This window comes from Pleurodeles waltl, chromosome 6 (assembly GCF_031143425.1).
Source record: "Pleurodeles waltl isolate 20211129_DDA chromosome 6, aPleWal1.hap1.20221129, whole genome shotgun sequence".
Taxonomy (NCBI): Eukaryota; Metazoa; Chordata; class Amphibia; order Caudata; family Salamandridae; genus Pleurodeles; species Pleurodeles waltl.
Window position 1 is genome coordinate 985,192,945 of NC_090445.1, and position 1,153,433 is coordinate 986,346,377.

Sequence of the window (1,153,433 nt, forward strand, 5' to 3'; positions counted from 1 at the left end):
CTTACCTGGGACTGAGAAGAACTGGACTTGCCTCTCCACATCCTCTAAATAACTTAAGTGATTCCCAGTGCTTGTTGGCTTGCCTTCTGTTCTGAAGTCTCAGGGCCATCAAAGAAGTCCCACAACCCTGCTCAGCTGCTGGACTCTGTCACCTGTGAGTCCTGTCCTGCCCAGAGATGCCACTCCAGTCTGGTCATTGAAAGGGGCCTCTGTAGCTGTTTTCCTGAAAAACGGGATGCATTGTCACCGTGGCGCTAATCTGAACCTCTGCACCCTCCCTTGACACTGACGCATCCCCACGGTCACTGAGGTGGAGTACTTTGCATCGCTGACTGTGCGGCTCAGGATTAAACCACCAGCCTTGGCGCATCACCAGCTGCGTGGCTTGATGACAACGCATCACCTTCATTGCAAGGGGTCCAACGCTGCACTTTGAGGACATTGATTCGGCGACCCTGTGGCTCAATGACGACGCAGCTCTCGGACTGCGCGGACTAAACCGACGCATGGCCTTTGCATTGCCTCCTCGACACTGGTGCGACCCTCCATCCAAGGTACTTTTCAACGGACCCTGCGTGGGTTTTGAAGCCAGCCAGCCCTCCATTGCGGTTGGCCTGAACTTTGGATTTACCTTGGTCTAACGCAACCTGAAGTAACCTTTTAGAGTTATTGACTTCTTAGTACTATATTGCAGTTTGTTCTTTAAAAATTCATATCTCGATTTCTACTTATTGGATTTTTGTCATTTTGGTCTTGGTATACTTCTAAAAATATTCTTTGTGTTTCTAAACTGGTGTGGAGTCTTTTTGTAGTGTTTTCTACTATGTTACTGTAATTTAAGTGTTGCACAAATCTTTTTCACATTGCCTCTTAAGCCTCACTGCTCTGTGCCAAGCTGCCAGAGGGTGAGGACAGGTTAATTTAGGTTATGTAGCTGACATACCCTGACTTTGATTGTGGTCCTTACTCTTCTAACTAGCGACCCAATTTCTATCATCTTTCATATTTGGACTCAAATAAATAACAAATAAATAATATCCATGATGACATTTCATATTTGAAGCACATATTTGTGATTAGGTTTAGAATGTGTGCGATTGGGATAGGCAGGAATCTCAGAGATTTGTGATCATGTTACATTTTGACTAATGCACTGAAGCAGCATCCCGAAAATGTGCCTGCAATACAAAAACATTGAACCATTTTTGCAAATGAAAATGTGAAAAAATAATTTAATATTTAATCACATGCATATTTTGCACACATTCAGTGGTAGTTGACCTTGTAAATTACTCAAAGTTACAACATTTAGATCAAAGAGGAAGTTAATTTGCTTAGAACATTCAAAAAGGCCGGGTTCTGAAGATGTAAAATAAATGTTCTGCTTTTAGTGTGATAATGCTTTCCTAATGACGCCTCTTAAGTGAGAAATGGCTTAGGAAAGCCTTGTGTGTGTCTAAAACCTGAATCCATTAGATGTGCTAACACCAAAGGCAGATATCACACAATTCAGAGCAGCAACCTATGCTTTGATTTTTGTAAAAGGGAGAGAGCAGGACAACACCATGTCAACTAAGATATGGTGTTCCTACTCTCTTCCCAAGTACTTGTGCACTTTCTGATTGCCTAGTCCACGCACACACTTCTAAAACAAAATGCACTATATTCATGAGCCTGGCATAGGTTTTGTGCTGGAAGGATATCTCCTCCGTGCAAAGTTCAGAGCTTAATGTTGCTTTTAAACTTCTCCTAAATCGTTCAGTACACATACAAAGTAAGAAAAAAGTTTGGAGAAAAGAAAACTTTTGTCTTTCCGTGGCCCGCCTCAAAGTTTTTGTTTTGGTGTACAGGATCTACAAATTATTTTAGAAAGGGCTAACCATGGCCGGTAATGTGAAAATGCCCACTAACCATCCATGAGGTGTCCCCTTGACCCGAAGAGCTGCATTGCTTGACTTTACTTTTAGGAAACTTTCAAATGCAAAACAAGTTTTGTGCTGGAAAGTATATCCTAAACCAACACTTTGCAATGGTTAACATCACTTTTGGTGACTTTGCACTTGCACAAAGTGTTAATAAATCGGGCCCTGCTTTTTAGAAAGCCGACACCTGGATATACCATGAACTGGAATTCTCCTGTCTTTTTTTAGATGTCCCCTCTCCTTCTTCTGTGCTCACACTGCTTACAACCTCACCCAGGCCTATCATGATAAACAATGTGAAAGATCTAAGCTGGACCCTAGGCTTCCTACCATAAATGATTGATGGGGCATGGTTGTCAGGAGTCCCTAAAACTGATTGCTTATGTTTATGCATTAGATACGCAACACCAGTGTACTTTTCTATATGTAACATTTGTGTTTTTCTAGGTGTCTGTCAGACTCACAGCTGGAAAGTGAATCCTCCTAGCCTTAGTAGCTTAAGAACCCTGCTGTGAGAACTTTATCTACCCAATAGGGACACGCTGACCTTTTCAATTTTTTTTATTCAGAATTCTTGGCTTGGTGACGGGAGGTGCCATTTTGAAGGGTGGAGCCTCCGTCATGCTTTCAGTATGGCCTCTGTGATTTTATAAGGGTAAAGTCTAAGGGCCTCTTTTAAAGTATGGTGGATGGGATATTTCCACAAAACCTGTTGCATGCTCTGGCCATCGTATTACTAGCGCCATGGGCTACAATGCACTTGTACTACCGTGCACAGGACATGTACCATGGCCCTAAACCTTAATATTTAGTTTGGTCTGTGACAGTCATACATTGTTTTATAAGAAGAAATGCACTAGATTCCTGGATAGTACCTAGAGGCCTGACTTTTCATTTCTCCTCTGTGGCTCAAAGAAACACCAGTGTGACTGGGCTATCATGTCAGTTTGGTGCTCTATTTTCCCTTGTCCGGCAGTCCTGTGAAATGTAACTGAGTGCAGACAGTGGCTATGGGTTCTCTCCTATTTTCAAAACAGAGGCATCTACATCAGAAGACACTCTCACCCATTGACCTTACTGGTCTATAGCAACAGAGATCTTGGCGTGTGATGAACTCACCCTGGACATTTCTGTTCCCTTTGCACCATTTTCTTGATAGTCCCCATCTCCTGGAAAACATGTTCATGGAAAAGTGTACAAGCCACAGCTCTCTCCACCATCCGAGGAAATCTCTAGGTTTCTGGACATATTTTAATTTTATTTTCCCTGACAATCCTAGTAAGGTGTTGGTGAGGTGGAAGAAGAGAGGAAAGTAAAGGACAGGAATAGTCTATACCTTTCTGCTGTGATAGATTTCATTATTTCCTTTTAGGATATAAATAACTACTAGTAAAGACTGCCCCCATAAGTCTTCATTTTAGTCCCTAGTTTGAGCTCCCAGTATTACATGGGTAGATTATTATTTAAAACCTACCAGAGTGATCTTTCAGATCCCATTCCCCTTCCACCCCACACCCACTCCCAAAACAGTGCAGTCAGCCGGCAAAATTCTATTTATTCCAGGACCTTCGTCTGGGTAAAACACAATCTTCTCTCTTTTGTTCAGGGCAGAAGGAAAGCGTCAGCAGAAAGAGTAAAGACACCGCCCCTGCTGGTCTGCAACTAGGGTTAAAGAAAAACATATACTAGCAAGAGTTCCAGCAACAGTGGGTCCAGCTAGGACTACCAGCTGGAGGACCTAAAAACAGAAACCATCAGGGTTAGGCTTCACAGGCCAGGAGGAAATTGACTGGCTCCAGCTGCAGTGAAGGGAAGAGCAACACTTTTGAATTGTTTTGGAACCTCTTTCTGGAAACACATTGGTGGCATTAAAAGTGAGTTGTGCCTTGAAGCTGGTACAATCACTTATTGTACTAATAAGATAATTCTTACACAAAAGGGAGCATCTATAGCTTTTCTCGGAACCCTGAGTTAATTTTAGGTCTCAGCTGCAGAAAGCCTTACCTGTTGGAGATTTTTTTTTTTTTAGGATATCAGCATAGATAAATAGAGACTGGGGTTTGGTCTCCTCATTATTTGTTGGCTCTGTTGTCTATGTCACACCTCTGCACTTGATTCCATGGATTCCCTCCATGTGTTAGATGGCCGTCTTAAAATGTTTTTTTTTACTATTTCAAGATGTTCACAAATGTGTACGCATACACACAACATTCAAAGATGGCTGCAGTGAACGCTTTTCACAGGATTTGTAAAAATAAAATAAAATGCTTCCAAAGATGACTGCCAGGGATGTGGGGCTTCTTCTGCATTCATATTTGAATGCACTTTATTTTATTTTTTGAACATCCTATTTAAAGATGGCTGCCACAGACGTGCTCACATTAGCAGCTGCCATTTAGCATAAAAGAAACAAGCACTAGAGAAGCCAACAGATTTCATGCTGACCCCCTTTTAGCTGTGCCAGTGCTTGTTCTTCTTAGTGAGGGAAATATATGAGTATTGGAAGTGGAGGCTAGGCAATGGAACTATTTACCAGCAGTAATTAAAGCAGCCAGAAAGTCCTTGCAAGCATTTTTTGCAACCTCTGATAATAAAATCCACTGGATGTATCTATGTTGTATTCCCTTCCCCCGATATATTGTATTCAAAATCTCAAGAGTGCAACCAGGGTGTGGTGGAATATCACACTCAATGAAACTTGAAGCTATCCTAGAGTACACGAAAAGGGTTAGAGTCAAAAGAATGTTATGAGTATGTGATTAACAGTGCGCAAAAAATAACGTGGGTCAATATTTCTTTGTAGTGCAGTTCACAAGAAATTGCGTTTCAAATTGCACAAATGTCCATAGCTGATGTAGTGGCGTCTGCCATTTTCTAGATAAAGACAAAACCAGCAATATAATACTGCGACCAGATATAGATACAGTTGAAGACTTCTTTAGGGATACTATAGCCGACATGTTTCATCTTATAGACTTTTTCAAGGCTTCTGTATGTCAAAAGCAACTCAAAGGAAATATTTATTGTTGAGTCACCAATTGCAAACCGTTGTGCAACTCTGATGAGGTAAAGTGACAGATGCAATTTAAAACACGATTTCTTGAGGACTGGAATAAAAAGAAACTTGACCATCTTTATCTTTTGTGGACTGTTGATCACATATTTATATCATTATTTTGGCCTCACATCCTATCCATCTATCATTCCCTCCATCTTTTCTTTCTTTCATTCTTTCATTCCTTTCTTTCTTTCTTTCCTTCCTTCCATCTATTAATCCGTCCTTTTATCTGTTTTTGCCCCTCCTTCTATCCCTCAAAGCACCCACCGTTATCCATCTTTCATTTTCCTCTGTCATCCACATATCCATCCCATCCATCTCTCCATCCTTCTTTCCCTCCAGCCGTCGGACCAACCAGCTATGTTTCTCCATATCCATCCATCATTCTCTCCATATTTTTTCCATTTGTCTGTTTATCTTTCCTTCAATCCAATTATACTTGTCTCCATCCACCTACACATTTCTCTATCCATAATTCAATCATTCCATTCCCCATCCATCCATCACTCGAACTTGCTCTTCATTCATTCATCCATCCACCCAGCTATCTCTGATCTTTCCATCTATCCACAGATCCATCCATCAATCTCTCCTTCGCCTACTTTTGTGCTCTTGTTTCTTTTGTTTCCCCATCTCCGCAATTCAGAGATTCATCATATTATTTTCCTGCTGTTGCATGTATGAGCTTCTATCTGGGGGCCTCAATCTCAAAGGAACAGTAATCATCACTTTATATGCTATACATTACACATCATTTCCCAGGACATCCACCACTGCTCAGGCTGCTAAAGTGGAGTATTCATGATGCCTCTGACTTTTTGAAGCATGTATTAATCCTTTTAAAAGCCATTGCGCTTGAGGGGGCCCCCTGCAAAGTATATTGAGGGCCTTTCTTAGAGACCCACTCAGGCCCTCTCAGGCAACAGTACTGTGCCGAGGGGGCCCCAGAAGCTTGGGGGCCCCCTGCACCGAGGAGGCTGCAGGTGCCTTTGAGACACCACTGTTACTTATGGTTCCTTCCTTCCAAGTGGCCCTCTAGTAAAGAGAGTGTGACAGTCGAAACTCCTGCCATATTAACGCAGCTGATGAAAACGGGGTTATTTTTCTAATCTGACAGCGGATCATGGCTAACAGAAATGTATGGCCAAACTTAATAACAGCCTGCATCTTGGCAAAGCCACACAAAGTGACCCAAAGAAGTGCAACCTCTTGCAAAGGTATTTATGTTCGAGCGTAAAAAAGTATTTTGCACTGGAAATATGCCCTTTTCTCAGCGTCTGTAGCATTTTGCCCAATTTTTCTCTGATTTACGCAACTTTGCATCAAGGGAATGTTGATTGGGTGTATCTTGCTCTGATTAGTGGAAGCACTCGTATATTTTGATGCAAAGCCTGATTTCCTAAGAAAGCAGACCAGGCTTTGCATAAAAGTAATGCCTCCTTGAAACAGACACTAATCTGGAGAACATTAATAAATGTGGCTTTGCCCTAGTTTCTCCCCCTTGTGCAACACAGCGCAGCAATTTAGATTATTCGTTTGCTCGTTTGTGTACATGCTAGGCATGCCCAGCCCTAACTGTTGCATTCTAAGGCAGTTGGCAGTGCTTAAACAGAAAAATAATATTTCTGTCATTTCTCTCTCCTTACTTCATTTTACCACTTCCACCTCAACGCTTTGTCTTAGCCTCTGCTTCTCTATGCCTCTTCGTCTCTCTCTCTGTCTCAGTTCTTTCTACCTGCGTATCTGAGCCCTCTCTCACTATACCCAATATATCGCACTCAACTACATCTTTCTGTACCCCTCTCTCTCGTGACTTGCCCATCTGTATCACTCTGTGCTTACATCCATATCAATGACTCTTAATCCCCCCTCTACTTCAACTCTCACTACCTGATCCCTCGTTCCGTACCTCATTGCTCCTTTTTCTATTCCATCTATCCTTCCTGTATCTCCTCTAATCTACTTCACTCCTCACACCACCTCATGCCTACATTTGTCTCCTCTCTTCAAAACCACTTTAACCGAAAACCACCCTAACTCTTTACCTCTCTCTGCCCTTTCTCTAACTCAGCATTCTGTCTCGCCTCTCTATCTCAGTTCTCTCTCTACCTCAATTCTTCAACTCCCTGTACTCCACCACATCTCTCACTACCTACCCTCTCCATTTACCTCCATATCTCATCTCTCCAGCTCGCCTTTCTCACATTGAACCTCTGTTCCCTTTCCTTAGTCTCTCTAAATATCTTACACCTTTCTGACTACCTCTTTTTCTCTACCTCTACCCTTTTTCCTCTTTTATCAACTCCTTTCTTTCTCACATACAGAAACACATATCTCTCTGAAACTTATTTTCAACTCACCCTCCTCCACCTCAATTATAGCGCTCAACCTCTTTCTTTATATCTCTTTCTACTCACCATCTCTTATACACTTTCTCTGTATAAACCTCACCACTTGCACTCTACTTCATACAAGCATCACAACTTCCTCTTTTTGTGTTCTACACCACATTTCTCGTTTACCCTGCACCTCGTATTTATCTCTTTCACACTACTCTTTACGCACTCCGTTTTTCTATACATCAGCTCATTTTGCTCTCTCAATCTTTCACATCTTTGTTTCTCCTCACGTCTGTTTACCCCTACTTCTTCCTGAATTTACCTCTGTCACTTCTTTTTCCACATTACCTCTATCTCTCCCCTTAGAATAATGTCTTCCTATGCATCTCTCTACATTTTATTTTCCTGATTTCCATCTCTTGCTACCACACCTTAAAAGGTATTGATGTACCTCTCTTTCTCTGCCCACATCTTCCTCTTTCTACCTGACCTTAATATTTCTTCTGACTACTTCACCTTTCTCTATTTACTTAACATCCCCTCTGCCCCAATTATCTTTCCACATCATCTCTATCTCTACTTCCTTCTTAAAAAGCATGCAAACGCTGAGGTAACCAGAAGTCCTTGCGTCCCCATGTGGCCAGTGTTTGAGCATCTCTGCCCCTACATAATGGATACTAGTCATCAGGCCACCCAAATTAGGAGTCATGACATCACCCTGTCTTGCAGTGCGGCATTGCTCTGCGCCATGGAGCAGGCAGCTGTCCCCTCTTACTGCTTTAAGACAAGGATGTAGTTATCACTAGTGTGGCAGGTGCAGTGGCACAGGCCCCAGGGATGTGAAGGACTCTATACCACCAATTATGACTGTCTTTCCAAGAGGATTGGATGTGTTCTCTTTGCAAACAGTAGGGTCTTGGGCATTCCTGCTGTCCCACTGCTCGAGGGTATGACTGGAGCACCACAAGTATCTACTATCTAGCCGGTCCTGGCAGGGAAAGGCGCTAAGGCCGCCACAACATAAAATGCAAAAACATTCCCCTCTGCTCCCACTTGAGCGTTCCCGAGCTCAGCTCCTTGATCCCTGCATTTTTGATAAGACATTTGGTTCATTGAAATAACAATACCGCATAGTACGTTTGTTAAAACACACAATTGTCTTGTGTCTATACCGTAACACTCGTTATGCGAGGGCAGATCAGTATAAGATATGCCCACAATTGGTACTTAACTGTCCGGCCAGCTAGCACGGAAGGCACAATCTATCAGAACTGTAGCTAGTCATTGGGTTTCATTTTGTTGGACTTAACATAAACAAAATGCTGATTTTTCAGAGCAGGTGCACGCATTTTGCGCACACGCCTAAAACTCAGGAGGCATATTAGCAAGCCCCTTGTGCCTCCTTACCCCACATTAGCGTCACTTTTTTTTTTACTGTTATGTGGCGTTATGGAGGCATTTTGACTTTGATGGACTAGCGCCATCATTTTTTTGCACTAATCCACCAAAGCGCCACAATAACATCAAACATTTTGACGCTATTGGCCTAACGTGATCCATATTGTAAATTATTTTTTCCTTCTCAAAGTGAATAATAATTTTATAAAGCATTTCAGAGCATTGGTTTTTGATTTTTTTCGTGATTGGCCCAACCTTGCTATTTTAGAGGCCATACCCCTTTTCTATCATACTAGCAGTGGGACGCAAGAAAAGAGGTGCATCATCTATGATGCGCCACTTTCTTGTACATATGCCCCTAAGTTTTTATTTTAACATGTATGACTGTCTATGCGCTTCCTAAATCTACCTCTTACTATTTATTGTAATGAATAAAAGACACATTTTTAGTTCATCTGCTAAATTAAAATATTTTTAATTTAACTTAGTGTGGTGCAAGGGGTTTGTAAATCAAACAGACGCAAAGCAAAATTTGCGAGCAGTTCTATTAGTTTCTAAAAGTTAAATTGCACACTATTCACACAGCATGTCAATAGGGAACCTCTCAATTAGCACTTCTCTACAATAGCGCTGCAATCTTTATTACTTTGAGCCTTTTGAGGCATCAACGTCCAAATATGAAAACAAAGTACATACTAAATAGAAAAGAAATTCCGCATCTAGTACCTTAAACATAGCGTGAAAAGTTTACATTCTACATAATTTACAATATGTACTTTATTGCAATTCTATGTGTTAAATTCTATTCACATTTAAAAAAATATTTTAGCTGAACACCAAAGAACACAGCGACAAAGTTTTGTTCCTTTTGCAAGACTGACATTTTAAAATGTCACAAGGATACCGTTTCAAATTTGATCTACGTAATGTTCTAAGGTCCTGAAACTCCTTTTATGTGACTACTGTAAACCCATTTGGCTTGTTCACATTCACCCTAACATTATCCCCAGAGCTTCTTCTATCACTTGAATTCATAAAAAGATGGCATTTTACAAAAAAAAACACAACAATGATTTTTTTTAACTAAAACTGCTTCTGGCAAACCCTTCAAATAAACAACGAACGTTTCGAGCTCGCAAAGCCTCTTCTTCTGTTGCCTTTATGATGGGTAAAATGTGTTTATCATTTGTTATTGCGAAGCCTTCGCGTGAGATGGATTTGTTGTTTCCATGGTTCTTTCAAAAGTACAGTTTGTGAACATAAGACCTCATAGAAAATTGCAGTCCTTTAGAGAAGATTGTTTCTTCGCCAGCCTTTAGCTATTTAATGCATAATATTTTTTTCTAAAGTTGTTCTGCTGGCTCAGAGGGCATCAGTGTGCAAAGTACATATTGTACAACGATGAAAGGAGTCTAGACTAATTGCAGCTCTGATAACAACTGTGGTTCAAGAGTCAGCAGCGCCAGAGAACTGAGTGGGAAGCCGACAGAGTGGTGTAAACAGATTGTTAGGGATGAAGAATGGGTAATATCGAGATGAGGAAACATCTTTTACTGGGAAGGTGGGCAAGAAAAAGGAAGAAAAATCACTGTGTGCTTTTTTGGGGCTAACTGAAAAATGTCATCAAAAGTTTCAAAGTAATAATTTCAGACTTCTTGGGCAAAGGAGTACATGATTTCCAAGCACAATATTTGAGAACAGTTAAGACCGTATTACTTAAAAGGAGAACTGGCGGTGGTCTCAACTTTGGGTTGAATAGTGTCTTAAGGGGTTGATGAGCAGTGTTATTTTATCACCTTAAAAAGTGGTGAATGTGGGGGTTTGACCAAGATGGCGGGCGCATAGGACGTTAGTAAACGAGCTCCGCATCAATATCCTGCATACATAACCACCAAGGGAGCTCCATATGTACAGTGAGTCCCTGTGATTTCGCTGGCTGAGGTGGTATGAACCGGTGGTGCCTGCGAGGGTGTGATCCGACGCGCCGTCCCTTGCGTGGCGTTCGGGACCGGCGACTGTGAAGACGAAGATTGCGGCCTGACCGACGGAGCAGCTGATCCCGTGCTCCAAGCCTACGGCCGGACTTCCACCAGCGTCTTTGCTGCCAGCCTACTCGGGGTGAAGGACAGGGGTGCCTCGGAAGTGCACCAGTGTGTGCGTGATCTACCAAGCTGGCGCTGGACCGCTGCCCCCGTTGCTTCGGGCCACCGTGGAGGGCACGCACCACTATCAAGATCGTGGGGATACTGCGGTAGGTGCGCAGCAGTTGTGGGGAGGGCGGTGCACGTGCCGCGGAGCAGCCCGCTCCACACAATTTTCATATGGAAGGGCTGCTCGCCTTTCCCCCTTTCTCCTCTGCCGGCTGTTCACGCCAGTGCCGAGTGAAGGCCCTTTGAATCCCTGGGCCTGTGTAGAAGACCAGAACGGCCTGGTGCCCAGGAACATTGTGAATCACGAAGCAAAATAAATTAATGAAGCGCTACAGTTATACTCTCAAATCATCCTCTAAATACATTATAAGCCTGTCTAAACATATGCTAATAAATACCCCTGGCACTACTTAACACTGGGTACTGCCAGTGCACAGCATTTGGATATCCTCCTGTGCGGGAACAGCTGGGTGTTTACTGATACACATTTTAAAATACTGAATGACACAGCGACATGCCCAAGGAGTCCCACAAAACTATTAATCACTGCATCATATATATAACAGTGTTATAACGAGACTATCACTTGTAGAGGATCAATAGCAAAGGTCATAGCACGCAGACATAACTTTCTCGCTCACTGCCACCATGAGGAAATCGCAGCCCAATAAAGCCACCAGTGAAACCATGGCCACAACTGACACTGACTCTTCGGAACTACTATCACAAACTGAACGGTTTTGCCAATTGGAAACTACACTACAGCGCCACTCTGAAAAATTTGAGACAAGTCTGCATGCAATTTTAGATACCAAAACCTCGCTGGAAACCAAGATTGACACAGTCTCATTGGAAGTTAACCTGTTGAGAGCGGATCATGGTAAACTCGCAGAGCGGGTTACTCAGGTGGAAGCAATCACTCAGACTGTACCACCAACTTTTCAATCAATACAAACGCAAATTGCATCCATGCAAGAGGAACTCAATGTCCTTCACCGCAGAGCTGAAGATGCGGAAGGCCGCTTGAGACGAAACAACATCCATTTCATTGGATTTCCTGAGCGCTCTGAACTACCTAACGCAGAATTGTTTCTGGAAAAATGGCTCAGATCCACGGTGCTCCATGAAGACGTCCCACCTCTGTTCTCAATCGAGAGGGCCCACCGAATTCTGGGCCAACCACCTAAAGTAGGTGCCCCTCCACGTCCTCTCATAGCTCGCCTCCTGAATTTTCGCAATCAGGACTTGATCCTACAATAATTCCGCACCAAAGGCCTTGGCACTTTGAAGACACATCAATAACGGCATACCCAGATTACACGATGGAAGTGCAACGGAAAAGGGGGTCATTCATGGCGGTTAAACAATGCCTCCACCCTCTACAAATCAAATATGCTCTTCTTTATCCAGCAGAACTGAAGATCATAGACCAAGAGACAATGCATATTTTCCAATCACCCGAAGACGTATGGACCTGGCTTCACGTCAAGGGCCTGGTGACGGCAACGGAGGAGGAGAAAGAGGCGGACAGATGGATCACCCTGAAGCCAAGAAGATGTTGCAGAAAACCAGCTAGATCCCACCCAAACCAAGAACAGGCAGCAGCGGTATGTGATCGAGCAGTAGCGGCAGCCATACGCTGCTGTAAGAACCCCTTCAACACTCTTCGCCCGGAGCACGCACAAACATCAGGATCAGACACTGGCTCTGAGATCTCGGAGACTGGCAGCAATAAAGCCCCACATATTACGCCTGGCTCAGTAGATGACATTATTTGACAGTAGCAATCTATGCAAATATTGTACTTTACCGCCATCTATATATCTCACCGTAGAACACCTGGACATCCTCGTGAACACTACTTAACTTGATCCTTTCTCCTTTGTTGCATCAACCATCAAGGGCCCCGTAGCGGGGTATATTTTCACTAACACTCGTCACTACCCCACCATGATGTACCTTTGGATGCATTGTTCTTTGAGACACAGAGACACTTGTTATTTTTTACTGGTTAGCGCACATTGGGCGGCACAACATAGTTGCGGCCCGGCAGGGATTGTTTTTATTGTTGGGGTTTTTTCCTCTTAGTTCTTTATATGTTTCACCATGCTCATTAATATGCAACATTGAACACCATCGTAGCTCGAAATATTGGCCACATCCTCTCAGCTGCCCACGCACATGCATGTCCTTGAAAGTGTAGTGCGCAAATGTGATATATTGTCTGTAGTACCTTGATAAAAAAAATTATGAATGATGTCTCACACACAACGGCCGACCCAAGCCCTACAATGTAGAGTCCTGACCTGGAATGTCAGAGGTATGGCAACATACATTAAACAATATAAAATATACTCATATCTCAAACGTCATGGGGTACATATTGCACTGCTTCAAGAAACGCATCTCACGAAAGCTGAATTAGCGAAGGTAAGATCTCGCTGGCGAGGTCAAGTATATGGCACTGCTACGTCAGCATTCGCCAAAGGTGTTCTAGTATGGCTAGCTCCTGGCATTCCCTTTGCCCTCACTTCCCAGATAATAGATAAGGACGGTAGATATATGAATCTGGAGGGTAGGCTAGATGGCACACCCATTAACCTAGCGGCTATCTATGCTCCAAACACTAATCAGATCCCCTTTCTAGATTCCCTCACACCTGCCCTGTTCAATGACCCACTTGCTCCTACGATCTGGGGCGGAGATTTCAATTGCATTATGGATCCTCAACTAGACTGATCTCATCCCCCAGTATCAGCAGCCCCCGGTCGCAGAAATACTCGTCATTTCCGAACCTGGAGTACACACATGGGATTAGTTGATGTATGGCAATTGAATCACCCATAAGATCGTGAATATTCATTTTACTCCCCGGTACACGACCTTCATACCAGGATAGATATTTTATTTAGTACCAACAATACTGGCCCCCTTTTGAACGACACATAATATCTCGCAAAAACACACGCTGACCATAACCCACTAACAGCACTTATTCCTTGGGGTGCACCACGGCCCGCTATACCCACTTGGCACCTGCAAACAGAGGCCTTGCTAGATCCTCCGTTCTGTGAATCCTTGTCTGACACTATTCGGCAATATTTCCTAACAAACGCTGACACTGCTTCTTCCCGTGTAACGGAATGGGAAACACATAAAGTGGTAATTCGTGGGCACTGTAGGGCCACAACTTGGGGAGTAAGACAGCAATTAACTTGTGACCTTATTAAGATTGAACATGACTTACATCAAGAAGAAATTCATGCTATGAAACCCTCTGGGTCCCCTACACAAAACAGAATCCACTTTAAGTCACTATGATAATCGTACACGCATGGCCTTACAACATGCTCAGGGAGATGGATCGGGTAAGGTGCTTGCCTGGCTCCTCCGAGAGGTGAACCATAGAACGCCGGCAATGGCCATGCTGTTGCCAGATGGACAAATGGCTACGTCACAGCTCACAATAAACAATGCTTTTCGCACTTACTACCAACTGCTCTATGAACGTCCAGCGGATTTGAACACAGAGAGAGAATGTTGCTTTTTGAATGAGATACATCTTCCTAAATTGACGGATTCACAACGCAATATTATAGAAGAACCCATACAATTAGATGAAGTCGCGACCGCGGTCAAACAGATGGCGCATGGCAAGACACCAGGCACTGATGGCTTGCCCATTGAATACTATTCCACATATCCCACCACCCTCTTTCCACGATTGTTAGAAGTCTACCAAGGGGCATTTCAACAGGGCTCCCTGCCACGCTCCTTGCAGGAGGCTCTTATCATAGTGCTACCTAAACCAGGTCGCAATACGACTGATGTAAGATCCTACCGCCCTGTATCACTACTTAACCTAGACTGCAAAATTCTAGGTAAGATACTTGCTAACCGCCTGCTACCTGTAATGCATTCTTAATGATCAGTCAGGCTTTATACCAGGCCGCACCACATTTATAAACATCAGACGTCTCCTACATTTAATACACAATACACCGACGGAAGATATGCATTGTGTGGCGGTCTCTTTAGATATAGAGAAGGCCTTTGGTACATTAGGATGGGACTTCTTATTTGCTTGCTTGGAAAAAATGGGATTTGGTCCTCGTCTATTGCGCTGGGTTAGGACGCTATATGGAGAGCCACTAGCAAGAGTGAAAACAAGTAGGGTAATATCGAACTGCTTTAATATACAGAGCAGCACATGGCAGGGCTTCCCCATATTGCCGCTGTTATTTGCTCTAGCTATGGAGCCCCTGGCATGCTACATATGCTCCAAAGCTGAAGACTGGGGTATATGGGACTCCCAGAGGCTCGATGTGGTGTCCTTATATGCGGACAATGCTCTTATATATATCAGAGATGTGCACTCCACGCTCCCTGAACTTGAACACTTACTTTCACTTTCTGGGACAGCTTCAGGACTCCAGGTTAATTGGACTAAATCAAGCGTCTTTCCACTAGTACTATATCCTCCCTCTAGATGCCTTACCGCAAATAATACATGATTGCAGTGGCAATATGACACCTTCAAATATTTAGGAGTATATGCCTATCATTTGACTAAAAATCTCCTAGATGGTAATCTGACTAAAGCGCTAACGACTGCCCGCACATCCCTCACTTTTTGGCAATCGCTACCTTTATCCCCAATGGGCAGAGTAGCGATATCTAAGATGTTAATTTTACCTCGGTTGCTGTATTATTTCTCAGTTCTACCTGTTGCAGTACCACAAGCCTTTTTCAGAGCGCTGAATAGTTTATTATTGGACTTAATATGGGGAGACAAACGTCGCACAGTAGCACTTTCTGTACTCCAGAGACCGCTCCATGAAGGTGGCCTAGGCGCCCCACACTTTGAGTCCTATTACGCAGCAGCCCAACTACAATGGCCAACCACGTGGTTGATTTCTCGGCTGCACCCGGAGACACGTGATGTACTAGCCCAACTGGGTACCACAACACTATACACGTGGTTGACCAGCACCAGGATGGGTGGTTCTACAGTGACTCCATTACTAAAAATGGCACATACATCCTGGCATTGTTACTTATCTCCCAAACAATCACCCACTCCATATTCTCCGGTGATAACACTGTGGGATATACCTGGAATTCCACAGAATATACCAACCCACACACGAGCACTGTGGGTAGATAAAGGCATCACACGAATGGAACACCTCTTTCCAGATGGTGGACTTAAATCTTTTCAAGATATGATTGCTGAATATGACATTGCACCAGGACAGTTTATCACCTATTACACTATAATACAAGGCATGCGTCACATATGGGATCCAGGGAATTCTGAACCATCCACTTCTCAGGTCTTACTTGCCATATTGTCAGCAACGACAACTAAAAGTATCATTTCCACTCTATGCATAGCACTCCGTGCACCCCTTAATACCATACTACAAACAACATATGAAAAATGGAATACGGTGCTACCAAACTCACTGACAATACCAGAGTGGAACTTAGCATTGCGCTCAGTAAAGGAGATCTCTCGCAATGCCAGATTCAGATTCACTCAATTTAACTATATACACCAAGCATGCTTAGACCCCCAACGGCTCCACCGTATATACCCAACACATGAACCTGTTTGCCCGAGATGTGCTACATCCCCGGTGGGATTTTATCACATGGTATGGGATTGCCCGAATTTACAGACTGTCTGGCACACAATCATTATAACAATTATTGAAATAACAGATTATACCCCACCTGCGACACCATCCTCTTGCCTGTTAAGTATTCGAACCAAAACACAAAAAAAAGACAAATACCTTCACAGGTTCATAGACGCAGGATAGTCCTGGCATGGAAGTCCCAGGCCCCCCCGTCCGTATAGCAGTGGTTGAAAGACCTTTTGTTATGGTGTAAGGCAGAAGCTCATCATCTACCGTGGCTCCGAGCACAGGGCATAACAAACTCAGGGGTGAATATTGGGAGTCATTGGTTCTGAAGGTGGAAGCAAAGAACGACCTTCATCCTCCATGAACGGGGCGGCCCTCCCTGATAAATACACACAGCCACTATATGTTTACACACATGTCTAGATAACAGCACGTAAGCGGAATTGGGCCCGACTTTCAACACTTGATACTCACACTACGATTTGGTCCTTACTATACACATGACACAGTACGACAAATATATATTTTTAATGCATGCATGGTGACTGTTAACTTTCTCTTTTTTCTCTTTCTATTTTCTCTTTCAATATATGTAATTAATTATGTTTTATTTTCTGATAGTTTACAGCTTTGTTAACATAAAATATGTATGTTTATATATTCAACAATTTACATGTCAAATAGGAAATACACCGCGGCAATATGTGAATTTATAGTTTTTTTTTTCTTTTTTCTTTATATGTCAAGACAACAATTATATTTTGATAATATGTAACAACGCAACACTATATTGTATTGTACTTCTTGAATCTAAATATGGGAAAATCACGAAATAAATATACAAAAAAAAAAAAAGTGGTGAATGGTTGGGGGGGGGGTGGGAGGGCATGGTTACCGACCGTGCAAGTGGACGGCTCCTTTTTGAGCTCTCTGCAGCTCGCCGCATCGGATTCATTGTTCACCGACCGTGCACCAGTTTACGCTGTCACCCAACAGGAGCCTAAATGGAGGACTGTCTACACACTCTTTTCAAACTCGGCTAAGGCTCTCAAAGGCAAAGGAGAGGAGGGATCATGGCGGCGCCCATAGTTTTGCAAGTCATTAAAGCCACGGCCAGTGCCTGACTTTGTTAGCGCGTCGGACCTTAATAAGTAAACTTACAAGGGGACAGGAAAAGGTAGATTAACCTTTTGATTCGCATTTAGGATGTTCACACCATAGTTCCAGTATCTGCCAATCAGTAATCAGTAACCAATCCATGATAAGCAACAACATTAGTAATCAATTTGAGTCAGTAATTATCACACACCATGACCTCACAGTCACGAATAACCACACCTTTATGTAAAAGTTAGAATGTTTATTTCCCTATATTAACAATGCTAAAGTTCATGTAAATTAATCTCAAAATCAAATGATAAACATACAGAAACAGCACTGGCTGTCCGAATCTGGAAAGAAACACAATCTTATTAAGACTTGAGCTACTATACATTCTAATTCAAAGTGCAAAATAACTACACATACAATATCACATACATCTAGTCTCAGCAAAGAAAGACCTCAAATGTTATTCCATATAGAGGACTTCGTCAGTGGACTCCCTAACTAACATCAGATTAGAATCAGCATGTTGGGCTTCCTGCAAAACAATTTAGTCAACAGAAAATGTGGGAAACATCTAACTGCAGCTCTATCAAAATATTGCGGTTGGTACCTAGGAAGAAAAGCAAATAGACATAGTAATCAATATTCTAATTCATAATACCTATCCTCAGAATGGATCAGCAAGCAGTGTCGGTCTTCATCCTCAGGACATCATTCTGGTCAGCAAGGATTCAGGATTCAGCATCAAAATTCGGAAAGGGCAAAGTCTTAAAGCATTAAAGTAGGCACATATCTTATCAAGATGCTCAGAAAATAATGACCGTTCAGTAAGTTAGAAAATGGGCAAAAGCGGTGGGCAAAAGACAAATGCACAATGGCCACTTCTTCTCAGTGTAGTCTGGTTAAGTTAGATTTCCTAAAATTTCTACTCAAGTCCCCATTGGTCAAGGGATCGCATATTCACACTTTGTCTGATAAAACTAAAATATCAAATCCATAATTTCTATTAGTACACAGTTCACATGTCGCTGATTGGCTTCTCTTGTAATGTCCTCCTCACCCGTCTCGTCAGGTAACAATATTGTTGTAGCTTATACTCCAGTCAGTGTTTCCATTGTTCTCCTCATGAGAAAGTCAGTCTTACACACACTACACTCATATTGTTACATTAAGCAAGAACAGCGTCTTCTAGCAAGCGGTTCTCATGAGAAAGACTTTTAGCTATGAGCACATTTGGACAGTACAGTAGAAAATTACAATTTAATTCTCTAAGACAGTCATTTTATTAAACGTTTCGGAAATGCAGCTTTATATGAGGCCGTGCAACTAGGCCAAGACCTCCGCTAAGTTAAGGCCTACAATTGATAAAGCTAATACATAATGCATAACCCTTAATATGACATATTACTACATTAATCAAACATAAGCTCCATGTTTCATATTTATAAGCCATTAATAACTACACTTTGTGAACATTTGGCGGCCACTCACGTGGACACATTTTCAAATGTGTGCATTATTTTCTCTATATTATTACATTTTCTACACAAATCCATTACTCAGAATACATGAATATTAATTAATATTTTTATTAGAACACCTGGTTTAGCAACTTCGATCCCGATTATAGAGGAGAACAAACTCTGCATTCTATCCTAGTTATGGACTCCACAATGCCTCTTATAATGTGGTGAGCATCTTTATATCAACTTCCCCACAGTTAACATACTGAACCTACACACTAATTACTTTGTCCTTCACTAGCATGACAGAACGTTCTTATGGCCCTTCCTATCTCACCTCATATCTCCCTTGGCTCGATCAGAACGCTAAGAACTCCTGAGCTATAACAGGCTGCATAAATGACCATGTATGCTTTAGAAAGAACGCAGTCAGCCCACAGTATTGTTTCAATGAGGAAGGATTACCTTTCTGAGGGTTTTACTGTTCATAAATACTGGCAATATATATGCATGACTATACTTGCCTGCTGTACACTCTAGCGCTTCTTGGTTTTAGTGCTTTCTGATGCATTTCTCTGGGTCAGAACGACTATGTCTTACCTGAACCCATGCCCAGTTACAGTCCTGCTCTTTAAATGGGAGCTCTTTAGCGAATTTAGGCCCGTATTTATACTTTTTGACGCTAAACTGCGCTAACGCAGTTTAGCGTCAACATTTTTTGCGCCGGCTAACGCCATTCTGAAGCGCAATGCGGGCGCCGTATTTATTGAATGGCGTTAGCCGGCGCAAGCAGACCGGCGCTGCCTGGTGTGCGTGGAAAAAAACCACGTACACCAGGCAGCGCCGGCGTAGGGAAAAATGGCGTTAGGGCGTCTTAAAAATGGTGCAAGTCAGGTTGACGCTAAAAATCGCCTCCACCCGATTTGCGCCATTTTTAACGACGCCCAGACGCCATTTACATGACTCCTGTCTTAGTAAAGACAGGAGTCATGCCCCCTTGCCCAATGGCCATGCCCAGGGGACTTATGTCCCCTGGGCATTGAGGCATGTAGGGGGGCACAAATCAGGCCCCCCTATGCCAAAAAAAAAAATATAAAAAAAATAAAAAATATACTTACCTGGACTTACCTGAATGTCCCTGGGGTGGGTCCCTCCATCCTTGGGTGTCCTCCTGGGGTGGGCAAGGGTGGCAGGGGGGGTCCCTGGGGGCATGGGAGGGCAGCTGTGGGCTCATTTTGAGCCCACAGTTCCCTTAACGCCTGCCCTGACCCAGGCGTTAAAAAGAGGCGCAAATGCAGGGTTTTTTGGCCCGCCCACTCCCGGGCGTGATTTTTGCCCGGGAGTATAAATACGACGCATTTGCGGCGCAGTCATTTTTTGGGACGGGATCGCCTACCTTGCATCTCATTAACGCAAGGAAGGCGTTCACGCAAAAAAATGACGCTCTTTACTCATAGTTTGGCGCTAGACGCGTCTAACGCCAAAGTATAAATATGGTGTTAGTTTTGCGCCGAATTTGCGTCGAAAAAAACGACGCAAATTTGGCGCAAACGGAGTATAAATATGCCCCTTAGATTCTGAATCACCTATGTGTCACCGTGTTATCATCTGCAGTGGAAATAAATAAATAAACATATCTGTTTATGTTAGAAGACACTGTTGCACTCAGCAACTGAGCAATTGTAGTCGGACCCAGGCTGCACCATTCTACTCTACTATTGTGTGCTCATTGTATTGTAGTGCACCTCACACATCTTGATCTTTTGGTTGCTCCCTGCCTGAAGACTTACTGCAATGGTCTGCCTTTAGGGATCATCACATTTTTTACAAACACCACCAAGACTATAATCTGGAACTTTAATAGTGACCACTAACGTAATATTAAGTGCAGTCACTCATTATTGCATTCTCACAGTCCTACAATTGAGCAATAATAGGCAACAACTTTTTTTTATCGAGGACCATGGCTGACCAAAAGTAACATAAATGCTTCAAAGACAAAGAAAATAAAATAGGACTGAAAAGAACCGAACATGAAGCTTTTTATTTTTTATGAAGCTTCATTAATTGATGTCCACAACATTGCCCAGAGAACGAAAACCAGTACTGATTTATTACAAACAGAAGTGGTTACAATCAGAAGGGATCTCAAAGAACTGACTTTAAGAGTATCAAATGCGGGAAAGCCGAATAAGTGTGACAGAAGATCGCCCAGCAGCCCAATCTAAACACTTACTCAAAAATTACAATGCATTGTTCACTCTAAAATGTGAAATCACTTAATTGGAAGTCTGAAATAGAAGGGTAACCACAGGATTTTTGGACTACCAGAAGGTAAAGAAAACAAGGCCCCCTCTGTTATTGACTTCCTGGAAACATGGATCCCAGCGACCCTCGGAATCATATTCAACAAAGATTTCAAACTCAAACAAGCGCATAAGGTTCAAACCTGCAAGTCCAAGAATTTATCTACACCTTCCCTTTCATCCATCAACCCTTGCTCTACCAACACACTGAACTTGTCTTATCACACATGAAGAAAGTTAGATCAATCGCTTGGTAAAGAGCCAAAATCAACATTTCTCAAGACTATGCCCGAGATAGTCATGAAGATGGAAGGCTTCCTGCCCCTGAAGAAAACTCTAACAGACAGAAGGTTTCAACACTCCTTTATTGGTCCGGCCAAGTTGAGGATTAACTTTTAGGGCAAGACTCATGTTTTCACAGACCCCGTTGAAACTAAGAGTTTTGCTTGACAACAATTTAGAATCTCAGATGGAAGCTTCACTGAAAGAACAAGGCTGACACCTGTAATGTGACACGTCAGATTCCAACTGTTTGGTAACTCTCATAATCTTGCATGTAGACGTATATGAAGTAATATGTATCGCAATACATGAGTCCCGGTGATACTCCACTACTTGTCTACTTTACTTGCTGTGACTGGCGGCTTGTCGCCTTACAGTAATTGCCAACTATCCTTTTTAATGCAACTATGTCCCTTTGATCAGTCCTGTCACATGATTGTTTCCACTACCCTCTTTCATAAATGCTATCTTCTCCATACAGATATACTCCTTCTTGATACCATAGCTGTTCCACAAATTGACTTACTGAATTAAATCATTATAAGTCTTAAACACACTTCCATCAATCAATGGAGGCTCAATGTGCAATCATAGTATGCATTACAAAGTACTTGATGTGGTAGTTCAGATTTCGTTCATGATACCTGATATCTAATGCAATGTGCCTCTCAACCTCTAGTGACAAGCTAAGTTCTAGATACACAGTTATCCTCTAAATGTCATTTTTTCTTTCATGAGTCATCTTATTACAGGTGCTATGGACCTTATACCATGAGAAGAGTTATTTTGTTAGAAAATTGTGTTATAGCCCAATTTGCACCAGACATGATACCAGGATACCCCGGTACTCCAAGGGTTTCTCCACCATAGGGGTCCCTATCTTCAATATAGCAATACTAGATTACCATTAATAGCCTGCACCCTTAAAGCACAAATTGCTTTTAATTACTTCCACAAATTCTCTATACCTAGTTTGTCAAAGGCTCTCCAAGCATACTTCTTACTCTTTAGGGTCTTTGGGGCATATTTATACTCTGTTTGCGCCGGAATTGCGTCATTTTTTTTGACGCAATTTTGACGCAAAACTAACTCCATATTTATACTTTGCCGTTAGACGCGTCTAGCGCCAAAGTCCATGGAGTTTGCGTAATTTTTTAGCGTGGACACCTACTTTGCGTTAATGATATGCAAGGTAGGCGTTCCCGTCTAAAAAAGTGACTCCGAGGCATGTGTGCCGTATTTACACTCCCGGGCAAAATTCACGCCCGGGAGTGGGTGGGTCAGGCGTTAAGGGACCTGTGGGCTCTGAAGGAGCCCAGAGGTGCCCTCCCATGCCCCCAGGGACACCCCCTGTCACCCTTGCCCACCCCAGGAGGACACCCAAGGCTGGAGGGACCCATCCCAGGGACATCAAGGTAAGTTCAGGTAAGTGTTTTTTTTTTTTTTGCCATAGGGGGGCCTGATTTGTGCCCCCCTACATGCCACTATGCCCAATGACCATGCCCAGGGGACAGAAGTCCCCTGGGCATGGCCATTGGGCAAGGGGGCATGACTCCTGTCTTTGCTAAGACAGGAGTCATTTCTATGGGGGTTGGGAGTCGAAAAAAATGGCGCAAATCGGGTTGAGGCGAAAAATTTGCCTCAGCCTGACTTGCCCCATTTTTTGGCGCCCAAGCTCCATATCCCCCTACGCCGGCGCTGCCTGGTGTACGTCATTTTTTTTCACGCACACCAGGCAGCGCCGGCGGCTAACGCCGGCTAACGTCATTGAATAAATACGGCGCCCGCATGGCGCTTCAGAATGGCGTTAGCCGGCGCTAATTTTTTTGACGCAAAACTGCGTTAGCGCAGTTTTGAGGCAAAAAGTATAAATATGGCCCTTTATTTCTCATTATCAACAGTTAATGATGCAACAGGCTCCCACTCTCTTTCTTGTTTTACTAGTTTTCTCTTGCTAGCGAAACACTGTACACCTTGGGGGTCATTCTGACCCTGGCGGTAAATACCGCCATGGCGGAGGTTGGCGGTAGCACCGCCAACAGGCTGGCGGTGCTCCGCCGGGCATTCTGACCGCTGCGTTACAGCCGCGGCCAGAAGCGGAAAGCCGGCGGTGTACAGCCGACTTTCCGCTGCCCATGGGAATCCGCCATGGCGGCGCAGCTTGCTGCGCCGCCATGGGGATTCTGACACCGCATACCGCCATCCTGTTCCTGGCGGTTCGCCTGCCGGGAACAGGATGGCGGTATGGGGTGTCGTGGGGCCCCTGGGGGCCCCTGCAGTGCCCATGCCAATGGCATGGGCACTGCATGGGCCCCCGTAAGAGGGCCCCACAAAGAATTTCAGTGTCTGCTTTGCAGACACTGAAATTCGCGACGGGTGCAACTGCACCCGTTGCACCTTCCCACTCTGCCGGCTCCATTCTGAGCCGGCGTCCTCGTGGGAAGGGTGTTTCCCGCTGGGCTGGCGGGCGGACTTTCGGCGGTCGCCCGCCAGCCCAGTGGGAAACCCAGAATGACCGCCGTGGTCTTTTGACCGCGGTACGGTCTTCTGGCGGTTCCCGCTTGGCTGGCGGCTACCGCCGCCCGCCAAGCTTAGAATCAGGGCCCTTGTCTTTTCAAGACTTATTTTTTGTAATGGAGAGACTCTACCCCTAAGATACAGTCGCCCCCCCCCCAGAGTCATGTCAACTCCACAAACTGTCACTGTCTATATTGGTCCAAACAGCCACCTATCATACTATCCACATCTGGTGTATACAATTCATAAATGGATGACCAAACTAACACTATGTTTAAAGTGGTTTCCCTTAACGGTAAAGATCTCAGCCATTCTGTGAAACCCAGGGAATTTTTTGATTACTGCCATTCCCTCAAAGGAGACTTAAGGGCATATTGAAGGAAAGTGGCACTGCACCTAGTGCAGTGCCACTTTCCTTTCACCCCTTAGTGTCCCCCTACCGCCACCATGTGTGCGCCTTATCTAAGATACGGCACACCATGGCGAAGGGTAGGGGGCAATAGCACCATTGATGTACTCTGGAGGAGTAGTGCCAATATTTTGACACTACTCCTGCAGAGTACATAAGGGCGATTATAAATATTGGAAGCCCTCTTTTAACGCCTTCTCTGAGCAGGCGTTAAAAGTGCCGTACAAAATGACGCAAGGAAATCTGTTAGGTTTCCTTGTGTAATTTTTTCACCCCCTCCTAATAGGGGAATGCCCCTTTTGCATACATTATGCCTGGCGCAGGCACAATGTAGCGCAAAGGGTTACAAAGTGGAGCACTGCATGAATTGCGCCACTTTGTGAATATGGCGTAAGGATTTGGGCCTCTTTGGGCCACATTAGCATAACAACAACAAAAATGCTGTCGTGCAAAGTGGAGATAGGAGCCTATAAATATGCCCCTTAGTTTTCCCACCAGAATCTAAAATCGACTACAAAGAGGCCCTATCCCTATGCACAGGTTGGGTATCAGATGTTGCCTGCTCTGCTGCAAATAACAAGAAAAACTGAGTTATTACAATAATTTCGAAGAACTCTGGTATTTCGATTGCATCTTCAGAATCATATAATAATGGTAGATGGTTAATAACCTGATTACAGAACAAAAACTCTGAAATATATGCAAATAACATATGCCCCTACAATCAACAACCCAACATTCTGGAATAATTTATCTGCGGAAATTGCACTCTTTACACCTAACACCCGGATTATTTTTAGTGGTGACTTCAACCTTTCCAATGGAACCCCACTAGACTGGCAATCTGCTTTCAAATACAGAACCCCAAATCACATAAAGAAATGCATTCCCTGTGTATATATCATAACCTATAGCCTCACTGGTAATGGTTTCACATTATTCTCCTCCCCACATACCTATTTTGCTAGAATAGACTACATATTAGTTGACCCATCTCGCCTCCATCACACCTGTTCATCCTCCATAGAACCTATCACAATCTCCGACCATGCAGCTGCCTCAATTACCCTCTAAATCCTTCCTATCCCTCCAAAAGTCAAATCTTAGTGCATCAATCTAGAAATTCTAGAAGACTCAAATACAATTGAGGAACTCCATTAAGAATTGTCTCAATTCATCCAAATAAATATAGACTGTTTCTTCCCAGGTAACACTTTGGGACTTCTTGAAATGTCACTTCCGAGGTCTGGCCATCACGCATGGCACAGAAAAATAAAACAATAAGCTCAACCCTGGGCCATTGAACAGCCAAAATAAAAACACTAGAAACAACCTACAGGTGACCCATTGATTCCTCTATCATGACTTCCCTCAAACGGCTCAATCATGAATTCAATAACATAATCAGTAAACGTGCACACCTATGGATTCATGCTCAAAAGGGTAAGAAATTGTTCTACCTGAGCACAGCTGGAAAATCCCTAGCAACATGCTTGAAATTCAAACGCAACTCTACCATTATCCAATTAATTAAGGATGAACAGGGTAACCCTCAAATATCAACAAGGCTAGACATTTCAACGCTTTTATGCTAAATTATACACCCCCTCCATAAACATCCCCCAAGATGCCTGTCTAGAATTCCTATGACCTTGCCAATCAGACAAATTTCAAACAGTGAGCAAAAGGCAATTTCCGAGCCGATTACCAGAGAAGAGATTTCCACTGCCATTAAGAATATTCCTTCTGGTAAAGTTCCGGGGCCCAGATGGTATACTAATTGAATTCTATAAAACATTTACACACACAATTATAGACCCACTACACTCAGCCCTGTCTTACTTTTCAACCTCTGTCTCAGTTTCAGGATCGGTTTCTGAATATACCATTGTGGCCATACCCAAAGATGGCAAAAATGTCAGACCCATACCCCTTATAAACATGGATGCAAAGATATATGCTAAAATTCTTGCCAATCGTTTTGCCCCAAATTAGTACACCGTACGTAATCTGTCTTCATAAAAGTACAGTGAACTAGTGATAACATTTGTCTCTTCTTTCACATCATTAAGAAAACCTCTAACTCATCCTCCCCATGAGCGGCTGCTATAGCCTTAGACACGGAGAAGGCTTTTGAAAAACTCAAGGCCATATCTTTTAACTGTTCTTTTAAGGCACAACCTAGGGAAAATGTATTACAATGGCCGTGACCCTTCATTTGAATCCTTCAGCTAGAATTAGGATTAATGGCACTCTATCTCAGTCCTTTCTCTTACGTCAAGGGAGTCACCAAGGCTGCCCCTTGTCACCCTTATTATTCTAACTCACTATTGACCCTCTTTTGGTTGTGCTAAACAATTCATCTGATATCCCCGACATTACATTCAGGGATATCCCACATAAAATAGCTGCGCATGTGGATGACATTTCGATATTTACCACATTCCCAACACACAGCATTGTGGAGATTTTAAGCATTATTGAACAATTTTCCTACTTCTCTGGCTACTCTCTGAACAGAGAGAAAACTGAGATTCTTCCCTTAAATATTCACTGCAACTCCTCATTCAATTGTAAATGGAAATCTTTGAATAAATACCTAGGAATATGGTTCTGTAAAAACTTATCCGAATCCCTTATAACTAATGAAAATAAAACTTGAGATAAACAGAAAGACCTACAAATGGCATTGCCCAAACATATCACATGGCGGGGCAGACTCAAGACTATCAAAATGATGGTGTCCCCTCAAGTTAACTTTTCACAAGTATGCTTCCCATGTGCCTTTCCCAAAACATTTTTCTAAAAATTGCTAAACTTATTTAAAATTTCCTCTGGGAAAATTAAAAAAAAACAGAATTAGCCTTAAATAATTGAGAACACCTGCTAAATCAGGAGGTAGTAATTTTCTGAACTGACACATTTATCAAACTGCATATTTAGCAGCCCAAGGAGCATGTTGGTTCTACACTAACCCATTGAAAAAACCTATTTGGCTAACTACAAATTGAATCCTCCATCTGTCACTCCCACTCGTTATTATAGACCCTCATGGTGACCCACCCTGTGTGCAACCATTTCAAGAAAATATTTAAAGGCATTATTACGGCCTTACTGAAGTTAGGCTCTATTCTAGCAATCATTATTCGTAAATCCCTCTCTGCATCTTTTGAAATAATAGAAAACTTCAAACCCCTAACTCAGCAACCATTTCTCTGACATGGGCCTCAAAAGGTATCTTAACTATATCAGATCTCTTTGTCATATCTGAACCTCTGTCAATTGCTCAACTGAGGAATATTCACAGCCTCTCACTATTGATTTTTATGAATTCCTTCAGATCAAAAAAAAATCTAAATTAGGTTCTCTGTGTAAATAGTCTCTATTTCAGAAATTGCAAGTGATCCTTTTAGGAGGTAATGCCACTCAGAGTTCTACAAGCTACTTTTCTCTGCCATGACTCCACACCACCCACATTACCTCAAAAATGCTCTACCTTTTTTCTATCAAATGATCTGAAAACCCTCATGAAGAAACCTGCTTCAAAATAGGTTCAAACCTGAACCAGAACAAACTAATCTCTTTGCTAATACAAACTAGATTTTTCGCTACTCACTCACTCCACTGGACCCCGCTACATTTTTCAAATTAAAACACAAAAATTCTGAGGCTCGTTGGACCCGAGACTCATCACCTGATAATGAGGAACATATGTTTTTTTTCTTGTCCACATCTATCTTCCTATTGGCAGGACATTTCTATCCAGTTACACAAAATCTTCAAGACCTCCATCCCACTGAACTACATATGTATTTTTTTGGACCCACATGTAGCAGACCCCCCATCGATCTTCCTGATTCAGACCTCATACTACTTGACCTCCTCACTCACCATTGCCCTCAAAGTAATCTTGATCAAATGGAAATCCAACAACAGCGCACATTCCATACTTAGTGGGCTTGGGTCACTTATCTGAGAAGTACACGTCACTAAATCCCTCAGTAAAGGTAACCCACAATCTCTCAGCATTTATGGAGTACTCTAGACCTTTTCATGCACAATCCGCTTAATGGGAAACCTATTGATCTCAAACACGTGTCCACAATTCTTGATCACTGTTCCTTTCAACCATTATATTTAGTTTGTCCATCGTATGCCTCCTCCTCCGCCCTCTACTATACTTCTTGATGTTTTTGTTTATCTCAGCAGAACCCACTTGATTAGTTTTGTATTTAACTAATTGTTATTGTTACTAGCGGATAGTGTCTTATGTATATCTCTTTTTATTTGTTACCTGTGTACATGCTTTACCTCATGTGCTATCGCATGCCTTTCTGTTTTTGTATTTTTCTGTATATTCCCCATAACAATCATCTAATAAAATGTAAAAAAAAAAAAAAAAGACGTGAATGGTTGTTTGTCACACAAACAGGATAGTTTGTTGACATATTTTGTGTTACAAGTTACATGCACAAGCAAACATACCACCACAATTAAAACATAGCATGGAACACTACAACCATAAAATCAAAAGAGAATGCAAAACAAAAACTATAGTACTACAAAACACTAATCAATGCAATAATGCAGTATAAAAAGACAAGAGCACAAAAACAGCAAAACAGTTCACCTGCACGTTATACTGAAAAGCAAATCTCTACAAATGTTCTTGTCACACATCACCACTCCCAGGATCCTGTTTTAGTAATACAGTAGTAGAAGAGTTTTACAGCAAACAATATCTTAATAGCGGATCTCAACCTTACTTCAGACCTGGGAGAAAAGCAAACTAGGTCAACAAAGCAAGAACTAGAATTCCAGGACATGAAGAATACTGTGTTTTTGTTTTACAGTTGAAGGATTAATCAAATATTCTTAGGACATAGAATTGATGTAATCCATTTATTCTCTTTATTCTATAAAGAGGTCTCCATCTTGTAAAGCGTCCACTTCAAGGCACTTCTAAATAAACAAATGGTCACTATGTGGGAAGCCAGCAATTCTTCAACACTTTTGGTTTTAGAATCATTACAATTACCCACATATTGAGATTTTTGGCCTGCAATGAAACCTAAAACCTTGTAGATTTTCTTGGCAGCTAACATAATGTGACAGACCATACTTTTTCCAAGATGTGTTTCCAAGTGGCCGGTTTCCTTCCTTACATGTGTATATTTGTCCTAGGCTCTGCTTACCATGGCATGCCTCAGTGAGAGTGTTCCTGTCTCTTCATATCATTAAAACTTAATGATATTGCTCTTAAACAGGTGTCATTCTGGTTCTAGAAAAAACAAAGATCTTCCTTTGGGAAGCTACAAGAAGGATCTCCAAAATCATCTTTATAGTGCATGGTGAGATGCTGCACTTTGTAGCATTGCATATTTCACATCTCTTCTCCTACAGCGTTTCTCTCCCTGGTGGATTTGTCAATATAGTACTTCCTGAACCAACTAACATCTCTCCAACAGAACAGAACTGGCAGGGTCATTCCATTCCTTGTTCCATGAGGTAGTCTTTTGCATTTCCAGCACTAGATGTTGCCACAAAAATGGAATGGAGGGATCCTTAGTCTTCCAAATTGTTCATACATCTGTTTTTTTTAATGGCCATCATTTCTGCATTCAGGTCATCTAAAGAGAGCACAGAAAATGGTAGCCAAAAGTCATCTTGTCGGACCAATAACAGTACATTTTTTTCATTCTCTTTAGAACGCTATTACCAATTGAAAGGCCCTTCAGCTTTAGTCGTAGTGCTTTTCTCATTCACCATGTAGAATGATGTTGGGAAATTTAAAAACATAGCACATACGGCCAATTGTCTGAGATGGGATACGGTACAATTCTTAATTATCAGTAAAAAGCCCTCCTCAAAGCCACACTTTGCTTTTCAGATTACGTTTGTGCATTCATTTGAGGAACCCAGCTGCTGTAGAATGATTTTTGGAATACACATGTATTCACCAAATGCATGATGCAATTTGACCTAGGGTCCTTTGCTCTGCGCTTTTTATTCATTGAGATGATTTCATTTAGGCTTTTATGCCAGATTTCCTGTGAAGATGACATATTTGTGAAAGTTAGGAAGCATTCAAAACCTTAAATTCATATTCTTGATTTAATTTATGTTATTTCTATGGCCCTTCTCTCTGAAACATGTCTAGTTGCTGCTTCAATCCCTTAGCATATTCACCTTCTTGTGAATATCTTTGTATGACACCAATCATATGGACATGCAGGCACTTCACGGTTCTTTGAAATGAATCAATCAACAATTACTATCCATGAGAACCTTTCACTATCAAAGTAATCCAAATTCTGATAATATGCTAAGGTTTTAGACCAGTTATTAGGCCTGAAAATCTTACAAATATTCTGTAAATCTTGTGGGTCTACACTACTTCATCTTCATTGAGAGTGAAAAGTGTAACATTTTTCTTTGGCATTTACAATGACCAAACACACATCATTATTATACACTTGGAAGTGAATTGAATCTTACATAGGAAAAATAGTTCAAGTTCATAACATGGTAGGAGACATTTTAGTAAAAGCCCATGCACAATGTATTTTTTGTACTTACCTGGCCAATATATTGCCTACATTAAGACACTACCATTGTCTCTAGTACATTGGATGCAGATGAAAGGGTATGTGAAGTATTTATGTGTTGGACTTGGACCTTTCAGCAGGGTCATCCCCATACGTGCTTTCACTCTCCTGTTTTCTGAACCCATTTTGTTGGCTTTTAGGACTGTGAGCGCTTTACCACTACTAACCACATTTTATTTTGGCACATTTTATTTACTTGTAAGTCCCTGTTAAAGTGACACTACTACATGTACCTAAGGCCTGTAAATTGAACGCTACTAGTTTGCCTGAAACACTGATTGTGCTACCTACTTCACCAGTCTCAGGTAAGCTGTTGCAGCCTTTCACAAAGCCTAATCTTTCCTTTTCAGTATAGATGATGTCACCATGAGGGTAGGCCTTAAACAGCACATATAGCAGGCGTTAGACCTGACAGCCTTAGGGTGGTCACCCCTAACTTTTTGCCTGCCTCCCTCCACTTTTTGGACACTGATTTTGATGGTCTTAGGACTCTGCGCACTTAACCACTCCTAATGAGTGCTAAGGTACATATGCTCTCACCCTTAAAACATAGTGACCTTGGATCATACCCAATCAGCTCTCTAATCTACTTTAAGACCCCAGTAAAGTGCACCTCATGTGCCCGGGGCCTGTAGATTAAATGCTACTAGTGGGCCTGCAGCACTGATTGTGCCACCCACATAAGTAGCCTCTTAACCATGCCTCAGGCCTGCCATTGCAAGGCCTGTGTGTGCAGTTTCACTTCCACTTCGACTTAGCACTTAAAAGTACTTGCCAAGCCTTAAACTCCCCTTTTTCTATATATAAGTCACGCCCTAATGTAGGCCCTAGGTAACCCCTAGTGCAGGGTGCTTTGTAGATAAAAGGCAGGACATGTATCTGGGCAGGTTATATGTCCTGGTAGTGTACAACTCCTAAATTCGTTTTTACACTGCTGTGAGTCCTGCTCCTTTCATAGGCTAACATTAGAGCTACCCTCATATACTGTTTGAGTGGTATATTCTAATCTGAAAGGGGTAACAAGGTCATATTTAGTATGACCAGAATGGTAATACAAAATCCTGCTGACTGGTGACGTTGGATTTAATATTACTTTTTTAGAAATGCCACTTTTAGTAAGTGAGCATATCTCTGCACTTAAATCCTTCTGTGCCTTACAATCCACGTCTGGCTAGGTTTAGTTAACAGCTCCCTTGTGCATTCACTCAGACAACCCCAAGCACAGGATGTTCAGTCACACTTGCACACATCTGCATATTGAATGGGTCTTCCTGGGCTGGGAGGGTGGAGGGCCTGACACTCACATGTCAAAGGACAGTATCCTGCCCTCACACAAAGGACTGCCACACCCCCTACTGGGACCCTGGCAGACAGGATAGAACTGAAAGGGAACCTTGTGCACTTCCAAGCTTCTTTTTGAAGTCTCCCCTACTTCAAAGGCACATTTGGATATTTAAACAGGGTACCTGACCCTACCAACTTAAACACTTCTGGACAAGATACCATTAGAGAAGAACCCCTGAACCAGAACCTGCAACCTGCCAAGAGGAACTGCCTGGCTGCCCAAGGACTCACCTGACTACTTTTCTGCAAAGGACGGCTGCCCTGCTGTTGCCCTGCTGCCTTGCTGCCCTCTGGCTCTGCTGAGAAGTGCTCTCCAAGGGCTTGGATAGGGCTTGCCTCCTGTTCCCTGAAGTCTCAGGACCAAAAAGATTTCATCCTGCAAAAGAACTCCTTTTGCGGTGAAATTTCAACTCACATCCTGTGAGAAGCAACACACAGTCTGCATCGCACTGAGAAAATCACCGCACGGCAAACCAGAACGACGTGGCCCGGCTCCCCGAAGTGGAGATCGATGCAGCGCTAGTGTTGCTACTGGTACTTTGACGCAAGGCCCACGGAATCTCTGCAAAGCCGAGCCGGAATGAAGCAGCCTGACTTACTGAGAGGAATCGACGCAAGCGCCAGCCTTGCGGAAGAAATTTCTACGCATCGTCCACCAGATCGACGTAATTCCTGTGAATTCACCCTGCATGCCCATGATTTTAATACATCATCCCCGGAGCATCCGAAAACCGAAGAGGATCCATGACAGTGAACCGTAAATCGACACAAAGCCTCCCAGCATGAAAACTCAACAACGCATTGTCTGTGTGCGATGGAAAAATTGACGCACACCTCCCCGTTTTCCACGCATCTCCTCCGCTGCAGCCTCTTGCAAAGTATTTGAATGCAAACCAGGTGCTTTGCTCTTGCAAGATACATTTATGGCTTTTTAAAGACTAAAGACTTCTTTTGTAATTTCCTACAGTGATAACTCAAAGTGTACTTATCAAATCTTGATTGTTTTAAACTGCATTTAATCAGATAAATATAATACATTTTTGTAAACACTGTGTGGTGTATTTTTGTGGTGTTATACTGTGTTATTGCATGATTTATTGCATAAATACTTTACACATTGCCTTCTAAGTTAAGCCTAACTGCTCAGTGCCAAGCTACCATAAGGTGGGCACAGGATAATTTGTATTGTGTGTCACTTACCCTGACTAGAGTGAGGGTCCTTGCTTGGACAGGGATTAACCTGACTGAGAACCAAAAACCACATTTCTAACAGCAGGGTTCAGTGTATTTAAAACGTTAGACATGTACTACTAAGTTGTACAAGCCCTGGTAGTGAAAAACTCTTAAATTACTTTTTCCCTACTGCTAGTCCCACATCTCCCATAAGGTAACATTGGGTTGCCTTATTACATATAATAAGTAATAACCTTCAATTCTAAGCAGATAGGAATGTCAAGTTTTGGGTATAAAGAATTGTAATTTAAAACTCTCTGTAATGGTAAATTGGATTCTAAGACTACTTTTAGAAAGTTGACATTTTCTTGTCCTAACCAATTGGCTCCTGCAACCTGAATCCTGGTTCACATAACTGGGTATAGCTGACAGTTCAGCTTTGTGTACTGCTCCCAGTGAGACAAAGGAGAATAGGTTTTGACAAGATAGGCCATCTCTGACTTGATGAGGTAGAGGGTCTGTCACTTAACATACAGAACAAAGGCTCTGCTTAACACACTCACAAAGGTGTCTGGCCAGCCTGAACTTGCAACTTACATGTGTGCTAACACGTCCAGATAACTGAGCGGCGCTTTGTGATTTTAGATGCTACACTTACCAGAAAAATTTACAATCGCATAGCCTCGGTTCTACTAATTTGATTTTTTTCGTTTTGGTCTCAAATAATTTAGCAAAATTTTCCTCTATTTTTCTACATTGGTGTGTGATTTTTCTTATGTTGTGTTTTCACTGTGTTACGGTTTAAATTGATACATTTATACTTTACACAACACTTGCATCTAAGTTAAGCCTGACTACTTTGTGTCAAGCTATTAGAGGGTTAAGCACAAGTTAATATGGGGTTTACTTGCGACTTCACCCTGACCGGAATTGTGGTTTCTGCTTGAGTAGGGTTTCACCCTCTTTCAACAAGTAACTCAATTTCCTATAGTATGTTTGTATTACAGAGTGGCAGTCATCACTGTGCTTGCAGTTATGGCTAGAATAAGTTTTCATGGGAATTTTTTTTTTTGGTATGCTAATAACTTTGGTGCCTTTTGATGACACTTCATGAAAATAAAAATAAAAATCACCCACCTCAGCTCCTTTTTGGAAAGTTTTAGAGTGTCCTGTCAAGCTGGTGCTGAAATAAAGTTCTGGGAATCTAAAACAATACAACAAGCAAATTGGCTGAATGGAAGTACACCAAATTTGGCAGAAAGCTAGATTTTTCCACTTAAAGTGTACTTTTTGTCATGTAGTACAAATCCATTCAGTAGAGTAGTCAATTGAGCTTTAACATGTATTGAAATCTAGATACTGTGCAGTACGACAAGTTGAAAGATAAAATCTCATTAGCTGCTGCCTCACATCAACAAACCTGTTTGGCAGCCATTTTTTACCTCAGGGACTTAGTCCCACTGCCATGAAACAAAAATTAAAAACAACATACAGGGGAGTGGGGTAGGGATAGCCTGACACCCTAGGCCTTTTACAGAGGGGGTCAAAAATAGATTTTTTTAATGTACACTGGTAAAAAATGTGTTTTAAAAAAAGGGTGGGCTCCCTTTTTCAGTAGGAATCCCCTGGGTGTGCCAATGGTGCATTGCTTTTTTATAATAAAAATAGGGGGAGGAGGGGCTTGTGTACCCAAATCCCTGATCCAATAATTGGCTCGTGGGACCCGATCCTCTGGGGCCCTCACCAAATCAATTTCTTTTTAATACCTTGGGAAGGGGGCCTGTGGTTACCCAGAGACACATTTGGCCCCAGGAATCCCAGCCCTTGGGCCGACAATGAGTAATGCCCTTACCTTGGTCAAGATCAGAAAGGCTCTCATCAGGGTGGGAGCACTAAACAACAGCCCTGCACAGTGTATTTCAATAAATAATAAATAGATAGGTGTTGACTGGGGACCCTGCAGGGTGCATTGTGCCTCACCCTCCTCAAATGCCCCAGCTGTAGAAAGTTGTGAGCATGCCAGCTGGGACCAGAGTACTCACCACACAAAAAAATAAAGAGAGGACATAGCAGCACAGGTGTGGGACCAGGGCACCCAAAATATAAAAAAATAGACCAAGGTGTGGGTGTGGGCTCCCTGTGCTGCCTTCAAAAATAGGGAAAAAAAAAGACAAATCAGTTTCAGGGTTGTCACTTCAGCATTGAAGAAGCGAGGCCTCTGATATATAATTCAGTGATCCCACATAGAATTGCCCCATAAAGTTTTGGGTGGGCTTTTAAAACAACATTACAATTCGTGTTGTGTCCCTATGACGGGGCAGGGGCACCACCAATAATTAAAATTGATTTTCTATGGGAGGCTGCCTGGACTACAGCAGCCCGCAAAGAAAAACTGTAAGTCTCCTGGGCCATTGAATGTATGACCCCAGGAGAGCTTACCATAATTGACAAAGCCTTCTGAGCTGGAGTAGATGCTCTTCAGCTGGAATGCAGGACCTCTTGTGGTTGGTTTTATGGCTGCATTTAGTGGCCTGAAGAGGGTTAAACAAAAGGTTAAAACCCACATTTACGATTGTTTCGAACACAAATGTTTGATTTTAATGTTGTTTTGTTAATTATCATTGAGCATTACAGTGTGTCTATTAATAACAATAAAACTGGATTGAGGTTAGTGATACATAATTGTGGTGATTTGTTTAAAAAAACGAATAGGTCTGCATTATAAAGATTGATGTGCTGACCCTTTGGTAAAGCTAATAGTCCTGTCTTTTATATGTTTGTGTTCTGATGCTTTGACAAAGCCAGTAGGTCTTCCTTACTTAAAAGAACACCGTTGGAGGTGGCATCATGTGTCTGGCCGTGACAAGGCCCCCAGCCAGGCAGAATCTTGCCACTCCCATCATGGGTGGGTGACAATTTTTATATACCTACAAGGTGGGTAAAGTCTCATTTGTGCAGCTCAGCGTGGTTGTAGTGGGGAAGTGGGTGGCCTTGCTTTACACATTGCCTCTGTGATAAGCCTGACATCTCCGTGCCAAGTTACCCAAGGGTGAGTGCAGGTTATACAGTGGGTCCACTGTATAACCTGCACTCACCCTTGGGTAACTTGGCACGGAGATGTCAGGCTTATCACAGAGGCAATGTGTAAAACAAGGCCACCCACTTCCCCACTACAACCACGCTGAGCTGCACAAATGAGACTTTACCCACCTTGTAGGTATATAAAAATGGTATTCAACACACACATTGTCAACACAGCATGAGTATCATGCAAATCTGGCCAATTGATGACGAAATGGGAGGGGAAAGGAAAGACAACAGCCGATCCCGAACAATTAGTAAAGAGGCGATTGGGTCCCAATAGGAGGTTTACTCAGAGGTCTGCAACACACAGGGGAGAATCACCTGGGTGGCCCGTTAGCCACTGTGGTGCCCAGCCCTGACAGACAGTCAGCAACACAAAATAGTTACCAATTTTGGCACCTCCGGATCAGGCATGTTGACTCGTTACACTTGACAATTCCAGTTGCACACAGTGAGTTAGTAGGCCTGCAGCCCCTTTATAAGGAGGCACAGCTTCTGGTGCACAAAGACTTGAGTTGCGGCTGACGCTTATGCTCCCACATGAAAAGTGCTCAGTGCTGTACCTCCACAAAATTGAGGCACAACATCAGGGTCCCGATGATCTGAATCTACCCCGACCATACCATCACTTCAAAGACAATTCCCAAGGTGATATCTCCTCAGGAGGAGCCACTAGTCTGGTGCATGATGACTTGAACTGCACCAGACACTCCCAGACACTCCCATGAAGAATGTAAATCCCGCACCTCTCTGGAATGAGGTAGAATGTCTAGTGCTCTATGACTTGAGTCAGTCAGGATTATCTGGTCACTCCGGGAACTTCATTTCCGTACCTCCCTGTAATGAGGCACAAAGTCTGCTGTGTGATGAATTTAGTCTCATCAGAGTCCCCGGTCACACTCTTTGACACAAGTTCAGCCATTTCATACGTGGCAGTGTATAGAACAACTCTGGTTGCACCCCTACCTCTGAGGGTTGCAACCTATGAAGAAGGCACAGCATGCAAGGCACATGCAGGCAAGGGTCACACAAGAGAAATGCAACTTTCTTGCAATATCTGGCAGCACTGGGTCCCGCAACAGGTGATCCCACTCACACCATAAGATGCCTCAGTGTGCAGCGGTGCCCGCGATAAAGGGCCACTCACCTGAAGTGTGGATAATAAATGTAGGCTCTGCACCAGGTAGTTTCTGTCTCCAGACACAATACTTAGTCCACGCTCATGCCACTACTGCCCGGTGGAGTCAAGCATACGATGTAGGCACAGAAGAGGTCACCACTCTCCATATGGTACTGGCAGACGATGTCAATCCCTCACAAGATGTCTTTTATGTCCCAGAGACCTCTGCAGAGAACAGGGGGCAGCCAACCTGCCCTGCACACCTCGGGTTACGACATAGCAGCAAGCAATCGGCTCAGGCCAGCCACAACGCAGGAAGGGTGTTGAGTTATCCTCCTGTGCACAACAGATTCCTCTGGCAGTGTGAACCACTTGGTCCAGCAGCACCGATCCTGCTTCACCATAGATGCAACTTTGCCTTGCTGAAGGATAATACTCTTAGTTATACTTAAGTCTACCTTTGAAGTTAGTAGTGGTTTAAAAGGTTTTCCTTTGATCCACAGCCGTCTCCCCTAAATTTCCTCCCCATCCGCCTAAGGACGTGGAATGTAGGTCTTTATCTTTAATGGGGTCATGTTCTGACTCTGAGAGGCCAAAACTTCTCCCTCCAATTGATCCGTCCCAGGACCCAAATGGCAGGGGTCCCACATTTTCCAGCTGTTGTTTGGGGAATGTACAAATCTGCTTTTCCCCGGCTCCAAGTGGATTGAAGCTGGATTTACAGGACACACAAAGCATTTTAAACTCTAGAAATGGCCACTTCCTAAAAGTGACATTTCTAGGGCATTGATAATAAAACTACATCTCCATTAGAGGGCGTTTGCCACTATGAGTCCAATGATACCAAACATCATGAGGTTGCTCCTCTATAATCCACTATTGCAGCCAGACCTAGTAAGACTCTTTTCTCCCATGTTACCTTATGGGCAGAACAGCTATCAATGGCAGTACCAATATGCCTGGGTGTTCTGCACCCCCTGGGCACATGTGGCCTGGCACACATACAAACCTGCAGAGGCAGGCTGGACACTTAGGTTACAGCTAATACAAGAAGGCAGGTTAACATTTATAGGCCTGCGCTATCAGGCTCAGCCCCTATTTTGGAATCCCCATGTGCAAGTGTGCACACCCTGGCACATGATGCCAGAACCAATATGTATATAGAAAACCACCAATATGCCAGGATGCTCATGTGGGCTAGGGCCATACTCACTATAGGGAGGATGCCCTGGTGCAGGTAGGCACCTAGAGGCCAGCTATGCCAGATTCTATATATATATATATATATATATATATATATATATATATATATATATATATATATATATATTTATTTATTTATAACCACCACTGCACCACTGTGTATGTGGGCACACCCTGGCCTATTGGGCCGGGCTCCATATCTCCAAAGGTTCTCTGGCACAAGTGCACAACCCGGGGTCTGCTATGGCTGGTCCAGCCTATGTTGGTCAGTACCACCACTCACCCAGTAGAGGACACATGCGCACTTCCACCCTGAACCTACAAGGGAACAGTGGCCATGGCTCAAAGGCCACTACTAGGAAACCATCCCATCCCATGGGTGCGGCCTACCCCCCTAGGTAGGGAACACCCAAATGGGTGGGTCTTCCCTACCAGATCAGAGTACCCTATGTTTACCTGCCCTGCCCTGTGTCTACTACCTGCCTTGTCTTCGGGCTCTTCATGGGAGACGTAAGGTTGGCTTAGGGTTGGCCCTTACATAGGGGCTGTCCCCTCGCCGAGTGCAGATGCACAGTCGCCCCTGCCAGCCTATCCAATCAGGCCTAAGACATGGTTGACAGGGTCTTCTAGGGAGTGGCATGCACAATGCAACACTCCGTACCTGCCCTGTGTATGTAGGGTACATTCTTTACAGAGTCCTCCTGGGTACAGCATCTCAACCAATGGTCATGCCCGCCCCTTTCTAACATAGTTAGGAAAGGGGTTTGAACTTTCCCATTGCCATACAGTGGAGCAGTGCCCAGAGCCCTAAGGTCACACACAGGGCATCAGGAAACACTTGGAGAAAAAAGCAAAAAGTTTTAGGAAAATACCCACTGATATTCTTACACTATGTTTAAAAATCTCAGCAAGTCACTGAAACAAACAAAGGTTAAAGTTACGTTATAGTTCGGTATTATAATAACATGTTACTTTACATTAAAAAAAAAAACCTCAGTACTTCACAAAGGATAAGGTGATTTTATACTTAGGTGAAAATGTCAGTTGAAACAATACATTTTAAACTCAAGGAACTACAGCTCATGCCCCTGACTTTCACTGCTTATGACCACATAAATTGCATCACTCCAAACATGTTTTGTCACATCATTGATAGGTATCCTGATGACATCTGAAAATACATAATTGATGACAACACTGTGCATGGTGTGGGCATGAGTATTAGCCTCTTGAGTGAACTATAACTTGTGAATTTTAGTGGATGTTAGAGTTTAAAAGTTGACATTTTGACTTAAATCTAACATCACTTTAGCCTTAGTTTTTTCAGTCACTATATATATATATATATATGTAAAGATACCAGGGCACTCCTGAAAGTAGTTCACAATGAATGAGAGTCTGATGTACCAGAAGATAGTTTTCACATGGCAGTAAACTTTAATTCCTTATGTTAGACATAACACATATTTATCCAGAATACAGCCAATACGTGTTTCGTCCAACAGGACTTTTTCAAGGCTGAAAAAAATAGAAAACGTTTTTTTTTGTGTGTAATAAAACCACAGAAGAAACAAGAAAGTTGCAGGCAAGAAACACAGAGAAAAAAGGTCAAAGGATTTCGAGATACCCTCATGCGGAGTGAGAATAAGGTTCTCCCAGATTGTGCCAGAGAGCGGTGCAAGAATGGAGTCAAAAGTGGTGAGAACTTATAAAAGGAAGCTAGCCAAGTCCAGAAGCATTCTTCGAGCAAAATATTAACCTTAAAAAAGAAGACTCAGAGTGAGACTCAGAAAACGGAATTCAAGAAGATATCAAATAGCTTGGTGTTGTGTAAGAAAGATAAGTGGAAAACCCCAAGTGGTAGCGCGGAGAGACCTAGCCCATAAAAGTAAACAAACAAAGCGTGTGCAAATGGCCGTCTATAGCAATATAAATAACAGTAAGCTTGACCTGTGGTCGAAATGATTAAATATATAAGTGAAGCTCTATAAGCCCTTAAAGCGGGAGGTAAGTATAGTGTGAACGTACCAGAATTGTAAACGATGGGACGTATACATATATAACCAATTGGATGAAAAATTAATTCCTGAAGCAACTAGTGGTGTTTCCTAATTTAAGGGTTCTTGAATTATGAAAAACGTTGAAGCCATGGAGGCAGCTCTCGATGAATCTAGGTATAATGTACAATGGAGGGCCCTGATAAGCCCATCAACCTAAAAACAGAAATCAAGATACAGCGTGAGGTAGAACCACCGATAGAATGCAACAACATTTAGAAAGAAAGTGCACATAAGCAAACATAAAAAGTAAAATCAGAGATTGTTTGCTCTAGAAAGTCAGCGATCCGGCAATAGTTCAAACGAATAATTTAAACTATGGGGATAGTCAAAATGGCCAAACCAGTGCATTGTAACTAGAAACAGGAGGATGTGGGGTGACCAAAATGGTCCAATAGAGCTATGAATAACGTATGGCTCAGTCTCTGTCTCTGTGTAGTCTAAAATAAAAATGAGCCATATAGGTATGTAGATATCAAAAAGAAAAAACCAAGAGAAATGTCAAAACAACCCGATATGGCGGTTGCACATAGTAGCAGCCGAAGTGTTGGACGGTATTAATATCTAGCGCTGTCAATAAGTAGAAAAGAACTACGGGACAAATATACTGTCCCGAACAACTTACCTGTACTCTTGAGGTCCCTGAAAGTCGGAAAGCGAAGTCGGCGTGCGTGCGCTGTAACCGAAAATGACCCCACGGCCGCCATATTTATCGTATGTAATTACAATTGGCATCGAAGAAGGACTAAACAAAAAAGGAGAGAAAGGCCCTACGACTGATGCCCTGGGAGACAACGGGGGTCATCTTGAAGAGTAAAGAAAGGGCTTTAAAGGATGTTGCGTTTGCGCTATGTAGGGAGATAACACATGGGTCAATAGAAAGGGCACTGCAAGGAAAAGCCTTTCCTGATAGAAGTGTCGTACTGTGAGGATATATAAAGGAGAACCCACTAAGGAAGAAGCCGTATGATATAAAAATTACAGAGCTGTGAGAGAAAAACACCGAGCTACAGATTAGCAGGGTGTGGTGATAAAGACTGAGAGGTGAAAAAAGAGACTAGACGGTGAGTCAAAGAAAAGGAAAGTCAACAGGCACATAATCAAAAACAGAAAACAATAGGTTGTCTACCTACATGGGATGACAGTGCTTATAACAATGCATGACGCTGGGGTCAAACAGAAATAACCCCTATGAGTAGCTCACTGCTACAGGAACATATGTAAGAAAGCTAAAAAAAAATGCAGGTCAATCATACACAAAGAATACACACTGATGTAAACAATGATATATATATATACATTTGTAGGTTACATCATACAGTTCAAAAAAGGCTAGAGCATAATCATACATAACGAGGCAAAATATGAAATCATAAGAAACTGTGTAGGTCCTTATGAATCTTTTGGCCATTTTCCACGGCCCTCAATTTAATTATCCACCTGCTCTCAAGACGTCTGAGGGACAGAGTCCTGTTCCCCCCTCTTGGTTGTTTGCTTACTGAGTCAATTTCATGTACTGTGATGTCCAGAATTTCTCTTTGTCCATGTGTCTCATTGTAGTGTACCCTAAAAGGATAGTTTGTGTTGGATGAGCGGATGGCTCTGAGATGTTCCTGTACTCTTTCTTTCAGAGGCCTAATAGTGCTACCCAAATAAATGAGACCACAAACGCAAACAATACAGTATACAACAAAGGTCGTGTTACAGTTGATGAAATGATTGATCTTATGTGTAACATGTGTGCTGTATTGGAAGCATACCATCTTATCCTTGATATAACCACAGACATTGCAATGGCCACATTTACTTTCTAGCACGGCTCAGAAGAAAGTTTCCTTTCTTTGATCTGGTGCAGTGAATACCCTTGGTGGTTGGGTATTTTTACCAGGTTAGCACCCATTCAAGGACTCATTGGATTGACTATTTGGACATTATTCTTTTGTGTTCAGATGTTGCCAATGCTATGCACCAACCACCTTTTGTTGTAGTACTATATATATATATATATATATATATATATATATATATATACACACACACACACACAATCTCAGCTTCTGCTACTTCTCCGATAAAGAATCAAGACACAAACCACAAATCCATCTGAACACTGTGCTGTTTATTCAAGCTTCACTCTGCCATAACGCATTTCAGCCACAACACTGGCCTTGATCACATGATGTGCTGCGCCAATACTTACCCATTTGTATCTCCCCACATGATGTCAAAATACAACGACATAAACAAAAGACTTCATTTTTCCCACTAAAACCACAAACGTGGCTTTACCACCCAAATCACAAAATTAATTTGCTCCACAGAGATTAGGACATACCTATTTATACCTGTAAGTGCACCCATTATAAACATATGATATTAACTAGTTTATGGTCAATTAAATCAACTTGTACAGCACCATTAGCCATTGTCCCAGGTGGAGTTCATACTGCTTTTGCAGCATTCTCGTCCTGTTTCGCCACTCACTTTTTGTTTTGTACCAGCCATCATAAATGATTATTGATTTGTTTCCGCCCATTGCGCACTCTGTGTGGTGCTAGGTTACTTTCATTTTGTTTTTGGTGCCACCTTGCCCAATAAATATACTTTTTCATAATATGCAAATATGCATGCATATTTAACTTCCATGTCATTTTGCATTTGGAGTAGGAAAAAGCCCCAATTCGTAAACTTACAGTTCATATTTGAAATTACTGCTGCCTAAAGTCCATTATCAAAGACATAATAAAAAATGGGCACCCCAAATGAAAAATGTATTATAAAGTAAAGTGTATGACTGTTGGAGCGTAAAATGGCCGTACCCCTGATATGGACATTAAGTTGATTGAACCCACACCAATATTTTTACTCATCAATCAAGCCCAAGTGGGCTAAGAGTGATATCTCTCCATCATATGAGTTTGTTTGGTGGATATCGAATAACAGTCTAACACCAAATATGAACCATTTTTACCTCCATGTAATGCTACTCAGTGGGCTATAATAGTGAAGTCATTGTGAGAGGAGGAAAGACTGTCTCCATTTAAATAGAAATACTACATGACATGGACACTGAGACCAATCCATCAGATCGCTATTAAGCTAACAACCATAGAAATTGCCTCTGTGTGGATATGCTAAACTAATGTGCACTGCATCCTTAACTCTGTGGTAGTAATCTTTATGGTAACCAACCTTTATTGTATCAGAATGGATTGCCTATATCCGGGTGGGGGGCCCATCTTTTCAGTGACCCAACAGTTTGGTAAAATAATATATCTTCAGGGTAACTTCATATTTCTTTTGTAAAACAAAGACATTTCCTGTTATATGTTTGCCCCCCTCCATAGTACCCTTGGTCTTATAATGCTATGCAAGTCATAGGAATGTATACAGCTCCACCTCTTTGTTTAAACCATTAGGTGTCTTGCTGTGTAACTTTACTATACACCCACTTTTCATTTGTCTCAATTTTCTCTCCATGTTTCCACCCCTCAGCTGTACTGGGACCACATTGATTACAAAGTACTTTACATTTTATTATTGCCCACATATTGTAGCCCACACTTTCGCCACAGCACATAAACTGCAAATTCCCTTCTGCAGTGATAAGGTTCCTGAGTCACCAAGGGTTTGCTAGAAAAGGGTAACACGAGTTCCTCAATGTCCAGTCCATATTTGCAAGCTTCACACATATGATATCTGTAAAAGCCTTTTTCTCTGCAGTCATGATGGCTTTATTCTACTTTCTGGGCTGTTGAAAACTAGCGAATCTCTCATCGAGTGACATCTATTAAAAGTCATCTGAGGAGATTTTGGAAGCACGGGCCTAATATGAAGTATGTTTTCAGTAAGTGCCAGTTTTTCTTCAGAATAGCTCTTAGCTTTCTATGCTGCTTACTGAATGATGTATCACCCTGATCTGAGAGTACACTCACCTTTTGCTTTTCTTCTTAAAACGGTATGGATTTTCTACTGATTTACTCGACCTTAGCTACTGCTGTGTTGATGATGTTTTGAGACTACCCCCATGCTGAAGTCTCTCAATAGTTTCCCACTTACTTTTCTTGTAGTCTTACTTAATACTTGTGTTCCTTTTAACTCTCAGTAACTCTCCATAAGGAATATTATAAATGGTGTGCTTGGGGTGAAAGCTAGAGGCATGAGGCAAGAAGTTTCTCACTGTGGGCTTCCTAAATAATCTGGTCTCCAGCCTATTCTCGTCAATATACACCTGCAGGTCCAAAAGATGCAACCTGTCTCTCATCAATAGGTTCAGTGAAATGTAAGTTCAGATTCTTTTGATTTATATCCTCAACAAATTCCCTTGGTGTCTCTGATGTACCCTTCCAAATGACTAACACATTGTTAATACATTTTAGCCAGCAAATTACCTTCTCTGTGAGCACTACACCGTGGTCGCCAGTGAGCACCTGCCCCTCCCACCAGCCCATATGCAAACAAACATAGCTGTATAGTTTGTTTTGAAACAAAAATAAATTATTGTCAAGACAGCATCGAATCATTCTGGTAAAAATTATAGTGTGTTTGAATATAGTTACAGGTCGACCCTTGAGGTAATATTCTACAGCTTTGAGTCTGTCTTCATGATGTATGCTGTTGTATAAGGATGTGACATCCAAAGTCATCAGGATGTATTGATCATTGCATGGTAAGTCATATATTACCTTGAGGAAGTCATCAGTCTCTATTATGTATGATGACAAATTACAGACACAATCCTGCAAAAAAAGTACACATATTTTGGTGTATTTTCAAAAAGCTCATCAGTAGCTGAAATGATCAGCCTTCCAAGTGGTTGTGCAGCATTTTTATGAACTTTGGGTATTAGATATCACAAAGGGATTCATGAATGGTCATTTCTAAGAAAGATGTACTCTTCTTGACTCAATAGAACATCATCTCTCCATTGCATTAATTCCAAGTGGTATTGACTCTTGGTTTTGGCCCACTGAGTACGATCACTATGAATACAACAACTGGCATCTCTCAATTGACGATTGGTTTCAACTTTGTACATGTGGAGTGGCCACACAACTATGTTGCTGTCTTTATCTACATTTCCTACAATTATTTGGTTGTTGGATCAAAGCCTTTTATCAAAGTATTCTAGTCCTTCTCACATTGGTTTTATCTACATTTGCCCGGATTTATCATTCTAGAACATAGTACTTTCAAGTCATCTAAGACCACTTCATTGAAAAACATCTGTTACATCTCTTGGCATTGGCTTGAAAGGAATATTTTCAACTCCATATACCTCTAGGCTCCTTGACTCAGTAACTTGATGTTCTGATATAGATTCATTTATACCTAAAGTTTCATATTTTAGGTCTTGTAACTCCCTTAAAAGTTGTAAGTCAGAGACCTTGAGTCCTTTTTTATTCACATAACAGCCCATCGATTGTACCACAGGATTCAATTAATTTGTTTTTTGCAAGTAAAATGTGGCCAATCTCAATTTCCTAATGTATTTGTAAAAGGCAATGTGTGTTTGATTGTAGTGGACTTCACTTGTGGGGAAATATGTCAAGCCTAAGGATAATTGTTTTTCTCATTTCAACTCTACTCCATGTCTGATAGGTTTATTACGATCATACTTGTTTGTTGAATTATTTTCTGTTCCATGTTGTTTGTTTCTGTGTTTTTTATTTTGATGTGGAGCTTCCTGTGTTGTTGACTTCTATAGTTCCTCCTTTGTCTGGCCAAGATCTTTATATACTGAGTCTCAGTGATTGCATGTTATATGACCTTACAAAATATAGTTCATTCACAACTGAGGATGTGCCGCTAAATTTGATTCTTCCATCTTCTGAACCTATGTCCAGATCTGAACTAAATTCTGAGCCCATTTCCAGGACCTTACTTTCCTTCAGATTCCTGAAACCGCCCTCATTGCCGCCACCGACGACATCAGAACCATACCGGACAGTGGCGAAACTGCAGCCCTCATCCTCCTGAACTTCTTGGCCGCATTCGACACTGTTTGCCACCACACCCTATCCTCATGCCTCAGCAATGCTGGAATCCACGACAGAGCCCTTGGCTGTGTCACCTCCTTTCTCACCGGCAGAACCCAGAGAGTCTGCCTCCCCCCATTCAACTCAGAGGGCACCGAAATCACCTGCGGCGTACCCCAGGGTTCGTCCCTCAGACCGACCCTCTTTAACGTCTACATGGCCCGCTCGCTAACTTCGCCCGATCCCACAACCTGAACATCATCTCATACGCCGATGACACCCAGCTGATCCTCTACCTCACCAAGGACTCCGCCAAGACCAACCTCCACGAAGGAATGAAGGCCATCAGTGAATGGATGAAGAGCAGCTGCCTCAAACTCAATTCCGACAAGCTGGAAGTCCTCATCTTCGGCTCCACCTCCTCTGCACGGGATGACTCCTGGTGGCCTGCCACTCTCGGAACCGCTTCGACTCCCACCGACCACGCATGCAACCTAGGATTCATCTTGGACTCCTCACTATCCATGACCAAGCAAGTCAACGCCATCTTCTCCTCTTGCTTCAATGCCCTCCGCATGCCCCGAAAGATCTACAAATGGATACCCACCAAAACTAGAAGAACAGTCACCCAAGTCATCGGAAGCAGCAAACTGGACTACGGCAATGCCCTCTATGCAGGAACCACGGCCAAACTCCAGAAGAGGCTGCAAGGCATCCAGAACGCCTCCGTACGCCTCATCCTGGACATCCCCCACCACTGCCACATCACAGACCACCTAAAAAGCTGCACTGGTTCCCAGTCAACAAAAGAATCACTTCAAATTCCTCACTCACGCTCACAAAGCACTGCGCAACACTGGACTAGAATACCTCAACAGACGACTCTCCTTCTACACCCGACCCGTCATCTCTGCTCCGCCGACCTCGCCCTTGCAACAGTCCCACGTGTCTGCAGAACTACAACCGGCAGTAGATCATTCTTGCCACCAAAACGTGGAACACTCTTCCCACCCACCTGCGCAAGACCTCCTTTCCTTCAGACAACTTCTCAAGACCTGACTGTTTGAGCAGTAGCAGCACCATCACCCCCTCTTTTCCCCCCTCCCCTCCTCAGCGCCTTGAGACCCTCATGGGTGAGTAGTGCGCTTTACAAATTCCTGATTGATTGATTGGCTTCTGTCAGTTTCTGCCTTCTCATCATGTCTTAGCGCTTGGCAAAAGTGAATATTGCAGGCAGGTCGCTTCCTCCTCACCACTGCTCCGGTAAGTGCTGCCATTGTTTTGGGCTTGTCTGGGCTTGTCTGGGCTTGTTTGGGCTTCTTGGATTCTCCTCTCCCAGAAGGCCCCGCCCCCTCCTTGGAGCTCTTACCGCTCCTGACTCCTGCTGCCCCTGCCCCCTGCACTCCCATTGGAGGTTTCCCTCCCTCCTCCCAGCTGCCACTCCCTCCCACCTCCCCTCTTATGCCGGCCGCAGCGCGGACGCGGGCAGTGGGCGCGCCGCTGGTGCACCTAAGGCAAGCCCGTCTGCACCCGTCCACGCCAAGACTGCGCCCAGCGCCAGACCCCCTGGCCAACACGCCTCCCGTGCCACCAAACACCTTTACACTGCCAACGAACTCCACGCCCTTAATCCAGGACACTCCTCCATCTGCTTCCAGTCCACACCGACGCGCACCACGAGACCCTTCTCCTGCAAAGCCTGCAATTTCACCTGCAACCCAACCTCCAAACTCCAAATCAAAACAGACAACCGCCTAAGATGCATCCTACTTAAGACCCGCTCTGTCTACAAACATGCAATTGAACTCTGGGACCTCCTGACCACATACTCGCCCGACGTCGCATTCCTCACTGAAACCTGGATGAATTCGGCCTCAGAACCAGACGTAGCCATAGCCATACCAGAAAACTACAAGATCACCAGAAGAGACCGAATCAACAGACCAGGAGGAGGAATTGCCATAGTCCACAAAAACACCATAAGAGTCTCCACCAACTCCCACGACACCATCAACTCTGCCGAGCACCTCCACTTCAAAATCCACATCAACGCCAACAACACACTCAGAGGAACACTGGTCTACAGACCCCCCTGGACCCAGACCGCATTTCTGTGATGACATTGCCGATGCCATCAGCTCCCAAGCCCTCGCCTCAACAGACTACATCCTCCTTGGTGACCTAAACTTCCACCTAGAAAATAACAATGATATCAACACCACCAACCTAATCGACAACCTCGCCAACTTCGGCCTCAAGCAACTCGTCACTACACCTACCCACTCCGCAGGCCATACACTCGACCCCATCTTCTCAGCCTGCAACCAAGTCTCTTTCAGCCACACCACTGAACTCAGTTGGACAGACCACCGCTGCATCCACTTCTCCTACCAAAAACCAGTCACTCACCACCACCGCACACAACCCCCCCGACGCAACTGGAGCAAAATATCAACGGATCAACTGATCTCCACTCTCGCCCGGGCCCCACCACCTGGGACCCCAGACCCCAACATAGCCACCACCAACCTGCATCGCTGGATAGAAGATTGCGCCAACAACCTCGCACCGCTCAAAACCCCCCCAAACACCTCCCACAGAATCAAGGCCAGCTGGTTAACCCTAGAACTACAGGAATCCAAACGGCTATGTCGCAGAATGGAAAAAAACCTGGCACCTTGACCCAACCAACATCAACCACATTGCTTTCAAGGATGCCCTACGCAAACATCACAAACTGATCCGCACTACAAAAAGGACCCACTTCAAAAACCGCATCAACGCCAACGCTCACAACAATAATGAGCTCTTCGGCATCGTCAATGAGCTCTCTACCCCCAGGACCAGCTCCAACGAACCCCTGCCATCAAAGGAGTTCTGCAACTCACTGGCAACCCACTTCCGTCGAAAGATAGAATAAATCCACAATAGCTTCAAACCCCAGACCCACCAGCTGACTACAAACACCCAAGAACCCAACTCTCCAAGCAACACCCACCTCATCCACACCTGGACCCCCGTCAACATAGAGGACACCGCCACCACCATGGCCTCCATCCACTCTGGATCACCATCGGACCCCTGCCCACACCATATCTTCAATAAGGCAAACATCATCATCGCCCCCCACCTCTGCAAAACCATCAACAGCTCCTTCGAGTCAGCCACCTTCCCAGAAAGATGGAAGCACGCAGAAATCAACGCCCTGCTAAAGAAACCAAAGGCGGACCCAGATGACCCCAAGAACTACCGGCCGATCACCCTCCTCCCCTTCCCAGCCAAGGTCATCGAAAAAATTGTAAACAGTCAACTATCCCTGTTCCTGGAAGACAGCAAGGTACTCAACACCTCCCAATCCGGATTCCACAGAAACCACAGCACTGAGACTGCACTCATTGCTGCCACAGACGACATTAGGACCATGCTCGACGCAGGAGAAACAGCAGCACTCATCTTCCTGGACCTCTCCGCAGCTTTCGACACAGTATGTCATCACACTCTCCGCACACGTCTACACAATGCTGGAATCCGTGACAAGGCACTCGACTGGATCTCGTCATTTCTCTCAGGCAGAACTCAGAGAGTCCGCCTCCCACTGTTCCTGTCAGAAGCTTCCAGAATCATCTGTGGCGTTCCCCAAGGATCTTCGCTCAGCCCCATGCTCTTCAACGTTTACATGGCCCCCCTCGCCAACATCGCATGAACCCACCACATCAACATAGATTCCTACGCAGATGACACTCAGCTCATCCTCTCCCTCATGAAAGACCCTACAACTGCAAAGAACAACCTCCACAACGGACTTCACGCCATCGCTAGCTGGATGGAATCAAGCCACCTCAAGTTAAACACAGACAAGACAGAAATCCTCATCTTTGGCACCAACCCCTCAACTTGGAATGACTCCTGGTGGCCCACCTCCCTAGGAACCGCGCCCTCACCCACCACCCACGCACGCAACCTAGGCTTCATTTTGAACTCCACACTCAGCATGACTCAGCAGGTCAATGCCATCTCCTCTTCCTGCTACAACACTCTCCTCATGCTCTGCAAAATCTTCAAGTGGATTCCCGTTGAAACCAGGAAAACTGTCACCCACGCCCTGGTCAGCAGCCGATTGAACCACGGAAACGCCCTATATGCAGGAATAACAACCAAACTCCTAACAAAACTGCAAAGAATCCAGAACGCATCCGCCCGCCTCATTCTGGACATCCCACGCCGAGACCACATTTCCCCCCACCTCAGAGACCTTCACTGGCTACCAGTGTCAAAGAGGATCACCTTCAAACTCCTCATCCACGCACACAAGGCCCTCCACAACACAGGCCCAGCCTACCTCAACGACAGACTCACCTTCCACACCCCCACCCGCAATCTTCGCTCCGCCAGCCTCGCCCTCGCCTCCATCCCCCGCATCCGCCACACCACCGCCGGAGGAAGATCCTTCTCTCACCTAGCTGCCAAGACCTGGAACTCCCTACCGCTCCACCTTTGCCAGATCCAAGACCTCTTGACATTCAGGAAACGCCTCAAGACATGGCTCTACGACCAGTAGCTCCCCCCCAGCGCCTTGAGACCCTAACGAGTGATTAGTGCGCTCTATAAATCCTTGATTGATTGATTGATTGATTGAATGTTAACTCCTGTTAATAGTCCACCTTATCATGTAAGAATTTTTGTGCTTTCCTTGTCTTAATGATCGCTTCCTGTTTTTTTTAAGTTGGATAATCATTTTATCTCAATATTTCTTGACTTCTTCCTGATCTTTGTGCTGGTCAATTTCTACATTTAGTGAATTGATTTTTGTTTGAAGCTCCACACGATCATTCTCTGAATATTTTATTATTATTTCCATTAGTCTCCTTGAAGCTGATATATTACTCTCCGCCCACTCCTTCATCATTGCTGGAATAGGGTTCTCTTAGCTAGGGGACATTAAAATTCTTAGCCCATATATAGCTGCAGCTTCTGAAAGTTACTTAGTGCAGAGCCTGAGAGTATGGGCTCAACAAGGCAAATTTCAACACACCGCTGGAGAGAACACTGTGATGCATAAGAGAGCCAACACTTGCAAAACTGATTATGTTGTCTATGTGTTGGAGTGCCCTTGTGAGCTTCAATATGTAGACAGTTCCAAATTGCAGGTACAAAAGCGCATAGTGCAACATATTAGTCATAAAAAACAAAAACAAAACCAACCCAGTAGCCAGACATTTTGCGGAGAAGCAAAGGAACAGAGATACTGATGAAGTTCTTAGTCATTGATACTGTGCTATATAACATCAGGGGAGGCAAAAAAGAAGGAACCCTCAGAAAGCTGAAATCAACTTATATAAAGCTTGACAGCAAGAATCCAGGTGGCCTCAACATACATGAAGAGTTATAAACTATCAGACTTGGCATCCTTGGTGTGGTCTCCCCTAACTTTTTGCCTCTCCTTCCCAGGTTGTTTCTGTGTGCTGTTTTGTTTGCTCTGGACACTTTACCATTGCTGACCAGTGCTAAAGTGTAAGTGTTACCTGTATAAATTATGTGTGTAAATTGACTTATCCATGACTGGCATATTTGATTTACCAGTAAGTCCCTAGTAAAGTGCACTAGAGGTGCCCAGGGCCTGTAACTAAAATGTTACTAGCGGGCCTGCAGCACTGGTTGTGCCACCCACACGAAGATCCCTGTAAACATGGCTCAGACCTGCCAGTGCAGTGTCTGAGTGTGCAGTTTTACACTGCCAATTTGACATGGCAAATGTACTTGCCAGGCCTAAACCTTCTCTTTTTCTACATGGAAGGTACCCCTAAAGTAGGCCCAAGGTAGCCCCATGGGTGGGGTGCAGTGTATGTTAAAGGTGGGACATGTACTGATGTGTTTTGCATGTCCTAACAGTTAAATACTGCTAAATTCAGTTTTCACTGTTGCAAGCCCTCATCATATTGTATCTCATTCATAGGTTAACATGGGGGCTGCCTTTAAATATTATCAAAGTGGAGATTCCTTTTGGGAGCAGATAGAAATATAGAGTTACAGGTTTCTGAACTCACAATTTAAAAATACATCTTTTAGTGAAGTTGGTCTTTAGATTGTTAGTTTGAAAATGCCACTTTTAGAACGTTGGCATTTTCTTGCCAGTCTGGGTCAGTTTGACAGTTGGGTTGTTTGTGAATCACCTCTAAACAGTGACACAAAGGGAGCTGGGGTGTAGCCTGCATATCCTGATGAGCCATCTGGGCTGGAGGGGAGGGAGGAGTGGTCATTTACACCTGAATGGACTGTGCCTGCCCTCACACAATGCAGTCTCCAACCCCCAGGTGTGTGTCTGGGGCCTGGCCTGGGCAAGGCAGGATCTTGTCAACAACAGAGACTTTTCTTTGAAGTAGGCAGAAAGGGGTATAAGTATTGGACCCAAACCCCCTGAAAATCCGATTACTTCTGGAACCAAGAGGAACCTCTGCCAAGGAGAAGAGCTGGGGAACTGGAGAAGGAGTACTGCCCCTTTGCCTGTGACTGTGCTTTGCTGGTTTGGACTGCAGTAGCTGCTTCTGCCTGAAAGAGGACAAAGACTGACTTTTGTGTGACTTCCCACTGGTGAAGACTCTCCAAGGGCTTGAAAGGAGCTTGCCTCCTGTTCTTGAAGTCTCAGGGACATCAAAGACTTCTTTCTGCCAGCACCTGGACTCTCTGCTGAGAATCCTGCCCTGCCAAGTGGTGCCCTAACCTGTCTCTGGGCCTTTGAAAGGTGAAGCTGGTGGAAAAGGCCAGAAATCCATGCACAGACCGCCGTGCAATGAACCTTTTTGACGCACCATCCACACCGCAGCTGATAAATGACCCTCCGCCGGCCTCGCGGCTAAAATAGACGCTCCACCTGCATCACGGCTTTGAGTTCAATGCGTTGTAGCTGGAGAAACTACGTGCAACACCCACTAGCGGCTGCTGATAAGGATGCAAGCCCCACGCAGTGCAGTTTCCAAACACCGTACGACCGGATTTCAATGCAACATCACTGTGCGTGAATAATCAGCGCAAATCCTGCCCGGGTCTTGGTGCCCGTCTGGGAATCGATGCATCGCTCTCTTGTGGGAGAAAAGAAATGACGCACGCCGACATGACCGCAGAAGAAATGATGGATGGTCTCGCTTGCGAGTGAGAAATTGACGCATCGCTGGTCTTTTCTGATGCACGCTCACCCATGTGGCTTTATTTTTTACACTAACCAGGTACTTTGTGTAACAACATCATTCTCACTGTTTTCTAAGGATTAAGACCCTCATTATGAACTCAGCGGGAAAACCTGCCGAGTTTGGTGCTGACGGCCATCAAAAAGACCACCAGCATGCAGAAGACCCCACCGGCCACATTATGTACATTCAGCTGGGCTGACAGGCAGAAACAGTGTTTCTGCCAGCTGGCCCAGCTGAATGCAGGGCCTGTACATTGAGCTGGCGGCAATGTAGCAGTGTGGCGTGTACAGCAGCACCCGTTGTACATGTCACTGCCCCTAAATCGGGCAGTGACATGTGCGACAGGGCTGTGCCCAGGGGGGCCCGAGACATCCATTCTGCCAGTCTTTCCCTGGTGGGGTAAACCGCCACGGAAAGGCTGATAAAACCAGGAACATTATCTGCCGGGCAGCGCTGCTTGCAGCGCCGCTCTGTCGGATATGTAACTCCACCATTGCCAGGCTGCCTGGGGCGGAAGCTTGGTGGATGGTGGAGTTACACAAGTGGCGGTTCTGCCACGAATATTATATGGTGGACTGGGCCGCCATGCTGGTGGCAGTAATTACGGTAATTACCGCCACCGCCGGCAGCCCAGACCGCCATGTTCATAATGAGGGCCTAAGACTCTAATTCTTTTTAAAATTCATATCTTGACTTGTGTATGTTGTATTTTTGTCCTTTTGGTCTTGTTTGATTTAGATAAATATTACCTATTTTCTAAACTGGTGTGGTGTCCATTTGAAAGTGTTTTCACTGTATCACTGTGTGGGTTGGTATAAAAACTTTACACATTGTTTCTGAAGTTAAGCCTGCCTGCTCGTGCCACGCTACCAAAGGGGTGAGCGGGGGTTAACTGAGGGTGATTCTCCTTTCCCCTGACTAGAGTGAGGGTCCTTGCTTGAACAGGGTGTAACCTGACTGACAACCAAAGACCCCATTTCAAACATACTTACATCTTATTAACTACACTTATTTTGGAGCTTGTTTCTTTGCACAAGAACACTTGTGCACACTTTTGTTGTGAATCGCGGTCAGGGATGTATTGCCTGGTTCTCATCCCACGACACTGGCGAGGCAAGTGTATACATATGCCCACTTGGGCATAATTATGCTGAGTCCCATTAGCACTCGCAGCACTTAAGATTAAAAGTGATGAGTCCCATTAGCACTCGCAACATTTAAGATTAAAAGTGATGGGGTGGAAAAACTCTACAAACATTTTGGCACATGCCCTGTAGCATTTGTAAGAACATTTTATTGTTATGCAATGAATTTGTATTTTATTTGTTGCTGCCAGTACAGCATACTGACCAGTGCAAGATGAGGTTTTTGGCTTTATAACATTAGTTATATATTCCAGCATCACCTCATTCAGCTGTGTACTTTAACTTTTCATTTTAAAGCCGTACAGATGATGCAATACATCACTCCGGATTAATTTTGTCGTAATAAATCCTGCATTATTTTAAAGGGTATCATAGTGTTGTATGGAGTTGTATTTTGTTTGACTTACTGCCCAGGAAATAAAAGATGCAAGAGCCCCTAAGTGAGCGTTACACCACACCTGTCAGGGCAGGCATCATTTGAATAAACCACACTAACAGCATTATTCTGTAATAATACATAAACCAAACCAAGCAGCCAAATCTTAATGTGGTACACGTAGCATTTGCACAGTTGGTTGTCAGATTATTCATGAAGAAAACAAAATGGTCAAGCAAGTCAACCTTCATCATGCTGATATTCTTTGCTTCCTTAAGCAAGCAGCTTTTACTAACAGTGACCGATTCATCTGTAATTGTTTTGTTTTCATCTTGAATCCTATCCTCGGGGCTTCACAGACCGTTAAATCTCCAGCCGTTCTTAATGACTGTCTAAGATACAGTGTCCTTCATTGTAGACGCCGTACATTTCCCATGCATTCAAATGTAGCAACACGACGAAAAAAACTCTGCCTTAGATGAAACCGAATTCAGGCTCTCCCACTGGAAAAAGTCTATCTAAGACCCATCCTTAGCTAATTAAACCTTAAGACCCATATCCCTCACATCCCTGTGTTCTCTTCCCCAAATCTGGCTCTTTAAGTGCCCATAGGGATAATCTTTTACTCTATACCCTCCTCAGAGGTATGAGAACGCCCTCTCTATTTTCCATCAAACAAAACCTCACCCATTGTGCACCTATACTTGGCCTTTGCATCGTCAAAATGTGTATTCCGTTTCCAGCTCTTTGAAAAGTTACTCCCAAATATGTATACCGGGAGATCTGATTTGTTACCCCTAAACCACTAGGCCGATTAGTTTTGTGACCAAAAAACGATACAACTTATTAATTAACAAAAGGTTTATTGGTTAGCTGTTTAATATTAAATCAAGACTGATTGTAGACTATGGACGTCTGCGGCTGCCATATAAATCAGCACTGCTTCATCTGCATACGTTAAAATATGAATATTGGAATCTCCAACCTCACCAAAATGGAGCACAAAATGACAAATGAACAAATAGCTTCAGGTGAATGTGGAACACAAAACTCTACTGTGCATTATAATATCTGTTGGGGTTTAGATGTTAGAGAGAAACATAAATGACGTGACAAATCTTTAGGAAAAACTGAACTGTTGCTGTCAAAATATAGTCCCCAGACCCCTGTACAGACTATCCCAATCTCATGTTTTTCTCTTGTGTTCTCCCTGAAATTCCTTTATATTCTTCCTCTTTGCCTAGGGTTGAATTACAAACAAAAACAAAAAGGTACAGTGTACCTTGACAAGGAGTGGATAATGTAAGAGAAGTGTGTTTGAGAGGCATTTTGTTATCATACGAAAGAACCTCACCCACCAATGGTGGCACGTTCATCAGAGTCCCATCCAAAGGCAGGTATGCTGTATGACATACTTCAAAAGGGGAGAGGGATCGGAGGTTTAATGGTCCAGTGTATACCCTCCATGGAATCTAATAATATAATACAATACACTGTTCCAGGTAAGAAAAAAAAAAAAAGGGAAAGAATACTAGGGAGTCCTAATCAATAGGAGCAAGAGTCCTCACACACCGCATTTGGTGTCATGCTTCATCATCGGACAGCTCCTCGTCAGACCGGCGCTGCAATGTCTGACGGGCACCTCCCAAAGGGGGGCTCTTTGCCGGAGATCTTTTTGTCGATGATGCCGCGGAACCAACTCTGGGTCCGGGGAGAAAGGAGAAAAACCAAGATCAAGAATAAAATTGGCTCAGGACCCTCACTAACTATTCATTTATTTTTTGATGTTGGGTGATGGCCAAGATTAAAAAATAACAAGGGAGTGGAATAGAGTTAATGCTCAAAACACTCACTGAAAATAATGATAGAATGTAGAGGAAGTCCGTAATTGTCAGACGTTCCTCACTATACGGTCGACATGTTTCGCATCTCTTTTGGTCCACATGGATCCTATGACGCTTCTTCAGGACCTACTATATCATTAGACTTCTCCAATAGCAAAAACAGCACATATAGACTCCTGCAATCTAATGCTCACTGTCAAGACGTCATCAGTCACTTACTAGAGTTCACTTTAACCCGGACTGGCTGTTCCTATCAGTCACCCTAAAGACATGAAGTGAAGAGGTTAAAAATGCATAGCTTCTTCATCAACAATCGATCGTCATAATGAAAGAATAATTAGATCAAGACTGTTATATAATAGTGACAAACTGAGCAACACAAAGTGATAAAGTGGATGATAGCAACCCATGCTAATAATATGCAGGAGGGCTTACCATCTCAACTAGAGAAAGGGCTTCATGGGACCACGCAGGCCTGTTGCCAGGTTAACAACAGATCTGGTCATGAGATAAACAAGGGTATAAACACAAAGACAAATATCTCTATTACCAAATAAATAAGAGAATCATTTGCATTGTCACAGGGAGCATACAAAATGTTATTCACATAGAAAGTACAAAGAAAAAACTTAGTTCACTCATCAGGTCAAAAACACTAAAACTCTGAACCCAGATACTCAAGAGGTCGTTAGTACTGGTAATGGTCACCAAATGCTGAGGGTAAATCAATGACCACAACTAAATGTGCATAAACATTGTTTTTACAAAGTAAGAGTACACACTTAAACGTACATACAATATATTAAGTAGTCACGTTAGGGAAATGATGCATAATGTCGAGGCAATCATGGTCCCCATATCGTAAAACAGGAGTCAGTATATCTGTAAATACCATAGGAGAATGCAAAAATCTGTTAAAGTTAGAGGGCCAGGTTAGAGCTCTACATCCTGGCAAACTCTCATTTACAGACAAAAATAGTCCCACATCTGAAAGAAGGATCCCACGCTGCGGGGATCCATGTCAAAGCTCTGCGTTACAGAAATCTTAAAAGCGGTCGGGAAGTAATACATAGGTCCCCAGCTGCGGAACCGGTTTATGGACAGAGCGGCAGCAGCGCGTACAAAATACCGCTCAAGAGTGCTCCGTGACACTTACTTGTGTATAACCGGTGTCTGATATGGCACCTACCCCCTGGCTGCGTTCCCGAAAGTAAATGGAGCCGAACGCCCGGGGGAATAAATAATCCGTCCGCGGAGCGCGCGAAGCCCAATTAGTCTCCTTGTCGCTAAGCAGCAAACACACGCGCGGTAGGCTAAAGCCGAAGCGTGTGGTACTAAAAATAAAGAAGGGGACTTCAGTGATAGATTGCTGAAGTAGGAAAATGTGGCGGCCATTTTAAGCTAGTGTTAACTCAATTGTAATATATATATATATATATACCCAGTGTAAAACAGAACAAAAACATTGAAGAACAGGGTTCTCTACGCCCTGTGACTTATCCATCTCTGTCAATGTTGTGACAATAGGTCATACAACCTAATTGTACAGTCATATGATTAATTGAAACATCAAGATATCAGTGGTACAAGTTTCCTCAGTACCAAAAAAGAGGTTGTCGATGGATGTGGATAATTAATAGGCCTAAAGACTGCCTAAAGGGAAAGGTTAAACCAGGGTATGTCATCATTTAACCCTTGACGGTGGGTGTTGAGTCTATAAACCCAGCGCTGTTCAAGTTCAAAGAGTAGACGGGTCCCTTTTAGTGCACAGGTCTGTAGTACAACCCACCACATATCATCTGGTGTATGATTGTGTTCAATAAAATGAATGCTGAGTTTGGTTGTAGCACGTCCACAGCGGATGTTGCTGCGGTGTTCATTTATCCTCACTTTGACAGCTCGTGTAGTCATCCCTACGTATCGCAAATTGCATGGACAAGTAATCAAATAAATACAATTGCGAGTATTGCAATTGGTATGTTTCGTCAATCGCCATGTCAGTATAGGTTCCAAATCAAGGGTGTCTGTCCGTTTAGTGAGTGAACACACGTTACAGTTTCCACACGGAAAATGGCCCTTAACTGGGAGGAGATCCCATAGAGACCTTTGACTGGTCGGGGTAACAAGGGATCTAGATTGAGTGTGAACCAACATATCTTTAATATTGGTGGTCCTCTTGAAAGCAAACAGTGGTTTGGAGATATTCTCACCTCCACTGCAAAGAACGGACCATCTTTTGTTAATTATCTTCTTAACGGTATTCGATAATAGTGTGAATGTAGATACGCAAGTAAGTTTCGTTTCCGTGGATTTAGGGGTCAACTGTAATAGTGAATCTCTGTCACTATACTTGGCTCGTTTGTAGGCCATATTTATCACTCTGTTAGGATAATGGCGATCATGCAATTTAGTCTGCAGATCAGCAGCTTGAGTCTCAAATGAATGCAAATTGCTGCAATTCCGTCGGAGGTGCAAAAACTGCCCATACGGTAAATTGTCTCTGAGTGCCTTAGGGTGATGGCTCTCATATAGTAATAAGCTGTTACGATCAGTGACTTTGTGATGAGTCCGAGTGTTCAATCTCCCTTCCTCAATGATGATCACCAGGTCTAAGAAAGGAATTTCAGTAGTAGAAACAGTGGATGTAAAATTCAAAAAGGGGTCTGGACTATTAACCCATGTTGTAAACTTGTCTACTTCTGAAATAGGGCCATGCCAGATAACCAAAATGTCGTCTATATACCGACGCCATAGTTTGATATTGTCAAAAAAAGGGTCAGACTCTGGCAAAATAAAACGTTTTTCAAAGTCATACATATACAAACATGCTAGACTAGGGGCAAAGGTGCTGCCCATTGAAGTGCCACGAATCTGGTGAAAGAGTTTGTCTTCAAATTGGAAAAGGTTCCTTGTCATGGCTAAGCTAGCACAATGCATAATGAAATGGACAGGGGTTGCTATGTCCAGACCAGCAGACAGAAGGGATGTCTCGACTACCTTAAGTGTAGCTAACTGAGGAATGTTAGTGTATAATGCCTCAACATCGAGGGTAATGGGGGCATTCACGTTAACTGTAGAGTTGATGGATTCAATGAGATTGAGGACATCTTTAGTGTCCCTGAGGTAAGTCGCTGATTGTTGTACAAGGGGCCGTAGAAAGTGGTCACAAAATGTGGATAGGGGTTCGAGGACAGATCCAATACCTGAGACTATAGGACGGCCTGGAGGAGGGGACCTGCCTTTATGAATCTTCGGGAGACAGTAGAAGTACGGAGTACGGGGATCTTCAGTATCTAGGAATTCTGATTCTTTCTGTGATATCCAAGAATTGCCGAAGATCATACCACGGATCTCAATTTGCAATCAAGCTGTGGGATCCTGGTCAATCTGAGCATAGTAAGTGGAGTCGCCCAAGAGATGTAGGCATTCATGTCTGTAATCCTCTGAGTTCATAGCAACAATAGCACCACCCTTGTCTGCTGGTTTAATGATAATGTTAGTGTCAGCTGCTAAATCTCTGAGGGCCTCACTCTCTGCTTTAGGTATTTTGACAAATTTATGTTGGGGTCGTATTTTAGTTATGTCAGTAGTGACTGCTTTCTCAAAGGCCAATACCTCACAAGGCATTGAAGATGAGGGTGGCATGAATTTGGAAGGTCTCTTTAGACCGGAGTCTGAAGGAGAGTCGCCAATACGTTTGTCTCTAAAGAAGAATTGCAATCTGATTTTTCTGAAGAACTGCGAGAGTTCGCATTGTAAACGGAACAGGTCATCCTTAGGAGTGGGAACAAAGCCCAGACCTCTATTCAGAGCCCTCAATTCAACAGAGAGAAAGAGGTCTTGAGGACAAATTGACCACTAGGTCTTTGTTTGTGGGACTTTGCCCTGGCTCCGTGTGACCATCTGTGGTTCTTCCTCAGACCAGTGGACTCTCCTGCCTCTTCCTCGCCTTCTGCCTCTTCCTCTGCCCCTTCCATGAAATACCTCTACCAAGCATTACGTATTGGACTTAGCACTTTTTGCAGGGTTATCCCTAAACATTTTGGCTCCAGTCCTATTTTTGCTGAATTCGTTTTGGCCTTACGACTCTGTGCACTTTACCACTGCTAACCAGTGCTAAAGCGCTTGTGCTCTCTTCTTAAACATGGTTGAATCTGCTCATACCTCATTGGCATATTCAATTTACTGGTTTTTCCAAAGTAAAGTGGCACCACATGTGCCCAGGGCTTGTAAATTAATTGCTAATAGTGGACCTAAAGCGCTGGTTATGCTAACCACTTCACAAGCCCTTAAAACAAGTCTCAGGCCTGCCATTTCAGCCTGTGAGTGCAGTTTTAAACTGCCCATTTTGACCTGCCAAAGTAAACCTTTTGCCAGGCCCACATCTTCCTTTTGAATACATATTAGTCACCCCAAGGGTAGGCCCTGGACAACCTAGGGTTGGCCTGGACAGAGGTCAGGGTGCAATGTCTTTGAAAAGCAGGACATGTACTGTTATTTTTACATGTCCTGGTAGTGAAAAACTCTTAAATTTGTTTTTCACTACCGCAAGGCCTTTCTCTCCCATAGGGTAACATTAGAGTTACCTTCTTACGTTTTATAAATGTAATTTACAAATAGGAAGAGATAATCAGTTCATGTGTGGTGTTTCTGGAATCACAATTTAAAAACCTGACTTGTGGTGATTTTAAATTGCAATTCTGAAAATGCCACGTTTTGAAAGCTGACATTTTCTTTTCTTAAACCATTTGGTACCGGCAGCCTGTCTCTTGGTCACATGACTGGGTGTCATTGATAGTTGGGCTTTGTGTATTCCTCCTAGGCAGCCACACGCAATGCAGAGCGTAGGTGTGACTGGATGTGACATCACTGGCAGGATGGGAGGCAAGAGCTTACACTTGAATAGCCTGTGTCCTGCTTCCACACAAAGAGCTGCTTACTCCCTGTAGTATGCCTGGAACCAGAGCAGGGGAGGCAGGGCATCTGTGCACTTCAATGGCTTGCCTCTAGAATCTTCTCCCCACTTCAAAGGCACAACTGTATGTAAAATAAGGAGCTCATGCACTAGCTCTTCAATACACTCCTTGACCTGTGGATACTCTGCCAAGAGGAAGGACTGCTGTGCTGCTGAAATGACCACCAATCTGCTGGACTGCTGCTGTAAAAGAACAACTGCCCTGCTGTGCTGACCTGCTGCCCTTCTGCCTGGGGAAGAAGAACTGGACGAAATGGACTAGTCTGCTGGTCTCCTGATCTGAGTCTGAGGGACATAAAAGGTTCTTCAACAGCTCTTGGACCCGTCTGCAGTGGGTTCCGGACTCCCAGGTGGTACCTTTCAGGTCCTGGACTCTTGGTGTGGTTCAGCACTGTTTAATTTAAGCTTGTGAGCTCTTTGCAACTGCGAATGGGCCCATTCACATTGAGAATGTGCTGCTTGCATTGAATTCTTCCACCAGCCCATTTCCTCACACAGCAGCATCAACAGCCACGGGGGACCACCAAAGCGAAGCAAAAGGCTTGCTTGTCCATGACGCCCAGCCTGCTCTTAGTGCCACAACGACAACCCCCTGCATCGCTTTCCTTGCTGTCAGTGACCCTCTTCCATGTCAATGGGACTTTTGAAACAAAACTTGAGAAGGTAAACCGTCACCTGGACTAATCTGGGACTTTATTTGATGCACGTTCCATCGCAGTCAGCCTGAACCTTTGACTTTGGCCCAGTCCAGCATGACCAGATAGCCGCGGTTGGGGTTTTATGCTTTTCGGAGCTATTTTATTCTTTAAAAACTCATAACACCGGTTCTACAGATTGGCTTTTTGTCATTTTGGTCCTGTTTTATTTATTCAAATGACTCTATTTTTCTTAATTGGTTTGGGATTTTTGTTTTGTGGTGTTTTCACTGTTTTACTGCTTTAAGTATTGAACAAATTCTTTACACATTGCCTCTAAGTTAAGCCTGACTGTTCTGTGTCAAGCTGCCAGTGGGTTGATCACAGGTTAATTTGGGACTTGCTTGTGCCTTACCCTTACAAGGGCTGTGGTTGCTGTCAAACCCCAGTCAAACAGTGACCCAATTGCTCACAATTTATATTCATATATATGATGATATATTTTTTTTTAATTGGGGAGATCCTTCAAATCTCCCCATTTTCTTATTTTATTGAACTATCAACCCTTAAACGCAAAAAAATACTTCCCACCCCATACCCAAGCCCTAAAAACACCCTTTCAACTGTGTTCCTTGGCACAATATGGGTCCAGACCACTTTTTTGTCTAACATATATTTCTTTTATTTATAGCAAATACTTTAGGGAAGCATCTTATAGATGAGTCCAAAGCTAGGTTTTATATTTACAGTTATTTGTATTATGGGAGTATTTATAGTCTCGCCACAGTCTGCTGCTCTATCTTTGCCAACGTCCCAAGCTCTGTGTGCCTCACCTCCGCTTTGAACTGCTATCAGGATCCCTGTGTTTGGTTCCACTTCTCAGGGAATTGTTTTGAGGGAGTGGAAACAGACTCTGATGCAAACTCCTAATTGCATTAAAGCCTTGCAATGGTTGCTCGATCTCTATCCTAATCAGTGTCCTCATGTTCTATTTTTCTGTTGTCCATCTTCTCTGTTTGTTTTTGTAGTGTCCCCTTTCCTTCTTCTATCTCCTGCTTCTCTTCCATTTTTTGTAAGAATAATAGTCTGTCTTTTGTTTCTATTACAGGTGTCATAATCGTCGGAGAAATGAGTGGAACTTTAGGTACGTTTTTATTTTATTTTGTCGCCCAGGTGACACACCTTGTATCCATTCCCACTTCTAAATGCTAAAAACACCTTTATCTCCCAATACCGTTACCAACCCGTAAACTCTAAAAACACACTAATCAGCCCATACCCTTACCTACCCCTAAACTCTAAAAACACTCGTACCACCCTACACCCCTACCAACCTCAAAAACCTAAAAACACCCTTACCGCTGTATACAATTACCCACCTCTAAATCCTTAAAACACCCTTACCATACTTTACACTTACCCATCCCTAAACCCTAAAAACACCCTTAACATCCAATATGCTCACCCACTCATAAACCCCAAATTATTTATCTATCTGTCTATTTATCTATCTATATATGTCAACACACATATATATATATATATATATATATTTATATATATATTTATATATATATATTACCTAGTGGGGGTCACCACTAGGTAGTTATAGTTAGGAGCTAGTTTCTATAGAAAAAGTGTTTTTTGTTTTGCTAATAATTTTGGTGCAGTTTGATAAACTTCACAACATTTTCCAAAAAAAACACAACACTCACTTCAGCTACTGTCTGGAAAGTTTTGGGGTGATCCGTCAAGTAGGGGCAGAGAAAAAGGGAGGTCCCAAAATGCTTTTTCCCAAGGCATTTTTCTGTAGGGATTTTGAACAGGAATAGCGCCCGAACCACCGGGCGGAATTGCACCAAATTTGGCAGAAAGGTAGCTCTTAGTCTAGAAAGTGCCGTTTCTGTTATTTGGTGTAAATCCATCAGTAGTATTTGAGAAATTAAAGATAAAACAAATTTGCATATCTAGGGATGTGAAGGTTCCGCCAACCCTCCCAATCTAGTGCTGAGATCTGATTGGCTGCCAACACTTCAGGGAAGTGTTGGCAGCGATCAGAATAAAAAAGAAAAAAAGAAAAGGGGCTAGGGTTGTTACACCCTCACAGCTTAGTTCTGGTACTGGGATCCCAGAGGGACCCTCCCATATAAACAAAAAAAAAATGTAAACATTTCCGCGGGAGTCATGGTGAATCCAAATAAAAAAAAATAAAAAAAATAAGTGCGGGTTCACACACTTGTTTTGTAACCAGCCCTGGGGTGGGCCAGGTCCAGAGGGCATTTGAATGCGGGGGGACCCACCTGCAGCTCTGGGGACTGCCACCTCCTTGGGGCCAAACACAGTATTAAATGTATGTATAACATAGAGTTAAATGTGGGGGGCCCCCTGGCACCCTCGCAGACCCGGGAACTGCCACCTCCCCAGAGTCACACACAGAAATAAATTTGAGAGGTCCGTCTCGCCTCCCCGCAGCCCTGGTGACCAATACCTCCCTGGGGCCAAACACAGTATTAAATGTGGTGGGCTGCCGGACCCCCCCCCTGCAGCCCTGTGGACCACCACCTAACCAGGGCTAAAGATAGAATGTAATTCGGGGGTTCACTCAGCCCCCTGCAGCCCCAGGGACCACCACATCCCTGGGGTTAATTGAAATTTTGGGGGGTACCGCAGCCCACTTCATGGAGCCAATAATGGCCCTGGGGACCGCCATCCCTCAGGGCCGGCTCCTGCTATGTCCGGTAGTGTCCACTCCAGGGGCATAGCTCTTTGCTTTGACTTGATGGGAGCTTTGACAGTTCCCACCAAGTCAACGCAAACACTCCGTCCGAACAGGGCACCCTGGTCCCCGGGGACCACCACCTCCCTGGGCTACATTATAAAAAAAAAAAATAATTAGGGGGGCCGTGCAGACCCCCGCCTGGTTTCCAGGGACCACCACCTCCCCGGGGCAGCATTAAAAAAGTATATGGGAGGCCACATGGACCCCCAGAGACCAACACCAAGCAAAAGTAAACAGCTACCTCCTGAGGGTGGGCACCTCGAGAGGTAGTAGGAGCTGGCCTTGGAAGGTGGCGTTCCCCTAGGCTATGTATGGCTCCATGAGGGGGGCCATACGGCCCCCCTCCTTCTTCAATTTGGCCCAGGGGAGGTGGTTGTCCCAGGGGTCTGCACAGATCCCTCCTAAAACCATTTTATTGCCCTGGGGTGGTGGCGGTCCCCAGGGCACGGGGGCCACATGGCCCCCAACATACTTTTCATAAATAGCCCTGGGGAGGTGGCAGTCCCCAGGGCCTGGTGTGGTCTGCAGGATCCTCCATTATATTATCATTACATTAGCCCAGGGAAGGTGGTGGTCCCAAGGGACCAGGGGGAGCATGTGGCCCCCACATATTTTTTCTGCATAGCTCGTGGGAGTGGGAGTTGGTTGTCCTCAGGGCTTCTAAAAGCCCTGGGAGGTGGACCCCATCAACCCCCCTCCTTTATTTCACTATGAGATTTCCCCTGGACCTGGCCCACCCGGGTGCGAAAGCATTTACCAAGCTGGAGACCACTGTTTTTTTTAAACCACAGAAAAATCTGCAGAGACAGCTGCAGATTTCTCCATGATTTAAAGAAAATACTTTTAATACTTGGGTGGTGCCAGGGGATCCCTGGAGCAGGGCTGGAGTGGTTAGAGTATTTATACCCTTCCCTCTGTTCTTTTTATTTAATGTTTCTTGGTTGAAGTGTTGTCAGCCAATCAGATCTCAGCAGGAGATAGCTCTAGATCTACGACCTTAGATAGACAAATTTCCTTTCTCTTTAGAATCTCCAAAACTACTGAACAGATTTACATCAAATAAAAAAAAATACAATGGGGATCTGAGGACCAAAAGCTACCTTTTTGCCAAATTTGGTGTAATTCTGTCCAGTAGTTTGGGCTGCAGTCGTGTCGCAATACAATATGGGCACTGACTAAGGAATCACACTTTTTTTACCCCCCCCCCTTTTTCTCGTCCACTGCTTGACAGATCACTCCACAAACTTTCCATGTACACCAAGATCCTTGGGCACACTTTTTTGGGAAATTTCATGAAGACTCATCACACGGTACCAAATATGTAGCCAAGTCAAAAAAATTGTTTTCAATTGAAATCAGGGGCCAGATGTACAGAACATTTTACCGGTCATTAAGGGCCCATAGGGCTGTTTGCGACAGGTAGAATGCTTTTTGACTTGTACCAAAGGCAAAATGTGACTCTGCAACTGAATTGCATTTTGCTTTAGCAATTCAGTATAAGAAAGGGGCTTGTTTAAAGTGTCCCTTCCTAATACCAAATCGCGTTGGTATGTATAAATGTTTTGCAACCAGAATGTGGTCACAAAATATTCATACTTTACTGACTCTGTAGAGGAGGTGGTAACTCAATCACAAATGAGAAGGGGTCCCCAAGAGACCCCTTCCCTTTTGTGAATGTGGGTGAAAACATTTTTTAAAAGCATCCAGTGGTCCCAAGGACCACTGCCTGCTCTTAAAAAATGAGAGGAAAGCTTTTCATTGTTTTATTTCAAATGCATCTCGTTTCCCTTTAAGGAAAACTGGCTGCATTTAAAAAAAAAAAAAGCGGCTTTATTTAAAAAGCAGTCGCAGACATGGTGGTCTACTGACCCCAGCAGGCCACCATCCCTGTGAGTGCAGGCCATTCAAACGGGTCAAAAATTGTGACCTGCCTCATGAATATTGATAAGGCAGGTCTCTTGTGGCCCATTTGGGAATCACGAGCAGTGTCTCAGATACTGTTGTATATCTGTGTTTGCGAGTTGCTGAAAATCACAAATTGCGAGTCGCAAACACTGAGGGTCGTACATCTCGCCCCAGGTCCTAACTGCAACTGCCTACTGGTGACCTCCGGTAGAGAAATAAATATATATATATATATATATATATATATATATATATATATATATATATATTCATCCATCCATCCATCCCAGGTGGTTGCTGCTGGATAGTTATGTCAGTGTTTTCATAAGAAATGCGTTTTTGTGTTGCTAATAAATTTGGGACTGTTTCAAGAATCTCCATGAAACTTTCCAAAAATGTGCTCTTTTTTACCAGTTTGTGCATAGAAAGTTTTGGGGTGATCTGTCAGGAAGGGTGTGAGAAAACAGGAGGAGGGGTCCCAAAAAGCAAATCTACATATATTTTCCATAGAATTATTTAAGAAGGGCTATAGAAAAAACTTTTGAACGGAATTGCACTAAATTTGGCAGGTAGGTAGATCTTGGTACACAGATTGTGCTTTTTGTGATTTGGTGTAAATCTATTCCGTAGTATTTTACAGAAATTAGGGAGCAAAAGTATTTGCATATCTGGAGGGTTAGGTCCGCTACAGGCTTGAGAGAATCTTCGGGAGTGCCAATTTGTAAATAGAACGTTCTGATTCACCCAGGGAGCTTTTTTTCTCTTGGGCAAATTTGCTTCTGCAGGACTCAGACTCCTGTGGGAGTGATTGCTCTGACTGGCTGCCAGCAACATCAGAAAAATGACTTAGGGACTTAGGGCCTCATTAAGACCCTGGCGGCCGGCGGTACATTGGCGGTAACACCGCCAACAGGCTGGCGGTGTACCGCCAGTGTATTAGGACTGTGGCGCATTAGCCACGGCCATGCCGCCGGCCCCTGCAACTGACTGCCAGGCTTTCCGTCAGGCGGTCATAATCCCCAGGGCGGTTTATGAGTCCCCAACCGCCAGCCTGTCCATGGCGGTAAACACCGCCATTCAAAGACTGGCAGTAAGGGGGACTCAGGGTGCCCCTGGGGGCCCCTGCACTGCCGATGCACTTGGCATGGGCAGTGCAGGGGCCCCCAGGCACAGCCCTAATGGGCAATTCACTTGTGAAATGCGGGACGGGTGCTGCTGCACCCGCTGCACATCAACATTGCCGCCGGCTCTATTATGAGCCGGCTGCAATGTTGATGTGACTTTTCCACTGGGCCAGCAGATGGAAACGCTGTTTCCGTCTGCTGGCCCAGGTGAAAAGTCATTATAGGGAGCCACAAATACCACCAGCACTGGCGATATAGTGGCGCCCGCAGCTTCGGTAGTCTTTTTGTTAGACCGCCGAAGTTGTAATGAGGGCCTTAGTCTCCTGTCCTTAAGTAGTAAGTTTAAAAATTATAAAGGGGCTTAGTAGGCATACCCGGACCCCCCAGGCCCCATGGAGGGGAACACAGAGGGAGTCCCATGACCAAAATAAAAAAAACTGCCATTTCTGTAACGTACCCAGGGGATTCCCATGGGATTTGGAGAAAAAAAAACTGTCCCCCAAGGCTGATTTCATTAATTAAATGGAGAAGGTGCACGGCCCTCTTACCCAAACCAATAAAGCCCCAAGGAGCCCACCACTGGGGCCAAAATCCTGTAAAAAAGGAGAAGGGTGCCAAGTGGCCATCCTTCCCCCAGCCATTATACTCCCTGGAGAGCCCACCTACGGGAACGTAATCCACTTAAAAGAGGGAGGCCCTATTATCTCAAGTCTTGGTTGACAGCAGAAGAAAGTATTTGGAGTTCAGTAGGTGTGCAACAGAATAATACCTATTGTCACATTTCTGGTTGAAAGGGGTATGCACCCTGATCAATCACGACCCACAAAGGGTATGTCACAAACACACCCTAAAAAACCTGTGCCTACCCTCTGGTAACTTGGCACAGAATAGGCAGACTTAACTTAAGAGGTAATGTGTGAAGTATTTGTGCAACAAGATACCACACCTGGTAAGAAAAATAGAACTTAATTAAATACATAAAACAAGACCAAATGACAAAAATCTAAAGGGTAGAACTTGAGTTATGAATTTTGTAAATAATAAATTTTTGAAAAAACGCTTGGAACCAAAAACTGCCCAGTTGGGCTATCTGGGCTATGTGGTCGCATCGGACCAGGAGAAAGTCAAAAGTTCAGGCCAACCACTATGGAGCACAGGCTAGTTACAAGGTCCCTATTGGGAGTGCTGACTAGAAGTACCTCAAATCTTAGTGTGGGAGTGTTGCGTTGGCTCCTAACCACGCCGTTGAAGAGATGCTTCAATTTTCCCCATGCAGTCCAGTAAATGCATCAAAGTTCCCCCGCAGTCGTTACTATGCATCAGAGCCGAGATGCAATGGAGTTCGGGTGCCGGTTCCTTTGAGGTGATGAGCTGATTACGATGAGTGCAGTGGCTGCAATGCAGTGTTCAACATCGTAGATGGAGCAGGGACCTAGCACAGAGGGAAACACTACAGTTCTGGTTCCAAATGCAATGTGCTGGTTTTATCCACACAATGGCAGGGATGTGCCTGTTTTATTCCACAATGGTGGAGGTGCAGTGGTTCTGCTGGAGCAACACCTGAAAATCTACCTCCAAGGGCCCAGGACTGTGGTCGCACCACTTGGCAGGTCAGGCTCACAGCTGGAAGAGTCCAGTTGGAGTGTTTGGGTTGGTTGGAAGTTGTTTATGTTCCTTTAGACTTCGGATCAGGAGAATAGTCTTTTTGCCCTTTGACTCACTCTGGGTTCTTGTTTGGAGAGCTCAGGTCCAGTCCCTTTTACCCATGCAAGGAGGGCAGCAGGTCAGCACAGCCAGGCAGCAGTTCTTCCAGAGCAACGATCCAGTAGAATGACAATCCTTGTAGCAGCACAATAGTCTTTCTTCCTGGTCCTTTGTATGGGGACAGGACACAGCCTATGTATGTGTAAGTGTGAGGCTGTGGCCAGCTCCTCCTTCACATCCTGTCAGGATGGCCCATCAGGGCCCATCAAGTCACACCAACACTGCCATTTGTGTGGCTGTCCAGAGGGAGTACACAAAACCCAACTGTCATCCACCCCAGACAAGTGGTCAGACACAAGCTGCAGGCCCCCTGGCTAAGGCAGGAAAATGGCAATTTTCTAAAATTGCCATTTTCAACATTTTAACAATAAATCAGACTTTACCACTAAAGAGGGTTTATCATTACAATTCCACAAGTACTAAACATGACAGATCTATCTCTTCTAAGGAATCCCCAATGTTATCCTATGAGAGGGGAAGGTCTCACAGTAGAGGTAAATGAATTTAGAAGGCTTTCACTATCAGGACACGTAAAACTGAAACACGCATGCCCTTCCTTTTAATTACACAGTACCCTGCCCTATGGGCTACCCAATGCCTACCTTAGGAGGGACTTTTATGTAATGAAAGAGAGTTAGAGGTTTGGCAAGGGGTTTAAAATGCCAAGTCAGCATGGCAGTGTAACACCGTTTTCAGGTTGCAGTGGTCAGCCTGGACTTATTTAAAGAGCTACTCAAGTGGGTGACACAATCAGTGCTGCATACCCACTAGTAGCATTTCATTTAGAGGCCCTGGGCACATGTAGTGTATTTTACTAGGGACTTATAAGTACATTTTCTACATCTAACTCATAGGTTTGAGCTCTGTGATAGACTATATTCATTAATTATTGAATAAATCTTGGAGAAAGCTAAAGTATAACCTTTTATTTAGTTTGGTCCTCAATGTATGTAAAGTCGTTTGGGAACTTGATGATTCTTCCTTGATGCGAGGAAGGACCACAAGCTGTTACCTGACAATCACTGGCTGGTCACTTACAGAAACTCAGTCAAAAGCCACCCTAAATTGCTCCCTTTTCAGGAGGTTCTGGAAATGTGTTTAGCAGGGTCTTCTGGCAGAGTGGGTTTATATCATTCCACAGACTAAGGCTTTTGTTTAAATTGATTTGTATAGTACTTGAAAGGTCCAATAAATATTCTCCTGAGCATTTTCTGTGTGTGTTTTAAGCAAGAGTAAGGTTACACTGAACACAGCCACAGACTGGCCATACCTGGAATGCATTTACCAAGTAGGCCAGGATAGTGGGTGTTAGTTTTTTTGCTCTGGCTGGGTGGGCTGGCCATGTTCCTTGTTTGTAGACTGTTAAAGCTCTAATGGAAAACAAATGTTTTGAGAGATAACCAGTCACGCCAAGTGTGCATCAAAACCATTTGTTTTTAGGTCTTGGCTAGACAGCGCATGTGCTGTCTCTTTGAGACATGTTGTTTACACACTCCGGGCTTACAGCCTACCCACAGATTTTCATTGGTTTGCCACAGCTTGACTCTCATTTCCTTCATTCAGGCTTGTGTATGCATGTCTACGTCATGCCCTCCTTTGTGCCTGGCTCTGCCCTGGAGCATGAACCAAATACTTGTGTTTATCTACTGCTCCTGTTTTGGGAAATACTTCTCTTTTTGTGTTCCAGCACTCAATATCAGTGCTTGTGTTTTACCATCTGCCCCTGTCTGTTTCTTTTGCACTCCAACACTTCATGTGAGTGCTTCTGTTTTACTCTCTGACACAGTCCATTTTTTCTCCACCCCCACCCACTTCCTGTAACATAAACTCCCCCACCCCCTCTCAACTCCCTATCCACTCTCTCTCCACCCACCCTTGTTTGTGTTGTGCCTGTGGAATTAAGTGGTTTCTAGTGGAAGAGCAATGTGCTGCTGCAACCTTCTTGCTGGGACCTGTTTGGTGCCATTGTGCTTCATGAGCTTAATTTTCTTTTAGGCATCTTTGATGTGTTCTTCATGCACTCCCTCTCAGACAGAGAGAAGAGAGGGGGTGTGCTGGTCACATGGAGACTTCTTTGTGTACCGTAGTGAGCAGCTGCTCCTGAATCACTTTCTCCATTACTGCTGGCTTTCCAACCCAAAGCTGGCCTCTACTTCAGCTGCAAATAAAAACAGATGATCCTGGAGGTCTCTCAAGGGCACTTAAAATCTATTGGTCTTCCCATTGAAAGTTTTCTTTTACAAAAATATGATCTGTTTGTGTCCATGTCTACCATCCCCCACCAACCCTCTTGGTGTTGGCTCAACACCCTGTGATTCTGGGGACATCAATTATTTCCCCATGCGTATAAACAATGCTTGTGTAAGGTAATTGATGCTAATGTAAAGTGTTTGGCCTTTGGTCGAATTTGAGGTTTTAAAAAATGAACAAACACGTGAAAACAAAGCCTTGGCATATGGAAAACAAATAGATACTTATTTCCTGTTGTACAAAGTGAAACCAGAAAACCTGGATAAATCACGGCTTCCCAAATTAAAATGTGTGCTCTTGCCCAAGTATTTTATTTCAGCAACACTTTTTTCTTCATTTTTGTTCATGAAAAGACTGTCAAATATATGAGCACTGGCTGGGTCATAGTGTTTTTTACAAGACGTTCAGCCATTCTGAACAGAAGCCATATCTCTAGTCACCTTGGTTAAAAGAAATTGATATTTACAATGCTAATAGATCTCGGATTGCTGAGACCTATTTGACTTTGCCAATGCTTGTTGTATTTGGTAGGTTACTGTCTCCTGAAAGATCACCGTGTGCAGCGGTGCAGGCCTTTTGGGCTTTACTGGAAAGAGAGAGGTAATATATGTTGGTGCTTGGCTAAGAACAGTTCAGTAGACAAATGATAAGGACTCTTCAAAACTGAAAAGAGTGTATTTTGATTGCGCGATTGTGACTGTTGCAACACATTTCAATTTAATGTATTAAAATATTCCGTTGCATTGAGTGGTAATTGTTATAAGTCATAGATTCCATTAATGACCTTAGGAACATTCTTGTTTTACCATGTATTTCAGAGGCAAGCCGTGCACTGCATAATACAACTCAATTGTCTATTCTCCTTCTAGTCACAAGAGATGTTAAGGTTTACTTTAATGGAGGTTTTCCACAACGAACAGAGCATGGAGTTTTCCAGTGGCTCCCAGTGAAAACACAATACTTATGATTCTTTTTTTTTTTTTAAGCATTACACTGGCCTTGTACCAGTTTTGACAAATGTCTTGGCAGAATAGCCTGGTCACATTACTTCACTCATATCTAATCTTAAACAGTAAGGGCCATATTTATACTTTTTGACGCACAACTGCGCCAACGCAGTCGTGCGTCAAAAAAGTTAACGCCGGCTAACACCATTCCAAAGCGCCATGCGGGCGCCTTATTTATGGAATGACGTTAGCCGGCGCAGCTGACTGGTGTGCGTCAAAAAAAATGACCCACACCAGGCAGCGCCGGCGTAGGGGAAAATGGAGCTTGGGCGTCAAAAAATGGGGCAAGTCAGGGCTGAGGCAAAATATTGGCCTCAACCCGATTTGCGCCATTTTTTTTTACTCCCAACCCCCATTGAAATGACTCCTGTCTTAGCACAGACAGGAGTCATGCCCCCTTGCCCAATGGTCATGCCCAGGGGACTTATGTCCCCTGGGCATGGTCATTGGGCATAGTGGCATGTAGGGGGGCACAAATCAGGCCCCCCTATGCCACAAAAAAAAATAACAAAAATACTTACCTGAACTTACCTTAAGTTCCCTGGGATGGGTCCCTCCATCCTTGGGCGTCCTCCTGGGGTGGGCAAGGGTGGCAGGGGGTGTCCCTGGGGGCATGGGAGGGCACCTCTGGGCTCCTTCCGAGCCCACAGGTCCCTTAATGCCTGCCCTGACCAGGCGTTAAAAAATGACGCTAAAGCGGCTGGACGTCATTTTTTTTGACCCGCCACTCCTGTGCGTCATTTTTGCATGGGAGTTTAAATACGGCGCACATGCCTTGGAGTCATTTTTTAGACGGGAACGCCTACCTTGCATATCATTAACGCAAGGTAGGTGTCCACGCTAAAAAATGACGTAAACTCCAAGATCTTTGGCGCTAGACGGGTCTAACGCCAAAGTATAAATATGGAGTTAGCTTTGCGTCGGATTTGCGTAAAAAAAAAAGACGCAATTCTGGCGCAAACAGAGTATAAATATGCCCCTAAATATATTGCAAAATTATATAATAGCGTGAAATATGGTAAATTCCAGCAAGACGTACCACCAAAGAAATTGCTATTGCTCATTATTATATAGAATGTTTACATCTACAGTCAAACTTAACAGTTTAGATGTAAATGTGAAGACATGATAAATGCTAGAAGGAAGAGGTTCAAATCACACACTCATTAGCAGCGTACTCCTAATGGCTCTCCATTGTTTGCCCGAGAAAAGGAGATGATCTCCAAAGATTGAAACTACAAAAAGATGGCCAGTGACGTCTTATTTCTGTCTTGCACAGAGACCATTTTTCAAGAAAAAAGGTCTCGTTTGTTCTCGAAGGCAAAATCGCACGGATACAAAAAAATAAGTAAACAAAAACTGGATAAAAAGCATTTGTTCATTATGTTCACCCATCAAGAAAAATTTACCTTTTATAAACCAAAGGAATGATCAGAAATGTGTTTGGAGCAAAAACAAATATGAATAATAAAAAAGTATTAAGTATAAATTAATACATTACATATATGCAGATAGAAATGAAAAAGCTTACAATATTTTCACTTGAAAGATAAGGGTAATCTACCTTTTTAGAACATTAAAACCCTCCATGCTGCCTCCAGTCTTATGAACTCCCCCCCCCCCCTTTTAAGGCCTTCGTTGGCTCACACCTTAATGGAAGTAATGCATTTCTAGTCAGCTTTCCCACAATGCACTGACTCCTCTTAAAGCCATCATTCTGGCTACAGCCTTACTTGTCAGAGATGCTAAGAAATCTTAACTGAAATCGTTGGCTTCCATAACCCATTTCAAATTGCCTTGCATCACATACGAAGCCTTTCAACAAAATGAATTCAGTTATTCGAAAGGCAAGCTTCATAACATTGGAGAGAAAAGAAACACCGGCTCGGTTGCTCAGTGAAATGCAGAAATGAAAAAGAAACATTAAACCAATCCTTCTTATGTCCAGGACCAAAACTCTGAAACCGTTTACACGAAGTTGTCATACTGAAGCCAAATTTCTTCTGATGGAAAAAAACCTGAGAATGCATCTGTTAAAATCTTCCCATTAAGACTAAATATACCACCTTGCTAACTAGTCTGCTTCCACCATAACTGTTTGTTTGTGTTTGTTGTTGTTTGTTTTTCCTCTGTCAATTAAACGGGCAGGATGTATTTCGTGCTAAATGTGAAGTATGCCAATGTCCTTTTGGCTAGATTCAACCTGTGCAAATATATCTGAAAAGAAAAAAGAAACAAATAGGTGAAGAGTTCCAGGGTTGGCAAGCTTTGTTAATACGGTATGCCACAAAGCTAACCCTTTCCTAATTGGGCTATTCCAAGTAAAAGAATGCTGAGTTATACTATATTGTGTACTATAAAGCTATTTTTCAAGCACTTAGAGCAAGGAGGGGGAGACAATATAATGCGTTCCCGGTTATTATCAGAGTTTCCAATCTCATGCAAACAGACATGCAAGGATATTCTGAAGGGCCTGTAAATATGTTTCACTCTGGGGGTGCTGGTACCCACCTTTATTGCACTTATGTAATCTTTGCACTTGTGCATGCTCATTTTTGATGTAACAAACAACAGGGCTTTACCATGAACATTATTAAACCAATATTAGCCACGGCTGTTTTGGCTCTATGAGAGTCATAGGAAAATAACGAAATTGCTCTTAGTATCTTAAGTTGGTTATTACATGAAGTAACAATTTCTTCCATGCCATGCATGCCACTACTGTCTCCAGTAGTCTTTATTTTCTGGTGTGTGTTAAAAAAAATGTTGCCAGTAAGGGGAACATGGTAAAAAATATCGACTTTTATTATTATTATTATTATTATTATTATTATTATTATTATTATTATTATTATTATTATTATTATTATATGTGAATGCTACTGGGAGGAATTATTTTCTCAATTGTTTAAGAATAGTCTATTCTGATTCTTCAAGGTTTGGAACATTTTTAAAATGCAGGTTTTATACCCCCTAGATCTTGCTGTTGACAGCTCCACGACCTAAACATCACTTTTGCATCACTGCATATTTGTAAACACTAGCTCTTTAATCCCTTCGCTGCCAGGCCTTTTCCCCCTCCTGTGCCAAGCCTTTTTTTTGGCTATTTGGGGCAGTTCGCGCTTAGGCCCTCATAACTTTTTGTCCACATAAGCTAGCCAAGCCAAATTTGCGTCCTTTTTTTCCAACATCCTAGGGATTCTAGAGGTACCCAGACTTTGCGGGTTCCCCTGAAGGAGGCCAAGAAATTAGCAAAAATACAGTGAAAAGTTCGTTTTTTTTTTAAAAAGGGAAAAAGTGGCTGCAGAAGAAGGCTTGTGGTTTTTTCCTTGAAAATGGCATCAACAAACGGTTTGCGGTGCTAAAATCACCAGCTTCCCAGCTTTCAGGAACAGGCAGACATGAATCAGAAAACCCAATTTTTCAACACAAATTTGGCATTTTACTGGGACATATCCCATTTTTACAATTTTTTGTGCTTTCAGCCTCCTTCCAGTCAGTGACAGAAATGGGTGTGAAACCAATGCTGGATCCCAGAAACCTATACATTTCTGAAAAGTAGACAAAATTCTGAATTCAACAAGGGGTCATTTGTGTAGATCCTATAAGAGATTCCTACAGAAAATAACAACTGAAAAAGAAAAATATTGAAATTGAGGTGAAAAAAACATCAATTTTTCTCTACGTTTTACAATGTAACTTTTTCCTGCAATGTCAGATTTTCGAAAGCAATATACCGTTACGCCTGCTGGACTCCTCTGGTTGTGGGTATATATAGGGCTTGGAGGTTCATCAAGAACCCTAGGTACCCAGAGCCAATAAATGAGCTGCACCCTTCAGTGCGTTTTCATTCTATGCCGGGTATACAGCAATTCATTTGCTGAAATATAAAGAGTGAAAAATAGCTATCAAGAAAACCTTTGTATTTCCAAAATGGACACAAGATAAGGTGTTGAGGAGCAGTGGTTATTTGCACACCTCTGAATTCCGGGGTGACCATACTAGCATGTGAATTACAGGGCATGTCTTTTTTACACACTCTCTTATATTTGGAAGGAAAAATGTAGAGAAAGACAAGGGGCAATAACACTTGTTTTGCTAATCTATGTTCCCCCAAGTCTCCCAATAAAAATGATACCTCACTTGTGTGGGTAGGCCTAGCACGCGTGACAGGAAACGCCCCAAAACACAACGTGGACACATCACATTTTTTGAAAGAAAACAGAGGTGTTTTTTGCAAAGTGCCTACCTGTAGATTTTGGCCTCTAGCTCAGCCGGCACCTAGCGAAACCTACCAAACCTGTGCTTTTTGAAAACTAGAGACCTAGGGGAATCCATGATGGGGTGACTTGTGGGGCTCTGACCAGGTTCTGTTACCCAGAAGCCTTTGCAAACCTCAAAATTTGGCTAAAAAAACACATTTTCCTGATATTTTGGTGACAGAAAGTTCTGGAATCAGAGAGGAGCCACAAATTCCCTTCCACCCAGCGTTCCCCCAAGTCTCCTGATAAAAATGATACCTCACTTGTGTGGGTAGGCCTAGCGCCCGCGACAGGAAATGCCCCAAAACGCAACGTGGACACATCACATTTTTTTAAAGAAAACAGAGGTGTTTTTTGCAAAGTGACTACCTGTCGATTTTGGCCTCTAGCTCAGCCGGCACCTAGGGAAACCTACCAAACCTGTGCATTTTTGAAAACTAGAGACCCTGGGGAATCCAAGATGGGGTCACTTGTGGGGCTCTGACCAGGTTCTGTTACCCAGAATCCTTTGCAAACCTCAAAATTTGGCTAAAAAAACACATTTTCCTCACATTTTGGTGACAGAAAGTTCTGGAATCAGAGAGGAGCCACAAATTTCCTTCCACCCAGCGTTCCCCCAAGTCTCCCGAAAAAAATGATACCTCACTTCTGTGGGTAGGCCTAGCGCCCGTGACAGGAAATGCCCCAAAATGCAACGTGGACACATCACATTTTTTGAAAGAAAACAGAGGTGTTTTTTGCAAAGTGCCTACCTGTAGATTTTGGCCTCTAGCTCAGCCGGCACCTAGGGAAACCTACCAAACCTGTGCATTTCTGAAAACTAGAGACCTAGGGGAATCCAAGATGGGGTGCCTTGTGGGGCTCTGACCAGGTTCTGTTACCCAGAATCCTTTGCAAACCTCAAAGTTAGGCTAAAAAACCACATTTTCCTCACATTTTGGTGACAGAAAGTTCTGGAATCAGAGAGGAGCCACAAATTTCCTTCCACCCAGCGTTCCCCCACGTTTCCCGATAAAAATGATACCTCACTTGTGTGGGTAGGCCTATCGCCCGGCGACAGGAAATGCCCCAAAACGCAACGTGGACAAATCACATTTTTTGAAAGAAAACAGAGGTGTTTTTTGCAAAGTGCCTACCTGTAGATTTTGGCCTCTAGCTCAGCCGGCACCTAGGGAAACCTACCAAACCTGTGCATTTGTGAAAACTAGAGACCTAGGGGAATCCAAGATGGGGTGACTTGTGGGGCTCTGACCAGGTTCTGTTACCCAGAATCCTATGCAAACCTCAAAATTTGGCTAAAAAAACACGTTTTCCTCACATTTTGGTGACAGAAAGTTCTGGAATCAGAGAGAAGCCACAAATTTCCTTCCACCCAGCGTTCCCCCAAGTCTCCTGATAAAAATGATACCTCACTTGTGTGGGGAGGCCTAGCGCCTGTGACAGGAAATGCCCCAAAACGCAACGTGGACACATCACATTTTTTTAAAAGAAAACAGAGGTGTTTTTTGCAAAGTGCCTACCTGTAGATTTTGGCCTCTAGTTCAGCCGGCACCCAGGGAAACCTCCCAAACCTGTGCATTTCTGAAAACTAGAGACCTAGGGGAATCCAAGATGGGGTGACTTGTGGGGCTCTGACCAGGTTCTGTTACCCAGAATCCTTTGCAAACCTCAAAATTTGGCTAAAAAAAGACATTTTCCTCACATTTTGGTGACAGAAAGTTCTGGAATCAGAGACGAGCCACAAATTTCCTTCCACCCAGCGTTCCCCCAAGTCTCCCGAAAAATATGATACCTCACTTGTGTGGGTAGGCCTAGCGCCCGTGACAGGAAATGCCCCAAAACGCAACGTGGACACATCACATTTTTTTAAAGAAAACAGAGGTGTTTTTTGCAAAGTGCCTACCTGTAGATTTTGGCCTCTAGCTCAGCCGGCACCTAGGGAAACCTACCAAACCTGTGCATTTGTGAAAACTAGCGACCTAGGGGAATCCAAGATGGGGTGACTTGTGGGGCTCTGACCAGGTTCTGTTACCCAGAATCCTATGCAAACCTCAAAATTTGGCTAAAAAAAACACGTTTTCCTCACATTTTGGTGACAGAAAGTTCTGGAATCAGAGAGAAGCCACAAATTTCCTTCCACCCAGCGTTCCCCCAAGTCTCCTGATAAAAATGATACCTCACTTGTGTGGGGAGGCCTAGCGCCTGTGACAGGAAATGCCCCAAAACGCAACGTGGACACATCACATTTTTTTAAAAGAAAACAGAGGTGTTTTTTGCAAAGTGCCTACCTGTAGATTTTGGCCTCTAGTTCAGCCGGCACCCAGGGAAACCTCCCAAACCTGTGCATTTCTGAAAACTAGAGACCTAGGGGAATCCAAGATGGGGTGACTTGTGGGGCTCTGACCAGGTTCTGTTACCCAGAATCCTTTGCAAACCTCAAAATTTGGCTAAAAAAAGACATTTTCCTCACATTTTGGTGACAGAAAGTTCTGGAATCAGAGACGAGCCACAAATTTCCTTCCACCCAGCGTTCCCCCAAGTCTCCCGAAAAATATGATACCTCACTTGTGTGGGTAGGCCTAGCGCCCGTGACAGGAAATGCCCCAAAACGCAACGTGGACACATCACATTTTTTTAAAGAAAACAGAGGTGTTTTTTGCAAAGTGCCTACCTGTAGATTTTGGCCTCTAGCTCAGCCGGCACCTAGGGAAACCTACCAAACCTGTGCATTTGTGAAAACTAGAGACCTAGGGGAATCCAAGATGGGGTGACTTGTGGGGCTCTGACCAGGTTCTGTTACCCAGAATCCTTTGCAAACCTCAAAATGTGGCTAAAAAAACATGTTTTCCTCACATTTTGGTGACAGAAAGTTCTGGAATCAGAGAGAAGCCACAAATTTCCTTCGACGCAGCGTTCCCCCAAGTCTCCTGATAAAAATGATACCTCACTTGTGTGGGTAGGCCTGGCGCCTGTGACAGGAAATGCCCCAAAACGCAACGTGGACACATCACATTTTTTGAAAGAAAACAGAGGTGTTTTTTCCAAAGTGCCTACCTGTAGATGTTGACCTCTAGCTCAGCCGGCAACTAGAGAAACCTACCAAACCTATGCATGTTTAAATACTAGAGACCTAGGGGAATCCAAGATGGGGTGACTTGTGGGGCTCTGACCAGGTTCTGTTACCCAGAATCCTTTGCAAACCACAAAATTAGGCTAAAAAACCACATTTTCCTCAAATTTTGGTGACAGAAAGTTCTGGAATCAGAGAGGAGCCACAAATTTCCTTCCACCCAGCGTTCCCCCAAGTCTCCCGATAAAAATGATACCTCACTTGTGTGGGTAGGCCTAGCGCCTGTGACAGGAAATGCCCCAAAACGCAACGTGGGCACATCACATTTTTTTAAAGAAAACAGAGGTATTTTTTGCAAACTGCCTACCTGTAGATTTTGGCCTCTAGTTCAGCCGGCACCTAGGGAAACCTACCAAACCTGTGCATTTCTGAAAACTAGAGACCTAGGGGAATCCAAGATGGGGTGCCTTGTGGGGCTCTGACCATGTTCTGTTACCCAGAATCCTTTGCAAACCTCAAAGTTAGGCTAAAAAAACACATTTTCCTCACATTTTGGTGACAGAAAGTTCTTGAATCAGAGAGGAGCCACAAATTTCCTTCCACCCAGCGTTCCCCCACGTCTCCCGATAAAAATGATACCTCACTTGTGTGGGTAGGCCTATCGCCCGGCGACAGGAAATGCCCCAAAACGCAACGTGGACAAATCACATTTTTTGAAAGAAAACAGAGGTGTTTTTTGCAAAGTGCCTACATGTAGATTTTGGCCTCTAGCTCAGCCGGCACCTAGGGAAACCTACCAAACCTGTGCATTTGTGAAAACTAGAGACCTAGGGGAATCCAAGATGGGGTGACTTGTGGGGCTCTGACCAGGTTCTGTTACCCAGAATCCTATGCAAACCTCAAAATTTGGCTAAAAAAACACGTTTTCCTCACATTTTGGTGACAGAAAGTTCTGGAATCAGAGAGAAGCCACAAATTTCCTTCCACCCAGCGTTCCCCCAAGTCTCCTGATAAAAATGATACCTCACTTGTGTGGGGAGGCCTAGCGCCTGTGACAGGAAATGCCCCAAAACGCAACGTGGACACATCACATTTTTTTTAAAGAAAACAGAGGTGTTTTTTGCAAAGTGCCTACCTATAGATTTTGGCCTCTAGTTCAGCCGGCACCCAGGGAAACCTACCAAACCTGTGCATTTTAGAAAACTAGAGACCTAGGGGAATCCAAGATGGGGTGTCTTGTGGGGCTCTCACCAGGTTCTGTTACCCAGAATCCTTTGCAAACCTCAAAGTTTGGTTAAAAAAACACATTTTCCTCACATTTTGGTGACAGAAAGTTCTGGAATCAGAGAGGAGCCACAAATTTCCTTCCACCCAGCGTTCCCCCAAGTCTCCCGATAAAAATGATACTTCACTTGTGTGGGTAGGCCTAGCGCCCGTGACAGGAAATGCCCCAAAACGCAACGTGGACATATCACATTTTTTTAAAGAAAACAGAGGTGTTTTTTGCAAAGTGCCTACCTGTAGATTTTGGCCTCTAGTTCAGCCGGCACCTAGGGAAACCTACCAAACCTGTGCATTTGTGAAAACTAGAGACCTAGGGGAATCCAAGATGGGGTGCCTTGTGGGGCTCTGACCAGGTTCTGTTACCCAGAATCCTTTGCAAACCTCAAAGTTTGGCTAAAAAACACATTTTCCTCACATTTTGGTGACAGAAAGTTCTGGAATCAGAGAGGAGCCACAAATTCCCTTCCACCCAGCGTTCCCCCAAGTCTCCCGATAAAAATGATACCTCACTTGTATGGGTAGGCCTAGCGCCCGCAACAGGAAATGCCCCAAAACGCAACGTGGACAGATCACATTTTTTTAAAGAAAACAGAGGTGTTTTTTGCAAAGTGCCTACCTGTAGATTTTGGCCGCTAGCTCAGCCGGCACCTAGGGAAACCTACCAAACCTGTGCATTTGTGAAAACTAGAGACCTAGGGGAATCCAAGATGGGGTGACTTGTGGGGCTCTGACCAGGTTCTGTTACCCAGAATCCTATGCAAACCTCAAAATTTGGCTAAAAAATCACGTTTTACTCAAATTTTGGTGACAGAAAGTTCTGGAATCAGAGAGAAGCCACAAATTTCCTTCCACCCAGCCTTCCACCAAGTCTCCTGATAAAAATGATACCTCACTTGTGTGGGTAGGCCTAGCGCCTGTGACAGGAAATGCCCCAAAACGCAACGTGGACACATCACATTTTTTTAAAGAAAACAGAGGTGTTTTTTGCAAAGTGCCTACCTGTAGATTTTGGCCTCTAGCTCAGTCTGCACCTAGGGAAACCTACCAAACCTGTGCATTTGTGAAAACTAGAGACCTAGGGGAATCCAAGATGGGGTGACTTGTGGGGCTCTGACCAGGTTCTGTTACCCAGAATCCTTTGCAAACCTCAAAATGTGGCTAAAAAAACATGTTTTCCTCACATTTTGGTGACAGAAAGTTCTGGAATCAGAGAGGAGCCACAAATTTCCTTCGACCCAGCGTTCCCCCAAGTCTCCTGATAAAAATGATACCTCACTTGTGTGGGTAGGCCTAGCGCCCGCAACAGGAAATGCCCCAAAACGCAACGTGGACACATCACATTTTTTGAAAGAAAACAGAGGTGTTTTTTGCAAAGTGCCTACCTGTAGATTTTGGCCTCTAGTTCAGCCGGCACCCAGGGAAACCTACCAAACCTGTGCATTTTAGAAAACTAGAGACCTAGGGGAATCCAAGATGGGGTGACTTGTGGGGCTCTCACCAGGTTCTGTTACCCAGTATCCTTTGCAAACCTCAAAGTTTGGTTAAAAAAACACATTTTCCTCACATTTTGGTGACAGAAAGTTCTGGAATCAGAGAGGAGCCACAAATTTCCTTCCACCCAGCGTTCCCCCAAGTCTCCTGATAAAAATGATACCTCACTTGTGTGGGTAGGCCTAGCGCCTGTGACAGGAAATGCCCCCAAAACGCAACGTGGACACATCACATTTTTTTAAAGAAAACAGAGGTGTTTTTTGCAAAGTGCCTACCTGTAGATTTTGGCCTCTAGTTCAGCCGGCACCTAGGGAAACCTACCAAACCTGTGCATTTTAGAAAACTAGAGACCTAGGGGAATCCAAGATGCGGTGACTTGTGGGTCTCTGACCAGGTTCTGTTACCCAGAATCCTTTGCAAACCTCAAAATTTGGCAAAAAAAACACATTTTCCTCACATTTTGGTGACAGAAAGTTCTGGAATCAGAGAGGAGCCACAAATGTCCTTCCACCCAGCGTTCCCTCAAGTCTCCCGATAAAAATGATACTTCACTTGTGTCGGTAGGCCTAGCGCCCGCGACAGGAAATGCCCCAAAACGCAACGTGGACATATCACATTTTTTTAAAGAAAACAGAGGTGTTTTTTGCAAAGTGCCTACCTGTAGATTTTGGCCTCTAGTTCAGCCGGCACCTAGGGAAACCTACCAAACCTGTGCATTTGTGAAAACTAGAGACCTAGGGGAATCCAAGATGGGGTGCCTTGTGGGGCTCTGACCAGGTTCTGTTACCCAGAATCCTTTGCAAACCTCAAAGTTTGGCTAAAAAACACATTTTCCTCACATTTTGGTGACAGAAAGTTCTGGAATCAGAGAGGAGCCACAAATTCCCTTCCACCCAGCGTTCCCCCAAGTCTCCCGATAAAAATGATACCTCACTTGTATGGGTAGGCCTAGCGCCCGCAACAGGAAATGCCCCAAAACGCAACGTGGACAGATCACATTTTTTTAAAGAAAACAGAGGTGTTTTTTGCAAAGTGCCTCCCTGTAGATTTTGGCCGCTAGCTCAGCCGGCACCTAGGGAAACCTACCAAACCTGTGCATTTGTGAAAACAAGAGACCTAGGGGAATCCAAGATGGGGTGACTTGTGGGGCTCTGACCAGGTTCTGTTACCCAGAATCCTATTCAAACCTCAAAATTTGGCTAAAAAATCACGTTTTACTCAAATTTTGGTGACAGAAAGTTCTGGAATCAGAGAGAAGCCACAAATTTCCTTCCACCCAGCCTTCCACCAAGTCTCCTGATAAAAATGATACCTCACTTGTGTGGGTAGGCCTAGCGCCTGTGACAGGAAATGCCCCAAAACGCAACGTGGACACATCACATTTTTTTAAAGAAAACAGAGGTGTTTTTTGCAAAGTGCCTACCTGTAGATTTTGGCCTCTAGCTCAGTCTGCACCTAGGGAAACCTACCAAACCTGTGCATTTGTGAAAACTAGAGACCTAGGGGAATCCAAGATGGGGTGACTTGTGGGGCTCTGACCAGGTTCTGTTACCCAGAATCCTTTGCAAACCTCAAAATGTGGCTAAAAAAACATGTTTTCCTCACATTTTGGTGACAGAAAGTTCTGGAATCAGAGAGGAGCCACAAATTTCCTTCGACCCAGCGTTCCCCCAAGTCTCCTGATAAAAATGATACCTCACTTGTGTGGGTAGGCCTAGCGCCCGCAACAGGAAATGCCCCAAAACGCAACGTGGACACATCACATTTTTTGAAAGAAAACAGAGGTGTTTTTTGCAAAGTGCCTACCTGTAGATTTTGGCCTCTAGTTCAGCCGGCACCCAGGGAAACCTACCAAACCTGTGCATTTTAGAAAACTAGAGACCTAGGGGAATCCAAGATGGGGTGACTTGTGGGGCTCTCACCAGGTTCTGTTACCCAGAATCCTTTGCAAACCTCAAAGTTTGGTTAAAAAAACACATTTTCCTCACATTTTGGTGACAGAAAGTTCTGGAATCAGAGAGGAGCCACAAATTTCCTTCCACCCAGCGTTCCCCCAAGTCTCCTGATAAAAATGATACCTCACTTGTGTGGGTAGGCCTAGCGCCTGTGACAGGAAATGCCCCCAAAACGCAACGTGGACACATCACATTTTTTTAAAGAAAACAGAGGTGTTTTTTGCAAAGTGCCTACCTGTAGATTTTGGCCTCTAGTTCAGCCGGCACCTAGGGAAACCTACCAAACCTGTGCATTTTAGAAAACTAGAGACCTAGGGGAATCCAAGATGCGGTGACTTGTGGGTCTCTGACCAGGTTCTGTTACCCAGAATCCTTTGCAAACCTCAAAATTTGGCAACAAAAACACATTTTCCTCACATTTTGGTGACAGAAAGTTCTGGAATCAGAGAGGAGCCACAAATTTCCTTCCACCCAGCGTTCCCCCAAGTCTCCCGATAAAAATGATACTTCACTTGTGTGGGTAGGCCTAGCGCCCGCGACAGGAAATGCCCCAAAACGCAACGTGGACATATCACATTTTTTTAAAGAAAACAGAGGTGTTTTTTGCAAAGTGCCTACCTGTAGATTTTGGCCTCTAGTTCAGCCGGCACCTAGGGAAACCTACCAAACCTGTGCATTTGTGAAAACTAGAGACCTAGGGGAATCCAAGATGGGGTGCCTTGTGGGGCTCTGACCAGGTTCTGTTACCCAGAATCCTTTGCAAACCTCAAAGTTTGGCTAAAAAACACATTTTCCTCACATTTTGGTGACAGAAAGTTCTGGAATCAGAGAGGAGCCACAAATTCCCTTCCACCCAGCGTTCCCCCAAGTCTCCCAATAAAAATGATACCTCACTTGTATGGGTAGGCCTAGCGCCCGCAACAGGAAATGCCCCAAAACGCAACGTGGACAGATCACATTTTTTTAAAGAAAACAGAGGTGTTTTTTGCAAAGTGCCTACCTGTAGATTTTGGCCGCCAGCTCAGCCGGCACCTAGGGAAACCTACCAAACCTGTGCATTTGTGAAAACAAGAGACCTAGGGGAATCCAAGATGGGGTGACTTGTGGGGCTCTGACCAGGTTCTGTTACCCAGAATCCTATGCAAACCTCAAAATTTGGCTAAAAAATCACGTTTTACTCAAATTTTGGTGACAGAAAGTTCTGGAATCAGAGAGAAGCCACAAATTTCCTTCCACCCAGCCTTCCACCAAGTCTCCTGATAAAAATGATACCTCACTTGTGTGGGTAGGCCTAGCGCCTGTGACAGGAAATGCCCCAAAACGCAACGTGGACACATCACATTTTTTTAAAGAAAACAGAGGTGTTTTTTGCAAAGTGCCTACCTGTAGATTTTGGCCTCTAGCTCAGTCTGCACCTAGGGAAACCTACCAAACCTGTGCATTTGTGAAAACTAGAGACCTAGGGGAATCCAAGATGGGGTGACTTGTGGGGCTCTGACCAGGTTCTGTTACCCAGAATCCTTTGCAAACCTCAAAATGTGGCTAAAAAAACACGTTTTCCTCACATTTTGGTGACAGAAAGTTCTGGAATCAGAGAGGAGCCACAAATTTCCTTCGACCCAGCGTTCCCCCAAGTCTCCTGATAAAAATGATACCTCACTTGTGTGGGTAGGCCTAGCGCCCGCAACAGGAAATGCCCCAAAACGCAACGTGGACACATCACATTTTTTGAAAGAAAACAGAGGTGTTTTTTGCAAAGTGCCTACCTGTAGATTTTGGCCTCTAGTTCAGCCGGCACCTATCGAAACCTACCAAACCTGTGCATTTTAGAAAACTAGAGACCTAGGGGAATCCAAGATGGGGTGACTTGTGGGGCTCTCACCAGGTTCTGTTACCCAGAATCCTTTGCAAACCTCAAAGTTTGGTTAAAAAAACACATTTTCCTCACATTTTGGTGACAGAAAGTTCTGGAATCAGAGAGGAGCCACAAATTTCCTTCCACCCAGCGTTCCCCCAAGTCTCCTGATAAAAATGATACCTCACTTGTGTGGGTAGGCCTAGCGCCTGTGACAGGAAATGCCCCCAAAACGCAACGTGGACACATCACATTTTTTTAAAGAAAACAGAGGTGTTTTTTGCAAAGTGCCTACCTGTAGATTTTGGCCTCTAGTTCAGCCGGCACCTAGGGAAACCTACCAAACCTGTGCATTTTAGAAAACTAGAGACCTAGGGGAATCCAAGATGCGGTGACTTGTGGGTCTCTGACCAGGTTCTGTTACCCAGAATCCTTTGCAAACCTCAAAATTTGGCTAAAAAACAAATTTTCCTCACATTTTGGTGACAGAAAGTTCTGGAATCAGAGAGGAGCCACAAATTTCCTTCCACCCAGCGTTCCCCCAAGTCTACCGATAAAAATGATACCTCACTTGTGTGGGTAGGCCTAGCGCCCGCGACAGGAAATGCCCCAAAACGCAACGTGGACACATCACATTTTTTTAAAGAAAACAGAGGTGTTTTTTGCAAAGTGCCTACCTGTAGATTTTAGCCTCTAGCTCAGCCGGCACCTAGGGAAACCTACCAAACCTGTGCATTTTTGAAAACTAGAGACCTAGGGGAATCCAAGATGCGGTGACTTGTAGGGCTCTGACCAGGTTCTGTTACCCAGAATCCTTTGCAAACCTCAAAATTTGGCTAAAAAAACACATTTTCCTCACATTTTGGTGACAGAAAGTTCTGGAATCAGAGAGGAGCCACAAATTTCCTTCCACCCAGCGTTCCCCCAAGTCTACCGATAAAAATGATACCTCACTTGTGTGGGTAGGCCTATCGCCCGGCGACAGGAAATGCCCCAAAACGCAACGTGGACACATCACATTTTTTTAAAGAAAACAGAGGTGTTTTTTGCAAAGTGCCTACCTGTAGATTTTGGCCTCTAGTTCAGCCGGCACCTAGGGAAACCTACCAAACCTGTGCATTTGTGAAAACTAGAGACCTAGGGGAATCCAAGATGGGGTGCCTTGTGGGGCTCTGACCAGGTTCTGTTACCCAGAATCCTTTGCAAACCTCAAAGTTTGGCTAAAAAACACATTTTCCTCACATTTTGGTGACAGAAAGTTCTGGAATCAGAGAGGAGCCACAAATTCCCTTCCACCCAGCGTTCCCCCAAGTCTCCCAATAAAAATGATACCTCACTTGTATGGGTAGGCCTAGCGCCCGCAACAGGAAATGCCCCAAAACGCAACGTGGACAGATCACATTTTTTTAAAGAAAACAGAGGTGTTTTTTGCAAAGTGCCTACCTGTAGATTTTGGCCGCCAGCTCAGCCGGCACCTAGGGAAACCTACCAAACCTGTGCATTTGTGAAAACAAGAGACCTAGGGGAATCCAAGATGGGGTGACTTGTGGGGCTCTGACCAGGTTCTGTTACCCAGAATCCTATGCAAACCTCAAAATTTGGCTAAAAAATCACGTTTTACTCAAATTTTGGTGACAGAAAGTTCTGGAATCAGAGAGAAGCCACAAATTTCCTTCCACCCAGCCTTCCACCAAGTCTCCTGATAAAAATGATACCTCACTTGTGTGGGTAGGCCTAGCGCCTGTGACAGGAAATGCCCCAAAACGCAACGTGGACACATCACATTTTTTTAAAGAAAACAGAGGTGTTTTTTGCAAAGTGCCTACCTGTAGATTTTGGCCTCTAGCTCAGTCTGCACCTAGGGAAACCTACCAAACCTGGGCATTTGTGAAAACTAGAGACCTAGGGGAATCCAAGATGGGGTGACTTGTGGGGCTCTGACCAGGTTCTGTTACCCAGAATCCTTTGCAAACCTCAAAATGTGGCTAAAAAAACACGTTTTCCTCACATTTTGGTGACAGAAAGTTCTGGAATCAGAGAGGAGCCACAAATTTCCTTCGACCCAGCGTTCCCCCAAGTCTCCTGATAAAAATGATACCTCACTTGTGTGGGTAGGCCTAGCGCCCGCAACAGGAAATGCCCCAAAACGCAACGTGGACACATCACATTTTTTGAAAGAAAACAGAGGTGTTTTTTGCAAAGTGCCTACCTGTAGATTTTGGCCTCTAGTTCAGCCGGCACCTAGGGAAACCTACCAAACCTGTGCATTTTAGAAAACTAGAGACCTAGGGGAATCCAAGATGGGGTGACTTGTGGGGCTCTCACCAGGTTCTGTTACCCAGAATCCTTTGCAAACCTCAAAGTTTGGTTAAAAAAACACATTTTCCTCACATTTTGGTGACAGAAAGTTCTGGAATCAGAGAGGAGCCACAAATTTCCTTCCACCCAGCGTTCCCCCAAGTCTCCTGATAAAAATGATACCTCACTTGTGTGGGTAGGCCTAGCGCCTGTGACAGGAAATGCCCCCAAAACGCAACGTGGACACATCACATTTTTTTAAAGAAAACAGAGGTGTTTTTTGCAAAGTGCCTACCTGTAGATTTTGGCCTCTAGTTCAGCCGGCACCTAGGGAAACCTACCAAACCTGTGCATTTTAGAAAACTAGAGACCTAGGGGAATCCAAGATGCGGTGACTTGTGGGTCTCTGACCAGGTTCTGTTACCCAGAATCCTTTGCAAACCTCAAAATTTGGCTAAAAAAACAAATTTTCCTCACATTTTGGTGACAGAAAGTTCTGGAATCAGAGAGGAGCCACAAATTTCCTTCCACCCAGCGTTCCCCCAAGTCTACCGATAAAAATGATACCTCACTTGTGTGGGTAGGCCTAGCGCCCGCGACAGGAAATGCCCCAAAACGCAACGTGGACACATCACATTTTTTTAAAGAAAACAGAGGTGTTTTTTGCAAAGTGCCTACCTGTAGATTTTAGCCTCTAGCTCAGCCGGCACCTAGGGAAACCTACCAAACCTGTGCATTTTTGAAAACTAGAGACCTAGGGGAATCCAAGATGCGGTGACTTGTAGGGCTCTGACCAGGTTCTGTTACCCAGAATCCTTTGCAAACCTCAAAATTTGGCTAAAAAAACACATTTTCCTCACATTTTGGTGACAGAAAGTTCTGGAATCAGAGAGGAGCCACAAATTTCCTTCCACCCAGCGTTCCCCCAAGTCTACCGATAAAAATGATACCTCACTTGTGTGGGTAGGCCTATCGCCCGGCGACAGGAAATGCCCCAAAACGCAACGTGGACATATCACATTTTTTTAAAGAAAACAGAGGTGTTTTTTGCAAAGTGCCTACCTGTAGATTTTGGCCTCTAGTTCAGCCGGCACCTAGGGAAACCTACCAAACCTGTGCATTTGTGAAAACTAGAGACCTAGGGGAATCCAAGATGGGGTGCCTTGTGGGGCTCTGACCAGGTTCTGTTACCCAGAATCCTTTGCAAACCTCAAAGTTTGGCTAAAAAACACATTTTCCTCACATTTTGGTGACAGAAAGTTCTGGAATCAGAGAGGAGCCACAAATTCCCTTCCACCCAGCGTTCCCCCAAGTCTCCCAATAAAAATGATACCTCACTTGTATGGGTAGGCCTAGCGCCCGCAACAGGAAATGCCCCAAAACGCAACGTGGACAGATCACATTTTTTTAAAGAAAACAGAGGTGTTTTTTGCAAAGTGCCTACCTGTAGATTTTGGCCGCCAGCTCAGCCGGCACCTAGGGAAACCTACCAAACCTGTGCATTTGTGAAAACAAGAGACCTAGGGGAATCCAAGATGGGGTGACTTGTGGGGCTCTGACCAGGTTCTGTTACCCAGAATCCTATGCAAACCTCAAAATTTGGCTAAAAAATCACGTTTTACTCAAATTTTGGTGACAGAAAGTTCTGGAATCAGAGAGAAGCCACAAATTTCCTTCCACCCAGCCTTCCACCAAGTCTCCTGATAAAAATGATACCTCACTTGTGTGGGTAGGCCTAGCGCCTGTGACAGGAAATGCCCCAAAACGCAACGTGGACACATCACATTTTTTTAAAGAAAACAGAGGTGTTTTTTGCAAAGTGCCTACCTGTAGATTTTGGCCTCTAGCTCAGTCTGCACCTAGGGAAACCTACCAAACCTGTGCATTTGTGAAAACTAGAGACCTAGGGGAATCCAAGATGGGGTGACTTGTGGGGCTCTGACCAGGTTCTGTTACCCAGAATCCTTTGCAAACCTCAAAATGTGGCTAAAAAAACACGTTTTCCTCACATTTTGGTGACAGAAAGTTCTGGAATCAGAGAGGAGCCACAAATTTCCTTCGACCCAGCGTTCCCCCAAGTCTCCTGATAAAAATGATACCTCACTTGTGTGGGTAGGCCTAGCGCCCGCAACAGGAAATGCCCCAAAACGCAACGTGGACACATCACATTTTTTGAAAGAAAACAGAGGTGTTTTTTGCAAAGTGCCTACCTGTAGATTTTGGCCTCTAGTTCAGCCGGCACCTAGGGAAACCTACCAAACCTGTGCATTTTAGAAAACTAGAGACCTAGGGGAATCCAAGATGGGGTGACTTGTGGGGCTCTCACCAGGTTCTGTTACCCAGAATCCTTTGCAAACCTCAAAGTTTGGTTAAAAAAACACATTTTCCTCACATTTTGGTGACAGAAAGTTCTGGAATCAGAGAGGAGCCACAAATTTCCTTCCACCCAGCGTTCCCCCAAGTCTCCTGATAAAAATGATACCTCACTTGTGTGGGTAGGCCTAGCGCCTGTGACAGGAAATGCCCCCAAAACGCAACGTGGACACATCACATTTTTTTAAAGAAAACAGAGGTGTTTTTTGCAAAGTGCCTACCTGTAGATTTTGGCCTCTAGTTCAGCCGGCACCTAGGGAAACCTACCAAACCTGTGCATTTTAGAAAACTAGAGACCTAGGGGAATCCAAGATGCGGTGACTTGTGGGTCTCTGACCAGGTTCTGTTACCCAGAATCCTTTGCAAACCTCAAAATTTGGCTAAAAAAACAAATTTTCCTCACATTTTGGTGACAGAAAGTTCTGGAATCAGAGAGGAGCCACAAATTTCCTTCCACCCAGCGTTCCCCCAAGTCTACCGATAAAAATGATACCTCACTTGTGTGGGTAGGCCTAGCGCCCGCGACAGGAAATGCCCCAAAACGCAACGTGGACACATCACATTTTTTTAAAGAAAACAGAGGTGTTTTTTGCAAAGTGCCTACCTGTAGATTTTAGCCTCTAGCTCAGCCGGCACCTAGGGAAACCTACCAAACCTGTGCATTTTTGAAAACTAGAGACCTAGGGGAATCCAAGATGCGGTGACTTGTAGGGCTCTGACCAGGTTCTGTTACCCAGAATCCTTTGCAAACCTCAAAATTTGGCTAAAAAAACACATTTTCCTCACATTTTGGTGACAGAAAGTTCTGGAATCAGAGAGGAGCCACAAATTTCCTTCCACCCAGCGTTCCCCCAAGTCTACCGATAAAAATGATACCTCACTTGTGTGGGTAGGCCTATCGCCCGGCGACAGGAAATGCCCCAAAACGCAACGTGGACAAATCACATTTTTTGAAAGAAAACAGAGGTGTTTTTTGCAAAGTGCCTACCTGTAGATTTTGGCCTCTAGTTCAGCGGGCACCTAGGGAAACCTACCAAACCTGTGCATTTTAGAAAACTAGAGACCTAGGGGAATCCAAGATGCGGTGACTTGTGGGGCTCTGACCAGGTTCTGTTACCCCGAATCCTTTGCAAACCTCAAAATTTGGCTAAAAAAACACATTTTCCTCAAATTTTGGTGACAGAAAGTTCTGGAATCAGAGAGGAGCCACAAATTCCCTTCCACCCAGCGTTCCCCCAAGTCTACCGATAAAAATGATACCTCACTTGTGTGGGTAGGCCTAGCGCCCGCAACAGGAAATGCCCCAAAACGCAACGTGGACACATCACATTTTTTGAAAGAAAACAGAGGTGTTTTTTGCAAAGTGCCTACCTGTAGATTTTAGCCTCTAGCTCAGCCGGCACCCAGGGAAACCTACCAAACCTGTGCATTTTTGAAAACTAGAGACATAGGGGAATCCAAGATGCGGTGACTTGTGGGGCTCTGACCAGGTTCTGTTACCCAGAATCCTTTGCAAACCACAAAATTTGGCTAAAAAAACACATTTTCCTCACATTTTGGTGACAGAAAGTTCTGGAATCATAGAGGAGCCACAAATTTCCTTCCACCCAGCGTTCCCCCAAGTCTACCGATAAAAATGATACCTCACTTGTGTGGGTAGGCCTAGCGCCCGCGACAGGAAATGCCCCAAAACGCAACGTGGACACATCACATTTTTTGAAAGAAAACAGAGGTGTTTTTTGCAAAGTGCCTACCTGTAGATTTTAGCCTCTAGCTCAGCCGGCACCTAGGGAAACCTACCAAACCTGTGCATTTTTTAAAACTAGAGACCTAGGGGAATCCAAGATGCGGTGACTTGTGGGGCTCTGACCAGGTTCTGTTACCCAGAATCCTTTGCAAACCTCAAAATTTGGCTAAAAAAACACATTTTCCTCACATTTTGGTGATAGAAAGTTCTGGAATCAGAGAGGAGCCACAAATTTCCTACCACCCAGCGTTCCCCCAAGTCTACCGATAAAAATGATACCTCACTTGTGTGGGTAGGCCTATCGCCCGGCGACAGGAAATGCCCCAAAACGCAACGTGGACAAATCACATTTTTTGAAAGAAAACAGAGGTGTTTTTTGCAAAGTGCGTACCTGTAGATTTTGGCCTCTAGCTCAGCCGGCACCTAGGGAAACCTACCAAACCTGTGCATTTGTGAAAACTAGAGACCTAGGGGAATCCAAGATGGGGTGACTTGTGGGGCTCTGACCAGGTTCTGTTACCCAGAATCCTATGCAAACCTCAAAATTTGGCTAAAAAATCACGTTTTCCTCACATTTTGGTGACAGAAAGTTCTGGAATCAGAGAGAAGCCACAAATTTCCTTCCACCCAGCGTTCCCCCAAGTCTCCTGATAAAAATGATACCTCACTTGTGTGGGTAGGCCTAGCGCCCGCGACAGGAAATGCCCCAAAACGCAACGTGGACACATCACATTTTTTGAAAGAAAACAGAGGTGTTTTTTGCAAAGTGCCTACCTGTAGATGTTGGCCTCTAGCTCAGCCGGCACCTAGAGAAACCTACCAAACCTGTGCATTTGTGAAAACTAGAGACCTAGGGGAATCCAAGATGGGGTGACTTGTGGGGCTCTGACCAGGTTCTGTTACCCAGAATACTAAGCAAACCTCAAAATTTGGCTAAAAAAACACGTTTTCCTCACATTTTGGTGACAGAAAGTTCTGGAATCAGAGAGAAGCCACAAATTTCCTTCCACCCAGCGTTCCCCCAAGTCTCCTGATAAAAATGATACCTCACTTGTGTGGGTAGGCCTAGCGCCTGTGACAGGAAATGCCCCAAAACGCAACGTGGACACATCACATTTTTTTAAAGAAAAGAGAGGTGTTTTTTGCAAAGTGCCTACCTGTAGATTTTGGCCTCTAGTTCAGCCGGCACCTAGGGAAACCTACCAAACCTGTGCATTTTAGAAAACTAGAGACCTAGGGGAATCCAAGATGCGGTGACTTGTGGGGCTCTGACCAGGTTCTGTTACCCAGAATCCTTTGCAAACCTCAAAATTTGGCTAAAAAAACACATTTTCCTCACATTTTGGTGACAGAAAGTTCTGGAATCAGAGAGGAGCCACAAATTTCCTTCCACCCAGCGTTCCCCCAAGTCTACCGATAAAAATGATACCTCACTTGTGTGGGTAGGCCTAGCGCCCGCGACAGGAAATGCCCCAAAACGCAACGTGGACACATCACATTTTTTGAAAGAAAAGAGAGGTGTTTTTTGCAAAGTGCGTACCTGTAGATTTTGGCCTCTAGCTCAGTCGGCACCTAGGGAAACCTACCAAACCTGTGCATTTGTGAAAACTAGAGACCTAGGGGAATCCAAGATGGGGTGACTTGTGGGGCTCTGACCAGGTTCTGTTACCCAGAATCCTATGCAAACCTCAAAATGTGGCTGAAAAAACACGTTTTTCTCACATTTTGGTGACAGAAAGTTCTGGAATCAGAGAGAAGCCACAAATTTCCTTCCACCCAGCGTTCCCCCAAGTCTCCTGATAAAAATGATACCTCACTTGTGTGGGGAGGCCTAGCGCCTGTGACAGGAAATGCCCCAAAACGCAACGTGGACACATCACATTTTTTTTAAAGAAAACAGAGGTGTTTTTTGCAAAGTGCCTACCTGTAGATTTTGGCCTCTAGTTCAGCCGGCACCCAGGGAAACCTACCAAACCTGTGCATTTGAGAAAACTAGAGACCTAGGGGAATCCAAGATGGGGTGACTTGTGGGGCTCTGACCAGGTTCTGTTACCCAGAATCCTTTGCAAACCTCAAAGTTTGGTTAAAAAAACACATTTTCCTCACATTTTGGTGACAGAAAGTTCTGGAATCAGAGAGGAGCCACAAATTTCCTTCCACCCAGCGTTCCCCCAAGTCTCCTGATAAAAATGATACCTCACTTGTGTGGGTAAGCCTAGCGCCTGTGACAGGAAATGCCCCCAAAACGCAACGTGGACACATCACATTTTTTTAAAGAAAACAGAGGTGTTTTTTGCAAAGTGCCTACCTGTAGATTTTGGCCTCTAGTTCAGCCGGCACCTAGGGAAACCTACCAAACCTGTGCATTTTAGAAAACTAGAGACCTAGGGGAATCCAAGATGCGGTGACTTGTGGGTCTCTGACCTGGTTCTGTTACCCAGAATCCTTTGCAAACCTCAAAATTTGGCTAAAAAAACACATTTTCCTCACATTTTGGTGACAGAAAGTTCTGGAATCAGAGAGGAGCCACAAATTTCCTTCCACCCAGCGTTCCCCCAAGTCTACCGATAAAAATGATACCTCACTTGTGTGGGTAGGCCTAGCGCCCGCGACAGGAAATGCCCCAAAACGCAACGTGGACAAATCACATTTTTTGAAAGAAAACAGAGGTGTTTTTTGCAAAGTGCCTACCTGTAGATTTTGGCCTCTAGCTCAGCCGGCACCTAGGGAAACCTACCAAACCTGTGAATTTGTGAAAACTAGAGACCTAGGGGAATCCAAGATGGGGTGACTTGTGGGGCTCTGACCAGGTTCTGTTACCCAGAATCCTATGCAAACCTCAAAATTTGGCTAAAAAAACACGTTTTCCTCACATTTTGGTGACAGAAAGTTCTGGAATCAGAGAGAAGCCACAAATGTCCTTCCACCCAGCGTTCCCCCAAGTCTCCTGATAAAAATGATACCTCACTTGTGTGGGGAGGCCTAGCGCCTGTGACAGGAAATGCCCCAAAACGCAACGTGGACACATCACATTTTTTTAAAGAAAACAGAGGTGTTTTTTGCAAAGTGCCTACCTGTAGATTTTGGCCTCTAGTTCAGCGGGCACCTAGGGAAACCTACCAAACCTGTGCATTTTAGAAAACTAGAGACCTAGGGGAATCCAAGATGCGGTGACTTGTGGGGCTCTGACCAGGTTCTGTTACCCCGAATCCTTTGCAAACCTCAAAATTTGGCTAAAAAAACACATTTTCCTCAAATTTTGGTGACAGAAAGTTCTGGAATCAGAGAGGAGCCACAAATTCCCTTCCACCCAGCGTTCCCCCAAGTCTACCGATAAAAATGATACCTCACTTGTGTGGGTAGGCCTAGCGCCCACAACAGGAAATGCCCCAAAACGCAACGTGGACACATCACATTTTTTGAAAGAAAACAGAGGTGTTTTTTGCAAAGTGCCTACCTGTAGATTTTAGCCTCTAGCTCAGCCGGCACCTAGGGAAACCTACCAAACCTGTGCATTTTTGAAAACTAGAGACCTAGGGGAATCCAAGATGCGGTGACTTGTGGGGCTCTGACCAGGTTCTGTTACCCAGAATCCTTTGCAAACCTCAAAATTTGGCTAAAAAATCACATTTTCCTCACATTTTGGTGACAGAAAGTTCTGGAATCATAGAGGAGCCACAAATTTCCTTCCACCCAGCGTTCCCCCAAGTCTACCGATAAAAATGATCCCTCACTTGTGTGGGTAGGCCTAGCGCCCGCGACAGGAAATGCCCCAAAACGCAACGTGGACACATCACATTTTTTGAAAGAAAACAGAGGTGTTTTTTGCAAAGTGCCTACCTGTAGATTTTAGCCTCTAGCTCAGCCGGCACCTAGGGAAACCTACCAAACCTGTGCATTTTTTAAAACTAGAGACCTAGGGGAATCCAAGATGCGGTGACTTGTGGGGCTCTGACCAGGTTCTGTTACCCAGAATCCTTTGCAAACCTCAAAATTTGGCTAAAAAAACACATTTTCCTCACATTTTGGTGACAGAAAGTTCTGGAATCAGAGAGGAGCCACAAATTTCCTTCCACCCAGCGTTCCCCCAAGTCTACCGATAAAAATGATACCTCACTTGTGTGGGTAGGCCTATCGCCCGGCGACAGGAAATGCCCCAAAACGCAACGTGGACAAATCACATTTTTTGAAAGAAAACAGAGGTGTTTTTTGCAAAGTGCGTACCTGTAGATTTTGGCCTCTAGCTCAGCCGGCACCTAGGGAAACCTACCAAACCTGTGCATTTGTGAAAACTAGAGACCTAGGGGAATCCAAGATGGGGTGACTTGTGGGGCTCTGACCAGGTTCTGTTACCCAGAATCCTATGCAAACCTCAAAATTTGGCTAAAAAATCACGTTTTCCTCACATTTTGGTGACAGAAAGTTCTGGAATCAGAGAGAAGCCACAAATTTCCTTCCACCCAGCGTTCCCCCAAGTCTCCTGATAAAAATGATACCTCACTTGTGTGGGTAGGCCTAGCGCCCGCGACAGGAAATGCCCCAAAACGCAACGTGGACACATCACATTTTTTGAAAGAAAACAGAGGTGTTTTTTGCAAAGTGCCTACCTGTAGATTTTGGCCTCTAGCTCAGCCGGCACCTAGAGAAACCTACCAAACCTGTGCATTTGTGAAAACTAGAGACCTAGGGGAATCCAAGATGGGGTGACTTGTGGGGCTCTGACCAGGTTCTGTTACCCAGAATACTATGCAAACCTCAAAATTTGGCTAAAAAAAGACGTTTTCCTCACATTTTGGTGACAGAAAGTTCTGGAATCAGAGAGGAGCCACAAATTTCCTTCCACCCAGCGTTCCCCCAAGTCTACCGATAAAAATGATACCTCACTTGTGTGGGTAGGCCTATCGCCCGGCGACAGGAAATGCCCCAAAACGCAAAGTGGACAAATCACATTTTTTGAAAGAAAACAGAGGTGTTTTTTGCAAAGTGCCTACCTGTAGAGTTTGGCCTCTAGCTCAGCTGGCACCTAGGAAAACCTACCAAACCTGTGCATTTGTGAAAACTAGAGACCTAGGGGAATCCAAGATGGGGTGACTTGTGGGGCTCTGACCAGGTTCTGTTACCCAGAATCCTATGCAAACCTCAAAATTTGGCGTAAAAAACACGTTTTCCTCACATTTTGGTGACAGAAAATTCTGGAATCATAGAGGAGCCACAAATTTCCTTCCACCCAGCGTTCCCCCAAGTCTACCGATAAAAATGATACCTCACTTGTGTGGGTAGGCCTATCGCCCGGCGACAGGAAATGCCCCAAAACGCAACGTGGACAAATCACATTTTTTGAAAGAAAACAGAGGTGTTTTTTGCAAAGTGCCTACCTGTAGATTTTGGCCTCTAGCTCAGCCGGCACCTAGGGAAACCTACCAAACCTGTGCATTTGTGAAAACTAGAGACCTAGGGGAATCCAAGATGGGGTGACTTGTGGGGCTCTGACCAGGTTCTGTTACCCAGAATCCTATGCAAACCTCAAAATTTGGCTAAAAAATCACATTTTCCTCACATTTTGGTGACAGAAAGTTCTGGAATCAGAGAGAAGCCACAAATTTCCTTCCACCCAGCGTTCCCCCAAGTCTCCTGATAAAAATGATACCTCACTTGTGTGAGTAGGCCTAGCGCCCGCGACAGGAAATGCCCCAAAACGCAACGTGGACACATCACATTTTTTGAAAGAAAACAGAGGTGTTTTTTGCAAAGTGCCTACCTGTAGATTTTGGCCTCTAGCTCAGCCGGCACCTAGAGAAACCTACCAAACCTGTGCATGTGTGAAAACTAGACACCTAGGGGAATCCAAGATGGGGTGACTTGTGGGGCTCTGACCAGGTTCTGTTACCCAGAATCCTATGCAAACCTCAAAATTTGGCTAAAAACACGTTTTCCTCACATTTTGGTGACAGAAAGTTCTGGAATCAGAGAGAAGCCACAAATTTCCTTCCACCCAGCGTTCCCCCAAGTCTCCTGATAAAAATGATACCTCACTTGTGTGGGTAGGCCTAGCGCCTGTGACAGGAAATGCCCCAAAACGCAACGTGGACACATCACATTTTTTTAAAGAAAACAGAGGTGTTTTTTGCAAAGTGCCTACCTGTAGATTTTGGCCTCTAGTTCAGCCGGCACCTAGGGAAACCTACCAAACCTGTGCATTTTAGAAAACTAGAGACCTAGGGGAATCCAAGATGCGGTGACTTGTGGGGCTCTGACCAGGTTCTGTTACCCAGAATCCTTTGCAAACCTCAAAATTTGGCTAAAAAAACACATTTTCCTCACATTTTGGTGACAGAAAGTTCTGGAATCAGAGAGGAGCCACAAATTTCCTTCCACCCAGCTGTCCCCCAAGTCTACCGATAAAAATGATACCTCACTTGTGTGGGTAGGCCTATTGCCCGGCGACAGGAAATGCCCCAAAACGCAACGTGGACAAATCACATTTTTTGAAAGAAAACAGAGGTGTTTTTTGCAAAGTGCGTACCTGTAGATTTTGGCCTCTAGCTCAGCCGGCACCTAGGGAAACCTACCAAACCTGTGCATTTGTGAAAACTAGAGACCTAGGGGAATCCAAGATGGGGTGACTTGTGGGGCTCTGACCAGGTTCTGTTACCCAGAATCCTATGCAAACCTCAAAATTTGGCTAAAAAAACACGTTTTCCTCACATTTTGGTGACAGAAAGTTCTGGAATCAGAGAGAAGCCACAAATTTCCTTCCACCCAGCGTTCCCCCAAGTCTCCTGATAAAAATGATACCTCACTTGTGTGGGGAGGCCTAGCGCCTGTGACAGGAAATGCCTCAAAACGCAACGTGGACACATCACATTTTTTTTAAAGAAAACAGAGGTGTTTTTTGCAAAGTGCCTACCTGTAGATTTTGGCCTCTAGTTCAGCCGGCACCCAGGGAAACCTACCAAACCTGTGCATTTTAGAAAACTAGAGACCTAGGGGAATCCAAGATGGGGTGACTTGTGGGGCTCTGACCAGGTTCTGTTACCCAGAATCCTTTGCAAACCTCAAAGTTTGGTTAAAAAAACACATTTTCCTCACATTTTGGTGACAGAAAGTTCTGGAATCAGAGAGGAGCCACAAATTTCCTTCCACCCAGCGTTCCCCCAAGTCTCCCGATAAAAATGATACTTCACTTGTGTGGGTAGGCCTAGCGCCCGCGACAGGAAATGCCCCAAAACGCAACGTGGACACATCACATTTTTTTAAAGAAAACAGAGGTGTTTTTTGCAAAGTGCCTACCTGTAGATTTTGGCCTCTAGTTCAGCCGGCACCTAGGGAAACCTACCAAACCTGTGCATTTGTGAAAACTAGAGACCTAGGGGAATCCAAGATGGGGTGCCTTGTGGGGCTCTGACCAGGTTCTGTTACCCAGAATCCTTTGCAAACCTCAAAGTTTGGCTAAAAAACACATTTTCCTCACATTTTGGTGACAGAAAGTTCTGGAATTTGAGAGGAGCCACAAATTTCCTTCCACCCAGCGTTCCCCCAAGTCTCCCGATAAAATTGATACTTCACTTGTGTGGGTAGGCCTAGCGCCCGCGACAGGAAATGCCCCAAAACGCAACGTGGACACATCACATTTTTTGAAAGAAAACAGAGGTGTTTTTTGCAAAGTGCCTACCTGTAGATTTAGGGCCTCTAGTTCAGCCGGCACCTAGGGAAACCTACCAAACCTGTGCATTTGTGAAAACTAGAGACCTAGGGGAATCCAAGATGGGGTGCCTTGTGGGGCTCTGACCATGTTCTGTTACCCAGAATCCTTTGCAAACCTCAAAGTTTGGCTAAAAAACACATTTTCCTCACATTTTGGTGACAGAAAGTTCTGGAATCAGAGAGGAGCCACAAATTCCCTTCCACCCAGCGTTCCCCCAAGTCTCCCGATAAAAATGATACCTCACTTGTATGGGTAGGCCTAGCGCCCGCGAAAGGAAATGCCCCAAAACGCAACGTGGACAGATCACATTTTTTTAAAGAAAACAGAGGTGTTTTTTGCAAAGTGCCTACCTGTAGATTTTGGCCGCTAGCTCAGCCGGCACCTAGGGAAACCTACCAAACCTGTGCATTTGTGAAAACTAGAGACCTAGGGGAATCCAAGATGGGGTGACTTGTGGGGCTCTGACCAGGTTCTGTTACCCAGAATCCTATGCAAACCTCAAAATTTGGCTAAAAAATCACATTTTCTTCACATTTTGGTGACAGAAAGTTCTGGAATCAGAGAGAAGCCACAAATTTCCTTCCACCCAGCGTTCCCCCAAGTCTCCTGATAAAAATGATACCTCACATGTGTGGGTAGGCCTAGCGCCTGTGACAGGAAATGCCCCAAAACATTTTTTTTAAAGAAAACAGAGGTGTTTTTTGCAAAGTGCCTACCTGTAGATTTTGGCCTCTAGTTCAGCCGGCACCCAGGGAAACCTACCAAACCTGTGCATTTTTGAAAACTAGAGACCTAGGGGAATCCAAGATGGGGTGACTTGTGGGGCTCTGACCAGGTTCTGTTACCCAGAATCCTTTGCAAACCTCAAAGTTTGGCTAAAAAAACACATTTTCCTCACATTTTGGTGACAGAAAGTTCTGGAATCAGAGAGGAGCCACAAATTTCCTTCCACCCAGCGTTCCCCCAAGTCTACCGATAAAAATGATACCTCACTTGTGTGGGTAGGCCTAGCGCCCGCGACAGGAAATGCCCCAAAACGCAACGTGGACACATCACATTTTTTGAAAGAAAAGAGAGGTGTTTTTTGCAAAGTGCGTACCTGTAGATTTTGGCCTCTAGCTCAGCCGGCACCTAGGGAAACCTACCAAACCTGTGCATTTGTGAAAACTAGAGACCTAGGGGAATCCAAGATGGGGTGACTTGTGGGGCTCTGACCAGGTTCTGTTACCCAGAATCCTATGCAAACCTCAAAATTTGGCTAAAAAAACACGTTTTTCTCACATTTTGGTGACAGAAAGTTCTGGAATCAGAGAGAAGCCACAAATTTCCTTCCACCCAGCGTTCCCCCAAGTCTCCTGATAAAAATGATACCTCACTTGTGTGGGGAGGCCTAGCGCCTGTGACAGGAAATGCCCCAAAACGCAACGTGGACACATCACATTTTTTTTAAAGAAAACAGAGGTGTTTTTTGCAAAGTGCCTACCTGTAGATTTTGGCCTCTAGTTCAGCCGGCACCCAGGGAAACCTACCAAACATGTGCATTTTAGAAAACTAGAGACCTAGGGGAATCCAAGATGGGGTGACTTGTGCGGCTCTGACCAGTTTCTGTTACCCAGAATCCTTTGCAAACCTCAAAGTTTGGTTAAAAAAACACATTTTCCTCACATTTTGGTGACAGAAAGTTCTGGAATCAGAGAGGAGCCACAAATTTCCTTCCACCCAGCGTTCCCCCAAGTCTCCCGATAAAAATGATACTTCACTTGTGTGGGTAGGCCTAGCGCCCGCGACAGGAAATGCCCCAAAACGCAACGTGGACAGATCACATTTTTTTAAAGAAAACAGAGGTGTTTTTTGCAAAGTGCCTACCTGTAGATTTAGGGCCTCTAGTTCAGCCGGCACCTAGCGAAACCTACCAAACCTGTGCATTTGTGAAAACTAGAGACCTAGGGGAATCCAAGATGGGGTGCCTTGTGGGGCTCTGACCATGTTCTGTTACCCAGAATCCTTTGCAAACCTCAAAGTTTGGCTAAAAAACACATTTTCCTCACATTTTGGTGACAGAAAGTTCTGGAATCAGAGAGGAGCCACAAATTCCCTTCCACCCAGCGTTCCCCCAAGTCTCCCGATAAAAATGATACCTCACTTGTATGGGTAGGCCTAGCGCCCGCGACAGGAAATGTCCCAAAACGCAACGTGGACAGATCACATTTTTTTAAAGAAAACAGAGGTGTTTTTTGCAAAGTGCCTACCTGTAGATTTTGGCCGCTAGCTCAGCCGGCACCTAGGGAAACCTACCAAACCTGTGCATTTGTGAAAACTAGAGACCTAGGGGAATCCAAGATGGGGTGACTTGTGGGGCTCTGACCAGGTTCTGTTACCCAGAATCCTATGCAAACCTCAATATTTGGCTAAAAAATCACGTTTTCCCCACATTTTGGTGACAGAAAGTTCTGAATTCAGAGAGAAGACACAAATTTCCTTCCACCCAGCGTTCCCCCAAGTCTCCTGATAAAAATGATACCTCACATGTGTGGGTAGGCCTAGCGCCTGTGACAGGAAATGCCTCAAAACGCAACGTGGACAGATCACATTTTTTTAAAGAAAACAGAGGTGTTTTTTGCAAAGTGCCTACCTGTAGATTTTGGCCGCTAGCTCAGCCGGCACCTAGGGAAACCTACCAAACCTGTGCATTTGTGAAAACTAGAGACCTAGGGGAATCCAAGATGGGGTGACTTGTGGGGCTCTGACCAGGTTCTGTTACCCAGAATCCTATGCAAACCTCAATATTTGGCTAAAAAATCACGTTTTCCCCACATTTTGGTGACAGAAAGTTCTGAATTCAGAGAGAAGCCACAAATTTCCTTCCACCCAGCGTTCCCCCAAGTCTCCTGATAAAAATGATACCTCACATGTGTGGGTAGGCCTAGCGCCTGTGACAGGAAATGCCCCAAAACATTTTTTGTAAAGAAAACAGAGGTGTTTTTTGCAAAGTGCCTACCTGTAGATTTTGGCCTCTAGTTCAGCCGGCACCCAGGGAAACCTACCAAACCTGTGCATTTTTGAAAACTAGAGACCTAGGGGAATCCAAGATGGGGTGACTTGTGGGGCTCTGACCAGGTTCTGTTACCCAGAATCCTTTGCAAACCTCAAAGTTTGGCTAAAAAAACACATTTTCCTCACATTTTGGTGACAGAAAGTTCTGGAATCAGAGAGGAGCCACCAATTTCCTTCCACCCAGCGTTCCCCCAAGTCTCCCGATAAAAATGATACCTCACTTGTATGGGTAGGCCTAGCGCCCGCGACAGGAAATGCCCCAAAACGCAACGTGGACAGATCACATTTTTTTAAAGAAAACAGAGGTGTTTTTTGCAAAGTGCCTACCTGTAGATTTTGGCCGCTAGCTCAGCCGGCACCTAGGGAAACCTACCAAACCTGTGCATTTGTGAAAATTAGAGACCTAGGGGAATCCAAGATGGGGTGACTTGTGGGGCTCTGACCAGGTTCTGTTACCCAGAATCCTATGCAAACCTCACAATTTGGCTAAAAAATCACGTTTTCCTCACATTTTGGTGACAGAAAGTTCTGGAATCAGAGAGAAGCCATAAATTTCCTTCCACCCAGCGTTCCCCCAAGTCTCCTGATAAAAATGATACCTCACTTGTGTGGGGAGGCCTAGCGCCTGTGACAGGAAATGCCCCAAAACGCAACGTGGACACATCACATTTTTTTTAAAGAAAACAGAGGTGTTTTTTGCAAAGTGCCTACCTGTAGATTTTGGCCTCTAGTTCAGCCGGCACCCAGGGAAACCTACCAAACCTGTGCATTTCAGAAAACTAGAGACCTAGGGGAATCCAAGATGGGGTGACTTGTGGGGCTCTCACCAGGTTCTGTTACCCAGAATCCTTTGCAAACCTCAAAGTTTGGCTAAAAAACACATTTTCCTCACATTTTGGTGACAGAAAGTTCTGGAATCAGAGAGGAGCCACAAATTTCCTTCCACCCCGCGTTCCCCCAAGTCTCCCGATAAAAATGATACTTCACTTGTGTGGGTAGGCCTAGCGCCCGCGACAGGAAATGCCCCAAAACGCAACGTGGACATATCACATTTTTTGAAAGAAAACAGAGGTGTTTTTTGCAAAGTGCCTACCTGTAGATTTTGGCCTCTAGTTCGGCCGGCACCTAGGGAAACCTACCAAACCTGTGCATTTGTGAAAACTAGAGACCTAGGGGAATCCAAGATGGGGTGCCTTGTGGGGCTCTGACCAGGTTCTGTTACCCAGAATCCTTTGCAAACCTCAAAGTTTGGCTAAAAAACACATTTTCCTCACATTTTGGTGACAGAAAGTTCTGGAATCAGAGAGGAGCCACAAATTCCCTTCCACCCAGCGTTCCCCCAAGTCTCCCGATAAAAATGATACCTCACTTGTATGGGTAGGCCTAGCGCCCGCAACAGGAAATGCCCCAAAACGCAACGTGGACAGATCACATTTTTTTAAAGAAAACAGAGGTGTTTTTTGCAAAGTGCCTACCTGTAGATTTTGGCCGCTAGCTCAGCCGGCACCTAGGGAAACCTACCAAACCTGTGCATTTGTGAAAACTAGAGACCTAGGGGAATCCAAGATGGGGTGACTTGTGGGGCTCTGACCAGGTTCTGTTACCCAGAATCCTATGCAAACCTCAAAATTTGGCTAAAAAATCACGTTTTCCTCACATTTTGGTGACAGAAAGTTCTGGAATCAGAGAGAAGCCACAAATTTCCTTCCACCCAGCGTTCCCCCAAGTCTCCTGATAAAAATGATACCTCACTTGTGTGGGTAGGCCTAGCGCCTGTGACAGGAAATGCCCCAAAACGCATTGTGGACACATCACATTTTTTTAAAGAAAACAGAGGTGTTTTTTGCAAAGTGCCTACCTGTAGATTTTGGCCTCTAGCTCAGCCGGCACCTAGGGAAACCTACCAAACCTGTGCATTTGTGAAAACTAGAGACCTAGGGGAATCCAAGATGGGGTGACTTGTGGGGCTCTGACCAGGTTCTGTTACCCAGAATCCTTTGCAAACCTCAAAATGTGGCTAAAAAAACATGTTTTCCTCACATTTTGGTGACAGAAAGTTCTGGAATCAGAGAGGAGCCACAAATTTCCTTCGACCCAGCGTTCCCCCAAGTCTCCTGATAAAAATGATACCTCACTTGTGTGGGTAGGCCTAGCGCCCGCAACAGGAAATGCCCCAAAACGCAACGTGGACACATCACATTTTTTGAAAGAAAACAGAGGTGTTTTTTGCAAAGTGCCTACCTGTAGATTTTGGCCTCTAGCTCACCCGGCACCTAGAGAAACCTACCAAACCTGTGCATTTGTGAAAACTAGAGACCTAGGGGAATCCAAGATGGGGTGACTTGTGGGGCTCTGACCAGGTTCTGTTACCCAGAATCCTATGCAAACCTCAAAATTTGGCTAAAAAACACGTTTTCCTCACATTTTGGTGACAGAAAGTTCTGGAATCAGAGAGAAGCCACAAATTTCCTTCCACCCAGCGTTCCCCCAAGTCTCCTGATAAAAATGATACCTCACTTGTGTGGGTAGGCCTAGCGCCTGTGACAGGAAATGCCCCCAAAACGCACCGTGGACACATCACATTTTTTTAAAGAAAACAGAGGTGTTTTTTGCAAAGTGCCTACCTGTAGATTTTGGCCTCTAGTTCAGCCGGCACCTAGGGAAACCTACCAAACCTGTGCATTTTAGACAACTAGAGACCTAGGGGAATCCAAGATGCGGTGACTTGTGGGGCTCTGACCAGGTTCTGTTACCCAGAATCCTTTGCAAACCTCAAAATTTGGCTAAAAAAACACATTTTCCTCACATTTTGGTGACAGAAAGTTCTGGAATCAGAGAGGAGCCACAAATTTCCTTCCACCCAGCGTTCCCCCAAGTCTACCGATAAAAATGATACCTCACTTGTGTGGGTAGGCCTATCGCCCGGCGACAGGAAATGCCTAAAAAACGCAAAGTGGACAAATCACATTTTTTGAAAGAAAACAGAGGTGTTTTTTGCAAAGTGCCTACCTGTAGAGTTTGGCCTCTAGCTCAGCTGGCACCTAGGAAAACCTACCAAACCTGTGCATTTGTGAAAACTAGAGACCTAGGGGAATCCAAGATGGGGTGACTTGTGGGGCTCTGACCAGGTTCTGTTACCCAGAATCCTATGCAAACCTCAAAATTTGGCGTAAAAAACACGTTTTCCTCACATTTTGGTGACAGAAAATTCTGGAATCATAGAGGAGCCACAAATTTCCTTCCACCCAGCGTTCCCCCAAGTCTACCGATAAAAATGATACCTCACTTGTGTGGGTAGGCCTATCGCCCGGCGACAGGAAATGCCCCAAAACGCAACGTGGACAAATCACATTTTTTGAAAGAAAACAGAGGTGTTTTTTGCAAAGTGCCTACCTGTAGATTTTGGCCTCTAGCTCAGCCGGCACCTAGGGAAACCTACCAAACCTGTGCATTTGTGAAAACTAGAGACCTAGGGGAATCCAAGATGGGGTGACTTGTGGGGCTCTGACCAGGTTCTGTTACCCAGAATCCTATGCAAACCTCAAAATTTGGCTAAAAAATCACATTTTCCTTACATTTTGGTGACAGAAAGTTCTGGAATCAGAGAGAAGCCACAAATTTCCTTCCACCCAGCGTTCCCCCAAGTCTCCTGATAAAAATGATACCTCACTTGTGTGAGTAGGCCTAGCGCCCGCGACAGGAAATGCCCCAAAACGCAACGTGGACACATCACATTTTTTGAAAGAAAACAGAGGTGTTTTTTGCAAAGTGCCTACCTGTAGATTTTGGCCTCTAGCTCAGCCGGCACCTAGAGAAACCTACCAAACCTGTGCATGTGTGAAAACTAGAGACCTAGGGGAATCCAAGATGGGGTGACTTGTGGGGCTCTGACCAGGTTCTGTTACCCAGAATCCTATGCAAACCTCAAAATTTGGCTAAAAACACGTTTTCCTCACATTTTGGTGACAGAAAGTTCTGGAATCAGAGAGAAGCCACAAATTTCCTTCCACCCAGCGTTCCCCCAAGTCTCCTGATAAAAATGATACCTCACTTGTGTGGGTAGGCCTAGCGCCTGTGACAGGAAATGCCCCAAAACGCAACGTGGACACATCACATTTTTTTAAAGAAAACAGAGGTGTTTTTTGCAAAGTGCCTACCTGTAGATTTTGGCCTCTAGTTCAGCCGGCACCTAGGGAAACCTACCAAACCTGTGCATTTTAGAAAACTAGAGACCTAGGGGAATCCAAGATGCGGTGACTTGTGGGGCTCTGACCAGGTTCTGTTACCCAGAATCCTTTGCAAACCTCAAAATTTGGCTAAAAAAACACATTTTCCTCACATTTTGGTGACAGAAAGTTCTGGAATCAGAGAGGAGCCACAAATTTCCTTCCACCCAGCTGTCCCCCAAGTCTACCGATAAAAATGATACCTCACTTGTGTGGGTAGGCCTATTGCCCGGCGACAGGAAATGCCCCAAAACGCAACGTGGACAAATCACATTTTTTGAAAGAAAACAGAGGTGTTTTTTGCAAAGTGCGTACCTGTAGATTTTGGCCTCTAGCTCAGCCGGCACCTAGGGAAACCTACCAAACCTGTGCATTTGTGAAAACTAGAGACCTAGGGGAATCCAAGATGGGGTGACTTGTGGGGCTCTGACCAGGTTCTGTTACCCAGAATCCTATGCAAACCTCAAAATTTGGCTAAAAAAACACGTTTTCCTCACATTTTGGTGACAGAAAGTTCTGGAATCAGAGAGAAGCCACAAATTTCCTTCCACCCAGCGTTCCCCCAAGTCTCCTGATAAAAATGATACCTCACTTGTGTGGGGAGGCCTAGCGCCTGTGACAGGAAATGCCTCAAAACGCAACGTGGACACATCACATTTTTTTTAAAGAAAACAGAGGTGTTTTTTGCAAAGTGCCTACCTGTAGATTTTGGCCTCTAGTTCAGCCGGCACCCAGGGAAACCTACCAAACCTGTGCATTTTAGAAAACTAGAGACCTAGGGGAATCCAAGATGGGGTGACTTGTGGGGCTCTGACCAGGTTCTGTTACCCAGAATCCTTTGCAAACCTCAAAGTTTGGTTAAAAAAACACATTTTCCTCACATTTTGGTGACAGAAAGTTCTGGAATCAGAGAGGAGCCACAAATTTCCTTCCACCCAGCGTTCCCCCAAGTCTCCCGATAAAAATGATACTTCACTTGTGTGGGTAGGCCTAGCGCCCGCGACAGGAAATGCCCCAAAACGCAACGTGGACACATCACATTTTTTTAAAGAAAACAGAGGTGTTTTTTGCAAAGTGCCTACCTGTAGATTTTGGCCTCTAGTTCAGCCGGCACCTAGGGAAACCTACCAAACCTGTGCATTTGTGAAAACTAGAGACCTAGGGGAATCCAAGATGGGGTGCCTTGTGGGGCTCTGACCAGGTTCTGTTACCCAGAATCCTTTGCAAACCTCAAAGTTTGGCTAAAAAACACATTTTCCTCACATTTTGGTGACAGAAAGTTCTGGAATTTGAGAGGAGCCACAAATTTCCTTCCACCCAGCGTTCCCCCAAGTCTCCCGATAAAATTGATACTTCACTTGTGTGGGTAGGCCTAGCGCCCGCGACAGGAAATGCCCCAAAACGCAACGTGGACACATCACATTTTTTGAAAGAAAACAGAGGTGTTTTTTGCAAAGTGCCTACCTGTAGATTTAGGGCCTCTAGTTCAGCCGGCACCTAGGGAAACCTACCAAACCTGTGCATTTGTGAAAACTAGAGACCTAGGGGAATCCAAGATGGGGTGCCTTGTGGGGCTCTGACCATGTTCTGTTACCCAGAATCCTTTGCAAACCTCAAAGTTTGGCTAAAAAACACATTTTCCTCACATTTTGGTGACAGAAAGTTCTGGAATCAGAGAGGAGCCACAAATTCCCTTCCACCCAGCGTTCCCCCAAGTCTCCCGATAAAAATGATACCTCACTTGTATGGGTAGGCCTAGCGCCCGCGACAGGAAATGCCCCAAAACGCAACGTGGACAGATCACATTTTTTTAAAGAAAACAGAGGTGTTTTTTGCAAAGTGCCTACCTGTAGATTTTGGCCGCTAGCTCAGCCGGCACCTAGGGAAACCTACCAAACCTGTGCATTTGTGAAAACTAGAGACCTAGGGGAATCCAAGATGGGGTGACTTGTGGGGCTCTGACCAGGTTCTGTTACCCAGAATCCTATGCAAACCTCAAAATTTGGCTAAAAAATCACATTTTCTTCACATTTTGGTGACAGAAAGTTCTGGAATCAGAGAGAAGCCACAAATTTCCTTCCACCCAGCGTTCCCCCAAGTCTCCTGATAAAAATGATACCTCACATGTGTGGGTAGGCCTAGCGCCTGTGACAGGAAATGCCCCAAAACATTTTTTTTAAAGAAAACAGAGGTGTTTTTTGCAAAGTGCCTACCTGTAGATTTTGGCCTCTAGTTCAGCCGGCACCCAGGGAAACCTACCAAACCTGTGCATTTTTGAAAACTAGAGACCTAGGGGAATCCAAGATGGGGTGACTTGTGGGGCTCTGACCAGGTTCTGTTACCCAGAATCCTTTGCAAACCTCAAAGTTTGGCTAAAAAAACACATTTTCCTCACATTTTGGTGACAGAAAGTTCTGGAATCAGAGAGGAGCCACAAATTTCCTTCCACCCAGCGTTCCCCCAAGTCTACCGATAAAAATGATACCTCACTTGTGTGGGTAGGCCTAGCGCCCGCGACAGGAAATGCCCCAAAACGCAACGTGGACACATCACATTTTTGGAAAGAAAAGAGAGGTGTTTTTTGCAAAGTGCGTACCTGTAGATTTTGGCCTCTAGCTCAGCCGGCACCTAGGGAAACCTACCAAACCTGTGCATTTGTGAAAACTAGAGACCTAGGGGAATCCAAGATGGGGTGACTTGTGGGGCTCTGACCAGGTTCTGTTACCCAGAATCCTATGCAAACCTCAAAATTTGGCTGAAAAAACACGTTTTTCTCACATTTTGGTGACAGAAAGTTCTGGAATCAGAGAGAAGCCACAAATTTCCTTCCACCCAGCGTTCCCCCAAGTCTCCTGATAAAAATGATACCTCACTTGTGTGGGGAGGCCTACCGCCTGTGACAGGAAATGCCCCAAAACGCAACGTGGACACATCACATTTTTTTTAAAGAAAACAGAGGTGTTTTTGCAAAGTGCCTACCTGTAGATTTTGGCCTCTAGTTCAGCCGGCACCTAGGGAAACCTACCAAACCTGTGCATTTGTGAAAACTAGAGACCTAGGGGAATCCAAGATGGGGTGACTTGTGGGGCTCTGACCAGGTTCTGTTACCCAGAATCCTATGCAAACCTCAGAATTTGGCTAAAAAAACACGTTTTCCTCACATTTTGGTGACAGAAAGTTCTGGAATCAGAGAGAAGCCACAAATTTCCTTCCACCCAGCGTTCCCCCAAGTCTCCTGATAAAAATGATACCTCACTTGTGTGGGGAGGCCTAGCGCCTGTGACAGGAAATGCCTCAAAACGCAACGTGGACACATCACATTTTTTTTAAAGAAAACAGAGGTGTTTTTTGCAAAGTGCCAACCTGTAGATTTTGGCCTCTAGTTCAGCCGGCACCCAGGGAAACCTACCAAACCTGTGCATTTTAGAAAACTAGAGACCTAGGGGAATCCAAGATGGGGTGACTTGTGGGGCTCTGACCAGGTTCTGTTACCCAGAATCCTTTGCAAACCTCAAAGTTTGGTTAAAAAAACACATTTTCCTCACATTTTGGTGACAGAAAGTTCTGGAATCAGAGAGGAGCCACAAATTTCCTTCCACCCAGCGTTCCCCCAAGTCTCCCGATAAAAATGATACCTCACTTGTATGGGTAGGCCTAGCGCCCGCGACAGGAAATGCCCCAAAACGCAACGTGGACAGATCACATTTTTTTAAAGAAAACAGAGGTGTTTTTTGCAAAGTGCCTACCTGTAGATTTTGGCCGCTAGCTCAGCCGGCACCTAGGGAAACCTACCAAACCTGTGCATTTGTGAAAACTAGAGACCTAGGGGAATCCAAGATGGGGTGACTTGTGGGGCTCTGACCAGGTTCTGTTACCCAGAATCCTATGCAAACCTCAAAATTTGGCTAAAAAATCACATTTTCTTCACATTTTGGTGACAGAAAGTTCTGGAATCAGAGAGAAGCCACAAATTTCCTTCCACCCAGCGTTCCCCCAAGTCTCCTGATAAAAATGATACCTCACATGTGTGGGTAGGCCTAGCGCCTGTGACAGGAAATGCCCCAAAACATTTTTTTTAAAGAAAACAGAGGTGTTTTTTGCAAAGTGCCTACCTGTAGATTTTGGCCTCTAGTTCAGCCGGCACCCAGGGAAACCTACCAAACCTGTGCATTTTTGAAAACTAGAGACCTAGGGGAATCCAAGATGGGGTGACTTGTGGGGCTCTGACCAGGTTCTGTTACCCAGAATCCTTTGCAAACCTCAAAGTTTGGCTAAAAAAACACATTTTCCTCACATTTTGGTGACAGAAAGTTCTGGAATCAGAGAGGAGCCACAAATTTCCTTCCACCCAGCGTTCCCCCAAGTCTACCGATAAAAATGATACCTCACTTGTGTGGGTAGGCCTAGCGCCCGCGACAGGAAATGCCCCAAAACGCAACGTGGACACATCACATTTTTGGAAAGAAAAGAGAGGTGTTTTTTGCAAAGTGCGTACCTGTAGATTTTGGCCTCTAGCTCAGCCGGCACCTAGGGAAACCTACCAAACTTGTGCATTTGTGAAAACTAGAGACCTAGGGGAATCCAAGATGGGGTGACTTGTGGGGCTCTGACCAGGTTCTGTTACCCAGAATCCTATGCAAACCTCAAAATTTGGCTGAAAAAACACGTTTTTCTCACATTTTGGTGACAGAAAGTTCTGGAATCAGAGAGAAGCCACAAATTTCCTTCTACCCAGCGTTCCCCCAAGTCTCCTGATAAAAATGATACCTCACTTGTGTGGGGAGGCCTACCGCCTGTGACAGGAAATGCCCCAAAACGCAACGTGGACACATCACATTTTTTTTAAAGAAAACAGAGGTGTTTTTGCAAAGTGCCTACCTGTAGATTTTGGCCTCTAGTTCAGCCGGCACCTAGGGAAACCTACCAAACCTGTGCATTTGTGAAAACTAGAGACCTAGGGGAATCCAAGATGGGGTGACTTGTGGGGCTCTGACCAGGTTCTGTTACCCAGAATCCTATGCAAACCTCAAAATTTGGCTAAAAAAACACGTTTTCCTCACATTTTGGTGACAGAAAGTTCTGGAATCAGAGAGAAGCCACAAATTTCCTTCCACCCAGCGTTCCCCCAAGTCTCCTGATAAAAATGATACCTCACTTGTGTGGGGAGGCCTAGCGCCTGTGACAGGAAATGCCTCACAACGCAACGTGGACACATCACATTTTTTTTAAAGAAAACAGAGGTGTTTTTTGCAAAGTGCCTACCTGTAGATTTTGGCCTCTAGTTCAGCCGGCACCCAGGGAAACCTACCAAACCTGTGCATTTTAGAAAACTAGAGACCTAGGGGAATCCAAGATGGGGTGACTTGTGGGGCTCTGACCAGGTTCTGTTACCCAGAATCCTTTGCAAACCTCAAAGTTTGGTTAAAAAAACACATTTTCCTCACATTTTGGTGACAGAAAGTTCTGGAATCAGAGAGGAGCCACAAATTTCCTTCCACCCAGCGTTCCCCCAAGTCTCCCGATAAAAATGATACTTCACTTGTGTGGGTAGGCCTAGCGCCCGCGACAGGAAATGCCCCAAAACGCAACGTGGACACATCACATTTTTTTATAGAAAACAGAGGTGTTTTTTGCAAAGTGCCTACCTGTAGATTTTGGCCTCTAGTTCAGCCGGCACCTAGGGAAACCTACCAAACCTGTGCATTTGTGAAAACTAGAGACCTAGGGGAATCCAAGATGGGGTGCCTTGTGGGGCTCTGACCAGGTTCTGTTACCCAGAATCCTTTGCAAACCTCAAAGTTGGGCTAAAAAACACATTTTCCTCACATTTTGGTGACAGAAAGTTCTGGAATCAGAGAGGAGCCACAAATTCCCTTCCACCCAGCGTTCCCCCAAGTCTCCCGATAAAAATGATACCTCACTTGTATGGGTAGGCCTAGCGCCCGCGACAGGAAATGCCCCAAAACGCAACGTGGACAGATCACATTTTTTTAAAGAAAACAGAGGTGTTTTTTGCAAAGTGCCTACCTGTAGATTTTGGCCGCTAGCTCAGCCGGCACCTAGGGAAACCTACCAAACCTGTGCATTTGTGAAAACTAGAGACCTAGGGGAATCCAAGATGGGGTGACTTGTGGGGCTCTGACCAGGTTCTGTTACCCAGAATCCTATGCAAACCTCAAAATTTGGCTAAAAAATCACATTTTCTTCACATTTTGGTGACAGAAAGTTCTGGAATCAGAGAGAAGCCACAAATTTCCTTCCACCCAGCGTTCCCCCAAGTCTCCTGATAAAAATGATACCTCACATGTGTGGGTAGGCCTAGCGCCTGTGACAGGAAATGCCCCAAAACATTTTTTTTAAAGAAAACAGAGGTGTTTTTTGCAAAGTGCCTACCTGTAGATTTTGGCCTCTAGTTCAGCCGGCACCCAGGGAAACCTACCAAACCTGTGCATTTTTGAAAACTAGAGACCTAGGGGAATCCAAGATGGGGTGACTTGTGGGGCTCTGACCAGGTTCTGTTACCCAGAATCCTTTGCAAACCTCAAAGTTTGGCTAAAAAAACACATTTTCCTCACATTTTGGTGACAGAAAGTTCTGGAATCAGAGAGGAGCCACAAATTTCCTTCCACCCAGCGTTCCCCCAAGTCTACCGATAAAAATGATACCTCACTTGTGTGGGTAGGCCTAGCGCCCGCGACAGGAAATGCCCCAAAACGCAACGTGGACACATCACATTTTTTGAAAGAAAACAGAGGTGTTTTTTGCAAAGTGCGTACCTGTAGATTTTGGCCTCTAGCTCAGCCGGCACCTAGGGAAACCTACCAAACCTGTGCATTTGTGAAAACTAGAGACCTAGGGGAATCCAAGATGGGGTGACTTGTGGGGCTCTGACCAGGTTCTGTTACCCAGAATCCTATGCAAACCTCAAAATTTAGCTGAAAAAACACGTTTTTCTCACATTTTGGTGACAGAAAGTTCTGGAATCAGAGAGAAGCCACAAATTTCCTTCCACCCAGCGTTCACCCAAGTCTCCTGATAAAAATGATACCTCACTTGTGTGGGGAGGCCTAGCGCCTGTGACAGGAAATGCCCCAAAACGCAACGTGGACACATCACATTTTTTTTAAAGAAAACAGAGGTGTTTTTTGCAAAGTGCCTACCTGTAGATTTTGGCCTCTAGTTCAGCCGGCACCCAGGGAAACCTACCAAACCTGTGCATTTTAGAAAACTAGAGACCTAGGGGAATCCAAGATGGGGTGACTTGTGGGGCTCTGACCAGGTTCTGTTACCCAGAATCCTTTGCAAACCTCAAAGTTTGGTTAAAAAAACACATTTTCCTCACATTTTGGTGACAGAAAGTTCTGGAATTTGAGAGGAGCCACAAATTTCCTTCCACCCAGCGTTCCCCCAAGTCTCCCGATAAAAATGATACTTCACTTGTGTGGGTAGGCCTAGCGCCCGCGACAGGAAATGCCCCAAAACGCAACGTGGACACATCACATTTTTTGAAAGAAAACAGAGGTGTTTTTTGCAAAGTGCCTACCTGTAGATTTAGGGCCTCTAGTTCAGCCGGCACCTAGGGAAACCTACCAAACCTGTGCATTTGTGAAAACTAGAGACCTAGGGGAATCCAAGATGGGGTGCCTTGTGGGGCTCTGACCATGTTCTGTTACCCAGAATCCTTTGCAAACCTCAAAGTTTGGCTAAAAAACACATTTTCCTCACATTTTGGTGACAGAAAGTTCTGGAATCAGAGAGGAGCCACAAATTTCCCTTCCACCCAGCGTTCCCCCAAGTCTCCCGATAAAAATGATACCTCACTTGTATGGGTAGGCCTAGCGCCCACGACAGGAAATGCCCCAAAACGCAACGTGGACAGATCACATTTTTTTAAAGAAAACAGAGGTGTTTTTTGCAAAGTGCCTACCTGTAGATTTTGGCCGCTAGCTCAGCCGGCACCTAGGGAAACCTACCAAACCTGTGCATTTGTGAAAACTAGAGACCTAGGGGAATCCAAGATGGGGTGACTTGTGGGGCTCTGACCAGGTTCTGTTACCCAGAATCCTATGCAAACCTCAAAATTTGGCTAAAAAATCACGTTTTCCCCACATTTTGGTGACAGAAAGTTCTGAATTCAGAGAGAAGCCACAAATTTCCTTCCACCCAGCGTTCCCCCAAGTCTCCTGATAAAAATGATACCTCACATGTGTGGGTAGGCCTAGCGCCTGTGACAGGAAATGCCCCAAAACATTTTTTGTAAAGAAAACAGAGGTGTTTTTTGCAAAGTGCCTACCTGTAGATTTTGGCCTCTAGTTCAGCCGGCACCCAGGGAAACCTACCAAACCTGTGCATTTTTTAAAACTAGAGACCTAGGGGAATCCAAGATGGGGTGACTTGTGGGGCTCTGACCAGGTTCTGTTACCCAGAATCCTTTGCAAACCTCAAAGTTTGGCTAAAAAAACACATTTTCCTCACATTTTGGTGACAGAAAGTTCTGGAATCAGAGAGGAGCCACCAATTTCCTTCCACCCAGCGTTCCCCCAAGTCTCCCGATAAAAATGATACCTCACTTGTATGGGTAGGCCTAGCGCCCGCGACAGGAAATGCCCCAAAACACAACGTGGACAGATCAAATTTTTTTTAAGAAAACAGAGGTGTTTTTTGCAAAGTGCCTACCTGTAGATTTTGGCCGCTAGCTCAGCCGGCACCTAGGGAAACCTACCAAACCAGTGCATTTGTGAAAACTAGAGACCTAGGGGAATCCAAGATGGGGTGACTTGTGGGGCTCTGACCAGGTTCTGTTACCCAGAATCCTATGCAAACCTCACAATTTGGCTAAAAAATCACGTTTTCCTCACATTTTGGTGACAGAAAGTTCTGGAATCAGAGAGAAGCCACAAATTTCCTTCCACCCAGCGTTCCCCAAGTCTCCTGATAAAAATGATACCTCACTTGTGTGGGGAGGCCTAGCGCCTGTGACAGGAAATGCCCCAAAACGCAACGTGGACACATCACATTTTTTTTAAAGAAAACAGAGGTGTTTTTTGCAAAGTGCCTACCTGTAGATTTTGGCCTCTAGTTCAGCCGGCACCCAGGGAAACCTACCAAACCTGTGCATTTCAGAAAACTAGAGACCTAGGGGAATCCAAGATGGGGTGACTTGTGGGGCTCTCACCAGGTTCTGTTACCCAGAATCCTTTGCAAACCTCAAAGTTTGGTTAAAAAAACACATTTTCCTCACATTTTGGTGACAGAAAGTTCTGGAATCAGAGAGGAGCCACAAATTTCCTTCCACCCCGCGTTCCCCCAAGTCTCCCGATAAAAATGATACTTCACTTGTGTGGGTAGGCCTAGCGCCCGCGACAGGAAATGCCCCAAAACGCAACGTGGACATATCACATTTTTTTAAAGAAAACAGAGGTGTTTTTTGCAAAGTGCCTACCTGTAGATTTTGGCCTCTAGTTCGGCCGGCACCTAGGGAAACCTACCAAACCTGTGCATTTGTGAAAACTAGAGACCTAGGGGAATCCAAGATGGGGTGCCTTGTGGGGCTCTGACCAGGTTCTGTTACCCAGAATCCTTTGCAAACCTCAAAGTTTGGCTAAAAAACACATTTTCCTCACATTTTGGTGACAGAAAGTTCTGGAATCAGAGAGGAGCCACAAATTCCCTTCCACCCAGCGTTCCCCCAAGTCTCCCGATAAAAATGATACCTCACTTGTATGGGTAGGCCTAGCGCCCGCAACAGGAAATGCCCCAAAACGCAACGTGGACAGATCACATTTTTTTAAAGAAAACAGAGGTGTTTTTTGCAAAGTGCCTACCTGTAGATTTTGGCCGCTAGCTCAGCCGGCACCTAGGGAAACCTACCAAACCTGTGCATTTGTGAAAACTAGAGACCTAGGGGAATCCAAGATGGGGTGACTTGTGGGGCTCTGACCAGGTTCTGTTACCCAGAATCCTATGCAAACCTCAAAATTTGGCTAAAAAATCACGTTTTCCTCACATTTTGGTGACAGAAAGTTCTGGAATCAGAGAGAAGCCACAAATTTCCTTCCACCCAGCGTTCCCCCAAGTCTCCTGATAAAAATGATACCTCACTTGTGTGGGTAGGCCTAGCGCCTGTGACAGGAAATGCCCCAAAACGCAACGTGGACACATCACATTTTTTTAAAGAAAACAGAGGTGTTTTTTGCAAAGTGGCTACCTGTAGATTTTGGCCTCTAGCTCAGCCGTCACCTAGGGAAACCTACCAAACCTGTGCATTTGTGAAAACTAGAGACCTAGGGGAATCCAAGATGGGGTGACTTGTGGGGCTCTGACCAGGTTCTGTTACCCAGAATCCTTTGCAAACCTCAAAATGTGGCTAAAAAAACATGTTTTCCTCACATTTTGGTGACAGAAAGTTCTGGAATCAGAGAGGAGCCACAAATTTCCTTCGACCCAGCGTTCCCCCAAGTCTCCTGATAAAAATGATACCTCACTTGTGTGGGTAGGCCTAGCGCCCGCAACAGGAAATGCCCCAAAACGCAACGTGGACACATCACATTTTTTGAAAGAAAACAGAGGTGTTTTTTGCAAAGTGCCTACCTGTAGATTTTGGCCTCTAGCTTAGCCGGCACCTAGGGAAACCTACCAAACCTGTGCATTTGTGAAAACTAGAGACCTAGGGGAATCCAAGATGGGGTGCCTTGTGGGGCTCTGACCATGTTCTGTTACCCAGAATCCTTTGCAAACCTCAAAGTTTGGCTAAAAAACACATTTTCCTCACATTTTGGTGACAGAAAGTTCTGGAATCAGAGAGGAGCCACAAATTCCCTTCCACCCAGCGTTCCCCCAAGTCTCCCGATAAAAATGATACCTCACTTGTATGGGTAGGCCTAGCGCCCGCAACAGGAAATGCCCCAAAACGCAACGTGGACAGATCACATTTTTTTAAAGAAAACAGAGGTGTTTTTTGCAAAGTGCCTACCTGTAGATTTTGGCCGCTAGCTCAGCCGGCACCTAGGGAAACCTACCAAACCTGTGCATTTGTGAAAACTAGAGACCTAGGGGAATCCAAGATGGGGTGACTTGTGGGGCTCTGACCAGGTTCTGTTACCCAGAATCCTATGCAAACCTCAAAATTTGGCTAAAAAATCACGTTTTCCTCACATTTTGGTGACAGAAAGTTCTGGAATCAGAGAGAAGCCACAAATTTCCTTCCACCCAGCGTTCCCCCAAGTCTCCTGATAAAAATGATACCTCACTTGTGTGGGTAGGCCTAGCGCCTGTGACAGGAAATGCCCCAAAACGCAACGTGGACACATCACATTTTTTTAAAGAAAACAGAGGTGTTTTTTGCAAAGTGGCTACCTGTAGATTTTGGCCTCTAGCTCAGCCGTCACCTAGGGAAACCTACCAAACCTGTGCATTTGTGAAAACTAGAGACCTAGGGGAATCCAAGATGGGGTGACTTGTGGGGCTCTGACCAGGTTCTGTTACCCAGAATCCTTTGCAAACCTCAAAATGTGGCTAAAAAAACATGTTTTCCTCACATTTTGGTGACAGAAAGTTCTGGAATCAGAGAGGAGCCACAAATTTCCTTCGACCCAGCGTTCCCCCAAGTCTCCTGATAAAAATGATACCTCACTTGTGTGGGTAGGCCTAGCGCCCGCAACAGGAAATGCCCCAAAACGCAAAGTGGACACATCACATTTTTTGAAAGAAAACAGAGGTGTTTTTTGCAAAGTGCCTACCTGTAGATTTTGGCCTCTAGCTCACCCGGCACCTAGAGAAACCTACCAAACCTGTGCATTTTAGAAAACTAGAGACCTAGGGGAATCCAAGATGGGGTGACTTGTGGTGCTCTGACCAGGTTCTCTTACCCAGAATCCTATGCAAACCTCAAAATTTGGCTTAAAAAACACGTTTTCCTCACATTTTGGTGACAGAAAGTTCTGGAATCAGAGAGGAGCCACAAATTCCCTTCCACCCAGCGTTCCCCCAAGTCTACCGATAAAAATGATACCTCACTTCTGTGGGTAGGCCTAGCGCCCGCAACAGGAAATGCCCCAAAACGCAACGTGGACACATCACATTTTTTGAAATAAAACAGAGGTGTTTTTGGCAAAGTGCCTACCTGTAGATTTTAGCCTCTAGCTCAGCCGGCACCAAGGGAAACCTACCAAACCTGCGCATTTTTGAAAACTAGAGACCTAGGGGAATCCAAGATGCGGTGACTTGTGGGGCTCTGACCAGGTTCTGTTACCCAGAATCCTTTGCAAACCTCAAAATTTGGCTAAAAAAACACATTTTCCTCACATTTTGGTGACAGAAAATTCTGGAATCATAGAGGAGCCACAAATTTCCTTCCACCCAGCGTTCCCCCAAGTCTACCGATAAAAATGATACCTCACTTGTGTGGGTAGGCCTAGCGCCCGGCGACAGGAAATGCCCCAAAACGCAACGTGGACAAATCACATTTTTTGAAAGAAAACAGAGGTGTTTTTTGCAAAGTGCCTACCTGTAGATTTTGGCCTCTAGCTCAACCGGCACCTAGGGAAACCTACCAAACCTGTGCATTTGTGAAAACTAGAGACCTAGGGGAATCCAAGATGGGGTGACTTGTGGGGCTCTGACCAGGTTCTGTTACCCAGAATCCTATGCAAACCTCAAAATTTGGCTAAAAAATCACATTTTCCTCACATTTTGGTGACAGAAAGTTCTGGAATCAGAGAGAAGCCACAAATTTCCTTCCACCCAGCGTTCCCCCAAGTCTCCTGATAAAAATGATACCTCACTTGTGTGAGTAGGCCTAGCGCCCGCGACAGGAAATGCCCCAAAACGCAACGTGGACACATCACATTTTTTGAAAGAAAACAGAGGTGTTTTTTGCAAAGTGCCTACCTGTAGATTTTGGCCTCTAGCTCAGCCGGCACCTAGAGAAACCTACCAAAGCTGTGCATTTGTGAAAACTAGAGACCTAGGGGAATCCAAGATGGGGTGACTTGTGGGGCTCTGACCAGGTTCTGTTACCCAGAATCCTATGCAAACCTCAAAATTTGGCTAAAAAAAGACGTTTTCCTCACATTTTGGTGACAGAAAGTTCTGGAATCAGAGAGAAGCCACAAATTTCCTTCCACCCAGCGTTCCCCCAAGTCTCCTGATAAAAATGATACCTCACTTGTGTGGGTAGGCCTAGCGCCTGTGACAGGAAATGCCCCAAAACGCAACGTGGACACATCACATTTTTTTAAAGAAAACAGAGGTGTTTTTTGCAAAGTGCCTACCTGTAGATTTTGGCCTCTAGTTCAGCCGGCACCTAGGGAAACCTACCAAACCTGTGCATTTTAGAAAACTAGAGACCTAGGGGAATCCAAGATGCGGTGACTTGTGGGGCTCTGACCAGGTTCTGTTACCCAGAATCCTTTGCAAACCTCAAAATTTGGCTAAAAAAACACATTTTCCTCACATTTTGGTGACAGAAAGTTCTGGAATCAGAGAGGAGCCACAAATTTCCTTCCACCCAGCTGTCCCCCAAGTCTACCGATAAAAATGATACCTCACTTGTGTGGGTAGGCCTATCGCCCGGCGACAGGAAATGCCCCAAAACGCAACGTGGACAAATCACATTTTTTGAAAGAAAACAGAGGTGTTTTTTGCAAAGTGCGTACCTGTAGATTTTGGCCTCTAGCTCAGCTGGCACCTAGGGAAACCTACCAAACCTGTGCATTTGTGAAAACTAGAGACCTAGGGGAATCCAAGATGGGGTGACTTGTGGGGCTCTGACCAGGTTCTGTTACCCAGAATCCTATGCAAACCTCAAAATTTGGCTAAAAAAACACGTTTTCCTCACATTTTGGTGACAGAAAGTTCTGGAATCAGAGAGAAGCCACAAATTTCCTTCCACCCAGCGTTCCCCCAAGTCTCCTGATAAAAATGATACCTCACTTGTGTGGGGAGGCCTAGCGCCTGTGACAGGAAATGCCCCAAAACGCAACGTGGACACATCACATTTTTTTTAAAGAAAACAGAGGTGTTTTTTGCAAAGTGCCTACCTGTAGATTTTGGCCTCTAGTTCAGCCGGCACCCAGGGAAACCTACCAAACCTGTGCATTTTAGAAAACTAGAGACCTAGGGGAATCCAAGATGGGGTGACTTGTGGGGCTCTGACCAGGTTCTGTTACCCAGAATCCTATGCAAACCTCAAAATTTGGCTAAAAAAACACGTTTTTCTCACATTTTGGTGACAGAAAGTTCTGGAATCAGAGAGAAGCCACAAATTTCCTTCCACCCAGCGTTCCCCCAAGTCTCCTGATAAAAATGATACCTCACTTGTGTGGGGAGGCCTAGCGCCTGTGACAGGAAATGCCCCAAAACGCAACGTGGACACATCACATTTTTTTTAAAGAAAACAGAGGTGTTTTTTGCAAAGTGCCTACCTGTAGATTTTGGCCTCTAGTTCAGCCGGCACCCAGGGAAACCTACCAAACATGTGCATTTTAGAAAACTAGAGACCTAGGGGAATCCAAGATTGGGTGACTTGTGCGGCTCTGACCAGGTTCTGTTACCCAGAATCCTTTGCAAACCTCAAAGTTTGGTTAAAAAAACACATTTTCCTCACATTTTGGTGACAGAAAGTTCTGGAATCAGAGAGGAGCCACAAATTTCCTTCCACCCAGCGTTCCCCCAAGTCTCCCGATAAAAATGATACTTCACTTGTGTGGGTAGGCCTAGCGCCCGCGACAGGAAATGCCCCAAAACGCAACGTGGACACATCACATTTTTTTAAAGAAAACAGAGGTGTTTTTTGCAAAGTGCCTACCTGTAGATTTAGGGCCTCTAGTTCAGCCGGCACCTAGGGAAACCTACCAAACCTGTGCATTTGTGAAAACTAGAGACCTAGGGGAATCCAAGATGGGGTGCCTTGTGGGGCTCTGACCATGTTCTGTTACCCAGAATCCTTTGCAAACCTCAAAGTTTGGCTAAAAAACACATTTTCCTCACATTTTGGTGACAGAAAGTTCTGGAATCAGAGAGGAGCCACAAATTCCCTTCCACCCAGCGTTCCCCCAAGTCTCCCGATAAAAATGATACCTCACTTGTATGGGTAGGCCTAGCGCCCGCGACAGGAAATGTCCCAAAACGCAACGTGGACAGATCACATTTTTTTAAAGAAAACAGAGGTGTTTTTTGCAAAGTGCCTACCTGTAGATTTTGCCCGCTAGCTCAGCCGGCACCTAGGGAAACCTACCAAACCTGTGCATTTGTGAAAACTAGAGACCTAGGGGAATCCAAGATGGGGTGACTTGTGGGGCTCTGACCAGGTTCTGTTACCCAGAATCCTATGCAAACCTCAATATTTGGCTAAAAAATCACGTTTTCCCCACATTTTGGTGACAGAAAGTTCTGAATTCAGAGAGAAGCCACAAATTTCCTTCCACCCAGCGTTCCCCCAAGTCTCCTGATAAAAATGATACCTCACATGTGTGGGTAGGCCTAGCGCCTGTGACAGGAAATGCCCCAAAACATTTTTTGTAAAGAAAACAGAGGTGTTTTTTGCAAAGAGCCTACCTGTAGATTTTGGCCTCTAGTTCAGCCGGCACCCAGGGAAACCTACCAAACCTGTGCATTTTTGAAAACTAGAGACCTAGGGGAATCCAAGATGGGGTGACTTGTGGGGCTCTGACCAGGTTCTGTTACCCAGAATCCTTTGCAAACCTCAAAGTTTGGCTAAAAAAATACATTTTCCTCACATTTTGGTGACAGAAAGTTCTGGAATCAGAGAGGAGCCACCAATTTCCTTCCACCCAGCGTTCCCCCAAGTCTCCCGATAAAAATGATACCTCACTTGTATGGGTAGGCCTAGCGCCCGCGACAGGAAATACCCCAAAACGCAACGTGGACAGATCACATTTTTTTAAAGAAAACAGAGGTGTTTTTTGCAAAGTGCCTACCTGTAGATTTTGGCCGCTAGCTCAGCCGGCACCTAGGGAAACCTACCAAACCTGTGCATTTGTGAAAACTAGAGACCTAGGGGAATCCAAGGTAGGGTGACTTGTGGGGCTCTGACCAGGTTCTGTTACCCAGAATCCTATGCAAACCTCACAATTTGGCTAAAAAATCACGTTTTCCTCACATTTTGGTGACAGAAAGTTCTGGAATCAGAGAGAAGCCACAAATTTCCTTCCACCCAGCGTTCCCCCAAGTCTCCTGATAAAAATGATACCTCACTTGTGTGGGGAGGCCTAGCGCCTGTGACAGGAAATGCCCCAAAACGCAACGTGGACACATCACATTTTTTTTAAAGAAAACAGAGGTGTTTTTTGCAAAGTGCCTACCTGTAGATTTTGGCCTCTAGTTCAGCCGGCACCCAGGGAAACCTACCAAACCTGTGCATTTCAGAAAACTAGAGACCTAGGGGAATCCAAGATGGGGTGACTTGTGGGGCTCTCACCAGGTTCTGTTACCCAGAATCCTTTGCAAACCTCAAAGTTTGGTTAAAAAAACACATTTTCCTCACATTTTGGTGACAGAAAGTTCTGGAATCAGAGAGGAGCCACAAATTTCCTTCCTCCCCGCGTTCCCCCAAGTCTCCCGATAAAAATGATACTTCACTTGTGTGGGTAGGCCTAGCGCCCGCGACAGGAAATGCCCCAAAACGCAACGTGGACATATCACATTTTTTGAAAGAAAACAGAGGTGTTTTTTGCAAAGTGCCTACCTGTAGATTTTGGCCTCTAGTTCGGCCGGCACCTAGGGAAACCTACCAAACCTGTGCATTTGTGAAAACTAGAGACCTAGGGGAATCCAAGATGGGGTGCCTTGTGGGGCTCTGACCAGGTTCTGTTACCCAGAATCCTTTGCAAACCTCAAAGTTTGGCTAAAAAACACATTTTCCTCACATTTTGGTGACAGAAAGTTCTGGAATCAGAGAGGAGCCACAAATTCCCTTCCACCCAGCGTTCCCCCAAGTCTCCCGATAAAAATGATACCTCACTTGTATGGGTAGGCCTAGCGCCCGCAACAGGAAATGCCCCAAAACGCAAAGTGGACAGATCACATTTTTTTAAAGAAAACAGAGGTGTTTTTTGCAAAGTGCCTACCTGTAGATTTTGGCCGCTAGCTCAGCCGGCACCTAAGGAAACCTACCAAACCTGTGCATTTGTGAAAACTAGAGACCTAGGGGAATCCAAGATGGGGTGACTTGTGGGGCTCTGACCAGGTTCTGTTACCCAGAATCCTATGCAAACCTCAAAATTTGGCTAAAAAATCACGTTTTCCTCACATTTTGGTGACAGAAAGTTCTGGAATCAGAGAGAAGCCACAAATTTCCTTCCACCCAGCGTTCCCCCAAGTCTCCTGATAAAAATGATACCTCACTTGTGTGGGTAGGCCTAGCGCCTGTGACAGGAAATGCCCCAAAACGCAACGTGGACACATCACATTTTTTTAAAGAAAACAGAGGTGTTTTTTGCAAAGTGCCTACCTGTAGATTTTGGCCTCTAGCTCAGCCGTCACCTAGGGAAACCTACCAAACCTGTGCATTTGTGAAAACTAGAGACCTAGGGGAATCCAAGATGGGGTGACTTGTGGGGCTCTGACCAGGTTCTGTTACCCAGAATCCTTTGCAAACCTCAAAATGTGGCTAAAAAAACATGTTTTCCTCACATTTTGGTGACAGAAAGTTCTGGAATCAGAGAGGAGCCACAAATTTCCTTCGACCCAGCGTTCCCCCAAGTCTCCTGATAGAAATGATACCTCACTTGTGTGGGTAGGCCTAGCGCCCGCAACAGGAAATGCCCCAAAACACAACGTGGACACATCACATTTTTTGAAAGAAAACAGAGGTGTTTTTTGCAAAGTGCCTACCTGTAGATTTTGGCCTCTAGCTCACCCGGCACCTAGAGAAACCTACCAAACCTGTGCATTTGTGAAAACTAGAGACCTAGTGGAATCCAAGATGGGGTGACTTGTGGGGCTCTGACCAGGTTCTGTTACCCAGAATCCTATGCAAACCTCAAAATTTGGCTAAAAAACACGTTTTCCTCACATTTTGGTGACAGAAAGTTCTGGAATCAGAGAGAAGCCACAAATTTCCTTCCACCCAGCGTTCCCCCAAGTCTCCTGATAAAAATGATACCTCACTTGTGTGGGTAGGCCTAGCGCCTGTGACAGGAAATGCCCCAAAACGCAACGTGGACACATCACATTTTTTTAAAGAAAACAGAGGTGTTTTTTGCAAAGTGCCTACCTGTAGATTTTGGCGTCTAGTTCAGCCGGCACCTAGGGAAACCTACCAAACCTGTGCATTTTAGAAAACTAGAGACCTAGGGGAATCCAAGATGCGGTGACTTGTGGGGCTCTGACCAGGTTCTGTTACCCAGAATCCTTTGCAAACCTCAAAATTTGGCTAAAAAAACACATTTTCCTCACATTTTGGTGACAGAAAGTTCTGGAATCAGAGAGGAGCCACAAATTTCCTTCCACCCAGCTGTCCCCCAAGTCTACCGATAAAAATGATACCTCACTTGTGTGGGTAGGCCTATCGCCCGGCGACAGGAAATGCCCCAAAACGCAACGTGGACAAATCACATTTTTTGAAAGAAAACAGAGGTGTTTTTTGCAAAGTGCGTACCTGTAGATTTTGGCCTCTAGCTCAGCCGGCACCTAGGGAAACCTACCAAACCTGTGCATTTGTGAAAACTAGAGACCTAGGGGAATCCAAGATGGGGTGACTTGTGGGGCTCTGACCAGGTTCTGTTACCCAGAATCCTTTGCAAACCTCAAAGTTTGGCTAAAAAAATACATTTTCCTCACATTTTGGTGACAGAAAGTTCTGGAATCAGAGAGAAGCCACAAATTTCCTTCCACCCAGCGTTCCCCCAAGTCTCCTGATAAAAATGATACCTCACTTGTGTGGGGAGGCCTAGCGCCTGTGACAGGAAATGCCCCAAAACGCAACGTGGACACATCACATTTTTTTAAAGAAAACAGAGGTGTTTTTTGCAAAGTGCCTACCTGTAGATTTTGGCCGCTAGCTCAGCCGGCACCTAGGGAAACCTACCAAACCTGTGCATTTGTGAAAACTAGAGACCTAGGGGAATCCAAGGTAGGGTGACTTGTGGGGCTCTGACCAGGTTCTGTTACCCAGAATCCTATGCAAACCTCACAATTTGGCTAAAAAATCACGTTTTCCTCACATTTTGGTGACAGAAAGTTCTGGAATCAGAGAGAAGCCACAAATTTCCTTCCACCCAGCGTTCCCCCAAGTCTCCTGATAAAAATGATACCTCACTTGTGTGGGGAGGCCTAGCGCCTGTGACAGGAAATGCCCCAAAACGCAACGTGGACACATCACATTTTTTTTAAAGAAAACAGAGGTGTTTTTTGCAAAGTGCCTACCTGTAGATTTTGGCCTCTAGTTCAGCCGGCACCCAGGGAAACCTACCAAACCTGTGCATTTCAGAAAACTAGAGACCTAGGGGAATCCAAGATGGGGTGACTTGTGGGGCTCTCACCAGGTTCTGTTACCCAGAATCCTTTGCAAACCTCAAAGTTTGGTTAAAAAAACACATTTTCCTCACATTTTGGTGACAGAAAGTTCTGGAATCAGAGAGGAGCCACAAATTTCCTTCCACCCCGCGTTCCCCCAAGTCTCCCGATAAAAATGATACTTCACTTGTGTGGGTAGGCCTAGCGCCCGCGACAGGAAATGCCCCAAAACGCAACGTGGACATATCACATTTTTTGAAAGAAAACAGAGGTGTTTTTTGCAAAGTGCCTACCTGTAGATTTTGGCCTCTAGTTCGGCCGGCACCTAGGGAAACCTACCAAACCTGTGCATTTGTGAAAACTAGAGACCTAGGGGAATCCAAGATGGGGTGCCTTGTGGGGCTCTGACCAGGTTCTGTTACCCAGAATCCTTTGCAAACCTCAAAGTTTGGCTAAAAAACACATTTTCCTCACATTTTGGTGACAGAAAGTTCTGGAATCAGAGAGGAGCCACAAATTCCCTTCCACCCAGCGTTCCCCCAAGTCTCCCGATAAAAATGATACCTCACTTGTATGGGTAGGCCTAGCGCCCGCAACAGGAAATGCCCCAAAACGCAAAGTGGACAGATCACATTTTTTTAAAGAAAACAGAGGTGTTTTTTGCAAAGTGCCTACCTGTAGATTTTGGCCGCTAGCTCAGCCGGCACCTAGGGAAACCTACCAAACCTGTGCATTTGTGAAAACTAGAGACCTAGGGGAATCCAAGATGGGGTGACTTGTGGGGCTCTGACCAGGTTCTGTTACCCAGAATCCTATGCAAACCTCAAAATTTGGCTAAAAAATCACGTTTTCCTCACATTTTGGTGACAGAAAGTTCTGGAATCAGAGAGAAGCCACAAATTTCCTTCCACCCAGCGTTCCCCCAAGTCTCCTGATAAAAATGATACCTCACTTGTGTGGGTAGGCCTAGCGCCTGTGACAGGAAATGCCCCAAAACGCAACGTGGACACATCACATTTTTTTAAAGAAAACAGAGGTGTTTTTTGCAAAGTGCCTACCTGTAGATTTTGGCCTCTAGCTCAGCCGTCACCTAGGGAAACCTACCAAACCTGTGCATTTGTGAAAACTAGAGACCTAGGGGAATCCAAGATGGGGTGACTTGTGGGGCTCTGACCAGGTTCTGTTACCCAGAATCCTTTGCAAACCTCAAAATGTGGCTAAAAAAACATGTTTTCCTCACATTTTGGTGACAGAAAGTTCTGGAATCAGAGAGGAGCCACAAATTTCCTTCGACCCAGCGTTCCCCCAAGTCTCCTGATAGAAATGATACCTCACTTGTGTGGGTAGGCCTAGCGCCCGCAACAGGAAATGCCCCAAAACACAACGTGGACACATCACATTTTTTGAAAGAAAACAGAGGTGTTTTTTGCAAAGTGCCTACCTGTAGATTTTGGCCTCTAGCTCACCCGGCACCTAGAGAAACCTACCAAACCTGTGCATTTGTGAAAACTAGAGACCTAGTGGAATCCAAGATGGGGTGACTTGTGGGGCTCTGACCAGGTTCTGTTACCCAGAATCCTATGCAAACCTCAAAATTTGGCTAAAAAACACGTTTTCCTCACATTTTGGTGACAGAAAGTTCTGGAATCAGAGAGAAGCCACAAATTTCCTTCCACCCAGCGTTCCCCCAAGTCTCCTGATAAAAATGATACCTCACTTGTGTGGGTAGGCCTAGCGCCTGTGACAGGAAATGCCCCAAAACGCAACGTGGACACATCACATTTTTTTAAAGAAAACAGAGGTGTTTTTTGCAAAGTGCCTACCTGTAGATTTTGGCCTCTAGTTCAGCCGGCACCTAGGGAAACCTACCAAACCTGTGCATTTTAGAAAACTAGAGACCTAGGGGAATCCAAGATGCGGTGACTTGTGGGGCTCTGACCAGGTTCTGTTACCCAGAATCCTTTGCAAACCTCAAAATTTGGCTAAAAAAACACATTTTCCTCACATTTTGGTGACAGAAAGTTCTGGAATCAGAGAGGAGCCACAAATTTCCTTCCACCCAGCTGTCCCCCAAGTCTACCGATAAAAATGATACCTCACTTGTGTGGGTAGGCCTATCGCCCGGCGACAGGAAATGCCCCAAAACGCAACGTGGACAAATCACATTTTTTGAAAGAAAACAGAGGTGTTTTTTGCAAAGTGCGTACCTGTAGATTTTGGCCTCTAGCTCAGCCGGCACCTAGGGAAACCTACCAAACCTGTGCATTTGTGAAAACTAGAGACCTAGGGGAATCCAAGATGGGGTGACTTGTGGGGCTCTGACCAGGTTCTGTTACCCAGAATCCTATGCAAACCTCAAAATTTGGCTAAAAAAACACGTTTTCCTCACATTTTGGTGACAGAAAGTTCTGGAATCAGAGAGAAGCCACAAATTTCCTTCCACCCAGCGTTCCCCCAAGTCTCCTGATAAAAATGATACCTCACTTGTGTGGGGAGGCCTAGCGCCTGTGACAGGAAATGCCCCAAAACGCAACGTGGACATATCACATTTTTTTAAAGAAAACAGAGGTGTTTTTTGCAAAGTGCCTACCTGTAGATTTTGGCCTCTAGTTCAGCCGGCACCCAGGGAAACCTACCAAACCTGTGCATTTTAGAAAACTAGAGACCTAGGGGAATCCAAGATGGGGTGACTTGTGGGGCTCTGACCAGGTTCTGTTACCCAGAATCCTTTGCAAACCTCAAAGTTTGGTTAAAAAAACACATTTTCCTCACATTTTGGTGACAGAAAGTTCTGGAATCAGAGAGGAGCCACAAATTTCCTTCCACCCAGCGTTCCCCCAAGTCTCCCGATAAAAATGATACTTCACTTGTGTGGGTAGGCCTAGCGCCCGCGACAGGAAATGCCCCAAAACGCAAAGTGGACAAATCACATTTTTTGAAAGAAAACAGAGGTGTTTTTTGCAAAGTGCCTACCTGTAGAGTTTGGCCTCTAGCTCAGCCGGCACCTAGGGAAACCTACCAAACCTGTGCATTTGTGAAAACTAGAGACCTAGGGGAATCCAAGATGGGGTGCCTTGTGGGGCTCTGACCATGTTCTGTTACCCAGAATCCTTTGCAAACCTCAAAGTTTGGCTAAAAAACACATTTTCCTCACATTTTGGTGACAGAAAGTTCTGGAATCAGAGAGGAGCCACAAATTCCCTTCCACCCAGCGTTCCCCCAAGTCTCCCGATAAAAATGATACCTCACTTGTATGGGTAGGCCTAGCGCCCGCGACAGGAAATGCCCCAAAACGCAACGTGGACAGATCACATTTTTTTAAAGAAAACAGAGGTGTTTTTTGCAAAGTGCCTACCTGTAGATTTTGGCCGCTAGCTCAGCCGGCACCTAGGGAAACCTACCAAACCTGTGCATTTGTGAAAACTAGAGACCTAGGGGAATCCAAGATGGGGTGACTTGTGGGGCTCTGACCAGGTTCTGTTACCCAGAATCCTATGCAAACCTCAAAATTTGGCTAAAAAATCACGTTTTCCCCACATTTTGGTGACAGAAAGTTCTGAATTCAGAGAGAAGCCACAAATTTCCTTCCAACCAGCGTTCCCCCAAGTCTCCTGATAAAAATGATACCTCACATGTGTGGGTAGGCCTAGCGCCTGTGACAGGAAATGCCCCAAAACATTTTTTGTAAAGAAAACAGAGGTGTTTTTTGCAAAGAGCCTACCTGTAGATTTTGGCCTCTAGTTCAGCCGGCACCCAGGGAAACCTACCAAACCTGTGCATTTTTGAAAACTAGAGACCTAGGGGAATCCAAGATGGGGTGACTTGTGGGGCTCTGACCAGGTTCTGTTACCCAGAATCCTTTGCAAACCTCAAAGTTTGGCTAAAAAAACAAATTTTCCTCACATTTTGGTGACAGAAAGTTCTGGAATCAGAGAGGAGCCACCAATTTCCTTCCACCCAGCGTTCCCCCAAGTCTCCCGATAAAAATGATACCTCACTTGTATGGGTAGGCCTAGCGCCCGCGACAGGAAATGCCCCAAAACGCAACGTGGACAGATCACATTTTTTTAAAGAAAACAGAGGTGTTTTTTGCAAAGTGCCTACCTGTAGATTTTGGCCGCTAGCTCAGCCGGCACCTAGGGAAACCTACCAAACCTGTGCATTTGTGAAAACTAGAGACCTAGGGGAATCCAAGATAGGGTGACTTGTGGGGCTCTGACCAGGTTCTGTTACCCCGAATCCTATGCAAACCTCACAATTTGGCTAAAAAATCACGTTTTCCTCACATTTTGGTGACAGAAAGTTCTGGAATCAGAGAGAAGCCACAAATTTCCTTCCACCCAGCGTTCCCCCAAGTCTCCTGATAATAATGATACCTCACTTGTGTGGGGAGGCCTAGCGCCTGTGACAGGAAATGCCCCAAAACGCAACGTGGACACATCACATTTTTTTTAAAGAAAACAGAGGTGTTTTTTGCAAAGTGCCTACCTGTAGATTTTGGCCTCTAGTTCAGCCGGCACCCAGGGAAACCTACCAAACCTGTGCATTTCAGAAAACTAGAGACCTAGGGGAATCCAAGATGGGGTGACTTGTGGGGCTCTCACCAGGTTCTGTTACCCAGAATCCTTTGCAAACCTCAAAGTTTGGTTAAAAAAACACATTTTCCTCACATTTTGGTGACAGAAAGTTCTGGAATCAGAGAGGAGCCACAAATTTCCTTCCACCCCGCGTTCCCCCAAGTCTCCCGATAAAAATGATACTTCACTTGTGTGGGTAGGCCTAGCGCCCGCGACAGGAAATGCCCCAAAACGCAACGTGGACATATCACATTTTTTTAAAGAAAACAGAGGTGTTTTTTGCAAAGTGCCTACCTGTAGATTTTGGCCTCTAGTTCGGCCGGCACCTAGGGAAACCTACCAAACCTGTGCATTTGTGAAAACTAGAGACCTAGGGGAATCCAAGATGGGGTGCCTTGTGGGGCTCTGACCAGGTTCTGTTACCCAGAATCCTTTGCAAACCTCAAAGTTTGGCTAAAAAACACATTTTCCTCAAATTTGGTGACAGAAAGTTCTGGAATCAGAGAGGAGCCACAAATTCCCTTCCACCCAGCGTTCCCCCAAGTCTCCCGATAAAAATGATACCTCACTTGTATGGGTAGGCCTAGCGCCCGCAACAGGAAATGCCCCAAAACGCAACGTGGACAGATCACATTTTTTTAAAGAAAACAGAGGTGTTTTTTGCAAAGTGCCTACCTGTAGATTTTGGCCGCTAGCTCAGCCGGCACCTAGGGAAACCTACCAAACCTGTGCATTTGTGAAAACTAGAGACCTAGGGGAATCCAAGATGGGGTGACTTGTGGGGCTCTGACCAGGTTCTGTTACCCAGAATCCTATGCAAACCTCAAAATTTGGCTAAAAAATCACGTTTTCCTCACATTTTGGTGACAGAAAGTTCTGGAATCAGAGAGAAGCCACAAATTTCCTTCCACCCAGCGTTCCCCCAAGTCTCCTGATAAAAATGATACCTCACTTGTGTGGGTAGGCCTAGCGCCTGTGACAGGAAATGCCCCAAAACGCAACGTGGACACATCACATTTTTTTAAAGAAAACAGAGGTGTTTTTTGCAAAGTGCCTACCTGTAGATTTTGGCCTTTAGCTCAGCCGTCACCTAGGGAAACCTACCAAACCTGTGCATTTGTGAAAACTAGAGACCTAGGGGAATCCAAGATGGGGTGACTTGTGGGGCTCTGACCAGGTTCTGTTACCCAGAATCCTTTGCAAACCTCAAAATGTGGCTAAAAAAACATGTTTTCCTCACATTTTGGTGACAGAAAGTTCTGGAATCAGAGAGGAGCCACAAATTTCCTTCGACCCAGCGTTCCCCCAAGTCTCCTGATAAAAATGATACCTCACTTGTGTGGGTAGGCCTAGCGCCCGCAACAGGAAATGCCCCAAAACGCAACGTGGACACATCACATTTTTTGAAAGAAAACAGAGGTGTTTTTTGCAAAGTGCCTACCTGTAGATTTTGGCCTCTAGTTCAGCCGGCACCTAGGGAAACCTACCAAACCTGTGCATTTTAGAAAACTAGAGACCTAGGGGAATCCAAGATGCGGTGACTTGTGGGGCTCTGACCAGGTTCTCTTCCCCAGAATCCTTTGCAAACCTCAAAATTTGGCTAAAAAAACACATTTTCCTCACATTTTGGTGACAGAAAGTTCTGGAATCAGAGAGGAGCCACAAATTTCCTTCCACCCAGCGTTCCCCCAAGTCTACCGATAAAAATGATACCTCACTTGTGTGGGTAGGCCTATCGCCCGGCGACAGGAAATGCCCCAAAACGCAAAGTGGACAAATCACATTTTTTGAAAGAAAACAGAGGTGTTTTTTGCAAAGTGCCTACCTGTAGAGTTTGGCCTCTAGCTCAGCCGGCACCTAGGGAAACCTACCAAACCTGTGTATTTTAGAAAACTAGAGACCTAGGGGAATCCAAGATGGGGTGACTTGTGGTGCTCTGACCAGGTTCTCTTACCCAGAATCCTATGCAAACCTCAAAATTTGGCTTAAAAAACACGTTTTCCTCACATTTTGGTGACAGAAAGTTCTGGAATCAGAGAGGAGCCACAAATTCCCTTCCACCCAGCGTTCCCCCAAGTCTACCGATAAAAATGATACCTCACTTGTGTGGGTAGGCCTATCGCCCGGCGACAGGAAATGCCCCAAAACGCAACGTGGACAAATCACATTTTTTTAAAGAAAACAGAGGTGTTTTTTGCAAAGTGCCTACCTGTAGATTTTGGCCTCTAGCTCACCCGGCACCTAGAGAAACCTACCAAACCTGTGCATTTGTGAAAACTAGAGACCTAGGGGAATCCAAGATGGGGTGACTTGTGGGGCTCTGACCAGGTTCTGTTACCCAGAATCCTATGCAAACCTCAAAATTTGGCTAAAAAACACGTTTTCCTCACATTTTGGTGACAGAAAGTTCTGGAATCAGAGAGAAGCCACAAATTTCCTTCCACCCAGCGTTCCCCCAAGTCTCCTGATAAAAATGATACCTCACTTGTGTGGGTAGGCCTAGCGCCTGTGACAGGAAATGCCCCCAAAACGCACCGTGGACACATCACATTTTTTTAAAGAAAACAGAGGTGTTTTTTGCAAAGTGCCTACCTGTAGATTTTGGCCTCTAGTTCAGCCGGCACCTAGGGAAACCTACCAAACCTGTGCATTTTAGAAAACTAGAGACCTAGGGGAATCCAAGATGCGGTGACTTGTGGGGCTCTGACCAGGTTCTGTTACCCAGAATCCTTTGCAAACCTCAAAATTTGGCTAAAAAAACACATTTTCCTCACATTTTGGTGACAGAAAGTTCTGGAATCAGAGAGGAGCCACAAATTTCCTTCCACCCAGCGTTCCCCCAAGTCTACCGATAAAAATGATACCTCACTTGTGTGGGTAGGCCTATCGCCCGGCGACAGGAAATGCCCCAAAACGCAAAGTGGACAAATCACATTTTTTGAAAGAAAACAGAGGTGTTTTTTGCAAAGTGCCTACCTGTAGAGTTTGGCCTCTAGCTCAGCCGGCACCTAGGGAAACCTACCAAACCTGTGCATTTTAGAAAACTAGAGACCTAGGGGAATCCAAGATGGGGTGACTTGTGGTGCTCTGACCAGGTTCTCTTACCCAGAATCCTATGCAAACCTCAAAATTTGGCTTAAAAAACACGTTTTCCTCACATTTTGGTGACAGAAAGTTCTGGAATCAGAGAGGAGCCACAAATTCCCTTCCACCCAGCGTTCCCCCAAGTCTACCGATAAAAATGATACCTCACTTCTGTGGGTAGGCCTAGCGCCCGCAACAGGAAATGCCCCAAAACGCAACGTGGACACATCACATTTTTTGAAATAAAACAGAGGTGTTTTTGGCAAAGTGCCTACCTGTAGATTTTAGCCTCTAGCTCAGCCGGCACCAAGGGAAACCTACCAAACCTGCGCATTTTTGAAAACTAGAGACCTAGGGGAATCCAAGATGCGGTGACTTGTGGGGCTCTGACCAGGTTCTGTTACCCAGAATCCTTTGCAAACCTCAAAATTTGGCTAAAAAAACACATTTTCCTCACATTTTGGTGACAGAAAATTCTGGAATCATAGAGGAGCCACAAATTTCCTTCCACCCAGCGTTCCCCCAAGTCTACCGATAAAAATGATACCTCACTTGTGTGGGTAGGCCTATCGCCCGGCGACAGGAAATGCCCCAAAACGCAACGTGGACAAATCACATTTTTTGAAAGAAAACAGAGGTGTTTTTTGCAAAGTGCCTACCTGTAGATTTTGGCCTCTAGCTCAGCCGGCACCTAGGGAAACCTACCAAACCTGTGCATTTGTGAAAACTAGAGACCTAGGGGAATCCAAGATGGGGTGACTTGTGGGGCTCTGACCAGGTTCTGTTACCCAGAATCCTATGCAAACCTCAAAATTTGGCTAAAAAATCACATTTTCCTCACATTTTGGTGACAGAAAGTTCTGGAATCAGAGAGAAGCCACAAATTTCCTTCCACCCAGCGTTCCCCCAAGTCTCCTGATAAAAATGATACCTCACTTGTGTGAGTAGGCCTAGCGCCGCGACAGGAAATGCCCCAAAACGCAACGTGGACACATCAAATTTTTTGAAAGAAAACAGAGGTGTTTTTTGCAAAGTGCCTACCTGTAGATTTTGGCCTCTAGCTCAGCCGGCACCTAGAGAAACCTACCAAAGCTGTGCATTTGTGAAAACTAGAGACCTAGGGGAATCCAAGATGGGGTGACTTGTGGGGCTCTGACCAGGTTCTGTTACCCAGAATCCTATGCAAACCTCAAAATTTGGCTAAAAAAAGACGTTTTCCTCACATTTTGGTGACAGAAAGTTCTGGAATCAGAGAGAAGCCACAAATTTCCTTCCACCCAGCGTTCCCCCAAGTCTCCTGATAAAAATGATACCTCACTTGTGTGGGTAGGCCTAGCGCCTGTGACAGGAAATGCCCCAAAACGCAACGTGGACACATCACATTTTTTTAAAGAAAAGAGAGGTGTTTTTTGCAAAGTACCTACCTGTAGATTTTGGCCTCTAGTTCAGCCGGCACCTAGGGAAACCTACCAAACCTGTGCATTTTAGAAAACTAGAGACCTAGGGGAATCCAAGATGCGGTGACTTGTGGGGCTCTGACCAGGTTCTGTTACCCAGAATCCTTTGCAAACCTCAAAATTTGGCTAAAAAAACACATTTTCCTCACATTTTGGTGACAGAAAGTTCTGGAATCAGAGAGGAGCCACAAATTTCCTTCCACCCAGCTGTCCCCCAAGTCTACCGATAAAAATGATACCTCACTTGTGTGGGTAGGCCTATCGCCCGGCGACAGGAAATGCCCCAAAACGCAACGTGGACAAATCACATTTTTTGAAAGAAAACAGAGGTGTTTTTTGCAAAGTGCGTACCTGTAGATTTTGGCCTCTAGCTCAGCCGGCACCTAGGGAAACCTACCAAACCTGTGCATTTGTGAAAACTAGAGACCTAGGGGAATCCAAGATGGGGTGACTTGTGGGGCTCTGACCAGGTTCTGTTACCCAGAATCCTATGCAAACCTCAAAATTTGGCTAAAAAAACACGTTTTCCTCACATTTTGGTGACAGAAAGTTCTGGAATCAGAGAGAAGCCACAAATTTCCTTCCACCCAGCGTTCCCCCAAGTCTCCTGATAAAAATGATACCTCACTTGTGTGGGGAGGCCTAGCGCCTGTGACAGGAAATGCCCCAAAACGCAACGTGGACACATCACATTTTTTTTAAAGAAAACAGAGGTGTTTTTTGCAAAGTGCCTACCTGTAGATTTTGGCCTCTAGTTCAGCCGGCACCCAGGGAAACCTACCAAACCTGTGCATTTTAGAAAACTAGAGACCTAGGGGAATCCAAGATGGGGTGACTTGTGGGGCTCTGACCAGGTTCTGTTACCCAGAATCCTTTGCAAACCTCAAAGTTTGGTTAAAAAAACACATTTTCCTCACATTTTGGTGACAGAAAGTTCTGGAATCAGAGAGGAGCCACAAATTTCCTTCCACCCAGCGTTCCCCCAAGTCTCCCGATAAAAATGATACTTCACTTGTGTGGGTAGGCCTAGCGCCCGCGACAGGAAATGCCCCAAAACGCAAAGTGGACAAATCACATTTTTTGAAAGAAAACAGAGGTGTTTTTTGCAAAGTGCCTACCTGTAGAGTTTGGCCTCTAGCTCAGCCGGCACCTAGGGAAACCTACCAAACCTGTGCATTTGTGAAAACTAGAGACCTAGGGGAATCCAAGATGGGGTGCCTTGTGGGGCTCTGACCATGTTCTGTTACCCAGAATCCTTTGCAAACCTCAAAGTTTGGCTAAAAAACACATTTTCCTCACATTTTGGTGACAGAAAGTTCTGGAATCAGAGAGGAGCCACAAATTCCCTTCCACCCAGCGTTCCCCCAAGTCTCCCGATAAAAATGATACCTCACTTGTATGGGTAGGCCTAGCGCCCGCGACAGGAAATGCCCCAAAACGCAACGTGGACAGATCACATTTTTTTAAAGAAAACAGAGGTGTTTTTTGCAAAGTGCCTACCTGTAGATTTTGGCCGCTAGCTCAGCCGGCACCTAGGGAAACCTACCAAACCTGTGCATTTGTGAAAACAAGAGACCTAGGGGAATCCAAGATGGGGTGACTTGTGGGGCTCTGACCAGGTTCTGTTACCCAGAATCCTATGCAAACCTCAAAATTTGGCTAAAAAATCACGTTTTCCCCACATTTTGGTGACAGAAAGTTCTGAATTCAGAGAGAAGCCACAAATTTCCTTCCACCCAGCGTTCCCCCAAGTCTCCTGATAAAAATGATACCTCACATGTGTGGGTAGGCCTAGCGCCTGTGACAGGAAATGCCCCAAAACATTTTTTGTAAAGAAAACAGAGGTGTTTTTTGCAAAGAGCCTACCTGTAGATTTTGGCCTCTAGTTCAGCCGGCACCCAGGGAAACCTACCAAACCTGTGCATTTTTGAAAACTAGAGACCTAGGGGAATCCAAGATGGGGTGACTTGTGGGGCTCTGACCAGGTTCTGTTACCCAGAATCCTTTGCAAACCTCAAAGTTTGGCTAAAAAAACACATTTTCCTCACATTTTGGTGACAGAAAGTTCTGGAATCAGAGAGGAGCCACCAATTTCCTTCCACCCAGCGTTCCCCCAAGTCTCCCGATAAAAATGATACCTCACTTGTATGGGTAGGCCTAGCGCCCGCGACAGGAAATGCCCCAAAACGCAACGTGGACAGATCACATTTTTTTAAAGAAAACAGAGGTGTTTTTTGCAAAGTGCCTACCTGTAGATTTTGGCCGCTAGCTCAGCCGGCACCTAGGGAAACCTACCAAACCTGTGCATTTGTGAAAACTAGAGACCTAGGGGAATCCAAGATAGGGTGACTTGTGGGGCTCTGACCAGGTTCTGTTACCCAGAATCCTATGCAAACCTCACAATTTGGCTAAAAAATCACGTTTTCCTCACATTTTGGTGACAGAAAGTTCTGGAATCAGAGAGAAGCCACAAATTTCCTTCCACCCAGCGTTCCCCCAAGTCTCCTGATAAAAATGATACCTCACTTGTGTGGGGAGGCCTAGCGCCTGTGACAGGAAATGCCCCAAAACGCAACGTGGACACATCACATTTTTTTTAAAGAAAACAGAGGTGTTTTTTGCAAAGTGCCTACCTGTAGATTTTGGCCTCTAGTTCAGCCGGCACCCAGGGAAACCTACCAAACCTGTGCATTTCAGAAAACTAGAGACCTAGGGGAATCCAAGATGGGGTGACTTGTGGGGCTCTCACCAGGTTCTGTTACCCAGAATCCTTTGCAAACCTCAAAGTTTGGTTAAAAAAACACATTTTCCTCACATTTTGGTGACAGAAAGTTCTGGAATCAGAGAGGAGCCACAAATTTCCTTCCACCCCGCGTTCCCCCAAGTCTCCCGATAAAAATGATACTTCACTTGTGTGGGTAGGCCTAGCGCCCGCGACAGGAAATGCCCCAAAACGCAACGTGGACATATCACATTTTTTGAAAGAAAACAGAGGTGTTTTTTGCAAAGTGCCTACCTGTAGATTTTGGCCTCTAGTTCGGCCGGCACCTAGGGAAACCTACCAAACCTGTGCATTTGTGAAAACTAGAGACCTAGAGGAATCCAAGATGGGGTGCCTTGTGGGGCTCTGACCAGGTTCTGTTACCCAGAATCCTTTGCAAACCTCAAAGTTTGGCTAAAAAACACATTTTCCTCACATTTTGGTGACAGAAAGTTCTGGAATCAGAGAGGAGCCACAAATTCCCTTCCACCCAGCGTTCCCCCAAGTCTCCCGATAAAAATGATACCTCACTTGTATGGGTAGGCCTAGCGCCCGCAACAGGAAATGCCCCAAAACGCAACGTGGACAGATCACATTTTTTTAAAGAAAACAGAGGTGTTTTTTGCAAAGTGCCTACCTGTAGATTTTGGCCGCTAGCTCAGCCGGCACCTAGGGAAACCTACCAAACCTGTGCATTTGTGAAAACTAGAGACCTAGGGGAATCCAAGATGGGGTGACTTGTGGGGCTCTGACCAGGTTCTGTTACCCAGAATCCTATGCAAACCTCAAAATTTGGCTAAAAAATCACGTTTTCCTCACATTTTGGTGACAGAAAGTTCTGGAATCAGAGAGAAGCCACAAATTTCCTTCCACCCAGCGTTCCCCCAAGTCTCCTGATAAAAATGATACCTCACTTGTGTGGGTAGGCCTAGCGCCTGTGACAGGAAATGCCCCAAAACGCAACGTGGACACATCACATTTTTTTAAAGAAAACAGAGGTGTTTTTTGCAAAGTGCCTACCTGTAGATTTTGGCCTCTAGCTCAGCCGTCACCTAGGGAAACCTACCAAACCTGTGCATTTGTGAAAACTAGAGACCTAGGGGAATCCAAGATGGGGTGACTTGTGGGGCTCTGACCAGGTTCTGTTACCCAGAATCCTTTGCAAACCTCAAAATGTGGCTAAAAAAACATGTTTTCCTCACATTTTGGTGACAGAAAGTTCTGGAATCAGAGAGGAGCCACAAATTTCCTTCGACCCAGCGTTCCCCCAAGTCTCCTGATAAAAATGATACCTCACTTGTGTGGGTAGGCCTAGCGCCCGCAACAGGAAATGCCCCAAAACGCAACGTGGACACATCACATTTTTTGAAAGAAAACAGAGGTGTTTTTTGCAAAGTGCCTACCTGTAGATTTTGGCCTCTAGTTCACCCGGCACCTAGAGAAACCTACCAAACCTGTGCATTTGTGAAAACTAGAGACCTAGGGGAATCCAAGATGGGGTGACTTGTGGGGCTCTGACCAGGTTCTGTTACCCAGAATCCTATGCAAACCTCAAAATTTGGCTAAAAAACACGTTTTCCTCACATTTTGGTGACAGAAAGTTCTGGAATCAGAGAGAAGCCACAAATTTCCTTCCACCCAGCGTTCCCCCAAGTCTCCTGATAAAAATGATACCTCACTTGTGTGGGTAGGCCTAGCGCCTGTGACAGGAAATGCCCCCAAAACGCACCGTGGACACATCACATTTTTTTAAAGAAAACAGAGGTGTTTTTTGCAAAGTGCCTACCTGTAGATTTTGGCCTCTAGTTCAGCCGGCACCTAGGGAAACCTACCAAACCTGTGCATTTTAGAAAACTAGAGACCTAGGGGAATCCAAGATGCGGTGACTTGTGGGGCTCTGACCAGGTTCTGTTACCCAGAATCCTTTGCAAACCTCAAAATTTGGCTAAAAAAACACATTTTCCTCACATTTTGGTGACAGAAAGTTCTGGAATCAGAGAGGAGCCACAAATTTCCTTCCACCCAGCGTTCCCCCAAGTCTACCGATAAAAATGATACCTCACTTGTGTGGGTAGGCCTATCGCCCGGTGACAGGAAATGCCCCAAAACGCAAAGTGGACAAATCACATTTTTTGAAAGAAAACAGAGGTGTTTTTTGCAAAGTGCCTACCTGTAGAGTTTGGCCTCTAGCTCAGCCGGCACCTAGGGAAACCTACCAAACCTGTGCATTTTAGAAAACTAGAGACCTAGGGGAATCCAAGATGGGGTTACTTGTGGTGCTCTGACCAGGTTCTCTTACCCAGAATCCTATGCAAACCTCAAAATTTGGCTTAAAAAACACGTTTTCCTCACATTTTGGTGACAGAAAGTTCTGGAATCAGAGAGGAGCCACAAATTCCCTTCCACCCAGCGTTCCCCCAAGTCTACCGATAAAAATGATACCTCACTTCTGTGGGTAGGCCTAGCGCCCGCAACAGGAAATGCCCCAAAACGCAACGTGGACACATCACATTTTTTGAAATAAAACAGAGGTGTTTTTGGCAAAGTGCCTACCTGTAGATTTTAGCCTCTAGCTCAGCCGGCACCAAGGGAAACCTACCAAACCTGCGCATTTTTGAAAACTAGAGACCTAGGGGAATCCAAGATGCGGTGACTTGTGGGGCTCTGACCAGGTTCTGTTACCCAGAATCCTTTGCAAACCTCAAAATTTGGCTAAAAAAACACATTTTCCTCACATTTTGGTGACAGAAAATTCTGGAATCATAGAGGAGCCACAAATTTCCTTCCACCCAGCGTTCCCCCAAGTCTACCGATAAAAATGATACCTCACTTGTGTGGGTAGGCCTATCGCCCGGCGACAGGAAATGCCCCAAAACGCAACGTGGACAAATCACATTTTTTGAAAGAAAACAGAGGTGTTTTTTGCAAAGTGCCTACCTGTAGATTTTGGCCTCTAGCTCAGCCGGCACCTAGGGAAACCTACCAAACCTGTGCATTTGTGAAAACTAGAGACCTAGGGGAATCCAAGATGGGGTGACTTGTGGGGCTCTGACCAGGTTCTGTTACCCAGAATCCTATGCAAACCTCAAAATTTGGCTAAAAAATCACATTATCCTCACATTTTGGTGACAGAAAGTTCTGTAATCAGAGAGAAGCCACAAATTTCCTTCCACCCAGCGTTCCCCCAAGTCTCCTGATAAAAATGATACCTCACTTGTGTGAGTAGGCCTAGCGCCCGCGACAGGAAATGCCCCAAAACGCAACGTGGACACATCACATTTTTTGAAAGAAAACAGAGGTGTTTTTTGCAAAGTGCCTACCTGTAGATTTTGGCCTCTAGCTCAGCCGGCACCTAGAGAAACCTACCAAACCTGTGCATTTGTGAAAACTAGAGACCTAGGGGAATCCAAGATGGGGTGACTTGTGGGGCTCTGACCAGGTTCTGTTACCCAGAATCCTATGCAAACCTCAAAATTTGGCTAAAAAAAGACATTTTCCTCACATTTTGGTGACAGAAAGTTCTGGAATCAGAGAGAAGCCACAAATTTCCTTCCACCCAGCGTTCCCCCAAGTCTCCTGATAAAAATGATACCTCACTTGTGTGGGTAGGCCTAGCGCCTGTGACAGGAAATGCCCCAAAACGCAACGTGGACACATCAATTTTTTTTAAAGAAAACAGAGGTGTTTTTTGCAAAGTGCCTACCTGTAGATTTTGGCCTCTAGTTCAGCCGGCACCTAGGGAAACCTACCAAACCTGTGCATTTTAGAAAACTAGAGACCTAGGGGAATCCAAGATGCGGTGACTTGTGGGGCTCTGACCAGGTTCTGTTACCCAGAATCCTTTGCAAACCTCAAAATTTGGCTAAAAAAACACATTTTCCTCACATTTTGGTGACAGAAAGTTCTGGAATCAGAGAGGAGCCACAAATTTCCTTCCACCCAGCTGTCCCCCAAGTCTACCGATAAAAATGATACCTCACTTTTGTGGGTAGGCCTATCGCCCGGCGACAGGAAATGCCCCAAAACGCAACGTGGACAAATCACATTTTTTGAAAGAAAACAGAGGTGTTTTTTGCAAAGTGCGTACCTGTAGATTTTGGCCTCTAGCTCAGCCGGCACCTAGGGAAACCTACCAAACCTGTGCATTTGTGAAAACTAGAGACCTAGGGGAATCCAAGATGGGGTGACTTGTGGGGCTCTGACCAGGTTCTGTTACCCAGAATCCTATGCAAACCTCAAAATTTGGCTAAAAAAACACGTTTTCCTCACATTTTGGTGACAGAAAGTTCTGGAATCAGAGAGAAGCCACAAATTTCCTTCCACCCAGCGTTCCCCCAAGTCTCCTGATAAAAATGATACCTCACTTGTGTGGGGAGGCCTAGCGCCTGTGACAGGAAATGCCCCAAAACGCAACGTGGACACATCACATTTTTTTTAAAGAAAACAGAGGTGTTTTTTGCAAAGTGCCTACCTGTAGATTTTGGCCTCTAGTTCAGCCGGCACCCAGGGAAACCTACCAAACCTGTGCATTTTAGAAAACTAGAGACCTAGGGGAATCCAAGATGGGGTGACTTGTGGGGCTCTGACCAGGTTCTGTTACCCAGAATCCTTTGCAAACCTCAAAGTTTGGTTAAAAAAACACATTTTCCTCACATTTTGGTGACAGAAAGTTCTGGAATCAGAGAGGAGCCACAAATTTCCTTCCACCCAGCGTTCCCCCAAGTCTCCCGATAAAAATGATACTTCACTTGTGTGGGTAGGCCTAGCGCCCGCGACAGGAAATGCCCCAAAACGCAAAGTGGACAAATCACATTTTTTGAAAGAAAACAGAGGTGTTTTTTGCAAAGTGCCTACCTGTAGAGTTTGGCCTCTAGCTCAGCCGGCACCTAGGGAAACCTACCAAACCTGTGCATTTGTGAAAACTAGAGACCTAGGGGAATCCAAGATGGGGTGCCTTGTGGGGCTCTGACCATGTTCTGTTACCCAGAATCCTTTGCAAACCTCAAAGTTTGGCTAAAAAACACATTTTCCTCACATTTTGGTGACAGAAAGTTCTGGAATCAGAGAGGAGCCACAAATTCCCTTCCACCCAGCGTTCCCCCAAGTCTCCCGATAAAAATGATACCTCACTTGTATGGGTAGGCCTAGCGCCCGCGACAGGAAATGCCCCAAAACGCAACGTGGACAGATCACATTTTTTTAAAGAAAACAGAGGTGTTTTTTGCAAAGTGCGTACCTGTAGATTTTGGCCGCTAGCTCAGCCGGCACCTAGGGAAACCTACCAAACCTGTGCATTTGTGAAAACTAGAGACCTAGGGGAATCCAAGATGGGGTTACTTGTGGGGCTCTGACCAGGTTCTGTTACCCAGAATCCTATGCAAACCTCAAAATTTGGCTAAAAAATCACGTTTTCCCCACATTTTGGTGACAGAAAGTTCTGAATTCAGAGAGAAGCCACAAATTTCCTTCCACCCAGCGTTCCCCCAAGTCTCCTGATAAAAATGATACCTCACATGTGTGGGTAGGCCTAGCGCCTGTGACAGGAAATGCCCCAAAACATTTTTTGTAAAGAAAACAGAGGTGTTTTTTGCAAAGAGCCTACCTGTAGATTTTGGCCTCTAGTTCAGCCGGCACCCAGGGAAACCTACCAAACCTGTGCATTTTTGAAAACTAGAGACCTAGGGGAATTCAAGATGGGGTGACTTGTGGGGCTCTGACCAGGTTCTGTTACCCAGAATCCTTTGCAAACCTCAAAGTTTGGCTAAAAAAACACATTTTCCTCACATTTTGGTGACAGAAAGTTCTGGAATCAGAGAGGAGCCACCAATTTCCTTCCACCCAGCGTTCCCCCAAGTCTCCCGATAAAAATGATACCTCACTTGTATGGGTAGGCCTAGCGCCTGCGACAGGAAATGCCCCAAAACGCAACGTGGACAGATCACATTTTTTTAAAGAAAACAGAGGTGTTTTTTGCAAAGTGCCTACCTGTAGATTTTGGCCTCTAGCTCAGCCGGCACCTAGGGAAACCTACCAAACCTGTGCATTTGTGAAAACTAGAGACCTAGGGGAATCCAAGATAGGGTGACTTGTGGGGCTCTGACCAGGTTCTGTTACCCAGAATCCTATGCAAACCTCACAATTTGGCTAAAAAATCACGTTTTCCTCACATTTTGGTGACAGAAAGTTCTGGAATCAGAGAGAAGCCACAAATTTCCTTCCACCCAGCGTTCCCCCAAGTCTCCTGATAAAAATGATACCTCACTAGTGTGGGGAGGCCTAGCGCCTGTGACAGGAAATGCCCCAAAACGCAACGTGGACACATCACATTTTTTTTAAAGAAAACAGAGGTGTTTTTTGCAAAGTGCCTACCTGTAGATTTTGGCCTCTAGTTCAGCCGGCACCCAGGGAAACCTACCAAACCTGTGCATTTCAGAAAACTAGAGACCTAGGGGAATCCAAGATGGGGTGACTTGTGGGGCTCTCACCAGGTTCTGTTACCCAGAATCCTTTGCAAACCTCAAAGTTTGGTTAAAAAAACACATTTTCCTCACATTTTGGTGACAGAAAGTTCTGGAATCAGAGAGAAGCCACAAATTTCCTTCCACCCCGCGTTCCCCCAAGTCTCCCGATAAAAATGATACTTCACTTGTGTGGGTAGGCCTAGCGCCCGCGACAAGAAATGCCCCAAAACGCAACGTGGACATATCACATTTTTTGAAAGAAAACAGAGGTGTTTTTTGCAAAGTGCCTACCTGTAGATTTTGGCCTCTAGTTCGGCCGGCACCTAGGGAAACCTACCAAACCTGTGCATTTGTGAAAACTAGAGACCTAGGGGAATCCAAGATGGGGTGCCTTGTGGGGCTCTGACCAGGTTCTGTTACCCAGAATCCTTTGCAAACCTCAAAGTTTGGCTAAAAAACACATTTTCCTCACATTTTGGTGACAGAAAGTTCTGGAATCAGAGAGGAGCCACAAATTCCCTTCCACCCAGCGTTCCCCCAAGTCTCCCGATAAAAATGATACCTCACTTGTATGGGTAGGCCTAGCGCCCGCAACAGGAAATGCCCCAAAACGCAACGTGGACAGATCACATTTTTTTAAAGAAAACAGAGGTGTTTTTTGCAAAGTGCCTACCTGTAGATTTTGGCCGCTAGCTCAGCCGGCACCTAGGGAAACCTACCAAACCTGTGCATTTGTGAAAACTAGAGACCTAGGGGAATCCAAGATGGGGTGACTTGTGGGGCTCTGACCAGGTTCTGTTACCCAGAATCCTATGCAAACCTCAAAATTTGGCTAAAAAATCACGTTTTCCTCACATTTTGGTGACAGAAAGTTCTGGAATCAGAGAGAAGCCACAAATTTCCTTCCACCCAGCGTTCCCCCAAGTCTCCTGATAAAAATGATACCTCACTTGTGTGGGTAGGCCTAGCGCCTGTGACAGGAAATGCCCCAAAACGCAACGTGGACACATCACATTTTTTTAAAGAAAACAGAGGTGTTTTTTGCAAAGTGCCTACCTGTAGATTATGGCCTCTAGCTCAGCCGTCACCTAGGGAAACCTACCAAACCTGTGCATTTGTGAAAACTAGAGACCTAGGGGAATCCAAGATGGGGTGACTTGTGGGGCTCTGACCAGGTTCTGTTACCCAGAATCCTTTGCAAACCTCAAAATGTGGCTAAAAAAACATGTTTTCCTCACATTTTGGTGACAGAAAGTTCTGGAATCAGAGAGGAGCCACAAATTTCCTTCGACCCAGCGTTCCCCCAAGTCTCCTGATAAAAATGATACCTCACTTGTGTGGGTAGGCCTAGCGCCCGCAACAGGAAATGCCCCAAAACGCAACGTGGACACATCACATTTTTTGAAAGAAAACAGAGGTGTTTTTTGCAAAGTGCCTACCTGTAGATTTTGGCCTCTAGCTCACCCGGCACCTAGAGAAACCTACCAAACCTGTGCATTTGTGAAAACTAGAGACCTAGGGGAATCCAAGATGGGGTGACTTGTGGGGCTCTGACCAGGTTCTGTTACCCAGAATCCTATGCAAACCTCAAAATTTGGCTAAAAAACACGTTTTCCTCACATTTTGGTGACAGAAAGTTCTGGAATCAGAGAGAAGCCACGAATTTCCTTCCACCCAGCGTTCCCCCAAGTCTCCTGATAAAAATGATACCTCACTTGTGTGGGTAGGCCTAGCGCCTGTGACAGGAAATGCCCCCAAAACGCACCGTGGACACATCACATTTTTTTAAAGAAAACAGAGGTGTTTTTTGCAAAGTGCCTACCTGTAGATTTTGGCCTCTAATTCAGCCGGCACCTAGGGAAACCTACCAAACCTGTGCATTTTAGAAAACTAGAGACCTAGGGGAATCCAAGATGCGGTGACTTGTGGGGCTCTGACCAGGTTCTGTTACCCAGAATCCTTTGCAAACCTCAAAATTTGGCTAAAAAAACACATTTTCCTCACATTTTGGTGACAGAAAGTTCTGGAATCAGAGAGGAGCCACAAATTTCCTTCCACCCAGCGTTCCCCCAAGTCTACCGATAAAAATGATACCTCACTTGTGTGGGTAGGCCTATCGCCCGGCGACAGGAAATGCCCCAAAACGCAAAGTGGACAAATCACATTTTTTGAAAGAAAACAGAGGTGTTTTTTGCAAAGTGCCTACCTGTAGAGTTTGGCCTCTAGCTCAGCCGGCACCTAGGGAAACCTACCAAACCTGTGTATTTTAGAAAACTAGAGACCTAGGGGAATCCAAGATGGGGTGACTTGTGGTGCTCTGACCAGGTTCTCTTACCCAGAATCCTATGCAAACCTCAAAATTTGGCTTAAAAAACACGTTTTCCTCACATTTTGGTGACAGAAAGTTCTGGAATCAGAGAGGAGCCACAAATTCCCTTCCACCCAGCGTTCCCCCAAGTCTACCGATAAAAATGATACCTCACTTGTGTGGGTAGGCCTATCGCCCGGCGACAGGAAATGCCCCAAAACGCAACGTGGACAAATCACATTTTTTGAAAGAAAACAGAGGTGTTTTTTGCAAAGTGCCTACCTGTAGATTTTGGCCTCTAGCTCACCCGGCACCTAGAGAAACCTACCAAACCTGTGCATTTGTGAAAACTAGAGACCTAGGGGAATCCAAGATGGGGTGACTTGTGGGGCTCTGACCAGGTTCTGTTACCCAGAATCCTATGCAAACCTCAAAATTTGGCTAAAAAACACGTTTTCCTCACATTTTGGTGACAGAAAGTTCTGGAATCAGAGAGAAGCCACAAATTTCCTTCCACCCAGCGTTCCCCCAAGTCTCCTGATAAAAATGATACCTCACTTGTGTGGGTAGGCCTAGCGCCTGTGACAGGAAATGCCCCCAAAACGCACCGTGGACACATCACATTTTTTTAAAGAAAACAGAGGTGTTTTTTGCAAAGTGCCTACCTGTAGATTTTGGCCTCTAGTTCAGCCGGCACCTAGGGAAACCTACCAAACCTCTGCATTTTAGAAAACTAGAGACCTAGGGGAATCCAAGATGCGGTGACTTGTGGGGCTCTGACCAGGTTCTGTTACCCAGAATCCTTTGCAAACCTCAAAATTTGGCTAAAAAAACACATTTTCCTCACATTTTGGTGACAGAAAGTTCTGGAATCAGAGAGGAGCCACAAATTTCCTTCCACCCAGCGTTCCCCCAAGTCTACCGATAAAAATGATACCTCACTTGTGTGGGTAGGCCTATCGCCCGGCGACAGGAAATGCCCCAAAACGCAAAGTGGACAAATCACATTTTTTGAAAGAAAACAGAGGTGTTTTTTGCAAAGTGCCTACCTGTAGAGTTTGGCCTCTAGCTCAGCCGGCACCTAGGGAAACCTACCAAACCTGTGCATTTTAGAAAACTAGAGACCTAGGGGAATCCAAGATGGGGTGACTTGTGGTGCTCTGACCAGGTTCTCTTACCCAGAATCCTATGCAAACCTCAAAATTTGGCTTAAAAAACACGTTTTCCTCACATTTTGGTGACAGAAAGTTCTGGAATCAGAGAGGAGCCACAAATTCCCTTCCACCCAGCGTTCCCCCAAGTCTACCGATAAAAATGATACCTCACTTCTGTGGGTAGGCCTAGCGCCCGCAACAGGAAATGCCCCAAAACGCAACGTGGACACATCACATTTTTTGAAATAAAACAGAGGTGTTTTTGGCAAAGTGCCTACCTGTAGATTTTAGCCTCTAGCTCAGCCGGCACCAAGGGAAACCTACCAAACCTGCGCATTTTTGAAAACTAGAGACCTAGGGGAATCCAAGATGCGGTGACTTGTGGGGCTCTGACCAGGTTCTGTTACCCAGAATCCTTTGCAAACCTCAAAATTTGGCTAAAAAAACACATTTTCCTCACATTTTGGTGACAGAAAATTCTGGAATCATAGAGGAGCCACAAATTTCCTTCCACCCAGCGTTCCCCCAAGTCTACCGATAAAAATGATACCTCACTTGTGTGGGTAGGCCTATCGCCCGGCGACAGGAAATGCCCCAAAACGCAACGTGGACAAATCACATTTTTTGAAAGAAAACAGAGGTGTTTTTTGCAAAGTGCCTACCTGTAGATTTTGGCCTCTAGCTCAGCCGGCACCTAGGGAAACCTACCAAACCTGTGCATTTGTGAAAACTAGAGACCTAGGGGAATCCAAGATGGGGTGACTTGTGGGGCTCTGACCAGGTTCTGTTACCCAGAATCCTATGCAAACCTCAAAATTTGGCTAAAAAATCACATTTTCCTCACATTTTGGTGACAGAAAGTTCTGGAATCAGAGAGAAGCCACAAATTTCCTTCCACCCAGCGTTCCCCCAAGTCTCCTGATAAAAATGATACCTCACTTGTGTGAGTAGGCCTAGCGCCCGCGACAGGAAATGCCCCAAAACGCAACGTGGACACATCACATTTTTTGAAAGAAAACAGAGGTGTTTTTTGCAAAGTGCCTACCTGTAGATTTTGGCCTCTAGCTCAGCCGGCACCTAGAGAAACCTACCAAACCTGTGCATTTGTGAAAACTAGAGACCTAGGGGAATCCAAGATGGGGTGACTTGTGGGGCTCTGACCAGGTTCTGTTACCCAGAATCCTATGCAAACCTCAAAATTTGGCTAAAAAAAGACGTTTTCCTCACATTTTGGTGACAGAAAGTTCTGGAATCAGAGAGAAGCCACAAATTTCCTTCCACCCAGCGTTCCCCCAAGTCTCCTGATAAAAATGATACCTCACTTGTGTGGGTAGGCCTAGCGCCTGTGACAGGAAATGCCCCAAAACGCAACGTGGACACATCACATTTTTTTAAAGAAAACAGAGGTGTTTTTTGCAAAGTGCCTACCTGTAGATTTTGGCCTCTAGTTCAGCCGGCACCTAGGGAAACCTACCAAACCTGTGCATTTTAGAAAACTAGAGACCTAGGGGAATCCAAGATGCGGTGACTTGTGGGGCTCTGACCAGGTTCTGTTACCCAGAATCCTTTGCAAACCTCAAAATTTGGCTAAAAAAACACATTTTCCTCACATTTTGGTGACAGAAAGTTCTGGAATCAGAGAGGAGCCACAAATTTCCTTCCACCCAGCTGTCCCCCAAGTCTACCGATAAAAATGATACCTCACTTGTGTGGGTAGGCCTATCGCCCGGCGACAGGAAATGCCCCCAAAACGCCAATTGGACAAATCACATTTTTTGAAAGAAAACAGAGGTGTTTTTTGCAAAGTGCGTACCTGTAGATTTTGGCCTCTAGCTCAGCCGGCACCTAGGGAAACCTACCAAACCTGTGCATTTGTGAAAACTAGAGACCTAGGGGAATCCAAGATGGGGTGACTTGTGGGGCTCTGACCAGGTTCTGTTACCCAGAATCCTATGCAAACCTCAAAATTTGGCTAAAAAAACACGTTTTCCTCACATTTTGGTGACAGAAAGTTCTGGAATCAGAGAGAAGCCACAAATTTCCTTCCACCCAGCGTTCCCCCAAGTCTCCTGATAAAAATGATACCTCACTTGTGTGGGGAGGCCTAGCGCCTGTGACAGGAAATGCCCCAAAACGCAACGTGGACATATCACATTTTTTTAAAGAAAACAGAGGTGTTTTTTGCAAAGTGCCTACCTGTAGATTTTGGCCTCTAGTTCAGCCGGCACCTAGGGAAACCTACCAAACCTGTGCATTTGTGAAAACTAGAGACCTAGGGGAATCCAAGATGGGGTGCCTTGTGGGGCTCTGACCAGGTTCTGTTACCCAGAATCCTTTGCAAACCTCAAAGTTTGGCTAAAAAACACATTTTCCTCACATTTTGGTGACAGAAAGTTCTGGAATAAGAGAGGAGCCACAAATTCCCTTCCACCCAGCGTTCCCCCAAGTCTCCCGATAAAAATGATACCTCACTTGTATGGGTAGGCCTAGCGCCCGCGACAGGAAATGCCCCAAAACGCAACGTGGACAGATCACATTTTTTTAAAGAAAACAGAGGTGTTTTTTGCAAAGTGCCTACCTGTAGATTTTGGCCGCTAGCTCAGCCGGCACCTAGGGAAACCTACCAAACCTGTGCATTTGTGAAAACTAGAGACCTAGGGGAATCCAAGATGGGGTGACTTGTGGGGCTCTGACCAGGTTCTGTTACCCAGAATCCTATGCAAACCTCAAAATTTGGCAAAAAAATCACATTTTCTTCACATTTTGGTGACAGAAAGTTCTGGAATCAGAGAGAAGCCACAAATTTCCTTCCACCCAGCGTTCCCCCAAGTCTCCTGATAAAAATGATACCTCACATGTGTGGGTAGGCCTAGCGCCTGTGACAGGAAATGCCCCAAAACATTTTTTTTAAAGAAAACAGAGGTGTTTTTTGCAAAGTGCCTACCTGTAGATTTTGGCCTCTAGTTCAGCCGGCACCCAGGGAAACCTACCAAACCTGTGCATTTTTGAAAACTAGAGACCTAGGGGAATCCAAGATGGGGTGACTTGTGGGGCTCTGACCAGGTTCTGTTACCCAGAATCCTTTGCAAACCTCAAAGTTTGGCTAAAAAAACACATTTTCCTCACATTTTGGTGACAGAAAGTTCTGGAATCAGAGAGGAGCCACCAATTTCCTTCCACCCAGCGTTCCCCCAAGTCTCCCGATAAAAATGATACCTCACTTGTGTGGGTAGGCCTAGCGCCTGTGACAGAAAATGCCCCAAAACGCAACGTGGACACATCACATTTTTTTAAAGAAAACAGAGGTGTTTTTTGCAAAGTGCCTACCTGTAGATTTTGGCCTCTAGTTCAGCCGGCACCTAGGGAAACCTACCAAACCTGTGCATTTTAGAAAACTAGAGACCTAGGGGAATCCAAGATAAGGTGACTTGTGGGGCTCTGATCAGGTTCTGTTACCCAGAATCCTTTGCAAACCTCAAAATTTGGCTAAAAAAACACATTTTCCTCACATTTTGGTGACAGAAAGTTCTGGAATCAGAGAGGAGCCAAAAATTTCCTTCCACCCAGCGTTCCCCCAAGTCTACCGATAAAAATGATACCTCACTTGTGTGGGTAGGCCTAGCACCCGCGACAGGAAATGCCCCAAAACGCAACGTGGACACATCACATTTTTTGAAAGAAAACAGAGGTGTTTTTTGCAAAGTGCCTACCTGTAGATTTTAGCCTCTAGCTCAGCCGGCACCTAGGGAAACCTACCAAACCTGTGCACTTCTGAAAACTAGAGACCTAGGGGAATCCAGGATGGGGTGACTTGTGGGGCTTTGACCAGGTTCTGTTACCCAGAATCCTTTGCAAACCTCAAAATTTGGCTAAAAAAACATTTTCCTCACATTTCGGTGACAGAAAGTTCTGGAATCTGAGAGGAGCCACAAATTTCCTTCCACCCAGCGTTCCCCCAAGCCTCCCGATAAAAATGATACCTCACTTGTGTGGGTAGGCCTAGCGCCCGTGACAGGAAATGCCCCAAAACGCAACGTGGACAGATCACATTTTTTTAAAGAAAACAGAGGTGTTTTTTGCAAAGTGCCTACCTGTAGATTTTGGCCGCTAGCTCAGCCGGCCCCTAGGGAAACCTACCAAACCTGTGCATTTGTGAAAACTAGAGACCTAGGGGAATCCAAGATGGGGTGACTTGTGGGGCTCTGACCAGGTTCTGTTACCCAGAATCCTATGCAAACCTCAAAATTTGGCTAAAAAATCACATTTTCTTCACATTTTGGTGACAGAAAGTTCTGGAATCAGAGAGAAGCCACAAATTTCCTTCCACCCAGCGTTCCCCCAAGTCTCCTGATAAAAATGATACCTCACATGTGTGGGTAGGCCTAGCGCCTGTGACAGGAAATGCCCCAAAACATTTTTTTTAAAGAAAACAGAGGTGTTTTTTGCAAAGTGCCTACCTGTATATTTTGGCCTCTAGCTCAGCCGGCACCTAGAGAAACCTACCAAACCTGTGCATTTGTGAAAACTAGAGACCTAGGGGAATCCAAGATGGGGTGACTTGTGGGGCTCTGACCAGGTTCTGTTACCCAGAATCCTATGCAAACCTCAAAAGTTGGCTAAAAAAACACGTTTTCCTCACATTTTGGTGACAGAAAGTTCTGGAATCAGAGAGAAGCCACAAATTTCCTTCCACCCAGCGTTCCCCCAAGTCTCCTGATAAAAATGATACCTCACTTGTGTGGGTAGGCCTAGCGCCTGTGACAGAAAATGCCCCAAAACGCAACGTGGACACATCACATTTTTTTAAAGAAAACAGAGGTGTTTTTTGCAAAGTGCCTACCTGTAGATTTTGGCCTCTAGTTCAGCCGGCACCTAGGGAAACCTACCAAACCTGTGCATTTTAGAAAACTAGAGACCTAGGGGAATCCAAGATGCGGTGACTTGTGGGGCTCTGACCAGGTTCTGTTACCCAGAATCCTTTGCAAACCTCAAAATTTGGCTAAAAAAACACATTTTCCTCACATTTTGGTGACAGAAAGTTCTGGAATCAGAGAGGAGCCAAAAATTTCCTTCCACCCAGCGTTCCCCCAAGTCTACCGATAAAAATGATACCTCACTTGTGTGGGTAGGCCTAGCACCCGCGACAGGAAATGCCCCAAAACGCAACGTGGACACATCACATTTTTTCATCGAAAACAGTGCCTACCTGTGGATTTTGGCCTCTAGCTCAGCCGGCACCTGGGGAAACCAAGCAAACCAGCACATTTTTGAAAACTAGAAACCCAGGGGAATCCAAGATGGGGTGACTTGTGGGGTTCTGACCAGGTTCTGTTTCCCAGAATCCTTTGCAAACCTCAAAATTTGGCTAAAAAACATGTTTTCCTCACATTTCGGTGACAGAAAGTTCTGGAATCTGAGAGGAGCCACAAAGTTCATTCTACCCATCGTTTCCCCAAGTCTCCCGACAAAAATGATACCTCAGTTGTGTGGGTAGGCCTAGCGCCCGCGACAGGAAATGGCCCAAAATACAACGTGGACACATCACATTTTTTCATAGAAAACAGTGCCTGCCTGTGGATTTTGGCCTCTAGCTCAGCCGGCCCGGGGGGGGGGCAGAAATGGCCTAAAATAAATTGTCCCCCAACCCCCCCCGGGAGCGACCCTTGCCTACGGGGTCGCTCCCCCTGCGTGACATTGGCGCCAAAAAAAAAAAATACTGTGCCTAGTGGTTTCTTCCCCCTTGGGGCAGATTGACCAAAAATCGGCCAATCTGCCCCCAAGGGGGGGGGCAGAAATGATCTAAATACAATTTGCCCCCCAAGGGAGCGACCCTTGCCTAATGGGTCACTCCCCATCTCTAAAAAAAAAACACACAAAAAAAACACAATTTCTTTTTTTTCCCTGGCACCTAGAGGTTTCTGCCCCCCCTGGGGGCTGATTTGCCTAATAACAATAGGACGATCTGCCCCCAGGGGGGGCAGAAATGGCCTAAAATAAATTTGCCCCCCAACCCCCCTGGGAGCGACCCTTGCCTACGGGGTCGCTCCCCCTGCGTGACATTGGCGCCAAAAAAAAAATCCCCAGTGCCTAGTGGTTTCTGCCCCCTTGGTGGCAGATTGACCTAAAATTGGCCTCATCAAAATAGGCCAATCTGCCCCCAAAGGGGGCAGAAATGGCCTAAATATAATTTGCCCCCTAGGGGAGCGACCCTTGCCTAAGGGGTCGCTCCCCACATCTAAAACAAAAAAGTAAACAAAAAACAAAAAAAATGATCCCTGGTGCCTAGAGGTTTCTGCCCCCCCTGGGGCAGATCGGCCTAATAATAGGCCAATCTGCCCCCATGAGGGGCAGAAAAGGCATTCCCAAAAAATGCACCCCCCCTGGGAGCGACCCTTGCCCAAGGGGTTGCTCCCTTATGTCCATTTCAAAAACAAAAAAACATCCCTGGTGTCTAGTGGGCGTTTCAAAAGCCTTTTGAAATGCTTGGAGAGACTTCAAAGGGAAGGAAATACATTTCCTTCCCTTTGAAGCCTCTCTGGGCTTCCCCCACGTGATCGAAAGAGAAATGCAAAGCATTTCTCTTTCGATCGCGCTGGAAGCCGAGCTTCCAGCGCGATGGGGGAGGCTCTGTGATTGTCAGCGCGCGCTTGCGCGCTGACGTCACAGGCAGGGTGGGGGGGTGTCGGGGGTGGAAGGGGAAGGGTTTCCCCTTCCATCCCTGACTTGGGGGAGTGGGGGGGAACCCCACAGAGGGAGCGCTAGCGCTCCCTCTGGGCTCTGTGACCAGGACGTAATGGTTACGTCCTGGGCACAGCAGCACTGTGCCTCAGGACATAACCATTACGTCCACGGCACAGAACCGGTTAAAAGTTCAAAGCAGGGATGCGGATTACTAATTAATTAACAATGTCAACAAACAAAAAAAATGTGCTGCACTCCAGGGCTAACTGGTGGTTAATACAATGGTGCTTGTAGAACAACCGCCCTTGATTGTATGTTGCATAAGAAAGAACTAATTTACGAGCTTCGTTCAACCCTCAACACTTCCTAGCCCCAATTAAACCCCCAACACTTTCTCAGCAAGAACGGATAGCCAAGAGTGTCAAAATCCACTGAGATGTACAACGGATCAACAAATCAGCATCACCATTAGGAAGGAAGGTTGACTGTCCAGCAATGCCTCTTTCGGATGAAAGCCTGACTGATATTCCCACAGCACAAAATATGACTCATAAAATGGTTAGACCTGTGTTGTATTCCCTTTCCCAATATCAGTTGCCTTAGAGGGTTACTGAATATGGATGCAGGTTTTTACATTCTGGGGGTCTGGAGATGGTTTCCAGAATTTCTATGCTATGAAATAAACAGTTTATGAAATCTATGGTGATTGCCTGATAGCTCATCTACACATTGAACAACTGTGTTTGATAAACAAAGTTCCTTGGTGCAAGGAAATCGTTTTTCATTTTTAATAATAGCCCAAACAATCTCTTGTGCAATTTCTTGAGCTCTAAAGAAGCTGGTCTGACCAATTTAGAGTTATCCTACTATGGAGAGATCTAATTTGAATCTCATAGCGGGCCTTAAATCTAATTTTCTCCAGTGCGTAGAGAAAATCATTACCTTATGTCGATTTCCTGACGGAGACTTCCACTTTTCAAAAGCATATTGCTGTTTTAGGTTGGCCACTTTTCAGAAGCTAATATTACACACTCATATATATTCATTGTACTGCTGAAATAGAACATGACACAAAGAAAAACAAGAATATTGCTGTCTTAGGTTGACCTAAACCTTTTCATGAAACATGTTCATAACAACATTTGGTAATGAATTGATGAGGTGATGAGCTAACCAAGCAGCTATTGCAGTAACCACATGTAGCCAACTACACCCTGGATGGAGTTGCCAATAGTGGACTAATGCTCTTCAGAAACACAACAATTGTGCAACAATCTTTGAGTGGGACTGGGCTTTGAATCATTTAACAAGGTATTTAGGCCAGCACAAACTGGTGTGCAGTAAACCTAGTTTGGTAAACAGAGTTGGTGAGTGGACTGTCAACTGCATTTTAAAGTACAGCAAATCAGTGTACATTAGATATATGTTTTATGTGTATGTAAGTTGTACTAAGGTAAAATATTCCTGATAATTACAAGCAGCAAACTTACAATGCAGCTGAGAGAGCGTAGTTTATATAATCTATATTAACATGAAATGTTTATGAATTAATGTGTGATAATGCCATGTAGAAACTGTAGTAATGAGTCTTGCTTAAACATGCACATGAAATGTGACCACAGGGAGTGGCCGTCAATGTACACGTGGACTAATAATAATGACTAAAATGTTTATAAGTTGTTATACTGATTAAGTTTTATACTAATTATTAATGATTGCGTTATTGAATTTGTACTGAAATCCTTGTAGGCCTTAAGTTAACATGAGCCGAAGCGTAGCTGCTTGGCTCTCATATTAAATGTATTTTTCCTATCTTGCGGTGTGCTGACTCGCAAAAGGACATGACCCCTTGTTTTCTTCAAACTAGAAGCTGGATGTAACCATAGTAGCTCCGTTCCCATGAATTCCACATTGCTTGTAGAAAATATTAGACAAAATGGAACAGTGTAGATTAATGTAATGTACAAGGTCGTTCAAACCGATGAAGACAATGGAGCTACTGACCAAAAGATGTGCAAAGAATTACAGAAAGATGAAATCATACCGGTCATGCTACCTCTGAAGACTTCGATCATGTGGACCAATGAAAAGCTTGTAAAATAATATGGATGAAAGATTAATGACATAATCCATCTTTTAATTGGGTAAGGATACTGGGGTATAACCAATGTCCAATAGAATTTTAGGGGAATATACAATGAAAAAGGGATAAAAACCCATGACACAGAGAGCCATTTAGAATTAGGTAGGGAATGCTATTGATTTTATCCAGAAACTTTGTCACTCTGTTTGGTGACTTACTTTGGTTTTATTTAAACCATCCTTTCCTTAGATTGCCCATTTTACACTTCACCTCCTTATGAGGGAGGTGCACCTTTGCCCCGGAGCTGAGTTCTGACTGATGGCGATTTGACTGATGTCCTGAAGACGAAGACTGAACCTCTGCGCTGACCTAAACCTTGGAGGGTAATTATGACAATGAATTTGTGATTTGTCTGTTTGCTTTTCCTTTCTAGGTACCAACTGCTTACCTTTTGACAGAGACCATAGTTTAGATGTTTTCCAAATTGGTGTTCTAAATCGTTTTGCATGAAGCCCAACATGCCAATGCTAATCAGTCACTAAATTGACTCAAATAGACAAACAACTGAATCTATGCTTTGTTGAACTGATGCGTTATTGACACTCTTCTAAAATTGATTTATGTTCACACCGTGTTATGTTCTGATGTTCGTGATTTTTGCCTTAATGAAATCTTATCAGAGTTGCCATATTGTGACTATGCTACTTTGCTTCTTGGTTTTAAGATTAACACATTTGCTCTTAGAATTGTAACTAATAGGGAATAAAACTCATAAAAATCTACTAAACTGGTGTGGTTATTCATGACTGCCAGGTCATGGTGGTGTCTTGAATTGATTAATGACTTTGACTAAAGTAAAATGTATTGTTGTGATAAATATTGATGACATTATAGGTGTATTGATTGACATATTGATTAGCTATCTCGTCCTAAGGTGTCTCTCAACTGGGTCAAAAGATTCATTGGCCTAAAATGAGTCCTGATGTGTAATAAATAATCGAAAAGGGACGCGTTAGCAGTTCTGGTAGCAGAGCGACGGTTTGGCCCCTTGGGGCCCTAGGACGGAGAATTATTGTTTAGATTGTTTTTCTGAGGTAAGGCAAATTGGAGGTATAATGCGTTTCTGAATTCACCATGACTTTCCTGGGATCTCGGAGCCTGCCTAAGTGAGTTGGGGATGTTCTCGGCGTTTTAGCATGTGTGGAATAGGATTTGCACTTGCCCAGCTTATGTATTTTTCAGGTGATTTGTGAAGTTTGTGTGTATTTAGGCCAGGTGATGTTGTTTTAGTAGGAGTGGGCGTACTCTTCAGTATGAGAGTAGGGTAGTCGGCGTACTTCATGTGAGTGTGCGCTTTGTGCTCAAAATTATCCACGTGGTTGGTTGTTAATGTACGGACCCGTTGTGGTCTAAGACTCCGGAGTATATTGACAAGTGTAGGAGACACTTGGGTATATGTTGTAATTTGTGCGGTTTAATTAGGTCAATCGGGCATGGTTGACAAGTCGAGTTTGAGTGAAATTGCATGTGTGAAACCTTCGATAGAGATTTGGCAAGATCTAAAGTGCACTAGAACAAACCATTGACAAGTCGAGAGTAGGATTTGCGGGTCGAATTCTGCTTGTGGGTGCGGGAACTGAGAAGGAGAGAGTAGCGGCCGAGGCTTCAAGTGAAATCTCTGTAACGTTCTGAAGCGAATGTGTTACCCTTCCTGTAGTAAACCGGCAAATTTGAGTTATTGTTGCTGTTAAAAGTTTGCATTTGTTTGGTGTGAATCCAGTGAGGGGCGGACGAGCTGCAAGACTTTGTCAGCTGCAGTGTGTGTGAGTGTGACGTCAGTGGTGCCGCGCTGAGATAGGTCAGTTACCGAGAGGGGTTGCACACGGATTGGCTGCCGTCCCTGAGAGGCAATAGGTTGAGAAAGGTGGGTGAAGAGTGTCCTGGGAATTAAAGTCACTTCCTGATTAAATATAAACAAAAGAAAAGACGCAAAAATTAATTTTATCAAAGCTTTTAGGAGCGCTCTGAAAGGAGACGTATACATTATGGCGAGTTAAGGGGAGCCTACACCACCCGTGGGTACTCCAGCTTATACAGTAATGGAGGAGAAGGAAGTTGCGCCTTGCTTATGGATAAAACAGTGGCGCAAATTGACAGAAAAGGAGGGATGTTTGGCATTTCCGGAGCATGGAACGTTCAATACGAGAATTTTAGAGAATTTGAGGTGGATGTTAAGAGTACAAAAGCCACCTCCGAGGCCAGCTCAGTACGAGGCATTAGCAGTCTGGGATTTAATGGCTATTAAACAAAGACAGCAGAAATTCGAGAGGAGAATGAAAAGGGCAGACTTTAGCTGAGGTTAGATGGGACAATGAGAGCAAAATGTGGAGATGGGGAATAGTTGACGGACTCAAATTGTTTCCAGCAATAGCACAGGGAGACGAGACTCAGGGGAAAAAAGCCACCTGTAAGACAGACAAGGTCTCTAGTAAGCCTAAAGAGACTAAGAGATCTTGGATAGAAGAAGATGATTCAGACGATGAAGAGTTTCTTAATCAGTTGTTACATGATCGCCCGCCACCTTATGTGGTAGACGACAATGCCCGAGCACTAGTGCGAGCCCTGGGAACCAGACACAGGAGAAGGGAGTTACTGATACAGTGCGAACTAGTGATACGGATTTGATACAGAATGGTATCCGTCTACCCACTGCACCAGACATGCAGATACAGTTGCAACCTCCACCACAGATACAGAGAATCTATCCAGATGTCCCAGTACCAGAGACTACTACGAATCTGATAGTGCCGCCTGACCCAATATATACAAAATCGAGGTTGGTACAGCTTGAGCCAACTCCGCAAATGCTGCCCCAGCCGCAGCAACAGCTAATACCAGGGTATAATCCAGAAGCAGGACCTCCATTAGTACCTGCCCCGGCTTCAGAGAATCAAACTCTGGGAGTTGCGGCTCCGCGATGTTTTAACCTAGGCCAGACACCTGCTGCCATATCGTTACCAATTACTGTCGGACCACCGGTGCCATTGTATGCGCAAGGCAAGCCTGGCATGTGTGACCAGGGAGTAATGAACCAAGATGCAATAAGAGGAGGGTCCATAGGAACTCCCCAGTTAATGGCCCCAGGAGGGCAATCAGTTGAAAGACCAAGGTCTTTACTAGACTTTAGCCCGGTTGAAGCACCGTTGGAGGCAATGAGACAGGCAGGGCTAGGTGTGCTAACCCCGCAGACAATAAGTCCGAATGCTTCACAGTCACCAATGATGCATGCAGGGAATATTTCACTGCAAGGTTTTACGGTACAACAACTAAATGAGTGGCTAGAAAAAAACGTATGCTTCACAGAAAACTGCAGTAACTGCAGAAAAGTCAGAAAGGTCTGAGAAAGATAAGTACCTGAACTTTGTGAGACTGGGTGTGGAGGCTGCTGAATTAGTAGAAGGGACAATGGGGGTAAACAGATTAGAGTCCTACACAGAAGCAGAATTAAGGTATCTGTGCCCTAAAATCACTAAATAAGTAGGTAAGGTGCATCAGAGGTTGGCGAACCTGGCAGACAAATACCATATTGATATGGAGAATACTAAACATTTGAAAAGAAGTTACAGATTAGACTTTGACTCTAAGGACTTTGAGCACATGAGGTCTGCCGGAATGAAAGAACATCTAAAAGAAATACTGCAAAATGCGCAGATCTGGGGAGCTCTAGAGAAATGGGAAGGCAGATAGGCAAAGAAAAGAGATAAGGAGAAAAGCGACATTCCGGGATCAAGTCAAGCTAAAGCTTCACCAGATACGGGATCGGTAAAAATGTTACAGATGAGAGAAACAGACGGTGGGGGTCTAATCCATGTACCGTGGACTAGAGGAGACATTCTGTCATTCACAAATGATTATCCCAGGTTGAGGGAGAAGCGGATAGAGTGGTATCAGCAGACAGATAGGTTTGTGAAGCTTGCAAAGTGTCTCTGGGAAGACTTGAATACCTTGTTTGAGATCATTGTTCCGCCTGACTTATGGCTTGAGTGTAAGAGAGGTGTAGACTGGCCGACACAGGAGCCAGCAAGGGATAAGACGAGCGGAGCACCTTCTGAGGAGGTGATGAAGTACTACCATAAAGTGATCGAGTTTTTGAAGCAGAAAGTGTCACCGAAAGTGACTGATTGGCAGAAAATCGATCGAACGTCACAGGAGGTTAAAGAGTCCATCCATGCTTACCACGAGAGGTTGTCGAAAGCGTTTAAGCATTACAGTGGCACTGAGACTATTGAGCCGAAAGACATGAACCATCTTGTGTTTAGATTTGTTAAAGGGCTGAGACCAGAGGTTAGCCAGATGATTAAGAATCATTTGATTTGTTGGCAAGCAAAGCCGATTGATGAGGTGTTGCAGTATGCAAAATACTGTAGTGATGAGATTGAGCTGAAGCAGAGAAAATTGAAGGAGAAAGTGATAGTGATGCAAATAAGGGCAGCGCAGGCAGGTATGCAGGGAAATGGAATCCAGCAGATGATACAGCAGCAACCGCAGAGGAATGGTGTGTTTCAGGCGCAACGAGAGGCCGATGTAGAGGTTTTGTGAATCGCGGTCCAGACTTGAACACTGTTGTAGTTCAAAATGACGTGCAAGGGATGAAAAAGATGTCACCATGCCACACGTGCGGGAGCGTGGGACATTGGAAGCGGGAATGCCCGAATGTGGTGAATGATGGTGTTGTTCAACAAAGCACTAATGTCGGTACATTACAAAATGTGAGAGGTCCAAAAATGAGAAGTCAAAATCAGAACTACCAAAATAACATGGTTCACATGCAGGGGCTACAGCCCACACAACAAATGCAAGTGCTGTGTGTTCAACCAGCACAAATACAGCAAGTACAACAGCAGGTTCCCATGGTACCTAGACAGCAAATGCAATTACCATTAGCTCCAATGGGACAGCAACAGGTGATGCTTCCTCAGCAGGTCACAGGTCAAGTAGTGAGCCAAAATAATACAGTACAGCAATTCCCATTGCGTGGTGAAGATGGAATAAATGATGAATGGTCTGATGACAGTTCAGACAGTGAGGAGTGGAGACTGGCAGCGTCCCTAGAAGTAGATCCGAGGGGACCCTATATAGAGAGAAGGGTAATGGGTCACAAGGTTTCCTTCTCGGTTGACACCGGAGCTACACGCTCTACAGTCAGAAGTGCAGAGGTTCCGAAATTGCCACTTTCAGGGCATACCATAGGAGTGGTAGGAGTAGCAAACCAGTATTTGACAAATCCGATCACAGATCCGGTGCAAGTTGAGATTGGCAACTTTCAGGGACTGCATAAGTTTGTAGTCTGCGATTCCAGTCCTGTGTCCCTACTGGGAAGAGACTTGCTGTGCAAAACGAAATGTTCGATTACCTGTTCCAACGATGGAATCGAGGTGCAGACAAACAGTGATGATGAAGGGGATGATGGTCAGTTCTCAGAGTTAGAGACGGAAACCGCAAATGAGGATTACCCTTTGATAACCTTATTCCCGATGCTTACAGTGACTGACTTACCTGCTGAATTACAGGGGACAGTGACAGAAAAAGTGTGGGACTTGACAGGAAAGGAAGTGGGACTGATAAAAGGAGTAGAACCGGTTAAAGTACAGGTGAAGCCTAATGCAGTGTTCCCCCCGGTGCCACAGTACCACATGGCACAAGATGTCCTTATCCAGGATGTTCTTGGGAATGGTGGGCTACTGTTGCCAGTGGATACCCAACTTTTCAATTATCACTAAACCATTTATAAAGCTGACAGGCAAGGAAACTAAGGATGACCCGTATACCATAACCCTGTCCAAAGAAGAGCTTGTGTCATTCATGGAATTGAGGGAATGCATGTGCAGGGCACCAGCTTTAGGTATGCCTGATTACACAAAGCCTTTTCTACTGTTTTGTCATGAACGTGATGCTTGTTCTTTGTCTGTCTTGACACAGGTCCATGGAGGTGCAAACCGTCCTGTAGCGTATTTTTCAGCTGCCTTGGACCCAATCGCAGTGGCCTTACCGGGTTGTTTGCGCGCAGTTGCAGCAGTTGGTCAAAGCCTCACGCAGTGTGAAGGCATAGTGATGGGACATCCTTTAACAGTAATGGTTCCACATTCAGTTGAAATTCTGTTGACTCGAACTAAAACCCAGCACATGACAAATGCCCGACTTACCCGATATGAGACAATTATTTTGGGGTCACCAAATGTCTCCTAATGAGATGTACTATATTGAACCCGGCAACTCTACTTCTTGTTGAAAGTACTGAGATTAATAATGAAGAGGAAGTGGCGCATGATTCGTCTTGAGGTAACAGAACTATGTACCAAGCCCCGACCTGACATTCAAGATACGCAGTTAAAAGAAAATTACTGCATTATGTTTGTTGATGGATCTTGTTTGAGAGACTCAGACGGGATACTGAGAGCCGGTTATGCTGTGTGTACAATAGCTAGTATTATTGAAGCTTCCTGGCTCGAGAGAGTGTATTCCGCACAAGTGGCAGAATTAATTGCCCTTACTAAGGCATGCCACGCAGCTGAAAATCTGAAAGTCACTATCTATACAGACTGCAGATACGGATTTGGAATTGTACACGATTTTGGCCAATTGTGGTCACAGAGAAGTTTCATGACCTCTTCTGGTTCTCCAGTGAAAAATGGCGAACAAATGAAGGATTTGTTACATGCGATTCAGTTACCTCTTGAAATTGCCGTGGTGAAATGCAATGCTCATGGTAAGTCACAAGACTTTGTGTCAATGGGAAATGGCTATGCAGATCAAGTCGCAAGGTTTTGTGCATTGAACTGTATATCGTTCAAGATCAGTGGGAATTGATACCGCAAACTGAAAATGAAACATGCTTGAACTTTGCATTGAGGGTGGTTGATACACTAGATGAGCTAAAATCACTACAGGGTCGTGCTAGCAGAGACGAGAAACACTCCTGGCAGAGAATGCAATGTGTACAGAGAGCTGATGACTTATTGGTCTCAGAGGAAGGAAAACTGTTTTTGCCAAACAGTCTTCTGTCACAATTTGCAAGGCTTTATCATGGACAGGCACATTTGGGGAGAGATGCAATGATCAGGTTATTCAAAATTGATTGGTTTAACCCAAAATTCAGACAAGCCGCAGAGGTTACTTGTCACAGGTGCATCATCTGTCAACAGATGAATGCAGGAAAAGGGACTGTGGTAACTTTGAGTCACATAGCGAGAGCTGGCGGTCCATTTAGCAATATGAAAATGGATTTCATTGAGATGCCTGTTTGCGGAGGATTGAGGTACGTGTTGGTAATTGTGTGTGTTTTCAGCCACTGGATTGAAGCTTACCCTACACGTAGGAATGACAGTCTCACAGTTGCTAAGCTGTTACTTAGAGAACTAATACCCAGGTTCGGTTTTCCAGTCTCTTTAGAATCAAATAGGGGCAGACACTTCGACAATGAGGTGATTAAGCGCTTGTGTGCTGCATTAGACATTGAACAGAAGCTGCATTGTAGCTACCGCCCTGAAGCATCAGGACTAGTAGAACAAATGAACGGTACCTTGAAGTCGAGAATGTCAAAAATGTGCACAGCTACCAATATGAAATGGCCAGATGCATTACCCTTAGTGCTGATGTCGATTAGAAACACCCCTGATAAGAAGACAGGACTATCTCCCCACGAGATATTGATGGGAAGAGCTATGAGGTTGCCCGCGGTACCTGCAAATGCTCTTGGGAATATCACGGATGATTGGTGTTGGTGTAAAAAAATGATGCAAATACCACGCTATTGAGAGTCCAGCTTATCTTGTACTCCTGCGACTGCCTCCTTAACCCCTGAGACCATAATTAGCAAGGGTAGGGCCAGGGGTATCAAACAAGGAAGCTAGTGTAGGAACTGTCAACAAATTCCTAATTGAAATCCATGCTTCAATCAAAGGAAATAACTAGACTATTTGTCATCTACTTACAAAATATTAATGGGCATTGCATAGTTCAGATGGAGGTGGGAGGATCTTGACCACTCCAGTAACACTGCTGTACTGTATCAAAACAGGCAGAGACACAGCTCCCCACACTACACCTTAAGGAATGACAGTTTTTTTAGTAAAACAAATAATATACCATTGTCAGTCCGGAAAACAGTAATAAACAAACTTTGTACCCAATAGGACATCTTTTTAATGCTCTTCCACAAAATAGGTAAAACTGGAATGTAAGGTTTGGGTCCATGTAGATACGATTAGTCATGTATGGGACTGCCTCATCTGCATCTCCAGGAAATACCTTTTCTCCCTCCAGTTTTGGGAAAGAGTGTGTTTTTTTTATCTGCTGATCCACACTGAAAAAGCGTTACCGACTTTTAGACTGATGGCAGAGCATAGAGGAGTCTTTTGATTCTTCTGACCACAAGTGGTAGGGAAATATTTTGTTGAAATGCAAAACATACCTACAGAACAATTTGCTTACATATCAAATGATTTTGCAAACATTGTGAAATGTTGCTGTCCGCACATGAACTAATGATCCTCCAAGAACCATCATGATTTTGTATTTTGATAATGATGCTGTAAATTGCAAAAAAAAAAGATATTTCGTGAACATTATGTAATATGAAAAAAAGCACTACTGGAAATAAGCCAGGTTCTCGAGTGGCAGCTCCAATAGCAATGTGTGGCCTCAACCTCTCCTTATCAGCAGGAGCGTTCCCTGGGTGGACCACAGTTTTACTTGAGGCTCTGGCTTTTTGGAAGCAATTTGTGTAACCCGACCTCAGGGAGAGGCTGGCCAGTAATGGCTGCGTTGTCTGCGTCCATCACATTGGCCTTGGGTTAGATACGCCTCTGGATTTTCTTTTGAATGTGCTAAACTTCCACACCCTGAGGAGCGGAACCAATAATGGTGATTAGTATTCAATCAGCTAAGGAACACATGCCCCTAGAGATTTCATAAACTGCTGACATTCACTTCTGGAGACCAGAAGTTAAATTCATCAGTATAACAGGTGGTGGATTTAAATCCCTATCTTCACCTGTGAGACTCACAGGAGGAGATGCCCATTCTGCTGTTGCAGGAACAGCAGAGCATGGAGAGGCCTCCGGTGCGCATATCTTCCTAGAATCCTCAAACCATTTATGACTTTTCAGAAAAGAAACTCACAGAGGCAACTTCTCTGCCCCAGTGATGATACTAAGGCCCATATTTCTACTTTTTTAGCGCCGCATTTGCGCCGCTTTTTTGACGCAAAAACGGCGCAAACTTGCAAAATACAACTGTATTTTGCAAGTTTGCGCCGTTTTTGCGTCAAAAAATGACGCAAATGCGGCGCTGAAAAAGTATAAATATAAGTATGTTTATAATCACAATATTTCGTGGCTTAACATGCTGCCACATATTTTTTAAATGTTCTAAATGCACCAACGATAATCACCAAATGTTTACTAACTTTACGTCTGTAGATGGTAAAAAGGAATTAAATATAAATCAGTTTATGAATTATAATACCATTGATTGCATGTATATAATATATTGTGTGTGCAATGAAATGTCTGTGGGATCCAGGAAGAGGACGCTCAAACAACGATTTAAATAACATATTAGGACAATCATCAACAACTATCGTGTGGCAACACATTTTTGGGCTGTACATCCAGCCTGTGACCAGCAGAGAATCAAGGTAGGGGGCAGACAGCACCTACTGTAGGATCGATCCGTGGTGATAGTTAGTGTCGCTGAAACTAAATGGATTGATACCCTTCGATGTGTTAACACTGGCCTGAAAACTGATGACAGTCTTTCACATTTGTTTACAAATGTAGAAATTGAGTGATTGAAAATTATAACATTAGGCGTGTCCCTGGAACATTAATTAAATTCAGGTCCAATCTATACATCTTTCTGTAATGTGGCACATACGGGAAAAATTTTGAAGCCTATGAAATATATAGATATTTAATAATTTTTTGTTCGTTTTTTAGGCTTTATATAACTAGTTTTTTTTATTTATAATGGATAACTGTGTAATATGGGCTTAGGTTGCCATTGAGGGGTTCAGGTGACATTTACAAAACACGAGGCCAAATTGGGCAAGGCCAAAGCCCAATGCAATATAAGACCATATTACATCTCATATTTGTTATGTATTTTTATTACATTATTAATTGAATCTAGTAATTTTGTGTTTACAATGTTTATTGTCACACAGAAAGGATGATTTATTGGTAGATGATAGCATGAAGGATGCGCCTGTAAGGGTGTGCTTGTTAATGCTGCTCTCATGTCATTTAGGGGTCGCTAGAGGTCAAAACTGCGACCCCTGGCTTGCCCGTTGCGACCCCTGGTACTGTCTGTGCGACTTCTGGGCTTCAGATCTGACAAAAGCAGTGCCAGAAACACAGTGGCAGTTACGGCCGTTGGTTGGGAATCCTTTCCCTTTCTTTTCTCTCGTTTTTTTATTACACTGAATAATGTTTAATTATCCGTTATTAGTGTAATAAAAAAATGGAGTTCAATTAGCTGGATTAGACCCTCCCTCACAGCTGAGGTAAGCAAAAAAAAGTTTTTAAGTGTATGTTATGTGCGTGATTGAGGGGGAGAGTTTTTGAATAATCAAGTGTGTGTGTAAGTGTGATTGTGTGTGTGTCTATGTGTAAGGGTGTGTGTGAGTGGAATTGATGGTCAAAATTAGTGTGAGACATCACTTCCGCTACCCCTGGCATTTTGGTGAATTGACGTTCATGGCTGCTCCAGCATCATTAATCAGCACACCTGTCATTATGGAAGAATGCTTACCAGCACTGAAAGACATAAATGTTGAACTTTTTTTTATTAGTTCATTATTTTTTTTAATTATCCTGCAAATTAATTTAGTACTGTGAATTTCTGAAAATAATTCACAGTTGTACCTCTTTTCTTTGGAGTGCAAGTGTTGAAACAACTGGCAAACATTCAGCAAGCGGCTTATAGATGCCAAAAAAATAAATCAATCTATCTATCTATCTATCTATCTATCTATCTATCTATCTATCTATCTATCTATCTATCTATCTATCTATCTATCTATCTATCTATCTATCTATCTATCACAATACAGAGTGGCACTGTTTCATGAATCACCATAAAGCTTTCAAACAAAAAGGTTCATCCACTTCACCTCCTTCCTGGAAGCTTTCACAGTGATCAGTCAAGTGGGGGGAGGCGGAGCTGTAAAATAAAAAAATTAAAAAAAGGGATCCAAAAACCAAATTAGAAAAAAATTAACATCAATACCGCAAAAATGGTTGAATGCATTTACATCGGATTTGGCCTAGAAACCATGCATATTATGATTTGGTGTAAATCTGTTAAGTAGTTTTAAAACAACTAAGGTTCAAAAACTTTCTATAACTAGACAGTTGGGTTGGTGAAAGGTTTACAAGAGTCCCATGGTCATGCAACTTCAAATAATAGAACAATCAGATTGGCTGCAGGTTTTTCTTTCCTGTTTGTCATCTCACTACTGTGGGAGCCAAAACTCTTGTGAACTCCTGCAGGAGCTTGTGCTCTGATTGGCTGGTTGCAACATGAAGAGAAATGATGCAGCTGCCTTTACAGCACTTGGGTACTGGGTTTCTGTGTCCCCGAGATTAAAACAATAAAAGGAAAAGCATAAGGGGCATGGTAGGGCCACACTGAACCCTGATTGACAATGTGGGAGGGTCCTAGAGGACTAAAAATAAAAATAAAAATGAGGGAAATTACACAATCCCACAGGTGTCATAAGGGAGCCAGCGATGCCCCCTGGACTCCTTGGAGAGCAGAGGGGGCCACTTGGACTCCCGTAGGACAGTCGTGGAATTACAAAAATACATGTAAAAAACAAAAGGGACTGGGCCTGAGTGTTTGTAGTGGGTTCCGATGAATAGGGGGTTGGCCATGCCATCATGGGTTGTGGCCAGTGAGGCATTGGCTGCCTTTAGCCTACCTCAGGCCACGCATAGCCTTTGGCTGCCCACAGGGGTTGGACACATGGCTTGGACAGAGACCAAGCTCTTGAGGCAACATTCTGCATGACCTTTACATCCACTGTTTATGACCTCACTTTTTACAACAGTCATGACAAGTTCTGTGACATCATTGACAGCATTATTGATGACAAGTGAACTGATATCATTGACAACAACACTGCATGGTGGGGGCATGAGCCATAGTTAATTGAAACCACTATAACTGTTGGATTTCAGTGTTTTTTTCAGGATCAAACATTTTGTTTAAACTGGCATTTTCACCCAATCATGATTTTACTTTGACCTTTAGTTTTTTCAGTTAAATTCGAAAGTTTTATTAATGCAAACGGAGATATTATTATCATACCTAACCGTAATGTGACTGTAACCTTTGTTATTTTCAGTGACATATATATTTATATATGGGTGAAACCCTACTCAAATATCAGCCACAACCCTTGTCCATTATCATTGGTGGAAATAACAAAAAGGCTGTCAATATGACAAGTGGTGAAGGATTGTTGTATTGACTGCCCTTATTCTACTTGGCTGGGCCATAAAGGAAACCAGCACAGTATGGGAGATGGCCTTGAAATAAGTGCTGGTAGCGCCCACCAGCACATACTAAGTACTGGGATTTGATGGCTATACAAAAATGGGTTATTGGTTGTGGGTGTGTTAAGCCAACTCAAGCAACAACCACAATTCCTGTCAGGGTGAACCACAAAATGTCACTAAATTAACCTGTGTGTAACCCTCTGGTTGAGTGCCACAAATGCAGTCAGACTTAGCTTAGAGGCAATTGGTAAACTATTCATGCAGCACTTAAACCGTAATAAAATAAATAAAAAAATGACATAAGAAAAATCCCACACCACTTTAGAAAAGCCTAGCATACTTCAACAAAATTATTTGAGACCGAAATGACAAAATCCAATCAATTGGATCAAAGCTATGAATTGTTAGATTTTAAAGTGAAAAAGAGTGACTAAAGATTAAAGGGCCAACCATGGGCATCTAGATGTGCAAGACCACGGCAACGTTGAAAATTAGGGCTGACGTTGATGAAGCACAGTTCAGATACACAAAGTGGATTAGGCCTGGTCTCCGCTTACCTTAGGTTTAGAAAAAAAAGGCTGCAAATATGACAAGTGGCGAAGGGTTGTTGTATTGACTGCCCTTATTCTACTTGTCTGGGCCATAAAGGAAATAAGAAAGAAATTAAATGCTTTCTGCAGTGTCTTGGTATATTAAGACAGCTAGAAGCTGAACCAGCACAGTATGGGAGATGGCTTTTGATATAAGTGCTTGTAGCGCCCACCAGCACATATTAAGTACTGGGATTTGATGGCTATAAAAAAATGGGTTATTGGTTGTGGGTGTGTTAAGCCAACTCAAGCAACAACCACAATTCCTGTCAGGGTGAACCACAAAATGTCACTAAATTAACCTGTGTGTAACCCTCTGGTTGTTTGCCACAAATGCAGTCAGACTTAGCTTAGAGGCAATTGGTAAACTATTCATGCAGCACTTATACCATAATAAAGTGAAACAAACGACATAAGAAAAATCCCACACCACTTTAGAAAAGCCTGGCATACTTCAACAAAATTATTTGAGACTGAAATGACAAAATCCAATCAATTGGATCAAAGATATGAATTGTTAGATTTTAAAGAGAAAAAGAGTGACTGAAGATTAAAGTGCCAACAGTGCCCAAGGAGGCAGTATCGTCGTTGGGGAGCCGCTGGGTGAAGATGCAGTGAAGATTTCTCAATTTGGACTGCTCTTATTTATGAAAGTCAAAAATCTCCAGCAGGACTAACCTCTAGACTGTAGCCAATAAGGGCTCCACAAGGCCAGATACCCCTTCTACGAGGAGCCACATAACTGGAATTGCTGCTGCGAAGTACGTAGTGAGAGCTGCCATGAAGTTAGACTGACTGACGATGCACCTTTGGTGAATCAGTGAGCAGTTTGGTCTTGGTCTTTTCTCGATCCTCAGAGCAGCTTTTAGTCAAAATATCCCAAGTTTAGGATTTTGGCTATTTGGGCACTTCTAGCACCACTTCCAAGGGACTGGAGAGGCACCACTTGGAGGGTCTGGAGTCACTCAGGCAGGGTCCAGATGCAGGTGCAAGAAGGTTGGAGCCTTTCCTCTACCTAAAACTGATCAAGAGGCTAGCCAACTACCCCTTGGAGTCACTTTGGAAGTCTTGGGTTCAAGCAGGAAAGCAGGTCTCAACCAGCAGGGCAGTCCTCTAAGGGCACAAGGCAGGCTTCAGGCAGCAAGGCAGTCCTCCCTCTTGGTGCAGCCGGGTAGTCCTCTGAAGTACATAGAAGGCCACATGCAGCAGGGCACTTCTCTGAGAGTCCATCCATGGGTCCAAAAGTGATCTGAAGAGTGAGCCTGAGGGTCCTAATTGTATACCTGGTACCAGCTTTGAAGTGGAAGTAACTTCTGGAGTTTTCCATCCATCAGAAGTGTTTGGAGTCTTCTGCCTCTTGCCTTAGTCCCAGGCTGTCTGCAGTCACAATAGGCCAATGTGAAGTTCTTTGTGTATGAGCTGAGACAGGGTCTTTGAAGTGCAAGTGTGGTTGTGCACACTTAAAAGTACATGCCACACTGTGTAAATACAATGCACCTGTGCTACTGGCTGCTATAGGCCTACCTTAGGGGTGATATATGTATTTATAAGGGGGCTTTCAGGCCTGGCAAGGGGTTTATTTTGCCTGGTTGAATTGGTAGTTTAAAACTGCTCACGGGCTGCAATGGAAGGCCTGGGACATGTTTTAAGGGGCTACTTAAGTGGGTGGCACAATAAGTGCTGCAGGCCCACAAGTAGCATTTAACTTACCATCCTTGGGTACATAAAGTACTACTTTACTAGGGACTTATATGTAAATTAAGTGTAGCAATCAGGGGTAGGCCAGTTTTACCATGTTTTAGGGAGTGAGCAGAAGCAATTTAGCACTGGTTAGCAGTGGCAAATTGCACAGAGTTCTAGGGTCAACAAAAACGTATTCTGCAAAACAGGAGGGGGAAAGGCAAAAAGTAAAAATTTGGGGGTGGTGCTACAGAGAGGGCCACATTTTGTATATATCAGGATGATACAGTGCTGCATTGCCATATTTCAAATTTAAATGAATGCTAAAATATGGGAGATATTTTATGATTGCGATGGGTTGCTGACACTGCTTTGTTCACGTCTTTGGGTCTTTTCAAACTTAGCAGCATTTACAGTAGACCATTTCCACTTTTGTCTCTGACATATATTTGAGAACACAAAATGGGTGTTTGGAAATATAGACATTAGGATGGAAAAAGTATTTTTCTTCTCAATTTCCAATCTAACTCCAGTTAAGTATCCTATAACATTGCCACCACAGTGGATAACCACAAAGTCATGATGGTCGCATTTACTAATGGTGGAAAGCAGAAGCCCGAGAGCAGCTGAAGCAGACGCGTGCTTCCCTGGCCAGGCGCGCGGCTGCTAAGCGCCGCTGTGCTGCGGCAGAGCAGCCGGGAGCGCTGCGTGTCTCTCGCGAGGCCGGAGGGCCTGGAAAAAAAAAAAAAAAAGTGAAAGGAGCGACGCGTGCTGCACGCGCGTCTTCCCCCGAGGCTAGGGGATCAAAAAAAAAGAGGAAAGAAGCGACGCGCGGTGCACGTGCGTCTTCCCCGAGGCTAGGGGGTCAAAAAAAAAAAAACAAAGCTCAATAAACTAAAGGAAAAAAAGGGAAAACGAATACCTCCACACAGGCAAAAGTGCAAGAAAAGGGGGTGAAGGGGGAGAAGCTGCACCAAGAGACAGTAAAGGAAAGAAAAAAAAACGGAAGGACAGCATCACCTCGTGTACATCACAGGAGTGAGAAGGGCCAAAGATGAGTGCCCCACCACAAGATGATGCCAATCCTCCACCGCCACCAGGGAACCCCCAGCTCCCAGCACAGTTGAACAACAGGGTTCACTCCTCGATCGTTTCGTTACCACCGTTTAGCCAACTGATTGACCCGGCTACCGCTGCACCCAGGTGGCACTTGTGGATCAACAGGTTAGAAAACTACTTTCGTGCAACCAGGGAAACGGATGGGGAAGTGCGGAGGTCGGTAATGCTGTTGATGGGTGGAGATGAACTACAGGAGCTCTTTGACTCGCTTCCTGACACAGGGGACAAGGCTGATTTTGACGCAGCGGTAACTGCTCTGAACAGGCACTTCGACCCTCAACTTAACTCGGATTATGAACGGTTTAAACTGCGACAGGCCCAGCAGACTGAACTCGAGTCGATGGATATGTTCTATGCTAGGTTGAGAAAGCTGGCGAGCTCGTGCACAGGTCTCAACCAACAAGAGGAGATCCGAGCGCAAGTCATTCAAGGGTGCCGGTCTAATGCTTTGAGGAAGCTGATTTTGCGACAGCAGGGCATGTCCCTCGATGACATTCTGATTCTTGCAAGGTCACATGAACTGTCTGCAGTACGAGCGGATGCGATGGCGGCAGTAAGAGGTCAGTCACTAGCTGCTGCGTCATCGTCTCGTGTAGTCCAGGTGAAAGAGGAACAAGTGGATGCGATTCAAACACGTCCGGCAGCGCAGCGTAAGACAAGCACTGCCAGACCCAGTGACAGGGCCTGTGGAAGCTGTGGGTATGAACACCGGCCGAACATAGGATGCCCGGCAAAAGGACAGTCCTGCAACCGTTGTGGCAAGTCAAATCATTTTGCCAAAGTGTGTAGGTCCAGGAGGAATAAGCCAGGAGAGCAGAAGGGACGGGATACAAGTGTTAGAGCTGTATCCAAAAACACGGAGGAGGTGAGAGACCAGGCGACGGCGAGTGGCCCGGTCTTCGAGGAAGATGAAGAAGAGGACATATTTGTAATATCTTTCACGGGGGGCAAGACACGGAAAATGAGACCGCCGCCCATGAGTGACGTTCATGTTAATGGCATGCTTGTATCCGTACTCATTGACACAGGAGCGTCGGTCAACGTCATGGATGAAACACTCTTCCACAAACTAGTACCTGCCCCACCACTGACCCCGACAGCTACTAAGATATACAATTATGGAGGGCGAGACCCTCTTCCCCTCAAGGGAACAGTGCAGGTGGCTGTAAGCAGTGGGGACAAATCAACAGAAACCAAGTTCTATGTGGTGGCGGGGGATCGTGGCACTCTGCTAGGATGTCACACGGCAGAAGAGTTGGGACTAGTGTTTTTTGCACGACAAGTGTATGATACTCAAGTGGAACGCCTTCTCAACGAGTTTCCGCAGCTATTCGAGGGGTTAGGCCGGTTAAAAGGAAAACGCATCAAGTTGCACATAGATCCCAGCGTGGCTCCGGTGGCACTGAGACATCAGCGGGTACCCTTTCATCTGAGACCTGTCGTTGAGAAAGAGCTGCAGCTGTTGGAAGACCAAGGGGTCATAGAGAAGGTGGATGGGCCTACGCCGTGGGTGTCACCGCTGGTGATTGCGCCAAAACCCAAGCAGCTAGGAGCGATTCGCCTCTGTGTTGATATGCGCCTGCCAAATAAGGCTATTCGAAGGGAGAGACACATAACGCCCACCATGGACGACATCATTGCAGATCTGAATGGGGCGCAGTGGTTCTCCAAGCTAGATCTCAATACGGGGTATCATCAGCTAGAGCTAGACCCGGAAAGCAGGAATATTACCACATTTTCGACACATGTGGGGCTGAGAAGATATAAGAGACTGAGCTTTGGAGTGTCCTCTGCGGCGGAGGTGTTTCAAAATGCGATTAGGGAAACCTTGTCAGGATTACCAGGAGTAATCAACTTGAGTGATGACATCCTAATACACTCCAAGACGAGAGAGGAGCATCATTGTCATCTACGTGCAACGTTGAAACGGCTGTCTGAAGCAGGACTAACGCTTCACAAGAAGAAGTGTGCCTTTTATCAAAATTCGGTAGAGTTCTTCGGATATGTTTTTTCGAAAGAGGGCCTTCAAGTGGACCCACGGAAGGCTGAGGCTATCCGTCAGGCTGCCGTTCCGCAAAATTCCACGGAGGTTCGTAGTTTCCTAGGGATGGCCACGTATTGCGGAAGGTTTATACCACATCTAGCCACCATGTCTGAACCTCTCCGGCGGCTAACAAAAGGGCAACACCGTTGGGACTGGACTCCCGAGGCACAACAGGCCTTCATGGATATTAAGGAGGCGTTGCTAGACAAGGCAACTATGGCTTATTTCAACCCCAGCAGAAAGACCGAAGTAGTGGTAGATGCGAGCCCCGTTGGGCTTGGAGCCGTCCTCTTGCAAGAACAGAGGTATCAGGAATGGATCCCGGTCGCGTATGCCAGCCGGGCGTTGTCGGCCGTTGAAACTAGGTATGCGCAAATTGAGCGTGAGGCTCTAGCCATCCGGTGGGCATGCCGCCATTTTCACTTGTACTTGTACGGGCACGAATTTCAAGTAGTGACTGACCACAAACCTTTAGTTCCGTTGTTCGCTGGTTGCCCGCGTCTTGCACCTCCGAGGATTGAGCGGTAGACCGTTCTCCTTCAGCCTTATAGGTTCACTGTCGTTTACCGGCCAGGGGCGAACAATCCGGCAGACTATTTGTCTCGCCACCCTTGTTCGCAGGTGTCGGATGCGCAACAAGAACAAGATGAGGAGAGTACGGAAGTCTTTGTAAGCATGGTCGTGCAGTCGGGGTGTCCTAACGCCCTTCTCGTACCAGAGATTGTAAGTGCCACACCGGAAGATATCATATTGGGCCATGTCAAAGACGCATTGAGCCATAAAAAGTGGAAATATTTCCTAGAAAAAACACATGCGTCTCGCCCTGAACAGAAAGTGGCCATGCAAAGTATATGGAAAGTGCGAGATGAACTATCTACTGATAATGAAGGATTGGTTCTAAGGGGAAGAAGGATTGTACTTCCACAAAGTCTCTGGTCTAGAGTGATTGAGTTGGCACATCAAGGACATCAAGGGGCTGCTAAAACCAAAGCGAGATTACGTGCCAAGGTATGGTTCCCAGGTATGGACAGCCAGGTTGATGAGATGGTAGGACGGTGTCACTCCTGTATCATCACGTCAGTGGAACCTCCGAATTGTCCAGTGATAACCGAGCCGGCTACTCTGAAACCATGGGCTAAAGTAAGCATGGACTTCGGAAGTTTTCCAGATGGGAGGTTAACTGCTGTTCTGATTGACTCCTATACTAAATTCCCGGTGGTTGAGGTGGTGTCGTCGACGGCGTTTGAGAATGTGCGGCCAGTTCTACAAAAGACATTTGCTTTGTTTGGTTTGCCAGATGAAATTCGAACGGATAATGGTCCCCCATTCCAAGGCCAAGAGTTTCGGTTATACCTTGAGGGTTTGGCAATTCGTCATCGGAAGATAATGCCTTACTGGCCTCAGGCAAATGGAGACGTGGAAAGGTTCATGCGGACTTTGAACAGGGCTCTTCGAATTGGAGTAGAGAAAAGGGAAGATAGCGAACAGTGTCTATACCAATTCCTGAGTGCTTATCGTCAAACGCCCCATAGTACCACTGGTTGTGCTCCCTCCTCTTTGATGTTCAAAGTATCTCCACGTGACTGTATTCCATCAGGTCCTAAATGGAAACCTCCTGTGTTGGATGTTAAAGCCACTCAAAACCGACGGCGGGCTACTAATCAGAGGGCGAGTACCCAACGACGAGCAAAGTATCGAGGGTTCCAAGAAGGAGACCAAGTGGTGGTGAAATGTCGGAGAGGAGGAGGAAAGTTTATAACTCCGTTTGAACCTGAGGTATGGGAGGTTATTGGTGTGAAGGGATCCATGATCACTGCAGCAAGAGGAAGAAAAAGGGTGACACGAAATGTGTCGCATTTTAAGAAAGCTGGACGGAGGGCACCGACGGATGAAGAAGGAGAGTTTGATGATGTTACCGGCGGGTCATCAGTGGTGGCTAATGAGATGGAAAGTGTCAGGAGGCCAATGCTGACTGAACAAACCCGACCTGTTTGTGCCCCGGGGCAGGAAAGCTTGGGCACAAGAAGCAACAGATATGATTTACGTCCCAATCCTGTACCGAGTAGTCAGTTGAAAGACTTTGTCTGGAATATAGGGTGCTCATAGTTGGAGTTTCGTTGCCATGTGATCATAATAGGATACCGAGGGGAGATCTCCGGCTGTTTCATAAGGACAGTGTTTTCGTTGTGGTGGACTGTTCACATGTGTTTTCTTAAGAACGATCACTAAGTGACTCTATTCCGTTATGTGTTAATTTTGGGTTAAGTTTTCGTTAGTTCCAGTCCCCATGTGGAGTAAAACATGGGGGGGATGTAAAGAGTTAACGGAGAGCTACACGGGCTCTCCCTGTGTGCCTAACGTGCTCTGCGTGTCCGGGAGGGGCACGGAGCACGAGGGTATAAATAAAGAAGGAACTGCGGGTGACGCAGTTCCACGCGTGTTTGCAAGTAAGCACAGTCTCCGTGTAATCATTTACAGTGCTGGGTGTGGCAATCTACAATCCTGCAGAATTTTGAGAAATGTAGACCAATCAGATCTCTTTCTCTTTCTCTCAATGGATCCTTTTGTGTTCACTCCTGGTAGCTCCAGTCGCGCCATTTCTTTTCGCATGCTGGAAATTTAACCTTTGCCCGTCCTTAAGGTGCAGTGAGCGAAATTAACGAAGTTGACAACAGCTCACAGTTCTGAGAAAATCGTTCCAGTTCGTCGCACTTGAATTTCTGAAGGTGCCCTATGATGAAAAAGTTGAGACAAAATCCATATCGTTATATTTTCGGATGCAGCCGCGTAACCTTGATCCAAATTAAGACGCAAAAGGATTTTGCTGCCCCACCAACCATGGCTTTCATGATCTGAGTACATGTTGCAGTGACTGCTCTCACAGGCTTCCTGTGCAATAATAGTTACGCGCAGGCATTTTTCCTAAATAAATGAACCATGAACAAAGTAGATGACACCTTTGATCGCATCACCAGTGACTTATTTAGAACCCAATTTACTGCGCTGATTAAACTATTAGTTAGCCTTCTCTCGAGCTTTTTGCGGGAGCAGCGCCGAGAAAAAAGTCATATGAAAAGTCCATAAAGCTCCTACAAAATCCTTTTAAATATAAGCACCATTAATGTATTGGCAGAGCAGCTGTCCTTGTAATATTGCTTGATTGTCATCTCGGTGGGGCTGTTTTTTAGTGACTCTCAATTACTTCCTGTCTGGGCATAGCGCTTGTAAGTATCCGGCTGTGCTGTGCCGTCAGTAAATATCTTTGAAATGTCCTTCAGGGTTGAAAAATACAGGAGACATTTTTTGGATACCTACACCCCTGTTAAAAGAGCTGAGAAGAGAGCAAGTGTTTGCTATGGAGCTAACCCGACGTTGACAAGTATGTCAAACAGGTGTAGTTTCCATCTCCTCTGGACGAGGCACGCAGTCGTATCACGTACGCACAGCGCCTTCTCTCTGGCGCGCTCGCGATCTCGTCTTTCTGGTCCAATTTCAAGGCGATGATTTATAAGAGGATGTCAGTGAAGGGCAACAGCACGAAGAGCGCCTGTGTCCTATTACGAAATCCTTAACTCTTCTATCCTTGTGCAGAACGTGCTTTTGAGTTTTCCGGTCAAAAATGAGATCATTTTTTTCCTGTCTCGCATGCTGATTTGAGCAAAGTGTTAAAAGGCACGACCAGTTGAATGTTTTTGCCAACATGGTGAGGTGTCCTTTCAGTACCGGTTGTGACTTTCAATTTATGTCATTAGGGTGTATTACAAGGCACACATGTAATTCATATAATACTTGCAAAAAGTCACTCAAATAGTGTATAACCTAATTCAAAAACGGTTTTTGAAATAGGTGGTCCTGATGTCAGATACTATTCAGTCCATTGCTTATTTCACTGTGCTAGCCTAGTTACATTTTTTAGTTCCACGTGTACTTCTTATGACAGATCAAAATGTTTTAATTTTTATCATTAAGTTACAAATTAAAATATATCAGGAAAACAGTCAACAAATCTAAAAATTAAAGAAGATAAATGCACTAGAATACACATTTGAATAGGTTTTGCATACTCTTGTTGGAAGAAAACGGTATTTCTGGAACAAGGTTAGTTCAAGGTCTAAGAGGTGCCTTATATAAAAACCTTATGCCCAAACCTCATATGACCAGGCACATATTGAAAAATTGCGAAATAATGCTGAAATAACATTCCGAGCTAATGCTGTTTGAAACGTGTAAAAGCAAAATTGTTGAAGGGAATCATACTTAAACATGCTATGCCTGAAAGGCCACGACACTGCCATATTACAGTTAATTAAACTGAAAGGATTGTAATCTCAGCACAAGGACTTGTTTTTCAAAATGAATAGTTGTTGCACAAAATGTTTTTCTTCTCATGTATACAGATGTTTCTACTTCTAAAAAGACTACTGTTAGATAATGAATAGTTATTTAGAAAGATAAATAGAGAGTTCACACACTGGGATGCAGTCTTGGATGAGAGAATGACTCATGAGAAACTAAACTAACTAGTTGCACAATAAGACACCGTTGAGGTCTTGGAAGTTACTGTCTGAAGTTATTGTGTTCCCGTGAAAAGACAGGGAGTTGACCTTTTCCTATGGGTGCAACAAAAGCTGATTGGCCAACTAAAGAAAGAAGAGCAATATTTTGCAACATTGATTTTGTGTGTCTATAACAGTGTATGTTCCCAGAAAAGTTCAATCCATTCTTTCCTTTGCCATTTTCCCTGCCAATGCGATTTCATACATACTGGAGACTGTATAGAGATTCTTGAGCCTCTCTTTATGAGAAGTTCTGCTTTAATTTAGTTTGAACTATTCAGTTGACTTTTGATGCTGAAGCTTTCTGCTGGAATTTTATCAAAATCAGAACCTTTTATGGGAAACTGACACCTTTTCCTCCTCATTCTTAGAACATGGATTCTTTCCTTTATGGAATGTGCTTAATGCATTCTTTTGTGATTTACAGATTACTGATTTTGATAATTTATTTCTCACAAAAAAATCATAATAATTGAGAATAATGAACTTTATGTTGTGACTTTAATAAAGATGAACTACTAAAATGATTTGAAGAATAACACTTGTTTACTTATACCATACTCTTTTTATTGACCGAAATAGCATTTAAAATTGTTATGATAAATCTAATGGGATGTGCAGTTCCTGATTAATCGTCATCAACGTCAATATCCATCAACCTTAGTTGAACATAGCAGGGGTTTTTCCGAAGAGCTGTCCGAGTTTCTGTAAGTTGATTTTAACTAACAAATCCCTCCATAAGCACACTACTTCTAGAGCAGAGGTCTTCAATGTGGGGGTCGCAACCCCCCGTGGTGGCGTGGAGTCCTGGAAAGGGGGTTCGCGCATTCCCCAAGCCGTTTGATTTATTGATTCTCCTGTCCCTGTGAAAGTCGCACAGACAGCTAAGGAGGCCTTCATACCAGGGCGCCTGCTTCCTGAATGAAATGCAAATGTGCTCTACGAGCTGATCTGCAAACGTGAAGGGTAATCTGCAACTGTAAAGGATGCTTAGGAGTTGATCAAATCACTCAAAGCTTTGTGATGACAAACATTTATTATTTTTTAGGGGTAGTGCAAAGAGTTAAGAAGTGTGTTCTTTTAATTGTAGTTACACCATGCTTACTTCACCTGGAGGTGTTGAAGGGACAGCTTTAAAAAAAGAAAAAAGTTATTGCATATGCTCTGGTATTATTTAAATCTACATTTTGGAACCACAGTTTTATCTCAAACCTTTTTGTAGTGGCCTATCTTATACTGTGTGTAATGCAAGTTTAAAATAATGCCTTACATATTCACAGTGCTTTCTGTCACAGGCTGTGACCTTGTGGCATTAAAAATACACTCCACTGCACCAACCAAGATTTAATTCTGTTGCTCTCCGGTTACACACAGACCTCTGCAGTGCATTAACTAATAGAGGTTTCATAATGTACTATTGTGCATTTCCCAATGAGTAACAACTTCGACCAGTAGCAGCACCCCCCCCACCCTCAGCGCCTTGACACCCTCACGGGTATGTAGTGCGCTCTACAAATATTGTGATTGATTGATTTATTTATTTCTTTTTCATTTAAGCTGGCTGATATTTTATATGTAGGTACCTGACGGTGAAAGACTTAAAAACAACTTAGAATATTTTGGGGTTTATTTATGAGAGGCTTGGGCTGCTGAAGCATCACTGTTTTTGTCACTCCACCGGCATGAACCTCTCAATCATACGTATGAGGTGATGCAAAGCCACCCTGCGTGGCTTTGAATGGCCTCATAAATATGGAGGAAGGCAAAGCAGCACAAGCCACTGCATTGTCTTACTTTGCGTCAAGGAGAGGTTCCATGGGCGTTGTGGTAGGTGTTCCCGCTCAACACCCATGGATTTTGACGCTGCCCCAGATTTACAAAATCACGCAAACTGAAGCAGTGCCAAAACCTTAGCCTCTCCAGAGCAGGCATAATGAGGAGAAATGTTTTAATTTCTCTTTGTTTTTTCCTCTTTCCAGGTGTGTTGCTCTCTGCTGCACATATAGAAAGAGGTACAATGCCTCTCTAGATTGTTTTTGTGCCGGAAGGTGTCCCTTCCTGCACAAAAACAATCCTGCCTACATTGGCGCTAGGCAGCACTGTATTTCATAAATACGGTCCATTCCTGCCCTTTGTATTGGTGTAGGGCAGTGTAGCAGGAAGACTTGTGACACTGTCCTACCCCAAATCCTCATAAATGAGGACCTTTATTTTTAGCTACACCTTTGACCACGCACCCACACTCACTGACCTTTGGTTTGCTAAACATTGTTTAATATTAATATTATTTGCTCACCGTAAAAATGATTTGCTGTGGGAAATGAGGACATTTACTATTGTTGATGATGAGTACCAGGTTCAATAAAGTTTTTTCAGGTGGGGGTCCTTACACCTAAAAATCTTTGAGAGGGGGTCCCGGCATCAAAAAGGTTGAAGACCTCTGTTCTAGAGCAAGGTTAGTTTCATGTCTAAGAGGTGCCTTATATGAAAACCTTATCCCCAAACCTCATATGACTGATATGAGGAGTTAAAAATAGGGTTATTGGTTGAGGCAGGTGGAAGCCCAACCCATGCAACAACCATAATTATTTTCAGGGTGAACCATAGAAGTCACTACATGAACATGTGATTAACCCCCTGGTAGCTTGGCACAAAACAGTTGGGTTTAACTTAGAGGCAATGTGTAAAACATTTATGCAACACACATACAGTAATAAAGAGAAAACACAAGAAAAATCCTGAACCAAGTTAGAAAAATGGTGTAGATTGTATTAAATAAAATGATACCAGACTGACAAAATACCAGTCAGTAGAAAAAGAGATGTTAACTTTTAAAGTTTTCAGTAAAAACAGCTCCAAAAAGCACAAAACACCAACTGTGGTTATCCAGTCGCATTGGGCTGGGACAAAGTCACAAGTTCAGGCCAACCATGATGGGGCACCGACCGCATACAGGACTAACCTGGTCTCTGTATGAAGTCAGTACTCTCATGTCCCACTTCTTAAAATACAGTGAACTATGCCTTCTGAGCCTTGGTTGTCATGACCACCTCTTGAACCCTCTGTACAGTGGGTCTGGCACACAGGTCTCATGTGGCATCACCCCATGTGGCACTTCATGGCATACTCTAACACCAGGACAGACATCCCCTGGGGCCCATGGTCCAACTGCATGTAAAAGTATGTCAGGCCCCCTCCCAGAGCACATGATCCTATTGAATACCTTGTACCATTGTTTAATTAGGCTTTCGGTTTGCACACTTTGCAAAGGAATAACTGATGTTTCATGATTTATTGGCACCAACTGTTATAGCTCTACCTGCTAATGTTTATTAGCTCCACCTAGCAAACACCACATCATCTTGTTGTGTTTGCTTTATCTGCTCTAGGTGTCCAAGGGTATGTCCAGACACGGGTCCCTCGCTTGCTGTGCCACTGGATTTGAGCTAGCCTGGCTGATGAGAGGTGATACCCTGAAAGGACCTGGCCTGGCAGCCCGTGCTGGACTGCTCCCATGGGGAGTAGGTTCAGGACTAATTTGCATATGGCTGGGTCCAAACTGGGGTGGCATGATGATCAACAGGACAATGAATCTGACCCAGATCACTTTACAGAGGGTGAGTATTTGAAAGGTTTCAGTACTCTGACCATCACCTTGTTGTGTTTGCTATGTTTGCTGTAAATGGCCATGGGTATGCCCAGACTTGGGTCCCTTGCTTACTGTGCCTCTGGATTCAAGCTAGCCTGGCTGATTAGAGGTGATAACCTGAAACCTGTCCCAGGATACTTGTTTACAGTCCAGGGGAGAGCTGGCCTGTTAGTTTGAGCTGACTGTTCCCATGGGGAGCAGGGGCAAGACTGATTTGCATATTGATGGGTCCAAACTGGGATGACATGCTAAACAAAAGAATAATACATTTAACCCAGATCTCTTGACTAGGGGTGAGTGTTTGAAAAAATTCAGCACAGCGTGTTGTGTTTGCTATGTTCACTCTAAGTGCCCAAGGGAATGCCCAGAAGTGGGTCCCTTCCTTGCTCTGCCATTGGATTCAAGTTAGCCTGGCTGATGAGCATTGATACCCTGAAACCAGTTGCAGGATGCTTGTTTCCAGCCCAGAGAAGACCTGCCTTGAGAGTTCGGGCTGGACCGTTCCTATGGGGAGCAGAGTGAAGACTTATGTGCATATGGCTGGGTCCAAACTGGGGTGGTATGGTGAGCAAAAGAATGATTGATTTAACCCAGATCTCTTGACTGGGGGTGAGTATTTGAAAAGTTTCAGCACTCCGCCCATCATCTTGTTGTGTTTGCCATGTTTATTCTAAGTGGTGAAGGGTATGCCCATAAGTGGGTCCCTTGCTTATTGTGCCCTGGATTAAAGCTAGCCTGACTGATGAGGGTTGATACCCTGAAACTAGTTCCAGGATGCTTGTTTGTGGTCCAGGGAGGGCCTGGCCTGGCAGTTCAGGCTGGACTGTTACCATGGGGCGCAGGATCAAGACTGATTTGCATATAACTGGAACCAAGCTGGGGAGGCACAGAGACAAAAGAATGATGGATTTAACCTAGATCTCTTGACTGGGGGGGCGAGTGTTTGAAAGGTTTCAGCACTCCATCCATCATCTTGTTCTGTTTGCTATGTTGACTCCAAGTGGCCAAAGGTATGCCCAGACATGGGTGCCTTGCTTGCTGTGCCACTATATTCAAGCTAGCCTGGCTGATGAGGGGTGATACCCTGGAACCGATTGAAGGATGCTTGTTTCCAGTCTGGGGACAACCTGGCCTGTCAGATTTGGGCTGGACTGTGGCATGGTGAACAAAAAATTTATGGATTTAACCCAGATCTCTTTACTGGTAGTGAGTGTTTGAAAAGTTTCAGCACTCCATCCATCATCTTGTTGTGTTTGTTATATTCGCTCTAAGTGCCCAAGGGTATGCTCAGAAATAGGTCTCTCACCTGCTGTGCCACTGGATTCAAGCTAACCTGGCTGATGAGGGGTGATACCCTGAAACCAGTGGAAGGATGCTTGCTTCCAGTCCAACAAGAATCTGGCCTGGCTGTTAGGGCTGGACTGCTCCAATGGAAAGCAGGGCCAATACTGATTTGCATGTGGGTGGGTCCAAACTGGGGGGGGGGGCATGGTGAGCAGAAGAACAATAGATTTAACCCAGATCTCTTGTCTGGGGGTGAGAGTTTGAACATTTTTAGCACTCCGTCCATCATTGTCTTGTGTTTGCTATGTTCGCTCCATGTGGCAAAGAGTATAACCAGACAAGGGTCCTTTGCTTGCTTTGCCACGGGATTCAAGCTAGCCTGGCTGATGTAGGGTTATATGCTAAATTTGGTCCCAGGATGCTTGTTTCCAGCCGAGGGAGGACCTGGCCTGGAAGTTCGAGCTGGACTGCTCACATGGAGAGCAAGGTCAAGACTGATTTGCATATGGCTGGGTCCAAAGTGGGGTGGCTTGGTGAGCAAAAGAACAATAAATTGAACCCAGATATCTTAATTGGGGATCAGTGTTTGAAAAATGTGAGCACTTTGTAGATCATCTTGTTGTGTTTGCTATGTTTGCTCTAAGTGGCCATGGGTATGCCCAGACGTAGGTCCCTTGCTTGCTGTGCAACTGGATAGAAGCTTTTCTGGCTGATGAGGGGTGATACCCTGAAACTGGTCCCAGGATGCTTGTTTCCGGTTCAGTGATAACCTGGCCTGGCATGGGAGCAGGGGCAAGACTGATTTGCACATGGCTGGGTCCAAACTGGCGTGGCATGGTGAGCAAAAGAACAATGGATTTAACCCAGATCTCTTGACTCGGGTGAGTGTTTGAAAAGTTTCAGCACTCCGTCCATCATTGTGTTGTGTTTGCTATTAGTTCCAACTGCCATGGTTTATGTGCTCCAACTATCAATTTGCATCTGCCGCCATTAAAGGTCAAAGCCATTATTCTGACATGTGTTCTCTCCCAGGGATGTTATGAGTCTTCCAGTCTCCCACATGCTTCCCATGCCTCTTAGGAATCAGCCACACCTACTGAACCCCAGACACTTTATTTAAACTGTGTCTAAAACTTGAGTCAGTGCTTGGACTTGTTCCTGTCCTGAGCAAGCATCATGGTCACTCACCTGCAGAGTCAGCAGGAATTCTCCAGCACTGTAGTCTTCCCCAGTCGAAGTCTACCTGTTCTTCCTGTGACCTTGCTGTTGTCGGCATTTCCGTCATCTCCTTTTCCTGCACAGTGATTCCTCTACCGCGTTGGCTCCGCGCAAGTCGGCTCCAAGATTTCTTCTCAATTCCAAGTTTAAGAAAGAAAGACAAGGCTAAATGCTTGATCACAGGTTAGTGCGTGCTAGCCACAAAGGTTCAGAAAAAGTCTAAAGACAAGACTGAGGGCCTGAATTAGATCTTGGTGGTGTTACCGACAGGCAGTATCGGCGGCAGACCCGAGAAGACAGTCAAGTCGATGGTGTTCCACCCACTGTATTTAGATGTTACAACTCTGCAAGTGGTGGACTGACAGTGGATTGCTGACGGACGAACTCAATGGACTACGTACAATGGCAGTGGCTCTGGAATAGAGCTAAGTGACACACACAGACACTGTCCCTGAGCCATACATGTCCTCCTGCACTCCACGCGCTACACAACACATCATGTATCCACCATCATCCATTACAATTCCAACACAACACAACCCATAAATGCTGAAAACACACATTGACATATATCCATGACACAACACACACACACACCATTGACACTGCACCCACAACGACACAACCACAACACGCAACACAACTACACGCTCAGCTACACAAACACACACACCCAAGCACAACTACATACCTCATGACAATGTCACCACACAACAACAACACTCTCCTGAATGTGTCACACAGCAACACAACATACACAAAAATATCAGTGTCACATGCAAGTGGCACACATTAAGACACAACCACATCACCCACTCCAGCTCTCTCCCCCTCAACCAGCCAATCCAGACACACACATATACACATACTGACTCACATTTACAACACATAGCACAAGCCTACCGGTGTAGGCCCCCTTGCAATGAGCACACATGGACACGATTGTCGCGTGAGAGTGTACCGTCATTGTGGTGCCAGCATTCATCTTGCAATGTAAGATGACACCACAATGACAGTTGTGTATGTGTGCGATATGCATGTTGTGCCAGTGTGTCTCCAGCCATGTGTGACCCAATTGTCTCCCGGACATATGCACGTCACAGTGATTTAAAAAAATGACTGTGACATGTCCATGCCTGCAATGGTCCCGAGCTTCTATGCAGTGCCCACCCAACGTACCCTGGAAATGCAATGTCCCTACCTTCAAGTCCGGCGGCAGGGGGTTGTGTTTTCTTTGTGGGGTGGTGGCAGCAGTTAACGGCAGGAGTTGTCCAGTCATGCCCAGTCAGAGATGGAGGTGGAATCAGGAAAAAGGTGAGATTTCACCCCTAACAGCCCCAATCCGCCAACTCAGAAGTGGAAGCCAGACTGCCATTTTTTTCTTGGCAGTAAGGCACATTCAAATCTGCATGGTGGGAAGGATGGCCAGGGTCGGAGACGGTGCTTCTTGATGGAGATGGAGGTTAAAATACGGGCGTTCATCTATGGGACCACCAATATCTAAATACGGTGGAAGGACTGTCACGGCGGCAGTGGGTTTCAGTAGAAAAGTCGATGGCAGGACTGTTACCGCCAACATCTAAATCAGGCCCTGAGTTCTTTGAGGGAAAAAAACATGTCTTTCGGAAATTGGACATTATCTTTTTGTGTTCCAATTGTTTTAGCACTCTGGACACATTTACAGTATGGACACTTCGAAATATATTTATCTCAGAACCAAAAACCTCACACCAATACTTCTTGACAATTCATTTTAGCAAGATGAGACATATTAGAGTGCATGATATATGTATATACACTTGAACAGGAAACTGTAAAATGATTCTTGGGAGTGCCAGAAACTCCTGCCTTAATCGTGATTTGTACCTGCTCTCATGCAGCATTTGTGATAAGGTCTGTATGTGTATATTATTGTTAATATGCACTTAATCATTGTATGCTGAGAACTGTTGATAAAATACTCTTCTTTTTGTTTCCTGTGCACTGCATCCTCACTAACACAAATGCTCAGGGTGTAGATCCTGTTGCACAGTGTTGCAAGGCAGCAGAGCAGTCCCATTGTTGCAAGTCTATCTTTTCTTATTTTGTCACAACCACCTTCCGTTCAGGGACAGAGTGTGATTTAAGGTGTTGATTCCTTGATCATTAGTGACCCTTTAAAAGGGATAAGAGCTCCAGCATTGATTCCATGGTTGGAACCAGGTGAGTACGTGACATTACTACTTTAGGGGTGACTTATAATTAACAAAAAAGAATGCTTAGATTTCGCAAATGGTTTATTTTGCCACGTCAAAATTATAGTACAAAACGGCACTACAGGCTGTAGTGTCAGGCCTGAGATGTTTTAAAATGCTACTTAGTGGGTGGCATGACAAAAGCTGGAGGCCCACTAGCAGCATTTATTTTACTGGCCATTGGTACATGGAGTACTATTTACTAAGGGTTACAAGTAAATTAAGTATGCCAATTAGGTCTAGGTCAATTTTATCATGTTTGAAGGAGAGAGCAGAGATGCTTTGGCAATGGTTAGCAGTAGTGAAGTGCAGCATCTTAAAAAACTCAACCATCAAAAACAAATTAAACGTGGTAAAGGCAAAAGGTTTGAGGGAATACCATGCCAAGACTGTCAGGTCTATCATCATGGTTTAGAGTCTGACTGCTCATGCAGATTGAGGACGTCCTTACCAGGGCCCAGTGGAATGCACCATAGTCATTATGGACATCTTTAATGACAATTTGATTTTGCTTTCCTGATGGGTCTTCTCTAACCTCAGATGACAACTATGGTCTCTGTCTTTCACCCATCCTTGTAGTGATGTTGTCTCAAGCCTTTCCTTTATCAACCTGATAGCAGACAGTGAAACAATGAAACTAAAAGCTGGTGGTGGAATTTTTGAAATTATCTCAGTCACTTGTGATTAGTCAAGACCGCAACCCAGACCATCATTGTTTTCAAACTATGCTCCTCTAAACCAGCCTTGGTCCTGCTCTAAAAGGAGCAATCCAGCTCAAATCACTGGGCAAGTTCCCTCTATAAAAGAAAACTAGCAGCCTTTGACCGTTTGTAGCCCAGTTAAGCATCACCAGTGATGAATAGCTTGATTGCTAGTGCACAGGGAACACAGCACTCCCCTTGAATTCTTGGAATCTGTGCACCTGGCACCAAATCAATCTTGAAACCATTATTCCTATGTGAAGTTAATACATTTAACTTTTCCTTATTAAAAACATCACTACATTTTTCATAGCAAGGGTTTAAAGAAATCACTCACTCAAAAAATTGCAAATATTCATTCCTGCATGCATATTAGAAGGAGAACTCACTATGAGTACCATTAGTTAATCCAGTAGTGATGCACAGGTATGCTGAGGATAGGCTGTTTATAGTATGGTATAACATGACCATCTGACAGGATAGGGCTGGTATCAGGACAAGACTGACCTCACAAAAAGGGACATGACGGTATAAGAGTAGACTCAGAACAGAAACAGACCTGTTGAACTTTGAAACTTTTTTACAGTGTGAGAAGGATACAGGGCCTTAAAAGTGGTAGGGCTTAGTGCCAAGGACAGCCCAAGGCACTTTTAAATTAACTGCCTCCTAGAGAGCCTAGGTCACACCTCATAAAGAACATCGGCTTACAGAACTTCAAAACAATTAGCTGGAAACCTGTTCTTTGCAGGGGTTTCCAACTAATTGTTTGCACACTGTGTGATATCGGCTCCTTACCGGGTGACCAAGTGAAGGTAACTGATATTATGAGACACACAGTGGCACTGTGTGAGTTGGCAGGTCTGCAAAAATCTCATTACAGGAAAGGACTTTTTAAGCTGAAATATTCATATCTGGTGGCCACTTTGAAATGGTGTATGATGGCCATAGTAGTATGGAGTTTCTATACAAGCGAGTTGAACTGAAGTTTCCCCCTTATAGTCTTGTATTTGTTGTCACAGGAAGCATAACTATGGTCCTGCTAGATCTCAGAGCAACATATATTCAGGATACACAAACCTTGTGCCTGGAGGAGCTGCACTCTGTTGTCTCACCACCTCAACCAATATCCTCATGCATGGGAAAATGCATCCAGTAGTAGAAACAGGGCAATGGGAAAAGGATAAGAGAGAAAACAGAAACACAGGATTCTAACACTCTGACTCATCACATCTGCTGCTCAAAGAATGTTTTGAATATCTAAAGACAAAATATGTCTTTAGTAACATTACAGAAATTATTCTGTTCTTAAGTGTAATAGTGAATAGCGATACCTTGGAAATATCACTGTGCAACCAACTATCTGTATTTGAATGTGGAACTTGTAATTCCTGGAAACCAAACATATTACGAAAGTGTACCTTAAACATTTATGCTCGCTCAGTCTTGAATAACTACCTCAAACCTCATCATTAAGCTTTCTCTGTGCAAGATGAATTATAGTTTCCTCTGTGCTCTTTTAGCACTGCAAACTAATTGCAGGTGTTAATTTTCTGCTATTCCCTAATTTAGTAATTTACATAAACATACCAGAACTTTAGTATCTTATACTTTGACCTTTATACATAGCATGCACAACATTGTTCAATCTGAGAATCCCTCTGGTTCTGTTACAGTGTAACCCTTAGTAACTGTAACAAGACCCAGTCTTAGAAGAATCCATACCAATGTTCAAAAATGGTACAATGTTTGTTTCCATGAAAAACACAATTTTCTGAAATACATCTCTGCATTTCTCCAGTGTCCTTCATTACAAATTCACAAGGCATCTGTTAATTGCGGACCAGGAAGTCCATTTTCTGCATAGCAGCGCTCCAGCTACAGCTATTTTGCAACACATTAGCCTAGCACGGGTCATAAGGGAAGTTAGACCCAGCTATCCACGATGGCCCCTTTCTCTCTAGACTATGCAAGAGTCCACGGGCTACTGGGAATTGTAGTTCATTCTGTCGCATGACACCTCAGTCCAGACAGCCCAGGCCTGACACTATTCATATACCTTACCTGAAAGAAACTCAGTACAACTGAGTTTGGAGTTGGGGGGCCAAGTGACTGCTGTTTCAGAGGGGGGACTGCATGTCCCATTAATCACCCAGGAGACTAGTGGTGGTGGGGCCACAACTTACATTGCGCTTTTAAGTGCCGGACACATTCCCACTATGTAGGATAAGTGACTGCTGTTTCAGGGGATGGGAGACCAGAGGAAGCGGGGATGCGATCCACATCTTGTTATTAGTCACCAGACGCATTCCCGCTATGCCGCATTCCAGCTGCATGGGCCAAGTGACTGCTGTTCGTGAGGGGGGACTATTTGCCACAAGAACCACCAAGGAGACCAGAGGAGGCCAGGCCGTAATCCACAGCATGCTATTATGCTTCAGCAGTCCCGCTACGTTGGCCAAGTGGCTGCTGTTCCAGAGGGGTTAACTACGTGTCCCATCAACCACCCAAGAGTGCAGAGGAGTCAAGACTGCAATCCACATCTCACTGTTAAGCACTGTCAGCATTCCCTCTAAGCGGTCCAAGTGACTGCTGTTTCAGAGTGGGGGACTATGTGTCCCATCAAACACCCAGGAGGCCACAGGAGGCAGGCTCAATCCATATCTGGCTATTAGGCACCAGCCGCATTACTGTAATGTTGCATTCCTGCTACGCCAAGTAACTGCTGTCCTAGAGGGGGGGAACTATGTGTTACGTCAACCATTCAGGAGACCAGAGAAGGCCAGGCTGCAATCTACATCAGGCAATTGAGCCCTGCCTGCATTTCCAATACGCAGTCCAATAGAGACTGCTATTCCAGAGAGGAGGACTATGTGTCCCATTAACCACCCAGAAGACCAGAGGAGGCGGGCTGCAATCCACACCTCACTATTAAGGGCAGCCTGCATTCCAACTACGTGAGCCAAGTGACTGCTATTCCACGGGGGACTACTTGTCCAATCAACCACACAGGAGACCAGAAGAGGTGGGGCTGCAAATCACAATGTGCTATTAGGCACCGGCTGCATTCCAGCTATGCCACATTCCTGCTGCGTGGGCCCAGTGATTTCTGTTCCAAAAGGGGGCACTACTTGTCCCATCAACCACCCAGGAGACCAGAGAAGGCATGCTGCAATCCCCATCATACTATTAAGCGGAAGCTGCATTCCCGCTATGTTGAACCTGCGCTGGGTGTGCCCGGGCGAAGACCAGACCAAGATTGGGCCCGTCTGGGCCTTTCCACAGCTGGGTGAGGCCAGGCCCATACTCATGGTTGGCGCAGAAGATAAATAGGCATACTTCTAAATTAAAGGTAGGCTGCCCTGGTGTGAAGACTATCCTATTACCTTTTTATGGGTGAGCACAAAGTGCTCCGTCCATTCTGTAATCTATCATTGGGCTTGAAACCACGCCCATGCCACGTCAGTCACTTACATTGGTTTGTGGGCTTGCCTTTTAAAATCTGCCTGCTGTCATTTGTGAAAGGCATGCATACGTCATGCCTTTTCTGGTGTTAAGCCCACCTACACAGCACCGGTAAAGTACCAAAAACATACAAGTCTCGATGTTTTCAGCCTGCAGTCCGGACTACTTTATCTATTTATTTTCCACGCAGAGCGATCGTGCTGCATTTTACATAGCGCGATTGTGCACATTCTTTTTTGCTTTACAACGCTAATAGCTCTAACTCGAACAAATGTGAGACCCGTTGCATTGAAAATGCTTGTTGATCTGATTTTCAATATTTTCTTTGCCTTAGATATGAGGAAAAGAGCCCAGCACTGCTGAAAATGGGGACAAAGGTTCCTGTATAGCCACCTCTATCACAACTTACCCTACCTCAACAATGGGAGCTATCTCAACAGAACTGGAGATAGCAGAAGACCGCATAGATATGGTTCATAGATGTTATATACAAGATCAAACAACCAATCATAAGGTACAATCCTCGGAAGCCCCTAAAAATCAATAAGGGCAGATGGTAACACCACTGATTGGGAAACATTACCAGCTGCTCACTTGCCCCAAGTAAATCACACACAAAACTTCACAAATTTGTGTGTAATATTTGAGCACCAGGAAACCTTTCTATCATAAGCCAAGGCACTTCTAACTCTGGCACTAGTAATCCCCTGCCACCGAAGAGGAATCTGGGGGAGGGAAAAGTACCTAAGGCAGCAACAGCAAGATTAAAATCTTTGAAAATCCATCAGGTCAGATAGGGCTCGTAAGGAATCCCAGCCCGATATCAGTAGTCACTCTTCTTACTTCATTGGAAAGACTGATCTTGAAACAGTCATACAAGACTGCTGCAATTCCTTTTTTAATATCATGGAATCCCTAGTGAGAGATTTTCAACGCAACATCTTTGGCCAGATTAAATCCCCATCTGATAAAGTTCAAGCTTTGTCTGACTTTCATATTAAGGTACATATGCATAAGTCAGGGTTCCAGGATACTCAATCGACTCAGAGACTCCTGCCCCATGCCAACAACATGGTACCACATTCCCACCCCCCAGCATCCCATAACACTGAACAGCACACCCCCTGAGTAGCCTAAAGAATTGACGTATTGCCCAACAGCCCCAGTTCAACCCTCCTCATCCAATATTATTCAAACCTCTCTTTCAATCTATCCTTATTATGATGGCCGAGGGGGACATTTACACCTGTCCCCCGATTGTACCCCAAATGTCATTGTTCTAAAAGGGGTACCTAGCCTGAAGATAAGCATCCAAAAGGACTGGCAAAGTTTAAAATACAAAGCTGTAAAAACGCTGAAAGAAAGAAAAACGCTGACTGGCCTTCGTACATAGCAAACATCATCATTGCATGAAGGCTAGATTAGATGGACCCTTTACCAAGGTCAACTTTAAAAATCCTCGCTTGGTGAATTCTCTGTTCAATTGCTTTGAACATTAGCCTAATCAGTGAGGCAAGACCTTTGCTCTTTCCCTGGGTTACTTCTATTGACCTTTTACTGAAAGGAACAATAACTTCTACAGAGGCCTGCCAGGACCCATCACTTCTCTGGCGCCCATACTCCCCACCTCTACATGTAATCACTTTGCAACCTTATCGGCCTATCATACATAGACTGATTGATTTTGCCTTCACTCTGCCTACAAAATTCGCCTCCTACCGTACCCACTGCAGAGTCTGCCAATTGCCAAAGGGAACCATCAAAATTGGGTGCCACACAGTTGCCCAAAATGAGATCCAGCTGACTTGCATTTTCTTTCATGGGATATAGCAGGGGTCAGGCAGAAACTATCAAATGAGGATTGGCTTTATTAAAAAAATACCACATAGTATGCTGCTAAGAAACATGGGCCTTAAGTGATTTTTACATAGATGGTTTTCAAACCCTTTCTATTCCAGCCACCCCATCGTCATCATGGAGAGCAAAAAAGGGCTTGGCCATTGAAATGTCCCTCAACTCTTGTAAGCTTTATGTTAAGGAACTATTGTTCACTCCATGCTATTGAATTTTTAAGCTTTCTGTTCCATCCCTCCCAAATATCTTGTTAAAAAAATTATATTACAACTTTTTCACAGGTCAAATTGTTAATCTACTAGAAGATTTTGATCACCGTCTTTTTTACCCTTTTGAAACGTAATAGGGATTTGGCAGACATATTTTGAGTGGGGATTTCAATATTGTTGGGTGTCTCCACAGTGGAGGATGGGTTTGTGGAGTCATGGGGAAGCCCTAAATTGGTTACTTAGAAAGTCCAATCGTTTTTTACAAAAGACCCACAAGTAGAGAGATCAGCTCAGAGACCGTCATTTGTGGTGAGAGGCAGAGGCAGTACCATCAATTTCATTTTGGTATCACTTGGGGTCTTTGGCAAGATCAGGAATTCAGATATCAGCTCCTATAATCTTAGTGACCACAACAAGAGAAACCTAAGATAGAAAGCACACCCAGTGTGTATTACCAGCAAAACCAGGGAGTGCGCTTGAAGTGGGAGAACATAGTTCCCAATCAGTTTTCTAGAGATAGTTGCTTACCCACGAATGTTCCCCCTTGAAAAATCTTGGAAAGTTTTGCTGAGATATGCATCCAGGTATTCAGTATGTGGACTGTAAGAAAACCACTGAAGGAGCTGCCCGCCCAAAAATGGTTTAACCATGATTGCAAAACTGCCCTTAAAAAGTTAAAACAAGTTACTAACAAGCTGCCTCCAAACATAAAGCAGATCAGGCTAGCCAGGCATGAATATAAATTGGTCCTAGACAAGAGGGGGAAGAAGTATGAGAGAAAGCTTAGAAGGACCTGAAGGTGGCCTCGAAACTCAAGGATAACAGAGCCTTTTGGGAAAGTGTAAACTGCTCTTTCTTCTCTGTTCAAACCCAAGATGAAAATGATATGCCACGTAGCAGCAAAAGATTGGGTTTCACACTTTTCACAATTTTTTGACCCAGACTGTACAACGCCTGCTGAGCTTTCACCCTCAGAGACCCCAATCATTAATTTGATTGCCACCGCCCTCCAAAGCGACTCCATAGAAGTCTGCGATGTTGAAAAGGCTGTTCTAAGATGTCCACCTGGGAAAGCACCTGACCCTGATGGGGTTGCATTTGACTTATTTAGTCACAATCCAACTTTTTGGGCTACCTTATTGACAAATGTATCTTGAGCTGGAATCAAGGGTGACTTAATTAAAACATGGGCGTAGTCACTTGTAGTTCCCATTTTCAAAAAATGGGACAGGAATCTTCTGTCTTGTTACCTCCCAATCTCCCTCTTAGATTCAATTATAAAAATATTAGGGAGAATAATCCTTGAAAAACTGAGGACAGGGCTGATGCTAATTCCTTTTTCTCTGATGTTCAGTACGGCTTCCATCCTGGCCTGGGTATGGTTAAACAATCCCTAAAATATTCCTGATTGTGGGGAAATATGTAAAGGCCAGGAGAGGTTCCTTACACATGGCCTTTATGGACCTCTCCTTGGCCTTTGACATGGTGGACAGGGGAAATCTTTTGAGAATGGTGGAAAGGGCAGGAGTTGATTTGCCCTTGATAGAACTACTTAAGCACTGGCATTGGGGCACAACCACTAAAGTTTGTTTTGGCCCAAAATGATGAGTGTACTGAACTCATTCAGTCAAATTGCGGGGTAAGACAGGGATGTATTTTAGCACTTTTCCTATTCTTGTTTTATATGAACGCCCTGAAGGCATATCTGCTTCAGAGAGGTATGAACTTACCTAAGGTCGAAATCTGGTCAGTCCCTGTCCTTCTTTATGCAGATGACACCGTTCTAATCACATGCACTGTAAATGGTGTCTACCTACTCCTCTACTCTTCTAATGATTTTATGAGTAGTTTAAATTTAAAGATGAATCACCAAAGATTCTACAAGATAGCCTGTGGCCCAAAAAACATCTGAATACAGAAACCCACAGTTGAGAAGACTATAATTGCAAAGGTAAAACATTTAATTACCTTGGCATTTTACTGGATGGCAAATTTTTCAGAAGCGCAATTTTTAGTTTTGCAAAAATGCTAGGACTAAAGCCTCATAAAGAATTGCTAATTCTCTACAGAAGTAAATGCTTTTCAGTTGGGTCTTACAGTTCAGGGGTTTGAGGTTACGCTCCTTTAGGAAACGTGCAATAACTGGAAACCAAATTTCTATGCCAGCTGCTCATGGTCCCTAAACCAATGGCAATTTAAATTACCAACGCAGAATTAAGTGTCCCCTATCTTGAGGACCATTTGAGAATTTCACCTTTACTTTTGTGGATAAAGGTTTGGTCTTCCTCAGAGCTGCTCTTTTCTCATTTGGTTTTGAAGAATTGTCTTAACCAAGATAACTGGTCTAAAATTCCCTGGTTAGCTTACGTTAAACAATCCTTTCAGGACTTAGGTACCCCAGCGTTTTTATTTCACCTGTTACATCCTGATTTAGGTATAATGCATTCCCTCTCCCTAGTTTCCCTGATACCTGCTGTTCAGCCAGGGTGTGTGTGATGTCATACTTTATATATACCTGGAAAAATCACTGCAAGAGAGTGGGCTGAGCAGCAGGATGCTGCTCCTTGTGGGGCATTGATATGGCTTTGAGATGACACCTGAACCGTTCACTAATACTTTATTCTTCAAATAAACTTCATCATAAAACCTACAATACCTGCCTACTGAGGATCAATCATTGGTTGTAACATCACACCACTTCATTACCAACAAACTGAAGGAGGAAGTAAGGACTACATTCTACACGTCACATTATGAGGCGAGAATTGCAAAGGTAATGTTCAAGGAATTCATCCTCCGTTATGCCCTGATTTTGACCACGCTAGGTATGGAACCCTATATTACTAGGAGAATTCCTACCACCTGTGGTGTGAAACAGGGTTGTGTAGTTGCTCCTCTTCTTTTTAACCTGTTTATTGCAGATTTGTCAACATCTCTTGACGCCGTCAACTCTCATCCCCCTGAGATTGGTGGCCTCAGGCTTAGTCACCTGCTTTATGCCGATGATCTTGCTTTGTTCAGCTGTACTAAGATCGGCCTTCAACGGTTGCTTAACCAACTTGAGACGTACACCTCCGCAAATCAACTAGAAGTTAACCTGTTTAAAACTAAAGTGGTCCCCTTTGGGAGGAAAAAACATTCGGGTTTCAGCTGGTACTATAAGAACCGTAAGCTTGTCTCCGACCAGTCCTACAAATATCTGGGGGTACCTTTTTACTCCAGGGGTAGTTTTGTTAAACATAAGAAGGAAATTGAACTTAAAGCTGTGGCCTTGCAGGTGGCCTTTTCTAAATTAGCTAAAGTTTTAAAGGGGCCGTCCCTTCTTCTCCTGATGGAAGTCATGAGAGCAAAGATCACCCCTTCATCGGCCTATGGTCAAGAAGTTCTGTTGGGCAAAGGCTCTTGCCTATTAAATAGGTTGGTTAATAAAATCTATATGAGAGTCTTTCATGTCCCGCACTTGGCTTCACCTGCGCAGGTTCGGTTGCAGTTCGGGCTTCCGGATTTGGTGGCAGTTGACGCTAGTGCTTTCTTGAAGTTGTGTTATAAACTGCGTCAGGCCTCTGACGGCCACCTGGAGGCAGTCCTGTGGCAAGAAATTAGTGAGTTGAAACCGAAGTGCACCTATTCCCAATTTTTGGTTGAATGCAAACGGCGATTGGATGCTGGTGATCTTTGGGAAAGCAATCCCCCTTACTCCTTGTTTAAATCTGAGATTAAAAGGCTTATTCAACTGTATTCTTATCACTCTGACTGTTCCATTCTTGCCCATCGGAAGCATGCCTGGAAAGTAATTGGCTCCTTTAAGCCAGGTGTGTCCTCCAGTTTTTTCTCTTGCACATACGGGTTTTGGTTTAAAAAGGCCTTTTTGGCCTAAGGATGGGTGATTGGGTTTTTTAAAAACATCTGCCCCAATGGCAGCTACTCCCTGGGGACAGTGTGACATGTAGAGGTTGCAGCAACGCAGAGGAAAACATTGACCATGTAGTTTGCCTGTGTCTAGCTTTAAAGGAGCGTAGACTCTTGCTCCGGAGCAAATGGAACGAATTGGGAATCCACTAATGTCGACAGGCTATCATTCAGTCTCTGGACCCAGGCAATCCAATGTTAAATGTGTTACTGACCAAATTTATCAAAATTGCGCGATCTAAATTTAATGGCACTGCGAGCAATGAACACTTTTAGTTGGAATTCTTCCATGCTCTTGCCATTTTGCCCGTTATTGGTTAGGATGAGGAGCTCTAACAGTTATGATGATGTTAAGTGCAATTACTACCTTATGAACCATGCACTTTAGGGCTGTGTCTTATGGATATAGCCTTGTGTTTTATGTGGGGCTCCGGGTCGAGTGGTTTGTATTCTAGTTTTTTATTCCTTTTTGGGAGAAACGTTTTTGAATATGCAGCATGCGTAATTTATGGTGTGCTTTTTGTTTGAACTCAGTCTCTGAGGGTATTTTACTATTTTTGATAGTTTTTTGCCTTGCTTATTTGTATTGGATTTTATTATCTGTACAATAAACTACCACTACTACTATATTACGTGGATATTGCATCCTGAATACAGATTTTACTTAACTCAATTAGGCACAGTGCATATTCTAGAAGCATTCCTGTTAGGGGTGTTTGGTCTTCATCATTACCCTGTTGTCCGTGTGATTCCATCTCATCACAATGAACACCCCATTTTTGCTTTTTTGTACACTGTATAGTAGCCCGAAACTCAATTTTTATCACCCAATTTTGTGCAACAATGGTTTCTCTTCATGCAAAGAAGGCTTACTATTCCTCCAGCACCTAGAATCATGTGCTAAATGCTTTGCTGTGATCAGTGATATTCGCTGAGTGCTCAAGATTAGAATGACATATGCGGAGAAATTACATATGTCAGTGATGCACTACACTGTTCTCCCTTCTGGCCGTGCAATTTCGCTGATTAACATTGACTTATTTGTATTCTTTTATTCTTGAGTATTTATGCTCACAAGCTATTTGCCAGTTTTGAAAGTTAAAATTCTAGTGTCCTTATGGACACATTCTAGTGTTTCCACCCACCACTCTGCTGAGGGCTGGCTTCTATACTCACCCCACACCCATCCATCACAGGCGTCACCAGTCATGTGACCCTGCTAATAAAAATGGGCGGGCGCACATGCCCGAGGCCAGTTATACGAACCCACTAAGCTGTGTCTGTGCCACCTTAGTCTAGTAGCATGAGGGCCTAGGACCTCCAACACTAAAAAAAGGTTTTGCTTTTTTATCCATGTGTATTTTTTTGTTCTTTACTATGATAGATTCAAAAATGTTATGTATCCTAGCTTCTCAGGTCGTTGTAGATAATCCCCATATCTTCTTATTCAGTTAACCCTATCAGCCTGTCGGCGTAGTGATGGTGCTGACCTCACTTGCTAAAATAGCGGGCCTTTTTAAGTGGTTTTTCTGTTTGTTTTCCAGGTATCAGTTAAGGGAGCATCCTTCTCCGCACTTTGTCAATTTTGTCTGAACTGTGTTGCGACCATGTTTTATTGCATTTGCACTTTAGATGCCTTGAGATGCCTGAAAATTCTGGAGACTGTATTCGTTGTTTGTTCTTATTTTTTAGGTGAGATTTTATTTATATGCTTTTAATGATCAAATTTGATCAAATAAAGAAGTACTTGATTTGAGTTTGGAGTCTCTCTCTCCCCCACTCATCCAGTTCCAAATGGTTAGCCATGCCACCAGCCCTAATTCTAGACACCTCTCAACCCCAGAGATCAAGAGAGAGCAGGATAAAAAAAATATCTCTCCATAGGCCTTTAACAGGCAGATAGGAATCTCTAAATGTCCAAGTAGGATTTTTTTTTTCTTCTTTGGTTCCAGTCAGCTGTCTGCTGAGAGTGGGTCAAGCAAGGCAATTTAACATTTAAAACCAGTCGGTCATTGGTAGTAACCTAGGGCCAGATGTAGCAAGAGAAAATTTTGCGAGTTGCAAATTGCGAGTCAGACCGACTCGCAATTTGCAACTTGCAAAATTGTATGCAGAAAGGTATCTCAGACACCTTCTGCGACTCGCTATGGGGTCGCAAAGACCCACCTCATGAATATTAATGAGGTGGGTCGCATTTTGCTACCCCATAGCGAGTCCATGCATTCACAGGGATGGTGTCCTGCTGAAGACAGCAGACCTCCATGACTGTGACTGCTTTTTTAATAAAGCAGTTTTTCTTTTTTGAATTGCAGCCCGTTTTCCTTAAAGGAAAACGAGTTGCAATACAAAAAAATAATGAAACCATTTGGTCTCATTTTTTCAGAGTAGGTAGTGGTCCATTGGACCACTGCCTGCTCTGAAAAATTATTTTTAGCGACATTCACAAAGGGGAAGGGGTCCCGTGGGGACCCCTTCCCGTTTGCGAATGAGTTACCACCCACTTCAAGTGGGTGTTAACTGCGAATTGCTTTGCGACCGCTTTCGCGGTCACAAAGCAATTCTGCATCGCGGTGCGAGTCGCAAATAGGAAGGGAACACCCCTCCCTATTTGCGAGTCGGATTCACATTTTGCGAGTCGGTACCGACTCGCAAAATGTGAATCAGCATCGCGATGGCCGTTTTGCATGTCGCAAACTGCGTTTTTCGCAGTTTGCGACATGCAAACCGGTTCCTACATCTGGCCCCTATTCCCATGTTTTCTCCACTTTAGATTTTTTAACAAAGGGACTCAGATTTATTTAGGGAATAGTTTTCTGATAAAAGCTATATCAGAAAATTCACTACCGATAACTGGAATCACAACAAAGCCTCTGCTCGTTCCCTTCTCTCCCTAACTCCTTAATGAAAATCAATGTTACTCCCCACAGCAGTAAAAAAAAGTCTCCTCCTAGCCCCATACAGACCAGGACATATGCTGGACTGGATCCTTAACGGTCTGAGAAATGATCGCTTTTCTCAAACAGAAGGTTTCTGTATAGGCTAATTGCTAAGAAAATGGCCAGAGTTGAGCGTGTGGACAGACGACCTGCTGGCTTCCTCAGACAGACAGGACATTTTTGTGAGAAACGGAGAGAATAGTTGTGAACAATATGAGACTAGCCAAGAATGTGAATACCCTCTTGCTAAGCACTGTTGCTCAGCTTCATACAGGCTTTAATTAATAATAGGAGACCAATGTTTCTGAAGTGAAATTCAGCATCTAATGAAATTATTGCTGCTGATGTTTGAATTAGCGGTGGGCAAAATTGGTGGACTATGATTCTGGGGAATTTAGTGGAATTACATTATTAAAATTATGTGGAATTCCACAATGGGACAGAGTTGAGCATTTGGCGCTATTTTCTAAGCACAAAATGAACCCTTGTGTCCAACGGTAGATGTGAGGATGCATTTTGCGCTATGAAATAGCATTGCCACATACCAAATGAACTGCAGGGCATACCCCTGGGCACCCTTACATACTCTGCAGTGGCCACTGCATAGCATGCAAGGGTGTCAAGGCGGTTTGCCCTGTAGTGCATACCCCTCAAGTGCATACAGTGGTTACTAAACAGGGCCAAGAGATGGAGCTGTCCTATGTTTAATCCTTTGCTGCTAAGCCGTTTCCCTCTTCTGTGCTAAGCTTTTTTTTTGCTATTTGGGGTACTTCACACTTAGGCCCCCATAACATTTTGTCCACATACGCTATTCATGTCAAATTTGCATCCTTGCTTTCCAACATTTTGGGGATTCTAAAGGTGTACCAATGGTTTGTAGTTTCCACTGGTGAGGGCTGAGAATTAACCAAAATACAGCTACATTTGGTTTTTTTTGGGAAAGGTGGGAAAAAGTGCTGTAGAAGAAAGCATCTGGTTTTTCCCTGCAAATGGCATCCATAAAGGGTTTGTAGTGCTAAAATCCCAGCTTTCAGGAATAGGCAGACAAGAATCTGAAAAACAAATTTTTCAACACAGATTTGGGCCCTCATTGCAACCCTGGCGGTCGGTGTTAAAGTGGCGGTAATACCACCAACAGGCCAGTGATAAAAAAAATGTGATCATGACCACGGCGGAAACCGCCAACACAGACAGCCCCTTTAACAACTGCCATGGCGGTGGCAACAAACACCACAGCGGTAACTGCCAACAGACAGGCGGAAGACAATGTACCGCCCACCCATCATAACCCACCTACCCGCCATCTTTTCCGGGGAGGTACCAATGCCATCAAAAGCATGGTGGAAACAGTGTTTGGAAGGGAAACCACTCACCTCTCGACACTCAACGAAGGACCAGGATGCCATGGAGCCCGAGTTACAGGTCCTGCCCATGCTGCTCTACCTCCTCATCTACCAGGAACACCAAAGACGGCGGCGACGACCACGGTGAGTACTGCACCTAGTACACAGGGGAGGGTGGGAAGAAAAATAGAGTGACACACACACACGCAACACGCAACACCCCCCCACCCACACCCTCACCCACAACACCATACACACAAACACATGCTACAACATTACATTTATACCCTGTAACCCCCTGGAAGAACGCAAGGACAAAAGGAATAGAGTCAGATCAGTGATATTATAGAAATAGGCAGATATACGTAATAAATAATAAAACAGTATTTACAAATATATACAATATGTACAGAAGGCCGTATATTGTCCTTTCCAAATGTTCGTGGGCCACTGGGCCAAAAGTCATGGGCCAAGCCCACACTTGACTCCTGCATCAATACGGAGAGAACACTGCAGGGGCATCAGGTCGAAAACACACAGGCACCTCAGGGGGACGGGGAAGGGCGGGGCACCTCAGCCAGAAGATGGTACTACGCCACTGCTCCTCGTGGGGGCTCCATGCCCACATTGATGTCCTGGGGAGTGCAAGGCCATAGCCTCTCAAGTGGGTTGTCTTCCCACTGCTTGGTCCTGGGGAGTGCAAAGCCACAGTCTCTCTAGTGGGTGGGTTGCCCAATGCCTGGTCCTGGGGAGTGCAAGGCCACAGTCTTTCAAGTGGGTGGTTTGCCCCCCGCTTGGTCCTGGGGAGTGCAAGGCCGCAGTCTCTCTAGTGGGTGGTTTGCCCACAGCTTGGTCCTGGGGATTGCAAAGCCACAGTCTCTCAAGTGGGAGGGTTGCCCACTGCTTGGTCCTGGGGAGTGCAAAGCCACAGTCTCTCAAGTGGGTGGTTTGCCCACTGCTTGGTCCTGGGGAGTGCAAAGCCACAGTCTCTCAAATGGGTAGTTTGCCCACTGGTTCTGGAGGGAGCATTGTGCCCAATGTGCTTAATCCTGGCAAGGAGAGGCTGAGTGGATGCATATCTCCACTGGTTCTGGAGGGGGCTTTGTGCCCAGTGTGCTTCATCCTGGCTAGGAGGGGCGAAGTGGATGGATATCTCCAACGGTTCTGGAGGGGGCTTTGTGCCCAGTGATGTAGCACTTGGGGTGTGCCAGTTGACATTCCCTCACCTGGGTGTCTGAGGCACGGGATTTTCAGGGAACATGTAGCATGATTGTTAATAGAGGCAGGGTTAGACTCCATCCTGTGGTGCCTAAGGCTGCTAACTGGTGGTAGTGCCGGTGCTGATGGGGGTGCTGCCAGTGGTGGTGGTAGGCTCCAGCCTGTCTCCTGCAGCCTCGGACAGCCGGCCACTGGGGCTGCTGCTGCTAGTAGTGGTCCTACTGACGGTGCTGGCCATGGTACAGGTGCCGGTGCTGCCAGTGGTGGGGGGAGTCTCCAGCCCTTCTCCTGTAGCCTCGGACGGCGGCCCACTGGGGATGCTGCTGCTGACAGTAGTGGTGGCAGCGGCGGTGCAGGTGGCAGTGCTTGCGGCGGGACTGCTGGCATTGCTGCACGCGGTGCAGGTGGCGGGCTGGCGGTTCTGCTGGTGGACACCAGGCCTTCACCTGCAGCCTCCGTCGGCTGAAGTGCCTTGACTTGGGTTTTCTGCCGCTTCCTCACCTTGGCAGATGCTGTTGTGACTTTGGCTCTGGCAGCTGGAGTTTTGGAGGAGGCCTTGCTGGGTGGGTCGTGCTCCTTGCCCTTGCTGCATTCTGGCCCCTTCTTCACCTTGGCAGGTGGTGGAATGGTTTGGTCCTTTGCAGGAGTTGGTGGCACACTGGCTGGCATGACGGGTGCCCCCTTTGAGCCTCTGGGAGTTGCAGGTACCACAGCGGGTGCCGACTTGGTGGCTGAGGTGCTGGCCTGGGTTCTGGACACCCTGGCCCCAGGGAAGGAGGGGGGGAGAGAACAGGTCAATGTTTGCCAGGAAAAGCTTTTTAGACACACTGGGGCGGGAAGAGGGAGAGGGTTTGGGAGTGGAGGAAGAGGGAGTGGTTGTAGGAGGTGTCTGTCTGCTGAGTTTGGGTGAAGGCGCATGTGCTGGATGCTGTTGTGAGGTGGATGGCTGTTGGATGGGTGGGTGCTTGTGTTTGTGTACTTTGGGAGGAGGGGTCAAAGACACAGTGGGAGAGGACACAGGGGACGTGTGTATGATTGTTGGGGTGGTGACTGCCAGTGAGGGGTGAGTAGTGATGGGCGTGCTGGTGATGAAGGTAGTGGATGAGGATGTAGTGCTTTCAGGTGGGAGTGGAGATGATACTGGGAGGGAGGTGGACGATGAGGAGGAGGGGGACACAGTGGAGGCAGTGGATGTTGGTGTGCCTGCATGGGGATGGTGCTTGTGTGAGTGCCTGTGAGATGATGTGTGGTGCTTGTGTTTTCCTGAGCCACTTTTGTGTGTTGAGTTGGGTGCATGCTGGTCTGAAGGTGTGCTTGGGATAGGCTGGGGTTGAGGGGATTGGGACTGGGTATAGGAAGTTGGAGGGGGAGGCTAGAGACAGGGACAAGGGCTGCCATCAGTGAGCAACCGAGGCCAGAGCCTGTTGGGCCACCACGCCAGAGTGAATGGCCTCCAGGTATGCATTTGTTTGTTGCAAATGCCTCTCAGCACCCTGGATGGCATTTAGAATGGGAGACTGCCCAACAGTGAGGGATCTCAGGAGGTCAATAGCCTCCTCACTGAGGGCAGCAGGGCTGACTGGGGCAGGGCCTGAGGTGCCTGGTGGTGAAGGAGATGCCCACCCTCCTGGGTGAGCGGGCACGGGAAACACGCTGAGGGGCTGCTGGGAGGGCGGTGCTGGTAGGGGGGGTGGCGGCTGTACCTGTTGATAGGGTGGGCACAGACGTGTCCGCCACTGCCAGGGAGCTTCCACCTGAGGAGGAGTCGCTGTCTGTGCTCCTTTCCCCGTCATGGTGCTCCCCTCGCTCTCCGTCCCACTGGTGCCCTCACCCTCTGTGGATTCGGCCTCCAGGCCCATGTGGGATGCAGCTCCCTCCATCGCCGGTGCCTCTGCTCCTCTGCCAGATGATGCTAATGCACATAAGGACAGGGTGATAAAGCAGAAAGGGGAGGGAGAGACAGAGGATACACTTGGTCAATGCCAGCAACACCACTACCGTTGGCGTACACAACACACAGGGAGCAGGCCTACGCACTAGGCCATGCCCAACCAGTTATTAAGATAGTCACCAGCCCATGGGGTACAATGCCCACAGCCAATCAGCTGCACACCTGAAACCCACAGGACCCAGCCCAGTAGTAGATACCCACTAACACTATTGGGGTAGGAGTGCTTCAGAGCCTGCCCAACAAGGGACCTACCCTGCCATCTCCGCCCTGGCCTAGGGGCACCCACAGCCCACATCCCCCACCCAGGTAACTCTTAACGCACGCAAAGTCAGGAATCAGATTCTGTACTCACCCCCTTGTGGCTGCTGTGATGCCTTCAAGCGCCCATCCAACTCCGGATAGGCCACCACCAGGATGCGGAACATCATGGGGTCATGGTGCGACGGGCACCGCTTCCTCGTTGGGAGGCCAGCCCCAGCTGGGCCTCCACCGTCTTCTTCGCCCAGCGGCGCAGGTCCTCCCACCCTTTGCAGCAGTCGGTGCTCTGCCTGTCAAAGACCCCCAGGGTCTGCACCTCCTTGGCGATGGCACGCCAAATACCCTTTTTCTGGTGGGCCCTGACCTGCAGGAAAAAGACAGCAGAAAAAGGAATTAGTCAACCGTCCGGACCGTCACACTCATGGCCCACCATATCCCTCCCATCCCCTGACGCACATACATTGACCACCTTACATGCTGCGCTCTGGCCAGGATGCCTCAGCCCCCCCCTACATGTGGCTTACACACACAGCACCCCATACATTCATGGCCCACGCATCATGCTCACAGTGTACTCACCAGTTTGTCTGGAGGACCGTAGAGTAAAGTGTACTGGGGTAGGACCCCATCCACCAGTTTCTCCAACTCGTCCGCAGTGAAGGCAGGGGCCCTATCCCCAAACACATGAGCCATTGTTGTTTCCAGACACAGGTCACAGCAGCACTTGCAGTGTAGGTCCTCTCCTGTCTAAGGTCAGGTAGCAAGTGAGTGAATAGATAGAAAATGGCAGTGACGTCCGTGGTGGTGCATACCGTCACCGCCGGCGTACATCGCCAATGGCTCCTGGAGCCCATAGGGCCCAATGTTAACCAATGCGAAGTTGCCCGGTGATCATCGACCGCCTACCGCGACAGTGGACAATGCCAGCACAATTACCTCATTTCCACTTGTCTTCCTCACAGGTCAGGCATCCACCATTTCAGGGGGGCCCAGGGCATGGCACCTAACTGCATCACATTAGACATTGGCACAGCAACTGATTGTCGGATTCCCATTTTGTGTCTGTAAAGTAAAGAACTCAACATTGGTGCCATAGATGTGGGATTGTGACCCTCTGCTCATCGTTCTCTTCCATAGGCTTCAACCCCTGAGGCAGATTATGAGATGGCGGCATCCTCCGGTGTACAGACCCCTGGTGGACCTTGCGACAATGGAGGACAGACACATCATCATTACATACAGACTTGATCGTGCCACAATCCAAGAACTGTGTGCCCAATTGGAGCCAGACCTGATGTCAGCTATCCGCCAGCCCACAGGTATCCCCCCTCTAATGCAGGTCCTGTCAGTGCTCCATTTCCTGGCAAGTGGTTCCTTCCAAACAACAGTGGCCATAGCATCAGAGATGTCTCAGCCAATGTTCTCCAACGTGTTGATCAGAGTGTTGTCAGCCCTGCTGAAACACGAGCAGCTACATCGTGTTCCCCCAGGTGGAGGATTTGGCCACAGTGAAAGCTGACTTTTATGCCCTGGGTCATATCCACAACATCATTGGTGCCATTGATGGTACACATGTGGCATTTGTCCCCCCCCGGAGAAATGAACAAGTTTTCAGGAATAGAAAAAGCTATCACTCTATGAATGTGCAAATGGTGTGTTTGGCGGACCAGTACATCTCCCATGTGAATGCCAAATATCCTGGCTCTGTGCATGACGCCTTCATCTTGAGGAATAGCAGCATCCCATATGTGATGGGCCAACTCCAGGGGCACCGAGTGTGGCTAATAGGTGAGCCCAAGGTCCCCACACAGTATAAGTAGGTGTCTGGGTATGGGGTTGTTCCTCAGGGTTAGTGTGTGTCTAACAGGTATCCCTCGACTATTTGCAGGTGACTGGTTACCCTAACCTCTAATGCGTACTGACCCCAGTGAGGAATTCCAGGACAAGGGCAGAGGAACATTACAATGAGGCACATGGGCGTACAAGGAGGATTATTGAAAGGACCTTCGGCCTCCTGAAGGCCAGGTTCCGGTGCCTTCCGCTGACAGGTGGCTCCCTGTACTACTCACCCAAGAAGGTGTGCCAGATCATCGTTGCATGTTGCATATTGCATAACCTGGCCTTGAGACGCCAGGTGCCTTTCTGCAGGAGGATGTGCCTGGAGATGGTCTTGTGGCAGCGGTGGAGCCTGTGAACAGTGAGGAAGAGGAGGCACAGGAAGAAGATGTTGACAACCAAAGCAACATAATTCAGCAGTACTTCCAGTGACAAACAGGTAAGACATTGTACGTTCACTTTACATTTCAGTTATCTGTTGGACATTGTAAAAGGCAGCCTCTTACCCTATGTCTATGGCCACTGACTGTACCCTTTGGCATCTCTATTTTCAGATCTCTGTGCCCCACTCTGGCTCCTGCTATGTGTACTGCTGCCCACCAAAGGACATTCCAAAGTACATTTCACTGTACATTTGAGTTGCAATGCTTTGATTATGTTGTACTAATACATTTGTGAATCATTTGTCAGACTCCAGATTAGTATTTGTTCCTAGGGTGTTTATTTAGGTGCTCATAAGTAGAGGGGGATGTGCAATGGGCTAGGGTGATGGTGGAGGAAAGTCCGGGGTAGAGTCCAGTCTCTTGGTATCACAGGTGCATTGTCCAATGGGGCATAGGAAGGGGAGCAATGGCAGTTCAAGGTGGACAGGATGACAGAGTGGGACAGAAGGGTGACAATCAGGTGAGTCTTATTTCCTGGTGGGGGTTTTGGCAATGTTCTCTGGCTTCTGCCTGGATTGCAGTGGCCATTTGCGGGGTGGTTCTCCTTCTGCAGTGTTTGGGGTGCTGGTGGCCCGTTGTTCCTGTGCGGGGCCTCCTGTCCACTAGCACCAGCAGAGGTGGAAGGCTGTTCATCGGTTTGGCTAGTGTCAGGTGCACGTTGTTGTGACACTGTTGTCGTAGTTTGGACTCTTGCTCTGAGCAAGACTGCTGGTTTAAGGATGGCAGTACTTTTGTTTGTAGGCGACTGCGTCTTTCCTACAACAAGTCGCAACTGTCATCCCAACCTTATCGGCTCACTAGCAGCACCTCACCAGAAACATAATAGTAAAAGGTGATTTATAACAGCCGTTTACGCATGAACTCAAAAATAAGATATCTCAGGGATTGTCGTGGTTAAACGGAAATTACCCTTTTCTCAAAGATATCTTATGTCTCATACAAACACAGGCAATGACACAGATGCAGTAAAGTTATAATAGCTTTTTATTTAACATAACTGCAATTTGCGATAAGTTGCATGGGCTGCAATGATTAGGATAATGAATATAGCAAGTAACAGTATTGTGAAGAAGAGAGTCATTGTTATGAAGACACCCACCATATTGCAATACATGAAAGATATATATAAGATGGAATATGCCCTATTACCCTAATGTGAATAGGCCTAACCTCCTACCTAAAGGAGAGCTGGGTTTGCTAAACCTAATCTGCCAAAGCCGTGTCCATGAGAGGAGCCCCCAACCCTTGTTACCTTGGAATGAGGTCTCTATCTCAGACTCCGTAGGAACACGAAGACTGGGTCAGCGTCAAGACGACTGCAGCATCGGTATCAGCGATGGTGGCGATGCCCTCTGGTCGGAATCCCTCTGATTATCTGTCTAAAGTGTGATGTATTTATACAGATCTACAAGGTCCCCTGACGTAGGTGTATTTCTAAACAATAGATAACAGGCATGCTTGGGACGGCAATTAATATCAACAATCTCTCAAAAGTATAGAGAGGGAAAATCCCTAAGTGTGAACACCTACTGTTTGTTTGTCTTTGGTGCTTGATCTTGACGCCTTGGCGCAGTGACACTGATAATGTAACTCATAACAAGTGCCTAACTATAAACAAGGCAGCCATCTTAGAAGAAATAAATAATTAAATGGTCTAAGACAGAGCAAGCTAAGTAGGTTAAAAGTCACTATGTGACGGGGGCACGGGTCTACAAGCCAGAGGCTAAGCTAACTCCTGCTATCCCATTAAAACGAACTAGGATTCACTACACTGCCTCCCTCATGTTCTTGGCCATGTCAGCCAGCACTCCTGCAATGATGACCAGGATGGTGTAGATGTTTGTTAGGTCATCCCTGATCCCCAGGTACTGTCCCTCCTGCAGCTGCTGGGTCTCCTGCAGCTTGGTCAGTATCTGGCCCCTGGTCTCCTGGGAATGGTGGTATGCTCCCAGGATGTTGGAGAGTGCCTCATGGAGAGTGGGTTCCCTGGGCCTGTCCTCCCCCTGTCACACAGCTGTCCTCCCAGTTTCCCTGTTGTCCTGTGCCTCTGTCCCCTGAACCATGTGCCCACTGCCACTGACCCCAGGTCCCTGATCGTCCTCGGTTTGTGGGGTTGCCTGGGGTTTCTGTAGTGGTGGTTGATGTGTCCTGGAGACAGTTGTATGGGCCCTCTGGGTGGATGCTGTGCTGGTGTTTCCTGAGGGGGGAGGGTCTGTGGTGGGTTGGGACTGTGGCAGGGTAACCGACTGTCTAGAGGTCCATGATGGGCCAGGTTGGTCATCCTGATCCAGGTGTGCAGAGCTGCTATCATCACTGTGGGCCTCTTCAGGGGTGAGACCGGATGCAGCTGGCACCTCCTCTCCGGTGACATTGAGTTCGGGTCCTGTGGGGATGCAAATGCAGTGTTAATGTTTTTGCGTGTGCCATCTTGTGTATGGGTGTGTTTCCCTGTATGGTTGTGATTTTCCTGTCAGCTTGGCCTTGTGTGAATGGTGATTTTGTGGGTTGGGTGAGTCTCTCTAATGGGCATGCTGTGGTGATGGGTGTCCATGCAGGTCTGTGTTGGGGGGCCATGCTTTGGTGTTGCATGCAGGGCTTGGTATTGGGATGGGTGGGTTGTGATGGTGGGGTATGTGTGAGGTGGTGGAGTGATGAGGGTGAGGGTAGGGGTAGGAGTTTGTGATGGCATGCAGGTAGGGTGTAGGGGATAAAGTAGTAAAGATTTGACTTACCAGAGTCCAGTCCTCCTGTTACTCCTGCGAGGCCCTCAGGATGCATGATCGCCAAGACTTGCCCCTCCCATGTTTTTAGTTGTGGGGGAGGAGGTGGGGGTGTACCGCCAGTCCTCTGTACGGCTACCTGGTGTCTTGCAACCACGGAATGCACCTTCCCCCATAGGTCATTCCACCTCTTCCTGATGTCATCCCTTGTTCTGGGGTGCTGTCCCACGGCATTGACCCTGTCCACGATCCTCTGCCATAGCTCCATCTTCCTTGCAATGGACGTCTGCTGCAACTGTGATCCGAATAGCTGTGGCTCTACCCGGATGATTTCTTGCACCATGACCCTTAGCTCCTCCTCTGAAAACCTGGTGTGTCTTTGGAGTGTCATGGATGGGGCGTGAGTGGTATGTATGAAGATGTTTGGGGTGATGTGTGGGGTGTTGTGTTGTGAGGTGCATGGATGGTTTATGGGTGATGATGTATTGTGCCTCTGATTGAGTGGGTGCTCCTGGCTTGTCTCTCTGTATCTTTTTTTTCACTGTAAGGGGTTGTGGGTAATGTGGGTGTGTGTTTTATAGTGTTGTGGGTGTGTGTGTGTGGTGTGTGTATGTGTGTCAGGTGTGTTCATTTTGAATTGTCCAATGTGGTGTCTTGTAAGTGTGTGTGTATTTTGACCGCGGCGGTGTGTACCTCCAGTGATTTACCACGATCAAAAGACTGCTGCGTTGATTCATGGATCGTGATACTGTGGGTGTATTCCTGTTGGCGTAATGGTGTGGGTTTTGTTATCAACAATTTATCACTGACCTTTGGGCTGGCGGACTTGCGTGGGTGTCTGTATTGTGGCGGAATTGTCAGTGTAGGTCATAATACTCGTAGCGGAATACCGCCGCGGTCACGGTATGTTGGCGGATGTCAGCACGGCAGTAGGCGGCATTTACCGCCAGGGTTGTAATGAGGACCTTGGTGTTTTACTGGGACATAGCCCATTTTTCCTATTTTTTGTTCTTTCAACCGCCTTCCAGTTAGTGACAGAAATGGATGTTGAACCAATGGTGGATCCTGGAAACCTTTACATTTCGAGAAAGTAGAAAACAATTCTGAATTCAGCAAGGGGTAATTTGTGTAAATCTTTCAAGGTTTTTCTATAGAAAGTAACAGTAATAAAATATTGAAATTGAGTTGAAAAAATCTGCCATTTCTGTCTACGTTTTCATCTGTAACTTTTTTCATCTATGGCAGATTTTTAAAAGCAATATACCATTACAGTCACTGGACCCTTCTGGTTGCGGTGATATACAGGGTTTGTAGGTTCACCAAGCACCCAAGGTACCCAGAGCCAATAAATGAGCTGCACCTTGCAGTGAGTTTTCATTGTGTACCGGTTATACAGCGATTCATTTGGTAGGAAATAGAGTGAAAAATAGGTATCAAGGAAACCTGTGTATTTGCAAAATGAGCGCAAGATATGGGGTTTAGAAGCAGTAGTTATTTGCAGATCTCTGAATTAGTGGGTACCCATACTAGCATGTGAATTAGAGGACATTTCTCAAAATGACTTCTTTCTTCCACACTGTCTTTGTTTTGGAAGACGCAAATGCAGAGAAAGGCAATTGGTAATAACACTTGTTCTGCTATTCTGTGTTTATCCAAGTCTCCTGATAAAAATGGTACCTCACTTGTGTGGGTAGGCCTAGTGCCCGTGACAGGAAACCGCCCGAAATGCAACATGGACACATTACAATTTTCCACAGAAAATTGAACCTTCTTGTTCAATGTGCCTGTTGATTTTGGGCTCGAGCTCAGCCGGCAACTAGGGAAACTTAGCAAACCTGTACATTTTTGAAAACTGGATACCTAGGGGAATCCAGGATGAGGTGACTTGTGTGGCTCTTATCACATTTTGCTACCCAGCATCCCTTGCAAACCTCAAACTTTGACTAAAAAATACACATTATCCTCACATTTCTGAGATGGAACATTCTGGGATCTGCACAGAGCCAGAAACTTCCTTCCACCCAGAATTTTACTGGTGAAAATGGTACCTCACTTGTGTGGCTAGGCCTAGTGCCCATGGCAGGAAACAGCCCAAAACACAACATGGATTCCGAAAATCTTTACATGCAAAATTGACTTGTTTTTGCAAAGTGGGTAGCTGTGGCTTTTGGGCCCTACCACAGCTGGAACACAGGGAAACCTACCAAACCTGTACATTTTTAAAAATTATACCCAGGGAAATCTAGGATGGGGTGACTTGTGTGGCTTCCACCAGGTTCTCTTACCCGGAATCCCTTGCAAACCTCAAAATCTGTCTAGAAAAACTAATTTTCCTCATATTGCTGTGATAGAAAGTTCTGGATTCTGAGGGAAACCACTATTGTCCTACCACCCAGTGTTCCCCTCGGTCTCCTGATAAAAATGATACCTCACTTGCGTAAGTGGGCTAAGTGTCTGCAGCAGGCAATGGCCAAAAACGTCCAGAAATTGGGGAGGGGATGGGACCAAAGCTGGTCCAAAAGGGTATTTTTTTATCTTTTTAGGCTGACTCTGCTTTGGGCATCCACACAAGTGGATAAGAGTTTTTATCAGTACAGACAGGGCAGTGCTGTGTGGTATGAATTTTGCCGATTCCTGCAGATTACAGAAGTTTCCATCACAGAAATATAGGGAAAATGTGTGATTTCAGGCAAAGTTGGATGCTTGCCGGGCATTGTGGGTAAGAACATCGAATTGGGTGAATGTGAAGCACATCACCCTGGACTCCTCCGGATGTTTAGGTTTCAGTAGTGTCTGGTAGGTTTTTTCAGGTGGCAGCATACCCAAGTCCAAAAAGTGCAGCCTCTCACTATTGCAAGTGGGACGACAGAGAGTTAGTTAAGCTCTCTTGACCCATATGAAAAATCAAAATCCAAAAGAGTCAAATGTCATCTTGCTTGCTATTGGGATGAGATGATTTAGTCAGCAAGAGGGGGCAGAAAGACTGTTGCCCCTTCAATTGGGGTGGGGGCATAACCGTGCCAATGATGATGGCCAGCACCCACCCCTCTATTTAACCCCTTCGCTGCCAGGCCTTTTCCCCCTCTTGTGCCAGGCCTTTTTTTGCCTATTTGGGGCAGTTCGCACTTAGGCCCTCATAACTTTTTGTCCACACAAGCTAACCAAGCCAAATTTACGTCCTTTTTTCCCAACATCCTAGGGGTTCTAGAGGTACCCAGACTTTGTGGGTTCCCCTGAAGGAGGCCAAGAAATTAGCCAAAATACAGTGAAAATTTTGTTTTTTTCAACAAAATTGGAAACAGTGGCTGCAGAAGAAGGCTTGTGGTTTTCCCCCTGAAAATGGCATCAACAAAGGGTTTGCGGTGCTAAACTCAGCAGCTTACCAGCTTTCAGGATCAGGCAGACTTGAATCAGAAAACCCAAATTTTCAACACAAATTTGGCATTTTACTGGGACATACCCCATTTTTGCAATTTTTTGTGCTTTCAGACTCCTTCCAGTCAGTGACAGAAATGGGCATGAAACCAATGCTGGATCCCAGAAACCTAAACATTTCTGAAAAGTAGACAACTGTCTGAATTCAGCAAGGGGTCATTTGTGTAGATCCTACAAGGGTTTCCTACAGAAAATAACAACTGAAAAAGAAAAATATTGAAATTGAGGTGAAAAAAACATCAATTTTTCTCTACGTTTTACTCTGTAACTTTTCCCTGCAATGTCAGATTATCGAAAGCAATATACCGTTACGTCTGCTGGACTCCTCTGGTTGCGGGGATATATAGGGCTTGTAGGTTCATCAAGAACCCGAGGAACCCAGAGCCAATAAATGAGCTGCACCCTGCAGTGCGTTTTCATTCTATACCTGGTATGCAGCAATTCTTTTGCTGAAATATAAAGAGTAAAAAATTGCTATCAAGAAAACCTTGTATTTCCAAAAAGGGCACAAGATAAGGTGTTGAGGAGCAGTGGTTATTTGCACATCTCTGAATTCCGGGGTGACCATACTAGCTTGTGAATTACAGGGCATTTCTCAAATAGATGTCTTTTTACACACTCTCCTATATTTGAAAGGACAAAATGTAGAGAAAGACAAGGGGCAATAACACTTGTTTTGCTAATCTATGTTCCCCCAAGTCTCCCGATAAAAATGATACCTCACTTGTGTGGGTAGGCCTAGCGCCCGCGACAGGAAACGCCCCAAAACGCAACGTGGACACATCCAATTTTTTTTAAAGAAAACAGAGGTGTTTTTTGCAAAGTGCCTACCTATAGATTTTGGCTTCTAGCTCAGCCGGCACCTAGGGAAACCTACCAAACCTGTGCATTTCTGAAAACTAGAGACCTAGGGGAATCCAAGATGGGGTGACTTGTGGGGCTCGGACCATGTTCTGTTACCCAGAATCCTTTGCAAACCTCAAAATTTGGCTAAAAAAACACATGTTCCTCACATTTCTGTGGCAGAAAGTTCTGGAATCTGAGAGGAGCCACAAATTTCCTTCCACCCAGCATTCCCCCAAGTCTCCCGATAAAAATGATACCTCACTTGTGTGGGTAGGCCTAGCGCCCGCGACAGGAAACGCCCCAAAGCGCAACATGGACACATCCAAATTTTTGAAAGAAAACAGAGGTGTTTTTTGCAAAGTGCCTACCTGTAGATTTTGGCCTCTAGCTCACCCGGCACCTAGGGAAACCTACCAAACCTGTGCATTTCCGAAAACTAGAGACCTAGGGGAATCCAAGATGGGGTGACTTGTGGGGCTCGAACCAGGTTCTGTTACCCAGAATCCTTTGCAAACCTCAAAATTTGGCTAAAAAAACACATGTTCCTCACATTTCTGTGGCAGAAAGTTCTGGAATCTGAGAGGAGCCACAAATTTCCTTCCACCCAGCGTTCCCCCAAGTCTCCCGATAAAAATGATACCTCACTTGTGTGGGTAGGCCTAGCGCCCGCAACAGGAAACGCCCCAAAGCGCAAAGTGGAAACATCCAATTTTTTTTAAAGAAAACAGAGGTGTTTTTTGCGAAGTGCCTACCTGTAGATTTTGGCCTCTATCTCAGCCGGCACCTAGGGAAACCTACCAAACCTGTGCATTTCTGAAAACTAGAGACCTAGGGGAATCCAAGATGGGGTGACTTGTGGGGCTCGGACCTGGTTCTGTTACCCAGAATCCTTTGCAAACCTCAAAATTTGGCTAAATAAACACATGTTCCTCACATTTCTGTGGCAGAAAGTTCTGGAATCTGAGAGGAGCCACAAATTTCCTTCCACCCAGCATTCCCCCAAGTCTCCCGATAAAAATGATACCTCACTTGTGTGGGTAGGCCTAGCGCCCGCGACAGGAAATGCCCCAAAGCGCAACATGGACACATCCAAATTTTTGAAAGAAAACAGAGGTGTTTTTTGCAAAGTGCCTACCTGTAGATTTTGGCCTCTAGCTCACCCGGCACCTAGGGAAACCTACCAAACCTGTGCATTTCCGAAAACTAGAGACCTAGGGGAATCCAAGATGGGGTGACTTGTGGGGCTCGGACCAGGTTCTGTTACCCAGAATCCTTTGCAAACCTCAAAATTTGGCAAAAAAAACACATGTTCCTCACATTTCTGTGGCAGAAAGTTCTGGAATCTGAGAGGAGCCACAAATTTCCTTCCACCCAGCGTTCCCCCAAGTCTCCCGATAAAAATGATACCTCACTTGTGTGGGTAGGCCTAGCGCCCGCAACAGGAAACGCCCCAAAGCGCAAAGTGGAAACATCCAATTTTTTTTAAAGAAAACAGAGGTGTTTTTTGCGAAGTGTCTACCTGTAGATTTTGGCCTCTATCTCAGCCGGCACCTAGGGAAACCTACCAAACCTGTGCATTTCTGAAAACTAGAGACCTAGGGGAATCCAAGATGGGGTGACTTGTGGGGCTCGGACCTGGTTCTGTTACCCAGAATCCTTTGCAAACCTCAAAATTTGGCTAAAAAAACACATGTTCCTCACATTTCTGTGGCAGAAAGTTCTGGAATCTGAGAGGAGACACAAAGTTCCTTCCACCCAGCGTTCCCCTAAGTCTCCCAATAAAAATGATACCTCACTTGTGTGGGTAGGCCTAGTGCCCGCGACACAAAATGCTCCAAAGCGCAACGTGGACACATCCAATTTTTTGAAAGAAAACAGAGGTGTTTTTTGCAAAGTGCCTACCTGTAGATTTTGGCCTCTAGCTCAGCCGGCACCTAGGGAAACCTACCAAACCTGTGCATTTCTGAAATCTAGAGAACTAGGGGAATCCAAGATGGGGTGACTTGTGGGGCTCTGACCAGGTTCTGTTACCCAGAATCCTTTGCAAACCTCAAAATTTGGCTAAAAAAACACATGTTCCTCACATTTCTGTGGCAGAAAGTTCTGGAATCTGAGAGGAGCCACAAATTTCCTTCCACACAGCGTTCCCCTAAGTCTCCCGATAAAAATGATACCTCACTTGTGTGGGTAGGCCTAGCACCCGCGACAGGAAACGCCCCAAAGCGCAACGGGGACACATCAACTTTTTTGAAAGAAAACAGGTGTTTTTTGCGAAGTGCCTACCTGTAGATTTTGGCCTCTAGCTCAGCCGGCACCTAGGGAAACCTACCAAACCTGTGCATTTCTGAAAACTAGAGACCTGGGGGAATCTAAGATGGGGTGACTTGTGGGGCTCGGACCAGGTTCTGTTACCCAGAATCCTTTGCAAACCTCAAAATTTGGCTAAAAAAACACATGTTCCTCACATTTCTGTGGCAGAAAGTTCTGGAATCTGAGAGGAGCCACAAATTTCCTTCCACCCAGATAAAAATGATACCTCACTTGTGTGGGTAGGCCTAGCACCTGCGACAGGAAATTTCCCAAAGCGCAACGTGGACACATCCAATTTTTTGAAAGAAAACAGAGGTGTTTTTTGCGAAGTGCCTACCTGTAGATTTTGGCCTCTAGCTCAGCCGGCACCTAGGGAAACCTACCAAACCTGTGCCTTTCTAAAAACTAGAGACCTAGGGGAATCCAAGATGGGGTGACTTGTGGGGCTCGGACCCGGTTCTGTTACCCAGAATCCTTTGCAAACCTCAAAATTTGGCTAAAAAAACACATGTTCCTCACATTTCTGTGGCAGAAAGTTCTGGAATCTGAGAGGAGCCACAAATTTCCTTCCACCCAGCGTTACCCCAAGTCTCCCGATAAAAATGATACCTCACTTGTGTGGGTAGGCCTAGCGCCCGCGACAGGAAATGCCCCAAAGCGCAACGTGGACACATCCCATTTTTTTAAAGAAAACAGTGCCTTCCTGTGGATTTTGGCCTGTAGCTCAGCCGGCACCTAAGGAAACCTACCAATCCTGTGCATTTTTGAAAACTAGAGACCTAGGGGAATCCAAGATGGGGTGACTTGTGGGGCTCTGACCGGGTTCTGTTACCCAGAATCCTTTGCAAACCTCAAAATCTGGCTAAAAAAACACCCTTTCCTCTCATTTCGGTGACAGAAAGTGACAGAAAGTTCTGGAATCTGAGAGGAGCCACTCAGCGTTCCCCCAAGTCTCCCGATAAAAATGATACCTCACTTGTGTGGGTGGGCCAGGTGCCTGCAACAGAATAAGGCCCCAAACTTGAAGAGATAGAGGGGATAGCACAGCGAGTTTATAAGGGCATATTCTTTTATACATCTTTAGACGGACTCTGGTTTGGGGACCCACATAAGTGAGGTGTCATTTTACTTGGGAGACTGTGGGGATAACTGGGGAGTAGGAATTTTGTGCTGGAGCTGTGATCCTACTAAGAAAAGTCAGGAAAATATGCTTTTTTATGCAAATTTTGAGGTTTACAGAGGAGTCTGGGTAAGAAAATGTTGGGGGAGCCACGCAAGCCACACCTCCCTGGACTTCTTGGGGTGTCTAGTTTTAAAAAATGTCTGGGTTTTGTAGGTTTCCCTAGATGAAGGCCGCACCCAGGACCAAAAACATAGGTGGGCCCGCCCCCCCAAACACAGGTATTTTTGTAATATATCATTTTGATGTGTGCACATACGTCCGTGATGTGCCAAACACTAAAATTATGAAAAGAAACACACTTAGGTTATGTGAAGAAGACCCCTCACCCACCAACCAAGTTGGTGGCATGCTTCATCATCGGGGTCCCACCCGAGGCACCTAGCGTGTCACAGGTGTGCTGCGACGCCTAATTACAGCGGAGCAGGTTTTGTCATTTTTACCACACATACTGGTTGGATTTGGCACGAGGGTGAGTGATGCTTCAGTGGATCAAATTTTATTAACAAGAGATTTCACAAAAATTAAATGCACTGCTAATAACTCAAAGGCAAAAAACTGAACCAATGACTCACAGCTCGTGAGCTGTAAAGCCGCAACAAGGCACCAACCGCTTTACAGTCCATTCACACAACTTTCATACATGACACGCACAAGACCATTCACACCGCCAGCCACGGGCCCAGCACATTACAACACTCACATCGACAGACCGCGCCACTCAAGGGCCCATCCCTTACATACGCCCACATGCCTGATACAAGAATCACACCAGCTGATGGGAGTGTGGACTGCCATTTGGCTGGTACCGCCAGCCAAGCGCCACCCCAAGCACACCGCCAGCCAAGCGCCGCCCCAAGCACACCGCCAGCCAAGCCCCACCCCACGCACACCGCCTTCCAAGCGCCACCCCACGCACACCGCCAGCCAAGCGCCACCCCACGCACACCGCCAGCCAATCGCCACCCCAAGCACACCGCCAGCCAAGCGCCACCCCAAGCACACCGCCAGCCAAGCCCCACCCCACGCACACCGCCATCACTTTTTTTGTTTATAAACAACAAAGAAACCACTAATTATAAAATAAGCACAAAACTACAAACACAAAAGCTCTAACTAAATACATGACAGAGATGCCAACCGTGAAACATATGAAAATATAAAACAGACAGCTTAGACTGACGGTATTTCCCAGAATTTCTTTTTGGTATGGTAACTTCTATAACAGCTGGGCACACACAGCCCAGGCTTTGAAGGGCATTCGGGGCAGTACATCCGGCTCTCCCTCCGGATTAATCTCCGGGCACATACTCTACATTTCTTTGTGGGCAAGTCTTTTTTGGGAGTGGGAGGAATGTGATCTGGAAAGTGCCGATCTTTCAATCTAGCCACATCCTCCACCACTTCTACTCTAGGAACTCTTGCCGGTTCCACCACAATAAGGCTTTCTATCACCGACTCCTGAAATTTAACAAATGTCATCCTTGACTCAGGTGAACAATCCTTGTATACAATAAAGGCATTAAAAGTTGCCAAATGAAATAAATGTAGGGCCAACTTTTTATACCACACATAAGACTTACGAAGAGCAGTGTAAGGTTCCAACCTCTGATCTACTCTATCAACACCACCCATGTGCCTATTGTAGTCCAAAATGCACGCAGGTTTGCGCACTTCCGCAACCTGACCCCAAACAGCCACAGGGGAAGTACTCTCATCATGAATGGTCGATAGCATGTACACATCCCTCCTGTCTGAAAATTTCAGAGCTAGCAGCTCATTATTCCGCAAGGCACTGCACTGTCCCCTCTCAAGTTTTTTACAGACAAGCTCCGGTTAGAACGGATTGTGCCACAAGCAACAGTGTTCACTCTAAACAACTCCTTGAACAACTGCACTCCAGTGTAGAAATTATCCACGTACAAATGGTGACCTTTGTTAAACAGCCGTCTAGCAAGTTCCCACACAATTTTTTCGCTAACTCCAAAAGTGGCCGGACAACCAGGAGGGTCAATACTGGAATCCCTACCAGTGTAGACCCGGAAATTATACACATATCCTGTACTGCTTTCTGACAGCAGATACAATTTAATCCCATACCTTGCCCTCTTACTAGGAATGTACTGCTTAAAAACTAAACGCCCCTTGAAAAGGACCAAAGACTCGTCCACACTTATCTCTTTGCCTGGAACATAGACCTCTGAAAACCGATCCACAAAATGATCAAGGACAGGCCTAATCTTAAAAAGACGGTCACAATCAGGGTGATCTCGTGGCAAGGCTAAAGCATTGTCTACAAAATGCAGCATTCGAAGAAGAAGCAAATACCGATTACGTGTTATAGTTGCAGGAAATATAGCAGTTGCCATCAAGGGACTAGTAGACCAATAAGAAGCCAGTGACGACTTCCTGATCAACCCCATCAAAAAAGACAAACCTAAAAACCTTTTCATCTCTTCCAGATATGTGGGAACCCACTGAGTAGCTCTAGACTGAGGCTTAAGTCTGGCAGCGTTGTCCCGCAAATATTGCTCTGCATGCACATTTGTCTGCTCCACAATCTCTTCCAAAAATACATCGTCCATAAACAAGTGAAAGAAATGGACAGGCAAAAAGTTTTCCGTATTAACTCTACACCCTGGGAGACCAGTAAATGCAGGTAACTGTGGCTGCTCCATGTTTGGGGCAATCCAGGTGTCAGGTCTTCTAATGGGAAACCCTTCAGCCCCAGGCTGCTGCACTCTTGGCACATCAATGTCCTCCTCTAACACAGGCCCTTCATCTGCACTGAGAGTAGCTTCCTCATCAGAAGAATACTCTCGGACAGAAAACTCACTTCCAGAATCTCCTACTTCCTCCTCTGCCTCAGATGCAGAGTCAGTGTCGTAATCATGGTCTGAAGATGACTCAAAGAGCATGCGAACAACCTGCTGAGCGGTCACTTTGCGGCTAGCCATGATCCTCACTAACAACAAATGGATTGCCAACAACAACTAGCACTAAAATAAGTAATAAACAAAGTGTAGCTTTATCACAAAGAGTTATGTACTACAAAAAACTATACCACTCACTTGCCTGAAAAAGCTACTCACTAAGCAACTACTCAGCACAGACACAGCAATCACCAATGATATCCCACTAAAAAGAAAAAAGAAAAATGCAAATTAGACATATGAGAACACAAACATCACTGTGCTCAAATCTAAGGACAATGTCAAACACACAATACTGCATTTAGTACACCACCTACAAACATGTCATTCATGCATGTCAACAATACTCCTTTGGAGTAAATTGCTTTCACTTACCTAAATCATGCAACTATGCAAACCGCAGGACAACTACTGCCAAAACTGCAAGGATCCACAGCAAAGGAAGCAAAAGCGTTGAACTAGAAGAAAAAGAAGAAATAAATTGTTATAATCACAAATACAAATACTTCGCCAGTTGACAAACACCCCACCACCAAGAACTTAGAAGTTGTCCCTGGTACCTAAGTGGATCCTGCCCCCCTCGGGGGTAGATGGGCGTAAAAAAATTGGCCAATCTGCCCCCAAGGGGGGCAGAAATGGGCAACACCTCTGTGCCCCCTTTAGGGGGCGACCCTTCCCAAAAGGGGCACCCCCAGTACAAAAAAAAAAAAAAAAATAATCCCTGGCGTATTGGTCGTTTCTGCCCTCCTTGGGGGCAGATGGGCCTACAAAAATAGGCCCATCTGCCCCCAAAGGGGGCAGAGATGGCCAATACGAACTTTCCCCACTTTAGGGGGGCGACCGTTGCCCAAGGGGTGCCCCCAAACACACACCACACACACCACACAATCCCTGGCGCCTAGTGTGCTTCCACCCCCCGGGGGCCAGATCGTCCAAAAAAATGGCTGGTCTGCCATCGGGGGGGGGGCGAAAGAGAAAAAAAAATAGCCCCCCAGGGGAGAGACCCTTGCCCAAGGGGTTGCCCCCAAAAAACACAATAAGAAAAAAATCCCTGGTGTCTAGTGGATTTCGCCCCCCCGTGGGTGCAGATCCGCCTAAAATTCGGCGATCTGCCCCCAGGGGGGGAGCGAAATACTAAAAAAAATTGACCCCCGGGGGGGCGACCCTTGACCAAGGGGTCGCCCCCAAATTAGAAAAACAAAACAAAATCCCTGGTGTCTAGTGGATTTCGCCCCCCCCTGGAGGCAGATCCGCCGAAAAATCAGCGGATCTGCCCCGGGGGGTGGGGGGGGGCGAAATACTAAAAAAAATTGACCCCCGGGGGGGCGACCCTTGACCAAGGGGTCGCCCCCAAAATAAACAAACAAAACAAAATCCCTGGTGTCTAGTGGATTTCGCCCCCCCTGGGGGCACATCCGCCGAAAAAAAGGCGATCTGCCCCCAGGGGAGGGCGAAACACTAAAAATAATTGACCCCCGGGGGGGGCGACCCTTGCCCAAGGGGTCGCCCCCAAAATAAAAAAACAAAACAAAATCCCTGATGTCTAGTGGATTTCGCCCCGCCCTGGGGGCAGATCCGCCGAAAAATCGGTGGATCTGCCCCCAGGGGGGGCTAAATACAAAAAAAAAATTGACCCCCAGGGGGACGACCCTTGCCCAAGGGGTCGCCCCCAAAATAAACAAAGCGAAGAAAATCCCTGGTGTCTAGTGGAGATTCCTGCTCCTCGATCGCGGGCCCTGCCTGCGATCGTGGAGCATGAATCTTGTGAAAACAGGCACAGGGGGAAAGGAAAAAGCCTTTCCTTTCCCCCGTGTCTGTTTTCCTTCCCCCCAAAACCCCCAAAACGGAAAGGACTCACCTTTCGGGTCCTTTCCTCCTCGCGCGCTGGAAACAAATGGCTTCCAGCGCGTCCGGCAACACCTGATGACGTCGGCGCACTGTGCGCGCGCTGACGTCATCGGATTGCCGGGGGGGGGGGTCGGGGTCAAATTTTATATACAAGAGATTTCACAAAAATGAAATGCACTGTTAATAACTGAAAGGCCAAAAGAACTGAAACAATGACTCACAGCTCGTGAGCTGTAAAGCCACGACAAGGCACCAACCGCTTTACAGTCCATTCACACACCTTCCATACATGACATGCACAAGACCATTCACTCTGCCAGCCACGGGCCCAGCACATTACAACACTCGCATCGACAGACAACGCCACTCAAGGGCGCATCACTTTCATACGCCCACATGCTTGATACAGCAATCACACCAGCTGTTGAGTGTGTAGACTGGCGTTTGGCTGACACCACCAGCCATGCGCCACCCCACGCACACCGCCAGCCCAGCGTCACCCCACTCACACCGCCAGCCAAGCGCCACCCCATGCACACCGCCAGCCAAGCGCCACCCCACGCACACACCAGCCAAGCCCCACCCAAGGCAGAACACCAGCCAAGCGCCACCCCATGCACACCGCCAGCCAAGCGCCACCCCACCCCACGCACACGCCAGCCAAGCGCCACCCCAGGCACACCGCCTGCCAAGCGCCACCCCAATCACACCGCAATCACTTTTTTTTGTTTTTAAACAACAAAGAAACCACTAATTATAAATAAGTACAAAACTACAAACACAAAAGCTCTAAGTGAATACATGACAGTAATGCCAAACTGAACATATAAAAATATAAAACAGCACTTTACGCTCACTGCATTTCCCATTAATTCTTCTGTGTGTGGTAGCTCCTGAAACAGCCACCCACAAACATCCCAGGCTTTGAAGGACAATCAGGGCAGTACATCCTAGTCTCCTTCTTGATACCTCTTCAAGCACAGTCTCTACATCTCTTAGCAGGAAAGTTTTTTTGGGCTGTGGGAGGAATGTGCTCAGCAAAGTGACGATCTTTCAATCTATCCACATCCTCCACCACTGCTTCTCTAGGAACTCTTGCCTGTTCCAGCGCAACAAGACTCGCTATGATAGACTCCTGAAATTTCACAAATGTCGTCCTTGACTCTGGTGAACTATACTTGAACACAAGAAAAGCATTAAAAGTTGCCAAGTGGAACAGGTGTACCACTAATTTCTTATACCAAACATAAGACTTACGAGCAGCAGTGTAAGGTTCCAACCTCTGATCTACTCTACCAACACCACCCATGTGCTTATTATAGTCTAAAATGCACACAGGTTTGCACGCTTCAGCAACTTGACCCAAAACAACCACAGATGAAGTACTCTCATCATGGATGGTAGTTATCATGTACAAATCCCTCCTGTCTACAAATTTCAGAGCTAGCAGCTCATCCTTCCACAAGGCACTGCACTGTCCCTTCTCAAGATATTTCCAGACAAGCTCTCTTGGATAGCCTTTCCGATTAGAGCGGATTGTGCCACAAGCAACTGTGTCCACTCTGAACAACTCCTTGAACAACTGAACTCCAGTGTAGAAGTTATCTACATATAAATGGTGACCTTTGTTAAACAGTCGTCTACCAAGTTCCCACACAATTTTCTCACTAACTCCAAAAGTGGGAGGACAACCAGGGGGGTCAATATTGGAATCCCTACCAGTGTAGACCCGGAAATTATAAACATATCCTGTACTACTTTCAGACAGCATATACATCTTAATTCCATACTGTGCCCTCTTGCTAGGAATGTACTGCCTAAAAACCAAACGACCCTTGAACAGGACCAAAGACTCATCTACAGATATTTCTTTGCCTGGAACATAGATCTCTGAAGACCAATCTACCAAATGATCGAGGACAGATCTAATCCTAAAAAGACGTTAAGAATCAGGGTGATCTCGTGGCAAGGCTAAAGCATTATCTACAAAATGCAACATCCGAAGAAGAATCTCATACCTGTTATGACTCATGATGGCAGGAAATATAGCAGTTGCCATCAAGGGACTAGTAGACCAATATGAAGACAGTGACGCTTCCTTATCAGCCCCATCAAAAAAGTTAAACCCAAGAACTTTTTCAACTCTTCCAGATTTGTGGGAATCCACCGGCTAGCTCTAGAGTGTGACCTAAGTCTGGCAGCGTTGTCCCTCAAATACTGCTCTGCATACAAATTAGTCTGCTCAACAATCTCCATAAACAACTCAAAAAACTTGACGGGCAAAAAGTTTTCCGTATTAACTCGACACCCTGGGAAACCAGTAAACATAGGCAACTGTGGCTGCTCCATGTTTGGTGCAACCCACGTGTCAGGTCTTCCAATGGTAATCTTTTCAGCCGCTTGCTCCTGCACCATTGGCACAACAGTGTCCTCCTCTAACACTGGCCCTTCATCAGCACTGAGATTGGCTTCATCATCAGATGATTCCTCTCTGACAGAAAATTCACTTCCAGAATCTTGCACTTCCTCCTCTGCCTCTGATGCAGAGTCAGTCTCATAATCATGGTCAGAAGACGACTCAAAAAGCACACGAACAACCTGCTGAGTGGTCATCCTACGGCTAGCCATGATCCTTCCTACAAAAATGAACTGGACAAATGCACCATCAACAACCAGTACTGTGTAAGATAAGTAACAAAGTGTAGCTTTATCACTAAGAGTTATATACTCAAAAACTATACCGCTCTCTTGCCTGAAAAAGCTTGACTCACCAGCAACTACTCTGCACAGCCACAGCAATCACCAATGATATCCCACTAAAAAGAAGATAAATTAGTAGTAAATTAGACATACGACAACACAATAATAATTGTGCATAAATCTAAGGACAATTTCACACACAATCCTGCATTCAATACACCACCTACAAACATGTCATTCATGCATGGCAACAATACTCCTTTGGAGTAAATTTATTTACTTACCTAAAACATGCAACTACGCATACCGCAGGACAACCACTGCCGAAACTGCAACAAGCCACAGCAAAGGAAGCAAAAGCTTTGAACTAGAAGAAAAAGAAGAAATAAACTGTTATTATCATAAATGCAAATACTTTGCCAGTTGACAAACTCCCCGCCACCAACCATTTTTAAATTTTCCCTTGTGTCCAGTGTTCTCTGCTTGGGGGCCGATGGGCCTAAAAAAATAAGCCAACCTGCCCCCAAGAGGGGCAGAAATGCCAAAGAATATATTGCCCCCTTTGGGGGAGCGACCCTTGCACAAGGGGCCACCCCCCCACACAAAACACACAGAAGATCCCCGGCGCAAAGTGGATTCTGCCCCCCTTAGGGGCAGATGGGCCTGAAAAAAAAAATAGGCTGATCTGCCCCCAAGGGGGGCAGAACTGCCCAATAGTGCTTTTTGCCCCTTGGGGGCGACCCTTGCCCAAGGGGCCACCCCCCACACAAAGCACACACACACATGATCCCTGGCGCTAAGTGGAGCCTAAAAAATAGACCAATCTGCCCCCAAGGGGGGCAGAACTGCCCAATAGTACTTTTTACCCTTTGGGGGCGACCCTTGCCTGAAGGGGCGCCTCCCCAAACACAAAAAAAAAACAAAAGAAAAAAAAATCCCTGGTGTCTTCATGGTTTCTGCCCCCCCGGGGACAGAAGGGCCTACAAAAACTAGGCCAATCTGCTCCCAAGGGGATGGCAGAAATGGCTTAGAATGCATTGCCCCCTTTGGGGGGTTACCCTTGCCCAAGGGCCACCCCCACACACCAAGCACACACACATGATCCCTGGCGCTAAGTGGATTCTGCCCATCTGCCCTCAAAGGGGCAGACCGGCCCAATAGTACTTTTTGCCTCTTGGAGGTGACCCTTGCCTGAGGGCGTGCCCCCCAAACACACAAAAAAAAAAAAAAAGAAAAAAAAATCCCTGGTGTCTTCATGATTTCTGCCCCCCCTGGGGGCAGAAGGGCCTACAGAAACTAGGCCAATCTACCCCAAGGGGGGCAGAAATGGCCTAGATTACATTGCCCCCTTTGGGGGGCAACCCTTGCCCAAGAGGCCACCCCCCACACAAAGCACACACATGTCCCGGGCGCTAAGTGGATTCTGCCGCCCTTGGGGGCAGAACTGCCCAAAAGTACTTTTTACCCCTTGGAGGCGACCATTGCCCGAGGGGGTGCCACCCCAAACACACAAAAAAAAAATCCTTGGTGTCTTCATGGTTTCTGCCCCCTGGGGGGCAGAAGGGCCTACAAAAACTAGCCAATCTGCCCCCAAGGGGGGCAGAAATAGACTACATTACATTGCCCCCTTTGGGGGGGCGACCGTTGCCCAAAGGGCCACCCCCCCACACAAAGCACACACACACATGATCCCTGGCACTAAGTGTATTCTGCCCCCCTGGGGGCAGAAAGGCCTTAAACAATGGGCCGATGCCCAATAGTGATTTTGGGCCCTTGGGGGCAACCCTTGTCCAAGTCGCCGACCCCTAACACAAAAAAATGAACTACAACAAACAATCCCTGGTGTCTAGTGGCTTTCTGCCCCCAAGGGGGGCAGAAATGGTGAACAAAACATTGCCCCCCAAAGGAGAGTGACCCTTGCCCAAGGGGTCGTTCTCCCACACAGTAAGCACACACGCAGACACACACTAATTCCCTGGTGTCTAGTCGGCATTCCTGCTGCCCGATCGCATCGCGATCAGGCAGCAGGAATGCTCAAAGAGACATTGAGGGAAAGGAAAACCCTTTCCTTTCCCTCAATGCCTCTTTCAAAGGGATCCCCCCACCTGGAGGTAAAACTTACCTCCTTTCCCGAAGATGCGCTGGAAGCAAACAGCTTCCAACGCGTCTTTGCACCCTTTCAGGATGTCATTGGGAGGTAGGGGGGTGGGGGTGGAAGGGGAAACGATTCCCCTTCCAGCCCTAACCTGGGGGGTTGGGAGGGCGGCCCTCGGGGGGAGCGCTAGCGCTTCCACCGAGGTAAATGGACGTAATGGTTATGTCCATGGCGCCTTACAGGCGCAGCCATGGACGTAACCATTACGTCCATGGCGAGCAAGGGGTTAACCTTACATTATAAACTACCAAACTTACTCATAAAATGCTTACGTCTGAACATAAATGAAGAGCCATGAACAACGTACTTCAGAGGTCTGGACAGCAGCTGCTCTACTGATTTAAAGTCTGAATAAAAAATATGTTGATCCACTGCACTAATTTTAGCCTAGAATGAAAATGAACTTTAAATACTGTTTTCATTAGTTGAATTCGCAGTAATGAAAGCAGCAAGACCAAGGGAGTGTGAACAGGGTCCTGGAGGTCATGCAGACCGGGATAAATAGGAAGATGGGCATATATATTGACACAAATGAGCTGCCGCCAACTCAAGGGGCCATGAATACAGTCATGCAGACCCACTATAATCGATCGGGGCTGACCTCATTAGAGGCTGCCCCCATCAGAAAGGCTTGTATTTCTCTTACGATCGGTGGGTGAGGGCGGGCGGGCAGAGAGACATGAAAGGAAAGGAAAGGCATAGCGCTCGGGCTGCAGGAATTACCACTAGACACCAGGGATTTGTGTTTACTTTTGTAAACAAATGAGGGGAGAGGCCCCTTGTGCAAGGGCTGCTCCCGAAGGGGGGCATTTTTTAATTAGGCCTTTTCTGCCCCGCCCGGGGGCAAATCGGCCTATTTTAATCAGGCTGTTCTGCCCCCAAGGGGGGCAGTGGGCACCAGGGATCGTTTTTATTTGTATTTTTTAGATGTGGGGAGTGACCCCTTAGGCAAGGGTTGGTCCCCTGGGGGCAAATTGTTTTTAGCCCATTTCTGCCCCACTAGGGGTAGATTGGCCTATTTTTATTAGGCCAATCTGCCCCCAAAAGGGGCAGAAACCACTAGACACCAGGGATTTTTTTTGTCACGTCAATTTCGCGCAAGGGGAGCGGCCCCTTAGGCAAGGGTCGCTCCCCTGAGGGGCAAATTTATTTTAGGTCATTTCTGCCCCCCTTGGGGGCAGATCGGCCTATTTTAAGTAGCCCGATCTGCTCTCAGGGGGGCAGAAGCCTCTAGGCACCTGTTTTTAAAAAAAACATTTTTTTTTACAGATGGGGAGCGACCCCTTAGGCAAGGGTCACTCCCCCACGGGGAATTTCATTTTAGGCCTTTTTTGCCCACCGTGGGGGCAGAGCTGCCTATTTTTCTTAAGCCAACCTGCCCCCAAGGGGGGCAGAAACCATTAGACACCAGGGATTTGTTTTTTCACGCCAATTTCACGCAAGGGGAATGACCCCTTAGGTAAGGGTCGCTCCCCTGGAGGCAAATTTATTTTAGGCCATTGCTGCCCCCCTTGGGAGCAGATCGGCCTATTTTAATTAGGCCAATTTGCCCCCAAGTGGGGCAGAAACCACTAGGCACCAGGGATTTTTGTTTGTTTTTTACAGATGGCCAGCAACTCCTTAGGCAAGGGTCATTCCTTTTCGGGGGGGATTTATTTTAGGCCATTTCTACCCCCTTGGGGGTAGATCAGCCTATTTATATTAGGCCGATCTGGGCAAGGGTCGCCCCCCATGGTGGCACATGGGCAGATTGGCCTATTTTGCCCACCAAAGACCAGGGAAGTTTTTTTTTCAATAAAAGAGGGTGGCTGTATGGCCATACCCCCACCCTAAATAAATGGGGAGAAAGTTGTTCTCCCAATCGGTGGGCAGTAGGGGCAATTACCCCCAATCCACTCCCTTGGGGGGAGAGGGGTGGAGCAGAAAGCCTGACAGATGCCAGGGAATTATAAAAAAAAATTGTAGGGTGGTATCTACCATCCAGTATGGGCAAGGTTATGCCCCACCCTAACTGAAGGGGGTAACAGTTTTTCAGCTCTCCCCTGCACACTAAAAGATCTTATCCCAATTGGCAAGCAAGAGGACATTTGATTATTTTGATGGTCATTACAACCCTGGCAGTCGGTGTTGCGGCGGTAAAACAGCCAACAGGCCGGCGGAAAAAAAAATGGAATTACGACCGTGGGGGAAACCCCCAACATAGACAGCCACTTTAACACTCCGACCGCCACGGCGGTACAAACAAACACTGCAGCAGTAACCGCCAACAGACACGCGGAAGACAATGTACCGCCCACATTATTACAAGCCACCAATCCGCCACCTTTTCCGGGGCGGATACACCGCAAACAAAAACACGGCGGAAACAGGACTTGGAAGGGAAAACGCTCACCTCTATACATCCCACGAGGAACCAGGACGCCATGGAACCGGAACTTCAGATTCTTCCAGCCCTTATCTTCCTGCTCCTCTACCAGGAGCACGAACGCTGGCAGCGAAGACCACAGTGAATACTGCACCTACAACACAGGGGAGGGGGAGGGGGAGGGAAAAAACAGTGACACACACACATGCAACACGCAACAACCCCACCCCCACCCTCACCCACGACAACACACACACTAATACATCATGATACATCACAGTTACACCCCCAACGCCCCCTGTAAGAATGCAAGGACAAAAGGAAATGAGTTGAATGATTGTAATATATACGAAGACAGTAATCAAAAATATATACATATATTAAGATATTCACACTATAAACAAATATAAACGCCAAGAATACAAGTCCAAGTTTTTCCACTATCATAGTCCGTGGACCACTGGGACCAAAAGGCTTGGGCGAGGCCCACACTCAATACCCGAACAAGACAGAGAGAACACTGCTGGGGCATCAGATAGAAATAAAACAGGCACCTCGGGGGGAAGGGAAGGGGGCACCTCTGCCGGATGAGTGCACGACGCCAGATCCACGAGGGGGCTCCATGGCCATTGTTCAATCCTGGGGAGTGCAAAGCCACAGTCTCTCAAGTCTCTGCAGTGGGTGGGTTGCCCACTGCTACATTCTGGGGAGTGCAAAGCCACAGTCTCTCAAGTCTCTACAGTGGGTGGTTTGCCCACTGTTCAATCCTAGGGAGTGCAAAGCCAAAGTCTCTCAAGTCTCTATAGTGGGTGGGTTGCCCACTGCTATATCCTGGGGAGTGCAAAGCCACAGTCTCTCACGTCTCTACAGTGGGTGGTTTGCCCACTGTTCAATCCTGGGGAGTGCAAAGCCACAGTCTCTCAAGTGGATAACATTCTCCACTGGTTTCTGGAGGGGGCTTTGTGCCCAGAGTGCTTCATCCTGCCAAGGACTGAGGTAGTGGATGTGATACTCCACTGGTTCTGAAGGGGGCTTTGTGCCCAGAGTGCTTCATCCTTCCAAGGACTGAGGTAGTGGATGCCTTTCTCCACTGGTTCTGTAGGGGGCTTTGTGCCCAGAGTGCGTCATCCTGCCAAGGACTGAGGTCGTGGATGCCTTTCTCCACTGGTTCTGGAGGGGACTTTGTGCCCAGAGTGCTTCATCCTGCCAAGGACTGAGGTAGTGGATACCTTTCTCCACTGGTTCTGGAGGTGGCTTGGTGCCCAGAGTGCTTCATTCTGCCCGTGGCGGCCTCAGTAGCGTCGGAATCATTGGCGCTCAGTGGCCTGCGGTGCTGCTGGCGGCGGTGTCCTGGGCAGCGGGGCTGGTGGCGGCGGTGTCCTGGGCAGCGGGGATGGTGGTGGAGGTGTCCTGGGCAGCGTGGCTGGTGGCGGTCTTGTCCGCCGTGCAGATCTTCCCAGACTTGCCGGTTTTACTGTGCCCCTTCCCCACTTTGGATGGTGGCACAGCTGTCTCCACACCGCCAACTGTACCCCTGGGAGCGGCTTTGGTGGCTGATTTATTTCCCCTCTCCTGCCGGGCACTGGCCAACTTTTTATGCTTTATAGGTGGGGGACTGTCCGTGCTCTGGCTCCTTGCCCCACTGGCTGCCCTGCTGCCTGGCGCACTCCAGCAGCCGGTTACTACTGGCACCACTGGTCCCGCAGATGTTGTGGCTGAGGTGCTGGGTTGGGACCAGGAGAGTCGGGCCCTGGGAGACATAAGGGGTGGGGGAGGTGAGGGAAAGAGGTCAAGGTTGGTCAGGAAAAGTTTCTTAGGAACACTGGGACGGGTAGATGGAGGGGGTTTGGGAGTGGAGGAAGAGGTAGTGGTTGTAGGAGGTGTACGTTTGGTGACTTTGGGTGAAGGTGCATGGGCTGGAGGCTTTCGTGAGGGGATGGCTGTTGGGTGGTTGTGTGGCTGCGTTTGTGTACCTTGGGAGGTGGCCTCACAGACACACTGGGAGAGGACACAGGGGACATGTGAATGGTAGTGGGGATGGTGACTGCACGTGAGCGGGGTGTGGTGGTGGGTGTGCTGGTGATGGACGTAGTGGCTGAGGATGTAGTGCATGCAGGTGTGAGTGGAGACGAGACAGGGAGAGAGGAGGGAGATGAGGAGGAGGGGACACAGTGGAGGCAGTGGATGTTGGTGTGTCTGCATGTGTGTAATTCTTGCGTGAGTGCCAGTGGGATGTGTGGTGCTTATGTTTACCAGAGCTTCCCTTGTGTGTTGAGGTGTGTGCATGCTGGTCTGATGGTGTGCTTAGGATAGGCTCGAAGTACAGGGGTTTGGTTCTGGGTGGAGGAAGTTTGAGGGGGAGGCTAGAGACAGGGACAATGGCTGCCATCAGTGCTGAGGCCGGAGTCTGAAAAGCTTGCTGATGGGCTGCCTGACCAGAGTGAATGCGCTCCAGGTATGCATTGGTTTGTTGCAACTGCCTCTCAACACCCTGGATGGCATTCAAAATGGTAGACTGCCCAACAGTGAGGGACCTGAGGAGGTCAATAGCCTCCTCACTGAGGGCAGCAGGGGTGACAGGGGCAGGGGCTGAGGTGCCTGGGGCGAAGGAGATGCCCACCCTCCTGGGTGAGCGGGCACGGGGCAAATGCTGAGGGGCTGCTGGGAGGGCGGTGCTGGTAGGGGGGATGGCGGCTGTACCTGTAGATGTGGGGGGCACAGATGGGTCCGCCACCGCAAGGGAGCTCCCATTAGAGGAGGAGTCCATATCGCTGGTGTCAGCTCCTGTCCCCGCCGTGGAGCTCCCCTCGCCCTCCGTCCCACTGGTAAATTCAGACTCCGTAGTGTCGCCCTCCAGGGCCATGTGGGATGCAGCTTCCTCGTGCTCCGGTGCCACTGCTCCTCCGCCTGATGATGCTAATGCACACAAGAACAGGGAGACCCCAAAAAGGGGGGGAAGACAGAAGAAAGACATGTTGAGTGCATGCAATACCGCTACAGTTGGCGGACACTACAGACACAGAAGCCCCCTGCACTACGCCACGCACTTGGAGTTCCCTATTCAATCCCAGGGACATAGGTTATAAGGCTATGCCTGATTGCTGCACACATGGATGTCACAGGTGCCTGACTAGGTGTAGTTGGCACTGTACACAGGTGGGGTGGGGTGCCGCAGGGCCTGCCTTAAGAAGGGTCCTTGCCTACTTAACTCGCCCTGGCCTAAACCACAGCCCACCTCCCCCACCCAGACACCTCCAATGCGCGCTGAATCAGCAGAATGAGAGTTTACTCACCCCCTTGTGGCTGCTGTGATGCCCTCAAGCGCCCATCCAACTCCGGATACGCCACTGCCAGGATCCTGAACATCAGGGGGGTCATGGTGTGACGGGCACCCCTCCCATGTTGGGAGGCCATCCCCAGCTGGGCCTCCGCAGTCTTCTTGCTCAGCTGCGAATGTCCCTCCATCTTTTCCGGCAGTGGGTGCTCCGTCTGTGGTAGATCCCCAGGGTCCGGACTTCCTTGGCGATGGCACGCCAAATGTCCTTCTTCTGGTGGGCGCTGACCTACAGGAATAGTACAGGGGAAAAAGAGAAGTTATTACCGTCCGCACCGTCACAGTCATTGGCCCGCATCCCTACCCTTGCCATGATGCACATGCACTCACCGTCGTTTCATGCACGCCTCATTCTCACGCCCCCTATCTTTCATCCACACCACTCCACACAGGCATTGCCCATATAGCATGCTCACAGTGTACTTACCTGTTTGTCTGGAGGACCGTAGAGTAGCGTGTACTGGGGAGGACCCATCCACGAGTTTCTCCAACTCCTCCGTGCTGAAGGCAGGGGTCCTTTCCTCAGACACATGAGCCATTGTTTCTTCCAGACTGAGGTCCCAGCAGCACTTGCAGTGTAGGTCCTCTCCTGTCAAAGATCAGGTATTAAGTGATTGAACAGAGAGAAAATGGAGGTCACGTCCACGGCGGTGCGTACCGTCACCGCCGGCGTACATCGTCATTGGCTCCTGGGACCCATAGGGTCCAATGTTAACCAATGCAGGATTGCGCTGCGGTCTTCGACCGCCTACCACGACGGTGTACAACGCCAGCGCAGTTACCTCATATCCCATTTTCCCACTTTACAGGTCAGGCAGCCGCCATTTCATGGGCCCACATGGCATTATTTTGGACTGCGTCACACATATCTAGGCCTTGCCTAAACACTCATACAGGCATATGTCGATTTGCTAAAATTTATGAGTATGCTGTGTTTAAGTACCTCAGAGTTGGTTGACTCTCTGCTCGCTGTTCCCCTCCATAAGTACCGTCCGCTGGGGCATGTGAGGAGATGGCGGCATCCTCCGGTGTACAGACCGCTGGTGGACCTGTCGACAATGGAGGAACGACATGTGATCATCACCTACAGACTCGATCGTACCACAATCCAGGAACTGTGTGCCCGGTTGGAGCCAGACCTGATGTCAGCTATCCGCCATCCCACAGGAATCCCCCCCACTAGTGCAGGTGCTGTCAGTACTCCATTTCCTAGCATGTGGGTCATTTCAAAATACAGTGGCCATTGCAGCAGGGATGTCCCAGCCTATGTTTTCCAACGTGTTTTCCAGAGTGTCGTCTGCCCTGCTGAAACACATGCGGAGCTACATCGTTTTCCCTCAGGTGGAGGATTTGCCTACAGTGAAAGGTGATTTCTATGCCCTGGGACATATCCCCAACATCATAGGTGACATTGATGGGACACATGGGGCCTTGGTCCCCCCCGCAGGAGTGAACAGGTGTACAGGTGTACAGAAACCGGAAGAGTTACCATTCAATGAATGTGCAGATGGTGTGTTTGGCAGACCAGTACATCTCCCATGTGAACGCCAAATTCCCTGGCTCAGTGCATGACGCTTACATTTTGAGAAATAGCAGCATCCCTTATGTGATGGGGCAACTCCAGAGGCACTGTGTGTGGCTATTAGGTGAGGACATGGACCCTATACAGTGTGACTAGGTGTCTGGGTCTGGGGTTGTCCCTAAGGGTTAGTGTGTGTCTAACAGTTGTCCCTCGACATTTGCAGGTGACTCTGGCTACCCCAACCTGTCATGGCTACTGACCTCAGTGAGGAATCGCAGGACAAGGGCAGAGGAATGCTACAATGAGGCCCATGGGCGAACTAGGAGGGTTATAGAGAGGACCTTCGGCCTCCTGAAGGCCAGGTTCAGGTGCCTTCATATGACAGGTGGTTCCCTATTCTACTCACCAAAGAAGGTGTGCCAGATCATCGTGGCCTGCTGTATGCTTCACAACTTGGCTTTGCGATGACAGGTGCCTTTTCTGCAGGAGGATGTTCCAGATGGAGGTGTTGTGGCAGATGTGGAGCCTGTGGACAGTGATGACGAGGAAGCTGAAGAAGAGGACATAGACAACAGGAACACGGTGATTTTGCAATACTTCCAGTGAGGTAAGAAGACAACACAGCCTGCTACATCTGATTTAATTCTACTACCTCTCATCTGTCTGTCATTTTCACCCAGTGTGTGGTCACTGAGTTGTCACTTTCCCTTACGATTTCACAGATGTGGGTCCCACTGTGTGACATCTGCTTTGTTTTCCGCATGGACTGGCGCTGTGTGACATAGGTATGTTGACATTACATTTGATATAGCATTTTGCCACTGTTATTGCAAATACCCATTTTCTAAAGCACAGACTGACTCCAGATTGTTTTTTAATTTAAGGGTGTTTATTTAAGTGCTCAATAGTTGAGGGGGTTGTAAAATGGTCAGGGGTGATGGTGGAGGAATGTCCATGGCAGAGTCCAGTCTATTAGTCTCACAGGTGCATTGTCCAAAGGGGCATAGGAAGTGGAGCTGGGGCAGTTTAAGTATGGACAGGGTGACAAAGTGGGACAGAAGGATGACAATCAGGGTGGTCTCATTTCTTGGCGGGGGTCTTGGCATTGTTCTCTGTCTTTGTCCTGGATCTCAGGGACCATTTGCTGGGTGGTTCTCCATCTGCAGGGGGTGCTGGTGTCGTGGTCCTGTGGTGGTGCCTCCTGTCCACTAGCGCCGGCGGAGGTGGTGGGCAGTTCATCGTCCAGGCTAGTGTCAGGGGCCCTTTGTTGTGCCACAATGTCCCTCCTGGTGTTGACGAGTTCCTTCAGCACCCCTACAATGGTGCCCAGGGTGGAATTGATGATTTGAGTTTCCCCTGAACCCCAAATACTGTTCCTCCTGCAGCCGCTGGGTCTCCTGAAACTTGGACAGTACCGTTGCCATCGTCTCCTGGGAATGGTGGTAGGCTCCCATGATGTTGGAGAGGGCCTCGTGGAGAGTGGGTTCCCTGGGCCTGTCCTCCCCCTGTCGCACAGCAGCCCTCCCAGCTGCCCTGTGTTCCTGGGCCTCTGTCCCCTGAACCGTGTGCCCACTACCACTGCCCCCAGGTCCCTAGTGTTGTTGGGGTGGTGGGTTTGCCTGGGTTCCCTGTAGTGGTGGACACACTCCTGATTGATGTGTCCTGGGGACCGAGGTATGGGCCCGCTAGGTGGGTGCTGCGCTGGTGTTTCCAGAGGGGCAAGCTCTGTAGTGGCCTGTGCCAGTGTGAGGGGAACCGACTGTCCCGAGGTCCCAGATGGGCCGGGCTGGTCATCTAGATCCAGTTGGACAGAGCTGCTGTCATCACTGTGGGCCTCCTCTGTGGGTGGAGTGGACATATCTGGACCCACCTGTCCGGTGACGTTGGGTAGGGGTCCTGCAGGGGTATAAAGGCATGATTATTGCATCTGTGTGTGCCATGGTGTGCAATGGGTGGGTGACCCCAGTGCTTGCACTCCTGTGTAGGACCTTGTGTGATAATGGTTTATGGGGGTGTATGGGTATGTGTAGTGGCCATGCATTGGTGATGGGTGTCCATGCTTTGGTGTTACATGCAGGGCTTGAGTTTGGGATGTGTGGTTTGTGATATTGGGACATACGTGAGGAGTTGGAGTGATGGGGGTGCGGGCGAGGGTGGGGGTATGTGATAGCATGCAGGTGGGTGGGGGATGTAATAGTTAAGATTTGACTTACCAGAGTCCATTCCTCCAGCTACTCCTGCGAGGCCCTCAGCATGCAGTATAGGCAAGACCTGCTCCTCCCATGTTGTTAGTTGTGGGGAAGGAGGTGGGGGTCCGCCGCCAGTCCTCTGAACCACAATGTGGTGTCTTGAGACCACGGAACGCACCTTCCCCTGTAGTTCGTTCCACCTCTTCCTGATGTCATCCCTAGTTCTTGGGTGCTGTCCCACTGCGTTGACCCTACCCACGATTCTTTGCCATAGCTCCATCTTCCTAGCTATGGTTGTGTGCTGCACCTGTGATCCGAATAGCTGTGGTTCTACCTGGATGATTTCCTCCACCATGACCCTGAGCTCCTCCTCAGAGAACCTGGGGTGTCTTTGCGGTGCCATGGGGTGGTGTGGGTGATGTGTGGGGTGGTGTGTGTTGTGATGTGTGGGGTGATATTTAGGGGTGTGTTGTGTGAGGTGCGTGGATGTTGTGTGAGTGATGGTGTTTAGTGCCTGTGGATGCTAGTTTGTAGATGGTGGTGTCTCTCTCTGGCCCTCAGTCGCAATTGTGGTTGTAAGGGGTTGTGGGTGATGTTGGTGTGTGTTTTATATTGTATTGGATGTGTGGGAGTGGTGTGTGTATGTGCATCAGGTGTGTGTATTTGGAATTGCCCAATGTGGTTGTGTTTTGTATAGGTGTGTGTATTTTGAGCGCGGCGGTGTGTACCGCCAATGGAATACAGCATTTGAAAGACCGCTGTGTGGATTCGTGGGTCGGGATAGTGTGGGCGTATTCATGTTGGCGTGACGGTGGAGGTTTTGTTATCGCCAGTTTATCACTGACCTTTGGTGTGGCGGACTTGTGTGGGTGTCTGGATTTTGGAGGATTCCGAGCTGTGGGTCATAATGACCATGGTGGAATTCCACTGCCGCGGCGGTGTGTTGGTGGTCTTCTGCACAGCGGTAAGCGGCTTTTACCGCCAATGTTGTAATGACCCCCTTTGTGTTTTGGTTTTACATTTGGCCCATGAGAGCTTGTCTAGCTCTCAAAATCGTCCCACTTGGAATGGTGAGGGCTGCACTTTTTAGGACTTTGGAACGCTGCCATGTGGAAAAATATATGAGACCTAGACACATCAGAAAACTAAACATATGGGTGAGTCCAGGGTGGTGTGCTTCACATGCCCCCCCCACCATTTTCTTACCCACAATGCCCTGCAAATCTCCAACTTTGCTTGAAATCACACATTTTCCCACATTTTTGTGATGGAACCTTCCGGAATCTGCAGGAATCCACAAAATTCCTACCACCCAGGATTGTCGCATCTATACCGATAAAAATCCTGCCCACTTGCCTAAAAACGTTTTATTCAAACTGCCCTTTCGGACCCATTTTGGTTCAAAAGATTCTGGATAACAGAACCTGGTGAGAGCCCCACAAGTCGCCCCATCCTGGATTCCCCTAGGTGTATAGTTTTAAAAAATGCACAGATATTGTAGGTTTGCCTAGGTGCCGGCTAAGCTTGAAGCCAAAATCCACAGCTAGACACTTTCCAAAAAACACATCAGATTTCCATGTAAAAATGTGATGTGTTCATCATGCGTATCCTGTCACGGGCATTAGGCCTACCCACACAAGTTAGGTACTATTTATATCGGGAGACTTGGGAGAACACAGACTAGAAGAACAAGTGTTATTGCCCCTTGTCTTTCTCTACATTTTTCCCTTCCAAATGTAAGAAAGTGTGTAAAAAAGATGTCTATTTGAGAAATGCCCTGCAATTCACATGCTAGTATGGGGACCCCGGAATTCAGAGATATGCAAATAACCACTGCTTCTTCACACCTTATCTTGTGTCCATTTTGGAAATACAAAGGTTTTCTTGGTACCTATTTTTCACTCTTTGTAATTCACCAAATGAATTGCTGTATACCCAGTATAGAATGAAAGCCCATTGCAAGGTGCAGCTCCGTTATTGGCTCTGAGTACCTAGGGTTCTTGATGAACCTACAAGCCCTATATATCCCGCAACAAGAAGAGTCCAGCAGACGTAACAGTATATTGTTTTCAAAAATCTGCCATAGTTGGAAAAAGTTATAGAAGAAAATGTGGACAGAAATGGCTCTTTTTTCACCTCAATTTCAATTTTTTTAATTTTAGCTGTTACTTTCTGTAGGAAAACCTTGAAGGATCTTAACAAATGACCCTTTGCTGAATTCAGAATTCCATCTACTTTTCAGAAATGTTTAGGTGTCCAGGATCTAGCATTGGTTTCACACCCATTTCACTAAGTGGAAGGAGACTGAAAGCACAAAAAATAGTTAAAAACGGGTATGTGCCAGTAAAATACAAAAATTGTGTTGAAAAATGTGGTCTGCCTGTTTCAGAAAGCTGGGAAGATGGTCATTTTAGCACGGAAAACCCTTTGTTGATGCCATTTTCAGGGGAAAAAACAAGCTTTCTCCTGCAGCCGTTTTTCCCCATTGTTAAAAAAAAACAACGAAATTTTAGCTGTATTTTGGCAAATTTCTTAGTCTCCTACAGGGGAACCCACAAACTCTGGGTACCTCTAGAATCCCTAGGATGTTGGAAAGAAAAGATGCAAATCTGCCGTGGGTAGCTTATGTGGACAAAAGATTATGAGGGCCTAAGCTCAAACTGCCCCAAATAGCCGAAAAAGGCTGAGCTCCTGAGGGGAAAAGGCCTGGCAGTGAAGGAGTTAAGTGGGCTGGGACCTTTTGAGTCTGAGACCTGGCAGTAATTACAAACTGCAATTGAAAAGTGTCCCTAGTGGGCTCTATAGTTATGCCATTGCCTCTGCAAGTAAAACATTGCTCGATTTCAGAATAATGACTGTAAAAAAGTCAAGGTAATTCATGTCTGTGATGTAGTACTTCATCTTGCACTTCCTAATACTGTTTGATTTTTCAAGAATGTTGTTTTACTCGAGTCTTTTTTCGGGCAGTATATTCTTCTTCTATAGTGCATACAGTGTTCTGAGTTGAGTCATATGAGTTCAGGTTGTGGGTGGGTATTTATTACAGTCATGATTGACATTTCTGGAGTTCAAGCCAAAGGCAGAACGAGTTTGTTACACAATACATGCTCATCCAATCCAAGGCTTCTCTGCAGAGTACACAGGACCATCGCCAGGTGTGCTAATTGTGGTTTTATGCAAGAGTGTGTGATCGACGTACACAGGTGTTGACATATTGACAGACCAAAATTAAAAGAAAATGCAATGCTTACAAGTGAGTGTTTGATTTGTGTGTGTAGCGAATGGGGAAGTGAAAGAGATGCAACGAAGAACATGCAAGAGTTAGTAAAAAGAGAGATCTGAAGTGGAAAGAGTTGAGGTGTGAAATACGCAGATGGGAGACTTCAGAAAGATGTGGGGAGAAACAAGGTGTACATGTCTAACAGACAGACTTCAGAGAAAAGTGGTGTGAAAGGAAGAATGAGTGTGTCGGGGACACTACAAAGTCCTTTTATAGATCTTAGAATTTCTGGTTCAAAGTCTCAAATTTTCATAATTGAAACATTTTAATTTCTAATTATTCACAGCAAAACCATTATTCATTAATCATTTATCTGATTCTGCTACTATGTATTGGCCAAGCAAATAGATTTGGTTTCTTTTGGGTGAATTGGTTACTGTGTGATATGCCTGAGTGTCTGTAATGTGGGAAGCAAAGGATTTTAGTTATAAGCCACACCTTTAATTATTTAGGCCACATATCTTGGAAAATTACACGTAAGTCACACCCCTTTTAGAGATTTCCCACTTAAAGTCCTGGACTGAGGGAAGTGTGAATGAAATCTTGGCGGGCCATAATGGGCTCCCTGACGACTGAAGGTTCAGGCATGAGGTCATACATGGAAGTCATCAGTTGTGTACAAACTAAGGAGTGTGCTAAGTATGGTTATGCTGGGGTAATCTCAGGTTCATACAGAGGGAAGTGCAAATGAGGTGGTAGAGGGCAGCCATGTGGACCAGACCGAGCCAAGGTAATGAGATTGATATCATAGAGGGTTACAACCACCATTTATTTTCTCTTCTAGGTATCTGAGGTTTTTGAATTACATATGCTGATTTTTTAGGTGTATGTTTCAAATATCAATGAACATGTATTAATGTTATTATTCATTACATCACAATAATTCAGTCTGCCTAAATGTTTTCATGCTTTTCTATATATATAGTTTGAATTGTCTTTCCAATGATTGTTTTCAAATAGTGAAGTAGGTGTCATAGAAACTGATACCTTGGATTATCAGTTATTGTTTTAGACAATGAATATGGTTTCAGAGAATAAAAGCAAATACAACGTTACTACTAATTGTTTATCTTGGAAATGCTCAGTAATGCTCAGATAGGATGTATAAGCTAGAACTGAGAGTTATAAGATGGAAAGGAACTTCATACCAAGGATTTGAGACAGAGGGTCATACTGAGCCATGTACATCTTTCCTTGCTGAAGGTTAATGGGAAGGCACATCCAACTTTCATTCAGCTCATCTGGCGAGTGGCAGATGCAGATGGGTTGGAAATGGTTGTGATTTCTTATTGTTCAGAAAAGGCATGCTGATGTGAACCATCTACGAACTTGAAATAAGGCCTTATTTAAATGCTAAGTTAGGCTTCACAAGCTGAAAGAAAGGCAGGCTTGAAAATATTGAAGAAAAGGAGCTTTATGATCCCATCATGATGTTACAATATCTTTTATTATTATTGAATCTCCTAATAAGTATCATTGTTACTATCTTATTTTTTTTTATAATAGTTACAATTCATGCTTTTTTACACTAGGGTGGGACTTTGAGTTTAATAAATCTTTTTCATTTCCCCTGCTCTTGACTATGTCAATCCATGATGAAAGAGGGTTGGGGTTCCACTAACTGTCATAGAGAAATCTGACTGGAGTGATGGTTACCTAAAAAGCACCTTTTTATGTACTGCAAAGTGGATTTGTGGGATGGTTGCAGTCAGCCTCTTTTTCTGTTTCAGGTTTACATATTCACTAAGGCCTTCATTACGAGACTGGCGATCTTGAGACTGCCAGCCTTGCGGTGGCAGTCAGGACTGCCACTGTTGTGGAGGTCCAACAGTCAAAAGAAGACCCTGGCAGTCAGGCCCAGCGTTCCGCCGTCTCCGCTGGGATTGGTGATGACGGGTTGATGGTGGATGGAGGACGCAGTCATCCAGGGTGGCTCTGCATGCAGTGCTGAGCTGCTGATTATGACCCTGTTCTCCGCCATCTTTTTCATCATGGTTTCATCATCATGAAAAGGCTCATAAAGAACAAATGCAGGGGGCCACAGGGGGTCCCCTGCACTTCCCTTGCATTTGGCATGGGCAGTGCAGGGGTCCCTCTGCCCAGCACTTTCAATGGTCACTGTTTGCTATGCAGACAGTGAACATTGCAAGGGTGCTGGTGCACCCTGCAGGCAACAGCATTGCTGCTGGCTCGATTTCGAGATGGAGACAATGCTGCCCCCAGTTTCATGCTAGTCTGACTGTCAGAAACCTCGGTTTCCGCACGTCTGCCTAGTGGGAAATTTGCTATGGGTCCAGTGGGAAGGTAGCCAGAGTGGCGGCAACCTCCCCATTGGAAGACCGGTGGCTAGTTCTTCCCGTCTGCCGAACTCCTAATCAGGCCCAAAGTCCTTAATGCCAGACGGTATATAAAACACGTTTCTTGGTTGTATTCTGGAAAGAATCCATAAAATGTATCACATGTATCAAGAGCACCAGTACATGCAGATGTGTGTGTGTGATATGAAGTGCTCTGACACCTTACACTGGAATGTGTAATGGTATAAAACAAATGAAATACATGTGAAAGAGTGGTTATGGAGTGATGAGGTGCACCTCTGGATATGGTAGTGAGGGAATAGATGAAGAAGGAGGTCATGGGGGGGGTGCCAAAATGATTGTTGCATTGGGTGCCACCAGCACTAAAGCCAGGTCAGGTTACAGGCAGGACATGTAAGCATGTAAACATGCCTGCATTTAATATTGTGGCCAATAGGCAGTGGGTTTAGAAAAGCAGCTACATTTTGTGAGTAGTAATGCCTATTTAACATTCCTTTTGATTTCCATATTATCTGCTGAGTTGTTTATTATAATTATGATAATTCCCAGGCACATGATTTATAGATTAATGCTATGAAATGATCATATAGTTGTAAAATACCATCCATTGTGTGTGCATATTGATTTGGGGACATTTTAGTGAGGCTCTATCTATCATCAGCTGCAGATAAGAGAGAGACTGACAGGTTTGGCTGACGGCTCTGCCCAACAGCGCATTACATGCAGGCGAGGAAGTGAGAGACATCTGCTGTTTCCACTCTTCTCTGAAAAGGATATATTTCCTTTTGGGGCTTATAGGACCTACTAGATGTAATCTCAATCATATTGTGTGGAACACAACAAAATATTAGCAGCTTACACTTTTTTAATGGTTACCACCCAATCCTCTGCATTTCATGGGGTACCTCATGGATTGTCACCGCTATTGCTCAGGATCCATATATTCAGTCTCTCCATGACTATTATTGCTCATTGAATACCTCACTTGATCTCTATATTCCGCCTACACAGAGAGCTTGATCATTGTATAGCCCATGATATCTTCAATATTATTTAGATCTGGATGAGTTACAATTGTCTTAATCTCAAAGGTCAAAACCCAAGTTCCTCCTGATAGAGATTAATTCATCTGAAAATGTTAATGAGCAGATATTCAATGTCTAAAGTGGGGCAAATTGGAAAAAGGTTAAAACTGTAGGATAATGGATTGATGTTAGGATGTTGATGGGCTCCTATGTCTAGGCCATATCATACTGATGTCCTCCAACTGCCATCTAAAGCTACTCTGTAGAGCTAATCACTTGTCAAAGAATCTGACCAAGTGAAAAAGCAAGAATCATTATCTGACTTTAAAGTGACTACTGAATCTTTTTGTTGGTGGGCAATACTAAGAGAAAAATCCTTAAAACCTATACTCCAAACCCTCGCAGCTAGATCAATGGCTAATATTTGTACATTTAGCCATTTTAATCTTACTTTCAGGTCAATGCACTAGCTGCCAGCCCAAGAAACGATTAAACTCAAGACACTTATTTTAGCATATATGTTTTCTTCATAATTCAGGCCCCAACTACTTAAGAAATACAGGCTGCTACTCCAGAACTATGTCAGAATGCCTAGGTGCAGTAACACATGCATTCTGAAACCACCAACAACTCACAGAGAGGAGTTGAAAGCTGGGCTTTTCCATCCAATGCTAACACTCAGCAATGATGTAGTAGTTTCTAGTGGCATATCTTGTCAGCTCCACTTAGATATAGAAAGACAGCATGGAAGTGTCTTTTTAATCTAGAATAAAGTGCAAAACATGCTGCATTCAAAGGAGTGCAGTCTCTCTTCTGTTTCTATGGCAGGATTCTGAATCATAAATGTTGAAAATTGCACATGAGAAAATTGCTCCCTGGATATGTTTAATAACTACTGTTCGTATAGCATAGTTCAACATGTGATAGGTCTGTATTTTTGTTGTGGTTGCTGGGTAAGTGTGGTGTGGTGTTTAGCAACGGAGGCAGTCTGATCCCCTTTCCAGGGTTACTTGCATTTTCTGCATCCACTTAACAACAGGTTTTACTTTAGATGATTTTAGAGAACTATAATATGAATTATCTTGCAACTCAGTATATAGGGGATATCAAATGACCATGCAGAGGCTTTAATAATATTGTTACATGATTTCTGTTTCACTAAGGGAAAAGCCTGAAAAGTGAAAAGATTCCCCTGGTGCCTCTGTGTGAAAGGGAGCAAAGGTTTAAGTCACACTTGTGTTTAGCAGGTACCTGAAAGGCCTTCCTTAATTTCTTATTTTTGTTAATGATGTGTACTATCATTTGCCATCAAAGGGAAACAGACGCATGCTTAACCGCTTGGCCAACTGTTAAGTACTAAATCTAATGGTTATAATTTGATCAGTGAACAAAAGTTAACTCTTGTGTGGTGTCCAATTAGTCAAAAAGAAGAAAGACTCTATGGTAGTCAACTTCATATTTTGATGTGGCAATAATTAACTCAGTAGTACCCTGGGATGGGCTGTATCATCTTCTCCCTCCAGTTGAAGTGTGTGCATTAACAGAAAACAAAACTGAGAAACCCTATTGGAGGAAAACAAATCATGGAAATTAAGGAAAAACAATTTTAAGGAAAAACAAAGACATTTGAAATTAAAGGAAACAATTAAAAGGAAAGCTAATAATGACAAATCCAAAATTACATTAAACTTGGTTGAGGTTTAGGACTACTTTGGGGTTTTGGGGTTCAGGGATGTGTAATGTTTAGGGTGATTAGGGTCTTTTAGCAGGAAAGAGTAATTAGAGTTCAGGCATAGAAAGGGGTGTTTAGGTTTCAAGGATGGTGTTTAAGGGTGTTTAGGGGTATTAGGAATCATGGATGGGTAGAGTGTAGGTCTGGCGGGTTTAATAATGGGTAGTGGATTGGGTAGTGAAGAGTTTTTAGGGTTTAGGATGGGGTAGAGTTTACGGTGATGAGGGGTTTAAGGATTCAGGGATGAGTGGAGTTTAGATGTGGAAAGGGAGTTTTTAGGGTTCAGTGATAAATAGTTTAGGGTGATGAGAAGTTCTTATTCGTCATGGATGGCTGGTGTTTAAGGGCGGTGAGGGTTTTTTAGAGTTCGGTAATGCTTGGAGTTTGGGTGTGCTGAGGTACGTTTAGTAGTACCGTATGAGTGGGGTTTAGGCATAGAAAGAGGTTTTTAGGGTTCAGGAATGGGTGGAGTTAGGAGTAGTAAGTGATTTTGTGGTTCAGGAATGGTGGATATTAGGGGTAGAAAGGGCTTTTAGGCTTCAGGGATGAGTGTAGTTTAGGTGTGGTGAGGGACTTTAGGGGGCAGAGATTGATAGTGTGTAGTGGTTGTGAGGAGTAAGCGATGGATAATGTTTATAGATAGTGATGGTCAGAGAATTAAAAGCAGCCAACGTAATCATTTGACAGTGTAAAAGATATAACTATGAAATGATGTCCCCTGAAGTAAAGCACTGAAATAATATTTCCGACAATATTGCATATACACTTAAACAATAAGCATTCAAAAGCCAATTTCAACCAAAAAGACATTCTATGAATTGGTTTGTACAAAAAGGTAAATGCCGTTCATTCAGAAAATTTCCATAAAGCAGTTTAGATTAAAAGGTTTCCCAGTAATGGTATTCCGTGGAATTGTTTTTCTATGAATCACATGCAACCCCCTCCAGTCCATCACTCTGGCATAGTGTGTGTGTGTGTCTCTCAGGATTCCTGGTGCATTATGAAACTGAGTGCCCAATGAGTGCTGATTTTCACTGAACAGTACTGAAGCAGATCTAGTACCTCAACTTATCTCTGATACGGTGCAATGAACCACGGGCATGAATCACTTCTCATGGTTCAATGTCTAAATCAAGGCCAACATCCTCTACCACACTCCATTGATTTCTAACATGCCAATTGTGGTGTGCAGATTAACCGAGGAGCAGCTGCGGCCCGTACTTTGGGGCCTCTTCAGTCTAGCAAAGGTGCCTTGAGGCCCTCCCCTTCACGATGAGGGGGAACGTCACCAATGGCTTTGGACCTGGGCACTTCAGTTTTAAGCCCTGAAGCACCCAGAGCCGAGTGTCAATCACTGACACCTTGTCACAGAGTGGGGTGGGGTCAGTAGTCTCACTAACCCCATCCCACTCTGTGACCAGTTGGGAATGCTGCCTTCCCTCATTGATGTTGATCTTAGGTTAGCCAGTGAGGGAAGGCAGCAGTCCCAACCCTCCTGGGACCTACCAGGCAGAGCTGAAGGTAAGTGTGTGTTTATTTTAATAAATATTTTGTGCCTGCATGCGTGTGTGTATGTTTGAATATTTAATAGAGTGTTGTGAATGGATGTGTGTGTGCATGTGTGTGTGAATGAATCAGAGTGAGTGTGCATGTGTGCCTGTGTGCCCGCCACACTCCATCCTAAAATTACCAGCCACCACTGCTGAGGAGGTACCTACAATCAATCAATCATTCAATCAAAGCATTTGTAAAGCACACTACTCACCCGTGAGGGTCTCAAGGCACTGATGGGGGCAGGGGTGCTACTGATCGAACAGCCAAGTCTTGAGGTGTTTGCTGAAGGTAGGTCCTGTGTCTGTCGTAGGTCGGTGGGAACAGTGTTCCCCGTCTTGGTGGCGGTGGGAGAAAGATCTGCTGCCGGCGGTCTTTCTGTGGGTGCGTGGGATGGTGGCAAGTGCAAGGTCAACGGAGCAAAGCTGTTGGGTCAGGTGTAGAAGGAGAGCTGTCTGTTGAGGTCTTTTGGTCCGGTGTTGTGTAGTGCCTTGTGAGCATGGGTGAGGAGTTTGAACGTGATTCTCTTGTTGATGGGGAGCCAGTGCAGGTCCCTCAGGTGGGCTGTGATGTGGCTGTGGTGGGGGATGTCCAGGATGAGGTGTGCGGAGGCGTTCTGTATGCGTTGCAGTCTTTTCTGGAGCTTGGCCGTGGTTCTTGCGTAGAGGGTGTTGCCGTAGTCCAGTTTGCTGCTTACGAGGGCTTGGATGACTGTCCTTCTGGTTTCAGTGGGGATCCATTTGTAGATGTTCCGAAGCATGCTGATGATGTTGAAGCAGGGGGAAGAGATGGCGTCGACTTGCTGGGTCATTGATAACGATGAGTCCAGGATGAATCCCAGGTAGCGTGTGTGGTCGGTGGGCGTCAGTGTGGTTCCCACTGTGGCAGACCACCAGGAGTCATCCCATGTAGAGGGGGTGGAGCCGAGGATGAGGACCTCATGTTTGTCAGAATTCAGTTTCAGGCAGCTGTTCTTCATCCATTCGGCGATGGCCTTCATTCCTTCATGGAGGTTGGTTTTGGCATTGGCGGGGTCCTTGGTGAGGGAGAGGATAAGCTGAGTGTCATTGGCGTATGAGGCGATGATGAGGTTGTGAGATTGGGCGATGCTTGCGAGCGGCGCCATGTAGACGTTAAAGAGGGTCGGGCTGAGGGACAATCCCTGGGGTACGCCGTAGAATGATTTTGGCGGCTTCAGAGCAGAATGGAGGGAGGCAGACTCTATGAGTTCTGCCGGTGTGGAAGGAGGTGATCCAGTCCAGGGCTCTGTCGTGGATCCCTGCATCGTTGAGGTGTGTGCCTAGGGTGTGGTGTACAGTTCTCCCTAAGGTACTGATTTAGGTCTTGGCGGAGGGAATACTCTACCACAAACTTGACGGATATCCTGCTCGCCTTAATACGATCTCCATAGGATATCATGGAATTGTAAGAAGGTCACGTGATATCCATCACATTTGTGACAGAGTAATCCCTTCCACCAAGACCTAACTCAGGCCCTAAGTCTGGTAATGTGGCAGCAGGCAGTAGTGAGTCTTTAGTGTCCATGGAAATTGTAAGGAGTCGTGTGTCATAGGGACCAAACCAGAGCAAGTCTTTCATATATGTTCAAGGAGCTACAGAATAGACGTGCATTCATGTCTTTACAAAGGCTGCTTAGGACTTATTGTGATAAGCCTGGTCTGTGAGGTTTCTAGAAGGAGTCCCTCAAATTAGACTTACGTTTTTTCTTTCGGTACTCAACATCTTGGGAAATAGGTATAACTATTTTAAATATCAAGCCATTAAAGTCAATAGCCTGAAATGAAACTGTTCCCCGAGATCATGGAAATTGGCCAAGAGCGCACACAGCTTACCCTTGCCTTTTCCCTATCCAACCTTTCCAAAACTTGTAATATGGAATATGGACCAGAACAGTGCTTACTTTCAGCCGGAGGTTGCCAGTAAAGGCCACGGCATTCATTTTTCAGAAACAACATTTATTTTTCCCCATCAAACATTTCCAGAGAGCAAGAAAGGCAAAAAGAAACAAAAGGGAAAGATAAAGGAGGCAAAAGAAGGCAAAGCCATCAGAAAGAAAGAAAGAAAGCAGAAACCTGCAAGAGTGATATATAGCTGCAGGCTGTGTCTCGAAGTGAATTAAAGAAGCATGAGGTAGATTCAGGACTATGCTGCCTTGGTATTGGGCGCTGCATTAAACTGCGCCGGCTGCAAGCTTCCGAGCAGCGGTTTGGGCACGGGCACTCATTATTTTGTAAATTAAGCACTGGGGCACAATGCAGGTGCAGTACATCAACATATATCTATGTTTGAATTCCCCTTCATGAAATAAACATAGAGCTTGATGAGTGTGTACAGGAGAAAAAAAAGATTCTGGGATCTAGTCTTTTGAGCCATTTGCACATGCCTGTTACTGCTGACTATTTCCTAAGACATTGCTTTATCTGTAGGAATTCCAAAGGTGAGAATTCGGGATTTGTTTGAAACCATAATTATCATGAAAACAGCAAATGTTCCACTTACGTTTTGTTAGTCTCCCATTACTCACAAAACTAAATATTATACACAAAACTATAAATATGTACAATATGGATAAGGGATACCAATGGGTACATTTAAGGGGCATTTCAACCTACAGATTGCACAAGACAAGGAAAAGTCACAGTTGCTTGATAACTCACTTAATGCCACTTTTAACAGTTTGTGCACCAGCTGGCCCTCACCTCTAAAACAAAATAACCCTGCATGCCTAATAAACATAGGACATATACGTGAGCACATGATAGTTTTAAAAAGGCATGCTTAAGTATTCAAAAATATCACCATACAATTAAGCCCTTCAATAATACAACTTTTCAAATGGCACTAAAATATATACTATCCAGACTTCCACCACTGTTGGGTAATTCCTATGGGCTTTACTTTAACATACTTGTTAGACTTTTCATCCTTGTCGTGGTCTCTCTTAATTTTTTGCCTCTGTTCCCCAGGTTGTTGATGTGTGCTGGACTCTGATTTTGCTGTTTTTGTTACTCTGGGCACTTTACCACTGCTAACCAGTGCTAAAGTGCATGTGCTCCTTTACCAAATGTGTATGTAATTGGCTTATCCATGATTGGTATATTTGATTTATTAGCAAGTCCCTAGTGCAGTGCACTAGAGGTGCCCAGGGCCTGTACGTCAAATGCTACTAGTGGGCCTGCGGTACTGGTTGTGCCACCCACATAAGTAGCTCTGTAATCATGTCTCAGACCTGCCATTGCAGTGTCTGTGTGTGCAGTTTTAACTGTAACCACTTGCCAGGCCTACACCTTCCCTTTTCTTACATTTAAGGCACCCCTAAGGTAGGCCCTAGTTAGCCCCGAGGGCAGGGTGCAGTGTATTGTTAAGGTAGGACATACAGTAATGTGTTTTATATGTCCTGACAGTGAAATATTGCTACATTTGTTTTTCACTGTTGCAAGGCCTGTCCCTCTCATAGGTTAACATGGTGGCTACCTTTTAATCTGATTAAAGTGTAGATTCCCTTTGGGAGCGGATGGACATGTGGAGTTTGGTGTCTCTGAGCTCACAATTAAAAAATACATCTTTTAGTAAAGTTGATTTTGAGATTGTGTGTTTGAAAATGCAACATTTAGAAAGTGAGCATTTTCTTGCTTATACCATTTCTGCGACTCTGCCTGTTTGCAGATTCCCTGTCTGGGTCAGTTTGACAGTTGGGCTGGTTGCACCTCCTACTAGACAGTGACACAAAGGGAGCTGGGGTGTAGCCTGCATATGAATGGATGTCGGAACAACGCATGCTGGAACAACGCATGCCTGAAAAATGAGGTCGGAACAACGACCGCGTTGTTACCACTAATGCCTTTACCACGAATGCCTTCACAATGATTTTTCATTGTAAAGGCATTCCTGGTAAAGGCATTAGTGATAGGCATGCATGGTTCCAGCATGTGTCCCCACTGGCCCCCCACCCCTAAAAATTACTGCAACCCCCTCACCCCCTCCCATAATACCACACCAACCCCCCACCCTTGCCCCTAAAACTACCCCAACCCCCACCTCGTCCCTAAAATTACTGCAACCCCCACCCTGCCCCTAAAACCTAAAACCACCCCAACCCCCCCACCCCGCCCCTAAAACAACCCCAACCCCCACCCCATCCCTAAAACCTAAACCACCCCAACCCCACCCATAAAACCTAAAACCACCCCACCCCTAAAACTACCCAGAGCCCCCACCCCGCCCCTAAAACCTAAGTCAGCCCCAGACCCCCCCACCCCACCCCTAAAATTACCCGACCCCCCTACGCACCCCTAAAACCTAAAACCACCCCAACCCATCCCTAAAACCTAAACTACCCCAACCCCCACCCCTAAAACCTAAAACCACCCCAACACCCGCCCCTAAAACTACCCTGAGCCCCCCACCCGCACCTAAAACCTAAACACGCCCAACCCCACCACCCCGCCCCTAAAATTACCTGATCTCCCAACCCACCCCTAAAACCACCCCAACCCTCATCCCTAAAATTACCGCAACCCCTCACCCTGCCCCTAAAACCTAAAACCACCCCCACCCCACCCCTAAAACCTAAACCACCTCAATCCCCCACCCCAAATACTAAAAATACCCGACCCCCCACCCCGCCCCTAAAACTAAAAATGCCCCGACCCGCCTCCCCGCCCCTAAACCTAAACCATCCCGACACTCCCTCCCCTAAAACTAAAAATAGCTCGGCCCCCCACCCTGCCCCTAAAACTAAAAATACCCCTACCCCCCTCCCCCGCCCCTAAACTGCCCCTACAACAAAAAATAACCCGACCCTCCTCCCCTAAACCACCCTGACCTCCAAAACGAAAAATACCTCAACCCTCCACCCTTGCCCCTAAAACTAAAAATCCCCCTCCTCCCAAACCTAAACCGCCCGACCCCCACCCCTAAAACAAAAAATACCCCGACCCCCCACCCTTGCTCCTAAAACTAAAAATACCCCTCCCCCAAACCTAAACCGCCTGACCACCCACCCCTAAAACTAAAAATATCTCGTCCCCCCACCCCGCCCCTAAAACTAAAAATACCCCTCTCCTCCCTCCCCCACCCCTAAACCTAAACCGCCCGACGCCCCCTCCCCTAAAACTAAAAATACCTCAACCCCCCACCCTGCCCCTAAAACTAAAAATACCCCGACCCCCCAAAACTAAAAATACCCCTCCCCCAAACCTAAACCGCCTAACCCCCACCCCTAAAACTGAAAATGCCTCGACCCCCCACCCCGCCCCTAAAACTAAAAATACCCCTCTCCTCCCTCCCCGCCCCTAAACCTAAACCGCCCGACGACCCTCCCCTAAAACTAAAAATACCTCGACCCCCCCACCCCGCCCCTAAAACTAAAAATACCCCTCTCCTCCCTCTCCCGCCCCTAAACCTAAACCGCCCGACGCCCCCTCCCCTAAAACTAAAAACACCTTGACCCCCCACCCCGCCCCTTAAACTAAATACCCCTACCCCCCCTTCCCCCACCCTAAACCGCCCCTAAAACAAAAAATAACCCGACCCCCCTCCCCTGAACCACCCTGACCCTCTAAAACTAAAAATACCCCAACCCCCACCCCACCCCTAAAACTAAAAATACCCCGAACCCCAGCCCCTAAAACAGCCCCACTTACCTGACTGATCGCGTCGTCCTCCTCAGCCGACTCCCTTCTTCTGTGCCTTAACAACGCATGTGCGTGGTTCAGCACATGCATGGTTGAGGCACGAAACAACGAAGTCGTGGTTAATGAAAGCATTGTTCCACTTTCGTTGTCCACGACTTTGTTGTTACGGAGTCGTGGTTAAGGCCGTTTCCCACCTGCATATCCTGGTGAGCCATCTGTGCTAGGAGGGAGGGGAGGAGTGGTCACTCACACCTGAAAGGGCTGTGCCTGCCCTCACACAATGCAGTCCCCAACCCCTTGGTGAGTGTCTGGGGCCTGGCCTGGGCAAGGCAGGATTTCACATTCAAAAGAGACTTACTTTGAAGTAGGCCTACTTCAAAGGAGAAATTGGGTATAAGAAGGGCACCCAAAACCACAAGACTTTAGAACACTTCTGGTAAACAAGAGGAACCTCTGCCTGGAGAAGAGCTGAAGAGCTGAGGAAGAAGAGCTGCCCTGCCTGAGTCTGCTTTATAGAGCTATCCTGCAGTTGCTGCTTCTGCCAGAGTAAGAGGGCAAAGACTGGACTTTGTGTGTCTTCCATCTTGTGAAGATCTCCAAGGGCATGATTTAGAGCTTGCCTCCTGTTGTTTGAAGTCTCAGGGACAGTAAAGACTTCTCACTACCAGCACCTGGAGTCTCTAGAGAGACTCCTACTCTGCCCTGTGGTGCCCATCCAGTTACTGGGACCCTGAAAGGAGAAGCTGGCAGCCTAAGGGGAAGAAATCCACTCACAGAATGCCGTGCGGGGAAAAGATCGACGCAACTCCGATCTGCAGCTGAAAAATCGATGCGCCGCCGGCTTTGCAGCTGAAAATCAATGCTTGCCTGCAACGCGACCGAAGAATCGACGCACGGAGCTGGAGAAACGACACGTAGCATCGCTGATGGAGGCTGGTGATATTGCAACCCGCGCTGCGTGGTTTTCGGATCATCGTGCGGCTGGATTTCTGACGCAAGTACCGCTGGGCATGTAAAAACAACGCAAGGCTGCCCGGACCCGAGAGTGCTGACCGGATCGATGCATTGCTCTCCTGCAGAGAGAAGAAACGACGCACCCCGACCCGACAAAAGGAGAAATGACGCAAGGTCTCGCTCATGAGCAAGCCCTTTTTGACTCACATTAGCCTATGCTGGGTTATTTTTGACGCACCCAAGGTACATTTTCACGCTAACAGTGTTAGTGTGTGTTTTAAACTACATAAAGACTCTTTTTGCTTTTTAATTGATAACTTGACTTGTGTATTGTGGATTTTTGACGTTTTGGTCTAGTTTTGTTTAGATAAATATTTTCTAATTTTCTAAACTGGTGTTGTGTCATTTTGTAGTGTTTTTATGAAGTTACTGTGTGTGTTGGTACAAATACTTTACACCTAGCACTCTGAAGCACTCTGAAGTTAAGCCTACTGCTCTGCCAAGCTACCAATGGGGTAAGCAGGGGTTAGCTGAGGGTGATTCTCTTTTAACCTGACTAGAGTGGGGGTCCTTGCTTGAACAGGGTGTAACCTGACGGTCAACCAAAGACCCCATTTCTAACAATACTCATAACAGTAAACTATATCAAACACTGAACATTTCCATAATGATTCTAATTTCTACATTTAAGAAGGTTGCCTTGCAACCTGATAAGATCTAGGAACAAAGGCACTCCAGAGCATCTGTGGCTGCTTAAATCAAAAGAAACGTCTGCCAGGCTCTTGTTTGTTAGGCCCTGTGAGATTTATGGGTACAAAACCACCTCACCAAAACGCTGTTGGGATAACAATGGTGGATCTACCAGACTCCTTGAAGTCCCCAAGCACTGAAAACACTCCTTGTGGTATTCCTGCCCTCAATAGTCACCAGAAATAAAATATGCAAATTTCTTAACTCATTGCAGGTGCTTCTCCGGGGATCTCTTTGATATGGCTGTGGGCCACATCCTTTCTTTTCTCTTGACTACCGCCGGCACATTTATTTCTCAAAAGCGGGTATCGCTGTCTATGTGAGGCTCTCTGGACCAGTGTTGCTTGTGCTTTGTTGGAGCCCCAAAACCTGTACTGTCTGATAGGGTTTTCACCTCTGCCAGCACTCACTTGATATCTTGAATATGCTACACAGTGTTGTTCTGATGCTATTGTCCATTAGAACCCCGTATGCATACCTTGTTTCTATAGAATACTGAGAGGGATTCGTGTTAAGTGGGCAGTTATTCCTGGCTACCTCCTCTGGCTGGGGTGCACACAATAAAGCTCCTAGCCTACCAGAACTGCTGGAGTGTCATTCTTACAATTCCACAACTCACTCTATCAATAACAGGCACAGGGGGTCCTTAGTCCTTGCTACTTCTGCAGCCCTCTACTCCTCGTGGTAGTGGGGAAAGGACGTGGTGTACACCTTGGCACGTAGGGGGGCGCTGCTCCTGACAGTCTACTGGTGTCAGACTCAGGGCTTCTTGGTCGTTAGCACAACTGGCAAACTGACTTTCTGGTTAATGTAGGCGGGGTGATCTTTAAACACAGAAAGCACAACTGAGACAACACTTACTTGTCTCCTGGGGGCCCACGCCACAAATGATCAATGGAGAATATCAATAAAAATGAAGGTTAGGTGTTTTACAATTTCTCTAGCTTCGATGGAGTGCATAACATATCAGCTGTTCAACAGAGTAATTAAATTAATGTGGCCCAGAAGGGTTTTAAACGCAACTCTTATTAAGGATAACTTGGAGAAAGACAGCAAAAGTTAGAATACATTACCTGACGTATCTAGACATATCTGGACACATCTGTGGCTTAGTATGCATTCAGACCAAGGGATAGATTAAAAAAGCTATTCCCAATGGCTACATAGATCCTATCCAAAATGTCAGGTTCATTGTTTTTTAAAGAAAAATGTAAATACAGTTGAAACACTACTGCCTTACAGTTCAGTTTAAAAGAAAGCGAGCATTTCTTTTTGAGATTCCATTTGAATCTCTTCGGGCTCTCTGACCACAAAGGCCAAAAGTTAACTGAAAGGTCCAACAATTGGGAAAAAACAGGGAGTGGTGGTATGCTGGTCAGATCCCACATCTTTACATCAACCTACTGTAAGAAATGACATAGCTGTTGGTATGGTTGGCCACATTTTCTGTGTCTGGTTTTGCTTGCTTTAGAACTCTCTGTAGTATGATACTGCTAAACAGAATCACAATGGGTGTGCTCTTCCGCTAAAACATGCACAGTGAATTGGTTTTAGCTAATTGGCCTATTTATCTTTCCAGTAAGGCTATGGTAGATTGTGCAGAACAGGCATCAGTGTCCTGAAAGTTAAATGTCATAAATGAACTGCAGTGTTTGGCAAAGGTGAAGTGCTCTGGAGAGTTCCACTATACACTGGTTGGTTGCAGTGTAAAAATACCGCAGTGGCATATGGCAAGGAAAAATGCCTTTACCATGTAGAACAATCTATTTCTGTAAACAGCTAATTTTCCCTAATGCCTACTTTGTAAACCCACAGGCTTGTGTTCTTACGTTATAAAAGAGAGCTTGACAGATGTTATATGACAGTATGTCTTCACTTTGAACAGATGCAAAAAGCTGTTTGTTTGGTATGAATAAAATCCACTTTATTGTATCCTTGCAGAAAAAATGGTTGAGCGTTCAATCAGCGTTTTTTCCCACTTAAGTTTTGGTTTAAGAGTCTAATTCAACACTGAAAGTATGTATGTGGTATATTAAAAGAGAAAGTGGCCTTATAAAAGTGTACTTTATATCGTCTGAGAGTATACTGATTCAGAACTGGTTTGCCTCGCAGCGCTACTCAAGAGATCGAGTACACATCCAAGGTTGGCTGTTAACAACTCTAGGCTTGGCCTCTGACAGCAGAAAGGTTGGTGTAGATGTTAACAGAGGTCACTTAGCAGGGATGAGCTATTTGGAAGGGCAGCAGGAACAATTATCAATACAAAGGGCGCTGCTGATAGTTCTTACTTTGAAGTGAAGATCTGATATTGGAGCTGTCATGAACTGAAATCATTGATTCCCTCATTAGATATCTGTCTGTTCTCCGAGCAGGAGAAAATACTTTTTGTACTAGAAGAGGAGAGGTACCTGATCTCCATATTGAAGTGGCTAGTATGAAAAGGGACAATGCTAATACTGCAGTAAGAAGGTTAACCCCATATTGGAAGAGATATTGTGGGAGGATTTTCAGTGAACTGAGAAATAAAGTGCTGAAAAAGGAGGTGGAAATTCTGCGAGAAGGTTGCCAGGATGGGGTCTAGGGAATACTTCACTTGCTGGCTAGTGGATACAATAAGACTGGTGCTTAATCATTGTAGGAGGCTGGCCCTCTATGTAGTGTGCAAAGCTAGGCACACTGCAGGGGATCCAAGCAGTCACACATTGGTCTACAGAGGTAAAAACGAATGCTCTAATTTTTATGGTAGCTGGGTCGAGCAGTTAGTCCAATCTTGGAGAAATGCAAAGCGTTTGTTGTAAACAAAGTATCAATCATGCAACTCACAAATTCAAAGGAATAACTCAAGACCAATTTATAAAAACACTTCAGATTTTTATATACATTTTAGGACCAAAATTATCAAAATTGGTAAGATATGAATTTTTGAAGTTTAAAGAAAATTGCCTTTCTGTGCATAATTACGCATCATAGGAATCAATGGAATGTAACCTTTAAAAATACATATCAAATCGTACAATTGAGTTACCAATTCTCCTTTTTCAGGTTGGTTGAGGTCGGTGGTGGGCACACTGTGCGAGCTGGAAAGGTTTGGGCGGCTCCCAGTTCCTGTGGGAGCAGCAAGGAAAAGTCTCTGGAGCTGGTACAGGGCCACTGCTGGGGACCACTTGGAAAACCACTGCAGAGGTAGGTTTACAGGTGGTTCCTTGGGGTCTCCTTGGAGTGTCGAGGTCACAAGTGGTGAGGGACCCTTAGGGCACAGCAGGTTCTTCGTTGCAGGACACAGGGTGGCTGGGTGCAGATCAATTTGGTGATCCAGAAGCTGTGCGTAAAGATACCCTATTGGATCTTTCAGGTCATTCTCTTTAAGGGTCACTTGCAGGACAACAGGGGCACTCAGGCAGGAGTTCCAGGGTGTTCCTTAAGTTCCTGAAATGGGGCTTCCTCCTGGTCCTTTTTTAGCCATAGGTGGATTGGTTTTACTGGTGTCTGACATCAGCTGACCAATACCCAGGTAATTAATACTGTTTAGCAACTAGAAGGCACAATGCCACCAAACTTTGTATACTAGCAGGGTTTATCATCTTGGACATTTGTGTGTCATCAAGTCTCGCTGAAATTTCCGGTTCAGGAGTTAGCAGCCAGTAAGTAAAGTGACCCTCACTGGGTTGCTGGTTTCTTTGTTGTTGCAGAGTGATATCGCCACTCTAGAGGGAGTTCTTGGGCGATTAGTGATGCCTGGAAGTCCTCTGAGTTTCTTGAGGTCAGTCCAGTGTCCTGGGCGCAGCAGGCAGGGTTTGGCACCTTTTCTTGGTTCAACAGGCCCACAGTTCTCGTGCCTTGGTTCTTCTTTGTGCTGGTCTTCTTTGTGTCCTTTGAATCTGTTTTCTTGATCTAGGGATGCCCACTAAATACAGAATTTAGTGGGCGTCTTAGGGGGAACCTGGTAGTGTCCAATTGACACTTACCTTTTGGTGGCTACACCCACTATAGTGACCACTTCCTGTGGGAAGGGTCACATCCCTAAACCTGACTGACTATTTTCCTTCCATGTAAGATGGAAGAAAATGAAATGGAGTGTCCACCTCGCAGGAACACCTTAGGGGTGGTGCATGCCAGGTGGGGCTACTCCTCCTATCCTTTGTATGGTTTCCCTCCTTTGCTCCCCCCAAAAGTGGGGATTTCCAAAGGGGCTGACCATCTGCTGCTAGCAGCAGGCCTGGGGGTAGAGTTTCAAAGGCGGTTAGCCCTTTGAACCTCACCGCCAGGGCAGTGCACATTCCTGAGCTTTCCGTCCAGGAAGGGCATTGACTTACAAACCAGAGAGACAGGGCTCTCCCACAATGTTTGTATATTGGGTGTCTGGGGGTGGCAGACTGGATAGAACCAGCCAGCAACCATGCCAGGGTAGGTAGCTTTAGCAGGGGGAACCTCTAAGGTGACCCCTGGGTACATTTAGGGATAAATCCAATACTGGTACCAGTTTGGATTTATCATTCTGAGTTGTTTGATACCAAACAGCCCAGGGTTCAGAGTGGCCATCATGTAGCTGGGAAACTTGTGTTGACCATTGTCCAGCACATGCTTTAAAATGGCTGTTCTATTCACTCACTATGTCCCAGGTTTGGCAAGGACACAGTGGAAGCATATTGCTCATACAGCTATGCCCTCACATATAATATGGAGCACCCTGCCTTGGGATGTAAGGCCTGCCAGAGCAGTGTCTTACCCATAGTAAATGATATGTATGGTGGACAGGGCACAAAAGCAGTGTGTCATGTTGAGTTTGTGTTTTAGGTTTGCAACAGGACACTCTGGCCCTCATTATGACCCTCGTAATCCGAAGACCGCCAGGGCTGCGGTGGCAGTCTCACCGCTGATGGGTCTCAAAGCCAAACCGCCGATACTCTGCCTTTGCCGCTGCTTTTCCCCAGTCCACCGGGCTGCAGGTGAGCACCTTCAGCATGGCGGATGCCGTAATACCGCTAGCGGTATAATGGCGCGGGAAACCGCCAGCATTTTTTCTGGCTGTCGCACTGCCAGAAAAAACTGTCGGTCTTGCATCGTGATGACAGGAATAAGCATTCCTGTCGCCAGGATACACTCGCACACACTTCCACATATCTGCATGCACGCACTAACACACTTCTACACACATACAAACACACCCCCACTCACCCACGCAAATGCGACATACACCACCATTCACACTGACATACATACACAAACACAGCTGACACGCATGCATTCACTCCCCCCTCCCTCCAGCGCATACCCACATTCACACCCCCTTCCCCCCTCCACACCACATAAACCCATTCACTCCCCCTACGCACTGCGCACATGCACTCACCCCATCCATCCACATTCGTCAATATGCACGCACCCACCTCCCCCCACATTCACAACACTCACACAGGCACTCACATAGGCAAACCCCCCACACTCCCTCCCCTGTCAGATGATCACTTACCTAGTCCGTCGAGGAGGTTGTCCAGGAGGGGACGGGTCCCGGCACTTCCACCGCAGGCAGCGCCACACCATCAGGACACCACCACACCTTATTACGGGTCATAATACAGCATGCAGTGTCCTTTTAGCATGGAGGTGCCGGAGGTGGAACCACCTCTTCCCCACTAACCGCCAGCATGACTGCTGTTGGATTTCTGCACGATTTTGGGCAGTCTTAAGACCGCCAGCACGGGCGGTCTTTCGGTGCCCGCGGCTTTGGCCGTCTTCTAAAAAGACCGCCAAAGTGATCATGAGAGCTTCAGTCTGCAATGGGGTTGCAATAGGTGCATCCAGATGCATGGCTGTGGAGGGTGGCACAATCAGTGCTGCTGCCCTCAGGGGCCTGTCAATAGTACCCCATGCCCTGGGTAGCTAGGTACCCATTTATTAGGAACTTTTAGTGGTAGCTAAGGGGGTTTCCAATTGTGCCAATGCATCACAACAGTTTTAGGGAAAGGGCTCTGGCCCAGGGAACCTGGTTATCAGGGGCCCTGGGCACTACAACTTCTAGGCTACATAAAACATCAGGCAAAAGGTGGGGGTAACCATGTCAAAAAGAGGCCTTTTCTTACAATCATCACCTCAACAGAAGATCCCTGAGAAGAAACACATGGAAGAAAAGATGATTCTGTCTGACAGCTGAGGAAACAAGACTGAAGGGCTACTGGAACCCCGAGACTGGAATTGGTTTTGAAGGCACAAGGGGTTGGTCTTCTGTTTCTCCTAGATGGACACAAAAGGCAGAAGGGCTCCCTCCTCCAAAAAAGGCTCAGCTGGTCACTTAGAACATTTTTTTACTAGTTTACTTAAACAATACATTATGATACACTATTCAAATATTATAAATCCACTTCTCCAGTGCCACTTGTCCAACTTTAAAAATTTTGGTATTGTTTTTAATTAAAACAATCTTGAAAATTGTATTGTGCTGTGGTATTACCTTTTCCATTGTCCGGTTCTGCTTGACCTTAAGATGCATTTCTCTGGGGAACTGCCTGCTGTGTGTGCCATTGTACAAAGGTTGGATGCAGAATATCTTAGAAATGTGTTGTGACTAAACCCAGTTGTATATATTAAGTCTGACATCCAGCAAAATACTGTGGCTTAAATATCAACTACCTCAGTATTGTCAGGGTAAGTATAGATTTGCTGTTCTCATTCTAGGTATATAGTTGTGGAATTATGAACAATAAATATGCGCACAAATTCATACATACTTTCATGATATTTTCTTAATCAATCTTTTGGCCACAGTATTTTGGCAGGTGTTTTTGTACTGATATTCTGACATACAATTCACTTGTTAACTGAATGGATACTCGTGAAATCAGTCAAATACAGTTTTTATGTTTTCACAGTGTTAGAACGTTGCCTATTTATCTGGTTGGTCACAAAAGGACAAAAGACAAAGAAGGCAGTGGGGAAAGTCCTGGCTGCACTAGCATCTCTGTCTAGGAACCCTTCTGCTGAATGCTCTCACAAACATGTCGTTGGGCACTAGCACAGAAAAAATAACTTACTTATATTTTAGACTCATCAAAGAAATTGATACAAGTGAAATGTCTCAAAATATATAGCCACAAGGAAGGCTAAATATGTATACTCCATTAATCGGCTAGTACTCCATCTATAACTAGTATACAAAGGCTGATGACAGTATACACCCTGAACCTTAGTCCAGGGGTGCTGTGCCCAAGTATACTTGCAGAAAAATAATAATAATAGCAGGGATAGGCACTGGAGCTGTTTGAGGTCATAGAGTTGGCCCTGTGGTGTGACACCTTCACAGCTGCATATGTGGGGCCAATGTAAACATGCCAGATTTAGCATCCTTGACCCCTGGCCCTATAGAGATTGCTGTGATGATATATTGGAGGTGATCGTTTTGTCTAGCAGTGTAAAGTTCATTGTTGGTACCTACCGCTTTCTTGTTTGGGCATTTCAAAATGAATCACAATGAACTGTTGGAGTGGGCTATTGTTAACGCTGATTTTGTCAATGAATATTCATGTATTTTGAGTGTTAATTTTGCATTGAAAACTAATTAACGTAGAGAAAACTAATGCACACATTTAAAGATGCGTCCACCAGAGTGACCGCCAATGATCACGAAGTGTACTTATTAATAGCTTATTCATATGAAATGTTGAGCTTATATTGATTATTGTAGTAACATGTCTTAGGGAGTTACTTCAAAATGGCTAGACATTGGGAGCATTAGATAAGTGGGAAGGCAGATGGGTAAAGGAAAGAGATAAAAGGAAAAGGGATTCTGTGGAGCTTATTGCAAATTTGCAGCAAAGTAAGGATCCGGTGAAAAAATTTCCAATGAGAGAGATTCCAGGAGGAAATTTTGTTCATGTACCTTGGAGCAGAAGTGACATTCTGTCCTTCACAAATGACTAACCCAGGTTGGGAGAGAAGCCAGTAGAATGGTATCAGCAGACAGACAGGTTCATGAAACTTGCAAAGTGCCTGTGGGAAGACCTGAACACTCTAATAGTAGTTCCAGCTGATGTATGGATGGAGTGCAAGAAGTGTATAGATTGGCCGATAAAGGAACCAGAGCGAGATCAGACTACAGGTGCGCCATCTCCCGAGGTAATGAAATATTATTAGGAAGTGATTACATTTTTGAAAATGAGAATATTGCCCCAAAACATTGACTGGCAGAGAATAGACAGGACAGCTCAGGAAGCAAAGGAGTAGATACATGCGTATTATGAGAGATTGTTGCAGGCATTTAAGAATTACAGTGGCACAGAAACAATTGAACCTAAAGACATGATTCATTTTGTGTTCAGATTTGTGGAAGGATTGAGACCAGAAATTAGCCAGATGATTAAGAGTCATTTGATTTGCTGGCAAGCAAAGCTGATTGATGAGGTGTTGCAGTATGCAAAGTACTGTAGTGACAAGATTGAATTGAATCATTAAAAGCTGAAAGGAAAGGCAATGGTGATGCAGATTAAAGTGGCACAAACAGCGATGCAGGGACATTTTCCACAGCAGCGGAAGCAGGGAAGTGTGGTGTTTCAAAATCAGATGAGAGGTAGAGGTCGTGGAGGTAATGGAAACCGTAGTCCAGATTTGAGTACTGTAGTGGTTCAGAATGATGTGCAGGGAATGAAGAGATTGTTGCCTTGTCACGCTTGTGGAGCGGTCAAACATTGGAAGCGGGAGTGTCCGTTGATGGTGCAGGAAGGTGTCCTTCAGCAAACAAGTGACATAAACTCGTTCCAAAACATGAGAGGTCTGAGAATGAGAAGTCATAATCCAAATTTTCATAATAATGTGAATCAAGTGCAAAATTTTCAACCCATACAGCAGGTGCAAATGCCACATGTACAAATGACACAGTTGCAGCCGCTGCAACAGCAGGATCAAATGGTACTTAGACAGAAAATTCAAATACCTCATGCCCCAATGGAACAGCAGCAGGTGATGCTTCCTCAATAGGGTACAGGTCAGAGGTCTAAAACGAGTAATAGCACTGTACACCAATTCCCATTACACAGTGAGAATGGAATAAATGATGACTGGGTGAGCGAGAGTTCAGATGAGGAGGAATGTGGGTTTGCAGTTCCTTTAGAAGCAGATCAGAAAGGCCCATATCTGAAGGGAAAGGTAACGGGTCACAAGGTTTTATTCTTGGTTGACACAGGAGCTACACGTTCTACAGTAAGAACTGCAGAAGTAACAAACTTGCCCCTTTCAGGAAAGACAGTCCAGATTGTAGGAGTAGCAAATCAGTATTTGACCAACCCAATTACTGAACCAGTTCAGATTAAAATTGACAACTTTAAAGGATTGCACAAATTCGTAGTCTGTGACTCAAGTCCGGTATCCGTGCTGGGAAGAGACTTACAGTGTAAAACCAGATGTTTGATTACTTGTTCAAGATGGAATTGAGATGCAGAAGAATAATGATGATGAGGATGACCCAGCTCCAGAGACCGAGTGTGAGACAATAAATGAGGACTACCCCCTGATTAATTTCTTTCCAGTATTAACAGTGAAGGGGCTTCCTCCTGATTTATGGGGAACGGTTAAAGAGAAGGTGTGGGATTTGACAGGGAAAGAGATTGACCTCATAAAGGGAGTTGAGCCAGTTAAAGTTCCTGTAAAACTGAAAGCAATTTTTCCCCAGATTCCCCAGTACCACATGCCACAGGACATCATTAGAAAAGTTGCTCAAATAATTGCAGAATTTGTAAACCAAGGGGTCTTGAAAGAAGTGTTGAGCAGCCCATGTAATTCACTGATAATGGGATTGAAAAAGCCCTGTGAGAAGGTTCGAATTGTCCAGGATTTGAGAAAAATAAATGACATTGTGATCAAATGTTGCCCTGTGGTGCCAAATCCAGCTGTGATAATGTTCCAGATTCCATGTGATGCTGAATGATTCACTGTCATAGACTTGTCAGAACCTTTTTTTCTGTGCCTCTTCATAAGGATAGTCAATTTCTCTTTTAGACCAAGTTTACTGTTGGTCTCGAATTCCTCAAGGGTTTTCAGAGTCACCTTCCCTATTCAATCAGATCTTGAAAAAGAATTTGGAGTTGTTGGAATTGCCTTTCGAATCGACATTGGTACGGTACATTGATGATTTGCTGATTGCATTCAAAATGAGGGGCAAGTGCAAATTTGACACGATTGCCTTATTGAACCATTTGGGAAAGAATGGTCATAAAGGGGGTCATTCTGACCTTGGCGGTCTTTTCGCAAGACCGCCGAGTTACCGCCGCGGTGAAGACCGCCGACCGTGGCGGTATGCCGCTGTGCGCATTCCGACCGCTGGGAGCGTTCCGCCGGAAAACCGCCAGCAGCCACACTGGCGGTCGGCGAGAAAGTGGAGACTGGTCAACCTCCACCGCCACGCCAGCAGAACACCGCCCACAGAATTACGACCCACATTTCTGTGTGGCGGTCTTCTGTTGGCGGTCTTCTGTTGGCGGTCACCTCCCCATGGCTCCTGTCGCCTCCCGGAGGACCAACGCACAAGGTAAGTTGATCGTCCGTGAGGGGAGGGGGTGGGGGGGTGTTGTGTGATGTGTGCGTGCATGGGGGTGTGCGTGTGAGTGTGTAGAGGGGGTGTGTGAGTGCGTGCATGCGGGTGGGGGTGCTGCTGTGCCTATGGGCAATGTGTGTAGTTCGGCGGGTGCGCATGTCGGCATGTATGTGTGCGGGTATGTGTCCCCGTTGTGTATGTGTGTGTGTAGGGGGTGTGTATATGTGCATGTTGGGGGTGTGTGCATGTCGGGGTGCGTGTATGTGCATGTCGGGGTGGGGGTGGGGAGGGGGTTCGTACCACCTCTGGGGGGTGGCAGGGGGGTGGAGGGTGTGGGGGGAGGACTCGGGGGGGTGGTGGGGGGTGGGGGAGACCCCTATCAGTGCCAGGGAAGGAATTCCCTGGCCCCGATAGTGCCTACCGCCATGGTTCGCATGGCGGTTCCCGACCGCCAGAAACCGCGGCGGTAAGCAGGGTCATGATACCGTTGGCGGTCTTGGGTCGACCGCCGGGCCGGAGTGCGCAGACTCCAGCCCGTCGGTCATGACCGCCGTGGCGGTCGGAGTGGGGAAGTGGCGGTCGATCGCGGCGGTGACCGCCGCGGTCAGAATGCCATTTTTTTGACCGCCGGTCTGTTCGCGGTCCGACCGCCGCCTCTCCGCCGACCGCCAAGGTCAGAATGAGGGCCAAAGTGTCTCCACTTAAATTAGAGTACTGTCAGAAAGAGGTGAAATACTTGGGTCACCAGATTGAGAAAGGAATAAGGAAAATATCCAGGGAAAGGGTCACTGCCATATTGAAAATGAGTTCCCTGACCACCCAGAGAGATGTCAGGATGTTTTGAGGGATGGTAGGCTACTGTCGCCAATGGATTCCAAACTTTTCAGTCATTTTCAGACCCTTGCAGAAGCTGACTCACAAAGAAGTCACCGATCCCCTAGTTTTAGACCAGGCTTGCATGAAAGTGTTTTCTGAATTGAGACAGAGTCTGTGCAAAGCTCTGGCTTCGGGTATGCCTGACTACACTAAGGCTTTCACATTGTTTTGTCATGAGCGTGATGCATGTTCTTTGTCTGTCTTGATGCAGGTCCATGGAGGTGTAAACCGCCCAATAGCATATTTTTCAGCTATTTTAGACCCAGTTGCAACAGCTTGACCAGGCTGTTTGGGTGCAGTTGCAGCCGTTGGACAGAGCCTCACACAGTGTTAAGGCGTTGTGATGGGACATCCTTTAACCATAATGGTCCCTCACTCAGTTGAAGTTTTACTTACCCAAACAAAAACCCAGTCCCTGACAGGTGCCAGATTGACTCGTTATGAGACGAGTATTTTAGGGTCACCTAATGTGTAATTGAAAAGATGTACAGTGCTTAACCTGGCAACCTTACTTCCAAATGAAAATGTTGAAATTGAAGAATTGGAAGACATTGAGCATGATTGTCTTGAAGTAACTGATCTGTGCACAAAACCAAGGCCTTATTTTAGAAACACCCGATTGGAAGAAAATGACCAAATTATCGTTGTTGATGGTTCCTGTCTAAGAGACAATACAGGAGCACTGAGAGCAGGATATGCAGGGTGCACAAAATTATTGGTATACTGGAAGTGTCTTGGCTTCGAGGAGTATATTCTGCACAAGTAGCGGAACTGGTAGCCCTTACTAGAGCGTGCCATGTTTCTGTTCAGCTTAAAGTTACAATCTATATGGATAGCCAGTGTGGATTTGGAATAGTCCATGACTTTGGCCAGTCGTGGTCACAGAGAGATTTTGTGACCTCTTCTAGTTCACCAGTGAGAAATGGTGAAAGAATTAAAGAATTGTTGCAAGCTATCCAAATGTCTGAAAAGATTGCTGTGGTGAAATGCAGTGCACATCTTAAATTGCAAGATTTTGTGTCAATGGGAAATGGATATGCGGAATCAGGTCACAAGGCTTTGCGCATTGAACTGTATACCGTTCAAGGATAAGTGGGAATTGTTACCTGAAGAAGATGAAGCATGTTCAAGTTTTGCATTGCATGTAATAGATACACTGGAAGAATTGAGAACAGTACAGAATAATGTAGACAGGGAGGAAACACGATCATGGAGCAAAATGAAATGTGTACAGTGACAGGATGAATTGTGGATTTCAGAAGAAGGTCAATTGGTTTTGCCAAACAGTCTGTTATCTCAAATGGCTTGGTATTATCATGGTCAAGCACATGTTGGGAGGGATGTAATGATTTGATTGTTCAAACAGAATTGGTTCAACCCAAGGTTTAAACAGGTTGCTGAAGCAGTTTGCCATCATTGTGTCATTTGTAAACAAATTAACGCGGGAAAAGGGACCGTGGTTAATTTGAGCCACATTGGAAGAGCAAGAGGTGCATTCAGCAGAATGCAAATGGATATTATTGAGATGCCTGTGTGTGAGATTTGAGATATGTGTTGGTGATTGTTTGCATCCCTAGTCACTGGATTGAAGCGTACCCTACACGAAGAAATGACAGCCTCACAGTAGCGAAACTACTGCTTAGGGAACTGGTAACATGTTTTGGGTTTCCGATCTCTTTAGAATCAGATAGGGGAAGTCACTTCAACAATGAAGTAATTAAATTACTATGTGCAGCCTTAAACATTGAGCAGAAGTTGCATTGTAGTTACCGCCCTGAAGCATCAGGACTAGTGGAACAGATGAATGGTACCTTGAAATCAAGAATGGTGAAAATGTGTGTGTCCACGAATTTGATATGACCTGAAGCACTGCCCTTAGTTTTGTTGACAATGAGAAACACACCTGAAAGGAAGACAGGATTGTCACTGCACAAGGTCCTCATGGGCAGAGAAATGAGGTTGCCGGCGGTGCCTGCAAATGCCCTTGTGAACATAACGGATGATATGGTGTTGGACTACCTCAAAGGTCTGAATGATGTGGTTCGCTCTTTCTCTCAGCAGGTGGAAGCCGCCACACTGCCACCAATCCAAGATTAAGGTCACATCTTGAGAGCGGGCGACTGGGAGGTGGTCCGGAAACACGTGAGGAAGATGTGTTTGGAGCCTCAGTGGAAATGCCCTTACCAGGTAGTTCTGATTACTACCACAGGTGTGAAGTGCCCTGGAGTTCCGAACTGGATACACGCAAGCCACACGAGAAAAGTGGCATGTCCTTTGGACAATGAAGAGGAGTTGTTGAGAGTACCAACAACAACCAGACAAGCCTCAGAGCCAGAAGGAGAAGAAAAAGGAACTGAGACAAGATCTGAGCAAGTAGAGGACGGTTCAGTCACTCTTGTGAAAGACGAAGGAGGAGACCTCAATCTCAATTGAGGCAGCAGGAGAGTCTAGTCAGAGGAGGACTCTCCCAGAAGTAGATGATTTTGAAAGTCAAACAGAACAAATGCCATACCCCAAGGAGGAAGGAGTTGAGGCAGATCAAAGCCAATGTGATCTGACTCCTCCTGAACTGGTTGCAGGTCAGTCAAGAGAAAATCCTGCAGAGCAAGAGAAAGTTTCAAGTTCAACACTGAACAGAACAATAACCAAGGGTCCTCTGAAAGGATATAAGTGGCCAGAGTCACAAGCAAAGAGAAAGGAAGAAGTTGTGACAACAATAGAGGAAGAAATAGATACGACTAGGAGAGAAGACCTAAGTGAAGGAGAATTGAATTGAGATCAAAAGTTAAAAAGAAAGAGAATAGCAAGTCGAATTTACGAAGGTCCTGAATGGGCAGACGCAATGACGAGTGAATAGCAGAGAGAATTGTTGTTGTTTTGTTTTGATCGAGACATTCCAGGTCAACATTTTGGCACTTGAAGGAAGCTAACAAATTGAAATGTTGAAACAATTTGAGAAAAGTACAAGGAAAGGAGACTGTTGAAAGTAACTGGAAAAGACTTTTGAAACTTAATTTGATGAAATTAACCTGATTTGACAAGCTGCTTAACCGATTTTTGACAAAGTATCCTGGAAGTGAGACTGAAAGCTGTAAATAACTGCTGGAAGAAGATTGAAGATTTTTGTTTTTGATTTTTGCTGTATAACTTTCAAAGTTTTTCTCTTCTACTTTCTGATTCTTTACAGATCATGAGTAACATTAGTCAGCAGGATAGGAAGAACAGGTGCTGTAAATATATGAGTTTTGGCTTGACGATTGTGTGTATGATATTGTGCCTGATATTGATTGGGAGTATGACTGTTCTTGACAAGAATGAAGCCAACCATACTTCAGCTTTACAGACAACTACTGCATTAACTGTGATAGAGAAGTTTTGTTTAGATGACAAGTATGTGCACGTAGGTAATGCACAAGGGGAACTTTCTTCTAATGTCTTCTATCGTTTATTGAGTGAATATGTTGAGACGATGGATGTGAAGAACTGTTATGTGTGTAAGCAGATTCCTTCATCAGTCAAAGAAGGAGTTACCTATCATAGTTTGCCCCTCACTTATGGGATATGTTGTAGTCTGTTACTAACATGGATTCTATAACCAGGATTACATCCAGTATTTCTATATAGTGTTTTCATTTGTCCCGATAATTAGGTATCTGAGTAGAGTAGCTAAGGACAATGACATAGTATTAGTGAGATGGTTCTTTGAACCTACATTAACTTTTAGGACAGCTTATGCGCACAGAAATAACCTGACATGCTTGCTTACACCATTAGAAAAGAGCTTCTTAGATCACACAGATGACAGGAGAAAGACATTAAAGGAGAAGTTAGAAAAGGGTTTAGAGAAAAGGACTTTTAGTAAAAATTATGCTTTTACTGTAATCCAAATACAAGGGAATTTAGCTTTAGATGCTCAACACGTAAGGAAGCTTTGTATATATAGACCTAGATCTAGTACTGACACTTTGTGGGAATGAGTGAATGTAGATGTCTTTTTGTTTCAGAGTAATTGGACATTTATGGTTAATGGACAGGATCAAGCGATTCCTGGTATATATTACATTTGTGGAACTAATGCTTATTACCGTCTTCCAGGAGGATGGTATGAGACATGTTATTTGGGGATAGTTTTCCCAAAGATATTCCAACTTGAGGACTTAAAAAGATTTCCGAAAATGACTGAATTATATCACATTAGAGAGAAGAGAAAGCCTCCCTCTGGTACAGTGGCAGATATATTTAGAGCAATGATCCCTTCAGTAGCAGTTGTTCTGAATTCGATAAAGATTCGAAAATTGTCTACTATTATGGACAACATGTTGACAAATTTTTCAGGAGCCATAATCCTGATAGATATAGAATTAACTGCGGAACAATCTATGACATTCTTTTAGCAAAAGATGGCAGAGTTCACAAAATGCTTAATTCTAGTAATTGGTGCTCATTTTTTCCTGAGAATAGTAAATAAATTAGAAGCTTACTTACTAATCTGACTAATGAAAGTACTGATTTGAAAGAGCTGAAAGAACCAGGTGTTTGGGAGAAAGTTGGCAAAGGATTTGCTTCAGTGGGAAATTGGCTCAGCAACATTGGCAAAGGGATAATCTTGAAAATCATACAAGGGATATTGATTATTGTGATTTGCATAACTGGAGCATGGAGAATTTATAAATTGTGTAGGAGGATTGAAACGAAGAGAATGAAAAATGAACAGAGGAGGGAAGAAACCAAAAGGGAAAATTTGTTTAGGGAGAGTTCAAAAAGGGAAAGTAGATTAAGAGGGATTGAAATGACAGAATTTTTGCTGAAGCAAACATTTATGTGGGAAGATGAAAGTGTGATGACATATTTAGTCATCGGGGGAGGAATTGTTAAAGCTGAATTTATTAATGAATATTCATGTATTCTGAGTGTTGAATTTGCATAGAAAATGAATTAACGTAGAGAAAAAATAATGCACATGTTTAAAGGTGCACCCATCAGATTGGCCGCCAATGTTCACGAAGTGTACTTCTTAATATGAAATGTTGAGCTTATGTTTGATTAATGTAGTAATATGTCATACTAAGGGTTATGCATTACGTATTAGCTTTATTAATTGTAGGTCTTAACGAGTTTTGGGCCTAGTTGCACAGGCCTCATGTCAAGCTGCATTTCTCAGGCGACTCATAAAATGTCAGCTTAGAGAATTAAATTGTGATTTTCCACTGTGCTGACCAAGTGCTTTTAACTTAAAATCGTTTGCATGAGAAACTGCTTGCTAGAAGATGCTGTACTTGCTAGTATAAAACAATGTATATTGTAGTATGTATAAGACTGACCTTCCCAGGAGAAGACAGTGGATGCACTGACTGGAGTATAAGCTGCAACAATATTGATACCTGACGAGTCGAATGACGAGAGCGGGAGAGAGGAGCCAATCATCGACATGTGAACCATATGCTAGAGAACATTTAGATTAAGGGTTTTAGTTTCATTAGACTAAGGGGGTCATTCTGACCTCGGAGGTAAAAGCCGCTTACCGCCGGTCAGAAGACCGCCACAATACCGCCGCGGCCGCGGTCAGCCGCCACGGTCATTCTGACCCACAACTGCCAAACCTCCAAAAATCCGACCTCCATTGCAGTCCGCCACATCAGCGGCCAGCGATAAACTGGAGATGACTAAACCTCCACCGCCACGCTAACAGAAATACGCCCATGCCATTACGATCCACAAATCCACGCGGCGGTCTTTCAAACGCGGTAGTCTATTGGCGGTACACACCGCCGCGGTCAAAATACACACACCTTTACAAAACACTACCACATTGGACAATTTGAAATACACACACCTGATACACATACAAACAACACTCCCACACATCCAATCAACTATAAAACACACACCCACATCACCCACAAACCCCTACAACCAAAAATCAGAGACGAAGGAGAGTGAGCCAGACACACAGAGGCACACTACAACATCACACACACCACATAGTAGCACAAAGCACCACACACCAACACACTCATCACCACATACACCACCCCACACCTCATCCACACCACCCCATGGCACCACAAAGACACCCACGCTTTACGGACCAAGAACTCAGGGTGATGGTGGAGGAAATCATAAGAGTGGAACCCCAGCTCTTCGGCTCACAGGTTCAGCACACCACCATAGCAAGGAAGGCGGAGCTATGGCAGCGGATCGTGGACAGGGTCAACGCGGTGGGACAGCACCCCAGAAATAGGGACGACATCCGCAAACGATGGAACGACCTACGGGGGAAGGTGCGCTCGATGGTGTCGCGACACAACATCGCGGTGCAGAAGACTGGCGGAGGACCCCCACCCACCCCACCAGAATTCACAGCATGGGAGCAAGAAGTATTAAACATCCTGCATCCTGAGGGCCTAACTGGAGTACCCGGAGGAATGGACTCAGGTAAGTCCTATCTCATATACTTCATCCCCCCACCCCACCAGCATGCAAACCCACACCCCCACCCTCACCCCCAACCCACCATCACACATCATCCCTGAGAATGTTTCCCTAGCACAACCCACCCAACCCCTCACCAACCCTTGCATGCCACCACAAACATTGGACACCAATTACCTAAGCATGACCACTGCACATACCCATCCCCCCCCACAAACCACCCTCACAACACCACCCACAAGGGAATGCCTGCACTGGGGGACAAGGGCACCCATAAATCGCACGCTATTTCACACACAGAAACAATAACCATACTCTCTCACCCCATGCAGGACCCGAACGCCAACACACCGGTCAGGAGGGTCCTCAAATGTCCATCCCACCCCCGGAACAGGCCCCCAGTGAGGACAGCAGCTCGGTCGACCTGGAACCTGATGACCAGCCCGGACCATCGGGGACCTCTGGGCAGTGGGTTCCCCAAACACAGACACAGGCCACAGCAGACCCAAACCCCCCTGGGAACAACAGCACAGCTCCCACCCAGCGGGCCCATGCCTCTGTCTCTAGGACAGGTCAAGCAGCGGTGTGTCTGCCACTACAGGGCACCCAGGCTAACCCAACACCCCAACAACAACAGGGACCTGGGGGCAGTGGGAGTGGGCACACCGTCCAGGGGACAGAGGCCCAGGCAAACAGGGCAACTCGGAGGGCTGCCGTGCGACAGGGGGGGGAGGAGAGGCCCAGGGAACCCACTCTCCAAGAGGCCCTCACTACCATCATGGGAGCATACCACCACTCCCAAGAGACGATGGCGACGGTACTGGCCAGGTTCACCGAGATACAGGCACAGCAGGAAGAACGCTACGTGAGGTTCAGCAACCAACTCACCACCATCGCTACCGCCATGGGGAGCATGGTCCAGGCCCTCAACAGGATAGAAGACACGTTGCGGGACCATGTGGCACCACACAGGGCCACTGTCACTAGCCCGGACCAGGAACAGCCTACCACCTCCGCCGGCGCTAGTGGACAGGAGGCCCACACACAACGACAGGCCACAAGAAGCCCACCTCCTGCTGAAGAGCAACCACCCCGCAAGAGGAGCCTAAGACCCAAAAAAAAACCAGAGTAGCATGCCAAGACCACCGCCAGCATGAGATACCCCCAGAAGTCATCCCACTGTCCCACCTTGCCACCCTGTCCAAACTCAAACAGCCCCTGCTCCATCCTTCCACAGGCATATGGACAATAGACCTGTCAGACTGAGAACTGGACTCTGCCATGGACATCACTCCACCCCCACCCATCACCGTTTTCATATAATGTACCATTATCTAAGCACACAAAATAAAACAATTATTGAACAGAAAACCGTTTGGAGTCATGCTGTATTCTCAAAAAATCGTACAACCCATAACAGTTCACAATATGTGATGTCAGTTAGTGATGACAACATACCAATGTCATTACGCTGTAGTACATGGCCAAACCAAGCAGAAGTCGGGCTATGAGTCATTAAGCACTGAGAAGGGAAGGGAAAAAGAAATGTTATTTAAAAGAGCTGGGGGGAAATACAGAAAGTTGAGATGCATGAGGCTCTAAGTAAATGGGAAATGGCGTGGCTGAACCTTACCTGTGTGCTACTGAAAATACTGTTGTATGACAGCTTCCCTGTTGTCTGTTTCCTCACCGTCGTCTTCCTCCTCTTCACTCTCCACAGGCTCCACGGCTTCTACGACACCACCATCTGGACCATCCTCCTGCAGGAAAGGCACCTGGTGTCGCAAAGCCAGGTTGTGAAGCATACAGCAGGCCACGATGATGTGGCACACCTTCTTTGGTGAGTACATTAGGGATCCACCTGTCATATGCAGGCACCTAAACCTGGCCTTCAGGAGGCCGAAGGTCCTTTCTATGACCCTCCTAGTACGCCCATGGGCCTCATTGTACCGTTCCTCTGCCCTGGTCCTGGGATTCCTCACTGGGGTCAATAGCCACGGCAGGTTGGGGTAACCAGAGTCACCTATTAGCCACACACGCTGTCTCTGTAGCTGTTCCATCACATAGGGGACGCTGCTATTACGCATAACATACGCGTCATGCACTGACCCAGGGAACATGGCATTCACATGGGAGATGTACTGGTCTGCCAAACAGACAACCTGCACATTCATAGAATGGTAATTTTTCCTATTTCTGTACACCTGTTCATCGTCATTTGGGGGTACTAATGCCACATGGGTCCCATCAATGGCACCAATGATGTTGGGGATATGTCCAGGGGCATAGAAATCACCCTTCACTGTGGCCAAATCAGCCTCTTCTGGGAATATGATGTAGCTCCTCATGAGTTTCATCAGGGCAGACAACACTCTGGACAGAATCTTTGAAAACATAGGCTGAGACATTCCAGATGACATGGCCACTGTTGTCTGGAATGAGCCACTTGCAAAAAAATGGAGGACTGATAGAACCTGCACTAGAGCGGGAATTCCTGTGGGTTGGCGGATGGGTGACATCAGGTCTGGCTCCAGCTGGGCACACAGTTCATGTATAGTGGCTCGGTCAAGTCGGTATCGGAGTATTATATGGCGTTCTTCCATTGTCGACAGGTCAACCAGCGGCCGGTACACAGGAGGATTCCTCCTTCTCCTCGCAAGTCCCTGCGGACGGTGCCTAGGAAGGACAACATGGAGCACTGAGTCAATCAACTCACAGGTACGTACAACACAGCTTGCACAGTACACGAAAATGTATTGACTGCTATGTTTGTATGTGTGCAAATGCAAGGCCTAGGCCTGTGTGACGCAGTAGTATTTAAGCCATGTAGGCCCTTGAAATGGCGGCTGCCTGACCTCTAAACTGGGACAATGGGATGTGAGGTCAATGCGCTGGCGTGGCACACCGTGGCGGTAGGCGGTCGAAGACCGCTGTACGAAGTCGCATTGGTTAACATTGAACCCTATGGGATTCAGGAGCCAATGACGATGTGCGCCGGCGGTCGTGGTACGCACCGCCGCGGTACGCACCGCCGCGGGCGTGACCGCCATTTTCTATCTGCTTAATCACTCGAGACCTGATCATCCACAGGAGAGGACCTATACTGCAAGTGCTGCTGTGAACTCGGTCTGAAAGTGACAATGGCTGCTGCGACTGGGGAAAGGGCCCCTGCCTTCACGTCTGAAGAGTTGGAGAAACTTGTGGACGGGGTCCTCCCCCAGTATGCGCTACTCTACGGTCCTCCAGACCAACAGGTGAGTACACTGAGTGCACATTGAATGGGTAATGCCTGTGTGGAGTGGGGTGGCTGTCAGTTGGTGGGGTGGGGAGAAAATGAGGAATGCAACGCACGACTGATGAGAGTATGGGCCACATGGCAAGGGTGGGGAGGGGGGGCATGTACTCCAAACATGCAGAAATTTGACGTTTTCTCTTTCCCACCCTGTACATGTCAAACAGGTGAGCGCCCATCAGAAAATCGATATTTGGCGTGCCATCGCCAAGGAAGTCCGGGCCCTGGGGGTCTACACCAGACGGGGCACCCACTGTCGGAAGAGGTGGGAGGACATCCGCCGCGGAACCCGAAAGACCGCCGAGTCACTGCTGGGGATGGCCTCCCGACCTAGGAGGGGTGCCAGTCGTACCCTGACCCCCCTGATGTCCCGGATCCTGGCGGTGGCCTACCCAGATTTGGATGGGCGCTTGAGGACATCACAGCAGACACAAGGGGGTGAGTATCAGCACATTCTCCTATCTATACGCGCAGTGGAGGCGTCTGGGTGGGGGAGGAGGGCTGTGGGTGACAGTAGGCCAGGGCGCTTTCTGTAGTGTAGTCCCCTCCCTTAGACATGGCCCTGTGCCCCCGCCCACCACCTCTGTAGGGTGCCAAGTGCAGCTATCCATGGTCCAACATCACCCATGAGCGCGTCTGTTGTCCCTAGACCTGTTGGCCTAGTCAGAAGTACAGAGTAGTGTACCCCAAGTTCGCGGCTTAGTGCATGAGGCACCTGTGTCTGTCCTCTCCGCCAAGGCTATTGACAAGGCATGCACTCAACTTTGTTTTATTTCTCCCCCCACCCTTATTCTTTGTTTCTTGTGCATTAGCATCATCAGGCGGAGGAGAATTGGCGTCGGAGCACGAGGGAGCTGCAGGTCACCAGGCCCCGGTGGGCACTGACACAGACACCGAGGGCACCAGTGATCCGGAGGGCGAGGGGAGCACCACAACGGGGGCCGGTGGAGACACCAGCGACACGGACACGTCCTCGTTTGGGAGCTACCTAGCGGGGCGGCAACATCTGTGCCCCCCGCAACAACAGGTACAGCCGCCACCCAGCGCACCAGCACCGCCCTCCCAGCAGCCCCTCAGTCTTCGCTCCGTGCCCGTTCGCCCAGGAAGGCGCGCGTCTCCTTCGCCCCAGGCACCTCAGCCCCTGCCTCTGTTACCCCTGCTGCCCTCAGTGCAGAGCTCATTGACCTCGTGAGGACGCTCATTGTTGGGCAGACTACCCTTTTGAATGCCATCCAGGGGGTGCAAAGGGAGGTGCAACAGAGCAATGCCTACCTGGAGGGCATTCATTTGGGTCAGGCTGCCCATCAACGAGCGTTCACTTCTCTGGCCTCAGCACTGACGGCAGCCATTGTCCCTGTCTCCAGTCTCCCTCTTCTAACTGCCTCCAGCCTTTCTCTGTCTCCTGTTCCTCAGCCTATCCCATCCACACCATCTGACCAGCCTGCACACACCTCAACACCCAAGGCCAGCTCATCCAAACATAAGCACCACAGAACACACAAGCATTCACCCAAGCAACACCCAGTTGCAGACATACCAACAGTCACTACCACCTCTGTGTCCCCCTCCTCCTCGTCTCCCTCCTCCCTCCCTGTGACGTCTACACTCACACCTGCATGCACACCAACATCAGCCAGTTCTTCCATCACCAGCACACCCTCCACTACAGTCCTCACACGTGCAGTCACCACACCCACTGCCATGTACACGTCCCCTGTGTCCTCTCCCACTGTGTCTGTCACCCCCTCTTCCAAGACACATAAACGCAGGCAGACACCCAAACAACAGCCAACCACCTCGCGACAGCCTACGTCTCAGTCACCTGCACCCAAGGACAGCACACCTGACTCTCCTACAACCACATCCTCTTCCTCCACTTCTATCTCCACTACTCCTACCCTTTACCCTGGTCCAAAGAAATATTACCTCTCAAATGTTGACCTCTTTCCCTCCCCTGACCCACCCCCTCCATCTGGGAAAAGTCCCAAAGGCACCTCAGCCACCACCAGCCCAGCTTCCAAGGTACAAGTGGTGCATGGAATATGGAGTCCACCCTTTGGCGGCAGTGACACTTCACTGAGCAGCAAGGGGACTGGCAGCCCCCCCCCAGGCAAGAGGACCCGGAAAGTGAAGGGCCGCCGTGAGCGGACTGAGACGGATGCCCCCAAGGAGGTGACTCCGGCCACTTCACCTGCCACAACAGCCAGGGGAGGCAAGGGCCCGAGAGCCCCATCTAAGGAGCGGAAGGGCAGCAGGGCGGAGAGGCCAGCCAGCAGGAGCGCGGAGCAGGAGGGCCCCACACGCCCCATCCCGGCTGCAAGGGACGACACCAAAGGGCCCAGGACTCCGTCTCCGATGGGGCCTGACACTGCACGTTCGGAGGGCGAGTGAGCAGGTTGTCCAGGCCAGGTCTGACTCCCTACACTGACTGGAAGAGCACCGCTGAAGAGGGCCCCGCCGTGAAGACAAGCACCGCTGAACAGGGCCCCGCCGTGAAGACAAGCACCGCTGAAGAGGGCCCCGTCGTGAAGACAAGCACCGCTGAACAGGGCCCCGCCGTGAAGACAAGCACCGCTGAACAGGGCCCCGCCGTGCAGAAGAGCACCGCTGAAGAGGGCCCCGCCGTGCAGAAGAGCACCGCTGAACAGGGCCCCGCCGTGCAGAAGAGCACCGCTGAACAGGGCCCCGCCGTGAAGACAAGCACCGCTGAACAGGGCCCCGCTGTGCAGAAGAGCACCTTCGAACAGGGCTCCGCCGTGAAGACAAGCACCGCTGAACAGGGCCCCGCCGTGAAGACAAGCACCGCTGAAGAGGGCCCCGCCGTCTCAAGCACCGCTCCGCTGGGCACCGCCGTCTCAAGCACCGCTCCGCTGGGCACCGCCGTCTCAAGCACCGCTCCGCTGGGCCCTTCCTGTCAAGCACCGCTCCGCTGGGCACCGCCGTCTCAAGCACCGCTCCGCTGGGCCCTTCCTGTCAGGCACTGTTCAGGGTTCACTGTGCCCACCATGCATCCTCCTTGTCCAGTGGGGACATTTATCCACCTGATGGACTGTGGCTTTGCACACCCCAGGATGGCACAGTGGGCAATCCACCCACTGTAGAGACTTTGCGAGACTGTGGCTTTACACTCCCCAGGATGGCACAGTGGGCAATCCACCCACTGTAGAGACTTGAGAGACTGTGGCTTTGCACTCCCCAGGATGGCACAGTGGGCATGGTGGGCCCTTCGTGGATCTGGCGTCGTGGACTCATGTGGCTGTGGTGCCCCCCCCTTCCCTTCCCCCTGAGGTGCATGTGGTTTTGTCACCAGATGCCCCTGCAGTGTTCTCTCCAAAGGACTCAGGTCTCCTGTGTGGGCTTTGCCCTTGTTTCGCTACACTTTGGCCCACGGACATGATGGATTCGTAAGATGTGCAGGACTACTTGCTTCAGTTATCCACTGCTGTGTAAATAATTTGTTTATCAGAAGAAAGTTTTGATGGTTGAAAAATACTTTTCTGAGACTATTTTGTTCATAAATATTTATTCTCAATTTGGTTATGTGATTGTATTTTTTACGGGTGTTTGGGTGGTGTCACTGTGACTTGTTGCTCTGCATTGGTGTGTACATCTTTGGGGGGGTGGTGGGGGTCGCATATGTGTGTGCCCGTAACCTTTCCTCCTCCCCCCTCCCGTGTGTCATAGGTGCAGTACTCACCGTTGACGTCTGCGGCAGAGTTCGTACTCGTGGTAGATGAGCAGGTAGACGAGTGCAGGTATGATGTTCAATTCGGGTTCCATGCTGTCCTCCGTCCTCGTGGAGTGCGTAGAGGTGAGCGTTTTCCCGTTCGTAGTCTGTTTCCGCCGTGTTTTTATCGGCGGTGCTCCCACCCCGGAAAAGGTGGCGGATTGGTGAGTTGTGATAGGGTGGGCGGTACATTGTCTGCCGCCTGCCTGTTGGCGGTGACCGCCGTGCTGTTTGTTTGTCCCGCCGTGGCGGTCGGAGTGTTAAAGTGGCGGTCTCTGTTGGCGGTGCCCGCCAGGGTCAGAATTCCATTTTTCGGACCGCCAGCCTGTTGGCGGGTTGGCCGCCGCTTTATCACCGACCGCCAGGGTCAGAATCACCCCCTAAGTGTAAACATGTGATTCTTCGACCAATTAGGATGTGAGAAGTAGTTTTAGGAAATCTAACTTAGCCGGACTGCACCGAGGAGAGAGCAGCCATTCCGCACAATTCTACTTTTCCTTTCTGAATGTTGAGCAACTATTCTTTTCCGAACTGACTAAAGAGACTTTGCTTTTTCTGAACTTTGATGCTGAATCCTGATGTCTTACTGACCGAACTGATGTCCTGGAAACGAAGACTGTCACAGCTTGCTGAACCGTATTGAGTACAGTTATACTGACAATGTTACTGACTGTTATATCTATTTGCTTTTGTTCCCAGGTACCAACTGCTACTTTTGATAGAGCCATACCTAGATGTTTCAAAAATTTCTATGACTAAATTGTTTTGCATAAAGTCCCAACATGCCATTCTAATCTGGAGTTAGTGTTCTCACTGAGGAAATTTGCTACATGTAATAACATTTGATGTCTTTTCTTTTCTGAATCTAAATGTATGTTATTTAGATTGTGCAGTTATTCTTGTTATTAATTTGTACTGTAAGCTTAGAATGTGTAGTACCTCAAGCTTTGACTAGATTGCACCCGTATTGTTTCTCTATGTTTATCATTTGATTTTGAGACTAAGTTATGTGACATTAGCATTGTCAATATAGGGAAATAAACATTCTAACTTTTACATAAAGGTGTGGTTATTCATGACTGCAAGGTCATGGTGAGTGAAAATTACTGACTCCTATTGATTATTTATGTCATTGATTGTTATGGTTATTGATATGTATTTGTATTCGTACGGGCTTCATGGTGGGAAAAAATTGAAGCTCAGTCAAAAGGTCCATCGTCCTATTCACGTCTCCCTTGTAAGTTTACTTAATAATGTCTGCCATGCTAACACTGTCCATGTTCCACATTGCAATCTGTCCAAAAAAACGGGCTATTGCACTGTTTTCAAAGATAGATGTAAACGTAAATGGCATGGAGCGAGCTTGTCCCTCCAGAGGCTTTCTGTTCTCCCGCTTCCACCTCTACAAAGAACAAGCAATGTTTAACCACGGGAAGAATTCATCTAAGTTCAAACAAGCGGTAAAATGTCATCTGTGATTTGAGGAATTTTGTTCATGATCGTTATTTATATAAAAATTGAAAAATGAGAAGGAACTCCGCATTTGATATGTTTGACCCAGGCACCCCACATTTACAAATTGTTTGAGTTATGAAACCAGAACAAGAGCAAAAACCAAGAATCCTTGAAATTCAGATGTGCAAACCATGAAAAACGAAGTCCTAAGAACGGCTATTTTTCAAAGTGAAGTTGGATTTCTCTTTACAAAACAATTACATTTTCCGCATCTTACGGCAATTCATTTTCTTGTCTCGATTACTCAAATACCTTAAATGAAATACATTAGTAAGTTTATTCAAGATTTACTATGATTCAGATTTATTTTTGGGATAATTAACAATAGGACCATATTTTTGCTTCCCGAGTTATACAAATCACAAAATGTTGTTGTAGTTATGTGCTTGAATATATGTGCATTTGCTCATCGTCATCACAATATATTGTCAGAGCCTGCACATTCCTCATATTAATGCACCGCAGTTGTATTCCAAGGTTTTGCTTCATTTGTCAGTAGCTGCATACGAATAATGCAAAACAAGTAGCCAGGGGATGCATCACGGCCCATCTGATTGTGGGGTGAATGCACAGTCCCCTGTGTCTCACTTGAGCAGCATTGTTCAGTAACCCTACATTCGAAATATGTTCAGACAACAAAGCAAACGGTAGGCTATCAAACTATGAGCAATGCATTGTTAAATATTTTAGAGATTGATCTTCAGAGTAGAACTATTTTTTTCAATGCACACTTCGACGCTGGGACACGGTCAAAAGATTACACTGTGCGATATTTGAAAGTTCTCAACTGAATAAATGATACATTGCCTGTGGAGGCATTGGGCCTGATGTATCCGACATTTTACCCATTCTTTGCCTGTGGGGAAATGCTTGGTGATAGGAAAGTCTCAGAGCTCAAACGATTGGCTAAACAGAAAATCGTAAACAAATAATAAAAGAAATGGTTCCGTGTTCTAGACTTAATGCCATACCTGGATAAACGCTCCCTTGCAGTTTCATTCCAATAAAACCGAATTGCCAAAATCATTTTAAAGAAGTTAATGTTTATATTTTTCACACTTTTTCTGTTCATCTAAATAAATCTAAAACGTACAGGTGGTACTGAGTTTCGTTCCATAATGAGGTTTCGGGTTCCCTACAATGTGGCTCGAGAATGGCTTTTATAAGAGGGGATTGTTCATTTGGGAATAGGTTTGTACTGGCTGAGAAAGCTTCCCCGATGAAGGGCTTCAGCCAGTTAAACATTCTCTTCTCATAACCATGTCAACAAGCATTTGCAATGCAAAAGGTCTTGTTGTATATTTCGAACAAGTTGTCATCTGTTGACAACAGTGCCCACGAGCAAAAACAAAAGAAAACATGAGTGGAAACTGAGAAAAGACAACTTAACAAAATAAAAGAAAGTTAACTTTAAAAATGAAAACTTTGCAATTGTGTTTCTCCTGATCGGTACGTTTTTGCCAGTCAAAAGCCTTCTGTTTGTGGGGCACTGGAAGTTAAAATGAACATAATAGTACCTCGATCACTCTGGATTAGTGGATGGGCACTAATTAAGTTCAATCAATCAATCAGTGAATTTATAAAGCGCGCTATGTACCCGACAGGGTTTCGAGGCGCTGGGGGGGGGGGGTTGCTGCTAGCGTTCGAAGAGCCATGTCTTGAGGAGTCTCCTGAAGGTGAGGAGGTCCTGGGTCTGGCGTAGTGAGGTGGGGAGAGAGTTCCAGGTCTTGGCGGCGAGGAAGGAGAAGGATCTGCCGCCAGAGGTCTTGCGCTGGATTCGGGGGACGATGGCGAGGGCGAGGTTGGCAGAGCGGAGTTGACCTGTGGGGACGTAGAAGTTGAGTCTGGTGTTCAGGTAGGTGGGTCCGGTGTTGTGTAGTGCCTTGTGTGCGTGGGTGAGGAGTTTGAAGGTGATCCTTTTATCCACAGGGAGCCAGTGGAGGTCCTTCAGGTGGGGGGAGATGTGACATCGGCGGTGTATGTCGAGGATCAGGCGGGCGGATGCGTTCTGGATGCGTTGGAGTCGTTTGATGTCTTTCGTTGGGATGCCTGTGTAGAGTGCGTTGCCCTAGTCAAGTCTGCTACTGACGAGGGCTTGAGTCACCGTCTTCCTGGTTCCTGTTGGAATCCACTTGAAGATCCTGCGGAGCATGCGGAGGGTGTTGAAACAAGAAGAGGAGACGGCGTTGATCTGTTTGGACATGGTGAGAGCAGAGTCGAGGACGAAGCCGAGGTTTCGTGCGTGGCTGGCTGGGGTGGGTGGGGGTCCGAGGGCGGTGGGCCACCAGGAGTCGTTCCAGGCCGAGGGGGTGCGTCCGAGGATGAGTACTTCCGTCTTGTCGGAGTTGAGCTTCAGGCGGCTGTTGCTCATCCACTCGGCAATGGATTTTAGTCCCTCGTGGAGGTTGGTTTTGGCGGTGAGCGGATCTTTGGTCAGGGAGAGGACGAGCTGGGTGTCGTTGGCGTAGGAGATGATGCTGAGGTTGTGATGACGGGCCAGTTGTGCGAGGGGGGCCATGTAGACGTTGAACAACGTTGGGCTAAGAGAGGAGCCTTGGGGGACGCCGCAGATGAGGTTGGTGGCTTTGGAGCGGAAGGGTGAGAGTCGGACTCTCTGGGTTCTGTCGGAGAGGAAGGATGAGATCCAGTTGAGGGCTTTGTCTTGGATGCCGGCTTCGTGAAGACGGGTTAGCAGGGTGCGGTGGCAGACTGTGTCGAAAGCGGCTGATAGGTCGAGGAGGATGAGGGCTGAGGTTTCGCCGTTGTCCATTTTTTGTCTGATGTCATCTGTGGCGGCGAGGAGTGCGGTCTCAGTGCTGTGGTTTCGTCTGAATCCAGATTGTGAGGGGTCTAGGATGGAGTTGTTTTCTAGGAAGTGGGCGAGCTGTGCGTTGACGATCTTCTCGATGACCTTCGCTGGAAAAGGGAGGAGAGAGATCGGTCGGAAGTTTTTGAGATCGTTGGGGTCAGCCTTGGGTTTCTTGAGGAGGGGTTGGATTTCTGCGTGCTTCCAGCTGTCCGGGAAGGTGGCGGTGTTGAAGGAGAGGTTGATGATCTTGCGGAGTTTGGGGGCGATGGTGGCGTCGGCTTTGTTGAATACGTGATGTGGGCACGGGTCCGTGGGAGAGCCTGAGTGGATGGAATTCATGGTTGTTAGGGTTTCGGCGTCATCTACTTGGGTCCAGGTGGTGAGGCGGCAGGCGTGGGAGGAGTCATCGGGGGTGGGGTCTGGCGGAGGTGCGGTGTTGAAGCTGTCGTGGATGGCTGCGATTTTCTGGTGGAAGAAGGTGGAGAGATCGTCGCAGAGTTTCTGGGAGGGAGGGACGTTGTTGACGTTGGCGTTAGGGTTGGAGAGTTCCTTCACGATGCAGAAGAGTTCTTTGCAGTCGTGGGCGTTGTTGTTGAGGCGTTCTGTGAAGTGGGCGCGCTTGGCGAGTCGGATCCGTTGGTGGTGTTCACGGTTGGCGTCCTTGAGGGTAGCAAGGTTGTCGGGTGTGCGCTCGAGGATCCATTTCTTCTTGAGTTTCTGGCAGGTGCGTTTGGAGGTGGTCAGTTCGTCTGTGAACCAGGCTGTTTTTTTCTTTTCTTGGTTGGCGGTGGGTTTCTTGAGTGGGGCTAAGGTGTTGGCGCAGTTGAGGATCCATTGATGGAGGTTGATGGCGGCGGTGCTCGGGTCGGTGGGTTCGGGTGGTGGGTATTTGGCGAGTGTGCTGGTTAGTTGGTCTTCGGTGATTTTTCCCCAGCGGCGGTGAGGCGGTAAAGGGATGCGGTGGTGTTCGGTGTTTTTCTTGAAGGTGAAGTGGACGCAGTGATGGTCGGTCCAGTGGAGTTCGGAGGTGTGGCTGAAAGAGATGTGGTTGCTTGAGGTGAAGAGTGGGTCAAGCGTGTGTCCGGCGATGTGGGTGGGGGTGTTGACATCAATCAGTGCTTGGTCCCTGCTCTACACAGAGGAACGGAAATTATGTCAGGCGTGCCTTCACGAATTACAAGGCTGCAAAGAAGAATGCCAGGCAAACCAATAAATGGTGAGCGACAGGCGGGCTCTAAGCCCTTTACTGAATACAAGAGTGTCTCGCATACGAGACGCATGTGCTAGCGCATGCACTCGCAGACGAGAACCTAAAAACTAAACCTTAGCTGAGGACCTTAGTTTGGACTCTTATTGCTGTCCGTGCCCAAGTAGACATCCTCTGAGCCCACATCTCTTCAGTCTCTCAGAAGCAGTTCCAGTATTCTACAGGCAAGAAGATTTTTAGTTCTCATTGATATTTACCTTCAGGATGGAATCCGAGTAGGACTAAATTAATTACTAGTGGATCGTCCGGGCAGCACAAAATATAGTACTTAAAACGTATCTTTCCAATGTTATTATCATAACTGGACCTTCAATATTGAACAAGATGTTCGATAAACATCAAAAAGGAACTCTCAAGCAACATTTTTTGTATTTTTCCCGGGCAAAACTATCATACTTTAAATACTTTTATTCAGAGCCAGGCTTATCTGCAGAAACAAGACCAATTTAACCACAAAGTAAAAAAACATTTAGTAACTGTTCTTTGTATGGATACCCTGCTACTTAATGAACAATGTCCAACTTTTACATATTGAGCACTCAATCCAGTGGGCTATATGTCAATCTTAATGGTGACTTACCTAGTGTAGTAGTGTGTTTTTTCTATATGGCAGAGCACTTTTTTGACGTGTATTGCTGTAGCAGTTTAGGCTGCAGCTAGCAAGGCCACAATGATGAAGTAACAACCATAGATTTCCGGTTACAGTTGGATGTACTGTAAATGTATATTCCAGCCCACATATGACATTTGCCTTTCATGATGCTGCTGCACTTCATGTGCCAACCTACTTTAACTTAACTGGAAAATTACATAAGCAAACATGGTATAGACGATTATTTCATAATATAGGGATAGAGCACATGCCAGTGTCACAGTACCTTGAACCATAACAGCATAGCAGCGGAAACCAGTCCATAGAGAACAAGGAAGAAAAGACAGCAACGCTATAACTTGTATCAATGCAAATATCATATGCAACAGAATGAATATGATATCCAATACATAACAGGAACAATATACATTGAATTGGATGTGATATAGTATTGTGGATATAAACAACATCAAAATGCATATAACATCTATGAAGACTATAGCAATCACTGACATGAATAGGACTGGCATTGTAAAAAAGATTATATCACTGTTAGAAATGGGTCTTTGGTTGGCAGTCAGGTTACCCCCTGTCCAAGCAAGGACCCTCACTCTAGTCAGGGTAAAAGAGCATCACCCTCAGTTAACCCCCGCTCACCCCCTTGGTAGCTTGGCACGAGCAGGCAGGCTTAACTTCAGAGTGCTAGGTGTAAGGTATTTGTATCAACATACACAGTAACTTAATGAAAACACTACAAAATGACACAACACAGGTTTAGAAAAATTGGGAATATTTATCTAAACAAAACAAGACCAAAACAACAAAAATCCACCGCACACAAGTCAAGTTATTAATTAAAAAGCAAAAAGAGTCTTCATGTCCTTTTAAACACAACGCTAACGCTGTTAGCGTGAAATGGCACCTGGGTCGTGTCAAAATAACCCACATGGACAAGTGTGTGTTGAAAAAGGTAAGTGGTGTGTTGATTTCTCACCCACAAAGAGGTTGTGTGTTGTTTCTCCTTCTCCGGTCCATTTGGCGTGTGTCATTTTTTTCCCCGCAGGAGAGAGAAGCGTCGATCCGGACAAAGCACCTCGGGTCTGGGCAGGCTTGTGTTGTTTTTCCATGCCCAGCGATGTTGCGTCGTTGCAGCCTCCGTCAGCGATACCGAGCGTCGTTTCTCCAGCTGCGTGCATTGGTTTCACAGCTGCGCTGCAAGCACTGCATCGCTTTCAGCCAAGGAGCAGGCAGTGCATCGATTCTTTAGCCGCTCTCGGAGGTTGCGTCTGAAATTTCCCTGCACGGCGATCAGTGCGTGGATTTACAACCTTGGTCCACCAGCTTCACCTGTCAAGGCCCCAAGAACTGGATAGGGCACCACTTGGCAGGGCAGGAGTCTCAGCAGAGGCTCCAGGTGCTGGCAAAGAGAAGTCTTTGCTGTCCCTGAGACTTCAACAACAGGAGGCAAGCTCAGTTTCAAGCCCTTGGAGAGTTCTTCACAAGCAGGAAGGCACACAAAGTCCAGTCTTTGTCCTCTTGCACAGGCATAAGCAGCAACTGCAGGATAGCTCCACAAAGCACAGTCACAGACAGGGCAGCTCTTCTTCCTCAGCTCTTCAGCTCTTCTCCAGGCAGAGGTTCCTCTTGGTTTCCAGAAGTGATTTAAAGTCTGTGGTTTTGGGTGCCCTTCTTATACCCATTTTGCCCTTTGAAGTAGGCTTACTTCAAAGAAAAGTCTCTTGTGTTTGTGAAATCCTGCCTTGCCCAGGCCAGGCCCCAGCCACACACCAGGGGGTTGGAGACTGCATTGTGTGAGGGCAGGCACAGCCCTTTCAGGTGTGAGTGACTACTCCTCTCCTCCCTCCTAGCACAGATGGCTCATCAGGATATGCAGACTACACCCCAGCTCCCTTTGAGTCACTGTCTAGAGAGAGGTGCAAATAGCCCAACTGTCAAACTGACCCAGACAGGGAATCCACAAACAGGCAGAGTCACAGAATGGTTTAAGTAACAAAATGCTCACTTTCTAAAAGTGGCATTTTCAAACACACAATCTTAAAATCAACTTTACTAAAAGATGTATTTTTCAATTGTGAGCTCAGAGACCCCAAACTCCACATGTCTATCCACTCCCAAAGGGAATCTACACTTTAGTCATATTTAAAGGCAGCCCCCATGTTAACATTTGAGAGGGATATGCCTTGCAACACTGAAAACCGAATTTAGCAGTATTTCAACGTTAGGACATTTAAAACACATTAGTATATGTCCTACCTTAAACATACACTGCACCCTGCCCATGGGGCTACCTAGAGCCTACCTTAGGCGTGTCTTCGACAAGGCGTGTCGAATTGGCAGTTTAAAAACTGCACACAGGCACTGAAGTGGCAGGTCTGAGCCATGTTTACAGAGCTACTAATGTGGGTGGCACAACCAGTGCTGCAGGCCCACTTTTAGCATTTGATTTACAGGCCCTGGGCACCTCTAGTGCACTGTACTAGGGATTTACCAGTAAATCAAATATGCCAATCATGGATGAACTAGTTACATACACATTTTGTATAGGAGCACTTGCACTTTAGCACTGGTTAGCAGTGGTAAAGTACCCAGAGTAACAAAAACAGAAAAAACAGAGTCCAGCACACATCAACAACCTGGGAAACAGAGGCAAAAAGTTAAGGGAGACCACGCCAAGGATGAAAAGTCTTACAGTCACTCACTGAAACGAATAACATATTAATTTGAATAGGGTATGTGCTGGAATGACACACATACATGAATATGAATCATGTTAAAAACATCTCAGTGATTACAAACAATACAAGGCACAATGAAACAAAATAATTAAAATTGAAATAAATGAAACAGTTTGGCATAGTATACAATCTGGGGTTACATTTTGATCCTTTGGAAACAGAATTTCACCAAGGGATCAGAATTCTGAATTGTGTGATAATTATCACACCTCACTGTTTCCCCCGGATAGATTTTGGCAGTTTAAAGGTGGCAAAATGGATAGAGGGAAATGCCTGAAAAAGGGAAAATAGTTTGAATTTAGAGTCTTAACTATTGATTCTTCAAGCTATCCCCAATTTCCAAGTTAAAAAATTCTAAATGGGTGCTATTTAGGACACCCAGTAAATAGCCCACCTTTGGGTAATGGTAGTTACAGTTTTGAGTACATAAATGCCTCATCCTATTGTGTCCACTTCAAAATGTTATTTTATAAAACAAATAGTGTTGAAATGCTAATTATACACATTGGAATGATTATGGTATGTGTTGAGATAAATAATGTATTTATGAAATAAATGTGACACAGATTTGAAGTGAATATAAAACACATTCAAATGAACATGATGTGTAAAAAGTAATATTAGTTAAATTGAAATAAGTTTGGCGTATATTAGAGCACTGGAATTGTATGAGCTCCATTCAAGACATAGGAGTGGCTCAGGGTTGGTGTAGATCTTCCCCAATTTTCCAATGTTTGTCTTTTTGTTTTCCTTTTTTTATTTAGAACATTCTACCCTCATTTGGTGGAAAATTCTATTAGCTTTCTGCTATACCAGTTGTTAAACGCCATCACACCTGTTATGTGTCCTCCTCTTGGACCTATAATTCAGGTTCTTGGCCTTTAGCAAATGGTACATCTTTTGGTAATATTCTATAATGTTATATTAAAATCAATACAACAGGTGTTGAAATTAATATGATCATTTTTAAGGGAATATGAAACAGATTGAAATTATTACATCACAAATTGAAACTAACATGAAACCCATTAACATGAGTGTATGACAGAACAATATAAGCCACTACTAAATTACTATAAAACATATAAAATATAAAATTGCATATGAATTGTGGAGGGTGTCTAAGGTGACTTTGCTGTTAGTGATTTTGAAATAGACATATGTTATGAATTTGGGTGTAGAGAAAGGGAACTGATAATGAAATGCATTGGAATAAGTAGGACACACATCAAAAAGAATATGATCTTTTGAAATGTATACCACATCTGATAAAATTAATAAGGTATGCACCAAAATTAATATATAATAAATTGTAAAGTGAAACTGGAACTCATTGAATAATTATGACAGATATTGAAAGTAATTTGACCCACTTTTAAATGAATATGACATTGACATAAATGTGATCCCTGTTAAAGTGAATAGACAGTCATTGAAATTAAAACTGCAACGATTGACACAAGTATGACATGAACTAAAAGGAATATGGTTCACCCTAACAAGAATGTGATGGTTTTGTCCAGGGTGCAATATCTTGGTAATCTTGATCCAAAATGAGGATGCTCATATCCACACTTCCCTCTAGCCACTGACAACAATACAAAGGATATTTATGCTGGTCAACCTTAGATCTGATGAGAAGAGAATGGATCAAGAGACAGTAAAAATGAGAAACTGAAAATCTTCACTACGCCTCTTTTTACAGCTCTACCTGTCCAGCAGAGGCTTTAATATCCAGAAAAAGGAATACCTAATTTAGGGAATATATCATTTGCATTATAACTTACATTCCTAAGAAGACCTATGATATGCCTTTTGATAATCTCTGTAGAATTGGCTTTCTGTGGTTCTCTTAAACGCTCTGACATCCTAAAACAGAAATATGAATAAAAACTTTATGATAGCTGTACGAAACACTCTGAACTTCAGTATGCCTGTATGTAGTGATAACTATCTTCAGTAATTTATAAATAAAGTCTGTGATATGAATGATACTAAACTTACTGCTTAAAGAAGAAGAAGGATCAACTATTGTTCTTAACATTACAGTGTTACACATATAGCTTTGTGAAGATGGAAAAGGAATAATAGTATGTTGTAAAAAGTCTTACTAGTTTTTGTACCGCTGAAATGTTCTAATTGTTCTTGTGGGCTAACCGTCAATTACATTTGTAGTCTGAAATATATCTTCCACAAATGCCATGCCTTTGATTGTTGTGGAAGATATAGTTATGATTTCCTTTCCATAAAATTGAGCATGTACTAATCACAAATGCCTTCCTAACATGTACTATTCCTTCCGGTGGGAAAGGATTATTTTGACATTGTAAATACAGCCTTTGTGTGTTTGCTTTTGCAAACCTTTTGGAATATAATTTTACAGCCGAGTTTCAATCTTTCTTTATCAAAAGTTATGTCTTTAAATCTGATATATATAGTTGCTGCCATTGAGGAAGGGACAGCTTGCAGCATGGTAGAATGCAGTACTGTCTCACAAACAGTAAAGTTCACTTGCTGTGAGTCTGAAGCACTAGAGATGGGGCAAAGGGGATGTTTTGTAGAGAGACCAGTGGACTGATCAAGCACAGAGCCTGCTGAAAATATAGGTTCCTTAGACATAAAGACTGAAGCTGATAATGCATGGGCTGCTGCAACAGTCATGTTTAACTTTAGTGCCTATTCTCACTGGCATTTTGTAGGTCATAAGGTAGTACTCCTGCACTACTATTTTATATAAATGCCTTTCTAAATTGGCTACAAAATATCTAAAATAGGATTATCCAAGGAACATTCCTTTCTCAGTTAAGAAAAACAGAAATGGATGGGACTTCTTTTCTCTTTTACTAATATAGATTTTGAACATTTTGTGATCAATTGACAAAAGCATGTAAGAACACATAAAAGAGTACTCCAGTAGTACTACTTCCCATATTAATACATGCCTTTGTAAATAAGCCCCAATAGAAACATAATAAACCAGTAACTATAAACAGGTCAACATATTGCCTTTAAGGAATAAAAGGTGGCATAGGTGTGCACAGGAGTGTAAACAAAGATTAGTTAAAGTCACTCAAACGTTTTAAAGATAACACTTTAATGCTCCTTTGGAAGGGTTAAGAGAAAAGACTGACACTATTTTAGCAGGGAACCTATTAAAAAGACAAGATGCAAGTAGCTGGAACGAACAAAATTGTTAAGCAGCACAGGGATGCTAGGTGGAGACAAAGAGGCTTTGGTTAGTCGAGAGAATAATGGTTTTGTGAGAGTGCATATCTGTTAAGCCAATGTGATATGTGGCTATTAGACAGAACATTTATGGCTTTTAATGCTTTTTGCTGAAAGGCAGCCAATTTGTTGACTGTAGCAGAATTTAAGAATCTGAGTGGGAATGGCATAAATGATTTTATTGACAAGGTTTTGTCCATCGCTAAGAACAAGTAATGACGATGCCACATACATACTGCAGTAATCTAACTTAGCACAAGCATGAATAGTGGTGCTTTAGCTGTATGGAAAAGGGTGTGGTGGACCAGTTTTGCTGAAATTGAGCACTTGATATATAGAAACAGTAGCTGTGGATGATTGGAAGGATTCCGAGCACATAGTTGGGTAGAATAGTGTGCCATTGTTTCTGGCCAAAGAGGTAGAGTTGAGAACGTTTGAGAGAAATAGAGTAGAGGTAGGAAGATTCATCAGTTTGGACTTGGGAGGAAAGTGCATGATTTTGGTTTTAGAGGATTTAAACATAAGAGAAACAATTGCCATGAGGTGTTGAATAGCTCTGAGGCAGTCAGAATCCTTAGGCAGGAGACTATGATAAAATTAGGGAAGTAGAGAAATATGTGTGTATTGTAGAAATAAAAATAATGAGAGAAGACAAAGGCAAAATCATATCTCCAGAGGATGTATCATAGAGCGATAAAAGCTGAGGGCCCAGAACAAAGTACAGAGGAACTGCAACAGGCAAAGTGGGTTCAGGTTTGGTGGTGCACATCATCACGAGATGGAGAAAAATCAATCATAAGGATAAGAAGAAAAAAATCGGAGTACATGGGAAATAGAAAGGAGGTTAGTAAGGTCAATTGTTTCAAATGTGACAGCGATGTGGAGAGTGTTAGGGGGGAAATAGACTATTGTACTGAGTAGATGTTGTGGGAAATAGAAATAATGTAGTTAAGTACAAAATGTTCAACATTTTAGAAAAGAAGGGGAGTTCAATTTGCTGGAAAATACAGGTTGGCTGCTGGATACTTGAGTAAAGGTAGGACTGAGGCAAATTGAAAATGACAAATTAATTACGATGGGCAGCCAGTGTTGCTATGCCTATAGGGTCACTGCATATCTTTAAAATTACTGACAAGCAGACAGGAGATGTGTGAGTATGAAAGTGACCATATATGATTTGATATTGTTTTTTATGCTGCATATATACAAACAATATTGGAAGGGGTGGTGAATGTGCTTCATTGTGATTGAGTTTTTGAGGGACATTAAACTGAGGAAGATAAGCTGAGAAAAGGGTGGACTGTAAAATCTCTGGTGAAAATAGAATGATCAAACGGTAGTGCTGTGTAAATGATGAGTAATGGGTGCAGAGAATAAGTCTGAAGACCTGTGATTCTTGATAAAGTAGTGGTAGAAAGAGAAGGAAGTACATAGTTGTAAGAAATCGGGTTATTATTTGGGAAGGACGTGAGTCCCTTCCAAGTAATAAGTCCAAACTTCTGAAAGATCCAACACACAAGTGCAATAAATATATCTGGACTCAACGCTTGGGGTAGCTATTCCACAGAACAGACAGGACTAACTTAAGGAAAAGTCTGTAACATATTTAGCAGTTCCAACACAACTAAAATGCCAAAATATAACACAGGTAAAGTCCCATGTCCAATTTCTAAAAATAGAGAAGGATTGAATTAGAAAAATGACCCCAAAAAGACTAAAGTCCAATGAGGAAAAACGGAGATTTAAAATTTTTTACATTTGGGGCAAAAGTGGCAGGCAAAAATAAAACGCCAATCAGAAGTCACTGTTCGCAGTTGACTGGGGCCTAGATGTGATATCAGTCTGATAGCGATGCAGATTATATACCTAAGCAGGTCATCACAGTCAAAGATTTTGCCTTCTGACCTGATTTAGAGTTTGGTGGACAAGTTACTCCATCACAAACATGACAGGTATCTTGTCTGCTGTATTATGATCCTAATATATCCTATGGGAATCGTAATACAGCGGTTGGAATATCCGTCACGTTTATGATGGAGTAACCCATCCACCAAACTCTAAGTCAGGCCCCTAGTGTCTGAAATGGAAATCAAAATCCTCCATTGGTCCAAGGCTGTTGGCTGTATCCAGCAGATAGCCATTGGAAAAGGCACTGGTGAAGCTGTTGAATTTGGCAGAGAAATCTCCAGGTAGAACATTTTTAAATATTCACCCGACAAAGTCCTGTCATCAGTCAGATACTTTTTGCGTCTTCCCTTGTGTCAAGATTTGTACCTTCAGATTTATTCTTTTTTTTAAGAGCTCAAAATCCTTCATCGTGGCAAGGTTGATGCTATATCCAATGAAGCACTCTCAAAATTGAGAAACTTTGCTCGAGGTCCCACTGAAACTTCAGAGTTTTTGGAAGTCCCACCTTTGTGACTTTCTGATCATGAAGTTAATTAACCCTCCCCAGTAGCCCTTCTTGACCTGAAAGGAGTCACATATTCCACACCCAGGCCTTCCTGCCAAAAGGCATTAGCAGTGTTTCTGCTTGGGGATTGGGTTTTACACCTCATTAAGAGGACATACTGACAGAGGTCAGCTGCTGGTAGCTTAATAATGCTAAGTAGCTTTCTGGGAGTACAGGCAGACTAAAGCTAACTTCCTAAAAGCTATTTTTCCTGAACATTTAACTATAATCCAACTTCACCAGGGAACTGGACTTTAATAAACATTAAAAATAGTGGTTGATTCATTTATATGGCTTTTTTCAAACCCATGTTAGTAGAAATAGTATTATATTCTATGCCTTAGTTTTTCTCATAAGAACAGCTATAACCTAGTACAGTGGAAAAAGCTTTTCGAAATAGTTCTTGAAGGTACATGAAAAATCTAAATTCTTGCATTTGCACCTCCTTTTAAATAGTAGGCATCCTGCCTTGTGGCCTTCAATGCTTCTTTAGAGGTGAATAATATTTAAAAGCAGGGTTTTCTCTTGTCACAAAGGTTAATTGTAAAATGTTCACCAGCAGGTTTAAAACTTACAGCAGTCAGGCTTCACATGTAGGTGTAAAGCCATGCTTTCTTTGTCAGCCCAGTTGATGGCACAACATGTGCTACAAGCCACAGAGACAATTTAGCTTTTTGAGCACCATATACTATGGACTTACTGGAAAGTTAAATATGTCATTAGAGGATTAGCCATTTTTACCATGTTTTAAGGGGTCAGAGCACAAACAGTGGGGATTAAACATCATTTTGAGAATTGTGGTTTGTTAATCGTGAAACAAAAAACCTGTGTCTTCTTTTGGTGTCTCCATTGTTAGCTGCTTTTCCTAGTCTTCCACAATACCTCTGACTGACCAGAAGGAGGAGGAGATTGAAAGAAGGGATCATGAGTGTTGGACTTGGCATCCTTGGCGTGGTCTCCTTTAACTTTTTTCCTCTGTTTCGCAGGTTGTTAATATGTGCTGGACTCTGTTTTTGCTGTTTTTGTTACTCTGGTTACTTTACCACTGCTATTCAGTGCTAAAGTGCAAGTGCTCCTATGTAAAATGTATATGTAATTGACTTTCTATGATTGGCATATATGATTTACTGGCAAGTCCCTAGTACAGTGCACTAGAGATGCCCAGGGCCTGTAAATCAAATGCTACTAGTGGGCCTGCAGCACAGATTATGCCACCCACATGAGTAGCCCTATAAACATGTACCATTGCAGTGTCTGTGTGTGCAGTCTTGCACTGCCAATTCAACCTGGCAAGTGTATCCACTTGCCAGGCCTAAACCTTCCCTTTTTATACATGTAAGACACCCCTAAGGTAAGTCCTAGGTAGCCTCGAGGTAGCCGCCTGGACAGGGTGCAGTGTATGTTAAAGGTGGGACATGTACTTTTGTGCTTTATATGTCCTGACAGTGAAATACTGCTAAATTCGGTTTTTACTGTTGCAAGGCCTATCCCTCTCATAGGTTAACAGGGGGGGTGCCTTTAAATGTGAATAAAGCGCGGATTCCCTTTGGGAGTAGATAGAAATATGGGGTTTAGGGTCTCTGAACTCGCAATTTAACAATACATCTTTTAGTGAAGTTGTTTTTTAAATTGTGTGTTTGAAAATGCCACAAAGTAGGCTTTTTCTTGCTTAAATCATTCTGTGACACTGCCTGTTTGTGGTTCCCCTGTCTGGGTCAGTTTGACAGTTGGGCACCTGTCTCTAGACAGTGACACAAAATGGGCTGGGGGGTAGCCCACATATCCCGATGAGCCATTTGTTCTGGAGGGGCCTGGCCTGGACAGGAAGGATCTTGTAGACACTTGACACTTTACTTTGAAGTTTGCCAACTTCAAAGGCAAGAAAAAAAAACTCTGCCTGGAGAAGAGCTGAAGCACTGAGGAGAAGTGCTGCCCTGACCTGTGGCTGTGCTGTGTTGGGCTATATTGCAGTTGCTGCTTCTGCCTGTGCAAGGGGACTGAGACTGGACTTTGTGCATTCCTGCTTGAGAAGTGACTCAAAGGGCTTGGAGTAGAGCTTGCCTCCTGTTTTGATGCCTCAGGGACAGCAAAGGCTTTACCAACCAGACCTGAGCACACGTGCTGTGACCTTTAGCTTGCCAGAGGGTGCCATTCCAGTTCCTTGACCCCTGGAAGTGAATTCCTGGAAAAAACCCAGTCTAACAACGTCGGACGACACTGTGCGACTTCGCAAAGGATGGCACTGCCTGGAACCAATACACTGCTTGCCCCGAGGCCGTGGACCTCGCTGAGTGCAACGAATCTGACGACCCTATGAGCTGACACTGCTACCCTAGAACCGCAACACCATCTGCCCTGAGGCGGTGGACCTCGTAGAAGTCCAATGACCCTGTAGGCCTTGCAATGCTGCAGCCGCTGATTACGCCCAACTTTGCTGACACCAGAGGGTCATAAGTCCAATGTCCATGACGATCTGACGCAATTGCAGTGCCTGCGGCCCTGTGATGTCATTGTGACCCGGTGAGCTTGCCCCGCAGCATCGTGACTCCACTGCACTTCACATCTGCCGGAAACAAGGGACAGACTTCGCATCTGATGCTGCTTCATCTCCACTGCCCTGTAGTGAGGACCCGATGCCGCTGTGCGATGCAGCAGTCCTTCTGCCCCGTGGCACTAGAACCGAAGCTGCATCGGACCTAGCGAAGCCACTCTCCCCGACTCCATGCACCGGCCTGTTTGCTACTTGTTTACTAAGGTACTGTACCTGGGGGACGAGCGACTCCGTAAAAGGCGCCATTTGCGTCGTATTGTAGGAAACGACTACATCACGACACCGCATAATACCAACTTGCAGTATTTGTGCCTCAAGGTACTGTTTTCATACTTTTAAGTGCTAAATTTTTATTTGTAACCGTATATTGTGGATTTTTATTGTATTTGGTCTTGTTTATTTAGATAAAATATTTACTATTTTTCTAAACTTGTGTTGTGTCATTTTATAGTGGTTAAGCCTGTCTGCTCCTGCCAAGCTTCAAAGGGGTTGAGCGTGGGTTAATTGAGCGTGATTCTCCTTTACCCTGACTAGAGTGAGGGTCCTTGGTTGGACAGGGGGTGACCTGACTGCCAGCGAAAGACCCTATTTCTAACAACGAGTAATGCAGGTGCAGCGCAGCAGGTGATGCAAGGTGCAACACCAGAAACAGCATGGTATAGCACCCCAGGTGCAAAAACACTTGGTGCAGGACAGGTTTTTGATGCAATATTAGCATCGGTATTGTGTAACAATTGAGGGGCACAATCGGAATAATATATTGTATTAGCAAGAGGGAACGATTCAACTTTACATTATCAGCAGTAATTTAGAGATGGTATTATGTGGGGGTGTTAATCTTCAGGTGAATTAATCTGCTGTATATGTATTAGCTTTCAGATTGTTAGTGACATTCAATGGAGGTCTATTATGTGCACTTTTAATCGAATATTCAAATATGTAACCATTTTTGGTGTATCATTACTTTCCATTTAAAATGACCTGAAATTATGCTGATCATTTGTAATACGTTTTGAAAAATTCTGAAGTATTTGCCAGAAGACTGAATGGAATTATTCCGCTTTTCATTTCCATTCGCTCAACTTGCTTGTTTATGAAATGGATTGTCATAACTGTTTTAGATACACACAATTAAAATAAAAACATATTTTTAGACATAAAAATGTGTTAACAGTTTAGACAAACCGTATCAGCAGACTGAGAGAATTATACTCCTCCATCAGATTACTCGAAGTTAAGGATATTTTAGCAGTATCGTAGTAAACAAGCATTGGTAACATCACCAGGTCTGGAAGATGTTACCAATGCGCGCAAACATACGCTTGCACTAATACACACAGACTTTGTGGGCCATGTCTCTTTGCACCCTGTGCTTTTCTGTGCCTCCTTTATCTGTACCTTCTCTTTTATTCCCGGCGTTTGTTTCGGTACAGAAATACAGAGTTCTGGGACCCAGCTCTGCAACCTTCTCCCTTGGATCCTTGACACCATTTTCATTTCGAGAATTATCGTTTTGTTAATCAGGAAACCAAACCCGTGCCTCCTCTGTTACTTTCTCCACTGATAGCTGCTTATCTTAGTCCTCCACAATCCCTCCTACTGACCAAGTGCTTCAGAAACAAAATAACAACAAAAAACATATGGGTAATTAAAAGAATGAAAGTTCTTGGCAAAATGGTGAGGATAGGTATCATGGCCAAGACTGTAGGACAGCAAATTGAAATTAGACACGTGCCTGCCTGCAATGTCATAATTTCTAAAGTAATGAACAAAAAAAGACAGGTGTAATGTAGGTTTAAACATCATAGAGGACATAGGGAAAAAGAGTTTTAAAGAAAAAGATGGAATAAAAATAATAATGCAATACAGAAGAATAATATGAAAACGTTCTAGTGTTTAATAATGCACAGTAAATTGAAAAAAAAGAAAAGAAAACGTTCTACTCCAGTCCTCTCCGTCCTGCAGCAAAGAGGCCTCTGAGGCCAGTGCATAATTTGTAAATAGAAAGGTGCTGGTGCCCAAAGCCGCCCTCAAACATGGGGCTGCTGCAATTAAATGTGTGAACATGTAATACTCAGGCAGCGTAATCCTGAATCCATCTCGGGCCTCTTCAATCCATATAAAGCCACTCCCTGCCCCTTCAGCTCACTCTTGCAGCTTTCTACTTTCTCTCTTTGTGACGCTTTTTCATTTTTCCCTTCATGGGTCTTTCTCATGTGTTTCTTTTGCTCGCAGCAAATGCTTGAGGCAGAAGAATAAGCCCCGGCCCTCAAAAATAAGTGCTGGTGCTCAGCACCGGAAACAACAAGCACAAATTAAGCACTGTCTGAGGCAATTCCCCTCTACCATTCCTGGTGCTGTGCTCATGCTGCTCGGGCAACATGAGAGAAGCACCAGGATTGGCAGGAGCATGCTAGTTCCATGCTCTTCACCAATCTGTCTAAAACACCCCACGTGGAGAGATTTAAAGTGCGCATGTCAGGCTGGCCGTCACAAGACAGCTGGCCAATGTGATATGTGCACTTTAAACTGGAGTGTCCACTACTCTTCTGCTGCCAGTCAACAATGATGACCCAACTCCAAAACTTGGCTCGGGCTTTATGGCTGCACTGCAAAAAAACAGTATTAAAATGTTTTTTTTTAACGGTTTTATTTTTCATTTTTGAAGCCCTGGCAGAAGGATGAGCGATGCTCCCCTGGCTTAAAAGAGGCACCGCCGCTAGGAGACTGTAGTTCATATGTCTATGTTTGTTATAGAGATGCTATGACAGAATATGAGAGATACGCAGCAGATATATTGGCTGCTTGAGTTGATAAAGCCCTAATAATTATGTATTGAAGGACTGTGTTGGCTACTGAACCTGAGGGGATCACAAATATAATTGTGAACAGCGATATACGCCCTGCTGTTTTGATGCATATTTGAATGAGAAGCCATGCCATGGTTTTGCAGAGTCTATAATTGTCCGAATTTAGTGAAAAGGATGCGCCTTTGAAGGGTTTTGCAAAACTAATTTTTCAGCACATTCACAGATGGGTTGGGGAGTACCGAGCAATGGAAACAAGGGCGTGAGTACCCTTCAGTGTTATGTATTGAGGAATAATATTGTACAGCTTTATTGAGGTGTCCTGGACTTTCAAGCGATAAGGAGGACAGGTGGTGATGTTGAAGTTTTTCTGCATGTCAGTTGATTTGGTATCAATAGTTCAATCCTTGCATACTTTAAACTAGCTCTGGTTTTATTAGTGGTAGTGAACAGCGCACACAACAAAATCCAGTATTATGGGGGTCATTACAACCCTGGCGGACGGTGTTAAAGCGGCGGTAAGACCGCAAACAGGCCGGCGGTAAAAGAATGGGAATTATGACTGTGGCGGAAACCGCCAACAAAGACAGCCACTTTAACACTCCGACCGCCACGGCGGTACAGACAAACAGCTTGGCGGTCACCGCCAACAGACAGGTGGAAGACAATGTACCGCCCACAGTATCACAACCTACCAACCCGCCACCTTTTCCGGGGCGGATTCACCGTGGATAAAAACACGGCGGAAACAGCCATTTCAAAGGGAAAACGTTCACCTCTACACACTCCACGAGAAAGGAGGACACCATGGAACCAGAACTCCAAATTCTCCCTGCGATAGTCTTCCTGCTCCTATACGACCATCATCAACGCCGGCACCGAAGACAACGGTGAGTACTGCACCTACGACATAGGGGAGGGGGAGGCAAAAGTCTGGGACACACACACGCAACACCCCCACCCCCACCCCGACCCTCAGCCACTACAACACACACACCAATGCATATCCAAACATTACAGTAACAACCCCCAACCCCCCCGGAAGAATGCAAAGACAAAAGGAAATGAGTTCAACCATTGTAATATATCAAAATACAGCAACCAAATATATACAGATATATATACATATTCAACAAAATATACATCACGATTAGTAGTGCAGGTAATGCACCATTCATTGTCCGTGGACCACTGGGCCCAAAATGCATGGGCGAGGCCCACATCAGATACCTGATCAAAACGGAGAGAACACTGCCGGGGCATCATATAGAAATACAACAGGCACCTCAGGGGGAAGGGAAGGGAGGGGCACCTCAGCCGGATGAGTGCACCACGCCAGATCCACGAGGGGGTTCCATGCCCATTGATGTATCCTGGGGGGTGCAAAGCCACAGTCTCTCAATTCTCTACAGTGGGTGGGTTGCCCACTGTACCATCCTGGGGAGTGCAAAGCCACAGTCTCTCAAGTCTCTACAGTGGGTGGTTTGACCACTGTACCATCCTGGGGAGTGCAAAGCCACAGTCTCTCAAGTCGCTACAGTGGGTGGTTTGCCCACTGTACCATCCTGGGGAGTGCAAAGCCACAGTCTCTCAAGTCTCTACAGTGGGTGGTTTGCCCACTGTACCATCCTGGGGAGTGCAAAGCCACAGTCTCTCAAGTCTCTACAGTGGGTGGTTTGCCCACTGTACCATCCTGGGGAGTGCAAAGCCTCAGTCTCTCAAGTGGATAACAGTCTCCACTGGTTCTGGAGGGGGAATGGTGCCCAGAGTGCTTCATCCTTTTAAGGACAGACGGAGTGGATGCATGTCTCCACTGGTTCTGGAGGGGGACTGGTGCCCAGAGTGCATCACACTCCCCCGTGACAGTCCCAGTTCCGTCACTGCCCCTGCCGCACATGGGCTAGCGGTGCTTGAGTTGGCGGTCCTTGCCCTGTTCAGCGGTCTTTGCCCTGTTCAGCGGTGCTTGCCATGGCGGTCTTTGCCCTGTTCTGTGGTGCTTGACTTTGCAGTTTCTGACCTGTTCAGCAGTGCTTGCCATGGCGGTCTTTGCCCTGTTCAGCGGTGCTTGCCCTGTTCAGCGGTGCTTGACTTTGCAGTTTCTGACCTGTTCAGCGGTGCTTGCCATGGCGGTCTTTGCCCTGTTCAGCAGTGCTTGCCCTGTTCAGCGGTGCTTGACTTTGCAGTTTCTGACCTGTTCAGTGGTGCTTGCCATGGCGGTCTTTGCCCTTTTCAGCGGTGCTTGACTTTGCAGTTTCTGACCTGTTCAGCGGTGCTTGCCATGGCGGTCTTTGCCCTGTTCAGTGGTGCTTGCCCTGTTCAGCGGTGCTTGCCATGGCGGTCCTTCATTGCCCAGCTGGGCTGGGGCTGGCGGTTCTTCATTGGGCAGTTGGGCTGTGGCTGCCGGGGCCCTCCTGGGCAGCTGGGCTGTGGCTGCCGGTGGCCTCCTGGGCACTGACTCTGGCGGTGGCCTCCTGGCCAGTGACGATGGGGCTGCCCTCCTGGGCACTGACTCTGGCGTTGGCCTCCTGACCACTGACGATGGGGCTGGCGGTGGCCTACTGGGCAGTGGGGATGATGGCGGTCTTCGCCGTGCTGCTCTTCCCAGACTTTGGCGATTTCTTCTGCCCCTTCCCCACCTTGGGAGGAGTCACAGCTGAGTGGATACTCCCCCTGGGACCCTTGTGAGCGGCTTTGCTGGCTGGAGCCTTCCCCCACTCCCGCCGGGCACTGTCCAACTTCTTGTGCTTCAAAGGGGGGGGACTGGCTGTGCTGTGGCTCCGTGTCACAATGGCTGCCCTGGTGCCCGGTGCACTCCACCTACCTCTAACAGGCACCACTGGTACCGGAGATATTTTGGCTGAGGTGCTAGTACGGGACCTATGAATTGGAGGGGGGGTGGGAAAGAGGTCAAGCTTGGTCAGGAAAAGTTTCTTAGGAACACTGGGACGGGTAGCTGGAGGGGGTCTGGGAGTGGAGGAAGAGGAGGTGGTTGTAGGAGGTGTAACTTTTGTGGCTTTGGGTGCAGGTGATTGCGCTGGAGGCTGTCATGAGGTGGATGAATGTTGGGTGGGTGTGTGCGTGCGTTTGTGTACTTTGGGAGGGGGCGTCACAGACACACTGGGAGAGGACACAGGGGACGTGTAAATGGTAGTGGGGGTGGTGAGTGCAGGTGAGCGGGGTGTGGTGGTGGGTGTGCTGGTGCGGGACCTAGTGGCTGTAGTGGTAGTGCATGCAGGTGAGAGTGTAGACGACACGGGGAGGGAGGAGGGAGATGAGGAGGAGGGGGACACAGTGGAGGCAGTGGATGTTGGTGTGTCTGTATGTGTGTGATGCTTGCGTGAGTGCCTGTGGGATGTGTGGTGCTTATGTTTGCCTGAGCTTCCCTTGTGTGTTGAGGTGTGTGCAGGCTGGTCTGATGGTGTGATTGGGATAGGCTGGGGTACAGGGGATTGGGTCTGGGTGGAGGAAGTTTGAGGGGGGAGGCAAGAGACAGGGACAATGGCTACCATCAGTGCTGAGGCCAGAGTTTGCAGGGGTCGATGAAGGGCAGCCTGACCAGAATGAATGCCCTCCAGGAATGCATTTGTGTGTTGCAATTCCCTTTCTACACCATGGATGGCATTCAAAATGGTAGACTGCCCAACAGTGAGGGACCTGAGGAGGTCAATGGCCTCCTCACTGAGGGCAGCAGAGGTGACAGGGGAAGGGGCTGAGGTGCCTGGGGCGAAGGTGATGCCCACCCTCCTGGGTGAGCGGGCACGGGGCGAAGGCTGAGGGGCTGCTGGGAGGGCGGTGCTGGTAGGGGGGGTGGCGGCTGTACCTGTAGAAGTGCGGGGCACAGATTTTGCCACCACCACAAGGGAACTCCCATCGGAGGACGAGTCTGTGTCGCTGGTTGCTGATCCTGTGACCGCTGTGAAGCTCCCCTCGCCCTCTGTCCCACTGGTGTATTCCGAGTTCGTGGTGTGGCCCTCCATGGCCATGTGGGATGCAGCTCCCTCGTGTTCCGGTGCCACTGTACCTCCGCCTGATGATGCTGATGCACACAAGAACAGGGAGAGCACAAAAAGGGGGGGGACGACAGAAGAAAGACAGGTTGAGTGCATGGCTTACCGCTACCGTTGGAGGACAATACAGACACAGCAGCCCCCTGCATTACGCCGCGCTGTTGGGCTCTACAGATGCAGTTCCTGGGATATGGCCTACATGGCTATGGTGGACATCAGCACACATAGATGACACAGGGGCATGTATACCTGTACTTGGCACTCTACAGAGGTGGGGTTGAGTGCCACATGGCCTGCATTACGGAGGGGCCTAGCCTACGGAACTCGCCCTGGCCTAGGGGAACCCACAGCCCTCCTCCCCCACCCAGACACCTTCACTGCGTGCAAAGTACGCAGAATGATGTTGTACTCACCCCCTTGTGTCTGCTGTGATGCCCTCAAGCACCCATCCAACTCAGGGTAGGCCACCGCCAGGATCCGGAACATCAGGGGTGGCATGGTGCGACGGGCACCCCTCCCACGTTGGGAGGCCATCTCCAGCTGAGCCTCCGCCGTCTTCTTGCTCCAGCAGCGAATGTCCTCCCATCTTTTATGGCAGTGGGTGCTCCGTCTGTGGTGGACACAAGGGTCCGGACGTCCTTGTCTGTGGCACGCCAAATATCCTTCTTCTGGTGGGCGCTGACCTACATGACATGTACAGGGGAAGAAGAGAAGTCATTACCAACTGCACCGTCAAAGTGAGTGGCCCACATCCCTACCCTTGCCATGTGGCACATGCATTCACAGTCCTTCATGCACACAGAACTGTGGCCCCTTCCTTCTTACAACCAGCCCTCTCCACACAGGCATAGCACATACAACTTGCTCCCTGTGTACTTACCTGTTGGTCTGGAGGACCGTAGAGTAGCGTGTACTGGGGGAGGACCATGTCCACGAGCTTCTCCATCTCTTGTGCAGTGAAGGCAGGGGCCCTTTCCCCAGACGCACGAGCCATTGTCTCTCCCAGACCGAGGGCACAGCAGCTCTTGCAGTGTAGGTCCTCTCCTGTCGAAGATCAGGTATCGAGTGATTGAACAGATAGAAAATGACAGTCACGTCCACGGTGGTGACGTCCGCGGCGGTGCGTATCATCACCGCCGGCGCACTTCGTCATTGGCTCCTGGGACCCATAGGGTCCAATGTTAACCAATGCAGCATTGCGCTGCGGTCTTCGTCCGCCTACCGCGACGGTGTACAACGCCAGCGCAGTTACCTCACATCCCATTGTCCCAGTTTAGAGGTCAGGCAGCTGCCATTTCAGGGGCCCACATGGCTTCATTTTCAACTGCGTCACACATACCTAGGCCTAGACTCAACACATATACAGACAACTTTTTGGATTATGTTTCATGTTCTGTGTAGACTGTGGGTACATACCCCTGAGTTGTTTGACTCTGTGGTCGCTGTTGTCCTTCCTAGGCACCGTCCACTGGGACATGTGAGGAGATGGCGGAATCCTCCGGTGGACCGACCGCTGGTGGACCTGTTGACAATGGAGGAGCGACATTTAATTATCACCTACAGGTTTGACCGTGCCACAATCCAGGAACTGTGTACCCAGTTGGAGCCTGACCTGATGTCAGCAATCCGCCATCCCCAAGGGATCCCCCCTCAAGTGCAGGTGCTGTCAGTGCTCCATTTCCTTGCAAGTGGGTCATTTCAAACAACAGTGGCCATGGCATCAGGGATGGCCCAGCCTATGTTTTCCAACGTGTTGTCCGGGGTGTTGTCTGCCCTGCTGAAACAAATGCGGAGCTACATCGTTTTCCCTCAGGTGGGGGTTTTGGCTACAGTTAAAGGTGACTTCTATGCCCTTGGACATATCCCTAACATCATAGGTGCCATTGATGGGACCCATGTAGCTCTTCCCCCCCCCCACAGGAGTGAACAGGTGTACAGGAATCGGAAGAGTTATCATTCCATGAATGTACAGATGGTATGTTTGGCAGACCAGTACATCTCCCAGGTAAATGCTATGTTCCCTGGCTCTGTGCATGACGCCTACATCCTGCGGAATAGCAGCATCCCTTATGTGATGGGTCAACTCCAGAGGCACCGTGTGTGGCTATTAGGGGACTCTGGTTACCCCAACCTGTCATGGCTACTGACCCCAGTGAGGAATCCCAGGACCAGGGCAGAGGAACGCTACAATGAGGCCCATGGCTGGACTAGGAGGGTGATCGAACGCACCTTCGGCCTCCTGAAGGCCAGGTTCAGGTGCCTCCATATGACAGGTGGTTCCCTATTCTACTCACCAAGGAAGGTGTGCCAGATCATCATCGCCTGCTCTATGCTTCACAATCTGGCTTTGCGACGCCAGGTGCCTTTTCTGCAGGAGGATGGTCCAGATGACGGTGTTGTGGCAGCTGTGGAGCCTGTGGACAGTGATGAGGAGGAAGCAGAGGAAGAAGACATTGACAACAGGGACTCAGTTATCCAGCAATATTTACAGTGACACACAGGTGAGAACACATTCCTGCCTACTACAAGTACTTTCACACTTCTACCTCTATCCTGTCTGTCGATTTCAAACAGTATATGGTAACTGAGTTGTACATTTCCATTACGGTTTCACAGGTGTGGTTACCAACGTGTGTCATCTGCTTAGATTCCTCATGGACTTGATATGTGTGACATAGGATTTTGTCACTGTCATTGCTAATACACATTTTCAAAATCACAGACTGACTCCAGATTTTTTGTGCTTCAAGGGTGTTTATTGAAGTGCTAAATATTGGAGGGGGTGGTAAAATGGTGAGGGGTGATGATGGAGGAATGTCCATGGCAGAGTCCAGTCTATTAGTCTTACAGGTGCACTGCCCATATGGGCATAGGAAGTGGAGCTGGGGCAGTTCCAATATGGACAGGGTTACAAAGTGGGACAGTGGGATGACAATCAGGGTGGTCTCATTTCTTGGCAGGGGTCTTGGCATCGTGCTCTGTCCTGTTCCCGGATCTCAGGGACCGCTTGTGGGGTGGTTCTCTGTCTGCAGGGGCTGGGGTGCTGGTGTGGTGGTCCTGTGGCGGTGCCTCCTGTCCACTAGCGCCGGCGGAGGTGGTGGGCAGTTCTTCGTCCATGCTAGTGTCAGGGGCCCCTTGGAGTGCCACGGTTTCCCTCCTGGTCTTCAGTATCTCCTTCAGCACCCCTACGATGGTGCCCAGGGTGGTACTGATGGTTCTGAGTTCCTCCCTGAAGCCCAAATACTGTTCCTCCTGCAGGCGCTGGGTCTCCTGAAACTTGGCCAGTACCGTTGCCATCGTCTCCTGGGAGTGGTGGTAGGCTCCCATGATGGAGGAGAGGGCACAGCAGCCCTCCCAGTTCCCCTGTGTTCCTGGGCCTCCGTCCCCTGGACCCTGCCCCCAGGTCCCTGTTGTTGTTGGGGTGGTGGGTTATCCTGGATTCCCTGTAGTGGTGGACACACAGCTGATTGACGTGTCCTGGGTACGGCGGTATGGGCCTGCTGGGTGGGTGCTGTGCTGGTGTTACCAGAGGGTGGAAGGTCTGTGGTGGCCTGTGACTGGGTGTGGGGAACCGACTGTCCCGAGGCCCACGATGGTCCGGGCTGGTCATCTGGATCCAGTTGGACAGAGCTGCTGTCATCACTGTGGGCCTCTTCTGTGGGTGGGGTAGAGATGTCTGGACCCTCCTGTCTGGTGACGCTGGGTAGTGGTCCTGCAGGGGTGGAAAAGCATGATTATTGCATCTGTGTGTGTCATGGTGTGCAATGGGTGGGTGAGCGTGTACCCCAGTGCTAGCATTCCTGTGTGGGGGCTTGTGTGATGATGGTTGGGGGGTGTTATGGGTATGTGCAGTGGGCATGCTTTAGTGAGGGGTGTCCGTGCTTTGCTGTGTCATGCAGGGCTTGGTGTTGGGATGGATGGTTTGTATTAGTAGTACATATGTGAGGAGTTGGAGTGATAGGGGAGGGGGTGAGGGTGGGGGTCTGTGATAGCATGCAGGTAGGGTGGGGGATATGATAGTTAAGATTTGACTTACCAGAGTCCATTCCTCCACCGACTCCTCCGAGGCCCTCAGGATGCATAATGGTCAAGACCTGCTCCTCCCATGTTGTTAGTTGTGGGGGAGGAGGTGGGGGTCCGCCGCCAGTCCGCTGTACCGCAATGTTGTGCCTGGAGACCACGGAACGCACCTTCCCCCGTAGGTCGTTCCACCTCTTCCTGATGTCGTCCCGATTTCTTGGGTGCTGTCCCACTGCGTTTACCCTGTCGACTATTCTTCGCCATAGCTCCATCTTCCTAGCTATGGAGGTGTGCTGCACCTGTGCTCCAAATAGCTGTGGCTCTACCCATACGATTTCCTCCACCATGACCCTGAGCTCCTCCTCCGAGAACCTGGGGTGTCTTTACCGTGCCATGGGGTGGTGTAGGTGATGTGTGGGGTGGTGTATGTGGTGATGAGTGTGGTTATATGTAGTGGTGTGTGGTGTTTTGTGCATGGATGTAGTGTGGGTGATGGTGTTGTGTGCCTCTGTGTGGTGGGGTTGTCTATGCTGTGCTGTCTCTCTGGCCTTCGTCAACATTTTTGGTCGTAGGGGTTTGTGAGTGATGTGGGTGAGTGTTTTATATAGTATTTATTGTGTGGGAGTGGTGTGTGTATGTGTATTTCGAATTGTCCAATGTGGCGGTTTTTTGGAGATGTGTGTGTATTTTGAGCGCGGCGGTGTGTACCGCCAATGGAATACTGCGGTTGAAAGACCGCTGCGTGGATTCGTGGGTCTTGATAGCATGGGCGTGTTTCTGTTGGCGTGACGGTGGAGGTTTTGTTTTCGCCAGTTTAACACTGACCTTTGGTGTGGCGGACTTGTGTGGGTGTCTGACTTTTGGCGTATTCCGAGCTGTGGGTCATAATAGCTGTGGCGGAATTCGGCTGCCGCGGCGGTGTGTTGGCGGTCTTCTGCACGGCGGTAAGCGGCTTTTACCGCCAATGTTGTAATGACCCCCTATATGTTTTGAAGCAATGGTGCTTACAAGCACTAATCTTTTTAGCATCTGTCCAATCTACATGCTTCGCGTTCTTTAAACTTTTAAACTAGGCATTAAGTACAAAAAATGTCATCATCTAAGGAGACGATCGTGGGATAATGAATCAGACAGAGGTCCAGAAGGCAAGGCAGTCTGATGCATTACATTTATACCACACAGAGAACAGATAGACCATAAATGGGAGTGAAACTGAAATAATGTTTTAAAAAACAAAGAGCAAACAACATTTTTAATTATATGGAGGAAATTGTGAAAGTTGGTTGACTGTTTTTATCTCAGTATAATGGGTGAACACTTTTGTAGAAGACTCATCAAAATGCTCGAAAAGTATATCAAGGCAATGGAGTTCCTCAACATTGTATGGCCACCTTCCAGGATTTAAAAGCATTGCCGGGACAGGGAGTCGGCTAGAGCTTGGAATAAATCTGTGGAGGATCAGGCAGAAGATCTTATGTTCAAACTCATTGAAGACTGGGCAGGAGGATATGACACTGCTGCAGGTCGATACTTGCCTGAGGCATTGCAGAGTATAAAAAGTCAGATATGGGTATTTGCACAGGACTCCTGTGCCCTCTCTGAGTAAGACCATTCTTTCAGCTTGTGTCCAGGCCTCCATTGAGAGCACCCATACAGAGAGAGAGTGAGGGGGCTGGGTGACTTCCCTCTGCGGGTGATTAGACGTTTGTCCAGGATAAGGGCCATGTCTGTGAATTGTGCCACTGCTTTATTTTTCTTTGTTCGGCGTGACAGTCCCAGCAAGCATAACTTTGCACAGTACAGACTCATACCACTTGTTCAACATAATATGCAGGTACATCCTCATTTGTTCACTACAGTACAGTCACATAAGAACATTTGCTAGCTCATGTGCACAGTGCATCTCTTATGCCTATCACAGTGTCATATGACCATTTGATCATTCATATACCATTTTTACACCCCCTCGTCACCAAGCCGGCTGTTACTTTAGGGTCTCTGCCGAAAAAACAACATCTTGTGGTTTCTGCAACAGTGATGGCCTTCTCCAGCCCCAGGCTCCTTCTGCCAGTAGTGAGAAAGCACAAATGTTTTTTGTGAAGTGACTCATCGCTATTGGCTCCTAGGTGGGTTTTCAGCCAGTTGTTGGTATAACATAGGAGAGGATCCTTCTGCCGTTAGTATGGTTGCTGGCAGTAAAAGGCAGGGTGTTAGAAATGGGGTCTCTAGTTGGCAGTGACTCACCTTGCCTAATAGGGACCCTCACTCTAGGTAGGGTAAGGGACTCACACAGCTAAGATAACCCCTGCTCACAGCCTTGGTAGCTTGGCTCAAGCAGTTAGGCTTATCTCAGAGGCAATGTGTAAAGTATTTGTGTATACACACACAAACACACACACATGCACAAACATGCACACTCTCTCTCTCTCTCTCCCCACAGTGGAAACACTACAGGGGACTCCACACAAGTTAAGGAAAATAGTCAATATTTATCTGAGTAAAACAAGACCAAAAGGACAAAAATCCAACCTACACAGGTCTAAATATCTGTTTTTAAAAGTTTAAACAAGTCTTAATCCATAGGACTCAATGGATATATCTCTTTAGCAAGAATTACCTTGGATGCGTCAAAAACAAAGACGATGCGGGCCACAGGGGAATTCAGGTGTCAGAAAAGCAATGTGCTAATTATTTACTGCGCAGGATAGGTGATGCGTCGATTCTTTCCTCGCAGGAAAGGTGATGCGTCGATTTCTGGACACACAGCCTCGGTTCCTTACTGTGTTGTGGAGGTCAATGAAAAATTGGCACACTAGGGATGATGCATGGAAAATCCAGATGTGTTGAGTTGATGGGACCATGGTGAAGAGGGCGCTGCAATGATTCTGCAGCCGCAAGGCAGGTGCTGCATTTACTCTCCAGCCATGGGGCAGGCGCTGCAGTGATTCTACAGCCATGAGACAAGACAGGCGCTGTGTCGTTTTTTCCAGCACAGCAGATTGATGAGTGGATTTTCTCCTTCAGATCACCAGCTTGCACTTCCAAGGGCCACGGGACTGGAGTTGGCACCACTTGGCAAGTTAGGACTCTCAGAAGAAGGGCTCAGGCACTGGTAGATTAAGGGGGTCATTATGACCCTGGCGGAAGGCAGAGAAGCGGCAGTAAGACTGCCAACAGACTGGCGGTCTTTTTTTTTGTATACCGCCATGGTCATCCGCCGGTTCTCCGTTCCGCCCGCCAGGGCGGAGACGACCGCCGGGCTGGAGACCAGGGTCTCCAGCCCGGCGGCCGTCACTATACCGCCAGCGGTATTTCGACCCGGTTGACCGCCATGGATTTCATGGGGTTTGAAACCGCCATGAAATCCATGGCGGTAAGCACTATCAGTGCCAGGGAATTCCTTCCCTGGCACTGATAGGGGTCTCCCCACCCCCCACCCCAACTCCCTCCCCCACCCCCCCACTACCCCTGCCACCCCCCAAAGGAGGCAGGACCCCCCTCCCCACCCCGACCCCCAACATAACATCACTCATACACACATGACACGCACGCAGGCACCACCAACACACATACACGCACACACACCGACATACATGCAAACATCCACACACAGAGTCAGACACGCACACCCACATTCAAACATACACGCACACATCCATACAAACATACCTACAGACATACACGCACTCATTCCCAAACACACAACACCCCGCAAGCATACACGCACTCACACACCCCCTCTACATACACACACGCACACCCCCATGCATGCACACAACACACACCACCCACCCACCCCCCTCCCCTCACGGACGATCGACTTACCTGGTCCGACGATCCTCCAGGAGGGGACGGGAGCCATGGGGGCTGCTCCGCCGACACCACACCATCAACAGAACACCGCCACACCGAATCACAGGACGTGATTCGCTGGGCGGTGTTCTGTTGGCGTGGCGGTGGAGGTGGAGCAACCTCCACTTCCCCGCCGCCCGCCAGTATGGCTGTTGGCGACTCTTCGTCCGTAAGGAGAGCTGCCAACGGTCATAATAGGCCGAGCGGCAAACCACCACCACTGGCGGTCTTCCGCACGGCGGTCCCTCAGCGGTCTTGGAAAAAGACCACGAGGTCAAAATGACCCCCTAAGTCTTTTATGTCCTTGAGACTTCCTAACAGGACGCAAGCTCAGTCCAAGTCCTTGGAGAACCTCTGGAAGCAGGATGTTGAAAGCCGTGTCCAGGACAGATGCAGTAAGCAGCAGGCCAGCACAACAAAGCAAAGGTCAGAGTGGCAGTCCTGCCTACAGCTTCCAGCTCTTCTTCCTGGCAGAATTTCCTTAGTCCAGAAGGATTCTGACAATGTGGTGTCAGAGGTCCAGTACTTATACCCATTTCTGTCTCTAAAGTAAGCTGTTAGAAATGTGGTCTCCTTTTGGCAGTCAGTTTGCACTCTGTCCAAGCAAGGACCCTCACTCTAGTCAGGGCAATGAAGGTACACACTCAAGACAACCGCTGGAGTCTTACTGCATAGAAAACAATGGAAATGTTGATTTTAGACAAAGTACCTGGTTTGCATAAAAAATAAAGCCACACGGGCGAGTGTGTGTTGGAAAAGTCAGCAATGTGTTGATTCCTTGCAAGTGAGGCCGCGTGTGGTTTCTTCTCAGGTCGGGTAGGCAGTGCATTGTTTTTCTCTCCCGCAAGAGAGCGATGCATCGATTTCCGGATGGGCACCTCTGATCTGTGCAGGCTTGAGTTAATTTTTGACACTCAGCGATGAAGCATGAAAAATCCAGTCACACGGTGTTTAGAAAACTGCGCAGCATGGGTTTTGCGGTGTTATCAGCAGCTGCAAGTGGTGTTGCATCGTTTCTCTTGCCGCGATGTGTCAATCTTCTAGCCACGATGCAAGTTAATCATCAATTTTAGCCTCAAAGCAGGTGGTGCGTTGTTAACAGACGCAAAAATTTCCCCGCACTGTGTTCTGTGCGTGGATTTCAGTCCTTGTTTTGCCAACTTCACCTCTCAAGGGCCCTTAAACTGGATAGCACACCACTTGGAAGGGCAGGAGTCTCAGCAGAGAGTCCAGGTGCTGGCGGAGGAAGTCTTTGATGGCCCTGAGTCTTCAATACAGGAGGCAAGCTCAATTCAAGCCCTTGGAGATTCTTCATAAGCAGTAATATACCACAAAATCCGACCTTTGTCCTCTTTCAAGCAGAAGCAACAACTGCAGGCCAACCCAGCAAAGCACAGTCACAGGCAAAGAGGCAATACTCCTCCTCCAGCTCTTCAGCTCTTCTCCTTGGAAGAGGCAACTCTTGATTCCAAAAGTAATCTAAAAATCTGGGGTTTTGGGTCCACTACTAATAGCCTTTCTGCCTTTGAAGTAGGCAAACTTCAAAGGAAAGTCTCCGTTGTTTACAGGATCCTGCCTTGCCCATGCCAGGCCCCAGACACACACCAGGGGGTTGGAGACTACATTGTGTGAGGGCCACCACAGCCCATTCAGGGGTAGGTGACCACTCCTGCCTCCACTCTAGCCCAGATGTCTCATCAGGATATGCAGGCTACACCCCAGCTCCCTTTGTCTCACTGTCTAGAGGGGATTCACAAACAGCCCAACTGTCAGTCTGACCCAGACAGGGAATCTACAAATAGACAGAGTCACAGAATGGTTTAAGCAAGAAAATGCCTTCTTTTTAAAAGTGGCATTTGCAAACTAACAATCTAAAAACCAACTTCACTAACAAATGTATTTTTAAATTGTGAGTTCAGAGACACCAAACTCCAGATTTCTATCTGCTCCTAAAGGGAAACTGACGTATTTAAAGGCAGCCCCCCATGTTAACCTATGAGATAGGCCTTGCAACAGTAAACATCAAATTTGGCTGTATTTCACTGTTAGGATCAATCAATCATAGCATTTGTAAAGTGCACTATTCACCCATGAGGATCTCAAGGCGCTGAGGGTGGGGGGTGCTGCTACTGCTCGAACAGCCAGGTCTTGCAATGTCTCCCGAAGGTTAGCAGGTCCTCTGTCTGTCGCAGGTGGATAGGAAGAGTGTTCCATGTCTTGGCGGCGAGGTGGGAGAACGATCTGCCACCGGCAGTTGTTTTGTGGATGCATTGAACGGTGGCGAGGTCAAGGTCAGCAGAGCGAAGCTGATGGGTCGGGGTGTAGAAGGAGAGTCATCTGTTGAGGTATTCTGGTCCGGTGTTGTGCAGTGCTTTGTGAGCGTGGGTGAGGAGCTGGAACGTGATTTTCTTGTTGACGGGGAGCCAGTGCAGGTCTCTCAGGTGGACTGTGATGTGGCTGTGGTGGGGGATATCCAGGATGAGGCATGCAAAGGTGTTCTGTATGCGTTGCAGTCTTTTCTGAAGCTTGGCCGTTGTTCCTGCAGAGAAGGCGTTGCCATAGTCCAGTCTGCTGCTGACGAGGGCTTGGGTGACCGTCCTTCTAGTTCTGGTGGGGATCCATTTGTAGGTCTTCCGAAGCAAGCGTAGGGTGTTGAAGCAGGAATAAGAAACGGCGTTGACTTGTTGGGTCATTGATAGCGATGAGTCCAGGATGAACCCCAGGTAGCGTGCGTGCTTGCGTAGGACATGTAAAACACAACAGTACATGTCCCGTCTTTAACACACACTACACCCTGCCCAAGGGGCTACCTAGGGCCTATCTTAGGGATGCCTTACATGTATAAAAAGGGAGGGTTTAGGCTTGGCAAGTGGGTACACTGGCCAAAGTCGAATTGACAGTGCCAGACTGCACACACAGACTCTGCAGTTGCAGGGCTGGGGCATGTTTACAGGGCTACTCATTTGGGTGGCACAATCAGTGATGCAGGCACACTAGTAGCATTTGATTTACAGGCCCTGGGCACCTCTAGTGCACTTTACTAGGGACTTAATAGTAAATCAAATATGCCAATCATGGATAAACCAATCAACAATACAATTTACAAAGAGAGCATATGCACTTTAGCACTGGTTAGCAGTGGTAAAGTGCCCAGAGTCCTAAAGCCAACAAAAACTGGTCAGAAAAATTAGAAGGAAGGAGGCAAAATGTTTAAGGATGACCCTGCTAGAAGGGCCAGGTACAACATAGGCAAACTTCAAAGAAAAGTCTTTGTAGTGCACAAGACCCTGCCTTCCCCTGCCCTGGACCCAAAAACACAGTCCAGGGAGTTGGAGAGTGATTTGTGTGAGGACAGACACTGCCCTATTAAGGTGTAAGTGTCAGCTCCACCCACCACTCTAGTTCAGGAAGACCCGTCAGCCTGGTGATGGGCCATAAGGATATGTTCAGCACACCTCAGCTCCTTTTGTGTGACTTTCTAGAGTGAATGCACAAACAGCCCAACTGTCACCCTTATCCAGATATGTATTCAGCAGACTGGCAAAGGCACAGAAGGGTTAAGCAAGAACATTTTCACTTTTTAAAAATGGCATTTTCCAACTTAAAATTCAAAACAACTTCACTAAAAGAAGTATTTTTAAATTGTGAGTTCAGAGACCCCAATCTCAATTTCTCTATCCGCTCCCAATGGGAAATTACACTTAAAAGATATTTCAAGCCAATCCCCATGTTACCCTATGGTAGAACTAGGTCTTGGAATAGTGAAAGACAAAAGTAACAGCATTTCACTATCAGGACATGTAAAACACACTAGTACATGTCCTACCTTTTAGATACACTTTACCCTGCCCATGGGCCTGCCTTGGGCCAACCTTATGGGTGACTTACTGGTAATAAAAGGGAAGGTTAGGTCCTCGCATGTGGGTGCACTTGAAAGGTTGACATGTCAGTTTAAAACTGCACACATAGACACCACAATGGCAGGCCTGAGACATGTCTGCAGGGCTACTCATATGGATTGCACAATCAGTGCTGCAGGCCTAATAGTAACATTTGAGTTACAGGCCCTGGGCACACCTGGTACACTATACTAGGGACTTACCAGTAAATCAGATATGCCACTTATGGATAAACCAGTCGCCAATACAATGTAGATAGAGAGCACTTGCACTCTAGCACTGGTAAGTGGTTGTAGCGTGCTCAGAGTCATTAAACTACTGAAAAATGAAATTCACCACAGGATCAAAAACTGGAGGTCAGAAGCAAAACGACAGGACAAACCACCCTAAGAGCTGCCTGGTCTAACATGTGTCCCCTCCAACTGAAAGTGGGGGAGCTACCCAACCTTTTGGGAGTTTCATCAATAAGGCAGAAGAACCTGGAAAGACCATCAGCTTGGCGTGTTTTTTTCCACGGTGGTGTTCCACCGTAAAGTCTATTCCCTGTAGGGTAATGGACCACCTCAACAGTTTAGAATTGTCATCCTTCATCTACAATAGTCATCTTAGGGTCCTGTGGTCTGAACCTGGAAGTGAGTCCCATACAAGTAGGGTCTTAGCTTATTCAGTGCCCAGACCACCGCAGAAGCTTCCATTTTATTGCACTTTGCCTGTGTTCCCTGTGGAGTTAGCTCCTACTAATGATGGCTACAGGTTGATCTAGGCCCTCGCTGTTTAGTTGTTAAGCACAGCTCCCACACCATGCTCTGAGGCATCTGTCTGCACCACATATTCTTTGGAAAAGTCAGGAGCCTTAAGCATGGATGCTATGCACATGGCCTCCTTCAGGGCATCAAAAGTGGTCTAGCACGCCTCTGTCCAGATCACCTGACATTACTGGACACCTGACTTGGTTGCTTCTTGGAAGTCAGCTCTGTCAAGGGGGCACAATGGTGCCATATCCCTTGACAAATCTCCTGTAATACCTGGTTAGACCTAAAAGTCTCTCACCTCTGCCTGAGTCTTGGGGAGTGCCCAAGCCAGAATGGTGCCAATCTTGTGTTGTAGGGGTACCACCTGGCTGCTTCCTACCTGGTGTCCCAAGTACACCACAGACCGCTGCCATATCTGGCACTCACTGGCCTTGATATTGAAGCCTGCACTCTGCTGGGCCCTCAACACTTCCTGGTACAAGTGGTCCTCCCAGCTTGAGCTGAAGCCAGCAATGACGTACAAAGCCATACACAACGCATGACCAGCCTACCTGAATCACTGCGTCTGCTTCCACACCCCCGCCAGATCCCTCCGCTCCGCCCAGATGGCCCTGGCCACCGTCCCTCACATCCACAAAACTACCACTGGAGGACGATCTTTTACATACACTGTAGTGAAGAGCTGGAACAGCCTCCCCCTGCATCTTAGACAAAGCCCCTCTTTCACCATCTTCAGGAAGAACCTCAAGATGTGGCTCTTCGGATGAGGACCCTCCTTCCCCCCAGTGCCTTGAGACCTTCACGGGTGAGTAGCTGCACTTTAAAAGTACTGATTGATTGATTGATTGTCTAGGTAGGCGGCACTAAAGTTTTCCAACCCAGCCAGGACCTGGATGAGAAGCCTCTGTAATGTAGCAGGGGCGTTCTTCAACCCAGAGGGCAAACACAGAACTGATAATGTCCCTCTGGCATTGAGAACACATATGTCTCTTTTGCTCCCTCGTTCAAGGCAATCTGCCAGTAGCCAGACGTTACATCAATCTTGCTGAGGGACTTAGCAGCTCCCAACAGGTCAATGAGCTCATCAACTCAGCGGATGGGGTGCTCGTCTGTCTTGGTGACAGCACTGAGTCCACAATAGTCAACACAGAACCTCAGCTCATGGGTGACACCAGGAGGTACAGCCTTGGGGACCAAAACCACTGGGCTGGGCAGTTGGAGTGCTCAATCACCCCTAATGCCAGCATCTTAGAGGCTTTCTCTTTGATGCTGTTCCTCACCCTATCAGTCAACCTGTAAGACTTGTGCTTAACTGGCAGGCTGTCCCCAGTGTCAATATTGTGGGTAGACCATTGCGTGGCTCCAGGGATGAGTTAGAGCATGGTGGCGAATTGTCCCAGTAACTGGTGACAGTCCCTTTGCCATTCTAGGGTCAGAGTAGGGGAGAGGTTCACACCCTCCATTGACCTATTCTGTTATTTGGAAGACAGGAGGTTGGGGAGAGGTTCACTCTCCTCTTCCACCCCAACATCTGTGATCAAGAATATTGTCAACTCAGACCTCTCAAAGTGCGGCTTGAGGCGATTCACACACAGGACCCTCAAAGGGTTCCAAGGAGTCTGCATGTCCACCAGGTAGGTGATATTACTCCTGTGCTCTTTCACCTCAAATGGGCCAGACTACCGGTCTTGTTGAGCATGGGGCTCTACTGGGAAATCATCCACACTTTCTGGCCAGGCTGAAACTCAACCAGAGTGGCATTTTGGTCTTACCAGCATTTCATGTTCTCCTTGCTAGCTTCCAGATTCTCCTGTGTGAGTTTCCGGAAGCGGGCTGTCTGGTTCCTGAAGGGCAGCATGTAACTAAATACATGCTGGGGTGGCTTCTTAGGAGCTTGCTCCCAACCCTTCTTCTCAAAACTGAGAGGCCCTCTCACAGAGTGCCCATACAGAAGCTCAAAAGGGCTGAAGCCTACACCCTTCTGCTGTACCTCCCTGTAGGCACACAACAGGTTTGGCAACAGGACATCCCACTTACTCCTCCTGGGTTCTGAGAGATCCACAATCATGCCCTTCCGGGTACGGTTGAACCTTTCAACCAACCCATTGCTTTGGGGGTGGTAAGGCATGGTGAATTTGTAGGTAACCCTGCACACCTTTCACATGGCTTTCATGTACAACAACATGAAATTGGTACCTCGGTCAGATGCCACCTCTTTGGGGAAACCTACATGGGTGAGGACCCCCATAAGTGCCATGGCCATGGTGGGTGCAGTCACTGTCCTCAGTGGGAAAGCTTTTGGAGACCAGGTGGCATGGTCCACCAAGACCAGGATAAACCTGTTGCCCATGGCTATCTTGGGGTACAGATTCCCTACAATGTCAATGCCCACCCACTCAAAAGGGGTGCTCATGACAAGAAACTGTTGATGAGCAGCCATGCACCTCTTCCCAGATTTCCCACTCACCGTGCAGGTTGTACAGGTCCAGCAGAAACCATCTGAGGCCTTCCTCATTTGGGGCCAATAGAAGTGGGTGACAAACCTGCCAAAGATCTTGTCTTGCCCCAAATGACCGTCCAGTGGGACATCGTGAGCCAGCCCAGTAAGAAGGCTTTGATACACTGGGGTAGCGCGTGTGCTGGTGGTACTCCAGTGTTTCAAAGCCTTCCTAATGGGCTGGCTCACGATGTCCTACTGGCCTGTCATTTGGGGTACGACAAGACCTTTGGCAGGCTTGTCACACACTTCTATTGGCTAAGCAGCCTTAGGCTCTCTATGCAGGATATCATTCTCCCAGTAAATCAGGTGAGACCCAGAGATGTCACCAGCTGCCTGGACCTTGGCCTGTTTCCGACGACCCTCAAGAGTGGGGCACTCCTTCTGTGCTGCGCAGAACTCTTCCTTGGCGGGGCCCCCTTCTCACTGCCAATGAGCCAGCTCAGGTATGTCTCCAATTTCTGCCACTTCTCCCTTGTAGGTTCCGGGGCATCTCACTCAAGTTCAGCCTTGTCTCAGACTGTGGAAATCCCAGGAGTGGGTTTCCTACATGCCTTGCCTCTCCTCCTCCTGACAGGTACCTGGGCCACTGTTTGAGGTTCTAGGGCCTTCTGATCACCCTCTCTGGTGGCCATGGACCATGTGGATTTGCACGCACGCTCTAGCAATCCTAACATTATCATGTGTGACATGAGCTCCACCTCCTTCCAGGTGATATGCTCCAGGTCGTTCCCTAGCAGACAGTCAACAGGCAAGGATAGACTCATGACTACCCTCATGGAACCTGAGACCACTCCCTCATTCAAAGAGACCCTGAGACACCAAATATTGGCGCTCACTGTTGTCTACTGCTACAAGCTGGTGGATCACATTAGGGATTACCTGCTCCTCAGAAACCAGATGACAATGGACAGTTGTCATGCTGGTGTCTTTGTCTCTCAGAGCCTCCACCTCCCTCCCATTGATGATCACCCACTGCCTGTAGTTCTTAGTGTTGTCATGCATGAGGGTTCTCTGGACAAACTCCCCCTCACCCAGGAAGACTAGGGTTAACTCAGCTGGCTCCTGAGCACTAACTGGGGCCAACTCCTTCCCAGGTGTTACACTTGCCACCCCTCATGACAGCCCACCATTGGGGGCTGTGCCCACTTGGGACTCTTGGAACTTCCCTTGAAATGTCCTTCTTGTTTACAGGCGAAACACTTTCAGGGTGCATTCCCTGCAGGCTTTCCTGCAGCGAACCAACTCTTTTTTTCAACTGGGGTTTGGGAATACTTACCATCAGAACTAGTTTGGGACCCTTTGGGGAACACCTTTTTTTAATCTTTGCCCCCCTCCTCCTTCTTCTGTTGGAGACCCTGCCCATCCTTAGCTGCATCCACGTACAGCTTCCTTTGGACCCTGTGTCAAAGTAAGCCTCAGCAAGGCCTACTAGTGCAAGGGGTTCGCCCTTCTCTGCACAAAGTCATCAGACCATATAGGAAGAAGTTGGCACAGAAACTTAAATAAAAGACAAAGTTTATTAAACCTCATGAGTTGGTACTACAGTTCAAACAGCACCCTTCGGTAATGTTTGAAGCAGCACACTGAACTAAGAGAGCATGGTCCTTTTATACCCACGCTAAAAGAAGGTGGTACAATTATAGAAGCAAGACTTACATACATATAAGGTCATATGGAAATGCACAGTTGACAGGTAGGAGGGGCTAACAGTTTTCAAGGACTAGTTGACACATTACTGTCTGTTACTGATTACTAACAGCTGCAGATCTTACTGGGCATGTGCGAAAGTGGGAGATGCTAAATATAACTTGTCACTAGACAGATTTTCAAGAGTATTTAACAGAAAGGTAGGACAGAGCACATGGCGAGCACATGGCAGAGAAAATGGCTGCCATGAATACAAAATGAATTCCGCGAAATGTTCACAATAGTTGCTAAATACAAGATGTCTTCTGCTAATGCTTAATCTAATCGCTACTGACTTACAACATCTGGAGCTGAGCCAGTGATCTTCCTTCTTGGCAAGCTTCCTGGGATAAGTAAGTTTACTGTCAATCAAGTGCTGGTCCAGATCTGGAAAGCAACGCCTAGACAAGGGCAGTCAAATTGTACAGCCCCTCATAGTCTGTCATCTCACTGCCCTTCATTTAACCATCCGGTGCTCTGCAAAAGTAATTAACATACTCCACCCAAGTTTGAGATCCAAGTGTAGTACTCTCCCTAAGCTTTACCCTGTAACTTTCTGGGGTGAGACAAAACTACATGGTTAGGGCTTCTTCAATGGTGGAGTACCTCATCTGATGATCTAGATCGAATACCAACAAGGTGTCTCTCCCCTCTACTGAGACGTTTTTCTACAGGCCCACCCACCAATCTCTCTCAGGGACCCTGTACATTCTCAATGCCACTTCATAACCCCTAAAGCACTTCTCTATGTCATCCCAACAACAAAATATTTTACCAGATCCTTAGATATATGTACCTTTCCCTCAGACTGCGTTGTAGAACAGCTACCACTATCTGTGCTGGACCTGCTTTTTAAGCACAGCTCCTTCAAGCTCACCTCTTAAGCTAAAATAATTTTCCTCTCCTCCATGGCAATTTTTTTTTTCTTTGCCTCTCTTTTGAGCCTAGCTAGTTCCAATTGGAGCTCCCTTTCATGCTACATCTTGAGCTTTTCCAGCTCCATTTGGTGCTTCCTAGCCTCCCGCCTGTCCTCCAGCTCCTCTGGGGACAGATCTTTTGAAGACACACTGCTGCTTGCCCTGGAAGGTGCCTTTCTCCCAGGCAGATCCTGATTATCCACCTCATCACCCTGCATGCTCTGTTCTTTCATGTCCACATGATCATTCCCCTTATCTATGTGCTCACCAGCCTCCCTGACTGTCAACCAGGTCCTCAGTGTGTTTTGCAGTTCCTCCTTCCAAGTGAGGCCTTTAAAAAGACATTTGAGCTCCGTGCATAACATTTTGAGCTGAGGCACCGTATAGGTTTCCAACCTTTCCTGCTCAAACACCAAATCTGCAACAAATGCTGAAGGCTCCTCAGACTGAGACATGAATGTGGACGAAGACTCACAAGTAGCAAAATTTCAAGAAGGCAAAAAAGCAAAAGAAAACAAGCATTTACAATGCAACGGATCTCGCGTTTGCTCATGTTAGAGCTGATCGCGTTGTAAACTCCTAACCCGACTTTTCACCTATCCGGCGTAAGTGCATTTATGTACACAACCCGAAAAAGTGAAATTAACTATGTAAAGGGCTCGACTTCTGCCAAGCGAGATCGCGCTCGTAAATGAGAGAAAAAGAAGTCCACGAGCACGATGGAAAACAGCGAGCCTCGCATGTTTTCTGTACTTGGTCGCTGCGCTCGAGGAGGGCTAGCCACTGGAAAAGGCATGACCTATGCATGCCTTTGACTAATGAAAGCAAGCAGATTTGTATTAGGCAAGCCCATGAACCAATAAAAAAACACTGACGTGAAGTTGACAGGGCTCCGAGCCCTTTTCTTAATACAAAAGCGTCTCGCTGCGATACGCATGCGCGAGCGCATGCAACGCAGGCTCGACCCTAAAAAGGAAAAACAGTATGTGGTCATGAAATGGTCTGCAATATGGAAGTAGGGTACATCAATCACTGTATGTAAAGTACAAATACAAGACCTATCCCCACCGCTGATTGCCAGTGCTAGAAATGGGGTCTCTAGTTGGCAGTAGGTTACATCCTGTCCAAGTAGGGACCCTCTCTCTAGTCAGGGAAAGGGAGTCACATGGTTAAGATAACTCCTGCTCACCCGCTTGGCAGCTTGGCTTAAGCAGTTAGGCTTATCTCAGAGGCAATGTATAAAGTGTGTGCATACATACACACAGTAACACAGTGAAAACACTACAAAAGGTCTCCATCCAGTTTAGAAAAATAGGCAATGTTTATCTGGCTAAAACAAGACCAAAATGACAAAACTCCAACACTGACAAGTCAAAGTATCTCTTTTTAAAAGTTTAAGCTAGACTTAATCCATAGGACTCAATGGATGTATCACTTTAGCACAAAGTACCTGGGATGCGTCAAAAACAAAGATGATGGGGGTCACAGTGCCAGAAACGCAAAGTAGTGCGTCGTTTCCTCACTGCGAAGGGGAGGTGATGTGTTGATTTTTGGACACCCTTACTGAGGTTGGAGGTCGATGAAAAATTGGCACCCAGGGACAATGCGTGGAAAATCCAGACACAGTGTTTTGATGGGATAGCAGTGAAACAGGTGCTGTGTCAATTCTGCAGCTGCAAGGCAGGCACTGCATCAATTTTCCAGCCATGGGGCCGGCCTTAAGTCGATTTTTCAGCCTCGAGACAGGTACTGCATCAACTCTTCCGGTGTGGCACATTGATGTGTGGATTTTCTCCTTCAGATCACTAACTTGCACTTCCAGCTGGCACTACTTGCCAAGTTAGGACTCTCAGCAGAAGAGCCCAGGCACTGGTGGATTACGTTTTTTATGTCCCTGAGACTTCTTAACTAGAGGCAAGCCATTTCCGAGCCGTTGGAGAACCTTTGAAAGCAGGTTGTAGAAAGCCAAGTCCAGTCCTTACACTCCCAGAACAGAAGCAACATGCAGCAGGTCGGCACAACAAAGCAACAGGCAAAGTGGCAGTCCCTCCTATGGCATCCAGCTCTCCTTCCTGGCAGAATTTCCTCAGTCCAGAAGGATTGTTTGTGGTGTCAGAGGTCCAGTACTTATACCCATTTCTGTATTTAATGTAGGCACATTTCAAAGGGAAGTCGTTGAAGTGCACAACACCCTGCCTTTCGCTGCCCTGGTCCCAGGCACACTCCAGGGGGCTAGAGACTGTTTTGTGTGAGGAAAGGTACAGTCCTATTCAGGTGCAAATGTCCCCTCTTCCCACCAGTCTAAGTCAGTAAGACCCATCTGCCTGGTGATGATCCATCAGGATATGCAGGGCACACCTCAACTCCCTTTGTGTGACTGTCTAGAGTGAATGCACAAACAGCCAACTGTCATCCTGACCCAGACGTGTATTCAGCAGACAGGCAGAAGCACAGAATGGTTAAGCAAGAAAATGCTCACTTTCTAAAAAACAATGGATTAAACCCAGATCTTTGTGACTGGGGGTGAATGTTTGATTGTTCAGCATTCCGTCCATCATCTGTTCTTTTTGCATTTGTCACTTCAAGTGGGAAGGGTATTCCCATATGTGGGTCCAGTGCTCACTAAACCATTGGATTCAAGCTAGCCTAGCTGATGAAGGGTGATACCCTGAAACTGGTCCTAGGATACTTGTTTCCGGTCCAGGGAGGACCTGGCTTGGCAATTCGGGTCGGACTGTTCTCATGATGAACAGGGTCAAGACTGATTTGCAACTGGCCAGGTCCAAACTGGGGTGGCGTGTTGAGCAAAAAAACGATGGATTAAACCCAGATCTTTGTGATTGAGGGTGAGTGCTTGCATTGTTCAGCATTCTGTCAATCATCTGTTCTTTTTGCATTTCTCACCCCAAGTGGGTAGGGTATGCCCAGGCGTGGATCCCGTGCTCACTGTGCCACTGGATTCAAGCTAGCCTAGCTGATGAAGAGAGATACACTGAAACCGGTCCTAGGATGCTTGTTTTCAGTCCAGGGAGGACCTGGCTTGGCAGTTTGGGCTGGACTCTTCCCATGAGGAACAGGGTCAAGACTGATTTGCATATGGCTAGGTCCAAACTGGGGTGGCGTGTTAAGCAAAAAAAAAATATATTAAACCCAGATCTTTGTGACTGGTGGTGAATGTTTGCATTGTTCAGCATTCCGTTCATCATCTGTTCTTTTTGCATTTGTCACTTTCTAAAAGTGGCATTTTCCAACTTACATTCCAAAAACAACTCCACCAGAAGATGTATATTTAAATTGTGTGTCCAGAGACCCTAAACTACAGTTCTCTATCTTTCCTCAATGGGAAATTAGACTTAAAAGATATTTCGAGGCAATCCTTATGTTACCCTATTGAAGAGGTAGGTCTTGCAATAGTGAAAAACAAAATTAGCAGTATTTCACTATCAGGACATTTAAAACACACCAGTACATGTCCTACCTTTTAGATACACTGCACCCTGCCCATGGGGCTCCCTTTGGCCTACCTTAGAGGAAACTTACAGGTAATAAAAGGGAAGGTTTGGTCCTGGCAAGTGGGTGCACTTGTCAGGATGACATGGCAGTCTAAAATTGGACACACAGACACTGCAATGGCAGACCTGAGACATGTTTGCAGGGCTACTCATGTGGGTGGCACAATCAGCGCTACAGGACCACTAGTAGCATTCGACTTACAGGCCCTGAGCACACCTTGTGCACTATACTAGGGACCTACTAGTAATTCAAATATGCCAATCATGGATAAACCAATACAATTTAGACAGGGGTAGGGAACACTTGCACTCTAGCACTGGTCATCAGTGGTAGACTGCCCAAAGTCCTAAAACCAGTCAAAACAAAATTCAGCATAGGATCAAAAAAGAAGAGGTCAGAAGCAACAAGCCAGAGGAAACCACGCCACACAGCTGTCGGCATCTGAGCATCCACCCCACAGTCAGTCACAAACCTTTTTTTACAAATTGTTACCAGCTATTCTAATTCTAGTACTACCTGTTTGCTAAAAACATTGTTAACATTTCCTTCTCTATATTTGTACGCAAATTGACACAGTGCAATATTTAAGGAATTTTTTTTTTTTCGTAAGGATGAAACACAGGGTTGTTTGGTTTTAAGAATATTTAGAAAATTGTTGACAATACATTTGCAAGCACTTCTATCATGCCATTGAGCTACAAAGTTGTACTTTAGCATTACTTTGTTGTCTTTTCTTATGAACGTATAGACTCGACGTTTTTGTCTTGGATCATTCAGCACACCCCTAACCCTTTTACGTCGCCATTAAAACCAAAACTTTTCTTCAGCCTTTCTTGTTACGGATGGACTTCTGCTTTGCACCAGAGATTAAATGGAAGATGTGGTGACATAACGTCATCACAAGGCAACGACTGCAGTGTGTTGCTCGTTGGTATAAATGTGATAAATCTGAAAGGTGGCAACAGTCCTGATAAAACACACTATTACTTATTCCATTGGTAGCTGTGCATCTCTGCGCGATAGATGTGCCAAGTATTGGTTGCCAGCAGCCCTAATGCTTGAGTAGCAGTGCAACCAATCACTTCTTTTATGGCTAATACGATCCAACAGAAAAGATACATACCCTTGAAAATAGAGAGGAATTGAGTGTAGTTCTGGCATGATGCTGTAATCTAGGACACTGGTCTTGTTCCTTGGGTGATTTATTATTACAATTAATGTCTATTTAGTTTACACGTTACATCACAGAGGAGGTTTGCTATCGTAATTGTAATCCCTGAACAAATAAATCTGGCCCTTTAGAGAATAAAATGGAATTAGATCAGTTTAATGCATCTGTAATTCCAAGAATAGATGTTATTCCAATCAGTCCGTATATAAATATGAAAGTACAAATCACTCTAGCCCCAAAAATGACTCATATTCAAACAAATTAAATATAACCTAGCTGTGACAGATAATTTCAAAAACAAAATGTACTTTAAAACCACCATGTACTTCATAAATATTCTCGGAAGCGGTTTTGATTAATTGGCCCGCTGAAAACATTTTATAGGGAATTACATTTATATTGTTAGGAAGCGAGCATCTATAGATGGACAGGATCCAGAGATATTTATTGTTTTTAAGAACAGTCCCCAGCAGAGAAAAACACACATTTAACAAACAGAAATTCCAACTCTCATAAACCTGGGAGACGTGATAATGTTGATGTGTTGTTTTTGGCTCAATTATAAAAATGTTTGTGGTAATTAACATGAGATTGCAAAAATCTCAAGGCAAGGACTAGCTGCCAAAGATGGCAGTCGCAAGGTAATCTGGCTCTGCAGCGCAAACCCCTAAAAATTGTACATCAGCCTGATTGATCTACACTCCATTCCCCCAATTATACACAAGACAGAGCTGCGGGGGAGAGAAGGCAGAAGCTGGAGGCGGCGGTGCGGAGGAAATGGAGGCGAAGATCGAGACAGAGACTATGTGGGGGTTGCTTGCTCTCAAAAGACCGGGTGACCCGGGGGCGCCTGGCCTGCTGTCAGTATCTGCAGTGGTGGCCTGGCTTCAGTTGGGGTTGCCCGGAGTGAGACTACAGGTGCGAGTTTGAGGGGGGGGGCAGGAAGAAGAGGGCTGCGGAGTACGTGTCAGCCTTCCCCTCAGGCAGCAGTGATGGCAGCCGAGGTAGGGTGACCAGTCGCCCCGGATTTACCGGGACAGTCCCGTTTTTTCACCAGGTGTCCCGGCAAATTTTGTGAAATTTGGTTTGTGTCCCGGTTTTTAGAGAAGGTCAACTAAAACAGTGTGAGGCACGTTTGCATGTGAAATGTCTCTTCTTTTTGTTTTTAAAATTTGGCCACCCTAAACCGAGGGGGAGATAACAGTGGTAGGGTGCCGAACATGAAGAAGGGACTGAAAATGCAGTCATTGACACTCATTGACATCATTCTGATAGGTGGGGTGATAAAAAAAAATAATTTAAAAAAAAAGATAGGTGGGGTGATCTGCTCCGCGCTCCCCATGTCAGACAGAGCATACGAGTCCGCACGGATCGAGAGCTGGGAGTCTTAGGGGCAGCGGCCGGGACAGGCTGCGCGAAAGTGGCCGGCCCCTTCTTATGTTTGCGAGATGCATAGCTACCAAGGGTTTACATTTTCATAGCTTCAATGTAATTATAAGTGACATTAGAAAGACCACGAGTGACACTTTCTCTATAGTAAAATCAAGCAAGGAAGATGAGGGAAGCATATAAATAGCAGAAGCTACATCCAGTTGAGCGATGAGAAACTCTAAGAAGATCTTAAAACTGCTGCAAGGCGCCAGAAATGACATTGGTCAGCTGACTTGTGGACTCGACTGATAGCCCATCGCAGACAGCACTGAGCAAGCCTCAGGAGAGTGAGGCTGAGGCACACATAGCGGTCACAGCCAGAATGTATAAATTCAAAAAGAAATAAGCTCCTGATCAACCCTATAAAACTCATTAGAACGGTCCACCTATGTCTGGTGCTCTGCCCAATACCTGCCCAGACCCGCCGGTGGCACCAGAGATCACACCAGCCGCAGCCTGTTGCAGAGTGGTACAACACAGGCTGCGCTGGCTTAGTGACGCTAGATGCACTGAGTTGAGAAGTTAGTTGTACTACAGACAGTGTCGCTCACCAGGCCCGACCTAAAACTAGTATAGTGCAACTAACTATCGCAGCTGAACACTGAGCAGTTGGTGTGTGATGCAGTTTTCATCTGAGTGTAACACAGGGCAGGCAGGTCATGACCACGCACGCCATAATAAAGAAAACTTTTACATTAGCAACTTAACGGAGATAGCTGTCACTCAGGCACTTACTTCTAGCGAGGCTCAGGCAGCTCAGCAGGCGATAATTGATGGGCCGTCTTGACCGAGAAGACTTCAGTCAGCCATAAATTCTTTTATTTGGCTTAAGCCTTAAAAGTATAAAAATAATAAAATATACAAAATCCAAAATAAAAACCTATACATAAGCAAACAATTATACATAATTCATTAAGAAAAAAAGGGATTTCCTATTGTATAATACATTCACCTACATAATTCATAATTCTTTGTCTTAGCAACAAACTCAACATACATAATTCATTAAGTTATTTTCACTGTCGACCGATTTGATTTCCTTGTAGATCTTTAAAAGTACTGCATGCTAAACCAATCATCACACATTCAATTGTAACGGGACTCAAATCTTTATAATGACATAAAGTGCAATTTCCAATTTAAATTGCTCTACATTTTACATCTGGCTGCTTTTTAACATGGCAGAATTTCCACATTTCCATCAACCAATTTAAAAACAATCATATTGTGCCATTTCAAATTCATAGTTCGTCTTTCCTCCCTACGATGTACCCGGCACTGTAAATTCAGTTAAAACCCCTCTTAATCCCATTAGAAATTTGCCTAGTGCACAAGTTACATTCAAAAATCTCATGTCTATTAATAATCTAAGTGCTTGATCTCGGTTAATAATATTATATTCCTTAAAAACTGTTTTTAAAAACATTTTACACCTCTAAAAACCAATAGCAATCCAGAAGTAGGTGTTGCATGCTAAATTTCTGTTGTAAACCACATGTGCATACACCCAAAGTATCCTTAAGAAACGATTTTGCTTTATGGTCCATATAGCCTGGATTCAGCCCAATTTGGAATTTTAACACCGCGTCCCTTAATTTTTGGTTAGGTAGGGCCTCTATATAGGGAAAGTTTTCCGGGTTCCACCATCCCCCTACCATAGACTGGGTTGATATTTTACACTCTAACTACTTCTGGTCTATTTCTCTTGCCCTTTCCTTCACTATTTCACGTAAATTTTGCTTCGGGATTTGTGCACCATGCCACTGATTACCAGGTAAGCCTAAGAGAACACAGATCTTCTCTAACCGTCCTCTCACTTGTAGCGCCCAATATAATTTGCTTGTTGTTATTGTTATTTCTTGTTTACACAATCTCGCGATCTTACAAATCCCCTCATCTCTTACGCTTAACCAAAACTTCAGTGATGCTTGTAATCCCTGGTAAATCCATGCCATCACTTGGCATTCTGATCTTATAGCTTGTAACATACTTGACGGAGGTAATGATAGCAAACGCTTTACACAAAAGCTTACTTCTATCTCCCAATGTAGTTTCGCTGAGAATGTTAGGACTTCCGCCCCCTATTGAAACTGGGGACGTACCATAGCATTAAATGCAGAGATAACCGGCTGGAGGGAAGGACCCCGATATTTACTACTAAATTGTTTCAATCCCGAGACCGATGATAAAGCTTTATTTTTTAGGGCTTCAATATGATCTTTCCATTTCAGTCAAACCACATACCTAAATATTTATATTTTTTTACCTTCTCTAGTTTTTGACCTCCTAGCAGGTAAACAAAATCACTCTTCACTTTCCCTATAGTCATAATCTTTGTTTTTTCTAAATTTACGACCATTTTTTTCTTTTGACAATAAGAGTGGAACACCTCTAATTTCCTTTGTAAACCTAACTCCGTCATATCCATTGTCACTAAATCATCAGCATATAATAAGCAGGAAACGTGCACACCATCCATTTTTGGGCTTAGGCCTTTGACCTCCTGCAGCAACCCGGGCAAATCTGACAAAAATAATGTGAATAATATTGGTGCCAACACACAACCTTGGCACAAACCATTCTTTATAGGAATCTTTTTTGACAGTGGGCCACTCGTGTCTTAAATTACTTGGGCCCAATTTTGTGAATGCAGGTCGTGAAGGAAATGTAATAAATTCAAATCAATCAGTAACTGTCTTAGCATATTCCATAGCACATTTCTATCTACCAAATCAAATGCGGCTTGAAAATCCACATAACAGCAGTACAGGCTTCCTCGCATTTCCATTGATTGTTTTGCTAAAGACCATAAGCTGAAACAGTGGTCAATTGTCGAGTGCCCTTCCTTAAATCCACCTTGTTCTACAGGTATCAAATCATTTTCCTCTGCCCATTCTTTAATTAACCCCAGCAATATCTTTGTGAATACCTTTTTACCTACATCTAATAAACTTGTCAGCTGATAATTATTTGGTTGTGTTGGGTCCTCCTTCTTATGGATAGGTCTTATTACGGCTCCCTTCCAATTCTCTGGAAAACGGCTGAAATCAAGAATTTTACCAAATGTATCATTAAAAAATGTAGATCACCAATCAATGTTTTATTAAATTATTATAGCTGGGAGATTATCTGGGACGGCCGCTTTAGTTAATTTAAGTTCTACAATAGTTTCTTTTATTTTTTGTGGGGCAAAAGCTAATCTCATATTTTCACCCATCTTCCTGATGACACCATGTCCTTCCTCGATGTCGATACTATCGTATACGGTAGACAGATATTTATACCAATCCTCTTCTTCAACCAAACACCGCATGGTTCTTGATACTTTCCCCTCCCTTACCAACTGCCAGAAGCCAGTAATATTCTTTGTTCTTATCACTTCGATCATTGTGTCCCAATTGTTGTCGATATATTCCCGTTTCTTTTGTCTTATGAGTGTTTTATATCTCATTTTTGCCTGACAGAGCTGCACTTCTGTGTTGGTGGTAGGTCTTTTCCTAAATTCCCTTTCTAATCTTCAAATCATTTGCTTTTTACACCTACATTCCCAATTAAACCATGTTTTACTATTATTAATCTTATATTGTTCTCCCTTCATCTTTCCCACTTGCGGTTTTTTAAATTTAGTTTTTAGGCAGTCCACCATTAACCGATACCCCTATTATAACCTTTAAACACATCTCTTAGATCTTCATCCAATGGAAAGTTTGGATAATTGACTATCAATTCATTAAGTGCTCCTAAACTACTTTCTGTCAAACGGGTCGTTATTCTACAAGGGTACTCAACTAGCGCTATCACTGCCTTTTCTCTTTGATTTTTATCAGTTGATCGTATTGTTAATTGAAGTGGCCAGTGATCACTGCCCTCTATATGCTCAACTTCAAAATCCTGCACTTCTCCAAAATACCAAGCATTTACAAAAGCATAATCAATGGGGCAAGTCTGATTGCCGAATCAAAAAGTCTGTTTTGCCGGGCGATCCTTCTTCATAAGACCATTTAGACAGAACATACCTTGGGATCCTAAGGTTCTTACTAGGGATAAATCACGTGCAGAGCATTCTACTTTTGGGAAGATGCTATGTGAAATTTGTGCAACTACCAGTAGTTCCTTATACAGTTTATCAATACTATTGGGATTAAGTTTGTGATTAAAATCTCCCAAAATTAGGGTCAAGTATCCTGGTTTACTAATGCTTAATAGTTCCAGATCTTCCTCAAACAGACCCCGCTGAATATCATAACCATACATTTTCCCCAGTCGTATATATACATGAATTATTATTAACCGGACAGCTCATCCAATTGCATTATAGAGATCCACCTGTCCTGCCAATAGCCACCGGCATTTAGTCTTTATCTCTATAAACTTATTTGCTATTCTTGTTGAGGCTAAGGTTATTAGACCCCTGATGGGTGACCTAACCCTTGCCGTGTTGCTCCCCTGAAGAGTCTCATGAAACCATCGACTGGATCAGGTTCGTCGCACAACCAAGTTTCCTTGAAGCACACTATATCCTACTTTCCAAGCTCTCTTTTAAATAGGTCTTGTTTTAAATGCTTTTTATAACCTCTCATGTTCCAGGAAAAAATCAACTTGCTGTGCGGCGGGCCTAGCTCCTAGTCCACAACACTTAATTCACCCCTCCTATAATTATCACAAGGGTATACAAGGGGATCAGGGCAATTCCTCCACTGTGGGTCATTATTTTCAGTAGCAACAGTTACACTTAAACTACCATTATTTCCATCCACACACCTTCTTCGATTGTTATTGTATAACAAATTAGACTGCATTTGGTTAGGGAACAATCCTGCATGACATATAAGGGCCTTCCCTTCTTGAATCTCGCACCCTAACTCTCTTTTTTAAGGAAATCCCTCCTTGGCATGGCTACCCCTTAACTTTTTGCCTTTGCTGAGGCTAAGTTATGATTTGAAAGTGTGCTGGGACCCTGCTAACCAGGCCCCAGCACCAGTGTTCTTTCCATAAACTGTACCTTTGTCTCCACAATTGACACAACCCTGGCACTCAGGTAAGTCACTTGTAACTGGTACCCCAGGTACCAAGGGCCCTGATGCCAGGGAAGGTCTCTAAGGGCTGCAGCATGTCTTATGCCACCCTAGGGACCCCTCACTCAGCACATGCACACTGCTTCACAGCTTGTGTGTGCTGGTGGGGAGAAAATGACGAAGTTGACATGGCACTCCCCTCAGAGTGCCATGCCAACCTCACACTGCCTGTGGCATAGGTAAGTCACCACTCTAGCAGGCCTTACAGCCCTAAGGCAGGGTGCACTGTACCATAGGTGAGGGCATGTGTGCAGGAGCACTATGCCCCTACAGTGTCTAAGCAAAACCTTAGACATTGTAAGTGCGGGGTAGCCATAAGGGTATATAGTCTGGGAGTTTGTCAAACACGAACTCCACAGTCCCATAATGGCTACACTGAAAACTGGGAAGTTTGGTATCAAACTTCTCAGCACAATAAATGCACACTGATGCCAGTGTGCAATTTATTGTAACATACACCCAGATGGCATCTTAGAGATGTCCCCTGAATACCTACCTGACTTCTAGTGTAGGCTGACCAGTTTCTGCCAGCATGCCACACACCAGACATGTGCCTTTGTCACTCTGTAGCCAGGAACAAAGCCTGTGCTGGGTGGAGGTGCTTCTCACCTCCCCTGGCAGGAACTGTAAGACCTGGCGGTGAGCCTCAAAGGCTTACCCCTTTTGTTACAGTGCCCCAGGGCATCCCAGCTAGTGGAGATGCCTGCCCCTCCGGCCACTGCCCCAACTTTTGGTGGCAAGGCCAGAGGAGATAATGAAAAAAACAAGGAGGAGTCACCTACCAGTCAGGACAGCCCTAAGGTGTCCTGAGCTGAGGTGACCTCTGCCTTGAGAAATCCTCCATCTTGAGTTTGGAGGATTCCCCCAATAGGATTAGATATGTGCTCTTCTCCCCAGAGGGAGGAGGAATAAAGAGGATGTAGCCATCCTCAAGGACAGTAGCCATTGGCTACTGCCCTCCCAGACCTAAACACACCCCTAAATTCAGTATTTAGGGGCTCCCCAGATCCCAGGAAATCAGATTCCTGCAACCTGAAGAAAGAAGGACTGCTGACCTACAAGCCTGCAGAGAAGGAGGAAGATGACAACTGATTTGGCCCAAGCCTACCGGCCTGTCTCCAACTTCGAAAACCTGCTCCAGCGGCGCATCCGACAGGGACCAGGGACCTCTGAAGCCTCAGAGGACTGCCCTGGACTACAGGACCAAGAAACTCCTGTGAACAGCGGCCCTGTTCAAAACCAGCTACTTCTTTGCAACAAAGAAGCAACTTCCAAGGACTTCATATTTCCCGCCGGAAGCATGAGACTCTACACTCTGCCCCCGACGACCCCGGCTCGACCTACAGAAAACCAACACCTCAGGGAGGACTCCCCAGCGACTGCAAGCCCGTGAGTAACCAGAGACAACCCCCCCTGAGCCCTCACAGTGACGCCTGCAGAGAGAATCCAGAGGCTCCCCCTGACCGCGACTGCCTGTAACAAGGGACCCGACGCCTGGAACCAACACTGCACCCGCAGCCCCCAGGACGTGAAGGGACCGAACTTCGATGCAGGACTGACCCCCAGGTGACCCTCTGCCTTGTCCAGGTGGTGGCTGTCCCGAGAAACCCTACTTGTGCCTGCCTGAACCGCTAGAGTGACCCCCGGGTCCCTCCATTGAAACCTATACAAAACCCGACGCCTGCTTTGCACAGTGCACCCGGCCGCCCCTGTGCCGCTGAGGGTGTGTTTTGTGTGCCTACTTGTGTCCTCCCCAGTGCTCTACAAAACCCCCCTGGTGTGCCCCCCGAGGACACAGGTACTTACCTGCTGGCAGACTGGAACCGGAGCACCCCTGTTCTCCATAGGCGCCTATGTGTTTTGGGCACCTCTTTGACCTCTGCATCTGACAGGACCTGAGCTGCTGGTGTAGTAACTTTGGGGTTGCCTTGAACCCCCAACAGTGGGCTGCCTGTGCCCCAGGACTGAGACTTGTAAGTGTTTTACTTACCTCCTAATCTAACCTTTACTTACCTCCCCCAGGAACTGTTGATTTTTGCACTGTGTCCACTTTGAAAGTAGCTTATTGCCATTTTTACAAAGACTGTACATTATATTGTTCGCATTCAAAGTTCCTAAAGTATCTAAGTGAAGTACCTTACATTTAAAGTATTAACTGTAAATCTTGAACCTGTGGTTCTTAAAATAAACTAAGAAAATATATTTTTCAGTATAAAAACCTATTGGCCTGGAGTAAGTCTTTGAGTGTGTGTTTCTCATTTATTGCCTGTGTGTGTACAACAAATGCTCAACACTACCCTCTGATAAGCCTACTGCTTGACCACACTACCACAAAATAGAGTATTTGAATTATCTACTTTTGCCACTATCTTACCTCTATGGGGAACCCTTGGACTCTGTGCACACTAGTTCTTACTTTGAAATAGTATATACAGAGCCAACTTCCTACATCTCTGTTGTACTAATTTTATACCCTCCTTCCCTAGTTCCTCCTCTGCTTGCAGTACCAAACGTCTAATGCATAAGAGTGCTTTAGTCACCTCTTCCCCCTCCGCGCTATAACTTCTAGAAGTCGGGTACGATTCAGAGGATTTAACTTTCTACGCCTTTTCCTCCCAATCTCTCTTCCCCATGGTGCTAGATAGATCCACCTACATTTACTTCTGCTAGGGCTCTCCCACTCCCTCTTTTTCTCGAGACCCTTAGGTTCCATTATTTCCATCTCCACAGCTGTTCTATGGGTAACTTCCTTCTTTTTTCCTTGCTGGCTGACTTCTCTAACTTCTCTGTATGGTACAATAGGTACTTTTTGTAATGTTGCCCCTTGCTCTAGAGCTACTACTTCCCACCCTTGTCCTTGATCTGTCCTTGGGGTTCTTGGCCTGGTCTATCTTTCCCTTAGAAGTTTTCCTCCCAACATTCCTTTGTTTAGTCTGCCTACTTTGCTTCCTACAAAGGAGTTTATAGTGACAGCTATTGAACCCATAACCCTTTCTCCCCCTTCTATGATTCCTCTTTATCACCAGCATTGGTTGTTTAGAGACATATACTGACAGTTGGTCTAAGATCTGTATTTTATCTATTTCCCCTCCTTCATTACTAGTTTCCCGGGTATCATGGATATCATGAGTATCTGTTTCTTGGTTTCTTTTTTTCTAGCACAGGATGTACTTGGGTTAGCATACTGCTATTATACATTTGAACTCTACTGTTATCCCTTGTAAATGATTTTTATGTACTTTCTTCAAACTATTGTTTACAGTCAGTACTTCCAAGATTGCCTGCAAAGTCTTCTGCATTAGGAACATTACCTCTAATAGTGATTCAGCTGGTACAGCAGTAGTATCAAAAACAGATGCAGATGCAGAATGTTTACCCAAAATAGGTGACAACGGCAATATTTCCAACTTTTTACTACCTTCTGCAGTACCCCCCAAACCCTAACCAAAAATCACCCCCCTTTCCAAAACCGGCGATATCATCTCCTCAAAGTTTGTACTATCCCTTACTTGGGATGAGATGCAGGTGGATGACAATTGCTTAGGCTCCACCAAACCCTCATACCCGCCACCCTCCTCTGACCTCCTCTCTAATAACAAGTCCTCTGTTCGCAATGAGTCTAAAATCGGGAACTCGTTCCTCTCAAAATGCACAAAATGCTCGCTTACACTCTGATTGGCATCAAACATATTACTCCCCTTTGATAACTGTAACTGTGACGTGTGGTGTTTTTAAAAAAAAATATCGCCTGCAAAATCTCGAATAGATGCTCCGAGAGGAGTTCCTGAGGATCTTTCATGATTATCCCTGGCAGCTCTATCCGCTCTACTAACTCTTGAGGCCTCCTCCTGTCCAGATAACATGATACCTGAAGTACTTGCTCCCCGCCTCCTTCTTGATTTCCAAACGGCGGTGACCCTAGCGGCAGGTATGCCTCCATGAACTCCCTTGCCTTAGGGCGTGGTTTTGGCCCCCTTTTTCCACCACCACGTGATCTCGCCTTACTCCACGGCATTATATATATCACTCGTTAGGGTGGTACTCCCCACATAAGACCTCAAAAAAGGCACAGGGACAGACTACACCCTAGTCTTAAACTTGCCAATCTATTTGGTGCTTAGTCGATCATTCAGGAGTTACTGCTGTGTTATTGCCGAGATGTAACTGTAGCTCGTCTTTTTCTGGGGGAATTTTCCCAAAATTCACAAAGTCTGCTATAACCTGAGCTCCACAGGAACCTTCAGCAACTTGCCGCTCCTCGATGCTTGGTGGTACAATGATACGGGGGGCAGAGGAGCACAGAAAAACACAGAATGGCCTTACTCAGATGGCAAAACCGAAGTCGCCAACACCAGCTCAACTCCACACCACGAGGCCCACAGTAGACTCCAAGCCAAGCCACGCTCCGACCTCAAACGCCCTCAAACATCCTTGAACACCTCTAATTTATCCTTTAGTTCTAGCCTTCCTTTGCCGGCAGCCCAGCAGTCCACATTTTTGAAAAATATATTTATATTTTTGAAATCCTACTGTGGCTTCATGGGTGCAGCCTAATCGTAGGCTGCAACACGGTCTCTCCAGCGGTCTCTACCTGGCCCCCCGGCCTCCTCCTCCTGTCGTTCCTGTTGCACTGCAGGAAGGCAGCGGAACACCTCGTCCGCGTCTCTGCCGCTGTGAACTGCAGCACTGTGTCCGCTGTGCTCGCCACAACCACAGCCGTCGGGAACGCTGGTGGTGGCGTCAGCGCTGCTCAGCGGGCAGCTCAGCGGCCGGGCAGTGGTCGGAATCGGTCTGAGGGTCTTGGGCAAGTGACGGCCAGGCTAGCGGTAGCCGCGGTGAGCGGGTGAGCCGTGGCAACAGCGCCGGCGGTGACAGGCTCTGCCTCTTCCTCCTCGCATAGCTCCTTCCTCCCGTGTCAGGGCCCCTCCCGCTGAAAGCAGGAATCGAAATGCTTTTTCCAAGCTCAGCTTCCAGATGGTCAGAAATACACAGGAAACCTGGAATTTGTGCAAAATGCACAATATTTACCTACAATCCATGACCTTATAGATCCGTTTCAGGGCCATGCTGGATTTGTTCTTAGGCTCCCTGTGGTCCTTGTTCTGGCAGCTGGAGGTAGGGGGAGGGAGGTAGCGGAAGGGCGAGGGTCAGGTGAGGTCAGTGTGCCGCGGGAGCCGGCGGGCGGTCTATTAGCGGAGGGTGGGCATTGCTCCTGCGCACGGAACTGCTGCTCTTCGGAATTGAGGGGATGGGGTACCGCATGCGCTCCGCCGCCTCGCGACCCTCGGGCCCTTCTGCATCGCTGCTCGTGCCTCTTTATCTGCGGCGCCGCTTCCTCCTTCTGCTAACGTGCGGACCGAGCCTCTGCGGTGACGTCAACTGAAAGGCCTGCGCTCAACCCCAGCCGAGACCGAGAAGACTTGGACTCTGCATGACTCTGGCTTAGATGCACTGAGCTCTAGGCTGCTGAGGAACCAACTCGTGGGCTCGGATCTGGTGGTCACGAGATGATCTCAGACTCACCAAACTGCACTGGTGCCAACAGCCGTGCTTGCTGCACTGGCATTGCAACAGCAGCCAAAACTTTAATGAATGATCTCAGAAGGCAGGACAGAACTGAAAGTGTTTCTCACATTTCCAGACCACAGTGGCACTGTCTCAATAGTAGCCACTAGTGCCCTGACTCCTGACTTCAGTGATTGTAATGTCGCACTGCAGTGTTGTGTTACATAGCACAGTAGCAACTACAGCTGTGAGCAGCTGAGCCAGCCACCTTTGCCTGTCGGGAGCAGCACACACAGCATGCTGCCACAGCTTTAGTCAGCATGGTGCGTTGTAGCAGTGCTCCGGCTTATCAGCTTAGGAGGCGCTATAATGCGTGACTTTGGATTTCAGTGCAGTGATGCGGAGCACCACACTGAAATGCGTTAGTCTAATGCCTGATGCATGGTACTTGGCAAGGCTGGAGATGTGAGGCACCCCAGGTCTCATTAGATGGAAGTACCCGCTTCTAAACTGTAAATGTGGCTTTCTGGGTGCTGTGGGGTTGGGACTTTGTGATCACTTTCCTTTGGGTCAGACTAGTCTTAGACTCCCTGCTGGTTTGGGGGATTGGCTGGACACCGTGTCGCCTTCAGCAGAGGTTGCCAAGACCAGGCGAAGTTCAGGATTTATGAAAGGCATTCGCAATGCAATTTGAAGGAATCGCTTAAATAGCGATTCCCTGAGATTGTGACTCCATTTAGAGAATCGTAAATTACAATTCTCTAAATAGGAAATCGCAAATAGGGAATTCCTATTTGCGATTTCCAAAGGACATGTATCAAGCCTTTCCAAAATGTGAATTGGGCATTTAGGAAATTAAATTACCACCAAATCCAATTTGGTGGTAAGCATGTGCAATTATAAATGCATTTGGGGTGCATCAAAGGGGGCCTTAGGCCCCCAGCACCCTGGGGCTTGCATTACCTAATTTGCGAATTCCTATCAGGAATTTGCAAATTAGGTAATGCAAAACCATTCGCACCTATGAGCCTACAGGCCCATGGGGATGAATGGAGTCCCATTCCATAATTGCGATTTGGTAATAGCAATTACAAATTTTAAGAAATCGCTATTACTGACTCGCAATTTTCATACATCCCATTTTGCATTTCTTAAATAGCGATTTTTTTAAATTTGCTATTTAAGAAATGCAAACCGGGAGCTAGATACATCTGGCCCTTAATGTTTTATTTTCTTTCTCTCAATCAATCAATCAATCATAGCATTTATAAAGCGTGCTATGTACCCGTCAGGGTTTCGAGGCGCTGAGGGGGGGGGGGGGGAGCGCTGCTGATTTAGTGGTCGAAGAGCCAGGTCTTGAGGAGCCTTCTGAATGCGAGGAGGTCCTGGGTCTGGCGAAGAGATGTGGGGAGAGAGTTCCAGGTCTTGGCGGCGAGGAAGGAGAAGGATCTGCCGCCGGATGTCTTGCGCTGGATTCGGGGTACGATGGCGAGGGCGAGGTTGGCGGATCAGAGTTGACGTGTTGGAGTGTAGAAGTTAAGTCTGGTGTTGAGGTAGGAGGGTCCGGTGTTGTGAAGTGCCTTGTGAGCGTGGGTCAGGAGTTTAAAGGTGATCCTCTTGTCTACCGGGAGCCAGTGGAGTTCCTTTAGGTGAGGGGAGATGTGACTTCGGCGGGGTATGTCGAGGATCAGTCGGGCGGAGGCATTTTGGATACGCTGGAGTCGTTTGATGTCTTTGGTTGGGATGCCTGTGTAGAGTGTGTTGCCGTAGTCAAGTCTGCTGCTGACGAGGGCTTGGGTCACCGTCTTTCTGGTTTCTGTTGGAATCCACTTGAAAATTCTGCGGAGCATTCGAAGGGTGTTGAAACAGGAGGAGGAGACGGCGCTGACCTGTTTGGACATGGTGAGGTCGGAGTCCAGGATGAAGCCGAGGTTTCTTGCGTGGCTGGCAGGCGTGGGCGGGGGTCCGAGGACGGAGGGCCACCATGAGTCGTTCCAGGCCGAGGGAGTGCGCCCGAGGATGAGGACTTCCGTCTTGTCGGAGTTGAGTTTCAGGCGACTGTTGTTCATCCAATCGGCGATGGATTTTAGTCCCTCGTGGAGGTTTGTTTTGGCGGTGAGCGGGTCTTTGGTCAGGGAGCGGACGAGCTGGGTGTCGTCGGCGTAGGAGATGATGCTGAGATGATGTTGGCGGGCCAGTTGAGCGAGGGGGGCCATGTAGACGTTGAACAACGTAGGGCTGAGGGAGGATCCTTGGGGGACGCCGCAGATGAGGTTGGTGGCTTTGGAGCGGAAAGGGGAGAGACGGACTCTGACTTCAAAGTGAGAAGATTTATGCAACAATGTTGCTGGATACTGGGGTTAGGAAAGAGTTTTTTCTATCACATGACAACATTTAAATAAACTTCAGAATGTATCAGAATTAGGAGTACAAATGAAGCACATTTTTGTCAATTCTGGACTGTGCTGGAACCAAATACCTTTATATGTTTAAAAATCATTGCATTAGGTGATGCATTTTCCACACATCATCGTCTGTGCACAGTATAGTTTGATTCGAAAAACTGTATGTCTGTGCAAATGTAATGGTCATTCCGATCACAAATGTGTTGTCTGTAATGGCAGAGTGTTATCACACCATGCATACTCCACTCCACTCTTCTCTGCACTGCTCCACACCACTGCACCCTAATCTGCATCACTCCACTTTACACCACTCCATGCCACTGCACTGCTCTCTTCTCCATTCTGAACAATTCCACATTCTGTCACTGCACTCTATGCTACTTCACACTATGCCTGTCTACTCTACTCTTTACCTCACTACTCTATCCCAATGCCCTTTTTCACCTCTCTACACCACTGCGCTCTGCGCCTCTGCACGCTATACCACTCCAGTCTAGGCAACACCAATCTAGCCTGCACTGCTCCACTCTATGCCACTCTGCAACACTGCACAGTACTCCACTGCACTCTAAGCTAATACACTCTGTGCTAGTGCACTTTACTCTGTAACACTCAGCTCTATGCCCCTGCACTCTACATCAATACACTGTACGTCACTCTAATCTGCACCTCTGCACTCTATTCCATGGCACTCTACACCACTATACTCTATGCCATCACACTCTATGCCACTCTACGCAACAACACTCTACCCTGCACCTCTCCACTCTAAGGGCCAGATGTAGCATTTTCCGATTTTGCGAATCGGAAATTGCGAGTCGGTGCGACTCGCAATTTCCGATTCGCAAAATCGGATGCAGAACGGTGTCTCAGACACCGTCTGCGAGTCGCTAGGGGGTCGCAAAGACCCACCTCATTAATATTAATGAGGTGGGTCACATTTTGCCACCCCATAGCGAGTCCCTGCACTCACAGGGATGGTGGCCCCTTCCCTTTTGCGAATGGGTTACCACCAGTGTGACACTGGTGGTAACTGCGAATTGCTTTGCGACCGCGTTCGCGTTCACAAAGCAATTTAGCATAGCGATGCGAGTCGCAAATAGAAAGGGGACATGTCGCTATGGGGTCGCAAAGACCCACCTCATTAATATTAATGAGGTGGGTCACATTTTGCGACCCCATAGCGAGTCCCTGTACTCACAGGGATGGTGGCCTGCTGAAGACAGCAGACCTCCATGTCTGTGACTGCTTTTTAAATAAAGCAGTTTTTTAATTTATTTTGCAGCCCATTTTCCTTAAAGGAAAACGAGTTGCAAAATAAAAAAAATAACAAAACCATTTGGTTTTGGTTTTTCAGAGTAGGCAGTGGTCCATTGGACCACTGCCTGCTCTGAAAAGCCCTTTTTGGCAACATTCACAAAGGGGAAGGAGTCCCATGGGGACCCCTTCCCTTTTGCAAATTGGTTACCACCAGTGTGACACTGGTGGTAACTGCGAATTGCTTTGCGACTGCGTTCGCGGTCAGAAAAGCAATTTAGCATTGCGATGCGAGTCGCAAATAGGAAGGGGACACCCCTTCCTATTTGCGAGTCGCATTCACAATTTGCGAGTCGGTACCGACTCTCAAATTGTGAATGAGCATCGCAATCAGCATTTTGCATGGCACAAACTGCGATTTTCGCAGTTTGAGCCATGCAAAATGCTTGCTACATCTGGCCCATAGCCACTTCACTCTACTGTGAAACTATCTACTTTATGCCACTGCAATCTGTGCCACTGCATTCTATGCCATTGCACTCTACCCTGCACCTCTCCACTATATGCAACTGCACTCTACTCTGAAACAATCTAGTCTACGCCACTGCACTCTATGCTACTCTGACCACTGCACTGTAGTTCAATGCACTGTATGCTACTGCACGCTGACACTCTACTCTGCAACACTGCACTGGCCACCACTATACTCTACACCACTCTAGTCTGTCCTACTACATTCTGCACCAATACAGTCTATTCCACTGCACTCTATGCCACTCTACTCTGCTCCATGCCACTCTATGCCACTGCACTCTACGCCAGTGCACTCTAAACAACTGCACTGTATGCCACTGCCCTTTATTCTGCACCACTGTACTCTATGCCACTGTTCTCTGTGCCACTGCACCAACACTCTACTCTGCAATGCTACACTCTACGCCACTCTACCCTGTACTACTGCACTCTATGTCACTGCACTGTGCATCCCTGCACTCTATGCCACTGCACTGTAGGCACTATACTCTACTCTGCACTGCACCACTCTACAATACTCCACTCTGCACCACTCTTTACCACTGCACACTATGCCACGTGAGTCTACTCTGCACTCTATGACACTGCACCTCTCTGCATTACTGCACTCTCTGCCACTCTATTGTATGCCACTCTACTCCACTGCACTCTATGCTACTCTACCCCATGCCACTCTATGCCACTACACTCTGCACCAATGCACTCTAAACAATTGCACTGTATGCCACTGCCCTCTACTTTGCACCACTGTACTCTACGCCACTGCTCTCGGTGACACTCTACTCCACTCTAGGTCACTGCACTGACACTCTACTCTGCAACATTGCACTCTCCGCCACTGTACTGTACACCAATCTACTCTGTAGTATTGCATTCTATGCCACTGAACTTTATGCCACTCTATTCTGCATCACTCCACTCTACGCAACTGCACTCTACAGCACTATACTGTACTCTGCACTGTACCACTCTACACTACTCCACTCTAACCACTGCACTCTTTGCCACGCAAATCTACTCTGCACTCTATGCCACTGCACCACTCTACACCACTGCATTATGTGCCACTCTGTTGTATGCCACTCTCTCCCACGGCACTCTATGCCACTCTACTCTGCCACAAGCCACTCCATGCCACTGTACTATAAACCACTGCATTCTTCGCCAATGCACTCTAAACAACTGCACTGTACCCCACTGTACTGTACTCTGCACCACTATGCCACTGCTCCTATACCACTCTACTCCACTCCACACCACTATGGCACTAACTTTTAGCCATGAACAGCAGCCACTCAGGTGTATGACATGGCTAAAACACATTGGCAAAGTCAATAACTCTTGCGTAGACGAGACCTATTGGCTTTGCCAATGTTTGTTAGTACTACGAGGTACTGAGGTCCCTGAAAGAACTGTGAATGTGTAGTCCATATTTTAAAAACGTACTTGACGCCTCGTCAGGGGTAGTAAGCTCTACATAAATACAATTACATCATAGTATAGGCTGCTATAAAATGTGCAAATACATTTTGGTTAAATAAAAAAAAGTGCTTCTCAAATACAAATTTTAATAATATACAGTTTATTCCTCGTACTAACATTTTTTATATCACTCCATTAAAACCACACACTCCACAGCTCACCTTGGAACACCATTATAGTACCTCTCTAAAAGAAAATATCTTTGCCATCAGAAAGTGTCATGTGACTCCTTTAATTAAAGTCAATGCAGATTTTCGAACCCCTTTGCATTTGCAGATTTACCAGTTTTGCACATTTGCATTACTTTAGGGAAGGAGACACCCTGGAAAGAAGGCCTTTTCTTACCTGTCTACCCCTCCCTCAGAGAACAGGACACTCCCTGCCTTTCAATCCAGCTGGGGAAACTGATCTGCCCATAATTTTGCCCTGCCGTCGTTGTCCTTTAGGTGAAAGGCTAAAATTACAGACAAATGCTGTCCGTTAAGCCTTTCATCATGGACAACGGATGGCAGGGTGAAATTAGGGGCTGTCTTTGAAATTTATGGATGAGTGGTCACCCTAGACTTGAGACAGGCACAGAACTAGAAGGGAAGTGAGGAATACTCTCTGTAAGTGGAGGCGGGGGGACGGACTGCTGGCTTACTGAAACGGATTATCCTGAGGGCTGATGGGATGAATCAACTGCATGAATCCAATTGACTTGATTGACTTGGACAGCTCTGTCTTCTCTGTCCTCCTGCACACCACAGCCAACCATAAGCAACTGGCATTTGGAAAGCAATACAACTTAAACAAATATGCACACACTGAGGGCGCTCCCTGGCCATGTAAGCCACCAACGGAGGAGGGTCTGCATATTTGCTCCAGGGTAGCTAGCAGTCATGTTCAACTTCACCACAATCCTTGAGGCCATCTCCCAATTGAGAGAGACACTGGAAGCCAAAATTGGAGATGACGGACTGGATGTTTTGTTATTGTGATAAGACTTACAGTGGTAGCCGGCATTACAGAGCCTGAAGGCCCTGTGTCTGAGCTGGAGGACACCATGACAATGCTGCAACGTGCAGTCTCTGGGCTGGTGACCACCTGCAAGGAGTTGAAATGAGAGTGGAGGAAGTGGAGGGACAGGCAAGGAAGAATAACCTCTGTATAGTTTAGTTTCCTGAGGGCTTTGGGTGGTCTGCCCCCAAGGGGTTCTTAGAGCATTAACTTAGATAGTTCCTACCATTGAAGTTACTTTCTTCATACTTTATTGTATAAAGGGCATACATAGCGCTCATGCTGCGACTACCTCGGGGAAAGCCTACATGCCCCATGGTCACCTGCTTCCTCAATCACAAAGACTGTGAAAAGACCATTTGGTTTGCCTGTACTCCAGAAACGTTACTTTTTGACACCATAAAATCATGATCTTTCTGGATTACATAAGTCGTGTTCAGCAACAGCGGAAATCATTTATGAAAGCTAACCAGAAAATGTGAAATATGAACAGACGCTACATGCTCCTTTATCCCACTAAATTAAGGTGATTTTCCAGTCCTGCATGTTCTTCATTTAGGTGTCTGAGGCAGTATGGAAATGGGTGGAAAAAAGACAAACCCTCCGACCAATTGGTCAGCTGCCTTTTGACGCTGACCTTCCTCCACCAACAGAGTTCTGGACGTCATCTAAGAAGTCACATACTCACTCTTTACAGGAACCCTTCCTGCTCTATTTTGTGCAGGCTGCCTGTCACCCTGGTTGGTCAGTATGAGGGTCAGCAGAGTGGTTTGGATGATGACGGAATGATTGAGGGTGGCTGGTGTCATGGGGGGTGTTAGACCTGACATCCTTGATGTGGGTAACCCCTGAATTTATTTTTACAATCAGACCTCCTGATTTTGTTGACTTCATTTTTGCTGGCCTTAGAATGCTTCACACTTTACCACTGCTAACCAGTGCTAAAGTGCTTGTGTTCTTCTCATAAAACATTGGTTGTGCCATCCACACAAGTAGCCTCTAAACATGGCCCAGGTCTGCCACTGCAGAACCTGTGTGTACAGTTTTAGACTAAACCTTTTACCAGCCCATATCCTTTTGAATACATATAATTCACCACTAAGGTTGGCCCTAGACAGCCCCAAGGACAGGACACAGTGTATTTAAAAACAAGGACATGTACTTTTAAGTTTTACATGTCCAGATTATGACAAAAACTCTTACATTTGTTTTTCCCTACTTCAAGGCCTATTTCTCCCATAGGATAATAATGGAGTTGCCTTAATACATGTTATAAGTGTAACCTCCAAATTGGGACCCTTCAAGTTTGGTGTCTCTTGAATAATCCTAATATAAAATCATAATTTATGGTGAAGTCATATTATCATTACAATTCTGAAAGTGCCAATCTTACAAAGCTGTATTGCTTTTCTTGCCTAAGCCATTTGGTGCTGACAGCCTGTCTCTGGTCAAATGACTGGGTGTAGTTGGCAGTTGGGCTTTATGCATTCCTCATAGACATCCACATACAATGGGAGCTTAGGTGTGACTTAATTGTCCATCACTGGCAGGACCCAGCCTCACTTACACCTGATTAGGCTAGGTCCTGTCTCCACACAAAGGGCTGAATACCCCCTGTGGTTAGTATGGAGCCTGGGTAAAGAAGGCAGGGCATCTGTGCACTTCAATGGCATGCCTCTAGAAGCTTCTCCCCACTTCAGAGGCACAGCTGTGTATAAAAGGAAAACCATCACTTCAGTACACTTCTCGACCTAAGGATACTCTGTAGGAAGGAGGACTGCAGTGCTGTTAAAAGGACTTCCACTCTGCTGGACTGCTGTTCTGAAAGACTGCTTCCCTGCTGTGCTTACCTACTTCCTGTTGCCCTATTTCCTGTGTGAGAGGGACTGGACCTGCATTTCTTGAACCCTGAAACCAGAGTGATTGCAAAGGCTAGCTGGCAGACCTCCTGATTAGAAGCCTCAGGGACACAACAGGTTTTCAACAACCCCGAAACCAGCACCTGGACTCTGCCATCTGTGAGTCCTGCCTTCCCAAGTGGTGCCACCTCAGTCCTGGACCCTTGGAAGTGGACTTGAAGGTGCTTCTGCCAAGACCAGCTGTGGTCCTCATCAGAACCTAATCGAAGTGACACAAAGCCCAGAAAGGCCTCACCACACAGCTGCCAGCCTCATGGGAATTGATGTAGAGTGACATGAAGCCCCGCAAAATCTCACCATACCACTGCGAGCTCATTGGAACCAGTGCAAAACGATTCAAGGCCCCACCAAGCTTCATTGCACAGCCCTTCTGAAAAATGCAAAGCAACACCAAGACCCACAAAATCTCGCTGCACAGCTCCTTGGAACCAATGCAAAGTGATGCCACCCACTTCTTTAGAACTGATGCTGAACAACCTGAGGTCTCACAAAACAATGCTGTGCAGACCATGCACCAGGATTTAAGGTACTCTGTTCATTGGACCCAGGTGGGTCCCTGTTGCCAGCCCACACTCCATTGCAGTTGGCCTGAACTTCTCAGTTTGTTCCAGTACGGCACGACCAGCTACCACAGTTGGCGCTTTGTGCTTCCATGCGCTATTTTCATTTTCATCTTTCAAAATTCACAACCCCAGTCCTACTAATTGGATTTTTGCCGTTTTGGTCTTGCTTTATATCTTACATTTTGACCTAGTTTTCTAACCTGCTTGTGTGGGACCTTTTGTGTGGTATTTTCACTGTTTCACTGTTTGAGGTGTTGCACAAATAGTTAACACATTGCCTCTAAGTTAAGCCTGATTGCTCTGTGCCAAGCTACCAGGAGGTGAACTCAGGTTAATTTGTGGTTTACTTGTGCCTTCCCCTAACTAGGATTCTGGCCACTGCTAGACCAGGGCTCACACCCTAGTCAACCAGCAATCCAATTTCTAACAGTGGGTTCTCTGCTGTTAAGCCTGCCCTTAATTGTGTTTGCCAGATTCATAGGGTTTTGGAGAGCAACTGATGATGAGGCATGTGGCATTATTTATTACAAGAAGTCCATCCCTTCCTCTTTCTTGATAGGTTTTTTTCAGTATTTTGTTCAAGTTACATAGCATATTTCTTGTTAAGATACGGTTGTGAAATGAACCATCAAGACAGGCTATTCCAGTCACTCCATGGCCACCAATCTCATTTTTATCCTGTGACAGATGCTTTAGTTTTGTGAAATGTAGGGTGGTGGGTGTGAAGATTATTTCGTTTTACTCATTGTTTGTAGAAATCTTGCCTCATCTCTCATATCAACGTATGCATATTTACTTCCATCACCATGGACATACAGGCCACCTTGCCTTTGGTTCTTCTGTTCAGTGGCTGATCACTCACTCAAGACCTGTGCAGACCAGGTATGCATAATAACATGGAATGTGAATGGCTTAATGGATAGGATTATAAGTGGGAATTGCTTAGAACAGCAAAGGGAGGTCACATAGGCATACTTTTCCTAAAAGAGACCCATCACATGGGTGATAGATGTCCCTTTCTAGCCAGACTGGGCTCACACAGATCTTCTACTTGGGGTTCACAAGGGGTTTGAGGGGACCATCAACACTTATTAGAATCCACATGCTCTTTAAGATCATGTGGAAAGGGCAGATGTGTGACATTATGGGCTTTCTCAATGGAGATCCCCTGACACTGATTAACACATATCCCCCACAACTGCTGATTGTGACTTTTCTGGAAATCATCACATATTTGCTTGGTAGCCCACCAGCAGGACTTTTGTTTTTTGAAGGAGACTGGAATGAGGGGGTGGATAGTTCCCAGAATAGATGCTCAACATACCTCCCCTCGATGGCGAGGTTGATGGAGTGCCTGATACTTTCCCATGTGTAGCGCACCCTATACTCACATGAACAGGATTTCACCTTCTACTTGGGTGTCCATGGAACATTCTCCCAATTCGATTACTTTATATTACCTGGGACTAAAACATATAGAGTTGCAGGGGTGTGAATCTGAGCTTGGGATTTTTCAGACCATTCCCCAATGGACCTCTACCTCAAGCTGGGCTCAATATGTACATTCATACACCATGGCCAGCTACCCTTAGAGGCATAATATGTCAGCAACTCATAACCAACAAAGCGCAGAACTCTTGGCTAACTGTACAGAGTCGCATTTATCAGTGGATGATGAGGTTAGGACGATGCTTCATTGCATATATCAAAATATACAGTGCTAGGCTCGGATCACACGTCATTCCAGTCCAGATGGCTTGATAATTTGAGGCAACAAAGAGATTGTCCAGCAGTTTTTGTATTATTATGCCACTCTATATTCTCCTAAAGTGGGGTGTATCCAGCTATGCACTTGAAGGGTTCTTGTCTGATTTCCCTCTTAGGTGCTTGACAGAAGCAGAGAGGGCCTTACTGGAGGACAAACTCACTGCTACCAAACTGATGAAAGCTCTGAGTCAATTACAGTCTGAGAAAACACTGCGTTCCAATGTATTTACGGCAGAGTTTTTAAAGCTTTACATATCTAAACTTATAGGCTTGCTTGAGGATGTCATTGGGAATCAGGGAAACTCAGCATGTTGCCTTGTGACCTGCATGCTGCCTTGATAGTAGTAATCTGTAAGCCCGGGCACCCGCCAGTCCTTTGCTTCTCCTGTCATTCAATATCTCTGCTAAACACTGAGGTCAAGATAATGGCAAAGGCCCTAGCCATTGTCTTCTAATGATGATTCCTTTGTTGGTCCGCTTGGCTCAAACCTGATTTGGTCCAAATAGGCCACTGTAAATAATATAAGATATCTTTGCAATGCCTTTGACCTGGTGGGCATACTGGATGGTTTGAAGGTGGTCCTTCTTGCCAACTTCAAGAAAGCTTTCATCTTGGTGGGGTGGGACTACTGTTTGCTCACCTCCAGAGGTTGAGGTTTGGCCCAAAAATCCGTAAATATTTACAACTCTTATACATGGACTTGTCGGGTAGAGTTTGAGTGGATAGAGAGATGTTGGACTCGATCTTGATATGCAGGGGACCAGGCAGGAGTGCCCTTTGTCACCCCTGCTTGTTACCATTGCATTTGAGCCACTGACAGAATGGCTAAGGATAGACACTCAAGTGTGATGGTTTGAGTGGGAGAGCGGCGTCAGACAAAATGGACATATATGCAGATTATGTCCTGTGTTCCTGAATGGTCAGGTCAATAAATCCTGACCACCAGGCCTGCAGATTAACAGAGCCAAGTCATCAATCTTTCTGGCAATTGCGCACCCACAGCATCTGGGCAGGACTCCAGAGTTGCAGGTGGTCCCACAATGTACCTGGGGGACTATGTCAGACTAAATATCACATTTGGATGGGAGAAAAATATTGAACCACTGATAGACAAATTAACCGCTGATACAAAGTTCTGAACAAGATTTCTGTAGCTCCTGGTCACGCTGCATTTTTCAAAATGGTGGCTCTACTGCACTCTTTATATCAACTTCAAAACTTCTTGATGAACTACAATGTTCAATATTTGGGAGAATACATTCCATTCTTTGGTCTTTCCTCTGCCATTAAGGAACTCCACGGATAACCCTAACAAAATGTGCTAAGTCTACATGCAACAGAGGAATTGAGGTGGCAAACATTTAAGTCTATTGTAGATCCTTCCATTTATTGGTCTTCAAGGAATGATGGCATGACACTCAACGAGACCCAGCATATGTATCTGAAATGTGGGCGATGTAGTGTGTACCAGTGTCTCAATTACTTTATGGGCAAACAGTGGACCACTCACTCCCCTATAACCCCCATAATTGAACTGATTTTCAGGATCTGGAAAGATACTCTCAGGAGACTGTGTTGGGATTGTGCGTTACCATGGAAATGGTATTGTGGGTGAGGGTGAAACTGATACAAGTAGCTGCACTAGAAGATTTCAGAAAATGGGGAGTCATTAGTAACTCTCACTTAAGTCATGTGATGTTGGGATGATGACCCAATCCTTCCAGAATCTAAAGGATGAATATAATTTACATTGTAGCAAGTTTGTTTGCTACCTACTGTTGCAACATGCAATCTTAACCCATTAGAAGCAATATTCCTTAGGTGAGATAGACAAACATAAATTCACTCATGTTTCTTGTTCTTCAGTGAATAACAGTGCTGACTCATTTGATGCACTATGACAAGTAAGGGAGCACGATTTGGGATGTCTCTCAGATGAAGAATGGAGGTAGGCCATAGCATCCCCTTTGGAAACTGGCCTTCACTTCCAGATACCTCCTGATTCAGTTAAAATATTTACACAGAGTATACCTTAGGATGTATAGCTTATGGAGAACAAATGTAGTGGCATCCCCCTCATGTCTTTTATGTTCTGCAGAAGTTGGATACTTGCTATATGTTTTATGGGGTTGTAGTAAACCAGTTCTCTCTTGTCTGAGCTCCAAGTTGGGGATGGAGGATGTAGCATAACCTTAAGTTAGTCATTTCACATAAAATGGCTTTGCTGTTGTTAGGGCTCTTGGTTGCACAGAGGGACAAAGGCCATTGGTGGAAAGATAGTGGCCCTCCTTCAGTGGAGGAGTGGCAGAGAGGCCTCAGTCAATGCATGTGCATAGATAAACCTATTTATGCTGGAAGAGGCATTTTTTGCTTTCTTAATACTTTTGGAACTGTTAGGCCTTTTAACCAATCTGCACAATTAACAAAAAAAAGTTAGGTATGCAGTGCGCCATTGACGCATTAAGTGGCACATTCATGAGCCAATTTTGCATCACTTATTGTGACGCAACGATGGCACAAACTTTGCATTCATATCAGAGGCCATGCAAAGCCACTTTGTGTGGCTTTGAGTGGCCTTATAGACATGGAGCAAGGCATGGCAGCGAAAATCTCTGCGTTGCCTTACTCTGAGCAAGTGAAGCATTCTATTGGTGTTGCGGTGAGTGGTCCCACGCAACATGGATGGATTTTGATGTATCCTCAGATTTACAAATACTTGAAAACCTATGGATGTGCCAAACCTTACGCCTTCCCCAGGGGAGGCACAATGAGGAGAAATATCTTTATTTCTCCTAATTTTTCCTCTTTCTATGCGTGCTGCATTCTACTGCACACATAGAAAGAGGAAAATACCTCACAGGATTGTTTTTGTGCAGGAAGGTACCCCTTCATGCACAAAAACAAACCTGCATGCAATGCAGACACCCTTGCACCACTGTGCATGGGAGACCTGCGTTGGCGCTAGGCTGTCAAAATGCCACCAGTGCAGTGGGAAATGACAGGAATGCAATGTATGCCATGGATAGGATGCATTCCTGCCCTTTCAATTTGATGCAGGGCAGTGAAGCAAGGTGACTTGCTGTACTGCCCTGTGTCAAAAGCCCATACATTTGGGCCAAAATAGCTACAACAAGGATAACAAAGAGATGGTCAATGCAGATAAAACAAAGGTTTGGGAGGTACAAATCCAAAGTGAAGCACCGCTTGAATACCTGTTACATTTCCCTTAGCCAAGTTATACTTCCTTCTTCATTCACCATCAGCAGATGCCATAATCTGAGTCACATGGACCAAGCTATTATCAACACACTCATATTGACATCAAGCCTTCCCAGAGGAACTCTCTCCACTTCTAGACAGATTACAATGCAACACTTACAGAAGGTAATTCCACCTTCCAAAATACACCCGTCATTCACTGCTCCATCAACAGTTTGAATTAAGTAAGCAAGGCACCAAATGCAAAGCATCCTTTCTGAAAATATTATTATTTAGAATAGCAAGGTAAGCTTGACACCTTGAAAAAATTATTGCAGGGGTCTTCTCTAAGTTGGACAATCCAAGGTCTCAGTACTTAAAACAGATGGCTAAGGACCTGAAAGTGAATATGGCCACTCTAACTGCCACATCAATCCTGTACTCAGGCATAATATCTATCATGAAGAAACAGACCTGGTATATCTCGTGGAAGGTTGACCTCACCATGGTTCAGGAAAGCTGCTACCCTGCACCAATTGCAAAATATTATAAAGGAACAGCAACACATCCATACCTGAAATGTGCACTTAGCAGGGGTGTCAACCTTAAAATTCTATGAACAAAGTTGATGAAATTGCTGCAAAGAATTGGGCTTTGTAGGTTTTGCAGATACAAGAGAGAAGCTATGCTTCACTTACTCTACTGCCAGCTAGACTGTCTCCATGCATGACACCCCTTACTAAAGCCAATGTTTCTAACGTTTGGGGTACCTGCAAGGATGATTGGAACTTTTGTTTGACAACTAATGCCCCAATGAACTTGGCTTGCTTCAGCAATTTGTCAACCAGATTTTTACCACCATTAAATTGCAAGAGAAGTTTTCAGACATCTCTGGACCATAGAACACCTGTCCTTCTATATTTTTATGTTTTATTTGTCTATTTATGCTTTATCAGGAGCTTTTATGAAACATAATAATGCATACTTTTATCATAGTGCAAGAGCCAAAGAACTGACTGCATTTATGCATTACATCTGGATCACTTGTGAAATACAGTGCATCCATGCACAGTGCACCCAGGATTTTAAATGATTGATGTACATAATTTACTGTTTTGTTAATTTAGCATTTTGTACCACTTGTAAATAATTTACACAATAAATCATCACTTGACTTGACTTGCTGCTGAGGCATGTTTTTTTCTCTTACTAAGTTTGGAACCTTTAGGCCTCTTGACTAATCTGCATAAAACCGTTCTGTCAAACAAGCCTAAAAATAGGGAGGAGTCCTAAAAGAAATTTTTCCATTTTACTCCCATATGATTTTTAGCTCCTCAATACAGAACAAAATGCCTAAAGGGAACTACACCAGTCATGGAATGAAATTAGAACGTTACTCAAGCAAGTGCTTGTGCTTGGTTTGATCCCCTATAGTGGTTTTTGAAAAATTATCATTTAAAAGTGTTCCGACATGGGCTGGAAAAGGTTACATTTTAGAGCTACCTGAACCATTATGAAACACAATGCATGATTAACATGTTGAAAAAAAGAGACAGATTCTAAGAGAGCCAGGTGAATCTACCCTGTCCCCCAGACTCATGTGGTGGGGGAAACCCAAAGGGATCCTCCTGGCTATAAAATAAATATCAACAAATTATTTTTATCAGAGGATTTGCAAATCCTATTCTACATTTCCAAATCTTGGACCTTTTCTTAGTCTCATAGACCCTCTTGTAGTCTCAGGATTTGTGAATCTGGCAAAGAATCTGCACTATGACACCGTCGCCCTCAAATTACTAGTGGAGGTTGTCCACATGCAGTGGGTTGGAAGCACTACTTGACTGCTTTCCAGGCCCAGCCACCAACCTATGCTGTGTATGACCAAAGCTTCAACATATAAATTTGCATATGCACTTTTGTTACTTATTGATTTGTGTTTGTTGGCTCTCAGTGTTTGCCTTGTTATGAAATTAGGTAATGAAACCGTACTGTACATAGGTATTGTCAGTCACTGGAAGCTATTTGTTTTCTTAGACTTTTTTATTATTTATTTAATATTAATTATTTGTGCTGGTAAATTGTGGTTATTTATGATGAGCTTATGTCTGAATTGTGCTGATATTTTGATCATATATATATATCTATATATATATATATATATAAAAAGAGGAGAAATGTCCTGACAAGCGTGTTGTGGCGCACTTATTTCACCGGTGGTGCTGATTGAAGGCAGGACGTCCGTATTTCAAAAGAAGGGGATTTCTCTTTCACTTTGTCAAGAGAAAAGAACCGCACTCCGTCGTTGTGCAATTAATAATTAAACTTTTATTCCATTCGTGGGATTACAAACAAACAAGACAGGAATCCCCTGACGCGTTTCGGTCACACCGGACCTTGTTCATATATATATATATATATAGAAAAGAAACCACAGCACATCACAGGTGTGTGAAGATTTCACTTTATCTAAATACTAAATGGCTGTTGGTTTCCGAATATATTTGGCTCTTTGACATCAAACTCATTTCTGCCTTACTGAAACAAGGGATCTGTTTTTCCGAGACGATATAGAGGAATAAAGTGAAATCTTCACACACCCGTGATGTGCCGTGGTTTCTTTTCTTCTTATACACGGACTGTGGCCTTGACAGGCGACAACCTGCGCACCCTGTGGCTGGGTGACAAACCGCTTGGGCACTCCGTTCTTCAATAGAGACTTTACTGACATGGACTATCTATTTATATGCTAGCCTACAACTCTGGAAGTGCGCACCATCTTTACACAGCCACTCTGTTATTTGTGTATATATATATATATCTATTAGGGGTGTGTTACGAACTTCGCTCTGCCAGTGGAGTTCACAGAGTTTTGCCCAATTTGCGTAGAGCCTCAAAAAACTCTGCAAAGTGAGGTGGATCAGAGATTTTTCTCTCAGCCACCTTGTCAAAGTTAAGTTGCTGAGCACGAGTGATAGATATCGCATGCTAGACCACCTCCCTGTGAGATTTCTGAATACGGGCAGTCACAGCAGGTTGCTCTGCTGGTGTTGAGAAAGCTGCCACTTGCATTGAGAAAGCTGCACTTGAGTAGAAAATCTACTCAAGTGGCAGAAAGAACCAGCAGCTCTGCACTTTGCATGATGCCATTTGTGCTGATTATACAGCATGGGAGAACCTCCTGGCGCTAAAAATCAGAGCAAACAGCGCAACATACCGGACTCCACTGCTCATGGAACTCCACGTAGTGCTGCAGAGTTTTTTCTGCACTTTGCGGAATTCCGCATAGCACAACTCTGCAAACTCTGCCCAGGCCTAATATTTATAGATATAGGAGGATTAGTCGGCAATGCAGGATTTGTGGAATGATGAGACAATGAGACAATCATAATAAAGACATCGGATAATGGAGGCAATATAGTGATTTTGGATCATATACACTACATCAAAGAAGCCAAAAGACAACTTGGTGACAGAGAGAGTTATATACAACTTGAGAAGAATGGGATTATACCATGATATATCATCAGAAATTGCACATCTTCCTCAAGATAGATTATCCAGCTACACCTACAATATATTTCTTACCAAAACTATATAAAGATAACATCAATCCACCTGGACGACTTATTGTAAGCTTGATAGGGTCATTGTTAGAAAATTCATGGAGATTTGTGGATATCTTCTTGTTTCTTCATGTTCCCAATTTGCCATCCTTTCATAGGGGCTCAATTGATTTTTTAAATAGAATTAACAACATACCATGGGCGAAGAACTATGTAATGGCTACAATAGACATTGTGTCCTTCTATACTTCTATTGAACATGAGGATGGGTTGAAAGCCTGCACATACTTCATAAGGTCCAGGTCCACCAGGCTATTAGAACACACTGAAATGCTAATTGAAATGCTACAAATCTGTCTAACGCACAACACCTTTTTGTTTGATCTAGATTACTACCTACACAAGAGGGGCACAGCGATGGGCACATCCTTTGCCCCAACATACCAAACCTGGCAGTGGGATAGTTGGAGGCAGAGACTGTCTGGACAGAGAAAAATCAAGGGACCTTGGAATGTGTGGTTCTATGGGCACATTATATTGATGACTTATTTTTAATTTGGGAAGGGGAACAAAAGGATTTGCTTGAATTTATTGTGTCACTCAGCAACAATCCCCAACATCTGAAATTCACCTATGAGATAAGTACAACAAATATTAATTATCTAGACATTGGGATCTACATCAAAGATGGCAAGATATACACCAAAATACACAGGAAACCCAGGCTCAGAAGTGGAATGTACCCCATGGTGAATTTTTGAGAGCCAGGAGTAACTGCTCAGAAGATGAGAAATTTGAGGTACAAGCTAGAGACATGTACAAAAGATTCACCCGTAGAGGATATCCCAAATCAATACTTGTAGCTGCCACGATAAGATCTAGGAGGCACAAATGAGATGAACTATTGATACCGAAATCAAAGTTTGCCAATGATACACCATGTGAAAATGAGATTAGATATATTATGCGGTTTGATGTTACAAATCAGGAAACGAAAGAACTGTTGAAAAAGAATCAGAACCTACTATTAATGGATGAGACATTGAGAGGAATATTGCCCGACCACCCACAGATCACCTAGAAAAAGCAATTTCATTTGGGGATTATCTAACAAGAAGTTATATGGCACCCCAAACCAAGGATGGCTCAAATTGGTTAAAACAAAAACAATTGGGCTCTTGGAGTTTTTTTAAGTGTAAAGCTTGTTCATTTGGCAAGAACATGACAATGTTTAAATTGCACATTGGTAAGGTGATGAAGATCAAGGAGTGGATAAGCTGTGAGACCTCATACATAGTCTATAATTTGGAGTGTGGGTGTGGTAAAAACTACGTGGGCAGCACAGTCAAAAAATTGAAATTATGCATATAACAGCATCTCAGAGCCATCAGCAATACAGACACAACCTACTCAATGGCTAAGCACATTTAGGAACAGCATGATGATGATAGTTCTGGATTAAGATATTATGGCTTTAAACACATTACTGCAGGCCCCAGAGGATGTGATCAAGAGATACGGTTACGCAGATTGGAATCCAAGTGAATCATCCTGATGGGGACCAAGATACTATGGAGATTTAATGCATATGCAGAGCTATGGGAGAAATGGATAGTACCAAGGTGTAATAATAGCGAAATTTCTCAGAATCAGTCACCTAGATACTTTGATATAGGGGCAGCTTGGATGGGTGTAAGAGTTCCTGAGCTAGGGTTGGCGATGCCTTATCTCCCCTTGTAAATTTTAAATTGGGGTATGGGGGTAGTTTTGAGACCCTGAAACTGTGAACAATTACAATCGGCTTTAGATCATACATACAACTCACCATCCATTACAGTGTGTGATATTTTCTTGAGTGGAATTATTGGTATCGATATTATGGTGCGGGTATGGAGCATTTGACAATTAAGATAAGTACAATGGTTAATCCTTGAAAAGTGAAGTGTCATGTGTACATGTTGAGCCGTGAAGTATCTGGAGGAATAGAGGTGCATAATGTGGATGTGATCAGAACTGAATATGAATTCTGCTGCAATGTATCAGTGGGCCATTAAGGGGAAAACAATACATTATGATGAAATATGCAACTGATATTACAACAGATGAGGAGGTGATTTTGTTCATGATGAACATCAGGACAGAATAACATGATCATGCATTTTTGATTGGAGATAGTGTAAGGTATTGTGTTGCTGCATCAAAAGAATTGGATTCATGTGGAGAAAAGAGTAATTACAGAATGGGCACTTGTACCTATAATCAGCCTACTACGGGGGTTATTCTAACTTTGGAGGAGTGTTAATCCGTCCCAAAAGTGACGGTAAAGTGACGGATATACCACCAGCCGTATTACGAGTTCCATAGGATATAATGGACTCGTAATACGGCTGGTGGTAAATCCGTCACTTTTCCGTCACTTTTGGGGCGGATTAACACCTCCTCCAAAGTTAGAATAACCCCCTACATGTTTTCCTTTTATGAACAATGCCATTGTAGGAAGAATATTGACATCAGGGGGAGGTAGAATTGAGAATCAGATATGTTGATGGGTACTTTACCATGATTGAATAAATATTACTGGTCAGTTCTTCTTGATTCATCAGCATATAGAGGAGTTAGTGCTTTAAAGCATTTGTGATGCTGTAGCAATTGAATTGGGCTACCATGGGTTAATGGTAATGATGAAAATAGGAGATTATCGGTGACTTGTCAATCATGTTGTTCCTATTTACAGTATTGCCATTGCAAAAAGATTGACACAGTAAATGTGCGAAAAACATTTTTCCTTGCACCCTGCTCTTTTTGCTTTAATTTGCAATAACTACATCATTAACTCGGGACTTGGTGGTGCTGCTGGTTCTTTCTGTGACTCCCAACTGTGGTGAAATGCTGGGAGGATGCTGTGGAGGGATGACTGTTTGTGTGTATATATATATATATATATATATATATATATATAAATTCCAACAGCCACAAACGTAACAGAAAGACATGCACTCTGGCATATAATGCCCGATCAGAAATTTATTGTGAAACGCGTTTCGACTATAAAAGTCTTGTTCACTACACTCAAATATTTATTTCATTCATAATTCTCGAATATACAATGGAAAAAATTGAAAAAGGACTACTGCCCAAAGTGAAACAAAGAAAGATAATGAATGGAATACAGACGGCAGTGCCATCTTGAAATGTACTCTTTCAATTGCACAGAATAGTATTTTCTCGATTATAAATCTTAGTGTAGTTCACTTTAAATGTCTGATTCATGAATAATAAAATAAAGATAAGGTAATAAGAGAAAAAAGAAAAAAGGGAAATAAGATCACAATTGTGTATCATACCATGGACTAAATGGTAATCATCGAACTCTGAGATTCACTTTGGCTAATTAGTTTGTTCATCTGGCATCAGTTAAATGCAAATGTTACTAATAGTAAGTTCATAATTATATATGCAAGCAGGATGTCAAAAATTAAAAATTAGAAGTATCCGTCATACATATAAAATCAATTAGCCTGCTTTTAAATGATGCCAAATGAATGAACTAATTAGCCAAAGTGAATCTCAGAGTTCTGTGACTAATATTCAGTACATTGTATGATACACAATTGTGATCTTATTTCCCTTTTTGTCTTTTTTCTCTTATGACCTTATCTTTTGTTTTCCTTCTTCGTTTCACTTTGGGCAGTAGTCCCTTTTCTATTTTTTCCATTGTATATTTGAGTATTATAAAGAAATCAATATGGTCGAACTTGTGTGTAGTGAACAAGACTTTTATAGTCGAACCGCATCTCCCAATACATTTCTGATGCACATTATATGCCCGAGTACACATCTTTCAGTTACGTTTGTGGCTGTCGGAATTCATGATTTTATGGTTGTCTCTGCCGTACGACGTGCCACCCCTGTAATATATGTATCTATACAGATAAATATTTAGATGCATTTTTTTCTTTTCCTTTTCACTGAAAAATACGAAGGTTGAAGTGACATTATAGTTAGAGTAAGGAAATCTTACTATTACCTGTGCCCCTGCCGTGCATAATGTTGTCATCAATTATGTCATTTTAGTTGTCATCAGTGATGTTATCAATGATGTGATAGAACATGTCATGAATCTTTCTAAGTCTAAGCAGCGCATGGCAAGGCATGAATTATAGCTTTATAGTTTCATGAGTTAACTATAATTGGTGAATTTCAGCATTTTGTATGTTTAAAATATAATGTTTAAGTTGACAATTTCACCTCACTATAATGTCACCTGAATCTTTGTTTTATTAAGTGAATTTGAAAGCATTTTCAATGTAAAATGAGATATTTTTACCATACCTCACTATACCATAACTTTAAATCTTACTTTTCAATGAATGTGAAGTAAGGTATTATTACCATGCCCAATCCCCCCAGGGTGGCCATCGCTTGTGACCAGGCCCAGTGCCCACCTCCCTCACGGGGACCGAGGCACTGGACTGTGGTCAGGCCCTGCACCCACACACTCATGGGCAGCCAAACCCTCCACTCCCACACACCCAACCCACATTTCTGTATTTCATTTTTTGGGGCCCTTGGGAGCCCTATGTGATCATGGTGACCCTTCTTTTTTGTTTTGGGGCCAGAGAGTGTCCCTCTGAACAAATAGGCATAGCTGGGAGCAAAGCAGGTGCCCATAGCTGTCCCTGACACTTGTTTGAACAATTCCTGATTTAATAGCAATATGTTATTTTCCAAGCAAAATCTGATCATTTCTAGTAACTTATTGTTGCGGTCTCAGACGGTAAGAGGTCTACTGCTTAAAAAATGCTTGCTTGCTGTTAGACTGTGTTCTTCGGGGTTGTAGAATTCAGTAAAATATCTAATTGTACTTGTGAATAGTGGCTTCATAAACCTACTTATCCTGTAAAACAATCTACTTGTCCTTTTGGTACCATCTAGTCTTGTGACAAATTATGGCAGTAATCTCGGTATATAGGTGCTCTGATAATAGCTTCTCTGATTACGCTAGGGCTAATACTGTAGTAGGGTTAAACAATAGCAAATTCCTTATTTTGTCACCTTTCTGTAGATTTTACATACTGCAGCAATAATTCCAGGGTTGGAATGTCCTTTTGAGTCTGTGCAAACCTACTAACATGCATATTTTAAGGGATTTCACCAGCTCTTCTGTAATCTTTTCCCATACTGAGAAAGGTTGGAAATGTACTTCTGACAAGGGCAGAATTAAGACTTCTTACAAGGTTGGGAAAAAAAGTGGTTGGAAGAAAAGTAAACTTGTAAACTCTCAGCAGATTTTTGCAAGAGCAAATCTACACATACATATTTGCTTGTGCTAAAATACAGTTCACAAATATTTCTTAGGAGTATAATGTCCTTGTCTGCTTGTACAAATACTTCCTGAGTTCCTGAAATATATAAATCTGCACTAATGCAAAAACATGGGTGCATTTTTGTGACTTACTTTAAGATTTGGGTCTCTAATTAGGTCTAGTGTTAACCAAGACCTTTTGTGTTTATCAAAATTCTATCTCTCTCTAGTCAGGTGTTGGCTGTCTTCTCTCAATGATAGCAATCTGCTCTTTTACAAGGAGCATATTGGGACACAAAGTAATTTAATTTTGTTCAGTGCCAGGAACTACTGTGGAAATGTGTGTTTTTGAGACCCAAACATATTTGTGCTTTTTGCCAATGTTTGTTACAGTGGTGGGGGCCTGGCGGCAGTTTTACAGAAGCCATGTCAAAACAAGACACACATTGAAAAAACCAAAAGACCAATGTAGGGCCTATTGGCTTAGTCACAGTTTGTTTAATCTAATGCTTCCCACAATCTTGTTGAAACTGGTTAGACCAATTATCCATTATGAATATTTTGGGGAAATACTAGCATGCATCAACACATTTTACTAAATGATGCTTCAAAGAAATGGTACCTAAAACGTTTACAGTAATTTAGCAAAGCATTGCTTATTCTAGTTGCATTTTTTTTGGAACATTTTATTTTGAAAGCAAAGAATCAAAAATCTTACTTTCAAGTTTCTGCAAACATTTGCATCTTATCAGAGAGCATTCTGAGAGCTTTATACGTAGGCTAATATTATTAAACTTTGTGCAGTCCAAGCATAGAACATATATTTAGAGCGTTCACCCAAATAATAAAGACTTTACATCAGTAAACCATAACTATATGTTCGATTAACATTAACATACAGACCCAAATATTTCCTCAACTGCAGACAATTCCCTTCCCTGCTCCCTAATGTGGTACTGTAAACTAGCAGCCAAAGGTTTTGTGCTGTAGGGCGTTGGGTCTACTTGCCACAAGGACAACATAAACATGAAAACTTGTTGTTCTTGACACTAAGCAATATGTCCTGGGTGTAGGGCTAAAGGAATTCCACACCCTTGGTTCGTGTTTTATATACATAAACCACAATGTAAGATCTGAAGTGACCAGCAGGTAGGTTGGAACTCAATTAATTCCTTCCTTTGAGCAGTCCTTTCGGTCCTTCCGGTGAAGCAGAAGGTTCAAAACAAATGGAAGCATGAAGTGATTTAGATAAATTGATATTTTCTGGAGAAGGCTACCTGTAGATACCAGAATGGGTCTCCCCAGTGGCTTAGTAGGGTTAGCATGCATCTTCGGAAGAATATAGAACACTGGTATCTCTAACTTCTCTGTTCGACCAGTAGCCTTCTCCAGAAAATATCAATTTATCTAAATCACTTCATATTACCATATTCATCACAGTCTAGCATGCTTTTATCCTTCCAATCCCACACAATGTTATTATATATGTGTGTGTGGTATTTCTATATTGTGTCAGATTTATAGTGATGTAACAGGTTGTGTCCCTACACTGATGGTAAGCTTCTTCCCTGTGCGTCTCTAGCCCCTATTGGATGTTGTTACTCCCCTTATCTGAAGGTGTAATGATCATGGTATTGTTTTCTTGTAGGTGTCTTGGAGCTTGTCTCTGTGACCATATGATATTGCCATAGTGCCTATGTGTCACTCTCTTCTGTTTATTCTTGATAACATTAATAACCAGTTATGGGAAGACATTGGGGGTCATTCCGACCCCGGCGGTCAAGGACCGCCGTGGCCGGGGATGCAGGAGCACCGCCAACAGGCTGGCGGTGCCCCGCAGGGCATTCTGGGCGCGGCGGTTTGGCCGCGGTCAGACCAGGAAAACCGGCGGTCTCCCGCCGGTTTTCCGCTGCCCTGGGAATCCCCCATGGCGGCGCAGCTTGCTGCGCCGCCATGGGGGATTCCGACCCCCTCACCGCCATCCTGTTCCTGGCGGCTCCGACCGCCAGGAACAGGATGGCGGTGAGGGGTGTCGTGGGGCCCCTGGGGGCCCCTGCAGTGCCCATGCCAATGGCATGGGCACTGCAGGGGCCCCCGTAAGAGGGCCCCACTTTGTATTTCAGTGTCTGCTTTGCAGACACTGAAATACGCGACGGGTGCCACTGCACCCGTCGCACATACCCACTCCGCCGGCTCCATTCAGAGCCGCTTCCTCGTGGGGAGGGGTTTCCCGCTGGGCTGGCGGGCGGCCTTCTGGCGGTCGCCCGCCAGCCCAGCGGGAAAGCCAGAATGGCCTCCGCGGTCTTTCGACCGCGGAGCGGCCATATGGCGGCTCCCTCCAGGCGGGCGGCTCACGCCGCCCGCGGGGTCAGAATGACCCCCATTGTCTCTTGATAGAGATGGGTTATACTTTGATTTTCACTTAAACCCACTGCCACTGCTCTTAATGATATTACATCCCAAATCCAGCAGCATTTGCCACTCAAGCAAATCCCTCTCCTCCCACTGCTCAAGTGCATGTAGAGAGACAGGACCTTCCACATCATCTATGGTCAACTGTACAAGGGTTCATGTGTTTCATCTATTGGAGTTTCTTTCTTAGGTCACAATAAATGAGTTTTCAACAGTTTTAGCTTTCGTGCAATTAAAAATAAGTCAGTCCAATATCCAAAAAGAACAAAAAGCTGAGTTCCAGTACTGATCTTTTAATCTCAGTCAGCATAGGTTGTGACAAATCAACAACTTTACAGTTTTGCTTACCACGAGGATGCTACCTTATGTACTCTTCTGTTGTGTCTTCCTTTTCCCATGGGGCATAAGGACTTTCTGGGAGTCACCCTCTGCCTGCCTTTTTGCCTCTTCCTCTGTTTGCCCCCTTTCCTTTGCATCTTCTTATGGTTCTTTTTGTTGACGAAAGTGTGTTCTGATTTATCAATTGGAATTTGTCTAAAACAAGTGGTGAAATGAGTAATATCTGATGATGTGACCCCTTGTGTGTCCAAATCCAAACTCAGTTTGGAACTTATTTCAATGAGGAACTGTTCTTGTCTTTGCTGGATTTTGGCTGCCTTAGTTCTTTTTGGATGGGATCATATTTTTTTGGAAAAGATCAATATGCTACCTTCAATACAGTCTTGCTTGTCTGTAATGGATTTCCTCTATTTCTCTTTCTGATTTCCTCCTAACATTTATTAAGATTCTCTTTCGTCGACTTAAAATATTTCTCCACTAAGTCCTCATTGCCTTGTGCCATAGTTTCTTCCTTACGTTTCTTGATATCTCTGGATCCAGATCAATAATCTGAACTCTCTTCCAGCAATTATGTATTTAGAGACAGATACATTGGGCCAATAACAATCCACAAACCCTCTCAGGGCTTGGGCAGTTTATCATATTCATTCTCCAAATTACCTTAACTGGTCTATTGAGTAAGCACATTAAAATGTTCACCACCAATTACTGATTTTGTTCCTGGGTGACCAGGAGTGTTAGTTGCTGTTTCAGATTTAGAATCATAGCCCCCAATTTAAAGATATTGATTGATATACCCCAATTGTCATTGTTCTTGTTAAACAGTTGTTTGGCCACCAACTCTCATTAATTAGATATCTTGTCCATAATTCTGGTTCTTTCAATGCATCCAGTCACAACTAGTTAATCCTCCAATAATAATTCCCACTTACACCTCGCTGTGTTGTACTGCATGTAGAAGTCCCCATGGAACACTAGTCCAGTATCCAAAATCACTGCAGGTATCAGCGGTATGAGCAGAAGTTCTTCACTGGGGTCTACATGTACGTAGCATTTTGCACATCGCAAACAGTGAATCGGGCCGTTTGTGATGTGCAAAATGCCCTTTTGCATGTTCCAACCCATTTTTGCGATTCAGTAAACTATTTACCGAATCGCAAAAAGGGATTGCGAGTCGCAATTAGGAAGGGGTGTTCCCTTCCTCATTGCGAGTCACAGTCCCATATATGATTGTTTTGTGACCGTGAATGCGGTCGCAAAACAATCGCAGTTCGCACCAGTGTCACACTGGTGCTAACCCATTGGCGAATGGGAAGGGGTCCCCATGTGCAAAATGCCCTTTGGCATGTTCCAACCCATTTTTGCGATTCGGTAAACTAATTACCGAATCGCAAAAAGGGATTGCGAGTCGCAATTAGGAAGGGGTGTTCCTTCCTCATTGCGAGTCACAGTCCCTTGTATAATTGTTTTGTGACCGCGAATGCGTTCGCAAAACAATCGCAGTTAGCACCAGTGTCACACTGATGCTAACCCATTGGCAAATGGGAAGGGGTCCCCATGGGACCCCTTCCCCATTGTGAATGGCAGTAAAAACATTTTTTCAGAGCAGGTAGTGGTCCTACGGATCACTGCTTGCTCTGAAAAAATGAAACAAAAACGTTTCATTTTTTGTTTTTGAAATGCACCTTGTTTTCCTATAAGGAAAACAGGCTGCATTTTTTTTAAAAAACTGCTTTATTTAAAAGCAGTCACGAACATGGTGGTCTGATGTCTCCAGCAGGCCAACATCCCTGTGAGGGCGGCCATTCCCAAGGGGGTCACAAATTGTGACCTACCTCATGAATATTCATGAGTTAGGGCATTTGTGACCCCCATGCGAATCGCAAATAGTGTCATTGACACTGTGCAACATAAGGTTTAGCGAGTCGCAAATTGTGAGTCGCTCTGACTCACAATTTGCGAGGCGCAAAACCAAACTTTAGTACATATAGCCCTGGGTCCTCTGACTCAGGTCTGGAACACGCTCAACCAATCAGCATTCCTTAGCCCACATTCAGTAATCCGCTTTCATAGGTGGCAGGATGTGGGAGCCCTTTTTCAAAATATTTGGCACTTCACAGTCCAGCATACTGGACTCTACCATCATACACTGGTGCAGGGCAGGTGAGAGCTAATCTTGTCCAAATATTCTAAAGGCTTCTCTAACAGAAGAAAGACACCCGCACTATGAGGTGCAATATTGTGACTGGTGTATAATTGATGCAGATCCATAGTAACGCTTTCTCAGACATTTTTTGTTTTTGTTTAATCTAGTCTGTTATTTATTTCACCAAACACCAACTCAATTGCACTGTTTGAGAAAGGCGTATTACAGATTAAATGTGTCATGAATAAACCCACCTTGATCCATACCACTAAATGTAGAGGTCTTTCTTCTACTGGAGCAAACTTTGCGATCTATCTATCTATCTATCTATCTATCTATCTATCTATCTATCTATCTATCTATCTATCTATCTATCTATCTATCTATCTATCTATCTATCTACCTATCTATCTATCTATCTATCTATCTATCTATCTATCTATCTATCTATCTATCTGTCTATCTATCTATTTGTAGATGATGCCTTCACTTCTCTGCGCCTCAGGCCACTTTCACTACAGGATGGGTAGCAATTCAATTAGATGAAAGCCAGATCAGGTATTCCTTCATTAGTTTTATTTTCTGTAGAATGAGAACATGGAAAAGAATGTGGCCGACGTGCTTTGTCATAATGTCTTTCACCAAGCCTGTTTCACAATCCACAACAAACTTCTTTATCAAGGAGACAAGAGTCCTTCAATGATGACATCACTTCAAACACTAGACCACCAGTACCTAACAATAATTGAGTAAGGCAATCACCATTTTCCTCCTCAAAGATTCCCATTATACATTTTAGTCACATGTAGCAGACAACCAATATTAGATTGTTGGCCTTTTTGCTTATGCAGGGTCGTCAAATTGTTGCCTCCTGCCTTCTATTTGTTCTGACCTGTTGCTGTTGGCTTTTGAACTCTGAGCACTTTACCACTGCTAACCAGTGCTAAAGTGCATATGCTCTCTGTGTAAATTTTATGGTTAATTGGTTCATCCATAGTTGGCATATTTGATTTATTAGTAAGTCATTAGTACAGTGCACTAGAGGTGCCCAGGGTCTGTAAATCAAATGCTACTAGTGGGCCTGCAGCACTGGTTGTGCCACCCACATAAGTAGCTCTGTAATCATGTCTCAGACCTGCCACTGCCGTGGGTGTGTCTGCAGCTTCAACTGTAAATTCGACTTGGCAAGTGTACCCACTTGTCAGACGTAAACTTTCCCTTTTCTTACATATAAGACAGCCCTAAGGTGGGTCTTAGGTAGCGCCAAGGGCAGGGTGTAGTGTATGGTTAAGGTAGGACATATAGGGCCTCATTATGGCCATGGCAGGCCGGCGGTACACTGGCGGTAACACCGCCAACAGGCTGGTGGTGTATCAGCAGTGAATTATGATCGTGGCACATTAGCCACGGCCATACTGCCGGTCCCTCCAACTGACCGCCAGGCTACCGCCAGGCGGTCATAATCACCAGAGCAGCGGTGCTGGGGATTATGAGTCCCCAACTGCCAGCCTGTCCATGGCAGTAAACACCGCCATGGAAAGGCTGGTGGTAAGGGGGACTCGGGGTGCCCCGGGGGGCCCCTGCACTAGGCATGGGCAGTGCAGGGGCCCCCAGGCACAGCCCCATTGCACATTTCACTGCCTGAATTTCGGGCAGTGAAATGCGCGACGGGTGCTGCTGCACCCGCTGCACATCAACATTGCCGCTGGCTCTATTATGAGCCAGCTGCAATGTTGATGTGACTTTTCCACTGGGCCAGCGGACGGCAATGCTGTTTCCGTTCACTGACCCAGCGGAAAAGTCATAATAGGGGGCCACCATACCGCCAGCACTAGTGGTATGTTGGCTACCGCGGCTTTGGTGGTCTTTTTTAAAGACCGCTGAAGTCGTAATGAGGCCCATAGTAATGTGGTTTATATGTCCTGACAGTGAAATATTGCTAAATTCGTTTTTTCAGTGTTGCAAGGCCTGTACCTCTCATAGGTTAACATGGGAGCTACCTTTAAATATGATTAAAGTGCAGATTCCCTTTGGGAGCGGATGGACATGTGGAGTTTGGGGTCTCTAAGCTCACAATTTAAAAATACATCTTTTAGTAAAGTTGATTTTGAGATTGTGTGTTTGAAAATGCCACTTTTAGAAAGTGAGCATTTTCTTGCTTATACCATTTCTGTGACTCTGCCTGTTTGTGGATTCCCTTTCTGGGTCAGTTTGACAGTTGGCCTGGTTGCACCTCACACTAGACAGTGACACAAAGGGAGCTGGGGCATAGCCTGCATTTCCTAATGAGCCATCTGTGCTAGGAGGAAGGGGAGGAGTGGTCACTTATATCGGAAAGGGCTATGCCTTTCCTCACACAATGCAGTTCCCACCCCCCTGGTGAGTGTCTGGGGCCTGGCCTGGGCAAGGCAGGATTTCACATTTAAGAGTGACTTTGCTTTGAAGTAGGCCTACTTCAAAGGAGAAATTGCGTGTAAGAAGGGCACCCAAAACCACAAACTTTAGAACACGTCTGGAAACAAGAGGAACCTCTGCCTGGGAAGAGCTGAAGAGCTTAGGAAGAAGAGCTGCCCTGCCTGTGACTGTGCTTTGTGGAGCTATCCTGCAGTTGCTGCTTCTGCCAGAGTAAGAGGGCAAAGACTGGACTTTGTGTGCCTTCCATCTTCAGAAGAACTCTCCAAGGGCTTGATCTAGAGCTTGCCTCCTGTTGTTTGAAGTCTCAGGGACAGCAAAGACTCCTCTCTATCAGCACCTGGAGTCTCTGGAGAGACACCTACTCTGCCCGGTGGTGCCCATCCAGTTACTGGGACCCTGAAAGGAGAAGCTGACAGCCTAAAAGGAGGAAATCCACGCATAGAGCGCCGTGCGGGGAAAAGATCGACATGACTCTGATCTGCGGCTGAAGAAACAACGCGCTGCCGGCTCAGTGGCTGAAAATCGACGCTACCAGGAAACGCGACCGAAGAATCGACGCACTGAGCAGAAGAATTGACGTGCAGACTCACTGATGGAGGCTGGGTGATCGCAACCGGCGCTGAATGGTTTTAGGATCATCATGCGGCTGGATTTCTGATGCATGTACCGCTGGGCATGTAAAGACAATGAAAGGCCTGCACGGACCCGAGAGTGCTGACGGGATCAACGCATTGCTCTCCTGTGGAGAGAAGAAACGACGCACCCGACCCAACGAAAGGAGAAATGACGCAAGATCTCGCTCGTGAATGAAATCGATGCATCGCAAGCCCTATTTGACGCACACTCAGCCATGCAGGGTTATTTTTGACGCACCCAAGGTACATTTTCACGCTAACAGTATTAGTGTGTGTTTTAAACTACAAAAAAGACTCTTTTTGCTTTTTAATTGAAAACTTAACTTGTGTATTGTGGCCGGAGGTAAACAAAATGGGATTACGACCACGGCGGAAACCGCCAACACAGACAGCCACTTTAACACTCCGGCCGCCAGGGCGGTAGCAACAAACACCGTGGTGGTCACCGCCAACAGACAGGCGGAAGACAATGTACCACCCACACTATTATGAGAGGCCAATCCGCCAACTTTTCTGGGGCGGTACCAATGACATCAAAAGCACGGCCGAACCACTGCACTGAAGGGGAACCACTCACCTTCCGACACTCAATGAAGATCCAAGACGCCATGGAGCCCGAATTGCAGGTCCTCCCCATGTTGGTGTATCTACTAATACAGCAGGAAATAGAAAGAAGGCGGCGGCAACGACGACTGTGAGTACTGCACCTAGCACACAGGGGAGGGGGGAGGTAAAAGAGAGTTACACACACACGCGGCACACAACATCCCCACCCCCCACCCTCACCCACAACACCATACCCACTAACACATCCAACAACATGACAGATACACCCCGTCACTCCCTGGAAGAATGCAAGGACAAAAGGAAATTAGTTTAACCAGTGATATTTTGGAACCTGCAGATATAATAATCGATTAAAAATAATTCAGTATATACAAATACTTACATTATGTACAGAAGGCCGTACACTGTCCCTTGTAAATGTCCGTGGACCAGAGGTCCTAAAAATCATGGGTGAAGCCCCCACATGACACCTGCCTCAAAACGGAAAGAACACTGCAGGGGCATCAGGTCGAAAAAACACAGGCTCCTCAGGGTGAAGGGGAAGGGGGGAACCTCAGCCGGAAGTTGGTACTATGCTGCTGCTCCTGGAGGGGGCACCATGCCCACTTCTTGGTCCTGGGGAGTGCAAAACCACAGTCTCTCAGTTGGGTGGTTTGCCCACTGCTTGGTCCTGGGGACTGCAAGGCCACAGTCTCTCAAGCAGGTGGTTTGCTCACTGCTTAGTCCTGGGGAGTGCAAAGTCACATTCTCTCAAGTGGATGCCTTCTTCCACTGGTTCTGGAGGGGGCTTTGTGCCCAGTGTGCTTCATCCTGCCAAGGAAGGGGTGAGTGGATGCATCTCTCCACTGGCTCTGGAGGGGGGCTTGTGCCCAGTGAAGCTGCACCTGGGGTGTGGCAGTTCCCATACCCTCACCTGGGTGTCTGAGCTACAAGATGTGCAGGGAACAGGTAGCATGATACTCCATGGAGGCAGAGCCACACTCCATCCTGCCGTGACTTAGGCTGCAAACTGATGGTAGTGGCAGTGCTGCTGGTGGTGCCTCATGTGGTGTGTACAGGGTCCAGGACGTCTCTTGCAGCCTCAGACGGCTGCCCACTGGGGATGCTGCTGATGCCCGATGTTGTGGCACCGGCTAGGCACGTGAAGATGGCGGTGCAGGTGGGGGTGGCTGTGGCACTAGCTGCGGTGGAGATGCTGCTGGTGCTGCCCGTGGTGCAGGTGTCTGTAGTAGTGCAGGGAGACATCAGACCATATCCGGCAGCCTCGGACGGCTGATCACTGTGGAGGATGCTGGTGACTAATGTTGTGGCAGCGGCGGTGAAGGGTGTTGTGCAGATTGCGGGGCTGGTGGCGGTGCAGGTGGTGGTCGGTGCGGCAGTGCTGACCATGGTACAGGTTGCTGGCCTGTCTGGGGAAATGGTGGTCACCAGCCCATCACCAGGAGGCTTCGTGCCCTGAGGTGTCTTGCCCTTGCTTTTGTCGCCCTTCCCCACTTTGGTAGTCGCTGCTGGGACCTTGGCACTGTCCTCTTTGTGTTTTCATGAGGCCTTGCTGGTGGGTGGTGCAACCTTTCCCTGCTGCATGCTGTCCCCTTCTTCACCTTGGCAGGTGGCGGAATCAGGTGGTCCTTACCATCTCTAGGTGGCACACTGGCAGCCCTAACGGGTGCCCCCTTCGATCCTCCCCGGACTTGCAGGGACCACAGCGGACGACCATTTGGTGGCTGAGGTGCTGGCCTGGGATCTAGACATCCTGGCCCTAGGGGAAGGACGGGGGGAGGTGTAGGGAAGAGGTCAACGTTAGCTAGAAAGGTTTTTGTGACACACTGGGACGGGAAGATGGAGGGGGTGTAGGAGTGGAGGAAGAGGTAGTGATTGTAGGAGGTGTACGTCTGCTGTGTTTGGGTGAAGGTGCATGGGCTGGAGGCTGTTGTGAGGTGGATGGCTGTTGAGTGGGTGTGTGCCTGCGTTTGTGTACTTTGGAGGAGGGCTCACAGACACACTGGGAGAGGACACAGGGGATATGTGAATGGTTGTGGGGGTGGTGATTGCTCATGAGGGGTGTGTTGTGATGGGCATGCTTGTGATGGAGGCAGTGGCTGATGTAGTGCATGCAGGTGTGAGTGGAGAAGATACTGCCCTGCTTAAACATATGTACAGCTACATCGTGTTCCCCCAGGTGGAGGATTTGGCCACAGTGAAAGCTGGCTTCTATACCCTGGGACATATCCCCAACATCATTGGTGCCATTGATGGTACACATGTGGCATTTGTCCCCCACCGCAGAAATGAACAGGTGCAAAGGAATAGATAAAGCTATAATTTGATGAATGTGCAGATGGTGTGTTTGGTGGACCAGTACATCTCCCATGTTTATGCCAAATATCCTGGCTCGGTGCATGACACCTATATCTTGCGAAATAGCAGCATGCCTTATGTGATGGGCCAACTCCAGAGGCACCGGGTATGGCTAATAGGTGAGCCCAAGGTCCCCACACAGTATGAGTAGGTGTCTGGGTATGGGGGTTGTCCCTAAGGGTTAGTGTGTGTCTCACAATTGTCCCTCGATATTTGCAGGTGACTCTGGTTACCCCAACCTCTTATGGCTACTGACCCCAGTGAGGAATCCCAGGACAGGGGCAGAGGAATGTTACAATGAGGCACATGGGCGAACTAGGAGGATTATTGAGAGGATATTCAGCATCCTGAAAGCCAGATTCCGGTGCCTCAATCTAACAGGTGGCTCCCTGTACTACTCACCCAAGAAGGTGTGCCATATCATTGTGGCATGCTGTATGTTGCACAACCTGGCATTGAGACGCCAGACGCCTTTTCTGCTGGAGGATGGTCTTATTGTAGCGGTGGAGCCTGTGTACAGTGAGAAAGAAGACGCAGAGGAAGAAGTTGTTGACAAAAGAACAAACATTATCCTGAAGTACTTTCAGTGACACACGAGTAAGAGACTGTAACTCCTCTTCACATTTCAGTATACGTTAGGACATTGTACATGGCAGCCTCCTAACCTCTGTCTATGGACACTGACTGTTCCCTTTGGGTTTCCTTTTTTCCGATCTGTGTATCCCATTCTGGCTTATGCTAAGTGTACTGCTGCCCAACAACTGTCATACATTGGTATGTATAAATGAACATAAACCCTGCAATGCTTTGCTAATGTTGTAGTAATACATTTGTGAATCAGCAGACTGACTCCAGGTTGGTCTTTGTTTCAAGGGTGTTTATTGAAGGTGCTAATAAGTATGGGGTATGTGCAAGGGGCTGGGGTGATGGTGGAGGAGGTCCATGGTAGAGTCCAGTCTCATGGCATCACAGGTGCATTGTCCAAGTGGGTATAGGAAGGGGAGCAAAGGCAGTTCAAGGTGGACAGGGTAACAGAGAGGGACAGAAGGGAGACAATCAGGAGGGTCATATTTCCTGGCGGGGTCTTGGGAATGTGCTTTGTCTTCTGCCTGGATCGCAGGGACCGTTTGCGGGGTAGTTCTCCTTCTTCAGCGGCTGGGGTGCTGGTGGCCTGTTGGTCCTGTGGCGGGACCTCCTGTTCACTAGCGCCGGTAGAGGTGGAAGGCTGTTCATCCGTTTGGCTAGTGTCAGGGGCCCTTTGTTGTGCCACTGCCTCCCTCATGGTCTTGTCCATATCAACCAGCACCCCTGCTATGGTGACCAGGATGCTGTAGATTTTTGTGAGGTCAACCCTGATCCCCATGTACTGTCCCTCCTGCAGCCGCTGGGTCTCCTGAAACTTGACCAGTACCTTGCCCATGGTCTCCTGGGAATGGTGGTATGCTCCTATGATGTTTGAGAATGCCTTGTGGAGGGTCGGTTCCCTGGGCCTGTCCGCTCCCTGCTGCACAGCAGTCCTCCCAGCTTCCCTGTTGTCCTGTGCCTCTGTCCCCTGAACCGTGTGCCCACTGCCACTGACCCCAGGTCCCTGATCGTCCTGGGTTAGTGGGGTTGCCTGGGGTCCCTGTGGTGGTGGACACACTTCTGATTGACGTGTCCTTGGGACAGTGGCATGGGCCTGCTGGGTTGGTGCTGTGGTAGTGTTTCCTGAGGGGAGAGGTTCTGTGGTGGTTTGGGACTATGGCAGGGTAATCAACTGTCCAGAGGTACCAGATGGGCCAGGTTGGTCATCGTGATCCAGGTGTGCAGAGCTGCTGTCATCACTGTGGGCCTCTTTTGTGGGGGACTGGATGTAACTGGCACCTCCTGTCCGGTGACGTTGGGTAGGGGTCCTGTTGGGATGTAAATGCATTTTTACTGTATCAGTGTGTGCCATCTTGTGCAATGGGTGTGTTTCCCTTCTAGATTTGTGCTTTCCCTGTCGCCTTGGCCTTGTGTGATTGCTGATTGTGTGGGCTTGGTGGGTCTCTCTACTGGGCATGCTGTGGTGATGGGTGTCCATGCAGGTCTGTGATGGGTGTCCATGCATTGTTGTTGCATGCAGGGCTTGGGATTGGGATGTGAGGGTTGTGATGGTGGGGTGGACGTGAGGTGATGAAGTGATGGGAGTGAGGGTACGGGTGGGGGTATATGATAGCATGCAGGTAGGGTAGGGGGGATACAGTAGTAAAGATATGCCTTACCAGGGTCCAGTCCTCCTGCTACTCCTGCAAGGCCCTCAGGATGCATGATCACCAAGACTTGCTCCTTCCATGTTGTTAGTTGTGGGGGAGGAGGTGGGGGTCCACCCCAAGTCCTCTGTACTGCTATCTGGTGTTTTGATACCACGGAACGCACCTTTCCCCGTAGGTCGTTCCACCTCTCCCTAATGTCATCCCTGGTTCTTGGATGCTGTCCCACAGACGACTCTCCGCCATCGCTCCATCTTCCTTGCAATGGACGTCTGCTGCACCTGTGATCCAAATAGCTGTGACTCTACCCGGATGATTTCCTCCACCATGACCCTTAGCTCCTCCTCAGAAAACTCTGGTGTCTTTGAGGTGCCATGATGTGGTGTGAGTGATATGTGTGTGGTGATGTGTGGGGTGATGTGTTGGGATGTATAATGTGATGTGCGTGGATGGTGTATGGTGATGGTGTTCTGTGCCTCTGAGTGAGTGTGTGCTCTTTGCTTGTCTTTCTGTGCTTGGTCTCTCTTTTTTGGTTGTAAGGGGTTGTGGGTATTGTAGGTGTGTTTTATAGTGTTGTGGGTGTGGTGTGTGTATGTGTATCAGGTGTGTGTATTTTGAATTGTCCAATGTGGTTGTGTTTTGTAAGTGTGTGTGTATTTTGAGCGCAGCAGTGTGTACCGCCAATGGTTTTCCGTGGTTGAAAGACCGCTGCGTTGATTCGTGGGTCGTGATACTGTGGGCATATTTCTGTTGACGTGACAGTGTGGGTTTCGCTATCGCCAGTTTATCACTGACCTTTAGTGGGGCGGACTTGTGTGGGTGTCTGTATTGTGGCGGTATTCTCTGTGTGGGTCATAATACCCGTGGTGGATTACTGCTGCGGTCACAATATGTTGGCAGCCATCAGCACGGCGGTAGGTGCCATTTACTGCCAGGGTTGTAATGAGGGCCATAGTGTTCACAGAGTCCAGGGGTTCCCCAAGAGACTTGACAGAGGCAATACCAGATAATACTAATGCTCTATTTGTGGTAGTGTGGTTGAGCAGTTAGGCTTATCAGAGGGTAGTGTTAAGCATTTGTTGTAGACACACAAGCAATAGAAGAAACTCACACTTAATAACTTAACTCCAGACCAGTAGGATTTTATATAGGGAAATATATTTTTGTTACTTTATTACTAGAACCAGAAGACTCAGTTCAGAAGTAAATACAGTTGAAGGTAAGTACTTAGCATAGACATCAATGTAACTTTGTTTCACTTTAGTCAAGTAAACAGTGTTTCAAAAAATAGAGAATATCTATTTTAAAAGTGGACACTGCATTTTCAGAACAGTTCCTGGGGGAAGAAATTAAAGTACAGTTTTAGAGGTACGTACACGACTTACAGTCCCAGTCTCCGGGCTATGCGTAGTCCACCGTTGGGGGTTCAAATCAACCCCAAACATCCACCACGAGCAACACGGGGCTGGCCAGGTGCAGAGGTCAAAGTTGAGCAATTTTGACTTAGGCTCCTATGGACAAAGGGGGTACTCGGAATTCGGTCTGCCAGCAGGTAAGTACCCGCAGCTCCGAGGGCAGACCGGGGGGATTAGAGGAACACTGGAGGGTCCCCAAGTAGGCACCAATCCCACACTCTCAGTGTTACTGGGACGGCCGGGTGCAGGGTGCAAACAGGTCGTTGGGTAGCCAATGAAACTATGATTGGACCCCGGGGCTGCAGGCGAGGTCTAGGGGCTGTCTCGGGCACACCACCAGTTGGACAGGGAAGAGGGCTGCCTGTTGATCGTTGCTGCACCGGGTGTTGATTTCTCCAAGGCGTGGGGGCTGCGGGTGCAGCGGGTACTTTGGCGTTGGTTATCTTTGTCTAGGGCAGTCACAGTCGGGTCCTATTGATTCCCTCTGCAAGAGTCGTCATGGAGGGGTGGAGAGGTCAACCCAGGGTGGGCTCTTGGTCGCCATCGCCTGGGGGGTCCTCTCTGGTCAGTTGGGCCACCTGGACTCGGGCCGTGGGCGTCGGATGCAGAGTGGTTAGGACTCACGCTTCTGGAGTGAGGTGGGAGTCCATTAGAAGAGCGTTCTTCTTCTGTTCCTCTTTGGATAGGGCTGGTGTCCTCTGGAGTTCTTGATCCTCTGTGATGCAGGCAGTTCTCTGGAGGTTCTTCAGAGGTTGCTGGACCTGCAGGAAGCGTCGCTTTTCTTCTGCAGGCTCTTTGAAGCAGGAGACAGGCCGGTAGGGCTGGGGCCAAGTCAGTTGTTGTCTCCTATCCTTCTCTGCTGGGGTTTCAGCTAAGCAGTCCTTCTTTTCTTGAGGTTGTCAGGATTTGACTAGCTTGGTTCCGGGAGCCCTTAAATACAAAATTTAGGAGTTTTTTTCAGGGTTAGAGGGCAGTAGCCAATGACTACTGTTCCTGAGGGTGGCTACACCCTCATTGTGCTCACTCCCTTTTGGGAGGGGAGCACATTCCTGTCCCTATTGGTCTCTGTTCTCCAAACCAAGATGGAGGATTCTGAAAGGAGGAGGTCACTTCAGCTCTGGACACCTTAGGGGTGGTCCTGGTTGAAGTGGTGACTCCTCCTTGTTTTTTCTAATTATCCCTCTTGACTTGCCACCAAAAGTGGGGGCTTTGTCTGTGGGCTGGGCATCTCCACTAGCTGGAGAGCCCTGGGCATTGTAACATGAAGCCAGAGCCTTTGAGGCTTACCGCTAGGTATTATAGTTCCTGCTGGGGGAGGTGTGAAGCACCTCCACTCAGTGCAAGCTTTGTTTCTGGCCTCAGAGAGCACAAAGGCTCTCACCCAAGGGGGTCAGAAACTCGTTTCTCAGTGGCAGGCTGGCACACACCAGTCAGTCCTGCACTGAAGGATTGGGTAAAATACAGGGGGAATCTCTAAGATGTCCTCTGTGTGCATTTTCTTAAATAAATCTAACACTGGCATCAGTGTGGGTTTATTATTCTGAGAAGTTTGATACCAAACTTCCCAGTATTCAGTGTAGCCATAATGGAACTATCGAGTTTGTTTTGACAGACTCCCAGACCATATACTTAATATGGCCACACTGTACTTTCAATGTCTAAGAATGGACTTAGACACTGTAGGGGCATATTGCTCATGCAGCTATGCCCTCACGTGTGGTATAGTGCACCCTGCCTTAGGGCTTTAAGGTCTGCTAGAGAGTGACTTACCTATGCCACAGGCAGTGTTTTGTGTGCACAGCACCCTGAGGGGGATGCCATGTCGAATTTGCCTTTTCTCCCCACCAACACACACAGGCCCTCATTCTGACCCTGGCGGTCGGCGGAGAGACGGCGGTCGGACCGCGAACAGACCGGCGGTATTAAAAATGGCATTCTGACCGCGGCGGTCCCCGCCGCGACCGACCGCTACTTCTCCACTCCGACCGCCGCGGCGGTCATGACCGCGGGGCTGGAGTTTGCGCACTCCGGCCCGGCGGTCGTCCCAAGACCGCCAAGGGTATTATGACCCTGCCTACCGCCGCGGTTTCTTGCGGGCGGGAACCGCCGTGCGAACCATGGCGGTAAGCACTATCGGGGCCAGGGAATTCCTTCCCTGGCACTGATAGGGGTCTCCCCCACCCCCCACTACCCACCCGAGTCCTCCCCCCACACCCTCCACCCCCCTGCCACCCCCCAGAGGTGGTACGAACCCCCTCCCCACCCCCACCCCGACATGCACATACATGTACCCCGACATGCACACACCCCCAACATGCACATATACACACCCCCTACACACACATACACAACGGGGACACATACCCGCACACATACATGCCGACATGCGCACCTGCCGAACAGCACACATTACCCATAGACACAGCAGCACCCCCGCCCGCATACACGCACTCACACACCCCCTCTACACACTCACACGCACACCCCCATGCACGCCCACATCACACAACACCCCCCCACCCCCTCCCCTCACGGACGATCAACTTACCTTGTGCGTTGGTCCTCCGGGAGGCGACGGGAGCCATAGGGACGTGACCGCCAACAGAAGACCGCCAACAGAAGACCGCCACACAGAAATGTGGGTCGTAATTCTTTGGGCGGTGTTCTGCTGGCGTGGCGGTGGAGGTTGACCAGTCTCCACTTTCCCGCCGACCGCCAGTGTGGCTGCTGGCGGTTTTCCGGCGGAACGCTCCCAGCGGTCAGAATGCGCACAGCGGCACACCGCCGCGGTCGGCGGTCTTCACCGCGGCGGTAACTCAGCGGTCTTGCGAAAAGACCGCCAAGGTCAGAATGAGGGCCACAGTCTGTAATGGCAGTGTGCATGTGTTAGGTGAGGGGTCCTTTAGGGTGGCACAACACATGCTGCAGCCCTTAGGGACCGTCCCTGGTCACAGGGCCCTTGGTACCACTGCTACCTTTTACAAGGGACTTATCTGTGTGCCAGGGGTGTGCCAATTGTGGGAGCAATGGTACATTTTTAGTGAAAGAACACCGGTGCTGGGGCCTGGTTAGAGGGTTCCCGGCACACTCTCAGTCAAGTCAGCATCAATATGAGGCAAAGAGTTGGGGGTAACTGCAACAAGGGCCATTTTCCTACACTTACTTTTTGTTTTTCTCTTTTCTGTTTGTTCTTTCTTGTCACAATCACAGATCATGTAAATACACAGTGAATTTATGATAGTCTTTCTCCAAATTACCATAACTGGTCTATTGAGTCACCACACCAAATCAGTCCATAATTGTTCCCACAGCATGAGCACCTAATCAATTTACACACTTCACATTGATAACCACACATTCTCTCATAAAATATGTTATATCATAGAGCATGTCATTTATTGTTACATTTCTAAAAAAGCAACTAACTACTACATCAATCAAGAAAATCCCTTCCAAAGTGCATTGTTTAAACACATAGGTGGTGATTATGACATTGGCGGTCAGCTGACCACCACACTGGCGATTACGGAAGGTCCATTGCCAGGCTGGCGGTGAAGACCACCATATTATGACCACAGCGGTGATCCCTCCTATATACAGCCAAAGTACCACCCAAACCACCAGTGTGGTCTGTCCACTGACCATGGCGGTTACCATCTTCAGGCTGGTGGAACACACCACCCCACCCCACCCACCATATTATGATATAGCAGACCCCCAGGATTTCTGGGGCGGGACCACCGCCACGAAAAGCCTGGCGGAAACTAATCATATAAAGGAGACACACAGAGGAGTCCGCGGCCACCATGGAATCCGAACTGGAAGTCCTGCTGATGCTGTCCCACGTGATGGCAGTCCAGAAGCAGCAACACTGACAATGACGGTGAGTACAGCCACTTAGCACACAAGGTAGTGAGGGGAGAGTGATACACCCACATGCATTACACACACCATACACACATAGCACATACCAAGAAATATCTGCAGAGAAACAACATAACCCAGGAGTAAAGAAACCAGGACACATACCTTTGGTCCAACCACTGTAGTTCGGTGGGAACAGCAACCACAATTAAATAAATGAAATATATACAGAAAGGGTCAATGTCCAGTTCAATGTATGGGGAAACCCACAGGGCAACGTCAAAGGCCCAACATGACTCCTAACAGCCCAAGTCACTCCACTGGGCAGGGGCATCAAGCTGATGGTAGGCAGGGACCTCCGGGGGCAAAGGGGGATGGGGTTTCTTGGGAGGGGGGGTTCTCTGACTTGAGTTTGGGAGGGGGCGGGTCCTTGCTTAGTTGTTTAGGGGGCAGAGGTGTTGGCTTGGAGCGGGGGGCTGTAGTGCCACTCTTGTGCCCCTTAGTGGCAGGATTAGCTGTAGGGGGAGGAACATGAGTGGACTGGGAGCTGGCGGCACTGGGCTGGGGGAGATGGACCATCCCTTTTCAGGCAGAAGAGATCAAGGCAGGCAAGGAAAAATGTCTTGGGTCCAATGGGGCGGATTGTGAGTGGAGGTTTGGGAGTGGAGGTAGAGGGAGTGGTTGTAGGAGGAGTAGGTGTGCTGGACTGGGTTGAAAGGTGCATGTACAGAGTGCGTGTGTGAGGTGGATGGGTGTTGAGTGTCTGAGTGGAAGCGTTTATGTGGCTTTGGAGGTGGTGGGCAGCAGGGTGGGAGAAGACAACCAGGACATGTGTATGTATGTTTTGGTAGTAGCTGCAAGTGAGGTGGGTGTGCTGCATGTGGTTGTGATAGTGGTGGTGGTGACTGCGCATGTGGTGAATTGGGTGCTAGTCTTCATGTTTGCTGTTGTGGTGTTGTTGGGCAAAGCTGTACAGGTGCCAGGATCTGGGAGTGAAGATGCAGTGCTTACAGGTGTGAGTGTTGATGTGACTGTGAGGGAGGAGGAGGGGGAGACAGTGGAGGCAGTGGCTGTTGTTGTATGTGCTTCTGTGTGTTGGCTGTGTTTGTGCTTGTGGTATGAAGTGTGGTGCCTTTGCTTGTCTGTGTGAGTCCTGTCTGTTGTCTTGGGTGCATGCTGGTCTGATTGTGTACATGGGATGGGTGCGGGGAGAGGACTTTGGGACTGGGAACAAGTAGCTGGAGGGGGGACGGAAGAACCAGGGACACTGGCTGCCATCAAAGAGGAGGCCAGAGTTGGATCTCAGGCAGTCAATAGCATTCTCAGTGAGGGCACCTGGGCTGACTGGGGCAGGGCCTGAGGTGCCTGGGGTGAAGGAGATGCCCACCCTCCTGGGTGAGCAGGCACGGGCAACTGGGTGGGGGGCTACTGGGAGGACGGTGCTGGTATGCAGGGTAGTGGAAGATGTTGTAGCTGGGGTGGTCCCAGAGGGCTCCACCACCACCAGGTATCTTCCATTGGAGGAAAAATCAGAGTCAGACGTTGTAGCTCCTGTCTCCCCCGTGGTGCTCCTCTTGCCATCCAGCCCCCTGGTCCCCTCTGCGTTGGTGGACTCTGCCTCTTGGGTACCGTGAGCTGCAGCTCCCCCACTCACCAGTGCCCCTGCTCCTTCACCAATGCACAAGGACAGGATGAGAAAAGGAGATAGGGTGGGGGAGAAAGAAATGGAGCACAGTGTCAATTACAGTAACAACAGCACATATGGCATACACATCACAATCACTCACTGGGACTAGCACTGTGCAGTATGAACCACAATGACAAACCTTTGCCTGGGAACAACAGCAGAAATTAACCCAAATACTACCATCTGCACACCTACTGGGACTCACTAAGCCATGTCTGCCATGGTATGACAGCTACTTGCCAAAAACAAATTTCCATACCACCCTACATTGCTAAGCAGGACTCCCAAGATTAGCTAAATCAGCATGTTGGGGCATCCACTGACTAGAACCTTGCACCCAAACACAATTGCAAGCAGGTACTCACCACCTTGTGGCTGCTGTGCTGCCCTCAAGCGCCCATCCAACTCCGGATTGGCCACCACCAGTATGTGGGCCATAGGAGGGGTCAGGGTCCGATGGGCACCACTCCCTTGTTGGGAAGCGTCCCCAACTGGGCCTCCGCGGTCTTCTGGGGCCAGTGCCTACCATTTCCTGCAGTGGGTGCTCCGCTGGCTATAGACGCCCTAGGTCCGCACGTCCATGACGATGGCATGCCACAACCCTTTCTTCTGATGGGCACTGACCTGCATAGAGGACAGAGACAAGTGGCCACCATGAACTCAACACTTTATTCTGTTACAGAAATGGCTAACATACTGCATAGATCCCACATTAAGCCCACACATGACCCGTACCTCCCCATACACATTGCATGCGGCAAAAATACACTCCCCAAATGGCACACTGCCAGTACACAGATACATCTTCATTCAGCCATATTGCATCCAACATACCCATAAGGTACTTACCTCTTGTTCTGGAGGCCCATACAAATGTAAGACCCCATCCACAAGCTTCTCCATCTCCTCCGATGTGAAGGCTGGTGTCCTTTCCCCTATAGCACAGGCCATCATGGGTTGCAGACACAGGACAAAGCAGCACATGCAGTAGAGGTGTTGATCTGTAGAGAGTCAGGAATCAAGTGAAGTGGGACAGGGAAAATGACGTTTACGTTGGTTGGCGGTGATGATCATTGGTTCCTGTGCTCCATTGACCTCCATATTAACCAATGAGGAGTTGCACAGCTGTGCAGACCTCCTTCCGCCAGGATGCCAAACGCCAGCCGAGTTAGGTCACTTCCACCTGCCCCTGCATACAGGACAGGCGATTGTCAATTCTTAATGCTGGTACTCATGGCAGACAATTTAATGTGCGTCATGGGTACCAATGGTACACACCAAGACAATTCCAGTCTGCTACATACTTTGGCTTGCTTGAAGACTCCGGCACACAAATTAATTCTCATACCAGTGCACTGCTGTCAGAAGAGTAGTTGATCAGACATTTATAATGGGATGAAAGTAATCACGACACACAACTCTGACTCCATCTGTGAGACACAATGGCCAATGAAAAGTATTGGTACATCTGAGGAAGTCCCTTTGCATGTAGAGGACACCAGTGCACTTTACAATCTTGTTGGTGTAATCGAATGTGACTGCTCTGTGTACTGTTATGTTGAGTGTCCAAACGTCCAGGAGTAACACACATCTCATGTTTGGTTTACATAGATACCTACCACTGCAGTGGAGGAGGCAAGCACCCGTGTACAGACTCCTAGTGGAATTGGCTACACTGGAGGAATGGCACATCATTATCACCTATTGTCTGGACAGGGCCACCATTACTGGGCTGTTCGAACAATTGGAGCCAGATCTGATTCCTGCTATCTGTAGCACTACAGCAATACCCCTGCAGTACAGGTACTGTCAGTACTCCACTTCCTGGCAAGTGGTTCCTTCCAGGTGACTGTGGGCTTGGCTGCAGGAACATCACAGCCAATGTTTTCAAATGTGCTTGAAAGAGTTTTGGCTGCCTTGCTAAAACACATGAGCAGCTACATCTCATTCCTCTAGAGTGAAGATTTGCCCACTGTGAAGGCTGGATTCTACGCCATGGGACACATACCACATGTGATTGGGGCCATTGATGGGACCCATGTTTCCTTGGTCCCTCCCAGGACAAACAAGTGGGTCTACAGGAATAGGAAGAGTTACCACTCTCTAAATGATCAGATAGTGTCACTTGCTAATCAGTACATCTCCCATGTCACTGCCTAGTTTCCTGGATCTGTGCATGATGCTGGTTCTCCTGCAAGATGGTAATCACCTGGCCCATGCTGTCCTGGGATTGTTGGTAGGCCCCCAGGACATGTGTGAGTGCCTCCTGGTCAGTCAGTTCCCTGGGTTGGTTCTCCCACTGGCGCACAGCCAACCTCCCACTGGCTCTGGCACCCTGTGCCTGTGTCCCCTGAACGGTGTGCCCACTCTTACTTACACCAGGACCGTCATCGTCTTGCCTGTTTGATGTCGACTCGGTCCCTGTACAGGTGGGCACACAACTGATCGACGTGTCCTAGGACAGAAGTTTGGGGACATCGGTTGGCTGCTGTGGTGTTGAAGTCGGATGAGGGACCATGTGGTGGTCTGGGTGTGGGATGTGGAAGCTGACTGACCAGTGGTCCCAGATTGGCCAGGGAGTTCATCCAGATCGGGACATTCAAAGTTGCTGTCATCACTGAGGGTATCTTCTGCTGGAGGACTGGGTTGCTGTGGCTCATGCTCACCGCTGACATTGGTTGGGGTACCTATGGACATGTAAAAGATTTGTTACAGGCATTGTCTGTCACATATTCAGCATTTCTGGCCTATGGGTTGGGTGTTGTCCTCTCACCTTTGGTTAGTGTATACTGGTGGGTTGTGGGATTGGTAGTACTACATGCTGCCCTTGCATTACTGTTGTGTGTGCATGCAGAGCTGGGAGGGCTGTGCTTGTACTGGGTAGGGCATCTAGGGGTGCACTATTGAGGGTGATTATGGGGGTGGTTCACTGTATGCGATGGAGTGGGATGAAAGGAGTCAGGGTGAGGGGGTGACATGCCATGAGGTATCGATGGTGGTAGGGTGGTAATGGTGACTTAGCAGTATCCAGCCCTCCAGTGACTCCAATGAGGTCCTCAAGATGCAGGTGTTGGGGAGCGGGTGGGGGTGCCTGGAGGCCACTGCATGCACCTTCCCCGTAGGTTGTTCCATCTCTTGTGAATGCCGTCCCTTGTGCGTGGATATGTTCCTATGGAGTTAACCCTGTCCACAATCCTCTGCATAGCTCCATCTTCCTGGCAATGGATATCTGCTGGACCTGTGCACCGAACAGCTGTGGTTCTACCCTGATAATTTCCTCCACCATCACCTGCAACTCCTCATCTGCAAAATGGGGATTCTTCTGTAGGGGCATGCCTATTGTGTGGTGGGTGTAGTGTGTGTGTTGTGCAGAGTGTGATAGGTGTTGGGGTATGGTGTGTGGTGTGTGATGCGTGAAAGGTGAATAGGTGGCTGTGGTTTGTGTGTAAAGTTATTGTATTATCTTTTGCTGGCAAGGTGTAGTTCGTTTTTCATGTTTGCAAAGGATTGTGGGTTGTGTGGGAGTGTGTTTTAAAGTACTGTTGGTGGGTGTGTACGTGTGTATATATGTGTTAAGTGTGGATTTTTCAATCTGGTCAATGTTGGCTTCTGTTGGTGTTGGGTGCCCAATTCTACCGCTGCGGTCTGCATCACTAATGGGTGACCGCTGTTGAGTGTCCGCTGTGGTGATTCATGGTCCATAATTTGGAGGGCAGTGTATTGCTGGCGTGGTGGGGAGGGTGGTGGGTCCGACAGTTTTTAGTCTCCGTTGGGTCTGGTGGAATTGTTGTTGTGGCTGGTTTCTGTTGGTTTTGTGTTTGTGTATCATAATCAGGTAGGCGGATTTCCATCTCCATGGAGGTCTGTTGGCGGCTGTCACCACGGCGGTCTTCAAAAAAGACCGCCAATGTCATAATGAGGGCCATTATCTTTTATGGCATAAAGGTGTGGATTGAGGAAAGTCCAATTGTTTTAAACCCATTGCCATTCCTCACTTGAACATGTCATCCATTACAAGATGTCCAATTATTCTGCACCACATATTTTGTCTGATATTTTAGATATGGATAATTTTCAAACTAAATGATTGGGGTGCTAGTGTCATCATTTGCCCATTTCTTATGTTAGATGTTTATACAGTAATGGTATTATGTATGAATAAAGTGTCCCATGCTCAAAAATATGTCCCGCTCCATCAAGGCATAAAGTGCATAGTGCATCACAATAGTGGAATAAAGTGCATAATTATACTGTACATATTAATTAACATCCTTTATCTATTCCCAGTACATTCCAAATGAGGATTTAAAGGTTGGGTGAAGAGCAAGATCCTACTGCTGAAATTTGAATTAAAGTGCCAAAGTGGTACAATTTTAGGTTGTAAGTGCAATATTCAAAAGTGCTACTATTACGTCAGGCACCATAGGAGAAGTGGTGAAGTGCCAAAAGTTGGTCAATATCATATCTCTGCTACCAAAACTTTCATACAAGGCTTTTACTATGAGTCCATAAATGTCAGAAACACACATTACACCACCGTAAGGGACCAAAGTGCATTATGCATAGAAGGGCACTCCTTAAAAGCTTAAAAGGAGAAATCATACTAAAACTTAATCACCTATGCTTCAAATCATAGCAAAGATCTTGCAATGTATCCGTTGAGTTCATGTTAATAGAAGCTACATCCATTTCCTTTAACAGCCAGCTTGCATTGCCAATCAAGTTAAGTTCCCTAGTACCACCAAGAATATCATATCTTGAATGCAGGAAGCAGGGACTCACAAAACCATGATCAATTTGTACACCACATATATTGATAATGGCGGAATGGCTTGGTAAAGATAAGACTCTTAAAATGATTAGTGTGTGCATGAAGTTCCTTGATTAGAACAAGACACAAAAAAGTTAGAGAAAGTTGAAAAGAGGTAAAAAGAGTGAAGAGGTCTATGCAAAAAGTATCATTTCCAATCAGTCAGCACTAGGTACTGGCAAATGAATGTCTGTGATGTACATGCAGTTATGAATCAATGTTGTGGCAACTTGGATGTTCTAACTGTAGCATTAAAATGGGCTTCGGTTCTTGTTTTCCCACTCTAATTCTCTAATACCATCTCTGGGGTATTTCACAATATGTTTTATTGCATAGTATTTGAATCCCTCCAATGACCCATGATGCTTATTCATAAAATATTTGGCTGTAGGGTAATTATTACACAATTCTCCATGGCCCTGATATGTTGTAGGATTCTAGTCTTCAGTTTCTTTGTAGTACTACCAATATTCAATTTTCTGTAGGTGCATTTGGGAACATAAGTCACGTATTGTGTGTTATATGTAGTTACTCCGAGGTGGCATTCCTTGTCTCAGTTGTCACACACCCCTTTATTAATGCCAAGCTTGCACATTTTCATATATCACACTTTACATATCCTGTGTTCTCTATTGTTAATTAGCTAACCAGTTTTCTAGTGGATTGGTAAAAGATACTAGTAAGTATGTCACCCAGGGTTGCGGCCCTCTAATAAGTAGTCCTGGGATCGGATCCCATATATTCCTTCCTGTGTCAGTATATACAAGTTCTTTCTCAGTATGCTCTGTGATGCTGTGCTATATTGTACTCTATAATGAACTTCTATTTAACATCTTGATGCCCTCCTTAGGTCATCGATGAATTTAATCTAAATCTCAACATGTTCCATCTACCAGAGGACCTTCTTCTCAGAACACCCCCTACGTATGTTTGCATATATTGGAGCAAAGGAGGTCCTTATGGCTGGTCCCTGTTTTAGTAAATTGAACTTGTTATATAATAAAAAAACATTGTCAGAAAGGCAATATTGGAGCCAATTAATTTTCATTTGCGTATGTTTTGGATGCTGTATCAGTCTGGCCCTTAAAAAATAGTGACAATCTGTGATCCTGTGTTTGTGCTTGATGGACTATGTCTAGTGTAACCATAATGTAAGTTGTTTTCCATGGGATGTGTCTACTGTTTTGTAAAAATCGGACATGTATTTGACGAATGATGGAAGGCTTGTCACATATTGAAGGAGAAGAGATCCAACAATTAAGATGTGTTCTCCATTGGGGCCCCAATTGACCTCACAATCTGTCTTCCTGGTAGTCATTGTAGGCTTTTATGTACCTGTGTAAATATATTGTAGACACCTTTGTATCATTTACTTTTACATAGTCATATTATTCTTGTTCTAAGACCCCTTCTTCCGTACATTTGTAAGTTTTAGGTGAAAATCCCTTACAATATCTTCCAGCGGGCTGTTTGTAAGTATTTGCTAGTGTTCAGCATTCTTTAATTGCCACTGAGGTTCAGCAAGGTACAATATTTTATCCATGATAATGATGTTACCTCCTTTATGTGATACTTTATTTTTATTGAATCATTGTTAGTCAGAGAAGATATATCAATCCAATCTTTTGAAGCATCTTCCACCATCAATTGGAGGCCAACTGAGAACAGAACTTAATTTGGGGTTTACATTTATATATATATATTTATATATATATATGTTATGTATATATATGTTATGTATATATATATATATATATATATATATATATATATATATATATATATATACATAACATATATACAAATATATAGATTGATATATAGATATATTTTTATGTCTATATCTATCTATATATATATATATATATATATATATATATATCGATAGATAGATAGAAGGTGAAGGTAATGTTATAGTTTGATGAATTTTTCAGTGACAACATTAATATTTTGAAGAAAACCACAGAGATACATCAGTTACAGTTAGCCTAGCTACCTATAACCTGCGCCCCTGCCATGCACTGCTTATGATCTCACATATAACATCACTCATGACATGTTCTATAAGATAATCTATGACATCACTGTTGTCATCACTGATGACATCATCCAATGAATGTGCTGATTTGTGTTATAGTTTATATAGTAGCAGGTAACCACCATATTACTTTTCTACTCAATTTTGTACGGTCTGGATCCACCTATGGGCATCCGTAAGGGTATACATGTTTTCAAAACACATGTACTCCTAATGCATCATGGGTGTTTAGAAGTAATGAACTTGTTGTAAATGTTTGCAATGAAGAGTAACCCTGTGTGCAGTCAATAGTTGACCACTTGCGTCCATTGTGTTCCACACAAGTTTTGAGACTCTGCAGAAAAAGTTTGCAACAAGGCAAAGATTCTACATACAACGTACTAAGCATTGCAAGTACCCTGAGTTATTAGACAGAGTCATCTCAGCATGAACATTTCTACATAGCATAGAAGGCTCTGTGCACCAGGTATTAAGCTGTGTATATGTGCTTTTTTTGCTTCAGAAAATGGGCAGTCTGTAAATGTGTCACCAAAGTATGAACGCTGCAGGTAAACAAATCTTTAGCAAATTCAGGCATTCATTATCTTAAGCAAACTGTTTTTTTGGCAAGTGTTGCATAGAATGTACGTTGTTCATAGTAGGTTCTTTTTAATACTCTCCTAGTGTATTTTGCATGAGAGTTTCACTGTCTGTACAATCTTTGGTACAGGGTAAACTTTCTCTGTAGAATAACCACTGTTTACAGTACCCCTCTCTCTACTCATATCAACTTCATTACTCAATATAGATTTAGGAACTTTCAAGGATTTGCTACAGATAAATGCTATCCATGGTAGGGCATTTGTTTTGGAAGAGATGTTCTGTATTTTTAAGAACTTGGCTCTTGGAACAGTTGTGTACTGATTGAACTCCTAATGCATTGAGAGTTTCCCATATATCTGTGGTTGATTGTTACTTTGAACTACACTACCCACGAACTGTGTGGTATAGGTTCAATGTGGAATGTAACCCATGCTTTCTACACCTAAGAGAGTTGTTCTGCAATGACATTAATAATGCCTCATATTCTTCTCAGCTACTTTGTACTTACCTTCAGAACTCTAATAGCCTACCCCTTTATAGAGCAAGGTGTGCAAAAGAAGGTTCAATTATGTCATCAATGATGTCATCAGTAATTCATCAATGAGGTAATTTGAGATGTCATCAGTCATGCCATAAATGATGTCATAGAACATGTCATGAGTGATGTAGTATGTGAGGTCATAAGATGTGCATGACAGAGGTGCAATTTATAGTTAGCTATAACTGCTAAATTTCTGTGTTTTTATTTTTAGATCAAAACGTTAATGTTGTCACTGACATATTTACCTAACTATAACATTACTTGAATCTTTGTTTTTTCATTTAACTTCTAAAGTTTTGGTTTTGGTTTTTAAAGCGATCTATTTTTTCACACCTAACTATAATGCTACTTTAACCTTTGTTTTTTTCAGTGAATTTCTAGGGTTTTCTTAATGTTAAGTAAGACTTAATTACCATACGTAAATGTAACCTCCTCTGCACATGGTCTTTGGCTGTGTGCACTGAGGGTTTAGCTGCAGGGCATGCCTACAGGCCAGGACCTGCAGCCAACCGCCCCCATATAGCCAACCCCACTCTGCACACGCCGTTGGCCATACACAGTGGGGATCCTGGCCCTAGGAACCCCATCCCCCAGGGCCCTTATTTTTTTCAAAGGGGAGGGGTACACACAACCCCCCTCCCCAAGACTTTTTAGGCCCTGGTTTCTCCATCCCCCAGGGCCATACATATAAGTGAAAAGGGGAGGCTGCGTGGCCCACCTCCCTACTTGAGCCTTTATAGGCCCTGAGAACCCCATTGTTGAGGGCCGTAAATGTTTGCTAAAATGGAAGGGGGCGGCGCGGCCACCCTCCCTTGTAATGCCTTGGGGACCTCATTCTCCAGGTCCATTTGCTTTTTAATTAAATGGGAAGGGGGCTGCCTGGCCCCCCTCCATGAGCCATATTAGTCCCTGAGGCCCACTTTTGCTGAGTCGTTATTGGCCCCGGGGACCCTATCCTCTGGCCACTTATTTTAATAAAGGGTAGGAGGTGTGTGGCCTCCCCTCCCCGAACCTTGTATGGCCATGAGACTCTCCTTCCCTGAGCCATTATCAGTCTCGGGGACCCCATCCCTTGCCACACTTACTTAATTAAAGGAGAAGGGGGTCTGCGAGGACCCCTTCCCCAAGTCTTTTCTTGGACTGGAAACCCACCTCCATGGCAATTTAAAAAGAAAGGGGGGGTTGTGCAGCACCCTTCCCCGAGCCATTATTTGCCTTGGGACCCTTTCTCTGGGGCCACTTATTTTAACAAAGGGAAGCAAGCCTTGTTTGGTCCTTGTAACCCCATCCCTAAGGCTGCTCTTTTAAATAAAGGGGAGGGGAGGCACATGGTCCCCTACATGGGCTGATTGTAGCCCTAGGGACCCCATGCCCCAGGACTGGTGTGATTTTCAGGGGGACAAAAGATGCTGCCTATGGGAAAGTGGGTTATTGGTAAGGGCAGGTAGGTACCAACACTTAGCAATAGGCCACAGTCCCCCACCAGGCCCAGTCAAGGTCTCAAATTAATCTTTGCTCAACTCTTGGTAGCTTGGCCCCCAAACAGTTAGGCTTAATGTAGGAGAGGGGTGTGTAAAGTATTTAATATCAACAAAACAGTAAAAAAGTAAAACACAGCACACAATAACAATCTGACACCAATTTATAAAAATAGGAAGTACTTTTATGTTTAAAATGATACAGAAACTTCAAAACTCCAGTGTAAGGAACCAAATGAAAAAACTAATTTCAACATTGGCGGTAAAAACACCCACTGCCGCGGCGACAGCCGCCAAAAGACCATCACCTTGGTTACCATCTGTCAGCCATTATATGACCACAGCCGGATTTCCGCCACAAGAAGGGTGGAAATCCGGCTGTGGCCATACTGGCGGATGGTGGTAAGGTGGCGCTACTATCACCAGCAGCGCCACGCCAGTAGACCGCCGCCAGCCATATTATGACAAATAATACGGCATGGCAGTGTTCTGCTGGTGGGCGCTGCTGGCAGTAACAGCGCCCCGTCCCGTCCCCTGCCGAAAGACCCCCTGGATCCAGGTAAGTTGGGTTTCCAACAGGGGAGGGTGTGGGGGATGTTGTGTGTGTGTGGGGGTGTGTGTGCATGTATGTGTGAGTGTGTGCATGAATGCGAGTGTGTGTGTAGTGTTGTTTGCGTGCGTGTATCCATATGTGTGAGTGCGTGTACGAATGTGTGTGAGTGCGTGTATGAATATGTGTGAGTGCGTGTATATATGGAAATGTGTATGCATGTATGTTATGATGTGTGTGTGGATATGTGCATGAATGAATGTATGCATGCGTGTATGTATGTGTGGATGAGTGTGTGTGTGTTCTGTGGACGGGCGTGGATGTGGGGGGGTGAGGGGTATCTGGGGAGATTTGGGGGAGGAGGGGGCATCCTATCAGTGACAGGGAAGGAATTCCCTGTCACTGATAGAGCTTACCGCCATGGTTTTCGTGGCGAAAACCATGGCGGTAGACAGGGACCTAATACCGCCGGCGGCACAATGGGGCCGGCTGGGCTGGAGATTCTCATCAATGGCAGTCAGAGTGGAACCCGCCAATGTCATAATGTGGCAGTAAGTACCTCCAGCCTGTTGGCAGTACTACCGCCACATTAGCTCCGACCGCCGGGTTCATAATGACCCCCTAAATGTTAAAAAATACTTCCTAGCGCCTTGGAACAAAAAGCGCCAACCGGGGACATGTGGCCATGCTTAACCGGGTCAAAGTCAAACGTTGAGGGCGACCGTGATAGAGTCCTGCTTGGATATACTGAGGGGGATGCCTTGATCAACCCTTAACCTCCACACTTGGAATTTTTTCTGGATCTTTTTCTCTTGTTGTCAGACGAAGCTTCTCGTCAGGTCGACTTGCGATGCAGTGTCGTCGGCTTGGCTCAGCACGAGGTCCGGGTCAACTTCTGGATGTTGCTTCTATAGGAAAAAAGCTCTAGAGCTTTAGCGGGACAAAAATGAAATTCAGGCCGGGTCACAGTACGACGTCGCAGGCTCAACTTTCATCGATGGGTCCGTCACCTTCTGAAGCTTTTTTACAAAGTTGCTCCAAGCTTCTCCAAACTTTTGGATCTTCTTCCAGATGTCCTTTTTGGGTTCTTGAAGTGTCCAGAACTTGAGCCAAGGTCACTGGACACTTGTCAGCTGGGCTCTTCTTGCAGGACTTTATGCAGGGAACTCTGGTCAGCACCTTTGTACCTGTAGCTGATAGGGAGTCTACTCCTGGAGTTGCAGAAGGAAGGCAAAGTATTTTTCTTGGTAAAACCCAAAGTGTGTAGCTGCTGCAATCCTTGTGGGTGCAGTCCTTCAGGTGCAGACAGGGGTTCAGCAGTGCAGTCCCCTTTCTCAAGTACCTTCTTCCAGCAGGGATCTGAATTGTTGGGCAGCTTTGCCATATTTATCCTTGCTCCTGAGTTGGCAGGCAGTGGGGGTTCCCCTGACCAATGGGGTGAAGGGTGCCACTTTCTGGGGTGACCACTTCCTGCAAACTGTGGCAAAACTCAATCCCAGAAAGCAACATTCTTTAAACAATCCGACATGAAGAAAATCTCTCCTTGAAGGTGTGGCTAAGTTTCCCTAACATACCCCTTCCAGCCCCTCTCCTAATCTAATTACTGGGGCTTCCATCTGTCTGGGGGAACAGGAAATGAGGGATTTCCAGTTTCTGTCCCAGGTGGCTTTACCTCCTTTGAAGGCCAGTTTGGCCACTCTACCCCCATCTTGCTTTGCCATTTGTTCAGTCAGTTCTCCTCCCTCCAAATGCTTTGGTTCAGCCCAGCTCAATAAGGCAGCGTAGCTCAGGCTGCCAGAGACTGACCAATCAGGAAAGGGTAATACAGGGCTGATTTTGGTAGCTTTCAGTAAGAGGTCTAAAACTCTTTTTCTGTACTTGTTAGAAATGGGGTTTCTGGTTCTCTAGGGTATGCACCTCAGGCAGGCAGAACTTACCCACTCTAGTCAGGGCAAGGGAGTTACACGTTCAAGATAACCCCTTCTCATCCCTTTGGTAGCTTGGCACGAGCAGTCAGGCCTATCCCAGAGGCAATGTGTAAAGCATTTGTACAACACACACAACACACCTGACACAGTATCCCCACAACACCAGATTTTATGAAAATATACTGTAGTTGTAGACAACGCAATAATTAGACCAAACATCACATATTAGTCCTATCCTGCCACCTTAGCAGTTGTCAGAACGTTACACATTAGTTACTCTGCAAACTAGCAGTAGTCACATATGACACACAGGTTACTCAGTATTCTGCAACATAAGAAGTGGTCAGGAAACACGTTATTACACCACAACACTTGTCATAAGAATATCATAAAACACCCATAGTGGGAACATTAGAAAACATATGGCAAGTCATAAAAATACATATCAGCAAATCCTGTCCATAAAAGGAACATTTGCACACATATATAAAATAAATCATCAAATAGGCAGGCAATAATAAATCAGCAAAGTCTTTAGAAAGAACTTAGATTATATATATATTGGTCCTTTGGGGAATACCTGTAAAAGATGAAGGCACCTCCAGTGCCTAGAAGATAAAAACTGGGGCTCCTGGTGCTCCTCTGCACAAAACGGGGGCCTCGCGGTGCTGTAGGGGGAGAGGGGGGACATGCACCCTATACCGGGTCCCTCTTGGGGCCTGCAATCACTGGGGACACCCCGGGCCTTCACCAGCCCTTCCACACGGGGGGCACCACTATATGCTTGGAAATCCAACATGGGGAGGGGGCCCAGTGACAACTGGGGGCTCCCTGTTAAAGTAGGGACCCTCACCTCGGGTCCGTACTGCAGATCAAGCGCGTCAGCAGAAGAGTGCAGCGTGGGGCAAGAGGGGTGGCTCCAGCCAGCCCTGTCTCGCTCGTAGAGCTGGCAACCGTGCGTCCCGGGTCTCAGTACACCGGGGGAGCTGCCTAACTCAAGACCCCACCCAGCCTTGAAGCGGAGGGCTCCGGTAGGGAGATCCTCCCGTCTTCCTTCTGGACCTCTTCAACGAGGTGCAGCACTCAATCCAGGCTGCAGTGGTCATCCTCAGGAGATGGTGCCTGCCCGAGCCCCGGGGGCACTGATTACAGTGACCCCGTTCCCCGGGGGCTCCACAACATCGGGCTTCCCTTCTCCGTCTGTTCCTCGTGCCCTGGGCCACACCGGGCAGTGCGTTTCTGCGTGCTTGTCGTTCTCCTCACACTTGGGTCGCGGTGGTGATTAACAATGGCGCAAGCACTCGCAGGGTGCAAGAGCTGATATCACAGCAGCGCTCTCGAGGCGCTTAACTCCACTTCAACAGAGCACTCCCCAGGCACTTGTGCAGGGCAAAGAACAAGTGCTCTCCAGGCACTTTGAGGATCAGAGGCAGGACACCAGCAGCACTCCTTGTGCTAGAAATGGATGCAGGGGTCAGGGGTCACAGCACTCTGCCCCTGGGGGACAATGTCCTGGAAGAAGACCCACAGGTAAAGGGGCCCAGCAACAGGCCAACACATAGTGGATGTAAGCAGGGGGCAAGTCCTTTCAGTGACCAAGCAGGTCACAGGTCAGCACAGCAGCAGCAGTCTATGGCGGTCCCTGGTGAGTCCTTTCAGCCTTTGGTGTCCAGTTCCGAGATGATTCCAAGAGTCTCCAAATTATGGGGAAAATTCCCCTGTACTTATACTCAGCCCTTACAATGTTTTGTAATGGCAGGGGGAGGATGTTCCAGCCAGTTACAATTAGTTCTGGGAGTGCCCCCTCTCTCCTTCAGCACAGGCTCAAAACATCAGTGGGGGTTAACAACCCTATTGTGTGAGGCCAGGGCACAGCCTTTACAAATGTAGGTGTGCCTCCCCCTTCTCTCAGCCCAGGAAGACTATTCAGTATGCAGATGCACCTCTGTGACACCTCCACCCTCCCTGTGTACAGGCTGTCTGAAAAGTATGCACAAAGCCCCAACTGTCACTCTGCCCAGACATGGATTGGAGTCAAGCTGCAAAACACCAGAGTCATAAGCACAGATAAATGCACACTTTCTAGAAGTGGCATTTCTGTGATAGTAATAAAAAATACACCCACACCAGTACGCAGCATTTATTATCACCATCACAACCATACCAAACACGCCTACGCTACCCCTCATGAATCAGACAATACCCATTACACATAAGGCAGGGCATTTCTAATGCAATCCTATGAGAAGGCAGCACTCACAGCAGTGAGACACCAAGTTAGGCTGTTTGTCACTACCAGGACAGGCCACGCAACCTGGCACATGTCCTGCCTTCTACATGCATGGCACCCTGCCCATAGGGCTAGCTAGGGTGTACCTTAGGGGTGACTTACATGTAGTAAAAGGGGAGCTCTGGGCCTGGCAGGTAAATTTAGATGCCAGGCCCCTGTGGCAAAAAACTGTACACACAGGCCCTGCGCTAGCAGGCCTGAGACAGGATTGAAAGTCTACTTCAGTGGGTGGCGCAAGCAGCGCTTCTGGCCCTGGGTACAGAGATGCCACTGTACAAGGGACTTATAGCTAAATTAAATATGCCAAATAGGTATAAGCCAGTCATACCAACTTTAGATGGGAGAGCACCTGCGCTTTAGCACTGGTCAGCAGTGATAAAGTGCTCAGAGTCCTAGAGCCAACTGCGGGAGGTCAGAAACCCGGAAGGAAGGAGGCAAAAAGACTGGGGATGACCCTGCATAAGGAAAAAAGTCCAACAGTAGTAGTTATAATAAATCCAGCCATGGCAAGTTGTTGGATTTATTTTATCTTTTAATTTGATACCAAACGTGACAGAGTTCTTTTTAGTGGAAATTAGACTTTATTATTTTTAAAAAACCCTCCCAATGTTAGCCTACGGAGCTAATATACTTTAATGGTAAATGTATTTGACTGTTTTCCCTCACCAGGGCTTATAGAACATCTTTTATAAAGGCACTGCTTATATTTATACTGCACCCAACCCTTAGGGCACTTAGGGCTGATGCTAGGGATTACTTTTAATTCCAAAGTTGAATTTGGGGCTAACTTTAATTTAAAAGCAGCAAGGCAGGCCTGCTTTTACAATGACACCAGGGACCACAGCAGGGCACCCAGGGGTGCCCTAACTTCACTCGGGTCCCTAAACCCGACATGCCCTACCATATACTAGGGACTTATAGGTAGGTTGTCAAAGCCAATTATAATTATGCCTAATTTGCATATACCATTTTATGCAGAGCACTGGCCCTAGGACTGGTTAGCAGTGCCCAGGACTGAGTCAAAGTCAGTAACCACCAGTGTCAGTCAAAAAGGCTTGGGGGTGATCAGGGCCAAAAGGATTACTTTCTCACACTCCCCTCCGTGGGTGGATTTCAGCCATGGGGACTACATCCCCGGGGCCGTGTGATTTTTGGTGTGCACATACTCTTGTTGGGACCACAAAGGGGAGCCCCAAGGTCGCTGCAGCCTAAGCTGGCTTCCTCCATGCAGCGGGAGTCAGCATTGCTCTCAACCCGCAGGGAGCAGCTCATAATGCTGCTCCCTTTGAGCCGGAGCAATATTTTGATCTGTGTCCTTGCCTGCATCAGTGTAGGTAGGGAAAAGATCAAAGGTCTGCTCCCAGTGGGTGGGAACATTTTTAAAGCTCCTGTCTGCTGGGAGTGGACTTGGTGTTTGCTCCCTCTGGGCGGGAAATTCAAAATGCTCCCACTAAGCGAGAGTAAATACAGGTTTCCCTGCCTACGCCGCTGCAGGCAGGATAACCACTATGCACCAGGGGTGGGCTCCCTGGGACCTAGCTACTGAGCTAACCCTCAGGATAGGCTCCCCTTGTGTTAAATTTTGGCTCACAGGGGTGGGCTCCCTGGGGCTTTGTGAGGCGTGGGGAGGGGAGCTGTGTGGCCCCTTCCCTAGTTTGCAAACATTTCTCTGGAGGCTTGGAGAGGGGGGTCACACAGTGTTACTCCTCTTCATGAATACTGCCCTGGAGTGGGCTCCCAGTGTAGTGAACTGCATGTTTCAGAATGGAACCTTTCTGACTTCTATCGGAATCCATATCAGTGTGACATAATCACTATAATAGGATGTAATGAAAGCTTGCTCTAGAATGTTGCTGTTCACAAGAACACACAGAGTAATAATGATATGTGATTTACAGCTCTGTGTGTGGCATAGTCATTGGCAGGTACACAGGCTGGGTGGACGCTTCAACTGGCAATGAGATAGGGGAAAAGTAACCCAAAGAAGAATGTGCTCTCCATGAGAGTTTGCAGTGGTACAAGCAACCTGCTTTTGAGTGCCACGTTTCCCTTCATTAAAGTGCGAGTCATCAGTTGGCGCATGTGGAGTCAAAGAACAACTCCAGCCAGCATGAAGCATTTGAATAGAAAGAAAGCTTCACTAAGAAGTCTATGCATCATAGGTCAGGAAACCATGACCAAGACCCTAATAAAAGGTACAGTGCTGCCACCCAAAATAAAGTTATACACTGTATTAAGCATTAACGCAGAAGTCAGACACAACCAGGCTTACAAAGTATACTCGAAGACAAAGGTAAAAAGGTCTCATACTGTCTTTACACTTACCAGATTCTTGATAAGTGAAGCATTATGACCTCAACACAGGGTGGGGAGACCCAAGAAGAAGCACTTGGGTTGTGCTTACTGAGCTGTCCAATACCTGGAGCGGCACACCATGAAAACTGCCAGGTGGCAGCTGGAACAACTCCAGAGGTCTCCAGAAGTGAAAGGGCTCCAATGGAGACCAAGAAGAAGGTCAAAACTTCAAAGACTGTCCTGGATTACCCGGAGATCGAACCATCATCCGGCCTCAATGATGATGCAGATTTCCAGGAACAGTCAACAAAATCTGACTAAGTTCCACCCTCAGTGCCAGTGACTTCTACGAACAGATAAAATGCTGCCGCCTTCCTGAAAACACCACCATCTTTCAATGCTGCCACAAAGCAAAATATTGGTGCTAGATGGACTGCTTGAATAGAGACATTTGAAGATTTCATTGATGCAATTGAAGAGACTGATAACATGAAGATTATCAAAGGTCCCCAAAATCTTGCTTGTGATGGTGTGAAAGAACTCATAAAGAAAGTGCTGAGAACTGACAAAGAATTCACATACTTGCAGATTGAAAATGCTTTGAATCTCAAGTTCAGTCTAGTTCCAAATGTAAATTATGAATGATATGTCTCTAGTCAAGAATGTCAAAGCATTAGTGAAACAATGAATTTGTCGAAAGACTCGAAGAAGCCATGCGTCTTAGATTTATTGATAGATGCTTGTCCGATTCATTCAGACGATGAATGTTGAGAGAAACTCTTAGTCTGGAGCAGGTGTTAATAGCTGCTAAAGCTGATGGGCATGCAGAGAGACAAACTGCTGACATGGAGGCTAGAAGTGGCCATAGCTAGTTAATCAGTAGTGTAAAAAGTAATCTGAAGCATAAGACTGAAGGACACAAAGTGATGTCTACACATAAAAATAAGTTGTGTTTTAGAGGAGGATTTTCATTTCCATATGAAGGAAAGTGTCCCGCCATTGGGCAGATATGTAAAGGCTGTGGAAAACAGAACCAGTTTGTGACGGTGTGTAAAAAAAGGAACAAATAAGTGCATCACAGCGGAAAGACAAAAAGGCCACCAGAACATTCCAGAAGCAATGTTCAATGCAAGCTCACAAAGCCAAGCGGCAACATCAATTGAGGCAAATGGATACTAAATAAAGTCGATCGTCATCTAAATCATCGTCAAACAGATCCTCCGCCTCAGCCATAAGCGAAAGTGAAGAAAGTGATTATGCCATGTCGATGTTTACTTCAGAGAAAGGTGCACATGTCAGACTGGTCGCTTGTGAAGTAAAATGTCGGTCAAAGAAAAGTCGACATGCCAAAACAGCAAAGTCACACAAACACTATCCAAAGATCACATTGAAAATAAATGGGTGTTCATTACCTTTCATTATTAACAGTGGTGCATTGATAAACATAATACCTGAAGAGAAATACAATGAACTGTCCACATAATTGCAGCTTACTCCATTGAAGACCAAAATGTATACTTGGGCTGCATCGAAGCCCATAAAGAGTCATGGTTCATTTGTAGCAACAGTAAAGCATAAGAAAATGTAGGTACAAGCACCAATTCTTGTGTTTCAAAGTAAAGCGTCAAGTGCCTGTTTGATCAGTTTCAACACTGCTGCTGATATGGGATGCATTTCTGTGAATTACAACATAAATGCTCATAACGAAAAAATAAGTCAGTTCCCTTTGTTGCTTCATGGTTTAGGAAAGCTAAAGGATATGAACATAAAGCTGCACATTAATGAAGATGTCCGTCCTATTCCTCAGAGACATAAACAAGTTGTTTTTCATTTACAAGAAATTGTTGAAAAAGAATTTGAATCATTATTTAGGCATGACATTATTGAGCGTTCCACTGGTCCAACTCCAAGGGTTTGTCCCCTTATAGTAGTGCCTAAAAGGACAGTAAAAGAGTTGTGTGCATATGTGTTGACATGTGCCAGGCAAATAAAGCAATTGAACAAGAATGACATTGTGGGCCACACATTGCTGACTTGATAACGCAATGGTACCAACATCTTTCCTCAACTTGTTTTAAATAAAAGTTATCATCAGTTAGAACTTGAAGAAAGCTACAGGTACATTACAATCTTTTCTACACATGTTGGGTTGTTTAGATACAAAGGACTTAGAGCCTTGGCGGAGGGGAATACTTCATCACAAACATGACCGATATCCTGTCTGCCATATTATGACCCCATTATGTCCTGTGGGGATCATAATACGGCAGTTGGGATATTCTTAACATTTGTGATGGAGTCTTCCATCCACCAAGTTCTAAATCAGACCCTTAGTTTTGGTGTTTCATTGGCTGCAGAACTTTTCCAAGATGTAATTCGACATATACATCCTGTTGTGAGTACATTCAACTATAGCGAAGACATGTAGGTTTTGGGAGCTACACAGAAGGAGACTGATAAAGCTCTCACACAAGTATGTCAATTACTTGATGCAGGATTGACGTTAAATGCAAACATTTGTCAGTTCAACAAGGCAAACCTCAAATTCTTTGGCCATATCTTTTCTAATGAGGGTATGTTGTCTGCTCCTGCAAAAGTACAAGCTCTGTCAAATGCTCATCCCCACAAGATATTTCACTGGCACATTCTTTTCTTGGCATGGCCAGTTACTGTTCCAGATAAATAAAAATCTTTCCTGCTGTTAGTTCTCCACTACAAAAGATGACAAAGGAAAATGTTCCTTTTCAAGGGTCATAGGAATGAGAGAAAAGTTTCATTAGAAGCAAATATGCCATTTAACATTTTACTGAAATAGCATACTTCAATCCCAAGCTTTATACAGAGGTTGCGGTTGACGCTAGCCCGTTCTGGGGAGGTGCACAACATATTGGGCGCCCAAATGCTTGACTGCATATTGTGGCCTATGCTAGCAGAAGTCTGTCCTAAACAGAGCATGCTTCCTCACAACTTGAGAAAGAAAGTTTGGCTGTGGTATGGGCTTGTGAACATTTCCATGTATTCCTGTACGGAAAACCTTTCATACAGGTAACTGATCATCATGCTTTCCTTACCATCTTTGGCAATCCAAGAGCCAAGATGCCTCCTCACATTGAACAATGGGCACTACATAACTATAACTCATGCCACCGCCATGCACAGTTTTTTTGTCAAAGATTTTACTGCAAATATTACATTGATATTATCAAAGATGTCAAGAGTACAGTAATGTGTGTGGTAATTAGCAGTGCATGGTGGTGGGGGGTAAGTTTTAGTTACCTTAGGGCATGAGCTATTGTTACTTGAGATAACTCTAACTATAACAGGTGAATGTCTATGGTTTCATACCTTTAAAATGTGAGCCTATCTATAATGTCCATGTAACCTTTGGTTTATTAAGTGAATATATATATTATATATATATATATATATATATATATATATATATATATATATATATATATATATATATATATATATTTAGATATATATATATATATATATATATATATATATATATATAGTACTTATAGTTGGGACCTAGTTTCCATCAGAAAAGCATTTTTAGTTTTGCAAACATCTTTGGCGCTGTTTAACGAATCTTCACAAAATGTTCAAATTTAGTATGCAAATGACTTTAGCTGCTGTATGGAAAGTTTTAGGGGGGATTAATTAAGTGTGGGTCAAAAAAAAGGTGGAGCCCCAAAATGCATTTCCCCATGCAATTTCCCATAGCGATTTTAGGCACTACTACAGCCTGAACTGCAGAATGGAATTACACCAAATTTGCCAAAAGCTAGATCTTGGTCCTAAAAGAGTGCTTTTTGTGATTTGATGAAAGTCAGTTCAGTAGTTTTGTAGTTATCAAAAGAAATATAGATATCTGGGGATGCGAATCCTTTGCGGTTCCACTCTTGGAGTAGCTGCATATCCAGGGTAAAAGCAAAGCCCTGATTGGCCAGCCACAACTTGAGAGGAAGGTTGCAGCTGCAATATTTCTTTCTACCATCAGGCCGAGGGGAAAACAATGACAATCTGACATAAAGGATCAGGATATAGGTTTCCTGACCCCAGAGGACAGATGGAGGGGTCTTTGAGGCACCACTCATATAAAAAAATTGGACCAATTTTTTTTTGGGTCATTCCGTTGATTCGCAGGTCCACAGCGGCGCTCAGCGTGACACCCAGTGTACATCCCCAAGGGATCTTTGGATCCAAAAAACTACGAAAATAAAAATACAGCCACTCACACACGAAAACTCTGTGAACACAGCAAAAGGCTGTGTGTGGTGTGGGGTTGGGTGCATGCAGAGGGGGGCAGGCTGCAGGCTAAGCCATGTGGCCACCCCTCACCGCACATTGCCAAAGTCTGTGCATGGTATGGATTTGGGTGTATGTGGGAGTGTTGGCTGCAGTCCAGGCCCTGTAGCCAACCCCTGCAGCACATGGCCAAAGGCAGTGGTTGTATTAACATACAGTAATTATATATTACTTTGCATTACAAAAACCATACAAATTCACAAAAAAAAAAACAAAGGTTACAGGGACAATATAATTAGGGTGATATTTTACCTATTCGAAACAATGGAAATGCAGCAGATATAGTTATACTTATAGTTATACTTATCTGAAGAATCTATAACTTGTGCCATTACACGACATTAAGCCACAAGTCACAGTTTCTGAACAGAAGTATAACTATAAGTATAAGTATAACTGCTGAATTGCTGTGGTTTTGTATTGTTAAAACGCCAACCTAACTATAAAGTCCCAGGAAAGTTTGCTTGTTCAGTGAATACATATATATATATATACATATATATATGTATGTGTATATATATATATATATATATATGTATATACATATATATACATATATATATACACACACACATATATATCTAGATATATGTATTTATTCACTGAAAAAAACAAAGGTTACAGGGATGTTACAGTTAAGTTCTGAATTTACTTGTATGAAACCATCAAAAGTCAGCTATTATAGAGTTATTTAAAGTACCTATAATTCGCGCCCTAAGGTAACCTTAACTCGCGCCCTTGCCATGCACAGTTTTCTCATCAATATTTTTATTGCAAATGTTGCAGTGATAATATCAAAGATGCCATAGAAGTGATGGGGGTTGGTCACAGGGTCTGGCTGCAGACCACCCATCCCCAAACCACGCATGACCTTTGGCCGTGCGCAGCAGGGGTTGAACACAGGGCCAGTCTCTATCAGTGGATTTGTTAGTGGGTGCGTGAATGTCTGAGTGGTTTCGAAAGTGGGTGTGTGAGTCCATGAGTGGCTCATGAACCTCTGAGTGCATGTATGAATAAATTAATTAGTTTATGAATGAGTCTGTGAATGCTCTTTTTCAATTTTCTTTGCTTATTCATAACTATTTGCAAATATTCACAAATCTATTTTTTTATTTTATTTAGAGTTTTATATAGCGCTGGCAGAGTGTTTTAGATCAGTTCATGTTCATAACAGATCACTCATACAAAGAGTATAGCTGAATTGAATAAAAAATATCAGAATAGAAACAGGAGGTAGGAGGAGAAATCCGAGTTGAGGAGAATAGGTCTTGTGGGTGATGGATGACCTGTTAGCTGAGGTGTTGGTTGAGGAGGAGGTCCTTTCGCTGTTTCTTGAATGGAAAGAGGAGTTTGTCCTGATTTGTACTGGGAAGTAGTTCCAGACTTTAGAGACATTGCTCATAAAGGAGCGTGTCTGGGTTTTTTCCTTGGGGCTTTACGCGGAATGAGGATGGAAATTGTCATCCGGAGCCAAGTTGAAATTGAAGCCAACCTCCCTGGAGCCCTCCTCAGATCAACTGCGTGGGAAGCCTCTGTCAACTTTTTATGTTTGGACTTAGGAACTTTACTGGAACCTTTTCTCTCTGACGTCGGACGACCCTCCACGGCAAGCTGATTTTGATGCAATGTCGTCGGAATGCCTCGCCACAGGCCCCGGTGAAATCTTGGAAGTGTGAGGCTCTGGAGCTTTTCAGCGGGATGAACCTGCAAGTCAGGCCGGGTCGGGTGAACGTAAGCCTGCTTGTCTCACAACGACGGGTCGGTCCACTTATGGAGCTTTTTTTTCAAAGTTTCTCCGAACGTCTCCAAACTTCTGGATCTTCTTCCAAAAGTCCTTCTAAGGTTCTTTAGGTGTCCACAACTGACCCCAAGGTTCCAGAAGCTCTGAGTTCCTCCTTGGGGGTTAGGACTCCAGCTCCCAGAATGCACCTGGTTCAAATCCCAAAATGACCAATGGTCAGTTTCTTCGGGGCTTGATGAATGGAACTCTGGTCAGCAATTTTCTACCTATAGCATACAGGGAGTCCCTTCTTGAAGCAGTTGAAGACAGGCAAAGTCCTTTTCTTGGTAAAGCCCAAGTGTGCAGCTGGTGCAGCCCTTCTGGGTGCAGTGTCCAGGTGCAGGCCAGAAATCCAGCAGGGCAGTCCTTCTTCTTCTTCCCCTGTTCCTGGAGGGATGTGAGGTGGGGTGCAGCTCTATCAATTTTATCCTTGCTCCTGGAGTGGAGAACGGGAGGGTGGGGTTCAGTCCAATCATGTGGAGGCCACCACCCTCTTGTGTGACCACTTCCTGGGAGGTGTATCAAAAATCAATCCCAGGGAGCAACATTCCTCCAAAATCCAAGATGGTAAAAATTCAGTTTCAAAGTTTAGATCTAGCTGGGCCTAACCACTGGTGTGGGTAAATTTCTCTTAACACATCCCTTCTTTAATCTAATCAGGGGGCACCTGATTGTCTGGGTTTGCAGGAAATGGGGGAGGTACAGTTACTGTCCCAAATGTCCTTCCATCCTTTGAAGCCCAGTTTGACTGCTCTCCCCATCCTGTTCTACCATCTGCTGAGGCAGCTCTCCTCCCACCAGATGCTTTCTTTGTTTCATCCCAGGCCACTTCACACCTCATCACGGCAGCCTGGCTCAGGCTACCAGAGGCTGACCAATCAGAGAAGGGCACTGCAGGGCTGAAGTTGGTAATTTTTAGCAAGAGTTCTAAAAGTCTTTCTAGGTACAAGGTATATTAAATTCAACAGTGGCAACTTGTTGGATTTATTATAACTTTTAATTTGATGCTAAACATGCCATATTTAGCTCCTTCCTGTGAAAAATAAGACTTTTTTATTTCAAAATAAAGTCTCTACATGTTGCCCTATGGAGCCAATTTACAATTGGAAAACATGAATTTAGCTATTTTTCCCTCACCAGGGCTTATAAAACAAGTTTTATAAAGTCCATGCTTATAGTTACGCTGCACCCAACAGTGGGGGCACTTAGGGCAGACCTTGTTAGCAACATATGTAAAAATAAGGTAGCTTAGGACTTCGGAACTATGTTTAATTCCAAAATGGAATTTGGGGTTAACGTGCTTTTAAAATGACATTGGACACCACAGCAGTGCACCTATGGGTGTACTACTGATGCTGGGGTCCCTAAAGCTACATGCCCTACCATATACTAGGGACTTAGATGTAGGTTGGTATAGCAAATTATAATTAGCCTAATTTGCATATGCCATTTTCATCAGAGCACAGGCCCTGGGACTCTTTATCAGTACCCAGGGTACCATGGGAATCAGAAAAACACCAGTATGAGTGAAAACTAGGTGCAAAAAGTTAGGGGGCTCCTGCAATCAGCCCAGTTTTCCCATATATATATACATTATGCAGTTATAGTTAGGGTTGGCAGATTGGCAGAGACAGGGATTTCTCAGATTTTTGGCCCTTCATAACTGTGCACCCATTTCACGAATCTCCAGAAAATTTCTAGAATTTTTCTACATTGTACATTAGTGAATGATGGAATGTTTCGCAGAGATTTATCAAGGGTGTTCAAAGTTAAAAGGTGGCCCCAAAACAAATGTTTACCTTAATGTATTTCACATAGACTTTTTGTGGCAGATATAGCACAAACATGGCAGTACAGATTTGCACAAACAATTACAGTATTGTAGAAACTGGTATGTGGATGGTCATTTTTTGGGGCAACCTAATTAGTTTAGTAGTTGATAAGTTAAACTTTGTGATATCTGTTGTGTCATATGTAATACAATACTATTAGTAGTGGGAAGGAAGCCCAAAACAATTACCTAGACCGCATATAAAAAGTTCCATATTTACTATGTGAGCAACTGAAAGACCCATTTGTGGTCACATGTTAATGCAAACCAATATACAAATACATAACAAATAGAATACATCCTAATCAACAGAAGTTTTCTTTGCATGCTGTCTGGCTCACAAAATAAAACTGTGCCCAAAAAACCAAACAAACACACAATTCCTTATGCACTCCTGTGTAACAAAATGGAAAGGTGATCTAGCGGTGAGCTATACAAACTATTATAAAGAGGACATGAAAATTGGCCACTAGGAAAAATGATGAATAATCTCAATTTTTATAACAACAATTGGCTTTCATTCACTTTCAGCTTCATATGTAGCACAATATTATAAAAAATAGCAAGGAAGGCCAAAAAAATAAAACTAGACTATCTATTTAAAGTTTTAGAATTACAAAATGAACAATTAAAAGACACAGTTATGATCACATGATTGTGCAAACCAATAAACAAATAAATAACAAATACAAGAGAAAAAAAGAAAGAAGTCACATTAAATCAGATTGCCAATCTGTTGTCATAGGTCATAGTTAGGATTCCCGGAGATTTTCAGTCCATGATTACTTTCCACCTGTTTGATGAATCACCACAAAACTTTACAGCATTTTCCATATATTGTGATGATGTATACGTTTGTGGTGAATAGTTAAGGGGGTGCAAAGAAAGATGGGGGGGTCCCAAAATGCATTTCTTCACCAATGCCTTGTCCATTGACTATTGCAGTGGCTCCTAACATTTTGACCTCTGTGGAACCCCACTTTTTCATTACTGAAACCTGTGTACCCCCAGTGAACCCTTTTTGGAATCCTGGGACCCCCCAATGAGTCATTACTGAAAGCTGGGGACCTAATCTGTCAATAATATTGATTTTCGAAGCAGTTGCGGACCCCCTGAGGAGGCTTCGCGGACCCCCAGGGGACCTCAGACTACAGGTTGGGAACCACTGGACAATTGTATTTGATGAAACATGAAAACATGACACTTAGCAGGATTATACATGAAGGTGCGCAGAGTATCCATTTTAGGTACTGCAGGTAAGTAGGTTACGTTTTTTTTAACGTAATAAGGCATTTAAACTTGTATTTGTGACTGTGGTAGTATAGTGAAATTTTGCAAAACTACTGTGGTACATGCTGATGACAAGTCATTATCTGGTTGGATAATGACTATCTTTACAAACGTATACAGGCAACCATGTTGTTTTAAGGCCACCTTACGAGTCTTCTGGCTTAGGACCTTATATATAGGTAAGTGTTAGGTTTTATATTTTTTTCCTACCTATTTCTACTTTGCTAAATTGGTAATAGGCAGGGGAAAGTACTTATAGGGTTCTATATATTTAAATAAAATGTTTTGGAGTACAACCTTACTACTTAGGAAGTACTGCAGTACTTAAAGAAAATAAAGGAAATCTTAAAATATGTATAGAACATTGTAATACACTATATTTCACAAATACAGTGTAAAACACTGTATCTACAATTTTTAACATATTTAACTCTATAAAAAAAGTCTACAGAGTACTGTGGAAACAGCTAAAAAATATCATGCAAATACCTTGTAACTTAAAAAAAAAAAAAAATAGAAACATTTCCTAGAAAGTGCGATACTTACTAGGTAGTAGTGCAGTGTTCCATAAACATATTTGAAAATATGTAAAAAAAATTAATACATTTCCCTACCTATTATCACTTTCATAGAGTGGTAATTGGTAGGGAGCCACAATAAAATCTATTGCTTATCTATTTCGAAAACTCTTACACAGAATACATCCAAAGTGTAGCAAAAGCAACATAGCTGCCTTTAATTTTTCTTAAATGAGCCATTACCCAATTATATTCTTGCTTGTCATCACAATGAACTGCACTATACCACAGCATACATAGCCCAAAAAATAACTAAGACCTAGCTGTAGTATTGTATTGCGGTACCCTTGCATCACTCATGGTGTCACATGGACACCGCAATACTTAAGTCAGATTTACAAAGCCCCACCATGCATCGTCCTGCATTGATTGATAAATCTGGAGAAGTGCAATTGGCTGTTTTGCATTACTCTGCAAAACATATTCTACATTGCTCCTAAATTTCACAGACATTTGTATGTCACACCACTATACACCACTCCACTCTATGGCATTCCAGTATACGCCACTCCAGTATACACTATTCCACTCTCTGCAACTTCAGTTTACACTATTACACTGTGCACAATTCCAGTGTATGCCACTACACTCTATGCTCTTACACTGTAGGCACCTCTTCTCTACACCACTCCATTGTATACCACTCTACTGTATGCCACTTCACTGGCCACTACTCCATTATACGCTATTCCACTCTATGCCATTTCACTTTGTGCCACTCAACTGTACACTATTCTACTGTGTGCCAGTCCACTCCACAACAGTACACTGTACGCCATTCCATTATACCCCATTCCACTGTGCACACTCCAGTCTACACCAATCCACTGTATGCCACTCCAGTCCACACCACTCCACTGTATGCTACTCCAAAGCACGACACTCCACTGCACACTGCTCTATTATATGTTATTGCACTCTACACCACTCCACTGTACAGCACTCCTCTCTGCGCCACTCCGTTCTACACTATTACCTGTACACAGCTCCATTCTACACCTGTCCACTCTTTGCTATGACACTGTACGTAACTCAACTCTATTTCACTTCAATGTACAACACTCTACTGTATGCCTCTCCACTATAGGCTACTCCACTGTATGCTGTTCCACTCTTTGCCCTTCCACTGTACACCACTCTATTCTATGCCATTCCACTGTATGCCACTCCACTATACTGCACTCCATTGTATTCTATTCCACTGTATGCTACTACAGTGTACACTACCCCAATGTACGCCTCTCCTGTTTATGCTGCTCCACTCTATGCCACTCCATTCTACTCTATTCCATTGGACACCACTCCAATGTACCCCACTCCGCTGTCTGGTATTACACTCTACGCCTTTCCACTGTATGCCACTGCAGTCTATACTACTCCACTCTATGCCACTACAATTTATGCTATTCCATTCAATGCTAGTCTACTGTATGCCATTCCAATGTACGCTATTCCACTGTATGCCAGTCCAATCCAGAACACTATATTATATGCCATTTCACTGTATGCCACTCCATTGTATGCTATTATACTCTACCCCAGTCCAGTGTATGCCACTCCACTCTACAGCACTCCACTGTAAGCCACTGCACTGTACAGTACTCCACTATATACTATTTAACTCTACGCCGTTCTACTGTATGCTACTCCATATACACTACTCTACTCTGCACCACTCCAGTATATGGCATTCAACTATATGCAACTCCTCTCTATGCTAACCCATTGAATGCCACTCCACTGTATGCTATTCCACTCTGACTCACTCCACTGTATACCAGTCCAGTCAATGCAACTCTACTATACGGCACTCCACTGTAGACTACTCCACTATGTGCTATTCCACTCTAGGACAGTCCACTCTATGGTATTCCGCTATATGCCGCTACACTGTATGACACCTTAGTGGACGCTATTCCACTGTATGCCACTTCACTGTATGCTACTCGAATCTGTGCCACTCCATTGTACTCTCCAGTACTCTATATAACTCCAACTCTAATAAACTCTATACCAGTCTACTAAATTCTACTTCACTCTATCCCTGTGCCCTCCACTGTCCAAATTTTCACTAAACTCCATTCCTGTACACTCTCTTGTACAACACAACTCTGCGACAGTTTCCAGTACTGTCCGACACAGCATTCCACTCTACTGTATGAGATGGCACTCCAAATTATAAAGGTTTACCCAACTCTACGCTATACCATTTCAATGTACGCCACTTCACTCTATGCTAATCTACTATATCCTACTCAACTCTACGCTACGCCACTGTACTAACTCCACTCTGTTATTTCACTCTATGTCACTCCAGTCTACACTCCACTGTACATTAATTTCACTGTACGTTGTTCCACTCTATGCTGCTCCACTGTACAATAATTCACTCTGCCACTACAGTGTATGCCACCCCACTCTATGCAACTCAAATGTACGCCACTCTCCACCACTCTATATAACTCACTCTATAAATGTCTACTACCCTTTATGGCTTATGGCACTCTACGACACCCTACTCCACGCTATCCCCCACACACCCCACTGTCAAACACTATACTCCATTATATCCCCGTACACTCCATTGTACAACACTCTATTCAACTTCACAACACTTTTATATACTCTATGACATAGCACTCCACTCTACTGTATGAGACCCCACTCCAGTTTATTACACTTTACTGTTCTCACTACTCTACTTTCCTGTACTACACTCCAGACCACTCTACTCCACGGCACACCAATACACTCTATTATACTTTACTCTATGCTACAATATGCCATTCAATTTGACAGTACTCCACTTTACCAGACTTTACTTCACTCTACGCTACTCTATAAGAATCCACTCTACGCATCTCCACCGTTTGACACACTACTATACTTTAAGCAACTACATTATATGCAGTCTACTACACTGGATGCCACTCTCCGACACCTTCCTATACTGGATGCCTCTCTCTTAGAATTTACTCCAGTCTTTACCCCTACGCCATACTGCACAACTCTGCAATATAATGTATATGATTAAAACATGTTCTACTCCACTTTATGCCACTCTATAATACTCTAGTCCACTATACAACACTGTATGCAACTTTCTTTATGCCACTGCACCCCACTTTACTCCACTCTACTCCATGACATGGTGCTCCACACTACTCCACTACTCCATTCTACACCACTCCAATCTATACCACTCTATGCCATTGTACTCTATAACTCTGTATGCCAATCCACTCTACCATGTTCTACAACACTGTACTATATTGTACCACTCATTCTGCAAAACTCTCCTAGACTGTGTGCCACTCTACTCTACTTTCGTCTACAACACTTTCCAGTACTCTATGACATGCTAACACACTCTTCCGTACAACACAGTATTTAAATTGATGACACTTTACTTGACTGTATTCTATTCCACTCTACTGCCCTCCAAGCCATTACAGTCTATAACACGCCACTCCACTCTATGACACTTCACTCCCCTCTGCACTACTCCACTCCAGTGTACTCCACTGGACTATACTCCATTCTGCTACACTTTATCTCACTCCCTGCCACTGTACCATACTCTACTCTACGCAACTTCGCTGTCAGACACTTTACTCCACTCTATGGAACTCCACTCCACAACATCCTGCTACAAACTTTGCCATTCTATGACTCTCTACTCTACTTTATGCCCATCCCCTCTACGCCACTGTAATACACTGTATGTCACTCAACGACACTCACTCCTCTCTATGACAAGCCACTTCACTATATGACACTACGCTCTGCAATGAGGTTACTTTAGCTATTACACAGGCGCGTTATTTTAGCCTATGCCTGCAGTTTGTGCCCTTTCACTCCAAGGCTTGTACTTTTATTCCTCTGTTATTTTAGCAGAAGCCGTATTAGAGGTTTTTATTACTATATCAGCTTATCCTTTTACACAGACTTCTGTTATTCTTTTCTCTGCATGACATTTTCATTCTGCGCCTCATTCAAGGTTGTATGTGATGTTACGAATTATTGCCGGCACAAAGCGCTCATCATGTCCCCAACTCTTATACACAGAACTATACGTGTTGTCACATCAGGGCAGTTTTCTCAGAACACCAGATGTTTTATTATAAAACACCTCACTACCCCCTACATGATAGAGGGGAATTCCAATGAGTTGCCATCATACACTGCACGCTGCCTTTGCAGTTTTTGCTAAGACCTGACACAGTCTTTCCCTCCATGTGGGAGAATTCGCAGTAGACCAACTGATGCCTACTTTACCTACACTCATAGGTATGGGGGATAGGGTTCCCCTATGTGGGCTGATGGGCAGATTAGGTCTCACACTGCCATGCTCTTATAGAAAACCATAGTAGTGCAGGTAGAAATTCTAGAACTATTGTTGTGTCAGTATGGTGGGACTTTTCCTATGTTTCACTTTCCTTGTCAGTGCCTTGCTTTTATTATGGTTTATCATCCTTATAATCACAATACATGCCTTTTCACATAGAATGCAGTTGATTCAATAATACAGACATATGTGATTGAGAGAAAGGGGTAAGTTCTGTTCACCACAATTTCCCCGAGTAATCCAGATGACATGTTAAGGACTGCCACAAATCACCTTTTACTCTTGGATACTGGTGAGGTAATGCTAGCTGGCTGGAAGGGTTAGGCCGACAGTTGTCATACGGTGCAGGATCAGATTCAGTCCCCCGTGCTCAGTCATATTGCTCCCCAAATCCAGCAGTCTTGTTACTATAGCAAGAGTCTGTACGACAACTCCAATCTACAACACTCTCCTCCGCAGTACTCTACGACATTCCACTCAACAATACTCCACTCTATGACACTCTACTTCACCTTACTCTACTCTAAAACACTCTAATCCACTCTATGACAGGCTATTATACCCTAGTCTACTGTACAACACACCAGTCTACTGTACACCTCACTGCTCCACTGTATGATAATTGACTCCACTAAATGATAAACCATGCTACTACAACATATATCACATTGCTACACTGTACACCATGTCACTCCACTATACTTAACTCCACTCTATTCTGCTCTTCAATGCTCCACTCAATGACACTTGACTCCATGACACTCTCCTTCACTGTGCTGTACGACACTCTACTTAATGACACCTCAATAAATGACACTCCTCACTACAATTTGAAACACATTTTTATAACAAAATATAAACCATTGGAATACAATGAAAATACCAAAGGCTAAGGATAAGTTAATGTAAGAAATACTTAATTTACTCTTTCTATACAAACCCAACTTAAAATACAGTAACATTAAAAATTGGAAAGTTATAATTATAACTTCAGTTTATAATTTATGCACCACCTTCAAATTACTATAACTCACCCATCTCTGAACACAGTCTTGTCACCTCACTCACCACACTACATTAACTATAGTTCACTCCTTCTTCATGCACTGGTTATATCCTTGCATAATATATCACGGATAGCATGTGAAATCATAGCATTTATAACAGCTCAATTGACATCATTTGTAACAACACATTACATGGTAGAGTGGCAAGTTATAGTCAGTGTTGTCTGGTAGTGAGCTGAAAAGAATGTACATGAAGGAGTCCTACTTATGATAATTTGAAGGTGGTGAATAAACTGTAAATTTGTGTTTTATATATATATATATATATATATATATATATATATATATATATATATATATATATGTATATATATATAGATATATCTCCAACATGCAGCGTCACATCCGTGCAAGCAATAAAAACGCATCATAGACAACGTACTATGGCTCAAATCCATACAGAGGGGGTCATTCCTACCCTGGCGGTCCGAGACCGCCAGGGTAGGGGACCGCGGATGCACCGCCAACAGGCTGGTGGTGCATCCAGGCCCATTCTGACCGCGGCGGTAAAGCCGCGGTCAGAAAAGGGAAACCGGCGGTTTCCCGCTGGTTTTCCCCTGGCCTGCAGAATCCCCCATGGCGGCGCTGCAGGCAGCGCCGCCATGGGGATTCTGACCCCCTTCCCGCCAGCCTGGTTCTGGCGGTCGGGTGTCGTGGGGCCCCTGGGGGCCCCTGCAGTGCCCATGCCAAAGGCCTAACAGGGCCCCACATTGATTTCCAGTGTCTGCTATGCAGACACTGGAAATCACGACGGGTGCAACTGCACCCGTCGCACAAAAGCAACTCCGCCGGCTCCATTCGGAGCCGGCTTCATCGTTGCTGTGGGTTTCCCGCTGGGCGGGCGGGCGGGCGGCCTTTTGACGGTCGCCCGCCCGCCCAGCGGGAAAGCCAGAAAGACCGCCGCGGTCTTTTGACCTCGGTACGGTCTTCTGGCGGTTCCCGCGACTGCCACCCGCCAAACTAGGAATCACCCCCAGAGTCTTTATTTTAATAATGGCAGCATAACAGCCTTGTGGATTCGCTAGATATTTATGCAATTTCGGTAAAAGATAGAGAGCCTGATTACAACTTTGGAGGACGGTGTTAATCCGTCCCAAATGTGACGGATAGCCTGCTCACCGTATTACGAGTTCCATAGGATATAATGGACTTGTAATATGGTAGGTGGTATAGCCGTCACATTTGGGACGGATTAACACCGTCCTCCAAAGTTGTAATCAGGCCCATAATGCAGGTAGTTTTGGGAACTGATATGTAGTTAGAAAACTTATAAGAGAAACTAAATATGATTCCATTAGTTAAGATGATTTTACAATAGTATTTCAAATGTTACAAAATGGCTGACATGGTTTTTGAAAGTATGTGAGTATTTGTTAGTCCATCATTTATGTCAATGAGCACATTGAAGTTTATTTTACAAAAGTCACGAAGGTGGAATGTATCGGAATCAACTGAACTCGTGAGCAAGGAGCGAGGGCTCCGAAACACATTAGGTCAATTTTGCTGCTGCTGTTATGCTGTCGTTATTAAAATATAAATGCTGTGTGGATTTGAGCTGCAGTACGTTGTCTACGAGGCGATTTTATTGCTCGCACGTATATGACGCTACATGTAGGATTTATTAGGGTTCGCTACCCTACTGTGGGATTGCCACGTATAAGTGGCCGGAACTTAGCGATTAACTTTAGATGTTTCATACATACATATATATATATATGTGTATATATATACACACACACACATATATATGTATACATATATATATATATATATATACACATATATATACTATCCATATATATAAATATAAATATAATAAATATATTGTGTAGAGACACTGCAGCTTCCAAGACAATTACAAACCTGCAGTACCTCCTGATATTACTAGAGATCCCTCTCAATTCAGATGCAAAGCCTTATAAGTCTTTAACAATGCTTCAGTATGTTAAGTGGGTACCTGATGGCCTTCTCTGGCCAGATCCAACTGCTTGAAGTCTTCACAAAACTGCAGTATCTCAAGTTGTTACTAGATGCCCCTCTCAAGTCAGATGTAATTGCTTCATTAGTCCTTATCAAATATGTGGAGGATTAGCTTCAACATTTACATTTACATACAAAGTTTATATATTTCAATTATTTGTGCTTATATTCACAGGATAAATAACTTTGCTAGATCTACTATATGCAGATAAGTCTACATTGCAGGTATCAATAAATGTCTTGATATGGAAGCATGTGATGACACTCTACTACATATTGATAATATCAGACACTTTTAAATATATATGTCTTCAGGGTTTTCCCTCTAGGGAGGATGAACTATTTTTTATTTGATGTTTCAATTGCCTTAAGTTTACGGATTTCGTGTTTTATATGCTGTGTGCAGTATTTGGAGAAAGCATCATTTCAGTGACATTTCACCAACACAATGGATAAAGATACCTCATATATATGTACGTATTTGTATGATTATTATTGCTTAGGAAATTATGAGGAAAATCTTTAGGCTGTTAAAAGTTATGGTTAGCGCTGGTAATAACACATTAACATATGTTTAAAACAAACCTTAGAAAGTCACTAAAAAAAGGAGTTAAAGTGGAGTTATGTGTACTAAATAAAACCCAAAAAAAACTAACATTTTCGAGTTATGAATATTTCCAAAAGCCGAGTTTATTCACCTTTGCTCCTTTGTGGAAAGTTTCGCTCCGATTCGTCAATGGGGGTCAAGTAAAAGATGGGGCAAAACTGTGATTTACCATGTTAATTGGCATAGGAAACTTTGCTCTCCAATATAGAAAAAATGGCATAAGTGAATTACACTAAAAAGTTAAAACATTACTCAGAAAGTAGGCTTTTTGTGGTTGGTGTATATCCGTTCGGCTATTTTCAATAAATTAGTGTTTAAAGAAGAGCTTTTTTCCCCATTGGAGATTTCAGTCCTGTGGGACCGGGCCTGATGGTGTTGGCCTCGGGTTGCCTGAGGGTGATAGGAGTTTGTTCATTTTCTAATATGATCCAAATATAAACAGAAACTCACTGAAAAAATACAAGGGGTAAAGTGACACTATAGTTAGGTATGTAAAAAGATCCTAGCTTACCTTAAAGAAACCCTAGACATTCACTGAAAAAAACAAAGATTGATGTTATAGTTAGGTGTTGAAATAAGATAAGAACTAATGTTCAAAACCAAAAGAAAACCCTGAAATTTACCAGTTATAATTTAGTGAACTAACCTTGGAGGTCAGGGTGTGCTCCCCTAATGGGTGCATCAACGTATTGTTCATGTTGTGGCCAGACAATTAGGATTCACCAATCACCTTAAAACTGGCCAATTAGATCACATCTGGACACCAATGGTCAGATGTCAGAAACGTTTTCTGGAGGTTAACCCTTCATGCCCAAACGTAGCACCTTTTTAACTGCAACTTTTTTAAAAACTACTAAATGGATTTACACCAAGTAATGAAATGTACGCTTTCCAAGTAAAGTTCTAACTTTACACCAAATCTGGTGCATTTACGTTCAGCCACTTTTCTGTATCAGAGAGCAAACTTTACAAAGAGAATTAAAAGGGGAAATTGATTCTGGGACCCCCATTTTCACTTAGGACCTGCAGTAGATTCACTTTTTTTTAAAAGTTTCATACAGATTTGTTGCATGGTGTAAAACTTATTAAGAAGAAACAAATATCTTTGCTATGGAAACTCTGACCTAACCAAAACTAGACCTGCACTTTTGTACCAGAGTAATATATATATATATGGAAGGCAGTAGGGCCAAAAATTTGTTGGACAGTTTTTGTGTTGTATTTTCTAATTAGGCTTGCCAGACGTCCTGTTTGTTCGTTGCCAAAGTGGAGGACTTAGACACACACACACACACACACATATATATAGATGGATAGACATGCAAATTAGGCTAATTATAATTGGCTAAGTCATCCTACCTATATGTCCCTAGTATATGGTAGGGCAAGTAGGTTTAGGGACCCCAGCATAGGTGATGTACCCATAGGTGCACTGCTGAGGGGCCCAGTGTCATTCTAAAGGCAGGCCTGCCTTGCTGGCTGCTTTTAATTTGAATTTTGACTTTGGAATTGAAAGTACCTTCAAAGTGCTAAACTATCTTATTTCTAATTGCCCTATGTGCCCCTAGGATTGGGTGCCATGTAACTATAAGCTGTGACCTTATATAAAATAGTTTTAAAAGCCCTGGTGAGGTAAAACAGACACATTTGTTTTTCCCTCACAGTAGTGAATGGCCTCCATAGGCTAGAACGGGGAGACTTTATTTTAATTAACAAAATCCCCCTAAGTAGCAGATACCTCACATTTGGTATCAAATTAATTGTTATAATAAATCCACAACTTACAATTGTTGGATTTAACATAACTTGTTCAGGTAAAGAGATTTAAACTCTACCTAAAAAGTTGCCAACTTCAGCCCTGTAGTGACCTTCTCTGATTGGCCAGCCTCTGGCAGCCTGGCCAGGCTGCCTTGATGAGGTGTGAAGTGGCCTGGGCTGAAGACAAAGAGATGTGCCTTGGGGAGGAGAACTCCCTTCAGCGGGTGGAGAAGCAGGAAGGGAGGATGGCTGCCAAACTTGTCTTCAAAGGTAGGGAAGGGCAGTAGAGGGGTGTTTTTAGGATTTGTTTAGCCACACCAGTGAGTGGGCTCAGCCATATGTAACCTCCAAAAATCAGTTTCAGCCATGGTGGAATTTTGAGGAATGTTTCTCCCTGGGATTGATTTTTGCCTCACTTTCCAGGAAGTGGTCATCACAGGGGGAAGGACACTGCATCTGACTGGAGAACCAGGACCAGTGTTACCTTGTGGGTGGCCTGAACTCTGGACTTTGTCCCTTTCCAGTGTGACCTGTTTTAACCATTTGAGCTCTAGTTGCTTCTATGCACTAGAAAACATTAATTCTTTAAAGATTCATATCTCCGGTTCCCCTTCTCTCCTGTTAATCCTTTTGGTGCACTTTAAAGATAAAAATATAATCTATTTTTATAAATTAGTTTTGGATTTTTATTGTGTTTTGTGTTAAGCCTTGTTGCTCGTTGCCAAGCTACCAAGGGTTGAACTGGGTTTAATTTATTGAGACCTAACTGGACCTAAATGGTGGTTAGTGGCCTATTGCTAAGTGTAGGTACTTACCTGCCCTTACCAATAATCCATTTTCCAACATATCTATCTATCTATCTATCTATCTATCTATCTATCTATCTATCTATCTATCTATCTATCTATCTATCTATCTATATAAGGGTAAAACAAAAAATCACTTTGTAAGATAATTGAATATTTCAAGCGATGTAATTTAAAAAATAATGATATGTAATTGGAACTCATAATTAATCACATCAAGACCAATCTCGCAAAACTACTCCCGATCAAATTATTGTCTCCAAATAAACCCATATAACCGTTATATGAACATTGACTATAAAATTGAAGAACAGAAAATAAAGGTGTTACAGAACACATACGAAGTGACTTTTACATAATCATGGTTACGATATTCAGTGCAAAATGACTTAGTCTACAGAGAGACCCTCTCATAGGTTAAAATTAGGGATTCCTTATTAATAAAGTGTAATTACTCATTGAGAAGGGGTAGACCTGTCATGTTTAGTAGCTACGGAATTGTAACAATAAATTCTCTTAAATGGCAAATTTGCATTTACTATTACAATTTTGAAAACACAGCTTTTAGAAAGTTTCACTTAAAAATGCTCCTAGAGGAATTGTTTAGATATAGTATGTGTACATATGACCCAGTCTTCAGTTAATGAATTGTATTAAAGAACTGAAGACTGGATCACATGTACACTTACTATATCTAAACAATTCCTCTAGGAACATTTTTAAGTGAGACATTGTCTGTACCCAGTTCCTAGGGGAATACTGGGTTGGCCTAAGTGTGTACTTTTAGAAAGTTGGTATTTTCTTGCTCTTAGCCCTGTGTGCCTGAAACCTATCTCCAATACACATCTGGGGTGGGGTGACAGCTGTTTTTCCTGCATTCATTCTAGACAGCTTCACACAAAAGAAGGGTAGGTGTGACTGATTGACCATCTGCATGTTGATGGGTCATCCTGGGCAAGATGGGAGGGAGTTGCTCACACTTATACCTGAATAGGCATGCTCCTGCACAGAGAACTGCTTAACCCCCTGTAGTGAGTTGGGAACCAGGAGGACCTCTGTGCACTTCAAACACCCCTCTTTGAAGTCACCCTCCACTTTACTGGATATAAGAACTGGCCTTCTGATCCTACCAAACCATTTTACTTCTGGACATGTGGATACTCTGCTAGGAAGAGGGACTGCTGTGCTGCTGAAGGACTGCTACTCTGCTGGACTGTTGCTCTGGAACAACTGTTTTCAGCTGTACTGACCTGTCTGCTGCCTGCTGCCCTCTCTGCCTGTATGAGAAGGACTGGACCTTCACACTTGAACCCAGAGTTTCTCTAAGGGCTTGTCTGCTTGCCTTCTGTTATGAAGTCTCAGGGACATCAAAGACTTTCAGCAACCCACAACACCACCTGGACTCTGTAAGTCCTCCCTGCCAAGTGGTGCCAAACCAGTCCTGGGCCCTTGGAAGTGAGTTTACCTGTGCTGAAGCAGCAAAATCCATGCATTGCCACCATTTCCCCAATCAGAATAGACGCATCTCCTTCGACTCCGACGCTTCACTGTTGAAGGACTTGCATCTCTGGTTGCACTGCTCAACAACGACACATCACCTTCATCACAAAAGGTTTGCTGATGGCACATTTCCAACTGTGTGGATTGGAACCAACACATACCCGGACTTCAAAGTGATCAATGCCAACGCACCACCTCCTCTGCTCTTCGACATTAAGGTATCCTCCATCCAAAGGTATTTTTTCAGCAGGACAAGGTGGGTTCTGTATTCGAACTGCACTCCATCACGGTTGGCTTGACTTTTCAGATTCGACCCAAAGTCGTGTGAACATATAGCCCCAGTTTGCGCTTTAAGATTTTATGCACTATATTTGCAGGCATTGATTAAAATTTGTATCTCAATTTCTACTTATTGGATGCTTGTCATTTTGCTCTTATTTTACTCATAAAAATATAGGGGGTCATTTTGACCCTGCCGGTACGAGTCCGCCAGGGCTAAAATGACGGAAGCACCGCCAACAGGCTGGCGGTGCTTCCTGGGGGATTACGATGCGGCGACCGCCATCCTTTTCCTGACGGTTGAATCGCCAGGAAAAGGATTGCAGTACGGGGAGTCGTGGGGCCCCTGGGGGCCACTGCACTGCCCATGCCACTGGCCCTGGCCACTGCCAGGGCCCCATGCGGCTTTTCACTGTCTGCTGTGCAGACAGTGAAAAGCGCGACGGGTGCAATTGCACCCGTCGCACGGCCGCAACACCGCCGGCTCCATTTGGAGCTGGCTCCATGTTGCAGCCCACATCCCCGCTGGGCCGGCGGGCGGAAACTCGGTTTCAAAATGGGCACCGCGTGAGTGCTGCCGCATTGGCGGCCGCCCAGTGGTTACAACTTGGCAGGCGGCGCTTGCCACCCGCCAAAGTTGTAATGACCCCCATAATCTATTTTTCTAGTTTGGTGTGGAGTTTTTTGTGGTGTTTTACCTGTATTACCTTTTTAAATGTTGCACAAATACTTTACAGATTGCCTCCTAAGTTATGCTTTCCTTCTATGTGTCAAGCTGCCGGAGACTGACACAGGTTAATTAATGGTGTGTAACTGACTTACCCTGACTAGGATTATGGTCCCTACTTGGACAGGGTTCATACCTCTGCCAACTAGAGCCCAATTTCTAACATAAGCCAGTAATAATTTCAGAAGCTATGCCTAAATACAAGAAACATGATTTTATATTTTTTTTTGTCTATAACGTGAGCACTGTCAAAAGGCACAACAGCATAATTTAAAATGCTATTGGTTCACATGAGGAGTAATTAAAGTTACGGTCACTTTTTTAACTGTGATTGTGCTAAATAGTTGTGTCAATAATAACGTTACACATTTTATATCCTTAGTCCCACCTACAAAAAGAACCATTTTGACTGAAGATCTATTTGATCACAAGGTGTGATTTTTTAAAATGTACTTTCTCCAAATAACAAATAAGATATAACAAGGGAGTGGGCCTTTAGTATATCCCACTACGGAGAACTATAACATCTATTAGAATGTTGTGCTCCATAAAGCCTTCCGTGAGAGGCAGTCAGTTAAAAAGCCCTTCCTAGCTCAGAATCCTCAGAGCCTCTCACAGCAACTGTGTATGTTTAATAGTTATTTACCAAAGCTGTGAACACAGGCATCAGTCAGTCACTGAGTCTCCCTTGGTTCTGATACACTGCTTTTCTGACTTTGGCGGACCCATGGAGAAAGGAGCTGATGAGAATTCCCTCACTAGCCTTCTAAGGTGCCAGTAAGATTGTGAGCTATCGAAGGAAGGAGGGGGTGGGGAAGCTCTCTGTGTGCCGTCAGCTATAGGAGTGGAAATGACAGAGGCTGCAGATTAGGGCCTTGGACAGTTCATAGCAACAACCAATGTCAGTGTTTAAAGTCTGCTGCTGCTCCATTATCTTCAAGAGTGCTGTCAACATTCTACTCAATAACACATCAAGGAACCCTTTGGATAAAATAATACTTTGCAATGGGGATAAATGATATCCGAAGTCATCCTCAACACATCGCTTTATTCGGTTAATTTAAACCATCAAAGCATAAATCACACAATACAAGAATAAAATTTAAGATCATAAATATCTGGCATTCCAAAAATACATAAAAGAATAAAACATAAATACTAAAATCAAAGAGATATTCCTCTTCACACAGTGCATAACTACATAGCCCTTATTCATCAGGATAGCCAAAATATAATTCAACGAGCTAGTACCCTAATCATAGACCTCATAATAATAAATAAAGAACTTTAACTGGCAAATTCGTATATGCCATGCAGCCGCAAGGAACTTGCTAACTGCACAGAACAGGGTGCAGGATGTGTCCCTCATCATAATCCTTAAAGCATCTATACAGCATCTGACCCCCATATTCTTACAAACTGGACGTAGCCACCTCTGACGAGCAATCCTATATGCTGGGCATATGAACATAAAATGCACAATGGTTTCCGGAGAAATACTACAACTCGGGCATAGGTCAGTACTCGGAGCAGAATCCCGCCAACTGCCAAAAGATTTAAGAGGTAGGCATCCATATCTGAACTGAATATACAAACTCTTGCTTAATGGATCAGTAATAAGATCCATAAACAGTTCAAAACTCGGATGCCACTTAGTGTCAAGAAATTGGGAAGTCAATCTACCATGAGACAAATGAAGTAAGTAGTTTCCCCTGACATACGCCCAATAAGCTGTTTTTAGATGCTTCTTCTGCTCTTTCCTTAAATTATGAGGCTGGCTCCAGTAATTACTAAGACCCAGAATGCAAAATCATTTAGATATGTGTTTAAACCAAGGGATAGTAAGCACGTTAGGTCTAGCTAAGATATCTTGGATGGATTCCTTATATGTGAGTAGCTCAGGAGTAGACCAAACACGTACCCAGAAAAGCAGCGGTCTTAAAGCAATAATGTCTGAGATACGTGCAAGTCTGAGGTCCCAAAACATTGGTAACAAAGGAGCATTACGTGGACAAGCCAAGAGTGATCTTACAAAGCTGTTTTCACCTATTCAAAGTTTACCAGCATTTGAGTATCCCCAGATTTCTGCCCCATAAGCCACAGCACTCTGGGCCTTTGCCCGAATTTTTTTTAGTGCTGGAGTAACTAATCTCTCGACGGTCGACTTGTGGAAGCGCAAAATTGCCCCAGATCTATGTGCCAGAAGGGCTGAGCTTTTATTAATCTGGGCCTCCCACTGCATGTCCTTACTAATTCTGACCCCCAGGTAATCAATGGAGCAAACCTTGCTCAACGGAGTCCCTTTATAAAGGATGATATATCCTTTAGAGGGACCACGTCCCATGGTCATGATTTTAGTTTTGGTATGATTAAGCTCCAGCCCAAAGTCCTCACAAAACAAGCTAAACCTATCCATTAAGACCTGTAGGCCCATCGGTGTTCGGGAGATCAAGAGAGAATCATCGGCGAATAGCAGAATCTGGATTTTTGTATTATTCAGAGAGGGCGCATCATTTTGGCAATTGGAAGTAACTTGCACTACCTCGTTGATAAACAAGATGAAAAGAGTCGAAGCAAGGACGCAACCCTGTCGTACCCCTCTCCTGATCTCTATTCTGTCAGTGAGTTCCCCTTGGTTACCCCATCTTACTTGAGCGAAAGTATTCTCGTGCAATCTTTGGATTAGGTGTACTAAGTTCTCTGGGGTACCAATTTTCCTCAGAACTCCCCACAGTTTCTCTCTAGGCACAAGATCAAAAGCAGATCTCAGGTCTACAAAGGCCACATATAATTTCTGTCTGGCTAAAGTGATGTACTTCCAGAATAATAGTGACAACCTAAAGACTTGGTCCATAGTATTAGTTTTTGAATGAAATCCAGCCTGTAGAGGAGATAATATCTGATTCTTCAAAACCCATTCCGTGAGTCTGGCCAAAATTTGTTTTGCAAAGATCTTTTGAAGAATATCAATAAGGCTAATAGGTCGATAGTTCGCTGGCAGACCTACATCGCCTTTCTTGAAAACAGGGATTATTTCTGCACCATGCCAAGAATCAGGAATGGGACCACCTGCTGCTATGGGATTGGACAATAAATTGATATACCATGCCCATATAGTGAGGTCAGATTTAAACAGATCCCCAGGTATCTTATCGAGGCCAGGAGCTTTAGCTGGCCTCAGAGAATTAATAGCATCAGTAGTTTCAGCTATAGAAAAAACAATGCTCTCAACAGTGCTGTTTGTAGAAGCTACATCATCAACATGTCTGATAACCTTAGGGTCGTGCAATACAGGATAGGCATAAATTTCAGAAAAATGGGTCACCCATCTAGCGGGTTGAATATAAGAGCCGATGGAGACATTTCCCCCTCTCGATCTGCAGGCCAGTAATCTCCAAAAAGAACCTTCTTCTTTATTTTCACTGCAACCAATAACCTCTGCCAGATTCCGTCTTCCCAGCTTTTTTTTTGCATTCTTCAGGACCTTAGCATATTTAGATCTAGCATCCACAATGTCTTCTTGAATGAGGTTTTTTACTGCTTCTTTTAAATTAAATCTTGCTAGAGCGCAATCCTTGTTATACCACTCATTAGAAGGGATGAAATCAGATGACCACTTTAGGCGGGTTTCTTTATAAAAAATACCTCGTATGGTGTCCACCAATTCTGTATGAATTGTCAGAATAGGTATAGTAGCAACCTCTTGTTCCCCAAAAACCGAAAAGAGATTTAGAAATGATAAATAGATATCCCTAATCTGATATGGATTTGCTGCCACATTTTGCCAGCTAACACGGGTTCGTCTAAGATTCAATCGAGGGATTGGAACATTAGTAATCTCTTTGTGTCTTGTTTAAAAAAAAGCTTGGTTAGTTAACACAAGACACAAGGGATTATGATCACTGTCATAGCGAGAAATGATTTCCATATCTAGCGTACTTGACCAAAGCCTGATATCCACCAGAATGTAATCGATGGTGCTAAAGGAAAGCCCTCGCTTAAATGTAGGAGCACGATTGAGATCAGATCTAGTGCGACCGTTACATTCTCTCAAACCATATCTTAAACAAAGTGAGGCCAACTACATAGATACACACGAAGCAGGAGATGTAACCATTTCCTTGGTTTGAGGGATGCCCCATAGTTCATCTTCCTCACTAGTTAGGGTACTAATAGTGTCATCAGGTATAAAAGAACAGTTAAAATCACCTGCAATCATCAAAAACCTGAAGGATCTAAAGACTCTACAAACTCTGACAGATGTGTAAGTATCCGCAGTCACAATGGCATAAACCAAGACATCATGAAAAATGTAATGAAAGTTCCATTCCCCTTGTTTGACGTAATATTGTGCAGTTACTTGTAGTCTCATCACCTGTCTTGTTCAGCAAAACAAAAGCAGTCCAGGTAGAAATAATTAACACTAATTGAATGAACTATCAAGGTAGATTTTTAAAAAAGGATTACTGACAGAAATAATATCTGATTGAATGAAGAATTACTGTTGCCTCCTCTAAGCATACTGTGTAACAATTAATTTATTGTTATCACTTCAAATGAAGACGGCTCACAGTTCATTTAAACTGTACCGATGATTATGAAAACTGGCTAACTATGTGTCAACATTTAATGTTTCCAGCATAATAATGGCTCTTTAAGGGCTTTAATGAAGTCGGTCTCAGAGTATTTGACACAGCAGATCATAAAATATCTAAATGTTAGCCATCAACTTGGCGTCTGACATAGCTCATTGAGGAAGTGCAATGAAAAAATACTTTTTTTCCTAGTAGCTGCTGATGCCAAACTATAGACCGTAGACGAAGGTCTTCACAAAGGAAACATTTATGCGTGTAAATCCATATGTGCAAGTTTACTTTTACAACTTGAGTGATTTTACTGCTTTTGGCTATTCACCTTCTATGAGTGTAAATTTGATCTAACGTGTTGACTGACATGTCTCCACCCCCTGAAACAGAGGGTAGTGCTCAATTTACAAGATGATGTTACTACAGCCAAAAAGAAGCAGTAGCATGTCCAGCACCATTAACTGCAGTACCCACCCCTAGAAAATAATGAGAATTAATGTAAAATTAAAATGATATTTATTGTTCCTCATAAATCTTGATTTACATTAGTGATATTCCAATGCTTTCTAAGAATGCTGAGCAGATCTGTGTGAGAGTATTTTTCTCCCAAAAATTATTCTGTATTTATTAATGATGTCCTCGATGTCCTCTGTGTTACTTGACTGACTGTAATATTTGCATAGCTCTGTACTTAAAAGTCTCAATTTGAATTCAATTTTCAATTTTCAAATTTTGTTTCTAAAATGCAGATCTACAATAAGATCCACTTTTACAATTTATCAAGTACATAATCAATATATATTTAAAAACTGTTTTAAAAAGGAAACATTTAAAACACATTATTTCATTCACTGGATTACATAATAATTGCAATGCATCTTTGGATGAATGAAATCTATATTTCAACAACAAATGTTTCAGCAAACAACATTGATTAACATGCAATGCGGGGCAGATGAAAATGACATGCTCAAGGGTTTGTCGAGAATCCCCACAAAGATCACACAGTCTATTCTCTGGAGGGGTCCTATCTTAAGCGCATGTAACAGATTTTAATGGCGAAATATTCACAAGGAACAATAAAAAGAATCATCAAATACCATGATCCATATTCATATTCAAGTAGCTTTCTGTCAGTGCCTCCAAGCAAGTGGAAGCTATAGTCTTCATCGTCCTCTTTCCCCCTACATAGAATAATATTTTGAATCATTGAACTGATCCTAATACTGTGTTTTAGATGGTTTTTTAGAGTGTTACATTGATATTACATTGACATTAGATGAGCTCTACCTACTCAGTCTAATGGGAAAAAGTTCTTGAGTAAAATGTTTGTACAATGTGGATTCCCTTCGGTTTTGACAAACCCGTCTAAGCAGAGTAGGCCTCTGAAATATTGCTCCTTCCTGAGAAAAAGCCTATGACTCCTTTAAAGGACAGAAGCCAACCCTCGAATATAACTGCCTGAGATGTCCAATTCAAAGGATATACCTTTGATAGGGACAAGGGTACCTAATTTGCGTATTTTATTAAATATTTCCCCTCCATTTTATGCTAAAAATTCCAATATTTCGTATCAATATTTTCAATCGCGTAACAGAGAGTTGGAGGGATTTTTGCACTGTACACTGAAATTAGATGGCTAAAGTGTCTGTGACCTAAGGCCCTATGAAGTGAACCAAGTGTGTTTGCATGTGCCATTGCTTTACCAGGGAAATATGAGATGTGTTCCTTTATTGAGAGATTGGCAAAAAACATTTTGCCCATATAGGGGCATGTATCAACACTTTCCAACTCTTTTCCTTCCTATGTACCATTTACATTTCTTCGAATTGCTACATCCCTTAGCTTTAAAAGTCATTATTTTATCTTATTAATGGTGATCTTTAAAAAGTGGCGTGCAGACAGTCTTTGCAGACAGTCTTATTGTTACTGTGAACTTCTAGGGGTTCAGTCCAGTATCACAATATCATCCGCATACAGCAATGAAGATATATTGCGATGACCTATCTTCGGAGTGTCCCCTACCAACTCATCCAAAGCTGTGGACAAGCCATAAATGTTTAAGGAAAATAATAAAGGAGCTAAGAGGCATCCTTCTTTAAGGCCATTATTTGTTAAAATTCTTGGTGATAAACCATGGTCACCTTCAAGTAATACATGGGACCAAGTAAAAGAATTAAGTGCAATTATAGGATTGAGTAAGCGATCAAGGATTTTTAAGCTTCTAAGTTTTCTGCACAGGGTTGGTCTATCTACATTGTGAAAAAACATGGAGAAGTCAATGTATACTGCTTAAACAGGCATCCCTCCTGACATCATATATTTCTCTAAAATCGCCTGCAAGGCTGTGATGTGATCCAAAGTGGAGCTCTTTTTCTTAAAACCAGCTGTCTCCCATAGAGTGATACTACTGGTATCCACCCAATCTTGGAGATGATCTAACAGGTTCTTAGCAAAAATGTCCCAAAGAGTTAAGCAACATGAGATCCCTATAATTACTGGAGAGCTCAGTAGAACCCTTCTTATGTAATGGAAAAATAATACTGCCCCTCCTCGAGTTGGAGGTATTTTGAAATGGTAACAATAAATAAAATAGGCTACCAAATAATCTGACCAAAGGTATTCTTCCAATTTTATAATTGTAATCGGAATTTGGTTGGGGCCCCTGGCTCGAACAGCTCCCACTTGATGAATAATATCTTTGACTCCTTCCTCTGACAGAGGGGCTGTCATGAGCAATAGATTCTCTTCATATAGAGGGTTAGCACTATACAGATTGGAGATGTAAGAAGATGAGTCTGCACTTGAGATACTACTAATTTTAGGCTTGATACAGCTCCCATTGGCTATATTAATTATATGCCAGATACTTCTAAAATATTTATGTGAAACAGCTTCCTGTCCATCTGTTTTATTGTACCTTTCCATCTTGATTGACTTCATTTCAATAGTTTAATCATTCTCACTCTGTTGAAAGAGATAAACATTGATGCCTTTGTAACTTATTGATCAATTTATTTGAACTAAATACCTTATGAGAATCTATTAATGAATTGTACACTACCCCAGAGAGCCTTTGCTGAGATTAATTCCTTGCCTCCAGAATCCGCATATCCGAATGAAAATCAGCCACAGAAACTAATCCACTCTCTACATGATGGTGCAGGGCAATTGTTAGTATGTCTTTTAACTTATCTTTATTTAAAATGTTCTACTACACTATACCATTGACAGCACTAAGGTGCACTGTCTCACTCTTAAAATTCCATGGTGAGGACTCTTCCAGCCTTGAGGATTGCGTCTTTGTCACGCCGTGTGGGAAGGCAGACGATGATGGTCCGAGGAGGTGCACCCGAGGCAATTACCGCAACATTGCTCTAAGTGCCTGCTCGATGACAAAACATGTAGAGAGAACCCCAGAAGGCACCCAAGCTGCTCAGCTATGCCATGAGGAAGGTCTCATCATTTTGACCTTCGGTACCCTCAGGAAAGCCAACAAGACTGATCCTGTCACCCTGTGCCCTGTGCTCTGCCTCCTCTATCCTGACTTCCAGACGCCTGGAGGTACTGTCCCTTTCTTATCCCAAGTCTGATCCTCAACCTCCGATATGCAGGTTTCTGCCTCAGACACTCTTTCGGCTGTGTTGTGGAGGTCCTGGTGGATCAATCCCATATCAATTTAGAGTTCCTCTATTTTACCCTCCAACGCCTCTCTAGCTTCTCTATTCACCTGCAAGATGCCATCTGTCAACTCGCTAAGGATGCAGAGTCACCTTTTACAGGAACTTGCTAACTGCACAGAACAGGGTGCAGGATGTGTCCCTCATCATAATCCTTAAAGCATCTATACAGCATCTGACCCCCATATTCTTACAAACTGGACGTAGCCACCTCTGACGAGCAATCCTATATGCTGGGCATATGATCATAAAATGCACAATGGTTTCCGGAGAAATACTACAACTCGGGCATAGGTCAGTACTCGGAGCAGAATCCCGCCAACCGCCAAAAGATTTAAGAGGTAGGCATCCATATCTGAACTGAATATACAAACTCTTGCTTAATGGATCAGTAATAAGATCCATAAACAGTTCAAAACTCGGATGCCACTTAGTGTCAAGAAATTGAGAAGTCAATCTACCATGAGACAAATGAAGTAAGTAGTTTCCCCTGACATACGCCCAATAAGCTGTTTTTAGATGCTTCTTTTGCTCTTTCCTTAAATTATGAGGATGGCTCCAGTAATTACTAAGACCCAGAATGCAAAATCATTTAGATATGTGTTTAAACCAAGGGATAGTAAGCACGTTAGGTCTAGCTAAGATATCTTGGATGGATTCCTTATATGTGAGTAGCTCAGGAGTAGACCAAACACGTACCCAGAAAAGCAGCGGTCTTAAAGCAATAATGTCTGAGATACGTGCAAGTCTGAGGTCCCAAAACATTGGTAACAAAGGAGCATTACGTGGACAAGCCAAGAGTGATCTTACAAAGCTGTTTTCACCTATTCAAAGTTTACCAGCATTTGAGTATTCCCAGATTTCTGCCCCATAAGCCACAGCACTCTGGGCCTTTGCCGGATAAATTTTTAGTGCTGGAGTAACTAATCTCTCGACGGTCGACTTGTGGAAGCGCAAAATTGCCCCAGATCTATGTGCCAGAAGGGCTGAGCTTTTATTAATCTGGGCCTCCCACTGCATGTCCTTACTAATTCTGACCCCCAGGTAATCAATGGAGCAAACCTTGCTCAACGGAGTCCCTTTATAAAGGATGATATATCCTTTAGAGGGACCACGTCCCATGGTCATGATTTTAGTTTTGGTATGATTAAGCTCCAGCCCAAAGTCCTCACAAAACAAGTTAACCTATCCATTAAGACCTGTAGGCCCATCGGTGTTCGGGAGATCAAGAGAGAATCATCGGCGAATAGCAGAATCTGGATTTTTGTATTATTCAGAGAGGGCGCATCATTTTGGCAATTGGAAGTAACTTGCACTACCTCGTTGATAAACAAGATGAAAAGAGTCGAAGCAAGGACGCAACCCTGTCGTACCCCTCTCCTGATCTCTATTCTGTCAGTGAGTTCCCCTTGGTTACCCCATCTTACTTGAGCGAAAGTATTCTCGTGCAATCTTTGGATTAGGTGTACTAAGTTCTCTGGGGTACCAATTTTCCTCAGAACTCCCCACAGTTTCTCTCTAGGCACAAGATCAAAAGCAGATCTCAGGTCTACAAAGGCCACATATAATTTCTGTCTGGCTAAAGTGATGTACTTCCAGAATAATAGTGACAACCTAAAGACTTGGTCCATAGTATTAGTTTTTGAATGAAATCCAGCCTGTAGAGGAGATAATATCTGATTCTTCAAAACCCATTCCGTGAGTCTGGCCAAAATTTGTTTTGCAAAGATCTTTTGAAGAATATCAATAAGGCTAATAGGTCGATAGTTCGCTGGCAGACCTACATCGCCTTTCTTGAAAACAGGGATTATTTCTGCACAATGCCAAGAATCAGGAATGGGACCACCTGCTGCTATGGGATTGGACAATAAATTGATATACCATGCCCATATAGTGAGGTCAGATTTAAACAGATCCCCAGGTATCTTATCGAGGCCAGGAGCTTTAGCTGGCCTCAGAGAATTAATAGCATCAGTAGTTTCAGTTATAGAAAAAACAATGCTCTCAACAGTGCTGTTTGTAGAAGCTACATCATCAACATGTCTGATAACCTTAGGGTCGTGCAATACAGGATAGGCATAAATTTCAGAAAAATGGGTCACCCATCTATTGGGTTGAATATAAGAGCCGATGGAGACATTTCCCCCTCTCGATCTGCAGGCCAGTAATCTCCAAAAAGAACTTTCTTCTTTATTTTCACTGCAACCAATAACCTCTGCCAGATTCCGTCTTCCCAGCTTTTTTTTTGCATTCTTCAGGACCTTAGCATATTAGATCTAGCATCCACAATGTCTTCTTGAATGAGGTTTTTTACTGCTTCTTTTAAATTAAATCTTGCTAGAGCGCAATCCTTGTTATACCACTCATTAGAAGGGATGAAATCAGATGACCACTTTAGGCGGGTTTCTTTATAAAAAATACCTCGTATGGTGTCCACCAATTCTGTATGAATTGTCAGAATAGGTATAGTAGCAACCTCTTGTTCCCCAAAAACCGAAAAGAGATTTAGAAATGATAAATAGATATCCCTAATCTGATATGGATTTGCTGCCACATTTTGCCAGCTAACACGGGTTCGTCTAAGATTCAATCGAGGGATTGGAACATTAGTAATCTCTTTGTGTCTTGTTTAAAAAAAAGCTTGGTTAGTTAACACAAGACACAAGGGATTATGATCACTGTCATAGCGAGAAATGATTTCCATATCTAGCGTACTTGACCAAAGCCTGATATCCACCAGAATGTAATCGATGGTGCTAAAGGAAAGCCCTCGCTTAAATGTAGGAGCACGATTTAGATCAGATCTAGTGCGACCGTTACATTCTCTCAAACCATATCTTAAACAAAGTGAGGCCAACTGCATAGATACACACGAAGCAGGAGATGTAACCATTTCCTTGGTTTGAGGGATGCCCCATAGTTCATCTTCCTCACTAGTTAGGGTACTAATAGTGTCATCAGGTATAAAAGAACAGTTAAAATCACCTGCAATCATCAAAAACCTGAAGGATCTAAAGACTCTACAAACTCTGACAGATGTGTAAGTATCCGCAGTCACAATGGCATAAACCAAGAGATCATGAAAAATGTAATGAAAGTTCCATTCCCCTTGTTTGACGTAATATTGTGCAGTTACTTGTAGTCTCATCACCTGTCTTGTTCAGCAAAACAAAAGCAGTCCAGGTAGAAATAATTAACACTAATTGAATGAACTATCAAGGTAGATTTTTAAAAAAGGATTACTGACAGAAATAATATCTGATTGAATGAAGAATTACTGTTGCCTCCTCTAAGCATACTGTGTAACAATTAATTTATTGTTATCACTTCAAATGAAGACGGCTCACAGTTCATTTAAACTGTACCGATGATTATGAAAACTGGCTAACAATGTGTCAACATTTAATGTTTCCAGCATAATAATGGCTCTTTAAGGGCTTTAATGAAGTCGGTCTCAGAGTATTTGACACAGCAGATCATAAAATATCTAAATGTTAGCCATCAACTTGGCGTCTGACATAGCTCATTGAGGAAGTGCAATGAAAAAATACTTTTTTTCCTAGTAGCTGCTGATGCCAAACTATAGACCGTAGACGAAGGTCTTCACAAAGGAATCATTTATGCGTGTAAATCCATATGTGCAAGTTTACTTTTACAACTTGAGTGATTTTACTGCTTTTGGCTATTCACCTTCTATGAGTGTACATTTGATCTAACGTGTTGACTGACATGTCTCCACCCCCTGAAACAGAGGGTAGAGCTAAATTTACAAGATGATGTTACTACAGCCAAAAAGAAGCAGTAGCATGTCCAGCACCATTAACTGCAGTACCCACCCCTAGAAAATAATGAGAATTAATGTAAAATTAAAATGATATTTATTGTTCCTCATAAATCTTGATTTACATTAGTGATATTCCAATGCTTTCTAAGAATGCTGAGCAGATCTGTGTGAGAGTATTTTTCTCCCAAAAATTATTCTGTATTTATTAATGATGTCCTCGATGTCCTCTGTGTTACTTGACTGACTGTAATATTTGCATAGCTCTGTACTTAAAAGTCTCAATTTGAATTCAATTTTCAATTTTCAATTTTTATTCCTAAAATGCAGATCTACAATAAGATCCACTTTTACAATTTATCAAGTACATAATCAATATATATTTAAAAACTGTTTTAAAAAGGAAACATTTAAAACACATTATTTTATTCACTGGATTACATAATAATTGCAATGCATCTTTGGATGAATGAAATCTATATTTCAACAACAAATGTTTCAGCAAACAACATTGATTAACATGCAATGCAGGGCAGATGAAAATGACATGCTCAAGGGTTTGTCGAGAATCCCCACAAAGATCACACAGTCTATTCTCTGGAGGGGTCCTATCTTAAGCGCCTGTAACAGATTTTAATGGCGAAATATTCACAAGGAACAATAAAAAGAATCATCAAATACCATGATCCATATTCATATTCAAGTAGCTTTCTGTCAGTGCCTCCAAGCAAGTGGAAGCTATAGTCTTCATCGTCCTCTTTCCCCCTACATAGAATAATATTTTGATTCATTGAACTGATCCTAATACTGTGTTTTAGATGTTTTTTTAGAGTGTTACATTGATATTACCTTGACATTAGATGAGCTCTACCTACTCAGTCTAATGGGAAAAAGTGCTTGAGTAACATTTTTGTACAATGTGGATTCCCTTCGGTTTTGACAAACCCGTCTAAGCAGAGTAGGCCTCTGAAATATTGCTCCTTCCTGAGAAAAAGCCTATGACCCCTTTAAAGGACAGCAGCCAACCCTCGAATATAACTGCCTGAGATGCCCAATTCAAAGTATATACCTTTGATAGGGACAAGGGTACCTAATTTGCGTATTTTATTAAATATTTCCCCTCCATTTTATGCTAAAAATTCCAATATTTCGTATCAATATTTTCAATCGCGTAACAGAGAGTTGGAGGGATTTTTGCAATGTACACTGAAATTAGATGGCTAAAGTGTCTGTGACCTAAGGCCCTATGAAGTGAACCAAGTGTGTTTGCATGTGCCATTGCTTTACCAGGGAAATATGAGATGTGTTCCTTTATTGAGAGATTGGCAAAAAACATTTTGCCCATATAGGGGCATGTATCAACACTTTCCAACTCTTTTCCTTCCTATGTACCATTTACATTTCTTCGAATTGCTATATCCCTTAGCTTTAAAAGTCATTATTTTATCTTATTAATGGTGATCTTTAAAAAGTGGCGTGCAGACAGTCTTTGCAGACAGTCTTATTGTTACTGTGAACTTCTAGGGGTTCAGTCCAGTATCACAATATCATCCGCATACAGCAATGAAGATATATTGCGATGACCTATCTTCGGAGTGTCCCCTACCAACTCATCCAAAGCTGTGGACAAGCCATAAATGTTTAAGGAAAATAATAAAGGAGCTAAGAGGCATCCTTCTTTAAGGCCATTATTTGTTAAAATTCTTGGTGATAAACCATGGTCACCATCAAGTAATACATGGGACCAAGTAAAAGAATTAAGTGCAATTATAGGATTGAGTAAGCGATCAAGGATTTTTAAGTTTCTAAGTTTTCTGCACAGGGTTGGTCTATCTACATTGTGAAAAAACATGGAGAAGTCAATGTATACTGCTTAAACAGGCATCCCTCCTGACATCATATATTTCTCTAATATCGCCTGCAAGGCTGTGATGTGATCCAAAGTGGAGCTCTTTGGCTTAAAACCAGCTGTCTCCCATAGAGTGATGCTACTGGTATCCACCCAATCTTGGAGATGATCTAACAGGTTCTTAGCAAAAATGTCCCAAAGAGTTAAGCAACATGAGATCCCTATAATTACTGGAGAGCTCAGTAGAACCCTTCTTATGTAATGGAAAAATAATACTGCCCCTCCTCGAGTTGGAGGTATTTTGAAATGGTAACAATAAATAAAATAGGCTACCAAATAATCTGACCAAAGGTATTCTTCCAATTTTATAATTGTAATCGGAATTTGGTTGGGCCCCTGGCTCGAACAGCTCCCACTTGATGAATAATATCTTTGACTCCTTCCTCTGACAGAGGGGCTGTCATGAGCAATAGATTCTCTTCATATAGAGGGTTAGAAGTATACAGATTGGAGATGTAAGAAGATGAGTCTGCACTTGAGATACTACTAATTTTAGGCTTGATACAGCTCCCATAGGCTATATTAATTATATGCCAGATACTTCTAAAATATTTATGTGAAACAGCTTCCTGTCCATCTGTTTTATTGTAGCTTTCCATCTTGATTGACTTCATTTCAATAGTTTAATCATTCTCACTCTGTTGAAAGAGATAAACATTGATGCCTTTGTAACTTATTGATCAATTTATTTGAACTAAATACCTTATGAGAATCTATTAATGAATTGTACACTACCCCAGAGAGCCTTTGCTGAGATTAATTCCTTGCCTCCAGAATCCGCATATCCGAATGAAATTCAGCCACAGAAACTAATCCACTCTCTACATGATGGGGCAGGGCAATTGTTAGTATGTCTTTTAACTTATCTTTATTTAAAATGTTCTACTACACTATACCATTGACAGCACTAAGGTGCACTGTCTCACTCTTAAAATTCCATGGTGAGGACTCTTCCAGCCTTGAGGATTGCGTCTTTGTCACTCCGTGTGGGAAGGCAGACGATGATGGTCCGAGGAGGTGCACCCGAGGCAATTACCGCAACATTGCTCTAAGTGCCTGCTCGATGACAAAACATGTAGAGAGAACCCCAGAAGGCACCCAAGCTGCTCAGCTATGCCATGAGGAAGGTCTCATCATTTTGACCTTCGGTACACTCAGGAAAGCCAACAAGACTGATCCTGTCACCCTGTGCTCTGCCTCCTCTATCCTGACTTCCAGACGCCTGGAGGTACTGTCCCTTTCTTATCCCAAGTCTGATCCTCAACCTCCGATATGCAGGTTTCTGCCTCAGACACTCTTTCGGCTGTGTTGTGGAGGTCCTGGTGGATCAATCCCATATCAATTTAGAGTTCCTCTATTTTACCCTCCAACGCCTCTCTAGCTTCTCTATTCACCTGCAAGATGCCATCTGTCAACTCGCTAAGGATGCAGAGTCACCTTTTACAGGAACTTGCTAACTGCACAGAACAGGGTGCAGGATGTGTCCCTCATCATAATCCTTAAAGCATCTATACAGCATCTGACCCCCATATTCTTACAAACTGGACGTAGCCACCTCTGACGAGCAATCCTATATGCTGGGCATATGAACATAAAATGCACAATGGTTTCCGGAGAAATACTACAACTCGGGCATAGGTCAGTACTCGGAGCAGAATCCCGCCAACTGCCAAAAGATTTAAGAGGTAGGCATCCATATCTGAACTGAATATACAAACTCTTGCTTAATGGATCAGTAATAAGATCCATAAACAGTTCAAAACTCGGATGCCACTTAGTGTCAAGAAATTGAGAAGTCAATCTACCATGAGACAAATGAAGTAAGTAGTTTCCCCTGACATACGCCCAATAAGCTGTTTTTAGATGCTTCTTCTGCTCTTTCCTTAAATTATGAGGATGGCTCCAGTAATTACTAAGACGCAGAATGCAAAATCATTTAGATATGTGTTTAAACCAAGGGATAGTAAGCACGTTAGGTCTAGCTAAGATATCTTGGATGGATTCCTTATATGTGAGTAGCTCAGGAGTAGACCAAACACGTACCCAGAAAAGCAGCGGTCTTAAAGCAATAATGTCTGAGATACGTGCAAGTCTGAGGTCCCAAAACATTGGTAACAAAGGAGCATTACGTGGACAAGCCAAGAGTGATCTTACAAAGCTGTTTTCACCTATTCAAAGTTTACCAGCATTTGAGTATTCCCAGATTTCTGCCCCATAAGCCACAGCACTCTGGGCCTTTGCCGGATAAATTTTTAGTGCTGGAGTAACTAATCTCTCGACGGTCGACTTGTGGAAGCGCAAAATTGCCCCAGATCTATGTGCCAGAAGGGCTGAGCTTTTATTAATCTGGGCCTCCCACTGCATGTCCTTACTAATTCTGACCCCCAGGTAATCAATGGAGCAAACCTTGCTCAACGGAGTCCCTTTATTAAGGATGATATATCCTTTAGAGGGACCACGTCCCATGGTCATGATTTTAGTTTTGGTATGATTAAGCTCCAGCCCAAAGTCCTCACAAAACAAGCTAAACCTATCCATTAAGACCTGTAGGCCCATCGGTGTTCGGGAGATCAAGAGAGAATCATCGGCGAATAGCAGAATCTGGATTTTTGTATTATTCAGAGAGGGCGCATCATTTTGGCAATTGGAAGTAACTTGCACTACCTCGTTGATAAACAAGATGAAAAGAGTCGAAGCAAGGACGCAACCCTGTCGTACCCCTCTCCTGATCTCTATTCTGTCAGTGAGTTCCCCTTGGTTACCCCATCTTACTTGAGCGAAAGTATTCTCGTGCAATCTTTGGATTAGGTGTACTAAGTTCTCTGGGGTACCAATTTTCCTCAGAACTCCCCACAGTTTCTCTCTAGGCACAAGATCAAAAGCAGATCTCAGGTCTACAAAGGCCACATATAATTTCTGTCTGGCTAAAGTGATGTACTTCCAGAATAATAGTGACAACCTAAAGACTTGGTCCATAGTATTAGTTTTTGAATGAAATCCAGCCTGTAGAGGAGATAATATCTGATTCTTCAAAACCCATTCCGTGAGTCTGGCCAAAATTTGTTTTGCAAAGATCTTTTGAAGAATATCAATAAGGCTAATAGGTCGGTAGTTCGCTGGCAGACCTACATCGCCTTTCTTGAAAACAGGGATTATTTCTGCACCATGCCAAGAATCAGGAATGGGACCACCTGCTGCTATGGGATTGGACAATAAATTGATATACCATGCCCATATAGTGAGGTCAGATTTAAACAGATCCCCAGGTATCTTATCGAGGCCAGGAGCTTTAGCTGGCCTCAGAGAATTAATAGCATCAGTAGTTTCAGCTATAGAAAAAACAATGCTCTCAACAGTGCTGTTTGTAGAAGCTACATCATCAACATGTCTGATAACCTTAGGGTCGTGCAATACAGGATAGGCATAAATTTCAGAAAAATGGGTCACCCATCTATCGGGTTGAATATAAGAGCCGATGGAGACATTTTCCCCTCTCGATCTGCAGGCCAGTAATCTCCAAAAAGAACCTTCTTCTTTATTTTCACTGCAACCAATAATCTCTGCCAGATTCCGTCTTCCCAGCTTTTTTTTTGCATTCTTCAGGACCTTAGCATATTTAGATCTAGCATCCACAATGTCTTCTTGAATGAGGTTTTTTACTGCTTCTTTTAAATTAAATCTTGCTAGAGCGCAATCCTTGTTATACCACTCATTAGAAGGGATGAAATCAGATGACCACTTTAGGCGGGTTTCTTTATAAAAAATACCTCGTATGGTGTCCACCAATTCTGTATGAATTGTCAGAATAGGTATAGTAGCAACCTCTTGTTCCCCAAAAACCGAAAAGAGATTTAGAAATGATAAATAGATATCCCTAATCTGATATGGATTTGCTGCCACATTTTGCCAGCTAACACGGGTTTGTCTAAGATTCAATCGAGGGATTGGAACATTAGTAATCTCTTTGTGTCTTGTTTAAAAAAAAGCTTGGTTAGTTAACACAAGACACAAGGGATTATGATCACTGTCATAGCGAGAAATGATTTCCATATCTAGCGTACTTGACCAAAGCCTGATATCCACCAGAATGTAATCGATGGTGCTAAAGGAAAGCCCTCGCTTAAATGTAGGAGCACGATTGAGATCAGATCTAGTGCGACCGTTACATTCTCTCAAACCATATCTTAAACAAAGTGAGGCCAACTGCATAGATACACACGAAGCAGGAGATGTAACCATTTCCTTGGTTTGAGGGATGCCCCATAGTTCATCTTCCTCACTAGTTAGGGTACTAATAGTGTCATCAGGTATAAAAGAACAGTTAAAATCACCTGCAATCATCAAAAACCTGAAGGATCTAAAGACTCTACAAACTCTGACAGATGTGTAAGTATCCGCAGTCACAATGGCATAAACCAAGAGATCATGAAAAATGTAATGAAAGTTCCATTCCCCTTGTTTGACGTAATATTGTGCAGTTACTTGTAGTCTCATCACCTGTCTTGTTCAGCAAAACAAAAGCAGTCCAGGTAGAAATAATTAACACTAATTGAATGAACTATCAAGGTAGATTTTTAAAAAAGGATTACTGACAGAAATAATATCTGATTGAATGAAGAATTACTGTTGCCTCCTCTAAGCATACTGTGTAACAATTAATTTATTGTTATCACTTCAAATGAAGACGGCTCACAGTTCATTTAAACTGTACCGATGATTATGAAAACTGGCTAACAATGTGTCAACATTTAATGTTTCCAGCATAATAATGGCTCTTTAAGGGCTTTAATGAAGTCGGTCTCAGAGTATTTGACACAGCAGATCATAAAATATCTAAATGTTAGCCATCAACTTGGCGTCTGACATAGCTCATTGAGGAAGTGCAATGAAAAAATACTTTTTTTCCTAGTAGCTGCTGATGCCAAACTATAGACCGTAGACGAAGGTCTTCACAAAGGAAACATTTATGCGTGTAAATCCATATGTGCAAGTTTACTTTTACAACTTGAGTGATTTTACTGCTTTTGGCTATTCACCTTCTATGAGTGTACATTTGATCTAACGTGTTGATTGACATGTCTCCACCCCCTGAAACAGAGGGTAGAGCTAAATTTACAAGATGATGTTACTACAGCCAAAAAGAAGCAGTAGCATGTCCAGCACCATTAACTGCAGTACCCACCCCTAGAAAATAATGAGAATTAATGTAAAATTAAAATGATATTTATTGTTCCTCATAAATCTTGATTTACATTAGTGATATTCCAATGCTTTCTAAGAATGCTGAGCAGATCTGTGTGAGAGTATTTTTCTCCCAAAAATTATTCTGTATTTATTAATGATGTCCTCGATGTCCTCTGTGTTACTTGACTGACTGTAATATTTGCATAGCTCTGTACTTAAAAGTCTCAATTTGAATTCAATTTTCAATTTTCAATTTTTATTCCTAAAATGCAGATCTACAATAAGATCCACTTTTACAATTTATCAAGTACATAATCAATATATATTTAAAAACTGTTTTAAAAAGGAAACATTTAAAACACATTATTTTATTCACTGGATTACATAATAATTGCAATGCATCTTTGGATGAATGAAATCTATATTTCAACAACAAATGTTTCAGCAAACAACATTGATTAACATGCAATGCAGGGCAGATGAAAATGACATGCTCAAGGGTTTGTCGAGAATCCCCACAAAGATCACACAGTCTATTCTCTGGAGGGGTCCTATCTTAAGCGCCTGTAACAGATTTTAATGGCGAAATATTCACAAGGAACAATAAAAAGAATCATCAAATACCATGATCCATATTCATATTCAAGTAGCTTTCTGTCAGTGCCTCCAAGCAAGTGGAAGCTATAGTCTTCATCGTCCTCTTTCCCCCTACATAGAATAATATTTTGATTCATTGAACTGATCCTAATACTGTGTTTTAGATGTTTTTGTAGAGTGTTACATTGATATTACCTTGACATTAGATGAGCTCTACCTACTCAGTCTAATGGGAAAAAGTGCTTGAGTAACATTTTTGTACAATGTGGATTCCCTTCGGTTTTGACAAACCCGTCTAAGCAGAGTAGGCCTTTGAAATATTGCTCCTTCCTGAGAAAAAGCCTATGACCCCTTTAAAGGACAGCAGCCAACCCTCGAATATAACTGCCTGAGATGCCCAATTCAAAGTATATACCTTTGATAGGGACAAGGGTACCTAATTTGCGTATTTTATTAAATATTTCCCCTCCATTTTATGCTAAAAATTCCAATATTTCGTATCAATATTTTCAATCGCGTAACAGAGAGTTGGAGGGATTTTTGCAATGTACACTGAAATTAGATGGCTAAAGTGTCTGTGACCTAAGGCCCTATGAAGTGAACCAAGTGTGTTTGCATGTGCCATTGCTTTACCAGGGAAATATGAGATGTGTTCCTTTATTGAGAGATTGGCAAAAAACATTTTGCCAATATAGGGGCATGTATCAACACTTTCCAACTCTTTTCCTTCCTATATACCATTTACATTTCTTCGAATTGCTACATCCCTTAGCTTTAAAAGTCATTATTTTATCTTATTAATGGTGATCTTTAAAAAGTGGCGTGCAGACAGTCTTATTGTTACTGTGAACTTCTAGGGGTTCAGTCCAGTATCACAATATCATCCGCATACAGCAATGAAGATATATTGCGATGACCTATCTTCGGAGTGTCCCCTACCAACTCATCCAAAGCTGTGGACAAGCCATAAATGTTTAAGGAAAATAATAAAGGAGCTAAGAGGCATCCTTCTTTAAGGCCATTATTTGTTAAAATTATTGGTGATAAACCATGGTCACCATCAAGTAATACATGGGACCAAGTAAAAGAATTAAGTGCAATTATAGGATTGATTAAGCGAGCAAGGATTTTTAAGCTTCTAAGTTTTCTGCACAGGGTTGGTCTATCTACATTGTGAAAAAACATGGAGAAGTCAATGTATACTGCTTAAACAGGCATCCCTCCTGACATCATATATTTCTCTAAAATCGCCTGTAAGGCTGTGATGTGATCCAAAGTGGAGCTCTTTGGCTTAAAACCAGCTGTCTCCCATAGAGTGATACTATTGGTATCCACCCAATCTTGGAGATGATCTAACAGGTTCTTAGCAAATAAATTCCCAAAGAGTTAAGCAACATGAGATCCCTATAATTACTGGAGAGCTCAGTAGAACCCTTCTTATGTAATGGTAAAATAATACTGCCCCTCCTCGAGTTGGAGGTATTTTGAAATGGTAACAATAAATAAAATAGGCTACCAAATAATCTGACCAAAGGTATTCTTCCAATTTTATAATTGTAATCGGTATTTGGTTGGGGCCCCTGGCTCGAACAGCTCCCACTTGATGAATAATATCTTTGACTCCTTCCTCTGACAGAGGGGCTGTCATGAGCAATAGATTCTCTTCATATAGAGGGTTAGCAGTATACAGATTGGAGATGTAAGAAGATGAGTCTGCACTTGAGATACTACTAATTTTAGGCTTGATACAGCTCCCATTGGCTATATTAATTATATGCCAGATACTTCTAAAATATTTATGTGAAACAGCTTCCTGTCCATCTGTTTTATTGTAGCTTTCCATCTTGATTGACTTCATTTCAATAGTTTAATCATTCTCACTCTGTTGAAAGAGATAAACATTGATGCCTTTGTAACTTATTGATCAATTTATTCGAACTAAATACCTTATGAGAATCTATTAATGAATTGTACACTACCCCAGAGAGCCTTTGCTGAGATTAATTCCTTGCCTCCAGAATCCGCATATCCGAATGAAAATCAGCCACAGAAACTAATCCACTCTCTACATGATGGTGCAGGGCAATTGTTAGTATGTGTTTTAACTTATCTTTATTTAAAATGTTCTACTACACTATAGCATTGACAGCACTAAGGTGCACTGTCTCACTCTTAAAATTCCATGGTGAGGACTCTTCCAGCCTTGAGGATTGCGTCTTTGTCACGCCGTGTGGGAAGGCAGACGATGATGGTCCGAGGAGGTGCACCCGAGGCAATTGCCGCAACATTGCTCTAAGTGCCTGCTCGATGACAAAACATGTAGAGAGAACCCCAGAAGGCACCCAAGCTGCTCAGCTATGCCATGAGGAAGGTCTCATCATTTTGACCTTCAGTACCCTCAGGAAAGCCAACAAGACTGATCCTGTCACCCTGTGCCCTGTGCTCTGCCTCCTCTATCCTGACTTCCAGACGCCTGGAGGTACTGTCCCTTTCTTATCCCAAGTCTGATCCTCAACCTCCGATATGCAGGTTTCTGCCTCAGACACTCTTTCGGCTGTGTTGTTGAGGTCCTGGTGGATCAATCCCATATCAATTTAGAGTTCCTCTATTTTACCCTCCAACGCCTCTCTAGCTTCTCTATTCACCTGCAAGATGCCATCTGTCAACTCGCTAAGGATGCAGAGTCACCTTTTACAGTTTTCGTGTAGCAAATCATTTTTGTCGGGACTGCTGGGTCGACCCTATTCTCACCATCAGAGGATAGGCGTCCCCAGTCCCTGGGTGTTGTAGGGTAGTGAGGGAGTGAGTGGGGGAGGGTTTCTATGGGCAAAACATACCATGGTGTCAGTTGAGAAATTGCACCCACCTTATGGTCTCTGATCAGAAGAGATTTATGTAACCATCTCCTCTGTGGTCGAGCCAGTGTTCATGGAGTGGACACTTGTACCCCTTTATATGACTGGGGTCACTGTTTAGCCAGATCTGCCTCCCTCCAGGAAACTGTCCTCATGGACTTTCCCAGTTTTTTTCTACGGGTCCCATGAGGTTTTTCACCTTCAGCAATTGTCACTGTGAGCTCCAGGTCTGCCAGCCCATGCAGGCTGCCACCAGGGCCCCACATTGAGGGAACAATCACTGCCTAAGGCCCGCCCAGGCCAGACATGTGCAGGCAACTTCGCCAATGTCAAGGCCAGGCCACCAACATTACGCAACCCCGGTGCACTGCACTCCAGCTCAGCTCCAGGCCACAGGGGTCGGGGTTGTAATTCTAGCCACTGCAGATGCCTTATCATACAGGTCCACAACACTTATTTCATCCTTGTGGGTGACCTCCGCCTTGTCGCAGGATGGCACTGCCCCTCAGCTCCACTCCCAGCACCTTTGCTCATGGGCCAATGATGCGACCATTACAGGACTTCACTCTGTTCTCCACCCATCTCGAGTTGAGAGTTAGCAGCCAGTAACCTGGGTTAGAGACCCACTAAATAGTGCAGGTAGCATTAGGATGTTGTTGGAGTATGGGGCAGAACTGATTGAGATGCAGAATCAAGTGGGTGCCATCTTGGTTGCTCAGCCACACCCCTAGTTTGTACTATTTCTTGTTTCATGATCTTGGAAAATAGCAGGAATTCTGTGATGGTGGGGATGTATTGAAGAATGTCTCTTCATAAAAGTAATAGTTTTTATGTGATACAAATCTTGTAAGATCCATTAACAACTCAGAATGCCTAAGAAACCTGTTACTCTCTTATACTAATATTTTTTAGGGTCCCCATACCCATATAGTGCTTAACGCATCTGTAGAGACTCTTGAAATCAATAGCTGACATTAAACAGTCATCATTCCAATACATATCATACACTCGGATTCGGAGGTTTATTATGTCTTTGACTAAAAAAGGAAAGTTCTTGCACCACTAGCCACACATATAGAGATAAAAACTATTTTGGATCTCCTGAAAAGATCATCTGATTGCATCTGTTGCCAACGTGACAATCTATGTCCAGATAGGTCTGAGCGTGGCATTTACGTGCCATTGTCTCTCTACCATTGCCTGCTATGTATGATGTAAACACTGAACCATGTATCTCACTTGCATCACTAATATATTGTATTTATCTGCAGGCATAACATTTGTGATTGGTATTTGTTGGCTCTAATTCAATGTTTCAAATAAAAATCATTGATTCAAGAATTGTCCATAGTGCATCCACGACTGGGACACAGGTGTAACAGATGGGCATAGTGGAGAGATACGTTTTTGGGCAGCAGAGGGCCAGTGCATCTGTGTCCAATAAAATTGTAAAGTATTTGACAAAATCTGGAGGTCCATTTAAAATCGGTCATTGTACGTGGCTAAAAAGTAATTAAGACCATTCTCTACCCAAAGTAAGCTGTTGAATTGTTGTTACTTCTTTGATTATGTTCTCACAATAAATGACTGAATAGTATCATGCTACTTACGTAAAACATATTACCATATATTTAGGAAGATAAGCTTCAACATCCCGCCATGGAGGTGATTTTTAAAACAAAAAGCACTTGGAAATCACCGTACAATACTACGAGCTGGAGTGGATAGTCTACTTCTTACACACATTTGTACAGTAATAGGACAAATTTTCAAAACCTCTATAATTTTGAAGTGTTGGCACCTAGATTCTGAAAGTTCTTCCACTGTCCCTGCACATATCTCTTTGACTTCAAAGCACAAAATTAAACAGGACAAATGACGGATATTGAAAGTTATGATATGCCCCAGCTGGCCGGGAGATAATCTTGAGATGTCATGCCCTCAAGGGCAGCCGGTGCTAATGCCCAGATGGGTATACCCATAAAATTGGAACCAACTAAGAATGCAGGTACATCCAAGAACTGGCTGCTGTCATTATTAACACACTATGAAAAAAGAATTTGACTTTCACTGTAAATCAACATTTACTGAAATGTCTGCCACTCAGAAATGATCACAAATGAAAAACTGGAATTCGATAATATTTCTCCATCTTTATTCTCATAATCTTGTTTTTTCATTAATTCACCATATCACCCCTGCACCTTTCTTTCAAATGACTATACATAGTACACTCATTATCATATTACCATTTTCAAATTGTATTTGATTAATATTAAATTGTTCCCCTAGCTGTTCGAGGAACATTCACATCCTCGCTTGAGCGATAGAAATTGTAGGCCAGCTTGGCCAGACATTTTTAGACACCTCTGATTCACGCAGGTGCCTCCTTAGCTTCCGTCACCTCTTTCCTCGCAAGAGCACATGGGGCGTTTTAAAGGGATAGCCGCCATCTGCCAGTGCCACTTCTCTCCTTAGCTGGCCAGGCGTAGAATTAGTTACTAGATTTCTCAGCTTTTCCAAATTCAAACCACAAGGAACAGCTCGGATCTTAATTACATGTAACTGCTCTGTATTTCATTACCTCTTTAGTTAGTTATTGATTCAAATGAATTTCCGTTGCATACTTTCACTATATTGTTATTATAAATTACTAAGGAAACATGGAATTAGATTCACAAAAATCGAAATTATAATTTGTCATCTGTAAAGTTGGGACTGTGTGGGTTCGAAATTATTGCTAGAGAGTTAATTAACAAATTACGGTCATTAAAATATGGAATGGAGAAAAATTATAAATGCACATTTACGCACATTGTTGTTGCACAAAACTGCACAAACACAGGTAAGACAATATAAAAAGGAGGAAGTAAAAACTCTTTATTTTTTTGTAAACAATTTTTATTGGTTTTATTCAAAGAAAGGGTAAGGAAAGGAAAAGGAAGAATGAAAAGTGCACAGGTAGGGCCTGGCGCAGCCCGCTTAGAATCAATCTCATGGTGACGGTATACATTGACAATAAGACACTTCGTCCCTCATTACAACCCTGGCGGTAAATCCCGCTTTCTGCCGTGCTGAAGACCGCCAACATACCATTGCGGCGGCGGAATTCCGCTACAGGTATTACGACCCACATCTCGGAATCCGCCACAATAAAGACACCCACACAAGTCTGCCACACCAAAGGTCAGTGATAAACTGGCGATACCAAAACCGACACCGTCACGCCAACAAGAATACGCCCACACTATCACGACCCACGAATCAACGCGGCGGTCTTTCAACCGCGGTAATCCATTGGCGGTACACACTATCGTGCTCAAAATACACACATACTTACAAAACACAATCACATTGGACAATTCCATATACACACACCTGATAACACATACACCCACCACACCCACACACTTACAACACTATAAAACACACACCCACATTACCCACAAACCCTTACAATGTAAAATTTGGAAGAAGGCCAGAAAGAGAGATTAGCAACCACAACACCAGCTTCCACAGACACACAACACCATCACTAATACAACATCCACGCACCTCAAACAACACACACCAACACATCCCCCCACACATCACAACACACAGCACCTCACACATCATGGCACCTCAAAGACACCCCAGGTTTTCTGAGGAGGAGCCCAGGGTCATGGTGGAGGAAATCATCCGGGTAGAGCCACAGCTATTCGGATCACAGGTGCAGCACACCTCCATTGCAAGGAAGATGGAGCTATGGCGGAGAATCGTCTACAGGGTCAACGCAGTGGGACAGCACCCAAGAACACGGGATGACATCAGGAAGAGGTGGAAGGACCTATGGGGAAGGTACGTTCCGTGGTATCCAGACACCAGATTGCTGTACAGAGGACTGGGGGTGGACCCCCACCTCCTCCCCCACAACTAACAACATGGGAGGAGCAAGTCTTGGCAAAACTGCATCCTGAGGGCCTTGCAGGAGTAGCACGAGGACTGGAGTCTGGTAAGTCATATCTTAATGACTTTATCCCCCCACCCCACCTGCATGCCGTCACATACCCCCACCCTTACCCTCACTCCCATCACTCCATCATCACATATATGTCCCACTATCACAACCCACACATCCCAATACCAAGGCCCTGCATGCAACACCTATGCATGGACCACCGTCACCAAAGCATGTCCAGTACAGATACCCACACAGACCCCAAACCAACTATCACAAAAGGGCTAACACAATGATGCAAGCACAGGAGTAGAGGGTACCTCACCCAATGCACAAGATGGAACACACAGATACTAAAACTATGCATTTACACCCCAACAGGACCCCTACCCAACGTCACTGGACAGGAGGTGCCAGACATATCCAGTCCCCCCACAGAAGAGGCCCGCAGTGATGACAGCAGCTCTGCACACCAGGATCAAGATGACCAGCCCGGCCCATCAGGGACCTCGGGACAGTCGGTTACCCTGACACAGTCCCAAACCACCACTGAACCTCCCCCTCAGGAAACAGCACCCACCCAGCGAGCCCATCCCTCTGTCCCCAGGACACGTCAATCAGCAGTGTGTGTACCACTACAGGGAACCCAGGCAAACCCACCAACCCAAGAAAATCAGGGACTTGGGGTCAGTGGCAGAGGGCACATGGTTTAGGGGACAGAGGCACAGGATAACAGAGAAGCTGGGAGACCTGCTGTGTGATAGGGGGAGGACAGGCCAAGGGAACCGACACTCCACGAGGCACTCTCCAACATCATGGGAGCTTACCACCATTCCCAGGAGACCCTGGGCACAGTACTGGCCAAGTTTCAGGAGACCCAGCGACTGCAGGAGGAACACTACCTGGGGATCAGGGAGGACTTGAAGTCCATTAACACCACCCTGGTCACCATTGCAGGGGTGCTGGCAGACCTTGTCAACACCAGGAGGGACACAGTGACACACCAACGGGCCCCTGACACTAGCCTGGACGATGAACAGCCCTCCACCTCTGCCGGCGCTAGTGGACAGGAGGCACCGCCACAGGAACAACAGGCCACCAACACACCACCCCCTGCAGAAGGAGAACCACCCCGCAAACGGTCCCTGAGATCCAGGAACAAGACAGAGAACATTGCCAAGACCCCCGCCAGGAAATAAGGCCCTCCTGAATGTCACCCTTCTGTCCCACTTTGTCACCCTGTCCACCTTAAACTGCCATAGCTCCAATTCCTATGCCCCATTGGACAATGCACCTGTGAGACCAAGAGACTGGACTCTGCCATGCACGTTCCTCCACCATCACCCCAGCCCATTTCACACCCCACTCCACTTATTTGCACAGAAATAAACACCCTTGAATCACCAAAAAACGCGGAGTCAGTCTGTGCTTTCACAATTGTGTAATTGCAAAATCTCTGGAATATAGCAATGTCAATGTACTTGTTCACATACCAATGTCACACAGCTGTAGGCCAGGAGCAAACATAGCAGAGGGCACAAATTGGGACCCAGATCTGTGAAATGGAAAGCCAAAGTGACAAGTCAGGGTCCATACACAGAGGTAAAAAGGCAGACATATGCTAGGTCCTACAATAGTATGAGATGTGGGAAGCAGTTCCATCTTCTTAACTGTGTCTCACTGGAAGTATTGCATGATCATGTTGTTTCGGTTGTCTTCATCTTCTTCTTCTGCCTCCTCATCTTCACTGTCCACAGGCTCCACAGCTGCCACAAGACCAGCATCAGGCCCATCCTCCTGCAGAAAAGGCACCTACCTTCGCAAAGCCAGGTTGTGCAACATACAACAGGCCACGATGATTTGGCACACCTTCTTCGGTGAGTAGTATAGTGAGCCACCTGTCCAATGGAGGCACCGGAATCTGGCCTTCAGGAGGCCGAAGGTGCGCTCGATTATCCTCCTAGTTCACCCATGTGCCTCATTGTAGCGTTCCTCTGCCCTTGTCCTGGGATTCCTCACTGGGGCCAGTAGCCATTTCAGATTGGGGTAACCAAAGTCACCTGCAAATATCGAGGGACAACTGTTAGACATCCTCCAAACATTAGGGAATCTCCTATACCCAGACAGCAAATGAAACTGTGTGGGGACTTTAGGCTCACCTATTAGCCACACAAGGTGCCTCTGGAGTTGCCCCATCACATAAGGGATGCTGCTATTCCTCAAAATGTAGGTGTCATGCACAGAGCCAGGATACTTGGCATTCACATGGGAGATGTACTGGTTTGCCCAGCACATCATCTGCACATTCATAGAATGGTAGCTCTTCCGGTTTCTGTACACCTGTTTATTCCTGCGGGGGGAGGGACAAATGCCACATGTGTCCCATCAATGGCACCAATGATGTTGGGGATATGTCCCAGGGTACAGAAGTCACCTTTCACTGTGAGCAAATCCTCCACTTGAGGGAAAACTATGCAGCTGCGCATGTGTTTCAGCAGGGCAGACAACACTCTGGATAACACGTTAGAGAACATTGGATGAGACATCCCTGATGCCATGTCTACTGTTGTTTGAAAAGACCCACTGGCCACGAAATGGAGTACAGACAGGACCTGCACTAAGGGGGGTATTCCTGTGGGATGGCGAATAGCTGACATCAGGTCTGGCTCCAACTGGGCACACAGTTCCTGGTTTGTTGCACGATCAAGTCTGTAAGTGATAATGATGTGTCTGTCTTCCACTGTCGACAGGTCCACCAGGGGTCTGTACACCGGAGGATGCCGCCATCTCATCACCTGCCCCAGCGGATGTGCCGTATTAAGGAGAACGGTGAGCAGAGAGTCATACAACACTTAGGTATCACAAGGCTGTTTTGCAAAAACGTTACATTTTCTCTATGTGCCTTTGTCTGTCCATATACCTGGCCTAAATAGGTGTGACACAGTTATTTGGCCTGACATGTGGCCCCCTGAAATGGCGGATGCCTGACCTGCAAGGTGGGACAAGGGGAAATGAGGTAACTGCGCTGGCGTTGTACACCGTCGCGGTAGGCGGTCGAAGACCGTGGTGCAATTCAGCATTGGTTAACATTGGGCCCTATGGGTTCCAGAAGCCAATGACATTGTAGTCTGGCGGTGACGGTACACACCGCCGCGGATGTGACTGCCATTTTCTATCTGTTCCCTCACTTGATACCTGACCTTCAACAGGAGAGGACCTACACTGCAATTGCTGCTGTGACCTGTGTCTCGAAGCGACAATGGCTACAGTGTCTGGGGAAAGGGCCCCCGCCTTCACTTCGGAGTAGTTGGAGAAACTAGTGGATGGGGTCCTCCCCCAGTACATGCAACTGTACGGTCCTCCAGACAAACAGTGAGCATGGTGGATGGCACATGATTGTATGGAGTGTCGTGGATAGAAGAGGGGAAGGACAGGCCAGCATGCAAGGATAGTGTGTGTGCATGTATGTCTGAGCCAGGGTTGGAGGCTCTTAGGCAATGTGTGAGAAGAACTGTACGGTAGAGTAACATCCATTATAACTTCACTTTTCCTCTAGGTCAGCACTCACCAGAAGAAGGGTGTTTGGCGTGCCATCGCCAAGGGAGTGCGGACCCTGGGGGTCTACCATAGATGGAGCACCCACTGCTGGAAAAGATGGGAGGACCTGCGCCGCTGGAGCAAGAAGAAGGCGGAGGCCCAGCTGGGGATGGCCTCCCAACGTGGAAGGGGTGCCCGTCGCACCATGACCCCCCTGATGTACCGGATCCTGGCGGTGGCATATCCGGAGTGGGATGGGCGCTTGAAGGAATCACAGCAGCCACAAAGGGGTGAGTACACTGTCATTCATCTGACTCTGCGTGCTTGACGAGGTGTCTGGGTGGGGGTGGTGGCCTGTGGGTTCCCCTAGGCCAGGGCAAACACGCAAAGATAGATCCATTGTTTTACAGCCTCATTCCCACTCCAAGCAAAAGGTGGTATTTGCCCTCTACACCTAGTCAGGCTCCCATGGGTTCCAGCTCTGCATGAAATAGGTCTAGACAGAGTCCCCTTTGGGCATGTGCTTTTCCCCTGCACTGTTAGTGCATGGCTTAGTGCATAGGGCTGTTCCCTGTGTGTTGCGTTCACCAACGGTAGTGGTGTTGCATGCACTGACCATGTGTCTCTTCTGTCTTTCCCCCACCTTTTTGTTTTGTCATATACGGTACGGACTAGTCGACAGAATCTAGACCCCAACCCGCATGTTGCAATACTAGGAAGAGAAACTCCCAGTCAAAAGGGTCGAATTCCTTTTTGAAGTCAACAAATAAAAGGGCCAAGTTCTGAGGTAACTGGTGGCGCCGTGCTAGGGCCATGTGTAAACGACATATTCAATGTTGTGTGCTTTGATTAGCCATGAATCCACACTGATCCGAGTGAATCGGCAATGGGAGGACCCTCTTAAATTGTGAGGCAAGAATCGTGACATAAATCTTCACTTCGCTGTTAAGAGGGGATATTGGTCTGCAGTTGGCACCCAACTGTGACGGTGGCTGGGTTTTGGGAAGCACCACAATAGTAGCTACATCTAATCCCTCCGGAAAGAAGCCCAGTCAGTCAACATCCTCATATAAGGCTTTAAGGTGTGGCGTCAGGTCAACCCGGAACACTTTGTAATATTCCGACGGAAACCCGCCAGGTCCAGGAGTCTTTCCCGCCCCCAGTGATGAGATAGCTTCACTGATTTCTTCCCTTGTTAGAGGTTCGTCTAGAGTTGCTGCCTCCTTAGGGGGCAATTCAGGAAGGGGAATGTCTGTTAAGAATTGCTGGGCATTATCCGAGTCAATCACCGCCGAGGCCCGATACAGCACCTCATAACAAGAGGCAAATGTGTCCGCCACTTCTTGGAGCTTGATGACAGGTTCTCCACCTGGGTTAATAATTTATAGGATAATTCTAGATAATTGATGGTGGGAGGCCAACCAGTGAAGCAGCTTCCCATTTTTGTCCCCCATCCATATACCTTGGCATTGGCCGCATGCCAAAGGTGTTCAGCCACTTCCAGAGAGTGATCACGGATCTCCTCCCGAATCAGTAGGAGCTGCCTGGCCACTGCCTCATTCGGCTGTGCAACTTGTTCCACCTCCAACTGGGTGGCCCTGGCCTCCAGTTGAGTAATGTGGGGGGTCTGAGACTGCTCCCGGGAGTGGACGAGGCTCCTGGCCTCCCCTCGCGTCACCGCCTTGCCCGTGCCTCAGACAACTCCCGATGAGGAGACCAATTCCTTATTAAGAACAAAATATTTCTGAAGTGTTTGTTTCAATTGCTGAACATGAGGCTTGTGCAAGAACCATGCATTTATTCACCACATAGGGCAGACCACTGCCTGAGCAGGCCTCATTACAAACCAGAGTGGCGCATGGTCAGATGACCCCGAGGCAGAATTTCAGTGTGTGTGAGGTGGCGGCAGTCTGTGGCTCACAATAAAACAAGGTAAATTCTAGATTGTGTATGATACGCTGCTGAGGTATGCGGGAACTGACAGTGTCGTGGGTGCCAAACCCTCTATGCATCACACAGCCTCATGGGTGCCAGCCAACCTGACAATCCTGTGGATGCGGCCTGCCTGTGGGTCAAGGTGGATCCCGTCACATCCAGCGTGGGGTTGGGGACTGCCTTAAAATCTCCCCCAGAATAGTGGCCCCCTGGGACAGATCCAGGAGCAGGCTAGTAAGATCATTTGGAGTCCCATGTACGGCTGCAGGCAGGGCTTATACACTTATTACCTTGATTGTGATGCCTTCAAATTTCCCAGTCAGGGCCACATATTGCCCTTGTGGGTCTCTCCACACCTGGGTGACCTCCATCGGAAAGAAGCGGTGGAGCAGTATTGCTATTCCCCTAGATCAGTGCACAAACCCCACATGGTATACCCTGTCAAAACCCTTACGGGCCAAGAATGAACAGCAGTTCCCAAGAAGATGGGTCCCCTGCAGCATGAGTATGTCAGGTCGATGGTGGTGAACATGTGTAAACACCACTGTGTGCCTGATCTTATCTAGAAGACCATTAACGTTCCATGAAATAATGTGCACTGGCCCCATCCTATTGGTGGGTGTTTGTCAACTGAATTCCTACCCATGGGTCCTGCTGGGTATCCTCCAGGTCCCCAATCGGTAGTGTGAGCACATTGCCCTGTTGTGTGTCATACTCCTTGCTGTAAAGAAGTGTATGCCAATATCCCTGTGCATTTGTTAGATAGAGCAAATAAACAATGATTCTGAACGACAATAACAAATGCCATGTTACATGGCCCAAACTCCCCTACCCCCAAACTACGGTGACAGCTTAGCCTGCAGAGCCCTGTGGGCTCGCTCTATGGTGAACCACTGTGTGAGGTGATCTCCAGGCATCAATGATTTAAACCATTCTTCCAAGAAAGAGGATAGTGAGGAGGCCGCTGTGTTTTCTGGAAGGCCTATGATATGGGGGTTGTTGCGCCTGGATCGATTTTAGGCATCTTCCACCCTGCGATGCAGTTCTGATGTACGAACCAACAATGTGATTTAAGGGTGGTCAGTTCATCTTCCCCAGCGGATATTCTCAATTCCGCTTCTCTGATCCGTGCAGTTGCATTGTGGAGATCCTGGTGCACCAGTGCTAGGTCAACCCTGACCTCCCCAATTTTTGTTTCCACCACTGTCTGAGATGTCTGCATGTCTTGAAGAATGGTTTCCAGGTCACAGGCAAGCAACGATTTCCCACCAGGGCCACCCAATGTCAGATCTCCGAAATGAGTCGAGCTAGGGTCCGTGGTAAACTGTTCCATGTGCGTTTGCGCTGAGGTGGACCTTGCCGACTTGTCCTTGCCCATTGTAGCTCTCCCAGTGCGCAATTACTCCAGCAGCAGATGCGAGCTCACTCACTGCAATAGAGAATCCGCCACTTGCCGCGGCGGTGGTTGCGTGCGACCGCTGCAGACACCTCAGTCACAGGTGTTGACTGACCACGACCGCCGCAGCGTCGTCTGGCTTGGGCCCTTCTATTAGTGGGTCAAGCCTACTATCTGCACAGCTGCAAGGAGCTGTGCATCATGCTTCCTTTCCCACTACCTCACGGCAACGCAGACAACTCACAGCATGGAGAGATGGCCTCCAAGAGAAGCCACCAGGCCGGCGCAAACCTGGCCCAAGTCAAAGATTTCCTCTCAGGGTGCCAGGCTTACAAGCCTCGGCCCCTGCCATCCCTCTCAGTGGAGTTGGTTGGGTTCCTCTGCTATGGGGCCCCAGGTCTTGTGTGGCCCCAGTATGTGATGAAAGTCCAGCTCCACAACCCAACCTTTTACAAATTCTCGCCTCCGTACACTGTCCCTTGCTGGTGGGTCTCCTCACCGCGGGGCAGCAGCCCATGAATCAAGAACAGAGCGCCTTTATTCACTTTTACTTCCTTATGGGGTGGGGTGGTTACCTTGGCGCCACACTGCCCTCCAAGCAGCAACGTTCCTGTCTCCGATGGCCAGGAGGCCACACTTCCCCAGAGTGCACACCGCAATACATCAATTGGCCTGCCCACTCAACTTGGCCATCAGACCCGTTGGGTTTGTAGCCTTCTCCCGGGGCAGCCGCTCCAAATGCACCCGACCGTCACACTGCGGCGCAGCTGCTCTGTGGCACAAGCCATGTCCGCTCTGCGGTCTTCACGCTGCCCCTTAGTGCGGTTGGGGCCCAGTGGTACTCCAGAGGGGGCTGAGGGGGCTGAGGGCCCGTGCACACATCCGGCCTGGTTGCATCTTTCCCTGGGCCTGCATTGCAGCCCGGATATCTCAATCCCAGGCCAGCCCCACTCTGCTCCACCTCTATGCCGCCTCCTCACCTCCTCACCTCCTTCTCACTGCGGCCAGATCCTCCTTTCTTGCCGATCGACCCTGGCACTGTCCTGGTGGCGATCAGAGGAGCTGCCCGCTTCACTTCTCAACTGGGACCCTCTGAGGCCCAAGTACAGCCATCGACCAAGCGCCTCCCTCAATGGTGCCTGGTTGCCATATTAGACATGGTCCTCCCGTCGTTGCCTGGTGCCGTACGGGCTCCCTCCTCGGGCACAGCTCACCAGGTCAAGTGCTTCTCTGGTGCCAGAGTGTCCCCGGCACCAGTCCCGCTATAGAGATCAGGGCGAGACAGGTGCTGCCTAAGGCAGATGACAGAGGGGTCCAGAGCACTACGAAAGTGCAACCGCCATCTTGACGCCTCAGCCACGCTGCACCCTTGAAAACTCTTTCAATTCAGCTGCAGAAGTACTTTTTTCAACTTTTATCATGCATACGAACATTTTATAACACAAAAGTGGGCATGACCATAATGCCAGACATAGCAAAAGTGACATCATATGTTTTGACCCCAATGATATCACAGGAAATGATGTCATAAGACATTTGACACACTGCCTCCCTCCCCTCAGCTGTTTGTGGACTGGTATCTTTTTTATTATCTGTCACATGCCTTTCTCACCTGTTACTGCCACTTTCTCTTCCTCCTGTCTATCTTAACTGTGTCTATCTCACTGATGTCCTTACAGTACATATTTTTCCTTCTCTCACCTGTTCTGTCTCTTTTTCCACTCTATTTTACCTTTCTCCCATCTGTCCTAGTCCCCTATCTGTCCTTTCTTACCTGTCTCTGTCACAGTTATGGATGTCTTCCATCCCTCTTTGTCACTCTAAAACATACATTATCCTGACTTTGTCTCTTGATCTCTTTGTTTCTTCTCCCTGTAGTGTCTTCTTCCTTTTGTTATTCGACCCTCACTTCACCTTAAAGCTTTTTACCTTTAACCCCTTATCTCCCAGTATTTCCTTCTTACTCCCTCTCCTCTACAAGCTCAGGGGCAGCAGGAGGCATGGGGACAATCCACACCATTTGCAACAATAAATGATTATTTTCCAAATTAGCTACTGTCCTCTCTGATGAGGGGGTCACAAGCACCAGTGTTGGGGGTTGCATCAGGAAAGCCAGGGGTCGCACCTGTGACCCCTAAATGACATCCATGAAAGTGAGAGATTTTGGAAAAAATCAGAGGACTATATTTTCGCCCTTGACTTTTACTGAAGCAGAGGCATTTTCACGCAGGGGACAGCTGAAATAGAGCCGTTTTTGGCTTGTATGTTTTATTTAGTCAATTTTCAAAATTACAGTGTACATACAGTGCATTGAAGGCTTCTTCACATATAATAACACTGGGTACGTGCAAAGCCCCCCTAAAAGGACAGCCAGCCAGCTTCTTATAATAACAGCCGACATCGGCAGATCACCGAGTCGTTACATTGTGTTGGTTGATGACCGTGGATAACTCGGGTTGTGATCAACTGGGTCGTACATTTCTCAGTGCAAGCACATGTCATTTCAGTCAAACATGGGTGCCACCATCAGCCCTGTACCTTAGTAAAAGATTACATCAGTGGTTCCCAACCTGTGGTCCGAGGACCTATGGGGGCCTACAAGCCTACTCAGAGGGTCCGCCACTGCGTAGAAAATTAAAATTAACAGATTAGGTCCCCAGCTTCCAGTAATGAGTCAGCGGGGGGATCCCCGGATTCACATTATGATTCACTGGGGGTCTCTGGGTTCCAGTAATGATAAAGTGGGGGTCCGCAGAAGTCAGAAGGTAGGGAACCACTGGGTTATATCATTAGTTAACTAGTACCATTGCAGTGGTAATATTCTTGGTTCATTGAGCCTGTGGGATTTTGGAATAGTAATGCACCAGCTGTTGCTTGCAGAAGGCTAAGGCCCTCATTCCAAAATTGGCGGTAAATCCTGCTTACCACCATGCAGAAGACCGCCAACACACCGCTGCGGTGGCGGAATTCCACTACAGCTATTACGACCCATAGCTCGGAATCCACCAAAATCTAGACACCTACACAAGTCCGCCACACCAAAGGTCAGTGATAAACTGGCAATAACAAAACCTCCACTGTCACGCCAACAGGAATACGCCCACGCTATCACGACCCATGAATCCACGCGGCAGTCTTTCACCCGTGGTATTCTATTGGCAGTACACACCGCCACGCAAAAAAAACACACATTTACAAAACACAACCATATTGGACAAATCGAAATACACACACCTGATACACATACACACACCACTCCCACACCCCAATACAATATAAAACACACACCCACATCACCCACAAACCCCTACAAAAACAATTGAGAACGAAGCACAGAGAGAGACACCACCATCAACAAACTAGCATCCACAGGCACACAACACCATCACTCACACAACATCCACGCACCTCACATAACACACACAAACACAAACACATCCCCTCACACATCACAACACACACCACCTCACACATCACCCACACCACCCCATGGCACCGCAAAGACACCCCAGGTTCTCTGGTGGAGGAAATCATCCGGGTAGAGCCACAGCTATTCGGATCACACGTGCAGCACACCTCCATTGCTAGGAAGATGGAGCTATGGTGCAGAATCGTGGACAGGGTCAACGCAGTGGGACAGCATCCAAGAACTAGGGATGACATCAGGAAGAGGTGGAACAACCTACGGGGGAATGTGCATTCCGTGGCCTCAAGACACCAGATTGCAGTTCAGAGGACGGGCGGCGGACCCCCACCTCCTCCCCCACAACTAACAACATGGGAGGAGCAGGTCTTGGCTATACTTCATTCTGAGGGCCTCGCAGGAGTAACTGGAGGAATGGACTCTGGTAAGTCAAATCTTAACTATTACACCCCCCACCCTACCTACATGCTATCACATACCCCCACCCTCACCCTCACCCCCATCACTCCAACACTCACATATGTCCCACTATCACAAACCACCCATCCCAACACCAAGCCCTGCATACAACACCAAAGCATGGACACCCATCACCAAAGCACAGCCACTACAGATACCCACACAGATCCCCAAACCAAATATCACACAAGGTCCTAGACAAGAATGTAAGCACTGGGGTACAGGGTCACCCACCCATTGCACACAATGGCACACAGAGATGCAATAATCATGCCTTTCACCCCTGTAGGACCCCTACACAACGTTACCAGACAGGAGGTTAAAGACATGTCCACACCCCCCCCCACAGAAGAGGCCCACAGTGATGACAGCAGCTCTGTCCAACTGGATCTAGATGAACAGCCCGGCCCATCTGGGACCTCGAGACAGTCAGTTCCCCACACACTGGCACATGCCACCACAGAGCCTCCCCCCTCAGGAAACACCAGCACAGCACCCACCTAGCAGGCCCATCCCTCTGTCCCCAGGACACCTCAAGCAGCAGTGTGTCCACCACTACAGGGAACCCAGGCAAACCCACAAACCCAAGAACAACAGGGACCTGGGGGCAGTGGCAGTGGGAACACGGTTCAGGGGACAGAGGCACAGGAAAACAGGGGAACTGGGAGGACTGCTGTGCGACAGGGGGAGGACAGGCCCAGGGAACCCACTCTCCAGGAGGCCCTCTCCAACATCATGGGAGCGTACCATCATTCCCAGGAGACGATGGCAACGGTACTGGCCAAGTTTCAGGAGACCCAGCGGCTGCAGGATGAACAGTATTTGGGGATCAGGGAGGAACTCAAGTCCATGAACACCACCCTGGTCACCATTGTAGGGGTGCTGAAGGTCCTTGTGAACACCAGGAGGGACACTGTGGCACAACAAGGGGCCCCTGACACTAGCCTCGATGATGAACTGCCCACCACCTCTGCCGGCGCTAGAGGACAGGAGGCACAGCCACAGGACCACGACACCTACTGCAGATGGAGAACCACCCCGCAAATGGGCCCTGAGATCCAGGCACAAGACAGAGAACAATGCCAAGACCCCCGCCAAGAAATGATACCACCCTGAATGTCATCCTTCTGTCCCACTTCTTCACCCTGTCCATCCTTAAACTGCCCTAGCTCCACTTCCTATGCCCCTTTGGACAATGCACCTGTGAGACAAATAACTGGACTCTGCCATGGACATTCCTCCACCATCACCCCTGACCATATTACAACCCCCTCCACTAATTTGCAATTAAATAAACACCCTTGAATCACAAAACAATCTGGAGTCAGTCTGTGTTTTCACAAATGTGTACTTGCAATAACTGAGGAAAATATCAATTTCCATTGTATTGTCAACATAACTATATCACACAGCTCTAGTCCATGAGGTAACATAGCAGAGGTCCCACAGTGGGACCCACACCTGTGAAATGGAAAGGCAAAGTGACAGGTCAGGGTCCATACACTGGGTGAAAGTGACAGACATATGATAGGTCTAACAATTGTATGAGATGTAGGAGGCAGTGATGTCTTCTTATCTGTGTCTCACTGGAAGTATTGCTGGATCACGTTGTTTCCTTATGTCGATATCCTCTTCTTCTGCCTCCTCTTCTTCACTATCCACAGGCTCCATAGCTGCCACAAGACATCCTTCTGGACCATCCTCTTGCAGAAAAGGCACCTGTCGTCAAAAAGCCAAGTTGTGCAGCATACAGCAGGCCACGATGATCTGGAACACCTTCTTTGGTGAGTGGTACAGAGAACCAACTGTCATATGGAGGCACCGGAACCTGGTCTTCAGGAGGCCAAAGGTTCTTTCTATAATCCTCCTAGTTCACCAATGTGCCTCATTGTAGCGTTCCTCTGCCCTTTTCCTGGGATTTCTCACTGGGGTCAGTAGCCATGACAGGTTGGGGTAACCAGAGTCACCTGCAGATGTCGAGGGACAACTGTTAGACACACACTAACCCGTAGGGACAAGCCCAGACCCAGACAAGTATTCACAGAGTATAGGGTCCTTGTCCTCACCTATTAGCCACACACAGTGCCTCTGGAGTTGCCCCATCACATAAGGGATGCTGCTATTCCTCAGAATGTAAGCGTCATGCACTGAGCCAGGAAACTTGGCGTTCACATGGGAGATGTACTGGTCGGACAAACACACCATCTGTGCATTCATTGAATGGTAGCTCTTCCGGTTTCTGTACACCTGTTCACTCCTGCGGGGAGGTACCAAGGCCACATGTGTCCCATCAATGGCACCTATGATATTGGGGATATGTCCCAGGGCATAGAAGTCACCTTTCACTGTGGGCAAATCCTCCACCTGAGGGAAAACAATGTAGCTGCGCATGTGTTTCAGCAGGGCAAACAACACTCTGGACAACACGTTTGAGAACATAGGCTGGGACATCCCTGATGCAATGGCCACTGTTGTTTGAAAAGACCCACTTGCCAGGAAATGGAGTACTGACAGGACCTGCACTAGAGGGGGGATTCCTGTGGGATGGCAGATAGCTGAAATCAGTTCCTGGATTGTGGTATTACTAAGTCTGTAGGTGACTATTACATGTCTCTCTTCCATTGCCAACAGGTCCACCAGCGGTCTGTACACCGGAGGATGCCGCCATCTCCTCACCTGCCTCAGCGGATGTGCCCTATGGACGAGAACAGCGAGCACAGAGTCAGCCAACACTGAGGTAGTAAAAAAAGAATTTATTGCACACATTTGTCAATCCGCTATGTGCCTGTCTCTGTGTTTATGCAAGGCCTAGATATGTGTGACGCATTTCAAAATAACGCCATGTGGCCCCCTGAAATGGCAACTGCCTGACCTGTAATGTGGGACAAGGGGAGATAAGGTAACTACGCTGGCGTTGTACACCGTTGCGGTAGGCGGTCGAAGACCGCAGCGCAATACTGCATTGGTTAACATTGGGCCCTATGGGTTCCAGGAGCCAATGACGATGTACGCCGGTGGTGACGGTACGCACCACCGCGGACGTGACCACCATTTTCTGTCTGTTCACTCACTTGATACCTGACCTTCGACAGGAGAGGACCTACACTGCAAGTGCTGCTGTGACCTGTGTCTGGAAGCGACAATGGCTCGTATGTCTGAGGAAAGGGCCCCTGCCTTCACTTCGGAGGAGTTGGAGAAGTTAATGGATGGGGTCCTCCCCCAGTACACGCTAATCTACGTCCTCTAGACAAACAGGCGAGTACACTGTGAGCATGCTGTATGGGCAATGCCTGTTTGGAGTGCTGTGGATGGAAGATACAGGGGATGGGGGACTGAGGCCTGCATGAGCGGAAGGTGAGTGTATGTGCGTCAGGGCAAGGGTGGGGACATGGGACAATGACTGTGACGTTCCGACAGTTACATTTTTTCCTTTTCCCCTGTACTATTCCTCTAGGTCAGTGCCCACCAGAAGAAGGATATTTGGCGTGCCATCGCCAAAGACGTCCGGACCCTGGGGGTCCAACACAGACGGACCACCCACTGCTGGAAAAGATGGGAGGACATTCACCACTGGAGCAAGAAGACGGCGGAGGCCCAGCTGGGGATGGCCTCCCAATGTGGAAGGGGTGCCCGTCACACCATGACCCCCCTGATGTTCCGGATCCTGGTGGTGGTGTATCCGGAGTTGGATGGGCGCTTGAGGGCATCACAGCAGCCACAAGGGGGCAGTACTTTCACATCCATCTCACTCTGCATGTATTACGAGGTGTCTGGTTGGGGAGGGGGGCAGTGGGTTACCCTAGGCCAGGGCGAGCTTTGTAGGCAAGGACCCTTTGTGAGGCAGGCTATGTGGCACCCCAACCCCACCAGTGGTAAGAGCCATCTACACCTAGTCAGGCTCCTGTGACTTCCATGTGTGCAGCAATCAGGCATAGGCCTTGTACCCCATGTCCCTGTGATTAATTAGGGAAATCTAAGTGCATGGCGTAGTGCAGAGGGCTTCTGTGTCTGTAGTGTCTGCCAACAGTAGCGGTATTGCATGCACTGAACATGTCTTTCTTCTTTATTCCCCCCCCTTTTTGTGGTCTCCCTGTTCTTGTGTGCATTAGCATCATCAGGCGGAGGAGCAGTGCCACCGGAGCAGGAGCTGCATCCCACATGGCCCTGGAGGGCGAGACAATGGAGTCACAAGTGGGACGGAGGGCGACGGTAGCTCCACGGTGGGGACAGGAGCAGAGACCAGCGACACCGACTCCTTCTCTGATGGGAGCTCCCTTGCGGTGGCAGGCCCCTCTGTGCCCACCGCATTAACAGGTACAGCCGCCACCCCACTACAAGCACCACCCTCCCAGCAGCTTCTCAGCGTGTGTCCCCTGGCCGGTTACCCAGGAGGGTGGGTATCTCCTTCACCCCAGGCACCTCAGGCCCTGCCCCAGTCAGCCCTGCTGCCCTCAGTGAGGAGGCCATTGACCTCCTGAGATCCCTCACTGTTGGCAGTCTACCATTCTGAATGCCATCCAGGGTGTAGAGAGGCAGTTGCAACAAACAAATGCATACCTGGAGGGCATTCATTCTGGCCAGGCAGCCCAACAGCAAGCATTTCAGGCTCTGGCCTCTGCACTGATGGCAGCCATTGTCCTTGTGTCCAGCCTCCCCCCTCCAACTTCCTCCACCCAGACCCAATCCCCTGTACCTCAGCCTATCCCAAGCACACCATCAGACCAGCATGCACACACGTCAACACACAAGGGTGGTTCAGGTAAACATAAGCACCACACATCCCACAGGCACTCACACAAGCGTCATACCCATGTGCACATACCAACATCCACTGCCTCCAATGTGTCCCCCTCCTCCACGTCTCCCTCCTCCCTCCATGTCACTTCTCCACTCACACCTGCATGTACTACAGCCTCAGCCACTACCTCCATCACCAGCACGCCCATCACCACATACCCCTCATGTGCACTCACCACCCCACAACCATTCACACATCCCCTGTGTCCTCTACCAGTGTGTCTGTGAGCCCTCCTCCCAAAGTACACAAATGCAGTCACACACCCACCCAACAGCCATCCACCTCACAACAGCCTACAGCCCATGCACCTTCACCCAAAGTCACCAAACGAACACCTCTCACAACCATTACCTCTTCCTCCACTCCCAAACCCCCTCCTTCTACCCTTCCCAGTGTGTCTAAAAAGCTTTTCCTATCAAATGTTAACCTCTTCCCTACACCTCCCCCCCGTCCGTCCCCTTGGGCCCGCCTTTCCAGGTCCCAACCCAGCAGCTCAGCCACCACATCACCGGGCACAGTGGTGCCAGCAATAGCGGGATTTTGGAGTGCGCCAAGCAACAGGGCTGCCAGTGTCCCAAGGAGTGAGGGCAAGGACATTCCGCCACCTCCAAAACTGAAAAAGTTGCCCACATCCCAGAGGGAGAAGGCAAAAACACCTGCCACCAAGGGCTCAGGCAAGACAAAAATTGAAAGTGGCAAGACAGCTGAGCCACCATCCAAGGTGGGGAAGGGCCTGAAAATCAAAGGCAGGTCCACATCGATGCCAACCTGCACGGCGGACAAGACTGCCACCGGCACCGCCACCTGCACCGCCGCCACAGACACTGCCACCAGCACCCCAGACACTGAGCCCTTTACCAGCACCGCAGACACTGTGCCCTTCACCAGCACCGCAGTCAGTGAGCCCGCCACCAGCACTGCCGCTACTGACACCGCCGCCAGCACCGCAGTCAGTGAGCCCGCCACCAGCACCGCTGCTACTGACACCGCCGCCAGGACCGCAGTCAGTGAGCCTGCCGCAAGCACCGCCGCTACTGACAGCGCCGCCAGCACCGCAGTCAGTGAGGCTGCCACGAGCACCACCGCCACAAAGACCGCCGCCAGCACCGATGCCACAGAGCCCGCCGCAAGCACCGATGCCACAGAGCCTGCCGCAAGCACCGCCCCTACTGACTCTGCCGCCAGCAACACCAGCGGCCCGCAATATCCTGAGTCAGTGGCACCACCGCAGACATGGCTGCCATCCCCAGTGGTCAGTCGTACAAGGTTGGTGGTCAGTTCCAGGAGCCTGGGCATCTTGCATGTTGCACCACTGTCAGTGGAGTGTCACATCCACTACCTCAGTCCTTGGCAGGATGTAGCACTCTGGGCACAAAGCCCCCTCCAGAACCAGTGGAGAGATACATGCACTACCTCAGACCTTGGCAGGATGAAGCACTTTGGGCACAAAGCCCCTTCCAGAACCAGTGGAGTATCACATCCACTACCTCAGTCCTTGGCAGGATAAAGCACTCTGGGCACAAAGACCCCTCCAGAACCAGTGGAGAGATGCATCCACTACCTCAGTCCTTGGCAGGATGAAGCACTCTGGGCACAAAGCCCCCTCCAGAACCAGTGGAGTATCACATCCACTACCTCAGTCCTTGGCAGGATGCAGCACTCTGGGCACAAAGCCCCCTCCAGAACCAGTGGAGAGATACACCCACTACCTCAGTCCTTGGCAGGATGAACCACTCTGAGCACAAAGCTCCCTCCAGAACCAGTGGAGAGATACATCCACTACCTCAGTCCTTGGCAGGATGGAGCACTCTGGGCACAAAGACCCCTCCAGAACCAGTGGAGACTGTTATCAACTTGAGAGACTGTGGCTTTGCACTCCCCAGGATAAAGCAGTGGGCAACCACCCACTGAAAAGACTTGAGAGACTGTGGCTTTGCATTCCCCAGGATAAAGCAGTGGGCAACCCACCCTCTGAAAAGACTTGAGAGACTGTGGCTTTGCACTCCCCAGGATACATCAATGGGAATGGAGCCCCCTCGTGGAGCTGGCGTTGTGCACTCATCGGGCTGAGGTTCCCCCCTTCCCTTCCCCCTGAGGTGCCTGTTTCATTTCGATCTGATGCCCCAGCAGTGTTCTCTCTGTTTCGAATCTGGTATTGAGTGTGGGCCTCGCCCATGCATTTTGGGCCCAGTGGTCCACGGACTATGAATGGTGCACTACCAGTACTTGAATAGTTGGTGTACACAATTGTTTATACTGTATTTAAACTTTTGACTAATGGATTTTTATTGATTACAATTGTTACAATCATTTCCTTTTGTCCTTGCGTTCTTCCAGGGGGGGTTGGGAGGTGTAAATATAATGTTGCAGCATGTATTTGTGTGTATGTTGTTGTGGGTGAGGGTGGGGGTGTTGCGTGTTGCATGTGTGTGTGTCAGTCTCTTTTCCCTCCCTCCTCCCCTGTGTTGTAGGTGCAGTACTCACTGTGGTCGTCCCCGCAGTCTTTCGTGCTCCTGGTAGAGGAGCAGGAATACTATTGCAGGGAGTATTTGGAGTTCTGGCTCCATGGCGTCCTGGTTCCTCGTGGGTTGTGTAGAGGTGAGTGTTTCCCCTTCCAAGTCCTGTTTCTGACGTATTTTTGTTCGCGTTGAATCCGCCCCGGAAAATGTGGCGGATTGGCCTCTCATAATAGTGTGGGTGGTACATTGTCTTCCGCCTGTCTGTTGGCAGGGACCGCCGCTGTGTTTGTTTCTACCGCCATGGCGGTCGGAGTGTTAAAGTGGCTGTCTGTGTTGGCGGTTTCCGCCATGGTCGTGATTCCATTTTTTTTACCGCCGGCCTGTTGGCGGTCTTACCGCCGCTTTAAGACCGACTGCAAGGGTTGTAATGAGGGCCTAACTAACTTGTCCATGTTTTGACAGCAGGGACATGGTCCCTTTCCCAAGCGTAAGACAATAGTAAGGCTGTGGATGTGAACAGTCTCTTGCCTATGGGTGTGTCAAAGATGTATCCCAAAAGGCCGTAGTTGGAAATGACACAATGACCACCGCCGTCATGTCTGTGAGGGTACAGAAAACACCTCACAAATCTACTAACTGGGTTTTAGTAACAAGCAAGGTGAATAAAATCAGCATCCAGCACATTACATCTTATGCACTCAGAGTCTACCTGTAGTTTGTTGGTGTGTTAAGGCAGAAGCAGAACATAAAGTATAGTTGATGCAATCAGCCATTAGGGGACAGACCACTGATCTAGCCACAACTTTAGGACAGCTCCTTGACTGGGATTTCCACCTCCAATTCCGCCTCCCATCTTGCTTAGTATTGGGTATGACAAATTGGGCATCAGCCTGCATTACTGAGTAAAGCTTATTAACTATATGTGTATTACATAGGATAGTACTGAGCAGCCTTTTTCACAACATGGATTCCTGTGGGAAGGAAGGGTAGCATTCCCTGCACAGTGCAACGAGGCAAATGAATGCAAAGGTATCAATTCTAATGAATACCTGTTTGCCTACAGCCTCTGAGCACTCCAGGAATCAACCATTCAGAATGATATCAAGGATCCTGTTGATTCAAACATTGGTGCAGTCTTTGGGGTGTATTAGGGAATAGTAGGCGAGAGGTTATTCTGGGGTGTTCAGTATTGAACATGCAGTCTTTCATAAAGTCAGTATCAGGCCAGTTGAGTACTTGTTACTGAGTTAATACCAGTATCAGGAGACGTGGGGGAACACAGAATAGCAGAACAAGTGTTATTGCCCCTTGTGTTTCTCTACATTTTTGTCTTCCAAATGTAAGACAGTGTGTAAAAAATACATCTATTTGAGAAATGCCCTGTAATTCACATGCTAGTATGGGCACCCCAGAATTCAGAGCTGTGCAAATAAACACTGCTTCTCAACACCTCATCTTGTGCCCATTTTGGGAATACAAAGGTTTTCTTGATACCTATTTTTCACTCTTTATATTTCACCAAATGAATTGCTGTATACCTGGTATAGAATGAAAACCCATTGCAAGGTGCAGCTCATTTGTTGGCTCTGGGTACCTAGGGTCCTAGGGACCAAGAAAATAGCCAAAATACAGTGACAATTTTGTTTTTTCCCAAAAAATGGGAAAAAGGGCTGCAGAAGAAGACTTGTGTTTTTTTCCCAGAAAATGGCATCAACAAAGGGTTTGCGGTGCTAAAATCAACAGCTTCCCAGCTCTCAGGAACAGGCAGACTTGAATCAGAAAACCACATTTTTCAACACAATTGTGGCATTTTACTGGGACATACCCCATTTTCACTATTTTTGTGCTTTTAGCCTCCTTCCAGTGAGTGACAGAAATGGATGTGAAACTAATGCTTGATCCTAGAAAGGTAAACATTTCTTAAAAGTAGACAAAATTCTGAATCCAGCAAGGGATCATTTGTGTAGATCCTACAAGGTTTTCCTGCAGAAAATAACAGCTGAAATAAAGAAATATTGAAATTGTGGTGAAAAAACAGCCATTTTTCCTCATGTTTTACTCTGTAACTTTTTACTGTGATGTCAGATTTTTTAAAGCAATATACCATACGTCTTCTGGAATCTTCTGGTTGTGGGTATATATAGGGCTTGTAGGTTCATCAAGAACCCTAGGTACCGAGAGCCAATAAATGAGCTGCACCCTGCAGTTGGTTTTCATTCTATACTGGGTATACAGCAATTCATTTGCTGAAATATGAAGAGTGAAAAATAGGTATCAAGAAAACCTTTGCATTTCCAAAATGGGCTCAAGATAAGGTTTTGAGGAGCAGTGGTTATTTGCACATCTCTGAATTCCGGGGTGCCCATACTAGCATGTGAATTGCAGGGCATTTCTCAAATAGACGTCTTTTTTACACACTCTCTTATATTTGGAAGGAAAAAATGTAGAGAAAGATAAGGGGCAATAACACTTGTTTTGCTACTCTATGTTCCCCCAAGTCTCCCGATAAAAATGATACCTCACTTGTGTGGGTAGGCCTAGCGCCCGCGACAGGAAATGCCCCAAAACACAACGTGGACACATCCCATTTTTTTGACAGAAAACAGAGCTGTTTTTTGCAAAGTGCCTAGCTGTGGATTTTGGCCTCTAGCTCAGCCGGCACCTAGGGAAACCTACCAACCCTATGCATTTTTGAAAACTAGAGACCTAAGGGAATCCAAGATGGGGTGACTTGTGGGGCTCTGACCAGGTTCTGTTACCCAGAATCCTTTGCAAACCTCAAAATGTGGCTAAAAAAACACGTTTTCCTCTCATTTCGGTGACAGAAAGTTCTGGAATCTGAGAGGAGCCACAAATTTCCTTCCACCCAGCGTTCCCCCAAGTCTCCCGATAAAAATGATACCTCACTTGTGTGGGTAGGCCTAGCACCGCGACAGGAAATGCCCCAAAACACAAAGTGGACATATCCCATTTTTTGACAGAAAACACAGCTGTTTTTTCCAAAGTGCCAGCCTGTACATTTTGGCCTCTAGCTCAGCCAGCACCTAGGGAAACCTACCAAACCTGTGCATTTTTGAAAACTAGAGACCTAGTGGAATCCAAGATGGGGTGACTTGTGGGGCTCTGACCAGGTTCTGTTACCCAGAATCCTTTGCAAACCTCAAAATTTGGCTAAAAAAACACGTTTTCCTCACATTTCGGTGACAGAAAGTTCTGGAATCTGAGAGGAGCCATAAATTTCACTCCACCCAGCGTTCCCCCAAGTCTCCCGATAAAAATTATACCTCACTTGTGTGGGTAGGCCTATCACCCGTGACAGGAAATGCCCCAAAACACAACGTGGACACATCCCATTTTTTGACAGAAAACACAGCTGTTTTTTCCAAAGTGCCAGCCCTGTAGATTTTGGCCTCTAGCTCAGCCGGCACCTAGGGAAACCTACCAAACCTGTGCATTTTTGAAAACTAGAGACCTAGGGGAATCCAAGATGGGGTGACTTGTGGGGCTCTGACCAGGTTCTGTTACCCAGAATCCTTTGCAAACCTCAAAAAGTGGCTAAAACAACACGTTTTCCTCGCATTTCGGTGACAGAAAGTTCTGGAATCTGAGAGGAGCCACAAATTTCCTTCCAACCAGTGTTCCCCCAAGTCTCCCGATAAAAATGATACCTCACTTGTGTGGGTAGGCCTAGCACCCGCGACAGGAAATGCCCCAAAACACAACGTGGACACATCCCATTTTTTGACAGAAAACCCAGCTGTTTTTTCCAAAGTGCCAGCCTGTACATTTTGGCCTCTAGCTCAGCCGGCACCTAGGGAAACCTACCAAACCTGTGCATTTTTGAAAACTAGAGACCTAGGGGAATCCAAGATGGGGTGACTTGTGGGGCTCTGACCAGGTTCTGTAACCCAGAATCCTTTGCAAACCTCAAAAAGTGGCAAAAAAAACACGTTTTCCTCACATTTCGGTGACAGAAAGTTCTGGAATCTGAGAGGAGCCACAAATTTCCTTCCAACCAGTGTTCCCCCAAGTCTCCCGATAAAAATGATACCTCACTTGTGTGGGTAGGCCTAGCACCCGCGACAGGAAATGCCCCAAAACACAACGTGGACACATCCCATTTTTTGACAGAAAACCCAGCTGTTTTTTCCAAAGTGCCAGCCTGTACATTTTGGCCTCTAGCTCAGCCGGCACCTAGGGAAACCTACCAAACCTGTGCATTTTTGAAAACTAGAGACCTAGGGGAATCCAAGATGGGGTGACTTGTGGGGCTCTGACCAGGTTCTGTTACCCAGAATCCTTTGCAAACCTCAAAAAGTGGCTAAAACAACACGTTTTCCTCGCATTTCGGTGACAGAAAGTTCTGGAATCTGAGAGGAGCCACAAATTTCCTTCCAACCAGTGTTCCCCCAAGTCTCCCGATAAAAATGATACCTCACTTGTGTGGGTAGGCCTAGCACCCGCGACAGGAAATGCCCCAAAACACAACGTGGACACATCCCATTTTTTGACAGAAAACCCAGCTGTTTTTTCCAAAGTGCCTGCCTGTACATTTTGTCCTCTAGCTCAGCCGGCACCTAGGGAAACCTACCAAACCTGTGCATTTTTGAAAACTAGAGACCTAGGGGAATCCAAGATGGGGTGACTTGTGGGGCTCTGACCAGGTTCTGTAACCCAGAATCCTTTGCAAACCTCAAAAAGTGGCTAAATAAAATGTTTTCCTCACATTTCGGTGACAGAAAGTTCTGGAATCTGAGAGGAGCCACAAATTTCCTTCCAACCAGTGTTCCCCCAAGTCTCCCGATAAAAATGATACCTCACTTGTGTGGGTAGGCCTAGCACCCGCGACAGGAAATGCCCCAAAACACAACGTGGACACATCCCATTTTTTGACAGAAAACCCAGCTGTTTTTTCCAAAGTGCCAGCCTGTACATTTTGGCCTCTAGCTCAGCCGGCACCTAGGGAAACCTACCAAACCTGTGCATTTTTGAAAACTAGAGACCTAGGGGAATCCAAGATGGGGTGACTTGTGGGGCTCTGACCAGGTTCTGTTACCCAGAATCCTTTGCAAACCTCAAAAAGTGGCTAAAAAAACACGTTTTCCTCACATTTCGGTGACAGAAAGTTCTTGAATCTGAGAGGAGCCACAAATGTCCTTCCACCCAGCGTTCCCCCAAGTCTCCTGATAAAAATGATACCTCACTTGTGTGGGTAGGCCTAGCAACCGCGACAGGAAATGCCCCAAAACACAACGTGGACACATCCCATTTTTTGACAGAAAACACAGCTGTTTTTTCCAAAGTGCCAGCCTGTACATTTTGTCCTCTAGCTCAGCCGGCACCTAGGGAAACCTACCAAACCTGTGCATTTTTTAAAACTAGAGACCTAGCGGAATCCAAGATGGGGTGACTTGTGGGGCTCTGACCAGATTCTGTTACCCAGAATCCTTTGCAAACCTCAAAAAGTGGCTAAAAAACACGTTTTCCTCACATTTCGGTGACAGAAAGTTCTGGAATCTGAGAGGAGCCACAAATTTCCTTCCACCTAGCATTCCCCCAAGTCTCCCGATAAAAATGATACCTCACTTGTGTGGTTAGGCCTAGCGCCCGTGACAGGAAATGCCCCAAAACACAACGTGGACACATCCCATTTTTTGACAGAAAACACAGCTGTTTTTTCCAAAGTGCCAGCCTGTACATTTTGTCCTCTAGCTCAGCCGGCACCTAGGGAAACCTACCAAACCTGTGCATTTTTGAAAACTAGAAACCCAGGGGAATCCAAGATGAGGTGACTTGTGGGGCTCTGACCAGGTTCTGTTACCTAGAATCCTTTGCAAACCTCAAAATGTGGCTAAAATAACATGTTTTCCTCACATTTCGGTGACAGAAAGTTCTGGAATCTGAGAGGAGCCACAAATTTCCTTCCACCCAGCGTTCCCCCAAGTCTCCCGATAATAATGATACCTCACTTGTGTGGGTAGGCCTGGTGCCCGCGACAGGAATAGATCACACAACTGTCAATGTTGGTCCTTACATTAGGCAGCTGTTGACCCTGGGGTAATCCATTCCTGATGCAGGCACTAGGTGTAGGCACTCAAGTGGGGTAGTGTTTTTATCAGGACAGGGGAGGAGTCACTGGGTGGTAGGAATTTCGTGGATCCCAGCATATTCCTGTAGTTTGTGTGACAGAAATGCAAGAAAAATAGAGTTTTTATTCAACATTTCAGCTTTGCAGGGTATTCTGGGTAAGAAAACTTTGGGGAATCCACACAAGTCACACCTCTGTGGACTCCCCCGAATGTCTAGTTTCCAGAAATGTTTGGGTTTAGTATGTTTCTCTATATATCCGCCGAACCCAGGACCAAAAACACAGGTGCCTGCCTTACAAAACCAGTTTGTTTTGCCATAGATAATTTTGATGTCTCCACAATACGATTTGGGTGGTGGAATTTGGGGCTGAACTAAATTGGGGAGCTCCCAAGAGAGCACTCTCTCTCTCTCTGCTTGCCGCTGCATTCACCTGCTCTCTTGGTTGGGCTAACCCACTATTACCCAGTTGCACAAACAGCTTGCGAAGGGACAGCAGGACTGTCCTCATCACCTCCCTCATAATGTACTGGAAGAGGAGTTATCGAATGGGACTCCTCCGACTGAAAAATCACTCCCAGAGTCTGCGCCATTGTCCTATCCCTTAGATGCTGTCTCAGTATCTGATGTCTCAGTCTCTGATCCTATGTCAGAACGGTCCTCTACAACCTGAGTGCAGGCAGCAGTCATCCATCAAGATGCCATCTCTGCTATTGGCTAAACTGTTGCTCTAAAACACTAGCCTACGTAGACAGTCACAAAAGCGATGGTGTGTGTGACATACGTGCAACAGTAGAGGTCACCTTACCTGCGCTTCTTCCCTCAATCAGCACGTTCTTTCAAGACACTCAAAAAACACCTTGTCACATACCATTCGCCACAGTCTTTAGCACCTCCTGCGCCCAGTCCAACAATCATTATTGGTGCTCCCACTCCCTCCTCCTCGGATTCCCTCATTACCACCCAGCAAAAGTGCCCTTCATCTCTCCATAGCCGCCCTCCACCCTGCACATACATTTCATTGGTATTATAGCGCAGGTAATGGCTGACTTTACTAATGTACTCAGCTATTTACATAAAATACAGATTTGCTCTTTGCAGTAGGCATATAAACCTTCTGCGCTTCTTTATGGCACTAAAACTGCCACTAGACAAGTCTGACCCTTTTCCCCCCAGGGAAACCACACACATATTGACAAAAGTGATATATATATGACAGCCAACCGCCTGAAACTCAACTCAAGCAAAACCGAAATAATCCTCTTTGGCCCACACAAAAACACCTGGGACCCCTCAGGGTGGCCCACCACGCTAGGCCCTGCACCCACCCCCACCAACCACGCACGCAACCTCGGCATCATCCTAGACTCCTCCCTCTCGATGACCCAACAAATCAACGCTCTCACCTCTTCATGCTTCAACACACTCCGTATACTGAAAAAAACATTCAAATGGATCCCCACAGAGACCAGAAAAACTGTCACTCACGCACTCATCAGCAGCAGACTTGATTACGGAAACACCCTCTACGCCGGCACCACTCTAAAACTCAAGCGCAAGCTACACGCATCCAGAACTCAGCAGCACGACTCATCCTCGACCTCCCCCGACACGAACACATCTCTCCACACCTCAAAGCCCTCCACTGGCTCCCCATTGACAAAAGGATCACCTTCAAGATCCTCATCCTCACACACAAATCACTCCACAACACAGGCCCTGCCTACCTCAACGAGAGTCACCTTCCACACTCCCACACGAAACCTCCGCTCAGCTGACCTCTCTCTCGCCTCTGTCCCCCGCATCAAACACACCACCACCGGGGGCAGATCCTTCTCCTACCTTGCACCCAAAACCTGGAACGCCCTCCCAACCCACCTTCGCAAGACCCAAAACCTACTTCTTTTCAGGAAGGGCCTCAAAACCTGGCTTTTCGAACAGTGATCCTCCCAGCCCCTCCACCCCACCCCCCCCCCCCCCAGCGCCTTGAGACCCTCACGGTTGAGTAGCGCATTTTATAAATTTCTTTGATTGATATATATAGATCTATCTCTCTCTCTCTCTATATATATATATATCTATCTACATAGATATATCTGCATAGATATATCCATGTACATAGATATATCTACATAGATATATCTATATATAGATCTATTTTTTTTAGTTGTTGTATGGTTTCCTTGGGGGCCAAAATGGCCCCCAGGGAAACCCTACAACATCTAAAAAAAATATTGCCCCCACATTTTAAAAAATGCCCAGGGGGCACCTACCTTTTAAAAAAAAAAAAAAATGCCCCCGAGGGGGGGGGGGGGGGGGGGGGGAGGGGGGGCCCGTTTTCCGGGGCGGGGGCGACCCCCCCAAGAGAAATCCCTGGCGTCTAGTGGTGTTTCCTGGCCCCCGATCGCAGCACAGCTGCGATCGGGGGCCAGTAAACACTTTCAGAAGGCCTCGTAAGAAAGGGGAGACTCTCCCCTTTCTTACGAGGCCTTTCCAAACGTGTGGAAGGCCGTTTTCCCCATTGAAGCAGGAAGCGGCCGCAAGGCTGCTTCCTGCTTCGATGGGGAAAACAACTTTGTAACGTCAGCGCGCGCTGATGTCACAAAGGGGCGGGTGGGGGTCGGGGGTAGACACGGAAGCTTCCGTGTCTCCCGGGGTGAAAAAATAAAATAAAAATAAATCCTCGGGTGCGACGCACCCGAGGCTTTATTACACCCTCCCTGGTGTCGGCCACTGGTCGTGACCCGCACCAGGGAGGTAGTGCGGGCGTCGGCCAGTGGCCGATGCCCGCATTGAAGGGGTTAAGTTAATTGCAATGTGATTCACTGCTGTCTATGAAATAGAACAAAATTTTAGGTTGCAAATGAAGCTACAGCATGAGCTGGCCTATAAATAGTGGCTTTCCCTTAAAAAAAATGTTCACCTTTTCAGCTTTGCAAGTGGACCCCATGGAATGCAAGGCATGATCTGTGAGGTATTTGGTAAACTCAAAGGTGATACCAAGGACCAGCATTGATTCTGAAGTTGCTGTAGCCTGAAAAACAGACTATGCATTGTAAACGTTTGACCTGACTAGATAGCAGGGATAGACAAAATACACTTTTTATTATTGAATAAAAAATATTAAGATTATGCTAAATTCAACAAATAATTCAAAAATCTTAACCCTAATTAAATATTTCTGCCTTTCACTAAATGGGGGTAGCATTACATAATAAAGCTGAGTTAATTTCACAGACTGGATGATGTGATATGTGTGACATAATGTGCTTATCAATGTTTTCATTGGAATATTTCCAAGACTTTCTATAAAGAGGTAGACTGTCTGTAGTTTGTGTGCTACTTATGGTTTTTGTGCAAGGTATTCTTTTTTATACACTACGGTCTGGGATATATGATGGATTGTTAAGGTTAAAACATTTTAAGTACAAGTTATTGAAATAATAAATGAGGAAAATTAATTAGAGGGAAACTGAGTGATATATTTTCATGGTAAATACTGTAGTGTTGACTATTGGTAAACTTTAGTGGTGGGAAACACAGCAACTGATGCATGAGCCATACAAGTATGGATTTTATAAAGAATATCAAGAAAGATTTGACTTCTGTAAGTTTCAAGGGAACTCATCTGAGGTGTTTTAAGTCTAAATGCTATCTATATGTGATTTTGTAAAACTCTACTATGTGCACATTACCCATGCTAATGTTACTTCCCCACTCACAGGGCCAGATTTACTAAGGCTTTGCTGCGACTCAGCCATGTAAACAGGTGCAAAGTCTTACAAAGGTATTTAATTTCGGGGGCTAAGGCATTTTTCACTGGAAAGGTGCCCATCTTTCTGCGCAAATAGTACTTCCCCGCTGTTCTACTACAGCAGTTCACTCTCTCAGGGTAGTGAAGCAAAGCACTTCAAGGCCTACTCAGGGGAGTTTGTGTGGGATAGCAATGACAGTTTGCTGGCACATGCAAGAACACTCAATAAATTATTGTCCAGTCAGCGCTTTTTCTTGTAAAAAGGAAAAGTACTTTTATTGCACACACAATATAAGCAATACTATGCTTTAAACCACAAATACATACACCAGGTAGAAGTAAATAACTTTGGTGATACCCTCATATCATATTACACCCCATAACCACAACACTGCCCACCTATACCAGATGCAACACCACAGTATAAAGGAGCATCCTTTTAGGAAAGGTAGTTGTTCTGGCTTTGCCAGGCAGTCACCACATTCATAAAAATAACCATGTTATACCATGTCAGGGTTCTGCAAAGTCAGTCCTGGAGAGCCGGGTTCATGCCAGATTTTTAGCATATCCACATTTAGAAAACTGTAGATTTCGAAACATCTTTTTTCTAAATGTGGATATGCTAAAAATCTGTCATGGACCCGGCTCTCCAGGACTGACTTTGCAGAACCCTGTACCTTGTCAATGTAACACATAAGGGGTATCAGTATGTATAAGGCAAGTTTACTGACTTTATCAATGTGTTCTATATTAACGGAATCACCCATATGTCATGTTTCAATATGATATCATTATTTATATCAATGGAAAAAGTACCACCAGTCATAAGCATTCATTATAACTATAAAGGTTCTTTGTTCAGTACCAATATTGTGTACAGACTACATAATGCACCCATAGAAACAATCACTAGGGGTCCCTGCACTCCAAAGTCTGAGCGTATACAGCTCACCTCCTGCAGCCCTCACAACAGATGTAAAATCTGTTGGTGTTGCCCCTGTCTAGTTTGAGCCCCCCACAAAGAAGTAGAACATATTCATAATATCCCTTGTAGGGCATTGTGGGACATTCCTTAGCCTATTTCTTGAATATTGTATGACGAGGTATCTTCCACTCTTTTTCCAGCCTTGCATTTTTTGCAGGTTTTCAGTTATACTCCTGGGTGCCTATGCCCGCTGGACACCTGGGTGCTGCAAGGGGTGGAGGCGGCACAGGGAGGCCACTCCAATGCTACCCACCAGCTCCCCACCTGCCTGACAGGATTCAATGTTAGCACAGGAGCCGGCTTGTTCATTCTCCGGTTTGTGCCTCTGAGGGTGGGTTCTGGTCATGATGTACCTCCCTGCCCTCTATCACCCAACCCCCATTCTTGGGGATGGTGATCGGGCGGTGGTGCAGCAAGATTGTAAAGGTGTAGGGACCCACAGATTATTTTATTCTCCTGTCCCAGATAATGGGCCCCACCAGAACAGTATTTTCTTGCTGCTGGCTCTGGGAGACAGGGTCTCCAAGGACAGAAATTGGCTCAGGGAATTGACTCTCTCTAGAGACATAATTAATACAATGTGGTGCTGACCACCAGGCTCTGGTCCACCCTATGGATAATTTCTGAAAAATATGGTGAAGCTCTTTTCATCTTTTCTTTTCCTTATAAAAGCCCAACCTTTAAAGCTTCACATATGTGGTCCAATAGGACTGATTTACTACATCAACGGCTCATTTTGCTTCTGATGACAAGGCCTAGTCACCTGAAGCATTTGCATCAGTTCTCCTAGCCTATAAAGAGGTGCATTTTGTGGGAGCTGTATTTTCTGTCTCCCTGTGTCATGTCGGAAAATCTTTTGCAGCCCCTTCAAAACCGGCTACCAGACACTCCAGGCCCCAGAGCATCCTAGGCTCTTGAAAGGCACCTGGAGGAGCAGTGAAGCCCAGGCAATTTTGGTCCTCAGTGGGCATATGGGGCCACTGCCACTAAACCTGGAGAGACCAATCATAGCCCTGTGGGTCAGCTAGCATCAACGTTCTTTGCCCATCCCTATAGGCAATCAGGTGGCTACTTCCAGCTAGGCAATCTTTCCACCATTACCATCCCCAGGTCTACTGTCATCTCAACTGCCCCTCTCTTGTGCATGGGTTTTAAGTAGGGGTAGAAACATTTATGGGTCCGGCACACCTTGCCAATCCTACTATGCTGTATCATTCTCCACCCCTGTATCAACCCTCCTGCACAGCATCTTGGTACAATCCAAAATGGTGACTTCAAGTTCTCCCTGGTAAGAGCCCTTTTGAGAGCCTCAGCTAGCTGACAATCACAGTTGCTTGTTCTTTGTTAGAAATAGGGTCTTTGGTTGGCAGTCAGGTTACCCTCTGTCCAAGCACGGACCCTCACTTCAGTCAGGGTAAAAGAGAATCACACTCAGCTAACCTCTGCTTACCCCCTTGGTAGATTGGCATGAGCAGTAGGCTTAACTTCAGAGTGCTAGGTGTAAAGCATTTGTACCAACACAGACAGTAACTTAATGAAAACAGTACAAAACGACACAACACAGGTTTAGAAAAATAGAAAATATTTATCTAAACAAAACAAGACCAAAACGACAAAAATCGACAATACACAAGTCAAGTTATCACTAAAATGCAAAAAGAGTCTTCATGTAATTTTCAATACACACTAACACTGTTAGCGTGGAAATGTACCTTGGGCGTGTCAAAAATAACCCCGCTTAGGCGAGTGTGCGTCAAAAAGGGCTTGCGATGCATCGATTTCACTCACAAGCGAGACCTTGCGTCGTTTCTCCTTTCGTCGAGTCGGGGTGTGTAGTTTCTTCTCTCCGCAGGAGAGCGATGCGTTGATCTGGGCAGCACTCTCGGGTCCGGGCAGACCTTGTGTCATTTTTACACACCCAGCGGTGTTTGCGTCGGAAATCCAGCCACACGATGTTCCGAAAACCACGCAGTGCTGGTTGCTATCTCACCAGCCTCTGTCTGCGATGCTGTGCGTCATTTCTCCAGCCCCGGGCGTCGATCTTCGGGTCGCGTTGCAGATGAGCATCGATTTTCAGCCGTGAAGCCGGCAGGGTGTAGTTTTTTCAGCCGCAGATCGGAGTTGCGTTGATCTTTTCCCCGCACGGCGGTCGGTGAGTGGATTTCTCACTCTTAGGCTGCCAGCTTCTCCTTTCAGGGTCCCAAGAACTGGATGGGCACCACGTGGCACAGTGGGAGTCTCTCCAGAGACTCCAGGTGCTGGAAGAGAGAAGTCTTTGCTGTTCCTGAGACTTCAAACAACAGGAGGCAAGCTCTAAATCAAGCTCTTGGAGAGTTCTTCACAAGATGGAAGGCACACAAAGTCCAGTCTTTGTCCTCTTACTCTGGCAGAAGCGGCAACTGCAGGATAGCTCCACAAAGCACAGTCAGGGAAGCTCTTCTTCCTCATCTCTTCAGCTCTTCTCCATATAGAGGTTCCTCTTGGTTTACAGAAGTGTTCTAAAGTCTGTGGTTTTGGGTGCCCTTCTTATACCCATTTTCTCCTTTGAAGTAGGCCTACTTCAAAACAAAGTCTCTCTTGATTGTGAAATCCTGCCTTGCCCAGGCCAGGCCCCAGACACTCACCAGGGGGTTGGAGACTGCATTGTGTGAGGGCAGGCACAGCCCTTTCAGGTGTGAGTGACCGCTCCTCCCCTCCCTCCTAGCACAGATGGCTCATCAGGAAATAAAGACTGCACCCCAGTTCCCTTTGTGTCACTGTCTAGAGAGAGGTGCAACCAGCCCAACTGTGAAACTGACCCAGACAGGGAACCCACAAACAGGCAGAGTCACAGAAATGGTTTAAGCAAGAAAATGCCCACTTTCTTAAAGTGGCATTTTGAAAACAAAAAATCTCAAAATCAACTTTACTAAAAGATGTATTTTTAAATTGTGAGCTCAGAGACCCCAAACTCCACATGTCTATCCGCTCTCAAAGTGAATCTACACTTTAATCATATTTAAAGGTTAGCCCCCATGTTAACCTTTGAGAGGGACAGGCCTTGCAACAGTGAAAAAACAAATTTAGCAATATTTCACTGTCAGGACATATAAAATACATTGCTATATGTCCTGCCTTAACCACACTGTGCCCTTGGGGCGGTTGGCGGTGCTCCCGCGGTCGTTGAAGGGTCAGAATGACCCCCTATATGTCCTGCCTTAACCATACACTGCACTGTGCCCTTGGGGCTACCTAGGGCCTACCTTAGGGGTGCCTTACATGTAAGAAAAGGGAAGGTTTAGGCCTGGCAAGTGGGTACACATGCCAAGTCAAATTTACAGTTACAACTGCACACACAGACACTGCAGTAACAGGTCTGAGACATCATTACAGAGCTACTTATCTGGGTGGCACAACCAGTGCTGCAGGCCCACTAGTAGCATTTGGTTTACAGGCCCTTGGCACCTCTAGTGCACTGCACTAATGACTTACTAGTAAATCAAATATGCCAATCATGGATGAACCATGTTAACCGATGAGAGGGACAGGTCTTGCAACAGTGAAAAACGAATTTAGCAATATTTCACTGTCAGGACATATGAAACACATTACTATGGCCCTCATTACAACCTTGGCGGCCGGTGATAAAGCAGCGGTAATCCCGCCAACAGGCCGGCGGTAACAAAAATGGAATCATGACCACGGCGGAAGCCACTCAGACAGACAGCCACTTTAACATACCGCCCGCCAGGACGGAATCAACAAGCACCACGGCGGTAACCGCCAACAGCCAGGCAGAAGACAATGTACAGCCCACTCTATTATGACCGGCATATCTGCCACCTTTTCTGAGGCGGTACCAATGACATCAAAAGCCTGGCGGAAACAGATCTCAGAAGTCAAAGGACTCACCTGTGGAGACTCAGGAAACAACCATGACGCCATGGAGCCCGAGCTGCAAGTTTTCCCCATGCTCGTCTACTTACGCCGGCAAAGACGACCACGGTGAGTACTTCCGCCTAGCGCACAAGGGAGTGGGGAGGAAAAAGAGAGTGACACACACACACAACACACACACACCCCTACCCCCAACACCATACACACAACCAGATGCAGCAACATAAAATATCTACCCCGTACCCCTCAAGAAAAAGGCAAGGACAAAATGATTTGAAGAAAGTGAGTGTAATACGATAAAATACTATGAATAAGTGCATCAAAATCCAAAAGTATATACATATTTACAAATGTAGGGAAACTGCCCATTCCTCAATGTCCGTGGCCGCAGGGCTACAGGGCCACAACAGGGGCATCAAGTCGAAAATAGACAGGCACCTCAGGGGGATGGGGAATGGGGAGGCACCTCAGCTGGAAGATGGTACAACGCCACTGGCCCTGGAGGGGGCAACATGCCCTGTGCTTGATCCTGGGGAAAACAAGGCCACAGTCTCTCAAGTGGGTGAATACCCCACTGGTTCTGGAGGGGGCAACATGCCTTGTGCTTGATCCTGGGGAGTGCAAGGCTACAGTCTCTCAAGTGGGTGACTCGCCCACTGCTTGGTCCTGGGGAGTGCAAGGCCACAGTCTCTCAAGTGGGTGGTTTGCCCACTGCTTGGTCCTGGGGAGTGCAAGGCCACAGTCTCTCAAGTGGGTGGTTTGCCCACTGGTTGGTCCTGGGGAGTGCAAGGCCACAGTCTCTCTAGTGGATGGCTTCTTCCACTCGTTCTGGAGGTGGCATTGTGCCCAGTGTGCTTCATCCTGGGATGGATGGGTTGAGTGGATGGCTTCTTCCCCTGGTTCAGGAGGGGCATTGTGCCCTGTGATGCAGGTCTTGGGGAGTGCAAGGTCACAGTCTCTCACCTTGTGGTCAGAACCACAGGATTTGCAGGGGCCAGGCCGCACAATAGCCCGTGGATGCAGGACTACAAACTGTCCGTCAGATGTGACGGCTGCTCGGTGGTGGCAGTGGTGCTGGTGGCGGTGCTGGCAGTGGTGGGGGGAAGCTCCAGCCCTTCCCCTGCAGCCTCGAACTGCAGCCCACTGAGGTTGCTGCTTCTGGCAGTGGTGCTGGTGGTGGTGCTGGTGGTGGGGCTGGCAGTGGTGGGGGGAGGCTCCAGCCCTTCCCCTTCAGCCTCAGACGGCTGCCCACTGGGGCTGATGCTGCTGGCGGTGGTGCTGGTGGTGGTGCTGCCAATGGTGGGGGGAGGCTCCAGCCCTTCCCCTGCAGCCTCAGACACCTGCCCACTGGGGCTGCTGCTGCTGGCAGAGGTGCTGGTGGCAGTGCCGGTGGTGGTGCTGGTGGCGGTGCTGGCAGTGGTGGGGGGTGGCTGAACCACTATTGTTGGTGGTGGGGGCTCCGAATGAGTCCCAGCACTAGGCCTTCTGTCCTTCCTGCCTGCTGGTGCAGGCCCCTTGCCCTTCCTGTCACCAGCCAGGGAGTGGTAAGGAAGAAGTCAACTGTGGAGAGGAAAAGCTTCTTAGGGACATTGGGCGGGAAGAGGGTGAATGTTTGGGAGTGGAGGAAGAGGAAGTGGTTGTAGGAGGTGTCTGTCTGCTGATTTTGGGTGCAGGTGCATTTGCTGGACATTGTTGTGAGGTGGATGGCTGTTGGGTGTCTAAGTGCTTGCGTTTGTGTACTTTGGGAGGTGGGGCACAGACACAGTGGGAGAGGACACAGGGGATGTGTGCATGGATGTGGGGGTGTTGACTGCCAGTGAGGGGTGTGTAGTGATAGGCGTGATGGTGGTAGTGGATGAGGATGTAGTGCATGCAGGTGTGAGTGTAGACGCAACTGGAAGGGAGGTGGACGAGGAGGAGGAGGGGGACACAGTGGAGGCAGTGGATGTTGGTATGTCTGCATCTGGATGGTGTTTGTTTGAGTGCCTGTGGGATGATGTGTGGTGCTTGTGTTTTCCTGAACCACTCTCTTGTGTAAATGTGCATGCTGGTCTGCCTGTGTGCTTGGGATAGGTTGGGGTTGAGGGGAATGGGACAGGGTAGAGGAAGTTGGAGGGGAGAGGCTAGAAACAGGGACAATGTCTGCAATCAGAGAGGAGGCCAGAGCCTGGAGTGATCTCTGTTGGGCCGCCATGCCAGTGTGAATGCTCTCCAGGAATGCATTGGTCTGTTGCATTTGGGCTGCCAGCCCCTGGATGGCATTCACAATGGTTGACTGCCCAACAGAGATGGATCACAGGAGGTCAATAGCCTCCTCACTCAGGGCAGCAGGGCTAACTGGGGCAGAGCCTGAGTTGCCTGGGGCGAAGGAGATGCCCACCCTCCTGGGTGAGCGGGCATGGGAAACACACTGAGGGGCTGCTGGGAGGGTGGTGCTGGTATAGGGGTGGCGGTTGTACTTGTAATTGGGGTGGACACAGAGGTGTCCGCCACCACCAGGGAGCTTCCATCGGAGGAGGTATCACTGTCCAAACTGTCCCCTCCAGTCTCCGCTGTGGTGCTCCCCTCGCCCTCTGTCCCACTGGTGCCCTCACCGTCGGATTCGGCCTCTGGGCCCTGTGGGATGCAGATCCCTCCATCGCCGGTGCCTCTGCTCCTCTGCCAGATGATGCTAATGCACATAAGGACATGGTGACAAAACAAAAAGGTGAGGGAAGAGACAAATGGACAATGGCGGCAACAACACCACCGTTGGCGTACAGTACACACAAAGGAAAAGTCCTACCCACTAGGAAATGCACTACCAGTCACAATGCTAGTCACCAGCCCATGGATATGGACTCCTAATGTCAATTGTAGCATACCTGAGACCCACAGACCCCTGCCCAGTAGTGGATGTCTACTAGCTTGGTTGGAGGAAGTTTACATCAGACCCTGCCCAACATGGGACCTACCCTGCAATGTCTGGCCTGGCCTAGGGGCACCCAAAGGCCCACATCCCCCACCTGGATACCACCCCACCATGCGGAAGTAGCACATTGGGGCACTGTACTCACTCCTTGTGGCTGTTGTGATGCCCTCAAGCGCCCATCCAACTCCGGATAGGCCACCGCCAGTATGCGGGCCTTCAGGGAGGTCAGGGTTGACGGGCACCCCTTCCTCGTTGGGAGGCAATCCCCAGCTGGGCCTCCACCGTCTTCCGTGCACAGCATCTCAGGTCCTCCCACTGTTTCCGACAGTGGGTGCTTTGTCTGCCGTAGACCCCCAGGGTATGCACATCCTTGGCGATGGCACGCCATATACCCTTTCTCTGATGGGCGCTGACCTGCAGAGAAATACACATATTTAAAGGTATCAGTCAGACCGTCCTGCCTGTAACACTCAAGCCCTTCACATTCCCTTATGCACAGACATGGCCAAACATACATGCAGTACGCAGCCCAAGGCCCTTCCACTAACCCCCCCTACATGAGGCCTTCACACACACACACCACTCCATGTATTCATGCCCCATGCATCATGCTCACAGTCTACTCACCTGTTGGTCTGGAGGCCATACAGCATTTGGTACTGGGGTAGGACCCCATCCGCCAGTCTCTCCAACTCCGCCGCAGTGAAGGCAGGGGCCTTTTCCCCAGTCACACGAGCCATGGTCGGTTCCAGGCATAGGTTACAGCAGCACATGCAGTGTAGGTCCTCCCCTGTTGAAGGTCAGGTAGCAAGTGAGTGAACAGATAGAAAATGGTAGTCACGTCCGCGGTGGTGCGTTCCGTCACCGCAGCCGTACATCCTCATTGGCCTCAGTAACCCATAGGGCCCAACGATAACCATAGAGGAGTTGCACAGCAGTTCTCAACTGCCTCCCGCAACGGCGCACAACGTCAGCAGAATTACCTCATTTCCACATGTCCCTCAATACAGGACAGGCGGACGCCATTTCAGGGGGGGCAGGCCATGGCACCTAGCTGCGTCACAGTAAGCACCATTGGACCTATCCAACAATATACTGTTACAATCACAACATGCAATGACGTGTAGTGTTTGGAAATATGAGATACTGACCAGCTACTCACTGTTTTGCCCCATAGATTGCAACCGCTGAGAATGAATAGGAGATGGAGACATCCCCCGTGTACAGACCCCTGGTGGACTTAGCAACAATGGAGGACAGGCACATTATCCTCACCTATAGACTAGACAGGGCCATAATCACAGAGCTGTGTGCCCAATTGGAGCCTGACCTGATATCTGCTATCCGTCACCCCACCGGGATCCCCCCTCTTGTGCAAGTCCTGTCTGTACTCCATTTCCTGGCAACTGGCTCCTTCCAAGTGACAGTGAGCTTGGCAGCAGGAATGGCACAGCCAATGTTCTCAATAGTGCTGACCAGAGTGTTGTCTGCCCTGATTAAACACATGTGCAACTATATCGATTTCCCCCAGGTGGAAGATTTGGCCACAGTGAAAGCTGATTTCTATGCAATGGGATATATCCCCAATGTGATTGGGGCGATTGATGGTACACATATTGTATTTGTCCCCCCCACAGAGAAATGAACAGGTGTTCAGAAATCGAAAGAGCTTTCACTCAATGAATGTGCAGATAGTGTGCCCCGCGGACCAGTACATCTCCCATGTCAATGCAAAGTATCCTGGGTCTGTGCATGATGCCTTTATCCTGAGGAATAGCAGCATCCCATATGCAATGGCTCAACTCCAGAGGCACTGGGTGTGGCTAATAGGTGAGCCCTGGTTCCCACCCAGTGGATGTTGGTGTATGGGTATGGGGTTGGCCCTAAGGGTTAGTATGTTTCTAACAGGTGTCCCTCGATATTTGCAGGTGACTCTGGTTACCCCAACCTCCCATGGCTACTGACCAGTGTGAGGAATCCCAGGACAAGGGTAGAGGAATGTTACAATGAGGCACGTGGGCAAACAAAAAGAATTATAGAGAGGACATTCGGCCTCCTGAAGGCTAGGTTTCGTTGCCTCCATCTCACAGGTGGTTCCTGTGCTACTCACCCAAGAAGGTCTGCCAGATCATCGTGGCGTGCTGTATGTTCTGCAACCTTGCCTGATGTCGCCAGGTGCCTTTTCTGCAGGAGGATGAAGCTGGAAATTGGTGTGTGGCAGCAGTGGACCCTGTGGACAGTGAAGATGAGGAGGCAGAGGATGAGAACAACAGAAGTACAATAATTTGTCAATACCTCCAATGACACACAGGGAAGACAGTGTAACTTCACTTTTAATTGACAGTTTTGTGTTTGACATTGTCACTGGCAGGCTGATTTTCCCACTTCTATGAACACTCACTGTACCCTTTGCATCTCTATTTGCACATATTTGTGCCCCACTATCACTCCTGGGGCCATATTTATACTTTTTGATGAACAACTGCGCCAACGCAGTTGTGCGTCAAAAATTTTAACGCCGGCTAACGCCATTCCAAAGCGCCATGCGGGCGCCTTGTTTATGGAATGACGTTAGCCGGCGCAGCTGACTGGTGTGCGTCCAAAAAAATGTCCCACACCAGGCAGCGCCGGCGTAGGGGAAAATGGAGCTTGGGCGTCAAAAAATGGGGCAAGTCAGGTCTGAGGCAAAATATTAGCCTCAACCCGATTTGCGCCATTTTTTTTTACTCCCAACCCCCATTGAAATGACTTGTCTTAGCACAGACAGGAGTCATGCCCCCTTGCCCAGGGGACTTATGTCCCCTGGGCATGGTCATTGGGCATAGTGGCATGTAGGGGGGCACAAATCAGGCCCCCCTATGCCACAAAAAAATAAATAAATAAATACTTACCTGAACTTATCTTAAGTTCCCTGGTATGGGTCCCTTCATCCTTGGGCGTCCTCCTGGGGTGGGCAAGGGTGGCAGAGGGTGTCCCTGGGGGCATGGGAGGGCACCTCTGGGCTCCTTCCGAGCCCACAGGTCCCTTAACGCCTGCCCTGACCAGGCGTTAAAAAATTACGCAAAAGCGGCTGGACGTCATTTTTTTTGACCCGGCCACTCCTGTGCGTCATTTTTGCACGGGAGTTTAAATAAGGCGCACATGCCTTGGAGTCATTTTTTAGACGGGAACGCCTACCTTGCATATCATTAACGCAAGGTAGGTGTCCACGCTAAAAAATGACGCAAACTCCAAGATCTTTGGCGCTAGAGTGGTCTAACGGCAAAGTATAAATATGGAGTTAGCTTTGCGTCGGATTTGCGTAAAAAAAAACGACGCAATTCCGGTACAAACAGAGTATAAATATGCCCCCTGGTGTGTTGACTGCAGCCAACTACAGGTCATTCTTATGTATACATTACTGGACAGTTGTATTGCAAAGTTTATACCTTGTTAAACAAATACATAGTTAAATCATTTGACATACTCCATACTTGTATTTTTTCAAAGGGCGTTTATTTAAGTGCTAATAAGTAGAGGGGGGTGTGCAATGGGCTGGGATGATGGTGGAGGAAAGTCCAGGATAGAGTCCAGTCTATGTGGATCACATGTGCATTGTCCAATGGGGCATAGGAAGGGGAGCAATGTCAGTTCAAGGTGGACAGGGGGGCAGGGTGGTACACAAGGGTGACATTCAGGAGAGTCTTATTTCCTGGCGGGGGTCGTGGCTATAGTCTCTGGCTTCTGCCTGGATCGCAGGGAACATTTGCGAGGTGGTTCTTCTGCAGGGGGAGGGGTGCTGTTGATCCTGTGTCTGTGCCTCCTGTCCAGTAGGAGCAGTGGAGGCGGAGGGCTGTTCATCAGTTTGGCTGGTGTTAGGGGCCACTGCCTCCCTGATAGAGTTGGCCATGTCTGCCAGCACCCCTGCAATGGTGACCAGGGTGGTGCTGATGTCCTTCAAGTCCTCCCTGATCCCCAGGTACTGTCCCTCCTGCAACCCCTGGTTCTTCTGCATTTTGTCCAGTATATGGCCCATCGTCTCCAGGGAATGGTGATATGCTCCCAGGATCGTGGTGAGTGCCTCCTGGAGAGTCGGTTCCCTGGGCCTGTCCTCCCCTGTCGCACAGCAGTCCTCCCAGCTTCCCTGTTGTCATGTGCCTCTGTCCCCTGAACCTTGTGCCCACTGCCACTGACCCCAGGTCCCTAATCATCCTGTGTTTGTGGTGTGGCCTGGGGTCCCTGTAGTGGTGGACACACTGCTGATTGACATGTCCTGGGGACAGAGGTATGGGCCCGCTGGGTAGGTACTGTGCTGGTGTTTCCTGAGTGGGGAGGCTCTGTGGTGGTATGGGACTGGGCCTGGGTATCTGACTGTCCAGAGATCCCTGATGGGCCAGGTTGATCATTCAGATCCAGGCATCCAGAGCTGCTGTCATCATTGAGGGCCTCTTCTGGGGAGGGGACTGGATGTTGCTGGAACCTCCTCTCCGGTGACGTTGGCTGGGGGTCCTGTGGGGATGTAAATGCAGTGTTATTGTTTCTGCGTGTGACATCTTGTGCATGGGTGAGTTTCCCTCTATGGTTGTTTTTGCCCTGGAAGCTTTGCCTTGTGTGAGTTGTTATTTGGTGGGCTAGCTGTTTCCCTCTAGTGTGCATGCTTTAGTGATAGGTGTCCATGCAGGTGTGTGATGGGTGTCCATGCATTGGTGTTAATGCAGGGCTTTTTATTGGGATGGGTGGGTTGTGATGGTGGGGTGTGTGGGAGGTGGTGGAGTGATGGGAGTGAGGGTAAGGGTGGGGGTATGTGATAGCATGCAGGTAGGGGGGTGATAGTAATAGAGATGTGACTTACCAGAGTCCAGTCCTCCTCCTACTCCTGCCAGTCCCTCAGGATGTATGATTGCCAAGACTTGTTCCTTGTTATTAGTTATTGGGGAGGAGGTGGGTGTCCACCACCAGTCCTCTGTACAGCTATTTGTTGTCTTACTGCCGCGGAACGCACCTTCCCCCGTAGGTTGTTCCACCTCTTCCTGATGTCTTCCCTTCTGGGGTGCTGTCCCACGGAGTTGACCCAGGTCCACCTGCTGCACCTGTGATCCAACTAGCTATGACTCGACCCTGATGATTTCCTCCACCATGACCCTTAACTCCTCCTTTGAGAACCTGGGGTGTCGTTGTGGTGCCATGGGTGTCGTGTGAGTGGTGTGGGTGAGGGTGTTTAGGGTGATGTGTTGAAGTGTGTGATGTAAGGTGCGTGGATGGTGTATAGGTGTGTGTCTGTGGTCTTGTCTGTGGTCTTGCTATCTCTCTTGTGGCACTTGTTTGTGGTGGTGAAGGGTTGTGGGTAATGTGGGTATGTGTTTTATAGTGGTGTGGTTGTGTGGGTGTGGTGTGTGAATGGGTGTCAAGTGTGTGTAGTTTGAATTGTCCAATGTGGTGTTGTTTTATATGTGTGTGTGTGTTTTGAGTGCGGCGGTATGTACTGCCAATGGTTTACCGCCATTGAATGTTCACCATGGTGATTTGTGGGTCATAATGTTGTGGGCGTAGTTCTGTTGGCGTATGGGTGTGGGTTTGGAAACCGCCAGTTTATCACCGACCTTTGAGCTGGCGGACTTGTGTGTATGGCTGTATAGTGACTGACTGCTATGTGTGTGTCATAATATTAGTGGCGGTGATCCGCCACGGCGGCGGTATGTTGGCAGCAGTCAGCATGGCAGTAAGCTGTAGTTACCGCCAATGTCATAATGAGGGCCTATATGTCCTGCCTTAACCATACACTGCACCCTGCCCTTGGGGCTACCTAGGGCCTACCTTAGGGGTGCCTTAAATGTAAGAAAAGGGAAGGTTTAGGCCTGGCAAGTGGGTACACTTGCCAAGTCGAATTTACTGTTAAAACTGCACACACAGACACTGCAGTGGCAGATCTGAGACATGATTACAGAGCTACTTATGTGGGTGGCCCAACCAGTGCTGCAGGCCCACTAGTAGCATTTGGTTTACAGGCCCTTGGCACCTCTAGTGCACTGTACTAGGGACGTACTAGTAAATCAAATATGTCAATCATGGATGAACCAATTACCTACACATTCTATAAAGGAGCACTGGCTAGCAGTGGTAAAGTTACCAGAGTAACAAAAACATCAAATACAGAGTCCAGCACATACCAACAACCTGGGAAACTGAGGCAAAAAGTTAAGGGAGACCACACCAAGGATGAAAAGACTAACAAGTGTCCCCCCCAGCTTAAAGTGGGGAGCAACTACCCAACCTCATAGGAGTTCTCATCACTAAGGCCGAAGAACCTGGACAGACCATCAGCATTGGCGTGTTCTGTACCAGAATGGTGTTCCACTGTAAAGTCCATCCCCTGTAGGGAAATAGACCACCTCAACAGTTTTGGATTCTCACCCCTCATCTGCATTAACCATCTGAGGGGCCTGTGGTTGGTCTAAACCCAGAAGTGAGTCCCAAACAAGTAGGGTCTTAGCTTCTTCAGCCCCAAGACCACAGCAAACTGTTCAAGTTCTATTGCACTCCACCTATGTTCCCTGGGAAGTAACCTCCTGCTAATGAAGGCTACGGGTTGATCTAGGCCCTCTTCATTAAGCTGTGAGAGTACTGCTCCAATACCATGCTCTGAGGCATCTGTTTGCACAACAAACTACTTGGAGTAGTCAGGTGCCTTCAGCACAGGTGCTGTGCACATGACAGCCTTTAGGGCATCAAAAGCGTTCTGGCAAGCCTCTGTCCAGATCACTTTCCTGGGTTGCTTCTCGAAGTCAACTCTGTCAAGGGGGTAACAATGGCACCATACCCCTTGACAAACCTCCTGTAGTATCCTGTGAGACCTAAGAAGGCTCTCACTTCAGTCTGGGTCTTGGGAGGCTTCCAAGCCAGAATGGTATCAATCTTTGGCTGTAGGGGTGCCACCTGGGTACTCCCCACCTGGTGTCCCAAGTACACCACAGAACCCTGCCCTATTTGGCACTTGCTTGCCTTAATAGTGAGGCCTACCTTCTGCAGGGCCTCTAACACTCTCCAGAGGTGTTGCAGGTGTTCCTCCCATGTGGAACTGTACCCTGCAATGTCATCCAGGTATGCAGCACTGAACTCATCCAGCCCAGCCAACACCTGGTTGACCAACCTCTGAAAGGTGGCAGGGGCATTCTTCATCCCAAATGGCATGACTTTAAATTGAAAGTGTCCATCTGGGGAAGAAAATGCTGACCTCTCCTTGGCCCCCTCAGTTAAGGCAATTTGCCAGCACCCAGACATTAAGTCAAACGTACTGAGGTACTGGGGAGCTCCCAACAGGTCAATGAGCTCATCTGCTTGGGGGATGGGGTGTGCGTCAGTCTTGCTGACCGCATTGAGTCCCCGGTAGTCCACACAGAACCTGACTTCTGAAGTGGCACCAGGTGCAGCAGCCTTTAGTATCACTACCACTGGGCTGGAGTGCTCAATAAAGCCATGGGTTAACATTTTGGATACTTCATCCTTAATGCATGCCCTGACCCTGTCAGTCACCCTGTAAATCTTCTGTTTGATGGGTGGACTGTCCCCTGTGTCCACATCATGTGTGCACAAGTGTGTGACCCCTGGGATCAGGGAAAACAGTGGGGCGAACTGTTCCAACACGTGGCGACAGTCATCCTGCTGCTCTTCAGTCAGGGAGGGGGAGAGGATCACTCCCTCCACAGACCCATCTCTCTCTCCTGCAGACAGGAGGATAGGAAGAGGCTCACTCTCCTCCTCTACTCCATCATCTGTCGGAAAGAGCATAGACAGTTAAGTCCGCTCAAAGTGTGGCTTGAGGCAGTTGACATGCAGGACCCTTAAAGGTTTCCTTGGAGACCGCAAGTCCACCAAGTAGGTGACTTCACTCTTGCGCTCCACCACCTCAAATGGCCTAGTCCACTTGTCCTGGAGCGCCCTAGGCTAGACTGGTGCCATCATCCATACTTTTTGTCCAGGTTTAAACTTGATCAGAGTGGCATTATGATCATACTAGCATTTCATGGCCTCCTGGCTTGCTTCCAGGTTCTCCTGAGCGAGACTCCTGAAGCGGGCAGTCTGGTTTCTCAAAGCCAACATGTAACTGAATACATCCTGGGGGGGGGTTACTAGGAGCTTTTTCCAAAGCCTCCTTGACCAGACTTAAAGGTCCCCTCACAGGGTGGCCATAGATGAGCTCAAAGGGACTACACCCAAGTCCCTTTTGAGGCACCTCCCTGTAGGTGAACAAAAGGCATAGCAAGAAGACGTCTCACTTCCACCTCAAGGGCTCTGACAGGCCCATGATCATGCCTTTCAAGGTGCGGTTGAATCTCTTAAACAGACCATTACTTTGGGAGTGGTAAGGGGTGGTGAACTTGTAGGTTACCCCACACTCCTTCTACAGAGACTTCATATACGTGGATATGAAGTTGGTACCCCTTTCAGATACCACTTCCTTGGGGAACCCCATGCGGGTAAAACCCCCCATCAAAGTATGACACAGCACAGGGGAAGTGATTGATCTCAATGCAATGGCTTCTGGGTACCGAGTGGCATGATCCACAAAGACCAGGATAAACCTGTTGCCCACGGCTGTCTTAGGATCCAGAGGCCCCACAATGACAATCCCCACCCTCTCAAAGGGAGTACTGACAACAGGTAAAGGTTGGAGGGGAGCCTTACATTTCTCCCCACTCTTGCCACTTGACTGACAAGTCTGGCAAGACCCGCAACGTGCACCCGAGTGCCTGCACATTAGGGGCCAGTAAAAGTAGGTGACAAGCCTTTCAAAGGTCTTGTCCTGCCCCAAATGTCCAGCTAAAGGCACATCATGAGCCAACCCCAGTAGGATGGCCCTGAAGCAGTGGGGTACCACCAGCACACGGGCTGATCCAGGCTCAGGAACCTTAGGCTCACTATACAGGAGGTCATAATCCCAATTGATCAGGTGCAATCCTGGCTCCTTGCCAGCCGACTGGTTTGCAGCCTGCTGCCGCAAACCCTCCAGAGTGGGGCATGTCCTTTGTGTTGCACAGAATGCTTCCCTGGTGGGACCCCCTTCCTACTGCCACTGCGACAGCTCAAGGACCTCACAAAGTTCAGCCAACAGTTCCCCTGTAGGCTCTGGGGCATCACCCTCAGTCGCCGTCTCCTCCCGGACTGTGGGAACTTCTGGGACCGGTTTCCCGCGCCCCCTGCCCTTCCCTCTTCTTGGCAGTCCCCTGGGCCACTGCTTCAGGCTCCAGGGGCTCTTGACCACCCTGATGGGCTGCCATTGACCAGGTGGATACGCATACCCACCCAGGCAGATCCAACATCTCCAAGTGAGACCTGTGTTCCACCTCCTTCCTAGGGGAATACTCCAGGTCATTGCCTAGCAAACAATCAATAGGCATGGTTGGACTCACAGCTACCTTCAAGGAACCTGAGACCCCCCCATTCAAAGGGAACCTGCACCACTCTGCACAGGCGCTCTGAGTTGTCCAATGCAACTACTTGGTGACGTACCCAGGTATCAATTTGCTCTTCAGACACTCGCTGACTCCTCACTGTAGTCACACTGGCTCCTGTGTCTCTCAGAGCCTCCACCCTCTGTCCATTGATGGTCACCCACTGCCTGTACTTCTAAGTGTTCTCAGGCACGAGGGTTCTCTAACCATCTCACTGTCCCTTAGTGAGACAAGGGTCATCTCAGCTGGCTCCCACCCATCTGGAACCAACTCCTCCCCAAGCACTACACTGGCCAGACCCTGGGACGGTACACCAGTGGGTTCAGGTGTACTTTTGGGGCATTTGGGGTCCTCCCTCACATGACCCACCTGGTCACATGCATGACACTTACGTGGGGGTCTCCCTGCCACTGGCTTTCCTTTGGAAAAGCATCGCTTCTTCTCACTGGGGAGGTTGTGAATCTTTACTCTGGGAATCAGTTTGGGGCCCTTAAGAGAACTCACCCTGTTTACTCTTACCCCGCTTTCTTCTGAGAGGGACCCTGACCACCCTTGGCGTGGTCTTCCCCATACCTCTTTTGGACCCTGGTGCTCTCCCAGCGGTCTGCTTCCTGTGCAAGCTTCCTGAGATCAGTCAGCTTGATGTCAATCATGTGCTGGCGCAGCTCTGGAAAACATAAACTGTCCAAGTGCTCCCAAGCAATCAGATTGTAAAGCCCCTCATACGTAGTTACCTTACTGCCCTTCACCCAACCATCCAGTGACCTGCAATTAGAATCAACACATTCCAACCATGTTTGGGATTCCTTCTTCTTATAGGACCAAAATGTATCCTTATACTGCTCAGGGGTGAGACCATATCTTATGAGTAGGGCATCCTTCATGATAGTGTAGGTGAGAGTCTGAGCAGTCCCTAAGGCTGTCAGTGTATCCCTCCCCTCTACCTCAATGTGCTCCCACAGACCCACCCCCCCAATGAACTTCAGGTACCAGATTCATGTGGAGAGCACACTCCTACCACTTGAACCACAACTATATGTCATCCTCCCTTTTTTAATCCTTTACTAGGTCTTTTGGGATGTGTACCCTTCTTTCAGGCTGCACTGTACTATTGCTGCCACCATCTCTACTGGACTGGCTCCTATGATCTAACTCCTTCAAGCTAAGCTCATGAGCCAGCAGTATCTTCCTTTCCTCAATGGCCACCCTTCTCTCTTCCATCTCTAGACTGAGCTTCTTCAGCTCCAATTGGTACTCAATCAATCAATCAAAGGAACTTTATTGCGGCTACAGGAGCCATAAAAGCGCAAGCAGTGATAAATACAAATAAATACACAAAATGATAATTATAATAATAAATATAATGATGAAAAAAAGTAAAAAATAAGAATAAAATGGAATAAAATGCGCTCGCACAGTATGATGGGACAGTCTTAGTTGGAGTCTTTATACAGATAAGAATTTCCCTCTAACAAGCCAGCTAGCTCAGAGGAATTTGGCAATGGCGATCACTAGCGTTGGCCTAGTGTCTGATCTGAGGATTCTGAGGGCTAGCTCAGAGCTGCGGACTCCCAGTAGTCTGCATGCCGGGGCCAGCCATTTCCTGCGAGGGGCGGTGTACGCGGGGCAGGCAAAAAGGACGTGAGGGAGATTCTCGACGGGGGCTTTGCAGGCTGGGCAGGCGGTTGATTCATTGTGTGACCAACTGCTGGTAAAAAGTCTTAATGGGAGTGTTCCAATGCGGAGCTGAAAGTACAGTTTCCTTTCCCTTGGGGCTGTGATTAAGTCCCAAAAAGCTTCATACTTGCATGACTCTTTTAGGTTGGCAAAGTCACAAGATGATGTAGTGTGAAGTGCAGCCCTTGTATCTTCGTAATTTGCCATTTGCCAATATAGTTTCTTTAGTTTGCTTTTCGAGGGTTGTGAGTTCCAGAGGTCATCGAGCCCGAGTGAATACAGTGACCCCTTGATGTATCGTAGCCAGGGGATTCTGTGAAGATGGTCGGCTTTTAAAATGACCTGCAGAGCTTCAGTAAAGATAGTGAGCTCTGGGGTGGTCCAGAGACGCCGCCAGTACAGCAGAGGACGCAGTCGGGCTTTATGACCAATGCGTTTGATACCGAGATCCTTAAAAAGGGGGAACAGTAGGGTGCTTGGCGGAAGGGACACAAGGTTTCTCAGGAAGTTGTTTTCAGCGATGTTTATGTCTTGGATTTTGGTGTAGCCCCATAGTTCAGCCCCGTAAAGTGCTGAGGTCACGGCCTGGGCTTCGTATATCTGTGTAGCTGGGCGAATTGGTTTTGTGTGTGAGAGGTGAAAGTGTTTTAGTAGTACCCCTGTTGTTTGTTTTAGTTTTAAAGCTTGTTTTCCTATGTGTGATTTCCAAGACATGTTGTCAGTAAATGTTATGCCCAGGTAGCTGAAAATGCCCACCTTCTCAAGTGTGGAGCCCTCTAGAGTAAACTTCCCTCTGAAAGATCTATGGGGATTGAGGGTCATTAGTTTTGTTTTCGAGGCATTGATTTCAAGTCCCTGCGTTGAGCAGAATTTCTCAAAACATGTGAGGAGTTTCCTTAGACCGCTAGGGGTCTTGGATATCAGAAGAGTGTCATCAGCAAAGAGTAAGACTAGGATTTTTTGTGTGCCAAGTGAGGGTGCGTCAGCCTGCACTCTGAGGAGGGAGGGGACGATTTCGTTGATATACAGAGAAAAGAGGGTCGGGGCAAGGACACACCCTTGCCGCACACCCCTAGAAACGTGGATTCTGTCAGTTAGTTGCCCCTTGTTGCCCCACCTGACTCGTGCGTAGTTGTCCTCGTGGAGTCGTATCAATATGGCTAGGATATGCTCCGGGATTCCCATCCGAGAGAGAGTGTCCCATAGTTTGTTGCGAGGTACTTGGTCAAAAGCAGACTTTAGGTCCACAAAAGCTACATAAAGGCTGCCTTTACCAATAAACACTGTTTTCCAATATAATAGTAGGAATCTGAGGGCTTGATCAGTAGTGGATATTTTCTTCCGGAAACCTGCTTGTAGGGGACTAAGGATATCATGTTCAGTCATCCAGTGTTCGATCTTTCCTAGGAGGCAGTGGCAGAAGACTTTTTGCACACAGTCAATTAAACGAATCGGTCTATAGTTGCAAGGGAGTGATCTGTCGCCCTTTTTAAAGATTGGAATAACAATAGCCGCTTTCCAGGACTCGGGGATTGGCGCCCCAGATGCTATTGCGTTCGCTATAATGGTGAGGTATCTTGACCAGGATGCTAAGTCGGTTGAGAACAGGTCTGCTGGGACACAGTCCGATCCAGGGGCCCTGCCGCGTTTTAAGGTGCTTAGGGAATAGGTTATGTCACTTTGGGAGAACAACTGGGGTACTGCGGTGGTGGGTACTAATGAGGGATTTAGGTGGGGGCCCATGCGAACAGGAATGGGGCTATCATGGTCAGGGGAGTACAGGCTGCTAAAATGAACTACCCAGTCTTTCGGGGCAATATTGGTTGTGATGTCCAAACCACTGGTTTCTGGGCCTCGCGCTGCCAGGGACCAGAACAGACTATAGTTCCTCTCGCGCACAGCGTCACTGAGTGCTGTCCTCCATTTGTTATCTTGGTCACGCTTGGCTTTGCGTATTGCTGACTTGTAGGACTTCCTAGCTATGCGGATGGCGGTGGGGTCCTTGGATTTAATAGCTTGGATTAAGCGCTTGTTTAGGGACCGACACGTCTTATTGAACCAGCGGTGCCTACCTATGGGTCGTTTGCCGTCATGGGCTGGGGGTGCTGAGAAGTGGGCTGCGATATCCCTGAAACAAGAGGTGTGGATTAAGCTTATTTCCTGGTAGGGGATTGTGGAACCTGCCTCTAGGTCCATTAGTGTGGATTTTAGGGTGTTATTAGCTGCGTTGATGAGTGCGGGCCGTGCCGCGACCTTGTCCCACTTTAAGTGTCGTTTATTGTTAACCAGGCTAATACCCTCTGGTGCTACTGCTGGGGAGTTAAACGTGGGCGGGAGATGACCTAGAGCTAGTGTGTGAGCAGAGAGAGGGTTATAATCACTTTCGGTCCTTTCAACAATCGTCATGTCGATGACTAGAGGCCATAGTCTTATGTCGAATAGACAATAGTCAATTCTGCTGGTGTGATTGGTTTTGTTGAATGTGTGACGGCCTTTGGCATCTGATTTGGTTCTGCCATTTAACGCCCTGAGCCCGAACTCCATGGTCAGTGATTTGACTTGGACAGCGACCTGCGTCCATCTCTTGATGGGTGGGATGGGCAGGGCGGGGATAGACCATGCTCGATCCTCCTCGTGTGTGGACCTGAGATCATCCCAGTCAAGGGGTTCGAATGTGACATTGAAGTCCCCTGCCACAATGGTTTTATGATGGCGGGGATAGTTTTGTAAAAGGGCTGCCAGGGCGCAGAGGGTTTTGGAGATTTGACCCCCCCTGACCCTTCGAGTGTAGATATTAAAAATGTTCACCACAGAGTCAGGCCCAAAAGATAGACAAAGGCCTAACAGGTCGGGAGAATCGGTAGGTAGCTGTGATATATGGCAGCTAAGTGATGTTTTAATCCAGATGGTCAGGCCCCCTGAGGGCCTGCCTCTCATACTGGCCACAGCGGGGATGTGGAAGTTTGAATAGCCTGTTCGAAAAAGTGGGTCGAGTGACCATGTCTCTTGGAAAAGACATATGTCATGTTCATCAATTAAGGAAGAGAAGGATGGAAGGGGGAGAATGGATTTCAAACCTGCCACGTTCCATGAGACAAGTCGTACCCCAGTGAGTGGTTGAGCTATCCTGTCTAAATGCCTGGTGTTTGCATGGTTGGCTGTCAGAGGTTGATTTGTCGGGTGTGGTTGAGTGGGAAGAAGTGGGTCAATACCAATATTTTCCCGTGAGGCCTGAGGAGATTGGTGATGTTCCTCTGTTGGAACTGACCTGGTCCTGGTGCGGGAGGTGCTTGCAGGTCTAGCCATCAGCTCTTGGTTTGGTGGACAATACGCCCGCAAGATGAAAGATGCATCATTGCCATGTTTGCACAGTAGACTGACAGTGGTCTTAGTGTGAGTGTCATGGATAGGGGAGAGAATACATGGACAGACAATGGTTGGGTTTAAGGCAGACCTGGGGGTTATAGATGTTAGGAGATTGCAAGGTTTAACAGCATAGATTTTAGATGAAGCTGAAAGTCAATCATTTACGCCAAGAGTAGATACATTTTCTGCTGGGCGGTAGCTCGGGCAGTCCCCGTGGTACGTAGGTGGCCTAGGGTATTTAAACTGAATGCATGAGTATGCTGGTGGGCTTGTTCTTGCATCTAGGGCCACCAGATTGTTCACCATGATCCCGTCCTTGAGTGTCAGTTTTAAAATGTCAAAATGTGTTCCCGGGTCTGGCCATCGTACTACATTAATTATGTCCCCGTGTATTATGGAGCGACAGCCTCTAACATGGCGGATCCAATGGATTGCCTTGTTTTTAATAGAGTCTGCCCCTTCCTTATGTGTTGATGTGTTTAACTTGGGAACGTTAACCATTAGAACTATATTACCTGTATGGGACCGATCAGTGGCAGGCTGTGCAGAGTATTTTGAGGCAGTATTGCTCATGGGTTTGGGGGTTTTGTGATGGACGTCTAGTGAATTTCCTACGCCTAAATTGTGGAGAAAGGGAGTCTGGTATATGTTTGTGGTCTTATCACCGACTGGGACGGGGCCGACATAGCTGGGTGCTGAGAGATTGGGCAGATTTGTTGTGATGCCTGGTAGGGTTGGGTTTTGGGTAAGGTTCATGGTGGCCGTGTTATTTGAAAGAGTTAACTGCTTTACTATCGCAATTAAGGAGTTGACCATAAGCTTGAGTTCTATGACTTCCTTTTTTAGATCTTGTATGCATTGAATATGCTGTGGGTTTATGTGAGTTAAATGCGTGTTTGTGGCTGTTGGCCCATCCGCCCGGGTGCCTGGGTCAATGTCATCGTGTGATTCTGGGGTGTTTATTAAAGGATGAAAGCAGTTACTGCACTGGATGAAATCGTTAGAGCCCAGAGGTAGCTCTTCCACTAGAGATGGAGCGGTGTGGGTGATAACATTCCTGCTCTCTCCCTGCCCTGTAGTGGCTGAGTCTTGTTGCCCACGTTTCACAAGAATCTCAGCGATTTTCTTAGGACCATCCTTCCTGTTGGTTGGTGAGGGCTCCCCCCCGGTATCAATAGAATTATTTCCCTGGGGGCTAGTTAATATTCCATTACATTCACCCAGGAGAGAGTCGATTCTGTCCATAACGCAGTTGCCAGCTGCATGCTTGTGTCTTTTTCGCTTGGCTTTTAGCACAACCCCTGCCCCAGCCTCTATTGCTTTCCTTTTGCCCATCTGGAATGAATGATAGTGCAAGATTGATCTACAAAGTGTCAAATTTAGTAGAGCAGCTTACGAGGGGCACAGTATTGGCAATAGCGCGTAGGGCTAAGTCCAATGAGGCCTACTTGGATGGTAAATGTCAGGGGGGTGGGCCAGCCCAGCCTCTGCCAGCCGCTGACGGGCGCAGGACAGGCCCGCCCTTGGCCCGGGCTTTGCCCGCACGCGTCCCGCGTGGCGGGAGCGCTATGCAGAATTTAAAGGGCTCCTGCCCTGTGTTGGCCCAATGAGGAAGTCGGCAAGAGTCAAGCACGTCCCGAGAGGCGGGAGCGCTACGCAGAATTTAAAGGGCTCCTGCCCTGTGTTGGCCCAATGAGGAAGTCGGCAAGAGTCAAGTGCGTCCCGAGTGGCGGGAGCGCTACGCAGAATTTAAAGGGCTCCTGCCCTGTGTTGGCCCAATGAGGAAGTCGGCAAGAGTCAAGCTTTCTGCCTGTCTGTTCTGAACTCTTCAGGGGTCAGACCCTTGGAAAACACATTGCTACAGGCCTTGGGGACTTGCACCACTTCCTCCCCTTCCTGCTCAACATCGGTGTGCCCCTCAGCTTGTTTGGCTGTCACCCAGGCCCTCAGCGCCTTTTGCAGCTCCTCCTTCTTGGATGAGCTCTTAATGGAACAGGCAAAATCCTTGCAGAATTGCTTCAACTGAGCTACTGTGTAGCTCTCTACTTTCTCTTTGACAAAGCCAACTCCAGCTGATGGATCTCCAGATTGAGACATGATGAAGATTTAACAAGTGCAAAGTTCCAAAGGAAGAAAAACAAGTTCCCAAATGAAGTTTTTCAAAAAAGCCAATCAAGGGATCAGCAAGAAGTAGAACAAAAAGAAGACCCAAAGAGTAAAGCAAAAATCACAAGACAAGTAATATGTGGTCACATAGTGGTCTGAACTCAAACAGTAGTGTGCACTTAATTACTGTATGTCAAGTACAAATACAAGTCCAGTCCAAACCGCTGATCACCAATGTTAGAAATGGGGTCTTTGGTTGGCAGTCAGGTTACCCCCTGTCCAAGCAAGAACCCTCACTCTAGTCAGGGTAAAAGAGAATCACCCTCAGTTAACCCCTGATTACCCCCTTGGTAGCATGGCACGAGCAGTAGGCTTAACTTCAGAGTGCAAGGTGTAAAGTATTTGTACCAACACACACAGTAACTTAATGAAAACACTACAAAATGTCACAACACAGGTTTAGATAAATAGAAAATATTTATCTAAACAAAACAAGACAAAAACAACAAAAATCCACAATACACAGTCAAGTTATCACAAAAAATGCAAAAAGAATCTTCATATAATTTTAAACACACAATAACGCTGTTAGCGTGGAAATGTACCTTGGGTGCGTCAAAAATAACCCCGCTCGGGCGAGTGTACGTCAAAAAGGGCTTGCGATGTGTTGATTTCACTCATGAGCGAGACCTTGCGTCATTTCTCCTTTCATCGGGTTGGCGTGCGTCATTTCTTCTCTCCGCAGTAGAGCAATGCGTCGATCCGGTCAGCACTCTCGGGTCCGGGCAGGCCTTGTGTCGTTTTTACATGCCCAGCGGTGTTTGCTTCGGAAATCCAGCCGCACGATGATCCGAAAACCACGCAGTGCAGGTTCCGATCTCACCAGTCTCCGTCAGCGAAGCTGTGTGTCGTTTCTCCAGCCCCGGGCATCGATCTTCGGGTCGCGTTGCAGGCGAGCGTCGATTTTCAGCCGCGAAGCTGGCGGCACATCGATTTTTCAGCTGCAGATCAGAGTTGCGTCTATCTTTTCCCCGTACGGTGGTCGGTGAGTGGAGTTCTCACTCTTAGGCTGCCAGCTTCTCCTTTCAGGGTCCCAGGAACTGGATGGGCCCCACTTGGCAGAGTGGGAATCTCTCCAGAGACTCCAGGTGCTGGCAGAGAGAGGTCTTTGCTGTCCCTGAGACTTCAAACAACAGGAGGCAAGCTGTAAGTCAAGCCCTTGGAGAGTGGTAGGCACACAAAGTCCAGTCTTTGTCCTCTTACTCTGGCAGAAGCAGCAACTGCAGGGCAGCTCCACAAAGCACAGTCACAGGCAGGGCAGCTCTTCTTTCTCAGCTCTTCAGTTCTTCTCCAGGCAGAGGTTCCTCTTGGTTTCCAGAAAGTGTTCTAAATTCTGTGGTTTTGGGTGCCCTTCTTATACCCATTTTCTCATTTGAAATAGGCTTACTTCAAAACAAAGTCTCTCTTGATTGTGAAATCCTGCCTTGCCTGGCCAGGCCCCAGACACTCACCAGGGGGTTGGAGACTGCATTGTGTGAGGGCAGGCACAGCCCTTTCAGGTGTGAGTGACCACTCCTCGCATCCCTCCTAGGACAGCTGGCTCATCAGGAAATGCACACCAGCTCCTTTTGTGTCACTGTCTAGTTAGAGGTGCAACCAGCCCAACTGTCAAACTGACCCAGACAGGGAATCCTCAAACAGACAGAGTCACAGAAATTGTTTGAGCAGGAAAATGCCCACTTTCTAAAAGTGGCATTTTCAAACACACAATCTCAAAATCAACTTTACTAAAAGATGTATTTTTTAATTGTGAGTTCAGAGACCCAAAACTCCACATGTCTATCCGCTCTCAAAGGGAATCCACACTTTAATCATATTTAAAGGTAGCCCCCATGTTAACCTTTGAGAGGGACAGGCCTCGCAAGAGTGAAAAACGAATTTAGCAATATTCCGCTGTCAGGACATATAAATACATTACTATGGGGGTGATTCTAACTTTGGCGGGCGGCGGAGGCCGCCCGCCAAAGTTCCCCCAACAGAATACCGCTACGCGGTCAGAAGACCGCTGCGGTTATTCTGTGTTTCCCGCTGGGCTGGCGGGCGACCACCAGAAGGCCGCCCGCCAGCCCAGCGGGAAACCCCTTCCCACGAGGAAGCCGGCTCCGAATGGAGCCGGCAGAGTGGGAAGGGTGCGACGGGTGCAGTAGCACCCGTCGCGATTTTCAGTGTCTGCATGGCAGACACTGAAAATCTTTTAGGGGCCCTCTTACGGGGGCCCCTGCAGTGCCCAGTGCCCATGCCCCCAGGGGCCCCACGACACCCCTCACCGCCATCCTGTTCCTGGCGGTCACAACCACCAGGAACAGGATGGCGGTGAGGGGGTCGGAATCCCCATGGCGGCGCAGCAAGCTGCGCCGCCATGGAGGATTCCTCAGGGCAGCGGAAAACCGTCAGGAGACCGCCAGTTTTCCGTTTCTGACCGCGGCCATACCGCCGCGGTCAGAATGCCCTTGGGAGCACCGCCAGCCTGTTGGCGGTGCTCCCGCGGTCGTTGAAGGGTCAGAATGACCCCCTATATGTCCTGCCTTAACCATACACTGCACTGTGCCCTTGGGGCTACCTAGGGCCTACCTTAGGGGTGCCTTACATGTAAGAAAAGGGAAGGTTTAGGCCTGGCAAGTGGGTACACATGTCAAGTCAAATTTACAGTTAAAACTGCACAAACATACACTGCAGTGACAGGTCTGAGACATGATTACAGAGCTACTTATGTGGGTGGCATAACCAGTGCTGCAGGCCCACTAGTAGCATTTGGTTAACAGGCCCTTGGCACTTCTAGTGCACTGCAGTAATGACTTACTAGTAAATCAAATATGCAATCATGGATGAACCAATTGCATACACATTTTGTAAAGGAGCACTTGCACTTTAGCACTGGTTAGCAGTGGTAAAGTGCCCAGAGTAACAAAAACAGCAAAAACAGAGTCCGGCACACATCAACATCCTGGGAACAGAGGCAAAAAGTTAAGGGAGATCACACCAAGGATAAAAAGTCTAACACTCTTTTTGTGTGGGGAGGCCTTTATTGCCTCTGCTGGGGAGCAAAATAATTAACTTGGCCCTGGGGGTCTGAGAACTATAACTAATCCTTAAGTACCATGAGAAGTGGATATGAGTTATTGGGGACTGCAAAATCAAGATCTGCATGCATGTTTTATCCCAGTTTGGTACTTTGCTGTTACTTGTAGACTTAATAGAGCGAAACTATACTTCAGGGAAGATTTGGTCTACATACATTTTACAGAGAAAATGCCACAGATTTTCCAGTAAGTACTTCAGACCTACACTATAAATGCCCACTCATATTATAAGACCTACCCCAGGTCAGGACTAACCAATCCTTGTTGCATCCCTTCTGTGACAGGCTACCTGGGCGCAGAAACCGGACTGTGCACAATGTTAGTCTCACATGTGAAGCCCGAATACATAGGTACACGTGTGCTCACATGTTTATGTGCAACCAGTCCAGTTCCTGTTACTTTTGTGCATAGCAGTGAACCTATCTCAAAAAGATTGACACTGGTGGTTAGTATGCTCAGTTCAATTGCTCTGAATTTACCATGAGCGAGATTCACTCACAGTAAGAGTCCAAAAACTGGGTAGTCAAAAGTGAAAAAACCTTGGTGGACTAAATGGACGGCACCCGTTTGCTACAGTCATTATGGCGATAAACTCTGTGTTTTATAGGCAACCCTCAAATATTCTCAATATTTCATAGTTCCTGTGAAATATGTATTTTTATAACACATCATTTTGTACAACAAAATTACAGTCAGAAACAGCAATTCTGTATTGATGGGTGAGCTACTCTTTCTGTACATGTAGTGTTATTTTAATGGTAATAGATTTGCCAGCATTTCACAATTTAGCATAACAGTTTGTATTCCATTAGGGAAATTAGCTAAGGCTGGCTTGCCAAATTTAGATCAGATTCATGCAGGGAAAATAACTTTAAATGGGATAAAATTTTGCATTTACTATTCAAGATCCCAAATGAAATTTCACTCTATGCTACAGCAAAAACAGTGGAATCGATTTTCACAGAGCTTGGCATGAAATTAGAACTTCTCCCAGAAAGTGTGTTTATTTGATTTGGCCTAAAACCGTACAGCTGTTTTTAAGACATTAGCATTTGAGATATGTGTCGGCGTTCATCAAAGAGTTAAAATGTAGAGATATCTTGTTTATTTAATCTCAGAAGAAAGAATATTCTGTAACTTAGATTTGATTTTTTAAGAAATGTGATTGGCTGATGAAGGGCTTCAGTTCTTTTGTTTTGTCATTGTGAAATTTGAGAATTTGCACAAACATTTGAGTTTTGTGAAGTGTAGAAAAATCACACTGGAAAGGGTAGGACCAATGACCAATTCTCTATCATTCTAGGTTACAAAATTCATGAGCATGTGGCCACCATTTTGTTATCATAAATGGGTTTCATTTTCCTGAGCACACACATTTCTGTGAATTTGCAAGTTTCAGGTAGACCAAAAAAATGAATACTTATATAAGGCACCACTGAAAGTAAGTTTGAAGGAGAAACAGAGTGAGAGCCCTACATCCAAAGCCAAGTACAAAAGCCGTGTGCACGCCAGCTGGTGAAGTAGGTGCACAAACACCAGGCCCGCTGTCTATACCCTTGGTATATGGCTGAATGTCATGCATAGCAGGTATTCGTTGCCCTGGTTCAGTTAAAGGTGCATACGCAAGTGGAAAGTTGGATACAGTACCTTTAAATATTAACTAAAAACACAGAAATTCGATATTATGATACTCAGCACTCAATCTACACATAACAAAAGCATCTGTCATATTCTGCTATTCGTAGACAGATTTATTTCATGTTCGAGGATTAAATTTACCTGCCATTGTTTATTTTACACCCTACAGCGAAGTAGGGAAACACGATCAGTGCTCAGCTTTGTTTATTGATTTGCAACTGCCTAAGTTACTGCCCTAGAGGTGAATTTCCAGGATTAGAACATGTTTAGCAGCTGCCAGCCCTTAGAGACGACATGGGCTTTTAAAACTTCACATCCTTAGGCCCTCATTACAGCACTGGCAGTCGGTGTTAAAGCGGCGGTAGTACTGCCAACAGGCCAGCGGTAAAAAAAATGGGATCACTACCAGGGCAGAAACCACCATCATAGACAGCCACTTTAACACTCTAACCGACACGGCGGTAGCAACTAACACCGCGGCCGTCACCGCCAATAGACAGGCGGAAGACAATGTACCGTCCGCCCCATCACAACCTGCCAATCCGCTAGCTTTTCCTGGGCGGTACCTACGCCATCAAAAGCATGTCGGAAACAGTACACAGAAGGGAAACCACTCACCTCTCAACACTCAACGAAGAACCAGGACACCATGGAGCCCGAGTTACAGGTCCTCCCCATGTTGGTGTACCTCCTCATATACCAGGAATATCAAAGGTGGCGGCGATGACCACGGTGAGTACTGCACCTAGAACACAGGGGAGGGGGAAGAAAAAAGAGAGTGACACACACACGCAACACCCCCACCCCCACCCTCACCCACAACACCATACACACAAACACATGCAGCAACATTACATTTACACCATGTAACCCCTTGGAAGAACGCAAGGACAAAAGGAATTGAGTTAAACAGTGATATTTTAGAAATAGGCAGATATATGTAACAATTAAAAAAACAGTATTTACAAAAATATACAATATGTACATAAGGTCGTACATTGTCCTTTGCAAATATCTGTGGCCCACTGGGCTGAAAATCATGGGCCAAGCCCACACTTGAATCCTGCCTCAATACAGAGAGAACACTGCAGGGGCATCAGGTCGAATACACACAGGCACCTCAGGGGGATGGGGAAGGGGGGGCACCTCAGCCGGAAGATGGAATAACGCCACTGCTCCTCGATGGGCTCCATGCCCACTGCGTGGCCCTGGGGAGTGCAAAGCCACAGTCTCTCAAGTGGGTGGGTTGCCCACTGCTTGGTCCTGGGGAGTGTAAAGCCACAGCCTCTCAAGTGGCTGGGTTGGCCACTGCTTGGTCCTGGGGAGTGTAAAGCCACAGTCTCTCAAGTGGGTGGTTTAGCCACTGCCTGGTCCTGCGGAATGCAACGCCGCAGTCTCTCAAGTGGGTAGTTTGCCCACTGCTTGGTCCTGGCAAGTGCAAGGCCACAGTCTCTCAAGTGGGTGCCTTTCTCCACAGGTTCTGGAGGGGGCTTGGTGCCCAGTCTGCTTCATCCTGCCAAGGATTGGGAGAGTGGATGCCTTTTTTCACAGGTTCTGGAGGGGGCTTGGTGCCCAGTGTGCTTCATCCTGCCAAGGATTGGGTGAGTGGATGCCTTTCTCCACAGGTTTTGGAGGGGGCATTGTGCCCAGTCTGCTTCATCCTGCCAAGGATTGGGTGAGTGGATGCCTTTCTCCACAGGTTCTGGAAGGGGCATTGTGCCCAGCCTGCTTTATTCTGCCAAGGATTGGGTGAGTGGATGCCTTTCTCCAATGGGTCTGGAGGGGGCTTGGTGCCCAGTGATGCAGCACATTGGGTGTGGCAGTTCACATTCCCTCACCTGGGTGTCTGAGGCACGAGATTTGCAGGGACAGGTAGCAGGAAAGTCCATGGAGGCAGGGCAAGACTCCATCCTGTGGCGACTAAGGCTGCAAACTGGTGGTTGTTGCTGTGCTGGTGGGGATGCTGCCAGTGGTGGTGGGAGGCTCCTGCCAGTCTCCTGCAGCCCCAGACAGAAGCACACTGGGGCTGCTGCTGCTGTTAGTGGTCCTACTGTCAGCGGTGCAGGTGGCGGTGCTTGCGACGGGGATGCTGTCGGTGCTGGCTGTGGTGCAGGTGCCGGTGCTGCCAGTGGTGTAGGGAGGCACCAGCCCTTCTCCTGCAGCCTCTGATGGCTGGCTACTGGGGACGCTGCTGCTGAAAGTAGTGATGACAATGGCAGTGCAGGTGGTGGTGCTTGCGGCGGGGATGCTGGAGGTGCTGCCTGCGGTGCAGGTGATGGGGCTGTCGGTTCTGATGGTGGCCACCATGCCCCCACCTGCAGGCTCCGACGCCTGAGGTGCCTTGCCTTGGGTATGGTATGGTACTTTGCAGGGGTCAGTGGCACACTGGCTGGCCTGACGGGTGCCCCCTTGAAGCCCCTGGGAGTTGCAGGTACCACAGCGGATGCCAACTTGGTGGCTGAGGTGCTGGCCTGGGTTCTGGACACCCTTGCCTGAGAGGAAGGGCAGGGGGAGGGGTAGGGAACAGGTCAATGTTTGTCTGGAAAAGCTTTTTAGACAGACTAGGGTGGGAAGATGGAGAGGGTTTGGTAGTGGAGGAAGAGGGAGTAGTTGTAGGAGGTGTCTTTCTGCTGAGTTTGGGTGAAGGTGCATGGGCTGGATGCTGTTGTGAGGTGGATGGCTGTTGGGTGGGTGGGAGCTTGCGTTTGTGTACTTTGGAAGGAGGGGTCACAGGCACACTGGGAGAGGAAATGGGGGACATGTGCATGGTTGTGGGGGTGGTGACTTCCCGTGAGGGGTGTGTTGTGATGGGCGTGCTGGTGATGGAGGTAGTGGATGAGGATATAGTGCATGCAGGTGGAGACGATACTGGGAGGGAGGGAGGTGGACGGAGCGGAGGAGGGGGACACAGTGGATGTTGGTGTGTCTGAATGGGGATGGTGGTTTTGTGAGTGCCTGTGAGATGAAGTGTGGTGCTTATGTTTGCCTGAGCCACCTTTGTGTGTTGATTTGGGTGAATGCTGGTCTGAAAGTGTGCCTGGGAAAGGCTGGGGTGGAGGGGGATTGGGTCTGGGTAGAGGAAGTTGGAGGGGGGAGGCTAGACACAGGGACAACGGCTGCCATCAGTGCTGAGGCCAGAGCCTGATATGCTCTCTGTTGGGCCACAACACCAGAGTGAATGCCTTCCAGGTATGCATTTGTTTGTTGCAAATGCCTCTCGACACCCTGGGTGGCATTCAGAATGGTTGACTGCCCAACAGAGAGGGATCTCAGGAGGTCAATATCCTCCTCACTGGGCTGACTGGGACAGGGCCTGAGGTGCCTGGGGAGAAGAAGATGCCCACCCTCCTGGGTGAGCAGGCACGGGAAACATGCTGAGGGGCTGCTGGGAGTGCGGTGCTGGTAGAGGGGTGGCGGCTGTACCTGTTGTTGGAATGGGCACAGAGGTGTCCGCCACCGCCAGGGAGCTTCCATCGGAGGAGGAGTCACTGTCTGTGGCTCCACTCCTGTCCCCGTCGTGGTGCTCCCCTCGCCCTTTGTCCTGCTGGTGCCCTCACCCTCGGTGGATTCGGCCTCATGGGCTATGTGGGATGCAGCTCCCTCCGTGGCCGGTGCCTCTGCTCCTCCGCCAGATGATGCAAATGCACACAAGGACAGGGAGACAAAAAAAAGGGGGGAGAGACAGAGGATACACGTGGTCAATGCCAGCAACACCACTACCATTGGCGTACACAACACACAGGGAGCAGCCCTTTGCATTAGGCCATGCCCAACTATTTACTAAGACAGTCACCAGCCCATGGGGTTCAATGCCTAACGCCATGAGCTGCACACCTGAAACCCACAGTACCGTGCCCAGGAGTAGATGGCCGCCAACACTATTGGGGTAGGAGTGATACTGAGCCTGGGACCTACCCTGTCATGTTCGCCCTGGCCTAGGGTCACCCACAGCCCACATCTCCCACCCAGGCTCCTCCTAACACACGGATATTCAGGTTTCAGATTCTGTACTCACCCCTTGTGGCTGCTGTGATGCCCTCAAGCGCCCATCCAGCTCCGGATAGGCCACCGCCAGGATGCGGAACATCAGGGGGGTCATGGTGCGACGGGCACCCCTTCCTCGTTGAGGGCCAGCCCCAGCTGGGCCTCCGCCGTCTTCTTTGCCCAGCGGCGCAGGTCCTCCCACCTCTTGCGGCAGTGGGTGCTCCACCTGTCAAAGACCCCCAGGGTCCGCACCTCCTTGGCGATGGCACGCAAATACCCTTTTTCTGGTGGGCGCTGACCTGCGAGGAAAAGACAGCAGATAAAGGAATTATTCACCCGTTCGGACCGTCATATTCATTGCCCACCAGATCCCACACATCCCCTGCGCGCACATACATTGACCACCTTACATGCTGCACTCTGGCCAGGACTCCTCTGTCCACCCTACATGTGGCTTACACACACAGCAGTCCATACATTCAAGGCCCATACATCATGCTCACAGTGTACTCACCTGTTTGTCTGGAGGAACGTAGAGTAACGTGTACTGGGGTAGGACCCCATTCACCAGTTTCTCCAACTCCTCCGCAGTGAAGGTAGGGGCCCTTACCCCAGACACATGAGCCATTGTTGCTTCCAGACACAGGTCACAGCAGCACTTGCGGTGTAGGTCCTCTCCTGTTGAAGGCCAGGTAGCAGGTGAGTGATCAGATCGAAAATGGCGTTGACGTCCTTGGCGGTGCGTACGGTCACCACCGGCGTACATCGCCATTGGTTCCTGGAACCCATAGGGCCCAGTGATAACCAATGCAAATTTGCGTGGCCGTCATCAACCGCCTACCGCGACGGTGCACAACACCAGGGCAATTACCTCATTTCCACTTGTCCCTCTTCACTGGTCAGGCAGCCGCCATTTCAGGGGGCAGATTATGAGATGGCGGCATCCTCCGGTGTACAGACCCCTGGTGGACCTAGCGATAATGGAGGCAGACACATTATCATTACCTACAGACTTGATTGTGCCACAATCCAAGAACTGTGTGCCCAATTGGAGCCAGCCCTGATGTCTGCTATCCGCCAACCCACAGGTATCCCCCCTCTAGTGCAGGTCCTGTCAGTGCTCCATTTCCTGGCAAGTGGTTCCTTCCAAACAACAGTGGCCATGGCATCAGGGATGTCTCAGCCAATGTTCTCTACCGTGTTGACCAGACTGTTGTCTGCCCTGCTGAAACACATGCTCAGCTACATTGTGTTCCCCCAGGTGGAGGGTTTGGCCACAGTGAAAGCTGACTTTTATGCCCTGGGACATATCCCCAACATCATTGGTGCCATTGATGGTACACATGTGGCATTTGTCCCCACCCCTCCCCTGGAGAAATGAACAAGTTTACAGGAACAGAAAAAGCTATCACTCAATGAAGGTGCAGATGGTGTGTTTGGCGGACCAGTACATCTCCCATGTGAATGCCAAATTGCTTGGCTCTGTGTATGACGACTATATCTTGAGGAATAGCATCATCCCATATATGATGGGCCAACTCCAGAGGCACCGGGTGTGGCTAATAGGTGAGCCAAAGGTCCCCACACAGTATGAGTAGGTTTCTGGGTATGGGGTTGTTCCTAAGGGTTAGTGTGTGTCTAACAGTTGTCCCTCGATATTTGCAGGTGACTCTGGTTACCCCAACCTCTCATGGCTACTGACCCCTGTGAGGAATGCCAGGTCAAGGGCAGAGGAATGTTACAATGAGGCACATGGGCGTACAAGGACGATTATAGAAAGGACATTCAGCCTCCTGAAGGCCAGGTTCCGGTGCCTCCATCTGACAGGTGGATCCCTGTATTAATCACCGAGAAGGTGTGCTAGATCATTATGGCATGTTGCATGTTGCACAACCTGGCCTTGAGACGCCAGGTACCTTTTCTGCAGGAGGATGAGCCTGGAGATGGTCTTGTGGCAGCAGTGGAGCCTGTGGACAGTGAGGAAAGGAAGGCAGAGGAAGAACATGTTGACAACAGAACCAATATTATTCGGCAGTACTTCCAGTGACACTCAGGCAAGACACTGTAACTTCACTTAACATTTCAGTTGTCTGTTGGACATTGTACAAGGCAGCCTGTTTCCCTATGTCTATGGCCACTGACTGTACCCTTTGGCATCTCCATTTTCAGATCTCTGTGCCCCACTCTGGCTCCTGCTATGTGTACTGCTGCCCACCAGAAGTCATCCTAAAGTATATTCCTAAAGTATATTTCACTGTACTTTTGATTTGCAATGCTTTGATAATGTTGTACTAATACATATTTGAATCATTTGACAGACTCCAGATTGATATTTGTTCCAAGGGTGTTTATTTAGGTGCTCATAAGTAGAGGGGGTGGTGTAAGGGGCTGGGCTGATGGTGGAAGGAAGTCCATTGTAGAGCCCAGTCTCTTGGTATCACAGGTGCAGGGGAGTAATAGCAGTTCAAGGTCGGTAGGGTGACAGTGTGGGACAGAAGGGTGACAATCAGGAGAATCCTATTTTCTGGTGGGGGTCTTGGCAATGTTCTCTGGCTTCTGCCTGGATCGCAGGGACCGTTTTCGGGGTGGTTCTCTTTCTGCAGGGGGTGGGGTGCTGGTTGCCTGTTGTTCCAGTGGCGGGGCCTCCTGTCCACTAGCACCAGTAGAGGTGGAAGGCTGTTCCTCAGTTTGGCTAGTGTCAGGCGCCCGTTGTTGTGCCGCAGCCTCCCTCATGGTCATGCCCATGTCTGCCAGTGCAGGAAAGTACCATCTTGCCTGGCATGTTACCCCCATATTTCACTGTATATATGTTGTTTTAGTTGTATGTGTCACTGGGACCCTGCCAGCCAGGGCCCCAGTGCTCATAAGTGTGCCCTGTATGTGTTACCTGTGTTATGACTAACTGTCTCACTGAGGCTCTGCTATCCAGAACCTCAGTGGTTATGCTCTCTCATTTCTTTCCAAATTGTCACTAACAGGCTAGTGACCAATTTCCCCAATTTACATTGGCATACTGGAACACCCTTATAATTCCCTAGTATATGGTACTGAGGTACCCAGGGTATTGGGGTTCCAGGAGATCCCTATGGGCTGCAGCATTCCTTTTGCCACCCATAGGGAGCTCTGACAATTCTTACACAGGCCTGCCCTTGCAGCCTGAGTGAAATAACGTCCATGTTATTTCACAACCATTTACCACTGCACTTAAGTAACTTTTAAGTCACCTATATGTCTAACCTTTACCTGGTAAAGGTTGGGTGCTAAGTTACTTAGGGGGTGATTTTAACCTTGGCGGACGGCGGAGGCCGTCCGCCAAGGTACCGCCGTGAAATGATCGCACCGCGGTCAAAAGACCGCGGCGGCCATTTAAACATTTCCGCTGGGCCGGCGGGCGCTCTCCGAAAGAGCGCCCGCCGGCCCAGCAGAAATGCCCCTGCAACGAGGACGCCGGCACAGAATTGAGCCGGCGTAGTTGCAGGGGTGCGACGGGTGCAGTTGCACCCGTCGCGTATTTCAGTGTCTGCAAAGCAGACACTGAAATACTTTGCGGGGCCCTCTTACGGGGGCCCCTGCAGGGCCCATGCCATTGGCATGGGCACTGCAGGGGCCCCCAGGGGCCCCGCGGCACCCCCTACCGCCATCCTGTTCATGGCGGGTTTCCCGCCATGAACAGGATGGCGGTAGGGGGTGTCGCGCTCCGCCGCCATGGAGGATTCCCCCGAGCAGCGGAAAGTCGGCGGGAGACCGCCGACTTTCCGCTTCTGACCGCGGCTGAACCGCCGCAGTCAGAATGCTCGTGGGAGCACCGCCAGCCTGCTGGCGGTGCTCCCGTGGTCGGTGGCCCTGGCGGCCACCGGCCGCCACGGTCAGAATGACCCCCTTAGTGTGTGGGCACCCTGGCACTAGCCAAGGTGCTCCCACATTGTTCAGGGCAAATTCCCCGGACTTTGTGAGTGCGGGGACACCATTACACACGTGCACTATACATATGTCACAACATATGTATAGCGTCACAATGGTAACTCCGAACATGGCCATGTAACATGTCTAAGATCATGGAATTGTCACCCCAATGCCATTCTGGCATTGGGGAGACAATTCCATGATCCCCCGAGTCTCTAGCTCAGACCAGGGTACTGCCAAACTACCTTTCCCGGGGTTTCACTGCAGCTGCTGCCAATCCCTCAGACAGGTTTCTGCCCTCCTGGGGTCCAGCCAGGCTTGGCCCAGGAAGGCAGAACAAAGGACTTCCTCAGAGAGAGGGTGTTACACCCTCTCCCTTTGGAAAAAGGTGTCAGGGCTGGGGAGGAGTAGCCTCCCCCAACCTCTGGAAATGCTTTGATGGGCACAGATGGGGCCCATCTCTGCATAAGCCAGTCTACACCGGTTCATGGACCCCAGCCCTGCTTTGGCGCGAAACTGGACAAAGGAAAGGGGAGTGACCACTCCCCTGACCTGCACCTCCCCTGGGAGGTGCCCAGAGCTCCTCCAGTGTGCTCCAGACCTCTGCCATCTTGGAAACAGAGGTGCTGCTGGCACACTGGACTGCTCTGAGTGGCCAGTGCCAGCAGGTGACATCAGAGACTCCTTCTGATAGGCTCCTTCAGGTGTTGCTAGCCTATCCTCTCTCCTAAGTAGCCAAACCTCCTTTTCTGGCTATTTAGGGTCTCTGCTTTGGGGAATTCTTTAGATAACGAATGCAAGAGCTCATCAGAGTTCCTCTGCATCTCTCTCTTCACCTTCTGCCAAGGAATCGACTGCTGACCGCGCTGGAAGCCTGCAAAACTGCAACAAAGTAGCACAGACGACTACTGCGACCTTGTAACGCTGATCCTGCCGCCTTCTCGACTGTTTTCCTGGTGGTGCATGTTGTGGGGGTAGTCTGCCTCCTCTCTGCACTAGAAGCTCCGAAGAAATCTCCTGTGGGTCAACGGAATCTTCCCCCTGCAACCGCAGGCACCAAAGAACTGCATCAACGGTCCTCTGGGTCTCCTCTCAGCACAACGAGCGAGGTCCCTTGAACTCAGCAACTCTGTTCAAGTGACTCCCACAGTCCAGTGACTCTTCAGTCCAAGTTTGGTGGAGGTAAGTCCTTGCCTCCCCACGCTAGACTGCATTGCTGGGAACCGCGTGTTTTGCAGCTATTCCGGCTCCTGTGCACTCTTCCAGGATTTCCTTTGTGCACAGCCAAGCCTGGGTCCCCGGCACTCTAACCTGCAGTGCACGACCTCCTGAGTTGTCCTCCGGCGTCGTGGGACCCTCTTTTGTGACTTCGGGTAAGCTCTGGTTTACTCCACTTCATAGTGCCTGTTCTGGCACTTCTGCGGGTGCTGCTTGCTTCTGAGAGGGCTCCTTGTCTTGCTGGGCTCCTCCTCTGTCCTCCCCTCACGCAATTGGCGACATCCTAGTCCTTCCTGGGCCACAGCAGCATCCAAAAACCCTAACCGCCACCCTTGCCGCTAGCAAGGCTTGTTTGCAGTATTTCTGCACGGAAACACCTCTGCACGACTCTTCACGACGTGGGACATCCATCCTCCAAAGGGGAAGTTTCTAGCCCTTGTCGTTCTTGCAGAATCTACAGCTTCTACCATCCAGTGGCAGCTTCTTTGAACCCACAGCTGGCATTTCCTGGGCATCTGCCCACTCCCGACTTGATTGTGACTTTTGGACTTGGTCCCCTTGTTCCACAGGTACTCTCGTCAGGAAATCCATTGTTGTTGCATTGCTGGTGTTGGTCTTCCTTGCAGAATTCTCCTATCACGACTTCTGTGCTCTTTGGGGAACTTAGGTGCACTTTGCACCCACTTTTCAGGGTCGTGGGGTGGGCTATTTTTCTAACTCTCACTGTTTTCTTACAGTCCCAGCGACCCTCTACAATGTCGCATAGGTTTGGGGTCCATTCGTGGTTCGCATTCCACTTCTAGAGTATATGGTTTGTGTTGCCCCTATCCCTATGTGCCCCCATTTCATTCTATTGTGACTATACATTGTTTGCACTGTTTTCTATTGCTATTACTACATATTTTGGTATTGTGTACATATATCTTGTGTATATTTGCTATCCTCATACTGAGGGTACTCACTGAGATACTTTGGCATATTGTCATAAAAATAAAGTACCTTTATTTTTAGTACATCTGTGTATTGTGTTTTCTTATGATATTGTGCATATGAAACTAGTGGTACTGTAGGAGCTTCACTTGTCTCCTAGTTTAGCCTAAGCTGCTCTGCTACGCTACCTTTTCTATCAGCCTAAGCTGCTAGACACCCCTCTACACTAACAAGGGATACCTGGGCCTGGTGCAAAGTGTAAGTACCCCTTGGTACCCACTACAAGCCAGTCCAGCCTCCTACAGCTAGCACCCCTGCAATGGTGACCAGGATGGTGTATATTTGTGTTAGGTCATCCCTGATCCCCAGTTACTGTCCCTCCTGCAGCCGCTGGGTCTCCTGGAGCTTGGCCAGTATCTGGCCCATCATCTCCTGGGAATGGTGGTATGCTCCCAGGATATTGTAGAGTGCCTCGTGGAAAGTGGGTTCCCTGGGCCTGTCCTCCCCATTTCATGCAGCAGTCCTCCCAGCTTCCCTGTTGTCCTGTGCCTGTGTCCCCCGAACCGTGTGCCCACTGCCACTGACTCCAGGTCCCTGGTCGTCCTGGGTTTCTTGGGTGGCCTGGGGTCCCTGTAGTGGTGGACACACTGCTGATTGACGTGTCCTGGGGACAGTGGCATAGGCCCGCTGGGTGGGTGCTGTGGTGGTGTTTCCTGAGGGGGGAGGCTCTCTGGTGGGTTGGGACTGTACCTGGGTACCCGACTGTCCAGAGGTCCCGATGGGCCAGTTTGATCCTTGAGATCCAGGTGTGCAGAGCTGCTGTCGTCACTGTGGACCTCTTCTGTGCGGGGACTTGATGTAGCTGGCACCTCCTCTCCAGTGATCTTGACTATGGGTCCTGTGGGGATGCAAATGCCGTGTTGGTGTATCTGCGTGGGCCATATTGTGCATGGGTGTGTTTCCCTCTATGATTGTGATTTCCCTGTCAGCTTGGCCTTGTGTGAGTGGTGATTTAGTGTGCATGCTGTGGTGATGGGTGTCCATGCAGGTCTGTGATGGGGGTCCATGCATTGGTGTTGCATGCAGGGACATGGTATTGGGATGGGTGGGTTGTGATAGTGGGTTATATGAGAGGTGATAGAGTCCAGTCCTCTTGCTACTCCTGCGAGGCCCTCAGGATGCATGATCGCCAAGACTTGCTCCTCCCATGTTGTTAGTTGTGGGGGAGGAGGTGGGGGTCCACCTCCAGCCCTCTGTACGGCTACCTGGTGTCTTGTAACCACGGATCGCACCTTCCCCTGTAGGTTGTTCCACCTCTTCCTGATGTCATCCCTTGTTCTGGGGTGCTATCCCACGGCGTTGACCCTGTCCACTATTCTCCGCCATAGCTCCATCTTCCTAGCTATGGACGTCTGCTGCACCTGTGATCTGAAAATCTGTGGTTTTACCCGGATGATTTCCTCCACCATGAACCTTAGCTCCTCCTCTAAAGACCTGGGGTGTCTTTGGGGTGCCTTGGATGTGGTGTGCGTGAAATGTGTGAGGATGAGTGGGGTGGTGTATGGGGTGATGTGTTGTGGTGTATGCTGTGATGTGCGTGGATGGTGTATGGGTGATGGGTGATGGTGTTCTGTGCCTCTGATTGAGTGGGTGCTCCTGCCTTGTGTCTCTCTGTGTGCTATTGTTTGTTTTGCTGTAAGGGGTTGTGGGTAATGTGGGTGTTTTATAGTGGTGTGAGTGTGTGGGTGTGGTGTGTGTATGTGTGTCAAGTGTGTGTAGTTTGAATTATCCAATGTGGTGGTGTTTTGTAAATGTGTGTGCATTTTGAGTGCGGCAGTGTGTACCGCCAAAGGGTTAACCGCGTTTGAAAGACCGCTGCAGTGATTCATGGGTCGTGATACTGTGGGCGTATTCCTGTTGGCGTAACAGTGTGGGTTATCGCCAGTTTATCACTGACCTTTGGTGTGGCGGACTTGTGTGGGTGTCTGTATCGTGGCAGATTTCTCAGTATGGGTCATAATACCTGTAGCGGAATATCGCTGCGGTCACGGTATGTTGGCGGCCGTCAGCACGGCGGTAGGCGGCATTTACCGCCAGGGTTGTAATGAGGGACTTAGTGAGGTATGAAGCTTGCCCAGTTTAAAATACTACAAAGTGCTGAGGTAGCTCTATATGCAACTTCATAGATATGCAATTAGAGACACAGGGGAAGCTCCTTCGCAATATCGAAGAAGCGTCGCCCCTCTGGCTAACAGCCAGGAGCTGTGAAATAAAACAATATTTAATTATCATTTTATTTTACAGCTGCTGGCTCAGCCAGCAGCATGTGCAGGGAGCGGTGGTGCTGGGTGACGTGAAGGGGGAGGGTAGGGGGAGGAGGAGAGAGTGCACCCAAGTGCTCATGTGTGTTTGGCCCGCCGTCTTAGGCCGGCCAAACACACATGTGCACTTAGGTCCTCCTGTGTTGGACAACCAGGGTAGAGAAACTGCACAGACCCCAGGGTTGTGTCTGAGCCACAGTGCAAGCCACTCAGACTAATCCTGACACTGCTTTCTTGCTAGGTTTAGCATGAAAACAGTGCCAGGATTGCTGGGGAGCCTGTGCTGGTATCCCACTGAATGCTGAGACACCAGAAGAGAAGAGGAGAGCAAGGAGGCCTGCGGCCATAAAGGTAAGGTTTTTTAAAAAAAATTATTTTTTATTTATTTTCCCTCCATTCCCAATCCCCCCTCCCCACCCACCCCTCAACTTGAGATTTGCAGTGTCCTCTGCTGTAGAGAAAATATCTTTTGCTTCAAACCCTATTAAACAAGCAGCAAAATTGATTCAACTCGACTAGTATTTTTTTGCACTAATGCAAAGTTTTGTAAAAATGACCAAAGATGTATGATAAAATTCTCACTCGAGAACGGCAATGCCCCAAGACAGAGAGACAAATATTGCAGACGTTAAATAAGGATGTCAAATTTCCATAAGTCCAATATTATCTTTTAAAATAAAAGTACTTATTTTTCCTATTTTTCATAGAGCTCCAATAATTCAAGAGACTGGTGTCAAAGGAGATCTATTCTTTTGTTCATCTGTTCAGGTAATATGGTAAAATTGGTTTGGCGCTTGTAGTGATCAGCTGAATGACAACATTATGGAAGAATGATTACTATGATAAAAAAGGTGTCAAAGTCAAACGCAAAATGGCGGCTTCAAATTGGGAAAAAATGACCTCTGACTTGGTTTGAAACTTTCATTTGTAATTTATCTAGAAACCTTTCCTTTGAAATTGCAAATCACTTGTATAGATGACTTTTGCATTTACTGCCAGTTTGCATGAAGAAAGTTTTTCTTACATTGTTTTTGGAGGGGTCCTGTGATAGAAAAATACTTCAGTCGTTCGGAAATGTATGATTCAAACAATAATAATAATGATTTAAGAGCACCTAAAGTGTGCTTTCGCGCTATTATAAGCGTCATTTTTTTCACGTTAATGTGGCCCAATGAGGCCAAAAATGCAGCACCCAATTTACAAAGTGGCATGATGCATGCATTGCGCCACTTTGTAACCCTTGTGCTACCTTATGCCTGTGCCAGACTTTATGTATGCAAAGGGGGCATTCCCCCCATTAGGGGGGCCAAAAAAATGGTGCAAAGAAATCGAAAAGATTTCTTTGCATCTTTTTTTTGGCACTTTTATACGCCTGCTTAGAGCAGGTATCAAAAGGAGGCATGCTGTTGTTTTCAATGGGCCTCAATGGGCTTTTCAGGATTAGCGTCAACATTTTTTACGCTAATCCTGCAAAGCTCCGAACTAGCAGAAAATATTTTGATGCTAGGTCCTTAACTACCGCCATGGTGCACCTTATCTTAGATACGGCACATACATGGTGGTGTTAGGGGTGCGCTAAGGGGTGCAAGAAAAGTAGCGCTGCACTGGATGCAGCACCCCTTTTCTTAAATCAGGGCCTAAGTGTTCATGGGCGAGTTGCTTCGTTATACCTTAACCCCCTTGTCCACAAGTGTTTTTAAAAAAGTTAAATAGCAGCACTTGATAATAAATAATGCAGGGACATCTTCAGCATTTTGGGGGCTCTGGACCAAACGTATTTTGAGGGTCCCTATTGAGAACAGCTTTGAATTTCTGATCTAATTTTAGCTATGTCATGCCGTCTTCGTCCAGGTCACTGACAGTACACAGGCACGCTCATCCAAAATTGAAATAGGTTAACATCTATTGCTCACGGCTAGTGACATGTTTTTAATATTGTAACACAGCAGCAGCTCACTAATATTGCTGCAAATAATCTAGGTGACACTATTATGTTATGTGTAAGGACCTGTTTTGGTGTAAAAGAAACTATTTTCCGGATGTTGCATGAAGCATAATATTTCTCTGTAAAATGTCTGTAATAGTTGCTCACGCATAAATAACCCACATTGAAAATAAAGGAAAACAGTATTTAGAACAATCTGTTTAAGAATTATTCAATGTATCAGGGCAAGACTCTCATTAGAACAGGGCTGACTCTATCAAGGGGGGCCCTAAAAAGGCTGGGGCCCTGGGCCACAGCACTTTTTTGCCCATTAAAACGTCTCTGAATTATTAATTTGTTTCAACTCAATAGCATGTAGTAAAATGTTTTCTCCTCTATCAGAAATGTTTTAAGTCTATCATGCTTCAAACTCTAAGATAAAAACGTGCTTCGTGTTTTTGAAACACAGATGGAAGAGCTGGGGAACATTAACTGGAGTGATCTCGGACAGAAATAGTTTGGATTAATTACAGGATTTTCGAAAAAGCTCTGTTTGCCAGAAATTTGAAATAGGCATTACCTTGTATTGATTGTGTTTATAATCTCTATAACGTCTCTTCATGGAAATACTTTATTGTCTTGTCTTTATAATTTAAAGAAAATGACAAAAGGTTTGAGCTTTGCATTATGGTTGAGTCTAGTAGCTCAGTGGACTAAATGCATCCAATCTACAAACCTGTGTTTGACTTCCTGGCCACAGGCTCAGTTACCAGCAGGTCTAATTTGCTATTCATCATTCCAAGATCAATAAAATGAGTACCACTGAGATGGGTAACAATAATCACCTGTTATTCGACGCCAGGATATTAAGTACCAAAAGCTCACCACATTTCCGATGTCTCGTTCCAATAGATACATTTTGTCTTGGCAGGAGACGGGCTAAGGTTATTTTTGTAAATGGTAAAGACAGCCGTGGAATATTCATGACAGAAGAAGCACTGGCAAATCTAACAGCTCTGGCTTTAATGTGCCAAAGCTTGTAAACACAGGCATTTGTAAATTCCGTTTACGAGTGTCACTTTACCAGCATATAAAGAAAACTAATGCAGTTTATTAAAGTGTGCCCTACTGTCTATGCATGTGTTGGGAGAAAGTAGCAACAAGGAACTGCTTTCTATATATAATGCACATACGAGGTATTGAATTAAATGGGACAAATGTCAGATTCAGATTATTGGACTTGACCCTCTCTCCAGAGTCATCTCCAAACTTTTTTCCTTAAATCTTCCTGTTTTCTGAACCCGATTTTGTTGGCCTTAAGATTCTGCACACTTTGCCACTTCTAACCAGTGCTAAAGTGCTTGTGCTCTCTCTTTTAAACACGGTGAATTTTGCTTACACACAATTGACACTAGCAATTTACTTGTGAGTCCCTAGTAAAGGGGTACTCAGGGTCTGCAACCTATGTGTAGTAGACATGACTACAAGCGTAGGTAAGGTAAAGTTCTTTTAATCAAAATATAGACCGCTGCGATGTCGCAGCTACCGCCTCAACCGTCCTCTTGACTCCGAGTGTCTCGAGCTCTCTCTATCACGAGCTCGAGACGTAAAACGGGAGTCGCGAGGACGCGGCAACACCACATTATCCTCTTCCCTTACAAGCGAGTAAATAACAATTTAACCATTACTTATTAAGATAACAGTCTACAGAAAAACAATAACAACAAAATAAATAAAAATAAATTTAAAGATACAAATTATGAAGAAAGATGAAACACAAAATCATAACTCATATACATGTCACGGAATTAACGGTATCTCAAAGGTTTCACTCTTTGTCTGCCACTCCTGCGTACATAATGTTCAAAAACGACTTTATCAACATCCGTCGGATTCGTTTCATCAGTAACTGGTTCACTGTGAGATGGTTTGTTCAGACATTCCATAGAATGATCAGACTCACACATTTTGTTAGGAATTTCCTTGGCTTTAACTACCCTGTCAACATTCCACCAATTCCGCAAATTAACCCTAACAGCATTACCACATACTTTGTCAATTATCAAGGGTTCTGAAAATCTCTTTTCTCCTTTCTTCCTGTGAACAGGAAGTTTGATTCTAATCTTGTCCCCTACTTCAAATTCATGGGGGTAGACCCTCTTTGATGAATCAAAGTATTCCTTCTGCTTCATTTGTGCCCTCCGGACATTATTTCTGACAGTATCATCAATTACACTCAAATCACTTTGTTTCACCCACTTAGACATCCAACCAGGACAGATCCTTGAAGATCGTTTCCTTCCACGCAACAGTTCAAATGGAGAAACACCTGTAGAAGAATGGGGGGTTGTGCAATAAAACCAAAGCATAGTACGTACAGAAATTTGAACATTTGACTTGTTCGCAATAGCCCATTGTACACAATTCCCCAACACTCGATTCATGCGCTCTACAAGGCCATTGGTTTGAGGACGATATAGTGAACTCCTTATGTGTTTGACATCACCTTCTAGTAAAAAATTCTTTAAATTCCTGACTAACAAATTGCACACCATTGTCAGAAACAATGGCCGAAGGGAACCCCTCCCGTAGAAATACATCTCTCAGGAATTCAATTACATTTTTTGATGAAGGTTCACCTATAAACTTGATTTCAGGCCACTTAGAATAGTAGTCAATTAAAACTACAGCAAATCTACATGGACTTGGCAAAGCATAGAAAGGACCAATAAGATCAATTCCCAGCTTTTCCCACGGCCTAGCGGGTAGTTCAATAGGTTGTAACAGTGGAGTCCTCACCTTGAACCACTTTTCACAACTGTTGCAAATCACACATTCATCCACACAGACATCAACACATTGGTCCATTCCAGGCCACCAAAATGTTTCACGTAATCTGCGCTTGGTAAGTGGCCTGCCCAAGTGTCCCTCATGCGCAGCAGCAACTATTCTTTTCCTCAGGCTCTCCGGGGGAACAAATCTCTCACCCCTCATCAGAATGCCATCCTCAACTGACATTTCACCTGACACCTTGACAAAAGTTTGGAATTGAATAGGTACATTTCTTTCTCTGGGCCACCCTTCTTTTATAAATTTCACAATTTGAGCGAACACCAAGGCCCTCATTCCGACCCTGGCGGTTTCAAACCGCCAGGGTGGAGGACCGCGGGAGCACCGCCGACAGGCCGGCGGTGCTCCAATGGGCATTCCGACCGCGGCGGTAAAGCCGCGGTCGGACCGGCAACACTGGCGGTCTCCCGCCAGTGTACCGCCGCCCATAGGAATCCTCCAAGGCGGCGCAGCTAGCTGCGCCGCCGAGGGGATTCCGACCCCCCCTACCGCCATCCAGTTCCCGGCGGTTCTCCCGCCGGGAACCGGATGGCGGTAGGGGGGGTCGCGGGCCCCTGGGGGCCCCTGCAGTGCCCATGCCACTGGCATTTGCACTGCAGGGGCCCCCGTAAGAGGGCCCCTAAATGTATTTCACTGTCTGCTTCGCAGACAGTGAAATACGCGACGGGTGCAACTGCACCCGTCGCACAGCTTCCACTCCGCCGGCTCGATTCCGAGCCGGCTTCATCGTGGAAGCCTCTTTCCCGCTGGGCTGGCGGGCGGCCTGAAGGCGGCCGCCCGCCAGCCCAGCGGGAAAGTCAGAATCACCGCTGCGGTCTTTCGACCGCGGAACGGTATTCTGGCGGCCCCCGACAGGCCGGCGGCGACCGCCGCCGGCCAATGTCGGAATGAGGGCCCAAGTCTTTCGCCAATTCCCTTTTCCACTCATATTCACTTATTGCGCACATATCTTCCAGATCAACAGCTGCTATAAAACAATTATCAACATCATCTTCATCTTCATCCTCACCAACACCCGCATCCTCAACCAGTGGAAATCTGGATAGAAAATCCGCTCTAACATTCTTGTTACCTGGAACATAACGGACTTCAAAATCATATTGCAATAATTTTGTGACCAATCTACAAATGCGAGGTGTTGATTCTCTGATTTTGTCTCCAGTCAGAATAGGAATAAGAGGACTATGATCTGTGCACAACACAAACTTGTTTCCCCAGACATACGGATGAAACTTCCTTATAACCCACCAACATGCCAACAATTCTTTCTCAATAACAGAAAAGTTTAATTCAGACCCTCTCAAAACTCTTGATGCATATCCCAAAGTTTTTTCCGTACCTTCTTTCACCTGAGTCAACACAGCACCCACACCGAAACTGCTTGCATCAACAGTTATAATACACTGCACGTCTGGATCAAAAGGTTTCAAAATTTTAGGCCCAACTAGTTGTGACTTAATCCACTCAAACGCTTCCTGACAATCCTTACTCCAAACAAAAACAAAAAATTTCTTTAACAAATTTGTTAAAGGTTTAGTTTTAGTAGCGTAATCACTCATGAACCGTGAATAAAATTCGCACAAACCAATAAAAGACTTCAATCCTGTTTTGTCTGATGGTGGAGAAGCATTCATAATCGCTTTGACCAACCCTGGTTTGGGTTCAATCCCTTGTTCGGAAACAACATGTCCTAAATATTTGACTCTATTATGCAAAAATTGGCATTTTTCACTTTTTAGAACCACTCCTTTTTCCTGCATGATTCTTAACACTTTCCTTACAATGTGATCATGTTCCTCTTTGGACGCTGCATGGATCAAAACATCATCTTGAAATACAGCTACCCCTTTTATGTCCTTTAACATCCGAGACATTACTCGCTGAAGAACAGCTGCTGCTGAGGCTAACCCAAAAGGCATCCTGCAATACTGAAATGTGCCCAAAGGTGAAACAAAAGCAGTAAGATGCCTTGAGGCCGGGTCTAGAACAATCTGATGATATGCTGTAGCTAGATCCAACTTGGAAAACCACCTTAATTCACCAATAGTGGCCAGCATTTCCGTAATATTAGGTAAAGGATGCGAGTCTACCCAAATATGTTTATTCAAACTGCGCAGATCCACACAGACCCTCAAATCGCCATTTTTCTTCCTTGCAATAACCAAGGGAGACAACCACAAAGAGGAATCTATAGGTTCAATGATACCTTTCATACACAAGTCCTTCAACTCCCTTTCCAATTTGTCCCTCACACTGAATGGTACACTGCTAAATTTGTGTTTCACTGGAATAGCTCCCTCTTTTACTTTTATCACATGAGTAAATCCTTCAATGGTGCCCATCGTTTCGGAAAATACCAAAGGAAAATCCTTTATCAGACTGGCTGCATAATCACCTGATTCTACAACAGATACCTGTTCCTTAGTGCCTGGCCTCAAAACCATTTGGAATAAACCTTGATGGAACCAACCTAAAATGTTTAGTCCCTTTATCGCCACATAAACCTTGCCAAAAATTCTTCTTCCCTTGAACTCAAGTACATCTTCGAAATAACCAGCCACTTCAATCTTTCTCCCTTCATAGGAGACAGGTGCTCTGTCAGGTGCACAGAGAGTTCTCTCTCCCCAAACCTCCTTGCACAGCTCTTGAGTAATCATTGTGATCCGAGCTCCAGAATCCACCAAAAGTTTGATCACTTTGTCACCAACACCAATTTCAACATAAGGATCCACACACCTAGTAGGATCTCCAGTCACTATGTGATCCTCTGTGACAATCATCACCATGTCTCTGAACTCTTCTTGGATTCTATCTACATCATTATCATCTACTTCTGTAACATACGCCACCCCTGAACCATTTGGAAACCTCCCTGAACCCCGTTGATAACCAACACTCATTGTGCCACTCTGACACACTTTGGCAAAGTGTCCAACTTTGTTGCACTTCCTGCATGTGGCATTCTTAGCAGGACATCCTCTGCCACTCTTAATATGGTTCAGATTACCACACCGAAAACAAATGTTGCTTTGCTTAAAAAATGGTTTGGAAAAAGTCTTAGTTGACTTTAACATTTTTCCATCCTGAGAATTCACCAATCCTATATTTTCTGTCGTTCTGGATTCCAGTTCCTTCACAGACACTTTAGACGTCTCAATGCTCTTTGCCAATCGTAATGTCTCATCCAGTGACAGATTGCTCAAGGAAAGAAGTTTTTGTTGGATAGTCTTGTCCGTGCATTTAGCAATAAATTGGTCCCTGACCAGCTGGTCACTAAACGCCTGAAATTGGCAATCAGCTGAAAGTTTTCTCAGTGCTGATACAAAGGTATCCACGTCTTCACCAGGATGTTGTTCTCTTTTGAAAAACTTGTGCCTAATAACGACTAAACTGGGTTGTATGTCAAACCTCAGTTCCAATTGTTTTACTGTTTCGGCTTACTCATCAATCTCTTCTCCTTCTTCCAATACCAAGGCAGGAAGATATTTAAAAACAGATCTCCCTTCAAATCCTAGGGAATGGAGTAAAATATTTTTTTTTCTTTCAGGACGGAAGCGTGCTGCACCAATTGCTCCTAAGTACATCTCAAATGCATCAAACCAATTTTTCCATGGAATTGGAGGGTTACCCGGTGTTTCCAAAAAAAATGGAGGTGGATTCACAGACTGCATTCTTAAAACAGTACAAGTGCAGAAGGTAAGTAATATCACAGGGTGTGTGACGCAGAAGACAATGAAAGCTGAAGAAACCCAGCCACAATTTTTACTTAACCTTCTTTACTTTTACGTCAGTATCAATATAAGATCCACAGCAGATCACAGTTAAAAAAAACGCTGATGTTTCCTTGTAATATAAGCAGCAAACAAAAAAAAAAGGACCTGTCAAAATTATTTTTCTTCTTAAAATCAAAGTGCAGTACCTCTTAATTCCATGATATGGCAGAGTTGGACTAAAAATTCAAAGTAACTGCTTCAGCTCTTCCTGAAAACAAAAAATAAGTAACCAATCATGAGCTCAGATTGACGTTACTATTACTAGCTGTACTTCCTGCTTGGTTTTGACGAGGAAAATGGGTCCGATGCAGCGGTCTACTCGTCGCCAGAAATACTTGTAGTAAACATGACTACAAGCGTAGGTAAGGTAAAGTTCTTTTAATCAAAATATAGACCGCTGCGATGTCGCAGCTACCGCCTCAACCGTCCTCTTGACTCCGAGTGTCTCGAGCTCTCTCTATCACGAGCTCGAGACGTAAAACGGGAGCCGCGAGGACGCGGCAACACCACACTATGCTACTTGTGGGCCTGAAGCACTGGTTGTGCCACCCACTTAAGCAACCTTTTAAACATGTCTCAGGCATGTCACTGTAGCCAGCATGTATAGTTTCAAACTGTCAGTTTGACCTGGCAAAATAAACCTTTTGCCAGGCTTAACCCTCTCTTTTTAATATATATGTTACCCCTAGGGCAAACCCTAAATAGCCCGCATGACAGGGTGCAGTGCATTTAAATGGTTGGACCTGTACGTTTAAGTTTTACATGTCTTTGTAGTGAAATATTCCTAAATTTGTTTTGCACTACTGCTAGGCCTACTTGTCCCATAGGATAACATTGAGTTACCTCACTACATTTACTGAATGATAACCATTAATTGGGAGAAGGTATGAAATTCATGCTTGGTGTCTGAGGAATATTAGTTTAAAACCCTCTTTAACGTAAACTCTAACTTTAATTCACAGTTATGAAAATGCCACTTTTAGAAAGTTGGCATTTTCTTGTTCTAACCATTTGATGCCTGAGGGCTGCTACTCAGTCACATGACTATGGGGGTCATTACAACATTGGCGGTAAAAGCCGCTTACCGCCGTGCAGAAGACCGCCAATACACAGCCGCGGCCGTGGAATTCCGCCACAGCTATTATGACCCACTGCTCGGAATCCGCCAAAATTCAGACACCCACACAAGTCCGCCACACCAAAGGTCAGTGATAAACCGGCGATAACAAATCCTCCACCGTCACGCCAACAGAAACACGCCCATGCTATTACGACCCACGAATCCACGCGGCGGTCTTTCAACCGCGGTATTCCATTGGTCGTACACACCGCCGCGCTCAAAATACACACACATCTCCAAAACACAGCCACATTGGACAATTCAAAATCACACACGTGATACACATACAAACAACACTCCCACACACCCAACACAATATAAAACACACACCCACATCACCCACAAACCCCTATGACCCAAAATCAGAGACGAAGGCGACAGAGAGAGAGCACAGCAATAGAGAACCCCACCACACAGAGGCACAAAACACCATAACCCACACAACATCCACGCACAAAACACCACACACCACTACACATCACCACACTCATCACCACATACACCACCCCACACATCACCTACACCACCCCATGGCACGCCAAAGACACCCCAGGTTTTCCGAGGAGGAGCTCAGGGTTATGGTGGAGGAAATCGTACAGCTAGAGCCACAGCTATTTGGATCACAGGTGCAGCAAACCTCTATAGCCAGGAAGATGGAGCTATGGTGAAGAATCATCGACAGGGTAAACGCAGTGGGACAGCACCCAAGAAATCGGGAGGACATCAGGAAGAGGTGGAATGACCTACGGGGGAAGGTGCGTTCAGTGGTCTCCAGGCACAACATCGCGATTCAGCGGACTGTCGGCAGACCCCCACCTCCTCCCCCAGAACTAACAACATGGGAGGAGCAGGTCTTGACCATTATGCATCCAGAGGGCCTCAGAGGAGTCGGTGGAGGAATGGACTCTGGTAAGTCAAACTTTAACTACCATATCCCCCACCCTATCTGCATGCTATGACATACCCCCACCCTCGCCCTCACCCCCATCACTCCAACTCCTCACACATGTCCCGCTATCACAAACCACACATCCCAAACCCAAGCCCTGCATGCAACACCAAAGCATGGACACCCATCACCAAAGCATGTCCACTGCACATACCCATACAGCCCCCTAAACCATTATCACAGAAGGTCCCACACAAGAATGGAAGCACTGGGGTACAGGGTGACCCACCCATTGCACACCATGGCACACACAGATGCAATAATCATGCCTTTACACCCCTGCAGGTCCCCTACCCAAAGTCACCGTACAGGAGGGGCCAGACATGTCCACTCCACCCACAGAAGAGGCCCACAGTGATGACAGCAGCTCTGTCCAACTGGATCAAGATGACCAGCCCTGCCCATCTGGGACCTCGAGACAGTCGGTTCCTCTGACACAGTCACAGGCCACTACAGAGCTCCCCCCCTCTGGAAACACCAGCACAGCACCCACCCAGCGGGCCCATACCTCCGTCCCCAGGACAGGTCAATCAGCTGTGTGTCCACCACTACAGGGAACCCAGGATAACCCACCACTCCAACAACAACAGGGACCTGGGGGCAGTGGTAGTGGGCACACGGTCCAGTGGACGGAGGCACAGGCACACAGGGGAACTGGGAGGGCTGCCGTGCGACAGGGGGCGGACAGGCCCAGGGAACCCACTCTCCACGAGGCCCTCTCCTACATCATGGGAGCCTACCACCATTCCCAGGAGACGATGGCAACGGTACTGGCCAAGTTTCAGGAGACCCAGCGGCTGCATGAGGAACAGTATTTGGGGTTCAGGGAGGAACTCAAATCCACCAATTCCACCCTGGGCACCATTGTAGGGGTGCTGAAGGAACTTGTCAACACCAGGAGGGACACTGTGGCACACCAAGGGGCCCCTGACACTAGCCTGGACGATGAACTGCCAACCACCTCTGCCAGCGCTAGTGGACAGGAGGCACCGCCAAAGGACCACGACACCAGCACCCCACCCCCTGCAGATGGAGGACCACCCCGCAAGCGGTCCCTGAGATCCAGGACAAAGACAGAGAACAATGTCAAGACCCCCGCCAAGAAATGAGACCACCCTGATTGTCATCCTTCTGTCCCACTTTGTCACCCTGTCCATACTTAAACTGCCCTAGCTCCACTTCCTATGCCCCTTGGTACAATGCACCTGTGAGACTAATAGACTGGACTCTGCCATGGACATTCCTTCACCATCACCCCTGACCATTTTACAACCCCCTCCACTATTTAGCACTTAAATAAACACCCTTAAATCACAAAACAATCTGGAGTCAGTCGGTGCTTTCGAAAATGTGTATTTGCAATAACTGTGGAATCCAATGTAATGTCAACATGCCTATGTCACACAGCTCTAGTCCATGCGGAAACAAAGCAGAGGCCACACGGTGGGACCCACATCTGTGAAATCGAAAGGGAAAGTGACAACTCAGTGTCTACACACTGGGTGATAATGACAGACAGATGAGAGGTAGAAGAATTAAATCAGATGTAGCAGGCAGTGTTGTCTTCTTACCTGTGTCTCACTGGAAGTATTGCTGGATCACCGTGTTCCTGTTGTCTATGTCCTCTTCTTCTGCTTCCTCGTCTTCACTGTTCACAGACTCCACAGCTGCCACAACACCTCCATCTGGACCATCCTCCTTCAGAAAAGGCACCCGTCGTCGCAAAGCTAAGTTGTGAAGCATACAGCAGGCCACGCTGATCTGGCACACCTTTGGTGAGTAGAATAGGGATCCACCTGTCATATGGAGGCACCGGAACCTGGCCTTCAGGAGGCCGAAGGTCCTCTCTGTAATCCTCCTAGTTCGCCCATGGGCCTCATTGTAGCGTTCCTCTGCCCTTGTCATGGGATTCCTCACTGGGGTCAGTTGCCATGACAGGTTGGGGTAACCAGAGTCACTTGCAAATGGCGAGGGACAACTGTTAGACACACACTAACTCTTAGGGACATCCCCAGACCCAGACACCTAGTCACACTGTATTGGGTCCATGTCCTCACCTAATAGCCACACACAGTGCCTCTGGAGTTGCCCCATCACATAAGGGATGCTGCTATTCCGCAGAATGTAAGCGTCATGCACTGAGCCAGGAAACTTGGCATTTACATGGGAGATGTACTGGTCTGCCAAACACACCATCTGCACATTCATAGAATGGTAACTCTTCCTTTTTCTGTACACCTGTTCACTCCTGCGGGGGGAACCAAGGCCACATGTGTCCCATCAATGGCACCTATGATGTTGGGGATATGTCCCAGGGCATAGAAGTCACCTTTCACTGTAGGCAAGTCCTCCACCTGAGGGAAAACGATGTAGCTGCGCATGTGTTTCAGCAGGGCAGACAACACTCTGGACATCACGTTGGAGAACATAGGCTGTGCCATTCCTGATGCAATGGCCACTGTTGTTTGAAAAGACCCACTTGCTAGGAAACGGTGCACTGACAGGACCTGCACTAGAGGGGGGATTCCTGTGGGATGGCAGATAGCTGACATCAGGTCTGGCTCCAAGTGGGCACAAAGTTCCTGGATTGTGGTACGATCAAGTCTGTATGTGACAATTACATGTCGCTCCTCCATTGTCGACAGGTCCACCAGCGGGCTGTACACCGGAGGATGCCGCCATCTCCTCACCTGCCCCAGCGGACGTGCTCTATGGTATGGAGGAGAACAGCGAGCAGAGAGTCAACCAACACTGAGGTACGTAAACACAACTTTATAGCAAAATGTTTGAAAATCGATATATGGATGTATTAGTGTTTAAGCAAGGCCTGGATATGTGTGACGCAGTCAAAATTAATGCCATGTGGCCTGCTGAAATGGCTGCTGCCTGACCTGTAATGTGGGACAAGGGGATATGAGGTAACTGCGCTGGCTTTGTACACCGTCGCAGAAGGCGGTCGAAGACCGCAGCGCAATCCTGCATTGGTTAACATTGGACCCTATGGGTCCCAGAGCCAATGACGATGTACGCCATTTTCTCTCTGTTCAATCACTTGATACCTGATCTTCGACAGGAGAGGACCTACACTGCAAGTGCTGCTGTGACCTCAGTCTGGAAGAGACATTGGCTCATGTGTCTGGGGAAAGGGCCCCTGCCTTCAGCATGGAGGTGTTGGAGAAACTAGTGGATGGGGTCCTCCCCCAGTACACGCTACTCTACGGTCCTCCAGACAAACAGGTAAGTACACTGTGAGCATGCCGAATGGGCAATGCCTGTGTGGAGTGGTGTTGATGAAAGATAGGGGGGGAATGAGTCGTGCATGATACGACGGTGAGAGCATGTGCGTCATGGCAAGGGTAGGGATGCGGGCCAATGACTGTGACGGTGCGGACGGTTATATCTTCTACTTTTCCCCTGTAGTATTCGTGTAGGTCAGCGCCCACCAGAAGAAGGATATTTGGCGTGCCCTCGCCAAGGAAGTCCGGACCCTAGGGGTCCACCACAGACGGAGCACCCACTGCCATAAAAGATGGGAGGACATTCTCCGCTGGAGCAAGAAGACGGCGGAGGCCCAGCTGGGGATGGCCTCCCAACGTGGGAGGTGTGCCCGTCGCACGATGACCCCCCTGAGGTTCCGGATCCTGGCGGTGGTGTACCCGGAGTTGGATGGGCGCTTGAGGGCATCACAGCAGCCACAAGGGGGTGAGTACACTCTCATTCTGCTGATCCAGCGCGCATTGTAGGTGTCTGGGTGGGGGAGGTGGGCTGTGGGTTCCCCTAGGCCAGGGCAAGTTTAGTAGGCAAGGTCCCTTCTTAAGACAGGCCCTGTGGCACCCCATCCCCACCTGTGTTCAGAGCGAACTACACCTAGTCAGGCTCCTGTGACTTCCATGTGTGCAGCAATCGGGCATAGGCCTTGTAACCAATGCCCCTGTGATTAATTAGGGAACTCTAAGTGCACAGCGTAGTGCAGGGGGCTTCTGTGTCTGTAGTGGCCACCAACGGTAGCAGTATTGGATGCACTCAACATGTCTTTCTTCCTTCTCCCCCCCCCCCCTTTTTGTGGTCTCCCTGTTCTTGTGTGCATTAGCATCATCAGGCGGAGGAGCAGTGCCACCGGAGCAGGAGGGAGCTGCATCCCACATGGCCCTGGACGGTGACACAACGGAGTCAGAAGCCACCAGTGGGACGGAGGGCGAGGGGAGCTCCACAGTGGGGACAGGAGCTGAGACCAGCGACACGGACTCTTCCTCTGATGGGAGCTCCCTTGCGGTGGCGGGCCCCTCTGTGCCCACCGCATCTACAGGTACAGCCGCCACCCCCCTACCATCACTGCCCTCCAAGCAGCCCCTCGGAGTGTGCCCGTGGCCGCTCACCCAGGAGGGTGGGCATCTCCTTCGCCCCAGGCACCTCAGGCCCTGCCCCAGTCAGCCCTGCTGCCCTTAGTGAGGAGGCCATTGACCTCCTCTGGTCCCTCACTATTGGGCAGTCTACCATTTTGAATGCCATCCAGGGTGTAGAGAGGCAGTTACAACAGACCAATGCATACCTGGGGGGCATTCATTCAGGTCAGGCAGCCCAACAGCGAGCTTTTCAGACTCTGGCCTCAGCACTGATGGCAGCCATTGTCCCTGTCTCTAGCCTCCCCCCTACAACTTCCTTCACCCAGACCCAAACCCCTGTACCTCAGCCTATCCCAAGCACACCATCAGACCAGCATGCACACACGTCAACACACAAGGAAAGCTCAGGCAAACATAAGCACCATACATCCGACAGGCAATCACGTAAGCATCATACACTTGCAAACATACCAACATCCACTGCCTCCACTGTGTCCCCCTCCTCCTCGTCTCCCTCCTCCCTCCCAGTCTCGTCTCCACTCACACCTGCATGCACTACATCTTCAGCCACTACCTCCATCACCAGCACACCCACCACCACACCACGCTCACGTGCAGTCACCACCCCCACTACCATTCACACATCCACTGTGTCCTCTCCCAGGGTGTCTGTAAGCCAACCTCCCAAGTTACACAAACGCAGCCATACACCCACCCAATAACCATCCACCTCACGGCTGCCTCTAGCCCATGCACCTTCACCCAAAGTCGGCAAACGTACACCTCCTACAACCACTACCTCTTCCTCCACTCCCAAACCCCCTCCATCTACCCGTCCCAGTGTGTCCCAAAAACTTTTCCTGTCCAACCTTGACCTCTTCCCCTCACCTCCCCTACCCTTCAGTCTCCTAGGGCCCGCCTTTCCAGGTCCCAACCCAGCACCTCACTGCCACAACATCTGCGGGAACAGTGGTGCCAGTAGTAACCGGCTTCTGGAGTGCGCCAAACAGCAGTACACCCAGTGTGTCAAGGATCCAGACCACGGACAGTCCCCCACCTCACAAGCACAAAAAGTTGACCAGTGCCCGGCGGGAGAGAGGGAAAACATCTACCACCAAAGCCTCTACCAGGGGTACAGTTGGGAGTGGGAAGACAGCTGCGCCGCCATCCAAGGTGGGGAAGGGGCACAGAAAAACAGGCAAGTCTGCGAAAACCTGCAGAGCGGACAAGACCGCCACCAGCACCACTGCCAAGGACACCGCCACCACAAGCACCGCTGACAAGGACACCGCCGCCACCAGCACTGCTGCCAAGGACACTGCCACCACCAGCACCGCTGCCAAGTACACCGCCGCCACCAGCACCGCTGAACAGGACTCCGCCGCCACCAGCACCGCTGAACAGGACACCGCCGCCACCAGCACCGCAAGCCAATGAGCGCCAAAGCTTCCGACGCTACTGAGGCCGCCACGAGCAGGATGAATCACTCTGGGCACAAGGCCCCCTCCAGAACCTGTGGAGATTTACATCCACTACCTGTGTCCTTGGCAGGATGAAGCACTCTGGGCACAAAGCCCCCTCCAGAACCAGTGGAGTATCACATCCACTACCTCAGTCCTTGGCAGGATGGAGCACTCTGGGCACAAAGCCCCCTCCAGAACCAGTGGAGTAAGACATCCAGTACCTCAGTCCTTGGCAGGATGAATCACCTCTGGGCACAAAGCCCCCTCCAGAACCAGTGGAGATTTACATCCACTACCTCAGTCCTTGGCAGGATGAAGCACTCTGGACACAAAGCCCCCTCCAGAACCAGTGGAGATTTACATCCACTACCTCTGTCCTTGGCAGGATAAAGCACTCTGGGCACAAAGCCCCTTCCAGAACCAGTGGAGTATCACATCCACTACCTCAGTCCTTGGCAGGATGGAGCACTCTGGGCAGAAAGCCCCCTCCAGAACCAGTGAAGTATCACATCCACTACTTCTGTCCTTGGCAGGATGAAGCACTCTGGGCACAAAGCCCCCTCCAGAACCAGTGGAGTAAGGCATCCATTACCTCAGTCCTTGGCAGGATGAAGCACTCTGGGCACAAAGCCCCCTCCAGTACCAGTGGAGTATCACATCCACTACCTCAGTCCTTGGCAGGATGGAGCACTCTGGGCACAAAGCCCCCTTCAGAACCAGTGGAGTAAGGCATCCACTACCTCAGTCCTTGGCAGGATGAAGCACTCTGGGCACAAATCCCCCTCCAGAACCAGTAGAGATTTACATCCACTACCTTTGTCCTTGGCAGGATGAAGCACTCTGGGCACAAAGCCCCTCTGTATATTTACTTTATGACCTCTTGTTCCCTCAAAGGGATGGATGCAACATTATTGGAGCCCCAGACAAGTCTCAGGTTATTCTACTTTGAATGTATACGCACTTTAGGTGCCCCTCCATCATAAGAGGAGGATTTCCTCCAAAGGGTGGTATATCATGTTATTAAATCACCTGAGTTTTGCTTTCTACACTCTCACACTGCATGCCGTGCTTGACTTCACCTTCACCTTTGGGTATTTTCTATGTACATAGTGCTGCAGTGCCACAGATTTCGATGCCATTAGAGCATGCCTGAGACATAATTTAAATACAGTCTTCTATTATCTAAATGTTTATAGTTTTAATATGTAACCAAATTATTTTGATGTAAATTACAGACTTTAAAAAGCCCTGAATTACACTTGCAGGGGGTGAAATACATGACAGCTTAGCACTTCCATCATGAAAAGAGCATGAGGTTTCTCTCATAATGAATGTGAACGAGGCATGGGGCCCAAGTTAGGAATATTTGAATGAAGAGTGACTCACGTTTTGAATGGAGAGTAAACATACACATTTGCATATATAAGGCAAGAATGGATTGAAACTAGTTGTTGTAATTTTATATATTACTTAGTTCAGAGACATACTTGGAGATGGGCAATCCTGGTTTGAATATCCTAGCACTACTAAGTATTTCCTTGTTAGATTAGGAGACCATAGGTAAGGGGCCACAAACTAGACCCCTAAAGCATTTTCCAAAAGATTGATATATCACTGGAAAGAGGGTGATTTTAGTTCCAGCATTCTCCTGAGAAGAAATCAGAAAATTAAACTCAATACTAACACAAGTTATCTAGACAGACCTTACTGTTACCAAGTTTAGCCTAACTTTTGTAATATATTACCAGGTAACATGAGAAGTTTTAGTTGAACCCTGGGAGTCATATATATTGATAGGTTGTGTTGTTCACTATTCCATTTGTATTGCTTTTTATGAAGTCAAGAAAAATGGTTCTGTTATCCATAGGCTGAGTACTAAACCCCAATTGATATAAAATACCAGAGTGTAATCAAGTCTTTGCCAGAATTGTTTACAGCATGTTTAGTAAGAGGAATCTACTCAATGTTTGGAATTTAGGGGAGGCTCAATAATTCTCTAGCAGAGGGGCTAAAACATACATCAGACACCTGATCCTGTAATGTTTTCTGTGATCTCAGCCATATATACTTGTGACTCTTCAAGTTGTAAGATCTATTTATCTTTTCATGTTACACGGCTGCCAGCTACAATTAGGTTTCTCAGTGATATCATAAGGCTGGACATCTAGTGAAAAAAATAAGGAATGCAAATAGACAGGTAGGCGAAGATAGAAGTGAAGTAATGCATTTTATTAATTTTGCAAACTGTTAAATTGATTAAAGGTCATGTTAAATGTTACATTGCATCTCCAGATTATCATAATTTCTATAAATCCTACAGCCCTTTACTCATTGGAATATTTCAAGACTGCCTTTACTTAAATCATGCATTGTTCAGGTTTATACAGCTCATTTTGCTGAGCAATGAGACCAGGTGTTCTCATGAGACAGGTTTCTTCTGATATTCTATCTCATTCTATCTCATTATCATTCTTCCACTTTCCCCTAGTCTGTGGTGTAAAGCCAAAGAAACTCTATCTCCTCCTTGAAAGCAAATTCTCTACCTACCTTCTGCTAAACTTTAAAACTGATAAGGAGATGTGTCAGGACTGAAGAGAGGAAGAGGTTTATTATAATGATGGGGCAAAGTTTCTAGAGCACACTGTTACCACAGAGGATCTTCTGGAGCTGTCCCTTAGACATTCTAAGAGCTGCTATTAAAAGTAGTTGGATGCAGACTTTATTTTGAAAAGCCAGGCTCTCAGTTTGATTCAGAAAAGTAAATGTTCAACTGGTGATCTAATCACCAGTCCTTGCAAGTCTGTTCCATAGTTTATCCACAAGAAAGATAGTGGATAGACTTCCAGATCATAGAGAGCAGCATGGTTTATAGTTGACAATCATTGGTGGTGAGTATCATTGGCTTAAGTAGAAAATGTAAAGCTAAATGACAGACTACATTTCCCTGTATACATGCATTCGTGACCAGGCGGACAACTTGTGCATTATGGTCCCCTGTTCTCGAAAGCATCGTGTGCATTTCTCTGAAAGATAACGTCATAGTTCTAAACACTCATTCTGGATTTAAATATGGCAGTGCATAGTAGAGAAATAACCTTTACATTATAGCATCCTGACTTTCTTAATGTCAGTATTGCAAGCACTTCTGTCAGTCCTCCTCAGTTATATTCCAGCAATATCCAAACTAATTTGTCTTTGAGGTTTAATTCATAAAATTGAGATATGTTTGTTGAAATCCAAACCCTCACATTTGTAACTTTTGTTTTTATAATTGTGTCCATCTTGTGGTTAAAACTAATAATTTCACCCTTCAACTGATTTTAGTTGTATTCTGTTGGTCATCTGATGTGAGCTGTTTCTTTCTTTTATAAAGTTTTCAAAGAGTCGTTGTGACTGAAGCAATAGACCATGAAGTTGTCCACATGTAGTTCTATATTTGGCTGCTGTTCTGTATTGTCGTTTTTGCAGTTTCTGTACTTTGTTGACAAAGCATGGGCAGTGCTTAGATAAATTCCGCAAAAAGTGCTTCCTTAATAGCAAATGTTGCTGTGATTTCCTTATTTATTATTAACAAGATCTTTGGAGTCAGTTCAACTCTTTAACTACTTCTATAAAGTGTCTTTGAAAGCCCTTTAACAATGTAACCAACTGATACCTAAATTTGACCCCATTAAAAGCTTTTTTGACATTGTGCATTATTGTAGACATTTTTTGTCTGTTGCAAACTCTGTTGCAATAGTGAGATCAAGATGGTAGTCATGAACATTACTCAGGAAAAATTCTGCGCAGCCAGTATGACCTTCTCATAGTGTGTAATACATTTGTGTAAGTTGCTGAGTCTTGATGCGTGTTAACTAAATTTCTCGGAGTCGGTCACAAAAATATTCAAAGGATGACCTATAATAATGCTTTTGCAGTGTTCAGTGCTGACGCTGACAGCAGCAACGGCTTTAAGGCAACCAGGCAATCCAAAGCTACAAGATCAAGAGTTTCAGAAAAATAAGTTACAGGTCTGTTGGCATTTCCATATAGTTGAGTCAAAACTGAGAGAGCCCATCCTTCCCTCTCACAGCAGCACAAAGTAAAACATTTATTGTAAACAAGCATTCTTAGAGCAGGGTCACAACAGATGTTTTCTCTCAGCTCTGTTAAGGCACATTTTTAGTTGTCATCCAATGGTACTGGATCAGACACATCGTTGTGTGTCACCCCCTGTAAAGGTTTGGCCGAAAATGTTTGGAACCCACTGGTGACAGTAGCCAACCACTCCCAGAAACATCCTGACATCTTTCTGCATCATTGGAGGAATTGCTGAGACTCTTTCTTGCAACACTTTTCTTGCACCTTTCTCAACATGTGTTCTAAGTACAAGACTTTTTTCTTACAGTATTGCAATTTAATTGGGGAAACTTTATGTCGATTCTCAGCTAAGTAGTTCAACAAGGCAATTGTATCTCTCCTACATGCTTCCTGAGTATTTGATGCCACTAGTATGTACTCAATGTACTCCACCATCACTTAATGGTATTTCATGTTAAGAGACTCTAGATTATTTTTCAAGGTCTGGTTAAAAATAGAAGGACTCTCAGCATACCCTTGTGGAACTCGGCACCATACCAAAACACAAATACCGAAACGCGATGAGAAACTGACTCTCCTCATGCAACGGTATAGAGAAGAATACTTGGCACAAGCCAGTCACTCTTCTTCATGTGGAATTTAGAATAAAATCACTGGTGGATTGGGTACCACTGGACAACATGGGACAACTTTCTCATTTATTATACTCAGGTCTTGGACAATGCCGTATTTTCCACTGGGCTCCTGTAGTCCCATAATGGGAGAGTTACATTGACTTCCTATTATCTCTTTTAAAATTCCATGTATTATCAGTGAATCAATCAAAGGGTTAATTCCTGCAAATGTTTCAGGTGCAATGTTGTATGGGGGATTTCTTGTGTACACATCATTTGGTTTCACAGTTTTCCTGAAAAGTCCAAAACTTCAGGGGACATAGTATCCTTTAAATGTTCGGGTAAGTCATTACATGTCAACATTGGGTACAATGTGACCATCGGGGTTTGATACTTGATTTTAAATGCTGCATCTTCATCATTCATGGGGATCTCAATACCATTTGGGGACTAATGGAACATTTTAACTTGTATAGCAAGTCGCATCCAAGAAGACTTACATGACTTGAATCACAGACCACAAATTGATGCTCATCCTAAAATTAACCTATTTCTACGGGGACAGCTTCTGTTACTGGGTTGGACCATTTTTTATTTGCAACTCCTACAATATGATTCTTTTTTCTGAAAGGGGCAAGTTAGGTACTTCTGCTATTCTGACAGTAGACTAGGTGGCACATGTGTCTACTGAAAAGGACACATGGTGACAATTCAAATCACCATCCACAAATATATACCATATTGCCCCACATCTAAGGAAGCACCAAGCATGCACTTCTCTTCTTTCAGCATCTTAAATGAACAAACTCTGAAAAATCATCAATACTTAGATCACTTAAGGGAAACTGTGATGTCAACTGATTTGCATCTACATTTGTAACCTGATTTAAGTTCTGTCTGAAAACATTTGTCTGGTTTTGGGAAATAGGGGCTTGTGGAACTTGCACCTGCTGTCTCTGGGACAATTTAATTTTGGATTTGGGAGCTCTGAACACTCTTCATTTGAACATGATTATTGCCTTGTGTTTGCACAATTCCAATGCTCTTTACCTGATTATTTCCACCATTAAGAGAACACTCCCTCCTCCAGTGGCCCAACTGGTGACACATGTGACATGGACTATTTATTTTCAAAGTCTGCACATACAGAACTCCACTCTGATCTAGAGGGACACCACGCCCTCTACCTTGCTGCTGGAAATTATGAACTCCCTGTTGTTGTACTCCTTTCAAACCAACAGTATTCCCTGCAAACGGTTGATTCTGAATAGCCTTCTATGCAGCTTTCAATTGGATCACTATCACCTTTTCCTTCATTTTTTTTTACTTCAATTCAATTTCAGCAATACTGTATTTTGCATACAACAGGATTTCATCAATTGGGTTATTTCAGACAACAAATCAAATGCTGCTGGGTCATGGAATTTATATCTGACTCTAATCCCTGCACAAATCTGAACACAAAATGCCCATATTTTGTGCCTCTATGGACTCAGTACCATTGAAATGCTTGAAAACCTGCAACAATTTCTCATAAGAGGAATGTATTGACTCCTTACATTTCTGAGTTGTCCTGTCAATCCTCAACCAATCAATATCTTTAGGGGACACCTTTTTTTCCAAAAAAGCCAACTGCTTTCAGGTACTTTTTCATTACCTCTTCAGACGGCGCATTTGTCACTGGATCTCTGTCAGGCCAATCAACAGCAACCTTACACAGTCCATAAATCATTTGGAACCACAATGTCAAACAATATATTCAAATCTTCCCAAAGGCATTTTGAAAGTTTTACAAATTGTTCTGTCTGCTTATGCCAGTCCTCTGATTTCTCTCACAATTTCGGGTAATCATTTGTCAGTGACAAAATATCACTCCTACTCCAAGATGCACGAACATAACATTCACCAGGAATTTCTCTCATGGGAAGCATTTTCACATTTCCCTCAGCTTGACTCGCTCCTGCCTGAGGCAAATCTGTTATCATTTTCTTCTGATGTCTTTTATTTGCCCATCTTCCTTACCATGTATCTAAAGTTCCCCATTTCTGAATGCAAGTGATCAATCCTATAATCTGTAATCTCATTACAGGAGAACTCAAGTTCAATATATCTTTGTCACTAAAGTCTACTCTGGAATTTCTCTTCAAGGATTTTGATTTCTCCAAATACACATCATATCTCTGGGGTAATTCAGCTAGTCTGTCATAAGCTTGACCTGCACTTTTATAATGTCTTTGTACACAAACAACAATTCATCTTCATTGTAAATATCTAATTGAGCTCTGTCTAAAGTTACCAATATCATCTTGTGCAATTCTAATTTCAAGCTGGGTACATCCAGTGGTCTCTCTCTCTGTCTCTAGGGAGTTTTCTGCTCGTATACTGCAACTTGTTACTCCTGTTGAACCTGCAGAACTCAATTTATTCAGCCAGTCATTTATTTGCTGGGCAGTAACACCTTGCAAACTCTTTGGAGTATTTGACATTCCTTCTGTTCTTGGAGGACCTGCAATTCTTTGATCTTCTATAATCGCAATAGACATGCCTTCTGGAGTGTTAAAGGATAATTTCCTATGCAGGGTAAGGTAACCAATAATGGGGTCTGTTCTGATTTAGCCACAAAATAAGGTGAGAATCTCTGAGGAAACCTTGCATCTGGGGTAAATCCTGTCTGACTTGTCAGTGAAGTTGAATCTGAAATGCCTGAGGGGTCAATGATCTCTGAAGAGAATTCAACCACTTGGGCTCACAAATTCCTGTGCACTTGTTGATGCAAAACCATTTGGAACATTCTGGATATTCTGAACATTCTTAAAATGCAATGCGTGTGAATTATTCATGCCTGGAGAATAGAAAGGAACAACTGGACATATTGTCAGTGAAGTTGTCAATTCATTTGGGTCCATGTAATTCATTGGATTCTGTGGAACTGACATTCCTAAACTATGTCCTGTCAAAGTAGTTTTAAATCTTGTACTGTACGGTTTGGGGTAACATTCTGCACAAGCTGCTGTGGACTGAACATTTCACAGACTGATTCAAATTCAAACTCTGTGCTGGCTAATTCATGTTAGAACTCCGCATGACTGATTTGTGGTTAAGCTCTGATGTGGCTGATGTATTTCGGAAGTCTGTTCTACAGAACTCACAATTGGAACAAGCACCATCTGATTAAAGGTCTGTTCCACTGATGCAGTAGATGCATCAAAAGTCATATTTCTTGCTGCTTCACCGGTCACTCCTATCTGCTCAGAATTTTATAGAGGCAGACAATTTAACAACAGCTGATTTATAAAATCATCATTAGAATCACTCTCATATATTTAAGCTTTTTTTCAGTATCTGTTGCCTGTTCTTTTTTTTCTATCTTTTTCCAACTCTTTGGGTTCAATGATGCCTGGTCTCCAGACTTTTTGCTGACTAGCCCATCTTGGCTCTGCAACTGTCCTTATTGCTTTCTTCATTCTACTCTCATACTTATCGCCCTGTTTCTGAAGAGCCACAGGTTCTTAAGTATTAAGTGCTTCAAATTGTGCAGGTCTTGGAGGCAGTTTTATCTCATAAAGTACTCGCCTCAGGTTCTCAATAAGTCTTAAATTAAAAGTTCCATAGCAAGGAAATGCTAGTGCACCTTCTTTCTCTGTAACCTTATGCCATTGTTCAAGCCACAAACGGGCATAAAGACTTTTTTCAGACAAAATATAATGACCTAGAGTACCTTTGAGAGGGTTCTCTATCCCCTCTCTAACTTGGATAATTGCATCTCTTTTCCTTAGATTTTTCAATGCTTTAAAGAACTTCATTTTCAATCAAATTTCAATAATTCACAAAACCTTTTCATTTGAATCAGGAAATTATTCTTTACCCACAATTCTCTTTTTGATGTTAACAACCAATAGCAGTGCAACACTCTGTGATGGTGTCCATCAATACCAGATCGGATTCACAACAACCGACCTATAAAACCGTGACACACAATGACATCAGTTTTACTCCTCATAGCAGCTCAGTGCCTTTACAATTTCTCACACAAACACTGTAAATATTGCGAGCAAAAACCAAGACCCTCTTTGCTCACTACAGGATAGGGTAACCAAACGCCTTAAACCAGTACGGAGCTAAACTTTCCGACTATGCTTTCACAATTACACACAAATGAGACTCAACCAGCAAATCTCACTCCAGTCAATTAAGTTCATTCATGTGCACTGTGGAATCACTTAATACCATTCACCCACATTCTCTCAAGGAAGTACTGTTGGCACTGTTGGTGACGTCTCATGACAAGCACCACAATCACACAACTTTGGAAATTCCGCAAAACACTTCACAACATCACATTTCTCTGCACTCTTTTGCTAAAGCAACTCAAGTGCAAACCCTGTTCATACTCACACATCTGCCTCAAAGGAATGACGCTGGATCTTCATCAATCTTCAGAACTAACCATGCAACAAAAGTTTCCAGGGTGAGCAATTTGCATGACAAAAATTAGGAATCTCCAACACTATACCTAACTATTTCTCCCCCTTGTGGGAGAAACCAGATCTCTTCTACCAAGATCTGATAAAGCATTTTTCAGTTATGCTTTAAAGGAGGTCAATTAATCTTTTCACCCATATTGAAAGGGTCGATAAATAGGCAATTGCAACTTCAAACAGCACAATTTATATGACAGAATGTCCCATGTGGCCACAGAAGGAAATCTCCAGTCTGAAAAAAGGTCCAGGGTTTTATTACAGATTCAGGATCAAATGCATGTAAATGATTCTCAAAACAAGGTTATAAAGAATCACCATGGGTTGACAAAGGCAATTAAAAAGATTCAGGCAAGCTAGTAGCAATATAACTAAACATTCAACAATGGCAACACAAAATTTCAAAAGGATAATCTGATGGGTAGAAAACAAGTGGTGTTACATTTTTTCAGCATGAAGGCAATTTTAGAATCATCTTATTCAGCTAGTTAGGGAAATTCCTACAGATTAGCAATTCATAAGTTAACAAAAAGTAAAAGGAAACAGGACAAAAATAATTTGGAAAAATGAAATCTGGGGCAAAAGGTGGCCCACTAAAGTTGGTAAAAAGTAAGTAAACAGGGAAGGCGTCAGCATTTCAGAAGCTTGATCAAGAGTCTTCTTTTAGGGTCAGGGGAGAAAAATTCTAAGTCTCAGCAAGGCATTGAAAAGGAAGGGTAAGGGTAGAGAGGTATATACCTTTCAGAGTTCAAGCAAAGCCAAGTGAAGAGTGCTGGGGCAAGAAGGGCTCATGTGGGGTCTGTAGAGAAACTACCACTGATCAAAGTGTTGAACAGTATATTAAAATCCAACGTGCAAGATGATTTGCTCATCCATCACTCCACATGAAAAGGAAGGTGTAAGTGTCCAATCAAAGTCCATCATGTGACATGGGACTGCAACATCAGGAAAGATTCCCATTACCAACATGGAAAAAGCATCAGTCTTAGATCATCTGTACCGGTTGAAACCAATAGTCTATTTCCACAGTTCCTCAGTGTTCTGGGCTCAAGGTTACTTTCTCAGACTCAGTATGAGTAAAACAATAGGCTATCTATTTCCAAGCTGTCATTTCATGTGAACGAAGTCACGTTAGCAAGAATTACTAAACAATTTTCTACACAGTCAGTACACAGGGCCTTGAAGGTCTCACTTAGGCTACCTAAAAAGGAATTAAATTGGCACATTCATTTATATCAAGCAAGGCACATACAGCATTACAATTATAAATTCATCATTAATAAACTTTGTCAGTGTTCATGTTACAGTAGTTTTAAAATTAAATAAGTGTTAATATATTCCATTACCTATAGTGTAAAACTGCATTTTTCCATTTGCATGTAACATTTAAAGCATGACTTTTCTGAAAATCATTATCATTTCAGTGCAAACTATTAATTAACATGATACAGAAACAAATGGACTCAAATGAATTGGTTATACATTAAGTTTTAGGGTTATAATACAACCCTCAAAATTACCATTCTACAGTGGATGCCCATTAATATATGCTTTCAGTGCAACACCTTACAGTTAATCTATTAGTGTTTCAAATAACAAAATGCAATGTTTGTCACGTATACATCATTACTGTGAGGCCAAGAGTAGCAATAACATTTCTCCTACATCACTATAATATCACCATGCCAATCAAATATTTCTAAATGTCTTATTTAGCCTATTTTTTTTTTTAATTTGAAGCATATATTTTAGAAACCATATTCAGCAATGAAATGCCACTTTCGGTCTAGATGCCTTAAGAGCGTCTCGAATATTATTCATGCTAGTATATCCGAAAGTACTGATGAAAAAGTCTTAAACTTTGAGCATTATGTGCTCACATTATTCTTTAGTATTAGAAAGTATTTATACACAGTCTAGTGCTGCTATTGTGGAACTTTACTCAGGTTTAACATTGATAATCCAGTGTTGGGGTTATCTTCGAGAGGTCTGTCACTTATCCTGCTCACCAAATCATAATCATTCCACTGCTTTAGCTCCCTTTACTTATCTGGATGACTTGTTGTATTCCACTCATTCCTTTGTTACTGATATCTCCAGAATTACCTGAGTTTTCTTCCTAAAACAGCCCATCTCGTTAAGATACAGAGAAGCCCTCTTAGCCACAAAGCTACAATCTTAGATTTGTTTGTCTTGGTTCTAGTTTCATAACAACAGTTTTCTCTACAGCAGTTACTTTATAACTCCGCTCGCTGCCCGCTACTTGATATTTTGTTGCCACATCCCTCTGCACACCATTCTAGAGTCTGTGATGCCTCTGCTCACTAATTAACCCTGGTGAACAGAGAACCTGACATATTACAAAGAACCACCTTGGTTAGTGCCCGCTCTGTTGTTCCTGTTTTATCCTCCCTGAGGTGCTGCCTTGGCTCCTCTTATTTTAAGGGTTTAATACTCCTACTTACCTTGCCTGACTAAGAAGCGGGCATAGAGGGTTCTTCCTCCCCCTCTCCAGCCGCTGCCTCCCATTCTCCAAGATACTAATAGCTGTTTTCCATCCTCCTTGGGCTCCACTATTAAGAGGTGTGCTGATGCCTGATATTCCTCTTTTGTGGATGTCCTTTCACCATCTCCTGTCCCCCACGCGCCTCTTGTTTCAGTTGCTTCATAAGAAAATCTACAAAGCTGCTGGCAGACAGAAGCACTTTCAAGAGCTCTTTCACAGAGTCAAAGGGTGACAGGCTCTGGGAAAGTTATCCACAAAAAGGCCTAGTAAGGTATCATTGCTGATGTTAGAGCCCCCCACGAGGTTTATATCACAGAGTTGATTTCACTGATGAGGATGTACCCTCTTGTACACCTCGATACCACAAAGGCAATGGCAACACTGGAGATGAGGACTTTCCATGCACTTTTGACTCACTATTTTGCCCTCTTGGCTTCTCTTTTTACCACAACCTACTCCTTCTCTATCTCATTGAGGGTGCTATTTTGGACCTTTTGACCTCCAATTCAAACCTATGTAAGATACTAAAGAGGTTGAACACCTAAATTGCTATAACTTGTATCCCTTCTCTTATGTTGCAGGCTTATCTGTCAATGTTTTCCTCTTCCATGAAGAAAACATATTACAACAATCTTGAGTCTGTAGTGCCCCACCCATCAACCCCCTGGCAAGTTCTGAATAATTCCAGATATTGCCCATATTTGCTGTCATACCTGCAATGTTCAAACTATAAGAAGTGTTTAGTATGCATTGAACTGCTGCCAGGACAGTCTACAGGACATATCCAGTCCTCTTCTGCTGCTGCTGGACATGCTCAAGAAGGATTTAACTGCACCTCAGGTGTCTGAATTTGACTCCTCTAGGGGTTGTGCCAAAGGGGCTCTAATATTTCTGTGAGATGTGAACGTCTCCATCTCAGATGAGTGGTGAAGGAGTATCCTGCTGTTCTTGGACTCCATGATTACTAACATTCTTTCTGTGTAGTTTCAAATGGTAATCACTGTCTCCTGCTTGGGGACTAATTCATATAGTCACTTAGGAAATTGTTTTTTAACCTTTATTTTCTTGGACAAGACCTAAACAAACACCAATCATGTTTAGCAGGATTTTCCATATTGTCTAGTGATCAACAGGGGGGTTTGTTGACCCTGGAGGAGGTAAATTGCTCTGATCGTCTTTCTGCAGGCATGAGCACTTCCCTTTTGGCTCCCATCTCTTGATCTTCTGCCTGCACTAGGGATGTTATCCAAGGGAATCCTGAAGTATAACCAGAGGCCTCAAGCAGCCTCCCCTTTGTCCTGCCAAGCTAATAATTTCCCTTTTAAGTCATTCTGTTTCCATATCTACACCAGGTTGGTGGACGCATACTCCATCATTTTGGCCCCCCCAGGTCTTGCTGCTAACTGAACAATATTCTGTGTCACTCACCACCGGTACAGATTTCTTCATCCTACTGTTTTGTTTTTCAAAGAAGATCTCACCCTTGGTTCTTCCTCCTGCCAAAGGGGGGTCTATAAGTTCTGTCTTCTTTCTGAGGAAAAAGGAGAGACACCTCAGGCTGGTTATAAATCTCTGGCCCCTCAATCACTGAGTAGTTGATCAGAACTTCAAAGTGGAGGGCATCAGTCTCCAAAGAAGCACACTTCTTCTGCGTGACTACATGGTCAGATTGGATCTGAAAGATGTATACCTTTCCATTCCCATTTGGAACAAACATCAGCCCTTTCGACATTTCTGTGGAGGTAACAGATGTGACAGTTTTGCTGCCTACATTTTGGTTTTTCCTAAACCTTTGGTGTTTCACTAAGTCTCTACTCCTAGCAGTTGTCCACTTGGGGTTCGGAGACATTTGCTTTGTTATGTATTATGAAGACATCTTCCCAATGCACAAATGCCCCACAACCCAGGCCCAACCTGTACATTTGACTGTCCCTCTGCTCCTCAATCTAGGCTTCTTAGTCAAGTTCAAGAGATCCACTGGTACTTCTGATTTGATAGACTGTCATTATGTGTGGCATTTCTAGTCATAATTGCTTCCACTTTTTCCTTTTTAAATTGTGCTTTCTGTTGTGAAGGTTTCTCTTCCCTTTTTAGGGAAGGTTGAGATTAGTGCTGTGAATCTTTTCTTGGTTTCACATACTTGTTTCATAGTTCGGAATGCCCACCTCTCTCACTGTGTTTATCATGTGAGTCCTGAAAGGAACAAGATTGGAGTGTATCAATGTATTGGTATCTATCAGGAGTTTTAAAACTATCTCTATTTCTCAATTGTAGCATGTCTCAGAGGTCTTCGAGCGTTGAGATTCTCCTCTTTGTTATGTATTATCTTTATTTGTTTATCCCAGTGTTTTTTTAGAACCCTCTGCTGCTTGCTTGGTAGAATCCTTATTGGATGTACCTTGTAATTCTGGTTTACTTGTTCTTTCCCCCAGACAATTCGGACCTATACTAGAATAGGTCTCAGCGATAATCTTTAGCAGCTCGTGCTCCTGATGCTGTACTGGAACACCCCGGAGCCTCTTGCATACTGCTAATGCTACTGCTTCCCCTTTAAGCTTACTTAATATGATCAGATGTACTACGGCAAAATTGTCCATTAATTGCATTCCCAGATCTAGGGCGGCGCAGCCCCATATTCATTTTGAATTTGCTTTAAAATTTTCGGAAGATTCGCAAGTTTCTGTGTACCATGGGCCAGATGTAGGTAGGTAGATTTTTGCGACTTGCAATTTGCGAGTCACAGCGACTCGCAAATTGCAACTCACAAAACGAAATGCAGAAAGGTGTCTCGGACACCTTCTGCGACTCGCTATGGGGTCGCAAAGACCCACCTCATGTATATTAATGAGGTGGGTCGCAGGGATGGTGGCTTGCTGTAGACAGCAGACCACCATGTCCGTGACTGCTTTTTGAATAAAGCAGTTTTTTCTTTCTTTTTGCAGCCCATTTTCCTTAAAGGAAAACGAGCTGCAAAAAGAAAAAATTCCGAAACCATTTGGTTTCGGTTTTTTCAGAGTAATATTTTTATTGGCATTCACAAAGGGGAAGGGGTCCCATGGGACCCCTTCCCTTTTGCGAATGAGTTACCATCCACTTCAAATGGATGGTAACTGCGAGTTGGTTTGCGACCGCATTCGCGGTCCCAAAGCAACTCTGCATGGCGATGCTAGTAGCAAATAGGAAGGGAACACCCCTTCCTATTTGCGAGTCGCAGCCTCAAATTGTGAGTTGGTACCGACTCGCAATTTGCGGTTGTGCATCGTGTTAGGCCTTTTGCGCCTCGGAAACTGCGTTTTTCGCAGTTTGCGAGGCGCAAAAGGCTTGCTACATCTGGCCCCATGTGCGGTAGTGTATAGTGCAACAAACACTGCACCTCAAGTTGTCCATTGAGGGAACCATTCCAAATGGCAAGCACATAGTGAGAATTCTATGTTTTTGGGGTCCCGTATGGGGAAATACTGCTTCCAAGGTGCTAATTTTTTGTGCTTACCAAAACGGAATCTCTTCGTTTGGTGTATACTTTACCCATAACTTAATGCACAGTAGCAGGATTAATACCCACTGTGGCCGTATGTGGTTGCGCTGAGTAGCCCTTGCTGGGGACTTATTCTAAATCCGCATTACAAATTGTGTTAATCATCAATATACTTCTAATAAATTAGTATGTAGGTGGCGTACGTCTGCCACTGCCATTGTACCTATGTTAGGATGTGGTATATAGTAGCCAATACTGGGCTTGTAGGTCTGTCATTACTTAAAGGACCTTGTCTAACATTTTGTGGAACATGGGGTAGGGCGCCATTAAGCCAGTTTTGGTATTCTTCATAAAATAGTGGTATTTCTAAATACGCATTTGGTCTGTAATGTGTGGGTGCATTTGCTGGAGTGTGGTGACAAAATGTGTGTGTATTCCCATCTGCTGCTCGAAAAGTGGCCCAAGAACAAAATATTTCTGTTCTGTATGCGAAGTGAGCCTCAACGACAAATGTAACCGCTTCTCCCTCATCTGTGAGGCCATTATTTAATAAATGTGTTGTGAGAGGCAGTCTCATGTTTGCTGCAATTAAGACTCTGTTTTGGTCCATCATTTTTTTAAATGGAATTGGATTATTCAGAGATAGGAACACCATTTGGGGAATCCTTTAAAGAGTTCAAGCTTGAACAACCTACAGCATCAACTAGATACTACCTATCTAGCTGTGGCGTATATTCCCTAATGCCGCAGAGGTCTCTGTATCAGGTAGTTAGGGTGCTTTTACACTAAATGAGACAGAGATACTTGGGAGATCTGTCTGATCAGTACCTAACCAACATTGCTGACACCATGTCATATACTCCCGTTATAATAACAAGACTGATGGATGTTGGGCAGCAGCACCACTAAGTATGGGGGACTCAGTCTGATCCCACACCGTGAGACAGCTGTTGGTCTAACCGCTCCAGCTAGATGGCAGCACCTCACCAATACCAAGGCAAGAGTGATTTGTGGCCGCCTATAGCATGACAGTCAGACTCCTCAGGGAAGTTGTGGTGGAACGGATCGTATTCCTTTCTCTCAGTTCTACAAGTCTCATACATGCAAAGACAAAGAGATGCTGGATCTTGGTTCACTATATATATTTTATTGAAACAACTGTCTTCTACGTAAAAAGGCAAGAATGGCAATTGTGAGGATAATGAACCACAGTGTTATTGCAGCAGTGACCAGGAAAGTGAAACACAAGAAGAGTCCCACCATATTGTCACAATAGTGTACCTAATATCCCTACCTACCCTACTAAGTTTCTACATGAGAGCAAGTAGCAGTGGTAGCCCTAATCCACCCTTCTGGTGCCGGGAAGAAAGCCCAACCCCCATAGCTATGTTCAAAGGTGAAGAAGAGGTCTGTTAGTCTGCTGGTAGTCCTCCCACATAGAGGAAGAGGAACCAAAAGGTTTCAGTAGAAACTGCTATGACACGCAGCATGAGATGGCGAGATGGCTAGAATGTCCCCTCTACTCTGGTGTGAGCAGTGTGATGTTTTATAGCATATCTGTTATTCTAAGAACTGCCATGATGTGACAACACATATTTTTCTGTGTAAGGTACACAGTGTACTCTTTTGACAGGCAATACCCAATAAATTTTGTATACAGCCTTGGGTTCAACACAGGATGAAAATGTCGAGCAAAGAAATGAATGACAAATTCTGCATGGAAGGGCAACTAATAAAAGAATGAAAACATCTTCACTAAAATGAAGCTTTGCTAAAATAATAAAAGTAGTAAAAGCGAAATGTAACTAGGTGATAGGGCACAGCCCTCGGGTCCAGGACTAAATAATGTACCAGAGTAAATGCTAAAATAACCTCATGACAGAGGGTTCTCCCGGCAAAGCTGTGATGCCCTTTCACTCTAGTCAACACCCCGCATCGTCTGGGGTGGTGCAGATAGTAGTTTTGTCACTCTACATAATCCAGAGCATTGCTGGGAATTGGAGGGTGTATTTGATGTTGTGTTCCCGAAGGATTCATTTTACTGCCATGAAGGAAGACCTCTGCCCCTCGAGGGTTTGTTTCGGGAATATATTAACTCAAGAGTTCTCTACCTTCCACGGGCCTCTGGCTCAGGTGACCTGTAGGATATGGTCCCTATCCCTGTAGTTGAATAGGCATGCAACCACCGGTGTGGAGGAGTTCCTTGGGGAGTGGTCTACCTGGCAGTCTGAGGGAGTACTCGACAGAGAAAATGATGGAGTGCTTTCCCTGCAGGATGGTCATGAAGAACCAATCTTCGATGCAAAGCTCCATGCTGTAAACCTCTGCACATTCCTTAAGGCCCCAAATCTGTATATTATTGTGTCGGGATATGCCTTCCATGTTGTCTGCACGACGACGTAGATATGCCACTTCATCCTGTAGGGACTTGATGTCTGCACTGTTTTTTTGTGACCGATGGGCCAAAGGATTCTAGGGTAGGTTCAGTGGAGTCAACACCCTCCTTCAGTTTCTTATGATTCTCTTTTATAAGGCCCATGTCAATCTTCAGAGCATCAATTTTGGGTTCCAGGGTGCATTTGATATCTAGCACATCAGAGAGGATCTAGTCAAATTTGCATGAGTGTGCTGCTAAAGTGGTCTCCCGTGACCTATCCAGAATGCGTATTTGTTCACCCTCTGTGCACTCCCCTGTGTGCCAGATGTGGCCGCCATCATTTTGTCTGGCTTAGAATGAAGTGATAGGGAATGCCATTTGGGGGATACTGCAGTGCTGTACTTTGTATCAATGGTTCCGTGTAGACCGAGGTGCATCGCAGTGCATAAGTCTGAGCAGCACACAGGTTAAATACTCCTCTCCTGCGCTCCACTGCTGTGTTTCAAGGTAGTGTGGAGTCCTGGTGATGCAAGAGGGTGGGGTTGACTGCACAGCGACTGACCCCTTAGTCATTTGTGCAAGACTTGGGGCCTGGGTATTCATAGGATAAGTGTTTGGACCCTGAGTTCCCCTATGCAGTGGAAGTCCTAGTTAAGCAGGATTCAAGACTACCATTACAGCATTCAAGGGGAAAGGTGTCCTCTGGTAGAGGGATCGTGCAGCAGGAGAGGCCCCATTTCACGTTAGTGAGGGGGGAAGAAGCAGGGACTCAGAGCTGCTGTACTGGGTCTCTTTTGGCACTCACTCACCCGAACCAGGAGGAGCTGGGAGGGCAATTTCTTCTCTGTTCTAGGGGGCCACCATGTAGCAGGCCAGACAGGAGCCGTTGTGGTTAAGGTGCCTCTCACGCGGCTTAGTCCTGCCCGATCTTAAGCAGCTGCCGTAGCCGAGGCAGCAGCAGCCACAACTCTCTTTACTTGTGTGGGTTCATCCACAGGGTTGGTGCAGTGGGGGGTGAAGTCCCCAGCCGTTTTGCCTCCATGCTGGTCCACTGCAGATCGGGCATATTTGCCCATCAGGCCCACATCAGCAGACCACAACCCTCATTTCCCGGCCATCAGGTCCACGCATCCAGGAAGAGCACAACTGTTTGAATACCCCCTCCAGGCTTGCCAAAGTGCTTCGGGGGACATTGGAGGTAGTGAGGAAGATGGCAGCAATATCTCTGGATACTTTATTGGGGGCTGAGAGCCGAGGTGCTCTTTTCTAAGTGGCTTGCATGGTCACCATCTTGGCCACGCCCCCTTTACTTTATTGGAGGCCAAGGGCCACTGAGTTCTTTACTAACTGGCATGCGTGGTTGCCATTTTGACTTTTGTCACACCTTATGACATTCTAGGCTTTACTAAGACTGAGGAGGAACATATTGTTGTGCTGGAAAGAGTGTTCAGGATTTTGGAAGAGTGTGGCATGATTGTAAAAATGGACAAATGTAATTTTGTGGCACAGCAAATTGAATACCTGGGTCACACTATTTCAGGAACTGGGATAAGACCGAAGGACTGCAATGTAGAGGCTATTAGAAATAATCCCCTACCATGGACAATTACTCTCTAAGGTCCTTCCTAGGTCTTTGCAAATATTATACCCGTTTTGTACCTTGTTATGCCCTCTTAGTGCTACTTTGCACTCTCTTCTCAAAAAAGGAGCGAAATTCATATGGTTAACCAGGCATCTGAGAATGTTAAGGATTTAGTTGTCAAAGCACCTATTTTGAGACCATATAGGCCAAGTGGAAGGCCTTTTGTTACAGTAGATGCCAGCCTGAAAGGCATAGGGGAAGTTTTTTAGACAATGGGTTGATGGCAGAGAAAATACTGTAGCCTTTGCTTCTAGAACACAAACTGAAGCAGAGGCAAACTACAGAACTATTGAAAGAAAAGTGATTGCCTGTGTGTGGGCAGTGGACAAATGTAAAACATATATCTGGGGTACTCCCTTTCATTTACACACTGACTACAAACCTCTTGTTAACCTCTTGAATGCTGATGAACTTGGCCAAGCATCTTGCTCTCCAAACCTCAAGAATTGAAGTATAAAACAAGTATGTACTAGGAGGTAAGAACTATCGTGCAGACTGCTTGTCATGCTTACCTTTAGCTGTGTCTGATGACTTAAAGGGAAATGATGAAGAAAGTGTTATGGCTTGGTGTAATTACAGAGGAAGAGTTGATGTCTGCCACTGGACAAGATGACACTTTATAGAACGTTTTCCATTACCTAAAGGTTGGCTGGCCACCTGGAAAATCCTTGCCAGGAGAATTGAGATTCTTTGTACAAATTTCAGCTGAACTATCATGTGAGAGCCAAATTTGTAGATGTATTTGTAACAATGTATGTGTTCCACCTATTAGTTTGTGGTAACGTATTACGTCAAAGGTGCATGCTGGTCACCTAGGTATTTCAGCAACTTGCATGAAATTGAAACAATATTTCTGGTGGCCAGGCTTACACAAAACTGTTTCAGCTCTAATTGAAAAATGTCCACAATGCATTGTTTAGGATAAGCATTTGAAAAACACTAATAAACCTTTGTTTCCAGTGCCACTCCCTGCAGAACCATGGATTAAAGTTGCTATGGAAATTTCGTGCCCTTTTAACCTATTACCTAAAGAATAGAGATTCTTAATAGTACTAGTTGACAATTTTTCAAAATGGATTTACTATGATTCTGTAGACTCACCTAGTACTAAGTCAGTCATTGACCTTTTAAAGAAAGTTTTTTCGGATTGAAGGAAACCCATAATTCATTGTGACAGACAATGGGATGCACTTTGTTTAAAAAAAAAGTCTAATTTCATGACTAGTTTAGATATTACCCATTTACAAGTTGCACTATATAGTCATTGTCCAATAGACTAGTTGAGAGAGCAAACCACATTCTGAAAGAGGGCATTCAAATTGTTCATTCTTCTAACTTGGATGTAGCAACGTTTTGAAGATAATACTTGAGCATAATCAGCCACTCCTCACTCAACCACTGAAGTCTCTCCTTTCAAGAGCTTACATGGTAGAAAAGCTAGAACCAAACTTATACCAGGATGGTTAGAAACTACTACTGGGTAAAATACTGGGGTACTACTAATGATTGCACTTTCAGATAAAAGGTGTTATCAAAACAAAACAAACAAAAGCAATTCTATGATTTTAAGAAAAATTTACATAATGTTTGGGCCCATCTTAACAATTAGGTTTTGGTTAAGAATCCTAACAGAGTTTTGAAAGGAGAATCTATATTTGCTTCTCGCGTCAAAGTAATTAAAACAAGCACAGCTTCTGTTTTGCTGTAATGTAATGGGTGGTAGAACGGAGACAGCATAGTCCCCATATCTAATGCTCAGACTGAAATGTATTCAAACAGGTGCCAGGTTAATAACTCAAACAATTGCATGCTAACTACTAATGTATGTCATTCAGTGAGTAATTTCAAACCTACCTCTGTAGTATCTCGCAGGCATATGGAAAGTTCTGCTGATCATTCAGTTCCTGTCATTGTGCACCAGCTAACCATGAACAAATGTCTGAAATCTCCCAGTGCTAGATCTTAGAATTCAAGACCTGTGTGATTGCCAGTTATACTTTAAGACTTTGAGTTATATTGAGTTTTCTAATATGTAATTCTATCTTTATCTGTATAATGGCAATGTTCTTTTCTTATTTGAATTTCATTCATATGAGTATATACTCTTGTTTAATGTTCAAGATTCTTATTTTCTGTATACGGGAGGGGGAGATATAGGGGGTCATTCCGACCCTGGCGGTCCATGACCGCCAGGGCCGAGGACCACGGAAGCACCGCCAACAGGCTGGCGGTGCTTCCAGGGCCATTCTGACCGCGGCGGTAAAGCCGCGGTCAGAAAAGCGGAACCGGTGGTTTCCCGGCAGTTTTCCCCTGGCCCAGGGAATCCTCCATTGCGGCGCTGCTTGCAGCGCCGCCATGGGGATTCCGACCCCCTTTCCGCCACCCTGTTTCTGGCGGTTTTCCCTGTTTCTGGCGGTTTTCACCGCCAGAAACAGGATGGCGGGAACGGGTGTCGTGGGGCCCCTGGGGGCCCCTGCACTGCCCATGCCAGTGGCATGGGCAGTGCAGGGGCCCCCTAACAGGGCCCCATAAAGATTTTCACTGTCTGCTTTGCAGACAGTGAAAATCGCGACGGGTGCCACTGCACCCGTCGCACCCCTGCAACTCCGCCGGCTCCATTCGGAGCCGGCTTCCTTGTTGCAGGGTCTTTCCCGCTGGGCCGGCGGGAAAGTCGGAATGACCCTCGCGGTCTTCCGACGGGGTTACTTTGGCGGGCGGCCTCCGCCGCCCGCCAAAGTCGGAATGACCCCCATAGTATGTTATGCTAATTTTGTACATGTAGCATGATGTACATATTGTGTAATATTTGATGCGCATTCATCATAATGTCATTTCAGTGGTTATTGCCTGGCGGTCCTGTGAGCTGGCCAGATGTCCTCAGGTTGTGGGCTTGCTAACTGCTTAAGAAAAAAAGGAAGAAACACTATTTTGCACAAACCTTTATCTCCAGGATATTTTGTGGTGTTTTACCTGTCTTCAATGCTTCAGCTACATAGTGATGACTGCACAGGGTGGCTCCTTCATAATGGTGGAGGGACGTTGCCCCCTGGCTAAGAGCCAGAGGATGAAAAATAAAACCAAAGCTTACTATTGTCTTATTTTTCACCTGCTGGCTCAGCCAGCAGTGCAGGGAGGTCGATGCTAGGCCACAGGAGTGGGGAGGTGGGAGCACCATCTCAGGCCGGCCAAACACACATGCGCACCTAGGTTTCTCCAACCCGGCTGTGTTGAACTGGGCTGGAGAAACTGTACAGACCCAGCGGCAGTGCCTGAGCGGCAGTCCAAGCCGCTCAGACGAGTCCTGATGCTGCTTTCATGCTAGGTTTATCATGAAAGCAGCACCAGGATTCCTGTGGAGCCTGAGCTGGTGTCCCAGTGAATGCTGGGACACCAGAAAAGGAGGGAGGCGGAAGGAGGTGGTGGCGGCGAGGAGAACAGTAAGGGGGTCATTCTGACCCCGGCGGTCTAAGACCGCCGGGGCCAGGGTCGGCGGGAGCACCGCCGACAGGCCGGCGGTGCCCCGCAGGGCATTCTGACCGCGGCGGTTCGGCCGTGGTCAGAAGAGGCAAACCGGCGGTCTCCCGCCGGTTTACCGCTGCCCTTAGAATCCCCCATGGCGGCGCAGCTTGCTGCGCCACCATGGGGGATTCTGACACCCCCTACCGCCATCCTGTTCCTGGCGGTTCGCCCGCCAGGAACAGGATGGCGGTAGGGGGTGCCGCGGGGCCCCTGGGGGCCCCTGCCGTGCCCATGCCAATGGCATGGGCACGGCAGGGGCCCCTGTAAGAGGGCCCCGCAAAGTATTTCAGTGTCTGCTAAGCAGACACTGAAATACGCGACGGGTGCAACTGCACCCGTCGCACCCCTGCAACTACGCCGGCTCAATTCTGAGCCGGCGTCCTCGTTGCAGGGGCATTTCCTCTGGGCCGGCGGGCGCTCTTTTGGAGAGCGCCCGCCGGCCCAGAGGAAATGTCTGAATGGCCGCCGCGGTCTTTTGACCGCGGTGCGGTCATTCAGCGGCGGTACCCTGGCGGACGGCCTCCGCCGTCCGCCAGGGTCAGAATGAGGCCCTAAGTGTTTTTTTTTGTTTCCCCGGTCTCCTTCATCCCCCTCAACCTCCACCTTGACATTCCCGGCGGGCGCTGCTGTGACTGTGTATTTTGGACTCGAGGCCAGGAGGCTGAAAATTATTCTATGTTACAAGTGAAAGCAGGTGCTGAACTGTTGCATGTGTAAAGTGCCATGTGCCCACGAAATTTATCTGGCTCCCATCAGTTTAAGTGATAAAATGTATCTGGCTCCCATCAGTTAAAGTTGGGTTTCCCTGAGATTTACCTGCTGACACTTTTCTGTTAGCAGGAAATAATAACAATTCCTTACTTTTTATAGCATGAAATTCCGCACTTCTGATTCTAAGCATGTCAGATAACAGGCAATACTTTTTAACCTCAACTCACTCACAAGGATGAAAGTCTGACTTTGGGCCTCATTACGAGTTTGGCGGATTACAACCCTGGCGGTCAGACCACTAGGAGACTGCTGCCACCGCTGGGATCACGGATCCCAACAGGGTGGCTGTCGTCAGCCATGGCAGTGCCACGGCACCACCACCATAGTGATCACAAGTCCACTTTCCTCCAGCCTTTCCATTATGGTTTCACCGCCATGGAAAGGCTGGCAGAAAGCCAGTGCTGGGGGCCACAAGGGGGCCCCTGCACAGCCCATGCTTATGGTATGGGCAGTGCAGGGGACCCTATGCCAGCACATTCAGAATAAGCACTGTCTGCTCTGCAGACAGTGCGCATTCTGAGGGTGCTGTTGTCCAGCGGCATTGGCAACACAAGTCCAATACTGTGACACTGTTTCTGCCAGGCTGACGGGGGGAAACGTCGTAATACAATGTTTCTGCCAGTCAGCTCGGTGGAAACATCTTAATTCAATGGGGTGAGGCCGCCAGGATGACGGCAGCCTCAGCCAGGGGGGTTTCACGGTTTGATGGTTGGACCGCCAAACTCATAATGAGCCCTTTTATCTTGCCCGGACCCACACGCATGGCATTCAAATCACCACATTTGTCAGAAGCACTGGTGCACCAAAGGCCCATGCAGCCCTTTGGTGCGGGGAGGCTCTGTGCTTCAGGGGTCCCCCTCAGCACAGCACACTGTGCACGTGGAGAATGCTTCTGACTGGGTCCAAGAGGGAGGGCCGGGTTCCCCCCCTCCCTACTGGGAGGCCCTCCCCACTTTACAGGGGGCCCCCCTTCAACTTTCATTATGTTGCTGGTCAGAAGCGAGAATTCAGCTCACAGGCCTATCCTGATGGCAAGCCCAGCCCCAATTGCGAGAACCTATGAAAAGTAATAAACTGGTAAAACTGTGCGCTATTGCTAAGTGTCATTTCTAAAGAGTATACTGGGAAATTCCAATTATCCCAAAGGAAAGAAAAATTCGGGAGACTATAACGTGCAGAAGTGCATTTGCATTAAAATCGATTCGCTCAGTAGATGTGCTTCATCATAAAATATACTCGTTCTATAGATGCATCTAAAACTGATGTTTTTCATATGAAGCAAATTTGATGACTTTGTAGTCTAATGTTACTACAACTGGCAATTTAAAACCATTGCGCATATGTTACCTCACAAAATTCTTTCAAATCGGATTTATATTCGCCATATGCTCACCAACTGGGTCTCCAAGGTAACCAATCGTGGCCTGTAAAAAACTGCAAGGGATTACACTTTTGTATTCAGTTCAGTCTAAGTATAGAATTGAATATTTTAAGACCTCCCCATTTTTTAGCACATCTCCCTGGATATGATATTTATTTAGGAATTAAGTATTTGTGTCTGTTACTGCAGTTTTAACAAGTGGTTCGAGAAATAATCTCTTTGGAATATCTACTAACATCTGGTTATCTTTTAAGAAGTTTTCATGCTGCTAAATTACAATAACTTTGGAGATTGTTTTGAGTGTAATTGGCTGTGAAAAGTGTGCATAATTCTTTGAAATGGATTGCTGCAAGCTGTCCATAAGTAACGCTGAGATTGCAAAGCAGTACTGTAACCTGTCTGAGCTCTCTGTCAGGGCAGAATATTTTTGTTAAGCATTCTAGGTCTCTGAGTATTTTTACAGCCTTGAATTACATATCAATTGTATATCCCTGTTTGGGGTGCCTCTAGCTGTACAAATCAGGATTCTCTTGTGGAAACGCATATCACGCTTTGTTCTAAACACATATTCAAATTACAACCTAATGCTTTTTACCTATTTCATCGTACCAAGGGCAGTGCTTAATTTGTTGTAAAAAAAAACCTCCCCAGGAGGCCACAGCAGCTTGCACCACCTGTAGCCACTGCCAGCTTTGCCAATGGCAACCCTACACAACTACTAACCATCACACTGCGCCAAGTGTGACAATTCAGACTGAGGTCTCCGATGCTATAAAAATAACTTGGGCGAGAGGTATTAGTTGCTCTTAATGTATATTGAATTAACCAGCTGTTGTTCTGCTCATCTCTAAGTTATACACACAGAACCAGAGCATGGCAGCTGTCACACGTGCCAGTGTTGACAATTAAGTGCCGTAAATTAAGTGTAACTGTACTATCATTCTTCCTTTACCAAATTAAAGTTTGGTAATAGCCTTAAGCTCGGTGAGTTGTTAATGTCTGACTCTCATTCAACCTCATGACTAAAATTGCACTTCTTTGCTTGCGTGTGAGACAACGCACTCTTTTCTATTGAAATCTGTGCACACACATCAGTTTGCGTGATTGTGAAGCTACACTTCTACCATACCCCAAACCCATCTTTGTTGGCGGCCTTTCAGGGAACATGGTTGACAGGGTATTGGATGGTTTGGCCTACGTTAGGAGTGAGGTGCATGAGGTTTGAAGACATGCTTCAAATGTATTGCAGCAAATGTGAGGACGGTTCGGTGGATGTAGAAGTATCCATCAGGATAGCGGAGGACATTCCCTCTGCCATCCTGAGGGAATGCTGCCGGTCAGAATTAAAGATGACCACCAGCCTTTCCGTCATCACAATACATTGAAAGGAACTACGTCATTGTGTTTCCTTCCAACGTGCTAAAAATTTAGGGGCTGATATAAGAGTCCCTAGTGTCTCCTTGCGCCACATTAGCGTAATCTTTTTATGCTCATGTGGCCCAACAAGGCCAAAATTGCTGCACCAAACGTACAAAGTGGTGCAATGCATGCATTGCGCCACTTTGTATGCTTTGTGCTACATTATGCCTGCACCAGGCATAATGTATGCAAAGGGGCGTTCCGCCGTTGGGGGAGCTGAAAAAATGGCACAAAGAAATCTAAAAAATATCTTTGCGTCATTTATTTTGGCATTTTTAACTCCTGCTCAGAGGGGGCGTTAAAAGGAGGCATGCCATTGTTTTAAATGAGCCTTAACCGTCAACATTTTTTATACTAATCCAGCAAAGCTTCAAACTAGCGTAAAAAATGTTGATGCTAGTTCCCCTAACTACTGCCATGGTGCACTGTATCTTAGATACGGCGCACAATGGGTGGTGTTAGGGGGGTGCAAAAGGGCACAAAAATTATTTCTTAAAAGTGGGCCTTAGTGTGGGTCCACCATCTGTTTCGACATTCGTACACCAAACTATTGACAATTTTTTTGTTTGGTGTGACAACTTTGCAAGGAGCAATCTACATGCTTCATCTAGCAAGCCTACACATATCATGGGAATTACAAATCTAGAAACCCTACAATGCAAAATTGTTGTTTGCCAAAATGCTTTGCTAGACTTGGACACACATGGCCACATTGCTGACTGTAATATGTACTTTTAATTGGAGAGTACCAGCACTTCTCAGAAACAAGCAGGTACTCTGACATAGAGTACCTGCACTTTAATTTTTCCATTTCAAGCACTGGGGTAAAGGATGAGTAAAACTAACCTTGCTAATCTGTAACTGGGTAACGCCAGCCAGCAAATGTGAGAACAGCACATAATTGGGACACATGAGACAGATGAATATGTGTCACTAGGACACCCGGTTTTGACCAGGAGTCTGCTCTTGTAAATAATTAGCTCCACAGAAGTGAAACAAGACTATATAACTCTCATGGTGTGTGATGCAACTTTCTCATGGGACACCACTCTACTGTTTTGTGTCATGCTCTGAGATCCCAGTACTCAGAAAACAAAAGCTGATAGTGAGCTAAACACACGTTAACAGAATTGTGCTGCATATGAGTTACAATTTAAATGCCAATTGGACATCTCAGGATGTTTAATGTGTCCTATAAAGAGCTGTGCGTAACCTGGTGTAAGAAATTTGGTTTCTGGTTGAGGGGGGTGAAACCCTACTCAAGCAGCAACCACAATTCTTGTTGGGTGAAGTCACAAGCAATCCTTAAATTAGCCTGTGCTTAACCCTTTGGTAACTTGGCACAAAAGCAGTGAGGCTTAACTTATAGGCAATGGGAAGTACCTATGGAGCACTTCAAAAAGTAATGAAGAGAAACACAGCACAAGAAAAATCCTCCACCAATTTAGAAAAAAACAGAGAAAAATGTAATAAAGATTTAAGACTTAAACAACAAAAGTCCAATCAGTAGAACCAGGTTATGCAATTTTGTCGATTTAAGTGAAAATAGCACAAAGAAGCTCAAAGTACCAACAGTAGATATCTGGTTGAGAGGGTGCTGTACCCAGACTAAGTCATAGGTTTAGGCTGACTGCAATGGAATGTGGGCCTAGTTAAGCCTGCAGAATGAGAGTACCTTAAATCCTGGTTGCGGACTGATGCAGACTTTTGCGTTGAGACAGCATCACACAGTAGCCATTTGTAGGAACTGTGAGGCTGTGATGCAAGGTTCAGAAACATTGTCAATGAGGCCATAGACAACAAGATTGTGATTCAAAGTCCTGCGCTGAGATGCATCACACACTTGCTGGTTCTGAGGAAGCTGTTGGGCTTGCAATGTGGAGTCCTGCGCCTTTGTTCAGGATGCCATCACTGACGGGTTTGCGATGTGAAGGACAGTGTCAGGATGCATCACGTAGCTGCGGTTCCTGGTAGGCTAGGGGTGGTGATGCAAAGTCCTGTTCCGGAGACAGTCCACCCAGTGGTCCTGATATGAAGTTTGGAGAGGGAATGCATTGCTCAGCAGTTCCAATGTGGAGTTTGGAGAGCTGATGAGTCCCACAGTGGTGCTGATGCTTCAGTTTGTCTGGGAACACAGTTGGGCTGGCAGGCCTGAATCATGTTTAAAGGGCTTCTAAAGTGGGTGGCACCATCAGTGCTGCAGGCCCACTAATAGCATTTAAGTTAGAGGTGCTGGGTGCATGTACAACCTCTTTACTAGGGACGTAAAAGTAAATTAAATGTGCTAATTGGGTGTAAGCCAATTTTGACATGTTTAAATTTAATAGAGAGAGCACATGCCCTTTAGCCATGGTTTGCAGTGGTGAAGCGCACAGTCTTAAGGCCGACAAAAGCACGTTCAAAAAAGAGGAGGGTGAAGGCAAAAAGGTGGGGAAGGGCAGAAAGGGCTACATCCAACACCTGCAGGTTAGGTTCACCAGTGTGAGTAGCACAGCTTCTAGGGTGTACCTACTGAAGGAGTATGCATACAAAGTGCAGATTTCATAACTGTAAAATTGCATGCCACTTTAATCCAGCTCTGTAAAACCTGCAGGTTATACTATCTAATGACAACAAGATAAGTAAGGTAGGTTATACACCCACTCAGATATACGTGTGGAATCTGCTGGTGACAGGTTCTTTACCTGTAAGATCTCTCAGTGGGTAATTTGCTTGACAGAATTGAATTAAATGGCTACCAAAATGGGAGTGTAACTTGTTGGTTTCTTGTTCCACAAAAAGATAGCTACCTTGTTGATGTATCAACTGCAATAGATGTTTTACCTTGTAGGCGACAGGCTCTAGTTGCACGGGACAGCTAGGGTTACTTGATGTATATATCTCCAAATAATTTACTAATCACAAGTTCCCATCCCAATTGTAGTTCTGGAATTTGACTTGCTGAGAAGTACATGAATACCCCAGAATTCAGGATAAAATATTTTTAGAACATTTTCTTCCTTTAACCCTTTCAAAACAGACATGATGACATCAGTTGGACACCCAGCATCCCCCTCCATCGAACATTCCACTCGGAGCAACACCATCTTCTGAGACCTGCTGGATCCACACAGATCTCTGCCTTAACTTTAAGCACTCACCTAGCTTGCCTGCCGAGTCACCTGGCAACCAGATACAGCCTTTAAGATTGGTTAGGGCTGATGAGTAGGCTAATGTGCCAACTGCAGAATTCTGTGACCAAGTTGAAGGCCACACATCCAGCATCATTGTACTTGACTTCTCTTTTTATCCTTCAATGGTGAATGATAATACTACCTATTATCTACAGTGCTACCTATGTGCAAGACTGTGGTAACAAATTTAGTTAACACACTAACAATGTAGGCTACATAAGGCCAACCCAAGCACTGAGTGCCTGTCAATCCCCTCGTACTTGATGCACCTACATGTTGAAAGGAAATTAATCTAAATAGGAATCTCAGACTCCTGAAGTTGAATCGCATAAATTCCATAACTAGCACTCACTAGGCCGGGGCGTCCAGTCATCCACAAACAAAGCTGAACATCGAGCATGACCGATCCTTCTAGCTGGTATGGAAAATGAAATAACGTGAGATATACATGCACTCCTATCCCAATTACAACCACAGTTCAACAAGGGTCTCTCATTCCACAATGGGGTTGAAGTAGAATTTCTCCAAACCTCCTATGCCGGTCACCCCATCCTATGATGGCAGAAGATGTGGGATAGATAGACTCTCAACTAGGGAGCTCTCTGCTTGGCTCTACAACTTGGGCAATCTGCCACTTGACTGGCTTCCCCCATGATTCTTTAATTGGCCCTTGCACCCCTCACTCTAAAGTATTGCATTGATCCACTGTGGAAAGCAAGGATGTCTACCTGTATGGCTGTACTAGTGAGGGGAAAAAAAAAGTTGCTGCTTTGGATATGGTGGGATATAATTTTCTATCAGACTTTGATGGATGTTCTTTGTCAATCAGACAGTCTATGTGTAAGGCTTTGACACCCACAGGCCCTCCACTAGTTCATCATCCTCCACAATGGTGAAGCAGTTGAGGGCTCTTTGGTTGCCTGGACAGAGGCTATCAACGGGATGCCCTTACCCATGGTCTCACTCAATAGATTCCCAACCATCAGTCTGTCCATGACTTGCTTAGGAAGCGCAGTCATTGTGTGGGTGCTGCATACATTAGGGAAGGCCTCTCAAAGATATCGAAGTAAACAGTGCACCTTTTAGGGGGTCGCTCTTGAAGTATTTGTGTCAAGCCTCTCCCTTTTGTTGGGGCCTGAACAGCCAGACATTTAGTGTGCCCCTCTCCACAAGTCATGGCTCTCTCAAGTAGTCTCGTGGCTTCGGGCAAATTGCATACCGACTTGATGGGGTAAGTCTAAACTGCAAGGAATTTGTCTAAGTTTCACTGCATTACAACTCCATTCTAACCTTGGGGAAACTCCAGCGGTCATCTTTGATGAGGAATTATTTCCTCATCCAAGTAATAAGTACTGGACATGAAATGTTACGCCAAATGGTACGGTCCTGTTAGCGCTGTGAAATATATTTTGAATTTCTAACTGTTCCTATGCAACTTGAATATCTTCTTTTGCAAACCTTTTGGAAGCTGTTAATCTGTAACTCCTAAAGCAGTGAAACATATAAACTGATGTTTTGTAAAGTGCTTGTATGCAGTATTAATACTTCAAATGTAAAGCGATATGATACACATTTGGGTCATTTTGGGCCTACATGAAACTGCAACATAAATAATAATTTAATAAAAGAAGTTGCGGCCCGCGAAAGGCACAATAGTAAAGAAATCGAAAGTATCAGGGAAAAATAATGCAAGGAGATACATTTTAGAGAGCCATATTCTATTAAAAGAACAAAGTTTGTTTCCTCAGTCCGTCTGAATGGTGCATGCGGGAGGAGGCATCCTTAATAACTGGCTCAAATCTTACCTTACCATCAGTGACATTTTATTAGCAACCCATCGGGCAATCTCCACAGTTGCCAACTAAGCTTGCTGCCAATATCGTTATACAGACTATTATCTGATGCAAGCTAGGGACCTGATAATAGTGAAGTGGTACACTCCAGAAAGGGAGCGATGAATGCTGATTCACAGAAATGCCAGCAGCAGAGGAAGTAACATCATGCACCTTTTGACTTCTGATGACATCACATGGGTAACCCATTTGCTCATGAAGGGGGAAGGGCAAGGAGTGGAAAGCAAATAAGATAAACAGGACACCTAAAAGCCTGTTTATTTCCTAAACATTAGACACCTTATAGACACCCGAAGGCAGTGAAAGCTAAGACAGTGCCATATGCCACACAATGATCAGTGCATATCAGCTGCGGCCACTGGCTACTCTTATGTACATGAGTAGTGATAAAGCAATTTTTGGTTATGCTTTAAACACGGTCAATACATCTTTACACCCAGCGTAAAGGGTAAAAAACTAGGTATAAAACTCAAACAATACAATTTAGAATGACAGTATGACCCATGCAGCCACACAAGGAAAACTCCAGTCTGAAATAAGGTTAAGGGTTTTGTTACAGATTCGGGCTCAAATCCATGTAAATAATTCTCAAAACAAGAATATAAAGATACAGATTCACCATGGGTTGACCAAGGCATCAAACAAGATTCAAGCGAATGAATATTAAAAGGACTGAAAACTCAACAAAGGCAATACAAGACATCAATAGGATAGTTTAATAGGTAGAAAAGAAGCACTATTAAATTCTGTTAAGCAGGAAGGCAATTTAAAAGTCATCTAAAGTCATCTAAGTTAGCTAGCTAGGGCAAACGAAATTCCCTACGGATAAGCAAGTGGCAAATTAGTATGTGCTGGGGTAAACACATGAGGACAAAAAGTAAAAAGGAAAAGGGCCAAAAAGAATTTGAAAAAGACTACAGATTGGACAAAAGCTGACTAACCATGATGGGCAAAAAGTAAGTAAAAAGGGAAGGTGTCAGCATTTCAGAAGCTCACTCCGGAGTCGTCTTCTCAAGTCAGGAGAACATTTCTAAGAGCCTCAATATGAGTTTGGTGGTTGGACTGCCAGACCGCCATATTGGCGGTCCCAACAAGACTGCTATGTTGTCAGTTTTTCAGATGGCCGTATTACGAGTTATACAAGCAGGAACGCTGACTGCCAAGCAAAAAATGGCAGCCTTCCAGCGGGCGGAGGCTTGGAAATAGGCGGTCCAACCTCCAGCTCCAATAGCTCATTGGCCAAATACCGAGCGTATTAAAGCACATAGTCGTTGTGGGTGGTCCCACATGGACGTCTGCCAATGGCGGTCTGAAACACGGTGGTTAGTGGTCAGCAAAGCAATAGACAACTAAACATTGGTTGAATTTGAAAACAGGACAGCTGACACACATTGCCACAGTGGGCACACCTGCAAAGGACACTATAGAAACACTTCTTCACAGACCACAATCCTTTGCACTTACAATGACAATCGGAGAAGCCAGAGGGCCTTTTTTTCACAGAGTACACATATTAGGCCCCCTTTTTTCACCATCCTACAGAACACCCTTTGCACACTTTTGTTCATACGAATCCCCTTTTGCAATTCCCCTGTTTAGTGAGTCACTGAACCTATGTTTTTTTTCCACCATGTCATGTTTAAAAAATCCCAATTTTTCAGAAGATGAGTTAAGAGTCATGGTGGATGAAATCATTTGAGTAGAACTACAATTGTTTGGAGCACAAGTCCAGCACACTCCTCTCAGTAGGAAACTCGAAATGTAAGAATGGATAGTCGACAGAGTCAATGCTGTAGGCATCACCCTGCGCACAAACGAGGACATCAGGAATAGGTGGAATGACCTCAGAGGCAAGGTCCGTTCCCTGGTTTTCAGCCACCAGCTGCAGGCCAAGAAGAATGGTGGTGGCCCCCTTGTTGCCCCATTACATCTCTTTGCCTGGGAAGAGAATATCTTGGCCATCCTGCATCCTGAAGTCTTCATAGGAACATCTGAGGGAGTGGAGTCTGGTAAGTCACAACACAAAAAATGTCACAAAAAGTTAAAGTCATGCATGCTCATAGTTCACCTTTTGCCACAGTCTTGTTCATGTACCTCACTGCCATTCAATACACAGAGTATCAGAGTGTAAACACTGCCAATCTGTATTGTTGCCCCCAACAGCACAGCTACTAAGGTCCATCACATGCCATCTGTCCAAATGGAGCTGGTAAGTCTTTCAATATACAATAATAATTACAGGGCACATGGTATATCTAAACAGGTAAATGTATGCCCAAACCTAAATGCAGTCTGCATACAGATATGTAATACCCACCATTTGTATAGTGTTTGTAGTAGAGAGAGTCACCTGACTGCAACCCCCAGGATGCACTGTTTCAGCAACTTCAAACACCAGACCAATGTTCACTTGTCCACATGCCCCTGTTCTTAAACTCTGAATTAAAGTGTACTCACCTGGGAGTATACCATTTGCCAAGTGTGGGTAGTAGATGGAGTGACCTGACTTATAAGGCCAGGAGGCCCTGTGTCTGTAATTCCAACCAGCAGCCATGTGTACACTTGCACAAATACCCTTGTTGGGTTACTCCCAATTGAAGTGTACTCACAAGAGATTTACCTTAATGCAACTCACAGGAGGTCCTGTTTCTCTAACTCTAAGCACCAGACCAGTGTTCACTTGTCCAAAGACCTCTGTTTGGTAGCTCACAAATGAAGTGTACTCACCTGGAGAGATAACATCTGTATAGTGTGTGTAGCACAGGGAGTGACATGACTGCTAAGGCCAGGAGGCTCTGTTATTGTAACTGTACTCACCAGCCCAGTGTTCTCTTGTCCAAATATTGCTGTGACTCAACTCTCAATTGAAATGCACTAACCTGGGAGGATAACATGTGTATAGTGTGTTATAGAGAGAGTGACCTGACTACATCTCCCAGGAGGCCTTGCACCTCTAACTTCAAAACCCAGACTTCACTTGTCCAAAGACCCCTGTTTGGCAACTCCCAACGGAAGTGTACTCACCTAAGGAGATACCAGGTACTGACATGACTGCAACTCCCAGGAGGCACTGTTTCTATAACTCCAAAAACTAGACCAATGTTCTCTTCTCCAAATACTCATTTTTGTTATCTCTTAATTGAAGTGTACTCACCTTGGAGGATACCATGTGTACAGGGTGTGTGGTACAGGGACTAACCTGACTACAACTCCCAGGATGCACTGTTCCTGTAACTCCAAACACCAGTACAGTGGTCACGTGCCCAAATACACCTTTTTGGTAACTTTCAAATGAAGTGGACTCACCTGGGGAGATAACATTTGTATAGTGTGTGTAGTAGGGAAGTAACATGACTGCTAAGGCCAGGAGGCTCTCTTACCGTTACTCCACTCGCCAGACCTGTGCTCTCTCCTCCAAATACCAGTGTTTGGTAACCCACAAATGAAGTGCACTCATCTGGTGGGATAAAATTTGTATAGTGTGTGTAGTAGAGGGACTGACATGACAGGAGGCCTTGTGTCTGTAACTTCAACACCAAACCAGGATTCACTTGCCAAATCTATTTGTTAATGAACTCTCAAATGTCATTTACTCACCTGGTAGGATACCATTTGTATATTGGTAGGGAGAGTGACCACAATGCAAAGCTCAATGGGCCCTGTTTCCCTAATTCGAACCACCAGCACAGTGTCCACTTGCCAAGATACTTCTATATGTGAACTCTCAAATTAAGTTTACTCACCTGAGAGTATACCATTTGTCAAGTGTTGGGAAGTAGAGTTGATGACCTGACTGCAGCTCCCAGGAGGCAGTGTTTCTGTAACTTCAAACACCAGCCTTGTGTTCACTTGTCCATAGACATCTCTATGTGAGCTCTCAATTGAAGTTTCCTCACCTGGGAGAGTACCATTGGTCAAGTGTTGAGAAGTAAAGGGAGTGACCTGACTGAAACTCCCAGGAGGCCCCGTTTCTACAACTCCAACCACCAGCACGGTGGTCACTTGCTTAAATGCACTTTTTGTTAACTTTAAAATGATGTTTACTCACATGGGAGGATATCATTTGTCAAGTGTGTGTAGTATAGAGAGTGACATGACTGCAACTCCCAGGAGGCACTGTTTCTCCAACCACCAGCACATTGGTCACATGCTACAATTCAATTGTTTGTCAACTCTCAAATGAAGTACCCTCACCTGGGAATGATCAAGCAGATGTTATGCCCAAATCACAGATGTATCTGTCAACATAGATCTGTCTTGACTTGTTAACCCAAGATGAAATTTTTGAGAACAGAAATTACACATTACCCAGTGTGCAGAACAATGATCCCTATGGCCTCAAGATGCATAACCAGAATGGTATTGGCACTGACAACATGATCACTCCGGTCACATATACACAAACTCCTGGGTCTGCCTGCATCTCAATCAACTAGACCTTAAAATGACCAAAGCCATATCTTTCCCAGCCACTGTTTTGCCTGCACTGGTGACAAGGTGGCATTTTCAGGCTATCCTCCCAAGTGCTAATGTTCTGCACATTTAAGCCTGAGCTTGACTTAAGTGGAATTGGCATACTTCAAAAATGTCATGCCAATACAACCAATACCATGGGTACTTGCCACAATAGGATTAACTGTGACTTAACTTTGTACAAGGTCGCTGCTTACTGTAACACTAAACTGTTGGAGATAGATGTCACAATACAACTAGTAACATTGTATGTTCTACATCAACAGGTCAGCTGCCACTGGGTACACAGAGGCCATTGAAGAGACTGACACTACCCACCTGGATGAAGCCCTCAGTGAAGAAGACACCCCTGGATGTCTGGACATGGATGACCGTTCTGACCCATCTGGGCCACCTAGTCTGACACCAACAGTGATTCTCACTGTGGCCATATTAAAACCTCCCGGGCTGGTTGCCTCAATATCACAGGCAACCATTTGTCCCTCACCCTGTGTCCCTAGCACAGTGTCTACCATCTCATGCCCCCAGTCCTAGATCCTGAGTTGCAGCGCAACACTTCCAACAATGAACTTGGAGAGGGCACCCTGTGGCAAGGAGAGAGGCCAGTGGGGGTAGGGTGCGTAGGAGGGATACTCTAGGCCAGCGGGGTGAGATCACTGGGGCTGCTCCTTGCCAGGACACCATCAGCCACATCTTGGGGGTTTCTCAGGAGTCCCAACGCATGATGGACCAGGTCTTAACTGAATTCCAGGAAATCAATCAGCTACAGAGAGACATGCACAGAGACATGCGAGAACAGATGGAGGTCCACAATACCAACATGGCCTCCCTAACATGGGTGCAGAGGGACATTCACACCACCCTGAGCAGGGCTTTTCAAAATCAGTCTACTACTTCCTTTGGCTCATGAACAGCAGACACATCTACATTGGTGCCAGCCACTGGAAGGGAGGCCCTGCCAGAGGAAGAACCAGCCCCAGACACCCCTGCCTCTGTAGCAGCAACCCCCACTCCCCACACAAACAGGGACATTCAGGGAAGAATCCAGGAGGTGCAAGACTCCCATCACTGCCAGCAAGTGACCTCTTCCTAAAGGACCTTCTTTGTGTGCCACACATTCACTCTGTTGACTGATCCTAAACCACATGCCAGTTCCAATGAGAGGAGCTCTCTGGACTGCCAGTGGTGTGGCATCTACTCCAATGATTTCATTCACCATGACGGACCCCTTCACTTTACTTTTTTGTTTCTTGCTACGTTGAGATATGGGACCATGTGAACTATATGATGAAGGCACAAGCTACTTGTGCAAGAAGGGATATGTTACAGTTACACAGTGTCCAGCTCAGGATTACAACCATTACACACATTACACACCAACACATTAGTACAAGTGTCTGGTCAAACCAAAAATATATTACCAGTATACAGCACATAGGCTGTCAATATGTCAGGACTTCTAGAAACACGAATGTGTGACTCATACTGAGTCAAAGTACATATTTCAAGGTACATACCCCCAGACCACAAAAGGAAGGGATTTATCAGACATTGTCCTGTAGAACAGGCAAACATGAAAATGGTTAATGTCACAAGCTTGTGCCTTATCATATACCACAGCAAAGTAATCCAACATCACATTATCCATGATACAGACAAATGACAGTACAACATTCCCTGATCACAGGCCTATCATAATCGAATGCTCATGCATCTGGTGGTACGAAACAAACATATGTCAGTGTTGTAGCACAGGCACTGTGGCCTGCAATGATGACACACATCTACAGCTATGTAGAGGTCAGAGGAAAAAAGAGTGTTTAGCCAATGTGAAGCTAAAATGACTTGATCAAAAGCTAGGACAACATATCTCATGACCACATGATGACACAAATGATACATTAGGCCCACCACAAGACACAAAACAAGTCCAATATGCACTTCTGTACCTCCACCCAAACTCTGCAAACCCTCTTGGTACAGGTCTCATACATTCAAATTCTGCAGCCTACATTACCTGGAACAATCCATGACCACTTTATATGTAGGAACAACATCAGATACCTACCAATGTTACAACTCTGAAAAAGCCCACATGAAGATGACATGGTAAAGGTATCTGTACAAAGAGCAAAACAAGGAGTATAGGGTTGAAACCGTACCTATGACACAAGTCACATAGCAAGCATCTGGAAACAAAGTACATTGCAAGGAAACTGACCCAGGCAAAGCAACATCGCAAGGTGAGGAAGGTGAGGATGTGTCAAAAGTTATCATATCAAGCAGACTTTGGCTGAACATTGCAGGGTATCAGCTCCTTAGCTGTTTCCAAATCACTCAACTCTACGCATTCTCACAGCTACAGCTCATTGTACAGTCACACTTATGACATCAAATGACATACTTACACTCATTAAAAGTAGGTGTTGATGAGATCTTCCCGCAAGCCAGCTCCTTCCTCTTTACCACTGTCATCCTCACTTTGCAGTTCAGGAGTTTCATCCAGTGGCACTGCAGGCTTTCCCTCCTCTGGGATGTTCAGGATATTCCTCTGCAGGGCGATGTTGTGGAGCATGCGGCATGCCACAGTGATCTGACACACTTTCCCGGTGAGGAGAGGAGGGCTCCACCAGTCTGGTCAAGACAGCAAAATCTGGCCTTCAGGAGCCCAAAAGCTTGCTCAACTGGCTGCCCTGTTCCTCCATGGACCTCATTTAAGCGGACTTCCCCTGGCGTAGTTGGATTCCTCAGTGGCATCAATAACCAAAGACAGTTTTGATATGCTGAGTCTCCTGTTAAGGAATGGGACAGAAGTGCAACAATGAGTCACTCACTTTATGATTGTTGTACCTGACATTGCACACACACAATCAGGACAGGCCCTCTCTGGGTGCAGTTGTGACATCAGCTGGGATATGGTACTGTTCTGCATAAAAAAGAAATCATGGGCCGAACCTGGATAAGGGGCACAGAGATGTGTTAATGGAATGGAAGTTCTTTCTGTTGCTATAGTGGCCTGCGGTGGTACCAATCCAGCATGTGTGCCATCAGTTGCCCAACCACATGTGGGAGGTGGCCAAAAGCAGAGAAATAAGCCTTAACTTTGGCTAAATCCTCTCATCAGGGGAACCTGACATAGCTGGCAATGTGTTCACCAGATTGAACATAGGTTAGGACAACCCAGCAGATAGGGCCACTGAATGTTGGAAGGACCCTGTGGCCAGGAAGTGCAATACTAACATGACTTGTACAATGGGTAGTATACAGGTTGGATAACTAATAGCTAGCATCAGATCTGGGTCCAACTGATAGCATAAGCCCACTATTATTTGCCTATCCATGTGGTAGTACATGGTGATATGCCTTTGGTCCATGGTCTGAAGGTCTGGCAGAGGACAGTGGATAGGAGGTTGTCACATCCTCCCAGGGTATCTATGTGTGACAAGACATGAGTTGTGACATTAATCAGTGGTCCACAGCAACATACATGATGCATGCCATGTGATAACATGTGAAAAATCATGTCTGACTGGATTGACATGACACCCAGTGCACATCACAGATGAAAACTACATAAGGGTCACATGTGGCCCTCAAGGTTTTCAACACATGTCCAAAAAATAGATTTAAACAACACTTATAGATGCGCAACACAATTGCCTCTTGAAATGTGACTGTATGTTCTGACCGCTAAAATGACCTTCGGCGGTGGTGGACTGTGCACTGCCATCTGTGCCCTGCAACATACTACAATGGTGGTTGAGTAGAAGGACCTACATGTCAAGACATGATAAGGATGCTTATAGTGCAACAAAACAGGTATTGTAGGTGTGATGTAGTTTAGAAAGGCCAACACAGTATTTCAGGCTGCCAAAATGGCAGAGGTCTGACTTACTCCACTGGACATTAAGTACTGCCTGCGGTCGCTGATGGAAGTCATCATAGTGGTAGGGGGTTGCAACCATAGCAGACACAGCTATAGGCTAACGCTGTTGCCAGTGTTGTTCATGGCCCAATGGCTGTGTCCGCCGGTAGTGACGTCTGCGTACGTGGCCGACGTGACCGCTTTGTGCAGATTCACTCACTTTACTGCTGTATGATGCCTCTGGGAGCAATCCTGCCATGTCCAGCAGGTGATACGGCCCCTGTCTTCTTTGCAGAGGAGCAGGAGAGGTTTGTCAATGAGGTCTTAACCCTGTAAGGACAGCTCTATGGCTCACTAGAGGAGCAGGTACCTCATGTGCACAACGTTCTCTGTACTTCACCATCCTTTTCCTCTTCCCAGGCTACAGCATGCCCCAGTGTGCCAATTAGACTTCTTGTGTGCCTGTTGTTGCAATCTGTGTGGCATAAATGAGATGTAGAATGTTCAGGTATTGGTGGCCAGTACTATATGATAAGTTCAGTCACATTGTGTTCTGTGAGCTCTTTGGGGTCCTAGATCCTCCTTGTGTTGGATGCACATAACTAGGTAAGGAGACTTTACTGCAATCCCATGACATCTCTTTCTTCATGATTGTTGTAAATGTTGGAGAACATATTTTAGCATGACAGCATGAGCTGTGTATGCATATGCATCTTTTATGAGTTATTTGAGAATCTTCTAAGCAATGTGTATAGTACCACAGGTCTTTCAACCCACATCTGGCCTTGCCAAACTGTAATCTGGAAGGCATTTCCTGACTCACTCTGCCCTTCAGGTTACCACACACCACATGCTAAATTGCTGATGGCCACATGATGTACTGTCGTGCATGGAAGTGATGGGAATGTAGTGTCATGTAGGTTCTATATGCTCTGCCTCAGAAACCAGAGCCTGTCAAATCAAATGTATATCTCAGTATGGAACCCAATCAAGGGTGTGGGACAGTCACTATGGCTATGCAACTGTGGCACTGTGCCCCCTCCCTGTACACCAGCAGAACCTGACATGTAGATAATATGGTGCTCAAGTGGCAAAACCTGCCCTAAATGCCTCAGTCCATTGACTAGATTAGGAATGGGTACTGAGGTAAATCCTCACACTGGTTCGTATGAGCATTTTGCATCATTATTAATGTGTGTCTTCGACTTATGACAGGTCCCTTACTCCTACAGCTCTATTGTCAACTTCACACAGGTCAAAAGTGGCCTGTGCTGGCTTACTGCAAAAATGACAGTTCCACAGTGCAGATAGTATGTTGATCCCTGGGAGGCCATCATATGTGAGTCAAAAGCTTGGTCAAATAGCAGTAGTTGTACAATGCTTGTGTTTGTATGTTGGATGCAATCTCTGTAGAATGGACACATATGTCAAAAGGAGTGTTCTGTGGTACAGGCACATACCACAGAACCCACCCCCTGAAGTACATGAGTCTGCATTTGTTAGGCCACATGTCCACACATGGACAAGGAAGACACTTTCTGTACCTTCCATGCCCGCCCCCTCATTGTCACTCAAATGTTATGGTGTCTGTACTATGTTAGTTGCGTGTGTGACTGTATTCAGTGAGTCAATCTCACAGAGTGTGAATGTGTTGGTCTGTTATGGCCTAAAGAGTTGACCCTTTAGAAACCACATATGTGTATAGTGTTTAATTGTGGCTAACATCACAGAACATGTTGCTGAAGCATGGGCTACCTGATGTCAGCAAGCTTGCTTAGTCATTGTAGGCCTTGAGCAGCTTAGTGGGTTAATCTGCCAATGGAAATATATATGTCTGTAGTCATGTCCCTGTACTTATTGGCTTGTGTGTTTCACACTTGTGGAGTGTTAACAAATTGAACATTTCTAGCTTGGTGTTTCTGACATTTATGTGACTCAACCATTTGTGTAAAAACTTGTGATTGTAATCTCTTGATTTGTCTTTTGCATTCATGCAGGTTAACACCCATCAGAAGAAAGAGCTATTGAGAGCCATCGCCGAGAAGGAGCGGACCCTGGTGGTCCACAGCTGGTGGAGCGCCCACTGTTGGAAGATTTGGAAGGACCTGAGACGCTGGGTCCGGACGATTGTAGAGGTCCAGCATGGGCTTCGCCCAACGTGGACGGGTGCACGTTGGACCATGATCCCCTAATGGTCCGCATTCTGGTGGTGGCCTGCCCAGACCTTGTTGGGCATTTGCGGACAGTACAGCAGCCACCAGGGGGTGAGTACAGGGCATATTCATGCCTGTCTTATTGCCAAGTGAATGTTTTAGGTTTTGACAGCTCTCCCTGACAATTAGGGCCGAGCCTTGTGTAACACAGTAGATGAGTGATTGTGTGGACATGCCATGTGTTGCATACTGATGTGCCTTGCCAATTGGCCTAGGGCCCTAGGACACAACTGTATACAATCTACAAACAGTTTGCTCTCCAGGGACAACAAGTGGCTGTGTAACTCTGATCCACCATTCCCAAACCCAAACCTACCCATCCCAAATCTGACCCCTCCAAAAGATGATCCCTGAGGTGCCCACTTGATGGAGGTTCCCTGGCAATAACAGGAGTCAGGTGTGAGTACAGTACTGTGCAATGACAGACTAATGAACCGGTCAATGGCCTTTAACATTTTGACATTAGTTGTTAATAAATCCAAACAGTTGTTTTTTGGGTACACATTTGTCCTGCAATTCCGTTTCTACCTTTATGTTGTTCTTGAGTAACTTGTGTTGTCTGCCTACAGTTGTGTATGTTTCGGCTTGTTTGTTACTCCATTTGCTGTTGTTTGCAAAAACTGACTTTCTGGGCAATGTTGTGTCACCCAAGACAAAGGTAGATGTTGACTGTATGGATAGGCAGGTGTAAATACAATTGTGGTATCATTGCATTGTGCTCTGTTTGCTATAGTAAGTATTTCATCTTGTGTTGTCCAGTGTGAGCATGTATGATGTTAGATATGGACTGTGCCTTTGTCTCATATGTGGGAGCTCGAGGTTTGTTTTTGCAGACATGGAGGGTGTTCAAATGGCTACCTTCCTTAACATTTCACTGTGCATGTGTCCATTTTGCTGTGTGTATCTTGCAGCTTTTTCATCTAGATGTCTGACCCATGCTGTTGCAGTTGTATTTGCTTTCTTGACTTGCACTTCCACATTGTGCAGACAGACATGACACTTGCCTCTACTATTGGTTGTTCCATAGATATCCAAAGGGCCAGCTCCTGTGCAAATGTTGTTTTAGGGGCATGTGCAAAGTGTGATGTGTGCCAGTGTAGCATCCTTCGATGAGTGCTCCTGATGTCCCCATCCCTATTGTGCAGGTATTGTTTGCATAGTGAGCTTTGTATATTTGTCTCTCTAGCTATTGTGCTTCCCATTGTCCTTACATTGTGTTCCAATGTGGGTGATGTGTGTGTCCATTGCAGGGCTGTTTAGTGGGAGTGGTGTTTTTGTTCCATGTCACATCCATACTTATGTGTGTTAAATGTGATAGTTGTCCATGGCATGTGAGGAATGTGAGGGTGTTAGTTGTATTTTTAGATGTAGCTATGATGTTGCTGTGTTGTTGGTGTTGTGTGACAAAATGTTGTGTAAACTTCACTATCCCTGTGCCTGAGACAGTCAGATGTGTGTTTTTGTGTAGTGTTGCGGTGCAGTGTGAGTGACCTCCCCAAAGTGGGTGTTTGGCTGAGAATGTGTTCTTCTTTGTGAATGACTCGGGCTGTGTACACAGTGACATGTGTACTTGGTGCCCATAGTGTGACCCCCCCCACATGATGTGGATGACGGCGCAATGATATGTTGTTGAACATAATGACACAGGTAGGTAGGTGTACTTACAGTCGGTTGCATTCACGGAAGCGTGGATTTTGTGCACCTTCGATGAGCAGCAGCAGCGGCAGGACATGTGTGATGGGCTCCATGGCAGCACCGGATGTATAAAACTGCCTGCAGTTGAGTTGCTCCCTTTATACTCTTCGTTTCCGCCTGCTGAGACATGGTGATTGGATCGCCACAGTCACATTGGCAGTGTGCAACCTCATAATGTGTCTGACAAAAAACACTGGCTCCCTCGGTCTCTTGGTGCTGCCTCGTGACCGCAGCAGTCTGTGCTGCCTGGTGGTGCCGGTAGGACCATGTGGTTTTTGCTCCATAGGCCTGCATGACTCTTAATACAGTGGTCTGACCACATTGAAAAAGAAGGGGTAACAGTAGAGAGGTCTATTCCCCTCAGAGTCCAAGAAAGAATGACACTGATCCAACTGGGGAACGGTAAGTTAAAGTCCAAAGTGACCGATGATTCGTGCATCAGCTACATGACATCAATCAGAAGATTCAACTACCAATCAAAGTTCATTGCATGACATGGAACTGTAACAAAGGGACATATTACCAAGTCTATCATATGAAAGGCAGCCATCTTACCTCATCTGTACAGGTTTAAACAATCGTATACAGTTCATTTCCACAGTTCCTCAATGTACGGGTTCAAGATTACTTTCTGAGGCTCACTACACGTAAAACAATAGGACATCAATTTCCAAGCTAGCATTTCATGTGAAAGAAGTCTGAAAGAAAAGTCATGTTAGCAAGAATAACTAAACATTTATCTACATGTTTTATGAAGCAGGGCCTTGCAGGCCTCACTTAAGCTATCTAAAGTGAATTAAAAATGGTACATTCATTTATATCAATTAGAGCACATATAACAGTCAAAATTATAAACTCATCATTAATAAGCTCTGTCAGTGTTCATGCTGAAGTAAATTTTAAACAAATTAACTCTGTTATTACATTTCATTAGTTATAATGCAGGTCTGCATTTTCACAATTTGCATGTAATATTTAAAACATTTCTTCTGAGAAATTCATTATTGTTTTAGTAAAAACTATTAATTAACATCATAAGGAATCACATAGAACAGATTTAATTGGTTATTCATGAAGTTTTAAGGATATACGACTTCACTCAAAATCTCTCTTCTACAGTGAATGTACCTTAATAAAGGCCTTCAGGGCAACACTTTACAGTTAATCTATTAGTGTTTCAAATACCAAAATGCAAAGATTGTCACATATAGATGATTACTTTGATGTCAAAGTAGGAGTAGCATTTCTGCTACATTAGTAGTGAAACATTTTGTTAATGTACAGCTGTTAGAGGCCAAACATTATTAATAAAAACGTGCGCTAACTCAGTTTTGCGTTGAAAAGCTTAGCGTTGACTAGTGCCATTTTTTAAAGCTACCCGGGCGTTACATTTATACAACGATGCTTTGTGGCGCTTAAACTAGAATAGAGTTGTTATTCCTGGAGCTAACCATTGCACCTTGTCATAAGGCAAAATGAGGTTAACGGAGGAAAAATGATTCAAATTCATTTTACAACATGTAAGCATGTCACAAAACGGAAATGCACCATTTTTGCCCCCAACAGCGTCAAAAAGAGATGCTAACAGAGTAAACAGTTCAAAGGAGAGGCAAGATGGACTCAGAAAGACATGAGAGATCCTAGGGAGACCCTAGACAACCAGGAACCAGCCAGGAGGACATTGACGAGACCCAGGGAAGAGACAAGAAAAAGAGAAAATGTTGTTTCAGCGCAGAGAAGAATAAAATACTGGTTAGAGAGGTGACGGAGCACCAACATCAACTTATCACCTCAAAATTGCCAATTGGAATGAGAGATGCAATTTGGCAGCAGATAGTGGAAAAGATTAACAGTGTGTCAGAGGTCAGGAGAACTGTCACTGAGTGCAAGAAACGCTGGCATGACTGCAAGTGGCGGACAAAGGAAAAAATGGGAAGGAACAGGAAGGCAGCACTGCAGACTGGAGGTGGGAGTCCAGCACCACAAGAGGACCTGGATGAAATGGAGGAGATGGTTGCAGTGGTCACCTCGGAAGAACTGGTCTCTGGTATCGCAGGACAGGACAGCGCAGACTACCAGGAAACAACACTTATTCAGGTTAATTTGCACGGGGGAAAAATAAGCCAAAATGTCAAGTGCAAGAAGGGGGAGGCACATAGGATACACACAATGCATGTCAGCCCTGCAAATCAGGCAGTGGAAAGGGCAAAGAGCCAGGGCATGGGACCCCCTGCACTGCCGATGCCAGGTGCATGGGCTGTGCAGGGGCACCTAGGGGCACACCACAACACAACACCAACAACTTCTGCATGGGGGTTCACCGAGTCCAGGAGGGTAGTGTTGAATGTAAAACTGGTCTGGTGTCACAGGATAGCTGCTATTGTCAGTTTGTAATCTGCAGGAAACTGCCCAGTGCCGGGCCATTGGCCCAAGGGGCATTCCCCAATGACAACAGTTGCCACTACAACCTGTGCTGTTGGCACTGGTCATTCAGGAAATGGCTGTTAGGTGCCCAAAGGACAAACATACTCGAAATGAGAGTTCAGTATGACTGCCTGATCAATACTCATCAAAGTAGCATCAGGCCCGATCCAAGTGCAACTCCTGTCAACTGGTTATGTCCATAGACTCATTAACCATCAGGCACTGTCACATACTTAATGATGTACACACAGCAGTAATCTCATTCCCATGCTGGCCATCCCTGGGTTTACCCCTGTGCCTGTGTCACATTAGCTGCAATGCCACCTTGCAGTATCTCAGGTATCATAGTGCAAGGAGGACTGCATTGAGGGAGAGGACATATGTGTGTAGGAAAGCAAACACACCTGCACAGACAGAAGATGAAATGGAACACTTCTAGGTCCATCAGTGCAATGCAATGTAGCATACATACACAAACATCAATATGAGGAACTAGCAATGGTAACAAGAGCACTGTGTCCTGGCAATGCCACACATGGGGTGGTGCTAGGTCTCAGCACCGCATGGGTGTATGTGAAACATGAAAGACTGGGACAGGGGCATATTGTCATGTGTGGTGCTGTGGCATCAGCACAGCAACACTCATTGCAAGGCCTCCCAATGCAAATGGAAGCATAGGAAGGTTTGATGAGGACAAGAAGGTGCCAAGCCACAAATATGATATAACTCACACCTAGACGATGTGACGCAGACAATTGCGCAAACTGCCCTTCCCTACATGTGACATGCAGGTAGGGTATAGGACTGAGAGACTGCAAACATTTACAGGAACAATGTATGAGAACCAAGATGACAATAAGCCACCAATAGGAAGTCAATGACATCACATATCAACTTCCACAACACAGACACACTCATTTTACAATATCTCATTGCAGAGGACGATGGCTCTCCTGCGGATCTGCCTGTCCTAGACTACTCTGATGACCTGAATGACCAGCTGACTACCATCAGCCAGGAAACCCTCTAAGATGTCATGAGAACCCTCCCGATACCACCACCAGTCACAAGGAGGAGTATTCATGTAACATCCATCCCAGAGGCCCCACCCACCACCCCAATAGTACGACCTGCCAGGTCCAACACAGCTGAGGACTCCAAGGACACAGGGACCACCTTTGAGAGGACAGTAGTGGGAGTCCAGCGGGAGCTGGCCAAGGAGGTGCAGGTGGGAATGCAAAGTATCCAGCCAGCATTGAGGGTATAAGCATGTGCATCATAACTGCCCCTGAACAGACAGCAGCCAAACAAGGCACACAGTCACCACTGCATGGAGTCCAGCAGTGTCTGAGGGACCTACCCACTGTCATGAGGGAGTTTACACAACACCTGACCTCCCAATCTTGCTGCAGCATGCATGACAACAAGCTGGACTCCATCCACCGGGAATTGGCCTCCCTCAGGGCAGACATGGCTGCCTACCACAGGGATGTTGCTGCCATACTCAAAAATCAGCAGCTCCTCCTCCCTGCAGTGATGCCATATGTAGTTACACAGATGGCAGCTGCCGGGAATGTGGTGTCTACTTCTCCAACCACTGAAGTATGTGTGGCCCCCTCTACCCCACCACCACCACCATTAAGGGCAGAGGAGACAACACACACATCTGAGGATGAAGACATGGAACATATCATCTTCACCCATAGGAGTTCCCGATAGCACCAGCCCATGCCACATGGGCAGTGATTTCCCTTTGTCCTGTGCTTGACATCATTCCAATGTTGCTACAGTTGGTGACATGCACTCTTCACCGACACACTGTTAACCTCTCCACTATGGACTGTGATTGCCTCTCACTACTCAATTGGCAATTCATGTTCTCCTGCACTGAACAACACTTACCCAAGCATGTCCAATGACAAGTCCCTCAACCCTGGACTTGTGTTGTGTCACAATTGAATGGATTTCACTAATGGGGTCACAGACCTGGACAATGTAAATATTGCACTACAGCACTTTGAAATAAACAGCACCTACACAACCACTTTGTCTCTGTGTAATGTGACACATCTACTTTGCTGTTGATTTGTGATGTGTGTAACATGTCTGTAGTCACAGAGTATCAGTACAAGAGTGCAGAAATGTTGTGGGCAGATACCTACGCACAAGGTACCTACATGCTGAACGTCAATGCTGGCCAAATCCCCTATAAGCAAGTCACTGTGTATGTGACATTTGTTTAACACCTGTATGCCTCACCCACTACATACAGCAAGAATGGCTGTGTAAGAGTGCTCGGGCAATAACGTCAGTTGGGAGTACCAGTGAAACACATTGGTGTGAAATAGTTATACACTGACCTCATCTGAATATGGCACTGCTCAGTTTAGCAGTGTAGACATGAAATGCAGGCTGCAGTCAGACATCCCACAGTGTCCAACATTCCAACACAGGACCCAAACAATGACGGCTTAAAAATCACACCTACCTGTCGAATACATGGGAAACATAGTCACCTTGAGTGGTGAGTACACTGGATGGCAGTGCATAGACAAGTAGATGTGTTGTAGCTGCCAATGTGACAGCTCAGGTGTAAGTGGGAATGAACATGTCAAGAGAGGGATCTGGATGCAGGATGGAGCCCTAGGCCAACACACAATTCTCACTGGACCCTCAAGGGAAGACCCTGAGACCCGAGCATATGACACATGCAGTAAGGGAGTACCTAAACTTTTATTATATAGGTATAAAACTGATCTAAAAACTATGAAAAACGCCTATCCTGAACTAATCTATCCTACATTACCCACAACTGGCCCTAACTACTCTATGCTAAACTTACTTACCACATATGACAACACACTCTAAACATTGGTCCTCCACCCCCCCTATATCACTAGACATATACAGGACAACAGATACTAACCTAAACATATACTACCTAATCCTAAAAAAATCTACATTTCTTTGTATATTTAAAAAATAAACAATTTGGGGAGTTTTTTTTTTTTTTAACACATAAATGCCCCAACATTAACAACCCCGACCCACAAACTAACATGCCATAATTTGAAAACCCACCCCCAAACCTACTAATCCTATCTAAACAACTAACCTAATCTGACCTATCACTAACCTCCTAAACCCCACTACAAAATATGAAAACGAATGAGGAGGGATGGGACTGAACTGGGGGTGAATGGGTGGCTTCAGTTCATAGGTTGCCTCTTGATGAACTTCAGTCTCTTGGAGTTCCAGTCCACCTCCTTCTTGAGGCTGTCCAGCTTCTTGAGGACCAGTTTCATATCTCTCTGTAGGTCCATAGGGGCAATTTATACTTTTTCACGCAAAACTGCCTTAGTGCAGTTTTGCGTGAAAAAGTATAGCTCCGGCTAGCGCCATTTGAAGACACCGGCTGGGTGCCATATTTATGGAATGGCGCTAATGCCCTGTCAGCGTCTTTGGAAAGGACACTAACAGGGCTGGAGAGGCATAGAGGAAACCGGGGCTTGTGTGCCGAATTATGGCGCTACACTGTTCAGAGGCAGAAAAATTGCCTCTAAGCAGTGTAGCTCCATTTTCTGGCGCACAACCCCCATGGACATGGCTCCTGTCTCATTAAAGACAGGAGCCATGCCCACCACCCCAATGGCTTGCCCAGGGGATAAATGTCCCCTGGGCATGACTATTGGGGTCAGCGCCATGCAGGGGCCCCCAAGTCAGGACCCCCGAGCGGGGTAAAAGAAAAACAATATATACTAACCAGGACTTACCTGGGATGGGTCCCTCTCCTTAGGTGTCCTCCTGGTTGGGGTGTCCCTGGGGCCAGTGAAGGGCACCTGTGGACACTTTGCATGATCTCTGACCATGGAAATATGCCTACAGGTCCCCTTATGTCTGTCCATACCCAGGCATTCAATAATTTTGCTAAGCAAACTTAGCACCATTATTTAAGGCCCCCCTGTCCCCGTGCTGGAATTTAGCACGGGGGGATAAATATGGCACAAAGGCCATATTGTCCTTTTCTGGACGGAAACCAATATCCTTGCATCTCATAGAGGCAAGGTAGGTGCTCACGTCCAGAAAACAACATTAACTCCATAACTTTGGCGCTAGATGGGTCTAGCACCAAAGTATAAATACGGAGTTAGGTTTGCGCTGAATTAGCTAAAAAAACATACACTAATTCAGCGCAAACCAAGTATAAATATGGGCCTTAATGTTGGACATGTCCACGGCAGCAGGTGTGGTGGGCTGCGGTGCCGATGTAGAGGGTGTTGCAGGTGAGGCAGAAGTGACAGTGGCAGCTGTGGCCCCCTGTATTGCTGTGGTGCTTAGTCCACTCTGTGTGGGCACTGTGGGTACCGCCTGGCTGAATGCCCGCCATTCCCAGTGGCTAGCTCCTTCTGATAGTGTTGTGCCATCCTGTGGTACCCAGACTACACTGCCAATATGTGGCGATAGCGCACTGCCCTCTCCTGGAACTCCCTGAGTTCCTCACTGTCCATGTTGGCAGCTGTTAAGACATGCAACCATCAGTGTCGGCATTATGTGATGTATGTACAGATGATACTCTAACACTCTACCTCGATTTGCACATGCACACCAAATCACATTCCAGATGATATGTCCCTGACGAATGTAACAGCAATGCTGCCTACCCATCATGTCACTGACACCAAAGCGATGCACAACAAGATTTGGAACAAAACAACTTATCTGTGCATTGATTTAGAGCAATGTGTCACAATGGAAAGGCAGCAACAACTTCTATTTTTTTCTTTTTTGCTTTGAAATGACAGTTTTAATTTGAGATAATCATAAGGTCCTTTAACAATATCAGGTGCCACCCGACTCCCATTAACATTATTACCCTCACCTCCAACCTCTTCTAGGATGCCATTTACAAACCATCAACTCTTCTGATACAGGTGGGACACTTGGGAGATCTGTCCTCAATTCTGTGACACTCCAAACCTTGCTGTGGTAATACATGATGTTCACTTGAAGAACTTCTTACATTCTTTGTTTAATTAAATGTAAGCCGAACAAAACAAGAAGCCCCCCAGCCTCTTCAAACACTGGGCAGTAACTGGCTTCTCCTCCTCTCCTTCCCAAACACCTTCCACATTCTTGGTTCTTCCCATACATTCCACCCAGTAAGCCTTGGCTTCTGCAGTATGAATGAACAACACATACAGTATATAATCTAATAATGAAATACATATACATCACTTTATAATATTACAATGTAACACTGAAAAACTACATTTGCTCCATTTTCCAATTCCTTTTTAATTTTTTATTTTTAATTCAGTACCCAAAAAAACACATATATAATTCATTGAAAATCAAAAGCAAAAGAAACTAAAGAACATTTAGCCACATATACAATGCCGCAGTACAATCATTTCCTATTGGCTAGCCATTTACCAAACCCCCCCATATTTCTTGCCCTTTACGTCTCCCTTTTTTCCCTTTTCGCTAATACAGGGCTTGTTCGAGCTGATACATTGCGAGAAGGCGGTTTAACCAATTTTGATATGTAGGGGGTGTTTGATCAAGCCATGCAGAAGAAATACACGATCAATACACTGACATAGCTATAAAAAGAAATTTACTGGCAAATGACTCACTTCGCTCCGAAACCCCAAGTGCAACCACCCCCCTAGTTCAATTTCTAATCTGGCAACATCTTTAATAAACTGCTCCACTTTCCTACACAAGTTCACCAGTTTTGTACAGGTGGCAAACATATGTATTATATCCACTCCATGTAACTGACATCTTGGGCAGTGTACTCCTTGTACCCGACCCCATTGTGCAAACTTCCCTGGCGGATATACAGATCAAATATTGTTTTATAATGTTGTGCCTGAAGAGATGCTGAAATCAAGGAAGTCTGGCCAAACTCAAGAGATTCATAAAAAAACTCCTCTTCCACATTCAGCTTATCGCTCCATTTTTGGCTATACTTTGCCAGATTGTCGGGTAAGTTATCAGTCAGTCTCGCATATTTTGATCGTATCATGCTCTTATCAGAGGTAATCATCATTTCTACTAAAGAGTTCTTTACAAACCCCGCTGCACCACCGGTTTTCCGAAGAATTAAGGGCCAGATGTAGCAAGCAGTTTTGCCCATTCAGTGTCTATGGGAAAATGTGTTTGTACATATGGCCCTAAATCCCTTACTTGTAGATATTTGAAAAAGCCCGTTTGGGCTGATCCAAATTTCCCGTGAAGATTTTCAAATGTGGTGATTGTAGAACCCTCAATAAAATCACCTAATCTTTGTATTCCCTGTTGATTCCACCTTTCCATGATATTATCGTGGAAAATCTCCGGAAGAAACATATTGTCCTTAATCAAAGTATGGTAATTGTATCTTCCGAGCAGACATTTCTTTCGCCACAGACCCCGGACTTTAAAAGCAGCCTGGAGGACTTTAAACCGAGCTTTCTTAAAATAGCTGGGCTCCAAAAGCTTAAGCATCGCTCCGTTTGCAGCTGGGCCAATTAGTACCTCATAGATACTAGGGACATATTCCCCATCGCTTACCAGCCATCCATTTTTGAACATCGGTTGCATATACTGCATTGCAGCTGCCGTCTGATACAGTTTGAAGTGTTGGTAAGGGACCATCTGCCCTTTTCCTTTGATAGTGTCATATGTTTACTTGCTCTACGTATCTTACCATATGACCAAACAAACCGCATTATCAACTGATCCAATTTCCTAAACCAAGATTTCTCAAATTACAATGGAATCGCGCGAAATAAATACAGTACTTTAGGAAGGAACATCATTTTTATCATATTACACCGCCCCATAATTGTCATGTGTAAATTATTCCATCTGCTAAAATTATGCCTAGCGCTATCTATGATAGGCCAAAGGTTAGACCGGAAGATCTACTCCACCTGGCGTCGAATATCGATCCCTAAATACACTGCGTATTCTACTTTTCGTGTATCCGTCGATCTGCAATGTTCATTCATAACTATTTGTGTCTTGTCTTTGTTGAGAAGATAGTACGAGACTGCCCCAAAGTTTTCTGCAGCACCCTCAATCTCTTTGAGGGCAAGATCTGGGTTAGCGGTTATGACTGCAACATCGTCTGCGTAAGCCAGAATATTTGTTGACCACCCATAGCGAATAACTAGCTGAACATTAGCATTCATTTCCAAAAAGCGCAGAAAAGGATCTAGGTATAATGCAAATAATAAGGGTGAGCATGGACATCCTTGTCGTGTACCCCGTTTTATCCTAAAGGGATGGGAATATTCCCCCCCGATCTGTATTTTAGCACTCGGCTCCTTATATAAAGCTTTAACAGCTGTAATAAATCTTCCTCCTAGACCATATGTCTTTAAAATGTCCACAAATACTCCCAGTTGATCTGTCGAATGCTTTATCAGCATCCAGCAGAATCATAGCCTTGGGCTCTGCTATGCACCCAGACAGTCGAGTCGCAAATATTTTGGAGTAGATTTTCACATCACTGTTAATAAGGGTGATAGGGCGGTACGAGCTTAGACTAGCCGGGTTCCTACCTTTCTTTAAAAATACTACAATATTAGCAAAATCCCAGGACAGAGGGGGATTACCCCTGTGCTGTACATGAATCACCAGTTTCAACAGCACTGGTAAGAGCATATTCTTAAAGTATTTATATAGTTCTAATGGAATGCCATCTAGCCCCACAGCCTTTCCGTTTGGAAGTGCCTCAAGCGCATCTGACAGTTCTTCCATTGTCACCTCCTGCCACAATGTTATTTGATCCTCTGCGGTAATCTGACTACCCCGGATTGGTGTCAGCCAATGACTATCAATATGCTCCTGACCAATATTGACCGCATCATATAATTCTATGTAATATTCCCGGAAAGCTTCCCTAATGGCATCGGGTCCCGTAACTGTCAACCCTGCCTTATTTCGCACTTGCACAATTGAGCCTGAGGACGCCCTCTGACGAATCCGCATTGCTAAGATATGCCCTGCTTTCTCGCTGCATTCATAGCATTCCCTTTGTTTTGTTAAGATTTTTTCCACTGTCCTCTCAGTTGAGTATTTTACTAGTATCATTTTCGCTATTGATACCTGGTGAAGGGCGTTCTCAACCCCAACATCATTCCTAATCGCCCAAAGAAGATGCTCTTCAGCTGTCTGTAATTCCCCCATGAGTACCTGAAACTGGGCTGCTGCTCGTTTCTGTTGCTTTACGCTGAACCCGAGAGTTTCCCCCCTTATAACTGCCTTTAGTGTATACCAAACTATTTCTATTGGGGCTGTTCCAACTTTAAAATCCCAAAATTCCTTCAACCGCATGCTCATATGCTGTATATACAGAGGGTCATTCAGCAAAGCCCTCTCAAAGTTCCAGTTCTTCCTAAATCTCTGCAAATCTCTAACCCTAACCTCTAATACTAATGGATTATGGTCCACCTTAAAACGGGGGTATAGCTTAATCTCCAATTCGTCTAGAAATATCGGAGAAACAAGAAAATAATCTAAGCTAGCAAATTTCTTATGTGGTGCAGAAAATAGGTATATCCTGGCTTTGGCCCCTCCAGAGCCGACCATACATCTATTATCCCCACCTCCCTTTGCATGCTCTTAAGGGCCTGAAAAACTCTAGGCTTCTGCCCCGGGTATCTATTCCTTCTAATATCTCTTAAAATCTGTGCTCCATCCCATGATCCACTAAAGTTCAAATCACCACATACAATATACAGTGCGGGCCAAAGTGCTAATTCTGCAGATATAAAATCAAATAAGGAGGGATCGTCATCCACTGAGCCATATAATGAACATAACGTAAATCTGACATTGCAGAATGAACACTCCATTATTACCCATCTGCCAACTACATCTACTTTCTTCCGAGTAACAGTGCAGCTAGTATTACCTGCCAAAATAGCAACCCCCTTTGTTTTAGACATCTGTTCAGTACACCCTAACAGACGCAAACCCAAAATAATTTCCTATCTGCCTTTTCTATATGCATTCCTTGCAGGCAATAAATGTCCGCTTTCAACATTCTCAGATCATCTGCAATTTTCTTCCTCTTACGGGGGTGTTTAACCCACATATGTTTATAGTTGCTATCCGGATTGTTGACATATGTGTAGATGTAATTGATTACGCTTAACTGGCTCGACCTTACCAATGTCCACCTTGCATTTTCTGCAAACATACTTAATTCTGTATCCCCACCCCTCCATTGCCACTTCTGTAGCACAGGTTGCTAAAAACAAGATAGTTTGTACTTGCAGGCCATAACTGAATTTCTTTGGGTACAAATTTTCTCCTTTTATTCCCCCCGTGACGGGTTGCCCCTGATCCCAACCCCCACACCCCCATTTCCACCTGCCCCCCCTGTCCACCCCTCCACCCTCCTCTCACCCCACTCCCCTCCTCCCCCATCCCCCACCTCTCCTTCTCCCACACCCTCCCCTCCACCCTTCCCCCCCTAAAGGCAATCAGACCAATGTTGGCCTGAATGTTGGTGTCGCCTAGGTACCTGGTGCCGGCCGCTACTCCACCCCAGATTATCCGGCCTCCTAAGCTTCTCTCGGGACCAACAGAGTTCTCTGAGACCATATGCCTTTTAAATTCCTTACATCATGTTGTTTTAAGCCCAAGTAAATATTCTTTAGCCTGAACCTCTGAATTAAACACTCTGACTTTCCCATTAATCACAGTCTTTAGGCGAGCGGGAGCAAGTAAATACGCTTCTCCACCTTTATCTTGAAAGGGTTTGATCAGCTGCCTCAGCCTCCACCTTCGCTCCACAGTAACATGACAGTAATCAGGTTGAGTGAAGAAGGTTACCCCCCGCACTGCCCGGGGCATCGGGACGGGCTTTTTAAAAAATGGTCTGTCTTAAGAGATAGTTCCCAAAATAAACCAATATAGCTCTAGGGTGTTTAACATCTTCTCTGCGACCCTCTCGCCGTACTACTGGGTACCAGTGTACCCTTTGGACCTCAGACTCCCAGTCCCAGTTGGTAAGTTCAGGAAATGCCTCCTGTAACATTTTAATCATATAAGCCCTGATGTTATTGCCTTCTACTTCTTCTTTAATGCCTAGGAATCGTAGATTGTTCCTCCTCTGCCTATTTTTCTGATCTTCCAGTTTCCACATAGTATCAGTCAATTGTCCATCATGCATTACGGTTTGTGCTCTTAAAGCCTCAATATCTGCTTCTACTGCCATCGTCCTCTCCTCCATCGAACTTAGTTTCCCTTCAATTTCTGCACAGGATTTAACCACCTTGCGGACCGTTCCTTGTAAATATTTTGTAGCCATCCTTGCCCGACGACTTTCTGCTCTTGTCTCAGTTTGTAGCTCCCTTATCGAATCATAGATAGACTGTAGCATTTCTGAGTCTGTATATCGAGCACCAGTGTTAGAAACCAAGCTACATACCAGTGCATCAGCCTTCTTCTCTGCATTGTCCTGGACCTCGAAAGTATGGACTTCTGCTGTACTCATGAGATAAGTGCCTGAATAGTCCCATTTAAGAGCTTTTCGAGTCTGAGCAGAGGGCTCCACGCCAACTCCACTAGGGGCCCGCCCCTTACTTTTCCGCCGCTGCTGTCGTACAGGAGACTCTGTGAGAGATAAGAAACTTGAAGATTTGGAGGATATGCTGTTTCTGCTTTCACTTGACCCTTGATCGCTATTGGTGGAGTCTGAATCCTCTGTTAAAGAGTACAATTGATCGCCTCCATCTTTAGGCCACTCTGGCCCCTTTTCCTTCGCCGCGATTACTTCGACTCCTGTAATAAGTGCCTGGGCCATTTGAGTTGAGTTCCCCGCAGAGCCCTCCAATGGGCTAGTAGCTTCTTGGCCAGCTTGAGGGGGAGCATAGGTTTCTTGCTCCTTGAATCCTAGTTGAGCATTTCCCTCGGAGAGTGTATGCATTTCTGTATCCTTGACCTTGCAGAATCCTTTCCCTCTTTGGGCACCACAATCTCAGGGGCATCCAAAACTTCTGGATCTTGTAGCCAGTTCAAAAGGAAGTCTTTTTCCTTACTTACATCCTCAGGAAGCATCTTCCCTTCACTATCGGCCCCTAGTTTCCCGCTTGGTGTTATTTGCATCTCGGCTTGAGAAGGCATAATATGCACGAGATTGTCTTCTTGCGCGCCCCCCTTCCAAAAACCCATAATCATAGGTTGCGTCTTATTTCCCCCAGGGGAAGACGATGGGGGAGCGTTGCTCGTGGCCTCCCTACTTGTTCCAGTAGACTGTTTCCCACTCATTTTCCAGAGCGTCGGGATTGGCCGTCTGGTACCTGGGGCCATTTCACCATTGGATTTTTTAGTCCGTGCAGCTCGTGCACCCTCTCCTTTTTCCCCAGGATTTTGGCTATTTTTTGGTACCATAATGTTGGTAAGACCGCTAATAAATATGTCCCAGGTTTCCCCAAAATGCATTAACCAGGATTGCGCGCTCCACAGCAACAGTTTTCCAAGAGTTTTCAGAGAGCAAAGATCCGTTAACTTCAAAAGAGCCTGACCGTGCATATCCGAATTGACTGTCCAAGTTTACATCCTCTATGAACTCTATGTACTCCCAAGTATTTGCCAACCACCTTCATCGTTTAAGAAGACACCTTGCTGCTGATGTAAATATATAAATATTCAGTTAAATGATGCTGCGGCTCTCTGACTCACTCCTCCCCACGTGCTGTGTCCTCTGGCAAACCAGATCAAAACCAGGTCAGTATTCAATTGCTCGAACAAGAACAAAATGGGACCATGTCATGCACTGTAATATAATCCTCGCCAAAAGAAATTTGCAGCTATGGAGCCTGTTGCCACAGACCCGACTTGGTACCTGCTTGTGCTTGATGCTTGATGAAAGAACTGGCCGTTTCTGGCCATGCTCGCGCTGGTTTCCCTCAGCTCTCTGCGCCTCTGTACTCTCGAGTGAGAGACCCAAAGCCTCCTTGGGAACGGCCTGGAAGTGAGGAGGTGCGAGGGACTCCAATCCGAGGAGCCCCCTGCTGATTCTGGCGCAGAAAGAGGCTTTCCGTAGTAAATTCAGGCCGGGACGCATCCAGTCTTCATCATTTAAGTCAACTTTAAACCACACATCACCAGTAACTAGTAGATGCTATTGGGAGTATGGTATGCAGTATCATAAGGGGTCAATGTTGATTGGGACACATGCAAGCCTGATTGAGATGACTGCCATCTACATTGTGGCCATCACATCTACCTACAAACATGTTGTTCCCCTACCCCTGTGCCTCAGGGGGGAATGGCCATGCAATCCATCATCACAACTGTCGAGGTCAACCACCAAGGCATGTACACTTATAAACAGAGCTAGGGAGTGGACTACATGTGAGGAGGTATACCAACTAGGAAGCAGGTATCCATAGGTCATTCACATCTAAATTCATGCGTCCAGGTGTGGACACCCATCAATACCTGATCTGTCAACACTATTCCCTGAACTCACATATCCATGCCAGCACACTTCTGGCCTTGACCTGCATGCACGCCTATTACATACCACATAACTGCAATGTAAATTTACTACTACCTATGGGGCACCATGCTGGGGGACAGTTGCCCACCCAGTCCTACATGTACATTACAATACAGAGATGCACCAATTTATGTGGAAAACTGGTGCATCACTGTGTTGTGAGAATGACGGTATGACCCAGTGCCAATACACTGACAGGTGGGCCTACATGTGGCTAGTTATCACCTTGTTCACACACTGCTGCCCATTGCCCAGCACAAGACTCCCAAGATATGACTCTCTGCTCGTGAATGGGTAACCTTGCATGGGACACAATGGTGGTCATTCCAACCTCGGCGGTAAAAGGCGCTTACCGCCGTGCAGAAGACCGCCATAACACCGCCGCGGCAAACTGCCACGGTCATTCTGACCCACAACAGGCAAACCGCCAAAATACAGACATCCACAAAAGTCCGCCACACCAAAGGGCAGCGAGAAACTGGCGATGACCAAACCTCCACCGTCACGCCAACAGAAATACGCCCACACTATCACGACACACGAATCGGACTGGCGGCGGACCCCCACCTCCTCCCCCAGAATTTACAACATTGGAGGAGCAGGTCTTGAACATCCTGCATCCTGAGGGCCTCACAGGAGTACCTGGAGGTATGGACTCTGGTAAGTCTCATCTTCACTACTTCATCCCCCCCACCCCACCTGCATGCCAACTCATACCCCCACCCTCACCCCCACCCCATCACACCTACTCCTTGCAAATGTCTCACCATCACAACCCACCCATCCCAACACCTAGCCCTGCATGCGTCCACAAAGCATGGACACCCATCACCTAAGCATGCCCACTGCACATACACATACAACACCCCCCCAAACCACCGTCACAACAGCCCCCACAAAGGAATGCCAGTACTGGGGTACACGGGCACCCACCCATTGCACGCTATCGCACACACAGAAGCAATAACCATACTTTTATACCCCTGCATGACCCGAACGCCAGGTCACTGCGCAGGAGGGTCCACAAATGTCCACTCCACCCCCAGAAGAGGCCCACAGTGAGGACAGCAGCTCTGTCTCCCTGGATCTAGATGACCAGCCCGGTCCAACGGGGACCTCGGGACAGTCGGTTCCCCTCACACAGCCACAGGCCACAGCAGACCTTCCCCCCTCTGGAAACACCAGCACAGCACCCACCCAGGGGGCCCATACCTCTGTCCCCAGGACACGTCAATCAGCGGTGTGTCCACCACTACAGGGAACCCAGGCTAACCCAACACCCCAACAACAACAGGGACCTGGGGGCAGTGGAAGTGGGCACACGGTCCAGGGGACAGAGGCCCATGGAAACAGGGGAACTGGGAGGGCTGCTGTGCGACAGGGGGGGGACAGGCCCAGGGAACCCGCTCTCCCGAGACCCTCTCCTCCATCATGGGAGCATACCACCACTCCCAGGAGACGATGGCGAGGGTCCTGGCCAGGTTTCAGGAGATCCAGCTTCTGCAGGAGCAACAGTATATGGGGTTCAGGGAGGAACTTAGAAACATCAGTTCCGCCATGGGTCGCATTGTAGTGGCCCTGAATGAGGTAGTCACCACATTGCGGGACACTGTGGCACCTCAAAGGGCCCCTGACACTAGCATGGACCAAGAACTGCCTACCACATCCGCCGGCGCTAGTGGACAGGAGGCCCTGACACAAGACCAACAGGCCACCAGAACCCCACCCCCTGCAGAAGGAGAACCACCCCGCAAGCGGGCCCTGAGATCCAGGAAGAAGACAGAGTAAGATGTCAAGACCCCCGCCAGCAAAGGATACCGCCCTGATTGTCATCCCACTGTCCCACATTGTCACCCTGTCCAACCTTAAACTGCCCCTGCTCCACTTCCCACAGGCATTTGGACAATGCACCTGTGATACTGATAGTCTGGACTCTGCCATGGACAATCCTCCACCATCACCCCTCACCGATTTGCAACCACCCATCCAATTTAGAGCACTTGAATAAACACACTTATTGCACAAAACAATCTGGAGTCTGGCTGTGATTTAGAACAAATGTATTAGACATGACCGTGCCAAAATGTTCATTCACATTGTGATGCCAACAAACCGCTGTCACACAGCTGTAGTCCATGGGGAAACAAAGCAGATGTCACGCAGTGGGGCCCACATCTCTGAAAACGGAAGGGAAAGTCACAACACAGTTACCATACACTGGGGGAAAAAGTCAGACAGTAGAGAGGTAGGAGTCTTTAAGTAAATGTAATATGCCGGTGTGTACTCTTACCTGTGTGTCATTGAAAATACTGCTGTATTACTGTGTTCCTGTTCTCTATGTCGTCCTCTTCGGCTTCCTCCTCTTCACTCTCCACAGGCTCCACAGCTGCTACAACACCACCATCTGGACCATCCTCCTGCAGAAAAGGCACCTGGCGTCGCAAAGCCAGGTTGTAAAGCATACAGCAGGCCACGATGATCTGGCACACCTTCTTTGGTTAGTACATTAGGGATCCACCAGTCATATGGAGGCACCTGAACCTGGCCTTCAGGAGGCCAAAGGTTCGCTCGATCACCCTCCTAGTCCACCTATGGGCCTCATTGTACCGTTCCTCTGCCCTTGTCCTGGGATTCCTCACTGGGGTCAATAGCCATGACAGGTTGGGGTAACCAGAGTCCCCTAATAGCCACCCGGTGCCTCTGGAGTTGACCCATCACGTACGGGATGCTGCTATTCCGCAGGATGTAGGCGTCATGCACTGAGCCAGGGAACTTGGCATTAACATGGGAGATGTACTGGTCAGCCAAACACACCATCTGGACATTCATGGAATGATAACTCTTCCTGTTCCTGTACACCTGTTCACTCTTGCTGGGGGGGACCAAAGCAACATGTGTCCCATCAATGGCACCAATGATGTTGGGAATATGTCCAAGGGCATAGAAGTCTCTTTTCACTGTAACCAAATCCCCCACCTCAGGGAAAATGATGCAGCTCCTCATGTGTTTGAGCAGGGCAGACAACACTCTGGACAACACCTTGGAAAACATGGGCTGGGACATCCCTGATGATATGGCCACTGTTGTTTGAAAAGACCCACTTGCTAAGAAATGGAGTACTGACAGCACCTGCACTAGAGGGGGGATCCCTGTGAGTTGGCGGATGGGTGACATCAGGTCTGGCTCCAGCTGGGCACACAGTTCCTGTATAGTGGCTCGGTCAAGCCTGTATGTCAGTATGACATGTCATTCATCCATTGTCGACAGGTCCACCAGCGGTCTGTACACGGGAAGATTCCTCCATCTCCTTGCATGTCCCAGCGGACGGTGCCTATGAAGGAAAACAGCGAGCACAGAGTCAATCAACCCACAGGTACGTAACCACAGTTGCCACATAACACGATTCCCAATGCATTGAAAGGTTTGTATGAGTGTTGATGCAAGGCCTAGGTATGTGTGACGCAGTAGAAATTAAGCCATGTGGGCCCTTGAAATGGCGGCTGCCTGACCTGTGAAGTGCGACAGTGGGATGTGAGGTCAATGCGCTGGCGTGGCACACCGTGGCGGTAGGCGGTCGAAGACCGCGGCGCAAAGCAGCATTGGTTAACATTGAACCCTACGGGTTTCACGAGCCAATGACGATGTGCGCCGGCGGTCGCGGTACGCACCGCCGCGGTACGCACCGCCACGGGCGTGACCGCCATTTTCTATCTGCTTAATCACTCGATACATGATCTTCCACAGGAGAGGACCTACACTGCAAGTGCTGCTGTGACCTCGGTCTGGAAGAGACAATGGCTCATGCGACTGGGGAAAGGGCCCCTGCCTTTACTGCGGAGGAGTCGGAGAAACTTGTGGATGGGCTCCTCCCCCAGTATGCGCTACTCTACGGTCCTCCAGACCAACAGGTAAGTACACAGGGACCATGCTTAGTGGGCAATGCCTGGGTTGAGTGGGGTGGATGAAAGATGGTGGGGAGGGGAGCGATTGAGGCATGCATCAAACGACAGATGAGAGCATGTGCCACATGGCAAGGGTGGGCCACTCACATCGAGCATGCAGAAGGTGATGACAATTTTTCTCTCCCTGTACATGTCACATAGGTCAGCGCCCACCAAAAAGTCACTATTTGGTGTGCCATCGCCAAGGACGTCTGGACCCTGGGGGTCCACAACAGATCGGGCACCCACTGCCGGAAGAGGTGGGAGGACATCCGACGCTGGAGCAGGAAGACGGCGGAGGCTCAGCTGGGGATGGCCTCCCAACGTAGGAGGGGTGCCAGTCGACATTTGACCCCCCTGATGTCCCGGATCCTGGCGGTGGCCTACCCTGATTTGGATGGGCGCGTGAGGACATCACAGCAGACACAAGGGGGTGAGTACAAATACATTCTGCTGACTTTGCGCGCAGTGGAGGTGTCTGGGTGGGGGAGGAGGGCTGTGGGTATCCCTAGGCCAGGGCGATTTCTGTAGGCTAGGCCCCTCCGTAAGGCATGGCCCTGTGCCCCCGCCCCCCACCTCTGTAGGGTGCCAAGTACAGGTATCCATGGCCCTGTGTCATCTATGTGTGCAGTTGTCATCCATAGGCTTGTAGTCCATGTCCCACGGATTGCGTAGTGGACCCCAAGTGCGCTGCGTAGTGCAGGGTGCTTCTGTGTCTGTCCTCTCTGCCAACGGTGTCGCCAATGCATGCACTCAACATGTCTTTATTTCTCCCCCCCCCCCACTTTTTTGTGGTCTTCCTGTTCATGTGTGCATTAGCATCATCAGGCAGAGGAGAAGTGGCATCGGAACACGAGGGAGCTGCATCCCACATGGCCCTGGAGGGCCATGCAACGGAGTCCGAATACACCAGTGGGACGGAGGGCGAGGGGAGCTCCACAGCGGGGACTCGTGCTGATGTCAGTGACAGCGACTCGTCCTCTGAAGGGAGCTCCCTTGTGGTGGCGGCAACATCCGTGCCCCCCGCAACAACAGGTACAGCCGCCACCCAGCGCACCAGCACCGCCCTCCCAGCAGCCCCTCAGCGTTTGCCCCGTGCCCGCTCACCCAGGAAGGTGGGCATCTCCTTCGCCCCAGGCACCTCAGGCCCTGCCCCTGTCACCCCTGCTGCCCTCAGTGAGGAGGTCATTGACCTCCTGAGGACCATCATTGTTGGGCAGTCTACCCTTTTGAATGCCATCCAGGGTGTAGAAAGGGAGGTGCACCAGAGTAATGCATACCTGGAGGGCATTCATTCTGGTCAGGCTGCCCATCAGCGATCGTTCAACGCTCTGGCCTCAGCACTGACGGCAGCCATTGTCCCTGTCTCTAGCCTCCCCCTCCAACTTCCTCCACCCAGACCCAATCCTCTGTACCTCTGCCTATCCCAGACACACCATCAGACCAGCTTGCACACACCTCAACACCCAAGGGAAGCTCATCCAGACATAAGCACCACACATCACACAAGCATTCACACAAGCAACATCCACATGCAGACATACCAACACCCACTGCCTCCACTGTGTCCCCCTCCTCCTCGTCTCCCTCCTCCCTCCCTGTGACGTCTCCACTCACACTTGCATGCACAACATCTTCAGCCACTACGTCCATCACCAGCACACCCACCAGAACACTCCGCACACGTGCAGTCACCACCCCCACTACCATTTAGACGTCCCCTATGTCCTCTCCCAGTGTGTCTGTCACCCCCTCTTCCAAACTACACAAACGCAGGCAGCCACCCACCCAACAGCCATCCACCTCACAACAGCCTCCAGCCCAAGCACCTGCACCCAAAGACACCAGACTTCACACTCCTACAACCACATCCTCTTCCTCCACTCCCATACCCACTACACCTACCCGTCCCTCTCTTTCCAAATTGCTTTTCTTTTCCAAACTTGACCTCTTTCCTACAACTCCCCCACCCCGTCCATCTCATAAGACTCCAATCAGCACCTCAGCCACCACAAAACCGGGACCTGTAAAGACTGTTTGCCATGGACTGTGGAGTCCCCCACCCTCAAGGGCAGCCAGTTCAGCTAGGAGCCAAGGCACGGCTAGCCCAACCCCGGAAAAGCATCCGAAGATTGCCAGTGCCCGGCGCGAGAGACCAAAGACACCAGGGACAAAAATCCCTACATTGGCTCCGGCAGGAAGTCGGGTGCCACCTGGCACACCGCCAAAGGTGGGAAAGGGCCACAGGCGAACAGGGAAGGGTGGGAAGGGCAGCACGCCCGACAAGTCCGGCAGCAGGCCAGCTGGTCAGGAGGGCCCCACCAGCCCCATCCCAGGTGTGCAGGAGGACACCCAGAGGCCCGGTACTGCAGCCCAGGAGGGCCCCGCAAGCCACGTCCCAGGTGGGCAGAAGGACACCCACAGGCCCAGTACTGCAGCCCAGGAGGGCCCCGCAAGCCACCAGACAGATGGGCAGGAAGGCCCCGCCAGCCACATGTCAGGTGGCGAGTGACATCCATGCCATGGCCGGATCCGCTGACCAGGACACTCATCTCAAGCACCGCTCCGCTGGGCACCGCCGTCTCAAGAACCGCTGAACAGGGCACTGCCGTCTCAAGCACCGCTGAACTGGGCCCTTCATCTCATGCACCGCTGAACAGGGCACCGCCGTCTCAAGCACCGCTGAACTGGGCCCTTCATCTCATGCACCACTGAACATGGCACCGCCGTCTCAAGCACCGCTGAACTGGGCCCTTCATCTCATGCACTGCTGAACAGGGCACCGCCGTCTCAAGCACCGCTGAACTGGGCCCTTCATCTCATGCACCGCTGAACAGGGCAACGCTGTCTCAAGAACCGCTGCGCTGGGCCCTTCATCTCAAGCACTGCTCCGCTGGGCACCACCGTCTCAAGCACCGCTCCGCTGGGCACCGCCGTCTCAAGAACCGCTAAACTGGGCCCTTCATCTCAAGCACTGCTCCGCTGGGCCCTTCATCTCAAGCACTGCTCCGCTGGGCACCGCCGTCTCAAGAACCGCTGCGCTGGGCCCTTCATCTCAAGCACTGCTCCGCTGGGCACCGCCGTCTCAAGCACCGCTCCGCTGGGCACCGCCGTCTCAAGAACCGCTGAACTGGGCCCTTTATCTCAAGCACTGCTCCGCTGGGCCCTTTATCTCAAGCACCGCTCCGCTGGGCACCGCCGTCTCAAGAACCGCTGCGCTGAGCCCTTCATCTCAAGCACTGCTCCGCTGGGCCCTTCATCTCAAGCACTGCTCCGCTGGGCCCTTCATCTCAAGCACTGCTCTGCTGGGCCCTTCATCTCAAGCACTGCTCCGCTGGGCACCGCCGTCTCAAGAACCGCTGCGCTGGGCCCTTCATCTCAAGCACCGCTCCGCTGGGCACCGCCGTCTCAAGAACCGCTGAGCTGGGCCCTTCATCTCAAGCACTGCTCCGCTGGGCACCGCCGTCTCAAGCACCGCTGAACTGGGCCCTTCATCTCAAGAACCGCTGGCCCATTGGCGGAAGGGGCAGGCCCGCATCTGTGTCGGGCAGGGCTGCACGAAGCACTCTGGGCACTAGTCCCCCTCCAGTACCAGTGGAGACTGTTATCCACTTGAGAGACTGTGGCTTTGCACTCCCCAGGATGGTCTAGTGGGCAACCCACCCAGTGTAGAGACTTGAGAGACTGTGGCTTTGCACTCCCCAGGATGGCACAGTGGGCAACCCACTCACTGTAGAGACTTGAGAGACTGTGGCTTTGCACTCCCCAGGATGGCACAGTGGGCAACCCACCCACTGTAGAGACTTGAGAGACTGTGGCTTTGCACTCCCCAGGATGGCACAGTAGCCATGGAGGCCCCTCGTGGATCTGGCGTCGTGGACTCATCTGGCTGAGGTGCCCCCCCTTCCCTTCCCCCTGAGGTGCCTGTAGTTTTCCTATCTGATGCCCCTGCAGTGTTCTCTCCGTTGGAGTCAGGTATCCTGTGTGGGCTTTGCCCATGTGTTTTGGCCCAGTGGCCCACGAACAATGGCTGATACACATATCGGACTGGACAATTTATGTATATAAAGTTATTGATGTGTGATATATTTTATACTCAGTCTTACCATATAATTCTAAATTTATAATCATTTCCTTTTGTCTTTGCATTCTTCTGGGGGGTTTAGGGGGGTAACTGTGATGGTTTGCTATGCATTGATGTGTGTGTTGTAGTGGGTGAGGGTGGGGGTGATTGTGTCGCGTATGTGTGTCCCCGTAATATTTTCTCCTCCCCCCTCCCCTGTGTCGTAGGTGCAGTACTCACCGTTGTCTTCTGCGCCGGCGTTCGTGCTCCTGGTAGAGGAGCAGGAAGACAATGGCTGGTAGGATGTGGAGTTCGGGTTCCATGCTGTCCAGATTCCTCGTGGGGTGTATGGAGGTGAGCGTTTTCCGTTGGAAATGGCTGTTTCCGCCGTGTTTTTATCGGCGGGGCTACCACCCCGGAAAAGGTGGCGGATTGGTGGGTTGTGATAGGGTGGGCGGTACATTGTCTCCCGCCTGTCTGTTTGCGGTGACCGCCGCACTGTTTGTTTGTCCCGCCATGGCAGGCGGTGTGTTAAAGTGGCGGTCTCTGTTGGCGGTTTCCGCCAGGGTCGGAATTGCATTTTTTTTAACCGCCAGCCTGTTGGCGGTTTTGCCGCCACTTTAACACCGACCGCCAGGGTTGGAATGACCCCCAATGTCACCATCCAGCCTACTTTGAAATCTTATCATGTGCAAGCTCATCATATCTAACATTGAGTGCATTGAGTGTAACACACAAGACTCACTCACACAACAGCCTCAATCACTACACAGGACAGGCATTATCACACTTACTGGATACATCTAGGACCTAAAATGTTGTCACTTCTCCAATGGTGTAGAGGGCACTTGTAAGACATGGATGGAAAAACATGCTCAGTGTCATATCACTGTCACAACGACTGGCAACATATCACATTGTGTGAAATTTTAGATGAGTGAGCTAGTGATCCTGCTTGAAGACAGTGCAACAGACACATCACTGCAAACTCACATTGGTACTGATACTCTGCTGATTGAGAGCCACACAACTGCACATATGCACTGGTCCCAAGACTCATGTAGTGCTATACCCTACAACAACCTTATATGGGCATTCCATTAAAAATGGTACTCCAAAGCATGATTTGAATTTGGGTGACAAATCCATGGCACTACCCTGGTGTACTGCAATACAAGTTACTCAGGTATTGTGGCATGTTCTTCAAGGCACACAGAGTAACTGTTTGATGGACATGGGGCTCAATTTCTTGTCTGCAATTATCACGCATTCAGTGATCCATGACTGATGTGGCACAGTTGTGTGTTGGTAACAAATGCCCCATTGCCAGTGTACCCTAAGGCGGGTATTCTCCCTTTGCCAACATAATGGCAGGGATCATGTGTGTGTAATGATGACAATGTAGCACTATACATGGATTGCCCACTTTGCTGTCAGGATCCAGTGAAATACATTATGCTGCCGGTGTCTTGCTTTATCATCATTGACACAATGCTGGGGCACAGGTGTTGCCATGGCCCCTGAAATGTATGACTAAGTGATAGTTGTACATGACTCAACAAACCTCTGACCTGCATTGTTAAAATGTATAGACATGTGAACTCCATCTCAGTACTGGGAGAGTTACACTTCATTCTGGTTGCATTCAACCTGTCCACAAGCATTGCATGCAGCACGCCAAAACATCTGCTACTGCCCCTCAGGAGCATTCGACAGGAAATGTATGTCAATGGGATACTCACCAACAGGGCCACTGATCACCACACCCGGATGGTCTAGCAGATCATGCTCTCTGGCTACCACATCAGCCCAGCGATGCTTCAGCTGGTGCTCATTAGGGCTGCTATGGTACACCCTCTTCGGGAGGAGGAGCACCTTGCACCACCGCAGCCGCGTCACCTCCATCTGAAACCTCTGTATCACTCTGCCCCCCCATCTCAAGCATCATTGGCAAGAAATGGCCCACCAGCCACACAAAGCCTCCGAGATCCTCCTCCCCCACCCGTGTCAGCCTCGCCCTTCCTGACATATCCATCACGCACAATGTGAAAAAGTAAATAGCAAAAGAAAATTTTACAAAAAAGGAAACTTACAACCCAAGCTTATTAACCCCAACTAACCCAACTAACCTAATACCCGGACAGACACCCCACAGTACAAGTACAAAGAGAAATACAGAAAACTGCACAAAATCACAGACACTGGTACAAGTAACAGTCACAATTCACACCAGACACAAGAGAGACACCACAAGATACAAAATTTGCCTAAAACACACCACCAACTCCAAGACACATTCACACAGTCAAAAGATGCACAGACTGTAAAGTGAAAGTGAAAGTACACCCACTGTACCATGCCTGTAAACAGGATTTCCTATTACATCACTACCTGTCCCCTTGCGCCACGTTTTACGTAATGCGTGTATTTTTTTGACACATAAGATATTTGCGTGACTATTTCCGATGCATTACCTACGTGTGCTTCAATTTACGACGCATTACATGTATGCTTCGATTTCACAGGATATTTGCATGAGTGTAGTGTGTGGGTAGAATTCACGCTAAGGGCCCATGGTTCAAAACTTTGAGTTTTCAGATGTTTTCAATGCATTTGGGTCAAGATTTTTGACTCTATTCGTGATTGCATGATTTTGTTCCATTGACCATAGATGCACCCTGTATCAACATGCAAATAGGATGGGATGGGCTGCAGTGTGTAGTATTGTGTATGTTCACATGTGGTAGACCATGCAATTTTGTGATTTAGGTGTGTATGGTCTGTTACACCAATGTGTGTGTTTCTGAATGAATGGCATGCAAAACTTTGGAAGTCATGCACATGTATGCATGTGTGACAACTGTGTATCTACATTTTATGGCAGTCCGCGATCTACAACAGTCATGGTATGTGTTTGTGAATTTTGTTGACTTCTGTGATGTGTGTAGTTTGACTTACAGGGCATTACATTCAAGACGACATACACAACTCAGGCATTGTTGATGATGGTTGATGAGTGCTATGTAGCCCTCAACTGTCTCAAAATGTAGGTCATGAGTTCATGGTGACTTGTGTGTGGACTACAAATATGTCTGACATGTGTACATATTTGGTATGTACTGTGTTTGACACACTGTGCCTAATTTCCACCCATATCATGTTTTAACACATAAGGCAGTTTGAACTCATTACAATTAGCTCTGTTTATTGTGTTGGTGTGCTGGATCTGCTGCCCTAGCTGAATGTGTTCTCATTATTTCTGATGTGCATTCCACAGAAGTATCCAGTCTAAGTGTGTGGGCATGTGTACCCTGTGTCAGTATTGGGCCCCATGGCAGTGGCTGGACTGATTTCCAGGGATGCACTGCGCAGGGCAAATGTTTTTACCATTGCTTGTCATACCTTGGCCAATCTTGCTACCCATTGTCACCAGTGATGCCCCCCTTATCACACAAGCTGCCATTGCAAGCCTCACACTTAGTAATGTCAGTGGTCTGTTCATATATTCCTTTCCTTCTGATATTTTACATCCACTGCCTCATGTGTGGGTCCTTGTTACCTCATTATTGGAGATGTTATAGTTGCTAGTCATGAGCTACAGTTGTACAAGTTGGCAATGTGGATGTAACTTATATGTTGTGGTCCATATATTGTGTCCTTCAGTTGTGACATTCAAGCGATGAGGCTATTTGTAATGTGTGTGATGGTAGCAGTACAATCATACGCATCACATGTGATGTTGCAACAGAAGTTTTCAGATTTATATTTGTGACATGCTCCCTGGGGTAATACTCACATTCTTAAGGTACGTGTGATAGAGAATGAAGACACCAGAGCAGTTTGTGTGATCAAGTAAGGTGTTTATTTACAAATATTTACAAGGTGTGTAGAGTGACTATAAAGTGAAAAAGTTGTGTATGATTTGCTGTCTGCAGTGCATTCCAGCAGCTATGTTCTGCTATTTCCCCTCATTTTCCCTGCCACCATCCTCCTCCTCCTCAGGCAGTTCTTGGGCCGGCTCATATAATGGGATTTTCATCCTCACACAAATGTTGAGCAGGATAGCACAGGTCAGTACATTTTTACAAACAATGTGTGGAGGCTGCCTCCTGTGATGTCCAGGCACCTGAATGTGGACTTCAGGATGCCAAAAGTCCTCTCCACAATGGTGCGTGTCCTCCGATGTTCCTCATTATAGGCACACTCTGCTGCTGTGCTTGGGCATGGCTGGATCCTATAACCCTGATCCACTGCAAAAGATAATTGGAGTGAGTATTTTGTTAATGCTTGCAACAGGATTGTCATGTAGCATGGCAGTTGATATATTGTGTTTTTTGTGACTCATATGTGTTTGTAGCATGGTGTGAGTTCCTGACCTTCTGTAAGGTCTTCTGAGCACTGGGTTTTGGACATGACAACTTGTGTTTGGCTCAAGGGCCTGGGATATATGATTTGGTTTCCTAACTGTTGGTCAGTATTTATGTGCCATGCACTATGTAGTGTCCCAAATGTATCAGTGTGCTTTCACTAGAGGGGACATGATACATCCGCACACACAATAGGTTCAGATGTGGTGGTAACATTGTTGCACTACATGGCCTGGAAGTCCCATCCATTTAGACACGTGTCATTGCAGATAAAATGCGACACTGAGACCCATTGAATTGCGTAGGTGACAATGCACAACACATTTCCAAAACAGGCAGCATTGACCTGTTAAGTTTTGACAATGCGCAATTGTCCCATGTGTGACTTGTTTCTAGGCAACCCTTTGTTGTTCCTTCTGCCAATTGCTGATATTCAGCCATACACCTACACTACCAACCTTGCACCAGGGAACCTGGCTAACTGCCTTGTGGAGGTGGATGTATCTGTGCAGGAAGGGCCACCTCCCTATACATATGCTGTTTTGATGGACAATTGGCTCTTTCAGTGTGTGCAGCAGTATGCAGTATGCATTGGTGGCACATTAATGTGTGTTCATAGCACAGTTCACTTCCTTACTGCAACCTGCAAACTGCACCCCTGGAGTAGTGTTTAATGTTGGCAATGCCTCAGTGTTATCATGACACTTACATCTAAATTAGCATCATCATGCTATGTGTCTCATGGTGTAAGACCTGCTGCAACACACATTGCACTCCCCTTCCGTGCTACATACTGCTTGGGAGGGTGGTTGATTGACTATGTGGCCTCAAGTCATTGGAAATAGCTCATCTTCCAACGTGTACTTACAGTGCAGGCCATGACATTGTCACTATGGGCTTTAACATTGGGCCCTTGGTGCTCCTGAGTGGCAGCTAATGATTATGGCAGCCGTCAGGTGTCCAAGGGTGTGTATCCCATTGTGTCAGGGTGTAGAACATGACTACCAGTGTCACACCTCAGTGTCACCCTGCCCATGTGTTCATGTAGTGGTGCATGTCTTGGGTGTCCTTCAAGGTTGTTGTGCTGTGTGTATATTGCTAGATTTGGAGACTTACCGACAAGTAGGCCATTGCCATATTGTCCATCCTGGAAGTGCTCATTGATCCTGCTGTGCCAGAATATGAAGGAGTCATGGACACTCCCAGGATACTTGGCCAAGATGTTAGTGAACAGTCCCTGGTGGTCAACTATGGCCTGCACATTGATAGAATGTGTGTGCTTTCTGTTCCTGAATAGAATCTCTTTTGCTACAAGTGGGATGATCTGGACGTGGGTGCATTAAATTGCGCCGAGCACATGCGGTAGCCATGGATTTGATAAAACCCCTGTTTTATCTCCTGCTGCTTCTGCTGGGTGTTCAGGAAGCTGATGTGGTGGGGTGTCAGGAAGATTATGGCATCTAACACCTTGGGCATGAAAGCCCAAAATGAGGGCTGTGATACCCCAGCGACCAGGGTACCCATTGTCTGGAAGGAGAAACTTGCCAACATATGCAGGACAGCTAGCAGCTTGGTCACAGGTGGTATTTTGTGTGGTGTCTGCAGGCTAACTGTTAGTTATGGCTCTATATGGCGCAGCAGCTGCAATATGGCTCGGCAGTTGAGTCGATAGCTCCGAATGATGTCCTGATCCCTGAGGCCAAAGAGGGTTGTCATGTTTCTGAAAAGTCTCTCCTGCCTTCTGAGTTGCCTTTGTGGGCTGCGTTGGGGTGGAGATGGTTGCTGTCATTGGTCCTGTGCTTGCCGTTGTCTTGCAAGCTGCATCAGTAGCACCTCCATGTTGTCCTGTTGGTCTCTGATTTTGCTTGTGTGTGTTGTCCTTAAGTAGTAATGAGTTTGCCAGATTTTAATGCCTGCCCTGACCCAGGCATTAAAATATGATGCAAACCGGAGATAAAGTCAGTTTTTGGGTCCGCCTTCCACCCGTGCGTCATTTTTGCCCTGTTGGATAAATATGGTGCTAAGGACTTTGAGTCATTTTTTGGACGGGAACGCCTTACATCTCATTGATGCAAAGTGGTTTCACACATCACCAAAAATGACGTTACCTCCGTATTTTTGACGCTAGATAGATAAATCTGGAGTTATGTTTGCACTGAATTAGCGTAAATAAATATGCTAATTCAGCACAAACAGAGTATAAATATGGGCCATAATGTGTAGTAACATTAATTAAAAGGCCTAACTTATTATGAAATGTTTTATTCTTTGTGTTTAGCATTAGTTAAAAGGCCCATATTTTAGTATTTTTCCTGAAGCATGATGTTTAATTGTCATGTTGATTTTACTTATTAGACATCCTTGCAGTGGAAAGCTACTCCTTTCCCTGTTCTCTTTGTACTGCATTTCCTTGTAATAGGAATTGTAAGTTTTAACAATGGGCTTTAGTTTCTGGCAGGAAGCAACATGCCATTTTTCTGTATAGTTTTCAATTGTAATAATTCTACGGAAGGAACAAAGAGGAGATACAACTGAAGCACAGATGATGTTTTATTGGCTGTGCACTAACCCACCTCATAGTCTTATCCAATAGAAGCTTAGCTAGTAACTATTTGGGCCTGTAATTTAGCAAGCTTTAGGTGATGCAAGTCAGATTTGATTCTGTTTAGCTTCTGATCAGTTATGTCATTCAGCGCTTGTCTATGATTCTAACAGTTCAGTTACTTAGGCCCAACATTACTGAACTGTTTTCCCTTTCATGTTCATGATGCTGACTGAAGCCCTGCTGTCCTTGTGCTCTGCTGATGAAGGCTCTACAAGCTGCTATCTCATTTAGGAGAGGTATAACCAATGTGCATTTATTTTTCCTTTCCAGCTTTTCCCTTTAGAAAATCCAACCACATGTTTTGGTTAGCACCATAGTTAGATGTTTTCCAAAATATTTTTTGTCTTATTTTGTTATTTTTGCATGAAGCCCACACATGCTTTTCTAATTAGAGTAATAGTTAGGTATGCCTGACATAATATTGGATTTTGAATGTATGTCAATTGATTGTGATTAATTCAACTGCACACACTAAGTATGATGTTTTTTATCATTTACTTAATTCTGTTATTATTTGTTGTTCTTCTGGAGTGTTTAATGTTAAATGCATTGGTATTCTTTAGACGTCTTGGGCAACCTGTGTTGTTTATGTATTTCTATCATTCAGTTTTGCGCAACATTTACATGACTTTAGCATTGTCAATTTAAGGGCAATAAATGTTTAACCTTGACTAAATTGTTGTGGTGATTCATGGTCACATAGGTCATGGTGTGTTTAAATTACTGACTCCTCATTGCATATTGTTATTGTTTGATGGCTATTGATTCTCATTAGTATTTTGATGATCTTATACTACTGTCTGAGTCAAAAGATTCGAGTTGACCTCTGAGGGTAGTAGATGTCACTGCCCTTTTACGTGTAACCTTATCATAACGATATAAAATAATATACAGTCACATGCCCACACAGCCTCCAGCCAGGTTGTGCGTCATTGTGCTAACAACAGGTTAAATGTGTTCTACACTAGCATACATTTGTACTGCACCTGGGAACACCTGAGGAATTTGTTGAAATTTTAAAATATGAAAGTGTTTTTGTGACCACTTCTTCTAGCTGTTCTTTCTAATATGGGCAGGCAGGCACAGGGGTTTATTTCCTGTGGCAAACGAGCCTAGCGGTCAAGGGAAACAAACATGCCTTTCTTTGGCAGGGGAAGAGGGCAAGAAAAAGATGTTTTTTCTGATAGGTTTCCTTAATACAGTTTATTGATTGAAATGAGACCACAAGTGTAGTTTCCATGAGAAAAAGTTTTGTTAAAAATCACTGCGGCCTTAGGGATGTTTTATATAAATGGAGCATTGACAGACAAAATATAGCAATTAAATGATACTGTGTTTCAATTTGTTTAGCTCAACCATGTGTTTTTATTTCTGGTGCTTGCAGTTGTGCATTTAAATCTGTCAAAAACAAAACTAAAAGCACCAGGATGCAAAGAAATAAAACAATACCTTATGTCCTATTCAGGCCTCCAATTTTGACACTGAAGCTTCCCATGTTTTGACTGTGTGTTGGACTCTGTTTTTGCAGATTTTGGTATTCTGGGCACTTTACCACTGCTGACCAGTGCTAAAGTGCAGGTGCTCCTGTGTAAAGTGTATATGTAATTGGCTTTTCCGTGATTGGCATATTTGATTTATTAGTAAGTCCCTCGTAAAGTGTACTAGTGGTGCCCAGGGCCTGTATATCAAATGCTACTAGTGGGCATGCAGCACTGATTGCGCCACCCACATGAGTGGCCCTGCAAACATGTCTCAGACCTGCCACTGCAGCGTCTGTGTGTGCAGTTTTCTACTGCCAATTAGACGTAAGGCACACCTAAGGTAGGCCATAGGCAGCCCCATGGACAGAGTGTAGTGCACATGGGCCCACCCATACTCACTTTCCTCAATTGCCAAATGCAGAAAGTCTGACTGTGAGTGATGATATCGAGACTGTGCACTGGAGCTCCTCCTCTAGCCCGAAAGACCTTAGGTATCCTATATTCTATGTAGGTATTGATAATTAAGGCTCCTTGTTTGTTCGCTTTTACTGATTTTGTAGGTAAATACAAACAGAAAGAATATATTTCTTGTCTGGATTTATTTTTTAAATCGGAAAAATATAGACAAAGTGACTCTCCATGCTGTCTTTCGTGAATTCCAGACCAACAGCTGAGGATTTGGAAAGTTAACAAAACAGGATGAGATTTCCTTAAATACAGGCATGCGTCAACATATATTTGTACTTTAATGCTAATATTTAGCAGTGCTGTACCTAAATTGGCCTCTTAATTTGCTAAAATATAAGCATTAGCGTAGGAGTGAATGTTTTAGTTAAATGTCCTAAAATAAGATTTACAACTCCATTATTCTGAAAACACAAAATAAATATGGATAAATACAGACGGAAAATGTATAAAAAAAAAAAAGGTAAAACAGGGAGTTTAATTTATATTGCAATAATCTGTTCCTACTGTTTCATGATATTTCTTTCATTTAAATGCTACAGTAGCCCCAGTGGTCATCAACCATTCCGATCTGTATCTCCACAGTCATCTGTCGAAGGGTAGCACCCATACCACATATTCCTGAGACCAGTCCAAGAGGCATACCACTGGTGATATTATGCGCGAGTGCTGCCCAAGTTAATGGTTCATTACGAAAAGAGGGATAACATTCCTGTAGTGAGTGCTTGAGTCTAAAATACATAAATACATATAGAAGGGTTGTGTCACCCAGTTCCTTAAACCTGTCCAGAATTATGAATACATCCATGGGGTACCCTGCGCCTATGGGGGTGTCACTGTTGAATAAGCTATGGCCTCTCAGGTACATTGGAGCCTTTTGATCCAATGTCATTATCTAACAATAGAATCTCTGGGGTGTCAGCAACCACAAACCAAAACTGGCTACCAACTGGTACAATGGCTGGGTTGTGCAAACCACCACATATACGTAAGTCGAGGGTCTTGGGATGGACTTAGCAGTCACTATGTGCAGTGGGCATAGGGATACCACGTCACATGTTGAGGTTGTAATTTTCATGTGATGCCAGTTAAATTCATACTGTACCAATGCTGGCCAAAATTATTGTTCAGATTCAGGAAGAGTGACCTTCCCTCTCTCGTACGACAAGATCAATGCATCACAATTCAATCTTTGTTGTTGGCCCGCTGATATGAATTTTGGAAGAATCATATGTGTGGGTTTTAAAGAAGATTTCGCCCATGGTACAGCTTGCTAGTAAACACAATAAGCAGCCTGGGAGGAATAACATCATCATGAGAGCAACCCTACCAGCCTTAGATGGCAGGAGGGACATCTACCGTTTAGTGGTGTCCTGTATTTTAGCCACTACTGGCTCTTAATTATCTCTGAATATTACTTCAATTTCACAAGAAACCTGAGGTCTAGGTATCTAACCAAATCCCCCCTTGATTCCGAACAAAAACCATGAGTAGGCATAGCAGTGCCTGGAGTCATTGGGGACAGCTCCAATTTACTCTAGGGATGGGCATAACTTGTATAATTTTATGTGGCATAATTATGTGGAATTACAACAAAATTATGCAAGACTATGCACAATTACGTGGGAAGAGTAATTCAGAATGTTGCATTATTTTCATAGTGCAAAAATGTCCCTCGCCTCCAAAATGGACCCAAGGATGCATATGGCACGAATAAATATTGCTAAATGCAGCAGAACATGAATAGCAGTGGAATTTTCCCCCCAACTTACTCCAGGCATTTTCACCATTTTGTTAATGCTAAATGCACCTTTGCATTCAAAATGGACACAAGGATGTATTTTGCACTTAGCGAATAGTGCTAAATGTAAAACAACATGAACAGCAGCACAAACAGCTGCTCGCACTAGCTAAATTCATAGTGTCTGTGCTTATTTTTCCCCAAAATCGCTCTTAATTATGCGACCAGAAGTAATTACATAATTATTTGTAATTCTGCATGAAAGAGTAACTCAGAAGTACCTAAATTACTCAATGGCATAGTTAAAATTACTCCCAGACCTAATTTACTCATGTTTATCGATAGTCTTTATAACACTCTGTATTTCACAAATTGTCTTTCTACAGGGGTATCGATGCAAGCATTATGTTGCCTGCATACTACCGGCCACATGTACAAAGCATTTTTCAAGTCGCAAACTAATCGGCCCGTTTGCGACTAGAAAAATGCTTTTTGGGGTGTGCAAAGCCCAAACTGCGATTCGGTAACTTGTTCCCAAATCGCAATTTGGGTTTTGAGATTCGGTATTACTAAGGGGCGTGTTCAGGGCGTCCCTCCCTAATACCGAATCTAAATGGTATGTATGATTGTTCTGTGACCGCAAATGCGGTTGCAAAACAATCACAGTTAGCACCAATTTCAAATTGGTGCTAACACATTCGCAAAGGGGAAGGGGTCCCCTTTGTGAATGCATTCAAAAACTTTATTAAGAGCAGGCAGTGGTCCTTTTTAAATGGAGCCTGTTTTCCTTTAAGGAAAATGGGCTGCGTTTTAAAAAAAGATTGCTTTATTTAAAAGCAATCACAGACATGGTGGTCTGCTGACTCCAGCAGGCCACCATCCCTGTGATTTTTGCAATTCCCGGTGGGTCCCAAATTGCGACCTGCCTCATTATTATTAATGAAGCAGGACTATTTGGTACCCACCGGGAATCTCAAAAGAAATGGAGTTTCTTACTATTGGAATTGCAATATCCTAATTGCGATTCACGTAGAGACCCAATTAGAAAATCTCAATTCCAAATATTCGTACATGTGGCCCTACGATACTTAATAAAACTGTTTAATTAACTTCTTAAAGTATTTCAGGGTTAATTTGCCCAAAACTGTGAGGAGAGCACAAGTCTAGGCTCATGATTACTAAATAATGAGATATCCTTTTAAAAAAAAAAAAATTTTAGGGAGGTCTTCCTAGTTCCCCCTCTTTACGATAACGTGTGTTCCTGGGTAAATTACTTTGCCATCCTATACCTCGGTTTCCTTAATTCACCAAAACGGCACTAGCTACAAATTTACTCACCTTCAATATGAAGCATCTTAGAAAAAAGCAGCGAAACTGGAAACAGGATCAGCATCCTTTCTGCTTCACATCTCACTCATCTGCAGTAAGCTAGAGCTCCTATCACGACGTTCACCCTTACAGCGGTAAATGCAACTGTTTCACCTGATTTCACACGACCAGAGAACCCACCTGTGGGTTCAGAGAAACGTGACTATTGGTGTTCATTAATCCCCTAGTTGTACTTTCGTACTTTCGTAATTGGCATTGGCCAGTAAATTAACATCCAATTAGAAAACAGGCCAGACAGCCCAGGTGGCGGCTGATAAACAGAGCATCTACCCAAAAATTGCACTGTGTGCAGATGGCTATTCCCCAAAAAAATCGGTCCCTGGCATGTGCATTCATGCCAAAGAGAAGGGCATGCTTTAAAGAAGGAAATGAGCAGAAGTAAGGATTCTTGCAAAATGAAAGCAGTAAACTAAAAACATAACTGGACACGTTTTTTGGTCTTAAGGCAGCTATACCACCCATGCCTACTGTCCACATGAAGGATACTAAATCAGTGATCCTTAAAATACCTTTGAGTTATTCTGCCTCAGCTATACAGAACAAACAATGGCAAAGCCAATAGGTCTCACCCATGCAAGAGCTATTGGCTTTGACGATGTGCTTTAGCCATGTTTTACACTAGCGTGGCTGTGTTTATCAACCCTAAAAGTTAGTGGTGTAGAGGAGAGTGGCGTGGAGAGAAGTGTTATAGAGTAGAGCGGCATAGAGTGGACTGTTGTGGAGTTGTCTTGAGTTTAGTGTTGTAGAGTGTTGTGGAGGGAGTAGAGGGTCGTAGAGTGGAGTAGAGTGAAAGGGTGTAGATTTGAGGGCTGTGGAGTGGAGTGGAGAGTCATAGAGTGGAGTGATGTAGAGTGGAGTTGAGTGTCATTGTATGGAGTAAAGTGTTGTAAAGTGGAGTGGAATAGAGTACAGTGACGTAGAGCGGAGTAAAGAGGCATGGAGCGACAGAGAGGGAGTTGCGTACAGTGGAGAAGAGGGTCATAGACTGGAGTAAGTTGTCATAGAGTGAAGTGTATATAGGGTGGAGTAGAGTGTTCTTGAGTGGGATAGTGTGTGATGGAGTGTTGTGGAGTGTTGTGGAGGAAGGGGTATAAAGCGGAGAGATATAGAGTGGAGTAGAGTGGTGTGGCAAAGAGCATTGTGGATTGGCATAAAGCGGAGCAACTGGTGTGGAATGATGTTGAGAATTGCGTGTAGCGTTGTACAGTAGTATGTTGTAGAGTGGAACTGATTGTCATAAAGTGAAGTGGTATATAGTAAAGTGGAGTGGAGTAGGGTATCATGGAGGTGAGCAGAGTAGGGTGGAAGACTGCAGTGCGGTAGAGTGAAGTGTTGTACAGTGGAGTGTGCTAGAGTGGAGAGCTGTGAAGTGGAGTAGAGCAGAGTGGCATAGAGTGAAGTAGTGCCATAGAGTTGAGTGGTATAGAGTGGATTACAGCGTAGTCGAGTGTTGTACAATGGAGTAGCATAGAGTGGAGAGTCATGGAGTGGAGTGTCAGGGAGTGGAGTGTTGTAGAGTAAAGTAGATTAGATTGGCATAGAGTGAAGTAGTGTCATAGAGTGGAGTGGCATAGAGTGTAATAGAATGCAGTTGCATAGAGTGGTGTAGAACGGAGTGGCATAGAGTAGAGTGCTGTAAAGTGTAGTGGAGTAGAGTGGAGTGGTGTGTCATTGAGTGGAGTACAATGGCATGGAGTGGCATAGAAGGAGTAGGGTAGTGGCATAGAGTGTCTTAGAATGTTATAGAATGGAGTAGAGTGGCATAGAGTGGAGAGACGTAGAGTGTATTAGAGTGTAGTGTGGTAGAGTGGAATGCAGTGGAGTAGAGTGGGGTGGCATAGCATAGAGTGGCATTAAGTGCCATAGAGTGGAGTCAAGTGTTGGAGAATGGAGCAGAGTGTTGTAGAGTATCATGTCATAGAAGGTTGTGTCAGAGTGGAGGGGCATAGAGTGAAGTGGCATGTCGTAGAGTTGAGTGGCATGTCATAGAGTGGCATGTCATAAATTGTAGATTGGAGGGGTGTGGAGTGGGATAGCATGTAGTGGCATACATTGATGTGTTATAAAGTGGAGTGGAGTGCTGTTGTAGAGTGTTGTGGAATGGAGTGGCATGGACTGGTGTAGAGTGGTCTGGCATAGCATGGAGCACCATTAAGTGGAGTGTTGAACAATGGCTGGGCAGGGAGAGGCATGCAGTGGGGTGACCTGGAGTGTCATAGAGTGGAATGGTATGCCCCGGAGTGGAGTGTTGTACAGTGGTGTGTCGTGCCATAGAGTGGAGTGTTGTAGAGTGGAGTGGTATGTCATAGAGTGGCATGGCATAGAGTGGAGTAGTGTTGTAGAGTGTAGTATGGCATGTGCATTTTGTGGTAATGTATTGCCATTACAGACAACACATTTTCAATTGAAATGACCATTACATTTGCACACACATACATTGTTACTAGTCAAATTATTCAGAGCACAAATGATAATGTCCAGAAATGGCATGACCTTGAGTATTTATTTCTTTTGGTCGTATTAAAATATGTTTCCATGACACTTCAGAATTACGAAAAATATGCCTTATTTGTGCTTTCCTAATTCTGATATATTCTGAAATATTCCTGCAGTTCATTTACAGACATTTAAATGTTGTTGTGTGCTAGAACAAGCCTTCCTTTTCACTACCCGAGTAGCTAGTAAGATTGTCACATAAATCCGCTCACTTTGAAGTCAGAGAAAGAAAAGTAAACACCAAGCTCCCGTAGAAGGCAGAGCCTGACATTTGACCTCTGACTTTAAATGCACAGGAAATGTGACATAGTAAGAACAAAATTTAAAGTCCTGTTTACAAAAAGTGAAAACTTGTGGCAGAACAATAATTAGAATACCAATAATAATAATTGTTACAAGCACTGGCAATTTCCATAGGTCTGGCTTATGAATAAAAGTGCCTTTTGTGTCACTAATGGGTTTAGGCAATCAAAGAGTACAATGGCAGTCATTATGAACACGGCGGTAAACACTGCTGACCGCCATGACGACGGTGAACAGAAGACCGCCATATAATGAACCAAAATTCATATTCCATCAAAAATCACAAGTCCACCAGTCTCTGCCAGGACCCTGTCGGCGGAAATGCTGGACCTCCCACCCCGCCACCACTGAGCACACCGACATCCCGCCCTCCAAATAATGATGCATGAATCACCTTGGCAGTCAGTGGAAGCCGAATGACCATTGGCGGTGTAGACCGCCATGGGCGGCAAGTGGACCCAACAGCAAGAAGTGCACACATTGGATAAGTTAGAAACCCACACACCTGACACACATCCACAACACCATAAAAACACTCACAAACACACCCCACAATCCTTTGCAACGAAAGTAGGCCAACGAAGACAGAGAACACCAGAAGCAGACACCGAACGCCACAATCCACGAGACTCACACCGAACCACAGAAGAGCACCCTCCCCGCGATTCCACCCCCGATACCATTCACCACACTCACCATGTCACCCTGCAAACATCCACGCTTCACACAAAGGGAGCTAAGGACCATGGTAGACGAGATCCTGAACGTGGAGCCACAACTATTCGGGGATCAGGTGCAGCACACACCCATCACCAGGAAGATGGAGCTATGGCAGACCATTGTCAACAGGGTCAATGCAGTGGGACACCATCCACACACCAGGGACAACATCTCCAAGAGATGGAATGACCTGCGGGGGAAGGTCCGGGCCATGGCATCCAGGCACCACATTGCAGTCCAGAAGACAGGGGGAGGACCTTCACCAACACCACCCGACTACACTGACTGGGAGGAAAAGGTACTGCCCATCCTGCACCCTGAGGGACTCACTGGACTCACTGGAGGAATGGACTCGGGTAAGTCGTCTACATTTACCCCAAATACATCACACCTGGAATGCATGCCCCACCCCACCCCTCCAACAGCCGCCAGGAACAACACCCCACCCAGGCCACAGGCCCTGAAGGCACCACCCCTGCATGCTCACAAGCCCACTGAAAGGCCCACATCCCACCCCCTGTGCAAAGCCACCCACCCCTGCAAGGAAACACAAAGGCCTATAACACCCACAATGCACCTCCACATCCTAAGCTAAGAGCAATGTTAACCCCACTAAAGCATCCTGCATGGTCCCAATGTATGTAAGCTGCACAAACCCGCCTAGGCTTCTGCACCCCATCCGACCATGCAAATGTAACAGACAAGTCCATCTCCCCAACAGGGACCACCACCGATGCCACCCTGATGGACAGGACAAGGAATGTCAGTGCCCCCCAGGGAGACAGAGGCACTTCACAGGACACTGGGAATGGAACCCTGGACACTGATTAGCAGGCTTGCCCCTCACACAGTCCTGGACTGTCACCATCCAGCAGCCCCACCCAGGATACCACTGACACCGCTACTGCCCAGGCAAGAACATCAGCCCAGGGCAACCGTCCACACACCTGTGTATCCAGGCCACAGACTGGCAGAACACAAGTACAGAGGCTACAGTCACCCCCTACCAACAGGCAGGAAGACGATGGCCCCAGTACAAGTGGCACCGCCAGACCTGTGCAGGGGACATAAGCACAGGGAGCTAGGCCCAGTGGGAGGGCATCAGTGGGCCAGGGGGGAGGCCACAGGATGGATGCTGCAGCTCAGGACGTGATCTCTGAGGTCCTGGGGGCCTACCAGCATACCCATGACAGATTGTCCCAGATACTATCCACCCTGGAGCATAGTCAGAGGATGCAGCAAGCACACCACCAAGAGGCCATGGAGCAGTGGAAAATGCACAACACCACAATGGTCAGCATAGCAGGTGCGCTGCTGCAGCTTGTACAAACCTAGCATGAGGCCCACACAGTACGGGAAGCCCCCACTACAGCACAGGAGACAGACTGGACAATGAGAGCATCAGCAGCAACTTCCCACGAACTACCCTCAGAGGAAACACAGGGAACAACCATCTCAAACCCTATAGGTCAACAACAGGCCAAGAACAAGGCCCCCTCAAAGAATTGACTCTGCAACAATCTGTCCACCAAGTATCCCACACAGTCAACCACCAAACAGTTCTAACAAGAAATAAGAAGTCATGTAAGCATTGATGGGCCTACCAATACTTACAACAAGGCTACAACCATGTTGGCATTTAGGATAACCACCCGTGACCAACTGCGATCACTGTAATTTGCACAATTCAATCCCTGCACCAAATAAAACACATATCACACCTGTAACACTGTCACCTGTCATAATGTGTGAACAATTGAATTATGGATGCAACTGGCTGATAACTACTTTATTTGTACCTGCGTAGCCTGAAAGTACTCACTCGCCTTACATGTTGTTGTGCCTAAATATGTTTAGAAAAAAAAACTAAACTGTATTCTGTCATATACAGACCTGTACACAGTTGCAATTAGTACATTCAACCCCCCCCAGATGACAAGGCACACTGACAGTATGTTTCACAGACACCAGTCTCAGACCTTAGTCCCACATAGTTAATGGAAGTAGAGTTGTATCGGTTGGGTCCTGGAATTTACATCTTTCCCTTCCTCATAATCACCATCACTCTTGTCCCCTCTTTGAGGAAGCTGGTCTGGATATACAGCACCCTCCACCTCCAAGAGGGGGATAGAAGTTCTCACTGCCACGTTGTGCAGCATGCAGCATGCCACCACTGTTCTACACACCTTTTCAGGCCCATAGGCCAGGGAACCACCAGAAATATGTAGACAACGAAATCTAGCCTTCAGGAGTCCTATTGTGCACCCTATCGCCCTCCTAGAACATCCATGGGCCTCATTGTAATTCCTCTCTGCATCTGTCCCAGGATTCCTTACTGGTGTCAGGAGCCAACACAAGTTGGGATAGCCAGAATCACCTACAATGAGGTGCAAAACAGAACTGTCATTGACAAGTCTCTGAGGCAGACAGCCTGGCTGTCTGCTAGGTGGCAGTTAGTGACAGAAACGCCTACCTATGATCCACCCTCTGTCCTCTTGTAGTTGCTCCATCTTGTGTTGCACACTACTGTTCCTGAGCACAAAGGAATCATAGCCTGAACCAGGGAACATGGAATTCACTTGTGAGATGTACTGGTCTGCACTACATACCAATTGAATGTTCATATAGTGAAAGTTCTTCCTGTTTCTGTACACCTGTTCACTGACTCTTGGGGGGATTATAGGTATGTGGGTGCCATCAATGGCACCTATCCCATGGGGTATGTTGGCAAAGGCTTAGAAGTCCGACTTGATGGCAGGGAGGTCAGTACTTTGGGGAAACCTCACATAGGACTGCAGGTGTCGTACAAATGCATTCAGAAATCTTGTCAGTATCATGCTGAACATTGGCTGTGAAAATCCAGCACCCATGCCCACTGTCACTTGAAATGAGCCTATGGCCAGGAAATGGAGTGCAGAGAGCACTTGCACTTCAGTAGGGATGGCATGCTGATTACGATTTGCCGGAGTCAGTGCAGGATTGAGTAATGCACAAAGTTCAGGAATAGTTGCACGGGTGAGTCTGTAAGTGATGATGATGTGACACTCCTCCATGGTCTGCATGTCCACAGGTGGTCTGAACACCGATGGGGCCCTTCTTCGCCACAAGGGTCTGTACCTAGGAGTAATTTGAAACATGTGTGAGGAAGACACATACATCGGCACACATTGTCTGTCATTGAGCACTGCTGACTTGATTGTAGGGACACAAATGCTAAATGTGTTTGACATAACATCATCTAGACCATAATTATTGTTCAGGGTTTGTCAGGTGTGGTATTGTTAATGGCCACATACATATATGTGTTTGGTGAACATTAGGGCCTGCATTGTGCAGATGTCAGTATTATAAATGCGTATTATTGGCAAAATGTCTACCCCCTGTAATCCAGAACTGTTGTGGTGGAAGAGACCACTTCCACTAGCGGTTGACGTAACAGCGTAAGGTGGTGTTTACCGCCGTTGGCACAGTCATTGGTTAACATGGGTGTCAATGGGAAATCCTAGCGTATCATGATTGCCGCCGCCGGTGCACACTGCCGCGGTGTGTACGCGAAGTCGTCACCCCAACTTCATTTGACTCCCTGCTCTCATGCAAGCAGATACTCCACTGAGTGTACTGCTGTGTCCTGCCTCTGGTCATGGAAGTGGCTTGTGTTGCAGGGGAAAGGTCCCCGGCCTTCACCCGAGAGGAATTGGAGAGGCTGGTGGACGGGGTCCTGCCCATGGTTGTGTGTAATGAATGGTGTTGGCAGCATATAGGTGTGCACCTCTGACCCTGGATAGGCCATGGTTCCTGACATGCTGCGTGCAAATGTGCTGTTAGTCTGTTTGTACTTTTCGGCCCATAGTAAACTTATTGCCAGCTGTATATGTTTGCCAAGTGCTTGACCTCTGTGTTACATTTCTGTGTGTCCCTTTTAGGTCAGCGCCCACCAGAAGAGGGCACTTTGGCATGCAATCACCAAGGAGGTGCGGGCCCTGGGGGTCTACAACCGGCAGAGCACCCACTGCAGGAAGTGGTGGGAGGACCTGCGGCGCTGGGTGTAAAAAATCTGCGAGGCCCAGTTGGGGAAGTCCTCCCAATGGGGAAGGGGTGCCTGTCGGGCACTGACCCCCCCTTATGCTACGCATCCTGGTGGTGGCGTACCCAGACCTGGATGGGCGCTTGAAGGCTGCCCAGCAGTCACAAGGGGGTGAGTACACATACCATATTTTTGACACTTGATCGATGTCTGTGTGTGCATTCAGGTTTATGCTGCTTAGTTGCAGGGAGTCTGACTGCTGTCCATCTACATGATGGCCCTCATAGGGAGTAGGGGTGTTTTGGTCAGGTCTCCTCCACGTCGGGTCCTTAAGTTGTTTAGGGAATGGGTGTAGAGAAGTGTTCTGTACACTAATCAGGGGCATGGCCATGGGTATAGTGGAATGTGCTGCCTGTTGGAGGGTCTTCTGGGCGGGTGTATGTATGAACCACTATGTTCACTCCTTTCAGCTATTTACAAGTGTCTCTCCTATTTTGTCTCCCCATCCCTGTTCTCTTGTGTTGTTTGTGTACATCAGGGTCATCTGGTGAGGGAACTGAGGCACTGGCAAGTGGGGATGCAGTGGCCCGCGGATCCTCGGAGGCAGAGTCATCTGATGCCAAGGGGACCAGTGGGTTGGAGGGCGAAGGGAGTACCATGGGGAAGGCAACTACCAATGGAGGTAGTGACTCCGATACCTCCTCCGATGGGGGCTCCCTGGCAGTGGTGGACCCTAGTGGGCCCACCCCTACTGTATCATCTTACGCCACCCCATGCCATCTCCGGCTTCCCATTTGCTCCCCACTGAGTTACCCGTGCCCACTCACCCAGAGGGGTGGGTCTCCTTCGCCCCAGGCACCTCTTCCCCTGCCCCAGTCATTTCTGTAGGGCAGACACACATCATCAATGCCATCCAAGGGCTAGCATCAGAGATGCAGCAGACCAATGCCTATCTGGATGGCATTCATGGTGCTGTGTCTGGCCGTGTCTGGCCTACAGAGATCTTTTCAGGCTCTGGCCTCCTCTTTGACAGCAGCCAGTTTCCCTGGTCATTCCGTCCCACCCCCAACCTCCTCTACCCCTTCCAGCACCCCACTCCCTTCACCCGTCCGAAGCACACATTCTGACATGCAGTCACACACCTCAACACACAAGAAGAACACTTCTAAACACAAGCACCATACCTCCCACCACAAGCATTCACACAGCCAACATACACATGCACACTCAGCAACATCCACTTCCCCCAGTGTGCCCACTTCTTCTGCTTCCCTGTCTGTCCCCTGTACATGCACACACCCAGGCACTGCACCTTCATTCACTGTTGTTAAGCCTATTCTTGCACTCACCACAATAGCACACATCCATACATGCACCCCAGACACCACACCTGCACTCACCACAACTACTTTAGTAGACACATGGATCACACTCACCAGACTTACAGACACCCACACAACATACATTCACATTGACAGCCTGTCTTCTCCCACTGTGTCCACCACCTCCTCCAAAAACACACAAACGCACCACAAGACCCACCCATCACACATCCACCACATCTCAGCAAACTGTCCAGTCACCTGCACCCACAACACACACCGCTACACCACTTACATCCACACCCTCTACCTCCACTCCCACGCCCTCCTCCAGTTCCACCCCAATTGCTCCGAAAAAACGTTTCCTCTCCCGTGCTGACCTCTTCCAAACCACTGGCCCACCCCGTCTTGTCCCTAAACGTGCACACCTCCTTGCTCTTTCCACTCCTTCCACTTCACAGCCCGCCCATGTCCACCCTTCACATTCTTGTGCCCCCTCCCCAGAGAGGAAAAAGCCCCATGCTGAGCCAATTACATCTGGCTCCACCCGGTCCAAGCACACTCCCCCACCTTCCAAGGCCAAACCTAAACCCCCTCCACCTTCCGAACGCAAATCCTAGGCCCACCCCTGTCGTAAATACCCACCCCCACCACCCCGTGCCCCTGTTACCTGAGGTGCCTGGATGCCCCATTGTTGTCCCATCAGTTGGAGTACCGTAGCACTTGTGGGAGTCAGGTTGGGGCCATTGTAGCCCTGGGGACTCATGTCACTATGGACTGGCCATTGGCTTTACTTGACAATTGTTTGCTCAGTGAGCAACATTAAAGGTTTATGTGTTGCCTGTGTTTTGGCAGCACACTCTTGATCCCTGGTCTCTCGTTTCATTGTTTGTGGGTGTGGGGCATTTGTATGTACTATGGTCAGGTTGGATTTGCCTGGTGCCGGGTAAGTACCTCTTGCTGTGGGGTGTATAACTTGTGCTGCTGTGAAGGGTTGTGGGAGCGTTGCAGTGTGGGTGGGGTGGGTGGGTATGTCACTGTGCCCTTTCTTCCCTTGTTTCATAGATTGCGGTACTTACCGTCATCGTCAGTCTCAGTCATGGAGGTATATGGCAAGGAGCAGGGCTGGCATCATCTGCAGCTCTCTATCCATGTCTGCTTCGGCGTGTTGTGTGAGCCTCCGGTGAGTGTTTGCTTATATATGGTTCGTTTCTGCCTGGCTTTGCGTAGCGGTGGTTCCCACCCCGGAACTGACGGCTGTCTAGTGGTTCATTATTTGATGGGTGGGTTGGGCCTTTCCGTCGGCCTGTGTGCGGCCTCTGCCGTTGTTGTCAGCACTCCTCTACTGGCGGTGGGTGGTTTTCAGGATGCCTGTGTTTCAGTTGGCTCATTATTTGGCAGTCCGGACCACTCCTCTGTTGGCGGTTTTTACCGCTGCCGCCGGCAATGCAGTGTTTCCTGCCGTGTTCATAATGAGGGCCACTGTCTTTTAGCTTTGCATTCATCCATTCACTGATTAATTCTTGCATTCACCCTCTGACAGAACTGCAATAAGACACAAACAAATTCCAAGTAGAAAAAAGAAAACATGCTACCATTGAAACAAGGCAGGCATACGCTTTCAAAAACAAAACTAAACCTAGCAAAGAGTGTCTCCCTTGTAGAGGTTGTAGTGAATCATAGTTTGTTTAATGGGATAGCAAGAGTTAGCTTAGCCGAAAGCTTGTAAACTTGTGCCCCCGTCACCTAGTGACTTTTAACCTACTTAGCTTGCTCTGTTTTAGCCCCTTTAATTATTTATTTCTTCTAAGATGGCTGCCTTGTTTATAGTTAGGCCACTTGTTATGAGTTTTATTATCAGTGTCACTGCGCCAAGGCGTCAAGATCGAGCACAAAAGACAAACAAACAGTAGGTGTTCACACTTAGGGATTTTCCCTCTCTATACTTTCGAGGGATTGTTGATATTAATTGCCGTCCCAAGCATGCCTGTTATCTATTGTTTTGGAATACACCTACGTCACGGGACCTTGTAGATCTGTATAAATACATCACACTTTTAGACAGATAATCAGAGGGATTCCGACCAGAGGGCATCGCCACCATCGCTGATACCGATACTGCAGTCATCTTGACGCTGACCCAGTCTTCGTGTCCCTGCGGAGTCTGAGATAGAGACCTCATTCCAAGGTAACGAGGGTTGGGGGCTCCTCTCATGGACACGGTTTTGGCAGATTAGGTTTAGCAAACCAAGCTCTCCTTTAGGTAGGAGGTTAGGCCTATTCTCATTAGGGTATTAGGGCATACTCCATCTTATATATATATATATATATATATATATATACATGTATATTTCTTTCATATATTGCAAAATGGTGGGGGTCTTCATAACAATGACTCTCTTCTTCACAATACTGTTGCTTGGTATATTCATTATCCTAATCATTGCAGTTCATGCAACTTATCGCAAATTGCAGTTATGTTAAATAAAAAGCTATTATAACTTTACTGCATCTGTGTCATTGCATGTGTTTGTATGAGACATAATATATCTGTGAGAAAAGGGTAATCTCCGTTTAACCACGACAACCCTGAGATATCTTACTTTGAGTCCATGCGTAAGCGACTGCCATAAATCACCTTTTACTATTATGTTTCTGGTGAGGTGCTGCTAGTGAGCCGGTAAGGTTGGGACAACAGTTGCGACTTGTTGTAGGAAAGACTCAGTCGCCTACAAACAAAAGTACTGTTATCCTTAAACCAGCAGTCTTGCTCTGAGCAAGAGTCCAAACTACGACATGGCGCCACAAACGATGGTGTTTAGGCACTAATTTATGGATACCCTGACTATCACTGTCTCACAGACAACAGGTACCCTAAAGTACCGTTATACGGAGACGTCCGTGGTCTTTGGGAGAATACTCCTCAGCTGAACAGGTAACACCTAATTAAGCTGTAGGTTGTTCGAGCTCGAACTCATGAAAAGGAAAAACTTCCCCTATTTGGTGTTACGTTTCTCTAAACAACTATGGCTAATACCATAGACATTCCTGCGAATGCTAGACATGCACCTACACAACATTTATTAGCGCATGGCCTTACAGAAGAGGGCGGGGATGTTACGCTGATAATAGAGGCAACTGAAGCATACCAAACAGAAACGTTTTACTGTTGGGTCACCTTTCCTGAGGCTGACCAAAGAACGCACACATTTCACACATATGAAATAGCAAAAGTACATGTACGGTACGAAGCATACCAGTATCATGAAATATCGCTCACATATCAGGAGCATCAGAACTGGTTTGAAGGCGCCCTACCACATGTACTACGAAGAGTGAGGCTGTGTCCTTTAAGTAATGAGGGACCTACATGGCCTATGTTTGCCACATATACACCTCACCCAGGCATACAGAATATGCCGATCGCAGACTTACGAGTATTATATAATGAATTAGTGGCATTATATAGACGATTGGTTCAGTTCGTAATGCGAACGTTGAACACTACACCAGCGCGTCCAGCACTGCCAGTAGCTGGTGGTTATCAATTGGCTACTGGGATTAATCCACAAACAGTGCATACTATTATGGGTAAAGTGCCCACGGAACGGGAAACAATACCGTTCTGGATAGCCCAGAAAACTAATCAGCTGGAAGCTGTGTTTCCCCATATGGGACCACAGGAAAAACATAGACTGCTCACTATGTGCTTGCCGTTTGGGTTGGTTCCCTTGGTGGATGACTGTGCCACATGGGGTACAGTCTTCCCTGCTGTTTATACTACCACACATGGTACCCCGACACTTGCCAATTTACCAGAAGTGTTAAAACAAATACAAAATGAACATGGGGCTGCACCCGCACTGGATCTGGGGATGAAATTGATGCGTAACTTTGACGCCGTCTCGTCGATAATATTGAGTAATATTAAAGGGGAAGCGGTGGCACTGGCAATACGCCAGCGTCTCCGGGAAAATCCAAATCTGGAACAAAAGGGACAGCTACCGAAAATAATTTCCGATACATATACTAGTATAGGACGGGATAGTTTGGGAGCCAAACCTAAAAAATTGGAATTACCATGTACCACCCATAAAGAAGGTACAAAGCAGGCACAAGAGGGCTCTAAAAAGCGCTGGGACAAACAAAAAGAAAGGAGAAATAAGAGAGCTGATTCTCCACATCCGGAGTACTCCGAAAGGAGGTATAATATCAGAAATAGGGAGCACATTAGAACTCCAGACAGATATACTGATTCACGTCCCTCTTGTTCCTTTCAGGACGCACCGGATAAACATAGCGAGAGAGGGGGCCGTCAAGTTCGACGTCCGGAATACGTGAAAGAAAAGAAAGACTCACCACAGTCTGCCATTAAAAAAGAAGAAAAGACTCCTCAGCAAAAGCCGCAGTTTAAAAAGAAGAAGGTGGCAGCACTGACAGTTAAAAATGCCAGTAGTATCGAGAACACTGTTGAGGATCAAGAGGTGGGCCGTGACTCTGTTGGACAGCGCGGCAGAGGTCACGATATGTCGCCAGAGTCTGAAAGATCATCTGGATGCGACAGCAACTAGCGATTACATCGCGGTTGAGACAGTGGATGGCCGCGTACTCCCACCGATCGGGTTTATGATTTAACAATTCAGATAGAGGGAGACGTGGAACGAATTATTAGTGTAATATTTTGGGATGAACTTACTAGTGATATCCTGTTGGCCGAGAGAGACTGGCCACCTGAACACGTCCGCAAGCTCCTGCATGGGGAAGATGTCATTTTGCCTTCTTTCTCCGATCTTGTTCCAGAAGCAGCCAAAGAAGCCTGTGCTGCTGAATGGGCTTTAGCGCAGGCACCGGCACTATACCGTAATCATGTAGGTTGGGACAACGACTCTCCTTGTCATGTTATTCCCGTTAGGTCTACACCCCAACCACAGCCACAATACCCTGTTAAACATGAAGCGAAAGCTCCGGTGAAGGAGATACTATCACAACTTGAGCACCAGGGAATGATTGAGCCCTGTACATCGGCAATGAATAATCCACTATTCCCTGTTGCAAAGCCAGATCATTCATATAGAATAGTGGTTGATTATAGACACTTAAATAGTCATACACGCACATATGCTATACAAAATTCACACAGCACAGCACTGATAAACAATATAGTGCGTAAGAAATTTAAAACTACATTGGATATATCTAATGGATTTTTCTGCCAGAATTTAGCACATGAAAGTAGGGACCTAAGTGCATTTTCATTTGGTTCTCAGAAACGCTTTTGTCGTTTACCTCAAGGCTATAAAATTGCCCAGGCCTGTTTTCAGCCCATGTAACATCAATTTTGCACGCGCTTGATTCCGATGCATTGTCCTATGTGGATGATATCTATCTCAGTGACGACGCCCTCGACATTCATCTTGCAAGGGTAGATCGGATCATTTTGGGATTTGCAGACCTCGGTTATAAATTTAATTAAAAAAAAAGCAAGATAGCCTTTCTTAGTGTATTGTTCCTGGGATATGAGCTATCAAACGAGGGGAAGAGCCTGGCCCGCACTTCCTAGAAAAGTGTGCTCAACTACAGCCTCCGAACACACTTAAGAAATTACAGTCATTACTGGGTTTCTTCAATTTTGGCAGAACATACATTCCAGATTATGCAGAACGCATCAAGCCACTTTATGACTTAATTCAGCCCAATTTTTTTAGCAGACGATGGACGATTGAACACACACACATCCTTAGGGACATGCAACGGGACATGCTAGAAGCTAAACACTTACACACACGTGACAATAAAACGAATTTGGTCATCAGAATAATTGCTGATGCCCTTGGGTTTACTTATGTCACCTTTAATGAGGGTGACACAGTGCCAATAGCATATAAATAACACTTATACTCTAATGCTAAAAAATGTTTTGCACCTACAGAAAAGATTCTGACAGCAGTTCAGATGGCTGTCATAAAAGAGAGGCCACTTGCCCAGGGGAAACGCATTATTGTTGTCTCCCCAGTGCCGGCCTTAGAGGCTGTCACTAAAGCGAGCGTTCCGAACGCTAAGGCATTACATCCACGCTGGATTCAATGGGCAACGTCTCTGACCGCCACTGATGTTGATTATGTATTTGATCCAAGACTTCAGACACAAGAATTTCTCCAGTATGAACAGGAGTACCCCGCTCCTCTACATATCTTGCCACTGGACAATTATAATACTATCATTTATACTGACGGATCAGCACAACCGGCTGTAGGTACAAGACATCAATACTCGGCAGCTTGCGCAGCCGTGTGCGGAGTGATGGAAGATGGAGTTTTCCACCCTCACAATACCTACACGCAGACCTTAGGGGACTGCACAGCCCAGTTGGCTGAGCTTAAGGCTCTTGTTCTAGCGCTCGAACATACTGAGGCAGGAAGCCAGACTTTGATAGTCTGTGATTCATATTATTGCGTCCAGTCATACAATGAATATCTCAATCATTGGAAAACGAACGGGTTTAGGGATTCTAAAGGGAACACCATTAAACACAAAGGGGGTCATTCCAACCCTGGCGGACGGTGTAAAAGTGGCGGCCAACCCGAAAACAGGCAGGCGGCCCAAAAAATGGAATTCCGACCCTGGCGGGAACCGCCAACACAGCCTGCCACTTTAACACTCCGACCGCCACGGCGGTACAGACAAGCAGCGCGGCAGTCACCGCCAACAGACAGGCGGCAGACAATGTACCGCCCACCCTATCACAACTCACCAATCCGCCACCTTTTCCGGGGCGGGAGCCCCACCGATAAAAACACGGCGGAAACAAACTACGAACGGGAAAACGCTCACCTCTACACACTCCACGAGGAATCTGGACAGCATGGAACCAGAACTACACATCCTCCCAGCCATTGTCTTCCTGCTCCTCTACCAGGAGCACGAACGCCGGCGCAGACGACAACGGTGAGTACTGCACCTACGACACAGGGGAGGGGGGAGGCAAAAAATTACGGGGACACACATACGCCACACACCCACCCCCACCCTCACCCACTACAACACACACATCAATGCAGATCAACAAGTCAGAGTGACACCCCCCAAACCCCCCGGAAGAATGCAAAGACAAAATAAAATGATCATTAAAAATGAAGTATATTATAGCATAATTGAAGTTAAGTGAAATATGAAATATATAAATAAAATATATTACATCATGAATAATATATACATAGGTCAAAAGTCTGGCCCATATTGGCTATCATCCATTGTTCGTGGGCCAATGGGCCTAAACACATGGGCAAAGCCCACACACGAGACCCGATTCCATTGGAGAGAACACGCCAGGGGCATCAGATAGTAAAACTACAGGCACCTCAGGGGGAAGGGAAGGGGGGGCACCTCAGCCTGTTGAGTCCACGACGCCAGATCCACGAGGGGCCTCCATGCCCACTGTACCATCCTGGGGAGTGCAAAGCCACAGTCCATCAAGTGGATTACAGACTCCACTGGTTCTGGAGGAGGCATGGTGCCCAGAGTGCTTCGTGAAGCCCTGGCCGACACAGATCCGGCCCTGCCAATGGGCCAGCGGTGCTTGAGATGAAGGGCCCAGCGGAGCGATGCTTGACAGGAAGGGCCCAGCGGAGTGGTGCTTGAGATGAAGGGCCCAGCGGAGCGGTGCTTGACAGGAAGGGCCCAGCGGAGCGGTGCTTGACAGGAAGGGCCCAGCGGAGCGGTGCTTGAGATGAAGGGCCCAGCGGAGCGGTGCTTGACAGGAAGTGCCCAGCGGAGCGGTGCGTGACAGGAAGGGCCCAGCGGAGCGGTGCTTGACAGGAAGGGCCCAGCGGAGCGGTGCGTGACAGGAAGGGCCCAGCGGAGCGGTGCTAGACAGGAAGGGCCCAGCGGAGCGGTGCTTGACAGGAAGGGCCCAGCGGAGCGGTGCTTGAGATGAAGGGCCTAGCGGAGCGGTGCTTGACAGGAAGGGCCCAGCGGAGCGGTGCTTGACAGGAAGGGCCCAGCGGAGCGGTGCGTGACAGGAAGGGCGGAGCGGTGCTTGACAGGAAGGGACCAGCGGAGCGGTGCTTGACAGGAAGGGCCCAGCGGAGCGGTGCTTGAGATGAAGGGCCCAGCGGAGCGGTGCTTGACAGGAAGGGCCCAGCGGAGCGGTGCTTGACAGGAAGGACCCAGCAGAGCGGTGCTTGACAGGAAGGGACGAGCGGAGCAGTTCAGAGACGGCGGTGCCCAGCGGAGCGGTGCTTGACAGGAAGGGCCCAGCGGAGCGGTGCTTGACAGGAAGGGCCCAGCGGAGCAGTTCAGAGACGGCGGTGCCCAGCGGAGCGCTGCTTGACAGGAAGGGCCCAGCGGAGCGGTGCTTGACAGGAAGGGCCCAGCGGAGCAGTTCAGAGACGGCGTTGCCCAGCGGAGCGGTGCTTGACAGGAAGGGCCCAGCGGAGCGGTGCTTGAGATGAAGGGCCCAGCGGAGCGGTGCGTGACAGGAAGGTCCCAGCAGAGCGGTGCTTGACAGGAAGGGCCCTGTTTAGCGGTGCTTGTCTTGAAGGGCCCTGTTCAGCGGTGCTTGTCACGGCGGGGCCCTGTTCAGCGGTGCTTGTCACGGCGGGGCCCAGTTCGGCGGTGCTTGTCACGGCGGGGCCCTGTTCAGCGGTGCTTGTCACGGCGGGGCCCAGTTCGGCGGTGCTTGTCTTGAAGGGCCCAGGTCGGCGGTGCTTGTAACTGCGGGGCCCAGTTCAGCGGTGCTTGTCACGGCGGGCCCTGTTCAGCAGTGCTTGTCTTGAAGGGCCCAGTTCGGCGGTGCTTATCACGGCGGGCCCTGTTCAGCAGTGCTTGTCACGGCGGGGCCCAGTTCGGCGGTGCTTGTTTCGGCGGTGCTTGTCACGGCGGGGCCCTGTTCGGCGGTGCTTGTCACGGCGGGGCCCAGTTCGGCGGTGCTTGTCACGGCAGGGCCCTGTTCGGCGGTGCTTGTCACGGCGGGGCCCTGTTCAGCGGTGCTTGTCACGGCGGGGCCCAGTTCGGCGGTGCTTGTTTCGGCGGTGCTTGTCACGGCCGGGGCCCTGTTCGGCGGTGCTTGTCACGGCGGGGCCCAGTTCGGCGGTGCTTGTCACGGCGGGGCCCAGTTCGGCGGTGCTTGTCACGGCGGGGCCCTGTTCGGCGGTGCTTGTCACGGCGGGGCCCTGTTCAGCGGTGCTTGTCACGGCGGGGCCCAGTTCGGCGGTGCTTGTCTTGAATGGCCCAGTTCGGCGGTGCTTGTCACAGCGGGGCACAGTTCGGCGGTGCTTGTCACGGCGGGGCCCTGTTCAGCGGTGCTTGTCACGGCGGGGCCCTGTTCAGCGGTGCTTGTCTTGAAGGGCCCAGTTCGGCGGTGCTTGTCACGGGGGGGCCCTGTTCAGCGGTGCTTGTCACGGCGGGGCCCAGTTCGGCAGTGCTTGTCACGGCGGGGCCCTGTTCAGCGGTGCTTGTCACGGCGGGGCCCTGTTCAGCGGTGCTTGTCACGGCGGGGCCCTGTTCAGCGGTGCTTGTCACGGCGGGGCCCAGTTCGGCGGTGCTTGTCTTGAATGGCCCAGTTCGGCGGTGCTTGTCACAGCGGGGCACAGTTCGGCGGTGCTTGTCACGGCGGGGCCCTGTTCAGCGGTGCTTGTCACGGCGGGGCCCTGTTCAGCGGTGCTTGTCTTGAAGGGCCCAGTTCGGCGGTGCTTGTCACGGGGGGGCCCTGTTCAGCGGTGCTTGTCACGGCGGGGCCCAGTTCGGCAGTGCTTGTCACGGCGGGGCCCTGTTCAGCGGTGCTTGTCACGGCGGGGCCCTGTTCAGCGGTGCTTGTCACGGCGGGGCCCTGTTCAGCAGTGCTTGTCACGGCGGGCCCTGTTCAGCGGTGCTTGACATGTGTTCCCAGGGAACCAGATCGGGCCAATATTTTCCGCTCAGTCGCCATCCGACCTTTCGCTTGCGGGGCCCTCCTGTGCTGGAGTCCTGGGCCCATGGGTGTCCTCCTTCACACCCGAAATGGGGCTGGTGGGGCCCTCCTGGGCAGGTCGCCTGCTGCCGGACTTGTCCGCCCTGCTGCCCTTGCCCTCCTTCGCCGATTCTCTGGGGCCCTTGCCTCCCTTTGTGGATGTGCCAGGTGACGGTGCCAGGGTAGTGCCTTTGGGGGCTGCCGTCTCTGGCCTCTCGCGCCGGCCCTTCCCTTTTTTAGTTTTTTTCCCAGGGGGTGGGCTGGCTGTCCCATTGCTGCTGGCCGATGTTGCTGCCCTAGAAGCTGGTGGACTCCAATAGCCCTGGACTATGGTCCTTGTAGGTGCAGGGCTTGTGGTGGCTGAGGTGCTGTTTGGACTCTTACAAGATGGAGGGGGTGGGTCAGGTGATGCAAAGAGGTTAATTTTGGAGAGGAAAAACTTTTTAGGAGCAGTGGGAAGGGTAGGTGCAGTGGGAATGGGAGTGGAGGAAGAGGATGTGGTTGTAGGAGAGTCAAGTGTGGTGTCTTTGGGTGCAGGTGCTTGTGACGGAGGCTGTCGTGAGGTGGATGGCTGTTGGGTGGGTGGCTGCCTGCGTTTGTGTGGTTTGGAAGAGGGGGTGAGAGACACACTGGGAGAGGACCCGCCTTCCTGGCCGAGCGGGCACGGGGCGAACACTGAGGGGCTGCTTGGAGGGCGGAGCTGGTGCGCTGGGTGGTGGCTGTACCTGTTGTAGCGGTGGGCACGGATGTTGCCGCCACCACAAGGGAGCTCCCTTCTGAGGACGTGTCTGTGTCGCTGACGTCTCCAAGGGTCTCCGTTGTGGAGCTCCCCTCACCCTCCGTCTCACTGGTGAGCTCGGAGTCGGTTGCATGGCCCTCCGGGGCCATGTGAGATGCAGCTCCCTCGTACTCCGATGCCACTTCTCCTCCACCTGATGATGCTAATGCACACATGAACAGGAAGGCCAAAAAAAAAGGGGGGGGGAGAAAAAATGACATGTTGAGTGCATGCATTGGCGACACCGTTGGCGGAGAGGACAGACACAGAAGCCCCCTGCACTACGCCGCGCACTCGGTGTACACTACTCAATTATTGTGACTTGGCCTACAAGCCTATGGACGACAACTGCACACATAGGTGACCCAGGGCCATGGATAGCTGTACTTAGCACCCTACAGAGGTGGGGGGCGGGGGCACAGGGCCATGCCTTACGGAGGGGCCTAGCCTACAGAAATCGCCCTGGCCTAGGGATACCCACAGCCCTCCTCCCCCACCCAGACACCTCCACTGTGCGCTAATATAGCAGAATGTGCTGGTACCCACCCCCTTGTGTCTGCTGTGATGTCCTCACGCGCCCATCCAAATCGGGGTAGGCCACTGCCAGGATCCGGGACATCAGGGGGGTCAATTGCAGTGTAGCACCCCTCCTAAGTTGGGAGGCCATCCCCAGCAGAGCCTCCGCAGTCTTTCTGCTCCCGCGGCGGATGTCCTCCCACCTCTTTCGGCAGTGGGTGCCCCGTCTGTTGTGGACCCCCAGGGTCCGGAGGTCCTTGGCGATGGCACGCCAAATGTCGATCTTCTGATGGGCGCTGACCTATGTGACATGGACAGGGTGGGAAAATAAATATCATCATTTTCTGCATGGTCGATGTGAGTGGCCCCCCCTCCCCAACCTTGCCATATGGCACATGCTCTCATCTGTCGTGCGATGCATGCCTCATTCGCTCCCCTCCCCACCATCTTTCATCCACCCCACTCAACACAGGCATTGCCCACAAAGCATGGTCCCAGTGTACTTACCTGTTGGTCTGGAGGACCGTAGAGTAGCGCATACTGGGGGAGGACCCCATCAACAAGTTTCTCCAATTCCTCAGATGTGAAGGCAGGGGCCCTTTCCCCAGTCGCAGCAGCCATTGTCTCTTCCAGACCGAGGTCACAGCAGCACTTGCAGTATAGGTCCTCTCCTGTGGATGATCAGGTCTCGAGTGATTAAGCAGATAGAAAATGGCGGTCACGCCCACGGCTGTGCGTACCGTGGCGGTGCGTATCGCGACCGCCGGCGCACATCGTCATTGGCTCCTGAGACCCATAGTGTTCAATGTTAACCAATGCTGCTTTGCGCCGGGGTCTTCGACCGCCACGGTGTGCCACGCCAGCGCATTGACCTCACATCCCATTTTCACACTTCACAGGTCAGGCAGCCGCCATTTCAAGGGCCAACATGGCTTAATTTCTACTGCGTCACACAGGCCTAGGCGTTGCATTGCCACTCATACAAGCCATTCAATGCATAGCGAATCGTGTTCTGTGCAAGCTGTGGTTACGTACCAGTGGGTTGCTTGACTCTGTGCTCCATGTTGTCCTTCCTAGGCACCGTCCGCTGGGACTTGCGAGGAGATGGAGGAATGTTCCCGTGTACAGACCGCTGGTGGACCTGTTGACAATGGAAGAAAGACATGTCATACTGACATACAGACTTGACCGAGCCACTATACAGGAACTGTGTGCCCAGCTGGAGCCAGACCTGATGTCCCCCATTCGCCAACCCACAGGGATTCCCCCTCTGGTGCAGGTTCTGTCAGTACTCCATTTTTTGGCAAGTGGATCATTCCAAACAACAGTGGCCATATCATCAGGGATGTCTCAGCCTATGTTTTCTAAGGTTTTGTCCAGAGTGTTGTCTGCCCTGATGAAATACATGCGGAGCTACATTGTTTTCCCTGAGGTGGGCGATTTGGCTACAGTGGAGGGTGATTTCTATGCCCTTGGCCATATCCCCAGCATCATTGGTGCCATTGATAGGACCCTTGTTGCTTTGGTTCCCCCCAGTGAAAGTGAGCAGGTGTACAGGAACAGAAAAAGTTATCATTTGATGAATGTCCAGGTGGTCTGTTTGGCTGACCAGTACATCTCCCATGTAAATGCCAAGTTCCCTGGGTCAGTGCATGACGCGTACATCATGCGAAATAGCAGCATCCCTTATGTGATGGAACAGCTACAGAGACACCGTGTGTGGCTAATTGGTGACTCTGGTTACCCCAACCTGTCGTGGCTACTGACCCCAGTGAGGAATCCCAGGACAAGGGCAGAGGAACGGTACAATGAGGCCCATGGGCGTACTAGGAGGGTGATCGAGCGGACCTTCGGCCTCCTGAAGGCCAGGTTTAGGTGCCTGCATATGACAGGTGGATCCCTAATGTACTCACCAAAGAAGGTGTGCCATATCATCGTGGCCTGCTGTATGCTTCACAACCTGGCTTTGCGACGCCAGGTGCCTTTCCTGCAGGAGGATGGTCCAGATGGTGGTGTTGTAGCAGCTGTGGAGCCTGTGGAGAGTGAAGAGGAGGAAGACGACGGGGACGACACAGACAACAGGGACACAGTGATACAACAGTATTTTCAGTAGCACACAGGTACGAATCAACCCCACCATTTTACATTTACTTAAAGTCTCCTGCCTCTCTACTGTATGTGTTTCCCCCCAGTTCCTGTTAACTGAGTTGTGACTTTCCCTTCCGTTTTCAGAGCTGTGGGCCCCACTGCGTGACCTCTGCTTTGTTTGCCCATGGACTACAGCTGTGTGACAGTGGTATGTTGTCATCACAATGTAACTGAACATTTTGGCACCGTTATGTCTAATACATTTGTTCAAAATACAAGCAGACTCCAGATTTTTTAAGTGCAATAAGTGATTTTATGAAAGTGCTAAATTTAGGGACATGATTGTAAAACGGTGATGGGTGATGGTGGAGTAATGTCCATGGCAGAGTCCAGTTTTCAGTCTCACAGGTGCATTGTCCATATGCCTGTGGAAGGATGGAGCAGGGGCAGTTTAAGTTTGGACAGGGTGACAATGTGGGACAGTGGGATGACATCAGGGGGAATCGTTTGCTGGCGGGGGTCTTGGCATCCTACTCTGTCTTCTTCCGAGATCTCAGGTACAGCTTGCGGGGTGGTTTTTCACCTGCAGGAGGTGGGGTTCTGGTGGTCTGTCATTGTGTGGGGGCCTCCTGTCCACTAGCGCCGGCGGAGGTGGTAGCCTGGTCTGGGTCCATGCTAGTGACAGGGGCCCTTTGTGGTGCCACATGGTCCCGCAATGTCATGACTATCTGGTTAAGGGCCACTACGATGGTCCCCATTGCGGAACTAATGTTTCTCAGTTCCTCTCTGAACCCCATGTACTGTTCCTCCTGCAGTACCTGGATCTCCTGGAACCTGGCCAGTACCGTAGCCATCGTCTCCTGGGAGCGGTGGTATGCTCCCATGATGGAGGAGAGGGCCTCTTGGAGAGTCGGTTCCCTGGGCCTGTCCCCCACCTGTCGCACAGCAGCCCTCCCAGTTCCCCTGTTTCCCTGGGCCTCTGTCCCCTGGACCGTGTGCCCACTACCACTGCCCCCAGGTCCCTGTTGTTGTTGGGGTGGTGGGTCAACCTGGGTGCCCTGTAGTGGTGGACACACCGCTGATTGACGTGTCCTGGAGACAGAGGCATGGGCCCGCTGGGTGGGAGCTGTGCTGGTGTTCCCAGAGGGGGTTAGGTCTGCTGTAGCCTGTGGCTGTCTGTGGGGAACCGACTGTCCCAAGGTCCCCGATGGGCCGGGCTGGTCATCTGGGTCCAGGGAGACAGAGCTGCTGTCATCACTGGGGGCCTCTTCTGGGGGTGGGATGGACATCTCTGGACCCTCCTGGGCGGTGTGGTGGCGTTCGAGTCCTGCAGGGGTATAAGAGTATGGTTATTGCTTCTGTGTGTGCCATTTCGTGTAATGGGTGGGTGGCCGTGTACCCCAGTGCTGGCATTCCCTTGTGGGGGCTTTTGTGACGGTGGCTTGTGGGGGAGATGGGTATGTGCAGTGGGCATGCTTTGGTGATGGGTGTCCATGCTTTGGGGACGCATGCAAGGCTAGGTTTTGGGATGGGTGGGTTGTGATGGTGAGCCATTTGCAAGGAGTTGGTGTGATGGGGGTGGGGGTATGATTTGGCATGCAGGTGGGGTGGGGGGAATGAAGTAGTGAAGATTTGACTTACCAGAGTCCATTCCTCCGCCTACTCCTGCGAGGCCCTCAGGATGCAGGATGTGCAAGACTTCCTCCTCCCATGCTGTGAATTCTGGGGGAGTAGGTGGGGGTCCGCCGGCAGTCTTCTGCACCGCGATGTTGTGCCTTGATACGATGGAACGCACCTTCCCCCGCTTCCTGATGTCGTCCCGATTTCGTGGATGCTGTCCCACAGCGTTGACCCAGCGTTGACCCTGTCCACTATTCTTTGCCATAGCTCCATCTTCCTGGCAATGGTGGTGTGCTGCACCTGTGTCCCGAAGAGCTGGGGCTCTACCCGAACTGTTTCCTCCACCATGACCCTGAGTTCTGCGTCAGAGAACCTGGGGTGTCTTTGGGGTGCCATGGGGTGGTGTGGATGAGGTGAGGGGTGGTGTATGTGTTGTAGAGTGTGGTGAGTGTGGTGGTGTATGGTGTTTTGTGCGTGGATATTGTGTGGGTGATGTTGTGATTTGCCTCTGTGTGATGGTCTACTCTATTCTGTGCTGTCTCTCTCTGTCCTTCAGTCGCAATTGTGGTTGTAGGGGTTTGTGGGTGATGTGGGTGTGTGTTTTATATTTAATTGGGTGTGTGGGAGTGGTGTGTGTATGTGTCTCAGGTGTGTGTATTTTGAATTGTCCAATGTGGCTGTGTTTTGTAGAGGTGTGTGTATTTTGAGCGCAGCGGTGTGTACCGCCAATGGAATACCGTGGTTGAAAGACCGCTGCGGGGATTTGTGGGTCGGAATGACATGGGCGTATTTCTGTTGGCGTGACGGTGGAGGTTTGGTCATCGCCAGTTTTTCGCTGGCCGTTGCTGTGTCGGAATTTTGTTGATGTCGGGTTTTTGGCGGTTTGCCAGTTGCGGGTCAGAATGACCGTGGCGGTTTACCGTGACCGCGGCGGTGTTATGGCGGTCTTCTGACCGGCGGTAAGCGCCTTTTACCGCCGGGGTCAGAATGACCCCCAAAATGTTGTGGGGAAGGGTGGCTGATCTTAAGGATAAGCTACCATGTGTCCATGTAGTTCATACATTAGGACACCAACGTGTAGGAATACACGTTGCCGGCAATACATTGGCTGATGAAGCGGCCAAAGCATCAGTAGCTATGGCTTCTGTGGCTGCAGTGACTCGTTCTCGGACAAGGTTGGATAATGAAATACTGATTGCCGTTAAAGCTTCGGCTGCAGGCAAGACCCTTCCGAAAGGATACCCTACAAACTATACTTACCATATCAGTGCACAGAATGTTGCTTATGCAACAATTCCTGGAGTTGGAGATCGAGTGATCCCCAATGAAGACCAGAGATTAGAGCTGATTACAGCCGCACATGAGGGTGTCGTTTCTGCACATGCTGGTATACAGGCCACGATAACAATTCTACAGCAACGATACTGGTGGCCTGGTCTATGCAGATGGACTAAACAGTATGTCCTTTGCTGTGACATTTGTCAGCAGATTAAGGGCTCTAATCTCAAACGCCCTCCGCAGACATGCCTCTTAGTGTCAGACAAACCACTCCAGTGTGTGTACCTAGACCATTGTGGTCCCTTACAGCCTGATGGTGCATACAAATACATTTTAGTGGCTGACGATTCCTGTTCTAGATTCCTGTGGGTATGGCCACAGCAGTCGGCTGACGCCCGGACTGTTATAAAAGATTTGCTGATCTTTATCGGTACATATGTGGTTGCAGCATTCCATTTGGACCACGGCCCTGCATTTGCCTCTAAAGCATTCAGGGACACCATGGGGACGATGGGTGTTGAACTCCGTTACTCCTCACCATACCATCCCGAGGGAAATTCGGTCGTGGAGAGGCGGAATCGTGATCTAAAGCAGTCCTTAACAGCTCGAGTATTAGGTTCAGGCCGCAGTTGGTTACATCACCTATATGGGGTCCAGAGAGCACTGAATAATCTGCCAAGACGGCCCTTGGGGGGAAAGTCTCCATATGAGGTTCTCTTTGGGATACCTATGTATGTCCCCGATCTTGATGCCCCTGGTATGGTGGCAGCAGACACACCATTTGACATAAAAGAACGTCTCACTGTTTTACAGGAGCTTCAACAATTTTGTGATGATAAATCATCTGCAAGTGCTGCCACCTTAGGAATAAGGGACTTGGGGAAAACTTCGACTGGCTGGATTCCTAACGTTGGGGATCTGGTTTGTGAGAAGATAGCTGTGAAAAAGGAGTTCGGTCCATCATACAGAGCACCTGTCCCGGTCTTGGGAATAAAAGGCACCAGGACTGTTATCCTACCACATTGTCCGGTTCTAAATCGAATAGATTCATCTCCATTGATGACATCAAATTACACCATGTGGCCGATACTTCACAGTAGACCAGGAGGTCCCTTGGGTGGTTCCCGATCCCCTCTCACTACCCAACAGGACATCCATCTACATAGTAGGATGAACATCACTGCTACTGACTATGCAACTATGTCAACTGCTGTTCCAGACACTTCCTCGACCATGGGGAGGGCGGAAAATGAACTTTTGTTAATTCCAGTCACAGCTTCAATGACCACCCCGCTTCAAGATTTGGCTGTATTTTATACGAACACTTCCACGACTAATGACGTTGTCTATCATGAACATCCACGAGCGGTGGATCAGAATTCAGCGGGTCCTGTGTTTGCAGAGACTTCCTCTGGCTGTTTCGTAGACATTAATGATTTTTCTTCGGATTCATCTTCGACTGTGATTAACGAACTTTCAAAAAGTAGTAAGCTGTACCGATGGCTTAAAAATAACTATTTGATCTACCCATTGAACTATCTATGGTTCTGTTTGACATTTATTGCATTATTTTTATGGATTGGTTTTGTGACTGTTTTCTTTTTGCTGATTAATGGTCACTATATTGCTGATCGCTTCTCTGTGGAGCCTGTTGATGAAATTTTAACACCACATCATTCTTCACATAAGGTCCGACGAGGTTTGTCCCCTGTAAATATTACAGCTATACCAATTACTGATGGGATTGTGTGGGACAAAGTTCCATTCAATATATATGGGCCTACAGAGATTATTCAAATACCATACGTGTTCAAAATTTCAATGTCTGATGTTATTACACCTAATGTTGTCTCTGATGATTGGGATGTCCGAACAGTTGATTCCATGCTAGCTGAAATGAAGGACTATTCCACTTTTGGAAGTGATGATGTATACCATTATACAATGAATTATGGGGAAATGTTCTGCTATAACAATTGGGGACATCACTACCTACACTGTGCAACTAGATATAGGTCTCTCTTGAATTACACACAGTGGGAACACTGTTCTACACCACAGATGGGGAGTCCAAAGTATTACAGCGATAAATTTACATACTTTTCCGGGCATGATACAAAAAAGCAGAGTCCTATTATTTTAAGATACCTCCAGCACAAATTAGAAATTTTTTGCTAACAGATACGAAAGTGATTTATTCAGATCCCTTTGTTTCCTGGCTCTCGCTTGAGGGTTACGAATATTGGAAAGATACTATTGATTTGAAAAGTGTATGGGGGACACAAGATTGGCAGATACAGGGTACGGAGGCTTTGTTTCGTGCATGCCTGATTCCTGTGCAAATGATTTTCTTAAATGACACTATTGAGCAGACATCCTGTCTGGGGTTAGCAAAAATTAAAGACCTGAACACGCCCAGTATCCCTACTCCGACAAAATTTAGAGATTGGCAACACTTTCTTAATGTCACAGAAGACAGGCTAGATGCAATGGCTAAGGCTGGTACCTATAATTCTTCACTTTCCCGTCCCGGCGGGTGGTTGGTATGGCCCACCGATAATGATGAGTGTCAAAAGCGTTTCTTGAACTCTTCAGGGGGTTTTTCCATTCACAGGCCTGACCCTCGCTTTCTATCGGGTCAACATAAAGGTATAATTACAACATACAGTGTGGGTAAGCTGTGCCAGCAATGGGTGCAGACAAACATGTTAACAGCGGTTAAGAAACACCTGAACACTCTTTCTGACAGTATAGACTTACAGGATTTCCTGTTAGGTCCTAGGAAACAGCGCTCAAAACGGTTTTTATATGCTATGTACAATGAAATTTGGAAACTTTCCCAGATTGAGGCTGCTGCACGTTTAAGGCAACTAGATAGGGAGAATTTGGAAAAAACATTAGCTGTTGTCGACAATGGCATGAACACGCTGTCCAACAGAATTTATTCACTATCAAATAGAGAGTCATCTGCTATTGATATTACTCAGACAGACTTGTCCCAATTATATCATGGGCAAACACAGCTATGTTCCATCATGCAGCTGGGTTGGACATTACAGACACTGAAAAGTGGCCACATTCCATGGAGGTACATTAATGGGAGTGAACTATTCCCTGCTTTTAATTGTTCCAGGGAACAAGAGACAATGGCTAAAAGGAAGGCTTGTTTCACCCTGCTTCAAGTAGAGAAATTAGATAAGTTGCCCTTCACAGTAGCAGAGAGTCCTTCAACTATCTGGCTCTTGCACGTCATTATTAATTTACCGATTTTGACATTTCGTTTCTCGAGCTGCCTGAAACATCTTGCAGTGGGACGTTACGAGCAGCTAGGAGATACCTTTATTAAGGAAGAGTGGGAGTTGCCCTTTGACTATAGATGTCTGAATGGTGAACAGGAGGTCTTTCTTAGTGGTAGTGAGTGTGAGACTGCTGTTCGTCATTCTACCATATGCAAACAGGTGTCTCTTCACGGTCTTTGCAATGCGGGGGTCGCAAATTTGGCCTGTTTTCTGAAGGGTACTCCCGTCCCCTTGATTCGTCCAGTATTTCATGTACTTTCCAATGGCAGTTATGTGGTACTGAACGATGAAAGCTGTTGCGGCTTGTGACCTGGAATTGCCTACGCAATCTTAGTCACGAAGGTCGTTACGTGTTGTGGACATGTTTTGTTTCCCCCCACACGAGAGATAAAAGTATCTGAAATGTGGCCCCACATAGATACTATTAATGTGAACTATGACAAGTTGAATAGACTAAAGGCGCTATTGTTTCAGAAACAGGTCGCCTTGACATCCGCAAAAGAGACGTATGCTCTCCAGATTGCGAGATCATCAGCCGAGATACAATCCCTTTTAAATACTGATTTCCCCAAACACTTTGGAGAGCTGATATCCAGAATATTCAATGCTTCGAGCACAACTGGGATTGTTCATTTCTTTAAGGCTGTCGGGTCTGGTTTCGTGTCCATCTTCCAGACTGTGTTCGGAGTCATCCCATCAGCCACCCATTCTCTCTTTTCCTTTTTTTTTTTTTAAATTATTTTTATTATTGGAAGGAAACATATAACACATATATTCTTAAGTCATTTTACACTGAAGACTTAAAATATTTTTTCAGGACATAGAGTGGAAGAGACAAGAGGAAGACATCACCCAGTTACATTGTACATAATACAAAACCTAACCACCCCTCAAATCCTATCTAAAGATGGAGCTCATTAATTCAGAGGGGGGGGGGTGGCCCCAATCGTTATGGACCTGTATCCAAGCCTGAAATGGACCCCATATTGCCTTCCCTTTCCTCCTAGCCTGTTTCCCCTTCCGTTCATACAATGCCATCTCCAAATGATATACAGACAGCAGCCTAGCCAACCATTGTTGCCAGGATGGGGGTCGTAAATCCAGCCATGCTGTTGATATACAGATTCGAAACACCGCCATAGCTACGAAGATAAATGCTCTATGTGATCCAGATATTTCGCCATCAGTCCCAAAGACCATGATCTCAGATGTAAGGACAAAATCATATCTCAAAACCTCCTTCAAAACAGATTGAATGCCTTCCCTTGAGGCCTTTAATTCCCCGCAGGTAGCCATCATATGTATGATGTCTGAACCATACATCCCACACCTTGGACAGTTTATTCCTGACACACATCCCCATTTGGCGAGGTGGGCTGCTGTATGATACAGATCAAACATAGTCTTGCAGTGTTGCCCTTGCAGGGAAGATGACAGTAGAATAGTGCATCCCAACTCCAGTGACCTCATAAAGTTATTACTCCCATCTACCAACTTCTTGCTCCACCTCTCCTTATTCTTTTCTAGATCATCTGATTGTTCTACCAATAAGAAAGGATAACTTGACCTAATAGTTATACTGGGATTAGCCAGAATATCATTCAGCAGTTGGTTACTTTTGAATCCCTGGATCCCCCCTGTTTTTTTCCCTAAAAAATCCCTTATCTGTAGATATTTGAAGAAGTCCCTTTTCTCTAGACCATACTGTTCCTGAAGATCTCGAAACGCCTTGACCCCTGAATTATCAAAAAAGTGTCCTAACCTGGTTATACCTAAGGTGGACCAATTTGCCATATACTTATCATGAAATATTTCAGGGAGCAGTGGATTCTTCTTGATCATGGTATAATAATTGTATCTACCAAATCCTTTCTTTTTATACCATAATCGCCAGCACTTATGAGCCGCTCCCAAAACCTTATACCTAGTTTTCTTATAATATCCAGGCTCGTGATATGTTACCAGGCACCCATTGGCTACTGCTCCTATTTGCAACTCGTATATATTGGGGCGGTCCACTTTTATACCTCCTTCTTTATTAGGCCCCCATAACGGGCGCATGTACTGGAAAGCTGCTGCCATTTGATATAATTTTATATTCGGTAAGGACCACCCACCCCTTTCCCGAGGAAGAGACATAAATTTGCTTGATCTCCTACACTTACCATATGCCCATATAAATCTCATGATTACTCTATCGATCTCTTTAAATTTTAAGTTATTAAAGTTCAATGGTATAGCGCGAAATAGATACAACAGCTTCGGAAGGAAGATCATCTTTACCATATTGCATCGCCCTACAATAGTTAAATGCAGGTTATTCCATCTGCACATATCTTCTCTAAATTTGGCAAGTATAGGATCTATATTTAAATTGACAACTTCATCTACCTTTGGTGTAATATTAATACCTAGATATACTGCATGATCCACCCTCCGTGTGTCTTTAGTATTTGTGTATTGATTAGCCAACAGCTGTGTTTTAGCTCCATTTAACAGGTATCCGGAAAACCTTCCGAATGTTTTCGTCACCACTTCAATCTCTCTCAGTGCTGAATCAGGAGAGGGAGTTAGTATGGCTATATCATCTGCATATGCTAAGACTTTGGTATCCCATCCCTGCCTATGGATTGGTGGAATCTTACTGTTTTCTTCCAACTGTCTCAGCAGAGAGTCTATATACAGAGCAAACAGGAGGGGAGAGTATGGGCATCCCTGCCTGGTACCTCTCCTAATCGAAATACTCTCAGATTGTCCTCCTATTAGTTGTATTCTCACAGCCGGGGATCTATATAAAGCCCTTACTGCTATAATAAATTTCTTCCCTAGCCCATAATACTCCATAACGTACCACAGATACTTCCAATTCACCCGATCGAATGCCTTCTCTGCATCCAAAAATGCAGCCGCCATAGGTTCTTTTGCTACTTCCGTAGAGTCAAAAAGTGCTAAAACTCTCTGGATATGATTAGTTGTATCTCTTCCTGGGACAAACCCATGCTGCCGCGGTGAAACCAGCTTCTTAATCACCAGCGATAATCGAGCTGCCAAGATCTTTGAATATATTTTAGCATCACTATTTATTAATGTGATCGGGCGATATGAGGCTGGATTTAACGGGGTTTTCCCTTCTTCTGAAACACAACTATATTAGCCAGATCCCAAGATGCGGGGATTTTCCCTCCATTCTGTACCTGAGTATACAGCTCTAACATAACCGGAAGTAACAATAGTTTAAAGGTTTTATAAAATTCTAAGGGGATCGAATCAGGACCAGTAGCTTTCCCTGTGGGCAGATTACTCGTTGCCATTTCTATTTCTGAAATATCTATCTGCTCTCCCAGGCGTGACTTGTCGCTCTTATCTAGTTTCTCCATCTTAATGGGGTATAAGAACTCTAAAATATCTTCATCCGAATATACTGATGTTTCATCATAAAGTTCCTGATAATATCCATGGAACACCTTTCTAATTCCGCTCACTTCTGATATTGTCTGTCCTTGCCGGTCTGAAATCTCCCTGATAACCCCAGCCGCTGTTTTCTGGGTTGTCCGTATCGCTAGCAGCCGCCCAACTTTTTCTCCAAACTCAAACCCTTGTGCACGCTGTGTTAAATATTTCTCTGCTATTCTTTTGGCTGTGACCTCATTTACTGCCGCTTTTACTATGGCAATTTCTTCCTGCGCTCTCCTTATATCTACTCCCGTTTCTATAGCTATAGCCAGTTTGTCTTTCTGCAAACCGCAACTTTGCTTGGGACTCTATTATTCTCCCTCGAGCATCCTTCTGCCTTTTAATACTAAAACTTAGTGTTTCTCCACGAATACATGCTTTCAGAGTATCCCAGACTATCTCTACTGAGGCTGACCCCTGATTAAACCCCAAAAAGTCAGTTATCAACTTACTCATATGCTCACAGTATTCTGGGTCTTTTAGAAGTCCCCTTTCAAATGTCCATCTACTAACTAACTTTTGGTTCTAACCCATCCAACTCCACATCCAGGACTAAAGGATTATGATCTGATACCATCCGTGAATACAACTCAATCCTGGCTTGTTTTAGAAATACAGGAGAGATTAGAAAATAATCAAGTCGTGCTAATTTCGCATGAGGGGCCGAATAATAAGTATATCCGGGGTCGGGCATCCACTAACCCTAATTCTTGCTGAATAGCACCCATTGCCTTATATACCCGAGGTTTACGCCCCTGATACTTCTCAGTTGTGGATGTTAATAAATCCTGTAGTCCCTCCCATGATCCATTAAAGTTAAAATCACCACATATAATGTAGGGAGGGGCCCATCCTGTTAACTCGATAGCGAGGGCATCAACTACTGTTGAGTCGTCCGTGACTACCCCATATACGGAACATAATGTAAAGCTATTATGCCGTACCTACATTCTACTATTACCCATCTTCCACCTGTATCTGCCTTCTGCAGAGTAAATTTTAATTTATTAGTCCGATCTAGAATTGCCACTCCTTTAGTTCTAGCTTCTTGTTTTGACCAAGCAATTACCTTCATACCAAGCAAGTTTTTATATTCCACATGTGTTTCTTGTAGGCAGAAAATATCTGCCTTAAACGTTTTTAATTCTTTGGCCACTCTCCTTCTTTTATGAGGATCATTCAGTCCACATATATTGACTGACACAATTCTAAGTCTAGCCATAGCCCTTCCTTTTTGTAATTTCAAATCTTTTCTCTTTGGGATCCCTCAGGTTTACATATTTATCTGCACCATCTCTTAGATTCTCTTTCCTTCCTTTTCCACTTCCTCGCCCCATATCTCTCACCTCCATTAATCGTTTCTTTTCCATTTTCTTCCCATGATTCACCTCTGTCCCTCCCCCCACCCCCTCCTGCTTCCCCCTTCCCATCCCCCCTCCCCCACCCAGGACTAGTCTCCCCTTACCCCCTCCCTGACCCCCTCCCGCCCCCCCTGATACTGGTCCCCCACCCTGTTGAGCAATCAGACCCCTAATGGCCTGAATGTTGGTGTTGTGTATGCATCGGCCTACCCACCCACCGGTACCCTAAGTGCCTTTACCTTCCCTGTACTTCTATACTCTATAAATTGACCCCCATCAAATATTCTTTTGCCTTAATTTCTGAGGTAAAAACTTTCACTTTTTCATTCATTATTGTTTTTAGCCTAGCAGGGGCCAACAGATAAGCCTCCTCTCCTTTCTCGAAAAATGGCTTAATAAGCTGCCGGAGCCGCCATCTCCGCTCCACCGTGGCGTGACAGAAATCGGGGCGGGTGAAGAAGGTAACCCCGTTACAGGAGCGTGGGGTATTGGGAGGAGTCTTATCAGCTATCTCCTGTCATACCAGATAGTTCCCAAAATATACCAGGATCACTCTTGGGTATTTAGCATCCGCCCGTTGACCCCCCTCCCGTCGGTTTGCCGGGAACCTATGGACCCTCTGCACCTCATTGTCCCAGTCCCGACCCCCCAGTTCTGGAAAGGCCCCACGCAAAAGAGTAACCATGTATGCCTGCATATTGTTCCCTTCTAGTCCTTCTGGTATACCCAGAAATCGAAGATTGTTCCTTCTCTGTCTATTTTCCAAATCTTCTATTTTCCACATCACATCCGTCAGTTGTCCATGTCTAGCAGTATTCTGCTCTTTGAGAGTATCCATTTCCTCCTCGACTGCCACTATCCGATCTTCCATAGAGCATAGCTTAGCTTTAATTTCCATGCATGATTTTGCTACCTTACGGACCGATCCTTGCAGTCTCTTTGTAGCAACCCTTGCCCGCCGACTTTCGATTCTAGTCTCTGTTTGTAACTCTTTAATTGAGCTGTATATTGACTGCAATATCCCCGCCTCGGTGCCCATCACATGAATATTACCGGAATTGCCCATGCTCCCGGCTGTAGCTCCCAAATCACTTCCATTTTTATCATTGGCGGGGCTTTGGTTGCCAACGGTAGGAGTTTCTGCTAAGCCGATCCCAGAGTAATCCCACCTTAAAGTCCTACCACTCATAGATGCAGTGTTTTCCGAGCCCTCTTGTAAGCCAGAACGTGATTTAACAAATTTCCGTTGACGAGCCTTACGTACTGTAAGTTCACCACTTGGAGATTTGTTGCCTGCCTCAGATGTCTCACTCTCATCAGTTCCACTAAAACTGCAGTCGGCGCTGCCGAGATCAGACTCTTCCGTCAGGGAGTAAAACTTCTCACTACTATCTTTGCCCCAGTCCATTAGTTGGGGATTTTTCCCCCCCATGATTTTATCCCATTTTTTAGGGCTACTTAAGGGGTTAGTAAGATCGTTCTCCTCTGCTATAGGTCCTGATGAGCTTCCAGTTTTTCCCTTATTTTGATAGTCCAGCTGCTCACTTTGATCCGTTTGTTGAATTTGTAGCTGTCCATTTCCGGGGAGACCAGGCACCTTTTCCATTGTCTCCCTGCTGATGTCTTGGATTTCTGACGGGCTCTCTATGGATTTATCACAATGATCTTGGTTTCCAATACTTAGCTCCAGGGGAGTAGGTTCTTTTCCTGACCAATTATTTTCAGGGGAGGGGGTTGCATTTACAGTAGAGGTACCTTTTACCCCACCTGTAAGAAAGGCCTTAATAGTAGATTGATTTTATCTTTCAATTTACTTTCCAACAGGGAGGTAGTACTGTCACTTATCTTGGCATCTTTCATCAGTCCTGAACTATTTTTCCCACCCGCTTTACCAGTTGTAGACATCGGTCGTTTATTTAAACCTGCTGACTCTCCTTTATCCCTGCCAGTACGTGTGGTCTTAGCGCCCTCACTTTTGTCTCCCAGATTCCTACAAACTTTGGGTGCCATATTTGTTATTATAGTATGAGATAACAATCTCATGAATCTTGTTATACCCACCGCTATAGCCAATGCCTCTGTTATTGTTTGTTTAATCACACTCCTCGATGGCCATGGGGGAGTAGACATATGCCAAGATACATTACTATGTATGATCGAGAGCATTAAGGCCTCCCAGGACTCTTCCTCTCCCCTCCCCTGAATAATATACTCTTTTCAGACCTTTTTAGATCCTTCTCCTCTATTTTCCTGATGGTGGGAGAAGGGGAACAGGAAAAAGAGAAAAAAAACTAGCAGAATCAGATACCGCTGGCTGAAAAAAAAAGATAATTCCCCTGGATAGCCACAGAGTTAGAAAAACCAGGGGGGTTTTTCATCACCTCGGGATAGTGTCCTTTTTTTTTTTTTACGAAGTTTTTATCTACCTTGCTGACACATGGTACTTGGGCGTGCTCCGCTGACTTCAGTTCTTACTGTGTTGCTCCAGCCCTTACTACCTACAGCCAGGGCACCCCTGTGCTCCTTGCCATAGATAGACGCTCCTTGTTATGCTTGTTATGCTCGCGCGGAGCTATGTGCCAAGATCCTGTGAGGAAGCGACAGCCACTATATGCAGCAAAGGCGGCAACGACTGCAGGTATGCACCAGAGTCCTCGTTGTGGTGGCTGTCGCGGTGAAAGAGAGCGGCAGCCACTTTATAAGCAACAAGACAGTTATACCTCCACAAAAAAAAACGCTAGTGCCCGGGGGGAGTTTCCTTTTCAGTGGCAGCCGCGCCGCGGGACGGAAGGGTGGCAATCCACACCGCCAGCAACTATCTGATAGCTGCCGCAACTAGAAAGGCAGCCCAAACGCGGCGGGTATCTCCAGTGGGCGTAATCTGCAGGCCTCTCCATTACACCATCACCAACTTGTTTAGATAGCCGTGCCCCCCTGCACCTCTTCTTACCGGCGTTTTCCTTATCTGGCCCAGCCGTAAAGTTTTACAGGGCCATCGTGGCCCAGCCTCGTAGGAATCCAGCCCGTAATCAGGGCTCGAGCCGCCCTGCTCCGATTTTTGCGGCGGCTCCCACATGCGTCGTTATCAATAAACTGCCGCCTCTGCCGCCACTCTCACCTCCTCTCAGAGGCGGAGGCAGAATCCCCCGGCGCGCTGGAGATTGCCAGCGGTTTCTCTCCCCAGTCTCTCCCTGTCTCCGCGTCCGATGCTGCGCGGCCGCGAACGCGGCGCCGACTGTGGCCTCAGGTTCCCAGTGTGTTTGGTGGCTTTCCAATTATTTTGGCTTTAATTGGCGGACTACTACTGCTATTTCTTCTGATTCGCGGTGGTTGTTTCTTTCCAGCAACCCAGAGCAATGGAGCCGCTCCCGCCAACTCCACTGTGCCGTGAGCGCATGGTCCGGATCTTCGGTACACCTTTGCTGGTCGAACTGGAGTTTGACTGGTTGTTGTCATTCCGGCCCCTTCTCTGGTGTGTACAATAGGTCTTCCGCTGCATATGGTGTCTCTTTGAACATCTGCCTATGGTCTGTCTTGCTGTTGCACCGACATCTCCTGTGGACCACCAACTGCTGATGTCCCCAATGAGGGTTCATACACGGTCATGCCCCTTAAGACTGAGGTTGCTCCGCGAGGCCACCTATGAGCCTTCCGTTATAAGATCTAACATGGATGAGGACGCTGCAGCAAGTATCGATGCACCAGTGAATATGGCTCACTTCTGCTCTGTGGATCCGTTTGTCCACCCAGCACTAGACTTCACTTCAGACGATGTTGACTCATTTTTGAGGTCCTTGACTGGTGACTTCGATGACATTCTTCAGGATCCTGCGTATAACACATAATTTGATGAATTTGCTTACCATTCCCGGTTCCAAATTATGCAATTATAATAGACGTTTGCTGTACTTGTCATAGTTGATATTAACATTTCTGTATGTATTTTTAGACAGATTTGTTTTAACGTATTTTAACACACAGCGATTGTTTTATTATTAGCTTCATTTATTAGCTTGTTTTTTGCCTTTGACTTTTAGTTCAGAAGCAGCTTTTTTTTTGCGTTTGTATTCCTGTACCTTCATCATACCTGTTACGGCAATGGGGAGGGTGTAGTGAATCGTAGTTTGTTTAATGGGATAGCAAGAGTTAGCTTAGCCGAAGGCTTGTAAACTCGTGCCCCCATCACCTAGTGACTTTTAACCTACTTAGCTTGCTCTGTTTTAGACCCTTTCATTATTTATTTCTTCTAAGATGGCTGCCTTGTTTATAGTTAGGCCACTTGTTATGAGTTTTATTATCAGTGTCACTGCGCCAAGGAGTCAAGATCAAGCACAAAAGACAAACAAACAGTAGGTGTTCACACTTAGGGATTTTCCCTCTCTATACTTTCGAGGGATTGTTGATATTAATTGCCGTCCCAAGCATGCCTGTTATCTATTGTTTTGGAATACACCTACGTCAGGGGACCTTGTAGATCTGTATAAATACATCACACTTTTAGACAGATAATCAGAGGGATTCCGACCAGAGGGCATCGCCACCATCGCTGATACCGATACTGCAGTCATCTTGACGCTGACCCAGTCTTCGTGTCCCTGCGGAGTCTGAGATAGAGACCTCATTCCAAGGTAACGAGGGTTGGGGGCTCCTCTCATGGACACGGTTTTGGCAGATTAGGTTTAGCAAACCAAGCTCTCCTTTAGGTAGGAGGTTAGGCCTATTCTCATTAGGGTATTAGGGCATACTCCATCATATATATATATATATATATATATATTTCTTTCATATATTGTAAAATGTTGGGGGTCTTCATAACAATGACTCTCTTCTTCACAATACTGTTGCTTGGTATATTCATTATCCTAATCATTGCAGTTCATGCAACTTAACGCAAATTGCAGTTATGTTAAATAAAAAGCTATTATAACTTTACTGCATCTGTGTCATTGCCTGTGTTTGTATGAGACATAATATAACTGTGAGGAAAGGGTAATCTCCGTTTAACCACGACAACCCTGAGATATCTTACTTTGAGTCCATGAGTAAGCGACTGCCATAAATCACCTTTTACTATTGTGTTTCTGGTGAGGTGCTGCTAGTGAGCCGGTAAGGTTGGGACAACAGTTGCGACTTGTTGTAAGAAAGACTCAGTCGCCTACAAACAAAAGTACTGTTATCCTTAAACCAGCAGTCTTGCTCAGAGCAAGAGTCCAAACTACGACAAGGTATTGTATTTTTTTAAAGTTCTATCATGACCACCACATTTAGAACCAATGTTTCGGCCATCTTGGAAAACTAAAACAATGATACTCTATGGACAACAGAATTCCATCATGGCCTCCTGGCTTTGAGGAAGTGGCCAAAGTGGGATACAGTGCACTGCAGATAAAGTAAGTGGCAAGCAGTGACCTATTTGCCCTGTCTACTTGGCTGTACTATTGTCTAAAGAAGTATTAAAATAAAAAGAGGAGAAACAAGTAATGAACAGGGTAGAAATGGGGTCTGTAGTTGGCAGTTAGTTTACACCCTGTCCAAGCTGGGAGTCTCACTCTAGCCAGGGTAATGGAGATACCCAGCTCTGCTAACCCCTGCTCACCCCCTTGGTAGCTTGGCATGAGCAGTCAGGCTTATCTCAGTAGCAATGCATAAAGCATTTGCAATTAACACACAGTTAATATATAGTCAATATTTATCTGTGTAAAACCATACCAAAATGTGAAATATCCATCATACAGTAATAAAGATATACATTTTGCAGGAATTACTAAAAAAATACAGTTCCTTGAAGTCAACATCTTGGTCTGGGGCTATCTTGGCTTCATGAACAACAAATCCAACAGTTCATGACGACCGTTCAACCCTACATTGTCGGGAATTGGAAATGTAGGGCGTCTTGATCCTCACAATGAGATCCAGAGTGCAGCATCACTGCCGTCAACAGCTGTCAGCATCTGTTGGTGTCATTGGTTATGCAGGTCGGTGCAGGGGTCGTTTGCCCTTGAAGTCACACGCGTTGCAAATTGAACTCCAGACTGATGATGAAGTCAGGAGCGCTGGCGTTGATGGTGTCAGGGCTGCGGTGCGAAGTGGGACGATGCGATGTGCGGTGCCCACAGGTCACGTCTCAGTGACGGCATCCTGTGGTGTTGGTGAAAGTGGGGAAGTGCAATGTGCGGTTTCTCCAGGTCGCGATGAAGGCAGCGGCGTCATCGTTGCTGAAGCGCTGTCGTCGGTAGGCAGGGTGGTCTTCTTGCAGCACCCACAGGGGCTCCTGCTGATTATGCTGGAGTTGATGGTGCTGTTGTCGGTGTACCAGGGCTGTGGTACATGACAGGATGGTGCTTTGTTTACCTCATGAGCAGTGTCCTCATGCCACGGTGCAGGATGTGGTGTTGGTGTCAGTGTACAGCATCGTCGCCAGGGATACCAAGGCTGCTGTGTGAGCAAGGTGATGCAGAGTGAGGGGCCTACAGGTCACGGTGCAAGCAGCGCTTCGGTGACAGCACCAGGTGGCAGCGTCAATGAGACCAGGGTTGCGGTGCAAAGAGGGGCATGGGTCCATGCGTCATCATCAGGTCACAGTGCATGCAGATGCACCATTCCCGGCGCTGTGGTAGTTTTTCTTCTGTTGCAGCACAAAGCACACAGTTCCCAGTGCTATAGGCAGATGAACCTGATTTCTTTAATATCCCAGAAACTTCCAACAGGAGGCAAGCTCTACTTCAAGCCCTTGGAGAAAATTCACAAATAGGATCCACACCAAAGTCCAGTCTTTGTCCTCTTTAAGGCAGAAGCAGCAACTGCAAGCCAACCCAGCAAAGGACACACAGCGAAGCAGCAGTACTCCTCCTCCACCTCTTCCACTCTTCTCCTTGTTAGAGGTTCCTCTTCATCCAGAAGTGTTCTAAAAATCTGGGGTTTTGGGTCCACCACTTATATTCATTTATGCCTTTGAAGTAGGCAAACTTGAAAAGAAAGTCTCTGTTGTTCAGAAGATCCTACCTTGCCCAAGCCTGGCCCCAGACACACTCCAGGGGGTTGGAGGCTACATTGTGTGAGGGCAGGCACAGCCTTTCCAGGTGCAGTTGTCAGCTGCTCACTCCCCACGCTAGCCCAGCAAGACTCATAGTCAGGACACATCGTAGGTCCCTTTGTGTCACAGTCTAGAGGGAATTCACAAACAACCCAACTGTCAGTCTGACTCAGACATGGATTCCACAGGCAGACAGAGGCACAGAGTAGTTAAGTATGAAAATGCCCACTTTCTAAAAGTGGCATTTTCAAACAGGCAATCAAAAACACAACTCCATCAAAACATTTATTTTTAAATTGTGAGTTCAGAGACCCCAAACTTGAAATTTCTATCTGCTCCCAAAGAGAAACTGCACTTAAAAGATATTTAAAGACAGTTTCCATATTAACCTATGGGAGAGATCGGCCTTGCGGTAGCAAAAAACTAATTTGGCTGTATTTCACTATCAGGACATGTGATACATGGCCTACCTTTTAAATACACTGAACCCTGCCCATGGGGCTATCTAGGGCCTACCTTAGAGGTGCCTTATATGTACAAAAAGAAAAGGGTTGAGCCTGACAAGTGGGTGCACCTGCCAGGTCGACATAGCAGTTCAAAACTACCCACACAGACATTGCAGTGGCAGGTCTGATACATGTCTACAGGTCTACTCATGTGGGTGGCACAATCAGTGCTGCAGACCCATAAGTAGCATTTGATTTACAGGCCCTGGGCACCTCTAGTGTGCTTTACTAGGGATGTATTAGTGAATCCAGTATACTAATCATGTATAAACCATTCACTAATACAATTTAGTCAGAGATCACTTGCACTTTACCACTGGTTAGCAGTGGTGAAGTGAGCAGAGACAATAAATCAGCAAAACAGATCTGAAAAAATAGGAGGAAGAAGGCAAAAGGTTTGGGATAACACTGCAAAAAGGGCCATTTCCAACTGAAAGGGAACTTTAATAGGAGAGCAACTAATAGACAGGGCAACCAGCCCTGACACAGAAGCATACTAATTTTCAGGGGGGTGTACAGACACTATGAGAAAATGCTGTTATTCTGAAGCAAGAGACCGAATGACTCATGTGGACTGAAACATTGTCCATGCAGTACATTGTCATGAATGGAAGCAAAGTGTAAACAACACTCAAACAGACTAGTGGCAGAACAGAGCTGACCCAAAGGCCCTCTGTGTACGTACATGGATGTATATTTACATACATGGATGGAAATATTATTTACTGATTTTCTTTGTTAGAGTATCCTAGCAAACAGCTAAAAAGAGATTCTAGCAAGAATCATTACACTGCAAATATTCTGCCCCTAGGGTTTTTCAGAGTCAGTAACAAATACCAAAATGCTCCCCTACAAAGGCAATCTGTGACATTTTATTTAACACATTTCCTATATCTGTAGGCTTTAATACAGAGAAATAACCACCCATCTTTAAATATCTATTGACTTTAACAAATGCTTTTTACAATATATATGTCTGACCTACTGTGTTTCTCATTACGCTCATAACATTTAATTCCAAATAGATCAGCCCTATGGCATCAGAAATATTTTTCCTAGCGAACCAATCTGACCTCTAGCTGTTATAATTGGCTTCTCACCATAACCAACTCAGACCTACTAAGTTGGTTACTAGCCTTTCAACAAGTTAATCATCCAGTATGTCATAATAAAATTACAAATATGTACACAATGCAGATGTCAGAACGAAATAAAAATACCTACAAATAGAGCCTAATAACGATGACCATGGTGCTAATAGTCTAGCCCCATGGTTGGTTTTGAGTGAGTCACCAACACCAAAATACTTGCCTAGTACGATAATCTGTGAAATACCTTGAAGCAAAATACCTGCCTACAGGTATTTTGTTAAACACAACATAATAACAATCCACCCTTAACCCCTTGGCTGGCCTGGATGTAACGGTTCCATCCTGGGCATCACCGCTCGGGTGCCCAGGACGTGACCTTTACGTCCAGATAGGGACCCACGGGGAAGCGCTAGCACCCTCCTCCTCTGGGCAGAGAAGAATGGGGAATTGCTTCCCCTTCCACTCCGCCCCCCTGATACCCCTGTGGTGTCGGATGACGTCAGCGTGCAATTGCACTCTGACCTCATCAGAGGCCTGCCCCTGAGATTCCAGCGCAGATCGGAGGAGAAATGCAAAAGCATTTCTCTTCCGATCATGTGGAGGGGACGTGAGAGGCATGAAAGGAGAGGAAAGGCCTTTCCTCTCCTTTCATGTCTCTCTCTGCGTTTCTGCTGCCCGATCGCAATGCGATTGGGCAGCAGATATGCCCACTTGACACAAGGGATTTTTTTGGGGGGGAATTGAATGAGGGGAGCGGCCCCTTGAACAAGGGCCGCTCCCCAGGGGGACAATTTATTTTTAGGCCATTTCTCCCCCCGGGGTAGATAAGCTTATTATAATGAGGCCGATCTTCCCCCAGGGGGGCAGAAACTGCTAGACACCAGGGATATATAATTTTTTGTTTCTTTTGTTTTATGTATGTGGGGAGTGACCTCTTAGGCAAGGGTTGCTCCCTTTGGGGCAAATTTACTTTTTATGCCATTTCTGCCCCCGTGGGGGCAGATTGGCCTATTTTTATTAGGCCGGTCTTCCCCCAAGGTAGGCAGAAACGACTAGGCACCAGAGATTCTTGCACCAATTTCTCGCAAGTGGTGCAACCCCTTAGGCAAAGGTCGCTCCCCTGGGGGGGGAAATTTATTTTAGGCCATTTCTGCTGCCCTTGGGGGCAGATTGGCCTATTTCTATTAGGCTGATCTGCCCCTGGGGGCAGAAACCACTTAGGGACCTGGGATTAGTGGGTGTGTATGTGTGTGTTTTGTTTGGGGGGGCAGCTTCTTGGGCAAGGGTCGCTCCTCATGGGAGGCACATTACTGTTGGCCATATCGGCCTAATTTTGAAAGGCCCATCTGCTCCCAAGAGGTGCAGGAAGCCCACCAAAGACCAGGGAAGATTTTTTTCCAAAATAAGAGGGTGGGGGGTATGGCCATACCCCCACCCCTACTAAATGGGGCCAAAGGGGCAATTACCCCCCGATCCACACCCGGGGGGGGGGCAGAAAGTCTACTAGATGCCAGGGAATTTAAAAGAAAATAGTGCAGTGGTGTCTACCAACCAGTATGGGCCTCCGTATGCCTCCACCCCAAATGAAGGGGGTAACAGTCTTTCAGCTCTCCCCCACAGACTGAAACATCTTATCCCATGGCAAGCAAGAGGACTTTAATTATTTTGGGTTTTGGTTTTACATTTGAGCCATGAGAGCTTGGCTAACTCTCAAAATCGTCCCACTTGGAATGGTGTAGGCTGCACACTTTAGACTTCGGGACGATGCCATGTAAAAAAATCCACAAGACCTAGACACATCTGAAAACTAAACATCTGGGTGATTCCAGGGTGGTGTGCTTCACATGCACCCTGCACCATTTTCTTACCCACAATGCCCTGCAAACCTCCAACTTTGCTGGTAATCACACATTTTCACAAATTTTTGTGATGGAACCTTCTGGAATCTGGAGGAATCCACAAAATTCCTACCATCAAGCATTGTCTCATCTATACAGATAAATATTTTGCTGCACTTGTCAGCCTAAAAATGTTTTTTCCCAAACTGCCCTTGTGGACCGGTTTGGTTCCCCTTCCATTTCAACATGTTTTTGGCTCTTCCCTGTCACAGACACTTGGCCCACCCAAATAAGTGAGGTATAATTTTTACCGGGAGACTGAGGGGAATGTTGGGAGGTAGGAAATTTGTCCTGGTGCAGAGACCCCACGCAGAAATGTGGGAAACATTTGATTTTTTAGCTAAATTTGAGGTTTGATGAGGATTCTGGGTAAGAAAACATTGGGGGATCCACACAAGTCACACCTCCCTGGACTCCCTCGGGTGTCTAGTTTTCAGAAATGTCTGGGTTTGGTAGGTTTCCCTAGATGGCTGCTGAGCCCAGGACCAAAAACACAGGTGCCCCCGCAAAAACAGGTAGTTTTGTATTTGATAATTTTGAAGTGTCCATATAGTGTTTTGGGGCATTTCCTGTTGCAGGCACTAGGCCTACCCACACAAGTGAGATACCATTTTTATACGGGAGACTTGAAGGAATGCAGGGTGGAAATTTGTGGCTCCTCTCATATTCCAGAACTTTCTGTCACCGAAATGTGAGGAAAAGTGTTTTTTTTGGCCAAATTTTGAGGTTTGCAAAGGATTCTGGGTTACAGAACCTGGTAAAAGCCCCACAAGTCACCCCATCTTGGATTTCCCTACATGTCTAGTTTTCAAAAATGCACAGATTTGGTAGGCTTCCCTAGGTGCCCTCTGAGCTAGAGGCCAAAATCCACAGCTATGCACTTTGCAAACAACAGGTTTGTGTTCTTTCGGAGAATGTGATGTGTCCATGTTGTGTTTTGGGGCATTTCCTCTTGCGGGCGCTAGGCCTACCCTAACAAGTGAGGTACAATTTTTATTGGGAGACTTGGGGGAACGCTGGGTGGAAGGAAATTTGTGGCTCCTCTCATATTCCAGAACTTTCTGTCACCGAAATGTGAGGAAAAAGTGATTTTTTAGCCAAATTTTGATGTTTGCAAAGGTCTCTGGGTAACAGAACCTGGTGAGAGCCCCATAAGTCACCCCGTCTTAGATTCCCCTCGGTGTCTAGTTTTAGAAAATGCACAGGTTTGGTAGGTTTCCTTAGGTGTCGGCTGAGCTAGAGGCCAAAATCCACAGCTGGGCACTGTTCAAAAAACACGTCAGATTTTAATGTAAAAATGTGATGTGTCCGAGTTTCGTTTACTGTTGTGAGCTTTAGGCCTACCCACACAAGTGAGGTACCATTTTTATCGGGAGACTTGGGGGAACACAGAGTAGCAAAACAAGTGGTATTGCCCCTTGTCTCTCTCTACATTTTTTCCTTACAAATGTAAGACAGTGTGTAAAAAAGACATCTATTTGAGAAATGCCCTGTAATTCACATGCTAGTATGGGCACCCTGGAATTCAGAGATGTGAAAATAACCACTGCTTCTCAACACCTTATCTTGTGTCCATTTTGCAAATACAAATGTTTTCTTGATACCTTTTTTTCACTCTTTATATTTCAGCAAATGAATTGCTGTATCCCTGGTATAGAATGAAATCCCATTGCAAGGTGCAGCTCATTTATTGGCTCTGGGTACCTAGGGGTCTTGATGAACCTACAAGCCCTATATATCCCCACAACCAGAGGAATCTAGCAAACATAACGGTATATTGCTTTAAAATATCTGACATTGCAGGAAAAAGTTACAGAGTAAAATGTTGAGAAAAATTGCTGTATTTTTCTCCTCGATTTCAATATTTTTTTATTTCAGCTGTTATTTTCTGTTGGAAAACCTTTTAGGATCTACACAAATTACCCCTTGCTGAATTCAGAGTTTTATCTACTTTTAATACATGTTTAGCTTTCTGGGATCCAGCATTGGTTTCATACCCGTTTCTGTCACTAACTGGAAGGAGGCTGAAAGCACAAAGAATATTACAAATGGGCTATGTCCCAGTAAAATGCCAAATGTTTGTTGACAAATGGGGTTTTCTGATTCAAGTCTGCCTGTTCCTGAAAGCTGGGGAGCTGGTGCTTTTAGCACCACAAACCCTTTGTTGATACCATTTTCAGGGGAAAAAACACAAGCCTTCTTCTGCAGCCCTTTTGTCCCATTTTTTTAAAAAAAACGAAATTGTTGTATTTTGGCTAATTTCTTGGTCTCCTTCAGGGGAACCCACAAACTTTGGTACCGCCAGAATCTCTAGATGTTTGAAAAAAAGGACGCAAATTCGGAGTGGGTAGCTTATGTGGACAAAAAGTTGCGAACTGCCCCAAATAGCCAAAAAAGGCCTGGCACCTGAGGGGTTAAAAGCCTATTGCCTTTTACACATGCTTTTCGCATTAAGTAGGTGATGCCTAATTGGTTTGTCATAACCTTTCCTTATGAAAAAAATGACACCTAATGAACCTGACATATCTTATCGCAGTGTGTGGATTCAGCCACTAGCCTTTACCAGTGACCTGACTTTGTATAGAACACAGGCCTACTGAAGTGTGCAAAAACTGGCAACTGTTATGCATACAGTTGTAAACTTGCAAATATGTAGAACATTACAGTTAGCAAAACAAAATACAACCCCTCTCAGTAGGCCTAACAAGAATCATCACTTGGAAATTCAGCTCCCAGCGATTGTCAGAGTGGGTGACTGACATAAAAAAACCTTGTCGACTGTGGTAATCTCTGAGAGTACATGTAACCAATCACATTTTTACATATCTATGGCCTGAAACATAATGTGAAAACAACCCACTGCTAAGGCCTGTTGGATTTACATAACACTTTTCACAATAAATAGGCCAGGCCCACTGTCTTTGTGATATATTTTCATAAACAGGCCTGACCTATGGCATCTTGCATGATATTTCCATTCACACAAATCAAGTCTATAGCTGTTATCATTTTCTGGTCACCATAACCAACTCAGGTCTACTGTATTGAGTGTACGCTTTGCCACAAGGAAGCCATCAGGCATACAGTCATAAAATTGCAAATGCATAAAAAATTACATTTGACTCAGTAAAATACTATCTCTTCTATCAGGGATTAACAAGGATGCTCTTAGTGGTTTGTCAGAAGGGGAGCCAACTCCAAAACCCTTTCCTACTAGTGTTGTCTGTGAGAGTCCATGTAATACAAAATGTATCTGTAGGCATCACCTCTGAGTAATTAAAATCCACCCTAAATGCCGACTTACCTTAACATATGGTATTTACAATCAGTATGCAAGCACTGCTGCCTTTATTGTAAATGTTCATTATAAACACCCAGGCCCCTAGCCTTTATCACTATCACTCCAGCAACACTAACTCAAGCCTACTGCACTGAGAGTATGTTTCTACAAGGCAACCATCCTGCATACAGTCATAAAACTACAAATGCAACCTAGGTCTCCAAAGAAGGCCTAACAAGGATTATTGTTGTGCATATCAATTATCCCCATGGCTTGTCCGGAAGAATCATCAACACCTATCTCCTTGCCTACTATGCTAATCTGTTAAATTCCAATTAACAAAATAATTTATAGCCTACAGGCTTTAGCACAGTATAATGAATATCCATCCTTAAAAACCTGTCGTTATTAACACATGCTTATCACAATACATATATGAGTCCTACTGGCTTTTACCCTTTACCATTAGCTTTACACCTTGCTCGACACTGGCCTAGACAAGTGTGCATAAATTAGAAACCATCATGCATACAGGTATGGAATTACATATATGTAGAAAAATACAGCTCGCAAAACAATATACAACCACACTTAATGGGGTCTAACACGAATCGCCACAGTGAAAACCTACACTGTTTGCGTGAGAGGGAAGGCTGTGACAAAACCCCTTGTCTACTACGGAAATCTGTGAGATTACATGAAAAAATGCCTATCAGTAGGCTTTATTATAGAGTAAGATATCAACCCTTAAATGCCTATTCACTTTCAGCCGTGTTTTCTCAATAAATATGTCAGGTCTATTGTTCTTATCATAACATATCTGACCCAGCAAATCAGGCCAGTAGCCATTATCTTGGCAGGCCACAAATTACAACCTCAGTTCAGCTATATTGAGTATAAGCTTTTCTGCAAGCCACAAGGTGCCAAAGAAGCAATCTTTTTAGTGAAAGCACAGAAATCCGGCTCAATCAACTCCTAGTGTCAGAAAAAACTACTTGAGGACGAAGCCTATGTCCACTATCAGTAGCAGTATGAAAGTTCTTTTTTTAATTGATCAAATAAATTCAGGCAATAGGTGCACTGGCTTGACTGGCTAAAGGTCCATGAAGATTAGTGTAGCTCTGTGCATCTCATACCTCTCTCAAACACAATTCTGCACTTTGAAACCTAAAGTTAATGATGGAAGGTGAGGGTGCAGGGACAGCAATATATTCCTCTCATCTGCACTGCTGCCAGAGAAAAAACAAACACCAAATATTATCTAGTAATCTAAGACACATTAAGAGCATTACAGTGTCATGGGTATGACCCTGAAAGTTCAAGTTAAGGCTGGATAAATAGACAAAATTATCACAGATCTGTGGGGAGCAAACACTTTTTTTGTGGAAGCTCACAATCTCTGCTATATCAAACATGTACTCCTTGCTCCCAAAATGTGGGCAGAGTCAATGCCTCTCTCCTGGTGCTTGTCACATACTTTTCTTGGGACAGCTGCGCTGGTATGCAGAACATAAAAAGCCCCCTTTGCTGAACAGACTGTCTGCAGAGTCCATTTGTCAGTGATATTTTTTGTTTTCAAAAGAGCACTTTTATTGGAATTTAAAAAAAACGTTTGTTGCAATCCATTGTCATATAGACATGAGAACAGTGCAGAGAAAATCTCTAATCTCCAAGGTAGTAGCTAACGATTTCCTAATGTCCACCAATTTGAAAATTAAGTATGACACACAATTGAAAGTGCCAGAAAACAACATATATATGTTGCATTGGTAAGTGAAGATTTACGAGCATAGTGAATAAACACAGATTAATTTATTCATTCTGTAATATCACTAAATACGTGCTAAAACAGATAGACTCTTATAGACTCTCCTATTTGTTTGCCACCTGTCATACTCCAGAAAATCTGAATTTAGGAACGCCCTGATTGTACCGTAAGTTTTTCTCAGAAAGTTATAATTCTAGTGCTGCATCCTCATTCCAGGTCGACATTGTTAAATTTTGTGATGCCACTTGGTGCAACGCTCATCCAAGTCTCTGCTTTCTTTCACGGAGTAACAGATGCCGTAAGTCTTTTATGGGTGGGTATGTTGCCTGGATGGTGCAGTTTATAGCCCTCTCCCTCGCACCCCATTGATTGATAAACCCCTCATGTCTGTTCTTCTCCAATTTATGAACAATATCTCGTACTTCTGTAGGAGTGTATTTGATAGGTAGAAATTAATGCTTCCTTCAGATGAAAAATTAGCACTTTTATTTTACTGTCAAAAAGTATTTCTATATACATAATGCTGTGTGCTTTTCCAGAAAAAAAAAATAGAAATAGAAGCTTTCTTCGATGATCTTCCTTGCAGATAAAATGCAAATGCAATAATGTGCTTCCTCATGAGGAAGCTGTGCCTATGATTTTCTTATTCCTGAAACAAAGTGTAGAATTTTAGCATAAAGCTCTTGCAATTAGACACTCGTTTATTTAAATATGTTATTTTATTTGTGTTATGAAATGCACAGTCATCTCCTCTTGTTTTGTATTAATATTTTGTTTATTAATATATAGCAAAGTAGGTATTTCTTATTTCATAAATCACATGTATTTGAAATTTTAATTGGTGTTTTTAGACGTATCTTTATTAATCCAGCCCTATCATGCTACTTCACACCACATTGAGTGTGTGGCTTTTCTGTCTGAACCCCTCTAAAACATGCTGTATTTTGACTTCTCTTGAACGCTTTAGAGAGAAGATCTTATACTTCTTGTTTTCTCACTTTATGCTCAGACTTTCCCTGCCTTTGAAAATAAGCAGACTCTGTTCTACTCTGCTTATTCACGTTGGGCCAGATGTAGCAAACGTTTAGCGAGTCGCAAACGGCAAAATTTGCCGTTTGCGACTCGCTAAACGCGTTTCCCAATGCAGAAATGCAAATTGCGAGTCGTTACCGACTCGCAATATGCATTTCCGACTCGCAAATGGGAAGGGGTGTTCCCTTCCTATTTGCGAGTCGCATTGGGATGCAATACCATTTGCGACCGCGTACGCGGTCGCAAATGGCATCGCAGTTACCATCCACTTCAAGTGGATGGTAACCCACTCGCAAATTGGAAGGGGTCCCCATGGGACCCCTTCCAGTTTGTGACTGGACCCAAAAATAGTTTTTCAGGGCAGGGAGTGGTCCAAGGGACCACTCCCTGCCCTGAAAAATACCGAAACAAAAGGTTTCGTTTTTTTTTTAAGTGCAGCTCGTTTTCCTGTTAGGAAAACGGGCTACACTTAATTAATGGGGTCATTGCGACCCCATTGCGAGTCGCAGTCGGTGTCTGAGACACCGTACTGCATAGCAAATTGCGACTTGCAATTTGCGAGTCAAATGGACTCGCAAATTGCAAGTCGCAATTTTGCATTTTGCATTTTGCTACATCTGGCCCGTTATCCTTAAAGCTTTTGCACTTGCTTACTGAGCAGATTCTGCACGAGAATGCCTTTTGATTTGCGCTACACTTTTTTCTGGCTTTCTATTTAAGTAGACTCTATGTCAGCCCTCTGGTTGAACTACATTTTGTCTCTTTGAACGTACACCTTCTCTGGAGCCTCTTGCATTATTTGAGTTTGATTTATGATGCTGATTCCCCAAGATCTGCCTAACTGATTACTTGTTTGCCTTCTGTAATGATTTTACTTTTGAAATTAATCTTTAAGGTCTTGACTTTGAAGTCTTGTCTTGTGAACGTTTTATTATGAAGACACAGACAGCCCCAATCCTGCCTTTCAACCAACTAATTATTAATTGAAGCATCAAATCTTCTTTACTTACCATTTTGTGGTGTGTGTGTGTATGTGCGTGTGTATGTGGATGTCCATTTGTCTGTCTTCATCCATGTAAGGTCTGTGAATGAGGATGGAGTTCTGGGACTTCACAGTATTATGTGATTTAAAGTATAGCATCCTATTCATAAATGCTGTTAGCTTCCTACACTATCTCCATTGTGCAATGAAGCAACTCAGGAGTGTAAATCAGAGTTTATACTCAATTATCTTTCATTGTTTGTCCTTTCTATAGAAGTTGTTAGAAAGAGTCAGTAAGCACTCACCCACTCACGATCTTACTAAATGCTACAATACAGCAACTTGCCAAGTGCTTTGTTTACCACAGTTACAACTGATTTGTGCCAATATTGATGTGGTCTGTTAATGGGTGACTGTAGAACCATGACAGAAGCTTGTGATCTAATGCTTGCTTGCTGAACAGATTCTACACTAGTCTGTCTCTTGATTTATGCTAGACTTTTTTCTTACTTTTCATTTAAGTGCACTCTATGTCAGCCCTCTGATTGAACAACATTTTGTTTCTTTGGAGGTACACCTTCTATTGATCCTCTTGCATTATTTGAGTTTGTTGTTTGTAATAATTTTACTTTTGAAATAAATCTTTAAGGTTTTGACTTTGAAGTCTTGTCTTGTGAATGTTTTATTATGAAGACACAGACAGCCCCAATCCTGCCTTTCAACCAACTACTTCTTAATTGAAGCATCAAAACCTTTTTACCTACCATTTTGTTGCATGTGTGTGTGTGTGTATATGTGGATGTCCATCTGTCTGTCTGTTCATCCATGTAAGGTCTATGAGTGAGGAGAGAGTTCTGCGACGTCAAAGTATTATGTGATTGTCAACACCAGGGCAGTGCGCACTCTATTGGGGACTATAATGCAAAAACCCAGCACTCTCAAAACAACGTAATTTATGCATTGTGCTGATATGTTGTTATTTAACCTTTTGCATTGCAGAGTTTAATCCTGAAGACTTATTTTTAATGTGTTTACAAATACTGTTCATTTGCAATGTATTGCTGCAGGCTTTCAGAGTGTGTTATGGTGTGGTCCCTTTCCAGGGCCTTCCAGAGACTTTCCCTGCAGCATCCCTGGGTGTTGTTGTGGGCTGGGCCAAGACTCTATAAAAGGGAGCCAGCCCAGCTCCGAGTGCTCACTATTCAGAGGTCCCGGTGCAGAGCAGCAGCTACTTCCTGAGTTCCTTTCCCGGTGGCCTATTTGATCTTCCAGGCCTCTGCCCTTCATTCTTCATTGGTGATCCTTTTTCTGGGCGGTAAGACGGTGGTTGGGCTGACCTCCCGACGCCGTTATCGAGAACTTTCATATTCTTGCCCTAATTCTTTAATGATTAACAGATTACTTTGCGCGCTTCCATTTCTTGACATTTGTATGGTGGCTTGCGAATCGGCAAGACGCGCGATTCATTTCATGATGATTGGAACTGTTATTCATTGCGTGCTATCATTTCTTGACATTTGCATGGTGGCTTGCGAATCGGCAAGACATGCGATTCGTTTCATGCTGATTTGATCTTGTTATTCATTGCACTCTACCATTTCTTGACATTTGTATGGTGGCTTGCGAATCAGCAAGACGCGCGATTCGTTTCATGATGATTTGACTTTGTTATTCATTGCGCGCTACCATTTCTTGATATTTGCATGGTGGCTTACGAATCGACAAAAGACGCACTATTCGTTTCATGGTGCTTTAATCTTGTTATTCATTGCACGCTGTTATTTTTTGGTATTTACATCGTGGCTTACGAATCGGCAAGACGCGCAATTCGTTTAATGGTGATTTAACCTTGATGTTCATTGCGTGCTACCATTTCTTGACATTTTACATGGTGGCACTCGAATCGGCAAGACGCACGATTCTCTCTTCGAGCTTAATTCATGTTGTTCATTGTATGCCATTTATTCTAAGACATTTATTAGGTAATATTCGAGTTGACAAGTTGTGTGATTTGTTTCCTGAATCCTTATTGTGTTATTCATGGTGCACAATCATTTTATGGTGTTTACTATATATATGAAAATCTGCAATATGCGCAATTCGTGTTGAAACATTTCAAGAGAACACAGAAGACCAGAGTTTGTAGATGCAATATTGCATGGTCCTAGTATGCATTCTCAAAAAAAGATTCATATGACTGGTTTAGAACTTATTCAGAATGTTTTCCTGATTCTCATGTAAAGGAAAGTACTTGAATTTGAAAGTTTCATTTAATCCATCTTGATTCCCTTACAGGTATCCGGCCATTTTGAAACTTAGTCATTTTAAGCCTAATTCTTCGGTTGTTCATGTTTTCAGAATGACTAGTCTTAGAGTCATAGTCTAGTATTGATTTCATGAGATGTAATTTTCATATTGTGTGTTTTAACCTTTTTCTTACTACAGGTCTCCTTCCCAGCTGTTCCCTTCCTAATCCCCTCTTCCCCTCTTAAACTCTCTTAGCCTCTGTGATTTATCTATCAGAGTCTTGGAGCTGTTCAGTGGTGGACGTGTTGGGAAGATGCGCAGACCCCGAGGATCTGGTGACTCTGACAGTGATTTATAGTATAGCATCCTACTCATAAATACTGTTAGCTTCCTACGCTATCTCCATTGTGTAATAAAGCAACTCAGGAGTGTAAATTGGAGTTTAGACTCAATGATCTTTCATTATTTGTCCGTTCTATAGAAGTTGATAGAAAGAATCAGTAAGCACTCACCCACTCACACTCTTACAAATCTCTTGCCAAGTGCTTTGTTTACCACAGTTACAAATGATTTGTGCCAGTATGGATGTGGTCTGTCTTTGGGCGACTGTTGAACCATGACAGTAGCTTGTGATCTAATCTGCACTGAAAATGTGGCCTCTTTTGCCCAGGTGTATGTAAAATATTCACCACATTGCTATGTCTCGCCAGGTGAGAGATCACGTTATTACATAGCAAATGTCACACACTCACCTGGTTCCCACTGCGGAGGTGATGCTGGACCTCTTATCCCCCCGGAGGGAAGCCCATGATCAAGGAACTCTAAACTATTAAATCATACAATGTCCTCAATGGAATGGGGGGTGGGACAAAATAAGAAAAGATAGACTTGCAACACCGGTCCTGCTCTGCTGCCTTGTGACACTGTGTAAGAGGTTCTGCACTCCCTGGACCTTTTGTGTTGTTGTGGATGTAGTGTACTGGAAGTAACAAGAAGAATAGTTTACCAATAGTTTTCACACTACAAAGATTTTGTAGCTATTAACAATATTGTACACTTACAGGCTTCACCACAAGTAATGCATGAGAGCAAGGGTTAAGCCTGGAGTTTCTGGAACTCCCAGGAATCATTTTACATTCAGTTCTCTGTACAAGTTTGTATAGCTAAATAGTGTGCTCTATTAAGTCTGTTAGCAGATTTCATTTCTGATATAATTGAAGTCCAAAGTGCCCAGTCTTTAAAGGAGTTCATACCACTAAAGGTATTGAAGCAAATTCAGTGTCTGATTTCCCGAAAGTGAACTTTCTCTATTCAGAACTCAGTCTTATAGATAGTCTTAGGCTTAATCTAAGGATTAGTGTGCAGTAACCTGTGACCAAGTACTTAGCCTTGTCTTTTCTACTTTTTAAACTGGAATCTGGAGGGAGTTGTAGCGCAGGGGGAGCCAAAGGGGAATCACCACACTGGAAGCAAAGTCGACAGAAGCATCAAAGGCATCAGACGCTCAGGTGCTGCAGGGAGGTTAGGGTTCAGTAAGACTAGAGCACTGGAAGAATCCGGTTGACTCAGGAGGTCTGTGCAAAGGTGATGCTTGCTCAGGACAGGAACAAGGCCAAATACTGACTCAAGTTTCAGGTGCAGTTTAAATTCTCTCTGGGTATGGCTGACTGCTGAAAGGCAGGTGGCTCACATAGGAGACAGGAAGGTTCCAACAAGCCCGGGGAGAGAACACCTGTCAACCTAATGGTTTTGACCTTTAATGCAAGCACATGGTCATTTAACATTAGCAGGTGGAGTCACTAGGCCATGGCAGTTGGAACCAATAAACAGGGAAGGCATGGCTATTCCTCTCAATCTTGCAAACCGAAAAATGAATTGAACAATGGGACCAGAATGTTCTAATGGGTTCATGTGTTCTGGGACAGGGTCTGCCAATGGGTTAAGTGTAGTGATACCATGGGACCAGAGGGGTGTTTATCCTAGTGTTACAGTAGACCATGACATGCCACAGGGGAAATGCAACATGAGCCTTGTTCACCAGACCAAATGTACGGGGGCAAACAGAGGGGGTCAGGACAACAAACACCACATAACACGTACATACAAATATTGAAAGGGACTTTTGGGCAGTCCCCTTCAGTCATTAGCTACTGCGGTGGAGCTGGTTTTAGGCACTGATTGAATGATCTCTTCATCAATCTTGGCTATCAGCCCACAGATCATCACAGATATAGGTGGCCATTATGACCCTGGCGGTATTACAACCGCAGGGCCAAAACGACGGGAGCACCGCCAACAGGCTGGCGGTGCCTCCCGGCGTATTATGACCGCGGCAGTAGCGCCGCAGTCGCACTGCCGGGCCCACCGGCCCCGGCGGATGTAATCCACCAGGGATTACGACTCTCCGACCGCCAGCCTTTTTCTGGCGGTCTGAACCGCCAGGAAAAGGCTGGTGGTACGGGGAGTCGTGGGGCCCCCTGACAGGGCCACATGCTGCTTTTCACTGTCTGCTGTACAGACAGTGAAAAGCGCGACGGGTGCAACTGCACCCGTCGCACGGCCGCAACACCGCCGGCTCCATTTGGAGCCGGCTCCCATGTTGCGGCCCACATTCCCGCTGGGCCGGCGGGCGGAAACTTGGTTTCCGCCCGCCGGTCCAGCGGGGATGTCCAAATGGGCACCGCGGGAGTGCGGCCGCACGGCAGTTAAAGCTTGGCGGGCGGCGGTAGCCGCCCTCCAATGTTGTAATGACCCCCATAGACTACTTAAAAGGTAGTCCACACACACATTAACATTATTCATTGTTTTGTATTTTTTTATAATTTTTTTATTTGGCAAGTATTCCACAATCCCACCTTCTACATAGCTCTCTTCAGCCCCCCACCTCCACAAACCCTCTACACCCTTCTGATCCATTTCCCTAGTGGTGGACCCTGTTGGTCGCCAGGTATTGAGATCATGTTTATGGCTTTGCTAATGCTTGTTAAATTACATTAACAATAATTGACAAATCTAAGGAATATGGCCTGGCAATCTACAGTGGTTATATGAACAAGATAGGGAGCCGCAGCCATATTTCATTTATAGCCTACCACCATCTCATTTTTTGCAGTAAATTGCTATGGCTACTTCAATTGACCCAGTTGTGCCTCTAATCAGCTGCACCTCTCATCTGGCATGGAGTTCAAGACTGTCACTAGAAGTACGGACTGGCAAACCATTGCTGAATGTTTTAAAACTTAGGGTGTTTGTGCAATATGTAGAGTAAATTATTGCATCTGCTGTAAAGACTTGTGTGTAACCTTCAGGTTTATTGCAGTCATGGAGTACACCAAGACTAACTTCATAAGTTTCAATCACGACTGCTAGTTATAACTACTGCTCTGATTATTCCAGGGCTACTTGGGGTGATCCTGAAAAGGAGCTAAAAGTCTGAATAAACAAATGTAAAGCAGTGAGGAAAGGCACAGTTAAAGCATAGAGCTGGCACACATTAGTATAGAGAATGCGGAAGTCTAGAACTCTGCACATAGTTTGTGAATTGCAATTTGTAGTACATTTGCAATAATACAAAACATACTAAAATGTGCAGTTTGTGAATCAGGTCCGGGGCGAATAAGTGTAAAGTTCAGATTAAACTGACTGCTCACAGAACAGAGACAAGTCTCCTTTGCGATCGTATTCAGTCCAAAAAAGCAAGTTAAAGCTTGTTGACAGTTCAAAGGGAAGAGAAATGGAATAACTCAAGTCGAAAAAGGGTGAGCTGGGGGCTTTTGGCAACACTGGTTGCAAAAGGCAAAGGGCAGTGGAGGCAGATGGAGAGAGACGGGCCCTGCAGTGATATGCAGGGAGCTAGGCCCCAGCTTGCATTTCCAAGCTGTTAATGGGCAGACAGCAGAGGAACTTTACACTTCTTCCGCCAGCTGGCCTGTTGCTTGCCCTCCTTTTATTGGTTCAGCAACAGCACACAGCAATCAGTGTATTTTTTTGCGAAGTGCATGTCGAAAAGGTAGAAACATAGCCATAATGAAGAAGGAACTTTGTGAATGGTATCATCTTGTAGAAAACAGAGTGGTAGTTAGTAGCTGACCTTAGAGTGTAGCTGGAGGAGGCAAAAGAGAAATACACACTTACATTCACACATTAAGACAACACACACTCACATAAGCACACACAACACCCCCACCCTGCCACCCCTCTCCCCTGCCAGACAATCGACTTACCTTGTCCGACGAGGAGGTCGCCCAGCAGGGAACGAGAACAGGCGATTCCACCTCCTGCAGCGCCCCGCCATCAGGACAATGCCAGGCCGTATCACAGGTCGTAATATGGCTGGCGGAGTCCTTTTGGTGGGGCAGGGCCGGTGGTGGAACTGCCCCAGAGCCTTCGACCACCAGCATGACTACTGGAAGATTCCCGCCCAAATTGTGGCAGAAATCCTTCAGTACTCATAATATGGTGGTCTTCTGGTGCCCGTGGTTTCGGGGGTCTTGAGAAAAGACCGCCAAAGTTATAATTAGGGCCATAGTTTGCCTTTCTAACTGCTATCACAGCTGGGAATATTTGTATGTTTAGGTGTCTCCTATTACCACCCACTTGGATCACTAGGTGTATATTTCATTTAGGAACATCCTGTCTCTCTTTAAATCTTTTCCTTACTAGCAATCTAGAACATCATATTATATAATCACACAATTGCAACCTTAGTTTTATGATCTTTATACATTTGTAGCCCTGAAAAAGTTATCATAGTCAAAACACGTGTAGGCTGTCTGATGTTGTAAATGCTAATAGGATATTGGACTAGTTGGAAACTTTGAATGAAATAAATACAACCATATTTTGTCACTTACTACTACGTTGTGGACTTTTTTTATTTATTATTATTAAGATTAAGAGTGCTTCAGTATCGAATCATATATAACTGATGCATGGTAGACCTTAAGGCTTACTATCTTCCTACACAGTGAGTGGCAGGGTTTCTGATACCAAGAGAGCACCATCACACACTTTGACAACAATGTTCATCTATACTTAACCAAGACATGGTTTAACTAGTAGGTGCGAGCATCTAGACCACATCCACTCAAACTAGCAGTATAAAGGTTACACATTTTGTTCCCTCAAATATGGTGTGCCCTTTCTCTAAAGTTTACTCCATTTAATGGGTGAGGGGAGTGCCGTGAGGTCACTTACTATGTGTACACGTCTAAGAAAATCCTATAAGACTAAAAATGTCTTTTTAGGCATGCGTGGGGGTGCTTTATTCTATGTGTTACTAGAGCGTACCACATGGAACTTTTTAGGTGGCTGTTCTGTATTTCCCTTTGTGTTTCTGGAGATTTGAGTACCACTGAAATCAATGATTTTGATACAAATACACTAAATGTGCAAAATACTATCTGCACACACACTACCATGCAGAACATTAAATGAGCAGGAGGATAACACTGTTTTAATAACATTAATGGCGTCTTGTCTGTTCCCGTTGTACTCCAGGTCTGGTATTTATCTAATTGAAACTTTTATTAGGAATGGCTGCACATTATTTACTGTTTAATGCATAAGATGTTTGGTGCTGTAGAAGCCTGTTTCACGATAAAATGAATTTAACATCATGAATTAGTGATTTGATTAAAATGAATCGGATTAGAGAGGATGAACATAAATGGAAACAGCCTAGCACACACTCTGTGACATTGAAACCAAAGAAGTCAGCCTGCAAGGTCTTACTTTTACAGAAATCAAATCAAAGATTACATGCTTGACCACAGATGCATTTTTCTTTCTGGGAGACAGCACTAATATGCATTCTAAATTCTAAAATGTGTAAAGTATGAATATGGTCAGGCGAATGTATTATTTCAGGACCATTGCTTTTTGTTTGACGAACACTTTGACTGAGATAACGGGTTTCAAACTCTGTCGAAGAGTAAGCAAAAGCAATATTTCCGATAGATAATTATTTGTTAAATTGGAGCCATAATTTTAACATAATGAAAATTGACTGTGCCTTTTGTAAGTGACAGTCTCGTCTGTTTTTTTTAACTAGGCTTGACTGAAGTTATATGCATTATGATAAATGTTAGATGTGTATATACAATACATTACTCTCTATAGTATTAGGGGCATATTTACAAGGCGCTTGCACTGCCGTTGCGTTGCCACATCAGTGCCACATTCTGTGCTCCATGTTGCCCCATATTTACAGAAGAATGTATTGAGCCCAATGCATCAAAAAATACCTGCACTGGAAACTCCTGCGCTATGCAGTTTATAATGTATGCAGGGTAGGCTTTCCTTTGTAAAAACTCGCTTAGGACTGATGCAGTGATATTTACAAGTTTTTCAATGTGTGATGCATTTTTGAGATGCATCCCTTTTAGCCTAGGTTGTGTCAAAATTCTTACACCTCCTTAAATGATGGGGTGGATTTTTAATAGGAATCTGGCCAGTTGAAGTCACTTTACACACAGTAATAACTTATAAAATCACACCTCCTCAACCAGTAGTAGACCTACATATGTAACAATCATGTTGTAGGACCCCTTGACCAACCTGGAATAATGTGACGCTGTGTACTCCATGGAACGGACAGGCCAGGATTGTCACATCTCCCTATAGGAATAGGTCCCCAAGTCCAGCCAAGCTTATTCAAACGCAACAGGTAAGTACACACATTAGGTAGGTAACACAATATTTGCCACGTTACATTACACCACATACTTACATCCACTCACATGACAGTGTCACTCAATATGTCACACATGCTGTACATCAAAATAGAAGAAAGGTGAGTTTTCCACCATTTCATACTCTTTTATAATGGTCCCCACACATAAGGCTACACTGTCAGTAAGAACTGAAGCAGAGCATGTGTGTTTTTGATGCATTGCTGAAATTGTGCTAGTTCTAAGCCCAACTGCAACAACGTTTCACTTTTTGGGAAAATGGAATGCAAAATCCTTCCCTTATATGCATCAGTATTTCTGTTGAGAAACTTGTGGATGGGGTCCTACCCCAGTACTGAATGCTATATGGGCCTCCAGACCAACAGGTGAGTACACTGTGAGCACGATGTATGGGGCATGAATGCATGGAGTGCTGTGTGTGAGGGCCTCGTGTGGGTGAGGGTTGGTGGAAGGGCCTTGGGTAGCGTGCTGCATGTATGGTGGACAATGTCTGTGCATAATGGGATGTGAGGGCAATGGTGGGCCATGAGTGTAACAGGCAGGACGGTCTGAATGATTCCTTTTCCTATGTGTATTTCTCTACAGGTCAGCACTCATCAAAAAAAGGGTATATGGTGTGCCATCGCCAAGGACGTGTGGACCCTGAGGGTCTACGGCAGGTGGAGCACCCGCTGTTGCAAACGGTGGAGGACCGGAGACGCTGGGCACGGAAGACGGCGGAGGCCCAGCTGGGGATGGCCTCCCAACGAGGAAGGTGTGCCCATCGAACCCTGACGCCCCTGATGGCCCGCATACTGGCGGTGGCCTATCCGGAGCTGGATGTGTGCTTGGTGGCATCACAGCAGCCACACGGGGGTGAGTACAGTGCCCCAATACACTACTTGCACGTGGTGGTGTGGCTTCTGGTTGGGGGATGTGGGCCTGTGGGTGCCTCTAGGCCAGGCCAGACATTGCAGGATAGGGCCCATGTTGGGTAGGGTCTGATGTACACATCCTCCAACCAAGCTAGTAGGCATCCACTACTGGGCAGGTGTCTGTGGGTCTCAGGTATGCTGCAGGAGGTGTTAGGGATCCCTGTCCATGGGCTGGTGACTAGCATTGTGACTATTAGTGCATTCCCTAGTGCGTAGGGCTGTTCCCTGTGTGTGTGTCGTGTACGCCAACGGTGGTGTTGTTGCTGTGCCAGTGACCAAGGGTATCCTTTGTCTCTCCCCCCTTTTTGTTTTGTCACCCTGTCTTTATGTGCATTAGCATCATCTGGAGGAGGAGCAGAGGAGCAGAGGCACCGGTGACGGGGAGAGCTGCATCCCACAAGGCCCGAGAGGACGAATCCGCCAACGGTGACGGCACCAGTGGGACGGAGGGCGAGGGGAGCACCACGGCAGAGACTGGAGGGGACAGTTCTGACAGTGATACCTCCTCCAATGGAAGCTCCCTGGTGGTGGCGGACACCTCTGTGCCCACCCCAACCACAGGTACAGCCGCCATCCCCGTACCAGCACCACCCTCCTAGGAGCACCTTAGCGTGTTTCCTATGCCCACTCACCCAGGAGGGTGGGCATCTCCTTCGCCCCAGGCACCTCAGGCCCTGCCCCAGTTAGCCCTGCTGCCCTGAGTGAGGAGGCTATTGACCTCCTGCGATCCATCTCTGTTGGGCAGTCAACCATTGTGAATGCCATCCAGGGGCTGGCAGCCCATTTGCAGCAACCAAATGCATTCCAGGTGGGCATTCACTCTGGCATGGCGGCCCCACAGAGATCAATCCAGGCTCTGGCCTCCTCCCTGATGGCAGCCATTGTCCCTGATTCTAGCCTCCCCCCTCCAACTTCCTCTGCCCAATCCCATTCCCTTCAACCCCAACCAATCCCAAGCACACAGGCAGACCAGCATGCACCCAGGACAACACACAAGAGTGGCACAGGAAATCACAAACACCACTCATCATCCCACAGGCACTCACAGAAACACCATCCTGATGCAGACATACCAACATCCACTGTCTCCACTGTGTCCCCTCCTCCTCCTCAGCCACCTCCCTCCCAGTAGCATCTACACTCACACCTGCATTCACTACATACTCACTCACTACCACCATCACGCCTATCACTATACGCCCGTCACTGGCAGTTACCACCCCCACATCCATGCACATGTCCCCTGTGTCCTCTCCCACTGTGTCTGTCCCCCCTCCTCCCAAAGTACACAAACGCAAGCACTCAGACACCCAACAGCCATCCACCTCACAACAGCATGCAACCCATGTACCTTCACCCAAACACACCAGACAGACACCTCCTACAACCACTTCCTCTTCCTCCACTCTCAAACCTTCACCCTCTTCCTGCCCCAATGTCCCTAAGAAGCTTTTCCTCTCCACCCTTGACCTCTTCCCTACCACTCCCCCCGTCCTTCACGTCAGGCCAGGGTGGTCAGAACCCAGATGAGCACCTCAGCCACCCAGTCCATGGCCACAGTAGTGTCAATAGCTACTGCAGGTGGGAGATGATTCTGGGCACCAGGCAGGAACACTGACAGGGTGCCTGCACCAGGTGCATCAAGGAAGGGCAAGGAGGCACCACCAGCTGCGACAGAGAAGGGCAAGGTGGCACCACCAGCAGCGTCTAGGAAGGGCAAGGGGCCTGCACCAGCAGGCAGGAAGGACAGGAGGCCAGGTGCTGGGACTCATTCAGAGCCCCCACCACCAACCATGGTGGTTCAGCCATCCGGGGCTGCAGGGGAAGGGCTGGAGCCTCCCCCCACCACTGCCAGCACCGCCACCAGAACCGCAACTGCCACTGCCACTGCTGAGCAGCCATCACCGCCGCAGACAGTATGTAGTCCTGCATCCATGGGCTGTTTTGCAGCCGGGCCCCTGCAAATCCTGTGGGTATGACACCCAGGTGAGAGACTGTGACCTTGCACTCCTCACATCTGCATAACAGGGCACAATGCCTCCTCCAGAACCATTGAAGAAGCCATCCACTCACCCATTCTTCCCAGGATGAAGCACACTGGGCACAATGCCCCCTCCAGAACCAGTGGAAGAAGCCATCCACTCACCGCAGCCTTCCCAGGATAAAGCACACTGGGCACAATGCCCCCTCCAGAACCAGTGGAAGAAGCCATCCACTCACCCCATTCTTCCCAGGATGAAGCACACTGGGCACAATGCCCCCTCCAGAACCATTGGAAGAAGCCATGCACTCACCCCATCCTTCTCAGGATGTAGCTCACTGGGCACAATGCCCCCTCCAGAACCAGTGGAAAAGCCATCCACTAGAGAGACTGTGGCCTTGCACTCCCGAAGACCAAGCAGTGGAGAAGCCACCCACTAGAGAGACTGTGGCCTTGCACTCCCCAGGACCAAGCAGTGGGCAAACCATCCACTTGAGAGACTGTGGCCTTGCACTCCCCAGGACCAAGCAGTGGGCAAACCACCCACTTGAGATACTGTGGCCTTGTACTCCCCAGGACCAAGCAGTGGGCATGTAGCCCCATCCAGGACCAGAGGCTTTGTACCATCTTCCGGCTGAGGTGCCTCCCCATTCCCTGTCCCCCGTCCCCCTGAGGTGCCTGTGTATTTTCAACCTGATGCCCCTACAGTGTTCTCTCCGTGTTGTTGCAGGAGTGAGGTGGGGCCTTGGCCTATGTGATGTGGCCCTGTGGCCCACGGACATTGAGGACTGGGCAGTGTCCCTCCATTTGTAAATATGTATCTGCGTTTGTATTTTGATGCACTTATTCATGTTATTTTATCGTCTTACACTCACTTTCTTCCAATCATTTGGTCCTTTCATTAATCCTGAGGGATATGGGGTGGATATGTAATGTTTGTGCATCTGACTGTGTATATGGTGTTGGGGGTGGGAGTGTTGAATGTTGCGTGTGTGTGTCACTTTCTTTTTCCTCCCCCCCTCCCTTGTGTGCCAGGTGGCAGTACTCACCGTAGTCGTCTTCGCTGGTGTTGCTGCTCAAAATGCAGAAAAAGATAGACGAGGATCGGAAATATGTGCAACTTGGGCTCCATGGCGTTGTGGTTGTTCCCTGAGTCTCCAGAGGTGAGTCCTTTGGCTTCTGTGTTCTGTTTCCGCTGTGCTTTTGATGTCGTTGGTACCGCCCCGGAAAACGTGACGGACAGGCCTGTCGTAATACAGTGGGCGGTACATTGTCTTCTGCCTGGCTGTTGGCGGTTACCACTGTGGTGCTTGTTGATACCACTGTGGCGGTTGGTGTGTTATAGTGGCTGTCTGTCTGAGCGGTTTCCGCCATGGTCATAATTCCATTTTTGTTACTGCCGGTCTGTTGGCGGTTTAACCGCCGCTTTATCACCGACCGCCAGGGTTGTAATGAGGGCGTAAGTATTACGTGTGCATAATGTTTTTAATAGATATCAATTTAAGTGATAGTGTACTGGTGGATGGCCGGCCATAGTTGTGCCTCTATGACTTTATGGAATATCAGAATGATCATTGTATTCTATATTTTCCCTTGAGTGTGGACATTCCAAGTTCAGGCCGTTGGCTTCTGGCTGGTCTGGGATCGCTACACTTGAGTTATATTCATGATTCAAATAGGAGGCATTGAGGACTATTTTTACTTCTAGTTGGCGATGGCTTGGCTGGATAGAAAATGCCTCAATCCACTGAGGTGGACTACAACAGTATGAATAGAAAGAGTGGCAAAGCTTAGATCCAAGCTATTCAGAATCGTAGTGACACACTGACATGCTGAAGACTGGCACATGAGTTGAGAGAAGCATTCATCAAGGTTCTGTCTGCACAATTATGCCTCCTGTAGCCAAGAGCACCCTAAAACTTAATAGAACACAGACATTTTTTACTCAAGCTGTCCTACACACATTCAACTAAGTCAAGAACCATTTGGCTCTCTTCAACATTCATTAAAAACATATGCACTGGAAAGAAGCACATGTAAGCACATATGTGTATGTTTTACCATCATCTCAGGCGCAACACTTAACACACTCACTGCTTACTCTGAAGTGAGTGGGGTGCACCATTCCTTCAATCGTCTTCTTGTCTGTTAAAAAAGAAGTGACACATTGTCCTCTAGGGATTAGAGGAAAGAACATCAGTGACAACTCGTATGCCCAAATATAAACTTTAAACAAGGAAAACCTTAACCCTCTCTCTACTTATACTGCTACTACTACAATCAAACCATGTTTCACGTTTTACTCTGCACAACAGAATAGTGTAGTTGTATGATTTGCTGTCCTTATCTACTATGGAGTCCTGTCCTGAAATAATTTCACTACTGCTGTTTTTATCACAGCTTGTACCTCCAACAATTGAGGTGAAGAGTGAATGAAAGTGTTTGAAAATTATGTGGGAGACTTCTACCTGGCAAAAATAAAAGCATATAGAAAAAGAAAGACAACGCATTTTCAAATTCCTTCCAATAGGTTTGGAGTTTAATGGCCATTCAGTCTTGGGTGTATACAAGGAGGCAAAAATGAGGCTTGGCAATTTAATAATAGATGTTAACAGAGCCATGAGATGTAAGTTTTGCAGCTAACATTTGAAAACCGAATGAGTCTGTCGACTAATTTGTGGCTAGGTTATAAGAACACTCTGTTACTGGTCAGTTTAGTGTCATGACTGAAAAATATATTCAGAAAGAGCTGACTGTCCAAAACAAGAGTAAGCAAATGCAAGAACAACTTTGGGCTTTGAAGAACTTCTCTCTTAAAGGTGCCACTGACATTGCTAAAGTTGTAGAGGAACGTTTTGCTCTTTCCTCAGTTCACACAAACACACACGGGTACTTAGGCGGTCATTCTGACCGCGGCGGGCGGCGGTCGCCGCCCGCCATGCGGTCACCGCCAAATGGCCGCTCCGCGGTCAGGAGACCGCAGATGCCATTTTGGCTTTCCCGCTGGGCCGGCGGGCGACCGCCAAAAGGCCGCCCGCCGGCCCAGCGGGAAAGCCCCTGCAACATAGAAGCCGGCTCCGAATGGAGCCGGCAGTGTTGCAGGGGTGCGACGGGTGCAGTGGCAACCGTCGCGATTTTCACTGTCTGCAAAGCAGACAGTGAAAATCTTCATGGGGCCCTGTTAGGGGGCCCCTGCACTGCCCATGCCAGTGGCATGGGCAGTGCAGGGGCCCCCAGGGGCCCCACGACACCCGTTCCCGCCATCCTGGTTCTGGCAGTGTAAACCGCTAGAAACAGGCTGGCGGGAAGGGGGTCGGAATCCCCATGGCGGCGCTGCAAGCTGCGCTGCCATGGAGGATTCCCTTGGCCAGGGGAAAACCGGCGGGAAACCGCTGGTTCCCCTTTTCTGACCGCGGCTTTACTGCAGCGGTCAGAATGGCCCTGGAAGCACCGCCAGCTTGTTGCCGGTGCTTCCGTTGCCCTCCACCCTGGCGGTCGTAGACCGCCAGGGTTGGAATGAGGGCCTTAATGTCGTTGAACATGTCATGAGTGATGTAATATGTGAGGTTATCAGCAGGGCATGGATAGAAAGCAGGTTATTGTTAACTCAGTGTACTACAACTTGTGAATATCAGTGTTTTTGCCTTAAAACACTTGTTTTTATATTAATATGTCTTAACTATGACATAATTTTAACCTTTTGTTTTTTTCAGTGAGGTCCTAGGGGGGTTATTACAACTTTGGAGGAGGTGTTAATCCGTCCCAAAAGTGACGGTAAAGTGCCGGATATACCACCAGCCGTATTACGAGTCCATTATATCCTATGGAACTCGTAATACGGCTGGTGGTATATCCGTCACTTTACCGTCACTTTTGGGACGGATTAACACCTCCTCCAAAGTTGTAATAACCCCCCTAGTTTTTTTTAATGTAACCTAAACTCTTAGGGGCATATTTAAGGTTTTTGACACAAAACTGCGCTAATGCAGTTTTGTGTCAATATCTTTAGCGCCTGCTAGAGCCATTCCACAGCAGCAGCTGGGCGCCATATCTATGGAATGACACATGCAGTTGCTAAGGAATGGCTAGTGTCTAAGAAAAAGATGCTAGCTGGGGTAGATGTCGAAAAATATACCGCTAACCAGCTTAGCGTCATTTTCTGACACACTAGCACCCAAATATGACTCCTGTCTTAATAAAGACAGGTTTCATGCCCACCACCCCAATGGCCAGCACAGAGGACCAGTGTCTCCTATGCAAGGCCATAAGACCATGTGCCAAGCTGGGGGCCCCATGTCAGGGGCACTCAAAGGTACACCCTAAAAAAAGAAAACAAACTTTCCAATACTTACCCAGAATGGGGTCCTCCATCCTGTGTTGTCCCTCTTGTGTGGGTGGGGGGGGGGGGGTTCCTGGGGTTTGGGGAGGGCATCTCTGGGCCCATTCCATGGTGTTTGTTCATGGGAAAGGGTCCACACGTACCCTAATTCCTAGTCTGACCCAGATGTTAAATAATGACGCTAAGCAGGTTTAGCACCATTATTTGGGTCCACCTACTTCCTGCGCCTTGTTTCTGCGCCAGTGTATAGATATGGCTGTAGGGGGTTAGCGTCATATTGTGAACGGGAACACCTGCCTTGCATCTAATTAGCGCAAGGTAGCTTGCCATATCCACAACATGGCATTAACTCCAATATTTTGAAGCTAGTTGGGTCTAGCGACAAAATAGAAATGGGGAGTTAGCTCAGCGCCATTTTAGAGTCAATTTTTTTTACGGCAAAACAACAGAAGCAGAGTATAAATATTCACCCTAGTACCTTACCAAAGTGTAAAGTTACTTTAACCTTAGCCTTTTTCAGTGAAGTTCTGAGTTTGTTTTACATAATGTAAGATATAATTACTAGATCTAAGTATAACATCTCAATCGTCTTTGTTTTTTTCCTGTGAATTTCAGTGTTTTTTTAACATAAAGTAAGATATCATTAACTTATTACCTTGCCTAACTATAATGTTATGTTAACCTTTTGTTTTTTTTCAGTGATTTGTTTGGGATTTTTTGGATCATTTGTACCCACCTCCCTCAATGAGTATACTTTTTGATTGAGCATACGTCTTGATTGAGCACAGTGAGGGAGTTTGACTCACAGCTTGGATGCAGGACCTAGCACAACTCCCCATAAGTCGTGATGCCCCTGCAACACATGGCCTTTACCTGTGCATGGCCTTACCTGTGTGCTGCGGGTGTTGGCAACAGGGCTTGACCACCAGCCTATAGCCAGGCCCTGCACCGAGCTTACATGGGTGGCCAGCTATTCACTATGCACAGTCGTGCACAGCCATGCACAGCTGCACATGGCATGGGTTTGGGCACATAGTCCTTTTTGTATTTTTTTTTATTCTAGTCCTGTGGTACCCCTGTGGTACTTATGCAGGAGTACATATGGGGTGCGCTGAGTCCTGGGGGACCTCATTGGTGGGTCTCACAAGAGTAGTGGGAGACCAGCGGGCTGAAAACAATATAATTCTTGACCTTCTGGAACCACAGCACAGGGGCCAGGGAGTCAGGATAGCCCTTCCCTGATTCCTTGTACCTAATTTTATTTTGCAGGGCACAGGGACAGAGTCCTGTGACCTGCAGTGGTTACTGCAACATTTCTCTCAATGTTGCTGTCAGCTAATCAGATTACTCAGCACGGTGGGACCGCTCCAGTGTCTCGGTACAGAGATGGCCTTTGGAAAAAATGCCCTCTCCACCCATCAGAACACTCTGGCCCTCTTCCAAGTCTGGCGGGCGGCGGTAGCCGCCCGCCAGGCGGGAACCGCCATTTGCCCGCTACGCGGCCAAAAGACCGCTGCCGCCATTCCAACCATGTTAGCGCCGGCCGGCCCAGCGGGAAGGAGGCCTGCAACACAGAAGCCGGCTCCGAATGGAGCCGGCGGTGTTGCGGGCGTGCGACGGGTGCAGTTGCACCCATCTCGCTTTTCACTGTCTGCTAGGCAGACAGTGAAAAGCTTCATGGGGCCCTGTTAGGGGGCCCCTGCACTGCCCATGCCAGTGGCATGGGCAGTGCAGGGGCCCCAGGGGCCCCAGGACACCCGTTACCGCCAGCCTCTTACTGGCGGTGAAAACCGCCAGAAACAGGCTGGCGGTAAGGGGGTCAGAATCCCCATGGCAGCGCTGCCATGGCGGATTCACACAGCCGGGGGAAAAACGGTGGGAAACCGCCGGCCCCGGTTTCTGACCGCGGCTTTACCGCCGCGGTCAGAATGGGCTTGGAAGCACCGCCAGCCTGTTGGCGGTGCTTCTGTCATTCGCGACCCTCAGAATGACCGCCTCTATTTTTTTATTTGTGGCCCAGTGGGGCTCTCATTCAGATATCTCTATTTCTTTAACCTTAATTACTCCAAAACAGCTGCACATATCTATACCAAATCACAAAAAAAACATGCTTTCTGAGTCAAACTCTGGGTTTCTTCCCCATTATTAGAAATGGGGTCTTTGGTTGGCAGTCAGGTTATCCCCTGTCCAAGCAAGGACCCTCACTCTAGCCAGGGCAAAGGAGAAACACACCTGGTTAACCCCGCTCACACTCTTGGTAACTTAGCATGAGCAGGAAGACTTAACCAAGAAGCAATGTGTAAAGTATGTTTACCAACACACAGAGTAATACAGTGAAACACTACACAATGGACACCACACAGGTTTAGAAAAATAGTAAATATTTATCTAAGTAGAACAAAACCAAATACAATAAAAATCCACAATAAACAATTAAGAATATGACTTTAGCAATTAAAAACATAAAAATAGTGCCTAGGAGCACCAATATTGCAATTTGATGTTAGGCGGCGTTGTGACTAAGTCAATTCCCACAATGCAACTTCATTGGCGGCTTTTACGGAGTCAAGCGGACCCCCCAGGTACAGTACCTTAGCAAAAGTGTGGAAAAAAGGCTGGTGCAAGGAGTCAGGAAGCGAGACATTGCTGGGTCCGAGGCAGCCTTTTTTCTTGTGCTGCGAGGTGAAAGTTCGAAAGCGTCATGAAGAGACGTTGGGTCCATGCTGTGGAGCGGTGGAGGTGAGGCGGCATAGGTTGTGAGGAGTCGGTCCAGGAGCACCTTCGGCAAAGTTGAAGTCCGACGAAGTCACAATTCTGCGGGGCGACCTCACAGGGTCACAGTCACGTCACAGGGGTCACAAGCGCTGCAACGGAGTCGGATGTCACGAACACTGGTGCTACAACACTCCGATCTTGCAAGTTCTTGGGACGTCAGTGATGTTGGTGATGTGGGGCCTGCAATATCGGTGGAGTCATCGCGCTTCTGTGAGGTCCATGGCTTAGATGCAGGCGGCATCACAGGTTCCATGCAGCGGCAATCTTACAAAGTCACAATGCATCGTCCAATGTCGTTTCACTGGTATATTACCATACATTCACTCTCAAGGGCCCAGGAAATGGAATGGTACCCTTTGGCAAGCTAGACTCCACAGCAGGCAGACTCAGAGACTGGGTGGTAAAGCCTTTCCTGTCCCTGAGGCTTCAAATACAGGAGGCAAGCTCAGTCCAAGCCCTTGAAGATACTTCTCAAGCAGGAATGCACAACAAAGTCCAGTCTTTGTTCCCTTTCACAGGCATGAGCAGCAACTGCAGGATAGCCCAACAAAGCACAGTCACAGGAAGGGGCAACACTTCTCCTCAGCTCTTCAGCTATTCTCCTGGCAGAGGTTCATCTTGAAACCTTAAAGTAATCTAAAGTCTGGGGTTTTGGGTCCAATACTTATACCCCTTCCTCCATTGAAGTTGCCCAACTTCAAAGAAAAGTCTCTGCTGTTTACAGGATCCTGCCTTGCCTATGCCAGGCCCCAGACACACACCAGAGGTTTGTAGACTGCATTGTGTGAGGGCAGGCACAGCCCATTCTGGTGTAAGTGACCACTCCTCCCTCCACTGTAGCTCAGATGACTCATCAGGACATGCAGGCTACACCCCAGCTCCCTTTGTGTTTAAAAACTCACAACTCCATATTTATATTTGCTCTCAAAGGGAATCTGTACTGTAAAGATATTTAAAGGCAGCCCCCATATTAACCTATGAGAGGGATAGGCCTTGCAACAATGAAAACCAAATTTGGCAGTATTTCATTGTTAGGACATGTAAAAGCACATCACTACATGTCTTACCTTTAACATTCACTGCACCCTGCCTACTGGGCTACCTAGGGCCTACCTTAGAGGTGTCTTACATGTATAAAAAGGAAGGTTTGGGCCTGGCAAGTGGGTACACTTGCCAACTTGAATTGACGGTACAAGACTGCACACACAGACACTGCTGTGGCAGGTCTGAGACATGTTTACAGGGCTACTCATGTGGGTGGCACAACCAGTGCTGCAGGCCCACTAGTGGCATTTGATTTACAGGCCCTTGGCACTTCTAGTTCACTTTATTAGGGACTTACTACTGAATCAAATGTGCCAATCATGAAAAAGCCAATTACACATACAACTTCACACAGGGAGCACTTGCACTTTAGCACTGGTCAACAGTGGTAAAGTGCCCAGAGTAACAAAAACAGCAAAAACAGAGACCAGCATGCAGCAACAACTTGGGGAGTAGAGGCAAAAGGTTAGGGGAGACTAAGCCAAGGATGCCAGGTCTAACACCTATATTGTTTAATTATTTTTTCCTGTAGCAGTGCCTAGAGTTTCCTAGGGGGAATTGGACGGCAAAAATGTGTTTTGGGACACCCTCCTGTTTTCTCAACCCCGCTTCATGGACTACCCAACTTTCAGAGAGGTGGATGAACAGTATTTTGAGGAAGTTTTGTGAAGCTTCATCAAACTGTGTCAAAGTTATTAGGAAAACAAAAAACACTCTTCTCAAATACGGAAAAGAGGTCAAACAAATGTATTCTGGTAAAAAACAATGCTGAATTCACTTGCAGGATATTTAGCTTCTCTAAAAATTACAAAAGTTCAATACAGCGTTCATCCTTCTTTCAGTGCTGGTAAAAAAGAAACACTTTCACAATGACAGTGCTGCTCTTAGAAACCGTAAAAAGCAATTCAATTCACCAGCATTTGTTTACTGGGCTAACTATAACGTGTTCCTCAGCCATGCACTGCATATGAACTCACATATTATATCCCCTACATCATGTTAAATTACATCATTGATGAGTTCAATGATGACATCTCAAGTAACAACATTGTTGACATCACTGGTTACATCATTCAGTCCACTTGACAACATCAAACATTAGTGGTATTCTTTAAAACTTGGAATGGTATGTTGGCTGCTTACAGGGAAATAGCTTAGTTATTTGCTTTTAATAACATCATTTCCCATAGCTTAGTTTATCACCACTCTTTTTTTATACATATTTGGTCTTTGGTCCCACCTTGGCGTCCAGTTCACAAATAAGAATATGAAATCAAGCGAGTTCTGAGCAGCAGTGATTCCTGGTATCCAGCAAATGGACATGGAAGACAGAAGAGTGGGGAAACTGGCAGTTTTATTGGTGTTATGGTCACATTGTCATTTTTCTGTCGTTTTCATCTAATTTCCATGTTTTTTTCAGAATATGTCATGATAGAACCCATTTTACAGTAGTATTGACTATATTCATTCGGCACTGTCATGCAACTCACTGTGCATAAAGGCGGGATCAGTCTTGTCATGTCCAATCCATCTACACTCAGGGATTATGGGGGTCATTACAACCCTGGTGGACGGTGGAAAAGGTGCGGTAATACCGCAAACAGGCCGGCGGACAAATAAATGGAATTATGACCCTGGCGGAAACCGCCAACAAAGACAGCCACTTTAACACACCGCCCGCCACGGCGGTACAGACAAGCAGCGCGGCGGTTACCGCCAACAGACAGGCGGGAGACAATGTACCGCCCACACTATTACTATTACACGGTCCCATCGTCCACTCCCCAATTTCAGAGCCTTTACAGGGGGTGGGCTGCCAGTGCCTTGGCTCCGGGTCCTACTGCCTGCCCTGGTGGACGGTGCACTCCAAAAACCTGGAACACGCACCACTGGTACTGGAGGCTTTTTGGCTGAGGCGCTATGACGGGACTGATTAATTGGAGGGGGGGGTGGGGGCAAAAAGGTCAATTTGACATACGGACAGTTTCTGACGGACACTGGGATGGGTAGCTGGAGGGGCTCTGGGAATGGAGGAAGAGGAGGTGGTTGTAGGAGGTGTCACTTTAGGTGTTTTGGGTGCAGGTACTGGAGGCTGTCATGAGGTGGATGGATGTTGGGTGAGTGACTGCCGGCATTTGTGTACTTTGGGAGGGGGCGTCACAGACACACTGGGAGAGGACACAGGGGATGTGTAAATGGCAGTGGAGGTGGTGAGTGCAGATGAGCGGCTTGTGGTGCTGGGTGTCCTGGTGCGAGTCCTAGTGCCTGTAGATGTGGTGCATGCAGGTGTGTGTGTAAACGAGACTGGGAGGGAGGAGGGAGAAGAGGAGGAGGGGGACACAGTGGAGACAGTGGATGTTGCTGTGTCTGTATGTGGGTGAGGCTTGCGTGAGTGCCTGTGGTGTGTGTGGTGCCCGTGTTTGCTTGAGCTACTTGTGTGTGTTGACTTGTGTGCATGCTGGTCTGTAGGTGTGCTTGGGATGGGCTGGGGTACAGGGGTTTGGGTCTGGGTGGAGGAAGTTGGAGGGGGGAGGCTGGACACAGGGACAGTGGTTGCTATCAGAGCTGAGGCCAGAGATTGCAGGGTTCGCTGAAGGGCAGCCTGACCAGAATGAATGCCCTCCATGAATGCATTACCGTGTTGCAACTCTCGTTCTACACCCTGGATGGCATTCACAATGGTAGACTGCCCAACAGTGAGTGACCTGAGGTGGTCAATGGCCTTCTCACTGAGGGCAGCAGGGGTGACTGGGGCAGGGCCTGAGGTGCCTGGGGCGAAGGTGATGCCCACCCTCCTGGGTGAGCAGGCATGGGGCGAAGGCTGAGGGGCTGCTGGGAGGGCGGCGGCTGTACCTATAGAAGTGGGGCGCAAAGATGGTGCCGCCCCCACTGGGGAGCTCCCATCGGCGGACGAGTCCGTGTCGCTGGTTGGTGATCCGGTGTCCGACGTGAAGCTCCCCTCGCCCTCCGTCCCACTAGTGCATTCAGAGTCTGTGGCGTGGCCCTCCATGGCCATGTGGGATGCAGCTCCCTCGTGCTCCGGTGCCACTGTACCTCCGCCTGATGATGCTGATGTACAAAAGGACAGGGAGAGCAGGAAAAGGGGGGGGGGGAAACAGAAGAAAGAGAGTTTTAGTGCATGGCATACCGCTACCGTTGGCGGACAAGACAGACGCAGCAGCCCCACGCATTACGCAGTGCTCCTGGCCTCTGCACATGCAATTTCAGGGATATGGCCTACATGGCAATGGTGGAAATCTGCGCACATGGATGCCACAGGGGCAACTATACCTCAACTTGGCACTCTTCTGAGGTTGGGTAGAGTGCCACATGGCACACATTACAGAAGGGGCCTTGCCTACCTAACTCGCCCTGGCCTAAGGACACACACAGGCCACCTCCCCCACCCAGACCCCTCCACTGCACGCAAAGTCCTCAGAATGGGGTTGTACTCACCCCCTTGTGTCTGCTGTGATGTCCTTAAGCGCCCATCCAACTCCGGGTAGGCCACCACCAGGATCCGGAACATCAGGGGGGTCATGGTGCGATGGGCACCCCTCTCACGTTGGGAGGCCATCCCCAGCTGAGCCTCCGCCGTCTTCTTGCTGCAGCGGCGAATGTCCTCCCATCTCTTACGGCAGTGGGTGCCCCGTCTCTGGTGGGCCCCCAGGGTCCGGACCTCCTTGGCGATGGCACGCCAAATGTCCCTCGTCTGGTGAGCGCTGACCTACATGACATGCACAAGGAAAGAGGAACAGTCATTACCAACTGCACCGTTGTTGTGAGTGGCCCCCTCCCTACTCTGGCCATGTGGGCCTTTTATTCCCATGCTTTACTGTAGTATCAACTCTGCCCCCTTCCCTCTTCTACCCAGCCCTGTCCAGCCCGGCCTAGCCCATACAACATGCTCCCTCTGTACTAACCTGTTGGTCTGGAGGACCGTAGAGTAGCATGTACTGGGGGAGGACCCCATCCACAAGTTTCTCCAACTCCTGTGCAGTGAAGGCAGGGGCCCTTTCCCCAGACGCAGCAGCCATCGTCGCTTCCAGACCGAGGTCACAGCAGCACTAGCAGTGTAGGTCCTCTCCTGTCGAAGGTCAGGTATCTAGTGATTGAACAGATAGAAAATGGCGGTGACTTCCGCGGCTGTGACGTGCGCGGCGGTGTGCATCATCACCACTGGCGCACCTGTTCATTGGCTCCTGGGACCCATAGGGTCCAATGTTAACCAATGCAGCATTGCGCCGCGGTCTACGACCGCCCACTGCGACGGTGTGCAACGCCAGCACTGTTACCCCACAATCCCATTGTCCCAGTTTAGAGGTCAGGCAGCCGCCATTTCAGGGGCCCACATGGCTTCATTTACTACTGCGTCACACATACCGAGGCCTACACTCAACACACATCCAGGAAGGGTTTATTGTCTGGTGTAGTCTTGTGTGTGACTGTGGGTACATACCTGGAGGAATAGTGACTGTTTATTCGCTGTTGTCCTTCTTAGGCACCATCAGCTGGGACATATGAGAAGATGTCCGAATCCTCCAGTGTACGACCGCTGGTGGACCTGTTGACAAAGGAAGAGAGACATTTAATCGTCACCTACAGGTTTGACTGTGCCACTATCCATGAACTATGTACCCAGTTGGAGCCAGACCTGATGTCACCAATCCGCCATCCAACTGGAATCCCCCCTGACGTGCAGGTGCTGTCAGTGCTCCATTTCCTTGCAAGTGGGTCTTTTCAGACAACTGTGGCCATGGCATCAGGGATGTCCCAGCCTATGTTTTCCAACGTCTTGTCCAGAGTGTTGGCTGCCCTGCTGAAACACGTAAGGAGATACATCATTTTCCCTGAGGTGGGGGATTTGCCTACAGTGAAAGATGACTTCTATGCCCTTGGACATATCCCCAACGTCATAGGTGCCATTGATGGGACCCATGTAGCTCTGGTCCCCCCGCAGGAGTGAACAGGTGTACAGGAACAGGAAGAGTTATCATTCGATGAATGTCTAGATGGTCTGTTTGGCAGACCAATACATCTTGCAGGTAAATGCTATGTTCCCTGGCTCTGTGCATGACGCCTACATCCTGCGCAATAGCAGCATCCCTGATATGATGGGTCAACTCCAGAGGCACCGTGTATGGCTATTGGGGGACTCTGGTTACCCCAACCTTTCCTGGCTACTGACCCCAGTGAGGAATCCCAGGACCAGGGCAGAGGAACGCTACAATGAGGGTGCCTACATATGGACTAGGAGGGTGATCGAACGCACCTTCGGCCTCCTGAAGGCCAGGTTCAGGTGCCTCCATATGACAGGTGGGTCCCTATTCTACTCACCGAAGAAGGTGTGCGACATCATCATCGCCTGCTCCATGCTCTATAATTTGGCATTGCGACGCCAGGTGCCTTTTCTACAGGAGGATGATCCAGATGACGGTGTTGTAGCAGCTGTGGAGCCTGTGGAGCCTGTGGACAGAGATGAGGATGAAGCTGAGGAAGAAGAAAACGACAACAGGGAGTCCGTCATACAGCAATATTTCCAGTGAAACACAGGTGAGTACATTTTCAGGTTTAACATTCTATTAACTTTCACACGTCTACCTCAATCCTGTACCGACATTTCACTCACTATTTGTTAACTGAGTTGTCCCCTTCCATTTCAGTTTCACAAAAGTGGCAACCTACGTGTCAACTGCTTGCATCCTCGAAAGGCTTGTGATGTATGACATTGGTATGTTAGCCTTCCAATGGGTAACCCATTTGAAATTACAAAGCATAGACTGACTCCATTTTATTTTGTGTTTCAAGGGTGTTTATTTAAGTGCTAAAAAATGAAGGGGGGTTGTGAAATGGGGATGGGTGATGGTGGAGGAATGTCCATGGCAGAGTCCAGTCTATTAGTCTCACAGGTACATTGTACATCTGGCCATTGGAAGTGGAGCTGGGGCAGTTCCGATTTGGACAGGGTAACAAAGTGGGACAGTGGGGGGACAATCAGGGTGGTCTTATTTCCTTTGCGGGGGTTGTGCCATCTTGCTCTGTCCTGTTCCTGGATCTCAGGGCCCGCTTGCGTGGTGGTTGTCCGTCTGCAGGGGATGGGGTGCTGGTGTGGTGGTCCTGTGGTGGGGCGTCCTGTCCACTAGCTCCAGCGGAGGTGGTGGGCAGTTCGTCGTCTTGACTAGTGTCAGGGGACCCTTGGAGTGCCACGGTGTCCCTCAAGGTCTTTTGAATGTCCGTCAGCACCCCTAAGATGGTGCCCAGGGCAGAGCCGATGGTCCTGACCTCCTCCCTGAACCCCAAATACTGCTCCTCATGCAGATGCAGGGTCTCCTGCAACTTGTCCAGGACCGTCGCCATCGTCTCCTGGGAGTGGTGGTATGCTCCCATGATGGAGGATAGGGCCTCGTGGAGAGTTGGTTCCCTTCGCCTGTCCTCCCTCTATCGCACAGCAGCCCTCCCAGTTCCCCTGTGTTCCTGTGCCTCCGTCCCCTGGACCGTGTGCCCACTACCACTGCCCCCAGGTCCCTCTTGTTGTTGGGGTGTTGGGTTACCCTGGGTGCCCTGTAGTGGTGGACACACCGCTGATTGACCTGTCCTGGGTAGGGAGGTTTGGGCCCGCTGGGTGGGTGCTGTGCTGGTGTTACCAGAGGGTGGAAGCTCGGTGTTGGGCTGTGGCTGGGCAAAGGGAACCGACTGTCCTGAGGCCCACGATGGTCCGGGCTGGTCATCAAGATCCAGTAGGGCAGAGCTGCTGTCGTCACTGTGGGCCTCTTCTGGGGGTGGAGTGGTGTTGTCTGGACCCTCTGGTGTGGTGACGTTCCTTCGGGTTCCTGCGGGGGTATAAGTACATGATTATTGCATGTGTGTGTGTAATGGTGTGCAATGGTTGGGTGTGCGTGAACCCCAGTGCAGGCATTCCTGTGTGTGGGGTTGTGTGCTGATGGTTGGGGGGTGTTCTGGGTATTTGCAGTGGGCATGCTTTAGTGATGGGTGTCCATGCTTAGTTGTGTCATGCAGGTCTTGGGGTTGGGATGTGTAGTTGGTGTTATGGGTACATTAATGAGGAGTTTGGGTGATAGGGGAGGGTGTGAGGGTGGGGGTGTGTGATAGCATGCAGGTATGGTGGGGGATATTATAGTGAAGATTTGACTTACCAGTGTCCGTTCCTCCAACGACTCCTCCGAGGCCCTCAGGATGCAAGATGGACAAGACTTGCTCCTCCCATGTTGTTAGTTGAGGGGGAGGAGGTGGGGGTCCGCCGCCAGTCCGCTGTACCGCGATGTGGTGCCTGGAGACCGTGGAACGCACCTTCCCCCGCAGGTCGTTCCACCTCTTCCTGATGTCCTCCCTATTTCTTGGGTGCTGTCCCACTGCGTTGACCCTGTCCACTATTCTGCGCCATAGCTCCATCTTCCTGGCTATGGATGTGTGCTGTACCTGTGAGCCAAATAGCTGTGGCTCTACCCGTACGATTTCCTCCACCATGACCCTGAGCTCCTCCTCGGAGAAGCGGGGGTGTCTTTGCCGTGACATGGGGTGTTGTGTGTGATGTGTGGGGTGGTGTATGTGTTGATGAGTGTGGTGAGTGTAGTTGTAGGTGGTGTTTTGTGCGTGGATGTTGTGTGGGTGATGGTGTTGTGTGCCTCTGTGTGATGGGGTGGTCTATTCTGTGCTCTCTCTCTCGCCTTCTCTCTGAATTTTTTGTTGTAGGGGTTTGTGGGTGATGTGGGTGTGTGTTTTATATTGTATTGGATGTGTGGGAGTGGTGTGTGTATGTGTATCAGGTGTGTGTATTTGTAATTGTCCAATGTGGCGGTGTTTTGGAGCTGTGTGTGTATTTTGAGCGCGGCGGTGTGTACCGCCAATGGAATACCGCGGTTGAAAGACCGCAGCGTAAATTCGTGGGTCGTAATGGCATTGGCGTGTTTCTGTTGGCGTGGAGGTGGAGAATTTGTTTCCGCATGTTTCTCGCTGACCTTTGGTGTGGCAGGATTGTGTGGGTGTCTGAATTGCGGCGGATTCCGAGATGTGTGTCATAATAGCTGTGGCGGTCTACCGCCGCCGCCGTGTATTGGCGGTCTTCTGCACGGCGGTAAGCGCCTTATACCGCCAATTTTGTAATGACCCCCTATATGTAGCCTATGGCTATGACCTCTACTAGCCCCAGTTCTCCCATTCCAGCTGCACATAGCTTTTGGACATATGCAGTGGACTCTAGGCATATCATGCAAGGATTGGTCTCTAGTCAGGCCCTTCATTCAACCCCAGACTAATGGACTTTCTGCTGTGTATAGCATCTTCAAGCTCTGCATGAAAGACCTGACCAGATTCTGTACCTATCTCCCTGCTTCACCCAAATCAGTTGGACACATCGTCGGTATGTGCACAGTGGATTCTGAATACAGGTCCTAGTATCTGCTCAGGTTCAAAAGCCAGCTCATCCCACCCTAACCAGTGGCACATGACCCTTATCTGTGATCATCTGGTCAATCACAGATGACTGCAGCTGTTGCATTAGTCTACTGATCCATCAGATCCACCTGTCCCTACAGAATCTCATTTCTTGTATACTACCAATGACAACCCAGGTGCAGGGATGTAAAAATGTATCTAGGCCAATGTGAACATAGTATTGTAATGTGGTAGGGATCAGAACCATCCATGGTAGATGTCTTTTTGATAGTCTAAACTTCAATTATGTTACATGTTACTTAATGTGAAAGCCTGATCTGGTGTAGTGGCTTTAGTAGTAAGCTAGTGACGGGGAAGCACTTTTTTGATCCTGTTAGAAATGTGGTCTTTGGTTGGCAGTCAGGTTACCCCCTGTCCAAGCAAGGGCCCTCTCTCTAGTCAGGGTAAGGCACACACAATCCAAATTATCCTGTGCCCACCCTCTGGTAGCTTGGCACTGAGCAGTCAGGTGTCGCAAGTGTACCACAGAACCTTGCCCAATATGGAACTTACTGGCCTTGATGGTCAGGCCTGCTTGTTGTAGGGCCTGAAGCACCTATTTGGGGTGGAGCAGGTGTTCTTCCCAGCTAGAACTATAGATGGCGATGTTGTTTACAAAGGCCGTGCAGAAGACATCCTTGCCAGCTAGGGCCCCGTTAACCAACTGTTGGATGGTATTGGGCATTTTTCAGTCCAAAGGGCATGACCCGGAACTGGTAATGGCCCTCAGGAATGTAAAAAGTGCATCTCTCTTTTGTCCCCTCAGTCAAGGTGAACTGCCAGTACCCTGATGTGAGATCAAAGGTACTGAGGAACTTGTCAGTGCCTAGCCTGTCTACAAGCTCATCAGCTCGGGGGATGGGGTGAGCATCTGTCTTTGTGACAGAGTTGCGACCCCAGTAGTTCACAAAGAACCCAAGCTCTGGCTTGGCACCAGGAGCAACAGCCGTAAGATCCAACACTACTGAGTGGGCCAGGGACTGCTGGACTTCTCGTTTACCCCAAGAGCCAGCATCTTGGCAACTTCCTTCTTGATGCTGGACCTCACCTTATCTGACAATACTGTTCTTTACACAGAGACTGTCTCCTGTGTCAATGTCATAGACACACAAGTGCGTGATTCCAGGAGTGAGGGAAAACAGGGAAGAGAACTGCTCCAGTAACTCATAGCAGTGCCCTCTCTGATCTAGGGTCAGGGAGTCAGGGAGATTGAGACCCTCCACTGTCCCATCACCTTCCTTGACAGAGAAGAGGTCGGAGAGAGGCTCACTCTCCTCTTCCGTACTCTCATCTGTCACCAGAACAATGTTGACTTCAGCCCTCTCAAAATGGGGATTCAGCCGGCTCTGGTGAAGCCCCATTAGGGAGTTTCTAGGGTACTTGAGGTCCACTAAGTAAGTGGCCTCCCCCTTCTGCTGCTTAATCTCGAATGGGCCAGTCCAGTGGTCCTGGAGAGCTCTAGGCTGTAATTGCTCCATTACCCAAACTTTGCCTCCAGGTGAGAATTCTACCAGGGTGGCCTTCTGGTCATACCATTGATTCATCACCTCTTGACTGACCTTGAGGTTGCTCTTAGCCTGCTTCCAGAAGTGTTGCATCTGGTTGCGGAGGGCCAGCATGTAATTGACCACATCCTGGGGAGGTTTTCTGGGAGCTTTCTCCCACCCCTCTTTTACTATGCTTAGGGGTCCCCTGACAGGATACCCATAGAGAAGTTCAAAGGGGCTAAACCCCACCCCTTTCTGGGGCACCTCTCTATAAGCAAAGAGAAGGCATGGCAATGGGACGTCCCACTTACGCCTCATGGCCTCAGGCTGGTCAGAGATCATGCCTTTCAGTGTCTTATTGAACCTTTCAAAAAGCCCATTGGATTGAGGATGGTAAGGGGTTGTGAACCGATACTCACCCCGCAAGTATCCCACATGGACCTCATGCATGCAGACATGAAGTTTGTGCCTCTGTCAGACACAATCTCTTTTGGGAATCCCACACGGGTAAAAATCCCCTTCAGAGCTCTGGTCACCACCAGTGCAGCCACTGTCCTTAGAGGGATTGCCTCTGGATAGTGGGTGGCATGGTCCACCAAACCCAGGATGAACCTGTTGCCTAGGGCAGTTTTGGGGTCCAAGTGACCAATGACGTTGATGCCTACCCTTTCAAAGGGGATGCCAATGACAGGGAGTGGGATCAGGGGGGTTTTAGTCTTTCCCTGTCTTCCCACTAGCCTGGCAGGTTGGGCATGACCTACAGAAAGCATCTGAGGTCATCTGCATTTGGGGCCAATAAAAGTGGGTGGCAAGCCTGGCGAAGGTCTTGTCTTGTCTTGCCCTAAATGTCCTGCCAGGGGGATGTTGTGAGCCAAAACCAGAAGGCCTGGTAACACTGGGGGACACAGGCTGCCCCAGCTTCTGGTACCTTAGGCTCACTGTAAAAGAGATCATTCTCCCAATAGATATGGTGATCGCAGAGGCTTCACCTGCTTCCTGGTCTGCGGCCTGTTGCCTCAAACCCTCAAGAGTCGGGTACTCTTTCTGCACTTTGCAGAACTCCTCCCTGGTTGGCCCACCTTCAGCTTGCCAGCCAGCAAGATCATCCAGGTTGCCCAGGGCGGCGATGTCCTCCCCAGTTGGCTCCGGGACCTCCTCCTCTGGGACCCCGTCAACCACCACGGGAACATCTGGGACAGGTTTCCCGGGTCCCTTGCCCTTCCTCTTTGCAGCTGTCTGGGCCATTGTTCCAGGCTCCAGATGCCCTTGACTCCCTTCCCGGACAGCCATGGACCATGTGGTCATGCAGACCCATTCAGGCAAACCTAACATTTCCAGGTGAGACCTGAGCTCCACCTCCTTTCAGGTAGTATGCTCAAGGTCGTTGCCTAACAGACAATCTACAGGCATGGCAGGACTCAAAGCTACTTTTAGAGTACCAGAGACCCCCCCACTCAAAGGGAACGAGAGCCACCAGTAGGTGGCAGTTAGAAATGAGGTCTTTGGTTGGCAGTCAGGTTACCCCCTGTCCAAGCAAGGACCCTCACTCTAGTCATCCAAATTCTCCTGTGCCCACCCTCTGGTAGCTTGCCACTGAGCAGTCAGGTTCAACTTAGAAGGCAATGTTTAAAGTATTTGTGCATTAAATCATACAATACCACAGTATAACCCCACAAAAATACACCACACAGTGTTTAGAAAAATATATAATATTTATCTGGATAAATGCAGGTCAAAACAATTAAAAATAAAATATGCAATTTTAGCAATATCACTGAAATGTATATCAAGTTTAGTTGAAATATTACTGTAAAAGCAATAAAAGGTGTCTTAAGTTCTCCTAGAAACAACAAGTGTCTCTTGCAGGGCAAAGTACCTGGTTTGCGTTGAAAAATCCTCACAAGGGATTGCAGAGGAGGAGATGCATGGAGAGTGTGTGTCTTTTTCACCCCTTCGCGCACGGACTTGCGCCGTTATTTTTCACGCAGGGAAGACGTTGTGTCAATTCCCGGCACGCAAACTTGGATCTTCTTCGGGTTGCAGGGTTTTCAGACGCCCCAGGGACGATGCGTGGAATCCTGGGCTTGCAGAGCGAAGTCACAGGGGCTGTGTTGATTCCGGTAATTTTCTTCTGCACGGCAGGTGCTGCGTTGATTCCTCTCAGGAAGTCGGGCGGAGACGTTCTGAGTCAGCTTGCGTCAATCCAGTAGGGCCGTGCATCGAAGTTCCGGTCGCGTCTGCAGCACAGCAAGACAGCAGCAAGACAGCAGGGCAACAGAAAGGCAGCAGTCCTCTTCAGAAAGCAGTCAGGTGAGTCCTTTGGGCAGCCAGGCAGTTCTTCTTGTCAGGGTGGAGGTTCTGGTTCAGGTATCTTCTCCAGGAAGTGTCTGAGGTGGTAGGGCAGAGGCCCTATTTGTATACCCAAAGGTGCCTTTGAAGTTGGGGAGACCTCAAAGAGTGGCTTAGAAGTGCACCAGGTCCCCTTTCAGTTCAATACTGTTTGCCAGGGTCCCAGTAGGGGGTGTGGCAGTCCTTTGTGTGAGAGCAGGCTCTCCACCCTCTCAGCCCAGGAAGACCCATTCAAAATGCAGATGTATGCAAGTGAGGCTGAGTATCCTGTGTTTGGGGTGTGTCTGAGTGAATGCACAAGGAGCTGTCAAGTAAACCTAGCCAGACGTGGATTGTAATTCACAGAAATAATTAAGTGCAGATAAATGCTCACTTTCTAAAAGTGGCATTTCTAAAATAGTAATATTTAATCCAACTTCACCAGTCAGCAGGATTTTGTATTACCATTCTAGTCAGAGTCACCAGATCCTCGGGATCTGCACACATTCCCAGCACGTACACCACAAGACAGCTCCAATACTCTGATTACAATGCCACAGAGTCTAAGATAGTCCAAGTGGGGAAAAGGGGTTAATTAGGGAACAGCTGGGAAGGAGACCTGTAGGAAGCAAAGGTTAAAACACACAATATCAAGATTTTATCATATTAATAATTACTAGACTATGATTCTAAGCATTGTCATACTGGAAACATGGATAACTTAAGCATGGACTAAATAACTAGGCCTCAAGATTTCTGGGTACCTGTGAAGGAATCAAGAAGGATTAATACAACTTTTCAATGAACTTCTCAATTAAATGTTACGCATGGATTAGAAATATCTGAACCTTCTAGAATTTTCAAATTCAAGCATAGTCTTTTGCATGAGGACAAGAAAATAATTTGAATGAATTCTATAACACCATAGGAATTGTACTTAAGGGACTTATTATGCACATACAATATAACATCTAGAATACTAGCACATTAGTTCCTTAGAATGCAGGAACATGAATTGCGCACATTGCGGATTTCCACAAGAGTTTGTAAATGCCATGAAATGGTTGCGCACAATGAATAACATGAGTTAGGCACAAGAACTGAATCACGTGTCTTGCCGATTCGAAGGCCACCAAGTAAATGCTATGCAATGGTAACGCACAATGAACATCATGAGTTAAGCACAAGAAATTAATTGCGCGTCTTGCCGATTCGAATACCACCATGTGAATGCCACAAATGGTAGCGCACAATGAATAACATGAGTTCATCACAAGAAATGAATTGCGCGTCTTGCCGATTCGAATGTCACCACGTAAATGCCAGGAAATGGTAACTCACAATGAATATCATGAATTAAGCACAAGAAATGAATCACGCATTTTTGCTGATTCGAATGCTACCTTGCGAATGCCATGAAATGGTAGCGCACACTGAATATTCATGAATTAAGCACAAGGAATGAATCGCACGTCTTGCCGATTCGACAGCCACCATGTGAATGCCATGAAATGGTAGCGCACAATGAATATTCATGAATTAAGCACAAGGAATGAATCGTGCGTCTTGCCGATTCGAATGCTACCTTGTAAATGCCATGAAATGGTAGCGAACAATGAGTAACACGGATTAAGCACAAGAAATGAATCGCGCGACTTGCCGATTCGAATGCTACCTTGTAAATGCCATAAAATGGTAGCGCACAATGAATATCAAGAGTTGTACACGAGCAAAGAAATGCGCGTCTTGATGATTAGAGTGTCAGCATGTAAATACCATGAAACATCAAATGCAGATTAACACGCACAAGAGCAAAACTGTTTTATCATGTAAATTAGGCCCAAGAACTCAAAAGATTTTGAGAACGGGATCGGGGGCCCAGCCCGCCCTGATCAAGAATCACCAACAAAGTGAAAGGAAGGGCAAGGCCTGGAAGATCAAAGTAGGCCTTCGGAACAGAAGCTCAGGAAGTTGCTGCTGCTCTGCACCGGGACCTCTGAATAGTGAGCACGTGGCGCTGGCTGGTTCCCTTATATAGAATTTTGGCCCAGCCCACAAACCACACCCAGGCATGCTGCAGGGAAAGCTTCTAGAAGGCCCTGGAAAGGGACCACACCCTGACACACTCTGAAAGCCTGCAGCAACACATTGCAAATGAACAGTATTTATAAGCACCTTGAACATAAGTCTTCAGGATTAAACTCTGCGATGCAAAAGGTTAAATAACAGCATATCAGCACAATGCATAAATTACGTTATCTTGTAAGTGCTGGGTTTTTGCATTCTAGTCGCCCGTAGAGCGCGCACTGCCCTGATGTTGACAATTCTGGCCATACTAAATATGACCTTCCTACTCCTTTCAGATCAGCAGCTACCACTCAAACAATGTATGAGGGCAGCCCCAATATTAGCCTATGAAGGCAGCAGGCCAAACAGTAGTGTAAAAAAGAATGTAGGGGTTTTACACTACCAAGACATGTAAACTACACAGGTACATGTCCTGCCTTTTACCTACACAGCACCCTGCCCTAGGGGTACCTAGGGCACACCTTAGGGGTGAATTATATGTAGAAAAAGGGAAGTTTTAGGCTTGGCAAGTACTTTTAAATGCCAAGTCGAATTTGCAGTGAAACTGAACACACAGGCCTTGCAATGGCAGGCCTGAGGCAAGGTTAAGGGGCTACTTAAGTGGATGGCACAATCAGTGCTGCAGGCCCACTAGTAGCTTTTAATCTACAGGCCCTGGGCACGTATAGTGCACTCTACTAGGGACTTATAAGTAGATTAAATAGCCCAATTGGGTGTGATCCAATGTTACCATGTTTAAAAGGGAGTGCATATGCACTTTAACACTGGTTAGCAGCGGTAAAGTGCGTAGAGTCTAAAAACCAGCAAAAACAGTATCTCAAAAGTGGAGGGAGGCAGGCAAAAAGTTAGGGGTGACCACCCTAAGGCTGTCAGGTCTATCAGATCCCCTCCCAGCAACCCTCTGGGCAGAGGTGGAATGCCTCCTCCTCACTTCACTCTCTAAGGCCTTTTGTTTAGGTGGGTCACCTCGTACTCCTGTTATTAAAGGGACTTCACCCATCAAAAAAACTGATGTTCCGTTGTCAGAAAGAAATTGCTTTTATACTTAGAAAAGCAAGTAAAAGTTATATCACATAATGCTATAATCAAGCAATTTCTTTCAGCCACAAAGAATTCATCACATTTTGAAAAATACATTTTTTTCAGTTAAAAACATTTTAATCACCGACTTCAGAGTTCAAGCTGCAAATATACATAACTATTCACTTGCATTGTAAGGATTTCCTTCAACACGAACTTATTTTTATGTGGTATCTCCCATTGTGTTCAAGATCTTTTAGTCACAGGGCAGCTTTTTGACACGTTTCATTTGTCAGGCTCCCTGCATCCAACTTGTCACTTTCTTAGATTTCATATCTCTTTGTTCCTCTTTTGTAATTATTGCAGTGTTGATTTTTTTCACAGTCGGCTAGCTTTGACTTAGAGCATACGTCATTCAATTGATTCATGTCAAAAGCCTAGCATATATGACTTTTATGTCACACCAGTTGGCTATTAATTTTAATTTAAGATCTGTCAATGGATCTGGAGGAAGCCGGCTAACTCATACAGGTTCGAGAATGCTTCGTGCATATTTGTGGGGGAATTCAGCCTTTGTTTAGTTCCGACTGTTGAAGATTGTTTGACTATTTTTATTTACAACGCGATTTGCCATTTTAAAAGGACGGAAGTGGCAAAGTTAATGACTTGGTTCTACATGGCACGAACAAAAACGGATGGTAAATGTTACTGGAGCAATCACCAGGTGAACCCGTTCCTGAATAAAGGATAAAGGATAGCTAGAGTGTGAATGCCTGCAGGAGATCTTCCACTCTAATCATTGAATGGAAACACGTTGTACACACGCTCATGGCTCACCTCAACTGTGGTCCAGCATTCAGTATACTGACCATCTTTAAATATAGACCATATATGCCATGTATTTATTTTAATTCAATTTACGTATGCGATTTGCATAATTCATATTACAAACTGAATTATTTGAAAGCACTAGTCCTGATCCTGAAGGTTACAGTGGTGGCACTCTGTTCAGAGACAGAATGTAGTTTGTAGGTGATGAGGTAGTCCATTTAAACAAGAAGAAATACTGTATGAGCATCTACCTAACAGCCAACTCTGAATTACGTGTCAACGGACCAAGGGGACATGGGGTATACCTTTTATGAAAGGGGTGGTGTGTTGCTTTGCATCAGTGAGATGAGATGGTTGGTTTCTTCCTGCAAGTGAAAAGAATACTTTGGAATCCACCCTACTGGGTATTGTGAACACTCCTTGTTACTCCTGCTGGCCTACTTTTTGGTGGTATGTGCCCTCCCACAGCCAGCCTTATAATACCTACTTGATTGATGTTTGAGACCATTAGAGAATGGGAGGCCAAATGTATTTCCACGAAGCACATCGTAATGCACTTTTTTCCACCACATGGTTAACTTAAATGATGCTGGTTGGGGGGAGCTTGGAGGGAGGTAACACTGTTCCTCTAAACAATGGTTGCCATCTGGTAGCAGGTGTGATTATCACCAGGTGATCGCCCCTGCTCAAATTACTAATCACGGCCAAAGTCTTTTGTTTCTGTAGATTGATGGTCCTCTTTGTGAATGGAATTTCTGTGCTTGGTTTGTGCCTTTTTTAGAAGGCATTAGTGCATAAGTTTGTTGGAAAAGAGGTGGGGTTTCAGGACTTTTCAGAACTGATGATAAATTAAAGGATTTGGTACTGAGCAAATGCTATTTCAGAGAAGGATGCCATAGTGAGTTGGGTGCCGGATCACAGGTTTCTGGGTAATTCAGACAGTGTGATTCTTTTTTAGATTTTTTGCCAGCATAGTGTAGGAGGCTGGCCTGGCTTGTAGTGGGTACCAAGAAGTACTTACACTCTGTACCAGGTCCAGTTATCCCTTATTAGTGTAGAAGAGGTGTTTCTAGCAGCTTAGGCTGATAGAAGGTAGCTATAGCAGAGCAGCTTAGGCTGAACTAGGAGATATGCAAAGCTCCTACTATACCACTGGTGTCACATACACAATATCATAAGAAAACACAATACATAGATATACTAAAAATAAAGGTACTTTATTTTTATGACAATATGCCAAAAGTATCTCAGTGAGTACCCTCAGTATGAGGTTGCCAAATATACACAAGATATATGTACACAATACCAAAAATATGCAGTAATAGCAAAAGGAAGTAATGCAAGCAATGTAAAGTTACAGTAGATTGCAATAGGAGCACATAGGTATAGGGGCAACACAAACCATATACTCCAAAAGTGGAATACAAACCACGAATGGACCCCATACCTATGTGAGCTTGTAGAGGGTCGCTGGGACTGTAAGAAAACAGTGAGGGTTAGAAAAATAGCCCATCCCAAGACCCTGAAAAGTAGGTGTAAAGTGCACCTATAGTCCCCAGAGAGCACAGAAGTCGTGATAGGGGAATTCTGCAAGGAAGATCAACACCAGCAATGCAACCAAAGTGGATTTCCGGACGAGAGTACCTGTGGAACAAGGGAACCAAGTCCAATAGTCGCGACAAAGTCGAGATTGGGCAGATGTCCAGGAAATGCCAGCTGAGTGTGCAAAGAAGCTGCCACTGGATGGTAGAAGCTGTGGATTCTGCAAGAACGAAGAGGGCTAGAAACTTCCCCTTTGGAGGATGGGTGTCCCACGTCGTGAAGAAGCTTGCAGAGGTCATCCCACGCAGAAAGACCACAAACAAGCCTTGCTAGCTGCAAGGGTCGTGGTTAAGGTTTTTGGATACTGCTGTGGCCCAGGAGGGACCAGGATGTCGCCACTTGGATGAGGAGACAGAGGGGGCGCCCAGCAAGTCAGGGAGCCCTCACAGAAGCAGGCAGCACCTGCAGAAGTACCGGAACAGGCACTACAAAGAAGAGTGAACCGGAGCTCACCTGAAGACACAAAAGGGAGTCCCACGACGCCCGAGGACAACTCAGGAGGTTGTGCACTGCAGGTTAGAGTGTCGGGGACCCAGGCTTGGCTGTGAACGAAGGAAATCCTGGAAGAGTGCACAGGAGCCGGAGCAGCTGCAAATCACGCGGTACCCAGCAATGCAGTCTAGCGTGGGGAGGCAAGGACTTACCTCCACCAAACTTGGACTGAAGAGTCACTGGACTATGGGAGTTACTTGGACAGAGTTGCTGAGTTCCAGGGACCACGCTCGTCGTGCTGAGAGGGGACCCAGAGGACCAGTGATGCAGTCTTTTGTTGCCTGCGGTTGCAGGGGGAAGATTCCGTCGACCCACGGGAGATTTCTTCAGAGCTCCGGGTGCAAGAAGGAGGCAGGCTACCCCCAGAGCATGCACCACCAGGAAAAAGGCAAGAAAGCGTCAGGTTCAGCGATACAAGGTTGCAGTAGTCGTCTTTGCTACTTTGTTGCGGTTTTGCAGGCGTCCTGAGCAGTCAGCGGTCGATCCTTTGGCAGAAGGTGAAGAGAGAGATGCAGAGGAACTCTGATGAGCTCTTGCATTCGCTATCTAAAGAATTCCCCAAAGCAGAGACCCTAAATAGCCAGAAAAGGAGGTTTGGCTACCTAGGAAGGAGGATAGGCTAGCAACACAGGTAAGAGCCTATCAGAAGGGGTCTCTGACGTCACCTGCTAGCACTGGCCACTCAGAGCAGTCCAGTGTGCCAGCAGCACCTCTGTTTTCAAGATGGCAGACGTCTGGAGCACACTGGAGGAGCTCTGGGCACCTCCCCTGGGAGGTGCAGGTCAGAGGAGTGGTCACTCCCCTTTCCTTTATCCAGTTTCGCGCCAGAGCAGGGCTGGGGCAAGCCTGAACCAGTGTAGACTGGCTTATGCAGAGATGGGCACCACCTGTGCCCATCAAAGCATTTCCAGAGGCTGGGGGAGGCTACTCCTCCCCAGCCCTGACACCTTTTTCCAAAGGGAGAGGGTTTAACACCCTCTCTCTGAGGAAGTCCTTTGTTCTGCCTTCCTGGGCCAGGCCTGGCTGGACGCCAGGAGAGCAGAAACCTGTCTGAGGGGTTGGCAGCAGCAGCAGCTGCAGTGAAACCCCGGGAAAGGTAGTTTGGCAGTACCCGGGTCTGTGCTAGAGACTCGGGGGATCATGGAGTTGTCTCCCCAATGCCAGAATTGCATTGGGGTGACAATTCCATGATCTTAGGCATGTTACATGGCCATGTTCGGAGTTACCATTGTGACACTATACATAGGTAGTGACCTATGTATAGTGCACGCGTGAAATGGTGTCCCCGCACTCACAAAGTCCGGGGAATTTGCCGTGAACGATGTGGGGGCACCTTGGCTAGTACCAGGGTGCCCACACACTAAGTAACTTAGCACCCAACCTTTACCTGGTGAAATTGGTCACTAGACTGTTAGTGACAATTTGGAAAGTAAAGAGAGAGCATAACCACTGAGGTTCTGGTTAGTAGAGCCTCAGTGAAACAGTTAGTCATCACACAGGGAACACATACAGGGCACACTTATGAGCACTGGGGCCCTGGCTGGCAGGGTCCCAGTGACACATACACTAAAACAACATATATACAGTGAAATATGGGGGTAACATGCCAGGCAAGATGGTACTTTCCTACACAACCCCCCCCCCAAACGAAGGACAATAAGACTAGCCATGACCTGATGAGTCTTCATTGTCTGAGTGGAAATATCTGAAGAGTCCATCTGCATTGGAGTGGGTACTCCCAGGTCTATGTTCCACTGTATAGTCCATTCCCTGTAGAGATATGGACCACCTCAACAATTTAGGGTTTTCACCTTTCATTTGTTTTAGCCAAAGTAGAGGTTTTTGGTCTGTCTGAACAATGAAGTGAGTGCCAAACAGGTATGGCCTCAACTTCTTCAGTGCCCAGACCACAGCAAAGGCCTCCCTCTCTATGGCAGACCAACGCTTTTCTCTAGGGGTCAACCTCCTGCTGATAAAAGCAACAGGTTGATCCTGGCCCTCAGAATAAAGTGGTGATAAGACTGCCCCTACCCCTAATTCAGATGCATCAGTTAGAACAATGAATTTCTTGGAGTAACATGGGCTTTTTAGGACAGGTGCAGTGCACATGGCCTGTTTCAGCTCCTCAAAAGCTTTCTGACAGCTAGCTGTCCACAATACCTCTTTAGGCATTTTCTTAGAAGTGAGGTCATTAAGAGGGTCTGCAATGGAGCCATAGTTCTTTATGAACCTCCTGTAATACCCAGTGAGGCCTAAGAAGGCTCTCACCTGGGTCTGAGTTGTAGGGAGAACCCAATCCATGATAGTCTGGATTTTCCCCTGAAGTGGTGCAATCTATTCTCTACCTACAAGGTGTCCCAGATAAACCACTTTCCCCTGCCCTATCTGGCACTTTGAAGCCTTGATAGTGAGGCCTGCCTTTTGCAGGGCCTCCACAACTTTCCACAGGTGGACCAGGTGATCATCCCAGGTGGAGCTAAAGACAGCTATATCATCTAGATATGCTGCACTAAAAGCCTCCAACCCTTGCAGGACTGTATTCACCAACCTCTGAAAAGTGGCAGGTGCATTTTTCAAACCAAAGGGCATTACTGTGAATTGGTAGTGCCCTCCAATAGTCGAAAATGCAGTTTTTGCTTTAGCATCCTCTGATAACTTGATCTGCCAATACCCTGCAGTCAAATCAAAGGTGCTTAGATACTTGGCAGATGCCAGTGTATCTACTAGCTCATCTGCCCTGGGTATAGGGTGAGCATCAGTTTTAGTTACCTGGTTGAGACCTCTGTAATCCACACAAAACCTCATTTCCCTTTTTCCATCTTTGGAATGAGGCTTTGGCACAAACACCACAGGAGAGGCCCATGGGCTTTCAGAGTGCTCAACCACTCCCAGTTCAAGCATTTTCTGAACCTCTTGTTTTATGCAGTCTCTGACATGGTCAGGCTGCCTATAGATCTTACTTTTGACAGGAATGCCGTCTCCAGTATCTATAGTGTGCTCACATCAAGAAGTGGTGCCTGGCACAGTAGAAAAGAGTTCAGAAAACTGACCCAGGAGATTTATGCAGTTGTCTTTCTGCTCAGCAGTAAGACAGTCTGTTGAACTACACCTTCTACTAGAGCATCTTGTTCTGTGGAAGAGAAGAGATCAGGGAGAGGGTCACTCTCTTCTTCCTGTCCTTCATCTGTTGCCATGAGCAGGGTGAGATCAGCCCTGTCACAGTAGGGTTTTAGGCGATTGACATGGAGCACCCTAAGGGGACTCCTGGCAGTGCCCAAGTCAACCAAGTAGGTGACTTCTCCCTTCTTTTCAACAATGATGTGGGGTCCACTCCATTTGTCTTGGAGTGCTCTTGGGGCCACAGGCTCCAAGACCCACACCTTCTGTCCTGGTTGGTACTGAATCAGAACAGCCTTCTGGTCATGCCATTGCTTTTGGAGCTCTTGGCTGGCCTGAAGGTTTTTACTGGCCTTTTTCATATACTCAGCCATTCTGGATCTTAGGCCGAGTACATAGTCCACTATGTCTTGCTTAGGAGCTTTTAAAGGTTGTTCCCAACCCTCCTTTACAAGTGTTAGAGGACCTCTCACAGGGTGCCCAAATAGGAGTTCAAAGGGGCTGAAGCCCACTCCTTTCTGGGGTACCTCCCTGTAAGCAAAAAGGAGGCAAGGTAACAGGACATCCCATCTCCTCCTGAGTTTTTCAGGGAGTCCCATTATCATTCCTTTGAGAGTTTTATTAAACCTCTCAACCAGTCCATTTGTTTGTGGATGATGGGGTGTGGTGAATTTGTATGTTACACCACATTCCTTCCACATTGCCTTCAAGTATGCAGACATAAAGTTGCTACCCCTGTCTGATACTAACTTTTTTGGGAAACCCACCCTGGAAAAGATACCCAGGAGGGCTTTTGCCACTGCAGGAGCTGTAGTGGTCCTTAGAGGAATTCCTTCAAGATATCTTGTGGCATGGTCCACTACCACAAGGATAAACCTATTGCCTGAAGCAGTAGGAGGGTCAAGGGGGCCAACTATGTCAACCCCTACCCTTTCAAAGGGAACCCCAACCACAGGCAGTGGGATAAGGGGATCCTTGGGGTGCCACCAGTCTTGCCACTGGCTTGACAGGTGACACAGGACGTACAAAAATATTTTGTGTCCTCTGACATCCTAGGCCAATGAAACAGGGGGACAAGCCTTTCCCATGTTTTCATCTGACCCAAATGTCCAGCCAAGGGAATGTTGTGGGCTAGAGTTAGGAGGAACTCTCTGTATTGCAGGGGAATGACCAATCTCCTGGCTGCTCCAGGTTTTGGGTCCCTTGCCTCTGTATACAAGAGGTTGTCCTCCCAGTAAACTCTATGTGAGTCACTGACATCCCCTTTTTGCTGTTTGACAGCTTGCTGTCTTAGACCCTCTAATGTGGGACAGGTTTGTTGTGCCACACTCAGCTCCTCCCTGGCAGGCCCCCCTCCACCCAAAAGCTCAGCAGTGTCTGCTGCCAGCTCCTCTGGTGAAGGTTCTGCATAGGGGGGGAATTCTTCTTCCTCAGAAGTAGAATCATCTGTAGAGGGAGGGATAGTGGGTAGGGATTTACCCTTACTAACCCTAGCTTTAGGGAGCACTTGGTCCATTGTTCCAGGATCCAAGTCACCCTGTCCTTTTTGCTTTTTGGCCTGAGCCCTGGTTAAAGCAAAAATATGCCCAGGAATGCCCAGCATTGCTGCATGAGCCTCCAACTCCCCTTCTGCCCAAGCTGATGTCTCTAAATTGTTCCCTAGTTGACAGTCTACAGGTAAATCTGAGGCAACCACAACTTTCTTTGGACCAGTAACCCCCCCCCCCCCCCCCAGTTGAGATTCACAACAGCCATGGGGTGGCTAAGAGTGTTGTTATGAGCGTCTGTTACTTGGTACTGGTGACCAAGTAGGTGTTGTTCAGGGTGTACCAGTTTCTCTATTACCATGGTAACACTGCCACCTGTGTCCCTGTAGGTCCGAACCTCAACACCATTTATTAGGGGAAGTTGCTTGTACTTATCCATATTAAGGGGACAAGCAACCAAGGTGGTCAAATCAATGGCACTCTCAGAGACTAACACAGCCTCAGTGGTCTCCCTAACAAGACCAACCCCGACTAAGTTACCAATAGTGAGCCCAGCTACTCCCTTGGATTGGCTATTAGTAGGTTTGCTCCCTCCACCACTGCTATTACTAGGGGCACTAGAGGTTGCAGTAGGGGTTGTGGCAGTGGGAGGCTTGGTGCTTTTCTCTGGACAACTGGCATCAGTTGTCCAATGGCCTTTTACTTTACATAAATAGCACCATGGTTTCTTTACTTGATTAGAAGAGGATTTGGACCCACCACCCCCACTAGAGTGTTTTTGTGGGCCTGATGAAGACTAATTTTTAGATTTGTCCCCACCTTTGTCTGAAGACTTACCATCCTTCTTCTTGCCATCCTTGTCACCCCCTGTATGAGCTTTTCTGTTCACTCTTGTTCTGACCCATTTGCCTGCCTTCTTTCCCAATTCTTGGGGAGAGGTCAGATCTGAGTCCACTAGATATTGGTGTAACAAATCAGACACACAGTTATTCAGAATATGCTCTCTCAGGATCAGATTATACAGGCTTTCATAGTCAGAAACTTTACTGCCATGTAACCACCCCTCCAATGCCTTCACTGAATGGTCAACAAAGTCTACCCAGTCTTGTGAAGACTCTTTTCTGGTTTCTCTGAACTTAATCCTGTATTGTTCAGTGGTTAAGCCAAATCCATCCAAGAGTGCATTCTTTAAAACTGTAAAATTATTGGCATCACTTTCCTTCACAGTAAGGAGCCTATCCCTACCCTTTCCACTGAAAGATAGCCATAGGATAGCAGTCCACTGCCTTTGAGGGACCCCCTGTACAACACAGGCCCTCTCAAGTGCAGCAAACCACTTGTTAATGTCATCCCCCTCCTTGTAAGGGGGAACTATCTTATGCAGATTCCTAGAATCATGTTCTTTCACAGGATTACTATCTGGAATACTGCTGCTGCCACCATGGGGTCCAAACCCCAACCTCTGTCTTTCTTTCTCTAAGTCTAATGATTCCCTGTCTAGAGCCAGCTGTTGATGTTTAAGCTTCAGTCTGGACTCTTCCACTCTCAATCTATTGAGCTCCCTTTCTAACAATCTGTCATCAGGGTGGGTGGGTTGGGCATGCTTAGACTCAGAAGAATGATGTGAATGAACAGAGGGAGACCTGTCCCGAACAGTTGGCACCCTAACGACCTGGCCTGCAGGAATAATATCCCTACTGTGATGAGAGCTCACATTAGTACCAGCTATGCTAGGTGGTCTGCTAAGGGGCAGGTTGGGAAGATCACCATCTAACACTCTTACTAGGGGAGCCCCTGAGTCAGAGTGTGAACCATCTCCTAACTTCTCAATGAATGTGCCAGCTAAGGCCTTATCATTCTCAATAACCATGTTGGATAATAATTCTCTAGAGGGGTTCTTTCCCACCCCTAAACCTCTATCAATGCAGATACTCCTTAAACCTTTCCAGTTAAGGTGGTCATAAGCTGAGCTGACCAGATCAAGAGAAGGCCCCACATCAGACATGATAGAAGAAAGGTTTAGGGACAGATAAAATAGAGAAAAAGTTTCAGGACTTTTGAAGGAAACAGAAAAAAAAACGTTTTCAAATTTTTAGAAACTTTTTGAAAGTTTAGAGGTACTTTTCAGCACTTAACAGATAGTGTAAGAGAAGAAAAGCAAAACTTTTTGGTTAGGTGTACATACACTGAACTTGTTTTGTATATTATTCTCTTATGAAAAGTACAAAATGACAAAGTGGTAAGTAGTTGCAAGAACTTATCCCACCGCTGCACAACCAATGTAGGAGGCTGGCCTGGCTTGTAGTGGGTACCAAGGGGTACTTACACTCTGTACCAGGTCCAGTTATCCCTTATTAGTGTAGAAGAGGTGTTTCTAGCAGCTTAAGTTGATAGAAGGTAGCTATAGCAGAGCAGCTTAGGCTGAACTAGGAGACATGCAAAGCTCCTACTATACCACTGGTGTCACATGCACAATATCGTACGAAAACACAATACACAGATATACTAAAAATAAAGGTACTTTATTTTTATGACAATATGCCAAAAGTATCTCAGTGAGTACCCTCAGTATGAGGTTGCCAAATATACACAAGATATATGTACACAATACCAAAAATATGCAGTAATAGCAAAAGGAAGTAATTCAAGCAATGTAAAGTTACAGTAGATTGCAATAGGAGCACATAGGTATAGGGGCAACACAAACTATATACTCCAAAAGTGGAATGCGAACCACGAATGGACCCCAAACCTATGTGAGCTTGTAGAGGGTCACTGGGACTGTAAGAAAACAGTGAGGGTTAGAAAAATAGCCCACCCCAAGACCCTGAAAAGTAGGTGTAAAGTGCACCTATATTCCCCAGAGAGCACAGAAGTCGTGATAGGGGAATTCTGCAAGGAAGACCAACACCAGCAATGCAACCAAAGTGGATTTCCGGATGAGAGTACCTGTGGAACAAGGGGACCAAGTCCAAGAGTCGCGACAAAGTCGAGATTGGGCAGATGCCCAGGAAATGCCAGCTGAGGGTGCAAAGAAGCTGCCACTGCATGGTAGAATCTGTGGATTCTGCAAGAACGAAGAGGGTTAGAAACTTCCCCTTTGGAGGATGGATGTCCCACGTCGTGAAGAAGCTTGCAAGGTGTTCCCATGCAGAAAGACCGCAAACAAGCCTTGCTAGCTGCAAGGGTTGCGGTTAGGGTTTTTGGATGCTGCTGTGGCCCAGGAGGGACCAGGATGTCGCCACTTGAATGAGGAGACAGAGGGGGCGCCCAGCAAGTCAGGGAGCCCTCACAGAAGCAGGCAGCACCCGCAGAAGTGCCGGAACAGGCACTATGAAGAGGAGTGAACCGGAGCTCACCCGAAGACACAAAAGGGAGTCCCACGATGCCGGAGGACAACTCAGGAGGTTGTGCACTGCAGGTTAGAGTGTCGGGGACCCAGGCTTGGCTGTGAACGAAGGAAATCCTGGAAGAGTGCACAGGAGCCGGAGCAGCTGCAAATCACGCAGTACCCAGCAATGCAGTCTAGCGTGGGGAGGCAAGGACTTACCTCCACCAAACTTGGACTGAAGAGTCACTGGACTGTGGTAGTCACTTGGACAGAGTTGCTGAGTTCCAGGGACCACGCTCGTCGTGCTGAGAGGGGACCCAGAGGACCGGTGATGCAGTCTTTTGTTGCCTGCAGTTGCAGGGGGAAGATTCCGTCGACCCACGGGAGATTTCTTCAGAGCTCCTGGTGCAAGAAGGAGGCAGGCTACCCCCAGAGCATGCACCACCAGGAAACAGGCGAGAAAGCAGCAGGATCAGCGATACAAGGTTGCAGTAGTCGTCTTTGCTACTTTGTTGCGGTTTTGCAGGCGTCCTGAGCAGTCAGCGGTCGATCCTTTGGCAGAAGGTGAAGAGAGAGATGCAGAGGAACTCTGATGAGCTCTTGCATTCATTATCTAAAGAATTCCCCAAAGCAGAGACCCTAAATAGCCAGAAAAGGAGGTTTGGCTACCTAGGAAGGAGGATAGGCTAGCAACACAGGTAAGAGCCTATCAGAAGGAGTCTCTGACGTCACCTGCTGGCACTGGCCACTCAGAGCAGTCCAGTGTACCAGCAGCACCTCTGTTTTCAAGATGGCAGAGGTCTGGAGCACACTGGAAGAGCTCTGGGCACCTCCCCTGGGAGGTGCAGGTCAGGGGAGTGGTCACTACCCTTTCCTTTGTCCAGTTTCGCACCAGAGCAGGGCTGGGGGATCCCTGAACCGGTGTAGACTGGCTTATGCAGAGATGGGTACCATCTGTGCCCATCAAAGCATTTCCAGAGGCTGGGGGAGGATACTCCAGCCCAGCCCTGACACCTTTTTCCAAAGGGAGAGGGTGTAACACCCTCTCTCTGAGGAAGTCCTTTGTTCTGCCTTCCTGGGCCAGGCCTGGCTGGACCCCAGGAGGGCAGAAACCTGTCTGAGGGGTTGGCAGCAGCAGCAGCTGCAGTGAAACCCCGGGAAAGGTAGTTTGTCAGTACCCGGGTCTGTGCTAGAGACTCGGGGGATCATGGAATTGTCTCCCCAATGCCAGAATGGCATTGGGGTGACAATTCCATGATCTTAGACATGTTACATGGCCATGTTCGAAGTTACCATTGTGACACTATACATAGGTAGTGACCTATGTATAGTGCACGCGTGAAATGGTGTCCCCGCACTCACAAAGTCCGGGGAATTTGCCGTGAACGATGTGGGGGCACCTTGGCTAGTGCCAGGGTGCCCACACACTAAGTAACTTAGCACCCAACCTTTACCAGATAAAGGTTAAACATATAGGTGACTTATAAGTTACTTAAGTGCAGTGGTAAATGGCTGTGAAATAACGTGGACGTTATTTCACTCAGGCTGCAGTGGCAGGCCTGTGTAAGAATTGTCAGAGCTCCCTATGGGTGGCAAAAGAAATGCTGCAGCCCATGGGGATCTCCTGGAACCGCAATACCCTGGGTCCCTCAGTACCATATACTAGGGAATTATAAGGGTGTTCCAGTATGCCAATGTGAATTGGTGAAATTGGTCACTAGCCTGTTAGTGACAATTTGGAAAGTAAAGAGAGAACATAACCACTGAGGTTCTGGTTAGCAGAGCCTCAGTGAGACAGTTAGTCATCACACAGGGAACACATACAAGGCACACTTATGAGCACTGGGGCCCTGGCTGGCAGGGTCCCAGTGACACATACACTAAAACAACATATATACAGTGAAATATGGGGGTAACATGCCAGGCAAGATGGTACTTTCCTACACATAGGATCTCGAAATTTAAAGAGGGCTCTGCCTGGGAATGGTTGCATTAATTGGGGAATATTGTTTTTTCTTACACTTGAGCCTGCTATGGATATTTTGGAGTAGAATGTTCACCTAGTTAAGAAACCCTGCTGTCAGAAGCCCTTTCAGAGTGCCATGGGGCATGCAAGGGCTACAGGGCACATCCAAGTGGGTTGAGGCTTTTTACTTCTGATGTCCCAGGGCCCTCTCCTAGCATATGCAGGTCACCAACCCAGTCCTGCACGGAGGCAAAGATCCAATTGGCACAGCAACCATTTCCTCACACCTCCCCAAGTAGTGCACTCGACAGGGCTCCCTACTGTTACTTGCTCCCTCTGATGCTCTCCCCCTCCTCACACTGGTCTTGGTAAGCAGACAGGCGCTGGTGCTCTAGACTCCAGGGCAGGTGGTCTTAGATTCCCTGTGTGATGTCCCCTCACCCAGCAGAGAGATTAGGTGGTCTTGGCACACAATACTGGGTCACAGGCAGAAGTCTTGCAGAGCATCCCCTCATCACACAGTCTGCCTGGCTTCTTGGCAGACAAACACGTTTGGGTTCTCCATCTCCCTTTGTTATGGTCCATTTCCGGACACCAAATGAGATTTAGGGTCTGAGTCTTTGATGTTTTAATTCTGGAGTTCTGCTTCTTTTAAAAATGCACACTCCCCTGATACCTCTTCCTCTTGAAAAGCAGTCTGTTACAGCAGGGATGTCTCTGAAGCTGATAGTCCCACAACAAAGGCAATGGAAGTTGTTAGAGTTCACAACTAGATGTCTGCCACAGTGACATGTGCATCAAAAGGTTATCCCAAGTCTCCCAGTCTCACTCTTTCGGATTCTCTCGTCAGCAATATCTCCTTCCTGAGATGTGCCCAGAACCCTACTTTGTAGCATCTCACTAAATCAAAGAGCTCCCTTTAAAGTGTACAGGGGAGACCTGGTCCTCCTCTCCCCAGTATGTGTCCCACCTAGCTCACAAAGATGCAGCAATCCACTAATTTATCCAGGAAGATCCCTCTACCTCCACTTCATACTTCACCATGCCAAGGTGCTGGAAGTAGGGGTCATGGGGGTACTGAAGCAACCACAATATACCAATACTCGAGTTCCCAAAGTGAATGAGCAATAAAGATGCATTTAAACATTGTTGAAACCTTTTCACAGGTAAAATGAAAGGCTATATTGGCAATCACCTCTTTACATTCCTTCTGCTCCTCAGGAATTAACTCAATGGCAAGCTGAACCACTTCCACAGTACCAACCTTCATCTCACTATGCAGAAAGTCAAGAAGTGTCTTCCTCTACTTCCTGTGCCATAGCCATGATATTCACTGTGTAAAATTTCAAGAGGTAAGACTTCATCCTGTTCATATGCAACTCCCTCTTGGGTTCACTTGTGACAGCTGTGGCCACTGTGTCCCCCAAGTAGTTTACCTCAGAAACCTTCTGAACTAATTTTTATGGCCTATATCATTTGTCATCCAAAGCCCTAGGACGAATGGGCTTTAGCACCAACACCTACGGATCCCCTGACCTAGCGGCATAGACTGTAGTGGCATAGAGTATAGTGGTGCAAACTACAGTAGAGTGGTGTAGAATGTAGTGGCATACAGTAGAGTGCAATGCTGTAAGAGTGCAGTAGTGTACAGTAGAGTGGTGCGGAGTACAGTGATAAAGAGTACAATGGAGTAGAGTTCAGTGGTGTACAGTAGAGTGGTCCAGAGTAGAGTACAGTGGCATCGAGAGCTCTGGATTATAGTGTAGTGGCACAGGGTAGAGTGGCTCAGAGTAGAGTGGCATAGAGTGCAGTGGCATAGAGTACATTGATGCAGAGTGGTGCACAGGAGAAAGACGCAGAATGCAGTGGCATCGATTAGAGAACAGTGGCAAAGAGTGCAGCAGCATAGAGGACAGTGGTGCACAGTAGAGTACATTGGTATAAAGTGCAGTGCCATAGAGAAGAGTGGTGAAGAGTAGAGTACAGTGGCATAGAGTGCAGTGTCATCAATCATTCAATCAATCAAAAAATGTATAGAGCGTGCTACTCACCCGTGAGGATCTCAAGGCGCTGGGGGGGGGGGTAGGTGGGTCACTGTTCGAACAGCCATGTCTTGAGTTTCTTTCTGAAAAGCAGGAGGTCTTGGGTCTTGCGGAGATTGGTGGGGAGGGAGTTCCAGGCCTTGGGGGCGAGGTAGGAGAAGGATCAAGACATGGCTGTTCGAACAGTGACCCACCTCCCGAGTTTCTTTCTGAAAAGCAGGAGGTCTTGGGTCTTGCGGAGATTGGTGGGGAGGGAGTTCCAGGCCTTGGGGGAGAGGTAGGAGAAGGATCTGCCTCCTGTGGTGGTGCATTGAATGCGGGGGACTGTGGCGAGTGCAAGGTCAGCAGATCTGAGGTGGCGTTTGGGAGTGTGGAAGTTGACTCTTTCATTGAGGTAGGTTGGGCTGTCATTGTGGAGGGACTTTTGCACGTGGATGAGGATTTTGAAGGTGATCCTCTTGTCGATGGGGAGCCAGTGAAGGGATTTGAGGTCTGAAGAGATGTGTTCATGGCGAGGGATGTCCAGGTTGAGGCGTGCAGCTGTGTTCTGGATTCTCTGGAGTTTGCGTTTGAGTTTAAGTGTGAAGCCGGCATAGAAGCCGTTTCCGTAGTCTAGCCTGCTGCTGATGAGCGCATGGGTGACGGTCTTTCTGGTCTCTATGGGAATCCATTTGAAGGTGTTTTTCAGCGTGCAGAGTGTGTTGAAACAGGAGGAGGTGACGGCGTTGATTTGCTGGGTCATGGAGAGGGAGGGGTCCAGGATGATGCCAAGGTTGCGTGCGTGGTTTGCGGGGGTAGGTGCGGGGCCTAGGGCGGTGGGCCACCAGGAGTCATCCCATGTGGTTTTTTTGGGGCCAAAAATGATTATTTTGGTTTTGTTGGAGTTGAGCTTGAGGTAGTTAGCTGTCATCCAAGTGGCGGTGTCAAGGAGTGCAGAGTGGAGGTTGGTTTTGGCGGTAGTAGGGTTGTGGGTGAGGGAGATGATGAGTTGGGTGTTGTCTGCGTAGGAGAAGATGGTGATTCCGTGTGGTTGGAGGATGTTGGCGAGCGGGGTCATGTAAATGTTGAAGAGGGTGGGACTGAGGGAGGATCCTTGGGGGACACCGCAGATGATTTTGGTGGCAGTGGAGTGAAAAGGAGGGAGGTGGACTTTTTGGGTTCTGTTGGTAAGGAAGGAGGTGAGCCAGTCTAGGGCTTTGTGTTGAATCCCTGTGTTGTGGAGGTGTGTGCAGAGTGTATGGTGGCAGACAGTGTCAAAGGCCGCAGAGAGGTCCAACAGGATGAGTGCGATGGTCTCGTCCTTGTCGTCTCTGGTTCTGATGTCGTCAGTACATGCGATGAGCGCGGTTTCCGTGCTGTGGTTCTTGCGGAACCCGGACTGGGAGGGGTCATGGATGTTGTTTTCCTCAAGGAATTGGGGTAGGTGGGTGTTTACTAGTTTTTTAGCGACCTTGGGGGAGAAGTGGAGGAGCGAGATGGGGCGGTAGTTGGAGAGGTCATCCGGGTCAGCATTGGGCTTTTTTAGGAGTGCAGTGATTTCTGCGTGCTTCCAGGGGTCTGGGAAGGTGGCGGTGTCGAAAGAGGTGTTTATTATGTCGCAAAGCTTGGGGGCGATGGTTGGGCTGGCTTTGTTGTAGATGCGATGGGGGCAGGAGTCGGAGGGGGATCCAGTGTGGATTGAATTCATTGTTATTTCAGTTTCTACGTCGGTGGATGGGGCCCAGGTGGTTAGTAGGTTGGGGGTGTGTGATGGGGGTCTGTGTTGGATGGGTGGGGGGTGTGTGTGGTGTAATACTCTTGTGTATGTCTAGGATTTTGCGGTGGAAGTGGATTGAGAGGGAGACCCAGAAGAGTTGTGTGTGCGTGGGGTCTATGTTGCTGGCTTTGGGTTTGGAGAGCTCTTTGATGATGGTAAAGAGTTCTTTGCTGTTGTGGGAGTTACTGTCTATGCGTTGCTTGTAGTATGCTCTTTTGGTGGTGCGTATTAGTTTTTGGTGATTACGAATGGAGGTTTTGAGGGTGGAGAAGTCAGTAGTTGAGTGTTCGTGTCACCAGGCTTTTCTGCTTTGCAGCATTTGCGCTTGGAGTCTTGGAGTTCAGTGGTGAACCATGGGGCATTCTTGATGTTGCGGGTGGTGATGTTTTTTCTGAGGGGGCGAGTGAGTCTGCACAGATGGTGATCCATTTTGTGAGGTTGTGGGCAGCAGTGTTGGGGTCGTTGGTGTGGGCGTGGGGGTTCTGCGCTTTTTGGGAGTTTAGGTGTTCTGTGGGGATCTTGTCCCATAAGCGGTAAGGCGTGGTGTGTTGGTGGTGATGTGTGGGGGGATTTGCGTCTAGTGTGTGTCCTGCTGAGTGTGTGGGTGCTGTGACCAGTTGTTTGAGTCCAAGGTTGTTGAGGTTGTCTAGGAGGGAAGGGGAGTTGTGTTCTTGAGGGTTCTCCAAGTGAAAGTTAAAATCACTGAGGAGGATGTAGTCTGTGGAGATGAGTGCGTGAGGGCTGATGGTGTCGGCGATGGTGTCGCAGAAGGGGGGGCGTGGCCCTGTGGGTCTGTAAATGAGTGTACCTCCGAGGGTGGTATTGTTGTTTATGTGGATTAGGAAGTGCATGTGTTCTGCGCTGTCGAGGGTGTCGTGTGTGTTGGTGGTGACTTAATGGTGTCTTTGTGCAGGTTGCCGATGCCGCCTCCTGGTTTGTTTAGGCGGTCTTTGCGTTGGAGTTTGTACCCATCACCGGTGGCTGTGGCTATGTCAGACTCAGATGAGTGATTCATCCAGGTTTCCGTGAGGAAGATGATGTCAGTTGAGTGTGATGTGATGAGATCCCATAGTTCTATGGCATGTTTGTGTAGGGATCGGGTGTTTAGGAGTAGGCAGTTGAGATGGTTGTGGGAGGTGTTGTTGTTGTGTTGTGTGATGGTGTTGGTGTGGGTGCTTGTGGTGTTGTGGGTTGTGGAGGAGTTGTTGTGGAGTGTGTTCAGGTTGTGGTTTTTTGTGGTGGGGGCTGTTGGGGTGTGCAAGGGTTGTGCGGGAGTCTGTTGCATTGAGGTTGTGGTGTTTGGTGTGGTGGGGGCTGAGGTTGGTGTGGGGCGTTTGGATGTTAGAGGTGTGAGAGATGGAGCAGGAGAATCGGCAGGTGTAGCAGGTGAAGGGTGCCTGTGTGTGTGTGTGGGGGGTTGGTTTGGGTGCATGCGGGGCGTGGTCCTGGGTTGAGGGAGTGGAGTGTGTTTGTGGAGTAGTGTTGTCTGGGGGGTCTTGGCTGGGGGGACCAGGGGGACTGGCGCTGGGTCGGTCCAGGCACGGACGGGCGCAGATGGGCCTGCCTCCGCTGCGCCAGCAGCACGCCGCGCTGCGCCCACCATTAAGAGGGTGGGGAGGGAGTTTGGAGCAGCTGGGAGGAGGGAGGGAGGGCCAATGGGTGTGCGCGGGGGCGGGCCGCAGGGGAGGCAGCAGCAGGGGAAGCGGAGACCGTCCAGAGCCGGTGAAGAGGAAAAACGGGCGGGAGAGAGAGAGCGAAGCGAGAGCTAACAACAGGGGGAGCAGAGGGGCAGAAAAGTGCAGTGCATAGGATCACAAGAGGAGTAGGAGGCTATTCAAAAAAGGCATAATCAGAATACAAAAAATACATATACGGCATATACAGAGTACAGAAATGGAAAAACACAAAAGGATTACTTACACAGTAAATTGGAGCTGCCTACCACTAGGCACCAGGGATGAGGCGCAGGCGGGTGCCTGCGGGTGGAGGAGGGCTTCAAACTGCTGTCCAGGCGGCAGTCAGATGGATCAGGGGCATGGGGAAGGCTGGTGGAGCCAAGTGGACTCCTGGCCATAACCAGGTCAGGGAGTCACATGGGGCTCTGCGCAGCGGCCGCCATTAAGAGGGTGCGGAGGGAGGGTGGAGCCACTGGGAGGAGGGAGGGAGGGCCAATGGGTGTGCGCGGGGCCGCAGAGGAGGCAGCAGCAGGGGAAACGAAGCCCGTCCAGAGCCGGTGAAGAGGCAAAATGGGCAGGAGAGAGAGAGCTAAGAGAGAGCTAAGAACAGGGGAGGGGCAGGGGGGCAGAAAAACGCAGTGCAGAGGATCACAAGAGGAGTAGGAGGCTATGCAAAAATGGCATAAACAGAATACAAAAATACATACAAGGCATATACAGAGTACAGAAATGGAAAAACACAAAAGGATTACCTATACTGTAAATCAGAGCTGCCTACCACTAGGCACCAGGGATGAGGCGCAGGTGGGTGCCTGCGGGTGGAGGAGGGCCTCGAACTGCTGGCCAGGTGGCAGTCGGATGGATCAGGGGCACGGGGGCAGGCTGGTGGAGCCAAGTGTCATAGAATGCAGTGGCATGGAGTAGAGTGGTGGAGAGCAAAGTGGTGCAGAACAGGGTGGTACAGAGATCAGAGTGGCACAGAGTGCTCTTGCAGAAATCAGAGTTGCGCACAGTAGAGTGATGTGGTATAGAGTGCAGTGATGTAGATTGGTGCAGAGTAGAGTGCAGTGGTGTAGAGTCCAGTGGATCAGAGTACAGTGCAGTGTGGTAGAGTACAGTGGTGTAGAAGCAATGGTGTAAAGTGCAGTGGTGTACATTGGTGCAGAGTGGAGTGCAGTAATGTAAAGTGCAATGGAGTAGAGTGCGGTGACATAGAGCAGAGTGCAGTGGCATATAGAACATTGGCATAGAGTGCATGGCATAGAGTGGAGGGGTGTACAGTAGAGTGGTGCAGAGTAGAATGGCACATAGTGCAGTGGAGCACTGTAGAGTGACATTGAATGCAGTGGCATAGAGTAGAGTGCTGCAGAGTACAAGTGGTTTAGAGTGATGTAAAATAGAGTCCATTGGTGTAGATTGCAGTGGCATGAAGTGCAGGAGAATAGAGTAGAGTGGTGCAGAGTAGAGTGACCTAGTGATTACAGTAGCCCAGAGTCCCGCGCCATAAGGTGCAGTGGTGCAGAGTGACGTAGCTGGCACAGAGTGCAGTGGTGCAGAGTAGGGTAGATAGGCATAGAGTGCAGTGGTGTAGAGAAGAATGGTGCACAGAAGAGCAGTGTGGTATAGAGTGTGGTGGCATTGAGTAGTGCAAAGTAGAGTAGTAGTGTAGAGTGCAATGGAATAAAGAGCAGTGGCATACAGTGCAGTGTGGTAGAGTATAGTGGTGCAGATTGGAGTGGCACAGAGTACAGTGGTGTAGAGTGCAGGGGCATAAAGTAGAGTAGTGCAAAGTAGGGTATAGTGTTGTAGACTGCAGAGGTGTAGAGTGAAGTGGCAGAGGGTATAGTAATGTAGAGTATAGTGTCACAGAGTGCAGTGGTGTAGAGTGAAGTGGCACAGAGTAAATTGGTGCAGAGTAGAATAGAGTGCTGTAGAGTGCAGTAGTGTAGAGTGGTGCAAAGGGAAGTAGAGCAGCGTAGAGTGGAATGGCATAGAGTGCAGTGGAATGGAGTGCACTAGTGGAGAGTAGAATACAGTGTCATAAATTGCAGTTGTGTACAGTACAGTACAGAGTCATAGAGTGCAGTGTTGCAGAATAGAGTACAATGGCATAGAGTGCAGAGGTGTACAGTACAGTGGTGTAGAGCAGAGTGACATAGAGTACATTGGCACAGAGTGGTACAAACTAGAGTGCAGTAGCATGTAGTGGAGTGGTATAGAGTAGAGTGGTGCTGAGTAGAAAGGTGTAAAGTGCAATGGCGTAGAGTAAAGTAGTGCAGAGAAGAGTGCAGTTGCATAGAGTGTAGTGGCATAGAGTGGTGGAGAGTACAGTGCAGTGGCATACAGTGTTGTGTCTTAGAGTAGAGTGGCGCAGAGTAGAGTGGGTTAGACTACAGTGACATAGAGAAAAGTGGTGCAGAGTAGGTTGGAGTGGCATAGAGTATAGTGGCCCAGAGGGCAGTGGTGCAGTGGTGCAGAGTAGAGTAGAGTGGCATACAGTGCAGTGGTGTGGAGTACATTGGTGCAGAGTTGAGTAGAGTGGCATACAGTGAAGTGGTGTACAGTAGAGTGGTTCAGAAAAACTCAGAGTGGTGTAGAGCACAATGGCATCAAGTTCAATAGCACAGAATAAAGTAGTGTAGATGTGTACTGTCACCTTGCTAGCCAGGGTAAATGAATTGTAACTCGCTCATCTAGTTTGCTCACTCTTCTTGCAAGTAATGTCATTTTAGATGCCATGAGTTTTGTTATAAATGCTATGATGTAATGTGCTATAAATGATGTGACATAAAAGGGTGTAAGCAGTGCATGGGGAAGGGGTGAATTATAGTTAATTTAGTCTGGCTAGACTTGACTACTAAATCCATGCAACCATTTTGTCGCTACATCTGTTTACAAAGTCTTTGGAAAATGCAGTAGTTGAAAAACGTGTTTTTGGGGCACCCATTTTTACTTTGCACCCATTGAAATAATCACCACAAATCTTAGCATCTTCAGCCAATGTAGAAAAAATGGATAGAGCTGAAAGTTTTTGGTGATTCATCAAACAGTGACAAAGTTACTAGTAGGCAAAAATCTGAGGAATTATTATCTCTGGGAATCATAACTATAACTATGTTGTGGGTACGATCACTTTGTAATATTTTGATATTTGATCTGACACTTTTGCCATTGTATATTTTATACTCAGTATTGTAACATAAAACCAATCACATATTTGTGCACTTAGGAGCTGGTTAAGAAAAACAATCTTATGTTCTGCAGCAACTGCTTTTAGCAATACTAATCTCAACCATGGCCAAAGTGACCATTTTTCGGACCAATGCACACACTTGATCCTTACCCATTTTTACAAGTTTCTTTCTTAATCTTTTATTGTCTAATAAGCAATGCATTCAGTATTATAGTCTGTCTCGTCACCAATTGTGGTGAAAGTCCACCCATGCTATTAGGTTTAAATTTCATGGATTAACCTATGTCTTTATTATTGACTCACACACAGACAAAATAATTACATGATTAGTTCTGGGGGATTACTTCTACAAACCACAGGCACTGGGGGAACCACTGTTGCTAGATGAGTCAATTATTTGATTTTTGTATTGTTAATGAATTGGCAGATTAGCCTACCTACTCTCCTTCTTTTACTTTTTACAGTACCTGACATATTTAGTATTAGAACTTTGGAATGTTGGTGGCTCCACTGCAGACAATGGAGTGCTCCTGGCTTTTACTGGCTGGTAAAAGCCTGGAGCGTCAACATTGCAATGTTCTCTTTGTTCACAGGAGCAGCTGTGAACACAACCTTGCGGAGCCTGAGGGGATTTTAATCCCCTCGGGCGTCGTGAGGAATTTGTTTTATTTGATAGAACATTCTGCCTTCGAGTGGACCCACTGTAGTGGGGCCCTACTGGCCATTAAAGGCCTTCTCCCTTGTTAAAGGCCCTCGCCTTCGGCTCGGGCCTTTAATGTGGGAGCGGGCCTTTAATGGCCAGTAGAGCCCACTACAGCGGGTTCTAAGGCTATATTAGCACACTTCCTATAAATGTACATTTGCCCATGTATCTTTTTGCACCAACCTTTTTTATTCTAATTACATCTTGATGTCAGTCTACCTAGTCCTTCACTGCTATCACCTACCAAATTTTAGAAAAGTATTCGCCATGGCATTAATTTGATTTTGCTGAGATATTCCTTCTGGCAAAGCCGGATCTGGAAGGGTGTAGGACCAATCAACAGGTAAGTGGGGAGGCCAAGGACTTGGCACTTGCTCCTCACGAAGAAAGAGCTGCGCAGTGGAGGGAGGCAGGAAAAAAGAGATGGATGTCATGGTCAGCCGAGATTGCAATAACAATTCCAACAGGCTACAAAATTGCACAACAGGATCGCCACCAGTAGGAGGACTTGAAATCATCTACAAAGACACCTTTGCCTGCTTGACATCCACAGAGCTTGCCATTCCATTCATTGAACAACTCTTATTTCAAGCTTAAAATCTCCAGCAACTTTACTCTTAACAGAAACCTCTCTTACTGACCTCCCGGAGCAGGAGCTGCCTTCACCAACCTCATTGCAAAATTCATTGCCCCCTTGCCATCAACTCCAGAGCCTTCATGCTCCTTGGCGACCTCAACTTCCACCTTGAGGGCTCAACCAACCGTTATTGCACAGCTCTCCTAGAAAGCCTTAGCAAGATTGAACTAACCCAGATCCTCACACAACCCACGTACCTCACAGAACACACTCTGGACCCCATCTTCACTACCCTGAACGATGTCAAGTTCTTCTCAACCTCACCACTCACATGGTCCGACCACTCTCTAGTTCACTTCCAGAAACACACTGCAGACCTACTCACCCACCAACATCACCCTACCCTGCCGCAGCTTGAGCAAAATCACAGAAACAGAATGGCTCAACACCCTTCATGTGGACACACAACCTTCTGCACAATGCCAATAATAGACTTCGTTCAGCCATTTAGTCATGTAAAACCAAGCTCATCATTTATACTATTGCAGTCTATGCAATATCGGGGATCTGATATTCCAAGAAAAGAGCACCAGGGTCTAAGTAGATGGTTGTATCCACATTCACAGAGTAAGTGGTAGTGTAGCTTCTGAACAATTCTCTACTTGTATGGATTAAACCACCTTAAAAGAATCTAAAAACGTTAATATTGATTTGTTGTTGATAGTTGGTATATAATCAGAAAGATAAAGGAACTTCTCATAAAGGTAGATTTCACTTCCTGGTCAGTAGTTTATAAACACATTAGGCAGAAAGAGCACCACAGGCAAGTGCCAGTCCCTGCCATCAACTCAGTCTTTTTAACAATGTCAATACTTTGTAGCATTACAGCCTGGGGTTTCAATTCTGATGCTTGTGCAAACACTTCTGTTGTTTGCTCTGAAAGATTGAGGGAGGGAAAGTATCTTGGAATTTATCAGGAGAAAAGGCAACAAAAAACTACAACAAGCTCTGCATGGCATGTCTCTTTTCCCAGTTGAAAACTCAGAATCGGACATATGTACAACACTCTTTAAATATTTCTCCCTGGGCTCATAGTAATTATCGGTGTGCTAAGAACCCCACCCTAATCACCAGGGCAAGTGGCCATAAGAAGAGACTTAGGGCACTTCTATAGGGGGCTGTGTAGAAACAAAGCATTATTCTTTAAGACATGCTAGAAATCTATAGCAATCAGTTTATATGGTTGCAGTATATTACACATGTCTAGGTGCAAATGTGGTCAAGAGCAGAAATAAAATTAGAGAAACGCCTTTAATGGCTTAGGGAAACACTTGAGAGTACGTGTAAAATACAGAATCTATTTACTCTAATGAACTGTTGTCATTAAGCAATACATTATTACGCATGCCATTTTTCATCCAGATAAATAGATCTGAAAGTGTTTTGCTATGGTGATTCATGGGTCAATTTTGACAGTCTCATTAAAAGCCATTAGCATATCAGCTTGTCAAAATGCTAAACGTGTAACTAATTACAGAAGGTGATTTTGAAAGTAATGAGCTGAAATGGTTGCCTGAATCTTAGACATTTTCGAAAACTGTAAGCATCCAATCTCATCATATTCAATTACATAGGCTACAAGACCTGGTGTTAAATGTTTTTCAACAGTAAATGCATATAGATGTTGTAAGAAATGGGGTCTCCAGTTGGCATTGATATGCACCTTTGCACAAGTAGGGACCACAGTCCTAGTCACAGCAAGTCACAACATGATCCAAACTATCTAGTGTCCACCCTCTGGCAGCTTGGCAATGAGCAGTCTGCTTAACTTAGAAGGCAATGTGTAAAGTATTTGTACAATAAATCATACAGTAACATAATGAAAACAATACAAATATACACCACACAGGTTTAGAATAATAGATAATATTTATCTGAATAAAATAAGGTCAAAACGACAAAGATCCAATAATCACAAATTGGAATACCACTTCTAAAAGATTTAAAAGAGTCTCATTCCTTAGAAATACACAGCTGTCTCTTTGTTACACACAGCACCTGGGGTGCATCAAAATAATGACACACGAAGACTGCAGAGGAGATGCATGGAAAAATAAGGTGTTACGTTGGATTTTCCCACAAGGCACAGATGATACGTCATTTCTTTCCATGCTGCAAGGGGTTGCAGTGTTTTTCGGGGTGCAGTCTTGTTTCCTCATTGTGATGCGGGCATATTTTGACGCCCAAGAATGATGCGTTGAAAATCCTTGACGTGCTGGAAGATGGCACAGGTGCTCTGTCGATTCAGTAGGCAATGAGTCAAATTTCCCTTTGCAAGGTAGGTGCTGCATCGAATTTCCAGTTGGGAAGTCGGGGCTGCAGTGTTCCGGTCAGCTGTGTGGAAATGTTCTCGGTTGCAACGCAGGCTTTGCAAAGTTTTCGGCAGGCGTTGCATAGATTTGTTGACGCACAAGGAATGAAGGAAGGGATTAATGCCCTCATTACAACCCTGGTGGTCGGTGTTAAAGCAGCGGTAATACCGCCAACAGGCAGGTGGTAAAAAAAATGGCATTTGGACCCTGGCAGTTACCACCATCCAACACCGCCACTTTAACACACCGACCGCCAGGGTGGTAACAGCGGCCGTCACCTTCCCACCCTCGGGATTACGACCCAGCCTACCGCCATGGTATTCGTGGTTTTTGTACCGCCACGAAAACCATGGCGGTAGCCACTATCAGTGCCAGGGAATACCTTCCCTGGCACTGACAGGAGTCTCCCCTGCCCCCACCCCTCCGCAGAGTCATCCTCCACCCTCCCCCACCCGCTCCTGCCCCCGCACATATATACACCCACACGTGCACCCATTCACACATACACACACACATACCCACCTCCACTCACGCATGCACACATACATACCCACACAGCGCAACACACACCAACATACCTTGTCACATACATGCATCCACAATACACAACACTCACAATCACTCATTCGTTCATGCATCCAACGCGACTCACACCTGCATGCACGCATCCCAAAACATACACTCACCCCCCACACGTACACACAACAACCCCCAACCCCCTCTCCGGTCGGAGTACCTGATTTTCCTGCTTACAGGGGGTCATTTGGCTGGAGACGGTCAGCGGCGCTGCTGTCAGCAGCAGAGTCCCCCAGCAAAACACTGCCAGGCTGTATCATTGCTCATGATACGGTCGGCTGTGTTTTGCTGGTATGGCGGTGCTGCTCTCAGCAGCGCCGCCTTACCGCCATCCACCGCCATGACCGGCAGCGGTGTTCCGCCAGATTTCTGGCAGAATACCATTGGAGGTCATAATACGCGTTGCCAGCTGGTAGCCATGCGGCGGTATATTGGCGGCTATTGACCGCCAATATTGTAATGAGGGCCTAAGTCTTTGTTGGCCCTAAGACTTCAGAAACAGGAGGCAAACTTAATCCAAGCTCTTGGAGAGCACTTTTGGGGGGAAGCATAGTCCTTCCAGCAAAATCAGAGTCGAGCCCGGCAACAGCCAGCAGCAGTCCTTCTCAGCAAAGCAGTCTAGATGAGTCCTTTGGTCAGGCAGGCAGCTCCTCTGACAGGGTTCAGGTGTAGATCCAGAAGTGTCTGAGTTGGTGGGGTCAGAGACCCAGTTTATATACCAAAGAATTGCCTTTTAATTTCGGGAGACTTCAAAGAGTGGTTTTGAGGTGCACAAGTTCCCCTTTTAGCCCAGTCCTGTCTGCCAAGGTCCCAGTGTGGGATTTATCAGTCAGTTTTGTGAGAGCAGGCCACTGGCCTTTGAAATTTAAGTGTCAGGCCTCAACCTTTCCAGCCCAGGAAGACCCATTCAATATGCAGATGAATGCAGGTGTGACTGAGTGTCCTGTGTTTGTGGTTGTCTGGGTGAAATGCACAAGGGAGCTGTCAAACAACACAGACCAGACATTGATTGGAGATGGGCTGTAAGGCACAGATGGTTTTAAGTGCAGAGAAATGTTCACTTTCTAAAAGTGGCATTTCTCAAACAGTAATATTAACTCCACCTCACCAATAAGCAGGATTTTCTATTAATACTTTGGCCATAAGAAATATGACCTGGTTACCCCTTTCAGATCAGAATCTGCCACTCAAAAAGTATCTGAGGGCAGTCCTAATGATAGACTATGAAAGGAGCAGGCCTCACAGTAGTGGAAAATGAAGGTAAGAGTTTTTCACTACCAGGGCATATAAAATGCATATGTACATGTCCTGCCTTTCACCTACATAGCACCCTGCCCTATGGGTTACCTATGGCCTCCCTTAGGGGTGACTTATTTGTAGAAAACGGGGAGTTTAAGGCCTGGCAAGTACTTTTAAATGCCAAGTCGAAGTGGCAGTGAAACTTCACACAGAAGCCTTGCAATGGCAGGCCTGAGACATGGTTAAGGTATTACTTATGTGGGTGGCACAATCAATGTTGCAGACCCACTAGTAGCATTTAATTTACAGGCCCTGGGCACATGTAGTGCACTTTACTAGGGACTTATGAGTAAATCAAATATGCCAATTGGGGATGAACCAATGTTACCTTGTTTAAGGGAGGAGGCATATGCACTTTAGCACTAATTAGCAGTGGTAAAGTGCACAGAGTCCTAAAACCAGCAAACACAGTGTCAGAAAAGTGGAGGTAGGCAGGCAAATAGTTGGGGGAGGACCACCATAAGGGTATCAAGACTAACAGATGTATAGTTTCTTCAACAGGATCTGCATCTAAAAAATCCATCCTGCTAGTCTAGTTAGGTGCTGGTGTCAAGAAATAATGAGATGTGCAAATACACTGCATCAAAATATTCCTTCTATTTTTGGTGTAATATTTATACCTAAATTTACTGCGCAATCCACCCTCCGTGTATCCTGGGTATTTGTATATTGATAGGCCAATAACTGCGTTTTAGCTCTATTCAACAAGTATCCAGAAAATCTTCAAAATTTCGACGTCACCTCCTCAACCTCTCTCAGTGCCACATCAGGGGTAGGTGTTAATATATCTATGTCATCTGCGTAAGCGAGAACTTTTGTATCCCATCCCTGCCTATGTATGGGTGAAATCCTAATATTTTCTTCCAACTGTCTAAGCAGGAGGTCTATATATAGAGCAAACAGGAGGGGAGAGCATGGGCATCCCTGCCTGGTACCTCTCCTGACCTGGATACTCTCGGATTGTCCTCCCATTAATTGAATTTTCACTACCGGTGATCTATATAGAGCCTTTACTGCTACAATAAATTTCTTCCCTAAACCATAATACTCCATTATATACCACAAGTAATTCCAGTTCACCCGATCAAATGCCTTCTCTGCGTCTAATAATGCGACTGCCATAGGTTCCTCTGCTACTTCTGTAGCGTCAAAAAGTGCAAGGACTCTCTGAATATGGTTGGTAGTATCCCTTCCTGGGACAAACCCATGCTGCCTAGGGAAGACTAACTTCATAATCACCAGAGATAATCGAGCGGCCAATATCTTTGAATATATTTTAACATCGCTGTTAAGTAGTGTGATCGGCCGGTATGAGGCCGGATTTAACGGGGCTTTCCCTTTCTTCAAAAACATTACCATATTGGCCATATCCCATGATGGGGGGGTTTCCCCTCCATTCTGTACCTAAATAAATTACTCTACCATTACCAGGAGTAATACTGCTCTGAAGGTTTTATAAAATTCTAAGGGAATAGAGTCAGGACCCATAGCTTTTCCGGTGGCAAGATCGCTCATTGCCGTATCAATTTCCGAGATATCTATCTGCTCTCCCATATATAAATTATCTCCCTCCGATAGCTTATCGACCTTAGTGGGGTATAAAAACTCCAACATTTCGTCCTCCCGATAAACAGATGTATCATCATTATATAGTTCTGTGTAATATCTATGAAATACTTTTCTGATTTCCTCCACTTCTGATACTATCTGTCCTTGCCAGTCTTTAATCTCTTTAATAACCCCGGATGCTGTCTTCTGACTTGCCCGTATCGCTAGCAAGCGCACGTTTTTTTCTCCATACTCATACCTTTGTGAACGTTGTGCTAAATATTTTTCCGCTATTCTTTGGGCCATAGCCTCGTTAATCGCTGCTTTAACTATAGCGACTTCCTCCTGAGCCCTCTTTTTATCCGCCCCAGTTTCTATAGCTATGACCAATTGCCTTTCTGCTGCCCTCAACTTCAGTAGGGAGTCATTTATTCTACCTTGGGCACCTTTCTGCCTTTTAATACTAAAGCTCAACGTTTCACCTCTGATTCCTGCTTTCAGGGTATCCCAGACTATCTCTACTGAGGCTGACCCCTGATTAAACCTCAAGAATTCAACTATCCACTTTCTCATGTGCTCACAATATTCTGGGTCCTGCAGGAGTCCTCTTTCAAATGTCCAGCTCCTAACCTTTAATTCTAGCCCATCCAGTTCTAAATCGAGTACTAGGGGGTTATGATCTGATATAATCCGTGGGTATGACTCAATCCTACCCCGCTTTAAAAATAGAGGAGAGATCAGAAAGTAATCGAGTCGCGCTAATTTCGAATGGGGGGCGGAATAATAAGTATATCCAGGGTCTGATTTACATAGTTTCACCCAGGCATCCACTAATCCTAATTCTTTCTGAATGGCGACCATTGCCTTGTATACCCGAGGCTTACGCCCCTGATACTGCTTAGTTGTGGATGCTAATAAATCCTGTAGTCCCTCCCAAGAACCATTAAAATTAAAGTCGCCACATAGAATATAGGGAGGGGCCCATCCTGTTAGCTCGATAGCGAGAGTATCTAGAACTATTGGGTCATCCGTGACTACCCCATATAATGAACATAATGTGAAACTACTGTACCTGTATCTGCACTCTACGATTACCCATCTACCGCCCCTGTCCGCCTTCTGCCTGATAAAATTTACTTTATTGTTAACTTGAATTTGGATCCCATACTTGTGAAAGCCAGAAAAGATATGTGCAGATGGAATAATCTACATCTGACTATTATGGGGAGGTGCAATATGGTGAAAATGATTCTCCTTCCCAAGCTGCTGTATTTGTTCCGTGCTGTACCGTTGAGCTTCACCAACTGTAGATTTAAAGAGATAGACAGAGTGGTCATGAGATTTATCTGGGCATATAGTAAGTGTAGAAGAGCAAGCAAATTTATGTCTCTCCCTCGAGAAATGGGGGGGTGGTCCTTACCAAATTAAAATTATATCAAATGGCAGCAGCTTTTCAGTATATGCGTCTATTATGGGGTCCTAAGAAAGAAGGGATTGCGGAAGAGGATTGCCCTAACATATACGAGTTGCTGATAGGAGCAGTTGCCAATGGGTGTTTGGCGACATATCATGAGCCTGGATATTATAAGAAAACTCGTTATAAGGTTTTGGAAGCGGTCTATAAGTGTTGGCGATCATGGTATAAAAAGAAAGGACTTATAATTATTACACTATGATTGAGAAGAATCCATTGCTCGCCGAAATATTTAAGGATAAATGTATGGCAAGCTGGGCTTCTTTAGGTATAGTGAGGTTAGGAAATGTTTTCGACAATTTGGGGATTAAGGCGTTCGGTGATTTACAGGTGCAGTATGGCCTAGAGCGAAGGGACTTTTTTAAATACTTACAGGTACGGGATTTTCTCGCAAGGAAAACAGGGGGTGTGCTGGGATTTAGAAGTAACCAATTGTTGAATGACATCCTGGCCAATCCCAATATAGCAATCAGGTCAGTCTACCCATTACTTCTGGCGGAACAGCCCGATGATTTAGAGAAGAATAAGGAAAGATGGAGAGAGAAGTTGGTGGACGGAAGTAATAACTTTATGAGGTCATTAGAGCTGGGATACACTACTCTATTATCTTCTTCCCTGCACGCACAACATTATAAGACCTTGTTCGACTTATATCATACTCCAGCTCATATCGTCAAATGGGGGGGTCTATCTGGAACAAACTGCCCAAGATGTGGGATGTATGGGACAGATATTGTACATCTGATGGTTACATGTGGGGAATTAATGTATCTGAGGGTGGGTATTGAATCTGTTTTGAATGAGGTTATGGAATATGATTTTGTTCTTACCCCTGAGATTATGGTTCTAGGGGTCACGGGAGCAGCAGGTGGTCCATATAGAGCATTCATCTTCGTGGCTATGGCTGTGTATCGAATATGTATATCATCCGCATGGTTGAATGCATGACCCCCGTCTTGGCAGCACTGGTTGGCTAGATTGCTGTCAGTATACCATTTGGAGATGGCATTATATGAACGCAAGGGGAAACAAGCTAGGAAGAGATCGAAAGCAATTGGGGGCCATTTCAGGACTGGATTCGGGCTCATAAGGATTAATGTTCGAAAGCAAAATCAGAATACCCTTCTCCAATGTAATTTTAAATACCGGATATTCCTCCCCGCTTGGATCAGCTGGACTGTTGTGTCTTTTCACTATTTTGACTGGTGGTACTCATCTCCTGATGTTTCTCTCTGTTGGTTCAGAATTCTATTTATCCAGTGTAAAATGATTTAGGATTGTATTTGATGTATGATTCCTTTCCAAAAAAAATAAAATATTCCTCAAATTATACCATTGGTACAGTACCTTCATTTTAGATGATGGTGAAATGTAGAGCCAAATCAGAATAAATAGTACAATGTTTAAAAAGTGAGAGCATGAAAGTCTCGCAAAAGCAAAACAGTGTCACTAAAGATGTGCATGACATAAACCAATATCATGTGTGTAAACCTAACAGAGAATACACATTCAATGCTTTCGAATCATCGATGCTACTTAAGTGCAACAAAAGTGGATTTTAGAAGCAGAACATCCGCTATGAACCCAAAAACTGAAATAATCAGAACCTGAAGACACACCATGATGAGCTGCCCTCTTGAGGTTGGCCCTTCTGGTACTGAAAAAACTGGAACCCCTGTAGAGAGTGGCAGTTGGTTTGAAACAATGATAAAATCAAGGTATTTCCCCAATCCTACATGAGAATGGTAATTCCTGGAGAAAGGTAAAACATGAAATAATTTTTTTAGCAGATACTCTGTTCTACTCACTTCTAAATGGACCCCACGGAAAGGTTTTTCTTCAAATCCAACATATCCCACAATTCAACATATTTAGCCACTTTGCGCTATAAGCCATTTACCATGCTTGATATAAGAATGATATCATCCATATGGAGTAAATCGTTGAGGGTCTGCTGCTAATTAGTTGGAGTTAGAAGGATCAGATATCAGTTTGTCCTCTAGTCTCGATGTACCCCTGCTGTATGTCTCTAACCAAACCAAATAGTGTGCTATACTCACAATTATAGTCATAAGTAATAGCTCATGAATGTGTTTCATCAAGTCCACATGTTTCACCTCCACCCCCTGGCCCTCATGTCCCACAGTTTTAATCTATCCACAGTACCGTGTGTGGTGAACAGGTTTTTGAAGATCAGGTGATTAGCCCACTTTTCAGTGTGATGTTTATAGACCAACAAACAAAGGTTAGGCCACTGTTGTTGAGTACGCAAATTCTCACAGAAATCTATTTGGACATTTGAGATAATCTAGACCTCACTTGTCCAGGCATTAAGCCTGGTCAAGGTAAATCTCCCTAGAAGACTACCTGTAAAATGTTGAAATGTTTCTTTTCACCGGCCATAATAGAAATTGTTTTACCTCTAAACAATATTTAAAGGCATCTCAGTGAATTCCATTAGAAGTGAATTCAGCTTTGTTATAGCCTAAGAGCCTGCCGTAGCAGGCTATACCAACCATTAAAGGCCTGCTCCAGCGTTAAAGGCTGATTCAAAGGCAAGGGCCTTTAACAAGGGAGCAGGACTTTAGTTGCCAGTATAGCACAGCTACCAAGGGCTATGAGGCTATTAGAATATTCTGCCACTAGAGGGCAGAAAGTACTAATAAAATACGGGGTTTCTACCAGACAATAAAAGCTCAGAGCACTCCATTGTCTCCAGTGGAGCTCCCCACATTCCAATGTTCTGATATTGTTTATGTGATAATTTTTAACATTTAAGAGTTGCTACTATTATTGTGGTTTAAAGTGTTGTCAGTATTCATTCTCCATCTAGATTTATGAATAGGGAGATCATCCAGAGAAAAAGATATTAAGCTGTGATCAGTAATCACGCTTTATTCAACATTATGGTCTGTAGTCATCTGTTAAAAAAGTAAATAATCAACTGTAGAATCTGTAGAGTGAATATTTGAGAAAAAAGGAAATTCTTTAATCGTTGGGTTAGTAAGTTTCCAATGACCAATACATTTTTTGTACATGGAACTAGGAGACTTCATAAAGGATAAGGATTTAGTAGACCAAAACTTAACAGTGTATAATCAGTCTAGTAAATGATCATGTATGAAATTAAAGTCACCACCTACAATGAGTGGTGCATTACCAGTTCCAATAATTTCTGTAGTTACAGCTCTTCGCAAAATAAAATCATCTTTGTAGGGCTATAGACTTTAATCAGGTTGTGAATATGCTTATCAAATTGTACATGAACATAACACATCTACTTTCCAGATCATTATGATGGTCCAAGCCTAATATTGCAATTCACGAGAAAACAAAATGGGTATTCTATTTTTTAGTCCTTTAGCAGGTAGGAAGACAGAACCCAATCCATCCTTTGGCCACAAAAGCTAAAGCCTTGACATCTATTTTAGTTTCTTGGATAAAACAAATATCACCTTTATGAATATTTAGATAGCCTGAGATTTTTCACCCCTTATGGGTGTTTAATACTTTAAGTAATTTTTATAATATACTTTTCAGACATGTTAGTATGTATATCAACAGCAAAGGAATCATATTTATAAAAACAACAGAAGTAAGCAAACAAATAGGTAGCACAAGCGAGCAAGACCCGCAAAACATAGAAGTTCCTTAAAAGGAACAGCATAAAATGAAACACTGGAAAACGGAGGTATAAACCAAGGTCTAATACACTCTGACAACCTGCTATTTAAAAGATTCAACATAGCTTTATCCAACATTTTCTGCAGCCTGTGAGTCCTACAGAACAGGTTCATATTGATCTCTGTACAAGACTATGGGTATTCCATCACAAACAAGACAGATATCCTATCCACCTTCTAACAAATGAAATATGTCTTAATGCACTTTTAATAATGAGGACCAGATATTTGTCATTTATGATGGAATACTATTGGTAAACTCTGAATCAAGCCATAAATATGATGGAGATGAAGAAGACTTGGAGATATAATTTTTCCATATCTGCTTCGTCGATGGATAAAGAAGACAATGGGCCTAATTCAAAAATGGTGTCTGCACTTGTGGTGATGTCCCTGTACCCGTGGGGAAGTCTCCACACTTGGGACAAAGGGCCAGATGTACGGAAATTCAATTTTGCTTCTCTTAACTAGCGACTTCAAAGAAATCACCATTAAGAAATGCAAAATGCAATGTACTAAGATCCCGATTTCTTGATAGCAATTCCTACAAAGTAGAAATCGCTATCAGGAAATCGCAATTAAGGAATCCTATTACATTTGAGACAATGGGACGGTTTTGCATTTCCTAAATAGCGATTTCTTATTAGGAGATCGCTCTTTAGGAAATGCAAAACCTAGGATGACAATGGGCAAAAGGGCCCCCTTGCTGCACCCCAAAAATAGGGGTGCACCTGTAGAGCACACATATGCCTACAGGGCATGTGTGTGCTCTATTGCAATAAAGCAAACACTGTGGGGGGCTTTTTTTAAATTGCACCTGGTTGCCATCAACTTCAAGTCGATGGTAATTGCATCTCCTAAATGCCGAAGTAGCATTTAGGAAATGCATGGTACAACAGACTGGGATTCGCAAATAGGAAATCTCTATTTGTGATTTCCTATTCTGGGAATCATAAATTGTGATTTCTACAGGGTAGAAATCACAATCTACAATTTCTTAAAGGGTTCTGCACATAATAAAAGCCCAGTTTGCATTTCTTAATGGCCCAAAATAGTGTTACGGACCATTAAGAAATGCAAACAGACTTCGTACATCTGCCTCAATATCTCCACAATGAGAATTCTCTTTACGGTAATTCCACCCTGAGTGTGAAGTAACCCACATGACTGTGGGAGCTCCACAACGCGTGCAAAGGTTGTTTGTGAATTAGGCCCTATATTTATAACCAGCATTATTAGGTCTGGGTCTAAGACAATTCATTAGCAAAAACATGGTGAATTCTTATTATATTAGCTTCCACCATTTATAAAGGACTTTCTCTTGGAACCTTTGTAATGAGGACAAGATGATCATGTTTCAGAATTTTGAAAAGAAATGTCTAGGTTAGGTTGATTAGGTTTTGATTTGAAGAACTATGGTGGGCTTTGCTACATTGAGAAGTTTCAGTTTCAAGATCTACAAATATATTTTACAGCTTTGACCTTCAACATTTTCAGGCACTTTACACACATTATATTGTTGATTTCTATTCTGCAAATCCAGAAGCAGTTTCTTTGTGGTAGAAATATATTATCAATCAGAGGAGTGATACACTCAATTGCCATTTTATTTTCTAATTTTTAAATCTATCTTTCAGCTACTCTCATAAACACACCAGCAAAATCTCTTTGGATGTGTTTGATGTCACTGTGTATAGTATCAGTATTCTTATGTACAGCATCAGCCTCCTCAAAATTCTTACACACTGAACTATCTTGAAATTCTACAACTTTGAATTTCAGTTGTGGTGGAAAAGCTAACTATTTTCTTTTGTGTGGATGAAGTTGAGCTGGTTTCATATTCATTTTTGTCATTAAAGCATTATGCTAATATCAAATGAATATTATCATAATTATAAACACTGTGGCCTGATTTAGAGTTTGGCAGAGGGGTTACTCCATCACAGCGGTGATGCATATCCTATCTGCCAAAATATAAGTCCCATAGGATATAATGGGAATAGTATTTCGGGGGACGGGATATCCGTCAATGTTGTGATGGAGTAAGCTTTCTGCCAAACTCTAAATCAGGCACTGTATGTTTAACTGTGCTAAAATGGTAACTGTTTGTTTCAAAATTAATATTGTGGGAGTAGTGATATGGAAATCCGCAAAAATATATATTTAAGTCTATAGGATGGGAAGCAAGCAGGGAGAAAAATAGAGAGCCATTTTTGTCTATGAACATTTAAAATGAACCTTAGAACTTGCTTCAAAAGACCCACCAACAGAACTTTTGATGTTCCAACAGCCAAGAGTGAGTATTTCAAACAAATTGATTTAAAAAAAAGAGAGAGAAAACATCTGTGAAGCAAGATGCCTCTGACTTTCCCACCTCCTCACACGGAGTGGAAGGGTGCTAAATCAGCAGTCCACAGTCAAGTGCTCCACACAAGTTTCAATAGTAGACTTGACAGTGGGTGCCCCTTGAAAGACTACCCAACATGCAACTGAGACAGTAGATGAGATACTTACCCTGGGCACACCCTCCCTCACCTACATCTTCCTCTGACTTTTCTTCCCTTGTATTTCCTTTCCATATTCCCCTCATTTATAAATATTGTCCTGACAAATCAGAACTCTTACCATGGAACACATCTGCCTGGTGTCAGGGACTCATGTCAGCTATTAATACTGCTCAGAACGTTGGAATGTTGCAAGCTTTATTGAACACAATGGAGCAGCAGCAATCTATATAAATAGGCATAGACCTGTGTTCTCAATATTTAAATGTCCTAGTGACCTCTGTGATATAAAGTACTTCCGATGTAGTTGTTTGGGTAAATCCTTTCTTTATTCAGTAGCTGGTAACAAACAGCTCAGCCATCCAAAACACAACACTTCTCCAACCTCTGCTCCTCACAGACGTTCACTCTCAATTCCATCCTGACACCCTCGGTGACATAAGTCAGAACAGAACACTCAACCTTCAACATGCTAGAACTCTACATTGCTATAGCTAACTCTACATTACTATTGCCAAACCTTACATTATTAGAATTCTACATACCCCCCTACCTTCAATACATAGAAACATAAAAATTAAACATAGGTGGTCATTCTGACCTCGGCGGTAAAAGGCGCCTACCGCCGGTCAGAAATCCTCCATAATCCCGCCGCGGTCGCGGAAACCCGCCACGGTCATTCTGACCCGCAGCAGCCAAACCTCCGAAAATCCGACAGCCACAACAGACCGCCAGACCAGCGGTCGGCGGAAAAGTGGAGGTGACAAAACCTCCACCGTCACGCGAACAGAAATACGCCCATGCCATTACGACCCACGAATCCACGCGGTGGTCTTTCAAACGCGGTTTTCCATTGGCGGGACACACCGCCGCGGTCAGAATACACACAAACAAACAAAACTCAGCCACATTGGCCGAATTGAATTCCACACACCTGATACACATACACACACCACTCCCACACACACAATACAATATAAAACACACACCCACATCACCCACAAACCCCTACGACCAAAAATTCAGAAAGAAGGCCAGAGCGAGACACCACCATCCACAAACTAGCAGCCACAGCCACTCAACACCATCACCCACACAATATCCACACACAAAACAACACACACCACCACACTCAACACACTTAACTACACATACTCCACCCCACACATCATACACACCACCCCATGGCACCCTAAAGACACCCCCGCTTCTCAGACGAAGAACTCAGGGTCATGGTGGAGGAAATCGTTCGGGTAGAGCCCCAGCTGTTCGGCACACAGATCCAATACACCAGCATTGCCAGGAGGACGGAGCTATGGCAGAGGATTGTCGACAGGGTCAACGCTGTGGGACAGCACCCCAGAAATCGGGAAGACATCAGGAAGCGATGGAACGACCTACGGGGGAAGGTGCGTTCCATGGTATCCAGGCACAACATCGCCGTGCAGAAGACTGGCGGAGGACCCCCACCTCAACCCCCACAATTTACAACATGGGAGGAGGAAGTCTTGAACATCCTGCATCCTGACGGCCTCGCAGGAGTCGGCGGAGGAATGGATACTGGTAAGTTGAAGCTTCACTACTGCTTCCCCCCCACCTGCATGCCAAATCATACCCCAACCCTCACCCCCATCCTCGAACCCCACCCTCACCCCCACCCCCATCCTCACCCCCACCCTCACCCCCACCACCATCCTCACCCCCACCACCATCCTCACCCCCACCACCATCCTCACCCCCACCCCCAGCACACCTATTCCCTGCCAATGTCTCACCATCACAACCCACACATCCCAAAACCTAGGCCTGCATGCGTCCACTAAGCATGGACACCCATCACCAAAGCATGCCCAATGCATATACACATCCCCCCCACAAGCCACCCTCACCAAAGCCCCCACACACGAATGCCAGCACTTGGGGACACGGGAACCCACAGATACACCCATATGCCACACATTGAAACTATAACCATACCTCTATACCCCTGCAGGACCCGAACGTCAACACACCGCCGCGGAGGGCCCAGAATTCTCCACACCCCCCACCCAAGAGGCCGTCAGCGATGACAGCAGCTCTGTCGACCTGGACACTGATGACCAGCCCGGACCATCGGGGACCTCTGGACAGTCGGTTCCCCTCACACAGGCACAGGCCACTACAGACCCAAACCCCTCTGGGAACACCAGCACAGCTCCCACCCAGCGGGCCCATGCCTCTGTCTCCAGGGCGCGTCAATCTGCGGTGTGTCTACCACTACAGGGCACCCAGGATAACCCACCACCCCAACAACAACAGGGACCTGGGGGCAGTGGTAGTGGGCACACCGGCCAGGGGGCAGAGGCCCAGGGAAACAGGGCAACTCGGAGGGCAGCTGTGCGACAGGGGGGGGACGGGCCCAGGGAACCCACTCTCCACGAGGCCCTCACCACCATCATGGGAGCATACAACCGCTCCCAGGAGACGATGGCGACGGTACTGGCCCGGTTCCAGGAGATCCAGGTACTGCAGGAGGAACACTATCGGGGGTACAGGGAGGACATCAGAGCCCTCACCTCCACCCTGGTTACCATGGTCGGGCTGCTGCAGGACCTCATCAACACCAGGACGGACACTCAACAACAACAAAGGGCCCCTGCCACTAGCCTGGACCAAGAACAGCCAACCACCTCCGCCGGCGCTAGTGGACAGGAGGCCCCCGCACAACAGCAGCCCACCAGACCCCCACCTCCTGCAGGAGAAGAACCACCCCGCAAGAGGGCCCTGAGATCTCGCAAGAAGACAGAGTAGGATGTCAAGACCCCCGCCAGCAAAGGATACCACCTGATGTCATCCCACTGTCCCACATTGTCACCCTGTCCATCCTTGAACTGCCCATGCTCCATCTCTCCACAGGCCTCTGGACAATGCACCTGTGTGACTGTTACTCTGGACTCTGCCATGGACATTCCTTCACCATAGCCCCCACCCACTTGAAACCACCCATCTCATTTTGAGCACTGAAATAAACACCTATTTTGCACAAAACTATCTGGAGTCTGGCTGTGATTTCAAAATATTGTAATTGACATGACAGTGCAAATATGTCCTTGTACATAGTGAAGTCAACAAACAGCTGCCACAAAGCTGTAGTCCATGGGGAAACGAAGCACATGACTCGTAGTGGGGACCCCAGATCTGAAATAGGGAGGGAAAAGCCACAACTCAGTCATCATACACTGGGGCAAATAGACAGGCAGCAGAGATGCAGGAGAGTAGTTCAGATTTACTAAATTATCTTTGAATTGTTACCTGTGTCCTATAGGAAGTACTGTTCAATGATTCTGTCCCTGTTGTCTGTTTCAGCCCCGTCGTCTTCCTCCTCGTCACTCTCCACAGGTTCCACCGCTGCCACAACACCACCGTCTCGACCATCCTCCTGCAGGAAAGGCACCTGGCGGCGCAAAGCCAGGTTGTGAAGCATGCAGCAGGCCACGATGATGTGACACACCTTCTTAGGTGAGTACATTAGGGATCCACCTGTCATATGCAGGCACCTAAACCTGGCCTTTAGGAGGCCAAAGGTGCGTTCGATCACCCTCCTAGTACGCCCATGGGCCTCATTGTACCGTTCCTCTGCCCTGGTCCGGGGATTCCTTACTGGGGTCAGTAGCCACGACAGGTTGGGGTACCCAGAGTCCCCCACTAGCCATACACGGTGTCTCTGTAGCTGTTCCATCACGTAAGGGATGCTGCTATTCCTGAGGATGTAGGCGTCATGCACTGACCCTGGGAATTTGGCATTTACATGCGAGATGTACTGGTCAGCCAAACACACCACCTGGATGTTCATGGAATGGTAACTTTTTCTGTTCCTGTACACCTGCTCCCTGTCTCTTGGGGGAACCAAAGCCACATGGGTCCCATCAATGGCACCAATGACGTTGGGAATATGTCCAAGGGCGTAGAAATCACCCTTCACTGTAGCCAATTCGCCCACCTCAGGGAAAATGATGTAGCTCCTCACGTATTTCATCAGGGCAGACAACACTCTGGATAACACCTTCGAAAACATGGGCTGAGACATCCCAGAAGCAATTCCCACTGTTGTCTGAAATGACCCACTTGCCAAGAAATGGAGTACTGAGAGGACCTGCACCAGAGGGGGAATCCCTGTGGGTTGGCGGATGGGGGACATCAGGTCGGGCTCCAGCTGGGCACACAGTTCATGTATAGTGGCACGGTCAAGACGGTAGGTCAGGATAATGTGGCGTTCTTCCATTGTCGACAGGTCCACCAGCGGTCGGTACACGGGAGGATTCATCCGTCTCCTCGCCAAACCCAGCGGACGGTGCCTAGGAAGGACAACATGGAGCACACAGTCAAGCAACCCACAGGTACGTACTCACAGCTAGCACAGTAAACGATTCTCTATGCAGTGAATGGCGTGTCTGAGTGGCTATGCAAGGCCTAGGCCTGTGTGACGCAGTTGAAATTGAGCCATGTGGACCCTCGAAATGGTGGCTGCCTGACCTGTGAAGTGTGACAATGGGATGTGAGGTCAATGCGCTGGCGTGGCACACCGCGGCGGTCAGCGGTCGAAGACCGCGGCGCGAAGCCGCATTGGTTAACATTGAAGCCTATGGGTTTCAGGAGCCAATGGCGAAGGGCGCCGGCGGCGGTGGTACGCACCGCCGCGGTACGCACCGCCGCGGACGTGACCGCCATTTTCTATCTACTTATCCACTTGCGACTTGAACTTTCACAGGAGAGGACCTATACTGCAAGTGTTGCTGTGACCTCGGTCTGGAAGGGACAATGGCTGCTGCGACTGGGGAAAGGGCCCCTGCCTTCACTGGAGAGGAGTTGGAGAAACTTGTGGATGGGGTCCTCCCCCAGTATGCGCTACTCTACGGTCCTCCAGACCAACAAGTGAGTTTAATTCAATATGGATTTGGGGCCACTGGCTGGCTTGGGGGCCTGGCGGGGGGCCTGGCGGGGATGGGGGGGCATGTTGGGGCTGGCGGGGGGCATGGCGGGGGGCCTGGCGGGGATGGGGGGCATGTTGGGGCTGGCGGGGGGCATGGCGGGGGGCCTGGCGGGGATGGGGGGGCATGTTGGGGCTGGCGGGGGGCCTGGCGGGGATGGGGGGCATGTTGGGCCTGGTGGGGGGCATGGCGGGGGGCCTGGCGGGGATGGGGGGCATGTTGGGCCTGGCGGGGGGCATGGCGGGGGGCCTGGCGGGGATGGGGGGCATGTTGGGGCTGGCGGGGGGCATGGCGGGGGGCCTGGCGGGGATGGGGGGCATGTTGGGCCTGGCGGGGGGCATGGCGGGGGGCCTGGCGGGGATGGGGGGCATGTTGGGGCTGGCGGGGGGCCTGGCGGGGATGGGGGGCATGTTGGGCCTGGCGGGGGGCCTGGCGGGGATGGGGGGCATGTTGGGGCTGGCGGGGGGCATGGCGGGGGGCATGGCGGGGGGCCTGGCGGGGATGGGGGGCGTTGGGCCACTGGCAACGAAAATGCAGACAAACTTGAACGTGGTATTTCTCCCTCCCTGTACGTGTCACATAGGTCCGCGCCCATGAGAAGATCGGGATTTGGCGTGCCATCGCCAAGGAAGTCCGGACCCTGGGGGTCCACCATCGACAGGGCACCCACTGCCGCAAGAGGTGGGAGGACATCCGCCGCGGGACCAAGAAGACCGCTGAGTCTCTGCTGGGGATGGCCTCCCAACGTAGGCGGGGTGCCTGCCGTCAACTGACCCCCCTGATGTTCCGGATCCTGGCGGTGGCCTACCCTGATTTGGATGGGCGCGTGAGGGCAGCACAGCAGACACAAGGGGGTGAGTACAAGCATTATCTACTCTGTTGTCGCGCAGTGGAGGTGTCTGGGTGGGGGAGGAGGGCTGTGGGTCCCCCTAGGCCAGGGCGATATCTGTAGGCTGGGCACCCCCGTAAGCCCCTGTGTCCCCAGCCACCACCCTCAGTAGTGTGTCAGTACAGCCATCCCTGGGCCGTGTCATCCATGGGTGCAGTTGTCAACTCTAGGCGTGTAGGGCATGTTCCACGGAATGCGTAGCGGACCCCAAGTGCGCAACTTAGTGCAGGGGGCATCTGTGTCTGTCATGTCCGCTAACTGTACCGGAGATCCATGTACTCAATATCCCTTTATTTCTCTCTCCCCCCCCCCTTTTTTTTTGTCTTTCTGTGCTTGTGTGCATCAGCATCATCAGGCGGAGGAGAAGTGGCATCGGGGCAGGAGGGAGCTGCATCTCACATGGCCCAGGAGGGTCATGCCACAGAGTCTGACTGGACCAGTGAGACGGAGGGCGAGGGGAGCTCCACAACGGGGACGACTGGACCCTGCAGCGACACGGACACGTCCTCGGAAGGGAGCTCCCTTGCGGGGGTGGCACCATCCATGCCCCCCGCCATTACAGGTACAGCCGCCACCCAGCGCACCATCTCCGCCCTCCCAGCAGCCCCTCAGCGTTCGCCCCGTGCCCGCTCTGCCAGGAAGCCGGGCATCTCCTTCGGGGATGGGGGGCATGTTGGGCCTGGTGGGGGGCATGGCGGGGGGCCTGGCGGGGATGGGGGGCATGTTGGGCCTGGCGGGGGGCATGGCGGGGGGCCTGGCGGGGATGGGGGGCATGTTGGGGCTGGCGGGGGGCATGGCGGGGGGCCTGGCGGGGATGGGGGGCATGTTGGGCCTGGCGGGGGGCATGGCGGGGGGCCTGGCGGGGATGGGGGGCATGTTGGGGCTGGCGGGGGGCCTGGCGGGGATGGGGGGCATGTTGGGCCTGGCGGGGGGCCTGGCGGGGATGGGGGGCATGTTGGGGCTGGCGGGGGGCATGGCGGGGGGCATGGCGGGGGGCCTGGCGGGGATGGGGGGCGTTGGGCCACTGGCAACGAAAATGCAGACAAACTTGAACGTGGTATTTCTCCCTCCCTGTACGTGTCACATAGGTCCGCGCCCATGAGAAGATCGGGATTTGGCGTGCCATCGCCAAGGAAGTCCGGACCCTGGGGGTCCACCATCGACAGGGCACCCACTGCCGCAAGAGGTGGGAGGACATCCGCCGCGGGACCAAGAAGACCGCTGAGTCTCTGCTGGGGATGGCCTCCCAACGTAGGCGGGGTGCCTGCCGTCAACTGACCCCCCTGATGTTCCGGATCCTGGCGGTGGCCTACCCTGATTTGGATGGGCGCGTGAGGGCAGCACAGCAGACACAAGGGGGTGAGTACAAGCATTATCTACTCTGTTGTCGCGCAGTGGAGGTGTCTGGGTGGGGGAGGAGGGCTGTGGGTCCCCCTAGGCCAGGGCGATATCTGTAGGCTGGGCACCCCCGTAAGCCCCTGTGTCCCCAGCCACCACCCTCAGTAGTGTGTCAGTACAGCCATCCCTGGGCCGTGTCATCCATGGGTGCAGTTGTCAACTCTAGGCGTGTAGGGCATGTTCCACGGAATGCGTAGCGGACCCCAAGTGCGCAACTTAGTGCAGGGGGCATCTGTGTCTGTCATGTCCGCTAACTGTACCGGAGATCCATGTACTCAATATCCCTTTATTTCTCTCTCCCCCCCCCCTTTTTTTTTGTCTTTCTGTGCTTGTGTGCATCAGCATCATCAGGCGGAGGAGAAGTGGCATCGGGGCAGGAGGGAGCTGCATCTCACATGGCCCAGGAGGGTCATGCCACAGAGTCTGACTGGACCAGTGAGACGGAGGGCGAGGGGAGCTCCACAACGGGGACGACTGGACCCTGCAGCGACACGGACACGTCCTCGGAAGGGAGCTCCCTTGCGGGGGTGGCACCATCCATGCCCCCCGCCATTACAGGTACAGCCGCCACCCAGCGCACCATCTCCGCCCTCCCAGCAGCCCCTCAGCGTTCGCCCCGTGCCCGCTCTGCCAGGAAGCCGGGCATCTCCTTCGCCCCAGGCACCTCAGGCCCTGCCCCTGTTACCCCCGCTGCCCTCAGTGAGGAGGTCATTGACCTCCTCCGAACGCTCATTTTTGGGCAGACTACCCTTTTGAATGCCATCCAGGGGGTGGAGAGGGAGGTTCATCGCAGCAATGCGTACCTGGAGGGCATTCATTCGGGTCAGGCTGCCCATCAGCGATCGTTCCAGGCTCTGGCCTCAGCACTGACGGCAGCCATTGTCCCTGTCTCCTGCCTCCCTCTACTAACTCCCTCCTCCCAGTCTCCTGTTCCTCTGCCTGTCCCACCCACACCATCAGACCAGCCTGCACACACCTCAACACCCAAGAGAAGCTCATCCAAACATAAGCACCACAGATCACGCAGACATTCACACACGCAACATTCCGATGCAGACATGCCAACAGTCACTACCACCTCTGTGACCCCCACCTCCTCGTCTCCCTCCTCCCTCCCTGTGACGTCTACACTCACACCTCCATTCACCTCACCATCAGCCAGTGTTTCCATCACCAGCACACCCTCCAGTCCAGTCCGCACACGTGCAGTCACCACCCCCACTGCCATTTACACGTCCCCTGTGTCCTCTCCCACTGTGTCTGTCACCCCCTCTTCCACACCACACAAACGCAGCCACCCACCCACCCAACAGCCATCCACCTCACGACAGCCTATCCCTCCTGCACCTGCACCCAAAGACAGCAAACGTGACTCACCTACAACCACATCCTCTCCCTCCACTCCCATTCCCACTGTACCTACCACTCTCCATTGTCCCAAGAAACTCTTCCTCACCACTGCTAACTTCTTTCCTGACCCTGAGCCCCCCCCTCCTTCTCGTCGGGGTAAGAAGAGCACCTCAGCCACCACCAGCCCTGCAGCCCCCTTGACAAGGGTGCAGGGGTATTGGAGCCCACCAGCCCGAATGTCTGGATCTTCACCCAGCAGCAAGGGGACAGCCAGCCCACCCCCTGGGAAGAGGAGCAGAAGGCGGAAGGGGCGCCGCAGGAGCGCGGCTTCTACATCCCCCCCGGACACCACCCAGACACAGTCACCAGCCACAGCTCCAAAGGGAGGAAAGGGCCACAGACTCCCGACTAAGGAGGGCAAGGGCAGCAAGTCGGAGAGGTCAGGCTGTAGGCCTGCTGCCCAGGAGGAGCCCACCACCCCCATAGCCGCTGGCCAGGGAGGACCCAGCCCAGCTGGCCAGGAGGGCCCCACCACCCACAGCCCAGGTGGGCATTGAAGGAGCACCATCCCCGCTGCCCAGGAGGGCACCACCAGGCAATGAGCAGTTGTCCATAGACCGGCCGCCGTCTCAAGCACCGCTGAACTGGGCCCGCCGTCTCAAGAACCGCTGAACTGGGCCCCGCCGTCTCAAGCACCGCTGAACTGGGCCCCGCCGTCTCAAGCACCGCTGAACTGGGCCCCGCCGTCTCAAGCACCGCTGAACTGGGCCCCGCCGTCTCAAGCACCGCTGAACTGGGCCCCGCCGTCTCAAGCACCGCTGAACTGGGCCCTGCCGTCTCAAGCACCGCTGAACTGGGCCCCGCCGTCTCAAGAACCGCTGAACTGGGCCCCGCCGTCTCAAGCACCGCTGAACTGGGCCCCGCCGTCTCCAGCACAGCTCCGCTGGGGACCGCCGTCTCAAGAACCGCTGAACTGGGCCCCGCCGTCTCCAGCACAGCTCCGCTGGGGACCGCCGTCTCAAGAACCGCTGAACTGGGCCCGCCATCTCAAGCACCGCTGAACTGGGCCCCGCCGTCTCAAGAACCGCTGAACTGGGCCCCGCCGTCTCAAGCACCGCTCCGCTGGGGACCGCCGTCTCAAGAACCGCTGAACTGGGCCCTTCAAGGCAAGACCCGCTGAACTGGGCCCTTCAAGGCAAGAAGCGCTGAACTGGGCCCTTCAAGGCAAGAACCGCTGGCCCTTTGGCAGACGTGGCAGGGCAGGATCTGTCTCGGGCAGGGCTGCAGGATGTCCTCTGGCCAACATGCCTCCTCCAGTGGCAGTGGAGTCTGTTATGGACTGTTTGGACTGTGGCTTTGCTCTCCCCAGGATGGCCCAGTGGGCAGGCCACCCACTGTATGGACTGTATGGACTGTGGCTTTGCTCTCCCCAGGATGGCCCAGTGGGCAGGCCACCCACTGTATGGACTGTATGGACTGTGGCTTTGCACTCCCCAGGATGGCCCAGTGGGCAGGCCACCCACTGTATGGACTGTATTGACTGTGGCTTTGCTCTCCCCAGGATGGCCCAGTGGGCAGGCCACCCACTGTATGGACTGTATGGACTGTGGCTTTGCTCTCCCCAGGATGGCCCAGTGGGCAGGCCACCCACTGTATGGACTGTATGGACTGTGGCTTTGCTCTCCCCAGGATGGCCCAGTGGGCAGGCCACCCACTGTATGGACTGTATGGACTGTGGCTTTGCACTCCGCAGGATGGCCCAGTGGGCAGGCCACCCACTGTATGGACTGTATGGACTGTGGCTTTGCTCTCCCCAGGATGGCCCAGTGGGCAGGCCACCCACTGTATGGACTGTATGGACTGTGGCTTTGCTCTCCCCAGGATGGCCCAGTGGGCAGGCCACCCACTGTATGGACTGTATGGACTGTGGCTTTGCTCTCCTCAGGATGGCCCAGTGGGCAGGCCACCCACTGTATGGACTGTATGGACCGTGGCTTTGCTCTCCCCAGGATGGGCCAGTGGTCATGGAGTCCCCTCGTGGATCTGGCGTCGTGTACTCAAGTGGCTGAGGTGCCCCCCCTTCCCTTCCCCCTGAGGTGCCTGTCCTATTTTCTTTCTGATGCCCCTGCAGTGTTCTCTCCGTGGAGTTCTTGTCGTGGGACTGGGCCTTGCCCCTTTGCACAGGACCCCTGTGGTCCACGGACAGTGGTTGGACTACATTTAGTAGCTGTATATATTTTGTACATAGTTTATTTATTTATTGGGATTACTGGTGTCCATATTTCAATATATCTGCCCGTTTATGATCTCTTCTTTTGGTCTTTGCATTATTTCGGAGGGGGGGGGTTGTGACAGTGATCTGTGGGAATGCATTGATGTGTGTGTTGTAGTGGGTGTGGGTGGGTGGGTGTGTGCCGGTACTCTTTTCCCTCCCCTGTGTCGTAGGTGCAGTACTCACCGATGTCTTCCGCGCCGCCGGGCGTGCTCCTGGTACAGGAGCAGGTATAGGAGTGCGGGGATGACCTGCAACTCGGGTTCCATACTGCCGGAATCTCGCGTGGAGTGCGTAGAGGTGAGCGTTTTCCCGTTCGTAGTCTGTTTCCGCCGTGTTTTTATCGGCGGTGCTCCCGCCCCGGAAAAGGTGGCGGATTGGTGGGTCGTGATAGGGTGGGCGGTACATTGTCTGCCGCCTGGCTGTTGGCGGGGACCGCCGCGCTGTTTGTTTGTTCCGCCGTGGCGGGCGGAGTGTTAATGCGGCGGGCTGTGTTGGCGGTTCCCGCCAGGGTCAGAATTGCATATTTTGGACCGCCGGCCTGTTGGCGGCTTGGCCGCCGCATTATCACCGACCGCCAGGGTCAGAATGAGGGCCATAGTCTCTTAAGTAAGCAGGGCTCTGTAATTTTCTGCTAGACCTCCTCGTCGCCAGTGAAATAAAATACTTCAGATGTAGTTGTTTGTGTAAATCCTTTCTTTATTCAGTATCTGGTAACAAACAGCTCAGCCAACCGAAACACAACACTTCTCAAACCTCCGCTCCTCAAAGACGTTCACTCTCAATTCCATCCTGACGCCCTAGGTGACATCAGTCAGAACAGAACACTCAACCTTCAACATGCTAGAACTCTACATTGCTATTGCTAACTCTACATTACTATTGCTAAACCCTACATTATTAGAATACTACACTCTTCCTGTCTCTTTCCCCTGGTTCTCCAAAATATTTAGATTTGGTGAAGAAAAGTGAAAAGCAGGGGTTGTGCGAACCTTCACCCTTTCCTTCTCCTGTAGCTTAGTGTCCCTTGGGCTTAAGAAGAAGAGAGGGGTGAATACTGCTCAGCTCCTGGGTCGCCCTGGCTTGGCTGAACTATGAAACTAAGTTTAGCTGAGCTGGGGAAAACCAGGGCTGACTTAGTCTGCTTTCACAGCTCTTGCAGTGAACAGCTAACAGTTGTGACCCTGCATGCAGAAGTTAACAATTGAACAGAACATTCACAGAAACGACTTTGAATCAAGGGCTTCAAAGCTGAGGGAATTCCAACCTCATCGAGCTCTGATGTCTTTGTTTTCTCAATTAGGACATTCTGCCTTCATGAAGTGGAATATTAGAATAGCTCTATGGCCCAGAGTAGCTGGGCTATACTGGCCAATTTAAGGGTTGCTCCCTTCTTAAAGGCCCTCGCCTTCGGCTCGGACCTTTAATGCTGGAACATGCCTTCAACGGCTGGTATAGCCCTCTATTATCCCTACTACTCATTATGATTATTTCAGCACCTTTATCTTTACCTTTCTCTTACGTTTGTATCCAAAAGATAGGAGATTTGTGTATCATTTTTGGGATATATAGATGTATTGAATCATATGTCACTTTTTCTTGCAGAGGCCATTGGCTTTTCAATTCTATTTTACAAAATTTGGTCAAGTTACAGGACATTTCAAATATAACTATTTAGTGGTCAATGTGGAATGTGCAATGACAGTGTCCATAGCAGAAGCTCTGCAGACCCGAGCATGGGCTTAGAAAGCAGAGACACTTTCCCGAATGTTTAAGCTTTGAATTCCCTCTTGGGCTACCACGGTTATTTTATGTCTTAGGTATGCCTAATACGGTCCTGTTCGTTTACCTATGACACTTCAATTGCTTACGTCACTTAAACTGTTCACATGCTTATGTCTTATCATCATTGTTACAGGTTGTACATCAGTTATAGGAAGCGAGAACTGTCTCTTCAAAGCATGTTCTGTCCTGCTTGTTAGAATTAATAAAAACATGCAAAACAAGTTCCAACAGTAGATCCTACATGATACCAGCAGAATAGGACCAATAAATGATGCCTATGACAAGTATTAACTAACAATATATTCCCCAATTGTTGGAAAACCCCAACAGGAAACATATTTAAATGGGGTGGATAGGGCATCTGTTTATTTCAATCAAAGAGCACTGCTCTGAAGCTAAAATAAAGTAAACAACACAAAGAGGAGCATGGACACTTGGACGAAGAAACATTCCGAACCTCATGTTCAGTGAAGTTCTCTAGTCAAGTGGAAAATATAAATAAAGGAAATAAGTGCTATTAGTTTTCAGGATGCTGGAGGGCCGACATTTTTTATGAAATTGCACCAAAATCAACCTCTTGTTTTTGGAAAAAATAGAAAGTGCCCTTTTGAAAAAATGAAATAGAAAAGATATATTTTAAAGTGTACCGGGAGTCTGTAGGACTCACTGTTTGTGACAGTGTATCCATTCTGTCTTAGCTTCATCTCCTTTTCTGTGGATACAATTTAAAGCAAATATCAATGACAACGTAGGTCAAACAGGCAGGTAATCATTATTTGTGAGCAATGGATATAGGTGTTAAAGAACATCGTTAAAATGCTACATTATATGGCAAATAACAAAAGTGTAATCCCTCATTAATTTAGTAGGCAGGGGCATAGCTTGGTTGGTAAGATTGTTGGGGAATGGGGCGGGGTTGAGCTCCAGATTTTCCAACAGTCAGGCTGGCTTATAATGTTAACAAACAATATAAGACAAGGAGGACACGAGAGGGGCTAAAGGTGCAGTGGAAACAGAGACAAATATGGATTGGTACGGGTATTGAGAGAAACACACTTTGTCAAATAACCAACATTTCTAAATACTTTCAAAGCAGAGAGCGAAAGAGTGTGTGTGCGTTTTTGACATCTGACAGACACCTCATCATACCTGACTTAAAGCACCTGTAGCTAACTATTCACCTGAAAATATATGTATTAGGTGCCTGTAACACACCCAAACCACCAAACGCTAGCCCCCTGGTAGTAGGTGAGGAGGCAGCAGATCAAGGCCCAGAGTGGTTAAGGGCCCACAGCATTCCAGTTGCAGCTGTCGGTTACTAACTTTTCTCTTTTGCATTTGGGACCCGGGAGCCCTTGTTAGACCACTGATAAATCAGGAACACAGTAACTTTGTAGGCATCAACAAACTGGTGAACATCAATGAAGGTGAAAAGCAGTGAGTCATTAGGGCAAGTTCTAAAGATCACAATGTTGAATGAGAAATCATGATCTTCTTAAATGTCAAGTTATTCCATTTGTCTTTTTCTCCACTCAATGCAATCTACCCAGCATAACTTTTGGCTCTTCTCATGATGCTTCCATCATCTTTAGTGTTTAGATGGAAGACGGAGCCACGAGAAACCCTTACTAATAGGTGATATCTATGTGTAAAATGGTTGTGTGCTCATGAGAACATGGACTCTGATTACTAGTTGGGACTTGAATCTCGAATCCCGGTTGCACAGGGATCAGAATACTTAGTTTTGTGATAATCATCACTCACTAGCTGTTTTTTCTGTGACAGATTTCTGCATGCCAAACCCACCAAAACTTGCACTGGAAAAGGCCCAGAAGAAATGCAAAACATAGCAGGTTGTGGGCCAGATGTATCAAGCTCCCGGTTTGCATTTCTTAAATAGCGAATTTAAGAAATTGCTATTTAAGTAATGCAAAATGGGATGTATCAAAATTGCGAGTCTGTAATAGCGATTTCTTAAAATTTGCAAATGCAATTTGCGAGTTGCAAATACTGAATCGCAAAAAAATAGTGAATCGGTATTTAAAAATCGCAAATTGCGAACACAGCAAACCGGAACAGGCTGATGACATCACAACCAGGAAGTGAGTCAGTCATTGCTGTTTCCAGGAGCCACACCCACAGGAGCAGGCAGAGAGGCACAGCCCAGCACAAGGGAAGCAGGCTAGTGAGCCAGCCAGGACCAAACAGCAACATGGCCACTGATGGAATGTGAAGCAGAAAGGAGACAGGAAGTGCAAGCTCAAATTTAGTGAGCAGGAATTGGAGGCGCGCACTGAGGAGGTGGTCAGGAACCACAACAAACTTTTTGGGAAGAACTCACTCCAGGTACCTGAAAGTGAGAAGAGGAAACTGTGGTCAGAGATCCAGACCAAAATATGCGCAGTGGGTGTTGCGCAGTGCTCCGTTGAGGAGATACGCAAGCAATGGTACGACTTGCATTCACGTGCCAAAGAGAAGGTAGCCAGCAGGCTAAAGGAGGCAAGGAGCACAGGAGGAGGACCACCCTCCCAGATGCCGTCCACACCAATGGAAGACATGGTGGAGTCCACATTGCTTCCTGAAGCTGTCAGTGGTGTCACTGACATTGACACCTCAGAGACACCCAGCACCAGCAAAGGTAAGGGCAGTAATGATGTGTATCCCCATATGTGCATGTAAAAAATCCCCCTAGAAAATAGCTATTAGCTCGATGCAGTGTGATAAGTAGTCCATGCCACATCTTACATACAACACAACAATGCCTTATGAGAGTGGTAGCCCACACCCCTAAAGTGCAACTACCACATAAATAGCTAGATAGTATTCAGCCAAATAGAGAAACAACACAAAAGACTCTTAGGAATATGATGTTAGTGAACATTTAAAACTACTATGTAACTATTTGTGAAATATTCAAAAATGACATGCTGCACATTGTCATTGTATATGTCCCGGGCCCTGACGCAGCAGAAGGTGGAAATGTGGGGGTTAACAAAACACAGCCACCGTCCGACTCAAACACCAGTGAGTCCTTCATTATTGCACCAACTAGATGCAGGGCAAGAGTGTTACCTATCCCAGAGTATAACCTGGACTCAGATGAAATGCCGGATGAAGTACCCACACCACCCCCAAAGGCTAGAATCACATTAAGCCAGCAGTCCCTGCCCCAGCGTCAATCCACTCCCCTCACGAAGCGTCACGATGCAGGCAGACACTGCACTGATGAAGGAGAGGGCCCATCACTCTTTGGCAGCCTTAAAGCTTCCATTCTGAAAGTGCAGCACCTGCAATGTAAACACATGAGGTCAATGCACAGGCAGTTGGTGTCTTACAATGACAACATGGGAGTACTGCACAAGCAGTTGGAGTCTCTTAATGAAAACATATGCAAACTGCATGAGGGACAGCAAACAGCAGCAGAAAACACAAAGGAGATGACAAATGCCATCAGGGAACTCTGCACTGTGATTCAGCAGGAGCGTGTCAGCCAGCGTAGGCCCCATCATCAATTGATGGGCCAGTTGGATGGGTTCTGCAGATCGGTCAATCGGATAGCTACCTCAACTGCCTTGATATCACAACGTGCTGTGGGCATACAAGTGGAGATGACACATTGCACTCGGGACGTTGCACAGGGATTGGTGCAAATCACCAATGTTTTGGATACACTACAGACAGCACGGAGTGCTACAAACACCTAACTGGGTGGTGGAGATAGTAAGGAACTCTCTAGCTTCAGCAGTCTCACAGCCCCTGTGATGCTAATAGTGTGACACTTATTCGCACCTGTTTGTGTATAGTGCATAGCTATGTCCTATGTCCTATGTTACCTGAAGTCAAGGCAATAAAGATGCTACCTTAAGCAATACATATAAAGACGTAGTATTGTCATTACTCACATCAGAAATGGTTGCCCGTGATGTCAGCACGTCTTTGTCTGCCCTCTGCTGTACTTCTTCATTTAGTTGTTGTGTTGGTACTGGCATGAGGAGTGCTGGCAGGAGTAATGGGTGATGCAGGCTGCAGTGACCTCCTGAGAAGGGCCTGGCACTGTTTTACAAATTAAACACTGATTGTATACCTATGTGTGTGGGGATCTGAGTGCCTGGGCAGAGATCTCCGTAAATAAAAAATAGGTGAGGCGGAGGTGGAGGCGGAGATCTACGGCCATAGGTCTGTGAATTGCATTTTGTACCATGGACATTATTACCATAATATGTACTCCAACTTGGCATTTGTGAATATGCCCTGCAGTGCAGTAGCGTAACAAGGGTGCCATGACCCCTAATGCTGTAAACGGGCCGTGCATCTCCATGTTTGGTAGTAAGAAACATTTATAATCGGGATGTAGCAAACGCCTCCGACTTCTGTGATGTTGTGCCACTGCACCTGCTGCAGTATTAATGGATAAATTCCCACCCACTCCCACCCCCTGTAATATGATTCTCACGACAGTAAGATTATGAATCTAAGACTCACAATTTGAGTTTATGTAGATTTAGCTAAAAGGGATAAGGATTCTGAATGGCATGACTTGGAAAGAATGGACATACTAAAATGCCATCTACACGGAAGTGACATCATATTCTCTTTGACCCTCGATACCTTCTCATGGTAACTCTTCTGCTCTTCAGCAGCCCCTGTGTGAGTGGTCAGGCCACCTTCTTGAACCCTGAGACCTGGAATTTGAAGGGCAGTGGCTGGTGCTCCAATGGCCAAGTCAGGGGTGGCAAGTGCCATCCCTCACTGACGTCCAAGATAAATTGATGGTCCTCCTTGTTTTTGTCAGACACAACCATTAAGTCTGAAAATCAAAGAGAGACTGTATTGCTATTGAGAAACGAGGCGGAGTTGACCACTCCAGATGTAAAATTATTAGAGTGCTTCACCTAGAAGAGTATTTTCAATTTCAGTTGAACATAAAATTGTAGTTTGAGAAAAAGGTATATAATGCATTTCTGAAAATGGCAGATCAAGGTGACAGAGCACCTGTAGCATGGGTTTACTGATTCGTGAAAGAAACAGATGGCCAGTAATCAGCAGAAACAATTCCATTACAGAGAGCACAATGCACTTCAAATGTCAAAATTGAAAACAAAAATACACATGCCTGAAACAACCAACCTTGTGCTTACAGTTCGAACATTTTGCCACGCCAGTTAATCTTTATGTTGGTGTTTATCAAGGGGATCAGAGCACTGAGATTAATTATTGCCTGTCAAAATATATATTGTTTATCTATAAAGAGCGGTCAGCACGAGAAGAATGTGTTTTATGATTTGAAGGCATTTAGCTAAGCAGCTTAGTGAAACATTTTACTTTTTTGTTATACAAAGCATCAGATGTTCCAAAACATGTCATATTATAATTTAGGAGTTCCTTGACTCAATTAGTCACTGTGTTAACCAAGAATGTATCCCCATGTCGACCGAGATCTTCTCTATTTGAAATAAAGTTACACAGTACAGTCTTTCAGTCGAGAGGATCAAATTCGTGTTATTTTGCACTTTCCAAAACTGTCCGTGCTATGCTTTTGTTTTCTATGTTACTTCCACTCCGGTATTTCTGCATACGCGTACCCAAAGCTATTCTGTCGTTACTCAATTGCTCCGTAAAATCATCATCTGTCAAAAGGCCATGCCAATTACGCTAGCCATAGTATTTAAATAAATTGACACCAACAGAGAATACCATTGCCTAAGAGGCATTAATTACCTTTGCCCAAGCCTTATTAGTCTATCAGATGCCCTACCTATCAGGAAACTGGCAGGTGGAGGCCCTACCATGTCAGGAATTCGTCTGGTGGAGGACCTATAATATCAGAAAACTGTCTGGTGGAGGCCCTATCCTAGGAGAAAACTGTCTGGTGGGGGCCCTATCCTAGGAGAAAACTGTCTGGTGGGGGCCCTATCCTAGAAGGAAACTGTCTAGCGGAGGATCTATCCCATCAGAAAACTGTAAGGTGTCTCTGAAATTCTGTTAGGGCGTAATTTGTCTTGTGGCTGACTTGCATGACTTATGATTGTCTCGATACAATTCTTTATTAGACAGCATTTTATATACAATTAATTTGTTAAACCGACCATTGAGGCTACGCATGCAGGCAACCTATTAGAGTAGTGCAACGAAAGGTGAAGGGGAGGGATACCGCAAGCAGAGCTATCAGGAGTATTTTAAGGGCTCTGCCCCAGGTAGAATTTGGTGGCCCCTATGCGGAACATTAAGGACATTAGAAATTACTAAGAGATAAAGGCCCGCTCACATACAAAGAAGACCGTCTGGACTGACACTTGTCTGACACCTGTTTGGAAATTTTGTTTTACTTATTTAATATTGGCAAGATAATGATTCTATTTAAGTTCTCTCATGAACATTTCACTTAAATATACATTTCATACACATAGGAATTACTTCAGCAGAGGGCGCCTCTTTATTCAGGAGATGTATTAAGGCAGTGCACTATGCAGCTTGCTATTTGCTAACGCATATAAAACACAACATCTATGATCATGCATATTTAACAATCTACACAGTGATTTTAGGCAAGATAGGCGTAGAGTTCGTTGGTCTCCACTAGTCACTAGAATTATGCAGCAGGGGAGGGCCAAATTATGCAGCAGGGTTGACTAAATTACATTGCATGAAAAGGTAAATTATATGGTGTAATGCAGCACATTTTGTGATCGTATTACTTCATTATTTTGCCACTTTTACACTTGTTAACACTGGGCATGGGTTGCAGTTTAACACTCACATTTAGAAATATGCAACAGCAAGGAGGCCAGTCAACCTTTGCAAAGGGTTTTTCACTGCGCAGCAAGATGTGTTGCTGCATTTTAGTAACTTTTAACCCCTACGGTACGCATGACATAATGGTTCCATCATGCACACCAGTGGCCATGTGCGGAGGACGGAACCGTTCCGTCCTTTGCACACGACCATCAAATCCCTCTGCTGTTTACAGACTTTGACCCATTCCTAGTGGATCCCTGCTTGATGGTCACCACAGGAGGGTGATCCCCAATCAGGGATCCACCCACTAGCCACCAGGGAGAGGGAAGTGGACTCTTGGTAGGGTGACCAGACATCCCGGATTTCCCCAGACAGTCCCGGTTTTTAGAGGACTGTCCCAGTGTCCCAACGCTTCTCTTAATTTTAAATAAATGTCCTGGTTTTTGGGACAAAGGTCAGATCTTTTAAGAAATGTCCCGTTTTTTGGGACAAAGGCCAGACCACATAGGGAAGCATAAGTTAAACATGCCTACAAATTATGAAATAATTAAAGTAATTTATCTGTTACCGTCAGGCAACACAGTCTCCTGTCTGCTCCCAGCAAAGAGATGGAGTGGGGAGCAGAGAGAGTTTTGTTGGGGTGGTGTGGGGTTGGGCGTGCAGGGTGGGAGGTCAAGCCATAGCTAATTTTATATATGTAGTCTTTTAAATGTGTGTGTGTATGTGTGTGTGTGCATATATATATATATATATATATATATATATATTAGCACACACCTGTTAGCCTCACATTCGCAAACCAATACGCAAAACAAAACGGGATAGGCCATCTATAAAAGTGAGAATAACGTCTTTAGTCCTTCTTTTATGTCTGACCTGTCCCGGTTTTTGCCCCTCAAAATCTGGTCACCCTACCTCTTGGGCAATGACTTTTGCTCCCCCTGTTTTGTTTGGGATTATTCAGTCTTTCTGCCCCTCTGGGAGACAGATGGTGGCAGTAGCCCCAGATGTGTCCCCCTGGGGGGGCAGATAGCCCACTAGAAACCAGGGATTTATTTTTTAGATACATCTAGGGTTGAATCTGCCTCCAGGGGGCGGAAAACCCACCCGGCACCAGGAAGGGGGGTGAGATCAGGCAGCCCTTGATCTTCCCCCCTCAGAAGAGGGAGGCTGAAAGCCTGCTAGGCACCAGGGGTAATTTTTTCTTTGTGTAGTGGTAGAGGCTGCCCGGACTTGGCAGGCCAATGCCCCAACACCCCCCCAAAAAATGTGCACAATCTTTTTGCCCCCATGGAGGTAGATGGTGGTTATCACATCTGATTTGCCGCCCTACCCCCCGGGCGGCAGAGAGCACACTAAGCACTAGGAATATGTTTATGGACATGTCAGTAAGCAGCCCCAAAGACAAGGGTTGCTCCCCTTTTTTGGGGCACTCATTTTGGCCATTTCTGCCCCCACCTTTGAGACATGTGCCTGGCGGTGTGCATGGATGGGGCTTGGCTGGCTCTGTGCAAGGATGGTTCTCGGTTGGCGGTGTAGCTTCCATGGCTCCCCCAGTATTTTCTTACCCAGAATCCCCTGCAAACCTCAAATTGATCTAAAAAGTTACATTTTCCTCACATTTCTGTGTGGAGAAGTTGTAGGATCACTGCACTGGCACCAATTCCCTACCACCGAGTGTTGCCCTCAGTCTCCCAATAAAAATGATATCTCACTTGCGTGGGTGCCAGAATTAGAGTCAGCCTAAAAACGTATAAAATGCAAAACTGAGGGGGAACCAACTTGTGTCCAAAAGGTCAATCTACACATTTTTGGCCCTTCCCTGTTGCAGGTACTTGGCGCACCCACACAAGTGAGTTATCATTTTTATCGGGAGACTGAGAGGAATACTCGGTAATAAGACATTTGTGCTGGTGCGGTGATCCCACATCAATATACACATTTTTGACCCTTCCCTGTTGCAGGTACTTGGCGCACCCACACAAGTGAGTTATCATTTTTATCAGGAGACTGAGAGGAATGCTCGGTAATAAGACATTTGTGCTGGTGCAGTGATCCCACACAGAAATGTGATTTTGTTTAGCTAAATTTGAGGTTTGCAAGGGATTCTGAGTAAGAAAACATTAAGGGATCCACATAAACCACACCTCCCTGGATTCCTCCAGATGTCTAGTGTTAAAAAATGTCTGGGTTTGGTAGGTTTCCCTAGATGGCCGCAGAGCCCAGGGCCAAAGAACGCAGATGGCCCCTATCTATCACAGAAAAATCTGTTTTTACAAGGGGGTACCTGTGTTTTTGAGAACGTAATGGTATATTGCTTTCAAAAGCTTCCCATAGTTAGAAGAAATTACAGATGAAAATGTAGACACAAATGACAGTTTTTTTCAACTGAATTTCAACATTTTCCTTTCGTTTCAACTGTTACTTTCCATAGGAAAACCTCAAAGGATCTATACAAATGACCCCTTGCTGAATTCAGATGTTTATCTACTTTTCAGAAATGTATAGCTTCCTGGGATCCACCATTGGTTTTACACCCATTTCTACCAATAACTAGAAGTAGGTTAAAAACACAAAAAATAGGAAAAATGGGCTATGCCCCGGTAAAATGCCAAAACTGTGTTGAAAGATTTGTTTTTCTGACTCACGTCTGCCTGCTCTTGAAAGCTGGGAAGATGGTGATTTTAGCACTGCAAACCCTTCCTTGAAGTCATTTGCAGGGAAAAAACAGACACTTTCTTCAGCAGAACTTTTTTCAAAAGGTTCCCAAAAATCCCAACCTGTAGCTATATTTTGACAAATTTCTCGGTCGTCTTCAGGGGAATCCACAAACCCTGGGTACGTTTAGAGGCCTCTGGATGTTGTAAAAAAGGATGTAAATTTGTCGTGGACACCTTATGTGGACAAAAAGTTATAGAGGCCTAAGCTCCAACTATCCCAAATAGCCCAAAAAGGCTTAGCACCGGGGGAAAAGGCCTAGCAGGGAAGGGCTTAAACCACATGAGCAAAAAAACATATATTTTTAAATCTGCAGAATATGCAGCAGGTAATGTATTATGTAGCACATGCAGTAAATCCTTAATTTTGTGAAGAACGCTGCAGCCTCACAATTGCATAATTCCAGTCACCCTGCCACTAGAAGGTACAGTAGTGCCTTGTAAATTCCCATGTCCCCGGTTCCCTCAGAGGGCAGGGGGAACTAGAAGTTGCTGGGGTCAACACAGATGGCAGATGCTGTGATTTTAAGAACAGAGCTAATGAAGTAGACATAAAGACCTTATTTAGAGCTTGTCCAATAGCATAACCCATCACAAACACGACAGGTGTCCTGTCTGTGGTATTACAAGTGCATTATATTGTTTGCCACTTTTGAAACCCTCAACCAGACATTTAAGTTAGTGGTGGAATAGCCCACTTGCTAAACTATAAATCAGATCCAATGTTTTTATTTGTGGACAGAGACGCAATCCCTCAGTACTACAGGCTGAGGTGCATCTATTAAATCTATGTATGAGTTTACACACATCATAAAGGCTCATGCAGGAATCAGCCAGGTTGCAGAGGTCTTATATGCTCTGGCCTAAAGGATGTTCGGCAGAGCGCATAACTCAGATTTCTCAGACTTCCGACCACAAACCTTCCAGATAATCTGAGTTCTGAGAGGCTAACGCTAATGCTGTTGATCAAGTTAAACAGATCTCAAAGGCACAGTCCTCTGGCAGCTGAACAGTTTTTGTAGTGCATAGGAGCATTTAAAATGTAGAGAAAAATAATGTAGTGGTGTGCAGAATTAACATGTAGCTTTAAAGAAAATAAATGCTTTTAAATGCAAAAAATGTAGTAGGCAATTATATTCACTCGTGCTAGGCCTGAACTGTTAAAGCAGTATATTTTCTGACAAGATGACAAGCCCAAAGAATGTGGATTTCATATAAAATGTTTTTTTCTGACCTTCCCATGGACATGTTTTTCATAATGAATAATAGTTGCATAAAATGTTTTCATTTAACTCTGCAAATATTTCTACTTACACAAAGATCACTGTTAACTAATGAATAGAGATTTGACATTTAGGGGGTCATTCTGACCCCGGCGGTCTCTCGGCGGGAGCACCGCCGACAGACCGGCGGTGCCCCGCAGGGCATTCTGACCGTGGCGGTTCGGCCGCGGTCAGATGCGGGAAACCGGCGGTCTCCCGCCGGTTTCCCGCTGCCCTGCAGAATCCTCCATGGCGGCGGAGCGCGCTCCGCCGCCATGGGGATTCTGACACCCCCTACCGCCATCCTGTTCCTGGCGGGAGACAGGATGGCGGTAGGGGGTGCCGCGGGGCCCCTGGGGGCCCCTGCAGTGCCCATGCCAATGGCATGGGCACTGCAGGGGCCCCCGTAAGAGGGCCCCACAAAGTATTTCAGTGTCTGCTATGCAGACACTGAAATACGCGACGGGTGCCACTGCACCCGTCGCACCTTCCCACTACACCGGCTCAATTCTGAGCCGGCGTCCTAGTGGGAAGGTTGATTTGCCCTGGGCTGGCGGGCGGCCTTTTGGCGGCCGCCCGCCAGCCCAGGGCAAATCCCAAAATACCCTCAGCTGTCTTTCGACCGCGGAGCGGTATTTTGGTGGGGGAACTTTGGCGGGCGGCCTCCGCCGCCCGCCGAAGTTAGAATCACCCCCTTAGTGAGGTAATGAAGAAATTTACAGAGAATGGTGTAAACCTATAAAAGAATTAACATTGTATTTGATAAGAAATGTTTCTCTCAACTACTGCTGTCTGTGGAATATTTTGTTCCTACTGAGAAAATGAGGAGGGATCCTGTTCTCATGACAGCCTCGAAAGCTGATTGGTTGACTGAAGAAAGAAGAAGCAACATGGTGCAAAAGCTTAGATTATGATGTCTGTAATAGTGCATGTTACTAGAGTAGGTTACCTTATTCATTTTACCACCTCCCCTTGTGAATGCCATAACCTCCTTATGCTGAGACTCCACTGAGTTTCTTGACCCTCTCCTTATGGGGAGTTCTACTTTGATTGATTATTGAATCACTAAGCTGACATTTTGATGCTAAAGATTTATGCTTATTGATTGCAACTCTTTATGGGTTCTAATTGGCACCTTTTTATCCTCATTCTATAATAGGGATTCTTTCCTTTCTGGAACTGACAATGCAATTATTATGAATATTTATTTTTAACCATTGACAAAACTTAAAGCTAATGGTTGATATTGATGGATTTATATACTGATTACAATAAAGATGAAATACTAAAAGATTTGATCATTAAACCCCCTAAAAGTCACATCAACTCTCATTATTGACTGAAAAACAGACGGGATATTGTGATGACAACCTAATTTGAAGTTTACTTCGGGTTAATGTCAGCCAATGTCAAAAATCCATTTCTCTCAAATGAGTAGTAATTCTGTCTTGTAAACTGATAACTTAATTGAGATCCCAGTGCACCATCAAAGTTGGTAGGGAGAAGACAGTTTATGTTGTGAGAAAGAGGAGCTGTAATTTATTGCCCTGACTTAGAGAGACTTAGAGAAATGCCCATGTGCTGCAGCCCAAAGCACAAATTTTGCAGATTGATGGAGTGAGGTTTTGAAGGCAGTTGCAGAATTGGAATTGTGATCATCAATAAGGCCATGCGTCACAACTGTTTTGGTTACTGAGCTTTTTAATTGAGTATTTCTGTTCACATGTTTGAATGAATTGGTGATGTTTATGTGCTTACTGTAAAGAAGTTGAAAAGGTTATCAGACTCTGAAGTAGTCTAAGATCCCACGATAGATAACACAGTTGATTTATGGTTTTCTTGTCTGCTAAAGATTGGTGATGCAGCTCATGAGGTGCCATCAACTGCACAATCGAGATAGGGACTGTAACGATTTGTTCTGATTGTACTAATATTGATTGATGTTACTGAAACCTATTGCATAAGGTTCAAGCTGCATTAATTAGGGTAATTTTGTAAAGGTCCCAATTTTATTCACGTATGTGAAAAATCTTTGTGAGTGTGAAACGTTAGAGGGTGTAAGGGTGATTGCCTTTTTGTTTTCCTTGAGGAGCAGACAAAGATTGTTTGTTTGTGTTCACTTAGAGTCATACAATTTTGTGTATGAGAAAATTGTAAAGAAGGGTGAACTGCTGCAAGCAGTGAGTAGTTGCCTCACATTGTGCCATGCTGAGATTGGTCAGTTGGCGTGAAGCGCTGCACATTGATAGGTTGGTCTGTGTGCAGACCCACACTGAAATTGGAAGATGGGCTTACTAAGAAACTGACACATAAGGAATAGAATCAAAACACTGAAGATCCTAATTAAATATTTTGTCATTTGTTAAATAATCTGAAATCATGAACTGTTTTAAAGCTTTTAAGAGTTTTGTGAGGGGTGATGTGACAATTTCAGTATGGGAAGGTGAAGAGGCAACTCCTGAGGGTACACCAGCACATTATATGGTAATGAATGTGGGGTTACATACATGTTTGTGGCTTCATCATTGGTGCAAGATCACTGAAATGAGGATCCTTTGAGTTTCCTCAGATATGGTACATTTGAATTGAAGAATCATTGAATGATTGAGAGATAGGTTATATGAAATGAAGCCACCACCTAGGCTTACACAGTATGAAGCATTACATGACTGGGATAACACATCACATGCAAAAGAGAGAGAAAAATATCAGAACAAGGATATGAAAATTACACAGATGCTAGATGGGATGAGCAACAGCAAAGATGGAGGAAAGCTATTTTTGATAGGACTAGACCATACACAGCAATTACTGCTGAAAAGCCAGAGAAGTAGCCAGAGAATAAAGCATAGAGTTATGAAAAAGATTTGAAAAAATCACACACCAAAAATGATTCAGGAGATGAAATTATGGATGCATTGTTAGTTGCGCTTCCACCACCTTATTGAGCCCCTGTAACAAATACTGGAGGTGTTTCACATCTATTGCAATAGTGGCTACAGCCCCTGTTGACCCAAATGTGATTCAAGTAGAAAGGCCATTACAAATGACATAGACTATTGTGACACAGCCAGTTGTACAATCTGTCAAACCTAATCTGGTGCCTGCATGAGTTGTGACTGTTCCTACAGTGATGCCTCCAGGTGTCACTACTTTTATTGCGACTGTACCAGGACCTGTTGCTAGAGTTGTAACAGAAGAGCCATTAGAGATTCATACAGCAACTGCTCCAATCAATATTGTCCCAAATATTGTAGTTCAAGGAACTGTTAGAGGAGCACGTGCCTACAGAGTTCATCCTGACATTGCAGAATTCACAAATTGTTGCTTGGACACCACCACAAACTGTTCAGTCCTTGAGAGAAGGGAGAAGATTGTCTTTAAGGCACCAATAACACAACATGAGACCAATTTATTTGAAGGTGGGATTTTCCCCCATGGTTTGAAGAAGCTGCGAAAAATAAAAAGACAGGAAATGCAGACAAACAGGCTGTCGTTACACCGGAGACAGAGAAGACTAGACCATTAAATGTCCAGATTTTTAAAATAGAGCTAGTAGAAAATTATAGGATTTTTAGATCTTGAACACATGAATAAATACCAAGAAAACAAGCAGATTTATTTGAGCAAAGAGATTACTGGGCGTGCAGCTGCTACACACGATGAATTAACTGAATTGGCCAGAAAATAGGAAGCTGATCTTTCAAAAAGGTTTCCGGGGATAATTGTATGTTTAAGCTGCTGAGACAGTGTATTCTTCAGAAATGTGATTATACATTTCTGAAATGGTAAAATGCATAAATAAATAGAGTGATTTTGAGAAATTAGAGAGTAAATGGTCAAAGAAGCATCAAAAGAAAATGAAACAATCAGAGATGACTGAAGCAAATGGTAAACCACTTCAGATAAAGGAACAGCTTCTGCAATGAGACAAATAACAGATTGAGGGTAGGTTTATGTACTTGGAGTAGAGACGATCTTGCAGCATTTACAAATAAATTTACAAAACTGAGAGAAAATCCTGTACAGTAGTACACACAAGTTAACAGATTTGTTAACATTTCAAAGGTGTTGTGGACTGATTTGAATATGTCCTTTGATATTGTACTGCCAAATGATTTGTGGGCCATGTGCAAAATTGCTCTACAGATCCACTGAGCGACGCACGTACTAATGTACTGGCTTTTAATGAATAAATATGATGAATCGCAAAGTTCCTGCAAAGGATTATGATTAGGTGAAAATAAAAAGAACATCACAAAAGAATAGTTGCATGACATTTATGAGGGATTGCTGCAGATTTTTAGACAACACAGTGGAAAAGAACATCCAGACAAGAGTGATATGGGGGTTCTTTGTGTACCAGTTTGTTCTCAGGTTGAGAGCAGACATCAGTATGCACATACAACAGAGTGTGATTTGCTAGCAGCCAAAACTGTCAAATGGAATTCTGAGATATGTAAAATATTGTAGTGATGAACAGGAAATGAAGTGAAAGAAACTCAAGGAGAAGGTTATCCTTGAGCAAACAAAATTGGAGCAGAAAGGATCTCAAAATCAGTCATTTGCAGGGCATTCTGGTGGAATGCAAAGTGTTGGATATCAAGCTGATATTCAAGAAGTTCAAAGAGGTATGATTGTTCCACATGATAGAAGTTGAGGAGTAACTGTTGATCCAAATTCAGGTTTAGATGTTGCAACGCTGAAGTAAACAACAAATCACTATTGTAGCAAAATTGGGCAATGGAAGAGGAGATGTAGACAGAATCCCACTGAGTGAGTTGTGATGGTCAAATATAGGGAGGAAATCAGAAGCAAATGCAAAATGTACCTGTTCAGCAAATACAAGTGCCAATGCAGACACAGGTTCCAATGATGCAGGTTCCGCAAGCTCAGATGGTCTCACAAAATATGGGAATCCCTAGATTTAATGTGACTCAGATACCCAGATCATTTCCAAACACAATTCAGACTCAGGATCAGAACCCATTTCAACAGTTTCTTATGTTGGACAGTGAGAGCTTTGGATCTGATAACTCACAATGATGGTGCCTGAAAGGAGATGATGATTGCATACTTGACACATCCTAGAGGTAGATCAGAATGGACCATTTGTAGAAGGTGAAGTTAATGGCCACCAAGTGTCCGTTCTGATTGACACTGGAGCTACCGGTTCCACAGTTAGGAAACCAAAAGTCCCAAACCTATCCCTCTTGGGCAAAAAAGATCCAAGTTACAGCAGATACAAATATACAGATAATAAATCCAGTCCCTGTGAAAATAATTTAATTAGAAGAAAAGCACCAGTTTGTGGTGTGTCATTCGAGTATTGTAAATCTATGAGGAAGAGATTTGTTGTGCAAGTTAAATTGCATAATTTACTGTACACAAGATGGTGTTGAGTTTCAAATCCATGATGAAGATTGTAGTGTCTTCTAACTGTGAGCATTAGGACCCCGTGACTAGGGGCATATTTATGGAAGACATTATGGGGGTCATTCTGACCCTGGCGGTAATTACCGCCATGGCGGAGGTCGGCGGTAGCACCGCCAACAGGCTGGCGGTGCTCCGCCGGGCATTCTGACCGCGGCGGTACAGCCGCGGCCAGAAGCAGAAAGCCAGCGGTGTACCGCCGACTTTCCGCTGCCCATGGGAATCCGCCATGGCGGCGCAGCTTGCTGCGCCGCCATGGGGATTCTGACAGCCCATACCGCCATCCTGTTCCTGGCGGTTCACCCGCCAGGAACAGGATGGCGGTATGGGGTGTCGTGGGGCCCCTGGGGGCCCCTGCAGTGCCCATGCCAATGGCATGGGCACTGCAGGGGCCCCCATAAGAGGGCCCCACAAAGAATTTCAGTGTCTGCTTTGCAGACACTGAAATTCGCGACGGGTGCAACTGCACCCGTCGCACCTTCCCACTCCGCCGGCTCCATTCTGAGCCGGCTTCCTCGTGGGAAGGGTGTTTCCCGCTGGGCTGGCGGGCGGACTTTCGGCGGTCGCCCGCAAGCCCAGTGGGAAAGCCAGAATGACCGCCGCGGTCTTTCGGCGGGAACCGCTTGGCGGGCGGCGACCACCGTCCGCCGCGGTCAGAATCACCCCCTATGTATTTGTGGTGTTTAACAGTTTATTGGGATATTGAGATTTCAGTTGAATGTTGTACGCTTTACGCTGATGAGTAAAGAAGTTAACTACGAGCTCCATGTGCGGTGTGTTCTTGGGCATGTTACCGGGCTGAGGAGGACATGACAACTGGCGATGAGTGGGGATATGTGCCCCAAAGACACAGAAGTGCTCTCCCTGAGAGTTTGCAATAAATAGCAAACTGTTTGTGCATGCCACGTGTGCCAACGCCAGAGCACAGAAGCCTGCAGTTGGTATATTTGGAGTGCAAGTTCCACTCCCTCTCATACAAGGCCCTCAGGTGAAGATAAAAGGCCCAACAAGAGAGCACCATTAGAAAAGCCCACCAAGACTTGCTGGCCAGGCTAAAAAAAAAGAAGGTGCTGCGCCACAATACTGAGTCATCAGTCATACAAAGAAAACACCGAAGGTAGTGACAAAAAGGTACAACATAGGCAGCAACAACCAGATATAATGCCAGAAGGCAGAGACAACCAGCCACAAACAGTGAAGTCTACTTCTCAACCTTACGACCTCAGACTGTACGAGGTGACTTGAGAGCGAACACAAGGGTTGTGCTCTACAAGTTCTTGGTCCCTGCAAAAGGTGCCATGGACAGGGAAAGTGGCAGCCTGTGACCTTCAGCAAACTTAAAGTTCTTCAAGATAGTGAAGATTTTCTACAGCTGCTGCAAAAGACATGGAATACAGTGCTGCTGCATTCTTTAAACCACCTCTGCCATTGAATGCAGGCACAAAACAGAATATTGATGCCTGATAGATGCTGTGGATTGAGACTTTTGATGATTTCATAGATGCCCTGGACGATGCAAGTGATGAGAAAATCATTAACTACTTAAAGAATATCGCTAGCAATGAATTGAAAGAAATGATAAAGAAATTCCTAAGACTGAAACAATGTCTTACTGTCAAATCAAAGAAGCAGTATGATCCAAGTTCAACCTGATACCAAATGTCGACGATGAAAGGTATATTTTTAGTCAACAGAGACAACAAGTTGGAGAAATGATGGACGAGTTTGTTGAAAGAGTTGATGTGCTCATCAAATATTGCAAATTTAGTAAATTTAATGATGAAGAAGCTGTTGTGCCTCAGAATCATTGATGGTTGTTTGTCAGACTAGTTAAGGAGATGCATGATGTGAGAGACAGTGTGTAAAAGGTGTTAATGGTTGCTAGAGCTGAGATACGAGTAGATCAGCAAGCTGCTGACATGGGAGTGGAAACAGCAAAAGCTGAATTGGCATTGGTCATGAAGAGTAGACATCAGCGCCAGTCAGATGCCCATAAGTCGACTTTATTGAAAAAAGAAAGACTATGTTTCCGATGTGGATTTTCATTTCCCCATGGAAAAAAGTGCCTGTCCATTTGAACAAAAGTTTAAAGGATGCGGAAATTAGAACTACCTTATAACTCTTTGTAAAGTGAAGCATAAACAAGTGTGTCATGGCAGGAGGAGAACAGGGACACCAGAAGTTTCTGGAATCAATCTTGACACATCCACTAAGGCGACCTTGACTGCGACAGGGCAAAACTAAATAAAGTCAATCACCCTCAAGTTTATCTGACAGGAGTTCCTTGACATCAGCATGAAGTAACAGTGAAGAGGGTGGATGTGCAATGATCTTAGATAAAAGGGAACAACATGCACAAGTGGGCCTTGCTGCTTGCGTGGAAGACAAAAGAAAAAGTGAACTGAGGAAACAAAATAACTTGTAGGGACACTGCCCCAAAATCAAACTAAAAATCAGAGGTTGCCCAATAACTTTTTAAATCGATAGTGGTGCATCGATCAACACCATTCTTCTAGTTGAACAATTTCACAGTCTATCACCTGTGCCATGACTCAAAGTGTCAAGTACAAAGGTGTACACATGGGCAGCTTCCAAACTGTTGTATAGTCAAGGATCATTTGTAGCGACCATGCACCATACGAAGGAGTCTGTGCCCGCCCCAGTTCATGTTCTTCATGGTACTCTATCTAGTGTATACCTACTTTGATTTACAACTGTTGTTGACATGTTGATATCCATCCATAACAACTTAAATACACAACTGGAAATTGTGAGTCAGGAAAGGCCCAAACGATTAAGTTGCAACTTCTCATTATTGAAGATAGTAGGCCTGTTGTATAGTGACACTGCAGGACAGCATTTCATTTACAAGGCGTGGTTGAGAAGGAGCTAGAAGCTTTGCTGAAAATTACATTATTGAGCGCTCTACTGGTCCCACACCATGGGTGTCACCGATCATGGTGGTACTGAAAAAGGACAGTTGGGGTGTGGTGCACATCTGCATGGATATGCACCAAGCCACCAAAGCAATCAAGAGAGGGATACATCCTGGTCTGCACATTGCAGATATCATTATGCAGTTGAATGGCACCAACATTTTCTCCAGTCTTGACCTGAACAATGGCTGCCATCAGCTTGAACTGGAAGAGAACTGCAGGTACATTACTACTTTTTATACTTTTGTTTGTTTATTTAAATACAAAAGATTAGGCTTTGGAGTGTCCTCTGCTGCAGGAATATTGCAAGATGTTATACGTAGGATCATTCAGCCTATGACACATGCCTTTAATTAAAGTGATGATATGCTACTGTTTGGTGCAACACGGAAGGAGCATGATGAAGCCCTCCAACAAGTGTGTCAGTCACTTACAGATTGAGGCTTCACCTTAAATGCCAAAAAGTGTGATTTTCACAAAAAACAGCTCAAGTTCTTTGGACATGTATTTTCTTATGGAGGTATGACTCTTGATCCTGACAAAGTATGAGCACTTTCAGCCGCCAGTCCTCTACAAGATGTCACTATGGTACGGTCCTTCTTGGGTATGGCCAGGTATTGTTTGAGGCACATTCATGATTTTGCCACAGTTAGTGCCCCTTTGTGAAATCTTACAAAATGAAATGTCCAGTTCTGTTGGTCGACTGAATTTGACTTCAGTTTCAAAAACATAAAACATGCAATTGAAAATGTGACTGAGATCGCTCAATTTGATCCCAGATTGCACATTGAGATCACTGTTGATGCAAGCCAAGTGGGGTTGGGAGAAATCCTTGCTCGGATACACATTGTGGTGTATGCCAGATGAAGTCTGTCTGACAGAGAATGTGCCTATTTCCTGCCAGAAAAAGAGAGTCTGGCAGTGGTATGGGCCTGTGAACATTTTCTTGTGTTTATGTATGGAAGTCATTTCACGATCATCACTGACAACCAGGTGTTACTCACATTTTCATCAATCTGAAAGCCAAGATGCCCCCTCATATCACAATGTGGGGGTTGTGTCTACAAAAGTACACCTATGAAATTGTGCACAAGCCAGGCAAGAATCAAAACCCTACCCATTATTTCTCCCAAGTTCCCCTACAGCGGCACAGTTCAACATCAAAAACTGCAGAGAAGTAGCAAAACTTCATTGTGAAGTCCTGTATACCTGCGGCTCTGTTCATTGAGCAGATTATTGTTGCAACCAATATTGATAATGACATTTGCTCCTTAAGACATTATTGCAGCCTAGTCCTGGAGACAGAGGGGGTCATTCTGACCCTGGCGGTCAGTGTTAAAGCGGCGGCCAACCCGCCAACAGGCTGGCGGTCCAAAAAATGGAATTCTGACCCTGGCGGGAACCGCCAACACAGGCCGCCGCTTTAACACTCCGACCGCCACGGCGGCACAAACAAACAGCGCGGCGGTCACCGCCAACAGCCAGGCGGCAGACAATGTACCGCCCACCCTATCACGACTCACCAATCCGCCACCTTTTTCGGGGCGGGAGCCCCGCCGATAAAAACACGGCGGAAACAGACATTTCCAATGGAAAACGCTCACCTTGACACACTCCACGCGGAATCGGGACAGCATGGAACCGGAACTCCACATCCTCCCAGCCATTGCCTTCCTGCTCTTCTTCCAGGATCACGAACGTCGCCGCAGACGACAACGGTGAGTACTGCACCTACGACACAGGGGAGGGGGGAGGAGGAAAGGTTACGGGCACACACATAAGCCACACACCCACCCCCACCCTCACCCCCACCGAAATACCTACACACCAATGCAGATTGAAAAGTCAGAGTGACACCCCCAAACCCCCAAAACAAAAATGCTAGGACAAAAGGCAATGATTGTAAAAATAGAACTATATTATAGCAATAATTAAGTATAGCGAACTTAGCAATATATAAAGAATTATTACACATCTAGAACTATATATATACAAGTAGCAAAAGTCCGGCACAGTTTTGCAAAGTCCAAATGTCCGTGGGCCAATGTGCAGCAACACATGGGCAAAGCCCACACACGAGATCGAGTCCATTGGAGAGAACACTGCTGGGGCATCACAAAAATAAACTACTGGCACCTCAGGGGAAGGGAAGGGGCTGCACCTCAGCCACATGAGTCCACGACGCCAGATCCACGAATGGCCTCCATGCCCACTGTGCCATCCTGGGGAGTGCAAAGCCACAGTCTCTCAAGTCTCTACAGTGGGTGGATTGCCCACGGTGCCATCCTGGGGAGTGCAAAGCCACAGTCTCTCAAGTCTCTACAGTGGGTGGATTGCCCACTGTGCCATCCTGGGGGGTGCAAAGCCACAGTCCATCAGGTGGATTACAGAGTCCACTGGTCATGGAGGAGGCATGGTGGGCAGAGTGCCTCGTGAAGCCCTGCCCGACACAGAACCGGGCCTGCCAATGGGCCAGCGGTGCTTGACAGGAGGGCCCAGCGGAGCGGTGCTTGAGATGAGGGCCCAGCGGAGCGGTGCTTGACAGAAGGGCCCAGCGGAGCGGTGCTTGACAGGAGGGCCCAGCGGAGCGGTGCTTGACAGGAGGGCCCAGCGGAGCGGTGCTTGAGATGAGGGCCCAGCGGAGCGGTGCTTGACAGGAGGGCCCAGCGGAGCGGTGCTTGACAGGAGGTCCCAGCGGAGCGGTGCTTGACAGGAGGGCCCAGCGGAGCGGTGCTTGAGATGAGGGCCCAGCGGAGCGGTGCTTGACAGGAGGGCCCAGCGGAGCGGTGCTTGACAGGAGGGCCCAGCGGAGCGGTGCTTGACAGGAGGGCCCAGCGGAGCGGTGCTTGAGATGAGGGCCCAGCGGAGCGGTGCTTGACAGGAGGGCCCTGTTCAGCGGTGCCTGTCTTGGCGGGCCCTGTTCAGCGGTGCCTGTCTTGGCGGGGCCCTGTTCAGCGGTGCCTGTCTTGGCGGGGCCCTGTTCAGCGGTGCTTCTCACGGCGGGGCCCTGTTCAGCGGTGCTTCTCATGGCGGGGCCCTGTTCAGCGGTGCCTGTCTTGGCGGGGCCCTGTTCAACGGTGCTTCTCACGGCGGGGCCCTGTTCAGCGGTGCTTCTCACGGCGGGGCCCTGTTCAGCGGTGCTCCTCACGGCGGGGCCCTGTTCAGCGGTGCTTCTCACGGCGGGGACCTGTACAGCGGTGCTCCTCACGGCGGGGCCCTGTTCAGCGGTGCCTGTCTTGTGTTTCGAGTGAACCACACCTGGCCAATACTTCCCGCTCAGTCAGCATCGGACCTTTCCGTTGCGGGGCCCTCCTGTGATGGAGTCCTGGGGCCCTGGGTCTCCTCCGATACCCCCGGAATGGGGCTGGTGGGGCCCTCATGGCCAGGTCGGCTGCTCCCTGCCTTTTGTGCTTTGCTGCCCTTGCCCTCCTTGGCAGACTCTCCGTGGCCCTTGGCTCCCTTACCCGATGTGGCAGGTGACGGTGCAGGGCCACCCTCCTTGGGGGCAGACGTATCAGGCCTGTCGTGCCTGCCCTTCAGTTTTTTGCTCCTCTTCCCAGGGGGGGGGGCTGGCTGTGCCTTTGCTGCTGGCCGATGTCCCTGCCCAAGGAAAGGGCGCACTCCAAAAACCATGCACGACGTTCTTGGGAGTTGCTGGGCTGGTGGTGGCTGAGGTGTTTTTGGAACTCTTACGAGATGGAGGTGGTGGGTCAGGTGAGGAAAAGAGGTCCAGTTTATAGAGGAATAGTTTTTTTGGAGCAATGGGAAGGGTAGCTGGAGTGGGTATGGGAGTGGAGGAAGAGGATGTGGTTGTAGGAGAGTCAAGTCTGGTGTCTTTGGGTGCAGGTGCTTGGGCTGGAGGCTGACGTGAGGTGGATGGCTGTTGGTTGGGTGCCTGCCTGCGTTTGTGTGGTTTGGAAGCGGGGGTGACAGACACACTGGGAGAGGACACAGGGGACGTGTACATGGCAGTGGGGGTGGTGACTGCACGTGTGCGGACTGGTCTGGAGGGTGTGCTGGTGATGGGTGTACTGGCTGATGGTGGTGTGCATGCAGGTGTGAGTGTAGACGTCACAGGGAGGGAGGAGGGAGACGAGGAGGTGGGGGACACAGAGGAGGTAGTGGCTGTTGGCATGTCTGCATCTGTATGTTGCTTGTGTGAATGCTTGTGTGTTCTGTGGTGCTTATGTCTGGATGAGCTTCCCTTGGGTGTTGAGGTGTGTGCAGGCTGGTCTGTAGGTGTGGATGGGATAGGCAGAGGAACAGGGGAGTGGGACTGGGTGGAGGGAGTTAGAAGAGGGAGGCTGGAGACAGGGACAATCGCTGCTGTCAGTGCTGAGGCCAGAGCATTGAACGATCGCTGCTGGGCAGCCTGACCCGAATGAAGGCCCTCCAGGTATGCATTGCTTTGATGCACCTCCCTCTCCACACCCTGGATGGCATTCAAAAGGGTAGACTGCCCAACAATGATGGTCCTCAGGAGGTCAATGACCTCCTCACTGAGGGCAGCAGGGGTGACTGGGGCAGGGCCTGAGGTGCCTGGGGCGAAGGAGATGGCCGCCTTCCTGGCCGCGCGGGCACGGGCCGAAGGCCGAGGGGCTGCTGGGAGGGCGGAGCTGGTGCGCTGGGTGGCGGCTGTACCTGTAGTATCGGTGGGCAAGGATGTTTCCGCCACCGCAAGGGAGCTCCCATCCGAGGACGTGTCGGTGTCACTGACGTCTGCACGGGTCCCCGTGGTGGAGCCCCCCTCGCCCTCCGTCTCACTGGTCATGTCACAGTCCGTTGCATGGCCCTCCGGGGCCATGTGAGATGCAGCTCCCTCTTGCGCCGATGCCACTTCTCCTCCGCCTGATGATGCTAATGCACACATTCACAGAAAAACAAAGAAAATGGGGGGGGGGGGTGGAGAAATAAAGACAAGTTGAGTGCATGCATTGGGGACCCCGTTGGCGGAGAGGACAGACACAGAAGCCCCCTGCACTACGCTGCGCACATGGGGTACACTACTCATTCACTGGGACATGCCCTACAAGCCTATGGGCGACAACTGCCCACACAGAATACACAGGTCCATGAATAGCGTTACTAGGCACCCTACAGAGTTGGGGGGCGGGGGCACAGGACCATACCTCACGGAGGGGCCTAGCCTACAGAAATCGCCCTGGCCTAGGGATACCCACAGCCCTCCTCCCCCACCCAGGCACCTCCACTGCGCGCAAATATAGCTGAATGTGCTGGTACTCACCCCCTTGTGTCTGCTGTGATGTCCTCAAGCGCCCATCTAGATCGGGGTAGGCCACCGCCAGGATCCGGGACATCAGGGGGGTCAAGGTACGACTGGCACCCCTCCTAGGTTGGGAGGCCATCCCCAGCAGAGCCTCAGCGGTCTTCCTGCTCCCGCGGCGGATGTCCTCCCACCTCTTTCGGCAGTGGGTGCCCCGTCTGTTGTGGACCCCCAGGGCCCGGACGTCCTTGGCGATGGCACGCAAATTATCGATCTTCTGATGGGCGCTGACCTATGTGACATGTACAGGGGGGGAAAAGAAACATCATCACTTTTCTGCATGCTCGATGTGAGTGGCCCCCCTCCCCAAACTTGCCATGTGGCACATGCTCTCATCTGTCGTGCCATGCATTCGTAATTCGCTCCCCTCCCCTCCATCGTACATCCACCCCACTCATCACAGGCATTGCCCACTATGCATTGGCCCCCGTGTACTCACCTGTTGGTCTGGAGGACCGTAGAGTAGCGCATACTGGGGGAGGACCCCGTCCACGAGCTTCTCCAACTCTTCGGAACTGAAGGCGGGGGCCCTTTCCCCAGTCACAGCAGCCATTGTCACTTCCAGACCGAGGTCACAGCAGCACTTGCAGTATAGGTCCTCTCCTGTGGATGCTCAGGTCTTGTGTGATTAAGCAGAGAGAAAATGGCGGTCACGCCCGCGGCGGTGCGTACCGCGACCACCGGCGCACATCGTCATTGGCTCCTGAAACCCATAGAGTTCAATGTTAACCAATGCTGCTTTGCGCCGCGGTCTTCGACCGCCTACCGCCACGGCGTGCCACGCCAGCGCAATGACCTCACTTCACATTGTCACACTTCACAGGTCAGGCAGCTGCCATTTCAAGGGCCCACATGGCTTAATTCCTACTGCGTCACACATGGCTAGGCCTTGCATCGACACTCATACAAGCCATTCAATCCAGAGAGATTCGTGTACTGTGCAGGCTGTGGGAACTTACCTGTGGGTTGATTGACTCTGTGCTCCATGTTGTCCTTCCTAGGCACCGTCCGCTGGGACTTGCGAGGAGACGGAGGAATGTTCCCGTGTACAGACCGCTGGTGGACCTGTCGACAATGGAAGAACGACATGTCATACTCACCTACAGACTCAACAGTGCCACTATACAGGAACTGTGTGCCCAGCTGGAGCCAGACCTGATGTCACCCATCCACCAACCCACAGGGATTCCGCCTCTAGTGCAGGTGCTGTCAGTACTCCATTTTTTGGCTAGTGGATCATTTCAAACTACAGTGGCCATTTCATCTGGGATGTCTCAGCCTATGTTTTCAAGGGTATTGTCCAGAGTGTTGTCTGCCCTGATGAAATACATGCAGAGCTACATCATTTTCCCTGAGGTGGGTGACTTGCCTACAGTGAAGGGTGATTTCTATGCCCTTGGACACATTCCCAATATCATTGGTGCCATTGATGGTACCCATGTGGCTTTGGTCCCCCCAAAAGACAATGAACAGGTGTACAGGAACCGAAAAAGTTATCATTCGATGAATGTCCAGGTGGTCTGTTTGGCTGACCAGTACATCTCCCATTTAAATGCCAAGTTCCCAGGGTCAGTGCATGACGCGTACGTCATGCGAAATAGCAGCATCCCTTATGTGATGGAACAGCTACAGAGACAGCGTGTGTGGCTAATTGGTGACTCTGGTTACCCCAACCTGCCTTGGCTATTGACCCCAGTGAGGAATCCCAGGACAAGGGCAGAGGAACGGTACAATGAGGCCCATGGGCGTACTAGGAGGGTGATCGAGCGGACCTTCGGCCTCCTGAAGGCCAGGTTTAGGTGCCTGCATATGACAGGTGGATCCCTAATGTACTCACCAAAGAAGGTGTGTCATATCATCGTGGCCTGCTGCATGCTTCACAACCTGGCTTTGCGATGCCAGGTGCCTTTCCTGCAGGAGGATGGTCCAGATGGTGGTGTTGTGGCCGCTGTGGAGCCTGCGCAGAGTGAAGAGGAGGAAGACGAAGAGGACGACACAGACAACAGGGACAGAGTGATACTGCAGTATTTCCAGTAACACACAGGTAAGAATCTACTCCTGCATTTTATTATATCTGTAACAGTACTGGCTCTCTACTGTCTGACCTTTCACCCCAATGTATGGTAACTTAGTTGAGAATTTGCCTTCCTATTTCAGTGATCTGGTCCCCACGGAGTGCCCTCTGGTTTATTTCCCCATGGACTACCGCTGTGTGACACTGGTATGTTGTCATCACAATGTAATTGGACATTTTTGGTTGGTTATATCGAATACATTTGGTTTAAAAAAATAAATAGCAGACTCCAGATGGTTTTTGTGCAATAATTGTGTTTATTGAAGTGCAAAAATTGGTGTATAGTTCAAAAAGGGTGATGGGTGATGGTGGAGGCATGTCCATGGCAGAGTCCAGACTCTCGTTCGCACAGGTGCATTGTCCATATGCCTGTGGAAGGTGGAGCAGGGGCAGTTCAAGGTTGGACAGGGTGAACAAGTGGGACAGTGGGATGACATCCGGGGGGATCCGTGCATGGCGGGGGTCTTGACATCCTATTCTGTCTTCTTCCTAGATCTCAGGCCTTTCTTGCAGGGTGGTTCATGTTCTGCAGGGGGTGGGGTCCGGGTGGCCCGTTGCTGTTGTGTCGGGGCCTCCTGACCACTAGCGCCGGCGGAGGTGGTGGGCTGTTCTTCCTCCATGCTAGTGGCAGGGGCCCTTTGGGGGGCCACATGGTCCCGCAATGTGGTGACAATCTGGTTGAGTGCCACCACGATTGTACCCATTGCAGAACTGAAGCTGCGCAGTTCTTCCCGGAACCCCATGTACTGGCCCTCCTGCATGGCCTGGATCTCCTGGAACCTGGCCAGGACCGTAGCCATCGTCTCTTGGGAGTGGTGGTACGCTCCCATGATGGTGGTGAGGGCCGCTTGGACAGTGGGTTCCCTAGGCCTGTCCTCCCTCTGTCGCACAGCAGCCCTCCCAGTTCCCCTTTGTTCCTGGGCCTCTGTCCCCTGGACGGTGTGCCCACTACCACTGCCCCCAGGTCCCTGTTGTTGTTGGGGTGGTGGGTTGCCCTGGGTGCCCTGTAGTGGTAGACACACCGCTGCTTGACCTGTCCTGGAGACAGAGGCATGGGCCCGCTGGGTGGGTGCTGTGCTGGGGTTTCCAGAGGGGGGTAGTTCTGCTGTGGCCTGTGGCTGCCTGAGGGGAACCGACTGTCTAGAGGTCCCCGATGGTCCGGGCTGGTCATCAGGTTCTAGGTCAACAGAGCTGCTGTCATCACTGGGGGCCTGTTCTGGGGGTGGGATGGACATTTCTGGACCCTCCGGGCCGGTGTGTTGGCCCGGAGGGGTAAAAGAGTATGGTTATTGCTTCTGTGTGTGCCATGGCGTGCGATTTGTGGGTGCCCTTGTCCCCCAGTGGTGGCATTCCCTTGTGGGAGGAGTTGTGAGGGTGGTTTGGGGGGGATGGGTATGTGCAGTGGTCATGCTTAGGTGATGGGTTTCCATGGTTTGTGTTGGCATTCAGGGGTTGGTGTTGGTTTGGGTGGGTTGTGCTGGTGAGACATTAGCAGGGAGGATATGTGCTGGGGGGTTGGGGGTGAGGGTGGGGGTGTGGGTTGGCATGCTGGTGGTTGGGGGGGTGAAGTAGTTGAGATTAGACTTACCAGAGTCCATTCCTCCGCCTACTCCAGCAAGGCCCTCAGGATGCAGGATGTTCAAGACCTCTTGCTCCCATGCTGTGAATTCGGGTGGAGTGGGTGGGGGTCCGCCGCCAGTCTTCTGCACAGCCATGTTGTGTCTTGACACCATCGCCCGCACCTTCCCCCGTAGGTCGTTCCAGCGCTTTCGGATGTCTTCCCGATTTCTGGGATGCTGTCCCACAGCGTTGACCCTGTCGACGATCCTTTGCCATAGCTCGGCCTTCCTGGCTATTGTGGTGTGCTGCACCTGTGTGCCGAAGAGCTGGGGCTCTACCCTAATTATTTCCTCCACCATGACCCTGAGTTCTTGGTCCGAGAACCTGGGGTGTCTTTGGGGTGCCATGGGGTGGTGTGGATGAGGTGTGGGGTGGTGTTTGTGGTGATGAGTGTAGTGGTGTGTGGTGTTTTGTGCGTAGATGTAGTGTGGGGGATGATGTTGGGTTCCTGTGTGTGTTGTGGTTTGCGTTCCCTGTGCTCTCTCTCTGTGTATTGCGCCTTGTCTCTGAATTTCGATTTGTGGGTGATGTGGGTGTGTGTTTTATATCGTATTGATTGTGTGGGAGTGGTGTTTGTATGTGTATCAGGTGTGTGTATTTGTAATTGTCCAATGTGGCAGTGTTTTGTAGATGTGTGTGTATTTTGAGTGCAGCGGTGTGTACCGCCAATGGGATACCGCGGTTGAAAGACCGCCGCGTGGATTCGTGGGTCGTAATGGCATGGGCGTATTTCTGTTGGCGTGACGGTGGAGGTTTGGTCATCGCCAGTTTATCGCTGACCGCTGATGTGGCGGCCTTCAGTGGAGGTCGGGTTTTTGGCGGTTTGGCTGTTGTGGGTCAGAATGACCCTGGCGGGTTGCCGCGGCCGTGGCGGTGTTATGGCGGTCTTCTGTCCGGCGGTAACTGCCTTTTACCGCCAGGGTCAGAATGACCCCCAGAGTGTTTGACCTTTAAGTGACAATGTTGAATTTAAAAAATATTGCAATGTCTATCACTAAAGAAGGGATTGTGCTAAGAGGATCCAAGATGGTCATACCTGCGATTTTGAGGCAGCAAGTTATCGAACTCCACCATGAAGGCTATTGTGGTCACCAAGAAGGCATTGAGGGATTGTGTGTGGTTGCCTCGCATGAACACAAAAGTGGGGAAGCGCAAAAGGAATGTCATTTATGCAACTGTCTGTCTCCCGAGGTGACCCAGCATCCTCTGACAATGTCCGATCTCCCTGCACATGTATGGTAAAGAATCACCATCAACTTGTTTATGCCTGTGGCAAACGGACACCACCTTATGGTGGTCATTGATGAGCGTTCCTGGTTTCCTCTGGTAGAAGACATGTCATTCACAATCCACAACAAACTCATTGAGCAGCTAGATAACATTTTGTAGTGTGGGGCATACCCGGCATTCTCAGGTCCAACAATGTTACACTGTTCAACAGCAAGGAGTTAAAGGAGTTTCTAGCCAGCCTTAACATCAAACATCAGAAAAATAGGCCTGGGCGGAACTCGCATAGTTTTGTTCAGCGTGAATCCCCTCTGTGCCAACAAATCTCAGTGAGATTATGTGGTACTTCGCAAGTGAGCAGGAGTGCTTGTCTGCCAGTTTGCACTGCTTTTTAGGTGTAAGTAGCGCAATCTGCGCTTCTGTACAGAAAAAGCAGCGTTAATGGTACCACTTGGTTCACATGGGAACAGCCATTTCTTTTTACCTGCTGCGCAGTTTTGCATGACTCTGGGCCTTATTTTCCAAAACAACTAACATCTTTTCATTCTTCCCCCTTCCTACTCAGCCACCCCTCATTTACTATTATTTTATGATATGTGTCTTTGTGTTTTGAATTTTATGTTTTTGTCTTTATGTTTTCTTTTTGTTTGACTTTTTTGTACTCTTTTGTTTGGTTTTCTCTTTATCTCCTTAGTTCTTTATTTCTTTTTCTTCCTTCCTTTTCCTATTTCTTCTTTTATTTTTCACCTAGCAACATGGCAGAGCAGGGTAAGACAGGGAGCAGTGGCCCATTATTTCAGAGGATGAGGTGGCCACACTTGTTTTTTTACGTGCAGCGCCACTTCCCCTCCATGCTGGCCCCACATTTGATGCACTGCTGTGCCGATATCCTTGACAGGGAGCAGGACTTGCTCGACCTGCTGGGCATCGAGGTTGCAGGCCTCATGACTAATGATTTAATTGTCGTGTTCTACAATGCCATTTTTTTATTTAGCATACTGCTCACACTCTTAGGTAAGTTAAGTTTATGTTTCAAATATTATGTGACCCAGTTTGAGCTAGCCAGTTGCTCACACTGCCTAATTGTACTCGTCGGGCTCACTTGGGCTGATTATTTAAGAAGCCATGCAGACTCCTCTGTCCTTTCACTAAGATAGTGGTAGTAGTAAGTAATATCAGTGAGTTATCATTTTCTGTGCCTTCCTTTTCGTAGCTCGTACAGTCCCAAGCAAGCTCCCAGTGACGTGTAGTATGCATATGCATCTATGCATTGAAAAAATGGGAGAATGAGTTGGCCCATCAAAGAGGTTGAGAATGATAAAAGAAGCAAAGATAATTTGTTGAAAAACAGGAGCAGTTGTAAATGTAGTTTAGGTTTAGGAAATTTGGAATAGGTAAACTCAATACTAGTACTATAGGTGATCTGAGTACAAGGTCACTACATTTGCCTTTGCCTGTGAAAATATTTTTGGGGAGGTTAACTATACCACTAATCTATTTTTTTGCCTTCATTATTTCTTACGTCACCAACCAAGGGCAAGAAAAGGGTGTCAGAGGTGGCAGGGTACCGGGGTTGCCACCAGCAGTGCTGCAGTGAGTGGAAGTACCAGCACTAGCACTGTGGCTGATGGATCTGCTGACCCCGTAAGTCCACCTATTATTATTACTATTATTATTGTTAATAATATTAATAATATATTTCCCTGTTTTTTATCTCTTCCCATTTAGAATAACTTTTTATTTTTTACTTACTGTGCCTGTCTCCTTTTTTTCAACTCCTCTTTGTTCAATCTAATGTTTGTTAAATTCTAGTGATCCCTTCATTATCTTAGTTTTCTGTACTTCATGTTTCTGCAGCTGACTTCCTCCTGTTTGTAGCTTTCTTCTGCTTTGTTAGCAAGCTTTCCTTCTCCCCTTACATCTTGTGGACTGGTAGTGTAAGACTAAGAGAACATATCTTAGGAGAGGTACTCTACTGTGAAGATAACATGCCCACATAAGCTATTCTATGTATGTTTGTTGAGAAGGCTCTCTTTTTCTTGCTCATTCTCAAGCAGTGAAAAAAGAAAGTGGCCATGGTCATGGTGGACCTTAATGTTGTATGCATTATCATTCTTTTCTACAGTAGTATACCAGCAGTTTCAATGAAAGTGCAGCATAGCTGGAAAGTAGTATGAGGACATTGCATTTGGCAACCAAGACCATATGTCCTTCATTGACCAAATATTCTTTCCTTTCACTGCGCTTCAGTGACTCAGAGACGTCATAGCTCTGCCATCCATCACAAAAAGTTTTTTGTTGCCCTACTACCTGGCTTTTCTAACATTGTCTACCTACAAAATGCCCATAGTGATATCTTTGACAAAAGATACTGAACTGACCTGTGGTGATGTATTGTGGTTATATTTTGTTAAAAATATAATAAGAGGATGCATATCTGATACATAAAATTAGGAATGTTTTACTGTTTTCTAGCTGTACCAACCACAAGTACACCAGAAGCAGCAGAGAATGTGGGTGGAGGGGGAGTCGCAGCGATGGTAAGGCACATTATTTGCTTATTAACAAACTATGCATACACACTGTATTTGTTAAGCGAGGCAGATATCTCACCTATCATCATTCATAACCTCCCTGCCCATGGCATTTTGCCCCCTGTGTGACCTACGGCAGTTTTCAGTGTACAATGTGCGTCTGCTTCTGTTAAAGCACCTTTTATGAAGTTTTCAGTGCTTAGCTTGAATTAAGCTGTATTTCCCAGTGCCCACTCAGTCACCTCCTAGTACTTCACTCATTTATTCTCTTTCATAAGTTCTGTCCCAGCCAATTCAAAAAATTGAAAGAATCCATTCTTGTGATGTGCCACATTTTTCTGGCCAAATGATTTATACATATATATATATATGCAAAAACAGGCGCCTCAATCCTCGCGTGGACACCAAGATCGCAGTCTAGGACGGTGATTCCTAATAAAAGTTTATTAGCAACGCGTTTCGATCTGACGATCTTCCTCACAGCAAACACTGGAAAACAAATGCCCAATCACCTTTAAAAAACGATTTCCAACATCCTCATTGGAAATCATAGACATGGAAAAAATCACCACAGTTAATAATCTATATGAGAACAAGCTCATTATATACTTCTCATATGGGCATACAAGCTTAATACGAAATGGTGAATATTTTTGTAATCCTATTAGATACAATTAAATTGCAGAGAAAATAAATATATAAATAAACAAATTAAATAATTAAATTAAATTAAATTATAAATTATACATTTTAAATTATTAAATTGTAAAAATTCTGGCCCAGTGACCAAACATTCACACAATGTATTACTATGTCCCCAAGTACACATAACATGATTCTAAATGTTCTTTGTCATCACCTATTCAAGGGCAAATAATGCAATTTTTTTTATCATCTTTAAACCAAAACATTATTTTTTCATTGTTTTTTCTTTTCATGATTTTTTCTTTTTATGATTTTTAAATGCCATCAAAATCATCTCTGCAAATAGTCTTCCATTCACTATAATTATTCCTTCTCCCTGACACAAAACCACATGAAACGAATAGAAAGTTTACGTTGATGAGATTCGTACAATTTACAGCCAAAATGAGAAATGAAAAATACAAAAGAATAGAGAAGAAAGGAGAAACTTTAGCCAATATATACAAAAAGCTCCTCATCTGTGTTCAAACCTCCAGGTATACGACTATTCAACCATATTAAATACTCAGATTCCAAAATCCTGAGTTTAATTTCTCTGTCTCCTCGTTTACTGAGGACGACCCTTTCAATACCATAAAAGGATAAATCATCAGCATTTTGTTTATGCATTAACGACCAATGCCTAGCCTTAGGATAATTCAGATCAACATTCCTAATAGCTCTCATATGTTCCAATATTCTTTTCTTAACTAGAGATGTCATGCTGCCTACATATAGGAGACCACACAAGCATACCAGGACATAAACACAAAAATCACTGTTACATGTTATTAACTTGTTAATATATCTGGTTTGTCCTGTAGGTAAAAGGTAAGTCTTAACATTCTTGCTTGTTTTTCATGCTTTACAATGACCACACTTAAAAAATCCTCGCTGTTCTTTAAGCCATCCCCCTTGGGCCATTTGTGGTGTCATATAATTGTGTACTAGCATGTCCTTCAAAGAAGAGGATTTTCTATATGTGAGAGAGGGACTTAATGGTACCTCAGATCCAATTACTGTGTCAGATCTCACAAGATGCAAATGTTTACAAATAATTTTCTTGATATTTTTTGAATTAGCATTATAAGTAGTAATTAAACAAGTCTGGTTCACATTATCCTTTCCTCTGACTCCACAAAAAAGAAGCTCATCCTTATATTTCAATTTGACCTTGCCAGATGCTTCTTGAAAGATTCTTCTAGCGTAAGACCTTACCCTAAATCTACCAATTATTTTCTCCTCTTCCTTTCGATAAGTTGACGAATCACTGCAATTAGGTTTGGCCCTCAATAATTCCCCACAAGGAATTTTCCATTTTAATTTCACTGGATGATGACTTTGCCCATGTAGAATACTGTTACCAGCTGTAGGTTTATGATATAATGAAGTGTGGATCATTCCATCCCTCACTTGGATAAAAATATCCCAAAATTCAATCTATTTTATAAGTGAAGGCCAAATTCAAACTGTTTTTCGAAATATATTCCAAAAAGTCATTCAACATATTCTTCCCATCCCAAATGATAAATTAATCATTTATATAACGTGTCCAAAAAATTATGGGGGTGATTCTAACTTTGGCGGGCGGCGGAGGCCGCCCGCCAAAGTTCCCCCAACAGAATACCGCTACGCGGTCAGAAGACCGCCGCGGTTATTCTGTGTTTCCCGCTGGGCTGGCGGGCTACCGCCAGAAGGCCGTCCGCCAGCCCAGCGGGAAACCCCTTCCCACAAGGAATCCGGCTCCGAATGGAGCCGGCGGAGTGGGAAGGGTGCGACGGGTGCAGTAGCACCCATCGCGATTTTCAGTGTCTGCAATGCAGACACTGAAAATCTTTTAGGGGCCCTCTTACGGGGGCCCCTGCAGTGCCCATGCCATTGGCATGGGCACTGCAGGGGCCCCCAGGGGCCCCAGGACACCCCTCACCGCCATCCTGTTCCTGGCGGGTCGGAATCCCCATGGCGGCGCAGCATGCTGCGCCTCCATGGAGGATTCCTCAGGGCAGCGGAAAACCGGCGCCGGTTTTCCGTTTCTGACCGTGGCTGTACCGCCGCGGTCAGAATGCCCTTGGGAGCACCGCCAGCCTGTTGGGGAGTGCAAAGCCACAGTCTCTCAAGTCTCTACAGTGGGTGGTTTGCCCACTGTTCCATCCTGGGGAGGGCAAAGCCACAGTCTCTCAAGTCTCTACAGTGGGTGGTTTGCCCACTGTGCCATCCTGGGGAGTGCAAAGCCACAGTCTCTCAAGTCTCTACAGTGGGTGGTTTGCCCACTGTACCATCCTGTGGATAACAGTCTCCACTGGTTCTGGAGGGGGGCTGATGCCCAGAGTGCTTCGTGCAGCCCTGCCCGACACAGATGCGGGCCTGCCCCTTCCGCCAATGGGCCAGCGGTGCTTGAGACGGCGGTGCCCTGTTCAGCGGTGCTTGAGATGAAGGGCCCAGTGCAGCGGTGCTTGAGACGGCGGTGCCCTGTTCAGCGGTGCTTGAGACGGCGGTGCCCTGTTCAGCGGTGCTTGAGACGGCGGTGCCCTGTTCAGCGGTGCTTGAGATGAAGGGCCCAGTGCAGCGGTGCTTGAGATGAAGGGCCCAGTTCAGAGGTGCTTGAGACGGTGGTGCCCTGTTCAGCGGTGCTTGAGACCGCGGTGCCCTGTTCAGCGGTGCTTGAGACGGCGGTGCCCTGTTCAGCGGTGCTTGAGACGGCGGTGCCCTGTTCAGCGGTGCTTGAGACGGCGGTGCCCTGTTCAGCGGTGCTTGAGATGAAGGGCCCAGTGCAGCGGTGCTTGAGATGAAGGGCCCAGTTCAGCGGTGCTTGAGACGGCGGTGCCCTGTTCAGCGGTGCTTGAGACGGCGGTGCCCTGTTCAGCGGTGCTTGAGATGAAGGGCCCAGTGCAGCGGTGCTTGAGATGAAGGGCCCAGTGCAGCGGTGCTTGAGATGAAGGGCCCAGTTCAGCGGTGCTTGAGACGGCGGTGCCCTGTTCAGCAGTGCTTGAGACGGCAGTGCCCTGTTCAGCGGTGCTTGAGACGGCGGTGCCCTGTTCAGCGGTGCTTGAGATGAAGGGCCCAGTGCAGCGGTGCTTGAGATGAAGGGCCCAGTTCAGCGGTGCTTGAGACGGCCGTGCCCTGTTCAGCGGTGCTTGAGACGGCGGTGCCCTGTTCAGCGGTGCTTTAGATGGCTGTGCCCTGTTCAGCGGTGCTTGAGACGGCAGTGCCCTGTTCAGCGGTGCTCGAGACGGCTGTGCCCTGTTCAGCGGTGCTTGAGATGAAGGGCCCAGTGCAGCGGTGCTTGGGATGAAGGGCCCAGTTCAGCGGTGCTTGAGACGGCGGTGCCCTGTTCAGCGGTGCTTGAGACGGCGGTGCCCTGTTCAGCGGTGCTTGAGACGGCGGTGCCCTGTTCAGCGGTGCTTGAGATGAAGGGCCCAGTGCAGCGGTGCTTGAGATGAAGGGCCCAGTTCAGAGGTGCTTGAGACGGTGGTGCCCTGTTCAGCGGTGCTTGAGACGGCGGTGCCCTGTTCAGCGGTGCTTGAGACGGCGGTGCCCTGTTCAGCGGTGCTTGAGACGGCGGTGCCCTGTTCAGCGGTGCTTGAGACGGCGGTGCCCTGTTCAGCGGTGCTTGAGATGAAGGGCCCAGTGCAGCGGTGCTTGAGATGAAGGGCCCAGTTCAGCGGTGCTTGAGACGGCGGTGCCCTGTTCAGCGGTGCTTGAGACGGCGGTGCCCTGTTCAGCGGTGCTTGAGATGAAGGGCCCAGTGCAGCGGTGCTTGAGATGAAGGGCCCAGTGCAGCGGTGCTTGAGATGAAGGGCCCAGTTCAGCGGTGGTTGAGACGGCGGTGCCCTGTTCAGCAGTGCTTGAGACTGCAGTGCCCTGTTCAGCGGTGCTTGAGACGGCGGTGCCCTGTTCAGCGGTGCTTGAGATGAAGGGCCCAGTGCAGCGGTGCTTGAGATGAAGGGCCCAGTTCAGCGGTGCTTGAGACGGCCGTGCCCTGTTCAGCGGTGCTTGAGACGGCGGTGCCCTGTTCAGCGGTGCTTGAGATGGCGGTGCCCTGTTCAGCGGTGCTTGAGACGGCGGTGCCCTGTTCAGCGGTGCTTGAGACGGCTGTGCCCTGTTCAGCGGTGCTTGAGATGAAGGGCCCAGTGCAGCGGTGCTTGAGATGAAGGGCCCAGTTCAGCGGTGCTTGAGACGGCCGTGCCCTGTTCAGCGGTGCTTGAGACGGCGGTGCCCTGTTCAGCGGTGCTTGAGATGGCGGTGCCCTGTTCAGCGGTGCTTGAGACGGCAGTGCCCTGTTCAGCGGTGCTTGAGACGGCTGTGCCCTGTTCAGCGGTGCTTGAGATGAAGGGCCCAGTGCAGCGGTGCTTGGGATGAAGGGCCCAGTTCAGCGGTGCTTGAGACGGCGGTGCCCTGTTCAGCGGTGCTTGAGACGGCGGTGCCCTGTTCAGCGGTGCTTGAGACGGCGGTGCCCTGTTCAGCGGTGCTTGAGATGAAGGGCCCAGTGCAGCGGTGCTTGAGATGAAGGGCCCAGTTCAGAGGTGCTTGAGACGGTGGTGCCCTGTTCAGCGGTGCTTGAGACCGCGGTGCCCTGTTCAGCGGTGCTTGAGACGGCGGTGCCCTGTTCAGCGGTGCTTGAGATGGCGGTGCCCTGTTCAGCGGTGCTTGAGATGAAGGGCCCAGTGCAGCGGTGCTTGAGATGAAGGGCCCAGTTCAGCGGTGCTTGAGACGGCGGTGCCCTGTTCAGCGGTGCTTGAGACGGCGGTGCCCTGTTCAGCGGTGCTTGAGATGAAGGGCCCAGTGCAGCGGCGCTTGAGATGAAGGGCCCAGTGCAGCGGTGCTTGAGATGAAGGGCCCAGTTCAGCGGTGCTTGAGACGGCGGTGCCCTGTTCAGCAGTGCTTGAGACTGCAGTGCCCTGTTCAGCGGTGCTTGAGACGGCGGTGCCCTGTTCAGCGGTGCTTGAGATGAAGGGCCCAGTGCAGCGGTGCTTGAGATGAAGGGCCCAGTTCAGCGGTGCTTGAGACGGCCGTGCCCTGTTCAGCGGTGCTTGAGACGGCGGTGCCCTGTTCAGCGGTGCTTGAGATGGCGGTGCCCTGTTCAGCGGTGCTTGAGACGGCGGTGCCCTGTTCAGCGGTGCTTGAGACGGCTGTGCCCTGTTCAGCGGTGCTTGAGATGAAGTGCCCAGTGCAGCGGTGCTTGGGATGAAGGGCCCAGTTCAGCGGTGCTTGAGACGGCGGTGCCCTGTTCAGCGGTGCTTGAGACGGCGGTGCCCTGTTCAGCGGTGCATCGGATAAGTGTCCAGCTCAGCGGATCCGGCCATGGCGTGGAGGTCATTCGCCACCTGACCTGTGGCTGGCGGTGCCTTCCTGCCCATCTGTCGTGTGGCTGGCGGGTTCCTCCTGGGCTGAAGTACCGGGCCTGTTGGTGTCCTCCTGCCCACCTGGAATGGGGCTTGCGTGGCCCTCCTGGGCTGCAGTACCGGGCCTGTTGGTGTCCTCCTGCCCACCTGGGATGGGTCTGGCGGGGCCCTCCTGGCCAGCTGGGCTGGTGGCGGTCTTGTCGTGCGTGCTGCCCTTCCCAGCCTTCCCTGTTCGCCTGTGGCCCTTCCCCACCTTTGGCGGTGTGCCAGGTGGCACCACACTTCCTGGCGGAGCCATGGTAGGGATTTTGGTCCCTGGTGTCTTCGGCCTCTAGCGCTGGCCACTGACAATCTTTGGATGTTTCACCGGGGGTGGGCTGGCCGTGCCTTGGCTCCTTACTGAACTGGCTGCCCTTGAGGGTGGGGGACTCCACAGTCCATGGCAGACTGTCATTACAGGTCCCGCTTTTGTGGTGGCTGAGGTGCTGACTGGAGTCCTATGAGATGGACGGGGTGGGGGAGTTTTAGGAAAGAGGTCAAGTTTGGAAAGGAAAAACAATTTAGGAACAGAGGGACGGGTAGGTGTAGTGGGTATGGGAGTGGAGGAAGAGGTTGTGGTTTTAGGAGTTTTCAGTCTGGTGTCTTTGGGTGCAGGTGCTTGGGCTGGAGGCTGTCGTGAGGTGGATGGCTGTTGGGTGGGTGGCTGCCTGCGTTTGTGTAGCTTGGAAGAGGGGGTCACAGACACAGTGGGAGAGGACACAGGGGACGTGTAAATGGTAGTGGGGGTGATGACTGCACGTGTGCGGGGGGTTCTGGTGGGTGTGCTGGTGATGGACGTAGTGGCTGAAGATGTTGTGCATGCATGTGTGAGTGGAGACGTGACAGGGAGGGAGACGAAGAGGAGGGGGACACAGTGGAGGCAGTGGGTGTTGGTATATCTGCATGTGGATGTTGCTTGTGTGAATGCTTGTGTGATGTGTGGTGCTTATGTTTGCCTGAGCTTCCCTTGGGTGTTGAGGTATGTGCAGGCTGGTCTAATGGTGTGTCTGGGATAGGCAGAGGTACAGGGGATTGGGTCTGGGTGGAGGAAGTTGGAGGGGGGAGGCTAGAGACAGGAACAATGGCTGCCATCAGTGCTGAGGCCAGAGTGTTGAACGATCGCTGAAGGGCAGCCTGACCAGAATGAATGCCCTCCAGGTATGCATTACTCTGGTGCACCTCCCTTTCTACACCCTGGATGGCATTCAAAATGGTAGACTGCCCAACAGTGAGCTTCCTCAGGAGGTCAATGACCTCCTCACTGAGGGCAGCAGGGGTGACAGGGGCAGGGCCTGAGGTGCCTGGGGCGAAGGAGATGCCCACCTTACTGGGTGAGCGGGCACGGGGCAAACGCTGAGGGGCTGCTGGGAGGGCGGTGCTGGTGCGCTGGGTGGCGGCTGTACCTGCTGTTGCGGGGGGCACAGATGTTGCCGCCACCACAAGGGAGCTCCCTTCAGAGGACGAGTCGCTGTCACTGACATCTGTACGAGTCCCTGCTGTGGAGCTCCCCTCGCCCTCCGTCTCACTGGTGAATTCCGAATCCGTTGCATGGCCCGCCATGGCCATGTGAGATGCAGCTCCCTCGTGCTCCGATGCCACTTCTCCTCCGCCTGATGATGCTAATGCACACATGAACAGGAAGACCACAAAAAAGGGGGGGGGGGAGAAAATAAAGACATGTTGAGTACATGCATTGACGACACAGTTGGCGGACAGGACAGACACAGAAGCCCCCTGCACTACGCCGCGCACTTGGGGTCGACTATGCAATCCGTGGGACATGGCCTAGAAGCCTATGAGCGACATCTGCACACATAGATGACACAGGGCAATGAATAACTGTACTTGGCACCCTACAGAGGTGGGGGGCGGGGACACAGAGCCATGCCTTACGGAGGGGCCTAGCCTACAGAAATCGCCCTGGCCTAGGGATACCCACAGCCCTCCTCCCCCACCCAGACACCTCCACTGCGCGCAAAGTCAGCAGAATGAGAATGTACTCACCCCCTTGTGTCTGCTGTGATGTCCTCACGCGCCCATCCAAATCGGGGTAGGCCACCGCCAGGATCCGGGACATCAGGGGGGTCAAAGTCCGACTGGCACCCCTCCCACGTTGGGAGGCCATTCCCAGCTGAGCCTCCGCCGCCTTCCTGCTCCAGCGTCGGATGTCCTCCCATCTCTTCTGGCAGTGGGTGCCCCGTCTGTGGTGGACCCCCAGGGTCCGGACGTCCTTGGCGATGGCACGCCAAATGTCGATTTTCTGGTGGGCGCTGACCTATGTGACATGTACAGGGAGAGAAAAATATTCATCACCTTCTGCATGCTCGATGTGAGTGGCCCCCCATCCCCACCCTTGCCATGTGGCACATGCTCTCATCTGTCGTTTGATGCATGCCTCAATCGCTCCCCTCCCCACCATCTTTCATCCACCCCACTCAACACAGGCATTGCCCACAAAGCATGGTCCCTGTGTACTTACCTGTTGGTCTGGAGGACCGTAGAGTAGCGCATACTGGGGGAGGACCCCATCCAAAAGTTTCTCCAATTCCTGAGCAGTGAAGGCAGGGGCCCTTTCCCCAGTCGCATGAGCCATTGTCTCTTCCAGACCGAGGTCACAGCAGCACTTGGAGTGTAGGTCCTCTCCTGTGGAAGATCAGGTATCGAGTGATTAAGCAGATAGAAAATGGCGGTCACGCCCGCGGCGGTGCGTACCGCGGCGGTGCGTACCGCGACTGCCGGCGCACATCGTCATTGGCTCCTGAGACCCATAGGGTTCAATGTTAACCAATGCTGCTTTGCGCCGCGGTCTTCGACCGCCTACCGCCACGGTGTGCCACGCCAGCGCATTGACCTCACATCCCATTGTCACACTTCACAGCTCAGGCAGACACCATTTCAAGGGCCCACATGGCTTACTTTTAACTGCATCACACATACCTAGGCCTTGCATCAACACTCATACAAACCATTCAGTGCATTGGGAATCATGTTTTTGGCAAACTGTGGTTACATACCTGTGGGCTGATTGACTCTGTGCTCGCTGTTGTCCTTCATAGGCACCGTCCGCTGGGACATGCAAGGAGATGGAGAAATCTTCCTGTGTACAGACCGCTAGTGGACCTGTCGACAATGGAGGAAAGACACGTCATACTGACATACAGGCTTGACCGAGCCACTATTCATGAACTGTGTGCCCAGCTGGAGGCAGACCTGATGTCACCAATCCGCCAACCCACAGGGATACCCCCTCTAGTGCAGGTGCTGTCAGTACTCCATTTCTATGCAAGTGGGTCATTTCAAACAACAGTGGCCATATCATCAAGGATGTCTCAGCCTATGTTTTCCAAGGTGTTGTCCAGAGTGTTGTCTGCCCTGCTGAAACACATGCACAGCTACATAATTTTCCCTGAGGTGGGGGATTTGGCTACAGTGAAGGGTGATTTCTATACCCTTGGACATATCCCCAACATCATAGGTGCCATTGATGGGACACATGTTGCTTTGGTCCCCCCCACCAGGAGTGAACAGGTGTACAGGAACAGGAAGAGTTATCATTCCATGAATGTACAGATGGTGTGTTTGGCTGACCAGTACATCTCCCATGTGAATGCCAAGTTCCCTGGCTCAGTGCATGACGCCTACATCCTGCGGAATAGCAGCATCCCTTACGTGATGGGTCAACCCCAGAGGCACCGGGTGTGGCTATTAGGGGACTCCGGGTACCCCAACCTGTCATGGCTACTGACCCCAGTGAGGAATCCCAGGACAAGGGCAGAGGAACGCTACAATGAGGCCCATGGGAGAACTAGGAGGGTGATCGAGCGGACCTTCGGCCTCCTGAAGGCCAGGTTCAGGTGCCTCCATATGACAGGTGGATCCCTAATGTACTCACCAAAGAAGGTGTGTCAGATCATCGTGGCCTGCTGTATGCTTCACAACCTGGCTTTGTGACGCCAGGTGCCTTTTCTGCAGGAAGATGGTCAAGATGGTGGTGTTGTAGAAGCTGTGGAGCCTGTGGAGAGTGAAGACGAGGAAGCCGAAGAGGACGACATAGACAACAGGAACACAGTAATACAGCAGTATTTTCAATGACACACAGGTAAGATTCCAACCCGGCATATTACATATACTTAACCCCTACTACCTCTCTACTGTCTGACCTTTTCCCCCTGTGTATGGTAACTGAGTTGTGACTTTCCCTTCCAATTTCAGAGATGTGGGCCATAATGCGTGACATCTGCTTTGTTTCCCCATGGACTACAGCTGTGTGACATTGGTATGTTGGCATCACAATGTAAATAAGCATTTTGGGACGGTAATTTCTAATACATTTGTTCTAAATCACAGCCAGACTCCTGATTGTTTTGTGCAATAACTGTGTTTATTTCAGTGCTCTATATTGGTGGGTGGTTGCAAATCGGTGAGGGGTGATGGTGGAGGATTGTCCATGGCAGAGTCCAGACTATTAGTTTCACAGGTGCAATGTCCAAATGCCTGTGGAAAATGGAGCATGGGCAGTATAAGGATGGACAGGGTGTCAATGTGGGACAGTGGGATGACATTCAGGGAAGTATCCTTTCCTGGCGGGGGTCTTGGCATCTTACTCTGTCTTCTTCCTGGATCTCAGGGCCCGCTTGCAGGGTGGTTCTCCTTCTGCAGGGGGTGGGGTCCTGGTGGCCTGTTGGTCCTGTGGCGGGGCCTCCTGTCCACTAGCGCCGGCAGAGGTGGTAGGCAGTTCTTGGTCCATGCTAGTGTCAGGGGCCCTTTGTCTTGCCACAGTGACCCGCAATGTGGTGACTACCTGATTCAGAGCCCCTACAATGGTGGCCAAGGCGGAACTCATGTTTCGAAGTTCCTCCCTGAACCCCATATACTGTTCCTCCTGCAGAAGCTGGATCTCCTGAAACCTGGCCAGGACCGTCGCCATCGTCCCCTGGGAGTGGTGGTATGCTCCCATGATGGAGGTGAGGGCCTCGTGGAGAGTGGGTTCCCTGGGCCTGTCCCCCCCCCCCTGTCGCACAGCAGCCCTCCCAGTTCCCCTGTTTCCCTGGGCCTTTATGTGGAAACTTCGGGTTTTTCATTGCAGTATTTGGATTATCTTTGTTGTTAAGTCATGGATTTTTGGAAAGTTTGTATGGTTATGAGTCATTGTTGTCAGTACATATATTAACTAATTAAGGTATTGCATTTGGTAAATTATTCGTTTTTTTTTAAATATATGTACTTTCCCCCCCTTTTTTTCTTCACATTAGATTGGAAGTATTTAATGGATAGCATTCACGTTTGAAGCATATTTTGATTTGGACACAATTGATGATTATTTTCTTCTGAATTGTGGTGGATTTTTAAGGTATGGGATTATAATTAATTGCATTGTGAATACTTTTACACACTATGGGTTGCATGTGGTTGTCTCTGGTGTTTACTGACTTTGGTATTTCACTATTGCTTGAGAATGCTGTAAGCTTGTGTTTTCTTACTGTATATAGGTGTTTTAGGAGGTATCTTGTAGTAGGTTCTTGTTTATATTTTTATTTGTGAACTTCTTTCCTCTCACTTTTATGAGGTGTTAGCTGGGTTATTATTCCTCCCTTTAGTTTGGTACACAATTGGTGTGAACTTGGCGGTTGAGCATATAGGTCTTAACTCGTGTGTTATCTTTATGATTTCTAGCCCTGAAGAAGTCGTAAGGGATGCAAACATTTCCTAAGACGAAACACGTGTTGGCTGGAAATACAATCTACTATTGATGTTTTGAATTTTCTCAATAAATTGTGGATTCATCAGTGGACTCTAGAACCTGTGTGTTGTGACATGGACTTTTATGATTTTGTGTTCTACATGATTTACCTCTTGAATTAGAACTTTTGTAGGCTCTAATGAGAGCGGACCCTCACTGTGTATTGGTTTAGTTTTGAGGTTGTGTTTACCTCTAAGGGTAGGGTGTTTCCCTTGTGTGGTTTCCCTGACATAATACTTAGGGTGGTTGTACATCCTGAGCGCCATACATCCTCACTTTGCACCCCGTCTAATTAATTTTGATTATCTGAGGAGGCTGCTTGGTTGTGAGCCTATAATCTTATTACTCTACCATGGATAGGACCAAAATAGCAGAGGACCTATTTGAGAATTTAGCAATGGGAGGTACTTTTCATAATGTGTCTGGTGGTAATTCACAAAAGGAAGGCTTGAGAAATAAATTTATAAGATTAGAGAGGATGAAGAAAAATGAATTATCTAAATGGTGGGATGGGGCAACGTTAAAACAGTATAAGAAACTTAATCGTATTCCCCGTGGCTTGAGATCGCAAATTTTTCCTACTTATGACGACTTGGACGATGATTTACTAGTACTATGGGATAAGGAGTTAACTGGCAGCTCTATGAAACTTATGGATATTTTGATCATTAGCTCTGAGAGGAAAGTTAGCCAGCTACAAACTGATATTGGTATTCTTGAAAAGGAAATTGAAGGCTTGAATCTTAGAGAAGCCACTGAGAAAAATTACAAAATTTTGAATGAAGTTTTACTCAAATATCAGGAAGAAATTATGCAGAGGAAGGCTCGCAAACTTAAACGGGACGAGAGAGATTATTTACCTGGTAGAATTTTCACTTTCTCTAATAAATATGATCACCTATTTCATACTGGTGGGGTCCCCAGTGGTTCAGGTTTGTCGAAGTTTTCTGACTCAACATCTGTTAGTACCTCGATAACGAGTGACAGTGAAGTGGAGGATGGAGCTAGTACTTCTGCTCAAGAGACCTCAAGTGGTAAAAAAAAATTATTAGAACTATTGAGGATGAAACGAGGCAGAAATGCTCAAAACAGAAGAATAACATATACAAAAAAACTAGGAGGGGTAGGAGAGGAACGGGTAAATGTCACGAAAGAGATGGAGGGAGTCAAAACGAGATCGCGGGACAAGAAAGTATGAACTCAGATGATGTGTCATCTATCAATATAGTGAATTTGTCAAATATGGTACTAACAACAGGGATCAAAAGCCTTTTATCGAAGGGTCTTAGTTTTTGTCCTAGTAATTTTGGTGATCCCTGTAGATCTAAAATTGACTTGTTTAAGTTTGTTCGCAAACTTAAACTTAAAAAGTATTTTCAACAGAATTCCTGTATTGGTACGAATAGTGATGATACTATATCTGCCTTGAGCACTCTTTCTATTGAGGATGTTCAGGATACAGCAATCTTAATATCTTTAGCTGAACGCAACGAAGATCCTGACATTACTGCTAGAATTTTACATGATCTAGATGTAACCTCGAACAGAAGTGTCTCTAGTGGACCAAAAGGAAATCTAGGTGGACTCCGAGATCCCTAGGTTTGAACTCCTTGGACAAGTTTTTTGACCTGGTTTGTGAAGACTATGACAACTATTTAACTAAGAATAAGTATCGACAATCTTCGAGCAATCTGAGTACTGAGGAACTAGCTGCATTACAAGAACTTAAACAAAACAAAAATATCATCATTAGACAAGCAGATAAGGGTGGGAATGTGGTCATTATGGATAAGGTGGATTATGATAATGAGATTTTGGCACAACTTAATGACTTGTCATGTTATGAGAAGATCACACACAATCCTATCCCCAGTCTGGCACATATGATTAAGAACAGATTAATGGTGTGGCAACAACAAGGGTTACTCAATAAAGATGAATATCTATACTTAAAGGTACACCATCCTCGTTATCCGTGTATTTATACCTTACCTAAAATACACAAAGGTTTACCTTTCCCACCTGGGAGACCCATTGTTTCAGGTATACTTGGTCCCACGGAAAGGCTCTTAGAATATGTGGACTGTTTCTTGCAACTACTGGTTCATAACCTTCCTTCTTTCATTAGAGACACCACGCATATTCTTAGCATTTTGAGTGACGTCGAGTGGGATAGCAACATGCTATTGGTGACTTTAGACGTGGTGTCTCTCTATACCTGTATCAATCATGACGGAGGCTTAGAAGCCTTAAAATCTTTCCTAAATAAAAGATCAGCGAGTTTATGGGACCATACAATGATGTTATTGGACATGGTTAACATGATCACGACTGATAATTTCTTTTTATTTAACAATATGTGGTTTCGACAAAAACGTGGTGTAGCAATGGGCTCCAAGTTCTCTCCATCCTATGCGAATTTGTTCATGGGATGGTTTGAACACATATGGATTTGGGGCCCTAATTCCGTTTTATGGCAAACACATATATTGTTTTGGGGCCGCTATATAGATGACTGTATAATGATTTGGACAGGCGGTGAAGAAAAACTTATGGAATTTTGTAGTTTTTTGAACTCTAACAATATGAATGTCAGATTTACTCATCAATTTAGCGCTGCCAGGATTGAATTTTTCAATGTAGAACTTTTCATTACTGATGGAAAAATTCATAGCAGGCTTTTTCGTAAGGCTACTGCGTGCAATTTTATTTTGCATGCCAATAGTGCACACCCTAGTTATCAGGTGGCATCAATCCCCTTTGGAGAATTTTTGAGGGCAAGACGTAATTGTAGCTTAGATGAGGATTTTATTACCCAGATGAATGACATGGAAAGGAGGTTTTCAGTACGAGGTTATTCTAATAAGATCGTTAAAAGAGCACGATTGAAAGCTATACATGTTGATAGGAATGAGACTTTGAAATTGAAAGTACAGAATGAGACTAAGGAGATATCCAACGTGGTGAGGTTTGTAACAGATTTTAATGATGCTTCCTTGATTCTGAAAAGATTTATGAACAAACACTGGAATGTACTTATGCAGGAAGAGGCATTGAAGGATGTGGTGGCTGGAGGAGTCATCACATCATTACGTAAAGGTAGAACTCTGAGAAATCTTTTGAGTCCAAGCTTCACCACCATCTCCTCTAACAAAACATAGTTATCTCAGAGAAGGGCGGGCTTTTACAAATGTGGCTTTTGTGGGGTTTGTCGTTGGGCTTGTCACAAAATGCAAGAATTTTCTCATGATGGTAAAACATTTGTAATTTGTTCCACTATGGACTGTAACTCTAATTTTGTTGTATATATAATTCGCTGTAAATGTACTAAAATGTATGTTGGTAGCACTATACGATCACTCAAAATTAGAATAGGAGAACACGTTCGGGTACTAAAGAATGGGGATGTGAGGTATCCCTTGGTAGCACATATGATAACTTGTGATGCACAAACAACTCAAAAAAGCTTTGAATTTTTTGGACTTGAGCATGTCCCCCGTGACCCCTGAGGGGGTAATAGAGAACTACGTCTACGCAGACAAGAAGCACTGTGGATTATGAGACTTAGATCCGTGGAATCTGGATTGAATTCTGATAGAGAACTGGAATTCTTTTTAGGTGACTAAATTATTGCCTTTTGTGATATACAGTATGTGGTTTTTGTATTGATTGTATCAATTTTCCTGTACATGCAAATATTATGGGGGATAAGTTTATCTTTAGTTTACTACTGTATAGTTTCACATTGTGAGTCGTGTACACACGAGTTGATGATCAAGATTCTCAAACGCGTAGTAGCTCATAATCAACCATTGGGGCTATATTCATTTCCCCCATTTTTTCTGTCTCAGCTTAAAGACTATTTTGAACACGAGGCAATTAGCAGCTTAGATATGGCTCATTATTATTCTTATTGCTATTATAGCTAGTGATTTTCTGTGGTCTGGTGTTTTGGGTACCTCATTAGTGTATTTGAGTGTATGGTATGCTTTTTTGTTCTTCTTTTTCACAATTATTGGCTTTTAGTAATTGTGCTAGTATTAGCTATTGTTTATTTTTATGTATATTGAAGGCTTAACTTGTGTGGGTTAATCGTTTTATAGCAGTTGATCAATTTTTGTTAGGTGTATTTCACGTAATTTCGGTCTAAATCCCCACCTTCCCCCCCCCTTCCTTTTTCTCTATGGAGCGTTTTATCCGTAAAAATAAATACTCATTTTCGTTGGAATACAAGGCTGGGCGCATTTGTTGGCCGTCTTTGATGTTGGTGCCCGTTGAATCTAAGGCGAACCCGGAAGTGTATTTAACTTCCGGGTTCGTGTATGCGCGTTTAGCGCACACGCTAGGCGTCCGTAGTTGGAGACGCCGCTTTCTTTAATATTCATCTGCTGACTCTATAAATCTGGGTAAGTGATGCTAACAGTGCATTGTTCTTGTAAGGCATATGTTTATGGTGACAGGAGTGTAATTTTCTTAGTTAATGGATTATCGGGATTTATGTGGAAACTTCGGGTTTTTCATTGCAGTATTTGGATTATCTTTGTTGTTAAGTCATGGATTTTTGGAAAGTTTGTATGGTTATGAGTCATTGTTGTCAGTACATATATTAACTAATTAAGGTATTGCATTTGGTAAATTATTAGTTTTTTTTTTAATATATGTACTTCCCCCCCCCCCCTTTTCCCCCCCTTTTTTTCTTCACATTAGATTGGAAGTATTTAATGGATACCATTCACGTTTGAAGCATATTTTGATTTGGACACAATTGATGATTATTTGCTTCTGAATTGTGGTGGATTTTTAAGGTATGGGATTATAATTAATTGCATTGTGAATACTTTTACACACTATGGGTTGCATGTGGTTGTCTCTGGTGTTTACTGACTTTGGTCTTTCACTATTGCTTGAGAATGCTGTAAGCTTGTGTTCTCTTACTGTATATAGGTGTTTTAGGAGATATCTTGTAGTAGGTTCTTGTTTATATTTTTATGTGTGAACTTCTTTCCTCTCACTTTTATGAGGTATTAGCTGGGTTATTATTCCTCCCTTTAGTTTGGTACACAATTGGTGTGAACTTGGCGGTTGAGCATATTGGTCTTAACTCGTGTGTTATCTTTATGATTTCTAGCCCTGAAGAAGTCTTAAGGGATGCAAACATTTCCCAAGACGAAACACGTGTTGGCTGGAAATACAATCTACTATTGATGTTTTGAATTTTCTCAATAAATTTTGGATTCATCGGTGGACTCTAGAACCTGTGTGCTGTGACATGACTTTTATGATTTTGTGTTCTACATGATTTACCTCTTGAATTAGAACTTTTGTAGGCTCTTATGAGAGGGGACCCTCACTGTGTATTGGCCTTTTACCGCCAAGGTTGGAATGACCACCAAAGTGTCTGTTTTTACTCCAAAATACTTTAAAAGAAAAACAAATCACTCACTTTTAATCTGGTGTCATTCTGGCTTAATTCCTAGCAGCCAGTCAGTGCTTTTCTTCTGTGAAACATGTGTGGAGAAAACTTCTCCATGCCCTATGACTATAAAATGTCCCAATGGCACTAGGGGATCAGCAATGTACTGCTACTGTGATTTATTTACAATTTGTTCTTTTCTTTTCCTGTCTTGCTATAGCTATTCTTTTGGTCCAACATCATGGCAGGAGATAGCAGCACAGCTGCGGCAGCAATGATGTAAGCCACCCGGACTGAATATTGCCACCTGGTGGCTGTGGAACAGCAGGAGGCAGCTGCCATTTCCCAGGGTCCCAGTACCTCCAGCCAGCCACCAGTGCCTACATCCCAGCAGCAACATCACCAGCGCCATCACCAAACCAGCACTGCTGCATCCCCTACTCTGACCGCTTTCAAAGCCAATGCTTTGGAAGTTGGCGCCGCTATGCATGCGGTGGCAAGCCCTCTCCGCAATGGGAGAAGCCTCCAATTTCACATCTAAGAAGCTGTCTGATGCCTTTTTTTATTTTTTTTATTTGGTGGGAGGGACTTTGTTGTGGGCGGAGAGGGTGGGAATTGGGAAGGAAACATTTGACTTTTCTAGTTTTCTTTAGATATTTTGGACATTTTTGGAAATTGTCTGAGGATGGGGTTGTTTGGGGAGAGGGGTGGGACTGTTGTGGGTGGAGAGGGTAGGTTTAATTTTATTGTTATGAAAAATTAAAGGGAAATTATTATTTTAATTTATGCCTGGAATTGTTTACTTTGCACTGCTGTCTTTTAGCGCAGCCTGTTTTTAATCCACTCATCAAAGTGTCTACCAGTTAGTTATTTTACACCCTTGTCCTACTACACTCTGTAACTATATTGACCACTAGGGGGCTATGTCATTGTCTATGCCTATATTGCCAACAGCAACTTAGATAAACAATAATCATCATTAGAGCAAAACGTAGTAGCAAACTAAACTAGTTCCCTTCACTCCATAGTTCTCTGACCTGCATAGATGAAGTGGTGTCTGCCACCTCACTCAAACTTCAAAAATCTTACTGCAGGGTTTCCAAGGTGCCTTCTTTACAGTGGTGGTAGTAATAGCAGGCTAGTACGCTTACAAGGAAGACATCACAAGCGAGGTCCCACTCTCACCTATGTGAACTTCAACTGTAGATTAATCTGAATGATTGTCCATTACAGGCACTTATATTGAAAGAAAACACAAAGTTAGTGGGTTATTTTTTATATTACAACTTTACAAAGACTGTCTGAGACCAGGCTACCACCTTGACACAAAGGCCTGATATTATCACAAAAACTAGCAATAGTAACTTCTTCTGAGCAATGGGGAGCTAGTATTTCATTAAAACCAAACTTACGAAACCCTTGAGTCAGGAGAAGTGGACTCATAGTCAGGAGTGTACAAGGTAAAACATTTACACAACACAAGGGCTAAATGATGTTGATGAACTATGTATGTTATATGGATCCCTTTTATATGCGGGTGGGCAAGTGGGGCTGGTGTAGGCTATTCTTCAGTTAATAGAATACTCTTCAGTGAATTGATGTCACTTTCACCACATCTGCCCCACCTCGTGTGTTATCCATTTATGGTGTAAATTAATGAAGTCACACCTCACTAAATCACACAGTCTGGGGAAAGAGGTTTAGGGGTTTATTGAATGGACGAGAACGGGGATTTGGGGATAGATGTGACGAGTACAAACACTACACAACACATCTACAATATTCATCTGGGTGATGAGCAGCACATCATCAGCAAACTGTCGAGTAAGGAAATGAAGGAATGAGTATGACACAGTTCATTTAAATAGATTGCAAACAGTGTTTCAATCCAAGAGACCCAGGATATTATTATTATATATCTAAATGATCTATATTATGGAGGAGTGTAGTGAGCCTACACAGTTCTAAAACATATGATTGATAAAAGAAAAATGATACTGTATTGCCAAATTGGGTGGTGCATCCACATTCTTCTCAGAATGTCCGTCACTCTGGGTGCCTGGCTGAGCCAGTCCGGTAAGGTAAGCAGGAGTGCTATAGAGATTTCATCTTTTGTGCAGGAGAAGAGAAGGCATGGATATTATAAAGAGAAACAATATTGTCGAGCCAAGGAGAAGGACAGAAGGTAAGCTTCACGAGGAGTGTCCCAAGAAGACTCAGAGGCAGAGCAAGAGCAGTGACTACTGCAATTATTCATTTAATTATACAACTCATGTTCAATTAATTAACTGAGAAGTGAGAGCACTTTACAACTGTTCGAAATTGGGCCTCTAGTTGGCAGAGGTATGCACCTTATTCAAATAGGGACCATAAGTCAGGGTAAGCCAGATACATACCCTAAATTAATCTGTGCTCACCCTCTGGTAGCTTGGCACAGAGCAGTCAGGCTTAACTTGAGAGATAATATCTAAAGTATTTGTGCAATACTTAATTACAGTAACACAGCACAGGAAAAGACACCACAAAAAGGACTTCACATCAGTCTAGAACAATAGAGAATATGTAAAACAAGACCAAAACAACAAGAAAATCAATAAGTAGAAGGTGAGATATGAATATTTAAAGATTTAGGCCCTCATTAAAACCCTGGCGGTCGGTGTTAAAGAGACGGTAATACCGCCAACAGGCCAGCGGTAAAAGAAATGGGATCATGACCACAGCGGAAACCGCCAACACAGACAGCCACTTTAGCACACCAACCGCCACGGTGGTAGCAACAAACACTGCGGCGGTCACTGTCAACAGACAGGCGGAAGACAATGTACTACCCACCCCATCACAACCCGCCAATTCGCCAGATTTTCCGGGGCGGTACCAACGCCATCAAAAGCACGGGGAAACAGGTCTTGGAAGAGAAACCACTCACCTCGCGACACTCAACGAAGAACCAGGACGCCATGGAGCCCGAACTGCACGTTCTGCCCATGCTGGTCTACCTCCTCAAACATGAGGAATATCACAGGAGGTGGCGGCGATGACCACGGTGAGTACAGCACCTAGCACACAGGGAAGAGGGGGAGGAAAAAGGGAGTGACACACACACACAAGACGCAACACCCTCACCCACAACACCATACACACAAAAACATGCATCAACATTACATTTACACCCCGTAACCCCCTGGAAGAACGCAAGTACAAAAGGAATTGAGTCAAATCTTTGATATATTAGAAATAGGCAGATATACCTAACGAATCCAAAAACAGTATATACAATTATTTACAAAATGTACAGAAGGCCGTACACTCTCCTTTGTAAATGTCTGTGGCCCACTGGGCCAAAAATCATGGCCCAAGCCCACACTTGACTTCTGCCTCAATACGGAGAGAACACTGCAGGAGCATCAGGTCGAAAACACACTGGCACCTCAGGGGGATGGGGAAGGGGAGGGCTCCTCAGCCGTAAGATGGTACTACGCCACTGCTCTTCGAGGGGGCTCCATGCCCACAGCGATGTCCTGGGGAGTGCAAAGCCACAGTCTCTCAAGTGGGTAGTTTGCACACTGCTTGGTCCTGGGGAGTGCAAAGCCACAGTCTCTCAAGTGGGTGGTTGCCCACTGCTTGGTTCTGGGGAGTGCAAAGCCACAGTCTCTCAAGGGGGTGGTTTGCCCACTGCTTAGTCCTGGGGAGTGCAAGGCCACAGTCTCTCAAGTGGGGGGTTTGCCCACTGCTTGGTCATGGGGAGTGCAAAGCCACAGTCTCTCAAGGGGGTGGCTTCTGCACTGGTGCTGGAGGGGTCTTGGTGCCCAGTCTGCTTCATCCTGCCAAGGATAGGGGGAGTGGATGCATTTCTCCACTAGTTCTGGAGGGGGCTTGGTGCCCAGTCTTCTTCATCCTGCCAAGGATAGGTGGAGTGGATGCATTTCTCCACTGGTTCTGAAGGGGGCTTGGTGCCCAGTGATGCTGCACTTGGGGTGTGGCAGTTCACATTCCCTCACCTGGGTGTCGGAGACACGAGATTAGCAGGGAACAAGTAGCATGATACTCCATGGAGGCAGAGCCCAACTCCATCCTGCGGCGACTAAGGCTGCATACTAGTGGTAGTGCTGGTGCTGGTGACGGTGCTTCCAAAGGTGGTTGGAGGCTCCAGGCTGTCTTCTGCAACCTCGGACGGCTGCCCACTGGGGATGCTGCTGCTGACATTTGTTGTGGCAGCAGCGGGGCAGGTGGCGGTGCCTGCGGTAGGGATGCTGGCGGTGCTGTCCATCGTGGAGGTGCGGGTAGTGGTGGAGGAAGGCACCAGCCCGTCTCCTGCAGCTTCGGATAGCTGCCCACTGGGGATGCTGCTGCTGACAGTTGGTGTGGCAGCAGCGGGGCAGGTGGTGGTGCAGGTGGCGGTGCTTGCGGCGGTACATGTGGCGGGGCTCTCGGTTCTGATGGTGGGCACCGGGCCCACCCCCTGGTGCCGCAGAGGCCTGAAGTGCCTTGCTTTGGCTTTTCTGCCCCTTCCTCACCTTGGCAGATGCCGCTGGGACCTTGGGACTGGCAGCTTGAGTTTTGGAGGAGGCCTTGCTGGGTGGGTCGTGCTCCATGGCCGTGCTGCATGCTGGACCCTTCTTCACCTTGGCAGGTGGCGGAATGGGTTGTTCTTTTGCAGGGGTCGGTGGCACACTGCCTGGCCTGACGGGTGCCCCCTTTGATCCTCTGGGAGTTGCAGTGAGCACAGCAGACGCCGACTTGGTGGCTGAGGTGCTGGCCTTGGATCTGGACACTATGGCCCGAGGGGAAGGACGGGGGGGAGGGAAGGGTATTGAAGAGGTCACTGTTAGCCAGGAAAAGTTTTTTAGACACACTGGGACGGGAAGATGGAGAGGGTTTGGGATTGGAGGAAGAGGGAGTGGTTATAGGAGGTGTCTGTCTGCTGAGTTTGGGTGAAGGTGCATGGGCTGGATGCTATTGTGAGGTGGAAGGCTGTTGGGTGGGTGGGTGCTTGTGTTTGTGTACTTTGGGAGGAGGGGTCACAGACACACTGGGAGAGGACACAGGGGATGGTGCATGTGCATGGTTGTGAAGGTGGTGACTGCTAGTGAGGGGTGTGTTGTGATGGGCGTGCAGATGATAGAGGTAGTGGATGAGGATGTAGTACATGCAGGTGTGAGTGGAGAGGAGACTGGGAGGGAGGTGGACGAAGAGGAGGAGGGGGACACTGTGGAGGCAGTGGATATTGGTGTGTCTGCATGGGCATGGTGCTTGTGTGAGTGCCTGTAAGATGAGGTGTGGTGCTTATGTTTGCCTGAGCCACTTTTGTGTGTTGATTTGGGTGAATGCTAGTCTGAAGGTGCGCTTTGGATAGCCTGAGGTTGAGGGGATTGGGACTGGGTAGAGGAAGTTGGAGGGGGGAGGCTAGACACAGGGACAATGGCTGCCTTCGGGGCTGAGGCCAGAGTGAATGCTCTCTAGGTATGCATTTGTTTGTTTCAAATGCCTCTAGACAGTCGGGATGCATTCAGAATGGTTGACTGCCCAACAGAGAGGGATCTCAGGAGGTCAATAGCCTCCTCACTGATGGCAGCAGAGCTGACTGGGGCAGGGCCTAAGGTGCCTGGGGCGAAGGAGATGCCCACCCTCCTGGGTGAGCGGGCACGGGAAACACACTTAGGGGCTGCTGGGAGGGCGGTGCTGGTGGTGGGGTGGTGGCTGTACCTGTTGTTGGGGTGGGCACAAAGATGTCCGCCACCGCCAGGGAGGTTCCATCGAAGGAGGAGCCGTTGTCTGTGGTCTCCCATCCTATCCCCGTGGTGGTGCTCCCCTCGCTCTCCGTCCCACTGGTGCCTTCACCCTCAGTGGATTCGGCCTGCAGGTCCATGTAGGATGCAGCTCCCTCCGTCGCCGGTGCCTCTGCTACCCCGCCAGAAGATGCTAATGCACACAAGGACAGGGTGACAAAACAAAAAGAGGAGGGAAGAGACAGAGGAAACACTTGGTCAATGCCAGCAACAACACCACAGTTGGTGTACACTACACACAGGGATCAGCCCTATGCACTAAGCCGTGCACTACCAGTTACACTGCTAGTCACCAGACGATGGGGTACAATGCCTAACACCAGCATCTGCAAACCAGAAACCCATAGGACTGTGCCCAGTAGTAGATGGCCACTTACACTATTGGGGTAGGAGTGCTCCAGATCCTGCACAACAAGGGACCTACACTGCCATGTTCGCCCTGGCCTAGGGGCACCCACAACCCACATCCCCCACCCAGGTAACACCTAACGCATGCAAAGTCATGATTCTGACTCTGTACTCACCCCCTTGTGGCTGCTGTGATGCCCTCAAGCGACCATCCAACTCCAGATAGGTCACCGCCAGGATGGGGAACATTAGGGGGGTCTTGACGGGCAACCCTTCCACATTGGGAGGCCAGCCCCAGCTGGGCCCCCGCCGTCTTCTTTGACCAGCGGTGCAGGTCCTCCCTTCTCTTGCAGCAGTGGGTGATCCACCTGTGAAAGACCCCTAGGGTCCGCACCTCCTTGGCGATGGCACAACAAATACCCTTTTTCTGGTGGGCGCTGACCTGCAGGGAGAAGACAGCAGAAAAAGGGTTAAGCATACCGTCCGGACTGTCATACTCATGGCCCACTATATCACTCCCATCCCCTTATGCACATACATTGACCACCATACCTACAGCACTCTGCCCAGGACCCCTCTGCCCCCCTAAATGTGGCTTACATACTCAACAGTCCATACATTCATGGCCCACACATCATGCTCACAGTGTACTCACCTGTTTTTTTGGAGGACCATAGAGTAATGTGTACTGGGGTAGGACCCCATCCACCAGTTTCTCCAACTCCTCTGCAGTGAAGGCAGGGGCCCTTTCCCCAGACACATGAGCCATTGTCGCTTCTAGACACAGGTCTCAGCAGCACTTGCAGTGTTGGTACTCTCCTGTTGAAGGTCAGGTAGCAAGTGAGTGAATAGTTAGGAAATGGCGGTCACGTCCATGGCGGTGCATACCGTCACCGCCGGCGTACATCGTCAATGGCTCCTGGAACCCATATGGCCCAATGACAACCAATGCGAAGGTGCGCGGCGGTCACCGATCCTCTACCACAATAGGCGCAACGCCAGCGCAATTACCTCATATCCACCTGTCCCTCCTCACAGGTCAGGCAGAGCTATTTCAGGGGGGCACAGGGCATGGCACCTAACTGTGTCACAGCAGACATTGGCACATCAACTGACTCTCGATTTCACATAATGCTTCTGTAAAGTAAAAAAAATCAACATTAGTGCAAAATATGTGGAATGAGGACCCTCTGCTCACCGTTCTCTTCCATAGCCTTCAACCGCTGAGGCAGCATATGAGATGCCGGCATCCTTCGGTGTACAGAACCCTGGTGGACCTTGCGACAATGGAGGACAGACACATTATCATCACATACAGACTTGATCGTGCCACAATCCTAGAACTGTGTGCCCAATTGGAGCCAGACCTGATGCCAGCTATCCGGCAGCCCACAGGAATCCCCCCTCTAGTGCAAGTCCTGTCAGTGCTCCATTTCCTGGCAAGGGGTTCCTTCCAAACAACAGTGGCCATGGCATCAGGGATGTCTCAGCCAATGTTCTCCAACGTGTTGAGCAGGATGTTGCCAGTGTCCCCTGCTGAAACACATGCGCAGCTACATTGTATTCCCCCAGGTGGAGGATCTGGCCACAGTGAAAGCTGACTTTTATGCCCTGGGACATGTCCCCATCATTGGTGCCATTGATGGTACACATGTAGCATTTGCCCCCTCAGAGAAATGAACAGGTTTACAGGAATAGAAAAAGCTATCACTCGATAAATGTGCAGATGGTATGTCTGGCAGACCAGTACATCTCCAATGTGAATGCCAAATATCCTGGCTCTGTGCATGGCGCCTATATCTTGAGGGATAGCAGCATCCCATATGTGATGGGCCAACTCCAGAGGCACCTGGGTGTGGCTAATAGGTGAACCAAAGGTCCCCATCCGAGTATATGTTGATGTATGGGTAAGGGATTGCCCCTAAGGGTTAGTGTGTGTGTCTAACAGTCGTCCCTCGAAATCTGCAGGTGATTCTGGTTACCCCAACCTCTCATGGCTACTGACCCCAGTGAGGAATGCCAGGACAATGGCAGAGGAACGTTACAATGAGGCACATGGGCGTACAAGGAGGATTATGGAAAGGACCTTCGGCCTCCTGAAGGGCAAGTTCCGGTGCCTCCATCTGACAGGTGGATCCCTGTACTACTCACCCAAGAAAGTGTGCCAGATCATTGTGGCATGCTGTATGTTGCACACCTGGCCTTGAGACGCCAGGTGCCTTTTCTGCAGGAGGATGAGCCTGGAGATGGTCTTGTGGCAGCGGTGGAGCATGTGGACAGTGACGAAGAGGAGGCAGAGGAAGAAGATGTGGACAACAGAACAAACATAATACAGCACTACTTCCAGTGACACACAGGTAAGACACTGTAACTTCACTTTACATTACAGTTTTCTGATGGACATTGTACATTGCAGCCTGTTTCCCTATGTCTATGGCCACTAACTGTTCCCTTTGGAATCTCTATATTCAGATCACTGTGCCCCATTCTGGCTCCTGCATAATGTACTGCTGCCCACCAAAGGTCATCCTGTAGTATATTTCACTGTACATATATGTTTCAATGCTTTGCGAATGTTGTACTAATACATTTGTGAATCATTAGACTGACTCCAGATTGTTTTGTTTCAAGGGTGTTTATTTAGGTGCTTATAAGTATAGGGGTATGTGCAAGGGGCTGGGGTGATGGTGGAGGAAAGTCCATGGTAGAGTCCAGTCTCTTGTTACCACAGGGGCATGGTCCAAGGGGGCATAGGAAGGGGAGCAATGGCAGTTGAAGGTGGACAGGGTAACAGAGTGGGACAGAAGGGTGACAGTCAGGAGAGTCCTGTTTCCTGGAGGGGGTCTTGGCAATGTTCTCTGGCTTCTGCCTGGATCGCAGGGACCGTTTGCGGGGTGGTTCTCCTTCTGCAGGGGGTGGGGTGCAGGTGCCCTGTTGTTCCTGTGGCGGGGCCTACTGTCCACTAGCGCCGTCGGAGGTGGAAGGCTGTTCCTCGGTTTGGTTAGTGTCAGGCGCCCTTTGTTGAGCCACTGCCTCCCTCATGGTCTTGCCCATGTCAGCCAGCACCCCTGCAATGGTAACCAGGATGGTGTTGATTTTTGTAAGGTCATCCTTAATCCCAAAGTACTGTCCCTCCTGCAGCCGCTGGGTCTCCTGCAACTTGGCCAGTATCTGGCGCATGGTCTCCAGGGAATTGTGGTATGCTCCAGGATGTTGGAGGGTGCATCGTGGAGAGTGGGTTCCCTGGGCCTGTCCTCCCCCTGTCGCACAGCAGTCCTCCCAGCTTCCCTGTTGTCCTGTGCCTCTGTCCCCAGAACCGTGTGCCCCCTGCCACTGACTCCAGGTCCCTGATTGCCCTGTTGCATACAAGGCGAACTCCAAAGGATGGAGAGGGTCCAACGCACTAGCTTCCTGTATAGACTGCCTGATTAGTTAATTTAGATGATATATAGGGACTTTACCGGAGGACATGGACCCAGGTCCTCCTAAGGTACAGGTATATAGAAACATATTCATGATTTCATCAATTGTGACAGCTCCCATGTTGTTTATGCTATTTGGTGCCCATGTAATCAAACATATATAGGCAGTACTACCCGGCCTTTAAAAACAAGGATTCAAGAACATTATCGTAATGTACAGAAGTTAGATAACAAAGCTCCACTAATAGAACACTACATTGAATTCCACCCCCAACAACTTACTTTTACTTTCAGTGGACTCCGTCGTATCAAATCTTCCCCAAGAGGCGGCAACGTGCTTTTAAGGTTGCGTCAAGAGGAAAGCCGTCTCATCATTAAGTATGACACAGTTAATCAAGGACTTAACAAAGATCATGAATGGCACTTCTGGTTAATGTAATCTTGGTATTGTTTGTTGTATTTATCCATATCATTTGTTTTTGATTACACAGGTTCTATTTTAGCACTTAAATGTTGTTTTCACATATTTTTCCCATGTTTATTTCTATACTACTCTTAGGTTCACAGTGTCTCCGCTCAGGCTCTATTTCCAAATCCTTAACCCAAGATTTGATGAGCACCTTCTCAATGGTGCCTCATACTTGTTCATTTCCATTTTCTAGCACCTTCAACAGCAGTTAAGCTGTCTTAGTATAATACCCCGTAACATCCAGTCTGTGTCCTTTTATCCCTTATTGTTATTGTTATTTTTTCTTTCGTTCTATTTCCTTCCATTCTTGTCCCCTAATTGTATTCCCATTATCTTTTCTTTGTTTATATCCTCACTCTTTTTTATTTGGTATCTTTTTTATTTCTATCTTATTACTGTTTTTTCCCTTATTTTTTTATTTCTATCCATCATCTGATCCGTATTTGTCTTTTGATCTTTGTTTTTTCAACTATTTTTTCTCAATTACCTTTCTTTAACTCATTCTTCACTTTAATATGTCAGCGCTATTCAGCCTGGTCTCAAAATGGCGGCACCCATTAATACTCATGTTAGTCCTTTTTCCCTCTCTGCACCTCGTCACCATCATCGAGGTAGGACTTCTAGCATCTCTTAACCTGTGGCTCAGTTTATAAATATGCTGCCGGCGTCTTAACGCCCGTCCCGTCCTTTCATATGGAAACGGACGCGTTTTCGGGCACGCTATTGTTTTCCTTCGGTGAGTCTGGTGGTTGCATTTTCTGCACCACCGCAATCCTATCATTTCTCCCCTAATGTCTTAGCATCTTTCAACCAGTGGCCCGTTTTATATCTTTTTTCTTCTGCCGTATCTTTGTAATGTAGCCTTCGTGGTTACGAGGCTTTTAGCAATATCCCAAGCCTCTCTCTTTTAAGTTATATAACTTTTTTCTGAACGTTTTCTTTTCTTTCATATATTATATACCTTGCTAATCAGTTACCATTGTATTTTGAATTCGTTTTTTGCCCTAACAAGGCCACAAAGGCTAACAATGAATTTAGATGATTATATCACTGTTTACTACGGTTGGTTTGTTTTTTCTGAGTATACATTTGTTGTATGCATTCTTTGCAGATTAAGAACATACCTGACTATTTTACACAACAAATTGTTTTGCACTGCTGTGCCCTATTCAAATGGTATGTCTGTTTTCAATGCCGTTTCCCTTGTTAAGTTTCAAACTAATTTCCAATCTTTCATTTGTACATCTTTGCTTACTTTTCCACATCTGGCAGGCACAAATAATTTTTCCTTTCTTAATTTTAAGCACCATATTGGAGTCCACTGCTAACACTTCTTTTAAATACCTGTTAAAATATCACTTAAAAACATCTTCACCTTCTCATGTATCTTTTTATGATGCTCAAGATAATGGGGGTTACTCATTCCATGTCCCTTTTAGAATCTATTAGTTCACAGTGGTTTTTTTATACTCACATTATTAGCTAATTACTAATAAGTATTTTCGTGCTTTGGATTCTCCTTTCTGGTTTCTATTCCTTGTTTTTTTCTTTTCTATAATAATGACGTTCAGTACTTTCTTCCCAGGCATCACTTGCGCTTGAGAATACTAATCATTAGCACGTACCCTGAAATCCTTCACCTCTTGGTGTTGCTTGATTTCTAGACTTTCTTTATTATGATTGATCCATTCTTAGCTGGACTTTGTTTCCTTTTTCTTTTAGCCTTGAGAAAGCCCCGGCTTACGCGCCACTTGGGGCGAAACATGTGTTGGCTGACTTTTTTGTGTTGTTGCTCTGGACTTACTATTGATGCTATCTACTTTGGAAATAATTTGTTCCACCTACAAAAATAAATAAAATATTAAACAAGGAACCAGTGGATCATTTTTTTATGTAATCTCGTTCACCTTTCATCCAATTTAAAGTATTTGGACTTTTTCGGCCCTGATTGCCCTGTGTTTGTGGGGTTGCCTGGGGTCCTGTAGTGGTGGACACATTGCTGATTGACGTGTCCTGGGGACACTGGCATGGGCCCCCTGGGTGGGTGCTGTGCTGGTATCCTGAGGGGGGAAGCTCTGTGGTGGTTTGGGACTGTGGCAGGGGAACCAACTGTCCAGAGGCCTGTGGTTGGCCCCAGGTTGGTCATCGTGATCCAGGCATGCAGAGCTGCTGTCATCACTGTGTGTCTCTTCAGGGGGGGCTGGATGTAGCTGGCACCTCCTCTCCGGTAACGTTGAGTAGGGGTCCTGTTGGGATGCAAATGCATTGTTAATGTATCTCCGTGTTCCATCTTGTGCATGGGTGTGTTTCCCTGTGTGATTGTGATTTCCCTGTCAGCTTGGCCTTGTGTGAGTGGGGATTTTGTGGGCTGGGTGAGTCTCTCTACTGGGCATGCTTTGGTGATGGGTGTCCATGCAGGTATGTGATGGGTGTCTATGCATTGGTGTTGCATGCAGGGCTTGGTATTGGGATGGGTGGGCTGTGACAGTGGGGTATTTGTGAGTTGGTGGAGTGGGGGGGTGAGGGTAGGGGTAGGAGTTTGTGATGGCATGCAGGTGGGGGGGATTTAGTAGTAAAGATTTGACTTACCAGAGTCCAGTCCTCCTGCTACTCCTATGAGGACCTCAGGATGCATGTTCGCCAAGACTTGCTCCTCCAATGTTGTTAGTTGTGGGGGAGGAGGTGGGGGTCCACCGCCAGTCCTCTGTACAGCAATCTGGTGTCTTGATACCACGGAACGCACCTTCCCCCATAGGTCGTTCCACTTCTTCCTGATTTCATCCCTGGTTCTTGGGTGCTGTCCCACGGCGTTGACCCTGTCCACTATTCTCCGCCATAGCTATATCTTCCTAGCAATGGACGTCTGCTGCACCTGTGATCCGAAAAGCTGTGGCTCTACCCGGATGATTTCCTCCACCATGACCCTTAGCTCCTCCTCAGAAAACCTGGGGTGTCTTTGGGGTGCCATGGATGTGGTGTGAGTGATATGTGTGAGGATATGTGGGGTGATGTGTTGTGGTGTATGCTGTGATGTGCGTGAATGGTGTCTGGGTGATGGTGTTCTGTGCCTCTGATTGAGTCGGTGATCCTGCCTTGTCTCTCTTTGTGTGCTATCGTTTGTTTTCGCTGTAAGGGGTTGTTGGTAATGTGGTTGTGTGTTTAATAGTGGTGTCAGTGTGTGGGTGTGTTGTGTGTATATATGTCAGGTGTGTGTATTTTGAATTGTCCAATGTGGTGCTGTTTTGTTTTGGTGTGTGTATTTTGAGCGCGGCGGTGTGTACCGCCAATGGTTTACCACGATTGAAAGACCGCCGCAGTGATTCGTGGGTCATGATACTGTGTGTGTAAACCTGTTGGCGTAACAGTGTAGTTTTTACTATCGCCAATTTATGACTGACCTTTGGTGTGGCAGACTTGTATGGGTGTCTGTATAGTGGCAGATTTCTCTGTGTGGGTCATAATACCCATGATGGATTACCGCCACCGTCACGTTATGTTGGCGGCCATCAGCACGGCGATAGGCGCCATTTACCGCCAGGGTTGTAATGAGGGCCTTAATCTAAAAACAGTGCTTGGAAGTCACTAGCGATTGAAAGGTTTCAAGGGACTGGCGCATATCCAAAGTTCAGGCCGACTGTGATGGAGGGTAGGCTGACTGCAAAGCGTCAATGTTGAGGGCACAATACGTTGGTTCTGATCGGTGCAGTCGGATAAATGCACCATCGTCGAGCCTCAAATTTTGATCTTGCATCCGCGTCAAACTCCGTTGAAGTGAATGATCACCATTGAGCCACGCAGACTGTAAACCTGCTGTCATCAAACAGTCTTTGCATTGGTGTCAAAGGAGCGTGTGCCGATTTTCCACACTCAGTCGGGTTGGTGCATTGGATTTTGTAGAAAACAGCTACCAAACTCACTTTTGAGGGCCAGGACTGGAAGGGGCACATCAGGCAAGGGTAGGACTCACATATGGCAGAGGACAGACTCCAGGAGAGATGCAGGCAGTCTTTGATGTCCCTGAGACTGCAGGAGAAAAGGGGGCAAGCCAACAAACCTTTGGAGAATCTTGGGAGAATCTTGGATGCTGTAGAGAACAAGACCAGTCCTTCTCACTGCAGGCAAGAATCAACAGGCAAACGCAGCAAAGCAAGTAGCAAACTGGCAGCCCTTCCTACAGCACAGCAAGCAGTAGGCCAATACAGCGATGAAGTTGCAGAGTAGCAGTCCATCCTGGCAGCACAGTAGTCCTTCTTCCTGGCAGAGAGTCCTTGGTTCCAGTGGAGACCTGATTTGGTGGGGTTAGGGGCCTAGTATTTATACTTTGGTGCCCTGGTTCTGGAGAGTGGGAAAAACTTCCAGACATTCCTTTGAAGTCAACAAGGTCCCTGTCCTACCTTCCCTGGCACCAGACACTCAACAAGTGCTTTTGGAGCCATTTGTGTGGAGATAGGCACAGCCCCATTCAGATGTAAGCGTCAGCTCTTCCCTCTAGCCCAGGAAGTCCCATCAGTCTGGTGATGGGCTCTCATTATGTAAATGCCACACCCAAGCTCCCTTTGTGTGTGACTGTCTAGGCAGAGACACAGAATGGTTAAAGTAAGAAAATACAAACTTTCAAGAAATGGTATTGTCAGACTTACAATTTAAAATCCAACTTCACCATAAGTTGTGATTTTAGATTGTGTGTCTAGAGACATCAAACTCCATATTTCCATCTATTCCCATTTGGAAAAAAACACTTAAAAGGTTTTTAACGCACTCTCACTGTTAACCTATGGAAGAGATAGGCCTTGCAGTACTGAAATTGAATGTAAGAATTTTGCACTACCTGGACATGTTAAACTTAAAAGTACATGTCTCACTTTTTTAAATACACTGCACCCTGTCCTTGCAGCTACACAAGTCCTACCTTAGGGGGTGACATATGTAACAAAAAGGAAGGTTTGGGCCTGGCAAGTGAGTGCACCTGTCAGGTCGATATGGCAGTTTACAACTGCACAGTGGCAGGCCCGAGACATGTTTTCAGGTCTACTGTAGTAGGTTGCACAATCAGGGCTGCAGGCTCTCTAGTAGCATTTAATTTACAGGCCATGGGTACATATAGTACATTTTACTTGGGATTTACAAGTAAATAAAATCTGTCAATTGTATTTAAACCCATATTACCATGTTTAGTGTACAAGCAACTGCACTTTAGCAGTGATCAGCTGTGGTAAAGTGCACAGAATCCTAAAGCCAGCAGAAATGAAGCCTGAAAAACTGAAGGTCAGAATGCAAAAAGTCAGGGGAAACTACACCAAGGATGCCAGATCTAACAACATCCAATCACAGATACATAGCTGTACGTACTGGGCTAATAAATCTCACACATGTCATCATACAATTTATCCAAGTGCATGCATCATGTGATGATGTAGCATCACAAGTCTGTCTCTAGTTACAATCAACAGAGGAGTTTCACATTTCAGGCAGCACACACACTCAGCAGCATTTCCAAAATCAACGTACCGTTCTCCAGTCCACAGAGTTAAGTTTGTATGAGAGTCTTCATTATCATGACTTCCCTTTGATGTCAATAACTTCCTTGTTCTGGCTGTTGAGGTAGTCGTACCCTGAGTCCTTCCTTCCTTCTCCTCCTAACTCCAAGCAACAAATCAGTCCAACTAAGTCATGAGACTCTTGAAGCAAGAGAAATAGACCTCTAGTGCACTACTGTTGAAGAACAAGAAGAAAAACAGAGTTTGGGTGTTTTATTTAGTGCAGATAGATTTGTGTTTGTTAACTAAAGAGACTGGTCTGGTGGACCCTGCAAATAAATTTCGCTAAGTGTGAAAGGTCAAATCACCCTCAGGAAAATGATAACTCGTCAGGCCCAAAATATTGCAAATCATCGAAATCAAGTTTAAAAATTAGTTGAACAACCTTCCTCATTGTCTGTCACCACAGGAATCATCAGTCATCACCCACAATCACTCAGTATTATATCATCAATCATTGGTGCAATAGTTATCTTTTCAAATCCAAGCACGGTGGTAGGTACACAATTGTATCTCCTCTTTGATGCAAGCACATTGGAATTTGAAAGTATTGAAAATCAAATGATCTTTTAGGGCGGCCCTGCTAGGTGAAAAAAAAGGATAGGTATGGGAGGGAGGCAGGCAGGTAGTGTCTGTAATGTCCTGAAGGAAATGGGGAGCCTTCTTCACTGCACAATGGACCAACTCCAATCCGGCAATACATGTGCCTAAAAAAATGGTGGGGCTGCAGAACTCAGATACAGACCTACTATTCTACTAGCTTTATCCTCTTTTTCTTGGTAAAACAAATTGATGAGAAATAATCAACAAGTTCTATGTGGCCTATTCAATCAGGGAGTAGAGTTTGTCCTCAAACTCAGGTGGTACACCTAAAAATTAGTCAGCTTACACACTTGAGTCTGACTAACCACTCTCATCCTCCTCATCCTGTGGTATTTCAGGAACAGTTTAATTGTGTGGTATGAAGTATTGGTTCATTTGATCAATATCAGTCTCTCCACGTTTTGAGGTGAGAGAATAGTCCTTCTCACTGTGACAAATATGCTACATGTAGTGAACACATGCTCAACAGACACACTGGCCACCGGACAAGCCAGATACTTTATTGCCAGCCTGCTGAGTTCTGGCCATTGGCACATCTTCCGATACCAATACACCAAAGGGTTTTGATCTACATAGACCTCTTTAGGGTTGTCCAGCTACTCCTCAAAGATCTTCTGAATGGTCATTGGTACTACCACTTGCTCAACCTCTTTTGCCTTTGTTCCTGCAGTGGACTTACGATCTGCTACTTGAAACCAAGCCAATAAAGAGGATGGTTCTGATTCTTCTGTTCCAGTTGTTGTGGTTGTTCCTGGTGTTGGCTGCTATGAGACAACATGACTGCCCTCTCTGGAAGTTGAAGGCGGCACCCTAGAACTTTTGTCCGGGAGTGGGACTCTAACTTCATCTGTTCTTCTTCCAGGTCTCTGGCTTGCTCAACAATCATCGTCTATTGTGAAACATCCCCTTCTGAAAAAGGAATAAAGTGGCCAGTATTTTTTTTTTACCATGGATCAAGTATTGTGGCACAGATGCACTCTTTGGATGACGCAATATCCTCTTTGCAGCCTTGTATTGACAGCCAAGCGAAGGATTAAGCTCTCAACCAAAGCACACACTTCTGTGTTTACGTTCACACCTGCAAATCTTTGTGATACCCTTTTTCACTGGTCCTGTAGCAGATGCACTGACGGGATAGCTTGGTCCACAGTACTGTCCTCCTTTCTGACTTCCCATGTGAGAACCTCAAAAGGAGGTAGCATTTGAGTCAGGCATTTGACTAGGCACAATTTGTCTGCATTCATAGTGATGCTTATCCCAATTGCATTCCCTCCTCTATGAATGACATAGGGCCTGATTTAGATCTCAGCGGATGGAATACTCTATCACAAATATGACGGATATTCCATCCGCTATCCTACGATCGCCAAAGGATATAATGGAATCGTAATACAGCAGACGGGAGTATTCCCCTCTGGCAAGATCTAAATCAGGCTATAGTCATTGATCAGTCTGTATTGCTCAAGCAGACGTTGTAATATATAGTAGGTAAAATACCAATGTATAGGCACCTCCTGTATGAGGGCCAGTATTCTATTAGCATGCTGAATGATCCTCCTCTGCTTCCAGGCTTTAAAAGAATGGTTAAAATGAGTGCAGATTTTTCGGCAGACGGTCAATAAATTGCTGACTATGTATTGTCTCCTAAACAATGAGGTTGATGCAATGTGCCAAACACAGGACCCTGAAATAGCCACCATTTGCCAAGACTTTAACTATATTACTTCCATTGTCTGTGGCAACAAATCCAATTCTGGAGACCTCTGGGTCACAGCCATTGAAACACTTTGCAGTTAAAGTCTTCCAAGATGTTTGCAGCTGGATAGGATTTCTCCAAGAGGAACATGGCTACTGTTGCATGTCGCTGAACGCCCTTACAAGTTTTGTTAGTGCTGAGACCTATAGATAGCTGTTGCCTACCTCCCCCAAAAGAGATCCAGTGTGCAGTGATACACATGTAATCAGTTGCTTGACAGCTGGTCCACATGTCTGTCAGGTGGATAGTGTGAACAGCATTCTGCTAAAAAGCTTGTCCAACCAATTGCAGCACATCGTGATGAATCGCCGGAACAACAACTCTGGCAAAATAGATCAGACTGGGAACCTTCCATTTTGAGCAGATGCCTACTACTAATTCTAAAAATCCCACTCCTTCCACAAAAGAAAAAGGGAGGCGGTCCAACACTAACACTGTATGCATACAACTCTGGGGCCGAGGCATAAATTGCTGCACCTTTTCCTTCAATCGTATATATGACATATGTCAATAACCGTATACAAGTAGTGCATGAGTCTAGAGGACCAGCCACCTAGTCCTCAATCACCAAAATACAAAAGGTGCTATAATTATGAGACAAGACTCAGCACAAACGTACATCCAATTAGAAAAGAAGGAAAATTTCCTGATGTGTCTTCATGTCCTAATGCAGCACCATGTATAAATATTATCTCCTCAACCACATCTTCTTATGACAAAAAAAGTTTTATTGGTTCATTCATAATTGTTCATATATAACTTCATGTGCAGTAAAATAGCCATAACCAACGCGTTTCGTCCCAACGGACTTCTTCAGAGCTATAAATATACAAATATAAATACATATAATTTAGTGAAAAAAGAAAAAAACATAAAATAAAATTAATCACATAATAAAGTTATTACATGATTACACCTGTAATAAATCAAATATTTCACATGTTCTCATATTGCCTATTATATTCATTCAAAGCTTCCTTACATGCTTAAATAATCCTCCTGTGTCCATAAGTTCTTTCTCTTAATTTGATATTCTTAATTGTTAACATTCTATTTTGACCCAAAAGCTAATCAGGAAAAAGTGATCTGAAAATTAATTAATGCTCCAAAGTAATTCAAATTCTGACTAATCCACATAATCATATCCTTAATGATTAATAAATAATCATTTATCCATCCATTGTCCCTCAATATTGTTTTTATCAACATTGTCATCTTCTCACATGAAAACTAAAATATCAGCAAAAGAACTAACATGTCTCTCCCAATCGCAACATGATACCTAATACTTAATGCTATATGATACAGTGAACAATGAGCGGCAATCTTAATAAATTAGATCATCGTCACGAACCTCGAAAACATGCTTTCATGATTAAAATCCAGCAACCATGTTAGAGAGATACTATCCTTAATCTCAAAGGCATAATGCTTAGATGTATCCGTCATTATTAAGTCATGTGCACTGTACGTTAAAATTGATGGCTTAGTAGCTAAAATATGGCAGCCATATTGATTTCAATCCTCACAGTGGGCTCCATGGGCATAGTACATAAAAACATCTAATATACCTGCCATTTTTAAGTCACATGCACTGTACGTTCGAATTAACAACTTAGCGTTTAAAATGTGGTGGCCATATTGATTTTAATCCCCAAAATAGGCTTCATGAGCATAGTACATAAACACATCTACTAACGTGTACTTTCATCTAATTTTATATTGACTTAATCCTATTTAACTTAATGTCAGAATACTAGGGTACCTTATTTGTTTCGATATAAACGAACTCGAATAAACCTAATCCGTTATGACTAAATAATATTGTGAATAAATTCCTACCTCGCAAGTAAAAAAAATGGTCCTCTAGATGCGATTTAATATGGCGACAGAGAAGCAAACCTTCTTGTGTTCAATGTCCCGCATTTATAGTATCCCTTCATTACCATCACCGGTGTAACTTTTTTCAAGAACTCGTGTCAATTCGTGCGATATGGGCAGACATCTTGAAATGTGCAAAATCTCTAATTGATCACCATTCTTTAACGATAAATTCATTCATCATAGATTCAATATGTTTCGTAATAGGATCCAAGGCATGATCAATCATTTTATATATTTAAATTGCAAGCCCACAGTTGCTAAATTCAATAGAACCTTTTATTTGAGAGACAAATCATTGTTAACCCTCACGTAAATGTGAATTATTATGGCGGCCATCTTAAGTTCAAGTTATTTATCGACTTGAGTCGGTTCTGCAAATATCATTTAGATATTAAGGTTTCGCCTATAGGATTGATGCACCAAATCATAACATGGTGCATCTCCAATTTTTTCTTAGCACATCTTATCGAAATATAATCAATTTCTCTCAATTCCTTTTGATTGTGTATGTTTACGGCGGCCATATTTGAATGTGTTTACTGATGTCGGCCATTATTAAGATTCATTTTACCATCATTTGGCGAACAAAACTAACACTTTAGCAAGCTTCCAACTGTACAAATGTGCTATTGAGTGGTTGTGTTTGTAGGGCCCCTTCTGCCTAAAGCTGCCCATAATATTCATCTGGATTTTTTTATTTTCTGATGCCACTGACGCAGGTGACTTCTGAGAACTAGGAGGTGGTTGACTCAATGTGTGTGTTGGGCAGTCACTGTATGCTGTGGGGTCTCTATCTGACTCATGCCTTTTCAAGGTTGCTGAGGTGGATGTTACTGGTGCACTGCTGGGACAGGGCTGCTTTGCTTAAAGAAGTCATCCTCTTCTTCCTCATCACCTTCACCTCCCACCGTGATCGAACTGATTCCCCACAATCCTTATCTTCACCATAATCACCTGCAGCAATTTTTAAGGTGCTTCCCCCACCGTATTGTGTAATGCTTTTTCATATGGGTTGCTTGGGCTCCGGTACCATAGTGTGAATAATGGTTACCTCTATGAACACTTGTATGGCAAATGGAGCATATTAAAATGTTATCCTCCTCCTTGCTAATCATAAAGAAGTCATAAAACTGGGGAGGAGAACTTTCTTAGTGTGCCAGTGCCAATGCCTGAAGAAGGGCTGGAGGTAGGTGGGTGTGTTGATGATTGCCTATCTGCAATGCATACTTCTACTAAAGTAAGGTTGGATGTAGGTCTCAGCTGGGGCCTTGCAAATATGGGAGCTGGTGCAGTCTGTGCTGCCAGTGCCACATCCCTTGGAGCAGGTTGAATAGGAGGGGTAATGTTGGTCAACCACTGGGTCAGCTTCCATGTCAATGACTGACTCATCACCCTCATCCCATTCCATAATTCTAAGGCTTTCAGGAACTTTCCTGTTGGCTTACCTTTTCTGGCATGTCTCAGACTCAGCCGGGGTCCAATCCATGTCCAGATCATCAGAAGGGGGCTTGGAGAAGATGGTGGAGTACTCTTCCTTTTTCTTGCTGGACATCTGGAAGCCAATTGTTCTAACAGAGTTGGTTCTTGCTCAGCATGAACCTCAATCTCCAGTTCTGCTCCTACATCAGAGAGATTGACTATTACTGGCTGAGTCTGTTGTCCACTTTGCTCAGTTTCCTGCAACAATTGCATACTACTTTGCGAAAGAGATAAATCCAACTCAACATCACTGCTTGTCGGTGTCACTATGATTGAAGTGGCTGCCTCGCTCACAACATAGGCCTGGTCTTAGGTTGGGGTGGTGTGCTTGATGTGGGCCTTTCTGCTCCCAGTTTACTCCCCAGAGGCAGGTGTGCCAGACACAACTTTTCAGATAAAAGGTTGTGGTCAGCACACCTGTGGTGGAACCTTTCTTCTTCGCTCTGGCCACATTCTTGGCAGCACCTTTTTTTGGGGCCATGTTGAAGCTGTCAGTCGGCAGAGTACCCTTCGTTTTCTTGCTGGACATCTGGAAGCCAATGGTTCTAACAGAGTTGGTTCTTACTCAGCATGAACCTTAATCTGCAGTTCTGCTCCTACATCAGGAAGATTGACTATTACTGGCTGTGTCTGTTGTCCACTTTGCTCAGTTTCCTGCATCTATTGCATACTACTTTGCAAAAGAGATAAATCCAATTCAATGTCACTGCTTGTTGGTATCACCATGATTGCACTGGCTGCCTCGCTCACAACATAGGCCTGGGCTTAGGTTGTGGTGGTGTGCTTGATGTGGGCCTTCCTGCTCCCAGTTTACTCCCCAGAGGCAGGTGTGCCAGGCACAACGTTTCAGATAAAAGGTTGTGGTAAGCACACCTGTGGTAGAACTTTTCTTCTTCTATCTGGCCACATTCTTGGCAGCACCTTTTTTTGGGGCCATCTTGAAGCTGTCAGTTGGCAGTGGCACTTAGCTGCTCAAGCAGAAGAGACTGGAAGCCTCTTGTCATGTGTTGTGTGGTCATTTAACTTTGTACAGGCCTTCTGTCTGGCAGTACTATGGGTGATGTATTTTGTGCATCTAAAAGCAAACAAACAAGAAAAACATTTAGTGAGACATGGCATTGTTGCAGTTTGACTTAGCATAGACAAAGAAGATATAATTTAGTGTAGTTGGTTACTTAAGTTATTATCCTAAATAATTAACAACAATAGTGTATCCATTCCAAAGTCACAACAGTTCACCATAACATAATATTTAATTTCCAATCATGAAAACAACATACAGATGTAACTGTTTGCTTTATGCCCAGCCACATGGTCAATGAACAACAGTTAGCATGAAGGCATAGAGAAGAAAAATAACACTTGCAACCCTATGGCAAAGCACAGTGACTGCCTACACAGAATGGCCACTGGCTACATGGTCACCAACAACAGTAAGCAAAGATGGCATGGAGAACAGAGACGAATTGTGGTCTATGGCAAACACACTCAAACTCACACTGGCCAGACAAAGAAGACATGGTAACATTAAAGAAACACCACCATAAATTCAGAAATGCCAAAAAATTATAATTAGCTGAGTTATAACATTGTACAATAGCACACATCCTCCAAAGGCATCAAATATTACCCGACCTATACACTTTAAACAGAAAAAAGCCCATAAAATGCAAAAAATAACCCACATTAAAAATTTAATCCAATGTCAAGCCTGCCTTCAATGATGTTTTAAAACAACATAAGCCACAAAAACAGTTCTTTGATGCACTGATGAGTAGCACTGGGCCTACTGGCTACGTATCATAATACGGTCAGCGGAGTCTTGTTAGCATGGTGGTGTTGGTGGTGGAACCGCCCCTCTTCATCCTTCGGCCAGGCCAACGGGATCGGATTCCGCCCACAAGCGGGCAGAGATCCTACCTAACTCAAAATATGGCGGTCTTTGGACCGCCAGCTCTGCCGGACAGTTGGTGGCAGCGGCTTCAGCGGTCTTGGAAAAAGACCGCTGCAGTCGTAATGACCACCTTGGTCTCCTTTTTGGCTGATCTTCACAAGGATATGTCTGCCTTGGTTAGATTTAGGGAAGAATGTGCCTGCATCAATTGTTCTTTTATCACCAGAGGAGTCAGACATGGGTGCATTTTGGCCCCCTTTCATTTATTATTTACATCAGTGGGTTGGAGGCTTCTCTGCTGAGAGTGCAAGGAGACTGACCTCGGGGGGGGGGGGCGCGCAGACAATGCCATTCTTAGGTCAAGGACGGCACTAGGCCTTCACCTTCTGCTTGATTCCTATGCATAGTTTATGGAGGACATGGGTCTATCTGTCAACACCATAAACTCTTTTGTGATTTTTGCGGGGGCTAAACTAGTCAAAAACAAAAGCCATTTCTGCCTTAACACCAAGATCTCTCAAGTTTGATCTTTCACCTGCTTGGGTAGCCTGTTTGATGAGAAGTCCATCTGAGGCCCCTCTACTTTCTCAAAAAGGCTTACACCAACCAGACTGTGTTGTGTAGTTATGGATATTAGCATAAGGAGCCCATAAAGGACCTGATCAATATCTACAAAGTGAAGTGTGTCTCTGAAACTTTTTATGGCACTGACATTTGGTGGTATCAGGTTTGTAGTCCTATCCGATTGGAGGAAAACACTTTTGCTAGGCGGGTGTAAGATGCCCCCCAAGGCACCTACACAGTTTTGGGGGATGAGGAACTTGGACTTTGTTGTATTTCAGATGTTATTAAACTGAGGCCTATATTATGCTGGCTTTCACTATGGTCCAGGAAAGAGACCAAACTTAATGAGCTCATATTCAGGGACTGCCTCTCCTTGGATAATTCCAAGGAAGTCTCCTGGTTGAAATATATGCAGTCTAAACTAGTAGCCCCAGGTCCCCTCAGCCTATTCACCCACCCAGAAGAGATCATTAAGGCTGATTTGTTATAGGTTAAACAAAACTTTCCCAACCACCTTTCTGCTGCCAGGGAGAACTTGGAACTACGGAAACCAGCTGTCAGGGCATATAATAAGACCAAAACGGTCAATTCAGTCAACCCATACCTGACTTGGGTCACTAATGTATTCCACTGACAGTGTTTAACCATGTTTAGGATGAACACCTTTCTTCAATTAATTTTTTTTCCCAAGGGCTGGGCTGTCAATGCTACATTAGGTCTGTCTGTGTGTGTGTGTGATAACAGCTCCTTTAAGACAGTCACCCACATAGTGATGTTCTGCACATTGTACACTATCCAAAGACAAAATTTGCTGGTCCTGATATTAAGGGTGTCACATTTTAAGCAACTTAAATCCGCAATGTTGTTTCTTCCTATGCTGGTGGAGCTCCGCACCTGTGTACATGTAGGCCATTTTTTAAGCTGTGTTGTCAAGAATAAAGGGGCTGGGCTGTAATTCTGGCCCACAGAGGGTTGGTGCCTCTTGCTTGTTCTTGGAACCTAATGAATTTACTGTCCTGATAATACTCTGTTGTTTTATTAACCATGTATGGTATTGTGGTCCTAAAAGGTCCAAGCTTGGTTTGCTTGTTTTATGTGGTTTTATTTGTTTTATCTTTTATGGTTATGTATTATAACTGAATAATGAACTTATCTGTCTATCTACATGGTGATGTGGTTCATGCCGCTGATGCTGCTGGGAAGCATCAGATGGAGATGTATGCTGATTAACTTTGTCAAACTCGAGAGATCATGTTTGAAGAGAATGACATGAGGGTGACTTGGTTCTCATCCAACAAAAGTGGAAGCGAAAACAGATCGTCCTTTTGATGGTGAGCCCTTAAAAGCTGTAACACGAAAGGGACATATGATAATGGTGCATCATCCCAGAAAATCCATCACAAGGGAGTCATCCCACTTCAGACATCTGTCTTGTTGCTCATCAGTCCCTACAGGTTCAGAGGAAACTGCTCCATCTGAAGACTCTGATCAGAGATTATACCCTGAACCCCTGGCGTCTGACCAAACTGTGCGAACCCCTAGACAGCTGATCAAGGAAATGTAATGATGCTATTTGTTGTTGTCTTAAATAAAAAGACATGAACATAACAAAGGAGGAGATTTATGGTCTTATAACTGTGAACGTGAGGACCAGGAGACTGGGGGCGGACTTATGAAGGACATTACATAATTGATCTTGGAGGTGTTAGGATGTGGTCTTTAACAGTTAATGGGATATTGAGAGTCCAGTTGAATGGTGTACACTGATGAGTAAAGAAAGAACTACTAGCTCTCTGTGTGGTGTGTTCTTGTGCAGGCCAACAGGCTGCTGAGTATGCAACAAAGATGGCAAAATTAAAATGGCCCAACGAAGCAGTTGTAGGACTGTATCCAGTGAGGACAGTAGAGGATTTACCTTTTGATTTGAGAGAAACTGTGAACCTAGAAGTATTGGAATTTACAGGAAAAGACATTGGACTAATCAAAGGTGTAATAAAAACAGTCTGCATTAAAGTAAAACCCAATGCAATCTTTCTGAGAACAGTACCATACATTTTTACCAAAAAAGACTGTGGTAGAAATAACAACAATAGTCAAAGAAATGTTGAAGAAGTGGATTGTAAGATACATTTTCTGGACCCTTGCAACTCTCCATCATGGGTTTGCAGAAGCCTAAAGGTTCCATATTGTCCCGTGGTACTAAATTCAGCCAGCATCCTTTTTCAAATTCTGTGCACTGCAGGATGGTTGAGAAGGATATCTCAATTTTCGATAAGTTGATTAGAACTATGACAAAAAAATTAGCTCTGGTACCCCAGCAAAGAACAAGTAGAAGGGAGCCCTCCAGCACTTGAAACTCTGACGATCTCAAAGTTAGAAAAATGCATTGTAAGATGTTAGAATGAAAATGGAGAAGATAATACCACCCTCAGCATTGGACGGCCTATAAACTAGCATTACAACAATACTATATTGGAATAAGAACAGTTAAACAAACCTTTTATGAGAAAAAGATTGAAATTCCGGGGGAAAAGGACAGAGAAATGTTCTATATTGTTAAGAGCTTTATGTCTCCTTCGGCTTGTGCTAGCTTGCACAAGCCCTCTCCAGAGTGGTGTGTACAGTTAGCCAGTTTTTTCCACACTAAGATCTCAAGTATACCACCCAGCTTGGCATCCTGCACAAAGTTGGATACAGATCGAGAAAATAAGTTGCAAGTCAACTTGGCCAAGGAATCTGTGACAAAATTGACCAAGTTTGAGCCAATCTGAATATAATGCTCACTGACTGCTTTGAAGGTGCTTAAATCAGGCTCCCCAGTAGACCCATGCCTTCTTAATCTTTTGGCTTCTGGGGCTACCATTTTTAACATAGTAGTAAATATTATCCTCAATGCTTCATTAACATCCGCTATGGTTCCCAGCTGTAGGAAGCAGTAAAAAATCCTGTCTTTAATAAAAAAGCCTCTAGCAGATCCTAAGTTTCCATCGAATTAAAGGTCAATTTCTCTTTTGCCTGGTCTATCAAACATATTAGAAAAACAGGTGAACAAATAGCTTTCCAACTTCTTGGAAGTGAATATTTTGCTACACTCTAGCCAGTCGGGTTTCAGGCCACATTACAGTATGAAGGCAGCATAGCTGGAGGTCTCAGAGCACATTAAATGTACCCTGGATATTGGAGCTTGCATTGCACTGATTATGTTAGTTCTCTCAGCAACATTTGATACTGTACCCCATAACATCCTTCGGCATTGCCTCCAAGATATCAGGATAAAAGGACTGGCCATGAGATGGCTAATGTCTTTTCTGACAAATAGGAGTAAACAAGTCTGGATTCCTCCATGCGCTGCCAATACACAGGAGGAACTGACGATGGGAGTCACCCAGAGCTCAGCATTAAGTCCCAGCCTGTTCAATAGCTACCCCCTTGGACTATTTAGAACAAGATCTGGGAGCTAAAGTGATATCCTATGCGGATGACACATCTGCTTTTCTCTGGGGGAAAGGGCGAATAGCTGGATAGTACTAAGGTTAAATCCTGATTAAAATCAGTCTTTTATCGGCTATGATTCCATCAATTGAAATACAATGAAGATTAAACAGAAATCCTCTTTTTTGGGAATGTTCCTTCTGACTTTTGACAAAGCTTTCGTGGCTCGATTATGCCTCCCATCCAGGACCTCAGAAAGATATAGTTAAAAATCTAGGCATCACATTTGACACTAATCTATCATTTCAACCCTGAGTTAAAGCTTTGATAGACTCTTGTTTTGGAATCATGATGTCCTCCAAAAATTCCTCCTTTTTCTGTCTTTTCAATAAAAAAATGTGTGGTTCAGGCCATAATAACCCCTAGAATAGACTTTAGTAATGCCCTATACCTGGGACTACAGGAACAGCTACTGGACAAGCTCCAAGTGGTCCAAAATGCAGGACCACCCCTTCAAGCTAGAACACACATTTCACCTTATTTACTGATGTCACATTGGCTGCCCATTAGGAAGAGAATCAAATTCAAAGCTCTTGTCTTGCTCCATGGAGCTTTTTATCAAACAAGTGCTTCTTATCTCAAAGCAGATTTGACTTTTATAATCCCTCCAGAAATTTGAGATACGCTAATACATTTATGGAAATCATCCCTAGAATCCAGCATGTGAGAGCAGGTAGAAGGTCTTTAACCTATCTGGGCTGAGCCTCATGAAATGAGCTACCGCTGGAGTTGCGTGCAGTGAGTGACACAGTGAAATTCAGGAAAAAACAGAAAGCATGGCTTTTGGTGCTGTTTTGTGCCGGGACAGTCAATGGAGTATCAGTAGACACTATAAATTGTCTTCGTAATCATCATGGTGGATCTCTGCCAGGCCTTCTTTATGATCCCATTCCATGAGGACAGCCCATTTCTGTTCTCTTTCATATTCTGAGAGAGATTTTTGGCATAGTGCTGAGTTCTTCAAGGTATACTGGGAGTCGTTCCATATTTAGTCAGATCCTTAAGAAAAATCTTGATTCTCTGTAGACACCTTGTGATTTAGTTCTTATGCAAAACATCAATAACCTACTTGTGGCATCAAGCACACAAGAAGCATGTAGACAGGATAACAGTGCTTTGTTGAATTGCCTAGTTGAGAATGGACATAAAGGGCGAGATTTACAAAACCATGCCACCTTGTCATTTTTTTGTACGCTAATGTAGCTAAACGAGGCAAAAGTCGCCGTGCCATATTTATAAATGCATTGCGCCACTTTGTGATCCCTTGCGCCACATTATTCCTGCACCAGGCATAAAGTATGCAAGGGGGCATTCTAGCATTAGGAGGCACAGCAAAAATTATGCAATGAAATCTGCAAGATTTCATTGCACCATTTTTGGCATCATTTTTAATGCCTGCTCAAAGGAGGCGTTAAAATATCGCACCACTGAAGTCAATGGGCCTCTTTGTACTTTGCTGCACTGGCTTCAAAAGTTTTGACGCTAGTGCTTCAAAGCACTACAGTAGCATCAAAAATGTTGACGCATTTGGCCTAATGTGTGCCCTGGTGCGCTGTATTGTGAATACGGAGCGCCCATGGTGTTGATAGGTGGCGGTGGAGGGGCCCAAGAAATCTGGGCCAAAGTGTCTCCAACCAAACTTCAATTCTGAAAAAAAATCCAATACTAGGGACATGTTGAAAAAAGAACGACAAAAGTGTCACAAGAGAGAGTAGACATAATTTGAAAAATGAACCCACTCAGAACACAGAAAAAAGTAAAAATATTACTTGGAATGGTTGGCTACAGTAGACAGTGGACACCAAACTTTTCCCTACTGGCTAAGCCTTTCCTGAGGCTGACACACAAAGATGTGCCTCATCTACTTCTATAGGACAACAAATGCTTGGAAGCTAACCTAGAGCTGAAAGAAAGTCTCTGTCATGCCCGGCACTAGGAATGGCAGATTACAGTAAGATGTTCACATTTTTGTGCAGTGAGACGGAGGGCTGCACTCTCTCAGTGCTTACTCAAATGCATGGCGATTTCCAGAGACCTGTACCGCAGGACTACCTTGAAGTGGTTGTCACGGTTAGTGTCAGTATGGAGAAATGTGAAAATAGTGATGGGACATCCTTTAACTGTTATAGTCCATCACTTTGTAGAGATTTTACTCACTAAAACAAAAACAGTATGTGACAAACAGTAGGCTTAAAAGTACAAGCAGCACATCCTTGCCGTTGACAATATTATCCCTAAAAGGTGTCAGGCATTGAATACATCAACATTGCTATAACTTCCTGAAAATGAAGTTGATGATGGGGAAGTTGAACATGATTGTTTAGATGTCACAGATTTATGCAACAAGCCTGGGCCAGACATAAACGATGAACATTTGCCTTAGCCTGGTTATGTAATCTTTGTGGCATATGGCTTATGTCCGAGAAGCAACGAAGGTACCCTGAAAGCAGCTTATATTGTTTGTACAATTCAAGAGATTGTGGAAGTTTCAAGGCTTTCATGTGTTACCTCAGCACAAGTTGAAGAACGGGTTGCTCTTACAAAAGCTTGCAGTCTATCAGACCAATTGAGTGTGCCTATATTTACAGATAGTCAATATTTAGTGTGGTCCATGACTTTGGACAGTTATGGTCGCATCTGGCACACCCATCCAAAATGGAAAATATGTAAAGAAACTGCTTAATGCATTGCAGATGCTTCCCTAAGTTTCAGTTGTTAATTGTGCAGCTCACAGAAGTGGAAATGGATATGTCACAGTTGGAAAAAGATTTGCTGATGAAGTTGCTCTATAATAAACCCTTGTGGCCTGGACATGTAATGGAGCTTACACAAATGAACCTGACAAGGATGGTGCTTTTCGATATTATCAGTAGCTGATACATGGGGTGAGCTCACACAATTGCAGGGAAATGATTCAGAAGCAGAACAGCAGGGTTGGATTAGCGCAAGATGTGGAAACCAACGTAAATGGCATTTCGATTTCAGGAGATGTAAGACCAGTTTTGACAGACAGTTTATTGTTTCCCATGACACAACATTTTCATGACCTAACACATCTAGGGAGAGATGCAATGGTGAGATTATTCAGACAGAACTGGTTTAACCCCAGGTTCAGGATGCTTACAGAGGAACTGTGCCACCCCTGTGTAACATGCCAGCAGATGAACGTCGTGAAAAGGGCACAAGTTACACTAAGCCCTGTAGGAACATTAGGTGATCCCTTCAACAGAATCCAATTGGACGTCATCAAAATGCTTGTTTGTAATGGGATGAGATATGTCCTGAGTATAGTGTGCATTTTCTCTTGATGGGTGGAATTCTACCAAGCACAGAAAAATGCCAGTCTCACTGTAGCTAAACTGCTGTTGTGAAAGCTGATACTTAGGTATGGGTTGCCGGTTTCTATGGAGTCAGATTGTGAGACTCAGTTTAACAATGAAGTCATGAAGATGCTTTTTGCAGCTTTACTAGTGGTAATGAAGTCCAGAGAATGCTGTGTGTAGCTTTACAAGTGGAGCAGAGATTACATTGTAGATATCATCCAGAAGCATCTGGAATTGTAAAGCAACTCACTAGAACCATAAAGTCCAAGTTGGCTGAAATCTGTGCATCCACTTGACTGAAAAAGCCTGATGCTTTACTTTTGGTGTTGATAAGTCTTCAAAGTACACCTGAAAAAAACACAGGATTATTGCCATATGAAATCCTCATGGGGCGTGCAATGAGATTTCCTGCTGTACCTGCAAATGCACTTGTGAACATTACAGATGACATGATACTCGATTACTGCAAAGGATCGGTTGATGTGACGCGTTCTGCTTCTGGACAGGTTGAAGCTGTCACTGCAAATCTGCATCAAAAGCAATGTCATGACCTTCATTTTTTTTTTCATAAATCTGTTTATTAACATTTTATCATTACATTGCTTCATGTTTTGATATTAGTTTAATTTTAACATAGTATGGTGTGCAGTGTTTACAACATTAAGTATTAGTTGGTAATTTGGTAACACAATGATGCAGCATATTGTACAGCATACACTTGCAGTTGTTCAAATATTTATCTCGTTCACTGTGTTACCTACGGTTTTCATCCAGTGTTGTTTCTTTGTTTAGTGTGCTTTACCACTATTAATCTGTTCCTCGGGAGCAGCCTAAGAGGTCAATAGTATATTTAGCGTCTGTCAGCCAGCGCATCGCTTGGAAGCGCCCTCTGGAGTAACATTGCTTCCGTCACAAGTGTACAACTGGGGTGTCTTTGTTAAGGAGGCAGATAATATGAACTTTATATAGACTAACCTTTGAATAAAGAAAGAAAAACAACAGTAACATTTGCTGGTTACAGACACTTGTACAATTATTTCGCATGTGATTGTTTCCCGGTCGGGTTGTAGATCATATTACAACAAATCGGTTTGCCGGTAGAAGGGCTGGGCCAGGTGCCAAGTCTAGTGAATACTGTCTTCCCGCCTCCCAGCGTCATAGCAGATCTCACCAATTTTCACACTCAGTCCCCCCACACAGTGCATTTCCTCGTCAACAGATACTCGTTCGTGTTAGTCTAAACCTTCTTCTACTGGGTCCACTCCCACGTTTCGCAGCCGCAGCAACAGTCCCTCCCAGCAGGCAGATAGCGGGAACTGACGCAGCCCCAGGACCTCCTCCCGCTTCAGTGCTGTGCCCTCCGTCCCCGCCCACACCTCGAGAGAGCACCTCCAGGCCTGCACCGGCAGCGGGTCTGGTGATTTCCACCTATGGGTCACTAATCGCTTTGCCACAATGAGCCCTAAGTCTGTGAAGCGCACCTCCGCTCTTCGCTGCTTGCCTCTGGGGAATAGTCCCAGAATGCATGCCTCCCATGTGAAGGGTATTCGTTGTGTTATGCAGTCAGATAAATTGTCAATTACCACCCTCCAGTAGGAGCCCAAGCTAAGACAGGACCACATCTGTGTAACAAGTCCGCTCCAATCTCGCGACATCGGTGACAGGCCGCGTCCCGCGGGCGAAGTATCTGTTCACGCAGGCTGGCATGAGGTAGGCTCTGTGCACTATATAGTACTGAATTAAGCGAAATCGAGAATTGCGGGGCACCTTAATGTGGCCTGAGAGAGCAAACCTCCATTGCGCTACTGCAATCGGACCGCCCGTGTCCGCTTCCCATGCCGCATGCAGCGTTTCGCTCTCAAGGGCGGCGTGGGTTCTCAGGGCGTCTGCCAGCTAGCTAATCAGGTGATGACCCCGACCCACCACCTGCAGGTACTGAACCAGCAAGTGAGCAGGAGGAGCCACCGAGATGTCTCCCCACCCAGACCTCACAGCCGTCACCATGGAACAGTACAATAGAAACTGACCAGGCAGCAATCCCAGCTCCTGGAGCCTAGCAAATGGGAGCAGTCGGCCCTCTTCATAGAGATCACCCAGGGTGTACAACTCTATTTCGTGTCATGTGCGTAACTCGGAGTCCGACGTGACTCTGGGGCCCCTTGGCGTGCCCGATAGCGCCAGGGCTGGTGCAAAGGGGATCAGCGGTTCCGTGAGGTGGAGGGATCTACGGAAACATTTGTGGGCCACTCTGAGAAACAGCTGCCACAGGGTCTGCGCACGTGTGAGCGAGTGAAATAAGTGCTGTATCTGCTGGAGTGACCAGGGACCCCCCCCTCCGACGCTGTGTCCGTGAGTTGGGCATCCGCCAGCCACCTGGATATCCACTGAAGCTGGGCCGCCATGTAGTAGTGTTCCAGATTAGGGACTGCTAGTCCACCCTTGTCAGGTGGTAGGTACAACTTTTTTAGAGCAACTCTACAATGGCCGCCATTCCAGATGAATTCCCTCAGTCCCATCTCCAGTGTCCTGAAGAAACCGGGGGGAATGTAGTGCGGGAGGTTAGAGAAAAAATACAAGAGTCGCGGCAGAACCACCATTTTTAGGAGTGCTATCCTGCCGGCTACCGACAGCGGCAATGTCCTCCAAAACAACATTTGAGACCTGACCGAGGACACCGCCCTGGCAAGGTTGCCCTCAAATATATCTTCCTCGCGATGGTAGGCTCGGACGCCTAAATATCTGAATGGGCATGGTTGCCACGGAACAGGGCTCCCGGCCAGATTAAGACCCGGATCTGAAAGTCCCGGGTCAAAGGAAAAAAGGCACGACTTAGACCAAGTGAGGCCCGATATCGACGCAAAATGTTGTAGAAGCAAGCCAGCCCCCGGTGGGATCTGCGTGACATCTCGAAAGTATAGAAGGAGGTCGTTGGCATACAGCGACACTAAGTGTAGGCCATCCCCTAGGGGTATTCCCCAGTCACACCCCTCTCTGTGCAAGGCCGCCACTAGAGGTTCCATAGCAAGTGAGAACAACAACGGCGAGAGAGGGCAGCCCTGTCTCGTACCCCTGCGCATCCAGATTGGCTCCGATATCTCGGATCCCAGCCTCACCCGGACTTGCGGTCTGGTGTATAGTAGTTTAACTAGACGAGTAAAGTATGGTCCCATACCAAACTGTTGTAACACTCTGAACAAGTAGGGCCATTCTAGGGAGTCGAAGGCCTTCTCCAGATCCAGAACAAGGCAGCTGGCTCGCGGGCCAATAACGCCTCGCATATTGCATGACCCGGAATAACCTTCTGATGTTGTGGGAGGTGTCTCTAGCCGGTACAAACCCATTTTGGTTGGGTGTATCAGACTCGGCACACTCGGCGCAAGGCGCATCGCCAGTACTTTGGCTAATATTTTATAATCAGTGTTCAGCATTGCCAGAGGTCTATACAAGCCCATTTCCCCCGGATCCCTCCCAGGCTTGGGAAGTGAGACCAGCAGCGCCTCCCTTTGCGAGGCCGATAAATAACCTTCCTGTTCAGCCGCCTCATATACACGAAGCAGCCTGGACGCCAATTGTATCGTGAAGGACTTGTAAAAGTCAACAGGCAACTCGTCTGGGCCCGGCGTTTTGCCAGAGGCAAGCTCACGGATACTAGATCCGATCTCTTCAAGGTCGAGGGGTGTCTCTAGTATCTCAATCTGGTCTTTCTCTAAGTGCGGGAGTTCCACCCCAGGAAGAAATTCAGCGCTGGAATCATCCCAGAGGGGGCGCCCTTGAAGCGTAGAGTGCCTCATAATGTCTCGTGAATTCAGCTTGTATCTCCCCAGGTGTGTGTATCAGTTTCCCCATCTGTGAGAGAATTTCCACTATCGGTTTCTTCTCACAGTCCCGGTAGATCAGCCAGGCCAAGAGCTTGCCCACCTTGTCGGCCGAAGCATGGGTTCTCGCAGAGTGTGCAGCATAATTCAGACATTGCAGACGCTCTAGCAGTGACAGGTGTTCGGCGCGTATTGCCGGCAGCCTCGACTCTTCAACTTGATTATTAGTTACCTCCCCCTCTGGTCGTAACAAGACCCGCTCCACCCGTGTCAGATCGCGTTCAATAGAGCGACGCAGATTACACTGAGCTCCCAGACAGTGCCCCCGGATGAAAACCTTGAATGTATCCCACTCTATCAAACCCGACGAGGCCGTGCTGTCGTTTTGCTAAAAAAATTCTGGGATTATAGCACTCAATGATGCTCTGAAAGCAGCGTCTTCCAGCAGCTCCGGCCTCAGTCTCCAAGTGGGAACAGCTGGACGGGAGGTTCCCCAGCACAGGTGCGCAATCAGCAGGCTATGGTCCGAGTGTGTGTGCCCCAGATAATCCGAGTTCACTATCACCGGGATGAAACTCGCAGTGCAAAGCATTCTGTCTAGGCGCACGTGCAGGGAGTTTGGGGCAGAGTAGAAGGAGTAGACCCTGTCCACCTTGTGTCGCTGCTGCCATATGTCTACCAATTGCCATTGTTGGGTCCAGTTTACCAGACCGCGCAAGGCTGTTACCACCGGTGATGTGGGCAGCGGGGGGAAGGAACGGTCCAATTCCATGTCGAGCACGCTGTTGAAGTCCCCCCCCCAGCAGCCACGGAAGGCCACTCCAACCTGCCAGGTGCCGAGCCAGGTCATGGAGAAAGGCAGTCTGGTCTGTGTTTGGGGCATATGTAGAGCCTAATACAACCGTGTGACCCGCCAGTCTCCTCCTAACTAGCACAGATCTACCCTGTGGGTCCACAACCTGCTCCTCCGCCGCAAAGGGAGTACCAACTCTAATCCAAATTAGTGTACCTCTGGCGTATGCCGAGTTACCAGTCACATACAACTGGACTCTCCAGCGCTGGCGCAGCCGGGGGATCTCCGGGCCCATCAGGTGTGTCTCCTGTAAAAACGCCAAATGGACTGAGTGTCTTCTAAGGTAGGAATAAATAGCATATCGCCGCCTAGGGGTGTGAATGTCTCTCACATTCCAGGTAATTCCTGTGTATGTAGCCATACCATAGGCAATAAATCCTCTTTCAATTCTTCTGCCCCTCTGCGCAGCCCCACACCGTCATTCTTCCATTCCCAACTAACGGTCGGGGTTCAAAAGGTGTCCACCACTAAAAACAGAACATAACTAATACCATCAGAGTAGATAGACAACAGGTCACCGCCCAAACACAACAACAAAAACAGTAACGCGCATTCGCACTTCCATACATTATGTGTCTCCACTGGTAGGAGTGTGGGGGTAGGCCAAACCTGCAGAGGAGCAGTTCAAACACAAGCCATAGCAGATAACAGAGAGAATAGAGGGGAACACAAGGGCAGGCTCATCCTCTCCAGTCGCTGGGAAGCGCAGCACGTGAGGGAGGGCGCCACGCCATTTGGCATACACATAGACATGTGGAGTCCGATGCATGCATTCAACAATCAGGTCTGCTGCCTGCTCGTCTCTCGGGCCACACCTATGCAGGTATCGTTGGTTGGGTAGTTCCTACGGTGTATAGTCTTTCAACATTGTTCGAGGATCCTTTAAAAGAGTTTGTCCGCAGTGGCCGTCGTCACAGTGGGTCCCCCGGTGAGGCCCGATTCCGATAGGTGGTCTGGTGTGAGAGGACGGTCACTGGACGGCTGCGAGAGTTCTGTGTCTGATCCCGAGACCAGGGGAGATGCACTTATCACCGCAGCAGTGTGGATCGCCTCCCTTCTCTCCTGGATTAGCTGTTCCAGGTCTAGAGTGCATTTCGTTGGGCCAGTATGAGCTTCATTTCTTCTTCGGTCCCGTCTGGTTCGACTGCGCTTGGCCCAAGGCGTCGGCCCGGCTTGTTCAGCTGCGTCACCAGGGGTCAATCCCGATGACTCAAGCCACTCCCATGCCGCCTCAGGAGAGGCGAAGAAATGCGATTTGTTTTCCGCCACAACTCGCAGCCTGGCGGGAAATAGCAAAGAGTAAGTTAGGCCAATGGATCGTAGCTTACGCTTCGGAGGCAGGTAGGAGGCTCGATCCCTTTGCACCGTTAAGGTATAGTCAGGGAATAGCAAGATCTGCGCGTCGTCCACTCGGGGAGGTGGGCCGGCCCTCACTGCTCATAGTATAATGTCTCTGTCTGCATAGTGGACGAGGCGAATGATAAATGGGCGCGGAGCACTCTCCGGCGGCCTCGACCGTGCCGGAATTCGATGGGCACGCTCCACAGAGAAGGGGGTAAGCTCGCCTTCTGGTACCAGCCCCCGCAGCCAGCTCTCTGAGTAGGCCACCGGATCCCGGCTCTCGGCACCCTCCGGCAAATTCACCACACAAATATTGTTTCTTCTAGAGTGGCCCTCTGCGTCTTCCACTTGGCACTCCAACTCCGATACCCTGGCCTGTATGTCTTCCATTCCTGTTTTCAGCTGGGCGTCGCGGGTGTTAGATCATTTACTTTGGCTTCGATCTCGCTGGTTTTGTCTGCCAGCTTGCGATGGTCCGCATGTAGCAGGACAAGGTCACTCGCCACTCTGTCTATCTAGGCTTCCAACGACGTGCGGGCATGCTCCAGTGAGTCTCCAATGCGTTCTACTGCAGCAAGCACTGCATCTAGTTTTTGGTTGTCTTGGATTATCGAGTCCTGTGATTTCCTGGTTCCAGCACCAGAGCGCAAGCGCCCTGTTCCGGCCATGCTCCAGGTCTCAGGGGGCCTCTGTCCAGCCCCAGATTGTCACTCACCGCCTTATCAGCTACCGCATGTGCTCCGCGCTTTAGTTCAGATGCAGTTGGAGCAATGGGGGACAAGCGGGGAATTCACAGCCAGAGCCGCGCAGCCCAACGCCAGATAACACCACCAGTAGTCACCTCCAGTTCCGCGCTGTAGACCTCCTCATGTAACCAGTCCGGTAGAGGATCGCACCTGGCGCCGCCTCCCATGCAGCGCTCTCTATGTTCCTGACCGTTAGTTGGTTCTGTAAGTTTCAGCGTGGCCCTTGCTCGCTCAAGTACCCAAGATGACTGGAGAGGGGCTGGGCCCGCTTGTCTGGGGGCAGTAGATCCCCCCCCCCGCAACAGCACGAGCAGCCCGGCCAAGCGTCTCCCCACCTCCAGTCCTCCGCCACTTACTTCTGTCTCTGGGGTCCTCTGTAGTTGCTGCAGGTTTCCAGCAGGTCGGCAGGGTTCAGCGCCGGTGCAGGCCCGTCGACGCCCGCAGTCTTAGTTATCAAGGGGGCATCTTCCCCTTCTCGATTCCCGCAGCCATGAGCACGGGGAAAGGTCACCCGAGCCCCATTGGTTCACCACAGGGCCCGCGGGCACCGCCCGGGCCCACCACCAGCCCCAGAAAAGGACCTGCGTGGGCTGCACTCCCACCTCGCGGGTCTTGCCGCCGGGCGGCATGCCGCCCCCCCCCTCAGGTCGTGATCGCCGGTAAGCAGGGGCGTCCCCGGGACTCGCCGGCAAGCGGGGTCCCCCCCGGGATGCCCCGGCCCAGACGCGCGGCTCCAGTCGCTTCGGCCGCTCTCCTCCGCGCGGCCGCACCGCTCCGTGGCCTAGCCCATGGGCCCGGGTCGCGCGGCCGCGGCACAGCTCCGCTGCCAAGTCACCAAAAGTCCGTTCACGGTTCGAGTGAGCCTCAGAGTCTCCTGGGCTCCAACTCGGCTGGTCGGGGAGCGATGTGCCTCCCCGGTCACCTCTGCTGGTGCCAGATGAGCCGAATGCAGCGCAGAGCTCTAGCAGCTCACGTCTGCCATGCTTGGTGGCTTGGCCATGCCCCCCAATGTCATGACCTTCATACTGGTGACTGGGTCCTGATCAAAATGCATGTAAGGAAGATGTACTTGGAACATTGGAAGGAAGAGGGAATGGTTGAAAAAATTTGATATGCGCTGCCACTAGATTTGGGGAGGTGGTCGTAAACCTTGTGGGGGCCAATGCTACGACGATTAACGGGCCTCATCCAGGTGATTCTCATTGCAAATGCTACTGTTAAGTGTTGCGGAGTATCGAACTGGGTACATGCATCACAAACCCAAAGAACAAGAAGTCCATATGAAGAAAAAGTGTTCTTTGGGCCAGAACCAAGAGCACTGGTGTCAGTAGCACCGCTAGCGGTACAACTGCAAGTAGCAACATCGCAAGAGGGACAATTGCAAGAAGAAGAAAGGGGTGAATATCCACAGACAGTTTCCCAAATTGAAATTCCTGTGATTTCAGAAAGTGGCTTTGAAGTTTCTGGTGAAGGAGAAGAAGAAGAAACAAGAGCTTAACCTGAAGTAAATGTTGAGACATCATCAGAGCAAGCATACGATCCAGGTGAAAGAATAAATACTGGATTGAGAAGAACCACTTAGAGTGCTAAATGGCCATAAAACTATGGTCGGAAGAAAATTAGAACAAGTGTGTCAGTTGAACTCATACCACCAACAATTGCTGAGGAGATAGAATCAAGCAGTATAAGTGATATCAGCCTTGTCAGATGTATTCTGCACCTGAATGGATTTACTATGTGAACCAAGTGTTCAATGTGCCAATAACAGATTTTATTTATGTGGGTTCAGAACTTTTTGAGCCTCGATGCCATCACACTAAAAACAGTATTGGGAAGAAAATTATATCAAGTGTGTCAGTTGAAGTCACACCACCAACAATTGCTGAGGAGACAGAATAAAGTGGTATAAGTGACATCAAAGATCAACTTGCAAAAAATGATCAAAAAGAGCATGTATCCTTGTCGGAGGTATTCTGCACCTGAATGGATTTATTACTTGAACCAAGTGTTAAATGTACCAATAACAGATTTTATTGATGTGGGTTAGGAACTTTTTGAGCCTAGGTGCCATCACACTAAGAACAGTATTGGGAAAAAGCTACTGAAAAGATTTTGAAAAGAAATAAAAAAAAGTTTTTTAAAAAGGAAGACTGATAAGTCGTTAAATAAAAAGAATAAAGAAGATTTCCCTAGGGCTGAGGCTGCAGTAGAAGAGTAGGGATAACATTTTAGATGAAGACGGATTAGGGTTGGGTATGACTATACAAATTGTTGTAAAGAAGCTGAAAGAACTAACTGCCAAAGAAAGGAGGAAAACTCAAGAAACTACTTAGTGCTAAAAGAGTAGAGTATTGAATTTACTTACTGTAATATTTTTAACTGTCTAACTTTAGACAAACATGTTTTTATAACAAGGGCAACATGCAAGATTATTATAAGTACTATATTTTAGTAGTAGCATTAGTAGTAGCTATAGCACTATTGCTGGTGATATGCTCCATACAAGAGAAATCTACATTAGCATTTACTAACATGACATCTGCACATATATTACATGATGATAAATTGAAGGCATCATTTGTAGATTATATGTAAGAACATTACACAACAAATGTTTGTTATAGGTTAGTTCAAGCATACACACAAACTTTAGATGTGAAAAATGGCTACATCTGTGCATACATACCTTTGTCAGCTGCAGAGGAGGTGACATACCATCACATACCTTTGTCATATGTTATCGCATGTATTATTCTGCTTAGCTTAGTATATATATGCTGGAACAGATTGAATATTATTATATACATTTTGACATGATTCTTTCAGAAGTTGCTTTACAGAAGAACATACATCTACACTCACAGGCAAATGATATGGAGACACCTTGCCCTTATTCTAGACCTTCTATACCTATATACACTGTTAAGGCATAAAAAACAATTTGAATTTATAATGCTACAATTAGAAAATACATTTATCATGATATTAGAAGAAAGAGGGCACACAATTCTAATTCCAAAAACAGAGAGGAAGATATTTTGAAGAATGTTTAGAAGATGGAATAAGATGAATGCAGAAAAGAAAATTATCTACCCTAAATTAAAATCAGACAGAAGACAAAAGGGCAAAATATGTGTTTACAGTAAAAGAAACCAACTTAGAAAGAAAGCTGTAGGAAACAGCAATTGTGAATACACATTTGAAACATCGGGTGGTTCATGACAAATTTTACAAGGAGAAGAGACAGTCATTTCAGGAGTTTAATTTGTTTGTGGATAGGATGTTTATTTTAAATTACCAGCTGATTGGGAGGGTATTTGCTATTTAGTTTTGTGGTTTCCAAAGATGTATCATGTATTTAGCATAGATGCTTTGACAAAGACACATCACAAAGGCACACACGTAATATAAGTGATGGAAAATAATTAGCTGGAGATATTTTTGGAGCCATCATCCTACCAGTGGGAGTAATTTTAAGTGACAAGAAAATTAGAAAGCTTTAAACAGTAGTAGACAGATTGGCAACCAGTACTTCTGGAGCTTTTAATAGTTGTTAACACAGAATTAGCAGTTGTTAGATTTTTCAAAATCACTTAGCTTCAGACATTTTGCTCACAGAGGAAGCAGAGTCTACACGATTCTGAAAGCTCAACATTGCTGCACTTATATTCCTGATGAGAGTAAGAAAATGTAGAACTCACAAAGAACATTTCTGATGTGAAACCTGAGCTAGAATCATTAGAGACCACAAGCGTTTTAGGAAGTTTATGTAGAGGAGTTTCTGCAATTGCCAACTGGTTTACAATACCAGGAGGATGGATTTTCAAGGCAATACTAGTACCTAAACTAATTTTTGGTGTTTGTTTCCTGTCTTTATTAGGTTTTTACAAAGGTATCAAATGTTATCTTAATAAGAGAAAAAGGAGAGTAAGAAGCAAACAGATTAACAAGGAGTTAGAGTTAAATGATCACATGACTCAATAGTATAAACTGTTAAAGGAATTTGAGAGTTTGAAAAGAAGGAGAGAAGATTCAACTGAGGATGAGAGTGAACTATTAAGAATAATTTGTGTAGAAATATTATAATTGATAACCATTAGAATGTGAAATTATAGGAGCATTTATAATGTCAAGGAATACAGTGCAATATTGTGCAGACATAATGTGTAGCATTAAAGAAAATAAATGCTTTTAAAAGCAGAAATTGAAGAATTCAATCAGATGTACTTATACTAGGCCTGAACAGTTAAAGTAACACATTTTCTGACAAGATGATAAGCCTAAAGAATGCTGATTTCATGTAAAATATTTTTTCCTATGGACATGTTTTCCATAATAGATAATAGTTGCATAAAATGTTTTCATTTAACTCTGCAATTGTTTAGAATTACACAACGATCACTGTTAACTACTTAACATAGATTTGCCGTTTAGGGCCTGATTTAGATCTTGGCGGAACGGTTTTGCTGTCAGTTTAAAGTCGGAAAACCCATCTGATGTCTTGGGGGTCCACCCAGCTGATGCAGATTTTGGCAGGACCATAGGCAAAAGACCTCCGAATCCTGCCAGGAATTCCGACCCCCATCTACAGTGCAATTGGAAATAGCAACCAATGGCAGGACTCAATCTACCCTTCCCGCAGGGCAGATTATGATGTGCCTTCCCACTAAGGCACATTGTGATCTGCCCTGCAGGAAGTGTTACCTTCACACCTGCTTTAATGATTTGGAAAGGAAATGAGGTAAAAACCTACCCTTTTTCCCGTTCCCACTTCCGTTTTTGACTGGACATGAGTAGACAATACCTGCCATTGCTGCTGCCCTGGACCACTCACTGAGGACACATGACCCTACTGTCTTTGGACTCAAAGTTAAGCATTTCACATTACTTTTGTATGTTGTTTGGTCACTGCATGTGAGCTTGGGACCACTCCAGTCATATACATGTCACGATATTTAAAAAACAAAGTGACATGCATATGTTTTAGAAGCATCTGTGGCCGACATTGATGGTGCCAAATTGGTATGTGACACAAATCGATCATATACACAATTGCTATTTTGCTGTAAGTATTCATTACCAAATTAATGCTGGCACCAAAAGCACAATTGCATCACACTTGTCAACTATTGCCATGTGTGGACGACACAATGGGACCTGTACTTGTAATGCTGTGCTTCCAATTGTCCATGCAAGTCTGTGCATGTATGTATGTGTTTGTGAGAGGATTGGCCAATTGTGGTAAAGGGAGCTGGAGTGGGTGATGTGGTTGTGTAAATATGTGTACCACTTGCATGTGGGTCTGATGTTTGTTGTGTATGTTTGGTTGTGTATTGTGTTTCTGTGTGCAAACATTTAGGTGAGAGTTGTTGTTATGTTGTGGCCATTGCACTTTTCTGTGACTGTCTTTATGTTGATGAGTATGTAGTTGTGTTGGTTGTTGTGATTGTATTATGTGTGGGTGTAGTATCAATAGTGTGTGTATAGTGTGCCATGGATGTATGGCAATGTGTGTTTTCTGCATGTGCATTTTGTGTTGTGGTTGAATGGCAGTGGGTAATAATGTGCATGCAGTGTGTTGTGTGGTGTGTTGTGCAGGTGGACACATATGTCTAAGGTACAGTATGTGTAACATACCTCTATTCCATACCCACTATAATTGTACACAGGGCATTGGATCTGGTGATGGGCCTCCTCCATCAGAAATCCACCACAGTTCACCATCTGTAGAACTGTAACATTCAAATATGGTCAGTTGGAGCCCGAAGCTTGACAGCTAGGAAAAGTGCTCACTTGTGGCGGTCAGCAACTCAGCAGCAATACCTCTAAATATGGCTGTCAGAATGCCATCAACTTGACAGAGTCCTCTGGTCCGCCACTGTGGTAGGACAGCAGTATTACCACCAAGATCTAAATCAGGCCCTTAGTGGGGTACTGAAGAAGTTTACACATGAAGATGCAGCTTTCCCAAAGGTAATGAATGGTGTGAGCATATAATAGAATGAACATTCTATTTGATAAGAAATGTTTCACTAAACAATAGCTGTCTGTGGACTTTTGAGTTCCTGGCGAGAAGACGAGGAGCAATCATGTTCCCATGAGGTCATCGAAAGCTGATTGGCTGACTGAAGAAAGAAGAAGCAACATTTTGAATAAAGCTTGGATTGTGTCTATAAAAGTGTGTGTTCCTAGAGTAGGTTACCTCATTCAGTTTATCGCTCTCCTTCACCTGTGCCATACACTGCTCATGCCGTGACTCTACTGAGTTTCTTAAACCACTCTTTATGAGAAGTTCTGCTTTGATTGATTATGAGTGTCTGGGCTGATATTTCAATGCTAAAGCTTTATGCATATTGATCTCTCTCTCTAATTGGAACTCTTTATGGGTTTTAACTGGCAGCTTTTCATCCTCATTCCTAGAATAGGGCATCTTTCGTTTATGGAACACACTTAATGCACTTATTGTGATATATTGATTACTTATTTTGAATAATTTGCAAAACTAAAGATTGACACTGATGTAATTATATGCTGTCTACAATAAAGGTGAAATACTAAAAGATTGGATCAATAAAAATCTTTAAAGCTCACATCAACTCTCATTATTGACTGAAAAATAGAATTGAGATTGTGATGACAATCTAAAGTGATCTACAGCTTCTGGTCAATCTCAGCCAACATCAAAGATCCATTGGCCCAGAAACAGCAGGGATTTCCCGCCGATGAGTGGTAAAGCTTTCTCATACCTCAAAAACTTAACTGAGGTCCCAGTACGCAATCAAGTGCTTTGTACCTTTCCTTTGTAGCACTATCAGTAGTTAAGGGTTGTCTTTGTACATGTTTCTGGGCTTTCTTGTTGATTAGAGTCTGTTTCTTTCTGTTGGGTCTGTTTAGTGGAATTCCTATTGATAGTTCTGATTGGTTTAATGGATGATCCCACAGGGGCTGTATTGTTCCTGGATTTCATGGACTCTTTTTGGTGTTAACTCTGAGTGAGTAGGCCATAGGAGTTTACTTTTCTTTTTTACCAATGGTAAAAGGTTAACTATTATTCGGTTGGCTGTGTTTTTTAGCATTCTAATGTCAAATGTATGGCTATGATCCTGTATTGTGTTCTTTTCTAGAATGTGTGACTTGGGTGGACTATTTAATATTTGCTATTCTCACTACATAGTGACATCTGTAATGGGTATGTTGAGGAGCATCACTTCAGTTACTTTTTCGTTTTGCTGCTATGTTCTACATGTGGGTATCTGCGAAGGCCTTTTTATCATGTTCTCTGATGTCTGTGAGCGATGTTTGAGTCAAGAGTGTTTTTCTGTTGGGAATTATCAACTTGCCAACTAAATGGTTTTGGTGTATGTTTAACAATCACAGACATACATCTCACAAAGATACCTAATGAAAAAGCATGGATTAGGTTAAACATTGGAAAGTAAAAGTGGGAAAACCAATGACATTGGGAAAAAGTGGATACATGAAAGTACGAAAAAACTTTTTAATTAGTAAGTAAAATATAGAACACATGTTTTGCCATTTCTAAGCACTTTTAATAACAGATGTTACTGTCACCAAATTAAATTATTCTCTCATAAGTTAAATGCCAAAGAATTGGTGATGGAATACAGTGGGTCTGGGAGCAAGGCAGTATCCCTTACGTATCTGTGCACCATTATTAAAAGATTGATTGAAAAAGGAGCAGTGTTTTGTATACGATGTAGGGTAGGGGTAGGTCGTTGGAAGAATAGGGTGTTCTCTGTTTCGTATGAAATAGAGTGAATAGTTGAAAACTTTAGACCAACGAAACCCTCCAGTGGCGCAAGTGATATGGGGGTTTACTTAACATTTTGCCCTTATTATTAGAGCCTTTTAAAAATGAAGCGATGTCTCTTTGCAGGCCAAACTTGCCCATTATAATGGCCTGGGCAAGGTGAGATGAAATTTATTGTTTTAAGGAAAGCACTGAGCCTTTTAAACGCCTGTTTTTGGCTCACCTTGACATTTCAAGATTCTACAAGTGTTTTGTTAATCAATTTATGTTACAATTATTAATTTTATATTTGTCATTCAAGTGTATTGTATTTCTCACTTTTCCATTCAAATTGTTCCCATTTACGGCTTATTCCATTTAATAATCCCATACTGGGTTCTTTCCAGGATGTCTAATAGACATAACCCAGTACCTCTTCCTGATATGTGAGAGACGCCAGGAGACGGAAAGAAGGCGCTATGGATACACATAAAAACGTAAGGTGCCTCACGTATGGACTATTTGGCCCCTAAAATGCTGGCATCTCATCAAGTTGGCAAATAGTGCATCATGGGCAGCTGATGTAGAGTCTTGAGTCAGTTAACAGAGAATCTTATCTCTAAAATGTCAAACCTCTTACAGTCTTGGGATAATTGTTAGTGATGTAGAACTGGGTAAAGGCAAATGTTTAATTCTCCATACTGTGTGGATATTGAATATGTAAATCAAAAAACACACGTTTACCAAGCTTTTGAAAGTGTTCTTTTTCTAAGTAACACAAGCATTGGCAATACCAAGCGATGTCTCTAGGTTGCAAAGGAAAGGAATGTCTTGACAATATACTAGATAATTTATTCAATTTTTATTAGTATTAGTATGTGTATTATTTCATAGGTTGTACACCAAACCAGTCCTTAATTGACACAGAAGACATATAATCATGAACAAGGGATGACTCAGCAGAGTATTACACCCAGTGCTATCTTTGAAAACAGCTGGAGCTTTAGTTGTTTGTTGACCAGACCTATTGTGTACAATGTAATTAGATGCCCATTTACAGACTGCATTTTGTAGTACCTTTAGTAGTACTAAAATAGTAATAATCAGTCAGTACAGAATACTATTCACTAACCTACATCTGGAGGTGTATACCTCAGCCTCTCATATCTGTTCTGTGGGAGATCTTCACTCCGGCTGTGGGGATCTCCGGAAACATATGCCTATCGTTTAGTGGTAAATGTGAAAGAGACAGGGGGCAGTGGCTTCAAAAAGAGGAATTCTTAGTACTAATCAAAAAGGGTTTATGTGGGAATAAGAAGGTGTTAAGTCTAGGAAGGGGAATGGAGATGGATATGCATACACCCACAAAAGAGTAGGAACATTGTTATTCATAAACTGCACTTCTATAGTTGTAAGTGCCAGAAAGGACCCAAACTAGTAATTAGCGTACCCTTTCAAATGGTGAATAGAAAAAAGTGGTAAAGTTACTACAAAGTATAAAAGTACATTTACATGTGTAGATTTACTCATGTGTAAATTGACCTTTATGAGTACCCCCCTAAAAGTGGGCTTTGTGTCACACCCTTGATTTGGTAGCTTTGTTGCCTATCTGAGTTCTTGCCTCCTGATTCAATAAATTCCCATACAATTCTTGTTTGAACCCACACAAAGGAGAATTTTGGTTACACCATCTTTAGATTTGCTGAATTATAACCTTACAAAGCAACATGCATGTTTTAATTGGATGGTTTGCTTGTTTTCACTATCTTTATATCCAAAAAGTTTTGTTGTGTACAGCACTTGAGTTATCGGATCTCACAAACTCCCCCATTTGAATAAAAAACTTGAAGCTTGCTATAAATTAAAACAAACATGTATTAATAATCATGAGTGGGTACATGTGGGCTGCTGTAGAGCAGAGAATAGTCTCACTTTTTAATTCAGCCAAGGTTAAGTGTGAGACACATGCAGTTCTCAGTTTGAGACTGTGGTGCAGGTTGGGCCCACCAGCACTCATTTTTGGGGACCAACACTTATTTTTCCTCATCAGATTTTGACCCAAAGCAGGAGAGAGAAAAAACACAAAAGGAGGAATGAGGGAGGAACAGAAAGACCAAAAACCATTACAAAGAAAGACAGAGAAAGAAAGCTGAGATAAAATAAGAACCTGAAGCATGAGATAAAGGAGAATGGATTGTCTGGCAGTAGAGTAAAGGGGCATAAGGTGAAATCAAGACTACTCAGCCTTGGTAGTCAGCACTCCCAACAGCAGCACCAAAAACAGACATTCTGTACCATGTGGCTACTGATGGTGGTATTGCATATCAAAGGCACTATGAGAGTGAATCCTACATATCCCCGTACGTCTTCCAGTACACACCCACTGCAGCCTTCTGGTGATAATCATTCAGGCACGTCAAGTTGGATACTTCTCTGAACTGGGCATAGACTAATGCTGGGATTACTTACTGGCACTCCTAGTTTATTTGATTTCTTATTACTAATCCCATTGCTTACTTCATGACATAATGGCCCTCATTCTGACCTTGGCGGTCTTTTCGCAAGACCGCTGAGTTACCGCCGCGGTGAAGACCGCCGACCGCGGCGGTGTGCCGCTGTGCGCATTCTGACCGCTGGGAGCGTTCCGCCGGAAAACCGCCAGCAGCCACACTGGCGGTCGGCGGGAAAGTGGAGACTGGTCAACCTCCACCGCCACGCCAGCAGAACACCGCCCACAGAATTACGACCCACATTTCTGTGTGGCGGTCTTCTGTTGGCGGTCTTCTGTTGGCGGTCACGTCCCTATGGCTCCCGTCGCCTCCCGGAGGACCAACGCACAAGGTAAGTTGATCGTCCGTGAGGGGAGGGGGTGGGGGGGTGTTGTGTGATGTGGGCGTGCATGGGGGTGTGCGTGTGAGTGTGTAGAGGGGGTGTGTGAGTGCGTGTATGCGGGCGGGGGGTGCTGCTGTGTCTATGGGTAATGTGTGCTGTTCGGCAGGTGCGCATGTCGGCATGTATGTGTGCGGGTATGTGTCCCCGTTGTGTATGTGTGTGTAGGGGGTGTGTATATGTGCATGTTGGGGGTGTGTGCATGTCGGGGTACATGTATGTGCATGTCGGGGTGGGGGTGGGGAGGGGGTTCGTACCACCTCTGGGGGGTGGCAGGGGGGTGGAGGGTGTGGGGGGAGGACTCGCGTGGGTAGTGGGGGGTGGGGGAGACCCCTATCAGTGCCAGGGAAGGAATTCCCTGGCCCCGATAGTGCTTACCGCCATGGTTCGCACGGCGGTTCCCGCCCGCAAGAAACCGCGGCGGTAGGCAGGGTCATAATACCCTTGGCGGTCTTGGGACGACCGCCGGGCCGGAGTGCGCAAACTCCAGCCCCGCGGTCATGACCGCCGTGGCGGTCGGAGTGGAGAAGTAGCGGTCGGTCGCGGCGGGGACCGCCGCGGTCAGAATGCCATTTTTAATACCGCCGGTCTGTTCGCGGTCCGACCGCCGTCTCTCCGCCGACCGCCAGGGTCAGAATGAGGGCCAATGTGTCCTTTCCCTCCGTGGAGTGTCAGCTTCGCAAAGCTGTCTTTTGTGTCCAAAGCTTATAGCCCTTAAATGAATCCTCTCCTCCCCTGACCACTTTGTCTTCATAATGCCTAAGAAAACAAATGGCTGATGAAGGAGGAAGGGTGGGAGAGAGGGTTGTAAGTAATGGCATGAGTAAGGAAGAATCAGAGTAGTGAAAATTACTGGTAAGTAATCCAGGCATTACCTCCTCTTGTCAAGCAGTGCTTTGGCCATGGAGCCACAGCACATGTACAAAAGAACTACACTGTGCTAGTTTTGTATGCGATTTTTGTAGCCTTCTAGCATACCTCAATATTGTTCCAGTGTTTGGTGTTCAATCTTGCTGATTTATGGGAGGTTTTTGCCACAATATTTTTCCTCCTCAGAAGTGGTTTCTTATGAAGGACACTTGCCTGCTGCTGTCTTATTCCATCAATTGATACAATGGCTGCAGAAAAAAAATCACCCCTACCTTGGGGTCAAGTCATCTAAGATTCAAAGACGGTTGTTGCATCCAGCTCTTGACACATTTTTTCCTTCATCATTCCAATCCTTACTTTAGTAGGTTTGATCAAGCTAACCCCCTTTGCCATCTTTAAATAAGAAAAACATTAGTAACCCATAGTGCATGAAAAAAAGAAATAACAAAACCTGCTCCTTTCATTTCTCTTCAAGTTGTCATGTAACCTAGAATACGATCTGAACCAAATGGCAACTCAGACCCCAGAACGAGTAACCTATAATGTAAAATAAAGGTGGAGGGGAAGACCACATGGCATCTTTATAACTATCTTAAATAGAAACTCGTGCCCACTCAGCCCAGGACGTAGCTTTTCTCCTGGAAGAATGTGCCTTCGCTGTGTGGTGAGTCTCCTTGCCACAATCGTGATAGGCTGAGAAAATTATCATTCCTACCCATCTTGTCAAAGTAGATGTGGATACCCCCACCTCTTAACAGGGCCAAAATTAACACATTTCCAATACTCTACTGAGCTTGTGAGGTAAATCTTTACAGTGCCAACCACACTTAAAACTTAAAAGAAAAATCAAAGACTGGAGTAGTCTGATTCTTAGAAAGGGGAGTATAACCTCATAATTTCTGTGGAAGGTCGAATTAATCTTGGGAAGTGTTAGACCTGTCAGCCTTAGAGTGATCTTTCCTCAACTTATTTGCCTTCACCCTCCTATGTTGCTAAATGTTTTTTTGGGGGGTTTTAGGACTTTGCTAACCAGTGCTAAAGTGGTTGTGCTATCACCCTAAAATATGGTTAAACTGGCTTACACTTGACTGGCATTTTTAATTTACTTATAATATCCTAGTATAGTGGTAAACCATATAATCAGGGCCAGTAAATTAAATGCTACTTGTGGACCTGCAGCACTTATTGTGACACTCACTTAAGTAGTAACCTTCAAACATGTCCTAGGCCTGTTGTTGCAGCCTGTATGCAGTTTCAAACTGCCAATTCAATTACCTTGCTAATCTCAAATGCTCTTTTTATTGCAAATAAGTCACCTATATGGTAGGCCCTAGGTCAGAGGTCTTCAAACTGAGGGTTGGGCCCACTAGGAGGGCCTCAAGTGATCCGGGGGAGGGCGCCAGGCTCAGGCCAAACAAAGCATTATGCTGATGAGAGTGCTTTGGTTTAATGCAATGCTTTAAATGGAAATATAGAAATGCAGGTACTCACTATTTAGAGTACCTGCTTGCTCCAGAGAAGTGCTGGCACTCTTCCATTAAATGTATTGCAGCAATGTTGAGAAGTGCAGCTACTCTCACTTTCAGATTCAAGAAGTGCAGGTACTCAGTAGCAACCATTCCCAGCACTGTTTCAAGGGGAAAAAATGAAGAGCACTAAGCCTCCCTCAATAACATATTTTGTCATTTATAACTTACCTGGAAGTAGGAGTCAGAAGGGAATGGACTTCAAATATTCTTCAAAGCCCCTATGCCCATTTCTAACAATGAGACTGTGGATATTCTTACACATTAGTAAGGCCTGTCTGATCAGAATAGTATTCAATTGTGTTTTTAAAAAGGTAACAGAACTTAACTGCAATGTTTAAATAAGGCTAGGCATATTTAAACATTGGCAACTTAATTGAATGATTGAGAAATTTTTTGAGGGGGCCCAAATATTTTTTTTCCACTAGGGGGCGCATGGCATTAAAAAGTCTGATGCTACTGCTCTAGGTTGCCCAAAGGGTAGGGTGCATTGTAATTAAGATTGGGCATGTACATTTATGTTTTACATGTCCTAGTAGTGAAAAATCACTAAATTAATTTTCACTACTGTGAGACTTACTTCTACCATAGGATAACATTAGGTTACCTTATTACATATAGCAAGTGCCAACAGGTCTCTGGGAACAGGTAGATCTTTCATGTTTGGTGTTTAAGAAATTGTAATTAAAAATCCTCTTCAATGATATAGTCGGATTTAAGGATACAATTTTCAAACTGCCACTTTTAGAAAGTTGGCATTCGCCTGCCCTAATTATTTGGTTCCTGCAGCTTGTTCCAGGGTCACATGACTAGGTGTAGCTGACATTTGGAATTTGTTTATTCAATTCAGACATCCACCCAATAACGGGAACAGGTGTGCCTGGTTGGGCCATCAACTGGCAGGATAGGGGTTTGAAGCTGGACACAGCCCCATTTGCAACTGAATAAGCCATACTCTGCCTGCACACAAAAGACTTGTCACCCCTGGATTACCCATGCAGGATGCCAGGGCAGGCGAGTCAGGGAACTTAAAACATTTTAAAGGCAATTTTCTATAAACTTTATCTACCTCAAAGGAGGCTCAAAGTTTAGAAATAGGCTCATTAGACCCATTCTTCAGTACACCTCTGGACCTGTGGAAGACTTTCAAGGATGGCTGTGCTGCTTGGTAAGAAGGACTGCTCCTCTGCTTCTCTGCTGCCTGAGTAAATGGACTGGACTGGACTGGACCTGCATCTTGAGCTCAGTACCCGCAGAGTGACTCTAAGGGCTAGTTAACTGGATCCCTGATTAGAGCCTTAGGGACCGAAAATGTTCTTACAACCTTGAACCCAGCACCAGGACTCTGCCAACTCTATGTTCTACCATGCCAAGTGGTGGCACCCCAGTCTTGGACCCTTGGAAGTGGGCCTGAAGGTGCTATGCCAGTTCATCTGTGGATTCAGCAAAAGCAACACATCTCCTCTGGTGCGTGGTGCATTCACAAACACTCTGTATTGCCCTTGCAGCCTACATTGGAACCAACGCTGTGCAAAGCTTCCATGGTGCAGGCCCTTGCATCAGAAATCTCTCTTCAACAGCAGCCTCAACAATGATGCAGGTTCTCGCATTGCAGCCTTGCAGCTCCTTGGGACTGATACATTTCCTCTACTGCGCAACACATCCTCAACGCTGACTCTGCAACGCTTTGCAACTAGGATTTAAGGTACTCCTGTTAAGTGGGTCAACTGGGTCCCTGTGGCCGGCCCGCTCTCCATCGTGGTCGGCCTGAACTTGTGACCTTCTCTGGGTTATGGGTGAAGAGATATCCACAGTTAGTGCTTTGTGTCTTTTGACTCTATTTTCTTTCAAATCTTTAAAATGACATCTCCAGTTGTGTTGTTTTGGTCTTGTTTTATTTATTTAAATTTACACTATTTTTCTAGTCTGGTTTTGGCCTCTTTTTGTGTTGTGCCTTTATTTTCTTACTGTTTGACTTGTTGCACAATTACTTTACACATTGTCTCTAAGTTAAGCCTGACTGCTCTGTGTCAAGCTACCCTGGGGTTGAGCACAGGTTAATTTGGCATTTGCTTGTGACTTCATCCTGACAAGGATTGTGGTTGCTGCTTGAGTAGGGTTTCACCACCCCTCCCGGATGTGCACAGGGCAAAGACTGTGCACAGGAGACACTTGCTGACTCATGTCTCGTTGATTGGCCACTTGAGGTTGGCTATCTACAAGAGCTTTGCTACAAGGGGAAGGTGTATGCATTGGGCCTCCTAAGGTGACATGTCTAGAGGGAGTGGTCTCTACATGAGAACTGGTTTCAACAAATGCAGCTCTAGTACACCTCAACAAAGCAAGAGGGCAGCAGGTCAGCAAAGCAGGGCAGCAGTTCTTCAGAGCAGCAGTTCAACAGAGTGGCAGTCCTTTCAGCAGCACAGCAGTAAATGTGCATCTCTAACTTTTAAAATACATTGCACCCTGTCCTGTGGGCTGTCTAGGGCCTACCAAGGGGAGGCATATGTATTAAGAAGGAAGGTTAGGGCCTGGCAAAATGTTTATTTTGTCAGGTTAAACGGCGGTTGAAAACAGACAGGCTGAAATGGCAAGCATGAGACATGTTTAAAGGGCTACTTGAGTGGGTGGCACAATCTGCAGGCCCACAAGTATTATTTAATTTACAGGCCCTGGGAAAACCTAGTACACAGGGGCTGATTATGAATTCGGGGGCGCTTTACACCTTTCTGCCTTACTTCCAACTGGGAGGTTGCCGCCATAGTGGCTGCCCCTCCCCTGCCCCAATAAGAGTTTCTCTCTACGTCAACAGGCGGAAACCTGAGTTTCCACTTGCTGGCTTAGTGGGAAACAGCCTACAGCATTGTAATCAGCTCGTAATCGAGCCTGGGCAATGCTGTAGAGAAAAGGGTGCACCAGCACCATCACAATGTTCACTGTCTGCAAAGCAGACAGCGAACATTGTGATGGTGGTGGCAAGAGGGGCCCCTGCACTGCCCATCCCATGTGCATGGGTAGTGCAGGGGCCCACCTGGGGCCCCCTGCACCCTTTCACTGCCAGCATTTTCATGGCAGTGGTACAGCCATGAAACCGTAGCAGAGAACAGGGACGTAATCCCCAGGGCGGGGCTGCTTGCATTGCTGCCCTGGTGGATTAGGACCACCCCTACCACCAGACCACCGGGATCTCCGACCCTGGCGGAGCTGGCAGTTCCCTGGCAGCTCGACCACCAGGGTTATAATATGGCGGTGGGACAAGGGCGCGAGTTATAGTTATTTTAGGGCATGAGTTATACTTACTTGAAAGAACTCTAACTATAGCTGCTGAATTTCTATGATTTTCCAGGAGTAAATTCAGAACCTAACTATAACGTCCTTGTAACCTTTAATTTTTTCAGTACTATCCAGGCCTGACCCTGCTTAGCTTCCGAGATGGGACAAGAATGGGTGCATTCGAGATGGCATAGCCGTACCACCTTGAATGCGCCCGATACCAGAAGCTAAACAGGGTCGGCCCTGGATAGTACTTGGATGGGAGACCACCTGGAAATACCAGGTGTTGATAAGAATTAGCTTAAAGCTGGGAATGTCTTACTTCTTTAATTCAAAGGGAGTTTTTTGGAATTTTAAGACTTGTTGGCATCACGCCCGAGCGAGCACCGGTGGTGTTGAGGCTGCACACCATCACTGACGACTTTATGTATATATGTATCCTTGAAAAAACAAAGGCTTCAGGCCCTCAGGCCCTGGGTACACATAGTACCAATTTAATAGAGACTTACAAGTAAATTAAGATCATCAATTGGGGATACGCCTGTTTCAAGGAGTGAGCACAAGCCCTGGTCGGAGGACCAGCAGTGTTCTCAGAAGACAGTCGGATGAGTGCAAGTAAGTGGGCATGCTGCTTGAAGCGTTCAGAAGTGTTGAGGACAGCAGTTATAAACCACATAGGCCCATATTTATACTTTTTAGCGCTGCATTTGCGCCACTTTTTGATGCAAAAACGGCTCAAACTTACAAAATACAGTTGTATTTTGTACGTTTGCGCCGCTTTTCCGTCAAAAAATGACGCAAATGCGGCATTAAAAAAGTATGAATATGGGCCATAATCTGTAAGGAATGCAGAGTTAGTACGAGCCTTAGGAAAGCAACGAGGAAAGGAGATTTCTAAATCGATAGTAAATGGGAACTCAAAGATTGTTGAAGAAAAATAAACCTTGGCAACTGTGAGAGAGTTAAAAAGGTGCAAGGCAGTGGAAAAGTTGTTTATCTAGCCTGGGATGAGTGGAGCAGTTGATCCCAAACAAAACGCTAGGGGTACAGATGTTCAGAACGTGAATAATATACAACTGTGGGATAATTTATGGAGGAACTCCAAAGAGAGCAATCCAAATGGTGGAAAGCTACAATTCTCCAAAAATATGTGGACTGTGCATGAGTTGCAAAAGGACTTAGGATTTTTATAATTCCCAACCTAGATCCCCAAATGATAGATGAATAGGCTATTAACAACCATTAGTGCTCTACTAATATGTTAAAAATACTAATCAAGTATGAACGAAAAGAAAGTGAGTCCCTATTAAGTGAGTCCCTATTACTAGAGATAGAAAATATTACTTCACTCCTGAAAGAGAAATGTACCAATGAGGAGTTTTAAAAATAAATGACCAGAATTGATAATAGACAGGGAAGGGTGAGGAGTAGTTAGCAAAAAAGCAGAGTAAATTCATGGGGGATCAATGTGATTATGAAAAGACACATTTTGAAATTTGGGAAAAGGTATGACGAATGAGAAATGAACTAAACAGTCTTGGTGTGCAAATCTCAGGAATTGAGGAAGTGAGAGTGATGCTTCAGTACAACCGGAATCAGCCGGAGTAAAACCCCAAATTTTAAAGGAAGTCAACTTTATGGCCCAATGGAGGCTTGTGGCACAGCAAGAAAAGGAAGGAAGTTACAGAGGTTGAGGAGTAAAAGGTGCCTAAAGAAAAGGCTCAGGAAGAGGTTATGACAACAGCCCAGTGGGAGTACAAATAAGGGGCCAAGGTGCAGCAAAGTGATGGACAAGAAAACTGAGGAAAATCTCTCCAAGATTTCTTTGACTGATTCAGAAATTGAAGTATTTTCCTTGTGGCTATCATTTTGTCCCACAGATAAATTCAATTATACACAGAGTAGAATTGACCTTTTCCATCTTGTGAGAAAATTGAAATAAAAAAAAATGGTATGCAACCAAACTAGTGGAGCATGCTGTTAAGGACATTGGTAACCCTTTAGCATTAAGGATTAGTGACATTGAGATATTGCATACCCTATGAGAATTGGATGAAGAGGTGAATGTGGTTTCGGACCCTTTTTTTAACTTAATAGACGTAGGTATAGAGCTACGTCTGAGTTGCCCTACTAATTTTAAACCAAAAGCTGTTTTTTGCCACCAATGGTTAATGGTGCCATCAGTGTATATGAAAAGGAAGTGAGCCAAGGGTTCAGAGGCTGGGACTACAACTCCCACAATGCACCTCTTCAACTTATGGAGTTGCTCCAAACATCTCCAAACTTCTGGATATTCTTCCAGAGGCCCTTTTTGTGTCCTTGAAGTGTCCACAACTTGATCCAATGTTCCAGAAGCTCTGAGTTGCTCCTTGAGACTGCAATTCCCAGAATGCATCTGGTCAGAATCCTCAAATGGCCACTGGACGCTGGTCAGCTGGGCTCTGCTTGCAGAACTTGTGCTGGGGACTCTGGGCAGCTCCTTTGTACCTGTAGCAAACAGGGAGTCCCTTCTTGAAGCAGTAGAAGAGAGGTAAAGTTATTTTAGTGGTGAAGACTGTGTGTGCAGCTGGTGCAGTCCTCGAGAGTGCAGTGTCCAGGTGCCGGTCGGGGGTCCAGCAGGGCAGTCCTTCTTCTCCTGTAGTTCTTCCTTGTTGGTATCTGATAGGGATCTGAGGTGTGGGTGCAGGTGCAGGTCTGTCAGTTTTATCCTTGCCCCTGGGTGAAAAACAGGGGGGTCCTGGTTCTCCAATCAGGTGCAGGGTCCTTTCCCCTGTGATGACCACTTCCTGGGAGGTTTGGCAAAAATCAATCCCATGGAGCAACATTCCTCAAAAATACATCATGGCTGAAAGTGATTTTTGGAGGTTACATCTGGCTGAGCCCATCCACTGGTGTGGCTAAAAATCCTAAACACACCCCTCTCTTGCCCTCTCCTAATCTAATCAAAGGGGCACCTAATTGTCTGGGTTTGCAGGATGTGAGGGTGTTGCTGGGTTGCTCCATAAGTCCTTTCCTGCCTTTGAAGACCAGTTTAGCAGCCCTCCTCCTTCCTGCTTCACCATCTGCTGAGGGGAGATCTCCTCCCCAGGCACATCTTTGTGTGGATCCAGTCCACTTCACACCTCATCAAGGCAGCCTGGCCAGGCTGCCAGAGGCTGGCCAATCAGAGCACAGCAGCAAAAACACTGCAGGGCTGAAGTTGGCAACTTTTAGGGTAAAGTTTAAAACTCTTTACCTGAACAAGTTATATTACATCCCACAACTAGAAGTTGTGGGATTTATTATAACAATTAATTTGATACCAAATTTCTGGTATCTGTTACTTAAGGGGACTTTTAAAAAAGTCTCCCCATTCTAGCCTATGGAGGCCATTCACTACAATGAGGGAAAAACAAATTTGTCTGTTTTACCTCACCAGGGCCTATAAAACTATTTTTATAAGGTCCCTGCTTATAGTTACATGGCACCCAGCCCTAGGGGCACATAGGGCACACCTTAGGGGTGACTTATATGTACAAATAAGGTAGTTTAAGACTTTGGAACTACATTTAATTCCAAAGTCGAATTTGCATGTAACTTTAATTTAAAAGCAGCCAGCAAGGCAGGCCTGCCTTTGAAATGACACTGGGCACCTCAGCAGTGCACATATGGGTGCATTACCTATGCTGGGGTCCCTAAACCTAAATACCCTACCATATACTGGAGACTTATTATAATTAGCCTAATTTGCATACTGAGTTTACACAGAGCACAGGCCCTGGGACTGGTTAGCAGTACCCAGGGCACCATCAGAGTCACGGAAACACCAGCAAAAAGTGGAAAATGGGGGCAAAAAGTTAGGGGGGCTCTGCAATCAGCCCTGTTCTTTCACAAACTCTTTGAGCACTAGTTGCTTCTATGCACTAGAAAACATGAATTCTTTAAAAATGTATATCTCCGGTTCCCCTTATCCAATTTTATTAGTTTTGGTGTCATTTTAAAGATAAAATATATTCTATTTTATTGTGGTTTGTGTTTTACTTATTTACTGTTTTGTGATTTTAAATGCTTTACACAATTGTCTCCTAAGTTAACCCTTGTCGCTCATTTCCAAGCTACCAAGGGTTGAGCTGAGTTTAATTTATTGAGACCTAACTGGACCTAAGTGGAAGTTAGTGGCCTATTGTTAAGTGTAGGTACTTACCTACTGTTCTAATAATCCACTTTCCAGCACCATGTAAGAACTATTTCCAAAGGGAGAGGGTGTCACCCCCTCTCCCAAAGGAAATCCTGGGCTGAAATGTTCAAGCAGCATGAGGGAAGAAACCTGTCTGAGGGATGGCGGCAGCTTGGGCTGCCTGGAAAACACCAGAAAGCTGGTAGGAGCAATGCTGGGTTTCCTCTAAAAAGCCCCCAGAGTGCATGGAGTCATACTTCCAACATGGGCAACAGTACAGGGGTATGATTCCAATATGTTTGATACCAAACATCCCTAGGTTCGTAGTTGCCATTATGTATCTGGGCATAGGTAGTGACCTATGTCCAGTACACGCGTAAAATGACATCCCCGAACTCACAAAGTCCATGAAAATGTAGGTGGCGTTCATGGGGGCACCGCTGATCATGCAGGGGTACCTCCACACACAGGTCCCTGCACCCTGCCTTCTGGACTAGGAGAACCTACCAAAGGGGTGACTTACAGTGACCTAGTGCAGTGACCTGTAGTGAAAAGGGTGCCTGTACCCTTTCACGCAGGCTGCAATGGCAGGCTTGCAGAAACACTTTGCATGGGCTCCCCATGGGTGGCATAGTACATGCTGCACTCCATGGGGAACCCATGGTACCCTAATGCCCTGGGTACCTTGGTATGATATACTAGGGACTTATATGGGAGTACCAGTATGCCAAATGTGGGGTGTGTGTGGTCCAAGCAACCAAGTTTAAAGGGAGAAAGCATAGTCACTGGGGTCCTGGTTAGCAGGATCCCAGTGTACACAGTCAAAACATACTAACAACAGTCAGAAGGTTGGGGTAACCATGCCAGAAAGAGGGTATTTTCCTACAATACATATATATTTTACTGAATTAAGCACAGTAACATGCTTTATACATATATATAATAATATATAGGCACACAGAAAAGTAACGCTGCACTCCCGGAGGCTGAATTAAAACTTTTCATTTATTCCTGTTGGTTTCTTCACAAGGGCTTTCATCCGACACCACGACGCGTTTCGACTTGTCTTCTTCGAGGTGGTTTCCGTCCGATGTTACTCTTTCTCTCCTGCCACCCTGATTCTCAGGTATTATATTTGTTGTGGACTTATTTACAACGACAGTGCCCGGCATTAGGAACTGTGTGAAAGTTTGGAGCTAGCAAGGAGATACTGATCTCCTACTTGTGTACATTACAATGGAGGATAAAGGGACAGTGACTGACCTCCACAAGCGTGTGATGCTATCTTCAAAATGAAAGGCACTATCCCGTCAATATAATACGGCGAGTAGTTGCCTTCAAAGTATCCTATATTGATGATGCGGCCCTAAAATATGGGGCCCAGAGACTGTATATTTCACTTCAGTTTATTGAGTTGGAGTCACGTCGAGCAGCAAAGGATTTGGAGGTTTAAATTTGGACTGGAAACATAGAGGCATCAAATAACGGTGATTGAAAAGGCACGTTTGGTTATTAATATCGAGAAATGGGACATATTATTTGGATTTGGTATTAAACATCATGATCAATGAGAATGTAATTCATACAAGTACAGATTATTTTGAGCATGTTGAAATCCTGAAAAACGAAAATGCATATCACCTTATACTTAAACAGGAACAAACGTGCAAGAGAGTAGAAATGTCTAATTGTTTTCACGTGAGGAAACCTGTGGACTAATGTTCCCAGAATGCTGCTCATAAATCAGGGCGGCAGGAGAGAAAGAGTAACATCGGACGGAAACCACCTGGAAGAAGACAATTAAGTCGAAACGCGTTGTGGTGTCGGATGAAATCCCTTGTGAAGAAACCAACAGGAATAAATGAAAAGTTTTGATTCAGCCTCCGGGAGTGCAGGGTTATTTTTCGGTGTGCATATTTAAGGGTTTCGGTCTTTTACCCTGAACGAAGCACCAGCAGACAGGCACGTCGTTGTTTAAGACCAAGTGTTTGTTGTGGATATATATATATATATATATATATATATATATATATATATATATATATATATATATATATATTCCATTAAGAAAACAAGGTTAAAAGGACGTTTTAGTTAGGCTCACATTTTAAACATACAAAATCATAGAGAATCACCCGTTATAGTTAGCATTACCTCAAGAAATTTTCAGTAAATGCAAAGAAAATGTAAAAAGGGACAGAGGGACCCCTCCAGAACAAAAAAACACTTAAAAAAAAAAGATTTATACCACCAATTTGTGATGTCATCACAAATTCACTGTACTAATTAAAAAAACCAAGCACAGTCTCCTGCACTTGTTTTATTAAAGCCTTCAGGTGGGCCAAGTACCAGGGGCATGGGAAATGTAAGGATGGGGGATGCATGGGATCCCCCTGAAGGGCTTACATTTACCCCTGGGATGGCCACCTCCCGATGGCTTTGTTCATATTCCATGTGGTGGTGCCACGTGGCTCACCTCACCCCGGGGACCACCACCTCCCTGGGGCAAAATGGCTTAACTAATATAGGGGGTCCTGCAGACCCGCCCCAGGGATTGCAATCTCCTGGGGCTTTTTTTAGTATATGCGGGGGCCACACTGACCCCCTGCAGCCCTGGGGACTGCCAAATCCCTGGCGCTTCAATAAAATAATTGGGGGGGTCCAATTCAGTGAGCTATTGATGGCTGTGGGGACTGCCACACCTCAGGGCCGGCTCCTGCCATAGCTGTTTGCTTTCTGACAACGAGACCTGTCAAATAGCTTTCATGGTCAGAAAGCAGAGTTTTCATCTGTTTCTCTGCTTCTAAATATGCGTGTAGGGAAATAGTTGAAAACATTGCACCCACAAGCAGGACAATGCTATTTAAAGCACATCCCTACTTACTGGAGCAATGCCTGGTCCTGCAGGGTGTGGGGAGCTGGCTAGGACCATGGGGGACTTGAGGCTCTCCCTGCAGTCCTTTCACTCTCTCTCTATCTCTCATCCCATTGTTGGGATTGAAGAGAGAGGGAGAGATATTGTCATTGCAATGGTCTCTCCATACAATGACTTTAAAGAGTAAGACTACCAAGATGTTTGGTACAAATGTTATAGTTACGTTTGGACGCAGAGTGGATAGAGTCCCTTCTGGCCTAATGGTTACAGTCTTGTGCTGTTACTCATGAGGCTGGAGATTCAATTCCTAGTAACTGTTTGCAGTGTGTTTGTTTATTTACTGGTGTTTTGACATTTAAACCTTCCTAGTGATGGAATATTCACATTTCTTTCCAATCACATGCATGGGTTGAGTGTCTTAAGTATGCCTAAAGGTTACAGTCAAAGACCCGTGTGCCCGTGGTCGTTTTCCTTCTTTAATTTCTTTCAAACTTCAAAAGACTAAGGTACATACTGTAAGGTCAAAGAATGGATGAAGAGCAGCTGCCTCAAACTCAATTCAGACAAGACGGAAGTCCTCATCTTCAGCTCCACCCCCTCCACATGGGATGACTCCTGGTGGCCTGCCACTCTGGGAACCGTTCCGACTCCCACCGACCATGCCATAATCCAGGATTCATCTTGGACCCCTCACTATCCAGGATCCAGCAAGTCAATACCATCTCCTGCTCCTGCTTAAGCGCCCACCGCATGCTCCGAAAAATCTACAAATGGATACCCACTGAAACCAGAAGAACAGTCACCCCAACCCTCGTACGCAGCAAACTGGACTACGGCAATGCCCTCTACGCAGGAACCGCAGCCAAACTCCAGAAGAGGCTGCAACGCATCCTGAACGCCTCCGCACACCTCATCCTGGGCATCCCCGCCACTGCCACATCACAGACAACCTGAAAAGCCTGCACTGGCTCCTAGTCAACAAGAGAATCACCATCAAACTCCTCACCCACGCTCACAAAGCACTGCACAACACCAGACCAGAATACCTCAACAGACAACTCTCCTTCTACAACCCAACCCGTCATCTCTGTTCCGCTGACCTCACCCTGGCAACCGTCCCACGCGTCCACAGAACTACAATCGGTGGTAGATCATTCTTGCACCTCGCCGCCAAAACATGGAACACTCTTCCCACCCACCTGTGCCAGACCAAAGACCTCCTTACCTTCAGGAAACCTCTCAAGACCTGGCTACTTGAGCAGTAGCAGCACAATCCCCCCCTTCCACCACATCCCTTCCTCAGCATCTTGAGACCCTCACGGGTGAGTAGTGCGCTTTACAAATTCATGATTGATTGAAGGTGATCTCATTCTTTTTAATTGACAAATTCAATTTGTCCAGAAATATCTCATCTTGGGTAGATCATCTATCAGAGTCAAAGAAACTCTCTAACTCTCTCCCTCTTGTGCTCTTTCTCTCTCTCTCTCTCTTTTCAATCTCTTTCTCCCATTCACACACCCACTCAGACCCTTACACACCCACTCACAGACCCACTGAGACACTCACACACCCACTCACAGTCCCACTCAGACCCTCATGCACCCATTCACATCTGCACTCAGATCCTCATGCACTCACTCACAGATCCACTCAGACTCTCACACACCAATTTACAGACTCACTGAAACCCTGATGCACCCACTCACCGACTCACACAGACATTGTTGCACACACTCACATACCCACTGACACTGATCACCCACTCTCACATCCAGACAGATACTGTAACAGCCACTCTCACACCCAGATACACACTGTCACACCTATTCTCACACCCAGAGAAACAGGCCATGGCCAACTCCTGCTGTGCACGGCCAAAGGCCTGCACAGCATGGGGTTAGCTGCAGTGTCTGGCCACAGGCCATACCCTGTGACAAACCCTGCTGCACAGACAAGGGCCATGCGTAGCATGGGGTTGATTTGTTATAGGGGTTAGCTGCAGGCCCTGCGGACAACTGCAGCCATGCAAGGCCTTTGGCCATGAGCTTCAGATTAACATATAGTAATGATAATTACTTTACATAAAAAAAAACATAGAAATTAAATGAAAAAACAAAGGTTACAGAGACGTTATAGTTAGGAAAACAAATGAAGGAAAAACATAGAAATTCACGGTCGTGCCCTAAGGTAACTGTAACTCGCGCCCTCACCATGCACTGCTGATTGCCCCACAAATTATGGCACTCATGGCATCTTTGATACCATCTTTGATAATATCAATGTAGTAGTTGCAGTAAAATCTTTGACAAAAAACAGTGCATGGCAGGGTGCACGAGTTATAGTTTCATTAGGTCACAAGTTATAATTACTTAAGATTGCTCTAACTATAACAGATGAATTTCTATGGTTTTACATGTTTACAATGTGAGCCTAACTATAATGTCCCTGTAACCTTTGTTTTTTAAGTTTATCTATTAAGGCATTTTAACCCCTACTAAGGGTTATAGTTATAATTACTTAAGATTGCTCTAACTATAACAGATGAATTTCTATGGTTTTACATGTTTACAATGTGAGCCTAACTATAATGTCCCTGTAACCTTTGTTTTTTAAGTTTATCTATTAAGGCATTTTAACCCCTACTAAGGGTTATAGTTATAATTACTTAAGATTGCTCTAACTATAACAGATGAATTTCTATGGTTTTACATGTTTACAATGTGAGCCTAACTATAATGTCACTGTAACCTTTGATTTTTAAGTTTATCTATTAAGGCATTTCAACCCCTACTAAGGGTGAGATTATAACCACTTGCATCCTTGCAGATTCACTTGGAGGCCCACTTGGGGCAAGATGAATAATGTTCATGAGTGGCTTGAGTTAGACCCCCTTACCCCATGAGGAAGGATATTTCCGAAACGCTTTGGGGTTTGTTTGTGAATTATGAGAACTTTCACCTGGGTTTGTTTCTTGTGCTAATATATATATATATATTCGGCAATCATTTAATCCTCTGTCATCGTTATGATGAGTTTGATATGATAGGATATTTGATGAAATACGTAAAATTTAGAGACGCATGCAATGAAAGTAAGATTTTTTAAACATGGGATATTGATTGGTTATGATTCGTTAATATTTTTGTTAGTTTTTACACTGTAGTCTTTGTAATTTGTGCACCGGGGTATTGTTGTTGATGATGATCACATGATATTTGAAAGGAGCCAAGATGGCGACCCACAGGTTGACGAAGGCGGTAACGCAGAAACGCATTTTGAAATAAACTTCAAGTTTTCATACTAACGGAGTGCTGTCCTGCCTTAATTGATTTAAGGAAGTGTTGTGTATATATATATATATATATATATAATTCACCAAAAGTATTCACTGCACTCCATGAGGTCCAAATAGTGCCTATTTATTAATGCCAAATTAACAACCACCAACGCGTTTCAATTCCCCAAGGAGTCTTGTTCACAGTGAATGAGTCCCTTTTCCCTTTTGCTATTTATACCCCATAGTGCCTCATTATTTACAATGCATTCTGGAGAATGTAGTTTTTTTTAATTAAAAAGCATTTGTGTGATTTTCCCATTCTTAAATACAAATACCAAAAACAATACAAACAACAAAAAATATTTACTTAAGATAGTGCTGAAAAGAATCCTAAACCCACATAATGTAATACTGTAATACTTGTTACGTACGTTTTCCTCTATTGTGCTGTTGTATTCAATTATCAATTTGTACCTTAATACTATTTGTATTTATCCCTAATTAATTTACTGTGTTCAGTAGGGCCGAAGAGCTACACACAGATGACACACAGAACTCAACAACATCAATCCCATTATTTCATTCAAATCTTGAAAGAGGTATCGCTCTGATGTTTCAGTATCACTAATTCATGCATTTCTATATGTTGTTATTAACCCTCTGAGATTCAGTATAATCCTTAATAGATTCTGCTATCTCAATTTTATACAGACATATATCAATTCTGTCCATAGTACTGCCTGTCATTATACGGCTTGGGATGTTGGATACTTTTTACATAATATTTTGTTAGTGACCTCTACAAATATGTGTCATTGTTTTCATATATTTACATATTCATCAGTCACAGATGTACATGTAGTTCTTCATCCATGTTCAATCCATAAGGCATCTTTGTGCGTAACTGAATAATAAATTTGCTCTCCATTTGCCTGAGGTTTCGAATTCTATCACCTCCTCTCTCATTTCTTTTCATTTGTGCAATACCTATGAATCGTAATGATCTCCAATCATTAGTATGTACATTTGCAAAGTGTTTTGCCATTGTGTAACTCATGTCTTTATTTGTGATGGCTCTAGTATGTTCTAAAATCCTTTTCTTTAATGAACAGATTGTACTCCCAATGTATCTCAAGCCACATTCACATTCAAGCATGTAGACCACATATTGGCTATCGCAGGTAATTCTTTGTAAAATACTTATAGCCTTTCCATTGTAGTCCTTGTAGGTCTTTGTATTTACTGCAATTTGGCACACTTTACATTTATTGCATTTGTAAAAGCCAGTTATTTCATTGTTCAGCCAGTTCCTTGTAGTTGGTGCTTCATAATGGCTTTTTACCAATATGTTCTTAAGTGAGCGTGATTTCCTATATGATACTTGTAGAAATCCACCTATTCTTTTTGCCAGGTCTCGATCACTCCTCAATATCTTCCAGTGTTTTCTGAATATTGACTCAATTTCCTTACTTTCTTTACTATAGGTGAGAATTAGGCGAGGGCAAGTTTCCTCCTTATCAAGTCCTCTTCTTACACGCTTGTCTGTCAGTGTTTCCTGTCGAGATATTCTCCTAGCCCTCTTCTCACTCAAATCAATGTTAGTTCTCAAGTAGCCTCGGCGCAAGAACCGTTTCCGTACCATGCTGAACTGATTCACCATTTCTTTATCATCCGAGCAATTTCGTCTCATCCATAGGAATTCACCAAATGGAATGCTCTTTATTAAAGATTTTGGATGGAAGCTGCTGCCATGTAAGACACTGTTTGTGGAGGTTGCTTTTCTGAATACAGTTGTATTGATCTGGTCATTGTCTATATACACTCTTATGTCCAAGAAATCAATTTGTTTCTCATTGATGTCATAGGTGAAACTTAAACCATATTCATTTTCATTCAAAATTTTGAAATATGTTGCAAATTCCTCCTTGGTGCCATTCCAGATTAGAAATAGATCGTCTATATACCGTAGCCATAATACTACTTTGTTCAAATGTTCGGAATATCCATCTTGCCACGCTATTTCTCTCTCCCACCACTCCAAGGTTAAATTTGCATAACTTGGAGAAAGGGAGATTCCCATGGCCGTACCACGTACTTGTTTATAGATGTTTTTATTCAATAGAAAAATATTATTGGTTAGGCATAATTCCATCATTTCCACTAGCATTTCCGAATGACTTTTTTCTTCGATTTTTCTTTGTCGTAAGAAGAATTTAAGTGCATTTAGCCCAACCTCATTTCTGTTTGATGTGTATAATGATATTGCATCCACTGTCACCAATTTGTATCCCGATTGCCATTGAATATTATCTACAGTTCGTAAAAAATCTCCTGTATCTTTGATATACGAGCTGAGCGAGGAGACTAATGGAGCGATGTAGTGGTCAACATATTTGGAGATGTTTTCAAACAAGGATCCACATCCCGAAATGATAGGCCTTGCAGGAGGATTGGTTAATGTCTTGTGGATCTTCGGAAGGAAATAGATAGTAGACAATATTGGATGTCTTGGATTTAGATATTTAAATTCTTCCTCATTGATTATACACTCATTGCGCCATTTTTACAATTTCTTTGTGATCATCATCACAATATTGCCTCCCTTGTCCCGCAAACAATGGAGGCAATAATGTGATTCTAAATCAAAAGGATTATGTCAGAGAGGCAATGAGACAAATAAATGACAAAGAGAGTTATGAAAAACTAAAAAATGATCCTACTAATCATATACAGATGATGATCACAAAGAAATTGGAAAATGGCGCAATGAGTGTATAATCAATGAGGAAGAATTTATTAATAAATAGGCACTATTTGGACCTCATGGAGTGCAGTGATTACTTTTGGTGAATTATATTTTTCGAGACTGGTCCTCTCCGTCACGAGCACCGGCAGTGGAGTGCACCACCCAGCAATTTTTAGACCATTCATTGTTTGAAGATATATATATATATATATATATATATATATATTTTTTTTTTTACTGAATTAAGCGCAGTTATGTGTTATAAGTATACATATATATACACATATATATATACTGAATTAAGCACAGTTACATGTTATGTTAGGTATGAATGATTCAGCAAAGTAAAAACTGTTAAAACCTTTGACATTTGCTAGGTATAGTATGCAGCTTACAATCCATAACATAACTGATGCCCCCCACTATGCTCAGCGTTCCTCTTTCCTGAAGGTGCTTATAAAGAATAATCTAACACTAGTTAAATATGATATGCTGGCTAAGTTATGGTGAACTTTGTAAATGTCTATACCTATTGAATTTCAGAAGTTTTCAGTTTTCGAACCATATCTACCCTTAACTATGTTTTTTCAGTGAATATCTGCTTTTTTATGATACACATCATTCAGCAGACATTTGCGCTGCCCACGGCATTTTGTCGTGTTCTTATAGGCCTGTTCTGTGGCCAGACCCTGCAGCCACTTACCTTTGCACCTGACTATGGAATTCACCGACCTACAACCATGAATGTTTTACCCTTTTTTTTATAAAAAATGACAAATTTGATGAAATATTGAGTTTTGAAATATACGAGTTTTGGAAAATGCTGTCTTTCTGGATACAAACTTGCTGCCAAGTGACTGCGGATTGAGAAAGCTACCAGATTTGCTATTTTACAACGGCCAAATCACACTTTTTAAATTTTTGCTCCCATGGCATTCCATGCCTCGAAGTACACCTCTCTCTCTTGGGTCAGTAAAACACCTCTCCTGTACAGTGGAATGCTTCCCACTGTGCTGAAATAGCTTATTTTGCTAAAAATCATTATTTTAAGTAGATTTTTATCCTTTCGTCAGGCTATCATGTCCTGGAAATTCATATGTGGTTGTGAATTTGTAAATTCATCCAAATTCATGATTTTAACCACCACTATAATAATAAAAGTATTAATCTAAGGAAAGAAAAGCATGCAGTCTAAGAAAAGTTGTAGATTATTGGCACGTTTTCTTCTGCAAATGGTGTGTTTTCCTCTGCAAACCAATTCAGATATTTTTGCTGTAGCATAGAGTAAAATGTCAGATGGAAGCTAAAATGAAGAACACATTATTTTGACTGCCATTAACAAGATTCACACAAATCTTGCCATGCTAAAACTCAGCTAGATACGCTGATTGCCAAATCTATGCGGGTCATTACAACATTGGTGGTAAAAGGCGCTTACCGCCGTGCAGAAGACCGCCAATACACCGCCTCGGCGGCGGCATTCCGCCACAGCTATTATGACACACATCTTGGAATCCGCCGAAATTCAGACACCCACACAACACCGCCACACCAAAGGTCAGTGATAAACTGGCGGAAACAAATCCTCCACCTCCACGCCAACAGAAACATGCCCATGCTATTACGACCCACGAATCCACGCGGCGGTCTTTCAACCGCGGCATTCCGCCGCGCTCAAAATACACACACATCTCCAAAACACCGCCACATTGGACAATTCCAAATACACACACCTGACACACATACAAACAACACACCCACACACCCAATACAATATAAAACACACACCCACATCACCCACAAACCCCTACGACCCAAAATTCGAGACAAAGGCGACAGAGAGAGAGCACAGAATAGACAACCCCACTACACAGAGGAACACAACACCATCACCGACACAACATCCACGCACAAAACACCCCACACCACTACACTCACCACAACCATCACCACATACACCACCCCACACATCACCCACACCACCCCATGTCACGCCAAAGACACCCCCGCTTCTCCGAAGAGGAGCTCAGGGTCATGGTGGAGGAAATCGTCCGGGTAGAGCCACAGCTATTTGGCTCACAGGTACAGCACACATCAATAGCCAGGAAGATGGAGTTATGGCGCAGAATAGTGGACAGGGTCAACGCAGTGGGACAGTACCCAAGAAATAGGGAGGACATCAGGAAGAGGTGGAACGACCTACGGGGGAAGGTGCGTTCAACGGTCTCCAGGCACAACATCGAGGTACAGCGGACTGGCGGCGGACCCCCACCTCCTCCCCCACAACTAACAACATGGGAGGAGCAAGTTTTGACCATCTTGCATCCTGAGGGCCTCGCAGAAGTCGGTGGAGGATGGGACACTGGTAAGTCAATTCTTAACTATCATATCCCCCACCCTACCTGCATGCTATCACACACCCCCTCCCTCACCCCCTCCCCTATCACGACAACTCCTCACTAATGTACCCATGACACAAACCACCCATCCCAACTCCAAGCCCTGCATGACACAACTAAGCATGGACACCCCTCACTAAAGCATGCCCACTGCACATACCCAGTACACCCCCCCAACCATCACCACACAACCCCACACACAGGAATGCTTGCACTGGGATACACAAACACCCACCCCTTGCACACCATTACACACACACATGCAATAATCTAACTCTTATGCCCCTGCAGGAACCCGAAGGACCGTCACCACACCAGAGGGTCCAGACAACACCACTCCACCCCTAGAAGAGGCCCACAGTGACGAGAGCAGCTCTGCCCTACTGGATCCTGATGACCAGCCCGGACCATCGTGGGCCTCTGGACAGTCGCTTCCCCTTGCACAGGCACAGCCCAACACCGACCTTCCACCCTCTGGTAACACCAGCACAGCACCCACCCAGCGAGCCCAAACCTCCCTACCCAGGACAGGTCAATCAGCGGTGTGTCCACCACTACAGGGCACCCACGGTAACCCACCACCCCAACAACAACAGGGACCTGGGGGCAGTGGTAGTGGGCACACGGTCCAGGGGACGGAGGCACAGGAACACAGGGGAACTGGGAGGGCTGCTGTGCGACAGGGGGCGGACAGGCCAAGGCAACCCACTCTCCACGAGGCCCTATCCTCCATCATGGGAGCATACCACCACTCCCAGGAGACAATGGCGACGGTCCTGGACAAGTTGCGGTAGACCCTGCGCCTGCAGGACGAACTCTATTTGGGGTTCAGGGAGGAGCTCAGGACCATCAGCTCCACCCTGGGCACCATCGTAGGGGTGCTGAAGGACATACAGCAGACCTTGAGGGACACCGTGGCACTCCAAGGGGCCCCTGACACTAGCCAGGACGATGAACTGCCCACCACCTCCGCCGGCGCTAGTGGACAGGACGTCCCGCCACAGGACCACCACACCAGCACCCCACCCCCTGCAGACGGACAACCACCACGCAAGCGGTCCCTGAGATCCAGGAACAGGACAGAGAAAGATGGCAAGACCCCCGCCAGGAAATGAGACCACCCTGATTGTCCTCCCACTGTCCCACTTTGTTACTCTGTCCATACTTAAACTTCCCCAGCTCCACTTCCTACGCCCAGATGGGCAGTGCACCTGTGAGACTAATAGAGTGGACTCTGACATGGACATTCCTCCGCCATCACCCATCCTCATTTTACAACCCCCTCCCATTTCTGAGCACTTCAATAAACACCCTTGAAACACAAAACAATCTGGAGTCAGTCTGTGATTTAGTAAAAATGTATTATCAATTACAGTGTCATAATGGGTTTACCATTGTAAAGCTAACATACCTATGTCACACATCACAAGCCCTAGAAGGATGCAAGCAGTTGACACGTAGGTAACCACACCTGTGAAACCGTAATGGAAGGGTACAACTCAGTTACCAAATAGTGATTTAAATCGAGAAACAGGATAGAGGTAGACGTGTGAAAGTTAATGTACTGCTAAAAATGAAAATGTTCTCACCTGTGTCTCACTGGAAATATTGCTGTATGACTGACTCCCTGTTGTTGTTGTCTTCTTCCTCAGCTTCATCCTCATCACTGTCCACAGGCTCCACAGACTCCACAGCTGCTACAACACCGTCATCGGGATCATCCTCCTGCAGAAAAGGCACCTGGCGTCGCAAAGCCAAATTATGGAGCATGGAGCAGGCGATGATGATGTCGCACACCTACTTCGGTGAGTAGAATAGGGAACCACCTGTCATATGTACGCACCTGAACCTGGCCTTCAGGAGGCCGAAGGTGCGTTCGATCACCCTCCTAGTCCGCCCATGGGCCTCATTGTAGCGTTCCTCTGCCCTGGTCCTGGGATTCCTCACTGGGGTCAATAGCCAGGACAGGTGTGGGTAACCAGAGTCCCCCAATAGCCATACACGGTGCCTCTGGAGTTGACCCATCATATCAGGGATGCTGCTATTCCGCAGGATGTAGGCGTCAAGCACTGAGCCAGGGAACATAGCATTTACCGGGTAGATGTACTGGTCTGCCAAACAGACCATCTGTACATTCATGGAATGATAACTCTTCCGGTTCCTGTACACCTGTTCACTCCTGTTGGGGGGGGGACCAGAGCTACATGGGTCCCATCAATAGCACCTATGACGTTGGGGATATGTCCAAGGGCATAGAAGTCACCTTTCACTGTAGGCAAATCCTCCACCTGAGGGAAAATTATGTATCTCCTTACGTGTTTCAGCATGGCAGACAACACTCTGGACAACACGTTGGAAAACATAGGCTGGGACATCCCTGATGCCATGCCCACAGTTGTCTAAAAAAAAACCACTGTTAGAAATGGGGTTATTGGTTGGCAGTCAGGTTGCCCTCTGTCCAAGCAAGAACCCTCACTCTAGTCAGGGTAAGTCACACACAATCCAAAATCAGCCTGTGCTCACCCTCCGGTAGCTTGGCACGAGCAGTCAGGCTTAACTTAGAAGGCAATGTGTAAAGCATTTGTGCAATAAATCATACAACACCATAGCATAACACCACAAAAATACACCACACAGTGTTTAGAAAAATATTTATCTGGGTATCTTCAGGTCAAAACGATCAAAGTTGCAATATGAATTTGTAAAGATATCACTGAAAAGTGATATAAAGTGTCTTAAGTCTTTAGAAAGTAAACAGAGTCTCTTTCAAACACAAAGTACCTGGTTTCTGGTGGAAAATCTCCTCAGAGGGCCACAAAGGAAGAGGTGCGTGGAAAAAGGGTGTGTGCGTCGATTTCTCCCCAGCACACACGGACTTGCGTCGTTATTTTCCACGCGGGGAAGTCGTGCGTCGTTTTCCGGCGCGCGGACAGTCTCTTTCTGTGGGTCGCGGGGATTACCAGATGTCCCGGGTCTGTGCGTGGATTTTCCTGCTTGTTTTCTGGCTGCGCGTCGTTCTGCGGGGCTGCGCGTCGAAGTTTCGATCTCACGGCAGGCGTCGCGTCGATTTCTCCTGCGGAGTCGGGCGGCGTTGTCCTTGCGAGGCCGTGCGTCAAAGTTTTGATCTCACGGCAGGCGTCGCGTCGACTTCTCCTGCGGAGTCGGGCGGCGTTGTCCTTGCGGGGCTGCGCGTCGAAGTTTCGATCTCACGGCAGGCGTCGCGTCGACTTCTCCTGCGGAATCGGGCGGCGTTGTCCTTGCGAGGCCGTGCGTCAAAGTTTTGATCTCACGGCAGGCGTCGCGTCGATTTCTCCTGGGAAGTCGGGCGGCGTTGTCCTTGCGAGGCCGTGCGTCAAAGTTTCGATCTCACGGCAGGCGTCGCGTCGATTTCTCCTGGGAAGTCGGGCGGCGTTGTCCTTGCGAGGCCGTGCGTCAAAGTTTCGGTCGTCCCGAAGGCGTCGCGTTGATCAGCATCGGTGTGCGGCGTTTTTCTTGCCGCGGAACAAGCTGTGCGTCGAAAAGTTCGGCGCACGGAGCGTCCAAGAGGAAGAGTGAAGTCTTTTTGGTCCTGAGACTTCAGGGAACAGGAGGCAAGCTCTATCCAAGCCCTTGGAGAGCACTTTTACAGCCAGGCAAGAGTTCAGCAAGGCAGCAGACCAACAGCAAGGCAGCAGTCCTTTGTAGAAAAGCAGACAGGTGAGTCGTTTGAGCAGCCAGGCAGTTCTTCTTGGCAGGATGTAGTTTCTGGTTCAGGTTTCTTCTCCAGCAAGTGTCTGATGAGGTAGGGCAGAGGCCCTGTTTTATACTAAGTTGTGCCTTTGAAGTGGGGGTGACTTCAAAGAGTGTCTAAGAAATGCACCAAGCCCCCTTTCAGTTCAATCCTGTCTGCCAGAGTCCCAGTAGGGGGTGTGGCAGTCCTTTGTGTGAGGGCAGGCCCTCCACCCTCCCAGCCCAGGAAGACCCATTCAAAATGCAGATGTATGCAAGTGAGGCTGAGTACCCTGTGTTTGGGGTGTGTATGAGTGAATGCACAAGGAGCTGTCAACTAAACCTAGCCAGACGTGGATTGAAGGTCACAACAAGGTTTTAGTGCAAAGAAATGCTCACTTTCTAAAAGTGGCATTTCTAGAATAGTAATATTAAATCCGACTTCACCAGTCAGCAGGATTTTATATTACCATTCTGGCCATACTAAATATGACCTTCCTGCTCCTTTCAGATCAGCAGCTGCCACTTCAACAATGTATGAGAGCAGCCCCAATGTTAGCCTATGAAGGGAGCAGGCCTCACAGTAGTGTAAAAACGAATTTAGGAGTTTTACACTACTAGGACATATAACCACACAAGTACATGTACTGCCTTTTACCCACACAGCACCCTGCTCTAGGGGTTACCTAGGGCACACATTAGGGGTGACTTATGTATAGAAAAAGGGGAGTTCTAGGCTTGGCAAGTACCTTTAAATGCCAAGTCGAAGTGGCAGTGAAACTGCACACACAGGCCTTGCAATGGCAGGCCGGAGACAAGGTTAAGGGGCTACTGAGGTGGGTGGCACAACCAGTGCTGCAGGCCCACTAGTAGCATTTAATCTACCTGCCCTAGGCACATGTAGTGCACTCTACCAGGGACTTACAAGTAAATTAAATAGTCAATCATGGATAAACCAATCAGTAGTACAATTTACACAGAGAGCATATGCACTTTAGCACTGGTTAGCAGTGGTAAAGTGCCCAGAGGTCAAAAGCCAACAACAACAGGTCAGAAAAAATAGGAGGAAGGAGGCAAAAAGTTTGGGGATGTCCCTGTCAAAAAGCCAGGTCCAACACCCACTTGCAAGGAAATGGACCACTGACAGCACCTGCACGTCAGGGGGGATTCCAGTCAGATGGCGGATTGGTGACATCAGGTCTGGCTCCAACTGGGTACATAGTTCCTGGATTGTGGCACGGTCAAACCTGTAGGTTACGATGACATGTCTCTCTTCCATTGTCAACAGGTCCACCAGCGGTCGGTACACCGGAGGATTCCGCCATCTTCTCATATGTCGCAGCTGACGGTGCCTACGAAGGACAACAGCGAAGAACCAGTCATTATTCCTCCAGGTATGTACCCACAGTTACACACAAGACTACACCACTCACAAAACCCTTCCTGTATGTGTGTTGAGTGTAGGCCTAGCTATGTGTGAAGCAGTAGTAAATTAAGCCATGTGGGCCCCGGAAATGGCGGCTGCCTGACCTTTAAAGTGGGACAATGGGATTGTGGGGTAACTGCGCTGGCGTTGCACACCGTCGCGGTAGGCGGTCGTAGACCGGGGCGCAATGCTGCATTGGTTAACATCGGACCCTATGCGTCCCAGGAGCCAATGAACAGGTGCGCTGGCGGTGATGATGCGCACTGCCGTGGACGTCACCGCCGCGGACGTCACCGCCATTTTCTATCTGTTCAATCACTAGATACCTGACCTTCGACAGGAGAGGACCTACACTGCAAGTGCTGGTGTGACCTCAGTCTGGAAGCGACGATGGCTGCTGCGTCTGGGGAAAGGGCCCCTGCCTTCACTGCACAAGAGTTGGAGAAACTGGTAGACGGGGTCCTCCCCCAGTACACGCTACTCTACGGTCCTCCAGACCAACAGGTTAGTACACAGGGAGCACGTTGTATGGGCTAGGCCTGGGTGGAGAGGGCTGGTTGGAAGAGGGAAGGGGGCAGAGTTCATAGAACATTAATGCATGTGAATGAATAGGCCAAATGGCCAGAGTAGGGAGGGGGCCACTCACAACGACGGTGCAGTTGGTAATGACTGTTCCTCTTCCCTTGTGCATGTCATGTAGGTCAGCGCCCACCAGAAGAGGGACATCTGGCGTGCCATGCCAAAGGAGGTCCGGACCCTGGGGGCCCACCAGAGACGGGGCACCCACTGCCGGAAGAGATGGGAGGACATTCGCCGCTGCAGCAAGAAGACGGCGGAGGCTCAGCTGGGGATGGCCTCCCAACGTGGGAGGGGTGCCTGTCGCACACCCTGACCCCCCAGATGTTCCGGATCCTGGCGGTGGCCTACCCGGAGTTGGATGGGCGCTTGTGGGCATCACAGCAGACACAAGGGGGGGAGTACACTCTCATTCTGCGGACTTTGCGTGCAGTGGAGGTGTCTGGGTGGGGGAGGTGGGCTGTGGGTGTCCCTAGGCCAGGGCGAGTTAGGTAGGCAAGGCCCCTCCGTAACGTAGGCCATGTGGCACTCTACCCCACCTCAGCAGAGTGCCAAGTCGAGGTATAGTTGCCCCTGTGGCATCCATGTGCGCAGATGTCCACCATTGCCATATAGGCCATATCCCAGAAATTGCATGTGCAGAGGGCAGGAGCACGGCGTAATGCAGGGGGCTGCTGCGTTTGTCTTGTCCGCCAACGGTAGCGGTATACCATGCACTAAAACTCTCTTTCTTCTGTCTCCCCCCCTTTTTCTGCTCTCCCTGTCCTTTTGTACATCAGCATCAACAGGCGGAGGTACATTGGCACCAGAGCACGAGGGAGCTGCATCCCACATGGCCATGGAGGTCCACACCACGGACTCTGAATGCACCAGTGGGACGGAGGGCGAGGGGAGCTTCACGTCGGCCACCGGATCACCAAGCAGCAACACAGACTCGTTCGACGATGTGGGCTCCCTTGTGGTGGCGGCACCATCTGTGCCCCCCACCTCTACAGGTACAGCCGCCACCTCCCCTACCAGCCCTGCCCTCCCAGCAGCCCCTCAGCGTTCGCCCCGTGCCCGCTCACCCAGGAGGGTGGGCATCACCTTCGCCCCAGGCACCTCAGTCCCTGCCCCAGTCACCCCTGCTGCCCTCAGTGAGGAGGCCATTGACCTCCTCAGGTCACTCACTGTTGGGCAGTCTACCATTGTGATTGCCATCCAGGGTGTAGAACGAGAGTTGCAACACGGTAATGCATTCCTGGAGGGCATTCATTCTGGTCAGGCTGTCCTTCAGCGAACCCTGCAATCTCTGGCCTCAGCACTGATGGCAGCCATTGTCCCTGTGTCTAGCCTCCCCCCTCCAAATTCCTCCACCCAGACCCAATCTCCTGTACCCCAGCCCATCCCAAGCACACCTACAGACCAGCATGCACACAAGTCAACAAACACAAGTAGCTCAAGCAAACATGGGCACCACACACACCACAGGCACTCACGCAAGCCTCACCCACATACAGACACAGCAACATCCACTGCCTCCACTGTGTCCCTCTCCTCCTCTTCTCCCTCCTCCCTCCCAGTCTCGTCTACACACACACCTGCATGCACCACATCTACAGGCACCATGAATCGCACGAGGACACCCAGCACCACAAGCCGCTCACCTGCACTCACCACCTCCACTGCCATTTACACGTCCCCTGTGTCCTCTCACAGTGTGTCTGTGACGCCCCCTCCCAAAGTACACAAACGCCGGCAATCACTCACCCAACATCCATCCACCTCACGACAGCCTCCAGTACCTGCACCTGCACCCAAAACAGCTAAAGTGACACCTCCGACAACCACCTCCTCTTCCTCCACTCCCAGACCCCCTCCAGCTACCCATCCCAGTGTTCGTCAGAATCTGTCCCTCTGTAAAGTTGACCTTTTTGCCCCCACCCCCTCCTTCAATTCATCAGTCCTGTCGTAGCGCCTCAGCCAAAAAGCCTCCAATACCAGTGGTGCCTGTTCAAGGTTTGTGGAGTGCACCGGCCACCAGGGCAGGCAGTAGGACCCGGAGCCAAGGCACTGGCAGCCCACCCCCTGTAAAGGCTCTAAAATTGGAGAGTGGACGACGGGACCGTGTTAAGACTCCTGGTGGGAAAACAACTGACATGGATTCCAAGGGGATTGGAGAGTCAGCTGTGACTCCACCAAAGGTGGGGAAGGGCCAGAGGAAGTCTGCAAAGCCTGTTGTGAGTGTCACGGCGGAGAAGTGCGCCATCATTTCCGGCGGTCGAGACACAACCGCCAGCACCGTCGTCACTGGTCCAGAGACCACCGCCAGAGTCACAGCCCAGGAGGGCCCAAGTATCGTCACTGGTCAGGAGACCACCGCCAGAGTCACAGCCCAGGAGGGCCCAAGTATCGTCACTGGTCAGGAGACCACCACCAGAGTCACAGCCCAGGAGGGCCCAAGTATCGTCACTGGTCAGGAGACCACCGCCAGAGTCACAGCCCAGGAGGGCACAAGTATCGTCACTGGTCCAGAGACCACCACCAGAGTCACAGCCCAGGAGGGCCCAAGTATCGTCACTGGTCAGGAGACCACCGCCGGAGTAATTGCCCAGGAGGGCCCAAGTATCGTCACTGGTCCAGAGACCACCGCCAGAGTCACAGCCCAGGAGGGCCCAAGTATCGTCACTGGTCAGGAGACTACGCCACCGCCGGAGTCATTGCCCAGGAGGGCCCAAGTATCGTCACTGGTCCAGAGACTACCACCAGAGTCACAGGCCAGGAGGGCCCAAGTATCGTCACTGGTCAGGAGACCACCGCCACGCCGGAGTAATTGCCCAGGAGGGCACAAGTATTGTCACTGGTCCAGAGACCACCGCCAGAGTCACAGCCCAGGAGGGCCCAAGTATCGTCACTGGTCAGGAGACCACCGCCACCGCCGGAGTCATTGCCCAGGAGGGCACAAGTATCATCACTGGTCCAGAGACCACCGCCAGAGTCACAGCCCAGGAGGGCCCAAGTATCGTCACTGGTCCAGAGACCACCGCCAGAGTCACAGCCCAGGAGGGCCCAAGTATCATCACTGGTCAGGAGACCACCGCCGGAGTCAGTGGCTGGGAGGCCCCCGGCTGCCACAGCCCACTGGGCAATGATGAAACGTCATGCCACACACCAATGTCCAGTGTAGAGAACGTCATGCCACACACCAATGTCCTTATCAGAACAGCCATGTCAAAGCACCGCTGAACAGGGCAAAGACCGCCATGGCAAAGCACCGCTGAACAGGGCAAAGACCGCCATGGCAAAGCACCGCTGAACAGGGCAAAGACCGCCATGGCAAAGCACCGCTGAACAGGGCAAAGACCGCCATTGCAAAGCACCACTGAACAGTCCTGAACCGCCATGTCAAAGCACCGCTGAACAGGGCAAAGACCGCCATTGCAAAGCACCACTGAACAGTCCTGAACCGCCATGTCAAAGCACCGCTGAACAGTCCTGAACCGCCATGTCAAAGCACCGCTGAACAGGGCAAAGACCACCATGGCAAAGCACCGCTGAACAGGGCAAAGACCGCCATGGCAAAGCACCGCTGAACAGGGCAAAGACCGCCATGGCAAAGCACCGCTGAACAGGGCAAAGACCGCCATGGCAAAGCACCGCTGAACAGTCCTGAACCGCCATGTCAAAGCACCGCTGAACAGTCCTGAACCGCCATGTCAAAGCACCGCTGAACAGTCCTGAACCGCCATGTCAAAGCACCGCTGAACAGGGCAAAGACCGCCATGGCAAAGCACCGCTGAACAGGGCAAAGACCGCCATGGCAAAGCACCGCTGAACAGGGCAAAGACCGCCATGGCAAAGCACCGCTGAACAGTCCTGAACCGCCATGTCAAAGCACAGCTGAACAGGGCAAAGACCGCCATGTCAAAGCACCACTGAACAGGGCAAAGACCGCCATGGCAAAGCACCGCTGAACAGGGCAAAGACCGCCATGGCAAAGCACCGCTGAACAAGGCAAGCACCGGGTAGGAATGAATGGACCGCCACATCAGGCATCCTTATCCCATGTGCAGCTGGGACAGTGACAGGACACGACCATTCATGGGGAGACTCATCCAGTCTGGGCACCAGTCCACCCCAGTATCAGTAGAGACCTGCATCAACTTGAGAGACTGTGGCTTTGCACTCCCCAGGATGGCACAGTGGGCAAACCACCCACTGTAGAGACTTGAGAGACTGTGGCTTTGCACTCCCCAGGATGGCACAGTGGGCAAACCACCCACTGTAGAGACTTGAGAGACTGTGGCTTTGCACTCCCCAGGATGGCACAGTGGGCAAACCACCCACCGTAGAGACTTGAGAGACTGTGGCTTTGCACTCCCCAGGATGGCACAGTGGGCAACCCACCCACTGTAGAGACTTGAGAGACTGTGGCTTTGCACTCCCCAGGATGGCATAAATGGGCATGGAGCCCCGTCGTGGATCTGGCTTTGTAGTCATCCGGCTGAGGTGCCCCCCCTTCCCTTCCCCCTGTGGTGCCTGTAGTATTTCTATCTGATGCCCCGGCAGTGTTCTCTCCGATTGTGGTCAGGTATCGTTTGTGGGCCTCGCCCATGCATTTTTGGACTGATGGTGAACGGACATTGTTATGTGTGTATCTGCACTACTTCTCATATTGTATATAATTATGACTGATTTTCAAATATATATCTGTATATTTTTGTATGACATGTATATTGGCACATTACATTGTTTAACCGATTTTCGCTTTGTGTTTTCATTCTTCCGGGGGGATTGTGGGTTGTTACTGTGATTTTTTGTGAATGCATTGGTGTGTATGTTGTAATATGCGAGGGTGGGGGTGGGGGTGTTTGGTGGGTGTCCCCCTAACTTTTGCCTCCTCCCTCCCCCATGTCGTAGGTGCAGTACTCACCGTTGTCTTCGGCGCCTACATAGCTGTTGGTCATAGAGGAGCAGAAACACAAGGGCAGGGAGTATTTGGAGTTCCGGCTCCATGGAGTCCTCGTTCCTCGTGGGATATGTTCAGGTTAGTGTTTTCCCATAGCAAAAGCTGTTTCTGCCGTGTTTTTATCCACGGTGAATCCGCCCCGGAAAAGGTGGCGGATTGGCGCGTTGTAATACTGTGGGCGGTACATTGTCTCCCGCCTGTCTGTTGGCGGTGACCGCCGCGCTGCTTGTCTGTACCGCCATGGCAGGCGAAGTGTTAAAGTGGCTGTCTTTGTTGGCGGTTTGCGCCAGGGTCATAATTCCCTTTTTTTGTCCGCCGGCCTGTTTGCGGTATTTCCGCAGCTTTAACACCGTCCGCCAGGGTTGAAATGACCACCTATGTATCTATCTATATACTTTATATAGAGCACTCTATAACACCACTTACACTCTGAATCTGTTCACCTTAAACGTCTGTTTTTCTAGCAGATTTTTTAAGTAAAGGATTAGCATAGGGCCATCCATGCCAAGCTTTTGTCATTGTTTTCCTGCAAAGCCTTTAAGCATAAGATTAACACAGTGTCATCCATGTTGAGCTGAAACATTAGAAAAAATATTTTTCCCACTCCAGGCACAGAGTTTGGATACACCTTTAATAATATAATAATGTTAATAGGATCTTATTAGTGTCTGCTATGATAGACCTTTGACAGAACATTTATGATATAATTATGTTACTAAGATCAATTGCACTTTAATGCCTTTGCAAGAAGGCTTGTGAGGTTGCATGTTGGTGTTTTATAAAATATCAAAAGGTTGAACACATAAAGCAATATTTTTTCTTATGCATTAACATTTTTAGGATATGTAAATTATTATTGATATTAAACATAAGCACTTCATGAAAAAATAAATGAGCTTGATAGAAGGTAAGCAATATCTTATTATTCTCTTTGGGAATTTTCATCAGGGGTTGGTCACATTCCACACTGCGCACAACCTTTTGCCATGTGCAACGAGGGATTGATCACAGAGCTTGGCCTAGCACCAGCCCTGTGGCTAAACTCCTAACAGACTGCCAACACCACACTGCAAATAGCCTTTGGTAATGAGCTCCGTATGGTTGGCCATCAGGCCAGAGGACCCTATCCCCTAAGGCCAAAGATAGAAAGAAATAGTAGGGGGCATGCAGCATTCTCCCCGAGCCTTACTTGGTCTGGGGACCCCATCCCCCAGGCAAGTCCCAATTTAAAGAGGAGGGGAGGTATGTGCCCCACGCCCCAAGCTTTAAAAGGCCTGGGGACCCCATCCTGTGGGGCTAAAATCTAAGGGGAGGGAGCATTCCGCCCCCCCCCCCCTTCCTGAACCCTGAGAGACCCCAGGGACCTCATCAAGGAAGCAAAATACAATAATAAAAGTGAAGGGGGCTGCACAGCCCCCTTCCAGATCCTTGTCAGGTCCCAGGAACCCCATTCCCAGGGGTCAAAGCTGATAAAAAAAGGGAGGGGTGTGTAAGACCCCTCTCCTTGAGTTTTCTTGGGCCTAGGGGACCCCACCCCCTGGGGCCATAATCTAAGGGGAGTATGGCAGGCAACCCTCCCAAGCCTTAATAGGCCCCTTGGACGCCATCCCCTAAGGCCAAATACAATACAAAAGGCCAGGGGGCTGTGATGCCCCCCTCCCCAAGCCTTATTAGGCCCTGGAGACCCCATCCCCTGGCACCAAATATAATAAAAAAGGAGAGGGAGGGAGCCGTGCTGGCTCTTCCATGAGCTTTATTAGGTCCCATGGACCCCAATCCAGAGGGAAATACATTTTATAAAAAGGGGGAGAGAGTAGTGCAGCCCCCCCTCCTTGAGCCTTCTCAGGCCTTGGGGATGGCATCCCCTTGAACAATCTGCTTTTTAAAAGGGGAGCGGTGCCAAGCAGCCCCCTCCTCAAGCTTGTTTTGGACATAGGGACCCCACCCCTAGGCCTCCATTCATAATAGGTAGGTGTTCTGGTGTCCACCTTGGGCACCCAGCAAGCACCACATTGGAGGCTGCAGGAGGAGCCACAGGGCTGCAGGGGGAGCAACATGGCCCACATGGTCCCAGTAGGCTTCCTGCATGCCATTGCTCCCACCTGGAGGGACCAGCTGTGTTTTGCATGCTACCTCAAGTTGGGGGCAATATGTTTTTTGTTTCCCTGCCTGCTTGAGAAAACAGAACACATGTCTGCTCCTAGTCAGTGGGAAAAAAGTTTAACCTCCCGCTGGCTGGAAGAAGACTTATGTGTTTGCTCCCGTTTGGTGGGAGGTTTAAAAATGCTCCTGCCAGACAGGTTGGCTCCCCTGGACACAGTAAAAGAGCCAGTAGCCCCCTTCCATTTAGTTAATGTAATGGCCCAAGAGGATTGGGCCCCCAGGGCTTTTTTTAAGGCTCAGGGTGGGGGCTACAGGACCCTTACCCTATTTTATATTTGAGCCCCAGGTTTGAGGTCCCTGGGGCCTAAGTAGGCTCAGGGAGTGGTAACAGGTTGTACCCTTCATTAAAAAAACAAAAAAACAATTAGCCCTTGGGGTCTTCACAGGCATGGGGAGTGGACCATACTGCCCCTCCCCCTTTTAAAATTCAGCCCTCGGGATGCGGTACCTTGGGCCACCATCGGCTCAGGGAGGGAGACCTCATACCCCCTTCCCTTAATTAAATATACCCAACCTTGGGGGATTGAGTCTCCAGGGCCAAAAATTGGCTTGGGGAGGTGAGGTAACGCTGATGCACCCTCGCCATATTTATTATAAAATGGCAGGCCCCCACTTTTTTGCTTTAATCCTGCTAGACTCCTGCATTTTCACAAAACATATTGCCAATTGTTTTACATCTTGGACCTGAAGGGGGTCCCTCTGGGTACCCCCTCATGACCTATGGGAGCAACTTTCCAAAGCCTGCCCCCTTATATCATTTATTTATTTGAACTTCAGGACATAGGACTAAGGCCCTCATTCTGATATTGGCGGCCGGCAGTCGCCGCCCGCCAATATCTGGCCGCCGAATGACCGCCCCGCGGTCAAAAGACCGCGGCGGCCATTCCAACTTTCCCGCTGGGCCGGCGGGCGCCCTCCAAAAGAGTGCCCGCCGGCCCAGCGGGAAAGCCCCTGCAACAATGAAGCCGGCTCCGAATGGAGCCGGCGGAGTTGCAGGGGTGCGACATGTGCAGTGGCACCCATCGCGATTTTCACTGTCTGCTAAGCAGACAGTGAAAATCTTTGTGGGGCCCTGTGGCATGGGCAGTGCAGGGGCCCCCAGGGGCCCCACGACACCCGTTCCCGCTATCCTGGTCCTGGCGGTAAAAACCGCCAGGAACAGGCTGGCGGGAAGGGGGTCGGAATCCCCATGGCGGCGGAGGATTCCATGGGCCAGGGGAAAACCGGCGGGAAACCGCTGGTTCCCCTTTTCTGACCGCAGCTTTACCGCCGCGGTCAGAATGGCCCTGGAAGCACCACCAGCCTGTTGGCGGTGCTTCCGTGGTCCCTGGCCCTGGCGGTTTGAAACCGCCAGGGTCGGAATGACCACCTAAGTCCCAGAGTCCTGTAATGGCTGCCAGCAACATTCTTCTCATGTTGCTGGCAGTCAATCAGATCACTTGCTCCCATAGGAGTCTGACTGCTGAGGGAGTGAACTGGCTCAAGGGAAAAAACTCCCTGGGCCAATCAGAGCACTATTTTTGTTAAACTGGATTTAAGGGACAAATACTATTTAAAAAACTACTGAATGTGATTAGACGAATCACAAAAACAATGCTTTTATTGATCAAGATCTAGTTTCCTGCCAATTTGGTCCAGATGATTTTTAAAATGGGGAGGGGGCATGTGGCCCAAATCCTGGGCCAATTTCAGCCCCTGGGACCCTATCCCCAGGGGGCCAACCTTAAAACAAATGTGGAAGGGTGCCTCGTGGGCCCCTTTCCTGGTCTGGGTTCGGACCTTTAGACCACAAGTCCCAGAACCTGGCCGTACATTGGAAAGGGAGATGGGCCACATAGCCCTCTTTTGGATCCTTTAATGGCCAAGGGGATCCCATCCCCCAGGGCTGGGATCCTGTTAATTTCTGGGGTGCCTACCCTCGGGACATGGCATGTTTGCTCTCACTTGCTGGGAGCTATGTTAAAGCTCCCACCAAGCAAGAGCAAGACTAAGGGGGTCATTCAGACCCCGGCGGGCGGCGGGAGCCGCCCGCCTGGAGGGAGCCGCCAAATGCCCGCTCCGCGGTCGAAAGACCGCGGAGGCCATTCTGGCTTTCCCGCTGGGCTGGCGGGCGACCGCCAGAAGGCCGCCCGCCAGCCCAGCGGGAAACCCCTCCCCACGAGGAAGCCGGCTCCAAATGGAGCCGGCGGAGTGGGTATGTGCGACGGGTGCAGTGGCACCCGTCGCGTATTTCAGTGTCTGCAACGCAGACACTGAAATACAAGGTGGGGCCCTCTTACGGGGGCCCCTGCAGTGCCCATGCCATTGGCATGGGCACTGCAGGGGCCCCCAGGGGCCCCACGACACCCCTCACCGCCATCCTGTTCCTGGCAGTCGGAGCCACCAGGAACAGGATGGCGGTGAGGGGGTCGGAATCCCCCATGGCGGCGCAGCAAGCTGCGCCGCCATGGGGGATTCCCAGGGCAGCGGAAAACCGGCGGGAGACCGCCGGTTTTCCTTGTCTGACCGCGACCAAACCGCCGCGGTCAGAATGCCCTACGGGGCACCGCTAGCCTGTTGGCGGTGCTCCCGCATCCCCGGCGGTCATTGACCGCCGGGGTCGGAATGACCCCCTAAGTGCCTGATTTACATCTCTGCAGAGTGAATACTCCATCACATATGTGACGGATATCCCATCCACCGTATTATGATTCCCATAGGCTATTATGGGATCGTAATACAACTGATGAGATATCCATCATGTTTGTTGTGGAGTATTCCCCTCTGCCAAGATCTAAATCAAGCCCTAAGTCTGCTCCTTGCGGACGGGAGCAAGTATGTAAAATGCTGCAGCCCACTGGGAGACTTTTCATCTGAGAAACAAATGAAAAAAATGCTCCTTCCCACATGGATCAGCATATTTAGTTGCTCCCTTCGGGCAGGAGCAATGCCGGCTCCTGCTGGAGGCGAGGGGCTGTCTGGTGTCGTGGGGACATTGGGCCTCTGTCCGCGGCCTCCATTCAAAAGGAAGTGGTACCCTTTGTGAGCCCAGGGCATCTACCTGTTACTGGCCAGGTCCTGGGAGTTGGGGTCCCAGGGGCCAAAATTGGCCCAGGGTGGAGGGCCATGCACCCTCCTCCCCAAATATTAAATGCAAAGGCCCAGGAGGATAGGGACCCCAAGACTAATATAGGCCTGGGAATGGGGGCTGTGTGCCCTCCCTTTTGATTATGTGGTGGGTGCCCTGATTGGTCTCCAGGGCACCCACCATTTACTGGATGGTATTGAGGGGATGGATTCCTTGGGGGCCAATATGGGCCTGGGGAGGGGCGCTGCCTGCTCCCCACCCCCTTGTAAATACGCAGTGGGTGCTCTGTATGCATTCCAAGCCACACACCATTTACTGATTGGGCCCCAAGAGATGGGGTCTCAAGGGACAGAGATCGGCATGTAGGTGATTGGCTGCAGGCCAGGCAATCAGGCCTTCCCCCTACCAATCACAGCCTTTGTCCATGCATGGCATGGGATTGGCTGCAGTCCTGTGGCCAACTCCCTGCTGCATTAAGAAAAACTAGAAATTCTCTGAAAAAAAGCAAAGGTTACAGGGATGTTTTAGTTAGGTGGGGGTGCAAGTTATATTTACCTTAGGAAACAAGTTAGTGTTTCTTGAAATAACTTTAAGTATAACTGCTGAATTTCTGAACCTAACTATAACTTTCCAGTAACCTTTGTTTTGTTTTAGTAAATTTCTAATGTTTTTTAAATTGTAGTTCCTAATTATAACTTACCTGCAACCATTGTTTTTTTGTGGGAAATGTATATATGTATATATATATATATATATATATATATATATATATATATATATATATATATATATATACATATATATATATATATATATATATACACACACACACACAGAAATATGTGTATATATATATATATACACACAGAAATATATATATATATATATATATCCCATACACAAAATATATATACATGTGCAAAACAAAGTTGTCCTCCGGACCAAAGCACACTCCCAACAGGTTGCAGTTTGTTTTGGAAAGCAGCAAAGCCAGTCACATTCAAAGAATTCTTTACACATTTTCCAGGCCTTACACTTCCTTGGTCACAGGCCAAATGCTTGGGTTGAGCAAATGATTGCAGGCACCTGATTACTTGATTAAATGCTCAGGTGATTCACAGTGCGTCCTGGTAGTGGTAGCTCTGCACGATTATATTACATCTTTAGTAGACAATCATTTCTGCCTTGGTAGGTTGCTGCAGCCAAACACATATTAAAGCACATTTAAAAACCTTAGTAGGCGAATTCAAAGCACAGTTACTGAGTTTTGCTGAGATTATTCCTTCCTGTTGCTCTTTCTATGACGATGTAGTAGAACTGCCAGTAGGCTACTTATATAAACACTAATCAAACCCAAGTGGATACAATTGATTATATTGTTTAAAAAGACTTCTCTATCCTTCATTCAGACTTTGTATAGGAAACATCCTATATGCACATCTGTACACAGTGAGGTGAACTCTCTAGGCAGCATAAATCAACTATATTTTGTGCCTTCACCATGCACTGCTTATACCATTTCATAGTACATCACATAGCATGCTAAATCAGAGCATTCATAGAAACAGTTATGCTTTCTCAATGACATTACTTATGACACAATGTACATGGTAGAGGGTTGATGTGGGCTGCTTAGTGAGTTCACAACACTGTGTACAGAGGTACGTGAGTTATAGGACGTTTCAAACTGGGCACAAGTTATAACTGTGTTATAACTATAACATCAGCATTTGTAAGGTTTGTGTAGTTGAAGTTGGTTTTTCTGTAGAAAAAATGAAAACTTTTTACCAACTATAACTAAGCCGTAAACCTTGTTTTTTTCATTTTTATAAACATTTGCTTGAAATTGTACAGTGGAACATTGAGTGGAGTGTCACTGAGTGGAGTGTCACAGTATGGCGTGCCATTGAGTAAAGAGCCATACAGTGTCCTAGAGTGGAAAATAGTGGAGTAGAGTAATGTAGAGTTGAGGGGCATGCAGCGGAGTTGAGTGTTCCAGAGTGGAGTGCCATAGAGTGGAGTGGTGTGTCATAGAGTACAGTGGAGTGACGGAGAGTGAAGTGGAGTGTTATACAGTGGAGTATCATAGAGTGGAGTGTTGCACAATGGAGTATCATTAGCTGGAGTGTCATGGAGTGTAGTGTAGTATTGTGGAGTGGAGTATCATTGAGAACAGTGTCATAGAGTGGCACAGAGTGGAGTAGATTGTTGTAGAGTGGAGTGTCATAAAGTGCAGTGCAGCAGAGTAGAGTGTTGCAGAATGGAGTGTTGTTGAGTGGAGTGCCGTATGATAGAGTGGATGAGTGTATCATGCTGTGTATTGTTGTCAAATATAGGCCCTCATCATGACATTGGTGGTAAATCCCACTTACTGCCACACTGACAGCCGCCAACTAACCACCACCGTGGCGGATATCCGTTCACCATATTATGACGCACACCGATCCGACAGGATACTGCCACATACACAAATCCTCCAGCCCAAAGGTCAGTGCAAAAGTGGTGGTATCAAAACCCACACCAATACACCAACAGAACTACACCCACCACATTATGACCCACGAATCACCACGGCGGACATTCAATGATGGTAAGCCATTAGCGGTAAAAACCAACGTGCTCAAAATGGACACACACAAACAAAACAACACCATATTGGACAATTCAAACAACACACACCTGACACCCATACACACACCACACCCACACCACTATAAAACACCCACCCACATTACCCACAACCCCCTACGATTACAAACCATTGCCAGCAGAGAAACACCAAGACCATTGACGCAACTAGAGCCACACACTATTCACAACTATACACCACTCAAGCACTCCAAATCACACACCCCAACACATTACCCACCACACCCTCACCAACACACATCACACAACACCAATGGCACCACAAAGACACCTCCGTTTCACAGAGGAGGAGCTAAGGGTCATGGTGGAGGAAATTGTCAGGGTAGAGCAACAGCTATTTAAAAGCACAGGTGCAGCAGATATCAATAGCCAGGAAGAAGGAGCTATGGCGGAGAATCATGGACATGGTCAATGCCGTGGGACAGCACCACAGAACTAGGGATGACATCAGAAAGAGGTGGAATGACCTACGGGGGAAAGTACATTCCATAGCAGCAAGACACTACCTTGCTTTCCAGAGGACTGGTGGTGGACCCCCACCTCCTCCCCTACAACTCACAGTATGGGAGGAGCAAGTCTTGGCAATACTGCATCTTGAGGGCTTAGCCAGAGTCGGATGAGGACTGGACTTTGGTAAGTCAACTCTCCACTATTATCACTACCCCACCTGCATGCCATTACATACCCTCACCCTCACCCTCACCCTCAATCCCATCACTCCACAACATCTCACACACCCCACCATCACAACCCACCCATCCCAATGCCAAGACCTGCATGCTGTACCAATGCATGGACACCCCTCACAGCCCTGCATGGACACTCATCACTAAAGCATGCATACCATTGAGAATTAAGTAGTCCCACCATACACTAACATACACAAGTTAAAGCTGGCAGTGCAAATCCAACCATAGAGGGGAAGTCACGGATGTACAATATGTCAGACACAGAAACCATAACACAACATTTGCATCCCCACAGGTACCCCAGCCAATGTCAGCAGAGAGGAGGTGCCAGCACTATCCAGTTCCCCGACTGAAGATGCCCACAGGGATGGTAGCAACTCTGGTCTTCAGAATCTGGATGACCTACCGGTTCATCAGGGACCACCGGACAGCCGGTCCCCCAAGAAAACTCACACAACACCACAGAGCCTCTCCCATCAGGAAACACCACCACAGCACCCACCCAGGGTACCCATACCTCTGTCCCCAGGACACGTCAATCAGCAGTGTGTCCACCTCTACATGGACCCAAGGGCACACCTCGCCCCCAAGACAATCTGGGACCAGGGGTCAGTGGCAGTGGGCACACGGTTCAGGGGACAGAGGCACAGGACAACAGGGAAGCTGGGAGGACTGATGTGCAACAGGGGGTGGACAGGCCCAGGGAACCGATTCTCCAGGAGGCACTCACTGCGATCTTGGGAGCATACCACCATTCCCCGGGGACGATGGGCCAGATACTGGACAAGTTGCAGGAGAGCATGCGGCTGCAGGTGGGACAGTACCTGGGGATCAGGGAGGACTTGAAGAACATTTACACCACCCTGGTCTCCATTGCAGGGTTGCTGGCAGCCATGGCCAAGACGATGAGGGAGGCAGTGGCACCCCACCGGCTTCTGCCACTAGCCAAACTGATGAACAGCCCTCCACCTCCACTGCCACTAGTGGACAGGAGGCCCTGCCACAGGACCAACAGGCCACCGGCACCCCTCCCCCTGCAGAAGGAGAACCACCCCGCAAACATTCCCTGTGATTTAGGCAGAAGCCAGAGACTATTGCCAAGACCGCACCAGGAAATGAAACTCTCCAGATTGTCACCCTTGTGTCCCACTCAGTCACCCTGTCCACCTTGAACTGCCATTTCTCCCCTTCCCATGTCCTCTTGGACAATGCACCTGTGCTACAAACAGACTGGAACAATACCCTGGACTTTCCTCCATCATCACTCCAGCCCATTGCACATCCCCTTCTACTTCTTAGCACTTAAATAAACACCCTATGAAAACAGTCTGGAGTATGTCAAAAGATTTAAGTATGTATTATTTCAACAAGGTTTAAACAGTGAAAATCAACTGTACAGAAATTTAAACATAGGAATGACCTGTAGTTGGCTGCAGTCTACACACCAGGAGCGATAGTGGGGCACAAATATCTGCAAATAGAGATGCCAAAGGCAACAGTGAGTGGCCATAGAAGTGGGAGAAACAGCCTGCCAGTGATAATGTCAAACACAAAAATGTCAATTAAATGTGAAGTTAGGCTTTCTTACCTGTGTGTCATTGGAAGTATTGACAAATGATTGCACTTCTGTTGTCCTCATCCTCATCCTCTGCCTCCTCATCTTCACTGTCCACAGGGTCCACTGCTGCCACACAGCCATCTCCAGCCTCATCCTCCTGCAGAAAAGGCTCCCAGCGACGTAAAGCAAGGTTGTACAACATACAGCATGCCACGATGATCTGGCACACCTTCTTGGGTGAACAGTACAGGGATCCACCTGTTAGATGGAGGCAATGAAACCTAGCCTTCAGGAAGACGAAGGTCCTCTCTATAATTCTCCTTGTTCCCCCATGTGCCTCATTGTAACGTTCCTCTACCCTTGGCCTGACGTTCCTCACAGGGGTCAGTAGCCATGAGAGGTTGAGGTAACCAGAGTCACCTGCAAATATCAAGGGACAACTGTTAGCCACACACCAACCCTTAGGGCCCACACCATACCCATACACCAACACCCACTGGGTGGGAACCAGGTCTCACCTATTAGCCACACCCTGTGCTTCTGGAGTTGAGGCATCACATATGGACTGCTGCTATTCCTCAGGATAAAGGCACCATGCACAGACCCAGGATATTTTGCATTGACGTGGGAGATGTACTGGTCCGCCAGGCACAACATCCGCACATTCATGGAGTGAAAGCTCTTTCGATTTCTGAACACCTGTTCATTTCGCCAGAGGGGAACATATGCTATATGTGTACCATCAATTGCCCCAATAATGTTGGAGATATGTCCCATTGCATAGAAGTCAGCTTTTACTGTGACCAAATCCTCCACCTGGGGGAAAAAGATGTAGCTGCGCATGTGTTTATTCAGGGCAGACAACACTCTGGTCAGTACTATTGAGAACATTGGCTGAGACATTCCTGCCAAGCCCACTGTCACATGGAAGGAGCCAGTTGCCAGGAAATGGAACCCTGATAGCACTTGCACAAGAGAGGGATCCCAGTGGGGCGACGGATAGCAGATATCAGGTCAGGCTCCAATTGGGTACACAGCTCTGTGATTGTGGCCCTGTCCAGTCTATAGGTGAGCATAATGTGCCTGTCCTCCATTGTTGCCAAGTCCACCAGGGGTCTGTACATGGGGGATGTCTCCATCTCCAAGTCATCCACAGCGGTTGCAATCTATGGGGCAAAATGGTGAGGAGCTGGTTAGTATCTCTTATTTCCAACCACTACACTTCAATGCATGTTGTGATTGTAACAGTATTTTGCTGGAGAGGTCCAAATGGTGCATATGTGTACTGTGACGCAGTTAGGAGCCATGGCCTGCCCCCCCCCGAAATGGCATCCACCTGTCCTGTTTGGGGAACCATGTGGAAATGAGGTAATTCAGCTGATGTTGTGCACCATTGGGGGAGGCGGTCGAAAACCACCGTGCAACCCCTCATTGTTTAACATTGGGCCCTATGGGTTACAGTGGCCAATGGTGATGTACGCTGGTGGTGACGGTATGCACTGCTGTGGAAGTGACTGTCCTTTTCGATCTGTTCACTCACTTGCTACCTGACCTTCAACAGGAGAGGACCTACACTGCAAGTGCTGCTGTGACCTGTCTGGAACTGACCATGGCTTGTGTCACTGGGGAAAGGGCCCCTGCCTTCAGCTCGGCGGATTCGGAGAGACTGGTGGATTGGGCCCTACCCTAATACCGTATGCTGTATGGGCCTCCAGACCTTGGTGAGTACACTGTGAGTATAATGCCTGGTGCGTGAATGCATGGAGTGCTGTGTGTGAAGGCCTCATGTAGGGGGAGGGGTTGGTGGATGGGCCCTGGGCAGCGTGCTGCATGTATGGTGGGCCATGTCTGTGCTAATGGGGATGGGAAAGGGTATGGTGGGCCATGAGTGTAACAGGCAGGACGGTCTGACTAATACCTCTCCCTGTGTGCATTTCCCTGCAGGTGAGCACCCATCAAAAGAAGGGTATATGGCGTGCCATCGCCAAGGACGTGCGTACCCTGGGGTCTACGGCAGGCAGAGCACCCACTGTCGCAAACAGTGAGATGACCTGAGATGCTGGGCACGGAAGATGGCGGAGGCCTAGCTGGGGATGGCCTCCCAACAAGGAAGGGGTGTCCGTCGAACCCTGACCCCCCTGATGGCCTGCATACTGGCAGTGGTCTATCTGGAGCTGGATGGGTGCTTGGGGGCATCACAGCAGCCACAAGGGGGTGAGTACAGTGCCCCAAAATACAACTTGCACACAGTGGGGTGGTATCCGGGTGGGGGATGTGCACCTGTGGGTGCCCCTAGGCCAGGCCTGACATTGCAGCATAGGTCCCATGTTGGGCAGGGTTCTGATGTCAAATACCTCGAACCAAGCTAGTAGGCATCCACTACTGGGCATGGGTATGTGGGTCTCAGGTATGCTGCAAGTGGCGTTAGGTGTCCCTATCCCTGAGCTGGTGACTAGCATTGTGACTGGTAGTGCATTTCCTCATGCATAGGGCTATTCCCTGTGTGTGTGTGTCATGTACGTCAACGTTGGTGTTGTTTGCATCATTGACCAAGTGTATCCTTTGTCTCACCCCCCCTTTTTGTTTTGTCACCCTGTCCTTATGTGCATTAGCATCATCTGGTGGAGGAGCTGAGGCACCGGCGATGGAGGGAGCTGCATCCCACATGGCCCAGGAGGCCGAATCCACTGACGGTGAGGGTACCAGTGGGACGGAGGGCGAGGGGAGCCCCACAGTGGAGACAGGAGGGGACAATAGTGACATGGATTCCTCTTCCGATGGAAGCTCCCTGGTGGTGGCGGACACCTCTATGCCTACCCCAGCTACAGGTACAGCTGCCACCCGGTGCCAGCACTGCCCTCCCAGCAGCCCCTCAGCGTGTTTCCCGCCCCTGCTCACCCAGGAGGGTGTGCATCTCCTTCTCCATCTCGCCCCAGGCACCTCAGACCCTTCCCCAGTTAGCCCTGCTGCCCTGAGTGAGGAGGCTATTGACCACCTGCGATCCATCTATGTTGGGCAGTCAACCATTGTGAGAACCATCTAGGGGGTGGCAGCCCAATTGCAACAGACAAATGCATTCCTGGGGGCATTCACACTGGCATGGTGGCCCAGCAGAGATCAATCCAGGCTCTGGCCTCCTCTCTGATGGCAGTCATTGTCCCTGTTTCAAGCCTCCCCCCTCCAACTTCCTCTACCCAATCCCATTCCCCTCAACCCCAACCTATCCCAAGCACACAGTCAGACGAGCATGCACCCAGGACAACACACAAGAGTGGACATGGCAAAGACTAGCACCAGACTTCATCCCACAGGCACTCACACAAACACCATCCAGATGCAGACATGTCAACATCCACTGCCTCTACTGTGGCCCCTCCTCCTCGTTGTCCACCTCCCTCCCAGTTGTATCTACACTCACACCTGCATGCACTACATCCTCATCCACTACCCCCATCACTAGCACACATATCAGCACTCGCCTCTCACTGTCAGTCACCACCCCCACTTCCATGCACACGTCCCCTGTGTCCTCTCCCACTGTGTCTGTGCCCCCTCCTCCCAAAGTACACAAACAAAAGCACTCAGACACCCAACAGCCATCCACCTCACAACAGCATCCAGCCCATGCATCTGCACCCAAACACAGCAGACAGACAATCCCAGACCATCTCCCTCTTCCTACACCAATGTCCCTAAGAAGCTTTTACTCTCCATCTTTTACCTCTTCCCTAGCCCTCCCCCACCCCGTCCCTCACATCAGGCCAGGGTGGTCAGAACCCAGGCAAGCACCTCAGCCACCCAGCCCTGGGGCACAGTAGTGTCCACAGCTACACCATGTGGGAGAGGATCCTGGGTACTAGGCAGCCACACTGATAGGGTGCCTGCACCAAGTGCTGCAATTTAGGGCAAGGAGGCACCCCCAGCTGCTGCAAAGAAGGCCAAGGAGGCACCCCCATCTGGTAAAAGGAAGGGCAAGGAGCAGTCCCCAGCTGCTGCCAAGAGGAGCAAGGAGCCATCCCAAGCTCCTGGCAGGAAGGGCAAGGGGACTGCACCAGCAGGCAAAAAGGACAAGAGGCCTGGTGCTGGAACTCAGTCAGAGCCCCCACCACCAACCATATTGGGTCAGAAGTCCAAGGCTGCAGGGGATGGGCTGGAGCCTCCCCCCACTACTGCCAGCACTGCCACCAGCACTACCACCAGCACCACTGCCAGCAGCAGCACCCAAGTGGGCAGCAGTCTGAGGCTGCAGGGGAAGGGCTGGAGCCTCCCCCCACAACTACCATGTATGGCCACCAGCAACTCCACCAGCACCGCCACTAGCACCACTGCCAGCAGCAGCAGCCCGAGTGGGCAGCCATCTGAGGCTGCAGGGGAAGGGCTGGAGCCTTCTCCCCCCCCACTGCCAGCACTGCCACCAGCACCGCCACTTGCACTGCCACCAGCACCACTGCCAGCAGCAGCAGCCCGAGTGGGCAGCCGTCCGAGGCTGCAGGGGATGGGCTGGAGCCTCCCCCACCACTGCCAGCACTGACACCAGCACCACTGCCAGCAGCAGCAGCCCCAGTGGGCAGGCATCCGAGGCTGCAGGGGAAGGGCTGGAGCCTCCCCCCACCACTGCCAGCACTGGCACCAGCACCGCCACTGCCACCACTGAGCAGCCGTCACAGCCGGCGGACAGTGTGTGGTCCTGCATCCATGGTCTGTTGTGCGCCCTGGCCCCTGGAAATCCTATGTGTCTGACACCGAGGTGAGAGACTGTGAGCTTGCACTCCCCAAGATCTTCATCACAGGACACAGTGCCCCCTCCAGAACAAGTGGAAGAAGCCATCCACTCACTGCATCCTCCCCAGGATGATGCACACTGGGCACAATGCCCCCTCCAGAACCAGTGGAGAAGCCATCCACTCACCCCATCCTACCTAGGATTAAGCACACTGAGCACAATGCCGCCTCCAGAACCAGTAGAGAAGCCATCCACTAGAGAGACTGTGGCCATGCACTCCCCAGGACCAAGCAGTGGGTAAATCACCCACTTGAGAGACTGTGGCCTTGCACTCCCCAGGACCAAGCAGTGGGCAAGTCACCCACTTGCGAGACTGTGGTCTTGCACTCCCTAGGACCAAGCACAGGGCATGTTGCCCCCTCCAGAGCCAGTGGGCAAGTCACACACTTGAGAGACTGTGGCCTTGCACTCCCCAGGACAGAGTGATGGGCATGCTGCCCCCTCCAGGACCAGTGGTGTTGTACCATCTTCCGGCTGAGGTGCCCCCCCAATCCCTGTCCCCCTGAGGTGCCTGTCTATTTTCGACCTGATGCCCCTGCAGCGTTCTCTCCGTGTTGTTGCAGGAGTGAGGTTGGGCCTTGGACTTTGTGATGTGGCCCTGTGGCCCACGGACATTGAGGACTGTGCACAGTGTCCTTGCATTGTAAATATGTATACACTTTTTTTTTGGATGTACATATTACTAATATATTTATCTTATTACACTCGTTTTACTCTATTTTGGTTGGCCTTGCATTATTTCTGAGGGTTACGGGGTGAATATGTAATGTTATTGCATCTGGTTGTGTATGTGGTGTTGCGTGTTCCGTGTGTGTGTCACTTTCTTTTTCCTGCCCCTTCCCCTGTGTGCTAGATGGCAGTACTCATCGGCATTGGTGTTCATATTGGAGCAGAAGGTAGAAGAGCATAGGGAAGACATGCAACTCGGGCTCCATGGCGGCGAGGTTCTTCCTTGAGTGTCCAGAGGTGAGTCGTTTCCCTTCTGTGCAGTGTTTCCACCAGGTATTACCGCTGCTTTATCACCGTCCGCCAGGGTTGCAATGAGGGCCACAGTGTCTTAGAGTAGAGTGGCATAGCTTGGAGTGGCGTAGGGTAGAGTAGCATCTTGTAGAATGGAGTGGCATGTAGTAGAATGGAATGCTGTGTCATAGAGTGGGGTGTTGTGGAGTGTCTTAGAATGGAGTGGAGTGTTGTAGAGTGGAGTGGCGAGCCATAAATAGGAGCAGTATGTTGCAGAGTGGAGAGGTGTTTAGTGGAATCCCATACAGTTGAGCAGCGTGTCTTGTACTATTTAGTGGAGTGGGCAATCATAGAGTGGTGTGAGGTACAGATTCTTAGAGGGGTGGGCCATAGAGTAGAGTGGTGCAGAGCGAACTGGAATGTTCCAGAGTTGAGTGTAGATTGGAATACTCAGTGGTAGAATGGAATGGCAGTTCACAGAGTGGAGAGGTATGTAGCAGAGTGAAATGGTGTGGGGTAGAGTGGATTGGCATGGCGTGGAGTTTCATAGAGTAAAGGGTACTGTTGTACAGTAGAGTAGTGTGTTAAAGAGTGGAGTGATGTGTTATGGGGTAGAGTGGCATGTCGTACAGTGGAGTGGAATGTCATGCCCTACTGTTTAACCAGACATAGAGGTAAAATTGCTGAACAGATTTAGAAGAAATTTTGCAGAAATATAGATTTGGGGTAGAAAAGGTTTTTCTGGTAGTACAACTAAATTGGCTTGGTAGTTTTAAAGCTATAAGGGCCGAAAAACTTAGTAATATATTGGGCTGCGCTGTACCACTGTAATTTTATGGTATACTTCTGTACATTTCAATGACAAAACATTATGGGGGTCATTCCAACCCTGGCGGTAAAAGCCGCTTACCGCTGTCAGAAGACCGCCAACATACCGCCGCGGCCGCGGTAAACCGCCACGGTCATTCTGACCCACAGCAGGCAATCCGCCAAAATACAGACATCCACAAAAGTCCGCCACACCAAAGGCCAGCGAGAAACTGGCGATGACCAAACCTCCACCGTCACGCCAACAGAAATACGCCCACACTATCACGACACACGAATCCACGCGGCGGTCTTTCAACCGCGGTATTCTATTGGCGGTACACACCGCCACGCCCAAAATACACACACACTTACAAAACACAGCCACATTGGACAATTCAAAATATACACACCTGATACACATACACACACCACTCCCACACACCCAATGCAATATAAAACACACACCCACATCACCCACAAACCTCCACTCCTAGAGAATCGGGACCACTCACAGAGAAATAGAGAACCGAGCACCCAGACGCGCATATTACATTCACCCAGCAATATTACCACGCACTTCACACAACACACCAATACACATCACCACACTTAGCACCACACAATCCACCCCACACATCACCCACACCACCCCATGGCACCGCAAAGACACCCCAGGTTTTCTGAGGATGAACTCAGGGTCATGGTGGAGGAAATTGTGCGGGTAGAGCCATAGCTCTTCGGGACACAGATGCAGCACACCACCATTGCCAGGAAGATGGAGCTATGGAGCAGAATAGTCGACAGGGTCAACGCTGTGGGACAGCACCCAAGAAATAGGGACGACATCAGGAAGAGGTGGAACGACCTACGGGGGAAGGTGCGTTCAATGGTATCCAGGCACAACATCGCGGTGCAGCGGACTGGCGGCGGACCCCCACCTCCTCCCCCAGAATTTACAACATGGGAGGAGCAGGTCTTGGCGATCCTGCATCCTGAGGGCCTCGCAGGAGTATCTGGAGGAATGGACTCTGGTAAGTCTCATCTTCACTACTTCATCCCCCCCACCCCACCAGCATGCCAACTCATACCCCCACCCTCACCCTCACCCCCATCACACTTACTCCTTGCAAATGTCTCACCATCACAACCCACCCATCGCAACCCCAAGCCCTGCATGCGACCACAAAGCATGGACACCCATCACCAAAGCATGCCCACTGCACATCCCCATCCCCCCCAAACCACAGTCACAAAAGCCCCCACACAGGAATGCCAGCGCTGGGGTACACGGGCACCCACCCATTGCACGCTATGGCACACACAGATGCAATAACCATCCATTTATACCCCTGCAGGACCCGAACGCCACGTCACCGCGCAGGAGGGTCCACAAATGTCCACTCCACCCCCAGAAGAGGCCCACAGTGATGACAGCACCTCTTTCGACCTGGATCTAGATGACCAGCCCGGCCCATCGGGGACCTCGGGACAGTCGGTTCCCCTCAGACAGCCACAGGCCACAGCAGACCTTCCCCCCTCTGGGAACACCAGCACAGCACCCACTCAGCGGGCCCATCCCTCTGTCCCCAGGACACATTAATCAGCGGTGTGTCCACCACTACAGGGCACCCAGGTTAACCCACCACCCCAACAACAACAGGGACCTGGGGGCAGTGGTAGTGGGCACACGGTCCAGGGGACAGAGGCCCAGGGAAACAGGGGAACTGGGAGGGCTGCTGTGCAACAGGGGGGGGACAGGCCCAGGGAACCCACTCTCCTCGAGGCCCTCTCCTCCATCATGGGAGCTTACCATCATTCCCAGGAGACGATGGCGACGGTCCTGGCCAGGTTTCAGGAGATCCAGCTCCTGCAGGAGGAACAGTATTTGGGGTTCAGGGAGGAACTACGAACCATCAGTTCCGCCCTGGGCACCATTGTAGGGGCTCTGAATCAGGTAGTCACCACATTGCGGGACACTGTGGCACCACAAATGGCCCCTGACACTAGCATGGACCAAGAAGTGCCTACCACCTCTGCCGGCGCTAGTGGACAGGAGGACCCGCCACAGGACCAACAGGCCACCAGCACCCCACCCCATGCAGAAGGAGAACCACCCCGAAAGCGGGCCCTGAGATCCAGGAAGAAGACAGAGTAAGATGCCAAGACCCCCGCCAGGAAAGGATACCTCCCTGATTGTCATCCCACTGTCCCACATTGTCACCCTGTCCATCCTTAAACTGCCCCTGCTCCACTTCTCACAGCCATTTGGACAATGCACCTGTGATACAAATAGTCTGGACTCTGCCATGGACAATCCTCCACCATCACCCCTCACCGATTTGCAACCACCCACCAATATAGAGCACTGTAATAAACACAGTTATTGCACAAAACAATCAGGAGTCTGGCTGTGATTTTGTACAAATGTATTAGACATTACCGTGCCAAAATGCTTATTTACATTGTGATGCCAACATACCACTGTCACACAGCTGTAGTCCATGGGGAAACAAAGCAGATGTCACGCAGTGGGGCCCACATCTCTGAAATCGGAAGGGAAAGTCACAACTCAGTTACCATACACTGGGGGAAAAGGACAGACAGTAGAGAGGTAGTAGTGTTTAAGTATGTGTAATATGCCGGTGTGGATTCTTACCTGTGTGTGATAGACAACAGGAACACAGTAATACAGCAGTATTTTCAATGTCGTCTTCTTCGGCTTCCTCGTCTTCACTCTCCACAGGCTCCACAGCTGCTACAACACCACCATCTGGACCATCCTCCTGCAGAAAAGGCACCTGTCGTCGCAAAGCCAGGTTGTGAAGCATACAGCAGGCCACGAGGATCTGGCACACTTTCTTTGGTGAGTAGAATAGGGATCCACCTGTCATATGGAGGCAGCGGAACCTGGCCTTCAGGAGGCCGAAGGTCCGCTCGATCACCCTCCTAGTTCGCCCATGGGCCTCATTGTAGCGTTCTTCTGCCCTTGTCCTGGGATTCCTCACTGGGGTCAGTAGCCATGACAGGTTGGGGTAACCAGAGTCACCAATTAGCCACACACGTTGCCTCTGGAGTTGACCCATCACGTAAGGGATGCTGCTATTCCGCATGATGTACGAGTCATGCACTGAGCCAGGGAACATGGCATTAACATGGGAGATGTACTAGTCTGCCAAACACACCATCTTTACATTCATCGAATGATAACTCTTCCTGTTTCTGTACACCTGTTCACTCCTCTGTGGGGGAACCAAAGCCACATGGGTACCATCAATGGCACCTATGATGTTGGGGATATGTCCAAGGGCATAGAAATCACCCTTCACTGTAGGCAAATCCCCCACCTCAGGGAAAACGATGTAGCTGCGCATGTGTTTCAGCAGGGCAGACAACACTCTGGACAACACCTTGGAAAACATAGGCTGGGACATCCCTGATGATATGGCCACTGTTGTTTGAAATAACCCACTTGCAAAGAAATGGAGCACTGACAGCACCTGCACTTGAGGGGGGATCCCTGTGGGTTGGCGGATTGGTGACATCAGGTCTGGCTCCAGCTGGGCACACAGTTCATGAATAGTGGCTCGGTCAAGCCTGTATGTCAGTAGACATGTCTTTCCTCCATTCCTCCATTGTCGACAGGTCCACCAGCGGTCTGTACACCGGAGGATGCCTCCATCTCCTCCCATGTCCCAGCGGACGGTGCCTATGAAGGACAACAGCGAACACAGAGTCAATCAACCCACAGGTACATAACCACAGCTTGCACATAACACGATTCTCAATCCATTGAATGTTTTGTATGAGTGTTGATGCAAGGCCTAGGTATGTGTGACGCAGTAGAAAGTAAGCCATGTGGGCCCCTGAAATGGCGGCTGCCTGACCTGTGAAGTGCGACAATGGGATGTGAGGTAACTGCACTGGTGTGGCACACTGTGGTGGTAGGCGGTCAAAGACCGCGGCGCTAAGCAGCATTAGTTAACATTGAACCCTATGGGTCTCAGGAGCCAATGACGATGTGCGCCGGCGGTCGCGGTACGCACCGCCGCGGGCGTTGCCGCCATTTTATATCTGCTTAATCACTCGATACCTGATCTTCGAGAGGAGAGGACCTACACTGCAAGTGCTGCTGTGACCTCGGTCTGGAAGAGACAATGGCTCATGCGACTGGGGAAAGGGCCCCTGCCTTCACTGCTCAGGAATTGGAGAAACTTGTGGATGGGGTCCTCCCCCAGTACACGCTACTCTACGGTCCTCCAGACCAACAGGTAAGTACACTGGGACCATGCTTTGTGGGCAATGTCTGTGTTGAGTGGGGTGGATGAAAGATGGTGGGGAGGGGAGCGATTGAGGCATGCATCAAACGATGGTGAGAGCATGTGCCACATGGCAAGGGTAGGGATGGGGGGCCACTCACATTGAGCGTGCAGAAGGTGATGACTATTTTTCTCCCCCTGTACATTTCACATAGGTCAGCGCCCACCAGAAGATCGATATTTGGCGTGCCATCGCCAAGGACGTCCGGACCCTGGGGGTCCACCACAGACGGGGCACCCACTGCCAGAAGAGATGGGAGGACATCCGCCACTGGAGCAGGAAGACGGCGGAGGCTCAGCTGGGGATGGCCTCCCAACATGGGAGGGGTGCCAGTCGGACTTTGACCCCCCTGATGTCACGGATCCTGGCGGTGTCCTACCCCGATTTGGATGGGCGCGTGAGGACATCACAGCAGACACAAGGGGGTGAGTACACTCTCATCCTGGTGACTTAGCGCGCAGTGGAGGTGTCTGGGTGGGGGAGGAGGGCTGTGGGTATCCCTAGGCCAGGGCGATTTCTGTAGGCTAGGCCCCTCCGTAAGGCATGGCCCTGTGCCCCCGCCCCCCACCTCTGTAGGCTGACAAGTACAGCTATTCATGGCCCTGTGTCATCTATGTGTGCAGATGTCGTCCATAGGCTTGTAGGCCATGTCCCACGGATTGAGTAGTCGACCCCAAGTGCGTGGCGTAGTGCAGGGGGCTTCTGTGTCTGTCATGTCCGCCAACGGTGTCGCCAATGCATGCACTCAACATGTCTTTATTTTCTTCCCCCCCCCTTTTTTGTGGTCTTCCTGTTCATGTGTGCATTAGCATCATCAGGCGGAGGAGCAGTGGCATCGGAGCACGAGGGAGCTGCATCCCACATGGCCATGGAGGGCCATGCAACGGACTCCGAATTCACCAGTGGGACAGAGGGCGAGGGGAGCTCCACAGCGGGGACTCGGGCAGACATCAGTGACACCGACTCGTCCTCTGAAGGGAGCTCCCTTGTGGTTGCGGCAACATCTGTGCCCCCCGCAACAACAGGTACAGCCGCCACCCACCGCACCGCCCTCCCAGCAGCCCCTCAGCGTTTGCCCCGTGCCCGCTCACCCAGGAAGGTGGGCATCTCCTTCGCCCCAGGCACCGCAGGCCCTGCCCCAGTCACCCCTGCTGCCCTCAGTGAGGAGATCATTGACCTCCTGAGGACGCTCACTGTTGGGCAGTCTACCATTTTGAATGCCATCCAGGGAGTCGAAAGAGAGGTGCACCAGAGTAATGCATACCTGGAGGGCATTCATTCTGGTCATGCTGCCCTTCAGCGATCGTTCCAGACTCTGGCCTCAGCACTGATGGCAGCCATTGTCCCTGTCTCTAGCCTCCCCCCTCCAACTTCCTCCACCCATACCCTATCACCTGTACCTCTGCCTATCCCAGACACACCATCAGACCAGCCTGCACACACCTCAACACCCAAGGGAAGCTCAGCCAGACATAAGCACCACACATCACACAGGCATTCACACAAGCAACATCCACATACAGACATACCAACAACCACTGCCTCCACTGTGTCCCCCTCCTCTTTGTCTCCCTCCTCCCTCCCTGTCATGTCTCCACTCACACCTGCATGCACAACAGCTTCAGCCACTACGTCCATCTCCAGCACACACACCATCACCCCCGCACACGTGCACTCACCATCCCCACTACCATTTACACGTCCCCTGTGTCCTCTCCCAGTGTGTCTGTGACCCACTCTTCCAAGATACACAAACGCAGGCAGCCACCCACCCAACAGCCATCCACCTCACGACAGCCTCCAGCCCAAGCACCTGCACCCAAAGACACCAGACTTTAAACTCCTACAACCACAACCTCTTCCTCCACTCCCATACCCACTACACCTACCCGTCCCACTGCTCCTAAAAAGCTTTTCCTTTCCAAACTCAACCTCTTTCCTCCAAGTCCCCCACCCCGTCCATGTCATAGGACTACAGTCAGCACCTCAGCCACGACAAAACTGGCCCCTGTCATCACAGTCTGCCATGGACTGTGGAGTGCCCCACCCTCCAGGGCAGCCAGTTCGGTACGAAGCCAAGGCACGGGCAGCCCGCCCCCGGAGAAACATCCCAAGATAGGCAGTGGCCGGCGCGAGAGGGTGAAAACACCAGGGACTAAAACCCCTACCATGGCTGCGGCAGGAAGTGTGGAGACAGCTGGCACACCGCCCAAGGTGGGGAAGGGCCACAGGCGATCAGGCAAGGCTGGGAAGGGCAGCACGCCCAACAACACCGCCATCAGCCCAGCTGGCCAGGAGGGCCCCGCCAGCCCCATCCCAGGTAGGCAGGAAGCCACCAACAGGCCCGGAACTGCAGCCCAGGAGGGCCCCGCCAGCCACAGGACAGGTGGCAAATGACCTCCCCGCCATGGCTGGATCCGCTGAACTGGGCCCTTCATCTCAAGTACCGCTGCGCTGGGCACCGCCGTCTCAAGCACCGCTGCGCTGGGCACCGCCGTCTCAAGCACCGCTGATCTGGGCCCTTCATCTCAAGTACCGCTGAACTGGGCCCTTCATCTCAAGTACCGCTGCGCTGGGCACCGCCATCTCAAGCACCGCTGCGCTGGGCACCGCCGTCTCAAGCACCGCTGAACTGGGCCCTTCATCTCAAGTACCGCTGTGCTGGGTACCGCCGTCTCAAGCACCGCTGAACTGGGCCCTTCATCTCAAGTACCGCTGAACTGGGCCCTTCATCTCAAGTACCGCTGCGCTGGGCCCTTCATCTCAAGTACCGCTGCGCTGGGCACCGCCGTCTCAAGCACCGCTGCCCTGGGCACCGCCGTCTCAAGCACCGCTGGACTGGGCCCTTCATCTCAAGTACCGCTGCGCTGGGCACCGCCGTCTCAAGCACCGCTGCGCTGGGCACCGCCGTCTCAAGCACCGCTGAACTGGGCTCTTCATCTCAAGTACCGCTGGCCCATGAGTGGCAGGGGCTGGCCCGCATCTGTGTCGGACAGGGCTGCACGAAGCACTCTGGGCACCAGTCCCCCTCCAGAACCAGTGGAGACTGTTATCCACTTGAGAGACTGTGGCTTTGCACTCCCCAGGATGGAACAGTGGAAGCCCACCCACTGTCTGGACTTGTGAGACTGTGGCTTTGCACTCCCCAAGATGGAACAGTGGGCAGCCCACCCACTGTAGAGACTTGTGAGACTGTGGCTTTGCACTCCCCAGGATGGAACAGTGGGCAGCCCACCCACTGTCTGGACTTGTGAGACTGTGGCTTTGCACTCCCCAGGATGGAACAGTGGGAAGCCCACCCACTGTCTGGACTTGTGAGACTGTAGCTTTGCACTCCCCAGGATTGAACAGTGGCCATGGAGGCCCCTCGTGGATCTGGCGTCGTGCACTCATCTGGCTGAGGTGCCCCCCCTTCCCTTCCCCCTGAGGTGCCTGTAGTTTTGCTATCTGATGCCCCTGCAGTGTTCTCTCCGTTGGAGTCAGGTATCCTGTGTGGGCTTTGCCCATGTGATTTGGGCCCAGTGGTCCACGGACAATGCCTGCTACAATGCTCGGACTTGTACATTTATGTATATAAGAGTTTTTGATGTGTATATATATTTTTTTGGCAGTATTACAATATATTCCAATGTTTAGAATCATTTCCTTTTGTATTTGCATTCTTCCGGGGGGTTTGGGGGGTGTCACTCTGATGTGTTGCTATGCATTGATGTGTGTGTTGTAGTGGATGAGGGTGAGGGTGGGTGTGTCGCGTATGTGTGTACCCGTATTAATTTCCCCTCCCCCCTCCCCTGTGTCGCAAGGTGCAGTACTCACCGTTGTCTTCTGCGCCGGCGTTCGTGCTCCTGGTAGAGGAGTAGGAACACTATCGCTGGGAGTATGTGGATTCGGGTTCCATGCTGTCCTGATTCCTCGTGGGCTGTATGGAGGTGAGCGCTTTCCCTTTGAAATGGCTGTTCCCGCCGTGTTTTTATAGGCGGGGCTACCGCCCCGGAAAAGGTGGCGGATTGGTAGGTTGTGATAGGGTGGGCGGTACATTGTCTCCCGCCTGTCTGTTGGCGGTGACCGCCGCGCTGTTTGTTTGTCCCGCCGTGGCGGGCGGTGTGTTGTTGTGGCGGTCGCTGTTGGCGGTTTCCGCCAGGGTCGGAATTCCATTTTTTTTCTCGCCAGCCTGTTTGCGGTTTGGCCGCAGCTTTAACACCGACCGCCAGGGTTGGAATGACCCCCTATATGATTAGGTAATGAAAGCCCTTACAAACTTATAAGGCAGTCATGTTATTTTGGCCACAGTTAGTCTGCATTTTGGGTTTTCAGGTGAAAATACGTGTAGTACTGTTTTAAAAGTGGATAAGAAGGAATGAGGCAGTTTACCTAAGGCTGTAAAGGTATGGAAAAGTAGTCTTATTGCTTAATATATTTTAAACTAAGTTTGCGGTAGTACCTAGAAAGGACAACTGTACTAACAGAAATTTAAAAAATAAATATGTAAAAAATGAAAAACACATTACACTATGGCCCTCATTATAACATTGGTGGTAAAAACTGCCTACCGCCGTGGCGATGACGGCCAAAAGGCCGTCACCGTGGCTACTAGCTGTCTGCCATAATATGACTACAGCCGGATTTCTGCCACAAGGACGGAAATCCAGCTGTGGCCATACTGGCGGATGGCGGTAAGGTGGCACTGCTACCAGCAGCAGCACCGTGCCTGTAGAACGCTTCCAGCCGTATTATGAGAAATCATACAGCCTGACAGTGTTCTGCTGGTGTCCTGCCCCATCTCCTGCCAGAAGGTTACCTGGATCCAGGTAAGTCAGGTCTCCGAGAGGCGAGGGGGGTGTTGTGTGTGTGTAGTGTATGTGCATGTATGTGTGCATGATTGTGGGTGTGTGTTGAATGTTGACTGCATGCATGAATGTATGGAAGTGTGAATGCATGTAAGTGTAATAATCGTGATGCATGTCTGCATGTATGTTTTGAAGTGTGTGCGGATGTGTGTGTGATTGTATGTATGCATGCGTGTATGTACGTGTGTATGAGTGTGTGTTTGCGTGTGTGTGTGTGAAGGGGGCATGGATGTGGGGATGGGGGAGTGTTTGGTGAGGTGGGGGTCTTTGGAAAGGTAGGGGCCACATATCAGTGACAGGGAACGCATTTCCTGTCACTGATAGGGCCTCCCGCCATGGTTTTCATGGCGTTACCAATGCCACGAAAACCATGGCAGTAGGCCGGGTCGTAGTCCCGCAGGTGGCACAATGGCAGCCGCGGGCTGGAGATGGATATATCCAGCCCGGTGGCTGTTACCGCCATGGCGGTCGCAGTGGTACATTGGCAGGTTGGCCTCAGCTAACCCGCCAATGTCATAATGTGGCGGTAAGTACAGCCAGCCTGTTGGCGGTACTACCGTCACATTATTGCCAACCACCGGGGTCATAATGACCCCCTAAATGTCCCCTTAAGACCCAGGATGCAGTGTAAGTGTGGTCTAAACAAAGCAATAGTTTGCCCTTATAATATTTAAAGTCAGCCATATTATTTAGACTGCATTTTGGGCCTGATTACAAGGTTGAGGGTTCGACCACCAGACGGCCATGTTGACAGTCCTAAAAAGACCGTCGGGCCGGTGGTCTCCAGACTGCCATATTATGATTCATTCAGGCAAGACCACTCTTTGCTAAGCAAAAAAGGTGGACCGCCAGCGGCACTGTGGCTTGGATTTAGGCGATCCAACCTCCAGTGCCATCAGTACCGTAGCCAACCTCCGAGCCTAACACAAACACACAGTCATCATGGCGGTTCCCTTGCGGCGATCAGCCAATGGCGGTCGACCACTATGTCTGCATTCAGCAAAGTAACAGACAAATGCACATTGGATGAATAAAAAAACGACACAACTTATACACATTGGCCAAGTGGACGCACTCACAAAGCACACTATAAAACACACCCCTTCACAGACCACAATCCTTTGCATTTCCACTACAGTACAGCAAGACAGACCATCATCTATTTTTTCCCCATATTTACTTGTCTTGTTCAGTTAGTCATTGTCACAACCTTTAATTTCCAGTCATGTCACAGGCCAAAAAACAAGTTTTCAGAGGATGAGTTGAGAGTCAGGTTTGATAAAATCATTAGAGTAGAGCCACAATTGTTTGGAGCCCAAGTCTAGCACACTCCTCTCAGTATGAAAATGAAAATGTGGGACAGGATAGTTGGCAGAGTGAATGCTGTAGTCACCACCTTGTGCACAAAGGAGGACATTGGGTAGAGGTGAGACGACCTCTGGAGCAAGGTCCGTTCCCTGGACTCCAGGCACCAGCTGGAGAACAAGACTGGTGGAGGCCCTCCCAGTGCCACATTAAGGTGGTCATTACAACCCTGGCGGACGGTGTTAAAGCGGCGGTAAGACCGCCAACAGGCCGGCGGTAAAAAATTTGCAATTACGACCGTGGCGGAAACCGCCAACAAAGACAGCCACTTTAACACTCACACCGCCACGGCGGTACAAACAAACAGCGCGGTGGTCACTGCCAACAGACAGGCGGGAGACAATGTACAGCCCACACTATTATGACAGGCCAATACGCCACCTTTTCCAGGGTGGATTCACCGCGGATAAAAACACGGCGGAAACAGGAATTCTGAAGGGAAAACGCTCACCTCTACACACCCCACGAGGAACGAGGACACCATGGACCCGGAACTCCAAATTCTACCTGTGATAGTCTTCCTGCTCCTCTACCAGGACCACAAACGCCGGCGGCGAAGACCACGGTGAGTACTGCACCTACGACACAGGGGAGGGGGGAGGGAAAAAACAGGGACACACAGACGCAACACGCAACACTCCCACCCTCACCCACTACAACACACACACTAATGCATATTAATACATCACAGTTACACCCCCCAAACCCCCCGGGAGAATGCAAAGACAATGAAAATGAGTGTAACCATTGTAATATGTGAAAATCAAGTATGCAGAAATATATATATACACCATTTACAAAATACATACCAAGCATAGTAGCCCAGGTAGTGCTCCAATTAAGTCCATGGAACACTGGGCCCAAACGGTATGGGCGAGGCCCACACAAGATCCCCGACCATGATGGAGAGAACACTGCAGGGGCATCAGAGAGCAACTAAACAGGCACCTCAGAGGGAGGGAAAGGGGGGGGCACCTCAGCCGCTTGAGTGCACAACGCCAAATCCACGAGGGGGCCACATGCCCACTGTTCAATCCTGGGGAGTGCAAAGCCACAGTCTCAAGTCTCTACAGTGGGTGGCTTGCCCACTGTTCCATCCTGGGGAGTGCAAAGCCACAGTCTCTCAAGTCTCTACAGTGGGTGGGTTGCCCACTGCATTATCCTGGGGAGTGCAAAGCCACAGTCTCAAGTCTATACAGTGGGTGGGTTGCCCACTGTTCCATCCTGGGGAGTGCAAAGCCACAGTCTCTCAAGTCTCTATAATGGGTGGCTTGCCCACTGCATTATCCTGGGGAGTGCAAAGCAACAGTCTCTCAAGTCTATACAGTGGGTGGCTTGCCACTGTTCCATCCTGGGGAGTGCAAAGCCACAGTCTCTCAAGTCTCTACAGTGGGTGGCTTGCCCACTGCATTATCCTGGGGAGTGCAAAGCCACAGTCGCTCAAGTCTATACAGTGGGTGGCTTGCCCACTGTTCCATCCTGGGGAGTGCAAAGCCACAGTCTCTCAAGTCTCTACAGTGGGTGGCTTGCCCACTGTTCCATCCTGGGGAGTGCAAAGCCACAGTCTCTCAAGTGGATAACAGTCTCCACTGGTTCTGGAGGGGGCATGGTGCCCAGAGTGCTTCATCCTGCTAAGGACAGAGGTAGTGGATGTATCTCTCCACTCATTCTGGAGGGGGCCTTGTGCCCAGAGTGCTTCATCCTGCCAAGGATAGAGGTAGTGGATGTGATTCTCCACTGGTTCTGGAGGGGGCATGGTGCCCAGAGTGCTTCATTCTCCCCGTGACGGACTCAGTAGCGTCAGTGCCCTTGGCGCTCATGGGCCAGCGGTGCTTGAGGCGGCGGTGCCCTGTTCAGCGGTGCTTGAGGCGGCGGTGCCCTGTTCAGCGGTGCTTGGGACAGCGTGCCCTGTTCTGCAGGTGCTTGAGACGGCGGTGCCCTGTTCAGCGGTGCTTGAGGCAGCGGTGCCCTGTTTAGCTGTGCTTGAGGCGGCGGTCTCCATTGCAGGGACTCAGCTGCTGGCGGACCTTCATGGCCCAGCGTGGCTTTTGCTGGCGGTCCGTCATGGACCAGCGTGGCTTTGCTGGCGGTCCTTCATGGCCCAGCGGGGCTTTTGCTGGTGGTCCTTCATGGCCCAGCGGGGCTTTTGCTGGCGGTCCTTCATGGCCCAGCGGGGCTTGTGCTGGCGGTCCTTCATGGCCCAGCGGTGCTGGTGCTGGCTGTGGCCTCCTGGGCAGCTGGGCTGGTTCTGGCGGTGGCCTCCTGGGCAGCTGGGCTGGTGCTGGCGGTGGCCTCCTGGGCAGCTGGGCTGGTGCTGGCGGTGGCTTCCTGGGCAGCGTGGATGATGGCGGTCTGCTCCGCCGTGCTGCTCTTCCCAGACTTGCTGGGTTTCTTGTGGCCCTTCCCCACCTTGGAAGGTGTCACAGCTGACTCCACACGCCCACCGGGACCCCTGGGAGCAGCTTTGGTGGCTAGAGTCTTCCCCCTCTCCCGCTGGGCACTGGCCAACTTCTGATGCTTCACAGGTGGGGTACTGTCTGTGCTGTGGCTCCGTGCCACACTGGCTGCCCTGGTGGCCGGTGCACTCCAGATTCCGGTGACTAAAGGCACCACTGGTCCCGGATATGTTGTGGCTGAGGTGCTAGTTTGGGACCTATGAGACGGACAGGGTGGGGGAGGTGTGGGAAAGAGGTCAAGGTTGGACAGGAAATTTTTTTTTGACACACTGGGACGGGTAGCTGGAGGGGGTTTGGGAGTGGAGGCAGAGGTTGTGGTTGTAGGAGGTGTTCGTTGGCTGACTTTTACACTGCGTTTGTGTATCTTGGGAGGGGGCATCACAGACACACTGGGAGAGGACACAGGGGATGTGTGAATGGTAGTGGGGGTGGTGACTGCACATGAGCGGGGTGTGGTGGTGGGTGTGCTGGAGAGGGACGTAGTGGCTGTAGAGGTGGTGCATGCAGGTGTGAGTGTAGACGAGACTGGGAGGAGGAGGGAGACGAGGAGGAGGGGGACACAGTGGAGGCAGCGGATTTTGGTATGTCTGCATGTGTGTGATGCTTGCGTGAGTGCCTGTGAGATGTGTGGTGCTTATGTTTGCCTGAGCTTCCCTTGTGTGTTGACGTGTGTGCATGCTGGTCTGTAGGTGTGCTTGGGATAGGCTGAGGTACAGGGGATTGGTTCGGGGTGGAGGAAGTTGGAGGGGGGAGGCTAGACACAGCGACAATGGCTGCCATCAGTGCTGAGGCCAGAGTCTGAAAAGCTCGCTGAAGGGCCGCCTGACCAGAATGAATGTCCTCCAGGAATGCATTTGTTTGTTGCAACTGCCTTTCTACACCCTGGATGGCATTCAAAATGGTAGGCTGCCCAACAGTAAGGGACCTGAGGAGGTCAATGGCCTCCTCAATTAGGGCAGCAGGGGTGACTGGGGCAGGGCCTGAGGTGCCTGGGGCGAAGGTGATGCCCACCCTCCTGGGTGAGCGGGCACAGGGCGAGGGCTGAGGGGCTGCTGGGAGGGTGGTGCTGGAAGGGGGGGGTGGCGGCTGTACCTGTAGATGGGGGTGGCACAGATGTTGCTGCCACTACAAGGGAGCTCCCATCAGAGGACGAGTCTGTGTCACTGGTCTCAGCTCCTGTCCCCGCCGTGGAGCTCCCCTCGCCCTCCGTCCCACTGGTGAACTCCGATTCTGTAGTGTGGCTCTCCATAGCCATGTGGGATGCAGCCCCTTGGTGCTCCGGTGCCACTGCTCCTCCGCCTGATGATGTTAATGCACACAGGAACAGGGAGACCACAAAAAGGGGGGGAACGACAGAAGAAAGACATGTTGAGTGCATGCATTACCGCTACCGTTGGCGGACACAACAGACACAGAAGCCCCCTGCACTACGCCGCGCTCTTGGGCTCCACTGCTCAATTCCTGGGAAATGGCCTACAAGGCTATGGACGACATCTGCACACATAGATGACACAGGGGCATGACTAGGTGTAGTTGTCACTCTACAGAGGTGGGGTGGGGTGCTACATGGCCTGCCTTACGGAGGCACCTTGCCTACGGAACTCGCCCTGGCCTAGGGAAACACACAGCCCACCTCCCCCACCCAGACCCCTCCACTGCGCTCAAAGTCAGCAGAATGCGAGTGTACTCACCCCCTTGTGGCTGCTGTGATGCCCTCAAGCGCCCATCCAACTCCGAGTACGCCACCGCCAGGATCCTGAACATCAGGGGGGTCATGTTGCGACGGGCACCCCTCCCACGTTGGGAGGCCATCCCCAGCTGAGCCTCCGCCGTCTTCTTGCTCCAGCGGCGAATGTCCTCCCATCTTTTCCGGCAGTGGGTGCTCCGTCTGTGGTACACCCCCGGGGTCCAGACGTCCTTGGCGATGGCACACCAAATATGTTTTTTCTGGTGGGCGCTGACCTACATGATTTGTACAGGGGAAAGAGAAAGTTATTACCAACTGCACCGTCAAAGTGATTGGCCCCCATCCCTACCCTTGCCATGTGGCACATGCACTCACCGTCGTTTCATGCACGCCGCACTCTCCCCCCTTCCTTCTTACATCCACCCCTCTCCACACAGGCATACCCCATACATCATGCTCCCAGTGTACTTACCTGTTTGCCTGGAGGACCGTAGAGTAGCGTGTACTGGGGGAGGACCCCGTCCACGAGTTTCTCCAACTCCTCCGATGTGAAGGCAGGGGCCCTTTCCCCAGACACTCGAGCCATTGTCTCTTCCAGACCGAGGTCACAGCAGCACTTGCAGTGTAGGTCCTCTCCTGTCGAAGATCAGGTATCGAGTGATTGAACAGATAGAAAATGGCGGTCACGTCCACAGTGGTGCGTACCGTCACCGCCTGCGTACATCGTCATTGGCTCCTGGGACCCATAGGGTCCAATGTTAACCAATGCAGCAGACCGCCTACCGCAACGGTGTATAACGCCAGCACAGTTACCTCACATCCCATTGTCCCACTTAAGAGGTCAGGCAGCCACCATTTCAGGGGCCCACATAGCTTCATTTTCAACTGCGTCACACATACCTAGGCCGAGACTCAACACACATACAGGCCACTTTTTGAGTATGAATGGTGTTCTGTGTAAGCTGTGGGTACGTACCTCTGAGTTGTTTGACTCTGTGCTCGCTGTTGTCCTTCATAGGCACCGTCCGCTGGGACATGTGAGGAGATGGTGGCATCCTCCGGTATACCGACTGTTGGTGGACCTGTCGACAATGGAGGAAAGACATGTTATAATCACATACAGGCTTGACCGTGCCACAATCCAGGAACTGTGTACCCAGTTGGAGCCAGACCTGATGTCAGCTATCCGCCATCCAACAGGAATCCCCCCTCAAGTGCAGGTGCTGTCAGTGCTCCATTTCCTTGCAAGTGGGTCATTTCAAACAACAGTGGCCATAGCATCAGGGATGTCCCAGCCTATGTTTTCCAACGTGTTGTCCAGAGTGTTGTCTGCCCTGCTGAAACACATGCGGAGCTACATCGTTTTCCCTCAGGTGGAGGATTTGCCTTCAGTGAAAGATGATTTCTATGCCCTGGGACATATCCCCAACATCATAGATGCCATTGATGGGACCCATGTGGCTTTGCCCCCCCCCCTTCCCCCCACACAGGAGTGAACAGGTGTATAGAAACCGGAAGAGTTATCATTCGATGAATGTACAGATGGTATGTTTGGCAGACCAGTACATCTCCCATGTGAATGCCATGTTCCCTGGCTCAGTGCATGACGCTTACATCCTGCAGAATAGCAGCATCCCTTATGTGATGGGGCAACTCCAGAGGCACCGTGTGTGGCTATTAGGTGAGCACCTGGAAGCAAGTCAGTGGGAATGGTTGTCTGGGGTCATCCCTACAGGTTAGTGTGTGTCTAACAGTTGTCCCTCGCCATTTGCAGGTGACTCTGGTTGCCCCAACCTGTCATGGCTACTGACCCCAGTGAGGAATCCCAGGACAAGGGCAGAGGAATGCTACAATGAGGCCCATGGGCGAACTAGGCGGGTGATCGAGCGGACCTTCGGCCTCCTGAAGGCCAGGTTCAGGTGCCTCCATATGACAGGTGGATCCCTATTCTACTCACCAAAGAAGGTGTGCAAGATTATCGTGGCCTGCTGTATGCTTCACAACTTGGCTTTGCAACAACAGGTGCCCTTTCTGCAGGAGGACGATCCAGATGGCCGTGTTGTTGCAGCTGTGGAGCCTGTGGACAGTGAAGACGAGGAAGCAGAGGAAGAAGACATGGACAACAGGGACTCAGTGATCCAGCAATATTTCCAGTGAAACACAGGTAAGGATACAAACCTGCCTACTACATGTAATTAAACACTACTGCCTCTCTACTGTCTGTCTTTTTCACCCATTGTATGGTCACTGAGTTGTCACTTTCCCTTACGATTTCAAAGATATGGGTCCCACAGTGTGACATCTAATTTAATTCCTCATTGACTAGAGCTGTGTGTCATAGGCATGATGACATTACAAATGAAAGAGCTTTTTGCCACAATTATTGCTATTACAGTATTCCGAAATCACAGACAGACTCCAGATTGTTTTGTGCTTCAAGGGTGTTTATTTTAGTGCTCGAAATTGGAGGGGGTAGCAAAATGGTGAGGGGTGATGGCGGAGGAATGTCCATGGCAGAGTCCAGTCTATTAGTCTCACAGGTGCACTGCCCAAATGGGCACAGGAAGTGGAGCTGGGGCAGTTTAAGTATGGACAGGGTGACAAAGTGGGACAGAAGGATGACAATCAGGGTAGTCTCATTTCTTGGCGGGGTTTGGCATCACCGTCTTGACCGTTTGTGAGATGGTCCTCCCTCTGCAGGGGGTGGGGTGCTGGTCCTTTGGCGGTGCCTCCTGTCCACTAGCGCCGGCGGAGGTGGTTGGCAGTTCATCATCCAGGCTAGTGTCAGGGGCCCCTTGCGGGGCCACAGTGTCCCTCCTGTTGTTGAGTACTTCCTTCAGCACCCCTACGATGGTGCCCAGGGTGGAATTGATGGCTCTGTGTTCCTCCCTGAAGGCCATATACTGTTCCTCCTGCAGGCGCTGGGTCTCCCTAAACTTGGCCGATACCTTTGCCATCGTCTCCTGGGAGTGGTGGTAGGCTCCCATGATGGAGGAGAGGGCCTTGTGGAGAGTGGGTTCCCTGGGCCTGTCTGCCCCCTGTTGCACAGCAGCCCTTTCAGTTCCCCTGTGTTCCTGGGCCTCCGTCCCCTGGACCGTGTGCCCACTACCACTGCACTCAGGTCCCTGTTGTTGTTGGGGTGGTGTGTTAGCCTGGGTTCCCTGTAGTGGTGGACACACTGCTGATTCACGTGTCCTGGGGACGGAGGTATGTGCTCGCTGGGTGGGTGCTGTGCTGGTCTTTCCAGAGGGGGGAAAGCTCTGTAGTGGCCTGTGACTGGGTGTGGGGAACCGACTGACCCGAGGTCCCCGATGGGCCGGGCTGGTCATCTAGATCCAGTTGGGAAGAGGTGCTGTCATCACTGTTGGCCTCTTCTGTTGGTGGTGTGGACATGGGTGGACCCTCCTGTCCGGTGACGTTGGGTAGGGGTCCTGCAGGAGTATAAAGGCATGTTTATTGCATCTGTGTGTGTCAAGGTGTGCAATGGGTGGGTGACCGTGTACCCCAGTGCTAGCATTCCTGTGTGGGACCTTGTGTGATGATGGTTTAGGGGGGTGTATGGGTATGTGCAGTGGGCATACTTTAGTGATGGGTGTCCATGCTTTGGTGTTGCATGCAGGGCTTGGTGTTGGGATGTGTGGGTTGTGATGTTCGGACATTTGTGAGGAGTAAGAGTGATGGGGGTGAGGGCAAGGGTGGGGGTATGTGATAGCATGCAGGTAGGGTGGGGGATGTAATAGTAAAGCTTTGACTTACCAGAGTCCATTCCTCCACCTACTCCTGCGAGGCCCTCACGATGCAGAATCGCCAAGACCTGCTCCTCCCATGTTGTTAGTTGTGGGGGACGAGGTGGGGGTCCGCCGCCAGTCCGCTGAACCACCAGGTGGTGTCTGGAGACCACGGAACACACCTTCCCCCGTAGGTCGTTCCACCTCTTCCTGATGTCCTCCCGATTTCTTGGGTGTTGTCCCACTGCGTTGACCCTGTCCACTATTCTTCGCCATAGCTCCATCTTCCTAGCAATGGAGGTGTGCTGCACCTGTGATCCGAATAGCTGTGGCTCTACCCGGACGATTTCCTCCACTCTGACCCTGAGCTCCTCCTCCGAGAACCTGGGGTGTCTTTGCCGTGCCATGGGGTGGTGTAGGTGATGTGTGGGGTGGTAGGTAGGGTGATAAGTGTGCTGATATGTAGTGGGGTGTTGTGTGAGGTGCATGGAAGTTATGTGGGTGATGGTGTTGTGTGCCTGTGGGTGCTAGTGTTGTTGCTGGTGGTGTCTCTCTCTGGCTTTCGTTCGTGATTTGTGGTCGTAAGGGTTTGTGGGTGATGTGGGTGTGTGTTTTATATTGTATTGAGTGTGTGGGAGTGGTGTGTGTATGTATATCAGGTGTGTGTATTTTGAATTGTCCAATGTGGCTGTGTTTTGTATATGTGTGTGTATTTTGAGCGCACCGGTGTGTACCGCCAATGGAATACTGCAGTTGAAAGACCACCACGTGGATTCGTGGGTCGTGATAGTGTGGGCGTATTTCTGTTGGCGTGACGGTGGAGGTTTTGTTATCGCCAGTTTATCACTGACCTTTGGTGTGGCAGACTTGTGTGGGTGTCTAGATTTTGGTGGATTCCGAACTGTGGGTCATAATAGCTGTGGCGGAATTCCGCAGTGGTGTGGTGGCGGTCTTCTGCACTGCGGTAAGCGGCTTTTACCGCCAATGTCATAATGAGGGCCTAAGACTCTTCTACTGGGAGGGGAAGGACTTGGGCATCCTAAGGACAGGAATACCTGGTGGAGTGGAGTCTGGTAAGTTACAACACAAAAACTGTCACAAATATTCTATATCATGCATGCTCACAGCTCAGCTTTTCTGCATGGGCATCTGTTGGTAAATAGGCAGGTAACTCGGGGATGGGGGGGCACCTCAGCTGGGAGATGGAACAACACCAGTGGTTCAGGAGGGGGCAACATGCCCTGTACTTGGTCCTGGGGAGTGCAAGGCCACAGTCTCTCAAGTGGGTGACTTGCCCACTTGCTCTGGAGAAGGCAACATGCCCTGTGCTTGGTCCTGGGGAAGTGACAGGCCACAGTCTCTCGAGTGGGTGACTTGCCCACTGGTTCTGGAGGGGCATCATGCACTGTGCTCTTGATCCTGGGGAGGCTGGGGTAGGTGGGTGTCTTACCCACTGGTTCTGGAGGGTGCATCGTGCCCTGTGCTCTTGATCCTGGGGATGCTGGGGTAGGTGGGTGTCTTACCCACTGGTTCTGGAGGTGGCATTGTGCCCTGTGCTCTTGATCCTGGGGAGGCTGGGGTAGGTAGGTGTCTTACCCACTGGCTCTGGAGGGGGTATCATGCCCTGTGCTCTTGATCCTGGGGAGGCTGGGGTAGGATGGTGTCTTTCTCACTGGTTCTGGAGGGGGCATTGTGCCCTGTGCTCTTGATCCTGGAGAGTGAAAGGCCACAGCTTCTCAGGTGAGTTTCATACCCACTGGATTTGCAGGAGGCAAGCCGCACAGCAGCCAATGGAGGCAGGATTACATACCATCCACCGGCAGTGACGGCTGCTCAGTGGTGGTGGTGCTGCTGGTAGCTGGTGGGGGTGAGGCTCCTGACTATCCTGTGCAAATGTGGATGGCTGCTCACTGGAGGCGGTGGTGGTGCTGCTTCTGGGGGAAAGCTCCTGCCTATCCCATGCAACTTCAGACGGCTGCACAACCATGGTTGGTGGTGGAGGCTCAATCACAGTTCCTGCCCAGGCCCCTTGCTCTTCCTGCCTGCTGGTGCAGGCTTCTTTCCCTTCTTGGAAGCAGCTTGGGCAGGCTCCTTTCCCTTCTTGGCAGCAGCCTGGGCAGGATCCTTTCCCTTCTTGGCAGCAGCTTGGGCAGGCTCTTTTACCCTCAGAACATGTGCCCTGGATCCTTTTCCACCACGAGTGGAAGTGGTGACGACTGGACCCGTGGACTGGGTGGCTGAGATGCTTGGCTGGGTTCTTCCCACCCTGGCCAGAAGTGCAGGATGCGGGGGGTAGGGAAGAGGTCAATGGTAGATAGGAACAGTTTTTTAGGGACACTAGGGTGGAAAGAGGGAGAAGGTTAGGGAGTGGGGGAAGAGGGAGTGGTTGTTGAAGGTCTCTGTCTGCTGATTTTGGGTGCATGGGCTGGATGCTGTTGTGAGTGCTTGCATTTGTATACCTTAGGAGGGGGGGACAGACACATGGGACGTGTGCATAGCTGTTGTGGAGGTGTCTGCCAGTGAGGTGTGTGTTCTGCTTGGTGTGGTGATGATGCTGGAAGTGGATGATGATGTAGTGCATGCAGGTGTGAGTGTGGACGGAACTGGGTGGGAGGTGGAGGAGGAGGAGTGGGAGACAGTGGAAATATTGGATGTTGTTATGTCTGCATCTGGATGGTGTTTGTGTGAGTGAAGTGTGGTGCTTTTGTTTGCCTGAACCACTCTTGTGTGTTGTCTTGTGTGCATGTTCGTCTGCCTGAGGGCTTGGGATGGGTTGGGGTTGAGGAGAATGGGACTGGGAAGTGGAAGTTGGAGGGGGGACGGTAGAAACAGGGACAATGGCTGACATCAGAGAGGAGGCCAGAGCCTGAATCGATCTCTGTTGGGCCGCCAATCCACCATGCCCTCCAGGAATGCATTAGTCTGTTGCACCTGGGCTGCCAGTGCCTGGATGGCATTCACAATGGTTGACTGCCGTACAGAGATGGATCTCAGGAAGTCAATAGCCTCCTCACTCAGGGCAGCAGGGCTCACTGGGGCAGGGCCAGAGGTGCCTGGGGAGAAGGAGATGCCCACCCTCCTGGGTGAGGTGGCAGCTGTACCTGTAGCTGGGGTGGTCACAGAGGTGTCCGTCACCACCAGGGAGCTTCAATCGGAGGAGGTATCTGTGTCAGAACTGTCCCCTCCCGTCCCTGCCGTGGTGCTCCCCTCGCCCTCCGTTTCACTGGTGCCCTCAGTGTTGGTGGACTCTGCCTCCTGGTTCTTGTGGGATGCAGCTCCCTCTATCGGCAGTGCCTCTGCTCCTTCGCCAGATGATGCTAATGCACATAAGGGCAGGATGACATAACAATAAGGTGGGGAAGACAAAAGATACACTTGGCCAATGGCTGCACCAACACCACTGTTGGCGCACACAGCACCCTCACACACAGGGAACAGGCCTACGCAATATTCCATAGCACTACCAGAGAAAAAGTTAGCTTCCAAGGCATGGGGAGGGGCACACACGACAAATGCAGAACACCTGGGACCCACGCAACCCTGACCAGTAGTGGATGCTTACAAGCTAGGTAGCAGGATTATTCCCTCAGAATCTGAGCCACCAGGGGACCTATGCTGCAATGTCAGGCCTGGCCTAGGGGCACCCACTGACACACAACCCCACCCGGACACCACCCTACCATGCGTAAGTTGTAATGATGGGCACTGTACTCACCCTCTTGTGGCTGCTGTGATGCCCTCAAGCGCCCATCCAGCTCTGTCTAGGCCACCGCCTGTATGCGGGCCATCAGGGGGATCAGAGTTCGACGGGCACCCCTTCCTCGTTGGGAGGTCATCCCCAGCTGGGCTTCCACCGTCTTCCGTGCCCAGAACCTCAGGTCCTCCCACCGTTTAAGACAATGGGTGCTCTTCCTGCCATAGACCCCCAGCGTCCACACGTCCTTGGCGATGGCATGCTATATACCCTTCTTTTGATGGGCGCTGACCTGCAGAGGCAATACACACAGGGAAAAACCATTAGACAATGACTCCAGCCTTTTACACGTATGGCCCACCATACCAGTTTCTATCAGCATTGGCACACACATAGCCCAGCACACAACCTGTACGCCACCTAGAGGACTTCTACCCACCCCCCCTTACATGAGGCCTTCACACACCTGTTGGTCTGAAGGCCCATACAGCAGTCCGTACTGGAGTTGGGCCCCATCCACAAGTCTCTCCACTCTGCTGAAGTGAAGGAAGCGGCCCTTTTCCCAGTCACTTGGGCCATGGTAGGTTCCAGACACAGGTCACAGAAGCACATGCAGATTAGGTCCTCTCCTGTGGATGATCAGGTAGCAAGTGAGGAATCAGATAGAAATGGCGGTCAAGTCCACGACGGTGCATACCGTCACCGCCGGTGTAGATCCCCATTGGCCACTGTACCCCATAGGGGCGAATGTTTCCAAATGAGGAGTTGCACGGTGGTTCCCAACCGCCTCCTGCAACGGCGCACAACAGCAGCGGAATTACCTCGCTTCCACCTGTCCCTCCACACAGGACAGGCAGATGTCATTTCAGGGGAGGTGGGGGGTAGGCCCTGGATATTTGCTGCATCACTGTTGAAAATTGGACATACCATACTAGTCACACTTACCCATTGCAAGTTAAGAGCATGCAAAGTTCTGTAGTAGCCCCATTGTTCGTTTTGTGACCATCTCCTCACTCTTTTGCCCCATAGATTACCACCGCTGTGGATGAATAGGAGATGGGGACATAACCCCGTTTACAGACCCCTGGTGGACCTGGCAACAATGAGGGACAGGCACATCATCCTCACCTATATACTTGACAGGGCCACAATCACAGAGTTGTGTGCCCAATTGGAGCCTGACCTGATATCTGCCAACCATCGCCCCACTGGGATCCCTCCTCTTGTGCAAGTTCTATCTGTGCTCCATTTCCTGGCAAATGGTTCTTTCCAAGTGACTGTGGGCTTGGCAGCAGGAATGTCACAGCCAATGTTCTCAATAGTGCTGACCAGAGTGTTGTCTGCCCTGATTAAACACACGTGCAGCTACACTGTTTTCCCCCATGTTGAAGATTTGGCCACAGTGAATGCCGAGTTCTATGCAATGGGACATATCCCCCACATAAATGGGGCTATTGATGGAACACATGTTGCATTTGTCCCCCTCGTCAAAATGAACAGGTGTTCAGAAATCGTAAGAGTTTCCACTCTATGAATGTATAGTTGGTGTGCTTGGTGGACCAGTACATCTCCCACGTCAATGCTAAGTATCCTGGGTCAGTGCATGATGCCTTTATCCTGAGGAGTAGCAGCATCCTAAATGTGATGGCCCAACTACAGAGGCACAGGGTGTGGCTAATAGGTGAGCCATGGTCCCCACCCAGTATATGTTGGTGTATGGGTATGGTATAGGCCATATAGGATAGTGTGTGGCTAAATGTTGTCCCTCAATATTTCAGGTGACTCTGGTTATCGCAACCTATCATGGCTGCTGACCTCTGTGAGGAATGCCAGTACAAGGGCAGAGGAACATTATAATGAGGCCCATGGGTGAACCAGAAGGATAATAGAAAGGACCTTTGGCCCCCTGACGGTCAGGTTCCGGTGCCTCCATCTAACAGGTGGATCCCTGTGCTACTCACCCAAGAAGGTCTGCCAGATTATAGTGGCAAGCTGCATGTTGCACAACCTTGCCCGGAGATTGCAGTTGTGACATCAGCTGGGGTATGGTGCTGTTCCGCATTATAAAGAAATCATGGGCAGACGTAGGAAAAGAGGAAGACACATTTGAGATGTAGAGATCCGCCAAACAGACAACATGCACGTTGGTGGAATGGAAGTTTTTTATTTTGCCGGAGTCCTTTTCAGTGGCCTGTGGTGGCACCAAGTCAACATGAGTGCCACCAGGGGCACCCACCACATGGGGAATGTGGGCAAAACCATAGAAATCAGCCTTCATATTGACTAAATCCTCATGTCGGGGAAACCGGACATAGCTGTCAATGTGTTTCAACATTGCTGATAGGAAAACATTCAACACCAGTCTGAACATAAGTTGGGACATACCATCAGATAGGGCTACTGCATGTTGGAAGGACCCTGTGGTCAGGAAGTGCAATACTGACATGACTTAGACAATCGTTGGTATGCAGTATGGATTAGCGTTAGCTGGCATCAGATCTGGCTCCAACTGAGGGCATAAATCTACTATTGTTTGCCTGTTCAAACTGTAGATCTGGATGATGTGGTGTTCCTCCATGGTCTGAGGTTTCTGACAGTGAACAGTAGACAGGAGCTTGTTAACTTCCTCTTTACCAATGTGTGAAATGACATGATTTGGAAAATTAGTCCACAGCAATATACATGATGTATGCCAACATATCTAACTAGACATACATGACACCTAGTGCAGATCACAGCTGGCAACTACACAAGGGTCAAATGTGACACCCATGGTTGTGAACACATGTGTCCACGACATGGATATGGGTGACAACCAACTATCTGCTACCCAATCGCCCATTGAAATGTGACTATATTTCCAACCGCCAAAAATACCTTCAGCTGTTGTGAGCCATGTACCACCGTCATATGCCATCTGTGCCGTACAATACACTACCCTGGTGGTTGTATAGTTGGATCTACACAACAAGACAGTTTGAGGATGTTTGTGATGATATGAAACTCATATTGTTTTTGTGATGCATATAGCAGGGCCACAACTGTTTTTAAGCTGCCAAAATCGCAGAAGCCTGACTTTTTTTATGATGGTTGCAAATGTTAGACAACATGTATGTGCATGGCAGCATGAGCTGTGTATGCATCTTGTCTAAATCATTTGAGGACCTTGCAAGCAATTTGTATTGTGCCACAGATCTCTCACCCCACATATGGCTTGCCAAACTGTTGCTTGAAGGCAAATTATGACTCTCTGTGCCCTTCAGGTTGTCACACAAGCCACAAGCTGCATTGTTGATGGCCACATGATGTACTGCCATGCATGGAAGTGATGGAAATGTGAGTGTCTTACAGGTTCTGTATGCTCCACCTGCAGAGACTAGAGCCTGTCAAATATGTCTCCCAGTATGGGACATAGTCCAGGCTGTGGGAGATTCACTGTGGCTATGCAACTGTGACACTGTGTCCAATCCATGTAGACATGCAGAACCTGTCAGGTGGCCAGTATAAGGCTCTAGTGGCAAAACTTGCCATAAATGCCTCAGTCCATTGTCTAGATTAGGAATAGGTACTGAGGTAAATCCCAGAACTAGTCCATATGTGCATTATCTGTCCTTGTCAATTGACTCATGAAGGGTCCCTTACAGCTCTGTTGTCACCTTCACAGAAGTAATATTTGTTGTGTACAACTTATTGCACAAATGAAAGATCCACAGTGCTGACAGTGTGTAGATTCCTGGGAAACCATGACAGGGGACACACTGCGAGATCCTGCTGAGACCTTGACCATGACCTGGGGTGCGACTACGTCCCCCAGCACCCCTGGGAACTCAGCGCTTATAAGCGCCACTTGATGCCAGCAGCGCGGACACACTGCGAGATCCTGCTGAGGCCTTGACCCTGACCTGGGGTGGGACTACGTCCCCCAGGCACCCCTGCGAAGTCAGCGCTTATAAGCACCACTTTATACCCACAGCGCGGGACACACTGCGAGATCCTGCAGAGCCCTTGACCCTGACCTGGGCTGGGACTACGTCCGCCAGGTACCCCTGCGAACTCAGCGCTTATAAGTGCCACTTGATACCGCGGCGTGGGACACACTGCGAGATCCTGCAGAGGCCTTGACCCTGACCTGGTGTGGGACTACGTACCCCAGGCACCCCTGCAAACTCAGCGCTTGTAAGCGCCACTTGATATCCATAGCGTGGGACACACTGTGAGATCCTGCCAAGGCCTTGACCCTAACCTGGGGTGGGACTACATCCCCCAGGCACCCCTGCGAACTCAGCACTTATAAGAGCCACTTGATACCCGGAGTGCAGGACGCGTGCCGGCGTGTGCCTGGGTGAAGACCGGGTCAAGATGGGCCCGTCTTCGTCCGTCATCGGCCGATTGAAGCTGGGCTGGGCGTCATTAACATCCAAGGAAGTAAGATAAAACTCTTAAGACATAATTTATTTAATATATAATCTGCTACTCTTTTTGCTAGTAACTAACCTGTTATTTAGATATGGGGAAACGGAAGGCTGTGGATGTTCTTCCTCAGTCAAGTGGCACCAAGAAATGCAGGGAGCGACTTAGAGGTAAAATTAGTTTTATTCCTAAACAAGGAAGTCATTCCCCGGAAAATATAGATACTTTAATAGAAGAAGTGGAGGCCATCTTAAGAGATAACACAAATTCACTGTCCTCGCAACAGGATCCTCCTGCTGTAAAAATACCAGATATATTAAAAAAAAAAAACAATGGTTGCTAAATCTATTAGAGGCGATAGAACCCATATTAATACTGAAATGCCCGGTCTGGTATCACCACGTGTGTATGACAGTGGGACGGAGACAGTATTGAGTACTATAGATGGCCCTCCTGTTGAGAATGAGGTTTTTCGCTCTCCTTTGAGCCCTGAGGTTTTAGTATTACCTATGATTCCATGCTCAAATCGGTACGGGCCACTGTAGAACGCAGAAGGATCTTGCAGTACTACCATACACAAACGCCCTGGGGTACACACATCTGTTGGAGATGATATTAATCCACTTCAAGATCTGGATAAAACATTGAGGCTGCATGACAGCCCTGATCTGGCTTCTCTCCATCGCAAGTTAGATGAAGTTTAGAATCTGGTGCTGTTATTGATGAACCAACTGACTGATCCTGGGTCGTTATGTGGTTGTAGTTGTTCTCGACCAAAACTGGATGTGCCTTGTTTTGTTATGAGTCATACACCCATTACTCTGGCTGCATCTGAGTTTAGGCCTTAAGGAGATAAGCAATATAAACAACCTGGTCCTATTGCTCATACAGAAGGCTTACAGGTCCCTTTTGAGGCCACTAAGTGCAAGTTTGTGATTGATGCCAAAGATCAGGCTTGTTTTAGGGACAATAGACCTGGCAAAACTAAAACTGCTGATTACAGTGAGATGACTGGTCTCCAGGTGCCGAGTGGAGTAAATTCAAGACTAAATGGTCATGCTGTGCTTCCTGTTGATGTTCCATATCAGACTGAAAAGAGATGGGCTGCACCCAAGAAGCACACTCAGGTCCTCGGAAACAAGGGAGACACATTGTTTATGAATGAAGTTCCTAAATTGCCCCCAGGGGTTGTGGGAATCCGGGACTCCTTGCTAAGAGAGTTCAGCGGAAATGTCTTTCCGTTATCGCCGCTGATATTGTGGAGGTGGCTCGACATTCCCTGCCTAGATCTAAATTTGATTTTATTTCCATTTGTTTTGCAGATAGACTGCTGACGAGTAATCTCATCGACTCTGAACTGCGTGCCTGCTAGCTTCAAAAGTACAATGGGAGTGGCATTAGACTCATATCCTCTCCATCTCCTATTAATTGTTTCAATGGCATGGCTGATATTAGCTATACGCGTGCTATGACCCTGACAGGAGATAACTTGCATTCATTACCAGGTGTTGATTGACTAGCTGATGATACTAATCCAATAACTCATGATTGGAGTGGCAGGTTGGGGGCACTTAATAAGCCTGCTGGTTGTGGGGAAGCCCTGTGCCCTGACTCAAATTTATTAATCTCTATTAAGGATCCGGTGGGTGGGCCAGGGGGAGCCATAGAGTCCATTGATAGTGGGGAAACACAATTAGCTGGGCTCATCAACTCAGAAACTACAGCTGAACTTTTTATTATGTCCTGGAATTTAGCTGGGCTGGGTAGGAAATTGTTAGATCCTGAACTATATAAATAAGCAGGATATATGTCTACTCCAGGAGACATGGGCCGTGGACCCAGTCTCTCTGGATGGGTTTCTCACATATCAGGTGATGGCATTACCTGCGGAAGGGAACACTGGTTGCACTAAGGGAGGTTTAGTGATATTACTTAATAAGAGATTACAATGCAACCACCTGTTAATAAATATTGACTCCCCGGATCTACAAGGTGTGCAGCTTGCATTTGATAGAGGTCCCAAGATCATTATAATCAATATTTATGCAAGGCCGGTGTTGCGAGGGCAGGAGTCCCAGACTCTGATCCAGTTATCGGAATATCTAGACACTCTGTCCCCCGACACCAGGATAGTAGTTGCAGGGGATATGAACTGCACTTTCGAACCTTCTTACTTGAGAAACGAGTTAGTAACTGAAGAGGATGAGCAATGGGGTATTCCTTGTTTGGCTACTGAGTTACCATGTAGCCGCTTCTGTGTTGCTCTACAGTTGACATCCTTATGTCTGAAGTATGGTCTTAGGGCTTGTAATGGTCGAACATCTTCTGACCCAAACATTGCGCCTTTAAAAGAGGTAAATCATTTTGTGTCATTGACCATTTTTTACTGGATGTCAGGCTATGGCCAATATTGGTGGACATGAAGGTGGAATTTCGTCATGATAGTGATCACAACCCTCTGATTTTAACTCTACGCAGCACTGAATTTAGGAGGTCCTTGTATACTCACAATACTGTTGTTCCTGAGCCTCAACTGAATAATAGTTATACTCGTGTCAGTTGGCCAAGAGTGCTGTCTAATCCATATACGATTATGGAGATTAACAACCTGTCTATTGGTATTATGGCAGATTATGAGGGATATGAGTTTGTTAATATTCCAATTCTTACTATTCACGTGATATTGTTATGCAAGTTGCAGAATGTTTTCTATAAGGAAAGTTCTATCTAAAAACCTGATCATGTACCAAAAAATAGAGAGTGGTTTAACAAGGACTGTTTGAGGGCTAAACAACTGTTAAAATTAGCCATTGTGTCCAGCTCCCAGGGGGTGACCAGACTAATCTACTACAAAGTTATAGCACAGGCGAAGAAAAGTCGGGACGATCTAATCTGGCATAATTTGTTGGACGCTGTGAAATCTAACAACAATAGGTCTTTTTGGAAAGTATTGTCTGGTAGACATAGAGAGGGTAAGAATATGATACCTACCCATATCCAGCCTGAGTTTTGGGTTGACCATTTCTCTAGTCTTTACGCAATGCTTTGTAATCCTCCCCTTATGAAATCCAACAACTAGCTGTAGTAGGCTTCCCATCTAGTGATCCAGGTGCAGACGTGTGTAAACACGAAGATTATATTGTTTTTACTTTGGAGGAAACTCTAGCTGCAATCAATTCCTTGAAACCCTTCAAAGACCCAGGCCCAGTTAAGATATTGGGGGACTTATATAAGTCAGAACCAGTGATCTGGTTCAGCGATATAAATATGCTGTGTAAAGCTATAGCTGCGGGGAACTCGATACCCAGCACATGAAAAGGGGCTGAAATAGCACCTATCTATAAAAAGGGAGTGGTGAGCTCCCCTGGCAATTACAGACCCATTAGTTTCATTGATAATCTTTGAAAAATCTTTGCCAAACAACTTTTGGGAAGGCTTTTAGACTGGGCTGACACCCATTATGAGATGCCCCCACTCCAGACAGGATTTTGCCCCAAAGCTAGAACTGTGGACCAGGTCTTTAGATTGGCACAGTTATACTGGAAGCATGTAATGCTTGCAAAACAAAAACTGTATATCGCCTTTGTGGATCTTCGATCTGCATATGACATGGTCCAGAGAGGGAAATTATGGGACGTTCTATATAAAATAGGTACCCCTATGAATATAATCCATCTTTTACAATGGCTACACAAGGGCACTTATACCCAAGTGAGATGAGGGAATCAGGGTGAATTGACGGACCATATTCCTATCCAAAGGGGGATCCGTCAGGAGTGTGTGTTGGCACCAACCTTATTTACTTTATATATAAATGAGGTGATTCAAGTGGTATCTTCTTGTCAAAACAATGCACCTTCCCTAAATGAGCAAAAGATTCCCATATTGCTCTTTGCGGATGATTCTCTTCTCATCTCTAAGACCCCGATGGGTCTTCAGACTCTTATGGATAAGTTTATTACTTTTTGTGTTGACCATGGGCTGGAATTGAACCCCAGTAAAACTAAATTGATGGTGTTTAGTCCATGACCAACTAGGAGATGTACTATTACATTAGCAGGGTCCCCCTTGGGGGAAGTAAGTTCAATAGACTATCTGGGTGTGAGGATCTCTAATAAACTGACTTGGGAAGAACAGATTAATAAGAGTGTGTCCCTTCTTCAACATAGATCTGGGGCCATTTTGTGATTTTATAAGAGGATAGTCACAAAAGTAGTCTCTCCGGCCTTAAGGATCTATTTAGTCAAAGCGCAAAATGCTGCTACCTATGGTGCCGAGGTGTGGGGCTTCTGCAAAACTTCAAAATTAGTGGGGGCGAAAATAAATTTGCTAGAACGCTCCTTGCGTGTCCAGGTAGCACCCCTTTGATCCCCATTTTTTTGGATCTTGGTTTTAATCGTATTTCTGATATGATCGCCTTAAAACCATTGCTTTTTTGGGTAAGAATTTGGACGACTCCCCAACTTGCTGTTTATAAGGACTCCCTTTCTGACCTTTTAAAAAGATGTAATATGACTTCCATTTCATGGTTTAGGCATGTTTCTAATTGGCTCCATATTTTAGGGCTTGGAAATTATTGGGAAAACCCACAGTTTAGAGAAGGTACACATACTGCCCCTGAAAAGAGCAAACTGGTCCCATGTTAGGAACGATTATCTCCTTTGCTCATCTTATGGTCGATTGACTAATGCTTTCCATGATTTTAAATGGTATCATGAGTTTGAGCCTTTCTTAGATCTCATCCCTGATGTACTGGCGAAGAGTTTGTATGCTCATTTTAGTTAAGGGTGTTTGCCCTTACTGTCCTTTATTGGCAATAGGAGGCCACTGATGGTATCCAGCGTATGTCCATGCTGTAATACTGCCCTGGAATCATTTTATGTTCTTCTGCCCAGTGTATGCTTTCCCCTGACTTAAGTGGATACGCCCAGTTTGCCAGATACTGGGTGTTAGGCAATTTGCTATTGCCCTTTGGATTTTAAAGAGTGATACTTCTGACATTTCAATCCATGCAGTTAGCAAGTTCCTTGTGGCTGCATGGCATATACAGACCCATTTTTTAAATTTACTGTAACCCATAATCCTGTATGTCTCGAAACAAGTACTGAGAGATTTTATTGTTTTATTGCGAATATTGGATGATGTTTTTTTTCCTTGATTGTTATTTATTGTTACCTCCTTACATTTTATTATATATGCATTATATAAATAATGTTTTTTTATTGCTTGATGGTTTTTGTGACTGAATAAAGCTTGTGTGAATTGAATTGACTAGCAGAAATCGTACAATGCATACCTTTATATCTTAGATGCCATCTCTGTGGGTTAGAAACATATGTTCAAAGGAGTGTTCTGTGGTACAGGACACATCACAGAACCCCACCACAAAGTGGCATGAGTCTGCATTTGGTAGACCACATGTCTACACATGCACAGGGAAGACACTTTCCATACTCACCATGCAAGCCCTTTCATTGTCACTCAAATGTAAGGGTGAAGTCTGTACTATGGTAGTTGACTGTGGGGACTATATGCATTGAGTCCATCTTGCAGAGTGTAAATGTGTTTGTCTAGTCAGGTGTTACACTTTTCATCCTTGGCGTGGTCTCCCTTACCTTGTTGCCTCTGTTTCCCAGGTTGTAGATGTGTGCTGGACTCGGTTTTTGCTGTTTTTGTTACTCTGGGCATTTTACCACTGCTAACCAGTGCTCAAGTGCAAGGGCTTCTATACAAAATGTATATGTAATTGGTTCATCCATAATTGGCATATTTGATTTACTAGTAAGTCCCTATTACAGTGCACTAGAGGTGCCCAGGGCCTGGAAATCAAATGCTGCTAGTGGGCCTGCAGCACTGGTTGTGCCACCCACATACGTAGCTCTGTAATCATGTCTCAGACCTGCCACTGCAGTGTCTGTGTGTGCAGTTTTAAACTATAAATTAGACTTGGCAAGTGTACCCACTTTCCAGGCTTAAACCTTCCCTTTTCTTACATGTAAGGCACCCCTAAGGTAGGCCCTAGGTAGCCCCAAGGGCAGGGTGCCGTGTATGGTTAAGGTAGGACACATAGGGGGTCATTACGACCCTGGCAGACAGCGGTAATTTGGGGAAAGGTACTGCCAAAAGGCTGGCGGTACATTTTCCCAAATTATGACATTGGCGGTTTGGCTCAAGCCAAATCATCAATGAACCCCCCCATCCGCCAGGGTGGTAACAGCCGCTGTGCTGGAGACTTCGGTCTCTAAACCCAGTGGCTGTCACAATCCCACCCTTGGGATTATTACCCCACCTACCGCCAAGATTTTCGTGGCAATCTTACCACCACGAAAAGCATGGCGTCAGGCATTATCAGTGCCAGGGAATTCCTTCTCTGTCACTGCTAGGGGTCTCCCCCGTCCCCCTCCCGAGAGTCTTCCCCCACCCTTGCCCCCCAACCCCCCAACAATCACACACCCACATGCGCACACATACACACTAATACACACACGCATACCCACAACCACCCACGCATGCATACATACATACCCACACACCGCAACACACACTAACATACATTGTCGCACACACGCATTCACAACACACAACAGAGACTTAAACTCACATTCAGTCATACACACATGCATTCTGTGCGACTCACACCCACATGCATGCATACAGTCACCCACACACACCCACACATGCACACAACACCCCAACCCCCCTCTCCTGTCCGAGAACCCGACTTACCTGCTTGCAGGGGGTCCTCCGGCAGGAGAATGGACGAGGCGCTGCTGCCAGCAGCAGCGTCCACCAGCAAAATACTGCCAGGCCGCATCATGGAACATGATACGGTCCGCGGTGTTTTGCTGGCGTGGTGCTGCTGCTGGAAGCAGCGCCACGTTACCGCCGTCTGCTGCCATGACAGTCAATGGAATTCCGCCAGCCTTCTGGCAGTATTCCGTCTACGGTCATAATGCGGTTGGCGGCTGGTAGCCACGGTGACGGTATGTTGATGGCTGTCGCCGTGGCGGTAGGCTGCATTTGCCGCCAATGTCATAATGAGGGCCATAGTAATGTGTTTTATATGTCTTGACAGTGAAATATTGCTAAATTCATTTTTTACCGTTGTGAGGCCTGTCCCTCTCATAGGTTAACATGAGGGCTACCTTTAAATATGATTAAAGTTTAGATTCCCTTTGGGAGTGGATAGACATGTGGAGTTTGGGGTCTCTGAGCTCACAATTTAAAAATACATCTTTTAGTAAAGTTGATTTTAAGATCGTGTGTTTGAAAATGCCACTTTTAGAAAGTGAGCATTTTTTGCTCAAACAATTTCTGTGACTCTGCCTGTTTGTGGATTCCCTGTCTGGGTCAGTTTGACAGTTGGGCTGGTTGCGCCTCTCACTAGACAGTGACACAAAGGGAGCTGGGGTGTAGTCTGCATTTCCTGGTGAGCCATCTGTGCTAGGAGGGAGGGGAGGAGTGGTCACTCACACCTGAAAGGGCTGTGCCTGCCCTCACACAATGCAGTCTCCAACCCCCTGGTGAGTGTCTGAGGCCCGGCCTGGGCAAGGCAGGATTTCACAATCAAGAGAGACTTTCCTTTGAAGTAGGCCTACTTCAACAGTCAAAATGGGTATAAGAAGGGCACCCAAAACCACAGACTTTAGAACACATCTGGAAACCCAGAGGAACCTCTGCCTGGAGAAGAGCTGAAGAGCTGAGGACCAAGAGCTGCCCTGACTGTGACTGTGCTTTGTGGAGCTATCCTGCCGTTGCTGCTTCTGCCTGTGCTAGAGGACAAAGACTGGACTTTGTGTTGCCTTCCTTCTTGTGAAGATCCCCAAGGGCTTGATTTAGAGCTTACCTCCTGTTGTTTCCAGTCTCAGGGACAGCAAAGACTTCTCCCTGCCAGCACTTGGAGTCTCTGGAGGGACTCCTACTCTGCCAAGTGGTGCCCATCCAGTTCCTGGGACCCTGTAAGGGGAAGCTAGCAGCCCAGGAGTAAGAAATCCACGCACAGAATGCCGTGCGGGGAAAAGATTGACGTGACTTCGATCTGCGGCTGAAAAATCTACACGCTCACCTGCAACGCGACCCAAAGATAGGCGCCCGGGGCTGGAGAAATAACACACAGCACTGCTGACGGAGGCTGGTGAGATTGCAACCCATCCTGTGTGGTTTTTGGATCATCGTGCGGATGGATTCCAATGCAAACACCGCTGGGTGTGTAAAAACAACACAAGGCCTGCCCGGTACCAAGAGTGCTGACCGGATCGACGCATAGCTGTCCTGCAGAGAGAAGAAACGGCGCACGCTGACCCGACTGAAGGAGAAACGAAGCAAGGTCTCATTCGTGAGTGATTTCGACGCATCGCAGGCCCTTTTTAATGCACACTTGCCCGTGAGGGGTTCTTTTTGATGCACCCAAGGTACATTTTCACGCTAACAGTGTTAGTGTGTGTTTAAAATTACAAGAAGACTCTTTTTGCATTTATAGTGATAACTTGACTTATGTATTGTGGATGTTTGTCGTTTTGGTCTTGTTTTGTTTTAATAAATATTTTCTATTTTTCTAAACCTGTGTTGTGTCATTTTGTAGTGTTTTCATTAAGTTACTGTGTGTGTGTTGTAGAAATACTTTACACCTAGCACTCTGAAGTTAAGCCTACTGTTCGTGCCAAGCTACCAATGGGGTGAGTGGGGGTTAGATGAGGGTGATTCTCCTTTACCCTGACTAGAGTGAGGATCCTTGCTTGGACAAGGGGTAACCTGACTGTCAACCAAAGGCCCCATTTCTAACATCAGGCCTAAGGCGTTTACCCTTCAGAAGTCACATTGGTGTATAGTGTTTCACTGTGAATCACATCCCAGTTCATGTTGCTGAAGCAAGGGCTAACCAATGTTAGTAGGCCAGCTTAGTTATTTTAGGCCATGAGCAGGATAGTGGGTTAGTCTGCAGATGAATCCAAAAGTGTGTAGTCATGCCCTTGTACTTATGTACATTGATCAATCAAGTAATGTTTGTTGTTGTAGTTGGTCTAAATTCTACATAACAGACAACAACTTCTCAGTGTTACAGCCCAAAGAAAAAGAAGTGATGGATCACTGTCCTCGGCCATGTGTTTGCTCAAGTGAGTAAATTAGCATCTGCCCCCCAGAGGCCACTATTCTTCAGTGTGTGACGAGTGCTGGTGCCTTACCACTGTCTGCCATGTGAATGTGGCCACCATACATGTCACAGAGCACACATTGTTCTTTGGGTGCAACTACAGATCAAATCTCTCCCTTGGTAAGTGGGGAATGTCCATTGACATGATTTATGTGCCATCACTGTTGCCAACATTGCTTTTGCCAACATGTTAGCATGTGTCCCTTTCTCTTTTGACAAAATGTGTAAACTGCTGTTTCATGCATGGTCTACCTGTGTCGAGAGGATGATTTCTGTATTCCCTCACATATATTGCATGCCAACCTGTGTTTGGAATTGGACATATGCAATGGAGCTACATTTCATGTGGTGCCACAGACAGGAGTTTGCCACCATTGATTGGTGGCTCACACATACCCTCACCCATCATTGCATGCCATTTACCATGTAAAAGTGCAGTAACAATGAGGGACATAACAGGTAGGACTAGAGTTTTTACACACAATGTGAATATCCATGCCATTGATGTGGTATCATGTGGCAAAGTGCACTGCACATGTTAAATGGGGAAGGTTCACTACCTGACTGTTGGCAGGCTTCATGGAGTGACTTGCAGTTATCTTGAAATCACATGTGGTTGTGTATAACAATTCATCCATAGACATCTGGCTTTGCAGGACCAAAAAGGAGACAGTGATGTGGTTTCCCATTGGCAACATGTTGAGGGCCTTCTACAACTACTTACAAGTTCCTGGGTCTCTCCAACATACAAATTACTAATGGCTTCTACTAATGCAATCAGAGTATGCCCTTGTAAGGGGTGCCATACAGTAGTGATGAATTCCCTTGGGCTAGCTAATTCATTGTGTTGTGGATTTTAGAGACATATCTCCCTGTGAATTTGCACATTCTGTCTGCAGTGTACATTTCCATGCAAAATGTGTAGCATATCTGAGCAACATGAGTACTACAACCATGACTTAATTAGGAGAATGTGCACATGGTGAAGTGTGTATTGTTGATATGTTTCCAGTGTGACATGAGTATTTCCATGTCACCCTCTTCAGGATACTGTACTGCTGCCAGCTACATGGCAGGATTTTGAAATATAATTTTCTTTTTGTTGTGTTATTGTGTATGTGAGAAATAGATGTCTGCATGACATTGTGTGGGATTTGTGGAAATGAACCTGGCATTGGCCTACTATTGTGTGACAAAAGGTAACTGAGGTATACTCCATTAGGCAAAGCATTGAAGGTGATGTGGTCTTCTACTTGTTCAATGTTGCAAAACTTCACCCATGCAATTGGAGTTGTCTGAGATCCTGATTTTCCTGTGAGCAACTGTTGACAGTTAATGTAGCATGCATGCATATGGTATGGTACCTGTAGGAGCCACTTTGATGTAATTTGTTTCAGGGGTCTTCTTGAGGTTATGGTAAAGTTTGCTAATGATAGCTGTTGTTCAAGTGTGGTCAAGAACATGTAGTGACCCTTTTCCTCTTTGTATTTGCAGCATCATCTCAGGCAAGTTAAGGAGACAGGGTGCAACCAAGTAGGTAAGCGTCTGGCCATTGTACCTCCAGTTATGACACCACTGACATGGAGGGACCCACTGGCTCGGAGGGTGAGGGACTGCCATGGAGGACACAGGCTCAACCTCGTCATCACCCGATTCTACCTCGAGTGGCCACTCAGTAGTGGTAGTGGACCCATCAGGATCTACTCATGTACCATCGTTGTCCACCTCCCCCATTTCTATCACCACCCTACCTGTTGCTCCCTACCCAGTTGGCCATGCCCACTCACACCAGAGGGTGGGCATCGCCTGCCACAGGCACCTCAGCCCCAGCCCTGTTACCCCTGCTGCCCTGAGTGAGGAGGCAACTGACCACCTCCTCAGGAGTATCTCTGTTAGGCAGACTACCATTGTGAATGTCATCCAGGGGTTAGCAAGCCAACTTCAGCAGACAAATGCTTTACTGGAAGGCATTAACAGTGACATGACTGGCCTACAGAGATCTTTTCAGGCTCTGGCCTCCTCACTGATGGCATCCATCCACTCCCCACAATCCTACTCCCACTACCTCCCTCTTCCCAATCCAAATGTCCTATTCCCTTACCTATCCCAAACACATCCTCATGCACCCATCTCAACAGACACAAGCAGCACACATCAACACAAACACCACAAGACACACCATCATGCAGGTGTTCAACATTCACCCACAGACACCACAATAGCCACCATTCCAACAGACACCCCTCCACCCTGCCGACCGACACACCACAGCCACAATACCCACAGACACTACCACAGTACCCATTAACACATCTACTACACCCGCCATACACCTAGACAACAGCTCACAACCCACTGACCCAAACACCTTAGACACCATACCCCAGACACAAGCACACACCCACAGACACCACCCCAACACACACACAGACACATCCCCCTCATCCCCCTCATCCACCATACCCATAGACACCACCACAACACACACAGGCACATCCACAACATCCACATACCCAACGATACCACCCAAACAGAAACACATACATCCATCACTCCCACATCACCCAGCACTTTTGCCTCCCAGTCCCCTTAGACACACAAACACCCACGCTCACACATGCGACAGACAGCACCCAAACACAAGCATACCTCACACATTCACACACCCAAGACATCTACACCGACAGACAAACCCACCACGCCCTCAACCTCCAAATCCCCAACCCCTTCTTATGACCCTATCCGCTTTCCCAAAGAAAGTTTCCTTTTTGACCTTGCCTTTTCCACTGTTACTTCCAGATCCCCTTCCAAACCCAAGAGCCCCCCACATCCCAATCCATCCCTTCTACATCTAAGTACTCCCCTGTCACACCTGCGCCCCTGCAAGCACCCATACCCCTCCACCCAAGAAGAAGCCCACCCCTCCAAAGAAAAAGCCTCCCAAACCCACATGTTCCAAATCCGAGCCCACCCCACCCATGGATGACCCCTGAGGTGCCTGCCTGGCCACTTGATGCCCCTTCCTGTGGAGGTTCCTTGGTAGTGATTCAAGTCAAGGTTGAGCACAGTAATGTGCATGGACTCATGTGGAATGGCCAATGGCCTTTGCTCTTCAGCATTTAAAATTAATAAACCCAAGTTGTTTTGTTGAGTACACATTTGTCCTGCCATTACTTTTCTACCTCTATGTTGTTCCTGAGTAACTTGAGTTGGAAGCCTACAGTTGTGTGTGTTTCACCCTGATTGCTGATCCATTTGCTGTTGTTTGCAATATCTGACTTTGTGGGATGTTCTGATGTCACCCAAGACAAGGGTAGATGTTCACTGTATGGGTATGTGGATGTTAAACCAATTGGGGTGTCATTACATTGTGTTAACTTTCTAAGGTATATATTTCATCTTGTGTTGGCCAATGTCAGCATGTATAGTGTTATATCTGCCCCTCTGATATGGATTGTACATTAGTCTCATGTACGGGAGCTGTAGTTTTGTTTATCCACACATGGAGGGTTTTCAATTGTGCTAGCTTCCTTTGCATTTGACGGACCTTGTGTCAGTTTTGATGTGTGTACCTTGCAGCTACTTCATCTAGATGTATGGTCCATGCTGTTGCTGTTGTATTTGCTTTCTTGCCTTGCACTTATACGTTTTGCAGATAGGCATATCACTTGGCTCAAATATTGTTTGTCCCAGAGATACATGAAGGGTCAGTTCCTGTGCAACTGGGATTTTAGGGGTATCTGAAAGTGAAATGTGTCCTAGGGCAGCATCCTTCCATGAGTGCTCCTGATGCCACCATTCCTATTGTGCAGGTAGTGTGTGCATTGTGAGCTTTGGATGTGTGTTTCACAAACTATTGTGCATACCATTGACCTTCCACTGTGTTACAATGTGGGTGATGTGTGGGTCCATTACAGATATTTTCATAGAAGAAATATTTGTGTTCCATGTCACATCTATACATATGTTTCTTCAATCTGACGACAGTCCATGGCATGTGAGGAATGTGAGGGAGTTGAACTGGTAGATGTTGTTTTGCTGTGGTGTTGCTGTTTTGTGACATGATGTACGCTTCACTGTCCCTGTGCCCGAAATGTTCAGACGTGTGTTTTGTGGATTTTGGTGGTGCAGTGTTAGTGACCTGCCAAAAGGGGGCATTTGATAGCTGTGAATGTGCCATTCTTTGTGAATGACTCCGATTGTGGACACAATGACAAGTATACTCGGTGTGCGTAGCGTAAGCCCAATGTCATGTGGATGACGGTGTGATGATCTGTTGTTGAGTTTAATGGCACAGTTAGGTGTGTGTTCTTACTGTCGGTTGTATCCATGCAAGTGTGGATTTTGGGCACCATTGATGAGCAGCAGCAACGGCAGGACGTGTGTTATAGGCTTCATGGTGGCACAGAACATGTAACGCTGCCTGCAGATGAGTTGCTTCCTTTATGCTCCCCGTTTCTGCCTGCTGGGACGTGGTGGTTGGACTTCCACGTCACATTGGCGGTGTGCAACATTATGATGTGTCAGGTGGAACCACTGGCTCCATTGGCCTGTTTGGCCTGCCTCGCCATGTGGTGGTCTGCGCTGCCTGTTGGTGATGGTGAGACTGTAGTAGTCTTCCCTCTATGGGACCACCAGCATCGTAATGCAGTGGTCTAACCGCCAAGCTGATGATGGTTGGACATCCTCTGCCACCATGACGTTGTACAGACCACCAAACTTGTAATCAGGCCCTTAGTGTGTGTTCTGTGTTTTAAGGGACAATATAGCATAGTAGTTTTTTTGAATTTTTTATATATTTTTTTTACATTTCTGTAAGAGAAGAGGTACTTTCTAGGTAGTGCCACAGAACTCTGTAAACTTTTATTAAACTATATAAATTAATAAAACCACTTTTCCCTGCGTTTTCAAAGGTGATGTATTCCTTCCTATGCAGTTCTAAAACAGTAGTACACTGTTTTACCTCTTAAAACCCAGAATGCAAACTAAGGGGCTCATTATGAATCCGGCGGTTCAGACCGCCATGGCGGCGGAGGCGGAAAAGACCGCCACCGGCATGGCGGTCTGAACCGCCATACAATTAACACAGGGAGGGCCGCCTATGGCGGCCCTCCGCCACCACCAGGCTACCGCCGGCAGGCAGCCTGACGATGGCAGATTACATTATCCGACAGGGCAGCGAATAATGTACCCTGTTTCCCTTAGCCTTTCCCTGGCGTGCTCCGGGGCCCCCCGTGCAGTGCCCCGTCATGCAATTCACTGCCCAATTTACGGGCAGTGTTCTGCGCGACGGGTGCTGCTGCACCCGCCGCACTGAGGCATTGACAACGGCTCCATGTGGAGCCGTTGGCAATGTCACAGCCCTGCATTCTGCTGGCCCGGCGGGTGGAAACAATGTTTCAGTCCCGCGGCCCAGCAGAATGTTCTTTATGCAGCCGGCGGGGCCTCAAGGGGGCTGGCGGTCAATGGAAAGACCATGTCATGTGGCTGGAGAATTGATGCAGCGCCTGTCTCCGGGCTGCTCAATCAACTCTCCGCCTGTTTCCCCACAGTTCCATCAACACATAGCGTCTGTATTTTCCAGACATCTTCCCGGAGGTGTAAATTTCTCATCGACCCCGCACCTCAGTAAGAAACTGAGGCCATGTGTCTGGAATTCAATGCAATGCCTTTCCTACAGGGAAAGAACTGATGCATCACCTCCACTGCCATTAAAGAACAGATGCATCTCCTACGAGGTAAGAATCAATGCATCACCATCCCATTGCAGTAAGGAACCAATGCATCACTTTGCTTTTCGTGCCTCACCTCCCCTGTGGCCTGCATTGTCTTTATTTTTGACGCATTCCAGGTACTTTGAACTAAAATGATACAACCAAGGGGGTGATCAGGGGTTATCTTAGCTGTGTGACCCCCTTACTCTGACTAGGGTGAGGGTCACTACTTGGACAAGGTGCAAACAACTGCTAACTAGAGACCCAATTTCTAACAGGTATGCAGATGTGTACATGGTTATCATAGTGCAAGGTTCTGCAGAAAACCAGGCATGTTAATAACAAGGCCTCTGTAGATTTCACCTTGCTATAGTGCTCTAGAATTGATGGAAATTGTGAGGCACCGATACTCTGATTTTTTAAGTAGTGACTCAGTTTACTGACATATCTCTTTTGCTGGCTCATTAGCACGCCTATGCATCTTACTGGCTGGTTATCTTACTCGTTGAATTACGCTCACCTTATTCTGGTTCTATTATAGTGCATAATTCATGATAACTGAATGGTTGTTCTTTTGAAGTATCTTCTAATGCATTAAATTGCGGAATATCGCTCATGATGAACACCAGTTCCCTGTCATTAGCAGAGAAAGGTGATATGTCGAACAGTCGTATTTCATTACCAAATCCAAGGGAGTAAACACAGATAACATAAGACTGCTACTTTCAAGACAATATTCCTCACCTACAGGATCAAATGCATGTTTCCCTGCCATTATATATTCTTTCAAGCTGATTTTTTTTACTTTAAAAACCTTGTTTAAATTTTCTCAAATATTTTTAGGAAAAATACTGAATGCGTATTAGGTTTGAGCAGAAAAAAATCACAATTTAACTGATTGTTTTTTAATGTTAACTCTGAAACTTGTTATCCATTAGCAAGTTCAATATGTTGCTAACACATTTTAAAGTAAAGTAGAAAGAGGAACAATCTTTAAATACATGGAGTTCTTTACCATCCATTGAATAAAGAGTCACTTTGTAAATTGGTTATTATCTCGCTTCCTTAGAACACTGTCAATCATTTGTAGCTTTTCAAAACTGCATTTAAATGCATTCTCTATTGAAGGTCAGCTTACCTGACATTATATGGAAATACCTGTCACCAAATTTCAATATTTAACCATTGGATGTAGAAGCCGTCAATCCTGATGCCACAAACTCCGGAAAAGTTGTCAGAAAAAGACAATATTGTAAAACATTGGCTGCTGCTTCCTGTCAAGTTTTGAACTTTTCCTAGAGTTATAACAAATAACTTGAGGAAACATTGGGCCCTATTTGGAGTTTGAAGGAAGGAGTAAAGGCAATCAGGGTCACTGAGGACCTTACGTCCTCCACCCTAGCATTGCTTTACCAACCTAATTTTGAGTTCACCACTGGCCCTGTGGTTAATTCTCTGGGTTTGGATAAACCGGTGTTATGGGATCTTATACAAAGCTATTTAGGGGGTCATTACAACATTGGAGGTAAAAGCCGCTTACCGCCGTGCAGAAGACCACCAACACACCGCCGCGGCCGCGGAATTCCGCCACAGCTATTATGACCCACATCTCGGAATCTGACAAAATTCAGTCACCCACACAAGTCCGCCACACCAAGGGCCATATTTATACTCCGTTTGCGCCGAAATTGCGTCGTTTTTTTTTGACGCAATTTCGACGCAAAACTAACGCCAACTAACGCCATATTTATACTATGGCGTTAGAGGCGAATAGCGCCAAAGTTCCCGGAATGTGCGTCATTTTTTAGCGTGAACCCCTTCCTTGCGTTAATGATATGCAAGGGAGGCGTTCCCGTCTAAAAAATGACTCCCAGGCCTTTACGTGGTATTTATACTCCCGGGCAAAAGCGACGCCCGGGAGTGGGCGTGGCTAAAAACGGCGCATTTGCGCCGTTTTTTAACGCCTGGGTCAGGCATGGCGTTAAGGGACAAGTGGGCTCAAAATGAGCCCAGAGTGCCCTCCCCTGCCCCCAGGGACCCCCCCTGCCACCCTTGCCCACCCCAGGAGGACACCCAAGGCTGGAGGGACCCACCCCAGGGACATTCAGGTAAGTTCAGGTAAGTTTTTTTTTTTTTTTTTTTTTAATAATATTTTGTGGCATAGGGGGGCCTGATTTGTGCCCCCCTACATGCCACTATGCCCAATGACCATGCCCAGGGGACAGAAGTCCCCTGGGCATGGCCATTGGGCAAGGGGGCATGACTCCTATCTTTACAATGATAGGAGTCATGTTGATGGGGGATGGGCGTCGTTAAAAAATGGCGCAAGTCGGGTTAAGACGATTTTTTCGACGTAACCTGACTTGCCCCATTTTAAGACGCCCATGCGCCATTTTCCCCCTACGCCGGCGCTGTCTGGTCTACGTGGTTTTTTCCCACGCAAACCAGGCAGCGCCGGTCTGATTGCGCCGTCTAACGCCATTCCATAAATACGGCGCCCGCATGGCGCTTCAGAATGGCGTTAGACGGCGCAAAACTTTTTGACGCTAAACTGCGTTAGCGCAGTTTAGCGTCAAAAAGTATAAATATGGGCCCAAAGGTCAGTGATAAACTGGCGAAAAGAAAACCTCCACCGTCACCCAACAGAAACACGTCCATGCTATCACGACCCACGAATCCACGCGGCAGTCTTTCAAACGTGGTATTCCATTGGCGGTACACACCGCCGCGCTCAAAATACACACACATCTCCAAAACACCGCCACAATGGACAATTCGAATACACACACCTGATACACATGCACACACCACTCCCACACAATCAATACTATATAAAACACACACCCACATCATCCACAAACCCCTACGACCAAAAATTTAGACGAAGGCCAGAGAGACAGCACAGCATAGACAACCCCACCATACAGAGGCACACAACACCATCACCCACACTACTTCCACGCACAAAACACCACACACCACTACATATCACCACACTCATCACCACATACACCACCCCACACATCACCTACACCACCCCATGGCACGGCAAAGACACCCCAGGTTCTCGGAGGAGGAGCTCAGGGTCATGGTGGAGGAAATCGTACGGGTAGAGCCACAGCTATTTGGTCTCCAGGCACAACATCGCAGTACAGCGGACTGGCGGCGGACCCCCACCTCCTCCCCCACAACTAACAACATGGGAGGAGCAGGTCTTGACTATTATGCATCCTGAGGGCCTCGAAGGAGTCAGTGGAGGAATGGACTCTGGTAAGTCAAATCTTAACTATCATATCCCCCACCCTACCTGCATGCTATCACAGTCCCCCACCCTCACCCCCTCCCCTATCACTCCAACTCCTCACTAATGTACTAATAAAACAAACCACCCATCCCAACACAAGCCCTGCATGACACAACAAAGCATGGACACACATCACTAAAGCATGCCCACTGCACATACCCATAACACCCCCCTCAACCATCATCACACAAGCCCCCACACAGGAATGCTAGCACTGGGGTACACGCTCACCCACCCAGTGCACACCATGACCCACACAGATGCAATAATCATGCTTTTATACCCCTGTAGGACCACTACCCAACGTCACCAGACAGGAGGGTCCAGACATCTCTACCCCACCCACAGAAGAGGCCCACAGTGATGACAGCAGCTCTGTCCAACTGGATCCAGATGACCAGCCCGGACCATCGTGGGCCTCGGGACAGTCAGTTCCCCACACCCAGTCACAGGCCACCACAGACCTTCCACCCCCTGGTAACACCAGCACAGCACCCACCCAGCGGGCCCATACCTCCGTACCCAGGACACGTCAATCAGCTGTGTGTCCACCACTACAGAGAACCCAGGATAACCCACCACCCCAACACCAACAGGGACCTGGGGGCAGTGGCAGTGGGCACACGGTCCAGGGGACGGAGGCACAGGAACACAGGGGAACTGGGAGGGCTGCTGTGCGACAGGGGGCGGACAGGCCTAGGGAACCCACTCTCCACGAGGCCCTCTCCTCCATCATGGGAGCCTACCACCACTCCCAGGAGACGATGGCAACGGTCCTGGCCAAGTTTCAGGAGACCCAGCACATGCAGAAGGAACAGGGAGGAACTCAGAACCATCAGCACCGCCCTGGGCACCATCGTAGGGGTGCTGAAGGAGATACTTAACACCAGGAGGGACACCGTGGCACTCCAAGGGGCCCCTGACACTAGCATGGACGAAGAACTGCCCACCACCTCTGCCGGCGCTAGTGGACAGGAGGCACTGCCACAGGACCACCACACCAGCACCCCACCCCCTGCAGACGGAGAACCACCCCGCAAGCGGTCCCTGAGATCCAGGAACAGGACAGAGCATGATGCCAAGACCCCCGCCAAGAAATTAGACCACCCTGATTGTCATCCCACTGTCCACTTTGTAACCCTGTCCATATTTGAACTGCCCCAGCTCCACTTCCTATGCCCACATGGGCAGTGCACCTGTGAGACTAATAGACTGGACTCTGCCATGGACATTCCTCCACCATCACCCATCACCATTTTACCACCACCCTCCAATATTTAGCACTTCAATAAACACCCTTGAAGCACAAAACAATCTGGAGTCAGTCTGTGATTATGAAAATGTGTATTAGCAATGACAGTGAAAAAATCAGTTCTCAAATGTAATGTCAACATACCTATGTCACACATCTCAAGTCCATGAGGAATCTAAGCAGATGACACACGTTGGTAACCACACCTGTGAAACCGTAATGGAAATGTACAACTCAGTTACCATATACTGGTTGAAATAAACAGACCGGATAGAAGTAGAAGTGTGAAAGTACTTGTAGTAGGCATGAATGTGTTCTCACCTGTGTGTCACTGGAACTATGGCTGGATAACTGAGTCCCTGTTGTCAATGTCTTCTTCCTCTGCTTCCTCCTCATCACTGTCCACAGGCTCCACAGCTGCCACAACACCGTCATCTGGACCATCCTCCTGCAGAAAAGGCACCTGTTGTCGCAAATCCAGATTGTGAAGCATACAGCAGGCCACGATGATCTGGCACACCTTCTTTGGTGAGTAGAATAGGGACCCACCCGTCATATGGAGGCACCTGAACCTGGCCTTCAGGAGTCCGAAGGTGCGTTCGATCACCCTCCTAGTCCGCCCATTGGCCTCATTGTAGCATTCCTCTGCCCTGGTCCTGGGATTCCTCACTGGGGTCAGTAGCTATGACAGGTTGGGGTAACCAGAGTCCCCTAATAGCCACACCCGGTGCCCCTGGAGTTGACCCATCACATAAGGGATGCTGCTATTCCGCAGGATGTAGGCGTCATGCACTGAGCCAAGGAACATAGCATTTACCTGCAAGATGTACTGGTCTGCCAAACATACGATCTGTACATTCATCGAATGATAACTCTTCCGGTTCCTGTACACCTGTTCACTCCTGTGGGGGGGACCAGAGCTACATGGGTCCCATCAATGGCACCTATGATGTTAGGGATATGTCCAAGGGCATAGAAGTCACCTTTAACTGTAGCCAAATCCTCCACCTGAGGGAAAACGATGTAGCTCCGCATGTGTTTCAGAAGGGCAGACAACACTCTGGCCAACACGTGGTAAAACATAGGCTGGGACATCCCTGATGCCATGGCCACTGTTGTTTGAAATGACCCACTTGCAAGGAAATGGAGCACTGATAGCACCTGCACTTGAGGGGGGATCCCTGTGGGATGGCGGATTGCTGATATCAGGTCAGGCTCCAACTGGGTACACAGTTCCTGGATTGTGGCACGGTCAAACCTGTAGGTGATGATTAAGTGTTGCTCCTCCATTGTCAACAGGTCCACCAGCGGTCGGTACACCGGAGGATTCCGCCATCTCCTCACATGTCCCAGCGGACGGTGCCTAGGAAGGACAACAGCGACCACAGAGTCAAACAACTCAGAGGTATGTACCCACAGTCTACACAGAACACAAAACATAATCCAAATAGTTGCCTGTATGTGTGTTGAGTCTAGGCCTGGGTATGTGTGACGCAGTTGAAAATGAAGCCATGTGGGCCCCTGAAATGGCGGCTGCCTGACCTCTAAACTGGGACAATGGGATGTGAGGTAACTGCGCTGGCGTTGTACACCGTCGCGGTAGGCGGACGAAGACCGCAGTGCAATGCTGCATTGGTTAACATTGGACCCTATGGGTCCCAGGAGCCAATGACGAAGTGCGCCGGCGGTGATGATACGCACCGCCGCGGACATCACCGCCGCGGACGTGACCGCCATTTTCTATCTGTTCAATCACTCGATACCTGATCTTCGACAGGAGAGGACCTACACTGCAAGTGCTGCTGTGACCTCGTCTGGAAGAGACAATGGCTCATGCGTCTGGGGAAAGGGCCCCTGCCTTCACTGCACAGGAGTTGGAGAAGCTCGTGGATGGGGTCCTCCCCAGTACATGCTACTCTACGGTCCTCCAGACCAACAGGTAAGTACACAGGGAGCAAGTTGTATGGGCTATGCCTGAGTGTAGAGGGCTGGTTGTAAGAAGGAAGGGGCCACAGTTCTGCGTGTATGAAGGACTGTGAATGCATGTGCCACATGGCAAGGCTAGGGATGAGGGCCACTCACTTTGACGGTGCAGTTGCTAATGACTTCTCTTCTTCCCCTGTACATTTCATGTAGGTCAGCGCCCACCAGAAGAAGGATATTTGGCGTGCCATCGCCAAGGACGTCCGGACCCTGGGGGTCCACCACAGACGGAGCACCCACTGCCGTAAAAGATGGGAGGACATTCGCCGCTGGAGCAAGAAGATGGTGGAGGCTCAGCTGGGGATGGCCTCCCAACGTGGGAGGGGTGCCCGTTGCACCATGAACCCCCATAATATTCCGGATCCTGGTTGTGGCCTACCCTGAGTTGGATGGGCGCTTGAGGGCATCACAGCAGACACAAGGGGGTGAGTACAACATAATTCTGCGGATTTTGCGTGCAGTGAAGGTGTCTGGGTGGGGGAGGAGGGCTGTGGGTTCCCCTAGGCCAGGGCGAGTTCCGTAGGCTAGGCCCCTCCGTAATGCAGGCCATGTGGCACTCCACCCCACCTCTGTAGAGTGCCAAGTACAGGTATACATGCCCCTGTGTCATCTATGTGTGCAGATGTCCACCATAGCCATGTAGGCCATATCCCAGGTACTGCATCTGTAGAGCCCAACAGCGCGGCGTAGTGCAGGGGTCTGCTGTGTCTGTATTGTCCGCCAATGGTAGCGGTAAGCCATGCACTCAAACTGTCTTTCTTCTGTCGTCCCCCCCCCCCCCCTTTTTGTGGTCTCCCTGTTCTTGTGTGCATCGGCATCACTCAGGCGGAGGTACAGTGGCAGCGGAGCACGAGGGAGCTGCATCCCACATGGCCATAGACTCGGAATACACCAGTGGGACGTAGGGCGAGGGGAGCTTCACGGCGGTCACAGGATCTGCAACCAGCGACACGGACTCGTCCTCCGATGGAAGCTCCCTTGTGGTGGCGGCAAAATCGGTGCCCCCCCACTTCTACAGGTACAGCCGCCACCCCCCCTACCAGCACCGCCCTCCCAGCAGCCCCTCAGCCTTCACCCCGTGCCCGCTCAACCAGGTGGGCATCACCTTCGCCCCAGGCACCTCAGCCCCTGCCCCTGTCACCTCTGCTGCCCTCAGTGAGGAGGCCATTTACCTCCTCAGGTCCCTCACTATTGGGCAGTCTACCATTTTGAATGCCATCCAGGGTGTAGAAAGGGAGTTGCAACAAACAAATGCATTCCTGGAGGGCATTTATTCTGGTCAGGCTGCCCTTCATCGAACCCTGTAAACTCTGGCCTCAGCACTGATGGCAGCCATTGTCCCTGTGTCTAGCTTCCCCCCTCCAACTTCCTCCACCCAGACCCAATCCCCTGTACCCCAGCCTATCCCAAGCACACCATCAGACCAGCATGCACACACGCCAACACACAAGGGAAGCTCAGGCAAACATAAGCACCACACATCCCACAGGCACTCACGCAAGCATCACACACATACAGACACAGCAACATCCACTGCCTCCACTGTGTCCCCCTCCTCGTCGTCTCCCTCCTCCCTCCCAGTCTCGTCTACACTCTCACCTGCATGCACTACCACTACAGCCACTAGGTCCCGCATCAGCACACCCACCACCACACCTCGCTCACCTGCACTCACCACCCCACTACCATTTACACGTCCCCTGTGTCCTCTCCCAGTGTGTCTGTGACGCCCCCTCCCAAAGTACACAAACGCAGGCACACACCCACCCAACATACATCCACCTCACGACAGCCTCCAGCGCATGCACCTGCACCCAAAGCCACAAAAGTTACACCTCCTACAACCACCTCCTCTTCCTCCACTCCCAGACCCCCTCCACCTACCCGTCCCAGTGTTCCTACGAAACTTTTCCTGACCAAGCTTGACCTCTTTCCCACCCACCCTCACCAATTCATAGGTCCCGTACTAGCAACTCAGCCAAAAAATCTCCGGGACCAGTGGTGCCTGTTGTTAGAGGTATGTGGAGTGCACCGGGCACCAGGGCAGCCAGTGTGACACGGAGCCAAAGCACAGCCAGTCCCCCCCCTGTGAAGCACCAGAAGTTGGACAGTGCCCGGCGGGAGTGGGGGAAGACTCCAGCCAGCAAAGCCGCTCACAAGGGTCCCGGGGGGAGTGTCCACTCAGCTGTGACTCCTCCCAAGGTGGGGAAGGGATAGAAGAAATCGCCAAAATCTGGGAGGAGCAGCACGGCGGAGAAGACCGCCATCATCCCCGCTGCCCAGGAGGCCACCGCCAGCCCCATCGTCACTGGCCAGGAGGCCACCGCCAGAGTCAGTACCCAGGAGGGCAGCACGATCGTCACTGGCCAGGAGGCCACCGCCAGAGTCAGTGCCCAGGAGGGCATCACGCTCGTCACTGGCCAGGAGGCCACCGCCAGAGTCAGTGCCCAGGAGGGCAGCACGATCGTCAGTGGCCAGGAGACCACAGCCAGATTCAATGCCCAGGAGGGCAGCCCCATCCTCACTGGCCAGGAGGCCACCGCCAGAGTCAGTGCCCAGGAGGACAGCACGATCGTCAGTGGCCAGGAGGCCACCGCCAGAGTCAGTGCCCAGGGGGGCAGCACGATCGTCAGTGGCCAGGAGGCCACCGCCAGCCACAGCCCAGCTGCCCAGGAGGGCCCCGGCAGCCACATCCCTGCTGCACAATGAAGGACCGCCAGCCCCAACCCAGCTGGGCAATGAAGGACTGCCATGGCAAGCACCGCTGAACAGGGCAAAGACCGCTGAACAGGTCAGAAACTGCAAACTCAAGCACTGCTGAACAGGGCAAAGACCGCCATGGCAAGCACCGCTGAACAGGGCAAGCACCGCTGAACAGGGCAAAGACCGCTGAACAGGTCAGAAACTACAAACTCAAGCACCGCTGAACAGGGCAAAGACCACCATGGCAAGCACAGCTGAACAGGGCAAGCACCGCTGAACAGGGCAAAGACCGCCATGGCAAGCACCGCTGAACAGGGCATGCACCGCTGAACATGGCAAGGACCGCCAACTCAAGCACTGCTAGCCCATGAGCGGCAGGGGCAGTGACGCAACTGGGACCGTCACAGGGAGAGTGATGCACTCTGAGCACCAGTCCCCCTCCAGAACCAGTGGAGACATGCATCCACTCCGTCTGTCCTTAACAGGATGAAGCACTCTGGGCACCAGTCCCCCTCCAGAACCAGTGGAGACCTGCATCCACTCCGTCTGTCCTTAACAGGATGAAGCACTCTGGGCACCAGTCCCCCTCCAGAACCAGTGGAGACTGTTATCCACTTGAGAGACTGTGGCTTTTCACTCCCCAGGATGGTACAGTGGGCAAACCACCCACTGTAGAGACTTGAGAGACTGTGGCTTTGCACTCCCCAGGATGGTACAGTGGCCAAACCACCCACTTGTGATACTTGAGAGACTGTGGCTTTGCACTCCCCAGGATGGAAGAGTGGGCAACCCACCCACTGTAGAGACTTGAGAGACTGTGGCTTTGCACTCCCCAGGATGGAAGAGTGGGCAACCCACCCACTGTAGAGACTTGAGAGACTGTGGCTTTGCACTCCCCAGGATGGTACAGTGGGCAAGCCACCCACTGTAGAGACTTGAGAGACTGTGGCTTTGCACTCCCCAGGATGGTACAGTGGGCAAGCCACCCACTGTAGAGACTTGAGAGACTCTGGCTTTGCACTCCCCTGGATATGGAAGTGGGCAACCCACCCACTCTAGAGACTTGAGAGACTGTGTCTTTGCACTCCCCAGGATACATCAATGGTCATGGAGCCCCGTCGTGGATCTGGCGTGGTGCACTAATCCGGCTGAGGTGCCCCCCCTTCCCTTCCCCCTGAGGTGCCTGTTGTATTTCTATCTGATGCCCCTGCAGTGTTCTCTCCATTTTGATCAGGTATCTGATGTGGGACTCGCCCATGCATTTTGGGCCCAGTGGTCCACGGACAATGAATGGTGCATTACCTACACTACTAATCGTGATGTATATTTTGTTGAATGTGTAATTATATCTGTATATATTTGCTTCCTGTATTTTGATATATTACAATGTTTGAACTCATTTCCTTTTGTCTTTGCATTCTTCCGAGGGGGTTGGGGGTTGTTACTGTAATGTTTGGCTATGCATTGGTGTGTGTGTTGTAGTGGGTGAGGGTCGGGGTGGGGGTGGGGGTGTTGCGTGTGTGTGTCCCTGACTTTTGCCTCCCCCTCCCCTATGTCGTAGGTGCAGTACTCACCGTTGTCTTCGCCGCCGGCGTTGATGATGGTCGGATAGGCGCAGGAAGACTATTGCAGGAAGAATTTGGAGTTCCGGTTCCATGGTGTCATCTTTCCTCGTGGGGTGTGTAGAGGTGAGTGTTTTCCCTTTGAAATGGCTGTTTCCGCCGTGTTTTTATCCGCGGTGAATCCGCCCCGGAAAAGGTGGTGGATTGGTAGGTTGTGATACTGTGGGCGGTACATTGTCTCCCGCCAGTCTGTTGGCGGTGACCGCCAAGCTGTTTGTCTGTACCGCCGTGGCGGTCGGAGTGTTAAAGTGGCTGTCTTTGTTGGCCGTTTCCGCCACTGTTGTAATTCCCATTTGTTTACCACCGGCCTGTTGGCGGTCTTACCGTCGCTTTAACACCTTCCGCCAGGGTTGTAATGACCACCTTAGTTTGGTGAGCTTCGGTTGGTGGTGATGGACGGCTACACCAAACTTTTAAAAGTTTTTACTTTTCCAAAAACAAATGTTGAAGTCCAGAGCTTGGTTTTACAAAATTAATATCGTGAACCTTTGACCATTGAAGTTTCCTTTCATGCTGTAGGGGGCATTTTTCTATTTTTACTGACCCTCACTGCTAGGGAAGTCAAAAATAAACAAGCTATCTGACCATCCACTCCAGGTAGGACTGACGGTTGGATGGCTTACCTCAAATGGTCTGTGCTCTCTTCAGTTGTAGAAGGAAGCTGATGGAGTACATTTTACTCCTCTGACGTAAACCTGGAGGCCCACCCAACTCAAAATTAGATGAGCAGCCTGACAGTTTGGCAGAGAGGGTACACCATCACCGTTGTGACAGAGTACTCTCTCTACCCTGTCACCCAAACTCTAAATCCCCTAAATGTTTCTGGTAGTATTTTCCACAAATATTCTGTGTTACAAAAGGCTGACATAAACACAGAAATTCTGTGTCGAAGTAGCGGGATGCATCACAGTTAGGAGAATACTCTCTTAATATTCTGATATGTTTCTGACAGTTCTGTTACCAAACTGATTATGAAAACTATCTAACCTGAGCAGACTGCCTAGCATGCACTAATTCTAAGACTGAACACTTATTTGTCTTGAAAATATGTCAATGGATGCAAGAACATCAAACACTGAGTTTGACTGAGGACTAAAACATCTTAGGCGCAAAGGACATCAACTAAGTGAAAACATGATCACATCATATGTATGATCTTATATCTGTGCAACTCATATTACGTGGCCATGGCCATCTACAAAGATACATTAAGAATTATGGAACATAAAATGTAATCACCTGGGCCCGCCTAACAAGTAAGTTTGTGTCACGTTCTGTATAAATTGAGATATGATGCTGAGAATCTTAGGGGGAAAAAAAGACAAAACAGCAGAGTTCTGCAAGTGGAAATCCAAGGAAAGAATGGAGAGAAATGTACATATAGTTATGAAGAACGACAGACATACTATCTGTTGTGTTTGCACGTTTGTCTGTATTTGCCACTGAGAGCAGTGAAAATGTTTTTACAAATCATAAATTTATCTCTTCCAAGAAAGTTATTCAAGATGATATTTTGAAATAGCCATTATGCTCTCCCAAGTGCAGTTTTCTGTATGCTGTTTTTGAGACATTGAGATCGATTCACAAAAGCCTTTGTGAGTACCGGAAGTAGTACTTCAGGGATACTTTTTTTTACAGGGCTTGAGACCTAAAGAAAAGACTATGGGGACTAATTATCACACGCAATTCTGAAATGATGATATTGGAAGTAACATCACAAGATGTGATGCCATGCCCCTATAATCATCATAACTTAAAAGGTCAATGCCTGTTTTATGGAAACATCAACTCAACACAATCACAAAGAAATACCAACAGAAGATTTTTGGTTTGCATTTTTTATAAACCATAAGTATTTGTTCAACAAATCAAAGGAGGAACCGAGCTTGAAAAGAGCTGCAAGTGACAATATTTTGAGACAGACACACAGAAATTGTAAATTACTTTTCTTAAACTGTTTGTAGTGAATAAACAATGTAATTTTGTCATACTTTTTAAGCAATAAACTTTGTGTTAATGCATTCTTGTTACCTGCTTGAGGCATTTAGCTGGCCCCAAAGCACAAAAGTGCTTCCCAATTGCAATTCCTTAAGCAACACCTCTCAGGTTCGGGCTAAAGGGAACAGGGTCCCCTTTCTAAAAATAGTAGGGGGCGAAGGGACTCATACACCTGTGTTCACCCTGGACTTGTAGTCTGCTTTCTATAGACTATATACCTCTAGGAATGTACCCTGAAACGTTTAACTCACTATTAGTGAAAGTGCAAAATGAGCACAGTCCTTTTTGTTTTGATTAACTGCAGATGAATATTCCAAGAATTTTCTCCCCTCATTCCCATCTTATATGTTTGGAGGCTAATTCACAAAGACATACAGAGTACATAAATGAGCACTACAGGATTATTACTTTACGTATTCCAAAATGGCTTTGTGAATTGGTCGCTATATATGCACCATGAACATAGAACTGGGCCCCACTGCCATACGCAGATTTCAGAATTGTTTAGAGGGCCGCATAGTTCACATTTTTCTTTCACTACAATGAGGTCTTTACTGCAATTTGTGTAAGTGCCAGATTCTTTAATAATCGACTTGCTTTCAAAACTGTAATGGAAGCAGATGTCAGGTGGGGATGTTCGCTACAGCCTGATCTCCCTCCACACTGGAATGCTGTCAGATCGGATATGGACAGGCATCAGAAAACATCTGGTGCTTTTCAACCTTACCATAAAGGAGACAAAGGCTCTAGTATGACAGACAAGCTTCTGCACTGAATGTATAATTTCACATCATCTGTATGTTTTTCTTCCATATTCTATAGTTAATTTGACCCGATTGCACTTCAGAAGAACGGCAGTGCATCCATTATCTCGCAGCTTAGAATTATTTTAAAGACATGGCTAAAACAGAAACCCATTTGATAAGAATGCCTTAGACTCGCGCATCCAACTTACTGTTGCAGTCCCTGAAGCATTTCCAAAGACTTTTCAAATCATTAATTAGCTGAGTTTTTTAAGGTGCACAGCATTAGGTTCAGTCATGGAATTCGCGTGAGGGTGGCAGTGTCATGCTTAATGTAACTAAGGTCAAAGACATTATAAATGTTCCAGAAATGTGTTCCATTAGCTGACAAGCTTTTCAGGGGCTAGGCTTGGACCGCCAGACCTATTTTATGAACAAATTGCTATTATTTTGTCCAAACTATTATCTTTAAGTCTTCTTAATAGGCACTGAGTACCCAGAACTGAATTTCTCATCTTCAATCCTTTTGCACCCATGATGCACAGGTGCTTCAACAAAATGTGCAAGGTTATACAAACACTACTTGCTAATGCGCTATTGCCTGTGCAGTGCATATTCTATGAAAGCACACATACATCCGGTAACGTAAAGCAAAGGAATATTGGAAGTATTTTCTTAAACTGTCAACAACTGCCCTGCAAACAAAGGGCTTATTCAACATTATTATGGCAAATATGTTCTCTGGATGTTACCTGCATAATATAAGGTAATTATAATTCAAATTATTTCATTTTCAGAGTGTCTCGAGCTTTCTGAGGACTGAGGCCTGATTTAGAGTTTGATGGGCTGTACATATGCTATGACAGAGTAACCTGCCCTCCAGTAGACATTTGAGGCGGGCTATGATGACCAAATCAACACTATTATTGACACCTTATAATGTTGTTTCCTACTTCATAGATAAAGAAAACACACCTCTTTATGACCTCTTGGTTATATCAGGTATTCTTTTTCTTTCTAGTTTCCTTCCGTTTCCGGACCAAAACCCTCTGAATTCATAATTTCCAGGTTCATTATTCATTATTACAGAGACTTGTTCTTGGCATCTTGAGTGTTCATGTTCTTTCCTTTATACTCTCTGTTTCAAAAGAGGGCATGCAGTTAGTCGGAGCAGAGTGTGGGATGCCCACACTCTGCCTCTACCCTGTCAGGTCTCCCAGTTTCTGTGACAGAACAACAATATGTTATGTAGGCAATTAAGGCATATGTTAATTTGAGGCACTTCATTCTTGCCTACGAGATCTTTTGGTGCATCAATCCAATTATTAAAAAAAAAGATAAACTTGCTTTCCAGCAAAGGTGCAAAGATCCAGAAGAGTCAAAGTGTCTCTATGTCCAGATCAACCTCTCTCTCAGAATAATGCATGAAAGTCTGCAGTAAGCTTTCATTGGCCTGGAATGACCTGGTTGTCAAAGGTTTCTTTGTATCTCTTCTTTTATACTTTCTGGTTGAGAGTGCGAGGAATTATGTGAAGTGGCCTTCTTATGCCTTCCTCTCTGCTGTCAGGATTAAACCTGAAAAGGGTGACACATTGACAGAGAAGTTCACACTGCTGCACAGTGATCTAGGGGTGATATTTTTATCATCTGCTGATTCTGCAAAGACTGGTTAGAAAAGAGGTCCCAACTCCAAAGGGCACTGATTATAGCATCTTAGGTGTCCAAGAAAATGAATTGATGTATCTACTCAATATTTGGAGTACTGCCCATCTAAGATGGCATATGTGTTTCTGGTCATTTCTGAATCAAGGGTAGCTGGGACATTACAAGAAGCAGTGATTTGCAGTTGTACTTTGCCTGAGAACTGTGTATGCTGGCAAGCTGCATGCAATCTGCTTCACTTTGCAGAAACTTTCCGTTTATGCACCATGTTTCCTCTCATCCCTGAAGGTAGATTCCCTTAGGCAGGTGCTGTAGCTTACCTCAGAATTTTGTCTTCACCAGCTCTTGTTCCATGTAGTCCTGGATTCAACCTGTAGGCTGAGTTGCCCTGTAGCCTTCAGGTAGTGAACCCTAAATTTAATGTCTCTGGCAAACAATCAAGCATTCCATGATTTCTATTCTTAGATGTGATTGGTTATGCTTTCGCTTCAGGAAGCAGTTTGGGGTTGTTTTTCCACAAACCAGCCAGAAGTCCAGTGGTTCTTCCTTTTCTTCCTTTCCTCTCTTCTTTGTCCCCAGGGCCCGGTTCTTAATGCTTCTATATCCTAATACCTAGAATCTGAGCTTTAAGGATGCTGTTGGACAGTCTGTCTGGATTCGTTCATCACTGAATCGTTACTCCTGTATGACCACTAGTTACATGGCCCACTGAAATGCTCTTGCAGGCCAGCCATGACTTAAGTATCTTATTGGAGCACAAGTCACACAGTGGGAATCTTTGTCTTCTACAGAAATATGCTATCATAGCCTCATTCCACCTGAAACTCGGAGGCAATGTGTGGAAGATGCAGAGTCCTCCTTTACTGCTCTTGCTAAGTTCCTAGTGAAGCCTGGTACTGCTTGGTTTCCAAAAAAAGCCTCCACTCCTTCTGTGACCCACAAAGGAAGCAATTCCATAGCCATTTAACTCGTATTCCAACAGCATCTAACAACATAATTATTTCTCTGGAATGAGCGGGCTAACCCCTTTCTCCTCTTCAGGCCCACCCAGGCTAAATAAACATGGGGCGCTGAATGAACAATAAGTGAACTATACCAGTCATACCATTTTGCCCACAGCCAGAAATAAGTATAACATGATGTCCATGGGGAACACTCCCACACAGGATGTAACCTCCATGGAAGTGGCAAAACAAGAAAGTATTTTCCTATTTATTATGTGGCGATAGTTTTGTTAAAGCAATCCACGCAGTTATACGTAAAAGAGTGCTATTTGTTATCAATGGGAACTTGAATGGTTCCTACAAAACCCATAGTTTATTTTTTTTATTACAAGTGCCTTTTGATGATGGATCACATCTGTTATAAAAAAATTACTTTACGCTTGCTTCTGAAAATGCATTACAAGCATTAAGTTTGTATAATTATGTTTATACTCTTTCAAGATGGCGGACTTGCTGCGTCTAGGCACAACTTGCTAGCCTTCTTGGAAGTTTGCAAAAAAAAACAGTCCGTGACGGCTGCTCAATGCTTGAGGGTTTGGTAATGCCTGCATTGCAATTCTACAAGCATTGGTAAAGAAATATAAAAAAATTATGTCCTACAAAAACATCACAACTACTATATTACCTACCACTTCATCATTAAGGTAAGTATATATGTGCTATTTTTAACTCCTTAACTCCCCATCCTCTTACTTAGCATTGGCTTACAATGTGATAGTAAGGGTAACTTTATGAATGCAACATTATTTGTAATTTTTATCACAATATAGTGTAAGAGCACATTTATCAGTGTAAATGTGGATGGATCAAAGATCCGATCTAAAAAAGTCCTTGCATGTTCACTCATTTCATTCCAGAGTAGTGACTAAGTGGTTTACAATTAGGGAAAAAGTAAATTGGAGAGCATCAAAAGGGTGCATTATGTAAAAATAGATAAGATACTGTCATTATTATGTCAAACAGTACTTAATGCACTTACAGTGTGCAGCTGCTGGACACCTGTACTCATTTTAGGGGACTGGACGTATGTTTAATTAGCAGACTTTGACACAGAGCAAGAAGCAGAAAGAGAAAGATGGGAAACGTGACAAATGAGAAAGGAGGTCATTAAAAGAATCTGTTAAAGTGAGACAAAGCTATATGAAGTGCAAGGTGGTGGAATCACGAATAGACTGCCTTGGTATGCAGCAATCCTGGCATTCAACAATGTTTGTGGTTGGCTACTAAGAAAAACATCGGACTTCTTTGCTTGTATTTTAAAATGAAGTACTGGTAGCAAATCAATTATGTATGGGTCCGTGTACAGGAGATATAGGGGGTCATTACAACATTGGTGGTAAAAGCCGCTTACCTCCGTGCAGAAGACCGCCAACACACCGCCGCGGAAATTCTGCCACGGTCATTATGACCCATTGCTCGGAATCCGCCAAAATTCAGACACCCACACAAGTCTGCCACACCAAAGGTCAGTGAGAAACTGGCGAAAACGAAACCTCCACCATCACGCCAACAGAAATACGCCCACACTATCACAACACACGAATCCACGCGGCGGTCTTTCAACTGCGGTATTCCATTGGCGGTACACACCGTCGCGCTCAAAATACACACACATTAACAAAACACAGCCACATTGGACAATTTGAAATACACACACCTGATACACATACACACACCACTCCCACACACCCAATACAATATAAAACACACACCCACATCACCCACAAACTCCTACGACCACAATTCACGACCGAAGACCAGAGAGAGACACCACCATCAACAAACTAGCATCCACAGGCACACAACACCATCACCCACACAACTTCCACGCACGTCACAAAACACACCACTACATATCACCACACTTATCACCACACACCCCACCCCACACATCACCTACACCACCCCATGGCACGGCAAAGACAGCCCAGGTTCTCGGAGGAGGAGCTCAGGGTCATGGTGGAGGAAATCGTTCGGGTGGAGCCACAGCAATTTGGGTCCCAGGTGCAGCACACATCAATTGCAAGGAAGATGGAGCTATGGCGAAGAATAATTGGCAGAGTCAACGCAGTGGGACAACACCCAAGAAATCGGGAGGACATCAGGAAAAGGTGGAACGACCTACGGGGGAAGATGCGTTCCGTGGTCTCAAGACACCACCAGGCGGTTCAGCGGACTGGCGGCGGACCCCCACCTCCCCACCCACAACTAACAACATGGGAGAAGCAGGTCTTGGCGATTCTGCATCCTGAGGGCCTCGCAGGAGTTGGTGGAGGAATGGACTCTGGTAAGTCAAATCTTAACTATTACATCCCCCACCCTACCTGCATGCTATCACATACCCCCACCCTCGCCCTCACCCCTATCACTCCAACTCCTCACAAATATCACAAACCACACATCCCGACACCAAGCCCTGCATGCAACAACAACGCATGGACACACATCACTAAAGCATGCCCACTGCACATACCCATACACCCCCCTAAACCATCATCACACAAGCTCACACACAGGAATGCCAGCACTGGGGTACACGGTCACCCACCCATTGCACACTATGCCACACACAGATGCAATAATCATGCCTTTCCACCCCTGCAGGACCACTACCCAACGTCACCAGACAGGAGGGTCCAGACATGTCCAGTCCACCCACAGAAGAGGCCCACAGTGATGACAGCACCTCTGTCCAACTGGATCTAGATAACCAGCCCGGACCATCGTGGGCCTCGGGACAGTCGGCTCCCCTCACACAGGCACAGGCCACCACAGACCTTCCCCCCTCTGGAAACACCAGCACAGCACCCACGCAGCGGGCCCATACCTCCGTCCCCAGGACACGTCAATCAGCTGTGTATTCACCACTACAGGGAACCCAGGATAACCCACCACCCCAACAACAACAGGGACCTGGGGGCAGTGGCAGTGGGCACACGGTCCAGGGGACGGAGGCCCAGGAACACAGGGGAACTGGGAGGGCTGCTGTGCGACAGGGAGCGGACAGGCCAAAGGAACCCACTCTCCACGAGGTCCTCTCCTCCATAATGGGAGCCTAACACCATTCCCAGGAGACGATGGAAATGGTCCTGGCCAAGTTTCATGAGACCCAGCGGCTGCAGGAGGAACAGTATTTGGGCTTCAGGGAGGAACTTGGAACCATCAGCTCCACCCTGGGCACCATCGTGGGGGTGCTGAAGGAAGTACTCAACACCAGGAGGGACACTGTGGCACTACAAGGGTCCCCTGACACTAGCATGGACGATGAACTGCCCACCACCTCCGCCGGCGCTAGTGGACAGGACGCCCCGGCACAGGACCACCACACCAGCACCCCTCCCCCTGCAGACGGAGAACCACCACGCAAACGGTCCCTGAGATCCAGGAACAAGACAGAGCACGATGCCAAAACCCCAGCCAAGAAATGAGACCACCCCGATTGTCATCCCACTGTCCCACTTTGTCACCCTGTCCATATTTAAACTGCCCCTGCTCCACTTCCTATGCCCATATGGCCAATGCACCTTTGAGACTAATAGACTGGACTCTGCCATGGACACTCCTCCGCCATCACCCCTCACCATTTAACTTCCCCCTCCAATATTTTGCATTTAAATAAACACACTTAAAGCACCAAAAGATCTGGAGTCTGTCTGTGATTTCGAAATAGTGTATTTGCAATTACAGTGACAAAATGTTCATGATATAGTAATGTCAACATACCTATGTCACACAGCTCTAGTCCATGAGGAATCTAAGCAGATGACACACGTTGGGACCTACACCTGTGAAACCGTAAGGGAAAGTGACAACTCATTGACCATACACTGGGTGAAAACGAGAGACAGGATAGAGGTAGTAGTGTAAAAGTACATGTAGTAGGCAGGAATGTATTCTCACCTGTTTCTCACTGGAAATATTGCTGGATCACTGAGTCCCTGTTCTGCATGTCTTCTTCCTCTGCTTCATCCTCATCACTGTCCACAGGCTCCACAGCTGCCACAACACCGCCATCTGGACCATCCTCCTGCAGAAAAGGCACCTGGCGTCGCAAAGCCAAGTTGTGAAGCATACAGCAGGCCACGATGATCTGGCACACCTTCTTTGGTGAGTAGAATAGGGATCCACCTGTCATATGCAGGCACCTGAACCTGGCCTTCAGGATGCCGAAGATCCGCTCGATCACCCTCCTAGTTCGCCCATGGGTCTCATTGTAGCGTTCCTCTGCCCTGGTCCTGGGATTCCTCACTGGGGTCAGTAGCCATGACAGGTTGGGGTACCCAGAGTCACCTGCAAATGGCGAGGGACAACTGTTAGACACACAGTAACCTGTAGGGATAACCCCAGACAACCATTCCCACTGTCTTGCTTCCATGGGCTCACCTAATAACCACACACGGTGCCTCTGGAGTTGACTCATCACATAAGGGATGCTGCTATTCCGCAGGATGCAGGCGTCATACACTGAGCCAGGGAACATGGCATTCGCATGGGAGATGTACTGGTCTGCCAAACATACCATCTGTACATTCATGGAATGATAACTCTTCCGGTTTCTGTACACCTGTTCACTCCTGTGGGGGGGACCAAAGCCACATGGGTCCCATCAATGGCACCTATGATGTTGGGGATATGTCCAAGGGCATAGAAGTCACCTTTCACTGTAGGCAAATCCTCCACCTGAGGGAAACCGATGTAACTCCGTATGTGTTTCAGCAGGGCAGACAACACTCTGGACAATACGTTGGAAAAGATAGGCTGGGACATCCCTGATTCCATGGCCACAGTTGTTTGAAAAGACCCACTTGCAAGGAAATGGAGCACTGATAGCACCTGCACTTTAGGGGGGATTCCTGTGGGATGGCGTATTGCTGACATCAGGTCTGGCTCCAACTGGGTACACAGTTCCTGGATTGTGGCACCGCCAAACCTGTAGGTGATTATCAAATTTCTTTCCTCCATTGTCGACAGGTCCACCAGCGGTCGGGACACCGGAGGATTCCGCCATCTCCTCACATGTCCCAGCGGACGGTGCCTATGAAGGACAACAGCGACCACAGAGTCAAACAACTCAGAGATATGTACCCACAGTTTACACAGAACACCAATCATACACAGAATGTGGCCTGTATATGTGTTGAGACTAGGCCTAGGTATGAGTGACGCAGTTGGAAATTAGGCCATGTGGGCCCCTGAAATGGCGGCTGCCTGACCTCTAAAGTGTGACAATGGGATGTGAGGTAACTGCGCTGGTTTTGTACACCGTTGCAGTAGGCGGTCGGAGACCGCGGCGCAATGCTGCATTGGTTAACATTGGACCCTATGGGTCCCAGGAGCCAATGACGATGTACGCCGGCGGTGATGGTAGGCACTGCCGCCGATGTGACCACCATTTTCTATCTGTTTAATCACTCGATACCTGATCTGTTACAGGAGAGGACCTACACTGCAAGTGCTGCTGTGACCTCGGTCTGGAAGAGACAATGGCTCGGGCGTCTGGGGAAAGGGCCCCTGCCTTCACATCGGAGGAGTTGGAGAAGATCGTCGATGGGGTCCTCCCCCAGCACACGCTATTCTACGGTCCTCCAGACAAACAGGTAAGTACACAGGGAGCATGTTGTATGGGCTATGCCTGTGTGGAGAGGGCTGGTTGTAAGAAGGAAGGGGGCAGAGTTCTGCGTGCATGAAAGACAGTGGGTGCATGTGCCACATGGCAAGGGTAGGGATGGGGGCCATTCACTTTGACGGTGCAGTTGGTAATTACTTCTTTTCTTCCCCTGTACATTTCATGTAGGTCAGCGCCCACCAGAAGAAAGATATTTGGCGTACCATCGCCAAGGATGTCCGGACCCTGGGGGTCTACCACAGACGGAGCACCCACTGCCGGAAAAGATGAGAGGACATTCGCCGCTGGAGCAAGAAGACGGCGGAGGCTCAGCTGGGGATGGCCTCCCAATGTGGGAGGGGTGCCGTCGAACCATGACCCCCCTGATGTTCAGGATCCTGGCGGTGGCCTACCCGGAGTTGGATGGGGGCTTGAGGGCATCACAGCAGACACAAGGGGGTGAGTGCACTCTCATTCAGCTGACTTTGCGCGCAGTGCAATTGTCTGAGTGGGGGAGGAGGGCTGTTGGTTTCCCTAGGCCAGGGCGAGTTCCGTAGGCTAGGCCCCTCCGTAAGGCATGGCCCTGTGTGCCCCCAGCCCACCTCTGTAGAGTGCAAAGTACAGCTATTCATGCCCCTGTGTCATCTATGTGTGCAGATGTCGTCCATAGCCTTGTAGGCCATTTCCCAGGAATTGCACTGTAGAGCTCAAGAGCACGGCGTAGTGCAGGGGGTTTCTGTGTCTGTCTTGTCCGCCAACGGTAGTGGTAATCCATGCACTCAACATGTCTTTCTTCTGTTCCCCCCCCTTTTTTGTGGTCACCCTGTTCTTGTGTGCATTAGCATCATCAGGCGGAGAAGCAGTGGCACCGGAGCATAAGGGAGCTGCATCCCACATGGCCATGGAGGGCCACACTACGGACTCCGAATTCACCAGTGGGACGGAGGGTGAGGGGAGCTCCACAGCAGGGACAGGAGCTGACAGCAGCGACACAGACTCGTCCTCTGATGGGAGCTCCCTTGTGGTGGCGGTAACATCGTTGTCCCCCGCATCTACAGGTACAGCCGCCACCCCCCCTACCAGCACCGCCCTCCCAGCAGCCCCTCAGCCTTCGCCCGTGTCCGCTCACCCAGGAGGGTGGGCATCACCTTGGCCCCAGGCACCTCAGGCCCTGCCCCAGTCACCCCTGCTGCCCTGAGTGAGGAGGCCATTGACCTCCTCAGGTCACTCACTGTTGGGCAGTCTACCATTTTGAATGCCATCCAGGGTGTAGAAAGGCATTTGCAACAAATAAATGCATTCCTGGAGGGGATTCATTCTGGTCAGGCGGCACTTCACCGAGCCTTTAAACTCTGGCCTCAGCACTGATGGCAGCCATTGTCCCTGTGTCTAGCCTCCCCCCTCCAACTTCCTCCACCCAGAACCGATCCCCTGTACCCCTGCCTATCCCAGGCACACCATCAGACCAGCCTGCACACACCTCACCACACAAGGGAAGCTCAGGAAAACATAAGCACCACACATTCCACAGGCACTCACGCAAGCATCACACACACGCAGACACACCAACATCCACTGCCTCCACTGTGTCCCCTACTCGTCGTCTCCCTCCTCCCTCCCAGTCTCGTCTACGCACACACCTGCATGCACTACCTCTACAGCCACTACGTCCCTCACCAGCACACCCACCAGCACACCCCGCTCAAGTGCAGTCACCACCCCCACTACCATTCACACGTCCCCTGTGTCCTCTCCCAGTGTGTCTGTGATGCCCCCTCCGAAGATACACTAATGCAGGCACACACCCACCCAACAGCCATCCACCTCACGACAGCCTCCAGTGCATGTACTTGCACCCAAAGTCACCAAACGTACACCTCCTACTACCACCACCTCTTCCTCTACTCCCAAACCCCCTCCAGCTAAACATCCAAGTGTGTCCCAAAAACTTTTCCCTTCCAACCTTGACCTATTCCCCCCCATCCATCTCATAGGTCCCGAACTAGCACCGCAGCCACAACATCTCCGGGACCAGTGGTGCCTGTAGTCACAGGTATGTGGAGTGCACCGGCCACCAGGACAGCCAGTATGGCACGGAGCCACAGCACAGCCAGTCCACCCCCTGTGAAGCACCAGAAGTTGGCCAGTGCCCGGTGGGAGAGGGGGAAGACTCCAGCCACCAAAGCTGCTCCCAGGGGTCCCGGTGGGAGTGTGGACTCAGCTCTGACACCTCCCAAGGTGGGGAAGGGCCACAAGAAACCTGGCAAGTCTGGGAAGAGCAGCACGGCGGAGAAGACCGCCATCATCCCCGCTGCCCAGGAGGGCCCCGCCAGCCCCATCCTCACTGCCCAGGAGGGCCCCGCCAGCCCCATCCTCGTTGCCCAGGAGGCCACCGCCAGCCCCATCCTCGCTGCCCTGAGGCCACCGCCAGCCCCATCCTCGCTGCCCAGGAGGCCACCGCCAGCCCCATCCTCGCTGCCCAGGAGGCCACCGCCAGCCCCATCCTCGCTGCCCAGGAGGCCACCGCCAGCCCCATCCTCGCTGCCCAGGAGGGCCCCGCCAGCCACAGCCCAGCTGCCCAGGAGGGCCCCACCAGCCACAGCCCAGCTTCCAAGGAGGGCCCCGCCAGCCACAGCCCAGCTGCCCAATGAAGGACCGCCAGCCCCAGCCTAGCTAGGCAATGAAGGACCGCCAACTCAAGCACCGCTGAACAGGGCAACCACCTCTGAACAGGGCAAGCACCGCTGAACTGGGCACCGCCAACTCAAGCACCGCTGAACAGGGCACCACCAAATCGAGCACCGCTAAGCAGGGCACCGCCAACTCAAGCACCGCTGAGCAGGGCACCGCCAAATCAAGCACCGCTGAGCAGGGCACCGCCAACTCAAGCACCGCTGAACAGGGCACCGCCAAATAACAGGGCACCACCAAGTCAAGCACCGCTGAACAGGGCACCACCAACTCAAGCACCGCTGAACAGGGCACCGCCAAATCAAGCACTGCTGAACAGGACACCGCCAACTCAAGCACCGCTGAACAGGGCACCGCCAAATCAGGCACCGCTGAACAGGGCACCGCCAAATCAGGCACCGCTAGCCCATGAGTGGCAGGGGCACTGACGCAACTGGGACTGTCACGGGGTGAGTGATGCACTCTGGGCACCAGTCCTCCTCCAGAACCAGTGGAGAGATACATCCACTACCTTTGTCTTTTACAGGATGAAGCACTCTGGGCACGAGTCCCCCTCCAGAACCAGTGGAGACATGCATCCACTACCTCTGTCCTTCACAGGATGAAGCACTCTGGGCACCAGTCCCCCTCCAGAACCAGTGGAGACATACATCCACTACCTCTGTCCTTCACAGGATGAAGCACGCTGGGCACCAGTCCCCCTCCAGAACCAGTGGAGACATGCATCCACTACCTCTGTCCTTCACAGGATGAAGCACTCTGGGCACCAGCCCCCTCCAGAACCAGTGGAGACTGTTATCCACTTAAGAGACTGCGGCTTTGCACTCCCCAGGATGCAGCAGTGGGCAAACCACCCACTGTATAGACTTGAGAGACTGTGGCTTTGCACCCCCCAGGATAATGCAGTGGGCAAACCACCCACTGAAGGGACTTGAGAGACTGTGGCTTTGCACTCCACAGGATAAAACAGTGGGCAAACCACCCACTGGAGGGACTTGAGAGACTGTGGCTTTGCACTCCCCAGGATAATGCAGTGGGCAAACCACCCACTGGAGGGACTTGAGAGACAGTGGCTTTGCACTCCCCAGGATGCAGCAGTGGGCAAACCACCCACTGCACTCATCCGGCTGAGGTGCCCCCCCTTCCCTTCCCCCTGAGGTGCCTGTTGTATTTCTATCTGATGCCCTTCAGTGTTCTCTCTGTTTTGATCTGGTATCGAGTGTGGGCCTCGCCCATGCATTTTGGGCCCAGTAGTCCACAGACTATGAATGGTGCAATACCTGGACTACTATTCTTGGTGTATATTTTGTTAATAGTGTATATATGTATATTTTTGCGTACTGGATTTTAATATATTACAATGGTTACACTCATTGCCTTTTGTCTTTGCATTCTTTCGGGGGAGTGTAACTATAATGTATAGATATGTATTAGTGTGTGTGTTGTATTGGGTGAGGGTGGGGGTGGGGGTGGGGGTGGGGGTGTTGCGTCTGTGTGTCCCTGTTTTTTGCCTCCCCCTCCCCTGTGTCGTAGGTGCAGTACTCACCGTGGTCTTCGCTGCCGGCATTGGTGCTCCTGGTACAGGAGCAGGAAGACTATCGCAGGTAGGATTTGGAGTTCTGGGTCCATGGTGTCCTCGTTCCTCGTGGAGTGTGTAGAGGTGAGCGTTTTCCCTTCGAAATTCCTGTTTCCGACGTGTTTTTATCCGCGGTGAATCCGCCCCGGAAAAGGTGGCGGATTGGCCTGTCATAATAGTGTGGGCGGTACATTGTCCTCCGCCTGTCTGTTGGCGGTGACCGCCGTGCTGTTTGTTTGTACCGCCGTCGCGGTCGGAGAGTTAAAATGGCCGTATTCCAATTTTTTTACCGCCGGCATGTTGGCGGTCTTACCGCCGCTTTAACACCGTCCGCTAGGGTTATAATGACCACCATAGTATTTTGTGTATTTGAATTAAGTAATACAATGTTCCTGAATATATATCAGAAGGGTTAAAAAAAATTCAGTGTCACAAAAAGGAAGCAAGATTAAAAATTGCTCAGGCACTACAATATTAATACACATACACACACTAAACACGGGTTGTCAGGCCATACATCTCTGTATGAGGGAGCCCAAAGGATGTGGCTCTGTTAAAAAAGACTGAGTTAAATGGCTCAGGGAACAAGGTATAAGTGAACAGGAGCGGCAAGTATCCTTTGTCCTACTGGCACCTTCAGAGCATGTAAAGAAACATATTAGAAGACCCATATATTCAGTCTTCTCCTGTAACTGAACTGTGGCTCTGAAACTAAATAAAAGAGAGAATCCAGAAGTTCAGTAGTAAAGAAAGCTACATTCACAGTGGATATTTGTCCTGTGCAAATAGAGACCATACTTTCCTGGTCTGGCAGGATTTTTTGTTTAATGAGCCTGCATCAGGACTATTGATGTCAAGAGGAAATCAAGAAATGATTGGGAGCATGTTGGTGAGTTGAGTTCAAAATGGTCACCACCACAGCATGTGGGCAAGCACCAAAGGCTAAAAGTACCTCAGAAAGGCAGATACACGATGAAACACTCAACCCCAAGCAATTCGTGATGATCATTAAAAATTGTGGGAATCAAGAGGCCTTATGTATGATGGCAGTGCTTGTGCACCTATGCTTTCAGCTTGGCATCTGAAAATGTAATCAGAGGTATGAGTTTATCTTTGTGTAAAATATGCCACCTGGATATATGATCTCGCTCATCCAGGTTTATTCCTGACATATGATCAAACCTAGGATATAAAGCCCACCCCTGACATAACATAACTGTCCCTTGGCACCCCTAGAAGCACCATGGGGCATATTTATACTCCATCTGCACCGAATGTGCGTCAAAAAGTTTGATGTACATTCAGTGCAAACCTTGCCCCGTATTTAAACTTTGACGCCCGAGCCCGCGGATGACAAAAGTCCGCCGTGTGTGTCATTTTTTGGATGCAGCAACCCGCCTTGCGTTAATCATATGCAAGGTAGGCGTTCCTGTCCAAAAAATGACTTAAACGGCCGTGCGTCTTATTTATGCTTTCGGGCAAAAATGACCCACAGCCGGGAGGCAGAGACGGAAAATGACGCACAGCCCGATTTGCGTCAATATTTAACGCCTGGGTCAGGGCAGGTGTTAAAATGGGGCAAACACACCGGTATTTAATCAGAATACACAGAAGCAACAGCAGAGCAGCAAAAGGGAGACATGGAGGTGCTTCTCATCCAGCGTGCACGCAGACGCAGAGCCCAGAAACAACAACAGCAGCTACCACAACACCAGCAGGGACCCCAAAGGCAGCGTAGAAGCCAGGAGAGGATATTCCGCCCCAGAACAACCCTTCATGGCCTCAGGGAACATGACATCATCCAGAGGTACAGGTTGAACTGGCAGGCCATTCAGCAGCCGCTGCGAAACTTAGAGCCACAGTTGGCACCCACCTTGCTGACACCCCGCACCATCCCAACAGAAACCAAGCTGCTTGCCATACTTCACATGCTGGCAAGTGGCTCTTTTCAAACAACTTGTGCCCTGGTTGCCGGTATATCACAGCCATCATTCTCTGCCTTTTTGCCCAAAGTACTGGATGCCATCATTGAACTCACACCCCGCCACACATGCTTCCCCAACACACTGCAGAAGCAGCAGGAAACAAAACAGGGGTTCTACCCCATTAGTGGCTTCCCACACGTCCTTGGTGCAATTGACTGCACACATGTACACCTTGTGCCACCTGCTGCAACTGAACACCTCTACCGCAACAGGAAGCACACACATTCCATCAATGTGCAGGTCATTGTCGATCACCAAGGATTGATCACCAACATCGTTGCAAAATATCCTGGGTGTGTCCATGACTCATTCATCTTCCGTCACAGCACCATCAATCAACACTTCCTGGATGGACGGTATGGCAATGGACTACTTGTTGTTAAGTACAAAAACCTACTTATATACACACTGCACAGGAACCCTCTAGGACACACAACACAAACACCACAACAGCAACATGTCAACAGGAACACACTGGGGTCGTAACATCGCTAGCCATGTTTCATAGGTCACCATTGAACCTGTCACACATCTGAAATAACTGTACAGCCTAATTTTAAGATGTCAATGATCACAACGTTTGGAGTGTGTTGCCTAAATGTCACCTTGCAAATTGTAAGCGTTTCAATTATGTTTACATTAATCCATTGCATAAGTCTAAAGGTATGGGATGTCCAGGGTCTATTGATATTAACGTGCTAACAACACTGTCAAATTTAACCTGTGTATGGAACTATCATCTCACCCACAGTGAAGACACAGGGACAACTGTATCACAAGTCACAATGGTAGGGAGGGCACACTGTACTGCAAATCCCAAAACATACTGCTGACAACCGGTCAGCAGCCAAACACTCGTTCAGCCAAGGAAACAACACAATGCAGATGGTACATCCTTCAAGCCTAGGATGCAACACAATAACACAAAAGAATCACAGACAACACAAGACAACTACTGCCATGCAAGCTGATATCAATGGGGCAAGCTACATCAACATGAACCCATTCATTTTATCTTTCAGCTGATCAGGGGTATGGCATCCAGCCATGGATAATGACACCTATTGGCATCCCGAGTACTGCAGCAGAGCGTGCCTACAATGACGCACATAGGAGGACACGCAACATAGTCGAGAGGACCTTCGGCATCCTCAAGTCGAGATTCCGGGGCCTCGACATCACTGGTGGTAGCCTCCTATATTCCCCTGAAATGGTCTGTAAGATCATTCTAACATGTGCCATCCTGCACAACATTTGCATAAGAAGGAACATTCCCCTCCTGGAACCAGCGCCACACATTCCTGAAGAGTAGGAAGAGGAGGATGGTGTCCTGCAACATGAGGGGGAACAACAAAACATGGCCGCTGGTTTGCGTAGGTGGCAACATATCGTGAACAATTTCTTTTAAATATAATCACCATCACCATTTTAGGAACTAATTTAAATAAACACCGATAATAATCACCATATCACGGTCTGGCTAATCATTTTTGCACACCTTTATCTCTAACTGTAAGAATAAGAGTGTTGCCTCATGGAGCATTGCTGATATACCGATTAGGACACTGAAAATCCCAGAGCAATTGTGATGCGTACCATACAACGGTCACATACACACACACACACACACTGTAAATGACAGACATCCTTTACATTTCACCTTTGAAGGCCAATAGCAGAGGACCACACCTATTTCACACATACATGTTGGAAACATGGTTCATCGCAGCATATGGCACACAACTGAGACACCATCACTCAATAAGGGGTAAACAAGCCTCATACATGAGGCAGTTGATGTGCTTTTGCATCAGTAACAGAAATGTATGACCAGACCCTTGACAGCAGTAAGTCCAACAGCATCCAATCTTTGCACGGACTATCTGTGACTAGAGTTCCCTAGAATCAGAACATAGACAGCACAAGTGCCACAAATATGACAAGCATTGCGCACATGACATTCCATCAATCAATCAATCAATCACGATATTTATAAAGCGCGCTATGTACCCGTCAGGGTTTCGAGGCGCTGGGGGGAAGGGGGGGGGGGTGGAGGTGTGCTGCAGTTAGCGGTCGAAGAGCCAGGTTTTGAGGAGTCTCCTGAAGGTGAGGAGGTCCTGGGTCTGGCGTAGAGATGTGGGGAGAGAGTTCCAGGACTTGGCGGCGAGGAAGGAGAAGGATCTGCCGCCACAGGTCTTGCGCTGGATTCGGGGGACGACGGCAAGGGCGAGGTTGGCGGATCGAAGTTGACGTGTGGGAGCGTAGAAATTGAGTCTGGAGTTGAGGTAGGAGGGTCCGGCGTTGTGAAGTGCCTTGTGAGCGTGGGTGAGGAGTTTAAAGGTGATCCTCTTCTCCACCGGGAGCCAGTGGAGTTCCCTCAGGTGAGGGGAGATGTGACATCGGCGGGGTATGTCGAGGATCAGTCGGGCGGAGGCATTTTGGATACGCTGGAGTCGTTTGATGTCTTTGGTTGGGATGCCTGTGTAGAGTGCGTTGCCGTAGTCAAGTCTGCTGCTGACGAGGGCTTGGGTCACCATCTTTCTGGTCTCTGTTGGAATCCACTTGAAGATTCTGCGGAGCATGCGGAGGGTGTTGAAACAGGAGGAGGAGACGGTGCTGACCTGTTTGGACATGGTGAGTGCAGAGTCCTAGGATGAAGCCGAGGTTTCTTGCGTGGCTGGCAGGGGTGGGTGGGGGTCCGAGGTCGGCGGGCCACCATGAGTCGTTCCAGGCCGAAGGAGAGAGGATGAGGATTTCCGTCTTGTCGGAGTTGAGTTTCAGGCGACTGTTGTTCATCCATTCGGCGATGGATTTTAGTCCTTCGTGGAGGTTTGTTTTGGCGGTGAGTGGGTCTTTGGTCAGGGAGAGGATGAGCTGGGTGTCGTCGGCGTAGGAGATGATGCTGAGGTGATGCTGGCGGGCCAGTTTTGCGAGGGGGGCCTTGTAGACGTTGAACAAAGTAGGGCTGAGGGAGGATCCTTGGGGGACGCCGCAGATGAGGTTGGTGGCTTTGGAGCGAAAGGGGGAGAGTCGGACTCTCTGAGTTCTGTCGGAGAGAAAGGATGAGATCCAGTGGAGGGCTTTGTCTTGGATGCCGGCTTCCTGGAGGCGGGTCAGTAGGGTGCAGTGGCAGACTGTGTCAAAAGCGGCTGATAGGTCGAGAAGGATGAGGGCCGAGGTTTCGCCGTTGTCCATTTGATGTCTGATGTCATCTGTGGCGGCGAGGAGAGCAGTCTCCGTGCTGTGGTTTCGTCTGAATCCGGATTGTGAGGGGTCCAGGATGGAGTTGTCTTCGAGGAAGTGGGTGAGTTGTGTGTTGACGATCTTCTCGATGGCTTTTGCTGGAAAAGGGAGGAGAGAGATCGGGCGGAAGTTTTTGAGATCGTTGGGGTCGGCCTTGGGTTTCTTGAGGAGGGGTTGGATTTCAGCGTGTTTCCAGCTGTCCGGGAAGGTGGCGGAAGTGAAGGAGAGGTTGATGATCTTGCGGAGTTTGGGGGCGATGGTGGCGTTGGCTGTGTTGAAAACATGATGAGGGCATGGGTCCGTGGGGGAGCCTGAGTGGATGGTGTTCATGGTTGCCATGGTTTCTGCGTCGTCCACGTGGGTCCAGGCGGTGAGGCGGCAGTCGCGGTTGGAGACGTCGGGGGGGGATCTGGCGGTGGGCCGGTGTTGAAGCTGTTGTGGATGGTAGCGATTTTCTGGTGGAAGAAGGTGGAGAGGTCGTCGCAGAGTTTCTGGGAGGGCAGGATGTCGTTGGCGTTGGCTTTTGGATTTGAGAGTTCTTTCACGATGCCGAAGAGTTCTTTGCAGTCGTGGGCCTTGTTGTTGATGCGTTCGGTGAAGTGGGCGCGCTTGGCGACGCGGATCCGTTGGTGGTGTTCACGGTTTGCGTCTTTGAGGGAGGCGAGGTTGTCGGGCGTGCGTTCTAGGATCCATTTCTTTTTGAGCTTCTGACAACGGCTTTTGGAGGTGGTTAGTTCGTCTGTGAACCAGGCTGGTTTTTTCTTTCCTTGGTTGGCGGTGGGCTTCTTGAGTGGGGCTAAGGTGTTGGCGCAGTCGAGGATCCATTGATGGAGGTTGATGGCGGCTGTGCTCGGGTCGGTCGCGTCGGGTGGAGGGTTTTTAACGAGGGTGCTGGTCAGTTGGTCTTGGGTGACTTTGCCCCAGCGGCGGTAGGGGGGTAGATGGATGCGGTGCTGCTCGGTAATTTTCTTATAGGAGAAATGGACGCAGTGATGGTCGGTCCAGTAGAGTTCGGAGGTGTGGCTGAACGAGATGTGGTTGCTTGAGGTGAAGAGGGGGTCGAGGGTGTGTCCAGCGATGTGGGTGGGAGTGTTGACCAGCTGGCGGAGTCCGAGGTTGAGGAGGTTGGAGGTCAGTGCTGCGGAGTTGACGTCGTTGATATTTTCCATATGGTAGTTTAGGTCTCCCAGGAGGATGTAATCCGGGGAAGCGAGGGCGTGGGTGCTTGCGAGGTCGGCGATGGTGTCGCTGAAGGGGGCTCTTGGTCCTGGAGGGCAGTATATGAGGGTTCCTCTGAGGGTCGTGTTGGGGTCTGTGTGGATCTGGAAGTGGAGGTGTTCGGCTGTCTTGAGGGTGTCGTCAGTGTGGGTGTGGATTTTGAGGGAAGCTTTGTGAGCGATGGCTATTCCGCCGCCGATTCCGTTGGTTCGGTCTCTTCTGGTGATTTTGTAACCGTCCGGTATGGCGATGGCGATGTCCGGAGCCGAGGAGTCGTTCCACCAGGTTTCGGTCAGAAAGGCCACGTCGGGTGCAGTGGAGTCGAGCAAATCCCAGAGCTTGATGCCGTGTTTTCGTGCGGAGCGGGTGTTGATGAGGATGCAGTTCAGGTGGTTGGGGTTGAGTGATTCTATTGTTGGTTTTGTCGTTCTGATGCAGGAGAAGTTGCAGGAGCGGCAGGAAAAAGGTCCTTTAGTGTGCTTCGGGGACGCCAGGAAGCACTCCGTGGAGGAGCCGGTGTTGAAAGCGCGGAGTTCGTTGGCTGAGTAGCGGACGCGGGGGGCGCGAGGACCAGGGGGGGTGGCGCTGGGCGCGGTCCAGGCGCGGACGGGCGCAGATGGGCTTGCCTCTGGCGCGCCTCCGGCGCGCCAGCGGCGCGCCCGCTCACTCGCGACGCGCAGCGCCAGCCATTAAGAAGGGAGGGGAGAGGGAGGAGCAGCTGGGAGGCGGGAGGCGGGAGGCGGGAGGCGGGAGGGAGCGGCAAATGGGGGCGCAAGGGGGGCGGGGCCGCAGGGAGGCAGCGGCAGGGATCGGGGAGCACACAAGGGGCAAAAACACAGAAAACGAGCAAAACTAAAGGCAGTCACAATAAGAAAAACCACACAATAAGAAATACAATACTGGCACAATACACGATCGGGGAGACAGCAATCAGGGGGGCACAATGGGGGCAGAAGCGCCGGCGGCGAGGCGCAGAAAAAACTAAAAACAACTTACGGGACGGCGGAAGCGGCACACGGGTCAAGTGAGCCCACTAGCCACCAGGGATGAGGCGCAGGAGGATGCCTGTGGGTGGAGGAGGGCCTCGAACACACAAACGGCAGCGTGGTCGTGGGACAGAGGCAGGAGGCAGCAGGTTGGTGCTGCGGTCGTGGGGGGCGAGCTCAGGACCTAAAACAGGTCAGAGTTCGCTCACTCATGACGCGCAGCGCCAGCCATTAAGAAGGGAGGGGGGAGGGAGGAGCAGCTGGGAGGCGGGAGGCGGGAGGCGGGAGGGAGCGGCAAATGGGGGTGCGAGGGGGGCGGGGCCGCAGGGAGGCAGCGGCAGGCATCGGGGAGTGCACAAGGGGCAAAAACACAGAAAACAAGCAAAACTAAAGGCAGTCACAATAAGAAAAACCACACAATAAGAAATACAATACTGGCACAATAAATGATCGGGGAGACAGCAATCAGGGGGGCACAATGGGGGCAGAAGTGCCGGCGGCGAGGCGCAGAAAAAACAAAAAACAACTTACGGGACGGCAGAAGCGGCACACGGGTCAAGTGAGCCCACTAGCCACCAGGGATGAGGCGCAGGAGGATGCCTGCGGGTGGAGGAGGACCTCGAACACGCAAACGGCAGAGTGGTCGTGGGACAGAGGCAGGAGGCAGCAGGTTGGTGCTGCGGTCGTGGGGGGTGAGCTCAGGACCTAAAACAGGTCAGAGTTCGCTCACTCGCGACGCGCAGCGCCAGCCATTAAGAAGGGAGGGGAGAGGGAGGAGCAGCTGGGAGGCGGAGGCGGGAGGGAGCGGCAAATGGGGGCGCGAGGGGGGCGGGGCCGCAGGGAGGCAGCGGCAGGGATCGGGGAGCGCACAAGGGGCAAAAACACAGAAAACAAGCAAAACTAAAGGCAGTCACAATAAGAAAAACCACACAATAAGAAATACAATACTGGCACAATACACGATCGGGGAGACAGCAATCAGGGGGGCACAATGGGGGCAGAAGCGCCGGCGGCGAGGCGCAGAAAAAACGAAAAACAACTTACGGGACGGCGGAAGCGGCACACGGCTCAAGTGAGCCCACTAGCCACCAGGGATGAGGCGCAGGAGGATGCCTGCGGGTGGAGGAGGGCCTCGAACACGCAAACGGCAGCGTGGTTGTGGGACAGAGGCAGGAGGCAGCAGGTTGGTGCTGCGGTCGTGGGGGGCGAGCTCAGGACCTAAAACAGGTCAGAGTTCGCTCACTCGCGACGCGCAGCGCCAGCCATTAAGAAGGGAGGGGGGAGGTAGGAGCAGCTGGGAGGCCGGAGGCCGGAGGGAGCGGCAAATGGGGGCGCGAGGGGGGCGGGTCGCAGGGAGGCAGCGGCAGGGATCGGGGAGCGCACAAGGGGCAAAAACACAGAAAACGAGCAAAACTAAAGGCAGTCACAATAAGAAAAACCACACAATAAGAAATACAATACTGGCACAATACACGATCGGGGAGACAGCAATCAGGGGGGCACAATGGGGGCAGAAGCGCCGGCGGCAAGGCGCAGAAAAAACGAAAAACAACTTACGGGACGGCGGAAGCGGCACACGGGTCAAGTGAGCCCACTAGCCACCAGGGATGAGGCGCAGGAGGATGCCTGCGGGTGGAGGAGGGCCTCGAACACGCAAACGGCAGCGTGGTCGTGGGACAGAGGCAGGAGGCAGCAGGTTGGTGCTGCGGTCGTGGGGGGCGAGCTCAGGACCTAAAACAGGTCAGAGTTCGCTCACTCATGACACGCAGCGCCAGCCATTAAGAAGGGAGGGGGGAGGGAGGAGCAGCTGGGAGGCGGGAGGCGGGAGGGAGCGGCAAATGGGGGCGCGAGGGGGGCGGGCCGCAGAGAGGCAGCGGCAGGGATCGGGGAGCGCACAAGGGGCAAAAACACAGAAAACGAGCAAAACTAAAGGCAGTCACAATAAGAAAAACCACACAATAAGAAATACAATACTGGCACAATACACGATCGGGGAGACAGCAATCAGGGGGGCACAATGGGGGCAGAAGCGCCGGCGGCGAGGCGCAGAAAAAACGAAAAACAACTTACGGGACGGCGGAAGCGGCACACGGGTCAAGTGAGCCCACTAGCCACCAGGGATGAGGCGCAGGAGGATGCCTGCGGGTGGAGGAGGGCCTCGAACACGCAAACGGCAGCGTGGTCGTGGGACAGAGGCAGGAGGCAGCAGGTTGGTGCTGCGGTCGTGGGGGGCGAGCTCAGGACCTAAAACAGGTCAGAGTTCGCTTCCATGTACATGTCAGCCCATTTCCTAACTCTTGACACACACATGCACCTGGTCACAAACCACCTGTCTGAAGAGGTCCCTGGAATAGTAATATGTGTACCTCGATATTCCCTCCTCTACACACACAGAATAACAATGGTAATCCAGTGTGCTACACCCTTTCCTATGGTATACCATTGTCATAGTACATCTGACTGCATGGACGTCAGATCAATTAATACACTGCCTTGTAGTTTCTAAGCCCTGTTATCACCTGTAGATTGCTTCCCGTGTGAAAACGTCTTTTGGCCATTAGAATGCAAATCTCACCTACAGGACTTGTGAGAAACTGACGCAGCCCACACCTGTGATCACCTCCATGCACACAACCCATTTCAACATGCACTGCCCCTGCTGATGCCTGGAACAGCATAGGAGTTGCCATGTTGTCAAATACACCATTAAGCATTGCTAGTGATTAAGCCGTGTAACACAGCCCTTGGGTTCATGTGTCACCTTAAAAAACACAGGACATACACAGTTTTACATGTCAACTGTCTAAATCCTCCTCCAAACAGTCTTAGTCAGACCATTGAATATGTAACTTGTGAAATTGCTGGATCCAGATTGACCCTGCATCCTGTCAGCCTGACTGGCATCTGTCTGTGCGTCACCCTAAAGTTTCCCTGTGGCTACTTATGTACCACACTTGCTTTACCAAACCTCTCATTCCTCAGAGGGTATTTGGTCATGTGCTTCATCAATGCATACCCAAATACATTGTATAGCATCATCTGCCTTTTACTTGTACCATATTAGTTAAATCCTCTTTGAATACCAAAATCATGGCCCATCCCTTGTCTGGGTCTCATTTATGCATGAACGACAAAGTGTGACAGTGTCCCAGGGCCATATGCCGGGATTGGGTACGGGGCCTTCAGCAGAACCAGCAACACATGTTAGGACCCTGACAGTTCACACGCAGAATTACATTGCTCACAACATATTGATGGGCCTTGTGTGGTGAATAGCTGCGAAAATAATCAGCACAGAGGCTATGATGTTCCCAGATGCAGTGGGAATTGCAGAGGCCAACCTGTGTACAAATGTTGTAATGACACCTGCCGGAACATGACACCTGAGACATAATCTCACTCAGCACACCAAGGGTACCCTGTTGACAGTCTCATTACACGTCTTCAGTGACAGGGTGGGACCATCCCCATGTAGGTTCTCATGTCCTCATCCACTTTACTCACATTGATCAACAAAGGATACTCAGTAGATACAGGAATAGCTGCCACTGACTCATGATGAGACCTGGACGTAACTGTGACAACATACACCTCTAAAAATATACAGGATCAACATCGGACCACACACATGAACAAGACACCTCTGTGCAATTGATCACTGGAAATATGTGGTCACGTGCTGCCTCGTCTGCTGGTCCACCACAGCCACTGGAGAGTTGTGGCCCAGTTATATGACCTCAACTGTGGCGTCATCATACATTTGTGATTCACCTTCGGCTGTCTGGGCCAATTACATGGTACCCACTTTGTCAATGCATGTGCCTGACTCACTGTGGCATTCACCAACAAGGGCCTAGGAATCAGTTACCAAAAATCGAGGACATAGGATGGTGAAATTGTGGACCATTGACATGAACAAGCATCTGACATCTATCTGGTGCATGCTTTGTCATTTGTGGTGTCTACATTACCCAAAATCTTGGAAGTGCACACAACGGATGTTTATACATGTATGACTAACACATGTCCCCTCTCATTTCCACAATGACTTGCATCTAAGGTATGGACACATTGACTTCACATTCATACAAGCACATGTTCAATAATGCATCTTGTGATGCACACACACTCGGTCAACAACTACATTAGTTGCCACTGCACACACATTGAACTATAGGCATTGAGGTATTGTACTTATGTGCGTCACATTGCTTTCCTCTCCTGATGCCAAACATGTCCAGATTGTGCAATACATATATCTAGGCCACACATATGGCCATCTAGTGCGTCAGTCAACCGTCAAAATCCTGTTAAAGAAGTAGCGGATCATGGTCGCCTGCAGTATGATGCCTCACATGTGAACATACACCATCAACACCATAGTGGGTGCAATCAGCCTATCTATGATGTGTCCCAAATGTAACATAACATAAAAACCAAAAAAATGCCCAAAACCAGTTCATGCACTGAAATTTTGACGTTGCTAGCATTATGCGTCATTTTTTTCCCACCAATACAGATTGTGCGTCATATTTTTCGACGCACAGGAGTAAAAATTAGGCCGCATCCAAATAATTGTACAGACTATTTACTATTATTTGGATGCGGCCTAATTTTCACTCCTGTGCATCGAAAAATATGACGCACAAACTGTATGCGTGAAAAAATATGACGCATAACGAGAAAAACGGCGGCCATTTTATGGAGGAAGTGATGTAATAGGATATCCTATTTACAGATTATGTACAGTGGGTGTACTTTCACTTTCACTTTGCAGTCTGTGAATCTTCCAGACTGTGTGGCTGTGTTCAGAGTGTTGTCCAGTGATTTTGTGCTTTTGTGTCCTGTGTGCTATCTTAATTGTTATTTTGTGAAATAAATGTTGTTGTGTAGTGTCCTAGTGTGCTTTGTTGACATTTGTCCAGTATTCTAGTGTTTTTGTTGTTTGTGGGAGTCTGTTGTGGGTAGTGCTAGTTTGGGGATAGGTGGGCTCTTTTAGTGGTTAAGTTTACTTTTCTTTTTTTTGGACCCCTACTTGCCCCCTTTTCTCCTTTCTACTTCTTTATCCCCTATTCCCCTGTGGTAAGCCACATCTTGGCAGGATGGGTGATGAGGAGTTGGGGGCTTTATATGGCTTGTGTGCCATTTCCTACCACTCATGATCGAGGCAGGGGGCAGGGTGATACAGGGGTATCACACTGAGGCGCGCAGAATCCGGTGGGGAAAGGTGCTGCATCACCTGCAGCGCGTGTATGGGAGCCAGAGGAGTGACCACCAGCTGAAGCACCGGTGGGCTGACCTCATCACCAGGGAGCAAGATCTGCTGGACCACCTGGGAATAGTGATTGGTGGCCCTGTTGGTGAGTACAAATCATGTAAATGTGCACGATTAAATGCTCTGTAGTGACATCAGATGATTTGTACAATATCTGTCAGCTAAGTTGCTGACTGTGTGTAATGCTGCAGAAACATACTGGGTAATAGATGCACTATGTGAAGGATCACAATTGCTAGCTGTCAGGAAGCACGTGCTCTGCAAACTTACAGGAGACTTTTCCATTAAGTAAATTGGTGCCGCCTTTGTGTCAGACAACCAAACAAAATAGGTGCCAATCATGTCTATATAGGTCACATTTGCCAGAGAAGTAAAGATGTACTAAAATATTGGCTAACTTTGTTGACACAATAGCTAGACTGACTTTAGAAACACTACATGATGCAGAAAATGAGTGCTGGCTTCACGTCAATTGATGATAGCAAAGTGGCCCAGACATATGTCTCATGTGAGTCTGGTGAGTGTGGAAGGAAAGCGTTCACGGAAGTTCTATGAATGTTAGGGATTATTGTGGTCCTTCATCTTTTTGGATACTTGCCAGATGTGGATTTGAAAACATCGGAAAAAGGTGTAAGGTGCCCTCAGCTAACAACTTAGAATGGTATTTGGAGTTTGTTGTGCCACATTCCAATTAGGGATGGCAGTCCAAAGGTATGCACATGGGTTCACATCTCCATGTTTGGTGCAAATCACCATTGCTGGGCCACATCAAATGAAGAAACTGTAACAACATGAGGGCTTACAAAAGTCCCTGCCCCTCTGTACATTGTACCTATGTGTAATAAATGTGTCATGGCCACATAGGCAGTTTGACTGGTAATGCAGTCCTCAAGTAACCAGGCTTTGGATGTCTCTCTTGGATGCACATGATGAGACGATTACACACCATTATTATTTCTGATCACTAATGACGGAGCATGTTTGCCACCATATGATTGTTAGGGCCACTGCATGTGTGCAGATATGTGTGTAACTGTCACAGGAGACCCATGCTATGTACATGTTGGCCGTGATATATCAGATGCAGTATCATCATGTCTGAATGGCTTTCATTACTTTATTCAGCTTACACATTGTATATCTTTGAAATTGTTGGTCAGTGCACAGATTCTGAGCACATTTCTTCCTTCCTTGCCTTAAAGGTGGACTGGCACCCTACACTGTGGGAGAGGTGGCTACATTTGAGGACCCCGACCACTCCAGTAAGTACTGATATGTCTGTTATGTGTTGTGTTTGCTGGTGATGTGTGATGGACTCCTTTGTGTTGAACACATAGCAAGGTGTGATGCGCTGGCCAATCATTTGTCTTGTTCCATGAGTGGGATTTCAGTTTCTCCAAATTTTTGAGTTGGCCAATGCTTCTCCTATTGTATTATCTAGGGATTGTAGGTCATTCCTGTAGGCCCCACAATGAGTACTGGGGTGAGGCATGTGGATAACACTTGAATCAACAAGAGTCGCACTGGAACTCATCTCAGATTTAATCAGCCTGTCAGACCCATATTCTCCCAGAATGATACTGCAAATCGCTTTCCAACAGACTTCTGCTTCCCTATTCACCAAAGTACTTATTAAACTGTAGGTAGAACTTACTAGCAGCATGTACTTCCACATTTAGTGCTACAGGTATGTGGAACTTGAGTGCAATGGCCTAGGTGTGCATGCTCATCATGATCATGGGTGTTCTTGCAACTCTTAGTCTGGTGTAAGTCATGCCTTACTGGAAGTATATGATGTGTACCAAGCTCTGCATTTCCTGACATGTGTGGCACTATGATTGGTCAAGGGTTTGCAGACTCCTAATTGTTGATAGACCTTACCTGTGGTGTGTGTGTGTGTACAGCCAAAACGTGTGGAGTTTTCTATACACTCTTAGGTGTCCATGTTGTTTGGAATTGTTCGTTGTTTCTCCACCTTCCCCTCAAACACAGGCATGGGTTTGTGAATAGGATAGCTAGGACTGATGCTACCAGTATGTTACACATACATGTGAATAAGTGAATGTTTGGTCGGAACCTAGTATACACACTCAGGTATGGCACATGAGTACTATACTAGCAAGTCCAGTTACAACTTGCAGACCATGTTGCTTTAGTTTTTCATTTCGTACACTGACATCTGTAGCCCAGGCATTGGCGGAGGATGTGCAGCATGATTGTTAGCTGATAACTGGCAGAACTCAGATGGCAAGTCAATGCCAGTTGTTACCCATCTTGCAGGTTTTGGATGTGCTATGTGTGATGTGACCTTTGTAGGTTGGCCTTCCATGTACTTCCTCAGGGACATTCAATGATCTGTATGGTGATATGAGCTGTTACAAGTACAGTAGATGTATTGTCTGATTTACTTCTTGTGCCATTTCAGACAATGCAGTTCCTAATGTAAATTATTTGCCTTTGTCTTCACAGCTGCAAACATGACACCCATCCAGGTCCGTGAGTTCCAGAGGCGGGCCATGAGATATCAACATATCCTGCTGGAAGAGTCGGGGTTCAGGAGGATGGCCCGTAGATACCGCAATGAATGGGCCTCCGGAGCATGGAGGGCTTTCCCACAGGGTGGCCCTACTTTGCCCACCACAGCCACCACCAGCACAACCACCAGTTCCACCCAGGTGGCACCACCCACAGCTGGGACTGTTGTCCCAATGTCTGCTGTTGTTCCAGGCCCCAGCAGTGCAACACCTTCAGGGCAGCCCACAGGCCTTGGCTCTACACGCCCACAAACCTCCTCCACCGGTACTCAGCCTGCCCCAGCTCCAACAGTTGACCCTGCAGCTTTCCAGGCAATGGAACGTAAGATGGACCGTGTGTCGAGGAAAAACAGTAATCTGAGCCGGGATGTTCGCCGTATGAACAGGCGTGTGCGGTCCATAAAGTGGACCCTCCGGAGGGCCAACCTCCAGACTTTGATGATGATGGACATGATTCCCTCCCCTCCCTCCTCTTTCCTTGTTCTCATACTTAGTGGGCTTAGGGGGCTTAGTGTTAGGTTAGTATAGGCTGTTAGTTTAGTTAGTGTTAGTGGGGGGGGTAGGGGGTCCTGATTCTTTCTATTTTTACTTAAGTGTGTGGGTTGGTGGGTGGGGGGCTGTGTTGGGGTTCTTGTGTGCTTAAAAAAAAAGAAATACAAAAATATATATATTTGTTTAGGATAGTATAGTATGTGTTTAAGTCAGTATCTGTTGTCCTCCATGTGTCCGTCTCATAAGGGGGGTTGGGGGTTGATGTTTAGAACGTTTTGTTACATGTGATAAGTAAGTTTAGGTTAGGTTAATTAGGGACAGTTGTGGGTAATGAGTAGTCAGGGTAGATTAGGGTAGGTAAGACTTTTCCCTCAGTTTCCTCTTCTGTGATTACCATTTAATAAATATATAGTGAACCCTTTACAGTATGTGTTAAATGCTTCTTGATCATGGCCTTGGCATTAGTGTACATGAATTTTGTACTATTACATTTGTGTCCTATGCTACGAACAAATCCCAACTGAGCTATAAGATTGGCAGCTACCCCAGAGCTACCTTGCTTTTGTCAATAAGTATGTTTTCTAAGTCACCAACAGTGCTTCCAGACTTGGTATTGGGTGAACAGTTTTAGGTCTGACTGCAGTGTGATGTTCAAGGACACCCTTATAGGACGAGTTGTCGTAAGCACTCTTGTAGTATCATCTTCATGACTCACATAGATCATTTGTGACACTGTTCAGCATGATTACCTATTTGGGTATGAACTCAGACACCTTCATTCATGCAGTTTTTGTAGTGTTTGCTTAGATTTGTGTGCACTGTTATATGTGTTAGTATTGCATGGTGACAACATTTTGCGGCCACTATTTGATGACTTAGATATCCCTTGAGGAAGCATTATTCTGTCCAGCACAGCATGATGGTGTATGGTTTCTCACTTCATCAGATATTACCCTCAGGAAGGGCAGACTATGATGCAATCCTGGCCAATGTGCAGATTTATCTGACTACATAATTTCAGGACAGTTGTATTGACCAGCTACGTTATTTGACAGGAGGCACATTTCAGTTCTCTACTGCACAGTTGATGTGTCACATTACACAGAGACAAAGTGGTTGTGTAAGTGCTATTTATTGAAAAGTGCTGTAGTGCTATATGTACACTGTCCATGATTGTGAGTCCATTATAGTGACATTATCCATTTTGATCCTACACAAGTGATAAAGGAAAATGCATTTGACATGCTGGGGTGATGTTTCAGACAGTGCAGAGGTACAGGATTTGCCAATGAGTAAGACAGAGACAAGCATTGGGCAGGCAGACAAGATATACAGTGGTTAGCATATCAGTCATTGAGTAGAGTTGTTGTAAGACTGGCATGCTTCAAAACGCATGACCTTGGTAATATTTGGCCATGTGGCAGGGACTAGTGCTTCCGGGTACTTTTCCGTGTGAATGTGATCTGTTCCATGTCTTCTTCTTCTGATGTGTGTATTGCCTCCTCTGTCCTTGGTGGTGGTGGTTGTGAAGGGGCAACACACACCTCAGTGTTAGAAGACGTGGAGTCAGACATCCCGGTCGCTACTACCTGTGAATGTCTTAAGGGCAGGACTGCAGCACGGAGGATCTGCTGATTCTTAAGAACAGCAGCCACATCACGATGGTAGGCAGCAAGGTCGGCCCTGAGGGGTTCAATGTAGCATTCGTGCACGCGTTGACAGGATTGCTGTTGTAGGTGTTGGGTCAACTGTATTACAGCTGTGCTGATTTCCTTCAACCTTTTTTCAACTTCCTGCAAGATAGTTGTTCACCCTTGCATAGCTGCTGCCTGTTCCTCAGTTTACATCATTGTAGGAGGCTGGACTGGCTTGTAGTGAGTACCAAGGGGTACTTGCACCTTGCACCAGGCCCAGTTATCCCTTATTAGTGTATAGGGTGTCTAGCAGCTTAGGCTGATAGATAATGGTAGCTTAGCAGAGCAGCTTAGGCTGAACTAGGAGACGTGTGAAGCTACTACAGTACCACTTAGTGTCATATGCACAATATCATAAGAAAACACAATACACAGTTATACTAAAAATAAAGGTACTTTATTTTTATGACAATATGCCAAAGTATCTTAGAGTGTACCCTCAGTGAGAGGATAGGAAATATACACAAGATATATATACACAATAGCAAAAATATGCAGTATAGTCTTAGAAAACAGTGCAAACAATGTATAGTTACAATAGGATGCAATGGGGAAACATAGGGATAGGGGCAACACAAACCATATACTCCAAAAGTGGAATGCGAACCACGAATGGACCCCAAACCTATGTGACCTTGTAGAGGGTCGCTGGGACTATTAGAAAATAGTGAGAGTTAGCAAAATAACCCTCCCCAAGACCCTGAAAAGTGAGTGCAAAGTGCACTAAAGTTCCCCTAAGGACAAAGTAGTCGTGTTAGAGGAATAATGCAGGAAAGACACAAACCAGCAATGCAACAACTGTGGATTTCCAATCTAGGGTACCTGTGGAACAAGGGGACCAAGTCCAAAAGTCACAAGCAAGTCGGAGATGGGCAGATTCCCAGGAAATGGCAGCTGCAGGTGCAAAGAAGCTTCGACTGGACAGAAGAAGCTGAGGTTTCTGCAGGAACAAAAAGGGCTAGAGACTTCCCCTTTGGTGGACGGATCTCTCTTGCCTTGGAGAGTCGTGCAGAAGTGTTTTCCCGCCAGAAGGACGCCAACAAGCCTTGCTAGGCGCAAATCGTGCGTTTGGCGTTTTTGGACGCTGCTGGGGCCCAGGAGGGACCAGGAGGTCGCAAATTGGACCTGAAGAGAGAGGGGACGTCGAGCAAGACAAAGAGCCCTCATTGAAGCAGGTAGCACCCGGAGAAGTGCCAGAAACAGGCACTACAAGGATGCATGAAACGGTGCTCGCCGAAGTTGCACAAAGGAGTCCCACGTCGCCGGAGACCAACTTAGAAAGTCGTGCAATGCAGGTTAGAGTGCCGTGGACCCAGGCTTGGCTGTGCACGAAGGATTTCCGCCGGAAGTGCACAGGGGCCGGAGTAGCTGCAAAGTCGCGGTTCCCAGCAATGCAGCCCAGCGAGGTGAGGCAAGGACTTACCTCCACCAAACTTGGACTGAAGAGTCACTGGACTGTGGGGGTCACTTGGACAGAGTCGCTGGATTCGAGGGACCTCGCTCGTCGTGCTGAGAGGAGACCCAAGGGACCGGTAATGCAGCTTTTTGGTGCCTGCGGTTGCAGGGGGAAGATTCCGTCGACCCACGGGAGATTTCTTCAGAGCTTCTGGTGCAGAGAGGAGGCAGGCTACCCCCACAGCATGCACAAGCAGGAAAACAGTCGAGAAGGCGGCAGGATCAGCGTTACAGAGTTGCAGTAGTCGTCTTTGCTACTATGTTGCAGGTTTGCAGGCTTCCAGCGCGGTCAGCGGTCGTTTCCTTATCAGAAGGTGAAGAGAGAGATGCAGAGGAACTCGGATGAGCTCTTGCATTCGTTATCTAACATTTCCCCAGAGACAGAGACCCTAAATAGCCAGAAAAGAGGGTTTGGCTACCTAGGAGAGAGGATAGGCTAGCAACACCTGAAGGAGCCTATCACAAGGAGTCTCTGACGTCACCTGGTGGCACTGGCCACTCAGAGCAGTCCAGTGTGCCAGCAGCACCTCTGTTTCCAAGATGGCAGAGGTCTGGAGCACACTGGAGGAGCTCTGGACACCTCCCAGGGGAGGTGCAGGTCAGGGGAGTGGTCACTCCCCTTTCCTTTGTCCAGTTTCGCGCCAGAGCAGGGGCTAAGGGGTCCCTGAACCGGTGTAGACTGGCTTATGCAGAATTGGGCACATCTGTGCCCAACAAAGCATTTCCAGAGGCTGGCGGAGGCTACTCCTCCCCTGCCTTCACACCATTTTCCAAAGGGAGAGGGTGTCACACCCTCTCTCAGAGGAAGTTCTTTGTTCTGCCATCCTGGGCCAGGCCTGGCTGGACCCCAGGAGGGCAGCTGCCTGTCTGAGGGGTTGGCAGCAGCAGCAGCTGCAGTGAAACCCCAGGAAGGGCAGTTTGGCAGTACCAGGGTCTGTGCTACAGACCACTGGGATCATGGGATTGTGCCAACTATTCCAGGATGGTATAGAGGGGGCAATTCCATGATCATAGACATGTTACATGGCCATATTCGGAGTTACCATGGTGAAGCTACATATAGGTAGTGACCTATATGTAGTGCACGCGTGTAATGGTGTCCCCGCACTCACAAAGTTCAGGGAATTGGCTCTGAACAATGTGGGGGCACCTTGGCTAGTGCCAGGGTGCCCTCACACTAAGTAACTTTGCACCTAACCTTTACCAGGTAAAGGTTAGACATATAGGTGACTTATAAGTTACTTAAGTGCAGTGTAAAATGGCTGTGAAATAACGTGGACGTTATTTCACTCAGGCTGCAGTGGCAGGCCTGTGTAAGAATTGTCAGAGCTCCCTATGGGTGGCAAAAGAAATGCTGCAGCCCATAGGGATCTCCTGGAACCCCAATACCCTGGGTACCTCAGTACCATATACTAGGGAATTATAAGGATGTTCCAGTAAGCCAATGTAAATTGGTAAAAATGGTCACTAGCCTGTCAGTGACAATTTGGAAAGAAATGAGAGAGCATAACCACTGAGGTTCTGATTAGCAGAGCCTCAGTGAGACAGTTAGTCACTACACAGGTAACACATTCAGGCACACTTATGAGCACTGGGGCCCTGGGTTACCAGGGTCCCAGTGACACATAAAACTAAAACAACATATATACAGTGAAAAATGGGGGTAACATGCCAGGCAAGATGGTACTTTCCTACACAACCCCCCCCCAAATGAAGGACAATAAGACTAGCCATGACCTGATGAGTCTTCATTGTGTAAGTGGAAATATCTGGAGAGTCCATCTGCATTGGAGTGGCTACTCCCAGGTCTATGTTCCACTGTATAGTCCATTCCCTGTAGGGATATGGACCACCTCAACAATTTAGGATTTTCACCTTTCATTTGTTTTAGCCAAAGTAGAGGTTTGTGGTCTGTCTGAACAATGAAGTGAGTGCCAAACAGGTATGGCCTCAACTTCTTCAGAGCCCAGACCACAGCAAAGGCCTCCCTCTCAATGGCAGACCAACGCTTTTCTCTAGGGGTCAACCTCCTACTAATAAAAGCAACAGGTTGATCCTGGCCCTCAGAATTAAGTTGTGATAGGACTGCCCCTACTCCTAATTCAGATGCATCAGTTTGGACATAGAATTTTTTAGAGTAACAAGGGCTTTTCAGGACAGGTGCAGAGCACATGGCCTGCTTCAGCTCCTCAAAAGCTTTCTGACAGCTTGCTGTCCATAATACCTTTTTAGGCATTTTCTTGGATGTGAGGTCATTAAGAGGGGCTGCAATGGAGCCATAGTTCTTAATGAACCTCCTGTAATACCCAGTGAGGCCTAGGAAGGCTCTCACCTGAGTCTGAGTGGTAGGGGGAACCCAATCAATGATAGTTTGGATTTTCCCCTGAAGTGGTGCAATCTGTTCCCCACCAACAAGGTGTCCCAGATAAACCACCTTACCCTGCCCTATCTGGCACTTTGAAGCCTTGATAGTGAGGCCTGCCTTTTGCAGGGCCTCCAAAACTTTCCATAGGTGGACCAGGTGATCATCCCAGCTGGAGCTAAAGACAGCTATATCGTCCAAATATGCTGCACTGAAAGCTTCCAGCCCTTGCAGGACTGTGTTCACCAACCTCTGAAAAGTGGCAGGTGCATTTTTCAAACCAAAAGGCATTACAGTAAACTGGTAATGTCCTCCAATGGTAGAAAATGCAGTCTTAGATTTAGCATCTTCTGATAATTTGATCTGCCAATACCCTGCAGTCAAATCAAAAGTGCTTAGATACTTGGCAGATGCCAGTGTATCTATAAGCTCATCTGCCCTGGGTATAGGGTGAGCATCAGTTTTGGTTACCAAGTTGAGACCTCTATAGTCTACACAAAACCTCATTTCCTTCTTTCCATCTTTAGAATTGGGTTTTGGTACCAGTACCACAGGGGAAGCCCATGGACTGTCAGAGTGCTCAACCACTCCTAGTTCCAACATTTTCTGAACTTCTTGCTTTATGCAGTCCCTGACATGGTCAGGCTGCCTATAGATCTTACTTTTGACAGGTAAACTGTCTCCAGTATCTATAGTGTGCTCACACCAAGAAGTGGTGCCTGGCACAGTAGAGAAGAGTTCTGAAAATTGTCCTAGGAGATTTATGCAATGGTCTTTCTGCTCAGCAGTAAGACAATCTGCCAAAACTACCCCTTCCACAAGAGCATCTTGTTCTGTGGAAGAGAAGAGATCAGGTAGAGGATCACTGTCTTCTTCCTGTCCCTCATCAGTTGCCATGAGCAGGGTGAGATCAGCCCTGTCATAGTAGGGTTTCAGGCGGTTGACATGGAGCACCCTAAGGGGACTCCTGGCAGTGCCTAAGTCAACCAAGTAGGTGACTTCACCCTTCTTTTCAACAATTGTGTGGGGTCCACTCCATTTATCTTGGAGTGCTCTTGGGGCCACAGGCTCCAAGACCCACACTTTCTGCCCTGGTTGGTACTGAACCAAAACAGCCTTCTGATCATGCCATTGCTTCTGGAGCTCTTGGCTGGCCTGAAGGTTTTTACTGGCCTTTTTCATGTACTCAGCCATCCTTGATCTGAGGCCAAGTACATAATCCACAATATCCTGCTTAGGAGCTTTTAAAGGTTGTTCCCAACCCTCCTTTACAAGTGTGAGTGGACCCCTAACAGGGTGTCCAAAAAGAAGTTCAAAGGGGCTGAAGCCCACTCCTTTCTGGAGTACCTCCCTGTAGGCAAAAAGGAGGCATGGTAGAAGGATATCCCATCTCCTGCGGAGTTTTTCAGGGAGACCCATAATCATGCCTTTGAGAGTTTTATTAAATCTCTCCACCAGTCCATTTGTTTGTGGATGATAGGGTGTTGTGAACTTGTACGTTACACCACACTCCTTCCACATGGCCTTTAAGTATGCAGACATGAAATTGCTTCCTCTGTCTGATACTACTTCCTTTGGGAAGCCCACCCTGGAAAATATTCCCAGGAGGGCCTTTGCCACTGCAGGAGCTGTAGTGGTCCTTAAAGGAATTGCTTCAGGATATCTTGTGGCATGGTCCACTACCACCAAGATAAACCTATTGCCTGAAGCAGTAGGAGGGTCAAGGGGGCCAACTATGTCAACCCCTACCCTTTCAAAGGGAACCCCAACCACAGGCAGTGGGATAAGGGGTGCCTTTGGGGTGCCACCTGTCTTGCCACTGGCTTGACAGGCTTCACAGGACTTACAAAATTATTTTGTGTCCTCAGACATCCTAGGCCAATGAAACAGGGGAACAAGCCTGTCCCAAGTTTTCATTTGTCCTAGGTGCCCAGCTAAGGGAATGTCATGTGCCAGTGTTAGGATGAACTTTCTGTACTCCTGAGGAATCACTAATCTCCTGGCAGCTCCAGGTTTAGGATCCCTATGCTCAGTGTACAAGAGGTTGTCCTCCCAGTAAACTCTGTGAGAGTCACTGACATCCCCATTAGCCTGTTTGACAGCTTGCTGTCTGAGACCCTCTAATGTGGGACAGGTTTGCTGTGCCACACTCAGCTCCTCTCTGGCAGGCCCCCCTTCACCCAAAAGCTCAGCAGTGTCTGCTTCCAGCTCCTCTGGTGTAGGTTCTGCACAGGGAGGGAATTCTTCTTCCTCAGAAGTTGAATCCACTGTAGAGGGAGGGATAGAAGGAAGTGGTTTGCTTCTACTAGCCCTAGCTTTAGGGAGCACTTGGTCCATTGTTCCAGGATCCAAGCTTCCCTGTCCTTTTTGCTTTTTGGCCTGAGCCCTTGTTAAAGCAAAAATATGCCCTGGGATGCCCAGCATTGCTGCATGGGCCTCCAACTCCACATCTGACCAAGCTGATGTCTCCAAATCATTCCCTAATAGACAGTCTACAGGTAAATCTGAAGCTACCACAACTTTCTTTGGACCAGTTACCCCCCCCCAGTTGAGATTTACAACAGCCATGGGGTGGCTTTGTGTTATGTTGTGAGCATCGGTTACTTGGTACTGGTGTCCAAGTATGTGTTGTTCAGGGTGCACCAGTTTCTCAATCACCATTGTGACACTGGCACCTGTGTCCCTGTAGGCCTGGACCTCAACACCATTTATTAGGGTTAGTTGCTTGTACTTCTCCAAGTTATGGGGGCAAGCAACCAAAGTGGCTAAATCAATAGCCCCTTCAGAGACTAAAGTAGCCTCTGTGGTCTCCCTAATCAGACCAACCCCAACTAAATTACCAAAAGTGAGCCCAGCTACTCCCTTGGATTGGCTATTAGTAGGTTTGCTCCCACCACCACTGCTATTAGTAGGGACACTAGGTGTAGCAGTAGGGGTTGTAGTGCTAGGAGCTGTGGTGCCTTTCTTTGGACAACTGGGATCTGTTGTCCAATGGCCTTTTATTTTACATAAATAGCACCATGGTTTCTTTTCCTTGTTCTGATTAAAGGAGGATTTGGACCCACCACCCCCACCAGAGTGTTTTTGTGGGCCTGATGAAGCCTCATTTTTAGATTTGTTCCCACCCTTGTCAGAAGACTTACCATCCTTCTTTTTGTTGCCATCTTTGTCACCCCCTGTATGAACTTTTCTGTTCACTCTTGTTCTGACCCATTTGTCTGCCTTCTTTCCCAATTCTTGGGGAGAGGTCAGATCAGAGTCCACCAAGTACTGGTGCAACAAATCAGACACACAATTATTAAGAATATGCTCTCTCAGGATCAAGTTATACAGGCTGTCATAATCAGTAACTTTACTGCCATGTAACCACCCCTCCAAGGCCTTCACTGCCTGGTCAATGAAATCAACCCAGTCTTGTGAAGACTCCTTTTTGGTCTCTCTGAACTTTATCCTGTACTGTTAAGTGGTTAAGCCATAACCATCCAGGAGTGCATTCTTAAGAACTTGGAAATTATTAGCATCATTTTCATTCACAGTAAGGAGCCTATCCCTACCTTTTCCACTAAATGATAGCCATAGGATAGCAGCCCACTGCCTTTGAGGGACATCCTGTACAACACAGGCCCTCTCAAGTGCAGCAAACCACTTGTTAATGTCATCCCCCTCCTTATAAGGGGGAACTATCTTGTGCAGATTCCTGGAATCATGCTCTTTTGCAGGATGACTATGGGGAATACTGCTGCTGCCACCATGGGTATCTAAACCCAACTTCTGTCTTTCCTTCTCTAATTCAAAAGACTGTCTATCCAAATCCAGCTGTTGCTTTTTAAGCTTCAGTCTGGTTTGTTCCACCCTCAATTTATTGAGTTCCCTCTCTAACATTCTGTCATCAGGGTTGGTGGGAGGGACATTTCTAGAAACAGAGCTATGATGGGAATGAACAGAAGGAGACCTGTCCCTTACAGAAGCCAACTTAACAGCTTGGTTTACAGAAACATTACTACCAGTATGGTGAGAATAAATGCTTTTGCTATGATGTGAGACAACACTATTTATTTGGTGTGGCTCATCATCATTACCATCTATGCTAGATTGTCTAGTAATGGGCAGGCTAGGAAGTTTCTTACCTGAATCTTTTCCTGGGGGAGTCCCTGAATCAGATTGGGAACTATTAGGTACTTTTTCAACAGATGGGGCACCTATGGCCTTATCCTGTTCTCTAAGCATGTTAAGTAATAGTTCCAAGGCAGGATTCTTCCCTACACTCAAACCTCTCTCTATACAGAGACTCCTTGCTCTTTTCCAGCTAAGGTTGTCATATGCAAGTTTGGACAGATCAACACCTTGGCCTGTGCCAGACATTTTTTAGAGAGAGTTAAAGTGATAGAAAAAGAGAAAAAAGTTTTCAGAACTTTTTGGAAAGACAGAAAAAAACTTTTTAAACTTTTTAGAACTTTTTGAAAGTTTAGGAGTACTTTTCAGCACTTAGAAAAGAGTGAAAAGAGGAAATGCAAACCTTTTTGGCTATGTGTATATACACTGACCTTGTTTTGTATATTTTTCTCTTATGAAAAGTACAATGACAAGAGTGGTAAGTAGTCTCAAGCACTTATCCCACCACTGCACAACCAATGTAGGAGGCTGGACTGGCTTGTAGTGAGTACCAAGGGGTACTTGCACCTTGCACCAGGCCCAGTTATCCCTTATTAGTGTATAGGGTGTCTAGCAGCTTAGGCTGATAGATAATGGTAGCTTAGCAGAGCAGCTTAGGCTGAACTAGGAGACGTGTGAAGCTACTACAGTACCACTTAGTGTCATATGCACAATATCATAAGAAAACACAATACACAGTTATACTAAAAATAAAGGTACTTTATTTTTATGACAATATGCCAAAGTATCTTAGAGTGTACCCTCAGTGAGAGGATAGGAAATATACACAAGATATATATACACAATAGCAAAAATATGCAGTATAGTCTTAGAAAACAGTGCAAACAATGTATAGTTACAATAGGATGCAATGGGGAAACATAGGGATAGGGGCAACACAAACCATATACTCCAAAAGTGGAATGCGAACCACGAATGGACCCCAAACCTATGTGACCTTGTAGAGGGTCGCTGGGACTATTAGAAAATAGTGAGAGTTAGCAAAATAACCCTCCCCAAGACCCTGAAAAGTGAGTGCAAAGTGCACTAAAGTTCCCCTAAGGACAAAGTAGTCGTGTTAGAGGAATAATGCAGGAAAGACACAAACCAGCAATGCAACAACTGTGGATTTCCAATCTAGGGTACCTGTGCAACAAGGGGACCAAGTCCAAAAGTCACAAACAATTCGGAGATGGGCAGATGCCCAGGAAATGCCAGCTGCGGGTGCAAAGAAGCTTCGACTGGACAGAAGAAGCTGAGGTTTCTGCAGCAACGAAAAGGGCTAGAGACTTCCCCTTTGGTGGACGGATCCCTCTCGCCTTGGAGAGTCGTGCAGAAGTGTTTTCCTGCCGGAAGGACGCCAACAAGCCTTGCTAGGCGCAAATCGTACGTTTGGCGTTTTTGGACGCTGCTGGGGCCCAGGAGGGACCAGGAGGTCGCAAATTGGACCTGAAGAGAGAAGGGACATCGAGCAAAACAAGGAGCCCTCACTGAAGCAGGTAGCACCCAGAGAAGTGCCAGAAACAGGCACTACGAGGATGCGTGAAACGGTGCTCGCCGAAGTTGCACAAAGGAGTCCCACGTTGCCGGAGACCAACTTAGAAAGTTGTGCAATGCAGGTTAGAGTGCCGTGGACCCAGGCTTGGCTGTGCACAAAGGATTTCTGCCGGAAGTGCACAGGGCAGGAGTAGCTGCAAAGTCGCGGTTCCCAGCAATGCAGCCCAGCGAGGTGAGGCAAGGACTTACCTCCACCAAACTTGGACTGAAGAGTCACTGGACTGTGGGGGTCACTTGGACAGAGTCGCTGGATTCAAGGGACCTCGCTCGTCGTGCTGAGAGGAGACCCAAGGGACCGGTAATGCAGCTTTTTGGTGCCTGCGGTTGCAGGGGGAAGATTCCGTCGACCCACGGGAGATTTCTTCGGAGCTTCTGGTGCAGAGAGGAGGCAGGCTACCCCCACAGCATGCACAAGCAGGAAAACAGTCGAGAAGGCGGCAGGATCAGCGTTACAGAGTTGCAGTAGTCGTCTTTGCTACTATGTTGCAGGTTTGCAGGCTTCCAGCGCGGTCAGCGGTCGTTTCCTTATCAGAAGGTGAAGAGAGAGATGCAGAGGAACTCGGATGAGCTCTTGCATTCGTTATCTAACGTTTCCCCAGAGACAGAGACCCTAAATAGCCAGAAAAGAGGGTTTGGCTACCTAGGAGAGAGGATAGGCTAGCAACACCTGAAGGAGCCTATCACAAGGAGTCTCTGACGTCACCTGGTGGCACTGGCCACTCAGAGCAGTCCAGTGTGCCAGCAGCACCTCTGTTTCCAAGATGGCAGAGGTCTGGAGCACACTGGAGGAGCTCTGGACACCTCCCAGGGGAGGTGCAGGTCAGGGGAGTGGTCACTCCCCTTTCCTTTGTCCAGTTTCGCGCCAGAGCAGGGGCTAAGGGGTCCCTGAACCGGTGTAGACTGGCTTATGCAGAATTGGGCACATCTGTGCCCAACAAAGCATTTCCAGAGGCTGGGGGAGGCTACTCCTCCCCTGCCTTCACACCATTTTCCAAAGGGAGAGGGTGTCACACCCTCTCTCAGAGGAAGTTCTTTGTTCTGCCATCCTGGGCCAGGCCTGGCTGGACCCCAGGAGGGCAGCTGCCTGTCTGAGGGGTTGGCAGCAGCAGCAGCTGCAGCGAAACCCCAGGAAGGGCAGTTTGGCAGTACCAGGGTCTGTGCTACAGACCACTGGGATCATGGGATTGTGCCAACTATGCCAGGATGGTATAGAGGGGGCAATTCCATGATCATAGACATGTTACATGGCCATATTCGGAGTTACCATGGTGAAGCTACATATAGGTAGTGACCTATATGTAGTGCACGCGTGTAATGGTGTCCCCGCACTCACAAAGTTCAGGGAATTGGCTCTGAACAATGTGGGGGCACCTTGGCTAGTGCCAGGGTGCCCTCGCACTAAGTAACTTTGCACCTAACCTTTACCAGGTAAAGGTTAGACATATAGGTGACTTATAAGTTACTTAAGTGCAGTGTAAAATGGCTGTGAAATAACGTGGACGTTATTTCACTCAGGCTGCAGTGGCAGGCCTGTGTAAGAATTGTCAGAGCTCCCTATGGGTGGCAAAAGAAATGCTGCAGCCCATAGGGATCTCCTGGAACCCCAATACCCTGGGTACCTCAGTACCATATACTAGGGAATTATAAGGGTGTTCCAGTAAGCCAATGTAAATTGGTAAAAATGGTCACTAGCCTGTCAGTGACAATTTGGAAAGAAATGAGAGAGCATAACCACTGAGGTTCTGATTAGCAGAGCCTCAGTGAGACAGTTAGTCACTACACAGGTAACACATTCAGGCACACTTATGAGCACTGGGGCCCTGGGTTACCAGGGTCCCAGTGACACATAAAACTAAAACAACATATATACAGTGAAAAATGGGGGTAACATGCCAGGCAAGATGGTACTTTCCTACAATCATGCACAAACGCACCCCCTCTAGGCTGGCTGCCATGGTTTGCATCCCCACCCGCACCTCATTGGCCAGCTCCCGCTGTACCCCAACTACAGTTCTCTCAAAGCTGGTGCCTTTGTCGTCTCAGTCCTCAGCTGCATTGGAGCTGGCAGGTCTTACAATTGGGGTGGTGGGTGGATCCTCTGTGATGGCTGCTTGTTCTGTGCTCCTCCTTGTGACTGAAGGTGGGGTCTGGAGGGTTCCAAGGACATCTTGGATGGTCTGGGGAATGTTTGTCAGCTCGTCATCCATGTCATCAGGGTATTCTGGGACAGGCATATCCGCAGGAGATCCATTGTCTCTGTAATGAAATGGGATACAATTAGTGGGTCTGTGTTGTGGCATTAGTGATGTGACATGCCTGCCTTGTGATGAATTCACATTGTGATCTTGTTTTGTGTTTATTGCTCCGGTCTTTCAGATAGGCATTCTCCCAGGCCTATGGCCCACCTGCATGTCACATGTATTGTGGTAAGTTTTTTGACTTGTCGGCATCATCTCCTCTAGGTGTTTGTTCTGGCCAAATAGTGATTTGCCACCTTCTTGTCCAACTCAACCCTCTGTTTACATTCATTCTCATGGTGAGGCCTTTCACTGGCTGTGGGTGCTGTGATGGCACTGGCAGCACACTTAACAATCTGGACCTGCATCAGTCTCTGATCTTTCACATCCACTTATATGTAGTTGACATGTAGCGCATCCTATGCATAGCATTGTTATGGCATGATATGGATGTTGGCACTGGTAATGTGTACAGCTCATCTTGGGAATGTGTGGTACATTGGATTGCCCTGATAGTCGTAGCAGTGTCCTATTTCCTCCTCTGACTGTGCTGGTGTATTTCAGTGACCAGTTACATGTGTCCTCCCCCTCAATGCTGTTGTCTGAGCAGTATGACATTTGGGATGTTACATTGTGACCCAGGCACAGGATGGACCCTGACATATGCAGCATGGGTGTGTCCTTAGTGCTGTGTAGCTCCTACTGTTGATGACATTGGCTGATGTTTGCGACAACTATGGGCATTGACATTTGACAGGACTGGGGCCTTTGTCTTGTTTCAGGGGATTATTGGAGTTGTCATCCTCAACCCTCTAATTTTGCTGTGTATGATCCATGAGGAAGTTACTGTCATTGGCTACTTGAGCTGCACACACTGAGGAGATTGTAGTGACAACTGGTGTCAATGTTACATTCCAGTTGTTGGTATTGCTAGAGGTTGTTAATTGGGCACTAGTTAATGTAGGGGGTATAGTGGCTGACGTGTGCCAGGATGGCAGTTTGACGTTGTGCCCTTCCCTCCTGGCGTGGCTTTACCTTTGCTCCATCGTTGGCATGGCAGCATGCCCCCATGGGACTGTTGTTTGTGTAGTGTAATGGTGTGCCCCAGCTTCTGTCTGTGCAGGCCATGCCCCCATGCCATACCCCTTTACCCCTGCCACTCCATGTATATGATGACTTCCATGCATTTTGTCGTCGGTATCCCCCCTGCTTACAGTTGACATTAGTGCATTTTAATTCCCCATGCGTCTTACCCTGCATGTACGTTGTCTCTTGGTAGTCTGCGCTGTCCTGTCCTTGAATCCCTGTTACGATCTCCTCAGGGATGACGGCTGCGACCATTTCCTCCATGTGGTCCAGGGCCTCCTGCGGTGCTGGACTCCCACCTCCAGCCTGTAGTGCTGCCTTCCTGTTCCTGGCCATCTTTTCCTTTGTCCTGCGCTTGCAGTCATGCCAGCGTTTCTTGCACTCAATGACTGTTCTGCGTACATCTGCCACACTGTTAATCTTGTCAACAATTTGTTGCCATATTGCCTCTCTCCTACTGATTGGCAACTTTGAGGTGACAAACAGTTGGTGCTGGTGTTCCGTCACCTCTTTAACCAGAATTTCCTGTTCCTTTGCACTGAAGCGACACTTTCTTTTCTTCTTAAAAGTGTCCTGGTTCTTATGTGGGTCCTCCTGGCTGGTTCCTGGTCTGTTGTCATCGTCCTGGGGTCTGTAGAGGCATCTGGGATCCATTTTGGCTCTCCTCTGCTGAAATGGCTGTGTTTGCGGGGAATTTTGAAGCTATTGCATTAATAAACGCCGCATATCCGGTTTGCGGTGTCGTAAATCGACCCACAGTCATTTCGGCCGCGTTAACGTTGTTTTGCTTTACGACTTGACGCTGCGGTGTGTGTAAAAAAAAATGACTCACACCTGTGGTTTGTGCCGCCGTGTGTCAAAGTATAAATTTGACGCCCGTACGGCATACCAAAATGGCATTAACCGGCTGTATTATTTTTGACGCAAAACTGCACCGGCGCAGTTTTGCGTCAAAAAGTATAAATATGGCCCCATGTTACAATATGAGTGAGTGTCCTCTGTGTCCCACAAAGCATCCCTTCGTTTAATGTGCATAAGGAGCTTGGTTTTAAGTACATCAGTGACTTGATAGCAGTTAGTCCTTTGTCGTCATGGGTTAGGTTCTAGTCTAGGGAAGAATTTAGCTTCAACCGCCCAATCCTGAGGGATTGCTTGTCAGTGGATGGTGCATTTAAAATACAGTGGCTTATATATGTGAGGGATGCTCTTTCTTCTTTAGGGCACATGAGTTATTTCCTAAGCCAGAGGGTGTTGGAAGAAGGGACTAAAATCGGGTAAAGGAGTGTTTTAGGGAGATGGGGAGGATGCTCAGGGAAAGAACCGAATTGCTAAAACCCCCAGTCAGAAATTATGTTTTGGTCACCACCACCCTTTTTTGGAACCTTATGAAAAACAATAAGGACATATTCCTGCTTGTGAAATTCAGACTCAACCAACTTGACTGTTGTCTCTCCCAGAGGTTGTTATGGTATTTGCAATTTGGGTTCCTGCGGCTGAGACAAGAAGTCTCCTCAGGACACCCTACATCTGGTAATGTTCTGTAAGTTTAATACAGAACCTAGAAGCTCTTTTTTAGTACCATTATTTAAAGGGAGAGGCTTTTTACAAGTTCATCTCATCCTTTTATATTTGCAAATGTTACCAAATGCGCTGGTTTTAACACATGTTCATTTTTTAAGAGCAATGCAGAATGTTTGCAGGATAAATAATAATGTTTTTTTTTCAATGAGAAGTCTGATTAAATAATGTTGATTACAATTTTTAATTCATGTATGATTTATACATGTGCTTTTATGGTTTCGCAGTAGAAACCGAATAAAGAAATTTGAGGAGGATGGTTGACTAAAGTAGGGATTATTTACAATGGTAATAGTTTTTTACTTCATTTATTACTCTAACAGTAATTTTTTTTGTTCACTTCAGAAAGGCCATTTATACAACCTCATCGTGTGTGTAAGAGTGTGTGATGTCACTATCGGCACTCTAGGTTTATAGGTGAAATTATTATTTCGTAGTTTTTCATTGTAACATACCGGATGGCACTTCTTATCCTCACCTTTGTGTATGTGATTGCTGATTTAGGCCCGTGTATTTTGCTTACTGTATCTTAAATGAGAATTTTGTATAATTGGACGAGGCAAACCTCTGGGCAGGGCTGGTTTTGATATTAGTCCTCGGGTGAAATAATTCAATTTCATTTGTTTTTTGTTTCACTTAACTATTGCCAGAGTGATTATTTAATCACTTTAGTGCTGTCTTTGCCCCCACCCACAAGCTGCGCAAGAAACTTTGCTTTATTTGGAAAGGTATGAACAATCGTTTCATCAATCAAATGCCCGTGTTCTGGTTAGTCAGTGATCATCTACTTTTATCAAACTAGAGTTGTCCAAATAACAATTATGTGCCCTATTAGGAAACACAGCTTCTCTTGTTCAAATATTTTTTTTCATCAGAATCGGAAGTGTGCTAGTCAGCATAAATGTATGTTTTTAGATGTCAGCAAGCATTTCTTCCTCAGGCTCGTTTAATGCTTGGCATCAAATTACCTTTAAATGGTTTGGCAACATAATAATGGATCACTTGCTAGCCATCACTGGACATTAATATAGTGCAATATGGAAGCATCAGCATTTTAAGCGTACTAATGTGAATGCTTGTTTGTGTATTTGAAACCATATTTAGTCGAAAAAGTGCACTGCTTGCAAAATCAGCTATATCCCACTGGCTATTTTTCGGAAACTCAATTTCAGCTGTAAAACTCCAGGCACTTAAGCCCTGTGTTCTTCGAACTCTCCACATATTTGCTTGTAATATTGCATTTTTGCTGAGAAGGTATATAGAAACTACAAAAATATTCTAATGTGAGAGCGCACATCTTCAGAAAAATATTTTCGTATTTTCAATAAGCCCACATCAATACGTGGAAACATATAATACGACAGTGTGTGCAAGCCCATCAGGCACATAAGTACAGCCATTTCCTCGCTGTCACTTGGCGCAAAGGCTCATCACGTTCTTTGGTCTCACCAATTTATTTTCAATTTGTAAAATTATTTGTACTCTGTCGTTTTTACTGTGGAGTTGTTTTATGCACACACTGCTTTTTTCGAGAAAGTATTAATTAATGCTGTCCAGGGACCAGGATTTCCTTTTGGCCTCCAGATTCTTACGCCTGTCTTCTACATGGTGTTTCACGTAGGTACTTTAATGTCATCATCATGCCCCTTTAGCCATCTCCACTAAATATGTAGAGATTCCTGAAACTCACCGTTTAAAACGTGTGGTCTAAACAAGTGGTTGTTAACCTTGTGACTTCCATGGACCCCCACTTATTCATTACATCAAACAAATACAAACATGATTAATTATTTTATTTAATTCACAAACGTGAACATTTTTTTAAAATTGTATTGGGAAGGTTGGAGTTTTTCTAAATCTAAATTCAATTCAGGCCACTCATTGTCTATGCTATTTTTGTTTGATGCACTTGCACTGCTCCCACAGATGAATCTGGGGATACTAACTTAATTTTTAACCTCCAATTTCAAATTCTTTCACCTTTAGACAGTTTTATCATTTTCAGTCTTACTTTTTGCTTCTTTACTCATATACCTTTTTAATCTTTCATTTTGTAAGCAGTCGCCTACTCCCGAGTAGGCTTCACAGACCCCAGGGTTCCCCAGACCACAGATTAGGAACTACTGGTCCAAACTGTGCATTTTCTGCTGTCTACCCCTGCACCTTCTCTGATCAAGGTTTATCCTTTTTGAAGTTTAACCATCAGAACCATATATTATTTTTTAGCTTTGGCCTCATTGCTGAAGTACACTGTGGCAACTCCACCTCCCTTTTTGATACTAACCCCTTTTCCTAATTAACCTTGAAAACCTCTGTTCTCCTCACAACCCATCCCATAGTTTACCCATTTTGAAGGTATATGGAAATACTGAGACCGCACCTTGTAATAAATCCTCTCCAACCCAATGCTTGGCTTCTCTGTATTTCTGCACCTTACATGCTTGGCACGGCTGCATTAACCTTTGATTGCCACATCCCATGACATATATTTCAAGTGTCAGCGCTTATATTCCATTGCATCTGAAATGTCAACATTTGGAAAAATTGTTGCATCTTTTACAAATAGGTGTGCCTTTATTTCCCATTTCTCTGCAAATCCTACGGAATATATGGAAAAGCAGTGTATCAAACAGAAAGGGCGAAACACTGAAATATGGGATGTTCTGAGCCTTGTTCACCACCTGTGATCAAAAGGTACCATGCAATCATATTTCAATCAATCAGTAATTTGTTAAGCGCGCTACTCACCTGGAAGGGTCTCAAGGCGCTGGGCGGAGGGGGGGGTGCTACTGCTCGAAGAGCCAGGTCTTGAGGCGCTTCCTGAAGGTCAGGAGGTCCTGGGTCAGACGTAGGTTGAGAGGAGGGACTTCCAGGTTTTGGCAGCAAGGTGGGAGAAGGATCTGCCACTGGTTGTGGTACGGTGTATGCAGGGTACGGTTGCGAGGGCGAGGATATTTAAATATGTTTTACAGCTAAAGCAATCTAGCTACATTTGAAAAGGTAAAAATACATCATTTGTAATGCAGCTCAGTCATAAGTGGCTATGGGATAGTTTCATCAACAGGGTGCATTCAATCAATCAATCAAACATTTATAAAGTGTGGCAAATCACCCGTGAGGGTCCCGAGGTGCTGGAGCTCTATGTTGCTGTGTGGAGGTACGGCCATTCGAACACCCAGGTCTTCAGTTCTCTTAGGAATCACTGGAGTAATGGTGTGGTGAAGAGGTGAAGGGTGAGGTTGTACTAAGCCTGGGCTGCCTGGTGCGAGAAGGAGCGTCCTCCACTGTTGGCTTGACGGATCTGTGGGTTGTCTGTGAGGGAGAGGGAATCCAATGATTCCAGGATGAATGGAGCTAAGTGAGGAAAGAGTAAGTAGCAACGGTGCCTCAGCACCTTGAGACCCTCACGGGTGAGTAGTGCGCTTCACAAATTCCTGATTGATTGATTGATTGATTGAATGGTGAAACAACTGCTTCCTAAGGAGATCTACCATCAGGTATGCAAATAATAAACGAAGGTGCAATGGAGTGGATACCGATGCAAACTAGATGAATAGTGAGGATGCTCACCAACATGCACAGTTGCCAGGCAAAGTCTATCTGGAAGTAAAGGCATCTTATGCTGATCTAACTAGCTTGACCGGGAAGAGTACCTATACTCCCTGCACAGCGAGCCTTTGCCTTCTTGGAGTGGCCAAGATGTTTGTACTTGTATACATGGACCCCCAGCCTCCATTTTCGAGGCAGCCATGAATGCCATGTTACCTTCCAATTCTGGGATGTACCCTGATTCTCCCCTCCCATAACCCTCACCCCCACGTAGACTAAGATGAGACATTTGAAGCTAATTTGTTAGGTGTATCCTGACTGGTTCAATGAAACTTTTAACTCAATTCCTCTGGGATATAACTTTTAATTTATCATGGTCATCTTTCACATCAGTGGGTGCATCATCAGAAGCTAGCCAGAGACCCTTCATTAACTTTCTTCCTTTGCTGGTTTCAAAATTATTTGGTCCAGATCTGAATGAGCTAAATCAGAACTCAGCAGAGGATCAAAAAATGCTTCCAGTTTGCTGAGCGAATTTTCTCGGACCTGGTCTTTTCCTACCTGTAAACAATTCAGTAGCTTTACAAGGAATTCAACTTCCCTTTTCATGGCTGAGCATGAGGGGAGGCACTCTTAGGAGAATCTGGAGAAAAAGGAAAATCACAGCAGCAAGAGCTACAACATTCAAAATCATGACTATGCTCTTTAAGCCAGGTTGGAGCCAGAAAATAACTACTCCATAAAATATTGAAGATAAATGAGTACTAGTAGTAGTAAAAATAGATATCATGTAGAATTCCATTGACAACTAACAGAACCACTTTACAGAATACCCCTTCTGTGACAGGGTTATCTATGACAACAAACACTCCTAAAGTGATTAAACAGAAAGCAATAGTTGGTGTTCCTGAAAAAATGTTTTTAAAACTAGGTGTGCATTCTTTACTATTTCTCATCCCCAAACCAGACCAATGTGTTTGTCCTATTAAAAACCTGGAAGGTGTGAGCACATTTGTGAAAAATGTTCCATTCAGTATGGAAACATTGCAAGAAGCCATTCCCTTGATTTCTCCAGGTGGTTTTCTGGTCAATCTGGATCTCAAGGATATTTATTTTCACATACATATATGTCCATCAAGTCAACTGTTTCTGACATTTGCAGTGGGAAGTTATCATTTCTAGTTCAGAGTATTCAGAGTGTTGCCTTTTGGACTGTCGTCCGCTCCAACACTATTCACAAAGGTATTGGCTCTAGATGTTGCATCTTTATGGTTAGAAGAAATTCAAGTTTTTCTTTATCTTGATGACTGGTTATTTTCTGCTCCTACTTTTCAAAGGTGAAAGACAATGCTCTGAGGGTCTACATTTATTTATGAAAAATTGGTTTCTTGCTGAATATAGAAAACATCTCATTATGTTCAAGCTCACAAATGTCAGTTCAGTGGTGCCATCTTCTGAAGAATGTCTGCCACGTAGGTTCTCATTATGTTAATGAGGCTACAGGATTTCGGAGACAGGATCACATGGATTGTGGCTACTAAGTAGAATTCCACACTACATGACACCTGTCGGCTTAATCTAGGTAATCCCGCTAAGTAGCAGTGCCTCATCTCTGGCTGAGATGATTGTGGCAACCATGCGCATGACAAGGAAGACTCCTCAGGGGAGTCATGGTCGATCAGATCCCTTCCCTTTCTCTCAGTTACCAATGAGTCTCACACAGGCAAAGACAACAGAGGCAGAATATGGTTAAATAAAGATTTATGGAAATAACTGCACCTTGAATAAAAAGGCATGTATTGCAATAACTAGGATGATAAAACACAATAAAAACCAATAGGTGACTAACAGAGTAAAACACAAGAATATTCCTACTATCCTGTTGCTAGGAGTTATGTATATATTTCTCCTACCTACAATATGTCTGAGCACAGAGTAATAAGCCTAATCTGCCCTTCAGGTTTCCCCCCTGGAGGTACATCATCCCTCATACCTGTACTCTAGAGAGACACCATTCCCATGTGGACCAGGTGTCGGGTTGTCTAAGCTAGTAGCTACAGCGAAGCAGTCAGCAATCAGCATGCAGTTGCGGTCATCTGGCTGGAATCTCCCTCTAACGTGTCTGGACTGGGACAAAAGGGGTGTTTTTAAAACAAAACAGCTGACATTCTAAGAAATAGTCCCCATGTATGAGTGTGTGTTCTCTGTGAATGTCTGAGACACAGCAAACCACGTTTGTCGGCAACCCTATCTGACTGTAGCCTTGAAGAAAGCACAAAGTCAAATAAATGTCCTACTAAGAACGTAATACTTTCCTAGGTGAAAGTACAATGAGATAAAGAAAATAAAACAAATGTTGATATTGCTAGAAAAATAAAGCAATGTTGAGTGAAATGTAACAGGGTTAAAGTACACAGCGGCAGGCCTAGTTAGTTTAAAACAACGTGTCTAAAACAAAGCTAAAATAGCCATACAATACCCTACCCTTGCCCGTCAAAGGTCGTTTAAGAGCTTAAAATAAAAAAATCTAATAACTCTTACACAAAAAAAACCCCATATATATGTCAACTGTGACAAGTTAAGAGACACAGAGGCGGGAAAAGGACAATATGAACAAGTCAAATTCAATAGTCAGTGTCACTTTGGAAATCGCCAATTACATCCGGGACAATTGAAGCCAGGAGACATTCTACTTCGGCAGGTGGTAAAATATCCAGAACATATCCAAAGAAAGCCACAGAGCACTGGTGTTCCAAAGACTGAGCTCCAGCCGATGAAGCAACACTCCATGCCATGCCCTCCATAGTGTTAAGAGTTACGGCATCCATAAAAGGCAACTCATAAACGGATTTCTGTCTATCTGTCTGATAATGATCCGTCATTGAGAACATCAACAGATCAGCGTCCAATGAAAGTAAGCGCTGCGTAGAAAGACAAACTTTCAGTGCACATTCAAAGAGGCACCAGAGGCACCGAAACACCGGGTGCACACAATCCAACACCGGTCGGAATGACAAAGACCAGTCACACTCCAGTTGTTCCAGGAGTAGCGCTCGGAAATACTGCATCATGCGTTCATGACACAGTTGTACTGGCAGTTGCGCTTTCAGTACTCCTTGCTGTGATGGGACAGCCATTGCGCAGAAAAAGTAGCAACAGAAAAATGCCACCTATTACCGCCAAAGTAATCGAAAATCCCCTGAAAACACTTGAAAATATAGAATGTATTGCTGATGGTACTAAACCGAATATGGAGGAGAAGGTGTGAACAAAACCAGAACCAACAGTCTTTAAAAAGTGGGCGAATCCAGTTGTATTGGATGCATTCAATATTCATCCCACAATTTCACCAAAGTGTCTTGGAAAGTTTGTAGTTAAAAGGGACTGAATCTCCTCCGATGACCTCTCAACCTGAAGCTCATAGGTCTTGCACGCAGATTGAAGCACCACATGTTTTTGGAACAATAAAGCCTTTAGTCTGCTCAACTTGTCAAAATTCACATCAGAAGTAGCAAAACGAGGCCAAACGCATGCTACTTATTGAAACTGCGTGGGGAGAAAAGGACATTCCTGCAGCACGTAACAATTTGTGAGACCGAAACGATGTAAGCTATTCCGGCTTGCATTCCAAAACAGCTCTCACCGTTAAGGAGCACATAGCTGCCATTGGAGAGCACCTGGAACGCAGGTCTAATCAAGAAGATTGGGTCTCCCTTCAGAAAACAAGCCACATTTGCTGCAGAGGCATTACATGCCCATGCAAGGACAGCTGTTTACATATCATCAAATGGCTCACAGAAGTCTTGCATCCAGACCACTAAGAAAAACCTCTTTCATGCAATTGAAACATTTGTATTAGAAAGGAAGCTCCCACACTTCATGTATGTAAGTATCTCCTACCCTTTCATATCTGCCCACTGGAATGTGTTTCAAACAGGATGTAAATTGAAGTATTGAAATGGGTAGATTATTAACCCCATGCATTAGCTATTTAGCAGATGGCATTTCGGCCACAGTAAAAGGCAACTTGTCTAACTTTTCAATATTCAACATGACATACCTTGCGTCTTTCTTAGCCATTATTTGTTGTTCTTGCATTAAATTAAATGTGAAAAAAATCTCCCTTGCGCTTACGTGGTGCCAGGGAACGCGACGTGCTTTCAATGTTTGTAGTGTCAACCCTAACTGCATAATGGATTTAGCTGGCTTTGTCCAGGTTGCAAAAATGATACACCACTCTGTACTATATCTATTGCAGAGGATGCAATGTTATTTAAGACATATATTCAGTCGGACAAGGTGTTAATCTCATTATTTACAACGTCTAATGATTTCTGTAAATTTTCCTGATCTATTTGCTTTAACTGGGCGTCCACCTCTTCTTGGGAAAGCTTCCATATTTCATTATATGCAGCATATAATTAGAGTGTTCTGTGTGGTGTCCTGGGGCCTAACAGGAAATCCTGTAAATCTGTGTTATTGGACAGGAGACTTAGATGTTCTTTGAAAGCATCTAGTGAGGAGACCGTCATCCATTGCTGGCATAGTTTCCCTACACTATATGTTGTCACTATACCTGAGTGTTCTGAGGACACATAGCGAGGGTCCAGCCTATTTACTCTAAAACCCCCAGAGGAGTTAACAAAATGTATATACCAGCCATTGGTGTCGACAGGCCACAATAACCACCCACCAGTAGATGAAAATGATGCGTTAAATGTACCATTCTGGACCCATTTATTGAGCTGATCTTCGGACACATTTAGATACTTTTGCCACTTGTAAAATTTAACAGGGGTGGGAATACTGGGTGCATTCAGTTCCTTAATGTTTGCTAAGCCTAAACAGCTTGTTTGTTGTACTGTTTCATTTAAAAATATCATTTGAACAAGAATCATACATGCTCTAAATAAAGCTTCTCTTCCTCTTATTTGCCAATTTTGTGTTCCCCACACACTTTATAAGTCAATTGACTTCAACCAGTACGCATAGCCTTCTATAGCCAATCAGAAGTCAAATTAATCAGAGTACATCTATTTTGTATCTGTCAATAAAACATTTTGACTTTCCTTTTCTGGCAATTTAAAATAATATGACTCAGCATTCTTAACATTGTGCCCAGAAAAATATGCACATTTTTCAGTTTAAGTTTTAGAACTGCCTACTGGTGAAATCGGGCAGTGTTCCCATAAATTTAAAAATAGTCTTTGGGGTACTTGCGCTGTGAATGTAATAATGTCCATAATAATTATAACAGAACATGTTTCTATAATTTCCTTTGAACTGGTACACATCTTCACTTAAAAATATATTATAATACTTTAGTTCAGACATCATAGCATCAACAGTTTTCACATCCCAATCATAAGAAACCACTCTGGGTGTGATCACATCAGTCATGGAAAGTTTAAATACTTATGGTATTTGAATGACCTCAGCAGGCTCATGTATATAGAATAATACTGTGCCCCAAACAATCCCATCAGGAATTGGTATGGCTGTAATGTTCACCGCAGACATCTCTCTGCGAATTTTGTGTAATGAAAAATGTGGTTTTAAAACTTCATCCACCAGCTTTACTGTGGAGTGTTCAGGAAGAAAATGACCGTGCCTCAGGAGAAAGAAGACAATGACAAACCCAATCCAAAGGAGAAAGGCAAATATTGTCAATAAAAGCCATGGATAAGTCCATGGACAAATGAGATAGTTAATTTTTAACCAGTGTACCAGCTTACGTGCTCCTGACAGTTCTGTTGCAGTAGAGGCAGATGAGTCGCTGAAAGTGTCGTTAACGTCAACAAAATAACCAGAATCGGTTCTGAAAAAAACTGGATCTGTGCTTTGAAGAGGAGAATTTGCTGAGGACTCCCTTGGTGGTTCATAGTAAATTACGAAATCCGTTTGCGTAGAATTTGTAAGAAATTGCTCATTATTTTTCTTACTGATTGTAGAAGTAGTTGTAAGTGGAACTAATGAAAGCTCATTTTCCACCCTCCCCAATCTCTGAGAGGTATCAACGTTGCTGTTGAAGACTTGTAGGGGAACATCCTGGTCTGTAGTGGGAGGGATTCGGGCACTACTCAGGAGTCCTCTAGGTCTGCTGTGCAGGATCGGACAAATGGTGTAGCTTGACATTGTCGATGGAGACAAAGCGATTTTCTTTAGAGCCAGGCAGCGGTGGTAGAATCACAGTTCTGGTACCCTGTATTCCCAGGACTGGCCCCAGTGCCCGAGAAGAAGGACCGCATTCCTTTTTCACAGCAATCTTTTCACGCACTAGATCCCCAAGTTTTGGAATCCAGCTGGTAGATGTTACTGGTACATCCCTGATTCCAAAGGAGGCAGCTTTGGCAGACGGTCTGTCATCACGGAACTGTTATAAGTCTTCCAAGACAGTTACATGTTCATTTATGTCAAAGGGTGTATTCACCGCCTCCATGCCAGGACCATCAAGTTCCAAAAAGGCATTCATATTATGTATGCCCCCCCAGGGTCCTTCTAGGCAGATTTTAAAGTGCTCTCTGGACTCCACAGAGGCGTGTAAGCTAGCTATGACCCGTGCCGAATACTATAGCTGTTAAGGATTCCTTTAAATCTTGGTTTCATTGCTCCACAACACTATTTCCCTCAGGAAGAAATGGAGATGAGTAACGCAGTTGGACCCCTAACAAAGCCATGGCATCCCTGTAACCCCTTGAGGCAAAAGCAGGGCCCCAGTCCAAGTGGATAGCCGCAACAGCATATGTACTGATAAAGACTTGCAAATCTTTAATATTAGTTCGAGCGTCAGCCGAGCATTGTGGCAAAACCCACAGAAATATGGAGCATGAGGCAATAGTGACTAGGATGTTTGTATGCACTATCTGGTGTCAGGGGACCACAATGATCCAAGCACACATACTGTAATGGTTTGTTGGAAATTAAGAGGGGTGTCTGCGGTGGGCATTTCACAGTGGATTCTTTTATTTGCTGGCAGATGTCACAGCAAAGGACACACTGCTTGGTCTGTTTGTATGGACCTGGCCACCAATATCATGATTGTAATATCGAAATTCTAGCCGCCACACCAGCATGGGCAAAGGCAACTCCCTCATGTGCTGTTTTTACTAACCCAAGTCTTAGTTCTTTATTGGGAATTATTCAAATTCCCAGTCCTGGTATTGTTACTTGTGCATCAAACAAGCCTGCCATCCGGTAGGAATACTTAGCAGGATATGCTTTAGGACAAGGCATGCCGTCAGCCGAGGCTGCCACGGCTGCTAGTGTTTCATCATCCACTTTTAGCTTAGAAACAGTTACTGTAGCAACAGAAGCCATAGCTACTGCTGATTTGGCTGCTTCATCAGCCAGAGTATTGCCTTCAACGTGTAATCCAACACGCTGATTTCCTAGTGTATGCACAACATGAACATTAGGTAGCGTTTCTTTCAGCTCTGCTACTTTCCCCACAGAAGTCTGTGTTTAACGGTGTTGCCTTTTGAATGGCTGAACCCATTTTGGCGCCAGTGATGCAGAAATTCATTGAAGAGCTGGACACAATAGTACGAATCACAGACAATCAATGTCATCTGCTCAGGATCCGTATGTTCCAGTGCCATCACCAGAGCCTTGAGCTCTGCAAATTGCACAGTGCAATCTCCTAAAGTCTGGGTGTAAGTATTTTGTGGATGGAACTTGCCATTCTTCATGTAACCACTCACAACTGTGCAAGCAGCGGAATATTGATGTTTTGTTCCTATCGCTGGTTGGGTTGAACCATCAGTGTACAAAATGTTATGATATTGTTCGATAGGCAATGTATTTGCTGGCACTGGATTCTCAAGTTCATATTCTAAGAATTCTTGGGTCTGTAATTTGGAGTCAAAGAAATAACCAATATCAGTGGCTGTCAAAGACATTGCCCATTGGATCTAACGTGGACGTAATGCTTTAGTGTTTGGGACGCTCGCTTTAGTAACAGTCTAAAGGGCTGGAATCGGGGATAAGACAATAAATCGCTTCCCCTGGGAAAGAGTTCTCTATTTATGGACCGTCATCTGGACAGCAGTGTGGATTTTCTCAGTGGGAGGAAAGCGTTGTTGAGCTGTGGAATATAAGTGTGATTTATATGCAGTTGGGACAGTCTCACCCTCATTGAATGTCACATTGGTGAAACCAATGACACCAGCAATTACTCTGATGACCAAATGTTTTTTTTGTCCCTTGTATGCAAGTGTTTTGCTTCGAGCATGTCTTTTTGCAAAGCTTTTAGAATGCGTGTGTGTTCGACTGTCCAAAATTCACCAGTAAAACTAGGACCTATTAAGTTGTACAATGGTTTGATGTGTTATGCATAATCTGAAATATATGTTCTGCCAAAGTTTAAAAAGCCCTAAACTGACTGGAGCTTTTTCATTGTGTTTGGAAGTTGTAGTTGTGTGGATTTTTCTAAAAATTGGTGTGCCAGTTTCTTGCCTCCATCCGACAATTCGTATCCCAGAAACAGGACACTAAGGAAAGCTATTTTTGATTTTTTGGAAGTTGCATTTGTAGCTGATTTCTGCAAATCCTACAACAATGCGAGCTACCTGTCTGAAATGTTGCATGAGGTCGCCATCTGTAAGATAAATGTCAAACACATATGACAAGCGCCTGAGGGTCAACGTGTAAAATAGATGTTACTCGCGCTGAGAACAGTCCTGGGGTGTTCTTGTACCCATATGGAAGTCGGCAGAATTTTTTCTGAGAGCCAAGGGCGCTAAAACTTGTTAGGGCCCTACTTTCAGGCGCTATGTTTTGGCAGAAAAACTCATTGGATATATCCAGGGTTGTCTTGTATTTTCTGCACACTATATTGTTCATAAGTGTTGTGCTGTGTGCATTTTGTATAGCAAATGTTTTGGTGTGACTATTTAAAGGTCTGTAGTCTAAGACTATTCTAAATGAATGTTCGGGTTTAGTGACTGGAAATAATGGATTATTTGTGGATTAGTCTTCAATGACATCCTGGTACTCCAATTGATTGAAGATTTCCCTCACAGGTGCTTTGGCATCGTATTTGATAGGGTATTGAGGTTGCGGTTGGGGTTGGGATTTTATTGGTATTACGTGGTAGGGGGAATCTTTGTCCCATCCTACATGATTGCGATATAGTGCAGGTGCCTGTGCCCAATCAATGGCATGCATTTCAACAAGCTTTCTTGGAACAAGGGGCGAGAAGGATTTTTCAATCACATCTACTCCATAAGGGAGATTGCGGCCAATCTTTTTCAGGCAGAAAAATATCATAAATAGAGACAACGCAGTCCCAAAAGATAGCGTCAATTATGCTTTCAATGTCCCCTTCTAACTGAATAGTTACTCTGTGCACCCTATCGGGTGTGGAGACACTCATGCCCGCAGTCTCATCTTGTAAGAAGTCATCAATTGCTTTCACCTCCAGATGCTCTTGAAGATCATGGTGAACTATTGTGCCGAGCAGTGCCAGGGCCCACTTCCTGTTCTTCAGTAAAGCCCTCTTCTTGAGTGGAATGTCGAATTGTTACCGCTGGCACTTTTTTCTTTTTAAATTGGGGTTTTTGTTGGGGAAGTTTCTCTTCTTTTTTAACTGAAAGGTCAGCCGAGCGTTGTGAGTCCTTTCTCGGTTTCACATTCTTAGTTCGCTGCTCTGACCGCGCACCTCTCTTACTGCGTTTTTCCAGTGAGTCCTGAAAGAAACAAGATTAGCGTGTATCAGTATATTGATATTTATCAGGCGTCTTTATATTATCCCTATTTCAAAGGTTACACCTATTTTGTGGGGTCTCTGCGTGTGGAGATTTCCTTTTTCTTTTTTTGTGTTTTTTGTTTTTCTATCCAAGCGTTTTTTGGAACCTTCGTGGATTTGCTTGGTAGCATCTTTATTAGATCTGCATTGAAATTGTGGTTTAATCGGTCTGGCCCCCAGACTATCTTGAGCAATATTAGAAGAGGTCTCTGCGATAATCTTTGGTAGCGCCCCTTCTCGATCCTGTAGAGGGACATCATGGAGCCGCATGCACACTGCTAGTGCAACTGCTTCCCCTTTAAGATTACTTAATATTATTGAAGATACTGTGGCAACGTTGCCCATTAATTGCATCCTTAAATCCAGGGGCGGGGAGCCCCATATTCATCTTGAATTCATTTTAACTCCTTCAGAATATTGGCAAGTGTTAGTTTACCATGTGCAGGAGTATAGAGCGTGGCAAATACTGTGCCCCATGTATTTCAGTTACCAACTTTGGGAAGCATCCAGAATGGCAAGCACATAGTAAGAATTCTATGTTTATCCTGAGGTCCCATATGAGGAAAAACTGCTTCCAGTGCATTTATGTTTTGAGGTCACAAAAACTGAATTTCCTCCCACTTGAGGGGCACCTTACCCATGATCGAATGTAAAGTTACAGGGTTAATGCTTGGCATGACTGCATGTTGTTGCGCTGGGGCAGCACGTGCTGGGTTAGTATTCAATGTTTGCATGACAAACTGTACTAATGATCTGTGAGCACTATATATAGGTAGCGAATCTCAGCTACTGCTAAGGTTGCTGCATAAGGGTGTGGTGTATATGTGGCCAATAAAGGCCAGGTCTGCCCATCATTGCTCAGAGGACCTAACCTATGTGGTACGGCGCCATCAAGCCAGTTGTTATGGTCTTGATAAGATAAAGGTATTTCTAAATAGTATTGTGCAGGTATGTTTGCAGGGGTATAGTGATGAAATGTATTTGTGTTCCCATCTACTGCTGGAAAGGTGACCCAAGAATAAACAATTCTGGTCTATAGGATGGATAAACCTCAACAACAAATGTAACTGGACCCCCCTGTGCCGTTAGGCCATTTGCCAACAAATGTGCAGTAAGGGGTGGTCGTATATTTACTGCAATTGCTACTTGTTGTGGGTTCGCCATTTTAATGGTAGATGTATGTTCAGAGATAAGGACACCTAGTGGGAGTTAGTCCTTTTAAGGTTTAAGCTTGAACAACCTACAGCCCAAGATAGGTGCTGCCTATTTAGCTAAGGAAGAAATCCTCAATACCACCGATGTCTCCCTATATATTATCTAGGTGTCTTTAGCCTTAAATGAGACAGAGATACTTACGAGGATCCGAATATTAGTGCCTGACCAAACATTGGTGGAGCCATGTCACGTAGGTTCTCACTGTGCTAATGTGGCTCCTGGATTTGGGAGACAGGATCACATGGATTGTGACTACTAAGTAGAATTCCACACCACATGACACCTGTCAGCCTAATCCGGGTTCTCTGGCTAACTAGCAGTGTCTCATCTCTGGCCGAGATGATTGTGGCAACTGGGCGCATGACAGGGAGGACTCCTCAGGGGAATCGTGGCCGATCAGATCATTTCCCTTTCTCTCAGTTACCAATGGGTCTCATTCAGGCAAAGACAACAGAGGCAGAATATGGTTAAATAAGGATTTATTGAAATAAATGCATCTTGGATTAAAAGGCAAGTATTGCAATAACTAGGATGATAAAAAAACAATAAAAAGAAACAGTTGACTAACAGAGTAAAACACAAGAATAGTCCTACCATACTGTCACTTGGCGTGATGTATATTTTTGTCCTACCTACACTATGTCTGAGTACAGGGTAATAAACCTTATCTGCCCTTCAGGTTTCCCCCCTTGGGGTACATCATCTCTCATACCTGTAGTCTAGAGAGACACCATTCCCTTGTGGACCAGGGGTCGGGCCGTCTAAGCAAGGAGCCGCAGCGAAGCAGTCAGCGATCAGCATGCAGTCTCAGTCATCTGTCTGGAATCTCCCTCTAACATGTCTGGGACAAAAGGGGTGTTTTTATAATAAAACAGCTGACATTCTAAGAAATAGTACCCATGTATGAGTGTTTGTTTTCTGTGAATGTTGGACACACAGCAAACCACATTTGTCTGCAACCCTGTCTGACTGTAGCCTTAGAGAAAGCACAAAGTGAAATAAATGTCCTACTAAGAACGTAATGCTTTCCTAGGTGAAAGTACAATGAGATAAAGAAAATAAAACAGCACTGCAAATGTTGCTATTGCTAGAAAAATAAAGCAATGCTGAATAAAATGTAACAGGGTTAAAGTGCACAGCAGCAGACTTGGTTATCTTAAAACAACGTGTCTAAAAATTGCTAAAATAGCTATACAACAGTCAGATTAGCATTTCTTTACAAGAACAGCTGCCTCTTTCTACAATCTCATGTCATTCACCTGTTATCTCAATCCCAAGCATTTGACAGACACGAGTTGAGAATTCAGGGTTACTATTGCAGTGGTCATTGGAGCATATGGACATATGAAGCCACTAACTAATATCTCATTTACTGATGCACTAAAATTGAGAATCCAAGAATGATGACACTCTAATTCTGAATACTCCAATTATTTCTCAAGTCCGATCTTGCTTGCTTGCTCCAGAGAATCTTCAACGAGGGGTCTCTTTGACTCTCACTTCACCTATACTAAATAACAACAGATGCAAGTTGTATTCAGAAGGGAAACATCAAAAGACTAGGAAATGAGGGGTCAATGGGTTCAGATCAAACAGATTTCTCAAACTGGATAGAATTCTCAGCAATTGTTTTAGCTCTTCAGGATTTGTTTTTTAATAGGTGAAATCAGTTATGATAAAAACAAACAACCAAGTAGCAAAGGTATATCTCTATTGAGGAAGGGGACTCAACATCCCAGCCTCAGTTAAACAGTACAAAATATTTGCTCTGGAGCAGAAATTCATCCAAATTCTCTTCATAGAGGCTATAGTCTGGGAAGGAAAAATCAAAGGGTAGACAAGCCAAGCAGCTGTGTACCTACCTTTCTCTATTAGCATCTGTCAAAAGAGGCTTTTAGGATGATTGTAGACCACTTCATCCTTCCTAGGTTCAACATGTTTTCCTCTAAAGAGACAGAAATTGTTCCTTGCATGGAAAGTTAGTGTCAGGAAGCCTGAGGTGTAGATACCCTAATCCTAATTTAGTTCAGGGGTCCACAATTTCTGCTTCCTCCGATTCCCATCATCATGAGGGTGTTAGAGGAAGATTCAGGAAAAAAACAGCTTTTGTGATCTTAATTGCACCATTCTGGACTGGAAACCCATGCCATGATGTTCTTACCTTTACAATCTATGAAGGGGCACCTTTATTTCATTCCACTCTCTCCTAATTCCCTATTCAATTTCTGACTCTATCCCTCTAGGCTCTGGCCTTCCTTCTCCTCATGGCATTGATGTTGAGATGTTACGCCTTCAATTATAGTGGATGTTTCAAAGGAGTGGTTCTAGATATAAAGCAATCTGGATGGCCATCATCTCTAGCACTTTGGGACTTGAAAGTTTGTTGTAAGGATCAAGAATATCTGAATCTGAGGCCTGGAGATCCATTTCTAATTCTAGGCTTTCTTTGTGATGGCTCCTCAAAAGATCCATCTCTGGCTGCCCAGTAAAGTATATAAAAAAGGGATGGACGGAACGCTTGAGCTAATCTCATCCACTGGTAATTACTCAGGCTGCATCCCAATCCAGTGTTATTTTGCAAACCTTGTTACCTCAGTTTGGACCCGGCTATATGTAAATCAGTCTTGGCCCTGCTCCAGTGGCAACAGTCTAGCCTGAACTACCAAGCCAGGTCCTCCCTAAACAAGATCACAAGCAACCTAGGACCAATAAAGCCCCTGTTATAGGCTCAACCGCCTGGAATAGTTTGGTTCTACTGACAGTGTGCCCAGGAGGCACGTCTGGGCATACAGGTCCCATTTAGGATAACTTACTAAAAGTATACAAAAAGTGATGGATGAAATGCTTGCATTAATCTCAGCCACTGGAATTACTTGGGCCGCATTCCAATCCATCATTATTTTGCAGACCAGCGGGCAGAAATTTGAGGGTTTAGGGAACTTTGGAGTTCTTACAAAAGATTATCCATTAAGTTCATTGACTCCTAATGAGTTTTCTAAATAAAAGTACTATTGTTTACTACCCAATGCATCCCTGGGACGTCCGTACTGTATTAAGGGTATTACAAGGTCTTTCGTATTATCCCCTATCTGCTCTTTCTTTCTCCTAGTTGTGTGCTAAAGTTTCCTTTTTAATCGCTGTAATTTCTGCACATAATTTCTTAAGCATTTTCTGCTTTATTTGAAGCTATTCCTAGAGATAGCTTAGGAACTTCCTGCAGGGAAGCAACATAAGTCCCTGTTCATGAAAAATGTAGAGCAGCTGGATGGACACACAAGTACTTTATTTCTTATTATCATTTGTATGACTTAAACCGTGAACCTGGTGTTCTTAACCAAATTTGTCTTAATTTAAGTTCGATACAATTTGTGGTTATTTTCAGCACATGTTTGCCATATTTATTATGGTGTCTTGTGTAGAATTAGTTTAGGTGCATTCTGACGTAGGTAAGTACTGGTACGAGGAAAACTGATGAGTAGGCAATGAATGAATTACTTACTGGTAATTTTAATTGCTCTAAATCCAGTTTTTCCTTGTGTTAGTCCTCTACTCATCCTCCCTCATCTTGTTTCTCATCCAAAAGCTTTATATTTGTATCTTACATTTTGGAATAGGGCTTCTCTGTATGGTAAAAGGAGGAGATAACCAGAGGAGTGGGTGACTGTGATGGAGATATTGGATGAGGTAGACTCTTCAAGGGGAAGAGAAAGTCTTTCTTCTCAGTTGTTGGAATGAGGATATTCTGTCCTAGAAGGTTCATGCCTTACTTAAGTATGGTCTGGAACAAAAACAGAATTAGGGTAATTAGGATTACTGTTAGGTAAATATTACAAGTCCCAAAGATATCTAACAATTTTCGGCACTAGAGGAAAGTTGTGATGCATCGAATATGAGAGATTGTACAGCTCATTGTTGTTAAAGTACTTTCTACAGTAGAGGAAGCAAAACCTTGGGCCAGATTTACAAGGAATAGGCGCAGCCCAGTGTCCAAATTGGCAGTGCCACACTGGGTCAGTTCTGAAACACAGGGATGTGCCGTATTTACAAAAATACGGCGCACTAAATTTAGCTGCCAGCGCCAATGCATGCATCCTTGCATCATTGTGAAAGGATGCCTACATTGACGGGAATGATTGTTTATGTGCAGGAAGGTGTCTGCACATAAACAATCTACATTGGTGATCTGGCACTTCTATGTGTGCTGCATTCACTTCTATGTGTGCTGCAGAATGCAGGTGTCCCTTCCTGCACATAAACAATTATTCAATAATGAAGATTTGCTACTTCTATGAGAAGCATAGAAGTTTTTGCTTTTTCCATATGTGCTGTATTGTGCAGCACACATAGAAGTAGTAAATCGTCATTATTGAATGATTGTTTATGTGCAGGAGGGGACACCTTTACTGCACATAAATATTAATTCATGGGTTTTTGCTCTTTCTATGTGTTCTGCAGAATGCATCAGATGTGGAAAAAACAATACCCAGCTTACGCCAAGCTAATGCCACCCCTGGGGTGGCGTTAGTGTTTGGCTCTGCCTCAGATTTACGATTCCTTGTAAATCTGGGCAGCATCAAAAGCAATGTGTGTTGTGTGGGAACGCCAACAGCAACACCCATTGTTAGCTCCTATGCCACAGAAAACTGCATCAGAGGGGCCCATATTTACAAGGCGGTGTTAAGCTACAAAAACTAGCTTAGCGCCGCCTTGTAAATGTGGCGCAGTGCGCAGTGCTACCAGAGAGTCACAAAAGTGATGCTCTGGTGGTGTTAGGGGCTTTTAAATATGCTACCTTGTATTTCAACTATGTATCAGCATAATCAACCACAGTCAGTTATCCAGGGTATTGTAAGAACAATGCTGCTACACACAGACCGTGTAGAAATGAAGTAAAAAAGTAAGTTAAAAAAAGGTTGATTACTCAACACGTTACATCATATTGTTACCAGCAATTCATAATCAACGCAGTTACACCAAATACCTAATACAGGGAAGGGAGAAAATCTCAGATTAATCAAGTAATGTAATTCGATATATGGAACACATCAATAATATACATCTATATTTACATACATTTATATGCGACAGATAGTGCAGAAGTGTAATAATAAAACAATGTTCTTGTTACATTAACCAGCCAACAAGAGGTGTGTTTGGAAGAAGAGGGGGTTCAAATCTATTTAGAGTACTACAGGAAGAGTAATAATTTTGATACAAATGAATGTCGAACATAAAAATGTAATATTCAGTTGTGAAATTGTGTGAAGAGAATGTATGTTTTTCTTTCTACAGAGGAAATTTGTACCGTAGTATTAGTGTCAGTTATGGTCTATACCGCCAACAATTGGAGGCAGCTGAAGAGAAGACTGTTATATAATGTAATCACTACATCAAAAATGCACATTAGGAAGGAAATTATTTTGACAGAGAAGAATGGTAGAGGAATGTGGTTCTTTGTGTGTCATAGGAAGAGCCTAGTACCCTCTGATGGAAGCAGCTTCACAACCCACTCAAACAGTCTTAATCCTTATTTTTAACTTCAGCGTTCCATATTTAAACCACTTGATGCTGAACGGCCTGATCTAGTTCAATTGCAACACATCTACGAGAAAAAACATTAGACGGACTTCATAAATGTCAAAGGTTGGCCCTGCCTTTCAGCTTGAACAGGCTCAGATGAAATATTGCACAATATTGTCATAAAAACGAAACAATACTTGAAACGTTTCCAGGGCAAACCCTGCAAACCCCTGGACGTGGGCAGTTATAGGCAGTGTCAGATCCTTAGCTTCCTTAGCTTCTCCAAAGGGGGCAGGGATGAACCCTGGGACACTTCAGGACCCATTCAGGGTTCAAAGCCCGAGGAATCTCTTTACCAAAAGGTGGGTGTGATTCACACATACACACCTTATAGGTACAGCATCAGCCTTGGTGCAAGATGTGTACATGCTTCCTGTTCACCATGTCTGGGAGGACCAGGTAATGAGGATCCCATGCAAAGGTCTATGTGGCACATAGAGAGGTGGGTCACCAACCATTCAATTTTTGTCTACTTCATTCTCCCCTCAGGAGACTGCACTTATTTGATACTGGGCAACGAGGCTCTTGAATGCATAAAGCACACCCAATTAACACTTATACAGAAAGCCCATGCACCCACCATAGTAATTTTAGACTGCAAAGAAACATAGAGAAATAAAATTTTGACATAAAGTAGGTTTATATACTTTTGTGTCTTGCTCCAATATGCCACTTATTGACAGTACAGCTGACTCAATTTGTTAGAGAGACTAAACAGTATAGAGGATGGTTTCATAGAATGGCAAAGCAAGAACTAGTTTGCATGTAGAACAGAAAAGTTATTGACACATGAATATTCAAAAAATATGCTGACAGTTTTGCATCATGCATAGGTGATTTGATGCAGTAGTGAAGATGTAACCAGTACTTACTACATGAGGCCCTTACTATTATTGCAGTGTAGCTATACTGTTGTTTTGTGACTTGTGGTTGAAGTGGGGATTGGCGTTCTACCAAATTACTGAGCTTAATTATTGTCCTGTGTAGAAAAGTACCTATTTCAGTGAGGTCACCCCTGCTGGATATTTGACTCTGCATACTTGAAACTGCTAACCAAACCTCAGTGCATGTGTACTTACCCCTAATACATGCTGAATACTTCTAATTCATATATTTAACTTACCAATAAGTCCCTAGTACAAGGTGCAAAGTGTACCTAGGGTCTGTGTGCTAAATGCCACTTGTGGACTGGAGCACCTTTTGTGCCATCCACTATAGTAACAGTGTAAACATGGCTTCAAGCCTATCATTGTAGCCTGACTGTGGCAGCTTAAAACATTACATTCCACCTGTCAAAATAAACCCTTTTGACAGGCGTAAATCTTTCCTTTAAATATTAATAAATTACCTTTCAGTAGGCCTTATAACCCATACAGCAGGTTGCATAGTGTTTAAAAGTAGGACATGTAGGAAGCTAATAATGAACATGTCTTCACAGTAACTAGCACCTAAAAGGTATGTTTGCAAGTCTGGCCATTGCAAAGAGAAACTCTACAGTGCACTATTAAAATTAATAATGCTATCTTTGCCCAGGAAAATCCTAAAAATCTCATTCTTAAACTCTTAAGGTTATAGTTTAAAAGCCCAATTCACTGGTGAAGTCACATTTGTGATAAATATTAAGGAAAAGATACTTTTAGAAAAGTATCATTCCCTGTCTGTGGGCTCTGGGAGCTGATTTGTATTACCCTCCAGTTGCAGCCATCTGAGTGCTCAAGCCCTAAATGAGGTGTAAAAAACTGCTCCTAAAGCAGAAACAAAGGCCTGGGGGTGGAGAGGTTCTACCATGCCACTTCACGATGACCATTTGGGCAGTTCCTAGGAACTTGATTAACTTCAAAGATGCATCTCCATCACCTGCAAATTTTAGCTGACATAGGGACAGGCTCCTCCCTTTGTTCCCCAGTCAGTCACGCACTACTCCCAGAAGGGAGGGAGCTGCCCCAGAGCTGATTTGAAGTGATACCACAGAGGAGGGTGGTGCTCGTTTCTCTGGCCACACCAGTGGGATGAGGTTCTCCTCAAGAGGTGAAAGAGTTCACCATCTTGGATTTAGGCAGAGAGGGGCACAGTGGGATTGATTGCAGTAGGGCATTGAGGAACTGCTACAAACGTGGGATGGGTTACCCCTGCAAACGTTTTCCATATTGTTTAGGTATGGACCAGGAGTCACCCACATCCATGGTCCAGTTCAAAGCGTAAATCTGACACCCCTGGGTGCCTTATTCAGAACACTGTGGACCTATGGCTGAATAGAAAAAAGGACTATGCCTGTTGTTGAGTTTACATGTGAGGACTACTGAAGGGCTAGACCTGATCACATTTGTACCCAGGACAAAGGGATAGCCTCCAAGGGTCAGTTGACTGACATCTTGTAAAGCTAGAGGGACACAACACGCTGCATGAGGCCTTTTCTGGAACAGCTCCAACTGGATGTATCCTGGACCCTGATGGTGGTTTCTGCTGGAGTAAGTCTTAACTCACAGCAGCTGTTATTGAGGTCCTGGGACCCTTGGCTTTACCTGAAAACCTGGGATTTAGAAATGTTTTGCATCTAAGGACCTCCAGAGGACTGGGGCAAACCATCTGACTAAAGTGCATTGGTGCTGACTGAAGATACAGGTTTCTCCCACATGGAGCTTTTCTGCAGAAGCAAGTCCATTTCAGTGGGATCTGCAAAGAAGGTATCCAGCCTTATGGAGCCCTCTTCCGCTAAAACCTGCAGTTTTGCCAGGCTGGAGAAATTCAAGCTCCCAAAAAGCGAATAAAGGAGTCATTATGACCCTGGCGGTCACAAGACCACCAGGGTCACGGTGGAGATTGGACCGCCGCGGTTGTGGTGGTCCAACCGCCACATTATGACTATGGCGGAGCTACCACAGTCCAACTGCCACACCGCCAGGCTGCCACCTGCCTGCAGCCTGGTGGTCTCGGCAGTTGTAATCCGCCAGGGCATCGCTGTAAGCAGTGCTGCCCTGCGGATGACAAGTCCCCTTCCGCCAGCCTGTCCATGGTGGGTTACACTGCCATGGGCAGGCTGGCGGAATGGGAGACTTGGGGGGCTGCTGCACTGCCCATGCACTTGGCATGGGCAGTGCAGGGGCCCCCATGCACAGCCCTATCATGCATTCCACTGTTCGAATTATGGGCAGTGGAATGCATGATGGGTGCAGCTGCACTGCCTCATTGCCGCCAGCTCCATTAGGAATCTGCTTAAATTGTTAAGGCCCTGTTCCAACTTGGCTGGCGGGTGGAAACACTGTTTTTACCCGCTGGCCCAGAGGGTAACTCAAATTAGGGCCGGCGGGGTTCAGGCCGCCCATGTGGCCTGATGGCAGGATGACTTTGGCAGGCAGCCTCTGCTGTCCGCCAAAGTCATAATTGGGGCCTAAGTCTGTAAGTAGAAAACCTGGACTGGCGAAAGTGCAGAAAGTATCTGGCTAGTGAGAGGACTTACTTGGCCGCAAACATTTGAATTCTTCCCACTCTGAGCTTTTCCTCCCCAAACAAACAGCTTCACCTTGACCTCAGACAATGCCTATCCGAGATCATGAAGCACTTCTCTGATAGAGCCTGTTGCCTTGCCCTGCTAAATGACTTTGACTTTCATTTTCAAGACTAAGGGCCTTATTTAGAATTTGGTGGTTGGGTTACTCCATCAAAAATGTGACGGATATTCCATCCACCGTATTACAATTTCCATAGGATATAATTAAATCATAATATGGTAGAAGGAATATCGGTCACACTTGTGAGAGAGTAACCCCACCCACCAAGCCCTAGATCAAGCCCTTAGTCTGAAGGTAAAATCTCTGACTAGGTCAAACCTGGTTGATGTTTCTGTACTACGCTCCGTCATGATCAACCTCAAACTGGAACCAGTTGACACACATTGGCTTTTAACACTTTTTGGCGATATTTTTATTTAAAAATAAAAAAAATCATAACTATGGTTCCCCTTACTGGAAGTTTGAAATTTGGTGCCATTTTGCTACATATATTATTCTTTATTTTTCTAAACTGGTGTGGAATTTTTACTGTGTTGTGTTTTTGACTTTTTGACTGATTTTGAACTTCTAAATGCTTTACAGATTTTCTTACTTTAAGCCTGTCTGCTCTAAGCCATAGCTACCAGGGGGGTGAACTCAGGTTTAAATTACTGAAAGCTTTACTTGAACTAACAAGAAAGTGATTTTATTATTTGTGGTGGCCTACCATCCACTCCAACTATTAATACACTTCCTATCTTCCTGCAGAAATGCTTTCTCTAGAATATCGACTTATTATATAGTATATACATTCATAAATAGTCAAGGTGTCTTGATGTGGATTAAAGAATAACAAATGTATGCTCACTTTTATTTACTGACCTTCATGCTATCGTACTGCTCATTATTCTGGCTTCAACATTCTTACACAACAATATGGGTCTTAAGGAGACGCAGAGCACTGAAATGGTTTATTCCTAGCTTAAGAGGAGCTAGCAATGTGTAACATTTATTTATAAAGTGCAAACAATACCCACACTGTGGGACAGAACAAGTTACATTAGAACTCATGTGACTTGCTGTTGCAATGAACAAGGAAGGTTGGCCCGTTCTGAATGGGGAATGGTCAGATCACACTGTTCCCCGGCTTCACGGCTGCAGTGCAAACCAAAGGATATCCGATACTCCACTTTATTCCCTGCCAAGCTGAAGATAATGGGAGACAGCGGATTGTACTTCTGTCAAGATCTGGATAAGACTTGGACTTGGCTGGAAACTTATAGGTCTGGGATGGACAGGACCCCAGTTGAGATGGGAGAGGCACACAAACATTTGGCTCAGTGTGCATCCGCGGTTCCTGTTTCTGGCGGCCAGACATACTGCGCCCCTTCTGTTCTATATTTCCTCGCATGAGGCCCTAAAATGGGCATGGGGCCTTGGCGAGTTCTGGGCACAGCGCACTCTCATTAGTAGGCATCCCCAACCCCTCACTTACTTGGTGCAGCCTGTTCCTTTCTTCTTTTCTTCTCTTTCCCTTCTTTCTCCTTTTCTTCTTTCCTTATTTTTACACTTAGCAGCCATGTTCTTCTTTATCCCAGCATACCTTTCTTTTTCCCTGAATGCCTTAGGACCCTTTTCCAAAATGGCGCCTTTCTCAATATTCTCCTATGATTCTTTCCCAATCCAATATGGTGTTTTTCTTCTTCCTGTTGGTCATTTCCTGTTTTAGAGTATATAAGGAGTGTGATTCTTGTTCTCCTTGCGCTGCAACACTTTCTTGGTGGTGATCTTCACTCCAGTTGTTTTGCTTCAGGTTTTTTCCCCTCACTTGTTCCAGTATTGTTTTCTTGTTGGAAGACCTACCTTTTTGCTTATTTTGTTCCAGGGAGTTCCTGCTATATAGGTTTTTCCCTTTGCGTTTTGTTTCCTCTGGGATTCCTTCTGGAGGGCACTGACTGCCTTTGGTGTTCCATCGTCAGCAGCACCATGGCTACTAGAATGGGCCACCCTTACCTTGCTAAAGGCAACACCTACAAGGATCAAGACCACTCTGCAGTTCCAGTTGGCCAGAGACATAAACGACGAGTAGCCCGTGACACATCCAAGATGTAGGATGTAGCAAAGATCCCGGGGCTGCCTACAAACTGGCCCACTGACGAAACCCACCTAGTCAGAGACTTTCTTGGGTAATCTAGCCACATTGCAGGCCAAGCGTCACTCACAGAAACAGGGACCACTGACAAAGAGAATGGAAGGAACGCAGACCAGCATAATGATATAATGAATTGTGTTCCTCTTGAGGTGGATGTTCTTCCGCATGTCCTTCCCAAATAGCTGAGGACTTGAGCGGCACCTCCACTCTTACTGGACATGTGTCAAAACCAGGACAGTGCATGCTCTATGGACAACATAATGCAAAATGACAAACCTTATGCAATGTAATAATTCATGCATTGTGTGTTGATATTGCATATTAAATTTTTGCATTGCAGGTATTTATCTTGAAATGTCATTAATGCTGTTTATAATGTATTGTTAATTTTCAAGCCTTTCCTGCAGCCTGGCTGGGTGTGGCATGGGGGGCGGGGCTTGGGTCTATTTAAGGAACCCAGCCCAGATCCACGTGCTCACTATTCAGAAGTCTCGGTGCAGAGCAGCAGCATTTTCCTGGGCTCCCGTTCCAGAGGCCTACTTGGACATTTCCTGGCACTGACCCCATTATCTTGCTGATCTTCAAGCAGGGAGGTAAGACAGAGGTCGGGATAGGCCCCGACTCCGTTTCTAGAAACATTTGAGTTTTTGGCTTTGTGATTTATAGTGTGCGCGATTTATTCTTGACAATTAATTCTTGCAGTTCGGATCGGCAGAGTGCGCGATCATTTCGAGGCATTTGAATCTTGATGGTTGAATCAGCAACAATGTGCGCGATTCATTCTTGGCAATTAACCCTTGCAGTTCGGATTGGCAGAGTGCGCAATCATTTCGAGGCATTTGAATATTGATGGTTGAATCGGTAACAGTGTGCGCGATTTATTCTTGGCAGTTAACCCTTGTAGTTCGGATCGGCAGAGTGCGTGATAATTTCGAGGCATTTGAATCTTCATGGTGGAATCTGCCACAGTGTGCGTGATTCATTCTTGCCAGTTAACCCTTGTAGATCAGATCGGCAGAGCGTGCGATCATTCCAGGTACTTGAGTCTTGATGCGCAGTCTGGCAATAAGCTGCGCAATAATTTCTGGGCAATTTGAATCTTGAAACTTAGATCAAACAGAGTGTGATCTTTCTAGACAAAACAAGTTTAGTCAGTTTACCTATTCTACAGTATCCTTCATGAATCCTATAGCAGTTAATTCTTTGGGAACCAATGTACTCATTGACCCTTGTTATGACGTAATTGCTATTCTAAGGATTAACTTGACAGAGTTCAATGTTCAGAGTATATGATTATAAAAAAGGTCACGTTTTTGAAAAGTTCTTGATCTCTCATGTGATTAGAGCATAGATAATTAAAACAAAGTTCATTAAGATTAATGTGAATGACCTTGCTATTGTGTTCTTAACTTTTGCTTCCACAGGTCTCCTTCTTGTTCCCAACCTAAACCCCACCCCCCACTGTCCATTCTTTAACTCTGTGCTATAATAGCTAGTAGAGTTTGGAGCTGCCAAGAGGTGGACATATTGGGAACAGGCGCAAACCCCGTGGATCCGGTCTCGCCTACAACATGCCTGAACTCAGATGTGGGTAGTGGCTCTACTGCATGGGCTGATGTGGTCCCTGGTGGTAGACTTGAAGAATCACTTTTGCCTGCCCCCCCCTTTAATCACCCTGAAGATTCTGGAGCAGTGTTACTCTATTGTTGAACTACATGGTTTGGGGAGCCAGCTGCTGCTGGACTGCTCTTGTTTGGGGAGTTGGAATGTTTTCTTATTTTTAGTGTTCTATGCTGTCTTGCGAGTGACAAAGCTAGATGTGGGGGCTGTCAGGTAGAGCAAGCTGGGAGGGGTGCTGCTCTATGCTTGGCTGCAATTTTATAGGCTATATGGCTACCACACCGAACACCTACAAACTGATGACTTGGAGCGTTTGCGGACTGGGCTCAATGACCAAGCAGCACAAAATCCTGACATATTTAAAAAGACAAGGTGACACATCGCCCTACTTCAAGAGTCACACCTGACACTCGTGGAGGCTGATCACCTTTGCAAACGTTGGGGGGGGCAACTACATACTACCACTTACTCAGTCTTTGCAAGGGGAGTGATACTCTGGGTGCAAGCTGGTTTCCTTTCAAGACTACCTCTGTAGACGTGGATAAGGAGGGCCACTACGTTTTAGTGAAAGGGCGCCTTTGTGGCACACCGATGGTACTGGGTAGTGTATACATGCCAAACCATCACCAGTCCAGGTACTTTTACTCTGTGTCAGCATGAATGGCTGGATCAACAGGTGGTGACTTTAACAGTGTTCTTGATATGAATATGGACCACTCCACTCCTCCACTCCCAGGGGCCATAGCCCATAGGGTGGCTGCTGGCTTGACAGCCTGGGTTACACTTTGGGACATGGAAGACCCCTGGTGCACTCAATACCCAACAGAGAGGGATTATTTATTCTATTAAAATTTATACCAAGTCCATGACAGGATTGACCGATTTGTTTGTACTAAGTCACTTAGTAGCTCCATACTACACACAGAGTACCTAGGCCACACACTGCCAGACCATAGCCTGAGGCCACACACTGTCAGACCATAACCTGCTCCTTTTGAAACTGCAACCAATTGACAGACGCCCACCCATACCAGCCTGGAAGACACTACCTTTAGTGACACCTTAGCCGGCCCGATAGCAGAATACTTCAGCTTCAACCCAGGGACTGCATTGAACCACAGTAATGAATGGGAAACCTTTAAAATTGTAGTGAGGGGACACTGTTTGGGTCAGACAGTAGAAGTTCAAAAGACCCTGGAACAAGACTTCCAGAAACTGGAGAATGAATTGCATTCATGGGGTAATGAACAAGGCAGGAGCCTAGGGGCTGTTCCGCTATAGACGGAAACGTAGTAAAAGTATAGTGTGGCTTTGGAATGCCTTTGATTTCACGATTACAAAAACTATATGGACTGGGCTCATGAACAGGAATGGAAGTTGGGAAGACTCTTGGCCTGGCTGGTCTGATGGGAGACTCTAGCACACATCAACAAAGAATTCAAGAGCTACTATATCTCCCTTTCTAACCCGCCATGGACCGATCTCCCAACGACACTGAATGCCTTTTTGCAACACCTGTCACTGTGGACCCTCCCCGAGGAGAATCTGGAGCTGCTTGATGCTTTGGTGTCAGAAATGGAAGTCAGAAATACCATTAAGACTCTGGCAGCACGTAGGACGGCAGGTACGGATGGACTCCCCCGGAGTTCTATAAGTTGTCTGTGGGAGAAGTGGCACCGAAGCTGACTAAGATGTATGCTAAGGCCTACGAAAGGGGTCTCCTTCCAGCTACATCCAGGGAGGGTTTGGCGATCCCCCTACCTTAGTCCCCATTGTGCAATGTAACGATCTCTGACATTTGATTCTGCTCTATGTTGAACTCTTATTTAAAAAAATATATCAAAGTATTGGCGTACAGACTATTGCCTCACATGCAGGCCCTGATCCATGGTGATCAGAACTGGTTTGTACCCACCTGTAATACCTCCCACAACCTTTGCCGACTCTATTAAATACTTTATGCCCATGATTGACTGCCAGACCCATCTGGGGGGAAAGATTTGATCCTTAGAGAAAGGCAAAGGGTCCATGATGAGCAGGAAGTCGTAGGCAGAACTCCCTGCTACAATGATGCGAAAAGGCAGTATGACTTGTTCTTGACTAATGTTCCAAAATGAAGAACGGACAACAGGGAATCCCAAGACTCGCTCACTAATAAGGTTATACACTGGATCAGGAATATGAGGGAATGTAGATCAGTGATAAGAGAGGACATACAGTATGTTTCGAGGATTAGAGGCCCAGATTCGAGCCAGGGCTGCATTAGGTTGGAACTAGCGAATCGAGATCTAGTAGACGGCCTAATATCCCTCAAACATAGATTCAGGTCCTAAATGGCATCACAGATAAGGGTCAAATTAAACATCCCTCCTATTTTCACAGAACATATGGATAGGAATAACTGTAGAAGTCCATCCTACCAACAACCTCTCTGTAGGAACCCAAAAACCATAGAAGCCCTGTCAGACTTTGACTGACTAGAAGGGTCACAGTCAGCCAAGCCAGGTGAAAATACTGCCACCAGTGGCAAGTTGGACAACTCTGAACCTATTTGGCCAACTGTGCATAACAAGGAAGGGGGTAAATTAAATTGTTGAGTAAACCCTCTTGGGCACCTGACAACAAAAGAGAGGTCACGGTCACCAAGAAGTAACCCTCAGAAAGAGGTGGGATTGTGTACTGGAGATAGTGACCCTATTAAGTTTTTATCATGGAAGGTGGCAGGGCTAAGAGCAAAACTGAGTAATGCCGAATGGTGTAACTTTATGGACCAGCACCATATAATACTGTTACAAGAAACCTAGGCAATATACTCAGTGCACAGACCTGGGTACCTGTTTTTTAACACACATGCAGTTCCCTCACTATCAGGACGCGCTTCAGGTGGCCTGGTAATCTGGCTCAAGCAGGACCTATTTCCAATGGCTAAGGTAATTCCCTGTGAGAGTAGGGATGTACTGGCGTCAAACTTAAGATCGACAGCCAAACAGGACCCAAGAATATTGCTATTGTAAAAACCTGTCCCCTCAAATGTACAAATATCCATAGTAAGACACGTTGTGGATACATTGACTCACTTGCACTGGGGAACCCGGGTAAATATAGCTGGAGATTGTAACACTTGTATGAGACCTGACATGAAACACCAATTGTTGACACACTACCCTGAAGGACCACTGGGCAGATCAGGGCCCATGCAGACCGAGGCACTAAGGCCCATGGGGTGGCAGTCCAGCTAGGGAATTCAATCACTACCATGAAGCTAAGGATGGTTAATGGGAACTCAAGGTCAGACTCTACAGCCCTACCTACGTTCAAGAGAGGTTCCTTTACGAATCACCTTGATTACATTTTTGTAGAACAAACACTTTGGTCTTCGCTCATTGACAAGACTGCGATCCCAAGAGCTGATAGTGATCACCAAGCCCTTTTTGCTCTTTTTCAGCAATCTTGTTAAAAAGTAGCACTATGTCCCCTTGGGTTAAGGGTAGTAACACCGAGGTAACAAACAACAGGAAGAACTTAAGGTGGGCTGCAGTGGCAAACGATGTGAAGATTCAAACCTCAGTTTGTAACATGGTCTTAGAGAGCCTGGCCCCATTGACATCCATGAATGCTTCATTGGTAAATTTTACCCTGCTTTACTGAAATTTGATGGAACAAATGAGTTCCCTTTTAACGATGATAAGATGCAGGGGTGCTAGCAACTACATAATGCAAAGGTGGTTTTCAAAGACTTGCCACCTTGCAAAATTCCTTCTGCTAGGCGCTTTAGAAAAGGGGAATACGATAGAGATAAGAGTAGCAAGGGGGTTTTATAAATAAATGCTAAGAGATACCAAAAAGAAGTGGGAAAGCGATCAATGAGATAGCTTAACTGTCACCCTACAAGAGGGGGCCTCTAAACTATATTGGACATTGGTAGAAGACAGGAAATACGCCAAAGATTGTGACCCAAAAATTCAGCCTGAGAGATGGGTTAAACACTTTGATGAGCTCTATAGGGAATGGCCTAGTGACAAGACCCAGCCACAAGTACCCAAGGGCAGAAGCATTGCTCCACACCTCACGGACAAAGAAATTAGACCCTACAGAACAGAGTTGTTCAGCTTCACTATGGCGGAAACTACCCAGGCTTTAAACTCATTCCATAAGGGGAAGTCCCCTGGCATTGATAGTATCCCAGGCAATCTGTACTTGTCTCACTCTGGGGTTTGGGTACCATACTTAAATACTATGAGTAATGCAACTGTGACGGGAGATGGTATCCCCCCTTGTGGCAGGGAGCAATAATAATCCCAATATAAAAGAAGGGTGACAGAGATATACCAGGGAGCTACAGAACGATAAGTTTAAACAATATCAGTCAAAAAGTGTTCTGCAGACAAGTCCTGGCCAGGTTGCATTCCTGGATCACTGACCATCAGATTCTTGTAGACTGGCAGGCGGGAATCAAGAAAGGGGTTAATACTGTCGACCAAGTACTCAGGTTTAAAATACTATGCTGGAAGTACATAACCCTAAAACAAGACAATCTCCACGTCGACATCATCGATTTAAGGGTGGCATTTGAACTGGTCCCAAGGAAACACTTCTGGAGAGTCCTAGAATCCTATGTTTTAGACAGTGACCTATTAACGTTAATAAGATTACTACACAAGGATACCTATGCTAGGGCTAGATGGACCTCAGGGGGCGATCTTACTGCTCCAATCCCTGTAGTGAGAGGGGTCAGACAGGGGTGTGTTTTGGCCCCCACCCTGTTTAGCCTCCATATTAATGGCACAGCAGACCAGCTAGCCAAGTGCATTCATGACACTCAAGATAGCCGGAGTCCCTGTCCCCATCCTATTGTTTGCTGATGACACTCTTCTTATCTCACAAACCCCGATGGGCCTACAAAATGAATTAGACTCCTACTTCCCCTAGATTTGACTTGGCCCTCAATCAAATCCATTGTGTATTTCCCTAAAGCCACTATTCTACTGGGTATGACTATGGGCCTCCCAGGATCTGAGCTCTTATAGGATCTTTTTGTCAGAGCTACTCATGATACACAAGGCTGCATCAGCTCCTTGGCTTAAGCACATTAAGAATCTCTGCCAGTGGATCAAAATGGCAGATGTATGGGACTTTCCCCAGAAAATAACCAGAGGCATAGTATACTGTATAAAGCAACTTTATTGGGAATCTGTATTATCCCAGATCTGGCGTGCCCAGACAGCAGGCAGTAGAACGGAACAATTTTTAACCATTAGTGCTCTCCGAGGTTTGAGGATTATTTGAATAGTATTCACCCCTCTAAGCCAAACATCTGTTTATAAAATTCAGACTGGGTATTCTGCTGCTGAAATCTGTTACTTCCAAATGGAAAAATGTTGGCCGCAATAGCAGTACTTGTCCATATTGCCCCTTGGAAAAAGAGTCTATGGCACATTTTGTTCTCTTGTGCCCAAAATATCGAAAGCCAAGGAGTAAGTGGATTATTCCGCTGCGTAGACTTCTTGGCACTCAGAACTACCAGAGACGCTTCTGATCTTAACAAGCGACACAAGTGAAAAGGAATCATTACAGTTACTCAGTATATACAATGGGCCTGGACTGTGAGAATGAAGGAGATTTCTGTTCCTGTTGGTTGTAATTTACTACACCCTGGTACATAGCTGAAAGGTCAGAGATTTGAACTGGGTTCAGTATCCATTATCTCTAGAGACTAATAGCCTTTTAACTCTATAGTAGAAGTCTAAGTAGGGTAGCCAAGCCCACAGTTGCGTACACCAACTTGTGATAGAATGGTCATTGCTGTTGCAAACTCTAAATCCAAACAATAAACTATTAGAGGGAACACTGAAATCGAAAACCTTAACAAAATAAATGAATTCCATAAGCTGTAAAGAATTTTAACTTAATTAATGAATTTTATGAGTTATAAATATGATTCTATATTTTTTTAGGATAATATGCTATGATTTTATTGTATGTACGCTGTTTTTATGGCTTACAGTTGAAATAAAGAATGTATTGATTGACTGTGGTACCCCATGACAGTAATTGTATCAGTGAACCTGGAGAAGGCCTTTGATACAGTGCAGTGGGACTTCTTAGAAGCCACCACACTCCGAATTGGACAAGGTGGGTCAAACTGCTCTACACTCATCCAATGGTGAGGGCACAATACCAGAGGCCTGTGAAATATTCAGGGCCACCAGACAGGGATGCCCACTGCCACCTCTCTTATTTGTCATCGCTATTGAGCCACTGGTGGAGAGATTTTATAGGGAGGGACTGTACTGGGGCATTTTAATAGACTAGACAGTCCACGTTATATCTCTGTATGCAGATGATCCGCTTATCTAGCTTTGAGATGGCATGAAGGATAGTCTCGAGTACTATATACTCTTGAGGAATCTGGCCAGTGCTAGGGTTCCAGGTGAATCAGAGCAAGACTGTTGTGATCCTGGTGGTTGAGGGCTTCTGCCGCTCCATCTCCTGACCAACTGACATAATCTGGGCCCCACACATCCATAAATACCTAGGCATCCAGGTCTTTCATGACATGGTGAATCTCCATGAGGGGAACTTGAGAAAAGCCTCCCAGTATCTGAGGTCCTGCGCCTCCTTCTGGTGCACCCTCAAGTTACCCATCATGGTGCCCGTCTTGCTTTCTAAAATGCTCATGCTTCTAAGGCTTCTTTATTTTTTCTCAAACCTCCCCGTGAGAGTCCCAGCGGCCTGGTTCCAGAAGCTGGACATGCTGCTCTGAGAAATGATTTGGGATGTAGGAAGCCAAAGGGTTGCTCTGGCTAACCTCCACCACCCTCCCACTGAGGGTGGACTGGGGGTGCTAGATTTTGAATGATACAGTTTAGCTGCCCAACTTCAGTGGATCTCGACCTGGTTTGGTGAAACAGGTTGATTGAAGCTGGGCCTTCTTGGCGGTGAATCAAACCAGGGGATGTTACTTCCAATGTTACTTCACCCAGCCCTGCACATTCCTTGCCCTGGCATTTTGCTGTCTGCAGTTCTCACCTGCTGGTGCCGCAGGCTGACGCGTACTGATATTAAGACCCACTATGCCCCTGAACTCCAATTGGTGGACTTTCCCCACGAGGATCCTCCCACCTTTTTAACAGCGGGAAAGCTGGGTTCTTGGACGGATGTGGGAATTGAGACTCTGGGTGACTGCTTCCAGATGGGCGTGCTTGTGTCTTTTGGTGACCTGGCAGAGAAGTCTGGGCTTCCCCTGGAACGATTTGCCACTTATGAATCACTTACCCATGCCCTGTGAGAGCTGTGGGGTAATGCTGATGTGGAACCACCCACACAGGCGGTTCTGCAACTCCTCTTGATGATGGTTATGTGGTTCTATAGGGCCCTGAAAAGACTGGTCAGGAAGCCTCTAGATGCCCTTCAGGTCAGCTGGATGGCTGACATGGGCTGAGACTTTTCAGAGCTGACTGGAGGAAGGTGCTTGCCTATGCACAGAGGGGCTCACATAATAAAAGACTCAAGTTCATACAATTTAACAACACACATAGACCCTACCTCACTCCCCCACAGGATCAGAACAATTTATAGGGGGACTGTTGGGGATGCCCCGGTTGCATGACTTTGGATGTTGACTTTGGTCATATGATAGGGATGTCCCGAGCTTACTGGGTTTTGCGACAAGATTATTTTGAGACTGAACCTGACACGAAATACAGCCCTCAATATTAAACCTAAAGTTTGCCTACTGTGTCCCTTCCATAGGGAGGCCCCCAAGAAAGAAGGGAATAGATTTGTGGGCCTTGCCCTGGCCAAGCAGAGAGTGGCCATGGGGTGGAAATCACCCTGAGGACCTAGGTTAGAGACTTGGGCGAGTGACGCCACACGATGGGCACGAACAGAAGAAAGGGCACTACAGCGGGAGGAGGCATGGGGTGTCCGATGTTGGCTCATTGTGTCCCAGTGGACGGATGTGGTTGACGATTGGGAGTCCCATGATATGGTGGATGACAGGACAGGATTGGCAGAGGAGGCAGGACTGCTTGTGGCAGTGAACCAAGACCCTAACGGGAATGAGTGACTATCAAACCTGGTGAGACTGATCGGGAGGGTGGGATGGGGTGTGATGACCCGGGTGTACTACCTTGCTGACACTCAAGACATATTGTGCCAGTGTCTCTCCCTCACGTATGCCACCCCGGAACCCCCCGTTCTGAGACCGTGACCCCCACCAACGTGATTCTCCTCTGAAACTGATCATGCACTCCCACTGAGTTTATGGACATAGGGACTCAGTTGTAGCTTAGAAGTAAGTATTGCAAGTTGCAAAACCGGATGTACAACAGTATCAATGACACTGTCTGTGATTCGCAATGGGGTCGCAAATGACCTACCTCATGAATATTCATGAGGTAGGATGCAATTTGTGACCCCATTGGGAATGGCGGCACTCACTGGGATGGTGGCCTGCTGGTGTCAGCTGACCACCATGTCTGTGACTGCTTTTAAATAAAGCAGTATTTATTTTTTAAATGCAGCCCATTTTCTTTAAAGGAAAACGGAATGCATTTCGAAAACAAAAATGAAAAGTTTTCTTTTCATTTTTCTTGAGCAGGCAGTGGTCCGTGGGATCACTGCCAGCTCTGAAAAAAATGTTTTCGCATGCATTCACAAAGGGGAAGGGGTCCCATGTGGACCCTTTCCCTTTTGCGAATAGGTTAGCACCCATTCGCGGTTGCATAACAATCATACATACCATTTAGATTCAGTATTAGAAAGGGACGCTCTTGACATGCCCCTTCCTAAAACCGAATCACAAAACCCAAGCTGCGATTCGGTAACAAGTTACCGAATCTCGCAGTTTGGGCTTTGTACATCCCAAAAAGCATTTTTCTAGTCTCAAACGGGCCGATTCTGTGAATCGGCCCCTTTGCGACTAAAAAAATGCTTCGCATATCTGGTCCTAAATGTGATAAGTTATGTGGAGTGATGCCTCTGTCAGGAGACACAAGAGATAGGCACTGGACATTTTGCTACATCCTGGTTTACCTGGTGAAGTAGAAGAGTAAACATGTCATTAGGCCCTGCTGGGAACTTCACTTGCTGGGGAGAGAAAATTGATATTAACTAGGTGTAACATTCATGACAGGCAGCCTGATGTTAGATCTAGTTTTAGGTAATGATGGAGATTTGGGATATATGTAGTTAAAGTTGGGTCAACAGTGTGGGTGGGACTCTGGAAGTTGGCGTTTTCAGTGCGGGAGTGGATTGGGTGTTGAAGAATTTGTTTGGGGGATGTGGCATATTATGCATTTGTTGTTAATAAAGTACACTATCTGATGACTAAAGACCAATCTACATTTGCACACAACTGGGAACACTGGAAAGCAGACATTGCTATTAATGAGACCCTGATAGAGTGGTATCTAATAAGCTGACTAAGCTATTAGCATATATTCCTATTAGACGTATGCAGGAAGCTGGCTCTGCATATACTATGTCAAAATGAGATATAGGCCCTCATTATGAATCTGGCAGTCTATGGACCGCCAGACTCATGGTGGCGGGTGGACCAACGTGGTAGTGGCGGTCTGCCCGCCCTATTATAACCGTGATGAAAACGCAGGCTGGCGGTGGCATGGGCAGTGCAGGGGCTCCATGCACAGCCTCGTCGTGCATTTCACTGCCCGAATTACGCCAGTTCCATTTGTAAAGGCCCTGTTTTCCACTGGGCTGGCGGGCGAAACACTGTTTCCAGACGCCGGCCCAGCGGGAAAATCCTTATAGGGCTGGCGGGGGCTTCGCCACGCTGGCTGTCTTACGTTGACCATCAGCGCGGTTGTTGGCGGGGTATCCCACCATTATCATAATGACCGCCATAGTGTGCACAGATTCCAGGGGTTCCCCAGATTAACAGAGGCTAAAGTAGATAATACTAATGTTCTCTTTTGTGGTAGTGTGGTCAAGCAGTTAGGCTTACCAGAGGGTAGTGCAAAGCATTTGTTGTACACACACAGACAATAGGAGAAGCACACACTCAATGACTTAACTCCAGACCAATGGTTTTTGAATATCAAAAATAACTTTTCTTGATTTATTTTTAGAACCACAAGATTCAAGTTGCAGGTAAGTACTCCAATAATTTTGTATTTCACACATGTATATATAGCACATCATTTGAAATCGATAGGTTATAGAGTGTTTGAAATATTGGCAATTATCTGTTTTAAAACTTGACAGTTCCTGGGGAGGAAGAAATGTTTGATTGATTTGTACGTAAGTACAACACTCACAGTTCCAGTCTCCGGGGATTAGAAAGTCCACAGTTTGGGGTTCAAGTCAACCCCAAATATCCACCACCAGCAACTTGGGGCCGGCCAGGGGCAGAGGTAAAAGTTGAGGCAAAATTCACATGGGCTCCAAAGGAGACTAAGGGGGTCATTTCGACCTTGGCGGTCTTTTTTAAAGACCGCCGAGGGACCGCCGTGCGGAAGACCGCCAGTGCAGACGGTTTGCCGCTCGGCCTATTATGACCGTTGGCAGCTCTCCGTCCCTTTACGGATGGAGAGCCGCCAACAGCCATACTGGCAGGCGGCGGGGAAGGGGAGGTTGCTCTACCTCCACTGCCACGCCAACAGAACACCGCCCAGCGAATCACGTCCTGTGATTCGCCGTGGCGGTGTTCTGTTGGCGGTGTGGTGTTGGCGGAGCTGCCCCCATGGCTCCCGTCCCCTCCCGGAGGATCGTCGGACCAGGTAAGTCAATCGTCCGTGAGGGGAGGGGGTGGGGGGGTATTGTGTGCTGTCTGGGTGCATGGGGGTTTGCGTCTGTGTATGTAGAGGGGGTGTGTGAGTGCGTGTATGCTTGCGGGGGTGTTGTGTGTATGGGAATGAGTGCGTGTATGTCTGTGGGTATGTCTGTATGGATGTGTTTGTGTATGTTTGAATGTCGTTGTGCTTGTCTGACTGTGTGTGTGGATGTTGGCATGTATGTCGGTGTGTGTGCGTGTAAGTATGTAGGTGGTGCCTGCGTGCGTGTCGTGTGGGTATGGGTGAAGTGATGTTGGGGGTCGGGGTGGGGAGGGGGCCCTGACACCTTTGGGGGGTGGCAGGGGTGGTGGGGGGTAGGGGAGGGAGTCGGGGTGGGGGAGACCTCTATCAGTGCCAGGGAAGGAATTCCCTGGCACTGATAGTGCTTACCGCCATGGATTTCATGGCGGTTCAAACCGCTGGAAATCCACGGCGGTAAGCCGGGTCCAAATACCGCCGGCGGTATAGTGACGGCCGCCGGGCTGGAGACCCAGGTCTCCAGCCCAGCGGGCGGAACGGAGAACCGGCGGATAACCATGGCAGTAACCGCCATGGTCATAATTCCATGAAGGGAGACCGCCAGCCTGTTGGCGGTCTTACCGCCGGTTCCCCGCCTTCCGCCAGAGTCGTAATGACCCCCTCAGTAAGGTAAGTACCTGTGTCTTCGGAGGGCAGATATGGGGGTTTAGAGGAACACTAGGGGGGGCCACAAGTAGGCACCAAAACATACACCTTCAGTGGTGCTGGGGCAGCCGGGTGCAGGGTGCAAACAAGGCGTCGGGACACCAATGATTCTCTATGAGGGGACCCCGGGGGGTCACTCAGAGGCTGCAGGCGAGGTCCAGGAGGTCATCTGGGCAAACCACAGGTTGGAAAGGGAGGAGGGCCACCTGCTGAATGTTGCTGCACCAGAGGTGCTCCAAGGCCTGGGGGCTACAGGTGCAGTGGTCCTTTTACTCATCAGATATCCTTGTCCAACGCTTTCCCGGTCAGGGGGGTCCTCTTCTGCAGGCGTCATCGTGGAGGGGTGGAGAGGTCAACACAGGGTGGGCACTTGCTCAAAATCGCTTGGGGATCATATCTAGCTGGTTGGGCCACCTGGACACGGGCCGTGGGCATCAGATGCGGAGTGGTCAGGACTCACGCATTCAGAGTGAGGCTGGAGCCCTTGTTTGTTGATTCTTCTTGGACAGGGCCGCTGTCCACAGGAGTTCTTGGTCTTTCTGGGAGCAGGGCGATCTTCTGGAGCTTGGCAGAGATCGCTGGTCCCACTGGATGCGTTGCTGTTGTGGTGCAGGTTCTTTGAAGCAGGAGACAGGCCAGTAGAGCTGGGGCCAAGTCAGTTGTCGTCTTCCTTCTTCTCTGCTGGGGTTACAGTTTAGCAGTCCTTCATCTTTCTTGTTAGGTCACCAGGAATGTGACCTAATATCCTAGACCCCAAGGCACTTATATCCTAGATTAAGGGATTTTTTGTGTCCACTCCCTTTTGGGAGGGGGCACATTCCTAACCTTATTGGTCCTTGTCCTCCAAAGCAAGATGGAGGATTCTGCAGGGCGGGGTACCTTTAGTTCTGGATCCCTTAGGGGTGGTTCCGGCTGAAGTGATCACTCCTTCTTGTTTTTCCTAAGTTTCCTACCAAACTTGCCACCAAAAGGGGGTCTTTGTCCGGGGACGGGAAATCTCCACTAGCTGGAGTACCTGGGGCACTGTAACAGGAGGCCTGAGCCTTTGAGGCTCACCACAAGCTGTTATGGTTCCTGCAGGGGGGAGTGTCATCCAGAGCAGGCTTTGCTTCTGGCCTCAGACAGCACAAAGGCCCTTACCTCATGGGGTCAGAAACTTGTTCGTAGTGGCAGGCTGGCACAGACAAGTCAGTCCTACAATAGAGGATTGTATAAGATACTGGGGTCATCTCTAAGATACCCTCTGTGTGCATTTTGGAATAAATCAAACACAGGCATCAGTGTGGGTTTATGGTGCTGAGAAGTTTGATACCAAACTTTCCAGTATTCAGAGAAGCCATTGTGGAACTGTGGAGTTCGTATTGACAGACTCCCAGACCATATACTTAATATGGCCACACTGAACTTACAATGTCTAAGAATGGACTTAGACACTGTAGGTGCATATTGCTCATGGAGCTATGCCCTCACCTGTGTAAGAGTGCACCCTGCCTTAGGGCTGTAAGGCCTGCTAGAGGAATGACTTACCTATGCCACAGGCAGTGTTTTGTGGGAATGGCACCATGAGAGGGATGCTATGTTGACTTTCCTTTTTCCCCCATCAACACACACAATCTGCAATGGCAGTGTGTGTGTGTGTGTGTGTGGTAAGGGGTTCCTTAGGTTGGCACAATACATGCTGCAGCCTCTAGGGACCTCCCCTGGCCACAGGGCCCTTGGTACCCCTGGTACCTCTTTCAAAAGACGTATCCGTGTGCCAGAGGTGTGCCAATTGTGGAAACAATGGTACAGTTTTAGGGAAAGAACACTGGTGCTCGAGCCTGGTCAGCAGGATCCCAGCTCACTTTCAGTCAAGTCAGCATCAATATTAGTCAAAAAGTGTGGGGGGGGGGTAACTGTAACAAGGGCCAGCTTTCTACAGCTTATCTCATGGAACATTGGAGGGGCAAAGAGCCATAACAACTTACACTGGTATAGGTGTATCTGGACAGGGAAGACATTTCAATTGCGCTGCTACTGGAAACATCCATCCTCAGATGGTTCTCTCATAAAAGTGGATACAAATGCTAATTTGCATCATATAGCTAATATTCAACCAGTGTGGCTATTCTAATAAAGAAATCTCTCAATGACGAGCATCACAGTACAATCTGAGATTTTGGGGTAGATTTGTTTGGGTAATGGGTACTTTAAATGACTTCCCAATAACCATTATTAATATACACAGCCCTAATCCTAGGATTCTTGATTTGTTTAGGACAATGCGGATATTGGTTGGCAAAACCTGATAAAGAATATTATTTGAGGAGGGGGTTTTAATTTTATACAAGAAGCCCAGAAAGATGGAACCTGACAAGCAACCTTTTCCTGTACAGAAATCTCTGAAACATTCAGGTGTGAATTAGAAATATAAGACTACACACAGAGACAGACATTTAGGGCAGGGAAGGCATATTCACTGTATTTGTCAGTGCATGATTGTTCCTCCAAGATACATTTTTGCCTATGCACATCCTTTATGCTGAATTGTTGCACAGTTATGCAAACCCCGCACTCTATCAGACCACTCACCAATGCTATTACAATTTACACTCCCATGCGGCCTGAACATGCGATCCCATGAAGATTCCTGTCCCACACACTGGATTGCTCTGCCTTGAGGGCAGAAAAAGCAAACTTAATTATTGAATTCTTTATACTGAATGTAGACTCTGTAGACACACAATCCTTATAACGGGAAGTGTCCAAATCTGTGACACAAGGGGTCTTTATAACCAAGCATGCTGGCTTACTGACAGTGATACGCACTGTTATGAGAGCTGGAGATAAAGCTTCAAGCATTAGAAGCTGAGTTCACTCACAGTCCCAGACCCTGTGATAAAAGCTGAAATAAATGTAAACTTCTGGATTTTTGAGATGCCACAGACACAGAAGTAAATGTTTTTTGGAAAGAGAAAAAAAGTGTAGGGGGGGTGCTTGAGTAAAAGCATGGCATGTCTACTCAAAAACCTCACAACAAGTAGCAGAATCCCAGTGGTGGTGGATGAGAAAGGATTACTTAAGCTGACTGCAGCCGAAGTATTAGAGGTATTTACAGCACATTACTTACATCTATATACCTCTCAATCACTATTCAACGAAGCACAAATATCTGTCTATTTAGATGTCAAAGGCATTCCCTAGCTAGAACCTGAGAATAGACTACCATCAAGCGAACCCCTGCCGATCGATAATGTCCTGGGCATAAGCATAATTATGGCCAAAGAGAAGGCTCCGGGGTCTGACAGCTTCACAGTGGAATTCTCTACAGCTTTCAAAGATCTGCTAAGATTATATTTACTGCCAGTTTAAAATGAAGCAATTTTCTTGAATAGACATCCACCATCCTTGGGAGAAGCTTATACATGTACTAAGCCATTTACATGGGGTCAAGGTGTCAAAGTAGACGACGTTTTGATACTTTCAGCAATTCTAGGATGATCTACAGGACTAAAATAAAAATAAGGCTGAGGGCATGTTGGAAAATGGGTTATTGGTAAGGGCAGGTAAGTACCTACACTTAGCAATAGGCCACCAACCTACACTTAGGTACAGTTAGGTCTCAGTAAATTAAACCTAGCTCAACCCTTCGTAGCTTGGCAACGAGCGACAAGGCTTAACTTAGGAGACAAAGTGTAAAGCATTCAAATATCACAAAACAGTAATTAAATTAAAACACAGGAAACAGTTTAGAAATCCCAAATCAATTTATAAAAATAGGAATTTTTTTAGCTTTAAAATGACACCAAAACAAATAAAATCGGATAAGGGGAACCAGAAATTAGAATTTTTAAAGATTTATTGCTTTCTAGCGCAAAGAAACAAAAAGCGCCAATCTGGTCACGGGTCGCTACACGACCGGGGCAAAGTCAAAGTTTAAGGCCGACCGCGATGGAGCCCGGCTCAGCTACAGCCCGCAGGAGGCCTCGGTCAAAAGTTTTTCTGGAGATTTTCTTCAGCGGGACGAACCTGCCAGTCCAATCCGACCTCCTGGAACTCTTCCTCGGATACGCGTCGTGGGAGTCCTCGTGAAGATTTTGACCTTCGGACGTAGTCATTTTTTCGAGGTGAAAATCCTTCGACCGGGGCAGACCTGCATCTTGATCTGAAGTCCTTGGAGCCCTCCTCGGATACGCTGGCTGGGAGGTCACGGTCAACTTCCTATGTTCGGACTTAGGCCCTCATTCTGACCCTGGCGGTCGGTGATAAAGCGGCGGCCAAGCCGCCAACAGGCCGGCGGTCTAAAATATGCAATTCTGACCCTGGCGGGAACCGCCAACACAGCCCGCCAACTTAACACTCCGACCGCCACAGCGGTACAAACAAACAGCGCGGCGGTTCCCGCCAACAGCCCGGCGGCAGACAATGTACCGCCCACCCTATTACGACCCACCAATCTGCCACCTTTTCCGGGGCGGGAGCACCGCCGATAAGAACACGGCGGAAACAGACTACGAACGGGAAAACGCTCACCTCTACGCACTCCACGCGAGATTCCGGCAGTATGGAGCCAGAGTTGCAGGTCATCCCCGCACTCCTATTCCTGCTCATATACCAGGAGCACGCCCGGCGGCGCGGAAGACATCGGTGAGTACTGCACCTACGACACAGGGGAGGGAAAAGATTACCGGCACACACCCACCCACCCACACCCACTACAACACACACATCAATGCATTCCCACAGATCACTGTCACAACCCACAAACCACCCCCCTCCGAAATAATGCAAAGACCAAAAGAAGAGATCATAAACGGCCAGATATATTGAAATATGTACACCAGTAATCCCAATAAATAAATAAACTATGTACAAAATATATACAGCTACTAAATGTAGTCCAACCACTGTCCGTGGATCACAGGGGTCCTGTGCAAAGGGGCAAGGCCCAGTCCCACGACAAGAACTCCACGGAGAGAACACTGCAGGGGCATCAGAAAGAAAATAGGACAGGCACCTCAGGGGGAAGGGAAGGGGGGGCACCTCAGCCACTTGAGTACACGACGCCAGATCCACGAGGGGACTCCATGACCACTGGCCCATCCTGGGGAGAGCAAAGCCACAGTCCAAACAGTCCATACAGTGGGTGGCCTGCCCACTGGGCCATCCTGGGGAGAGCAAAGCCACAGTCCAAACAGTCCATACAGTGGGTGGCCTGCCCACTGGGCCATCCTGGGGAGAACAAAGCCACAGTCCATACAGTCCATACAGTGGGTGGCCTGCCCAATGGGCCATCCTGGGGAGAGCAAAGCCACAGTCCATACAGTCCATACAGTGGGTGGCCTGCCCACTGGGCCATCCTGGGGAGAGCAAAGCCACAGTCCATACAGTCCATACAGTGGGTGGCCTGCCCAATGGGCCATCCTGGGGAGAGCAAAGCCACAGTCCATACAGTGGGTGGCCTGCCCACTGGGCCATCCTGGGGAGAGCAAAGCCACAGTCCATACAGTCCATAACAGACCCCACTGCCACTGGAGGAGGCAAGTTGGCCAGAGGACATCCTGCAGCCCTGCCCGAGATAGATCCTGCCCTGCCACGTCTGCCAAAGGGCCAGCGGTTCTTGCCCTGAAGGGCCCAGTTCAGTGTTTCTTGAGACGGCGGGGCCCAGTTCAGCGGTTCTTGCCCTGAAGGGCCCAGTTCAGCGGTTCTTGAGACGGCGGGGCCCAGTTCAGCGCTCCTTGCCTTGAAGGGCCCAGTTCAGCGGTTCTTGAGACGGCGGGGCCCAGCGGAGCGGTGCTTGAGACGGCGGGGCCCAGTTCAGCGGTTCTTGCCCTGAAGGGCCCAGTTCAGCGGTTCTTGAGACGGCGGGGCCCAGTTCAGCGGTTCTTGCCCTGAAGGGCCCAGTTCAGCGGTTCTTGAGACGGCGGGGCCCAGTTCAGCGCTCCTTGCCCTGAAGGGCCCAGTTCAGCGGTTCTTGAGATGGCGGGCCCAGTTCAGCGGTTCTTGAGACGGCCGGGCCCAGCGGAGCGGTGCTTGAGACTGCGGGGCCCAGTTCAGCGGTCCTTGCCCTGAAGGGCCCAGTTCAGAGGTTCTTGAGACGGCGGCCGGTCTATGGCCAACTGCTAATTGCCTGGTGGTGCCCTCCTGGGCAGCTGGGATGGTGCTCCTTCACTGCCCACCTGGGCTGTGGGTGGTGGGGCCCTCCTGGCCAGCTGGGCTGGGTCCTCCCTGGGCAGCGGCTATGGGGGTGGTGGGCTCTCCCGGGGCAGCTGTGCCGGTTCCTCCCGGGGCAGCGGCTATGGGGGTTGTGGGCTCCTCCTGGGCAGCAGGCCTGCTGCCTGACCTCTCCGACTTGCTGCCCTTGCCCTCCTTAGTCGTGGGCCTGTGGCCCTTTCCTCCCTTTGGAGCTGTGGCTGGTGACTGTCTCTGGGTGGTGTCCGGGGGGGATGTAGAAGGCGGGCTCCTGCGGCGACCCTTCCGCCTTCTGCTCCTCTTCCCAGGGGGTGGGCTGGCTGTCCCCTTGCTGCTGGGCGAAGATCCAGACATGCGGGCTGGCGGGCTCCAATACCCCTGCACCCTTGTCAAGGGGGCTGCAGGGCTGGTGGTGGCTGAGGTGCTCTTCTTACCCCGACGAGAAGGAGGGGGGGGCTCAGGGTCAGGAAAGAAGTTAGTAGTGGCGAGGAAGAGCTTCTTGGGACAATGGAGAGTGGTTGGTACAGTGGGAATGGGAGTTGAGGGAGAGGATGTGGTTGTAGGTGAGTCACGTTTGCTGTCTTTGGGTGCAGGTGCAGGAGGGATAGGCTGTCGTGAGGTGGATGGCTGTTGGGTGGGTGGGTGGCTGCGTTTGTGTGGTGTGGAAGAGGGGGTGACAGACACAGTGGGAGAGGACACAGGGGACGTGTAAATGGCAGTGGGGGTGGTGACTGCACGTGTGCGGACTGGAGTGGAGGGTGTGCTGGTGATGGAAACACTGGCTGATGGTGAGGTGAATGGAGGTGTGAGTGTAGACGTCACAGGGAGGGAGGAGGGAGACGAGGAGGTGGGGGTCACAGAGGTGGTAGTGACTGTTGGCATGTCTGCATCGGAATGTTGCGTGTGTGAATGTCTGCGTGATCTGTGTTGCTTATGTTTGGATGAGCTTCTCTTGGGTGTTGAGGTGTGTGCAGGCTGGTCTGATGGTGTGGGTGGGACAGGCAGAGGAACAGGAGACTGGGAGGAGGGAGTTAATAGAGGCAGGCAGGAGACAGGGACAATGGCTGCCGTCAGTGCTGAGGCCAGAGCCTGGAACGATCGCTGATGGGCAGCCTGACCCGAATGAATGCCCTCCAGGTACGCATTGCTGCGATGAACCTCCCTCTCCACCCCCTGGATGGCATTCAAAAGGGTAGTCTGCCCAACAATGAGCGTTCGGAGGAGGTCAATGACCTCCTCACTGAGGGCAGCGGGGGTAACAGGGGCAGGGCCTGAGGTGCCTGGGGCGAAGGAGATGCCCGGCTTCCTGGCAGAGCGGGCACGGGGCGAACGCTGAGGGGCTGCTGGGAGGGCGGAGATGGTGCGCTGGGTGGCGGCTGTACCTGTAATGGCGGGGGGCACGGATGGTGCCACCCGCGCAAGGGAGCCCCCTTCCGAGGACGTGTCCGTGTCGCTGCAGGGTCCAGTCGTACCCGTCGTGGAGCTCCCCTCGCCCTCCGTCTCACTGGTCCAGTCTGACTCTGTGGCATGGCCCTCCTGGGCCATGTGAGATGCAGCTCCCTCCTGCCCCGATGCCACTTCTCCTCCGCCTGATGATGCTGATGCACACAAGCACAGAAAGACAAACAAAAAGGGGGGGGGAGAGAGAAATAAAGGGATATTGAGTACATGGATCTCCGGTACAGTTAGCGGACATGACAGACACAGATGCCCCCTGCACTAAGTTGCACACTTGGGGTCCGCTACGCATTCCGTGGAACATGCCCTACACGCCTAGAGTTGACAACTGCACCCATGGATGACACGGCCCAGGGATGGCTGTACTGACAAACTACTGAGGGTGGTGGCTGGGGACACAGGGGCTTACGGGGGTGCCCAGCCTACAGATATCGCCCTGGCCTAGGGGGACCCCCAGCCCTCCTCCCCCACCCAGACACCTCCACTGCGCGACAACAGAGTAGATAATGCTTGTACTCACCCCCTTGTGTCTGCTGTGCTGCCCTCACGCGCCCATCCAATTCAGGGTAGGCCACCGACAGGATCCGGAACATCAGGGGGCTCAGTTGACGGCAGGCACCCCGCCTACGTTGGGAGGCCATCCCCAGCAGAGACTCGGCGGTCTTCTTGGTCCCGCGGCGGATGTCCTCCCACCTCTTGCGGCAGTGGGTGCCCCGTCGATGGTGGACCCCCAGGGCCCGGACTTCCTTGGCGATGGCACGCCAAATCCCGATCTTCTCATGGGCGCGGACCTATGTGACACGTACAGGGAGGGAGAAATACCACGTTCAAGTTTCTCAGCATTTTCCTTTCCAGTGGCCCAACGCCCCCCATCCCCGCCAGGCCCCCCGCCATGCCCCCCGCCATGCCCAACATGCCCCCCATCCCCGCCAGGCCCCCCGCCAGGCCCAACATGCCCCCCATCCCCGCCAGGCCCCCCGCCATGCACCCCGCCAGGCCCAACATGCCCCCCATCCCCGCCAGGCCCCCCGCCAGGCCCAACATGCCCCCCATCCCCGCCAGGCCCCCCGCCATGCCCCCCGCCAGGCCCAACATGCCCCCCATCCCCGCCAGGCCCCCAAGCCAGCCAGTGGCCCCAAATCCATATTGAATTAAACTCACTTGTTGGTCTGGAGGACCGTAGAGTAGCGCATACTGGGGGAGGACCCCATCCACAAGTTTCTCCAACTCCTCTCCAGTGAAGGCAGGGGCCCTTTCCCCAGGCGCAGCAGCCATTGTCCCTTCCAGACCGAGGTCACAGCAACACTTGCAGTATAGGTCCTCTCCTGTGAAAGTTCAAGTCGCAAGTGGATAAGTAGATAGAAAATGGCGGTCACGTCCGCGGCGGTGCGTACCGCGGCGGTGCGTCCCGCCACCGCCGGCGCCCTTCGCCATTGGCTCCTGAAACCCATAGGCTTCAATGTTAACCAATGCGGCTTCGCGCCGCGGTCTTCGCCCGCCGCCCGCCGCGGTGTGCCACGCCAGCGCATTGACCTCACATCCCATTGTCACACTTCACAGGTCAAGCAGCCGCCATTTCCAGGGCCCACATGGCTCAATTTCAACTGCGTCACACAGGCCTAGGCCTTGCATAGCCACTCAGACACGCCATTCACTGCATAGAGAATCGTATACTGTGCTAGCTGTGAGTACGTACCTGTGGGTTGCTTGACTGTGTGCTCCATGTTGTCCTTCCTAGGCACCGTCCGCTGGGTTGGGCGAGGAGACGGATGAATCCTCCCGTGTACCGACCGCTGGTGGACCTGTCGACAATGGAAGAACGCCACATTATCCTGACCTACCGTCTTAACCGTGCCACTATCCATGAACTGTGTGCCCAGCTGGAGCCCGACCTGATGTCCCCCATCCGCCAACCCACAGGGATTCCCCCTCTGGTGCAGGTCATGTCAGTACTCCATTTCTTGGCAAGTGGGTCATTTCAGACAACCGTGGGAATTGCTTCTGGGATGTCTCAGCCCATGTTTTCGAAGGTGTTATCCAGAGTGTTGTCTGCCCTGATGAAATCCGTGAGGAACTACATCATTTTCCCTGAGGTGGGCGAATTGGCTACAGTGAAGGGTGATTTCTACGCCCTTGGACATATTCCCAACGTAATTGGTGCCATTGATGGGACCCATGTGGCTTTGGTTCCCCCAAGAGACAGGGAGCAGGTGTACAGGAACAGAAAAAATTACCATTCAATGAACATCCAGGTGGTGTGTTTGGCTGACCAGTACATCTCGCATGTAAATGCCAAATTCCCAGGGTCAGTGCATGACGCCTACATCCTCAGGAATAGCAGCATCCCTTACGTGATGGAACAGCTACAGAGACACCGTGTATGGCTAGTGGGGGACTCTGGGTACCCCAACCTGTCGTGGCTACTGACCCCAGTAAGGAATCCCCGGACCAGGGCAGAGGAACAGTACAATGAGGCCCATGGGCGTACTAGGAGGGTGATCGAACGCACCTTTGGCCTCCTAAAGGCCAGGTTTAGGTGCCTGCATATGACAGGTGGATCCCTAATGTACTCACCTAAGAAGGTGTGTCACATCATCGTGGCCTTCTGCATGCTTCACAACCTGGCTTTGCGCCGCCAGGTGCCTTTCCTGCAGGAGGATGGTCGAGACGGTGGTGTTGTGGCAGCGGTGGAACCTGAGGAGAGTGACGAGGAGGAAGACGACGGGGCTGAAACAGACAACAGGGACAGAATCATTGAACAGTACTTCCAATAGGACACAGGTAACATTTCAAAGATAATTTAGTAAATGTTAACTACTCTCCAGCATCTCTGCTGCCTGTCTATTTGCCCCAGTGTATGATGACTGAGTTTTGGCTTTTCCCTCCCTATTTCAGATCTGGGGTCCCCACTACGAGTCCTGTGCTTCGTTTCCCCATGGACTACAGCTTTGTGGCAGCTGTTTGTTGACTTCACCATGTACAAGGACATATTTGCACTGTCATGTCAATTACAATCTATTGAAATCACAGCCAGACTCCAGATATTTTGGTGCAAAATAGGTGTTTATTTAAGTGCTCAAAATGGGATGGGTGGTTTCAAGTGGGTGGGGGCTATGGTGAAGGAATGTCCATGGCAGAGTCCAGAGTAACAGTCACACAGGTGCATTGTCCAGAGGCCTGTGGAGAGATGGAGCATGGGCAGTTCAAGGATGGACAGGGTGACTATGTGGGACAGTGGGATGACATCAGGTGGTATCCATTGCTGGCGGGGGTCTTGACATCCTACTCTGTCTTCTTGCGAGATCTCAGGGCCCTCTTGCGGGGTGGTTCTTCTCCTGCAGGAGGTGGGGGTCTGGTGGGCTGCTGCTGTGCGGGGGCCTCCTGTCCACTAGCGCCGGCGGAGGTGGTTGGCTGTTCTTGGTCCAGGCTAGTGGCAGGGGTCCTTGGGTGTTGTTCAGTGTCCGCCCTGTTGTTGACAAGGTCCTGCAGCAGCCCTACCATGGTAACCAGGGTGGTGTTGATGGCTCTGATGTTCTCCCTGTACCCCCGATAGTGTTCCTCCTGCAGCACCTGGATCTCCTGGAACCGGGCCAGTACCGTCGCCATCGTCTCCTGGGAGCGGTTGTATGCTCCCATGATGGTGGTGAGGACCTCGTGGAGAGTGGGTTCCCTGGGCCTCTCCTCCCCCCCCTGTCGCACAGCTGCCCTCCGAGTTGCCCTGTTTCCCTGGGCCTCTGCCCCCTGGCCGGTGTGCCCACTACCACTGCCCCCAGGTCCCTGTTGTTGTTGGGGTGGTGGGTTATCCTGGGTGCCCTGTAGTGGTAGACACACCGCAGATTGACGTGCCCTGGAGACAGAGGCATGGGCCCGCTGGGTGGGAGCTGTGCTGGTGTTCCCAGAGGGGTTTGGGTCTGTAGTGGCCTGGGCCTGTGTGAGGGGAACCGACTGTCCAGAGGTCCCCGATGGTCCGGGCTGGTCATCGGTGTCCAGGTCGACAGAGCTGCTGTCATCGCTGACGGCCTCTTGGGTGGGGGGTGTGGAGAATTCTGGCCCCTCCGCCGCGGTGTGTTGACGGTCGGGTCCTGCAGGGGTATAGAGGTATGGTTATAGTTTCAATGTGTGGCATATGGGTGTATCTGTGGGTTCTCGTGTCCCCAAGTGCTGGCATTCGTGTGTGGGGGCTTTGGTGAGGGTGGCTTGTGGGGGGGATGTGTATATGCATTGGGCATGCTTTGGTGATGGGTGTCCATGCTTAGTGGACGCATGCAGGCCTAGGTTTTGGGATGTGTGGGTTGTGATGGTGAGACATTGGCGGGGAATAGGTGTGCTGGGGGTGGGGGTGAGGATGGTGGTGGGGGTGAGGATGGTGGTGGGGGTGAGGATGGTGGTGGGGGTGAGGGTGGGGGTGAGGATGGGGGTGGGGGTGAGGGTGGGGTTCGAGGATGGGGGTGAGGGTTGGGGTCTGATTTGGCATGCAGGTGGGGGGGAAGCAGTATTGAAGCTTCAACTTACCAGTATCCATTCCTCCGCCGACTCCTGCGAGGCCGTCAGGATGCAGGATGTTCAAGACTTCCTCCTCCCATGATGTGAATTGTGGGGGTTGAGGTGGGGGTCCTCCGCCAGTCTTCTGCACGGCGATGTTGTGCCTGGATACCATGGAACGCACCTTCCCCCGTAGGTCGTTCCATCGCTTCCTGATGTCTTCCCGATTTCTGGGGTGCTGTCCCACTGCGTTGACCCTGTCGACAATCCTCTGCCATAGCTCCGTCCTCCGGGCAATGCTGGTGTATTGTATCTGTGTGCCGAACAGCTGGGGCTCTACCCGAACGATTTCCTCCACCATGACCCTGAGTTCTTCGTCTGTGAAGCGGGGTTGTCTTTGGGGTGCCATGGGGTGGTGTGTATGATGTGTGGGGTGGAGTATGTGTATTTAAGTGAGTTGAGTGTGGTGGTGTGTGTTGTTTTGTGTGTGGATAGTGTGTGGGTGATGGTGTTGAGTGGCTGTGGCTGTTATTTTTTGGATGCTGGTGTCTCGCTCTTGCCTTCTTGACTAATTTTTTAGCGTAGGGGTTTGTGGGTGATGTGGGTGTGTGTTTTATATTGTATTGTGTGTGTGGGAGTGGTGTGTGTATGTGTATCAGGTGTGTGGGATTCAAATCGTCCAATGTGGCTGAGTTTTGTTCGTTTGTGTGTATTCTGACCGCGGCGGTGTGTCCCGCCAATGGAATACCGCGTTTGAATGACCGCCGCGTGGATTCGTGGGTCGTAATGGGATGGGCGTATTTCTGTTGGCGTGACGGTGGAGGTTTGGTCACCTCCACCTTTCCGCCGACCGCTGGTCTGGCGGTCTGTTGTGGCGGTCGGATTTTCGGAGGTTTGCCTTCTGCGGGTCAGAATGACCGTGGCGGGTTTCCGCGACCGCGGCGGGATTATGGAGGATTTCTGACCGGCGGTAGGCGCCTTTTACCGCCGAGGTCAGAATGACCACCTTAGTCTCTTTTTTGGAGATTTTCTTCACCGGGACGAACCTGCAAGTCAGGCCGGGTCGCGGTTGAGGCAAGCCGGCTAGAGTTGTCGCAGCGGGTCGGTCCGTCTCTGGAGCTTTTTTTCAAAAGTTCTTCAAACTTCTCCAAACTTCTGGATCTTCTTCCAGATGTTCTTTTAAGGTTCTTTTGAGGTCCACAGCTCACCCCAAGGTTCCAGAAGCTCTGCGTTGCTCCTTGAGGGTGCGGACTAAAACTCCCAGAATGCACCTGGCGCAAACTCCTTTTTGGCCAAAGGACAGTGGTCAGCTGGTTGGTTTCTTCAGGAGTTGGTGCATGGTACTCTGGTTAGCAAGTTTTCACCTGTAGCAAACAGGGAGTCCCTCCTTGAACCAGTTGAAGCTAGGCAAAGTCCTTCTTGTGGTGAAGCCCAAGTGTGCAGCTGGCTCAGCATTCTAAAGTGCAGTGTCCAGGTGCAGGCCAGGGGTCCAGCAGGGCAGTCCTTCTTCTTCTGTAGTTCTTCCTTGTTGGAATCTGATAGGGATCTGGTAAGGAACTGAGGTGTGGGTGCAGGTCTGCCAGTTTTATCCTTGTTCCGGGGTGAAAAACAGGGGGGTCCTGGTTCTCCAATCAGGAGCAGGGTCCTTCCCTCTGTGATGACCACTTCCTGGGAAGTGTGGTAAAAATCAATCCCAGGGAGCAACATTCCTCAAAAATCCATCATTGCTGAAAGTGATTTTTGGAGGTTACATCTGGCTGCGCCCACCCACTGGTGTAGCTAAAAATCCTTAACACACCCCTCTCCTGCCCTCTCCTAATCTAATCAAGGGGACACCTAATTGTCTGGGTTTGCAGGACATGAGGGTGTTGCTGGGTTGCTCCAAATGTCCTTCTCTGCCTTTGAAGACCAGTTTGGCAGCCCTCCCCATTCCTGCTTCCCCGTCTGCTGAGGGGAGATCTCCTCCCCCGGCACATCTCTTTGTGTGGAGCCAGGCCACTTCACACCTCATCAAGGCAGCCTGGCCAGGCTGCCAGCGGCTGGCCAATCAGAGCAAAGCAGCAAAAACACTGCAGGGCTAAAGTTGCCAACTTTTCAGGTAAAGTTTAAAAGAACCCGAACAAGTTATATTAAATCCCACAACTGCAAGTTGTGGGATTTATTATAACAATTAATTTGATACCGAACTTGTAGTATCTGTGACTTAAGGGAATTTTATTAAATTAAAATAAAATCTCCCCATTCTAGCCTATGGAGGCCATTCACTACAATGAGGGAAAACAAATTTGGCTGTTTTACCTCACCAGGGCTTATAAAACTATTTTTATAAGGCCCCTGCTTATAGTTACATGGCACCCAGCCCTGGGGCACATAGGACACACCTTAGGGGTGTCTTGTATGAACAAATAAGGTAGTTTAAGGCTTAGGAACTACTTTTAATTCAAAAGTCAAATTTGTGTGTAACTTTAATTTAAACGCAGCCAGCAAGGCAGGCCTGCCTTTAAAATGACACTGGGCACCTCAGCAGTGCACCTATGGTTGCACTACCTATGCTGGGGTCCCTAAACCTACATGCCCTACCATGTACTAGGGACTTATAGGTAGGTTGACTTAGCCAATTATAATTAGCCTAATTTGCATACTGATTTTACACAGAGCACAGGCCCTGGGACTGGTTAGCAGTACCCAGGGCACCATCAGAGTCAGGAAAACACCAGCAAAAAGTGAAAAATGAGGGCAAAAAGTTAGGGGGCCTCTGCAATCAGCCCTGTTCTCTCACAGGGCACTAGACATAACAATTAAATAAAGGGTGGGGGGGAAAGGAGAGAGAAAAAAAGGAGCAAAAAAGGAGGAGGGACAGAAAGGGGGGACAAAGAAGAAGATAAAAAGAAAAAGTGAAAAAGAAAGAAATTAAATTAGTTAACGTAAGTGGGAAAAAAAGAACACAATTCCCAAACTGTGCTCACTCACATGTATGAAATCATGTTTTAAAATATAAGGAAAAAGAGAACATATACCTGACTATGGATGGGAAATTACATTCATGCAGACTGAAAATGAACAGTGGAAAGTTAAAAAAGCGCTGCTACCTGTAGCATAAAATGCAAGAGAAAAAATAATAAGTTACGACTAACTGCTATAAAAAGTGGAAGTACTTCAACCAAATGTGGCCCCACACTCACCATACTAGTAAGACGTGACCAATAAAATTAGTGGAAGGATAGCGGTAAAAAAAACACTGTCATGTCAACCCACAAGCTAGAAGAATAAAGGATCAAAAGAGGTGGTGAGCACCTTATAACAATAACAAGCCAAGAATGTTGAAGGGTATAAGGAAGTACAGTCACAAGAATCAGGATAGAGTAATGTGATTTTAACCAGCTAGATGTTCAGAGAAAATGCCGCTGCATGTGTGCGCCGTAAGTAGATTATGGAAAGTGAAAAGGGACTATTAAAAAAAGAGAGAGGGGCTCAAAATATTGTGCCATACTCTGAAACATATTGTATATCTACACAAGCTTTCTTTGCATTATACTGGCACCTCCCATAGCCTCTCATACTGTCAGAAATGTGGTCTCTCAGTAGAAGTTTGCACCCTGTCCAAGTGGGGACCACCACTCTAGTCAGGATAAGTCAGATACACACTCTAAATTAAACTGTGCTCATCATCTGGTAGCTTGGCACAAAGCAGGCTTAAACTAAGAGGCAATGTGTAAAGTATTTATTGAATACTTAAATTACAGTAACCCAATCAAAGCACCACAAAAAGACTCCACACCGGGTTAGAAAAACAGAGAACATTTATCTGGTTAACAAAGGACCAAAACAACAAAAGTCCAATCAATAGATTAAGAGATATAAGGGCTTAAAGTTAAGAGGTTAGTCTCATTGAGACTCACAGTGCTAAGAAATTAGCAGGTCCTCCCTTCAAGGGAAATTCCGTAATATTCTTATTGATGAATGCGGGCAGGGACCTCGAGCTTGTGGGCCTTGTTGAGGTCCTCTGACTGGTTGGTGAGTCTCAGGGTCCCTAAGTGAGCAGGCTCAGGGCAAACTCAAGGGGCCGTGCAGGTCCTCCTCGGGCAGGACTGCCCTCTGGGGTTAAATGAGTGCAAGGTGGCCCCAGGCCAGAGCGCCAATACTGCAGTATCTGTCTTTGGCTGATGTCCCTGGGGTTCTATGTTGCCTGAATCCCTTGGCTTCTCTGGGCCAGCTTCCCCTGGGGCGGCAGTGTTGGGGAGAGAAAACTCTGGAAACATGGCCCACACACTGGCAGTCTGAAAAGCAATGCAGATCAGGGTTAGAGGGCAGCCCACACACGCAAGCTGATATAAGGGCACCACAAAGTCTTGAAATGCTGCGCACCCTCCAAGAGGGAAAAACAGCGGTTCAGCAGAGTTGTGAAGCACTGCACATGCTCCGGGGGTGAGAAACGGTGCGGCAAAGCCTTGGAGTGACGCACATGCACGAAACTGAGAAGCAGTGTAGCCAAGGATAGTAGCGCTAGACTCACACTGAAGTTGAAAAGTGAGGCAGTGCTAAAGTAGAAAGTGTTGAAGCAGGGCACACATGCTGGACTCACAGAGGTGCAGGTGCTCTGATCCTTGCAAGGCAATATCCTGCAGGAGTGAGGTCGATGAGAAGTTGCTAGTGAGGTCTCTGATGTCCCTTTGACCTCAAGAAGAACAGGGGCAAGCCCTTGGAGTCACTCCAGGGTGTTCTTGGCAGGGCAGAGATCAGCAGGCAGCAGGGTAGCACAATAAGGCAGGACAGCAGCTCCTGGGAACAGTCTGTCTTGGCAGAGTGGCGATCCTGAATGCACCGCAGTCTTTACTCGAGCAGAGTTTCATTTAAGTCCAGAAGGGGTCAGTACTTATACTGACAAGTCCCTTTGATGCGGTGAGTGACTACAAAAGAGTTCTTGGGAAATGTCCCTTTCCCCTTTCAGGTCAGCCTCAGCTCCAGACTGCCAGTGGGAGGTGATCAGTCCCTTTGTGTGGACTCTAGTCAATACCCTTTGAAATGTAAGAGTAATCCCTTCCCAACCTCCTCCCTAGAAGACCCATCAGTATGCATATGAATGTAGATGTAGCTGAGTATCCTGTGTTGTGGGTGTCTGAAGGAAATGCACAAGTATAGGAAATGGCAGAGTGGAGCGATGAAGCCCTCAACACACTGGAGTCACAGAGGTGCAGGTACGCTGATGCTTGCAAGGCAATCTCCTGCAGGCGTGAGGTCGATGAGAAGTAGCTAGTGTGGTCTCTGATGTCCCTGAGACATCAAGGAGAACAGGGGGCCAGCCAGCAAGCCCTCAGAGTCACTCTAGGATGTTCTTGGCAGGGCAGATATCATCAGGCAGCAGGGCAGCACTACAAGGCAGGGCAGCAGTTCCTGGGAACAGTCAGTCTTGGCAGAGTGGCGATCCTGGCAGCACCGCTGTCTTTACTCCAGCAGAGTTTCATTTAAGTCCAGAAGGGACCCAGTACTTATAGTGACAAGTGCCTTTGATGTGTGAGGTGACTAAAAAAAGAGTTCTTGTGAAATGTTCATCTCCCCTTTCAGGTCAGCCTCGTCTACAGACTGCCAGTGGGAGGTGATCAGCCCCTTTGTGTGGACTCTAGTCAATACCCTTTGAAATGTAAGAGTGATCGCTTTCCAACCTCCTCCCCAGAAGACCCATCAGTATGCAGATGAATGCAGATGTAGCTGAGTTGCCTGTGTCGCAGGTGTCTGAAAGAAATGCACCTAGCCCCATCCAGAAGTGTATTGGAGATGATCTGCAGGCACACAAGGCAAAGAGTGCAGATAAATGTTCACTTTCTAAAAGTAGCATTTCTAAAATAGTAATAATAAATATGACTTTACCAGTAAAGAGGATTTATTATTACTACTCCAAAGGTTCTGGGCATGATGCAGCTACTCCTCTCAGATCAGGAATTACAGCTTGAAGGTTTTATAAAGAATTCCCATTCCTGGCCTATGAAAAGGGCAGGACTCACAGTAATGAAAAACAACTTTAGGAGTTTTTCATTACTAGGACATGAAAAACCTAAAAGTACTTGTACTGCCTTTTGCTTAAATGGCAACCTATCCTTTGGGCTACATAGGGCCTCCCTTAGGGATGACTTATATATAAGAAAAGGGGAGTTCTAGGCTTGGCAAGCGGTTTTAGAGGCCAAGTCAGTGTGTCAGTGAGACTTCACACACAGGCTCTGCAGTGGCGAGCCTGAGACATGTTTACAGAGTTACTTAAGTGGGTGACACAATCAGTGCTGCAGGCCCACTAGTAGCATTTAACTTACAGGGCCTGGGTAAATGGTATACTGCTCTAAAGGCAAAAAGTCTGGGGTACGACTACCCACGGATGCCAGGTCTAACACATACCCCACATGTTTGCTGAGACTGAGGTGGCAATGCTTGCTTCAGACCCATCTTTTCAAAGAAATGCTTTATTCTAGTGACAGCATTAATAGAGTGGTAGCTACAGACAGGGCATAGCATACAATGTGCAATTGGGCAGTGATACCCTAAATATATGCACTACGAACACCCCTTCTAGACAACCTGGACCTGCCCCTAATTACTGAGCCAGTGGTGAAGGACTTTCTAAACAAACACCAATTAACTGTCATATATATATGTCAATGGGTTATTTTGGTCATTGGCACAATTCAAAGTCAGAGGCCACACCATCAGCATACATGTTTATATTTATGATAGACTCAGGCACTTTGTGAGATTAAATACAGTAGAGATTGGGTTTCACAGACAGTTAAGCTGTTGAGTGAAGCCAGAGCGGTTGAGGGCTATGCAATTGTGGGAAAGTGATTTAGGTGAGCTCTGGGATGTTCGTAAATGGTCCTATTTTGTGCTCAATTGGATACCATATCAATGAACTAAGTATATAAAGGACCATATTTTACATTTTTAAATGGGCTGTATCACGCCTGTGCTAAAATGCACAAATGCGATGGCACATGATCTTCATCCTTGAAATCAACCTAAGGCTGATTCCTACCACCTAGCCTTGTTGTGTTGCTATATTACTAGCTTGTGGGTGAAGATATTAGTAACTATATCTCATATGGTAGGATTTGATATACCTAGAACTCCTGTATGCTACATAGCTGTATTGGGCTATTTAGCAGATGTACTTAAAGATTGGGGTTGAATAACTGCAAGACTTCTTGCAAAAAAGAAATAGCTACTTATTGGATGAAAAGGCCACAACCAGTGGTTGGATGGCTTAGAAGTGCTGCTCACTGTAATGTGAATGCACAGACCTATTTAGCCATGCAGGCTGTGACATGAATGAAGAAGGACACCTGGACATCTTTTAAGGAGTATTGAACATTTGAAGGACAGGAAGGCTAATGTGACACACAATACAGATATGCCCTCATTACATGATGTGCAAAGTAGAGGGGATTTTATGACTGCGGTGGTCCGTCCTGGTGTTGTTTTCTCCTTTTTTGTGGCTTATGTGTAATTGGCTATATGTGGCCTTCAGTTTGTAGTGTGTATTGATATGGAATATACTTGCATGTAAGGACATTTCCCTCTAACATGCATGTTGTTGGTACTATTTATCATGCTTAGGCTTCCCCGGTTTCAATTTCTATTACTTGTGAATTCTGGTGATTTTTTTTTTCTAGTGTTTTTCAGTGCTTTAAAAAATCATAAAAATCTGTGGTTATCACTATTTACCGTTTTTTGCTCTATATATGGTCATGTGATAGTGTTTTCTAGCGCATATAAATAATTTGGCATTTATTCCATTCCTTTCCTCATTCACTCCTATTGTTCTTCCCTCCTTCTTTCCTGCTCCTAATTCCCTTCTCTGTAACTTGTCCATGAATTTGGTTTTATAAGTATCTCTTCATTACTTGTTTTGCTTCCCAACCTGTCTCATTTTCCAGCACTCAAGCTCTTCTAACCTGCACTCTAGTCCCACCACATGTCCAGGAAGTCCATGGATAGTGATAGGAATGCTCCACTTTAAGACTTAATTACAGCACACCAAGTATCTAATAAACCTCCCTATTGCTCTGTTCTTCAGACAAATGGCAATATCTGAAAGAATTAACATTTTCTACTGAGGACAAAAGACATGTATTGAGGGTGCTCCATGGTCTGTTATTTCAACACTCTGGCCCTCATTTTAACCACTGCGGTCTTTTTAAAGACCACCGAGGTTACTCTGGGCAGAAGACCGCCAGTGGTGGTGGTCTTCCGCCAACCGTATCATGACTGCTGGCAACCCTTCGCCCTTTTTTGGACAGAGAGCTGCCAGCAGCCATACTGGCGGTCGGTGGTGAAGTGGAGGCTGCTCCACCGCCACGAAATCAGAACACCGCCCACTGAATCACGTCCCAGGATTCGGCATGGCGGTGTTCTGGTGACGGGGTATTGGCGACGGTGCAGCTCCCATGGATCCCGATCCCTCCCAGAGGATCACTGGAACAGGTAAGGTGATCATCCATTAGGGGAGGGGGGTGGGGGGTGTTGTGTGTTGTGTGCGTGCGGGAGACCCCAATCAGTGCCAGGGAATGAATTCCCCTGCACTGATAGTGCCTACCGCCATGGATTTCGTGGCGGTTGAAAACCCCATGAAATCAATGGCGGTATGTGGGGTCCTGATACCGCTGGCGGTCTAGTGACGGCCGCCAGGCTGGAGACCGAAGTCTCCAGCCCAGCGGTCATTACAACCCTGGTGGTCGATGTGTAAAAGTGGTGGTTTTACATGGCAGTAACTGCCATGGTCGTAATTCAATTTTTTATCCGCCGGCCTGTTGGCAGTACTTCCGCCACTTTTACACCCACCGCCAGGGTTGTAATGAGGGTCTCTGTCTCACTATTTCATTCTTTGTCCCAAGAAATGCTGGGGCTAATAAATGTGGATTTAATGTCTATTCTGGGACTGTTGCTGATTTACCTCATCATAGGACGGATGTCTGCTGAGGAATTAATATGAATAATGTGGCATTTGATAACAGTAAACGCTATTGCTGTCTGAAGAAGCAGTTGAGGTAATAAAGAAACTTCATAACGAGCAGGGTGCCTTGGGTCATTTGCCTGTGCAGTTCACACCATGAATTATGTTTATTTTACATTGTTGGGTCACGACTTTGGGGTTTTATGCTTTTTCAAAGCCAGCATATAGACCAATAAGCATTGATTTTCACCAAACATGTGGACCATTCTCTATTTGACAGCAGTGTGGGGATTGGGATTGTTAGAAATGGGGTCAGTTTACACCCTGTGTGACCCTCACTCTAGTCAGGGTAACAGAGATACCCAGCTCAGATAACCCTTGCTCATCCCCTTGGTAGCTTGGCATGAGCAGTCAGGCTTTTCTCAGAAGCAATTGTAAAGTATTTGCACATAACACAGTAATACAGTGAAAACACTACAAAAGGACACCACACCAGTTTTAGAGAAATAGCCAATATTTATCTGTTTAAAAGAAAACCAAAACAATACAGTAATAAAGATATGAATTTTGTTAGAATTACTTATAAATACAGTTCCTTGAAGTCAATAGCTCTGTCTGGGGCTATCATGGCATCCTGAACAACAAATCCAACAGTTCAGGCCAGCTGCAGTGTTGCAGGCCAGCTATGGTGTCAGGAAGACCCGCAAACAGTACCTTGAAAATGTAGGGCATTGTGATCCTGGCAATGAGATCCGGAGTGCAGCGTCACTGGTGTTGGCAGTCGTCAGCAGGTCTCTATTCCAGAGGTCGGTGCAGGGATCTTGAGTCTCTCAAAGTCATACACATTGCAGGTCGAACTCCGGGCTGATGACAAAGTCAGGAGCGCTGGCGTTGATGGTGTCGGGGCTACGGTGCAAAGCGGGAGGATGACATGTGGGGTCCACAGGTCAAGGTGCGGGCATCGGCTTGGTGATGGCATCCTGTGGTGTCAGTGAAACAAGGGCTGTGGTGTGAAGCGAGCGGTGCGACATGCAGTGTCATTAGGTCGCATGCAGGCAGCAGTATCATCGTTGCTGAAGTGCTGTCATCTGTAGGCCCAAGGCGGTGGTACGACACTAGGAGGGCTCCGTGCAGCACCCACTGATCACGGCGCAGAAAGGGGTGTTTGTTGATCGTGCTGGAGTCGATGGTGCTGGTGTCAGTGGACCAGGTCAGTGGTGCGTGGCGGTGCTGTGTGTACCTCAACAGTGGTGTCCTCAGGCCACGGTGCAGGCAGTGGCATTGGTGTCAGTGTAGAGTGTCGTCGTCGGGGATACCAAGACTGCAGTGTGAGCAAGGCGATGCTGAGTGCAGGGTCTACAGGTCATGGTGGAAACAGCGGCTCAGTGACGGCATTAGGTGGTGGCGGCGGTGAGTCCAGGGTTGGGGTGCAAAGTGGGGCACGGCTCTGTGCATTGTCGGAAGGTCACAGTGCAGGCAGCGGCGTCGTTGACAGCGTTGTGGTAGCTTTTCTTCAGTTGCAGCACAAAACACATCGTTTCCAGTGCTGTAGGCAGATGAATCTCAGGGATAGCAAAGATGAAGTCTTTGAGATCCCTGAGACTTCCAACTGGAGGCAACCTAGACTTCGAGCCCTTGGAGAAACTTCACAAGCAGGATACACCACAAAGTTCAGTATTTACTCTCTTTAAGGCAGAAGCAGCAACTGAATGCCAACCCAGCAAAGCACACACAGCAAAGGGGCAGTACTCCTCTAGCTCTTCAGCTCTTCTCCTTGGCAGAGGTCCCTCTTGGTCCAGAGGTGTTCTAAAAGTCTGGGGTTTTGGATCCACTACTTATACCTATTTCTCCCTTTGAAGTAGACAGACTTCAAAGGAAAGTCTTTGTTGTTCACAAGATCCTGTCTTGCCAAGGCTTGGCTCCAGACACACTCCAGGGGGTCGGAGACTGCATTGTGTGAGGACAGACACAGCTCTTTCAGGTGCTGGTGTCAGCTCCTCTCTCCCCACTCTAACCCAGGAAGACTCATCAGGAAATGCACCTGCCTTCCACTGTCTAGAGTTAATTCACAAACAGCCCAACTGTTAGTCTGACACAGACGTGAATTTCACAGACAGGGGAGGCACAGGATGGTTAAGTTAGAAAATTTCCACTTTCCGAAAGTGGCATTTTCAAACAGACATTCTAAAAAACAACTCTACCAAAAGATGTCCAGAGACCCCAAACTCCAAATCTCTATCTGCTCCCAATTGGAAGCTGCACTTAAAAGATATTTAAAGGCAGTCTCCATGTTAACCTATGGGAAAGATAGGCCTTACAGTAGTGAAAAATGACTTTGGCAGTATTTTACTATCAGGACATGTAAAACACACATGTCCTACCTCTTAAATACACTCCACCCTGCTCTTAGAGCTACATAGGGCCTACCTTAGGGGTGACTTTCATGTAGTAAAAGGGAAGGTTTGGGCCTGGCAAGTGGATGCACTTGCCAGGTCGAATTGGCAGTACAAGACTGCACACACAGACATTGCAGCAGCAGGTCTGAGACATGATTAGAGATCTACTCATGAGGGTGGCATAATCAGTGATGAAGGTCTATTAGTGGCATTTGATTTACAGGCCCTGGGCAACTCTAGTGCACTTTACTAGAGACTTACTACAAAATCACATATGCCAATCCTGGAAAACCAAGCAGAATCACACACGTACACAGAAACATATGTACTTTAGCACTGGTTAGCAGTAGTAGTGTGCCCAGAGTCCTAAAGCCAACAAAAATAGGTGAGAAAGAATAAGAGGAAGGATGCAAAATGTTTGGGGATGATCCTGCAAAAGGGACAGGTCCAACAGTTACCCTAACAGGCATTGGTGAGAGTTGGCAATGACACTTTACTTATGTGTTCTGTGCAGTGTTCACTCTCTTAGTACATTCTCCATATTGGGAGAAAGATCAAGCACATATCAATCTGTTTCCATTAAACATGAACAATGGTTTTCACTGGTGCTTTTGCCACATGCCTAGCCTTGATTCAGCATTATACATTCCATGTTTCATTTTGACCTGGAGTTACTACAAATTAAATTAGATCTTGGTGATCATGAGGCTGTATCACATTCTACTTCTGAATGGATCCTTGCCCCTGTTTTCACTCAAATTGTGCTCCTTATGTGCACATAGTTGGAAAAATCACCAATGCCAGCTTCTGCATGTTTCTGACCTGCACTGTCTTCAGATAATAAAATATCATGTAGAATTTCTGATTTAATATATTGTGCTTTCTAGGCAGCACAGTTATAGCAAAATCAGCATAAACACTCTTTCTGTGGCTGTGAAAGGTAGCTGAACATGTTCATGATATGGCCCTAGTCTTCCTGTCACAGGGCATGCGGCTTCTAGAGGCATGCTTTTCAGACCATCACAAGGCAAAACTATGAACAGAAATGTTGGGTATAGTGCTGAATTGGAGGACATTTACTTTAGATACATCTATGGGTGCAGTGAACTTTGTTTACACTCATTTATAGATCAGGGGAGAAAGGAAAAAGGCAGAGGGACATATTTATAAGAAAGTCATGCAGCGCAGCAAATCACCTTGCTGCAATGCATGACCAGAGAAGGGCAAGAATGTGCTGTATTTAAAAGAATACAGTGCATTCCAGCCTTATTCCTGTGCTGGTGGCAAAATGGCTGCCTAGCACCAATGCAGGCATCCTTACACCATGGTGCAAGGGTGCCTGCATTGGAAAGAGGATTGTTTTTGTGTAGAAAGGGACACCTTCCTGCACAAGACAATCCCCTGAAGCATTTTCCTTTTCTATGTGTGCTGCAAAATGGAGCACACTCAGAAAAAGGAAAAAACAAGGAGAAATAAGCCTATATCTCCTTGTTACGCTTCACCTGGGGTGGCATAGCAGTTTTGGCACATTGTCAGGTCTACCACTTTTGGCAAATGTGGGAGTGCATAAAATCCATGGGTGTGGCATGGGAACACCCATGCCACACCCATGGAATGGCGATCTGGGGCAGAGTAATGCAATGCAGTGATTTGCGCTGCATTGCGTTACTCTGGATTTATCAAGTCACTAAGGGCCACACAAGGTGGCCTTGCATGCTTGATAAATTGCATTTTGGATTTGCATCATTCATGCACCATGGTGCAAGAGTGATACAACTCTCTTGTAACTATGACCCCTAGATCTTTACCCCCCAACCAAGACTTCATACACATTCCAAAAGGCTATGCTCTATATATTCTGTAATGTATCTATGTGGAGAGAGGGAGCTCTGGGAACTGTAATGTCCTCACCCACAACAAATGTGGCATGCATAATCATAGGGCATCCCACAGCTTAGACCCAATTGAGTTCTAGGTAAGCTATATCATGGAATGTGAGAGCATGGGTGTGTTTATGAAATTGATCGATTAAAGGATTGTCATTCACCAGAGTAAAAGAACTGTGAAAACTATCCAGGACTTTTCCATAAAAGTTTTTAATTAAGAGATGTCTTCATTGGGTTAAAAACAAATAAACAAACAATTCTTAACCACTTCGCTGCCAGGCCTTTCCCCCCTCCTGTGCCAGACCTTTTTTTGCCTATTTGGGGCAGTTCGCGCTTAGGCCCTCATAACTTTTTGTCCACATAAGCTAACCAAGCCAAATTTGCGTCCTTTTTTCCAACATCCTAGGGATTCTAGAGGTACCCAGACTTTGTGGGTTCCCCTGAAGGAGACCAAGAAATTAGCCAAAATACAGTGAAAATTTCGTTTTTTTCAAAAAGAATGGAAAAAGTGGCTGCAGAAGAAGGCTTGTGGTTTTTCCCCTGAAAATGGCATCAACAAAGGGTTTGCGGTGCTAAACTCAGCAGCTTCCCAGCTTTCAGGAACAGGCAGACTTGAATCAGAAAACCCAATTTTTCAACACAATTTTGGCATTTTACTGGGACATACCCCATTTTTGTAATTTTTTGTGCTTTCAGCCTCCTTCCAGTCAGTGACAGAAATGGACATGAAACCAATGCTGGATCCCAGAAACCAAAACATTTCTGAAAAGTAGACACAATTCTGAATTCAGCAAGGGGTCATTTGTGTAGATCCTACAAGGGTTTCCTACAGAAAATAACAAGTGAAAAAGAAAAATATTGAAATTGAGGTAAAAAAACAACAATTGTTCTCTACATTTTACTCTGTAACTTTTCCCTGCAATGTCAGATTATCGAAAGCAATATACCGTTACGTCTGCTGGACTCCTCTGGTTGCGGGGATATATAGGGCTTGTAGGTTCATCAAGAACCCGAGGAACCCAGAGCCAATAAATGAGCTGCACCCTGCAGTGCGTTTTCATTCTATACCGGGTATACAGCAATTCATTTTCTGAAATATAAAGAGTAAAAAATTGCTATCAAGAAAACCTTTGTATTTCCAAAAAGGGCACAAGATAAGGTGTTGAGGAGCAGTGGTTATTTGCACATCTCTGAATTCCGGGGTGACCATACTAGCATGTGAATTACAGGGCATTTCTCAAATAGATGTAGAGAAAGACAAGGGGCAATAACACTTGTTTTGCTAATCTATGTTCCCCCAAGTCTCCCGATAAAAATGATACCTAACCTAACTTGTGTGGGTAGGCCTAGCGCCCGCGACAGGAAACGCCCCAAAGCGCAACGTGGACACATCCCATTTTTTTAAAGAAAACAGAGGTGATTTTTGCGAAGTGCCTACCTGTAGATTTTGGCCTCTAGGTCAGCCGGCACCTAGGGAACCCTACCAAACCTGTGCATTTCTGAAAACTAGAGACCTAGGGGAATCCAAGATGGGGTGACTTGTGGGGCTCGGACCAGGTTCTGTTACCCAGAATCCTTTGCAAACCTCAAAATTTGGCTAAAAAAACACATGTTCCTCACATTTCTGTGGCAGAAAGTTCTGGAATCTGAGAGGAGCCACAAATTTTCTTCCACCCAGCGTTCCCCCAAGTCTCCCGATAAAAATGATACCTCACTTGTGTGGGTAGGCCTAGCGCCCGCGACAGGAAATGCCCCAAAGCGCAACGTGGACACATCAAAATTTTTGAAAGAAAACAGAGGTGTTTTTTGCGAAGTGCCTACCTGTAGATTTTGGCCTCTAGCTCAGCCAGCACCTAGGGAAACCTACCAAACCTGTGCATTTCTGAAAACTAGAGACCTAGGGGAATCCAAGATGGGGTGACTTGTGGGGCTCGGACCAGGTTCTGTTACCCAGAATCCTTTGCAAACCTCAAAATATGGCTAAAAAAACACATGTTCCTCACATTTCTGTGGCAGAAAGTTCTGGAATCTGAGAGGAGACACAAATTGCCTTCCTTCAGTGTTCCCCCAAGTCTCCCGATAAAAATGATACCTCACTTGTGTGGGTAGGACTAGCGCCCACGAAAGGAAATGGCCCAAAACACAACGTGGACACATCACATTTTTTCATAGAAAACAGTGCCTACCTGTGGATTTTGGCCTGTAGCTCAGCCGGCACCTGGAGAAACCTAGCAAATCAGCGCATTTTTGAAAACTAGAAACCCAGGGGAATCCAAGATGGGGTTACTTGCGGGGCTCGGACCAGGTTATGTTACCCAGAATCCTTTGCAAATATCATAATTTGGCCAAAAAAATACTTTTTCCTCTCATTTCGGTGACAGAAAGTTCTGGAATCTGAGAGGAGCCACAAATTTCCTTCCACCCAGCGTTCCCCTAAGTCTCTCGATAAAAATGGTACTCACTTCTGTGCGTAGGCCTAGCGCCCACGAAAGGAAATGGCCCAAAACACAACGTGGACACAACATATTTTTTCACAGAAAACAGAGGTGTTTTTTGCAAAGTGCCTACCTGTGGAGATTGGCCTCTAGCTCAGCCGGCCCCGGCGGGGGAGCAGAAATGCCCTAAAATAAATTTGACCCCCCCAAATCCCACCTGCACGGAAGCGACCATTGCCTAAGGGGTCGCTCCCCCTGCGTGACATTGGCGCCAAAAAACAAATCCCCGGTGCCTAGTGGTTTATGCCCCCTTGGGGCAGAAATGGTCTGAATACAATTTGCCCCCCAGGGGAGCGACCCTTGCCTGATGGGTCGCACCCCATCTCTAAAAAAACAAACAAACAACAAAAAAAACACAAAAAAAAAAATTGCCCTGCCGCCTAGAGGTTTCTGCCCCCCCCAGGGGCAGATAGGCCTAATAATAGGCCGATCACCCCCCAGGGGGGGTAGAAATGGCCTAAAATAAATTTGCCCCCCAACCCCCCCCACCGGGAGCGACCCTTGCCTACGGGGTTGCTCCCCCTGCGTGACATTGGCGCCAAAAAACAAATCCCCGGTGCCTAGTGGTTTCTGCCCCCTTGGGGGCAGATTGACCTAAAATCGGCCGGGGCAGAAATGGCCTAAATACAATTTGCCCCCCAGGGGAGCGACCCTTGCCTGATGGGTCGCTCCCCATCTCTAAAAAAACAAACAAACAAAAAAAAAACACAAAAAAATATTTGCCCTGGCGCCTAGAGGTTTCTGCCCCCAGGGGGGGCAGAAATGTCCTAAAATAAATTTGCCCCCCTAACCCCCACCCCCCCCCCCCCGGCAGCGACCCTTGCCTATGGGGTCGTTCCCCCTGCGTGACATTGGCACCAAAAAACAAATCCCCGGTGCCTAGTGGTATCTTCTCCCAAGGGGGGCAGAAATGGCCTAAATACAATTTGCCCCCCAGGGGAGCGACCCTTGCCTGATGGGTCGCTCCCCATCTCTAAAAAAACAAACAAACAAAAAAAAAAACACTAAAAATTAATTTCCCCTTGCGCCTAGAGGTTTCTGCCCCCCCCCCCGGGGATAGATCGGCCTAATAATAGGCTGATCTGCCCCCATGGGGGGCAGAAATGGCCTAAAATAAATTTGACCCCCCAACCCCCAACCCCCACCCGCCCCCGGAGCGACCCTTGCCTACGGAGTCGCTCCCCCTGCATGACATTGGCGGCAAAAAACAAATCCCAGGTGCCTAGTGGTGTCTGCCCCCTTGGGGGCAGATTGACCTAAGATCGGCCAATCTGCCCCCAAGGGGGGCAGAAATGGCCTAAATACAATTTGCCCCCCAGGGGAGCAACCCTTGCCTGATGATTTGCTCCCCATCTTTAAAAAAACAAACAAACCAAAAAAAAAACCACAAAAAAGAAAATTGCCCTGGCGCCTAGAGGTTTCTGCCCCCCCTGGGGGCAGAAATGGCCTAAAATAAATTTGCCCCCCCAGGGAGCGACCCATGCCTAAGGGGTCGCTCCCCTTGCGTGAAATTCACGCAAAGAAAAAACTCCCTGGTGTCTAGTGGTTTCTGCCCCCCTTGGGGGCAGATTGGCCTCATCAAAATAGGCCAATCTGCCCCCAAGGGGGACAGAAATGGCCTAAATATAATTTTCACCCAAGGGGAGCGACCCTTGCCTAAGGGGTCGCTCCCCACCTAAAAAAATAAAATAAAACATAAAAAAAAAAAAAGATCCCTGGTGCCTAGAGGTTTCTGCCCCCCCTGGGGGCAGATCGGCCTAATAATAGGCCGATCTGCCCCCAGGGGGGGAAGAAAAGGCCTTCCCGAAAAAATGCCCCCCCTGGGAGCGACCCTTGCCCAGGGGTCGCTCCCTTATGTCAACTTCACAAAAAAAATAAAAATCCCTGGTGTCTAGTGGGGTTTCAAAAGCCGGATTGCAAGCAATCCGGCTTTTGAAAACCTGGGAGAGACTTCAAAGGGAAGGAAATACATTTCCTTCCCTTTGAAGCCCCTCCAGGCCTCCCCCAGTGATTGAAAGAGAAATGCTTTGCATTTCTCTTTCAATCGGATGGGGGAGGCCCCTGTGACAAATCAGCGCGCGCTCGCGCGCTGACGTCACAGGGGGCGGTGGGGGGGGGGGGGGGTCGGGGGTGGAAGGGGAAGGTCTTCCCCTTCCATCCCCGCCTTGGGGGGAGGGGAGTGCACGGGGGCGAGCTACCGCTCCCCCAAGTTCCCCTGTGCCTTGGACGAGGTGACCTCGTCCAAGGCACAGGGGAACTGTAGCCTTGGACGAGGTCGCCTCGTCCAAGGCACAGAAGCGGTTAAGGCTTATTGATCACTCTTGCATCCTTACAAATGTTAGCATGTATCAGCTGTCTTGCCTAGTGCCCAAAGGGCCAGTGGCTTTAGTTGGACGTCCTAGTCTCTGGCTGTGAAATGTCACTAAAGTTTTAGTGGAAAACACACTGTTTAATATAGCCCATAACACATATGAGACCCCCAACTACTATCTCTGTAGGAAAGTATCTTTTTAGCGCTTATCAATTGTATCTTACAAGTATATTCTATGACTGTTGCTCTTAGAGTTGAGGAAACCAGGGAACCTGAGGATGCATGTCTCTATTGTCACACTTACTCCAAGGGATGTATGCTGACGATTGTATGCCTTAGTGCTTCCATCTGCCAATCAGTGTATATCCCTTGGAGTAAGATTTCCTGGGTAAGAAAGAATTTCCACAACTCTAAGAGCAATGGTATGTGAAAGAGAACCTCAACATACTTGAGTCCACAAGGACACATGATCACAAAGATCGTATTGTCTGAGCTGCAATTTGTGTGTCTTTCAAACCACCACAGTGTGCATAATCTCAAGTCAATGGATTTTGTGGCCCCAGTGAGGGAACAGGCATTACATTTACCACATGGAAAATGTCCACTATCCCTAAAGTGTAGTTGTAGTTAGTTCTGAGTTAGGTTTATTTTGGGGACTGTCCTTACAAATACCTCAGATTTGTTCTTTTTCTGAAAGTGAACAGTTGTTTTTTCCTAAGTCAGAGTGCCTGTATTCAGAAGATGCCAGTTCTTATTAATAACATTCTTGACATTAATGGATATTGTACTGTAGGTAGTTTCACAAGACAGTCTCTCTTTGACTGTATGTTTGGTCTGTTTGGACCTCATTGTCATGGAAAAGTTGGTCATCCTGTTTTTTCAAAAATCTGCCTTTGAGGAACAGTTATAACTTAGAGCCTGAGTTAGAGTTTGGTGGATTGAATCCTTTGTCAAAAATGTGATGGATATCCCGTCCTCTGTACTACAGAGCAATGTGATAGATGGGGTAATATGGTCGATGGGGTATCCGTTATTTTTGTGATGCCGTATCTCATCCACCAAACTCTAAATCACGCCCTTAGTCTTAAAAACTGTCTAAATAGCTGTATATGTCTGAGGTCCTGTAGATGGAAATTGCAAGTATATCTTTTTGATTTTTTTACATTTCTACACAAGTCCCTATACCTTCATATTCTACCAACAAAAGGTTATAGACATCCACTTTGTACTTTATAGTGTTTGAAAGCATCCTTGAAACATTATTGCTGCTGACTGCTGAGCCAAATGCTTTTTGAATTGGGTATTTCAGCATTGATCTATTCAGCTGACCATCTGCCCACATGTCTACCTTCATCTCTCCTTTCTTTTTCCCCCATGTTGTACTCCATCCTTCCTTTTGAAAGATGGGGACTTAATTAATATTAGATGGAGTGATAGCAACTTCACTAAATGACTATTATCTCCCTTTCCCCTTTCCCTGAAGGCATATGATAAGGTGACCCAAAGACTGCCCTGCCTTCTGTGGATTACAGAAAGTTGGCAAGGCTTCTTCAGTTGAGGGACTTGTCTACAATGGATCTGAGCCTGGGATCTGATTCATCTATGTGAATTTAGGAGGCACACTAGGTAGAAGAGAGATTAGAAGAACGGAAGACCACAAGATAAATCTAGGGAAACGTTCTCAGCAAGGAAAATCAAGAATTTCTTGTAGTCACCTTATGTAGAACAGCCTCAGTGCTTACAGAGAGCCATGAAAAGCATAGGAAAACCTGATTTTAGATTTCATTGACAAATAGGAAGGGTTTGCTATAGTCTTTCTCTACAGCTATATCCCAAAGCCTCTGTCAGATAGCACTGACTTAATGGCTCCCTAAGTGAAAGAAAGGGACAATCAACTGGAACTATTAGCCTGTTATCTTGGTGACCATTAATACAAATATTGTGAAAGAGATATACTTTTTCTCAATTTAGAAGGGAGGAATGCAAAAATGAAAATGAAAGCAAACACTGCAGATTTAACAAGACCCCTCCACTCAAACACAGTTCTTTTTGCATATCTCATTCAGAGTGCAGGAGGGTTACTGGAATTCTGGGCCGTGCCCCATGTTTCCACTATTGACAAATCCCAAGATTTCACTTAATGAAGCACATTCTATAAGCGCAATAGTTGTGTTAAGCTCCCTTCTTGAATATGCCTGATTGAGCTTTTACTCTGAGAGCAGAGAGCCCAGAAAGTAGAGAGACTCTGGAACACAATGGCTCTCCTGCTCAGCTTTTAGCTGAATCTGTTACAAAATTAGTGAAAGGAACCATGACCAATAACATAGGAAGGTTAATTACTCAAAATAAATTCTGTTCAAAACATTCTTTATAATCTAACAAATTAGCCCCTGCAACATCTCATTGATTTTACATATGATTGAAAACAAGTTCAAAACAATGGGATTCCTCACAAAAATTCCTCAATTCTGCTGAAACAACCGTTGAGAGCAACTCCCCTAATATTAGAAGCTTAACTCACACTGTCACATTATCGACCTAAGAAACTGACTTCAGGCTTTGGACTCCCCTTCTGTTCTTGTAATGTCCTCTTCACTCACTTCTTCCATTTAAAGTAGGCAGACTGACTTACATGCATTCTGAGGAAGTAGATGTAAGAGGATCAGAGGATGTAATGTTTTCATTGACTAAAACAACTGAGATGGTAGTCACCGGTCTCTAAGTCCAAAAATAGAACAGGAAGTCTTAAAAAATAGGTGTACTCAATTAAAACCTAATGGCATGTCCAGTGCTCAGTTTGAGCTGGAGGTTGCAGATTTGCCCCACTGGTGCTCCTGTTGGAAACTGGCACTTCTTTTTCACCATCAGGCAATAACCCAGAACAAGACAGAGAAAGGCAGAAAAAGAGAACGGAAGGAGGAAGTGAAAGATGGGAAAAACCATCACAAAGGGACAAAGCAAGGACAAAAGAGAATCTTCAAAAGTTAGATGAAGGAGCAAGGGCTGAATGGGGGTGGATGAAGGTCTGTTTAGGGGTGGATGAAAGGGGCATGAGATAGAGGCAAGAGTAGACAGCCTTGGTATTCGACAACCCCAACAGTTGGCAGCATAGCGATGGGCTCCTAAGAAGAACATTATAAAAGAACACATGCTGCTGCCCAAGTAAACACTGAAGGACTGAACGAGAGTTTGGCAGACGTGTCACAAATGGGACAGATACCCCATCCGTTGTATTACAATTCCATAATAGCCTATGGAACTTATAATATGGTGGACAGGATAACCGTCACGTTTGTGAAGGAGTAACCCCTCTGCCAAACTCTAAATCAGGCCCTTAAACTTTGGGAACTAACTCAATGTCATTTTAGTAGACACGTTGCAATTCCTTAAGAAAGACACTATTCTGTGATTCAAAGTTTCATCTATTGTTCTTTTATTAGGTCATTTCAAAATCTGTAAACGTATTTACAAACAGAGTGTTTTAAATTTGAATTTCTGACTTGAATCATCAAAAGACAAGGAGAAAAGGGCAACACGTGTTTTTAGCGACAGTACATTAAATAATAATTTCTTCAGGGCATAAATAATATTACCTCCCGTCCCTCCCTCGCCTTCCTTATTAACTGTAAGGAAGGCAAGGGAGTAGCACTAACAGTAATGCCATTAATGGTAAGTAATGGACACATCACCTCCCTTGACTTCAGTACAGTTAATAAGTAAGACGAGGGAGTAGGACTAGAAGTAATGCCATTAATGGAAAGTAATGGACGCATTTTAACATTCTTAAACTGCTATCAATAAACATTGTACTGTGGTGTCTATATTTCAAAAGTAATAAATCATCCTAAAATTGATTGTTCCTTTGGGCAATCAAGAGTGGCACAGCTCAATTTTAGATTGTCAGGTTCTAAAGGACATGAATCTGAAAATAATTATCATGCGTGTCACTGAGCATGATCGCCAAGGCACCTGGAAAGTAACTAGTTAGTACATGGAGGAGATGGTGCCCCATTGGCATTCTTTGTACATAGAAACTTCATGACAAGTTGATCTAGAAGATGATTCTTAATTTGCTAATGATGAGACTGATGAGAATTACTGCTTTGCTTATTGTTTTTTCCATTTTCAATAAATCAAAAAACATTTTTATTTATTCCAACAGTCCATATTGGTTGCAAATAGAAGGAATGTGGCTGAGCACTGGAAAAATCACGTTATAAAAAAGGCACAGAGGCTGCTTACCTAAACTTTTAACCTTAGTCCATGTGATAGAGCATTGCAGAGACATAGAAAGCAGCAATATAATATGAATTTCTCTGTATTGTGCTGTTGTGATTATAATATAACAGTTAAAATGGTACCGAAACCGAACTTGAGAAAAAAACGAAGCAAATGACGCACATGAAATTCAATTTACATGATGGCGCTCAGCATGTTTACAAAATGAACGATTAACCATTTCCCTCTATAATACTGAGATCATTGTAATGCTACCAAAAGCAGCACCATAAAACACCACATCATTGGTGACCAAATGACTGCAATCCTGTTGATGGTAGAAAAACAAACGCAAGAGAAAAAAGGAACATGGCAAACGCGACCAATACCTAAAACAAAGCTAAGGTCAAGTGTAGCCACTCACATCTCTGGGCAGCCCCACTCGCCAAGCAACCCCATGCTACAAAATTTAAAAACACCCATTTAATGACTCTTAAAACTCTACTCTTTTCATTGTATGGTATGGTGAACCTCAGACTTCCCATCAGGCCTGGACATAACAAGCAAGCCCACAAAAGTCCCAAGGACTCCCATCAAAGGCTCAACTGGAGTGTGCCCTGGCTTAGCACATGCAGAGCACCACATCCTCCGTCTTTCATCCCCACGAACCCCGGCAACCACATGCAGCAGTGGCGTCAGAGAAAGAAGCCATTGGGTTTCCCGGAGCATCATTGGCTATCCCAGATGCCAGAGCAGCAGAAAGCCTGGACCTCAATGTCCTCGGGGGCCCCTTTGTATCAACGTTTGTTCAAATATCAAAAAAGCTAGATGTTAATGTCACAAAATGTCTATTATAATTTGAGTGTTCGAAAAACATGCCACATAATGTACCTTTGTTTTTGTTGCATGATGTGTCCTTTGCTACCATATAATATAGGCAACCTTATTGTTTGGTTATCCGTTGCTGCATATCCCCAGTGGACCTGCTATGCACACACAGAAAAAGAAAAGTGATGAGCAAATATGAATATTATTTTTTTATTTTTGTTAAGACGCATGTAAACATATTTGTTTTAAAACTTAAATACAAACAGGAGTCCCCAAAACACTAATTAAAAAATAAAACAGGAACATAATACTTAAACATGTTAGGATAGAGGGAAGAAAGGAAACAAAATATGACATAGGACACTCAAACAAATGCTCCCCAAAAGGAGCCGTGGAAAATATGTGCAAACAGACCCGCCTTTGCTTATTTACGCACTCACCCCTATCCCCACATTTCTCTCTCCTTCTTCTAACTTTCACCCTCCTGTGTCTGTTGCCATAAACCTGGGGGGCGGGAGACAATGACAGAAATAGCGGCCTATGGCTTTGACAGCATGGACTTCATTTGAGGGTCAACAGAGGTCTGTCTTGCCCCTTGCTACCCCTGACACTACGTTTGGACTCCTAGCCTCAGAGGTCTCATCGGCAGCACGAGCCATAAAGGAGTTCGACTTTCAGAGCAGAAAACAAATACAATACCATGAACTCGCTCCATTTCTTTCTCGTTTATGTAAAAAAAAAAGAAAGACATCAGCAGGTGCTCCAGGCTGCTGGTGGCTGTGGGTCAGGAAACAGATGAATTGTTTTACTGTTTCAGTGTCAACCAGTAAACGCCCTTTAAAACCTTTAAAATCTTGTAGGGCCCAAGCTCCCCTAAGCACTGTGTATGTTTGTTCTGGAGACTAGGGATTTTGATGTTTTTTCTCCACTCCTCTTTAGTAGAAAAGGTAGGAATTAGAAGGAGGTGTAGCTTCTGTCGGCTTTCCTGCTTTTCCTGTTTTGCTGGAGCCTAGCTGCTATTGTTTGGCCATTTGCTACTAGAGGTTTAAGAATGCCTATTTATGCTATGTGGCTGACTAAATTATGCAGCAAGAAAAGGCAAACTGGACATGTGTGCACATAGGTTAAGCAAACTTTTACTGTAATTGCAATTACATAGCGTTTCGTCATCCTGATGAAATGAAACAATGATCAATTGCTGTTAAACCTGACAGCCTTAGGGTGGTCACCCCTAAATTTTGCCTGCCTCCCTCCACTTTTAGGATACTGTTTTTGCTGGTTTTAAGACTATGCACAATTTACCACTGCTAACCAGTATGCTCTCTCCCTTTAAACATGATGAAATTGTATCATACCCAACTGGATTATTTAATTTACTTATAAGTCCCTAGTAAAGTGCCCTATACGTGCCCAGGGCCTGTAGATCTGGCTAACAGTATCGAAGAGGATCACCTTCAAACTCCTCATCCACGCACACCAGGCTCTCCACGACACAGGCCCAGCCTACCTCAATGACAGACTCACCTTCCACACCCCCACCCGCAATCTTCGCTCTGCCAGCCTCGCCCTCGCCTCCCTCCCCCGCACCACCGCCGGAGGAAGATCCTTCTCTCACCTAGCCGCCAAGACCTGGAACTCCCTACTGCTCCACCTTCGCCAGGCCCAAGACCTCTTGACATTCAGGAAACGCCTCAAGACATGGCTCTATGACCAGTAGCTCCCCCCCCCCCAGCGCCTTGAGACCCTAACGGGTGATTAGTGCGCTCTATAAATCCTAGTGATACTAGTGGGCCTGCAGCACTGATTGTGCCACCCACTTAAGTAGCCCCTTAACCATGTCTCAGGCCTGCAATTGCAAGGCCTGTGTGCACAATTTCACTGCCTATTCAACTTGGCAATAAAAAGTACTTGCCAAGCCTAAAACTCCCCTTTTTCTACATATGCCACCCCTAAGGTAGACCCTAGGTAACCCATAGGGCAGGGTGCTGTGTAGACAAAGGGCAGGACATGTACCTGTGTAGTTTACATGTCCTTGTAGTGTAAAACTCATAAACTCGTTTTTGCACTGCTGTGAGGCCTACTCCTTTCACAGGCTAACATTAGGGTTACCCTCATATACTGTTTGAGTGGTAGCTGCTGATCTGGAAGGAGTAGGGAGGTCATATTAGTATGGCCAGAAGGGTAATACAAAATCCTGCCGACTGGTGAAGTACTATTTTAGAAATGCCACTTTTAGAAAGTGGGCATTTCTCTGCACTTACATCCTTCTGTGCCTTACAATCCACGTCTGGCTAGGATCAGTTCACAGCTCCCTTGTGCATTCACTCAGACAAACCCCAAACACAGGATGCCCAGCCTCACTTGCACACATCTGCATTTTGAATGGGTCTTCCTGGGTTGTGAGGGTGGAGGGCCTGACACTTACATGTCAAAGGACAGTACCTTGCCCTCACACAAAGGACTGCCACACCCCTTGCTTGGACCCTGGCAGACAGGATTGAACTGAAAGGGGACCTTATGCACTTCTAAGCCACTGTTTGAAGTCTCCCCCACTTCAAAGGCACATTTGGGTGTCCAAGCAGGGTCTCTGCCCCTACCAACTCAGACACTTCTGAGGTAGACACTCTACTTCATACGACACTTCTGGACAAGACACTTCCTGGAGAAGAGAACTTTGAATAGAACCTGGAACCTGCCAAGAAGAACTGCCTGGCTGCCCAAAGGACTCACCTAACTGCTTTCTGTGAAGGACTGCTGTCTTGCTGTTGCCCTGCTGCCTTGCTGCTCTCTGGCTGTACTGAGAAGTGCTCTCCAAGGGCTTGGATAGAGCTTGCCTCCTGTTCCCTGAAGTCTCAGGACCAAAAAGACTTCATTCCTGCAAGAAGAACTCCCTGTGCGGCGGAAATCAATGCACGGCCGGTGGAAAACGATGCACAGCCTGCATCACGGTGAAATATTCACTGCACGCTGAACCGGAATGACACAGTCCAACTTCGCAAGAAGAAGATCGATGCAGCACCACCGTAGCAACTGGAAATTCGACACATGGCCCACTGGATCGATGCACAGCCGAGCCAGAATGATGCAGCCTGACTTCCTGGGAGGAATTGAAGCAGCGCCTGCCGTGTGGTAGAAATTTCCACGAAATGCCCACCGGATCGACAGAGCCCCTGTGCCAGTGCCGGATTTCAATGCATCGTCCCCGGGGCCAAGACCGAGCGCCAGAAATTGATACAAAGCCTTCCCTGCGTGGAAAATAAACAACGCATCGCTGCGTGCAGCCTGAGAACTCAACGCACACCTCCCTGTTTTCCACGCCTCTCCTCCTTTGCGGTTCCTTGTGGAGATTTTGAATGCAAACCAGGTACTTTGTGCTTGCAAGAGACATTTATTGCTTTTAACAGACTAAAGACACTTTATATCATTTTTACAGTGATATCTCAACATATACTTCTTGTGTTTTAACCGTTTTGACCTGCATTTATCCAGATAAATATTATATATTTTTCTAAACACTGTGTGGTGTATTTTTGTGGTGTTCTACTGTTTTATTGCATGATTGATTGCACAAATACTTTACACATTGCCTTGTAAGTTAAGCCTTACTGCTCAGTGCCAAGCTACCAGAGGATGGGAACAGGATAATTTGGATTGTGTGTGACTTTCCCTTGACTAAAGTGAGGGTCCTTGCTTGGACAGAGGGCAACCTGACCGCCAACCAAAGACCACATTTCCATGGGAAATGTGTTTGTGTTCTGTGGGTGTGACCATAGTGGTGCTCTCTCTGTGGTGTGTGAAATTCAGTGTTAAAAGTGTGGTGATGTCACTTCTGGTGATGTCACGGGATCAAAGGTCAACTTATGTCACTTCTGATACCCTTGATACTTTTTTGAATCGATATCCATGTTCAAAAGTGTTCCAGAACTCTCTTCTTCGCACCTCCAGGGAAATTCCTGTTAAGATATATGGCCTGTCCAGCCCTGGAAGCTGGCCACAATGTGCTGCAGCAGCTCACATTCATGGCTTTAATCTGGGTCAGACACCTCTTGAAGAACACTCACAGAAGGGCCACCTTCAGGCCCAATATAAACATACACTTGCCCGTACACCTTTCAAATCTGACCATCCAGGAATAAAGGTGTTCTGGGATGGCATGATGGAACACTACTGGTGGGATGGCTTTGGAAGTAAAAAGTCTGCTTTGCTACATCAAGTTGCTTCCCTTTTTTATCTTTTCACAGTTATTTGTGTGAAGAATGCCTTTTTATGATTTTCTGCCTTACCCCTGTGTTTCTCTGGTAATGCTGTTCTTCTGTTGCTGCTAGCTGAACAGTGATGCTCCCAGGCAGAATCAGCTGAGTGTCCTCTTCAGCTCGGAGGAAAGGAAAATACAGATTTTGAAGAAACAGGTGGTAAACACGCAGGCATGGGCGTCCGCAGAACTTTTGGGGGGGGAATAATTTTCATGTCTGTAGCGTCCCGGAATGTCTTTGGTGAGCGCCGCAGCCGTACTAGTGCAGGAAGCATAAAACTAGAGCGGCCAAAGTTTAACACTGCACTTTGAGCCTCTACACCAGGCTGTACCCGAATCCAGGGGGGTGGGAAAGCACCCCCTCCCTTGCCCCCTGGAGACACACATGCACCCAGCTGTTCTTTTTATTAATCTTTGGTCTTCATTATTCTACTTCTCTCTGTCTTCTTCGTGCACCTTCAGTTTCTTGTTATCTTACTATCGATGTAACCCCTACAGCTTTGATATTCCTGTTTCTTACTGTCATACTACACACATGATGTACCTACTCCTTACTTGGTTCCTACAAACACCTCTTTCTTGGTGACAGCAAAATCATGTTCCCTGTCCCCTCACTTTGAGTCTCTAATTACCAAATGACCAGGTCCATCACTCACCTGACTCATCTTTCCTCTCTCGACAGCTTTTCTCTGGTCTCCCTTGCCCTCGGCAAGAGAAGTGCAACAGCTGGAAATCTTCAGAACTGTTCTCAACTGGAGGGGCTCAACTCCAATCCGCGTTTTCGACTCCAGGTTACCCACAGTTAGGTACACTAAGGCTGGCTTTATCACACAGACCATGGCTGACAAACGATGTTTTGGCAGACAGTCTGACTTCTGCCAGACATAAAGCCATACCTTATGCATGCATAACTTGCAAGTGATCCACAAAGCAAGAAACCTGTGTAAATGGAATATGAGTATTTATGTACTTCTATACTCATATGTGGATTATACACTAATAGTGGGTGTAACTGCTGTAATCCTGTGTAATGTAATCATGCGGGATTAAGTACAAATTCTGCAAGATTACACATAATTACACGAATAGAGTAATTCTGCATTTAGCACTATTTCCTAATGCAAAATTGCCCCCTCGAGTCTAAAATAGGTGAGAAATGCATATTGCATTAAAAACTAGCGCTAAATGCAATAGAACACAAAAAGCGAGCATGAACAGCTGCTTGCACTCGCTAAATGTGCTCCTTGGATAGGATTTTCTCCCAGTGTACTATTTTCTTAGCACAAAATGCACCCTTGCATCCAAAATGGATGTGAGGATGCATTTTAAGAAAATAAATAGCGCTAAATTTTAAGAAAATAAATAGCGCTAAATACAGCAGCAGAACACAAATAGCTACCACGAGTTGCCATTCATGCTCCAAAATGTGCTCTCGCGCTAGGATTATTTCCCCCAAAATGACTCCTAATTACTCGAGCAGGAGTAATCGGTTATTATCAATAATTCTGTGGATAAGAGTATCACAGAATTACCAAAATGAGTGAGATTATTCCATCATAATTGAAATTCCGCCTGGACCTATTCCACACACAAATTGATAATTACATTAAACTTGTATATATTCAAGTGTGCATCTCAAATGTATTTCTGCAGCTTACATAAGTGAGCATTCTGGAGGGAATTATGGACTTGCAACTTTGTCAGACTTTGAATACATGTTGCTTCACTTTAGCCATACTTATCTGCATTTCTAATCTACACCTGAATGGTCCGGACATATGGGGCCTGATTACGACTTCGGCGGAGGGGATTACTCCGTCCCAAATGTGACGGAAATCCCGCCCGCTGAATTACGAGTCCATGATATCCAATGGAACTCGTAATTCAGTGGACGGGATATCCGTCAAATTTGTGACAGAGTAATCCCCTCCACTGAAGTCGTAATCCCCCTAAGGTCTAGAAATATGTGTTTCAGTAAGGCTTTGAAAGTTCAACCATATTTAAAATGTTGTGGGTCTTTTGCAATTTGTATGCAAAAATAAAAGACATAGTGAAAAGTATTTTCATTAAAGGAAACAGTTTCATCAAAGGAAAAAGATGTAATTTTGGTCATCTCTGCTCTTTCATACCATACAGTACTTACATTAGGGAAAAGTAAGTGCCTTGGTCCAAGACATTTCTCATGAGGCCACTTCAGCTTTCACCACACAGGGCAAGTTGCAGTGTTGCTGTACTCTGCATTTAAGAGGCGTTCGATGGATTTTGATGCTGTCCCAGTTTTACTTAATCACGTAAACCTGGGGCTGCATCAAGACCTTACAATTCCGCAGAGTAGGCATTACGAGGAGAAATATTTTAATTTCTCCTTGTTTTTTCCACTTTCCATGTGTGCTGCACATTTGTTTTTTGCAGAGGAAGATATCCCTTCCTGCACAAAAACAATCCTGCATACAACGCAGGCACTCCTGCACCATGGTGCAAGGGTACGTGCATTGGTGGTAGGCAGCTAATTGTGTGCCAGCAGAGCGGTAAAGGACAGGAATGCATTGTATTTCATAAATATGGTGCATTCCTGCCTTTTCACTATGGCCTAGGGTACCGCTGAGACAAGACTTGCGGCACTGCCCTACGCTAATGCCCCATATATATTGGCCTTAGATATCACATCACTGAGTTGGTTTTTGCACTTGATTTTTTTACTCATTTGCAATGTGGAATAACCTGCGGTAATTGTCTTTGAGACTAGTTTTACCACATATTATTTCCCTTTGCACACGGCTTTCACAGCCATTACCCGCACAAAAAACTCCACTGATTGAAAATAATGCAGGTTATGTAATTAAAAATTAGGGACAAACACTGCGTGTACCCTTTTATAAACCCACCACTTAGAACGAGACACCTAGAGTCAGAAATTCAGCATAAATCTGTAATTTTGAATATATAACCTGGCATGCTGCATATTCAGAGGTCATTCGAGCTAGGAACATTTGGCGACCAGGCCAAAACTTGTGAACCGTAACATATGTAAACATGAAGTTACTCTGTGAATGTGGGCCATGAGGTCGAATCAAAATCATGTAACAACTGGTTATTGTTGTGAATATCCAGCAAGGATTATTATCTGCAAAAAGATAGGTCAGACTTTTTTTTACTTCACTTTTAAATATTACTTCACCATGTTCACACAGATTCCTTTTAAGAAGCCATGGCCCCCACCTCCATACGCATGGTTGACGCTGCTCTTGTTATTAGTGGTAGAGATTATTCCAGTCGTCTTCGGTTCGTACGCTGTCGTGCTGCTACAGTTTTACTCCCAACAAGGGCACCACTTTCTCCAAGGGGTCTTTGGCTCCTGCAGGGAGTTAAGCATTTCTACCCGATTCAGGGTCTTTGCCAGGTAGTGGTCAACGTACAAAATAAGGCAAGAATACAGCCTCCTTAATATCCATGTGGCCTCAATTTTTTCAGGCTCAAGGAACAAATGGAACAAATAATTTCAGAAATTAAATTTTCCCCAATTCCCAAAAGGGGGAAAACTCGACTGTAGATCAAAAAGGTAAAAAAAAGCCAAGAGAACCAATAGAGCCAGGGAGCAAAAAGACGTCAACATTTCTATAAAAAAATGAAACGGAACAACGGCTCACAAACGTCAGGAACCATTGCATCATCAATTAAACTTTGAAGATAAAGTAAGTAGTTAAATATCTAAAAAGGTTATTAATATGTGGATTTGCTTCTCTGCAGGACGATTTCTACAAAATTTAATCAATATGTTGCCTGAGTGTGGAAGCACAAAGGTTCATATTTATACTCTGCGCCAGATTTGCGTCATTTTTTGTACACAAATCCAGCGCAAACTTAACTCCATATTTATATTTTGATGCTAGACAGGTCTAGCTCCAAAATATTGGAGTTAACAAAATTTTTTGCCTGCGGAAAACTACCTCGCATCAATGAGATGCAAGGTAGGCGTTTCCGGGCAAAAAAATCTTCAAAGGCCCTAGCGCCTTATTTATCCTCCCGTGCAAAAATCATACATGGGAGGAGGAGGGCCTTAAATAATGTCACTAAGCCTGCTTAACGCTATTGTTTAATGCCTGGGTATGGGCAGGCATAAGGGGACCTGGAGGCAGATTTCCATGGTCAGAGACCATGGAAATTGCCCACAGTTGCCCTTCCCTGTTCCCAGGGACACCCCCACCCACCCCTACCAACACCATGAGGGCACCTACGGATGGGGGATCCATCCGAAGGTAAGGCTGGGTGAGTATTTTTTTTCTGTCCAATGCCGGTCGGGGGCCCATACTTGGGGCCTCCGCACGGCGCTGACCCCAATGGCAATGCCGACATTCGTCCCCTGGGCATGGCCATTGGGGTAGTGGGCATGACTCCCGTCTTTACTGAGACAGGAGCCATGTCCATGGGGCTTGTGCACCAGAAAATGACACTACACTGCTTAGAGGCATTTGTTTTTGCCTCTAAACAGAATAGCCTCATAATTTGGCGCACTTGCCCCTGTTCCCCTTATGCCTACCAGGTCCTGTTTGTGTCCTTCACAAGGACGCTAACAGGGCTTTAGCGCCGGCTAGCGCCATTCCATAAATATGGCGCCCGGCTGACGAAATAGAATGACGCTAGCCGGCGCTATACCTTTTGCCGCAAACCTGCGCTAACGCAGGTTTGCCTCAAAAAGTATAAATCTGACCCAAAGTACTTTGCTGCTGCAAAAAAGATGACATCAATATTGCACTGGGATGAGAAGTGGAGAAGAATGTTTTGGGCCAATTATATTAAAAAACACACACACACAAATGCAGCACATGCTTTCGGAATAAAACTCCGCATTAAGAGATCAGAAAGAAATTGATACAAATAAGAGCTACGTAATCCAAAGATGGAGTGCTGAGAAGAGTCTTAAAAACGTCCTGTATTATGAAACGTGCCCTCTGACATTTACTTATTCTATATTGAATCTAGACTATCAAATGTGTTATGATCGTACCAATAGTTTCCATTTTACTGCCACACTCAGAGGTTTAACAAGGTTGCTATTATACAGTAAATAATCTGTTTTGCTTGTTTGCATTTTTATAAACAACACAAGACAAGATCTTGAAGGCAGTCGGGGTAAATAAAATCTATCATTTCGTAAATGCCTAACTTTTTTAGTAGAACTAATTTCAACATAAATCACCAAGACAAATGAACCAAAATTGATGCTTTGACACAAAAATCAAATCAGATTTTTCTAGCTCACGCCTGACGGATCCTTGAATTGTCTGATGCTGAGACATAATAACATATTTATTTCATTCAGGAGCTCAAAGTGTCAGGCTGTGTGTGCATTGTGATTCATAACTTGTGCTTCCCGAAAACAATTAAGAGTTCTGGATGTACCTTGTGATTTGTGAGGCAATTTCATGGAGCGTTTTAGCAAAGAAATATTTTCCATGGAAAGCAAAAAGGTAATAATAACGTTGTCATTCTCCATCAATAAAAAATTGATGGAGAAAAATGCATTCTATAATTGTTGAAATACAGAGCAAGGATACATGAAAGAGGCCTTTTTTCCCATTAATTTTGCAACCGGAGTTTACTGAGTTGTTTTCAGGTCTGGTAACTGAGGTGGTTCAGTTCAACGAATGTTGATATCTTGGTTTAAGTAGGTAAGAGCAATGATAGAGCTACTTAAAACATTATCTGGAAAGTGCACTGCCATTGTGTGCATTCATAAGGGGATCATACTATTTGTTAAAAAATCAATGACATACAAAGCCGACAAAAATTTCCTCGGTGCGCATTCAGCGGTATTAATATAGTAGCAAGATTATCATTTGCTTCTCAATTTTTAGTAGTGTTGGAAAAAGTAGGCTTTTAAAGCCAAATGCACAAAGGGTTTTTAAGGCCGCAAAGAGCCTCATTCTCAGGTCAGGCCGTTTGTGAATGCAAAGTAAGCCTATTTAAAAGTAGAAAAGGCAAAATGCGGTTCAGTAACTTGGTACGAAAGGCCAATTTGCATTAGCTAATGAGTATTTGGAAGGGGCATGTTTAGGGCAAAATACTGGCTATTTGTTTGCTATGCATTTCAGGTGCCCAGTTCGGTCATTATTTATTTTCCTTCTCCTTTATAAATTTGGTGTTAAAGTGACACTGTAAATTTGTAGCTGCCTCCTATCTGAGTGCTTCATTGGGTGGTGATTTAGGGCCATATGTATGAAAACTGGAGCTAGCGAATCGCAAATAGCGATTTTTAAGAAATGGCTATTTCCGAGTCGCAATTGGTCATGTAACAATAATGCGATTCGGAATTAGCGATTTCTTAAAAATCGCTATTTGTGGTTTGCGATTCCCATTTACCGAATCGCAATTTGCGATTTTTTTGCGATTCGGTAAAAAATCGCAAATTGCGAGAAAGTTCGAGAATGCACACCTGGAGGAGCCTGGTGACATCACCAGCAGGAAATGAGTCATCCCAGGCAGTTTCAGGTGCCACACCCAAACCAGCATCCTAAGAGAGAGCAGCCCAGCCACACAGAGCAGCACTCAGCAGGGGCAGACACACCTGAGCCAGGATGGAGACCCCAGGAACATCACAGGAGAAGCAAGAGAGGAAGCGCAAGCTTAAATTTAGTGAACAGGAGCTGGAGGTCCTGACTGAAGAGGTTGTGAGGAGCCATGACCGCCTGTTTGGGAAATCTTCACTCCAGGTTCCTGAGAGCGAAAAAAGAAGGTTGTGGCTGGACATTCAAGGAAAAATCTGTGCCATTGGAGTGGCACAGCGCTCCATAGAGGAGATAAAGAAACGGTGGTACGACCTGCGCTCCCGTGCAAAGGAGAGGGTGGCAAGGAGACTTGCGGAGGCCAGGGATACAGGTGGCGGACCACCAACCGAACCACCATCCACACCATTGGAGGACCTGGTGGAATCCACACTCCTCCCTGAAGCTGTGACAGGGGTCACAGACATCGACACCTCCGGTCAACCAGTACCAGCCAAGGTAAGTGCAATGTTGTTTGTGAACCCAATATGTGTAAGCACAAAAGCCCCTTAGGAATTAGCATGTAATGTGAAGTAGTGTGTGAAGTAGTCCAGTCCACATCTTAGAAGCAGCACAACAATGCATTATGGGAGTTGCGGTCCACAAACTAGTACAGACAGTAGCATAACAATGTAATGAAGCATAGTGACACCCAAGGTAACACAACACACACAACACCATGTAGAGCAGTACCTGTACCTTTATTGCCATTGTCAGACAGATAATGTAACATACAGAACTGACATGCTGCATATTGTTGTTGCAGGTGGGCCAGGCCCAGCAGCCACACACAGTCCATGTGTAGGGGAGACGGACACCCAGCAGCCCTCTGACACCAACACCAGTGGGTCTCTCCACATCTCCACTGTGCGCCGCAGGCCCAGGGCACTACCACTGCCAGACTTTAGAGGTGACTCGGATGTACAGCAGGAAGGGCCAAGCACATCGTCTGCACCAGACAGGCGCAGCCAGATACTGGAGGGCAGGGGTCAGCCAGCACAATGCAGGAGTGCCACAGAGTCCCAGCAGCATCCTTATGAGGCAGGTGAGGGTCCGTTCTTGTTCGGGGGCCTTGAGGCTGCTATGTTGCAGCGGCAGCGCCTGCAAAACAAGCGCATACTTAGTTTGGACCGGAACCTGCGAGTCCACAACAGACACATGATGGGCCTGCATCGGCAACTGGACTCACTGAATACCAACATCACACAGCTGCGTGAGGGACTGGTGCAGGCTTCTGAGGACACTAGGGACCTTACTAGTGCAGTGCGTGACCTCTGCCAGGAGCTGCGCCATGAAAGGGTTAGCTGGCGCAGACAGGAACACCGATTCAGGACAATGTTTGGCAGCTACTGCAGGTCCTCCAACAGGATGGCGAACTCCACAGCACAAATCGCCCGTCGCGCTGTGGAGGCACAAGTGGAGGCTGCACACACCAGCAGGGACGTTGTCCAGGGCCTTGTGCACATCACAAATGTGATTGAACATGTCATGGGACAGAGATCTGCCACTCCCAGTGAGGTAGCCTTGGGGGACACTGAGGACACTTCTAGCCTCAGTGGTGTTGCCGTACCTGCAGCAGACACCAGACGGCGCAGTGCCAGGCGCAGCACTGCCACTGAAGGTGACATTCAAGGTGCCAGTGAGTTAACTGGGCACCCGAGTGGTGTGCGTGGGAGGAGAAAGTGACTCTTGCCGCAATTACACTGATGTTGCCACTATGACGTAATAGTGCGTGACTCAGTTCATTTGTTAATTTTAGTTTTTTACATCACCTGTTTACTTTATTTATCACTCATTCATTACCTGACGTAAGGTAATAAATTACTATCACTACAGGTACAGTTGTCAGTGGAATTTTGTCATTCATACTCACGTCTGAAATGGTTGTGTGTGATGTTGGCACGCCTTTGCCTTCCCTCTGCTGCACTGGTCCTGTCTGCTGGCTGTAGAGGTGGTATGGGATCGTCATACTCATCTGATTCAGTGTCACTGATTTCTGTAGGTATGCCCCTGGTTGTAGCTATATTGTGCAAGATTGCACAAGTAGCCACTATTCTACATGTGGTTTCTGGACTGTACTGTAGTGCCCCTCCACTTTTGTGGAGGCAACGGAAGCGACTCTTCAGCAGTCCAAATGTGCGCTCCACAATGTTGCGGGTTGCCCTGTGTACTGCATTGTATCTCCGTTCTGCTGGTGTTGTGGGATTGAGGTAGGGCGTCATCATGTAGGTGCGCACTGCTTAGGCACTGTCTCCTGGAAGGGACAGAAGGTGTGATGAGTAACTCAGCCATCTGACATGGGTTTGCCATCTATGCACCAGTGTACAGAGTGACATTACCTAGTAGATATCCTACACCAAACTCCCCAGCTAACAGTCTTGTGTGAATGCCGTTGTGGCGAAAGATGTACGAATCATGTGTGCTCCCTGGGTTACCTGGCCACGAGATCAGTTATGATATAGGAGGCATTGCATATCACCTGTATATTCATGGAATGTTGGTATTTACGGTTTCGGTACACATACTCTGTGACTGATGGTGGACATATTGCCACATGTGTGCCATCTATGGCACCTAGGGCGTGGGGGAACTGTGCTATCTGGTAAAACTCTATTTTTGTCTGCTGTATTTCCTGTGGGGTGTGGGGGAATCTGACATACTGTTGGAGTTTGCTTAGCATGCGTTGATAAATGCATTGAAAAATCTGGAGAGGGTACTCTGTGACACCACCCCAGGCGCTGCTATGACCACTTGATAGCTCCCTGAGGCGAGTAGGTGTAGGGAGCATAATACCTGCACATGGGTGGGTATGCTGTGACTCCTTAGTGTTCTGCGCTGCAGTATGGGTTGTAGCTCAGCTATCAGATCAAGTATCATGGCTGAGTTCAACCTATACCTCTCAAATATTTCCTCCTCTGTCAGGTCAAATAGTGTAATGCGCACTCTGAAAATGCGCTCCTGTCTCCTCCTCCCTCTCCTCAAACCTGCCAAGATCCTCATCCTCCTCGCCATGACGTAGAGTGCAGCCATTGTGGAAAAGAGTCTGAGGTATTCTGGGCCTCTTTATATAGGTTGCTCCTGGTTACCACCTGGTTTCACTTAGTGGTATGTATGTGCAAAATGCCATTCTGCGAAAAATCGCTAATTGCGATTTTTTTATGCATCTATTTGCGAGTTGGATTTTGCGAATCGCATTTTGCGCCTCGCAATTTCCTACTGGAAATACCGAATCGCAAAATGCGCCACGCAAAACCAGGTCGCACCGCAAAAAATCGCAATTTTTGCGATTTCTTATTTTTGGTTTGCGAATGCCTTTCATGCATCGCAGACCATGTTTTTGCACTCGCAAACGGCCGATTTTTGCGATTCGCACCGTTTGGGAGTTCAAAAACTTTTCATACATCTGGCCCTTAGTTCTTTCTCCTTCACAAATAATAATAAAATGCATGCCACAATTAAAAGGGTTGTTATCATGAGTAAAATAGCCACACCAGTGAATGGCAGTACTCCATCTCCACAGACTTAAAACGGGTCCCTCTGTCTTCCCTTTTTTTGGGAATAATTGTATAGGAACCTTATTCCTGGGACAAATTAGCACTTTACATAGCAGCACAAATAGGAGCAGAGTGTACAAGGTTATGCTGAGAGAACTACTGTGAGACTCCAACCATTATCATGAAGTTCCAGCAGCCCACTGGGCCCAAGAGGTTGGACCTTATAGGTGAGAAATAAATATCAAGAGCTGCAATCAAATAGTTTAGCAACAGTTATTTGACAATTATTATTAGCCATTGAGGAGGTTTTAGGTTATAGTTTAAAGTTTTAAGTGGGAGTTAGTTAAGATCTTTATTCAGCATGACATAATTAAATGAGGTCACATGAAGCGTGTTCCTTACAATCAAATAACAATTCTAAATACATTTAAGACTAGGTTGGAGTCTTCATAGAACCAATGAAGGGTTTCAGAATTTGATGTGAAAGGATATTATTATTTAAAATAACTTCCCACAAAGAGATGTTCATGAGATCCCATTAAATCTCATTGCTAAATTTAAGGCAAAGTAAAGTAGATCTCAGAGTAAATCTAGGATGTAACAGTAAAGAGTCTAAGTCAGAGTGTAATAGAGTCAGAGTGCTCTCCCTCAAAGAAAAGGGTCTACCCTGGGAAAGAAACTTGCTCACATGCACACAACTATTCTAGTCTGGGAACACCTACTTATACAGAATCAGAAAAATAACAAGCTGCAAGCCTAGGGTGGATAACTGATGGTTCCATCCAATCAGATTTGATATCTTCATGTGAATGGGACAGTTTCCAATCGCACAAGTTTTAACAAGGAACATTCTAAACACAATACATATAACAATTTGGTAAGATAATATTGCAATCCCGTGACTTCTTCCCACCTTTTATAGTCTACGAAGAAAGCACAAGTCAAGGTAAGATAAAAACATTCAAAATGAAATCATTGCCATTCTCATATGTCTTGCTGAAACATTTATTCATGAAGAAATAACTTTTACAATTATTTCTAACATTACAAGCATTCTTCAAGTGTCAAATGGTTAGGAGGCTAGATTTTAACACGCTTCTCTATTTATATTATTGTAACCATAAAGCATGTGCATCATGAAAACATATACTTATGGCCATGACACAGGTCATTTCTAACAAAGAGGAAAGAAAAGAGAGCAAAAGGATGAAATGTCATTGTCAGGAGTTCAAATAAAGTGCATGCCCGTTTGCAAGATTCATAAATGCAGTGTGTTATATCTTTAAACACACTAGCAAACTTCCCTGTCTGATGGTTTGGAACCATCACAAAATTTACATTCACAGACTTATTCAAAGTTCACTCTCACTCTCTGTTGATTCCTTTCTCTTTTGTGTCAAATTTTCTCTTTTTTCAACCTATTGCAGTCTTTATTTATACGCTCACTTAACTCAATCTTTCTTCATCCTTTTCTTCATTTCTCTGTTGTTTTCATTTCTAATAATGTTTTATAACCTTATAAACTGCTAGTGTAGACAAAAAGCAGATGACTACTATCAGCAAAGACACTAATATTGAGATTCTTCCTCCTACTGCTTTAATCCAATTACCTACTGCGGAAATTCCCTTAGTGATGTGTTGCACTAAACTAGGAGTCTCTCCTGTTCCAGGTCAAGCTTTGGGCCAGAAATGTTTTCAGCATAATCTAAAATCATCTTATTCCCATCCGAGATAAAAGTGAAGCAACTATTAATTTTCAGCATCTTGCAGACTCCGTCCTTTCTGTGAGTGAAATGTCTTGCTCCTATCTGTTTTGAAGGACTATTGATCTAACCACTACTAATTCAGTGATTTCAACTAATAAAGCTCCAGAAGTTCTGATTGTTAATTTATCTACTACTGTTGAAAGCTCTCTATTTTTCACCATTTACTATCACCCCTAGTGCTGGCAAAATAGCTCCAAGTATGTCTATAACTAGTTGCGTTCCCTCATTTATACTGTGTAAATATCTATAGGCAGTTGTCATTGTTAATGCATCTAACCTCTGTATATGATACATTTTAGGAAGAAGCAACCCTAAGTAGCAAATTCTCTCCCAGTCAGTTTGTAATTAAAAAAAAGCATTTTCTCCACAAATAAAGGACACTCAAGTTTTAGTTAGATAATCTCCTCTCCCTGTAAATTTGCCATGTTCCTCCTGACAATTCAAAAACTTGTTCACAGTTGCCATTTCATACATGAGTCTTTCTATCTTGAATTGTTGTTTCAAACACGCACTTTCTAATTTTAAATCTAGGAACAGACATTTTCTTTTTAACCTCATCTTTTTATCGTCTCAATATATTTTTCAGGACATTCTTCTTTTTATATGCTCTTCGTGCAACCTGTGCATTTCTCACTTCAAACATTAAAATAAAGGTATTTTCTAATGGGCTCATTAAGCAAGTTAGGTTATTTTCTCAAGCCTTAACAGTGTTTACAGGAAGAAGGGGTCTAAAATAATGCCAAGCTGTCTTCGTTTCCTTTGCCTGTGGATATAGATTCATGCTTTTTATTAATGTAACTTTCGAAAGAACCATGTCAAAGTTAGAATAAACGAATTCATAATGCTGCTGCCTATATACTAAACTAGGCAAAATGCTGCATGATATGGCATAGGTAAGGGGAATGTGCTGGTATGTAAGCTTGTTTATCAGCTGAAGAAGGCATATGTGCACAAATGTGACAATCCTTTGCATCAACGGCTTGTATAAACTATTGAACTAATGTAGAAGGAATAACTGTTGAGTAATTGTCTTTCATGTAATCTACAAATGAAGCTTTAAACTCATCTTCATCAAAATCTAGACTAGACGTTGTGTTAGTGTACATAGATACAGATTTTTCTGTCTCTGGTGTGAAATGTATTACCAACAATATTGCTATAGCTAACACAACTATTAATAAAGATATATTCTCTAAAATAATCTTTCACCTGTTTCTGGTTAGGGCACACATGTTTATCTAAAGTCAGATCTTGTAAAGTGACAAATGTAGCAGCAAGTTAATGTTTTTTTAATAGGATATGCAGCAATTCTTGATAATGTTCCTTAAAATTCAGATTAGTTTCTTGCAGCTTTGTATTTATAGCAATCTTTGTATAGTCTTCCTTAACCCTACTCTGTGTTCTTCTAAAATGTTATCCCTACTCTTCCTCTGCTGCCTGGGGCCTAGGTACTCTTCTTATATTCTTTTGTTTCACACATTTTCAGTCTCTATTTTTGATTCATTAGCACAGCTCATGTAATAAATTATTCAATACTATCTTAACCTTGAGTCTTTCAATATCTGTCTCAGCTATTAGTCTGCAGCAGGTCTGAGGGTGATCAGGTAATTCTTTATTCCAGTCGAGCAGATCTGAATTTGGGATGTTTGGCACTTGACACATATCATCAGTACATTCAGGTGGTGAATATCTTCGATAAGGTACTCTTGCTCTTTTGGATCTTCTGAGTGCTTGTTGGCCTCTTTCAGTGTCACTTATACCAATTGATTCTGTCTTTTCATTAGTTGTCAGTGGTATGTATCCAACTGACACACTTGACTTCAACGTCTTCCGATTGTAGGCCTTAAGCCATTTAGCCTTTTGGGTGTTTCTTTTTGTTCTTGATTGAGAACTTGTTCCTTCTCCTAGATCTTTGTGTTGTCTGATGGTATTTCAGCTGTCACTTCAGCGTGCGTTCTTGCTTCTCTGACTTCTTTGCCAAGGGCTCCCATGCCACTCTGAGATATTTGACAATTGGATTTTTTCACTGTCTGTAGTTCTTCACTCCTCTCCTTCTGCTGGCTCTGATCATGAAATCAAGTAGGTTGTACAACCTGCAGTGGTAGATTTATCAGTGTTATCGTTCTGGCTCATAGAACACTATTCCTTCATAAGGATCTCTTGTTCTCTGGGTATGTGAAGCATGCACCCAATTTGGTATTCCAGCACACTTGACAGCCGAATTCGTAATCAGGATTACTTGGTAGGGACCTTTCAACCTTGGCTTCAGACAGGACTTTCTAGACTTTCCTAGATAAGAATCCAGTTGCCTGGACTAAGGTCATGACACTGCTCTGTATGCAGATTTGCAGTGACAGCTTCAGAGAGAGACAGAATGTACACACCACATCAGCCAATCCTTTGCAAAAATCAAGGACTATGCCCTCTGTCATGCTTACGCGAGCATTTGCAGGCACAGCAGGTAATCCCAGTGCTCTCCCCATTAGGATCTCAAGTGGAGATAAACCTGTCTTTCTGTCAGGTGTACTTCAAATACTCATAAGGCACCAAAGGTAAAGCATCAGGCCATTTCAGGGAAGTAGAAGCACAAGCTTTTGTCAATTGAGCTTTAATTCGCTCAACAATTCCAGAAGCTTCAGTTCGATAACTCCAATGTAGCTTCTGTTCGGCTTGTCATGCTGCACACAACATCTTAATGATCTCACTATTAAAGTGAGCTCCTTGTTGGATAGGCTTCCACCCATCGAGAGAAAATGCACATTATCAACAGAGCATATCTCAGCCCGTTACAAATAGGCATTTCAATTAAATCCTTTTGCATTCTGTTGAAGGGACTACCTGATCTTCCTATATGACTCAATATGACTGGTGTTCGTCTTCCTAAATTTATTTGTTGACACTTCACGCAATGATGACGCAATTCTTCTGCATGAGATCTGAATCTTGGATTGAACCAGTTCTATCTAAATGATCTGATCTAAGCATTTCTTCCTAAATGTGTAGATCCACAGGAATGTTGATTCATTGGGGACAGTAAACTATCAGATAGCACTGGTCTCTCATCCACTGAAACCCAAATGTCACTTTCATTTTTCCCATATCCTGCTTTAATCCAATCCTGTTGTTCTGCTTCAGGCACATCCTCTGTATAGCTTTCAAATCTTCTGAAGTGTCAGCTGCATACATCAACATAGATATGTCAGTATCCAGACGAGATCAAGAAATCTCTCTGTGACCATAACTGTCCAAAATCATGGACCACACCAAAGCATACTGACTATCTGTAAATATGGTAACTCGCATTTTTGATGTTAAGCTGCAGGCTCATTAATTCTGCAACTTGTGCTAAGTAAACTCCTTGAAGCCTTGAAGCTTCTACTATTTCCTGGATTGGACAGACAGCATTCACTGCTCTCGGGGAACCATCATTTGTCCTCAGACATGAACCATCACAAAAAAAACATTATCTGGTCTTATCAAAGGCTCATCCTTTATATCAGCTCTTGGTTTGGTGCATAGATCCATGACATAAAGACAGGCATGCTCAAAATGATCTGATGATCTGATGACCTCACCCTCAGGTAAAGGCATGAGGGTGCTTGGATTCAAAATCAGGCTGTGTTTCAAAGTGGCATTTTCTGCAGTGAGGATCTGCTGCTCATACATATTCAACCTTCTCTTAGTCATGTGCTGTGTTTTGTCACATGCTGTGTTTTTGTTCTGGTAAGCAAAACCTCGACAGAATGCAGGACCATAACAGTTAAAGGATGTCCCATAACTTTGCTTTTACATTGCTCTAGGCTTGCACTAACTGCAGCCACATATTTTAAACAACCAGGCAATGCAGTGGCAACAAGATCAAGACTAATTGAGAAGTACGCCACAGGACTTCTAGCATCCACATGCAGCTGTGCAAGCACTGAGAGAGTGCAGCCCTCCCCTCTCACTTCAAAACAATATAAAGCTGTTTGAATAATCAAACATTTTCAGTACTGGGGCACGACAGAGGCTTTCTCTTAGCTCTAAAAAAGCTTTCAAGCATTCATTGCCCCATGGATTTGGAACAGGCACATCTCTGTGTGTCAGTCTCAGTAAAGGCTTTGCCACCAGGGAAGAGTTAGGTATCCACTGTCTATAGTATCCAACCACTCCCAGAAACATTCTAACTTCTCTTTGTGGTTTTGGAAGACCCATTCATAAAATTACTTCCACTCTTTCCCGTGATGCCTTTCTTGTTCCTTTCTCAATAATGTGTCCCATATATTGGACTTATTTTTCTTATTTTTGACAGTACTGCAGCTTGCTTGGGACACTTTGGGGGTCATTATGACCCGGCCAAAATGACGGGAGCACCGCCAACAGGCTGGCGGTGCCTCCTGGCGTATTTGGACCACCGCGGTAGCGCCGCGGTCGCACCGCCGGGACCGGCGGTATACCGCCATTTCAGCCCCGGATTATGACTCCCCCTACCGGACTGGTTCTACACCTCCAATTAGTCCGATATCTTTTCCAGTGGAAATCCCATACCTCTGCGTTCACTGTCTTTTTAAAACCTTGTAGTAATTCTTCTGCTGTTATGTGTGCCGGACTGGGAACCCAAAGCAGCCCTGGCCAATTTTGTCAAACCGGCACCCATTTGGTGCATAGTGAGCAAGCATGACCACTACAATGAGGCTTAGGGTGTGCCCCCAAAGAAAATTTGGGAAAAAATGGCAAAAATGGTGTATCTACAACACATTTGTCATTATATATTCAATTGTATTCATTTTCAAAGCATATTAAATGACAACCTTACAGCGCACCAGAATATTGCAATCTTTATTGAGGCTCTTCAATGGTTCCCTCACCATTACCCTCTAACAGTGCCTCTTGTTTCTTCAATGCTCCTCTCTCACATTTATCTAATTTATTTTATAGCACCTCACTTACCAGCGTAGGGTTTTGGAGCACTTCACGTCTCACACAGACACACAGACAATAAATTGTGCTTGTATAAATCTGTGATAAAAAATGCTACATAAGACAAAGGGGTCTATATAGTATAGGATTCACTTGTCACCCATACTCGTAGGCATTTTTAAGAGTGCTTGGTCTGGGGAAGCATAAACTGAGGATTCAGAACATAACACAGTGGTTAGGTTTGAATTTACCAATAACAATTTATTTCTACCCAAACAAACCCTTTCTGCAAAATTAGGATAATCAAAGACTGGTAAAAAACATAGCTTTCAAACCATTACTTGGCAGCTTGCATGCAGCTCTTTGATGGCAGTTCATAGCTCACCGTACTAGATTATAATTGTAACATATGAACTGCACAGTAACAGAAGCATCTTTGTGATAAAAGCAGTATCCCACTGAGCACTGCACGTACAATACTGTTCTGTGATCTGTAAAGTACACATTCTTTGCAGCAGGCATAATAACCCTCTGAACTAACTTAGATGAGTCAAACCTGCCACTAGATAAATCTCCAATATTTCTCCAGCAGGTACATGAATCACCAGAGTTACCTTGGCACTTTTATTGTTGCATAACAACTGTTGTATATACAACAAAACTCTGTAATGCTTTTAAAACTGCTTCAGTACTATAAAACCAGCCACACAGTAACAAAAGTGGCCATCCACCCTTCCAGCCTCCTGAGAAAACGTCTGATACCCGGTACAGCCAGTATGGTCTTGGCTGCTGTCATTGGGTAAAGTCCTACTGACTCTTCTTGAACCAACTTGAACTCAACCTCCTTTTCATGGGTCTAAAATTTAACCCCATTAGGAGTACAATACATTGTGCAATTCAATTAGCACAACAGATCACATTCCAAAAGATTTAAAGGGCTTGAATAGCAAATCACAAACTGGTGATTTTCTTCATACAAGGCTATTTTTTACAGGAACTTCTTAAGAGATTGGCTTTGTAATTTGCCTATTTGTTACTACTACAACTTGGATCTTCTTTTTCGAGAGGGGTAGGACATCCGCTGTTCTAACAGTGGGAAGGGTAGCTCCATTCACAATCAGGAATGACAGTTGGTGACCATTTACCTCACCTTCTACAAATGGTCCACTCTGGTCTACCTCAAAGATTGTGCCAAGCACGTAAGCTGCCTCCCTTGTCATGCACCATCATTGTGATGTGTCTGAGTCCAAGCTCTCATCATTAAAAATGGGAAACTGTTAAACTGTATTTTGATTTTGTATCTGCATTGTATTTTTGTTTACTCTGGGCAATTGATTCTCATTTATTCTTAAGTTACTCACATTTTGTTGAGCCGTAGGGGCTTGTCGGATTGGCATCATTTGGACTTGATTCTGCTTTGGCACTTGCATCTGTTGTGTAGGCACTTCCTGCATTTCCACCAGGCTTTCTTCCTGCATCTGATCATTGTTTATTCTGCCTAGATTGAGCCTACACTTGTGCTTCCAAAGGCCCACCTTGTTACAAAGATGACAACATCAGCAATATCAACCCCTGTACTCTGATTAATCAGAACTCCTCAACCTCTACCCTGTAAGACAATCATACCTCCTTGAACGCCTTGCATTCCAGCTTCAAATCCAGTTACTTGCATACCACCTTGAACCTCACTACCTTGAACTGTTTCACCATTTCCTGCAAATGGCTGATTCTAAAAACCTCTCTGTAGCAGGGTTGTCTGTGCTAACATAAACCTTTCCTTAAGCTTCCTCTTTTTTTTATTTCATGTTCATCACTGCAATACTCCACGTACTTCAGGACCTCATCTAAAGACTTGATCTGCTAGCAAATCACACTCTCTTGTATATGCTGACTAATCGCTAGTCTTAAATCAAGCACAAACTGTGAAATAAAGACTCCCATGTCAGTAGGTTCAACATGCATTTGATCTGTATGCTACTGAAATGCTTTCACCAATCTCTCATAGTACTCATGTACAGACTCCTTCACTTCCTGCTGAATTTGATTCAACCTCATTTAATTCAAATCCTCTGGAGGGACTCTGCCTTTCATAAAAGTAATCACCTTGTTGTCTTTAGTCATCATAAGAGGTTAGGGTGCATTAGTGTGAGGATCTCTTGTTGGCGCCGCATCTGAGCCATGGACAGCAATTTTACATTCAACCTACAAATCACTAGGAACAACAATATCAAAGAACATATTTAAATGAAACTACAACACCTTAAAATTTTTTGCAAATCTTTCAACCTGTGTGTACCACTGCATTGGGTTCTCTTTCAATTTTGGAAAATTGTTTTCAAATGATGCAAGGTCTCTCTACTCCAAGGTACATGCAGATATCCTCCACCTGGTACCTCTCTTAATAGATAAGCTGAAGTTCTCTCATTATCTGGAGGACCTGGGTGTGGTTTTCATTGTGTCTCAATTGTTGCTTGACCTTTCTTCTCGTCATGTTGTCTTTCCCATTTACATTCTAATTTGTCAACCTCACTCCATCTGTGAACGCATTTTACCAATTGACTAATGTGCAATCGCATTCCTGATGAACGCATGATCTTATTTGACTCATCATCTATCTGTGACCAGAAACATTTTTGATAAGGGACACTTCTTGAAATATCAAGATCACATTTATTTGCCAATTCAGTTAATTTATCATGTACTGTTGCTGTTCTTCTTTTAATTTCCTTGCATAAATAAATCAATTATTTTTCTAGATAATAATTAACATGATCAAGGTATTAATACCCTCTAATTATTTCATTTAATTCAATTTATTTTAACCTTGAGACATTTAATGGTCTTTCTGCTTCTGAGCCTGAATGAATGTCTCTCTGTGTCCTGTGTCTTTGTACTCCTCCTAGTAGCTTCCTCAAACCTTGGGGGAAAAAACTCCCATCTTCGAACAGGATCAATTATCACTGTGCTGTTTGTGTCGTAAAGACGAATCACCTACCTTCTCCTAATGCTTGAATCATTTGCAGTGGTGTCCAAAAAACAATCTGTGAATTCTGTGAAGTCAGTATGTATCCTGTCACTGATGAACTTCCAGTACCTTCTTGAACTACTGTGTTTGGGATGCAATTGATGTGAGCAAGTGCTGCATTTCTTGTACAAACTTCTATTGGCTGGGCTGTAGTCACTCTAGTAACTGGTGCTGGCATTGTTAAAATAGAAGCAGTAACAACTGTAGGGATCACTGCCTGTACAGTTTCAAATTAGTTTGGCACATTATTAGGTATCACAGATTGTACAACAGGCTGTGGTATAGCAAGCTGAGCCACAACAGACTGTACTGCTACAGCCTGCTACAGCCTGGGTCACAACCGGCTGAGCTACGTTAGACTGGATAATTGGTAATGGACTTTCACTTGGTATACATTTGGATCGACAAGGGCTGTAGCAATTCTTACATTATTAGTAGAGGCTCCATCTGTATTTGTCACCTGACCCACATATGGTGGTGGATGTGTGGCCAATAGCTCATCCAAAATCTCATCTACTGAATCCATGTCAGTATCTAATTTTTGTCTACTCTTTTGAATCTTTTTCCACTTTAGTCTTTTTCCTTTTAGGCTTCTTGTGTTTTTCAGATTGTTCATCTTTCTCATTTGTTATTGCTGGATTTAATCTAGTTCCTTCTACCATATTTATTCTCCACCTCTGTTGTTGCTCATCCCATGGCTGTATAAATTCTTATAGCTCTTTTTTGCCTTTGCTATTTCTTTATCTTTAGTACCAAACACTTCTCCCACACACATAGTGTTTCAAATTGTGTAGACCTAGAAGGCGGCTTCATTTCACAAAGTGTTTCTCGTAATCTGTCAATAATTCTCAAATTAAATGTACCCCCTTGGAAAACTCAATGGACCCTCTTTCTCAGTGATCTTGCACCATTGACGAAGTTATACATATGTGTGTAACCGATCCTCAATCATCATATGATAAGCTGACATACCCTCAAGAGGTACCTATTCGCCCTCCCTTACAGCAATCTCATTAAACTTTTAATAGCTTTGAAAAACTCATGATTTTGAATTTTCTTCAACAAATGGCAAACAATTGAACACAAAGCGTCACTGTTTTGATCTTGTTCTGTATTTGTCAAATTTGAAAAGCGCCTGTTAGAAATGGGGTATTTGGTTGGCAGTCAGGTTACCCCCTGTCCAAGCAAGGACCCTCACTCTAGTCAGGGTAAAAGAGAATCACCCTCAGCTAACCTCTGCTTACCCCCTTGGTAACTTGGCACCGCAGTAGGCTTAACTTCAAAGTGCTAGGTGTAAAGTATTTGTACCAACACACACAGTAACTTAATGAAGACAATACAAAATGACACAACACAGGTTTAGAAAAATAGAGAACATTTATCTAAACAGAACAAGACCAAAACGATAAAGATCCACGATACACAAGTCAAGTTATCAATTAAAAAGCAAAAAGAGTCTTTATGTAGTTTAAAACACACACTAACACTGTTAGCAGGAAAATGTACCTTGGGTGCGTCAAAAATAACCCCGCACGGGCGAGTGTGCGTCAAAAAGGGCTTGAGATGTATCAGTTTCCCTCACGAGCGAGACTTTGCGTTGTCTCTCCTTTCGTCGAGTCAGGGCGCGTCGTTTCTTCTCTCTGCAGGAGAGCGATGCATCAATCCGGTCAGCACTCTCGGGTCTGGGGAGGCCTTGCGTTGTTTTTACACGCCCAGGGGTACTTGCGTCGGAAATCCAGCCGCATGGGGATCCGAAAACCACTCATCGTGGGTTGGGATCTCCCCAGCCTCCATCAGCGATGATACGTGCCGTTTCTCCAGCTCAGTGAATCGATTTTCAGCCGCGAAGCCGGCGGCGCATCAATTTTTCAGCCACAGATGGGAGTTGCGTCAATCTTTTCCCCGCACTACGCTCTGTGCGTGGATTTCTCACTCTTAGGTTGCCAGCTTCTCCTTTCAGGGTCCCAGGAACTGGATGGGCACCACCGGGCAAAGTAGGTGTCTCTCCAGAGACTCCAGGAGTTGGCAGAGAAAAGTCTTTGCTGTCCCCGAGACTTCAAACAACAGGAGGCTCTAAATCAAGCTCTTGGAGATTTCTTCACAAGATGGAAGGCACACAAAGTCCAGTCCTTGCCCTCTTACTCTGGCAGAAGCAGCAACTGGAGGATAGCTCCACAAAGCACAGTCACAGGCAGGGCAGATCTTCTTACTCAGCTCTTCAGCTCTCCTCCAGGCAGAGGTTCCTCTTGGTTTCCAGAAGTGTTCTAAAGTCTGTGGTTTTGGGTGCCCTTCTTGTACCCAATTTCTCCCTACTTCAAAGTAAAGTCTCCTTAGAATGTGAAATCCTGCCTTGCCCAGGCCAGGCCCCAGACACTCACCAGGGGGTTCAAAACTGCATTGTGTGAGGGCAGGCACAGCCCTTTCAGGTGTGAGTGACCACTCCTCTCCTCCCTCCTAGAACAGATGGCTCATCAGGAAATGCAGACTATACCCTAGCTCCCTTTGAGTCACCGTCTAGTGTGAGGTGCAACCAGCCCAACTGTCAAACTGACCCAGACAGGCAATCCACAAACAGGCAGAGTCACAGAAATGGTATAAGTAAGAAAATGCTCACTTTCTAAAAGTGGCATTTTCAAACACACAATTTCAAAATCAACTTTACTAAAAGATGTATTTTTAAATTGCGAGCTCAGAAACCCCAAACTCCATATGTCCATCCACTCCCAAAGGGAATCTACACTTTAATCAGATTTAAAGGTAGCCCCCATGTTAACCTATGAGAGGGACAGGCCTTGCAACAGTGAAAAACACATTTAGCAATATGTCACTGTCAGGAAATATAAAACACATTACTATATGTCCTACCTTAACCATACATTGTACCCTGCCTTTGGGGCTACCTAGGGCCTGTCTTAGGGGTTACTGACATGTAAGAAAAAAGGGAAGGTTGAGGCCTGGCAAGTGGGTACACTTTCGAAGTCAAACTTACAGTTAAATCTGCACACGGACACTGCAGTGGCAGGTCTGAGACATGATTACAGAGCTACTTATGTGGGTGGCACAACCAGTGCTGCAGGCCCACTAGTAGCATGTGATTTACAGGCCCTGGGATCCTCTAGTGCACTGTACTAGGGACTTATTAATAAATCAGATATGCCAATCATGGATAAGCCAATAACATACACAATTTGTAAAGGAGCACTTGCACTTTAGCACTGGTTAGCAGTGGTAAAGTGCCCAGAGTAACAAAAACAGCAAAATCAGAGTCCAACACACATTAACAACCTGGGGAACGGAGACAAAAAGTTAAGGGAGACCACACCAAGGATGAAAAGTCTAACAGTGTCCTTCTACTCAATCTCAGCGCAGCTCAGCAAACCAATCAACCATTTATTGTGCAACTTTCCACTCAGCTTCACCCAATCTCACCACTGCGTTTCACCAACTGACCAATACCAGCAAGGCACAATATGACATAATACCCTGCTTCTTACAGCAGCTTACCCTCCTTTGCAATTTCGTCATATACACTCAACCATTAATTCCAATAACTATGCAACATAAAATAGAAGCCTTTGTCTGCCTCTTCTAAAGAAAACAAAGATATGATTCAGTCAACCAGATTATTCACGCTTTTTACACCTTTCAATATCCTCCATCAACACTAACACACACCAATATGAACTCGACCAGCAAGAGATCACCCAATTAGCACTGTCAACTTGCTCATCAGACTTCATTAACACTGATTAATATCAGTACAGCCACAACAAATTGTTACTGTCCCTATCTCAAAGTGCTATCAATGACACAGCACCACCTGCACCACAAATCATTGGCAGACATGAATGTCATAAATCAACTCTTATTTATCTATCCCTGGATCTTGGACTACTTCTTAGTCCTAAACCTCCTCATATCCATCTTTGACAAAGCACATAAGCATCAGCAATATAATTTAAAACATCAAAGTAATTCTACAGTTCACAATTAGATGGCACAATTAAATGAGATCTATGAAGCATGTTCCATACAATCTAATGCATTTTCTAAATAAAATTAAGCCTAGGTTGGAATCTAAATCGAACCCATAAAGAGTTCCAGCAAATGATGTGAAAGCTTATAATCATTTAAAATAAATTTCCCATAAAAAGGTATTGACAAGATCCCATAAAATCACTTCTCCAATGTGAAGTAAAATATGTGATGTAACAGAAAAGAGTCTAAGTCAGACTGTGACAGTGTTAGAGTACTCTCCCTCAAAGAAAAGGGTCTCCCCTAGGAAAGGGAGTAACTCAAGTATACACACCTCCCTATTCTACTCTGGGAACACATACTTATACAGAATCAGAAAAATAACAAGTGGCAAGTCTGGGGTAGATAACTGCTGGTCACCACCAAATGGATTTGATGTCTTCACGTGAACAGAACAGCTTCCATCGATCTCACAAGTTTTAACAAAGAACATTCTAAACACATGATATATTCAACCATTCTGTAAGATAAAATTGCAATTCTGTGACTTCTTTCCACCATTTTGAGTCTACTAAATACATTCAAAATGAAATCATTGCCTTTCTCATATGACTTGCTGAAATACCTATGCAGAAGGAAATATCTATTAAGATTAATTACGAGCATTCTTCACGGGTCAAATGGTTAGAAAGCTAAGTTTTAACACCCTTCTCTATTCATATTATTATTGCGATAAAGTGTGTGCGTCATGAAAATATATACTTATGGCCATGACACAGGTCACGTATAACAAAGAGGAAAGGAAGAGGGAGAGAAAGAATGAAATGTCATCATCAGCAGTGCAAATAAAGTGCATGTCGTTGTGAAATCTTCAAATTCAAAACAGGTATAAAAGCAATGTTTAGTTAAGGCCTACAAAGCTTTCTTATGCAGATTCATAATATAGTATTTTAGATCTTTATGCGTTCTAGCAGTTACATCTTGCTAGTATGGAGAAAATTAATGGCAGTTGGAAAAGGAAAAAGTCCAAGGAGGGGAGCTTGCATTCTTGGGATGTGCTCATAGTTGTTTCTAGAATGCCTTAAATGTTATGGGCTAAACTGTGCAATGGTAAATGGAGTTATGGATCTGCATGGTGAGTGGAGCTGTGGATCTGCAGAGAGCAACACAGCCACAAAGCTGTAGTCAGCCATGTTGGACATTTAAAAAATGGCTGACCACATTGCACTATAAGATATCCTGGAAACAAAAGAAGAAAAATCCCTGCTTGGTAAAGAAACAGCATCATTGTAATTGTGCAACATCATCTTTAGCAGTCAGTCTGGATTCACCACCATTATTTACAGAGACATAGGCCAGAGCATTAACACTCTGGCATCAGAGGGGAATTATAGCATAGAAAACTCAGAGAGAAACACACCGGAATACAGAACACCTGATTATGGTTGACTACATCAGGATAATCCCATAGTAATAATAGCATGGTTAAAGGTCAAGCAGACAAGTAACAGACCAATAAAATAAACAAAGTGCATGGTAGAAATAGGAGTAGCATAAACTGAGTGGAGTGTTCAACAGACTCCTTGCAGAAGGTGGCATCACCCTCAATCCCTACAGGATTCCAATGTGTCAGGAAGGAAAACCATGCAGAATGTCTGGAACACAAAACAATAATAAATCAGAAGGAAAACCACAATTAACATATTCTAATAGAAGGCCAGGGTTAAAGTACAAGAGAAAGGAAAATCAGAATAGTTTACTGCAGTGCTAAACAATGTGTGACTTTCTGAACCAGCTCTTATACTCATTCCAGTAGGTGTGACCCAGAAACATAAGGGGTGAGATCTTTATACTGTGATAGGTGGTGATTTCTTAGAATGGGCTTGTTGCCATATTTGTGCTTTAAACTAACAGGATAAAAAATGTGATGTGGACCAGAAAGTCAACAGCACAAGGGTTAGTCCCAAGCATGAGACTGCCTATTTGTACGACAGGGTCATCCCTGTAAGAAATTGGGTTATTGGTTGAGAGGGTGGAATGCCCACTCAGGAAACAACCACAGTCCATGCCAGGGTGAACCACAAAAGTCATTAAATTAACCTGTATTTACCACTCTGGCACAAAAGCAGCCAGGCTTAACTTAGAGGTAATGTTTAAAGTACTTATGCAGCACACAAGCAGCAATAAAGTGAAACTACAACACAAGAAAAATCCTAAACCAATTAAGAAAAACAGAGTAAATTTTAACAAATAAAATTATACCAGAATGGAAAAATCCAATCAGTAGAAGCAGAGATGATGCATTTTAAAGTTTTAAGTGAAAATAGCTCCTAAAGTCACAAAGCGCCACTCGTGGTCATCTGGTTGCCCTATACTAGGGGAAAGTCACAAGTTCAGCCAGCCACAATGGAGCATGTGTGAGATACATGGATCAAGTCAGTCCCACTGAAAAGTTACCTTCCCAAGTCCAGCTCAAAGAGTTCCATTTGCATTGGAGGAGGTCTTAAAGATAAGGCTGAGGGTCACGGATGATCGCTGCTGTAGTGTGACAAACTGGTTGTGGACAGTCGTTGCTATAGCACCAAGAGTCGGTTGGGCATAGCAGGCAGTCATTGCTGTAGTTTTGCACTGGCAGTCGTCGTGGGCTGTTGTTGCTGTAGCACAAAGTGTAGATCTTGCATTCGGGTCTCAATCAGTCCAAGTCCATCCGGGGAGCTGCAGCAGAGCTTTGTGTTGTTAGTTGATGTGAGGAGACCTTTGTCAGGGCAAGGAGCAGGTCGGGCATCATGGATGGTCGCTGTTTGGTGGGAAGAGTTGTTCTTTGCTAGAGCTATGCATTGGCAGTTGACACAAACTGTCAACATTAGCCCTGGATCTTGGGCTCATGCGAAGGTCGTCTATGGAGATTGACATCCACGGGGTCGGTGAATGGTTGCTTTATAGTCGTGAAGAGCCAAAAAAACTCTGGATCTTTACATGGAGTTCATGATCTGTGATTTTGAAGCAGGAGGAGTGCTCTCTGATGTCAGCCTAGGATCCAAGCCCTAGGGGGCACCACTTGGGTATCAGGACTCCCTGAAGCAGAGGCCAGAAGCGTGTCCCAGGCAGATCCAGACAAGTCCATTTGGTGCTGGTCTGCTGGGCAGTTGCAGACAGGCCTCTGTCAGCTTGTTGTGTCTCTGTAGCTCAAATATTAAACAGGAGGTGAGCCAGTTGACCTTTGAAGTCTAGGGATATTGGATCAAGGCAATCAGGTCCAACCTTCTTTTTACAGGCAGCAGGGCAGTCCTTCTTCTGAGTCTTTCACAGGTCCAGGAGTGTTCTGATGATTCTGACGAGAGGTTCCTAATATGCCACTTACATTCCTAGTGCTGGCCTGTGGGTGGGGATGCTCCCTTTGTCTAACCATCCTCATTTCCTGGGGTGGCTCCAAATTGTTTAGAATTTCAACAATGTTAGGTTTGAGCTACATTTGTCAGTGTAGGGCATGCACTCCTTAGAATTCAGGAAGGGGGTTGGCATGCCCTGAGGCCATTGTTTGACACTTACAAAGGGCTGGGTACAACCCCCAGGACATCCTGTTCAAGAGAGCAACACACGGTCCCACACGCAATGTCCTTTTGTCCCCATGTCTAGAAGGAATAAACAAAACCCCACAGGACAGCCTTTCACAGTCATGTGACTCTGGACACTGGCAGAATGTCGTAAAATGCTGACTTTATAGGAGTGGCATTTTCAGAATTGTAACATAAAATCCAACTTTACCATAACATAGAATTTAAAATCCCAATTCAAATGAGTAGAAGAAGTATTTTTCTATCAGGCCCCAAACTGAAGCTATCACTTGTTAAATGTAATAAGGTAACCCACTGTTAGTACATGGAAGAGATAGCCTTACAACAGAGAAAAATAACCCTGGGAGTTTTTCAATATCAAACTTGAGTACAGATGTCCTACATTTTAAATACTGTGTACTCTGCACAATTGAGCCTTTAGGGTCTGCCTTAGTGGTGATATATAAGTGTTAAAAAAGGCAGGTTCGGGCCTGACAAAAGGTTTATTTTGATAGGTCAAAATGGCAGTTTAAAACTGTACTACAGACTGCAGTGGTACACCTTAGACATGTTTTACAGTACTACTTTAAGTGGGTGACAGAAGTGCTTCAGCCCACTTGTAGCATTTGATTTACAGGCCCTGGGTACATGTAGTACACTTTACTAGGGACATATAAGCAAATTAAATGTTTCAAGTGTGTCTATGCCAATTTTACAATGTGTGAAGGTGAGAGCACAAGCACTTTTCCACTGGTTAGCAGGGGGAAGTGCACTCAGTCTTATTGACATCAAAAACAAGCTCAACAAAAATTAGGGATGCAGGCTCAAATTCTGGGGGAATCAGTCTTAATTTGAGACATTGGTTGCTGGGGGAGGCCAACGCCACTTATTTTTGAACACCGGCACTTATTTTTCAGAATCAGACATAACCCAAAGCAAGACAGGGAAAAACACAAAGCAGAAAGATGGAAGAAGAGAAAGACAAAAAACGTCACAACAGGAAAAAGCAGGAACCTACAAGAGTGAGCTAATGGGGGAGAGAGTGTCTGGTAGTGGATTACTGAAGTCTGATGTTAATTGAAGACTACACAGCTTTGGTAGTGGGTGAGCTGACATTCAATTGCACTGGCCGCAGGCTACTGAGCAGAGTTCAAGGCGCCAGCACTAATTAATTTGTAAATTAAGCACTCGCTGGGACACCATGTCAAGGATATCATGTCTTACAAAAAGTAATGACAAGATTTAACTGAGTATGAATAAGAACCTATTTACCTTTCGCCTTCCTTTCTATTGTTGCAAAGTGTTCTCTATACGTACTTGTTCATCAGAAGAGAACAATCTAACTCCTTTGGTATTCTCTGAAAAGGCATATAATCTCATCTATCAGTAGAGTACTGTTCATTATCATACCCTATATTATTCATGATCATTTGGATTTTTCAATTGATGAAAGTGGAGAAGATGATAGAATAGTTGACTACTAAAACTAAAGCAGCCCAGAGGTCTTCTAGTAGCAATGTTAAAAAACAACTGATGGCAATTCATCCATCTACACCACTACCACTGTAGATAGTTGGAAATGTGCACCATATCATATTTTGTGAAGTTTGGGAAAAAAATAAGCCTATATCCACTGCCTGGGCATTAGAGTATTTTCAAAGCATTGACATGATCTAAGCAGAAATGTGGAATGGAGATAAAGGCCATAGAAAAACTGTAACTCTCCTCCAACAAAGGCCTACTGATTTCACCACCTTCAGCAATGGATAGCTAATTTGACACCCAAAGAGAACAAGACTCCTACATCTAGAAGACAAAATCCCTATGTATCCCCCAGCCATTATAGCCACATTGCAAACAACCCAGAACAAATGTGAACGATACTTTATAGTAAGTATAAAATAATGCACCAGAGCCTTCTTAAAGAAATCATACAGATGTGGCAGCCATAAAGTGAAATCTGGGGCAATACCACCACGAGCCAGGTGCTAAGAATGCAGCTGCAGAATTGTTTGAGTGGCACATCCAACTGCATGCAACACCCACCATTGCAACTGTTGCTGATCCTTACATTTCAGACACTGGGGCAGAAGCTTAAACAAAAGACACTGCTCACAGAGGAAATACTGTTTCTTGGGTACCATGGAATGGTAGTTTACAGATAAGTTAATTATCAATTATAATTATGGCTATTCTCTCTATTGTGCGAACATATTTAAAAAGTATAAAACCTGAGAAGAGACAGAAGGGAAGTATTGTTCCCAATAGTTGAAGTGACAATAGACATGCACAGGACAAATAGTATAAATGCATGAAGAAGACACAAAATGCTATGGTTGGCTGCCAGAAAATGTTCAGTAGCATCAAAGAACCTATGTTATGTTTAATCGTGGATATTGGGATCTGAACTTAACAAATACACCCAAAGAGTCCATGCAAAATGAAATGTGGACATTTTGACTCCATTTGTGTAATAAATACTGGGGGTCTTCATTAGGACAGAGGACAGCAAAGGTGCATGCCAACAATGAATTCTACAAATAAATAAAATTGAAGATAAAAAGCTTCTTTATCCTCTTATTATCCTTTGAAAATTAAGAGCTCCATTTGTGATATGTTGGAAAAATCTCTATTGCCTTAGTTAACTGTCAATATTCTTTTACTGCATGCAAATGGACTTTTTAGTTTTGTTTTTTATCTTTTAGAAAGTATTTTGGGATTGAAGCAGACATATAAGCCAAGGCAGTACTTGTGTTAGCCATATCAATAGAGCCAATGAAAACGTTTTTTCCTTCAGCATGTGTGGTTGAGACATTGATTTCATGACTGCCCTACCAGCAAAAAAATCTGACTATATCACTTCCCTGGACAGAAGCTATAAAGGGTTTGTTTTTGATATAGGAGGAACCAGAGGAATAGAGTGTTGGAAATGGAGACTAAAGTCCTGATTTAGGCTTTGGTGGACGGTACACAACAGTCAGGGTGGTGGAGGGCATTAACACTGCTTCTCTGACAGACTACCACATTCCAAATGTAGAGATGACCACCCACCAACATCATCTCAGTACTTTAAAAGGAATCACTTTGAAGACAGTTTCCTGAAAGCTACAAAAAGTTAGGTGTTCAGCCAGTGTTGGTTTTGACGCCAGTTCACCAAGCTTTTAACTTTTTTTGTTTTTAAGAAACAAAGTCCAAAATGCAGTTTGTTTCTGAAAAACCAAAATAATTAATGACCCCACACCTTTTTAGTTTTCTCCCAGGGTATGTGGGTGTAATGCCCTTCCTTTTATGGCCTCTTCTCCTTTAGACCTTAAGAGGAAGCTTTCAATTGATGGATTCAATGGAGGCTCCCTTGACTGAATGCTTACAGTTTGTCCATCTCTAAATGAGGCAGGCAAACTGAGAGTTTGGTGGACAAGGTACTCTGTTGTATTTACATTGGACTACCCTGTCACCAGACTCTAAATCAGGCCCTTAAGTGTTTTTTAGAGTTGGTGCAAATATGGGACACCAGTGTAAAGTGGCAGATGTGTGGTTGATTATATTAACAGTATACTGATGTCAATGGCACTCTAAACACTATTTATTTGACATCTGCTACTTTTGGCAGATGTCCCACTCCACTTACTCAAAGGAATGCCATCTGACTGCTGCAGAGGTCGGTGGCATTTGGGGAACTGGTCAAGAAAAAAAGTTTAAAGGTTTGGTGAACAGTCGTCAGTCCTTGTTCCTTGTTTTAATTCTAACGGTCCTCAAACAGTTGATTACGTCACTGTCCTGCTATCAAATACCTTCTTGAATTCCTGCTTGAGTTTTGCCAGTTTTATAATATTGGCCATTTGAGTTTACTAGGGGACCTGCCAAAGCAGCTTCATCCCCACTCAAGTGCAAGATAATGAAGTGCAGCAGGAACATCACCTGAAAATGCAGTTGTACTTGGGTTAGGAAGGCTTGAAACATACTGAAATGTTCAAATGAAAACTTTTCCGGCATAACTACAAGAACTAGACTAGAAACTGTTACACAGACAGCCATCTCTGAAGATCCCCCAGAAAACAATAAAATTCCTTGGTCTATCACCAACGTAAAAAGAGCCTGCATCTGAGAACCCTTCTCAGCCAAAGCTGCCATTTATAAATGGACAGCTGCTAAATCTTGTTGTATCCTTAACATATTTTTAAATCATCTAAAGTGGCCATTCTGAAAGAGTTACTGTCCATGAGGATTATTTATCAGTGGGCCTGCTATTCTGTCAGGTCCAACTTCCTCAGGAACAACACTCTCCCAGAATCCCACCTTTCACTAACACCAACTCCCATTTTTAATGTACATAGGATAAAGTGAGACTAAATGAGGGGAAGGGTTTATTTTGGGGTGGCAGGGCACTGCAGGGGGAGGGAAATGTGGAACGAGATGCAGAAGTCTTCTTTAAGACAACTCTATTCCAACCTCGACACCTTGAAACAGAAATTAGGACATTTTGGGGGTCATTCTGACCCCCGCGGGTGGCAGGAGCCGCCCGCCTGGAGGGAGCCGCCATATGGCCTGGAGGGAGCCGCCATATGGCCGCTCCGCGGTCAAAAGACCGCGGAGGCCATTCTGGCTTTCCCGCTGGGCTGGCGGGCGACCGCCAGAAGGCCGCCCGCCAGCCCAGCGGGAAACCCCTCCCCACGAGGAAGCCGGCTCCGAATGGAGCCGGCGGAGTGGGTATGTGCGACGGGTGCAGTGGCACCCGTCGTGTATTTCAGTGTCTGCAAAGCAGACACTGAAATACAAAGTGGGGCCCTCTTACGGGGGCCCCTGCAGTGCCCATGCCATTGGCATGGGCACTGCAGGGGCCCCCAGGGGCCCCACGACACCCCTCACCGCCATCCTGTTCCTGGCGGTCGGAGCCGCCAGGAACAGGGTGGCGGTGAGGGGGTTGGAATCCCCCATGGCGGCGCAGCAAGCTGCGCCGCCATGGGGGATTCCCAGGGCAGCGGAAAACCGGCGGGAGACCGCCGGTTTTCCTGGTCTGACCGCGGCCAAACCGCCGCGGTCAGAATGCCCTGCGGGGCACCGCCAGCCTGTTGGCGGTGCTCCCGCATCCCCGGCCCCGGCGGTCCTTGACCCCCTTTATGTTTTCAGTATTCAGTACAAGTGTTTCTTATCTGAAAAAAAAAACAAAGGCTCACTTTTTGTCGCTGTCCAAAACTTTCTACTCCTGGAGGTTTGCTGCAAGGTACTTATAAGGGAATTACAGATAGTCACAATTCAATACTCAATCACATATTTCAAGGTCTTACCCCTTTTTTTCCTTTCCCACACGGATCAAATATTATCACTTATTTTCCTAAGGAGCAGTAAAACAGTTACATTTTCACAGAAATGTCTTATTTCTTTAGAAAGAATATCAGTCTTTATATTCCTTGCTTTTACAGTTGTTTTCATTTTCTATTTTCTCAAGATTTGGTCATCACTGGGGCCCCTTTGGGTGTGGCCAGTAAACTCTTTCTAAAAAAAATGACTATGGGCCTGATTTAGAGTTTGATGGAGCGGTTACTCCATCATGTTGATGAATATCCTGTCCGCCAAAATATGTATCCCATAGGATATAATGGGATTTATATTTCGTGGGGCGGGATATCCGTCACCGTTGTGATGGAGTAACCCCTCAAACAATCTCTAAATCAGGCCATATGTTTTTGTCTAGATTAGACTGTAACCTAATTCCTCAAGTATGCCAAGACTTGTGATATCAGATTTTTTAAATCCCAGTCTTTCTGGATGATAAAAAGAGCAAAGTCACTCCCACCTGAATGTTGAACATTAATCTTCGTGCAAGAAAAATCCTCCCATGTGTCTTCCTTCAAGAAAAACATTCTTGCTCTAGCAAGAAACTGGAATAACAGGGGTGGTATGAATGGTATGGCCCCTTTTCATACCCGCCTACATTCAAAATTGCTGCTGAGATTTGAAGATCAAAATCTTGTGAGATGTCATCTTTCTAATTAACGATTGTGCTAATAGACTTTAGCACTCTCTGCATCTTGATGCTCCGTAGTCACTGGGCACAAGTCTTGAATGGTGCCAGTGGAAAGTGTAAGTACTTTGCTTAATAAATATGTGTTGCCCTCTCTGAGGTCAAGTTTTAACCTATCAATAGGGCTATATGCTGTGGCTCGCCATAGACCCCTCATGTCTCAAGGCAACTGAAAACAGTACATGGGATCTGGGTAGGAAAGTCGATTAGTCAGCATACCTGGCACTATTATATAAATCAAGGACTGTTATGGTTTGCTATGCATGCATAATGCGTTTACGTTTGTAGTTCAGGCAATTTGACTACTATGGATACAAAATACAATTCTTCAAGAATTAATAGTAAGGGTTGCTTATGGTCTAAAACAGACAGAACTTTTAATTTTGCAGAAGTATTGCTTGCTTTATTCAGAAGTATTCACCTCGGGGTTAGTGCCAATGATTCCAATGTAGTGTATTCTGTACCTTGAATGATACAATATACAGTATAGGATTTACACCTATGACAAAGAAGGGTTATGCAGTAAAGGATCTTGTGTCCGACTTTAATATGTTGGATATCTAGGGAAGCCTGAATAACTGTAAATTTGGAATCAGTTTTTATGGTGGTCAGTATGGACACCATTCCCAAACCAGTTACGTTCCTTGAAGCATTCTCCTTTACAATTAGTTTAGGTAACTATTTAGGCAAATACACTGACCAACCTATCTTTACAGGAAGCAACAGTGTTTAAGTGACAATAAAGTAATAGATAAACATTTAGCTCAGGTTGTGTCTGTGCCTCACAAGCCAGATTTGAATCATTTGAAGAATCATTTAGCTCAGGTTGTGTCTGTGCCTCACAAGCCAGATTTGAATCATTTGAAGAATTTGAACAGGGGTTAGGGCAATTTATCAGTTGATTGAAAATAAGCTCATATTAGGTGGAATGCAACAGCCCAAAGAGATTTTGAAAAAAGAGAAAGGAGCGATGCAATATCTGCGTGGAAATTGCGTGTGGTGCCTATCAGGAAGTTATGTAGTGTCAACCACAGAAACTAGTTCGCCACACAGAAAAAAATAGATTACATGTTGAAAGTATGTTGTTATCCTTTTCATGCACGTATCTAATGATATGAACGTGCATGAAGCAGCTGCAAAATATTAAATTCAGTGAATTACCCTGAATCTCTGAAAAAGAAGCACCGGATTTAAATAAGGGAATTTCACTTCAGAAAATCTCTACAGTGTTTATATGCCTGAAATGAAGAAAAGTAGCTAATCCAAATGGATTTGTAGCTGATATTTTAGCTGAGGTTATAAAAGGATACTTTAAGGTATGTTTTATTTACATGGTTCAACTATTAATGGGATGGAAAATATACCCGATGAAGTGAGTCATGTGAGCCTAAATTCAACATTAAATTCTGACTTTAAAATGCTCCAGAAAATAGAGCTGAGAATGGGGTATTCATTATGGCTATAAATATCCATCTAAAACAAAAAGGCTCTACAACCAAACCTCTTTACAAGGGGTTAACCGATGGTGTAAATGGGGCAGTGAATATGAGTGTACATTCCGGATCTTGTTTACTAATGAATGCCACACTTGCAAGTCATTGTGATTAGGACACATCTTTAGAAGACAACTAGAAAACGTGGAAATGGAGCGAGAATAAGCAATATGAAGAAGAAGCTACATCATTCTCCTAATGCTAGTCACCTGAACTGCTTTTTGGCAGAATGTGGCACGCAGAGTCGTCTACTATTCTCAAACATTTCTGCCATTTGTATTCAACCGCACTGACAAGACTGAACTGAGATATGTATAAAAAATTTGATTTACAAAGGATGGGAACTGAAAGGAGGATTATGTGCAGGTGACGGGTTGCAATTTCTACATCTCTCTCAACCGGTTGGTGACCTTCATGGATGTTTCTTACTTGGTATCTAGTCAGATGCTAATTTAGGTCAAAGGTATTTGAAAAGGCTCCTGTTGACAATCACAAACCGAATTAGCATAATAATAATAATGCAATTCCTCTATAGAAGAATTTCTTATTTGAAACTATGGACAACTGGATGGGGATCATTTGAATGCACACTCTTATTTTTCTTCGAGATTTGTGTCGCATTTGAGCGGTACTGACGCGCATCTAAATCACATTATTGCATCTGATACTGGAAATGCTGACTGAGAAGTGTACTTCAAAGAATGAGAAGTGACAGGTTTAAAAGCAGGTGAAGAAAAAAACACAGAACAATTCATTTCAGGAGAAGAGTTAAAATAATATTAATTTGCTGTAAGGGCTTCAATTCTCTGGGATTTAGGAGTGTGATCTGATCAAGAACTGCATAAAATATGTTTGAGTACATGTGGTTAACATAATATAAGTGTCCCGATGGAGGACAAAAGCCCTGGGTAGCTGTGCAATTTTTCAACAAATTGAGAATTATCAAACCATACTTATAGAGAATGAATTAAAAAAATGAATAGATAACATGGATCAGAGGAATTACTTTTTTTACCCAGTGGTGGTCGCCGACGGAATGTTAGGACAAGTTTCCTTAGGAAAGGCCTTTTTTGGTTTGCTCATAACTTTGGTGCTGTTTGGCAAATTTTTACAAAACTTAACAAAAAGCCCTTGGCTCCTAATTGAAAGCTTCAGGGAAATCCGTGAAGCGGCAGTCAAGAAAGGGGGGCTGTCCCAAAACAAATTTTCCCCATCCATTTCTCCTTAGGAAAACTAGACACGGCTATAGCAAAAACCACTGAATGGATTACACCAACTTTGGCAGAAAGCAGGATCTTGGCCCTGAAAGTGAGTTTTTTGTGACTTGGTGTAAAGTTGTTCAGCAGTTTTGGAGAAATTAAGGCTTAAAAACATTGCAAATGTCATGCCATGGAGGATCCACGTAGTTGACAGTTCTCAATGTAAGATCTGATTGGCTGCCACTATTCCCAGACAAATGTGGTAACATCCACATTAGGACTCAGGGACTGAGTCCCATAGTCTTTGAATAAATGTAAAAAAAGTTATATTAATCCCTGCCTTCCTACCCCTGGTGGGGTGTCCCTGAGAAAGCCCCCTGGGGCTAAAAACTGCATTTTTAATGGATGCAGCAGATCTGCAGAGGATCCATAGATCCATAGCTCTGATAACAAAAATGGCAGTCCCCCGCCATTTATTAATATACCGCCTTGGGATGGTCCAGGGCCCCGGGTGGTGGTGCATTATCATTTTAAGGGGAGGAGATGTGCAACCTCCTTCCCCATCCACGAGCCTTTGTGAGGTCCTGGAGACCCATGCATGAGCTGCAAATAATAAAATCATGAGGTATTCATGGCCCGCCTTCATTTGCTCTTAGAGGCCATGGGGACACCACCGCCTGTGGCTGATAGACTATTAATAAGGGTGGGGGCACATTACTCACCTCTTTGAGCCTTGAACAGGGTCCTGGGACCGCATCCCATTGGGCTAAAAACCTAAGAAGGGGATGGACCATGCATAGGGCTCCTCTCGCTGAGCTGATAATTGTCCCTGGGGATCCTATAACACAGATCCAGATCTTAGCAGTGTCCCAGGGACCCCATCCTCTGGAATATTGCTGTTTTCTGCCAAGGAGAGTGAGAGCAAACCCTGCCCGCACTCTCCTGGGCAGAAAACATAACTTTGCTCTCACCAGGTGGGAGCAGTAAAAATTGCTGCTCCTGCATATTCAGAAGCAAAGGAATGGTGCTGGCTCCCAACCAGCATCCTGCATGATGGTGGTAGGGAGATGGCAGAAAGATGGCAGGGGCCACAGGGGCAGTATAAACAAAGGTACACTGTTCCAAGTATGCTCTGATGACCTAGGAGACCTAAAATATCAGGAGCAAGAGCCCTCAAGCATCACAATGGATGGCTAGCATCATCATCGGGAAATGCTCCTCGCCAGGTCGGCACTGCAACTCCTGACGGGCTCCCTGAAAAAGGGGGGCTCTAAGCCGTACTGTTCTGATAGTGACTGATGAGTTCAAACTATACAGACAGGAGATGACCGTATTCAGGCACCAGTACATGTAGGAGAGAACAGAAAAAATATACTTAAAATTGGTTATTCATCTCGTAATAGACATCATAATTTTAATCAGAACAGGATGAAGACCAAGATTAAAAACAGGCAGGAAAGTAACTAAATGAGTTATAATGCTCAATTACTCTCAAAGAGCAACAAACCACAGAGGACTATAATTATTATAGTTCCCCTAAACCTGGGTCGACATGTTTCTCGTCTTGCGGTCCAACCGGATCCAATGACGCTTCATCAGGACCAAAATCAAAACATTTAATCAACTCTTCTCCAAAATAAAGAAAAACCTTCATTTAGGGTTTAGAAAGTCCGGTCACTTACATTTAAGTCAACTGGTTAAGTCAGAGTCAGGTCGCCCTAGAAAACAAAAAGAAAACAAAAAGGTTAAAAAGACACACACCTACAATACCCAAAATGTGGTTAAAGAGGTGTAAAAGTGATGCATGTGTGATGGGTCAAAGACAAAGTGTAATGAGTCAAGCTTACCATCCCCAAGTCGGGAACAGGCTCCTTGGGAGGCACGTTCCAAGGACTCTAATTACCACTGTGCGTAATAAACGAGAAATATTCAACATACTTGTGCTCCAACAAAGATTATCTGTGTCAAAAGAATAGTCTGTCTCATATTAGGCTTTTAAATAAAAAAAAACCACACACACTGTGGTAAGGAAAAAACAATACGTAATACAGAGAGTCTCACCAATAGAACTACATCAATATGTATCCAAAACTCAATTATCGAGATTTAACAACCGGGGCAAAATGCGGAAGTAATCCTGCTCAAGGTGAGCTCCTTAGTGATATCAGCAAAAATAACCCCCGTATAGGAAAATACAGAGGTACTCACGCACTGGTGGACCTACCCTCTGGAACAGCGTCCCGTAGCCGACTGAGACGGGCGCTGTCAGAGATTTTTGAAGACGCCGCGAAAACTGGAACAAACCGCTTCCTCCAGCTTGCGTGCATCTCTGGGGCAAAGACATTGAGGACGGACTCCCTTACAAGCCTAGTGGGGCCGGGAGTCATAAAAACAAAGGAAGGACTATCTTCCTAATGTTTACAATGTTATATGACGGCGAGCCAGTGAAAGCTCCAAAAAAAGGGGCACCATAAAGTCAAATCTTGTTGGGAACAGTATGCGTAGGCACAAGTGTGACATAAAACTAATTATTACTCACTCAGGAAAAAATATATTGTACTAGAATAAAAAAGGGTACAGTATATCAAAACCAATTTGTGTGTAAAACTGAATCCTACTAAAAAAAGGAATCAATGGGTAATCCTTATTATTATGAGAGTGAAGTCCAGGGGATATCATCATTCAAACCCCGTAAATGGGTCCCTAATTTAAACACCCATCTTTGTTCAGTCCTAAATAGGGACCTTGAATCGTTTGGTCTGGCTCTAGGTGCTTCAACCACCACCCACCAAAGATCATCAGGCGAGTGTGATGTTTCCAAAAAATGCGTACTAAGTTTGGTAGTAATTCTATTGCATCGGATATTACTCCTATGTTCTTTGGTGCGTGTCTTAACTGGCCTTGTTGTCATGCCTATATAACGTAAATCGCATGGACACGTAATCATGTAGATGCAATTCCTGGTATTGCAGTTGGTATGTTTCTTAAGGCGCCAGGTCCCAAAGGGATCTAGATTCAATGTCATGAGGTGCCTAGTTAGAGAACACACATTACAATTTCCACAGGGGTGGTGACCTTCCACTGGGGGTAGACCCCATAGCGTCTTTTGAGTGGAAATATCATGTGGAAGTTGAGGACATGTGTGGACCACAATGTCCTTGATGTTTGCGGTTCGTTTAAATGCAAAGAGGGGTCTTGGAATTTCACACCCCCCACTAGTGAGAATTGGCCATCTTTTACTGATCAATTTCTTAATTAAATTAGATCCGGGAGTGTAAGTGGACACACATGTTAGTCTGGTCTGAGGCCCCTTGTCAATGGTTGCTAACAAAGCATCCCTATTGTTATTCCTGGCTCTTTTACGTGCCTGGTTAACAATTCTGGAGGGGTAATGACGTTCCAAACGTTTCACTTGGAGAGAATCAGCCTGATGGTCAAACTCATGCGAAGAACTACAGTTACGTCTCAACCGTAGAAACTGACCCACAGGTAAGTTATCCCGTAGGGCTTTCGGATGGTGACTCTCGTACAATAGAAGAGAGTTGCGGTCGGTTGGCTTATGATAAATACTGGTAGACAATTTTCCATTGTTGATGGTAATCATGAGGTCTAAGAAGGGTAGTTGTGTTACCGATACGGTGGCAGTGAATTTTAAAAAGGGATCAAGGGTATTGATCCAGGATATAAAATTGTCTGAAGTTGTCAAAGAACCATGCCATATGATTAAAATGTCATCAATGTAACGTCACCACAATTTGATGTAATTGTGATAAGGATTGACTGGTAGCAAAATGTGCTTTTTTTCAAAGTCATACATATATAGGCAGGCTAGACTTGGCGCAAATGTACTACCCATTGACGTACCCCGAATCTGATGGTAAAATTGATCCTCAAAAAGGAAACAAAAATTTGTCAGGGCCAGTCTAGCAAATTGCATAATGACAGATATGGGAGTGGATAGTGACGGCGACACTTCCTGAAGAGCTGATTCAACTACCTGTAAAGTAGCTTCTTGCGGAATGTTAGTATACAAGGCTTCAACATCCAGGGTAATAATCCCCTGTACAGTATCCGAATCATTAATAGCTTCAATTAGATTAAGGACATCTTTGGTGTCTTTCAGGTAAGTGGAGGAACTCCTCACTAGTGGATGTAAAAAATGATCACAAAAAGTTGACAATGGTTCTAAAACTGAACCTACGCCGGATACAATGGGGCATCCAGGGGGAGGTAGTTTGCCTTTGTGAATCTTGGGTAGACAGTAGAAATACGGAATCCGGGGATGAGGAGTGTCAAGGAATTCAGCCTCTTTTGGTGAAATCCACAAATTATTCCTAGCTTCTTCAATGAGGTATCTAATCTGAATCTGTAATCTTCCAGTGGGATCACTCATTATCTTTGCATAATAAGTAGAGTCACTTAAGAGACGTAAACATTCACGTCTGTAGTCAAGGGAGTTCATGATCACAATGGCGCCGCCTTTGTCAGCCTGCTTAATGGTTATGGTAGAGTCGGATGATAAAGCTAGCAAAGCCCTCTTCTCTTTCGTAGGAATGTTAATGTATGGGTGTTTTGGACGCAGTTTGTTTAAATCAGTTAGTACTGCTTTTTCAAAAGTCAAAACTTCACTAGGCATCGTTACAGGTGGTGGGACAAAGACTGAGGGTTTTTTTAGACCTGAGTCAGCCACTTGTAGTTCTGCTGGTTTGTCCTTGAAAATAAATTGTAAACGGATTTTACGAAAGAATTGAGCGAGTTCAATGTGTTGGCGGAAGAAATCTTCCGTGGGGGTAGGGACAAAACCAAGACCCCTATTAAGCACATTAGTTTCATCCTCAGTAAGCTGTCTACTTGATAGATTAACAACTAGGTTCTCGCAGGAGGGTTTCTTACTTGACTCCTGGTAACCATCTGGGGTTCCTCTCTGGACCACTGGATATGTCTGCCTCTTCCTCTCCTTCTGCCTCTGCCTCTGCCCCGGCCTAAAAAAGGCACAAATGGCATCATTGGGCGTGGCTGAAAAAATTGATAAGGTGATTGCCAGGGCATGGGTTGATGTACAGGGTACGGAGGATAATTGAAAAAAGTTTGGGGCTGATTATCATCTTTACTCCACCCATCAGACGAGGACCACTGCTCAAATTGCGTGGTTTTTTATAAGATGTGGTGGATTCATCTGATGACCGTGATTGGTTGTCCAGATCGTAGTCATCCTTAATATATGGGTAGACCTTCTCTCTGCTGAATTTTACAATATCCTTCTGGAGTTTAGTAATCTTCTGTTGAGTTAAAAACTCCTTAGTCTCATTGAGTTCAGCAGTGATTTCAGAAAGACGGCTTTTAAAAGCTGTCAAAGTAACAGTAGTTTTCAAGGTATTCTCTATAAAACTAATTTGGATAGTTATAGTGTCAGCCAGAGGTTTGGAAGTGTTGATAATCAGAACCAGCCAATCTCTGGTGCACTTCCAGGCTATCTGTGCCCATTCTTTTCTAAAAGCCAGATCCTGTAAAAATATCCGGGGTATATTAAATACAAGAAGACCAGTAGGCACGATGTTAGCGCGTAAGTATTCAGTCATGATTGTGCCATGCATGACTGTTTTTATCAGTTCTCGTTTCAGGGTAGATCATTTATCCCAATCAGTTTTTAGACTACCCGTGGGGACGGACCCATCACTACTGAGGATGGAAGGTGTCTGCAAAATTGCTGAAACCATCTCATCATCATAACTGAGGCCCTGGAAATCATCCATTTTAGAGATCTCTACAGGACTATAGTTACTAAGAAATGAAGGAAGGTCCCACAACCGGCTGCTGTACATAAATCTAAATAAAGGGGGGGGGGACCGGGAGGTTATATGGTCCAGTGTACAATCTCCGAACTCTAGTAGTATAAAGAGTTGTGATCCCCCACAGCCCAAACAAAATGGAGCTTTGGGTGCCATGGATGGGCACTGGGACGACCACTTAATAAGAAAAATGCTGGGGAGCTGGCTAGGGCCATGGATGCTGTGGGGGCCCTAAGGATCCCCCAGGATGCCAAGGAGATTTTAAGACATGGGTGTCCTGGGTTTCAAACTGTAATTGAAAAAAACACAAGAATAATAAATGAGCATCAGAAACTACTAATTTATTATTCACTTTCTGGCAAGGACCACCTAGGTGTTCCTAGAAGCAGCAGGGGCACTGCCAAACATTTTTCTTATATTGAGGGGGCTGCAGGGAGTACAGCAGCAAACCAACAATATAAAAAAACACAGTAGGTTTTCCGGGTCATTGAATCCATGATCCCATGAGAGCTTATCATACTTTTTTAAAGCACTGAGAACTGGAGCTGTATGCTCTTTAGCTGGAGTACGGAGACCTCTAGTGGTTGGTTTTATGGATGTACTTTGTGGCCTGAAGAAAGTTAAAAAAGGTCAAAAACATGCCAATGCTTTTTTTAAAAGAGCTTTATTGCTAACAGTTTGTTACAATCACTAATATTCAGCACTGAAATGGGTGGATTAATGAAATATACTTTGGTTTTGGTTAGTAGTGATTGTTTGAAAAAGCCAATAGGTCTGCTTTTTATATGTTAATCTGCTGACCCTTTGATACATCCAATAGGGACTGTCAGTATTATTTTGTTTTATGAGCCTTTGACAAAGCCAGTAGGTCTGCCTTGCCTAAAATGATACCTTTTATACTGTTACAGGTGCAGGGATTGGCACCCTCACCATGCACTTCTAATTACCTCCCATATTACATCACTCATGACAAGTTGTATAACATCATTGACAACATCACTGCAACATCTTAAATTACATGATTGATGACAACATGTGCATGGTGGGGGTGGAGGCTATGGTTACATTTGGGCACAAGTTACAATTACTTGAGATAACTATAACTGGTGAATTTTTGTGGTTTTGTTAATTTAAAACAGTACATTTTTTACTGACATTTTCACATAACTGTAACTTCTTTTTAACCTTTGTTTTCTCAGTGAACATGATTATCCATATTATATAAATTAATGGTTAATGGATTTATTCACTTTTATGTTGAGCTCATTTGATACATAGAGACACAGGTCATGAATGGGTTTCTGCTTCTTGTTTTGAAACTATCCCAGTATGTGTGGACAAAATATGGTTCAAGGAGTTGCATTCCTTGAATACCTCTTTCATATGTGCTAGAAAGGGGGATCATTATCCTGGAAGAAATGATTGTGGCCTTTGTGGGTGAGCAATAGCACACTGCCTGATTGCCAGCATAACCGTTGGCCAATCTGTTTAAAATATGTTCATGCACTGGGTACTCCAAAAGGAACTGGGACTAATTATGGAATGGTGGAATCCATGAAAGAACCAGTCACAGCAGTAGGTGAGTTACATAAATATGCATCCCAGAAGCACTTCAAAAAGATCAGGTTACAATTCCTACAATTCTATAGCAAATTCTGCTATGAGGTTTCAGTTGTTTCAGATAATTACTTACATACTTCCATCTCTTTGGGACACAGATTTGCAGTAAGGGGTGTGAAAATCTGAGATTTCTGTTATTTCTACTCCCAGGAAGACAAAGGTCAAAGTATCACAACTCCAAAACCACCTAATTAAAATACTCATCGTATCTAGGCTCACTAGATACCTGGTCCACCCAGCAGCTCATAAATGGATTAGTATAGCGGGGGCAAATCAGTTATCTATGGCCGTGCCCCTTAGCTGTTTATAAAGGTAATTTTGGAACAAAAGTATCTTTTCATTAAGAAATATTTTGATCATGTTTATGAGCATTCTACTGCATTCACAGAAGTCTATAGGTCTAGATCATGAATATTATTTGCATGCCCTGACTCCATCTGAAATGTTGGATGATTGTGTCAAGAGCAACCACATTAAGAGTGACCAAAATATAACATGAATTCCAATGTACATCCTAAATCTTCATCATGAAGTAAGTAGTATCCCTTAAATATGGGGTAATGTCTGAACTAATGAATACAAAAATCACTATAGATGGATGATTCTTCTTGAAGGCCTCCAATTGAAAAGACTATGGCCCTCATTATGACATTGGTGGTCTTTTCCGAAGACCGCCGTGGTGACGGCCACCAACATACCGCAGCAGAGGCGGGAATCCGCCCACCAGATAATGAAACACAAAACTGACAGAAACCAGCCACAACAACAATTGCGTCAGACCAAATGGAGGCGAAAAACTGTCAGACCTACTACCCTCCCGCTACACCAGCAACACACCGCCCTCCAAATAACAGACCATAAATCACCAGGGCAGACACTCAACGGCGGTCACCCATCGGTGGTGCAGACCATCACTGTAGAATTGGGCACCCAAAAACAACAGAAGCCAAGATTGACCAGATTAAAAAACTGTCAACTGACACAAATACACACACCATACACACCCACCAACAGCACTATAAAAACACCCCCCCCACACAACCCACAATCCTTTGAAAACATGAAAAACGAATGACACCTTGGCAATACAAGAACTGCACACACAAACCACAGCCACCTATTCACCTTTCATGCATCAAACACCACACACGATACCCCAACACAATTCACACTGCACAACACACACACTGCACCCACCACACAATAGGCATGTTCCCACAGAAGAATCTTTGTTTCACAGATGAGGAGTTGCGGGTGATGGTAGAGGAACTCATCAGGGTAGAACCACAGCTGATTGGTGCACAGGTCCAGCAGATAACCATTGGCAGGAAGATAGAGCTATGGCAGAGGATCGTGGACAGGGTGAACTCCATGGAAACATATCTACGCACAAGGGACGACATTTGCAAGAGGTGGAACGACCTATGAGGGAAGGTGTGTTCCATTGCATCCAGGCACCAGGTTGCCATCATGAGGACTGGCAGCGGACACCCACTTCCATAGTTGACAGCATGGGAGGAGCAAGTCTTGGCAATCCTGAGGGCCCCACTGGAGTCACCAGAGGGGTAGACACTGGTAAGTCACCATTACTACCCTACCACCCCTGATAGCTGCATGGCATGTCACCCCCTCACCCTGACTCCCTACAACCTACTCATCACATACAGTGCACCACCCTCATAACCACCCTCAATTGTCTACCCCTGCATGCCCTGCCAACTGCAAGCCCACCCCTCCCAGCTCTGCATGCACACACAACAGGAATGCATGGGCAGCATGTAGCACTACCAATCCCACAATGCATCACCATGCACTAACCAAAGGTGGGAGAACAATACCCAACCCATAGGGAAAGCCAGAAATGCTGAATATGTGACAGACAATGACTATAACAAATCACTTACATGTCCACGAGTGCCCTAGCCAATGTCAGTGAAAAGCATTTTTAAACAGATTTTATTGAAGTTTGGTTCAAGAACATTCTGCTTCTAAAATTGGCATAATTATACAATCATATAGTTGTTTCCATATCAACCAGCTTTCTTAAGCAACCCTCAATAATTGCGGCTATTGTATGGTATACAGACATTAGTGTTGATCAAGTAGGAACCTATCGTCCTCCCCACATTTCTTGGCCAGGCAGCCTGTATGGTGTTTCTGTCCACAGATATTCCGGCTTTTCTGCCCTCTGTTTATGCCGATCCCTAATGTGGCTTCACAGGCTTTTAGCGTTAAGATACACCTTCCTCTTGTCGGTCAATTAGCATGTCATGTAGATTAATGCCATTCTAACTCCCTGTTACCCTCCCACCTCCCACCTCTCCACCTCCACGAACAATAGTCATTTCAATTCTAGAGGTGCCCATGCATATGTTGTGCCACTATGCTGTTTAGGATTCCTGTAGTTTAAAGCATGTAAGCGACTTGTCCTATGGTCTGCCTGCTTTCCCTGTTGTGGGAGCAATGCCTTCTCGTGCGGTGGGTGATGGTGTGGGCCCATTATTTTCTATAAGGGGTGTCCTAGTCTCTTCCTGCAATGTTGCAACTATCTGTTCCCAAGATCCAGTTATCTCATGGGAGCCCCTACCCTGTCTGAGTTCCTGTTTTAACACTAGACTTTCGTATTCTGCCCAGCGCTTTCGTATTCTGCCCAGTTTCCTCTTCCAGTACTGGAGGTTGGGACCCAGCAGTCTCTTCAAGTTCTTTGTTATCTCTCTTTTGGCCAGAGTGTACGTAAGGTCTTGAACTTTACTGGTGGCTCTGTTCTTGTGGGTGTTATGAAACCAATGCAGGAGACAATGGCCTGGTGTGCAAAAGATTTCACGCTCTATGACCTCCGCCAAATATGACATCACTGCTCTCCAGTAATTGGCTAAGAGCGGACAGGCCCACATCATGTGGATAAAGTCTGCTGCTTCTTCCCCACAGCAGGGATACTGCGCGTCTGTTACCCGGAGGTGATCGCGAAGCCGTTTCAGAGTAAGATATGCTCTGTGTATTACATAAAAGCGTAAGAGTTGAAACCTAGCATTTCTAGAGACCTTCGGCGCCCTTTCCAGTATCTGTTCCCAGGCCTTTTCTAGTATCGGGATCCCCAAGTCCGTTTCCCATTTTTCTCGCAGGTCGTCCAGGGGCGCATTACTCCCCTGCAGATTGCCCTATATAATCCCTGTATGGCCCTGTGTGTGCCATCCAAGGTCATAATATAGTTGCTGGAATCGTTAGGTCCGGGCTCTGCGCCTCCCATCTTCCAATGATCACCAATGGCGTGGGTGACTGCTCGGTACAGCAGGAAGTGACCCTGTGGTAGATCATACTCCTGTCGGAAGTCTTCGAATGGCATCAGGTTGCCATCCTTGTACAGGTCCCCAATTTGTGTGGCCCCTGCATCCTCCCAAGCCGCTAAGCTCCCCCACTCGCCTGCATGAGGCATCCATTTGAGCCATATCATTGGTATCTCAGGTGTGTAGGGCGTGCTTGTGCCAGTCTTCTGGAGGCTCAGTTTCCAACATCAGCGAAGGACCCGGACCTCTGGGGCGGCTGATGTGTCCGCTGCAGCGAACATAAAAAGAAGACCAGCCAGCTCGGAGAGGGATGGAACTGCCGTGACCTCCCCACCCGTTCGGGCCCTGCACTCTGCCATCCACCGGGTTAGTCATTGCAACTGGGCCGCCAGGTAATATGATTCGAAGTCCAGGACCTCTAGGCCCCCCTCCGCATGCAGTCCTTTCAGAGTGGCAAGTGCCACTCGGCATCTCCCGGATCCCCACATGAACGCCGTAATCAAGGAGTCCAATTCCCTGAAAAGCGCAACAGGGATCCAGAGCAGTAAGACCGCAAAATAGTACAAGAGTTTTGGCAATGCCACCATCTTCACAATTGCTACTCTCCCGGCTACTGATAATGGAAGTGACTTCCAGAATCTCAGATTGGATTTCAGTACCCTAATGGCAATCCCTATATTACCTTCTAGGATATCCGCCCTAGCATGGTAAACTTGACTCCCAGCTAGGACATACATTGGGGCTCCCAGGAGACATGCCCCAGCTCCTCGGGCTCGTCACTATCTGGTACAGATGAGATTTCTGCCAGTTCACCTGTAGCCCTGCTAATTCGCCAAATTGTGCCAAAAGTGCTTGGGCTCCCTCTATCTCTGGCCCTGTGTCTCATAAGAACAGAAGTAGATAGTCAGCATACAGTGCTATTTTGTGATGACGATCCATGTACTCAAGTCCCTGATACCAAGTAGCAGTTTGTGCTTGGGTAGCTAATGGTTCCATTGCCAATGCAAATAGTAAGGGAGAGAGTGGGCAACCCTACCTTGTGTCCCTCTCTACAGGATATTACTCAGAGATTGTGACCCCGGTTCTGATTCAAGCTTTAGGGTCTGTGTATAGTAGTTTTGTCCAACTAATAAATCCCTCACCCAGTCCCATATGCTCTAGGACTGCATATAAGTATTTCCACTCTAAGCTGTTGAATGCCTTTTCTATGTCTACTGCTAGAATAGTAGCAGTTCTTTTGTGTGGAATGTCGGCCTCCAGTATATGGATAGGCTGAAAGATATTCTGAGCTGTGTTCTGGGTGGGGATGAACCCTGCCTGGTCTGTGTGGACCAAGCGGGTCATATACGGGAGCAACCTTGTCGCCAGTATGAGATTTAGGATCTTGTGATCCTCGTTCAGCATGGACAGGGGCCTAAAGGCTCTGCTATCATTAGCCGGTTCGCTGGGTTTTAGCAATGGAATTATCAGAGCTTCCCTTGTGGAATCTGGGAGGCATTTCACCTCTCGCACCTTGCCATATAACTGCGCCAGTTTAGGGGCCAGTTCTTCTATATACGCAGCATAGAATTCTATTGGGAATCTGTCTGTACCTGGGTTTTTCTCTTCGTCAGGCCCTTAATGGTTTCTCTGATTTCTGTTTCCTCTATTTTGCCTCCCAAAGCGTCCTTCTCTGATTCATCAAGGCACCGGCGCAGAAGATGCCCAAGGAATGCTTGTATGTAGTATTCGAGGGAATAACAATTAATTTCATCCTGCCGGTATAGTTTGCACCCTGTGGGGATAATGATCTCTACGATGGGGGGGGTCCCTCTTTTTGCAGAGTTGGCCAGCCACGCTAACAGTGCGCCCGTTTTATCCCTCTCTGCATGATCGCTTATCATGTAATTTTTGTAGTCGAAACATCGGAGCCTCTCAGTGTGCTCTGCTACCTTCTCCCTGGCCTCGCTCACCTCCCCCTGTAGCTCAGGGAGTTCCGGTCTTTGCTTTTCTATTGTACGTAACTCAGCTTCTGCTAACGCAATCTACCTTAGGAGTTTCTTCTGAATTCCCATTGATGCAGCTATGCATCTTCCTCGGACTATTACTTTAAATGTATCCCACATTATTTTGGGAGATGGGGCAGTAGCCGCATTCTCCTCAAAATAGTTTTTGATGTGTCCCCTTAATTGTTCTCGGAAGGCTGGGTCTTCTAAGGACTCAGGCTTTAGGCGCCAGGTTGGTATACATGTGTTAGTCTTTTCCCAGATCAAATAGAGAAGAACAGGATTGTGGGCAAATATTGTTCTCCCCAAATGCTCTAATTCCCTGATTTGAGTATGTACCTCAGGTGTGCAGAGAAAGGTATCTAAGCGTACATGCAAATCGTGCACCGCAGAGAAGAAAGAGTCATCCCTGGTGCTCGGATTGAGGTGTCTCCAGGAGTCCAGCAGTCGCCATTAAGTCTGCCTCTCCTGGAATTTTTTAGCTATGGTGTTCACTGATGAGTCCCTCAGTAGGGGATGGGACCTGTCCAGCTTGGGGTTGGCCATGCAATTAAAATCCCCCCAATCAATACTGCGTGAAGCAGGTGAGGGACCAAGGTGCTAGAGAGGTGATCTAGAAATGCACTGTGATCTGTATTCGGTGCATATATGTTTACAAGCTCGATGTCCCGTCCCCCCAACTGGCCAGTGACCACAAAATAGCGCCCGTTAGGATCCATAAGTGTGTTGGCCTTTTGAAATGGGACTCCTGCCCTAATCCATATCAGGGTGCCCGTGCATACGCAGAGTAGGTTGTGAAGTAAACTTGGCCCCTCCACCTCCTCTGCAGTGCCGCCCTCTCCGCTGCTGTCAAGTGTGTTTCCTGCAGCATCACTATGTGGGCCCCCTTCTCTGCAGGTAGGAGTATACCTTATATCGTTCAGTCATATTATGCATGCCCCTGACATTCCAGGCGACCACTTTATAATGCTGCAAGTCCCCCATGAGGACCTAGTGTTACGAGTCTGTCATTGTGCACCCATTTGCTATGCGTGGGACTTATAAATACAGTGTTTTCCTTCAGGACTACTTGACGGGTGGTGCCAAGGCCAGGGTCCCTTGAAACATCAAACAACAAACTCCCCAACTCCCCTACCCCAGGACAGGTGACAGAACAACTCCCCATCTAAACTAGTTGTGAACAAATATTGCTTCTTATGGGGTGTGTGAGATCAGATCCACAGCTGTGTAGGGCTCTTAGCTCCAGGCCCCATCCTGTCCAGTTTCTTCGGGCCTCGGAGTTGCATGTCTCATTGTGTCTTGGGCTCTTTGCGGGGTGTCCCTCCATGTAAGTTCCAGTTCCTTGCCATGTTATCAAATTATGTCATCAGACGTCCTTGGTGTCACCACCTGCATTTCCACGCTTAGGGCTGCCGAACTCTCGGATTCTGCATCTGAGTCCGACCTCCTTGTTTCTCTTGTTGTCGCTCCTGACTGGGGACTGGCCTCTCCCAGCTTAGTGATGCTACAGCAGCAGTAGCGCGTTGTCTCTCTCTCAGGGAGGGTGCCACTCCACTGCTTTGGGATCCTCTGGATCGCCATAGTCGGCTCTTGGGTTGAGTTCTCCGGGGCGCGCTCGTACATGCAGACCCTTGTCAGTTATCCAGCCAATCTCTCGCCTCTTGCGGCGTTCAAAAGAATCTTGCCCCTCGTCCCTCCGCCACCCTCAGCATGGCAGGGAATAGCATGGAGTATGGAAGATTTAATGTTCGCACCCGTTTTTTGGGATCTCCAGGAAAGTGTCTTTCTCTTTTTGCACCTCACGGAAGAAATCAGGTAAAATTCGGACTATATTGTTCTCTACTCTTAATTCTTTGCTTTTCCTAGTTTGGCCAAGGATGTGGTCGCGATCTTTGTAATGCAGTAGTCGGGCCACTACTGGCCACGGCGGGGCCCTGGGAGGGGGCGACCTTGCTGGTACTCTATGCACCCTCCCAAAAGCGAAAAAACACGACAGGCCCTCCAGCGCGACTTCAGTGCCTATCCAGTTCTCCAAGTACTTAGTCCAGTCTTTAAGTTCAACTTTCTCAGGCAGCCCCACTATACGAATATTGTTTCTTCTTGACCTGTTTTCAGCATCTTCTGCACGGACCATCAGGGTCTCCACTTGCGTCTCCCACTGCTGGTTTGAGATGCTGGTTTAATATCCTCCATGTCCCGCTCTGTCGCTGTGACCCTCCCAGCCAGGCATCGTTGGTCCTCTCGTAGCAAGCCCAAGTCTGTTGCCAGTGTGTCTTTCTTAGACTCCAAAATCTCACTGGAGGCCGTGATGGCTTGTAGTATGTCCCCCAGAGAGGGGCCCCGTTAGATCACTGATAGGTGCCGGTTGCGCAGTGCTAGTGTGCATTGATGTAGGGAAGTCTGGCTGCAACCCAGTGTCTCCTGACATTTCTCTTTTCTTGTTAGGTTTACCCATTTTCAGCAGCTCGCCCCCACCCGTCACAGTGCTGTGCTATCTTGCGCTTGACGCTTCTGGGGTGCTCTTGCTGAGGCTTTGTATGCAGCCGCCACGGCCCACAGTTTGTGAGGCCCTCGTTATTATCATTGTTGGGGGGAACCCAGCACCCCCGCAGCTTCCACCCCTTTCCATGACACTTTCACCTGTCATTGGTTCCTAGCAACCTGGAGGATAGGGGCAGTCCTCCCCTCTTTTATTCGCCTCCGGTGCCCCTCAATGCAGGATTCGATTCACTGTAAGGGCCTAGTGTGCGAGCCCCGTTTGCCGCCGCCTCCCCTCAGGCCTAGATGACTCTTTCCTGCAGTGGCCTCGCAGGGATCCCCGTGGGTGGGGGAAGACCCCCCGGGTCACGACACTCACCGCACTCGCTCCTCTCCTAGGGGGGGACAGGGCTGCCAGTCTTCCTGTCTAGGGTCTCAGCCGTCTCCCCCAAGCCCAGCGGGCCGCTTTTTGCTTCTACCGATGTGGGGGAGTGGGCCGCTCGACTCGCTCCTGTCCGTCTCTTCAGCAGATTGGGGGTCGCGGGGCTCAGCAGCCCCCACCTTGCACTCCTCTGCAGGTCCTCTCTGCAGTTTTCAGGCCGCACTCTCTCTGGTCGGATGGGGGCGAGACCACCAACCGAATCTGCCCAGGCCTGTTTTACTTCAATCGGTTCGGGGCTACCTCTCCAAGGCTTTGCTCATCTAGGACTCAGGCTGCTCTCCACAGTCTGGTCCTGCGTTGCGAGCTCCTTTTGCTCATTTTTCTTACTAGCGGGCAGGGACCACACACGATCCCTGCCCAACAGCCCAGGTCGCGCCCGCCATCTTGTGAGCGGGCGGCCCCAGGCTCCTCTCCTCTCCGGGCTGCTTCTGTCCCTCGCTGCCACACCTCTGTGCTTTTTTCCCCGGTCTCACCCCCCCACCGGGGGGTTATGGCTACTGGGGCTCTGAGGCCATTTTGCCAGGATAGGTACGGACGGGAGGTCCCAGGCCGGAGCTCCTCGCTTTTGCTCCTCACGCCATGGTCTTCAGGCCATGCCCCAACAGCAACTCTGGATATCCTGATCTGGATGACCTCCCTGGCCCATCTGGGACCACTGACCAGTCGGCTTCCCAATCCCACACCCAGTCCACCACAGGGCCCCCCCATCTGACTCCAACACCACAGCAGCTACCCAACGTCCACAAACCTCTGTCCCCAGGACACATCGATCAAGAGTGTGCCCACCTGTATAGGGACCTGAGTCAACACCACACAGGCAAGAAAATGAAGGTCCTGGTATAAGTGGCAGAGGGCACACCATTCAGGGGACAGAGGCACAGAGTGACAGTGGGAGGTCAGCTGTGCACCAGGGGGAGGCCAGACCCAAGGAACCGACTGTCCAGGAGGCACTCACACATGTCCTGGGGGCCTACCAACAATCCCAGGACAGGATGGGACAGGTGGTTACCATCTTGCAGGAGAACCAGTAGCTGCAGGGGGTACGCCACCAGGAGGTCATGCAGCAGTTGCATGGCCTAAGTGCGAGCATGGCCTCCATTGCAGGGGTGCTGGGTGACATGGCCAACACGATGCGTGAGAACAGAGCACACCAGTGGGCCCCCTCTACCAGTCAGTCTACTCACCAGCCAGCAACATCTGCTGCAGCTAGAGGGCAGGAGGACCTGCCACACCACTCACAGGCCACCAGCACCCCTCCCCCAGCAGCTGAAGAAACACCCCGCAAATGTTTCCTGCAACCTGGACAGACACCAGAGACTGTTGCCAAGACCAAAACCACTGCCAGGAAATTAGCCCCTCCATAATGTCTCCCTTGTGTGCCACTGAGCACCTTGTGTACTTTGGACTGCCATTGCTCCTTTTCCTATGGCCACATGGATAATGGACCTGTGCTACAAACTGACTGGGTCACTACACTGAAATTTTCATCCACCTTCACCCCACTCTATTGCACTATCCAATCCTTTTTGTCACTTCAATAAACACCCCTGAACATAACTGAAGTATTTGTTCCTTATCATACAACAATATGCAATGTATTGAATTGCATTATACTGTGCAAGTGTCCTGTAATGTGTGAATCTATCAAACAAATGTGTTTAAGCAGTCTGTAGCCGTCACATCAGTACACAGTTGTGACCACACCACATTTACAAAAAGGGAAAGCATAAGTGACAGTCAATTGAAAGGTAAAGATAGTGCTTGGCACGACACAGCACTTAACTGTAATGGAGATACGACCAGAAGTAAGTCTTACCTGAATGTCAGTAGAAGTACTACTGTAATATATGTTTCCTCTTGTCCACATCCTCTTCCTCACTGTCTACAGTGTCCTCTGATGCCACAGGTGCATTGTCTGTCCCCTCCTCCCTCCTCCTGCAGGTAGGGCACATGGCGTCTGAGGGCCAAAATGTGCAGCATGCAGCAAGCCACCACTATCTTTCAGACCTTTTTAGGGGCGTTGCATAGGGATTCATCAGTTAAATGGAGGCACCGGAACCTGGCTTTCAGTAGACCCAATGTGCGTTCAATAACCCTACTGGTACGACCATGTGCTTCATTGTACCTATTTTCTGGCCTTGTCCTCAGATTTCTCGCTGGGGTCAACAGCTAGGACAAGTTTGGGTAGCCGGAGTCACCTGGAAGTAGTGAGGAACACACATTACTCATGTACAATGGCATGGAGTACAACTTCAGTTGGCATACACTGACATACATTGGGTGAAGACTCAAGCTCACCTGTGATCCACAGTCTGCCTCTGCAGTCGTTCCATCACCTGTGAGACGCTGCTATTCCTCAACATGGTCCCATGGTCAAAATGTAGTCCTTGAACTAATAATCAACTAATAATCAAGGAGCAAAGGGATTGAGAAAGAATACCAAATGCTAAACTCAGGGTAATCAAACTTGGACGCAGTGGGAGACTATCTAACAGTTACAAGATTACCGTAACATCATCATTAACCCTTCAGGGAGAGGCGGTAAAGTTCTTTGGGGCATCGAGGAGCATGGGGAGGAAGTATACCAACCGCACCATAATTCAGGCTGCTAAGACAACATATACTTGTGGAGAAATGGTGATTGGCTTATAACGAATACCATTAAAAAAAAAACCTGACAAACCTATTATCCTTGTCTTTTACCTTCTCTAGAAGGTACATAAACATCTATCCAAAGAGCACTATAGTATCATTGTGGTTGTCACCTCAATCCCCTTATTCTACCATTTATCCGCAGTTCCCCATAATACTGTTGGGACAGGATTGATGTTTTGTAAAAAAATCTTACAGATTCCTTGTAACCAAATTTTGTATTAATCATGCCAGATGTTACATCTAGCATATCAGGGAGAATGCAAGATAAAGTTATGTCAGAACAAACAGAAGGGACATCACATATATGCCCTCTACAGCAGGATGTGTTACATAGGATAAGCTGTGCCCTGAGGATGAGAGAAAGGAAAAGGGTAACTATCACCATCAATCATTTCACAGCCTCTGTGGACGTGCACATGTCCACTTGGGCTATGATGGGACAGAACTACAAAGTAACTGAAGAACAGCGGCGACCCCCACAAATCTCAAGGGAAGGGGCAGGAGGGGATGACGGGGAAAGTTAAAAAAAAAAAAAAAACCTTACCTTTCTGATGCTGTTGCACCTGCTGCATTGCTTCTCTTCTCTCCTGGTGTCCCCGCAGTCCCTGGGACACCAGCACCGGATCCCCATGCAATCCTGGTGCTGCTCCCATGCTATGCCTAACATGAGAGCAGTGGCAGGATTGGTCTGAGTGCCTTGTTTTGCTGCTGAGACACTGCATGGGAGTCTGTGCAGTTTCTGAGATGGCTGGCCAAACTGACATGCACACTTAGGGCCAGATGTAGGTAGCTGTTTGCATGTCGCAAACTGCGAAAAACGCAGTTTGCGCCATGCAAACAGCCTAACGCGATGCTCATCCCCAAATTGCGAGTCGGTACCGACTCACAATTTGGGGATGCGACTCGCAAATAGGAAGGGGTGTTCCCTTCCTATTTGCAACCGCATCGCCATGCTGAGTTGCTTTGTGACCGCGAATGCGGTCGCAAACCAACTCGCAGATACCACCCACTTGAAGTGGGTGGTAACTCATTCGCAAAAGGGAAGGGGTCCCCATGGGACCCCTTCTCCTTTGTGAATGCCGAAAAAAAAAAAAATTCAGAGCAGGCAGTGGTCCTATGGACCACTGCCTACTCTGAAAAAAACGAAACCAAATGGTTTCGGAAATTTTTCTTTTTGCAACTCTTTTTCCTTTAAGGAAAACGGGCTGCAAAAAGAAAAAAAAAACTGCTTTATTAAAAAAGCAGTCACAGACATGGAGGTCTGCTGACTACAGCAAGCCACCATCCCTGTGAGTGCATGGACTCGCTATGGGGTAGCAAAATTCTACCCACCTCATTAATATTCATGAGGTGGGTCTTTGCGACCCTATAGCGAGTCGCAGAAGGTGTCTGAGACACCTTTCTGCATATGGTTTTGCGAGTTGCAAATTGCAAATCAGTATGACTCGCAATTTACAACTCGCAAAATTTTACTTACCTACATCTGGCCCTTAGTGCATTGATTCCGCTTCCCTCTCCCCCCTCCCATGAACCAGCCCCACCCCTCCCTGCAACTCCTGGCTGAGCCAGCAGCTGAAATATAAAACAGTAGTATAATATTGTTTTATTTTTCAGCTGCTGGATCTTAGCCAGAGGGGCAACGCTCTCTTGCTATTGTGAAGGAGCCGCCCTGCTGAAGATTAAGATACACATGCCTGAAGTGAACCAGACAGAAGTAAATTAAGTATCAGGAGATGGGGAGGACCTAGTTACCTGTTGATGAACTACATAAGTATACATTATTATACTCTTAATGATAGCACACAATGTGACTCTCGTATGCCCTCAGAAAATGACATTTTTGGATACTGTGGGCCAGATGTAGAAAGCCATTAGCGCATCGCAAATGGCGAAAAACGCCGTTTGCGAGGCGCTAATGCCCTCATGCGATGCAGAAACACATATTGCGAGTCGGTACCAACTCGCAAAATGTGTTTCAGACTCACAAATAGGAAGGGGTGTTCCCTACCTATTTGCGAGTCGCACCGCGATGTAGAGTTGATTTGTGACCGCGAAAGCGGTCGCAAATCAACTCACAGTTACCATCCACTTGAAGTGGATGGTAACTCATTCGCAAACGGGAAGGGGTCCCCATGGGACCCCTTCCCCTTTGTAAATGCTCACAATAATTTTTTTTCAGAGCAGGCAGTGGTCCTATGGACCACTGCCTACTCTGAAAAAAACCGAAACTAAAAGGTTTCGGTATTTTTTCTATTTGCAGCTCGTTTTCCTTTAAGGAAAACGGGCTGCAAAGAGAAAAAAAAAAACTGCTTTATTGAAAAGCAGTCACGGACATGGTGGGCTGCTGTCTCCAGCAGGCCACCATTCCCGTGAGTGCCCAGACTCGCTATGGGGTCGCAAACTGCGACCCACCTCATACATATTTATGAGGTGGGTCTTTGCGAGCCCATAGCGAGTTGCAGAAGGTGTCTGAGACACCTTTCTGCATTTCCTTTTGCGAGGTGCAAATTGCGAGTCGCTGGGACTCGCAATTTGCACCTCGCAAAAGGAAACCTACCTACATCTGGCCCTATGTCACTGACTGTAGGAAGTCATGTTTTCTCCTCTGATGTGAACCAGCTTGAAAAAAAACTATGATGAATATTTAATCATTAATTTTGGATATATTTATGAAACATGAAAAAATACAGTGAGACGCGCAAACAGTCTGTTGTCGATGTCACACACTACCCCTTCTTTATGTTGGTAGCATATCACAAACTCTTTAAGAAGACAGGTTACCATACATGCCAGCATTTTAGAACAGGAAAGTGGGAGATTTTAGAAGAAAATTCCTCATTGACTTATATTTAAGCAGAGGCAATTTCAGGTGGGAAACAAGCAAAAGTTAAGCCATTTTTTGCCTCAGGAGTCTCCCATTGGAATCGGGATTACTGTCATGTATGAAATAGAGATCAAATATACATAGACTCTGTTGTCAATGTGTATTATTGTCCTGTAGTGTTAGTTATACACTACAGGCAGGTGACACATTTCACCAATAAAGAATTTGTGCTTAAAATTGCTTCTGAACGGAGGAATCGTCTTCATATGGCAGAATGGCAGCGTATCAGAGTCAAAATCAGGCCCTTGACCTCTCCAAAAAGAATATGCTGAACACTTAATGCTACCTAATTTATAACTATGTTATTCATGTTTGCTGAATATGCCATTATTGCGTACCTGAAGTATTTCTTCAGCTTTCAAGATGAAAATACTTTCTATATGCATATCTTAGGCATTACATAATGGACTTCAAACCAAATAAAACAAAACTAACCTTTCAAATAAAGTGTAGGGCACAGCTGTGCTTTTTCAAACTTGAGAGATAATGTGTTCTAGTAGCAGTTTGCATATGTCTTTGAAATAAATTGTCCATTTAATTCATCAGTTGAAAAAGTACATTTGACCCTTTTCATGTCTCTTTACCCTGCATGGTTCCAATTTTCTGTTTTTATTCTGACAGAACAATGGATGCAGTACACCTACAGTGAAGTAAATAGGTCTCCCTTGGCGTGAAGTATTTCTATAGTTGAGCAATGAAGAGAAAACTTGAGTAAACCTGAAAAGAAAAAGGCTATTTGTGGTATTTTTGTCTTACATAATCAAAGTACATGTTTAAGAAATCTAGTTTATAGTAAAAATCCAACAATTTGACTTAGTCGTCAACATTCAGAATCCACTTCATCTGCACATTCCTTTAATAAATCCCTGCCACTGATTAATAGCCTTATTTTGAATAGCTGTGCTAGCTAGGTGCAGAGCTGGACTCCTGTTTGTTTCTATTTGCACTGTCTATAGCAGAGCAGGGACTGAAGAACCTAAAGCAGTCCTGGCAAAATTGGTCAAACAAGCCCCTCTTCCTTCATCTCCTTGCTCTATCTCTCACCTTCCATTCATCCAGCCATTGTCTCTCTTCTTCCTCTCTGATTGCTTTCTCTCTACCTTTCCCTTCCCTCCGTCTCTTTTAAGCTTCTCCATGCCTGTTGCAATTAACATCTGGGAGACTGAGAAAGTGGTGAAGTCACCACAGGCAGCCCTTGGCCTTCATGCCCAGCCTCCAAAGGCTCCAGCCCACTGAGGAATTATCATATGAAATAAAAGGCCTGTCTGGCTCTGGTCTAAAGAGCATGCATTTAACTCAGAATTTATCTTAGTTGGTGCCAAAGATTCAATCAGTCCAGATCTGAAACAAAGAGCGATGCTTCCTTTGTTAGACCTGTCAGTCTTAGGGTGGTATTCCCCCAAATGTTTTGCCCGTTTGCCTCACATTTTTACTATATCTTTTTGTTGGCCTTAGGACTCTGAACACTTTACCACTGCTGACCAGTGCTAAAGTGCCTGTGTTTCTCCTCTAAACATGGTAACATTGGCGCATCCACAATTGGCATACTTAATTTAGTTGTAAGCCTCTTGTAAAGTAATATACCATATACCCAGGGTCTGTTAATTAAATGCTAATAGGCCTGCACCACTGATTCGATCACCCACTTAAGTAGCTCAGTAAATATGTCTCAGGCCTGCCACTGCAGAGTCAGTGTGTATATTTTAACTGCCACTTCGACTTGTCATTTAAAACCTCTTGCAAGCCTTAAAATCCCCTTTTATTACATAAACGCACCCCTAGGGTAGGCCCTATGTAGGCCACAGGGCAGGGTGCTATGTACGTAAAAGGCAGAACATGTACTTTTAAGTTTTACCTGCCATCATAGTGAAAAACTCCTAAAGTCGTTTTTTCACTACTGTGAGGCCTACTCCACTCATAGGTCAGCATTGGGAATTCTGTAATATACTAATAAGCTATAATTCCTGATCAGAATGGAGTATCTGCATTATGTTTCACATCATTGGAATGGTAATGATGAATCCTCTTTACTGGTAAAGTTGGATTTAACATTACTAATTTAGAAATGCCACTTTTATAAAGTGGTTATTTCTCTGCTCTTACAGCTCTGTGTGCATGCAGCCTGTCTTTAACATATTTGGGGTGGGTGACAGCTACCTATATTTTGTGCATTTCCTCTTGGCAACCACAAATCAGGAAGGTTAGGTGTGTCTGAGCACTCATCTGCATTTATCCGCATTCTGATGGGATTTCATGGACAGGAAGGGTTGAGTGGAGCTGACACACTTGAATAGGGAGTACCTGCCCCCAAATAAAGAGCTGATTACCCCAATACTGGCAGTCTGGAGCCAGGACTAGGAAGAAAGGAACTCTGTGCTCTTCAAAGACCCTTCTTTGAAGTCACCCCACTTCAAAGGCACATTTGGGAGTAAGAAGTGGGTCACTGACCCCATCAAATCAGTACACTATTGAACCTGGGAAGAACTCTGCCAGGATTGAGGACTGCGGTGCTACAAGAAGTACCACATTGCTGGACTGCTTTCCAAGAAGGAATGTTCTCTGCCTTGATGAACCAACCTGATGCCTGCTGCCTGAAGTTCTCTGATCTTTGCCCTGCTAGGGAAGGACTGGACCCTCTCATCTGACCCAGAGTGACTCCAAGGACTTGATGGTTTCCCCCTGTTCTCCTGCAGACTCACGGACATCAAGGACTACTTGCAACTCTACACCTGTTGCTTGACTCTGCCATCTGTGAGACCCACCCCTGCCTGAGGTGCCAATCCAGTCCTGGCCCTTAGAAGGGTCTTTGCAGCTGTTTCTCTGGAATGATTGGCGTATCAGAGCCATTGTGCCGATGCAGTGCCCTCCAACGTCAACACATTGCTGATTCTATGACCATGAGGGACCCAACTGCACAGTTCAATGACGACAAAGCGCCAATCCAAGGGCATCACTGCACAGCCTCATTACAACACATTGCATACATCTCAACGGAGGTCGATGCCGACACGGTACATGACTGTGAGGCAAGACACCGTTGCATTGACCCAACTGTGCAGGCCAGAACTGAGACATCACCTCTGCATTGCTTCTTGACGTCATTCTTGCTCCATCCAAGGTATCTGGTCAGTGGGCTCTGAGTGAGTCCTGTGGCTAGTCTGCTGTCCATCATGGTCGGCCTGAACTTTGGATTTACCCTAGTCCAGCTGAACTTCAGGTAACCTTTCAGCAATATTTTTGGTTTATTCTTTAAAAAATCATACCTCAACTTGTACTGATTGGATTTTTGTCATGTAATTTTTGTCTTGTTTTACTCTGATAAATATTATCCATGTTTCTAACCCTGCGTGGAGTTTTTTGTGGTGTTTTATTGTGTTGCTTTGTGTGTGTTGCACAAATACTTTACACAATGTCTCTGTAGATTAGCCGAAATGCTGTGTGCCAAGATACCAGACGGGGAGCACAGGTTATCTCTAAGTACGTATCTAGATTATCCTGACTATGGGTGGTGGGTCCTGCTTGTACAGGGTGCATGCTCTGACAACCAGAAATCCAAATTCTAACTGCCTCTTTCTGTTTCTGAGCTACACTGTCTGAAAATCTTCAAACTGTTCTAGCTTTAGACATTGCAAATACGTAAAACAGACACTCGGATCTTCACTGAGGGATCGCATCAGTTTTATCGATGGGTGGAGCTTGTGGAGTCCCACTACGTGGTATTCCTCAAAGTTGCTAAAAAACTCTGTAAGCTTCGTGGAATCTTGTCAGCGGTTGGAGTTGCTAGGCACACCTGTTTGCGCTATATTTTTCATATTCATAAGTGTGATTTGTGTTCTTGTGTTGCAAATGTCACATGAACGGTACCACGCGATTTGCATGGGTGATGTCATTTTACTTTCTCTGTCTCTGTGCATGGATCTGGGCCTAACTTTTCACCTTAATCTTTTCAATTCCTCCCTTTTCTAAATGTTCCGCCTCTCATTTTCCTTTATCTCATCAGTGTGTTGCGTTGTGTTTATTTTACATTTCTGTCACTTTTTGTGTGTGTTTCTTGTAACTTTTGAAATACTTTTTTTTGTGCTTTTCCCGTTACTTTAAAAAAAAAAAAATCTTTCTTCCCTCCTTCTATTTCTTCCCCTTTCTTTTTCCAACCCAATTCCATGCCAGAAGGGACAAAGGGAGTGGCAATGCGGATGTAGCTGCTAATCACTTACTATGTGGTCATTGGCGCAGCCAAGGGCTTCAGCCCCACCCCCTTTTCCCCGAGGTGGAGGTGGCAGCACTTGTCTTTTTTGTTCATTGCTACCTGCCCTCCATGCTGGCAGGCCTGGGGTGGCTACACCCTTTGGGAACGTTGACTGCTGTGCGGGAGGGTGTGCCATTTGTTTGTTGCCATACTGGGGTCTAGCGCACCCAGAAGCAGTTGATGCACTGTTGGGTGGACATAATGGACCGTAAACAGGACCTGCTCGACCTTCTGAGCTTTGAGGTGTTGGGGCTTGGTGAGTTATAGTTATTCATTTGTTGTGTGTGTTCCACAATGCTATTTTTTCCTAATAGCAGTGCTGACTCTCAGAGGTAAGTTAAGGTTATGTTTATTTATTATGTGATCCAGTATCAGCTATCAAGGTGAGTCGGCGTTTCATAATTGTACTTGTGTTTGGGCTGATTATTTAAGAAGCCATGCAGACAAAGACTCCTCCTGTCACTAAGAATAAGATAGTGGTAGTAGTAATAAGTAATATCACTGAGTTAGCATTCCCTTTTCTGTGCCTTTCTTTATGTAGCTTATACAGTCCCTCCCAATCACAATCTCCCGGTGATGTGCAGTATGATATCAACATAGTATGTATGCATCTATGCATTGAAAAAAAATGGAGGCTAAGTTGCCCCATCAATGGTGGTTGAGAAGCAAAGATCATTCGATGCAATATGAATTCTTTGTTAGTGACACGTAGTTGTAAATGTAGGGCCATATTTATTTACAAGACCCTTTGTGTCCCCGGAAGTCATGTTTAGTGATGGTTCGGCGGCACACACTGTAGGACCATATTTACAGGTTCATGTGAAGCCACCCTGTGTGGTTCTTCATGGCATTGTAAATGTGGACTGAGTTAACGCAGCACAAGTCACTGTGTTGACTCACCCTGCAACAGGGAGGCATGCCATGGGTGTTCTTGCAGCGCACACTGCAGGCCCAAATTTACAAGGTCACGTGAAGCCACCGGGTATGACTCTTCATGGCCTTGCAAATGTGGACTGAGTCAACACAGCACAAGTCGCTGCGTTGACTCATCCTGCAATAGGGAGGCATGCCATGAGCATCACAGTGGGTGTTCCCACGTAACACCCATGGCATTGGACACATTTCCATATTTACAAGGTTTTTTAAAACCTGGGAATGCGTCAAAAGCCTACGCCTCCCCAAGGGAGGCATAAGGGAGATGCAACGAGAAGCAAGGCAGATATGTATCCTACCACCCACCATCATACCTCGCTCTCCATTAGTCACCCATGCTACTTTGACGTAACTGCAGCAGGATTCAGTTCAGCAGTACAATAGTGTTGTCTGTGCAATGTGCATCTGCCTCAGTTGATGCAGCATTTACAAAGTTGCCAATGCATTGCACCTTTAAAAGGTGTGTTTCCCTTCTCTCCCAGTGCCCACTTTGTCACCTCCTAGAACTTCAGTCCTTTATTCCTTCTAAAATATCTGACCCAGCCATGCAAAGAAAAATGGAAAAATCCCTTTTGCCATGCACCACATTTATGCACAAGTGATTAATATTTAATGGCTTCCATAACGGATTCATGCCACTTCAAATTTTATCCTTTTGACATTTGTCAACTACAGTGAGGCATGTGTGGGTTAAAAAACGGCCCTGTGACTCATCGTAATCAGTCACATCAAATTCCAATGGCCCTAGGGGACCAGCAATTTACTGCTACTGTGCCACTCTACTTTTTAAAAAAATGTTTGCAAGAGCACAGTCTATAATTTGTCATTTTCCTTTTTCAATTCTTCTATAGATACTCCTGGTGGACATCCGACTCATCAGGAAATACCAGTCTAGCTGCGGTAGCAGAGGCTGGAGGGCATCTGCAATGAATATATGTGGCTGGTGGCCCTACAAGGAGGAGGAAGATGAGGCTCAGGCAGCAATCCACATGCCCACCGGTCCTATCTCCTCCAAATGCCGGCCAGCACCTTTAGCATCCAAGCGGCACTGTTATCTCAACCACCAACTAGCATCATCCCATCCCAGTCCCCCACTGCTGCCCCCTCACGCTGAGACTGCAACTTTCAATCAATCAATCAGGCCCATATTTATACTTTTTTAGCGCCGCATTTGCGTAATTTTTTGACGAAAAAGCACGCATACTTACAAAATACAATGATATTTTGACAGTTTGAGATGCTTTTGCGTCAGAAAATGACACACATGCAGCGCAAAAAAAGTATAAATATGGGCCACAGTTTGTAAAGTGCTACTACTCACCTGTAAGGATCTCAAGGTGCTAAGACGGTTGTCCTCTGAGCGTCAGTCGAAGAGCCAGGTATTAAGGTCCTTCCTGAATTGGGGTAGCAATGCTGACTGCCTGAGGTGCAGGGGCAGGGAGTTCCAACTCTTTGCTGTGAGGTAGGTGAAAGATCTCCCACTAGCCAAGGTCTTCTGTATGCGCGATACAGTGGCTAGTGCTTGTTTAGCGGAGAGGTCTGGTGGAGGAGTAGAAGGTGATGCAGTGGTTGAGGTAGGCGGGTCCTAGGTTGTGGAGGGCTTGTAAGTGTGGACGAGGAGCTTGAAGTTAATTTCCTTCTGGATAGGGAGCAAGTGGAGGTCTCTTATGTGACTGGAGAAATGTTTGCAGCAGGAAATGTCCAGGATGAGTCTGGCAGAGAATTTTTGGATGTGCTGTAATTTCTTGAGGTTCTTTTGAGTAGTACCAGAGTGGAGGGCGTTGCCATAGTCGAGTCTTCTGGTAACCAGGGCATGGGTTACGGTTTTGCGTCAGTCCACTGGGATCCATTTCACCACGTACTGCAACACTTTGGCACACAAAGAGACAACCTGGAACGACCTCCAGATCCACGTGGAGAAATCCCTCTTCTGACGTTTTTTTTTTTTTTTGGAGGGTCAGTGGGATGGGATTTTCAAAAACTTTACATATTGGACTTTTTGTTGGACTTTTTGCGGTACAGGGCTATTTGTTTTGGGATAGGGGTGGGCCTGGTATGGGTGGAAAGGGTAGGTTTTGGTATTTGTTAAAAATCAATTTATTTTACTTGATTTATGCCTCAAATGTTTATTTTGGTGTTTTAGTTTGCACTGCTATCTTTTAGCATAGATTGTTTTATAAATGTGCTAAAAAAAAGTGTATGTCATTTACTTATACCCTTGCTCTATTGCCCTCTGCAACTCTATTGACCACTAGGGGATGATTGCCATTGCCTATTTTGCCTACAAAATCCTATATACACATAGACAAGACAACATCTTCTTTAGAATGAGTTAATTACTAACTAAACAAGTTACCTTAAACTCATAATTCTTCTTGAATAGATGAAGCGAGGGAGTCTTCTTACTGCAGGGCTTTTACTGAGGTGTCATCTTAAGGGAGTGGTAGTTAGTAGTAGTAGCAGGCTAACAGGCTAGCATGCTAACAGGGAAGGCAGAAGGTGCCACTCCCACCTATGTGAACTCCAACTGCAGGATTAATCAAAGGGTTATCCATCACTATCAACTAGATTAAAATAAAACAGAGAATTAGTGTGTCATATTATATCATATCTTTAGGAAGACTGGGACCAGACTACCACAATGACAATATGACAATATTTGACACACAACAAAAAAGACCTGATATGATAATAACAACTAAAAATATCAACTTTTTCTGAGCAATGGTAGGAAGTATTTAAAAATTTAAGTTAGGAAATGAAATCATGAAGTCAGGAGAAGTGTGCTCAGAGTCAAGAGTGGTTGGACAAGGTTGAGCTTTTACACAACACACAATACAACAGGCCTTAATGATGATGTTGATGGGGCCGGTGTGGAATATTGCTCAGGTAATAGAAGGTAATGCACTGAGTTGATGTCACTTTAACCACATCTGCCCCAGCAAGTGTATGATCCATTTATGGTGTAAAATTAAGTCACACCTCAATAAATCACACAGCCTGGGGGAAGAGAGTTAGGGGGCTTGACGAAAGGATGGGAAAGCAAATTTGGGGAAAGATGTGACAAAGACAAACACTACACAAAACAAACCATGACAATAGTCATCAGTGTGACGAGGAACACACCATTATCATTCTGTTTTGGAAGGAAACAATGAAGGGATAAGTACGACACAGTTCGGTTAAGTGCATTGCAAACAGTCCTTCTGCCCCAGAGAAACCCAAATGGTGTATCTCTAAATGGTATGTCTTCTAGGTTTAAAAAATGCAACTTATGGAGGATTGAACTTAACCCACCAAGTTCTTAAAATTATGATTGTTATAAGGAAAATGTTACTGTATTGCCAAATTGGGAGCTGCATATCCATTCTTCTTGGAATGTCCATCACTCTTGGGTTCCTGGCTGAACTAGTCCAGTAGGTAAGCTGGAGTCTTGAGCTTTCACCACTTTTTGTTTGTGGGGGACTAGAAGAAGGCCTGCAAAATGAAAAAAAAACAATAACTGTATTATAGAGTAAAGGAGAAGGACAAAATGAAGCAAGAAAAGCTTCATGAGGGGTCAGGAGTGTACATAAAGAGGAGATTCATGTTTGAGATAGCAATGCAACAAACACACACTCAACAGCATTTCCCGAATCAACACATCTCTCTCCTATCCACAGAGCTGAGGGAGGACTAGGCTCCAGAGTCATCGCCATCATCATGGCTTCTCTTTGAAGTTGATAACTTTCTCCTTTTAGCTGTTGAGGTAGACTCTCTGTAGGTCATTCCATCCTCTTCCTCCTGATTCAAAGGAACTCCATCCCAGTCCCACACTGAGTGAGATACACCTGTGTAGTCATGTGCACTGCTGTTGAAGAACAAATAGAGAAACAGAACTGACATATGTTGTGTAGATTTGTGTTTGGTAACTAAAGCAACTGGTCTAGTCTGAGGGACCAGGAAAAAGGAGTGGACCCTGCAGGTAAATTTCACAAAGTTTGAAAGACCAATCACTTTCAGGAAAAGAAATGTCACCAATCAGCCCTCAAACATTGCAAATCATCAGAATCAGGATTATACATTTGTTGAACTCACTCCCTCACTTTCAGCCACCTCATACATCATCAATCATCACTCACAATCACTCAATATCTCACCACTCATTGGTGCAATAGTTAGAAGTTACTGCTTCCAATCCAAGCATGTGGTTGAACAAAATATTATCTCCTCTACTGGTAACAATTAACAACACATTGGAATTTAGCATTGACACCGGCCGTCTTTTAATCAATGATCTTCTGGGGAAGCCCTGCTAGGTGATGTAAAAAAAAGGATAGGCAATGGCATGTGAGAGAGGCAGACATCATCTCCAATGTCTTGAAGGGAATGTGGGGGTACAAATGTTCAGTTCCAATCCAGCCATATAATATTATGTGCCTAAAAATGGTGAGGTAGCATAAATCCGACACAAACATACTGTTCCACTAGCATTTTTTTTGGAAAGAAAGAAAGAAAGAGAGAAAGAAAGAAGTTTCATGAGAAATAATTTAAAAGTTCTATGTGGCATTGGAAGTAGAGTTCATCCTCAAACTCAGGTGGTTCACTCAGAAGTTGGTCAGCAAACCCATTTGATTCTGACCAATCATCTTCTTCCTCCTATTGTGGTGTTTGGGGAACAGTGTAGTCAGGTGGTATAAAATGCTGGTTCATTTTGATCATGGTTAATCTCTTCATGTTTTGAGGTAGACGCTGGCCCTTCTCACTGTAACAACTGCACCAGCTGCACTGAACCAACATTCAGCAGAAACGCCGCAACAAGGCAAGTCAGAGACTCTATTGCCAGCTTGCTGAGGTCTAGTTATTGGGGGCTCTTCCCATTCCAATACATCAATGGGGTTTGATCCACATTCACCTCTTTTACTTCATGCAGATACTCCTGGAACATCCTCTGAAGTGCAATTGGTGCTGCCAGTTGCTTGACCTCTTTTGCTGTCACCTCTGCAATGGATTTAAGACATGTCACTTGGAACCTAGCCAATGCAGAGGATGGGTCTGATTCCTCTGATGCTGTTGTTGACAGTGTTCTTGTTGCTGGTGTTGGCTGCTGTGAGACAAGACTGTCCTCTCTAGAAGACAAAGGCGGCACCCCAGAACTGCAGAGTGGGACTCTAAGTTTCAGATTGTCTTCTTCCAGCTCTCTGGCTTGCTCAACAAAACCATGAGCCCCATCCACTCAGGCTCCCCAACAGACCCTTGCCCCCACCACATCTTCAACAAGACCAGCCAAATCATCATTCTACAGCTCCAGGCCATCATCAACAGTTCCTTCGACACCGCAACCTTCCGAGATATTTGAAAACACGCTGAAGTCAACACTCTTCTCAAAAAACCCAAAGCAGACCCTGAAGACCTCACAAACTACCAACCCATTTCTCTTCTCCCCTTCCCCGCAAAGGTCGTGGAGGAGATAGTAAACATACAACTGTCTTGCTTCCTAGAAGACAACAACATACTCGACGTCTCCCAGTCTGGATTCCACAAAAACCACAACACCGAGACCACCCTCATTGCCTGCACAGACAACATCAGGACCAGTTTGGACAAGGGCGAGACCGTCGCCCTCATCCTCCTAGACCTCTCTGCAGCTTTTGACACTGTATGCGACCAAACCCTCCGCGCACGCCTTTTTGACGCCGGAATTTGCCACAAAGCCCAGGACTGGCTCACCTCCTTCCTCTCCGAAAGAATCCAAAGAGTTTGCCTCCCTCCTTTCCGGTCTATAGCCACCAAGATCATCTGTGGGGTCCCCCAAGGATCCTCCCTCAGCCCTACCCTCTTCAGCATCTACATGGCTCCTCTCGCCAACATCCTCCGCCCCCACAGCATCACCATAATTTCATACGCTGACGACACCCAGCTCATCATCTCCCTCATTAGGAACCCAGCTATCGCCGAGAATAACCTGCATGCCGGACTCCTCGAGATCGCCAACTGGATGACAGCAAGCCACCTCAAATTGAACTCAGACAAAACAGAGATCATCATCTTTGGCCCCAACAAGGCAGCATGGAACGACTCTTGGTGGCCCACCACCCTCTGACCATCCCCAACACCCACCACCCACGCACGCAACCTTGGCATCATACTGGACTCGTCTCTCTCCATGACCCAGCAAATAAACGCCATATCAAACTCCTGCTTCAACACCCTTCGCATGCTGCTCAAGACTTTCAAATGGATTCCTCTAGAAACAAGAAGAACAGTCACCCACGCCCTCATAAGCAGCAGACTGGACTACGACAACGCCCCCTACATAGAGACCACAGCCAAGCTTCAAAGAAAACTCCAGCGAATCCAGAACGCAGCCGCACGTCTCATCCTCAACCTCCCTCGCCACGAACACATATCCACCCACCTCAGATCCCTACACTGGCTGCCCATCAACAAAAGGAGAATTTTCAAAATCCCTGTCCATGCTCACAAAGCCCTCCACGACACTGGACCGGCCTACCTCAACGACCGAGTCAACTTCCACATACCAACTCGACAGCTCCGCTCCACCGACCTCGTCCCGCTACAGTCCCCTGCATCCAACGCACCACCTCCGGCGGCAGATTCTTCTTCCGCCTCGCAGCCAAAACCTGGAACTCCCTCCCCACCAACCTACGCAAGACCCAGGACCTCCTAACCTTTAGAAAGCACCTCAAAACAGGGCTTTTCGAGCAGTAACCACTCCACCCCCCCTCCCTCCCAGTGCCTTTGAGACCCTACCGGGAGAGTAGTGCACTTAAGAAATTTATTTGATTTATTGATTGATTGAACAATCCACCTCTTGAATTTTGAGAAATCCCCTTCAGAAAAAGGAATGAAAGAGGAAAGACATTTGTTTGTAGCATGGATCATGTAGGGTGGCACAGATGTAGATGTACTCCTTGGATGAGATAATGTCATTTTGCAGCCTTGCATTACAAGTCAAGCAATAGCAGAGGGTCTGAACCAAGGTATTCTGGGTTTTCGTTCATACCTCAGAGTGTAAAGTGTGAACCTTTCAGACACCTTCTTTAGCTGTTCCCGTAGCCGATGCAATAATGGGATAGCTTGGCCCATTGCGCTGTCTTCCTTGCTAACTTCTCACGTGAAAACCTCCAAAGGGAGCAGCATCTGTGCCAGGCGTTTGGCTAGGCCTCATTCGTTCACATCCATGGTCATAGCTTTCCCAATTGTATCCCCTCCTCTTAGAATGACCTGGTCATTGATCTGTCTGTACTGTTTAAATAGACGCTGTAACATATAATAGGTTGGGTTCCACTATGTATAAGGGTTTTAACTGGTACTCTGTTACCACGCTGGATAAACTGCAACTATTTCAGGCTTTAAAAGAATGGCTGAAATGAGTGCAGATTCATCTGCTGGTGGTCATTATGTTGCTAACTATGTATTCTTTTTAGAGAAAGTCTTGCACAACCAGGTTTATGCAGCGCGCCAAACACAGGACCCTGAAATAGTCATCATCTGCCATGGCCTTGACTATGTTATTGCCATTTTGCGTGGCAACAAGTCCAATTCGGAGACCTCTGGGTCACAGCCATTCAGAGACCCTGCTATTAAATTCCTCGAAGATGTTTACATCTGTGTATGATTACTCCATGGCAAACATGGCTACTGTTGCAAGCTGCTGAACGCTCTTAAAACTTTCTTCAGGGTGAAGACCTATAGATAGCTTTTGCTTTACCCCTACAAAAGAGATCCAGTGTGCAGTGATACACATCTAGGGGGTCATTACAACATTGGCGGTAAAAGCCGCTTACCGCCGTGCAGAAGACCGCCAATACACCGCCGCGGAAATCCGCCACAGATATTATGACCCACATCTCGGAATCTGCCGAAATTCAGACACCCACATAAGTCCGCCACACCAAAGGTCAGTGATAAACTTGCGAAAACAAAACCTCCACCGTCATGCCGACAGAAACACGCCCATGCTATCACGACCCACGAATCCACGCGGCGGTCTTTCAACCACGATATTCCATTGGCGGTACACACCGCCGCGCTCAAAATACACACACATCTCCAAAACACCGCCACATTGGACAATTCCAAATACACACACCTGATACACATACAAACACCACTCCCACACACCCATTACAATATAAAACACACACCCACATCACCCACAAACCCCTACGACCAAAAATTATTGACGAAGGCCAGAGAGACTGCACAGCATAGACAACCCCACCACACAGAGGCATACAACACCATCACCCACACAACATCCACGCACAAAACACCACACACCACTACACATCACCACACCCATCACCACATACACCACCCCACACATCACCTACACCACCCCATGGCACGGCAAAGACACCCCAGGTTCTCCGAGGAGGAGCTCAGGGTCATGGTGGAGGAAATCGTACGGGTAGAGCCACAGCTATTTGGAGCACAGGTGCAGCACACCTCCATAGCTAGGAAGATGGAGCTATGGTGAAGAATAGTCGACAGGGTCAACGCAGTGGGACAGCACCCAAGAAATCGGGAGGACATCAGGAAGAGGTGGAACGATCTACGGGGGAAGGTGCATTCCGTGGTCTCAAGACACAACATCGCGGTACAGCGGCGGACCCCCACCTCCTCCCCCACAACTAACAACATGGGAGGAGCAGGTCTTGACCATTATGCATCCTGAGGGCCTCGGAGGAGTCGGTGGAGGAATGGACTCTGGTAAGTCAAATCTTAAATATCATATCCCCCACCCTACCTGCATGCTATCATAGACCCCCACCCTCACCCCCTCCCCTATCACTCCAACTCCTCACTAATGTACTAATAACACAAACTACACATCCCAACACCAAGCCCTGCATGACGCAACAAAGCATGGACACCCCTCACTAAAGCATGCCCACTGCACATACCCATAGCACCCCCCAACCATCATCACACATCACACATCACAAGCCCCCACACAGGAATGCTAGCACTGGGGTACACGCTCACCCACCCATTGCACACCATGACACACACAGATGCAATAATCATGCTTTTACACCCCTGCAGGACCACTACCCAACGTCACCAGACAGGAGGGTCCAGACATCTCTACCCCACCCACAGAAGAGGCCCACACTGATGACAGCAGCCTGGCCAACTGGATCCAGATGATCAGCCCGGACCATCGTGGGCATCGGGATAGTCGGTTCCCCTCGCACAGGCACAGCCCACCACAGACCTTCCACCCTCTGAAAACACCAGCACAGCACCCACCCAGCGGGCCCACACCTCCGTACCCAGGACACGTCAATCAGCTGTGTGTCCACCACTACAGGGAACCCAGGATAACCCACCACCCCAACAACAACAGGGACCTGGGGGCAGTGGTAGTGGGCACACGGTCCAGGGGACGGAGGCACAGGAACACAGGGGAACTGGGAGGGCTGCCGTGCGACAGGGGGCGGACAGGCCTAGGGAACACACTCTCCACGAGGCCCTCTCCTCCATCATGGGAGCATACCACCACTCCCAGGAGACGATGGCTACGGTCCTGGCCAAGTTTCAGGAGACCCAGCGGCTGCAGGAGGAACAGCATTTGGGGTTCAGGGAGGAACTCAGAACCATCAGCTCCGCCCTGGGCACCATCGTAGGGGTGCTGAAGGACATACTGAACACCATGAGGGACACCGTGGCACTCCAAGGGGCCCCTGACACTAGCATGGACGATGAACTGCCCACCACCTCCGCTGGCGCTAGTGGACAGGACGCCCCGCCACAGGACCACCACACCAGCACTCCACCCCCTGCAGACGGAGAACCACCCCGCAAGCGGTCCCTGAGATCCAGGAACAGGACAGAGCACGATGGCAAGACCCCCGCCAAGAAATGAGACCACCCTGATTGTCATCCCACTGTCCCACTTTGTAACCCTGTCCATATTGGAACTGCCCCAGCTCCACTTCCTATGCCCATATGGGCAGTGCACCTGTGAGACAAATAGACTGGACTCTGCCATGGACATTCCTCCACCATCCCCCCTCACCATTTTACCACCCCCTCCAATATTTAGCACTTCAATAAACACCCTTGAAGCACAAAACAATCTGGAGTCAGTCTGTGATTATGAAAATGTGTATTAGCTATGACAGTGACAAAATCCGTTCTCAAATGTAATGTCAACATACCTATCTCACACATCACAAGTCCATGAAGAATGCAAGCAGATGACACACATTGGTAACCACACCTGTGAAACCGTAATGGAAATGTACAACTCAGTTACCAAATACTGCTTGAAATTGACACAGGATAGAGGTAGAAGTGTGAAAGTACTTGTAGTAGACAAGAAATGTTCTCACCTGTGTGTCACTGGAAATATTGCTGGATGACTGAGTCCCTGTTGTCAATGTCTTCTTCCTCTGCTTCCTCCTCATCACTGTCCACAGGCTCCACAGCTGCCACAACACCGTCATCTGGACCATCCTCCTGCAGAAAAGGCACCTGGCGTTGCAAAGCAAGATTGTGAAGCATACAGCAGGCGATGATGATCTGGCACACCTTCCTTGGTGAGTAGAATAGGGAACCACCTGTCATATGGAGGCACCTGAACCTGGCCTTCAGGAGGCCGAAGGTGCGTTCGATCACCCTCCTAGTCCGCCCATGTGCCTCATTGTAGCGTTCCTCTGCCCTGGTCCTGGGATTCCTCACTGGGGTCAGTAGCCATGACAGGTTGGGGTAACCAGAATCCCCTAATAGCCACACACTGTGCCTCTGGAGTTGACCCATCACATAAGGGATGCTGCTATTCCGCAGGATGTAGGCGTCATGCACTGAGCCAGGGAACATAGCATTTACCTGGGAGATGTACTGGTCGGACAAACATACCATCTGTACATTCATGGAATGATAACTCTTCCGGTTCCTGTACACCTGTTCACTCCTGTGGGGGGGGACCAAAGCCACATGGGTCCCATCAATGGCACCTATGATGTTAGGGATATGTCCAAGGGTATAGAAGTCACCTTTAACAGTAGCCAAATCCTCCACCTGAGGGAAAACGATGTAGCTCCTCATGTGTTTCAGCAGGGCAGACAACACTCTGGACAACACGTTGGAAAACATAGGCTGGGACATCCCTGATGCCATGGCCACTGTTGTTTGAAAAGACCCACTTGCTAGGAAATGGAACACTGATAGCACCTGCACTTGAGGGGGGATCCCTGTGGGATGGCGAATAGCTGACATCAGGTCAGGCTCCAACTGGGTACACAGTTCCTGGATTGTGGCACGTACAAACCTGTAGGTGATGATTAAATGTTGCTCCTCCATTGTCAACAGGTCCACCAGCGGTCGGTACACCGGAGGATTCCGCCATCTCCTCACATGTCCCAGCTGACGGTGCCTAGGAAGGACAACAGCGACCACAGAGTCAAGCAACTCAGAGGTATGTACCCACAGCTACACAGAACACGAAACATAATCCAAAACGTTTTCTGTATGTGTGTTGAGTCCAGGCCTAGGTATGTGTGACGCAGTTGAAAATGAAGCCATGTGGGCCCCTGAAATGGCGGCTGCCTGACCTCTAAACTGGGACAATGGGATGTGAGGTAACTGCGCTGGCGTTGTACACCGTCGCGGTAGGCGGTCGAAGACCGCTGCGCAATGCTGCATTGGTTAACATTGGACCCTATGGGTCCCAGGAGCCAATGACGAAGTGCGCCGGCGGTGATGATACGCACCGCCGCGGACGTCACCGCCATTTTCTATCTGTTGAATCACTCGATACCTGATCTTCGACAGTAGAGGACCTATACTACAAGTGCTGCTGTGACCTCGGTCTGGAAGAGACAATGGCTTGTGCGTCTGGGGAAAGGGCCCCTGCCTTCACTGCACAGGAGTTGGAGAAGCTTGTGGACGGGGTCCTCCCCCAGTACACGCTACTCTACGGTCCTCCAGACCAACAGGTGAGTACACAGGGAGCAAGTTGTATGGGCTATGCCTGGGTGGAGAGGGCTGGTTGTAAGAAGGAAGGGGGCAGAGTTCTGCGAGCATGAAGGACTGTGAATGCATGTGCCACATGGCAAGGGTAGGGATGTGGGCCACTCACTTCGAGGGTGCAGTTGCTAATGACTTCTCTTCTTCCCCTGTACATGTCATGTAGGTCAGCGCCCACCAGAAGAAGGATATTTGGTGTGCCATCGCCAAGGACGTCCGGACCCTGGGTGTCCACCAGAGACGGAGCACCCACTGCCGTAAAAGATGGGAGGACATTCACCGCTGGAGCAACAAGACGGCGGAGGCTCAGCTGGGGATGGCCTCCCAACGTGGGAGGGGTGCCCGTCGCACCATGACCCCCCTGATGTTTCGGATCCTGGCGGTGGCCTACCCTGAGTTGGATGGGTGCTTGAGGGCATCACAGCAGACACAAGGGGGTGAGTACAACATCATTCAGCAGACTTTGCGCGCAGTGAAGGTGTCTGGGTGGGGAAGGAGGGCTGTGGGTTTCCCTAGGCCAGGGCGAGTTCGGTAGGCTAGGCCCCTCCATAATGCAGGCCATGTGGCACTCCACCCCACCTCTGTAGAGTGCCAAGTACAGGTATACATGCCCCTGTGTCATCTATGTGTGCTGATGTCCACCATAGCCATGTAGGCCATATCCCAGGAACTGCATCAGTAGAGCCCAACAGCGTGGCGTAGTGCAGGGGGCTGCTGTGTCTGTATTGTCCGCCAACGGTAGCGGTAAGCCATGCACTCAACCTGTCTTTCTTCTGTCGTCCCCCCCCCTTTTTGTGCTCTCCCTGTTCTTTTGTGCATCAGCATCATCAGGCGGAGGTACAGTGGCACCGGAGCACGAGGGAGCTGCATTCCACATGGCCATGGAGGGCCACACCACGGACTCTGAATACACCAGTGGGACGGAGGGCGAAGGGAGCTTCACGGCGGGGACAGGATCAGCAACCAGCGACACAGACTCGTCCTCCGATGGGAGCTCCCTTGTGGTGGCGGCAAAATCTGTGCCCCCCACTTCTACAGGTACAGCCGCCACCCCCCCTACCAGCACCGCCCTCCCAGCAGCCCCTCAGCCTTCGCCCCGTGCCCGCTCACCCAGGAGGGTGGGCATCACCTTCGCCCCAGGCACCTCAGCCCCTGCCACCTGTGTTGCCCTCAGTGAGGTGGCCATTGACCTCCTCAGGTCACTCACTGTTGGGCAGTCTACCATTGTGAATGCCATCCAGGGTGTAGAAAGGGAGTTGCAACACAGTAATGCATGCATTCATTCTGGTCAGGCTGCCCTTCATCGAACCCTGCAATCTCTGGCCTCAGCACTGATGGCAGCCATTGTCCTGTGTCCAGCCTCCCCCCTCCAACTTCCTGCACCCAGACCCAATCCCCTGTTCCCCAGCCTATCCCAAGCACACCATCAGACCAGCCTGCACACACGTCAACACACAAGGGAAGCTCAGGCAAACATAAGCACCACACATCCCACAGGCACTCACACAAGCATCACACACATACAGACACAGCAACATCCACTGCCTCCACTGTGTCCCCCTCGTCGTCGTCTCCCTCCTCCCTCCCAGTGTCATCTACACTCTCACCTGCATGCACTACCACTACAGCCACTAGGTCCTGCACCAGCACACCCACCACCACACCCGCTCACCTGCACTCACCACCCCCACTACCATTTACACGTCCCCTGTGTCCTCTCCCAGTGTGTCTGTGACGCCCCCTCCGAAGATACACAAACGCAGGCACACACCCACCCAACATACATCCACCTCACAACAGCCTCCAGCGCATGCACCTGCACCCAAATCAACAAAAGTTACACCTCCTACAACCACCTCCTCTTCCTCCACTCCCAGACCCCCTCCGGCTACCCGTCCCAGTGTTCGCCAGAAACTTTTCCTGAGCAACCTTGACCTCTTTCCCACCACCCCCCCCCCTCCAATTCATAGGTCCCATACTAGCACCTCAGCCAAAAAATCTCCGGTACCAGTGGTGCCTGTTAGAGGTATGTGGAGTGCACCGGGCACCAGGGCAGCCAGTGTGACATGGAGCCGCAGCACAGTCAGTCCCCCCCCTGTGAAGCACCAGAAGTTGGACAGTGCCCGACGGGATAGGGGGAAGACTCCAGCCGGCAAAGCCGCTCACAAGGGTCCCGGGGTGACTGTCCACTCAGCTGTGACTCCTCCCAAGGTGGGGAAGGGGCAGAAGAAAGCGCCAAAGTCTGGGAAGAGCAGCACGGCGGAGAAGCCCGCCATCATCCCCGCTGCCCAGGAGGCCACCGCCAGCCCCATCGTCACTGGCCAGGAGGCCACCGCCAGAGTCAGTGCCCAGGAGGGCAGTCCCATCGTCACTGGCCAGGAGGCCACCGCCAGAGTCAGTGCCCGAGTCAGTGCCCAGGAGGGCAGTCCCATCGTCACTGGCCAGGAGGTCACCGCCAGAGTCAGTGCCCAGGAGGGCAGCCCCATTGTAACTGCCCAGGAGGGCTGTCCCCAGGAGGCCACCGCCACAGTCAGTGCCCAGGAGGGCAGTCCCATCGTCACTGGCCAGGAGGCGACTGCCAGAGTCAGTGCCCAGGAGGGCCCCGGCAGCCACAGCCCCGCTGGGCAATGAGGGATCGCCATTGCAAACACCGCTGCACAGGTCAGAGACAGCAAAGTCAAGCACCGCTGAACAGGGCAAAGAACGCCATGGCAAGCACCGCTGAACAGGGCAAGCACCGCAGAACAGGGCAAAGACCGCCATGGCAAGCACCGCTGAACAGGTCAGAGACAGCAAAGTCAAGCACCGCTGAACAGGGCAAAGACCGCCATGGCAAGCACCGCTGAACAGGGCAAGCACTGCTGAACAGGGCAAAGACCGCCATGGCAAGCACCGCTGAACAGGGCAAAGACCGCCATGGCAAGCACCACTGCACAGGTCAGAGACAGCAAAGTCAAGCACTGCTGAACAGGGCAAAGACCGCCATGGCAAGCACCGCTGAACAGGTCAGAGACAGCAAAGTCAAGCACCGCTGAACTGGGCAAAGACCGCCATGGTAAGCACCGCTGAACAGGGCAAGCACCGCCAACTCAAGCACCGCTAGCCCATGTGCGGCAGGGGCGGAACTGGGACCGTCACGGGGAGAGTGATGCACTCTGGGCACCAGTCCCCCTCCAGAACCAGTGGAGACATGCATCCACTCCGTCCGTCCTTAACAGGATGAAGCACTCTGGGCACCAGTCCCCCTCCAGAACCAGTGGAGCCTGTTATCGACTTGAGAGACTGTGGCTTTGCACTCCCCAGGATTGAACAGTGGGCAACCCACCCACTGTAGAGACTTGAGAGACTGTGGCTTTGCACTCCCCAGGATGGTACAGTGGGCAACCCACCCACTGTAGAGACTTGAGAGACTGTGGCTTTGCACTCCCCAGGATTGAACAGTGGGCAACCCACCCACTGTAGAGACTTGAGAGACTGTGGCTTTGCACTCCCCAGGATGGTACAGTGGGCAAGCCACCCACTGTAGAGACTTGAGAGACTGTGGCTTTGCACTCCCCAGAATATGGCAGTGGGCAAGCCACCCACTGTAGAGACTTGAGAGACTGTGGCTTTGCACTCCCCAGGATACATCAATGGGCATGGAGCCGCCTCGTGGATCTGGCGTGGTGCTGTCATCCGGCTGAGGTGCCCCCCCTTCCCTTCCCCCTGAGGTGCCTGTTGTATTTCTATCTGATGCCCCAGCAGTGTTCTCTCCGTTTTGCTCAGGTATCGTGTGTGGGCCTCGCCCATGCATTTTGGGCCCAGTGGTCCACGGACATTGAATGGTGCATTACCTGCACTACTAATCGTGATGTATATTTTGTTGATTGTGTATATATATATGTATATATTTGGTTACTGTATTTTGATATATTACAATGGTTGCACTCATTTCCTTTTGTATTTGCTTTCTTCCGGGGGATTTGGGGGTTGTTACTGTAATGTTTGGATATGCATTGGTGTGTGTGTTGTAGTGGGTGAGGGTGGGGGTGGGGGTGTTGCGTGTGTGTGTCCCTGACTTTTGCCTCCCCCCTCCCCGCTGTCGTAGGTGCAGTACTCACCGTTGTCTTCGGCGCCGGCGTTGCTGATGATCGTACAGGAGCAGAAAGACTATCGCAGGGAGTATTTGGAGTTCCGGCTCCATGGTGTCATCGTTCCTCGTGGAGTGTGTAGAAGTGAACGTTTTCCCATTGAAATGGCTGTTTCCGCCGTGTTTTTAGCCACGGTGAATCCGGCCCGGAAAAGGTGCCGGATTGGTAGGTTGTGATACTGTGGGCGGTACTTTGTCTCCTGCCTGTCTGTTGGCGGTGACCGCCGCGCTGTTTGTCTGTACCGCCGTGGCGGTCGGAGTGTTAAAGTGGCTGTCTTTGTTGGCGGTTTCCGCCACGGTCATAATTCCCTTTTTTTTCCGCCAGCCTGTTTGCGGTCTTACCGCCGCTTTAACACCGTCTGCCAGGGTTCTAATGACCACCCTAATATGTCCCCTTACAAGTGGTCCACATTTCTGTCAGACGGATAGTGTGGACAACACTTTGCTGCAAAGCTTGTCTAACCAATTGCAGCACATCATGATGCAGCACAGGAACAGCAACTCTGGCAAAATAGGTCCAATTTGTAACCTTATATTTTGGGCAGAAAGCTGCCACAACCTCTGAGAATAACACCCCTTCCACACAAGAAAAAGAGAGAAGGAACATGTTTTTAAGCTTCCCATTGCACAAATGTGCCATTGGGTGGTTGCGGTCGTACGTCCCCTCCTGCCTAAACATGCCCAGAATTGTAGCCTGTATTTTCTTCCTTTGTGGGTCCACTGACACAGGTGACTTTTGAGATGTAGGTGGTGGTGGACTCAATGTGCATCGTGGTGCAGTCACCGTATGCCGTGGTGTCTTTATCGGACTGTGAGACTTCCTTTGCCATTGTGAGGTCGCTGAGGTTGGTGATTCAGGCACACTGTTGGGGGCAGGGATGCTTTGCCTGACCATGTCACCCTCTTCTTCCTCACCTTCCACTGTGATTTGACCAGTTGTAGCTGATGTTTCCTGGCTCTCCTCACCTTCACCACTATGACCACGGTCAGCCGTTTTTTTAAAGTGCTCTTCTCACCGGATTGAGTGATGTTTTTGATATGGGTTGTCTGGCCTCCAGTACCATAATGTGAACAATGCTTACCTTGACAAATGGAGTATATCACAATCTTCTTCTCCTGTTTGCTAATCATAATAAAGTCCCAAACTGGGGAAAAATACTTTTTTATTGGGCCACTGCCAATGCCTGAAGAAGAACTGGAGGTAGGTGGGTGTGTTGATTGCCTCAGCAGTGTATACTTCTACTGCAGTACGTTTTGATTGGGTACTACTTTGTGAAAGGGACAAATCCAGTTCAACATCACTGCTCAACTGTGTTGCTATGATTGCAGTGGCTGCATCACTAAAAGACATGGGCCCTCATTACAACCCTGGCGGTAAATGCCACTTACCGCTGTGCAGAAGATCGCCAACATACCGCTGCGGCCGCGGAATTCCGCTATAGCTATTACAATCCACAGCTCGGAATCTGCCATAATACAGACACCAACACAAGTCCGCCACACCAAAGGTCAGTGATAAACTGGCGATAACAAAACTGACACCGTCACGCCAACAAGAATACGCCCACACTATCACGACCCACGAATCAAGGTGGCAGTCTTTCAACCGCGGTAATCCATTGGTGGTACACACAGCTGCACTCAAAATACACACACATATACAAAACACAACCACATTGGACAATTCGAAATACACACACGTGATACACATACACACACCACACCCACACAATCAATCCAATATAAAGCACACATCCACAGTACCCACAAACCCTTACTACTAGAATTCTGAAACCACGCCAGAGAGAGACACCACCATAAACAACACAGGCATCCACAGACACACAACACCATCACTTACACAACATCCATGCACCTCAAACAACACCCAACAACACATCCCCTCACACATCACAACACACACCACCTTACACATCTCCCACACCACATCATGGCACCTCAACGACACCCCAGGTTCTCAGAGGAGGAGCTCAGGGTCATGGTGGAGGAAATCGTCCGTGTAGAGCCACAGCTATTCGGATCACAGGTGCAGCACACCTCCATTGCAAGGAAGATGGAGCTATGGCGCAGAATTATCAACAGGGTCAATGCAGTGGGACAGCATCCAAGAACTAGGGATGACATCAGGAAGAGGTGGAACGACCTACGGCGGAAGGTGTGTTCGTGGTCTCCAGACACCAGATTGCTGTACAGAGGACTGGTGGTGGACCCCCACCTCCTCCCCCACAACTAACAACATGGGAGGAGCAAGTCTTGGCAATACTGCATCCTGAGGGCCTCACAAGAGTAGCAGGAGGACTGGACTCTGGTAAGGCAAATCTTTACTACCTTATCCCCCAAACTCCAAATGCATGCCATTACATTCTCCCACCCTTACCCTCACACCCATCACCCCATCAACCCACAGATCCCCCACCAACACAACCCACGCATCCCAAAACCAAGCCCTGCAAGTAACACCAATGCATGGACACCCATCACCCAAGCATGTCCACTACAGAGACTCACTCATGCCCCAAAATCACCAATCACACAAGGACCAAGACAATAATGCAAGCACTGAGTAGAGGGTCAACCACCCATTGCACACTATGGCACACACAGATACAATAATTATGCATTTACACCCCAACAGGAACCCTACCCAACGTCACCGGACAGGAAGTGCCAGACATATCCAGTACCCCCACAGAAGAGGCCCACAGTGATGACAGCAGCTCTGCACACCTGGATCAGGATGACCAGCCTGGCCCATCTGGGACCTCGGGACAGTCGGTTCCCCTGACACTGTCAGAAGCCACCAGAGAGCCTCCCCTGTCAGGAAACATCAGCACAGCACCCACCCAGCGGGCCCATCCCTCTGAACCCAGGACACGTCAATCAACAGTGTGTCCACCACTACAGGGAACCCAGGCAAATCCACCAACCCAAGAAAATCAGGGACCTGGGGGCGGGGGCAGTGGCAGTGGGCACACGGTTCAGGGGACAGATACACAGGATAACAGGGAAACTGGTAGGACTGCTGGGCGACAGGGGGAGTACAGGCCAAGGGAACCCACTCTCCACGAGGCACATCATGGGAGCTTACCACCATTCCTAGGAGACAATGGCAACG

General features: G+C 46.6%; 1 long non-coding RNA gene across 1 annotated transcript; it reads right to left on the bottom strand.

Moving 5' to 3' along the window:
* Positions 1 to 40,548: 40,548 nt before the first annotated feature.
* On the bottom strand, positions 40,549 to 41,902 carry LOC138300465 (uncharacterized). The gene is made up of 3 exons (XR_011204945.1): positions 41,817 to 41,902; positions 41,163 to 41,347; positions 40,549 to 40,652 (listed from the first exon to the last, which is right to left on the bottom strand). It is a non-coding gene; the product is annotated as an uncharacterized lncRNA (long non-coding RNA).
* Positions 41,903 to 1,153,433: the final 1,111,531 nt, after the last annotated feature.